Source organism: Ambystoma mexicanum, chromosome 10 (genome assembly GCF_040938575.1).
Source record: "Ambystoma mexicanum isolate Mex_15411 chromosome 10, UKY_AmexF1_1, whole genome shotgun sequence".
In the NCBI taxonomy this organism is placed as follows: domain Eukaryota; kingdom Metazoa; phylum Chordata; class Amphibia; order Caudata; family Ambystomatidae; genus Ambystoma; species Ambystoma mexicanum.
Window position 1 is genome coordinate 104089192 of NC_090932.1, and position 1153433 is coordinate 105242624.

General features: G+C 48.1%; 1 protein-coding gene and 1 pseudogene across 1 annotated transcript; one reads left to right on the forward strand and one right to left on the reverse strand.

Annotated features, from left to right (window-relative positions):
* Window positions 1-56347: 56347 nt before the first annotated feature.
* Window positions 56348-897123, reverse strand: PPP2R2A (protein phosphatase 2 regulatory subunit Balpha). Its single transcript, XM_069617587.1, has 10 exons — window positions 896500-897123; window positions 794516-794587; window positions 647539-647636; window positions 502998-503163; window positions 414003-414115; window positions 307972-308149; window positions 263862-264026; window positions 159663-159832; window positions 97643-97734; window positions 56348-57329 (listed from the first exon to the last, which is right to left on the reverse strand). The coding sequence occupies exons 1-10, from the start codon at window positions 896504-896506 to the stop codon at window positions 57050-57052; spliced, it is 1341 nt and encodes a 446-aa protein (XP_069473688.1). The 5' UTR covers window positions 896507-897123; the 3' UTR covers window positions 56348-57049.
* A 176420-nt stretch (window positions 897124-1073543) lies between these two features.
* LOC138493131 (small ribosomal subunit protein uS10-like) lies at window positions 1073544-1073903 on the forward strand (annotated as a pseudogene).
* The last annotated feature ends 79530 nt before the right edge of the window (window positions 1073904-1153433 follow it).

Genomic DNA, 1153433 nt, shown 5'->3' on the forward strand with positions numbered 1-1153433 from the left:
GCTGGATATCCGCAATATCGGACCCATTCTCTTATCTGATCTATTGTCTTAGGGAAAACATGCATTATAGTACCTTCAGATTTGTTATGGGTCTTCGAAGGGCAACCGCCAATGGAACAGGCAGGCATTATGGAAAGTTCTGAAAAGTAAAGATCAACAATTCTCTATGAATACCAATGTGTTAAAACATTAAATGACACATAAAAGGTTCAATGCAAGGTCCGTTTTGGTTCTTGGAACTATACATGTTATTCACATGCGGATAAGTATTTCAATAACTTTCAAAAAATAGAAAAAGTAATTTGACTAAACTCAGAACATGTGACTAGTTCCTTGCATGTACTGTCGTGAACGAAAAGAAAACATGGATGCAATTTGATGACTACTAGCAAATAGATATAAATTAAAAAATTGGACGCAAAATGATTATGGTACATGGACTTACCTTGACGAACAAACAGTTAGATGCAGGGATCAGAGTAGTTTCTTGTCGTAGAACAGGGAGCAGTTCACAGGTTGCAAACTGACGAGTTTGCTCAAAGTGGTCACGGAAGTTCACAGAGACGAAGAGCAGATAACCAGCACCTTCACGGGTTGACTAGCAAAGCGCAAAGAAGTTCTCATTAGAAATATGAAGTGGGTTATAAAGAATTCGAAACAGGGGTGTGTTTGTGAATGAATGACGTGTATATGTCGTGGCATTATGCGGTCTGCAGGGGGCCGTCCAGCGTGAGGGGGGATGCTTGGCAGGAGACACGGGGTCTGGAGGTAGACATGGGAACAACAACCCATGCTCTATAGACCACTTTGAAGTGTACATGGTCTTTGGCACCTCTTGGCCTTTATCGCTCCCTGACAGCTCCACTTGCCAGCACAAGTACCCCGGTGCGAACTGCCTTTGATAGGGCGGGGGGTGGATCGGGGCGGTGGTCGTGCAGACAAGACACAGGAAGACTCGTGAATGGAGACACACTTATGTGGATTGCAGGGGGCCGTCCAGCGTGAGGGGGGATGCTTGGCAGGAGACACGGGGTCTGGAGGTAGACATGGGAACAACAACCCATGCTCTATAGACCACTTTGAAGTGTACATGGTCTTTGGCACCTCTTGGCCTTTATCGCTCCCTGACAGCTCCACTTGCCAGCACAAGTACCCCGGTGCGAACTGCCTTTGATAGGGCGGGGGGTGGATCGGGGCGGTGGTCGTGCAGACAAGACACAGGAAGACTCGTGAATGGAGACACACTTATGTGGATTGCAGGGGGCCGTCCAGCGTGAGGGGGGATGCTTGGCAGGAGACACGGGGTCTGGAGGTAGACATGGGAACAACAACCCATGCTCTATAGACCACTTTGAAGTGTACATGGTCTTTGGCACCTCTTGGCCTTTATCGCTCCCTGACAGCTCCACTTGCCAGCACAAGTACCCCGGTGCGAACTGCCTTTGATAGGGCGGGGGGTGGATCGGGGCGGTGGTCGTGCAGACAAGACCCGTTTGCCGCAGGGCCTCACCAAGGAGAGGCCATCTAACTGAATGTAAGAGGATGGCTGCAGGATCTACTACATGGAATGCAGGGGGGTGAGTTTATAAATACCTCACCCTCCCAGGAGAATATACACTAGATTCATTTAAAAAATCAAAACAACCATTGTTAAAATATATGTTGGGCTTTATTTTAGATTTTAATTAAACATAAATAATAAACATTACACATTGTAAAGTTGAGGTTGCAGCACATCGAGGGAAAATCCGCGGTATTGTCCACTGTCACTGGGGAAATGTTGTCTAATGGCAAGTACCGCACAGGCAGGTATTACTCTCCGAACGCGGTGTCCGAGCCTCCCGTGAAGCCACCAAGTGAAGCAACGATAGGCCACCAGCCTGTACCACCTGTGAAAAAAAAAGATGCAAACTGTATTAAACTGACCAAACTTTCTTATCAATGTCGATTCAGGTAACACATGTCATTTTTCTTAGAAAAAAATTATATCTAGAAAATGCACTATATGGAACAAATTTACATGCGTTCGAATGATATGTAAATGTAATTTTATATGTGGGAGACGACCATGAAATAGTGGTGGCATCACTGACATCACAAACAGAGTATACTTACTCGTTACTCGGATTACGCGGACGAACAGTGCCGCGAAGTTCGTGCATAAGCACCATCATCATCCTCAACACGGTCCGTGAGAGGCAGGCTTCCCTGAACTCTGGCAGCTCGGTGATGCATTGCGGACTTTGCTCGCCTTCCTGCAGACTTTGCTCGCTTTCCGAAATGTAGGCCAAGCACCCGGAATTTTCACGGCAGCAGCAGTTCTCCTCCTCAGTTGGCATTAGCTCGCACCGATTGCACGTGCACCAGGTGGAGACGCCGTCCATGCGACATGGTCCAGGCTCTTCATCCGTTGACTGGTCCTCCCAACTGCCGTCCGAATCCCCATCGTTTTCGCGTGCTTGACTTTCCAGTAGTTCTTCCTCGGTGTACTCGGGCTCGTACATATACGGCATTATTGTGGCCATTGTGCGGTAAAGATAGTAAAATAATTTACAGAGATGGTACAGGTGTTCACACGGGCTACAAGCGGCGAAGGTAGCTGACCAGAGCACTGAAACGAGTCACAGAATACTCAAAGTAACACAGAGAGAGGAATGGAATCGAAAATCTGCTGCTGTGTGTTGTGAAACGGTCTGTTTATACTTATTGGGGAAAGAGGCGTCCTGCCATTTCCATGGCAACACGTCAATAGCTGAGGCGCAGCGATTGTTGACACGAGACGTGCTTGAAATGGGCAGTACGCGTCTGCTGATGTCAGGCTCAGGGGCGGGGGATTTGATTTAGTGCCGCAAAGGCAGGTGAGCCAGGTCGATGCGGCGGAATGATAGGATTATCACAAAATGGAGGCTGATTTCGAGTGCGATAATGGGCGAAAAGTCGGGTAAGGTCCATAGGAAAGTTTCCTACGATCTACCGATTTATGCTTACAAACACATGGCCGACCCGTAGGGACAATAAAAAAAAAGTCCCGGAACTATCCTTTAAAAACACATTTCCAACGTTTTCAAAGTTTCAAAGTTTTTGTAGGTTTCATGTAAGAGACAAGGAGTTCCCAAGAAAGTCAGTCAGTTCACGGGGCGTCTTCCGCCCTTTTTCTGCAGTCTTTGATCTTTTCCATGGCTATGGTCCATCTCGTTTTTTCCGCAGAGATCAGGGGGGCCCACCAGACCTCTTGAAGGAGTTTCGAGTCCTCTAACAACGATGTTAAATATACTGTTCTCTCCCGCCTGATTTACGGACAGGTCAACAGCAAATGTCTTAGCGTTTCAGGTTGGTTCTGATCCACGCATAGTCTACAAATGTTCAAACTGGAGGTTGCTCTGATAGCCAAGATTTCGTTTGTTGGCAGAATGTTTAAGCAAGCTCTCATAAAAGTGTTTCTCAGAGATTTATCTGGAAATTTGGCGCAATATGCCAGCGGGACTTTCAATTTATAAGATGTCGGTAAGTGTTTTAGCAGTTTGTTAGATGTTGCACCTTTGTTGGTTTTGATCCAATCCAGATTTTCCAGTTTTACTTTCACTCTTTGTGGGTTCCGGATCAAGTCTTCCTCAGTGCAGGCTATGTCATTCAGCTTACTTTTTAGAGCTGCCACCCATGAATTTAGCGCGGCACAATGAGAGCTTTTGATTTCCTCTGCAATCATCTAGTATACTGGAAGGCTGTCGGGCAGCAGAGTTTTCCTAAGAGTTGAATGCTATTTAGTTCGACTGCTGCCGCCAGAGACAGTGGAGACCAATTTCACGTCGGTTTGCTGTAATCGAGGTAGAGTTCGGAAAACCAAGGACCGCTTTCCACAGGTATCCTTCCAATTTTGGCCATAGTGAGACAGATATGTTTAGGGTCGCGTCCATCCCGTACACTAGGGATGGGACCACTTTTGACTTGTAAAATTGGATTGCTGGTAGTAATGAGTACTTTCCGTATTCATCATCAATCGTTCTGGTTTGTGCTGTTAGGTTTCTGGTTTTGTCCTACAGTGCCTGCTGCATTTTAGCTTCCTTTGTGGAGCTATGAAGCACGACTCCCAAGTATTTGAAATCGGTTACTATCTCGATTTTAATGTCATCTAAGGACCAGTAAGGGATCTTGTTTTTCTTCTTTGGGTATCTTTTCAGAATAAGGATTTTTGTCTTCAACTTGTTTATTTCCAGATTGTTATCTGCTATATATTGAGCGAGGTTATTCAGCAGTCGCTGAAGACCAATCTGGGTTTGGTCCAGTAATATCAGGTCGTCGGCATAGATAATGCGGGAGACCGCAAGTTTGCCTATTTTTGGTGGAAATGATCGGATCTTGTTTTCTGTCTCTTTGTAGTCTCTCAAAAAGGCAATAAATAGGGCAGGAGCTAAAGGACAGCCCCGTTTAACTCCACGTTCTGATGGAATTTCTTCAGAAAAGAGGCCTTGCTGGGTCAAACGCACTCGTAATTTGGTGTTCGTGTGTAAAGCCTTTACTGGTTCCAAGATCGAAAGAGGACAGTTCCAGGCTTGCAACTTGGACCAGAGTTTTTGTCGGTCTACTTTATCGAAAGCCTGAGTCAAGTCAACAAATGCTAAAAACACCCTTGGGGCGCCAGTTCTGATGTTACTTTTAATGTTTCATAGCAGGATGTTGACCCATGTCCCCACACTTTTCTGGAAGCCCGTTTGAAATGGGTCATTACTGGGCAAAGCTCTTGCCCATTTCTAGAATTTGGTAAGCAGTAGGGTCGCAAAGGTCTTTCTAATAATGTCTAAAAGCGCAATTGGGCGATAACTCGCTGGATCTTCTCTGTTGCCCTTTTTAAAGATCAGGACCACCACCGCTTGGGACCAAGAGCTCGGAATTTCTTTTGCTTTCACACACTGGCCGAAAATCTTACTAATGAGGATTGACCATTCCTCCGGGTGTTTTAAGTCAATGTTGGTCAGGCCATCGGGACCTGGCGCTCTTGATTATTTCAGTTTCAAAATTGATCTTTTAATTTTGTCCTCATCGGTTAAGTCGATCCACAGGGCCTCAGAATGTCACTCCGAGACCTGGGACCGAATTGAGGGGAGTTCAAACAGGTTTGTAAAGGGACTCACCCAGGTCGCTTCAGGCACAGAGTTTGATAATTGGCTGTTGGTTTGAAAATCTGTTTTTTTGATTAGGGCCCAGAAGTCTTGTGATTTCTTGCTAGTTAAGGTCTTTAGCATTTCTTCAGCGTCGTTCTGGTAAAGTGTTGCCCTATGGTTTTTCAGCCATGATTATTACTTTTTAGCCTCTAGATAATGGGCGGTTCGATTTTCCTCTGTGTTGTTAGTTTTGACCATTCTTTTCATTTTCCTTAGGATCCTCTGTATGTCGACCAAGATCTTATTATATTCATGATTGTTGGTTTTGTTTTCTTTTTTCAACCAGTGCTCCCCACTTTATAAGCCAATAGCAGGGGCACGTAGTTTAGTCTGGGTGTCACTTCTGAGATGGACTTCCCATCCGTACAGGTTTTTGTATTTTTCCATTAGGTCTATTATGTCCGATGCCGTCAAGCTAAGGCGTGTTTGCGGTTCATTCGCTTCTAGGTTCTTATGATACGTTCTTTTATTTTGGGGATAGCTGGAGATCCAGGTCATGGACAACAAGTTGTGGTCACTTTCTTTAGTTCTTATTACTTTGAAGGTTGAGAGGAGGTGGAGCGGGGCGTAGGCAACAAATATATAATCCAAGGTTGCCTTAGGGTTGGCACTTTCCCCAAGTAGGAAGAAGGGACTGGTCGTCTTGCAGCCATGCCACATTATGAAAATTCCGTGGTCATTAAATTCAACCAGACCTCACCCCGCATTTCGGCTGAAGACATGGTCATCTGTTTATTCGCGTTTTCACTCGAGTTGGTACATGATTATATGGGATGTCTCATACTCGACGTAGATTTCATCAATGGTGTCCGCCACAGATGCACAGAAGTTTTCAGATGAAGTTCTTTGCGGATTCCAATAGAGGTTGATGATAGCCAGCTTTGTTGAGGTCCAATAATTTGAGCCTGATTCAAGGTGTTGCCATGATAATAGGACCTCCAATAAGCCATAAAACCAACAGATTTTATGATGGTAATCCCAGAGCCAATCCGGACCGCCATTAGAAGACCAGAAGACGGGCTGCCTAACGCACCTTAGACAGCGGGGGAGATCTTAATGGAGAAACCATCAAGAGTTGGCTTCTCCACCAGCCATGACTCTTGGAGGCACAGAATGTTGAAAGCCCCCAGATCTTGGCTCTCTGGTTTTGTCAGATGCGAGTGGCCTCTTGTGTTCCACAACCCCATACTCAGAGTTGTGGGTGGTGAGATGACATGTTCTTGTTTTCGGTGGTCATGGAGAGATCTTTCTGTAAATTGTCGTTGCCATCTCTTGGCCTTGTTGTTAACCACCGATTGCAGCCACTTGCAAGGATCCCTCTGTGCCCTTTCGTCGTTCAATTTATACACTGGATCACTTGACAATGTGTCCCGAGTACATGATACGTTCTGGCTTTTTTTGTTGTCCACAGCATGAATTGAAGTTGGCCCATTTGCTTGGCTGCTTACAATTTTCAGACGTTCCTTGTCCCTTTCAGATTTCTGTCTTTCCCCTCCTCTCTTTTCATTCTGATAGTGTCCGTAATCACGATTAGTTTCTGACCTGTCAGATTCCAACCTGTGTATTCGATGCTGTGTGTCTTCCGGAGGTCTCAGCTTAGTATCCAATCTTTTCTTTTTGTAAAGTTCTTCTGTTCTTGATGTAGATCAGTGCTTTTTTGGGTCTGTTTCATTCACTCTTACGTGTCCTCGATTCTGCATATTTGACTCTGGTAAATCCGCAAGGCGAAGGCCCATACGTTCAAGTTCGATGTAGGCTTCCTGAGTCAGGTCTTGCACTGAAGAGGCCTTTATGTGTAGGTACGCTTTTGATTTTTGATCTCTGTGGTAGGGCTCGATCAGTGTAAAATCTTCTGTATGCAGTGATCGAAAATTGTGGACTTTGCTAAGCAGTTGAAGTACTGTTTTCCTGTTTAGAACCATGTACCTTTCTTTATTCGATAATTGCTCCAGTTTGAAGATTCGCGTAGCCCCCTTTTGTTTGCGAGCATTCAATTGAAGGCTGTCGACCTGTCAGTCGTGTCCTTATTGTTTTGCCCCGTGGGGCACTTCTGATGACGCGTTCGACCTTGGGCGAACTTCGTGACTTTTACTTGTTTGGGGTGGAGACAACAGGACGCTTTCCTGCTTTATTAAAACCCTTTCTTGCAAATCTCTAAGTTTCTTATCTGAGGAGGGTTGCCCGTCTAGAGAGGTCGACGTTTTGCATTCTGAGTCCGGAGTCGAGGCTGAAATCTCGATGCTTTCTGGTATTTGTTCAGCTGACGGGACCACTTCTGACTGAACCAAAGGCCCCTCTGCAGGGTCCAGATGTTGAGTGATGTCCATCAATGAATTATCCGCCATAAAATCGACTGTTATTGGAGATTTGGGATGGTCCACCACCACACAGGGCGACTGGCGGGTGTCCCAATGAGTAGTAGGGTTACTGGGGGGCCTTAATTCTCAAAACTTTGTCAAACAGCGGGGAAATCGGCTGCCCTACCTTTGGTACAATGGGGAGGCCATTTGCCGCTAGTTGTAGTGTCACTTTACGCTTATTTGCCACCACTTCACTTATTAAATGTGTTTGTGAGGTGTGCACTGTTGGATACAAGCTTGTGGCTTCCGCCACTATGATGTTTGAATTTGTCAGCAAGGGCACCGTCCCTGGATGGTAGTAATCCGAGGATGTTTGTGTATCTCGCTCTGTTTTCTTTGAGCCAATTGAATTGGCACCTTTTTGAGGATTTAGTTTTCAGTGCCGCAAATCTTGATTCCCATAGCATTCGTTGGTCTTTGCTTTTTTGCTCCAAAGCTGTTATGTATCCTTCTACATAGATTAGCTTAGAGTGCATCATAGCATTGAGTGTGGTGTTTTCTTTCATGGAGTCATTTAATGCCTCATATAGCTTTCCAAATGGGGCCAAGGCGATTGTCACTGCTGACAATTGTCAGAAGGTCAGGTTTTTTTTTTAGGTTAAATCCTTTTGGGCTGTCGTAGGTATTTCACTCATCCGGTTTCTCCGCAGTGTGCATCTCAGTGCCATACAGGACTGAGTTGGTAATGGCTGCCGCATTGGGGTTTTCTCCTGATAACTAGCCTCTCTGGCCAGCATTAATGAGAGGGAATTTTGGGGCAAGCATGGAATGGCTGGGGCAGTCACCTGGCTTTCGCCATTGCTACCAATTGGCACCTGCCATGCTTCCGCTCTATGTTCCTGCATGTTGGTGCCAGCAGGATGCAGGTTAAAAATAATGGGATGGGCGTCACTTGGCAGAACCATGCGGGTTGGTTACAGGGCCAGCCTTTCTACATGATTCTTTGTAAGGGAGGGGGAGATGCTTGTACTGCTTCTTAAAAAAAGGCTTTTAGGGCGCTACAAATCAATGGTTTAGGGAGCGGTTTCCCTGCTTTGTTTTTTCTATTAGGCTTAGCCTGTCTTATGCTCGGGGCTTTCAATGTGTTGAAATAGTTTCCTAGAGCTTTTCCCTTTTCTGTGGATGTCACCGGGTGACTTTTCTCTTGCCATCTTTTTGTATAAGCAATTTGTTTTCATAGGAGTACCTTTGTTTTCCTGCTTTTAAAAGTAGAGTCTGAAGATTTCTCAGGAGTAATTAAGTTCGGAATGTCTTTGTTTAAGGCGTTCCTTGGTAAACAAACCATCACTGTATGTGTCCCGATCCAGGACCGATTGATCTGATTCAACAGCTGAATTGCCTAATTTGGGTGACTTACCAAATTCCTTTTGGAAGCGTTGGTCATTTTCTGCCGGTTCCTGCGTTGGCTCGGCATGGACTAGGGCCTCTATGCTCTGCATGGGTCGACAGGGTCCCAACGTGCTCCCTACAGCACTGCCTTGTGTAGGTGTAGATTCCCACGAAGATGGACTCGGGGATAGGCTGGGCTGGGGAGTCTGTTCCGATCTGGGGCCCTCTACCAGATTCCGTTCTTGGTATTCCTGCACGCCAAATGCAAGATTTTTCTGTCCAGTGACAGGAGCTTTCCCCAAGCTGCTCAGAGCCGTGCGACCCACGTCCTCCCCAACCGACGACGGAGGCGCTGGCCGAGACCATCCTTCGATGGTCTCGGTCAAGTCGCCACTCACCAGAGCTGCGGATTGGCTACGTCACAGGGGGGGAAATTGGGTCTGCATCAGGAATCACCAGGGTGAGCGGTTCGGGCAGCATTGCTGCCGCGACCAGAGCCCCATAGAGGGACCGAGGGGTAGCCGTATCCGTGCTATTTTCTGAAGGTCCCAGTTCGAGGTTAAGCCGATCTGCTTAGGTCAGTGATGGAAAACTACCTTTGTTTTCTTCATCGTCAAATTGACTGGGGGTCTCAGAATCTGAGACACATCAAAAGAGCAAACAGCCAAACAGCCAGGTAAAAGAAAGTTCTCCCTTCACTTGCTCTGGCTTAACGCTGCAAGGGTGGATGGGAGTCCCTTTTAACCCTGCACTTCCTGGAAGGGGCAGGGCTTCAGGTCGCAGCAGTGGAAGAGCTCCGTTTGCACCGTTGATCGCCTGAAGATGCCTGAAGATACAGCCAAACAGCGAGGTAAAAAGGAAAGTTTCGCCCTTCACTTGCTCGGGCTTAAGAAGAAATAGAATAGTCAGGAGAGAAGAGAGCGGCTGGCAGAATGGTAGACGGATTTAAGGGGGGCTAGATGTGAGGCAGGGAGGGCAAAGAGGGGAGCTGAGCAGTAGAATAGTTGAGAAGATTAAAGATATTAAGAGCTTAGTGGCGTGAAAGGTAAGGAAGGATCTGATTTTGCGAATGTTAAAGATGGAAGCGACAAGCACGGGTGGTAAGAGATATGGTGAGTAAAGGAAAGGTTAGAGTCGAAGTGGAGGCCAAGGTTGCAGGCGAAGGGGGAGATGGGGAGCTGGGAAGGGGAAAGAATGGAGGGAGGGGGGGTTGGGGGAGGGAGCGTGTTGGCAGGAAAGAATAAAACTTTGGTTTTATCAGTGTTCATGGTGATAAAGTGGGAGGACATCCAGAATTTGATAGTGAGACAGGAAGAGAGTTTAAGGTGGATGTCAGGAGTGAAGGAAGGAAAGGAAGAGTTGGGTGTCATCGGGGTAGAAGTGGTGAGAGACACCAAAGGAAGAGATGATTGGAGCTAGGAGGGTGGTATATAGTGAGAAGAGAAAAGGGCCGAGCACGGAACCTTGAGGGACACCGAAGTTGAGGGAGTAGGTAGGAGAGATGCAGCCGCCCCAGGAGACTGCAAAGGTGCGATTGGATAGGTAGGAGGAGAACCAGTTGAGGACAGAGCCTTTGAGACCAAAGGAGGAAAGAGTGTCAAGAAGTAGGGGGTGATGAACAGTGTCAAAGGTGGCTGAGCGGTCAAGAACAATGAGAACAGAAGAGTGTTTAGAGTAGCGTGCACTGAGGAGGGTGTTAAGAACAGAAGTGAGAGCAGTTTCAGTAGAGTGGTTGGGGCGAAACCCTGACTGAGTAGGAGAGGGGGGGGGAGAGGTTGGAGACGAATGCTGAGTTGTGAGTAGACGAGGCGTTCAAGGAGCTTAGAGAGGAAGGGTAAGAGGTGGGGGGCGAAAGTTGGAAGCCAAGAGGGGGTTAGCAGAGGGATTTTTCAGGATTGGGATGATAGTTGCGTGCTTGAAGGCGGAGGGAAAGGTTGCAGTAGTAAGACATGTTGAAAAAGGCGGTAAGGTATAAGGAGAGGGTAGACTTTGGAAATAAGAGGTGGGAAGAGGGTCAGAGGGAGCAGCAGTTGAGTGAGTTTTAGACAGGAGGAGGGAAACCTCAGAGTGAGAGACTGGTATGAAGTTCGACATGGTGGAGGATGGGGTAGTGGGAGATGGAGAAGAACAAGTTACTTCTTACCTTGTAACGTTCTTTCGACGGGATGTTCCTCCGACGTATTCCTCATCTTTGATAATACGTTTCCAGCTTGCTGGCCTCGGAAATTTTTTCTGTAGAGGGCGCTGCGTGTTGACGTCCGCTGAGTCGATGACCCTCGACGGCCACCGTATCGGCGCCAACGTCACCATGCCCATAAATAGCCACGCGCTGCGTCCGTTGCTCAGTTCCGTTTTGTAGCATAAGAAAAGTCATGCCTGAATTGGTTATTGACCTTGAAGGAGCGTAAGATGCAACCACAAGGGAAGTATTACTGCGGGGATGGATGGGAGGGGCGATAAGGAATATGTCGGAGGAACATCCCATCGAAAGAACGTTACAAGGTAAGAAGTAACTTGTTCTTCAAAGGGATTGTGTCCTCCGACGTATTCCTTATCTTTGATAGACTCCCATAGCAGTGGCATGTAATTGGAGGTGGGAGTAAGAATGTTTTGTATCCCTTTAGGGATGGACCGAATGTAATACGGCCTTGCCAAATCTGGTCTCTTGACTAGTGGAGGAATACAGGTTGTAAAATTTTGTGAATGTATGTGTGGACGACAATGTGGCAGCCGCACACATGTCTCGGACCGGTACCCCTCTTTGGAGAGCCGAAGAGGCTGCGATACCCCTGGTTGAATGAGCCCTAAGATTTTGGGGTGGCTCTTTCCCTGCCAGTTTGTAACATTCCAGAATGGCCAAAATAATCCACCTGGAAATGGTTTGTTTTGTTATGGGTAGTCCCAACTTGTGACCTGAGTATCCTACAGTTTGTCTGCTTGCCTGATCCTAGCCATTCTGCTGATGTAAAAGCTGAGAGCTCGCCTTGGGTCCAGCCTATGTAGCCTTTCTTCCTCTTTCCCCGGATGGGGAGGAGGGTAGAACGAAGGTAAGGTCATTTTCTGAGTAATATGAAATTCAGAAACCACCTTTGGGAGGAAATTAGGCTTCACCTGTAGGACAACTTTGTCCTTGTGGAAAATAGTATGTCAGGGTTTACAGGAGAGAGCTTGTAGCTCGCTCACCCTCCTAGCAGATGTTAGTGCTACCAATAGGACAGTTTTAAGCGTGAGAAATCTCAGCGAACAAGAGTGAAGTGGTTCGAATGGAGTGCCCATTAGGAAGTTTAAGACTAAATTTAAGTCCCATAAGGGAACCTGGAATGGTTTTGGAGGATAAACAGTTAATCCTTTGAGAAATTGTATCACTAGAGGTCGTTTGAAATACGATGGTTCCTCCGCAGTGCGCTTGAAGATAGAAAGCGCTGCGAGATAGCCTTTTACAGTGCCAACTTGAAGGCCTGAGTTTGCCAAGTAGAGTAGAAACGATAACACCGTTGGCGTACCACATGAAAAAGGGTCGATATTCTCTTCCCTACACCAGCTGCAAAATGTGTTCCAACGGCAGCGGTATAAAGACTTTGTTGCTGGCCTTCTGGCCGAAAGCAACACCTCCATGACGTCATCAGGGAGATCCCAATCCTTGTACCTCACCCTTTCAGAAGCAAAGCGTGAAGGTTGAGGGTTCTGGTGTCTGGATGGAGAACCTGACCTCCCTTCTGCGAGAGAAGATTCTCTTTGAGTGGAAGACGGATTGGAGGGCAGATGGACATATCTAGAAGGTCCGGGTACCACGTTCTCCTGGCCCAGTCTGGGGCAATTAGGATCATGGTTTTTCCGGAATCTTCTCAACCTCCTGATCATTTGAGGAATAACGGACTTGTGGGAACGCGTAAAGGAGTGGAAACTCCCAGTCCACTACGAACGCGTCTCCTAGAGCTCCTCTCGGGGGAAATTCCCTTGAACAGAACAGATCGCACTTCCTGTTGGTGCTTGTGGCGAACAGATCCACCTGAGGGGTTCCCCAAAGGGCAAAGATCTCTTGAAGGACTTCCTGAGCTAGCTCCCACTTGTGGGAGACTGTGCTCTGCCTGCTCAGAACGTCCGCTGTCAAGTTCTTCACTCCGGCTAGGTGGACTGCCGATAGAGAGATTCCTTCCTGAATTGCCCAAAACCAGAGCTGCAGTGCCTCTCTGCACAGTGGCAGTGATCCTACGCCTCCTCTTTTGTTGAGGTAGTGCATGGCCACCGTATTGTCCGTCATTATCAGGACATTTCTCCCCTGTACTGATGGCAGGAAAGCTTTCAGCGCTAGTCTGATCGCTCTCAGCTCCAATAGGTTGATGTGTAGTCTGGACTCTGATGGACACCAACGACCGCTGATGGTGAAGTCGTTGGCATGGGCTCCCCACCCCGTGAGTGAGGCGTCTGTGACTACTGTTATCTCCGGCCATGGTTGCCAAAACAGTTCTCCTTTCAAGATGTTCTCTGGATAGGCCCACCATTAAAGGTCGCGGGCTACTTTGTCCGGAATCCGGAGAAGATCTGTCATTCTCACTGAGAATTGTGACCACTGAGTTCTCAGTGCCCACTGAAGAGATCTCATTCTTAGGCGAGCCTCTGGCACAAGGAAGATGCAGGATGCCATGAGGCCTAGCAACCTCAAAAAGTCGAAGGCTGGGAGACGTTGGGCATTTTGAAACTTGTTGACCATCTGCAGAATATCTTGAGCCCTCACCTCTGGTGGCGAGGCTTTTCCCAGGGAAGTGTCCAGGACCGCTCCAATGAACTGGAGTATATGTGATGGTATCATCTGTGACTTCTTTAAATTGAGGGAGAAGCCCAGTTTGTGAAGGAAGTGGCAGACATAATCTAGCTGGACCTGGGCCTGTTTCGAAGATACAGCCCTGATCAGCCAATCGTCCAGGTAGGGGTAGACGTGGATCCCTTCCCTCCTTAGACTCACCGCCACTACAGACATCAGCTAGGTGAAGACCCTCGGGGCGGAGGTCAGCCCAAATGGCAGAACTCGAAATTGATAATGAGAGTCGCCAATTGCGAACCTCAGGTATTTCCTGTGTTTGAGATGGATTGGCACATGGAAATAAGCATCCTGAAGGTCCAGAGTTACCAGCCAGTCCTGGAGCTGGAGGGCCTGAAGGATCTGAGAGAGTTTTACCATCTTGACCTTGTCCTTCCTGAGGAACTTGTTCAATTCTCGTAGGTCCAGGATGGGTCTCAGTCCTCCGTCCTTCTTTGGTATGAGAAAGTAGGTGGAGTACCAGCCCTTGTTCCTGTCCGCTACAGGTACCGGTTCTATGGCACCTTTCTCTAGCAGGTCTATAATTTCCTGCAAGAGGAGCGGATTTGGAACTTTTAGAGAGCTGTTCCCCGGTGGATGACTGAGGGATGTGTAGAAAGGGTAGGCAGTAGCCCTGGGCAACTGTCTCCAATGCCCAAGCATCTGACGTTATAGCCTGCCATTCCGTCAGATGGTGAGTTAACCTGCCCCCTACAGGTGTTGTGGGGAAAGACCTCAGAGTGGTTTGGGGGCGGCTGATGCAGATGCCGAGGGTAAAGAGGCACCTGCTGCTGCTGCGGCCTTAGTACCTTTGACCCGTCCACCTCGAGTGGATCTTCTTTGGCCTCTTTGAGCCGGCTGTCCTCTGCCTTTCCCGAATGTGGAATAATAGCGAAAGGACTTTCCTCTCCCAGAGGTTCCCGAGGGGCAAAAAGGAGTTTGGCGGATAGCAGCTCCTAAAGATTTTGCTGCTGCTTTAGAAGTCTGCAACTTTTCCAGACTGTCATCAGCCTTTTTTCCGAATAATGAAGAGCCGTCAAAGGGCATATTCAAAAGTCTGGCCTGTACATCTGGAGCAAAGCCAGACTTTCGCAACCACGCATGCCTGCGGATTGTTGTACTTGCCACCATGGCCCTGCTGATACTGTTAGCGGAATCAATGCCAGTTTGAAGTGATTCGCACATGGCATCTTTGCCATCTTTAATAATGCTAAGGAAGGCTTCCTTTTCCTCTCCTTCGGGTATGCAGTCAGCCGCTGATTAAGCACACTCCCACAGTGTGTGACTGAACCTGGCGAGTGTACAGGTGGCGTTGATGGACTTCAACGCCATAATGCAAGCAGAGAAGACTTTCTTCGCCATAGAATCGTACCTCTTGTCATCTCTATCCTGTGGGACAGTAGGGTAAGCGGTCCTACTGCTAGATGAAGTTGCCGCTTGGACCACCAGGCTCTCTGGAGTCGGGTGTTTTGATAAGTATTCAGGGTCAGCAGCCGCTACCCTATACTTGGCTGACAATCTTTTATTGACCGCAGGGATAACTTCAGGAGTTTCCCAATTAGATGTAATTTTCCTTTGTAAGGCTGCATGGAAGGGGACCACAGGGTCCTCCTGTGGACCTTTGTCTAATATGTCTGTCAGGTCATCCTGTTGAAAAACAGGCGAAGGCGCAGACCAACCCATACATTCAATAATTCTTGCCATAAAGGTTCCATAGGGCGTTTTGGCATGTTCCCCTGGGTCTGGCTTAACAAATTCCACTTCTGGGGAAGTGTCCAGCCCACTTGCCTCATGTAGTGACTCCTGTAGGTCCTTCAACCTTCTTTCCTCAGAGGTGAAATCCTCTGATATAGGCAGTGTGGTCCTCTGCAACCCAAATGTTTCCTGGTCAGAATCTTCCCCCTCTTCATAAATTGAAGATAGTCCAGGGTACTCCGACCTCTGAAATGGTGTAAAACCCATCTCCAAGGCAGAAGGAGCCAAACTCGTCATTATTGGGCGAGAAAACGTCGATGTCGTCGACGCCGATGTGACAGGCTTCGAAGGTGCCCAGAACGGCGTCGAGAAAACTGGAAGAGGTCTCGAAGAACTCGAGAGGATCAGGATCCTACTCAAGGATGTCGACGACGGTCTCAGCATCGTGCCGGAGGCCCTTGGAATCACCGTTGGCTGTGGAGTAGCCTTGGTCTTCTCTTTCATCGGCGTCGATGTCGATTCGATCGACCGATGCGTCGAAGAACCCTTCAACAACGGCGTTGATGGCACCAATCCATACATCGAAGGACTCTGACGACGGCGAAGATGGTGCCTTCTTACCCGATGGCTCGTGGCGCTCTCAGGTGGAATGTTTCGCCGGGTGCAGCGATTCGCAGCATTTTGATTTTTTGTGTTTTTCACCCGGGGTATCACCCTCAGCTGTCTTCGAGGGGGTCGAGGCCGCTTTCTTGAAGACGCTTAACATTTTCTTTCTGAACTCTTCCCACTCAGCCTGAGAGCTGTGTTTTGTGGGACAGGAGACCCTTTCTGGGGGAACAGAAGACGAGGAAGGGGATCTTCGACGTCTCTTTTTTGAGTGTCTTGATCTCAATGGTGGGAGCTACTTCGAGATCTAGAATGGGAATGTTTTCGCCGGCGAGGAGACAAATGCCTCGACTCAGCCGAAGAAACCTTCGAGGAGGTTTTGACTGACTTACCTCTCTCGAGCTTCCCCTTGCGCTCCTTCAAGGCTTTCGCCGTCATGGACATGCAGTCCTCACACTGCGAACAATGGTGCTCGGCTCCCAAGCACCACAAGCAGATCCTGTGTGGATCCGTTATCGACATTTGTTTACCGCAGTCTCGACATTTCTTGAAGCCGGATCGTGGCGTCGTCGGTTCTGATGAAATTGCCATTGAGAACGAGTTGGTATTTATTCGAGTAGATATAGAGGGTTATCCTGACTGAACTGAGCAACGATGTTCTGAGGCCCCAAGAAGCGCGGAAAAACGGAACTGAGCAACGGACGCAGCGCGTGGCTATTTATGGGCATGGTGACGTCGACGTGCAGCGCCCTCTACAGAAAAAAATTCTGAGGCCACCAAGCTGGAAACGTATTATCAAAGATAAGGAATACATCGGAGGACACAATCCCTTTGAAGGGGGAAGAGTAGGAGGGGGAACGTCGAATGTTTTGGCATAAGGCGAATACCTTAGAGGAGAAGTTTGCGAAGTCAGTGGGTGATGGAGGAGAGGCAATAGAGTGATCAGGGGTAGAAGGGGAGAGAAGGTGAGTCAATGTTTGAACGATTTGGCGAGGGTGGGACGATTGAGAATGGAGGAGGTTAGAGAAGTAGGATTGTTTAGCAGAGTTGATGCAGTTGTCATAGAGGGTGTGGTAGGAGAAGTAGGTGGCTTGATTGGCTGTGGAGCAGTGTTTAAGCAGCGTCTTTCAAGGCGTTGGAGTAGACGGCGCATGGATGAAAGGTGTGAGGAGAGCCTGGGTTGGGCACATTTGCCGGAGGGGCGTAAGGCGATGAGGGTAAAGTTGGTCAAGACTGGAGAAGAGGGAAGAGGATAGAGTGGACAAGGCCTCATTTGCAGAGAGAAGAAAAGAGTAGGTGGAGGGAGGAGGTGCAGAGATCATAGAAATGAGGGCGGTTAAAGTTACAGAGGTTGCGTTGGAAGAAAGATGGAGGGTGAGGGAGGAGGGGATGGAGAGAAAGGAGGAGAGAGGGACACAGAGTAAAGAGTGGTCAGATAGTTAGGGAGGTTAGATACAGAGGAGACGGAGAAGGAAGAGAAAGACAAGGTCAAGAGTGGAGCCAGAAGAGTGAGTGGGTGAAGTAGGGAGAGGGGTAAAAAGGTAAAAGTCAAGTATAGGTAAGAGGGGAGCTGTTTGGTGAGTGGTGGAGCGATGGAGGCTTAAGTCACCAAGTATGATTAGGGGTGTGGGGCTGGGGGGAGATGAGGCCAAGGAGTTGGTCAATGTCGTCGTAGAAGGATTCAAGGGGGCCAGGTGGACGGTAAATGATGAGAAAGGATATGGTGTGCGGGGAGGTGAACATTTTATACATATATTTGAAAGAGGGGAAGACCAGAAGAGGTGTAGGACAGGGAGTCGATAAGCACTTGGTGTGAAAAAGAAGACCAATGCCACCTCCACGACCAGAGGAGCGGGGGACATGAGTGAAGGAAGAGCAGGAGGAAGTGAGATGCAGGAACAGTTTGGGGGGTCCAAGTTTCAGTGATGCAGAGGAAGTGAAGGTTAAGACGTAGAAAGCGGTCCAGAACAGCGGCAGTCTTGTTACAGAGTGATCTTGCTTTCCATAAGGCGATGTCAATGATGTTGGAGGTTTCAACAATATGGGTATGGGTGAGGTTGTGGTGTTGAATTGGGGTAGATGGGCGTTGGGCCAAATGGGGGTGAGGGATAGATAAGTGTGTAGATGGTCATAATGATAAAGGACAGGGTTTTGAGGGAAGGCCAGGTAGTAGAGTGGGGTGTGGGAAGAGAAAGTGGAGGAAAATGGTAGTTGTGGTTGCGCATGCCTGATGATACTATGGGAGCGGGATGGCTGTGGGCCGCTATGTCTTAGTCAGTTGGTTCAATGTTCTCGGTGGGTAGGAGCGTGTTCGCTGTGCAGGAGGTTGTTCACTGGGCCAGCGGGAAAAGGTATAGCAGGCTGAGGGTGCCAATGAGTTGGTAATGGCTGTTGGTTAATTTACTAGCAGGCTTAGAATGTGTGACAAGATGGTTGTGGATCAGTGTACAAAGTTGGTGAAAGCGTAGTGGGTGTCAAGGAGGTTGACACTGAGTTAGCAGGGAAGGTACCATGGGCGGAAGAAGGTAGTGAGGTGGATGCTACTCCGCAGGATAATCCAATGGACTTGCACGTAGGAGGTGTTCGAGGAGGGCGCTGGCAGTGGCTGTCAGGGAGATGGTCAGAGCTTCGCTGGAAAACCCGGTTGCATCAGCCGCAGAAGAAGGGCTCGCTGAGCGAGAGGGTGAGGAAGGGAGCAAGCAGCAGCTGTAAGTGTGATGGTCACAGTACTGCTGGGCAGTCCGAAGGCCTCAGGGCAGGGTAGTCTCTTGTCAGGATGATGACAAGTCCCAGTTAGACCTGACTGGCAGCGGTTGAAGAAGCTGCAGGCAGGGGGTCACTGTGGCTGTTGGTGCAATGGACACAGCAGTACTGTGCAGTCGATTGGTAGCAGGCAGGGGGTCCCTGAGAGGCAGCAGGCAGGGGGTCGCAGCAGCTGTTATTCCTTTTAAAAGTATGAAATTGAGTTATGTAATTAATTCTGTAATGAATGAATTATGATCCCATGTCTGAATTTTAATTGTGTCTAATGGTTGTGTATCTTGTATCTTTTATGGATTGTTAGTTAATCCTAAATAATAAAGAAATTATGAAAAATTACCTTCATGGCAATTCAGGTTCTCTTAGTCCAGTCTCTCCCTCCTTCACAACTGGTAGGGAATGCCTGCATCCACAAGCAGGCTTCAAAAGATAGCCGTCACTTTAACAGTCTGCTGCAGTTAGTGGCGGAGAGTGGTGTGCTCTTCTACATTCCATTCTACATTCCATCGGAGATCCAACTGAGTCTAGTGAGCAAGTGGTCAGAAAGGCATGGAGGTGGAACCTCCTGCTGTTAGCATGCGTCACCAATTAAAGACTCACGGTACAACGTCTGCTCAGGCTCTTATGCCCTATGAGTGTGCAACATGCCCATCTAAACTAGCGCCCTTCACAAGAGAACTGACACCCTATGCAGGAAGGCTTAGAGACCTCCCTGGACGCAGGCAGGGAGAACGAATACACCCTGTGAACACCACTTCTGCTAGTAAGTTAACCTCTCCTATGCCCTCTGTGATACTTCCTAATAAACACTTGTCTCTAATATTAAACGCCCAGACATCGGCCTCCACCATCGGTCTGGATATTATGGACAATAAGATGTAAGCAGGGGGTCGATACCAGCTCTCAAATCTGGAAATAGGGGTTGGGTCAAAACCCTGAGAACGTAAATCAAATGAAACAATGGGCCCTTTCGTTTCATACGATTCCCCACTCTCTCAAGTATGGATCCACTAGAACAACCTCTCCACAGTCAGAAAGACAGTAGCCTGTGAAACACCCATGTTAAACTCACTACTAGCCTGTCTCACGACATTGCCTGTATCCAAGCTACTTTGAACAGTAAAATTAAATGGAACACAAAAACTAAGGCAATACCAGACAGTAGTTTACCTATTGAGGTAGAATCGAGTCTATGGAGATTGGCGCTTTTAAACCCAGCTATGCCAAATTCAGTAAACAATTGAGAGAGAAATTGGGAGCAAACTGAGACCAAAGGAAGGAAAGATTGCTACTGGAGACCGCATGTGTAGTGAATCCCTCCCATGCTAAAGCATCTCAGACAACTAATAGGGACAGGGTGTTTAACCCCGAAAGACATTCCTCTATAGCAGCTACTATTCTATCTACTTTAGCAGTGTCCTCCTCGTCCTCTTCCTAGAGTCTAGATGATTCTGTTTTTTCTCCACATATACCTCTTATTGAACAGACTCCAGGACTGGCTCAAATACAAAGCATGATAATGTCAGCATTATCAATTTTGCTGTTGCCCTTCATAAAACATTATGAATCTCATCAATGTGGATTTCAGGGCTCAGGCGATGGTGCACTCAAAGCGGATGTATTTGGAAGCATTTACCTAAACAGTGCAAAAAAGGCTCAAATAGGAAGCCAAACAATCAAATCCATGGCAAAACTTTGTGATTTGGCTCGGGCATATCTAAGACAAAAGATAATGGGAGCTATATTAGACTCACAAAAATGGAGAGGATTTCACAATAAGGGGCAGAACATTAGAGCAACTGGCAAAACCCTTGGTGATATGAACATTGATAACTGATATGCATAATGTGAAACAAGAGCTCAGCTGAGCAGTCAAATGGCTCATGTAAAGTCGAAGGATGTCAAAGGATCAAGAAACCTGGACCGTAGCCTCAGTTGTAGTTTTTTCCCCCAGATCGTGTGGCACCAATCTTCTCCCAGTATGACTACAGAAAGCCTTGCGGAAATGTAAGCTGCAATCGCATAAGAAATTCTGTAGCAGGACAGGTAGGGAGGGTACGATGTGGAATACGTCGGAGGAACATTCCATCAAAAGAACATTACCAGGTAAGAGAAGTAACTTGTTCTTCGAAGGGATTGTGTCCTAGACGTATTCCACATCTTTGACAGACTCCCAAAGCAGTACCTACGTATGGCGGTGGGAAAAGAATTTACAAATGCATCAATTTAGAATGCCCAATCAAATCGTAGAATAGAGGACTGCCTTACCAGAGGCCAAATCCTGCCCATGGATAGAGTCCAGGGAATAATGTTTCACAAAAGTATGGACAGAGGCCCATGTGGCTACTTCGCAAATATTGCGAATCGGAAAAACCCTCTGTAGGGCAGTGGAGGCAGCCATACCTCCAGTAGAATGAGCCTGTAAGCCTACTGGAGGGTCCTTTCCCACCAAACGATAACAGAGATCGTCAAAATGATCCATCTAGATAAGGTCTGCTTGGAAACAGCCTGACCTAAACGCCTTCCAGCGTAACCAATAAAGAGCTGATCGTCCACTCTGACCCGGGACATCCGTGAGAGATAGAAACTCAAAGCTCTCCTACGGTCCAACCTATGGAGCCTGTCTTCTTCCTTACCAGGATGTGGAGGAGGATAGAACGCCGGGAGAATTACCTTCTGGCTCAGATGGAATTCCGACACAAACTTCGGAAGAAAGGAAGGCCGCACCCTAAGGACAACCCTGTCCTTATGGAACACAGTGAAGGGTGGTTTGGCGGAAAGTGCCTGCAACTCACTCACTCTGCGTGCGGAAGTAACCGCAACTAAAAATACAGTTTTAAAGGACAATAGTCGCAACGGACAAGAATGTAAGGGGCTCAAACAGAGCTCCCATTAGGAACTTTAAAACCAAATTCAAAGCCCATCCCGGCGACTGTGGAAATATTAGTTAGCCCTTTTAGAAACTGTGAAATCAAAGGGATCTTAAAATAAGAATATTCCTCAGACAAGCGCTTAAATATGGACAGCGCCGCCAGGTAACCTTTAATGGTACCCACATGCAGGCCCTTGTGGGCTAAAGAAAGCAAAAAAGACAAAACCAAAGGAATGAACATTGGAAAGGATCCACATTCTGTATCCTGCACCAGTCGCAGAACTTCCTCCAACGGCACAGGGATTTCGTTGAGGGCCTTCTGACCGAAAGCAACACCCCGATCACAACTTGGGGAAGTTTCCAATCCTTATATCTCAGCCTTTCAGATACCAAGCATGAAGACTGAGCGACTTGACCTCTGGATGAACTCGACCCCGCTACCGTGAGAGCAGATCATCTCGGTAGGGAAGACGACGTGCAGGGCAGATGGACATGTCTAGAAGGTCCGGGTAACACGCTCTCCTGGCCCATGCCAGAGCAATGAGGATCATCTGGGAACCGAACCTCCGCAACAACTGCTGAATGACAGGGACTGGAGGGAACGCATATAGCAGTGGGAAGGACCACTCCACTACGAATGCGTCCCCTAAGGCTCCTCTTGGAGGAAATTCCCGCTAGCAGAATCTCTTGCACTTCCGGTTGACACTGGTGGCGAAGAGATCCACTTGTGGGGTTCCCCAAATTGCGAAGACCTCCAAAAGAACTTCCTGAGCCAGCTCCCACTCTTGAGAGACCGCGCTCTTCCTGCTGTCACGCTCACCTGGTCTCCACAGGGGCGTCACACGAAGCTGCACGAATGATGTCTACACTGGCGTTACACGGGACTAAATGATGAGGCTTGCATGCGACTTCTCCCTCACTGTCACTTCCCAGGAAGCGTTTGCCTAAAATGTCGAAATAAGATATTAGCCAGCCGTGAAGGGCGGGTTTGGTTCCCACCTCCCATAACCTCCTAATGCCCACTCTCTGCTTCAGCCTCACCTTTTTTTTTTTTAATGGTGGCCCCTCTGTCCTGCAATCTCGAGCAGGGGCGCAATATGTTCTGTCTTTCCCTGGATCGTATTCCTTCACTGATCCTGCGGGGCTGTAGGGGAGTCTTGAATAGCTCGACTCAGCAGCTAAGTCTCTATGCCAATAGATGCTTGGTATAGTTGCTTAATGTCTTTATTGCCCAAGTTTTAACTTTTGTTTTCTCTTTTCTTTCAGGCGCGGCCTTGAGCGGTTTTCAGATTTCCAACGCTGAGCAGATTTCCTGCGGGTGAGTATAGCGCGTGGCGCTGAATGCCTTTAATAATGGTTTCTTCCTGTGCGCGACTAACCTGCTGTTTTTTCTTTTCTTTTTCTGCAATGCAGGTGCAGCGTGGCTCCGGAGCGGCGATTGGATGAACCGCTTCAAAGAAATCCCAGAAGAAAGCAGTCTCCGGGTAAGTATCGACTAGTCTTGCAGATGCTTTCTTCTGCAGGAGCGACGAGCCAGAAAGAAGCTGAAGGTGCAGCTGTTCGGATGGAATGCTTCAGGTAACGCCTCAACTGCTGTATTAATTCCTGTTTGTTTCTTTCTCTTCTTCTCAGGTTCCGATGGATGGTGATTCCCGCACAGGCGGGGCTGTTGAAGTTCGTGTACTGGAGCCAAGCAGACACGGTGAGTGTTACGCTGCAGAAGTGCAGAATAACGCGAAGCGTGTTCTGTCTGTAGGGTGTGGTTTAAACAGCCTTGTAAGTAGTTCCAGGTAGAATAGTCCCTCCAGTCTCATGCTGCAACCTCAGGTAAAGTAGTCCCTCAGCCACACCCAGGGTAGGCTGATGGCTCAGCCCATTAGGCTGGGCTGTACGTAGTCCCATGCAGTTTACCAACAGATGGAATATTATGAGCCTGGTGCCAACGGCGCCAGGACTAAGTCCAGGAAGTCTTAGGACAACCCTTTGGGGCTTTATAAGCCCTTATGGGTGCCAGTGACTGGGGAAGGCCCGCCAGCTCCAGATGTTTGGGAGCATGCACCATGACACCTGCTCAGAGTGGCGGCAGTGCTGCGTTTTCATCTCCGGCCAGATGAACTGCCGAGATCGAAATTTCCTGCTGGATGGCCCAGAAACAGAGCTGCATCGCTTCCCTGCACAACTGGAGTGACCCTGCCCCCCCCTTTTTGTTGAGGTAGTGCATGGCCACTGTATTGTCTGTCATAGTCAGGACATTCTTCCCTCGCACAGCCGGCAGAAAAGCCTTCAGGGCTAGCCTGACAGCCCGCAGCTCTAACAGATGGATGTGGAGTCTGGACTCTGATGGAGACCAACGGCTGCTGGCCGTCAGCTCATTGGCATGAACTCCCCAACCCTTGAGGGATGCATCCGTGACGATAGTCACCTCCGGCCATGGTTGCCAAAACAGAGCACCCTTCCTCAGATTTCCTTCAACGGCCCACCACAGAAGGTCCTGTGCAACCGAGGGCAGAATCTGAACGGGATCCGACATCCTGCCGGCGAACTGTGACCACTGCATCTTGAGAGCCCACTGCAGAGATTTCATCCGCAGCCTGGCTTCTGGCACCAGAAAAATGCAGGATTCCATGAGGCCGAGCAACCTCAAGAACTGGAACACCAGGAGACTCTGGGCACATTGAAATTTGTTCACCATCTGCAGAATGTGATGAGCCCTCACATGGGGAGGCGAACACAACCACAGGGATGTGTCGAGCACTGCTCCGATGTACTGGAGCCGCTGGGTAGGTGTCACATGGGACGACTTTAAATTGAGGGAGAAGCCCAGCTTGTGAAGAGAGTGGCAGGTGACGGACAGATGATCCAGGACTTGCTCGGGAGAACGGGCCCTGATCAACCAATTGTCCAGGTAGGGGTAGACATGATTGCCCCCTTTCCCGAGTTACGCTGCCACCACCAGCAGTTTGGTGAAGACCCTCAGGGCGGAGGTCAATCCGAACGGCAGGACCTGAAACTGAAAATACGAGTCGCCAATCGCGAACCTCAGGTACCTCTGGTGCTTGGGATGAATCGGTACATGAAAGTAAGCATCCTTGAGGTCGAGACACACCAACCAATCCAGAAGTTGAAGGGCCTGGAGGACTTGAGAAAGAGTAACCATCTTGAATATGTCCTTCCTGAGGAGCTTGTTCACACCACGCAAGTCCATGATGGGTCTCAATCCTCCGTCTTTTTTTGGGATCAAAAAATATGGGGAATACCATCCCTTGTTTCTCTCCACTACAGGCACCAGTTCTATGGTGCCTTTCTCCAGCAGGGATAGGATTTCCTGCGCAAGGAGCGGATCCGGATGCTTCAAAGAGCTTCCCCGATGGATTGTCGTGAGGGCTCTGCCGGAAAGGAAGACAGTAGCCGTGGGCTATGATCTCCAGAACCCACACATCTGAAGTAATGACACGCCATTCTACAAGATGCTGCACCTGCTTTACCCCAACCGGTGAACCATGGGACATGGCCTCATGACTGAGCCGAAGTGACTGCGGCAGTGCCTCAGGGCAAGGAGGCAACTGCCCGAGCGGCTTTGACACCTCGAGTACCTTGTTTTCCACCTCTGGTACTCCTACGTTGTCCCCTTTGACTGGCAGATCCTCTCGATCTACCAAAGGAAGAGTAGAATCGAAAGGAACCTCCCCTCCAATGCTGTCCCCAGGACGAAAAGGCAGAGGTTGACGTACTGCAGTGCCCAAAGACTTGGCCGTAGCTTTGGAGGTCTGCAACCTCTCAAGGCTCTCGTCAGCCTTGCTGCCGAAAAGATGGACACCATCAAAGGGCATGTTGAGGAGCCGGGATTCCACATCCGGAGCAAACCTGCGTATCACGGTGCTCGCAGCCATGGACCGGCTGACACAGTCTGCCAAGTCCAGACCCGATTGAACGGATTCAAACATGGCATCCTTGCCATCTTGCAGGAGGGCTAGAAAACCATCCCGTTCCTTCCCTTCGGGAATATGCTCAGCCGCCAATGACAATTCAACAGAGTGTGAGTGAATCTTGCCAGGGCACAGACAGTTGGCTGCCTTTAAAGCCATACTCCCAGAAGAAAACAACTTTGCCCAACCATCAAAGTGCTTGTCGTCCCTATCTGGAGGAATAGTAGGGTACGCAGCCTGCTTTGCTGGGGCCGTTGCCACCTGCGCCACCAAACTCTCCGGAGTAGGGTGCGTAGCGAAGTAGCAGGGGTCACCACTGGCTGGGCAGTATTTTTTCTGCAATGACATATTCACTGCCCGGAGACTCTCAACCTGCAGAAGATCAGCAGATGGAGCCGACCACCCAAATACTCAGTCACCCTCGACATGAGGCGCCTGGACGAGGAGTCAGCATGTGTACCTGCTCAGGCCTGCCAAGCTCAACCTCCGGAGAGGTATCAAGACCACTGCCGTCATGTAAAGATTGAAGAAAGTCTTCCAGTTGGCTGTGACCAGACAACAGGTCATCAGGAACCTCAGGAGGCACAACCCCCTCCTCATCAGACCCTTCCCCCACCTCTGAAATGTACTCCAAAGGTTGGAACAATTCCACCCTGGGAGGAGGAACAGAGTATGGGTCAAACATAGGCCGCACAGACTTGCTGAGAGCCTTTCTCGGAGCTTCCACAGCGCTACGGGGCACCTCTGGTAAATTCTCCTCAAAAGGCATCGAGAGCGCCGATGGAAGTGGCGTCGACCGAGGCACCGACAAATTCAAAAACTGCTTTGAGGCCGAAACCCCAAGCGTGTCATTCGACGGCCTCGGCGCTGATGGCGTCAACGACTTCCTCGGAGCCGGAGCCTCGAGAGAGTCCCTCGACGGACATGGCGCCGATGGCATCGATGCCTTCTTAGAAGGCCTCACAGGCTCTGACGATCTTGACTGTGTCGAGGACTGGGACCTGGACCGGGCACAGTGGCGATCATCCTTGTCCGATGATGATCGCGCCGACCGGCCGAGCCTGAAGGCATGCGAGCAGTGGCTCTAGCGCGTTCCTTGCCCGCTTCCCTCAAAGGCGTGGACGGAACAATGTCCTGCGATTCGAAAATCACCATCTGCCAGCGGAATTCATCCCATTCGGCCGCCAAGTGTTTCGCGGGACAAGCCACCCGCCGTCTGGCGGAGTCCTCCGGCGAAGACGGGGAAGGCGATCGGTGACAGCGCTTCCATGAATGCCTTGAAGAGTCAGAGGAATGGCGGGAATGGCTAGAACGAGACCCCCTGGACTTATGCCGACGCGGAGAGTCGCCCCTCAAATCGTCGGTCGAAAGACCAGTAGATTTCGACTTACGGGGTTTAGCAACCCTACCTACTGACAACTTTCTTCTGCTCCCGCAAGGCCTTCAAAGAGAGGGACTGGCATTCATCGCAATCGTTGTGGCGTGGATTTTACCGAAGCACCACAAACGTTGTGCAGGTCCGTAATAGACATTTTGGAACCGCAGTCCCGACACTTTTTGAAGCCCGACTTCGGGGTAGAAGAAGACAAAGACATTTTCTCAACTTTAGCAAACGAAGTAGAAGAACCGAGGCGTGCCGAGATTCCGAAGCGAACACGTTCGCGGAAGAAACAGAACTGAGGCTATGAGCGTCGTGCGTCCTAGATATAGCATCCGGTGACGTCGACCACCGACAGATGCCCTCGAGGGACAGCATATCGACGTCATCTACGCAGGACACCTACACCGAAAAAGTATTCCGAAGCAGCTCAGCTGTGGTGAATATTGTCAAAGATGTGGAATACGTGGGAGGACACAATCCGTTCGAAAGTAACATTCTGCTCCATGGTGCTTGTAAATGGACAAACAGGATATATGGAACGTGATCTCCAAATTATGCACCTCGAAAGCTCTCAATCCAGATGGACTGACAAACAGCGTCCTAAAGCAGGGTCCATTAGAATGGGCAGAATGTACTTATTCACTCTTCAATCAGATAATTAAATTATAAGTTACTCACCGCAGTGACTAACGTACTCTTAGTCCTTAGTCTCCTTTCCTACATACTGCATGGGCGTCCCTTCCCAGGGATGGGAGACAGAACCTTTTTCACCAGAAAAAACCTTCTTCCCCTTTAAATTTAGAGGCACGCGGGGGTGCGGCCCTGGGAGCATGCGCTGCCCTGACTACGCCCTCCGGCGCCACACCTCAGTCCCCATAGACATGTCGACAATAGATTCATACCAGTTTTATTAGGGGGGAGGATGGTGGGACGTATGGAGGAAAGGGGACCAAGAACTAAGAGTATGTTAGTCACTACGGCGAGTAACTTCTAATTAATCTAACGTTCCATCCCCATTCCTCCATACTGCATGGGCGATTACAACTGAGTGTAGCCCCAGGTTGGAAAGGAGACCCTCCTTAAGCAAACAGGTTTCTGAGAACTGCCTGTCCGAAAGCTGCGTCTGATCTAGAGCCAGCATCCAAACAGTAATGCTTGCAGAAAGCCGAAGGGGTGGCCCAAGTAGCCACCCTGTTCATGACTTGCCACGGGACCTGCCATTGGAATGCGGTGGCCATGGCATTGGCTCCGACTGCATGGGCGTGCAGGTTAGCCGGAAGTGGCTTACGCTGCCCCTCATATGCTTCCTTGATGGCCGCAACCATCCACCAGGCTATGGAGGCTTTGGATGCCCGATACCCGGGTCTTGACCAGCCGAAGGTGACGAACAGTGCCTCAGACTTGCGGAAGACCTTGGTCCTGTCCAAGTAGAATTTTAAAGCACGCTGGACATTGAGGCAGTGCAGAACCCTCTGAGCCTCGTCCTTCGGTTCGGCAAAGAATGTGGGTAGCACTATTTCCTCATTTAGATGGAATGCAGAAGGTACCTTAGGTAGGAACACCGGGTGTGTCTGCAGGACTACCTTATCCTTGTGAAAAGTAGTATGGGCTCTGAGGAGACTAGAGCCTGGATTTCGGTGGCTCAGAGAGCCGATGTGAGGCCAACTAGCAAAGCTGTCTTAATAGTGACTAGTCTGATGTCCGCGGACGCCATTGGCTTGAACGGTTTGTATGCCATGGCTCCCAAAACTACATTGCTGTCCCGCACAGAGTGTGGCCTCTTGACGGGCGAGTAGAGCCGGGCAAGGCCCGTCAGATGCTTAACTATCGGGTTGGAAGAGAAGACCACCTCCTTAGAGATCCTGTAGGCCCCTAGGGCCGCCAAGTAAGTGCAGGTGTCCACCTGCATGCCAGAGTGGGTGAGGTGCGCCAAGAAGAGCATGTCGTCCAATAGACATGCAAGAGGGTTGATATCCTTAGAGTCTGCCCAGTGACAGAACCTGGTCCACTTGCTCTTGTACTGGGTCCTGGTAGTCTTGCTCCTAGCACCCTGTATGATCTCTAGATTACCTTGCGAAAGGCTGAGGTGTCCTAGCGTGATCTGTTCAGGAACCACGCTGTGACGGCTAATTTCTGTGGATGACCTGCCTCCTTCCTTTGCCAGAAGATGTGTTGGGCCCATCGAGAGGTGAACGGGTGTTCTCTCAGTCTGAGCAGCTCCGAGAACCATGGCCTAGCTGGCCACCATGGAGCTATCATAATGACGCAGAGGTGGCAAGACTCCTTTATCTTGCATACCACCCTGTGGATCAGCGGAGTGGGGGGGGGGGGGGGAAAGATGCGTATGCTCTCATGCCGCTCCACTGGATCTGGAATGCATCGCCCAGGGAAACAGGGCCCTGGCCCTGCCAGGATGCTAACTGTAGACGCTTCTTGTTGTCCCAGGAGGTAAAGAGGTCCACATGGGGGTGTGCCCATCTGCTGAATATCTCCTGCAGCACTTGGCCATTCAATGGCCACTCGTAATTATCTGCTCCAAGTTTGTTGAGCCTGTCCGCCTCCAGGTTGGATTCCCCCGGAAGGTGGACGGCCGTGAGGTTGTTGTTCTCCAGGGCCCATTCCCACATGCTGACTGCCAGTCTGCACAGAGGAGGGGATCTGGTACCTCAGTGCTTGTTGACATAGAACATGCTGGTCGAGTTGTCTGAATGAGGACGACCTTGCCCCCAATAACCGAAAGGAAGGCTCCAAGTGCTAGTCAGATGGCCTTTAGTTCCAGCCAATTGATGGGGTACTCCTGCTCTGCCGGGTCCACATTCCATGGATGCCGCGTTTGTCCAGAGTGGCCCCCCAGCCCTCAAGAGGCGAGTCCGTAGTAATGGTGACCTGCGGGGTAGGAGGCCGGAAGGGCTTGCCCGTCCACAGGTTGCAGTCCCTGGGACCACCATGTGAGGTCCGGGTGAAGAGAAGGAGGAATGTTGATCATCTCCGCCTGAGAGCCCCGCTCCTGGTTCCATGATGCTGCGAAGTGCAGTTGTATCCTTATCCAGAGTCTCGTGTGGGGGCCGGCCAATAGGACCGCTGCCATGTGACCCAGTAGGTGTTGGTACCACCAGGCCGATGTCATTTCTCTGCTGAGGAAGTGAGCAGTGGCCCTCCTGATGGCCGTGATCTTGTCCTCCGAGGGGAAAACTCTCAGAGCCAGTGTCCCAGATGAGCCCCAGGAAAGTCAGACTCTCCGTAGGCTGCAGTTGCGACTTCTTGAGATTGAGCGAAACGGCCAGATCGTGGAGCGTGATCATTAGAGCGTGGGAAGTGTGGTGCACCGCTTCCGGAGATGTCACCCTGACGAGCCAGTCATTGAGGTACAGGTATATGTGGTGGCCCTGAGGAGGGCCGCCACTGTATTCATCAGTCTGGTAAAGATTCTGGGGGCCCAAGTTGAGGACGAAGGGACACACCTTGTATTGGAAATGGTAGCCCATGATTCTGAATCTTAGGAAAGAACGATAAGGCTGCCAAATCGGGACGTGTAGGTACGTGTCCTTCAGATTCAGGGAGCACATCCAGTCTCCCTTGCACAGTGTCTTTGCTATGAGGGCTGGCGTAACCAGCTTGAATTTTTGTAGAGGTTGAGGGTGGATAGGTCCAACAACGCTCTGATCCGCTTTTTCTGAATGGCGAAAATCCTGGAGTGGAAGCCCAAGCCTCGCTGGGAGGCTGGGACTTCCTCCACTGCCTGGCTCTCGACGAGCAACTGGATCTCGGCCAAAATAGTTGCTGAGCCAACCTGTGGGAGTGGAGGAGAGGCAGGGGTAGGTAGGCGGTACCCCGTGGATACTACAGAAAGGATCCAGGGGTCCACGAAATTCTAATGCCAGAAGTGTGCGTGGAGAGCAAGCCTGCCCCCCACTGGAGACATGTGAACCCGGAGGGGCGTGTCATGCTTTCTTCCCCTCTGAAGCTGTTGCAGAGGAGGGTGACTGGAAAACCGCTTACTCTTCCCCTCCCACCCCGTTTGGTTGCTTGTGCCGATGTGTCAGCGAAGTGTCTGGCTGACTGGACCTCTGCTCTTGGGAGCCGCGGAAACCTCCGTATGTACGCCACTTGTCCAAGCGCTGCTATGACTGGGTGTACATTTTGGGCGTGGCCTTTGTGAGGATGGATAAAGACGGCTGTTTGCGAACTGTTTTTCTTTTTATCTAGCTCCTCGTCCGCGGAGGAGTGAATGAGGTCAGCCCCCTCGAATGGCAGGTCCAAAATGCGTTCCTGGACATTGTTTGCTCTCCAAGAGTGCACAGACAATTATTCATCACCAGTACATTTGTAGAGCAAGAAAATAATTTTAACGCAGGTAGGCGAAGCAATAACTCACAACCAGATACGCAGTTAGTGAAATAATGAGCACTTATACGGCTATTTATTCATAGCTTGAAAGCAACAAGTGATAAAACAGAAATAAATCACAGAAAGGACAGAGAATTCAAAAGAAAATACATGACCATGGGCGTAACTGAATCCCTCATCTCGCCAGAAGCGGCTGGAAGACCCCAGTAACAGCCAGGCAGAGAGCACAACAGCCCACAGGAAGGTCGGAACAAGGCGTCCCCCCTCCGACTGAGGTCTTTGTGGTTTCCCCTGACCTTCCCAATAGCTCCGCATATATGCCCTCCTCAAAGGGGTGGCAATTTCTCGAACCTTCTGACATTAGCGTTTGCGCATTGCTGAGTGACTGTTGATTGCCGGCCGGTCAACCGACAGTAACCCCAAGGAGCAACGCTTCCCTCTTCTAAAACTCCACGGAAAACAATTCCATAACTCATAGCAAGACATAACAAAACCAGCTTTCCCAGCAGAATGTCCTCGACTGGCTGCATACCAGGTTTAGAAAGCATGTCTTTCAGCAAAGCAAGTGCAACTTTTCACTGAGGCATAGAATAAATATCCATTATGGCTCTGAGTGCCCCCAGAATGCACTGCGCACCAGCGCCATGTTTTAGCTCAAGCATAACAGATATCCGGGTTGAACTTAGGCAACAGGCCGTTTTTCTCATGTCCATGGCAATGCAGATGGCCCGGCCACAGGTGTCAATATGAGCCCAGTGCACTCCATGAGGTCTTGTGCCACCATTTTGGCCTCCGCCAGTCCTGTCTTGAATCGTGACTGGCATCCGCAATTTCTCGCCAAAGCCTCTGGTTAACGGCTGCCAGCATGGCATCCGCGTTGGCCTGACGAAGATGGAGTGAAGCGTTGGAATAAATCTTCTTCACATATGCCTCCAAGATCATCTCCTTGCCTAGCAGTGCCGCCGACGAGGAGGCCGAGGACAAGGAGTGCCGCCGACGAGGAGGCCGAGGACGACAGGCTTGGAGTAGAGTGATGCTGCTGCAATCACTGAAGAGTGTGGCTGAGGATGGGCCGTTAGCAAGCGTGTATCCCCATCCATTTGCCTGTACTTGGCATCCAGGCGTCGATTGACCGGCTGGACAGAGTGAGGCTTGAGCCACCCCTTTTTGGCCAAGGCGACAACGTCCTTCTGCATTGGGATCCCCTTTCTAGCTGTGGGGTGTAGCTGACCTTGGCGAGCACCCCCTTTGCTGGTTGCTAGACTTCAGGTTGAGGTAGGCCCAAGTACTCTGCCAGCCCTGCAAGACATTCGTGGAAGGCCTTGGCTGACAAGAGTGTATCGGGGTCCTCTTCCTCGTCTGTGTCCACCTGGGAGTCTGGTACCAGTGGAGGGGTGCTGGGAGCTGACTGCTGGGGTGTGGAGACTGGAGCCTGCAGCAGAGGCTGGTACGGAACCTCCTGCACTATTGGCTGGGGGGCCGTAGTGGGGGCTGCACTGGTGCCTGCGGCGCTGGCGCCATTGGAGGGAGCACGTCCCCGATGGCATCCCTGAGGATGAACCCCATCCGAGGAGATCTCATGAGCCTGAGCAACCTTTCAAAGAACCTGCCCTCACAGGCCAAAGGGGTGGTATGCAGAGGCTGTTGCATGCTTCGACTATATGGGTGCAGCAGGAACCTGGCATGCGCAAATGAAGGATAGGCTGCAGGCCACGTACCTGATTGACACCAGTGCCACCTTGACACTCGCTCCTCCACCTGCTCCCTTCCATGGTGCGGTATTGGGCAGGTGCCCGCATGGTCTAGCGCAGTGGCTATCTTGTCGAACTGCCTTCCATGTGCCGACGTCGTGTTGCTTGGCTCACTGAGCCCAGCCTTGTCTCGGACTCTTGAGTGTGGATCATGAGGCCTACCCTGCACCTGGTAGGTGTTTCGCCCTCAGCGGAGTTGCAGGTAGTGCCGCGTATAGACACTCCCTCGGAAATGTTGCCGGTACAAGGGTGTGGCCCCTCAGGTGAAGACCCGGTAAAAGGACCTTCCGGTCCCTCAACACTGTCACCGGGAGGATCTACTAACCCCTCGGCCTGTAGCTGTATTAGCCTCGGTACTTGTGCTTGTATGAGAACCTGAGCGGTTAAACCTGCTCGGGCGAGTCCTTGGGAATGAGTCTCCCTTGCGGGGTGCGCTGGAAAAGCGTTGTCCTACCTTGGGCCTCAATTGATGTTTGATAAAGTCTGGTCCTCTGTAGGCGACCTCTGGAAGAGCTCCCTCCACCTAGCTAGTCTGTTCTTCAGAGCCCTCGAAAGCGCATTGCACAAGCTTGCCAGCCGTGGTGAGGAGCCAAGGCAGCGAAGGCAGAGGGCGTGGGGGTCCGACGTAGGAAAGAGCCCTTCACAGGCTGGACACCTGCTGAACCCTGTTGGAAGTCCACATGCGCCGAGGAGTGCGACACCTGAGGACCGAGTACCTGAATGAAAAAAGAGAAGTATCTGCGTGTGGAATTACATGGCCGAAGCCAAACCCAGGAGCACTGGTGAATTCGGCCCGTTCCCGTCGATGCGGAAAAGGGGACTGACGTGTGGCACTAGAGGGCGGAGTCAGGGCAGCGCATGCTCCCTGGGCCACACCCCTGCGCACCTCTAAATTTAAAGGGGAAGAAGGTTTTTTCTGGTGAAAAAGGTTCCGTCTCCCATCCCTGGGAAGGGACGCCCATGCAGTATGGAGGAAAGGGGACAGGACGCAAGAGTAGGGGAGAGGAAGGAGATTTGTTTACTGTTGCTGAGGAAAGAGGCAATCCATTTGTGTGCCGAGCCACGGATTCCTAGGGAGTTGAGGCGGTCAAGGAGGATTGAATGGTTAACCGTGTCAAAGCCTGCAGAGATCTGAAGGAGAATCAGCGCTGCACAACCCTCAGTGTCTGCCGTGACCTTGAGATCATCCCAGATGGAGATCAGAGTGGTTTCTGTTCCATGTCAGGGTCTGAAGCCTGATTGTGCGGGGTCCAGGAGTTGGATTCTACAAAGCAGTTGAGCTGGGAGTATGCAGTCCAGTCAATGAGTTTCGCGAGAAATCTGGTATTGGAGATTGGCCTGTAATTCTTCGGTTCAAGGGATGCTTTTTTTTTTATTTTTAAGAGTAGCTTGACATGTACTATTTTAAAGGCTTCAGGGAAGATGCCAGAGGTGAGGGAGTCGTTTAGCACGTTTCTTGCATGTTCTCCTGCGCAGATAAAGGTGAATGTTTCTTTCAGAACAGAGGCGGGGCAGGTGTCGAGGGGTGACCCAGAGGGTCTCCTGGCTGATAGTAGGTCAAGGAAGTAGTCTCTGGAGATGGGTTTGGAGTCAAAGGTTGGTAAGGTGGGCGTCAGTGCAATGGGATCATGGGTGTGGGGGGGTTGGTGTAGTGTAGGGGATAAACTAGGACAATTTGGTATTAAGGTTTGCCATCCTGTCAAGTGCAGTGTTGTAAAAATGTAGCAAGAGCGAGTTGCAGAGAGGTTGTGTAGGAGTGGATTGTGCAGTGGTGCAGGTAGGTTTCACGAATAGAGTTGATCTTGTGGAGTTCTTTGCTATTGCTGCCACAGTTCAGAATTCATTTATTGTAATAGGCTTTTTGGCCCTTCGGATCTCAGATTTTGTAATTACAGTGGTGGAGGGCGACCATGGATCTGCTGAGATCAGTTTTAGATGCTCCCCATTTGAGTTCGAGAGTTAATTTGTTTTTTGATGTCCTCAGGTAGGGCGTGAACAATTTGGGGGACGGTCCTTTGCATGAGGTTTCGGGGGGGCACGAGGGAATATGAGGAAATAGTGATTCTTTAAGCGAAGAGTCGAAGGATTCGATGGTTAAGGGTCTACCACAGGACAATGTTGCAGGGGGACAGAGTAGGGCTTCTGGTCGGGGAGTACCTTGACTTTGTTCCAGCATTTGTGATCAAAGGTGGGGGGGTAGCGGGGCTGTAGGAGGAGGGGCTGGTGTGTGGATTGAGAAAGGGATGGTTACTGTTCTTTTTTTTCGGCACGAGGTCCAGGGTTGTGCCCCTGGCCCGTGCCAACTGATAACCACAATGTCCTGGGCCACATTCGTTGCCCTGATTTGCCTTTCTTCTCCTTTTTGTTTTCCGGGTGGGTGGGAGCTGGGAAAAGAAAAAGCCTTCTGCGTGCCCAGAAAAGCCCTGTGTGCCGTCCAGGGCACCAAGTGACACAGAATTCTCCCTCTCTGGTGCCTCCTTTAATTCCTCCAGTTTCGCCCGAGGCCATAGCAAGTGTTTATGAGGGTTGTGTTACTTCCCCGGCCAGCTGGTGCCTTGGTGTCCCCCTTTGTTGTGCAGTTTGCCTTCCTCCTGCCCGTGTTGCCATATGCAAAACTAAGTGGCAGAGGGAAGCAGTTTGCTTTATTACCTCAAGTTGCACATGATGTGTGCAACCTCATGCGTTCTGTCCCACTGTCTCCTTGTCCCTCAGATTACCTTCCTGTGCTTTCTAGCTGCAGGGGTACCCCCCTCTGCAGCACTGGCCATAATCAGAGGAGCCAAGAGGCAGCGACCGTTCCCCACTTATATGATTACCCCATTGATGACTGAAAAGTAGTTTAAGTGTTGGCAATAAAAGGCTGTGGTTTTTATTGCACAGATCATCATTGTAGAAAACATTTTGTACAGTATCACAAAATCCACAATAACTACACTTTTGGGCACGAGGTCCAGGGTTGTGCCCCTGGCGCCACACCTAGATGGGTTATCAGCCATCCAGGTTCCCCCACAAAAGTTACTTATCTACCTCTTCTTGCGTTCAGACTGTTCACCATTTCCTAATGGAAATTGTCCATTCCTTTGTCTGGTCAATGTGTCCCATTGCTAGGTTTTGTGATGACACAGCATTGTGCATGCTGTGGCGACTTCCCCCACTGGTGCAGCAATTTTCCATCCCCCTATTGACATTGTTCCTTGCTAGTCTACAGCTTCGTATGATTTTAAGATATATATATATATATATATATATTACACAGCCACAATAGTGGCTGTGTAGTTATGGTTAAGTTGCTGTTTCCATAGGAAGAGCACTTTTTGGGCGGATTATAACTTAGCTCCCCCTGGATGAATCCTCACCAACCTTTGCAAAAGTAGTATATGGGCCACTCTGAATTTGTTTGCCAAGTTTGGTGATGTTTGTTCCGGGGGGGGGGGGGGGGGGTTTCAAGTTATACGGGGGTCCCAAAATTTCTTTATGGGGGGGAAAAAACTTGCGCATGCCTACAGCCCAAACTGCTGGACGGATTTTCACCAAATTTGCGGCAGGCGATTGGTCCAGAAAGCGTGCTTTTGTAAATTTGGTGCCAATCCATCCAGTACTTTTCTTTAAAACGACTAAAAAGTATGTCTCAAAAAATTAGTGATATCTATGTCCGCTCTGCAGTCATACTTCCCTGTTCGCTCCATGGACAAGATACCGATTGGCTAATCCGTAGCGTCATGTCTGTGGACATGCAACGCATTCACTGATTGGATGTTGAAGAGCGTGAAGAGCACCAGATTGTTTCGATGTGCCTGCCATCTTTCAATCGTGTTTTGGTGTACACAGCCATCGCTGCTAAAACATAAAAGAACACAACATTGCACTTGTTAAACTTATTAAATACTGTCTCGGAAGGTGAGGGTTAATGAGGCTGGTATGGGATGTGGCAGCAGGAAGACAAAAAGTGGTGTTTGTCTGTCACCAAAGTCATACAGGAAATTGGAAGTTGTTGCTCAATGTAGTGTCCGTAAAGTATAGGCGAAGAATTACTGTATCTGTGTTACAATGTATTTAAAATAATATTGCAGTCAGACTGGCGCCCTAGAGTTTGACATCTGAGGCAGCCACCTGCACTGTTTGGTGGAAACAGCGGGTCTGCAAGTGTATAGGAGTACCAGTTTTCATAAATGCGTTGAGACATGTTTTGCAAAGTCAGAATGTATTTTCATTCTGAGTGAAGGTCACTTGCTTTGCTTTTTTGGTTGCAAGCTCAGTAGGCCCACGCATCCAACTGAACCCATAAGGGTCAATTGCTTTTTGAACTTGAGCGAAAGGGAAAATTCAGTAAGAACGCAGGGAGTGCAAGTTTGGAAAAAATACCATTTGATAAGGTTATGCATTCAAAACGTTTGTAAGGCACATGTAATATCAGTTCAAGAAGAATCTTTGGTGCAAGCACATTGCTGTCTGAGTTTCACGAAGGCAATGGAGATGGTGAATATCGTGTAAGTTTGCTTTTGACGACTCTACACTGGAACGAAATTTACTTTATTACCTGAGCATTAATTTATCTTTGTGTACTTGTAATTTTTTTTCGTTATGGAGAGTGCAGATTCTCTGCATTTGTAGGCTATCACTAGATTCACCCATGTTCAACGATAATATCTCTTTAAAATGTCACGTATGACCACATCGATTTGTGTATCAGTTTCCACGATCTTTTTGTCTTTTTTTAAAATTGTTTGCCAAAGGTTGGGTATTGATACGTATTTTCTGTTATGTTTTCCAAATAGCTACATCCTGCCTTAATGTGACTGCCATGGATTTCAGATGCCAAGTGATGGATTTTTCTCATGCCAGATGCACGTACTCATCACCGGCTGCCTAACCGTGACTGTTTTGTGGGACGATCGCGCAGGCCCCATTTGTCCGTTCGCTGCAGTGGCCATTAGGAGTAACATAACATCTTTTATGGTGGTCTAGGCCCAAGTGCATGCCGACGTCTTGGAATTCACTGTGCGACAGAAGCAGTTGCTTTATCGAAAACTGTGTATGGGAAAAGAACGTGTGCCTCACGATTAACATTTTCAATGATGACCGAAGAAACAAAGTTACTATTTGATTGAACATGGGAATAGTCCAATAGTCTCGGACAGTTTATTGTGAATTAAAAGTACTTTACAAATTGTAAAGTGTTAATGTTTTCTTTTAAAAACCACTTTATTACTTCAAAATGTGACATGTCACGTTGTACGTCGCTGTGTGTTCATTTTCAGGTTCTGCGTCACGGCACGTAGGTGCTTATGGGCAATTTTGGCTACGCTGGAGAGGAACGTCATCCAAAAAAGGTGTAGAATACCATTAGGGTTCGTTATGTGACGAGATGTGGGCGTGTTTTCATATTTCACAAGGGAATAGTTTCTTACCTGTAACTCCATTTCTCCAGCATTGGTATCTTTCATGGATTCACATGCTTAGAATATTCCCCGTCGTCAGGTTGGGAATCCCCGGTACATTATATATAGACCCTTTCCCGTAGGAAAACTTTTTCGACGCTTATGCGTCCTATCCACCTTGTTTTGTATCATGCGTGCCCGCACCGTCAGGACGTCATGATATAAATACAGGACCCGCCCCCGCGCTCCCTCAGATTTCAGCCCCCAAAGTAGTGGGGGAACCGGTTTGCATGTTCAGGGGGAGGCAGGTGGGCGCATGTGAATCCATGAAAGATACCAATGCTGGAGAAATGGAGTTACAGGTAAGAAACTATTCCCTTCTCCAGCATTGGATCTTTCATGGATTCACATGCTTAGAATAGATTACATAGCAGTACACCCCCAAGAGAGGAGGCGCGCATGCAAACCCATATACTTTCTTCGCAAAGCCCGTTCCCTATGATCATGTATACATTAGTAATCGTTAACATAGGAAAACGAACCACATAGTCACAAATTCCACAGGATGCAACCCCTCAGACGGGGCTTACCTTATTGGAATAGGTGTCGGAGCACCGCCTGTCCCATCCTGGTATCTTCGGCATGTTGCTGCGACAGGCAGTAATGGCGGGTAAAGGTGTGTGTAGCCGCCCAGGTAGCCGCCATGCAGATGTCCCCCAGAGGGACTCCGGCCCACAGTGCCGTCGACGATGCCGCTGCTCTAGTTGAATGAGCTCTTGGCCGTCGTAGAAGAGGCTTCCCTGCCCTGGAATGGCAGTACGAAATGGTAGATGACACCCATCTTGACAGTCCTTGCTTAGAAATGGCTTTTCCTCTAGAACCCAAACCATAGGCCACGAACAGTTGTCTTGTTTCTCTGAATGGTTGCGTACGATGAAGATAAAACTTGAGAGCCCTTTTTACATCCAATGTGTGTAACGTGCGCTCCGCTACCGAGCATGGCTCCGGAAAGAACGTAGGCAACACGATAGAGGAGTGTTTATGGAACACCGAAGGAGCTTTCGGTATGAACTGTGGGTTAGTGGCAAGGGCTACCTTGTTCTTGAAAAATCGTAAGTATGGTGGGTCTACCATTAGAGCCTGAACTTCTGAAATACGTCGGGCTGAAGTGATGGCCACCAGGAAGGCCAATTTCCACGACAAAAACTTTAGAGACGATGATGACATTGGCTCAAAAGGAGGCTTCATAAGAGACGTTAAGACCAGATTGAGGCTCCACTCCGGTGGCAATTTCTTCTCTGGAGGGAAACTCCGAAAAAGGCCTTTAAGGAAGTGCTTAATCAGGCGGTCGCTGAACAATGGTGTCGAATGCCGTCGACGAGTAAACCTGGAAATGGCGGCCAGGTGTACTTTTATTGACGATACCGATAGGCCCTTTTGAGCTAAGAACAGCAAGTATGGCAGGAGCTGTTCCGGCTTAATCGATTGGGGGGCCAACCCTGGTTGATCCGCACACCACTGACAGAAACTTCTCCATTTGTACGTGTATGAGGCGTTTGTAGAAGGCGCTCTTGCCGCTTGTAGGATACGCCGACAGTCCTCCGGAATCGTTAGCCAACCGAATTCGGCGAAGTCAGGAGCCAGGCCGTCAACTTGAGGCTGTCCGGGTCGTGATGCCAAACTACACCCCCCTGTCGAGACAGAAGGTCGGGGGTCTTCTGGAATCTCATCGGTTCCGCCACAGCTAAGTGTAGCAGGTCTGAAAACCACACTTGTCTGGCCCAGTACGGGGCCACCAGAATTACTCGACATGGGTACCTGTGGATCCATTGCAACGTCCTCCGGACAAGGGGAAATGGAGGGAATGCGTACAGGAATTTGTTCGACCACGGGAAGGAGAACGCATCCCCCAGTGAGCCCTGCTGAGGCCATCTGCTTGCGTACTGATGGCATTTCCTGTTGTTCTTCGTCGCGAACAAATCTATGGAAGGATGTCCCCATTTCTTGAATACTTGCTGTAGTTGTTGGTCGTTCAGCACCCATTCGTGAACTTCGTTCATTTCTCTGCTGAGGGCATCGGCTTCCACATTTCTCACGCCTGGTAGGTGGAACGTCAAGATTTGCATGTTGTGTTGTAGGGCCCAATGCCAGATTTTCTGTGCCTCCATCGATAGGGACCTGGAACGTGTCCCTCCTTGTTTCCTCAAGTAGAACATCGTAGTGGTGTTGTCCGTCATGACACGCACCACCGAGTCCCTCAGTTGAGGAAGAAAAGATTTCAGAGCCCATCTCACTGCTCTCAGTTCTAGCAGGTTGATATGCAGGGAGGACTCCTGCAACGACCACTGGCCTTGTACCTGTAACGTATCCAGATGAGCTCCCCATCCGCTCAGAGATGCATCCGTCACCACCGTCTTCTGGAACTGCGGTTCCACCAGAGGCATTCCTTTCGTTAGATGAGTAGAAACTCTCCACCAACAGAGTGCTTGTACCAGTTGTTCGTCGATGATCAGCCTGTCGGACCAGCGACCTTGGCTCTGCGCCCAACGGTCCGCTAGAAATTCCTGGCAAGGCCTCATAAACAGACGGCAGTTGTTTATCAACGGAATGCAGGATGACATGGTCCCTAGCAGAGACATGTATTTGCGCACCGACACCCTGGTACCACATCTCCATTCCGACGGCTTGCTTTGTAGTTTCTGTATTCTTTCGCTGGATGGTCTTACCAGACTTGTGTGCGTATGAAACTCCGCTCCTAGAAAGACCAAGTTCCTCGAAGGCTCTACGGAGGACTTGCTGAAGTTTATCGCGAAGCCCAGTTCCTGTAAGAGGGACATCGTGGCCCCCAGACTTTTTCGTGTTTGTTCCATGGACGAGCCTCTGACCAGCCAGTCGTCTAGATAGGGATAGACATGGTGACCGTCCTTCCTTAAATGGGCCGCTATGGGGGCCAAGCACTTGGTGAACGTCCTGGGGGAGGACCTTGAACTGAAAATGCTTTCGCCCGACGACGAACCTTAAATATCTCCTGTGTCGTGGGCGTATTGGGATGTGAAAATAGGCGTCTTGAAGGTCTAGTGACGACAGATAATCCATGGGTTGCACCGACCTGATAACCTCCTGGAGCTTTAGCATTTTGAACTTTAGGCTCTTTAGCCATTTGTTGAGTACCCTGAGGTCGAGAATGGGCCTCCATTTTCCATTTGGCTTCTTGACAACGAAGAACCGGGAATAAACTCCGTGTCCTTCCTGTGCCACAGGAACTCTCTCTACCGCTCCATTTCGCAACATAAGCTCCGCCTCTTGTCGTAGGATTCGGAGGTGGGGCTGGGTCAAAAATACAGGCGGAAGACGTGGAGGCTTGTCTTTGAATTGTAGCGCATGACCCATGCGAACCGTGTCTAGAACCCATCGATCTGTGGTGATGCATTTCCATTGGTCGAAGTGGAGAGACTCGTCCCCCCAGGACGTTCCGAAGGCCGTCATTGGTTGCTGGTTTGCTTGTTCTTCGTCGACGAGGGACCCGAGCCTCGCCGCCTGGAAGCTTGATAGTCTCTGCTTCTACGTGCCGATTGGGACGCTCGTCTGAACCCTTGTGAAGAGTACGAGGGCCTGTTAAATCCACGGTCCCTCGAGGCTCCAAAGCGGGAGTTTCCAGAAGCACCCCTAAAGGGGCGAAAAGAGCGAAAGTTTCTACCCGTTTGGAGGGCGCCGAGGGACCTAGCAGTATCCGTGTCTTCCTTCATCCCCTTCAACGCTTCGTCGACCTTTTCGCCAAACAGGTGTTCCCCTTCACATGGCATGTCAAGGTCTTTGTACTGGACTTCAGGACGGAAAGTAGTACATTTGAGCCACGCTTGTCGACGAAGTACTACACCATGGTTGATTTGTTTGAATCCAGACTCTGCTAGGTCAACTGCAATATTAATTGCGTGGTTCGAGGCCTCTTCGCCCTCCGGCAACAGTAACATGGCTGCTTTTCGGTGTTCGTCTGGCAGGAGTTCTAGGATAGGGGCTAGTTTGTGCCACATTTCTCTATCGTATCGTGACACGATCGCTAAGGAATTGGCTGCTCTTACCGTCGTCGCACCGACCGAGAGCACCTTTTTTCCAAAGGCGTCTTGCCTCCTAGCCTCGCTTTCTGGTGGAGTTGAACATTTTGCTGTACCCTGGCCTTCCTAGCCGCTGCCGCCGACACCACCGAGTCAGACAGAGGTTGTGATATTAGACATTTTGGAGTGGACTCCGGAGCTTTAAACTTTTTCTCAATCCGCCCCTTTATAGCTGGCTCCGAGAACGGATGGCGCATCGTCTTGAGACCTTCCTGCCACACGTGGTCCAGAATTGGGATGGCAAATACCGATTTCCTCCTTTGACCCATATGGTCAAAAAGGAAACAGTCTTTCTTCTGCTCCTCAGGAATCAAGCCGAACTCAGAACAAGCTTTTCCCATCATTGCATGGAAGGCTCCTACATCATCCGGAGGAGATGGCTGTGACTGGCTCCTCGTAGACTCTACCTCTACATCCGAATTCCATGTTGGGTCCCTCGAAGGTGACAGGGAGATGTCTGACCCTGAGTCACCCAGTATAGAATCGGACTCCGACAACTCACCCTCCTCCTGAGCTCGAGGACGATCTTTTACTGCCTGAGGAGTCGATGGGTTTTTAGTCGTCGAGCGAGCCGCACAAGTTTGCTCGTCGACAGGAGGTACAGAAAAAGGTGACGACGAAGTCCCAGGTTGAGGGATCTGCGTATCCAGCCGCTGCAGGAGCTTCTGAAGAGTATTAAGCACATCCAGAGACAAAACTGCCTGGGGGTTCAATAACGTTGATGATATAGGTACCATACCCCCACTCGCACTCGTCGTCGCCGACGTGGAAGGCCGTAAGCCTAAATCCGATGGCTGCAGAACCGTGCCACCTTCTCCTTCCACCAAGCAGGCCGTGTCTGGCTGCAGTAAGACCTCAGGGGGGATCGGGTCATAGACCTCTGGCAGCCAAGCCATAGACTGAGTCTCCGTCGACGAAGGAATCCCAACCGCTGCTGCCTGAACGGTAATAGGCATCGTCAATGACACCGAGGTCGACGAGCAAGTTGTCGTCGTCGAGCCCTTAGACTTCGTCGCCGATTTCGATGCCGACTTCCCGGCTGAAACATCTCGACTCACGGAAGACCTGGGACGGTCCCCTGAGGAGGATTTTGACAGCGCTCGCCTCTCCGTCTTAGATGAGGAGGAGGAGGAGGGCTTTTTATGTGATGAGGAGGACCCAGCATGCTTCCCCTTATGCTTGTCCTCATCGCGGTTTTCTGCTGGCTGTACCTTTTTTGATGGAGGTTCCGACTTGGTCCTGGAGGCCGTGGAGCCAACTTCCGAAGCCGGGTAGGCACCCGCCCCGTCATTAAGCCAGTCGACCAGCCTTCTTTTACGGTCCTTAAGGGTTTTTTGGGAGAAACCCTGGCATATCTCACATGTATCCGCCGTGTGGTGCGGGTGGAGACAGTAGATACAATCCATGTGGGCATCTCCTTCATAAACTTTTTTGAGGCCACATGTCGCACAAGGCGAAATAACGCTTTTCCAGACATATTCTCCAGAATTTGAACGTCGCCGAAGCGAAACAGAAAAAACCACCTAGTTTCCACTAGCAGTAATCACGAGGATCCCACTACTTTGAAAGACGGTTGAAATCTGAGGGAGCGCGGGGGCGGGTCCTGTATTTATATCATGACGTCCTGACGGTGCGGGCACGCATGATACAAAACAAGGTGGATCGGACGCATAAGCGTCGAAAAAGTTTTCCTACGGGAAAGGGTCTATATATAATGTACCGGGGATTCCCAACCTGACGACGGGGAATATTCTAAGCATGTGAATCCATGAAAGATCCAATGCTGGAGAAGTGGTGTAATATAGTTGAAAAAACAGCGGTATACCTTTACTGACTGAGGGGTAGGCTGTAGCCATGGGGAGTGGGCAGAATGTTGGGGTCATGGTATATGGTCATGATCCGCACAATGTGGCTACTGGCCATAACCAGAAGGGAGAAAAGATAGGATTAAAGTGGCCATGTCCGCCTGGGACTGGATTTGTGGTAAAGTTATTTGACATTAGGATACATTTCAAAGGGAAGAAAAAAGTGCTTGTGGTAATATGTTAACAGGGTTTCCTTTTTGCTTTTTACAGGCTGTCATGAAAAGTGAAAAAGGGCCCTGTATGGAACACCCGCCTTCCCTTTCTATGGTGGCCATCTTGGAAAAGGATTTTGTTTCTTAACCCAGGACGCCTTTGGCGTCTCTGTTTAGGACGGAAAATCCTTTTTTTTAGTAGCACGGGTTACTGATTTGGAAATCTAGATTGTTAATGGTATTCATCCCTCATTTTAAGAGTGGGAGGGGGGGGGGGGGGTAATGATCCAGAGATCGAGTTATGCACTCTCGCTTCGATTGGGCTGATAACTTGGCCTGCTGGCCCTTTATTCACCGTTCCAGTCCCTGGAACGGAGGACGAACGGTACAATATTCCCATTAGCATAACACAAACTGCAAATAGAAATGTTGGAAAATCTTATTGCGTCTCTGTACTTTACTGAGTAATATAAAGTTGATGGAGTCTATGCAATTTAAAGGAAGATTTTATTTTGTTCACGGATGGCTTTTTTTTTTGAAGGACAGCTAAGAAGGAAAGTTGCGGACGGAAATGAGCAAAGAGGCACCAAACAGAAATATGGAGGGGTAGGTGGATGGGGGAAAATGTTGTGCGTGTGTTATTTGTAAGGTAGGGGGCAGTGTTTGTCATGCTCCATTACAGCAGTGGTGCTTTTTCTTGGGGAGAAGGGATGGCCTTAGCTCATGTCATTTTCAGATATAGTACTTTTGCTAAAAGTATGTACTGTGTACTACATTGTTAATGGCCGAGTACAAATAGGTGTTGGAGCTGTGCAAGGGAAATGTTGAAGTTGCAAGTTCCTACATCAGTAAAAAATGTAGTTCCACACTGTCCACGAGGCATAGATCTTATGGTTAAGTGTGTACAGATTCTTGGACACGTCACCGTGCTGTGCGCCAGCATATGGTCATGTGGCATTCTCCGGAAGGTGTGCAATGAAGTCAAATGTTTTTACATTATGGTTACGTGCCACTACTACAAACCTATGACCTTCAGTAAAACAAAACTTTGTTAACGGGACGTTATGGTTCCAAGTAATACTGAAAAACCCTTGAAATTTACCAGTTATGGTAAGCTAAGCAACTCGCGCCACCACTGTGCACTGCTAGGACTAACACCTAGGACATCAAAGATGACATCACGACAAGCCAGCAATCCTGTCATGAAAGGCTTTTGCAAGGAAGGAGTGTCCTGTTCCTGGTCTGTGTCCTGCTGGTCATCCACCCCAGGATGGGTGACGCCAGCGTCCTTTGGAGATGCTTCGGACTGGGTGTTTGCACCAGGGCTACTGGAGCTTCAGGAATGGGCTGCTGCGGCAGAGCTGAGGCGGGAGCATGGGTTGTGCTGGGGTGTGCTACGCTGGCGAAGCCGGGTAAACATTTCATTGATAATGCCCCTGAGAATGGAGCCCATCTGTAGAGACCGCATGAGAGACATAAATGTATCGAAAAACCTGTCCTTGCAAGCTGGCTGTGCATGATACTGCACCAAAGGCTGTGTCGAATATGCCTGCTGCCTCCCCAGCTCTTGCCCGTACATTGGGTAACTGAACCTGGAACCCAAGATCATTGGTAACCAGTCTGCCCTTGGAGTAAAGCTTCTCCTCTGTTCGTCACCTGACTGGCCGGCCTGCGTGCATGCCTGCCTGGGTGGGTGGGCAATTTCCCGCCTTTGCGGATTGATAGTGTCTGGCCATCTTGTCCGTGCTTTGGGCACGTGGACCTGTATCTGGCAACTGGCTTGGACTGCATGCTGGTCTGCACTGGCTCCACCCTGCTCTGCACTTCAGGTGTACACCCGGTAGGCTGTGTGCCCTAGGCGTCCCGGCTGGTAGTGCTGGCCATGCGTATAGGCGCCTACCTTCTTAGTCTTCCTCTGGACCTAGTCCTTGATTATCTGTGGAGGAGTCTTGTTGAACAGCCCTTGCCAACACGCAAGCCGGTGTATAAGCGAGCTGGGTAGGAGTGTGACACAGGCAGAGCACCCATCCGAATCGTGGCCTTAACCAAGGCACCGGAGGCAAAGTGGGTCTGCTGTGGGGAAGGAACCGTTGAACAGGCACCTGCTGAAGCCTGTCGAGGCCGACATGCGCCGGGGAAAAACTAGGGCACCAGTGGACGGTGTTCCCAAATCTGCAAGAGAAAAAGAAAAGAAAATACTTCGGGGAAAGCATGTGGAACTATGATGCTTGAGGCCTCACCAAGGAACGCTGGTGGTAGCGATCTGTTCCCGATGTGGAAAAGAGATGTCGCGCCGGCGGGCAAAGCTAAGGGAGACCGGAGAAAAGAAAATACTTTGGGGAAAGCATGTGGAATTAATTATAAGTTACACACAGTATTGACTAACGTACTCTTAGTCCATAGTCCCTTTCCTCTATAGTGTATGGGCGTCCCTTCCAAGGGACGGGAGGCGGAACCTTTTGCACCAGAATAAAACATCTTCCCCCTTTACATTTAGAGACGCGCAATGTTGCGGCCCAGGGAGCATGCGCTGCCCCGACTCCGGCCACACCTCAGTCCCCATTGACACGTCAACAATAGATTTTAACATTGCCTAATGACACCAGTATTATTAAGGGGGAGGTTGGTGGGACGTATGGAGGAAAGGGGACTATGGACTAAGAGTACTTACGTCACTATGGTGAGTAACTTATAATTACTCGTACGTCCCGTCCCCTTTCCTCCATACTGTATGGGCGATTACAACTGATTGTAGCCCCAGGGTGGAGAGGAGACCCTCCTTAAGCAAATAGGTTCCTGATAACTGCCTGTCCGAAAGCCGCATTAGATCTAGAGCCGGCATCCAAACAGTAGTGCTTGCCGAAAGCCGAGGGCGAGGCCCATGTGGCGCCCTGCTTATGACTTGCCAAGGGACATGGCGATGGAATGCGATGGCCGTTGCATTGGCCCTGACTGCGTGGGCATGCATGTTGGCCGGGAGCGGCTTGTGCTGGCCCTCACCCGCTTCTTTGATGGCAGAGAGCATCCAGCGGGATATGGAAGCCTTAGTGTCCTGATAGCCTGGTCTTGAGCCTCCGAAAGTGACAAATGGGGCGTCCGATTTGCGGAAGCTCTTGGTCCTGTCCAATTAGAATTTCAGGGCACGCCTAACATCCAGGTAGTGCAGCACGCTCTGTGCTACGTCCTTGGGATCAGGAAAGAACGCAGGAAGTACCATTTCCTCGTTCAAGTGGAAAGCAGACGGAACCTTGGGTAGAAATTTCAGGTGTGTCCGCAGGACTACTTTGTCCTTGTGAAAGGTAGTTTATAGTTCCAAGGTGACCAGTGCCTGGATTTCGCTGACTCTACGAGCCGAGGTGAGGCCGACTGGTAAGGCCATCTTGATGCTGATCAGCCTGATGTCCACGGACGCCATTTGCTCGAACGGTTTGCGCACCAGGGGGCCCAAGACAATGTTAAGGTCCCACACCGGGTGCGGTCTCTTGACGGGCGGGTAGAGCCTTCCGAGTCCCATCAAATGGTTGCCAATAGGATTGGAGAAGATGCCTTCCTCTGAGTTACTGTAAATCCCAATGGCTGCAAGGTATGTGCAGCAGGTATCCACCTGCATACCTGAGTGGCCGAGGTGCACAGAGGCGAGCACGTCGTCCAAGGAGCACGCCAGGGGCTGGATTCCCCTGGAATCTGCCCAGTGGCAGAATCTGGTCCATTTGCTTTTGTACTGGGCCATGGTACCCCTGCTCCTGGCCCCAGTATGATCTCCAGATTGGCCTGCGAGAGGCTGAGGTGCCAAATTACCTGCTCAGGTACCACATTATGAGGGCTAGTTTCCCTGGTGCAGGGTGGATGACACTGCCCCCTACTGTGCCAGAAGATGTGCTGGGCCCGTCGGAAGGTGAATCAGGGGCACTTCAGAGAGACTGAGCAGCTCCAAAAACCATGGCCTGGCTGGCCACCATGGAGCTATTCGAATAATGAGGCGTTGGTGAGACTACTTGATTTTTCAAATCACTCTGAATCATGGGCAGAAAGGCGTAGGCTTTCATGCCGGTCCACTGGAGGTGAAATGCATCGCCCAGAGAGCTGTGGCCTGGACCATGCCAGGATGGGAACTGGGGACACTTCTTGTTGTGCCAGATGGCAAAGAGATCCACCTGGGTGTGACCCCACCTGTTGAAAATCTGAATTACGAGGTTTAGCTGCCACTCTTAATTGTCCGCTCCCTGCCTGCTGAGCCTGTCTGCTTCCAGGCGGGATTCCCCTGGGAGGTGGACTGACGTGAGGTAAATGTCGTTTTCCAAGGCCCACTCCCACACGCTGATTGCCAGTCTGCACAGAGGAGGGGATCTGGTACCTCCCTGCTTGTTGAGGTAGTACATGCTGGTCGAGTTGTCCGTCTGGATGAGTACTACCTTGCCCCTGAGAAGTGGTAGGAATTCACTGAGCGCCAGCCAGAAGGCGTTTGTAACGCTCACCTGATTCGCACGGAGGCGCTGGTCTAGGCAGGAAGGTGTCTGACTCGAAAGGTGATGTGCAGGACTCGGTTGGCTTCTGGGGCTGAGCCTCTTCGCACTGTGTGTCGAACTCTAAGGGTGAGATTTCTGCAGGTGAGAGAATATGGGGGTTAATGATCTGGGCAGTTGAGTGTCTCTCTCTCTCTCTCTATTCCCAGCTTCCCCGTAGAATCCCCCAGGTCAACGTGCTCACCTTAGATAGGTGAATGCTGGGCTCTCCATCTGCGTCTGGTGCAGGGTGCCGTTGCCAGTTCCTTCACTGGGTAAAACATAGGCCTCTTATCAGAGGATCGCTACCGCCGTTAACTGCACGAGCGGTGAGTTTCCGGACACCTTTTGTCCTTAAAGTCTTTAGGTGCGAGGGCACTTTTATGTAGATCAGGGTTTGGTATAATGCTTTCTCCTATTTGTTTTGCAGGGCTCTGGAGACAGAAGATGGTGTGAAGGGAGCCGAAGCTGGAGCCAGAGCCTTGGAATGGGAATGACGCGCTTGGATTTCGTGAGTAAATGCAAGCGCTCTAACTGTTTCTTTTCTCTTGCAGCTGCGGGTTCGTGCTGAAGAGATGCTGGAAAACGCCGGAGTATTTGCAGGCGTCCTATTATGGCGAGCGCGATGGGAGTAAGTAAATACCTGTCTAATGTCTCTCCTTTTGTCTTTCAGGTCCGGATTGCCGCGTTGGAGACCCAGAGTGCCGGTAAGAAATAACTATGCCTTTGTTTTCACAGGCGGAGATGCAGCGTGATGAAATGATCGCTGCCGATGGATCAGGTGAGTAATGCGCTTCGTATGAAGGTTGCCGTGCTAACCTGTAGTTTATTATTTTGCAGGTGCTGCTGAAGACTGGATGCGGGGATGCTAAGTATTGTTCTTGCAGGTTCTGCTGAAGACTGGATGCAGGAATGGTAAGTATTGTTCTTGCAGGTTCGGGCCCGGATAGAAGAAAAGCTGGAACAGACTCGATGAGCGTTCTGCTGCAGATGCAGAATAACGCGAAGCACGTTTCATCAATCGGGTGTGGTTTAAATAGCCTTGGAGTGCTGAGGCGTCTTCCTCCACGGCCCCGCCTAGGTAAGAAAAGAGTTCCTGTTCCAGAAGAGTTCCAGTGTTGTATCCAGGGAGTGGAGCTTGCCCCACCCAGGTAAGAAAGTAGTTCCGGCTTACTGAGGATTCCTATGCAGCTGGTAAGTAAGCAGCATGGTCTGCTGCAGGTAAGTCCACCCAAGCATCTTCATATAGATTATGAGCCCGGCGCTTCCAGTGCCGGGACCGATGGCATTGATGAGCCTGGCGCCACCGGCGCCAGGGCAAGGTCCAAAAGGTCCCAGTGGGGACCGGCTGGTGCCTAGGATTAAGGTTAGGGGCCTGCTTCCAAGGACGTTGGGCTGGTCCTGACTCCTTGGAAGCAGTGATCATGACAGCGTTCAGCTCTCGCCAATGGACGTCGAGTCCAGGTGCTGTGGACAGACATCGTCCAGGGTGGCTCCCCAGCCCTCGAGCGAGGAATCCGTGTTGACGGTGGCCTGCGGAGTGGGCAGACAGAAGGGCTTGCCGATCCGTAGGTTGCAGTCTCTGGACCACCAAGTTGGGTCCGGGTGTAGAGATGGAGGAACGTTGACCATTTCGGATTGAGAGCCCCACTTCTGGTTCCATGAAGCTGCGAAGTGCAACTGAATCCTCCTCATCCTTAGTCTTGTGTGCGGGACGGTTAATAGGACCGCTGCCATTAGACCCAGGAGATGTTGGTACCACCATGCCAAGGTCACTTCTCTGCCGAGGAAGTGGGTGGTGGCCCTCTTGATAGACGAGATTTTGACATCCAAAGGAAATACCTTCCGGGTGCACGTGTCCCAGGTGAGGCCCAAAAAGGTCAGTCTGCATGGGTTGCAGCTGCGACTACTTGAGATTGAGCGAAAAGCCCAGGTCGTGCAGAGTGTTCATAAGTGCATGGGAAGAGTGGTGAACCGCTTCCGGAAATGTAGCCCTGACGAGCCAGTCATCGATGTATGGGTAGATGTGGAGGCCCTGCGCTCTGAGGAGGGCTGCCACCGTACTCATGAAGTCGCTGGGGGCCGAGTGGAGGCCAAACAGAAGGACCTTGTACTGAAAGTGGTAGCCCATGATCCTGAACCGAAGGAAATAACGATGGGGCAGCCGAATTGGGACGTGCAGGTACTCGTCCTTCAGGTCCAGGGAGCATATCCAGTCTCCCTTGTCCAATGTCTCCGCTATAAAAGCTTTCCATCTGCCTGTACTTGGCTTCCAGGCGTCGATTGACCGGCTGGGCTGAGTGGAGTTTGAGCAAGCCCTTCTTGGCCAGGGAGACTACATCGGTCTGCAGAGGAATCCCCGATTTGGCAGAGGGGCGTTGTGTGAGGACTTCTCCCAGAACCCCCCCTCTGCCAGCTGCTGGACCTCGGGTTGGGATAGGGGCTGGTTCTTCTGAATGGTCAAAATCCTGGAGTAAAAGCCAAAGCCTCACTGGGAGGCTGGGACTTCCTCCACAGTCTGGCTCTCTACGAGCGACCGGATCTCTGCCAAAAAAAGAGCTGCTGCATGAATGACAAAAAAAGAAGACAAAGAAAAGAAGTATCTGCGTGTGGAATTACATGGCCGTTGCCAAACCCAGGAGCGCTGTTGAATTCGGCCCGTTCCTGTCGACGCGGAAAAGGGGACTGAGGTGTGGCGTTGGAGGGTGAGTCAGGGCAGCACAGGCTCACTGGGCCGCACCCCCGCGTGCCCCCAAATTTAAAGGGGAAGATTTTTTCTGGAGAAAGTGGTTCCGTCTCCCATCCCTTGGAAGGGACGCCCATACGGTATGGAGGAAAAGGGACAGGACATAAGAGTACGATGCTTGAGGCCTCACCCAGGAGCGCTGGTGGTAGCGGTATGTTCCTGCTGATGTGGAAAAGCGGCCTGTGGTGTGCCACCAGTGGGCGCAGCCAAGGGAGACCGGAGCCAACGGAGACCGTGCTCCTGAGGCTACGCCCCCGCGTGCCAGTACACTTAAAGGGGAAATCTTTCTGGTGCAAAAAAGGTTGTTCCCATCCCTCGCGAGGGATGCCCAAACGGGATCGAGGAAAAGGGACAGGACGGAGGAGTAAGGAAATTACAACTCTCAAGGGGATAAAGCATAAACTATGTACAGTTTATCATCCTCAAGCCAATGGTTTGGTAGAGAAGATGGACTGCTAAAAATGAGATTGGCTAAGTTTATGTAAACGCTTGAAAAAAAAACATGGGTGCACTGCTCGCCTCTTGCTTTGTTTGTGATAAATATGAGTAGGGGAGATCATCAATTGACTCCCCATGAGATTGTTACAGGGCAGAGAATGCATGCGCCAATTCGGCCATTGCGTACAATCTCTGATGCTCACTCTACCTCTGCTATTCTGGGAGGGGTTGGGAGGAATTTGATCTGTATCTTAAAGAAAACTTATCAAGTCCCTAAACTATATTCCCTTGCAGAGGCGGCCTAAAAAACTAATCAGGACAATCAGGTGATCCAAACGAACATTTCCCACCGCCAACACCTCTTTCTCCGGGGTCCACGTCTTTGTGCGCAACTTGAGGAAGTGGAAAGAGGAAAACTTCACAGGCCCGCAAGTCATCTATTCAACACAAACAGCTGTCAAAATCCAAGGACGATGCAGATGGGTCCACATCACGGACGTTAGCAAAGACAAAAGTTCTGTCTCCCAGCACGCAACATAATTAGAGTTTGTTTCATTTTCTAACAGCCCTTAGAATTTATAAAAATCCTGCAAAAGAGGGAGCTGAAGGCAGTTACAATGCAAATGTTCAGGTTTTTGGAGTATAATGATGTGAATGAGTTTGTGTAGTTTTAATTATTTTTTATGGTTAAAGAAAAAACAAACGAATGCAAAATGAAAAATGGGAAAGAAATGTGAGGAATGAGCAAGACTTCCACCATGGCACTGAGGAGGAGCATAATTCATTGACGGGCAATATCTGATATGATGAAATGATGCGTGCGGGAAGAGTAAATGACACAGGCTACGTGTGCTCTCTCATTTCACACGTAGTTAGAATGTCCAAAGTTCTCCAGACGAAGGCTATGTCCTATGAGGAGGCAGGATGTCTAATGCACCGTCTCTGTAGAACTCTACATTTATTGCAGGGGAAAAAGTAGCAGTTCGCTGGGTGGATGAAGGGGAAAATGTATATGAAGAAACCTATAAAATGTATGCGAATGCTTCAAAATCTGGAAATAAGGCATAAGGTAATTGAGTATGCCACTGAAGGCCCTAAAGAGAGGAATTACAAATAGGAGACCATAAAAGATTGCAATGCACAACTAAAGAAGGGCAGAGTGTCCCCCTGGTGTCACACAAAGCCACTGATGAAAATAGAAGCAGTTTGTTATGGGAACAAATGGGAGGGGATGAAAAAATTCAGAATTGTGCTGAGGGATTGGTGGGTTTTGAGCAAAATGTGGTAGCCAAGGTTAATGGCAACTGCCGAGCAACTTGGGGAGTATGTTCATGCCTTAACGTGGTTACATGAGGAGCTTAACACGATTCCCTTTGTGTTTCAGGTCAAGTGGGGCCATTTTCCTGGGGACTAATTTGGGATGCGCCAAGGTGATGCAGGATGCAGCAGTGACGCAAGGAACAACAGAGGTAATAGATTTTTGGTGGGCTTGCGGACCCAAAGCATATGCCCAACTTCAGAGTGGAATCCGTGCATCATCAATTTGCACAGCCCTGCACTTGTGGTGCTGCAAAATAGCACTACGATGAAGATGGCACTGAACAGAAAAATGAGCAGCAATAAATAATGAGAAGGAGAAAGTGGGAAAACAATTATTTATCAAGGAAAAGCACGCCAGACCTATCGACTATCCCAGATGAGTACAGACTATTTTCTATGGCTGATACCTTTTTACTTCTCCGTTTCCAGGAGTACAGGCAGGCTGCAGCTAACCCATTACGAGCTATTCTAACTGGCTAATTCAACAGCAAAAGGGTTGAATGCAATCAAGGAAGAGATGAGGGCTTTCAGCTTGGTGGCCCTTCAAAATAGATTTGTTCTGTACCCCCCCCCCCGCACCCCCCCCTCAACAGCCATAGATGGAGGGGTCTGGGTCAAGTTGGTGCACAGCAACACCAGACGGTGATGCCTATGTGCAGCTATACAAGAGATACGGACACTCCAGGGAAAAATTACAAGCAAGGTTAATGGAGTGCAAGCTAAAGACTGGCTGGACAGAGTATTTGCATGGGTGCCCACCTGGCTTTCTGGATTGTTTCCAGTGACTGTCCCTGTGTTAGTACCGATTCCCATCACCTTCTGCGTTAAGAAAAATGTTAAAGTATATTTTAACAAACAAAAAGGACATTTGATGTTACCCTCGAGTGTTGACAAAAATAGTTTTGAAATGAAGAGCTGGATGAAAATAATGGGGGAAGTGAAGGGGAGGATCCTGATGGATGAGTTTTTACACAGCTTGCTGATCGAGAATTACAAGCAATTGTGGATACAATGTCTGAAGGATGGGACAGCATGTGTATGGGTTGGGGAAGATCTGAATGGCTGGGTGGAAACTGGGGGAGACATGACACGGTTAGAGAAAACATGGGTACATAAAGATGAAGTTGCTAAAAAGGAAGAGAAGCCCAAAAAGATTTGGTTATTAATAAATTAATAAAAGGGGGGAATAATGTAATGTAAATGCAAGTTCAGCGCAGTATGATGGAACGCACTTATCAGCTGAGAGTAATACTATAAAAAGGAAGGGGCTCTTTGATATCTGTGGAATTAAAGGCTTAATAAAACATATCCATAAATCCTGGGGCACATGTAAGTATAATCATGCATAGTGGTAGAATGAACCGCTGTAAATAAGCCCAAAAAGCTTGCTTCTGCTTTAAACATGTGCAAGCATTTTGTTCACGACAAATGCCACTGCAGCTGGTGAATTAGTGCAAAGTTTGCGATCCCAGGCCAGCGCTGCAGGAAGAACACAGTGGTTATTTTTCAAAGTCAAAGGATTAGAGCGCAGAGGTTCTGCCAGCAGATAATCAATACGTGACCATTTTACAATTAAAAATCATTTATGAAATGCGATTTTCTAATGAAGCCGGCAAGAACCACAGCAGTTTCAAGTCACATGTACTGCACTTTTCCCCTCACACTTTTCCCTTTCCCCCCTTCCCATGCACTTACGCAATCTGAATGACACTGGGCCTAGTAAGATCGCTGTTCGTCTTCCCTGGTTCCCCCTCCCTTGCCTCGTCGCGCCTTGAAACACTTGTGTATAGGCGTGTTATAAATGCCATATCATATCACCCCACTGAACCTTCTATGAGACGACCCCTTATACACAAGCATGAAGAACATCTTTCTATTGGAGAAAAATATCTGCTAGATGACATGCATTCTCTTGGGGCATAAGCTTAGGATGTCTGAAATAAATTAAATAATGCAAGCGGCCATCGATCCAGGCCTGTCCGTGCAAAGGAGAGCATCGACTGCTGGGGTGGGGAGTATGCATTCAAGAAAGTTCAGAGCGAGAAGTGACTGCTTGCTTGTATAGAAAGTGCTGCTGAACAACATGGCTCCTATCCGCTCAACTTCCCAGGGACATCGCATAAATCTGGAGAAAAAAAAAGATCGAAACTAGAAGTACACAATTATGATGCAGTAACGACTCACTATACACATCCACAATCACTGAATGTTTTTGGTGTCCAATAACAGTACATGAAAAATATAGCCAATGAGTGGTCACAATGCCCATATACCTTTTCAGTACTATAGCACCTCTCCTAGTACTGGAGACCATAGATGGACATTTGATATACAGATACAACCACCAGAGTCACCCTATTCCCGGGGACTTCACGCTGACTTCCCTCTGAGCAAGCCCCCTAAACTGTCAAGAAGACCAAGAGGCTGCTGCACCTTTTGCTCTGGTAGAACTAAGTCACGTCCGAGACATTCTTACGTGCAGGTGGCTTATGGTATTTAGACAGATGTGCACTCAGAGCATTTCATTTGGTTTTCACCTGTTATAGGCAACTGAAGTAGGTAGAATTACACTGCTTGAAGGCTGCACAAAAGGTACTCATGCGAGTAATGAGCTGTGATAAACAATGCACACAGTGTATAACAAGCATCGTCGAACCAACCAAATGTAGTAAAGTTAATGCGTGAACAATATACATTTTAAAAGACAGTATCTGAACATCAATGTACAATAGGCCTTCACTGGCACTATGTTTCTTTAAACTTTCTTTTCCTCGTCTTTGCCAACATGACACTATGAAAAAGGAGTACTTTTATGCACCCCAGAAATTAATTAAAGGAAAGAAAATAAGATTCTCGATTCTTTCAATTTTATTTCAGTAGTTTTTTCTTTTTCTTTCTATTTTTATTGTTTTTGTGCCAGACATGGCAAGGAGTGATTACAGTCAGTTGTCATTAAAACGTTTGTTCGTAACACAGACCCTCTGTCGACTCCAAACTGATCCATTGTGTGTGCTTTCATTGGATTATTCTATTTACCACCACCAGCACTGGGTGGAGTAGTGGGGTTTGAGAAAAGGAAGGAGTCCAGGAGAGGAATGCGACAAGCCACAGCAAGAATGAGCTGTATTGAATAAAAAAAAAGGGGAGCCACAAATGATACAGTAATGAGGTTACACAATTAAATCCCATAGTATGACTGAAGGCTTTCACTGGATTTGACGTCATCACAATGGAAGGCATTAAAAAAAGTGGAGTAAACCAACGTTGATGCAGTCCAATCTAGTCCATTAGGCAAGATGGTGCAAGTAGTCATTAAATTAAAAAGTGCCCTAACCTTACCAAAATGGCTAGCAGACATGGAGAGCAGCACAGTCGATGGATCATCGGAGCTTCTCCATGTAGCTATAAAAATGTGTTGTCACATGGCACATTTTTAAACACTGGAAAGGGGCGCCGCAATGGACCTCTCTCGCTTTCTTTTACAGGTACAAATTCTAGATGCAACTATCTCAACCCTGCAGGAAATTAACCCTCCTGCGTGGAATGCTGATCCTAATTCACTTTATCTTGAAATATATACAAGTTGTTTGTTGTGGCAACAGCAATTATGTTTTCCTTAGGGTGCCAGGCCGTGTGAAGGATCTTCTTGTTGAAATCCAAGCTGTCAACACTTATTTCATCCTTCTTTCGTTTGCCACTTGCACAAACTTTGCGTGGTTTCAAAACTGTGCGTGGCTTGTTGTTTTCCCTGGATGCTTCTAGGGTGATGTCTCGCTTCGTATTGCGGTCAAACATTCTGAAGAAGTTGTTGTAGGATCCAGTCATGACCACACTAGGAAAAGAAAATTAAATGTTACTAAAAGTAAGGAAGAAACTATAACTGTCCTAACGCATTTCATGTTATTTAATTTTACAAGGTTCATTACAGTAATAAACAAAGGATACACTAGACGTTTTCAAATGAACATTTGAACCATAGCAAAACAACCCAATACTTAAAACGTATGTGGGATCTTATACATGTACAGTAATGCATTACATCACGTTTATACATTGCAAAAAACATAGTTGCAAGTTATAAACGGTGAAGGAATAAGACCAACGGTGTGAAAGACGAGTGTTGGGGCCACAAATAAACATGAGGACTAACAAAACACCCACTAGTGGGCCATTTTGCAGTTATAACGCTGTATTCAACAAGTGTGTGTAATGAATGTAAAATATTTCTTGAATCGTAAGACATTAAAGAACACTTAGTAACAAATATACTGAATAAAAGTTTTTTCATGAGCATTAAATCGGCATTACCTGTCAGTAACTAATGCAGCAGTTATTCATTTGGTAAATTTGGTCTGCAAATCATGCATTATTGGGACAGACTTCTTTATGGGTAGATATCGGCACATGCAGACATGAATTGCTTCCTGAACATCTGACCAGAAATTATTTGTACACACCCTCGAAATATGTATGCAGTATGTCACTTCCCTCTTGTCCACATCCCCAACATTTTTTCCATTATATGATAGAAATGGCGGTTATCTTTCTGGTGTCCAGAATCAATCATGTAGAATCTTGAATTGATTCTGCTTCAAACAAACCTCCTTAATATTATGGTTGTGTACCCAGTCAAAGAAAAATAGTGTCAGACATGCACTACATCAGTCTCTCTTCCCTTTTCACACAATCTTTCTTGCAGTGGTTTAGAAGAGATCTTATCAATTAGTAGGTGTAAATTGAACATTTATATTGGGAATCCGATGAGGGATGTGAGTGAAGAGGACTGAAGATGCGCTTTCAGTGCATTGAATATCAAACAAGAGACAGTTCCCATGTGCCGATTTGATTAAACAATGTTGAGCTTCAAAGCATTTAACAGAATCAATTTGTATTCAATACAAAAAAACGGTAATTTGACACCTTGTTTAAAACCAAATCAATACATTCACCAGGTACATCTCATTCAAAAGAAAAACCTTTCCCTATACACATACCCCCATTAGTCATACTTACACATCCCTCCACATACAAACAAAAAAAGCATCAGTAATCATCAAATCCAATTCTTCACAATTTTGTACAGCAAAGAAACCTCAAAAGACAAACATATTCCTGTCTGGTCCTGGCTTGAAGCCAAAACATGTTTTAAGCACTAGTCAAGTTTATGTACCTGTGGAGTCTAAATATACCTTTAGGTAATTTGATTTGAAAAGTAACAAGATGTATATTCTACAAAAAAGTAAATCCTTTAAACACAGGCCAACTCTAGTTTCGGCTACGAGGTTCTAATATGCTCATGAAACCTCTGCCTTCACCAGGGCCAAGAAACATTTCTTGTAGGGAACCGAGTTATGTTAATAAAAAGGAATACTAGAGCACAAACAATCTTGTCCACCAATACATTTCAAAACAGTGCATGCACTGACATTTCATCGTGCTATGCAGCTCTATGAGCATCCAAGCTCTCATGGTGCAAAAACACCCAGCCATTGCCTGTGTCTGCTCACCACCGCGGGCTGCTGAGTCGCACCCAATGTAGTGCTCATGTCTGCCGGCCATGCTATACTTACAACATAGTAGCATGGTCTAACTTGTAGTGCAACTTGTAATGGCATCCGAGTTTGAACCAGCATTTTTGGGATGCCAAAGTAGTACTGGATTTGTCTGTGTGCAAATATGCATCAATGGTGTAGACTATATACTGGTTAATTTCCCAATACTTCAATTTTAACCACGTCCAGATGTCCTAAATTGTCTGACATTCTACTCTCCCGAAGGCTAATATAGTAGCTACTTCCAATACTACAGCAGATAGTCCATAGTCCCCTTTCCTCCATTCTTGTGGGCTTCCCTCTACATGGGGACGGTACCGGGACCAGCAGCAACTCAAAATTGAGCCTCCCCTTTAAATTTAGTATAGCGTGGGAACGTCCTGCTGAGGTACCGTATACATAAAACTTGAGGACCCTCTTGACGACCAAGGAATGCAGGGCCCTCTGCTTCCGACTGCAGGTTCGGGAAGAACACCGGCAGACAGATCTCTTGAAACAAATGAAATGGGGTGATCACCTTGGGCAAGAAATTTAGGTGTGTGCGCGCAAGATGACCTGGTCGTTGTGAAACGTGGTGAATGGCGCGCACAAGGACAACGCCGGCAGCTCACTAACACTGCAGGCAGAGGTGAGAGCCACCAATAAAACAGTCTTTAGCGTCACCAAGCATATGTCCACAGAAGCAATCAGTTCAAAAGGCTTGCGTTGCAAAGCCGCCAGAACCACATTGAGGTCCCAGACTGGATGTGGGCTTTGCACTGGAGTAAAAATTGTTGACAACCATTTAAGGTGAGCCTTAATCACCAGGTTGGCTGCTGAAAACACATGCTCATGGGAATTCTTGTAAGCCCTGATGGCTGCCAAACACATGCAGCAAGTATCCACCTGGATTCCAGAATGAGCCACGTCCGCCGAATAAGCTAATATGTTGTCCAAAGGACAGGAGGCAGCCCCTTGTCCCGTGCCCAAAGGCAAAAGCTAGTCCATTTGCTCTTATACTGTGAATGAGTCGAGGGTCTCCTGACCTGCTGAATGAAGTTCCAGTTGTCATCTGAAAATTGAGTGTGCTGAAGCCTCAGCTGATCAGGAACCAGGCCGCCAGGGCCAATTTGGCTGGTTCGGGATGCTCTACTGCCCCACCCTGCTGCATCAGGAAGCCCCTTCTGGGGATCAGAAGATGGACGGACTCTGGGAGCACAACTGCAGCAGATCCGAAAATCAGGGCCAGTGGGGGAGGCAGCCAGAATGAGGCTGCAACCCACTGAGGCCTGGCACTTCCAGAGTCTGTTGGAGCAGAGGGGATGTGTGGGAACATACAACTTGCCTGTGCCAACAGATCTGAAAGACATCTCCCACAGACCCCTGACTTGCCCATGATGCAAACTGGGGGCACTTGGCATTCTGAGGGGATGCAAACAAATCCAGTCTGTGAACCCCCAAAACGAACAGGGGCAACAAGGAGTCATTGTGCAACTCCCACTCGTAGGTGTTGAGCCTCAAGCGACTCAGATGGTCTGCTTCTACATTGCGGTCGCCCGGTAGATGGGACTACCGAAATTCAAATACTCCCCGTAAGGGCCCATTCCCAGATTGAAACCCCCTCCATGCATAGGAGGGGGGAGGGGTGGGTGTGATGCTGGATATTCATCAGAGGGACAGGGCCTCTGAATCCTGATCCTTTATTGCATTATCATGCATGTTCTGACTTGTTTTCCGTGCAGTTCACGTGGGACTCCTGGCGTTGCAGCTCTTCCTGCATTTGGTTTGGTGAAAAGATGCTTGGGATACCCTTATGGCATCCATGGTTGGATGTACAACCCTGTACTCCTAGTTTATGTTTCTGGGCACTTGTGTGTGGCCCACAAAGCAGGGTACTGGCTGGTGGAAGCTCAGTGCTAAATCGACAGGTGCCCTGAACGTCCTCCATTTTGGGATGCCCATGCCCCGTCATTGGAATAGGTAGATTCCTGATGGAGACAAGATGGCCCCTCTTGCCTTCCATCGCCTGTGACCTTGGTGTTCCCGAAGTCCTGGGAAGCCCGGACTCTGTCCCTTCCCCCTGACTGGCTGTTGGGTGGAAGTTCCATATATGGTAGTGTGGGGAAGTGAATGAAGTGTGTGATGAATACGCATTCTGTGTTATGGGTGTCTAGTATCTGTCGTTTGACACAATGACTGAGACAGCCCTGCCCGAAACTGGTATGATGCAGTGTGTAGTGCTGAATGGCAGAGTTCTTGTCCGAATCCACATTCTATGTTGTGAGTGTCTGGATGGAGAAGAACGGCCTGAATGCACCATGTGCCTGATTGGCTGACTGTCTGAATGCTCATCTGAATGACTGGTTGCCCGAGTGTGACCCAGCAGAATGAATGGGAGATGAACTAGTATATCTGGGGGCCTCTCACTGCAAAAAATCGTTCAGAAGCTGAAGTTGATACTTGATGCTTACTCTCGAAGCCGAGCCGGAAGAAGGTGGTGAACCGCTGGTCCCTTCCGTGTAATCTGAAAGCTGCTGTGTCTTCAAGAACTGATCCAAGCGAGGACCTAGTAAGGAGACCTCTCCATGAGCTACGAGGGACCATTGTGCACCAGCTGATCTTTGCCAAAACTCACTGGTAGACAGATCTACGAAAGGCTGCCGACCGTAGAAGGGGACCGCCGAGAACGAAAAAAAGCACTGGACATTCCATCCACCGTCGTCAACCAACGTTGCTGACCGGAGCCGCCGTGCTCTCGTTTGCCTAAGTAACATTTGATCCAAGGATTCCCTTGTTCATTATGGTTGACGGCTCTCGTCCTGCTAGAGAAAGTCAAGGCCGCCGACATGAGAATCCGCCGGTGAGTTTGCCACCACCCAAAGACCATAGACACGCCAGACGACTCTACGCCCTTGCTGGGCCAAAGTTCTTCACCAACTCTTTGCGCCAACAAACCATCGTTGTAGAGGTGCCCCGCACGCCTCCCCTGTCGCAGGATGTTTTCTATCACTCGTCAACGAGCACCGCAAGGACCGAAGCTGCTGCCTCAACAACAAACTTTCACCCTTTCTCCATGTCGGAAGTTCAACGACCCCGTGGGTCGTCCCGCTTGAAAGGGAGCACACTCAAGAAGGGCCAGTCGATTCCCTGACGAAGAACTCTACAACACAAGGTACATTTGGGTTGCAGAACTATAGAAGATGACTCAGGTAGACAATACATGGACTGGGCTTGTGGTATATCTTCATTTACAGGTTGCCCAGGTGGGGGGTATCCTCATACAGAACTGTGCCTAGTGGTAGGGGCCAGTATTCTTCCAATTGTCTAACCAACTTGTCTTCCTCCTAAGTCTATGGTTGATATTGTTTGCTGTGTTGATTTGTATGCTATTTGAACTGAGTACAGTTGATGCATTTCAATGGAATCAGAGTAATAGTGGTACCACCTAGAACTGTATATATTTAACATTTTAGAATTGTCGGAGCACAAAGTGTATTATTGTTATAATGTATATAAGTGAAACTTGTTTATATAAAGACTGTTTTAACTAATACAGTGTGTGGACATATCTTTGTGGGTGCTTGGGGACTACACTGTACTTAAGAACCAGCCCGCATCACCTCCGGAGAAGCTAGCCCTGGATTGCTCTACCATAGAGAATCATGGCTGGGGTCCTCTGTACCTCTCCTCTGCCATATAGAGCAGGAATACAGACACCCTCCTCCAGTCGTGGTTGCTTTACAGGGGGGACGGGTGCCACCCTGCTTGTTCAGGTAAAACATTGTGGTAGAGTTGTCTGTCCTGACCAGAACAACGACTTGTCCCTGATAAGGGGCAAAAATGCCTCGAGGGTCAGGCCCACTGGCCAGAGCTCGAGCAGATTGATATGTAGGAGGGCTTCCGTCCTGGACCATGCTGCATGAATCGCATAGCCCTCCAGAGTAGCCCGCAGCCTGAAAGAGGAGTCAGTCGTCACCACCAGGGAAGGCTCTGGACAGGCGAAGGGGGCGCCCACTGAAACACTGCCATCCATCAGTGAAGATTTGGCAAAAGGCGCTTAAGAATTGGGATTCTGTCTGAGAACTCAACTCCTGATCCCAACTGGCCGCCAGGTTGAGCTAGAGGCACCTCATCTTGAGACAGGCGTGCTGTACAGTCAGCACGCAGGAGGCCATCAGGCCCAGAATGTGCTGGAACCGCCATGCCGAGGTGGTCGAGTTGGCCAGAAAGTGCCCCCACCGGTTTTCGGAGGGATGTCAGCCTCTCGCAGGTGAGGAACACCTGTTGAACGGAAGTGCTACAACGCGCCCCTAGGAAGACCAGATCCAGAGAAGGCCATAACTGATTTCCTCAGATTGAGGGAAAAACCAAGCTGATGAAGGGTATCTGCTAATCTGTCAGGAGTGCACCATTGCTTCGGGTGACCCTGCCCTGACCAACCAGTCATCCAGATAAGGGTACAGGTGGTGGCGATCCAAGCAGAGAAGGCCCACCACCGCATTCATCAATTTCATGAAGACACGAGGGGCCGAGTTCAGACCGAGGGGCAGCACCTTGTACTGAAAGTGGTACGACAATCGTGAACTGCAGAAACTTCAGATGCGGTTGATATATAGGTACATGCAGGTACGCATCCTTGAGGTCCAGGGAACACATCCAGTCCACTGCACAGAGAGTCTCTGCTATGTGCGCAGGAGTAATCATCTTGAAGCGCTCAGCGGTAAAGACCGATTTAGAAATGACAGGTCCAGGACTACCCCCTCAGGCCAGCCTGGTTGTTCTTGGGTACTGAACAAATCCTGGAATAGTAACCAGAGCCCCCGTCTACAAGAGGAACTGGTTCTATCGCCTGCATCTCCAATAGAGACAGGATCTCCCATAAAAGAGCCGGGGACCCAATCTGATGGAGAGGATGGTAGAGTAAGACTGAAGTCAGTGGAGACCACAGATCGGAGCAACAGGTTGCTGAAAAAATACTTCCAGGTGACCTGGAACAGAGACAAACGGCCCTCCACAAGCGCGCTGTGTTCCCCGACCACGATGTCGCTGTTTCTTGGCGTCAGGGGCAGAGAAAAACCAGTGAGACATCCTCTGCTGCTTCCTTCTGCTGTTGCTGAGCGAACTGTCAGGCCTACGCGTACCGCGGTCTCTGAACCTCTTGAAACTGGAGAACTTTCAGGGTTTGAACTGGGTCCTACCGTGGGATTGAGGGAAGGATTTCTGACCCAGCTTTGTCAGGATGGCCAATGACTTGGCAGTCTGAGTGGATGTTTTCTTCTCCAATTAGTCGTAGGTGAACAAATGAAAAGGGTCCACGTCCTCGAAGGGCAGATCTAGGATCCAGTGGTGCTCTTCAGATGAACATTTTGTGGCGTGCATCCACGCCGTCCTTCTCATCTCGACCCCAAGACACAGCCCTCGGCTGGCTGTGTCAAAGAGGGAGAACAAAGATTACATGAGGTCTTGCACAATGGCCTGGGCATCTGCCAAACTGGCCTTGAAGGAGGCTTGTTTTCCGAAGGGAGGTCGGGCAGAAATTGTCAGAACTCCGGCCACAGCTTCTGGTTAGCCACAGCCAAGATGGTGTCTGCGTTGGCCTGACGCAGTTGCAGTCCTGAAATGGAATAATAGCGATTTCCCCACGGACTCGAGGACTTTGAAAGCAACTTGAGGTGGTTCCTGTGGAGGAAGACTACCAAGACAGTGGTTTAGAAAATGAAGAGGGCGCGGCCACCACAGAGGAAAGGGGCTGTGGGTGGGAGGCAAGGAGGATTGGCTCCCCATCCATTAGCCTAAACCTGCAGTCCAACTTCTCGTTCATCTGGGTGTGGTTCCTGTGGAGGAAGACGACAAAGACGGTGGTTTAGAAAATAGCGAGGCTGTGGGTGAGAGGCAAGGAGGATTGCCCCCCCATCCATTAGCCTAAACCTGCTGTTCAACTTTGTGTTCATCTGGGCATTGACTCTGTGCTTCTCCCAGAACTTCTGCACCACCTGGTGGGTCGATGTGACCGGTGGGGCCTGCACCAGTGGAGGGGCCTGCACCAGTGGAGGGGCCTGCACCAGTGGAGGGACCGACACCAGAATCACTGGTGAAACGGGAGGAATACCCAGGGGAGGGGGCTGAGGTGGCACCGTCTGGGGGATGACTTTCACAATGATCTTCAGGAGCCACTTCATTTGAGGGGAACGCATGAGGAAGAGGAAGCGTTCGAAAAAGCGGTCCTCACTAGCCGCCGGGGCCCTGCCCTCCAAGTCACTGGGCCTCCGCTCCTGGTCAAAGCACTGAGGTGCCTGGTGCACGTAGCTTTAAGTCTGACAGTTAGATGTACCCCCTAGGGTCCAAAAACCTGCACCATAGGATCTGCTGCCGCTTCCAGAGGGGATGAATCATCCTGCAAATGATTGGCAAAAGCACTGGCAGGTCCTGAGCCAGATTTAAGATGGCCACCAGCCTGGCAGGCTCCAGAACATGCCACTCTGCCATTTTGAAACCTTGCGCCATGCCCTGAGAAGGCGCAAAAGCTCTGAACCAGGAGAGGTCTCAGACACTGGAGGATGCAGCTTGAGTCTTACACCCGAAGCAGAGGCTCTTACACCTCAGGGATCCCTCTAGTAGACGCTGCGCCCTTAGTCGGATGGCTGGTAGTTTCGAAAAAACCCTGGGTGACTGCCTCGGAGCGAACTCCGGTAGGCTGGGAGCCCTCAGCACCTGTGCCGGTAGCCGCACTGGATCTAGGCGAGGAACGACTCTTGGAGGTGGCACACTACAATCCTTTACCCCATTGGGGTAGAAGAGGATGAGCGGATTGTCCTTCCGTGGACAGCCTGGTATGGCCCCTCAGGCTGGGAGCCGGTAGCCTGGAAGGCTGGCCCCTCAGGCTGGGAGTCGTTAGCCTGGAAAGCCTCAGGTCTGTCCACAGATCGCCCAGAAGAGCCCCCGGCCCCCTCTGCTTGGGAGCAGGTAGCCTTACTTGGAGACCTCAGGCCTGCCAGAACTTGAATGCAAGGAACCCTGGGTAAGCAGTCGCCGTGCTGTGGAGCCATGCTGCACAGAGGGCCTACCTTGTCTTGACGAGAAGTCCCGAAGAAGAAGCCCTTAAGGTGGGGCGGAGGAGAAGTGTGCAAGATCTCCCTCCACCGCCACAAACGATTGTTAAATGCCCTGTGATCAAGAGCGCTGCAGGCCGCACATGAGTCCCAGCGGTGGTCTGGCACCAAACACAGGCCGGGAAAGAGCGGTTGCAAGAAGCACATCTCGTGAATCCTCAGACTACACTAGTAGATGCTTCAAGCCAGAATACAGCAGGACGCTTTTATTTATCTACCACCATCTTTTACTGTGAACTCATTGAACACACAAGATTCTCACACTATTATACTTTTACACACTATGCATTCTGTAAAATTCTAGTGCGACTCATTCTCTAGCAGCTTTTTTATATTTTCATAATGTAACATTTTGATTAGAAGCGCATAAAAAACTAGGTTTTACATAAAGACTCGCCTTATCATCCCTTTATCGTCGTCTCATTCCTTACCAACACAAATTGTGTAACTGAATGGTTACATCTACATAATCTTTGCAGCGTGCCCAACTGGATCTATTCATAGCATTACACCTTCACAACATGTTCATCGTACATTTTCCTTTTCTCTGTTCTCCGCATGGAGGAGCGCACCGTTTATCCAAATGCTTATCGCATTTAACGCCAGCTTGTTAATGCTGCATGGTCATGTAACCAACATAATGTAATCAGCGTCTTTCCTTTCATGCAACTACACCACAACCACCCAGCATTGCTTTCTGGGCATTTGTGAGAAAGGCAACATGGCTAACAATAGGATTTGTGACCAAGCATCACAAACAAGTTGGCATTACATGACCATTTGGGTAAAGTGAGTGGCGCTCCTACATGTGGAGAATAGAGAAAATTCAGGACGGGGTTATTAATGACGGACAAATTATTAAAGACTCACTTGCAGACCGACTAATCCAGGAGCTTTTATTCGTGGGATTGTTTCTAACACCATCTCCAATGTCTTCATTGGAAACTGGAGCACCAAGACTGTCTGCATGGCGAGTGTAGGAAGAGGTATTTGTTCAGAAATGATTTTATTCAGGTAATTTAGGATTCAGAGCTTTGAGATGTGAGGACAATTTGTTAAAAGCACTCTACTTATCGATTTGTATTGCATCTATAATCCCAGAGCCACATTACTTGTTAAATGGAATTCCATCTCAATTGCCTTTCCTCTCTTCAGAATGTCAGAGGAGAAATACCAAGAATCCAGCAGACTTGTTTAATATCAATATCAATATCTATTAGTTCGTATTTGGCTTTATTGAGCCTATTTAAGAGGGGGTCTGAAGGCTCTAACATATACCCGTGTTCAACCTTTAATTATCTTTTGCAATTTTAAGTCTCTTTGCTAGTTTGACCCATTAATCCTCTCATATATGCCTTGCCAGCAGTCCATAAAGTAGGATTATGTGTCTGAAAGAACATTCTTTACACAGTTTTGCCTGAGGGGGGTTTCCAAGATATTCCTAATCTTGAACATTCCTCTACAGGAACACTTTAATTTGCCATTGGTTGCTTGGGGGCCTTTAAGTGCATAAATACATGGAATCATGATTGGGGAATTATTGATAAATCTACAGCTGGTATGCTGCATGAAGAAACCCGGGGAAGGAAAGATTGGGTAAATAATGAAGTAGTCTAATCTGACGAGCATAAAAGGAATGCATGATCTAAACCTGTAATCCCCCTCTACAGAGTTTAATACACACAAATCATTCTATTAACGTGGACATCTCGTAGTACTTGTCTTTATTATGTGTGAAGTTCAGCTTGCCCATTCTATCCAATATAGTAACCATAGCTAAGTTAGATCACAATTTAATATTTTTAAGTTACCTTTTATTTCCTAAAGTATTCTTTTCCGATATGTTGTGAAGCCTGTTTTTTCTGTACTGGCTGAATAAGTAATGCAGTGCCTACAGTGACTTTATAATGTACAATGTTGCCATCAAGGAGTTAACCTTTGCCTTCTTTCCATACGCTACAATGCAGTCTTTAAAAAATGTTTTAAAAAAAAATTGAAATGCTACATCACTTGCCATTGTCCAGGAAAATGGGATATACTTTACTCACCCAATTTTCAGAACATAATTTTCGGGCGCAAGGCAGATCTCTTGGAGAAGGGCCAAGTCAGGGCTTTGAGATCTCAAGCAGAGAATTTTCTTCATCTCTTAAGAAAGTGATTGAAACGCTCAAGCAGTAAGCGTGTACTGTAGGGAGAGACCATGAGATGTGAAAGATGTCCCCCCGCCCCCCAAGAACCTTCAACTCCAAGAGGGGACAAAGGGCAGGCGCATGTGAATCTAAGAAGATACAAGCATCAGCAATACAATTGAGTAATGTATCCCTTCTGAGGCTTGCGGATTTGCTTAGAATCCCATGCTTTGCATAGATTATCAAGCAGTACTTGTAGAAGGAGGTGGGTTGTTTGAAGGTAGCGCTGCAAAAAGATGTTTCAACAGTTTATAACATAGCTTGTCCCACCTTTGTATCACCCTTAGAATGTGTGTCTAGACAGTAATGTTGAGTGAAGGTGTGTGCTGAACGCCAAGTGGAAACCTTGCAAATGGCACCTAGGGGCAAATTTGCTATTAAGGCTAGAGTTGCTCCTGTGCCTCGAGTTGTGTGCTCTAGGCTTAAATGGCAACGTTATTTTGGCAAGAGAATAGCAAAGTTGGATGCAGTTGAAAATGCATTTAGAAATTGCTGCCTCAGAGATGGGGTCCCCTTCTTTTCCAGCGGCTATAGATACAACACAAAAATTGGTAGATTTAGTCTTTTGAAGGTACAACATGACAGCTCTGCGTACATCTGGTGTATGAAGGCTTTTTTCTGCTGCATTTGTGAGGTTTTGGAAAATGCAGTTATATAGTTTGGTTCACATGAAATTTTGATATACATTTCAGTGAGAATCGAGGAGGAGTGCATAGCACCACCTTGTCTTTGTGTATAATTATAAAGGGATCTTGTACTGAAGGAGCTTGTAGTTCACTGACCCTTCTAATAGAGGCAATGGCTACAAGAAAAGCTGTTTTACATATGATATGATAGTTTATTTATATAGCACCTATACACAATGTGTTTCAAAATCGCTTCAAGGCAAGGGAAAATACGACATTCTTACAGGCCATGAACAGTAAGAATGTGAAATTCTGCCTGACGACATTTCAGATAGTGCAAGAGCTAAGACAGATAAGGAAGGGGGGGGAGGGGGAGGAGACGCCCTTGATCTAAGAGCTAAAAGCAGGAAGGAAGAGGCATGGCTAAGAAGGTGGGTGGTGCTTAGGCCAGGTGACCTATATCCACTTACACCTGCTCCCCAGCTGCAAAGGAAAAGAGGCTGGAGGACTCCTTAAGTAAGGAAAAGAGTGGCAACCAGGAAGGCACCAGATGGGCAGGGCTTAGGCCAGGTGACCTAGATCAACTTACACCTGCTCCCCAGCTGCATGCGAGATGTTTAAGGCTGGCCTTTTACATAAGCTCAAAGGGCCAGCCCCTCCTCCCCCTCCCCCTTTGAGCCTTGCGAGTACGATATTGAGGTCCCAGTCAGGAGTAGGATTAGGGGTGGCACCAAGCCCGTTTTGAATATGGTTTTTCCCATTTTTTAATGGATTTGCAGGTGAAGAACTATGTTCTGCAGGATTTCCCAGAGCAATGCCAGAGGTTAAGATGCATTCTAAACCTTCCAGCCATCACCATTTTGTTTGGGTTTAGCTTAACATCCTCCATCAAGGCTTAAACTACTAGCACATTCCACCACAAAATGTTGCTTTGAGAAGTGGTTAAGCAGAGAGCGCCGCCAGGTGTACTTTGAGTTAAAGACTAATCCTGAGTCAATTACGTATAAAAGGTAGTTGACTATGTTAGATGGTGAACAGTCAAGTGGATTGAGAGGCCGTGTTTTGCACCATAACACAAATTGCTTGGATTTGTTAAAGTAGCAGTATCATGCGTTAGGTTTGCGTACTTCTTTGAGTATTTCCATACATCTTTGGTCTAGGTGACTAAACTATGACCTCAGGAGCCAAGCTGCTAAATTCAAAGTCTGAGGGCATAGGTGTAGCGTTGTCCCTTGATCCCCGAGTTAACAGATGGTCTGGACAAAGCAGTTTCATGGGTGGACACAGGGACATAATTTGAAGGTGTGAGAATCAGGTCAGCCATGCCGACATGGGAGCTATTGGGATCAGTGTTACTTATTCCCAGTTTAGCTTGTGGACTACTTTGTTGAGAAGAGGTGTTTGGGGGTAGAGCGTATGCACATTTCCATGACCAATTTCATCAGAAGTGCATTCCCCTTGCACCCTTTCAGGGGAAACCTGGACGTGTAATCTTGGCGTTCTCCAGGGCCGCAAAGAGGTCCATTTCTGGGGAAACCCCAGTTTGAGAAGACGTTGTCTAGCACGTCTGCGTTTAGTTTCCACTCGTGCTCTGAGGGTAGCATTGTATTTCTGTTTAGCACGTCTTCCAGAGAATTGAGTTTGCCTGGAACATGTTGTGCCACTATAAACATGTGATGTAGTGCCCACAGCCAGAGATTCTGAGTTAGTTTGGACAGCCCTGGAGAATGTGTTCCCCCCTGTATGTTTATATAAAACATGGCTGTGGAACTGTCTGCGAGGACTAGGACTGCCTTTTATGCCAACTGAGTCTTGAAGGCTTGAAGTGCATTGAGGACTTCTAACAGATCCAGAAGGCTGATGTGTTTTCTGGTTCGCGCCTGTATACACAACCCCTGAGCAGTGTGGTGGAGGAAAGAGCTCACCACCCAGTCATTGACGCGTCTGTTGTAAGAGTGCCCTTGGTCGCTGGTGTGTTGAAAGGCTTTCTCTTTAGCAGATTGCTTCTGGTCCACAACTGTAGCGATTGAACCAGGGGTTGCGAAACTACCACTAAATTGCCCCACAACCAGCTTGCTTGCGACCATTGTTTTGGAAGCCACTCCTGCATTGGAAAGATGCACAATGGTGTCTTATTATACAGAATTCTATGCGCAACAGAGTGGAAAATATCAAAGCGGATATTGCAGCTAACTCACCTTTCCTATTGAATACCTTCCCACAGAAGAGCATAGAAAAGCCCACTGCGTCCACATCTTGCGTTGTATTCACTGAGGTTACAGAGGCAGTGATTTTGGCGACTGTAGAAAGACAGAAGCTAACCCAATTGCAAGGGTGACATCTGCCCAGCATCAATTTTTAAAACTTGTGCCAGCCTCTTAGTTCCCATGATCACCAAATTCGTTTTAGAGAGTGTCATGTGCCCAAAGTTATTAAACAGGTGTGGATTGCCCACCCTCCCCCCTTTAAAAACCTGCTAAAAAAAATAACTGCATGGGATCCCTCAGTGGCTGGCAACTACCGGCCAATAAACACCATTCCTGTGAAAAATCTGGGACAAAATTGCTCACCAACAAATCCAGGCTTTTTTAAATAGCAGTAACATCCTAGGCCCAAAACAGTCAGGTTTCAGAGGTCACCATTGCACTGAATTCACCTTGCTGGACTGGAAGACAACCTTCTTTAAACTTCTCGATGGGGAAAGACCGGCCTGCTGATGCTTCTGGACCAGACAGCAGCGTTTGAACTGGTTGATCACGCCACATTGGTAGACAGACTACAAGTCTCTCCCAGCTTCTCTGTGGATGCTGCAAATTGGGTCATATCATTCCTCTCAGATCGTACAGCTAGAGTGTATAGCGAAGAAGCAGGGGATGCAGGCTTCATTTTGACTTGTGGGGTTCCACAGGGTTTCTGTACGTCTCCTACACACATCAATAGTTTCACCTCGTCTTGGTCCAAAATGTTGGACACTAGGGGAGTGATATACGCCAAGTACGCTGATGATAACCAGTGTCTGATTCCACATACGGGAGATATGAGAGAGACACGAAGACAATCAATCCCAACTACATATACAGTTGGATGTAGTCAAATGGGACCTGCCCTCAACAACACAAACTGATTGTAGGCACGTCCCATAGGATTCGCAAACTGGACCCCTTGTTTAAAACCTTTGAAGTGGCAGACTTCTCACTTAAGACCTTACAAAAAGTAAAAACACTAGGGGTTATTCTAGATCAGGAGTCAAACATGAAAGCTAATGTTCGTCATCTGGTCTCTTGTTCATCCTACCCGTTAAAGCTTCTAGCCCTCATTCACCCATTTCTCCTTCCTAATAACTGGGCCATGGTGGCTCGGGCCATCATTGGGTCAAACCTTGACTACTGCGCAAGTCTCCTTGTCCCCCGCCCTGTAGGAGAACTGACTAGTCTTCAGTGGGTTCAGACGAATGCAGTCCATATTGTTTGTGGGCTATAAAGAAATGAGCATATATTCGCAGCTAGAAAATCTATACATTGGCTCCCGATCAAGAAGCAGGAGGCGTTTCGCACTTCCACAACTGTCTCTTTGGAAAAAGTCTAACTTATCTCTCAATGCTGCTTGAATGGCACCCAATCAGGCACACACTCAGATCTAACAACGCCAGTTTGCTTGTGACCCCCAAAGCAAAACTGTGGCTTTTTCTGAAAGGCTGCTTTGCCATGACTGCTCCCCATCTGTGGAATGCCTTGCCACCTGATCGCCGATCCAGTCACTCACTGACCTCTTACGCACAGACTCAAGACTGTTCTGTTTGAATAAGCCTGAATCATCTTGACCCATGACCTATTGATATTCTTATGTTTTATGTTGCGTTTTGCCTGTCTGCACTTCTATACCCTTGGGCTTTGTCCCAGCGCATTAAAATTAATAAAATTGAATGCATGCACAGTCTGCCGTGTGGCACTAGGCAGATGCAGGAAGCCATTATTCCTAGCAGGCGCATTGCCTTTCGTACGGTCACCCGATGACCGGCTACATACTCAGGTGAATGAAACATGCTTTGAACCCTCTCTTTGGAGGGGGAAGGCTAGCCCGTCTGTTTTGATTAGTTCCCCCAGAAGAAAAAGTTACTTACCCCGGGTAACGTTATTTCGATTGGATGCTCCTCCCACGTAGTCCTCATCTTTTATAGCTCCAATATTCAGCTTCAGCAAATAAATTCGGCAGAGGGCGCTGTGCGTCAACACAGTTGACTCGAGGGTCTCCGTCTCGGGGATATCATCGAAGGTATATGTAGCACGCAAAGCGCCCGTTGGCTTCAGTTCTGTTTTTTCTTGTCATTCTCAAGTAGAACTATCCGCATAAAAGCAGATTTGATCATACTAGACTCTGAAGGAGCGAAAGCTGCAATCACATGGGAAATTCCACTAAGGGGTAGGCTGGGAGGTGCGATGAGGAATACGTGGGAGGAACATCCAGTAGAAAGAACGTTACCAGGGTTAAGTAACTTGGTTCTTCTAATGCATTGTGTTCTCCAACGTATTCGTCATTTTTGATAGACTCCCAAAGCAGTGTTTGTTTTGGAGGAGGGAGTAAGAATGTCAAATGGTTGCCATGAACGGAATGAAGGACCGCCTTCCCAAAGCTTCCACCCAGAGAATCAAGGAAGTCATGCTTAGTAAAAGTGTGAATTGTAGGCCAAGTGGGTGCCTCACAAATGTTTTTAATAGGAACACCTCTTTGCAAAGCTGAAGTAGCCATAAACCTAGTGGAATGGGCTCAAGCCTTCTGGGGGAACCATGCCAGCCAGCCTGTAGCATTCGGAAATAGCTAAAATAATCCATCTGAACAAGGTCTGTTTTGTTACAGACTGTCCCAGCTTATGACCAGAGTATCCTATGAATAGTTGGTCATCTAGACAAAGTTTTGACAATCTTGAAATGTAGAAATGGAGCCCTTAGTGGGTCGAGCCTGTGTAGCCTCTCCTCCTTACCAGGATGAGGTGAAGGGTAGAAAGTAACACCATCTTTTGTCATAAATTAAAGTCTGATATGAATTTAGATAGGAATGAATGTTTGACCCTCAGGACGACCATGTCCTTATGAAATATGTAAGCAGTGGTTTAGAGGATAGTGCCTGCAACTCACTCACTCACTCTACGAGCTGATGCTAGTGCTTCCAACAAGATGGTCTTGAATGTTAGTAGTCTTAAAGGACATAAATGTAGCGGTTCAAATGGTGCACACAAACTAACAAGATTAAGGACCCAAACGGGAACCTGACAAGGAGCTGCAGCAAACACATTAGTGAGGCCCTTCAGAAAACGGATCAGCAAAGGTACTTTAAAGGTTAATTGGAAGCGCTTGCCATCTTCAACCGCTCTCCTGAGAAAACCTCATATTTTAATGGTCCCAACCAGAATGGCCAAGTACAGCAGAAAGGATAACACCCATAGTAAAGGGTCCACATTATTGTCCGTGCACCAGCTGCAGACTGTGTTCCAACGACAGCGGTACAAAGACTTTGTTGCTGGCCTTCTGGCTGAAAGCAAAATCTCCATAACGTTATCTAGGAGGTACCAATCCTTGTACCTCAGCCTCTCAGAAACCATGCGTGAAGGCTGAGTGTCTTGATCTCTGGATGGAGAACCTGATCTCCCCCCCCCACCCCCCTTCTCGCTAGAGATGGTGCTCCTTTTGCTGGAAGACAAATTGGACGGCAGATGGACATGTCCAGAAGATATAAGTTACTGACTGTAGTCACTAACTTGATCCTAGTCCATAGAGGAAAGGGGACTATGGACTAGGAATACGCTAGTCACTACGGTGAGTAAATTAATAGTTACTCACTGTAGTGACTAAAACTCTTAGTTCATAGTCCTCTTTCGTTCACACTGTATGGGCGTTCCTTCCTAGGGACTGGCGACAGCACCTTTTTCACCAGAAGAAACCTTTTTCACCAGAGGAAACCTCCTTCCCCTTTAAAATGGAGAGGCGTACAAGGGTGCGGCCCTGTGAGCATGCGCTACCCTGACTCAGTCCCCCGGCGCCACACTTCGGTCCCCATTGACGCGTCAACAATATTTAACATTGTTGAACGACACCAGAATTATTAGGGGGGGATGGTGGGACGTATGGAGGAAAGGGGACTATGGACCAAGAGTACATTAGTCACTACCATGAGTAACTTAATTATTCTCATGTCCCGTCCCCTTCCCTCCATACTGTATGGGCAATTACAAATGCCCCAGGGTGGAGAGGAGACCCTCCTTATGCAAATAGGTTCCTTAGAACCACCTGTCCGAAGGTTGCGTCTGACCTAGAGCTGGCGACCAACCAGTAATGCTTGCAGAAAGCTGAAGGGGTGGCCCAGGTGGCTGCCCTGCTGATGACCTGCCACGGACCCTGCCATTGGAAGGCAACAGCTGTGGCCTTGGCTCCGACAATGTGGGCGTGCATGTTAGCCGGCAGCGGCCTATGCTGCTCCTCATAGGCCTCCTTGATGGCCGAAACCATCCATCGTTCAATAGAGGCCTTGGATGCTTGATAGCCAAGGCCGAAGCCCCCAAAGGTGACAAATCGTGCATCCGACTCGCGGAAGCCCTTGGTCCTGTCCAGATAGAATTTCAGAGCGCGTTCAACATGCAGAGAGTGCAAGACTGAGCCTCGTCCTTGGGGTCAGCGAAGAACAGACTATTTCCTTGTTTAGATGGAACTTTCTCCAGAAAGAAAATGGCATGATAACCTGTTCTGAGTTGAGAGTTTGCAGCACACGCTTTTCGCTCACTGTACCTTTTACAGATGGGAAATATCCATTTGCATATCAGTCTTTGTCCCGCCCACATGAGCAGTCCAGCACCGAAATGCTGTGGCAATTCCTCGCTGAACAAGTGTACCAACAGCAACCCGAAACACGTGTTTCAGCCATGTTGGGCCTCATCAGTGAGGTGAAGCTGTGCCTCTGAGCAGTGAGCAGGGAGTCCACGTCACGGTGCTGGACTGCCCTTGTGGGTGGGAGGCCCACTAACAAAGCTGTTTAATGGTGACCAGCGTGATGTCCGCAGATGCCATTGGCTCAAAGGGTTTGTGCGTGCACTCAAGGGTGGGTGGGATCAATCTCCTTGGAGTCCGCCCAATGACAGAACCTAGTCCATTTACTCTTGTATTGGCTCCTGGTAGCCCTGCTCCTGGCGCCATGAATGATTTCCAGGTTAGCCTGTGATAGGCTCAGGTGATTGAGCGTGACCTGCTCAGGAACCACGCTGCGAGGGCTAAACTCTGCGGGCGGTGTGGACGACCCTGGCTCCCCCACCCCCACTGGGCCAGGAGATGGGGTGGCCCCATCAGAAGTTGAATGGGTGGTCGGTAAGGCTGAGCAGTTCAGAGAACCATGTCTTGCCGACTACCACGGCGCTATCAGACTGATGCTGAGGTGATAAGATTCCTTTATCTTGCGGATCACCCTGTGGACCAAGGGTGTGGGAGGGAAGGCATACACTGCCATGCCATCCCACTGTAGCTGGAATGCATCGTCCAGGAAGCCGGGGCCCTGCCCCTGCCAGGACGCAAACTGTTGCCACTTCCTATTGTTCCAGGAGGCAAACAGATCCACTTGAGGATGCCCCCATCTGCTGAAGATCTCCAGCAGCAGCTGGGCGTTCAATTGCCATTCGTAATTGTCCGCTCCCAGTCAGCTGAGCCTGTCCGCTTCCAGGTTGGCCTCCCCCAGGAGGTGGACGGCCGTGAGGTAGATGTTCTGTAGGGCCCATTTCCACATGCGACAGCTAGGCTGCACAGGGCAGAGACCTGCTACCCCCCTGCTTGTTGACATAGGACATGCTGGTGGAGTCGTCGGTCTGGATAAGGATGACCTTGCCCCCAATGAGTGGAAGGAAAACAGAGCTAGCCAGATGGTTTTCAGCTACAGCCAGTTAATATGATACTCCTGCCGGGTCCAGACTCCATGGATGCAATCGAGTGGCCCTCCAGCACTCAAGGGAGAAGTCTGTAGTTATGATGACCTGTGGGGCCGGCTGGCGGAAAGGCTTGCCCGTCCACAGGTTGCAGTCCTTGGACCACCTAGTGAGGTCAAGAGTGGAGGGAATGCGGAATGCCGACAAGCTCCGCTCGGGAGCCCCGCTCCAGATTCCATGAGGCTGCGAAGTGCAGCTGTAGCCCTCCTGGTACCACTTGTTGTAGAAGATCCCGAGAGCATGCATCATCCAGAATTGGCGCCGTTAAGACCGCATTGCCATACCTAAGCCCCTCCATATGTGGCCGATTTGCCTTTTCATTGAGGAGTAGATTGCTCCTTCGCCCCCGCAAGCCAAAGGCATCTGTTAAACATTTGCAGTACACAGCGCTGTGTGCTGGGAACCCTTTCTCTTTTCTCTAGCGTTTTTGTGGCTTTTGACTCTGTTTTTCTGTGCTGGCCTGCATCTAGAGTGTGAAGTCCCTGGGTTGTAGTCCTTTGTGTCTGGCCTTTTCCCAGTCCCGCCTTCCCCTCTTGCAATTGGTTGGAATAGTCTGGTGTGTCTCTGGCTTGCTTCTTGCAGCCATTTTCCACTTGCTTTATGGACTGCAATCTGGAAGGATATTGGGAAACCACTTTGAAAGCAGCTTTAGGGACTGGTTGATGCTCAGTGAGTAGTTGTGCACTGATTGTATTCCGTTTTTGGCCCGTTTCATGTACTCTAGTAGAGGGGTTTGAGTGTTTTTTTCAATCGTTTTTGTTGAGCAATGTGTGCTATTCTGGTGGGTTTCTCTAGTGTTTTTGTGGCTTCTGACCCAGTTTCTGTTCTGGCTTGCATCTAGAGTGTGCAGTCCCTGGGGTGTAGTCCTTTGTGTCCGGCCTTTTCCCAGTCCCCCCGCCCCCACCTCCTCAGATTGGTATGTCCACCTGGTCATAACTGACCTTCCCAGGGCAGACTTCAGCCCCTGCGGCGAAGGGCCGATCCAGATTGTGTCTGCAGTCATCAGCAGGGGAAGCCAGTGGCCAGTTGTTGACCAGCAGCAACCACCAGGGTAGGTGTGGCCTGGGTGGGGAGTAGAGCAATCGCTCTACCTGCCCTCAGACCATAGCGGACCAGGATATTAACACTAACGTGCTTAACAACTAGATAAAATTGTGAACACTAGCCTGCGTCGCATCTACATAGAATTGTGAATGTTAGCAAGTGCCACACTTGGATAGAACTGTGAATGTTAGCAAGTGCCAGATTTTAGATAGATTTGTGAACATTAGCCTGCGTCGCATCTAGATGTGCATTACATTTTTCCTAATCCTCCAGTCTGGAAATTTCACCAAGTATTTGTTTAGATAACCATGTTTTTAAATCGGCCTTCAACAATGGATTTGAATTTACCCCCGCCTGCACTTCAAGTGTGTTAATCCAGTCCATCATCACATCATTTTTTTGCTTTCCCTGGGTTCTTTATTAGAGTTTGGATTTCTATATCAGCCTTGACTAACCAATCTTTTACCTGAAGGTGTTAGTATTTTAGATTTGTTATTGACCAGGTGAGCCTTTATATCTAGGTGTAGTGTCCCTTCTTGAGCTAGTGTTATGAGTCTAAAAAGGGAAATTAGCTTCCAACCTGCTTGGGATTTTAGAGATCATAAACCCAATTCAAATCTAATGTTTGATATTGGCAAGCGCATTGGTAACCCAATGACATTTTTCCAGATCTGACCCTCCCATTTTTGCCAATTCCCATTCCATAGGAGGGGCTTTGCTTCAACACCATATAAAACAATTGGAATTACCTTTGCCTAATATTTGATTAGTGGCAAAAGAGAAAATCTACAGCATCTCATCAGAATTTTTTTCATCTGAGCAGTCAATTGTGTTAATTTCATCTAGAGGTCTTGCTCTACTTTACAGACTGCCGGAGATGCATAGTTTTTATACCCCAGGTATAGCAATTCCTCTACCCTTTGGATATTTTGGCCACCCATCACCCACTGGGGATAGACAACTTTGTTGTTCCTGTGTCTAAAGACCATTATCTTAGACTTGTTGGGATTTAGAGATAGACTGCTTTCTTCCGCATAACAATGCAGTTTATTCAGGAGACGCTGCAGTCCGATTGCAGTCTTGTCAAGCAAGACGACATCGTCTGCGTAGGCGAGCTAGTGGATCTTAACCCCATTTAGCAAAGGGCTTGCCAAGGCCGATGAGGCCAGGAACTTCCCCATATCAGCTCGATAAAAGTTGAGAGGGCAGCACACAGACAACCCTGGCAAACCCCCCTTTCAATACCCACCGATTCAGATAGGGGACCCTCCTCATCGAGACAAACTCTCACTGTGGTATTCTTGTGGAGTTTAAATAACATACCCAGGATTCCTTCCGGGATGCCCCTTGCTCTTCGCTTCAGCCAGAGCCCATTTCTGTCCACTCATCAGGTTTAATACTACACCATTTAGAGCTGTTGATAGACCCTTCCTAAATCCTGTTTGGCATTTCGATAGGACCCTACTTTCTTTCCCCAGCATTTGAATTCCCCTATAAGAATCCTCAAAGAGTTTACTCTCTATGTCCACGAGGGCGATATGCCGGTAGTTCGCCGCCACCAACCAATCGCCCCCCTTGAACAGAGGTATTTTGATTGCAGATTTCCACGATAGGGGGAATTCCTGTCTTGCCAAAATGTCCCTAAAAAGCCAGTTCAACAATCTGATTTCCACGAAAGGGGGAATTCCTGTCTTGCCAAAATGTCCCTAAAAAGCCAGTTCAACAATCTGGCCCATAGGTGGGGTTTGTTTTTCAATACTTGGTACGTCAGACCATTAGGGTTTGCTGCTTTTGAAGTTGAACTGTTCGCAATCAGATCAACAAGGGAATGTTCGTCAAAGGTAAGACTCCAACCCACTTTCTTGTTAATTTGAATGGTGTTTTTTTTTGTGAATTCCCAAAGACCTCCATTAAGTGCATAATCCAGCCTTTTTCCAACACCAAGTTACACTGAGTTGTCTGCGACTTTCCTTCCAATTGATGTATCACTGACCAAAACTCTAGAGTCTCTTTTCCCAATTAGTTTCAACCTGGATTCACCATCCTGCTGCCGTCTCCACATCTATCTAGCTACTGACCAGGTTTTGTATGACCGCACCAGGGCTCTAGATTCAACTTTTTTTCCTCAGCATAGTTTCCTTGTCAAAAAGAGTGACGGTGTATCTTCTTTTTCCCTCCTCCCCTCACCGAAGGGGGACAGACGGACCACACAAATTTGACAAAGCTTTCTGGTTGACATCTCTCAAATTGGGTATTCTCTGAGACTTCCATGAGGCAATTATTGAGCTCCTTCCCTCCCCATTTAAATTTCTGGGGGCGCACTCTTCCTTTCCTGCTAATAATGGACTGATTGTATCTTTGAGGATAAAGGAGGCAATCTGGGAAGACCAATTCCAAGTGAAGATGATCACTACTTCCACCCTGAACCACACTCGTAATTAAGTTTAGTGTGGAAATAGCTGCTCCCTGAGATCTAGTTGGCCTTGCTGGGATGTCCCCCGGTAGTTTTCCTGTTAACCATTTCCAGCCCCCAGCGCTATAAGAAACTCCACCCAAAGTCAGCCCTTCTCAGATGTTCTACTTGTGGTATGTTTAGTTATTTCTTTAGAGAGTTGGATACATTGTGAATTCAGACCTCCTCCCAAGATTATTGGAGCACCTCAATTCATGGCCTTGATTTTTCCTAAAAGTGTAGCTAGATCAGCAAAGAAAATCTGCTGGGTGGAACAGGCAGTGTTCCAATAGAGGTGGACAAATATCTCCAAGTGGGAATCCTGCTGTCTTAAAAGAGCTTTGCAGGCTTGAATTCCCATATTTGCAATCAGTGTGGCCTATATAAATGTCAATTTTTTGAAAGCCATCAACATACCACCCCTTGGTCTACCTTTGGCTTTTTGGAGTGCCGGCTGGGTTTGGAGTTCCACACTGATTGGGTTGACTAGCCAGGTTTCATGAAACATCAATACATCCCCGTTTCTAAAAAGATAATCTTTAATCTTCTTGGAGATGAATGTGTTTGGACCCTGCATGTTCCAACAGATCACTTTAAGACCTGAATAGTTAAAGCGGCTTCTGACCCACTCCTAGTCTTTGAAAAACCTCTGTCAGTATTTCTGGTAACAGGGAGAATTGGCTTGCAAATGTTCCCCAGGAACCTCCATCCTTTTTGGTGGAGTTTTGCGGTTCGAACTAGGCGCCTCTTCAACCCTGCTCTAGAGATCCATTTTGGCGCTAATGCGGGTAACTTTACACTTCCCTCTGGTTGAGAGGTAGTGACTAGAAGATCTTGTTTCCCCAATTCATTTGCAGCCCCCAGTATTGCCTCAAAACATTCCCTTGATGATAGACCCACTTCTGCCACCAGAGGATTAGCATGATCTGGAAATCTAACAAATTCAATGTCATGTGATTTTATGAGGTACAGACTAGGCAGTTTTTTCAGGATGGATAATATTACCCCCCTACACAAGGATTTTAAATTGTTTTTATTTGAACTCAGAGTGCGCCAGAGCTTCCTTTGCCCTTTCTTTCCCCTTGCAGATCTTCATACGTCTGATGATTGTGTATTGGACGTCTTTCCATACAGTCCCTCCATTCTTGTTGATTTCCCTTCTCCATTGGGTATCGTTTCCATCATTCTGGACTTCACTTCTCACAATCTAACTTCCTCAGAAACATTTAATGTCTCTAATGTGCTTTGGGCGCCTTTCAGGAAAATGGGGGCTATTTTCTGGTTGTCGAATAGTGATTTTTTTCTCCCTTAACTTGAGGAAACTGTTCTCCCGTCGCTGATTTCTGTTTCTTTATCAGAAAAATAGGGGCTACTGGTATAGACACCACTATCATTTGTCGATTGAGATTTGATTGGGGTCTTGGATCCATCCCACACTAAGTTTCTTTAGATGCCTTGTGCGTTTTCACTTTCTCACCGGTGCTCAGAATTCTTAGGGCTTGCCCATCAGTTTGAAGTCCCACACTCACATTTGTAGTTCTAATTCTTTCTGTGAGAGTAGCCAATGAGGTGAGTTAATTATCTTGTTGCTTATTTTTCCGCCGCTCAATCTTTGACTTCTCTGTTGGTTTCCCTCTGAGATCACTCATTGGACTAGCAGTGGAGTTGAATATTTCCTCTGGTGTAATTTGTATTTGTATTTTCCAGTGTAATTACCAGTGATGCCTTAGATAACTTTCTCAGAAAGGCATTTGTCTGATTTTTTTTTTACTTTCAGGATTTATTTTTTAATGCATCTTGAGTGATTACATTTCTTTGAGTCTTCTTTCTCCGTGCTTCTCTCCCTCTCCCTTCTCCCGAAGGACTGGCGAGAATTGGATTCTTCCACCTCTATAATAGTAGATAATTCCAGTCTTTAGCAGCAATGTCGCACTCCGATGTAGATTAGGCAGTAATATTATTCAATGTGAAAGTTTAGCTGCAGTCTGGACTTGCTTAGAGACTGGCCTAAGTTAGAGCATGTTTAAACAAATGAGTAGTCCTATTATGCGCTTGAACTTGAAAAATTATACAGAAAACACTGTTGTATGCAGAGTTGGTCTGTTTATGTGCTATGAAGAGCCTCTGTTTAAAGATAACAATTTCTTGAAAGATCAAACCTCGACACGCATTTCCTTGCTTGTGGTTTGCAGCGGTTCTTCAGGAGGTAAGATTAAACAATTTAAACTGAACATACATTAATACTATTCACAGAATCCTCTACAACGCTGCAAAACCTAGTGGTCAATCTCACCAATACACAACTCTCGCCACATCTAATTACAGTACTCAACAAGGGACTCAAATTTTGTCCAACCAACCAGTACGACTACTTCTCCAAAATTGTAGACCTTTTCCAATTCTGTAGAAAAATTTAACTTAAAAAATGTTCTGCCAACATCAACACTGAAACCTCCCACCAAACGAGAAACTCCATACAAACTAATGGTTCAACTAGCAGAACTATAGATTTACTAAATATACTGGATCTAAATGAGCAACACACTATGGAAACATTTCTATCAGAACAAGAAATTGACTCTGGTCTCTCTTAAACAACTAACTTTAAGCAAAAATCCAAATTTGTGCAAAATCTATCAGCCAACAATACAATTGATAACTTCTTCAAAGCAACACAGAACAACCTAAGATCCTTTTATCTCTAAGGAAATCACAAAAATTTCTAAAGAAACCTTACTCCAAAACAAAAGCACCGAAAGAACAAGCTACTTCTTACCTTGTAACGTATGTATCCCTTTAGGGATGGACCGAATGTAATACGGCCTTGCCAAATCTGGTCTCTTGAGTAGGGGAGGAATCCAGATTGTAAAATTTTGTGAATGTATTTGCAGACGACCATGTGGCAGCCGCACATATGTCACGGACCGGTACCCCTCTTTGGAGAGCTGAAGAGGCTGCAATAACCCTGGTTGAAGGAGCCCTGAGCATTTGGGGTGGCTCTTTCCCTGCCAGTTTGTAACATTCCAGAATGGAGATGGTTTTTGTTATGGGTAGTCCCAACTTGTGACCCGAGTATCCTACCAACAGTTGGTCTGCTTGCCTGAACCTAGCAATTCTGCTGATATACAAGCTGAGAGCTCGCCTTGGGTCCAGCCTATGTAGCCTTTCCTCCTCTTTCCCCGGATGGGGAGGAGGGTAGAACGAAGGTAAGGTAATTTTCTGAGTAATATGAAATTCAGAAACCACCTTTGGGAGGAAATTAGGCTTCACCTGGAGGACAACTTTGTCCTTGTGGAAAACTGTATGTGGGGGTTTACAGGAGAGAGCTTGTAGCTCGCTCACCCTCCTAGCAGATGTTAGTGCTACCAATAGGACAGTTTTAAGCGTGCGAAATCTCAGCAAACAAGAGTGAAGTGGTTCGAATGGAGTGCCCATTAGGAAATTTAAGACTAAATGTAGGTCCCACAAGGGAACCTGGAATGGTTGTGGCGATAAACATTAGTTAATCCCTTGAGAAATTGTACCACTAGAGTAAGTTTGAAATACGATGGTTCCTCCGCAGTGCGCTTGAAGATAGAAAGCGCTGCGAGATAGCCTTTTACAGTGCCAACTTGAAGGCCTGAGTTTGCCAAGTAGAGTAGAAACGATAACACCGTTGGTGTATCACATGAAAAAGGGTCGATATTCTCTTCCCTACAGCAGCTGCAAAATTTGTTCCAACGGCAGCGGTATAGACTTTGTTGCTGGCCTTCTGGCCGAAAGCAACACCTCTATGACGTCATCAGGGAGATCCCAATCCTTATACCTCACCCTTTCAGAAGCCAAGCGTGAGGGTTCTGGTGTCTGGATGGAGAACCTGACCTCCCTTCTGCGAGAGAAGATTCTTTTTGAGTGGAAGACGGATTGGAGGGCAGATGGACATATCTAGAAGGTCCGGGTACCAAGTTCTCCTGGCCCAATCCGGGGCAATTAGGCTCATGGTTTTCCAGAATCTTCTCAACCTCCTGATCATTTGAGGAATAACAGGGACTGGTGGGAACGCGTAAAAGAGTGGAGACTCCCAGTCCACTACGAATGCGTCTCCTAGAGCTCCTCTCGGGGGAAATTCCCTTGAACAGAACAGATCGCACTTCCTGTTGGTGCTTGTGGCGAACAGATCCACCTGAGGGGTTCCCCAAAGGGCAAAGTTCTCTTGGACGTCCTGAGCTAGCTCCCACTCGTGGGAGACTGCTCTGCCTGCTCAGAGCGTCCGCTGTCAAGTTCTTCTCTCCGGCTAGGTGGACTGCCGATAGAGAGATTCCTTCTTGGATTGCCCAGAACCAGAGCTGCATCGCCTCTCTGCACAGTGGCAGTGATCCTGTGCCTCTTTTGTTGAGGTAGTGCATGGCCACCGTGTTGTCCGTCATTATCAGGACATTTCTCCCCTGTACTGATGGCAGGAAAGCTTTCAGTGCTAGTCTGATCGGTCTCAGCTCCAATAGGTTGATGGGTAGCCTGGACTCCGATGGAGACCAACGACCGCTGATGGTCAAGTCATTGGCATGGGCTCCCCACCCCGTGAGTGAGGCGTCTGTGACTACTGTTATCTCCGGCCATGGTTGCCAAAACAGTTCTCCTTTCAAGATGTTCTCTGGATAGGCCCACCATTGAAGGTCGTGGGCTACCTTGTCTGGAATCCGGAGGAGATCTGTCATTCTCCCTGAGAATTGCGACCACTGACTTCTCAGTGCCCACTGAAGAGATCTCATTCTCAGGCGAGCCTCTGGCACAAGGAAGATGCAGGATGCCATGAGGCCTAGCAACCTCAAAAAGTCGAAGGCTGGGAGACGTTGGGCATTTTGAAACTTGGTGACCATCTGTAGAATATCTTGAGCCCTCACCTCTGGTGGCGAGGCTTTTCCCAGGGAAGTGTCCAGGACCGCTCCAATGAACTGGAGTCTCTGTGATGGTACCATCTGTGACTTCTTTAAATTCTGGGAGAAGCCCAGTTTGTGAAGGAAGTGGCAGACAATCTAGTTGGGCCCGGGCCTGTTCCGAAGATACAGCCCTGATCAGCCAACCGTCCAGGTAGGGGTAGACGTGGATCCCTTCCCTCCTTAGACTCGCTGCCACAACCGACATCAGCTAGGTGAAGACCATTGGGGCGGAGGTCAGCCCAAATGGCAGAACTCGAAATTGATAATGAGAGTCGCCAATTGCGAACCTCAGGTATTTCCTGTGTTTGAGATGGATTGGCACATGGAAATAAGCATCCTGAAGGTCCAGAGATACCAGCCAGTCCTGGAGCTGGAGGGCCTGAAGGATCTGAGAGAGAGTTACCATCTTGAACTTGTCCTTCCTGAGGAACTTGTTCAATTCTCGTAAGTCCAGGATGGGTCTCAGTCCTCCGTCCTTCTTTGGTATGAGAAAGTAGGGGGAGTACCAGCCCTTGTTCCGGTCCGCTACAGGTACCGGTTCTATGGCACCTTTCTCTAGCAGGTCTATAATTTCCTGCACGAGGAGCAAATCTGGAACTTTTAGAGAGCTGTTCACCGGTGGATGACTGAGGGATGTGTAGAAAGGGTATGCAGTAACCCTGGGCAACTGTCTCCAATGCCCAAGCATCTGACGTTATAGCCTGCCATTCCGTCAGATGGTGAGTTGACCTGCCCCCTACAGGTGTATTGTGTGGAAAGGCCTCAGAGTGGTTTGGGGGCGGCTGATGTAGATGCCGAGGGTAAAGAGGCACCTGCTGCGGCCTTATTACTTTTGACCCGTCCACCTCGGGTGGATCTCCTTTGGCCTCTGAGCTGGCTGTCCTCTGCCTTTCCCGAATGCGGAATAATAGTGAAAGGACTTTCCTCTCCCAGAGGTTCCTGAGGGGGCGAAAAGGAGTTTGGCGGATAGCAGCTCCTAAAGATTTTGCTGCTGCTTTAGAAGTCTAACTTTTCTAGACTGTCATCAGCCTTTTTTCCGAATATTGAAGAGCCGTCAAAGGGCATATTCAAAAGTCTGGCCTGTACATCTGGAGCAAAGCCAGACTTTCACAACCACGCATGCCTGCGGATTGTTGTACTTGCCGCCATGGCCCTACTGATACTGTCAGCGGAATCAATGCCAGTTTGAAGTGATTCGCACATGGCATCTTTGCCATCTTTAATAATGTTAAGGAAGGCTTCCTTTTCCTCTCCTTCGGGTATGCAGTCAGCCGCTGATGAAGCACACTCCCATAGTGTGTGACTGAACCTGGCGAGCGTACAGGTGGCGTTGATGGACTTCAACGCCATACTACAAGCAGAGAAGACTTTCTTCGCCATAGAATCGTACCTCTTGTCATCTCTATCCTGTGGGACAGTAGGGTAAGCGGTCCTACTGCTAGATGACGTTGCCGCTTGAACCACCAGGCACTCTGGAGTCGGGTGTTTTGATAAGTATTCAGGGTCACCAGCCGCTACCCTACTTGGCTGACAATCTTTTATTGACTGCAGGGATAACTTCAGGAGTTTCCCAATTTGATGTAATTTTGCTTTGTAAGGCTGCATGGAAGGGGACCACAGGGTCCTCCTGCGGACCTTTGTCTAATATGTCTGTTAGGTCATCCTGTTGAAAAACAGGGGAAGGCGCAGACCAACCCATAAATTCAATAATTCTTGCCATAAGGGTTCTATAGGGTGTTTCGGCATGTTCCCCTGGGTCTGGCTTAACAAATTCCACTTCTGGTGAAGTGTCCAGTCCACTTGCCTCATGTAGTGACTCTTGTAGGTCCTTCAGCCTTCTTTCCTCAGAAGTGAAATCCTCTGAAATAGGCAGTGTGGTCCTCTGTAACCCAAATGTTTCCGGGTCAGAATCTTCCCCCTCTTCATAAATTGAAGATAGTCCACGGTACTCTGACCTCGGAAATGGTGCAAAACCCATCTCTAAGGCAGAAGGAGCCAAACTCGTCATTACTGGGCGAGAAAACGTCGATGTCGTCGACGATGTGACAGGCTTCGAAGACGTCGAAAAAACTAGAAGGGGTCACGAAGAACTGGAGAGGATCGGGATCCTACTCGAGGGCATCGACGACGGTCTCGACGTCGTGCCGGAGGCCCTTGGAATCACTGTTGGCTGTGGAGTAGCCTTGGTCTTCTCTTTCATCAGCGTCGATGTCGGCGTCGACGAGGGCGTCGAGTCAATCGACCAATGCGTCGAGGAACCCTTCGACAACGGCGCCGATCCATGCGTCGAAGGAATCTGCGACGACGAAGATGGTGCCTTCTTATCCGATGGCTCGTGGCGCTCTCGGGTGGAATGTTTCGCCGGGAGCTGCTACTCGCGACGTTTTGATTTTTTGGGTTTTTCACCCGGGGCATCACCCTCTGCTGTCTTCGCGGCCGCATTCTCGAAGACGCTTAAACATTTTCTTTCTGAATTCCTCCCACTCAGCTTGAGAGCGGTGTTTCGTTGGACAGGAGACCCTTTCTGGGGACACAGAAGACGAGGAAGGGGATCTTCGACGTCTTTTTTGAGTGTCTTGATCTCGACAAATGGTGGGAGCTACTTCGACATCTAGAATGGGAATGTTTGACGGCGAGGAGACGAATGCCTCGACTCAGCCGAAGAAACCTTCGAGGAGGTTTTTGACTTACCTCTCTCGAGCTTCCCCTTGCGCTCCTTCACGGCTTTCGCCGTCATGGACATGCAGTCCTCACACTCCGAACAATGGTGCTCGGATCCCAAGCACCACAAGCAGATCCTGTGTGGATCCGTTATCGAAATTTTTTTACTGCAGTCTCGACATTTCTTGAAGCCGGATCGCGTCGTCGTCGGTTCCGATGAAGAAGCCATCGAGAACGAGTAGGTATTATTCAAGTAGATATAGAGTTATCCTGACTGAACTGAGCAACGACGTTCCGAGGCCCCACGAAGCGCGGAAAAACGGAACTGAGCAACGGATGCAGCGCGTGGCTATTTATGGGCATGGTGACGTCGGCGCCGATACGGTGGCCGTCGAGCGACATCGACTCAGCGGACGTCGACGCGCAGCGCCCTCTACAGAGAAAAAATTTCCGAGGCCAGCAAGCTGGAAACGTATTATCAAAGATAAGGAATACGTCGGAGGACACAATCCCTTGTTAACAAAGATATTACAATCAAATCATCTGACAAAGGAGGCAACATCGTTCTACTTCAAACAAAAGATGTCAAAATGGCAATGCAACACCTCCAAGACACTCAATGCTACGAACCATTACACACAAACCCATTACCACAACTACAAGAGGAATGGAGGACCATGAGCCAACATTGGAGAGACCAGTCACTCCTCACAGATGAATACTCATAAATGAACATTCCGTTCCCCATAATCTCCACAATATATTTCTTACCAAAAATTCACAAAACATACACGGATTTACCTGCACGCAGACCAATCATCAATAGTATTGGATTCCTCACAGAACGAATATCAGAATACATTGATCACCAGCTTCAACCACTTGCCACTGCATTATCATCTTACATCAGAGATACAACCCACATTACTCAGCAATTGGAAGGAAACTATATACTGGGAAGACAACTATTGGCTCATCACTATGGATGTTTCCGCACTTTAAACAAGTATTCTCCATAGTAAGGGACTACTACCAGAATACTTCTGGTAAACAAGATCCATATCATACCATGAGCAGAATCAGATTTTGGAAATGCTACACTTCACCTTGAACAATATCGTTTCATTCAGCCAACATCTATACAAACAGATCCAAGGAACCGCTATGGGTGCCAAATATGCCCCATCTTATGCCAACCTCTATATGGGGCATTATGAATTGGAGCAGGCATGGCAGCATTCATCTTTTACCAACCACAATAATGTCTTCTGGGGTCGCTACATAGACAATATCATTATGATCTGGAATGGAACTATGCACAATTCAAAGACTACTTTCAATACCTCAACAGGTACAATCTGAAACTGACACTGAATACAGTCAATCACAAATCAACTTTTTGAACATCAACCTTTACATACAGAACAATATGATCCATACAACTCTATACATAAAACCAACGTCTGCAAACAGTTTACTTCATGCAACAAGTAACCATTCTATTCATGTCACTAACATCCCCTATGGAGAAATGTTAAGAATCAAGAGAAAATGCACCACCAACAAATAATTCATCAAACATGCGTCACAAACTATGCACAATTTCAAAGAAAGGATACAGCCAACAGTTGATTACAAGAAGCTATCAAAAAACCCACAACAGAACCAGGGCACAGCTTCAAGACAAAAGAGTTTCATCGACAACTATTAGTTCCCAACAAAAAATTTGATTTATCACCACATATAGCACTAACAATAAAATCAAAAGGATCTTTCTACAAAATTGGAATATCCCAAAGATAGATCCAGACTTAAAAATATTATTAGACAATCGTCCTTCAATCACCTTCCGTAAAGCAAAAAAATCCTGAAAAACAAATTATGTCCATCTCATTTTCAGAGACCAAAACCTATACACCTGATACAATGTGGTTACAACCACCAATACGTGGGAACTACAAGTGTGGCCAATGTGCAAATTCTCAGAAAACGCCAAAACTGTGATTGCCGAACCTAATGGTACACAAACAAAAATACAACAATTAATTAACTGCAATAGCAGATATGTCATCTATGCAATAGAATGTCCATGCCATCGCTTATACATAGGAAGCACAATTCAACAACTTAAGACAAGAATCAGCGAACACATCAGAGCAATCCAAAATCGTGATCTAAGATGACCAATAGACATGCATTTCTTGCAAGAACACAACCCAGATCAAGTGATCTCGAATTCTTCAGTATTGAAAAGCTATGTCCCCCGCCACGAGGGGGCAATCTAGAACTATTACTTAGAAAAATTCCATTTCCTATAAATAGCAAGAATATACAAACTGTACCATTTACCTGGCCCTCAATTTCTTTCAAGGACTCTCTGCAACACCACCATTATGTGTTATTGTGTTACCTAATCTATTTACATGTCAGTATGTTCGGATGAATTCACCATGATTCATTGTCAAAAAAATAATTTGTATCGATTTGTCACATCGTGACCTTTGTTTCACGTAAGAAGTTCAGCTTTAATAATTCCTAAATGTATTCAACATATCAATAACAGACAGACCAAGGGTAACACCCAGTCAAAAGTAAATTCATGTACTTTTCATCGCAACTCACCAATTTGGTATTATTCAACATGACATCTCTTTGGCCAAAATTCCCCCGTTAGATTAGCTTCAAAACTAATCTACGCTGGCCGTCATACGAGCGTCTATGACATCATCGTGTTAACGTACGCAGTGACACCAACATGTACGATATAGGGCGGCCATTTTCAAACACTTCACGCCAATCGAACCGCGAACAGTGCAATGATCAGCTCCCTCTGCTTTTACTACCAGGTAAGCCTTCTCACAAATTTGGCTAGTTTTTCTTTCAACAATGTAGGCTACCTTAGAAAATCTTCTTTAAACAATTTCTAGAATAAAATCTGCTCATTTGACTTTAGGCAACACCATCCATGGCGAATCAAAGGGACTCCCAAACCCAAAATTGATTCTGGCTCAAGGATTTAGCGTCACTGATCAACATACCAGTGAGCACCTTTTTTTTATTGATCTATGCATGCTACTCATACAGAGTGACACGGAACATACCATTGTTCTGTCTTTGCCTTACAGGACGCAATTTTACATCAGCCACTATTAAAGCTATGCCATACAACAAAATCAATGTATGAATTCTACAAAAATGCAAATCACTGTATGAAATCAATACAGAACATAAGAGATTCATACATTGGTTTACAAATGGATAGAGGTCGCACTCTATCCATTTGTAAACCAATGTATGAATGTAATACATGTTCAAAAGGACCACCGTTACTTTCTACACAAGTGACAATGACTGTATGAAATGAATACAGCAGACCAATAGAAGAGGTATCAATTTCCCTGAAAGTAAATGTATATAAGGAATGCATGTTTCCAGGGACTCTCGCCAATTAGTATTAATGTATGTTCAGTTCAAATTGTTTAATCATACCTCCTGAAGAACCGCTGCAAACCACAAGCGGGGAAACCCGTGTCGAGGTTTGATCTTTCAAGAAATCTTCATCTTTAAAGAGTGGCACTTCATAGCAAATAAACAGACCAACTCTGCATACAACAAAGTGTTTGTATAATTTTTCAAGTTCAAGCGCAGAATAGGACTACTCATTTGTTCAGGCACCTCTATAATAGACAGATCCTTGTTTCTGGATGACCTTCAGAAAGCAATGAATCGGAGGAGCCTTCCACTTGAATTCCCTCTTCAACATTTGCCAGTCTTCTGAATTCTTACAGAACTGATTCAGACAAAGGTGATTATCAAAATGTTGGTTGGGCTCTCCTACTACTTTTTCTTCTCTGTTCTCGCTTGCTTCTTGGAACTTGCTCCCTTAAATGGGCCGATATATTCTGCAAACGGGAGAGACATGCATCATCATTTTTCCCTTTCATAGACAGTTGGATTGCTGAGATCTAATCCTGGTGTAGTTGTGTCAATCCTGGGCGGTGGTATAGAAGAACAAGTTACTTCTTATCTTGTAACGTTCTTTCTATGGGATGTTCCTCCGACGTGTTCCTTATCTTGATAGACTCCCATAGCAGTGGTGTGAAAGGAGGTGGGAGTAAAATTGGAATATTCCCCTTTGAGAATGAACAGAATGTAACAGCTTTGCCAAATCTGGTCTCCTGGCTAGAGGAGGAATCCAGACTATAGAATTTTGTAAAAGTATGTGCGGACGACCATGTGGCAGCCACACATGTCCCGAATCAGTACCCCTCTTTGGAGAGCCGAAGAGGCTGCGATACCCCTGGTTGAATGAGCCCTAAGGTGTTGAGGGGGCTCTTTCCCTGCCAATTTGTAGCATTCTAGAATGGCTAAAATAATCCATCTTGAAATGGTCTGTTTTGCGATTGGCAATCCTAATTTGTGACCTGCATAACCTACAAACAGTTGGTCTGCTTGCCTTATTCTAGCAAGTCTGTCGATATAAAAACTCAAGGCACGCCTTGGATCCAGCCTATGTAGCCTCTCCCTCTTTCCCTGGATGGGGAGCAGGATAGAATGAAGGTAAGGTAATTTTCTGATTGATGTGGAATTCAGAGACCACCTTTGGAAGGAAATTAGGCTTCACTTGTAAAACAACTTTGTCTTTGTAAAAGAAAATTGTGTGAGGAGGTTTGCAAGATAGAGCTTGTCATTCGCTCTCTTCTGGCAGATGTTAGAGCCACGAGGAAGACCGTTTTAAGGGTGAGAAATCTTAATGAACAAGAATGGAGTGGTTCAAAAGGAGTACCCATCAGAAAATTTAAGACTAGATTTAAGTCCCACAAGGGAACTTGGAACGGCTTTGGGGGATAGACATTAGTTTACGCTTTCATAAATTGGATTACTACAGGTAATTTTAAATATGATGGCTCCTCCGCAGTGCGTTTAAACATTGACAGCGCTTCGAGGTAGCCCTTGATCGTACCAAATTGAAGACCTGAATTCGCCAAATAGAGCAAAAAAGATAACACCATTGGTGTACTGCATGAACAGGGTTCGATATTCTTCGCTACACCAGCTGCAAAATCTGTTCCAACGGCAGCGGTATAAAGTCTTTGTTGCTGGCCTTCTAGCTGAAAGCAACAAATCCATGACATCATCCGGGCGGTCCAAATCCTTGTAGCTCAACCTTTCAGAAACTAAGCTGAAAGCTTGAGGGTTGAGGGTTCTGAAGTCTGGATGGAGAACCTGACCTCCCTTCTGCGAGAGAAGATCCTCTTTGCGGAAGACGAGTCAGAGGCCAGATGGACATGTCCAGAAGGTCCGGGTACCACGTTCTCCTGGCCCAATACGGTGCAATTAGGATCAAAGTCTTCCGGAATCTTCTCAACCTCCTGATCATCTGAGGAATGACAGGGACTGGAGGGAACGCGTATAGAAGTGGAAACTCCCAGTCTACTACGAACACGTCCCCTAGAGCTCCTCTCGGGGGAAATTCCCTTGAACAAAACTGATCAAACCTCCTGTTGATACTGGTGGCAAACAGATCCACTTGAAGGGTTCCCCAAAAGGCAAAGATCTCTTGAAGCTCCCACTCTGGGAGACTGCTCTGCCTGCTCAGAGCGTCCGCTGTCAGGTTCTTCTCTCCGGACCAGTGAACTGCCGATAAAGAGATTCCTTCTTGAATTGCCCAAAACCAGAGCTGCGTCGCCTCTGCACAGTGGCAGTAATCCTACACCTCTTTTGTTGAGGTAGTGCATGGCCACTGTGTTGTCTGTCATTAGGACATTCTTCCCCTGTACAGATGGCAGACAAGCCCTCAGCGCTAGTCTGATTGCTCTCAGCTCCAACAGGTTGATGTGTAGTCTGGACTCCGATGGAGACCAACAACCGCTGATTTGTCAAGTCGTTGGCATGGGCTCCCCACCCTGTTAGTGAGGCATCCATGACTACTGTTATTCTCCACTGAATGTCTCGAGCCACTCTGTCCGGGACTTGAAGGAGATCTGACATTCTTCCTGAGAATTGGGACCACTGGGTTCTTCGTGCCCACTGAAGAGATCTCATTCTCAGACGAGCCTCTGGCACAAGGAAGATGCAGGATGCCATGAGGCCTAGCAACCTCAAAAAGTCTAAGGCTGGTAGACGTTGGGCATTTTGAAACTTGGTGACCATCTGTAGAATATCTTGAGCCCTCACCTCAGGTGGCGAGGCTTTCCCCAGGGAAGTGTCCAGGACTGCTCCACTGAACTGGAGTCTCTGTGATGGTATCATCTGAGACTTCTTTAAGTTGAGGGAGAAGCCCAGCTTGTGAAGAAAGTGGCAGACAATCTAGCTGGATCTGAGCTTGTTCCGAAGATACAGCTGTGATCAACCAATCGTCTAGGTAGGGGTAGACGTGAATCCCTTCCCTCCTTAGACTCGCCGCCACTACCAACATCAGCTTGGTGAAGACCCTCGGGCGGAGGTCAGCCCAAATGGCAGAACTCGAAATTGATAATGAGAGTCGCCACTTGCAAACCTCAGGTATTTCCGGTGTTTGAGATGAATTGGCACATGGAAATAAGCATCCTGAAGGTCCAGAGATACCAGCCAATGCTGGAGCTGGAGGGCCTGAAGGATCTGAGAGAGAGTTACCATCTTGAACTTGTCCTTCCTGAGGAACTTGTTCAATTCTCATAAGTCCAGGATGGGTCTCAGTCCTCCGTCCTTCTTTGGTATGAGAAAGTAGGGGGGAGTACCAGCCCTTGTTCCGGTCCGCTACAGGTACCGGTTCTATGGCACCTTTCTCTAGCAGGTCTATAATTTCCTGCACAAGGAGCGAATCTGGAACTTTTAGAGAGCTGTTCCGCTGTGGATGACAGGGATGTGTAGAAAGGGTAGGCAGTAACCCTGGGCAACTGTCTCCAATGCCCAAGCATCTGACGTTATAGCCTGCCATTCCGTCAGATGGTGAGTTAACCTGCCCCCTACAGGTGTATTGTGTGGAAAGGCCTCAGAGTGGTTTGGGGGCGGCTGATGTAGATGCCGAGGGTAAAGAGGCACCTGCTGCGGCCTTATTACTTTTGACCCGTCCACCTCGGGTGGATCTCCTTTGGCCTCTGAGCTGGCTGTCCTCTGCCTTTCCCGAATGCGGAATAATAGCGAAAGGACTTTCCTCTCCCAGGGGTTCCTAAGGGGCGAAAAGGAGTTTGGCGGATAGCAGCTCCTAAAGATTTTGCTGCTGCTTTAGAAGTCTAACTTTTCTAGACTGTCATCAGCCTTTTTTCCGAATATTGAAGAGCCGTCAAAGGGCATATTCAAAAGTCTGGCCTGTACATCTGGAGCAAAGCCAGACTTTCACAACCACGCATGCCTGCGGATTGTTGTACTTGCCGCCATGGCCCTACTGATGCTGTCAGCGGAATCGATGCCAGTTTGAAGTGATTCGCACATGGCATCTTTGCCATCTTTAATAATGTTAAGGAAGGCTTCCTTTTCCTCTCCTTCGGGTATGCAGTCAGCCGCTGATTAAGCACACTCCCATAGTGTGTGACTGAACCTGGCGAGCGTACAGGTGGCGTTGATGGACTTCAACGCCATACTACAAGCAGAGAAGACTTTCTTCGCCATAGAATCGTACCTCTTGTCATCTCTATCCTGTGGGACAGTAGGGTAAGCGGTCCTACTGCTAGATGACGTTGCCGCTTGAACCACCAGGCACTCTGGAGTCGGGTGTTTTAATAAGTATTCAGGGTCACCAGCCGCTACCCTATACTTGGCTGACAATCTTTTATTGACTGCAGGGATAACTACAGGAGTTTCCCAATTTGATGTAATTTTTCTTTGTAAGGCTGCATGGAAGGGGACCACAGGGTCCTCCTGCGGACCTTTGTCTAATATGTCTGTTAGGTCATCCTGTTGAAAAACAGGGGAAGGTGCAGACCAACCCATAAATTCAATAATTCTTGCCATAAGGATTCTATAGGGTGTTTCGGCATGGTCCCCTGGGTCTGGCTTAACAAATTCCACTTCTGGGGAAGTGTCCCATCCACTTGCCTCTTGTAGGTCCTTCAGCCTTCTTTCCTCAGAGGTGAAATCCTCTGAAATAGGCAGTGTGGTCCTCTGTAACCCAAATGTTTCCGGGTCAGAATCTTCCTCCTCTTCATAAATTGAAGATAGTCCACGGTACTCTGACCTCGGAAATGGTGCAAAACCCATCTCTAAGGCAGAAGGAGCCAAACTCGTCATTACTGGGCGAGAAAACGTCGATGTCGTCGACGCCGATGTGACAGGCTTCGAAGGCGTCGAAAAAACTGGAAGGGGTCACGAAGAACTGGAGAGGATCGGGATCCTACTCAAGGGCATCGAAGACGGTCTCAGCGTCGTGCCGGAGGCCCTTGAAATCACCGTTGGCTGGGTGGCCTTGGTCCTCTCTTTCATCGGCGTCGAGTCGATCGACCGATGCGTCGAGGAACCCTTCGACAACGGCGTCGATCCGGGCGTCGACGGAATCTTCGACAACGGCGAAGGAATCCTCGACGACGGCGAAGACGGTGCCTTCTTACCCGATGGCTCATGGAGCTCTCGGGTGGAATGTTTCGTCGGGTGCTGCGACTCGCGGCGTTTTGATTTTTTGGGTTTTTCACCTGGGGTTTCACCCTCAGCTGTCTTCGAGGGGGTCGAGGGCGCGTTCTCGAAGACGCTTAACATTTTCTTTCTGAATTCCTCCCACTCAGCTTGAGAACTGTGTTTAGTGGGACAGGAGACCCTTTCTGGGGACACAGAAGACGACGAGCAATGGGACCTTCGACGTCTCTTTTTTGAGTGTCTTGATCTCGACGAATGGTGGGAGCCGCTTCGAGATCTAGAATGGGAATGTTTGACGGCGAGGAGACGAATGCCTCGACTAAGCCGACGAAACTTTCGAGGAGGTTTTGGCCGACTTACACCTCTCGAGCTTCCCCTTGCGCTCCTTCAAGGCTTTCGCCGTCATGGACATGCAGTCCTCACACTCCGAACAATGGTGCTCGGATCCCAAGCACCATAAGCAGATCCTGTGTGGATCCATTATTGACATTTTTTCTACCGCAGTCTCGACATTTCTTGAAGCCGGATCGCACCCTCGTCGGTTCCGATGAAGAAGCCACCGAGAACGATAAGGTATATTCGAGTAGAAATAGATAGTTATCTTGACTGAACTGAGCAACGACGTTCCGAGGCCCCACGAAGCGCGGAAAAACGGAACTGAGCAACGGACGCAGCGTGTGTCTATTTATGGGCATGGTGACGTCGGCACCGATACGATGGCCGTCAAAGGACATTGACTCGGCGGATGCCGACGCGCAGCGCCCTCTACAGAAAAAATTTCCGAGGCCAGCAAGCTGGAAACGTATTATCAAAGATAAGGAATACGTCGGAGGACACAATCCCTTCGAAATAATGTTATGGTGTTATGAGATGTATGTTTTGCACGCAGAGGAATGGCATTTGCTCCACTACGTTTGGTTCAACTTTGTTTTTGCAATGTTTGGAAAGCCATGTATAGCAGTGTTCAATAAAACTTATACAAAAAAGGTGACCTTGCTTTCACATGTTGTATACACCTATCAAATTAAGTTACAGCTGAAAGCCCCCCTAGATACAAAAGTAATTTAACAAACTTCAGACATACCATTAAAGCTAGAATTAAAATGAAATTACCTGTCTGATCCATTCCAACAGCATTCAAATTTGTCAAAGATGCAGTCATTCTCATAGAGTGAGCAAAGTTTACTTCGGAGGTATTCATGTACCTGAAAGAACAATGTTATTCAATATAAATGTTTTACAAAACTTGCAAATTCATAACAAAACAACAAGGTGACAAAAATCAAGCCAAAGGGACAAAAACAACGATAGACCTCGACAACATTAGTGATGGTAAATTAACCTGTTCATCCCAGGCTGAAGCACAAGTCAGTTGAGAGGCAAACATTGGAAGATATACTTACTTGCAACTCTAGTACAGGAACATAAGCACTGCACTTAAGAACATTTGTACATATCGCTCCATCAGCCATGTCAACACCACATTTCACCACTACGTAGGTCCCACTTAATCTCTGGTATACACCAGACAAACATTCTGACATGCGGTTTATTAATTCACAACTAGGTGGCTTCTTGTTCGTTAAACGTTGTAGTTTAGATTCATCCCATAAAGCAAATATAAATAAGTTTGTAACATCTAAGCAGAAACGATAAAACGTACATAAATATATCTTACTCCGTCCTTTCACTTAAAATCAATGTATTACACTACAGTACCTAAAGACTTATAATTCAGAAAAATGCACAGACTGTGAAAAGACAAAACAAGAAGCAAAGCAACGGCATGACCAGGCTACACATTAACTGAAGGAATGGGATACAGAAGTCTTCAAGCACAGTAAGTGCCTACTGTTCACAAATGCAGGACGAAAGTTGAGGGCCTGCCTGGTGTACACATGATAGCGAACTAGGGATTAAGCTTCGTAAACCCATCAACTGGGCACCAGTTTTTTATCCACTCCAATGTTCCTTGGCCACTCATTTTTCCTTCCATTTCCTGCTATTGGATTTTTATCTTAATCTTATATTATTATTGCACCAACACTTGTAACCTAATTGGAAATTTGCATGGGGCGCCAGTGAATGGGTTCAATGTTTATAATTTATTACTTGCTTTTGTGGTCTTCTGTAGCACCCTTTTGCCATTTTTGTTGGTCTCGCTACATGTGGCTCTGTAAAAGAAATGTGAGCAGGATAGCAAGAGACACGTGTGAAAACTGGTGTTCAGAATTAGCCAGTTCCTGTGTCTCAGTAAGCTTTTATGGGATTTGCATCGCTGTTTTGGGCTAGTGTTATCCGGGGGAAGAGCCGAAAACTGAAAGGGTGGAGGGTGTTTAAGGCGATGTTGCCAGTTAATGTGAGGGGCATGAAAGTAAGAGGTGGGGGATAGCTGAATAGAGCAACATACATCATAACTTGGGTAGACTTCCTATGGTGTAGGCTAGGCATGCAATAGACATCAGTGGGTGATGTGGTAGAAGGGTGACATTTTAGCAAGGTGGTTAGTTGAGGTAGACGAACTTGATTTTACAGTAACAAAATACTTCCCTGGCTGGAATGCACTTGCAGGTGAATGGGGACGTAGGGAGCGTGTTGGACGTTTTTGGTGTTAGCGGTTGGGTCCTCATTGGGTTGCCTAGGGAGGAGGCAAGTAGGTCGGTTGATAGAGAGGTTCTGAATGGAGGCCTTGTGAACGTTTGTTAAGGGCCAGGCTTTTAGCTGCTTTCTGAAGGATGGTTGCTAGGAAGGAAAAAAGTGGAGCTTCCATGATTTTACCCATTGTAGGTTGGCACAGTTACTTGTGTGTTGAAGCTAGATCTTAGCACTCAATGACATGTAGTAAGAATTTAGGATTCTGGGCCTTTTTCATAATGGGAGTGGTGAGTGAACAAGTATCTTTTTTGATTGGGAGCCACTGCCATGCACTTAAATTGAGTGTGACTCACCGGAGTGACTAATAGTCCTAGGTCCCCTTTCCTCCGTCCTGTATGGGCATCCATCACAAGGAACTGAACCTCTTTTTGACCAGAAAAAGACATTTCCCGTTTACATGTATTGGCACGAGGGGGGCAGCCCCAGTAACACTGGCACCCTTAGCCCTGTCCACCAGCGCCACACCTCAGTCCCCTTATGACACATCAGTTGTATTTAAAGTGCAACAACCTCACTGGTCTTTTAGGGGGATTGATGGTGGGACATATGGGGGAAGGGGACTAAGGACTAGGAGTATGTTAGTCACTCCGGTGAGTAACACTTAATTACTCCTATGTCCAGTCACAGCATCCTCCAGAGACGGATAGGGCAGGAGCCCTTCTCTCCCCCAACGACATCAGCCGCATCTACTTGATCAGCCTGTTGACCGGCACTGCCTGATTACCTGCCTCTGCATCGCCCTGTGATCGACCAATATCTGCAAGTATTCTATCTCATATCTGAATTTGAGCAACCTGGTGAGCTTAATACATGTCTCTATATCTTTTGAAAGTTTCCAACATCGAGGTTTGCACTGAACGCCCTTCGTGTGCACCGTGATCAGCTGTTTTCAAAAACATTGCCTGCCCCCAAAATGGCCAGCGCAACGCGGACCCATAAGAAGGCTGTTTACAGTTGCTAAGCAACTGGCCTCTATTTTCACCAACATCTGACAGCAGGCAGAAGCCGGCACTCCGAAGAAGGCAGATGAAAAAGGCCCCGTTTGCCGTGGGGCGACAACACCTGTGCATATCAGCATAAGACCTCCACGATGGGTATCTCTGACTCTTATCCCTTTGTGAAAGAACTATTGCACATCATTGCCCCTTAAGAAAATTATTCTACTAAAAGTACAATCCATCTGGCTGAGCCGGCACGATCCTGTGCTTGCATTCTGTTCCCTCTCCTTAGCCAGCAAGTTGTCTCCCCTGAAACAATCTTTATTCCCAATGTGTATGCTACTACCCAACCTTGTGGCACCTCCGACATAATGGCTACTGCTCCAATCCTCTGACACAGTTTAATGTCTGACTGCCCCCTGCTGTACAATATTGCACAATACCTGCTGGGCCGCTTACTATGCCCGCCTCAGTTTGATAAACCTCTGTACACCTGTTATCCCTCACTACCCTTCACGGAGAGTCAATACTACCCACAGTGCCCGGGCCCATCTCCCTGCACAACAGCCCTTGTTTGACTATGTGCCCTTAATACTGTTTACTTTACGATCTGTATGTAACTGTTTTTGCCTGTGTACTACATTTTCTGGAACTGTGATCACTGTGTTATGACCGAATTATACTACTAGGCACATACTGTTACAATCAGTATATATTCACCCAGTGTACTAGCTCTTGTCAAGAACATTCCTAGGCAATCAATGATTGAACTCTGTACCCGCCCACATTGGTGCACCTAACCATGTGTGCCTCTGCCAGACTCTGGGCCTTACCATTGCTCAGTCTTCTCACTCTTATCATTGCTATTTGTCACACTACCATTCAGCCCAAATCCCATCTCGTTAGCAATTGCACCTACATCCTGCTGTCTAGAAGGCCCATTACCATGGCCAAGTAATCCATTATAGCCCACCCCTTTCTTACCCCCTCTGAAGCCACTGCCCCCACACTGGTCCTACCAGAGCAGCCTTACAACCCTCACTTAATATCTCCAACAACCTCCTTCACCCATTAGAGAACTCATTAGACACCACTACGTCTAATAGCCCCAAGACCAGTCCTAACCTCTTGACCTCAACCCCCTCACCAGCCTCAAACCGCCCACATCAGTGAGAAACACCAGGCTTGGGGCAAGATTAGGCAAGTCCTACAAAACTTTTCTAGGTCTATCGCCCACAAACAGCCTCCCACAATGCCAGTTAAAAACAGATCAAAAGCCACAAAGCTCCCAAAAGCCACAAAGCTCCTAAGAGACCTATAACCATACCAGATTCCCCCAGCCCACAGCATCAGCCCTACTGCCATCAGTAGTGCATTGATCAACGCTAGATCCCTAGTTGCCCATGCAGTAGATATCGCCGACATGATCATAGAAAAAGACTTGGACTTCCTAGCTATCACGGAGACCTGACTACATGCAGCAGCAGGACCTTCCCTCCTTATTGCTACACCAGAAAACTATACAATACTCAAATCAGATAGAGAATCGTCTAGAGGAAGTGGAATCGCCGTCATAGCTAAAACCACACTGGGACTCAGAATTGCCCCAGTCACCCACACCAAATTGTGCGAACTAATGTCGGTAAAACTCCCCCTTACCAACTCACGCACTATTACAATGCATCTTATCCATCGTCCTCCTGGGCCCCTAGGATCCTTTGAAGAATAAATCAGCACCCTTCTCTCCACCAATGCAAAGCCTTCCTCGCAAATCCTTATATTGGGCGACCTTAACCTAGGTTTTAATGACCCTTCGGACCAACCTGCACTAACCATTGCCAACTTACTAAACTAGGCCTCACTCAGCGGGCCCTCCACCCCCACCCACGAAAAAGGAACAATCCTAGATTGGTTAGCGGACCTTAATTGTGTAACCAATATAACATCTATCGAACCACAACCTTGGACCGACCACTCCCTACTGTCATTCAATCTGCAAGATTGCTTACCGCCTACCAGAGAAAACTTTATCGCGCCCTCCCCCCGGCCCCTATTCCAACTAGGAAAAAGATCACCACTATGGACAACCTTATACCTCTACTCCAACCCCTACTCACCTAACCCAACAGAACTAGTTGATCTCTACACTAAAACCATCACCACAGCCTTATACTGTATTGCGCCTCTAAAAATGCATAAAAGCAAATCCAAAGCACACCTGAATACTTGGTTCACACCCAAACTCAGAGCCTTAAGAAATGAAAAAAGGAAATGTGAAACTACCTGGAAAATCACCCCTCCACAACCAACAGACACCTTTCTAAAAATCTTAGCTAACTATAAAGAAGAAATTCTTTTAGCCAAACGTGATACCTAAAATGATAGGATTGACAAAGACAGTTCCAGTACCAAAGAACTCTTTACCACTAAGAGAACAATCTCCCACACCCATTATAGATAACTGTATCAAAGATAAAAACTGGTGCACCAAAATTCAAGATGCCCCATCTAACAAAAGGACTTTGCTCCAAAAGAAAATAACAGCAAAAAAACTCAACCTGCCTCCCCTGGATAACGCTCCTAAACATAACCCTCCCATCGATTCAAAGTCACACCAGTGTCCACCCAAGAGAAGTGCAAAACATCATAGTCTCACTTAAACCATATAACTGCCAAGGCGACATGTCTGGCTTCTATCATAAAAGAATCAGCCAATGAACTCGCCCCATTTATCTCCTCACTTATAAATGCCTCATTTCGCACATGCACTATACCTACCAACCTTAAGAATTCATGGGTACTCCCACTCCGCAAAGAACCTTCTCCAGACCCCAGCATCCCCACCTACTTCAGACCCATTACTACAGTCGGGTTTTTACTAAAAATAGTCAATAAAGCAGCTTACAACCAGATACAAACATATCTGGAGATTAATCAACTACTTGGACTCTGTCAACCTGGCTTCAGGCACCAACATGACACAGCAACAGCCTTGATTGACCTGAAGATCCAGATTGACGACCTAAAAGACAATGGGAAATTGGCTCTCTAGCTCCTGTTGGATTGGTCAGCCGCATTCGATTTGGTAGATCACAAGGTGCTGTGCAAGCATCTCTCTACAGCGGCCCACTTTTCAGCAGAAGCAACAGCGTGGATCCAATCCTTTCTAAGCAATAGATCCATGAGAGTATTCTCAGACTAAGCAGCAGCTGATCCTATTCCATCTCTTTCAGAGTCCCACAAAGATCTTGTGTATCGCCTACCATGTATAATGCGTTTACTAAACCATTATTCAATGACTTGGATTATTTAGGTGTCACCTACACCAACTACGCAGATGACACCCAGATCTTCATACCGTTGACTGGCGACTATGACACAGACCTAGCTCTAATCAACAATATGTACCTCATCATTCAGGCATGGATGGCCACTCAGGGCTATGCCTGAATGAGAAGACCGAGTTGCTTCTTTTGTCCACACCCACCAATAAAAAAAAAAAAAAAAACTGAGCAATCAGTACCACTCCTTTAACATTGATGGAAATGACATCAAGGTGGCCAAAGGAGTAAAAACACTAGGTTTTCACATAGATTCCGCCCTAAATATGTATAAGCAAGTCAGTGCAACTGCATCGACGACCGCATATACTTGCAAGTTATCCATGGGTGCAAACCTTTTCTTTCCAACAAAAGTTGCACCACTCTGGCTAGAGCTATAGTATTATAAAAACATCTATTACTGCAATGCACTGTACCTAGGGGCCAGCAAACAAACTCCAGATCCTGCAGAACAATGCACTCAAAACTGCACAGAGCATTCCCAGAAATCTCTGAAACTAGGCAAGATAACTGGCTTCCCATTAAAGAGAGAATACAACTTAAAACAGCATCCCCGACATACAAATGTCTTAACAATTCAGCCCCTCAATACCTCCTAGAAAAGTTCACCAAAAACATTCCTATCCAACCCACTAGGCCAACTAACGCTGGTTGCCTTAGAGTCCCCAAATACAAGTTAAAAAAAAGCAGCCAGTGGTAGCAGTTTCCCAGTGAAGGCTGCTCAACTCTGGAATTCCCTTCCTGCCATCTTAAGATCTGACCAGTCCTCCATTAAATTTAGCAAAGACACCAAACTGGCTCATTTCCAATGACACCATACTAGCCATCTGCCACTTCATCCCCCCGCCACTTGTCCCTACCCCGATCCTCTGCATACCCAGGCCACCCCGGCTGCCCTCCTGAACATCCATAGTCTTAGACTATCTGCTATTGCATAACAGCCATATGCATGTCTTTATATAGTGTAATTATTTCTGCTGGCAATTCAATTTTCCCTGTTTTGTAAAAAATGTATAGTACTGTATCATATATTCATACACTGCCCATCTCTATTTATCTTGCATTGTGCAACCTTAAAAATGTTAATTGTCTAACGTGTAACTAAGAAAATGTATATCCTTGACTGCGCCCAGGTACCACCGGGCTGGGAGCACATTACAAATAAATACACCAATGTCCCGTCCCCTTTCTTCCATCCTGTATGGGCGATTACAACTGACAACACCCTGGGGAGGAGAGCCAGACCTCTTATGCACATAGGTTGCTCAGCACCGCTTGGCCAAATGCTGCATCAGCATTTGCACTGGTATCAAAGCAGTAGTGCTTGCAAAACGCTGAAGGCGTGGCCCATGTTGTCGCCCTGCTGATAACCTGCCTTTGAACTTGGCGCTGAAAGACGACTGTCGCTTTAGCTCTTACCGCATGCGCATACCTGCCCTGCGGCGGCTCGTTACGTTGCCCCTTGTATGCCTCCTGGATAACTGCTGTCACCCATCAAGCTACGGATGCCTTGGAGGGCTGCTGCCCAGGCCTAGAGCCTCTGAATGTTACAAATCACGCATCCCTCTGACGGATGGCTATCGTTCTGTCTAGATAGAATTTCAACGCCCTCCTGATGTCTACGCAATGGAATTTCTTCTCTGCATCTTCCTTGGGATCGGGAAGAATGTGGGTAGCACAATCTTCTTGATATAGAAAGACAACGCCACCTCGGAAGAAATTTGGGGTGTGTGCAGAGCACAACCTTGTCCTTGTGAAACCTAGTGTATGGTTAGGAGGCGATTAATGCCTGGAACTCACTCAGCGAGCTGAAATAAGCCCGATCAGAAGCGCGGTCTTTAGTGTGACCAACCTAATGTCTGCCGTGGCCATGGGCTCAAATGGTTTATGTGCAATAGCGCTTAGGACTACATTCAGGTCCCAGACTGGATGATTATGCTTGACCGGAGGGTACAGCCTGGTCAGTCCAATGAGGTGCTATTTTACTACAGGACTGGCCGAGGAGAGGATGCGAGTCGGAGTTCCTATACGCACCGATAGCGGCAAGGGACGTTCTACAGGTATCAACCTCGCCACCAGACCTGGCCAGATCGGCTGAAAATGAAAAAACATGGCCAAGAGTGTCAGTGGGTTCACACTGTGTTCCTTAGCCCAAAAGTGGAATCTTGTCCATTTACGTTTGTACTGCTTGCGTGTAGCCTGGCTCCTGGCATTTTGGATGATCTTCAGATTGTCAGAAGATAGCTGAAGGTGCTCGAGGGTCAGCTGCTCAGGAACCAGGCTGCTAGGGCAAGTCTCTCTGGAGAAGTCTCTCCCTGCTGCGCTATTCGAGGGCCCATCTCGAGGGGATTAGAATCTCTGGCTGAATTGACATCTGCCGTAGGTCTGAGAACCAGGGGCACGCTGGCTAGCAATGCGCCACGAGGATGATCCCGAGGTTCTTGGAAGTCCTGATCTTGCTCACTACCTTGTGCATGAGCGGTGTGGGAGGAAATTCATATGCCCACATCCCGTCCCAGGGTATCTGGAGTGCGTCCCCTAGAGAGTTGCATCCCCTTCGTCCCCAGGACGCGTACTGCTGGCATGTCAGATTGTGAACAGTCACAAAATGGTCTGTTGGGTGACCCAATCTGCTGAACACTTCCTGAAGAACTCTCGTCCAGCTGCCATTCGTAAATGTCAATGGCCAGGCGGCCGAGACCGTCCGGTTCCTGATTGAACCCCCGGGATCGTTGTTTGAAAAGACGTCAGTGCCAACTGTATAGCCATAAGCGCCAGCAAGTTGATGCGATTCTGCCGGTCGGTGGCGGTCCACAGACCGTCTACACAGTGCGCTCGCAGGGTGGCTCCCCTGCCTTGGAGCGAGGAATCCGTGGTAATGGTGTTATTTTTGGGGGCGGATGGAAGGGCCTGCATACCAGAATATTCTCCTGTTGCCAGCAGCTGAGGTTGTGGTTCAGGTGCTGTGGAATGGAGATAAGGGGCCCCCTAATGGCCCGATTCTTGATCCCAGGAATGCACGAAATGTAGCTGGAGCTTCATGCGAACCCTGGTGTAGGGGATTGCCAGGAGACATGCTGGCAACACCCCAAGAAGGTGTTGATACCACCAGGCTATGATGCTCAATCGGCTGCGGAAATGGGAGGCTGCGGAAATGGGAGACTGCCGATTGGATGGCTGCCACCTTGTGCCCCGCGGGGAATACACTCTGTTGCTGTGTCCCACAACAAGCCCAGAAACACCAGCCACTGAGTAGGGGTGAGCTGTGATTTTTGGCAGTTTATCGAGAAGCCCAGCTCGAATAGGGTGGAGATGAGCCTGTCCGCTGAGTACTGGACCGGTTCAGGAGAAGAACCCCCGACTAGCCAGACGTCGAGGTACGGGTAGACATGTAACCCTTCTGATCAGAGAAGAGCCACCACTGCATTCATGATCCTCGTGAAGAGACTCAGAGCTGAATTTAGCCCAAAAAAGCAGAACTCTGTATTGGAAGTGCAGTCCCATGACCCAGAACCTGTGGAAGGCCCAGTGAGGCTGCAATATGGTAACGTGGAGATGTGTGTCCTTCAGGTCTAGGGAACATATCCAGTCTCCCCCACACAGTGCCTCGGCAATAAGCGCTGGAGTCACCATCTTGAATTTTTGTCAGGGTAGGTAAAGATTCAGGGAACATCGAAACACCACTCGCAGGCCCGCCTGGTTCTTCTTCTAGATAGCAAAGATGCAGGATTAAAAGGCCTGCCCTTGCTGGGAGGGAGGCTGGGGGGGGGCTGCTCTACTGCTTACCTCTTGACAAGGGAGTGATTCTCTGCTAAGAGTGATGGTGTGCCGGTCTGTGCAAGGGAACTGGGAGGGGGAGAGGAAAGAGGTAGCCGGAAGCCTCAGGAACTTTGCCCGCGAAGCCTGGCTGTGCAATGCCAGCCTGCCCCCAACTGGGGTGCTGTGGACTTGATGCAGAGGCTGCTGCAGAGAAGGGGGACTGAAAGAACCCCTTATGACCCATTTTGTGGCGCTTTCTCCGGTGTTGACTGAGATCTGTTCGGCTGCCTGGCTTTGCGGTCCTGGAAGCTGCAGAAGCCACCAAATGAGCGCCCCTTGTGCAAGCGAGAATGGGACTGAGCGAATGGCTGAGTGGCAGTTTTTGTCTGTATGGCCAGAGACTTTGCTGTCAGGGAGCTAGTCTTTCTGTCCAGCTCCTCATCAGTTGAGGAATGGAAGAGAACCCCCCCCCCACCCCCAAATGGAAAAATTGAGGATTCTGTCCTGGACATCTTGGTTGAACCTAGTGGCCTTCAACCAGGCAGTATGCCTCATGTCTGTTACCAGACAGATTGCTCTATTCACTGTATCGATCTGTCCGACCAATGCCTCCATCATATCTTGGGCTACTAGCTTCGCCTCTGCCAGACCGGCCTTAAAAGAGGCAGGTTTGAACTTCAGGATATCAGGGAGGAAGTCTAATGTGCCTCCACAGGCACTGGTTAGGCGCAGTGAGGATCGAGTCTGCTTTGGCTTGCCTGAGATGTAGGCCTGCGTTCGAATAGACCCTGTCATATGAATCAAGGGTCTTTTCTTCCTTGTTGCGCGGGCTTAGTGGTGGCACTGGAAGAGGAAGCCTGAGATTTGTCGTACATAGACAACGCAGCGATTACTCATGACAGGGGCTGTGGGTGTGTAGAGAGTAGTATGCTGTTCCCCTCCGGTTGTCTGAACCTAGCGTTGCGCTTCTTGTTAACAGGTTGTGCGGAGTGTGGCTTGAGCCAGCCCTGTTTGGCCAACACCTCCACATCTTTTTGTAGGGAGATGCCCAAACGAGCCTCAGCCTTGATGCGGAGGACCTCCGCCAGATCTCCTGCTTCAGGGAGCTCCTGTTGTGGCGGGAGGATAACCAGGTAATCTGAGAGGCCGGCAATTCTGTCATGAAAGGTTTTCGCTGACTAGGGCGTATCCTGCTCCACATTACATTCCTCTGTGGGGGGGGGGGGCGCAGGGGTGATCTACAGCAAGCCTCTGAGGTTTCTCCTGGTGGGGCTATGGGCCTGGAGCTTACTGGAGCCTCTGTGCTGGGCTGCTGCAGCAGTGGAGACTGCAGGGGAGGCAAAACTGCCGTTGCGATGTGCCGTGGCCAGTGGCAACATGTCTTTGATAATGTCCCTGAGGCTTGTGCCCATTGAGGGGAGCGCATGAGTTATAAACTTTTCAAAAAACATGTCCTCACAGGCTGGCTGTGAGCGGTCTTGCGCCTGAGTGTTAAGGATTGCAATCAGGTGATACACTCCGCTCTCGGCCTAGTGTACAGCGCAATGGAAAAACGTATTTGATATATAGATTCAATTATTTGAAAGATGTACCACTCGTATCACACCCCTTACTTAAAAATACCCGGGTCACGCTGGACCAGGAATCAGGCTGGTTTGTAAAAGGTATTTTTTTATGATCAACATCACACTATATATTTTAATAGATACAACAATCACCAATGGGTGACAGAACACCAAATAATAACTTTAAATCACTAGGAATGAGCAATGAGCAAAACAAATGCAGCACAGAAAACAATACTTTTGTGTTGGTTCAAATCAGATAGAACTATGGTTAGGTTTCCCCTACAACACCCCAACCCCAATAGGCAATGCAAAGAGATGGAAGGAGAGAGCAGGCATTCAGGAATATTACAGATCAAACAGTGTCTCACTTTCCCCCTTACACAGAAAGAGAAAAACTAAGTGGGCTTTTCAACTGTCAGAATGACTTTTAAAGTGGCTGAGCAAGAACTCTAAATGTGTGGAAAAATGCTTAATTTATTATAAGTTCCTACGGGAGCCGCTTTGAACAGTTGCACACAATCACCAGCAATGATTTAGTCCAAAGAAAACAATTGAAATCTTAAAGTGCAGGTGGGAAACAAATGGAAGCTATTTCACATGTGTAAAAATGTGTCAAAATGGGAATTCGCTGCAAACTTTTCCGTGTGCGATATTCGCGATAACGGGAGAATTTGGGTTCTATGGATAGCTATGGAAGTTAGGTACAAGTAGGAGTTGAAATGTTGTTTCTATCACAAGAACTGAGGGAGTTAGAGGTTTTAGTGGAGGTTCTTTTTGTGAGATAGGCGCGAGAATGGAAAGAGGCTTCAGTTTTAAAATCTGAAAAATATTGACTATGGTCTAGAGCATCCAAGCTAAGCCACCAGGACGGCACAGGTAAGTCAGGAGTGAATCGCGACTCAGTCCTGGTTTCTCACTGTCCACCCTGGAGCGCTAGGCTGGTCAATCGAATGAAATTAATAGATCAAAGTTAACAAAGATGACTAGGAAAAAGGATGCTTTTACAGATAGACAGAATAAGATTTCACTACGGATTCAGACAATGTTACTTATTATGGAAGTAAGGATAGTTCAGGGTTTCAGAGGGGACAAGATAATGCACGGGAATCAACAGTTTCTAGCTTCCTGTTAATACTCACAAGACAAAAGTGATTTAAGATTTTGGACCATCAGGATTCTGGACCGTCACTGAATCAGATCTATCAGGGACGGACAGCTGGGCACATCAGACTGGACAAGGTCAGCAAGGTTCTCTGGTCACAGCACAGCATGTCACAGCATGGGATCTGCCCTTCTTGGTTCTGAGGATATTTCAATTCAGCAGGCCAGCATTAACAGCTCGCCCGGCTGTATTATGATGCTTCCCCTAGGCTTTTGGGGTTCTGTTCTAGAATTTGAGGCCTAGCTGATAATGGTTCAGGTATGCAATAGGCCTTTGCTTTGCCAAGTTTCTTGAGTCTGGAACAAGGAAGATGTAGATTGCAGCAGGGTGCTCCGCCAGCATCAGGAAAGTGAGTGGATCTGTCTGTCTTTATGTGTTGTCAGCTGTCTGTGCTCTAAAATGACGTCATAAATGGGGGTGTGTGGGCCGGCTAACTTGCCCCTTTGAGCTGGGATAGGGTCAACACTTAATCTCCGCCATGCATTTGGGGTGATTGGATCAAGGCTGGCTGATGTCACATTTTATGATTTGCTTTACAGTCCTCAGAGACCTCCCTTTAGCCACTGGTCTCAAAATCGGATTTTACACTAAACACACATGTATACATTAGTCACCTTTATATAAATCACACACAAAGATGCCATATTTTGTGTAGCATCTTTTCATCAAAATCTCGCAGCTGTAGAATCTGGTTTAAACTTTCTACAGAATTTTGTCCCTTTCGCTATGCACCCAGTTTCCAAATTGTATGCAACTTTCCACAAATGTGTGTGTTTAACATAGGGATAGGCATGTAAATCCTCACAATTCTAACAGTAATACATTTTGCATAAAATCACATCTTTCCATTCCTGTCCAGAACACGTCACACAGTTCTGCCGCCTCTTCACACGTGCAGCCACAAATTAAATTAACTGTCATTTTTATATTTTTCACCATTTTGAATAGCAAGTTATAAAGTTTCATGTTTAGCAACGGATGGTAGCTTGGCTCTGCCTCTTTTTGACTGCCTTCACACCTCCAGCTTCCTGGGCTGCAACTTCGTCATTGTTCCTTTGCCTTCTGTAGATAGACAGGATTCTGCTCTAACCTGCAATTAACAGCTCCCCGTGAGTTTCTACTGAGAGGAAGGCCCCCCCTTCTGGGAGAAAAACCTGCTTTTCTAGTTTTTTGGAGCTTCAGCCAAGCTGATTAACTTTTAAACCTAGCAAAAGCCACATTTGTTGCATCACACACAAATACATTTCTTTCTTGGCCTTAAAATCTGTGGAATCAAAAACACAACTAAAACCTGTATTCCTTTTTGGCAACAATCCTTTTTCTGTTTGCTAATCCAGCAGGCTTTTGAATTCTAGCTCACTTTTAAAGTTTAATCAGTCTCCTCCGACAGCTGTCATTCAGGCAACCCCGGGTACTGCACCAAGATTTTGGCATAGAGGCTGTCAGTTTTCAGACTTTGTATGTTTCACAATGTTTCAATTGACACAAATTTTAGCACCATGCAAGATTGTAAATGTTGAAAGTGTTGTGTTATAGGCACTTTGGAGTTTTTGGCAACAAAGCAAATGTCATTTGTAGGCACATTTTTGGGTTTCATTTGCAGAGTGCTGACTCTCTCTGCACTCTGATTGCTGGTTATGGAACCCACTGTCACATTTCTGCAGGGTGTGCTCCATTCCACTGCACATGCACCACTGGTGGCAGGTTGTGCATCCCTCTTTTTGTGTGCTGGAGCACAGTGGTGGGCGGTTTTTGGCGCACACGAGCGCTTTGCCGCCATTGTTGCTGTTTCTTTCCCCATAACTGGCAGGATGATGCCGCATAGCACAGAGGAGTGGGTCAATTCATCCCACATGAGGAGGGGCGAATATGCCAGTTGTCTGCCTAGCCCCTGTCCAAACATAGGTATGTTGCGTTAAGACGCAGACCAGGTGACAGTGGTGTCCAGTCTGTCCTACGAGCCACACTTCTCCTATGCTGTTTGGTAGGCTGACAGGCCTTAGCACCCGCTTGAGAGGCTTCCAGCCTTTGAGTCGGGAGGGGCATCCATCTAGTCTCTAGCCATTTTGTCCGTACCTTAAGCATGTGGACCTGCAGCTGGCGTGTACCCCAAAACAGAGGGACTGCGGTCAGGTGTTGATGTTAGTTTGGTTATTGATTTGGAACCTTTTCGCATCAACAAATGGTCTAACACTGATACAAAGAATAGTCCAAAGAAATCATACAGACCATTCAGTTGTATTTTTGAAGCATGAATGCTAATTTACTAATAATTCATGTTAGGGAGAATTCTCTGTTTAGGCTGCATTTCTTAACCTAGTGAGTCCCCCAGCAGCTTTGCTGGATTTTTGGGGTTTATTGTCTTCTCCTGCCAAGAGTGAGACTCTTTTACCCTCACTCTTGGGCATGATTTGAGTGTTTCTCTTTGAATCTAGATGTGTTTAATGGGCTATGGGGTCTTTTACTCCATAGGGCTTCATGTGTTTTTGTGATGTGTGTTACACAGCACCCTCAGTGCAGTGACACAGGGGTGTCATAGTGACCCCCCAGTATAGACTCCATAACCCTGGGACGGACTACTGTCTCCCAGGGCATGTAAAGTCACCATTGACTTTTAGTCTCAATTCTGAACAGAACCAGTACAAACCATCATATTGTGGACGTACTGGCTGGGGCAATTCGATTGCCCCAGGGTCTGTTAGTCGAGGGGGCACGTCTCCGTCCCCCCTGATCGACTTTTGGCTGGTGGCAGTGGATACTACTTTTTATATTCAACCGCGAATATTTTCCTATGGGATTTCCCATTGTTTTAGGCTACTATCTTTATTTAATTATTTACGGTAGCCTCGAACATACCGTCGGTTTAATTAATATTAATTCTCCGGTTGGTATTTTTTGCCAAAACTTGATTCTAAAATGGCGTTTGTGTTTTCTTCTGTGACTCCAACCCAAGTCGAGCCCTTTGTTCCACTTTTTGGCGGGCTTCTCCACAGAAGCCCTCCCAAGTGGTGCCACTCTGTCTGGGGTACTTAGGAGGGGTGGAGGGAAATTTAGGCACCCTGGACTGAGTTGCCTAGGCAACTCAAGTCGCACTCCATCCTGATTGGCCCAAGTGGTGAGCCGGCCGGCTCCCCACTTAGCATGTTTGAGTGACAGCTAGGCTGAGTGAATGGGGGTTTGCTGCATAAAAGCAGGGCTTTGGGGACTGGAACTTCAGAAGTCGCCACAGGACCTAAGAAACCGACGAGAGAGAAGCTGAGCCGACCTGCCACGACACCACCACCGGTGGAGCCCTGCTGGACTGCCTCACCACTTTTCCCAACGACAGAGAAGATCTCCCGCCGGAGAGTCTTCTTCCTTTGACTGGTGGGGATAACCAGTTTCACCGTCTTTTCACTTTCCCGACGTATCTCGTGGCCGCCTTGCCATGTTTTACCACGACCGCAAAACAAAGGTACCACCTTTAACCGGAAGACTCCACGGCTGGTTTCTTCCCTGGTAGTGCAACGACCTTCATCTTTCCTCCAAGTCGAGATCTTCTCTTCCCCTGGACGACGACGCGACTTGCACCCACTACCAGGAACAACTGCCACCGCTGGAGGATCCTTCCCACTTAAGGTACCGTGTCCCGCCTGGCTTCCCTTGCTACCGACTGTACGGGATAGCTTTAGCCCCCGGCTTTCGAAACTGGGTTAGTCTGGGACACCCTGGCTAAACTTTCTTAAAGCCTCTCTAAACCCTTTTTGAACCCTCTGCAAGACTTTCTAAGCATAGTGTAACTGTGTGATCTTGGGCGCATTTGTGCTCTGCTCTCTCCAAGAGTGGGCCCAGCCTTTGGACTTTGGCTCACCAGTGACTTTTTGCTCTCTGCCTTGCTAACCGTGTTCCTGAATCTTAGAAGGGTGTACCATTTCATATTCTGCCTTTTTTCCTCCCTTTCTCATAAACTTATTGGAGTGCAATCTAGTTAAGCGCTCACCTCTGTATGAAAATAAGTGGCGTTTACTTTGACTAATCTGATAAGGAAAAAGGGGTGTATATATTACAATAGTAACTGTTTAGAAAATTTTACAATAAGAGTGCTGGAGTGTTTCAACTGTGTGTTTTTAAATAAATAATTATATACTTTGATACCAAAGCTCTGGTCAGTGTTTGCTTGTATTATTGTACCTGAGTGCCTATTGTGTATACTCTGCATACTGCCTAACTCTTCTTGAGGGAAGTCTGACTGCTCAGCCACAGCTACCAGGTAAATCTGGGTGGTGCAGACTGCTACCAAGTGGGTTTACTGCCAACACCTGTAGTTTTAAATCTTTTGCAGCGGTCCCTAAGGGAACTGCACAGGTTTCTGCCTAACAATTCAAAGACAGAACAATAATGCAATCATTAATAAAGACATCCAAAAATTCTAGTACAATCCAAGTAACGTGTGTGAATGGGCAGAAAATTGCAATGTGAAAGTACACACTAGTCCAAAAAGAGACAAACCAGTGAAAAGGGTAGGTTGCAATCGGTGAAAAAGGGACCCAGTGATAGTGGTGTGCAGAACCAGAACATATAACGGAAAATGCGTGTTCTCGGCCTCGGTCTGCTTTACCACACCGGCTCTGCCTGCCCTGCACCTCGGGTGTAGACCCGGTAGGCGGTAAGCTCCCGGTTGGTAGTACTGGCTCTGCGTGAAGGCGCCCCCTCGTGTCCCGGCCGATCATAGAGATCACAAGCCCCTCGGCTGCGGGACTGGGAAGGCCCTTGGACCCCTCGGCCGTGAGTCTGGTAGCTTTGTAAGCCTCAGTGCTCCCTGCTCCGGTTTGAGGACCAGACTGACCCCTCGCGCCAGAGGGCTTCCCCAGCAAGGAGTCGCCTCTGCAGGGTGCCTTGGAAAAAAATGCACCGGTCTTCTGTGTCTTCCTCTGGACATAGTCATGTTCTGCGGCGGATTCCTGTTCAAGAGATCCCTCCAACGTTCGAGTCGGTGCTTGAGCGACCTGGGTCTGAGGGAGTCACGCGGAGCATCCGTCCCAGTCGTGGTCCTCACCAAGGCATCGAAGACGGAGCGTGTGAGGATCTGCTGGAGGGAAGGAACCATCGCACAACAGACATGCTAAAGTCTGTCGGGCGGGCATGCGCCGGGGACAGTTAGGGCACCAGTGGACAGTGTTCCCAAGTCTGCAATAGAAAGAAAAAAGTAAGAAACTAACGGGGAAGCGCATGGAATTACGAGGCTAGGCCTCACCCAGGAGCGCTTGTGGAGTGGCCCGTCCAGTCGATGCAGAAAAGGGGGCTGAGGTGTGGTGCCGGTGGGCGGGGTTAAGGGAGCCTGTGCTCCCAGGGGCACGCACCAGTACATTTAAAGGGGAAATGTCTAACGGAAAAGAGGATCCGTTCCCGTCTCTTGCGAGGGACATCCATACTGGATGGAGGAAAGGGGACGGGACAAAGGAGTATGGTATATAGTAAAAAATTAGGATTCTGGGCCTTTTTCACAATGGCCGTGGTCAGGGCTCCAGATAAGGCGAGTACCAGGCCTTTTTACGCATGAAAATCTTGCAAATACGCAAGCTTTATTATTTTCCTGGGTACATTTACACACAAGTTTAGAGCAGAGGGCAGTGCAAAGGTCAGGTTACTTGACAGAAACCAGAAGGCTTCTTGTGAATTTTAATCTACATGGATGTAATTGCAAGCCACCTCTGAAACAGAATGTATTTCTCTGAAGCCTTTCAAAAAAATAAACTGCACACCGATAAAAGGAATGGTTTCTTTCCATTCAGCTTCAGAAGCACTGTGCATGTTTTCCTAGAATTTTAGGATTGTATAATTAATAAGATGGAAAACTAAGTTGCAATTGAGAAGTTATGCTTTTTTCCAGTGAAAGTAAACCAGTATTGCACAATTGTATTTTTCAGAGTTCCGATGCTGTGTGCATAATCATGCAGAGGTAGATCATTTTTACACTTCTAATCTAATTTACAGTCCAATTATAAAAACAGTGTGTAAAATGATGACTATGCACAGTCTACTTTCCATCTACTTAACATCCATTCAACCTTACAGTCAATCGGGTACATTACTATAAATGGTCAGTGGCAGCAGAGTCTTTGCTCAAGGGTGAATCATTGTCATTACACTGATTACAGGTGTTCTAGCCTCTCAAATCTTCAAGACGACAAATAAAATACCCAAAACCTGACTCTCAAGAAAGTTCAAGCGCTGTTCAAAAACAAACAAATGAAAGTTCATTGGTAATTGAAATAGAAACTCAGCAAAACCTGTCCCTGTGATAATCCAGATATGTATTTAACTTTATGTAGCGCTTCATAAATGGTTAGTCATACATCTAGGTACTGTGATCATTATACCTCAGTCGATACTCAGTTAACCAACCTCTGAAGGATGTTAGCCAATAAGATGGCTCAGCCGGTTGAGCACTCGTTGCTGCAATCTCTGCATGATCTGTTGGTTGTGGGTTCGAATCCCTGCAAGTCCAACTCAGCCTTTCATCCTTTCGAGGTCGATAAAGGAGTACCGACTTTGGTTTGGTGGTAATTGTGATGAATATGTTCTATGTATAGCGCTTTGCCAAAAGTGCTATATAAATAACCATTTGACCACTAGATTAGATACAGAATTTAGCATGGAGTCTTGCCTCTCTGCACTGTTCTATCATAACATTGGCATTCCATTAGGTAGTAATAGCTACAGGAAATTAGGACTTTCATTAAACATCAAAAGACAATTCTGCTATCAAATCTCAAAACACAATACAAATTCATGTATGCTTTCCTATATAATTGGCTAGGTTTTAGTGATTTCAGCATTTAAATGTATACAGGAGAGCTCAAATGGACAGAAATAATTAAAGGTGTATTCTGTCACAATGCAGAAAAGCTGCGCATAGTAATGATTTCCATACAGTTTTTTCACACGTCGGCTGGATGTTGCATAAATTTTACTCTTGCGAAGGAGAAATGTAATATTTACTCTTAAAATCACATTTACTCTCAAAGTTTAAAAATGGACAGTAAAATACTCCCACCTCAAAATCTTATCTGGAGCACTGGGCGTGGCGAGTGAGGAATAGGGTTTGAACAGGTATCTCTTTTGATGAGAGCCAGTGCCGTGCACAGAGTGCTGGGTGATATGTTAAGAGTCTTTTTAGCCTTCGTAGTAATCTGGCCGATGCGTTTTGGACTCTGAAGACTTCAGTAGATAATCGGGTAGTCCCAAGGTAGAGGCGGTTGATAATTCGAGATTACCAAAGAGATAACTGCGATGGTTCAGTGTTTTAAGGTCAGGCATATCACTATGTGCAATAGTGTACAATGTATGAAAACAGCTCCTTACGACGGCTTTGATTCATGGTTCTAGAGTGAGGTCGCTGTATACGGGGACTCTGATTTCTCACAGTAGGAGAAAGGAGCAGGTAAAGTCCCATTACCTCAGGCCAAGGAATTGGTGCAGCTTTCAAAAATGGTAGTGTTGCAGACCATACGTTCTGTAACTGAAGTCTGTTATCCGTCATCGAGGAGTTCACCCACGTAAAATGGGCACTGCAGTCTGTTGGGTGAATAGTCTAGCCAGTCTGTACAAAATCTAAGTGTCTGCATAAATGAAGGATTTGAAAATAATGATGCTGATGGGCTCCAGGAGAGTGGGGTCGTGTATATGTCGAAAAGAAGGTGCAAGAGGCTGGAACCTCGAGGTACTCTGAGTGACTGTGCAGATCATCCAAATAGGGTACATGGTGTTGAGCATAGGGTGCTTCCCTTAGTTCCAATATCCTTTAGCCTCTTTAATAGGATCTTCATGACGGTCAACATGTATAAATTGATGGTCAAACAGTACGTCAGTATGTGTTTTCAACCAAATTATTGTGTGCTAAACTGCTTCATTTTAAGATTAGCATGTGACTACGAAAACTGACCATTTCAAACTTGAGTGTCAAACATATGGGCACTTTCAAGCATATAGGCGTTAAGGTGCCTCTTATTCCAGTCTTCAATTTCCCCTGCAAGTGACCACACTTCTTTTGGGACATGCATGGATCTCGGAAACTTTTTTTTTTAAAAGTTTTTTTCAGACAGATAAACGGCACTCCATTCCTGTGACTGTATATACCAAAACCAGGACACTGAATTTGCCAGTGCATCAGTAATCTGAGGCTGTTAGCAAATTGCTGTCGAACCGGTTTAATGTGTGCCTAGAGATACAGTAGAAGTTAAACTGTTCCAAGGATTGTGCTAGAAGATACAGTGTAAAGCAGTATAATGTATTCCCAGTGTCATTAAAAACTGAATGTTGGGCACAGGTACAAAGTGGAGGGGACAAATTGTGACCTACCCTCTGCCTCATGCACTGCCCTTGTCTGAACTCAATGCCTATAACCTGGAGCACAGCATAAGTTCCTTAAGAACTTCTCCCCACTCGTTAACAGAGTGCTGAGAGCTATATACAATAGCTATGCCGTCCGTCCATTCAGTTCATTCTCCAGGCTGAATTGCAATGGGCTGTGCAGCCAGAAACAATGTGTACATTTTAACTAATGTATATTTTCCACGCACATATGTAGAGCACTCCCCCAGGTCCCACTTGTCCAGAGACATTTCATATCATCAATGCTACAGGCACGAACACATATACCTAAACTCCCTTTAACAGTTCAGTATTGCCCAGCACATTTTCGGTGTCTTCTACAATATGGGTGTACAGTATTTTGTGTTTTCTTGTGACTTCCCATTTGCCAAAGAGTTCAGATGTGAAGACTGATCAGTGCTCACAAAAGCTCAGCGATTACGGCATATACCACCCCTCCACCCTGTGCGAAGGATACTTTTCAACTGACATCAGCCACAGCTTTATCTGCAAATCTGAATAAACAATCTACTATTTAACTGAGACCATCTCCCTGCATCTTATTTTCACACTTCTGGATAAAATGGACTACAACACATTTCTGAGGTGCACCCTCAATTTTCCTTGCACCACCTCTCCCGTTGCCACCATGACTGTCAAGAAACCTTTGCATGGAAAAATGTGTTACACACCCCCCACTCCACAATATAAGTGGGTAATATCCCCATGCCCACATAACAGCTTATAATTAAGAATGACATACATCAACGTTGCAGGCACACAAAAATAAAATACAAAGAACGTGTTAAAATACAGATTTACTGCAGACCTATTCCTTTCCATTGACACTGGTAAGATATTTTGAACAGGATATGGCATTTATAACGTGCCTGTGCACAAGTGTTTCTAGGCACGACAAGACAAGGAAGGGTATTACAAGGGAGGAGAAAACAACGATCTTACTAGGCCTTGTGTCATTCAGATTGCGCAAGTGCGGGCAAGGGGAGAAGGGACGGGGCCGGCCGACGTACAGGTAACTCATTAAGTGCAGCCAGCGAATGGGTCACAAGTGCAAAGAGAAGGGACTGTAGGGTTGCAGGTACAGACCCTTAGGTTCAGGGGGAGCCCGGAGGCAGTGCAAGGGCAGTTGGACATGCAGGAGCCTGGGCGTGAGTTCAGAGGGTATCCAGGTGACCAATGCGCAGGTACATCAGCAGGGGAGAGTAAGAGAAAGCGGAAAGCAAAAAGCAAGGTCTTGAGTTGCTTCCGGAACCAGAGGTGGTTCTACTCAAGTTTGAGGGAGGCAGGGAGGCTGTTCCAGAGGGAACCCTCAGCCGAGGAGAGCGCTCAGTCCCCAACTCTCTGCTTGGAGAAGCTTCTGACCCTCAGAGTTGGAGGTGGATGAGCGGAGAGCTCGAGAAGGAAGATATTTAGGAAGAGAAAGTTGGAGGTAGAGCGTTGCCAGGCCCCAGAAAGCTTTGTTGACGATGCAGAGGGTCTGATCCTTGCAGTCACAGGGAGCCAGTGACGAGATTTCAGGGCTGGAGAGATACTATGTCTGGGCTTGAGGTCAAGGTCAAGTCTCGCAGTCCTATTCTGGATAAGCTGTAAAGGTCGAAGAGTAGAGGCAGGCAGATTTAGAACGAGGCTGTTGCAGTAGTCAAGCTTAGAATGGCCCACAGCTCTGGAGACCATGAGCTTCTGGGGGAAAGTGAGAAAGGAGGTGCAGCTGATAGTTTGACTTTTTAGAAAAGTCAGATGTGAGGAGTGAAGGAGAGGGTGGAGTCGAAGAGGACACCATGGTTCTTAGCCTCACAAGGAGCAGGAAGAGGGCCCACAGTGAGCGGCTAGAGAGAGGAAAGGAAGGAGCTGGTGTCCCAATCAGGAGGATCACAGTCCTACTGGCATTAAGGCAGAGATCGTTGGTGGCACAGCATTCCTGAATTGAGGCAAGAACAGTCTGGTATAAGAGAAGGAGAATAGGTGGCTGAGGGGAGCCTGAAAGAGCTGAGCGTCATCCGCATTACACTGAAAATTGGAACAGAAAGTAGCGATGCGGTGGGCAAGAGGTGCCAAGTAGTAGTTGAAAATCCAGGGAGAGAGGCAAGACTCCTGGGGAACATCACAAGTAGAGAGATAGAAGAGAGGAAAGACCCCATTTGGACCAAATATGGTTGGTCGGTGAGAAAAGAAGTCAACCAGGCCGGGCCTGATCAGTGATACCCATGTTGTCACGGAGGCGATAGAGCAGGATTTCATGGTTGACCGTATCGGAAGCAGAGGATAGATTGAGGAGAATGAGGACAGAAGGGAGATTAGAGTCAGGATTGAAGAGCAGGTCTTAACAGGTGTTCAGGAGAGCAGTTTCCGTGCTTCTGGCAGCTTTGAAGCCAGACTGGCGGTCGTGGAGACAACCAACAGATTCAGTATGCAGATTAAGCTGGGAGATTGCCAGCTTTTCCAGGAGTTTGCCCAGGAAAGGAGTGATGGAGATCGGGTGATAGTTAGCCAGAGAGGAAGGATCGGCCGAGGGTTTCTTAAGAAGGAGTGCACAAGGGAGTGCTTGGTGAGGGAGGGGCAGTTCCAGTGGCAAAGGAGTGATTACAGAAAGCAGCCACGGCTGGAGCAAGGGTGTCTATGTGCTCCTTGATGGTTCTGGATGAGCAGGGGAGAACCTGCTTTGACAAGACTTTCATAGATCAGACTTGTCTAGAAACATCGTCAGGAGTGAACAGGGGACAGAGTCTGTACTGCCTTTGGAGCAGGCGGCAGGCCAGTGTCAGGGGGTGCATCCAATGCCATCCACTTTCTCCCGACCTTACACTTGCGTTTAAGGGGCGCAGGGTTGGAATCGTACCAAGAGTTGCACTTGGATTTGGGCTCCAAGCGGATAGTCATGACAGGGGCAAGGACAGCCAGAGTGTTGGAGATACGAGAGATGAATGTTAGAGAGGGCAGTGTAAGGGTGAGAGTCATCCAGAGTTGCAGGAGGAGGCGGAGTGACAGTTGCAGCCAAAGCCTCAACTGACACATGCTTCATGGGCAGTGCCAGTGCTGGAGTCAGCTTGGCCTCAGGAGTAGACAGGTGTGGTGGTTGGTCACTTCAAGAGAGGAGTGGTGTGAGGGTTAGGAAAGGGGAAGTCTGAGAACAAACCATCCAGGGTGTGCCCTGCAGAGTGAGTTGGGGGGGGGGGCAGGAGAGAGGGAGAGGGTGTGAGAGGGAGAGGGGCACAGAGGGGGGGCACGAGAGGGAGCACGAGGGGGAGAGAGAGGGCTCGCTAGGGAGAAGGAACCTTTTCACCAGAAAAAAACCTTCCCCATTAAAATTAGAGGCGCACGGGGCGCAGCCCTGGGAGCATAGGCTCCCCTGACTCCGCCCAACGGCGCCACTCCTCAGTCCCCATTGACGCGTCAACAATATTAACATTGCCTAATGACACCAGTATTATTAGGGGGGAGGATGGTGGGACGTATGGAGGAAGGGGCACTATGGACTAGGAGTGCGTTAGTCACTACGGTGAGTAACTATTAATTACTCCTACGACCCATCCCCTTTCTTTGATACGACATGGGCGATTACAACTGAATGTAGCCCCCTGGTGGAAGGCGACCATCTTTAAGAAAAGATGTTCCTTAGAACCACCTGTCCAAAAGCTGCGTCTGACTTGGAGCCGGCATCCAACCAGTAGTTCTTGCAGAAAGCCGAAGGGGTGGCCCAGGTGGTCGCCCTGCTGATGAACTGCCATAGGACCTGTGTCTGGAATGCGACGGACGTGGCCTTGGCTCCGACAGCGTGGACATGCATGTTAGCTGAAAGTGGTTTGTGCTGCCCCTCATAGGCCTCCTTGATGGCTGAAACCATCCACCTTGCTATAGAGGCCGTGGATTCCTGGTAGCCGGGCCTTGACCCCCAGAAGGTGACAAATAGAGCGTCCGACTTGTGGAAGCTCTTGGTCCTGTCCAGATAGAATTTCAGAGCGTGCCTGACATCCAGACAGTGCAAGACTCTTTGAGCCTTGTCTTTAGGATGAGCTAAAAACGTAGGTAACACTATCTCCTCATTTAGATGAAAAGAAGAGACTTTAGGTAGGAACTTGGGGTGCATTTTCAGGACTACTTGTGAAAAGTAGTGTACGTTTGAAAAGCCACCATTGCCTGGATCTCGCTGACTATGAGCAGAGGTGAGACCCACTAAAAGAGCTGTTTTAATGGTGACCAGTCTGATGTCTGCGGACGTCATTGGTTCGAAAGGTTTGTGTGCCAGGTAGCCCAACACTACATTGAGATCCCACACAGGGTGTGGCTTCTTGATGGGCGGTTAGAGCCTGGAAAGGCCTGCCAAATGTCGTTACACTACCGGGTTGGTGGAGGAGAAGACTTCCTCTTCCAAATTCCTGTAGGCGCAGATGGCTGCCAAGTAGGTGCGGCATGTTTCAATTTGTCAATGTGTCTAGCATTACTCCTGCTCCTATTTCAACAGCCAAAATTATATTACCCAAATTTACAAATCAAAAACGTTTGGCCAACTATGCGCTGATTTTGTCATGTCGTCTTGCTCCTAGTGCACTAATATGCACTGAACCGTATGTCATTAATGTCCATGTTTTCCGATGTACCACAACTGGAAGACATTAGTTCTGAGGATATCGAATTAGTAGAATTTTGCAATCATTCAACTTCTCATATAGTGAGAATCTGGATGAATTCCAGAGTCATTCAGAACATTATCTGGTCGGCCAAAAAACAACTTTTTGATTTGGGTTTTGATTTAACAGTGGATGTGGACCTGAAGAGTGAGCCGGTAATGCATCACACACAATCTAAATCGACTCACTTATGTACAAAAATATGTCCCAGACTGTGAAAGTTTCCCAATTTACAGACCAACATTATAATCAACAATAACTAGCCTTACCTGCTTCCTCTTTAGTATTATCATTACTTAGCTGGAATTCAAGAGGTCACTCATTTACTAAATAACAATGACAGTGGTCTTGATAAATTTCATCTTGTAATGCTACAAGAGACTTGGCTTACGTCCTGCCCTATTGGGGTCAACCGTGAGGTACATATTATCCCTGCTAAAACAAGCCTTCGTGGGAGACCTTCAAGCTGGTCTACTCATAGCGATACGAGCAGACCCTAACTTTTCTCTTACTCCATGGGCTTCTCCAAATTCATTTATTCAAATGGCCAGCTTACAAATAAGTACCAGCATTTATGCCATCATAAATGTATATTGGAATCCAGTGGGAATTACGGACAAATCCTTCCTTAAAGATCTAAGTGAAGTCCTCAATTTAATTACCATGGACTCGATGTGAAGAAGTTTTTGATTGCAGGTGATTTGAATCTCGACTGTGTATCCAACAGTCCTAAAAACTGTTCAAATAGAGTGAGTAAATGGCTACAATTTGTGAAACATCACAATTTATTCAGACTTAATGGAGCGTTTCAATCGGATATCCCCACCAGTTCGACTTGGCAGCGAGACTCTTCATCCATTATCGATTATGTGTATAACAATGCCAATTTTTTCCCAGATATTGTTGAATTTAAGATTATAAGATCCACTATGATATGATATGGCATTTGTAATGCGCCTATACACAAGTGTTTCAAGGCGCGACGAGGGGGGAACAGGGGGAGGACAGACAACGATCCTACTAGGCCAGGTGTCATTCAGACCGCGCAAGTGCAGGGGTAGGGGGAAGGGAAAAGTGCAGTACAAGGTAAGTAGAATAGAAATAAATAGATAAATAAATAGGGCCAGCTGGTGGCAAGTGCAAGGTAAGTGCAGACAAGTGCTGGGAAGGGGTGGCTGTAGGGATACAGAGACAGTCCCGCAGTGCAGGGGTAGCCAGGGAGGCAGTGCAAGTGGAGAGTGGCTGGGCCCAGGACCGAGGTCGGTGAGAGTGGCCAAGTTTCAGATTCAGTGCAGAATTTAGTGAAGAATTAGCAGGGGAGAGGGAGAGAGAAAGCAGAAGCAAAGAGGAAGGTTTTGAGGTGCTTCCGGAACCGGAGATGGTTCTCCTCAAGTTTCAGGGAGGCAGGAAGGCTGTTCCAGAGGGAGGCTCCTGCCGCGGAGAGAGATCTACCCCCAGCTCGTTGCTTCGGGAAGCGGCTGACCCTGAGGGAGTTGGAGACGGATGAGCGAAGGGCTCGGGAAGGAAGATATTTAGGAAGAGAGAGTTGCAGGTATTTAGGCCCCAGGCCCCAGAAGGCCTTGTGGACAATGCAGAGGGTTTTGAACTTAATCCTCGCAGCCACTGGGAGCCAGTGTAGAGATTTCAGTCCTGGAGAGATACGGTCCCTGGGCTTGAGGCCAAGGACAAGTCTCGCAGTTCTGTTCTGGATGAGTTGCAGAGGGCGGAGAGTGGAGGCAGGCAGATTAAGATAGAGACTGTTACAGTAGTCCAGCTTCGAGAGAACCAGGGCTCGGGAGACAGTGAGCTTCTGGGGGAAGGAGAGGAAGGGAAGAATACCTCTAAGGAGGTGCAGCTGGTAGTGTGACTTCTTAGAGACGTCAGATATATGAGGAGAGAAGGAGAGTGTGGAGTCAAAGATGACCGAGGTTTTTTGCCTTGCAGGTAGGAGCAGGAAGAGGCCCAAGAGAGGCTGGCCAGAGAGCTGCAGGGAAGGAGGGAGTGGGTGTGCCGATGAGTAGAATCTCAGTCTTACTAGCATTAAGGCGGAGGTCGTTGGCAGCACACCATTCCTGGATAGCAGACAGACAGTCAGAGATGAGGGCAGGAGAGGAGGAGGCCGAGGGTAGCCTGAAAATGAGCTGGGTATCGTCCGCATAGCACTGAAAGTTGGGGCAGAGGGTGGCGATGCGGTGGGCAAGAAGTGCCAGATACTGGTTGAAAAGCCAGGGAGAGAGATTAGATCCCTGGGGAACACCACAGGTGGAGAAAAAGCTGTCAGAGAGGAAGGACCCAAGTTGGACCTGGGAGGGTCGATTGGAAAGGAAAGAGGTCAGCCACGCCAGAGCCTGACCAGTGATACCCAGGTTATCGCGGAGAAGGTTGAGCAGGATGGCATGGTTGACAGTGTCAAAGGCAGAAGAGAGATCGAGCAGAATGAGAACACACGGAGTGTTGGAGTCGAGGTTCAAGAGCAGGTCATCACGGATGTTCAGGAGAGCAGTTTCCGTGCTTCTGGCCGCTCTGAAGCCGGATTGGTGGTCATGAAGACTACCAACAGCTTCAGCATGGAGGTTAAGCTGGGAGATGGCCAGTTTCTCCAGGAGCTTGCCCAGGAAGGGAGTGATCGAGATTGGGCGATAGTTAGCCGGGCAGGAGGGGTCGGCAGAGGGTTTCTTAAGAAGAGGGTGCACAAGGGAGTGCTTGAGGGGGGATGGGAAGACTCCAGAGGCGAAGGAGAGGTTGAAAAAGTCAGCCAGGGCAGGAGCCAGGGAGTCGATGTGGTCCTTGATAGTTTTGGAGGAACAGGGGTGAACCTGTTTAGACGAGACTTTCATAGATCGGACTTGTCTGGAAACTTTGTCAGCAGAGAAAAGGGGAAAGGCAGAGAAGGAGGGTGGCTGCAGAAGGGCCGGAGGAAGAGCAGGGAAGCGAGGGAGGGAGGTGATAGGAGGAGAGTGAGGACAGGATGTCCTGAGTTTTAGAGATGAAGTGAGAGGCCAGTGCAGTACAGAGGGCCTGGGAGGGGACAGGAGAGGTAGAGACTGCAGCAGGGGTGGCAAGCTCCTTGCAGATTTTAAAGAGTTTGGCCGAATTGTTAGATGCCGCAGAGATGCGGGCTTGGATAAGGGCTCTCTTCTTGGTGAGAACGGAGAGACGGTATTGCCTTTGGAGCAGGAGGCAGGCCAGTTACTATGAGCGATCACAGACAATTAACGGCAAAATGGTTGCATCATAGTGGTCCACTTATGTCAAGAGATAAATATCCTCAAGGGCCGCTTAAAAATCACTGAATAACTTTTTTTCTTGCATAAATAGTAAATCTGCCAGAATATGCTTAAGTGACTGGTTTAACAACATTGTATATTCTGACATGATGCAGGCCTCTCAAACACCTTTGAGCCTTACTACTCGAAAATATGGTACAGAGTCCCCTAAATTGCATATGTTTGATGTTGAACTAAACTCTTGAAAAAAGGCTGTATAGAAAGCAAAAACGCGAGGCCATGAATCCCCCCCATTGAAACTAGGTACAATGTTTTATCCAATATCAGAACTAAATACAAAAACTGGCTCAAATCAAAACGTGTAATGCTTTATCAGGCTGATGGCCAACTTATGCTAAGCACTGTACTTAACAGAAATGTGGCCAGAATATGGTTGCTGCTTAATCAAGCCACAGCAGGGAGTCAAGTCATCACCCAAGCTAATTCAGTAGCAGAATCTGCTTGGATTGCCAATTTTCCAACCTTTACAAAGTCCCTGATGGGAGCACATCTTTGGAACTCATTAAACCGTCATGCAAGTTTTACTTGCATTTTGATTTAGAAGATATCCGCCTATTCATCAATAAAGCCAGTAAGTCAGGGGCATGTGGCCATGATGGCCTATCTAACAAGATGTTAAAAGCACATCCAGTGATTTGGTCGGAAATCTTGTTTAATATTTTTTCCATCATTAACAAAACTCAAACCCTGCCACCTACATGGATTCATTCCATCGTTGTCCCCATTTATAAAAAAGGTGATAGGAAAGATCCCTCTAGTTATAGACCCACTGCTCCAGCAAAAATCTTTTCTGGCCTAATTTTAAGGGAGATAAATAGGTGGACTGCGCAAAGTAATCTTAATTATCCCTTCCAAGCAGGCTTTGTTGCTGGCACGGGAACTATACCCAACATCATATCCCTGCATATGCTTCAAGTTGATTACGCAGCCAGAAAACCGAACTTGTATCTAGCTTTTGTAGACTTTAGAGTCGCTTTCGATTCAATTGACCGGCTTTTTTTGTACAATAAACTGCTTAAATATAAAGGCCCCTCATCCCTAGTGGCTCTAATAGTTTTGCTACACACTAACACTTCGATGCAGGTCAGACTCTTCACAGCGGGTGCAATGACTGCAAAATTCAACACGTATAGAGGTTTAAAACAGGGGTGCATTCTTGCATCGACAATTTTTAATCTTTTCATTTATGATTTAGGAGTGGCCTTAAGCATCATTCAGAGTGACGCACCTTCTTTGGGTTCCCACAAAATTGCATATTTGTTATATGCTGATGATCTCGTGCTCATCTCGCAAACTCCGATAGGCCTGCAGCATCTATTACATGGCCTACAAACATACGTGAACGAGAATCATCTCAAACATAAATAAAACACAAACATGGATTTCCAAATGGCATTGTAGTGCAAATGTTAAATCATATAAATGGAAATTACATAAAGTTGCGCTTGAACAAGTTGTACAAGGCAAGTATCTAGGTGTCATTTTCTCAGCCTCCTCACTAAATCCCTACGACGACTCAAACTTGCGTGGTAAACTTTGCTCCCTAATTTCCCAAGCCAAAATTCTTATGGGAAAATTTGGTAAATTCACCATAAAACGGGTTCTATCTTTTTACCATCAAAAGGTCATTCCGATTCTGACTTATGGTGCAGAAGCATTGCCTCCGAGAAATGTGTTCTGGTGGGATCGATTGGAAGCTCTATTTTGGAAACAAGTGTTGCATCTTCCGGGCTGCACTCCCCTCTCTATAATACGCTTAGAGCTAGGTTCTCTTTCAATGCATTCACATGTCATCTGGAAACGTTGTGCTTTTTTGCGAAAATGTTTGTTATCTGTATCCCAACAGAACATATTGGGCAAGGTGGCTATCTACCTTTTGTCCCGACAATCTTTGTTCTCAAAAAGTTGGTGTAATTACTCTCTAGATGCCATGGCGGATGCCGCAATAGATCTTGACCTGTTACTAACCAACCAGACACGTGTTAAAATCAAGATCCACCAGCATAATTAATCAATCCAACTGTTTGAGGTATAAAGATTTTGTTCGTAGAACATTTGGTCATAAGCCCTACAGATCCACGGCAGATTATTTGTTTAAATTTCCTTCATCTACTTTTCGCAATAAGCTCCTCCGTTTTAGGTTAAATCGATGGCCAACCTTAGATGTTTTGGCCAGGAGAAAAATAATTCCAAAGGACGAAAATATGTCGTCTTTGTAAAAATTCTAACCAAAAAGAAACTTTGGAGCACCGTCTGGTCTATTGCCCTTATTCAGTTGCACTACGCAATGTCCATTTTGGAAACTTTGATGACCTAAATCCGCTTGTGGAGTCTGATATCTGGCCACAAATTTTTTCTTCACCTAGGTTAGCCATAAAAGTGGCGACTGTTCATTTTCTGGATACGATTTTTCCCCAAACATAGTCTGCCTAGAATTTCTTATCCCTCTACTGATGCAAGAAAGTATTAAATACTTTCTATAAGTCTAACTAAGTGTTATGATCCTAATTTTGATTAGACTATTTTAATTCTCTTGCGTTGTATATTGTTGTTAAGTTATGTACATCTTTGTTAACTATTCTACCTGTTGAATTGGCATGTTTACAAATGTTTCTTTTTTTCAATGCTGAGTCTTGATTTTTTAAAATGTTCTTATATTTCCTTTAACAATTTAATTGAAACAATATTTTACATTTTTAAAAGATTGTTTTAAATTTGTTATAATGTTGTTGCTGATTGAACTTGTTTTCCTTGAAATGATTTCTAATATTTTGTATATTTGAAAGGTTGATTCTGTCAACTAAACAAACAAATCTTTTTCAAAAAGTGTCAATTTGCACCCCGAGTGTGCTAGGTGTGCAGAGAAGGAGAGCACATCGCCCAAGGTGCAAGTAAGGGGGTCGATCTCCTTCGATCTGCCCAGTGGCAGAACCTAGTCCCATTTACTCTTGTACTGGCTCCTAATAGCCTTGCTCCTAGCACCCTAAATGATGTCCAGGTTTGCCTGCGACAGGATCAGATGAGTCAGTATGACCGGCTCAGAAACCATGCTGCGAGGGCTAATTTCTGTGAAGCGGGGTGGTTGAGAATATGAGGTGGGTCCAGCGGCAGGTGAATGGGTGGCCTGTCCGAGAGGCTGAGGAGCTCCAAGAACCATGGTTTGGCCGGCCACCACATAGCCATCAGGATGACGCAGGGGTGACATGATTCTATTATCTTGCAGATCACCCAACCAGAAGTGTGGGAGGGAAAGCATATGCTGTCATGCCATCCCATTGCATCTGGAATGCATCGCCCAGGGAGCCATGGGCCCTGGCCCTGCCAGGACGCAAACTGACGGCACTTCTTGTTGGCACAGGAAGCGAAGAGATCCACCCAAGGATGACCCCATCTGCAGAAGATCCCCAACAGGACCTGATCGTTCAATTGCCATTTCTAATTGTCCGCTCCCAGTCTGCTGAGCTTGTCCGCTTCCAGGTTGGACTTGCCTGGGAGGTGCATGGCAATCTGATAGATGTTCTCCAGGACCCATTCCCACATGGTGATCGCTAGGCAGCAGAGCGGAGGGGACCTGGCGCCACCCTGCTTGTTGACAAATACATGCTGGTGGAGTTGTCCGTTTGGATGAGGACGATCTTGCCCCCAATGAGCGGGAGGAACGCTTTGAGAGCTAGCCAGATAGCTTTCAGCTCCAGACAGTTGATGCAAGACTCCTGTTCCTAAAGGGAACAAACTCCATGGACACTGACTGTCCAGCGTGTCCCCCCCCCCCCCCCCCCAAGCCTTCCAGGGAGGAATCTGTGATGGTGACCCGAGGGGCCAGAAGGGCATGTCCAGCCTCAGGTTGCAGTCCCTGGACCACCATATGAGGTCCAGGTGGAGAGAAGGAGGAATACTGACAAGCTCTGCTTGGGAGCCCCTCTCCTGATTCCAGGAGGGTGTGAAATGCAGCTGTAATCTCCTCTTGAGTCTTGTGTGGGGTACGGCCAGTAGGACTGCTGCCATGATACCCAATATATGCTGGTACCACCATGCGGAGGTCACTTCCCGGGTGATGAAGTGGCTCACAGCCCGCTTGATGGCCACGATCTTGTCCTCCGAGGGGAACTCTCTCTCGGAGCTCGTGTCCCACATGAGGCCCAGAAAGGTCAGGCTCTGTGTAGGCTGCAGCCGAGACCACTTGAGGTTGATCGAAAATCCCAGCTCAGGGAGTGTGATCATAAGAGCAAAGTAAGTGTGAAGAACCGCCTCCGGGGATCTCGCCCTGACGAGCCAGTTGTCCAAGTACAGATCGACTTGATGGCCCCGAGGAGGGCTAACACTGCATTCTTCAGCGTGGTAAATACCCTCGGGGCTGAGTTGAGGCAGAAGGGTAGAACCTTGTTTTGGAAATGGCAACCCATGATCAAGAACCGCAGAAAGGAGCGATGAGGCTACCAAATAGGGACGTGTAGATAAGAGTCCTTCAGATCCAAGGAACACATCCAGTCTTCATTGCACATTGTCTCCGCTATGAGTGCTGGCGTAACCATCTTGAATCTTTAAAGAGAGGGAGAGGTTGAGGGTGGAGAGGTCCAACACAATTCTCAGGCCAGCCTGGTGGTTCTTTTGGATGGCGAAAATCCAGGAGTAGAATCCCAAGCCTCACTGGGAGGTTGGGACTTCTTCCACTCCCTGGCTCTCGATGAGCGACCAAATTTCCGCCAACAGATTTGCTGTCCCAATCTATGGTAGTGGAGGGGAGGAAGGAAGGAGGAGAGTGGAATCGCTAGACGGTACCCTGTGCACACTACGGATAGGATCCAGGGGTCTGCGAACTGACACCAAAACTGTGCATGAAGGGAAACCGTGCCCTCCACCAGAGACACGTGGACCCGAAGGGGTGCATCATTTCCTCTGAGGCTTCTGCAGAGGAGGACGACTGACAGAAGCCCTTGCTCCCTCCTTTTGTTGTTTGTGCCAGTGCCAACTGAGAAAGGTTTGGTTGTCTAGACCTCTGTTCTTGGCAGCACCGCATTCACCCTCCCCTTATCAGAGCGTTGATGCGGGGTGTACGCCTTGGGTGTAGCCTTCGTAAGGATAAAGGCTTTGCAGTTTGGGAATTGTTTTTCTTTTTATCTAGCTCATCGGTGGTGGAATAAAAGAGGTCACCACCCTCGAATGGAAGGTCCAATATGCGTTCCTGGATGTCTGGGTTGAATTTGGTAGCCCATAACCAGACAGTCTTCATGTCCGTGGTGATGCATATGGCACAGCACAGACTCCATGATGTCCTGGGCCCGCAATTTAGTATCCACCAGCTCCGCTGTGAAAAGTGCCTGGCTCTGCACCAAAGGTTTTGGAAGGAAGTCTGCTATTTCCCGCCAAAGCCTCTGTTTAACAGCTGCAGCATTGCATCCGCGTTAAATTGACGAAGGTGCAAGGAGGCGTTGGAATAAAGCTTCTTTCCATAGGCCTCCAAGATCATCTCCTCCATGCCTAGAAGCGCCAAGGACGAGGTGGTAGAGGACAACAGAGGCTTGGAGTAGAGTGACGCTGCAGCGATCACCGAAGAGTGCGGTTGAGGGTGTGCCGAGAGCAAGAGTTGATCCCCCTTCATTTGCCTATACTTGGCGTTGAGGCGCTGGTTGACAGGCTGGGCCAAATGGGGCTCAAGCCATCTCTTTTTGGCCAAGGCGACAACGTCCTTCTGCATCGGGATCCCTGTTCTAGCCACAGGGCATAGTGTGATTACCTCGGCCAGGACACCCGACTCTGGTTGTTCGACCTCGGGTTGAGGAAGCCCCAAATACTCTGCCAAACATGCAAGCTGTTCATGAGCCTTGGCTGAAGACAGTGTCGGGGGTCTCCTCCTCATCAGGTGTCCACCAGTGGGTCCGATTGGTCCCGAGAGGGTGGAGGAGTGCTGAGCGCCGAGGGCTGCGGTGTGGAAACCGGAGCCAGTGACTGCTGTGGTACCGCCTGAACTGTGGGAGGCAGGAGAGCTGGAATCAAAGGAGCCAGCAAGGGCAGCAGGGGCTGCAGCGCTGGAGCCATAGGAGGAATGACTATAGGTGCAGGCGGAGGGGCCGTAGGGAGCATGTCACTGATCACATCCCAAAGGATTGCCCCCATCTGAGGAGATCTCAGGAGTGAGAGGAACTTTTCAAAAAACCTGTCCTCACAGGCCGGTGGGGTGGCAGGCTGCATGGTCTGGTGCAAACGCCCTTTGCGGGGTAAACCTACCCTACGATGCTGATGGATAAGCTGTAGGCAACATACCTGTTTGACACCATCCCCACCTTGTAACTCGTTAGCGCCCCTTGGATTGGAGCAGGTGAGCGATCGGATGAGCGGCCACTTTGTCTGGCGTGGCGGCCATCTTGTCAAGCTGCGTGCCACGTGCTGAAGTTGCGGTGCTTGGCTCACTGGGCCTGGCCTCCTCCAGGACTCTTGGCTTTTGGAGCATGAGACCTACCCTGCAACTCAGGACGGGGCCTGGTAGGCGTGATGCCCTCGGCAGTATCATCAGTAGTGCTGCGTGCAGGTGCCCCCTCTGAGGTAGACTTGCTAAAAAAACCTTGCGGTCCCTCAGCACTGTGTCCGGAAGGACCTGCTGACCCCCTCGACGTGGCGGCCGGTAGCTAGAATAGTAGCTAGAATTCTCTCCAGAAGGGGGATGGGAGATTCTGCCATTAAACTGTGTAATGTTTGTAAAACACCGGAAGAGCAATCTCTCAGCCATCTCCTAATGGACTGTGAGGGAACCTGGAAGGAAAGATGCTTGCTGTTTGACAGATTTGGAATGGGTTCTGAGCACTTCATCCCAGAAATGTTCTGGGAAAGGTTGATTTCTGGGCACTTCCAGGGACTGACAATAGTTGTGCAGGTGCTTGAAAGATGTAAAATAGTATTTTAAATTGCTATATCAGTCTATAGTGTTTTATGGTTAATTTGTTTAGGGCTGAACTTGATAATGATTTTTAATGGAATTTATTTGGTAAGTAATGAGATTTTGGAAAGTATAAGTAATTTTATCATTATAAATTGTGTAAACTATTCTTTTGTAAAAGGTTTTAAACCAAATAAAAAAATAAAAAGTAGCTAGAATAGCCTCAGTACCTGTGAGAGAACCTGAAAGGTTCCTCCCACTCGGGCATTTCCTTGGGAAGGAGTCGCTTTTGCGGGGTGCGATGGAAATGAGCGGCCCTACCTTGGGCCTTGACTTGCTGGAAGCGACCTCTCGAAGAGCTCCCTTCACCGAGATAACTTGTTCATCAGAGCGCACGGTGTAAGCGAGTCTCATGCGGTCCAACCCTCCCAGCCGCGATCGAGGCCAAGGCAGCAGAGGCAAAGAGCATGGGGGTCAGACATAGGGAAGAGCCCTTCGCAGGCTGGACACCTGCAGAAGCACTCTGACGTCGACATGCGCCGGGGAGGATCGTGGCGCCAGATACCCAAGTACCTGATTGATAAAAAAGAAGACAAAAAGGAGAGAAGAAAGTATCCAGGGAAGAGTGTGTGGTATTACAAGGCCAAAGCCAAATCCAAGAGCGCTGGTGAAATCGGCCCGTTCCCGTCGAGGCAGAAAAGGTGGATGAGGAGTGGCGCCATTGGGCGGAGTCAAGGGAGCGCATGCTCCCAGTGCCGCGCCACAGCGCGCCTCTGAATTTAAAGGGGAAGAATGTTTTTTTCTGGTGAAAAAGGTTCCTTCTCCCATCCCTAGCGAGGGGCACCCATGCAGTATGGAGGAAAGTGGACGGGACGTAGGAGTAATACAGTTACCGATAAGTAGCTAAGACTTCTTCAGTATTGGATCTTTCATAGATTCACATGCTTGAATAGAATACCAAGTAGTGGACGCATGTCACCTACTTCCATGAAGCATACAATAGTTCCAAACAGGGCCCAACAAAGGTGTACTACCGAACACACTATGCATGTTAATAAATGAAGGGAATGAGGGGGATAGAACAAGGCTGCTCCTACCTCAAGCAAACGGTTGTCATGGGACCGCTTGGCCAACAGTTGACTCACGTCCGGTGTCCTTGCACTGGCTCCAGGTGGAGGCTCGAATTCGGTTTCGCCTCCTAGTGATCCCGTTTAAATGCACTCTGGGTATTATGCCCAGTTATCTGCAGGATTTTATTGTGGAAAAGGCCTCCAGTAGATCTAATAACCAGAAAGGTCTAATGATCCTGCGATCCAGAACCAGGAAGACAGAAAAGGGGGCTCTCTATTGCTGCCCCAAAGACCTGGAAGGATCTTCCGTCTGGCCTCAAGATTCAGAACAAGGTAGAACCATTTAAGAGACAACATGGCTGTTTGTAGGACTTTCCTGGCCTCCCTCTTTGGGCTTCCCCACAACAGTAGGTTGCCTGAAATGACCTCTTGTTTGTCAGCACCCACAGGCCTATGGGTCCAAGGTCTGCGCTATACAAATTATTAAAGTAAGTAAAGTCCTCCTGCAGGCAATAGTGCTTAGCGAACATATGGCGAGTGCTCTATGTAGCTGCCCTGCATATGTCCTTCATGGCTACTCCTGCATGGAATGCAGCTGTTGCTATCCTCCCTCTGGTTGATTGGGCAGTGGTTCGAAGTGCAAGCAGGTCACCCTTGATTTCAAGACAGTGAGTAATACAACCCACCACCCAGCGGGCAAGGCCTGGTTTGGAGATGGCCTGGCGCTCTAGTGGGCATGCAAAGGAAACAAACCGGGGGATGAGAGGAATGCCCTAGTGCATTGCATAGCATGTAGAACTTAAGAACTTGCAATAAGTCTAGCCGGTGCAGGGCACGTTCAGCGTTAGTGGGGGGTTTGGCAAAAAAGGCTGCTAGCACATTTCCGAAGCCACTTTCGGGAAGAACTTTGGGTGTGGCTTGAGGGTTTTGCCTGGTTCCTGTGGAAAACATTGAATGTAGGATCTGTACATGCTGCTTGCAGTTCGCCAATGCTTCTTGCTGAAGCGATTGCCATCAGGAAGGCCACCTTCCACAAAAGAACTTTAGATTGCATTTGTAGGTGGGTTTGTAAGGAGCAGTCGTTACAACCCTATTGAGGTTCCAGCTCATTGTGGGTCGAAAAGGACTAAGCAAACCATTCAGAAACGTTTTTACTGCCGGATGTGAGGGGGAAAAAAAAAAGACAAGGATACTGGTCCCCTTGAGCACGTTGTAATGGCGGCAAGATGTATCTTGTGAGAAGTTTGCTAAAATCCCCCTTTGGCTAAATGAAGCAGGTAGGGAAGCAACTGGTCAGCGGTGACCAGCAGTGGGTCCAGTCCTTGCCTGCCACATCAGATGGTAAAGAGATTCCACTTCCTAGCATATATTTTGCATGGTGCTCTAGATATTCAGACAATATCCCAGCATTCGTCTGCCAATGTTAGATTAGTTTGTTTTCATTTTTCAGCAACCAAGCCCTGAGAGAGTTGCACTGTCATGTTGATTAATCCACCTGTTCGGTTTAGTCAACGCTTGATGCGTCCTGAGTCCTATGGGTGTGGCGTGTGTCATCCTGAAGAGAATCTGGTACCAGACTTGCTGTGCCGATGCTAGAGATACAAGAATCCTCCTGCAAGGTTGTGCTCTCACTCGCCTCAATACCCTGGACACAAATGGGATCGATGGGAAGGCGTAGAGGGACTTGCCAGTCCACTTCAGTGAAAAGGCATCCCCCAGTGATCCCGGCTCTGGATACCTTGAAGCAAAGAGTGGGGATCTTGTGTTCTTGGTGGCAAAGAGGTCGATATGAGGCTAATCCCATTTCTTGAAGATTCTGTCTCTCATTCCAATTTTGCTCTCATTTGTGGAAAACTTCCTGCTTAGTTGGTCTGCTAGGATGTTGTCCTTCCTTGGATGCTGTGGTTTGCTAGGACATGCTCCCTCCGACAGCCCATTTCCAGAGTTCCTGTGCCTCTGAGGACAGTAGCACTGACCTTGTGCCTCCTTGTTTGTGTAGTGCACCAAGGTGGGTGTCCATGTGCAGTGTCACGAAATGACCCCAATGTCCATCAAATGGCCGGAAGTTCCAGGATATTGATGTGTAGGTCTGATTCTTCTGTGGAAAACGTGTCTTTGCTTGCAGGTCTCCAGATGTATTCCCCAGTCTGATATGGATGCAGTCCAGAGGATGACTGTTGATGTTGGGGTCTGAAACAGCATGCCCTACTGGAGGTTTTGCACCTCTCGCCACTACCGTAGAGCTTGATGGCAGGCTTGAGTCAGGCGGACAAGATTTACCCAGGCACCCAAGGTTTGAGTCCACTGTTGATCCAACTCCACTTAGATGGGAAGCATCATTAATCTGCAGTTTTGTCACTCGAAATATACATGACATCATGCCCAGCAGGGACTTTTATTGACGTACCATGTGTTTGCGGTCATGTAGCAATTTGCTAATTGCAGCAGCGCTGTGACTCGATCGCTGGCGCACCTCACTCGTGGGCTCCATATATCCAGGTCTGCCCCTAGAAAAGAGGCTGTTTTTGCAGGAGAGTCCACGGATTTCTCTGCGTAGGAGAATCCCAGAGCAGCGATGGTGTCCTTTTCATGGGGTCGACACTGGATTGCTAGTTCCTCCGATTCCGCCTTTATAAGCCAATCGTCCAGCTATGGGAACACTTCCACTCCGGATCTTCTTAATGTGCTGCCACTGGAGCAAGGCATTTTGTAAATACTCCCACAGTGGACCGTAGGCCTAAGGGAAACACATAGAACTGGTAGTGATTGCATCCTACCGTAAACCTTAGGTACTGCCTGTGTGCTGGTGGATCAGTTATGTGGAAGTAGGAGTGTTGCAGGTCGATGGTTGCCAGAAATGTGCCCTTTTGGAGCCAAGGTATTGTTAGGGAGAGTCATCATTTTATGCTTCAGCCCCTCTCCTAGTGAGACCCAGAGCACGTTCTGTTGGACTTCTGGACCTTTTTCTTTCTATCCTGAATGAGGGGAATCTATCCCCCCACCCCCCTTCACTGATTCCCATTTGTTCTGACTTTTGGAACTTGGTGCTCTGTGTTTTAGCTTTACTATGGAGACTGCTTTCCTGCATCTCTTTAAAAGCATCTGTGTTTAACTTTGCAGCACCTTAAGTGCAGTGTTGCTGGGAACCATTTGGGTTCTATGAGATTCTTTCGCTATGCTTAACTGCTGTTCTTAAGGATAGAGGGCTGCTCTGTATCCTTCCTAAAACGTTATGAGAGATTAGCACATACCACCTTATGTGGAGTGCTAAGGGGATACCCAGTATCCCAATGCTCTATGCCCCTGTGACTTTTTAGTCACAGTGACAACCCAACAGTTATGGCTGGTGACTGTGGATGTGTTCCACCAACAATTGTGCTATTTTTAACAGCAGACTATTCACAGTCTCAGTTGGGCACAACGGGGTCATCTATGTTCCAACATGGCGGCTCCTTTCTTTTTTCACCATTTCTCGTGTGGTTGTCTTTTGTTAGCCCTTCTTTTACCATTCGGGGAGGGAGAGGTCTGTGTGTTTTGCCTTTGGTCAGAACCTTAGGTGTCCCAACCTAGGCTCCAGTGTGTCTGGGCAGGAAGGAAGTGGGGGAGGAGTTATTCACTCCCCTGCCCTTTGTCAGAGTGCTTGAAGGGAACCAGTTTCCACTGGGGGCGTTTCAGCGCGACTAGACAAGAGTGCGCTGAGACTAGACATATATTGTAATATTCTATCCAGGGAAAATAGAATAAGTCAGCTGCGGTTATAGTGGAACTTGGAGGCTACTCCAGCCAATAACACTGAACGTAAAGAAAATACAGTCACACAAATTACAAGCTGTCCACCAAATATAATCAAGGAAACAATTGAAATCAACCAAACAGGTCACAAATAGTGTGTGCCATTGATGACAAAATAAGGTCAAATATTTGAGGCTGATAAGATGCCAACACGTGTTTCGACCGGCTAGGTCTTCCTCAGGGCAAAAACATTAATGTAATTGAATTCCTCAATAAATCAGATTAAACATTTCTTAAATTTGGGCAAAGAAAGCAAAAAGAGGGGGGAAGGAATGGGAGACAAAAAGAGGGGGGGGACAAAAAAGAAGAGTGTCAACCACTGATGAAGTGCAGACTGTATACCAAATCATCATCAAATCACATTCTACCACAAGCTTGTTTAAGTACTCATTGCAACATTGTCCACAAAGCCTTCTGGGGCCGCAATACCTTCAGCTCTCTTCTTAAATATCTTCCTTCTCTAGCTCTTGGCTCAACCACCTCCAACTCCCTCAGGGTCAGTCGCTTCTCCAAGCAACGAGTTGGTGGTAGATCTCTTTCCTCGGCTGGGGCCTCTCTCTGCAACAGCCTCTGAAACTTGGAGAATCATCTCTGGTTCCAGAAGCACCTCAAAACCTCTTTGCTTCTGCTTTTTCTCCTCCTCTCCCCTGCTGACTTCCTGTCTGAAACGGAAACTGCACTGGTCACCTGGCCACCCTCTAATCTCGGGCCCAGGTCCCCTCCCTCGCCAGTCGCACACCTGCACTGCCTTCTTGGCAACCCCCACACTTAGGGACTGTTTTCTGTATCCCTTAAATCCACGACTAGCACTCGACACCTGATGTCTGCACTTACTCTTGCCACCAGCTGGCCGTACTTTACTTATTGTTTACCATTATTTATCCCATGTACTGCACTTACTCTCCTCCCCTTTCCCATGCACGATGTGAATGACACCTGGCCTAGTAGGATTGTTGTCAGTCTTCCCTCTGTTCCCCCTCTCTTGCCTCGTGGCGCCTTGAAACACTTGTGTATAGGCGCGTTATAAATGCCATATCATAGGTTCAAATAATCCAAATCGTTTAGTAGAGAAAAGATTAGCACTTCGAGAATGCATTACAAAATCATTGGGTTCGAGCTGCTTAGTAGAGAGAAGTTTAGCACTTCAAGACTACATCATAGGTAATAATACTCTTAGCTTTCGCAAGCCCTGACTGTAAACAGAGTATGCCAACTTTAAAGGAGCACGACATTGCATCCACCTCATGGTTTACACTTCCCATCCTGTGAGGTTATACCCCCTGTAACAAAATACAAAAGTATACAAGATGTGTCCACCTCGATTCATATGCTGGTGTAAGAATTTTATCCGATATGGCCAATAGGTCACTCTCATTGATTGTGCCCGAGAGCAACTCATTGTTTGCTTGCAACTCACTACACAGGCCCTTGCTCATTCATGATTACATTTAAATTTGGTCAGCCATAATTATATATTCTGATTTCTAATGACATGATAACAGTGCTGTTTGAAGAAAAGGCTGTATTGCTAAAGCAGGAATCCCACTGGCACTCTGGCCTAACACAAAGTTAGTCTAATTTCATGATCACAGCGTGTAACTTCTGTTAGTCAAAAAAGGTAAAGTAAAATAAAATGAGGCGAGTTAGATGAGAGAAACAGACCTTGATAACCATTATGAGTAAGACCTCACTATGTGATGAGAAATGTGCATACTAGGTCTCCACTTTAACAAAATCTTAGCAAAGTATTTAGCATATACTGCAGGCACATCTGTGCTCCATCTTGAATAAAGTTTCCAACCCTTTTTTACCGCAAAGTGGGCCTGCAGTTTATTCCTGTGCGCACAAAATCCTGAACGATGTGTAATAGCGAATCAGCTCATATATTGGCTGTAATGAGAAGAGCACTAAGGGCGTGCAATAGGTTATTACCCAAGTCAACTGATCTAGGAAACGAAAACAGTACATATAACAAGGTAAAATCCTACCGAAAATTGCGCTTGAAGATGAATATAAACACCCATTCATGTCACAAGGGCTAAGTGCGGCGTGGCCATTATCACTTTTGTTAAGTACTGCTCAAGTAAATAACTGAAATAAAATAATAATGCACCCGAATCAAACTGGTGCCTATGAGGAATCCCCCTGCGGGTGCATGAAGTGAAAGGTAGCAAATTCTATTTTTACCAGAAGTTATACTAGGAAGTGAAATCAAAGCCCATTGTGCCACGGAGATTCGAAAACAGCGACGGCTCGTCTCGACTGCCTCCATTGTTTATATGCCAGAGTTAGGTAGTCGCGCGACAGGTCATGTGACGTGCATTTAACTAAATACTGAAGTTAAATTAGTTGAAACTTCGATTGATCTATGTATTCTGACCTTTGGATTACTAGCTATGTATTGTGATCTCCACAGGCCAATAATATTTTAGATATTACTTAAAGCCACAGCAGCATTAGGTTTTGTATCTCCCTCATATTTTCACGTGAAGGGGCTCGTGACGTGCTTGATAAAGAATAGAGAACTATTTGAGTTAAGACTTGTTGAACTATTGTGATCTGAACAGGCTGGTAATATAAGGAGTGCCCTTAACGGCACACAAGGTGTATTGTTGTTTGTCTTTATATGGCTGAGTTGGTTTGTCACGTGAACTAACACGTACTTTTGAAAGAAAGTGTAATTGTTGATGTTAAGACAATAGAATGTTGTCCAATTCATTTATCTGCAAATTTAACCAGCTAAGCGGTTGCACGTCGTGTAGTTCCATCCAAAGGAACCAGATAATTTTCCATTGCCAAACCCAAGAGTTTTTTTTTATCTAATATTGAATTAAGTGCTTCTGCTCGTTGCCTACTGGGGTATGCTTACCCTATCTAATATTGGTATAAATACAAGTACAACATTTAGTATGTACTCCTGAAAGATAAGATTTGGGCCATCAGAACTTGAATCAACTGTTAATAGTATGGTCATCACCAAAAGTGCCACAGAGAGTAGATGCAAAATCAGGTGCCCCTACCATTTTAAAGTCTCAAAGACATTACAATTTCAAAGACATTTCATAATGTTCCCAATCAAAGCCATAGACCTCTAAATACATTGTGTCTCTAGCAGGGAAAATACAGAGGAGTCAAATACACAAAAAACGCCCACCCAGCCTCGTTCCATACATAGCGTCATCAAGAGCACAAAAATAGCAATGGACTCTAAATTCGATCATTATTGCCAATTCAACTAGGTACATACACACCACTGGACAAGTCAACACTTTTCCTCGACACCAAGCACTGAAAGTAAGCAGCTATTTCTCTCATTGATTCAAGTTGGAAACATGGGTCCTTTCCAATTTTTGCCAAAATCAATCTGGTTCTTTTTGTAATTTACAAGTGTGGAATTAATAACATTTAGAATTATATCACTCATTCAAACTATGGAATGGTCTTAGTTTGCCAATCTTAAATTCCAGAATGTGCTTCTGTTAGTAAAATGACATCTTGCATAGACATCGGATGTGCCAACACCCACATCAAGATCCATAACACAATCCTACACAATTCCCCAAAAGGTATTCGGCAGATCTGACAAGGACTACTCAACTGTGGTGCTCAACCAGTTGACAAAAATAATAAGTATTATGAAAAAACAGGAAATCTATTCCGAGTAAGCAGCTATTTCAGCAGAGATTAAAGAGTTGGAGGACTTTGCGCAAACTATCCCACTTTCTTACAAGATTTATGTAGAACATTTATAAGCTCTGTGGAGGTGACGATTACAGAAGGTATTTCCCCTTGTGAAGAACAAGTTACTTCTTACCTTTGTATTTTATTTGTAATTTATTGATTTATAAAGCGCCAAAGCGCTGTAATTCCTTATCTTGATAGATTTACTTCCAGCTTGCTGGCCTCAGAATTTTTTTTCAGTAGAGGGTGCTGCGCTTCAACGTCCCTCGACAGCCTCTGTATCGGCGCTGTCGTCATGTGTATAAATAGACTTGCGCAGCGTCCGTTGCTCAGTTCCGTTTTGAAGCTTAAGAGTAGCTGTGCATGAATTGGTTATTGACCTTGAAGGAGCGTAAACTGCCACCACAAGGGAAGTTTTACTGAGGGGATGGATTGGGGGGGGGGGATGAATACGTCGGAGGAACATCCCGTCGAAAGAACGTTACAAGGTAAGAAGTAACTTGTTCTTCGAAGGGATTGTGTTCTCGAACGTATTGCTTATCTTGATAGACTCCCATAGCAGTGGTGTGTAACTGGAGGTGGGAGTAAAATTGCCATATTCCCCTGTAAGAATGAACAGAGTAACACAGCTTTGCCAAATCTAGTCTCTTGGCTAGAGGAGGAATCCATTGTAGAATTTTGTAAAGGTATGTGCGGACGACCATGTGGCAGCCGCACATATGTCTCGAATCAGTACCCTTCTTTGGAGGGCTGAAGAGGCTGCGATACCCCTGGTTGAATGAGCCCTAAGATTTTGAGGGGGCTCTTTCCCTGCCAGTTTGTAACATTCTAGGATGGCTAAAATAATCCATCTGGAAATGGTCCGTTTTGTGATTGGCAATCCTAATGTGTGCCCTGAGTAACCTATGAACAGATGGTCTGCTTGCCTAATCCTAGCATGTCTGCTGATCTAAAAACTCAAGGCTCGCCTTGGATCTAGCCTATGTAGCCTCTCTTTCTCTTTCCCTGGATGGGGAGGAGGATAGAAAGAGGGTAAGGTTATCTTCTGAGTGATGTGGAATTCAGAAACCACCCTTGGGAGAAAATTAGGCTTCACTTGTAGGACAACTTTGTCTTTGTGAAAAATTGTATGAGGGGGGTTTACAAGATAGGGCTTGTAATTCGCTCACCCTCCTGGCAGATGTCAAAGCCACTAATAAGACAGTTTTAAGGGTGAGAAATCTTAACGAACAAGAGTGGAGTGTTTCAAAAGGAGTACCCATCACGAAATTTAAGACTAAATTTAAGTCCCATAAGGGAACTTGGAACGGTCTCGGGGGATAGACATTAGTTAACCCCTTCAGAAATTGTATTACTAAGGGTAATTTGAAATATGATGGCTCCTCTGCAGTGCGCTTGAAGATAGATAGCGCTGCGAGGTAGCCCTTGATCGTACCAACTGAATTTGTCAAATAGAGTAGAAAGGACAACACCATAGGTGTACCACATGAAAAGGGTTCAATATTCTTTTCTCTACACCAGCGGCAAAATTTGTTTCAGCGGCATAAAGTCTTTGTTGCTGGTCTTCTGGCTGAAAGCAACACCTCCATGACGTCATCTGGGAGGTCCCAATCCTTGTATCTCAACCTTTCAGAAACCAAGCATGAAGGTTGAGGGTTCTGATGTCTGGATGGCGAACCTGACCTCCCTTCTGCTAGAGAAGATACTCCCCCCTGTGTGGAAGACAAAAATCAGAGGGCAGATGGACATGTCCAGAAGGTCCGGGTACCACTTTCTCCTGGTCCAGTCTGGGGCAATTAGGATCATAGTCTTCCGGAATCTTCTCAACCTCCTGATCTGAGGAGTGACAGGGATTGGAGGAAATGCGTACAGAAGTGGAAACTCCCAGTCTCCCACAAACGTGTCCCCTAGAGCTCCTCTCGGGGGAAATTCCCTTGAACAAAACTGATCGCACTTCCTGTTGATACTGGTGGCGAACAGATCCACTTGAGGGGTTCCCCAAAGGGCGAAGATCTCTTGAAGGACTTCCTGAGCTATCTCCCACTCGTGAGACTGCTCTGCCTGCTCAGAGCGTCCGCTGTCAAGTTCTACTCTCCGGCTAAGTGAACTGCCAATAGATTTCTTCTAGAGTTGCCCAAAACCAGAGCTGCATGGCCTCTCTGCACAGTGGCAGTAATCGTATGCCTCTTTTGTTGAGGTAGTGCATGGCCACTGTATTGTCCGTCATTAGGACATTTTTCCCTTTTACAGATGGCAGAAAAGCCTTCAGCGCTAGTCTGATAGCTCTCAGCTCCAACAGGTTGATATGTAGTCTGGACTCCGATGGAGACCAACGACCGCTGATGGTCAAGTTGTTGGCATGGGCTCCCCACCCCGTGAGTGAGGCATCCGTGACTACTGTTAGCTCCGGCCATGGTTGCCAAAACAGTTCTCCTTTCAAAATGTTCTCCCGACAGGCCCATCACTGAAGGTCTCGAACCACTTTGTCCGGAACCTGAAGGAGATCTGTCATTCTTCCTGAGAATTGTGACCACTGAGTTCTTAGTGCCCACTGGAGATCTCTCATTCTCAGGCGAGCCTCTGGCACAAGGAAGATGCAGGATGCCATGAGGCCTAGCAACCTCAAAACGTCGAAGGCTGGGAGACATTGGGCATTTTGAAACTTGGTGACCATCTGCAGAATATATCTTGAGCCCTCACCTCTGGTGGCAAGGCTTTCCCCAGGGAAGTGTCCAGGACCACTCTGATGAACTGGAGTCTCTGTGATGGTATCATCTGTGACTTCTTTAAATTGGAGGGAGAAGCCCAGTTTGTGAAGGAAGTGGCAGACATAATCTAGCTGAACCTGAGCTTGTTCCGAAGATACAGCTATGATCAGCCAATCGTCTAGGTAGGGGTAGACTTGAATCCCTTCCCTCCTTAGACTTGCAGCCACTACCGACATTAGCTTGGTGAATACCCTCGGGGCAGAGGTCAGCCCAAATGGCAGAACTCGAAATTGATAATGAGAGTCGCCAATTGCGAACCTCAGGTATTTCCTATGTTTGAGATGAATTGGCACATGGAACTAAGCATCCTGAACGTCCAGAGATACCAGCCAGTCCTGAAGCTGGAGGGCCTGAAGGATCTGAGAAAGAGTTACCATCTTGAACTTGTCCTTCCTGAGGAACTTGTTCAAATCTTGTAAGTCCAAGATAGGTCTCAGTCCTCCGTCCTTCTTCGGTATCAAGAAGTAGGGGGGAGTACCAACCCTCGTTCCTCTCCGCTACAGGTACCGGTTCTATGGCACCTTTCTCCAGCAGGTCTAGAATCTCCTACAAAAGCAGCGGATCTGGAAACTTCAAAGAGTTGTTCCCCGGTGGATGACTGAGGGGTGCATAGAAAAGGCAGGCAGTAACCTTGGGCAACTGTCTCCAATGCCCAAGCATCTGACGTAATAGCCTGCCATTCTGTCAGATGTTGAGTTCACCCGCCCCCTACTGTTGTCTCGTGAGGAGAGTCCTCAGAGTGGTTTAGAGGCGGCTGATGCAGATGCCGAGGGTAAAGAGGCACCTGCTGCGGCTTTTGTACTTTTAACCCGTCCTCAGATGAATTTCTTTCGTCCTCTTTGAGCCGGCTGTCCTCTGCCTTTTCCGAATGCGGAATAAAAAAACGAAAGGAACTACCTCTCCAAGAGGTTCCCGAGGGGCGATAGGGAGTTTGACGGATTGCAGCTCCAAGGAATTTTGCTGCTGCCTTGGATGTTTGTAACTTCTCTAGGCTGTCATCAGCCTTCTTACCAAATAAAGAGCTGTCAAAGGGCATATTCAAAAGTCTGGCCTGTACATCTGGAGCAAAACCAGACTTTAACAACCACGCAAATCTGCGGATTGTAGTACTTGCCGCCATGGCCCTGCTGTACTGTCAGCAGAATCAATGGGATTCGCACATTGCGTCTTTACCATCTTTAATGATGTTCAAAAAAGCTTCCCTTTCTTCTCCTTCCGGGAGGCAGTCAGCCGCTGATGAAGCACACTCCCAAAGTGTATGGCTGAATCTTGCGAGCGTAAAAGTAGCAATAATGGATTTAAGCGCCATGCTACACGCAGAAAAGACTTTTGACATAGCGTCAAATCTCTTATCATCCCTTTCTTGTGGAACAGTAGGGTATGCAGATCTACTGTTCGATGAAGTTGCTGCTTAAACAACCAGACTCTCTGGGGTTGGATGTTTGGACAAATATTCAGGGTCAGAAGCAGATACCCTATATTTGGCAGTACGAAATGGAACCACAGGATCTTCCTGTGGGCCTTTAATTAAGATGGCTGTAAGATCATCTTGTTGAAAAGCAGGTGAAGGTGTAGACCAACCCATGAATTCTATTATTCTGGCCATTAAAGTTCTAAAAGGGGTCTCAGCATGTTCCCCTGGGTCTGGTTTGGCAAATTCTACTTTTGAGGAAGTATCGAACCAACTTGCATCATGCAAGGATTCTTGAAGGTCCTTCAACCTATTTTCTTCAGAGATAAATTCCTCTGCTACAGGTGTTGTAGTTCTCTGCAATCCAAAAGGTCTTTCCCGATCAGAATCCTCCCCTTCCTCATAAATGGAGGACAAGGCTCTGAAATAATCTCACCTTGGAAAAGGCTTAAAACCCATTTCTAAAGCAGAAGGTGCCAAGCTTGTATTAACCGGTTGAGAAAACGTCGACGTTGTCGACGCGGAAGTCAAAGGCTTTGAAGAAATCGAAAAAGGTGTCGAAAAGGTATGAAGAGACCTCGAAGAACTGGAGAGGATCGGAATCCTACTCAGTCGTCGAGGTTATCGACGACATTCGAGGTCATGGTGTAAGCCCTCGGTATGACTACTGACTGCGAAGTAGTGACAGCCGTAGGTTTATCCTTTATCGGCGTCGATTCGACCGATCTATGCGTCGAAGGGACCTTCGACGATGGCTTCGATGACACGGTCTTACTGCCTTTGCTCGAGGGTTTGTGACGCTCTTTGGCAGTTTCTTTCGCCGGGTGCAACGACTCGCGGCGTTTCAATTTTTTGGGTCTTTCACCCAGGGTATCACCTTTAGCCGTCTCCGAGGGGGTCGAGGCCGCTTTTTTCGAAGACGCTAAGCATCTTTTTACAGAATTCCTCCCACTTAGCTGGAGAGCTGTGTTTTGTGGGGCAGGTGACCCTTTCCGGGGAAACGGAAGACGAAGAAGAGGTAGATCTTCAACGCCTCTTTTTCAAATGTTTGGATCTCGAAGAGTGATGGGAACTGTTTCGAGACCTCGAATGAGAATGTTCCTGTGACGGCGACGAGACGAATGTCTCAACTCTGCCGAGGAAGCTTTCGAAGGAGTATACGTTTTCACAGTCTTACCTCTTTCGAGCTTCCCCTTGCACTCCTTCAGGGCTTTCGCCGTCATGGACATGCAGTCCTCGCATTCTGAACAATGGTGCTCCGATTCCAGGCACCACAAACATATCCTGTGCGGATCAGTCAATGACATTTTCTTTCCACAATCTCGACACTTTTTGAAGCCGTGGGGTCGACAGTTCAGATGAGGAAGCCATCTTAAAGTATAAGATATACTCGAGGAATAAGAAGAATGTACTCGAAGAACGAACTGAGCAACACGATTCCGAGGCCCATGAATTGCGGAAAAACGGAACTGAGCAACGGATGCTGCGCGAGTCTATTTATACACATGATGACGTCAGCGCCGATACGGAGGCTGTCGAGGGACACCAACTCGAGGGATGTAGACGTGCAGTGCCTTCTACTGAAAACGTTTTCCGAGGCCAGCAAGCTGGAAGTAAATCTATCAAGATAAGGAATACGTTGGAGGACACAATCCCTTCGAAGCATGGTTTTAGGAATTGGATTAAACTTCGTCAATGTGGAGGATTAAAAGGTGACTTGGCCACAACCATATAAATCATATCAGGCATCAATTTGGCATGTCTAGGTCAGTGGACAAAAAAAAAAAACAAAAAAAAAAACAAAAAAAAAAATCAATGCTGCAGGGGAAAAAAAGTTGGCCAAGAACTGATAAATTGGTGAAAGTCAATAAGCAGTCATCTTTGGTGGAGTTGTCACAAATGTCATAATTCCAAACAAATACTGGTATCCCTTCTACACCACACGATCAGCTGCCAAAAAACATGCATGGGACACAGACACTCATGTCTATATGAATCAACCACTGAGTGAGGAACAGGAGAGGAGGAAGACGTGGCTGGAGCTTGGGTCTCCGACTCGTACAGCAATTGAGGATTCTATGCGACAAGGGCCTCACTACAGATTTGAAGGGCCCTTCCAGTACTCTGTTATTGGGGGTTCAGAGATATTCCATAACAGGTCTTAATAGCTTTTCAAAGTTTGCATTTCAGTACCAATGGCATGGGGAGAGGACACGCTTAGTCTTGGACCACAATGAAAATGTGGGGAGGTTAAAGACAAGAAATAGTGCAACAGGAAAGCCAAGCTACATAAAAATAAAATCATGAATTTTTGCATAACCTACTAGTGGTCAGAAATGGGGAGCATTTGGCCTAAAAAGCTAGACTTGACCTGGTGCTGTACTAATGTCAAAATACTGTATCAAAAGAAAGTCTTGCAAAGGTAGCCATTGTCACCCAACTTACTAGCAAATTTAAATGAAAATCTTGTGTGCTCTTCACATTTAGCTTTTCTAATGGTCACAATTAAAGGCCTATTTGATCAACCAATAAGCCAGTGCTTTCCGAGTACACCAACATGATAAAGTTATTTAAGGCTTTGACCGCGTGGGCGTGCATGTTGGCCAGCAGTGGCTTGGGCTGTCCCTCGTAAGCTTCTTTGATGGCCAAGACCATTCAACGGGCTATGGAGGCCCGATATCCCGGTCTTGATCTGCTGCCGAAGGTGACAAAAAAAGGCGTCCGACTTGCAGAAGCCTTTGGTCCTGTCCAGGTAGAATTTCAAAGCACATCGGAGGGGCGTGTCATGCCTTCTTTCCCTCTGAGGCAGCTGCGGCAGAGGGGTACTGAAACCCCCCCCAACCCCACTTTTGTTGTTTGTGCAGGATGCTGGGACGAAGAACGGTCAGGTTGCCTGGACCTCCGCTCTTGGAAGCAGCGGAAACCTCTGCACGTACGCCTCTTCTCAGAGCGTTGCTGTGACTGGGTGTACGGTTTGGGCATGGTCTTTGTAAGAATGGAAATAGACTTGGCCATTTGAGAGCTGTTTTTCTTTTCATCCAGATCCTCGTCCGTTGTGGAGTGGAAGAGGTCACCCCCTTCGAGCGGTAGATCCAGTATGCGTTCCTGGACATGTGGGTTGAATTTTGTAGCACAGAGCCAGGCCGTTCTTCTCATGTCCATGGCAATACAGATGGCACAGTCAGGTGTCAATGTGGGCCACAGAGTACTCTATGTCCTGTGCCACGATTTTGGCCTCTGCCAAAGGCTCTGGGAGGAAATCTGCAATTTCCCGCCAAAGCCTCCGGTTAACAGTATGGCATCCACATTGGCTTCAAGCAGGTGCAAGGACGTGTTGGAATACAGCTGCTTCCCGTACGCCTCCAAGATCATCTCCTTGCCTAGCAGAGCTGCAGAGGAGTCTTTCGAGGACGACTGAGGCTTGGAGTACAGTGATGCCGCAGCCATCACCGAGGAGTGCGGCAGGATATGGGCAGATCGCAAGAGTGTATCCCCCTCCATCTGCCTGTACTTGGCATTCAGGGGTTTATTTACCAGCTGGGCTGAGTGGGGCTTGAGCCAACCCTTCTTGGCCAACCCAGCTACGTCCTTCTGCATCGGGATCCATGTTCTGGCAAAGGGACGTAGCGTGAGGACTTCTGCGAGGACCGCCTCTGCTGGTTGCTTGACCTCGGTCTGAGGAAGGAAGAAGTACTCTGCCAGCCCTGCCAGACGTTCGTGGAAGGCCTTGACCGAGGACCGCGTTTTGGGGTCCTCCTCATCTGTGTCCACCTGTGGATTTGGAGGGTCCGGCACTAGAGGGCGGCGGGGGGGTGCTAGGAGCCGGCGGCTGTGGTACAGGGCCCAGAGCCAGAGGCTGGTGCAGAACCGCCTGCGCAATCGGATGGGGGGGCCGGAGCAGGCTGCTGAGGCTGAACAGGGACCAGAGGAGCCTGAGGCGCCGGCGGGACAATTGGAGGGAGCAAGTCCCTGATGGCGTCCCTGAGGATGACCCCATCTGTGGAGATTTCATGAGCCCGAGGAACTTTTCAAAGAACCTGTCCTCACAGGCTGGATTGGTGGTAGGTGATATTGACGTGGTAGCGGGTGGCTGCTGGAGCAGTTGCAGGATGGACACCGGCTGAACCCTGTAGAAGTTGAAATGAGCCGGGGAATAGCGTGACGCCTGAGGACCGAGTACCTGAATGATAAAAAGACAAAAAAAAATAAAAGAATTATTGGCACGTGGAATTACATGGCCGAAGCCAAGGCAGCGCATGCTTCCAGGGCTGCACCCCTGCACGCCTCTAAATTTAAAGAGGAAGAAAGTTCTCAGGTGAAAAAGGTTCTGTCTCCTGTCCCGCGCGAGGGACGCCCATGCAGTATGGAGGAAAGGGGACGGGACGCCAGAGTATTGTATTTTTCAGAGTTCCTGTGCTGTGTGCATAATCATGCGGATGCAGGTCATGAGGCGGGCGTGCTGAACAGTGAGCACGCAGGAGGCCATCAGGACCAGAATGTGCTGGAACAACCATGCTGCTGTGGTCGTGCTGGCCAGAAAGTGCCCCCACGCCTTGCAGAGGAACAGAAGCCTCAGGTGTCACAACAGCGATTTCCTCCAGTTGAGGGAAAACTCCAGTAGATGAACGATAGCTGACAGTCTGGAAGGAGTGCACCACCCTTTTGGGTTACCCCGCTCTTACCAGCCTGTCGTCCACGTAAGGACATAGAAGATGGAAGCAGAGCAGGCCAAGCCACTGCGTTTATCAATTTCGCCAAGACACGAGGGGCCGAGATCAGGCTGAAGGGCAGCACCTTGTACTGAAAGTGGTATGACAATCGTGAACTGCAGAAACTTCCGATGAGGTTGATATATGGGTACATGCAGGTACGCATCCTTGAGGTCCAGGGAACCCATCCAGTCCCCTGCACACAGACCGCTATGTGAGCAGGAGAAATAATGTTGAAGAGTTCCAGCGGTAAGGACCGATTTAGAAATGACAGGTCCAGGGCTGCCCTCAGGCCAGCCTTGTTCTTTGGTGCCACAAAAATCCTGAAATAGTAACCGAAGCCCCCCGTCTACAAGAGGAACCAGTTCCATAGTCTGCATCTTCAAGAGAGAAAGGACCTCCCGTAAAAGAGCCAGGGACCTGATCTGACGAAGAGGAGAGAATGGAAGAGGCATAGGAAGAGGAAGACTGAAGCCCGTGGAGACTACATAGGATACACGGGTTGCTGAAAAGATTATTCAAGGTGCCCTGGAACAGAGCCAAAAAGCCCTCCCCCCAGGCGAGCTGTGTTCCCCGACCTTGATGGCACTGCTTCATGGCATCAGAGGCAGGGGCAGAGGAAAAACCCACGCAACGTCCTCTGCTGCTTCCTCCCGTTGTCGCTGGGCGACCCGTCAGGCCTCCATGTACCATGGTCTCAGAACCCATTGAAGCTGAAGAACGCACAGGGTTTGAACTCAACCTACCCTGGGATTGAGGGAAGCACTTGTGACCTGGTTGTCAGGATGGCCAAGGACTTGGAGGTTAAATTCTGTGTCGGTTCATCAGTTGAATGAAAAAGGTCCACGCCCTCAAAGGGCAGATCCAGGATCAGCTCCTGTACATCAGACAAAAACCTTGTGGCGTGCATCCAAGCCGTCCTTCTCATATCGACCTCAAGGCGCAGCCCTCTGCTGGCTGTGTCAATGTGGGAAACAGAAGACTCCATGAGGTCCTGCTCAATGGCACAGGCATCTGCAGGACTGGCCTTGAAGGAGGCGTGTTTGTCCGAAGTGAGGTCTGACAGAAATTCCACAAGCTCCCGCCACAGCTTCTGGTTAGCCGCAACCAAGAGGGCATCTGCGTTGGCTTGCCGCAGATGCAGTCCTGAGATGGAGTAACAGCACTTTCCCCAAGGACCTTGGTCCTCCTTGGAGAGAACTGCAGGTCGCTCTCCAGTGGAGAACGGCAACAAAGACGAGAGGCAGCAGCCACCACAGAGTTATGGGGCTGCGGGTGGGAGGCAGCAAGGATTGGCTCCCCCGTCCATCAGCCTAAACCTGCTGTCCAACTTCTTGTTCATCTGGGTGTTGTCCCTGAGCTTCTCCCAGACCCTCTGCGCCACCTGAAGACCATCCTTCTGGAGAATGCCAGACCAGATCGTGGTGCGCTTGCCCAAGACCTCTGCTAGTACCCCTGACTCATGGGGGGGGTTTCCTCGGGAAGAAGGACTCCCCTCCTGCCCCCCCAAGAACTCTGCCATGTTCTGAAGGCGGTCATGAAAGACTTTAACGGATGCCGTGGGTTCGTCTTGAGCAGCATTGTCTGAGTTATCGCCTCCCCATCCCTCTTTTACAGACTGATGGGAATCCAGGCCCTGGGACACAAGTGCCAGCAGAGTCCCCGCCCAGGTCCGGAGCCGCAGACAGGTCCAAAAGTTGTTGAGGGGGAGGCAGTGGTGGTGCAGGAGGAGGTGGCGGGGTCAGGACAACCTTGGGGGCCAGAACCGGTGGAGGGACTGGCGCCGGGAGCACAGGAGGAACAGGAGGAATACCCAGAAGAGGGGGCCAGGGAGGCATCACCTGCTGGATGACCTTCATGATGTCCTTCAGGAGCCCCTTCATCTTGAGGTGAAGGCATGAGGATAAGGAAGCACTCTAAGCGGTACTCACAAGCCACCAGATCCCTAGGAGCCTGCCCCTCTGAGGCACTGGGCCTTCGCTCCTGGCCAAAGTGCTGAGGCACCTGGTGCGTATGGACATACAGCTGTGATGGGCATGTGCATCCCTGAAGGGACCAGAAACCTGCACCGTATGATCCGCTACCGCTTCTGGAGGGAAGGGGGCTGGGATCATCCTGCAAACCCACTTGAGGGGTGAAAGCATGGGAGAGTCCTGAGCTGGATCCAAAATGGCCGCTTGCCTGGCAGGCTCTGCGATTTTGAAGTCTTGTGCCACACCCTGAGCGGGAGGCTGCGGAGACCCCGAGTTAAGAGAGGCCTCACACACGAGAGGATACAGCTTGGTTCTTGCACCCGAAGCAGCAGTGTCGAACTCAGATCCATCTGGTAGGCGCTGACCACTCAGCCAGACGGCTGGTAGTAGCAACACCCTGATTCACAACCTCCGAGCGAGTTCCAGTAGGCTGGGAGGCCTCAGCACCTTTGCCGTTAGCCGTGCTGGATCTAGCCAAGGACAGACACTTGGAGGTGGCACTCGACGATCCCTTAGCCCATGGGTTAGAAGAAGAGGATAAGCCTGATTGTCCTTCGGAGGACAGCCTGTTGGGGCTCCTGTGCCCCTCTGCTTGGGAGACTATCCTGGAAGGCCTCAGGTCCGTACCTGGGATGTCCGGCACAGCACCCAGGCCGCTCAGTTTGAGTGCTTGTAGCCTTAGAGGCCTCAGCCCTGCAAGAACCTGAATCTGAGGAGTAGCCGCTGTGGAGCTATGCTGAACAGAGGGCCTACCTTGTCTTGACGAAGGGTCCTGGAGACAAAGTCCTTGAGGTGGGGTGGAGGAGAAGTGTGGAAGATCTCTCTCCACCGCGACAAATGATTCTTCAATGCCCTGTGACCGAGAGCACTGCAGGCCGAACATGAGTCCCAGCAGGGTTCGGGCCCCAAGCACTCAACAGAATGAACTGTCAAATGAGACACATCCCATGAAGCCTCCTGGGGTCAACATTTGCCTGTGGTTTAAGGCACCTAAGGAAAGTGAAATAAGAACTTAAACTGGGAACAAGCAGAAAGCTAAAAACATCTGTGCTGGCTGCCAGATCTGACACTCTCTCTGTGGAATAATGGACTGAGGTGAGGTGCCTGGGCCACGGCAGGGCATTTCCACGCCACGTGCGAGGCTGCACCCACTACACTAAATTTAAAGGGGAAGCTTTTTTCGCTGCCAAAGGTTCCGGTACTGTCCCCATGTTGGGAGACGCCCACAAGAATGGAGGAAAGGGGATGGGACTTATGAGTAGACCACCCTCTTCCCTTAACCCACCCCCTGGCTACTCTCCCTAGGTCCACCACCTAGGTCCACCACCTCCAACAGAGTAAAACAAATCTTGGATGTATTATGGATGCAGACCGGACTGTTGCATCAACTCTGTGGTAAAACACTTAACTACACATACGCATACTCTGCTGCCTTTTTCCTAAACCTTCCCAGTCTCTGCGATCGTTGCAATCATCCTTTCATGTCTAGTCTATGCTATCGCCTGATACGTAGGGACCTGTGCATCGAACCTTAGGAAACGCAAGTAAAAGACACTAGAGCGAGGCTCCTCCTAGCCTTATACCCCAGATGACATCTCACCCACCATCCGTGTCCTTCACTGGATTCCGATCAGGCAGCAAACCTTCAAGGCGATGTGCATTACCCATCGAGCCATGTACAACAAAGGACCAGAATTCCTGCAGCGTAAATTTACAGGCTGAGAAACCTCAGATCAGGCTCAGCACTTCTACTGGTCATCCGAGTGACAAAATCAACCTGTATGGGAGGGGGCAGGGGGCTCCTCTTTCTCAGTTCAAGCACCCACCATTGGGCGCATAGAGGACCACTCAAAACCTGGTGCTTCCCATCGACACCCTCAGTCCAGATCTGACAAACGCTAACCGCCAACCACCCCTTCCTCGCGGGGATATCATGCGCACAAGAGTAGTCCGGTAGGTAGACCATAGCAATCCTACCCACCCCTCCACGATACACACAGCATGACTAAAACTAATATACTTCAATCTTTGTTCCCCAGATCCTCACTCAGTGCGTCCCAAAGAATGCGGATGTCCCACACAAAATTCGGTCCAGCTGTTTGCATAGACACGCCTTTGGGATAGAAACTCTTTGACCAATACTTTGCCCTTAACATACATCACCCTCGAGCGCTACTACCCTTAGAATACAGCGGCGTCCCCACACAAAATTTGGTCCAGCTGTTCACATAGCTTGACAGACAGGATGCGTCCCCACGCCTTTTCAATATCGACCTTTAAGAGACCTAGCCATTCTGTACCTACCTTCAATTTGGCAATAAATGCACACACATTTGGCCACTCCTTTCATTACTTTTCAACATGGACTACAGTCTTCCAAAGGGCTGTAAATATTAAAGTCTAACATCCTAAACATGTGTGCAAGTACAGGAAAGCTCTTTTAGCAAGATATCAGGACCGTGGCAGTGACGGGATGGTCACAGGCTTTCTGTGTTGTGACATTATATTAAGGGTAGACACAGTTTTGTCACACTTCAAGGAGTTTGCAGGCCGTCTGCTGCATAGTAAAACACGTGTGGAGCAAAGTATTTCTTTTAACCACACATTACTAGATAAGGTTATGTAGTTTGGGTTCATTTTGATTGTGTAGACTGAGTTTTAATAAGCGTAGTTGTGAGTTGTTGTAATGAGCAAAAGGTCTGCCATGTTAGAATAGCCCATTGTTAACGACTGCATATTTTGCCATTCTAGTGCATTAGGCTGCATTTCTGAACTATGGTTATGCTATGGTTAATTGAATTTTATTTCTGTTGGGCAGAAAGCTTCAAGTAGTCAAGGTGAAGATGGAAAGGGATGCTGAATAGTCTTCAATTAATTTGTGCAAGGGAGGAAGTTCTCATGGGCCTGAAACTAGACGAGACAGCAGGTGCCTTCCCAGACGATAGACAAATGAATACACAATGGTTGGGAAGGACAGAGTGAGATACACAAGGAGGTCCAGACCGCAGCACTGCCAGAATGATCAACTAGATTGTGAGCACAGCGCCCCCACTGAAAGCAGGGCACTCGGTTCAATGGTAAAAGTGCCTTGGTAAACCAAAGAAATTAATTTCCAGAAGCATGGCCTCACACATTTTATCCATGCAGCTATTCATTGGAGAAAATAACTAGAGGGTTGCGTACAGTGTTGGCAGCATGTATGGAGATGGGAGTCACAGAGCATGCATGATTGGTCCGTCTCTGTGAGATGCAAGAGCCGTCTCGGGTGTCGCTGTCCAATTAGGATACAGCTTTATTTTTTTAATCAATTGCACCATGAAGAGTGCCATCCAATTAAATATTATGCATTTTGTGCAGACTATGAAATTATGTCATGTTCAAGGGGTAACTTGATGGTCATGAGAAAGGGAACCTCCAATTATATTGTTGAATGTATAGTGTTCTTTAGGGTGTTGAATGATGAACAGCCAATGCCATTTGTAGAAAATGTTAATTTTGCGGTATCTCGCTTTAAATATTGTAGCCCAGAGTAGGCGTAATGAGATGGTTCTTTGGTTCAGTTCTATGGAGCTGTCAATCTCCCGGCCGTGTTTGCAAATGAAAACTGTTTTTTCCATGCAATTTGTGCACCATTTTTGATTACTTTTGCATTTCTTCGGGGTGCTTTACACCTTTACAGGTCGTTCATCCACATAGCACTTTGAGGCCATATCAATGGCAACAAGAGCTATACAAATACCAACCGACAAGGCATACATTAGTTTTCAAAAATTGATTAGCAGAGTTTGCCAATTAAATGTTTCTTGATTAGCAAACAACCCCATTTGCTTAGTGTTGCACTCCTATTTTTAATGTAACCATAATTTATTTGTACCAAAGGCATAACATGAGCAGTTTGTGTACCGGTTAAGTAAGACATTGAGAAGAGAAGGCCTTCCAAATTCTTTAAAATTCTGCCAGACCAGCAGGTTGAGTAACTTAGTTTACCTACTCTACCTAGGAGAAATTACCTTGACGCATGGCAACGGATGACACCAAATTTAAATGTGCCTTCTGTAAAATGGTGCATTGTCCTCACTAAAACTTTGTTTGGCACACTTCCGCCACCCAGAAGCCACTCACAAACAGTGAAACATTTGGTATTTATTGTAAACAAAGTAAAAGTTAAATAAAAGTTTCAAGCATCCCCTGCAAATGGTATTCACCCTTAATAAAAAGTAATCGACTATGCGTGAGTGAAAAGACTTTGCGTGTCCAGGATGAGTGTCTGTAAAACGGGAAAGGTTAGCTGCATAAATGGACACAAATAGGTATGATAAAAAGGGTCTGAAAACATCTTGGCTAGTTCTCTCCTGCAAACATAGATAGATAATCAGAGTAAAGCAAGTTCTGGGGGCAACCTACAGTATACGGTATTGCTGTAGATGTATATACTGGATATAACTATTGGCTTTGTGCATTCATTATGTAAGAGGAAAGAAAGTAAGCGACTAAGGAGAGTGGATGGTGTAGCAAGCAGAGAACTGGGCAAACTTATTTTATGTCTTGCCCAACACAAAACCATGGTTTAGCGCACTAACATAAGCATCTTAACATGTGGGTATTAAAATATATTCCATAAAACCAAATCACAATAGCAAAAGTATGGGTAATTTAAAGACAAATAGCAAAGCTGTAATGTGGCTGACAAGAATACCTCGCTTCTGCCATCTACTCGATACAGTCTTGAATTGCTTCCCCTGAGCAATACAGGCAGTTCTTAATATTTAAGAAGTCTCCTGCAAAGCTGGAGACAAATGCTGATTAAGGCTGGACAATTTCAGTTGTGGATAAATACAGAGTGAGTTGGCCTGGTCTTGTACAAAGACCAAGCACTTACAGTCCGGAGTCTAAGGGTTTCACAGCGAGTGATAGTGGAAAAGCAATGCATTCACTTAGACATTATGAATGCCTTTGCTGGACTTCATGGTGATTCAGAAACACCTCAATCATGGTCCAAAGAATGGTTCACAAAAAGACATCATGGGGGCTGGCCACAAGGCTGTATGTGTGTTTAGTACACTAACTGTCCACAATGCAAAACATGTGTTGGCTGAATTTACTTCTAGTTTGTGTGCAGCATCAGATAAACCTTTAAACACTAGTCCGGGTAGTGAAGATATGATGTACTACAAAGACACAAGGAACTTTACAGGAGACATTTGATAGGCACAGCAACCTTGATAGGGCTCCAAATTACAGCACTTAACCAGGAGGGGTGTTCTGACGTGACACGCCCAAAGTAGTCCACAGACTGCTTTAGACAGTAGGAGGCCACACGCAAATCTCAATCAGTAAAAAAGAACACATGTTCATGAGCTTTCAGTCAGCTTCTTTAATGACTTATCTGAACTATAGAGGAATGTCCCTGCTTAACTTCAGCATGCTATCTTCCCACATGGAACAAAGTTCAAACAATTTCTTGTTCAGGAGTATGCTCTAAAAAATGAGTTTGTAAGCCAAGAACACATGCCAATTGACTGGAATGATTACAACACACCAAATGATTTTCGTGCTAAGAAATACAAACTATGTAACCTTCATACAGTTCAATCATTTCCAAATGACAAGTGTCCTATAACTGACTATGAAGTGGAAGAAGTACGTATGACATTAGTAACACTAACCTCTGTCAAGCTGTTTTTTTTTTTACCACCAATTGGTAACACCTTGCTCCCAACACATTGCTTCAGTTCCAAGAAGTTGACAAGAGGTTAAAAGTTCAAGCAGCCCAGATTTCTGTCCATCACCGATGCACCATGAAAACATTTAGCCAGTGTGGGGAATACAATTTGCATACGTTCGTTTATTAAAAAGTACAGCTTTTCCTTAATTTCTCAAAGCAGGATAAATATGTTAGTATCTTCGTTATATGGGATTTCCTATTTATTGAGGTCACTTAATTACTGAATTAAGTCTAGTCAACCACTACCCCTTTAAAACATGAAAAGCAATGTTGCCTGAACTACATTTCACATTACAAAATATTAAATCAATGAGCTCTCATTTAGATAAACAAAAATAAAACAAACGCTAAACTCTTCAGCATTTAGTTTAAAGTTACACTACTCATTTTAAAATACGAAGGGAAATCTAGCAGGGGCTTCAGTTCTGCCTCACAGACATTCCAATGGTGCTATTCCATCCTAATGATCACCAGACAGTACATTTGTCATGCTTTGGACCAAAGTCTAAACCTTACATGTTCCCAAAATCAACAGGTAATAAAGGCTCCCAAGTGTTGTCATCCTAAATGCAGATAAATGCTAATGAAAACATGCGTAGCAATCCCATGAACTTAAGGAGCAGTTTAGAGAAAGAAAGACGGGTATAGTTAGTATGAAATAAAGCAGAGGGAAAAAAGCACAGATTGGGGTGAAACAAAAAAATATATATATGTGTCCCCAGAAGAGGAATAGGTTCACAATCACTGAGCAAATATTGATGCAAACTAGCCACTGTAATATGGCTATACATTATGAAAATGCTGTACCCGTAAATCCCTTCAATGGATGGAGCAATTGTTTATATTAGGAACTGCAGCCCACATGGGATTTTGCAACTTTATAAAGTATAAAGATGGGGGTGAGGGCGTGAGGAGCTAAGCCTTCCACCCGAGTGCATGAACTACCATACATGTTCTGGACAGCTCACTAGGAAAGCACAATCATAAGAGAAAGGCGGGTAGATTCTAAACAGCAACCAACAAGTCATAACTCACTTTTGTTTTGTGAAAAGCATATGCAATTGTGATTTGTGAAATCAAAAAGAAGTAAAAGCGGTTCCAAGAATGAAGACACTACATGATGAACAAAAATAAGATTTGAAGGCATGGCTCACAAATAAGGTAACAATGACGTTAAAGGTTACGAAAATACATAATTATTTTACAACTATTCATCTAAATATATTACATTAATATTTGCAAGTAATGTACAACTTTGTAATTGAAACTAACGGTAAATGTCATTTAGTTTGATTCAATTTTGCATTGATGAAAATGTTTTATGGAATACTACTGTAATCCAAAGAATGGAGGGAATTAAGGCTAGACAGAGGACGGTAAACAAAAAGGTGTACAGTAAGATTGTGAATTAGAATGCTTCCATACCTGGTAGGTTTCCACAGGTCTGCTCTCCATATTTAAATCCCAAATTTTAACGGAAAGGTAATCTCTTGTCATCATATATCGACCACTGTGACTAAATTTAACATCAGATATGGAGGAGATTATTTCAGAGAAAAATGATCGGTTGCTGGGATCTTCTGGCTCTTCAAACACTAACAAAACATACAAAAACAAATTAAACTACAGATTTAAAGCCAGGATAGACATTTGCTTAAGTCAAACTATGCCTCATCACATGATTAATGTAACTATATGGCTGTGGGGCAGGAGATATCACATTGCCATAAAACCAAAGAAAATATTTTCACTTGCTGCACAATTTAATGTACTGCACATCACACAGATGTTAATGTTAAAGGACATTTGTACTGCGCACTATCACCACCGGAGTGGTCCCCTTGCTGTTCTGAAAGGAAGGGGTGGGGATTAGTGGGAGGAAGCAGGAAAAGTGCAAGAGAGCAGTGATGTGCTGTTGGTGGCCTCAGCCCGGTGGGTCAGTTGGCTGGGCCTGTGGCGTTTGCAGCCGGTAGTCGGCGTGTACTGTTGTGCAAGTCTGTGTGTTTTTGTTTTGTTGTTGCAGTGTAGTGAAGTGAAGTTTGTGCAGTTTGTTGTGCTTTAGTTTTGTGGTTGTGTTTGGTTTGGAGTTTGAGAGGTGTATGCAGAGGGGGAAATTGTTAATGAAATTGGTTAGTTGGCACATCTTTATCCTGAATTGTGGCGCTGGGCTTCTGTAATCTCCCCAGGTGGGGTTCGGGAGCACCCCTACGCCTCTGTCCTCATATGGATCCATCCGGCCTGCAAGGTCGCTTTCTCATCTGGCACCCTCCTCCCCCAGCCTCCCTCGCAGCGATACCAGTCTTCCCTACCCACTCATACGGCTAGCGCAGCTGCCAATATCCACCGCTCAGCTAGAGTGGTGATTGTCAATATCCTGACAATTTCACCACACTGTGATGCCTGGTGGCAACTAAGGGGCGAGTGCGGGTGTTGGGTGGGACTAGGGTGGGTTGTTGACTGTTTCCATGGGTGTCGCCTGTGAGACACTTTGACCGGCGTCCCTCGTCCAGGTGCCGTGGGAGCTTCTCCACATAGTGAGTTGTCACAGTCGGGACTGGGAGTTGTCCGTGTCCACTCCAGTTTAGTCATCCCTTTTCCTTTCTGTTTCGGTTTTCAGTTTGAGGCTGTGGTGTTGAAGAGCCAGGTTTTTAGTAATTTCCTGAATTTTAGGTGACGTTTGGTGTTTTATTTCTTTTGGGATGTTGTTCCAGGTTTTTGCGGCTAAGTAGTAGAAGGAGGTTCCTCCAAGTTTTTTCTTGAGGTATGGTTTTGGTTCCAGGCGGATTTCATTGCTTGACCTGAGGAGTCTTGTTGGCTTGTAGGTTATTTTCTTTTGTAGGAATTTTCAGATCACACAAACTGTAAGGCACTCATGTGGCCAGAGGGTGAAGAACAATTTATTTTCCAAGGAAATGGTGAGTGAATGAAACCAATGCCAGCTCATTCTTGAAGTTGGCGAGTCTATTAATGAAGGGAATTTGGATGCACTGGAATAGCAAAGCCTTCCTGTAGTTCAGGATATGGCTTTGTCACTCTTCGGTGGATAGGGTGCAAGGATGCCGATCTGTGGTACTTGCATTTGGTAGGATGGGGATGTATTGTGTGATATGACAACTTCCTTGAAGTGGACTGGAATTGTGCCATGTTCTTTCAATCTGTATACTGGCAAGCAATTTGCATTGAAAAACTGAACACAAACGTTTGTGAGTTGATCATTAAGCGCGCAGTATGAGTTCACTTTGCTGGAGAGGAGAACTTGTTTGGCATTTTAAATCATGTAAATCCCAACCCCATAATGACTGGTATAGTCCATAGTCTCCTTTGCTACATACATGTGAGAAATCCCCCCCCACCCTCCCCAAGTACTGGACAAAGCATTATGCACAGCAAAGACGGGGTGCATTTACAGCATACAATGCCCCACCACGCTCCGCTCACCAGCCCTTTTCCATTTACCCATGCTAAGACCGAAAGGAAGTTTTAGTGGAGAAGGGTATATGGTGTAAAAGGAACTAGAATGGTCACTATGATTGCAAAAGAAAAGCACAGTAAGAAATGCCTACGTTCAGTACCCTTTCCTCCAAATTGTGGAAAATGCCAAAGCTTATGACCACAGAGGGAGTGCGTCCTAGTATTACTCCGATCAAGTAGGTTGCATAGTACTGCCTCACCAAATTGTGCCTCTCCTCTTGAACCTGCGTCAATTGAGTAATGCTTGCAGAAAGAGGTAGAAAGCCAGGCAGACTCCTTATAGAAAATGTAATGTTCTTTGTAATGCCATATATACGGTCTTTGCACATATTGCATGAAGCCTTAACATCCCATGGAGGCAAGAGCTTCTGAAACCTTTAAGCTTCCAAAATTATTGAAACTATACAGCAGGCTATAGAGTCTCAATGTCTAGTTGGTCACCATCAAAGATAACGAAGAGTCCACCTGAGAACGTAGAGTTTGGTCCTTCCCTGGTCAAATGTTAAGCCTTGAGAACATGTATAGACTCATCCGCTTCCGAAGGAAGATTAAGGAGTTGGGTGGAAAGGACGATTTCCTGCTTTAAAGAGCCATATAGAAGATTGTGCAGAAGTAAAAGTCAGCAGAATTACTCTGAAAGGATCTGAAGCTTAGGAATTGCAGCTCACTGACATTCCTGGGCAGAATATGTGCCACCAAATAGGTGGGCTTCCACTTGGACATAATGGTGGCAGAAGCCGAGGGCTTGAAAGGCTTATGACCTAAATTCAAGTCACAAACCGAGCGAGGGATTTTAAATGGATGCCAAGAGACCAACAGTTAATACCAGTGCATTAAACCACAAAGCAGAAGCCACTGCCTACGTGTTCCCACAAACATCGAAGTTCCAAATAGGTAATGAGACAATTCCTGTCCAGGCTAGAGAAAAGTGTAAAACAATCTAAAAACATGAAAGAAAATTAAGGCATCTAGACACCAGCGGAATTATATCAATTTAATATGGTATTGAAGCATCTTAATAGCCTTACTGGTTGCTTGTATAAGCTTTACGATTTTCTGAGTTCAGCAGCATGACCCAAGGTTAAGAGCACAGAAAGACATAAGTTATCCAAATGTAATTGCCTTTACCTAAAATTGATATCTGCACAGATTCACAAGCTTTGAATACTTACCAATCAGGGTGGGAATCCCCAGTACATTAATAGAACTAAGTTGACCAAACTAAATTGGACTAGTCTAGCCACCTTATCTTAGGTCATTTACACTAGTCGCATATCATGGTGGCCATTTTTAGATTTGCAGAAACAGTCAAGCAGAAGGAGGTCCCATTTACTCAGTCTCCATGGGGAGGAGGCTAGTGTGCATGCATCTTGAGATACCAAGGCTGGAGAACAGTTACAGGACTGTCATTTCTCCAGTCAGATTTTTCATATATTTATATGCTTTAAATAGATTTGAAAGCAACAAAGCACATGAAATAAAGGGAAGGTAGCAGCAGGAAAAACAAATTCACCTAAACACAGGTGATGAACAGCTTGTCCCATTGCTGGATCTGCCCATGTCTGTCCAAAGATTAGTGTTTGGCGACTATATTTGTCTCCATATGGCTGCCTGTCATAAGCTCTGGATATGTATAACTGCATGGATTGTTACCACAGCTGGTTTTCCAATTGGAGTGTGGCATCAAGCACCCCGATAATGGCCTGCAGGCAAAGCCATGACAATATTTGAGGGATGCAACAATCCATCATGCAAGTCCTGACTTGCACTAAGATTATCCCGTCCCATATCAAAGTGTCCTAAAGCAACTGATGGTGAACTCGCCCTTATGAAAAGTTGCAAAACTGCTTAACCAAAGGGCACGAGAATAAACACTGTTGTCCAGCTTGCTTAAGGTAATATGAAATAGCCAGGTGGACCTTTATGGGCCGTAGCTGCAAACAGTAATTGTGGTCCTACAACCTTAGTCTAAAAGCCCTCATATCCTACCACAAACCGCATTCATAATTTGTTTCAGGTGAGAATTTTTCTGTGGAAGGAGCTCCATGACGCACTAGAACTGTCACGGCTCCAAGAGTAGTGACTAGAGATCCAGACAAAGCTCTCTAGTAAGAAGACTTATGGATTCTAGGCTAGATTGGGGCCTGGCAAAATACCTCCAGAAGATACAAATACCAGTGTGTTTGAACCATTCCAATGTTATTAGAATCATCTTAAACTGAGTGCAATGCAGACTGGGTAACGGGCAAATCTTTTGAAAAGATTACCAAAATGTCTGACCAAGGAAGCTATAGTACCCCTCTGCAACCTGGGATTGTGTCACATGCCGGAAAATAGTTCTCATTTTACCTTCTGTGCAACCACAAACAGATCCACCTTGGAAACCACACAGTCTCTGTACGACTGTCCAGTACCCATATCCTAGAGATCCGAGCATTGGCAAGTGTGCTCCTTGTTCCTAAAAGAACTTCCACCAGTATGCTGACCCTTTGTTGAAAGGCACAAGACTATAGCTGCTGTGCCTCCAAAGACATTAGTCTGGATAATGTCCTAGCCTGTTTTCGGTTATAAAATATGGTCATGTTTGTATATCTGTTTGGGTTTTAACAGTAGTGTTCTTTATCAATGGCAGAAAGGATTTTAGGGCAAGCTGCTTTGCTCACAGATTGAGGACATTTATAAACAGTGATTGATCTTCAGGTATAGGGCCATTTGACATGAGTCAGATGCCGTACTCAACCTGGCATGGGTGCGTCCATACGGATGGCAGACAGGCCTCAGATACGGGAACAGGTTTTTGACCACCAATAGAGTGCTGCTCGGAAAGACTCCTACAAGGCCTCAATACATTGGTTGTCTAGGTGATCATGTAGAGGCCCAATGTGGAACACACAAATGGGTATCAAGGCTATGCAAGAAGGCATGACCCTGGAGGGATTTGTACCTTCTCACTGAGCACTTAAACATGGTTCAGAAATCGGGAACTATCCTTTCCAGAGTGGCAAGCATGTCCCTGGCGGAACGGGTTAAAGGAATTGTAGCGCATGCTGCAAAGAATTGCACTCACAATTCACTCCAACGCTAATTGGTCCCAGGTGGCCAAGAATCCCATTAATTGGTGTGTTCTAAAGATGGGTAAATGCGCTGACCACCGTGATTGTGTAGTTGTCAAGCTATCAGGGGCAGATGATTGTAGCAGATACAAGGCCAGAACCTTCAATTGATCGCATTAACGCCAGACTGCAAAAAACAAACTCTGTGTTTGACATGAATTTAGATGTGGAACTATGCGTCCAGGCCTACCATGATCTGGAAAATCGACCTTAAGCATTAAACATTTTGGAGCATAGACATCTTGAATTATTGTATTTTGATAGACTTATTAAATAGAGCGCAGCATCAAGCCTTATTGATCGGTGTCTGTCCTAGTCAAAGTAATTGAAATCTATTCCTTTGTAAAAAATAAAAATAAAATGAACTGTGGGTTTTGAGCGGGTGCTTGGTATATCCTGACCAGGGATGTTGGCATTACTGGCATCTTGCATTTATTCAGGATAATGTATATTAAGCGGATTAACTTCTGGATGTGCTAGAGATCCTGTACATAGATCCTTAAAAGGATGAAAATAATCACTAGTTGCCCGCAATGGGTGTTCTGGGCCTGGCACATGTCTAAGGTCTTTCTTTGTAGTAGTGCACCATTCACGAACTGTCAAAAACATGTGTGTCACATCCAGGGCCATGTAGATAAAGTGGTTGAACACCGTCCCCCCTTACCGAATATTAAGAATTTCCACTTGTTTATTTTCTAGCAAAAAACAGGGCCAGGTAAATTAATAAACCCATCTCAAGATCATATCTGGCCGTGATGGCCATTCTGCTTGCTCTGTGGACCCATTGGCTGCTAAAGAAGATAGTTTTGATGTTGCCTCAATTTTCTGCCTCATGATCAGGCAGAGCAGCGATGGCTGCTTAAGGGTTGCGGGAGAAATTCTTAGCTGGCACTGTGACGAGTCTGGGTGAGTGTTGTCGCACAAACATAATGGTGCCGTATTGGGGGACTCTTGGACTGTTACGAGAGACAGCTTAAGGATTGGGCTCCAGACCCCCACAAATTATTGGGAGGATTTTTCAGAGCCACCACTTGTATGGGGTTCCGGGAAGCCAACCTTAGTGGACCAGACAAGTAGAAACTGAGTCTAACCAAATTCTCACTTGGTAGAGTGGCTGAGCGGTATGAGCAGATAAGACAGACTCTTCGAGCGGTTGGGCGTGGGGTCAGGTGAGTGAGGGGGGGGGGGGGGGGGGATTATGAGGCTTCATGTGCCATACAGTTTACAATACTTAAGGTGCCAAGCAATGGATTGTTCACATAGTTAAGAACTATGAAAATTAACTATTAAACACAAACCTTCATAGAGGTATTTAAACTACACAGGTAAGACATGGCAAATGTTACTTACCTACTTACCCAGTATTAGTATATCTGGACCTTGTACCTGTGTAGAATCACATGCTCTGCATATTCTGCCATCTTGTGGAAGAGTATTAACAGGTGTGTTCCTGTTCAACTATCCCTAGCATGTGTGTACAGGTACCCACAATGCAGCTTTGCCTATGTTCACAAGCCCAAGAAACATATCTGCACACAGATTAACCTCAAATGGGCTCCACCACTTTAAGATTACCAGTTTCAAGGCAACATTTTTATAGTAGTCTAAAGTCAGAAATATGTTTGCAACAATTAAAATAATGTTATTAAGGCAGCACAACTGTTGATACTAAAAGTAAACAAGCCAAAGTCCCATCCTCGTGTAATGTCGACAGTGCTACAGGCGAATAACCCTCATGTAGGGTACTGTTTGGGAAACGCAAAAAAGTGCCTATAGTTCGACTGGCTCATGGACACTAGCTTGAAACCGTAGTGTCAGAGTTAGCTAAATTTCTACTATAGTAACATTATTAAAAGTCAGTTCCTGAAAAGAAAAGTGCTGCATAACAAACCCTATACATGAGAGATGTTGGATGGAGGAAGAACAGATATGGTTCCTTACCCATGCTCAACTACAAGTTAAGGACGGTGTCTGCTTTCTTTTAATGGAGGAAGGGAGGAATGGACAAGAGCATTTGCTCATTAAATTGCAAATATGAACACTAACAAACCAAGGCAACAGAGGTTCACAGGTGGTCTCAGGGCTCACCATCGGATCTGTAGGAGGCGGTTTATTGGTTGTGGGTGCGAGGCTTCTTCAGACAGCCCAATCCGATACCAGCATTTACCTGTAGATATGGGGCGGGAACTCATAAGGGTTATTATTCAGCACAGACCTTGCCATATGGAAGCAATTCAGAGTTTTACAATTTATAAGGAGAACAACAGGGAGGAAAGCAAAGATAATGGGAGTGGTGAGCCAATGATGTGGGGGTGGACAGAAGGAAATTTGCAAGGGGCCTACAAGCATCCAGGCTGGGGGGAGGGTTCGGAGGAAGATCGCCCAGTGTCAGGTTAGGTGGAGAGTGTAGGGTGTGTGGACCTACATGTTTGAGAGGAGACATTCCTTGGAGGGTCTTTAGCTCTTTCCCAAAATGTAGAAGGGGAGTCTTGTGTTGACGGGAAGGAGGTTGCAGATAGAAGGCCCTTCATCTGGGTATTTTCTTCCTGCACCAACAGAGTTCAAAGTCTGCACATGCCTACTTCTGGTGGACAGTTGGCCTCCAGAGATACTGAGCTTCTCGTGAGGGGGCTTGAGGGCATCTGCCTTGTAGATGACTCTTTGGGGGGTTGGAACCCTGTTGTACAATGGCGCTGGATCCGGTGTTCACCTATTTCAATTTCGAGTGCTCAAGGTTCATTCATCAGTGATAGTTGACACCATTGTTGGGTTTTGTGAACACAATGTGTTTATTGTATCAGAAGGTCAATTGCACGTTTTGTCAGATAATATTTGTCACTTGTGTGACCTGCATCTTGAGATACAATTCAACAGGCTGAGTTTTTAAGCTGATTGCTTGTACTTTCAGTGCCACTAGGTTTTTCTCAAGGCGTGTACATAGTTGCTTAGTGTCCCCTGTGGGTCTTTGAAAAGTGTGTATCCAGTGCGGGTAGCTGTGTAGTTTCCATGCTCAACTGGGTGAAGAAATAGCTTCTTGGTCCCTCTGAACGTCTGTTTAGCCTTGTATTTGATGCAGCAGGATTTGAAGGCAATACATGCTTGCAGCGAGAGTCAGTGCAGTTAGAGGTAGGACACCAGTGCTTGGACAACAGATCTGAAATTGTTTGAATGTAGAGCTTGATTTTCTACAGGAAGGTAAATTGGCACAAAGCCAGCTTTACTTGGATTTCCACAACTCTGGAGGACTTCACAGTAGGAGTTCATTCAGCCCCTCACAAGGATAGCAGGCACTCAGCAGCACGGCTGTTTGGGCTCAGCTGCAAAAAGGTCACTCAGTGGGGAAAAGCAGTAGCCACAAGGCAAAGAGAACCCAGCAATGCAGAGACAATGTCTGCAGGGTTTCCAGCCCAAAGACTAAACAATGCCCTTGGCACAGGTGCAGTCCATTTTCAGGTGGATGCAGGCTATGGGATGCGGAAAAAGCACAAGAAGACTACAGACCGGTTGTGCTCACCAGTTAAAAGGCATGGAGGAACCTCTTTCTGGTCCCCGCTGTAAAGTATAAGGCAGTACTTCGCAACCAATCTGTCAACATGAAAAATGGCTCCAGGCCCACTCATTTTATCCTCAACTCGTACTGCGAGAACCGCAGGGCCCAATGGGAGGGACTAGCACTAGTAAACAGCTACCCCACAATATCTGGCCAGCAACAAGATATCACTGACTGGAATATGATTTCAGCCAGACCGCTCCACACCTCCGTTTCAGCCAGTTCAGGCACTTTGCAGGTACCCCGCAAAAGTGCAATACAGTACATGGTCACCCAAAAGGCATTATTGCAGTAAAACCAAGGTGCATGGTGGTTCAAAGTAAACGTGTAAATCAGTTCACTGCTCTAAACAAGTTTGGTATGATGCTACTAGCTTCAACGTCCCAGTGCCGGTGATTGTACGATGCATGCAGGTTCTTTTCTCTAGTGCTTTCCTGATCGCATCTGTGCCCTGGTCCTTGGTACTAACGTTTCCTCACTCTTTCACCCAGATGTAGTTCTGCGGGTGCATTGCTGTTTGTAAGGCATTGGCAGTCCTGTTGGGCAATGCTGGATGTCATGAGAGGCCAGCAAGGCTAAGCCCTGCTTACCATGGGCTAGCATGACCAGAGCATGGTGAGGATTTCAGTCTTTGTAAGTGGGTTCACAGCTGCTGCACATCACTGCTGTGCAAACAGGTGAGATTGGAATGCAGCATTGTTGCTCCTCTTTAATTTGTAAAGCTTTATATATATTTTGAATGAGATGCAGCAAGGATCGAAATAAGGGTTTGATTAGCAGGAGCTAAAAGGAGCTCCTGGTTATTGGGAATCACCCAGTAAGCAGGAGCTACCCATGGGGACTGGGAGCTATTACATAGTGTGAAACAAATTGAACTGTCACATCATAGGCAAACGGAGTTGTCAATCATTTATGACCTGTTATGCTTTAACTGGCAAATGGGTGTGTTCTAGTGCTCCTTTATACATACTTCCCTAAATGCACAGGGTGACTTTCATATGTACATAATTGTATAGCACCTGCCTGTGCGTCCAAATGTAGCTCGCGGTAGCTGTTGGTGCCAAGCCAAGCAGGCTCACCTGGGCTAGAACCAGGAACTAAATGGCTTCCAGCCATTTCAAATCCTGTACAGATAGAGGCACTAACTTTGGACACAGAGTACATTAGCCACTACGGTAAGTCCCCTTTCTTCCCCTTTCTTCCATACTGCATGGGAGTCCCTTCCAAGGGACAGGAGACCGAACCTTTTTCACAGAAAAAACCTTCTCCTTTAAATTTAGAGGCGTGCAGGGGTGCGGCCCTGGGAGCATGCGCTGCCCTGACACCGCCCTCTGGCACCACATCTCAGTACCCATAGACGGGTGGAGAGGAGACCCTCCTTAAGCAAACCGGTTCCTATGAACCAACTGTCCGGAGGCAGCGTCTTGTATAGAGCCGACATCCAAACTGTAGTTCTTGCAGAAAGCGCAAGGCTGCCCTGCTTATGACCTGCCAGGGGACATGCCGCTGGGAAGCGATGGCCATTGCCTTGGCTATGACTGCGTGGGCGTGCATTTTGGCCAGCAGTGGCATATGCTGTCCCTCGTAAGCTTCCTTCATGGCAGAGACCATCCAACGGGCTATGGAGGCCAGATACCCTGGTCTTGATCCACTGAAGGTGACAAAAAGTGCGTCTGACTTGCGGAAGCCCTTGCTCCTGTCCAAGTAGGATTCAAGGGCAGGCCTGACATCCAGGCAGTGCAGAACACTGTGCCTCGTCCTTGGGCTCAGCAAAGTACATAGGCAGCACTATTTCTTTGTTCAGATGGGAGGCACCTTGGGCAAAAATGCCTGGTGGGTCTGCAGGACGACCTCATCCCTGTAAAACGTAGTATATGGCTTAGAGGCGACCAGCGCCTGGATTTCGCGATTCTGCGAGCCGAGGTGAGGCCGACTATAAAGGCAGTTTTAATGGTGACCAGCCTGATGTCCGCAGACGCCATTGGTTCAAATGGTTTGTGCGCCAGGGCACCCAAGACTATGTTGAGGTCCCACACAGGGTGTGGCCTCTTGATGGGTGGGTAGAGTCTGGCGAGTAATGTCAAATGTTTGACAATCGGGTTGGAAGAGGAGAAGATCAGAGTTTCTGTACGCCCCAATGGCTGCCAAGTGCAGAAAGTGTCTACCTCCACACTATAATGGGCGAGGTGCGCCAAGGAGAGCACATCGTCCAAGGTACATGCAAGAGGGTGGATACCCTTATAGTTTGCCCAGTGGCAGAACCTGGTCCACTTGCTCTTGTACTGGGCCCTGGTAGACTTTCTCCTGGCACCCTGTAGGATATCTAGATTGGCCTTGGAAAGGCTGACGTGGCCTAGCGTAACCTGTTCAGGAACCACGCTGTTAGAGCTAGTTTCTGTGGAGCGGGGTGGATGTGGATGACCCTTCTCCCTCTGTTGTGCCAGTAGATGTGCTGGGCACGTCAAAGGGTAAATGGGCGGCTTCTGCGAGAAGCTGCCATGGCCTGCCTGGCCACCACAGAGAATGATGTGAGGTCCAGGTGAAGGGACGAAGGAACGTTGATCATCTCTGACTGAAAGCCTCGCTCCTGGTTCCAAGATGCTGCAAAGTGCAGCTGTATCCTCCTCATCCCGAGTCTCATATGGGGGACGTCCAATAGGACTGCTGCCATGAGCCCCAGTAGGTGCTGGTACCACCAGGCCGAGGTGACTTCTCTGCTGAGGAAGTGCGCCATGGCCGTGATCTGGTCCTCTGAGGGGAAAACCTTCTTGGAGCATGTGTACCAAATGGGCACAAGAAGGTCAGTCTCTGCGTAGGCTGCAGCTGCGACTTCTTGCGGTTCAGTGAAAAACCCAGCTCATGCAGTGTGTTCATAAGAACGTGATAAAGGTCGCCCTGACGTCGAGGTACGCGTAGGTGTGGTGGCCCTGCGACCTGAGGAGGGCCGCCACTGTATTCATCAGCCTGGTAAAGACCCTGGGAGCCGAGTTAAGGCCAAAAGGAAGCACCTTGTATTGGAAATGGTAGCCCATGATCCTGAATCGTAGAAAGGAACGATGAGGCTGCCAGATCGGGATGTGTAAATATGCATCCTTCAGATTCAGGGAGCACATCCAGTCTCCCTTTCACAATGTCTCCCGCTATCAAAGCTGGCGTAACCATCTTGCATTTTGTAGAGGTAGGGAGAGGTTGAGGGTGGAAAGGTCCAGGCCTGCCTGGTTCTTTTTCAGAATGGCGAAAATCCTGGAGTAAAAGCCCATGCCTCGCTGGGAGGCTGGGACTTCATCCACCGCCTGCCTCTCAATGAGCGACCAGATCTCCGCCAAAAGAGTTGCTGTCCCATCCTATGGGAGTGGAGGGGAAGAGGGAGGAGAGGCTGGGATGGGGAAGCGGTACCCCATGGAGACTACCGAGAGGATCCAGGGGTCCGTGAAATTCTGGTGCCAGAAATGTGAATGGAGAGCAAGCCTGCCAACCCCCCCGCAATCCCCCCCGCCACCCACTAGAGACACGTGGACCCGGAGGGGCGTGTCATGCTTTCTTCCTTCTTTCCCTGTGAGGCTGTTGCGGAGGGGACTGGAAAAAGCCCTTACTCACCCCCCCCCGCCACCCCCTTGTTTGTGCCGATGTTGGGTCTGTGAATGGTGAGGCTGCCTGGACCTCTGCTCTTGGAAGTCGTGGCATTCCTCCGTACATACACCCCTTGTCATGGAGCTGCTGTGACTGGGCGTATGTTTTAGGCGTGGTCTTTGGTAGGATGGATAAAGACTTGGCCGTTAGTATGTTTTTTTTGTCCAGCTCCTCGCCCGTGGTGGAGTGGAAGAGGTCTTTGAACGGAAGGTCTAAGAGACGTTCCTGGACATCCGGGTTAATTTCGTAGCACAGAGCCAGGCCGTTCTTCTCATGTCCGTGGCAATGCAGATGGCACGGCCAGAGGTGTCAACGTGGGCCACGGTGGACTCCATGTCTTGTGCCACCATCGTGGCCTCTGCCAATCCCACCGTGAATCGCAATGGACTGTCGGAAGCTCTGGGAGGAAATCGCAATTTCCCACCAGAGTCTCTGGTTAACGGCTGCCAGCATGGCATCCGTGTTGGCTTGACAAAGGTGCAAGGACGTGTTGGAATACAGCTTCTTCCCGTACGCCTCCAAGATCTTCTCCTTGCCTAGCAGCACCGCAGAAGAGGAGGCTGAGGACAACTGAGGCATGAGGTATAGTGATGCTGCAGCGATCACCGAGGGGAGTGGCTGAGGATGGGCCGATAGCAAGAGTGTATACCCCTCCATCTGCCTGCACTTGGCGTCCAGGCGTTTATTCACGGGCTGGACAGAGTGAGGCTCGAGTCAACCCTTCCTGGCCAAGGCAACTAGGTCCTTCTGCATCGGGATCCCCGTTCTTGTAACAGACCTAGTGTGAGGACTTTTGCGAGGACCCCCTCTGCTGGTTGCCCGACCTCGGGTTCAGGAAGGCCCAAGTACTCTGCCAGCCCTGCAAGACGTTCGTGGAAGACCTTGGCTGACGATGGTGTGTGGGGGTCCTCCTCCTTATCTGTGTCCACATGTGGGTCCAGCACCGGAGGAGTGCTGGGAGCCAAGGGCTGTGGTGTGGAGGCCAGAGGCTGTAGCATAGGCTGGTGCGGAACCACCTGCACCATTGGTTGGGGGGCCGGGGCAGGCTGCTGAGGCCGAACAAGGGTGAAGGGCATCTGTACTGTGGCCTATGGCGCTAGAGCCAGGAGCACGTACCTGATGGCATCCCTGAGGATGACCCCCATCCGAGGAGATTTCATGAGCCCGAGGAACCTTTCAAAGAACCTGTTCTCACAGGCCGGAGTGGTGGTAGGCGATATTGTAGCGAGTGGCTGCTGGAGCCGTTGCGTGCCCTGCCCATGCAAACGTAGCAGGAACCTGCCTTGCACGAAGGAAGGGTAAGCTGTAGGCTAGATACCTGCTTGACACCAGTCCCAACTTGACACACGTTCCTCCACCTGCTGCCTTCCTTGGAGTGGCGTCGGCCAGATGCCTGGAAAGTCTGGCACGGCGGCCATTTGAGCTGCCCTCCACGTGCTTGTGTCATGGCTCAGCTCACTGGGCCCCACCCCGTCCAGGACTCAGTGTGGATCATGGGGCCTACCCTGTTACTCAGGCCGAAGCCTGGTAGGCACTTCGCCCTCTGCAGATCTGCTGGTAGAACTGCATATAGGCACCACCTCAGACATGTTGCCGGCACTCGGGCGTAGCCCCTCTGGTGCAGACCCGGTAGAAGGACCTTCTGGTCCTTCAGTACCGTCACCGGGAGGATCCACTGACCCCTCTCAGCCTGCCGGCAGCTGACTTAGCCTCGGTACTTGTGCTGGTACAAAGACCTGAGCGGTCCCTCCCGCGCGAGTCCTTGGGGTGAAGTCTCCCTTGCGGGGTGTGCTGGAAAAGAACAGCCCTACCTTGGGCTTGGATCGATGACAAAGACCTTTAGGTCCTCTGGAGGCGATCTCTGGAAGAGCTCCCTCCAACTGGCTAGTCTGTTCTTCAGAGACCTCGAGGACAGTGCGTCGCACGCGGTACAAACTTGCCAGCCGTGGTCTGGGCCAAGGTAACGTAGGCAGAGGGCGTGAGGTCTTTAGTTGGAAAGAGCCCATCGCAGGATGGACACCTGCTGAGCCCTGTAGAAGTAGACATGCGCCTGGGAGGAGCGTGATGCCCAAGCACTGAGTACTTTAATGATAAGGAACAAGTTACTTACCTGTAACTGTTGTTCTCCAGCATGGGTCTGGCATGGATTCACATGCTCATGAATATTCCCCGTCAGGCCGGGAATCCTCGGTATAGAAAAAAATCAGTATCAGTTTTGTTTCTGATCTGTCTTTCTCAGTAGTAATCAATCACTGGTCTCTGGGTCATACTGCCCCCAGCCAATGACTGCCCTCTCCCTAAGCCCCGCCCCCGGCAGCCATCCTCAGATTTGGAAGCACGTGAAGTGGCAGTATGACCAAGTGAAGAGCCGCAGAGGGGTAGGCGGGAGGGTTCGCATGTGAATCCATGCCAGACCCATGCTGGAGAACAACAGTTACAGGTAAGTAACTTGTTCTTTCTCCAGCATGGGGTCTGGAATGGATTCACTTGCTCATGAATATAAGAATACATAGCAGTATACACATGCACAACCACGGGAGGTGGCAAAAGGCTCAATATCAAGCAATACAACAACTCAACATTAAGCAACTCTTACCTCCTCATCAGGCTCAAATTAGGCGAACAGGTTGCGCAGCACTGCCTGGCCGACTCTGGACTCCTCCATGGAATCCCGGTCGACGCAGTAGAATCTCGTGAAGGTGTGCGTCGACCTCCATGTAGCAGCCCTGCAGATGTCGAGCAGGGGCACACCAGACGGGAACGCCGTAGTAGCAGCGATCGCTCTGGTCGAATGGGCTCTGATGGCCTGGCAACGGTCGGTTTGCCAACCGGTGAAAGTGCATAATGCAGCCGGAGAGCCATCTGGAAATGGAAGTCTTCGAGAGAGTCTTCCCTTGATTCACAGGTCCAAAGTTCACAAACAGCTGTAATGTCTTCCAATAACTCTTCGTGCGGTCCACGTAGAACTTCAGCGCTCTAGCTACATCCAGCAAGCGCAGAGTCCTCTCAGCCGGCGACGAAGGCGACGGGAAGAAAACTGGCAACAACAAGGGCTTGTTGAGGTGGAAGTCCGACGGCACCTTGGGCATGAAGGAGGGGTGCGTTCTTAGCACCACCCTTGTGTCGTGAAAAGTCAAGTATGGAGGCTTGCAAGACAGGGCCTGGATCTCTCCCACTCGTCGTGCAGAGGTGATGGCCACGAGGAATGCTGTCTTCCACGACAGAAACTTCAACGGCACTGAATGCATAGGCTCGAATGGGCCCCCCCCCCCATGAGCCTAGTCAGCACCACGTTGAGCTCCCACGCCGGGGCAGGGGCACCGGCGGGAATGATCAGAACAGTCCTTTCATAAATTCCTTCACCAGTCGATGAGACCACAAGGACGCCCGTCCTGTGGTTCTGGTGTAACGTGAGACGGCAGCCAGATGTACCTTGATGGAAGCATGAGACAGGCCAGCTATGGCCAAGGACAATAGGTATGGCAATACTTGAGGGGCCGTAATCCGCAGAGGGTTAATCTTCTGTGCACGGCACCAGACACAGAACCTCTTCCATTTGTGTCCGTAGCACTTGAGAGTTGAGGATGCCCTGGCCTTTGCAAGAACCTCTCTGCAGTCGCCCGGGATGTTGTATCCTCCAAACTCTAGTGCTGCAGGAGCCAGGCCTGCAAGTTCAGCGACTCTGGTTCGTGATGAAGAATGGGGCCTCCTTCTCTGGAGAGAAGATCCGCGTCCGTCGGCAGCTTGACTGGTGTGGACGCTGACAAGTCCAGAAGGTCCGGGAACCAGATCTGCCTCGGCCACGCCGGTGTGACGAGGATCATCCTGCACCGGGACCTCTTGAGCTGGTTGACGAGCCGGAGTAGCAACGGCGGGAACGCATAAAGGAACAGGCCGTCCCAAAGGAACGAGAAAGCATCGCCCATGCTCCTCGGTTGGGGAAACCTGCTGGCGAACCTCCGGCACTTGGAGTTCGCCGCCGTCGCGAAGAGATCGATCTGGGGTTCGCCCCATCGTCGGAAGAGTCGGTCCACTTGATCCTGGCGCAGTTCCCACTCGTGGCACGAGCGCAGCTCTCTGCTGAGTGAGTCAGCGATGGTGTTTTTTATCCCTGCGAGATGAAAAGGTACCAGAAACATCCCTTGGGCGACGGCCCAATGCCACAGATCCTGGGCTCCCTTGGATAGGGTAGGGGATCTGGTTCTGCCCTGCTTCCGAATGTAAAACATCGTGGTGGTGTTGTCGGTGAAGATCCTCACCACCTTGCCCTTGAGGGACGGAAGGAAGGACCTGAGGGCCCAGAACACTGCACGGAGCTCCAAGATGTTGATGTGGAGAGTCTTCTCCTGCGGGAGACAAAAGGCCTCTCGCGTGGAGACCCCTGGTGTGCGCTCCCCAACCTTCCAGGGAGGCATCCGTCGTCACCTGGTGGGCCGGGGCTAGGAAACCTGTTCACGCCGTCAGATGAGAGCGGACACCCCACCATCGTATCGCCTGACGGAACGCTTCGTCGAGCGGGATCCTGTCCTCGAAGCTGCCGTCGTCTGGATCCAGTGGGCGTTGAGGAATTCTTGCAAGGGCCGCATCCGAAGTCTGCAGTGGCGCACCAGATAAATGCAGGAGGACATCATTCCGAGGAGGGACTTGATAGACCTCACTCTGGCCACGTCCGTGGCCAGCAGACGTTGCACCTTTCCCAGGATGGTCCTTATCCTCTCCTCCGACGGTGAGGCCTGCCGCGCCACTGCGTCGAGCTGTGCTCCAAGAAACAGTGCGACTTGCGATGGGACCAGGTGGGATTTTGGAAAGTTGATGGAGAACCCCAGGTCCGTGAGCAGCTGGACGGTCTTCGCAGTGTGTTCCACAGCGAGCTCCCTTGTCCTTGCCCGTATGAGCCAGTCGTCAAGGTAGGGGTTTACGTGGATCTCCTGCAGGCGCAGCCACCGGTGCTAGGCACTTGGTGAACGCCCTGGACGCCGATTTGAATCCGAACGGGAGGGCCTTGAACTGGTAGTGCCGCCCTTCGACTACGAACCTGAGGAACTTTCGGTGTCTCTTTAGAATAGGGATGTGGAAGTATGCATCCTCCAAGTCCAACGACGACAGGAAATCGCCCTCCTCCAGCTGTCCCAGCACGTGCTGGAGGGTGACCATCCAGAACTTCTGTGACTTGATGTATTTGTTCAGTCGTCGCAGGTCCAGGATGGGACGCCACCCTCCTGTCTTCTTTACGAGGAAGTATCTTGAGTAAAGTCCAGAGCCCCAAAGCCTCTTTGGAACGAGCTCGATGGCACCTTTCCTGGGCATCGCCCTTACATCCAACAGCGTTGAGGGACGTGATTTTCCTCCCTGGCCACGGGAGGAATGCGGGGGCACCTCTTCTGGAACTCGAGGGCGTGCCCCAGGGCCAGGGCGTCCAGCACCCAACGGTCGGTGGAGATGGACTCCCACACGCTGGCGAACTTCGTCAGCCGGCCTCCCAACGGGGTGCTTCGGCGGGGGCCCGACCTGATGGTCGGTTCAATCTTGCTTGGAGGCCGCTTTGCCTGCTTGACCACCTTGGCGACGATGGCGGGATACACCTGACTTGCCGCGTCCCCTGTAGGCCTGCTGCGACGAAGATCTTGCCGCTTGACGGTACGTAGAGGAGCCGCTGCCGGCTCCCTTGGAGGCACCCTGTCTGCCTCCGGAGCTCCGAAAAGACGGCCGTCGCTGTTGGAGCACACCGAGTGCACGGGCCGTCTCCGTGTCCCTCTTGGTCGCCTGAAGGGACTCATCAACCCCCTTGCCAAAAAGGTTGTTCCCATCGAAGGGCATGTCCAAAACCTTGGTCTGCACGTCTTGGTGGAAATCCGTCGCCTTGAGCCATCCTCGTCGTCTCAGGCAAACGCTGTTGCCCAACTGACGGAAACCGGTGTCAGCGATGTCCGTAGCCACCGTAATGGCGTGGTCCGAGGCAATCTCGCCTTCTTGTAAGATTTCCAGGGCCTCAGTCCTCTTGGCGTCCGGATGAAGTCCAACAGAGGGGCGATCTTGAACCATAACTCCCTGTCATAGCGGGCTACGATGGCCAGGGCGTTGGCCGCCTTGATGGTCGTCGCTGCAGATGAGATGACCCGTCGTCCCATCGCATCCAGCTTCCTACCCTCGCCGTCCGGCGGGGAGGTTGATATGATATGATATGATATGATATTTGTAACGCGCCTATACACAAGTGTTTCAAGGCGCGACGAGGCAGGGAGGGAGGGAAACAAGGGGAAGACAGACAAACGATCCTACTAGGCCAGGTGTCATTCAGATCGCGCAAGTGCAGAGGTAAGGGGAAAAGGAGAAAGTGCAGGGGGAGGAGGTGGGGGGGAAGTGCGGTACAAGGTAAGTAGCGTAAAAATAAATAAATAATAAATAATAAATAAAAGGGCCAGCTGGTGGCAAGTGCGAGGTAAGTGCAGAGCAAGTGCTGGGAAGGGGGCTGTAGGGATGCAGTGACAGTCCCACAGTGCAGGGGGAGCCAGGGAGGCAGTGCAAGTGGAGAGTGGCTGGGACCTGGACCGAGGTCGCTGAGAGTGGCTCAGATGCAGGTTTAGTGCAGAATTCAGTGGGGAGTTAAGCAGGTTTAGCAGGGGAGAGGGAGAGAGAAGGCAGAAGCGAAGAGGAAGGTTTTGAGGTGCTTCCGGAACCGGAGATGGTTCTCCTCAAGTTTCAGGGAGGCAGGAAGGCTGTTCCAGAGGGAGGCCCCTGCTGCGGAGAGAGATCTACCCCCAGCTCGTTGCTTCGAGAAGCGGCTGACCATGAGGGAGTTGGAGAAGGATGAGCGAAGGGCTCGTGAAGGAAGATATTTAGGAAGAGAGAGTTGAAGGTATTTAGGCCCCAGGCCCCAGAAGGCCTTGTGGACAATGCAGAGGGTTTTGAACTTAATCCTCGCAGCCACTGGGAGCCAGTGAAGAGATTTCAGTCCTGGAGAGATACGGTCCCTGGGCTTGAGGCCAAGGACAAGTCTCGCAGTTCTGTTCTGGATAAGTTGCAGAGGGCGGAGAGTGGAGGCAGGCAGATTAAGATAGAGGCTGTTACAGTAGTCCAGCCTTGAGAGAACCAGGGCTCGGGAGACAGTGAGCTTCTGGGGGAAGGAGAGGAAGGGAAGAATACCTCTGAGGAGGTGCAGCTGGTAGTGTGACTTCTTAGAGACGTCAGATATATGAGGAGAGAAGGAGAGTGTGGAGTCGAAGATGACCCCAAGGTTTTTAGCCTTGCAGGTAGGGGCAGGAAGGGGGCCAAGGGAGGCCGGCCAGAGAGCTGCAGGGAAGGAGGGAGTGGGTGTGCCGATGAGTAGAATCTCAGTCTTACTGGCGTTAAGGCAGAGGTCATTGGCGGCACACCATTCCTGGATAGCAGACAGACAGTCGGAGATGAGGGAAGGAGAGGAGGAGGCCGAGGGTAGCCTGAAAATGAGCTGGGTATCGTCCGCATAGCACTGGAAGTAGGGGCAGAGAGCGGCGATGCGGTGGGCAAGGAGTGCCAGATACTGGTTGAAAAGCCAGGGAGAGAGGTTGGATCCCTGGGGGACACCACAGGTGGAGAAAAAGATGTCAGAGAGGAAGGAGCCCATTTGGACCTGGGAGGGTCGACCGGAAAGGAAAGAGGTCAGCCATGCCAGAGCCTGACCAGTGATACCCAGGTTATCACGGAGACGGTTGAGCAGGATGGCATGGTTGACAGTGTCAAAGGCAGAGGAGAGATCGAGCAGAATGAGAACACAGGGAGTGTTGGAATCGAGGTTCAGGAGCAGGTCCTCACGGATGTTCAGGAGAGCAGTTTCCGTGCTTCGGGCCGCTCTGAAGCCGGATTGATGGTCATGAAGATTACCAACAGATTCAGCATGGAGGTTAAGCTGGGAGATGGCCAGTTTCTCCAGGAGCTTGCCCAGGAAGGGAGTGATGGAGATTGGGCGATAGTTGGCCGGGCAGGAGGGGTCGGAGGAGGGTTTCTTGAGGAGGGGGTGCACAAGGGAGTGCTTGAGGGGGGATGGGAAGACTCCAGAGGCGAATGAGTGGTTGCAAAAGGCAGCCAAGGCAGGAGCCAGGGAGTCGATGTGGTCCTTGATGGTTTTGGAGGAACAGGGGTGAACCTGTTTAGACGAGGCTTTCATAGATCGGACTTGTCTGGAAACCTCATCAGCAGAAAAAGGTGGAAAAGCAGAGAAGGAGGGCGGAGGGGAGGCTGCAAGAGAGCAAGAGGAAGGGCCGGGAAGAGAGGGAGGGAGGAGAGAGGAGGAGAGCGAGGACAGGATGTCCTGAGTTTTTGAGATGAAGTGCGAGGCCAGTGCGGTGCAGAGGGCCTGGGAGGGGACAGGAGAGGTAGAGACTGCAGCAGGGTTGGCCAGCTCCTTGCAGATTTTAAAGAGTTCGGCCGAGTTGTTAGATGCCTCAGAGATGCGGGCTTGGATAAGGGCTCTCTTCTTGGTGAGAACGGAGAGCCGGTATTGCCTTTGGAGCAGGCGGCAGGCCAGTTTGTCAGAGGATGAGCATGAAGCACGCCATTTCCTCTCTGCCACCCTGCACTTGCGTTTTAGGGTGACGAGATCCGAGTCATACCAGGAGTTACATTTGGCTTTGGGCTTCAGGCGGATTCTCATGACGGGGGCAAGGATATCGAGAGTATCAGATATAGAGGAATAGAGGATGGAGAGGGCTGTGTCAGGGTGGGAGTCAGCCGAGGGGGGAGGAGGGGGCGAGAAGGTAGCAGCGAAAGCCTCAACTGACACGCGCTTCATGGGTCGGATGACCGAGAAGGTGGGTGGCAATGACGAGGGTGGCTTTGCCTGTGGGGTAGGGAGGGAGAGGTGGGAGGATAGGAGAAAGTGATCACTCCAGGAGAGAGGAGTGGAGAGAGGGAGGGAGAGGGGAAGGTCAGAAGAGATCAGAGCATCCAGAGTGTGCCCTGCAGAGTGAGTAGGCCCAGAGGGGAGGATAGAGAGTGAGAGAGAGTTGCAGAGTTCGCGAAAGAGACCAGTGGGGGGACAGGAGGCATCGAGGTGGATGTTGAAGTCACCGAGAAAGAGGAGTTGGGTGGTTGAGGACAGGAGTGAGGAGGAGAGGTCAGCCCACTCAGAGAGGAAGGATGAAATTTGACCAGGTGGCCGATAGATAGTAGCCACGGTAAGGGAATGGCTAGGAGAGAGAGAGAGTCGGCAGACAAGACATTCAAAAGAGGAGTAGGTCTGCGTAGGAGTGACAGTGGCAGGAATCCACTCAGGGAAGATAAGGGCAACACCACCCCCTGAGCGGTTTGGCCTAGGCATGGAGAGGATCTTGTAGCCGTCAGGTAGGAGTGTGTCGAAGCTGGTGGCAGAGCTGGCAGTGAACCATGTCTCAGTGAGACCGAGGACGTCGAGGTCCAGTTCCTCAAGAAGGCGACAGATATCAGAGGAGTGCTTGATGGCAGAGCGAGAATTTAGAGTGGCAATGTGGAGAAGGTTGCCACCCTTGAAAAACTTCCGGGGAGGGGTACAGATCAGAGGTACGCCCTGCGGGGGTGTTAGAGAAGGAGTTGAAGAGGGAGCAAGAGAAGGGGCAGGGAGGGAGGGGAGAGGCAAGGTAGCCGAGGACAGAGGAGGGGGGACAGCGGGAGCGGAGAGGAAGTTGATGAGGCGTGGGAAGCGTCTATCAAAGAGGTGAAGGTTGGCCTGCGGGCCTTGGACCAAGACGGTCCCGTTAGCATAGACATTAATGATGGCCTTAGAGGAGTGGAAAGGGGCCAAGAGGACATCCCAACGGGTGCCACCATTAATGGGAGAGGAGGAGAAAGGAGAGAGCACAGCGACCATGTGAGGGGTCCATAGGTCAGGTGAAGGCACGAAAAAGAGAATGTCAGTAAGAGTTTCCCTGGAGCAGGCGCTCGTGTAGGTGTCAGCGATAGGGAGGCCTGGGTTGGAGACCAGGATGTCCTTTTTAAACTTTTTCCTACCAGATTTAGTGAGGAGAGCAGGATAGTCAATAGAGAAGCAGTTAGAGTAGATAGGCGAGATAGAGAGCACCATGGAGAAGGAGGGGAGGCGGATGACACGAGTATGCAGACAGGAAGTGAGTGGAGGGCACTAGTTTACCACAATGCAGAGCAAACAGTAATGCGTAGTAGGTCAAGGCCACCTAAGTTTGAGAATCCTGCGAGGGGAGAAAAGCACCCTAGTTTAACAATAAAATGGAATAGGGGGGCGAGGCATCATGCGGATGAGGTGAGCAAGGTGAGGAGGGGTGGGCCGGAGAACAGGTGGAACTGGCGCCTGGCGTCCCCTGCGGACACCTGCAGACACACAGTCGCCCTTGGCCTGGGGCCCTTAGCCGCAGGGGCTGCCGGGCAGAGGGCTGCCCAGAAGGGGGGAGGTTATAGGCAGAGGGAGAGGAGGGGGGGGGGGTGTGGGCGGGCAGGGAGGCGGGGAGGGAGAGGAAGACCAGGAAGTGGGAGGGGGGAGCAGGAGGAGGCCAAAAGTCGAGGCCGCCCCCGCTTTCTTCTTGGCCGCTGCCGAAACGACCGAATCTGGGGTAGGTTGCGCCCTAAGGCACAAGGGGGCAGCGTCGGGGGCCCGGTTCTTCTCGTACCGGTCCCTCTTCGCAGGAGCCGTGGCAGGGTTCTTGAGGAGGGCGAGCCCCTCATCCCAGATGTCATCAAGAAGCGGTACGGCGAGGACCGTCTTCCTTTTAGCCTCACGCCGTTGGTAAAGGAACCCTTCCTTTTCTTTGGGGCAGAGCTGGAAGAGCTTGGATGCCCTGGAAATCATAGCATGGAAGGATCCAATCTCGTCGGGCGGGGACGCCCGGGCAGGGGGTGACGGGGGACACGTCCCGTCGTCGCCTCCGTCGTTATCCGTACCCGTCGTAGTCGTGTCCATGCCTGTATCATCCCCGTGGATAGTGGACCGGGGGGAAGTCAGAGAAGGCGGGAGAGGAGGCCTAGGATGTGTCGTCCTCTTAAGTGGTGGGCTCTCCGAAGGTCCTGGCTCCGGTTTCCCCGTCGGATCTGGCTCAGGTACCTCCGTCAGGGGGAGGGGCAACCTAGTCCTCATCTCCGAGCATAAGGACTGGATGGCTGACAAAATGGCCGCCGAGGTGTCCTGCAGCGCTGGAAATGATGGGAGCGAGGGCTCTTGAGGATCCTCGTCTGCGTCCCCGTCGCCCTCGTCGTAGCCCTCATCGGGATTCCTCCCGATGGGCTGGGCCTCCTCCACGACTTGGATGAGCTCCTCTTCAGAGGTCGTGTCTGTATCCACGACGGCCACCAACCCCTCCTCCACCCTTTCCAACGAGGACTTCGCCGGGGTCTTCTCGATGGACCTGAAAGACACTTCCCTCCGCGGTGGCAGGGAGACTCGGGTACCTGAGGGCGCCTCCACTGGTGTAGCCTCCACAGGCTGAGCCAGGGCCGCAGCGACATCCTCAATCGAGGTCTTAGCAGGGTGAATTAAGGCCAATGTCACCTTCTGTACGCCTGGGGCCTTCACCTTGGGGGGAGGGTCCGAGCCTCGCTCTCCCCCTCTGCCGGAATCTTCGAGATCGACCGGGGCCTCTACAGAAGCTTTGCCGGGTTCTCGGACTTCCTCTTACCCGAGCCAGAGCGTTGGCTCGTGGTCGATGGCGCCGGGGAGGATGCGCCCTGCCTGGCAGCCAAGGAGCCCGACCGTTCGGCGCTCCCGGTGCCCGCGGACTCGCGGTGCTAAGCCTTTTGTTGGGCCCCAGTCGCCAGGGCACCCTCACAGGACTTAGAAGACCGCTCGGACCTCTTTCTTCTTCTTGCCTGGCGGGCTCTTACCTTCCAACCAGTTGGCAAGACGGTGGTGGCGATCCTTCATGGTCCGCTCCGACATGTTCCCACAAAACGCGCAGTCCTTTTCCTTGTGCGTCTTGTCCTCATGGAGACAGTAGAGGCATAACGAATGCTCGTCCCCCTTGAGAACGTTCTGAAGCTGGCACCCAGGGCAGGTCCTGAACAGCTTCCCGGGCGTCGAGCTCCCTTTCTCCTGGGCCATGGGGACTTCTGGAATCCTCCAAAAGCGCAACTCTACGAAATCTTCACCCTTGAGGGGCGTAGAAACACCGAAACGGATCCCTGTTGATCGGAAGTAGAAACGGTGGAGCTTGAAGCTCCATTTAACCGAAAAATGAGAATCTCATGAAAAAAGCGCAAAAACGCAACAAAAGCTCGAGAGCTACAGCACGAGGACTCCCAACACTTGAACGTGCGGTAAAAATCTGAGGATGGCTGCTGGGGGCGGGGCTTAGGGAGAGGGCAGTCATTGGCTGGGGGCAGTATGACCCAGAGACCAGTGATTGGATACTACTGAGAAAGACAGTTCAGAAACGAAACGGATACTGATTTTTTCTATACCGAGGATTCCCGGCCTGACGACGGGGAACATTCATGAGCATGTGAATCCATGCCAGACCATGCTGGAGAAAAAGAAAAAAAAAGAAAGACTAAGTATCTGCGCATGGAATTACATGGCCTAAGCCAAACACAGGAGCGCTGGTGAATTCGGCCCGTTACTGTCAACTTGGAAAAGGGGACTGAGTTGTGGCGCCCGAGGGCAGATTCAGGGCAGCACATGCTCCCAGGGCTGCACCCCTGCGCGCCTCTAAATTTAAAGGGGAATGTTTTTTTCTGGTGAAAAAGGTTCCATCTCCCGTCCCTTGGAAGAGACGCCCATGCAGTAGGGAGGAAAGGGGACAGGACGTAAGAGTATGAAGATTACCCCTGCATACTGCGCAGGGAGACTTGATTGCATTAAAAGACAAGGAGGCGAGCATCATGCTTCAACTTCTTTACTTTCCACTTCAAATAAAATTTCATGAAACAACTTTCATTTTCTTTTCAAACTACATTTTCAAATTTTCCCATGGTCTTGGTAGTTCTCTTTATTTCCTGTGTCTCTCTGGCATCTGGACCCAGACTCTATGCCCTTCCTCTTCTTTGGATGCTTTGAACTGACCCTGAACAGAGTCTTAACTAGAACTGGATGGTGAGTAGGGCCAATGTATACTCCAGTTGGGGGAGCTAATGGCTATATCACTGAAATCCACCATCATAACCTCCAGGCTTTTGGGAGCTACAAAATAGGCCATCATGTAAGAGGCAGGAGTGTCCTAGTAGGAGACAGGCCGCTACATGGACAGGGTTTTTTATTAATGCCCGTTCGGCGGTTCAACATCGAGATAATTTACACAAGGTCTTGTCAGTTTTCAAACCCGACATCCTCTGCATCACAGAGACTTGGTTTAACACCTCATCCAGACCTGATTTTGGTCACCTGCTTTCCACTATGTGCTAAAACATCTGGATTGTCCTGACTTATCCACAGGTGGCGGTGTGGCAATAATTCATTCCTCCTTACTTGTATGCAACACTTCCCTTTACTCGTGCACTACCATGCAAACTGTTACTGATTCCAATACAGGCTACTGCAAATTACACTCTTCACTTGCTCCTTGTCTACCGCCCTCCTGCATTTCTTTCGCCACGATTGCCTTTCTTCATTTGCCTGAACCTAAAATGTTGGGCGCATCACAGTTCTGAAACGAGGCTGCGTTCTGCTGGTTGCCAGGCAACAGAGGCCCTCAATCGCCAGTGACAGCTGCCGGCAGGCGGAAAAGCCGACCTACAACAAAGGCCAGAAAAAGGCCCTGTTTGCCACAGGAGCCAAGCCCAGTCCAGGTGTGTGGTGAGCATCCCTCGCCCAGTTTATCCGCACCATTTCATTATACTCGCAGATCCTCAACCCCCTTCTACCAAATCCCTGCTCACGTAGTGCGACACCAGAGGCTATATGCTTTGAACCGACATACGAGAACAACGCGTCTCCACGCCACTCCACCTCACCCACTACTCTTATGCCAGCTCTGTCCCAAGGCTCTACCGAGCATCCACGGCTCCTGGCAAAACCGATTAGTGCCTTTAACTTTAATTACTTATCCCTGGTCCTCCACATGACATTGACCAAACTCCTCCTACAGGTCAGACTTTTCTAAACTCGCGACACTGTTTCAGTTTGGATAGTATAATCACTGTACTCACGCCACTTTATACATGTACTGCTGCTGCCTCAATCCTCGGCTCCATTTCTATAGATATACAGTCACGCTGCATTTCTTGTAATGCTACATGTGCCTACCGTTATACTACTTGACTTGGAATTCTTTACTGTTCTGCATCTCATAACAGAGGGATACTCGTCGGCGCTAACCTGTTCAAAATGTATTGTATTCTATGTCGATTTATGTTTAGCGGACACAACCATGTCTAGCCGTTACAACGTATTGCGTTCCTCCATCTATTGCGATAATTGCCCACTGCCTTGTATCATACCTTCAGTACAGCCAGTCACTTCTGCACCTTATTGAACAGGCGATGCTTTATAAAACCTATTGAAACTGTCAACCATTAACCACTTGAACACTCGCTGTCGTCCACAATTCGCAAGGTGCAAACCCCTTTTCTATCAGACGTGCCCTGGGTACTACCCGTCATTCCTCATACCCATCTTGGCCTACAGCGCTGTGTTTCTAACACCAATGCCCTCTACTACTAGCATTCATGTTCTAAATTGTCTAGTGTTAATGCTACTGTATGCCTCACTGGCTGTTGGTCCACAAGTGAATGCACCAGCCCCCAAATACAGTGACTTCCGCAGGACTGTCTTGACTACCAAGGACAACAAATCCCTTACAACAGCCAAACCTTCCACACCGTGCCTTCAGTTTAAAGGCTACCACCTTCCCCTCTAAACATCCATTGCCCTAGTTCCTCCCCATCCTTAAACACCACTGGCCAGCTAGGACACGCCAATAACATGGGCTTTTCTCATATGTCACCTACCTGCCCAACAACCTACGACACCATCAGCAAATCCAATCTACCATGCCCTGCTACCGACAAAAACTCTATAGACTTTCGGTCCAGACTGACTAAACTCCATGACCCATTCCCTCACTAAAACTAACCCTACGTTTATGGGTAATTACATCAAAACTAGAACCTATGATAGTACTAAAAAAAAAAAAAAAAAAAAACCTTACCCTCCTCTCCAGGTTCACTCCTTAAAACATGCCAGTACAAATCTCATGCTGCATCCAATGACCCCAACCACCAGCATATCAAAACATGCCAGGATAAACTGCATGCGGCTACTAGGGACTTCAACCCATCGCATATCAAGGGTGCCTTAACACCAGATCCCTAGTGGCGCACCCTACTGAAATAGCAGACATGATTACAGCTGACAATGTCGACTTCCTCGCTGCAACAGTCATGGCTTCACGCTGCTGCAGGCCTGCTGTCCTACTAGCAATAACGGATAACTATGAAATCCTACGAGCAGATAGAACCGATTCTAGAGGCAGAGGCACTGCTCCGATTACCAAATCTGACCTAGTCATGAGAATAGCCCCCTCTCCTGTTAGCTCCTGTGAACTACTCACAGTCAGTCAACCTGCCAATATCCACTTCCGGCACCATAACAATACACTTAATATACAGACCACCAGGACCGATTGGGTCATTCGAAGACCTCTCTGCAATCCTCTCTGACAATGCTAAACTGACCTCCCAAATTCTCCTGTTAGGAGAGCTCAACTTAGGTTTTAATGATCCATACGACCATCATGCCTCAGCAATCTCCAATGTACTAACAGAATTGGGATTCACCCAAAGAGTGACCCAGGCCCACCCACAATAAAGGGAGAACCCTTGATTGGGTAGCAGACTTCAATTGGGCAAGATTGATTTCATCGATCATACCACAAACTTGGACAGATAACTTCCTGAACTCATTTACCCAGTCAGCTTCCACCTCTAATTCCAAGGTCAAGCAAATTGCACCTCCATTCCTTATGAGGAATAAAAGGAACAGTACCGCAGTTAAGCTTATTCCACCCATCTTGTCCACTATCAACTTCCTACTGAACTCAACTAGTCCAGATAACTTAGTAGATGCCTATAACGTCACTGTGACGAAAGCGGAAGACGCTATTGCTCCACTTAGGATGCAAAAAAGCAAACCTAAAGCTCATCTGAAGTCTTGGTTTACCCACCACTTAAACATTTTTCGAACGGAAAAAATAAAGCTTGAAACTCTTTGCAAACTCATCCCTACCGAGGTCAACAAAACCAATCTGATCAACCTAGCTACCATCTACAAAAAGGAAATAATACGCACCAAATAAGATTCCTATCATTATAATGAGAGGATCAACAAAGCCACCTCAAGTATTAAGGAGCTGTTTACCATCCTAAGGGAAATGGAAACTCCCATTCCTCAAAAAGACGTGTCTGAAGGACAAACTCTGGTGCACAAATATAGAGAATGCCCTCCAGAATAAGAGCTCCCTCCTCCAAAGTAAGATTGCTAACATAAAAGCCAATTTATCCAAGCATAATACAGCAACATGCTCTTCCAACAAACCACCACAGCAGTTCAGCTTCTCTCAAGTCTCTACCCTCGAGGTCGAAAAAATCATCTCCTCCTTAAAACCATCAAGATGTCAAGGAGACAGCTGCCCGCCAGATAATTAAAGACGCTGAGAGAGACCTGGCGCCATTTATAACTAAACTAATCAATTCCTCATTCACATCTGGCTCTGTTCCCAGCAACCTAAAGGAGTCCTGGGTCCTACCCCTCCTGAAAAAACAATCACTGGATCCCTCAATTCCAGCCAATTACAGGCCAAACACTACTGTACCATTCTTAATCTAGATCCTTGACAAAGTGGCCTATAACCAAATACAGGAGTACTTCTAGTCCAACCACCTCCTTGGAGCCCGACAATTTGGCTTTAGCCCACGTCATGGCACGGACACAGTTCTAATAGATTAAAAAACAGATCGATTTGATGAGCTGAAGGATAAGGGAAAAACAGCCTTGCTGTTGCTTCTCGATCTTTCAGCTGCCTTCGACCTGGTGGATCAACAAGTGTTATGTAAACATCTGGCTTTGGCGGTGCACTTTTCACTCGACGCCATCACTAGGATTAAATCCTTTTTTAATAGGACTACGAGTGTCTTTCCGCTAGCAGCTGCTGACCTGATCCAAATAACCTGTGGTGTGCCACAAGGTTCTTGCGTCTACCCCACAGTGTAGAATATATTCACAAAGACACTGTTCGATGACCTAGTCTATCTGGGTATCACCTACTCTAACTATGCAGCTGACACCCAGATCCTCATACCTCTTTCAAGCGACTATGACAGGGACCTGGCCAAACACTGCCTATGTTGGAATGACGATAAGCCCGAGCTCTTAATACGCTTCACCACAACCAACCTCAACAAATTGAGTTCGAATTATACCTCCTTCAATATCGATTGCAATGATATTAAAGTAGTAAAAGAAGTAAAAACGTTAGGTTTTTACCTAGACTCCGCCTTCACATTCAACAAACAAGTTAAAGCTATGGCATCCTCTACAGCCTACACTTGTAAGCTGATTAGGTCCTGCAAACCATTTAGGTCTAAAGAAAGTTGCACGACTCTAGCTAGAGCACATATTCTCTCCAAGCTGGATTATTGTAATGCCCTATATCTGGGTGCAACAAAGAGCATCGCCAATAAAATACAAATGCTGCAAAACAATGCTCTTAGAGCAGTTCATGGTGTTCCAAGAACAGAAAACATCCCTCACCTGAAGACAAAACAAATGGCTCTCTACCAAAGACACAAATATGCTCAAAACCCCCATCACCAACGCATAAATGCCTTAACCAAGCCGCCCCCAGCTACCTATCCGAAAGAATATCTAAAAGTAATCTACTTCACGTCCCACAAGGACAGCCAACTCAGCTTTTCTGGTCATGCCTAGATTCAGATTAAAGAAAGCAGGCAGAAGCAGTTTCCCTGTTTTGGCAGCGCAAGCATGGATCTCCCTACCTCCTGCACTAAGATCCAACCAACCGTTCTTCATGTTCAGTCGAAATACCATAAAGTGGCTTGTTACGAACGACAAATGGTTAGTTCTAATCCTGCATTTACGAGGATCTCCGACTTCCATGACCTTGCAAAGTTTCTTACTCCTGACTACCTATTTATCTTCTTCTGCACCTGTAATCTGTGCATCTTCCCTACTCAGTCTGCATAATCCACTGTATCGATTGTTACTAAGCTGAAAGTATACCTGTAACCTCTTGTGTGAAAGGTGCTCAGATACCTCCGGGTTAGGTGCGACATACAAATAAAATAAACAAACAGGAGTTTGTAAGCAGCTTTCAGCAAGTGATAGCAGATCTTACCTTATCGCACTCAAATCTGGTTCTTATGGGGGGATTTTAACGTGCATGTAAATGATACAGATGACACTCAGGCTCTCGGGTTCACATCTGGTGTGAGGGACCTTAATCTGTTTGCACATAATCATCTGCCCATGCATAGGAAAGGCAACACCCTGGACCTTATTTTCTTGGCGGGTGAAGTAGTATCTACATTCCAACCGATACCAGTTATCTGGTTGGACCATTTTCTTCCTTTTCTAATCTCGGTTCCGGTTCCTTTTAAATCAAAACAGCAGGTCTGTACCCATCAGCGTATTTGGGCTAAGGTTACTGCAGATCTTGTTGCGGGATGTTTTAGAGGTAATAAGTCAACATTGATGGACAAAGAGGAAGATCCTCTCGACCCCTGCTTATCCTTAATCTTGGCTATGGCGACTAGAGGATGTGTTGGCTCCTATGAAGTGGGGTGTTTGCCGAGCCAGAACATCAGCTCCATTGTTTACTACAGACCTGAGGCTACTGAAGAAAGTCTCGGAGGTCTGAACGTAAATGCTGTGTTAGTTCTGTGCCAGACTCTAAAGCCAACTATAATATCAGCTCGCCTCACTTATAAAAATGCCATAAAAAAGTGCCAAGTCACATCATTATGCAGTTCACCTCACATCTGCTGCCTGATCATGTGAGCTTTTTAAGATGGAAAAGGAGCTGACGATACCTCAGCTGCCGCTGATAGAACCCTCTCGCTCTCAAGTAATCTGCGACCAAATCAGTGCCTTCTTTCAGGAAAAACTTTAGGAACAGGAATGCCATTGGTGTAGCGCAATCGTGCACTTCCAATGTTACTTTGGTATCACCAGCTCACTTGGAAAAAACATCTTCCACGTTTCTTTTTAACCAAGTGACTAATGAGATTGTGGTGGATGCCATAGCCATACTGAAATCAGCGTCCTTTTGGACTCGATCCCTCAACGTCTGATCCAAGCCCATCCGTCTGACTTGGTTTTTTATTGCTGCTCTTAGCTATTCTCTCACTATTGGGGTCATCCTAGCGATCCTAACACACGCTGTTTCAACCTTGTTGAAAAAGCTGCATCTTAACCCTGCCCTTCCTGACAGCTATCATCCTATTTTGCTGCTGGCTGTCCTCCTAAAACTCATGGAGACCATTATTAGCCCTCAAGTCTTCAGTTTCTTAGAAACAGAGGGCCACCTTCATCACTGCCAGGCAGGGTTCCGCCCATGCATGGGTACTTAGTCATGATATCAGTACTCAATTTGGCTCTTATGCAAGATCGCAGAGAGGTTGGGGTTCTTATCCTCCTTGACCTCTCTGCGGCCTTTGACACGATTGATCAGGCAATTTTGCTGCAGCGTCTTAAAGAGACCGGGTTGGCAGGCATACCTTTAGCCTGGTTTGGGTCCTTCCTTGCAGAGAGTCAGTAGACTGTTTTCTTTTTCTTCCACTCCCTTTTTTGAGTCATGTGGGGTCCCCCAGGGCTACGCTTTGTCCTCTCTATTATTTAATATATATCTGTGCCTTCTTGCGGACCTTTTCTCCTCTCACGGCGTACGCTTTTATATGTATGCCGATAACACTCAGCTGATCTTCCGCTTTGGTACCCAGGCCTCGGACTCCCCTTCGAAACTGGAGGGGCTGCCCCACAGAAAACTGTCTGAAGGTAAATGGGGAAAAAACTGAGGTCCTTTTAGTGGGCGCCAGCGACCCCTTGGCCTACTGGAATTCTACATTGGGTCTGCGTCCTGCCCCTATTAGCTGTAAGCCTAGGGATAAAACTTCTTTCTTCAGCGTAACGAGAGATTCAAATCTCCTCAGTTTGTAAGGTCGTTTTTTAGAAGCTGAAAATACTGAGGAAGGTTTTGCCCTTCTTGCCACCTGTCCATCGTTCCCTGGTGGTCACTGCTTTGGTCATGGGCTCTCTGGATTATTGCAATGGAATCTATTTGGGCGAGCCTGACTTTCTGATCCAGAGACTCCAGACCCTTCAAAATGCTGCTGCACATCTGGCATCGGGGGCCCCTAAACTCTCCCATTCCAGTCCACTGTTAGCTAAGCTTCATTGGCTCCCGGTTAGAAGCCAGATTAAATTCAAGAACCTGTGCATTGTGCACCGTTCCGTCCAATGCATAGGTCCGGCCTTTCTTTGCTCTAAGCCCACCAACTATGTACCAGCGCGAAGCCTTCGCTCCACAGGCAAAACCCTTTTGGCGTTTCCACGTTTTTTGTAGAGCTAGGCTCGGAGGACGCTTTTTCTCCGTCTTGGCTCACACTCTGTAGAATTCACTACCACTGTTTTTACATGAGATACCTGATCTAAGTTTTCTTAAAGCTTTAAAAACTTGCCTCTTTTAGGCTCTATTTTGCTTTCCTTTTCTGGTCTTCCTTTGAAGCGCCCAGATGCATTCAGGCCAGGTTCCTCCTTGCGCTTAATACATTCAAATACATACATACAACTGTCCTGTCTATTGAAGAACAAAACTTCGAGCTCCCGGTCTTAAACTTTAGGCTCACTTTCTTGAATCCCCTTGGCTGGTCACTGTAGCTGCTGCGATCAGCTTTTCTCTGCTACTCGCTCAAGGGGTCTTCTGGTCGTCTCCTAAGGGACAAATGACATTAAGGGTGGGGCAGGTATCGCCTATGCTCAGGACAAACTTTAACATGTTATTCCCCTTGTCTGACATACGCTATCCCTGCCCTGGGCGGGATAGTAATGCTTGCCTCCTCGTCTAATAGAATCAAGGCTCCCTGCACAGTATGCAGGGGTAATTCTATGTCAAGACTGGAGGCGAGCATAATGCTTGTTCACAGCTCCTCATTACTCCCTCCGCCATTGACGTTACTGGTTTAAAATAAAACGTCTTAAAGATGCTATCACTAGCCCAGTCTGTAGCGCGCAGTATTTCGCTCAAAGCTACTCCCGTCTTAAATGCTTTGGATGCCATTGCCCCTCTTACCTAGTTTGCTCTAAATTTTGACAAAGTCACTCACCGCAGTAACTACCTTACTCCTAGTCCATAGTCCCCTTTCTTCCTTACTTGTGGGACAATGCGTCCATCGGGACGGGACCGGAGCACTTTTTAAAAGCATCCAAAAATTAACTTTTTTGTCCTTTTATTTTTATACGGCTACAGCACGTGACCAGTCCCGCCTTCCTGAGCTCCGCCCCGCGCATCGCCCTTCAGTCCTTTTCCATTGCCAGGTCTAGGACCATTTAGCAATGATAGAGGATTCTTTTTAGAGGGGACAACGGGCAGGCATATGGAGGAAAAGCGACTAGGAGTAAGGTAGTCACTACGATGAGTAATAATGCCATACTCCTACGTCCCATCCCCTTTCCTCCATACTTGTGGGAGATTCCCAAGCACTCACCATAGGTATTACGGGTGGATGGCAATTTCCCTTATTGGAATACATTCTTGAGAACTACCTGGCCAAATTGGGCATCAGCTCAGGAGCTCAGATCGAGACAATGTCTGCAAAAAGCCGATGGGGAGGCCCACGTAGCTGCCCTGGCGATGGACTCCCACGGGACCTACTTTTGGAAGGCAACAGCGCCCGCTTTGCCTCGGACCAAATGTACATGGATGCCTTTTGGTGGTTGAAGGCCTTGTAAGTTGTAGGCCTCCGAAATACATGAAGCTATCCAATGGGAGATGGATGGCTTCCCTTTAGGGTCACTGAACGTGACAGTTGTGAGGAGCTTCTGAGATCACTTGTTTTATCGAGGCAGAACTTCAGAGCCCGTCTGACGTCAAGGTTGTGCAGAACTCTCGGCCTCAGCGGCCGGGTTGGGGAAGAAGACTGGCAAGGATATCGACTGGTTCAAATGGAATTCAGGCGCCACTTTAAGAAAGAAGGATGAGTACGAAGCACAACCTTATCCTTATGGAAAGTTGGGAACGGGTGTTCCATCAAAAGAGCTTGAAGCTCGCTTATTCGCCTTGCAGATATTAACACAATCAGAAAAGCCACCTTCAAGAAAGGTATTTGAGTTCGGTAGTGACCATAGGCTCAAAAGGTTTATGGCATAAAGCGGTAAGGACCACATTCAGATCCCATTTGGGATAAGGGGGTTCTAGCCTGCGGGAAGAGATGAAGACCCACAAAGTGTCTCTTGATGACCGGAGTAGTCAGTGAAAAAGAGCAACTGTCAGTAGACAGGTAAGCCACAATGGAGGACAAGAAAGTCCCGCAAGATAAGACATGTGGTCAGAGGCTGCCAGGTGTGATATGAAAGGCAAAACAGTGTGGATAGAGGCATGCCTGGGGTCAGGCTCCTTGGCTAGACACCAGTGACAAAAACAGAGCCACTTGCTCCTGTATTGCGCTCTTGTAGAAGACTTTCGTGCCGCCTGCATTATACACATGTTGTCCTCAGAGATTAAACAATGCTAAAGATCGGAACTCAGGCACCAGGCCGCCAAGCTGAGAGATTGTGGGGAGGGGTGCCACAACTGATTGCTCTGGTGAAGGTCAGGAATCTGCGGCAGCCCGATAGGCGAGAACACAGACAGGTGCTGCATGTCAAAAAAACTGAATCTGGCTGGCCACCAAGGAGCTATAAAGAGGAGAGTGCAGTTGGACGCATTCCTGAGTTTCCAAAGTGACCGATGTATCAGTGGTAAAGGAGGGAAAGCGCAAGCTTTCATGTTGTCACACGGTATCTCGAGGGCGTCCCCCAAGGAAGACGCCCCGAGCCCGTCCCTGGAAGCATAAAGAGGAAGTTTCCTGTTTGATGATGTCGCACAGAGGTCCACACCTCTGGAGTGCTCCATTGCTGGAAGATCTCAGTGAGAACATCAGTGTTCATCTCCCATTCGCAACTCGACGAAGACTGGCGGCTGAGGGAGTCTGCAGTCACATTGATGTGGCCTGGAATGTGCACAGCTTGGAGCCAGACATTGTGCTGGATAGCCCAATTCCAAATTTAGATACAAGGTCCACCAGGAGAGGGGGGACTTGGTGCCCCCTTGTTGGTTGATGTAAAACATTGCTACGGAATTGTCCGTGCATATTTAAACCACACTCTTGATGATCGAGGGTTGAAAAGCTTTGTGCGCTAGAAAAACTGCCAGGAGCTTCAAGCAATTAATATGGAAGCGTTTGTCCTGAGGCTTCCACACATCGAACACCTAGAGGTGACGAAGTGTCGCACCCCACCCAGAAGGGAGGAGTCCGTAGTAACTTACTTGTGGGCAGGGCTCCTGGAAGGAGGTCCTCACTGAAAGGTTGCAGGCAGATGACCACCATTGGAGCTCTGCTGTCATGCTTGATGGAACTGGAATTATCTTGGACTCCAGGACCGTAGCCTGGGACCAGAAGAGCAAGCTGAGTGAGTCATTTTCAGGCATGACAGAGGTAGCGCTAACACACGAGAGGCCCTGAGGCCCAGAAGTCTCTGGGACCACCAGGCCAACATATGGGAGGACTGCAGAAAGAGCTGGCACACAGCTGAAAGATCTGCAATCCTGTCCTCTGTCGGGAAGACTCTGGTACTGAGGGTGTCCCAACAGAAACTCAGAAAGATCAGGTCTTGAGAGACTGTCATCGAAGTTTTCCGCCAGTTACGTGACAGCCCGAGCTGGAACAAAAGCGTAAGAAGTGACTGAAGATTGGCCGCGGAGGCTTGTGGGCAAGGATTGCGCAGAAGCCAGTCTTCCAAATATGGATATACATGAATCCCTGTAGTCTGAGGAACGCAGCAATGACATCTTTGCAAAGATACGAGGTGCTGAGCTGAGACCAAACGGAAGCACACGATACTGGAAGTGGTCCGTTCCCACAGAGAACCACAGATATTTTTGATGCAGACTCTAGATCAGAATATGCATGTATGCATCCTGAAGGTCCACCACGCTGAGTCAAACACCCTTCCGGAGAGAGGATATCTGGCAGGGAGTAATCATCTTGAATCTCTTAGGGTAGTAAGAGATTGAACTTTGAGTAGTCTAGGATAGTGCGCAGGCCAGACTGGTTGGGTTTGGGCACTGAACAGATGGGAGTAAAACCCCTCCCCTTGCTCCCCAAGGGGAACAGGTTCCACTGCTCCGACGTCTATAAGCTTCGGTACCACGGCTCTGACGTAGGGTGTCTCCATCTGATGAAGAGGAGGGTGGGAAGGTGGGTTAGGGGGGACTGGGCAAGCGAAAGCCCGCCCGAGCAACTGAAAATCCATTGGTCTTCGGTGATGGTCTGCCATGCCTCCAGATGAAATGACATCCATCCTCCCACCGGGGTCTCGCGCGACCGATTGAAAATATCATTTTAGCAGTATTATCGGCGGGGAGACCACCCATTGCTGAGGAGTAGACTGCTGGCCAAGAGGAAAAACCGACCACCCTGCCGTTGCCGTTTACGGCAGGGGCCGCCATTCGGAGCATCAAAGCGGCGTGTATGGCGGTCCTGAAACCCTCTGAAGCCAGAGAAGTACCTTGTCTAAGAGTCCGACCTATAAGGTGCCTTTGCAAGGACAGACAATGACTGCCGTTTATGTCTAGTGTTGGGTTTTCTTGCCTCCTTGAGGATATCCATCCACTGCTGTGGTAGATTAAGGTGTCTGAACTGACTAGGAGCCATTCTGCCGAGCGGACGAGTGTGTAGAGCGGACGGAGTGCGTTTGATCGTATGACTTTGTAAAGCGGAAGAGCGCGCAAAGCGGAAGAGCGCGCAGAGCGGAAGGGTGCATGGAGCATACGTGTGCATGAGAGCGGAGGGGTCCGTAGAACGGATGACTGCGTAGAGCATGAGAGGACATAAAGCGGACGGGCGTGTTTGGCGGATGAGTGCCGAGAGCGAAAGGGCGGATGGAACGGGTGACGTATGTGGATGGAACGGGAGACGTATGTGGATGGAACGGGAGACGTATGTGGATGGAACGGGAGACGTATGTGGATGGAACGGGAGACGTATGTGGATGGAACGGGAGACGTATGTGGATGGAACGGGAGACGTATGTGGATGGAACGGGAGACGTATGTGGATGGAACGGGAGACGTATGTGGATGGAACGGGAGACGTATGTGGATGGAACGGGTAAGTATGTGGATGGAACGGGTAAGTATGTGGATGGAACGGGTAAGTATGTGGATGGAACGGGTAAGTATGTGGATGGAACGGGTAAGTATGTGGATGGAACGGGTAAGTATGTGGATGGAACGGGTAAGTATGTGGATGGAACGGGCGACATATGTAGAAGGTACGAATAACGTATGTGGATTGAACGGGTAACGTATGTGGATGGAACGGGTAAATGGAACGGGTAACGTATCTGGATGGAACAGGTAACGTATCTGGATGATACGGGTGTAATACGTGGATGGAGTACATGAAACAACTTCGAAATTCATGGAGCGGGCCAGAGTGCCTAGGAGCGGGCCAGAGTGCCTAGGAGCGGGCCAGAGTGCCTAGGAGCGGGCCAGAGTGCGTAGAATTACACAACTTTCATGGAATGGCTTGGAATGCATGGAACGTTTGAAAGAGCACGTAACCCATCACATCACCACGCTTACTCTCCTCCTTACACCAACATTCAACTAGAACAAATACTATGACACCATTTGGTATAGCTGTTCTCATACCAACATCTGCCTCATACTCCCCATCACTATCTAAACACTGCTGGTTACACACCCCAGCCAGGCGTTCTCCTCAGGCCTAACGCAGCCACACTCGCTGTGGATAAATCCTGCCAGAACAAACACATACTCTAGATCTCATCCACCACACCTATCGCTAAGAAGCAGCTATTACACGAATGCTACACCAGCTGCACACATATCCGGTGCTCACACGCACCTTTGACTCTCTCTACTGACTAGATCTTCGGTTCCCAAGGGCGGTCAACCTACCAGCGCCTTCAGACCATACCAATGGTACATAAGGCGCTATATAAATGCAAAGTAACATAACAAGTTAATTGAGTGTGGCTGAGGGTGTACCATTTTTCCTCGCTGTTGTGTTAACAGGTTGGTTAGGTACGGGAGCTTGATGAGATCGCACATTGCCTGTTTGTGCAGATGCGGATACCATGGTTGTCTCACCCACATAGGAGCAACTAGGACGAGCGTCACCTGTTCTCTGTATCTTGTTCACAATCCTGCTCATTAACGGTGTCGAAGGGGGTGGGGGGAGCTTAAGCAAATTTCCCTGACCAGTTCATCCATAGGGCGTTCCCCAGTGAGGCTGCGGAACCTGGACGTGAAGTCTGGGCATTGCTCGTTTTCTTTTGTAGCGAACAAGTCTAGTGTGGTATAACCCCATTGAGAGAAGATGTGGTCTATGCCGTTTGAGTGTAGTTGCAACTAGTGTTCCTCTGCTAGGGGATCTCTGCTCAGAGTCTGCTAGAGTATTGAGTACACCTGGAACGTGCTGGGAGGATGGGGATATCCCCCCATTTGAGTGCCCACCTCCAAATTCTTTGTGCCAATTTGAAGAGTATGTGTGTGGCCCCCCTGTTTGTTGACATAGAACATGGCATTTGTGCTGTCTGTTAGAATTAGAACCGACTGGTTCGTCAGTTGCATCTCGAACGCCTGAAGTGCTTTGAATACTGCCAATAGTTCCAGTAGGTTGATCTGCTTCTGTGCAGTGACCTGTGTCCACAGACCTTGTGCTGTGTGGTGAAGGTAATGAGCCCCCCACCCGTAAAGTGACGCGTCTGTCGTGACAACCGCTTGGGCCTCCGGATCGTGGAAGGGTTTTCCCCCTTAACAGATTTTTTTCGACCACCAGCGTAGGCTTTGTACTAGTGTTGGCGAAACTACCAGTAGGATCGTCCCACTGACCACTTGCATGAGACCATTGTTTTGCCAAACATTCCTGCATTGGTCGCATGCGCAGACGTGTGTGTGGGACTAGATAAATGTACAATGCCATCATGCCTAGTAATCCCATTGACAGGCTTGATACTGGTGTATTTGCCCAAGCATGTTTTGCACTCTTTCCATGGATAGAAAGGCTATGCCTGTTTGGATATCTAATACAGCTCCTATGAACTGTTTCGATGTACTTGGTACAAGACTTGACATTTTCATGTTTATCGAGAAGCCCAATTGATGGAGAAGATTTATGGTTCTTTGTGTGTTTAGTTTGCAAAGATGGGGAGTTTCTCCTGTGATCAGCCAGTCGTCCAGGTAGGGGTACACTGGGATTGCTTCCCTGCGCAGGTGTGCTGCAACCACCGCAAGTACTTTGGTGAATACCCTTGGAGCCGAGGCTATTCTGAAGGGTAGCACCTTGAATTGGTAGTGCTGGTTCGCTATGTTGAACGGCAAGTGTCTTCTGTGCGCAGGGAGCATTGAAATATGAAAATAAGCATCTTTCATATCCAATGTTGCCATGTAATACCCCCGCTTTAGCAGAGGGGTTACTTCTTGTAGCGTAGTCATGCAGAACTTTTGTGGCTTTACATATTTGTTTGCAGGGCGCAAGTCTAATACTGGGCGCATTGTCAGATCTTTCTTTGGTACAAGGAAAGATGTTGAATAGATGCCGTTGTTTACCTTGTTGGACGGCACAAACGTGATGGCGTCTTTGAGGAGTAGCGCGTTGACTTCCTCTATCAAGATGAGTTGTTCCTCTTGATGTTTTCCTCTGGCGCGGGGGGAGGGGGGGGGAGGTTGGATGGTGATTCTAGGAGTGCCACACAACCTCCCGCTACTGTTGATACCACACACTTGTCTGTGGTTATGCCCTCCCATGCGTGGGTGAAGTTTGAAATCCGTCCCCCCAACTTGGGTGGCATGAAGGCACCTGTAGCGGGGCATCATTGTATGGGAGGCGGCGTTCCACATCTGCCAGTGGATGGTCTCCCCCGGCTTTGACCTCTACGCTGGCCTCTTGGATAACCTTGGGACGCTTGTCCTTGGTTTTAATTCCAAGATGTATTCTGGTTTTGGCTGTAACTGGAGCCTCTGATTTTGGGCACGAAAATGGCAAATAAATTGTTTCTTCCCCTTTGTCCGGTTGGTTTATTAGTGAGTTGACCAAGGGACTTGTGTTTCATACTCATACTTGGCTGACTTTAAAGCATCCTCCACTGCTTTGCCAAATAACACGTTAGGCTCTATTGGCATATTGAGCAAGGTTGCTTGAGTCTATTTTAAAACCGGATTGTCGAAGCCAGGCATGGCGCTTAAGGATAGTACCTTCTGCAATAATGCGTCAGCCATTATCCGCAGCGTCTAGGTTGTTCTTGAGCAGGCTGTTTCCAGTGGCCCTGCCTTCAGTTGTGACAAGGGCAAGTTTGGATTTCAGAGGTTCAGGAGCAGAGTCAGCTAGGGCAGTAACCTCGTCCCATTTAATACAGTCGTAGCTTGCCAACAGTGTGGAATTGTTGGCGATTCTTGCTTGGTAAGCTGCGGATGTAGCCTCTTTCCTACCCATGGTGTAGAGTTTTTTTGCTCTCTTTGTCTGGTGGAGCTTCGGAGGCGGCCAAGGGTGTACCAGCTCTCTTTCGGGTAGTTGTGACCACCAGCAAGTCTGGCTTAAGATGTCCTCGCCTATACAAGGGATCAGATATGGCGGGGCGGAATAACTTTTCTATTCTTGGGTTAACTGCCCTTCTTTGGTTGGGTGATTTAAGAGAAGGTTGGATACTTCTTTGAACAGACTTCCAAATCGGTATAAACTGGGTGGCAGCATTCTTGTCCCCCAGGATGTTCAACAAAATCTTTGTCCTGCTGAGTCTCAAGTCTGAATGCCGAAGTGCTCAGCTGCTTTGACCAAAATGTCATTAAACATGGGTTGATTATCCACTGGGGAATCAGGTAACTGTGAATCCTGTGGAACTGGGGAGTCCGTAGCATAAACCTCTGCCTCATCATCATTATTATTATCCGCCTCATCCTCTTCGTCATAGTACTGACTATCTTCTTGATATTCTTCTGTGTCTACATGAATATCAAAGATCTGCAGGGGTGCAAGATTTTTTGGCAGTAGACATAAAAGGATCAGAAGAGATGAGAGATCCTTTCCCTGATGGTTGGGATGATTGACTGGGCTGAAAAGTGGTACCTGATCAGTGGGAGGTGTATTTTGTAAGCTCTCAAAGGCTTGAGGGTTCTCTTCAAAAAAGTTAGCCAAGAAGGTGGTCATTTTGGACATTACTCTATGCCCTCGGCTGACTATTTGGCTGAGCTGGAAATAATGCCTGGGTAAGGAACAGCAGGTGTATGCAGGCCTTTATTATGTACGGCTTCACTTAAAGGGCTTTCACTATCCTCCTGTAATGTATTCTCAATCTCCTGTACAGTATCTGTGTCAGGGGTAGGCCATTTACTCGGAGGTCTGTCCTTAAGGAACTTATCCTTGAAGCTCTTATGGGAGGATTTTTTCGAACTAGGAGTCGTTTTCTACGACACAGCTTGAGTTTCGGTACTGGGAAGGGCCTTTGCCACGTCCTTTGACATTCAACGGTCAGAATGGGGTTCCGTTGCGTCTTTCGATGTCCGGCGCTCGGTAGACGAGGATTTATGGGCAGCGTCTTTAGTCTTTTGGGGCCTGTCATGAGGCGACCGACTCTTGGAGTGCCCAGAGAACAGCGAATCCGCAGATCTGCCCCTAGACTCCAAATCTCACCATGTGCTTGACACATCACCGTGGGGTATGTGTTTAGTGTGGGGAGATGGGGTGCTCTTGACGTCGGGTGTAGTCCCCACAACAGAGCCGCCGGCCTGTCTTTCAGGGTCAGGGGCTAGCACTGGGGAACGTGGAAGTTCCCCATTACCATTGCTGTCCGAAAGGAGACGTCGACGCTGCAGTCGCTTGAGGCGCCCTCCACGTCCATGGTGGCCTCGGCCGGCATGCCATGATGGGCCCAGCGTTTTGTCCTACGATCTTCAAGGGTCTTGCGTTGAAAGAGTTTGCAAGCCCGACAGTGCCCTTCGTCAGGGTCCCGATTAAGACACAGGTTACACACCTTGTGTTTATCGATCCACGGAAATTTTTTATTACAAGATGGCCAAAATTTGAAAGGTGTTCTATCCATGATTGGGGCAGGCAGCAGGGCAACAAAGGGGTGGAGAAAACACTGCAATAGGACTGCCACCCACTCTCCCTACTGTAATGGCCTAGGCCCGTTGGGCCTTCCAAGGCCGAAGGAATCCGAAGTTTCTTCGTCCGATGGTTCGTCTAGTCCTTCGATCGTTGATTTTTCAACGCATCGAGACACGGCAGTCGAAAAAAGGACAGTTGGATTAACTATTTTTAAACTTTGATAAAGTCAATGGTGTTAGCCGAAATTGCACTCTGCGATAAAAGACCACTCACGATGGCGGAAAAAAACAATCTGAGGGACCTCGATGCGTGAAGGACCATGGGTACAGTGGACGTCACTAGGGATAGTATTACTGGCACACCCTGTAAACGTCCCTTTTCGAATTTCAAAAACTACTAATACTCTGCACTTTCCACTAGATGTCGGCCTATGCATAGCATGTGATCTAAGCAGATTCCACAAGCCTCAAATATATATGGGATACATTAATCACCATAATAGTATTTCTGATGCTTGTATCTGCTTAGATTCAAATGCTGTGCATAGGCCGTCATCTAGTGGAAGCTGCAGAGTATTACAGTTGTTTTCGAAAATCGAAAAGTGACGTCAACAGGGTGTGCCAGTAGTACTATCCCTAGTGTGATGTCCACTGTACCCATGACCCCTCAGATTGTTATTTTTCTGACATGAGGTAGCATGAGGTGTAGCTTGAGTACGTTGTATCCAAGCAGATCCGTATTAGACAAGCTCATAAGCATCCATGCGCCTTCTCTCAGAGGGGAGAAAGGGTGGGTCGCTGTTACGCTCACCTGGTATCCACAGGGGCGCCACACTATACTGGATGGAGGTCTAAGCGCTATCCCAAACCCCTCTCTGCTTGGTTATGTGCCAGACGTTGGGTAGCGCCTATAACAGGAGAATTGAGGGTTAAGATACTAGTTCTGTGATGGGTGGACTCCCACCTCCCTCTGGTACAAATCCCCACCCTTGGGCAGGCCTCAAATCTAATACTGGGCGCATAGTTCGATTTTTTTTTGGCACAAGGAAGTAAGTTGAAGAAATACCCCTGTTTACCTGGTTGGCTGGGACCACTTCTATGGCGTCCTTTAATAGAAGTGCCGTTATTTCTTCTAGAAGGATCCGCTGATGTTCCCGAGTGGACCTTTTGTCTCGTGGGGTGGTCGCGAGGATGTTGAAGAAGTTCTATGCAGTAGCCCCCTACTACCGTGGACAGCACCCATCGGTCTGAGGTGATACCCTCCCATGCGTGGGTGAAGTTGGAAATGCGTCCTCCTACTGGAGATGCATGGCATGGTACCTGGAGCGGAATGTCACTTGCTCTGAGGTGGGGTGCCACCTCGAGCTGGGCCCCTGCCCAGATTACCACGACCTCTACATTGTCCTCGTGGATAGCCTTGAAAGGCTGGTCCTTGGTTGTTGCCATAGGAACCTTGGCATTTGTTGTATCCTGATCCCCTCTGAGAATTTTGATCCCCAAAGTGGCGAAAATTGCTGTTACCTCTTTGCCCCATGGGCTTGTTCGTGAGCTGACCTAAGGACTTTAGAGTGTTATACTCATCCTTTGCTGTCTTCAGTGCGTCTTCTACAGCTTTGCCAAAGAGCACATCAGGTTCCACTGGCATATTTATTAGGGTGGCCTGTGTTTCTGGCCTGAAGCCCGATTGGCGAAGCCATGTGTGCCTCTTTATAATAGTGCCCTCTGCGATAACTCCCTGCATTGTCAGCCGCATCAAAATTTGACTTGAGGAGACAATTATACACAGCTCTTCCGTTTGCTGCGCCACCTGAGCTAATTGAGATTTAAGTGGCTCAGGTGCGGATGAATGTTACACGGAAACCTCCTCCCACTTATGGCAGATGTAACTTGCCTAAAGTGTAGCATTATTAGCAATTCCTGTCTGGTAGGCTGCAGAAGAGGCGACTTTTCTGCCCATTGCATATATCTTCTTGCTCTCCTTATCCAGAGGAGCCTCGAAGGAAGCAAGGGGTGTACCTGCTCTCTTTCGTGTGGTGGTAACCACCAAAGAGTCTGGTTTTAACTGGCCTCTTATGTGTAATGGGTCTCAAGCTGCAGGCTTGAACAGTTTTTCCCCACGCGGGTTAACGGCCCCTGTGAGATTAGGTGCCTTCAAAGAAGGTTGGATTCTAAGTTGCACAGATTTTAGCAGTGTGATAAACTGCCCTACTGTCTTATCTCCCAATAATTGTTCAGCAAAGTCTCTGTCTTCCTGTACCTCCTGTGTGTCAATGCAGAAGTGTTCTGCCGCTTTGGCTAAGACTTCATTGAGGGGTTGATTGTCTACAGGGGAATTTACACCTGGAGGGTCCGGATTAATAGGAGAATCTATGGAATACACGTTTGCCTCTTGGTCTGGCATCGTCCCCATAATAAAGTTTGTCTGTGTCCTCATCAATAAGTTGAGGGTCAGATGTTTCCACAAAAGAAAGATCGTCCTGATCTTCTGGATCTATTTCAGGATTATATAGATCTATAATTCTGCCTTGCGTGGGGACATCAGAGCAAGCCCTCTTGGTAGGGGGTTGAGTGGCAGAGGGTTGAGAGCCAGAAGGGGCTGAGGTGGGAGGGGTGAACTGAAAACTTTGAAGGTAATCTGGATTTTTGCCAAAGAATTTCGCCATAAAGGTCATTCTTTGCATAACTGTCGATATCCTGCAAAGACCATTCCTTTGAATTTGGGATTACAGTGTCGGGAATACCCATGTCTTCATTAGTAGGAGGTATAAGCTTTGGCCTGGAGTCTTTAGGTTTCTCTATAGGGTTGGATAAAATTCCCTTTTGTGAAGACCTGTCCCTAGTAGCACTCTTGTGCCCATGAGAGGTCTTAGAGGCTTTTTCATGGTTTTTCCCCACCCTGGGGCCCAGAGGAGTGTGTAACATACTTTTTGAGGCCTGACGTTTTACTAGATGAAGAACGTCTAACTTTAAGTGTGGGGGCGGAGGCTTCGTCTGCGGAGGAACGACCCTCAGAAGGGGTTTTTCGTACAACACCCTTGCTGTCTTTCGACATCTTAGCCCTGTCGTGTGGCGATCTTGAATGAGATTGCCCAGAGGACCGGGACTCAGTGGACCGTTCACGGGGTGTCAAAAGTTGTCAAGTATTCGACTCATCTGTCGAATGTCGACTGGGGCTCATGTGTTTTGTGGTGTAGGCTTTTGGAGCGCCACTGCCGCGTGTAGTCCCCACATGGCCGCTGGCCTGTCCTCCGGGGTCGGGTTCCTGCGCTTGGGTAGCTGAAGCTACTCCGGTGCCCTCGCAGCCCGAAAGTGCTGCGTTGAACCATCGCTGAAGACTCCTACCTCCATGGCCTAGAATTGTCTGGCGTAGTGGGCCCAGCGCTTAGTGGAACGGTCCTTCAATGTCTTAGGCTTGAAGAGCCTGCACGCTCGACAAGACATTTCGACGTGGTATCTCAGTAGACCGAAGTTGCAAGCTAAATGTTTGTCCACCCAGGGGAATTTACGGTTATACTTATGGCAAAACTTAAATTGAGTGTTTGCCATAATTCTGGGTTAAGGAGATGGCAGCTGGGTGAACAAAGTGTAGGAAGGGGAAAATATGCATTATAAAATGGCCTCCTAACAATGCCCCGCCCCCCTCTCCCTACTGTTTGGGCCGAGGGCGGCCTTCCAAGGCCGTATGGTCCGTCGCGATGTCTCCGAAGGCAGTATTCTTTCTCTTTCTTTGGCGTGGTGTTACAGCAATCGATGAAAGGATAGGAAGAAAAACTATCGTAATTATACAAAGCCAATGGCTCATCGCCGAAAGGAACTCCGCTATACGCGTCCATCGAGCATGGCAGAAAAAAGCAATCTGAGGGACCTCAACGCGTGAGGGATCACGAGTACAGTGGACGTCACACTAGGGATAGTATTACTGGCACGCCCTGTCGACATCCTTTTTCGAGTTTCAAAAACAACTAATACTCTGCAGCTTCCATTAGATGTCAGCCTATGCACAGTCAGCCTATGCACAGTATGTGATCTAAGCAGATTCAACATTATATATATGCAAAGAGCCTACACTCTTCCTGATTGTAAGAAATGCATAAAGGCGAGTGCCGTATCAGAATAACGGCCTGATACATATGCTGCATGCATTCCTGACACTCATAACAATTGGATGAATGCCTAACAATAACATACTATTAAGAGGAGTGTCATTTTGGGCTACTGCCCTTCGGAGCATGACAATCGCATAGCCAATTCTTTGATTGAATACTAATACAGCAGCAACATGGCTCCTACAACTATTTGAAACTGCGGTTACTCATGTATTTGGTTTCTCTGTTTTCTATTCCCTACAATCCTCCCACCTCCGCAAACTAGGGGTGTCACGGTATTAGTTTTATGCCGGTACGATAACCTTCTTGCCAAATGACGGTATATCATGGTTATCGCGGTATAGCAGGTGGAGTTAACTAATCTTAAATATTTTCTAAAAGGTTATAAATTGTCAGATTTATCAACACAAACAAAATCAGGCATCCAGGGCCAGAATTGGACTTTTCAACATACTTTCCACTGAAATGCCACCCCTTTCTTCCACCATTCCACCAAACACAAACACAAGTGTGGAGAGGAGGGGGTGGGGAGCCCTGCTGCGACTGGCAAAGTAAACTGAATTGCTTTTCTTAAGTGGTCATTTAGGCTTATAGCTCCCCCACTGGCTACTGGTGAAGATGAACATGTTGCCATCTTGATAACCTGCATGCCACAGATCAATGGAGGCTGATGGTAGTATACGCTTGAGCGCGCACACACACTCTCTCTCTCTCTCTCTCTCTCTCTCTCTACGTTACAGCCTTTAGTTTACTTGCGGGCCAAAAGGTGTTCAGTAATCACGGACATGTTACCCTTTGGTATGGCAGCAGGGAATACCCACAGAGAATAGTGAATTTCGCAGTGTGACTTATATGTAAATTCAATGAAAGAGCCAGGGAAATCCCCCATTGTCATACGTTTAACAAACATTATCCATTATTAATATATAAACCCCAAAGCCGCCAACCCAAAATAAACCTTTTTCCTTCTTGGCACTGTATTTATTCTTCCTATTGCGAACATTGATTTTGTGTCAGGCACGTGTGGTTTATGGAATGGCATTAAAAACTGCTCCATCTGAAACTACTTTGCAGATGGCACATCCAACAGTGCAAGACCAAGACTGCGCAGCACTTGCTTACTGCAGCCTTTACAAATCAGATTGACGAGCACACTTAACGGTATAAACGCTGTACCGGTATAAACAATGGGACGGTTATTATTTTACAATTAAGTGCTTCACGGTATCTTTAACGGCATACCGTTATACTGTTACATCCCTACCGCCAACCCCTTGCAATCCCATAATTCAATTATTTCATGTTTATCTGGGTTTGTTTTTACATCGGTATGCAATGTAATTGGCAACCTCTTACATTACCAATTTCAAAGAAATATTTGCATTTGTTATTTTTGATGTATTTTAATTTTGACCTGATTATTCACAACATGATGGGTCTTTATTTTTTTGATGTATTTAGTTATAATGCCCAGTTATGATAAAGACCTTGATTAGGTCAAAAAACAGGTCAACAAAAGGGCACACCTGATAATAAAGGCACTCTGTGTACATTCCACTTTACTGTTTTGTTTGCTAAAAGAAAACTGGCAAGCAGTCATACATTGCCTGTGAAAGACCAGCGCCACCAGAAAAGTAGCCAGGTCAACTCCTGCTCACTACTTTAAGGTGTAGGTATACCTTACCGGTACCTTGGGCAGCGAAAGTCCTTATTTTTGAACAAATACATTTTAAAAAAAATGTTTTACGATTAGCGCATAGTGAGCAGTATTACCCACAATCTGTACTCTAAACTACTTTACAATGTTACACTGTGGAACCAAGAGCTAAAAAACCAACTAGAGCTTCAAATTGCGCCATACTGGATTCTTGTTTTGTAATAACTAGGTATCCCTTTGCAGATCCACTGAGCTATATTGTGTTTTAAGTACTGTGCTGTGGTCACAGATGTATCTCTAAAATCCACATGATGTTCAGATTTTTGTGTGCCCCGTTGCGTTTCACAACTAGGCAGCATTGTAAGGGTGCATCAACAGATCTTAACGGCATCAATTCATATACCACAGTTTTTACGTACATTAAATTATACGTTACTCACCGTAGTGAAGTCCCCTTTCCTCCATACTGCATGGTCATCCCTTCATAGGGACGGGCGACTACCCTTTTCACCAGAAAAAACCTTACCCTTTAAATTTAGAGGGGCGTTGCCCTGGGAACATGCACTACCGTGACACCGCCCACCAGCGCCACTCCTCAGTCCCCACTGACGGGTGCACAATATTTAATATTGCCTAATGAGGTGTCCGGTCAAAGGATCGAATACAAAGGGTCTAATGGTCAAAGGATCGAATTTCTTTTTTTAATTATATATATTTTTTGGGGGTTTTACCACAAAAATGGGGGTTGGGGGGGACCCCCCATAAAAAAAACCTTTGGTTGTCGATCGTTTGACCTACAACCGCCTAATGACACTAGTATTTTGGGGGGGGGGAATGGAGGGAATTATGGAGGAAAGGAGACTACTCTTATGCCCCGTCCCCTTTTCTCCATACTGCATGGACAATTATAACTAATGGTAGCCCCAGGGTGGAGAGGAGACCCCCCTTAAGCAAACAAGTTCCTCAGAACCTGTCTAAAGGCTGCGTTTGACTTCGAGCCGGCAACCTACAGTAATGCTTACAGAAAACCGAAGGGGTGGCCCAGGTGGCCGCCCTGCCTTTGACTTGCCACGGGACCTGCCGCTTGAAAGCGATGACCATGGCCTTGGCCCAGACGGTGTGAGCATGCATGTTAGCAGTTTCTGCTGCCCTTTATAGGCTTCCTTGATGGCCGCAACCATCCATCGAGCAAAGACATGGATGCTTGATGGCCTGGCACTTCCAAAGGTGACAAATAAGAGCGTCCGACTTGTGGAAGCCGTTGGTCCTGAATTTCAGAGCGCGCCTGACATCCAGACAGTGCAAGACTCCGCCTCGTCCTTGGGGTCCACGAAAAACGTGGGCGAGACTATGTCCTCAGTCAGATGGAACGCGGAGGGTACCTTAGGCAGGAATGCCAGGTTAATCCGCAGGACCACCTTATCCCTGTGGAAAATGGTAGAGCTCTTAAGCCACCAGGGCCTGGATTTTGCTGACTCTGCAAGCGTAGGCAAGTCCCACCAGAAGAACAAGTTACTTTCTTACCTGGTAACGTTCTTTCGATGGGATGGTCTGACAACATATTCCATATCTATGACAGGTAATGTCCACAGCTGTGCTGCTTTGGAAAATCTTCGGCGTCTGCGTCCTGCGTCGATGTGCCGTCCCCGAGGACCTCCTCCGACGGTCGACATCACCCGATGTGATAAGTAGGACGCACGACGCCCGTAGCCTCAGTTGTAGTTTTTTCCCTGCAGAACATGTGACACCAGTTTTCTGCCAGTCAGACACACAAGGCCTTGCGGAACGCAAGCTGCAATCGCAAAAGAAATTCTGCAGTGGGGAAGGTAGGGAGGGAGGGAGCAATATGGAATACATCGTCAGACCATCCCAACGAAAGAATGTTACCAGGTAAGAAAGTAACTTGTTCTTCGAGGGGATTGGGTCCTCCGACGTATTCCATATCTATGACAGACTCCCAAAGCAGTACCAAGCAAGGAGGAGGGAAAAGAATTTAGAACACAAATTTAGCATGCCCAATCAAATTGCGGAATAAAGGACTGTCTTGCCAAAGGCCAGATCCTGCCCTCGGATGGAATCGAGGGAGTAGTGACGTACAAAAGCATGTACTGAAGTCCAGGTGGCTGCATCACAGATGTGACGAATAGGAACACCCCTCTGCAGGGCAGTAGACGCAGCCACTTCCCCTGGTAGAATGGGCCCGCAAGCCAGCCCGAGGGTCCTTACCCGCCAAGCGGTAACACTCGGAGATAGCTAAAATAATCCAACGAGACAAAGTCTGTTCCGTCACAGCTTGTCCCAAACGCTTTCGAGCGTAACCAATGAAAAGTTGATAGTCCACTCTGACCCGGGACATGCGCGAAATCTAAAAGCTCAACGCTCTCCTAGGATCAAGCCTATGGAGACTCTCCTCTTCCTTACCAGGATAGAACGCCGGAAGAACCTCCTTCTGGCTCAAATGAAAATCCGAAAACCACCTTCGGAAGGAAGGAAGGACAAACTCTAAGGACAACCCTGTCCTTATGAAACACAGTGAAGGGTGGCTTAACTGAAAGTGCTTGTAACTCACTCAGCGAGCGGAACTAAACGCAACCAAAAACAGTTTTCAGAGTTAACAGTCTCAAAGGGCAAGAATGCAAAGGCTCAAACGGAGCACCCATAATAAACTTAAGAACAAGGTTCAAATCCCAACCGGGCACCAGAAAAAGTGACAGAGGGAACACATTAGTGAGCCCTTTCAAAAACTGAGAAATTAAAAGGAATCTTAAAATAGGAACATTCTTCAGACGAGCGCTTAAATATGGACAGCGCCGCCAGGTAACCTTTAATGGTCCCCACTTGCAAGCCCCTGTGGGCCAAGGAAAGCAAAAAAGACAGAACCATGGGAATGTGACACTCAAAAGGATCCACATTCTTAACTCTGCACCAGTCGCAGAACTTTCTCCAACGGCACAGAGACTTTGTTGCTGGCCGCCTGGCCGAGAGAAACACCTCCATCACGTCCTCAGGGAGGTCCCAATCCTTCTACCTCAACCTTTCAGAAGCCAGGCATGAAGGTTGAAGGATCGGACCTCTGGATGGAGAACCTGACCCCCACCTTCCGTGAGAGCAGATCGTCTTGGTAGGGAAGACGACGTGGAGGGAAGATGGACAAGTCGAGGAGGTCTGGGAACCACATCCTCCGGGCCCACGCCGGAGCAATGAGGATCATCCGGGAACCGAACCTCCGTAACCTCTGCAGTACTTGCGGGATGACGGGGAATGGAGGAAACGCATACAGCAGTGGGAATGACCACTCCACCACAAACGCATCTCCTAAGGCTCCTTTTGGAGGAAATTCCAGCGAGCACAACCTTTCGCACTTCAGGTTGACACTGGAGGAGAAGAGATCCACTTGAGGGGTCCCCCAAAGGGCGAAGATCTCCAGGAGAATCTCCTGAGCCAGCTCCCACTTGTGGGAGATCGCGCTCTGCCTGCTCAGAGCGTCCGCCGTCTCGTTGTCGTCTCCGGCCAGATGAACAGCCGAGATCGAAACTTCCTGCTGTACGGTCCAGAACTCGAGCTGCATCACCTCCCTGCACAGAGAAAGATACCCTGCCCCCCCCCCCCCTTTTTGTTGAGGTAGTGCATGGCCATCGTGTTGTCCGTTAGAATCAGGACCCTCTTTCCTCGTATAGTCGGCAGAAAAGCCTTCAGGGCTAGCCTGACGGCCCTCATCTCCAACAGATTGATATGGAGTCTGGACTCCGACGGAGACCAACGACCGCTGACTGTCAACTCGTTGGCATGAGCTCCCCATCCCGTGAGGGATGCGTCTCTCACGATCGTCACCTCCAGCCAGGGCAGCCAAAATGGGGCCCCCTTCATCAGATTACCTTCGCCGGCCCACCACAGAAGGTCCTGGCCGACCGAGGGCGGCACCTGAAGAGGGTCCGACAACCTGCCGGAGGGCTGAGACCACTGGAGCTTGAGTGCCCATTGCAAAGATCTTATCCGCAACCTGGCCTCTGGCACCAGAAGAATGCAGGATGCCATGAGGCCGAGCAGTCTCAAGAACTCGGACGCTGGGAGAGTCTGGGCAAGCTGAAACTTGTGCACCATCTGCTGAATGTGAAGAGCCTTCACCTGGGGAGGAAAACACAGCCCCAGGGATGTGTCGAGCACTGCTCCGATGTACTGGAGCCGCTGTGTTGGCATCAAATGGGACTTCTGTAAATTGAAGGAGAAGCCCAGCTTGTGAACGGAGTGGCAGGTGACGGACAGATGATCGAGGACTTGCTCGGGAGAGCTCCCCCTGATCAACCAATCGTCCCGGTAGGGGTAGACGTGAATCCCCCTTTCCTGAGAGGCGCTGCCACCACGAGCTTGGTGAAAACCCTTGGGGCGGAGGTCAATCCGAACGGCAGAACCCGAAACTGAAAGTGCGAGTCGTCAACCGCGAACCTCAGGTACTTCTTGTGCTTGGGCTGGATCGGCACATGGAAGTAAGCGTCCTTGAGGTAGAGAGACATCAACCAATCCTGAAGTTGAAGGGCCTGGAGGACTTGAGAAAGTAGCCATCTTGAACTTGTCCATCCTGAGGAGTTTGTTCAAACCGCGCAAGTCCATGATGGGTCTCAATCCACAGTCTTTCTTCGAAATCAAAAAATAAGGGGAATACCATCCCTTGTTCCTCTCCGCTACAGGCACCAGTTCTATGGCACCTTTCTCCAGCAGGGCTTGAATTTCCTGCGCAAGGAGCAGATCCGGACTCTTCAAAGAGAGGTTCCCAGGTGGATTGTCGTGAGGCCTCTGCCGAAAAGGAAGACAGAAGCCGTGGGTTATGATCTCCAGAACCCACACAACTGAAGTAATGGCACGCCACTCTACAAGATGCTGCGCCAGCCTTCCCCCAACCGGCGAACCATGGGACCTGGCCTCATGACAGTGGTAGCTGCTGCGGCGTTGCCTGAGGGCAAAGAGGCAGCTGCCCGAGCGGCCTTGGCACCTCGAGTACCCTGTTTTCCACCTCTGCCTCTCTTACGGTGGCCTCTTTGACCGACAGCTCCTTTTGCTTTACTGAAGGACGAGTAATAGCGAAAGGAACCTCCCCTCCATTGCTGTCCCCTAGGACGAAAAGGCGGAGGTTGTCGAACTGCAGCGCCCAATGACTTTGCTGCAGCTTTGGAGGTCTGCAACCTCTCAAGGCTTTCGTCAGCCTTGCTGCCAAAAAGATGTTCACCGTCAAAGGGCATGTTGGAGCCGGGACTGCACATCAGGAGCGAAACTGCATATTACGGTGCTCGCCGCCATGGACTGGCTGACACAATCTGCCATGTCCAAACCAGACTCAACAGCCTCACACATGGCATCCTTGCCATCCTGAACCATAGCAAGGAAACCATCCCGTTCGTCCCCTTCGGGAACATGTTCAGCCGCTAATGCAACACAGTTCCACAGAGTGTGTGTGAAACTAGACAAGGCACATATGGAGTTGGCCGCCTGAAGCGCCATACCCCCCCAAAGAAAACACTTTCTTCGCCCAGCCGTCAAAACGTTTGTCGTCCCTATCCGGAGGGATGGTAGGATACGACTCCTGCTTTGCCGGGGCCGTAGCCGCCTGCACCACCAAATTCTCTGGAGTGGGGTACCTGGACAAGTAGCAGGGGTCGCTACTGGCTGGACGGTATTTTCGCGACAAAGACTTGCCCACTGCCGGGAGACTCTCTGGAGCAGTCCAAGCCGCCGCCACCACCCTTCTTTGCAGAGCCATATGAAACGGCAGCATCGGGTCAGTGGGGGGGACCAAGATGAAGGATGTCCGTGAGATCATCCTGAACGAACTCCCCTGCGGGAGCCGACCATCACAAGTACTCGGTGACCCGAGACATAAGGCGCTGGTATGAAGAATTGGCATGAGTGCCAGGCTCCGGCCAACAAAACTCCACCTCCGGAGGGGTGTCCAGTCCACTGGCATCATGCAGTGACTGCCTCAGGTCATCAAACTGGCTATGGCCCGAGAGAGGCTCATCTGGTACCGTAACCGGAACCAAGACATCATCAGAGCCTTCATCACCCTCTGAAATGTACTCCAGGCGGTGAGAGGAAGACACCTGGGGACCAAAGCTATGCCTGACCTTAGCCAGAGCCTTTCTAGGGGCTAACCCCGTGCCACGGGGCCCCTCCGACACCACCGCCTCGAAAGGCGTCGAGGGCGCCGAGCGAATCGGCGTCGACGTCAGCTGCAGCACCGACGGCGTCGACACAGGCCTCGAAGCCGGAGCTCCGAGCGTGTCTCTCAACGACCTAGGCGCCGACAGCGTTGACTATCCCCTCCGAGGCAGAGCCTCGAGAGAAATCGTCGACGACCTCGGCGCCACATGCGTCAACATCTTCCTCGAAGACGGCAAAGGATCACGCAATCTCGAGCGCGTCGAGGTCCGGGACCTGGAACGGGCATTGCGCGAACGGCTACCCTTGTCCGAGCGGGACCTTTCCCATGAGCCGTGCCGACCACTCGAGCCCGACGGCGTACGAGCCTTGTCTCTTGACTGGTGCCGACCGACCCCACTCGGAGGCGCGGACGGACCGATGCCCTGCGATTCAAGAATCGCTAACATCTGCTTCCCGAAGGAAGCCCATTCCTCTGGTGTCGCTTGCATGGTGGGATAAGCGACCCGCCGACGGGCGGAGTCCTCGAAGGAGGACGGGGAAGGCGACCGATGCCGGCGCTTCCGGGAATGCCTCGAAGAGGCGGAGGAGTGGCGAGACCGACTCCTGGAAGGAGACCCACTGGACTTCTGACGATAACGCGGAGCGTCGCCTCTCGAGTCATCCGTCGAAGAGCCCCGTAGACCTCGACTTCCGGGGCTTAGACACCCGACCTACCGACAGCTTCTTCTTGCGCTCCCGCAAGGCCTTGGCCATGAGCGACTGGCAGTCGACACAGTCGTCCATATCGTGGGCCTCCCCGAGGCACCAGAGGCAGGCGTCGTGCGAGTCCGTGACCGACATCTTGGACCCGATGTCCCCGCATTTCTTGAAGCCCGGACGCGGGGTTGAAGACGAAGTAGACATCGTCACGAACTGGTTTTCACAAAAACCGAACAGGTTCAACGAACCGAGAAGAATGCAGCAAACTCCAAAGAGTCGAGGCGTACCGAGATTCACGAAGCGAACACGTGCACGGAAAAAACTGAACTGAGGCTACGGGCGTCGTGCGTCCTACTTATCACATCGGTTGACGTCGGCAGAGGTCCTCGGGGACAGCACATCGACGCAGGCGCCGAAGATTTTCCGAAGCAGCACAGCTGTGGACATTACCTGTCAGATATGGAATACGTCGGAGGACCCAATCCCCTAGAAACGCTGTGTTAATGGTGACCAGCCTGATGTCCGCCAACGCCATTGGCTCGAAAGGTTTGTGTGCGAAGGTGCCCAACACCACATTGAGGTCCCACACTGGGTGTGGCTTCTTGATGGGCTGATAAAGCCTGGACAAGCCTGCCAAATGCTTCTCTATTGGGTTGGAAGAGGAAAAGGTATCCTTCTCAGAATTTCGATAGGCCCCTAGGGCTGCCAGATAGGTGCAACATGTGTCCACCTGCATGCATGAGTGAGGTGAGCCGAGAAGGAGAGCACAGTTGGCCCCGTGACAAAATCTACTCCATTTACTCTTCTATTGGTTCCTGGCAGTCTTGCTCCTGGCACCCTGATTGATCTTGAGGTTGGTCTGAGAGAGTTTGAGGTGCTTGAGGGTGTTCTATTCAGGAACCACGCTGCAAGGGCTAACTTCCGAGGAGCAGGGTGCAGTACCTTGCCCTCCAGCAGGGACATGAGATGTGCGGGGCCCAATGGAAGGTGAATGGGTGGTCTGTCCGTGAGATTGAGCAGCTCTGAGAACCACGGTCTCGCCGGCCACCAGGGGGCTATCAACATGATGCTGAGGTGGCAAGTTCTTATCCTGCGGATTACCCTGGGGATCAGGGTTGTGGGAAGAAAGGCATAGGCTGTCATGCCCTCCATTGGAATCTGCAATGAGTCGCCCAAGGAGCCGGGGCCCGTCCCTTGCCAAGACGCGAACTGATGGCACTTCCTTTACTTCCATGAGGCAAATGGATTAACCTGAAGATGGTCCCATGTGTCGAAGACCACCTGCAGCACCTAGTCATTCAATTGCCATTCTTAATTGTCCGCTCCCAGTCTGCTGAGCCTGGCCGCATCCAAGTAGGCCTCACCAAGGAGGTGGACCGTCGTGAGGTAGATGTTCTCCAGGGCCCATTCCCACATGCGGACTGATATGCTGCACAGTGGAGGGGACCTGGTGACCCCCTGCTTGTTGACATAGTACATGCTTGTGGAGTTGTCAGTCTGGATAAGTACTGTCCTGCCTCCAATGAGTGGAAGGAAGGCTCTGAGGCCTAGCCAGATTGACTGGAGCTCCAGCCAATTGATCTGTGACTCCGGTTCCTGACTGGTCCAGACTCCGTGGACAGTGAGGTTGTCCAGTGGCACCCTAGCCTTCCAGGGAGGAGTCCGTAGTGATGGTGACAGGCAGGGTCAGCTGCCAAAATGGTTTGCCCGTCCACAGGTTGCAGTCCTTGGACCACCATGAGAGGTCCTAGTGGAGAGAAGGAGGTATGCTGACCTTTTCCGCTTGGGAGCCCTTCTCCTGATTCCATGAAGCTGAGAAGTGCAGCTGTAACATCCTGAACCTGGTGTGGGGCCCGGCCAGTAGAACCGCTGCCATGATACCCAGTAAGTGTGGGTACCACCAGGCCGAGTTCACTGCTCAGGTAAGGAAGTGCATAGTGGCCCTCTTGATGGCTGTGATCTTGTCCTCCGAGAGAAAGACCTTCTCAGAGCTCCTATCCCAGAAGAAGCCCAGAAAGGTGAGGATCTGCGTGGGCTGCAGCTGACCCTTCTTGAGGTTGATAGTCAACCCCAGGTTGTGGAGTGTGTTCAAATGTGCGGAGGAGGCGAGGGTAACTCCCTCCGGAGATCTCGCACCGATGAGCTAGTCGTCCAGGTACGGGTAGACATGGTGGCGCCGAGGAGGGCTGCCACCGCATTCATGAATCTGGTGAATACCCTGGGGGCTGAGTTGACAAAGGGTAATACCTTGTACTGGAAATAGCAGCCCATGATCCTGAAACGTAGGAAGGAGCGATGCGGCTGCAGATAGGGACGTGCAGATAAGAGTACTTCAGATACAGGGAGCACATCTAGTCTCCCCTGTCCAGTGTCTCCGCAATGAGCGCAGGCGTTACCATCTTGAATTTTTGAAGAGGTTGAAGGTGGATAAGTCCAACACAACTCTCAGGCCAGCCTGGTTCTTTTGTATGGCGACAAACCTGGAATAAAAGCCCAATCCTCTCTGGGAGGCTGGGAATTCTTCCACTGCCTGGCTCTCGACGAGCAACCAGATCTCTGCCAACAGAGTTGCTGTCCCAGTCTGTGGGAGGGGAGGAAGAAGAAGGGACCGGTAGGAGGTACCCCAAGGACACCACAGAGAGGATCAAGGAGTCCACGAAGTTCAGGTGCCATAATTGCACGTGAAAAGCAGGCCTGCCCCCCACTGGAGACATGTGGACCCAAAGGGACACGTCATGCCTTTTTTCCTTCCGAGGCTGGTGCTGAGGTGGGGGACTGGAAGAAGCCCTTGCTCCCCCCACCCCTTTTTTCTTGCTTGCGCCTGTGCTGATTGGGTGAGCGGTCAGGTTGTCTCGAGCTACTCTCCTCGAAGCCCTAGAACCCGCAAAATGACCGCCCCTTGTCCGAGCGTTGATGTGACTGGGTGTACGCCTTGGGCATGGCCTTTGTCAGAATAAAGACTTCGCTGTCTGCAAGCTGTTTTTCTTTTTATCCAATTCCTCGTCTGTGGTAGAGAGGAAGAGGTTACTACCCTCGAAAGGACGGTCCAATATGCGTTCCTGGACATCAAGTTTAAATGTTGTAGCCCAAAGCCAGGGCATCCTTCTCATGTCCGTGGCAATGCAGATGGCCCAGCCAGAGGTATCAATATGGGCCACGGTGGACTCCATGATGTCCTGCGCAACCAGTACCGCCATGAAACTCGCCTGGCTATGCACCGGAAGTTCTGGAAGGAAGTCTGCTTTTCCCGCCAAAGCCTCTGGTTGGCAGCTGCCAGCATGGCATCTGAGTTGGATTGACACAGGTGCAAGGAGGCGGAGTACAGTTTCTTCCCATACACATCCAAGATCTCCTTGCCTAGCAGCGCCAAGGACAAGGTGGCCCCGGACGACTGAGGTTTAGAGTAGTGACGCCACAGAAATCACTGAAGCATGCAGTTGAGGGTGCACTGACAGCAAGAGTGAATCCCCCTCCGTCTGTCTATACTTGGCATTGAGGTGCTTATTGATAGGTTGGGCCGAGTGTGGTCGAGCCACACCTTTTTGGCCAAGGCCTGTATATCTTTCTGCATCAGGACACCAGTCTTGGCATGGGGGCTTAGGGTGAGGCCTTCTGCCAGGACCCCCTCCTCTGGCTGCTCTACCTTTGGTAGAGGAAAGGCCAAATAATCTGCCAAACCTGCAAGCCTGTCATGGAAGGCCTTCGCTGACGACGGTGTGTCAGGGTCGTCCTTCCCGTTGTCTGTGTCCGCCAGGATGTCCGGCTGGTCCGGAGTGGGTGGAAGAGCGACTGGCGCCGTGGTCTGTAGTGCCGCGACCAGAGCCGGAGGCTGCTGCAGAGGTTGTTGTGGAACTGCTTGAACTGGCAAGGAAGCCGGCATTGCAGGGGCCGGCATGGGCAGCGGGTGCTGCGCCAGTGTCTGTGCAACCTGAGCCATGGGAGGAATGACAGAAGGGAGCAAGTCCCTGACTGCATCCCGAAGGATGGCCCCCATTTGGGGCGGTTCACATCAGAGCCAGGAACCTTTCGAAGAAGCTGTCTTCATAGGCTGAAGAGGTGGCAGGAGATATTGACGGGGTGGCTGGAGGCTGCTGAGGCCGGGGCACACTACCTAGGTAGCAGAGGAAACCTGCCTTGTGCCACTGATTGATAAGCTGTAGGCCACGTACCTGGTTGATGCCAGTCCCACCTTGAAACTCATTCACCAGTCTGCTCTGTACCTAGGAGTGGCATCGGACAAGCGTGGTCTGGCCCGCTGCCATTTTGTCGTGCCACCATACGAAAGTCGTGTTGCATGGCTCACTGCGCCCAGCCTCATCCAGATCACTTGGGGGAGGAGCAAGAGACCTAACCGGCACCTCAGATCTAGACCTGGAAGGCTTACTGCCTTCAGCAGTGTCGCTGGTAGTGCTGCATGAAGGCGCCCCCTCAGACATTGAGCCAGTGCGAGGGCATAGCCCCTCAGGAGCACCCCTGGTAAAAGAACTTTGCGGTCCCTCAGCACTGATTCCGGAAGGATCCATTGACCCCCCTCGGCCATAAGGCCGGTAGCTGGACTAGCCTTGGTGTTTGTGCTGGTACCAGAACCCGATGGGTTCCTCCTGCTGGGGCGCTTCCTCTAGAAGGAGTCGCCCTTGCGGGGTGCGATGGAAATTAGTGGCCCTCCTTTGGCCCTCGATCTCAGTTTGACAAAGTTCATCAGGTCCTCTGGAGGTGATTTTTCAAAGAGCTCCCCCATCTAGTTAGTCTGCTCTTGAGTGCCCGTGGAGTCAATGCGTTGCACGCGGTACAACCTTCCCAGCCGTGGTCGGGGCCAAGGCAGCAGAGGCAAAGAGTGTGGGGGTTGGACGTGGGGGAAGAACCCTCGCTGGCTGGACACCTGCTGAAGCCACCCGAAGTCGACATTCGCCGGGGAGGAGCGTGACGCCAGAGGACCAAGTACCTAGATGACAGATGAGACAAAAAAAAAAATAAATAAAAAGAGTGTCCGGGGAAGAGCGTGTGGTATTACCTGGCAGGGCCAAAGCCAGGAGCGCTGGTGAAATCAGCCCGTTGCCGTCCACACAGAAAGGGGACTGAGGATTGGCACCGGAGTCAGGGTAGCGCATACTCCCAAAGCCGCACCCCGCGCGCCTCTACATTTAAAGGGGATGAAGGTTTTTTTCTCATGAAAAAGGTTTTATTTCCCGTCCCTAGGAAGGGACACCCATGCAGTATGGAGGACTTAAGAGTATGTCCCTGTGAAAGGTTCCAGGGACCTTCAATTAACTTCAAGGCATCACCCAGCAAAAAACCAAGAACTGTTACTCAAATATCTGCACTTCTGGGCTCAGGCTTCATTCAAGTGAATAATTACTGCAAGGATCGACATTAATATTTGATAAGCAGAAGGTAAAGGCAGCTCTGTGCATGTAGCATTAACCGGTGACCAGGAGCCACCATTGGAGAACTAGGAGCTACTAGATAGCATGCCATAATTTAACTTTCATATAAGATTCAAACATTATTTTGTTCATAATTTGCAACTCCTTTTGCTTTAAATGTTTAGATATGCCCTAATGTTGATTTATAGATTTCCCACAAGCTTCTCTGGCATCAGCTGGCCTGGGGAGCCAAAGCAAACTAGGCTCTTCAATGCTACAAGCAGCAGCTAAATATCTCCCCTCAATTTCGAACACTGTTTGTGTATACTGTACAACTTTGGGTTTCACATCTACGTGCCCCTTGAATACGACTGAGTTGTTGCAGGGTGCATCATGTTTTCTCAAATCTGGATGTCCGAATGAAGGTGCATCAACATTACAACCTTCAGGCTGCTCACATGTTGATATTCCCAATCAATACCTTACATTTTTTTCCACATCTAAAAACCCCTGAGTTAGGTTCCTACACCATCCTCAGTTGCATTTTGTTGCACTGAAATGGACATCAAATGGACATCAGTAAAACAAACTGCACAGCCACGAAGATTTACCAGTTCTTCAATATCAAGTCGCTCTGAGAATGTGCATTCAATTGTTCCTTCCACACGCCATTTCATACAGAATGTTCCGTTTACATACTACAATGTATCATATGGAACAAATTACTTACCTGTAACAGTTCTCCAGCATGGGTCTGGGATGGATTCACATGCTCATCAATATTCCCAGTCAGGATGAGAATCCTATGTAAAAGCAAAAACAGTTTCACTTACCAACTGTCTTTCTTCGATAAACCAATCACTGAGCTCTGGATCATACTGCCCCCCAGCCAATGACTGCTCTCTCCTTAAGCCCCTCCTCTGGCAGCCATCTTCAGATTTGGTAGCACGTAAAGTGGCAGTATGACCAAGAAGAGCCACAGAGGGGCAGGAGGGAGGGTTCGCATGCGACTCCATGCCAGACCCATGCTGGAGAACAGTTAAGTAACTTGTTCCTTCTCCAGCATGGGGTCTGGCATTTATTCACATGCTCATGAACAAAGAATACATAGCAGTATACACATACAACCATGAGAGGTGGCAATGCTCAACAGAAGCAATTACTCTGACCTCACCAGGCGCACCTGCAAGCGAACGGGTTGCGTAGCACTGTTCGGCCGACCCTGGACTCCTCTCTGGAATCCCTGTCGACACAGTAGAATCTCATGAAGGTGTGCGTAGACCTCCAAGTAGCAGCCCTGCAGACGTCTAGACATGAACGCTGTCGTCACAGTGATCGCTCTGGTAGAACGGGCTCTCGGACAGCCAGGCAGTGGTCGGTTCGCCAACCGATGACAATGACTGATGCAGCCTGGAGAGCCACCTGGAAATGCAAGCTTTGGACAAGGCCTTCACATTGTTCACAGGACCAAAGTTCACAAAAAACTGCAATGTCTTCCAGAAACGTGCGAGCCACAGAACTTCAGAGCATGCGCCATATTCAGCGAGTGCAGAGTCCTTTCAGACAGCGACAAAGGCATCTGGAAAAAAATACACATGCAAAACCAAAGGTTCATTGGGATGGAATTCCGATGCCACCTTCGGCATGAAGGAGGGGTGCGTCCGCAGCAATCCCCTCATATCGTGCAAAGTTAGATAAGGATGCTTGCAGGATAGTGCCTGGATCTCACCTACTCTGATGGCAGAGGTGATAGCTACAAGGAAAGCAGTCTTCCACGAAAGGTACTTTTACAGGAGCTTGATGCATAGGCTCGATGGGCCCCCCCCCCCACACCCATGAGCCTCGTCAGAAACACGTTGAGTTCTCACGCCGGGGCGGGCGCCCTCACCGGTGGGAACGATCGGCACAGTCCTTTAAGGAACTCCTTGACCAGACGGTGTGACCAAAGCGAAGATCATCCCGGAGACCTGGTGTAGCGGGAGATAGCCGCCAGATGCACCATGATGGAGGCGTAAGCCAGCCACGCCTTGGCAAAAGGCAACAGGTATGGAGGGATCTGTGGGGCCGTGACCCTCAGGGGGGTTGATCTTGTCCGGCAACATATCGAAGTGCTTCCACTTGTGCCCGTAACAGTAGGCGGCAATGCCGATCTGACCCTGGCAATGACCTCCCTGCAGTCCGCTGGAAGCTCGTACCCACAGAACTCTAACGCTGCATGAGCCAAGCCTTCAGGTTCAGTCAACCTGGGTCGTGGTGTAGGATTGCGTCTCCTTCTCTGGTGAGCACATCTATGACTACCAGCAGTATGACTGGTGATGAGATCGACAGGCTGAGAAGGCTCGGGTACCAATCTGCCTCAGCAATGACAGGGCAACAAGGTTCATCTTGCACTGGCACAGTTTGAGTCGACTGATGACTCGCAGCAGGAGGGGTAACAGAGGAAATGCGTACAGGAATAGGCCTTCCCACTGCAAGGAAAGCACGTCCCCCATGCTCTTCGGCTGGTGGAACCTGCTGGCGAACCTCAGGCATTTGGAGTTTGTTGCCATCGCAAACAGGTTGATCTGGGGCCTGCCCCACTCGAGGAAGAGCCTGTCCACTTGATCCAGCCAAAGCTCCCACTCGTGGCAAGAGCGTAGGTCTCTTGAGGGAGTCAGCGATGGAGTTCTTGACTCCGGCCAGATGAAAAGGAACGAGGAACATCAAAGATTGTAGTTCGGGAGGATATCTTGCGCTCACACCATACACTTGATCTAAGTTTTACATTTTTACAAGTCCAACATCATTATTCATAAAGTCAATCCAAGTGTTCCTTCAATATGAATGTATTTAATTCTTCTAGAGAAAAACACAGCCAACACGTGTTTCAACCACCTGTCGTTCTCAAAGCCCAGGAGACTTACAGGGGTCACTCCAAGCCCCCCCCCCCGACCAACGAAAGAACGGATGGTGCTGTTGCAGCAGTCCCAGGACACGGGTCATCTGTCTCCATCTTGATGGCCTGTAGCGATTCAACAGCCTTTCTAAAGAGATTATCCCAGTCGAACGGCATGTCCAGGACTCTCGTCTGAATTTCCTGCCTAAAGTTGGTGGCTTTCAATCTGCCACGACGACTGAGGCAAACCCAGTTACTCACTTGACGGAACCCTGTGTCTGCAATGTCCAGGGCCACTGTGATTGCGTGGTCCGACGCCACCTCGCCTTCCTGAAGGATCTCCAGTACCTCGACTGGTTTGTCCTTGGGGAGGAATTCCAGTAGCAGGGCTATCTTGTACCATAACTCTGTCGCATCTGGCCAGGATCGCTAAAGCGTTAGCCGCCTTGACTGTCGTAGCCGCCGAGTAGAAGACCTTGTTACCCACGGCGTCCAACTTCTTCCCCTAGCTGTTCGGGGGAACGGAGGCTGAGGATGACTTCTTCCGCACTGCGCCAAGTCCGGTGAGACCTGTGACCGCAGACAGTTGAGTGCAGACTCCGGCACCCAGTATTTCTTCTCCAGCCGGTCTCTCTTCGCTGGGGCGGAGGCGGGTTTCTTTAGTAGCGCCAGGCACTCATCCTAAACGTCGTGCAGGAGGGACACCTCCAGAATTGTCTTCCTTTTGGCCTCTCTGCGCTGATACAAGAACCCTTCCTTTCTAATCTCTTCTAGCGTCAGCTGAAAGCTTGGACGTGTGGGCGACCATGGAGTGGAATAAAACCACTTTGTCCGGTGGAGACGCTCTCGGCAGAAGGGACACTTCGCCGCTGTCCGTGTCGGTCGTCGCCGTATCTGTCCCCCTAGGGCGTGTGGGGGGGGGGCGGGGGGAAGGTATGTGAGGCGGTTGATGAGGCAGCGTCGGGGCCATCTGCATCCTCTTCTGCATCTTCGACACCAGTGTGTGGAGAGTGGACAGGGTGTCCAGCGACACATCTCTGGGAGGATGAGGAGGAATGGGCCTGCTGGGCCCAGCACCTACGTCTTCGTCAGCTCCGCCATCATAGTCGTTCTCCATGCCATGTCCTTGTCGTTAGAAGTAATATCCGTAGAGGCCTCCACTGCCCCCCGGGCTGGTATCTTCTTTGGTGTCTTCTCTACCGGATTGGCCGAGCCTGGGAGGAAGGGCCACTCTGGGCGTAATCTGGGTCCCCTGGACCGGGTCAGCGCCCTTCGTCTTCGAGAGGGCGGTTGCAACCAGCTCGATCAACGAGGATTTCTCCTGGGCCTTCAAGGGCAGGTCGGTCGCCTTGCCTTTCTCTGGCTTCTCCCGCAGCTTCCTGGGTAGCCGACTTCCTTTTTGAAGAGGAGTTGGAGCGTTGGCTTGCGATGGAAGCAGACAGTGATGTCGATTGCGCCACGCACGTCGCGGGGTCCGCTTGCACGGCAGCCCAGAAGGAAACGGACTTGCGGTGCTTGGCCTCGTCTTGGACCCTCAAGGATGGGGCAACCTCAAATTACTTATGAGCCCGCTCCTTGGACCGGCCAGTCCTGGGTGATGCATGCCCCTGCTTGCCGCTGGGGCTAGAGGCTTTGGCGTTGAGACAAGCTGCCAATCTGCTGTGCCGATCCTTCATGTGCGTTTGATAAATCCCAGGCAAATCTCGCAATCCGCCTCCTTGTGGTCCTAGTGGAGGCAGTAGAGGCACTGGGAGCGTTTGTCCTCCAAAAACACACTCCTTAGGCCACAGCTGGAGCACAGCTTGAAGAGAGAACCTCCATCCTTCTCCTGCACCTCCAACATGGCCTGGCATGCGGTGGAGGCACGATGGCCTTCTTGAATGTTCGATAAAACTCGATTCTTGGCCTTGAGGGGCAATGAAAAACACAAACTGATGCCCACTTGCCGGTCGAAGAAATTTAAAACGCACACAGGCTTTTACTTGAAGAAAAAAAAAATCTAACTAACCGATAAAGCGCAAAAAAAAAAAATTGTACATAAGCTACGGAGCAAAACACAAGGACTCCCAACACTTGAGCGTGCAGTAAAAATCTGATGATGGCTGCCAAAGGAGGGGTTTAGGGAGAGGGCAGTCATTGGCTGTGGGCAGCAGGACCCTGGGCTCAGTGATTGGTTTATAGAAGACAGTTTGTAAGTGAAACTGTTTTTGCTTTCACCGAGGACTCTTGGCCCGGCGACGGGGAACATTCATGAGCATGTGAATCCATGCCAAACCACATGCTGGAGAACTAGATGTCACCACGATAGCATGCTGCATTGTGTTCACGTCTAGGTATTCTCTAAAAGGCACTTTGAGTTCTATTTTGAATACCAATGTGCCTATTAAATGGGCATCCCTTCAATAGTACATTGCCACATACAGTACTTAGTCTTGTCCGAACCCAAATCACAAAACTGAAAGTCCAGCATGGGTCTACACCAGTGCTCAATTTGTACAAAAATAAGTGCTGGGTCTCAAATATTTTCTAACACGCCCGTGACACCTCAGGATGGGCAGCTCACCGCCCACGATTGTCACTACCCCTTGCTGCTCACCATGTTGGCAACACATATGGGGTTAAAAAGCTGTAACTCCCACCTGCTTAGTGTGGTTGATGGATATACTCAACGGCAGATGTGTGATTTACAAATACCAATTAGCATACACATAAAATAACATACTCTTAGTCGTCTTGACATGAGACAAATGTCAAAGTATGGCTATAAACAAAATCATTTACATTTTGCACCGATTCTATAGGCGTTTATTATGTGAACTGCCCGTCACATAATAAAGTTGCTAAAACACCACATCATAATCAAATTAAATCTGAGACAATATGTGCTGGGGCACAGAAATAAGTACAAGGGCTGAGCCCTGGCAAACACCCCCACAAATAAAGCACTGGTCCACACCCTGTCAGACATCTAACTTTCTCAGGGAAGGCGCGCGCATTATTTTTCTTTAGGTCATGCACATCATCCATGTATAGGCATCGCTTAACAAGCTAGTCTTCCTTAGAGTAAAAACATGCTGCAATTGAATTATCTTGTTCCATGAAACCAGGTATCCTCGGGTAAGAAATTGCCCACAAAAGTAAACTGTCTGCATCTTTAAGATGCAGAGATCCAAACGCACAGCATTTGACAGTGACAAGCGACACCCTAGCTGAGCCAGAAAGGAACTACCGTATAGACGCACCAACATTACAAAGAACTCAAAACCTCCCACTGACTGGCTGGGATATACATGACTGAGCAATAAAGGCACATGTAACCCAGGTGAAAAAAAAACAACAAAAAGATTGAAAACTTGCTTTATTTCACAATAGCTCTCCGCACAATATACACATAACCATCAGAAAGTACACAATGATGCACAACTCAAGCAACTCGATACTTGGGGTAAAGAACCCCAACCTTGGAAATCTCCCCCCCCCCCCACAGCTAGCCTTGCATAAAACCAACTCAAGATTACAATTTTATAACTCAGATATCGGAAGCTTGGAACACTCAATGGCAGCAATACAGGAAGCCACATGAATGTAAGAGAAACTCAATCTATACATACCCTTTATCACCACATACCAGCCAGCAGCCGCTTTCTTGCTAGAATCAGGCAAAATATTCCAACTCTTGGACCCAACATGTTTAACAATGAAACATCAGGCTCTATGCAGCAAACCACATTCACAACCAATCGACCATCCAACAACCCAGCTCATACCCAGAACCTGGAAGCAACTCCGGGAATCCAATGGCATGGACACATGAGCCAGAGGCAGCAGACATGGCCCTGCAGCCTGATCAATGCCTGCTCCATCACAGAATGCAAATGTACTAATTTCACAGCGAACAAGGAACCAACATGTTCTTTATAACAAGCCTGACTGTCAGACGACTACAAGTTAATGCCCACAAATCGCTCCCCACCAAATTCAAGCTCCAAGTCAACTTGAGCAGCAAAAGAGGAAGCATGCAGTATCACATGGAACACTTCAAAATCTCAAAGACACTGCATATGGATTTTCTAGAATGAAGCCTACTGATCAATCTCGCACTAATCAAACCAAGACCTCCTTACAACTTATTTTGACCATTATGATACAATCAAACCTTTGCAGAAAACCTTTGCAGATGCAATTGCTATCTTAGTGATACAACACAAACATCTAGCAGTCGTTCGAGATTACAAGATTTTGTTTATGGAGCAAACAGCCAGCACCCAAACAACTGAGCTCCTACATGGCCAGCTTTTCCCTCAAATGGTCAAAGCAGCGAAACACTGCCGGCCAAATCATAGATGCAATTGTTTGAAGACAGACTCATAACCACACCCATTCAGATACTATGGAGGGATCTATAGATTCCTTTTACTATTAAAATGCATGTGTGTCAACCCTAAATGACAAAGGCCCAACTGCCATGCAAGGAGAAGCAGGACAACCCTAAACCTAGGGCCCTGATCACCGAAAACAAAAGAGACTTTGCAGAAAGCAGCCTATGAAGGCTGCTGTCACAACTTACCCACTGCGTCCCCTGAAGTCTTCTCATGCTATGTACACTGTCGGCCACCAGCACTTCAAGTATTGCATTGGGCCATTTCATTTGTGCTTCAGGGTACGCATCCTACAGACCGCAAACAAAACCTAGAGGAGCTTGACAAACTTGAAGAGATTAAACCCCACCCCTCCACAAACAAGTACTGTCACAACTGGATGGAATGCCAACACTAGAGCACTACATAATCAAAGCTCTGGACACCCTCACCCCACTAAAATGCATTACCCCATCAGTAAAGAAAAAGAAAATGACACCAAGGATTATAGCCGCGAACACAAAAAAAATCTAGTACTTGGAAAAAAGCATGTAGGAAACATTACAACTGACTAGACAAAATTGCCTACCAAAGACAGATTCGCCACTACGAAGCAGAAAGCATTAAAGCAAAGAAACGACTATTCTGAAGAATCAACAATGCATCCCACCCAGAAAAACCTCTACTGAATTTTTAATGAGAAACCCCACTTCATATATCACCCACCATTTCAGAAGCAAAACACTAAACTTGCAGCAGGCCACTAATGTTGAAATAAGGAATGAATTTGAAGCAACTTTCATATCATGACCAATGGTGCACAGCCTACAAACTCTTCAATGAACTGCTTTAAAGCAATCGGCAACAAAGCCGGCTGTCTGAACGATTCCTGCCCCCAAGCACATAAACATCCTTTACAAGGAAACACCGGCTCTCAATTTAATTTCACAAATTAATCAGCTGGTCTCTCAAAGCAGGGAATTGTACCAAAAGAATTCTAAACTACCTATGTCAAACCATCTCTAAAAAATATTGCTGGAGACCAATCGGACCCCCTCCAGCTTCTGTTATCTCAAGCAAACCCAACTCAGTCAAAAATGTAGTCAAGTATACAGCAAAACCTGGAACCAAATTGAGCCTCGTAACTTCACAAATCACAAGTTGCCTTCAGACCTATGTGAGGCATTATATCTGCATTAGTTACCATCTGAGAGGCCATCACCTTAGTCATATTCGACCTCTCAGCGGCCTTTGACACTTAACCACAGTACACCAATTAAGAGGCTCAAAGAAACTGTACTCCAAAAGCTAACACTACAATGGACAAGATATTTCATAACAGACAGAAGTCACCTCGCTGCCCCCTTTCAGTTCCAATCAAAAACCGATTACCTAGGGAGTTAATCAGGGATTCAGTCGATCCCTGCTCCTTTTCAACATTTACATGACACCTTTGATGAGGATCATATAATCATATGGGCTCACAGGTTACAAATCTGCAGATGAGATTAACAAAAGGTCTGACAATGGAAACGTCAGCCCCCATCTCAACAAATGCCTCAAACGAGAAAGCAATTGGATGTCTGCCAACCACCTAAAACTGAACCTTGGCAAAACTGAAATGATTCACGGCATGCTGCACATGAAACACCTCTATAGTGCCTTTGGAAATGTGTAACTGCCCTAAGCAAATCTAAAGTGATCAAGAACTTAGGCATATAGACAAATGACTTCCACTAACACGCCAAGTCAAAACATACTTTTAACATCTCTGCTCTATCCAACAGATTATGCCCTACCTCTCCTTTGCACACAAAGCAATAGCCATCACCCTCAGCAATTATCGGCTACTCAAACATACCTAGGAATGCCAGACTACCTCACAAAAAAATGTATTCAATACACAGCAGTTAGACAACTCACTCAACACGAGGGAACACGAGCGCTCTGAGCACTCCACTGGCTACCGATCCATAAAGGGATCCAGTTCAGCTTCCCCAGATCGCCCACAGAGCACCAAGGAGCAGAAAAACTCAAACAAAATCTCACTTTTACCAACCAGCCAGAGACCTAAGATCATGAAACGGACCTCTAGCAAACAGAATATTGTGAGCAGAAAACCACAAAGGCTCCACACTCTCCACCTTAGTGGAGAAACACTGGTACACTAAGGGAAATCTGCACCCAACAGGACCACCTGAAATTGAGGCAAGTCTAAAAACCTGGCTCTTCAATGCTTAAGTTTAACCTCCACGCATCAAGCAATGGAAACACTACTCAATAGCTTGACCCTCACACACAGACAATCTAAGGAAATGCCATACTGGCTCCTGACATTCAGCATAGAACAGACTAGAAGTTACCACTTTAAGACACAGGCAAAACTAAAACATTTTCTTCCTCCCACAAGATCGAAAAACACAAGACATTCACACATCAACTTCCAAAAGCCAAAACCCTCACCAATTGGAAAACTAAGGGAACCCCAAAAACTCTCCCAACCTTTGATTAATCTTCAATCTCTCTAACCCCGACTCACCACACAAATGAAAAATTAACTTACCATAGTGTATAACATACTCCTAGCCCACAGTCCCCTTCCCTCCATCCTATACGGGCGCCCATCGCTAGGGACGGGAATGGAAACTTTTTTCACCAGTAAAATCACACTAACCCTTTAAATGAATACACGCAGGGGCACAGCCCTGGGAGCATGCACTCCCCCAACCCCGCTCACCGGCGCCAAACCTGTCCCATTTGACGGGTTGGCTGTATTTAACTGTTCAACCGTGCTGCTCTTACTTTAGGGGAGGATGGTGGGACGTGTGGAAGAAAGGGGACTATGGACTAGAAGTACGTTAGTCACTCCGATGAGTAACACTTCTATGTTCCGTCCCCTTTCCTCAAACCTGTATGGGCGACTACAACTGATGAAAACGCCCTGTGAGCTTGATACTCTATGCAAACGGATTACAGAAAACAGCATGGCCAAATGCTGAGTCGCCCCTGGCGCTGGTATCCAGACAGTGCTTGCAAAAGGCCAATGGAGAGGACCATGTCGCAGCTCTGTTAAATACTTGCCACGGAACGCGATGTTGGAAGGCAACCGCTGCAGCCTTGGCTCTTCTAGCATGAGCGTGCATGCCCTTTGGAGACACCTTGCGCTGAGCCTTGTATGCTTCTTGGATGTCAGCCTTGAGCCTCCAAGCGTGACAAAGTGAAAGGCCTTGAACCGTTGTAGAGCTCAGAAGCCACCAGAGCCTGAATCTTGCCAACTCTGCGAGCTGAGACAAGACCCACTTGTAGCGCAGTTTTGAGCGTGACCAATTTGACCTCCACTGTGGACATGGGCTCGAATGGTTTGTATGCAAGTGCTTTAAGAACAATTTTAAGATCCCAGACTGGGTGCAGGCGGCTGACGGGCGGGTAAAGCCTGGTCAACCCTGCTAGGTGCCTCTTCCCCACTGTATTAGTCGAGGAGAAGGTGAACCTGTCCGAGTTCCTGTATGCGCCAATGGCCACTACGTATGTTCTGCAGCTGTCGATCTGGACCCGTGACCTGGCTAAGTACACAGAGAAAGACAACACCTGGTCCAGAGTGCAGGCTAGCGGGTCCACTCAGTTTTCCTTGGACCAGAAGCAGAACCTGGTTTTGCTCTTGTACTGCTTGGAGTACCCTGGCTACCTGGATGATTTTTAGGTTGTCCTGGGACAGCTGGAGACGTTGCAGAATTACCTGCTCAGGTACCAGGCTGCTAGGGCTAGCCTCTCCGGGCAAGGGTGAATCCCCCATTTCACCCCCCGCTGCACCAGGAGCAGGCCTTTCCCAAGCGGGAGAGGGACTTCTGGTTGGGCAGACAGTTGCCACAGGTCTGAGAACCAAAGCCTGGCCGACCACTGCAGCGCTATGAGATGCAGCCGCTGGGATTGTCTGATCTTGCAAACAACCTTGTGGATGAGCGTGGTCGGAGGAAAAGTATATGCCCACATCCCATCCCTGGGGATCTGGTGTGTCCCCCTGAGGGAGCCACGACCAGTTTCTCTTATTACCCCCCCCCCCTCCCGCCACACGCAGGAGTAGAATTGATAAGTGTGGTTGCTCTCCATCGCAAACAGGCAAACAGGTCTCCGATTGGGTGACCCCCCACCTTCTGAAAATCTTGTGAAGGTTCAGCTGCCACTCGTAATTGTCCACGCACATCCGGTTGAGTCTGTCGCCTCGAGGTTCAATTCTCCCGGCAGATGCACCTCTGAGATCCAGATGTCCTGCTTGATCACCCACTCCCAGTTGCAAGAGGGCCAGCCTGTGTATGAGGGGGGGTAAGGTGGGATCCGGTGCCCACCTGCTTGTTTGTGTAATGCATGCAGGTAGAGTTGTCTGTCTTAATGCACACCGTACTGCTGCTGATTAAAGGCAGGAATGCCTTGAGTGCGAGCCAGATGGCCATCATTTCCAGTCAATTGATGTGGTTCTGCTGGTCGGTCCTGGACCAGAGACCATGTACTGAATGAGTCCCCAGGTTAGCACCCCACCCATGGAGAGAAGTCTGTAGTACTATTATGATCTGTCGGAGGAGGTCTGAATGGTTTGCCCACTATGAGATTTGCATCTGGCCCCCACCAACTGAGGTCCTGCTGTAGGAGCGCAGGTATAGTGAGCAGGGCTTCCAAAAGACACAACCCCTGGTCCCAGGATATCGAAAAAGTCAGCTGTAGTCTCCTCATTCACAGCCTGGTCTAAGGGATAGCCAGGAGGCATGCCGCCAGTACTCCTAGCAGGTGCTAGTACCACCAGGCCGTAGTTACTGTTCTGCAGAGCAAGTGAGCAATGGAAGCTTTGATCACAGCCAACTTCTCCCCCGTTGGGGGGGGGGGGGGGGGGGGGGGGGGGGGGTGGGGGAAACAGCCTCTGCTTCCGAGAGTCACACAGCAGCCTCAAAAACACCAGAGTTTGTCTAGGGTAGAGCTGCGACTTCTGGAAGCTGATTGAGAACCCCAGTTCATAGAGTCTAGTCATGAGTCTGGCTGTTGAGTACCTGACCGGCCCCAGGGATTCCCCTCCGACTAACCCATCGTCGAGGTAAGTAAACACATGAAGGCCTACAGACCGGAGCAGGGCCGCCACTGCGTTAATCAGTCTTGTGAATACCCTTGGTGCAGAGTTCAAGGCGAACGGCAGCACCTTGTATTGAAAGTGCAACCCCATGACCCGGAACCTGAGGAAGGATAGATTATGCTGCACTATGGGGACATGCAAATGGGCGTCTTTCACGTCCAGGGAGCACGTCCAGTCCCCCCACACAGCATGACCGCTATAAGCGCTGGCGTCACCATTTTGAACTTTTGCAGAGGTATGTATAGATTGGGAAAGGAAAGATCTAGGACCCCTCGCAGGACCACCTAGTTCTTCTTTTGAATGTCAAAGAAGCAGGCGTAAAAGCCCTGCCCCTGCTGAGGGAAAGGAACCTCCTCCACCTCCTCGCTCTCCACTAGGGAACAAATCTCCACCAAGAGTGAAAGAGTCCTGATCTGTGGGAGGGGCTGGGAGTGGGGAGGGAGAACAAGGGGGGATGGCAGTGGAAATGGGAAGCCAGAGACCACCAAAATCACCAATGAATCTAAACCGTGAGCGCCAAGCTTGACTGTCGGGCCAGTCTTCCTCCGACTGGGGTGCTTCGTCATTGCTTTTTCGGGTCTGAGGCAGATAACAGAGGGGGACTAAAGAGAACCCTTGTGCAAAGCCTTCTGGGGTTTTCACCTATGTGGACTGGGTGACCTGTCCAGTTGCTTGGACCGGTGGTCCTGGAAGCCAAGGAAACTGCTCAAGGAACAGCCTCTGTCTGCGTGTCCCTGTGAGAAGGTTTTGGCTGCTAGCTTGATGAGAATGGCCAGGGACTTGGCTGTTTGAGAGATGCACCTCTTTTATGTGTTTGTCTGGAGTGGAACAAGTCATGCCTTCGAAGGGTAGGTCTAGGATTCTGTCCTGAACATCAGGATTGAATCTTGTTGCCTTGAGCCATGCAGTCCTTCTCATGTGCGTTGCCTCATGTCGTTGCCACACATGTCCGTTGCCACACAGAAAGCCATGCTCGCGGTATCTGTGAGCCACTGTGGACTCCATGTCCTGTGCCACGAGCTTCGCTTGTGCAAGTCCCATCTTGAAAGACGCCAGTTTGTCAGCTAGGATGTCCTGCAAAAAGTCTGCCATATCTCTGCACAGCCGTTGGTTAGCCGCTGCCATGATTGGCTTGCCTGAGGTGAAGTGCTGTGTTCGAGTAGACCACCTTCCCGTAGGCCTCAAGCATTTTCTCTTCCTTGCCCAGCAAAGCTGAAGTTGTGGTGCTCATGGTGAAGGTCTGGGCCTGGCATTCATAGATGCTGCCGTAATGACCGAACAGAGTGGATGGGGGTGCACTGACAGTAGTAGAGTCTCCCGCCACCTGCCTGAAATTTGCATCCAGCCTTTTATTTTCTGGCTGAGGGGGGGTGGGGGGGGGGGGGAGGAGTAGGGGGAGGGGGCTTGAGCCATCCCTTCTTCGCAAGAGCCTCCACATCATTCTATAAAGCAATGCCAGATCTAGATTCTGCCTTGATGGTGAGCACTTCCGCCAGTACCCCCGACTCCGGCAGCTCCTTCTGTGGCTGAGGAATGCCTAGGTAATCTGATAAACCCAGAGCGCCAGGGGACCACCCCGGTGGTGCTAGTGCGCGGTACAAATATCCTTTAACATTAATGTAATGCAATGCAATGCCCGCGCCAAGTTAAGCGCGTCCTCATCAGTTTCTTGTTGGTCCACCTGTGTTAGAAGTGGCCCCTGGTTCTGCAGGTGTCTGTTCTGCACCTAAAGGGCTGGATGCTGGCACCGGGGGTGTAGGTGCCGCTACCGGAATTACCAGAGGCATGGGCAACAGAGGTGGAGGAGGTAAAGGCTGGGCAGGCACCGGCTGGCGGCTGGGGTGGCGGTGTGGGAGTCAGCATCTCCTGGATTATGCCCTTGAGGATGGCACCCCCCCCCCCCCCATCTGTGGGAACTGCATGAGGGTCAAGAATGTATCAAAAAAAGATCCTTGCAAGCAGGCTGGGTGCGATCCTGCACCAGCACCGGCTGTGGTGGAGTAAAGGCCTGCTGTCTGCTCCCTCCTTGCGAGCACACGCCCTCATGGTACCTTGGCTAACCCGAGAAGAACAAGTTACTTACCAACTGTAACATTCTTTCGACTGGATGTTCCTCCCACGTATTCCTCATCTTATGATATTCGTATCCTGCCAGCTTCGCTGCTTCTCGGGAGAGGGCGCTGTGCACGAGGTCGTGGCGTCGATGTCCCTCGATGGACTCCGTATCGTGTCGACGTCACCACCAGTATAAAATAGCTTGTGCCACGCCAGTTGGCTTCAGTTCTGTTTGAGGAAATATTCAAGGAACACCCAGGCGTGCCTCATGACTGAAAGACTCTTTGTGAGAGGAAAGTGTAAATAGTGTAAACTGTACTGCGGGGTAGGATGGGAGGGGGTGATGAGGAAAACGTGGGAGGAACATCCAGTCGAAAGAACTTTACAGTTGGTAAGTAATGTGTTCTTCAAATTGATGGTGTCCTCCCATGTATTCCTCATCTTATGATAGACTCCTTTAGCAGTGGTAATGGAGTGCTAGTCATTCTTCTCATGGACAGAATGGAGGAGTACAGCTTTGGCAAATAAACAGTCATTGCAAGAAGAGGCATCTAAGCAATAATGCTAGATGAAGGTATGCATTGATGCCCATGTTGCAGCTGAACAAATCTGCTGCAGCGACTCCCCTCTTCAGAGCTGCAGAAGTAGCCATCCCCCCTAGTGGAATTGACTCGAAGCCCATTCGGTGGGTCTTTTCCCGCCAATCTGTAGCACTCAAGTATAGCCATAATGATCCAGCAGGATATAGTCTGTTTAGTTACCGCTAATCCCAGTTTATGACCTGTATAACCTACAAAAAGTTGGTCATCTTGACGTAATTTTGGCATTCTTGAAATGTAATAACTGAGCCCTTTTGGGGTCCAGTCTATGCAGTCTCTCCTCTTTGCCCGAATGAGGAGGATAGAATGTTGGTAATATGATTTTTTGTGACACATGGAAGTCAAACTACTTTTGGCAAGAAAGAGGGTTTAACCTTAAGAACCACTTTGTCCTTGTAAAAAGTAGTATATTGAGGTTTACATGAGAGGGCCTGTAGTTCACTAACCCTGCGGGCTGATGTTAAGGCCACAAGGAGGACAGTCTTTAATGTTAGAAGCCTCAAGGGACAGGAGTGCAGAGGCTCAAAAGGTATACAAATTAGAAACTTCAGCACTAGATTTCAATCCCAAGTTGGGACATGAAAGGGGACTGGAGGGTACACATTAGTAAGCCCTTTCAGGAATTGAATTAACGGAATTTTGAAGAAACCTTCTGGAGGAGCGCTCTTGAAAATGGACAGCGCAGCTAGGTACCCTTTAATTGTTCCGATCTGGAGCCCCAGATTGGCTAGATGCAATAGGAAAGAGAGCACCATTGGGGTGCCACATTGAAAAGGGTCCACATCCTTATCTTTGCACCAGTTACTGAACTTGTTCCAACGACACTGGTACAAAGATTTTGTTGCTGGCCTTCTGGCCTAAAGCAAATTCTCCATTATGTCATCCGGAAGATCCCAATCTTTGTATCTCAACCTCTCAGAAACCATGCGTGAAGGTTGAGTGTCTTCACCTCTGGATGGAGAACCCGACCTTCCTCGAGAGAAAAGATCCTCTCTTTGCGGAAGACTTATTGTAGGGCAGATGGGCATGTCCAGAAGGTCCGGGTACCACGTACTCCTGGCCCAATCCAGGGCAATTCAGCTCATGGTTTTCCTGAACTTTCTCAACCTCCTGATTACTTGAGGAATCACGGGGACTGGAGGAAACGCGTACAGAAATGGAAACTCCCAGTCGAACACGAACGTGTCTCCTAGAGCACCCCTCAGAAAATTTGCTTGAGCAGTACTGTTCGCACTTCCGGTTGAACGTGGTCGCAAACAGATCCACTTGAAGGGTTTCCCAAAGGGCCAAGATCTCCATAAGGACTTCCTGAGCTAGCTCCCACTCGTGGGAGGCTGTGCTCTGCCTGCTCAGAGCGTCTGTCGCCGTGTTCTGCTCTCCGGCTAGATGAACTGCTGATAGAGAGATTCCCTCTCGTATTGCCCAGAACCAGAGCTGCATTGCCTCTCTGCACAGTGGTAGTGATCCTACGCCGCCTCTCTTGTTGAGGTAGTACATGGCCACCGTGTTGTCCGTCATTATTAGGACATTCTTTCCCTCTACAGAGGGCAGGAAGGCCTTCAGCGCTAGTCCGATTGCCCTCAGCTCCAATAGGTTGATGTGTAGTTTGGACTCCGATGAAGACTAACAACCGCTGATTGTCAGATCGTTGGTGTGGGCTCCCCACCCCATGAGTGAAGCGTCCGTGACTAATGTTATCTCCGGCCATGTTTGCCAAAAAGATTCTCCTTTGGGGATGTTGTTGTTGCAAGCCCACCATAGTAGATCCTGGCCAACTGTGTTCGGGACTTGCAAAAGATTAGACATAATCCCCAAGAATTGGGACCACTGAGGGCACATTGGAGAGGTCTCATCCTCAGTCGAGCCTGTGGCACCAGAAAAATGGAGGATGCCATGAGGCCGAGCAACCTCAGAAAATCGAAGGCTGCAGATGCTGGGCATTCTGGAACTTTGTTACCATCTGCAGAATGTGGAAAGCTCTCCCCTCGGGAGGCGAGGCTTTGCCCGAGAAAGTATTCAAAACTGCTCCAATAAACTGGAGCTTTTGGGATGGTATCATGTGAGACTTCTTGAAATTGAGGGAGAAGCCCAGTTTATGAAGGATGTGACAGGTGATCGACAGATGTTCCCGAGCTTGTTTGGGAGAACATGCTCTGATCAACCAATCGTCCAAGTAGGGGTTGATGTGAATCCCCCATTTCCTGAGACTCGCTGCCACAACTGCCATCAGTTTGGTGAAAACCCTCGGAGCGGAGGTCAGCCTGAATGGCAGAACTCGAAACTGAAAGTGAGAACCGCCAACCGCGAACCTCAGTTACTTCCTGTGCTTGGGATGGATTGACACATGAAAGTAAGCATCCTGAAGGTCCAATGATACCAACCAGTCTTGGAGTTGGAGAGCCTGAAGGATCTGTCAAAGGGTTACCATCTTGAACTTGTCCTTCCTGAGGAACTTGTCCAAGATGGGTCTCAATCCTCCATCCTTCTTTGGAATGAGAAAGTAGGGGGGGGGGGAGTACCAACCCTTGTTGCTCTCTGCTACAGGTACCTATTCTATTGCACCTTTCTCTAGCAGGGTTAAGATTTCCTGCAACAGGAGTGGATCTGAAATTTTGACAGTTGGTTCCCGGTGGATGGTCCCGAGGTCTTTTTAGGAAGGGATACAGTAACCTTGCACTACTGTCTCCATTGCCCAAGCATCAGAAGTAATTCCCCGCCATTCTTTCAGATGTTGAGATTCTACCTCCCACCAGGGATTTGTGTGATAAGGCCTCAGTGATTTGGAGGTGGCCGCAGAGAGCAAAGATGCTATTCCTGAGGCTGGTTTTGGACTTTTTCCTCGTCCACCAGGAGAAACATTTATCTTGCCTCTTTGAATGGCCTGTCCTCTTCCGCTACCAAAAGAGGAGTAGTACCGAAAAGAATGACCTCTCCAGGAAGTTGAGCCCGAATAAGTTTTGAGGCTGTCGCACGGAGGCACTAAGACTTAGCTGCTGCTTTTGAGGTCTGTAGATTTTTTAAGCTTCCATCAGCTTTACTACCAAACAGCCTCAAGCCATCAAAAGGCATGTTGAGTAGTCTGGCCTGCACATCTGGTGCAAACCCCAACTTCCTCAACCACGCAAATCTGCGTAGCACTGTGCTTGCAGCCATGGATCTGCTGATACTTTCAGCAGTATCCAGTCCAGACTGGAGACATTCCCCCATGGCCTCCTTTCCATCTTTGACAATATTCAAGAAGCCTTCCCTTTCCCCGCCTTCCGGAATATGCTCAGCCGCTGCCGAAATGCAGTCCAACAGGGTATGGGTGAACCTGGCCAAGGTACAGGTGACAGTTGACTTGAGAGCCATACTACCCGAGGTAAAGCCCTTACGGGCCAAAGCATCCACCTTCTTATCTTCTCTATCCGGGGGGATAGATGGATATGCTTTTTGTCTCGAGGAAGTTGCAGCCTAAATAACAAGACTTTCTGGAGTGGGATGCCTAATTAAATAAATCAGTATCAGAACTAGAAGTTCTATATTTCTTTGGAAAATTATTGTTGAGTGCAGCGATTGTATCAGGAACTTCAGTTTTTTTCCTACCGTTCTTTGAAGTGCCCTATGGAAGGAGAGAACTGGATCCTTATGGGGGCCCTGGTCAAGTTTATCAGTCATATTATCCTGATCAAAAGTGAGTGAGGCTCTACCCCAGGCCATGTATTTAACCACTCTATTCATTAGACTCCTGTACCCTGAATCTGCATGCTCTGCAGGGTCAGGTTTTGCAAACTCCAGCTCAGGTGATCTATCAATGCCACTAGCAGAGTGAAGGGTATCACACAGGTCTCAGTTTTGATTCTGGATTGATTAATTCTTCTGGGACATCTCTAGTACCATATTGTACTCCAAAAATAGAAACTTGTTCAGATCCACTTTCTTCAAATATAGATGACAGGCATGAGTTTGGGTCAAAGGAATTAAAGGAGTCTTCGAAGACACCGTTGACGTCTTCGACAAAGGCTTCGAAAATGCTTTTCGCTTCGATGTCGAAGCCGTTAGCGCCGATTGCGTCGACGAACTAGTCGAGGGTTTCACCGACTTATGTTTTTTAAACGGTGTCGGGGAAACTCTCGATTCTCGAGGAATCATTGACGATTTGATGTCGACTCGAGTCTGAGTTTCACCCTTACTAGTGGATTTTTTTCCACAGTAGTTCCTGACTTCCCTGTGTCGTCCGACGGAGCGACTGGGGTCTGGTTCTTTCGGGGCTTCTTTGAGGGGGTCGAGGCCGCATTCTCAAAGACCATCATCTTCCTTCTAAATTCATCCCATTTTCTTGGGGAATCCGACTTAGTCGGGCATCATACCAATTCGGTAGACGTATCCGAGGAAAAAGAGGGAGATCTAGGTCTCCTCTTAACCTTTTTTGAAGAGGAAGATGAAGAGCATCTCGATCTACTGCGTGATCGAGGTCTCAGTGTTTACAACGATCCAATTCTTGCGAATCGCTCCATCTCCCATGTCTTTTTGACGAGGCCTTCGAAGCGGTCTTGCAAGCTTCCCGCCCCACCGCCAGTTTACCTTTCCTCTCACCAAGGGCATTCTCCATCAGACGGACAGGAGCCAGTGTCGCCGGTTTGATGGTCTGAACCTAGACACCAAAGACCAATGCGGTGAGGATCTGTAATTGACATCTTCGATCCATAGTCGATACTTTTTTTAACCCAGTCTTTGGAGTAGAAGGGGTGGAAGACTACACTTTCTGAAGAAAATTTCGATGCATGCCGTTCGAGAGCGAAGCAATCTGAAAAACGGAACTGAAGCCAAGGGGCGCGGCACAAGCTATTTATACTGGTGGTGACGTCGACACAATACAGAGTACATCGAGGGACATCGACACCACAACCTCCAGCACAGCGCCCTCTGCCAAGTTTTTTTTTCCAAAGCAGCGAAGCTGGCAGGATACAAATATAAGTTGAGGAATACGTGGGAGGACACAATCCATTCGAATGTCGGGTATGGCGTGGTCCATGTGACCGCAGTCATAGGACTCCAATCTGCCCTGGCTGCAGGTTCGCGCCTTTGCGGTTCACCCTGTTGGCTGGTGTCTCTACTGGGCGACATCTCGTCTGCGCAGCGCACAATTTTGTCCGTGCCTTCCACACATGCAGCTGTGCATGACGTGGGTCTGGGCTCAGGCTGCATGCCTGGACTCATCAGCGTTGCCCCCACCCTGCACCTGAGGCATGGGCCTGGTAGGCAATTGGCCATGTGGCCGGTAGTGCTGTCTGCGCTGCGTGTAGGCGCCCCATCAGGCATGTGTCCGGTAGCAGAGCTAAGCCCCTCGGGATGTGTCCCGGTACCAGAGCCTTAGGTCCCTCTGGTAGAACTGGTAGGGCCCTTATACCCATCGGACGTTTAGCTGGTAGCTACAAGTGGCTCAGTGTCCTTCCCATCGGTGCAAGGGTGTGACTGACCCCTCCTGTCAGTAGGATTCCCTCGAAAGAATAACCCCTGCTGGGTGCTTTTGAGAAGAGTACGCTTAACTTCTTGGTCTTCCTGCGTACGTATTTCTTAATGCTTTCCGGTGGTGTACTGGAGAACAACTCTGCACTGCGCAAGCCCATTTCTGATGGATATAGATGTAAGGGCATTGCATGCTGAGCAGCCTTCCCATCCGTGGTCTTCCCCGAGGCACCGGAGGCCAAGCGTGAGTGGATCCGATGTGGGGAAGGAACCATTGCACGACGGGCACCTGCTGAAGCCAGCCGTGGTCGACATGTGCCAGGTAAGGGCTAGAGGACCGGTGGACAGTTGTCCCAAAGACCTGAAAATTAGAAAACAAAATATTAGGGGAAAACGCATGGCATTCCGAGGCTTGAGCACTCACCAAGCAGTTCTGGCAAAAGTGGTCTGCTCCCGTCGACAGAGAAAAGAGGACTGAGGTGTAGAGCTATTGGGCGGTGTCAGTGGAGCGCATGCTCCCAGTGCCTCGCCCCAGCAGGCGTATACATTTAAAAGGGAAAGTGATTTTTTTGGTGAAAAAAGGTTCCGTTCCCGTTCCTTGCAAGCGACGCGCCTACAGGATTGAGTAAAGGGGACGGGACATAGTACCAGCCACTTGCACACTTTCTAATGTAAAAAATAAAAACCACTCCCCAAACTTCAAAGATCAAACTTACACCTCCATCTACAATCAACATTCTCAGCCCCTGGCCAATGCATGCCCACTAAGCACAAGGGTGCCCCTCTGGACTCAAAGCCATTACCACTCGAACTTAAAACGGAAACTTCTCTCAGGGCTTTCAGAAAGGCACTGAAAACCAAACTGTTGAAGTAGACTACACCCGCTCCGTTGTTCCCCTGTAACCATGGAACTTGAGTATTGTATGTACCTAACCGTATAACCAGCACCTAAAATACTGTACCTATGTTCTACCTGTATCCAAGTGCATATTCTGCAACAGCGCCCCGGTGCCCTAGGGCAGTTTGTGCACTTTATAAATGGAAATAAAAATAAATAAAGCAACCAATGCCTTCTACACTTCTCATCTAGAAGGTTTCCAAGCACAGTACCAACTTTATTTGGGTGATAACTGTATGTAAATTCTCTGAACAATACTTTGAAGCACTATATAAATAAATCAGCATTAGCAGCTCAGGGTACTTCTGATCTGCAACATGAACACAAAAGCATTGAAACCTTGCGGTTATCTTTCCTCCTAACCAAACCCACTCAATCGCTTACAGATCTGTCAGAGCAACTGGCGATCATGCAAATGCCAGCAGTACATGCTACAAATCCTAACATAGCGGCTCATGTACTACATTTGACTAGGACACCAGATTTGGCTTGGCAACCCCAGAATTATTGTATGTGAACTTACCTGCTGTACATAAAATTGACATGGCTGGCATTTTAAGCCTGCATATGTACCAGGATTACCTATGCACACAAGAACCTCAAGCACCCAGCACTCTTAGATCTCGATCTTATAATACCCCAAACTACCTTGTAATGGACACACAATACAAATACAAGCATTTAGCCCAGGTTAGCCGTCACCCTTTGTCTTCAAACACATCTTGCAGTTTTCCCTCCGTTTACTTCACCCTTGCTCATGGAGTTCTTACCAGCAGACTAAGGTCTGGTGTGCACAGGGAGGGGCACCAGACACTGCAGACATGGATCTAGCGCTCTGAAACAAGTACTGTCGAGATTGGGCCCAGCACAAAAGCAGAGTGACAAATGTATTGAGGTTAGGCAGGACCTCTTCATGTGTTTATCCGTTAAATTTGCTTCTTCCAGGAAACCTCTATAAAAAGGCAGCTGAATCAAAGTGCACAGCTGAGAAAGCTCCTCCTGTGGCCCAAGTACCCCTGAGTCCGTTTCAATAATAGCTTCTTTGATGACATGACGTGCATTACTTACAGGAATAGCATTTCTGATTGTATCTGCTTCGATTCACATGCTGTGCATTAAGCCAGAAATCCAGTGGTAAGAGTATTGCATCTCGTCTTTCGGGGACGTCGCCATAGGCATGTCTGTAACACTATCCCTATTGTGAAGTGTAGTGTACCCAAAATCCCTCACGCGCCGAGGTCCCTCCGATTGTATTTTTTCTGCCATGAGGGAGCCCAAGGTTATTGTGAGTGAGTACATGAAGAGAGAAAGTAGTAAGATGCTTGTTAATCTGCTTAGAATCACATGCTGTGCATAAACTAGCGAGCAGTACCCGGAGTTGGAGGTGGGTTGCGAGAAGAAACAGTAGAGAAAATTTACCAGGTTACTCACCACCTTACTCCTAGTCCATAGTCCCCTTTCCTCCATACTTGTGGGACATCTCTCCGTCCTTTGTAAAAAGCATCCACATTTTTCCAAAAGTGTCCTTCCTCTCTTGCGTGGGGCCCAGCACGCGGCCGTAACCCCGCCCATCTTGGCTCCGCCCTGAGCATCGCCCCTCAGTCCTTTTCTTTGCGAGGTCAGAGACCCATTAAACAATACAGAGGAACCTTATTAGAGGGGACGGCGGGCGGGCGTATGGAGGAAAGGGGACTATGGACTAGGAGTAAGGTGGTCACTACGGTGAGTAACCTGGTAATACTCCTACGTCCCGTCCCCTTTCCTCCATACTTCTGGGAGATTCCCAAGCACTCCTTACAGGAACTACGGGTGGATGGAAATACCCCTCACTGAAACAGGTTCTTCAGCACAGCCTGACCAAACTGAGCGTCAGCCCTTGAGCTCATGTCGAGACAATGCTTACAGAAAGCAGATGGGGAGGCCCAAGTAGCTGCCCTAGCGATGGACTCCCAGGGGACATTTATGAAAAGCAACCGCGGCTGCCTCGCCCCGCACCAGGTGTGCAAGAATACCCTTTGGAGGTTTCAGCCCTTGGACGGTGAAAGACTGATGCAGGCGGCGATCCACCGAGAAATAGTTGCCTTAGACGCCTGCTTGCCCTGAGGGGTACTGAAGGTCACAAAAATGTTGACAACTCCTAAACTCGGAAGTCCTGTCCAGGTAGAACTTAAGAGCTCTTCGGACATCAAGACAGTGTAGAACCCTTTCCGCCTCTGAGGCAGGGTTCAGAAAAAAGACCGGTAGGGAAATCGACTGACTCAGATGGAATTCGGTCACAACCTTCGGCAGAAAGGCCGGGTTTGTCCAAAGGACTACTTTGTCCTTGTGAAAGACCAAGAAAGGATGCTCCACCGACAGTGCTCACTCACTCTCCTTGCTGACGTAACAGCGACCAAAAAGGACACTTTCCAGGACAAGTACTTGAGGTCCACAGTAGCCATTGGTTCAAAGGGTTTATGGCACAGCACCATCAGGACCACATTTAGGTCCCACGGCGGGTGCGGATTAAGAACCGGAGGGTAGAGGTTTGTCAAGCCAGCAAAATGCCTCTTTACCACTGGGTCAGGGAATAAGAACACTGGTCTGTAGAAAGATAAGCGGAAACCGCTGAGAGATAAGTCCTGCATGACAGAACATGAACCCCTGACTCGGCTAGGGAGGCCACGAAGGACATCACCGTGTCAACCGTGGCCACCCTTGGATCCAACTTCTTCTCCAATGAACGAACCTGAACCATTTACTCTTGTACTGAGATCTGGTCGAGGGTTTCCTGGCTGCCTGGATAATACGCATGTTATCCGCAGACAAATTCAGATGCTCTAAAGACTTGAACTCTGGCACCATGCCGCCAAGCTGAGCGATTGAGGAGAGGGGTGCCACAGCTGCTGTTCCCCTTGGTAAATAAGATCAGGAGTTACTGGTAACCTGACCGGCGGATACACCGACAGGTGTTGAAGCTCTGAGAACCAAAACCTGGCCGGCCACCACGGGGCTATGAGTAGAAGGGAACAGTTCACTGAATTCTTCAACTTCCAGATTGCCCGGTGAACTAGAGGCGGGAAGGCGCAAGCTCTCATGTTGTGCCATGGAATCTCGAGAGCATCCCCCAGAGAGGAGGCTCCCAGCCCCCCTCTGGAGGCATACTGAGTAAGTTTCTTGTTTACCGCCGTAGCAAAGAGGTCCACCTCCGGTGTGCCCCAACGTGAGAAAATCCACGAGAGGACCTCCGCCTTCAACTCCCACTCGTAGCTGACCACTGTCCGCCGGCTGAGGGCATCCACTGACATTCAGCTGGCCTGGGATGTGTACTGCAAGCAGCCAGACACCATGAAGCACAGCCAACTGCCATATCTGGATAGACAGGTCCATGAGGAGGGGAGACTTCGTTCCCCCTTGCCTGTTGATGTAATACTTTGACACCACATTATCCGTGCGTATGCGGACCACCTTGTTGGCAATGAGCGGTCTGAACGCCTTGAGCGCCAGAAAGATCGCTAGAAGCTCCAAATGATGTATGTGCAGGAGAGCTTGTCCTGAGGCGACCAGAGGTCCGAGACCTAAAGACCTAATGTCGCACCCCACCCCAGAAGGGAGGAGTCCGTCGTGATCGTCACCGTGGGGGCTGGGTCCTGAAACCCCACACCCACCGACAGGTTGCTGAGCGATGACCACCAGTCCAGGTCGACTCTCATGGAATCCGGAATCATCTGCTTGGAATCCGGGTCCACAGCCTGACGCCAGGAACTCTGAAGAGCCATCAAGGTCAGTCTCATCTTGAGACGAGCAAGAGGAAGAGCCAGCACGCACGAGGCCATGAGGCCCAGAAGCCTCTGGAACCACTAGGCCGACATGCTCTCCGACTGCACAAGCATCTGACATGTGGCTAACAGATCCGCCATTCTGTCCCTGGTCAGGTACACTCTGCAGTCGATCGTGTTCCAGAGAAAACCCAGAAAAATCAGGTCCATCAAGACCGTCATGGAAGATTTCCGCCAGTTCACCGACAGCCCAAGAGGGAACAGGAGCTGAAGGAGACTGGAGGTTGCCCGCTGCTGCTAGCGGACAAGGGCTGCATAAGAGCCAGTCGTCCAAATACAGATACACATGGATACCCTGGAGACGAAGATAAGCCGCAATCACCGACATCTTCGTAAAGACACGCGGCGCCAAGCTGAGGCCAAAAGGAAGCACTCGAGACTGGAAGTGCTCCTCTCCCAAAGAGAAGCGGAGCTATCTCCTGTGTGAGTTCAAAATCAGGATATGCATGTACGCGTCCTGAAGATCCACAACGCTGAGCCAGTCGCCCGTCTGCAAGGAGGAGCGTATCTGGCTGGGCGTGATCTTGAATTTCTCTTGGGGTAGGAAAAGATTGAACTGGGAACGGTCTAGGATGATGCGCATGCCAGCCTGGTTGTGTTTGGGCACTGTAAACAGCCGGGAGTAGAAGCCCTCCCCTCGCTCCCCAAGGGGAACGGGTTCCACAGCTCTGAGGTCCAGAAGTTTCTGAACCTCGGCTTTGAGGGAGAGCCCGACAGCTGAAAAGGAGGGTTGCGGGGTGCGATAGGGGGCAGAGGTAAGCGGAAGCCCGCTCGAGCGACTGACAAGACCCATCTGTCTTCTGTGATGGCCTGCCACGCCTCCCAATGAGACGCAATGCGTCCTCCCACGGGGGTCTCGTGCGAGCGCGGAAAACCCTCATTTAGTAGGTTTATCGGTGGCGGTGCCACCTGAACCTGAGGAGGAGGCTGAAGAGCAGGAGAAAAACCGTGTCTGTTGCATACGGCGGTTATTCCCCGCAGGGGTATCCACTCAGATTTGCAGTCGAGGAAGCCCCTAAAAACAGAGGAGGGTCGACTTTGACAACAGTCTCTGGGTTTTGAAAGGAGCCTTAACCAGGACAGACAATGACTTAGCTGTCTGAGTCCTATCCTTCGTCTTGGTGAGCTCTAACATCTGTTGTAGAATAAAAGAGCTCCTTACTATCGAACAGAAGGTCCAACACCTTGTCCTGCACTTCTTTTGAAAATTTAGTGGCATGCAGCCACGCCTGCCGTGAGGAATCAACCCCAGCATAAGGCCCCGAGCTGAAGTGTCTACGTGATGAGCCGCAGCCTTCAGGAGATCCTGGGCCAAGACCCTGGCATCGGATAGGCCACCCTTGTCTTCCAACTTCTCGACCGTGATGTGCTCCTCAAACTCCAACAGACCTTGCCACATCCGCATATTAGCCCCCGCTAATATCAACTCAGCATTGGCCTGACTGAGCTGCAAGGCAGAGTTGGCAAAGATTTTCCTCCCAAGGGAGTCAAGGAGCTTGGCCTCCTTACACAGGACCAGAGTAGCCGTAGTGGAGGAGGATGCTGCAGGTCTGGATTGCAAAGTGGCCGCAGCCACCACTGTGGAGCAGGGAGGCGGACAAGACGACAGGGCCACCTCTTCCGAAGAATGTAGCCTGTACCTCGCGTCAATCTTCTTATTGACAAAAAGTCCCGAGTGTGGCTTTTCCCATACTCTTTGGACCTCGGCCAGAACTTCCTTCTGCAGGAACAGGCCGGTACGCTCCCAGGGAGACAGGGTGAACGCCCCAGAAAGCACACCCTCCTGCGGAGCGGGTTCCTCAGGCACCGGAACATCTAAGAAACTCATGTCCAGTACCCAGTCATGAAAGGCTCTGATGGAGCGGGGAAGGTCCTCGTTGTCCTGATCGCCTTGAGGGTCATCTGACAGGTCAGGATCCTGCTGAGCCGTGTCAGGCACTGCCTTGTCCACTGGGGACAATGGAGGCAAAGGCGGAAGAGCTGGGGGAGGCACCATGGGCAAGGGAGGCCCCGGCGGAACCACCGGAGGAACGGGCGGAGCCGAAGGCGTAGGTGGACATATCTCTCTGAAAAGCCCTTTGAAATATTCCCTCATGGGGTCTGTGCGCATAAGCGCTTGAAATTTACCGAAAAAGGTGTCCTCCGGAGACTGTTTCGGAACCTGAGGAGGCCTCATGAGATGGACAAATCTAAGGACGTAGCGGGGAAGGGTGCCACAACGGCCCCTCCACCGACGTAACCACATAAATCGAAGGTGCCGCCTCCGAGGGCAACAAAACATTGTGCGGAAGAAGCATCCGGGCGTTCCAATCATAAACTGGCCGGTAAGGATGCGCACAAGGGACCTTAGGTTCACCCAAGGGACAAAGCCCTACACCAGAGGCCGATGGCGTAGTTGTAGGGGTAGCACCCAAAATGGCCGCCGTGATCGTGGCGGGAACGGGCGCCATTTTGTCCTCATCTGAGGGGAACTGCGGCACGTGAGGTAGTGAGGCAGGGGTCCCCGTCGATGGATCAGGGGTCTTAATCTTAGCCTTAACATAAGGAATCTCAGCAGAGCCGGTACTATGAGGCCTGGAATGTTTTTTGTGACATACCAACCGCCAACTGAGCCTTCGAAGGACCTCAGTATTGCCGGTAAAAGAACTTTGCTTCTTTGCACCCTCAACAGGTCTGGTGTCACCACAAGAGCGGGAACGGTGAGCAACAGCTTTCACTGACAAAACCTTGACCGGCCTCTCAGAACTGTTGGTAGCTTTAGCCTCTGAACGAGGGACCTCGGACCCAGGCCCGGTAAAAGCCTCATCTGCGCGGGCCTCGAACATCCGTTCGGTAACAAGCCCAGCCAAGGCCTCGGGGCGAACCCCGGTCTCATCTTTGAGGGAGGCTGACAGAGAGGCCTCAGAGCGAGCTCCGGTACCCCACGACTCAGTAGAACTGAGTCTACAAACAGCCCCCCACAGGAGGGGCCTCGGAGCGTACTCCGGTATTCACAGGCCCCTTACGGAGACCCTCGGAGAAACCTCTGGCAGAATTAGGCCCGATGGGCACCTCAGGGCAAACCCCGGTGGCAGAGCGTTCAACGCCCCTCCCGGCCCGAGAGGAACCCGGAAAGGAATCCCCCGGCCGGGGTGCTCTGAAAAGTAAAGAACTTACCGGGCTTTGTTTCTTCTCGTCGATGAACGCCTGAAAATGTGAAGGAGTTTGTCGGAACACCTCCTCCCACCGCTCCAACGGACGTTGAAGTGCCTGGACCGAAAGGGAGTCACAGTAAAAACAGGAGTCCCAACGGTGATCCGGACCCAAACACTCTAAGCAAAGAGGATGGGGATCCGCCCTCGCGAAGAGACGGTGACACGGGTGACACGATGAACAATCAGGAAAGTCTAGCTTGAACGACAGACCAGTAAACGAACGCTAGCGAGAGCCAGAGAGGAAAAAGGGAGGAAAAACTTCGAGGATGCAAGTGCGTCCGGCCCCGATCGAGCGGAGAAAATGACTGATGGGCGATGCGCGGGGCGGAGCGGAGCCAAGATGGGCGGGGTTACGGCCGCGTGCTGGGCCCCGCGCAAGAAAGAGGAAGGACATTTTTGGAAAAAATTTGGATGCTTTTTACAAAGTGCTCCGGTCCCGTCCCACAGGACGGAGAGGTCCCCATAAGTATGGAGGAAAGGGGACAGGATGTAGGAGTAGACGTCTTAGTACTGCTTGTCCCACCTGAGAATCAGACCTAGAATGTGTGTCTAGGCAATAGTGTTTTATAAAAGGTGTGTACAGAACTCCAGGTTGCCGCTTTGCAAATTGACTCTAGGGGAACATTTGCAATGAATGCTATGGATGTCCCAGTGCCCAGAGTAGAATGTGCTCTAGGCTTGAAGGGCAGTTCTCCCTTTGCAAGAGTGTAACAGTGTGATGCATTTGACAATCCACCTTGAGATAGCTGATTTAGAGACATGATCCCCTTCTCTACCAGCTGCCACTGAAATGCAAAATTGGTTTGTTTTCCTCTGTGGTTTCGTTCTTTCCAGGTAAAGCAACTGCCATGCGCATATCTAGTGTGTGTAGGCTTCTATCGGCCATGCTAGTGGGATTCTGGAAAAAGGTAGATAGTTCAATTGATTGGTTCACATGGAACTCGAGATTAATTTAGGCACGAATCTGGGATGCGTGAGCAGAACTACCTTATCCCGGTGGACTGTAACAAAAGGGTCTAGAACCGAAAGGGCCTGTAGTTCACTACCCCTGTTAGAAGTGATAGCCACTAGAAAGGCTGTTTTATAAGTTAGGTCATTTAGACTTGCTTTATGCATTGGCTCAAAAGGGAGATCCATGATCCTGGTTAAAACCACATTTAGACCCCATCCAGGAGAGCATGAGAAATGGGAGGATACATTCTTTTAACCCCTTCCATAGAGGCCTTAATCACCGGTATCTTCCACCACAACACCTTTTGTTGTGACGTGGTGTAGGCTGAAAGAGCAGCCAGATGAACTTTCAGGGAATTGAAGACCAACCCTGTGTCCAACAAATGGGTTAGGCATAGCACAATGTGTGTGGGTGAGCAATCGATGGGATTGACGCCCTTGGTATTACACCAGATAACAAAACGTTTCCATTTGGTGGCATAGCAATAACGGGTGTTAGGTTTCCTAGCATCCCCTAGTATGTCCATGCACCTCTGAGGGAGCATTAGGTGTCCAAACTGGCCTCAGGAGCCAGGCTGCTAAGTTCAGAGTTTGTGGTCATGGGTGTAGGGTCCCTCACCCCCCCCCCCCTGCCCTCACTGTCCTGAGACAACATGTTGTACGGGCAGGGTTTTACTGGTGGGGAGAGGGACATTTCCATCAGGTGAGCGAACCAGGGTTGGTGGGCCCACATGGGGGCCACCAGTATCATGGTAACTGGTTCCTGGTGCATCACTAAATTTCCCTGACCATGTTATCCAGAGACCGTTCCCCTTGGAGCGGTTCTGGGGGTAGCTGGAGGCGTAGTCTTGGTATTGGGCGTTTTCCTGAGATGCGAAAAGGTCGATCTCTGGGAACCCCCATTCTGCGAAGACGTTGGATACAATGTATTTGTGCAGACGCCATTCATATTCTATGGGCAGAGGGAACTCTCTTCTGAGCAAGTCTGCTAGAAGATTGAGTTCCCCTGGAACATGTTGGGACAACAGCAACATCTTGTGTTTGAGAGCACACTTCCAAATGTTTTGGGACAGCTTGGATAGCCCTGGTGAGTGAGTGCCCCCCTATGTGTTCAGGTAATACATGGCTGTAGTGCTGTCTGTTAGGATCAGCAGTGTCTTCCCTTGCAGTTACATCTGAAAAGCCTTTAATGCCTTGAACACCGCTAATCGCTCCAGTAAGTTTATATGGTTGGACATTACTTGTGGGGACCACACTCCATGCGCTCTCTGCTGAAGCAGGTGAGTGTCCCCCGCTTCCACATCAGGGGTGGTGAAGGTTTTCCCCTTCAGAAGGTTTTCCCTTGACCACCACTGCAGAGAGAACGAGGACTGGCGAGAACTACCAGATCTTCCCATTGTCAACTGGCCTGACACCACTGGCTGTTGAGCCACTCTTGCATGGGATGCATGCACAGCCGCGCGTGGGGAATCAAGTATATGTATGATGCCATCATTCCTAGCAAACGCATGGCTTTGCGCACCATCAACTCCCGACTGGCTACATATTGCAGGATCTGAAAAAAGCATGTTCTGAACCCTTTCGTTGGAGGGGAAGACTAGGCCGTCTTTCGCCCGGATTAGAGCTCCCAGAAACTGTTTTAATTGACTGGGGACTAAACTGGATTTTTTCTCATTGATAGAGAACCCCAGACTGAACAGGTGGTTTATGGTCTTTTGGGTGTTCAAAAAACATGTGTTGTACGAGTCCCGTTATGAGCCAGTCGTCAAAGTAAGGGTAAACCGGGACAGATAGTATGGGCAGGTGTGCTGCTGGTACTGCCAGTACTTTGGTAAACACCCTTGGCGCTGAGGCGATGCCGAAGTGGAGCACTTTGAATTGGTAATGCCTGTCCTCCATCATGAACCTTAGATATTTCCTGTGCACTGGCAACATTGAAATATGAAAGTATGCATCTTTCATGTCCAATGTTGCCATTGTTATGTTTCAATGTCCCGGAGCGCCCCGCACGTGGGGCTGGCTCCGACACAGTAGGCCGCACGGCCCGTGGCGCAGCGCCAGCTGGAGCGCGAACAAATACACACCACACGCTTCGTTGGCTTCGCCCGGAACTGCCTCCCGATGCCGGGGCTTTTATTTGACGGCCCTACGTCACCGCGTAGCGGGACGTAGGGCGGATATAACATTCCTCCTTTATTTTAAATAAGCTTAACAGACATAACCAACTTAACAAGAAAAACTCACTTCTAACACAGCCCCCTTTTCACACTGCACCAGCTCCCCCTTGTACAGGATACCTGGCACCGTATGCCAATTACCATACATAGTCATTTAGCCTCGCAGGCGGCCTCGTGGCAGTTCTCAGACCATACCGCTTCCCTTGGGGACTGTCCCCGCTCGGCTCAGGGATCTGCTCACCTTCACCGTGCATATCCCCAATGTCTGGCGTGCTCGCTGATCGCCAGCTGCGGTTCCCTGCGGCTTCCTCCTCGGGGCCCTGCATAGGCTCCTCGGCGTCCTGTTGGTTGTTGTCGTCTTGGGGGCACTCGCCATCCGTCCATAGATTGTATGGAACAGTCTTGAACCAGGAGGCATTCCTTGTCACTTTCCGGCGTCCCCGTGTCACAGTTATCATGGTCCCCCGCCGGTTGCTGACAGTCCATGGCAGTTCCTTGTACCTGGTGTCCTGCTTGGACTTTGTGGGGTTTCGTAGCATGATGACTTGGTCACCCACTTGATGATCTGACTGCCTTGCCCCTCTTTTGTCGCTCATGTGAGCATTCGCACTTCTCCTTTCCATGCGTGGATCGTCGACCTCGCCAGGGGTCCTGTTTGGATGATGGGGAATCGAAGATCTGATGATTGTTCCAAACATGAGGTCAGCTGGCGGTATGCCTGTTGTGCTGTGTGGGGTGACCCGATAGTTCCGAAGGAACCGATATAAGTCAATTTTCCATGGGCTAGCATTTGCCCTTGATATTCCTAACACCTTGTTGATGGTCCTCATGAAACGCTCGACGTCCCCATTGGCCTGGGGCCACCTTGGCATTATATGGTGATATTTTATGTTCATTTCCTGTAGATATTGTCTGAACTCTTCCCCTGTGAACGGGGGTCCATTGTCACTCTTGATAGCTGTGGGCAGGCCATGGGTTGCAAACATCTTTTCTATCGCCGGGATGACCACTTCCGCCGCTGTGGATTCCAGTATCTCGACTTCTGGATAGCGTGAATGATCGATTGCCACCAGCAGATATAGGCCCTCTCTGATTTTGCAAAAATCAATTCTGATCGCTTCCCACCGCGCTCGGAAGTCAGGATTGGTTCTGGTTCTGGTGGGGCCCCCGTTATTTGGCAGGGCAAGCATCTGCTTACTAGGACTTCGACACAATCATCGATGTGAGGGAACCATACCCTGTGTCTGACCCGGGCCTTTGTTCTTGCAAGTCCTTGGTGTCCTTCATGTGCTAGGGCTACTATACTGTCCTGCAGTTTTGGGGGTATGATGATGCGATCTCCCCTTAGCAACAGTCCTCCTTCGGTGATTGAGAGATCCTGTCGGACTGCGAACATGCCGGACAGGAATGCCTTTGCCTCCTCTGTTCTGTTGCGGGTGTGCGTCAGGAACTCCTTCCAATCTCCTGACATGATCGCATCTTTCACCAAGTCACAGCAGGGATCTTTCTGCGTTTCCATCGCAATGTCCTCAATGTTTACAGCCTTGGGCCTCATGGCCCGAATCACTTGGCATATGTGTTCCTCCGTTTCTTCAGCGACCAGGACTTCCTGCTGAGTGGCCGGCCGGGGGTGCCTCGAGAGGAAGTCCGCTGGGTTGCCACTACCCGGCTGATAAACGAGTTCGAAATCGTATTGCTGGAGGTGGAGCAGCCACTTGGTGATTCTAGCTGGTGGGTGCGCCGATGACCCGATGAAAATGGGTAGCAAGGGTTTATGGTCAGTGATCGCAGTGAATCTACGCCCATACAGGTATATGTGGAAATGTCGACACCCCCATAACACGGCAATGGCCTCCTTCTCTATGTGGGAGTATCTTTGTTCTGTTACCGTGAGTGCCCTGGATGCGTATGCAATGGGTCTTTTTTCGCCCTCCTTTGTGACCTGCATCAGGATTGCTCCGAGTCCTACTGGGCTTGCATCCACGAATAGTTCTGTCGGTAGGTCTGTGTCGTAGTAAGCCATCTTAGTTTCAATCGACAGGGACTCTTTGATGCTCTCAAAAGCTTCCTGGCATTTCTGACCCCAGTCCCACCTGGTGCTGATCTTGGTTAGTTTGCGTAATGGTTCAGATAGGGTGGCCAGGTTTCGAATGAACCTACCACAGTAGGTGGCCATGCCCAAGAAACTGCGTACTTCGGTGGGGTTCACCGGCGGACTGGCAGCTTGGATGTCCGCTACCTTTTGGGGATCAGGTGAGATACCTGTACAGTCAAATTTGTATCCAAAAAAAGTGATTTCTGACTTCAGGAACTCGCACTTCTCTCGATGAATTGTGAGTCCGGCATCTTCCAGCCTGCCCAAAAGGGTCTGGAGTCTCTTGACGTGTTGCTTGGTGTCCGGTGCGTGTATCAGGATGTCATTGCTCACATTCAACACCCCTGGTATGCCTCTGATGACTTCCTGGATGGTCTGTTGAAAAACCTCCGCGGCCGATGAGATGCCAAAACTCAGGTGCTTATACCTCCGCAAACCCAGGTGCGTTGAGAATGTTGTGATATAGCGCGAGTCTCTGTGGAGCTTGAGTTGGTGGTACCCCGCCTTTAGGTCCACCTTCGAGAACACACATGACCCTGTAAGATCGGTGATGATCTTATCAATTGTTGGTGTGATGTGTCGTTCCCTTTTAATGGCCGCATTGGGCAGGCGCATGTCAATGCAGATCCGGACTTTTCCGGTTTGTTTGGGCTTCCTGGTGACCACCATCGGGGAAACCCACGGTGTGGGTCCCGTGACCTCTTCTATGATGCCGGCAGCTTCTAGTGCCTTCAGCTCTTTCTCCACCTGTTCCCTCATGTGGAATGGTGTTCTCCGGTGTCTCACCGCTCGTGGTTGTACAGATTGATCAATGTGCAGTTTGACAGTCTTGCCCTTGAGACAGCCTATCCCCTTCTGTAGCTTGGGGGGTGTTGCATGAGAATGTCTTCAACTTCGGTTGCACTGTCAACCTGGCAGATGAATTTGACCACCCCCGGGTCTTCGGCTGCGTCTTCGCTCAGTAGGCTTTCGATTCCTGCCTTTACGACATATATCTTTGACCACACCTTATTTTTGCCATGTCCTAGGGTTGTGCGGAACCTCCCAATGACTGGCAAAGGTCTCTGGCTGCCGTATGCAAACAGACGGGTGTCTGTATTTTTGAGTTCAGGCGGTGGGCTTAAGGTTTGGAAGACACTGGATGGCATGACGTTCACAGAGGCTCCCGTGTCGATGCTCATCAGGACGTTCTGGTCTTGGATGGTGACCACGCATTTTCGTCGCCCGACAGTTCTTGACGGTGGTTCCGGAGCTTGGTTTAGTGTTGACACTAGGTATACCTTCCGGCCCTTTTCCTCGTTTTCTCTGCCTGCCGTTTGCCGTATGGCTGAGAGATCATCTTCTTCTGTCGAGGAGTTGACTGCTGCGACACTCCTTGCGCTGGCTTGCTTCTTTTTCTTCGATGACCCCTTTTCCTGAGATCCTTGCGGAGGCTGTAACGGCATGTTCGCTGATCTGAACACTTTCGCGTAGTGGTCCTTCCTGCCGCAAGCTCCGCACGTGGTGCCCTGTGCTGGACAGTTTCGTCTACCGTGTCTTTGGCCACCACCCCACCCACATTCCGTGGGCCCAGGGAGTCGAGGTTGCCACCTGTTCTGAGTGTGGCCGCCGCCAGCCTAGACTTTTGTGAATTGTCTGTCGGAGATCTGGGCGACCATTGCTGTGGAGAGAGATGGCTGTAGTTTCTGTAATGTAGCTTCCATGTTGGCGGCCCTGTAGTGGGCAAGCTCTCTCTGTCAACCCAGTTCCAGGATGCATTGTAGAGGTATACCTTTCTCGCCGAGTACTAGCCGCCTCAGCTCCTCCGAATGGATGCCATTTATGATCTGTCTCCTAATCTCCCTCTCAGTGTTCGTGAACTCACAAGACATGGCCAGTTTCCTCAGTCGCGTGTGGTAGGCGTCCAACGTTTCATCGATGGCCTGGACGATCGTGCAAAAGATAAGTCTCATAGTCTGGATTCAGTTGTGGGAGAAAATGGGCCGTTAAGGCGTCCTTTGCGCTCAGGTATGCGTCTTGACCATCATCAATGTTCAGGGAGTTGAAGATGTGCAATACCTCGTCGCCCACGCTGAGAAGTAGATGAGCTTTCATTTTTCTGGATGACGTGATGTCCTTGCACTCCATAGCCATCTCGAATTTTTGTAGCCATAACTGCCATCTGGGTCCACTGGATGAGGGGTCAGTGAACGGGTCGAAGGGTTGTATCAGCGTTGACGAGTTGCCCTGTGTGCGGGGTGGTGGCGACGCCATCGACAGATTTGCCGCGATTCTGGATGGCGTGGAGGGCCAAGGGTTGATATCCCAGCCGCCATGGCGTCACGTGCCTTTGACGCTTTATTTGTGCAGTCTTCGTGACCAGATGTTGTCCTGCCTCATGGGCTTACACGTGTCTTGCTGTGGGAAATGTTCTCTGGTGGTAGATGTGCCCTCAGGCACTTTCACAACGTCCGATGGGCGCCTTGTGGTACGTGCGCCAGGGAGAAAAAATATCGACCCGGATGATAGAGGGCGAGAATTTTTTTTGGGGGGAGGGGGGGACACGTGGTCGCTGTGCCCCCCACCGAGTGTCCAAAAATTTGTTTGGGAAGTCCATGGGGCATCCGCGTGCTAGGCTCTCCTGAGCGCGTGATGACTAACACCTCCTCGTCGCCATTGTTATGTTTCAATGTCCCGGAGCGCCCCGCACGTGGGGCTGGCTCCGACACAGTAGGCCGCACGGCGCGTGGCGCAGCGCCAGCTGGAGCGCGAACAAACCCACACCACACGCTTCATTGCCTTTGCCCGGAACTGCCTCCAGATGCCGGGGGCGGGGCTTTTATTTGACGGCCCTACGTCACCGCGTAGCGGGACGTAGGGCGGATATAACAGCCATGTAGTCCCCCGTTTCAACAGTGGGATCACCTCATGTAGTGTTACCATGCAAAACTTTTGAGGTTTTATCAATTTGTTCACTGGGTGCAGGTCTAGAACAGGGCGCAGGTCAAGAACAGGGCGCAGGTCTAGAACAGGGCGCAGGTCTAGAACAGGGCGCAGGTCTAGAACAGGGCGCATGGTGAGGTCCTTTTTGTGTACAAGGAAGTACACTGAATAAATACCCTTGTTTACCTGAAGAATAGGGACGGCTTCTATGGCGTCCTTTCCCAGTAGCGCTTCCACCCCTTGATTCAGGATCTCCAGATGGTCCGGTGAGAGGCGCCATGAGCGGGGTGGTCTGAATTGTGGAGGTCGGGCGAATTCCACGCAGTAAACGTGGGGACCGTCTTTATGATCCACTGGTTTGAAGTTATCCCCTCCTCCCATGCCGTGAGGAAAGATGTTAAGCGCTCCCTGACCAGGGTGACGTGGGAGGGAACCTAGATCTGATGGTAATTTCTGACCAGAGGCTGCGGCTCCTCTAGGGTTGGCACCTCTTCCTCTGGCTTTGCCACGTCGCTGACCCCTTGGTGGGTAGTATGAGGGGCTTCCTGATGTTTGTCCAGCATTAAAGTTTCCCGAGCTATAGTTATGACTTGCACGGGACTGCCCTCGAAAGGACCGACAAGAATTACCTCCCCTCTCGGGGGAAGGTCTTTGAGTAATTTGTTGCAGAGACTTAAGAGTCTCATGCTCTTTTTTGGCCGTTTCTAGGGCCTCATCGACCGCCTTTCCGAAGAGGTTAGTTTCTTCAATGGGTTTATTGATTTTTTTTATATTTTGTATTTTTATTTATATAGCGCACCAGGCCCAAAGGCATCCAGGTGCATCACTTAGGTTACAATACAGTATGAGCAAACAAAAGCATTTACAAAATTATATACATACGCATATAGTACAAGTCAGTTAATTACATATTTACAAGAGTGAGCTGTAGGCTATCGCATAAGAGGTAGCCAACGAGCGGTCTGAGTCAGGGGCAGGTCTTGGGCGGACAGCAGGCCTGGAAAGATGTCTCGCCCTTAGTGGGTTGGGGAGCGAGTTCCAGAGTTTCGCAGGCATGACTGGGAAACTGATCCCGCCAGATCTCTGGAGGTTGAAGCGGGGTATGGATAGGCAATTGGTCTAGGCGCTTATGAGGGGTCTGGATGGAGAATCTATTGGCCAAGGAGCTTGGTGCTTGGTCGGTGAGGCATTTGTGAGTAAGATCAAGTTACTGAGAGCCAGCGGATGCTTCGTCTGGTGTCAGAGAAGTGTTGGTTCCTGGGGATTTTTAGTGCAGCTCTAATGGCATTGTTTTGGATGATCTGTAACTTAATGATATTGCAAAGGTTGGTGCCAAGATAAAGGGTGTTGCGAATAGTCGATTGGCATCACCAGAGTCCTAGCTAGTGTATTACAGTTGGCTGGAGATAAAGGACGGCAGGCTGTGATGAGCTTACATGTGCAAGCTGAAGCAGAGGAGACTGCGTTAGTTTGTCTGGCCAGAGATAGGGTAGAGTCAATATAGATGCCTAACGTTTTAGTGTCCTTTAAAACCTTAATGGTGTTGCCATCAATAATGAAAGATTTAAACAAAGGGTCTAGTTTGTTGAGTCTTTGGTGAGAGCCTAGGATGATAAGCTCCGTCTTTTCTTCATTTAGACAAAATTCATGTTGCGCCATCCAGGCTTGGATGACTTGGTAGATGGAGTTAACAGCAAGGGAGACAGTTGTATTATCGCCTGTGATGGGGATGAGTATCAGGGTGTCGTCTGCATAATTAGTGTAGGCGACACCCAGATAGTCCAAAATATTGAATAGTGGCTTCGTAAACATGTTGTACAAAGTAGGGGAACCACGATCCTTGTGGTACCCCACAGGTGACTGGTGAAGGTTTTGCGGCCACAGATGGAGAGAAAACCCTCATGGTTCTGTTATCCAGAAATGAACTGATCCAGGCCGTTGCTTTGTCAGATAAGTGGGCAGCTAGTTTGAGGTGTTGACAGAGTATTTGGTGATTTACAAGGTCAAACACCGCAGATAGATCTAGTAAAAGTAGTAGGGCGAGTTTGGCAAAAACAAAGAGGTGATGGCTGGAAGGTTTAGAATTAATCTTAACCACTGGCAATGCTCTGGGCAACCTTCCAGACCACCGTTCTTCGCCTGTCAAGCCATTACAGAAGGGAAAGACCATATGCAAATCAGGCTTGGCCCCACCCCTAAAGGGGCAGTCCAGCCCGAACTGCTAGGCCACATCCCTTCTGCACGAGACCACAAGCATCCCCAAACATGTTTCGCCCTTGTTGGGGCTCATCAGTGAGGAGTAGCTTGGGTCTCTAGGCCCAGCAGGCACGGGACCCACGTCTGGGCATACCCGTCCCACTCGGGGTGGCATAGCAAAAACAAAGAGGTGATGGCTGGAAGGTTTAGAATTAATCTTAACCACTGGCAATGCTCTGGGCAACCTTCCAGACCACCGTTCTTCGCCTGCCAAGCCATTACAGAAGGGAAAGACCATATGCAAATCAGGCTTGGCCCCACCCCTAAAGGGGCAGTCCAGCCCGAACTGCTAGGGCGAGTTTGCCCTTATCTTTAAGGTCTTCAATCTGGGTTTTAAGATCTATGAGGGCATTTTGGGTACCGTGCCGCGGACCGAACTCAGATTGCCTCAGTCCCAGGAGTTTGTTGGATTCCAGGTAATCTTGGATCTGCAAGTAAGAAGCTCGATCAAGAATTTTTAGCAAAATTGGCACTGTAGTGATGGGCATGTAGTTGGTTGGTATGTTAGCATACAATGATGCTTTAAGGAGCGGGATGATCCAGGCGTCCTTCAGGTTGACAGGGACAATCCCGGAACTAAATGAGGAGTTTATGAACGTAGCAATGAAAGGAGCTAGATCATGAGAGGCCTCCTTAATAGGAGCAGGGCATAGGTCACCCTGGCAGTTAGAGGCTGTTAATATTTAACTTCAGTGATGGTTAGGGATGAGAAGCTGAATGTTTCAGCAAGTCGAGATTAGAGTGGTTTTTGAACGTAGGTGTATTAGGTTGCGGGTTAATCTGCAGACTGTTTTTTTTTGTCATTCATTTTGGTTTGGAGAGAGGCCAACCTCCCCCCCTCCCCCCCCCCAAGGCGTGCATTTTGAATATTGGTGCAGGTGGGGTGACAGGGGATTCTAACTTAGTATTTTGAACAGCTCTTTAGTATTGGATTAAGCTTGTTCAATGCGCTTGTTATAGGTGTTATTTCGCCTGAAGTATGGCTTCTTTGTACTTCAGAGTGGCTAGAATAATGCTAGCTTTATTTATTTCAGTGGGATTACTTTTCCAGCGGGCCTTGATGAGAGCGGCCTGTGTCTCAGGCTTAAACCCTGAGGTACGAAGCCAAGCATGCCTCTTACGTAAGGTTGCCAAGGCCAGAGACCTGTTTCAGCCGTGTCCAGAGTGTTCTTTATTACATTCTGGTTTACATGCCTGCCGCCGCCAACATTAGTGAGAAGCTTGGACCCGACAGGCTCTGGGACCTCCTGGAGACCTTCTTGTACTAGGTTCCATTGAGCGTCAGCATAACTCGCCAGCAGCGTAGTGTTATTCGCTATGCGCATGGTATATGCAGCAGCGGAGGTAACCCGCTTACTTAAGGCATACAACCGCTTTGATTCTCTATCAGGAGGCTCCTCCCCCTTAGCGAGGGGTACTCCTGCCCGTTTCCAGGTGGTAGTCACTACCAGGGAATCGGGGGTGGCGTGCCCTTTAATGTATTGAGGGTCCGAAGGAGCTGGCCGAAATAACTTTTCTACTCTTGGGTTCACTGCCGGGTCTGAACTGGCGACACCAGTTCCGCAACTAAAAAAAAAGGGGTAAAACTAAAAAAAAAAAAAAAAATGAAAAAAGGGGGGTGGGGAGAGCCTCCCCCCCATTTGGAACCAAAAATAAACAAAAATAGACATTCAAAAAAAATGTTTTCCACTTTTTTTGACATTATGACTTTCAACATAATGTAATTCGGTAATATCAATATAAACCATTTACCGCCTATCGCGGCGTTAGAGGGCCTAGCGGTAGGTTCTTTGCTTGGAGGCCTAGTTGTAGTTTTTAGGCCTACCGGGCCTTTCGGGACCGTTGGAGCGGCGAAATTCCACGCTTCGACGTGTGAACTTGATTTAGGGGTAAGCGCCCTTCTTTGTTTTGGGCTGCTGAGTCATCAAACGCTGCTGCAGATGCGGAGAAGGCTTTGAATCTGAACGATCCAAGTAACCTGCCGAAATTTGACGGCCCTGCTGGTAACCGTCAAAATAGGTGGAGGGGTTATGCGTTTAGTGTAATGCGTTCTTTATACGCCCCTGTCGCCAGGTGTTGTCCCTGAAGCAAGACTAGTGTCAGGCCTTGAAGGGTCGGGTGTGACGGACCTAGAAGTGGCCTTCTCGAGGTCTATCAAATCCGCAGCGATTGTTTGGTCATTGGAGGTGCCCTAGTCACTTTCGGCGGGTGTGGCGGTGGGGAAAGAGGGCTCTGACCGTGACACACATTACGCGTCCCTCCGCTTTACATGGCACTCCTTAAGGGTCTTAGGCCGAAGAAGTTAACAAGCCGCACACCGCTTGTCGTCGTAATCTAAGGGGAGACAGGAGTTGCACGTCCTGTGCTTGTCCTTCCACAGGTATCTGACCCTACACTTAGGGCAGAACCTAAAAGGAGTCCTTTCCATAGCGAAAGGGAAAGATGACCAGTCCTAGAGGGGAAAGAGGAAAGATAACGGAAATATGGCCACCCCGACCCCACTCTCCCTACTGTGAAGGCCGGCCAGGGGGCCCAGCCACATGGATGCTTCAGCTGCCGGATCTTAGGCACCGAAATCCACCGCCGTAGACAAGTCCCCCGCAGCCTTCGTCGCAGTTGTTCTTGCCGTCGAAATGACTTTAGGGGGAATAACCGACAAGTCGATTTAAGATAAACAATCTCTCTTATGTAAGAGCTCCGCTAAAGGGTGACCAGTTATCTAGGCGGAAAAAAACAATCTGAGGGACCTTGGCGTGTGAGGGATTGTGGGTACACTACACATCACGATAGGGGTAGTGTTACAGACACGCCTATGCCGGCGTCCCCTTTCGGTCCCCAAAAGGCAAGATGCAATACTCTGCGGTTACCACTGGATGTCAGACCATATGCACAGCATGTGATTCTAAGCAGATAAGCATCAGAAACCTAATTTCAGAGCATGACTTTCAGCATGAGGCGCTATTTCTGTGGTACTATAGACTTCTTTTAGGCACTTGTGCTAGGTTTTGGGGGGTTATTTGATGTATTCCTCTCTTTCGCTTAACATGATTGAAGTTTCAAGGTCGATAGCTATAATTTCTTTTTATGCCAATCACCAACTTCGTTCCAGCCCCAGCCAAAATATTGACACCTAATCAGTGGTGGCCCCCACATTCAACATTCACATGCTTCCTCCCGAGCATCGTCAATCAGATGTGGGTTTAGTGGTCAGTCCAAATGCCAAACACAACTATCTGGATTTGGCTCTGTGGCCTTTGAAACAAGGCTGGTTTGATAAATTGCCATCTTCTAATCATCGTTCTCTCCATGTTAAAACTTGCCTGGTTGCAGACTGAAAAACTGTTATACAAGGAGCGGCTGGGGATGCACTGCTTAACCGCAGGACTGCTACCCAAAAAGTAGATCAAACTTCCTCCTAACAGAGGAACCCACAAACAATCATCAATGTAAGGTCACTTGCATAGGGAAAAATCAGGTGCATTGTGCATTCAAACTAACTCGGGAGACATATTTCTAAAGGAGTCCATCACTAAGGAATCAATCACTAAGGAGCCACTTTGGAGAAGCTATTGGGAAGCCATTAATGAACAACTTTAGAAGCAGATCAACACCAACAAAGAGGGTGAGCTCTGAAGCTTTATCTCAGTTAGGTCAAATGTTGGTGCTTTTCCACGTCACACTACCAGTCAGATCTTTTTAAATGTACAACTTCGAAACTGCCCTCTTAGGCACTGGCAAATAACTCAAAACATGGCATTGAAGTTCCAGACGTAAGCAATAACTAACTCCCTTGAGCAGGCCTAAAACATACCGCCAAACAAGGGTAGCTTGGAGTACTGTTGAATACCTTAGCCCTTTGAAATCTCAACCGAGCACCTCTTCCTGGCATGAAGCTCGCTAGCACATAGGGGGAATACATTCTCAGTGAGTGACATAGAAAAAGCAAGAATTACAAGAAAAGGAAGGAAGAAAAAAACATAATAGGTGATTCTGTGCACAATTTCTGCACCACTCCTTCACAACTTGTTTTGAATTACCAGCTGTACCTACCTGTGCCAAGACAGGCAATTCCCAACCAGCTGGGAAACCAAACCTATCAGAAATAGCTACTGCCCCTACTGTATGTTTTTTCTAAAAATATGCAGGTCAACCATTTAAAATGTATTTGCATGTGGAAGTATTGCTGTACCAATGTAGGCAACTCCTTTCACCTTGTCACTTCATTTTCACAGCCTAGTGCTCCAACAGTCAAGTAAAATGTTCCATGCTATTTAAACCCTACAAACCAAGCATAACTTAGAATAATTAATTTAAGTGTGTGCGATTAACCACCAACATATCTATATAGGTTTAGATATCTTCCAAACTCAAGCTTGACAGTAAAGATAACCATACTTTTAGTTTGTTAACCACTTTTGAAGTGGGTACATACAAAATTGAATCTAAAACTGGCAGATGCTCTATACACGGTAAAGCTAATCTGTAAACGGAGCAGCTGTTAGCCCATCTTGCACCGACCTTTAAGGCTCAATGTTGTGAATGCTTAGTGTTTTTTTTAGTTTTTAGGAGCACTAACCTTATATTTAATGGAATGTTAAAGCTTCACATAATTGTAAACTAATGTGAAACTAAATTCGAACACATAGCTGGCACAAAGATGATGCTCTTGCTAGAATAAAAAAAACTAGCAAATATTCAAATATCGCAAAGTAAAGAATGCAATATGCCATTAGGATTACTAAATCAAGACTGAAAACATTGATGTAAAGTAACATAATAGGTGGAAACCAGCTGTGCAACTCTATACAAACCTGTTGGAATTAAAGTAGTTTTCAAAAAACCTGTTAAAAGATTAGCATGACTCACATTTTGAATGCCTGTCACAGAGCGCAGCTGCCCTCATGTCACACAGTCGGATCGTCCCCTTGCTGCTGCTGTAAACAAAAGTATTACAGTGGTGTGGATGAAACTCAGCAGCAGTAATTACCTCCGTCAGTTCTTCCATGTTGGCAGGTTTAATGTCTACAATATCTAGAGGCATTGGAGTAAAGGAATTGAACAGCAAATGGCATGATCACAAAGATTCAAACAATCAAAAAACCATTGGGACAGTGTCACATTACATCAGCTTGGAGAGGTGCACAGAGGGCTGAGAACCAAATCGGGTCCCAGGCCTGGGAAGACCAGTTCCAACCAATTAGGAGACAGAAATCCAGGGGTGGACGGCAGAGGATAAGGGCCAATGGCAAGTCTGCGACCCTGCAACAATGTAACCGATAGTTTCATGGGGAAGGGGTAAACTAGCCACCTGACACGAGAAGGCCAATCAACAGACTAATTGAAAAGATTATGGCATAGATGACTAAGATACCCAAGCGTTTGCACACAAAAATGTTGAGATCAAATGGCAGCAGGTGACTGTATAGCATGGGTATTTTGCCTAATACTCCACAAAGACGACAATATACATATAGATGGATACAATCACATTATTGTGCACAATGTCTATGCATTTCATGTGTAATTGCATGTGTTTTATTCAAATGAAGGTCAGCCTAACGTGTTTCTAGTTGTGCTCTTCTGAGGCTTAGGTGCTCTTCTATTCTATGGATTATCAATTGGCGTTTTGCCAATATGGTATAATTTGTTGATTCAATTGTTCTATATATTCTTCACAATTGCAGCTAATGGTCCATCGCCCAGCCTGTCGGCCCACTTCCGCGTTGTCAGGGGTGACAACGCGGAAGTGGGCCGAAAGGTTGGTAGATGGACCATTAGCCGCAATTGGGAAGAATATATAGATCAATATCAATTTCGGTTCATTTGGACTTGGGATCCCCAACGTCTTGGAGATGCTGCCAATGCATTCCCCCCAAAAGGACTGTAGTACGTCACAGTCCCAGGCCATATGGATAAATGTACCGTCCTCCTTGCATCTAAGACAGATGCCATCTGTCCCACCCCACCTGGCCAGAATTGTGCAGGAGTAGTAAGACTGGTGCAGTATTTTGAGCTGTATCAGCCTTAACTTGGCATCCATGCCTATATCTCGGGAAACATGAATGAGTCTACCCATTCTTCTGCTTCCAGCCTGGCAAGGTCCCCTTCCCATGTTTCCTTCAACCTAGTAAGTTCCTTGGTGCCAAAGGAGTTCAGGGCCTGGTAAAGCATAGCAGTGACACTGGAGGGGATGCAGTCCAGGAGGATATTAGTTTCTAGAAGAGAGCAGGTGGGCACGTCAGCCAGGTTCAGGAATTGGGCGTTCATGGGATGAGCGAGCTCCTGAGGCACAGGGTGTACAAGCATCCCGTCGTGTAAGATTACACGAGCCCAACCGGCTCAATCCAGGATAGAGATGCCAACTAACCAATACCACTAACAACTTCCTTCTCTGCATACACCTCTCAAACTCCAAACCAAACACAACCACAAACCTCCAGCACAGCAAACCGCACGAACTTCACTACACTGCAACAACAAAACAAAAACACACATAGACTCGCACATCAGCACACGACGACTACCGGCCGCATACACCCCAGGCCCAGCCGACGGAACCACCGGGCTGAGGCTGCCAACAGCACATCACTGCAATCTTGCACTTTTCCAGCCTCCACCCACTAACCCACCCCTCCCTCCCTCTTTCAGAGCCGCCAGAGCGCCAGGGGACCACTCCGGTGGTGATAGTGCGCGGTACAAATGACCTTTAACATTAACATTAACATGAGCGAGCTGTGTATGCCTAAAGCGGTCCATGGGTTGTAGGCCAAACTTCTCCTTGAGTGATTCAAAGTCCAGAAGGTGCCCCTCATGGACCATGTAAGCTAACCTGCGTATGCCCTGCTTCGTCCAGTTTCCAAAATATCCCATCCTTTGCATTTCTTGGAGGTGTGCGTTGTGCCATAGGGGTTGGGCTAGTGTCTGTTTTTGCATCCCCATCCAATGGGTCGGGTGCCTTCTTCCAGATGCGGCGGATATGGAGTGACATTCTTGGTATTCCCAACACTCTACTATTGTCAGCATATAGAGCCTGTAGAGCCTGGAGGGGGGAATTGGAGTCCATAGCGCCAAGTTCCATGCGGATGTGTGGGGTCACCATGTAGCCAGTCGTTCACCACCCACCAGTTGGTTTGTGCTGTCAAGTAGTATGTACAAATGCATGCAGTTCTATGCCACCCTCCCATACGGAGCGTTGCAGTGTTGTAAGAGCGATTCAGGGTGGTTTCCCTCCCCAAAGTAGTGTCCGTAGGGTCTTGTCAATCATTACAAAGGTTACGAGAGGGATGGGGAGTGGAGCGTTCTGTAGGACATACAAGAGACTCTGAAGCGTCATCATTTTAAACATCGCTGCCCTACCCATTAATGACTGTGGAAGAGACTGCCAGTGAGAGACGTCCATAGCAAATCTATGTAGGTTGAGCTGGAGGAAATCGTCCAAAGTTGGACTAATACGCATGCCTAGATATGTGAAGCCCAGGATTGAGATGTGGTTGTTCACTCTGAGACCTGCAAAGTCTTGGTATTCCGGGAGAGTTTGTGACAATCTGGAAGGAGACCAGTGGGTTGCTGAGGTATTTGTATTTATTGTTTTTCATATAGCGCATTTGTCCAAAGCGCTTTACATAGGACAGTCAACAATATAAAGAATCAGAATGCAAATCAGCATTCATAAACAGTAACATTCAAACTGTGTTCATAAATAGTAACAATCAATTAGCGTTCATAAGAGTAAGTGAATCAGTGTAAATAAGCAGAATGAATCAATCAATTAGAGGACTGTAGGAGGTGGGTTTTTAGAGGAGCAGAGGATAGGAAGTGATGGAGCGAAGAGACAGGGGAAGCATGTTCCAGTGAAGAATGGCTAGGTGCTGGAACGAGCGGAAATGGGATTGGGCACAAGGGGTGAGTCTAAAAAGATTAGTATAGCGGAGGGAGCGAGATGGAGAGTAAAAAGAAAGGAGACATAAAAAGGTAGTCAGGAGCAAGGTCAGAGACATTTCAACACAAGACAAAGTTGTATTTAAGGGCAACCAGCCAAGAGAGGCTAGGGAAGGAGAAATTGGGTCATGGTAGGGGAGAAGACAGAGTGAGCGAATTGAAGAATGATAGATATATTTAAGAGGCGTGAGTGGTGAAGACCAAAGAACAAAACAATAGAATAGTCGGGGGAAAACTAGTGAGGAGATGAGTTTTGTAGCGTGGAAAGTGAGAAAAGGGTGGACTTTGCGAATATTGTAGGGATGAAAACGACAGGCGCGAGATGTGAGGGAGATGTGGTGGTCAAAGGAGAGATTAGAATCAAAGTAAATGCCAAGATTGCAGGCGGAGGGAGAGATTGAGACACAGAAGGGAGGAAAAGAGATGGAAGAGTGAGGAGAATGCGAGATGAGTGTTAGCAGGAAAAAATAGGACATCCGTTTTTTTCGCCATTGAGAGTGAGGTCATCCAAGACTTGATGGTGGTGAGGCAGGACGAGAGTGATGAATGTCCCAGGAGAAGGACGAGAAGGATAGAAAGAGCTGGGTGTCGTCAGTGTAGGACTGGTGCGACACTCCAAAGGATGAGATAATGGGGTCATGAAAGGAAGTATATAAGGAAAATGGAAAGGGACCAAAGACAACCTTGAGGAACGCAATGGACCAGAAGAACATGAGGACAAGGATTGCCGCCCCAAGAGACAGCAAAGGTACGGTTGGATAGGTAAGATGAAAACCACTTTAGAACAGACCCGCGCAGACCAAGGAAGGAGAGAGTCCAGGAGCAAAGAATGATCGACCGTGTCAAAGGTGGGGACAGATCAAGTAAAAAAAGAATAGATGAGTGTTTGGAGAAGCGAGCAGCGAGAAGAGAAGTACGTAGGTAAGGGCCGTTTCAGTTGAATAGTGGGGGCGGAAACCAGACCGAGTCTGAGGAAGTAGATATCATTCGTGTCGACGCCTGAGATTCGTGAACAAGGCGCTCAAGGAGTTTGAACAGAAAAGATAAGCGTAGAAGCAAGAAGGGGGTTCGCTGTAGGTGTCTTTAGGATAGGTATGATAATTGCATGTTTAAAGCCAGTAGGAAAGGTAGAGGTGGTGAGACAAATGTTAAAGGATTTGAGAAGACTTAGGGGATAAGTGAAGAGGGGATGGGGTCAGTGGGGGCTGCTGTAGGATGAGCTTTGGACAGGAGGAGAGCCATCTCAGAATCCGTTATGGGTTGGAAAGGTAGAGTTAGTGCTGGAGGGGGTAAGGAAGGAAAAGGGGGAGGAGTTATAGAAAGGTGAAGATAGTATGTCCTGGCGTAGGGAGTGCACTTTGGAAGAAAAGAAATTGGCAAGGTCAGATGCTGATGGGGATGAGTTGATAGACGGGTCAGGTGTAGGAGGGGAGAGAAGTCGGGTTAGGGTTTGGAAGAGACATGGAGGATGAGTGGATTCACTGAAGGTCAGAGAAGTAGATATGTTTGGCAGACTTAATGCAGTTGACGTATAGGACGTGATAAGAAAAATAGGTTGCATGGTTAGTAGGAGAATGGTGTTTGCGCCAGCACCTTTCAAGGCGGCAAAGGAGGCGGCGCATACAAGAGATGAGGAGAGAGCCAGGGTTGGGCAGGTTTGCAAGTGGGCCGAAAACGAAGAAAGAGGGTAAAGTTGATCAAGGCTAGCTGTGGGACTTGAGAGTGGAAGCAGCTTCACCTGCAGAGAGAAAGAAGTGTGTGAGAGATGGTAGAGAGAGTGCATGCAGCTATAATGGAAGAGCGAGGAGTTAAAAGTGCGTAGATCACGCCTGTAGAAAGTCTTCGTAGAGAAGGGGGGAGGAGGTAGGAGGTGCTAGAAGGAGTAGGCGGGAGCAAGGAAGCTGAGATAAGGGGGTGATCAGAGAGGTAGACTGGGAGAGTAGCTATGGAGGAAGCAGTAAACGCTGAGGTGAAGATCAAGTTGAGGGTAGAACCAGAGGTATGAGTGGGAGGAGTGGGGAAGAGTCCAGTAATGATAGGAAGGGGATGACAGATCAGTGAAGGAAAGATGAAGATTAAAGTCTGAGCAAGACAAGAGGTGTAGGACGAGGTAGAATGTGACCACAGTGGTGGTCAATGTCTTCGCAGAATTAGCCAGCCAGTCCAGGTGGGCGGTAGATAATGAGAAGGGAAATGGCATGAGGAGCAGTGAAGATTTTATATATAAATTCAAATGAGGAATATTCTGCTAAGGGTACAGGTGATGGAATAGATGTAGATTTAGGACTGGAGAGTAAGTCAACGCGTCTACCTGCATGAGGGACATTTGCAAAAGAGGATAGAGAAGTAGTAAGAGAAGCAGCAACAGTTGTGTTATGTGGGAGAATCCAAGTTTCAGTTATGCAGAGAAAATGAAGATGTAGGCATAGAAAAAGGTCCAGCACTGCCATGGTCTTACTGCAGAGATCTTGCAGGCGGGCAGGGTGTATCATGCTCATAGGGTCTATGGCCGCGGACAGCTGCAGACAGCTATGATCCATTTTGCTGCAGCTTTGCTTAGAGGCAGGGGTTTCAGCCGCTGGCGAGCGAGTCTGGTGGGCGTGGCCTCCGCTTCAGTGGTCTGTTGCTAGGCAACAAACAGTGCCCCTTCTGGTGATGCCAGCAGGTGGTGGAAGGGCAAGCAGCACAGCAGGGTGACCCAGAAAGATGGCAGGCAGCTGGAGGCACTTATCTCGACTCAGCTTTGCCTGGAAGCGGGTGTTTCAGCAGCAGGCGAGCGAGAGTGAGCGAGGCTGGTGGGCGTGGCCTCCTCTTCAATGTTCTGTTGCTAGGTAAATGAGGTGATCATCCGCGTATAGCGATATTCTCTCCTCCTCCAGGCCAAGTGAATCCAGACCAGTTCATGTCCGTTCTAAGTTTGATCGCCATTGGTTCGATAGCCAGGAGGAATAATGGGGGGGGGTGGGAGAAGGGGCAGCCCTGCCTGGTTCCATGACCCAGTGGAACCATCCTAGATGACCTTTCATTCACTCAGTTGTCTCGAGGGGTTTCCCCTGGTCCTTGCTCCGGATGAACATGCAGTGCATGTGTCCAGTTAACGTGCCACCTAGGAGTTTCCAAGTTTCCGCTGGGAAGCCGTTGGGCCCCGGAGTCTTCCCCCATTTGGAGCTGCTCTAAAGCGTCCTGCATCTCGTTATCTGAGATTTCAGAGTCAAGTTGCTTGGCCTGTTGTTCAGAGAGCCTAGGGATTGCAATTGGGTCTAGAAAGTTGGAGTGGCCGGGCATGGGGTCCCCTGCTGGCAGGCAGTAGAGTTGTTCATAATAAGTAGCGAAAGCCTCCACAATGACAGCGTCTGCCGTTAGCAGTTCTCCATTGATCGACCGAATAGCTCGTACTTGTCCCATGCTTTGCATGCATCTCTCTAGCCAGGACAGAGTCTTGCCTGCCTTATCCTCTTTCGTAAATTTGGCTCAGGGGTGACCAGTGGGCAGCCTGTGCGTTGTCTTGAGCTAGAGATTTCTTAAGGCCTCTTGTGCCGTTATAAAGGCCTCCTGTGAGTCCCTGGTTCCGAGCGCAAGGAGTTCAAGACACCTCCCTCTCTGCTTCTATGATTTCCCGCGTGTGGTGCTTGCGATAAGCCGACCTCAGGGAGATTGCTTCCCTGCGAAGGATTGTCTTTTATGCCTCCCACCTTGTAATCGGGCAGTCCACTGATCCTTCGTTTAGCTCGAAATATTCTGCGGTCTTGTTTGAGAATCCCTCCACGATTTCAGGCAACCCCAAGTAATATGTATTCAGGTGCCAAGTGGTGTCCGGTTTATGCTGTGTGCCTTTCAGCTTTATCAGTAGGGGCGAGTGGTCTGAAATTCCGCTCGCTAAGAGTTCTGCAGATGCAAGTCTGTGGGACATATTCCAGTGGATGAACGCGTAGTCGATTCTCGAGAATTACTTGTGTGCATTGGAGTAGAATGAGAACCGAGTATCAGTGGTGTGCAATGTCCTCCAGGTGTCGATAGTATTATGGCTTCCACGAAGGTGTGTAGTATAGTCTGGGCATCCCGGATTCTGTTATCCCTATCCCGGGTGACCTCTATAACCTTGTTGAAGTCCCCTCCAAAGGCCCATGAATCTGCATGCTCTTCTAGTAATATAGTTTTAAGCTCAGTAACTAGCTCTTTTGCGAGTGTGTGGGGGAGGGGGTGGGGGGTGGCGTATGCCACGATAAGGCTTCACTGTTCCCCCCCACATGTCTACGAGCACCACCACAAATCGGCCCCAGGGATCAGCTTGTACTTTTTTGATCTGAAAAGGCACTTGTTTATGCATAACATACATTATGGCTCTAGCACCTCTCGAGAACCCAGCCTGGTATGTGTGCGGGTAGTTGGACCTTTTGAAGAAACCACAGTCTTTACTGACCAAATGGGACTCAGTGAGCAAGGCTACTACACCAGGAGAATATCGGGTAAGGTATTGGAGCACCAGTTTGATACGGGAGCCCAGGCCGTTAATGTTCCAGGTCAACAGAGAGCTGGCCAGTGTGTGTCATATTTGCATATTCAGTGTGTCGTGATATCTAAGAATGATCATTTGTCATACATACCCCCTTGATCCCAAATGCTGCCCCCCTACGTCCCAGTGTGAGTTTATTGATTTTTCCAATATTTTTCTTTTTTTTTTACGCACACCATACAGAAGAACCTGCATTCAGGCACAGATGTTAACTATAAACACAGATTGAAGTGCAAACATTATTGAAAAGAGGGGTACAGCTTTTATGTGAATAGGAACATTTTTAGTCCTTTCCTAAAGATTTCCAATGATGGGGAAGCTCAAATGTCCCAGGGTAACTGGTCCCTAATCTTTGGCCCAAATGCTGCAAACCTGCCGTCTCTTTTATATACCTTGGTAGTCCGAGGTACAAACATCAGGAGTTTATCTTCAGAACGAAGATTTCTTGTTGGGAGGTAAGCACATATTTTAGTTGCAAGATAATGCCCCTGCTTGCCTTGTAACCATATAACAAACCATAACTGTCTGGTCTCTCCAGACCCAAGGTGTGGGTGTTTTGTGTTCCCTGCTCCGGCTGGAGAGGGTGTCCTAACCTCTTTTCCCCCCCAGGTTTGATGGCAAGTTGTTACACCACTTTTCTCATGTGTACGAACTGTGCCCCATAAACTCCCACCACCCTGTACTCCCCCTGCCCCCCAACCAGAAGCACCTGTCGCCCAAACACATAGAACCATAAACTCATGAAACCTGTTCGGGGAACTCCCCAGGGATCAGTCCATTGCCTTTTCCCCCCCGTCTGGGGCTGCCAGTCTTAGGATTCTATTTTGCAAATGTTGAGTATGTCAACTGGGGAGAAAGGGGTGATGGGGTGAGAGGAAAAGAGGGAGGCTCTTTTTTCCGAAGTAAGTCTGGACTCTTGTGGATCTCATTTTAGGATTTTAGTCCTTGGGTATTCCCTGTGTGCCCAGGTGAATTGTCATCCATGTCTTCCCTGTGTGGCATGAGAGTCCGTCCTTGGATCGGACTGTCCCGGCATCTTCCTTTCACGTTGTGTGGACTCTCGGGCGTGGGACAGTATTGAGAATTGTTGTGTCGAGTAGTGTCATGCTTAGTAGGGAGAGGAGGTAGATGTCATTTCTGTGGTTAGAGCACATTCGGTATTGAGGTAAAAAGGTTCTGGTGAATAACCTAGACTACTGACTTAAGGGCACGGAAGATCGAAGTTGTGTTAGTAATGGATTTCCTGTGGGTTGGGAGTTTTAGCTCAGGTCATAGATGGTATCCCCGTAAGGTTTAGCAAAGGGAGTTGGCCTAGATTGTAGAAGGTGATTAGTCTTGGAGACATTTAATGTCCAAGGCGACGCTGTAGGTACATACCCAACACAAAGAATATTGGTATCCCCTGTTAGGAGGCAGGAAGACAGCTGTGCGGTCATGTGGGGTTTTTCTTTATAAAGGATTGTGAAAGACCACAGCATTGTGCACCCTGTAAGAGATCTTTAGAACCACCTTGTTCCGCGAGTTGGTGACGTCACCCATTAGGTTTGTGCAAAGGACCTGGAAAGCACCAGGTGTTGTGGTCACAGCATTCAGAAACCTTAGATTGACAGGAGGTTGCCCAGTGGCAGTGCGCAGAAGGCGCATGATTAGTGGGTGGGCCCGAGGAGGCAGAGATTTGTGGAAGGGCGGTGCAGGGAGCATGCCCAACACTATTTTGGGTCCAGAGAGACTTCAGGAAAGTTGAACAAAAAAGTGCCATTCTATTGTGTTTTTTCCAACGGTGGAGTGTCGAAAACCACAACTTGAGTCAAGTAAGAATAAACGCAATTTATCAAGGGAGGTGCAGGGATGACACGCCCCTACAGCCCGTGTAAAACCCTTTCGCCCGATAAGGACAAGATTTGGAAATATAGTGCGGAATGGACGAAAAGCACAGAGGGTAAATTGACTAAGTCATGGCCACAATGCAGAGCTTTCTCGAAAAGATGTGCAGCAACCACTATGGACTCAATTAAAGGACACTTAAGGGGTAGCAGATAGACAATCGTTTACCAATATTCGAGCTGTGGCATGTTCCAGGAGGGCGAGGGAGAAGCAGCGAGGCGTCAATGGATGGTAACCCAGCAGGAGACACCGGGGCCAGCGTCTCCACCCTCTTCTGCGAGCAAAAAGGCAGGGGACACAAACGATGGGCAAGGGCTTTATCCACTATGGGACCTAAAGGCAGCAGAAGGGTATTCAAATCCAGTATTTCAACCTCCACCAGATACCAAGGAGGAGGTGCAAAAAGGGGTTGGACAGAGGAAAGGGAGCGCACAGCGCAGGCAAACACTAAGCAGGGGCTAGGGGGATAGCATCAAACAAGTGGTGAGGGGACAGATCCTCCTGAAAATGTAAGGAAAGACAACGGGGAAGCAGCAGTGTGACAAAAGCATACACAGACATTAAAGACGCCGACAGGCAGATTAGACTGTAGGAGCGAATGGGGAGGTGGGGCTCACACAGTTGTCCCTATTGGAAAAAATGAGGTGGGGCGACCTCAATATATACCCTGGAAGCACAGACTAAGAAAACCTGGAGGTGTAGGCTACCCTCGTTAACCACCAACTCACCTGGTATCCACCGGGACGCCACTCAGCCTGTTCTGACCTCTTACTACCTCGAACCCTTCCCTGGAGTCTACTCGACTGGAGACTGGGCCTGAAACACAGGATTGGGACAGTTTTACTCCCTATTGTCTTGTGTGCTTGAACCCCTTCTTCCCCGGGGTCCAACCCTTCCCTTTGATCCACAGCTCACCTTGTTTTCTTGGAAAGTTTGCACTCTGCCCTGCTTTCAGCGCAGGGGCGCGTTGATTGATGCGGGCTCGTTGCTGCCTAGTTATTTCACTGGCAAGAGTCCGACAGGCAAGTATAATGAGTCTTTCGAACAGTTCTCTAACTTCGTTCCTTTCCTTCCTTAGATGATGGCAGACGTCCGTGGATGGCGACGTGCTGCTGAGATGAGTAGAGCTGAAGGCGAGTGAGCGCGATGCGACCCTTTCATATTTGTATTGAACTGTTCTTTTTCTGTGTCTTTTAGGTGCCGCGTCCTTTTCAGCGTGGATGCCGGTTATGAAGAAATGCGGTAAGCGCTGTATGCGGCGCCTCTAGATGTTTTCACACTAACCTGGAGTGTCTTTTCCCTCTTGCAGATGGATCAGAGGTTCCGGAGACAGAGTTCCCCCAGAGCGGCTGGGATTCAGGTAAGCGTATGAAGCTCGTACAGTCTTTAAAAATAAGCGAAGATTTGCTGAATGCTTACTAATGCCTTTTTTCTGTTCTTTTCCCTTTTCCTTAGGAAGCGGTGTGCCGGGATGGGAATGACACCACCGAAGATGCCCGCAGAACAGAAGAAGCGATGGATGGGCAGAAGTGCCGCAAGGTAAGGCTGTTCCTAACAGTGTTCTTGTAGGAGCCGAGCGCAGAAGAAAGATGCAGGCCTACTGGAGACCGATCCGAACACAGCGAGTGTCACGCTGCAGGTGCAGAAAACAAAGCATGTTTCTCTGCCTGGGCGTGGCTTAAATAGTCTCTGGGTATCCCAGGTGTCTCTGGGCTGAACCACACCCAAAAGACTAGACTGCATATACAGTTCTGGGAACCGAAATATGTGGGGGCATCCATCTTGTCCCCATCAATGTACTACAAGTCCAATCCCCAAGGTTATCCTATGGGAGTGAGTGAGTCTGAGTCGGACTTGGCGCTTGTGGCACCAAAGTGGGTCTTTCGAGGGATGGAGAGGCCCTTGAGGGCCATGTAGGTGATCGTGGCCTGGCTCCAGCCTGACATCTTGGAGGGCTGGGGACATGAGGGGCATGAATCATGACACCACAGGTGCAGGGAAATTGATATACAAAATTGAAAGAACGACGGTGGGACAGAAATTTGCAGTGGGGGGGCGTAAAGGGGCTACTACTGGCAATCGTCAGGGATGCAGTTGATGTATGGAGAAGGGCATTGTACCCAGGAGTACCTACCCAGGACATGGCGCACAACGGGTCGCCATTTGCAAACTGCCAAGCAGCCATATGTCAAGCTCTAAGCACACAATACCCACACACGTCAGACATTAGTGAGATTATGGCATGCAAAATGGGGGAAAATGAAGACCCCTTACACTATATTCAGACGATTCAGGAGCTTTGGCGCCTCGAAATATGAGAACCGTGGGACAAAACAATAGCATTATTCTACCACATGTTGTGCCAAGTGTTACCAGAACCGGCACAGAAGCAGCTCAAGAAATTAGTAGGCATGGAGGCAAAACATTGGCCGGAAATGCAGCTCATGATAGTACAACATTGTAGGCTACTGCAAAAAAAGGAAAAAGCTGGAGGAGATGAAGCACAAGGAAGCGAAGTTAGTACAGAGGAAGTGGTCTAAATACGCCATGGCAGGAGCAGTACTGACCAGCATGGGAGGATAAGGGATACCGAAGCCACGGTTCGCACATTCGCCGCAGGGAGAGGATTAATGGGACGGTGGAATGTACAGCATGGGTTCCGAGGAAGAGGGGGGGCAATCTAGAGGACACGCCTTAGATACATCACAACCAAGGGGGATTAACAGGAGGGTTTTAAGGATACGGGCAGCAGATGCAGGAGGGCCCAAGGGGAATTTCTGGGGGTTTCCAAGGGAGGGAGCCACCACAGTGCTGGGTGTGCAGACAGATAAGCCACTTTGAGAGTATTTAGAACCAGGGGGATGCAATACCAGCCAGCATACCAAGGTTAACAGGATGAGTTACACAGGACAAAACACAAGAGGGCCAGGCACTGATTACATACCATCCGCCACACCAGCTCATGACAGGCCTCACAGATGCAAGCCCCTATACCACAGTAATTGCAGTCACCACAAATGTCAAAGATGCAAGGAAAAAAGCACGCGTACACAGCACAGCAAGTACCACAGACACAGAATAAAGTACAACCAAACGACGGGACAATGGCACGCACAAACTCCATAGCAACGGCCCCCATTAAGAACCTGGGAGGGGTCACCATGGTGGGGAAGAACCCATTTCTAGGGAACGGGATGTCCTTATACCCTCAATAGGACAGCCCACATATAGACTGATGTGCTCCATCCTGTCAATTATGCCCAACCCTGCAGCGGAGCCACACATAGGGGCGATAGGTGACAAAACATTGTTTGTGGAGACAGGGGCGACTAAATCCTGCATCCAGGAGGATAGGTTGTCGGGCAATGCCATGAATGGTCAAAGATTCTCTGGGCCTACGGAAGTGTTTCCTTTCACAGACAATATTACACTCTATAGGGGAACATGATCTATCCTTGCCCCTACTTTACTCCCAACAGACACCGGTAAACATACTTGGGGGAGACATTATGAGCAGACTTAACATGACCATGTTATGCACGGACAAGGGGATAGTGTGCTCCACACCAGAGATACTCCTTCTCAATGTGTGTGTTCGGGAGAATTCTCTTAAAAGGCTAATTTCCCAAACCTAGTGAGTCCCCCAGCAGCTTTGCTGGATTTTTGGGGTTTGTTTTTTTCTCCTGCTAAGAGTGAGACTCTTTTACTCCCACTCTTAGGCATGATTTTAGGTATGTCTGACTTGTTATGTGCTTATAGGCTATGGGGTTCCTTTTACCCCATAGGGAATCATCTGTTTTTCTGTATGTGTGGTACACAGCACGCTCAGTGCAGTAAGACAGGGGTGTCATAGTGACCCCCAAACATAGACTCCATACCTTGGGACTGACTACTGTCTCCCAGGGCCTGTAAAGTCACCATTGGCTTTACTAGTCCAAAATTGTGAACAGAACCAGTACAAACCATCATAATGTGGAAGTACTGGTAAGGGGTAATTCGATTGCCCCATGGTCAGTTTCTGGCTGGTGGCAGTGGTTACCACGCAAAATATTCCACCGGAATATTCTCTATGGGATTTTTTTGGTGCAATGTTAAAGATACCGCCGGTTAATATTACATCACCGGTTGGGTCTTTTTGCCAGAACTCTATTCTAAAATGGCGTTTGTGTCCGTCTCCGTAACTCGGACCAAGGTCGAGCCCTTTGTTCCACTATTTTGGCAGGCTTCTCCACAGAAGCCCTCCAAGTGGTGCCACTCTGTCTGGGTTCCACAGGAAGGGTGGAGGGGGGAATTGGCACCCTGGACTGTGTTTCCTTAGCAACCCAAGTCGCACTCTACTCTGATTGGCCCAGTGGTGAGCCGCCCGGCTCACCACTTAGCATGTGTGATTCACAGCTAGGCTGATGAATGGGGGTTTTTCTGCATAAAAGCAGGACCTTTGGGACTGGAACTTCAGAAGTCACCACAGGACCTAAGAATCCGAAGAGGGACGAAGCTGAGCCATCTGCAACGACACCACCGGTGAAGCCCTGCTGCAGCTACCTCACCACTTTGCCGACGACAGGAGAAGATCTTCTGCTGGACGAGTCTTCTTCCTCTGAGCTGGTGAGACCAACCAGTTCACCCTTTTCGCCTTCCAAAGACGGCCCTTGTTCGAATCGCCCTTGCCAAGCACCCCGGCGGCCGGATAGCCAAGCTCACCACTTTTTGACCGAGAATAAAAGGACTGCACCTTTTAATCGGGAACTCTGCGGCTGGTTTCATCCCTGTGCAGTGCAACGACTCCAAGTTTCCTCCTCAACGAGATCCTCTCTTCCCCTGGTTGGAACAACGAACTGCAACCACTGCCAGGAACAACTGCCCCCTGCAGGAGCTTCCTTTCTCTTTAAGGTACTGTGTCCTGCCTTGCCTCCCTTTCTACAGATTGCTAAAGGTGACCCTTAAATCCTTGGCTTCTATACTGGGTTGGCCCCAGGCCTTCTAACTATATCTTTTGACTCACCCCCAACCTCTTTTGAACACTCTGCAAAGACTTTCAGTGCACTTTAAACGGTGTGATCCTGGGCACATTTCCCTTTGCTCCATTTAAAGTGGGCCTGGCCTATGAACTTTGGCTCTACAGTATAACCTGCCTTTCTCCCCTTGCTCTGAACTCTTAAGTGTTGGGAACCGGTTTATTTTATACTCTGCCTTTTCTCTCCCTTTTTAACAAACTATTGGAGTGCCATCTAGGTTAAGCGCTCACTTCTGTCTTAACAAGTAGTTGTGCTTTAACCCCGACTTGTCTGATAGTTAAAAAGGGAGGTGTGTGTATACCTACCTGACTGTTTTAGATTACTTTTCATTGAGAGTGCTAGTGTATTACCTAAAGTGTGTTTTAAATAAATTATATACTTTTTATACAAAGCTCTGGTCAATGTTTGTTTGCTCTACTGTGTTTTGACCCTATTGTGTATACTCTGCATACTGCCCTACTCTTCTTGAGAGAAGTCTGACTGCTCAGCCACAGCTACCAGGTAAATCTGGGTGTTGCAGGCTGCTACCAATTGGGTTTACTGCTGCTCCTGTAGTCTTAATCTTTTTGCAGTGTTCCCCAAGGGAAATGCACAGGATTCTGCCTAACAGTGAGGGAAATAATTCAAGCTTATTGTGGGCAAAAGGTACAGAGGGGGTGCCAGTGGATGAGGAGCTGTTCCAATATGGGACTGAGATAGCAATAGCATGGCTCGCAGGGATTCGGGGGGGTTGAGGGGGAGGGTGAGATGTGGAGCATCCGAAATGAGTACTTCAGACCAGAGATACCATTGGATGAAGAGGAAGGAATGATAGTGCCACTAGAATTAGAGGTGGTAAAAGTGGGAGACTAGTAGATAGCAATGCATGGGAGAAACTACACAGAGCCAGCAGTGACCGCTGTAGCTGAAGGATACAAGTTGACCACAGTGACAGACTAAGAATTATTCAGGGACAACAGATCAGACCATGAGATGGAGTTCGAAATGAGCGTCAAATATTGTGCTAGGATACATTACAGAGAGGTACCACTGAGAATGGCACTGAAGGCACCGCTGACCTTTCTCGGAGGATTTGGGCAAGGTACCCAGCATTTTATGGACCACTAGTCCATATGACGTGGGGCTTCTGAAGGGGATGGGAGCACTGATGATCAAGCTGAAACAAGGAGCAATTTTACTGCAAGTAAAACGGTACCCACACTCAAAGGAAGCAGACGAGGGGGATCTATGAAACCTTTGCTGCACTAGTGAAGCAAGGCATTCTAATACAATCAGAATCACAATGCAACACAGCCGTGTACCCAGTCAAAAAGACGACAGTGGGGTCATGGCGTTTTATACAGGACTTGCGCCCTCTTAATTATATAATTATTGTAGAAGCAGCACATTCTTTAGTTCCGAATCCAGTGACAATTTTGTGCAGCATCCCAACAGAGGCTGCCTGTTTTACAGTTATAGATTTGACAAATGCTTTCTTCTCTATACCACTAAACCCAGACTCGCAAGACTTTACTTCCTTTCATTTCTATATAGAAATAAGTGGAAACATACAAGACTTCCCCTAGGGTACTGTGAATCACCATCCATATTCAATAGGGTCCTTCAGATGGACCTAGGCAATGTACAGATGGAGAACACTGTCATACAGTATGTAGATGACATCTTGACCTGTAGCAAGACTTAACAGTGCAGAAATGGCTCAGTACACACACTGACAGTGTTAGTGGACAAGGCCAAAATGCAATATTGCCAGACAGAGGTACTGTACATTGGACAGATCTCACAAAATAGCTGACTAGTGATGCCAGAGAGAACGGAGACAATACGCAAGACAGCAAAACCCACAACAGTCTGAGAGATGCAGCAGTTCTTGGGACATGGGTATTTGACTACAGCACATACACCACACCCTTACTGACTGCACTAAAGGGAGCACAGACACAGGAGAAGATAATACGATGGCCAACGGAAATGATTGATGCATTTAACGAGTTGAAGAAAGAAACCTGCACAGCTCCAATGTCAGTGATCGCTTACTATCAAAAAGAATTCTTCCTGTTCTCCAACTCTGATGGGGTGTGTAATGACAACAGTGCTGACACAGAAGAGTAGCTTAGGGCACAAAACACTAGCCTACTACAGTGGGAGTGGGAAGCTAGAGAGAGGACACATGTGAACAAGCATTGGCTGCCGCCGCATTCGCAGTGGACAAATCAGCAAGTTTTATCCTGGGATGCAGCACCACTTTACATGGAGCATGCACACTTTGCAATACTGGAAAGACCAAAGAGCACACTGACAACACAAAGAGCATCAGGGTATGAGGTGTTACTATCCAGCTCAGCCCTCAAGGTAGTGAGATGCAGACCTGGTGACATTTATTGCCTGGTGACATTTATTGCTGACGTTCTTGAGGAGGTTGAAGACGCACATGACTGCACAGCAAATCTGGAAGAGTTCAGGGACACCCGTTAAAGGATAGTTCCGGGACTTTTTTTTTATTGTCCCTACGGGTCGGCCATGTGTTTGTAAGCATAAATCGGTAGATCGTAGGAAACTTTCCTATGGACCTTACCCGACTTTTCGCCCATTATCGCACTCGAAATCAGCCTCCATTTTGTGATAATCCTATCATTCCGCCGCATCGACCTGGCTCACCTGCCTTTGCGGCACTAAATCAAATCCCCCGCCCCTGAGCCTGACATCAGCAGACGCGTACTGCCCATTTCAAGCACGTCTCGTGTCAACAATCGCTGCGCCTCAGCTATTGACGTGTTGCCATGGAAATGGCAGGACGCCTCTTTCCCCAATAAGTATAAACAGACCGTTTCACAACACACAGCAGCAGATTTTCGATTCCATTCCTCTCTCTGTGTTACTTTGAGTATTCTGTGACTCGTTTCAGTGCTCTGGTCAGCTACCTTCGCCGCTTGTAGCCCGTGTGAACACCTGTACCATCTCTGTAAATTATTTTACTATCTTTACCGCACAATGGCCACAATAATGCCGTATATGTACGAGCCCGAGTACACCGAGGAAGAACTACTGGAAAGTCAAGCACGCGAAAACGATGGGGATTCGGACGGCAGTTGGGAGGACCAGTCAACGGATGAAGAGCCTGGACCATGTCGCATGGACGGCGTCTCCACCTGGTGCACGTGCAATCGGTGCGAGCTAATGCCAACTGAGGAGGAGAACTGCTGCTGCCGTGAAAATTCCGGGTGCTTGGCCTACATTTCGGAAAGCGAGCAAAGTCTGCAGGAAGGCGAGCAAAGTCCGCAATGCATCACCGAGCTGCCAGAGTTCAGGGAAGCCTGCCTCTCACGGACCGTGTTGAGGATGATGATGGTGCTTATGCACGAACTTCGCGGCACTGTTCGTCCGCGTAATCCGAGTAACGAGTAAGTATACTCTGTTTGTGATGTCAGTGATGCCACCACTATTTCATGGTCGTCTCCCACATATAAAATTACATTTACATATCATTCGAACGCATGTAAATTTGTTCCATATAGTGCATTTTCTAGATATAATTTTTTTCTAAGAAAAATGACATGTGTTACCTGAATCGACATTGATAAGAAAGTTTGGTCAGTTTAATACAGTTTGCATCTTTTTTTTTCACAGGTGGTACAGGCTGGTGGCCTATCGTTGCTTCACTTGGTGGCTTCACGGGAGGCTCGGACACCGCGTTCAGAGAGTAATACCTGCCTGTGCGGTACTTGCCATTAGACAACATTTCCCCAGTGACAGTGGACAATACCGCGGATTTTCCCTCGATGTGCTGCAACCTCAACTTTACAATGTGTAATGTTTATTATTTATGTTTAATTAAAATCTAAAATAAAGCCCAACATATATTTTAACAATGGTTGTTTTGATTTTTTAAATGAATCTAGTGTATATTCTCCTGGGAGGGTGAGGTATTTATAAACTCACCCCCCTGCATTCCATGTAGTAGATCCTGCAGCCATCCTCTTACATTCAGTTAGATGGCCTCTCCTTGGTGAGGCCCTGCGGCAAACGGGTCTTGTCTGCACGACCACCGCCCCGATCCACCCCCCGCCCTATCAAAGGCAGTTCGCACCGGGGTACTTGTGCTGGCAAGTGGAGCTGTCAGGGAGCGATAAAGGCCAAGAGGTGCCAAAGACCATGTACACTTCAAAGTGGTCTATAGAGCATGGGTTGTTGTTCCCATGTCTACCTCCAGACCCCGTGTCTCCTGCCAAGCATCCCCCCTCACGCTGGACGGCCCCCTGCAATCCACATAAGTGTGTCTCCATTCACGAGTCTTCCTGTGTCTTGTCTGCACGACCACCGCCCCGATCCACCCCCCGCCCTATCAAAGGCAGTTCGCACCGGGGTACTTGTGCTGGCAAGTGGAGCTGTCAGGGAGCGATAAAGGCCAAGAGGTGCCAAAGACCATGTACACTTCAAAGTGGTCTATAGAGCATGGGTTGTTGTTCCCATGTCTACCTCCAGACCCCGTGTCTCTTGCCAAGCATCCCCCCTCACGCTGGACGGCCCCCTGCAATCCACATAAGTGTGTCTCCATTCACGAGTCTTCCTGTGTCTTGTCTGCACGACCACCGCCCCGATCCACCCCCCGCCCTATCAAAGGCAGTTCGCACCGGGGTACTTGTGCTGGCAAGTGGAGCTGTCAGGGAGCGATAAAGGCCAAGAGGTGCCAAAGACCATGTACACTTCAAAGTGGTCTATAGAGCATGGGTTGTTGTTCCCATGTCTACCTCCAGACCCCGTGTCTCCTGCCAAGCATCCCCCCTCACGCTGGACGGCCCCCTGCAGACCGCATAATGCCACGACATATACACGTCATTCATTCACAAACACACCCCTGTTTCGAATTCTTTATAACCCACTTCATATTTCTAATGAGAACTTCTTTGCGCTTTGCTAGTCAACCCGTGAAGGTGCTGGTTATCTGCTCTTCGTCTCTGTGAACTTCCGTGACCACTTTGAGCAAACTCGTCAGTTTGCAACCTGTGAACTGCTCCCTGTTCTACGACAAGAAACTACTCTGATCCCTGCATCTAACTGTTTGTTCGTCAAGGTAAGTCCATGTACCATAATCATTTTGCGTCCAATTTTTTAATTTATATCTATTTGCTAGTAGTCATCAAATTGCATCCATGTTTTCTTTTCGTTCACGACAGTACATGCAAGGAACTAGTCACATGTTCTGAGTTTAGTCAAATTACTTTTTCTATTTTTTGAAAGTTATTGAAATACTTATCCGCATGTGAATAACATGTATAGTTCCAAGAACCAAAACGGACCTTGCATTGAACCTTTTATGTGTCATTTAATGTTTTAACACATTGGTATTCATAGAGAATTGTTGATCTTTACTTTTCAGAACTTTCCATAATGCCTGCCTGTTCCATTGGCGGTTGCCCTTCGAAGACCCATAACAAATCTGAAGGTACTATAATGCATGTTTTCCCTAAGACAATAGATCAGATAAGAGAATGGGTCCGATATTGCGGATATCCAGCCTCTGAGATAGAAAGTAGAGTCCTAGAAGTCTTTGCGGACAAGAGGGGTGATCGATACCGCATCTGCAGCAGGCACTTTAGCCCAGACATGTACTCCACATCATTGCTAATAAGGACGAAAACACCGCGAGCGAGGCGAAAATTGCTCTCAACCGCTATTCCCACTCTATTCGTCCACATCCCTCCACTGGTGAGTCAAGTTTACGTATTTATCTCTCGGCATTGCGGTAGTGTGTAGCATTAGCTAACAATAATTTCCCCATTTATGTATCCACTCAATATGAAGGCTGAAGATTCTCCATCCGTGTCGTTATTGCAGTCATCAGCCACTTCAAGCGCCTATCGGGTAATCTTACTTAGCTATTCTGACACTGACTTGTTTTAGGCATGTAAATCAATAGTTTTAATTGATCGTGTAATTATTTTACCTAATGGTACACCACAGTACTCGTCCTCTAGTCTTTGTTTTCAGTTATAATTATTGTTATCCAAAATAATGCAAGTACTGTCTTTCAGGGAGATGCTGAGGAGTCCAACGCATTGACGACAACCGTAGATGTCACTCAGATGCTCGAGGTACGTTTCCGGACAGTTCCATCGATGGAGATCATCAGATCTTGCATTCTTGTAGCGTGATTGTTACACACAATGTTTCTTTCGTTTTTAGCCATTGGTATGTCCTTCTGTCGTCGCCCTCCTATGTGTCTTCTTTTTTCAATATTGTGTTCATTACTAATGAAAGTCCTATGTTTCAGGGAGTCGATGGAGCATTAGTCCAAGAGGAAGGGGGAGCATGCAGTTACGGGTCGGCGCAACAGCTTGCAGAAGTGTGCACCGCAGTTACAGCGTCCCTTGATGTTCTTATGCATTTCGAGGTATGGATACTGACAGATCAATCATGCGAGATCAAATGACGTGATTACATCCGCTATACTTCCTTCTTTATTAACGCAAGTACTATGTTTCAGGGAGCTGACGGAGCTTCTTCAACAAGAACATCACCCCTAGTAGTTGATGCAGATCTCTGGGTGGTGACACTTCCAACGATGGAGCAAATCGAATCATATTTAGATATCCATTATTTATTTTAGACAACTGATCATTTGTGCAGGTCTATTTAGATGAGCCGTTGACGCCTGCAGAAAGTATGTTCTTTTAAACAAAATAGAAAACCATACTAATGCAATTACTGTGTTTCAGGGAGTTGCTGAAGCGTCATCTTCAATAATATCATCAATGGAAGTCTATGCGGAGCCCGAGGTATGGATCTTGACAGTTCAATCTAACTAGATCAACAATGCGTGAACTATTGTCGTTTGAATGTTCTACACAATGCGTTCATTCGTGTTTTGCTATTGAGATGTACGTATGGGTATTGGTCCCCAAGTACATTTTGTGTTTTCAATATTATTATACATACTAATGAAAGTTCTATGTTTCAGCGAGTCGATGGAGCCTCAGTGAGTGATGGATGTGCTTATCATGAAAGTATAGTCGTTGCAGCGCGAGAGGAAGTGGAGACATGCACACACGAGTCGGAGCAACAGCGTCCAGATGTTGAAGTTCGAGGAAAGAAAGTTTCAAAGAAAAGAAAGCAAAAGAAGGTTAGTGTCCTGTTCACTATATTATGTTGTCTTTCACTGTCAATAGTTCAATACTGTAAGTTGTGTTTAAACTGAACATCCCTTTTCTAATCTGTCCTCTAGTTGCGAGTGGGTGTAAGAACTAGATCTACACAGACAGTGAAGCGAACGAGAGATGTTGCTTGTCAAACCTTTTGGCAGGGACTTGAGACTGGAGATGCATCGTGCCAATGGGAAGAATATGAAGTGATTGACAACGGAGCTATACCACCACCAGCCATTGATAGTGAATGTCCTCCTGGTAGTTTGGATGCAGTCGTAGATCAATTCACAGAATCCACACCCGCAAAAAATAAGAGCACGCGAAAGTTGAAGACATTGTTTTTTTCTCCCATCTCCGGACAAGGAACAGATGTTGCAATGGAAGAGAATGAAGTGGACGACAATGAAACACCATCAATATCACTCAGCATAGCGGAAGACGATATCAGAGATTGTACCTTTCATGCGAGTGACATGTCCTCAACGTTACAGGCCGAACCAGCTGGGATGCAGAGTGACAGTATAAGGAAAGAGGCCAAATTCATTGTATTCGATAGCTGTTTGATGGATATTATTATGATGATGAAATGTGGGCATTGGGTTGGTGGGGAAGTATGTGGGGAGCCATTGATTAATGTGACTCGTGCAATTCGAGGCACTAACCTTAAAATACATGCCACCTGTACACAATATCATCCGTTCGCATGGTCTGCACAACCCATGCTGGGGCAACTGCCAGCAGGCAATCTACTTTGTGCAGCGGCCGCACTTTTTAGTGGTTCAAGTTTTAAAAAGTTACAGTATTTCTTTCAGTTTGTGGGAATCCATTTCATTGCGAAAAGTCAGTTCTACAAATACCAAACCGATTATCTATTTCCAGCCATCAGCGAAGCTTGGAGAATGGAAAAAATGTCAATGGAAAGTACATTCGCGGGCAAACGCTTCAGGCTAGCCGGTGATGGACAATGCGACAGTCCAGGATTTTCAGCCAAGTACTGCACCTACCACTTTCAGGTAGGGGTGTCACGGTATTAGTTTTATGACGGTACAATAACCTTCTTGCCAAATGACGGTATATCATGGTTATCGCGGTATAGCAGGTGGAGTTAACTAATCTTAAACATTTTCTAAAAAGGTCATAAATTGTCAGATTTATCATCACAAACAAAACCAGGCACCCAGGGCCAGAATTGGGCTTTTCAACATACTTTCCACTGAAATGCCACTCCTTGCATCCACCAAGCACAAACACACGTGTGGAGAGGAGGAGGGGCGGGGGGGAGCCCTGCTGCGCCTGGCAAAGCAAACTGAATAGCTTTTAAGTGGTCATTTCAGCTTCTAGCCCCCCCACTGGCTACTGGTGAAGATGAACATGTTGCCATCTTGATAACCTGCATGCCACAGATCAATGGAGTCTGATGGTAGTATACGCTTGTGCGCATACGCACACACGCACTCTCTCTTTACGTTACAGACTTTAGTTTACTTGAGGGCCAAAAGGTGTTCAGTAATCAAGGACATGTTACACTTTGGTATGGCAGCAGGGAATACCCACAGAGATGAGTCAATTTCGCACTGTGACTTATTATATGTAAATTCAATGATGCAACCAGGGAAATCCCCCATTGTCATATGTTTAGAAAACATTATCCATTATAAATATATAAACCCCAAAACGCCAACCCAAAGTAAACCCTTTTTCTTCTTGGCACTGTATTTATTCTTCCTACTGCTAACATATTGATTTTGTGTCAGGCATGTGTGGTTTATGGAATGGCATTAAAAACTGCTCCAACTGAAACTACTTGGCAGACGGCACATCCAACAGTGCAAGACCAAGACTGCACAGCACTTGCTTACTGCAGCCTTTCCAAATCAGATTGAAAAGCACACTTAACGGTATGAACGGTATACCGGTATAAACAATGTGACGGTTATTATTGTTCAATTAAGTGGTTCACGGTATCTTTAACGGTATACCGTAATACCGTTACATCCCTACTTTCAGGACATGGAAAGTAAGAAAATTGTGAGTTCGGTGGTCGTGCAGGTGTCACAAAGTACATCCTCAGTGGCCATGGAGAAAGTTGGCTTTGTAGCATCATTGCAAGAACTACAATCGCGGGGAATGGTGATCGACCTGATAGCCACGGACAGACACGTTTCAATTGCCAAGACAATGAGAGAACAGTACAAAAATATAAATCACCAATTTGACGTATGGCATCTTGCAAAAACAATCAATAAAAAATTGTCGGCTGCAGGAAAAAAAAAAGATATGCAAGGTATTTCACAGTGGTCCAAGTCAATCAGCAACCATCTTTGGTGGAGCTCAAAAACATGTGAAGGGTCGTTGGAAATTCTACTGGAAAAATGGCGGTCAGTAATGTTGCACTGTAGCAACGTACATCAATGGTCGACAAATGAGCATTTCCACAAATGTGAACATGGCCATTTGTCCACAGAGGAGGCACGGAAGAAGAAGTGGTTGATTCCTTCATCACCCACTCACAAGGCCATTGAAAAGATTGTATTTGATAAAACTATAACAAGAGATTTGAGGGGACTCACGGAATTCTGCCACACAGGAGATTTGGAGGTGTTCCACAATATGTGCCTAAAGTACAGGCCCAAAAGATTGCATTTTGGCATGGAAGGCATGATAAATCGGACTCTTCTAGCGGTCTTGGCACATAACCATAATGTTGGCCGTCAACAAAGTAGGACGACCGGAACTTTAGGGACGCTTCGCTACAATAAGGCCTTCACTAAAAGAAGTAAACAATGGGTGATCAAACCAGTGTTTGAGGATATGCAATATGAGTTTATTGAGAGACTTATCGTAGATGTTCTCGATAGGCACATACATGGAGTGGTGAACGAACCTATGCAGGGGACAACTGCATTGCCACCCAACATTGCCTCTGTTCCATGTCCACCTAAAGCAGAGCTCATTGAGAAATACACATCACGGTTTAAATGATTGTAATTCGATTGTCTGTTCTCTCGAGTCTCCTCATGTTGCAGGCCCATTGCAATTAAACCAAACAGTAATATAAATCATTTTTACAAAAATTATAGAATGTTTCCGTATTACAAACACATGGCCGACCCATAGGGACAATAAAAAAAAAGGCACGCAGACAAGATGCCCTTACACTAACTGGAGCTAACTAGAAATGTGTGCTCGCTCAAAGTGAAGGTCAGCTGCTTTGATGTTTTGCTCGGGTGGCGGAAAGGCCCACGACCCAATATAAGGTTCTATTGTGATTTGACCTTGACAGGCCGGGACCATCCTGAAAGACTAAGAAAAGATAATGAATAAAATTTCAGAAACGAAACGATGAGCCACGTTCATTAGAAGAAGTAACGTCGGCAAAGAAGGAGTGGTGTTTCGGGTCTGCCCTACACAGAGACACAATGGAAAATGCAAATATAATGTAAGTAACTTTTGATGAGTTTATACCGCAATTTCATTACTATACAGTGGCTTTAAAGACGGGTTCAGTTGTACTTGTTCGTTCTATGTGGCATAGTGTTTTCTACCGCGCACTATCTGGAGGAGAACCATCTTCTTTTACTGAAGCACCTCAAAACCTTCCTCTTTGCTTCTGCTTTCTCTCTCCCTCTCCCCTGCTACAACTGGTCCACTGTCTGCGACCTCGGTCCTGGGCCCTTCCACTCTCCACCTGCACTGCCTCCCTGTCAACCCCTGCACTGGGGGACTGTCTCAGTATCCTACAGCCCCCCCTTCCCAGCACTTGTTCTGCACTTACCTTGCACTTGCCACCAGCTGGCCCTATTTATTTATTATTTTATGCTACTTACCTTGTACTCCACTCCCCCCCCTCCATGCCTCGCCACGCCTTTAAACACTTGTGTACACCCAGTAGCGCTGTCCTCGCTATGAAATGAATAATTTTAATAAGGATCTGATGGTGAGACTAATTTCATTTTTTATGTTTTTAGGTACATCATTCACTACTGTCTGTGTCACGAGTACCAGACACCGGCGGACGGCTTCTACAGCCGCCAGTTGCTTCTCCGCGTGAACAACGTTACCACCCTGACCATTTTATGGGACGATCGCCAAGTACAAGTATGCCCTTACGCGGTACTAACGGTTAGATGCAACATACCTACCGTTGTGGTGGCCTAGTGCCTCGTTGTTGGAACAGCCATGCGATTATCAGTGCGACAGAAGAGCTTATTTTTATCGTAAACCAACACCCTGTGTACTGCACACGAACATCGCTTCCCTCAAGACGAACTAATTTGGATCGAGAGCAAAGAAAAATGCAAATCGCTGAATATTCTCTAAACATTTGATGTCCAATAAACGTACTTTGCCAAATGTACAATCTTGCCGTTTGCTTTTAAACCACGGTTTCACATTCCGAATTGTGGTGCTGTATTGTGAGATGCTCTAAGACCCTGTGTACAGCAAAGGACCATCGCGTTCCTCAATACGAACTTTTTGGAACATGAGCAAATAAAAATGCAAATCGCTGAATATTCTCTAAACATTTGATGTCCAATAAACGTACTTTGCCAAATGTACAATCTTGCCGTTTGCTTTTAAACCACGGTTTCACATTCCGAATTGTGGTGCTGTATTGTGAGATGCTCTAAGACCCTGTGTACAGCAAAGGACCATCGCGTTCCTCAATACGAACTTTTTGGAACATGAGCAAATAAAAATGCAAATCGCTGAATATTCTCTAAACATTTGATGTCCAATAAATGTACTTTGCCAAATGTACAATCTTGCCGTTTGCTTTTAAACCACGGTTTCACATTCCGAATTGTGGTGCTGTATTGTGAGATGCTCTAAGACCCTGTGTACAGCAAAGGACCATCGCGTTCCTCAATACGAACTTTTTGGAACATGAGCAAATAAAAATGCAAATCGCTGAACATTCTCTAAACATTTGATGTCAAATAAATGTACTTTACCACATTTACAATCTTGCGGTTTGATTTCAAAGTACAGTTTCATATTCCGAATTGTGGTGCGCTGTATTGTGAGCTGATCTGTGTTGATTTCCGGGGTCTGTGTGGAGTCGCGTAGAAGACGCCTGGGCGCGTTTGCCTACGCAGCACAGTCATGTCACGGATAGAGGCGGGGAATATGAATGTTTTGATAAAGTCTGTTTCAGGGGCGGGGGATTTGATTTAGTGCCGCAAAGGCAGGTGAGCCAGGTCGATGCGGCGGAATGATAGGATTATCACAAAATGGAGGCTGATTTCGAGTGCGATAATGGGCGAAAAGTCGGGTAAGGTCCATAGGAAAGTTTCCTACGATCTACCGATTTATGCTTACAAACACATGGCCGACCCGTAGGGACAATAAAAAAAAAGTCCCGGAACTATCCTTTAAGTACACTAGGTTGGGGGCAGGGAAGAAGACATGCTCTACATTGATGGGTTATCAACAATCAACCAAACCGATGGGGAAAGACATACTGGCAAAGCAGTGGTGACTGGACTAGTGAGGTAGTGACAAGCGCAAGACTGCCATTACATTACTCAGCACAAGCAGCAAAGCTAGAAGCCATAATCTTGGCCTTAGAACGCAGCAGGGGAAAGGAAGTGACGATTTACACCGATTCAGCATACATGACAACCACAGTGCATTCTGGGCTGTCGCGTTGGATGCAGAGGTGCTTCAGACGCGCTGATGCATCCCCGGTGCAGCACGCACTTCTATTGGGCAGATTGGTTGGCGTCCTACATCTCCTCAGAGTAACTAGCAGTAATGAAATGCAAAGCACACACAAGAGGGGGAGTATCCTGTCTCAAGGGGAAATAAAGCAGCAGAAGCAAAATCTGCCACGTGTTTTGGGGACCTTCTAGAAATGGAGGCTTCATCACATGCATGTGATTATGCAAGGTCCATGATACTTAAGGAGAGCCACAATATATTACCAGCAACACAAATTATGGAGCTACAGGGAGTGGCACCCAGGGAGGAGACAGACCTGTGGCTTAGGAGGGGGACGTACAGTATCCTCAACAGATGCCCTATGGCAGCAAAACATAGGGAAAGTGGTTATACCATTCGCATTATTGCACACAGCACTGACACAGCTACACTATCCAACACATACAGGGAAGGAGGTGCTTGCCGCCTACATTGGAGAAACATGGTTCGGTCCTAACTTGACGGAACATGTGGCCAAATTCATGAGTAATTGTTTGACTTGCAAGCAGTTTACTGCAGGACATACGTTAAGAGGAGAGAGGAGCCATACCTCGCCCCGTTGGTCCATTCCAACATCTCCACGTCAACATGGATTCAAGCCTGCCAAGTGTACCGCTACAGGATAGCGGTTGTATGTCAATTTTCCTGGTGGATCGAGGCCTGTCTTTGTTCTCATCCCGAAGCCCTCCGAGCTTCATCATTTCTAGTCCGGGAAATATGTGAGGTACTGCGGTCTGACAATGGCCGTCACTTTGTCAATTAGATGTTCCAACATATTACAACGTTGCTAGGCATCCAACACATTTTCCTGTGCTCATCACATACAAACAGGGTGAGTGAATGCCTCAAAGGCCTGCTCAAGGAATCTATAACCAAGACTAAGAAAGGCCTCAATAAAAATGAGCTACACTGTCTGCCTCTAGCTGTGGTCGCATTGCTCAACAAGCCTGGGTCCGACCACCATTTAACCCCACACGATGTTTAACAGAACGGCACATGCAATTTCGCCAGGCTCCTCCCACTAGGGCAATAAAAGATGCACAGAACACTGCAAATGTATTGGGTCAGGAAATGTATGATTATGTGACTTCCTTGATTGCTAGTGCCTCATCTCTCGCCAGATACGTCACCAGGGGTGGCCTGAAGTCGGCAGAGACCGCAACAGCATCCGTAACCCAGAAGACTTCCTTAAACAGCCACCTGTATTATCCAGGAGACAAAGTTCTCTTCTGAAATTTCTCTAGATGTTGGAACGCACCGAGGTTCACGGGCCCCCACACCGTCGAAGCAGTGACACAAAGAGCTTTCAAACTGATAGGGAAGACTGTTTGGAATCACATCAGTGACATCAAGCCCTACAAAGCTGTGGCCTCACCTGGCAACAATCTAGACAGGGCCAACAATACCCATCAAGAAGATCAAGGAGCAACTTCAGAACAAGCCCTGCCGAGCACAGGACACCCAATGGTTACTCGCTCATGGGCAACAGAGTTAGGGCAAGGACTTCTACACATCCAGAGTGAGGGTACACTTATTCTTCTCTACATACATTCATGAAATTGCGACTGTTTTTATTTCATAATTTTCCATGCTGCCCAATGATTCAAAACCTGATACTTTCCAAAGCCAATTTGTCCACTTTATCAGAAGTTCCAACAGATACTGAGCATGCCCTTCTAGTGTGTATTACCACGTCTTTAAAGCATATTTGGACCAAGCTTACTCACAAGTTGAGCAAGGAAAAACCCATCTGTCCTTCCAGTACTCGGAGATCTCAGAATTAGAACCGTGTAGGAACAGCTTTTCATTTATGCTATGACCGATTATATGATCCACAGGGCTTAAACTAATACAACACTAATAATGCAGTTTTTGTGCATTTCAGGCGGGCAAATGATAGCTGCAGGCTGCACAAGGATCAAGCAGCAGAGGTAAATGGTAAAAAGTAATTAAAAACATGCTGTTCTTGCCTCTTATTTCCAAGTGCAGTTGTTGCATTCCTCTTTTGGTGAATATCTCTTGTGTTTAGTGTAACTGCTGTATCCTGTACTAACATTACTCCAACCCCAGCAGGTGAACGACCATGTAAGGTGGACAGGCAAGCAATTCAAGCACGTTAAGGAGAGGTTAGCGCAGTGGTGACAGGCATGGGGGTGCACCTATATCTCACTGACACTGCTCGAGTGTCTAACATGTGGTATAAACACAAAAAATAGGTAAGGAAACCACTTGGGAGAGTTGCTATGTCTGCTCACTAATCCCCCTATGCCACGAGTGCCTCCTGAATGTTCATAGCAACTGCGGGGGCAAGGAAATAGGAGGAGAACCTGGATGTAAGAAGGCAGATGCTTGTCTATGGCCAAGTATACACAGAGAAGGGATGGAACGACGGAGTAGTAGGAAGCAAAGCACATACCCTAGTACAATCACCAGTGAACACATTGCAAGGAGAAAATGACATGTGCCTGAAAGAATGTGATGGGAGTGCCAAATTGCTCACCTAGGTAGACAATGAAGCTGGACCGAAGCTTATAATACCACTAAAGAAACCAGCATTGTGCTACAAGAATGAAGGTGCAGTAAAGGTTGGAGAGAAAACAGAATGTAGGTACAGAGAAAAGCATCCAGCAATGAAGGTCGGCACAGCAGTATTAATGGACCACTAATGGGCATGTGGCTCCAAAGCGTACGAGAAGCTGCCACCCAACTGGGGAGGAGTTTGCTCATTGGTGCACATCAATATGCCAGCACTGGTAGAGCCACAGAAAGATGCGAGTATAGGCTTACCGAAGATGGATACTAACAAGAAAGAAAAGGTCTATGGGAGTAGAAGGAAAGGGAAGAAAAACAGCCAGTGGAAGTGAGTAGAGTGAAGTGAGAACTATTTCTCAGAGTTAGAAGCATCACTAGACTATGTACCACCTGAGCATCAGTTTTCAGCAGAACAAACATTTTTCATGTCAGTGGTTCCAGCAGTTCAGACGTATACAAACACAAAATGGTTGCAGATAACCATGTGGGAGCTGATGCAGACCAAAAACTACAGTAAATGGCTTCAATGCAATAAAAGAAGAGCTCCGAGCAATAATGTTGATGGCACTCCAAAACAGATATGTTCTAGACCTTCTCACAGCAATGGAAGGAGGAGTTTACGACAAGATCAGGAGTTCCTGTAGCACATTTGTTTCTGCCTATGACATAGAATGGCACACTGACAGAAGCAGTGACAAGATTATCAAACATACATGTCAAGATGGATGAAGAAGCCATAGGGACTGGAAACGTCCAGAGCTGGTTGGTGTACCTATGGTCCTGGATGCTGTCAAGGCTGGCAGACAGATTAACAAGTTACTCTCTTACCTGGTAACGTTCTTTCGATGGGATGGTCCGTCGACGTATTCCATATCTATGACGGTCTGTCCACACAAAGCCTGGCGGAAACGTAAGCTGCAATCGCTTAAGAAATTCTGTAGCGGGGAAGGCAGGGAGGGAGCCATATGGAATACGTCGTCGGACCATCCCATCGAAAGAACGTTACCAGGTAAGAGAGTAACTTGTTCTTCGAGGGGATTGGGTCCTCCGACATATTCCATATCTATGACAGACTCCCAAAGCAGTAGCAATGCAAGGAGGTGGGAAAAGAATTTAGAAAACAAATTTAGAATGCCCAATCAAATTGCGGAGTAAAGGACTGCCTTGCCAAAGGCCAGATCCTGCCCACGGATGGAATCGAGGAAGTAATGACGTACAAAAGTATGGACCGAAGCCCAGGTGGCTGCACAGATATTACGAATAGGAACACCCCTCCGCAGGGCAGTAGAGGCAGCCATACCCCTGGTAGAATGGGCCCGCAAGCCGACCGGTGGGTCCTTACCCGCCAAGCGGTAACACTCAGAAATAGCTAGAATAATCCAGCGAGACAAAGTCTGTTTCGTCACAGCTTGTCCTAAACGCTTACCAGCGTAACCAATGAAGAGTTGATCGTCCACTCTGACCCGGGCCATGCGTGAAATATAAAAGCTTAACGCTCTCCTAGGATCAAGCCTATGGAGCCTCTCCTCTTCCTTACCAGGATGTGGAGGAGGATAAAACGCCGGAAGAACAACCTTCAGGCCTAAATGAAATTCCGACACCACCTTCGGAAGAAAGGAAGGACAAACTCTAAGGACAACCCTGTCCTTATGAAACACAGTGATGGGTTGCTTAACTGAAAGTGCCCGTAACTCACTCACTCTGCGAGCGGAAGTAACCGCAACCAAAAATACAGTTTAAGAGTTAACAGTCTCAAAGGGCATGAATGCAAAGGCTCAAACAGAGCACCCATCAGAAATTTGAGAACAAGGTTCAAATCCCAACCGGGCACCTGGAAAGGTGACGGAGGGAACACAGTGAGCCCTTTCAGAAACTGAGAAATTAAAGGAATTTTAAATTAGGAACACTCTTCAGACGAGCGCTTAAATATGGACAGCGCCGCAGGTAACCTTTAACGGTACCCACTTGCAAGCCCCTGTGGGCCAAAGAAAGCAAAGACAGAACCATGGGAATGTCACATGCAAAAGGATCCACATTCTTAACCCTGCACCAGTCGTAGAACTTACGGCAACGGTACAGGGACTTTGTTGCGGGCCTTCTGACAGAGAGCAACACCTCCATCACGTCTTCAGGGAGGTCCCAATCCTTATACATCAACCTTTCAGAAACCAAGCGTGAAGGTTGAGGGATCTGACCTCGGGATGGAGAACCTGACCCCCCCCCCCCATCCTCCTCCCATGAGAGCGGATCGTCTTGGTAGGGAAGACGATGTGGAGGGCAGATGGACAAGTCGATAAGGTCCAGGTACCACGTCCTGCAGGCCCACGCCGGAGCAATGAGGATCATCCAGGGACAGAACCTCTGCAGTACTTGCGGGATGACTGAGACTGGAGGAAACGCGTACAGCAGTGGGAATGACCACTCCACCATGAACGCATACCCAAAGGCTCCTTTTGGAGGAAATTCCCGCGAGCAGAACCTCTTGCACTTCCGGTTGACACTGGAGGAAAAGAGGGGTCCCCCAAAAGGCGAAGATCTCCAGGAGAATCTCCTGAGCCAACTCCCTCTCGTGAGAGATCGCACTCCGCCTGCTCAGAGCGTCTGCCATCTCGTTTTTGTCTCCGGCGAGATGAACTGCCGAGATCGAAACTTCCTGCTGGATTGCCCAGAACCAGAGCTGCATCGCCTCCCTGCACAGAGGAAGTGACCCTGCCCCCCCTTTTTGTTGAGGTAGCGCATGGCCGTGTTGTCCGTCAGGATCAGGACATTCTTCCCTCGCAGGTGGCAGAAAAGCCTTCAGGGCTAGCCTGACGGCCCTCAGCTCCAACAGATTGATATGGAGTCTGGACTCCGACGGAGACCAACGACCGCTGACTGTCAACTCGTCGGCATGACTTCACCATCCCGTGAGGGATACGTCCGTCACCATAGTCACCTCCGGCCAGGGTAGCCAAAATGGAGCCCCCTTCATCAGATTGTCTTCGACGGCCCACCACAGAAGGTCCAGGGCGACCGAGGATGGCACCTGAACAGGGTCTGACATCCTGCCGGAGGACTGAGACCACTGGAGCTTGAGTGCCCATTGCAAAGATCTCATCCGCAACCTGGCCTCTGGCACCAGAAGAATGCAGGATGCCATGAGGCTGAGCAATCTCAAGAACTCGAACGCTGGGAGACTCTGGGCAACCTGAAACTCGTGCACCATCTGCTGAATCTGATGAGCCCTCACCTGGGGAGGAAAACACTGCCCCAGGGACGTGTCGAGCACTGCACCGATGTACTGGAGCCTCTGAGTTGGTGTCAAATGGGACTTCTTTAAGTTGAGAGAGAAGCCCAGCCTGTGGAGGGAGTGGCAGGTGACGGACAGATGATCCAGGACTTACTCGGGAGAGCGCGCCCTGATCAACCAATCGTCCAGGTAGGGATAGACGTGAATCCCCCCTTTCCTGAGGTAAGCTCCCACCACTACCATGAGCTTGGTGAAGACCCTCGACGCAGAGGTCAATCCGAACAGCAGGACCCGAAACTGAAAGTGCGAGTTGCCAACCGCGAACCTCAGTTACTTCTTGTGCTTTGGATGTATCGGCACATGAAAATAAGCGTCCTTGAGGTCGAGAGACACCAACCAGTCGAAGTCGAAGGGCCTGGAGGACTTGGAGAGTAACCATCTTGAACTTGTCCTTCCTGAGGAGTTTGTTCAAACCGCGCAATTCCATGATGGTTCTAAAGCCCCAGTCTTTCTTGGAAATCAAAAAATAAGGGGAATACCATCCCTTGTTACACTCTGCTACAGGCACCAGTTCTATGGTGCCTTTCTCCAGCAGGGACTGAATTTCCTGCGCAAAGAGCGGATCCGGACCCTTCAACGAGAGATTCCCCGGTGGATTGTCTTGAGGCCTCTGCCGGAAAGGAAGACAGTAGCCGTGGGTTATGATCTCCAGAACCCACACATCCGAAGTGATGGCGCGCCACTCTGCAAGTGGCTGCGCCAGCCTTCCCCCAACCTGCGAACCATGGGACATGGCCTCATGACTGAGCTGAAGCGGCGTTGCCTGAGGGCAAAGAGCCAACAGCCCGAGCGGCCTTGGCACCTCGAGTATCTTGCTTTCCACCTCTGGCACTCCTACGGTGGCCCCTTTGACTGGCAGCTCATCTCGCTTTACCAAAGGATGAGTAATAACGAAAGGAACCTCCCCTCTATTGCTATCCCCTAGGACGAAAAGGCGGAGGTTAGCGAACTGCAGTGCCCAACGACTTTGCTGCAGCTTTGGAGGTCTGCAACCTCTCAAGACTCTTGTCAGCCTTGCTGCCAAAAAGATGTTCCCCGTCAAAGGGCATGTTGAGTAGCCGGGCCTGCACATCAGGAGCAAACCCCGACTTCCGCAACCACGCAAACCTGCGTATTACGGTGCTTGCCGCCATGGACCGGCTGACGCAATCTGCCATGTCCAAACCCGACTGAACGGTGTCACACATGGCATCCTTGCCATCCTGAACCATGGCAAGGAAACCATCCCGTTCATTCCCTTCGGGAATATGTTCAGCCGCTAAGGAAACAGTTCCACTGAGTGTGCGTGAAATGCGAAAAGGCACATACGGAGTTGGCCGCCTGAAGCGTCAAAACGCTTGTTGTCCCTATCAGGTGGGATGGTAGGATACGATGCCTGCTTTGCCGGCGCTGTAGCTGTCTGCACCACCAAACTCTCCGGAGTGGGGTGCTTGTTCAAGTAGCAGGGGTCGCTACTGGCTGGGTGGTATTTGCGCGGCAAAGACTTGCCCACTGCCAGGAGACTCTCCGGAGCAGTCCAAGCCGCACCCGCCCTCCTCTGTAGAGCCATATGGAACGGCAGTACCGGGTCAGTTGGTGGACCTTGGTCGAGGATATACGCAAGGTCATCCTGAAGAAAATCCCCTGGGGGAGCAGACCACCCCAAGAACTCGGTGACCCTAGACATAAGGCGCCGGTACGAGGAGTCGGCATGAGTGCCAGGCTCAGGCCTACAAAACTCGCCTCCGGAGAGATGTCCAGCCCACAGGCATCGTGCAGGGACTGCCGCAGGTCCTCAGTTTGGCTATGGCCCGAGAAAATCTCGTCTGGCACCGTATCAGGAACCATGCCATCATCAGAGCCCTCATCCACCTCTGAAATAAACTCAAGATGGTGGTATGAAGGCACAGAATGTGGAACAAAGCATGCTTGACCTTGGCCAGAGCCTTTCTAGGGGGTTCCACCGAGCCCCGGGGTACCCCCGTCGAAACAGCCTCGAAAGGCGTCGAGTGAAGTGGCGTTGACGCCGAAAGCAGCGCCGACAGCTTTGATGGCGTCGTCACAGGCCTTGAGGCTGGAGCCCCGAGCGTGTCCCTAGAAAGCCTGGGCGCCAATGCAGTCGACGACTTCTTCAGAGGCGGGGCCTCGAAAGAGTCAGTCAACGACATCGGCGCCACCGGCATCAACGTCTTCCTCGAAGACACCACAGGTGCACACAGTCTCGAGCGCGTCGAGGACCTGGACCAGGCATGACGAGAACGATTCCCCTTGTCCGAGCGGGACCTCTCGTGCGAATCGTGCCAACCACCGGAGCCCGAAAGCGTGCGAGCTGTGTCTATTGACTGATCACGACCGACCCCACTCAGAGGCACGGATGGACCAGTGCCCTGCGATTCGAGAATCGCTAACATTTTCTTCCCGAAGGAAGCCCATTCCTCCGGCGTCGCATGCTTGGTGGGATAAGCGACCCGCCAACGGGCAGAGTCCTCGGACGAGGAAGGCGACCGATGACTGCGCTTCGGGGAGTGCCTCAAAGAGGCAGAGGAGTAGCGGGACAAACTCTGGGACCGAGACCCACTGGACTCCGACGACGATGCAGAGAGTTGCCCCTCGAATCGAAAGTCGAAAGCCCCGCAGACCTTGACTTCCGTGGCTTGGACACCTTACCTACCGACAACTTCATCCGCTTCGTGCAAGTCCGTCACCGACATCTTGGACCCACAGTCCCCGCACTTCTTAAAGCCCGGACGCGGGGTGGAAGACGGGGTAGACATCTTCATGAAGAATATACTTCACAATACGAACAGGTTTGAAGAACAGAGAAAGAACAGAAACTCCAAAGAGTCGAGGCGCGCTGAGATCTCCGAAGCGAACACATTCGTGGAAAAAACGGAACTGAGGCTACGGGCGTCTTGCGTCCTACTTGTAACACCCAGTGACGTCGGCCATCAGAGGAGGTCGTTGAGGGTGGCGTTTCGACAACGACGCAGGAGATTTTCCGAAGCAGCACAGCTGTGGTGATTTCTGTCATAGATATGGAATACGTCAGAGGACCCAATCCCCGCAAATAAAGTATTACTAGGGGCACTAATACTAGTAGGACTGTGTGGTGAAGATCATAGTGCAGCAAAACTACGGCGAAATCAAAAAGGGATGACGGTATGGTGGATGTGAACATAGGAGAAGACAGACAAGATAGTGGAAGAAAGAAATAGCCTAAGGACCAGGATAAAAGAATGCCCAATGTTTCTGACTGTGTGCATAAAGTTCGGCAACCCATATGACAATAACAGATACCGGGTGAAGTGGGTGTTGTTCAAACGAGAAAAAATATACTTATATGACCTTGTGTCTATGATCATGCACGTTTCTATGGACACCTTGGAGGAGGACACAACTGGATGCCAAAAGCAAGCATGACGAAGTATGGAGGATTGGTCGACAAGTAGGCTGGGAGGGGTGGGCGGGCACTGAAGAGAGGGTCATAGGAATGCCCCCCCCCCCCCCGCGATGAACATAAAACCTGAAGAGTCAAGGATGCCCAAAGTCACTCATTTTTCAGACAACCCCCAAGTGCACCACTGATTGGCACGTATGCAGAGGTGTGTTCCCTCAGACAGCTATTCCAGCCATACCCTCACGGATACAGGCGACTCAACTGGGATCATGGATCCAAACACCATAATGGACTGCATCGATTAAAATGTTAAGAAGCCACGGTGCGGACGTCATTAGTGACACCACAACATAGCTGTGTTAGCCAAAAAGAACACTTGCAGCCATGCACAGCTTACACAAACACTCGCTTACACGAGGAACATGCTTACACAGTTCTGTAGCTAGAGAACAGATACATATACATACTGTCAAAGCTTGTATTCGGTTTCTCATTAGCTAAGTGCAGTAATGCTAAACCCAATAGTGAGCAAGCCTGCAGATGCTTATGGCAATTAACCCTATAGAAATACAGGAGTATATATGGAACCTGGTAGGACCACGTATGACTATAGGAAACATAGCACAATATAAGCATACAGAAATCATAAATCTAAAGAAAATCACAGAAGGCCTTAACACACCAGACAAGGGAAGCAGACGCGGGCATCACAAAGCGGGAGGTCCGAGCTCACAGCTAAGGTCAGATAAACAAGCACATTCCAAGCTCCAAATGACAAGGAGACAGCTGCAAGAAAACAGAATAAAACCTCATGAATGCAGACCCAAAGAGCACGATTTTGTGGTCCACAACCAAGTGATGCAGCTGAACTAGACAATGTGTATTCAACCGTGGTGAGAAGATGACCCGTTCTCAGCAAACCAGATGAGAAATGAAACAAATGTTGCAATGTGGAGCGCACTCTCATAGGCAAAGGTGGCATACTACCAGACACATTTGGGACACAGCCACTTCACATCACCTTGGAGAGGTGCACAGAGGGCTGGGAACCGAATCGGCTCCCAGGCCTGGGGATACCAGTTCCAACCAATTAGGAGATAGAAATCCAGGGGTGGACGGCAGAGGGGGAAGAGCCAATGGTAAGTCTGCGACCCTGCAACAAGATAACGGTTTCCTGGAAAGGGGTAGACTAGCCACCTGACATGAGAAAGCCAATTAACGAAGACACCTATAGGCGATCCATAGGTTATACTACTCCAAACACCCGTACACCAAGGGGATAGATTTTTGGGGCAGAGGCCAGGTGAGGACGCCATGTGATAACCTAAACTGTGAAGTGCGCCTTGTGAAATTGAGAATTCCTGGAGAATCGGGATTGTCCTGTATGGTCCATGTCGGTTTTGTAATAAACGACAGTTCTAACTTGCTGTTGGCGGAGTCCTCCATTTATTCTGGGGAAAGGGTTGTTGGGCCGATGGGAGTCGGACGGGTAAGCTCCTAGCCATCCAAAGACTTCTGGCATACCAGGGTTTCTCACCAACAAAGTCCTCACATAAGGCCAAGAAATGGGATACATTTTATGTGCTAAAAAAGTCTGCTTCATTATGCCAGAGATAAAGCATCTACATTGTACAGTCAAAAAATCTAAGTTACTCACTGTAGTGACTAGAGTACTCATGGTACCACCATGGGGACGAATCAGAACTTTTGGCAACAAAAAACTGATCTTCCCTTTTAAATTTAGTATAGCAACGCAGGGGCGCGAACGCAGGCGTGGGAAAGCCTCACCCCAGTCCCATTTGAACACATCGGACATTTGGATACCCAGCTACACTTTAAACATATTAGCCTCTGGTATACACGCGGGGAAAGTTAGGTGGGACGTATGGAGGAAAGGGGGCTAAGGACTAAGAGTACTCTAGTCAATACAGTGAGTAACTTTAATTATTCATACGCCTTCAGTCCCGTTTCCTCCATCCTTGTGGGTGATTCCACCGAGCAAGACCATAAGGTGGAGTTGTGACAACCTGCCTCATATCTAGGACAGAGCCAAAAGGTTTTTCAGAAGCATTTGACTAAACTCTGCATCGCGCCTGGAGCTGGTATCCAGGGAGTAGTGCTTACAGAAAGCCGACAGTGGCCCAAGTAGCCACCTTGTTGATGACATCCCAAGACGCATGCCTCTGAAACGCGACAGTCGTGGCCTTCACTCTGAACGCATGGGCATGAAAACCCTCAGGAACTGGTTTGCCCATGGCATGTGCCACCAATATTATGGTCTTCAGTGTCACCAGCCTTCTGTCCGAGGCCATCAGCTGAAAAGGCATGCACTGCAAGGCCGTGAGAACCACATGGAGGTCCCAGACCGGATGTAGCCCAAGCACCGGGGAAAGAGCCTGGACAAGCCATTCAGGTGAGCCTTAACCACCGGGTTGGCTGCAGAATAAACTTGCTCAGGAAATTCTTGTAAGCCCGAATGGCCACCAAACAGGTGCAGCAGGTATCCACCTGAATGGCAGAACGAGCCAGATAAGTGGAAAACGCCAGATCATCATCCAGGGAGCAGATGAGCTGGTCCAGCCCCTTGTCGCAAGCCCAGTGCAAAATATAGTCAACTTGCTCTTATAGTGGGATTGAGTAGACAGCCTCCTGTATTATGTCCTAGTTGACGTCTGAAAACAGAGCATGCTGCAACTTCTGGGTCCGGGTGCTCCACTGCCCTGCTTCCTCAGGAAGCCCTGCTGGGGACCAGAAGATGGACAGGTCCCTGGGTGTACAAGTGCAGAAGGTCAGAGCACCACACCACCAACAGCCAGTACAGGGCAATCAAGGTGAGGCTGCAGCCCACCAAATGCAAGAATTTGAGGAGAGTCTACTGGAGCAATGGTGGAGGAGGAAACTCCAAACACCTGCGGCTGTGCCAACAGAGCTGGATCGTGTCCCATACAGACCCCTGCCCCGGCCCACCCAGGAGGCAAAGCGCGGCACTTGGAATTTTGAGGAGGGGGCGAACAAGTCCAACTCCAGAACCTCTCCCACCCCCATCTCTGGAACAGGGACAACAAGGGGTTGATGTGTAACATCCACTCGTAGGTGCAGAACCCCAAGTGGCTCCGCTGGTCCACTTCCACGGTGCTGTCACCCGGGAGGTTGACTGCTGAGATCTAAATCTCTTCCGTAAGTGCCCATTCCCATATCTCCACCGGCTTCATGCTCTGGATGGGAAAAGTGGGGGGCTCCGGCTGCCACAGTGCAGCTCATCAGCCACCAGAGAAGATCAGGGATGAGGAGCGGGGGAATTGGGATCCTGTGCGACCGAGACCCCATCTCCTGATCCCAATTGGCTGCCAGGTCGGCGGGAGGCGCCTCATCTTTATGCAGGCGTGCTAGATCGTGAGCATGCAAGATGCCATTAGTACCAGAAGGTTCTGGAACCACCATGCTGAGTTGGTTGCGTTGGACAGAAAGGGCCCTACCACCTTGCAAAGGGAGAGGAGCCTCTCTGGCGTGAGGAACAATGGCTGAACGGTCGTGCCCCAGGGCACTCAAAGGAACAACAGCTCTTGGGCAGGAGTCAGCTGGGACTTCCACCGGTTGAGGGAAAAGTCCTTCTGGTGAAGAATGGCTGGCAGAAGTGCACCACCATCTCAGGGGAGCTGGCCCTAACCAGCCAGTCATCTAGATAAGGGTACAAGAAGTGGTGGCCCTCCAGGCGGAGGAGACCACGCACTGCATCCTGGTGTAGAATCCAGTGCCCCTGTCGGACAGAGGAATCTGTTCCACCCTGCCTGCATCTCCAGAAGAGAAAGGATCTCCCATAGAAGGGCCGAGGACCCTATCCGACAGAGGAGGGGAGGATGGTAGAGGAGAGGGTGGTAGAGGAGGAGGAAGACTGAGGTCTGTGGAGACTACAGAAAGGATCCAGGGACTCTTGAAAAAAAACTTCCAGCTGTCCTGGAAAACAGCCAGCCAGCCCCCTACAGGGGTGCTGTGTTCCCAGACCATGGCGTCACTGCTTCTTAGGAGGGGGGAGCAGAAAAACCTGTGCGAGGTCCTCTGCTGCTTACTCCTGTAGTCGATGGCGACCTGTCAGGCCTCCGCGTAATGCGTTCCCGAAACCCCTTGAAGTCAGTGACAGCGCAGGGTTTGAATTCGGTCCTGCTCCGAGACTGAGGGAAGCACTTCTGTCCTTGTCAGGATGGCCAATGACTTAGCGGTTTGAGTGGAGGTTTTGTCAACTAATCATCGGCTGATGAATGAAAAAAGGTCCACGCACTCAAAGGGCAGGTATAGGATCTGCTCTAGCACAGCTGATGAAAATGTAGTGGCATGCATCCACGCTGTCCTCATCTCAACACCCAGGCACAGCCCTCTGCTGGCTGTGTCGATGTGGGAAACCGAAGGCTCCATGAGGTCCTGTGCAACGGCCTGGGCATCTGCCAGACAAGTCATGCAGGAAGCTTGCCACTCCAGAGGGAGGTCAGGCAGAAACTCCCTAGCTCATGCCAAAGCTTCTGGTTAGCCGCAGCTAAAAGGGTGTCCGCATTGTCGTGCCGCAAATGCAGTCTTGATATGGCATACAGCATTTGCCCAAAGACTCAAGGACCTTGTCTTCCATGGACAGACAACTGGAGGTGGCTCTTGAGGAGGAAGACTAGTTTAGAATAGAGGTAGGTCGCAGCCACCACTAAAGAATGCGGCTCAGGATCGGAGACCAAGAGGATTGGCTCCTTTTCCGTCAGTATGTAGAGCCCTGGTTCTCTCTAAGCTGGAATATTGTAAGCCTCTATCTAAATCTGCCTGGTTCTACTCTCCGCCCCCTGCAACTTATCCAGAACAGGACTGCAAGACTTGTCCTTGGCCTCAAGCACAGGCATCGTATCTCTCCAGGACTGAAATCTCTGCACTGGCTCCCAGTGGCTGCGAGGATTAAGTTCAAAACACTTTGCATCGTTCACAAGGAAATCTGGGGCCTGGGGCCTCTACTTTAAACTCTCTCTTCCTAAATATCTTCCTATTCGAGCTCTTCGCTCTTCCGCCTCCAACTCCCTCAGGGTCATTCGCTTCTCCAAGCAATGAGTTGGTGGTAGATCTCTTTCTTCAGATGGTGCCTCCCTCTGGAAAAGCCTCCCTGCATCCCTTAAACTTGAGGAGAACCATCTCCGGAAGCACCGCAAAAACGTTCTCTTTGCTTCTGCTTTTTCTCCCCCCCCACCCTCTGCTGACCTCCTGGCTGCAACCGGAACTGCACTGGCTACCTGGACACCCTCTGATTTCCGGGCCCAGGTCCTTCCCCCGCCAGCGTCACACACCTACACTGCCCACCTGGCAACCCCTGCACTTGGCGACTGTTTCTGTATCCCTACAGTCCCCCTACCAGCCCAAGACTCCTGATGCCCTCACCTACCCATGCACTTGCCACATGCTGACAGTTTACTTATCCCCCCCTATGTACTGCACTGTCCCTGCCTAGTAGGATCGTTGTCCATCCTCCCTGTTCCCATCCCTTGCCTTGTCACCCCTTGAAACACTTGTGTATAGGCACATTATAAATGCCATATCATAGCATGAACCTGCTGTCCAACTTCTTGTTCATCTGGGTGTTTGCCCTAGGCTTCTCCCAGATGTTTCTCACCACCTGCAGGACATCTTTCTGGAGAGGGATGCCAGACCGGATTGCGGTCCATTTGCCCAAAAAACTCTTCTAGCACTCCCGACTCCTTGGGGGCTTTCACAGGAAGAACCCCCAAGAACTCTGCCAGATACAGAGGGCACATCATCCTGGGCGTCGTCATTGTGTCCCCCCTGCCTTCTTCCGGACAGAGGGGAGTCTGGTCCCTCGGACACAGGTGTCGGTGGGGTCCCCCCCAGGTCCACAGCCAAAGACAGGTAAAATGACTGCTGAAGGGGAGGGCCGGGGGGTAGAGGAGGAGGGGGTCTGAACAACCGTCAAGGCCTGGACCGGGGTGGGACAGGCACCGATACTGGTAGCGCTGGAGGAACAGGCAGAGTGTCCAGGAGGAGGTAGGGGGGGTCACCACCTGCGGGATCACCTTCACTATAGCCTTCAGGAGCCCGGTCATCTGTGGGGAACGCATGAGGTAGAGGAAGTGCTCAAAGAAGCAGTCCTCGCTAGCCACCGGGTCCTTGCGGGCCGGCTGCCGATGCGCTGGGTCTACACTCCTGGTTAAATCGCTGAGGCGCGTGAGGCTGATATTGGTAAATGTACCCCTGAGGAGACCAGATGCCTGTACCATACAGTCCGCCGCCGCTACCAGAGGGAAGGGGACTGGAACCTTCGTGCAAGGCCCATTCAATGGGCCAGAGCATGGGCGGGCACCGAGTCTAATAAAAAATGGCTGCCAAACTAGCAGGCTCCGCCACATGCCTATCTGCCATTTTGGGGCCTTGAGCCAAGCCCTGGGCGGGAGAACACAAAGGCCCTGAGCTACGTGCAGGTTCAGACATGGGAGGACATGCCTTGGGTACTGAAACAGAAGCCTTGACTTCAGATCACTCTGGTAGGTGCAGTGCCCCGGGCAGGCTGGCCGGTAGTTGAAACGCCCTGACTCACGACCTCTGAGCAAGCTCCGGTAGGATGTGTGCCCTCGACATCTGCGCAGTTAGTCGTGCCGAAGACTCGTTCTTGGTGATTGAACCAGCCGATCCTTTACCCCTTGGGGCTGAATAAGAGGACAAACTTGATCGCCCTTCTGAGAACAGCCCGGTAGTGCCCTCAAGCCCTCTTGGCTAGTATGCAATAAGTGGGCTGGAACAGAAACAAACAATACTTTAGGCATTGTGTTCACTTATGAAATATCTGTACTTAAGAACTAAGGGCCTCATTTTACTTGTGGATTGGCTGTGGGATCTAGTTAGTCTTGATACCATAGTTGTTAGTGTAGCAGTTCAGACCATTCAGATGGTGCTGCACAACACAGATGCAGAATGGGTAATACCAGCATGCCTCAGATTGTATAGTGGGGGAGTAGCGGTGGGGAAGGACATGAATGTAGTGGGACTGAGGTCATCGGAAATTACATTTGCCTACATGCCAAAATTTGCTTTCATACGCCCATCCATGTAGAATTACTGCTTAGTTTATACAGGAAGACTGAAGCCCAAAAGTGGCAGGATTCTGTAAACGCACGTCTTCAAGTTTTTACTGCATTGGTGCCCAGTTCTCATGCCACACAGCATCACTATCCTGCTAGGCAGATACTTTAAAGCAGAAACATGTACAATCGTGTGTGGCTTTTGACCACATTTGCATCAATGTAATTGAGATTGAAAGTCAGTCCAGGACGACACATTTATTATGCATGTTGCAAACCGTTCCCTAAATCCAGGAGTTTCAACACCATTTGTGCTATAAAAAAAAAAGATGTTATTAAGTCACACACGTACCAGTTATAGAAGACTAGCATTTAATTAGCTAATTAATCATGAAATACTTTTCAAAACTTTTTCAAAGTAATTCCCTGAAAGAAAACCTTACAATACAACATGTATGGTGTAGATACAATGATGCTTCCTTAGTAGACAGATTAGTTATTTCCATTGTTAAATCACAAAAAAGGATACTAAAACTTCTATCTGTAATTTCTAAATGCCAAAGATTAATCCGCAAATCGTCTGCAGATAAATAGGTTTCATAGTCACTATTAACTGATATAGAGTTGATGTGATACGTGTGAGCATTTGCAAATATTCTTCGTGGACTGGCTTCAACCATGAGATCCATGGGTCTCAACACTGGTACCTATAAAACATTTAATAAAATACATGCATTAAAATAGGCATAAATAAGCCATCAATTATAGTAACAAATCCAGAAAATACAACTATCTGCAAGAAGTAGACCATTAACAATGATGTGAACGAACTTACAACACAATAGTTCCATGAATTCTTTTTCTTCAACAGTTAGCAGGATTATAGTACTCAGGGTTTTTTTCACTCAGACTTCATATCTCATTACATATGTTACGATGCTTTTAGGGTTGGTTTATTCTCTTTTCTGCATAGATTGTTCTACCCTAGAGTCAATTTGGCCCGTCCTCAGTTATGAGCATGGTGTTTCCTTTTGGATCAAATCTTGTTTGCATGTTTGATTCTTTGGCATTTCAAACCCCACAGAATACAGTGCGTTGTCCACAACTTCTATGTTTCCTAATGCCCATCTGTGGATTATCCCCAATTCCTTGGCTTTTCTGACAATTGTATACCCTTTACAACTGCAACATTGTCTTCCCTACTCATTTCCTGGATCCTAGGAAGTCTGAACAGCTTGCCAGCTTTGTCTTCGCCTCTTCTGATAGTATCTCACTATTAGTCCATCCAGGTGGTCAATGATAGGGGCTTCTGTACTATTCAACCTGGCTTTCTTACACATTGAATTGATTGTGTATAGGCGTTATACAAATAAACAGTGTTTCAAAGCGCTTCAAGGAGGAAGGGAACATGGGAGAATACAATTACATTCTTACAAGTCCTTGAAACTATTCAGAATGAGATAAAAATAAAATCTATCATAATCAGCCTGACGACATTTTAGGGGGAATTGGGAATTTTAGTGCAAGGAACAAATAAGGAGGGAAGGGAAAAAGGAGACAAACTAGCAGTAACATGACTATGACAATTGATGTAGTGTATGAGTATACAAATGGGGGAGGAGCGTTTGGAATGGAAGGAGAGGAACAAATTAAGCAGCAATGAAGAAAGGTCGGATGACAGTTCAAAATAGTGCAGAAGGGGAGGCGAAGACAAGGTGAAAGGAGGGTGACAGACAAGTTGCAATCAAAGTCAGGGACAATGATACAAATAAGTGCTAAGGGCAGAGAAGAAAGGGGAAGGGGTAACAGACTGGCAATGGAAGGCAATGGGGTGGATGAGAGGAATAAAGACAGCACATCAGAGGGAACATGGGGGTGGGTAAGGGGTGAAAACAGAAACAGGGGGGTAGAAGACAAAAGACAGACATAGGGGAACAGGGTGAGGGAGGAAAGAGGGCAGGTGGCTGCAAGACAGGTGGCTACGAATTACTATGCCAGCCAGCAATTGGGGCAGTGGCAGACTTTACTACAAACTTTAGTAAAGACAAAATCCAATTCTTAGATTTGGAAATCTATGTCGCAGAGGATAAAATCCCCACAAACTTTTATGTAAAACCTACTGCAGGCAACAGTCTTTTGCATGCTCAAAGTAATCACCCGAAGCATATCATATCCAACATCCTGTATGGAGAAATCCTAAGGATTAAAAGGAACTGCAGTACAAAAGCAGCATTTGAATCCAATATAGAAGGAACAATAACAAAGTTCACACAAAGAGGAAACAAAGTAAAAAAAAAGTAAAGGAATCGATCAAAAAAGCTGAAAAAATCTCAAGAGAATATCTGTTGCGAGATAAACCAAGAAAAGGAGAGCAACATACAAAAACTAAATTCACCACCACCTATGGATCAGATGCCCAAGTATTAAGAAAAATCCTCAAAAAACATTGGGACATGTTAAAGTTAGATGATACCTTACCAAAGCACATTGATAAACCAGGTATATTCTACAGAAAAGCACCAACATTACGGAATAAATTAAGTCCAAGTTACTTGAAAACCACTGAGAAGTCGGATATAAGTATGTTTCACCAGCAACCAATTTATGGCTCGTTTAAATGTGGCAACTGTAAATTATGCCCGCAAATGGTTAAAGGAAAGAAAGAAATAATGTTACCAAATGGAAGAGAACAAAAGATGAAACACTATCAATTGTTATAGTAAATTTGGGATCTACGCAATTGAATGCATTTGCTCAAAAATATACATAGGAAGCACAGTAAGCCTCAAAACAAGGGTATTTGAGCATTTACGTGCAATAAGGAACCAAGATATGAAATATCCATTATCATTCCATTGCCTAATGAAACACAAAGGACTAAAAGTGGAAAATTTGAAAATGTATGGTCTTGATGAAATTGAAGATCTGCCCAGAGGTGGTAACAAGGAACAGATCCCAAGACAAAGGGAATCCAGATGGATCTCTTCAATGGGCACACGTGAAACTGGACTAAATTCAGAAAATGAAAATTAGTGATATTAGTTTAATTTCCAAAAGAGAAAAAATATGTTCTTTTGCTCTTTTATCTTCGTTCTCTCAATGACCTTCTTTAATTTATGTCTAATTGTTTTTCTTCCTTCTATTATTTTGATTTATACATCTTTTTTCCTTTGTCTTTTTATCCTTTTTTCATGTTAAAAAGGATTAGGATATCCTCTGTTTCTTTATTCAGCGTAATTATATGACTGTTCTTAAAAAACCAAAAAAGTGTAAACTGTTAAGCAAATGACAAACTAGATTAATTTGTCTGCAAGTATTTCATTGTTAAGTAAAAAAGTGCATAATTGAAAGGATATTTAGAGCCTTTAAAAGCTCTCGTGCGGAGTATAAAATGCTGCCAATCATAGCGATCACGGCACCTAAAACAGACGGCACGCAGTACGCGAATACGCGAGGACTTCATCCCGCACGCAGGAACGCGAGCGTGATGACATCACACGCTGAAAGCGCATTTAATGCACGCGCACTGTAAATTTAAAGAGCGCCGGAAGTAGTAACAAGCAAGGGACAAACTAAACGGTTCCCGAATAGAAGGTAAGCCAAGGAAACCCTCGATTCCCCCCAAGGTGACAAATTATATTTACTGCAAGTTTAAGGAAACCTGACTAGGTTTATCCTTTACTTGTAAATATGTGTCTTTGTCTAAATAGGGCATTTACCCAAAGGAAACTCATAGGTGTGCCCCCAGAGAGTGCAAATGATAAATTTAAAGATTGAATCTTGGCAAAACAAGTGCATAGTAAATGAAATTGGCGAGTGCCATTTCTCTAAATATTTTCAAAATATTTGTTTATTCTTGGGTTTAAAAACAAGAGAGCCTTAAAAGTCTAATAAGGTTGTTTTGAACAGGAATACTGTTAAAACTTTTCTTGCTTAGAAAATATTTTTCTTTTCCTTTAAAAAATAAAGATACATTTTTTGTTAATTTTTCAACAGCAAAAAAAATCTCTCCTAATGATCCCTTGTGAAATGAACAGGGGTGAAACACGTGTAGAGAGAAATAATGTGTATGGAATAGAGAGAAACAACTTGTGTATGGAATAAAAAGACAAACTTTTGAAAAAGAAATTGATTGTTGTGAAGAAAATTTTATTTGGCACTCCAATCACAGAATTAAGACATCATATGAAATGTCGCAGTTGGATATGCATGCATTTTGAAAAACAATTTAACTCTATGGCAATCTAGGTAATGATGCAACACTACATCAGACAACTGCAATAGCTAAAATAGGCTGAAAAACTGGAATTCCCTGGAACTAGGTCCTGTAATAGGTTGCCACTAGTGTGTTTAAACAGTGCCGGACTTTAGCAAGAAGGAGGGGGAGGCGCAATAAGGGGAGGGACAGGCGGCTACGATTACTATGCCCAACGACAATTGGGGTAGTGTCTGAGATAAAAAGGGGGGAAGGGGAGAGCATTAGGAAGGAGTTTCAAGAGGGTTAATAGAAGTCAGGATGGCTTGTGGGTGGGGGACACTGACAGACAAGGGTGCAAGGGGGAGGATGAAGGAGGGGGTGGGGAGGTAGTGGAGAGAGGAGGGGGAAGGGCGGTCAAAAGAAGAAAGGGTTGAGTGACAGCCACAGGGGCACAAGGACAGCCACAGGGGCACAAGGACAGTCACAGGGGCACAAGGGGGTGGAGGTGGGCAGAGGACGGGGCAAGGGGCTGAGCTGGGGGAAACCTGGAAGGTCAAGAGCGGGCATCAGGGTGAGGGGGGACAAGGAAGGACACAATAAGGGGGCCATGCGGTGGGAGGGGGCACAAAACTGGCCACTGGAGGGGGACATAACCCTAAAGCTAGGGTAATCAGAGGGAGTGGGGGAGACATCACAGTACAACACGGGGCATTACAAAATAGAAACTCAAGAGACCATGATAAACAGGCAAACATCTCCGAGTACAAGAAGGAGTCGAGAGAGTAAAAACATCCGGAGGGAACAGACATACTAGTGATTGCTAGATAGATCATGGAAGGACCCATATCTGAATCGAACCACAATACTAACTAGCTTCAAAACAATGAGAATTAAAATTAATCATCAATTGATACAGAAGCCATTTGATCAAAAACACCAGGAAAAATGACTGCCATATTTAGAATTCCCCGGCAATTAATAAAAAAGAATATGGAATGTTAAAGACGAATTGGCCAAACAAGGTTATGATCTCTATATCAAAAAGACATAATACGGTCAAATAAATGTATGAGGAAACAGAGGAGAGAAGACCACTTTGAGGAAAAAGATGAGTACGAAATGGTAATAGACTGTGGAAGCAATCAAGTAATATGGAACCGAGAAGTGTACTGTGGGGAAAAGATTTCGCGGAAGAATTCCTCCAAATGGGCCTGGTTAAAAGAGGCAATAAAAACAAATTATGCCAATAACAGACTGCTCCTAGCCAATTCAAAATGGCTTTCTGTAATACGCAGTGATTCATGCACTTAAAGAGAAGATACAATCCATTAACTCATATTGCTACAAGAAACTTGGATTTGCAACCAACCAATAATACCAAATTATGAAGTATGCTGGATCCAAGCAATAAAGCAAAAGAAGACCAATGCTTGGATTACTCGCTGTCCAGCAAATTGATACGAGAGGGAAACCATCAACTTGGATCACGCCACATCCTTGTATCCAGTTGGTAAAATTGGAATGTTCCTAAGAAAATTTTAAGGAATACTCTTGTATTGCAATACTTAACTTATATTGGAATTCTTCAATCATAACAGATGATGCATTTATGAACCATATCACCAACATGCTGAACATTATTCTGAATGACCCCCAAAATTAAATGGTCTCATAGTAGGGGATTTAAACATAAGATGCAGATCATTGGATACAAAAATGCAATCCACAAAATGCAAAAGATGGATGACATGCATGGAAGTGGGAATTATGTAATTAATGGCACGATTCAAGGAGACACCCCAGACAAACCAACGTGGGAAAGATACTTTTGTTGCAATAATAGATTATGTATTTGTATCATCAGATAAATTCAATCAAATTACCAGGTTCGACATAAATCAATAAATGGAGAGTGACCACAATTTAATAGAAACATGGGAGATGCCTAAGACAACAGTATTATGCCAACAAATTAACACCGGAAGAAACAATTAAATGGACGGAAGCAAAAAAAAAAAAGAGAAATTAACAAACCTAGAATGACAAATCGGTATTAATAGAAAATAAGCAAAACAAAGACTGCCAGCAATATATAGATTTTTGTTGCCATGTTCACAGAAAGCAATTACAAGAATCACTGTCCAGAATTCGAACACAATCAATAACCCCGAAATTTGCTAAATAAAAGCAAAGATGAAGAATGAGATAAAAACCTTAAATGACCTACCAGACAAAGAAAAAAGAACTGAATGTAGGAGAAATCAGAATGAGATACAAGAATCATGTAATAAAAAAAAATAAAAACATTTTTTTTTTTTAAAAAAATCGCTGAAAAAACAGGACGACAATGAAAACATGGTAACAGCAATGGTGTCCAAGTCGAGCGCACACATTTGGAATTGATTACAAAATGTGAATGAACTAGCGAATTAACTAACGCTTCTGAACACCGTCAGTGAAAAGACATGGACGGAACATTTCTCACAACTATATGCAGATCCTGAACACAATCTTAAAGGAAGAACGAATAATGTAAAAGTTATAAAAATCAATCACCAATACATCAAAAAAATAAGTTCTTTACGTGCCCCGGGGCCCAACGGGCTTTCCAATCACGCATTACAACTTCATCCTGAAAAAGGGGCTGAAGCGTTACATCAAATCTACAGAACAAATGAACAGACAGGTTCCATTCCCTTAAATTATAAACAGTCCATAATTATATGTGTATTTAAAGAAGGTGACAGAAATGACCCAAACAATTACAGACCATTAGCATTGTTGGATGCACCTGGTAAAATATATGCGCGGCTATTACTACAACACATGAATAAATGGATAAAAATACCAAAAAAATGGACAAAAATCAAAACTGGTTTCATATCGGGCCTAGGCACTGCTACAAACGTGCTAATTTTGACTATACAAAGAACAAGCGACGGAAACAAAGACCATTATACATGGCCTTTGTCGACTTCAAACAGGCGTTTAATTCTATATCAAGGCCACTACTATGGAGGCCGATTGTCCACCATATATACTTAACCTAATAAGTCAATTCCACACAAATACATCAGTCAGGATCAAGTTGGATCAAAATGGTTTACTATCACAACCTATAAAGACTGAAAGGATTGAAACAAGGTTGTATAATTGCTTCCACAATGTTCAATTTCTTTATCAATGATATTAATAAACACTTGACATCAAAAAATAATTATACACTGAAATTAGATCAAACAAAAATAGCATGGCTTCTCTATGTGGATGATTTAGTTATTATAGATCAGACACCCATAGGCCTCTACAGGCAACATACAGCACTGTACGATTCTGCATCTAAAAATAAACTGGAAATCAATTAACAAAAAAACAAATATTATTACAATCGAAAATCACAGGGGGAAACAAAAAAATGCTCTGCATACAAGTAGTACATGGGACGAGAACTGCTTGTCTGCACGCCAGAATACACATTTGGGAATGAACATAATCAAAATTAAACAACTTACAAAATGAGAAATAATGCATAGAATGCAACTATTGACATCACAAGCTACGCTACGATAAGCGCCAAATATGGCACATTTTTGTATAGACCTATTTTGATATACTATAAACAAAGTAATTCCCACTATCATTTATGGGGCACAGACTAAACTACCACCCCTTCAAACTAATTGGGAGGTTATAGAAGGCATTGTTTTGAAAAACACTACTACCGGTACCAGTAATCTGATATGAACTGGGTCCAACCTCTGTAAGAGGAGGAATAGCATGCAATACGAGGATTTACAGAAAATGCCTATTGCCAGAGGAACAGAAAAAAATCACCAATTCCTTTGATTTCTAAATCATTTTAGAATGAGAACTACAGACATCTTAAAACTTAGAGAGATCATTGTAAAGAAATAATGATTACGACAGTAGAACTCGCTCTTGAGAACGAACCTGAAAGGGCTAAATGAAATATCCTGCAAATGGATTAGATAAAAACGATGGAGCTATTTTAAACCTACAAAATATTTAAAACATTTAAATTTGCAATGAAAAGCAGCGCACAGATCCCAAAATACATGCAAAAATACCCAGATGTGAAGTATCAAGCAAAAATAATGAGAATAAGTTTCGACATATAGCCAATAAGAGCTATAATTTCGAAACGAAACACGGGGAAGGTAAAAGAAAAATGTAGATTCTGCAAAAAGAACTGCAAAAAAGAAACAATGGACCATCTACTAATAAGCTGCACAGGACTGGCTGAGCTACATCAAGAATATTATGAAAAAAGACTTTAGGAACTTGCCAAAAACTTGTATGGAAAATGATAATTGATGCTGAACACATCCTTTTATGTATCCACAATAAGATTCCTGGACAGAATGAATTTATAAGCTAACAGAAATGGCAAAATCCACATCTAAAACAAAAAACAGACAGTTCGATTATTTAGAAACAGAAATTTAATGTTTTTATGAAATGAAAAACTGGATTTTATGTGTAAGATAAAAAACTAATTTTAAAATAACAATGATATAAATACATGGTTATTGTGAAAGGTTACATTATGTAACCAAAACACAAGAATAAAAAAAAGAAAATAAATATGTGATTGCCTGATTCATCTCCTGCTGCAGAGTCCTGAATGATGCTGTGATTGTATCCCTTTTATTCAGTTTGTGACTCAGCACTTGTGCAGTACTTATGTATTCTTCTTAGAATACAATGTATATTACTGATGGCTTCATGACTTCTCTTGCAGTCAGTGCACTGGTAGGGATTTTCTCCAGTAAGGGTCTTCTGATGGATTCTCAGAGCTGAGGAATGACTGAAGCTTTCCTTGCACTTTGTGCACTTGCAGGAATTCACCCCAGTATGGATCCTCTGATGGCGTATCAGATTTGAGTGGTGACTGAAGCTTTCCTTGCACTCTATGCACTTGTAGGGCCCCTCTCCAGTGTGGATCATGAGATTGCATCTCGGGTATGAGGAGTGACTGAACCTTTTCTTGCACTCTGCACTCATGGGGCTTCTCCGCAGTATGGGTCTTTTGATGGATTGTCACAGTTGAGCAATCAATGAAGCTTTTCCTGCACTCTGCACCTGTAGGGCTTCTCTCCAGTGTGGATCCTGAGAAGTCTTTTCAGGGATGAAGTACTGATGCTTTTCTTCACTCAGGGCACTTGTAGGGATTTTCCCCAGTATGGATCATCTGATGCTTGTGCAGATTTGGGATCTGTGAGAAGAAGTTACTTCTTACCTGGTAACGTTCTTTCGATGGGATGTTCCTCCGACGTATTCCTTATCTTGATAGATCATCTCCAGCTTCCTGGCCTTGGCAAATTTTTTTCAGTAGAGGGCGCTGCGCGTCGACGTCCCTCGACAGCCTCCTTATCGGCGCTGACGTCATCATGCGTATAAATAGACTCGCGCAGGGTCCATTGCTCAGTTCCGTTTTGACGTTAACAGTTTTACATGAATTGGTTATTGACCCTGAAAGAGCGCAAGCTGAAACCAAAGGGAAGTTTTACTGAGGGGATGGATGGGAGGGGCGATAAGGAATACGTCAGAGGAACATCCCATCGAAAGAACGTTACCAGGTAAGAAGTAACTTGTTCTTCGAAGGGATTGTGTCCTCCGATGTATTCCTCATCTTGATAGACTCCCATAGCAGTGGTGTGTAACTGGAGGTGGGAGTAAAATTGCCATGTTTCCCTTCAAGAATGAACAGAGTGCAACACAGCTTTGGCAAATCTAGTCTCTTGGCTAGAGGAGGAATCCAGGTTGTAAAAGCATGTGAAGGTATGTGCAGACGACCATGTGGCAGCCGCACATATGTCGAATCGGTACCCCTCTTTGGAGGGCCAAAGAGGCTGCAATACCCCTGGTTGAATGAGCCCTAAGATTTTGAGGAGGCTCTTTCCCTGGCAGTTTGTAAAATTCCAGAATGGCCAAAATAATCCATCTGGAAATGGTCTGTTTTGTTATCGGTAATCCCAATTTGTTCCCCGAGTAACCTACGAACAGTTGGTCTGCTTGCCTAATCCTAGCAAGTCTGCTGATCTAAAAGCTCAAAGCCCGCCTTGGGTCCAGCCTGTGTAGCCTTTCTTCCTGTTTCCCCGGATGGGGAGAGGGGATAGGATGAAGGTAATCTTCTGAGTGATGTGGAATTCAGAAACCACCTTTGGGAGGAAATTAGGCTTCACTTGTAGGACAACTTTGTCTTTATGAAAGATTGTATGAGGGGGTTTACAAGATATAGCTTGTAATTCGCTCACCCTCCTAGCAGATGTCAATGCCACGTATAAGACTGTTTTAAGGGTGAGAAACCTTAGCGAACAAGAGTGGAGTGGTTCAAAAGGAGTACCCATCAGGAAATGTAAGACTAAATTTAAGTTCCAAAGTGGAATGGTCTTGGAGGATAGACATTGGTTAATCCCTTCAGAAATTGTATTACTAAGGGTAACTTGAAATACGATGGTTCCTCTGAAGTGCGCTTGAAGATAGTTAGCGCAGCGAGATAGCTCTTGATAGTGCCAACCTGAAGGCCCGAATTTGCCAAATAGAGTAGAAAAGATAACACCTTTGGTGTACCACATGAAAAGGGTTCAATATTCTTTTCTCTACACCAGCTGCGAAATTTGTTCCAACGGCAGCGGTATAAAGTCTTTGTTGCTGGCCTTCTTGCCGAAAGCAACACCTCCATGACGTCATCTGGGAGGTCCCAATCCTTTTATCTCAGCCTTTCAGATACCAAGCGCGAAGGTTGAGGGGTCTGAGGTCTGGATGGAGAACCTGACCTCCCTTCTGCGAGAGAAGATTCTCCTTGAGTGGAAGACGAATTGGAGGGCAGATGGACATGTCCAGAAGGTCTGGGTACCACGTTCTCCTGGCCCAGTCCAGGGCTATTAGGATCATGGCTTTCTAGAACCTTCTCAACCTCCTGATCATTTGAGGAATGACAGGGACTGGAGGAAACACATACAGAAGTGGAAACTCCCAGTCCACTACAAACGCGTCCCCTAGAGCTCCTCTCGGGGGAAATTTCCTTGAACAAAACTGATCGCACTTCCTGTTGATGCTGGTGGCGAACAGATCCACTTGAGGGGTTCCCCAAAGGGTGAAGATCTGTTGAAGGACTTCCTGAGCAAGTTCCCACTCGTGGGAGACTGTACTCTACCTGCTCAGAGCGTCCGCCGTCAAGTCTTTCTCTCCGGCTAAGTGAACTGCCGATAGAGAGATTCCTTCTTGGATTGCCCAGAACCAGAGCTGCATCGCCTCTCTGCATAGAAGCAATGATCCTACGCCGCCTCTTTTGTTGAGGTAGTGCATGGCCACTGTGTTGTCCATCATTATCAGGACATTTTTCCCCTGTACAGATGTCAGAAAAGCCTTCAGCGCTAGTCTGATTGCTCACAGCTCTAACAGGTTGATATGTAGTCTGGACTCCGATGGAGACCAACGACCGCTGATGGTCAAGTCGTTGGCATGTGCTCCCCACCTCGCAAGTGAGGCATCTGTGACTACTGTTATCTCCAGCCATGGTTGCCAAAACAGTTCTTTCAAAATGTTCTCCTGACAGGCCCACCACTGAAGGTCTCGAGCCACCTTGTCCGGAACCTGAAGGAGATCTGTCATTCTCCCTGAGAATTGTGACCACTGAGTTCTTAGTGCCCACTGGAGAGATCTCATTCTCAGACGAGCCTCTGGCACAAGGAAGATGCAGGATGCCATGAGGCCTAGCAACTTCAAAAAGTCGACGGCTGGGAGACGTTGGGCATTTTGAAACTTGGTGACCATCTGCAGAATATCTTGAGCCCTCACCTCTGGTGGCGAGGCTTTTCCCAGGGAAGCGTCCAGGACCGCTCCAATGAACTGGAGTCTCTGTGATGGTATCATCTGTGACTTCTTTAAATTGAGGGAGAAGCCCAGTTTGTGAAGGAAGTGGCAGACATAATCTAGCTGGATCTGAGCTTGTTCCGGAGATACAGCTCTGATCAGCCAATCGTCCAGGTAGGGATAGACGTGAATCCGTTCCCTCAGACTTGCAGCCACTACCGACATTAGCTTGATGAAGACCCTCGGGGTGGAGGTCAGCCCAAATGGCAGAACTCAAAATTGATAATGAGAGCCGCCAATTGCGAACCTCAGGTATTTCCTGTGTTTGAGATGGATTGGCACATGGAAATAAGCATACTGAAGGTCCAGAGATACCAGCCAGTCCTGGAGCTGGAGGACCTGAAGGATCTGAGAGAGTTACCATCTTGAACTTGTCCTTCCTGAGGAACTTGTTCAATTCTAATAGGTACAAGATAGGTCTCAGTCCTCCGTGCACCTTTCTCCAGCAGGTCTACAATTTCCTGCAAGAGAAGCGTATCTGGAACTTTCCGAGAGCTGTTCCCCGGTGGATGACTGAGGAATGCGTAGAAAAGGCGGGCAGTAACCTTGGGCAACTGTCTCCAATGCCCAAGCATCTGACGTAATAGCCTGCCATTCCATCAGATGTTGAGTTAGCCTGCCCCTTACTCGTGTCTTGTGAGGAGAGTAATTTAGAGGCAGCTGATGCCAAGGGTAAAGAGGCACCTGCTGCTGCGGCAGCTTATGTATTTTCACCCCGTCCACCTCGGACGCTGCGCAAGTCTATTTATACGCATGATGACGTCGGCGCCGATACGGAGGCTGTCGAGGGACGTCGAGGCGCAGCGCCCTCTACTGAAAAAAAAATTCCAAGGCCAGCAAGCTGGAGATGATCTATCAAGATAAGGAATACGTCGGAGGACACAATCCCTTCGAAACCTTTCTTACACTGTACACTTATTTCCTCCATACTTATGGGACATCTCTCAGTCCTGTTGGACGGGACCGGAGCACTTTGTAAAAAGCATCCAAAAATGTTTTTCAAAATTGTGTCCTTCCTCTCTTTCTTACGTGGGGCCCGGCACGCGGACGAAACCCCGGCCACCTTGGCTCTGCCCGCGCATTGCCCATCAGTCCTTTTCTATCGCCAGGTCCAAGCCCTATTAGCAATAAGAGAGGAACCTTATTAGAGGGGACGGTGGGCGGGCGTATGGAGGAAAGGGGACTATGGACTAGGAGTAAGGTGGTCACTACGGTGAGTAACCTGGTAATACTCCTGCGTCCCGTCCCCTTTCCTCCATACTTATGGGAGATTCCAAAGCACTCCTTACAGGAACTATGGGTGGATGGAAAAAACCCCTATAAGGTTCTTCAGCACAGCCTGACCAAACTGAGCATCAGCTCTTGAGCTCATGTCAAGACAATGCTTGCAAAAAGCAGATGGGGAGGCCCAAGTAGCTGCCCTAGCGATGGACTCCCAGGGGACATACTTCTGAAAATCAACCGCAGCTGCCTTGCCCCGCACCAGATGCGCATGAATACCCTTAGGAGGCTTCAAACCCTGGACAGTGAAGGACTCCGTAATGCAGGCGGCAATCCATCGAGAAATAGTCGCCTTAGAGGCCTGCTTACCCCGAGGGTTACTGAAGGTCACAAACAATTGAGAAGAACTCCTAAGCTCAGCTGTTCTGTCCAGATAGAACTTAAGAGCCCTTCTGACATCAAGACAATACAGAACCCTTTCCGCCTCTGAGGTAGGGTTCGGAAAAAAGACCGGCAGGGAGATAGATTGGTTCAGATGGAATTCCGATACCATCTTCGGCAGGAAAGCAGGATTCGTCCGTAGGACTACCTTATCCTTGTGAAAGACCAAAAAGGTGTGCTCCACCGACAAGGCCTGGAGCTCGCTCACTCACCCACCTTGCTGACGTAACGACCAAAAAGGACACTTTCCAAGATAGGTACTTGAGGTACACCGTGGCCATTGGTTCGAAAGGCTTATGGCACAACGCAGTCAGGACTACTTTCAGGTCCCATGGCGGGTGCGGACTATGAACCGGAGGATAGGCGTGACAAGCCTGCGAAATGCCTCTTAACCACTGGGTTACACAGAGAGTAAGAGCATTGATCCGTAGATAGGTAAGGGGAAACCGCTGAAAGGCAAGTCCTGCATGACAGGACATGGACACCCAACTCTGCTAAGAAGGATACAAAGGACAGCACCGTGTCAATTGTAGCCTCTCTTAGGTGCAGCTGCTTGCTCAAACACCAATAACAGAACCTGAGCCATTTGCTTCTGTACTGGGACCTAGTCGAGGGTTTCCTAGCTGCCTGGATAATACGCATGTTATCCACAGACAGGTTAAGATGTTCTAAAGACTTGAACTCAGGCACCATGCCGCCAAGCTCAGCGATTGTGGGGAGGGATGCCACAGCTGCTGCTCCCCCTGATGAAGAAGATCAGGGGTCACTGGTAACCTGATCGGCGGGTACACCGACAGGTGTTGAAGTTCTGAGAACCAAAACCTGGCCAGCCACCACGGGGCTATGAGTAGAAGGGAACAGTTCACAGAGTTCTTCAGCTTCCAAATTGCTCGGTGAACCAGAGGCAGAGGCGGGAAGGCGTAGGCTCTCGTGTTGTGCCATGGAATCTCGAGAGCATTCCCTAGAGGAGGCACCCAGCCCCACTCTGGAGGCATACAGAGGAAGCTTCTTGTTTACTGCTGTAGCGAAGAGGTCCACTTCCGGTGTGCCCCAACGCAGGAAAATCCATGAGAGGACCTCCGCCTTTAACTCCCACTCGTAGCTGACCACTGTACGCCGGCTGAGGGCATCCACTGTGCCATTCAGCGGGCCCGGGATGTGCACTGCAAGCAGCCAAACACCATGAAGTACAGCCCACTCCCAAATCTGGATGGACAGTACCACGAGAGGGGGAGAATTGGTTCCCCCCTTGCTTGTTGATATAATACATTGACACCACATTTGTTCGTATATATGCGGACCATTGTTAGCTATGATCGGTCGGAATGCCCTGAGCGCTAGGAAGATCGCTAGAAGCTCTAAATGATTTATGTGGAGGAGCTTGTCCTGATGCGACCAGAGATCCGAGACCTGAAGATCCAACGTCGCACCCCACCCCAGAAGGGAGGAGTCAGTCGTGATCGTCACCGTAGGGGCTGGGTCCTGGAACCCCACACCCACCGACAGGTTGCTGAGAGAGTACCACCACTCCAGGTCCACTCTCATAGAAGCCGGAATCATCATCAACGTGGAATCCGGGTCCACAGCCTGACACCAAGAACTCCGAAGAGCCATCTGAATCCGCCTCATCTTGAGACGGGCAAGAGGAAGAGCCAACACGCACGAGGCCATGAGGCCCAGAAGTCTCCGGCACCACCAGTCCGACATGCTCTCCGACTGCGCAAACATCTGACACGTGGCCAACAGATCCGCCATTCTGTCCCCGGTCAGGTACACTCTGCAGTCGATCGTGTTCCAGCGAAAACCCAGGAAAATCAAGTCCTGCAAGACCGTCATGGAAGATTTCCGCCAGTTCACCGGCAGCCCAAGATGGAACAGGAGCTGAAGGAGAGACTGAAGATTGCACGTGGCTTTCAACGGGCAAAGACTGCATAATAGCCAGTCGTCTAAATACGGATACACATGGGTACCCTGCAGACGAAGAAATGCTGCAAATCACAGACATCGTTGTGAAGACAAGCGGAGCTGAGGCCAAAAGGAAGCACTCCAAACTGGAAGTGCTCCTCTCCCAAAGAGAAAAACATCTCCTGTGTGGATCCCAAATCAGAATATGCATGTACGCATCCTGAAGATCCACCAAGCTGAGCCAATCGCCCATCTGCAAAGAAGACCATCTGGCCAGGCGTGATCATCTTGAATTTCTCTTGGGGTAGGAAAATATTGAACTGGGAAGGGTCTAGGATGGTGCGCAGGCCAGCCTGGTTGGGTTTGGGCACCGTAAACAGCCGGGAGTAGAAGCCCTCCCCTCGCTACCCGAGGGGAACAGGTTCTACAGCTCTGTGGTCCAGAAGTTTCTGAACCTCGGCTTTGAGGGAGGGCGAGCCAGACAGCTGAAAAGGAGAGTTGGCAGGTGGGGTAGGGGTAAGCAGAAGCCCGCGCGACTGAAAAGACCCATCTGTCTTCGGATGGTCTGCCATGCCTCCCAATGAGACGCAATGCGTCCTCCCACCGGGGTCTCGTGCGAGTGCGGAGAACCCTCATTTCGCAGGTTTTTCAGTGGCGTTGCCACCTGAACCTGAGGAGGAGGCTGAGGAGCAGGAGAAAAACTGAGTCGGTTGTTGCCTCTGGCGGTTATTCCCCGAAGGGGTATCCACCCTGTGAGATTTCCGGTCTAGGAAGCCCCTAAAGCCAGAGGAGGATCGACTTTGCGACAATGGCCTCTGTGCTTCAAAGGAGTCTTAACAAGGACCGACAAGGACTTAGCTGTCTGAGTGCTATCCTTCGTCTTGGTCAGCTCTACATCTGTTGTAGAATGAAAGAGCTCCTTACCGTCAAACGGAAGGTCTAACACCTTGTCCTGTACTTCCTTCGAGAATTTGGTGGCATGCAGCCACGCCTGACGCGAGGCATCAACCCCCAGCATAAGGTTCCGAGCCAAGGTGTCTACGTGATGAGTCGCAGCCTCCAGGAGATCCTGGGCCAAGACCCTGGCGTCGGATAACGCTGCTTTGAAGTCTTCCAGCTTCTCGACCGGGATGAACTCCTCAAACTCCGACAGACCTTTCCACATCCGCATATTAGCCCCCGCTAACACCAGTTCGGCATTGGCCTAACGCAGCTGCAAGGACGAGTGGGCGAAAATCTTCCTCCCAAGGGAATCAAGGAGCTTGTCCTCCTTCCCCAGAACCTGAGTAGCCGTCGTAGAAGAGGATGCAGCAGGCCTGGACTGTAACGTGGTCACAGCCACCACTGTGGAGGAGGGGGGCGGACAAGACAGGGCCACCTCTTCCGAAGAATGCAGCCTGTATCGCGCGTCAATTTTCTTATTGACGAAAAGTCCAGAGTGTGGCTTTTCCCAGACCCTGCGGACCTCCGCCAGAACGTCCTTCTGCAAGAACAGGCCGGTAAGCGCCAGAAGAGACAAGGTGAACGCCCCAGAAAGCACACCCTCCTGCAGAGCAGGTGCCTCGGGTACCGGAACATCCAGGAAGCACATGTCCAGTACCCGGTCATGAAAAGCTCTAATAGAGCGGGGCAGGTCCTTGTTGTCCCGATCGCCCTGCGCGTCATCCGACAGGTCAGGATCCTGCCGAGCCGTGTCAGGCGCTGCATTGTCCACAGGGGACAATGGAGGCAAAGGCGGGAGAGTAGGAGAAGGCACCGTAGCTAAAGGGGGCGCCGGCGGAACCACCAGAGGAACGAGTGGAGACTGAGGCGAAGGTGGACATATTTCTTTGAAAAGCCCTTTGAAATATTCCGTCATGGGGTCGGTACGCAGAAGCATCTGAAATTTGCTGAAAAAGGCTTCCCCCGAGGACTGCTTTGGAACCGGAGGGGGCCTCTCATGAGGAGGATAATTCCAGGGACGTAACAGTGAAGGTTGCCACAAGGGCCCATCACCAGTCGTATCCACGAAAATCAAAGGTGCCGACCCCGCAGGCAAGAAACATTGTGCAGAAGGGGCATCCGAGCATTCCAATCACAGAGTGGCCGATAAGGATGCGCACAAGGAACACCATGATCACCCGCTGGGCTAAGCCCTACACCTGAAGCTGATGGCATAGTTGTAGGGGCAGCACCCAAAATGGCTGCCGCGGTTGTGGCAGGAACGGCCGCCATTTTGTCCTCACCTGAGGGAAACTGCGGCACGTGAGGAAGTGAGGCAGGGGGTCCCCCGTCGGTGGATCAGGGTCTTAAGTTTAGCCTTAACAAAAGGAACCTCGGCAGAGCCGGTACTATGAGGCCTGGAATGTTTCTGCGACATACCAACTGCCAAGTTAGCCTTCCCAGGAAGGACCTCGGCGCTGCCAGTAAAAGAAGAACTTTCCTTCTTTCCCCCCTCAACAGATCTGGTGACGCCGCAAGAGCGGTAACGGTGAGAAACACCCCGGTCTTATTTTTGAGGGAAGCCGAAAGAGGCCTCAGAGCAAGCTCCGGTACCGCACGACTCAGTAGAACTAGGTCTACAAGCAGCCCCCACAGGAGGGGCCTCCGAGCGTACTCCGGTATTCACAGGCCATTTACGGAGACCCTCGAAGAAAACTCTGGTAGAATTATTTGGCCCAACGGGCACCTGGGGCAATCCTCGGTGACAGAGCGATCAACAACCCTCCCGGCTCGGGAAGAACCCGCAAAGGTGTCTCCCGGCCAGGGTGCTCTGAAAAGTAAAGAACTTACCGGGCGCTGCTTCTTTTCGTCGATAAACTCTTGAAAATGCGACGGGGGGAGTTAATCTGTAACACCTCCCACCGCTCCAACCGATGTTGAAGAGCCCGGACTGAAAGGGAGTCACAGTAAAAACAGGAATCCCAGCGGTGATCCGGACCCAAACACTCTAAACAAGGATGGGTATCCGCCCTCGCGAAGCGTCGGTGACACGATGAACAATCAGGAAAGTCTAGTTTGAACGACAGACAAGTACACGATCGCTAGCGGGAGCCAGAAAGGAAAAAAGGGAAGGAAAATATTCAGCGGATGCAAGTGCATCCTGACCCGATCGAGCGGAGAAAAGGACTGTTGGGCGATGCAGAGTGAAGGTGGGCAGGGTAATGGCCGCATGCCGGGCCCCGCGCAAGAAAGAGGAAGGACAACATTTTGAAAAACATTTTTGGATGCTTTTTACAAAGTGCTCCGGTCCCATCCCACAGGACGGAGAGATGTCCCATAAGTATGGATGAAAGGGGACGGGACGTAGGAGAATATGGTTTCTCAGCCATGTGAGATTATTTAATCTTTTATCACAAGCTTAATACCAGCGACCAGTCTCCAAGCACCCTTGGGCCAGGATTCAAACTCCTGTTGCTCAGCGTTTCACTGCTTCCAAGACAAATCCGTTGCCCCTGAGCTATCCTCTTATGCGTTTGATTGGACTGGACCTGCGAGTAAAGAACATCCCACAAACTCTGCAGGAAACAGCCTATGTACGGCTCCTCATAGATGTGCCAGGCATTGGGTTCCCCCGGGAGGATGGCTCTTTCATTAAAGGTTCCGTGGAATGGCAATGCCCATCTTCTGTAGAGCGTCTCTCTCTCCCTCTGCATATCTCTGTCTCATGTTCACTTCCAGACCCTCGATTTCAGCGATGGCTCTACTCCCTGTCCTGGACCCAGCTCTGCTTGCCATGGGGATCCCGTCCCACAGGCACATTTGTATAAAATGCCATTGGTGAACCATAAACTCTTGCATGGTTTCTGCAGCTTAGGTCTTGGTGCAGTGTCATGGATTTTCATCTCCTCTTGCGGAAGAGTCTTGCTCCACACTCACCAGCTGCCTGGCAATCTTCCAGACTGCAATCATCCTCAGCAGCCTTTAAACTATGGTACTGCACCTCACCTCCGATAAATTGCACCAGCTGTCCCTGAAGAGATTGGTTTCGTTTCCCAGCAGCCTCTGTATGCCATACACACGGACATCTGCTTGATCCACAGCACCCCCTCGTCTTGCCTCGCTACTTTTTACGGCTGTGCCATACATGTCTCAGGACTTGAGGCTCAGTTTTCATCTTGTGCTTTTAGCAGCCAAATCCTTCAACACTTCCTGACTCTTAGGGGAGTCTTTTTAATGGGCCCATCCCGGTTTCAAATAACATGAATAAAGAATAGATCTCTGTGGCCTTTCACCTTGAGAAAGTTCTTTTAACAATTTCTAAATGGTAAATCATCATTACTGATCCCATTCCCAGCCGATAAACACTACAAAGAGTGGAAAACCTAGAAGCCGCTCCGCCATTAGAAAAGTAATACTCTACCATCAGGATTCCTCCAGAGAAGATCATGCATAATATCTCTATCATTAGCCAGATGAAACCTCTTAGCTGGACAAACCCATTCTTCCATCACCCCATGTTATGCCCCCCAAAAATGCATAAATTCCTCCAGCCGAGTGACTACATTTTTTTTTTTTTTAACAGTCACTCACCGTAGTGACTAACGCACTCTTAGTCCCCTTTCCTCCATACTGCATGGGTGTCCCTTCCAATGGACGTGAGACGGAACCTTTTTCACCAGAATAAAAACACCTTCCCCTTTAAATTTATAGCCACGCGGGGGTGCAGCCCTGGGAGCATGCGCTGCCCTGACTCCACGCTCTGGCGCCACACCTCAGTCCTCAGACGCGTCCACCTGCACGACCGAGTTGTCGAGGTGAGCGGAGAATGACAACACAACGTCCAATGAACAAGCCAGCAGGTCGATATCCTTGGAGTGAGCCCAGCGGCAGAACCTGGTTCATTTACTCTTATACCGGGCTCTGGTAGCTTTGTTCCTAGCCCCCTGTATGATTTCCAGATTGGCCTGGGACAGGTTGAGGTGGCTGAGCATCACCTGCTCAGAAACCACGCTGTGGGGGCCAGCACCTGAGGGGCGGGGTGGACGACCCTTTCCCCCTCCCCCCACCCCCATTGTGTCAGAAGATGTGCTGGGCCCGTTGGGAGGTGGATTGGAGGGACCTCCGAGATGACTGATCAGCTCCGAGAACCATGGCCTGGCTGGCCACCACAGAGCTATCAGAATGATGTTGAGCTGATGAGACTCCTTGAACTTGCAAAGCACTCTGAATCAGTGAGTGGAGTGTAGGCTGAAATGCGATTCCACTGGATCCGTAAGGCGTCGCCCAGGAAGCCTAGGCCCTGACCCTGCCAGGTGGTGAACTGGGGGCACTTCTTGTGTCTGGTGGCAAAGAGATCCACCTGGGGGGAAGGGGGGGCATCTGTGGAAAACCTCCTATGCAACAAGGTCGTTCAGCTGCCACTCGTAGTTCTCCGCTCCCAACCTGCTGAGCCTGTCTGCTTCCAGGTTGGATTCCGCAGGTTGCAGTCCTCGGACCATGTGAGGCCCGGGTGGAAAGAAGTGGGTATCTTGAAGATTTCGGCTTGCGACCCCCTCTCCTGGTTCCATGACGCTTTGAAGTGGAGCTGAATCCTTCTCATCCTGAGTCTTGTGTGGGGGACAGCCAGCAGTACCGCTGCAAAAAAGGCCCAGTAGATGCGGTACCACCAAGCCGAAGTAGCACAGCGGCTGAGAAAGTGGAACGTGGCCCTCCTGATGGCAGAGATCTTGCCCTTCGAGGGGAAGACCCTCTTTGAACGTGTGCCCCAGATGAGGCCCAGGAAGGTCAACGACTGTGGGTTGCAGCTGCGACTTCTTGAGATTGAGCGAAACGCCCATGTCGTGTAGCGTGTTCATCAGTGCCTGGGAGGAGTGGTGAACTGCTTCCTGAGATGTAGCCCTGACGAGCCAGTCGTGATGCCACTACATTCATGAGTCTGGTAAAGACCCTGAGGGCCGAGTTGAGGCCAAAAGGGAGGACCTCGTACTGAAAATGGCATCCCATGATCCGGAACCAGAGTAAAGACTGATGGGGTTGCCAGATCGGGACGTTAAGATAGCAGTCCTTCAGATCCAGGGAGCACATCCAGTCTCCCTCGCATAGTGTCTTCGCAATAAAAGCTGGCGTCACCATCTTGAACCTCTGGAGAGGTAGGGAGAGGTTGAGGGTGGAAAGGTCCAGTACAACTCGCAGACCAGCCTGGTTCTTTTTCTGAAAGGCAAAGATCCTGGAGTAGAAGCCCGAGCCTCGCTCGGAGGCTGGGACTTCCTCTACGGCCTGGCTCAGGACGAGGGACCGAATATCCGCCAAAAGAGTGCTGTCCCAACGTGCAGAAGAGGGGGAGAGGAGGGAGGAGAGGCAGGAATAGGTAGACTGGGCCCAGAGGATACTACTGACAGGATCCAGGGGATCCGTGAAGTTCTGTCGCCAGAAGTGTGCGTGAAGAGCAAGCCTGACCCCCACTGGCGACACGTGGACCCGAGTGGGTCTGTCATGACATTTTATCCTCTGAGGCAGAGGAGGGGGACTGGAAAAAGCCCTTGCCCCCCCCCCACCCTCTTTTTGAAGCTTGCGCCGACTAGGGGTCGGCGAGCGTTCCGGCTGCCTAGACCTCCATTCCTGGAAGTAGCGGAAGCCTCCAGATGAGAGACCCTTATCCGAGCATTGCTGAGAGTGGGAGTATGCTTTGGCCGTGGCCTTTGTCAGAATGGATAAAGACTTAGCCGTCTGAGAGCTATTCTTCTTATCCAGATCTTCGTCTGTGCTGGAGTGGAAGAGGTCACTGCCCTCGAAGGGCAGATCTAGACTACGTTCCTGGACATCCGGGTTGAACTTGGTTGCCCGGAGCCAGACCATCCTTCTCATGTCTTTGGCAATACAGATGGCACGTCCAGAGGTATCTATGTGTGCCAGCGTGGACTCCATGATATCCTATGCCACAAGCTTGGCCTCGACTAGACCCGCCTTGAAACGTGATTTGCTGTGGGTGGGGAGTTCCGGGAGGAAGTCAGCAACTTCCCGCCATTATCTCTGGTTAACGGCTGCCAGCATGGCGTCTGAGTTGGCCTGTTGCAGGTGCAAGGAAGTGTTGGAATACAGCTTCTTACCGTATGCCCCCCAAGGTTCTCCCCCTTGGCTAACGGCGCCGTCGATTAAGACAAGGACGACTGAGGTTTGGAGTACAGTGATGCCGCAGCAATTACCGAGGAGTGTGGCTGAGGATGGGAGGAGAGCAAGAGTATCCCCCCTCCATCTGCCTGGACTTGCCGTCCAGGCAGCGGTTGACTGGCTGGACGGAGTGTGGTTTGAGCAAACACTTCTTGGTGAGGGAGACTACATCGGTTTGCAGTGGAATTCCCGTTCTGGCAGAAGGGCACCCTGTGAGGACACCCTCTGCCGGCGGTTCGACCTGGGGCTGTGGGAGGCCCAGGTATTTCACCAGGCCCGCGATACGTTCGTGGAAGGCCCTGGCCGATTATGGTGTGTCAGGATTCTCCTCATCAGTATCCTGAGGATCTGGGGGATCCTGTGAAGGAGGAGGAGCATTAGGAGGCTGGGGCACAGGGACCACCAGCAGAGGCAGAGGAAGAGGCTGGTAGAGAACCTCCTGTGGGCTAGGCTGAGGAGCCGGAGGAAGCAGCTGCGCTGGGGCCAGAGGCATCGGCAGAGGCGTCTGTGGTGCCGCTAGCATAGCGGGAAGGACTTGACTGACTGCGTCCTTGATGATAGCCCCCATATCAAGAGACTACATGAGGCAGAGGAACCTCTCAAAGATCAGGTCCTCGCTGGCTGAAGAGGAGGAGGGCACCGAGGGGGTTACTAGAAGCAACTGCGGCCGCTGCCGACCCTGTACATACGGACGCAAAGGAAAAACAGCCTTGCGCATAAGGGTAGGCCATAGGCCATGTATCTGGTTGATGCCAGTCCCAACTTGATACTCGTTCTTCCCCGAAGTCATGCAGAGGCGTCGAACGGGTGTCCTCATCTGGCAGGTCGGCCATTTTGTTGAGCTGCGTACCACGTGGCTGTGACATATTGCTCAGCTCGCTTGGGCCAGCCTCTGCCAAGTCTCGTGTGTGGTGCGCGACTTGCCCCGCTCCTCGGGCACGTGCGCGATAGGTGTATCAACCTCGACCCGGGCGTTCAGGTGCCCCATCTGACGTACTGCCAGTAACAGGGTGTAGCCCCTCAGCCATGCCGTCGGTACAAGGGCTGAGCCTCTCAGGTGCAAGCCCGGTAATAGAGCCTAGCGGCCCCTCAACCCTGACACCGGGAGGATCCGAGGACCCCTCAGCTCGAAGGCTGGTAGCTGTGACAGCCTTGGTGTGCGAGTTGGTAAAAGGACCCAACCGGTCCCTCCTGCGTAGGAGTCTTCTCGAGAAGGAGTCGCCCTTGCGAGGCGCAGATTAAAATATAGGCCCTACCTCTGGCTTGGAACATCTCACGAAACGAGGTTCTCAGCAGACAGCTGAAAGAGCTCCCTCCACCTGGCTAGCCTGTTCTTCAGCGCTTTTGAGGACAGCGAGCCGCACGCCGAACAGGCTTGCCAACCGTGATCTGGGCCAAGGCAACGTAGGCAGAGGACGTGGGGGTCTGAAGTTGGAAAAGGGCAGTTGCAGGATGGGCACCTGCTGTACCCTGTCAAAGTCAACATGCGCCGGGGAGGAGCTGTGGCATCTGAGGACAAAGTACCTATTGAACAAAAAGACAAAAGAAGATGGACGAATACGCGTGTGGAATTACACGGCCGAAGCCGAAGCCAAACCCAGGAGCGCTGGTGAATTCAGCCCGTTCTCGTCAGCGCAGAAAAGGGGATTGGGGTGTGGCACCGGAGGGCGGAGTCAAGGCAGCGCATGCTCCCAGGGCCGCGCCTCTAAATTTAGAGGGAAAAGATTTTTCTGGTGAAAAAGTTTCCACCTCCCCCTCCATGCAGTATGAAAGGGACGGGATGCACTCCTGGACATCCGGGTTGAATTTTGTTGCCCGGAGCCAGGCTCTTCTCATGTCCGTAGCAATACAGATGGCATGGCCTGAGGTATCGATATGAGCCACTGTGGATTCCATGAGGTCATGCACCACCAGCTTGGTTTCAGCTAGCCCCGCCTTAAATGGTGATTGGCACTGGGTGGGAGTTCCGGGAGGTAGTCCGCAAATTCCCGCCATAACCTTTGGTTGGCGGCAGCCAGCATGCGTTGGAGTAGATTTTCTTGCCGTATGCCTCCAAGATCATCTCCTCCTTGCCTAGCAGCGCTGCAGGTGGATGCAGAGGACGACTTAGGCTTGGAGTATAGTGATGCCGCAGCAATCACTGAGGCGTGTGGCCGAGGATGGGTCTAGAGCAAGAGTATCCCCCTCCATCTGCCTGTATTTGGTGTACAGGCGTCGATTGACTGGCTGGGCCGAGTGGGGCTTGAGCCAACCCTTCTTGGCCAGGGAGACTACATCGGTTTGCAGTGGAATCCCTGTGTTGGCAGAGGGCTGTGGCATGAGGACTTCAGCCAGAACCCCCTCTGTCGGCTGTTCGACCTCGGGTTGGGGAGGCCCAGGTACTCCGCCAGGCCAGCAAGACGTTTGTGGAAGGCCCTGGCTGAGGATCCTCCTCCTCGTTTGTATCCTGCAGATCTGGAGGATCCTGTGGAGGAGTAGAAGATGGCGCCAGAGGCTGGGGTACATGGACTGCAGCCAGAGGCCGAGGAGGCGGCGGTTGCGGAGTTGGCTGTGGAGCCAAAGGAGGCGGCTGCACCGGGGCCTGGGGGCCTGATAGAGGTGTCTGTGGTGCTGCTAGCATGGCGAGGATGACTTCCCTGGCGTCATCTTTGATGACCCCCATCGGAGGAGACCTCATGAGGCTGAGGAACTTCTAGAAGAGCACCTCCTCACTGGCCAAAGAGGCGGTAGGAGGCTGCTGGAGCCGCTGCATACCCTGTCCATATGGACGCAAAGGAAAGCTGCCCTGCGCAAATGGGGGGTAGACTATAGGCCACATATCTGGTTGATGCCAGTCCCACTTGGACACTCCGTTGCTGAATTCATGGAATGGCGTTGGACGGGTGCCTCTTTCTGATGCGGCAGCCATTTTGTCAAGCTTCCTGCCCCGTACCTGTGACGTGGTGCTTGGCCCTCTGGGTCCGGCCTCATCCAAGACTCTTACGTGTGATTCACAAGATCTTCCCTGTTCCTCGGGCTGGTAGGTGTGACACCCTCAACTTGGGGGTCGCTACAGCTGCATTTTGGCGTCCCCTCTGACTTATTGCAGGTATAAGGCGCAGCCCCTCAGACGTATTGCCCTGGGAAGGCATATCCCGTTCAGGGTGCGCTGGAAAATATCGGCCCTACCTTGGGCCTGCTTCAATGCTTCACAAAGTTCTTGAGATCCTCTGGAGGCGACCTCTGGAAGAGCTCCCTCCACTTGGCTAGTCTCTTCTTCAGCACCTGCGAGGACCGCGAGTCACACACCGAACATGATTGTCAACCGTGGTCTGAGCCAAGGCAACGTAGGCAGAGGGCGTGGGGGTCTGAAGTTGGGAAGAGCCCATTGCAGGATGGACACCTGCTGAACCCTGTAGAAGTCTACATGCACCGGGGAGGAGCGTGACGCCTGCGGACAGAGTACCTGAATGATAGATGAGACAAAAATGACAAAGAAGCAGTATCCGCACATGGAATGACATGGTCGAAGCCAAACCCAGGAGTGCTGGTAAATCCAGCCCGTTCCCATTGACGCGGAAAAGGGGACTGTGTGGCGGCGTAATCAGGGCAGCACATGCTCCCTGGGCCACGCCACTAAATTTAAAGGGAAAGGTTTTTTCTGGTGAAAAAGGTTCCATCTCCCATCCCTTGGAAGGGATGCCCATACAGTACGGAGGAAAGGGGACGGGACGTAAGTGTAGAGAAAAGTGCCTGATGCCTCTGTGGCTTGGTCCGCACTATACAAGTTGCTAAAGAAATTAGTTATGTTTCACGCAGCCCAGCCTCTTCTAGGGGTGCAGAGTGTATAGATGATTTCAGGGAGAAACTGGCAGTGCTTAGCACAATGTGCAGGTGGTCATTTCAAAGGACTCAAGAGTTACTAGGCTGATGTACTGTTGGGTGGCCTCCCCGAAATCACAACAGAGCATTCAGAGTGCTGATGTGTTTCAACAGTGGAATTAACCATTTGTGTTTTGGATTTTTCTTGCAACGGCAAATTAAAATACACAAGCTCTGCCTTCTGAGGTGAAGAGTCAGTAGAGCAAAGAATTTAGTGAGGCCCATGTGATGGTTTGAGTCCAGAGGCTTAGACCAAGCTGTTGTTGCACATGAACAATAATTAGTAATTTAATGTTCTGCTCATGTGAATTGCAATGTAACAGTATGTACGTCAGCCAGGAAAATCTGTTTCCTTAATGGTTAGAACAGAAGTTACTTACCAACTTGCAACATTCTTTCGACTGGATGCTCCTCCAACGCATTGCTCATCTTTGACATGTAATGTTCACAGCTCAGCTGTTTTTTCAGCAGTGGTCGCCCTGCGTCGTTGGCGTCAGATCGATGTCCCTCGAAGGCCTCCATCGGGGTTGACGTCATTGGATCTTATGAGTAGCATGCACGATGCCCGTAGCCTCAATTCATGTTTTTCTCCCCTCTCGTTGTGTAGCTGATGTGCCCATAATACAGCTCTGACTGTACTCTGCCTTTTTGGAACGAAAGCTGTAATAGCATGGGAAATTCTTCAGAGGGCTAGGCTGGGAGGGCGATGAGAAATACTTTGGAAGAACATCCATTCGAAAGAACGTTACCAGTTGGTAACTAACTTGTTCTTCAAATAGATTGCGTCCTCCAACATATTCCTCATCTTTGATAGACTCCCAAAGCAGTATCCATGATTGGAGGAGGGAGAAAAATTTAGACATACCCAATTAAATGGCAGAGTAAAGTGCAGCTGCACCAAAGGCAACATCCTGAACATGCGAAGTACCCAGGGAAGAAGACCACGTTGCAGCATCACAGATGCTCTTTGCAGGGACACCACTCTGCAGGGATGTCTATGTAGCCATGTGCCTGGTGGAATTAGCACAGAAGCCCTCAGGAGGGTATTTGCCAGCCAATCTATAGCATTCAGATATAGTGAGGACGATCCACCTAGATTACGTCTGTAATCCAGTACACCCCACAAAGAGCTGGCTGTCCACTCTGACTTTGGTCATTCTGGAAAGATAAAAGCTTAACGCTCTCCTTGGGTCCAACCTATGTAGCGCCTTACCTCTTCCCTAGGATGATGCGGAGGAGGATAGAAGGCGGGTAGCACAACCTTCTGACTTAAGTGAAAGTCAGAAACCACCTTAGGCAGGAAGGAATACAACCCTGTTCTTGTGAACATAGAAAAGGATGGCTTAGAAGAAAGTGCCTGCAACTCGCTCACTCTTTGAGCAGATGTTTTCGCAACCAAGAAAATAGTCTTAAAAGGGCAACAATCTCAATGGACAAGAGTGCAAAGGTTCAAACCGAGCACCCATCAGACACTGTAAGACCAGGTTAAGGTCCAAGCCCGGCAGCTGAAAAGGTGACAGAGGGAACACATGCTTGAGCCCTTTAAGAAACAGTGATCAGTGGAATCTTAAAATAAGAGCATTCTTCGGATGAGCGCCTAAATATGGAGAGCGCTGCTAGGTAACTTTTATTGGCTCCCACCTGAAGACCCCCGGTCTGCTAATGAAAACAAGAAGGAGAACACCTCTAGAATTGAACACTGAAAAGAAACGACATTATTTCCTCTGTACTAGTCGCAAAACTTACGACAATGGCAACAGTACAGGGACTTGTTGCTGGACGCCTGGCCCAAAGCAACAACTCCATTACGTTATCCGGGAGGTCCCAATCCTACCTCAACCTTTCAGAAACCATGCGTGAAGGTAGTCTTGACCTCTGGATGGAGAACCTGATTTTCCTCTCACGAGAGAAGATCCTCTTTGGGGAAGACGCATTGGAGGACAGATGGACATGTCTAGAAGGTCCGGGTACCACGCTCTCCTGGTCTAATCCAGAGCAATGAGGATCATGTGTGTCCCGAACCTCCTGGGAACTTGAGGAATGACAGGGATCAGAGGAAACTCTTACAGAAGCGGGAATAACCAATCCACGACGAACTTGTCTCCTAGAGCTCCTCGGAGGAAATTCCCTGGAGCAGTACTTCTTGCACTTCCGGTTGGCACCAGTCGCGAAGAGGTCCACCTGTGGGGTTCCCCAAAGGACAAAGATCTCTTGAAGGATTTTCTGAGCTATTTCCCACTCGAGGGAGACTGCGCCCTGCCTGCTCAGAGCGTCCGCCACCATGTTCTCCTCCCCGGCCAGATCAACTGCCGCTAGGGAGATTCCTTCTTGAATTGTCCAGAACCAGAGCTCCATTGCCTCCCTGCACAGCAGTAGTGACACTAGACCTCTCTTGTTGAGGTAATGCATGGCCACCGTGTTGTCTGTCATTATCAGGACATTCTTCCCCCATACAGACTGCAGGAAAGCCTCCAGTGCTAGCCTGATTGCCCTCAGCTCCAAAATATTGATGTTTAGTTTGGACTGATGGAGACCAATGACCGCTGATGGTCAGATCGTTGGCGTGAGCCCGCCACCCTGTGAGGGAAGCGTCCGTCACTACAGTTACCTCCAGCCACGGCTGCCGAAAAGGTTCACCTGTCTTGAGATTTTTCCTCGCAGGCCCACTACAGAAGATCCTGTGAGACCCTGACTGAAACCTGAAGGAGATCCGACATCTTGCATGAGAAATGGGACCATTGTGTCCTGAGCGCCCACTGAAGGGATCTATCTAATGGTCAAGCGTGCCTCTGGCACCAGAAAAATGCAGGATGCTGAGCAACCTTACAAACTCAAAAGCCAGAAAACTCTAGACATGCTGAAATTTGATTACCATCTGGAGAATGTGTTGAGCCCTCACCTTGGGTGGCGAGCACTTCACCAAGGATGTGTCCAACACAGCCCTGAGGTACTGGAGCTGTTGGGAAGCGGTCATATGTGACTTTTTGAAATTGAGGGAGAAGCCCAGTTTGTGAAGGGAGTGGCAGGTGACGTTGAGATGATCCAAGGCTTGTTCGGGAGACGGCAGCCTGATCAGCCAATCGTACACGTAGGGGTAGACTTGAATCTCCCCCCTCTCCTGAGATGCACTCCCACCACCACAAGCTTGAAGACCCTCAGGTGGAGGTCAACCCGAATGGCAGGACCTGAAACTCATAATGTGATCCGCCAACTGTGAACCGCACGTATTTCCTGTGCTTGAGATGGATCAGCACATGAAAATAAGCATCCTGCAGGTCCAAAAAATGCCAACCAATCCTGAAGTTGGAGGGCCTGGAGGATCTCTGAGAGTGACCATCTTTAACTGGTCTTTCCTGAGGAACTTGTTCAAGTATCCCAAGTCCAAGATGGGTCTCAGTAATCCATCCATCTTGGGAATCAAGAAATACGGGGAATATCAACCCTTGTTCCACTCAACCACAGGCACTGGTTCTCTAGTGCCTTTCTCCAGCAGGGTCAATATCTCCTGCACAAGGACCGGATCTGGAATCCTCAAAGAGTGCTTCCCCAGTGGATTGTCGTGAGGCCGTCGGAGAAAAGGTAGGCAGTAGCCGTGGGCTATTGTTTCCAGAGCCCACGCATTTGAAGTAAGGAACAAGTTACTTACCTGTAACTGTTGTTCTCCAGCATGGGTCTGGCATGGATTCACATGCTCCTGAATATTCCCCGTCGTCAGGCCGGGAATCCTCGGTAAAGAAAAAATCAGTATCAGTTTCGTTTCTGATCTGTCTTTCGTAGTAGTAACCAATCACTGATCTCTGCGTCATACTGACCACAGCCAATGACTGCCCTCTACCTAAGCCCCGCCTTTGGCAGCAATCTTCAGATTTGGTAGCACGTGAAGTGGCAGTATGACCAAGTGAAGAGCCGCAGAGGGGTAGGCGGGAGGTTTCGCATGTGAATCCATGCCAGACCCATGCTGGAGAACAACAGTTACAGGTAAGTAACTTGTTGCTTCTACAGCATGGGGTCTGGCATGGATTCACATGCTCATGAATAAAGAATACATAGCAGTACACACATGCACAACCACGGGAGGTGGCAAAGGCTCAACATTAAGCATTACATCAAACTCAACATTAAGCCATTCTTACCTCCTCACCAGGCTCACCTTAGGCGAACAGGTTGCGCAGCACTGCTTGGCCGACCCTGGACTCCTCCCTGGAATCCCGATCGACGCAGTAGAATTTCGTGAAGGTGTGCGTCGACCTCCATGTAGCAGCCCTGCAGATGTCCAGCAAGGGCACACCAGTTAGGAACGCCGTGGTAGCTGCGATCGCTCTGGTGGAATGGGCTCTTGGACGGCCAGGCAGCGGTCGGTTTGCCAACCGATGACAGTGCATGATACAGCCGGAGAGCCATCTGGAAATGGAAGCCTTCGAGAGAGCCTTCCCCTGATTGACAGGTCCAAAGTTCACAAAGAGTTGTGACGTCTTCCGAAAACACTTTGTGCGGTCCACGTAGAACTTCAGCGCTCTAGCCACATCCAGCGAGTGCAAAGTCCTTTCAGCCGGCGACGAAGGCGACGGGAAGAAAACAGGCAACACCAAGGGTTCGTTGAGGTGGAAGTCCGACGGCACCTTGGGCATGAAGGAGGGGTGCGTCCTGAGCACTACCCTCGTGTCGTGAAAAGTCAAGTACGGGGCCTTGCAGGAAAGGGCCTGGATCTCTCCCACCCGTCGTGCGGAGGTGATGGCCACAAGAAACGCTGTTTTCCACGACAAGAACTTCAACGGAGCCGAGTGCAGAGGCTCGAACGGAGGTCCCATAAGCTTGGTCAGCACCACGTTGAGCTCCCACGCCGGGGCCGGAGCCTTCACCGGCGGGAACGATCTGAACAGTCCCTTCATGAACTCTTTCACCAGACGATGAGACCACAAAGACGCCCGCCCCGTGGTTCTGGTGTATCGGGAGATCGCAGCAAGATGAATCTTGATGGACGCGTGCGCCAGTCCAGCTTTGGCCAGCGTCAGTAGGTACGGCAGTACTTGGGGAGCCGTAATCCGTAGAGGGTTAATCTTCTGTGCGTGGCACCAGACAGAGAACCTCTTCCATTTGTGTCCGTAGCATTTAAGAGTTGAGGACGCCCTGGCCTTTGCAAGAACCTCTCTGCAGTCGGCCGGTATGTCGTATCCTCCAAACTCGAACGCTGCAGGAGCCAGGCCTGCAAGTTCAGCGACTTCGGGTCGTGATGGAGGATGGCGCCTCCTTCCCTGGAGAGAAGATCCTCGTCCACCGGCAGCTTGATTTACGGGGACGCTGACAAGTCCAGAAGGTCCGGGAACCATATCTGCCTCGGCCACGCAGGTGCGACGAGGATCATCCTGCACAGTGACCTCTTGAGCTGGTTGATGAGCCGGATCAGCAATGGCGATGGAGGGAACGCGTATAGAAACAGGCCCTCCCAGGGGAACAAGAAAGCATCGCCCATGCTCCTCGGCTGGGGAAACCTGCTGGCGAACCTCCGGCACTTGGAGTTTGTCGCCGTCGCGAACATATCGATCTGGGGTGTGCCCCACCGTCGGAAGAGGCGGTCCACTAGATCCTGTCGTAGTTCCCACTCGTGGCACGAGCGCAGCTCCCTGCTGAGTGAGTCGGCGATGGTGTTTTTTATCCCTGCCAGATGAAACAGCACCAGAAACATCCCTTGGGCGACGGCCCAATGCCACAGATCCTGCGCCTCCCTGGACAGGGCTGGGGACCTGGTTCCGCCCTGTTTCCTGATGTAGAACATGGTGGTGGTGTTGTCGGTGAAGATCCTCACCACCTTGCCCTTGAGGGACGGAAGGAAGGACCTGAGGGCCCAAAACACTGCACGGAGCTCCAGGACGTTGATATGGAGGGACTTCTCCGTCGGGAGCCAAAGGCCTCTCGCGTGCAGATTTTCGATGTGCGCTCCCCACCCTTCCAGGGAGGCATCCGTGGTCACTGTCTCCAGGTGCCCGGGGGTCTGGAAGTCCATGCCCGCCATCAGATGCACGCGGGTGCCCCACCACCGGATCGCTCGTCAGAAGCTCTCGTCGAGTGTGATCCTCTCCTTGAAGCTGCCCGTCTGGATCCAGCGCGCGTCCAGGAACTCCTGCAACGGGCGCATCTGGAGCCTGCACAGGGGGATGAGGTAAATGCAAGAAGACATCATTCCGAGGAGGGACTTGATAGACCTCACTCTGGCCGCGTCCGCAACCAGCATCCGCTGCACCTTGCCCAAAATGGCCCTCGTCCTTTCCTCCGACGGATAGGCCAGAAGCGACACTGTCGAGCTTCGCTCCCAGAAACAGTGCGTCTTGCGCGGGCACCAGGTGGGACTTGGCGTAGTTTATGGAGAATCACAGGTCCGTGAGAAGTTGGACGGTCCTTGCCGTGTGATCCACGGCGAGCTCCTTCGTCTTCGCTCGGATGAGCCAGTCGTCTAGGTAGTGGTAGACGTGGATCCCCTCTCGGCGCAGCTGCGCCACCGGTGCGAGGCACTTGGTGAACACCCTGGGTGCCGACCTCAGTCTGAAGGGAAGGGCTCTGAACTGATAGTGACGCCCTTGGACCACGAACCTGAGAAACTTTCGGTGTCCCTTTAGGATGGGAATATGGAAGTAGGCATCCTCCAAATCCAACGACGACAGGAAATCGCCCTCCTCCAGGACGTGTTGGAGGGTGACCATCCGGAACTTCTGTGCCTTGATGAATTTGTTCAGTCGTCGTAGGTCCAGGATGGGACGCCATCCTCCCGTCTTCTTCTTCACGAGGAAGTATCTTGAGTAAACTCCGGAGGCCCGAAGCCTCTTTGGGACGAGCTTGATGGCGCCCTTCTTGAGCATCGCCTTTACCTCCAAGAGAAGTTGAGGGACGTGATGTTCTTTCCTGGCCACAGGGAGGACGCGCGGGCACCTCTTTAGAAACTCGAGCGCGTGACCCTGGGCTAGGGCGTCCAGCACCCAACGGTCGGTGGAGATGGACTCCCACACGCTGACTAAGCTCACCAGCCGGCCTCCCACCGGGGTGCTTTGTGGGGGCCCGACCCCACGGCCGGTTCAGTCATGCTTCGACGAGGCTTTGCCGCCTTGACCTCCTTGGCGACGACAGCGGGGTCCGCCTGACTTGCCTCGTCCCCTGTAAGCTTCCTGCGACAAACGGGCCGCTTGACGGTAGGTGGAAAATCCGCCGCTGGAACCTTTGGAGGCACCCTGTTTGCCTCTGCCGCTCCGAAAGGGCGGCCGCCGTTGCTGGAGAACCCCAAGAGCCTGGGCCGTCTCCGTGTCTGCCTTAATGGCTTGAAGGGAATCGTCCACTGTTTTCCCAAACATGGTGTTCCCGTCGAACGGCATGTCCAAGACTCTGGTCTGCATGTCCTGACGGAAGTCAGTAGCCTTAAGCCATCCACGCCGCCTAAGGCACACGCCGTTGCCCAACTGGCAAAATCCAGTGCCAGCGATGTCCGTCGCAATCGTAATGGCGTGGTCCGACGCCACCTCTCCTTCCTGCAAGATCTCTAGGGCATCCGCCCTCTTGTCCGGTAGGAAGTCCAGCAGGGGGGCTAGTTTGTACCACAACTCTGTCGTAGCGGGCTACGATAGCCAAGGCGTTGGCCGCCTTAATCGTCGTCGCTGCAGACGAGATGACCCTGCGTCCCATCGTATCTAATTTCTTTCCCTCGCCGTCCGGCGGTTGGGAGGTCGACGTAGAGGCCGCGCCCTCCCCCCCCCCCCCGCTTTCTTCCTTGCCGCCGCGGAGACGACCGAGTCCGGGGTCGGCTGTGCCCGAAGGCACAAGGGGGCCGCGTCCGGGACCCGGTACTTCTTCTCGTACCGATCTCTTCTAGCCGGCGTCGTGGATGGGTTCTTGAGGAGGGTGAGGCCCTCATCCCAAATATCGTCCAGTAGAGGTACGGAGAGGACCGTCTTCCTCTTGGCCTCGCGCCGTTGATAAAGGAAACCTTCCTTCTCTTCCGGGCAGAGCTGGAAAAGCTTGGATGCCCTGGCGATCATGGAGTGAAACGATCCAATCTCGTCGGGCGGGGAAGCACGGGTGGGAGGGGACGACGGCAGATCCTCGTCGTAAACCTCGTCGTCCGTACCCGTCGCGGCCGTGTCAGTCCCCGTATCATCCCCACGAGTCGTGGACGGGGAGGAGGGCTGAACAGGGCGCGATGGCTGAAAAGGAGGTGGAGGATGAATCCTTCTCTTAGGGGGAGGGCTCCCAGAAGGGCCTGGCTCCGGGTCCCCCATCGGGAGCGGTTCCTCCGCTGGTGGTAACGGCAGTCTCGTCCTTATCTCCGAGCATAAGGACTGTATAGCCAACAAAATGGCCGCCGAGTTGTCTTGCGGCACTGGTTGAGGGGATTCCGACGGGCGGTCAGGGGCCCCGTCGGCACCCTCGACGTTATCGTCTCCCACGTCGGGGTCCCTCCCGACGGGCTGGTCTTCTTCCACGCCAACGCCATGGCTTAAGACTTCGATCAGCTCTTCCTCAGAGGTTGAGGCCGAATCCACGATAACCTCCTGCCCCCCCCTTTTTCTTCTCCGTCGGAGGTTTCACGGGGGTCCTGTCGATGGGCATAAAAGAGGACTCCCTCCGCGGTGGCAGGGAGACTCTGAGCCCCGAGGTCGCCACCACTGGTGTAGCCTCCACAGGCTGAGCCAGGGCCGCCGCGACTCTCAATAGAGGCCTTGGCCGGATGGATTAAGGCTTTCACCACCTTAGGTGCGCTCACTGCCTTCTCCTTGGGGGGAGGGTCACTGCCTCGCTCTCCCTCCGATGGGGCCTTTGAGCTCGACCGGGGCCTCTCCAGGAGCTTCGCCGGGTGCTCGGCCTTCCTCTTACCCGAACCAGAGCGTTGGCTCGTGGTTGATGGTGCCGGGGAGGATGCGCCCTGCCTGGCGCCCGTAGAGCCCGACCGTTCGGCGCTCCCGGTGCCAGCGGACTCGCGGTGCTTGGGCCTTTTGGCCTTGTGTTGGACCCCCGTCGCCGGGGCGTCCTCAAAGGTCTTAGAAGACCGCTCGGATTTCTTCTTCTCGCCTGACGGGCTCTTCCCTTCCAGCCAGTTGGCGAGACGTTGATGGCGGTCCTTCATGGTCCGCTCCGACATATTGCCGCAAAACGCACAGTCCTTCTCCACGTGCGTCTTGTCCTCATGTAGGCAGTACAGACAAAAGGAGTGTTCGTCCTCCTTAAAGATTCTGAAGCTGGCATCCAGGGCAGACCCTGAACAGCTTTCCGGGCGTCTAGCTTCCCTTCTCCTGGGCCATGTCCAAGATGGGCCTGAGAAACTTCTGGAGTCCTCCAAAAGCGTGGCTCGACAAAATCTTCACCCTTGAGGGGCGTAGACGAATCCGACACGGGTCCCCGTTGATCGGATGAAGAAACGGAGCTTGAGGCTCTTTTGACCGAAAAATTGAAGTTTTTGAGAAAAAAAAAACGTGAAAAAATAGCACTAACGCTCGAGAGCAATAGCACGAGGATCCCAACACTTGAACGTGCGGTAAAAATCTGAAGATGGCTGCCAGAGGCGGGGCTTAGGTAGAGGGCAGTCATTGGCTGTGGTCAGTATGACGCAGAGATCAGTGATTGGTTACTACTACGAAAGACAGATCAGAAACTAAACTGATACTGATTTTTTCTTTACCGAGGATTCCCAGCCTGACGACGGGGAATATTCATGAGCATGTGAATCCATGCCAGACCCCATGCTGGAGAATGCTCGCCACTCTTCTAGATGCTGAGACAGCCCGCCACCTACCGGTGAGCAGTGATTTAAGGCCTCAGAGCGGTTTTGAAGCAGCTGCTGCAGCGCCTGATGGCAAACAGGTTGCTGCTTGAGCAGGCTTGGCACCTCTACCTCGTCCACCACGAGCAAACCTATGTTGGCCCCTTTGACTGGCCATTCCTCTCGCCCTTCCAAATGAGGAATCGAAGCGAAAAGATTTACCCCTCCACTGTAGTACGCTAGGACGAAAAGGCTGAGGTTGCCTAACAGTTGCGCCCAAAGACTTGGCGGCTGCCTTAGAGGTCTGCAACTTCTCAAGGCTCTCGTCAGCCTTGCTGCCAAAAAGATAAGACCCGTCAAAGGGCATGTTCAGAAGTCAAGCCTGCACATCTGGGGCAAAACAAGACTTCAACAACAAAAACCTGCGCATGACGGTGCTCGTAGCCATGGACTTGCTGACACTATCCGCAGTATCCAACCCAGACTGAAGGGATTCACACATGGCTGCCTTGCCATCCTGAACAATAGCCAGAAAACCATCTTTCTTCCCCTTCACGAATGTGCCGCCATCGAAATTCAATTCCACAGAGCGTGTGAAAATTTTGCCAATGCACAAGTGGAGCTGGCTGACTTTAAATACTCCTAGCTAAAAATACCTCGTGAGCCCATCCACCATATGTTTATCATCCCCATCAGGAGGGATGATGGGGTACGCTGCCTGTTTCGAGTTAGCCGTGTCTGCCTGGACCACCAAACTCTCCGGAGTGGGGCGAGTGGACAGGTAGGAGGGTCGCTACAAGATGGGCAGAATTTCTTTGTCAAAGACTTGTTCACCGGCAATTATTCTCTGGGGCGTCGCAATTCACAGCACCCTCCTTTGCAGAGCCATATGAAAGAGCAACAAAGGGTCGGTAGGCAGATCCTGATCCAAAATTTTCGGAAAATCAGCCTGATTAAACTGCACAGGAGGTCTGGACCAGCCCAAATACTCTACTACTCTCGACATAAGTCATCTATATGAGGAGTCGGCATGCTCCCCAGGGTCTGGTGTGCCGAACTCCAGCTCAGGAGAAGTGTCAATACCACTTGCATTGTCACAAAGATCCTCCATCTGATTCTCCTCTGAAATGAGGCAGTCGGGTATATTAGGGGTCCCAAACTGGGAGACCAAAAAGGGCATCATCCTCATCAGGTATATTAGGGGTCCCAAACTGGGAGACCAAAAAGGGCATCATCCTCATCAGATCTTTCCTCCTCCTCATAAATGTAAGGGACGGACTTCAAGAAATACTCATACAGAGTAGTACACCTTCTCTCAGCCACAGTCTTCAAAGACTTATGAATTGCCTTCCTGGGAGGGTCCACTGTCACAGGGACCAGAGCCAGCAAAATTGGCACAGACTGCGTTGATGGCTCCAACAGCCTCGAGGACTTCGAAGGCTTTGCCGGTGATGAAGAACTTGAGCTGGTACGTCTTGCATGATCATTCGATGCCTTGTCTGAACAGGGCCTCGAAGGCTCCCGCACGAGTATTCGCCTGGGACCGTTCCTTGCCGGCTTCATCAGAAGGCGTGGGCGGAACTGTGCTCCGTTCATGAAATATTTTCATCATCTCCACCTGGAAAGCATCCCACTCCACCGGGGTCCACGATTTGGACGGGTATACCATCCTTTTCGGGAAGGCGTCCGACAAAGATGAGGAAGGCGACCGATCTTGAATGCCTCAACGATGACTAGTAGCGTGAACCACTCCTAAACCGTGACTGCTTGGACTTCTTCCTGTGAGGAGAGTCCCCTCTTGACTCATCGGTTTAAAGTCCAGCAGACCGGAACTTACGGGGCTTGGACACCTTGCCTACCTTGAGTTTCTCCTTTCGTTCATGCAAGGCCTTTCCAGTCATCGAATGGCACTTGGAACACGTATCCATATCATGGCCCTCGCCAAGGAACCACAGACAAACCCGATGCAGATTCCGTGATTGATATCTTGGAGCCGGAGTCCTGACATTTCTTGAAGCCGGACCGTGGGGTCGTCAGGGTAGAAGACAAAGATATATTCAGTAACTTCATCAGTAATCACAAGGCGCGCCAAGTTTTACGAAGCAAACAAGTTTGCAGAGAAAACGGAACTGAGGCTACAGCCGCTGTGCGTGCTACTTATAACATACAATTACTTCACACTCGACTGAGACGTTCGAGGGACATCGACCCAACGCCATCGACGCAAGGCGCCCTCTACCGAAAAATTTCCAAAGCAGCTGAGCTGTGGACATTGCAGGTCAAAGATGAGGAATACGTTGGGAGGACACAATCCATTCAAAAGCAACATTACAATTTTGTATAGTATATCATAGTAGGACATTTCAAATGTGTCAGCTGTAGTATCAGAGACCTCAACTGAAGTCCCTTAAGCAAATCCACACCTTAATTTGATAGATGGGAAACGGACGCTTAAAAAAAAACCTTTCTATTTGACAGTCTTTGGCCAGTACTTCTTGCTGTAGCACACAGAATGCAGCATTTAATCTGGTTCTGCTAGGGATCATTGGAATAACGTCTGGTTGGAACTCTATGAAACAGTCGGACAGATAATGTGCAACCAATTTCCACACCTTTTATTGCTCTATGGGAAGCCAATTATGGTTACCACATCACAATTCTAGGTTGTTGAAGCTACAGCACAGTACCGATGGTGTGAACAGAACCATTCTGAGAAAACCCTTTAGTAGGACTTTTAGAATGAGGAAAAGCCTGCACTCAATGGCTTGGCTGTGTGTCCATCTTAGGGCAATAATTATCCATCTGAACTGCAACAGTGAGCCACAAAAGGGTATGAGCTTTGATCACAATATAGTTTTCTTGAAAGATGCCAGACTGAATTTAAATTGCATTTTCTTTCCTTGATTTTAATTGATGTGACCAATTGTTCTCATTAACCTGCATAACATTTACTCTTGCACACGGTCACGTTAATTTGGCCCTTCATCTCTGCAGCCATTATGTTAAAGGTACTTATATAGTGCACCGTCACCAATGGATTTGGTCCCCAGGCGCTCTGGCAGATCTGTAAACAGGAAGGAGGGCAGGTAGGGTTAGTCGGGAGGAGGAGAGTGGGAGAGGTGGGGTGCTGTTGGCAGCTTCGGCTCTTTGTACACCGGATGCTGGGCTTTTGTGCAAGTATCGGATCGGGCGAGGCCTCGTGTGCTGTAGGTGCTGTCTATGTGTTGATGCATTGTGGTAAAGTGCGTGCGGATTGCTGGGAGAGAAGTAGTTGTGTGAGTTTTGTGTGGCTTCAGTATGAAGCAAATTGAGGGTTGGATTATTGGGGTCTGTATCCTGGTTCAGGTACTTCTGGTTCCGTTTGAGCTGTATCCCTGTGGGTGGGGCTGTTGCTGGTTCCATATGGAAACTCGCTGCGGGTATCCAGCTGTGACATTTAGTGACTTTTGTATGTGGTGGTAGGGGTGTCTGAACCGTTTTTCGGGTGTGGAACTGGGTTGGTGCCATCTATTCTCTTGTCATCTAGTGTGAAACTGGTCAGTGGAAACTTTGAATGGTTCAAGGTCAGACTGCTGTTGATGAGGCATCCTGTCTGTCTTGGTCATCTTGTGTATTCCGTCATTAGTGTCCTATCAGGACCATCTTTCCGTTAGTTCTTTGGTTTTCGTGGAGTGACTTCCTTAGGGCTATTGTCAAGTTGTATTTTGTGTGTGATGGCGCATTGTGCTTCGCACTATATCTGGGTGAGCATTGGCTCAAGTGGGTGCTTATTCCGTTTCTCACCCTCTGGATTGGGCTAATGGTACGGGGTTTCCTGTTCCCTAGGTGTCTGCTGGGATTAGGTCTAGTGGGAATGGCTATAGTTTAGGGTAAAGGTCCTATTGACGAGTCGTCCTGATGTTTGTCTTCGTCTTGTTATGTATTCCGTCTTTGGTCTTATTACTGCTGTCTCTCGGTTAATCGTTTGGTATGTCTTGGGATTCTTACTTACGGTTTCTCTGTAGATTGCTTAGTGTAGATCAGGGTCTGTCTTTGTTCATCGATGTTTTAGTTGTGAGTGTGCCCCTGAGGCCGGTCTATCTAGTTAAGACATGAAGAGCCAAGTTGAGTAATTTCCTGAATAGTAGGTGCTTTCTTGTGTTATGTATGTGCTTTGGAAGGTCGTTTCAGGTTTTTGACGCTTGGCGAGAGAAGGACGATCTGAGTTCCCTTTTGTTGTAGGTTTTCGGTTCCAGGCGGATGTCAATGCTTGATCTGAGTGTTCTTTATGGTTGATGTAGACGCATTTGATCTCTAAGGAACTCTGCGCCTTGTTTGTGTACTGCTCTATGCGTGATGCACATTGTTTTAAATTTTGTTGTTTTATTGGTAGCCAATGTAGTGATTTCAGTGCTGGCGTGGTGTGTTCTCTTCGGGGTAGTTTCAGAAGCAGTCTGGCTGCCACATTTTGTATGCATTGTAGTTTTTATTTAAAAGTCGTTCAGGCATACCCAAGTATAGGCTATTGGCGTAGTCTACTCTGGACATGACAAGGGAGATGGTGGTTGCTTTATTGGTGAATGATAGGAACGGTAGGATCCTCTTTGCCGCTCGCAGGCGGAAGCAGCATTTCTTGAGAAGCAATTCCTAAAATAAGACTGTTATATTCACTGCAATACATAATGCCCGATGCATTGCAAACTGGTCTGAATTATGTGAATTGAACTTGAGAATTAGCAAAAGACTATTGACTGAGATCAAGTGGTGCAGAACAACTTGCAAGTGGACTTGAGGATACAATAAAGGAAGACTACTAGCACATGTAGTGGGGTAAAATGGCAATTCCAGCCAGCGGGATCTTCCAAGAAGGTACAGGCAAGGTGATTGATGAAAAATCTATTTCGACAACTGACTTTCCGGCTCTACTCAACTGGACACTGTAGGGAACCTCTTCTCCAATTATAATATTGCAGTTTACTTTTCCAGAATGGTCCAAGATACATTTTTATTTAAGGAAGGTGGGGGGTCTAGGTTGCTGCAGTAGAATTAACTGGATGTTGGTAGTTGCCTTGCAAGCAAATGCTGTCTCTGACCTTGTGGCTATCCAAAACAGATTGTATTAGCTGGGTTTCTATGACACTAGAGTGTGCAACACGCCAATTAAAAATAAAGAAAATATCAATAAGCCAATTCATTAGTGGATTTACTGAATAGTTGGATGCTTGTGGGTAGGTCATAAGCAGAAGCTTAGCTTGCTGTGCTATGTTACTGGCAGGATGTGCATGAGTTGCCCAATTACTGTGAAAAGACCAAGTATAAGGTCATGGATTTTGGATTTCAACACCACACAAAGAAAGACTCAATAGTGGCTTCCCACAGAGACATGGGGGAGCAGGGACAGGAACCAAATGCTCTATCTCAGAGGAAAGCTTTGCTTTTCCCATTCTCACTGAATGGCTAAAATAAGACCGTATGAGCTCATACCGTCTCCCTTTAGCTGTACATGATGCACGGAAATGGCATTTTACATCTACACAGAAGAGTAACCTCTCCATGAGGATTTAATACTATTTTGCAACTACTTCATTCACAGCCCTCATACCTTTCTTCAAAACCCGTTCACAGCATGAAAGTCTAAGATTCAGATTGTGAAAGGGAAAAGTAATACATCATTGTGCTCCCTTTGGGGGCGCAAAGAGCCAGCTGACCATTTAACTAGGTCAAAGGTGTTATTAGCTCCTGGGAAAGTCTGCAAGTGTGTCCTATAGCTGTTATCACACTAGCATAACATCTGTAGTGCAAAGGTCTCTTTGCTCTCGAGGGGAATTCATGAGAAGGGAGGATGATCGCAATGGAAATGGGAAAGTGATGTTGCAGAATTTCATTTCCATGGATGCATGGCTGGAAAGGGAGATGGGGAGCCGGGTGGGTAGAGTTTGCTAAGGAAGGAATGGGGCCAAGAGGATCAGGGACTAGGAGATTGAGGGGGAGGCACTAGATTGATTCGGCGGGAACGTAAGGGAAGGGCAGTCGGGGAAAAGAGTGGGCAGCAGGAGACTGCACCGACAACCTGAACAGAATGCTGGGCATACAGGTATGCCTACCTTCCTTGCATTTCGTTTGGCTGGTGCCGCCTCCCAGTGTGCCAATTACCTGTACGAGCATTAATTCTTCTACTATTGTTGCATGTGCTACGATTCCAAGGAATGACATGTGATCATATGCTTATATTTGTAACATCACTGATCTAGATTAATAGTGACAAAAATTCAATTTTTCCTAAACCATATACTCCTAACCCAAACAGATGGCAGGATTAGACAGTATGTGAATGTAACATTTCAAGATACAAAACTACTGTTACATGTATTCTCCAGCATGGAGTCTGGCATAGATACACATGCTCATGAATATTCCACATCGTCAGGCAGGGATCCTCGGTAAAAGAAAACAGTTTCACTTTCAAACTGTATTTCTCCTCTAAACCAATCACTGCACTCTGAGTCATACTGCCCCCCAGCCAATGACTGCCTTTCCCTAAGCCCCTCCTCTGGCAGCCATCTTACGATTTTTACCGCACGTTCAAATGTTGGAGTCCTTGAGTTTTGCTCTATGAGGTATTATGCATGTTTGCACTTTTTCGAGAAAAAGTCCTATTTTTGTGAAACTGAGCCTGCGCTCTTTCTCTCCATCGGCTGACAAGCGGGGATCAGTTTGTCAGTGAATTTCGGCACCCCACAAGGGCAAGGATCATAGAGTTGTCGAAAGTTCCAGAAGGCCATCGGGCCTACTCTACACTCCGGACCATGTCAAAAGAGGGACGCTCCCTTTTCAAGCTCTGCCCCAGCTGTGGACTGGGGAAAGTGTTTATGGAGGACAAACACCTTCAGTGCCACTACTGTCTCCATCCAGACCACTGAAAAAGATTGTGAAATCTGCCTTAGTTTCACCAAGAGAACCATGAAAGATCGTCACAGTAGACTGGCGTCGTGGCTCAGCACCGAGGCCTCTGCTCCGTGCCCCGAGCAGGAGCATGCCTCACCCAGGACCAGCCGGTTCGAGGAGCGGGCTTAAATCCTTTGAGGGCGCCCCACCCGTGGGGGCCCAAGACAAGGCCAAGCACCGCAAGTTAGTTTCCGTCGGGGGAGCCACGATCAACCTCACCATCTGCTTCATCTCCAGCCATCGATCCAGCTCCTCCTCAAAGAGGAAATCGGCCAACCTGGCTAAGTTGCAGGAGAAGCCAGACAGACCTAGGGTGCAAGAAAAATCATTGAAGGTAGAGATGGTGGCGGCCACTCTCACGAAGGCCAATGGGACTGACCCGGTGAAGGGAGAAGTGACTGCACCCAGAGTATGTCTAACTTTCCCCTGCCCCTGAGGCGGGAGGCCGGGGCAGTGGCGAAGACACCAGAAAAGAAGATGCCTTTGCCAAGTACGAATCTGCCCCCTCAGGATGCAAAAAGAGGGGGGCACAAGGAGGCCTCAGGATAGGCTGTACTCCAAGGCACGGATGTTTCTTCGTCGGACAAAGACTATGAGTCCATTCACACGATCCACAAGGACGACGACAGCGGAAATGCGACGGGGAAGACAGTGGAAATGCCAACCGGATGAGGTGGGGTTGTTTCATGCCATGGTTGCCAGAGCATCGGAGCTCTTCCAACTGAAAACCGAGGAGAACAAAAATGCAAAGCTCCCTACACCAGAGGCTTGAGGCCAAAAGGAAGACCATCATGGCGGTGCCCCTCCTGGACGATGTTTGGGAGGAGGGTCTGGCTCAGTTGAAGAATCCGGCCATGGCGAACACCAAGCAGGAAAGGCTGGAGAAAAAATACTGGATACCGGAGTCTGCACTCAAGTGCCTACGGTCACAGCAGTCACGGGACGCTGTGGTGTCGGCGGCTGCGACGAAGAGATCATCTAACTCCTTGTCTTCATCCTCCGTCCCTCCTGACAGCGAGGGGAAGCCAGACGCCATGGGGAGAAGAGTTATCTACTCTGCAGCTTCGACCGTCAAGACGGCCAACGCACTGGTGATCATGGCTAGGTGCGACAGGGAACTGTGGTACAAACTGGCAGATTCTGGAGTTTCTACTCAATGACAAGCAGATGGAGACGATCTTCCTCCTCCAAAGTGGCATCAGACCATGCCATCACAGTGGCCCTGGACATCGCTGACACAGGTTTCTGACAGATGGGGAACGGTGTCTGCCTCAGTCGTCTAGGCTGGCTGAAGGCTACGAATTTCCGCCAGTAGGTCCAAACAAGGGTACTGGAAATGCCCTTCGACGGGGACAACCTCTTCTGGAAATCCGTTGACTAGTCCTTACAGGCCATCAGGACTGATACAGAGACTTGTGCCCTGGGAACTCTAGAACAGCACCGCTCTTCGTTTCACATGTCCTGCAGATCAAGTAAGGCTTTCCGTGGAGGTTCCACGTTGTACCGTCAGCCCTCCTGTTCCGTGACAAAGGAGGCCTACAGAGGCCATTCCAAGACTTTCATGGAGGTGAGCAGCGCCATCACCCCAAAGGCGGAATGCAGGTGCTGAAGCAGGACTGAACCGGCCGGGCCGTCGATGTTGGGGCGAATTCTCACTCCATGGCTAATCTCCCTCACCTAGTGAGTCACCCAGCAGCTTTGCTGGATTTCTGAGTTTATTTCTTCCACCTGGTAAGAGTGGGAGCTTTTCCCCCACTCTTACCTGTGTTTTGGCCTATGTATTTTGACTGTTTTTGTGATTGTGGGCTCTGGAGTACACCACTTCAGTAGCCCCACTCGTGTGTGTTACACAGCACCTTCAGTGCACTAACACAGGGTTGCCTCTCAGGCTTCCCACCGACTCCATTTTCTGAGGCTGACTGTCCCCCAGAAAATGGTAAAGTTGCCATTAACGTTATAGTCACTTTTTAACCATGGATCCAGTACACCCCACCTTACATGGAGTATTGCAAAGGGTTAATTCTTAGCCCTTTTTATCTGTACCTCTTGGAGCATTGTTTCGCTCCCTTAACATTAAGACTTGGCTGGTGGCAGTGGTACCTACCCCAATTTCCCTACCGTGGTTATATTAGATAACATGGTAAAGTTTTAGGCTATTTTAGTAGCCTCAAACTTTAAACCTGCTTACCCAAATAATTTTTATTTTGGCTCCGGTTGGGTTTAACCTCCGTTTCTTTGTTAACATCCTTCTTGGGTCTTTCTTTGCGTGGCAAACCAGGTTTGCCTCCTTTGTTCGCCGACCTTTGGCGGGCTTCTAACCAGAAGCCCTCCTTTGGCATCTGGGTGTCTAGGTGGGCTGAATGTGAGGGAGGGGTGTAGTCACCCCCTGCACAGGGTCTCCTTGGAGACCCAAGTCGCACTTTTTGTTGATTGGCTAAGGTAGTTGTCCGTGCTGGACAACCCCCCTGCTGAGTGATTGACAGCAAGGCTGTGTGAATGGGGGACTTTGGCATAAAAGGCAGGACTTTTGGGCTGGAAGTCAGAGTCGCCATTGGAACTGCAAGGAACCAAAGAGAAGCAGAGAAGAAGACTGCTGCAACCCCGGATCCCGGTGAAGCCCTGCTGCAGTCCTGAGCCATCTACCCTTCCACGACAAGAGAAGATCCAGTCCGGAGTCTTCTTCCCATGAGCCTGGTGGGATCAACCAGCTCACGCTTTCTTCAGTCAGAGCATCCTCTCCTGGGTCGAAATCTGTGCTGTAGTGGTCTGGATAGCCATCAGAAGAGCCCTCTCCTGATTTAAAGGAGCGCACCTTTTATTCATTGTTGTCTTTTTCGCTGCTGCTGGCCTCATCCATGGGTAGTGCAAATTGTTCCAGACGTCATCCTCGTCCCCAGGACTGAAGCCGCAGGAACCGTGAGTGTGCAGGAACTACCACGAACAACTGCCGTGGCACCGGCTTTTCTCCAATGGAATAAGGTACTGTGCACATTTGGTCATTTTTTCCGACTGACCATCCGGAATCGGGGTGAACCCTTTTCCTCCACGAAGATTTATACTTTCTTCCCTCCTCATAACTTTACCTTCCATCTGACAATATCCAAGTACTCTTGGCATCTTGAATCTCGAACTGTTCAACGTGTGATCCTCAGCAACAGAGGATCTGCTCCATTGACACTGGCGCAGGCCTATTGACTTTAATCTGTATCTTTGTACAAGCCCTCCGATTCCCTTGCCTAGACAAAAGTATTGCCTGTGATTTTATCCCTTTTTCCCTTGTTTGAAATTCTAAAAGTACAAAGTGTGTTTTAACTTTGTGAGCATTTCTATTTGCGTGTACGAGTTAGTATCGGAACACCGGTCTGTCAAATCCTAAGGTACTTACCTTGAATTTGCTGGAATAAGTGGAAGTGGTTGCGTGTGGTGTATTTTACATGTGGTTTTGAATTTATAGAAGTGAAGTGTTTTATGAACATATGGTTTTAAATAAATGTACTTCTATATTTTACCTCAAACCTTGAGTCAGTGTTTGCTTGAGTCACAGTAATTGTGGTCCTTTGTGTAATCTCTACTACTGCTCATTTACTCTTGAGATAAGTCTGGCTGCTCCGCTACTGCTACCACTTTAACAATGTAGTACAGGCTTGTACCAAAGGTGAACTTGTATTACCACTTGTGGTCTTAATTGTGTGTAGTGGTCCCTAAGGGCACTGCACAGGATTCTGCCCAACAGTCGAGCCCTGTTATGACAGGTGGTTAGGCTTTGATACTTAAAAGGATACACTGTCAAGTTGATCGTCTTCAGTTGCTTTATGCAGATACATAAGTTCATCAGTTGTAATAGAGTCCATCAGGCGAGTAGGACGTATACACGACAGGAACCCAGTGGCTCCCACCACCCAGGCTCACATGCCTTAACTGCCTGGGGTGGAACATGTTCGAACCCAAACATTCCAAGCTCACAACAAACATTCCACAAGTGACATCACACCATCCTAGATCAGCCAGGCAGGATGAATACACAGGAAGCAAAGCCAATTGCAACACCTCCTTCCCTTACTTAACAAGCACACCACACCATACAACATGCATCTCACCTCACAGACGTGGACAACTCAAAACATCCTTCCTTTACACCACGAAAAACATACACCCTTCACAATCAGACAGGATGCACAACCAGCCTAACAACCCTGACACCAAGATCACTTTGACTAACCAAGAAGGAGAACAGCTGGACACAGGCTTCACTAACTATCCATTAACCGCACCCCACCAGCATACCAACAAACTTCTACCCTCAAACATAACACAACAGCCTTTCACCCGCCACCACCACTAACGGGTCACCAGCCTGCCACGCTGGAGTGCAAACCCTGCCCCTATGGGCTACTAACTAACAAACCATAAACAACCTGGGGAAAACTAGACGCCTCCTGTCTGCCACTGGCGAACCACAGGACTGCCACACCGGAGTACAAACGGCCACCTATACGGGTTGGCATGAGGCCAACAAGGAACATGTCTAACTTACTATACCAGACAATACCATCAAGACAACTAATGAATCAGTTGCAAACATAACCTCCAACACACACCCACCCACCCGACCCATTCCGAACATTCATACCCAACACTCACACTAAAGGCAACCAGCTGGCATACCAGAAAACCAAATCACCAAACCCACCCTGAAAGTGTTGGCCAGACACCAGAGCTAGCATAACTACACTAAACTAAACCAAGAAGTGCAGCCACAAAGATGTTGGGTTGCCATACTCCCAGAACAATCCAAGAATCTAATGCAGGATGATCCCAGAAGCACACTTCAATTACGACAACATACCTAATGAGATGCAAGCGCACCTGCATCACCAGTCTCAGCAGAAACTCTTGACCATAGTTCTAACTGGTCGCAACATAACCATACTAAACGTGGTCACACAGATCATGACTCCGCAGAGCCACATGTTCAGACTCTTTAGTCACCCAAATCACATCAAAACTCTGCAGAGTTTCCTGACCAGACACACTGACAATGCACTAAATCCGCAACACACACCCTACACAGGATATCTCACTCTGCTAACAAGCGCTGCAGTCACTCAACCCACAGTTTTCGGTGTGGGCAGGTCCCTACCCACACCAGAAAGCAAGGAAAATAACCGTGTAGGAATAATCACAACCAACATTTTACAATCTCAGTTTAAACACAGCTCTAAAAATAGTTATGTCAGAGCCTAAAAGTTCATGTTGCACTTTTACAGAGCAACGGTAACACTTGTAAATTCTCAAACTTCGTTAAAACTACATGTTGGAAGCATCACACAACACATGCAACCTTATATGTAAAATCAGTCTCAACAGTCACCATTCATCCTGTGCATAAACATGGCATTTTACAGTGAAAACTTGCATTGGATGAAATTCTTTCTCAAATACTGAAAGTCTCTGTTGTCGTGTTGGAACCAAACTGCCCTGCAGTTCCTCAAACAATTAAACTAATCACTTTAGAACCCCACAGGTCTGTAGAATGCACCATACTACCTTACATAAAACAGTCATACCTGAAACTACTCTCAACCACATCCATCCATGAATTTAATGAACTCTGCTTAACACTTTAAATTGTTCGTTAATATGCTCAAACCTTAAATAATTATAATGCTGCCAACACATGCCAAAATCATTACAAAACTGTACTACTACGAAGACAGCATAGCATCCGTAATATGCTTTCATTACCACTCCAACAATATCTTTCCCAAAAACAGCATAGCGTATGTGATGTATAATACTAACTTAGCTCCTAAACCGTCTTACCATGTGGGTGAAGTAACAAAAGCTTGTCTGTAGCAAACCACACATACTTACAACTCCCTTGAAGTTGCATCCGGCAAAACAGAAAACTGCACTTTCAAACCTGGGCTCCCTGTGTAACGTGGAAACCGTTTTGCTCCTCCAGTCAGTTCCCAAAAAGTCTGGCAAAGACAACAGCTTCCCAACTCATGTTGGACACTTTCAATTGCGGACCCTTCCTTACGCTGTATCGTACCAATACACATTTCCTGGCGGCATATGCACACTCTACTGGGTGCCTTACTCAGAACTCTGATGTCGATGCTTGGGTGATAAACGGACCCCATGAATGTCACCGGCGAATGTCCAGTATTCTCTGCGATGAGCATTCTATTCCATCGCCAGATCCCACAGCAAAGTCACCATTTCAAGGGTGGATGCAGATCCGCACAGAGCTCTGTGGCCCCAACCGTCCTAGGATGGGCAGCAGTTAGTCACACAGCGTAGACCACTACCCAACGCTTCAGGCACTACGGTAAAACGTTTTCTTTAGCACTCCGTTTGCCAATAACTTGATTTAAAATCTTTGCACCCTCTACTCGCTGCAATGTACAAACCACAAATGCTGAACAAATCTTTGGATAATTCATCCACATTTACTTTGTTCTTACGGATTCCCATGCGGCATCCAGAGAAAAACTTTGCAAGCTTCTGCAGCGCTAGAACATCGCACCAGTGCTGTCTTTAAACAATGAACAGGGGACACAGCATGCTTAATGGAATCAATGCACCCAGTAGTAGGCTGGCTCTTCATTTTCACAAGGTTCCAATCGCCATAAGAGTCTAATAAACAGTCTACTCAACCCAGGACGCCCGTCATCCTCATACCAAAATAGGCTCCTTCTCTGGGCCTGCCAGACAGTCTCTCCAGAATGAGATTCTTTTGAGGCTTTTAATCCTCCCTGGGTGCCACTGTTGCTGACCCCTGGTGTTGAGGTGTCCACAACTGTGAGGCAAGATGCATGTTGTGTGGTGTGCTTGTTACAGTAAGGGAAGGAGATGTTGTGAATGGCTTTGCTGCCTGTGTATTCATCCTGCCTCGATCTATGATGGTGTGATGTCACTTGTGGAATGTTTGCTGTGAGCTTGGAATGGGGTATGAATGTGTTCCACCCCTGGCAGTTGAGGTACGTGAGTCTGCGTGGTGGGAGCCAGTGGGTTCCTGTCGTGTGTACTTCCTAATCTCCTGATGGACTTTATTACAACTGATTAACTTATGTATCTGAATAAAGCAGCTGAAGACTATCAACTTCCACAGTGTGACATCATAGATCATCCAGGCAAGATGAATACACAGAAAGCAAAGACAATCATAACAGGCACCCACCCATGCACCCCAGTGGGAGGCCAGCTGGCGGTATTAGTCAGTGAGTGGAAGAAAATCTGACAGATGTGTGCTGGACGCTCTTGCCCACGGACACACACTGGAGTTTCAGCATAAGGGCCAACAGATCCCTCCAGTAAACCGGCAGCAGCAGCACATACCCCTGGAGGTACAGGCATGGTATATGCCCATTCTAGACCTGCAGCATCTCAAGTACCTCAAGTCCCAAAAATTACGGATGGTCATGGTGTGGCACGTGCTCGGCCAACTGGAGGACGGAGACTTCTTGACATCACTGGATCGGGAGGACGCATACTTCCACTTCCCCATTCACAGGAAGCATCAGAAGTTGCTGCGCTTCGTAGTGCATGGAAGACACTAACAATTTAAGGCCCTCCCATACCACGACTACTGGCTCGTCTGGGCCAGGTCAAGGGAAGCAGTCGTCGAACACAGAAAGGACCGTCAGGCTGCTGATGGATCTGGGGTTCTCTGTCAATTATTTAAAGTCCAGCTAGACACCATCGCAGAAGGCACTGTTCCTGGGAGCGAGGCGCAACAGTCGCCTGCCTGGCTTTGCCCTCAGGGAGAGGGTACCGGCAATACTGGGGAATGTGCAACAGCTGTTAATACGCAAGGCCGCCGCGGTGAGGACCATCAAGTCGCTGTTTGGCATGTCGTTGTGCATCTACCTTATCCGGCTCTGCAGGTTTCAGATGCAACCTCTTCAGGCGTTCCTGGACGCTCGCAGGATACAAGTGCCTGGAAGCTTGACAGACAAGATCTCTCTCGACAAGGAGTTCCGTTGGACGATAAGGTGGTGGGGTGTCCACTCTGTCACCCAGGGCACAAGGTTTCAAAAAACCCATGCCAGGAGACGGTCACCACACACTTCGCTGGAGGGCTGGTGAGCCCACACCAGACGTCTGCACGCCAGAGGCCTGTGGCTGCTGGTGGAGAAGGATCTCCACATCAATATTCTGGAGTTGCGGGCAGTGTTCTGGGCCCTCAAGTCATTCCATCCATCCTTGAAGGGCAAAGTGGCGAGGATCTTCACAGACACCACCACCACAATGTTTTACATCAGGAAGGAAGGAGGACCAATCCCCGGTGCTCTACAGAGACTTGTGGCACTGGGTCGTCAACCAAGATATTGTGGGGTGCGTTTACAAGCCCTAACAGACATCCCTGTCACCTGAAAAGCTGCATTAAACATTGCCACAAAAAATGGCTGTCTTTGGCTTTCTCTGGCACATGTGTGGCAAGCATTTGAACACTGCAACCTGGAAAATTGCCCTACGTTTACTTTTATACCATTTGAATGACCAGAAGTTAAACTTCAATCACTTGTGAAGAGGCTCACAATACTGGAAAAAAAAAACTGTTTTTGGGCTCAGGCAGGAAACCTCAAGCGACAGACTCACCTAAAAGTGAATCAGCCTGCATTGACATGTGATGTACTAAGGGCGTTATAATTTCCTGCTCTGCCAGACTTAAGGTAGGGGCTTGGGAGTTCAGAGAGAGCAAAGTGGGGATGGGGCATGACTACGAGGGGTGAGCCCTTCCTGCATCCCCTGCTAAAGAGAAACTGACAAACTTCAAAGAGGGTCATAAAAATCTTTGGTTGCAAGCTAACCCAGGAAGACAGTGGGCTGTGGGGGATGATGCACCCGTCCCACAAAGAAGGACAGATCCTTTCAATTGATATTAAAGATTGATTTAGATTTAGGCATTTTTCATAGCACTCAGAAGAAATAAATTTTAAGTTACCGTAGTGACTAACGTATCCTTAGTACATAGTCCACTTTCCGCCATACTGTATGGGCGGCCTTTCCAAGGGACAGGAGACTCAACCTTTCACCATAAAAAACATTCTTCCCCCTTTAAATTTAGAGGCGTGTGGGGTGCAGTGCAGGGAGCATGCGCTGCCCTGACTTCGCCCTCCGCGCCACACCTCAGTCCCATTGACTCATCAAAAATATATTTTAACATTGCCTGATGACACCAGTATTATTAGGAGGGAGGTTGGTGGGACGTATGGAGGAAAGGGGACTATGGACTAAGTACGTTAGTCACTACGGTGAGTAACTTCCAACTACTCTTACGTCCCGTCCCCTTTCCCCCTTACTGTATGGGCGATTACAACTGATTGTAGCCCCAGGAAGGAGAGGAGACCCTCCTTAAGCAAAGAGGTTCCTGAGAACCGCCTGTCCGAAAGCCGCATCAGATCTAGAGCCGGCATCCAATCGGCAATGCTTGCAGAAAGCCGAGGGAGAGGCCCAATTGGCCGCCCTGCTTAGGACTTGCCAAGGGAAATGGCGCTGGAATGCAATGGCCGTTGCCTTGGCCCCAACTGCATGGGCATGCATGTTGGCCAGGAGCAGCTTGTGCTGGCCCTCGTACACTTCTTTGATGGCAGAGACAATCCAGCAGGATGTGGAAGCCTTAGAGGCTTGATAGCCTGGTCTTGAGCCTCTGAAAGTGACAAACAGGGCGTCCGATTTGCAGAAGCCCTTGGTCCTGTCCAAGTAGAATTTCAGGGCACACCCGATATTCAGGCGGTGCAGCACTCTGTGCTTCGTCCTTGGGTTTGGAAAAGAATGTAGGAAGGACCATTTCCTCGTTCAAGTGGAAAGCAGACGGAACCTTGGACAGAAATGCCAGGTGTCCACAGGACTACTTTGTCTTTGTGAAAGGTAGTATATGGTTCCGAGGCGACCAGCGCCTGTATTTCGCTGACTCTACGAGCCAATGTCGACTAGTAAGGCCGTCTTGATGGTGACCAGACTGATGTCCACGGACACCATTGGCTCGAACGGTTTGTGCGCCAGGGCGCCCAAGACTAACTATGTTAAGTTCCCACACTGGGTGCAGTCTCTTGACGGGTGGGTAGAGCCTTGCGAGTCCCGTCAAATGTTTGACGATAGGATTGGAGGAGGTGAAGATGCCTTCCTCAGAGTTCCTGTAAGCCCCAATGGTTGAGAGGTATGTGCGGCAGGTGTCCACATGCACGCCTGAGTGGGTGAGGTGCGCTGAGAAGGAGAGCACATCGTCCAAGGTGCACACCAGGGGGAGGATGGGGGAGGGTCGATTGCCTTGGAGTCTGTCCAGTGGCAGACTCTGGTCCATTTGCTTTTGTACTGGGCCCTGAAGCCCTGCTCCTGGCGACCTGTATGATCTCCAGATTGGCCTGTGAGAGGCTGCTGTGCCGAAGCTTTACCTGCTAAGGTACTACGCTGTGAGATCTAGTTTCCCTGGCGCGGGGTGGATAACTCTGCCCCCCTGTTGTGCCAGTAGTGGTGCTGGGCCTGTCGGGAGGTGAATCGGGTGCACTTCGGAGTGACTGGGCAGCTCCGAAAACCATGGCCTGGCCGGCCACCATGGAGCTATTAGAATGAGTTGGCAAGACTCCTTGATTTTGCAAATTACTCTGAATCAGGGGCGTGAGCAGAAAGGCGTAGGCTTTCATGACGGTCCACTGGAGGTGAAATGCATCGCCCAGAGAGCCGGGGCCCTGACCTTGCCACAATGTGAACTGGGGACACTTCTTTTTGTGCCAGGTGACAAAGAAATCCACCTGGGGGTGACCCCACATGTTCAAGATCTCCTTAATAACAAGGTTGTTTAGTTGCCACTCGTAATTGTCCGCTCCCAGCCTGCTGAGCCTGTCTGCTTCGAGGTTGGTTTCCCATGGGAGGTGGACTGCCGTGAGGTAAATGTCATTTTCCAGGGCCCCCTACCACATGCTGATCGTCAGTCTGCACAGAGGAGGGGATCGGGTGCCACCCTGCTTGTTGACATAATACATGCTGGTCGAGTTCTTCTGCAGGAGGACGACCTTGCCCCTGAGAAGTGGTAGGAATGCCCTGAGAGCCAGCCAGATGGCGTTCAGCTCTAGCCATTTGATGTGGTATTCCTGCTCCTGTTGAGTCCAGGTGCTGTGGACAGAGATCGTCCAGGGTGGGCCCCCAGCCCTTGAGCGAAGAATCCGTGGCGATGGTGGCCTGCGGAGTCGGCAGACGAATGGCTTACCCCATCTGTAGGTTGGGGTCTCTGGACCACCAAGTAAGTTGGAGGAACGTTGACCATCTCGGATTGAGAGCCCCGCTCCTGGTTCCATGAGGCAGCGAAGTGCAGCTGAATCCTCATCCTTAGTCTTGTTTGCAGGACGGCTAATAGAACTGCTTCCCTTAGGCCCAGGAGATGTTGGTACCACCATGCCAAGGTCACTTCTCTGCTGAGGAAGTGGGTGGTGGCCCTCTTGATAGCTGAGATTTTGTCCTCCGAAGGAAATCCCTTCTGGGAGCACGTGTCCCAGATGAGGCCCAAAAAGGTCAGTCTGCGTGGGTTGCAGCTGCGTCTTCTTGAGATTGAGCGAAAAGCCCAGATCGTGCAGAGTGGTCATAAGGGCATGGGAAGAGTAGTAAACCGCTTCTGGAGATGTAGTCCTGACGAGCCAGTCGAGTTATAGGTAGATGTGGAGGCTCTGCTCTCTGTAGAGGACCTTCACCGCATTCATGATCCTGAAGATCCTGGGGGACGAGTTGAGGCCAAACGGAAGGACTTTGTACTGTAAGTGGTAGCCCATGATTAAGAACCAAAGGAAAGAAAGATGGGGCTGCTAAATCGGACGTACAGGTATGCGTCCTTCAGGTCCAGAGAGCACATCCAGTCTCCCCTGTCCAATGTCTCCACTATAAAAGCTGGAGTAACCATCTTGAATTTTTGCAGGGGTAAGGAGAGGTTGAGGGTGGAAAGGTCCAGCACAACTCTCAGTCCCACCTGGTTCTTCTGAAAAGTCCTGGAGTAAAAGCCAAAGCCTCACTAGGAGGCAGGGACTTCCTCACTGCCTGGCTCTCTATGAGCAACCAGATCTCCGCCAAAAAAGTTGCTGTCCCAACCTGTGGGAGTGGAGGGGAGGAGGGAGGAGCGGCGGTACCCTGTGGATACTACGGAGAGGATCCAGGGGTCCACAAAATTCTGGCACCAGAAATGTGCACAGAGAGCCCCCACCAGAGACATGTGGACCCAAAGGGGCACGTCATGCCTTCTTTCCCCTCAGAGGATGTCGCAGAAGAGGGGGACTGGAAAAGGCCCTTACTGCCCCCCGCCCATTGTGTTGCTTGCGTCTGTTCTGAGAAGTCGAGCGGTCCGGCTGCCTGGATCTATGTTCCTGGAAGCCTCGGAGCCCTCTGTACGTACGACCCCTATCAGAGCGCTGCTGAGATTGGGTGTACGATTTGGGCGTGGTCTTTGTAAGGATGGATAAAGGCTTGGCCGTTTGTGAGCTGTTTTTCTTTTTGTCCAGCTCTTCATCTGTGGAGGAGTGGAAAAGTCTCCCCCCCACCCCCCTGCCTTCAAACAGTAGATCTCATATGTGTTCCTGGACGTCTGGGTTGAATTTTGTTGCCCAGAGCCAGGCTGTCATCCTCATGTCCGTGTCGATACAGATGGCCCAAATTGACACCTCTGGCCGTGCCATGGTGGATTCCATGATATCATGCGCCACCAGTTTGGCCTTAAAGCGCGATTGGCTCTGGGTGGGGAGTTCCTGGATGAAGTCCACAATTTCACACCATAATCTTTGGTTGGCGGAAGCCAGCATGGCATCTGTGTTGGCCTGACGAAGATGTAAGGACGCATTTGAATAGAGCTTCTTGCCATACGCCTCCAAGATCTTCTCTTTGCCTAGCAGCACTGCAGAGTAGGAGGCTGAGGACGACTGAGGCTTGGAGTATAGTGATGACGCAGCGATCACGAGGAGTGTGGCCGAGGATGGCCCAAGAGCAAGAGTGTATCGCCCCCCCCCCCCACCATCTGCCTGTACTTGGCATCCAGGCATCGATTGACCGGCTGGGCTGAGTGGGGTTTGAGCCAGCCCTTCTTGGCCAGGGAGACTACATCGGTCTGCAGAGGAATCCCCAATTTGGCAGAGGGGCATCGTGTGAGGACTTCTGCCAGTACCCCCTCTTTCGGCTGCTAGACCTCAGGTTGGGGTAGGCCCAGATACTCCGCCAGCCCAGCAAGACGTTCGTGGAAGGCCCTGGCTGAGGATGGCATGTTCGGATGATCCTCCTCATCTGCATCCTGTGGATCTGGGGGATCCTGTGGAAGAGGAGGTGTAGTGGGTGCTGGAGGCTGGGGTACACTGACCACGGCTGGAGGCTGAGGAGGCGGCAGAGGCTGGTAGGTCTTTGAGGATAACCCCCATCCGAGGTGACATCATGAGGCTGAGGAACCTCTCGAAGAGACCCTCTTCACTGGCCGAGGAGGTGGCAGGGGGTGCTGACAGGGTGGCGGGCGGCAGCTGGAGCCGCTGCGTACCCTGCCCATATGTATGCAAAGGAAAGCTGCCCTGCGCAAAAGAGGGGTAGGCTGTAGGCCACGTACCTGGTTTAGGCCAGTCCCACCTGGACACACATTCTTCGCCAAATTCCTGGAATGGCGTCGGACGGTGCCTCTGTCTGGCGCGGCGGCCATTTTATCGAGCTGCCTGCCACGTGTTGCTGAGCCCAGCCTCCTCCAGGACTCTTGCTTGTGGATCACGAGGCCTAGCCTGCTCCTCGGGCCTAGGCCGAGTAGGTGTGACACCCTCGGCCCGGGGGTCGGTAGAGCCACGTTTAGGTGCCCCCCCTATGACGTATTGCCGGTATTGGGGCGTAGCCCCTCGGCCATGGTGCCAGTACAAGGGCTGGGCCCCTCAGGTGAAGACCTGGTAGAAGAACCTTCTGTTCCCTCAACACTGTCACCGGGAGGATCCCTCGGCCCAGAGGCCGGTAGCTGCAGCAGCCTCGGTGCACGTGCTGGTAAAAGGACCTGACCGGTCCCTCCCGTGAGGGAGAGTTCATGTGAAGGAGTCTCCCTTGCGAGGTGCAATGGAGAATATCGCCCCTACCTTGGGCTTGGTTCGATGTTTCACGAAGTTCTTGAGGTCCTTGGGAGGCGACTTCTGGAAAAGCTCCCTCCACCTGGCTAGTCTGTTCTTCAGCGCTTTCGAGGACAGCGAGCCACACATTGAACAAGCTTGGCAACCGTGGTCTGGGCCAAGGCAACGTAGGCAGAGGCCGTGGGGTTCTGAAGTCGGGAAAAGTCCAGTGCAGGATGGACACCTGCTGAACCCTATAGACATCGACATGCGCGGGGGAGGAGCGTGACGCCCGAGGACAGAGTACCTGAATGACAAAAAGACAAAGTAGTATCCGCGCGTGGAATTACATGGCCGAAGCCAAACCCAGGAGCGCTGGTGAATTCAGCCCGTTCCCGTAGATGCAGAAAAGGGGACTGAGGTGTGGCACCGGAAGGCGGAGTCAGGGAAGCGCAGCGCATACTCCCTTGGCCGCACCCACGCATGCCTCTAAATTAAAGGGGAAGAAGGTTTTGTCTGGTGAAAAAAAGTTTTCTCCCGTCCCGTAGAAGGGAAGCCCATGCACTATGGAGGAAAGGGGACGGGACATAAGAGTATGTTGTTTTATGCTATTTCTCCATGCAATTTACAGGCTTTTTTATTTTTATTCTTTTTATTTAGGCTAAGTGCATGTTCCGAGGCCTTTGTGAACTGAAATGGCCAGTTAAGACGTTTCTGGCTGTTTGGAAGAAGTGACAAGTATGACAGTTGGAGGAAAAATGGAGATTGAAATTATGAACATGCTTGATCATTTGAAAATTCATAACTATTGTAAACATTTCATGAAAAGGACAAAAAATGTGCCAAAGGGCCATACTCCCTTGTATGGAGTTGGCGATTGGTTTACCTAATTCCCTATGACTAACTGAAACCGTCTATCTGATTCTTATGATGGTGGCTAGTAGACATGAAGTTACGAACCATAACTGGGTTTTTCTCAAAAAAAGTGGCCAAGTGAACAAAGAAGGGTAATAAAAAGCCAATAGACAGATGGACCAATTATGGCAGGGGGTGGAGAGAGGAATGGTAAACTGTCCTATCCACAGGGTAGGAGTAATTATACAGTACTACCCATAGATGGTAGAGTGATGTAATTTGGGCTATATAAGGGGGGGGACTGTACTAGACACCGGAGATAAACACACCCACCCAAGAATCCGGGGAGACAGGAGAAGGATGGCGAGGAGGCAGCTGATCCCCATCCAAGAGTGCAGAGACCAGAGCCCTTGCCTAGCTGAACCATACCAAGGAGAGTGCAATGACCAGACCCCTGTGCCTAACTGAACCATACCAAGGAGAGTGCAGTGACAAGACCCCCCCTTGCCTAGCTGTCCAGAGGGTCCCGAGATCCAGATGAGACTCCAGAATCCCAACCCAAGGCTTACATTGTAAGTAGCAAATAACCCCTGCCCTAAATTGCATAGACCCTTTTGTAGCATTGCATCCATTGAAAATTACATTGAAACCCCATTGAGAATCCCATTGAAACCCCATTGAGAATCCCATTCCTTTGATAAATCTCTCAGTCTATAAATCCTCAGCGTTATTTTGAAGTAAATCAATTAATTCCCCCATTATAATTCATAGCACAAGTTGATTAAAATTCGAAATTAACCCCCTTGTTCCTTGTGTCTTTAATAACTATAGTCATTAAAGTATAGCCTCAAAAGAATTAGCCTCTAACTGCAAACCGAATTTACGAGTATTGTGTGCATTACCCCACAAACTTCTAATTTGCAGCGGTCCCATTGAAAACCATAAACCTTAGTCTCATTGAGAGCAGCCCCGTTTTGCCTAGGATCCTATATGTGATGTACCTCTGTCCATGCACTTAAAAAATTATTTCTGATTTTTAAAGCCAAACCCTTTCCTTAGCTGCCTGTCATTGCAAATCGTGTGAAAAGAATTTCCATTGCCGTTTGTATTTTTCCTTTTGCATTTTTCCTTTCTCCCCAAAATCATTTTTTCCTACCTCATTTCCACCTTGTTCTGTGTGCTGATTAGTAGTCTGTGCTTCCCCATCTCCTCCAGTGTAGAAACACAAATTTCATTTCATTCTGTCCCATAGCAGTTGAGTAGCCGTGTGATCAATAATCAAACTCGATTTTGCTATTTTGCTCCAAAAATGGGTTTTCACTTTATTTTCTGGCTTCCCATCTTGGGGTGGTGGGCTTTATTCCAAAACAGATTTTTCTCTATAGCCTTATTCTTTGCCACTGCCTTCCATTCAAAGAAATTAAGTTAGCTGATGTTTGGGGGTGAGTGTTGCAGGGGGGAGTGCTATACCTTAATGCCATCACTTGATTAAAAAACATTTTTCATGTTGTGCTATTAAAGATCCATGTAAACTGTAATAGGATATATGAACCAATTGTTCTGTAGGAATCATTGCATTTGTATTGCCACATATTGGTGGCTGCTGTATTTTGAGTATTTTTCCTTTTTCATAATAAATCTTATTGATACACGCCGGCCTGTTCCTAGTCCATTGCAACACGGGGTGTTTGTGAAGGTGGGTGCGAGACGGGTTGGAGGTCTACTCAGAAAGAATCTGTGGTTTATTAAAAGTAAGTGTTTTTATTGTGCGCCTCATTCATTGCTGGGGAAAGGAGTCCCATGGCTGGAGTGTGCAGTGTAATAAAACCGTGACAGGATATTACTCATCCCCCCTTCACCTGGCGGGTGTCGAACACCATCACCAACTCCCTCAGCAGGGAACTGCGTTCCTGCCACGAGTGGGAACTTCGGCAGGATCAGGTGGACCGCATTTTCCTCAAGTGGGGCAGACCCCAGATCGATGTGACGGCGGCAAACTCCAAATGCCAGAAATTCGCCAGCAGGTTCCACCAGTTGAGGAGCATGGGGGATGCGTTCTGCTTCCTGTGGGAAGGCCTGTTACTATACGCGTTCCCTCAGTTGCATCTCCAGCTGCAAGTCAATTAACTCAAACAGTGCTGATGCAGTAGAATCCTTGTTGTAGAGGCAGATTTGGTACCTGGACCTTCTCAGCGCCGCCCCCAGTCAAGCTGCCGGTGGTCACGGATCTGCTCAGCAAAGGAGGCGCAATCCTGCATCACAACCCAGGATCACTGAATCTGAGGGCTTGGCTCCTGCAGCCTTAGAGTTCGGAGGATCCGAGTTGCCGGCGGACTGCATGGAGGTCTTTGCCAAGGCCAGAGGTTAATAAAGTGCTGCGGGCACAAAGTGGAAGCGTTTCGCTACATGGTGCCGGTCGCAGAAGAACCACCATCTGAGGGTCACGGCCCCGCAGATTCTTCCATACTTGTTGTCTTTGGCCAAGGTGGGGCTGGTGCACGCCTCCATCAGGGTGCATCTGGCGGCTATCTCCCGCTACACCAGGTCTCCAGGACGATCTAACCCTTTGGTCCTACCGTCTCTTCAAGAAGTTCCTCAAAGGACTATTTTGATCTTTCCCATCGGTGAAGGCTCATACCGCGGCAGCGTGGTGCTGACGAGGCTCATGGGGGCCCCTTCGAGCCTATGCATCAGGTCGCTCTCAAGTTCCTCTCATGGAAAACTGCTTTCTTCGTGGCCATCACTTCTGTCAGGAGGCTGGGTGAGATCCAGGCCCTATCCTGCAAACAGACATCTCTGACTTTTCACAAATCTAGGGTGGTGCTACGGAGAGGCACCCTTCCTTCATGCCAAATGTTCCGTCACAATTCCACCTCAACAAGCCTTTGATGTTTGCCCGTGTTCTTTCTGAAGCCTTCATCACCGGCTGAATGGACGTTGCGCATGCTCAGTTCTACGTGGCACGCATGAAGATTTTTTGGAAGATGTTGCAACTGTTCGTGAACTTTGGTCCTGTGAATCATGGGAGGCCTTGTCGAAGGCTTCCATCTCAAGGTGTTTCTCCGGCTGCATCACACACAATCGGTTGGCGAACCGACCACTGCCCGGCCGTCCGAGAGCCCATTCCACCAGAGCGATCGCTGCGACGACGGCATTCCTGTCTGGTGTGCCCTTGATGGACATCTGCAGGGCTGCTACCTGGAGGTCCATGCACACCTTCACGAGATTCTACTGTGTCGACAGACATTCCAGAGTAGAGTCCAGGGTCGGCCAAGCAGTGCTATGTAACCTGTTCACTTGAAGGGGACCCTGTTCCGGAGTCATTACTTCTGTTGGGCCTTGCCACCTCCTGTGGTTGTGTAATGTTGTACTGCTATGTATTCTTTATTCATGAACATGTGAATCCATGCCAGACCCCATGCTGGAGAAGGAATAAGTTACTTCTAACCATTGTTCTCCAGCATGGGTCTGGTATTGATTCACATGCAAACCCTCCCTCCTGCCCCTCTGCAGCTCTTGGCCATACTGCCACTTTACGCGCTTACCACATCTGAAGATGGCTGCCAGAGGAGGGGCTTAGGGAGAGGGCATTCATTGGCAGGGCGAAGTATGACCCAGAGTGTAGTGATTGGTTTAGAGGAGAAATACTTTTTGTAAGTGAAAGTGAAACTTTTTTCTTTTACAGAGGATTCCCGGCCTCACAGGGAATATTCATGAGCATGTGAATCTATGGCAGACCCAGGATGGAGAATAATAGTTACAGGTACGTAACTTGTTCCATATTTCACAGGCCTTTGGTGCTTATGACAGTACTTTCGACAAACCATTCCACCTGGATTGAAAACAATTTATAGCCACATCTGTACACCTGCAGATTATGTGCAGGGGCTTTGATTGACAAGGTCCAGCTTCCACTATTCCTCATTTAGAATAGCACATGAAGATAGTTGGACTGAAAAATTCCCATGTGTTGCTTATCCACAAACCCAAAAAACACAACCTTAACTTTGAGAGTTAATTTCTCTACAGCATTTAATATTTAAAGGCCAATGTATGAGAGCGATTTTTGGACAGTTTAGTCGGGAATTTAAGTGGGCCAGGCAGAGCCCCAAATACGCAGACCCCTCAGGTAGCCTGTTTAACAAAAGCACTGCATGGGGAAAGGGCTGCCTGCATGTGTCGGCGCTTCTGATTAGAAAAAGAGAGGCATTGGCCAACTTTTTAATCAGTAGGGAGACACCTGCAGGCAACACTAAGCATGCAACAACTTGATGAAAGGGCTGCCTGCTGGTTCCTTACTAGTAATAAAAGGAGGCTAAGCGCCCTAGCGCCCCACCTGTTTTAATGAGGTTCTTACCCCCAGCAGGCACCCCTCCACTCAAGGATCCACATGGTTAAAGGGCTGCCTGTGGGGGGGATTGAGGGGCGTGTCAGTGATCGCTGCAGGCAGGCCTTTAAAACCACACGGCTCCCTGAGTGAAAGGGCTTCCTGAAGGGGGTTAGCTCCTCATTAACAGCTGGAGCGCACTCTTAAACCTTTAGTGCGACACCCGTCCTCTGGTTTCTTAATCACAGGCTCCAAACCCCACAGGCAGCCTGGTGCTCAGAGCCTGTGATTTGGAACACAAAAGGAGAGGCTGGGGGCACCAAAGGTTTGACGCCAGTGCACCCTAGCTCTCCTGCTTGGCTCCCACTGCCTGGAAGTTAATTACCAGACCCACACCACCCACAAACGAAGGCGGGGGCATGGCCCAAATACACCCACCGTACTTGGGCCACACCCACCTAACTAGAGACCCCCCCAATCGATTCTGCCTCCCAGTTTAGCAAGTGGACAGTTAGCCAAGGTGTAATAGCAGTGCGCCATTTGGTAATGTCAAATTCTCATGCCCAAACTCCACGCCATTAGATTATTAACCATATTGATCACAGACACGCTCCCCATAAGCCAGGTGGGGACTGAAGATCTTGTCTGCAACTAAGGAAGACAATCTCCAGCACCACCACCCAGCTGACCTCACTGCTCTAAAACTAAGAAGTCAACAGCAGAAACCTGCTTGCTACCTCCTGAAGCTAAACATACAAAGGGGTCTCAGCCACTCTGCATCTCATGGCCTGACACTATCCACAAGAACGTCCACATTCAGCACAGACCTGCTCCATATACAGCCAGACAGTTGCATGCCACCTACTAAATTCTTAGCCTTAGGCAGCCTATTGTCTTCGCGTCCACATCACACGTCCTTTGAGCTAAGCGCATTTCAGGGGCGCTGGGTGCCAATTGGCTCCTGCTGTCTCATTGTGCTTTCCCATGCTTTCAGCACCTGCCATTTCTCAGAGTGCAGTTTTTGTGAACTACACCAGATGGCAGCAGATCTGCAGACAAGGAAAGCCAGCAGATCAGAGCATAGATGCCTGCGAGTGACAGCTGTTTTGGGGCGGTCACAACCGGCTCTAAACAGATTCCAGACTTGGAGAAATTGCAGTGTAAACAAATTCTTCTTACAACGTGTAGATTAAATAACAGCATTGATGCACAGCGATTTGACCCAAACAAACTGCTACATAATACAATGTGGGCATTGTCCCTCCAAATTCTGAAAAGCTTGCCTCTTAAATCAGAAGAGTGCAAATGGCGAGGCGATGGAGACACGTGGAGTAGTGAATATTGTAGACAGTTCTACATTTCACAGAGATCATTGGGGGTTTCTGTCCAGCATTTTCCCCTTATGTTGTTAATATCAGTTTCCGGCTCTTCCGGCAGTTTCCGGCTCTCTAAAACATGCACTACTATGGAAAGAGTAAGTTGCACTTGCATTTTAATGTTTGGGGACCCTAACTAATGGTGAAAACACAAATTCCACAGGAAGCTACGCCTCGTATACACAATGAGTGTGAGCACTAGGGGGTCAGTTCAGTATAGGTCTACAGTACATTGCTAAGTAGAGCCCGAGAATCATTAACATTGACACATTTTATTTGTAAGAAAGTTAAAACACTAAAGGTAAACTTACACAATTGTGTCCAACCCAAAAAATATACCAACTCAGGCCTCCAGATAAGGTGCATACAGGCCTTTTTACGCATGAAAATCTTGTAAATACAACAGCTTTATTATTTTCCTGGGCACATTTACACACAAAAGTTTAGAGCAGAGGGCAGTGCAAAGGTCTGGTTACTTGACAGAAACCAAAAGGCTTCTTTTCATTTTTATAATTTTGATAAATATCTTCTATGTACAGTGCTTTGCCAAAAGCGCAATATAAATAGCCATTTAACCAGGAAATTAGATGTAGAATTTAGCATGGAGTCCTTGCCTCTCTGCACTGTTGTATCATGACATTGGCATACCATTAGGTAGTAATAGCTTGAGGAAATGAGGACTTTCATTAAATATCAAAAGACAATTCTGCTATCGAACCTCAAAACACACAATACAATTCATGCTTGCTTTACTATGTAATTGGCTAGGTTTTTGTGGTTTCAACATTCAAATATATACAGGAGAGATCAAATGGCAATACCTTAGAGAAATAATAAAAGGTGTATTCTGTCACAATGCAGAATGCTGCTGCATAGTAATGATTTCCATACAGTGTTTGCACGTCAGCTGTCTGTCGCATACATTTTACTCTCTTGCAAAGGAGAGTCATGTTTACTCTTAAAATCACATTTCCTCTCAAAGTTTAAAAATAGGGAGTAAAATACTCCCACCTCAAAATCTTATCTGGAGCACTAACTACTACAAAAAAGTTGTGGTATCAACTGCCTCAACTACTAAAGAACAATTCAGTTTCAGAAAAATAGCACTCTCAATTAGGCGACACCTAATGCTATTTTCTGATGGTCACTGCCAATAGTCCTCTCGTATGTGCTACTAACACCTGAAACAGAACTGTTCTATAGTAGTTGAGGCAGGTGATACCACAATTTGTTTGTGTAGTGGTTCACATATTTTTTGGGTTGGACACCATGTTGAAATTGTGCATTTGTTTATTTTTAGTGTTTTAACTGAGTCTTACGAATAAAATGTGTCAAAATTGTTACTGATTCTCGGGCTCTACTTAGCAATGTACTGTAGACCTATACTGAACTGCCCCCCAGTGCCCACGCTCGATGCGGGGTAGCTTCCTGTGCAATTCTTTTTGTTTTCATGTTTCCATCCTCATCCACAAGCCCCTCAAAAACAAACAAAAAAGGTCCCGGTCCCTTCTGCTCAAATAGCTTTCATACCCCAACAGTGACATTTTATTTTCCAGAATCTTTATTGCATGCATATTTAATATGATTCGATAGTATTTGTACCACTGTGCATTCAGACAGTTCATAACTCTAGGCCACTTTGATTTGATGGGACAATAGTTCCATACGTTTTCAGAATTTGATTTGCACATTTCAATTTGTATTTTATTTGCATTTGGCATAATTGTGGAATGTTCCACTTTCAGCTTGTTATCTTTGCTTACACTTGACAGTGATTATTTTGGGCATTTCTGTTTTGTATAGGAATTAGTTGCTATGTCAAAATATATTTCTTTTCTGTCGACCTACAACAGAATTACTACCCTCGCCAGCGGCTAAGGGCCCCGAGGCCAAGGGCGACTCCAACAGAGGCGACTCCAGGGAGTGTCAGCCGGTGTCTGCAGGGGAAGCAGGGGCTGGCCGTCAACCATCACGTACGGGGACCAGTAAGGTAGGAGTGGCCTGGATCAGGAGTAGAGCAACTACTCTGCTCCAGATCCTGAGCCAGTTACCAAACCCAAAGCAAAGAAGCCGACTGCATTGTATGATACTTAGACTGCATTGATGGGCCTCTCTCCAACTATACAGGTCGCTCATATTTAGCAGGGGTTCTGTCTCCTAATTGCATTGTATGATATTTGTACTGTACTGATAGGCCTCTCTCCAACTATACAGGTCTCTCATATTTAGCAGGGGTTCTGTCTCCTAATTGCATTGTATGATATTTGGACTGCACTGATAGGCCTCTCTCCCACTATAGCAGGGGTTCTGTCTCCGAATTGCATTGTATGATATTTGGACTGCACTGATCGGCCTCTCTCCCACTATACAGGTCTCCCAAATTTAGCAGGGCTCTGTCTCCTAATTGCATTGTATGATATTTGGACTACACTGATAGAACCCCTGCTATAGTGGGAGAGAGGCCTGTCTCCTAATTGCACTGTATGATATCTAGACTGCACTGATCGGCCTCTCTCCCACTATACAGGTCTCCCAAATTTAGCAAGGCTCTGTCTCCTAATTGCACTGTATGATATCTAGACTGCACTGATAGGCCTCTCTCCCACTATACAGGTCTCTCAAATAATCTAACCGCGCTTAGTTCAGTACCCACTAATCCCGAAAACCTGCCACTACCTAACTCAACTAAATTCCATACCCACAGACCACTAACACCCTAACCCTCCACACCCCCCGACAGTTTACCCTTAGGAAACAACCCCCACCCACAGACAGAAAGCAACACTGAGCCAGAGAACACCCCAGCGTACCCAGAGAAGGAAACCGAGGTCACGGCGACCGCACAACACAGCATAGAGGACCAACTACCACACTACGCCTGCATCTAGACTGGAAAATAGCCCGTACCAGAAAAGGATGCCGAGAAAGAGAACAAGACCGAGCAACAAGAGACGCGAACACACAACACCGACAGAACCCACAAGAAACAGCCCCATTGCAAGAAAACACGCCTAAATCAGACACAACCGGAACAAAATCCACAAGAGGAAAATCCCTATACCTCACACCTTACCTCGCAACGACTACGGTACACCGACACCCCAACACGGAAACCTCGAAACATGCAAAGAATTTCCTGACAGACGCCGAAAAAGACGGGGGCAATCAACAAGAGAATGGGAAGGCTCCGACCCCGTTACCCCTTACATTACAAGAACAGAGGGACAACACCAATTCCCACCACGCCCTGCACAACACGGCGAAGTACCAACAACCAGCAATGCCACTCCCCACCCAACAATCAAACCCAAAGAAGAAACCACTGCCGATCTTCATCCGAGTAGCATCACAGCAGAAACGCCAAGATTAATCAGCCCTGTTATCAACTTACTAGACCGCTTCAATGAAGAAGCAGCTGTCGCCGTTCTTCATCCTACCAACATTAATGCAGAAACTCCACGAACATACAATTACAGAATCGAACAATATATAACCTCAAAACAGAACCTCACCCAGAGAATCCACTGTAACCTAATAAACGCAAGGTCAATGGCCAAACACTCAACGGAAAAATACGACCTGCTGTCAGAAGGAGGCATAGACATCCTATTTGTAACAGAAACATGGCTAGACGACAACTACAAGATCACCCTCAACAACTGCCTGCCCGAAGACTTCAAATGCATCCAAACAGACAGGAAATCCAAAAGCGGGGGGGGACTAGCGATCATCCACAAGGAACAACTGACCATCAAAATGGAAGACCCACTAAACATCGACAAATGCGAATCCCTAATACTACGACTTTCAGTAAACCATGAAACCAACCTGAAATTCATACTGATATACAGACCACCAACCTACGATGCGACTTTCATAGATGCCTTCACGGAAGCAATCACTACCCTAGCCATCAAGCACGACCATCTGATCATCCTTGGAGATTTCAACATTTGGTTCGACGAAGAAACCACAACCACACAAAAATCATTAACCGCCCAACTAGCAACCATGAACCTGCAACAACTAGTCAAAGGAGCAACCCACTCAGCAGGGCACACACTTGACGCAATCTTCGCCAACAAGGATCTCATCACCACGGCACCCCCAATTCAAATACTTTGGAGCGACCACCTCATTATTCCGTTCATAATCACAACGGCCGCTCCGACAAAAAAGCAACAAGAAAAACAACCCATTGTGATGGAAAGAAACTGGAGAACCATAAAAAACTCCAACCTAACCGAGCTCCTAGAACTAAGCAAACCACAAGCATCAACAATGGAAGAAGCAGACCTAGACAAAAAAGTTGCCCTACTTCATACCTGGATCACAACAACCCTCGATGACATCGCCAAAGAAAAGCCTTTCACCCCATCACGCAAGAAAGCATCAGCAAAATGGTTCACACCGCTACTCAACGCCATGAAAAGGAAAAACCGAAAACTAGAAGCTGAATGGAGGACCAACACCACTGCAAACAAAATGAAATTCCTACAACAGATCCGCGCATATAAAAAGGAAATACAAAAAGCGAAGAGGAAACATTACGACAACCGAATCACCAGAGCACCATACGCTCAAAAAGAACTATTCAAAATCATAAACGAAATAAAAAACCCGCCGGCCTGCAACAACACGCCAATCCCATTGACGAAACTCTGCGAGGACCTCGGAGACCACTTCAAAAACAAAATAACCTCCATCCAACACACCATACGAAACAATCCGAGCGTCCACAACTCAAACCCCACCGACACCTACGAGGAACACACAAACAAGCTACGAAACTTCCCAGAAATATCAGTTGAGGCTTTCGTCAAACTGGTAAACCGAAGCAACAAATCAGGCTCTCCTGAAGACCCTTGCCCTCCGGACATATACAAAACAATTCTCAAACAAGGAACCCCCATGGAATACCACAGGAATCTCCTCAACCTCTCAATCTCAACAGGCAAAGTACCGCAGGCTTTCAAAACGGCTTACATCAAGCCACTACTTAAAGACACAACAGGAAACGTGGAGGACCCATCTAACTACAGACCCATCTCTAACATACCCTACACAGCCAAACTGCTAGAAACGTACGTCTAGCAAATAACCCAAGAATTCATAGAAGAGCACTGCCTACTAGACCAGGCACAAGTTGGCTTTAGACCCATGAGAGGAACAGAATCGGCTCTCCTCTCAATATGGGACGACCTAAAAACAAACGCAGACTCAAACAGCACCGCCCTGATTCTCCTTGATCTGTCTGCAGCCTTCGACACCGTCAACCACGCCATCCTCGTAAAGAGATTAGAAGGACTAGGGATAACGGAAACTGCCCTACTATGGATCAAATCCTTCCTAACAAACAGAACAGAAACAATATGGATGAAACCTTGTAAATCCAAACCCAGAGTCTCCATGTGCGGAGTACCACAAGGATCATCCTTCTCCCCACTTCTATTCAACATCTACATGTACCTATTAATCAAACTCATCAAAAAACACGGCCTCACATGCTACAACTACGCCGACGACACGCAAATAATCTTCAACATACAAGACACCCGAGAAGAAAGCACCCCACTAGAGAATTGCCTTCGAGACATTCAACTGGATGAACCTCAACCATCTCAAAATCAACCCAGGTAAAACAGAGATAATGATTGTTTCAAAAAAGGGAGGAGACATCAACTACATCCCATGGCCAAGAGAGCTCGGCACCACACCAGAACCTTCATCTACGGTAAAAAACCTGGGGGTCCTGATGGATAACAACCTCACCCTGGAGCCACAAGTAAACTCAGTAATCAAGAAATGTTTCTTCCTCCTGCGAGCAGCAAAAAGGATCCTACCGTTCCTGTCGTTCGCCAACAAAACACTTACCATCATCGCTCTGATCATGTCCAGAGTAGATTATGCCAATAGCTTATACATGGGCATGCCCGAACGACTTCTAAAAAAACTGCAACGCATACAAAATGCAGCAGCCAGACTTCTCCTCAAGCTACCCAGAAGAGAACACATCACACCCGTGCTAAAAATACTACACTGGCTACCGCTGAAACAGCGAATAAAGTTCAAAGCCATGTGCATCACGCACAGAGCAATACACAAACAAGGCGCAGAATTCCTAAGCGCAAAACTGCGCCTACAACAACCGACAAGAACACTAAGATCAAGCACAGACATACGCCTGGAACCAAAACCCTACAACAGGAAAAAATTCTGAGGATCGTCTTTCTCTCACCAGGCACCCAAAACCTGGAACGACCTACCTAAGAATATACGGAAATCAACAAACCACCTAGCATTCAGGAAACTCCTCAAATCATGGCTCTTCAAAGCGTAACCACCACGGAGACGCACCGGAATGCCCATACACTAAAACAATGATGAAAATAACCGGCCACTCTCAAATTGAACAAACGCTCAAGCCAAAGAACCAACCACTCGACAGAGCATAAGACATCATGGAAGACAGCCGCAAAGGAAGGCTACAGAGACTGACCACCTAACTAGACCCAGACGAAACCTAGACCTACACTCTCCCGCTCTTACGCACCGGACGAACACAGCCAGACTGGCAGACGCATCTAGATAGACATTGGCCTGCGTCGCATGTGGATAGGACTGTTCGAAGGATAACACGCCCGCGCCTAGGAAACGTGAATGCTAGCTTATGCCACAATCAAAGCCGTGAACACCAACCTGCGTGGCGTTCGGATGGAGTTGTGAACGCTAGCTTGCCCACTCCTGGACCGATCTCTAAACACTAGCCTGCGCCGCGACCAGATAAAAGTGTGAATGTTGGCATGATCACACCAGTATGGAGCCCCAATCATTGGCCTGCGCCGCGCCTAGATGGGAATGCGAGGGCCAACAAGTGCCACTCTCCCAGAACCGCGAGTACTAGCATTGGTAAAGGTCAGGTAACCCACTAACCAATAAGCTCAAACTCCACATACTTATCTCACTCAAAAAACTCACACAACCATCTCTCGCACAACAAACCGCACGCACTGCACAACACTGCAACAACACAAACAGGAACAGCACACGTGGACTGACTCCAATCCGATACCTGCACCAAAGCTCAGCACCCGGTGTATACTGAGTTGAAGCTGCCAACAGCACACCACTTCTCTCACTATCCTACTCCCTTCTTCAACCTACTAACCCATCCCACCTTTATCGTTTGCAGATCCGCCTGAGCGCCTGTGGACTAATTCCGTTGGTGACGGTGCGCGGTACAAATACCTTTAACATTAACATTTAACAATTGCGGTGCTCATTTTCGCATCTCATCAAATGTATATCTTAAGGGTCATATGTTACACTACACTTTGAAGATTTACGAAGTAGCTCGTGGAGTGTGGCATTGAGCTTCTGGTAAGAACTACATTCCCAGGACAAAAACAATTCCAAATTAAGACCCCTGAATTGGCATCTAACGGCTTATAGATGTCCCAAAACTAGCATCCCTAGACTCCCAACAATCAGATCTGCTAAACTGAAGAGGGATACAGGTGGGTAAAGGAAATTCGGACAGAAGGAGTAATGGTGCAGAGAGGGGTGGACATATCGGAGGAATTTCGCCTGATACTACTGGGAACTGTATACAGAGAAAGGGGAACTGCCATTACTGCGATCTCCGATTACCGGTTCTATGTAATAAAGTGGCTGCGTAAATGGGCGTTCCACAAAAAAAAAAAAAAAGGCTGTGGTGTGGCCCCCGCAATCCATGATTTTGGGGACACCCCCGCAACCCATTATACCGCAGAATGGGATTAGGGACAGCCCCACAACCACAGCTCCCGTTGTGTGGTACAATGGAAACACTTACTGGGTCACACGACTTTTTTGCCGCAATTATTTGTAAAAACTGCCATTTTTCAGCGCCCTTATTACTAGATACACGATTACCTTGAACAAATTTATCTAATCTGGTTTTGAGTCCAGAGTGCCAGTAGGAACTGGAACCCAGTCCACTCCTGGAGGAAATTCAGACAGCAATAAAACAGCTTCAATCTGGGAAAATCAAAAAATAGTCCATAGGCGCCCCTTTGCGATAAGGAACACGGCCCATTGACCTGTTCTTTGGGAAGGTACCCACTCGAGAGTCCGCAGCCACACTTTAGCTCACTGTACCTTTCACAGATGGGAAATAACCATTAGCATATCAGTCTTTGTCCAACACACATGGGCAGTCCAGCACCGAAATGCTATGGCAATTACCTTCTGAACAAGAGTACCAACAGTAACCCTGTTACATGAGTTTCAGCCTTGTTGGGCCTCATTAGGGAGGTGGAGCTGCGTTGGTTCTCACAGAGGCGCCTATGGACTATTTTGTGATTATTTAAGACACTTGGGTTTAGTCACCCTAAGTTTCCTAGGGTCATCCAGACGTGGACACCTTGCTCACTGATCAGAGGGGCACGGCTCTGCCTCACTGATGAGGCCAAACAAGACCAAAACACATTTGTGAGTCTGGTGAATACCCTGGGAGCTTTGAGTTGAGGCCAAAGGGTAGTAACCTTGTACTGGAAGTGGCAGCCCATGATCCCGAAACGTAGGAAGGAGCGATGCAGCTGCCAGATAGGGACATGCAGATAAGCGTCTTCAGATCCAGGGCGCACATCCAGTCTCCCCTGTCCAGGGTCTCCGCAAGGAGCGCAGGCGTTACCATCTTGAATTTTTGACGAGGGAGGTTGAGGTGGAGGGTGGATAGGTCCAACACAACTCTCAGGTCAGCCTGGTCCTTTTGTATGGCAAAAATCCTTGAATAAAAGCCCAATCCTCTCTGGGAGGCTGGGACTTGTTCCACTGCCTGGCTCTCAACAAGCGACCAGATCTCCGCCAACAGAGTTGCTGTCCCAATCTGTGGGAGGGGAGGAAGGAGGAGGAGAAGGGACCGGTAGCCAGTAACCCGATGATACCACAGATTAAGGGTTCCGCAAAGTTCAGGTGCCAAAATTGCATGTGAAAGGCAAGCCTGCCCCCCACTGGAGACATGTGGCCTCCAAAAGGGACACGTCATGTCTTTTTTCCTTCTGAGGCTGCTTGTGCTGAGAGGGGGACTGGAAGAAGCCCTTGATCCCCCCTGCCCCCCGTCTTTGTTGCTTGCGTCGGTGCAGACTGGGTGAGCGGTCAGGTTGTCTCGACCTCTCCTGGAAGCCCTGGAACCCACCGAACGACCGCCCCTTGTCTGAGCGTTGATGCAACTGGGTGTACGCCTTGGCCGTGGCCTTCGTCAGGATAAAGACTTCGCTGTCTGCATGCCGTTTTTCTTTTCTTCCAATTCCTCGTCGGCGGTAGAGTGGAAGAGGTCACTACCCTCGAACGGAAGGTCCAATAGGCAATCCTGGACATCAGGGTTAAATTTAGAAGCCCGAAGCCAGGCGATCCTTCTCATGTCCACAGTGATGCAGATGGCCCGGCCAGAGGTATCGATATGGGCCACGGTGGACTCCATGATGTCCTGAGCATCCAGCTTGGCTTCTTCTAGACCCGTCTTGAAGCGTGCCTGGCTCTGCACCGGAAGTTCTGGAAGGAAGTCTATTTCCCACCAAAGCCTCTGGTTAGCGGCTGCCAGCATGGCATCTGCTTTGGATTGACGCAGGTGCAAGGAGGCGGAGTACAGTTTCTTCCCATACACCTCCAAGATCTTCTTGCCTAGCAGTGCCGAGGACAGGGTGGCCCTGGAAAACTGAGGTTTAGAGTAGTGCGATGGCGCAGTAATCACTGAAGAATGCGGTTGAGGGTGCGCGGATAGAAAGAATGGATACCCCTTACGTCTGTCAATAATTGGCATCAAGGCGCTTATCGATAGGTTGGGCCAAGTGTGGCTTGAGCCACCCCTTTTTGGCCAAGGCAACGACATCTTTCTGCATTGGGACACCAGTCTTGGTAGGGGGTCTTCTGGTGAGGACATCTGCCAGGAACCCCTCAGGCTGCTCTACCCCCGGTTGGGGTAGGCCCAAATATTCTGCCAAACCTGCAAGCCTGTTGCGGAAGGCCTTCGCCGATGACGGCGTGTCAGGGTCCTCTTCCTAGTTTGTGTCCACCAGGATGTCCGGCTGGTCTGGAGCGGGTGGAGGAGTGCTTGGCGCCGTGGGCTGCCGTGAGGACCGGAGCTGGAGGCTGTTGCAGAGGTTGGTGTGGAACCGCCTGAACTGGCGCAGGGGCCAGCAACGGGTGCTGCACCGGTGTCATTGGAACCAAAGCCATGCGAGGAATGACTGGAGGGAGCAAGTCCCCGACTGCATCACGTAGGATGGCCCCGATTTGGGGGTTCGCATCAGTGCCAGAAACCTTTCGAAGAACCTGTCTTCGGAGGCTGAAGAGGTGGCAGGCGATAGTTAAATGTTAAAGGTATTTGTACTGCGCACCGTCACCAACGGAATTGGTCCCCAGGCACTCTGGTGGATCTGTAAACGATAAGGGGGAGGTGGGAGGGGGGAGTGGGTTAGTAAGGTGAAGAGGGAGTAGGATAGTGAGAGGAGTGGTGTTCTGTTGGCAGCTTCAACTCAGTATACACTGGATGCTGAGCTTTGGTGCGGGTATTGGATTATTGGTGTCAGTCCGCGTGTGCTGTTGCTCCGGCTTATGTGTTGTTGCAGTGTTGTGAAGTGCGAGCGGCTTGTGGTGCGAGAGATGGTTGTGTGAGTTTGAGTGAGATAAGTAAGCAGAGTTTGAGGTTATATTGGTTAGTGGGTTACCTGACCTTTAGCATGCTAACATTCACAGTATTGTCTAAGAGTGGCACTTGTTGGCCTTCACAATCCTATCTAGATGCGGCGCAGGCCACTGTTCAGAATTCTATCTAGGTGTGGACATGCTAATGTTCACAGTTCTACCTAAGTGTGGACATGCTAATATTCACGATTCTATCCAAGTGTGGACATGCTAATATTCACGATTCTATCCAAGTGTGGACATGCTAATATTCACGATTCTATCCAAGTGTGGACATGCTAATATTCACGATTCTATCCAAGTGTGGACATGCTAATATTCACGATTCTATCCAAGTGTGGACATGCTAATATTCACGATTCTATCCAAGTGTGGACATGCTAATATTCACGATTCTAAACAAGTGTGGACATGCTAATATTCACGATTCTAAACAAGTGTGGACATGCTAATATTCCCAATTTTATCTAGATGCGACGCAGGCTAGTGTTCACAACTCTATCTAAGTGTGGACATGCTAACAAGGGAGGTGAAATAGAGTGGCTGGTGTTTTCTGGAGTAGAGTGATTGCTCTACTCCCCACCCATGCCACACTCACGGTTTTTGTTGGTGTCTGTTAGCTGATGGCTTCCTTGGTGTCCCCTGCGGACACCTGCAGACACATCTTGGGGCCGTTCTTTGCCGGGCAGAGGGCTGCCCTAGGGTGTCCTTGATGTGGGGTATGTGGACCAATCCTGATGGAGTGGGCGTGTTGGGAGGCGGGCAGAGGGAAACCAGGAAGGGGTGGGAAGGGGGAGAGGGACCAAGCGCCGAGTGCGCTATGGTGCTTTTAAGCACATTTACAAAATAATATTGCTTTTTTGGGGGGAGGTGGGGGTCAGGAGACTCCTTACCTGGCCCTGGCCTCGCTGGAAATATGGTGGATGGGCCCAGGGCGGTCTTACCTCCCAGAGGGGTTTGCCAGCAATGGCGTTGGTGCGGCATGGGCAGCAGGTCTTTGGCCCATTGAAATCAGGGCAAACAGAGGCCTAATCACATCGGGAGGGAGGTCGGGAAGGCGGGGAAAAGGACACCAGGAAGCGGGGAGCCATGGAGGGGGAATTCATGCTAAGCACAAGCATTACGTGCATTTTAAGCAGAGAAAATGCTTTTTGTGGCAGACTATGGTGGATGGGCCCAGGGCGATCTTACCTCCCAGAGGGGTTTGCCAGCAATGGCGTTGGTGCGGCACAGGCAGCAGGTCTTTAGGCCTCTCTTTGCCCTGGTTTCAATGGACCAATCACGTCGAGAGGTAGGTCGGGAATACTCTGAGATACTCTGGTCTGCAGCACCATCGGTCAGCTTCGTACTCTGTCATCCATCGATAGTGACGGAGTAGCTGGAGGCTGCTGAGGCTGGGACACTGCCTAGGTAGCAGGGGAAACCTGCCCTGCGCCATTGATGGCTAAGCTGTAGGCCATGTACCTGGTTGATGAGTCCCACCTTGAAACTCATTCACCCGCCTGCTCTTTACCTAGAAGAGGCATCGGACGAGCGTTGTCTGGCCCGGCAGCATTTTGTCAAGCTGCGTGCCACGTGCGAAAGTCGTGGTGCACGGCTCACTGGGCCCAGCCTCCGCCAAACCCTTGGTGGTGGAGCAAGAGACCTACCCGGCACCTCAGATCTAGACTTGGAAGACGTACTGCCCTTGGCAGCGTCACCAGTAGTGCTGCGTGAAGGCGCCCCCTCGGACATTGAGCCAGTGCTAGGGCATAGCCCCTCTGGACCAGTCCCGGTAAAATTACCTTGCGGTCCCTCAGCACTGATTCTGGAAGGATCTAATGACCCCCTCAGCCGTAAGGCCGGTAGCTGTCTAGCCTCGGTGTGTGTGCTAGTACCAGAACCTGATGGGTTCCCCCCACTAGGGTGCTTCCTTGGGAAGGAGTCGCCCTTGCGAGGTGCAATGGAAAATAGTGGCCTTCTTTTGGGCCTCGATCTCTGCTTGACGAAGTTCTTCAGGTCCTCTGGAGGTGATCTTTCGAAGAGCTCCCTCCACCAAGCTAGTCTGTTCTTGAGTGCGCGTTGCACGCCAATCTTCCCAGCCGTGGTCGGGGGCAAGGCAGCAGAGGCAAAGAGCGTGGCGGTTGGACGTGGAGAAGAGCCCCTCGCATGCTGGACACCTGCTGAAGCCACCCAAAGTCAACATGCGCCGGGGAGGAGCGTGATGCTGGAGGACCAAGTACCAAGATGACAGATAAAAATAGACACAGATAGAAGAGTCAGAGGAAGAGCGTGTGGTATTACATGGCAGAGCCAAACCCAGGAGCGCTGGTGAAAAATCTACCCGTTCCAGTCAACGGGGAAAAGGGGACTGGGGCCGGTGGGTGCAATCAGGGTAGCGCATGCTCCCAGCGCCGCACCCCCGCGCACGCCTCTAAATTTAAAGGGGAAGAATGTTTTTTCTGGTGAAAAAGGTTCAGTCTCCCGTCCCTAGAATGGGAAGCCCATGCAGTATAGAGGAAAGGGGATGGGATGTAAGAGTAAATGGGAAGATAGTACAAGCAAGGGATTAGGAAATTACAATATATCCTTGTTCAAAACCAGCTACCATCGTTCCAACACCTGGAGGAGAACTATAGTTTAGCCGAAAAAGACATCCCCAAACATTCGCCCATAGAAGCTAACCTACTGGTGGGGGAAAGTAATTACTACGCTCTATCAGGTTACAATGAATTTCTCTTCTAAATCTTTACTCAAATTGAAAGTGAAATGGGAAGTAAGTTTAGGGGCACGGGAAGAAAAGGATTGGGTATAGGCCCTAAGCTCACCCAGGGAAGCAAGCATCTCATGCAGAATACGCTCTGGGATCATATGGTTCTGTGGTAGGAGGAGTGCAGTGGGAATGGGTGAGAGTGACAGCATGAATTTGGGATTCAGGTTGTGGGAATGGATTTGTAGTGTCCTGATTATTTTACTGTAATGTAGTTACTTGTTTTGTTGATATCATAAAAAACCAATATCAGATATGCTATATCCGGGTTGCTAGAGACCCTGTACTAGCAAACCATTTTGGTCACCACTGTCAATCCTCGTCCCGTCACTTGCAGCCCCACCACAGGCCCCAAATTGTACTTCTGACCTCACTCTTCTACTTTGCCTTTTTACTATCTATCTACAACCAAACTACTGCCAATACTTGCTGCATACATTTGCGCACTCTTCAGACCCACTTCCCTTGTCCATTTATCATTCACCTGGCTCCACTGTCTTCGACAATTCAAACCCTGACTTTGGCCAGGTAGAAAAAGCCTCCAGGCTCACTAACAGACTACCATCTATCCCCTTCACTTACCCTCCAGTAAACCCTGCGGCCGCCCCCACCACCACTACTAGACGTGCATCTTAACTACCCAATCAACAAAATAAACGTCATGTAGGTCACTGAAAAATGGATCACAACCTCATAATATTGCTACCCCTACTACCTTACACAAACTGCCACCTCTGTGCACACCTTCCATGCATTCAATAAAGGCAGTGGGGCTTGCCTTATTCAACATGGCAAATTCTTCTGTACCTCTCCACCATGGACTTTCTACTTTTCTCCTGTGACAAATCGGTCCCCCTCACTGTCCTCCTGACCTCTGGGTCTGAAGTTCTCCATCGTGACCTTCTCCTTGATCCATTCCGACCAAAAATCTAATAGTGCTCATTGGTGACGTCAACGTCCCTAAAATGTTCCAACAAGCCAAACTCACTCCTCAGGCCAATCCCAAACTTCCACAACTTACCCACTCTCTCAAAGGGGCTCTTGACCTCCTTGCTTTCTCATCTCAATAGTGCTGATTGCCATTCTTTGGTCACCCTGTAAAACTCCTCCAAATTTCAAAATCTTAACATTGGAAACTCTCAATCTTCCTTCCCTCTCTCCTAACATCACCACTTCTAACCTACAATCCCTCCATCTTCTCCCAGTGAACGAGTGCCCATCCTGAAGACAACCAAATCCTCTTGAGCCCTTGTTGACCCTTTTGTCCTGCAGACTGCAATTAACTTGCTCAACTGCTCTAATCTCTTTTTCCTCCAACTTCTCCCTTTCTCCAGGGATATTTTTCTTCCCGCTTCAAAAAAGCTTCTGTCCTACCGATCGTAAAGCCACCTTCAGCTGACCCAAACAATCTAGCTTTCAGCCTTTCTATCTCTCCTTAATTGCAATATCCTAGAAAGACTGGTCTTAAACAGGTGCAATGCAACACCTGATATTAACTCTCTCCAGTCCGGTTTCCACAGCAGTTATTCTACTCCAACAGGCCACACCCATGTCCCCACTTCAAGCCCATGGCAACTTTTGAATCCAGGATACTGTTCACTGGTTTGCATCCTATTTTCCTCATTCCATCTCAGGAAACCCTGCCCCCTCTGCTCCTCCTTTCTTGCCCTTCACTGTCTGGCAATATTCAGTACTTGGATCCTTATTCTTCACCATTTCCTCTCTCTGACAACTCTTCCTTGTGCTCTATTAACTCTGGAGATTTACCAGTAATAAAGCTGATGATTTAATGTTAATCTACAGCTTCCAGAATAAGCTTGTTTAATATCAGGAAACATGCACTCTCCCCACCTACCATTGCATTTAAATTCTTACACTAACTGATTTGTAGTTGCCTCAACTACTGTGCTGGAGGGAGTGAATCTGTCCTCATTGCAACTGTTTTTCCTAAAGTTGTCTGAGACTAGGTATCCGAACCCCATTATACATATCCACACAATTAGACACCCTTAGCTACTCTATCCTACTCACCAGCACTGAGATGCCAAGTTTCAATCATACTGCACTGAGATGATTAGAGCCCTTTCTTGATAAGGACAAAGGGCATATATTCCTCCCTACTCAGAAACCGCTGCACATTTTTGTGAGGTGCTGCAGACACCAGTGCTTTCCCTTTTATTATTTTTATATCCACCCTCACACCTTGTTTTCGGGTTTAATTTTATAATCGTACAGATGACACCCACATCCTCTTGGAAAGGCCACCACGAGGGATAGAGATTACAGACCCATTTATAAACTGTCAAATGGTAGTGGAAGGAAAAACTTTCTAATGCCATCAAAACCTACATTCTGATCACTGACCCCTTAAGGTGAATACTGATTCACTTTGGCCAGCAGTTATGGGTGGTTACACTGCTCCAGTCAAAGTTGTGAAAAAACATTTAAAAATGGAGTAATCATGGATAAATTATTCCTCTTAACCCCTCAGATTACTCAATTTGTAAAGACTTTTTTTCATGTTATGCTCAAGCTTATCATCCCATATTTGGATTACCGATGCAGCGTTCAGACTGTGAATGCAGGTTATCTGCCCACCTGGGTACAGTTAATGGACTGCATTCGTCAGTGGGATAATTAGTTGCTAACGCAGTAAGGTTTTGTGGGCACAGGAGAAACTGTAGAAAGTGAGTTGGGGGCATGGAGCTGCACTTTCAAGAAAATACCTACTGCATTTAATTGGCCCACCCAACCAGATGTCCTAGATCAGACTAGAGCTACGACGCCTGGGCTATGCAAAAAGAAAATAATCTACTCAGGAATTCTGAGTTACCTGAATCTTAGAATAGAGGTGAAAACTGTGCAGCCCATGTAATGGGTTTCATTGAAATCAATTACTTTGTGGTAATTTACTGTTTGGGGATCAAAATAGGTATATGTAGAGGGTTTAAAGCAGGGAGGGGCTTGAAAAGGTTGGGATGGCTGGCTAATTATAAGAAACACTAATATTGTTTATCGATATGCATTTAAAGTGTATTCTGCTTGGTGACCACTTAGACTTCCATGATTCCCTTGCTGCATAATAATGGGACGTAGATGTGTTCTGCACCAGGACCCTATCATACCACAGCTGAGCAACTGATTCAATAAGAAAGCAAACTTGCATATAAGAAAAGTCTCCCACTTAATCAACCTTGTCCCCATTGCCTTTGGAGCCCCAGTCTTGGGTCTACGAGTGATAACTTATTAACTGAAAATCTAGGATGGAGGGAAACAATGAGAAAAGGGAAATCCTGGCAGAGAAGAGTAATCGCTTTGGTGTGAAACTCATCTCATAGTAGTCTTATAACCCACTATTCTTCATGGAACGATTGCCAATCACTGTGTAGAGTGAAGTGGATCTCAAAAAAGGATCAACTGACTTCATGGAAATTCAGTTCTCTTAAGGCTTGCAATCTTCTCCCTTCAGAGTTTGGTCTTGCATGTACAGTAGGCAGGCATGGAAAGAATCTCTAAAGATGGCAGTGGTTCTAGGACTTTTAGAATAGGGTGCTGCATTCCATCAGGTGCAGCTCCTGTCTCTATAAACTGTTCCCAAACACCACAACTTATTCAATAGGTATTTTTTCTCTCATTTACTTTAGCAGTAAGGTTAAAACACAACATGCGACTTTGTGCTCTCACTTTCACAACCTGGTTGGGAAGCATATTAAATAGATGTATGCTCTGTAAACTGATGAACATATAGACTGACCAGTTGCAAGGAAAAAGGCTGCAAAGAACATCTTTGCCAAAAGCTGCATCTAGTCTGGATAAAGCATCCAATTATTAACACTTGCAAACAAAACAAGTGGAGACCCAAGTTACTGCTTACAAATTTCATAAAATGGTATGTGCATCTGAAAGTCACCAATGCTATTGAGGAACATGCATGTCCTCTGTAAGAAAGGGCAGAGTGACCGTTTATATCGAGCCCTGAATAATTTTGCTTGAGGTAGAGTCCCATTGTGCGCTGATCACATCTGAAAAGCATGGAGATTTTTTTCGAAATAGCGCGCTGCTCGTGTTCTGCATTGTGTTATGTTATTGATGGAATACAGGGTGGTTTGAGGCACTTTAGCCATGATTTCAAGGCTTTTCCACAACAACTGGCTGATTGTGGATGTGCTGCAAGAGGGCCGCACTTTCTTACATCCAGTGTCCTGACTTGGCCTTCCCTCACTCCCTCCCTCCCTCCTCCCATTGGTTGCAATGGTCTAGAAAGGCCAATTATTGCAACCGGGAGGCAGGAGCCAGCCAATCCACAAAGGCCCACGACTACGGCACCTATCTGCTCCATGTCCGCTTCCGATACGCGTTCCACCCCCATGATGCTGGTGTGTATATGGTGTATATATATATATGAGATTGACATTTTTATTTACTTTCATCAGATTATTAAGTGTAGGATCAGTCAAGGAAGCATATTGTCTATGCTCAAACAATTGTGGATGCTCTCTTGGTTGAGAGGAAACTAAAGTGAGAAAAGAGTTCTAGCCTAAAAGGTTAAGCACTGCGGAGGCCGTGTAATCACTGTCCTCGTCACATTCAGCGGCAGCTGGCAGAGGAGTCAGACCTAGACATCGCATAGCCTGCCCACCTTTTGACCCTGCGGTCCTTTAAAGTTTTGGGTTTAAGTCATTTACAGCCCGCACAGCCTTCCCCTTTGTGATCAAGGGGCAAGCAACGGTTACACCGTTTGTGCTCGTCCTTCCAGGTAAACTTGCCCTTGCAACGTGGGCAAAACCTAAAGGGCGTCCTCTCCATAGCTGATGGCATGAAATGTGATTATGACCTCGAAAGAGAGGGAGGGGGAAAGAGAAAGGCATTCTCAGAGTGTTAAAGAAATGACAAACAACTCCACTCTCCCTACTGTGTAAGGCCGGCGAGGCCCGGCCACGTGTTTGGCAGGCCGAAGATCTCCTCCGCTCGTCCCTCCGTCGAAGATCTTACTCGGCAGAGAACAGCTTGGCAGCTACGTCAAGGAAGGGATCTATGTGTTATAGTTAATAATAATAAACGACCAAGGGTAGAGGAAATGATTTCGCAATGTCTCTCGAGGAGCTACGCATAAAGGCAACCAATAACTGGGTGGAAAAAATAATCTGAGGGACCTCGACGCGTGAGGGATTGTGGGTACACTGCACGTCACTATAGGGATAGTGTAACAGACACGCCTTGTCGAAGTCCCCTTTTCGACTACGAAAAACAAAATGCAATACTCCGCAGTGACCACTGGATGTCGGACTATGCACAGCATGTGATTCTAAGCAGATTAACAAACATCAGAAATGCTTTTACGGTAAGTAATGCATTCTCATATATATATATATATATATATATATATATATATATATATATATATATATATATATATATATATATATATATATATATATATATATATATATATATATATATATATATATATATATATATATATATATATATATATATATATATATATATATATATATATATATATATATATATATATATATATATATGAGAATGCATTACTTACCGTAAAAGCATTTCTGATGGTTGTATCTGCTTAGATTCACATGCTGTGCATAGGTCCGACATCCAGTGGTCACTGCGGAGTATTGCATCTTGTTTTTCGTAGTCGAAAAGGGGACGTCGACCAGGCGTGTCTGAAACACTATCCCTATAGTGACGTGCGTTGTACCCACAATCCCTCACGCGTCGAGGTCCCTCTGTTTGTATTTTTTCTGCCCTGAGGGAGCCTTCTAGACGTGAGTGAGTACAGAAAGAGAGAGAGATATATAAAGGAAGTCTATGTTCCTTCCATCCGAGCGGGGAGGAAGGGTGGGCGCATGTGAATCTAAGCAGATACAACCATCAGAAATGCTTTTACGGTAAGTAATGCATTCTCTTCTGATGTTTGTTAATCTGCTTAGAATCACATGCTGTGCATAGACTAGCGAGCAGTACCCGGAGTTGGCGGTGGGTTATGAGAAGGAACAGTAGAGAAAAGGTGTCGTAATACTGCCTGTCCCACCTGGGAGTCAGATCTAGAGTGTGTATCTAGACAGTAGTGTTTTGTAAAGGTGTGCACAGAACTCCAGGTAGCCGCTTTGCAGATGGACTCAAGGGGAACATTTGCAATGAATGCTATGGATGCCCCCGTGCCTCGAGTAGAGTGTGCTCTTGGCTTAAAGGGTAGTTCTCTCTTAGCAAGAGTATAGCAGAGAGTGATGCATTGAACAATCCATCTAGAAATAGTGGATTTTGAAACCGCATCTCCTTCTCTTCCTGCTGCCACCGAGACGAAGAACTGATTAGTCTTCCTCAATGGTCTGGTTCTTTCCATGTAGAACATGACCGCCCTGCGTACATCAAGTGTGTGCAGAGTCCTTTCTCCCAAATTGGAAGGATTTTGAAAGAACGTTGGTAGTTCTATAGACTGGTTTACGTGGAATTTAGAAATAAATTTCGGAGCAAACCTAGGGTGAGTGCGTAGAACCACTTTATCTTTGTGAACTGTAACAAAGGGGTCTAGAATAGAAAGAGCCTGAAGTTCACTTACTCTCCTGATGGAGGTGATAGCTATTAAAAAAGCAGTCTTAAGAGTAAGATGTTTAAGGGATGCTTTGTGCATGGGTTCGAATGGAGAGCCCATGAGTCTGGTAAGTACCACATTAAGGTCCCATCCGGGAGCAGGGTCAGCTATCGGGGGGTGTATTCTTTTTACTCCCTCCATGAATGCCTTTATAACTGGGATCCTCCACCACGACACTTTGAGTTGGGAGGTGGTGTATGCAGAAAGTGCCGCTAGGTGGACTTTAATGGAGTTAAACACTAGGCCTGAATCCAAGAGATGGGTCAGGTATAGTACCACATGTGTGGGAGAGCAGTCAATAGGGTTGATGCTTTTACTCCTGCACCAGATGACAAATCTCTTCCACTTGCTAGAATAGCAGTGGCGAGTGTTCGGTTTTCTGGCTTCCCTGAGGATGTCCATGCATCTTTGCGGGAGTTGTAGATGTCCGAACTCTATGACCTCAGGAGCCAAGCTGCTAAATTCATGTTCTGGGGGCATGGGTGCAGAGTCCTGCCCTTGTTCTGAGATAGCATGTTGTACGGGCAGGGGAGTTTTACTGGGGGAGATAGAGACATCTCCATCAAGTGAGCGAACCATGGCTGTCGGGCCCACATTGGGGCCACCAGTATCATGGTCACTTGTTCCTGGTGCATCTTGTGCACCACCTTGTTGAGAAGGGGAGTCGGGGGAAAAGCGTAAACAAATTTCCCTGACCATTGCATCGATAGACCGTTCCCCTTGGATTGGTTCTGGGGGTACCTGGAGGCGTAACTTAGGCATTGAGAGTTCTCCAGGGTTGCGAACAGGTCTATTTCTGGGAATCCCCATTGTGTGAAGACGTCGAAGACGATGTCTTCGTGCAGACGCCATTCGTACTCTTCGGGCAGGGGGAAATCTCTGCTGAGTCTGTCTGCCAGCAGATTGAGTTCCCCGGGTACATGTAGTGATAGTAGGAACATGTCCTGTTTGAGAGCCCACTTCCATATATTCTGGGCCAGTTTGGACAAGCCTGGAGAGTGGGTGCCCCCCTGCTTGTTGATGTAGTACATGGCTGTAGTGCTGTCCGTAAGGACCATTACTGTCTTGCCTTGTAGGTGTTCTTGGAAGGCTTTTAGCGCCTTGAATACCGCTAGTAGCTCCAGTAGATTGATGTGTTTGGATGCTACGTTCGGAGTCCACACTCCGTGAGCAGTCTGATGGTATAGGTGAGCACCCCATCCTGTGAGGGATGCGTCTGTGGTTAGAGTGGCTTCCGCCGCGGGTGTGGCAAAGGGTTTTCCTTTTTCCATGTTCCCCTTTGTCCACCACTGTAGCGAGAGAACCAAGGCCTGCGAGACCACCACTAGATCGTCCCATTGTCCGCTGGCCTGACACCACTGGCTGTTGAGCCACTCTTGCATTGGGCGCATGCGCAGGCGCGCGTGAGGTACCAAATAAATACACGACGCCATCATTCCTAGCAAGCGCATTGCTTTGCGTACCGTCACCTCTCGGCCGGTCACATATTGGGGGATCTGAAACAGCATGTTTTGGACCCTCTCTTTGGAGGGGAAGACGAGGCCGTCCCTTGTTTGAATTAGAGCCCCTAGAAATTGTTTGATTTGACTGGGGTCTAGACTGGACTTCTTTTCGTTGATGGAGAAGCCCAGTTGGAACAAAAGGTCTACCGTCTTTTGGGTATTGGAGAAACATGTTTCGTAGGAGTCCCCTGTTATGAGCCAGTCGTCGAGGTAAGGGTAAACTGGGATGGACAACCTGCGCAGGTGGGCCGCAGCCACTGCCAGTACCTTTGTGAATACCCTTGGTGTTGAAGCTATACCGAAGGGTAGCACCTTGAACTGGTAGTGTTTGCCCTCTATCATGAACCTTAGGTATTTTCTGTGCGCTGGCAACATTGAAATATGAAAGTATGCATCTTTCATGTCCAATGTTGTCATGTAATCTCCCTGTGAAAGCAGCGGGATCACCTCCTGTAAGGTCACCATACGAAACTTTTGGGGTTTGATAAACTTGTTCGCTGGGCGCAGATCTAATACAGGGCGCATGGTTAGATCCTTTTTGGGTACAAGGAAGTACACTGAATAAATACCTTCCGTTACCTGAGATAGAGGCACGACCTCTATGGCTCCTTTTTCCAGCAGTTGTTGTACTTCTTGAAGAAGGATGGCAAGATGTTCCGGCGTCAACCGCCGTCCCCTCGGGGGTCTGTAGGATGGGGAACTGTTGAATTCGATACAGTATCCGTGGGCTACGGTGGAAAGTACCCAACGGTCTGACGTTATCTCCTCCCATGCAGGAAGAAAGGATGTTATCCGGCCCCCGACCGGTGTTGCATGGGAGGGGACGCGAATATTCGCGTCACTTGGAGTTGTTGGGGGCTTGGGAGCCTCTGGGGGTGGATCCCCGACCTCTCCCTTTGCCCCGGCGTTGGCCTCTTTGGCTGTACTGCCCACTATTGGCTTGGTAATTGGTGGCAGGGTATTGCTGATGGTGACCTTGTTGTTGTTGCCGTTGGCCACGAAAAAAGCGCTTGTTGCCATAGCCGCGTCTGGTAGTGGGCTTAGAGATCTGGTCAAGAGTCTTGATAGTGTCGAACTCTTTTTTGGCCATCTCTAGGGCTTCATCTACCGCTTTTCCGAAGAGGTTGGCGTCCTCGACAGGTTTATTTATTAAAGACGCCTGTGTCTCCGGTTTAAAGCCTGAGTTGCGCAGCCATACATGGCGCTTTAGGAGTATTCCTTGTACCAGGGAACGACCTGCTGTTTCTGCCGCGTCCAGAGAGTTTTTTACAATGCTCTGGTTCACTTGTGTTCCTTCGCCAATAGTCGACAGTAGGCGTGTACGTAAAGGCTCCGGTGCTTCCTCTGCGTCTTTGCGCAGTTTGGCCCACTGCGCGTCTGTGTAGCTCGCAAGCAAGGAATTGTTGTTGGCAATTCTTGCTGAGAAGGCAGCCGAGGAAGTAACTCTTTTTGCAAGGGCATATAGCCTCTTGCCCTCCTTGTCAGGGGGTGCCTCACTGGTGGAAAGTGGTACCCCTGCCCTCTTTCTAGTATTAGATACAACTAGGGAGTCCGGTATGGAATGTCCCCTAATGTAGAGCGGGTCTGAGGGTGAAGGAGCGAAACGTTTCTCAATCCGTGGATTGACCCCTCTGATCAATGCGGGAGTGGACAGCGACGGGGTGATCCTCCTTTTAACTGAGGCGAGGAGTGGAATGGTCTGGCTGACCGGGGGTTTTTCTTTAATGACTCTTTCTACAAAGTCTAATTCTGGAGAGAGTTCTCCCGTGTCCAGTTCGAAATGCGCTGCTGCTCTGCGCAACAGTGCATTGAAAGTAGGCTGATCGTCAATTGGAGACGTGTTCCTAACTGGAGAATTATCCGGAGGAGTTAGATTTAGGGCATCAGTGTCGGAACACACTGATGGTGATTGCCAGGGGTGCGAAGGTCCTTCTCCTGGGCTAATCCCGAAGCCTTCTTCTATAATGTCTGTTCTGTCTTCTAGACATTCCTCCTGGTTCTGTCCTTCGTTGTCCATGAAATCATCTTCTTCCTCGAAGTATTGTTCCTCCCCAGTGAGGTCATATACATCTTGGAAGTCTGAGGCTGTGTCCAGCAGGGGATCGACCAGCCTCGGTTTTTTGGCTCTGGGGTCGTCTTGAGGCCCTTCTCTAGTTCTTCTGAGAGTTAGAGGGGCTTGGGTACTCATAAACTTTTCCATCCTCTCCATACAGAGGTGGAGTCTCTCCATAGTTTCATGGGGTACCCCAGAGCGGTCTAGCGGGGGAAAACTCGAGTTGTCTACCTCGAAATGGCTCGACCTCTCCCAAAGCGTCGAGGAAAGTGTCCCGTCGCCCTCCTCAAAACCCTCAGGTGTGTCGGGAGACTCCCTGACTGAAGGGGGTAGTCCCTGCTTTCCTTCGGGTGTTTTCGGCGTATCCTTTGCTCTATGCGTAACGCTCGACGAAATCTTCGGCGTACGCTTTTGGGCGTCGGCTACAACGATCCTGGCTAAGCTATCGGCGACATTCTTGTCGGCGGAAGCTTGAGTTTTCGACGCTATGGGTATCGAGCGCTGTACGGCGGTCTGCGCCTTCTGTTGATGCGCACCGGCCGATGGTTTGGTGGTGGCGCCCTTGTTTGCCGAAAGCCCAGTCGCAGGTCGCGGCTGCGGTTGCGAGAGGGGCTTCGAACCCGAACGGTCCGAGGAGGCCGCCGGTGGAACCTGCGTCTCCTTGGGCGCCGAAGCTCTCTTCGACTTAGACGAAGAAGAGCCATGGGTTGTGTGCTTATCTTTATGTGAATCTTTGTGTGCGTCAGTGTCGCCGGGGTGTTCATCCCCATAAGCAGGGCGTGAGCCGAGCCCGTCGGGGCCGGGGACAGACGACGAAGCGCGTAAGCGCTCCTTAGAGGGGGTTACGACTTCCGTGGCGGAGGTCGTGTCATCGCGTTCCTCGTCACTGTCGGTGGTAGCAGCGGCGGGTGAACCTTCGGCCTTCGACATCGCGTAGGCCGCCCACCTTTTAACCCTACGGTCTTTTAGAGTTTTAGGCTTCAGAAGCCGACAAGCCGCGCACCCTTCCTCTTTGTGATCGAGGGGCAAGCAGCGGTTACACCGTGAGTGCTTGTCCTTCCAAGTGAATTTGCCTTTACAAAGTGGGCAAAACCTAAATGGTGTCCTCTCCATAGCAGAGGCAATAAATCGCGATAAACACCCCCAGGGAAAGGAAGGGGAAAGGGAAAGGCATTCTCAGAAAGACCCAGAGATGTCCCACGACCCCACTCTCCCTACTGTATGTGGCCAGCGAGGCCAGGCCACGTGTTCGGCAGCGCCGAAGATTTCCTCCGCTCGACCCTCCGTCGACGATTTTGCTCGGCGGAGAACAGCTACACTGCGTCGAGGGAGTGCTGTATTAATCTTCGTAGAAGAAACGACCAAAGGTCGAGGGTTGCAATGTCTCTCGAGGAGCTCCGCGTGAAGGCGACCAGAAGCTGGGCGGAAAAAAACAATCTGAGGGACCTCGACGCGTGAGGGATTGTGGGTACAACGCACGTCACTATAGGGATAGTGTTTCAGACACGCCTGGTCGACGTCCCCTTTTCGACTACGAAAAACAAGATGCAATACTCCGCAGTGACCACTGGATGTCGGACCTATGCACAGCATGTGATTCTAAGCAGATTAACAAACATCAGAAATATATATATAAAATAAGAGATCATTGACATTTTTATTTACTTTCATCAGATTATTAAGTGTAGGATCAGTCAAGGAAGCATATTGTCTATGCTCAAACAATTGTGGATGCTCTCTTGGTTGAGAGGAAACTAAAGTGAGAAAAGATCTCTAGCCTAAAAGGTTAAGCACCACTGGCATCTACTGTGAAAGAATGAATGCTCAGAAGAAAGGTGTGTGGGGCATTAAAACATTCTACTAGATGAAAAGCAAAGTGTCTACCAGCAAAGGAAAACTAGGTCACAGGAAGCAAAAGGTTTGCACTATGGAAGTTAGCAAATGTAAATCTTTGTGGAGCATGCTCTTCAACTTTTCAAAAGGATCCACCTTTATCACTTTCTAAAAGACCACTAGCTCCCTGTAAAAGAATAACATTAAAGATACTTAAACCTACAAGTGTCTTTCCAACTCTGCTGCCACATATCTTCAAAATAAAAACCTGCATACATCCCATGAAAAGATCTAGCATCTGCAAACCAACTTCTCCTGCAAGGACTCCCCTCCAATCACTTCAGTTGCTGCCCCCAACCTCTAACAGAATTCTTCTCTACGTTCGCTATACTAACTTGATTCTTCAGTTCAGAAAGATTTAACAAATGGCTTCTCTAGTTATGTTAAACCTCTACCTTGTCCCTCTATCCCCACCATAAAACCTACAAAATAATGTGTCCTTTGTGCACTTCTAGGTTGGTTTTAAAAAATAAAAGCAATTAAAAAAAAAAAAAAACACATGGCTCCCTCTTATCCCGTCCTCCCGATTAATTGCCTAATTGTAAAGATAAAATGGACAACTGCAGGGTTGTTAAATACAGCAACTACAAAAACTACAAAAAGTGAATGCTTTATTGAAGAACAAATTACAGATTCCTCATCTTTGATACTAATTCTGCTTGCAGCATGCTTTGGAAAATGTTTCATTGTATCAGCATTGTGGCCTTCAACAGCCTACGTCCCGTCTTCGGTCGTGACGCTGGTATGAATAGCAGATGTGGTGACAGTTACTTCAGATCTAGTGTTTTCCCCTTGATGCTTATCAGTTTTTAATGGATGAACCGGATGTTGAGAGGAAGGGGTAAAATCACAGACGTTCTTGGCAAAAAGAGGGGGGAATGATGGGAGGGTGATTAGGAATACGTGGGAGGAACATCCAGTCGAAAGAACATTACCAGGGATAAGTAATTTGTTCTTCGAATGGATTGTGTCCTGCCACGTATTCCTCATCTTTGATACACTCCCAAAGCAGTCAGTATAAGGAGGTGAGCGCAGAGAATCATTACTGATTGATGCTGTGATTCTGGCCTCCTGACAGAGTTCAGACAATAGTATTTGCTAAAGGTATGTAAAGAGGACCAAGTTGCTGCGCTACAGATGTCTTGCATGGGCACCCCTCTTTGAAAAGCCAAAGTAGCCACTCCTCTTGTGGAATGTGCTCTTAGCCCATCAGTCAAATCTTTGCCAGCTAGTGAATAGTATTCCAAAATGCATAGGATCACAGCTGCTTCCAAAGAGGTAGTCATCCTGCCTGACTTCCGAGATTCAGGAAATGTAAAAAACAGAGCCCTTCTAGGGTCTAAACGGTGCAATCTTTCCTCCTCATTTTAAGGGTGAGGTGGTGGATAAAAGGCAGATAACACTATTCTTTGTGCCAAGTGGAAGTCAGATACCACCTTAGGTAAGAATGAAGGGTGCACCCTCAGCACCACCTTGTCTTTTGTTATAGGTGGTTTGGCGGAAAGAGCCTGCAGCTCACTAACTCTGCATGCTGATGTTATTGCTGTCAAAATACAAGGGTTCAAAAGGCATCCAATTAGAGGTCTTCACACTCAATTCAGTTCCCAAACCAGTACAATAAAATGGACTGGGGGAAAGATGTTTGTTAACCTTTCAAGAATAATTTTTATTTAACATTTTCCATTATAACTATCCCCAACCCATATTTACCCACCTACCACCACCCACATGCACAGTTGCAACGTAACCATCTTCGAATACATTTAAAGGCATTCATTCTAGTTTACATAATATTCAAAAATCTCAGGTTGTGTGGCCACCATTGTTGAAAGTCCAAAAGCAATGCCCATTCCTGTTAAAACTTTATATGTTGTCCTTGCACGATACACGTCATCCATTCCATTGCCACGGACCCCCACAATTTAAACAGCCAATCTCTAACCGTCAGATATTTGTTATGTTTCCACTCTCTCACTATAACCAGCCATGCTGCTATCAGCATCAACAAAGGTTTTGGTATGCATCTTAGTAAACAAATGCCTCTCCGATTAAACAGTCCACACAACCTTTCCTTGAGCGTCAGGATCACATTTGGGCGAATTACAATCTTTAAGTGGTTAATAACAACTTCCCAGAATTTCCTCAAAGTTTGACAGTCCCACCATATAGGTCTCGAATCTCCCCTCCCTCCTCCCCCCACAACCACACCCTCACTGTTCTGTTACTGTTGGAAACATTGTATGTAGATTTTCCGGGGTATGCCACCATTGAACCATGATCTTCTACCACATTTCACTGATCTGAATCGACCTGGTCAATTTGGGAATCTTTGTCCACAAATGTATCCACTACTCTTGGCAGTTCCACTCAAGGTCTTTTTCAATTTCTGCATATACCCCCAAGTTTGTTCCCTTTCGCCAAAGTCCCATATAGCTTAGACACGCTTTGTCTCCCGTATGTGTGGTTATAAACCTTTCAAACCCTGCAAGTTCTCTCCCTGCAGCCATTTTACCCCTGACCCCACCCTCCAGAGCCTCAGCTGATAGTATTTTAATCTGCCCCCGAAGAACATCCACCCACCACCCCATTTGTCTGTGGTAACGGTTTTCCACTGTTCAACAGCTGCTAGCCGGCCTCCCACTGGGGTGCAAAAGTGGGGGACCGGGTCAATGGCCAGTTCAGGCCTGCTTGGGCATCTGCGTCCTGGCCTGCGGGCGATGACATATGCTGGTCTGATACTGTAGGCTTCCTAGGTTGTAGAGCTAGAGGGCTGATGATAAGGGGTAGTATACCCCTTGGAGGACCTGTTGAACTTCCCTCTCAAGGACCGAAAGGATGACTAGCCTTGCTGCAGAATCCCCAGTGAGCATACCGTCTTCATGCACGTCTTAATTACTGGAGTGTCTTGTCCACTGCCTTGCCAAACAAATTGTCCCCATCAAAGGGCATGTCCACCACCTTGCACTGTACATCTGCCCTGAGGTTAGTAGCCTTAAACCAACCCTGGCATCAGAGGGCCACCCCAAAACCCGTTTGGCAGAACCCGAAGTCTGCAATGTCCAGCACCCCCATCATGGCGTGGTGCAAAGCCACCTCGCCTTCCTGGAACAGGGTCAGGCCTTTGTTGTTCTCGTCTTCCGGTAGAAAGACCAAAATGGGCCAGACCTAATACCTTGTAGCGAGACAGGATGGCCAGGGCATTGGTGGCCTTGATGTTGGAAGCAGCGGTGTAAATGATGCCAAGGTATAAAATAAGCAGTGTTGCGGAGCAATTTGCTATGCAATTCTGTAGGTTTGCCAATTAAATTGGCACTTGTGTAGCAAAATTAGCTATTTAAGTTACCCTGTTTAATGAAAGCACAGCTCACTGTGCATTCCTCGTGCCTTCAGAGCTCTCTTCCACCCTCTCTCTGTTCACTACAAGTTCAAACGGGGCTAATGGAGAGAGAGTGCAGCAGTAATCCCCTTTACTCATGTGGCAAAAGGCCTTTGTGGGAGTGCTGCACACATTAAACCAGAAATAATCTGGATAATACTGTTATTAAGCTAACTGTATCCTGTCTGCCAAAGTGTTATTTTTCTTTTTAAAAGGCTTTCAATTCCTTTTGTAAAAATGTAATAGGTTACATAATGCATAATTACAGTATTGCAACTGTAAAACACTGCATTGTCTCCATGCTTTACAGTGAAGTGTGTATAAATCTCGGTGTCAACTAGATTTCATTTTGATGGGGAAGATGCATCATATTGACGAGTGGACACTTCAAAATGTACATGACCACGAGGCCAAATGCTTTGATGGCAAACCTAGTCCTGGGGCCTGCTTGTTACATACAGCTTGCAACTGGTGCTCAACCCATGAGCTGATCCCTTACTCCTTGACATTCTATCTTACCATGTTGGTTTATACCCGCTACCCTGAAAGTGAGATGGCTGAAAACTACAATATTCTGCCTAGTTTGCCCAGTTCTCTGCCTGCTACACCACCCACTCTGCTTAGTCTTTTACATAATGAATACACAAAGCTAACTTGATATTTAAAGTAGCGATCAATAGTTCATCCAGTAGGTCTACAGACCTACTGCAAAACTGTACACTTTAGTTGGCCTCCAGATCTCACTTTGCACTATGATTATGATTGCATGATATTTGCACCTGCAGTAGAGAGCTGCCAAACACTTTTTTCAGAGCCTTTTTATCATATCTATTTGTGTCCATTCATGCATGTAACGTTTTTACAGACGCTCAGCTAGGGCTCGCAAAATATTTTCACCCACTGACATAGTCCAGTAGATTTTAAGAAGGGCCGGTACCATTTAGAGGGGATGTTGGGAACGTTTATTTAAACTTTACTTTGTATTCAGTAAATGTCAAATAAAGATTTCACTGTGCATGGCTGGCCACTGGGTGGCAGCAGTGTGCCAAACTAAAGTGGGTTTGTGTTGACATGCACCATTTTACAGGAAGAATTTGCAAGGCCCGACTTATATCACTAATGTCTTACTTCAGCAGTATACAAAACTGCTGTATTGTTGCTCATTTTATATCTTGGGTAAAAGTATCTTCTGGTGGCATTAAAAACATTAGTACAAAATTGCTAATGAAATGGGTTTGTTTGCTAATCAAGAAGAAATTAGCAAATTCTGCTAATCAATTTTTTAAAACTAATTTATGCCTTGGATGCATTTGCCGACCACATCAAGCTTCTTTCCCCTCCTGGTCTGGATGCATTACAGAAGCAGACAATGGATTTGATGAGCGCTTGCTGGAAGCGGGAGACACCACGGAGTCTAGAGAAGGCTGCACTCTCAAGCACCTGGAGGATGCGTCCGGGACCCTGTACTACTTTTCCAGACTGTCTCTCTTGGAGGGTGCAGTATTTGGAGTCTACATCAGGGCCAACCCTTTCTCCCAGACATCGTCTAGCAGAGGGATAGACATGACAGCCATCAGTGAGGACTGCCAGTGTTTTAAGAGAAACCCCTTTTTCCTTTTTGTAGCCGGCACCAAACGGAAGAGAGCAGATGCCCTCAAAATCATGGCAGGAAAGGAGCCAACCTCAACCGGTGGCAAAGCCCTGGCGTGCTCGTCGACACCCAGCAGCTCCCCATCAGCCGGGACAGTCATAATAGCTGTAGTGTCCGTATCAGTACCGGTATCTGTGTGGTAGTGCTTCCATCACAGGATTCAAAGGCCTCGGCAGCATTGGCATCGGCTGCCGCTTTGGCCTGGCAGTGCTCGGTATACACCTCGGCCTGGGAGGGCTCAGCCTGGTAGGACTTCTAGCCAGCAGCCTAGGAGGACTGGACTGGGAAAGGTACAGGATTAGCCAGCAGCCTCTGCTGCATCACCAACAGCAAGGTGTGGAGGGTCGTAGGAATGTCCATTGACATGTCCCTGGGCACCAGCTGGGTTGCAAGCCGAGAAGCAATGGATCCGGACTGAAATGCCTCAGAGGCGACAATGGTTTATCCGGCTTACCTGGAGATCCTTCCTGGGTGTTAGGCAGAAACCTGTGCAGTTCCCTTGGGGAACACTGCAAAAGATTTAAGACTACAGGTAGAGCAGTAAACCCCTTTGGTAGCAGTCTGTACCACCCAGATTTACCTGGTAGCTGTGGCTGAGCAGTCAGACTTCTCTCAAGAAGAGTTAGGCAGTATGTAAAGTATACACAATATGTACCAAAACACAATAGCACAAGCAAACACTGACCAGAGCTTGGTTTCAAAAGTATATAGTTATTTATTTAAAATACACATAAGTTAAAAACACTCTAGCAAAAATATAGTAAAAGCACTTCAACACAGTTATAATGAAAGTAGATTCAATCCTTTCTCCTATCTAGACAACTCTAAGTAAACACCACTTAATTAAAACAGAGGTGAGTGCTTAACGTTAGATGACACTCTAGTAGTTTCCAAGAAAGGGAGAGAAAAAGCAGAAATGGGTTAGACACACCACTCTAAGGTCCAGAGCACTTGCAATAGGCTTACAGAAGAATAAAGTCACAGGTGAGCAAAAGTCACTAGGCAGGGCCCACTCTTAGAGTAGCCGGAGCGAAAATGTGCCCAAGATCACACTGTTAGTTAGAGATTCAAAGTCTTGCAAAGAGTCAAAAAGAGGTTAGAGTGGCTCAGAAAGTTTAGCCAAAGTGTCCCAGGCACTCCCAGGTTCGAAAGCCGGGGACTAAATCTACCCCGTACAGTCGGTAGCAAGGGAAGCCAGGCAGAACACAGTACCTTAAGCGGAAAGGATCCTCCAGCGGTGGCAGTTGTTCCAGGCAGTGGCAGCAGGGCTCGACGTCGGTCAGGGGAGAAGAAGTTCTCGCTGAAGAGCAGAAGAAGAGGGTCGTTGCACTGCCCGGGAAGAAACCAGCCGCGGAGTCCTCCGGTTAAAGGGTTGGTGCCGACTTTCGCGGTATGGGGGTAAAGTGTGGTATTCCGGTTGCCGGGGTGCTTGGCACAGGCAAGGCGGCCACGAGATACCTCAAAGAACGGAAAGAAGGCGAAAACTGGTTGTCCCCACCAGTCAAGGGAAGGAGCCACTCCGTTAAGAGTTCTCCTCGGTCGTCGGGAAAAAGTGGTGAGACGGTTCAGCAGGGCTCCACCGGGTGGTGTCGTCGAAGCAGGTCGGCTCAGCTCTTCCCTCGTCGGATTCTTGGTCCTGTGGCGACTTCTGAAGTCCCAGTCCCCAAAGCCCTGCTTTTATGCAGCAAACCCCCATTCACCCAGCCTAGCTGTCACTCAACCATGCTAAGTGGTGAGCCGGGCGGCTCACCACTTGGGCCAATCAGGACGGAGTGCGACTTGAGTTACCAAGGTAACTCAGTCCAGGGTGCCTAAATCCCCCTCCACCCCTCCTAAGTACCCCAGACAGAGTGGCACCACTTTGGAGGGCTTCTGTGGAGAAGCCCGCCAAAAGTGGAACAAAGGGCTCCACTTTGGGTCAGAGTTACAGAGGCGAACACCAACGCCATTTTAGAATCAAGTTTTGGCAAAAAGTCCCAACCGGAGTTATAAAAATAAATATATAAACCGGTGGTATGTTTAAGGCTACCGTAAATAAATAATTAAATGTGTTAGCCTAAAACAATGGGAAATCCCATAGGGAAATATTCGCGGTCGAATATAAAAAGTAGTTTCCACTGCCACCAGCCAAAACTCGATCAGGGGGGGACGGAGACGTGCCCCCTCGACTAACAGACCCTGGGGCAATCGAATTGCCCCAGCCAGTACGTCCACAATATGATGGTTTGTACTGGTTCTGTTCAGGATTCAAGACTAGCAAAGTCTTTGGTGACTTTACATGCCCTGGGAGACAGTAGTCAGTCCCAGGGTATGGAGTCTATGTTGGGGAGTCCCTAGGACACCCCTGGGTCACGGCACAGAGGGTGCTGTGTGACCCACATCACAAAAATACATGAGGCCCTATGGAGTAAGAGACCCCATAGCCCATTCAACACAAGGTTTAACCAAGAAAACACACTTCAACATGTCCAAGAGTGAGGGTAAAAGAGTCTCACTCTTGGCAGGAGAAAAAAATTAAACCCCAGAAATCCAGCAAAGCTGCTGGGGGACTCACTAGGTAGGGAAATTCAGCCTAAACAGAGAATTCTCCCTAACACTCGCCCCCCCCAGACTAAGGGACAGGAGGATTTAATCCACTCCTGGATGAACCTCATACCTCTAGTCGATGATATACATCCTAGAGAGTCCATCAGCATTTTGATGGTGACACCCTGACCTGTGCTCAATGGTGAAATCAAACCCTTGCAGGCAGATTGACCATCTCAATAGTTTTGGATTTTCCCCTTTCATTTGCATTAACCATCTCAAGGGTTGGTGGTCAGTCTGAATAACAAAAGTAGAACCATACAAGTATGGCCTAAACTTCTTCAGTGCCCACACAATAGCAAAGCATTCTCTTTCGATAGTTGCCCACCTTGTCTCAGGATCCTTCAGTTTCCTACTGATGAAGCAAATGGGGTGCTCCCTACCCTTCTCATCCAGTTGGCTTAGAACTGCACCTATACCTACATTGGAAGCATCAGTTTGTACAATGAAAGGTTGGTGGTAGTCAGGAGCTCTCAATACTGGAGCCTGGCAAAGAGCTCTCTTCAGTTTTTCAAAGGCCTGATTGCACTCCTCATTCCATTTCACCTTTTTAGGGAATTTGGGAGAGGAGATTACATTCAGTGGAGAAGCTATGGTCCCATAGTTCTCAATGAAATTCCTGTAATACCCAGTGAGGCCTAGAAAAGCTCTCACTTGGGTTTGAGTAGTTGGTGTTGTCCAATTTTGCACAGCTTCAATCTTGCTGGGCAAAGGCCTTATTTCTCCACCTCCTACCTCATGTCCAAGGTAGACCACTTTACTTTGACCAATCTGGCACTTACTGGCTTTGATTGTCAAATGGGCCTGTTTCAGAGCCTGCAACACATGGCCTAGGTGGTTCACATGTTCTTCCCAGGAGTGGCTGAAGACTGCAATGTCATCCAAGTATGCCATGCAGAAATCTTCCATCCCAGCCAGAACTTGGTTCACCATCCTTTGGAATGTGGCAGGTGCGTTTTTCAGTCCAAAAGGCATGACCTTAAACTGGTACAAGCCAACTGGGGTTGAAAATGCAGTTTTCTCCTTGGCATGGTCTGTCAGGGCTATTTGCCAATAGCCTGACGTCAGGTCAAATGTGCTGAGGTACTTGGCTGCACCAAGTTTATCCACCAACTCATCTGTCCTGGGCAAAGGGTGGGCATCAGTCTTGGTGACTGCATTTAGAGCTCTATAGTCCACACAGAATCTCAAGTCTTTGGATCCTGCCTTTGGTACTAACACAACTGGGCTAGACCATGGACTAGTAGAGGGTTCTATTACCCCGAGATCAAGCATCTTCTTGACCTCTCCTTTGATGTGGGCTCTGATATGTTCTGACATTCTGTATCCTCTGCTTTTGACTGGCAGACAGTCACCAGTGAGTATCTCATGCTGGCCCCAAGGGGTCAAGCCTGGTGACAGTGAGAACAGGGAGGCAAACTGATTTAACATAGATTTGCACTCCTCTTGTTGCTCAGGTGTCAGGTCTGAAGAGAGATTGACTCCTTCAACTTTTTCATCTAAAGGTACACCTCTGAGGAGATCAGGGAGAGATTCACTCTCTTCCTCCTCTGCAGCTGAAGCTAGGAGCAAGGCTCCTACATCAGGTCTGGAGATGTAGGCTTTTAGACGGTTGGTGTGGAAGACTCTAGGAGCTTCCCTGGGTCTGCCCAGATCCACCAGATAGTTGACCTCTCCAAGTTTTCCCACAACCTTGAAGGGTCCCATCCATTTGTCTTGCAAGGCCCTCTGCCTTGTTGGGAGCATAACTAGAACAAGCTGGTCTTGAGTAAACTCAACCATGTTAGCCTTCTGGTCGTGCCAATGTTTGACCAGGGCTTGACCAGCTTTCAAGTTGTCACTTGCTTCTGCCATCATGTGTGACATTCTCCTCCGGAGACCTATCACATAGTCAGTCACTCTGACTGGCTTGAGGGGAGGAGCACCTTCCAACCCCTCCTTAATCAGGGCCAATGGACCTCTGACTGGATGGCCATAGAGAAGCTCAAAGGGAGAATAACCTACTCCCTCCTGAGGGACTTCTCTATAAGCAAAGAGAAGGCATGGCAGTAGAAGGTCCCACTTTTTCTTAAGGGGTTCTTCCAAAGCACCTATCATGCTCTTCATGGTTCTGTTAAACCTTTCAACCAACCCGTTTGTCTGAGGGTGGTAGGCGGTTGAGAACTTGTAGGTAACTCCACAGGTTTTCCACATGGCCTTCATGTAGTGGGACATAAAGTTTGACCCCCTGTCAGAGATTACCTCCTTAGGAAACCCAACCCTGGTAAAAATACCAAGGAGGGCCTTAGCCACAGCCGGAGCTGTAACAGTCCTCATAGGAATGGCCTCCGGGTACCTAGTAGCATGGTCTACTACAACAAGGATAAACCTGTTGCCTGAGGAGGTTGGAGGATCAAGGGGACCAACAATGTCAATCCCTACCCTCTCAAATGGGACTCCCACAACTGGGAGAGGCACTAAAGGTGCCACATTCTTGGAACCAACCTTACCAGAAGTCTGGCAGGTATGGCAGCTCTTACAATATCTATCTACTTCGGCCCCCATCTTTGGCCAATAAAAGTAGAGTGAGAGCCTTTCCTTGGTCTTCTTGAAACTCAAGTGGCCAGCCAAAGGTATCTCATGGGCTAGTTGTAAGAACTGTTGTCTGTTTTCCTGTGGGACTACAAGGCGTTTGTAGTCTCCAGGTTCAGACTCAGTGGGTTCACTGTAGAAGAGGCCATCTTCCCAGTGCAACCTATACTTCCCAGGCTCTTGCCCATCAGCTTGAGAAGCTGCCTGGTGGCGGAGACCCTCCAGAGTTGGACATTCTCTTTGCCCCTTACGAAAAGCTGCCCTGCTAGGCCCACCTTCTGCCAGTAAAGACTGCAGCTCAGGATGGTCCTCAGGGTCCAAATCTCCAATAAGGTTGGGGCCTCCTTCTAGCTCTTCCTCAGAGTCTAGCTCAACCACACAGGGTTGTACCTCCCTCTCAGCCTCAGCTGGAGGTGGAGTTACAGGTGTAACTTTGGACAACCTAGGGGAAGTCCTTGTTGGAAGCACTGGAGTGCTTGCTGCTGGCTTTTTCCTAGGAGTCTTGGGTTGCCCCTTTGCTCCTGATCTGGTAGTTACTGCAGTAAGTTGCTCCAGTGGTAGAGGAGTGATTTCTGTCATCATCTCCTGAGATAACCCTCTCAGGGTTTTCTCCCTTGCAGGTTTTGTGAGTTCCTGAAACCTTTTGCTAGGAGGTCTGGGGGTATGAGATACAACTCCAAGAGCTTTGAGGTCATTACCCAACAGAACCCTACCTGGCACTTCACATTGTACACTGACAGGTATTTTTACAGCCATATCATTACATTGGATGAGAACTGGTAACTGGGGACACATCTGCACAGGCCCACCAGCTAACTTGGTGAGGCATTTGGGTGCCTTAGCAACATCCTCTGCCTTGAAAAATGATTCATCCACCACAGTTATGCTGGCTCCAGTGTCCCTAATGGCAGGAGTCTCCTGACCATTCACCTGGACACTGTCCTTATAATACTCTTTAGTATTATCTGGGATAGAGTTATAGACATCTAAATTCTGTTGCTCCCACAACCCCAGAGAGACTAAAGAAACACTAGCTGAGACTCCAGTGGGTTCATCAGCTAGTAATAGAAAGTTTCCACTTGCCATGGGTACTTCCTCTTCGGGAGCGAAGGCTAAGGAGGCAAGCTGGACCCCTGAAGGTTTACCCTTACATCTGGGATCTCCTTTCACATGGTCAGTAGCCTTACAAACAAAGCATGAGCCAAAGGCTCGCTGGAATGGAGGCTTGTTCTGACCTCCTTCTGGTCTGGGACCAGAAGGTACACTAGCCTGATTTGGTTTCCCTTGTGGCTTACCCTTATAGTTTTGTTTGGGGCCCTCTTTGGAATTTGTAGTATTAGAATTCTCTTTGGAGTCCTTCTTAGACTGTTTTTCCCCATCCTTCTTCTGAGTTACCCCAGAATCCTTGTGAGTGGCCCTGTTGGCAACCCACAAGTCAGCAGCCTTAGCTAGCTTCCGGGAATCTAATTCCCTGGAATCAGCCAAGTGTTGTCTGAGCTCAGGAGAGCAGGCATCATAAATAGTCTCCAACATAAACAAATTCTTCATACCTTCATAAGTGTTCACCTTGTAACCCTTAATCCATCCCTCTAAGTTTTTCAAACATTCATTCACCCAGGTAGCCCAAGGGGTACCATCATGCTTTTTGAGGCTCCTAAACCTCTTAAGATACTGGGAAGGGGTCTTCCCAAACCTAGCTATCAAAGCTAGTTTCACACATTCATAGTCCTTCCTATCCTCCTCCCCCATCTCCATTACCACATCAGTTGCAACAGGGGGAAGCCTAGAGAACAACCAGGTGAGTAAGTCATTTCCTGTGATGTTCTGGAGCCCATGATTATATTCAAACAGAGACAACCAATCCAACACATCCAACTTAGGCTCATACATACCAACCAATTCTTTAGGCATCCGGGGTCTTTTAGGACTGGAACTTCTAGAGGAGCCAGAGAGAGAAACATTCTCAACAGATAATTTCTTCATTTCTAAGTCATACTTGAGCTCCATTTCCCTTAGCCTTAGTTCTTTGTCAGTTTGAGCATTAAGTTTCTTATACTCCAATTCTAGCTTCATTTTCTCCAGTTCAAAGTACTGAGGACTAAATGTGGGACCTGGTAAAGGTCCAGTAGGTACAGCAGGTAGAGCAGGCAGAGGCCTAGGGGGGACAGTTACAACAGCCTCACCCTCCTCTTCTGACTCTTCCTCAGAAACATCAACATTTTGCTCCATGTTAACTTCAACACTGTCATCTACAGTCGCTGGAGTGGTAGGTTCCTCTGAACCATCACCCAGACTTTGGTTAGCTAACAATCTTTCAATCAGCTCCATTTTCTTGCCCTTAGTCAGGAGATCCTTATGTTTACAGAGCACTCTTAAACAATCAGCAGTTTTGGCTGCAAGGGACTCTTGACTATAGCTTTCTATAACTGACATGTTAGAGGTTTTACTTTTTCAGTGCTAAGCTTTGTGGTTAGTTGCACTAAGGTATCTAAAGCACAATAAAATGTATACTCAATACAAATCCCACCGCTGTACACCAGTGTTAGGCAGAAACCTGTGCAGTTCCCTTGGGGAACACTGCAAAAGATTTAAGACTACAGGTAGAGCAGTAAACCCCTTTGGTAGCAGTCTGTACCACCCAGATTTACCTGGTAGCTGTGGCTGAGCAGTCAGACTTCTCTCAAGAAGAGTTAGGCAGTATGTAAAGTATACACAATATGTACCAAAACACAATAGCACAAGCAAACACTGACCAGAGCTTGGTTTCAAAAGTATATAGTTATTTATTTAAAATACACATAAGTTAAAAACACTCTAGCAAAAATATAGTAAAAGCACTTCAACACAGTTATAATGAAAGTAGATTCAATCCTTTCTCCTATCTAGACAACTCTAAGTAAACACCACTTAATTAAAACAGAGGTGAGTGCTTAACGTTAGATGACACTCTAGTAGTTTCCAAGAAAGGGAGAGAAAAAGCAGAAATGGGTTAGACACACCACTCTAAGGTCCAGAGCACTTGCAATAGGCTTACAGAAGAATAAAGTCACAGGTGAGCAAAAGTCACTAGGCAGGGCCCACTCTTAGAGTAGCCGGAGCGAAAATGTGCCCAAGATCACACTGTTAGTTAGAGATTCAAAGTCTTGCAAAGAGTCAAAAAGAGGTTAGAGTGGCTCAGAAAGTTTAGCCAAAGTGTCCCAGGCACTCCCAGGTTCGAAAGCCGGGGACTAAATCTACCCCGTACAGTCGGTAGCAAGGGAAGCCAGGCAGAACACAGTACCTTAAGCGGAAAGGATCCTCCAGCGGTGGCAGTTGTTCCAGGCAGTGGCAGCAGGGCTCGACGTCGGTCAGGGGAGAAGAAGTTCTCGCTGAAGAGCAGAAGAAGAGGGTCGTTGCACTGCCCGGGAAGAAACCAGCCGCGGAGTCCTCCGGTTAAAGGGTTGGTGCCGACTTTCGCGGTATGGGGGTAAAGTGTGGTATTCCGGTTGCCGGGGTGCTTGGCACAGGCAAGGCGGCCACGAGATACCTCAAAGAACGGAAAGAAGGCGAAAACTGGTTGTCCCCACCAGTCAAGGGAAGGAGCCACTCCGTTAAGAGTTCTCCTCGGTCGTCGGGAAAAAGTGGTGAGACGGTTCAGCAGGGCTCCACCGGGTGGTGTCGTCGAAGCAGGTCGGCTCAGCTCTTCCCTCGTCGGATTCTTGGTCCTGTGGCGACTTCTGAAGTCCCAGTCCCCAAAGCCCTGCTTTTATGCAGCAAACCCCCATTCACCCAGCCTAGCTGTCACTCAACCATGCTAAGTGGTGAGCCGGGCGGCTCACCACTTGGGCCAATCAGGACGGAGTGCGACTTGAGTTACCAAGGTAACTCAGTCCAGGGTGCCTAAATCCCCCTCCACCCCTCCTAAGTACCCCAGACAGAGTGGCACCACTTTGGAGGGCTTCTGTGGAGAAGCCCGCCAAAAGTGGAACAAAGGGCTCCACTTTGGGTCAGAGTTACAGAGGCGAACACCAACGCCATTTTAGAATCAAGTTTTGGCAAAAAGTCCCAACCGGAGTTATAAAAATAAATATATAAACCGGTGGTATGTTTAAGGCTACCGTAAATAAATAATTAAATGTGTTAGCCTAAAACAATGGGAAATCCCATAGGGAAATATTCGCGGTCGAATATAAAAAGTAGTTTCCACTGCCACCAGCCAAAACTCGATCAGGGGGGGACGGAGACGTGCCCCCTCGACTAACAGACCCTGGGGCAATCGAATTGCCCCAGCCAGTACGTCCACAATATGATGGTTTGTACTGGTTCTGTTCAGGATTCAAGACTAGCAAAGTCTTTGGTGACTTTACATGCCCTGGGAGACAGTAGTCAGTCCCAGGGTATGGAGTCTATGTTGGGGAGTCCCTAGGACACCCCTGGGTCACGGCACAGAGGGTGCTGTGTGACCCACATCACAAAAATACATGAGGCCCTATGGAGTAAGAGACCCCATAGCCCATTCAACACAAGGTTTAACCAAGAAAACACACTTCAACATGTCCAAGAGTGAGGGTAAAAGAGTCTCACTCTTGGCAGGAGAAAAAAATTAAACCCCAGAAATCCAGCAAAGCTGCTGGGGGACTCACTAGGTAGGGAAATTCAGCCTAAACAGAGAATTCTCCCTAACACTGGGACATGGGTCTGATGCCTCCTTCGTGGTCGAGATGTAGTCCTCGGGCAATTGTTAGTCATCAGAAATCGTATAGATTAGGGGATTTCCTTGTAGACCCCCACCAGCACCACCGAGGGAACATCAGCCCCCTCAACAGGAAGGTGGCGACTATGAGCACCTGTACTCCGTCGCATCAGTGGCAGTCGTGGCCAGGCCAGTCACAGCAGCCGGAGGCCACAGAGGCAGAGCCACTCAGAGTCGCTGTTGTGACCATAGAAACCATGGTCATCGTAGGGTCCCCCTGGTAGACTCGTCGTGGACGGAGATGAGACCAGGAACTGGTCCATCCCGCAGCAACCCTTACGGGATTAGCAGCATGATGCTTAGCCTTTTTGGATCCCCCGGGAAGGGGCATCAAGGACCTCTACCTCTTTTCAAAGGGTGCACGCTTGTGGGACCAGCTGATCATGGAGGCATGACTGTGCCCGGAGGACGAGTCGGAGACCTTCCCCTCTTTGAGCCGCAACCCCAAACTGCAGTAACTGTCTCGCTTTATCTTTCCCAGGAATCTTCGGCAGATTTCACAACCGCCCACACCGTGGTCTGCGGACAGTACAGGCACTTGAGGTGCCGATCTTCGATGAAGAAGTTGTTCAGGCCACACTTGCTGCAGGTCCTGAACAGGCTACTTTTGCCTGCCTCGGACATGGTCAAGGCGCTAAGTAAGCCCAAGCCTGGGCCTTCCGAAACGAAGATCCGACCATGATCTTGGCTGACAACGGGTCCACACGGACGGTAGTCGAATGAGACGGCTGACAATGGACGGGTCGAAAAAAATCTATCAAAAATTATCCCCAAAAGATAGATCACAATTCTTGTGGAGAAACGTGAGATGACTCAAACACTAAAACATGCAGTAAAAATCTGAAGAAGGCCACCAGGGGTGGAGCTTAGGGAGACTACTGTAATTGGATGAGGGCAGTATGACCCAAAGGACAGTGATTGGTTGTAGAAGAGAAACCATTTTGAGGCTAAAGTGAAACGGCTTTTTTTTACTGAGGATTCCCAGCCTGATGACGGTGAATATTCATGAGCATGTGAATCTGTGCCAGACGCCATGTACACCCCTATAATGAGGGGAACTGGCTTCTGCATTCATGAGCTTGGTTAAAAATCTCAGTGCAGCATTGCGCCAGAAGGGGAGATTTCTCCATTGGTAGTTTCTCCCTCCAATGGAAAACCAGACAAATCTGGCGTTTCCAAAACGGGACATGCAGCTATGTATCCATGAGGGCCACTTTGCAGAATCAGTTTTTCTGTAAAGCTACCAAATCTTTAATTTCTTGTTGGAGAAAAATATTGAGAGATGAGACTCAGAAGACCCCTCAAGCAAGACAGATTCCTAGGCACAGAGGAGAGTTTTGAATGGAAGCCTTAAACTCAGGGGAACTGGCTCTATTGCATTCATCAAAAGTTGGTTGATGGATCAGATCCCCAACATGTGAAAATTGCAGAAGAGATGGAATAGAGAGGCAATGGCCATTGCAGACTATACAAAAGATACATGGGTCTTGGGAGATGATTTGATGGAGAAGGAGTCTGCAGCAGACTATTGTTAGGTGGACCCAACTCAGCGATTGCTTCTTTGATTCCGGGGGAAGTTGAGGAAGATGGTCATGCAAATAAAGTCCTTCGATGATGTTCTGACATGCTTTCTTCTGTGGGTGCTGTGAGATCTATCAGGATTTCTGGACTTCCTATCCTGGTAGCCTCGACTTCTAGCAAATGATCTCCGACTTACATCCCTCTAAGAGCACTGATGAATAGGTTTAGGATCCACCGTGGCTGACACGGGAGATTTTGCAGTTTATGTGGAGGCCTCATGTCAAGTTTCTGGTCTGTAGCAAAACTGTTTGGTTGGGGGGAAAGTCTATATACCACAAACAAATGTCTCAGAAGAGTAAAAAAAGGATTCATTTGTACACTAAACAAGCACCAATCACTGATGCCCAAGCTAAATGGAAAATAACTAAGAATGTATAAAAAGGGGAACCATGATATTCAGAGGCCATAATTGATCAGTTGAAAGCAAGCAATAACAATGCAACACTTAACGGGCAACCTCCGGACATAATGCATCTGATTTCGTTATGGAACACTAACCACTGCAGCACATGCAACTGATTTAGTAATGTGAAATCTGACAGCAAATACATTACATGCAATCTACTGAGATGGCTGAGCTGGCAACAACTGAATCATATCCTGGGAAAGTAGCTCCAAAAGCAGAGCTCTAAACAGTGCAAGTTAAATCTAAGAAGTAAATAAAGAAATTGCACTTACCCTTAGTGTTGTGACGGTAGTGGGATCCCTGTACCTTCCATCCTCCTCCTTTAAATTATAACCTTCTGGTCTCTTGTCCCTTTCACTGATTTTCCATAACTTTATTGTTTTATCTGTAAAAGACAGCTACCAAGATTTCAAAAACATCCTACATTATAGTATGAATACAACATTTACAGTGAAGCCAACTGGATGTTTGTAAAGAGCAAAAGTGAAAAAATGCAGTGTTACTCACCGGAGTGACTAACATACTTCTAGTCCATAGTCCCCTTTCCTCCATATCGTATGGGCATCCCATGCTAGGGACGGGAACGGAATAACACTTTGCCTTTAAATGTATACGCGTGCAGGGGTGCAGCCCTGGGAGCATGCGCTCCCCAAACCACCCCCAATGGCACCACACCTCAGTCCCTGTTAACGCGTCGGCTGTATTGAACCGTTAACGGTTCAACCTCGCTGCTCTTATTTTGGGTGGTGGGACGTATAGAGGAAAGGGGACTACGAACTAGGAGTACATTAGTCACTCCAATGAGTAACACTTACTCCTACATCTGTCCCCTTTCCTCCATCTTGTATGGGCGGTGACAATTGATGAAAACGACCTGGGAGGAGAGCTTGATACTCTATGCAAACAAACAGATTCCGAAGGACAGCCTGGCCAAATGCTGCATTAGCTCTGGTGCTGGTATGCAGACAGTAGTGCTTGCAGAAGGCCGATGGAGTGGCCCATGTTGCAGCGCTGCTAATTACTTGCCACGGGACGTGACATTGAAAGGCAACAGCTGCTGCCTTGGCTCAAAGCCCAAGCGTGAACCCCTAGGAGACACCTTGCGCTGAGCCCTGTATGCCTCATGGATGGCAGTAGTCGTCCATCTGGCTATTGAGGCCTTGGACGCTTGTCTGACATCTAGACAGTGGAGAGCATTCTCGCCATCTTACTTGGGATTTGGAAAGAAAGTGGGGAGCACAATCTCTTCGTTAATGTGAAAAGAGGAGATCACTAATGGTAGGAATTTGGGGTGCGTGCAGAGCAAGACCATGTCCCAATGAAAGAGTGTAGGGTTCGGAAAGCCAACAGAGCCTGAATCTCGCCAACTCTGCAAGCTGAAGTAAGCCCCCACTAGTAGCGCTGTTTTGAGCGTGACCAATTTGATGTCCACTGTGGCCATGTGCGCGAATGGTTTGTGTGCAAGGGCACTAAGAAAAACGTGAAGATCCCAGACTGGGTGCGGGAATCTGACATACGGGTTAAGTATGGTCTACCCCACCAGATGCCTCTTCACCACTGGATTAGCCGAGGAAAGTGAACCTGTCCGAGTTCCTGTATGTGCCAATGACCGCTAGGTATGTTCTGCAGGTTTCTATCTGGACCCCTAATCTGGGTTAGTATGCCAAAAAAGACAACACCTGGTCCAGAGTGCAGAACAGCAGGTCCACTATGTTTTCCTTGGAACAGAAGCAGAACCTGGTCCATTTGATCTTGTACTGCTTTCAAGTTGCCCGACTCCTGGCTCCCTGGATGATCTCTAGGCTGTTTTGGGACAGCTAGAGATGTTGCAGTCACCTGCTCAGGTACCAGGTTGCTAGGGCTAGCCTCTCTGGGCAAGGGAAAATCACCACCCACCCCCACCTTGCTACATCAGGAGCAGGCTTTCCCCGAGCGAGAGATGCACTTCTGGTTGGGTTGACAGCTGCCGCAGGTCAAAGAACCACCCACATCCCGCCCCAGGGTATCTGGAGCATGTCCCGGGGGAGCTGCGCCCCGTTCGCCCCCCTGCCCACCACCAACAGGCAAACTGCTGACAAGTGCCGCTGCTCTCCGTTGCAAACAGGGCTATGATGGGGTGACCCCACCTGCTGAAAATCTCCTGAAGGACTTGTGTTCAGCTGCCACTCGAAATTGTCAGAGCCCATCCGACGGAGTTGGTCAGCCTCAGGGTTCGATTCTCCTGGCAGATGGACTGCCGAGATCTAGATGTCCTGATAGAAAGCCCACTCCCAGATGCCGAGGGCCAGTCTGCATAGGAGAGCGGGCGGGGGCGGTGGGGGATTTGCTGCCTCCCTGCTGGTTTAAGTAATACATGCAGGTAGAATTGTCCTTCTGAATTCAAAGTGTACGGGCTCCTGATTAAGGGCAGGAATGCCTTGAGTGCAGACCAAATGGCCATAATTTCCAGCCAATTGATGTGGTTTTGCTGGTCAGTCCTGGACCAGAGACCATGTACCGAGTGAGCCCCCAGGGAAGCACCCCACCCATGGAGTGAGGAGTCCATAGTCTTAGTATGATCCGTCAGAGGTGTTCTGAATGGTCTGCACACCATGAGGTTCACATCCTGCCTCCACCACATGAGGTCCTGTTGTAGGAAAGCAGGTATAGTGACTGGGGCTCCCTGATGACCCGACTCCTGATCCCAGGATGTTTTAAAAGATGCCTTAAAATGGAGCTGCAGCCTCCTCTTCATAGCCTGGTGTAGGGTATAGCCAGGAGGCATGCTGCCAGTACTCCTTGCAGGTGCCGATACCACCAGGCCTTAGTAGTTCTGAGGAAGTGAGCAACCAAAGTTTTGATCGCTGCCACCTTGTCCCCCGTGGGAAACACCATCTGCTTCCAAGTGTTCCACAGCAGCGCATGTAAATCCAAAGTTTGTGTAGGACAGAGCTGTGACTTCTTGAAGTTGATTGAGAACCCAGGTTCATAGAGTGCAGTCATGAGTCTGGTCGTTGACTTTGACCAACCAGTTGTCGAGGTACGGATACACATGTAGCCCTCTGATTTGAGCAGGGCCGCCACCGCATTCATCAGTCTTGTGCAAACCCTTGGCATTGAGTTAAAGCCAAATGGCAGCACCTTGTATTTTTTTTTTTTTTATTTGTATATAGTTCACACAAAAAACCTATACACATGAAAACACCACTTGTCACATTGATAAGTTGTTACCACGGGGAATACATTTACAAAAAGTTAGAATGATCACCTAAATACAAGTATAATAGGAAAATGTAAATTAATTTAACCATGTTAAAATAAATTCATAAAAACATGTTACAATTGACCGGGGAATCACGAACACCACATTGTAAAAGTATAAAATCCATCCACCCATTGAAGTTTATATTTGTCTAAACAGAGCCAATGTGGTTCAAAGATCAACTAGATACAAATATCATAGAATTTTAAATTAAACCATGTTCATGTAAGTTCATAAAACCATATTCTGTTAAAAATACAGCATAATCACAAAGAGCACACATTGCAGGAGTATAAAATCCATCTGCCCATTCAAGTGTATATTAATCCAACCATTAGAGCCCATGGAGTGCATAGATTAAGGCCATCCCTAGAAGCAACATTTTCAACACAAAGTTGCATGTAGATACTGCAACCCTGTATCTACAAAGGGGCCTATTTATCCCCAAGGAGTGCTGATGGAGCTAAAACCTGCAGCTCCATATCCTGATTATGTAGATTCAAAGATTTAATAAATTATGCTATTGCCAGACCCTCTGAAATATTCTGGATGGAGATACATCGGGACCAAATGTAATGCCCCCCCCTCACTCCCCATTTCCCCATTTTACAAACTATCTAGGTAGGTCATTCTTTTTACACGTAGAGCCAGTCACAACAATTGCAAATGCTTCGCGATTTCAATTTCCCCGACCTTCTCACAAAATCGACATAAGGGGATTACCAAATTATCATTTTCCTTCTAGATAGGACCTGCAGAGTTGCCAAGATGTTACGTTATTTAAGGAGGAGTGTGTTAGTATTGATAAGGAAATTGGGTGAGGAGGAGAGAGTGAGAGTCAGTAGTCTTTTATGTTCTAACTGTAAATGGCTCAGAGGTGTATGAATGACATTTTTCCATGGTTGTAATCCAGTCCCTCTCAAAGCAACCATTTTAACCTATCGGGAATCGTTACCAAAGTATCTGAATCAAGATCAGATAAGGATTGGTCACATAGAACTCGAATAGCATGTACTTGCTGGGGTCAATCCCTGATCTGCCTAGAAGGACCAATTTACTCAAGTCCACATACAGTGTATTCCTCAATGGGGCAGACTACGAAATAGGGACAGCAGTCACCATTTTACCCGAGCCTGCATTGAAGCTATACCTAATGTATACCAGACCACCACCATTGGGATATTATTCGGCAACTTTAACAATCTTCTCCACAACCTTCCCTCCAGTATTTGCCCAAATTTCTGAAGTTCACAATAATGCAGCTCCATCCTATATTTTAATTTGGGCACAATTTTACCCTCCCAAAAGGAGATTGCAGGTTTCAAAACTAAACGACTAAATTTATGATCTAGTTTCATCATCTGATTAGATGACGGGAAGGCACAGAACCCACAACTCAATGGTTGTGCCTTTAAAGGGAGACCCAAGACCTTCGGAGTGATCGCCAATAGGCACACCGCCCGAACCCGAGCCCAATTTGTTCCTTCTCCAGCCTCTCGAATTACCAATGTCAGTCCATTCTCAGACGCAAACTCTGCAAATATATTAATCAGGCGTTTTAGGGCCACCTTAGTACAATCGAGAAGCAGGAACTCATCTGCTTAGGCCAACCATGGGAGGCAGAGTTCTCCCAATTTTGGGGATACCAGATCCACCTCTTCCAGAAAATCTCCAATGTCAGAGACACAGGTTGAAAAGGCAGGGAGCTAATGGGCATCCCCCGTCTTAAACCTATATGAGTTTCGATCCGATGGGACAGGATGCCCTCCAGGTAAAGACGAACACAGATTCCTGCATTATCATAAAGGGCCATTATTAAACTCAATAGTTCTCCAGGGATACCCCGTTTCACCAACTTAGCCCATAGACTATTACGGAAAACCGTCAAAAGCTGTCAACAGGTCTATTGAAGCTACATAAATTTCACCTCCAAACTTATCACAGGAAGATTCCTGAAGGGCCCTCATTACCAGCCCATTTACATTTGTGGAATGGCCTACTCTAAATCCATTCTGGAGTTCATTTAAAACATGCGAGCTGGCCATCCACTCATTCATACATAACAGAATACACACACATTTTACAATCTGCATCTATTAATGCAATTGGTCTATCATTTCTGGCCTGACCTCTCACCACGATTAAAAATTGTGACTACACAGGGGATTTGCCAGGTACTTAGGATTACACTGCTTTTTAAGATGCTCCCAAAAAGAAGGGTGAGGGTATGGGCCCAGGTGACATAATTACCCTTAAATGCATTGGTCAGCCCATTTGGACCGGCCACACGTGAAACTTTAGCTTTTAAGTTCCAGCACTTCCACATATTCAATAATTGGCTGCCAGGCTTCCACCTCTTTGGCATTCAAATCACGACTTCACTAACGTACCCCCCGCGGGGTCCCCATACAAATCTGTGAATTAACCCATTGGGCTTCGGAGACCGCATTCAGCTGACCAACAATTACAGGGGAGGTCTTGATTACCAACTCCCAAAATGCCCTTCAATCTCCTTTCACCAAAATATGCAGCATCATTTCAGTTTTGCATCATTGTTGCTTTTCTGGAACTACAGTAATTTGTATACCTTTAACTGCTTTGTTTCTAATAGGTCCCAGCCAGAACAGCTAATCAATCTTAGCATTTGGTGCAGCAAGGTTTTTTCAGTGACAAGTTTCTGATAAAAAATATGATCGTGCTTATGGCGAACAACTCCATGCCTCAAATTAAGAGATGCCTTATTAAACAATTCACCCAGAACCTTTTCTAATTCCGAGGAAGAAAAAACATGAGCTTCCATTCCAAGGAACTAGAACACAACTTACTTTCATATTAATTATGTCAATATTCCTTGGTGTACATCTTATCCCTTTACCCTGACCGATGGTTCTAAGATAGACCAGCTCCCCTTTAGTTGTCTTGTTAATAGAGTAAATTCAACGTTCAGGGTACTATGATTGCTCCAAAAATACGGGGTGATCTTAACCCCAGTATTCAAATTAGAGGTGTGGACGTCCACAAAAATATAACCTATCGTCGAGGAACAAGCTCCTCGATGCCAAGTAGGATTAGGAGGATTTAAAGCATCCAGTTCTTCATTTCAGACATACCAGGCCAATTGAGTCAAGTGAGAGGTTCCACATTCTATTCCAGTGTAGCTTGTATCCTCCCTTGGCCCCGCTTGGTGGTTCCTCACCCAAATCATTGTAGGGATCGTCATGCGGAATACAGCAATCTGAATTGAGGTCTCCTGCCAATACCACCCTTCCATTTGGGACGGCGCATTGCCAATCTCGGACTAGAGTAGTAATTATTTCTAGAAATTCGCCCAAGTTTGCAATTCCATTATGCCAATAGACGTTGCTTAGTAGGATTTCGACCAAACCCTCAAGGGCAGAGAGACTGCGAGAATCCCCAATGGATGATTAGGGACTGTCCTAGCCACTAGGCCCAAAGTACCCTTAATTGCCATCATTAGACCCACCGATAGTCTACCTCTCCTATTATATTTATCAAGTTGGGAGTGGACCTCATAACCATCAATAGAAAGATTAGCTAACTGCCACATCTCATGTAGAAGGATATAATTATTTTCTTTCAGCATAACGGTGTCAGGGTTCGCTATCTGGTAATTCCATCAAATTACTATCCATCGAATGCTTATCCATCAAATTTTATTAATTCTTTAAATTACTTTTCCATCAAAAAGCATATTCATTGACTGATTTCAATGTATAATTTTGATGGATAACCAGGGTTAGATTTAGGGTTACAGTTAGGGTTGGAGTAAGGGTTAGGGGGAACCCCCAATACACAAACGTTAGAAGGAGCTGGCCAGTGCCGAAATTTCAGCACTGGACAGCTCCATGTAGCGTTTTAACATGAAAAATAAATGCATCAAAATGCTATCTTTTACATTTAAAAGTACATATCCATCGAAACTTGTCCATTCCTGTATTCGATCGACAAGTTTTGATGGATATGTTCTTTTGATGTAAAAAACTTTCGATGCATTTGTTGGATTTTATTCAATGGATTGTCTTTTTGATCCATTATTTTCAATGAAAAGACCATAAACCTCAGCGTTCGATAGAGGTAGATTCCACTAGTATTCCACGACAGCAGCTACAGGTATAAATCCTCTTTCAAACCTTTAAAATCAATGTTTATCAAGGGGCAATCATTTCTACAGAGCAGCAGTAATTTGGGCCCAGTCTTGCTTCTCCATTATAGCCTCTAGGCTAATGCCTCCCTTGCTGTGTCTGTCAGGGTGAAAAACAACCTTCAAGCTATTGTCAGAATTGAAATCTGTGTCCCTCATCTTGTTTTTACTCCACCTCGACAATTTTTATTTCAAACCCCACCTGACGCAGGCCATCAGATTCACCAATGACTAGGTTCATGACCACCTGGGAGTTAAAGTAGATGTTACACGTCTCATCGATCTCGATCTGGGAATTGTATCCCATCAAGATCGCACCAAGAATGGAGACCCACATTCTTGATTTCTACTGGGATACTTTGCCCCAGAGGCTCCTTATTTGTATAATTTTCGATTGGGTGTACTCCTTTCCAAAATGTTCATGAGTATCTTTGGATAATTTCCCAAGGTTATTACCCTGCCTAGGTGGAATTTGCTCTTCAATTCCCTTGCCACCCCCCCCCTTAATCCCTTAAGTGCCAAGGATGAGATATCTGTTCCTTGAAATTACCTCGGTAGTGCCAAGGACGAAATAGCTCGGGCTATGCCAGGGGCTGGATTACCTTAAATTTCACGCACACCGGCGTGAAAGTGAAAGTAATTTTCACCGCAGCAGCCATTTCGGGCTGCTGCAGTGAAAATGAAAAGGTGAGTCAGCACCTTTCTCCCCCTCGATCTCTGGCTATATTTCAAGCCGGAGATTGAGGGAAGTGTGGTTGGAAAGGGGAGATTCTCCCCTTTCCAACGACACTTTTTGTGAATGCATTGCTGGGCGCGGATAGGGATCAGAGTGCTCGATCCGCGCCCAGCAACGCCCACTAGAAACCAGGGATCTGTCTGAGAGGCAGGGGGAGGTGGGGGCTGCTTACAGTAAGCAGCCCTCTCACCCGGCCTGCAAAGCATGTGGGCACATATGTGCAGAACCTGGGGCAGATGGCTGATCATCTGCCCCCAGGGAGGACAAATTGTAAAAAACAAAAAGAAAAGAAAATGCAACGGGGATTGGGTGTGGCCCTCCCCCTCCCACACCAAGTGGAAAGGGGGGCCACCACTTGTAGCCCTCCCTGGGGGCAGATTTCTGCCCCCAGACAGGAGTAGATGATGTGCCCCCCCATCCAATTGGAGGGAGGGCGGGAAGGGCCACCAGGAATAGGTGTGCAGGACCCCCAAAGGATGGGGCCTGCAGGTTAGGGCCCCGCTGGGGGCAGATAGCCGATAATCTGCCCCCAGGGAAGTGAGCAAAGGAAAACCAAAAAAAAACAAAAAGGGAGATTTGGGTGCGAGTGGGGGGGGGGGGGGCACTAGCCACAAGGAATTAATTTCCCCTCACCCCAAGGGGAAATGGGGGCACCCCTTGTAGTCCTCCCTGGGGGCAGATAGCTGCTCCTGGGAAGGGACACCTGAGCCCAGGGAGGAGTGCAGAACTGCCCCCCACCTTATCTGCCCCAGGGAGGGCTACATGAGATGTGCCGGCCCTCCAATTGGGGTGGGGGCGGAGAGGTGCACCCACCTTCACATTACAAAATTCCCCGGAGGTGTAGGGTGCCCCTCAGCCCCCCCCCCACCCTAAATTGCAGCCTGCCATTTTCAATTTTTCTCTTTACCAAACTTGCCTTGGCGCAGAGGGGTAACATTGGTGTGCCAATCTGGCCCCAGGGTGCCCAAACCCTACTTCCCAATCCATTGGGAGCCTGTCCGACGTTTTGGGGTGGGCTTCTCCCTCCAGCCCAAATGAAGTGAAAGGGGGAACCTCATGCAGCCCTCCCTGGGGGCAGATATCTGCTCGCTCGTAGGAAGGGGCAAAAAGGGTTTTCACTGGGGGGGGGTGAGGTTGAGTAGGCCACCAGGGATGGCTTGCAAGGGGGGGGGCATTCTTGGAAAGTATTAATTTGTTTTTGCGGGTGTGACCGTAGGTAATACATATTTGTTTTGTTTACAACTTTTTCTACGCAAGCAGCTGCAACGTTATGCGAGTACTATTTTTTATTATTCTATGGTTAGGACCCACTGTCAGTGGGGTGGGTGAGACTGGGGCTGGATTGTTGGTGTTGTGGGTGGGAATGGGTCGACTGGGCAGATATTTTGGTGGGCTGGGACAATTGCAGAGGCAGGCCACAAATTGCCCCCCATGCCAGCAGAACATTGGTGTTTCCCTGGGCGCGGATGCCTCCCATGTGGGTTGTCTGTCTGCAAGCCAATGCTGCAGCTCTGGCTGTGCTACGTTATAGGTGTCACCTATGGGGAGGAATAGGTATCCTGCCGGGGATCCCTGGAGCTGCCGCTGTGCTTAGGGGACGGTACACCCACATGGTGCATGAATGTCCAAGGCCGGGAACATCACCTCCAACCGTCCTGGAGTTGCGACTGGGCTGCATTACAGCTTTTCCCTGCAAGGAAAACAGGGAACCCCATGCATTTCCGAAAAGAGGACACCCATGGGAATCCGCAGAGGACTGCCTTGAACAAATTGCCCCAGTTTTTATTAGCCACGATCCCCGACAAAGTGTGATGTTTGGTGGGGAAAAAAACACAATGTTCACTTTGAAGGGTTCTGGGTAATAAATTCTGGGCTGCTTCGGGCAAGTCAGACCTCTGTGCATTTCCACAGGGGTCCTCTTTTGGGAAATGCATGGGGTTCCCAGTTTTCCTTGCTGGCTTCGACACCCTGGGCCCAAATTTGTAGGTTGCCCACACGAACAAAATGTGCTGTGCCGAAAGGCTTGGGGTTACCAGTGGGTTACCCTTTTCCTTTTGCCCCCCAGTAGGTGCCCATGTGAGGTACAGTTTTCATCGGGACACCTGTGGGAATGCGGGAAGGTATGACATATGTTGTTGGCGACATGTTTCGATGAGTGGACAGAGGGAAATGTCTCTGAAATTGGCTGGAATTGAAGAATTCTCAGATTTTTTGCTCTGGCCACCCACTGAAACACACCGCCAACAACAGGTGTCATACCTTCCCGCATTCCCACAGGTGTCCTGACGAAAACGGTACCTCACATGTATGGGTGCACCTACCGGGGCACAAAAGGCGAAAGGCTACACCACTTGTAACCCCCAAAGGGTTTGGGGAGACAACCTACAGATTTTGGCCTACGGTGATCAAGCCACCAAGGAAAACAGGGAACCCCATGCATTTCCCAAAAGAGGACATCCGTGGGAATCCGCAGAGGTCTGACTTGCGCAAATCGGCCCAGAATTCATTACCCACAAACCCCGGCAAACCCCGAAATGTGGCAAAAACCGCCCAATTTCCACACATTTCACTCGGCTCACCCACTGAAACACCCTGCCAACACATGGCCTACATGTGTCCCGATGAAAACTGTACCTCACATGTGTGGGTGCACCTACCTGGGCGCCAAGGGGAAAGCCTAAAAGACACCAACCCCCCCACCCCCCACCCCCCCTCCCGAGTCTTTCCTGATACCTATACATTTCCCAAAATAGAATAAAGTTACTATAAATTGATTAGGATCTCCGACTAAAAACAATTGCTAAAATCAGCCTTAGTTCCAAAATTCCGAAAATTATCAAAGTTCCTTACAGGTTAAAATTCATACAATGAACCAAGTTAATTCCAATTCCCTAGAAAAAGGGGAAGTCAAAAAAGGCATATCTCAAATTTACCAGTGGTAACAGGTGCACAGATGCAGGGGTGAATAACAAAAGAAAATATATGAAATCCAACAATCAGCTCAGTTTCAGATTGCACTTCCACCCATTTTGAATGGTTTCCTTAGGGAACACATGGGGGTGGGCGAAACCAGCAAAAACCCAAATATGAAGGCGACCACTGGGGAGCTCAAAGGCCTGCAGTTACTCCCCAGTCAGTACCCAAAGTAATAGCCTGTAAAATTAGCCAGCGTGTAGCAAAAGAGAACCCCGTCTCCCACGGGGAGCTCAAAGACCACGGTCCACAGTTGCTCCCAGGGGCCATATGGTCATTTCATGTTCGCACTACGCCCAAGCCTCAATGGAGGAAATTAATCAGTGAAGAGCAGTAAAAGAAGCTGTCACCCTCGGAGAGCTGAAAGGCCACAGCCCACAGTCACTCCCCCAATGGGATGCTGTTTATCGCTGTTATTCACCATTAATCGCTAGTTGTTCTTGTTGCTGGTGAAATGGTAACTAGCGCAACTTCGTCCAATGAAAAGTTCAAGGGGCGGATCCTTGAACTCACTCCTTCCAAATTAAGAATCCCAGTTACCTGGGTATCGAACCGCACGGCTGACTTCCCACGCTCCAATAGAATGGATAAAAAGATGAAGTAAAGGGAGAGTCGACGGTATAATAAATCTGTGTACTTATTCGAAACTGTTGGATTGTACATAAATATGCAGTGCAAGGCACCTACTCTGGGAGGCAGACAGACCATCAGTGTCTTGTGTAGAGCAGGCAACGACACCAGACACACTGCTTTGCACACCGCGCCAGTGCAATATTTTTAAAGGTCAGCCTTCCAAGGATCCGCTTATCAGGTAGCAGCAAAGACAGACATCAAAGGCTGTAGAAATGAGTAAGCTTGTAGAAGCAGGTATCGCCACCAGTACACCAGACACTGCTTCGCACACAGCACCTTGTATTGAAAGTGCAACCCCATGACCCGGAATCGGAGGAAGGATCGATGGTGTTGCACTATGGGTACATGCAAATGTGTCTTTCAGGCCTGGAAGCATGTCCAGCCCCCCCCCTCCCACCACACACACACACACACACACACGTGTTCGCTATAAGCGCTGGCGTGAACATGTTGAACTTCTGCAGAGGTAGGTATAGCTTGAGGAAGGAGAGATGTAGAATGTCTCGCAGGCTCGACTGGTTCTTTTGAATGGCAAAGATGCTGGAGTAAAAGCACTGCACCTGCTGAGAGAGAGGAACTGCCTCCACTGCCTCGCTCTCCCACCAGGGAACGGGAACGAATCTCTGCCATGAGTGAGGGAGTCCCGATCTGTGGGAGGGGACGGAAGGGGAAGTTGGAAGCACAAGGAGACCACCGAAATAGCACACAAGTCCGCGAACAGTGAGCGCCAAGCTTGACTGCAGGGCCAGCCTGCCCCCCAACTGGGCTGCTATGGACCTGAGAAGAGCAGTCATTGCTTTTGTGGGTCTGAGGCAGATGGCTGAGAGGGGGACTGAAAAAACCCTTGTGCCTAGACTTCTAGGTGTTTTCCTATGTGTTGGCTGAGTGACCTGTCCAATTGCCTGGACTGTCGGTCCAGAAAGCCCCGGAAACCACCAAAAGATTGGCCTCGGTCTGACAGTGTGGTCCTGTGAGAAGGTTTTGGCAGCTGGCTTGATGAGAATGGCCAGGGACTCTGCTGTCTGTGAGCAGTTCCTCTTTTTAACAAGTTCCTAGTCCGTGGAGGAGTGGAACAAGCCACCGTCCTCGAAGGGCTAGGATCCGATCCTGAACATCAGGATTGAATCTAGATGCCTTGAGCCATGCCGCCCTTCTCATGTCTGATGCCACACAGATAGACCAGCTCGCAGTATGTGCGCCACCGTGGACTCGATGTCCTGTGCCACTAGTTTCGCTTCTGCGAGTCACCCCTTGAAAGTGGCTCGTCAACTGGGATATCCAGCAAGAAGTCAGCTATCTCTCTCCACAGCCGTTGGTTAGCCGCTGCCAGGATGGAGTAGGCATTGGCTTGCCAGAGGTGAAGTCCCGCGTTGGAGTAAGCTTCCCGTAGGCCTTGAGCATTTTCCCTTCCTTGCCCAGCAAACCAGAAGTTGCAGTGCTCGTGGTGGAGGTCTGGGGCTTGGCATTCAGAGATGCTGCCGCAATGACTGAAGACAGTTGCTGGTTCTAGTGAAAAAAGGTTCCATTCCAGTCCTTAGAGAGGGGTGCCCATACAGGATGGAGGAAAGGGGACGGGGCATTGGAGCATGTAATACCATTCGAATTTTTGCTAAGAATTGTGCAAAGCCAATGCCTAATTCCAAGGTAAAAATAAAGGCAATAACAGTGCACTTACAGCAGACTCGTTCATCTCTTTCTCAATGCCTAGATTTCCCATTAAGAACCATAAGGAAGATGGGGGTCAAAGAGACCAGAAAGCTCTATTCCTCAGGGGGACTGCTCACATATGTTGGAACATTCACCAAGTTACAATCCACCTAAAGCAATAGGATATCCAATTTTTAAAACTGAGCAAAACCCATCAGTAGAAATTGGGGCCACTCCACCAGATCTCCCATTGCCAGTTTTCAGTAATGGTAGCGAAAGAAATCTCATGCAGCAATATTTGGAAAAGGAAAAGATAAAAATGGGGTATTACAGACACTTATTTGGCAGTTATATTTTATGGAGGAACATGTTAGGCTAAGCAGGTTGGAAATGTACCACAGCTTTGGATAACCCTAATAACTCAAGGTTATTAACAAGACTCTTAATGATGCTTCTAAATACTAACTTGCTGCCTGCCGTTTAGCTGTGTGCTACTGCTCGAAATATCACAGGCCAGAGCAACCTGCATCCTTGTGAAATCATCCAGTTAGGGGACAGTTTAAAGAAAGGTAGTCTTCTGTGTCCATATCTTACTTTGTGTTGGTTGATTAAGCGTGGAGGGGCTAGGAACATAGTCTGTCGGTGTGGTATGTACAGTTAGACAGCACAGTGACATCACCCCCTGCATCAGTTTCATTGGTCAGCTGAGGTCAAATCAGTGAGCCATTACTCTGCAGATGGCAGTGCTGCCACCTTATGACATTGGGTGATATTGGACGGTATAAACTGACTGATAAAGTGACCTATTGCAATGGAAGAAAGGGGTTGTTTAGAGAAGGTGTTCATGGTAAGAGGTCCAAAAATGTTCACCGATTAGGTTATTTTTTGTAAACTCCAGCTGTTTTCCCCATTGAAATTGCCCCAGTGGAGGGCCACATAGGGGTAGGGGACATACAACTACAGGGGTAATGTACACTACATTCGCAGTGATCACAGTTATTCTGAGGACTTTAAGAGGTGGAGCAATTCAGTATTAGGCTGAGCAAATTACCAAGTGACCTTCGGGCGCTGGCGATTAATGTGTTAGTATGACTCACAGCAACTTACCCAATGATTGTATTTATTTACGTTAACAATGTTTGGGGGGCTGTGAGGGAGGGTGGAGGCGATTAGAGATCAAGAGACCTAATAATTAAATATGGTTCTAGCAAACTAATATGAAGTATTTAAGTATTTGTGACTGTCTAGTGATGGTATTGCATGTATTTTCAGACTGACTTTTTCAAAGTACTTTCCGATGTCAGAATTACTTAGAAAAAAACTATTCGAAATATATGGGGAGGCAGTTGGGATAGGGGTCAAACAATAGAGAACTGAGGGTTGGGGGGAAGCCCCTGCCCTCCCAAAACAAAAATAAAGTAAATGTTTTCTTTCAAAGTAATTCTGATGTCGGAAAGTTCTTTTGAAAGAAAGCCGGAAAATTAACATAGGACCCTAGTGATTTCCCTGGCAGTATCTCTCAGGAGATAGCAGTGTAAGCAAACGCCAGAGAAGGGAGTAGTTTCTTACCTGTAACTCCATTTCTCCAGCGTTGGGATCTTTCATGGATTCACATGCTGTGAATAGATTGCATAGCAGTACCCATCATGCATGGCGGAGTGTAAATGCAAACCGATATAGGAACAGAATCACATACATGAGACAAAGAAACCCATCCAGTGATCAGGTTCAAGCAAATACCCCTAAGCTGGTGGGCTTACATTATTGAAAAAGGCGTTGCAGGACCGCCCGTCCCACTTGCACATCCTCACCATGCTGCTGCTCCAGACAGTAATGTCGAGTAAAGGTGTGCGGCACCGCCCAGGTGGCTGCCTGGCAAATGTCCACCAGCGGAATACCGGACCATAATGCCGCCGACTAAGCCGTAGACCTAGATTCTTCTCCAAAGGCTTCCCAGCTTTAGAGTGGCAGAAGGAGATAGCAGATGACACCCAGCGAGAAAGTCCATGCTTGGAGATTGCCCGTCCCTTGACGGACGGGCTATAAGCCACAAACAGCAGTTTAGAAAGTCTGAACTGCCGAGTAAGATTCAAATAAAACTTAAACGCCCTCTTGACATCCAGAGAATGTAAAGCCTGCTCTGCATGCGTGGAGGCTGAAGCAAAGAACAAGGGCAACACGATAGAAGAGTTTATGAAATGTGGTTGGAACTTTTGGGATAAAGTGCGGATTAGTAGACACCACCTTGTCCTTGAAAAACCTCAAGTATGGAGGGTCCACTGCCAAAGCTTGCAACTCAGACATCCTTCTGGCTGAAGAAATGGCCTCCAAAAAAGCCACATTCCAAGACAAAAACTGTAAAGGAGTCGTCGACATCGGTTCAATCGGTGGTCTCCTCAGACCCGACAGAACCACATTAAGGCTCCACACCAGCGGAACGTCTTGACTGGAGGAAAAATCCAAAACAACCCCTTCAAGAAATGCTTGATGAGACTATCACTAAACAGAGGCGCTGCATGCCGCTTCCGAGTAAATCTAGAAATAGCTGCCAATTGTACCTTAATGGAGGAGAATGCCAGCCCCTTTTCCGCCAACTGCAACAAGTATGGCAGGACTTGCTCCGGTGAAATGTTCCACCCCCAGCTGGCCCTTAAACACCACACAAAACCGTTTCCATTTACACGCATAGGAGGCATTTGTGGACAGAGCTCTTGCTGCCTTCAAAATGCGCCGACAGTCATCAGAAAGCTCTAGCAGGCCAAACTGAGAACTCAGGAGCCAAGCAGTCAGGCTGAGAGATCCCGGATCGTGGTGCCAGAGAGCACCTTTTTCCTGAGACAGAAGGTCCGGCGTCACTTCCAACCAAATCAGCTCTGCGACAGACAGATGAAGGAGATCCGAGAACCACGGCTGCCTGGCCCAAAACGGAGCCGCCAGAATCACACGGCATGGTATCTCCAAATCCACCGGAGGGCCAATCGAATGAGCGGAAATGGAGGAAATGCATAAGCGAACCAGTCCGTCCACAGGAACGCGAACACGTCCTCTAGAGACTCGGGGTGATCCCACCTGCTGGCAAACTCTGTACACTTTATTCTCCCTCGTTGCGAAGAGATCCAACGGAGGACAGCCCCATTTCTGTAAGATCATGGGCACCTGTTGCTCCTTCAGCTGCCATTCGTGAAGCTGGCCTACCTCCCTGCTGAGCGCATCTGCCTGCACAATCAACACTCCCGGCAGATGAAATGCCACAATGCCAATGTCGTGCAACAGAGCCCAATGCCAAAGTTCTTGTGCTTCTTCCGACAGCACCCTGGAATGCGTGCCCCCCTGTTTACTGAGATCAAACATTGTGGTGGTATTGTCCATCAACACCCTCACCTCCGAACCGTGTATGCGCGGTAGAAACGATTTCAGGGCCTAATGTATCGCTCTCAACTTGAGCACATTGATGTGGGGTCGCAACTCCACCAGAGACCACAGGCCATGGACCTGCGAACCCTCGAGATGTGCCCCCACCCCATCCTGTCCGAGAGACATCTGTCACAATTGTAAAGTGGAACTCCGGTTCCAGTAACAGTATGCCCTGAACCAGATTGTCCGAGCACTGCCACCATCGAAGAGATTCCACCAGACCGGAGTCGATCACCACCTTGTCGGACCACATTCCGCGACTGAGCCCACCGATCGGCGAGGAACTCCTGCACCGGTCTCATGAAGAGACAGTTTTTCAACAGCGGAATGCAGGACGCCATGGACCCCAGCAGTGACATGTAGGACCGGACCGACACCCTTGTACCGATCTTCCACTCTGCCGCTCTTTGCCAGAGCTTTAGAACCCTCTCGCACGAGGGCTTCACAAGACCTAGCTGAGTCTGAAACTCTGCCCCCAGAAACACCAAGTCCTTCGATAGAAAGGACTTCTCGAAATTCACGGCGAAGCCTAGCCATTGCGACAGCTGCATGGTAGCGCCGAGACTGCCCTGTGCCTCCCCCGGCGACGAACCGCGTACCAGCCAGTCCAGGTATGGGTAGACATGATTACCTTTCCGACGGAGCCACGCCGCCAAACATTTTGTAAACGTCCTGGGAGATAACTTTAAACCGAACGGGAGAACTCAGAACTAGTAATGATCTCTTACGACAAACCGCAGAAACTTGCGGTGCTGTCGACGCATGGCAATGTGGAAATATGCGTCCTGTAAATCCAACAAGGCCAGAAACTTTCCCGGCTGTACAGGCTGCATGACTTCCTGAAGCGTGAGCATCTTGAACTTCAGGTGTTGGAGTCTTGCTCAACGCCCGAAGATCCAGAATGGGTCGCCACTTGCTGTTGGGTTTCTTCACTACAAAGTAACAGGAATAAACCCCTTGACCTCTTTCGGCCACTGGCACCAATTCCATAGCTCCTTTCTATAGCATAAGTACAACCGCCTGCCGTAGGATGGGAAGGGGAGGTTGCACGGTGTACACTTGAGGAATGGGAACCGGGGCACACTAACTCCAGCAAGTGGCCCAGCTGCACCGTGCCCAACACACAACGGTCTGACGTAATCTTGCACCACTCGTCCACGTGCAGTGCTACCCTGACCCCAAGCAGAGTTCCCCGAGGACAGTCATTGCAGTGGCTTATCGCGTCTCCCCTTGAAGAAAGAGGCCTGCCCACCTCTTTTCCTGGAGGCCTGAAAGTCCCAAGTCTTCTGTGTTGACGGCGCTGACCTCCTATACCTCTGGGAGGAGTAACCGTACCCCCGGATCTCTGGAGGAAGTAAACCAGGCATTCCCCGACACCCCACGGAAGGGACGAAAGGGGCGAAAAGCACACGCACTCTGCAAAGCTCCCAATGATTTAGCAGTCTGAGTCCTCCTTCATACCCTTGAGGGCCTCATCAATTTTTTCACCAAATAGCTGCTCCCCCTCGCAGGGCATGTCCAGAACCTTATAATGCACATCCGGGCGAAAATCTGTACTTGAGCCAGGCATGTCGACACAGCACAATGCCGTTAATCTGTTTAAAACCAGATTCCGCCAAGTCCATGGCAATGTTAATACTATGATTGGACACCTCCTTCCCTTCGCGCACTAACAGCATGGCAGCTTTACGGTGTTCCTCAGGCAGATGTGGCATCGGCTAGCGCCTCTTTTGGAACATCTCACGATCATAGCGAGCCATGATCGCCAATCAATTGGCTGCTTTCACCGTCGTCGCCCCAACAGTCAAAAAATTTTCCCGAAGGCATCCTGTCTCCTGGTGTCACTGTCGGGAGGGGTAACACATTTGTGCCGACTCCTGGCTTTACAGCTAGCCGCTGCCGACACTAAGCACTTTGGTGTAGAATCCAGGGCCTTAAACTTCTTCTCCAGCCTTCCTTTGACAGCCGGTTCCAAGAAGGGATGTTGCATCGTGCGCGGGCCCTCCTGCCACACGTGGGCCAGGATAGGCACAGCGAACACAGCTTTCCGTCTCTTGCCCATGTGGTCAAACAGGAAGCACTCCTTCCGCTCCTCCTCAGGAGCCAACCCAAATTCCACAAATGCCTTCGCCATCATGGCGTGGAACACCCCAACATCATCGGGAGGAGACTGTTGTGCCAGACTACGAGGCAAGTCCACCTCAATATCTGAATCCCACGGCGGATCCCTCGACCGCAAAGAGCCAGTAGATATGGTCTCCCTAGGCACACTGACTCCGTCCAGCAGCTCACCCTCTTCAGGATGGGAACGTGGCCGATCCACTCACTGGCAGAGGCGCCGGCAACTCAGCCGCAGCAGTCAAATGTGGTGAACACCTGTATCGTCGACGATAGGCCTCACCAGAGCCACATTCAGAGGCGGCAACCTGAAATCCTGCTGGCCCAACAAGGATTGCAGCATGGACAGGACCTGGCGCGACATTACCTGCGGATTGACCAGTGGTTAACTGGACGGACCAGCTCCCACACCCATCGATGTCGATGGACCAACACACTGCAGGCCCAGGGCCGACGGACCCACCACCGGCTCCTGTTCGTCATCCACCTCCGATGACACCGACAAAGCAGCAGTTTGATGTAGAAGAGTGTCAGGCAGAAGCGAGCCAAAAGCATTAGACTGCCACAGCACACCCGTTGGCAGCAATCTGTCCGTATCCATCCTCGGCGATGGGAACATCGGGTCTTCATCACCAGTTGTCCCCGGAGCCATTGACACAACAGTCAACGACGGCATCAGCGTAGACGGGACCTTTGTCGATGAAACGTAGCCGGAACCGCAACCTGCGGTGTAGATTTTCCCGGCGATTGCACCTGCTTGGCCCCATTTGACCCGTGTTTAGACGACTCCCTGCTAGAGGACGACCTGCGATGGTCCCCTGAAGAGGAGTGTTTCGACGAAGAGTCCTTCTTGGCCTTCACCTGCGACGCCGACTTCTCGGGCCTACCTCCAGACACTCGAGACTGGTCCGACAAACCATGCTTGGACGCAGATGCCCCCTTCGACAGGTGTTTACTCAACGAGTAAAGACTACTCTTCCTGACCGCCGCCTAGACTTCTTAGCCGGAGGCTCAGCCGACGCCGCCCGGCGATGATCCGCTGTTTGAACAGGCCTTTCAGACGCCAGGCTACGAAGCAACCCCCACCTCTGAGGCAGGGTAGGTACCCTCATTCAACCAACACACCAACCGCTGATTGCGGTCCTTAAGCGTCTTCTGCGAAAAAACAGATCTCAAGAATCGGCCAAGTGATGGGGGTGAAGGCAGTCCATATGCCCGTCCCCCTCATACACCTTCAGCCTGCAAGTCGCACAGGGCCGGAATAGGGACTTCTTCATTCCTGAAGACAACGCAAAAACCAATAGCACAAGCATGTACAGAAACCACAACCCACGAGGTGATCCCAACACTTAGGAGAAGGTTGAAATCTGGAGGGAAGCTGCGGGGGCGGGGCTATTTATACCCTACATCCCATTGATGGTGGCTAAAGCACCCAAAAAGGATGTTGATAGAACACTGAAGTGTCGAAGTTTTCCATAAGAAAAGGTTCCCAGCCTGACGGGGAATATTCACAGCATGTGAATCCATGAAAGATCCAATGCTGAAGAAGAACAAGTTACTTACCTTTGGTAACTTTCTTTCAACTGGATGTTCCTCCCACTTATTCCTCATCTTACATCTCCTTCCAGCGTCAGCTGCTACAGTACATTTTTTTGCAGTAGAGGGTGCCGTATGTCCTCTTGACGATGTCCCTCGAAGGCCTTGTCCAGTCTCGAGGACATCTACAGTATAAATAGCACACACTGCGCTTGTTACTTCAGTTCCTAGTTTTTTTGCCTTCTTACTGAATAACTGGCATTGGTGAGGTCACAGACAAGGCTCTCAAGAAACAAAAGGTTTAACGCACAGAAAGTCTACTGACGGGTAGGGTGGGAGGGGCGATGAGGAATGTGTGGGAGAAACATCCAGTCGAAAGAACATTACCAGGGGTAAGTAACTTGTTCTTCAAATGGATCGAGTCCTCCCATGTATTCATCTTTTAACCACCTCCCAAAGAAGTGTGGTATTGGAGGAGGGGTACGAATTTGAGGTCTGTCATGAAGGCTGTGAAGCACAGCTTTACCAAATCCTGCCTCCTGGTCTGATGCAGAGTCTAGACAATAGTATGTTGCAAAGGTGTGTACAGATGACCAAGTGGCTGCCACACAGATGTCCTGAATCGCCACCCCCTTTGGAAGGTAGATGAAGTGGCCATGCCCCTTGTGGAACGAGCCCGTAAACCGACAGGGGCATCTTTACCAGCTTGTATATAACACTCAGTAATGCATAAAGTTATCCAACAGGATAAAGTTTGCTTTGCAACTGCAAGACCCAGTTTGTGCCCAGTGTATACAATAAACCATTGATCATCTTGACCCAAACGAGAAATATAAAACCTTAAAGATCTTTTATCTGAAGTCTTTCTTCCTCCTTACCAGGGTGAGGTGGAGTGTAAAAAGTTAGACAATACAATTTCTTTGGGATAGAAAAAATTCCGAAATGACCTTTGATAGAAAAGTATGTCAGACTCTTAACACAACCTTTTCTTTGTAGAAAGTTATAAACTGTGGCTTACATAAGGCCTGCAACTCGCTGACCCTGCATGCAGATGTTATAGCCATTAAAAAGATAGTTTTTAAAGTCAGTAATCTTAATGGGAAAGTGTGAAATGGCTCAAACGGAGCACACGTGAGGTATTTTAAACAGGAACTTCAAAAAGGGCTGGAGGGAACACATTTGTGAGCCATTTTAAAAATATCATTACAAGTGGCATCTTAAAGTAAGATGTTTGTTCAGAAGTGCGCTTAAAACTAGAAAGCAAAAGCCAGGTATCCCTTGACAGTGGCAACCTATCCATGTTAGATATAAAAGGAATGATAACACCACAGGAGTGTCACATAAAAAGGGCCCACATTCTACTCTCTGCATCAGCTGCAAAACTTTACAACAGCAGCGATCAAGATTTTGTTCCTGGCCTTCTGGCCGAAAGCAAAATCTCCATCACGTCTTCTGGGAGGACCCAATCCTTATATCTCAACCTCTGTGTTGGGAAAGATTTCTCTTTACTGCACCTTTCCTTCCATCTTTTTTGGCACCCCCAAACTTATTTCCTTTTATTTCTGATTCTTACCTGTACTTTTTGCAGTGCAGTGAAGCTTTAAGCTTAACTACACTGGCTTTTGCCCAAATGTCAAGGGAAAAAGACATGTCCCTCGGGCTGTCTGTAGTGGGAAGTATCTCCCATAGTCGTGTTACTACTTTTGCATCACTTGTGGTAACTTTCTGATTACTGTACAATGCAGCTTACACTGCAGTACAATGGGTACATTTTTGTTTAGCCCTAGACTAACACTCAGAGGATTTTTGGTTACTCTAGGTTTGCTAAAAAGGATAAGCTCGTGGCAGCAGTGACTTTTTGGGATTTTTTGTTTTAACCTTCCCGCGTTTAGCTACTTTGGGTAGGTGTCCAAACATGGCTGTGCCACATGGTTTTTCGACTGTCCTTTTGCCATCTTGTTCTTTAGCCTTCTTCCTGCCCTGTGAAGCCAGGAAAATCCTTATTAGGACTGCCTGTGCACAGGAAAGCAGAAGCATTTGGTGGGCTACTGGAGGGCTGTGCGTTTGCTGGCAGGATGTGGGATTTATCATTGAGAGCAGTCTATAAGAGCTGCACTCGAGTGGCAATTTCCCTGGTTAAACTATTGCCACTAAAATCGATTCCTGTAGACTTGCAGGCAGTAGCCCCACCTCAAATGCTTCTAGTGTCTGCAGGAGATTCAGCACCAGTTCACTTACATACTCCTTGTAAAATTCTGCCAGGAATCCATTGGCCCCTGGCATTTTACCAGTAGGTAACTAGAGTATAGTCGGTCTTCAATTCCTCCTCAGTAAGCGGGGCATCCACCATCTGTGCCTGCTCCTCTTCTAGACGCGGAAGCGCTACATTGACTAAGGCCTCTTCTATTTCTCCAGCGTTTCCCTGCTCATCTGCACTATATAATTGTCGATAAAAATTGGCCAAAGATCGCATTAATCTTGCTTTGAGCCTGCCACTGCTCACTGCCTTCATCCTGATGGTGCTGAACACCCACCTATTTATATGTACGATACAGCCAGGCCAGCATTCTCCCAGACTTATCCCCACTTTCCTTGAGTCTCTCAAGTACTTGGTGTACTCACGTTTGCCCAACCGTTCCCAATCTGCGATACACTTCTGTCTAAGCTCAGTGAGTTCCCTCTCCCACCATGTGGTCGTTCCGTCTCCTCTACCGAAGCGCCCATCTGCGCTTCAGTACTTGCAATGCTGTGTAGCAGGTCTCTCCTTATGCCCCCGTTTTGCCTAGTGCTTCTCCCATCACTACCATGACATTTTCTGTTAGCAGCGTGCTTATCTTGGAAGCAAGCCGACACAGCACCACAGGTTTGATCCTTGGGTCCGCGATTAGAAACCTCTGCATGTTAAGCGTGTTATAAATAACCCATCATATACTGCAACTTTCCTTCTATCTTTATGGACCCTAAAACATTTTGCTTTTTATTTTTGATCCTGACCTGAACTTTGTACTGTGCATTGAAGCCTTAAGCTTCACTACACTATCGTTTGCTCATACGTTATGGGGAAACTGACATGTCCTTCAGGCTGTCGGTACTGGGAAATCTTGTTTCCCTTAGTCTTGCGACCGTTACTACTTTTAACCTATCACTTGTGGTAACTTTTATCATTGTACAAAGCATCTTACAATGCAGCACAATGCGGTACACTTTACACTCAGAGAATTTTTGGTTACTCTACGTGTGCTAAAAGAATAAGCTGGTGGCAGCAGTGACCTTTCCCCATTTGGCATTTTTCGTTTCAGCCTTACCAAGTTTACCGCGTTTGGCTACGAACTGTGGCTACTGTGCAAACATGGCCGTGCCACATGGTTTTTCGCTTGTCCTTTGGCCATCTTGTTCTTTAGCCTTCTTCCTGCCCTGTGAAGCCAGGAAAATCCTTATGACTTCCAGTGCCCAGGAAAGCAGAAGCTTTTGGTGTGCTACTGGGGGGGGATGTGTGTGTTTGCTGGCAGGATGTGGGCTGGGACTGTCTGGTCTCAATCCACAAACTGGTTTCCGAGTGGTATGCATGGATGTTTCGGCCAGTGGTCCTGATTGGACCACTGCTGAGGTGTATGTGTGGGCTAGTACTGCTATTGGCTAGTGAGGGTAGCAGCTCTTACCTGGCTTTTAGGATAAGAGGACCCCTGCACCCATTCTAGAGAGATCCTGGAGAAACCTGAAGGAGCCAAGTATCCTGCCCAGCTGCGAGACCCGTGAAGAAACCGTAGACATGACTAAAGGAGTTCTGGCGACCAACTTCTGCTGCTGTCCTGGAGGAGCCCCGTCTTGCTCATGATCTTTAGCAGTCCTGAGAAGGAGCTGCGACACTTGAAGTGGAGGGACCATCCATTCCAGACGTCTGCTCTGTGCCCTGCCAAAGGAAGCCTTTGGAGGTGCACTGGAACCATCCTGTGGCTGGCCAGCTTCGATTTTAGGCTATCGTGCTGATGGCGTTCCTGTTCAGAGTTTCGGCCTGAAACTTGGGGGATCCTCAGCTGGCCCTACGAAACTAACCTCCACGAGATATCGGCATCCTAGCATCGAGGGGACCCGAGATGGGAGGGGAAGTCCTTTTGCGGCGCTGTGCTGCGGTGACCCTGTCCGAAATAGCGTACCTGACCCAAGTCCAGTCCTCAGAGGGGTCCTGCATCATGTTTTGCTGCAATCTTCCATCAAGAGTCCTTGCAACAGTGAAAGACACCAACAAGAGAACAGCAAGAACCTGCAACAGGACTCCGACTTTCAAGAGGGAAAAGTAACCTCAGACCCTCTTCCTTTGTCCTGCCAAGTCTAGGGAAGAATCTGAGTACAGGGGTTAACTAGAGCTTCTTACCTACCCCTACACTCCCATTATAAGTCAACGGGCTTATAATAAACCTTTATTCCAACAATTTTGGCTTTGCCATTGCTTGCGAAAGACCTGAAAGTTTGGGCTACTTTTGGTAGCTCGTTTTACTTGTACCCTAACCCCAAGAACCCTTCACTGGACCCCAGAGACCCTACCTGCATTTTTTTCATGCATCAAAGATTCTGTGGAATATTAACATGAACTATTGGGCAAAAGGACCTAGACAACTTAGGGATGGACATTTTTTGTTCGGGATCATCTCTGTGGACCTTGGGTGCATAATACCAATCTAACCTTTCCTTTGCAGGAGTTTGATATCCTTTAACATTAACATAATACATATTTGTAACATCACCACCTGAGTGGTCCCTTGGTGCTCTGAAAGAAAGGAGGGATTGTAGGGGGTGGGGGGGCGGAGAGTTAGTGGAATGAGCTGGAGAAGTGCAAGAGAGCAGTGATGTGCTGTTGGCGGCCTCAGCACGGAATTCCGTTGGCTGGGCTTGGGGTGCTAGAATGTTGGAAGACGTTGTGTGCGGGTCTGTGTGTGCTTTGTTTTGTTGTTGCAGTGTAGTGAAGTTTGTGCGGATTGTTGTGTTGTAATTTTGTGGTTGTGTTTGGTTAGAATTTGAGAGGTGTAGGGAGAGGGTGAAGTGGTTAGTGGGTTGGTTAGTTAGCTTTCCTGTCTTGAAGTGAGGTGCTGAATATCTGTATTTCTAATCTGGTGGTGTGTGTGGGCGTCTGTCTAGCTCCAGCTCAGGGCTGTACAACAGTCATGGTCCCTTTCCAATATGGGATCTGTTCATATGCATAGCCTTGTCCAAGTTGGGCAACCGGCTGCCTACATGGCCCCTGTTTGTATGCGGGGCAGGCAGCCTTGGTGCGTCCCTTGCAGTCTAGCCCAGAAGGCTTTCCTAATCTAGTAGGAGGGCGGCATCAGTGGGCCCGGTTTTACGCCCTCCATGTGTTGAGGCCTGCTCGGCATTCATCATCTTATTCGGTTGCTCATTCATGTTATCACTCCTACCCCCTTTGGTATGTCGCAATGCTAACGCTTGCATGTATGTCCAGGGGTGGCGTCTGCTTTCATTCACAACTCTTTGGTCCATGCCCCTTCCATTATCTACAGCTTAATTGGTATGGCAAGTGCTAATGTTCATCCAACTTTATACAGGTTTGATCTATAGTAGCATTTTTCGAGCGGGTGATGGTTGTTCGCTGGGAGGTGGCTAGGGACGCTGGATTCTGTCCTTATGGGTGTCACTTGTGTCAGCGTTCTCTTGTTGTAGTAAGTTTCTTTATTTGGTTCTAGATGTTGTCATTGTCGTCCTAGATTTGTCATCCCTTTCATTGTATTATGCCCTAAAATAAGTGACAGTACATATGCATCTTTTGTTTATTAGTCTTGTTTGATGACCCTATGTGGTATTAGTCAATTTTCATAGTCCATAAATAAATAACCATTTTTATACATCCTAAGTGTAATTTGTAATTTCCATTGTGTGACCTCATTGTGAACCCTTTACAAGCTCACCGCCTCTGAAGATCTTAGCCTAGACCACCTGTCACTGCTACCTGAACTGGTTTGGCTACAGCTCCCCAGAGTTTTCCCCGTCACAAAATAGGTTGTCCTTCTATACATCTGTCTACCAGACCAGAGTATAGAAAATCAGTCCTAGCACTCAGAAACCACGCGTGAAGGTTGAGAGTCTTGGTCTCTGGATGGAGAACCTGGCCCTCCTCTTGCGAGAGCATTTCCTCTCTTTGCGGAAGACATATTGGAGGGCAGATGGACATGTCCAGACGGTCCGGGTACCACATCCTCATGGACCAATCTGGAGCAATTAGGATCATGGATATTCCCAAACTTTTTCAACCTCCCGATCATCTGAGGAATAGGAAATGCGTACAGTAGTAGAAATTTGCAGTCCACTACGAACACATCCCCTAGAACTCCTCTTTGTGGTAAATGCCTGGAGCAGAACAGCTTGCATCTCCAGTTGACACTGGACGCTAACAGATCTACTTGAGGGTTTTCCCATAGGGTGAAGTTCTCCTGAGGGCCTTCCTGAGCTAGTTCCAAATTCTATGTCAAGACCGGAGGCTCCCATTATGCTTCCCTTTATTTATATATTTAAAGAAAGCGCTCAGCAGCAAGATATTTTTTCATATATAGAAAATATAAACAAATTTAACAGTGAAATGACAAAATGTGGTTTATAAATCCTGTAAAAATAAAACTACATTTCACAGAGTCCTGAGGAAAAGTTCAGCAGGTTGATGTGGTTCTTGGCCACTGAGTGAGACCAGAGACCCTGAGCTGTGTGGTGGAGATGGTGAGCTCCCTACCCCGTCAGTCATGCGCATCTGTAGTGACTACTGCCTGTACTTTGGGATCGTAAAAGGGTTTCCCCTGTGCGAGATTTTCTCTTGTCCACCAGTGAAGGCTTTGTACCAGTGTTGGCGAAACGACCACTAGATCGTCCCACTGACCACTTGCCTGAGACCACTGTTTCGCCAACCATTCCTGCATGGGACACATGCGCAGGCGCGCGTGGGGGACCAGGTAAATGCATGACGCCATCATGCCCAGTAAACGCATTGCTTTGCGTACCGTTATTTGTTGACCGGACTGAATGCGGGATTTGCAGTAGTATATTCCGAATTCTTTCTTCTGAAGGAAAGGTCAACCCCTCCTGGGTATCCAGGATTGCTCCTAGGAATTGTTTTGAGGTGCTTGGCACCAGGCTTGACTTCTTCTCGTTGATTGAGAAGCCTAACTCGTGGAGGAGGTCGATAGTCCTTTGAATGTTTGTCCTGCAAATTCCTGGGGTTTCCCCCGTTACGAGCCAGTCGTCCAGATAAGGGTACACTGGGATTGCCTCCCTTCGTAGGTGTGCAGCCGCCACCGCCAGTACCTTGGTGAATACCCTTGGTGCTGAAGCTATCCCGAAGGGCAGTACCTTGAATTGGTAGTGGCGACTGTCCACCTTGAAGCGCAAGTACTTTCTGTGCGCTGGGAACATGGAAATATGAAAATAAGCATCTTTCATATCCAAGGTTGCCATGTAATCCCCTTTTTTAGGAGGGGGATTACCTCTTGTAGCGTAGTCATACGAAATTTTTGGGGCTTGACATACTTGTTGGCAGGCCGTAAATCCAATACTGGGCGCATTGTCAAGTCTTTCTGTGGCACAAGGAAGTAAGTTGAATAAATACCCTTGTTTACCTGGTGTCCCGGGACGAGTTCTATCGCGTCCTTTTGTAGAAGAATGGCGATCTGCTCGAGGAGAATCTTCTGATGTTCTAAGGAGTGTACTCTTTGTCGTGGAGGATGGTTCCGGGGACGCTGCAGTAGCTCTATACAATATCCCGTGGATACTGTTGACCGCACCCATCTGTCTGATGTGATCCCTTCCCAAGCCTGGGTGAAGTTTGAAATGCGTCCCCCTACTGGGGTTGCGTGAGAAGGGACCCTGAACTGAGCGTCACTGCTTTGGTGGAGGCGTGCCACCTCCCTTGCTGGGGCTGCCTCTGCCTTTACCACGACCTCTCCTATTACCTCTGCCATAACCCTGGGTAGCCTGTTGGTTGTTCCACTGTGTACCCTGCCCCTGGGAATAGTTAGATCCTCTCTGGGAATTTTGGCCGCGTGGGCGACGAAAATTACTATTCCCTCTCTGGTTAGGGGGTTTATTGGTTAACTGGCCAAGGGATTAGAGTGTCTCGTATTCGTCCTTGGCATTTTTTAGTGCGTCCTCGACCGCCTTACCAAACAGATCGGCTTCCACCGGTTTGTCTAACAATGATGCCTGAGTTTCTGCCTTAAAACCAGACTGCCGTAACCACGCATGTCTCTTGATAACAGTACCTTCTGCTATCAATCTGCCTGCGTTGTCCGCGGCGTCGAAGGTTGCTTTCAAAATGCAACCAGACACGGCTCTACCCTCTGTGGAAATCCGAGCTAATTGGCTTGTTAACGGTTCAGGAGCAGAGGCTATGAGAGCCGCGCCTTCTTCCCACTGATGGCAGTTGTAGCTGGCCAACAGGGTGGTGGAGTTAGCAATCCTTGCTTGATAGGCGGACGTTGAGGCTACCTTCCTGCCGAAACCGTATAGTTTTTTGCTCTCCTTGTCGGGAGGAGCTTCTGACGAAGACAAGGGTGTCCCAGCCCTCTTACGAGTGTTGGTGACAACTAGGGAGTCTGGCTTCAGATGTCATCTTATATAGAGAGGGTCAGACTGTGCTGCCCTGAAAAGTTTTTCAACCCTGGGATTGACTGCTCTGGTGAGGTTTGGGTTCACCAGGGACGGATCTATTCTCCGCTGAATGGATTTAAGGATAGGGATGGTCTGGGCAACAGGCCTCCTTTCTCCCACTAACTCTTCTGCAAAGTCCCTTTCCTCCTGAACACCGTGGGTGTCAATGTGGAAATGTTCTGCTGCGCGAGCGAGAACCTCATTTAGGAGGGGTTGGTTATCGACAGGGGAGTCGGTAACCGGGGCTTCGTTCTCTACCGGGGAATCTACTCTGTATGTTTCCGGGTCATCCTCTTCTTCCTCCTGGTCCTCATCCCCATAGTAGCCCGTCCCGGTTTGCTCTTCTATCAACCCAAATTCTTGGTCTTCACAAAAGGAAGCCTCTCCTCGATACCGTGAGTATGGTCTTGCGTAAGGTTGTACCTCGAAGGGTTCGGACCTCATTGGAGTTTCAAACCGGGCCTTCTTACTCGGGGGGGGGTAGGATCAGAGCATTCTTCCCCTAAGGCGATGTTTTCCTCAGAAGATCTAGTGCATCCCAGGTCTTCCCACTGGGAGCCGTCTCCAAGAACATTGGAGTACAGAGACAGGCTGCGTAATCCTTTAGATAAAGAAGTCCGAGCGCGACTTAAAGCAGAGGGTCCACGCCCAGTAATCCCGGACAAAATCGCCCCGACACCGGAGTTAGACTCCAAGATGATCACTTTCCTGGGAAAGAATGCTAAGGATCCAAGAAAGGGCATCGATCGCGCCTGGAAATCCTGCCAGGACAGGGTGTTAGACATCTCAGGTCCATTAGCAAAAATGATGGACCTGGCTGAAGCAGCCATAGACACAGGTGATCCTATTGATCCAGTAATTCTATCGGGATGGGCTCAACAAGCCATCTGTCTGCTTGGCAACGCCAAATGTACCATATCAGCAGAGCGCCGCAAGGGTATCCTTCACAAAATAGACGGCAAGCTATCCGAGTTGGCAGACACCGAGTCCTGAACTGCTGCCCAGGGTCTGCTCTTCGGCAACTCCTTCGTCAAAGAGATGGCTAAATTTGTGGGTACATTTACTGCGCTAGACAAGGCACAATCCTCATTCAAAAGAGTCTTCTCTTCTAAAATGTTTGCCAGGGCCAGTAGAGGCAGAGGTCGCTCGTCTGGCCGTTACTTCTTTGACCAAAGACCTCAGCAATCCAGGGACCATCAAGCCTGGCAGAATCGCTCACACCACCTTCCCATCGAGAGGAAGAGGTTGCAGCTGGAGGAGAGCCGCCCAATACCCTGCACAACAGCAGACTTCAGGTCAGTCTACTTATCACTGCGCCCGCAACATTAACGCCTATAGGAAGGAGGCTAGCTCTTTTTGCGCATGCATGGGATTCCTTATCAGTGGACGCTTGGATCAGAGACAGTTTGCGGCATGCGCCTAGAATTCTTCACACAACCTTGTCAGGTAGGACGTCCCATTCTAATCGCAATGTCCAAGCAGGACAAGGTAGAATTAGGCAAGGAAATTCACAGTTTAGCATTGCAGCAAGCGATTCGCCCCTGCACAAGTTTATGCCTTTTTTTTCAGCCCCACATTTCTGGTGCGCAGGAAACAAAGTACGTCCAGTGATAAACCTGAGGGCCCTCAACGATTTTATCGTTTACCGTCATTTCAAGATGGAGGGTATTCACATGCTCAGGGACCTTCTCAGACTCAACGACTGGCTCATGCGGCTGGACCTGAAAGATGTGTACCTCGCAGTGCCCATACATCAGGACCACGCAAGCTACCTGAGATTTTCCTGGTGACACAGACTGGGAATTCATGAGCCTTCCATTCGGTCATTCGTCAGCTCCGTGGGCTTTCTCTAAGCTCCTGAGGCCAGTAGTGGCACATTTGATTGAACAAGGCGTCGGACTGATAATATATTTAGACAATATTATCTTCATGGCGCAATCTCGAGCTCTGGTAGAGCAGCAGACCAAGTTGGCCATAGATCTGCTACAGTGTCTCGGATTCCTTATAAATTGGGAGAAATCTTTCTTCCACGCATCCAGAAACCTAGAGTTTTTAGGATTCGTCATCGACACCGAAAAGGCTCAACTCTGACTTCCAGCGTCCAAGATTCACTCTACCAAACGGGAGATCCGCAGACTCCTACAGAGGGACGATATCTCTCTTCGGGACCTAGCAAGAGTAATGGGTCTTCTCTCTTACTCTATCCAAGCTATTTTTCCAGGACCCCTGCACTATCGGGAGCTACTGAGGTTGAAGGGACAACATCTAAGAGTCTTTCTTACTCACAACGGCTGACTATCACCAGAGGCGAGAACAGAGCTCAACTGGTGGCTCATACCCATGGAGTCCTGGAACGGCCGGAGTGATTTCCTACCCTGCCTTTAGAGAGCAGCCCAAGCTCTGCTTAGTTAGATGCCTCAAGGCTTACGAGGAGGTCACAGCTCCCCTCAGAACATCCCCTGATGGGCAGCTGTTAATAGCCTTACGTAAACCTCAAAGCAGTTTCCGCTCCGACCCTAGCGCATTGGGTGCGGTGGACTTTAATCCAGGCAGGAATAGATCCCTTGCACTTCGGAGCTCACTCCGTGAGAGGAGCCATGGCTTCTAAAGCCTTTCAAGTCGGGATCCGACTGGAAGATACCATGAGGATGGCCGATTGGGCAAGTGAATCGGTATTTAAGCAATTCTACCTGAAACCGGTAGAACAGCCGACATCTATTGTGGTAAGTAAGCTTTAAACTAGCATAATGGGAGCCTCCGGTCTTGACATAGAATAAAGATTTTCCATAATAACTTATTAGAAAGTCTTAATTCTATTAAAGACACGGAGGCAAGCATTATCCCACCCAGCGAGAAATCGAATTGCTTCACATCTAATGACCTTTTATCTGCGTTGATTGATATGTTTTCAAATGCATGATTGTTTTCTTTGAAATAACGTATTTCTCTCCTCCCCTTTATGGGAACTAGGGTTGTAATATACGTGACCCAACTTCAGATCTCTCTTGACAGCGCCTACGGACAAATCAGCCTAATCCAAGGCTCCTTCTCTACTTACTGCTGCAAGTAGACTACAGTTCCGAATTTTCTGTCGCCCAAGTTCGCAGCTCCGAAAGAGGAATTGCATCATATTCAAACACTGTTTATTTGGGGACTTGATACCTCGTTGCTGGATACTGGTCACATGTTTGCTGATCTTGGACTGAACTTTTCCTCAGGACTCTGGGAAATGTAGTTTTATGTTTACAGGATTTATAAATCACATTGTCATTTCACTGTTAAATTTATGTTTATATTTCCTATATATGAGGAAATATCTTGCTGCTGAGCGCTTTCTTTAAATATATAAATAAAGAAAGGAAAGCATAATTCTCGCCTCCATGTCTTTAATAGAATTAAGACTTTCTATTAAGTTATTATGGAAAATCTTTACTCCTTCCCAAAATAGACTGTCATGAGAACATCACTCACGCCACTCATACTTAGATTTGCAATCATCAGCCTGAGTTTATGCATGACAGGATTGTATATGCCGCCTTGCGGCCCAAACATATTTGTCAATGTTAGAATGCCCCACACTTAGATAGAATTATGAACATTAGCCTCCGTCGCATCTAGATAGGAGTGTGAAGGAACAAGTTACTTACCTGTAACTGTTGTTCTCCAGCATGGGTCTGGCATGGATTCACATGCTCATGAATATTCCCCGTCATCAGGCTGGGAATCCTCAGTAAAGAAAAAATCAGTATCAGTTTCATTTCTGATCTGTCTTTCTTAGTAGTAACCAATCACTGATCTCTGGGTCATACTGCCCCCAGCCAATGACTGCCCTCTCCCTAAGCCCCGCCTCTGGCAGCCATCCTCAGATTTGGTAGCACGCCAAGTGGCAGTATGACCAAGTGAAGAGCCGCAGAGGGGTAGGTGGGAGGGTTCGCATGTGAATCCATGCCAGACCCATGCTGGAGAACAAAAGTTACAGGTAAGTAACTTGTTCCTTCTCCAGCATGGGGTCTGGCATGGATTCACATGCTCATGAATAAAAGAATACATAGCAGTATACACATGCACAACCACGGGAGGTGGCAACAGGCTCAACATTAAGCAATACAACAACTCAACATTAAGCATCTCTTACCTCCTCACCAGGCTCACCTTAAGCGAACAGGTTGCGCAGCACTGCTTGGCCAACCCTTGACTCCTCCCTGGAGTCCCGATCGACGCAGTAGAATCTCGTGAAGGTGTGCGTCGACCTCCACGTAGCAGCCCTGCAGATGTCCAGCAGGGGCACAGCAGACAGGAACGCCGTGGTAGCAGCGATCACTCTGGTCGAATGGGCTCTCGGGCGGCCGGGCAGTGGTCTGTTTGCCAACCGGTGACAATGCATGATGCAGCCGGAGAGCCATCTGGAAATGGAAGTCTTCGAGACAGCCTTCCCTTGATTCACAGACCTAAAGTTCACAAACAGTTGTGATGTCTTCCGAAAACTCTTCGTGCGGCCCACGTAGAACTTCAGCGCTCTAGCCACATCCAGCGAGTGCAAAGTCCTCTCGGCCGGCATCGAAGGCGAGGGGAAGAAAACTGGTAACACCAAGGGCTCGTTGAGGTGGAAGTCCGACGGCACCTTGGGCATGAAGGAGGGGTGCGTCCTCAGCACCACCCTCGTGTCATGAAAAGTCAAGTATGGAGGCTTGCAAGATAGGGCCTGAATCTCTCCCACTCGTCGTGCAGAGGTGATGGCCACGAGGAACGCTGTCTTCCATGACAGGAACTTCAAAGGCACTGAATGCATAGGCTCGAATGGGGTTCCCATGAGCCTGGTCAGCACCACATTAAGATGAGACCACAAGAACGCCCGTCCCGTACTCCTGGTATATCGGGAGATGGCAGCCAGATGTATTTTTATGGAGGCGTGAGCCAGTCCAGCTTTGGCCAGCGACAGTAGGTACAGCAGCACTTGAGGGGCTGTAATCCGCAGAGGGTTAATCTTCTGTGCACGGCACCAGACAGAGAACCTCTTCCACTTATGACCGTAACACTTGAGAGTCGAGGACGCCCTGGCCTTTGCAAGAACCTCTCTGCAATCAGCCGGGATATGGTACCCTCCAAACTCTAGTGCTGCAGGAGCCAGGCCTGCAAGTTCAGCGACTGTGAGTCGTGATGGAGAATGGCACCTCCTTCTCTGGAGAAAAGATCTGCGTCTGCCGGCAGCTTGACGTGTGGGGACGTTGACAAGTCCAGAAGGTCCGGGAATAAGATCTGCCTCAGCCACGCCGGTGCGACGAGGATCATCCTGCACCTGGACTTCTTGAGCTGGTTGATGAGGCGGAGCAGCAACGGCAACGGAGGGAACGCGTATAGAAACAGGCCGTCCCAAGGGAACGAGAAAGCATTGCCCATGCTCCTCGGCTGTGGGAACCTGCTGGCGAACCTCTGGCACTTGGAGTTCGTCGCCGTCGTGAACAGGTCGATTTGGGGTTTGCCCCATCGTTGGAAGAGTCGATCCACTTGGTCCTGGCGCGGTTCCCACTCGTGGCACGGGCGCAGCTCCCTGCTGAATGAGTCCGCGATGGTGTTTTTATTCCTGCCAGGTGGAAGGGAACCAGAAACATCCCCTGGGCGACGGCCCAGTGTCACAGATCCTGGGCCTCCTTGGATAGGGCTGGGGATCTGGTGCCTCCTTGCTTCCGTATATAGAACATCGTGGTGGTGTTGTCAGTGAAGATCCTCACCACTTTGCCCTTGAGGGACGGAAGGAACGACTTGAGAGCCCAGAACACTGCTCGGAGCTCCAGAAAGTTGATGTGGAGAGACCTCTCCTCCGGGAGCCAAAGGCCTCCTGCGTGGAGGTCTCCGGTGTGGGCCCCCCAACCCTCCAGAGAGGCATCCGTAGTCACCGTCTCCTGAAACGCCGGGGCTTGAAAGTCTGTGCCCGTCGTGAGGTGAGCCCGGGTGCCTCACCATAGGATCCCCCGACGGAACTCCTCGTCGAGAGGGATCCTGTCCTCGAAGCAGCCCCTGGCCTAAAACCAGCAGGCGTCGAGGAACTCCTGTAGCGGACGCATCCGAAGTCTGCAAAGGGGCACAAGGTAGATGCATGAGGACATCATCCCGAGAAGGGACTTGATGGACCTCACCATGGCCACGTCCGTGGCTAACAGGTGCCGCACCTTGCCTTTTTAGAATGGGGATGTGGAAGTAAGCATCCTCCAGGTTCAAAGACGATAGGAAGTCGCCCTTCCCCCAGCTGTCCCAGCACGTGCTGGAGGGCGACCATCCTGAATTTTTGCACCTTGATGTAGGCCTCCTGGGAAGAGGAGCGGGCCGCCTAGTGGTTAGTGAAGGAGCCACCGCTAGGTCCTTTGGAGGCACCCTGTCTGCCTTCGGAGCACCGAAAGGGCTGTCTCTGTTTAAGTACCCCCAGGGCCCGGGCCGTCTCAGAGTCGGTCTTGATGGCCTGTAGGGACTCATCCACCGCCTTACCCCCAAGAGGTTGTTGCCGTCGAACGGCATGTCCAACACTCTGGTCTGGACGTCCTGGCGAAAGTCTGTCACCTTGAGCTATCCTCGCCGGAGGCAAACTCTGTTGCCCAGTTGGCAAAATCTGGTATCGGCAATGTCCGTCGCCACCGTTATGGCGTGATCCGACGCCACCTCGCCCTCCTGCAGAATTACTAGGGCCTCCGCCCTTTTGTCATCAGTATTTAGTATTTTAGTATTTTATTTATTTCTATAGCGCACCAGGCCCAGGGGCAACCGGGCGCTTAACTTAGTTACAACAAGATGAAGGCAGGACAAGGCATGTGACAGAGTATTACAGGAGTATTACAAGAAGTTTTACAAAATTTACAAAGTATACATTCAAGCGCATATAGATAAGGCAGTGATATACAGGATAGTTAATAATGGATGCGAAGTAGGTCAAAGTGCAAGTAGGGCAGTAAGCTGGTATTAGCTGTCTTGGGAGGATAGCCAAGCTTTGGTAAGGTGTTTGAATTTCAGGAAGGAAGGTTCAGCTCTAAGGTCATTGGGGAGCGAGTTCCAAAGTTTGGCTGCCAGGATGGGGAAGCTGGTTCCACCTGATCTTTGGAGATTAAAACGCGGGATGACAAGGCAGTTGGCTTGGGCTGCTCTGCGAGGTCTGGTGGAATTGTGAAAAGAGAATCTGTTTGCCAGGTAACGAGGGGCTTGGTTGTGGAGGCATTTGTGTGTGAGAGCCAGGGACTTCAAGGAGATGCGATGTGGGATAGAGAGCCAGTGCAGGTTGCGCCTGGTGTCGGATATATGCTGGCGCCTGGGAATGTTAAGGACCGCTCTGATCGCATTGTTTTGGACAGTTTGTAGCTTGTTTAAGTTGCGGAGATTAGTACCTAGGTAGAGGGCATTACAGTAATCGACCTTGGATAGTACGAGGGTCCTGGCCAAGGTTACGCAGTTGGCAGTGGTTAGGAACGGGCGACAGGCGGTGATGAGCTTGCAAGTATACGCTGCTGCAGATGAGACTGCGTTGGACTGTCTAGTCAAGGATAGGGTTGAGTCGATGTAAATCCCTAAGGTTTTCGTGTCCTTGGCAATAGGGATGGTGTTCCCATCAATGGTGAAAGACTTGAAAGCAGGGTCGAGTTTAGTGAGTTTTTGTGGTGAACCAAGAATGAGGAGCTCTGTCTTTTCATCGTTTAGGCAGAGGCCGTGTTGGGCCATCCACGCTTGGATGACCTGGTAGATGGCGTTGATGGCACGGGAGTCAGTTGTGTAGTCTCCTGTGATGGGGATTAGTATCTGTGTGTCGTCAGCGTAATTGGTATACGTGACGCCCAAGTGGTCCAGAATATGGAAAAGGGGTTTGGTAAACACGTTATATAACGTGGGCGAGACACAAGACCCTTGGGGCACACCACAAGAGACCGGAGCGGGTGGTGCGGCCGCAAGTGGGGAAAACACGCGCATAGATCTATTATCCAGGAAGGATCTGATCCAAGTCGAGGCATTTTCTGAGAAATGTGCGGCTGATTTGAGGTGATGGCAAAGAATTTTGTGATTGACAAGATCGAAAGCAGCAGAGAGGTCCAGGAGAAGTAATAACGCCAGTTTGCCTTTGTCTTTGAGCTCTTCGATCTGCGTTTTTAAATCGATAAGGGCGGTCTCAGTGCCATGGCGAGGCCGGAACCCTGATTGCCTGAGTCCCAGAAGTTTATTAGATTCAAGGTATTCCTGAATTTGTAGGTAGGCCGCGCGGTCAAGGATTTTTAGTAAAAAAGGTACAGTGGTAATTGGTCTGTAGTTAGTGGGTATGCTGGGATCCAGGGTAGGTTTTTTCAGAAGCGGGATGACCCACGCATCCTTAAGATTGTCCGGTACAATCCCAGAGCTGAAGGAGGAGTTGATGAGCGTAGTGATGAATGGTGCTAGGTCGTGAGCTGCTTCCTTAATAATAGGTGCAGGACAAAGGTCGCCCTGACAATTGGAAGGTTTAAGGCTAGTGATGATCTTTTCCACTTCGGGAATGGAGAGAGGAGAGAAGCTAAAAGGAGTCAGAGAGTCTGTGCTAGAGAGGTTAGTGGTAGGTATAGGGATCTGTAGAGGGTAGGATTGAAGGCTAGATTGTTTGTTGTTGATTTTAATTTGGAGAGTGGCAATCTTACCTAGGAGAGCTTCTTGGATTTTGGAGCACCAGGTGCTATCTTTGGTACAAGTGTCAGGTGGAGTAGCAGGAGTTTCAAGTTCTTTTAAGATTTTAAACAATTCTTTGGTGTTAGATTTGGCTTGTTCGATACGTTTGTTGTATGTGTCTTTTTTTGCCTGGAATATAGCTTCCTTGTAGTTGAGGGTGGCCAGGAGTACGCGTGATTTATTAGCTGGCGAGTGATTGCTTCTCCAGTGGGATTCTGCAATTCGTTTTTCTTTGCGCAGGGCTCTGAGATGGGGTGTAAACCAGGAGTTTAGGTGGGCTCGAGGTTTAGGTTTTCTCAGTTTCGAGGGTGCGATGGTGTCTAAGGCTATAAGCATGGCCTGGTTGAATGTGTCGACCAAGGCCGTAGGGTCAGAGCATGAGGGATCCCGGTCATTGAGAGCTGGAAGGAGGAGGGGGAGGAGTCTATCGCAGGTAATGTTGCGTTTGTTGCGAGTGGCCATAGCCGGGGCAATGTTGTGAGGGAGGCTGATAGGTTTGGACTCAATATTGAATGTAATTAAGTTGTGGTCTGTCCAGGCACACTGTTGGTTAGAGGTGATGTTGATGGGACAGTTGAGGGCGGCTAGCCAGTCAAGGGTTCTGCCCTTGTTGTGGGTGGGTTGGTTTAGGAACTGAGTGAATCCAGCATTAGTGAGGATGTTGTCAATAGACGAAGCAGCAGTGTCCTTGGGGTCGTGGAGGCCTAAGTTAAAATCCCCCAGTATCAAGACCTGGGAGATAGCTTTGGTGTTGTGTGAGAAGATGTTAGAGAGGTCCTCCGCGAAGGTGGATAGTGGGCCAGGTGGCCGGTAGAGTAGATGGAAGGTGATAGAATGGTTAGGTGTGACAGCTAGTTTAGCTGTCAGTGCTTCCAGAGTGGAGGCGTGATGTGTGGCTGAGAGGTGGAAGTTCAGAGCGTTTTTGTGGATGATGGCGATGCCACCTCCTTTAGATTGGATGGAATTACGGTCATGTCTGATAATGTTGTAGCCTGGAGGGATAGCGAGGGAGAGAAGAGGACCTGAAGCTGGGTGGAGGCAGGAAATCTAGCAGGGGAGCTATCTTGAACCAGAGCTCCCTGTCGTAGCGGGCCACGATTGCTAAGGCATTGGCCGCCTTAATCATCGTCGTCACCGCCGCCGACGAGATGACTCGTCGTCCCATAGAGTCCAACTTCTTGCCCTCGCTGTCCAGTGGGGAAGTGGAAGCCGCCGCACCCGCTGCCTCCTTCTTAGCCGCTGCCGAGACGACAGAGTCCGGCGTGGGCTGGGCCCTAAGGCACAAGGGTGCGGCATCGGGGACTAGGTACTTCTTGTACCTGTCCCTCTTGGCGGGTGTCATGGCAGGGTTCTTGAGGACAGCAAGCCCCTCGTCCCAGATGTCGTTGAGTAAAGGCACCGCGAGGACCGTCTTTCTCTTAGCCTCTCGTCGTTGGTACAGAAACCCCTCCTTTTTCTGTTCAGGGCAGAACTGGAAGAGCTTGAATGCCTTGGTTATCATGGCGTGGAAAGAGCCAACCTCGTCGGCTGGGGATGCCCGCGCGGGTGTGGGGGGGGGGGGGGGGGGGTAGACGGGGGGTGGGGGGCGCGGTGTGGTTGGTGACGACGGGATGTCCGCTGTGTCATCGCCGCCATCGTCCGTCGCCGTATCCTCTCCCGGCGAGGGGGATGAGGGGTCCACTGGTCTCGCAGGTACGAAGGGCAGAGCGGGGTGGACCCTCCTCTGCTTTTTCGGAGGGTTTCCCGACAGGCCTGGTTCTGGCTCCTCCGTCGGGGTGAATGGTAATCTCGTCCTTATCTCGGTACATAAGGATTGGATTGCCAACAAAATGGCCGCCGAGCTATCCTGGGACTCTGGCGATGGCTGCGACGGACGGGATGGCCGCTCAACTGGGCCCTGTTCGTCGTAGTTATCTTCGATCACGTCAGCAGGGACCGTCCCCTGGGATCGAACCTTCTTGAACCTCTCGTTGAGGTCTATGGACCTTTCGTTGAGGCCCTTCTCGGTCTCCACCAGTTCCTCCTCAGATGCTGATTGAGTCTGTAATGGACACCGCCCCCCCCTCTTTTTCAGCAGGGGGCTTCACGGGGGTCTTGGCGATGGGCTGCAAAGAGGATTCCCTCCGCGGCGGCAGGGATACTCTGGGCCCAGAGGCCATTTCCATTGGCGTAGTCTCAGCCGGCTCCGCCAGGGTCAGAGTGACCACTTCGGTAGAGGCCTTAGCCGGGTGGATCAAAGCCCTCACCACCTTAGGTGCGTCCTGGGCCTTCGCCTTGGGGGGAGGGTCAGCGGCTCGCTCCCCTTTCGAGATCGACCGGGTCCGCTCCAGCGGCCTACCCGGGTTCTCCGACTCCCTCTTCCCCACACCAGAGTGCTGGCCCCCCTCGAACGTGCCGGGGAAGTAGCGCCCTACCTTTCGGCGCTCCCGGAGTACGCGGACTCGCGGTGCTTGGCCTTCTGTTGGGCCCCCGTCGCCGGGGCTCCCTCAAAGGACTTAGAAGCCCGCTCAGACTTCTTCGCCTTCTCACTTGCTGTGCCCTTCTCCAGTCAGGTGGCGAGGCGGGAACGACTATCTTGTTTGGTCCATTCCGAAAGGTTCTTGCAGAACGCACAGTCCTTCTCCACGTGCATCTTGTCCCATGGAGGCAGTAGAGAGACATTGCAAATGCTCGTCCTCCTTGAAAACGTTATATAATCCGCATCCAGGGCAGTTCCTGAACAGCTTGTATCCGGGCGTCGAGCTCCTTGTCCTGGGCCACGTCCCTAGAGGTAGGCCGCAGATCTTCCGGAATCCTCAAAGAAGTGTAAACTCGACGAAAACTTCACCCTTGAGGGGTGTAGAAGAATTCCGAAACGGGTCGGAAGTAGAAACGGTGGAGCCTGAGGCTCAATTAAACCGAAAAAGTTAGAAATTCTCCTGAAAAAATGTGAAAACACAGTAAGAAAATTCGAGGGCTAAACACGAGGACTCCCAACACTTGAGCGTGCGGTAAAAATCTGAGGATGGCTGCCAGGGGTGGGGCTTAGGGAGAGGGCAGTCAATGGCTGGGGGCAGTATGACCCAGATCAGTGATTGGTTACTACTAAGAAAGACAGATCAGAAACAAAACTGATACTGATTTTTTCTTTACTGAGGATTCCCAGCCTGACGACGGGGAATATTTATGAGCATATGAATCCATGCCAGACCCCATGCTGGAGAATGTTAGCATCTGCCACACAGATGGAATTACGAATGTTAGCATATGTCACACCTAGATGGGATTATGACGGTTGGCAGGTGCCACACTTGGATAGAGTTTTGAATGTTGGCCTGGGCCACATCTGGATGGGATGGTGAAGTTTAGCAAGTGCACACTTAAATGGTATTAAGGCTAGCAAGCGCCACACTTGGATAGAACTGTGAACTTCAGGCTGTGTCGCATCTATGCAGGATTGTGAATGTTAGCAGGTGCCACACATATATAATTATGAACATTAGCCTACACCACATCTGGATGGTATTGTGCATTTCTGCATACTAATTCCACAATAAAAATCCTCAACCATCTCCCGCACAATAACCAGCACGCAGTTCACCACACCGCAACACAAACTGCACCCACAGCACACGAGGACTGGCATTGATCAGATACTCGCACCTAAACTCAGCACCCGGTGTATACCGAGTTGAAGCTGCCAACAGAACACCAATCTTCACACTATCTTACTCCCACTTCACCTTACTAACCCATCCCACCTTCTTGTTTACAGATCTGCCAGAGTGCCTGGGGACCAATGCCGTTGTTGAGCGCGCGGTACAAATACCTTTAACAATTAACATTATCAGGACATTGTTTCCCCGTAGAGAGGGCAAAAAGGGCTTCACCGCTAGTCTGATTGCCCTCAACTCCAAAAGGTTGATGTGTAGTTTGGATTCCGGTGGAAACCAATGACCGCTGACAGTCTGATCGTTGGCTCTCCACCCTGTGAGGGAGGTGTACCCAAGTACCGCTGTCCCTGGCCATGGCTGCCAAAAAAGTTCCCCCTTAAGAATGTAGTCCTTGCAGGCCCACCACAGTAGATACTGTGCAACCCTGTTAGGAATCTGAAGACGCCCTGCCCGAAAACAGACCACTGGGACCAGAGGGCCCACTGGAGAGATCTCATTCTCAGACAAGCCTCCGGCACCAGAAAAAAATGCAGGATGCCATGAGGCCAAGCAACCTTAGGAAATCAAAGGTTGGAAGATGCTGAGCATTCTGAAATTCGATGGCCATCTGCTGAATGTGTTGAGCCCTCTCTTCAGGAGGAAAGTATTTTCCCCAGGTCGCATCCAGGACCGCTGCGATAAACTGGAGCTTTTGGTAAGGTATCATATGGGACTTCTTGAAATTGAGGTAAAAGCCCAGTCTGTGGAAGGTTAAGATGAGATGTTCCAGGTCTAGATAGGGCTAACTGTGAATTTCCCCCTCCTGAGACTTGATGCCACCACTGCCATCAACTTGGTGAAAACCCTTGGGCGGAGGTCAGTCCAGACGGCAGAAACAAAGTCCGAGTACCGCCAACGGTAAACCTTGGGTACTTCCATGTGCCTATTACTCACAGACACAGGAAGTAAGCATTCTGAAGGTCCAATTATACCGTCCAATCCTGGAGCTGGAGTGTCTGAAGAATCAGAGAAAGGGTAACCATTTTGAACTAGTCACTCCTGAGGAACTTGTTCAATTATCAGAAGCCCAAAATGGGTCTCAATCCTCCGTTGTCCTTGGGAATCAAAAAAATGAGGGGAGTACCACCCACTGTTCCTCTCGGTCACAGGTACTGTTTCTATAGCAACTTTCTCTAGCAGACTGGAAATCTCTGTCATGATGCCTACCCCCAGGCATCCGGACCAAGCCCATCAGCCCCGGGAGCAGGCATCTAGACATTTAATAAAACCTCAGCAGCCCCGGCTAGGTGCTATCTGGGTTCAGTCCTGGCGCCTTAGGCGCCAGGCTCATAGTAGGAATCAGTCCTGGCGCCTAAGGCGCCAGGCTCATAGTCATTACTTAACTCAGGCAGACCATGCTGCAAATGAATCCAATCCAACATGAAGCCTGAAAGGGACTATTTTTCTACAGGGACTATTTTTTTTACTCGGGTGTGGCTCTAGGGACTTCTTACCTGGGACTACTTTTGAGGCTATTTAAACCACGCCCGACCAGCAACACACGCTTCGCGTTATTCTGCATCCAGCAGTGTAACAGCCTGCATCCAGTCTTCTGCCACGCCCGCCTCGAATCCGGAGCTCCTAAAACAGAAGAAAGAAAGGGACAAGGTTAGAAAACGAACTTATTTCAATTCCACACCCGATTCTGGACCCATCTTGTCTCCGGACCTGTAAAGACGACCATTTCTGCACGCACCGCACCTCCAGCTGCAGCACCATACTCGCCAGTCTTCACAGCATCCTTCGGGTTGGCGCCGCCTCCATCATTTCTTCGCCGAACTTCGGAACCTAGGAGACAAAATAAAACCACAAGGTGAGCCGAGGGAACCAGAAAATATAATTCTTACCACCACAGACTTACCTGATTTACCACCGGAGGCATCTTTTTGTGACTCTCCATATTTTCAAGTGCCGCATCTGTAAAGAGACAAAACCACGTTTTCCCCGTGCAACATTTACCGGACAGCACCGGGTAATATAGACTCTTACCTGAGCGCCACCAGCTGCCACAAGAGCATCTTTTCACGAGCCAGCTGCAAGACAAGAAAGGAAGGGGGGGAACAAGAGTGAACATCGGACATATTGAACTCTATGAACTTAATACTTACTGGTCCTCACCAGGAACCTCAGAGTCAATACTCTCCGGAACTCTCCCGAGCCTTCAAACCAGTGAACTAACTGGAATCCAAGCGCCCCTGCAAATCCACGCAGGATGGAAAGTTCATCTTTCAAGAATATAAGGAGAATATTTCTACGGGTTAAGCAAACAAGATTAGGAGGGCAGATCCAGTCAGTCATCGCTGCATTACGCATCACGTGGATGGAGACCGCAGCTGTCCGGGTCCGACCGGCGCCCCTGTGGGAGCCAGGTGAGCGTAACAATCTCCTGCAAGAGGAACGATCTGGAGATTTGCGGGAATGGCTTACGAGTGGATGATACAGAGGTGGTCTTCAAAGCAGGAGGAAGAAACACAGGGCTACTGTTTGCAATGCCCAAGCATCGCAAGTAATGCCCAGCCATTCTTCCAGATGTTGAATAAGCCTGTACCCCCCTCCCCCCACAGTAGTCCTGTGGATTAAGGCCTCAGAGTGGTTTTGAGGCTTCTGAAGCAGCGGCTCAGGGTAAAGCATCCAATGCTTGGGCAGACTTGGCACCACGTCCACAATAAGGAAATGTTCTCATACCTTTGACTGGCCAGCCCTCTCACTCTTCCAACTGAAGAATAATGGCAAAAGGACCTACCCATCCAAGCCTGTGCAGTGAGATCAGACGGTTGAGGCTGTCTGATAGCAACAGAGTGACTTGGCCACAGCTTTTGACGGCTCTCATCAGCCTTTCTGCCAAACAATTGAGTGCCATCAAATGGGAATGTTGAGTAGCCTGGACTGTACATCTGGTGCAAAGCCAGACTTCCTCAAACACAAACATGTCCATCACCATGCTAACCGCCTATCGGCAGAGTCCACACCGGACTGGAGAGATTTGCACATATGAGTCTTATCCGTCTTTCACAAGGTTCATGGTCCTTCCCACTCTCCTTCAGGGACATGCTCAGCTGCCATATAAATGCAGTCCCAAGGTAGAACTCAAGGGCATAGACTTTAAATCCATACTACTGGCCGAAAAAAAAACCTTTAGCATGTGCGTTGAAATGCTCGTCGTCTCAGTCTAGAAGTATGGTAAGGTAAATTGCCTGTCTTGATTATGATGAACAGGTTACTTACCAACTAACGTTCTTTCGATTGGATGTTCCCCCCACGTATTCCTCATCTTAGATATAGCCTTACCTTCAGCTTCGCTGCTTCGGAATTTTTTCTCTCTCCACCAGAGGGCGCTCCACTCAAGGCTACAGCGTCAATGTCCCTCGGCGGCCTCCGTCGAGCATCGACGTCATCCGCTGTATAAATGCCCCAAGCGTGCCCGTTTGCCTCAGTTCTGTTTGTTCATATGTTTTAGACACTGGATTGTAGTTATTGGCATGCCTCTTTTGACCCAAGCCTTAAAAGAATTTAGAGTGTAAATCACAAACTGTACAGTGGGGTAGGCTGGGAGGGTTGATGAGGAATACGTGGGAGGAACATCCAATTGAAAGAACGTTACAGTTGGTAAGTAACTTGTTCTTCGAATGGATTGTGTCCTCCCACGTATTCCTCATCTTAAGACTCCCAAAGCAGTTTTGTATTGGAGGTGGGAGTACAGAAATTTTAGTCATGTACAGAATGAAGTAGTGAATTGGCGAACAGACGACCTTGTGAAGAAGTCGAATCTAGAGAATAATGTTTTATAAAAGTATGCATGGATGACCATGTGGCTGCTGCGCAAATATCTTGCACAGGGACACCCCTTTGAAGTCCTGTTGAAGTTGCCATGCTCTTGGTTGAATCAACCCTCAGCCCATCTGGAGGATCTTTCCCAGCCAATCTATAACATTCAGTTACAGCCAAAATTATCCATCTAGATAATATTTGCTTAGTCACGGCAAGTCCCAATTTGCGGCCAATGTATCCCACAAAAATTTGCTCACACTGACAGTTTTTCCAATCTTGAAATATAGAAGCGAAGAGCTCTTCTACGATCTAATCTATGTAGCCGTTCCTCTTCCTTACGTGAGGAGGAGGGTAGAATGTAAGCAGTGTTATTTTTTGTGACGGGTGAAAATCAGACGATTTTTGGCAAGAAAGAGGGTTTTACTCCAAGGACCACTTTATCTTTATAAAAGATGGTGTGAGGAGGCCCGCTAGAAAGTGCCTGCAACTCGGTTACCCTTCGGGCTGATGTCATTGCCACAAGTAGTATTGTTTTAAAAGTAAGGCGCCTCAGCAGACAAGAATGCAAAGGCTCAAAAGGAATACATGTGAGGAACTTTAGTACCAAGTTTAAGTCCCACACAGGAACTTAAAGTTATTGGAGGAAACCCATTTAGACCTTTTAAGAATTGAGTTACTAAAAGGTATCTTAAAGATTCTTCTTCTGAGGAGCGGTTACAATTGGATTGCGCTGCTAAGTAACCTTTTATCGTGCCAACCTGGAGCCCCAAATTAGCCAAGTGTAATAGAAAGGATATTGTGGGAATATTACACTGAAACGGGTTCACATTCTTAATTCTGCACCAGTTACTGAACTTGTTCCAACAACATTGATAGAGATTTTGTTGCTGGCCTTCTGGCTGAAAGCAAAATTTCCATGACGGCATCCGGAAGTTCCCAATCCTTATATCTCAACCTCTCAGAAGCCATGCATGAAGGTTGAATGTGTTGACCTCTGGATGGAAAAGGTGACCTTCCTCTTGCGAGAGAAGATCCTCTTCTTGGAAGAGATATTGAAGGGCAGATGGACATGTCCAGAAGGTCCGGGTACCACGTTATACGGGCCCAATCCGGGCAATTAGGATCATGGTTTTCCTGAACTTTCTCAACCTCCTGATTACCAGAGGGATCACCGGGACTGGAGGAAACGCACACAGAAGTGGCCCTAGAGCTCCTCTCAGGGGAAATTCCCTTGAGCAGTACAGTTCGCATTTCCTGTTGACACTGGTCGCGAACAGATCCACTTGCAGGGTTCCCCAAAGGGCGAAGATCTCTTGAAGGACTTCCTGAGCTATTTCCCACTTGTGGGAAACTGCTCTCTCTGCTCAGAGCGTCCGCCGCTTTGTTTTGCTCTCTGGCTAGATGAACTGCTGACAGAGAGATCCCTTCTTGTATTGCCCAGAACCAGAGCTGCATTGCTTCTCTGAACAGTGGTAGTGACCCTACTCCTCTCTTGTTGAGATAGTACATGGCCGCCGTGTTGTCAGTCATTATCAGGACATTCTTTCCCCGTACAGAGGGCAGGAAGGCCTTCAGCGCTAGTCTGATTGCCCTCAGCTCCAATAGGATGATGTGCAGTTTGGACTTCGATGGAGACCAACGACCGCTGATTGTCAACTCGGTGTGAGCTGCCCACCCTGTGAGTGAGGTGTCCGTCACTATCATCATCTCTGGCCATTGTTGCCAAAATGATTCTACCTTGAGGATATGTTCCCTGCAAGCTCACCACTGTAGATCCTGTGCTACTCCGACTGGAACTTACAACAGATCTGACATTTCTCCTGAAAATTGGGAGCATTGAGTCCTGAAGGCCCATTGAGGGGAGCTCAAATCTGGCTTCTGGCACCAGAAAAATGCAGGATGCCATAAGGCCAAGCAACCTGAGAAAATTGAAGGCCAGTAGCTATTGGGCATTCTGGTATTTTATTACCATCTGCAGAATGTAGCGATCTCTCTCTTTGGGAGGCGAGGCTTTGCCCGAACAAGTATCCAGGACTGCTCCAATAAACTGGAGTTTCTGAGATGGTATGTTTGACATTTTTTTAATTCAGAGAAAACCCTAGTTTGTGAAGGAAGTGGTAAGTTTTGGACAGATGTTCCTGGGCTTGTTCTGCAGAATGTGCTCTGATCATCCAATCTTCCAGGTAGGGGTAGACGTGAATCCCCCCCTCTCCTGAGACTCGCTGCCACCACCATCAACTTGGTGAAAACTCTCGGGCGGAGGTCAACCCGAATGGCAGAAGTCAAAACTGATAGTGAGAATTGCCAATCGCGAACCTCAGGTACTTTGTGCTTGAGATGGATTGGCACATGAAAGTAAGCATCCTGAAGGTCCAATGATACCAACTAGTCTTGGAGTTCGAGAGCCTGAAGGATCTGAGAAAGTGTGACCATCTTGAACTTGTCCTTCCTGAGGAACTTGTTCAAGCTTCTCAAGTCCAAGATGGGTCTCAGTCCTCCGTCCTTCTTTGGTATGAGGAAACATGGGGAATACCAACCCTTGTTCCTCTCCGCTACAGGTACATGGTTCTATTGCAAAAACACTTCATGGGGTCCATTATTTAGCATGGAATCTTCACTATTTAGATACCATTCAATATGTGGCCTCAATTATTTCTTCTAGGGTAGCCCTCATGGCGGTTGCGGGCTCCTGTCCTTAGGTGTGGGGTGGTGTGGTCTTCTGCCCATCCGTGGGTAAGACTTGGAGTTAGTGTCGGAGGATCTTGGGGCTGCATTTCAAAGAGGAACTGTTTCCATAGGTCATGAGACCCTTATTTTTTTATTGACCTTCGCAAGAAGTGTGTGGTCCCCAAGTCATGGATCACTGATTAAAAAGTTCATAAAACCCGATAGTAAAAGCCAATCAAGAGGAGACCAGAACCACGGATCGGGTTTTATGAACTTTTTTTGTTATTAATTTATTTTCAAGATTTTCAATAATCAAAATATACATCACCAAAAGTTCAAAGAAAGAGTACAAAATATAAAACTCAATTGTACATCGGTATGGAAGCAAAAGAAGTCCGAAGCATGTATAAATATTGAAACTTTTCAAATACAAGACAAATGTACTTTTCTCAAAATAAAATACCTAATCACAAAACAAGAATTGCAACACAGAACAGTACCAAAACATAAAGACAACACACAGACTACAAAGAACAGAACAAAAACAAAACAAGGGGAATCCTCAACTAATGCACATATACAATATCAGGTAGTCTGGTCGAATAGGAATAACTAATCGTCAGATATACAGTCACCATATAAATCTGTAAATGGTTTCCAAAGAGCTACTTATTTTCATTTCCTGGTCTCACAAACATAACCCGCTCAAAGTTTGACAATACCAACAAATCATTAATCCAATTCTTCACTCTGGGCTTCTTCCTAGTCTTCCACACCATCAGTATTTGTTTCACTGCAACCACAAGTGCTTTATCAACCCATTGTCCATATTGACAAGCAACCGCACAACGCCCCTTACCTGACAACAGCAACACCTGCATAGGCATCCTGGGAAAACGTATGGACAAGATCGCCTCCAACCTATCCAACATTCCCACCCAAAATTCTAACACCCTAGGACAATAACATGTGAATCAACGTTCCCTTCTCCTTCCCACACCCCCAACACAGATCATCAGTTAATCCTAACTTATACATATGTAATGGAGTCCAATACAGATGTCCTAACACTTTCAAATGAATCAATCTCAACCTGAGATCCAACTTATTTCTATAACCTACATTCCACATAGATTCCCACTCTTTTTCCATAATATCACAGCCCAACTCCTGTTTCCACCTCTCCAATGCTCTCCTGTCAGCATCAACATCCCTAGAACATATCAGCATCAAGCTAGTATAAGTGAATACCATTCGCGGCAATGACATAATAATCTGACTACCCGCCAACACCACCTCCAACGGTCCTGACAACATTGCCAATCTTTCACTCAATAGAGCTTTCAACTTCACAAACCTATTCAGTTCCCTCCCTGCCAAATAAAACGTCCTCTGCAACTCCTCGAATGAGAATATACGGCCATCACGCACCACATCTGATACATAAAATTCCTTTCGAGACCCAACTTATCCAACAAAAGGGCTTATTGGCAAATTGTAAACTCTGATTAAACCAAATAGATGCTCCATAGTGCAAGTACAAGTTCCCTTGAAAGAGACTCAACCACCACACCAAAACCTCTTTAGTAACCGTAATAGTCGGAAGTCTACTACCCCTCCCAGGCAGACGTCCCATCGAGGTAATAGCATGCAACGGAAAACGATTCAATTTATATCTCACAATAAGCACCCACAAGGGTTCTTCTGGTCCATTCCCCACTGAAAAATAATACGCAGCCTTTTTCAAAAGAAACCCTCTATAGAAGCGTACCAAATCTGGGTATCCAAAACCTGATTTTAGTACTACGTGTCAAAATAAACATAGGAATTTTAGGTCTCTTTTTATCCCCCACACAGAAAGTTTTGAAGAACTTTTTAATCAAAGAGTGATCCATGACTTGGGGACCATACACTTCTTGCGAAGGTCAATAGAAGAATAAGGGTCTCATGACCTATGGAAATAGTCTTTGAAATGCGGTCCCAAGAGCCTCTGAGACACTAACTCCGAGTCTTACCCACAGATGGGCAGAAGACCACAACATCCCACACCCAAGTACAGAAGCCTGCACACGCCACGAGGGCTACCCTAGAAGAAATGATAACTGAGGCCACACATTGAATGGTATCTAACTAATGAATAGTTTCCATGCTAAATAGTGGACCCCATGAAGTGTTTTTGTGTGTGAAAAATACTTTCTAAATAACACTTCAGGCTGAATTATTAACTACAATCTAACTTCTCCCCGAGTGTGATTCGGTACATGTTCTATTGCACCTTTCTGTATCAGGGTTAAGACTTCCTGCAACAGGAGCTGATCTGGATTTTTGACAGTTGTTTCCCGGTGAGTGATTGAGGTTTCTTATGAAAAGGAAGGCAGTAACCCTGGGATACTGTTTCCAGTGCCCAAGCATCTGAAGTAATGCCCTGCCATTCCTCCGGATGCTGTGAGATCCTGCCTTGCACTGGGGTCTTGTGCGTCAAAACCTCAGAGTGGTTTTACAGCAGCGGCTGAAGGGACAGACGCCGCTGCTGGTGTAGATCCAACACCCGTTCCTCGTCCCCGAGGAAATTTCCTTTGCCCTCTCTGACTGGCCTGTCCCCTTCCTTTCCCCAAGTGAGGAATAAAATAGAAAGGGACGACCGTTCCAGGAAGATGAGCCTGTGTAGTGACGTTGTTGAGGTGGTCATATAGCAGCACTAAGTGATTTTGCCATCGCTTTGGAGGTCTGCAGCTTCTCCAAACTTGAATCTGCCTTGCACCCAAACAACCTCGAGCCGTCAAATGGCATATTAAGAAGCCTGGATTGCACATCCGGTACAAAACCTGACATTTAGCCATTCAAATCTGCGTAGCACTGTGCTAGACGCCATGGACCTACTGATACGGTCAGCTGTGTCCAAGCCTGATTGAAGGCATTCCCCTGAAGCCTCCTTTCCACCCCTTACTATGGATAGGAACCCTTCACGTGTCTCACTTTCCGGGAGGTGTTCAGCTGCCGCCGACATGCAGTCCCACAGGGTATATGTAAATCTTGCAAGGGTGCAAGTTACATTTGTGGATTTTAAAGCCATGCTTCCTGACGCAAAGATCTTTCTGGACCATGCATCAACCTTTTAATCATCCCAACCAGGTGGAATTGTAGGGTATGCAGCATTTCTAGTAGAGGTAGCTTCTTGAACTACCAGACTTTCAGGGGATTGGCGTTTACTTAAGTATTCTGAATCTGAGGGACAGGGTCTATATTTTGACACATACTTATTTACTGCAGGAATGGTTTCTGGGTTTCCCCATGCAGTGCTAACCTTCCTTTGTAAGGCTACATGAAAAGGAAGTATGGGGTCTTGCTGAGGTCCTCCTGAAAGGATGTCAGTCATATCCAGATAGACAGGTGAATTTCTACTCCATCCCATGAATGGTTACCCTGTTCATCAATTTTCTATAACCTGCATCCGCATGTTCAGCTGGGTCAGGCTTTTCAAATTCATATTCTGGAGATGTATCCAGACCACTTGCTGACTGCAAGCACTCATACAAGTCTTGCATCTTCGATTGAGGGTCAATTAACTCCTCAGTGAATTGTTTTGCACCAAATCTAACACCAGAGGTGAAACTTCTTCCGCTGATGAATCTCCTTCATTCATGGAGGACATGGTTCTAAAAAAAGTCATGTCTGTTTTCTGGATGAAACACCTTTTCAGGTGGCATAGATTTTAACACTGGTGCCGATTTAGACATTGGAATGGACGAAGACGTCGACAAAAGCGTTGATGGCGTCGACGTAAGTATTACCTTCGATACTGTCGGAGTCAGCCGAGTCTTGGAGTCTGGATCGAACTCTGCTGCCTCAATCCTGTTCTCTCGCTCTACTGTGCTGCCTGGAGGCAGAGCCCAGGAAATTCCTCAAAGACCCCTGACTCTCGCAGAGCGAACGTGGAGTCAGCCGCGTCTTGAGAGTCCTTGGGAGCCATGGAGGAAGAAGTCTGTTCGCGTTCTACACTACAGTCCATCACGCGCTCGAAGACAAGACGCCTGAAACAACCCTTCTACACGCCCGCGACTTCGGCAGGGGTCTGTTGGATCCATTGGAACTGACATAATTTCTGTTAGCTTAGCCACGGCTAGCAGGGGGGCCTCTGAAGAGCCTCCATCCACCCAAGTAAGTGTTTCCTCTGATGCCTGCGACCTTGTTTCTAAACAAGTTTGTACTCTTACTGCCCCCGTAAAGGATTTCCTCATTTCACGGCCCGACATGCACACGTCCTGTTCCAAGTGACACCAATCTCCTTGTTCAAATGTTTCCAATACTTGCAACGCGTGCACCTCTTTCCCCATCTATAGACAATCAAATAAGTTGCACGAACACATGTGAACTGGGCCTGCCCCCCCTCCATTCTCCTTTGTCCTCGGCCTCACTTACAGCGCTCTGTTCTGCTGGATGTGGAGGACAGGGGTCCGCTATGCTAGTAACGTCTTGTGCTGGCGGTGAGACTACTGGTGACTCTTTACGCGCCCACTCACCTGCTATCATCAATAGTGGGTGCCATGTCTCCCGCAGAGCTTTGTTTATGGAGTTTCCAACGCTACATGCGTTGGCTTGGCATGTTGTGGACAGGTTTTCCTTGGATGCAAATTTGGATGTTCCTTCAAACTCCGTTTTTTTCGGTGTCGGAAACTCCGACCCACTGCAGGACACCAGTTCTTTAAGACTGTGGTAACACCTGCCCTACTTTTGATTTTTCAACAAATCCAGATACTCTTATTCCGCTTGTCCTGAACACTGCCAGTATTACAGATTTAACTCTGTGTACGACAACCTGTGCAGATGGCCACAAAGACTGATTGTTTTCTAGGGGCGCGTGCTGTGGGTGATTTCTCGCGGTCTGATTTGGCCACATTTGTAAGCCCACAATCCACATATGAGTCTGACGAATAATGAATGCAGGCAAATAACAGGCCTTGATGATGTATTTGAACATACAAAAGAGTCCGCCTTTCTGGTGCCACAGCAAATTATGTCTCCCCTGGAACAAACCACTTAGTGGGATTAGAAATGACAAACCGTGGCCACCTGACAAACAGGAATTCTAATCTACACTTGAGCGGGGAAACCCCTTCAAGGAGGAACTCACTGGATGTAGTAAATAAACTACTAAAAGACCTAACAAACTTAAACCAATCCAGAATTGAAACGAGAACTGAATCTTCTTAACAATGTTCAAAATGTAACTTATAACAGGGCAATACCTACTACGAATTGCTTAGGTGTTAAAAGTAAGCAGTGTCAGTTTGAAGATAGTGACTCACCAGGCCCCAACTGTTCGCAGCAAAGTGCCCAGAAGAAACTTTCTCTACAAACCTCTGCATAAACAGACTGCCGGGCAAACCCCATTAAATGTTTTTATTCCATCAACAACGACCCAAAAGTCGCAACCTAGCGACACTTCTTCAGATGCATCTTCAACTGACTCGTCCATTATTGAAAGACTTTCCTAAAATAAGGCATACTCTGAACAAGACTCGACGTCAACGGTTTACTTAGTCTGTTTCATCTGAAGGGATTGGTAAAAAACTGCTCCAGAGATACAACCTACTCTGACTTCAGCCATATCTATGACGATCTGTCCATTTCTTAAAATGTATGAGCATCTGAAAGACAATGTAAACTACTTGAGTACATTAGTGGCCCTTCTGAACTCAAAAATGGTCAATATAGAAAATGATGACAATCTCTTCAAACAACTGATTCATGATTAAAATAATAAAATTGATCACTCACTAAAGGTTCTAACTGAGCAAAAACAAAATAGTAAGGACAAGAAACATTTGGCAGAAGTTGCGAAACAGGCGCTCAGCCTCTCAAGAACACAAAACTCAAGCACATGGCAATCTATCATCCATTCTGTGTCGCATTTGCAAACTATGGGCGACAAATCTAATAAAGGCACTTCTACTGATGTTGACACAACACATGTTGTGGCATATTTAATGCCTGAACAAATGCCAACACAAGCAAAGGAATCTTCTACGAGTCCGACCGATCTAGCAAGGAAAATTCTTCACGGCCTCTATGTGGTGAGGAAATAGGGAGTTTTGAGGCTGTGTTAAGCTCCCAGTCTTTGAAAAAATATGGCCAACCCGGATGTGCAATTTCCAGACTGTTCGACAAATGCTGCAGCTCAAACTCGAGATCAGGAAAATCTCTACGAGCACGACGAGCCTGTTGCCTCAAATCGTGGTGCCTTTCCTATTTTTAACTCGGATTCATCAGAGTGGCCTGAAAGTGCTCCAAAGAAAATCTAAAAACATTCGGACTAAAACCTCTAGAATGACAAATAACTCAAGAAGGTTCCTGCGGAACATCAAAGCCGTTTACATGTACTTGCAAGCTGTGTCCGCCGCCGAACAGTCCCAAAGCCCAAAGAGCGACTAATTGTTGATCTTACTGAAGGCCAACATGTGTTCGGAGCTCCAGAATCACTTGATTTTATGGTGCAGTTTACCTGATATTTCTGCCACTTTGCTTGATCTGTCAATCTACGACGACGAAGTGGAGACTGAAACGCCAACTATGGACCAGGAAATGGCCATTGGCCAATCAAATGTTCCTATTCTTGCAGCGAAGCATCTGCTCCGGCATCTTTTCTGTTCGCTAAGCCCGCCGTTCATGACTTTGTGTCAAAGACGGGACAGGCTAACCGAAGACTGTAAATCCTCACAAATGTTAACAAATCGAGACACAAACTGGTCTGCCTCCAGCTTTGTAAAAGCATCAAATGCTCAAAGGGAATCTAAGGAAAGTGAGCACCGGGAACATAAGCCTGCCCCAGAAAGATCTTCAGGTGGTCTCTTACCCAAACAAAACCACCCTGTCGCCATACTCAAAATACTGTTTGGCGCTTGAACGAATTGAGTAGAATGACAACGTCCTTGTGCTTAATTGTAAAAAACGTCTTGCGTCTCCTTCATTACGTTCCCTCATTACGAATGATTGAGACAAACTATGTAAAAGTCGCGGATCATCTGCAACACACTGATGGAAGCTGCCCCAGTTCTGATTTCAATGGGCTTTGACATCACTGAAATTCATCAAAACAAATATGGTGTTGTGACAAACTCTAAAGTAAAGTGTAAGGATCCTGGCAAGAGGCTGACAATTGATCACACAAGATCTGCCGCAAATAATGTTGACGCCGCAACTAAACTTGTTTGCACGGAGGAGACTGAGTCACATCAAGCCAAAGTTCTGGTCTAAGTCCGTGACTCGGAGATGGACAAAACATCAACGCTTCCGATTGAACAAATTAAAATCGCCATCGCACAAAACATTAGCCATCATCGACTAACGCAAATGAAGCAAAAATAGCCTTGTTTACCGATTCCTCCAAAGACTGGAGCTGGCATTCTAAAGCCCTGAACTCTCATCTTCAAAGCTACTGCCAAACTGGAAATAAAGAGCCCATAACAACGATAGCCAGCTGGAACACTCAAGGCCACGTGCACTTGCAAAAATCTACTTGGCTTGAAAGCATCAAAATTAAGTGTGCTCAGGCAACCTGGCTGACTACATGCCCTGTTATTACCAGGTTACTCACCGTAGTGACCACCTTACTCCTAGTCCATAGTCCCCTTTCCTCCATACTTCTGGGACATCACTCCGTCCTGTGGGACGGGACCGGAGCACTTTATAAAAAGCATCCACATTTTTTTCAAAAATGTGTCCCTCCTCTTTCCTGCGCGGGGCCCGGCACGCGGCTTTAACCCCACCCACCTTGGCTCCGCCCCGCGCATCCCCCATCAGTCCTTTTCTATCGCCAGGTCAAAGACCCATTAGCAATAATAGAAGAACCTTATTAGAGGGGACAGCGAACAGGCGTATGGAGGAAAGGGGACTATGGACTAGGAGTAAGGTGGTCACTACGGTGAGTAACCTGGTAATACTACGTCCCGTCCCCTTTCCTCCACGCTTGTGGGAGATTCCCGCCGCACTCCATACAGGAACTACGGGTGGATGGAAATACCCCTTAATGAAACAGGTTCTTCAGCACAGCCTGACCAGAGAGTCAGCTCTTGAGCTCATGTCGAGACAGTAATGTTTACAGAAAGCAGATGGGGAGGCCCAAGTAGCTGTCCTAGCAATGGACTCCCAGGGGACATTTCTGAAAAGCAACCGTGGCTGCCTTGCCCCGCACTAGCCCTTGGACGGTGAACGACTGATGCAGGCGGCGATCCACCTAGAAATAGCTGCCTTAGACGCCGGCTTGCCCGGAGGGTTACTGAAGGTCACAAAAAGTTGAGAAGAACTCCTAAACTCCGAAGTCCTGTCCAGGTAGAACTTAAGAGCTCTTCGGACATCAAGACAGTGTAGAACCCTTTCCGTCTAGGAGGCAGGGTTCGGAAAAAAAAACTGGTAGGGAAATCGACTTATCAGATGGAATTCGGTCACCACCTTCGGTAGAAAAGCAAGGTTTGTCCGAAGGACTACCTTGTCCTTGTGAAAGACCAAAAAAGGATGCTCCACCGACAATGCGTGGAGCTCACTCACTCTCCTTGCTGACGTAACGGCAACCAGAAAGGACACTTTCCAAGACAATTACTTGAGGTCCACCGTAGCCATTGGTTCAAAGGGTTTATGGCACAGCGCCGTCAGGACTACATTTAGGTCCCATGGCGGGTGCGGATTACAAACCGGAGGGTAGAGGCGTGTGAAGCCAGCAAAATGCCTCTTCACCACTGGGTTAGTTAGAGAATAAGAACACAGGTCTGTAGAAAGGTAAGCGGAAACCGCTGAGAGAAGTCCTGCATGACAGGACAAAACCCCTGACTCAGCTAGGGAGGACACAAAGGACAGCACTGTGTCAATCGTGGCCACCATCGGATCCAACTTCTTCTCCAAACACCAATGACAGAACCTGTGCCATTTACTCTTGTATTGAGATCTGTCGAGGGTTTCCTGGCTGCCTGGAAAATGTGCATGTTATCCGCAGACAAACTCAGATGCTCTAAAGACTAACTTAGGCACCATGCTGCCAGGCATAGCGATTTGGGGGGGTGGTGCTACATCTGTTCCCCTTGGTGAAGAAGATCGGGAGTTACTGGTAACCTGATCGGCGGATACACCGACAGGTGTTGAAGTTCTGAGAACCAAAACCTGGCCGGCCACCACGGGGCTATGAGTAGAAGGGAACAGTTCGCCGAGTTCTTCAAATTCCAAATTGCCCGGTGAACTAGAGGCAGAGGCAGGAAGGCATAACCTCTCATGTTGTGCCATGGAATCTCGAGAGCATCCCCAGACAGGAGGCTCCCAGCCCCCCTCTGGAGGCATACTGAGGAAGCTTCTTGTTTGCCGCCATAGCGAAGAGGTCCACCTCCAGTGTGCACCAGCGCAAGAAAATCCATGATAGGACCTCTGCCTTCAATTCCCACTCGTAGCTGACCACTGTCCGCGGCTGAGGGCATCCGCTGTGACATTCAGCTGGCCCGGGATGTGCACTGCAAGCAGCCAGACACCATGAAGCACGGCCCACTACCAAATCTGGATGCACAGGTCCACGAGGGGGGGGGGCGGGGGGGGACTTCGTTCCCCTTGTTTGTTTACGTAATACATTGACACCACATGGTCCGTTCTTATGCAGACCACCTTATTGACAATGAGCGGTTTGAACTCCCTGAGCGCTAGGAAGATCGCCAGAAGCTCCAAATGATTTATGTGCAGGAGCTTGTCCTGAGGCGACCAGAGGTCCGAAACCTGAAGATCCAACGTCGCACCCCACCCTAGAAGGGAGGAGTCCGTTGTGTTAGTCAGCATGGAGACCAGGTCCTGAAACCCCGCGCCCCCAGACAGATTGCTGAGAGATGGCCACTAATCCAGGTCCACTCATGGAATTCGGAATTATTATCCGCATGGAATCCAGATCCACTGCCTGACGCCATGAACATCCGAAGAGCCATCTGGGTCCGTCTCACAAACATCTGACACGTGGCTAACAGATCCACCATTCTGTCCTCGGTCAGATACACTCTGCAGTCGATCGTGTTCCAACGAAAAACCCAGGAAGATCAGGTCCTGTGAGACCGTCAAGGAGGATTTCCGCCAGTTCACCGACAGCCCAAGATAGAACAGGAGCTGAAGGAGAGACTGGAGGTTGCCCGCTGCTGCCAGCGGACAAGGGCCGCGTAAGAGCCAGTCGTCCAAATACGGATACACATGGATACCCTGGAGACGATAGGCCGCAATCACCGGCATCTGCGTGAAGACACGCGGTACCGAGCTGAGGCCAAAAAGAAGCACCCGAACCTGGAAGTGCTCCTCTCCCAAAGAGAAGCAGAGATATCACCTGTGTGGATTCCAAATCGGGATTTGCATATACGCATCCTGAAGATCCACAATGCTGAGCCAATCGCCCATCTGTAAGGAGGAGCATATCTGGTTGGGCGTGATCATCTTTAATTTCTATTGGGGTAGGAAAAGATTGAACTCTGAAAGGTCTAGGATGGTGTGCAGGCCAGCCTGGTTGGGTTTGGGCACAGTAAACAGCCGGGAGTAGAAGCCCTCCCCTCGCTCCCCAAGGGGAACGGGTTCCACAGCTCTGAGGTCCAGAAGTTTCTGAACTTTGGCCGTGAGGGAGGGTGAGCCCGAAAGCTGAAAAGGAGGGTTGAGGAGTGGGGTGGGGGTAAAGGTAAGCGGAAGCCCGCTCGAGCGACTGACAAGACCCATCTGTCTACTGTGATGGTCTGCCACGCCTCCCAAGAGACGCAATGCGTCCTCCCACCGGGGTCTCATGCGAGCATGGAAAACCCTCATTTGGCAGGCTTATCGGTGGCGGTGCCACCTGAACCTGATGAGGAGGCTGAGGAGCGGGAGAAAAACCGTGTGCGTTGTGGTCTACGGCGGTTATTCCCCGCAGGAGTATCCACACTGCGAGATTTGCAGTCGAGGATGCCCCTAAAACCAGTGGAGGGTCGACTTTGCGACAACGGTCTCTGGGATTTGAAAGGAGCTTTGATCAGAACAGACAATGATTTAGCCGTCTGAGTGCTATCCTTGGTCTTAGTGAGCTCTAAATCAGTAGTAGAATGAAAAAGCTCCTTACGATCAAATTGAAGGTCGAACACCTTGTCTTGCACTTCCTTTTAGCGGCATGCAGCCACGCCTGCCGTGAGGTATCAACCCCAAGCATCAGGCTCCGAGCCGAGGTGACTATGTGGTGAGCCGCAGCCTCCAGGAGATCCTGGGCCAAGACCCTGGCATCGGAAAGGCCTCCTTTGAAGTCTTTCAACTTCTCGACCGGGATGTGCTCCTCTAACTCCGACAGATCTTTCCATATCCGCATGTTCGCTCCAGCCAATATCAACTCAGCGTTGGCCTGCCTGAGCTGCAAGGCTGAGTTGGCAAAGATTTTCCTCCCTAGGGAGTCCAGGAGCTTGTCCTCCTTTCCCAAGACCCGAGTAGCAGTCGTGGAAGAGGATGCTCCAGGTCTGGATTGCAACGTAGCCGCAGCCTCCACTGTGGAGGAGGGGATGCGGACAAGACGACAGGGCCACCTCTTCCGAAGAATGCAGCCTGTACCTCATGTCATTCTTATTGACAAATAGTCCCGCGTGTGGCTTTTCCCAGACTCTTCGGAACTCAGCCAGAACGTCCTTCTGCAGGAACAGGCCGGTACGCTCCAAGGGAGACAGGGTGAACGCCCCAGAAAGCACGCCCTCCTGCGGAGCGGGTGCCTCGGGCACCGGAACATCTAAGAAACTCATGTCCAGCACCCGGTCATGAAAGGCTCTGATAGAGCGGGGAAGGTCCTTGTTGTCCCGATTGCCTTGAGGGTCATCTGACAGGTCAGGATCCTGCTGAGCCGTGTCAGGCATTGCCTTGTCCACTGGGGACAATGGAGGCACAGGCGGAAGAGCCAGGGAGGCATCACAGGCAAGGGAGGTGCCGGCGGAACCACTGGAGGAACGAGTGGAGCCGGAGGCGCAGGTGGACATATCTCCTTGAAAAGCCCTTTGAAATCTTCCCTCATGGGGTGGGTGCGCATAAGCGCTTCAAAAGTACCGAAAAAAGCGTCCTCATGAGATTGCTTCGGAACCTGAGGAGGCATCTCATGAGGTGGACATATCCAGGGACGTAACGGGGAAGGGTGCCACACCGACGTATCCACATAAATCGAAGGAGCCGCCCCCACGGGCAACAAAACATTGTGCGGAAGAGGCATCCGGGCGTTACAATCATAAACCGGCCGGTAAGGATGCGCACAAGGGACCTTAGGTTCACTCAAGGGACTACGCCCTACACCAGAGGCCGATGGCATATTTGTAGGGGTAGCACCTAAAATGGCCGCCGTGATCGTGGCGGGAACGGGCGCCATTTTGTCCTCATCTGAGGGGAACTGCGGCACGTGAGGTAGTGAGGCAGGGGTCCCCGTCGATGGATCAGGGGTCTTAATCTTAGCCTTAACATAAGGAACCTCGGCCGGACCGGTACTATGAGGCCTGGAATGTTTTTGTGACATACCAACCGCCAAATTAGCCTTCGAAGGAAGGACCTCGGCACTGCCGGTAAAAAAGGAACTTTGCTTCTTTGCCCCCTCAACAGATCTGGTATCACCACAAGAGCAGGAAAGGTGAGCAACCGCTTTCACCGACAAAGCCTAGTGCGGCCTCTCAGAACTGTTGGTAGCTTTAGCCTCTTAACGAGGGACTTCGGACCCAGGGCCGGTAAAAGCCTCATCTGCACGGACCTCGAACATCCGCTCGGTAAAAACCAGCCCAGCCAAGGCCTAAGTGCGCACCCCGGTCTTGTTTTTGAGGGAAGCTGACAGAGGCCTCAGAGCGAGCTCCGGTACCCCACGATTCAGAACTGGGTCTACAAACAGCCCCCAGAGGAGGGCCTCGGAGCATACTCCGGTGTTCACAGGCCCCTTACGGAGACCCTCGGAGAAAACTCTGGTAGAATTATTAGGCCCAACGGGCACCTCAGGGCGAACCCCGGTGACAGAGCGATCAACGCCCCTCCCAGACCGAGAGGACCCCGGAAAAGTATCCCCTGGCCATGGTGCTCTGAAAAGCAAAGAACTTACCGTGCGTTTCTTCTTCTCGTCAATGAAAGCCTGAAAATGCGAAGGAGGAGTTCGTCGGAACACCTCCTCCCACCGCTCCAACCGACGTTGAAGAGCCCGGACCGAAAAGGAGTCACAGTAAGGAACAAGTTACTTACCTGTAACTGTTCTCCTCCAGCATGGGTCTGGCACGGATTCACGCTCATGAATATTCCCCGTCGTCAGGCCGGGAATCCTCGGTATAGAAAAAATCAGTATCAGTTTCGTTTCTGATCTGTCTTTCTCAGTAGTAACCAATCACTGGTCTCTGGGTCATACTGCCCCCAGCCAATGACTGCCCTCTCCCCAAGCCTCGCCCCTGGCAGCCATCCTCAGATTTGGTAGCACGTGAAGTGGCAGTATGGCCAAGTGAAGAGCCGCAGAGGGGTAGGCGGGAGGGTTTGCATGTGAATCCATGCCAGACCCATGCTGGAGAAGAACAAGTTACTTCTTACCTTGTAACGTTCTTTCGACGGGATGTTCCTCCGACGTATTCCTCATCTTAGATATCTCCTTCCAGCTCTGCTGGCCTCGGAAAATGTTTTCTCTAGAGGGCGCTGCGCGTCGACGTCCTCCGAGTCGATGTCCCTCGACAGCCGCCGTATCGACGTCATCCTGCCTATAAAGGCCGCGCGCAGCGTCCGTTGCTCAGTTCCGTTTTGTAGCCCACAATAATACTTTCTGGACTAACTAATCACCCTGAAGGAGCGTAAGCTGCAACAAGGGAAGTAGAACTGCGGGGATGGATGGGAGGGTCGATGAGGAATACGTCGGAGGAACATCCCGTCGAAAGAACGTTACAAGGTAAGAAGTAACTTGTTCTTCGAAGGGATTGTGTCCTCCGACGTATTCCTCATCTTAGATAGGCTCCCATAGCAGTATTCTATTATCGGAGGAGGGAGTACTGACTTCACACTGTCTTCTATTGAATAATAGAATGCAGTACAGCCCTTCCAAACCTAGTCTCTTGACTGGAAGAGGAATCCAAATTGTAAAAACGTGTAAAGGTATGGACAGACGACCATGTAGCGGCCGCACATATGTCTTTAACCGGCACGCCTCTTTTGAGGGCCGATGAAGCTGCAATACCTCTGGTCGAATGAGCCCTAAGGTTTTGAGGGGGCTCTTTCCCTGCCAGTTTATAACATTCCAGAATGGCTAGAATGATCCATGTGGAAATGGTCTGCTTAGTTATTGGTAACCCCAGCTTGTGACCTGTGTAACCTACAAACAGCTGGTCTGCCTCTCTTATCCTGGCTAGTCTACTGATGTAAAAACTTAAAGCCCTCCTAGGGTCTAGCCTGTGTAACCTCTCTTCCTCTTTCCCCGGGTGAGGAGGAGGATAGAAAGATGGTAGGGTAATCTTCTGAGTGATATGGAATTCAGAAACCACCTTTGGGAGGAAATTAGGCTTCATTTGCAGGACAACTTTGTCTTTGTGAAATATTGTGTGAGGGGGTTTACAAGAAAGAGCTTGTAATTCGCTCACCCTTCTAGCAGATGTAAGTGCTATTAATAAAACAGTTTTAAGGGTAAGGAATCTTAACGAACAAGAATGGAGAGGTTCGAAAGGTGTACCCATCAGGAAAGTTAGTACTAAGTTTAAATCCCATAGGGGAATTTGGAATGGTCTTGGGGGATAAACATTGGTTAACCCCTTTAGAAACTGTATTACCAAGGGTAATTTGAAATAGGATGGTTCTTCCGCAGTACGCTTAAAGATGGATAGCGCTGCGAGATAGCCCTTAATGGTGCCAACTTGAAGGCCTGAATTTGCCAAATGTAGTAGGAAGGACAAAACCATTGGTGTACCACATGAAAAAGGGTCGATATTCTGTTCTCTACACCAGCTGCAAAATCTGTTCCAACGGCAGCGGTATAAAGACTTTGTTGCTGGCCTCCTTGCCGAAAGCAACACCTCCATAACATCATCAGGGAGGTCCCAATCCTTGTACCTCAGCCTTTCAGAAGCCAAGCGTGAAGGTAGAGGGTTTTGATGTCTGGATGGAGAACCTGACCTCCCTTCTGTGAGAGTAGGTTCTCTCTGAGTGGAAGTCGAATTGGAGGGCAGATGGACAAGTCTAGAAGGTCCGGGTACCACGTTCTACTGGCCCAATCCGGGGCAATTAGGATCATAGTTCTCCGGAATCTTCTCAACCTCCTGATCATTTGAGGAATGACAGGGACCGGTGGGAACGCGTACAGAAGCGGAAACTCCCAGTCCACTATGAACGCGTCTCCCAGAGCTCCTCTCGGGGGAAATTCCCTTGAGCAGAACAGGTCGCATTTCCTGTTTAGGCTGGTGGCGAACAGATCTACCTGAGGGATTCCCCAAAGGGCGAAGATCTCTTGAAGGACTTCCTGAGCTAGCTCCCACTCGTAGGAGACTGTTCTGCCTGCTCAGAGCGTCCGCTGTCAAGTTCTTCTCTCCGGCTAGGTGAACTGCCGATAGAGAGATTCCTTCTTGGATTGCCCAAAAACCAGAGCTGCATCGCCTCTCTGCACAGGGGTAGTGATCCTACGCCTCCTCTTTTGTTGAGGTAATGCATGGCCACCGTGTTGGCCGTCATTATCAGGACGTTCTTCCCTTGTACAGCTGGCAGGAACGCCTTCAGCGCAAGTCTGATGGCTCTCAGCTCTAACAGGTTGATATGTAGTCTGGACTCCGATGGAGACCAACGACCGCTGATGGTCAAGTCGTTGGCGTGGGCTCCCCACCCCGTGAGTGAGGCATCCGTGACTACTGTTATCTCCGGCCAGGGTTGCCAAAACTGTTCTCCTTTCAGAATGTTCTCCTGACAGGCCCACCACTGAAGGTCTCGAGCCACCCTGCCGGGAACCTGAAGAAGATCTATCATTCTCCCTGAGAATTGTGACCACTGAGTCCTCAGTGCCCACTGGAGGGATCTCATTCTCAGGCGAGCCTCTGGCACTAGGAAAATGCAGGATGCCATGAGGCCTATCAACCTCAAAAAGTCGAAGGCTGGGAGACGTTGGGTATGTTGGAACTTGGTAACCATCTGTAGAATATCTTGAGCCCTCACCTCTGGTGGCGAGGCTTTTCCCAGGGAAGTGTCCAGGATCGCTCCTTATGAACTGGAGTCTCTGCGATGGTATCATTTGTGACTTCTTTAAATTGAGGGAGAAGCCCAGTCTGTGAAGGAAGTGGCACACGTGATTTAGCTGGATCTGAGCTTGTTCCGGAGAAACAGCCCTGATCAACCAATCGTCCAGGTAGGGGTAGACTTGAATCCCTTCCCTCCTTAGACTTGCAGCCACTACCGACATTAACTTGGTGAAGACCCTCGGGGCGGAGGTCAGCCCAAATGGCAGCACTCGAAATTGATAGTGAGAGTTGCCAATTGCGAACCTCAGGTACTTCCTGTGTTTGAGATGGATAGGCACATGGAAATAAGCGTCCTGAAGGTCCAGAGATACCAACCAGTCCTGCAACTGAAGGGCCTGGAGGATCTGAGAAAGAGTGACCATCTTGAATTTGTCTTTTCTGAGGAATTTGTTCAATTCTCGCAAGTCCAAGATGGGTCTCAGTCCTCCGTCTTTCTTTGGAATGAGAAAGTAAGGGGAGTACCAGCCCTTGTTCCTCTCCGCTACAGGTACCGGTTCTATGGCACCTTTCTCTAGCAGGTCCCAAATTTCCTGCAAGAGGAGCGGATCTGGAGCTTTCTGAGAGATGATCCCCGGTGGATGACTGAGGTATACGTAGGAAAGGCAGGCAGTAACCTTGGGCAACTGTTTCCAATGCCCAAGCATCTGACGTGATAGCCTGCCATACCGCCAGATGTTGAGTCAACCTGCCTCCTACAGGTGTCCTGTGAGGGAAGTCCTCAGAGTGGTTTTGGGGCGGCTGATGCAGATGCCGATGGTAAAGAGGTACCTGCTGTTGCTGCGGCTTTTGAATATCTACCCCGTCCACCTCGGGTAGTTCTTTGTCCCCTTTGAGCCGGTCGTCCTCTACCTCTTCCGAATGCGGAGTAGAAGCGAAAGGACTTGCCCCTCGCAGAGGTTCCTGTGGGACGAAAAGGAGTGACGGATTGCAGCTCCTAGGGATTTTGCTGCTGCTTTTGAAGTTTGCAGTTTTTCTAAACTGTCATCCGCCTTTTTCCCGAACAAAGAAGAGCCATCGAATGGCATGTTCAAGAGCCTGGCTTGCACATCTGGGGCAAAACCAGACTTTCTCAACCAAGCGAATCTCCTGGTTGATTTATTTGCCGCCATTGCTCTGCTGATACTGTCAGCCGAATCAATGCCCGTCTGGAGGGATTCGCACATAGCGTCTTTACCGTCCTGTGTAATATTCAGGAACGCATCCCTTTCTTCTCCCTCCGGGATGCAGTCAGCCACTGTAGAAGCACACTCCCAAAGTGTATATGGCTGAACCTAGCAAGGGTGCAAGTAGCATTAACAGATTTTAACGCCATGCTACATGCTGAAAAGACTTTCTTTGCCATAGCATCATATTTTTTATCGTCCCTGTCCTGTGGGACGGTAGGATAAGCCGTCTTGACATCGGTAGAGGATGCTGCCTGTACCACCAGACTTTCTGGGGATGGGTGTTTAGACAAAAACTCTGGGTCTGTAGAAGATACCCTGTACTTTGTAGACAGTCTATTTACTGCTGGTACTACATCTGGGGTTTCCCAGTTTGTCATGATCTTTCTCTGAAGAGCTTTATGAAAAGGCACCACAGGATCCTCCTGTGGGCCTTTGTCAAGAATATCCGTGAGGTCATCTTGTTGGAAAGATTGTGAAGGTGCAGACCACCCCATGAACTCTGTGATCCTGGCCATTAAGGCTCTATAGGGGGTTTCAGCATGCTCCCCCGGGTCTGGCTTAGCAAACTCCACCTCAGGGGAAGTGTCTAACCCACTTGCCTCATGTAAGGAATCATGAAGATCCTTTAACCTGCGCTCTTCAGAGGAAAATTCCTCTCTAATTGGGGTTACAGGTCCCTGCAACTCAAATGTGTCTTCCTGTTCAGACAATTCACCCTCTTCCAAAATTGAGGACATAGTTCTCAATTGTTCTGAACTCATAAAGGGAGTAAATCCCATTTCCAAGGCAGAGGGTGCCGAACTTGTCATTATCGGCCTCGAAAACGTCGATGTCGCCGACGCCGAAGGCTTCGAGCGTGGCGTCGAAAACAAAGGCGGAGGCCTCGAAGACCTCGACAGAATTGGAATTCTACTCGACAATCTCGAAGCCATCGATGTCGAGGACCTGGGGATAGTCTCTGGGTGTGTCGTAACCGTGACTTTTCTTGGCGTCGACGCCGGTGTCGAAGCTGGCGTCGAGTCGACAGACCCGTGTGTCGAAGGTCCCTTCGACAACGGCGTCGAAGACATCGACCTCGACGGAACCCTCGTCGACGGAACCTTTGAGGAAGGTTTGGAGGTCATAGACCTACTCGAGGGTTCGAGACGCGCTCGAGAGGTTTCCTTCGCCGGGTACTGCGACTCGCGGCATTTTTGACTTTCAGTTCTGTCGACCAGAGCATCGCTCTCGGCAGTCTTCGAGGGGGTCGAGGCCGCTTTCTTGAAGACGCTCATCATATTTTTTCAGAATTCCTCCCATTCAGCCCGGGAACTATGTTTCGTGGGGCAAGGGATTCTTTTTGGCGAAACAGAGGAAGAGGAAGACGGAGAAGGGGATCTTCGACATCTCCTCTTCGAGTGCTTCGATCTCGAGGAGTGATGAGACCCACTCCGAGACCTGGAGCGCGAATGGTGACGAGGAGACGAATGTCTCGACTTCGTCGACGAAGAAGAAGCTTTAAAAGTCTTACCTTTCTCCAGCTTCCCCCTACGCTCCTTCAGGGCCTTAGCTGTCATGGACATACAGTCCTCGCATTCCGAACAATGGTGTTCAGCTCCCAAACACCACAGACAAACTCTGTGAGGGTCAGTCAACGACATCTTTTTCCCACAATCTCGATATTTCTTGAAGCCGGATCGAGGAGTTGTCGGTTCCGACGAGGAAGCCATCGAGTATGGATCGAATGACTCGAGGTAAATAGGATTAATCTGACTCAGAACTGAGCAACGGTATTCCGAGGCACTGAGTAAGCGCGGAAAAACTGAACTGAGCAACGGACGCTGCGCGCGGCCTTTATAGGCAGGATGACGTCGATACGGTGGCTGTCGAGGGACATCGACTCGGAGGACGTCGACGCGCAGCGCCCTCTAGAGAAAAAATTTTCCGAGGCCAGCAGAGCTGGAAGGAGATATCTAAGATGAGGAATACGTCGGAGGACACAATCCCTTCGAACAACAGTTACAGGTAAGTAACTTGTTCCTTCTCCAGCATGGGGTCTGGCACGGATTCACATGCTCATGAATATAAGAATACATAGCAGTATACACATGCACAACCACGGGAGGTGGCAAAAGGCTCAATATGAAGCAATACAACAACTCAACATTAAGCAACTCTTACCTCCTCACCAGGCTCACCTTAGGCGAACAGGTTGCGCAGCACTGCCTGGCCGACTCTGGACTCCTCCCTGGAATCCCGGTCGACGCAGTAGAATCTCGTGAAGGTGTGCGTCGACCTCCACGTAGCAGCCCTGCAGATGTCGAGCAGGGGCACACCAGACAGGAACGCCGTAGTAGCAGCGATCGCTCTGGTGGAATGGGCCCTCGGACGGCCTGGCAACGGTCGGTTTGCCAACCGGTGACAGTGCATGATGCAGCCGGAGAGCCATCTGGAAATGGAAGTCTTCGAGAGAGCCTTCCCTTGATTCACAGGTCCAAAGTTCACAAACAGCTGTGATGTCTTCCGAAAACTCTTCGTGCGGTCCACGTAGAACTTCAGCGCTCTAGCTACATCCAGCGAGTGCAAAGTCCTCTCAGCCGGCGACGAAGGCGACGGGAAGAAAAATGGCAACACCAAGGGCTCGTTGAGGTGGAAGTCAGACGGCACCTTGGGCATGAAGGAGGGGTGCGTCTTCAGCACCACCCTTGTGTCGTGAAAAGTCAAGTATGGAGGCTTGCAAGACAGGGCCTGGATCTCTCCCACTCGTCGTGCAGAGGTGATGGCCACGAGGAATGCTGTCTTCCACGACAGAAACTTCAACGGCACTCAATGCATAGGCTCGAATGGGGCCCCCATGAGCCTAGTCAGCACCACGTTGAGCTCCCACGCCGGGGCAGGGGCCTTCACCGGCGGGAATGATCGGAATAGTCCTTTCATAAATTCCTTCACCAGACGATGAGACCACAAGGACGCCCGCCCTGTAGTTCTGGTGTAACGTGAGACGGCAGCCAGATGTACCTTGATGGAAGCGTGAGATAGGCCAGCCTTGGCCAAAGACAGTAGGTACGGCAATACTTGGGGGGGCCGTAATTCGTAGAGGGTTAATCTTCTGTGCACAGCACCAGACAGAGAACCTCTTCCATTTATGTCTGTAGCACTTGAGAGTTGAGGATGCCCTGGCCTTTGCAAGAACCTCTCTGCAGTCGGCCGGGATGTCGTATCCTCCAAACCGTAGTGCTGCAGGAGCCATGCCTGCCAGTTCAGCGACTCTGGTTCATGGTGAAGAATGGCGCCTCCTTCTCTGGAGAGAAGATCCGCGTCCGTCGGCAGCTTGACTGGTGTGGACGCTGACAAGTCCAGAAGGACCGGGAACCAGATCTGCCTCGGCCACGCCGGTGCGACGAGGATCATCCTGCACTGGGACCTCTTGAGCTGGTTGACGAGCCGGAGTAGCAACAGCAACAATGCATAAAGGAACAGGCCGTTCCCAGGGCAACGAGAAAGCATCGCCCATGCTCCTCGGTTGGGGAAACCTGCTGGCGAACCTCCGGCACTTTGAGTTCGCTGCCGTCGCAAAGAGATCGATCTGGGGTTTGCCCCATCGTCGGAAGAGTCGGTCCACTTGATCCTGGCGCAGTTCGCACTCGTGGCACGAACGCAGCTCTCTGCTGAGTGAGTCGGCGATGGTGTTTATCCCTGCCAGATGAAAGGGTACCAGAAACATCCCTTGGGCGACGGCCCAATGCCACAGATCCTGGGCTTCCTTGGATAGGGCAGGGGATCTGGTTCCGCCCTGCTTCCGAATGTAAAACATTGTGGTGGTGGTGTCGGTGAAGATCCTCACCACCTTGCTCTTGAGGGACGGAAGGAAGGACCTGAGGGCCCAGAACACTGCGCGGAGCTCCAAGATGTTGATGTGGAGAGTCTTCTCCTCTGGGATAGAAAGGCCTCTCGCGTGGAGACCCCCGGTGTGCGCTCCCCAACCTTCCAGGGAGGCATCCGTCGTCACAGTCACCTGGTGGGCCGGGGGCTAGGAAACCTGTTCCTGCTGTCAGATGAGCGCAGACACCCCACCTTCGTATCACCCGACAGAACGCTTCGTCGAGCGGGATCCTGTCTTCGAAGCTGCCCGTCGTCTGGATCCAGTGGGCGTAGAGGAATTCTTGCAAGGGCCGCATCCGAAGTCTGCAGTGGGGCACCAGATAAATGCAGGAGGACATCATTCCGAGGAGGGACTTGATCGACCTCACTCTGGCCACGTCCGTGGCCAGTAGACGTTGCACCTTTCCTAGGATGGTCCATATCCTTTCCTCCGATGGAGGCCCGCTGCGCCACTGTGTCGAGCTGTGCTCCCAGAAACAGGGCGACTTGCGACGGGACCAGGTGGGATTTTGGAAAGTTGATGGAGAACCCCAGATCCGTGAGCAGCTGGACGGTCTTCGCAGTGTGTTCCACGGCGAGCTCCCTTGTCCTTGCCCGTATGAGCCAGTCGTCCAGGTAGGGGTAGACGTGGATCCCCTGCAGGCGCAGCCGCGCCGCCACTGGTGCTAGGCACTTGAACACCCTGGGCACAGATTTTAATACGAACGGGATGGCCTTGAAGTGGTGGTGCCGCCCTCTGACCACGAACCTGAGGAACTTTCAGTGTCTCTTTAGAATAGGGATGTGGAAGTAAGCATCCTCCAAGTCCAACGACGACAGAAAATCACCCTCCTCCAGCTGTCCCAGCACGTGCTGGAGGGTGACCCTTCCGGAACTTCTGTGCCTTGATTTATTTGTTTAGTCGTCGCAGGTCCAGGATGGGACACCATCCTCCTGTCTTCTTCACGAGGAAGTACCTTGAGTAAACTCGAGCCCCGAAGCCTCTTCGGGACGAGCTCGATGGCACCTTTCCTGAGAATCGCCCTTAAATCCAACAGCAGTTGAGGGACGTGATTTTCCTTCCTGGCCACGGGACGAATGCGGGGGAACCTCTTCTGGAACTCGAGGGCGTGCCCCAGGGCCAGGGCGTCCAGCACCCAACGGTCGGTGGAGATGGACTCCCACACGCCGATGAACTTAGTCAGCCGGCCTCCCACCGGGGTGCTTTCGGCGGGGGCCCGACCCGACGGTCGGTTCAATCTTGCTTGGAGGCCGCTTTGCCTCCTTGACCACCTTGGCGACGACAGCGGTATCCACCCAACTTGCCGCATCCCCTGTAGGCCTCCTGCGACGAAGACCTTGCCGCTTGACGGTACGTAGAGGAGCTGCTGCCAGCTCCCTTGGAGGCACCCCGTCTGCCTCCGGAGCTCCGAAAGGACGGCCGTCGCTGTTGGAGCACACCCAGTGCACGGGCTGTCTCCGTGTCCGTCTTGATCACTTGAAGGGATTCATCAACCGCCTGGCCAAAAAGGTTGTTCCCATCGAAAAGCATGTCCAAAAACTTGGTCTGAACGTTCCTGGCGGAAATCCGTCGCCTTGAGCCATCATCGTCTCAGGCAAACGCCATTGCCCAACTGACGGAAACCGGTGTCGGCGATGTCCGTAGCCACCGTAATGGCGTGGTCCGAGGCAATCTCACCTTCCTGCAAGATTTGCAGGGCCTCAGCCCTTTTGGCATCCGGAAGGAAGTCCACCAGAGGGGCGATCTTGAACCACAACTCCCTGTCATAGCGGGCTACGATGGCCAGGGCGTTGGCTGCCTTAATGGTCGTCGCTGCAGATGAGCTAACCCGTCGTCCCATCGCATCCAGCTTCCTACCCTCGCCGTCCGGAGGCGAGGTTGAAGTCGAGGCCGATGGGCCCCCCCCCCGCTTTCTTCTTGGCCGCCGCCAAAACGACCAAGTCCGGGGTAGGTCTTTGCCGGAGCCGTGGCAGGGTTCTTGAGGAGGGCGAGCCCCTCATCCCAGATGTCAAGAAGCGGTACGGCGAGGACCGTCTTCCTTTTAGCCTCGCGCCGTTGGTAAAGGAACCCCTCCTTTTCCTCGGGGCAGAGCTGGAAGAGCTCGGATGCCCTGGAAATCATTGTATGGAAGGATCCAATCTCGTTGGGCGGGGACGCCCGGGCAGGGGGCGACGGGGGACACGTCCCGTCGTCGCCTCCGTCGTCACCCGTACCCGTCGTAGTCGTGTCCATGCCTGTATCATCCCCGTGGGTAGTGGACCGGGGGGAGGGCAGAGAAGGCCGCAGAGGCGGGAGAGGAGGCCTAGGATGAGTCGTCCTCCTCTTAGGTGGTGGGCTCTCCGAAGGTCCTGGCTTCGGTTCCTCCGCCGGGTCTGGCCCAGGCACCTCCGTCGGGGGAAGGGGCAACCTAGTCCTTATCTCCGAGCGTAAGGACTGGATGGCTGACAAAATGGGCGCCGAGGTGTCCTGTGGCGCCGGAAACGACGGGAGCGAGGGCTCTTGAGGAGCCTCGTCTGCGTCACCGTCGCCCTCGTCGGGATCCCTCCCGATGGGCTGGGCCTCCTCCACGACTTGGATGAGCTCCTCTTCAGAGGTCATGTCCGTATCCATGACGGCCACCAACCCCTTCCCCCACCCTTTCCAACGAGGACTTCGTGGGGGTCTTCTCGGTGGGCCTGAAAGACGATTCCCTCCTCAGTGGCAGGGAGACTGGTAGCTGAGGGCGCCTCCACTGGTGTAGCCTCCACAGGCTGAGCCAGAGCCGCGGCGACATCCTCAATCGAGGTCTTAGCAGGGTCAATTAAGGCCAACGTCACCTGTACGCCTGGGGCTTTCACCTTGGGGGAGGGTCCGAGCCTCGCTCCCCCTCTGCCGGAATCTTCGAGATCGACCGGGGCCTCTCCAGAAGCTTCGCCGGGTTCTCGGACTTACTCTTACCCGAGCCAGAGCGTTGGCTCGTGGTCGATGGCGCCGGGGAGGATGCGCCCTGCCTGGCAGCCAAGGAGGCCCACCGTTCGGCGCTCGCGGTGCTTAGCCTTTTGTTGGGCCCTCGTCGCCGGAGCACCCTCACAGGACTTAGAAGACCGCTCAGACTTTTTTCTTCTTCTCGCCTGGCGGGCTCTTACCTTCCAGCCAGTTGGCGAGACAGAGGTGGCGATCCTTCATGGTCCGCTCCGACATGTTCCCACAAAACGCGCAGTCCTTTTCCTTGTGCGTCTTGTCCTCATGGAGACAGAGGCATAACGAATGCTCGTTCTCCTTGAAAACGTTCTGAAGCTGGAATCCAGGGCAGGTCCTGAACAGCTTCCCGGGCGTCGAGCTCCCTTTCTCCTGGGCCATGTCCGGGGTAGGCCTCGGAACTTCTGGAATCCTCCAAAAGCGTAAAGAGACGAAATCTTCACCCTTGAGGGGCGTAGAAACTCCGAAACGGATCCCCGTTGATCAGAAGTAGAACAGGTGGAGCTTGAGGCTCTATTTAACCGGAAAAATGAGAAAATCTGAAAAAAAGCGCGAAAACGCAGCAAAAGCTCAAGAGCTAAGCACGAGGACTCCCAACACTTGAACGTGCGGTAAAAATCTGAGGATGGCTGCCAGGGGCGGGGCTTAGGGAGAGGTCAGTCATTGGCTGGGGGCAGTCTGACCCAGATACCAGTGATTGGTTACTACTGAGAAAGACAGATCAGAAACGAAACTGATACTGATTTTTTCTATACCGAGGATTCCCGGCCTGACGACGGGGAATATTCATGAGCATGTGAATCCGTGCCAGACCCCATGCTGGAGAAAAATAGGAGTCCCAACAGTGTTCCGGACCCAAACACTCTAAACAAAGAGGATGGGGATCAGCCCTCGCGAAGTGACAGTGACACGATGAACAAATCTGGAAAGTCTAATTTGAAAGACAGACTAGTAAACGAACGCTAGCGAGAGCCAGAGAGGAAAAAAGGGAAGAAAATCTTCCGAGGATGCAAGTGCGTCCGGCCCCGATCGAGCGGAGAAAAGGACTGATGGCCGATGCGCAGGGAGGAGCCAAGGTGGGTGGGGTTACGGCCGCGTGCCAGGCCCCGCGCAGGAAAGAGGGACACTTTTTTAAAAAGTGTGGATGCTTTTTTACAAAGTGCTCCGGTCCCGTCCCACAAGTATGGAGGAAAGGGGACGGGACGTAGCAGTATTGAGGGCTTTGAGATCACTTAATCCTGCCACAAAAAAAAAAAGAATGTTGTTAGGCCGACAGCAGGTCTCCTGACACTGGTTCGTAAAAGCTCAGGCTATACGATCATTCGATCTTACAACTATACTCCCTATATTCAGACAACAGTACTACAGTTTGCAAACTCTGGAAAACCGAAAAAGAATTTTCTCCACATCCTTTATACTGGCAACATAAAGCCACTCCTGCTGTCTTTATTGATCAGATAAACATTATCGATAAAATCTATGAGGTAGACGGGGCAGCAGACATATTGCTAAATGGCGATTTAAACAAATTGTTTAACTGCATCACTAAACAAACCCAAAACCTTGGCTTTGCAAAATGTGGCTCAATTATGGTCAGCAGAAACGGAGAATAGAAATATGCACATGTTGAATGGCCACACTACTGGGGATATACCTCCAAGAGCTACGTGGAAGCGAGAAACAAGAATCCATTCTGGATTACTTTTTTGTTTCCGAGAGCTTGCATACTAATGTGCTGAAATTACAGGTAAATCACATGAAGGAAAGCGATCATAACCTAGTGATGATCACTATTGCGGTTTCACCACAGAATGTTTCAGAGAAATGGTCTTATGACAGTAATAGAATCAAGTAGAGTTAAACTACGTCTTTCTGAAACAGAGGAGGAGAATAAATTCTGTATACCAGGACGACAATGTGCAACTCGAATACATTGACATATTGGAACCATACAAGGAAAAAACTAGGACTGAAAAACCTGCACGCTTTTGACTTAAAAATCTCCAAATGCAAACACAAGATGAGAAGTGACATACAAGCTGGTAGTGGTATTTATTCTAACAAAATTGTCAAAAAGATTAAAAACATAAAACAAGCCTATAAGAATTGGCTTATGCAACACAAGAAAATCATGCTGCAGTCGGATGCTGAAGTTATGCTGTCAAAACTGGGAACCAACAACACATGTGAGTTCCGGAGTCCAATAAATATCCTTTCTGGCTCTCAAATCGCTGTACAGGCAAATATGGTTAGTGAGAGCGCTTGGCTAACCCAATATAAGAACCTGTACGATAAAAAAAGGCTTTACTCCAGATTTACCACTCCCAAAATTAGAGCATTGGCATCTAGTGTTCCCAGAAGACATCTTAGAAATAATCAACAACTTAAGCACCTTACGTGCGCCTGGGCCTGATGGTCTTACCAACTTTACCCTGAAAGAATCCTCAAATTTGGGCGAATTTCTGTAACACCTTGTTCAAGAAAATCGTGACAAGATGCGCGACACCGACATCATGGAAGAGCGCAATCATCGTTTCAGTGTTTATAAAAGGCGACAGATTAAATCCAAAACACTACCACCCGATTGCGTTGCTTGACGTTTTGAGCAAGGTTTATGCTACCATGCTAAAAGACAAATTGTTAAAGTGGTCTCAACAAAATCATCTCATCGACCCAAGACAAAGTGGCTTTGTAAAAGGAGTTGGATGCAGTCTGAATTTGTTCCTTGTTAACACTTTGAAAATGGAGGCTATACAAACTGGGACTAAGATCTATCTGGCAGTAATTGACCTCTCCCAAGCCTTCAGTAGTATTGACAGGGAAATGCTATGGGCGAAACGTGAAAAAAAGAATGTCCTCCGAGCCTTCTCGCCGCAATAAAAGATCTGCATACTGAAACAAACGTCAGAATATGACTTGACCGACAAGGGAAACTGTCCCAATTCCAACGCATTGTGGTGTGAAACAAGAATGCCCACTTGCAGCCATTATTTTCATCCTTTCTTGACATTGACCAAACTATTAATGGCGAGGGATCTTTTTCACCAATAGTTAATGTGTCACATGTGAGTCATCTACTTTATGAATGACTTAATTTTGCTAGACCTAACACCAATTGGTCTACAACGTAAATTAACAGCACTGGAACTTTATGTTGAGAGAAATGAGTCGAGTATAAATGCAGCAAAATCAGAAATCCTGGTGCTGAGAGATCTGTGTGGGCAAAGAACCTATATGCAACCAATCCTTAAATGGCATATAGAGAGAACACAACTTCACTCTTACTGACACAAAGGATCAGCTCCAGTTTGCACTTTAGCAGAAAAATGGAACCGAGCAACGAGCGCAGTGCGTGAGATTTAGACTTGTGTGGTTTCTGCTTTTTGCTCCTTGTGAATGCCCCATGTGTTTTCAGCTGGAGGGTGGGGTATTGCATCTAAAATGGAGGTCCATCAAGTGATCCTGTCTCAGTTATTGTACATTTTTAAAAAGGCATTGACTCTGAACAGGCTTGCTTCATGACACAAACAAGCTAGCCAAGGTGATAGTGCCACATTGGGATCTAAAGCACACTTTTTACACCAGGTCCATTCAAGATGAACGTCTCACTGAATAACTCTGCAAGTGCTAAGGAAGTGTATGCTCATCCTATTAGACTTTCATATAGCTCAGCATTTAAAGGGTTAATATGCAACTTTCTTAGGAGGAGTTAGTTGATTCGCAGAACCAACATAAAGACTCTGGTCAGTCAATTATTAAGTTGATCACCGTAGTGACCAACTTACTCCTAAGTCCATAGTCCCCCTTCCTAAATACTGTATGGGCGTCCCTCGCTAGGGACAGGAGACAACCTTCACCAGAAAAATCACCTTCCCCCTTTAAATTTAGATGCACGCGGGGGCGAGACCCTGGGAGCATGTGCTCTCCTGAATCCACCCACCGGTGCCACTCAGTCCCCTTTGATGCATCGATAATATTAAACATTGCCTAATGACACCAGTTTTATTGGGGGGTAAGGGGGGATTGGTGGAACGTGTGGAGGAAAGGGGACTATGGACTAGGAGTACGTATGTCACTACGGTGAGTAACTTATAATTACTCCTACGTCCCCATCCCCTTTCCTCCATACTGTATGGGCGATTACAATTGAATGTGGCCCCAGCGTGGAGAGTCGACCCTCTAAGAAAACAAGTTCCTTAACACTGCCCTTACAGCCAAGCTAACTACAACCAACTCACAATCTGTAACTATCCACCTTATTTACCGACCCCCAGCCCCCCTGGGACTCTCCGAAGAAGAACTAAAACATCTTATCTAACAACCTGAAAAGCTCTTCACAGAGACTTGTACTAGGAGACTTTAACCTGGGACTTAATGACCCTCTAGACTCTAATGCCATTCTAATTACCAATTCCCTAGAACTACTAGGATTCGCCCAAAAGATTACATGTCCTACCCATACGAAGGGTAGAACCCTTGACTGGATAGCCGAGCATAATTGCCCAATCACGGTCCTATCCATAACGCCCCAGTCGTGGACCGACCATAATCTGATCACGTTCTCAGAGGTTTCACATCCTCTGCATACTGACAGTGTAGCTCCAGCAGTTCCTACTAGAAATAAAAAACATAACCCCTGAAAACCTCATCCCCCTGATTTTACCTACTCTTAATTCTATCCCAGATCATACAGACCCATTTACCATGGTATACTTGTACAACAAAGTGATGCTATCAGCCCTTGATGCTATAGCACCCTTAAAAATGAGAAAGAGCAAACCCCGCAAACATGTGAATGAATACCTGGTTCTCTTCACAACTAAAAGCAATTACACTTGAGAAACGTTGCTGCGAGAAAATATGGAGACTTGATCCAACAGAGACCAAAAAGAACCACCTAAACAAGCAATCGGCCCTCTACAAAAAAGAAATAATATCCGCCAAACAAACCTCATACAACCTCCGAATCACACAAGCTAAGTCTAATACTAAAGAGCTCTTTGCAATCTTGAAAGAGGTAGAATCTCCTATCCAAACTCCAGACTCATGCCTCAAGGATAAAAACTGGTGCACAAGCATTCAGAGTGCTTTGGCTAATAAAATGACTACCTTGCAAACTAAGATTAGCCACAAAAAGAACACTCTTCTCACTACTTCCAAACCTAGCATTAGCAATATGACAGTGACGCATTCCATCCTGACCCCTCTACAGGAATCAACCCTACATTTCAATTTCCGCAGTCTCTATTAAAGAGGTTGACAAAGTTATCCTCACTCTTAAACCATCGAATTGCCATGGCGACTTATGCCCAGCACAACGCAAAAGATGCAGCTCGTGAATTGTCACCTTTTATCACTAAATTAATAAACGCATCTTTCACCTCAGGCACAATACCTAACAATCTGAACAGTCCTAGGTCCTCCCACTTCTCAAGAAACAAAACCTAGACCCTTCCATTCCCACAAACTACCACCCTACTAGCACAGTGCCATTCATGCTCAAAATCCTCAACAAAATGGCCTACTTACAAATCCAACAATATCTAGAACACAATCATCTTTTAGGAATCCGGCAATCAGGTTTCAGACCTCAACATGGAACTGAAACCGCTCTGGTAGACCTGAAGTCACAAATGGACGAGCTGAGAGACGAGGGTAAGAGACACTCGATCTCTCAGCAGCATCTGACCTAGTCGACCATGAGATCCTGTGCAATCACCTTGAGTCGGCCAACCACTTCTCCCAAGAGGCAATAGACTGGATTCAGTCCTTCCTAAATAACAGAACAATGCAAGTCTTCTCACCACTGGCAGCTGCTGACCCTACGCCCATTACCTGCAGTGTGCCTCAGGGCTCTTGCGTCTCACCCACCTTGTACAACATCTTTACAAAGCCCCTTTTCGATTATCTCGATGTTCTGGGTATCACCTACACAAACTACGCTGATGATAGCACGATCCGCATCCCGTTGACGGGGGATTATGACAAGGATTTGGCCTTTGTAAACAGAGTGTACCTCATCATCCAGGCATGGATGGCCTCACATGGACTAAGCCTGAATGATGACAAAACAGAACTCCTCATTCTTGGTACTACAGCTAACAAACTTGGCCAAAACTACTCATCATTTGTAATCGACAATACTATTTTTGTGGCCAAGGAGGTAAAAACACTTGGATTTTACTTCGACTCCACACTATCTTTCAAAAAACAGGTAAAGCAATGGCCTCCGCCACTGCCTATACCTGTAAACTTATCAGAGCAGCCAAACCATTCCTATCCTCTAACAATTGCATTACCTTGGCCAGAGCTCTGATCCTATCTAAGTTGGGTTATTGCAACGCCCTCTATGCAGGTAGCAATAAATACATCATAAACAAGATTCAAATCCTGCAAAATAATGCTCTAAGAGCAACCCTAAGTCTCCCAAAGAAAGCCCACATTTCAGACACCACAAGATCTGTCAACTGGCTCTCCACGAAAGATAAGATATTCCTTAAATCTGTCGGATTCCCAAATGCCTTCACGACCTGGCCCCTAAATACCCTATATCGAGATTCACCAGACAGTCATCCTACCGCCCTTCTAGAAAGAACAATGCCAACCTACTATTAGTACCAAGATTCAAACGTACTCTGACTGGAGGGAGCAGCTTCCCGGGCAGCATTACATTGGAACTCACTACCACCACCCCTAAGAGAAAACCTCCCTTATCCACAATTCAGGACGAAACTCATCCAATGGATTAAGGATCATGATAACTAATACACTGGCATCCCTCTTGCCTTGCTAATCTGACATAATGTTATACTTGTAAATTGTAACTCAATTTTGTATGTCATCATATGTATAGTGAACCACTGCAATGACTATATGTAAACTGTCCTGGATAACCCGTCCTCCATTTTAACCATATGGGACGCTATCCAATATACTCTGTGTAACCAAGCTATACAATCCTCTTGCTACTCCAGCGCCTGGTTACCCCTGGGTTATGTGCCCATTACAAATAATAAAAACAAACTGCCTGACCCAGAACTGCGTCCAACCTGCCATCCAAGCAGTAGTGCTTGCAGAAGGCCGAGGGAGTAACTCACGTAGCTGCTTTGCTGATAACCTGCCACGGAACATGCCTCTGGAAAGCTAAAGTCGTGGTCTTTGCTCTGATGGCATGGGCATGCATATTTGCTGGCAATGGTTTGTGCTGACCCTCAAACGCCTCCTTGAGGGCCATAACCATCCACCATGCTATGGAAGCCTTGGAGGCCTGACAGCCTGGTTTTGACCCCCCCCCCCCCCAAAGGTGAAGAGGGCATCTGATTTGCAGAAGCTCTCGATTCTATCCAGGTAGAATCTTTGAGCTCGTCTGACATCCAGACAGTGCAATACCCTCTGAGGTTCATCCTTAGGGTCCGCAAAGGTAATGTCACTGACATTATCTCCCAATTTAGGTGAAAAGAGGAGATGACCATAGGTAAAAATGTGTTGCGTGTTCCGAGCACCACCTTGTCCTTGTCAAATGTAGTATATGGCTCTGCAGCCACCAGCGGCTTAATTTCACTGATTCGGCAGGCCGACTAGCAGGGTCGTCTTCATGCTAACTAGCCTGATTGTCCACGGACACCAAAGGCTCAAATAGCTTATGCGCCATGGCGCCCAGGACCACATTGAGGTCCCACACTGGGTGTGGTTTCTTGATAGGTGAATACAGTCTAGTGAGGCCCACCAAGTGGCTCTTAACCACTGGATTAGAGGATGAAAATCCCTCTTCTTCCGAGTTCTTGTAGGCTCCTATGGCCGCAAGATATGTGCCGCATGTGTCTACCTGCACCCCTCAGTGTGCGAGGTGTTCAGAGAAGAATAGAACGTCGTCCAACGTGCAAGTCAATGGATCAATTTCTTTTGGATTCTTCCCAGTGACAGAACCTGGTCCACTTGCTTTTATACTCGCTCCTGGTAGTGTCGCTCCTAGCCCCCTGTATAATGGTCAGGTTAGCCTGTGACAGGTACAGAGGCTTCAGGGTGACCGGCTCAAGAACCAAGCTGCAAGGGCTAACTTCTGCAGGGAGGGGTGGATCACTGTGCCTTCCCCCCCACCCCCCCACCAGGTGGTGTACCAGGGCCTTGTCAGACAGGCCGAGAAGTTCAGTGAACCAAGGTATTGCTTGCCACCATGGAGCTATCAGGATGATCCAAAGGTCCTGTGGCTCCCTGATCCTGCAGAGGACCCTGTGTACCAGGGGAGTGATGTGAAAAACGTGTGTTCATGTTCCACTGGATCTGCATTGCGTCGCCTAGTGAACCCCTGCCTTGCCCCAGCCAGTAGACGACCTAGGGGCACCTCCTGTTACTGGTGGCAAAGAGGTCCACCTGCGGATGACCACACCTGGTGAAGATCTTCTGAAGTACCTCCTCGTTCAACTGCCATTCGTAGCCGTCAGCGCCAAGCCTGCTGAGCCTGTTCGCCTCTAGGTTTGACTCCCTGGGAGGTGGACTGCCGACAGGTGCATGTTCACCAGAGCCCACTCCCAAATGTCAATCTCTGCAGAGGGGAGGGGACCGGGTGCCACCCTGCTTGTTGATTTAATGCAAGCAGGTGGAGCTGTCCGTTTGAATGAGAAGCGCCTTGCAGGTGATCATGGGTCGGAAGGTTTTTAGAGCAAGCCAGATAGCCATCATCTCGAGCCAGTTGATTTCCGCCTGCTGACCTGACGGGACCATACTCCATGGACACTGTGGCTGTCCAGGGTAGCCCCCATCCCTCAAGGGACGAGTCTGTGGTAACGGTGACCTAAGGTGTTGGTTGCCAGAAAGGCCTGCCAATCTGCAGGTTGTCTGTACCACACCAAACTAGATCCTGGTGGAAATGCTGTGGGTGCGGACGTGCACCGCCTGAGATCCCTTCTCCTGGTTCCAGGAGGCTGAAAAGTGTAGCTACAGCTTAATTTTGAGCCTTGTATGTGCACTGCAAGGAGACATGTGGCCATGACTCCCAGCAGATGTTGGTACCACCACGCCAAGGCCACTGCCCTGCTGAGAAAATGTCCAGCGGCCCTCTTGATAGCTGCGATCTTGTCCACTGAGAAGATCCTCTCAGAGCTTGTGTCCCAGATAAGGTCCAGGAAGGTCAGACACTGCGTGGTTAACTGCCTTTGAGATTGATCGACAATCCCAGGTCGTAAATTACAAGTTACTCACCATAGTTACTAACTTACTCCTCCTAGTCCATAGTTCCCTTTCCTCCATACTGCATGGGCATCCCTCGCTAGGGACGGGAGACTGATACTTTTTCACCCAAAAAAAAAAAACACATCTTCCCCTTTAAATTTAGAGGCACGCTGGGGCTCCCCTTAATCCGCCATCCCTTAGTCCCCTTTGACCCGTTGATAAGATTTCCTAATGACACCAGTTTTATTAGGGGTGAGGACGGTAGGACCTATGGAGAAAAGGGTACTATGGACTAGGAGTAAGTTAGTCACTATGGTGAGTTACCTATAATTACTCATACGTCTCGTTTCCCTTTCATCCATACTGCATGGGCGATTAAAAATGAATGTAGCCCCAGGGTGGAGAGATGATCCGCCTAAGCGAACAAGTTCCTTAGCACTGCCTGCCCAAATGCCGCGTCAGACCTCGAGCTGGCATCCAAACAGTGTTTGCAAAAAGCCGAAGGCGTAGCCCAGGTAGCTGTCCTGTTGATGACCTGCCACAGAACGTGTCTTTGAAAAGCCACAGCTGTAGGTTTGGCTCTGAAAGCGTGGGCATGCATATTTGCCAGAAGAGGTTTATGCTGTGCCTCATACATCTCCTTGAAGGCCGCCCCCACCCATCTTGCTATGAATGCTTTTGAGGCCCGATAGCCTGGCCTTGACCCAACGAAGGTGACCAAAAAAAAGAGCCTCTGACTTGTGAAAGCTTTTAGTCCTGTCCAGGTAGAATTTTAGAGCGCGCCTGACATCTAGACAGTGCAGAACACCCTGAGCATCGTTCTTAGGGTCCGCGAAGAAAGTTGGTAACACTATCTCCTCATTCAGGTGGAAGGAGGAGACTACCTTTGGTAAGATTGCAGGGTGCACTCCGAGCACCACCTTCTCCTTATGAATAGTAGTGTACGGCTCTGAGGCCACCGCTGCCTGAATGTCATTGACCCTGCGTGGAGATGCAAGGCCTACCAGTAGGCCCACCAGTAGGGCGTCTTAAAAAGTGACTCGATTGATGTCCGCGGACGCCATGGGCCCGAAAGGTTTACGAGCCCGGGCGCCTAAGACAAAGTTAAGGTCCCACAACGGGTGGGGCCTTTTAATGGGCAGGTAGAGCCTGGCGAGGCCGGACAGATGTCTTTTAACCACCGGATTAGAGGAGGAAAATATCCCCTCCGCCAAATTCCGGTAGGCTCGGATTGCAAGCCAAGTAGCTGCAACATTTGTCCACCTGCACTGCCGAGTGTGCAAGGTGTGCAGAGAAGGATCAGACGTCGTCCAGAGTGCAGGTCAACGTATCCACCTCCTGGGACAAAGCACAGTGGCAGAACCTAGTCCACTTGCTTTTGTACTGGCTCCTGGAAGGCTCACTCCTGGTGCCCTGTATGATGTCTAGGTTGGCCTGAGACAGATGTAGATGTCTTAGTGTGACCTGTTCAGGAACCATGCTGCAAGGACTAGTTTCTGGGAGGGGAGTGGGGGGAGCCGTACTATGAATGACTGTGCTCCCCTACTGTGAATGTAGGGGGGCTGGACCCAGCAGAAGATGCTCCGGGGCCTGATCCGACAGGCCGAGAAATTACGAGAACCATAGCCTCGCAGGCCCGGAGATGTTGGGCCTCCCTGATCTTGCAGATTACCCTGTGAACCAGGAGAGTGTGGGGGGTGGGGGGCAAAGAGATCCACCCGGGGATGACCACATCTGCTGAAGATCCCCCCTGAAGGACTTGCTTGTTCAACTGCCACTTGTAGTTGTCCGCACCCAGTCTGCTGAGTCAGCCTCCAGGTTGGACTCCCCCAGGATGTAGATTAACCTCAAGTGCATGTTCTCCAGAACTCATTCCCAGATGTTGACTGCCAAGGTGCATAGGGGCAGAGACCTGGTGCCACCCTGTTTGTTCATGTAGTACATGCTGGTGGAATTGTCCGTCTGGATGAAGATCATCTTGCCACTGATCATGGGAAGCAAGGCTTTGAGAGCAAGCTAGACAGCCTTCAGCTCTAGCCAATTGATATGGGCCTCCTGTTCCTGGAGAGACCAAACTGGACACCGACTGTCCAGTGTGGCTCCCCAACCTTCCAAGGAAGAGCCTGTGGTGATCGCAACCTTCGAGGCCAGATGCCTGAAAGGCCTCTCTATCCTGAGGTTGCCATCCATTTTCCACCAGATAAGGTCCTGGTGGAGAAATTAAGAAATGCTCACGGGTTCCGCTTGTGAACCTCGTATCTGACCCCATGAGGCTGCGAAGTGCAGCTGCACTCGTCACATTTTGAGCCTTTTGTAAGGCACTGCCAGTAGACATGTTGCCATGATACTCATGATACTCAAGAGGTGTTGGTACCACCATGCTGAGGTCACTGCTCTGCTGAGAAAATTACCTGTGGCCCCCTTGATGGCTGTGATCTTGTCCTCCGAGGGAAATACTCCCTCAGAGCTGGTATCCTGAGACGGACAGAAATTCATGAGGAGGTGTGAATGACCTATGGGGAACTCGCCCTGACGAGCCAGTTGTCTAGGTATGGATAGACATGTTGACCCTGGGCCCTGAGTAGGGCTGCCACCACATTCATCAGAATGGTAAAGACCATGGGGGCTGAATTGAGGCCAAAGGGTAGAACCTTTTATTGCAAATGAAAGCCCATGATCCTGAACCTCAGAAAGGACTGATGAGGCTGCCAAATCATGACATGTAGGTTTGCGTCCTTCAGATCCAGGGAACACATCCAGTCATCCCCGCACAGTGTCTCCGCAATAAGCGCTGGGGTAACCTTTTGAAGAGGGAGGGAAAGGTTCAAGGTGGAAGGTCCGACAACTCAGGCTCTTCTTGTGTATGGCAGAAATCCTGGAGTAGAAGCCCATACCCCGCTGTGAGGCTGGGACTTCTTCCCCTGCCTGGCTCTCTACAAGTGACGCAAGTTTCCACCAGCAGAGTTGTCCCAATCTCCGGGAGGGGAGGAGTCGGTAGCCCAATGCCACCACTGATCTTATCGAGGGGGTCTCGCGCACCAAAACTGTGCATGAAGGGCTAGCTTGACGCGCGCACAGCGCGCGCCCCCCACCCCTGGGGAGATACTGAAAGAAGCCCTTGTTCACCGCCTTGCGCGGTTTACGACGGTGCTGGCTAGGAGATCGGTCTAACTGTCCCAACCTCCATTACTGGTAGCCCCAAAACTCAGCCCCTTGTCGGAACACTGATGCGTCAGACTGTACGTCTTGGGCGTGGACTGCGTGAGGATAAGGATTTTGCAGTCTGGGAACTGTTCTTAATGAAAAAAGTCAAAGCAAAAAGAGGTAGGGTGGGCACCACTGAAACTTACAATAAGTAATTCACAAATTCAAAAAAATCAAAATAGTCTGATGGGAGCACATCCTGTAGCCTTGGCACAAGGTTATTGCATATATGTCAAAAGAGAAGAAACAGATCACAACCTGTTCCTGAGTGTGCTCACTCTCCCCCCAGAGTGGTTTATGAATCTTGATTTTTTTTGTACCAATAATTAAATAAAGTTACTCTTCTTGAGTTGTGGTTAATCCATATAAGATTTAGTAGTTCTAATTATTCCTTTATTGCTGTGTGCTGACTCATCAGTGCCCAATTTAGTTTAGCCAATGCATTTCAGACATAAATACATCTTCAGGGCTTTTAGGCACTGTAAAAGTGTATTACCAGACGTGACTCCAATCCCTTTTCCCTATAGCATCACTGTCCAGATTATCAATTCTTCTCAGTACCGACTCTTCTCACTTCTATTGTGCGAACGAAGTCTGCTCGTTCGCACAATAGAAGCCGGAATCGAAAGACCCGGTGTGGGCAGCTGGAGCAGTGCGGGGGCCTGAGGGGCTTGAGGCGCCCATCTGAGGGGACCTCATAAGTGTGAGGAACTTCTCAAAAAACCTGTCCTCGCAGGCTGGTGGGGTGGTAGATGGCACAAATGTACTGGCGGGAGACTGCTGGGGCCTGTGCATACTCTGTCTTGCCGGTTGCAGGGTGCATCTGCCCTGAAACACTGAAGGATAAAGCTGTAGGCCACGTACCTGACTAAGACCAGTCCCACCTGGACATTGGTTCTCATACCTGTGCCCCGAGAACAGGGGTGGTCTCGGGCCAGTGGCATTTTGTCTGGCTGCATGCCACATGCCTGCGTCGTGGTGCTTGTTGCGCCGGGCATCCTCCTGAACTCTTGGCGGTGTAGCTTGAGGCTTACCCTGCACCTCAGGACGAGGCCTGGTAGGCTTTGTGTCCTCAGCCGTCACCGGTAGTTCTGCGTACAGGTGCCCCCCTCAGACATTTGTCCAGTAGTAGGGCGGTCCCTCAGCACTGTCCAGGAGGATGTAGGGACCCCTCGACCTGGCGGCCAATAGCTGAATCAGCTTCGGTACCTGTGCTGGTGTGAGAACCTGAATGGTCCCTCCCGCTTGGATGTTTCCTGGGAAAGGAGTCACCATTGCGGGATGAGAGAAAAAAGTGGCCCTATCTTGGGCCTCGACTTGTGTCTGACGAAGTTCTTAAAGTCCTCTGGAGGTGACATCTCGAAGAGCTCCCTCCACCGAGCTAACCTGTTCTACAGAGTGTGCAGTGCAAGCACGTTACACAGTACAAGCTTCCCATCCGTGTTCGGGGCCAAGGCAGCAGAAGCAAAGAGCGTGGGGGTCGAACGTAGGGAAGATCCCCTCGCAGGCTGGACACCTGCTGAAGCACGAAGTTGACATGCGCTGGGGAGGACAGAGTACATGATTAAGACCAAAGACAAAAGACAGGATCCGGGGAAGAGCGCGTGGAATTACATGGCCGAAGCCAAACCCAGGAGCACTGGATAAAGCAGTCTGTTCCAGTCGATGCAGAAAAGAGGACTGGGGTGTGGCAACCGGGGGCGGGGTCAAGGGAGCGCATGCTCCCAGGGCTGCGCCCCCACACCGCTAAATTTAAAGAGGAATTAGAATTTTTCTGTTGAAAAAGGTTTCGTCTCCCGTCCCTAGCGAGGGATGCCCATGCAGTATGGAGGAAAAGGGACGGGATGTAGGAGTAAGTGAATCCATGAGGGCAGAGGCTGTATGCTGGACCGCCTCTGGAGATCTAGCCCTGACTAGCCAGTCATCTAGATATGGATAAATGTGATGGCCATGTGCCCAAAGTAGAGCTGCCACTGCGTTCATTAGCCTTGAAAAGACCCTGGGGGCAAAATTGAGTACAAAGGGTAGAACCATGTATTGACCGTGAAAACGCATGATCCTGAACATCAGGAAGGACCGATGGGGTTCCCAGATTGGGATGTGCAGGTAGGCATCTTTCAGATCCGGGGAGCACATCCAGACTCCCACACACAATGTCTCAGCTATGAAGGCTGGGTTAACAATTTTGAACTTTTGGAGGGGAGGGAAAGGTTCAAGGTGGAAAGGTCTAACAACTCAGGCCAGCCTGGTTCTTTTTGTGCATGGTGAAAAATCTTGAATAGAAGCCCATGCCCCGCTGCGAGGCTGGAACTTCCTCCACTGCCTGGCTTGCTACAAGCAATAAGATTTCCGCCAACAGAAGTGCTGTAGCAATCTGCGGGAGCGGAGGCGAGCAAGTAGGAGGAGGAGGAATGGGGAGCCAGAAGCTTGTATATACCATCGAGAGGATCCAAGAATCCATGAACTTTGTCCAGCAGCGGTGTATGTGAAGGGCAAGGCTGCCCCCACCGGAGACTCGTGGATCCAGATGTGCTCATCACACCTTCCCCTCCGAGGCTGGGGCTGAGAAGGGGGACTGGAAAAAACCTTGGTAGCCGCCTTGTGCTGTTTGTGCCTGTGCTGGCTAGCAGATCTGTCCAGTTGTCTGGACCGTCTCTCCTGGAAGCCTCCGAAGGACCGACCCCTGTCCGAGTGCTGGTGCATTTGCCTGTAGGACTTCGGTGCAGAGTTCGTGATGATAAAGATTTAGCTGTCTGTGAGATCTTTTTCTTACAGGAGGGAGTATTTCCCTGATCACATCCCTGAGGATGGTACCCATCTATGGCGATCTCATGAGTCCGAGGAATTTATCGAAGAACCTGTCTTCACCGGCCAGAGGGGTGCTTGATGGTAGAGGCATACGAGTCGGGCCCGGAGGATGCCGTGTCCTGGGCGTGCCCCATCTCGCCGCGTAGGGCAGAGTGTATCTGCCCTGTGAAGTGGATGGATAAGATGTGTAACCAGTGACAGGGGTTGACCAATCCCACCTGGAACTCGTTCCCCTACCTGGTCGCCGAAGGGAAAAGGCGTTGGGTGAGCCACCATTTTGTCTGGCCCAGCGGCCATTTTGTTTTGCTCTGTGCCACATGCCTGCATCATGGAACTTGCTGAGCTGGGACCCATTTCCACCAGTATGCTGAGCGGTGGTGGCTGTGGTCTTCCCTGCGCCTCAGGTAGAGGCCTGGGAGGCGGAGTGCCCTCGGCTGTGGTGCCGGTAGTGCTGCGTACAGGCGCCCCCTCAGACATGAGTCTGGTGTTGGGGCCTAGCCCTCAGTTTAGGACTCGTTAATAGAGCCTTGCGGCCCCTCAGCGGTAGCACCGGTAGGATCTTGCGACCCCTCAGCCTAATGGCCGGAAGCTGGACAGCCTCTGTGTTCTGGCTGGGCTTGGACCAGAGCTGTCCCTCCTGCTTGGGTGCTTCCTTGGGAAGGAGTCACCTTTGCGGGGTGCGGAGGAGAACAGAGCACCTACCTTGGGCCTGGTCTTCTGCTTCACGAATGCTTTGAGGTCCGAAGGAGGCGATCTTCCAAAGAGCTCCCCGCCACCTGGCTAATCCATTCTTGAGCACGCGCGGAGTCAGGGCATCGCAAGCGGTAAAGCCGTCCCAGCCATGGTCTGGGCCAAGGCACGGGAGGCAGGGACCCTCACAGGCTGAATACCTGCTGAAGCAGTGTTGCGCCAAAGGACAGAGAAGTACCTAATATTGGAGAAGAAAAAGAAAAGAATACTTCTCCGTGGAAGAGTGCGTGGAATTACAAGGATGAGGCCTAACCCAGGAGCGCTGGTGAAAGCAGTCCTTTCTGGTTGATGCGGAAAAGAGGACTGAGGAGTGGCGCTGGTCGGCGGAGTCAGGGGAGCACATGCTTCCAGTTCCTCACCCCCGCGCGCATCAAAATTTGAAGGGGAAGATGATTTTTCTCTTGAAAAAGGTTCCGTCTCTAGTGAGGGTCGCCCATACAGTATGGAGGATTAGGGAATGGGACGTAGGATTAAGAACAGCAGAATAACACTGCTTGCCGTTTTAAGGTGCCATTTCACTTTATCAAGAAAGTACCTTTTAAGCATTTGTTATTTATCGGTTTCCCCAAAAGGTGAAATGGGGCTGTGCTATCAAAACTTGCCCTTAACAATGTCCAAAAATTGTCCTTTTATTTCTGTGTCTAGACTACATAGCCATGCTGGCAGTGAGAATGTAGGCGAATACATAATTGGGAGCACTACTGTTAAATTTATAATGACTTTTCTGGCATCCAGTGCCATTTTTTAATTTAATAAAACGTTACAATTATGTAAGGAAAGAAGAAGGGTTTTCATGAGAGTCATAACTGGGTCAGATTGGGTGCATTGATTCTAGATGTATGCATTTGAGGCCGCAGAAGCCTTGTAAATGGGGGGCGGAGGCACTTTCATTTATGATATACATTCTACCTGAACACAGATGCAGGCTTCTAGTAAATTCTCAGCTCTAAGACCTTGGTACCATGGTTGCTCGCTCTCCCATTTGGCTGCACTATATGAAGGGGCAGTCCGAAAAGTTATACCAGATGTAGGAAGGTGTTACACCATGCTTTTGCAAAACCTAGAAATAGTGAAGTCGGTCAGGCCTCGCATACACTGGTACGGGCAGTGACTAGCTTCATTTCTGTTCAGCAAAAGGGGATGTATGTGAAAAACTGGACGATTTAAAAGCAACTTTGACAGACCAGAAAATATTTTCCACCCACTGCACCACCTTCAACACAAAAACCCTTACCGTTTGTAGACAACAAAAACTGAGCAGCATTCTTCTGGGGTAACCACCTAATTTTGTTGATTTTTTCTTCAATTTCTAAGCTTTTCAAATAATCAAATTCTGGTTCATGGCTCTGAAAAGTGCTGTAAACGTTATATTCCCCTCTGCTTTGTGGCTGGGTTTTGTTCTGCAAAGACAAGAATGGCAAAAAAGGTTAGACTAAGTTTTTTGTGCTTTACAACACAAAAGTCATAAAATAGCAAATCATTTTAACTACGACAAAACTAAAATTAAGTACAAGAAAGCTATTGTAATGATCTACTAGTCCAATAAAAAACGCAAACAAATTTTCCGCTGACACCCTGAGAATGTAGGTCCCTGGCTGCAGAATAGGATAACGCATAATTTAAAAAAAATGCCCTATACAAAAAGGTGCTCTACTACCACCTCGGTCTTCATGTGCCCACTGGCTTTGAACCTTCATCCTCTCTCAAATACACCTTTATTTGGAGACCTGATTAGTCTATGGAGGGTATAACATACTACCAAATTACAGCTGTCACTATGCCCAGTAACTGGTTTGCTCCAGTGTGTCTAGGGCCCAGTTACAAAAACCAAATCATTTGGACGAACCAATATTGAAGGGTTAATAAAACAAGTGCTCATAAAACACGTTAGTTGAAGCCCCCATCTCATTTAATGGATATCCAGAGGGAAATGCCACTGGAAAGCATCAAAAACTGCATTTGGCCTTCAACCCCTGGTGAATCAGTGAGGAGAAGAACCCCCCACCTTTGGGAGGCCATATTGTGAAATTTCAAGTTGCAAGGCAACACCAGGTGAGAAGCAGAAAACCACTTTTCCGGCAAATGGCCACCATGTCAAAGGGATCTGGAGTTGGGGCCTCAGCACAGACCGCTTTATCAGGATTCTCCAACTCTACTTAAAATTCATGGATTCATTATGCAACCAGACTGACCTCTGCGTGATCTTCACTGTAATACTGGCGTTATGTCAGATGTCAAATGACGATGTAGCTTATTAGACAGTTTAGTGTCTACAGTATGCCTGGAGAAGAAATAGACTACCATAAATTCTTCCACACAACAGCTTACATTTTTGGATGAGGAACAAGTTACTTACCTTGTTCTCCAGCATGGGTCCGGCATGGATTCACATGCTCATGAATATTTCCAGTCGGGCTGGGAATCCTCAGTAAAAGAAAAAACAGTGCATTTCTGAACTGTCTTTATCCTATAAACCAATCACCAAGCTCTGGGTCATCCTGCCCCCAGACAATGACTGCCCTCTACCTAAGACCCTCCCCAGGCAGCCATATTCAGATTTGGTAGCATGTAAATTGCCAGTAAGACCAAGAGAAGAGCCGGAGAGGGGTAGGAGGGAGGGTTCGCATGTGAATCCATGCCAGACCCATGCTGGAGAACAACAATTATAGGTAAAGTTGACCCTTCTCCAGCATGGGGTCTGGCATGGACTCACATGCTCATGAATAAAGAATACACAGCAGTACACATGCACAACCACGGGAGGTGGCAAGGCTCAACAGAAGCAATCTTACGATTGGTGTTCCGCCAATGATCTTTGTCTGAATGCCAGCAAGACGGAGATCCTCCTCATCGGCACACCTTCACCATCCTTTCCCCTCACTCTGTGGCCGGCCTCCCTTGGCCCTCCTCCTACCCCCACCTGCGAGGCTAGAACCTCGGGGTCATCTCTGACTTCACCCTTTCCTTCCCGCCCACATCTTTGAGGTCTCTAAAAAGTCACATTTACGACTGCACCTCCTCAGAGGTACTCTGCCTTTCCTCTCCTTCCCCCAGAAGCTCATGGTATCCCAAGCTCTGGTTCTCTCTAGCTTGGACTATTGTAACAGCCTCTTTCTAAATCTACCTGCCTCTACTCTCCGCCCTCTGCAACTAATTCAGAACAGGACTGCAAGACTTGTCCTTGGCCTCAAGCCCTGGGATTGTATCTCTCCAGCTCTGAAATCTCTCCACTGGCTCCCAGTGGATGCAAGGATTAAATTCAAAACCCTCTGCATTGTCCACAAGGCTTTCTGGGGCCTGTATCCAAAACACCTTCAGCTATCCCTCCGCAAATACCTCCCCTCTCGACCTCTTCGCTCCTCTACCTCCAACTCCCTCAGGGTCAGTCGTTTTTCAAAGAAACGAGCTGGGGGTAGATCTCAGTCTTCGGCTGGGGCCTCCCTCTGGAACAGCCTCCCTGACAATCAAACTTGGAGAACCATCTCCGGTTCCGGAAGCACCTCAAGACCTTCCTCTTGTCTTCCACCTTCGCTCCCCCTCTCCCCTGCTGATCTGTTCTCTTGGCACTGTGCACCTGGCCACCCTCTGTCCTTCGGGCCCAGGTACCTGCTCACCCTGCCACCCTCCCGCACTGCCTCCGGGCCACCCCTTGCACTGGGGTCTGTACCTGTACCCATGCAGCCCCTCCCTTTTTCTTCCTGCAATTATCAGACCTACCCTGTCTGCTGCCTTAAACCTAGCACTTGCAAATTGCTGGCTGCATTACCACTGTTTGTTGCCTTTATTATTTATTTATTGTTATTTATCTGTTTCTCCTCTGCTTCGCACTTTCCACTTCTCCCTCCTTCCATGCACTTTCCCCTCCTCCTCCTCCTCTCCAATGCACTTGCGCGTTCTCAATGTCACTGGGCGTAGTAAGATTGCTGTTTTGTTCTTCCCCTGTTCCCCTCCCTTGCCTTGTCGCGCTCTGAAACACTTGTGTACGAGCGCGATAGAAATAAAATATATCAATAAAAAAAAACTCACTAGACTCACCTGTAAGCGAACATGTTGCGCAGCACTGCCTGGCCAACTCTGGACTCATCCCTGGAATCCTTGTTGACGCAGTAGAATCTCGTGACGGTGTGCGTCGACTTCCACATAGCAGCCCTGCAAATGTCCAGCAAGGGCACACCAGATAAGAACGGCATTGTAGCAGCAATCGTTCTGGTAGAATGGGCTCTGACGGCCAGGCAACAGTCAGTTTGCCAACCGTTGACAATGGGTGATGCAGCCGGAGAGCCACCTGTAACTGGAAGCCTTGGACAGGGCCTTCCCATGGTTCACAGGACCAAAGTTCACAAAAAGCAGAGGTTTTCCGGAAACTCCTCGTGGAGGCCACATAAAACTTCAGCACTCGAGCCACATCCAGCGAGTGCAAAGTCCTTTCAGCCGGCGACTAAGGCGTCGGAAAAAAACACAGGTAACACCAAGGGCTCATTGAGATGAAAATCTGATGGAACCTTGGGCATGAAGGAGGGGTGCAACACTGTCTCGTGGAAAGTCAAGTAAGGTGGCTTGCAGGATAGGGCATGGATCTCACCTACTCCTCTTGCAGAGTTGATGGCCACGAGGAAAGCAGTGTTCTACGATAGAAACTTCAGTGGAGCTGTATGAATAGGTTCAAACCGACATTCATCATTCCCTCCAATACTCAACCCACGAATAAATATCTCTTTTGTACACAAAATGTTGAATCTGAAATGCATAAAAGAGTTTCTAAATTCTCTTGATGGATATTTCTTCAAATATACTTCCGGGTAAGGAAGGCATTTCCAATGGGAAACGCTTTCAAAGTATAGCTTAGAATTTAATAAAACTACATTATTTTCCAACCAATCATAACCATTTACTATCTCTCTGACCTTCACAGGATACCCAAGTAGAGTCTTTACAGACAACCCCAGGTCAAGCAATTTTTTCCTCACAATCCGACTTCAATTTATACATGAAGTTACCATTTGTTGCATCGGTCAGATAGAAAATATATTGAGCTGCTTTCAGCAACCAGACATTTTCTCAATAGAGCCAGTTTTATATTGAACATAATGCTGGTAAGTGAGTGTAGGCCAAGTTGATATCCGAGTAATTCTAATGGAACACATTTTGGGATAAAATATATTTTCTGCCAGATCATAGCCTCCAGTTGGCGTAAAAGAGGCCACATGGTTTCAGGGAAAAATTCACTCCTGAACGCTAGTCTTGGAATCACCTTAGGCCTATAGAACAGAATGCCTGGTGCTAATGTGAATTTTCCATATATCCTTTCTATGGCCCTTATTTGATTCAGAGCCACCTTAGCTTTTTGTATCAAAATGCTACTTAACATTACACAGGAGTTGCTAGCAAAAACATACCCCAAGTAGCAAAGAACCACTTGGCTTTTGATTTTAACACCACTACAAACCCAGTAAGAAAAGAATGGAGTAAGATTTTGCAGCCAGCTTGAAATATTATAGTTTTGCTTGGATTAATTTTCAGTTTCCTTTCATCTATAAAAGAACCAAAGTCATTAATCTTTGGAGGCCTATTTTTGTGCAGTCCATTAATAAAAAATCATCAGCATAGGCAACCCATCTAATGGTTATGCCTCCAATCTTCGGTCCAATGAGCCCGCTAGTATTTAGGGATTTGCCCGCATTTGAAACAAAGATTAAAGAGTGTTGCAGCCAGTCTGCACCCTTGTTTGAGCCCATTGCCAGTAGGTATAGTATTAGACAGGAGACCAATATTGTTAAGCCTAACTCGGATTGCTGTTTCAGTATACAGATGAATAACAACATCAAGCAAAACCTTGTCAAAAAGATCAAAAGCGGATGTTAAATCCATTGATGCAATGTATAGATGCTTCATTGCGGGGGGCGTGGCTTGATGGCTACGTGAGAGGACGTTCCTTGGAGGAGCGCCCGATGATCCGATCCTGATCCTGGGAAGAAGGGATGGTTTTTGGCGGACTTTCGAGCCCACGGTGTAACCAAAGGCGTATGAAAGTGGGGGGCACATGGTGAGTGCCCTCCCCACCAGCGAGACTGCATATCCACAGAACTAGACTTTGAAGAAGGTGGCGGTCGCGCAAAGGAAGGGGAGCAACCAAGATGGCCGTCTGCGGACAACGGGCCATAAATGGTCCGATGAGCTGAGGAAGTTGGTCGGAACGTGGGCAAGCCCAACCAGACAGACGGGTCGCATGTGCCTCTGGCAGAAGGCAAAAACATAAGGGCGAGCCCACACTGAAGAGGCCCTGGATCGTGGTGGGCTAGCAGAGTGAACCCGGGTCCAGCGGAACCTCGCTGTGAAGAGGCCGGCGAGCGAACCCCGCGAGGATACAGCTGAGCGCGTGGGCCCAAAGTGAATTCACTTCTCCTAAATAGATGACTGGGAGCTCCTGGGGAGCAACCTCTGCACCCGATAGTAGTATATTTAGTTAGGTCACTGTTAGATTGGTGACACCCCGCAGGGTCCTTGTTCTCGGTCACGAGACAGGTCCAGACGTGGGTAGGCCTGAGATCCAGGGATGGAGCTGGGCTATTGTTGGGGGTTGGCGGGAAGGGGGAAGGGGGAGCGGGGGGGGAGTTATGTGCAGTGGTGTGAGGTTGGGGAAGGGGGAGGGGGCACTGTTCGTGAATAGAAGGGAAAGAGCCAGGAAACGACCCTACGTGGGGAACATTATGGGAAGGGGCGGGATGGAGATAGACCGACCGGATGGCATCAGGTAATCTCAGAATCGTGACCTGGAATGTACGGGGCCTCAACGTAACAAAGTGATGTTGTATTTAAAGAGGATGCGCGTAGACCTAGCCCTGCTGCAAGAGACCCACCTCACTAGGGAAAGGCTGGAGGTGGTCAGGAGGAAATGGAAGGGCACTCTTGTGGGGGCGGCGTACTCGGCGTATGCCAGAGGGGTTGTCACCTGGGTGGCGCCCCACGTGCCGTTTCGGGTGCTTGATTCTACGGTGGACCCGGAGGGTAGAATGGTGGTGGTAACGGGTCTCTTGGAAAACAGAAGTGCACAGCATATATTGGTATGCCCCAATAACGATACAGCGGCTTACTTTAGGACCCTCTACGGTAAACTTGGCCCCCTGGCAGGGGGTACGGTAGTGTGGGAGGGGGACTTTAAATGTACCGTAGACCCCAGAATGGACAGGGACAGGGCAGGAAAAACGGCACCAGCGGCTAAAGCGCTGAGTACCTTACTGAAAGATTTAGGCCTAGAGGATGCGAGGAGAAGGCTACATCCCACGGATAGACAGTACTCGCACTACACAGCGCCACATGATTTGTACACAAGGTTAGACTACGTGTAACAGCCGAGATAGTGAGAGATATAGAAGGAGCGGAATACAAGGCCCGAGTGCTGTCGGACCACTCGCCCTTGGTGGTAGAATGGAGACACCAGCCCCCACGACCGCGGATCCCTACATGGAGACTTAGGACCGAGGCTCTGCAGGATGAGGGGCTTAGGGAGGGCCCGAGGGATGCCATTGAAGAATACTTTGATACAAATACGGGAAGCGTAGGCTCTGTGGACACACTGTGGGAAGCGTTTAAGGTGGTGGTGCGTGGGGTAGCCATTTCCCAAGCTAAGGGGCTACGGGGGAGGGGGTCGAAAGGGAGCTCCGGGAGGTGGAAAGGGAGCTAGAGGAGCTCACGTGTTGCGAGAGCACCGCTTATGATAACAGAACCAAAGTAGAGGAGCTACAGTTGCCCTGCAGCGCACTCTGGGATAGACTGTGCAGACTCAGCTACAGGAAATATACGGAGAGGATACATGCAGGGGGCGACAAGCCGGGCAGACTGCTGGCTTGGCTGTATAAGAGTGAGACCCCCCCGCTCGGTGATTAGTGAGATTCAGGGCGAGGGAGGTTGCATATGCAACACCCAGAAAGAGGTAAATGAGGAATTCCTTAAGTTTTACAGACACTTGTATGAGGACACGGGGGAGGTTATGGGTCAAGACATACTGGATACATTGGGGGACATTGAGCTGCCCACCTTAGATGATCTAGAACGTTCTGAGTTAGATGCACCCGTCACCTCGGACGAGCTGGAGGTAGTGATTCGGAACTTGCCCACTTGCAAGGCGCCGGGTTCGGATGGGCTGCCCAGCGAGTTCTACAAAACATACCAGCAAGAGTTGCTTCTGTCACTGCTTGCTACTTTCAACGAGGCCTATGAGCAGGGAGAACTCCCGTTGTCCCTCCGTGGGGCTGTAATCATCCCACTCCTGAAACCAGGCAAACCGGCCGTGGAGCGCGGGTCTTACAGACCGTGGTCCATGCTTAACCAGGACAGCAAAATACTCACGGCGGTGCTGGCTAATAGACTGAAGAGGGTGATTAAGAAACTGATACACCCAGATCAGACGGGATATGTTCCAGGTAGGAACATCACCAATAACCACAGGAGGCTACACCATGTCATAGACCAAACTGAGGAAGACACGGGCGAGCTGGCTATAGTGTCGTTAGACGCGGTCAAGGCCTTCGACTCGGTACGATGGCCCTGGCTGAAAGCGGTCCTGAAGGGGTACGGAATGGGACCTAGATAGCTCAGATGGGTCCAGTTTTATAGCACCCCGATGGCGAGGGTCAAGACAGGGTTCATAGTCTCAGATTCTTGGCAACTAGGCAGGGGGACCAGACACGGAAGCCCCTGGTCACCCATGCTATATATACTGGCATTGGAGCGCTGGCAATATGCCTGCAACAACAATATGGGGAGGTGGGCATAAACACTGCCCGTGGAGAGCATCTGATATTATATGCGGATGATATGCTCCTTTATTTGCGCTACCCAGAGGAAAACCTACAGTACCTGCTAGAGGTAATAGAACGGTACGCCATCCTCTCGGGAATATCGGTGAACCCTGGAAAGTCCAGTCTGTTCCACTTGGGCAGATATAGGAATGTCCCGGTGCAGAGGCTGCCTGTCCTGCCAATACCATGGCAGCCCGTGACATTTAGGTATTTGGGAATAAATATTTACCACAAGGTCGAGGCAGAACACAAGCACAACACGGAAACGGCGATTGAGGGGATCAAGAACAGCATGGTATTCTGGTCCAGATTGCCCCTGACCAGGATGGGGAGGGCAGCCTTGCTCAAGATGGTGGTCCTGCCTAGACTTTTGCACTTCTTCGTAAACGTCCCGTTTCTGATACCCAGGAGCCTATTCGTGAAACTTCACAGCGTGTGTAGGGGTTTCGTGTGGGGCAGCTCTAGGAATAGGGTGGCTCTGTGGAAGCTCCAGAACCCGTGTGGCGGGGGGGGGGGATAGGCCTGCCTAATTTCGAACTCTATTACCTGGCGGGGCAGCTGCAGTATGTGGCCAGGTGGCTCTCGGCTGAAGACTCGGTGGAAGCCAGGCTCCTGCGTGGAGATACATCCCCATACTTTCTGATGGAAGTGGTGTGGTTGGGCAGAGACAAACTGGTGGGCAAGGGGCGGCTACTGAGGCTGGGCTGGGAGATCTGGCACAGGACATGGAAGATTGGGGGGGACTCGGAGCCGTACTCCTAGCAGGCCCCTTTGGCCGCGCTGTGCGGGAGCGACCCCCCCCCCCCCCCCCCAACTACTTGAATCGGTCCGCAGATACTGGGAACAGGTAGGCCTAGCAACCCTCGGGGACATATGGCAGGAAGGGGAGGCAGTGGACTTTCAGAGGTTGCAGGAAGGGACGGGAGTACATGGTGGCCAATATATAACGTACACTAGGCTTGTGAAAAAGACTAGAGAAAGATGGCCTGAGACAGTGCTAGCGGAAGACCCAGACGCCTCCCTGGAAACCCTTTATGATGTATCGGAGGGTGGGCACGAAATATCGAGGATATATGAGCTCCTGCGAGTAAGGGCAGAGAAGGAGTTGCCCCAATTGAGACAAGATTGGGAGGAGGTGGGTGGACCCATGACGGATGGGCAGTGGGAACGGGCTCAGAGGTACCACAAAAAGGTGTCCCGGAACGCGAGATTCCAACAGCTTCAACTGTATGTTACCCACAGGGCTTATTTAACCCCCGGGAAGATTGCAAAGTTTGGGGGGATCAGCTATGCAGCAATGCCCCAGGTGTGGGGAGGTGATTGCGGGATTGCTACACATGTTCTGGGCTGGCCCGGAGGTGCATAGATTTTGGGACGAGGTCAAGACGAAACTGGCCGGCGGGGGGGTAGGGGGGGTGCTGGATGTGGAATCGGCCTGGTCATGCATGCTTGGGCTTTTCCCTAGACCACGGCATTTGAAACACATAAGCAAGATAAAGGACCTGGCTTATGTCTTGGCCAAACGTAGGATTGCCATGGGCTGGAAGGCGGACCACAGACCTAGGGTGGAGTTATGGTGGACAGACCTCTTGAGGTGGGCAGAAGCTGAATCCGTAGTCTGGTTTGAAGCGGTCACTGGGGGGGTGAGGAGGAAGTAGGGCCCTTGCTGGCCTGGCGGCAATTGGTGGCCTCGTTGGCAAACCCCGACAACGAAATAGAGGACCCGGATGATGGCTGCCTAAGTATTGTGCCACCCAATGATGCTCCCGTAAACGACATGTTTAAGGGGGAAGTGGGGGGGTTGGGAAGTTTGAAAATGTGTTGGAATATGATGCTTTCTATGTTTTGAAACAGTTGTGTGGTTGATTTTATAAAATAAAAATATTTTTTAAAAAAATAGATGCTTCATTGCTTTTTGTTTAACTGCACTCATTAATTGTGCCACCAAGAGTCCACCATATAGCTTTACGAAAACCTATCTGCCTGAAGTCTAATACACCATTGCCATCAATCCATATGGTAAGTTTTTTGAGTACGATTGCAGCAAAAATTTTCGAGTCAACATTCATTAATGTGATTGGGCAATAGTTTTCGGGACAAAGGCGATTGCCCTTCTTGAACAACAACAATACGTATGATGTTTTCCCATTATTCGGTATCATCTTTTTTCTGCAAATGTCCACAAACAAATGCAGAAGCTTAGACCACAGATCGACGTCACTTTTTAAGTTGGCAAATGCCAAATGGTTGGGACCTGGAGTGGAGGTTGGCTTAGATTTTTTAATTAATCTTTTGATATTTAATAAAGATGTATCCAGATGCCATGCAGCAACTGTGGACTCTTCGTGCGGCCATTGTACATTTGGATACCTATAAAGGGAACCAAAGTATGTGGACCAAACCCCAGAATCAGTAGGGTTAAATTGAAGTTGGTGTTGTGAACACTGACCTTTATTTATTAGAGACCAAAAGCAGATATTGTTACCACGCATAGCTTCAATCGTTGCCTCACCATCATTTTGAGCAAGTCCTCCTCTAATGCTCTTAATCAAATGTTTATAGGTTTGTTTACATTGCCTGATTTTAAGACTCCTCTCCAGGTTTTTATAACCTGGGCAAATGTATGTGATGTGTGTGCACATTATTTCTTGTAAATACTTTACTGCGATCTAACATATTTTCAATGTAGTCTCCAAAGACGTCAACAGAATAACAAACAAGTTTTTTTCTCATAATTGGAGTATGCAAAATACTGTTACAATAAAGTTGTCTTGTTCCAGTTTACCTCGATTCCATTTTACACACTTCCCACCATTGTAAGCTTCAATCTGTATTGGAAAAGAAACATTCCTTATAGGCCTTGCCCCATGGAAGTTCTAGACTCAACATTGCATGATCACTATTACTATTATATAAGACTTCAAAGTTTTTACAAAGAGAATTCTCGTGGGTACTTGCAAATATGTAATCTATTATAGAGCATGATCCACGAGCAGCCAATGTAGGTGCAATATTGTAGATCGGCTTCATACCAAAATCCAACCATTTCGCTGTTTTACCCAATTGGCTTATTTGTTCTTAAGTTTCAGCTTAGCTTTAGTTTGGAGAATGCACTCATCAAATGCATGTAAGTGACATTTTGTATTTTTACCCATGTGCTGCTTTTTAATTTTAAAGTTTTGAAGCGCAAGCTACATATAGCCCATCTGTATAGGTGATGGCTGGATACAGGATATAAGATGGATAAGATATTGCCATTAGGAGGTCATTTAGATTATGCAGTTGACCATCTGAAGAGATTGCCATTAGACGATTACCTTACTCCTTTACACTCTTTCCTACTTTGGTATAAAAAGGTTCCTCTTCTCAACTGGTTCTCCTATCTCTCCAACTGTTGTCTCTTGGGGCGGTCGTACTTCCTCTACTCTCACCCTAGACTTTGGTGTTCCCCAAAGCTCTGTACTTGGTCCTTTCCTCACTCTACACTTCCCTTCTTGCCCCCATCATCTCTTTCTCCGGCATCTCTCACCATTTTTATGCCAATGACACCCAGCTCTCTCTTCCTTCACTCCCAACATCCACCTTAATCTTTCTTCCTGTCTCTCTATTAGAAACTGGATGTCATCTCACTTTCTCTCCCTCAATACTGATACGACTGAAGTCTTATTCTTTCCTTCCAACACTCTTCCCCCCCTCCCCCTCCATTTATTCCCTTTCCCCCTGCTAATCGCCCCATCTCTGCCTCCGGTTGCAATCTTTGCCTTCACTTCGACTCCTCCCTCTCCTTTACCCACCACATTTCTCTTACCTCCTGCGCCTGCCGCTTCCACCTCTTCAAAGTTCATAAAATCAGTTCCTCCCTTACCTTCCAAGCCACTAAACATCTCTTCCCTCATTTTCTCTCGTCTTTTCTATTGCTGCACTCTCCTCTTTGGCCTCCCCTCAAATCCCTCTATCACTCTGCTATCTGTATCCTTTGCCTTCTCTCTCCTCACGATTCCATTTCCTCTTTTTTGCTAGGCTGGCTTCCCTTTCATTCTCAACTTAAATTTAACTTCCTCCATCTTGTCTTTAAATCTCATGATCTCCCCCCCACCTTTCCTCTCTTCTCATTCTACGCTCAGTCTCGCCCCCTCAGATCTGCAGATCTCTTCCTACTCACTCTTCCTCCTTCCCCTTGTGCCCGTTCTCGTTTCCGTTCAGCTCCTTGCCCCTATACACTGAACACTACCTCTCTCTATCCGCTCAATTTCCTCTTACTCTTTTCGTTACTTCTTGAAAGCTCATCTTGTGCACTCCCTTCCAGTTAACCTTGCTTCCCTCTTACTCTTCCTCTTCCTATGTTTAGTTTCTTTTCACTCCTCTGCAAATTGTTCTATATATTGTTTTTGATGGTTTGTCTCATGTTTTACAATTATCCTTCCATTTTATTCTAAGGTATTCTTCTTGTTTAATGTAAAGTGCTTTGGCGTAAAGCGCTATATAAACCTAATAAATACAAATCCGATACGGCAAGTTGGTTGTCATAAAACGTAAAAATCTGCTATCAAAGTCAGGCCAGGACCAGGTCAGTTCTAACATGTGGTCGCTCACATTTTGATCTATAAATCAGAAACTCCTCATTGATGTAAAGAGATTGTCTACATAGATGTAGTCGATCAACGATTTTTAGCTACCTCTATGCCATTTATGCTTTGGCGGTGTATCGTCTTTAGTGCAACCATTGATCATAAGGAGTCCTCTCTCTTCTATCAGATGAACCCACTGTTTTATTGATACCAGATACTTCAACCCTCTACCTGTAAGACCGTTCATATTAAGGTCACCAGCAACAATGACAGTCTATTGTTGAATCTTTTCCAATAAGGTCTAGACATAGCTCAAAATCTTGAAAAAAATCATACATCAATGACAGATAAGTGATTCCAGTACAGATTCAAACAAACAATATTAGAGGCCTTTGCCCTCATCTTTACTAGCTGCATATAGCGGTTAGGGGCAGCCCAAGGAATTATACTCAAGCTTGCAGATTTTTTTGTCGCTACCAATAGCCCTGCAATGGGTCTCCCCCTTGTCAAAGTACAGGCTAGCACTAATGCCATTTCATGATTATCCTAAATTGGTGGGAAGGTAAGCCACACTTCTTGAAGTAGAACTATGTCAAATTCAGCAAGTATATTCCTCGAGGTTGAGGTCAAATGTTTACGGCCTCATGAATTCCAAGAGGCCAGCTTAAAAACATAATTTGGTTCAGCTTTGGATTGTTATGGATTGCCAGCTTGTAAGTGTGCATTTGGTATATTTATAGTCCGTGCATATGTTTGATCAGATGGGGGACATGAGATTGTTAAAGGAGTAGTCAGCCATGGTTTACTTTGATTGGAGTTTTGACCAGAATTCATAGCCGGGTTATTTGTAGTGACCACATCATTAACATTCAGCAATAGAAAGCCCAATTGGTATATTGCGTGTCTAGCCTGCCATATGATGTTTCTCACGATCCCTGACGACATCCATAACTTTACCACAGACGTGTCATAGTGATGCAAAAATTCAACCTGTGCAAAATCTCCAGATGTTATATCTTGTAAGCTTGGGATGTTGTTCATTATGTTTCAAACAGAAGTCCTATTAGATCAAATACACCAAATACGCTACCACTACATTGCAATATCAAACTAAAGTGTGTAGTGGAGTCACATTTATTTTGTTTAGTTCTGGTTTTGATCCTATTTACTGAGTCATTAATAGCTGGTAAGCGAACAGTGTTCGTACCAAAGATAGGTGATTGTTTGAGCCTGACAGGGCCCAGCGATTTGCGTTGACCCTCTTGAGCAGCAGGATATGTGCAATTATTTCTGCACAGGTGCGTGAGAAATCCTTCACAGCCTAATTCAGGCTTTTGTAGTGCAGAAGGGGGAGGAAGGGCCATAAACAATTTGATAGATTTATGTATTTCTTTGTCTCTAACGTGCAAAATGAGGTTCCCGCTCCACCCCCCCCCCACCCCCCCAAGACCTCCATTGGGGAGGTTGGAAGCAACCCCATGGGCTGGGTGAATGTGGGGGGGGGGGGGTTGTATCACAGGATTGCTTTTTAGCAGCAAAGTTGTAGCACTCACTTTCTGAACTTCATTAATCAAGTTATCTAAGGGAGTATAGGATAAATCCAATGGCGATGGAACTGGAATAGATTGTAACGTCTTTTCCATCTGGCCCTGTGGTGTCTTAGTTTTAAATATAGCAGCATACTACTTAATTATCACCAGGCCTACTTCTTTAGTTCTACTATCGGGTAAGGTCAGGGTTCAAAATATTCTGAAAGCCATCCATGGGCTCAAGTCGGCCTCTCCTGCTGACGCCATCCCCTAGACATGCTCAAAGCCATCTCCCCTGATATTACTGAAATTACAACAGCTATTAATGTATCTTTTCAAAAGAGGTTGATACCAAGGTCCCTGAAACACACCCAGGTGCTTCCACTCTCGAAGAAGCCCTCTCTGGACCCTGATGTCCTAGCAAACGTCCGTTACATCTCCCTTCTTCCGTCCCTGATGAACTCTGGAGGTGTGGTCTATCCCATTTTGTCATCTTTCATGGAATCTTCAGGTTATTTTGATACATTCCAATCGGGATTCCGCCTGGGGGAGGCACCAAATCAGTTCTCAACTCTGCATTCGATTACCTCACCTGCCTAGTTTATATTGGCAGTGTGGGAACCTTGTTCGATCTTGACCCCTCAGCTGCGTTCGCCACGGTTGATCATTCTACACTGATATCCCGTTTGTCGGACGCAGGCCTGGGGCGTCAGGTGTTGAGCTGGTTTGCAGATTTCTTGACCGATCGGTCTCAATCTGTTTTCCTGCCTCCCTCCTGTTCGGAATCAGTCACTGTTCTGGGAAGTATCACAAGGGTCTGCTCGGTCTCCTATTCTGTTTAATATCTACATCCGTCCTCTGCTCCTTCTCATTCTATCTCACGGTTTTCATTTCTATTTCTACGCAGATACACAGATACACAGATCCTGGTACGCCTGCATCTCACTCAGCCTGACACTACGGCCGTTCTTAGGAACTGCCTTGAAGACTTGGGTGCCTGGATGGCTACCAACTCTCAAGATTAATGGCAGTAAAACAGAGGTCCTGGTGGTAGGGACAAACACCCCCCTTAACTACTGGACCCCGGACTTCTGGCCCACCTCTTGGCCCGTTTCCCCCCCCCCACCTTCTCTCACAGTGAGAAATTTGGGGGTTAAGTTTTCTTCTTCTCTGACGATGACAGAGCAAGTGGGCGCAATCTGCAAAGCCGGCCATTTCAAACTGCGGACTCTTCATGCCCCGGTGGTAGGAGCACTGGTTCTTAGTACAGTGGATTACTGTAACTCGCTGTACTATGGCCAAACTCACTATCTACTCAATCGTATCCAAATGCTTCAAAACACAGCAGCCCATGCAATACTGCACCCTCCGGCACGCTCTCATATGGCCCCACCTTTTGAGACAACTACACTGGCTCCCTATTGAACAACGGATCCCATTTAAATCCATGTGCCTGGTTCACCGGACCTTCTATAAAGGTAGGAGCGGGGTATCTGCAGGAGAAATTCGTCCACTATGTACCCGCCCGCTCCTTGCGTTCTCAGACTGCGCTACTACTTCTGGTTCCTTGCTTCAAACGTAGCCGAACTGACTACCACGCCTTTTCAGTGGCAGCAGCCAAAGCATGGAATCAACTTCCTCTGGCTCTTCGCGCTACCGCTAATCTGGCCTTCAGACGCACTACAAAGACTCTTTTAGTAGCCTTGTCTCACTTGCTCCCCTCCAGCGCCAAGATGCATTTGGCTCTGCGCTCTGCCCAAAACTGTTAGTTAACTGCTGCATTGTGCCCAAACTCCTGCTACAGGATTCTACCGCTCCCCTGGTCAACCACTTCAATGAGTACCAGCATGGTCCAGACTCTTTCTCCTGGTGGGTTTTCGACAAGGTTCATGACAAGGTCAACACTGCCAAAGCGTTGAACTTTAAAGAAGCATGGTGGATGTTTAAACTCAAATCCACCACTAAAGGCCTCAACAAGGCGCAACCAGTACAATTCAGCACCTACTATTCCACCTGGTCTATATCCTGCCCTGTTGAATCCTTTATCACCCATTCCCCATGGACTGGGCCTACGTACTACATTCAGATTTACCTTTTGCCGTCTACACGCCTACATACTCCGGGCAGCGTTTGGCCTCCCCCTCCCCCCCAAAGTACACATTTTCACCCCTCCTAAATCTAGGAATTCACTTGTCTTTTTATTGTGCTTACGGTTCGGCCATGTGTTTTTAAGCATAAATCGGTAGATCGTAGAAAACTTTCCTATGGACCTTACCCGACTTTTCTTCCATTAACGCACTCGAAATCAGCCGCCATTTTCTGATAATCCTATCATTTCCCCCCCATCGACCTGGCTCACCTGCTTTTGCGGCACTAAATCAAATCCCCCGCCCCTGAGCCTGACATCAGCAGACGCGTACCGCCCATTTCCCAACGCCAAAGCACGTTTCGTGTCAACAATCGCTGCGCCTCAGCTAATGACGTGTCGCCATGGAAATGGCAGGACGCCTCTTTCCTCAATAAGTATAAACACACCGTTTCACAACACACAGCAGCAGATTTTCGATTCCATTACTCTCTGTGTGTTACTTTGAGTATTCTGTGACTCGTTTCTGTGCTCTGGTCAGCTACCTTCGCCGCTTCTAGGCCTTGTGAACACCTGTACCATCTCTGTAAATTATTTTACTTTCTTTACCACACAATGGCTACAATAATGCCGTATATGTACGAGCCCGAGTACACCGAGCAAGAACTACTGGAAAGGCAAGCACGCGAAAACGATGGGGATTCGGACGGCAGTTGGGAGGACCAGTCAACGGATGAAGAGCCTGGACCATGTCGCATGGACGGCGTCTCCGCCTGGTGCACGTGCAATCGGTGCGAGCTAATGCCAACTGAGGAGAACTGCTGCTGCCGTGAAAATTCCGGGTGCTTGGCCTACATTTCGGAAGGCGAGCCAAGTCCGCAATGCATCACCGAGCTGCCAGAGTTCAGGGAAGCCTGCCTCTCACGGACCGTGTTGAGGATGATGATGGTGGTGGTGCTTATGCACGAACTTCGCGGCACTGTTCGTCCGCATAATCCGAGTAACGAGTAAGTATACTCTGGTTGTGATGTCAGTGATGCCACTACTATTTCATGGTCGTCTCCCACATATAAAATTACATCTAGATATCATTCGAACGCATGTAAATTGGTTCCATATTGTGCATTTTCTAGATAGAATTTTTTTCAAAGCAGAATGACATTTTTTACCTGAATCGACATTGATAAGAAAGTTTTGTCATTTTAATACAGTTTGCATCTTTCTTTTTCACAGGTGGTACAGGCTGGTGGCCTATCGTTGCTTCACTTGGTGGCTTCACGGTAGGCTCGGACACCGCGTTCGGAGAGTAATACCTGCCTGTGCGGTACTTGCCATTAGACAACATTTCCCCAGCGACAGTGGACAATACCGCGGATTTTCCCTGGATGTGCTGCAACCGGAACTTTACAATGTGTAATGTTTATTATTTATGTTCAATTGTAATTAAGATCTAAAATAAAACCCAACATATATTTTAACAATGGTTGTTTTGATTTTTTAAATGAATCTAGTGTGTCACCATTGAATAGTCTTCCTGTGCCTTGTCTTGTCACACCACATGTCTCCGGCCAGCATCCTCCCTCACGCTGGCCGCCCACCTTCAATCCACATAACCGTTGAACCCATATGCAGCAGACATACATATGTTATTTTGCGGGTTGGCATCAAGCCTCCCGGCCTTGCCTCCTCCCCCAAAAATACTTACCACACCACTTTGTTCAAGCGTTGGCAATAAAAGGCCGTTGGATTTTATTGATACAAAACATGGTTATAGGTAAATAATCCATATGGTTGATCATAATAAATCATCCTTTTGGGCACCGGGTACAGAGATGACCCCCTCTGGCCCGTGCCGCCTTGCCACCACAGGCCAGCCTGCTGCTGACTAACTGCCTAGGCATCCAGGGTCTCCAGGGTGAACTGCACCCATATATTCTCCTCGGAGGGTGAGGTATTTATAAACTCACCCCCCTGCCTTCCATGTACTAGATCCTGCAGCCTGCCTCTTACATGCAGTTAGATGGCCTCTCCTTGGTGAGGCCCTGCGGCAAACGAGTCTTGTTTGCACGACCACCGCCCCAATCCACCCCCCCGCCCTATCAAAGGCAGTTCGCACCGGGGTACTTGTGCTGGCAAGTGGAGCTGTCAGGGAGCGATAAAGGCCAAGAGGTGCCAAAGACCATGTACACTTCAAAGTGGTGTATAGAGCATGGGTTGTTGTTCCCATGTCTACCTCCAGACCCTGTGTCTCCTGCCAAGCATCCCCCCTCACGCTGGACGGCCCCCTGCAATCCACATAAGTGTGTCTCCATTCACGAGTCTTCCTGTGTCTTGTCTGCACGACCACCGCCCCAATCCACCCCCCCCCCCGCCCTATCAAAGGCAGTTTGCACCGGGGTACTTGTGCTGGCAAGTGGAGCTGTCAGGGAGCGATAAAGGCCAAGGAGGTGCCAAAGACCATGTACACTTCAAAGTGGTCTATAGAGCATGGGTTGTTGTTCCCATGTCTACCTCCAGACCCCGTGTCTCCTGCCAAGCATCCCCCCTCACGCTGGACGGCCCCCTGCAAACCGCATAATGCCACGACATATGCACGTCATTCATTCACAAACACACCCCTGTTTCGAATTCTTTATAACCCACTTCATATTTCTAATGAGAACTTCTTTGCGCTTTGCTAGTCAACCCGTGAAGGTGCTGGTTATCTGCTCTTCGTCTCTGTGAACTTCCGTGACCACTTTGAGGAAACTCGTCAGTTTGCAAACCTGTGAACTGCTCCCTGTTCTACGACAACAAACTACTCTGATCCCTGCATCTAACTGTTTGTTCGTCAAGGTAAGGCCATGTACCATAATCATTTTGCGTCCAATTTCTTTTCGTTCAAGACAGTACATGCAAGGACCTAGTCACATGTTCTGAGTTTAGTCAAATTATCTTTCTATTTTTTTTAAGTTATTCAAATACTTATCCGCATGTGAATAACATGTATAGTTCCAAGAACCAAAACGAACCTTGCATTGAACCTTTTATGTGTCATTTAATTTTTTAACACATTGGTATTCATAGAGAATTGTTGATCTTTACTTTTCAGAACTTTCCACAATGCCTGCCTGTTCCATTGGCGGTTGCCCTTCGAAGACCCATAATAAATCTGAAGGTACTATAATGCATGTTTTCCCTAAGACAATAGATCAGATAAGAGAATGGGTCCGATATTGCGGATATCCACCGTCTGAGCTTGAAAGTAGAGTCCTAGAAGTCTTTGCGGACAAGAGGGGTGATCGATACCGCATCTGCAGCAGGCACTTTAGTTCAGACATGTACTCCACATCATTGCTAATAAAGAAGAACACACCGCGAGCGAGGCGAAAATTGCTCTCAACCGCTATTCCCACTCTATTCGTCCACATCCCTCCACTGGTGAGTCAAGTTTAGGTATTTATCTCTCGGCCTTGCGGTAGTGTGTAGCATTAGCTAACAATAATTTCCCCATTTATGTATCCACTCAATAGGAAGGCGGAAGATTCTCCATCCGTGTCGTTATTGCAGTCATCAGCCACTTCAAGCGCCTATCGGGTAATCTTACTTAGCTATTCTGCCACTGACTTGTTTTGGGCATGTAAATCAATAGTTTTAATTTATCGTGTGATTATTTTACCTAATGGTACACCCTTGTACTCGTCCTCTAGTCTTTGTTTTCAGTTATAATTATTGTTATCCAAAATAATGTAAGTACTGTCTTTCAGGGAGATGCTGAGGAGTCCAACGTATTGACGACAACCTTTCCATCCGGGCGTGTTCAGGTGAGCGTGGGTGAGACCCCGGGCCTTGTCTTCGTGCTTGAGCCCCCCGGGCCCTGCCTGCAGCGTTGTCCGCCCTGTGTCCCTGCTTCCCCTCTCCTCCCTCCTCCCGCCCCCAGCCGTCCCCCGTGATGTGATTGGCTGCTCTAAGGCAGCCGGCGAACCTAGTCGCCGTCCCAGCTCCCGACCGCCTTTCCATCCGGGTGTGTTCAGGTGAGCGTGGGTGAGACCCCGACCCTCTTGGGCCTCGTGATCCGGGCCTTGTCTTCGTGCTTGAGCCCCCCGGGCCCTGCCTGCAGCGTTGTCCGCCCCGTGTCCCTGCTTCCCCTCTCCTCCCTCCTCCCGCCCCCAGCCGTCCCCCGTGATGTGATTGGCTGCTCTAAGGCAGCCGGCGAACCTAGTCGCCGTCCCAGCTCCCGACCGCCTTTCCATCCGGGCGTGTTCAGGTGAGCGTGGGTGAGACCCCGACCCTCTTGGGCCTCGTGATCCGGGCCTTGTCTTCGTGCTTGAGCCCCCCGGGCCCTGCCTGCAGCGTTGTCCGCCCCGTGTCCCTGCTTCCCCTCTCCTCCCTCCTCCCGCCCCCAGCCGTCCCCCGTGATGTGATTGGCTGCTCTAAGGCAGCCGGCGAACCTAGTCGCCGTCCCAGCTCCCGACCGCCTTTCCATCCGGGCGTGTTCAGGTGAGCGTGGGTGAGACCCCGACCCTCTTGGGCCTCGTGATCCGGGCCTTGTCTTCGTGCTTGAGCCCCCCGGGCCCTGCCTGCAGCGTTGTTCGCCCCGTGTCCCTGCTTCCCCTCTCCTCCCTCCTCCCGCCCCCAGCCGTCCCCCGTGATGTGATTGGCTGCTCTAAGGCATCCGGCGAACCTAGTCGCCGTCCCAGCTCCCGACCGCCTTTCCATCCGGGCGTGTTCAGGTGAGCGTGGGTGAGACCCCGACCCTCTTGGGCCTCGTGATCCGGGCCTTGTCTTCGTGCTTTAGCCCCCCGGGCCCTGCCTGCAGCGTTGTCCGCCCCGTGTCCCTGCTTCCCCTCTCCTCCCTCCTCCCGCCCCCAGCCGTCCCCCGTGGACTGATTGGCTTGCTGGCCCCTTTTGTCTGACCCTTCCAGGGCAGCCCCCTGCCCGGCAGCCCTTGCGGCTAAGGGCCCGGGGCAAAGGGCGGCTCCTACATTGGCGGCTCCAGGACGTGTCTGCAGGTGTCCGCAGGGGAAGCTAAGGAAGCCAGACACCAACAAAACTGAGTATGGCATGGGTGGGGTGTAGAGCAATCACTCTACTCCAGAAAGCCCCTGTCACTCTACCTTACCTTCCATAGCATAGACTGCCATAGACTTAAATCAAGACATACCTAGGAAGACTTGCGACCACTGTAAATGGATTGTAAATACTGCCTTACGATGCACATGAACTTACTTGCCAACTTTAGCTAGTGCCACACGTGTAGGGAACTGAGCTTTAGCTTGCACCGCATCTAGATAAAAATTGGTATTCTTAACATGCACCACACCTAGAATTCTGAACCCTAGCCTGCGTCGCATCTAGATAGAAATGTGATTGTTAGCATGTGCCTCACTCAGGATTCTTAACTCTAGCTTGCGTCGCATCTAGATAGAAATAGGATCATTAGCATGTTAGAAGTGTCCTCAATAGCCTCTGTGAAAAGTCGATTTTAGAAGTGTGCCCAATAGCCTCTCTGCTAAAGTTGAACCTAGAAGTGTCCCCAATAGCCTTCTGTGAAAACCGAATTTAGAAGTGTCCTCAATAGCCTCTTTGTTAAAGTTGAATCTAGAAGTGTCCTCTATAGCCTCTTTGTTAAAGTTGAATTTAGAAGTGTCCCCAATAGCCTCTCCAAGAAAGCAGAATTTAGAAGTGTCCCCAATAGCCTTTTGTGAAAACTGAATTTAGAAGTGTCCTCAATAGCCTCTTTGTTAAAGTTTGCATTTAGAAGTGTCCCCAATAGCCTCTGTGAAAGTAGAATTTAGAAGTGTCCCCAATAGCCTCTTTGTTAAAGTTGAAGTTAGAAGTGTGCCCAATAGCCTTTGTGAAAAGTTGAATTTAGAAGTGTGCCCAATAGCGTCTGTGAAAAGTAGAATTTAGAAGTGCGCCCAATAGCCTCTCTGAGAAAGTTGAATTTAGATATGTGCCCAATACCCCCTGTGAAAGTAGAATTTAGAAGTGTCCCCAATAGCCTTTTGTGAAAACTGAATTTAGAAGTGTCCCCAATAGCCTTTTGTGAAAACTGAATTTAGAAGTGCGCCCAATAGCCTCTCTGAGAAAGTTGAATTTAGAAGTGTGCCCAATACCCCCTGTGAAAGTAGAATTTAGAAGTGTGCCCAATAGCCTCTGTGAAAGTTCAATTTGGAAGTGTGCCCAATAGCCTCTGTGAAAGTTCAATTTGGAAGTGTCCTCAATAGCCGCTGTGAAAAGTCGATTTTAGAAGTGTCCCCAATAGCTTCTCTGTGAAAGTAGAATTTAGAAATGTGCCCAATAGCCTCTGTGGAAAGTTGAACCTAGAAGTGTCCCCAATAGCCTTTTGTGAAAACTGACTATAGAAGTGTGCCCAATAGCCTCATAGTGAAAGTTGAATTTAGAAGTGTTCCCAATAGCCTCCTTAGAACATTTTAGAAAACACTTGAATGACCATATAACCCACCATATGCTTACTCTCTCCTTTACACCACCACTCAACTAGAACACAGAGATACTATGACACCATTCGGTATAACTGTTCTCATACCAACATTCCGTCTCATACTCCACATCACTCTATGTAAACACTGCTGGTTACACACCCCCAGCCAGGCGTTCTCCTCAGGCCTAACGCAGCCACATCCGGTCTGGATTAATCCTGCCAGAACGAACACATACCCCTGACCCCTCAACCACCACACCTACCGCTAAGAAGCAGCTATTACACGAATACCGCACAAGCTGCACACATACATGGTGCCCACACGCACCTTTGACTCTCTACTCCCTCTACTGATCTGAACTTCGGTTACCCAAGGGCGTTCAACCTACCAGCGCCTTCAGACCATACCAATGGTATATAAGGCGCTATATAAATGCAAAATAACAATGTCACTCAGATGCTCGAGGTACGTTTCCGGACAGTTCCATCGATGGAGATAATCAGATCTTGCATTCTTGTAGCGTGATTGTTACACACAATGTTTCTTTCGTTTTTAGCCATTGATATGTCCTTCTGTCGTCGCCCTCCTATGTGTCTTCTTTTTTCAATATTGTGTTCATTACTAATGAAAGTCCTATGTTTCAGGGAGTCGATGGAGCATTAGTCCAAGAAGAAGGGGGAGCATGCAGTTACGGGTCGGCGCAACAGCTTGCAGAAGTGTGCACCGCAGTTACATCGTCCCTTGATGTTCTTATGCATTTCGAGGTATGGATACTGACAGTTCGATCAAGCGAAATCGTATGACGTGATTACATCCGCTATACTTCCTTCTTTATTAACGCAAGTACTATGTTTCAGGGAGATGACGGAGCTTCTTCTACAAGAACATCACCCCTAGTAGTTGATGCAGATCTCTGGGTTGCGACACTTCCAACGATCGAGCAAATCGAATCATATTTACATATCCATTATTTATTTTAGACAACTGATCATTTGTGCAGGTCTATTTAGATGAGCCGTTGACGCCTGCACAAAGTTTATGTTCTTTTTAACAAAACAGAAAACCATACTAATGCAATTACTGTGTTTCAGGGAGTTACTGAAGCATCATCTTCAATAATATCATCAATGGAAGTCTATGAGGAGCCCGAGGTATGGATCTTGACAGTTCCATCTTACTAGATCAACAATGCGTGAATAATTGTCGTTTGAATGTTCTACACAAAGCGTTCATTCGTGTTTTGCTATTGAGATGTACGTGGGTATTGGTCCCCAAGTACATTGTGTTTTCAATATTATTATACATACTAATGAAAGTTCTATTTTTCAGGGAGTCGATGGAGCGTCAGTGCGTGATGGATGTGCTTATGAAAATAGTCGTTGCAGCGCAAGAGGAAGTGGAGACATGCACACACGAGTCGGAGCAACAGCGTCCTGATGTTGAAGTTCGAGGCAAGAAAGTTTCAAAGAAAAGAAAGCAAAAGAAGGTTAGTGTCCTGGTCACTATATTATGTTGTTTTTCACTGTTAATAGTTCAATACTGTAAGTTGTGTTTAAACTGAACATCCCTTTTCCAATCTGTCCTCTAGTTGCGAGTGGGTGTACGAACTAGATCTACACAGACAGTGAAGCGAACGAGAGATGTTGCTTGTCAAACCTTTTGGCAGGGACTGGAGACTGGAGATGCATCGTGCCAATGGGAAGAATATGAAGTGATTGACAACGGAGCTATACCACCACCAGCCATTGATAGTGAATGTCCTCCTGGTAGTTCGGATGCAGTCGGAGATCAATTTACAGAATCCACACCCGCAAAAACTAAGACCGCGAGAAAGTTGAAGAAATTGTTTTATTCACCCATCGCCGGAGAAGGAACAGATGTTGCAATGGAAGAGAATGAAGTGGACGACAATGAAACACCATCAATATCACTGAACATAGCGGAAGACGATATCAGAGATTCTACCTTTCATGTGAGTGACATGTCCTCAACGTTACAGGCCGAACCAGCTGGGATGCAGAGTGACAGTATAAGGAAAGAGGCCAAATTCATTGTATTCGATAGTTGTTTGATTGATATTATTATTCGGATGAAATGTGGGCATTCGGTTGGTGGGGAAGTATGTGGGGAGCCATTGATTAATGTGACTCGTGCAATTCGAGGCACTAACCTTAAAATACATGCCACCTGTACAAAATATCATCCTTTCTCATGGTCTGCACAACCCATGCTGGGGCAACTGCCAGCAGGCAATCTACTTTGTGCAGCGGCTGCACTTTTTAGTGGTTCAAGTTTTAAAAAGTTAGAGTCTTTCTTTCAGTTTGTGGGAATCCATTTCATTGCGAAAACTCAGTTCTACAAATACCAAACAGATTATCTATTTCCAGCCATTAGCGAAGCTTGGAGAATGGAAAAAATGTCTATTGATAGTACATTCGCGGGCAAACGGTTCAGGCTAGCCGGTGATGGACAGTGCGACAGCCCAGGATTTTCAGCCAAGTACTGCACCTACCACTTTCAGGACATGGAAAGTAAGAAAATTGTGAGTTCGGTGGTCGTGCAGGTGTCACAAAGTACATCCTCAGTGGCCATGGAGAAAGTTGGCTTTGTAGCATCATTGCAAGAACTACAATCGTGGGGAATGGTGATCGACCTGATAGCCACGGACAGACACATTTCAATTGCCAAGACAAAGAGAAGAGTACAAAAATATAAATCACCAATTTGACGTTTGGCATCTTGCAAAAACAATCAATAAAAAAATGTCGGCTGCAGGTAAAAAAAAAGATATGCAAGGTATTTCACAGTGGTCCAAGTCAATCAGCAACCATCTTTGGTGGAGCTCAAAAACATGTGGAGGGTCGTTGGAAATTCTACTGGAAAAATGGCGGTCAGTAATGCTACACTGTAGCAACGTTCACCGCTGGACCACAAACCAACATTTCCACAATTGTGAACATGGCCATTTGTCCACAGAGGAGGCACGGAAGAAGAAGTGGTTGATTCCTTCATCACCCACTCACAAAGCCATTGAAAAGATTGTATTTGATAAAACTATAACAAGAGATTTGAGGGGACTCACAGAATTCTGCCACACAGGAGATTTGGAGGTGTTCCACAATATGTGCCTAAAGTACAGGCCAAAACGATTGCATTTTGGCATGGAGGGCATGATAAATCGGACTCTTCTAGCGGTCTTGACACATAACCATAATGTTGGCCGTCAACAAAGTAGGACGACCGGAACTTTAGGGACGCTTCGCTACAATAAGGCCTTCACTAAAAGAAGTAAACAATGGGTTATCAAACCAGTGTTTGAGGATATGCAATATGACTTTATTGAGAGACTTATTGTTGATGTCCTAGATAGGCACATACATGGAGTTGTGAACGAACCTGTGCAGGGGACAACTGCATTGCCACCCAACATTGCCTCTGTTCCATGTCCACCTAAAGAAGAGCTCATTGAGAAATACACATCACGGTTTAAATGATTGTAATTTGATTGTCTGTTCTCTCGAGTCTCCTCATGTCGCAGGCCCATTGAATATGTGTAGCTATGTATTGTGTAAATAAAAGTGATTGCTCTGTGAGTCCTGTGAGATGGCCTTACACTGAATGTAGCTAACTAGGAATGTGTGCTCGTTCAAAGTGAAGGTCAGCTGCTTTGATTTTTTCTCGGGTGCCGGAATGGCCCACGACTCAGCATAAGGTTCTATTGTTATTTGACCTTGACAGGCCGGGACCATCCCGAAAAGACTTCTTTTTGGGGGTGTGGGGCAATAACGTAAGAAACGATAATGAATATAATTTCAGAAACGAAAGCCATTTAATGTTCGTTCATTCGAAGAAATAACGTCGGCACAGAAGGAGTGGTATTTCGGGGCTGCCCTACGCACAGACACAATGGAAAATGCAAATATAATGTAAGTAACTCTTTAGATGAGTTTATACCGCAATTTAATTACTATACAGTAGCTTTAAAGACGGGTTAAGTTGTACTTGTTCGTTCTATGTGGCATATTGTTTTGTACTGCGCACTATCTTGAGGAGAACCATCTCCTTTTACAGAAGCACCTCAAAACCTTCCTCTTTGCTTCTGCTTTCTCTCTCCCTCTCCCCTGCTACAACTGGTCCACTGTCTGCGACCTCGGTCCTGGGCCCTTCCACTCTCCACCTGCACTGCCTCCCTGTCAACCCCTGCACTGGGGGACTGTCTCAGTATCCTACAGCCCCCCCTTGACGTATAATACCCAGTTGCACTGTCCTAGCTATGAAATAATTTCCCGACCTAATATATAAAATGAATAATTTTAATAAAGATCTGATGGTGAGACTAATTTCATTTTTTATGTTTTTAAAACGGGTACATCCTTCATTATTGTATGTGTCACGAGTACCAGACACCGGTGGATGGCTTTTTCAACCGCCAGTTGCTTCTCCGCGTGAACAACGTTACCACCCTGACCATTTTATGGGACGATCGCCAAGTACAAGTATGCCCTTACGCGGTACTAACGGCTAGATGCAACATACAGACCGTTGTGGTGGCCTAGTGCCTCGTCGGTGGAACAGCCATGCGATTATCAGTGCGACCGAAGAGCTTATTTTATCGTAAACCAACACCCTGTGTACTGCACACGAACATCGCTTGCCTCAAGACGAACTATTTTGGATCGAGAGCAAAGAAAAATGCAAATCGCTGAATATTCTATAACATTTGATGTCCAATAAATGTACTTTGCCAAATGTACAATCTTGCCGTTTGCTTTTAAACCACAGTTTCATATTCCGAATTGTGGCGCTGTATTGTGAGATGATCTAAGACCCTGTGTACAGCAAAGGAACATCGCGTGCCTCAAAACGAACTTTTTGGAACGTGAGCAAATAAAAATGAAAATCGCTGAATATTCTCTAAACATTTGATGTCAAATAAATGTACTTTACCAAATTTACAATCTTGCGGTTTGATTTAAAAGTACAGTTTCATATTCACAATTATGGCGCGCTGTGTTGTGAGCTGATCTGTGTTGATTTCCGGGTTCTGTGTGGAGTCGCGTAGAAGACGCCTGGGCGCGTTTGCCTACGCAGCACAGTCACGTCACGGATAGAGGCGGGGAATATGAATGTTTTGATAAAGTCTGTTTCAGGGGCGGGGGATTTGATTTAGTGCCGCAAAAGCAGGTGAGCCAGGTCGATGGGGGGAAATGATAGGATTATCAGAAAATGGCGGCTGATTTCGAGTGCGTTAATGGACGAAAAGTCGGGTAAGGTCCATAGGAAAGTTTTCTACGATCTACCGATTTATGCTTAAAAACTCATGGCCGAACCGTAGGGACAATAAAAAAAAAAGTCCCGGAACTATCCTTTAACCCATGTAGCTACACCTCCAAGGTCTCCTTTAGCCCTGCTTTCCTTCTCCAATTGGCTCATCTTGTAGCACTTCTTGCCCCTAGCTGCCTAGATACTCAGTCCCCTTGGATAGATTCAGTGACACCAATGCATCTTCATTTACCTGCGACTTTTGGGACCGTCGGTTCCTCTAGGTATGCCAAGTTTTTGTCAGCTATGTGGGTATCTTGGGAACCATATGTAATACACTTCTCAAACATCTGTTGGGGTTTGCTACTCATAATAACAATGCCTCAATTGACAACGATTTCTGGATTATATGTTTGCATCACTACGATTGATTGAATTTAGCGTTGGCTCTAAACGGCCGTATTAAAATAGATTCAGTGACACTTATGCATCCTCATTTACCCGTGTTTTGTTGGGACCGTAAGTTCCTCTAGGAATGCTAAGTGTTTGTTAGCAACTTATGCAACCTGTTAACTCCAATGCAACTTCATTTATTTGCTACTTTTGGGACCATCTGTCCCTCTAGGCATGCTAACTGTTTGACAGCATCTTATCAGTCCTTGTAACCATATGGAATGCACTTCTCACATACCTGTTTGGGTTTGCTGCCGATAACGATGCCTTATTTGACAAAGATATCCGTATTATATGTTTGCATCACCACAAGTGACCCAATTTAGTGTTGCTTTAGGCAGCCGTAATCAAACACTTCACTCTTTCAATCCCGATCTGTGTTCAGCCGGATTTCACTGCTGTCCCTGGATTTTATCCACATGCATTCAATAATTTCCAGGGACACTAGCTATATTAATTTGGCTGCACGATTGCTCTGCAGCCTATGCCCCTGCACACAGGCTATTTAGGGGGCTCCTTACAGACAGTATTCCCACGCATGCGTCTGTTGTAGGGACACTAGCCCCGGGCAAATGCGCGAGCGCTAGCCAGACACTGGACACCCGCGCATGCGCCTTACGCAGGTACACTATTCCTGCGTTCATGCGCGTACGCCTGGGATCTCTTCTTTTTCTGCATATTCGCAGCTCCTTTTACAGAGCCAGCACAGGCTCCGTAAGCAGACGCCAGTGTCTACTCACAGCGCCTCTACTAAACAGGTAATCTTGCTGCTCCCTCCGCAACCTGCCTCTCTTCACATGAGGCAGGGGTGTTCCAGAAACACCCAGATAGAGACCTTTTAAAAACACTTCCCTTTTAAACACTTACCTTTCCTTCCATTTTGCCCACATGGTGCCCCCGCTCAACTCTCAGCCTCCTTTTAGCCAGATGGACTCCACGGGGGCTGCCTACCTGTGATCTTGACTCCTGTTTCCTGCCTACAATCACTTGGGCTTGAAGGTATTGCCTCCAACTTGCATTATTATGATATACTCATTTTATACTTTCCACTTGGGACGCAGCACTGATTGTGGCTCTCCATTGTTTTAGAGATCCAGCCCTCAGCCACATCTATTTGATGCGAGCAGGGCAGGAGGACTCGCGCCCCCACTAGTGCTCCCCTCAAACAGGCATAGTCTACAACCCAGCCTGTAGTCCGCTTCCGGACATCCACTCCACACCGCCCGCCACGCTGTAACTCTATTCTATCTAGCACTAAGTGATGCTCCCAGCTTTTAGGAGAGTAGTTTTGACTTCTAGAACTGCACTGGATCCGTCACCATGTGTATATATTTACTTCTTAGCCCCTTAAGCACCCAGCTGCTTTTTTAACACTCTTCATTCTTTTATTTATCCCTTACACAGGAGTGACCTGACTCTCATAGCCCCAGAAGAAGCTTCCATCACCTCAGCCGAAACGGCCACAGTACCTATGCCCACATTCCCCTTGGCCCTTATTTGTGTCTGCACCGATATTTCTAACATACCATTTAGACGTAGACCAATCACGAGGTCACATTCTAGCTGGGCAGAGGAGATCCTTAATCAAGGTCTCCCATCTTCTAAACTCATTTATACTCTGTGTTCATCAAATTTGTTTTCATGATGTTCCCACCTACTTATGAGTTGTTTTTCATATGTTTGAGCGCATTCATCATGCCCTGAAATGTTCATGCTTGTGTATCTTACTTTGGGCACAACTGTGTATATCACTAATTGTTCTCTTTAAAAAAAGAAAAAAGCTAAAGTATCAGCTAAATAATAAAAAGCTACGTTACTACATATGAATGTTTGTGTTTTCACAAGTAGCTTGCTTATGGTACACATGGTGAATACCCCATTTAGATGGGTGTTCACAAGGGTTTTAACAAACTAGCATTTAAATTGTTTGCAAAGATTCTAGAGGGTAGGACTAGCCCCCCAAGTTACTGAGAATGTATGTCGCGCCAGGGATGATTTGTTCTTAGTCGTCAACAACTAGGCCGTGGTCGACTGAGTGTGCGTCAACAGGGTGGTAATCGAGGGGATGGCCATCGATGAACCAGTCGTCGATGCAGTCGACTGGCTTCTAGACTTTGATGGCGGTAACGCTGCCATCTATGTTGGCTTCGTCACCGACAACATTGCAGATGGAGAAGTAGATGGTCTGGATGAAGACTTGGATTTGATGTGATGTGATGTTTTGTAGACTCGTGGCCAGACGAGGACCTATGGGACGATGAGTGCTGTTTATCGCCAATAGAAGAAGACTTCTTTGCCGACGAGGAGGTCGGCCTCGACTTAGATTTTTCTGTCGATGCGCAGTTTTTTGCAGGTGTGAGCCCTTCTCCATTGGTCCATCCGAGCGTGACTTGGGAATGTCCTAAGCCAGGGGAACCCGTGACACCTCACCACTCGACAGAGGCCTTTTCAAGGGTAATGAAAGGATGGCCTTACCCGATCAGAAGATGATCTTGTCCCACCTGTCCTGTTTCTTTGGCAGCGGTTCTTCAGATCTTGATCATTGGCGCAAAGGCAACCTCTTGCCTGAGGCAGTGGTAGCCCTGCCACCAAGCGAAGAGCAGACCTTCGACACCAGATAATCTTCATTTAGCCAACAAATTAGGCGTCGATTTCTGTCCTTGAGGGTTTTTTTTGACAACCCTTAACAGATATTGCAATCTTCGGCCGAATGCTTACGGTACAAACAATAAATACCCTTTGAGTGCCTGGCTCCCTCGTAAACATTGAGGCATCTGATCTCACACAGCCTGAACAAAGATTTTTTCGGACATGAGGATTCCATAACGGCCCAGAAACATTTCCTACGTCGAAAGACTGGAAACAGCAAAAGCTGAAGTGAAGAAATATTTTTCTTCAAAAGAATTCTCCCAGGAGAGACCCCAAGGTAATCCCAACGGTTTGGAAGACGGTTGAAATCTGAGGGGAAGGTGTGGAGGCAGAGCTATACACTTGACATCCCATTGGTGCTGCCCAAAGCACCCATAACGACATTGATGGCAAAAACGACGTGTCAAAAGTTTTTTTCCATAGGAAAACTACTATTTTAAAGTTACCAGGGTTTTTCCAGCCTGACTGGGAATATTCACAGCATGTGAATCCATGATCGATCCAATGCTGGAGAAGAGCCCTTTCCGCTTGCTGAGAGGGAAACCCTCTAGAATGCCTTTTTTTTGCAGGACATGTACCTCTGGTCTTAAAATGTGAAGGTGAGATTGAAAGGTTTATCGGAATGGGAAATTGTGGATGTTTGAACTCCAACAAGGGGCCGTACTGGATAGCATCTAGTACCCATCTGTCTGTGGCTATTGAACGCCACTCGTTGAGGTGGAACGCCACCCTCCCTCCACTCCACTCCACTCCACTTGTGCCTTGTTTGGAAGGCCTATTGGTGAGGAGGAAGATCCCAGTTTCCTTTGACCCTGGTCGTCTTTGTTGCGTTGGACGGTCTGGAAGGTACACTTGTAACCTGGGAATAGTATGTGGATCTGTTGTATCCCTTGTTGTCACGAGAACCTGAAAATCTTGAGTTTCCTGAGACGCCATGAAATAAACAATGGGGGCGAAAGGATCTTCTGCTTTGCATAGTCGTAAGATACTATGCTGTGTCCAAATCTGTTTTCATGGCCTTAAAAGCTTTGTCTATCTTTTTACCAAAAAGATTCTCACCCTCGCATGGCATGTCCACTACCTTGGTGCTGTACCTCCTGGTGGAAATCTGTGCAGGCAAGCTTGGCGCCTGAGAACCACCCCATTGTTAATTTGTCTGAAGCCAGCATAGGCTAGGTCTACTGCAATATTTATGCTGTGGTTTGATGCCCCTCCCACCCCCCTCGCGCCAAAAGCATAGCCTCTTTCCTTTGCTGTTCTGGCAGGTGATCCAATAGTGGGGCTAACCAATGTCACATTTCGCAGTCGTACCTTGCAACAATGGTTAAAGAGTTTGCTGCTTTAACGGTCGTCGCTTCTATAGTAAGAACCTTCTTCCCAAAGGTGTCTAACTTGCGGTCATCATTATACGGGGTAGTGGCACACTTGTGTTGGGTGCGTGCTTTCCGGCTAGCTGACACAACAGACTCCGGCGTTGGTTGCGAGTGGATTCTGGAGCTTTACATGTTTTCTCCAAGTGATCTTTCACTGCTGGTTCTGTAAATAGGGGTTTCATTGTACAGAGGCCTTCCTGCCATACATGATCCAGGATTTGGAAGTGAAAAAACAGCCCCCCCATGTGATCAAATAAGAAGCAATCCTTTTCTTATCTGGAATTAGGGCAAATTCCTGGCAGGCCTTAGCCATCATGGAATGCTCCTATGTCGTCTGGGGGGGGGGGGGGGTGTAAGTAAGCCAGACTACCTGGCGCATCATGGTCTGGGTCAGTGTCCCAAGTGTCCACTTTTCTCGGATAAGAGGAGACGGTGGAAAGGGTGTCCTGTGGAGCAATGTCCTGGTTCCGAGTCAACCAGTTCTTTCTGCGTCAAGGTCTAAATGCTCTAGGGGACGAGGGAGGAGGTCTAGCTGGGGATTGCCTTCTAGTGCGAGCGCCCTGGTCTCGAAGAGAATCCGAAGTGTCTTGTCGAGGTGTAATCTGTGGGCTTTCCAACGGTTGGACTGTTGGAGCCTGAGGCAGAGGAAGTCTAGCATCCAGCTACACGAGAAGAGACTGCAGAGTGGAGTGTACCTGAAGAGATAGTAATGAATGGGGAATTATGAGAGGATAGTGTGATGGGACAACACCCATGCCTACGGTAAGGATAAGGAGGGTGTTTGAGTGATCGGCTGCAGGCCTAAAACTAATGGATCTGGAAAATGTGGTTGTGAACCTCCTTCCTCGGGATAGGACTAGAAATTATAAGTTACTCACTGTAGTGACTAACATACTCTTAATTCTTTGTCCTGTTTCCTCCATACTGCATGGGCGTCCCTTCCAAGGAACCTTTTTCACCAGAAAAAAAACCTTCTTCCCCTTTAACTTTAGAGGTGTGCTTGGGTGCGGTCCAGGGAGCATGCGCTGCCCTACTCTGCCCTCCAGCGCCACACGTCAGTCCCCATTGACGCATCGACAATATAGTTAACATTGCCTAATGACCAGTATTATTAGGTGGGAAGGGGCTGGTAGGACGTATGGAGGAAAGGGACTAAAGATTATGTTAGTCACTAGAGTGAGTAACAATTATTCTTACATCCCATCCCTTTTCTCCATAATGCATGGGCGAGTACAACTGCATGTAGCCAAAGGGTGGAGAGGAGACCCTCCTTAAGCAAATAGGTTCCTGAGAGCCACCTGTCCGAAAGCCGCATCCGATCTAGAGCCGGAATTGGACCGTAATGCTTACAGAAAGCAGAGGGAGTGGCCCAAGTGGCCGCCCTGCTTCTGACTTGCCAAGGGACCTGGCGCTGGAATTCGATGGCCGTTGCCTTGGACCTGACTGCGTGGTTGTGCATGTTCGCCAGAAGCGGCTTGTGCTGGCCCTCGTATGCTTCTTTGATGGCCGAGACCATCCAGTGGGATATGGGGGCCTTCGGGGCCTGATAGCCTGGTCTTCCACCTCCGAAAGTGACAAACAGGGCGTCTGATTTGCGGAAGCCTTTGGTCCTTGTCAAGGTAGAATTTCGGGGCACGCCTGACATCAAGGCAGTGCAGGCAGAAATGCTGGGTGTCCCCGCAGGACTAATTTGTCCCTGTGAAAGGTAGTATATGGTTCTGAGGCGACCAGAACCTGGATTTTGCTGACGCTGAGGTGAGGCCAACTAGTAAAGCCGTCTTAATGGTGACCAGCCTGATGTCAGCGGACGCCATTGGCTCAAATGGTTCGTGTGTCAGGGCACCAAAGACTATGTTCAGGTCCCACATGTGGTGTGGCCTCTTGATTGGCGGGTAGGGCCTTGTGAGCCCCGTCAAACGTTTGACAATCGGATTGGAGGAGAAGAACCTCAGAGTTCCTGTAAGCCCCGATTGCTGCAAGGTAAGTGTGGCAGGTGTCCCCCTGCACACTAGATTGGGCGAGGTGCGCCGAGAAGGAGAGCACGTCGTCCAAAGTACATGGCAGGGGGTAGATTTCTCTGGAACCTCACCAGTGGCAGAACCTGGTCCATATACCTTTATACTGGGCCGTGGTAGCCTTGCTCCTTGCGCCCTGAATGATTTCCAGATTTGCCTGTGAGAGGCTGAGGTACATTAGCTTTACATGCTCAGGAACCATGCTGTGAGGGCTAGTTTCTGTGGCGCAGGGTGGATGACCCTGCCCCCCTGCTGCGCCAGAAGTAGTGTTGGGCCCTTCAGAAGGTGAATCAGAGGCATCACCGAGAGGCTGAGCAGCTCCGAGAACCATGGCCTGGCCAGCCACCAGGGAGCTATTAGACTGATGTTGAGCTGGTGAGAGCCCTTGATCTTGCAAATCACTGAATCAGCGGAGTGGGCAGGAAGGCGTACGCTGTCATGCCGTTCCACTGAATCCGAAACATGTCTCCCAGGATGCCGGGGCCCTGTCGCTGACAAAAGGGGAACCAAGGGCCCTTCTTGTGGTGCCAGGTGGCAAAAAGATCCACCAGGGGGAGACCCCATCTGTTGAAGATCTCCTGAATAAACGAGGTTTAGCAATTGTCAGCTCCCAACCTGCTGAGCCTGTCCGCCTCCAGGAGGTGGACTGTCATGAGGTAGATGTTGTCCAAGGCCCACTCCCACATGTGGATTGTCAGTCTGCACAGTGGAGGGGATCTGGTTCCTCCCTGCTTATTGACACAGCACATGCTGGTCGAGTTTTCAGGCTGGATGAGGGCAACCTTGCCCATGAGAAGGGGAAGGAATGCTCTGCGCGCTAGCCTGGTGGCTTTCAGCTCCAACCAATTGATGTGGTATTCCTGCTCCTGTCAGGTCGAGGTGCCGTGGACTGAGAGAGAGATCGTCCAAGGTGATCCCAAGCCCTCGAGCGAGGAGTCCGTTTGGATGGCGACCTGCGGGGTGGGAGGCATGAAGGGCTTGCCCGTTCCTAGGTTGCAGTCCCTGGACCTCCATGTTAGGTTCAGGCAGAGAGCAAGGAGGAACGTTTATCATCTCGGATTAAGAGCCCCACTCCTGGTTCCATGAAGCCACAAAGTGCAGCTGAATCCTCCTCAGTCTCGTGTGTGGGACGGCTAATAGGACTGCCGCCAAGATACCCAGGAGATGCTGGTACCACCAGGCCGAGGTCACCTCTGTTGAGGGAGTGGTGGCCCTCCTGATGGCCGAGATCTTGTCCTCAGACGGAAATACCTTCTCGTGGTATGTCGTGGCCCAAGAATGTCAAAGTCTGCGTGGGCTGCAGCTGCAACTTTTTGATAGAGCGAAAAGCCTAGTTTGTGCAGTGTGTTCATAACGGCATGGGAAGAGGTGAACTGCTTCCGGAGATGTAGCCCTGACGAGCCAGTCGAGGTATGGGTAGATGAGGAGGCCCTGCGCTCGGAGGAGGGCAGCCACAGCATTCATGAGTCTGGTAAAGACCTTGGGGGCCGAGTTGAGGCCAAAGGGAAGGCCCTTCTATTGGAAATGGTAGCCCATGACCCCTGAACCGTAGGAAAGAAAGTTGGGGCTGTTAAATCGGGACGTGTAGGTCTGCTTCCTTCAGATCCAGGGAGCAAATCCAGTCTCCCTTGCACAAGGTCTCGGCTATAAAAGCTGGCGTAACCATCTTGAATTTTTGTAGAGGCAAGGAGAGGTTGAGGGTGGAAAGGTCCAGCACAACTCTCAGGCCCGCCTGGTTCTTTTTCTGAATGGCAAAAATCCTGGAGTACAAGCCCAAGCTTCGCTGGGAGGCTGGGAACTCCTCCACGGCCTGGCTCTCTACGAGCGACCGGATCTCCGCGGGAAGAGTTGCTGTCCCAACTTGAGGGAGTGGAGGGAGGAGAGGATGGGTAGGAGGTACCCTTTGGATACTACGGAGAGGATCCAGCGGTCCGCGATGTTTTGGCGCAAGAAATGTGCATGGAGAGCAAGCTTGCCCCCCCACTGGAGACACGTGGACCAGGAGGGGCGTGTCATGCGTTCCTTCCCTCAGAGGCAGTTGCGGAGGAGGGGGACTGTAAAAAGACCCCACCCCCTTTTTGTTGCTTGCGGCGATTTGGAGTCAGCGAGCGGTCCGGCTGCCTGGACCTCTGTTCCTGCAAGCCGCGGAACCCTCCCTACGTATGCCCCTTGTCAGAGCTCTGCTGTGACTGGGTGCACGATTTGGGCGTGGTCTTTGTCAAGATGGATAAATAACTTGGCTGTTTGTGAGACATTTTTCTTTTTGTCCAGCTCCTCGTCCGTGGTGGAGTGGAAGACCACCCCGCCCCCTCAAACGGCAGGTCTAATATGCATTCCTGGACATCCGGGTTGAATTTCGTTGCACGGAGCCAGGCTAACCTCCTCCTGTCCATGGCGATAGTTCTTCGGGGGAAGTCTGCAATTTCCCGTCATAACCTCTGGTTAGCGGCAGCCAGCATGGCATCAGCGTTTGAAGATGCAAGGATGCGTTAAAATACAGCTTCTTCCCATAAGCCTCCAAAATCTTCTCCTTGCCTAGCAGCGTCGCAGGAGGAGGATGCCGAGGACGACTGAGGCTTGGAGTATAGTGATGCCGCAGCGATCACCGAGTAGTGTGGCTGAGGATGGGCCAATAGCAAGAGAGTATCCCCCGCCCCCCCTCCATCGATTGACCGGCTGGCCAGAGTGAGGCTTGAGTCAACCCCTTTTGGCCAGGGAGACTACATCGGTCTGCAGTGAAATTCCCGTTTTGGCAGAGGGGCGTTGCGTGAGGACCCCCTCTGTGGGTTGCTCGACCTCAGGTTGAGGCAGGCCCAGGTACTATGCCAGCCCTGCCAGATGTTCGTGGAAGGCCCTGGCTGACGAGGGCATGTCAGGGTCCTCATCCGTGTCTGTGGGTCAGGACTCTGCGTCAGTGGAGAGTAGCAGGAGCTGGCAGCTGGGCTAACGGGACCGGAGCCGGAGGCTGTGGAGGAGGTTGGTACGGAACCACCCGAGGAATCGGCTGGAGGCAGGGGCTGTGCCAGGGCCGGGAGCGCCGGCAGAGGAGCCTAAATGTGCTGGAAGCATTGGAGGGAGCACGTCCTGGATGGCATCCCTGAGGATAACCGAGGGGACTTCATGAGCCTGAGGAACCTCTCAAAGGGCCTGTCTTCACAGGCCAGAGGAGTGGCAGGGGATATAGACTGGGTAGCGGGAGGCTGGTGGAGCCGCTGCAAACCCTACCCATACAGATGCAGCAGGAACCTGCCCTGCGCAAATGAAGGAGCGGCCAAGTCCCATCTTGACCCTCGTTCCTCGCCGAACTCCTGGAATGGCGTTGGATAGGTGCTGATGTCTGGCGCGGTGGTTATTTTGTCGAGCTGCCTGCCACAAGCCCACATGCCTGCGTCATGTTGCTCGGCTCGCTGGGCCCCATCCTCCTCCAAGACTCTTGAGTGTATGACACCATTGGCCTGGCCAGTACAAGGGCGGAGCCCCTTGGTTGATGACCCGGTACAAGAACCTTCCGGTCCGTCAACACTGTCAGCGGGAGGATCAGAGGATCCCTCGGCCAGTAGCTGGAGCAGCCTCGGTGCACGTGCTGGTATGAGGACTTGAGCGGTCCCTCCAGCGCAGGCGAGTCTTTGGGAAGAAGTCTCCCTTGCGGGGTACGATGGAAAATAGAGGCCCTACCTTGGGCCTGGATCAATGTTTCACGAAGTCCTTGAGGTCCTCTGGAGACGACATCTGGAACTGTTCCCTCCACCGGACCAGTCTGTTCTTCAGAGACCTTGATGACAGGGCGTTGCATGCTGTACAAGCTTGTAAACCGTGGTCTGGGCCAAGGCAACGTAGGCAGAGGGCATGGTGGTCTGAAGTCGGTAAGAGCCCATCGCAGGATGGACACCTGTTGAACCCTGTGGAAGTTGACATGCGCCAGGGAGGAGCGGGACGCCAGATGACCGAGTACCTGTATGACAAAAGACAAAAAAGAGAAGTATTTGCACGTGGAATTACATGGCCGAAGCCAAACCCAGGAGCGCTGGTGAATTCGGCCCATTCCCGTCGATGCAGAGAAGGGGACTGGGGTATGGCGCTGCAGTCTCACATCCTTGCGCACCTGTAAATTTAAAGGGAAAGAAGGTTTTTTCTGGTGAAAAAGGTTACGTCTCCCGTCCCTTGGAATGGATACCCCATGCAGTATGCAGGAAAGGGGACAGGGCGTAAGAGTAAACCGCCTGATTGTCATAAATCCGGTGTAATTTCATTTTGTAGAATCCCCTCACGTAATATGGTTGGTGACCTTTCTAAAAGAGGTTGTTCCATAGGAGCAGCTGTCTGCTTTAATCTGCCCTTTGGGGACAGAACTGTCTTCAATTCGGGATGCTCCAGCCCAGTAGAGGATGTGCGTGTCGCTGGGGATTTTTTCATCGACAGAATGGTAGTTGAATCAGTCGAGGCAGTCGCTGACTGGAGATGGAGACAATACGGTCATCGACATATTTGTCATAGACTTCGTCAATGGTGAAGGAGACATTTTGGATGACACCTTGCATTTCATGTGATGTTTAGTGGACCGTTGCCAGACCATGACCCGTGGAACCTCGATGACTAGTGGTGTTTATTGCCAGTGGAAGAAGACTTAGTCGGTGAGGAGGGGGAGGATGTTGGCCTCGATATAAATTTCTCTGTCGCTAAGATTTTCGGGGCAATTCAGATTTTTCAGGGTGTGAGCCCTTTGCCCTTGGTCTCTCCAAGCGTGATGCGGAAGCGCCCTGAGACGGGTGCTTAGGGTGAACCTGTGACCCTCCCTCACCACTAGACGGAGACCTTTTTAGCGGTAATGAATGCTTGGCCTTAGACTGACTGGAAGATGACTTGGTCTCACCTGTCCTTGGTTTGTCAGCGGTTCTTCAAATCTTGATCTTTGGCGTGATGGTGTCCTCTTGTCTGAGCGAGTGGTTGCCCTGCCACCGCGTGATGAGCCGACCGACGACAGGTAGGCTTTCATATAGCGAAGAAATTTGGCATCTATTTCTGTCTGTAAGGGTTTATTGCGAGAACCCTTGCCAGATATCCCATTCTTAGGCCGAATGATTTGGGTACAAACAAAGGCACTCCGAGTGCCGGTCTCCTTCATATATGTTCTTGAGGCCGCTTCAGACCCAAAGATTCCATAACCGGGCCGGAAATAAAACTTTTCCAACATCGGAAGACTAGAAACAGCGAATGTTGAAGTGAAGAAATGGTTGCTCAAATAAAGAAGAATTCTCTCAAGACGGTTGAATTCTGAGGGGACGCTGCAGAGGCGGAGCCATCCACTCAACGTCCCATTGGTGCTGCCCAATGGATGGGACACTCAAGGTGTCAACATTTTTCCATAGGAAAACTATTTTAAAGTTACCAGGGTTTTCCCAGCCTGACTGGGAATATTCGCAGCATGTGAATGAAAGATCCAATGCTGGAGAAAGGGTCTGAGTGAATGTCCATCTGAACATGTGACCTTGCAATCTATTTAGTGGGTTCTCTGTTGAGTTTAGTTTTCTCTTGGAGGTTGTCATGTCTTTCCATGAAATAATTGAACATGTTTCTAGAAATTCCTGCATCAACCACTCCTTTTGGGTTTGAGGTTTTGGATCAGATGCCATCTAGCCAGGTCTCTGGGTTGAAACTAACATTTCAGTGTTGACGTCTTGGTTTCCATATTGTCCTCTTCGTCCCACAGTTCCTCAGAGTCCGTGATATCTACCAGTCTTGTTCCATTGCTAAAGTGAGTGTCATTTCGGCATCGAATCGACAGCTGTGTTGGTGCAGTAGGTTTTAAATTCCCCTTGCCCGAATGGGTTTCTTTTGTCGAGTCTTGTGTCTCGCTCTTGCATGTCCCCTTGTCAGCGAGGCTCCGCTCAATGACAGGGGGATGTATATAGTCTTTCGCATTGAGTTCGAACCCTCAACATTTTCCCCCCTCATGTTGGTGCCCGTCGGTGACTTAGCAACTTCAATCACCAGGGGACTTCTCCATAAACCACCATGAGGTTCAGCTGAAGCTAGGGATCCGGCGTGGGGCTTTCTTCGAAAGTGCCTTTTTGCATGGCTGTCGAGAGCTGGTTCTGTCCCCTGCATATGAAACCCAGACCTCTAGTTCAAGCGTGTGCGCCCTATTACACTTACATGGCGCTTGAGGCCCAGCACTTTTGACAGCGCCCCCAAAGTCTTTGTTATTTAACAAACTTGAACCACAGTAATGACCTGCCTCCTTGTGACCAATTCATCAACAAGACTCTCTATAACCCGATAGGTCATCTAGGTTCCACAGTTTTAGCCAAAGCAAAAGGGATTTCAGCATTATATTAAAGTAGACTCCTGCAATACTCAATTCTAGACTGAGTGTGTGGCTTGTCACAAAAGAGGGCATTGACAAATGTACCGGCTTCACCGGCGCTATCCTACGTGTACAGGTACCCATGGTCCCTCGCGCGTCGACAACCTCAGATTTTTTTTATTATTTGTTTTTGGTTAAAAAAAAACCACAACTTTTTTTGAATTGCATTTCTCACATATTAAACACGTATTACATATACAAGTCATAAAACACATTTAGGGAAGAAAAAAAAGTACAATTTTGTCATTTCATTATCCATTTACAAGACATATTCGTACAATTAATTTTTTTTCTCTTTCCCTTCAAAATATATTCTATTTAGTATGTATTACATCAAAGAGTTTAAAAGATTAAGATCATACATCTTTGTTAGTTTATTTTTCTTTGCGTTCAAATCCCATGAGTTCCATTTCTATGATTTTTAAGAAACTGCCCAATGCTAAAATTAATGGAAAATGTACACCGTTCATAAATCTTTCTTCTCCATCAGTTGGCAGCAAAGATTGTTGTGGAGAGATTTGACACATTGTAAGTGTGATTGATAACAGACACTGCGGTGTAGTCTGACAAATTAACTTCTCAACATGATTGCGACTGGACGAGGCGTACAGTACGGAGAGTGGGGGGTAACAGTTTCATGTTTTTATACCTACAGGCCTAGAGAATGTCTTTGTCCCTTTGCATTACTCAAACTGGGCTAGTGTCGATTCCCCTGGACACAAATGGAGAAAACACCATTTAAATTCTGCCCATGGTGTAAAACCATGGTCTCAATGGGAACCACGCTAAGGACTGCTATCGGCCGTGGCAAAAATGTAAATGTTTATTGAATTAGGCCTTGAAACTTTCTGGGAAGATCCCCTTAAACGGAGAACTCTTCAAAAACATCTTTACTTTCTTTAATGATTCGGCCCTAAAAGAACAGCTGGACTTATGCTGTTCTCTGCCTTCTTATTCCAAGCACCCATCAATAAAACACTTGAGAATAAGGCGGATTTCCCCTTACGCGATAAATGAAAAAATCCTCTTCAAAGATTTATGATGGTGTATTTTGCCTTTTGAAAAATTTACAATCCACTGGGGCAGAGGACGTTCACCTAAATGCCCACTCTGCAAAATGTGTCAAGCTATGGCATTTTTTATTTTCCTGCCCATTGTATAATCTCAGAAGCAAATGGATCAAAACAGCATTGAGTATCTTTGGCAGGTCTAGGAGAGCTACTAGTATCTTAAGGCAAATATACTTGATTGTAGAAAGAAACTGCTAAAATATGATGAACTGAATTAGACGTTTTTGAAAATCTCAAATTAAATAGGCTACGCCAAATGAAATGGACAGGTCTTACTTTTTCTTGGATTTGAATGAAATTAGGAATTGTATGTGTACTTATTACCTGGATTTGTATACATCAGGGTACATGTAATCATTTAATAGATTTTGGAAATGTATAATGGGTTAGTGTATGCTTTTATGGCAACATCTGAAAAAAGCATACATATGAATTAGTATTCTCAAAATAGTCACAATAGCTAAATAAATGTTATTTGACTAGCAACCTAACTTCTATGATTAGTAGTGTTTCCAACATTACTTCCACAACAAACATCAATAAAGACCTTTAAACATTTGTGTGCCCTTATTTTATTACCAAGTGTTCAGTGATTGCTATTGTCTGGCAATAAGTGCCACACTAAGTGAAGTAAATTATCAACTTAAAACTGCAGATTTATTTTTTTAAACAAAGAGCAATATGTGACATTTCTCCTTTACCTGTGTACTGCCTCTCCTGTGCCATTTTCGTTTATCAATCCGTTTAACCATTGTTATTGAAATATCCATGCACAATATCCCATTCTGTCTACTCCCGTTTTCTCTCCACCTCACTTTCTGCCTCATCTCTTCTTCCTACCTCTCCTTTAGTACATGCTCTGTACCGGTTTTCTCTTGTTTTTTCTCCTTGTGAACAGTTTATGGTCACTAAACAATTGTCTCCCCACCCATTTCTGATACATTCATAAAGTTAATATCTGAGAAGATAGAAAAGTCACAGTTGGAGTAGGCAATAGAAATAGTTGGAGACGGTAAATCTAAACTAAAGTTAATATTTCTAACACTACCAACCTACCACCAACAACTCATTTCAAAAAGTAAAATTGCATGCAAGGTTGCCTTATGATCTGTAGCGACTAGTAAGCTTTACATGAAAATGTATGAAGCTGCTCACTCTCTCCATACTCCTTACTAAACTCTGTAAAGTGAAGTTCATTAATGTAGAGGACCTTTGATCTTAACATTTAAGGACATTAAAAGGGGAGTTTGCAGCATGGTAAGATGGGGAGACAAACTATGGAAAAAGTCAATTTTTTGGCTAAGTGAATGTGTGGTCAAAGAAGGAAGCATGTCCTAACTAGCCATCTCCTTGTGCTCCCGCATCCCACTTCAACACCACTTCAGCCCATAGGCACCCTTGCAAAAGGCATAAACTGCATTGCATCAGTGAGTGACACTAGCTTCACATTGGCATTGTGAATATCAGACCATGATCGATCATGTTAACATTACCCAACAAAATGGTATTCATGTTATTGTTGATCATTTCAAGTGCAAATGTTATATGCACATTATGAAAAACCTCATATCCATATCAAAAGGGGATTTCAAACAGGTGAGGTGCATGCTAGTAAGAAGTGTGGTCAGATTCGGAAACAAGAAAAGAGGAGGTGCGCAGGAGAAAGGAAGTCCCGCCACGATTAACTCCACGCATACGAGTAAAACTGGTACGAGTACGACGAAAACGAGTAGGTATAAGACCTACTGCATCAGTTTTAACAAAGTTACTCACTGTAGTGACTCCCTTACTCCCTAATCCATATTCCCTTTCCTCCATATTTTGGGACATTCCGTCCTTCGGGACGAGACCAGAGCACTTTTTTTTTTTTAAAAAGCATCAAAAATGTTGTCCTTTTATTTTTACGCGGGGACATTGCACATGGCCATAACCCCGCCCTCCTGAGCTCCGCCCCGCGCATCGCCCTTCAGTCCTTTATCGTCAGGTCGGAGACCATTTTAAGCAATAGAGGATGGCGAGCGGGCGTATGGAGGAAAGGGGACTATGGACCAAGAGTAAGGTAGTCACTACGGTGAGTAACTTTGTTCTACTCCTACGTTCCTGTCCCCTTTCCTCCATACCTGTGGAAGATTCAAAAGCGCAAACCACAGGTAGTACTGGTGGATGGAAAATCCCTTTACTGGAATACGTTTTTGAGTACAGCCTAGCCAATTGGGCATAAACCCTGGACCTCTGGTCTAAACAGTAATGCTTGGAAAAAGGTGGTTGGGAGGCCCACATAGCCCAGTTGATGAACTCCCAAGGGACATACTTATGGAAAGCAACAGCAGCCACTTTGCCACGGACCGGGTGTGCATGGATGCCCTTTGGTGGATGAAGGCCTTGAATCTTATAGGCCTCAAATTCATGAAGCTATCCAGCGGGAGATGGATGCTTTCAAGGTAGGTTTCTCTTTTGGGTCCCTCAACGTAACGTAGAGTTGTGAGGAACTTCTGAGTTCCCTCGTTCTATCGAGGTAAAACTTCAGGGCTTGTCAGACGTCCAGGTTCGTGAAGAAGACTGGTAAAGAGATCGACTGGTTCAAATAAAAATCAGTAACCACCTTACGAAGGAAGGATGAGTGCAAAGCATAACCTTATCCCTGTGGAAAATGAGGAACAGATGTTCGACAGAGTTTGGAGCTCACTTACTCGCCTTGCCGATGTTATTGCGATCAGAAAAGCAAGCTTCGAAGAGAAGATTTGTAGTAGCCATGGGTTCAAACGGCTTATGACATAACACAGTGAGGACCACATTAAGATCCCATTTGGGATGAGGAGTCCGGACCGGCGAGAAGAGATGAAGGACCGCAAAATGCTGTTTGAGGACTGGATTAGACAATGAAAAAGAACACCTGTCCGTGTACAGGTAGGCCGCAATAGCAGATAAATGCCAGAAGTTGCCAGGTGAGAGACGAAGGATAGAACAGTGTGGACTGAAGCATGCCTGGGATCGAGCTGAGTAGCTAAACACCAATGGCAAAAACTGAGACATTTGCTCCTGTACTTGGACGTTGGTGGTTTCCTGGCTGCCTGAATAATGCGCACGTCAGACAGATTCAACTGTGCTAAACATCTGAACTCAGGCACTAGGCCACCAAGCTGAACGATTTTGGGGAGGGGTGCCACAGCTGGTGGTCGCTCTGGTGAAGAATGTCAAGAACCTGCGGAAATCTGATCGGAAGTACCGACAGATGAAAGTTCCAAAAACTAGAATCTGGCTGGCCACCAAGGAGCCATGAACAGGAGAATGCAGTTCGATGTGGTTCTGAGCTTACAGAGTGACCGATGAATCGGAGGCAATGGAGGGAATGCATAAGCCCTCATGTCCCACAGAATCTCAAGGGTGTCCCCAAGAGAAGACGCTCCAAGCCTGTCCCTGGAAGCATAAATTACAAGATACTCACCGTAGTGACTAAACTACTCCTAGTCCTTAGTCCCCTTCCCTCCATACTGCATGGGCGTCCCTTCCTAGGGACGGGAGACGGAACCGTTTTCACCAAGAAAACCTTCCCCTTTAAATTTAGAAGCACGCAGGGGTGCGGCCCTGGGAGCATGCACTACACTGACTCTGCACACCAGCGCCACTCCTCAGTCCGCATCGATAATATTTAACATTACCCAAGGACACCAGTATTACTAGGGGGAGGATGGTGGGACACATGGAGAAAAGGGGACTAAGTAACTTGCAATTACTTTTATGTCCTGTCCCCTTTGCTCCATACTGCATGGGCAATTACAACTGAATGTAGCCCCAGGGTGGAGAGGAGACCCTCCCTAAGCAAACAGGTTCCTAAAAAGCACCTGTCCGAAGGATACGTCTGATTTCAAGCCGGCGTCCAAACATTAATGCTTGCAGAAAGCCGAAGAGTTGGCCCAGGTGGCCGCCCTGCTTATGACTTGCCACAGAACCTGCTGCTGGAATGCGTTGGCCTTGGCTCAGAACGCGTGAGCATGCATGTTGGCTGGTAGCTTATGCTGCCCTTCGTAGGCCTCCCCGATGGCCGCAATCATCCAACGTGCAATAGAAGCCTTGGATGCCTCAAAACCAGGTCTGGAGCCCCCGAAGGTGACAAATAGTGCAGACTTGCGGAAGCCCTTGGTCCTATCCAGATAGAATTTCAGAGCGCGTCTGACCTCCAGACAGTGCAAGACTCTGAGCCTTGTCCTTGGGGTCAGCGAAGAATGCAGGTAAGACTATTTCCTCGTTTAAATGGAAGGCAGAGGGCACCTTAGCTAGGAATGTCGGGTGAGTCCACAGGACCAGTTTATCCCTGTGGAAAGTGGTATAGGGTTCCGATGCCACCAGAGCCTGGATCTGACTATGCGAGCGGAGGAGAGTCCTACTAGCAGAGCAGTCTTAATGGTGACAAGCCTGATGTCTGTGGATGCCATTGGCTCAAATGCTTTGTGTGACAAGTCGCCCAAGAACACAATGAGGTCCCACATAGGGTGTGGCTTCTTGATGGACGGGTAAAGTCTTGACAAGCCCACCAGATGTTGGACTATTGGGTTGGAAGAGGAGTGGATCTCCTCCTCTGAATATCTGTAGGCCCCTATGGCTGCCAGATAAGAGTGACATGTGTCCACCTGCACGCCCGAGTGCACCAAAAAGGAGAGCACATTCTCCAGCATGCAAGTCAGGGTGGGTCGATCTCCTTAAAGTCTGACCAGTGAGAGTACCTGTTCCATTTACTCTTATATTGGCCCCTGGAAGCTTTGCTCCTAGCGCCCTGAATGATCTCCAGGTTAGCCAGTGATCGGCTCGGGTGCTTGAGGGTGATCTGCTCAGGAACCACGCTGCGAGGGCTAACTTCTGGGGAGCGGGGTGGAAAACCCTGCCCCCTTGCTGGGACAGGTGGTGACCTGGACCCAGCGGAAGGTGAATGGGTGATCTGTCCGTGAGGCTGAGTAATTCGGAGAACCACAGTCTCGTCGACCACCAAGGAGCTTTCAAGATGATGCTGAGGTGACTAGGTTCCTTTATCTTGCGGAGTACCCTGGGGATCAAGGGTGTGGGAGGAAAGGCATAGGCGTTCCTGCCTTACCATTGAATCTGCAAAGCGTTGTCCAGGGAGCCGGGGCCCTGTCCCTGCCAAGACATGAACTGAGGGCACTTCCTCTTCCAGGAGGCAAACAGATCCACCTGAGGGTGCCCTATGTGTAGAAGGGTGTCCAGTCAACTGGTCGAAAAAAAACTGGTCGACTGCAATTTGGTCGACGCAATTTGGTCGAAAACCAAATGGTCGAATTTTTTTTTTTATTCATATATTTATTTTTCGGGTTTTCGTTTAGTATAAAAAGGGGTTTTTAGAGAAAAAAAGGGGGTTGGGGGGAGACCCCCAAAAAAAAAAAAAAAGGGTTAAAATAAAAATAAAAAAAAAATTTCGACCATTTGGTTTTTCGAACAAATTGGTTCGACCATTTGTCTGGTCGACCAATTTTTTTCAACCAAATGTCTGGCAACCGTGTAGAAGACCACCTGCAGCACCTGGTTGTTCAATTGCCACTTGTAATTGTCTGCTCCAGTCTGCTGAGCCTGACCGCTTCCAAGGTGGCCTCCCCCGGGAGGTGGACGGCCGCGAGGTAGATGTTCGCCAGTGCCCATTTCCACATGCTGACAGCTAGTTTGCACAGCGAAGGGGACCTGGTACCCCCGTTTGTTGACATAGTACATGCTGGTGGAGTTGTCTGTCTGGATGAGGACAGTCCTGAGCCCAATGAGAGGAAGGAAGGCTCCGAGGGCAAGCCAGATGGCCCTTAGCTCCAGCCAGTTGATATATGACTCCTGCCGGGTCCAGACTCTCTGGATCCTGTGGCCGTCCAGAGTGGCTCCCCAGTCCTCTAGGGAGGAGACTGTCGTGATGGTGACCTGCAACGGGGGTGGGGGGTGTCTGCTGGAAGTGCTTGCCGGTCCGCAGGTTGCAGTCCTTGGACCACCACGTGAGGTTCGCGTGGAGAGGAGGCGGTATGCTGACCAGCTCTGCTTGGGAGCCTTTCTCCTGATTCCACAAGGCTGCGAAGTGCAGCTGTAACATCATCCGGAGTCTAGTGTGAGGCACGGCGAGAAGGACTGCTGCCATGATACCCAGTAAGTTTTGGTACCACCAAGCCAAGGTCACTGCCCTGATAAGGAAGTGCGTCTGGCCCTTTTGATAGCAGTAATCTTGTCCTCCGTGGGAAACACCTACTTGGAGCATGTGTCCCAGATGAGGCCCAGGAAGGTGGTGGTTTTGTATGGCAAAAATCCTGGAATAGCAGCCCAAGCCTCTCTGGGATGCTGGGACTTCTTTCACTGCCTGGCTCTATGAGCAACCGGATCTCCATCAACAGAGTTGCCGTCCCCAATCTGGAGGAGGAGAGGGAGGTATCAGTAGGCGGTACCCCGGCGATATTACGGATATGATCCAGGGGTCCGCAAAGTTTTGGCACCAGAAATGCATGAGAGGGGCAAGCCTGCAAACCACTGCAGACAAGTGAACCCGAAGGGATGTGTCATGCCTTTTTTCCTTCTGAAGCTGCCTCTGAGGAGGGGCACTGGAAGAAGCCCTTGCTCCCCCTCCCCCACCCTTGTTGCTTGCGCCGGTGCTGACTCAGCGAGCGGTCAAGTCATCTAGACCTCTGTGTTCCTGAAATCTCCGGAACCCCTTGTCGGAGCGCTGATGCAAAAGGTTGTAAGCCTTGGTCGTGGCCTTCTTCAGGATAAAGATTTTGCAGTCTGCGAGCTGTTTTAAAAATAAAACTAATTCCTCGTCAGTGGTACTGTGAAAGAGGTCAATCCCCTCAAACGGAAGATCCAATATGCGATCCTGGATGTCGGGATTAAACTTAGTAGCCCGAAGCCAGGCCGTCCTTCTCATGTCCATGACGATGCAGATGGCCCGGCCAGAGTTATCGATGTGGGCCACAGTGGACTCCATGATGTCCTGCGCTACCAGCTTGGCTTCTCCAGGAGCTGCCTTGAAGCGTGCCTGGCCCTGCACCGGAACTTCCAGGGGGAAGTCCGCTATTTCCCACCAAAGCTTCTGGTTAGCGGCAGCTAGCATGGCATCTGCATTGGCCCGACGCAGGTGCAGAGAGGCGTTGTAGTACAGCTTTTTCCCTTACGCCTCCAAGATCTTCTCCTTGCCTAGCAGCGCAGAGGACGAGGTGGCCGAGGACATGCTTAGAGTAGAGCGACACTGCAGCGATCACAGAAGTGTGGTCGTGTGTGCTGACAAGAGCGTATTCCCCTCCAACTGTCTATGATTGCCATTGAGGCGCTGATTGACAGGTTGAGCAGAGTGTGGCTTGAGCCACCCCTTTTTGCCCGTCTGCATCGGGATCCCCATCTTGGTAGGGGGGGTCTTGGGCTGGGGACTTCTGCCAAGAACCCCTCCTGAGGCTGCTCTACCCCAGGTTGAGGAAGGCCCAAATATCCTGCCAAACCTGTAAGCCTGCTGTGGAAGGACTTTGCTGACAGCGGCGTGTCAGGGTCCTCCTGATCCGTGTCAACCAGTGTGTCCGCATGGTCCGGAGCGGGTGGAGTGCCAGGCAACGTGGGCTGAGGTGTGGAGACCGGAGCCTGAGGCTGCTGCGGAGGCTGGTGTGGGACCGCCTGTGCTGTGGGAGGAAGGGGAGCTGAAATCGAAGGAGCCAGCAGGGGCAGTGGGGACTGCGCTGGGGCCTGAGGCCCAGAGCCATGGGAGGAAGGACTATGGGTGCCAGTGGAGTGACTGGAGGGAGCAAGTCCCTAACTGCATCTCGCAGGATGGTCCCCGATCTGAGGTGTTCGTATCAGCGCTAGGAACCTTTAGAAGAACCTGTCTTGAGAGGCTGAAGAGGTGGCAGGAGATATTGACAGAGTGGCTGGGGGCTGCAGGGGCCAAAGAGCACTGCCTCGGTTGGAGGGGGAACCTGCCCTGCGCTACTGATGAACTGTAGGCCACATACCTGGTTGATACCAGTCCCACCTTGAAATTCGTTCTTCCGCCAGCTCCGTTCTTAGGGGTGGTGTTGGACAAGCGGCTGTGATGTCTGGCGCAGCGGCCATCTTGTCGAGCTGCGTGCCACATGCCGAAGTCGTGGTGCATGGCTCCCTGGGCCCAGCCTCCTCCAAGACTCTTGGTGTTGGAGCATGAAGCCTACCCAGCACCTCTGGTTTAGGCCAGGAAGGCGTATTGCCCTCTGCATTGTCACCAGTAATGCTGCGTGCAGGCGCCCCCTCGGACATGGAGCCTGTACTAGGGCGTTGCCCCTTGGGTGTACACCTGGTAAAAGAACCCTGCTGTCCCTCAGCACCGTTTCCGGGAGGATCCGACGACCCCTCGGCCGTAAGGCCGGTAGCTGGGCTAGTCTCGGTTCACATGCTGGTACAAGAACCTGAGAGGTTCCTCCTACTTTGGCATTCTCGGGAAGGAGTAGCCCATATGGGGTCCGATGGTAAATAACAGCCCTCCTTTGGGCCTCGATCTCTGACAAATTTCTGTAAGTCCTCTGGAGGCGACCCATCTAAGAGCTCCCTCCACCTAGCTGGCCTGTTCTTCCGTGTGCGTGGAGTCAGTGCGTCACGCGGTACACCCTTCCCAGCCGAGGTCAGGACCAAGGCAGCAGAGGCAAAGAGCATGGGGGTCAAACGTAGGAAAGAGCCCCTCGTTGGCTGGACACCTGCTGAAGCCCGCTGCAGTCGACATGCGCCAGGGAGGAGCGTGATGCCTGAGGACGAAGTACCTAAATGACAAGGAAAGACAAAGATAGAAGAATACGGGGAAGAGCGCGTTGAATTACATGGCACGGCCAAACACAGGAGCGCTGGTGAAATCGCCCCGTTCCCAAAGTGGAAAAGGAGACTGGCGCCGGTGGGTGAAGTCAGAGTAGAGCATACTGTCAGGGCTGTACCCCCAAGTGCCTCTAACTTTAATGGGGAGGAAGAACAAGTTACTCTTACCTGGTAATCTCCTTCCGATGGGATAGTCCGACGACGTATTACATATCTTTGACAGTAACCACCACAGCTGTGCTGCTTCGGAAAATTTCGGCGTCTGCGTCCTATGTCGATGAGCCGTCCCCGAGGACCTCCTCCGATGGCTGACGTCACCCAATGTGATAAGTAGGACGCCCGTAGCCTCAGTTGTAGTTTTTTGCCCCAGAACGTGTGACACCAGTCTTCTGCCAGTCAGACACAAAAGGCCTTGCGGAAACGTAAGCTGCAATCGCATAAGAAATTCTGCAGCGGGTAAAGTAGGGAGAAAGCGATATGGAATAACGTCGGAACATCCCATCGAAAGAACGTTACCAGGTAACAGAGTAACTTGTTCTTCGAGGGGATTGGGCCCTCCGACGTATTCCATATCTTTGACAGACTCCCAAAGCAAAGAGGTGGGAAAAGAATTTAGAACACAAATTTAGCATGCCCAATCAAATTGCGGAATAAAGAACTGCCTTGCCAAAGGCCAGATCCTGTCCTCGGATGGAATCGAGGGAGTAGTGACGTACAAAAGTGTGTACAGAAGCCCAGGTGGCTGCATCACAGATGTTACAAATAGGAACACCCCTCTGTAGGGCAGTAGATGCAGCCATACCCCTAGTAGAATGGGCCCGCAAGCCAGACGGTGGGTCCTTACCCGCCAAGCGGTAACACTCAGATAGCCAAAATAATCCAAAGAGACAAAGTCTGTTCCGTCACAGCTTGTCCCGAACGCTTTCCAGCGTAACCAATGAAGAGTTGATCGTCCACTCTGACCCGGAACATGCGTGAAATATAAAAGCTCAACGCTCTCCTAGGATTAAGCCTATGGAGCCTCTCCTCTTCCTTACCAGGATGCGGAGGAGGATAGAACGCCGGAAGAACCTTCTGGCCCAAAGGAAAGTCCGAAACCACCTTCGGAAGAAAGGAAGGACGAACTCTAAGGACAACCCTGTCCTGATGAAAAACAGTGAAGGGTGGCTTAACTGAAAGTGTCTGTAACTCACTCACTCTGCGAGCGGAAGTGACCGCAACCAAAAACAGCTTTAAGAGTTAACAGTCTCAAAGGGCAAGAATGCAAAGGCTCAAACGGAGGACCCATAAGAAACTTAAGAACAAGGTTCAAATCCCAACCGGGCATCAGAAAAAGTGACTGAGGGAACACATTAGTGAGCCCTTTCAAAAACTGAGAAATTTAAGGAATCTTAAAATAGGAACATTCTTCAGACGAGCGCTTAAATATGGACAGCGCCGCCAGGTAACCTTTAATGGTACCCACTTGCAAGCCCCTGTGGGCCAAAGAAAGCAAAAAAGACAACCATGGGAATGTCATATTCAAAAGGATCCACATTCTTAACTCTGCACCAGTCGCAGAATTTACGGCAACGGTGCAGAGACTTTGTTGCCGGCCGTCTGGCCAAGAGCAACACCTCCAACACGTCTTCAGGGAGGTCCCAATCCTTATACCTAAACCTTTCAGAAGCCAAGCGTGAAGGTTGAGGGATCTGACCTCTGGATGGAGAACCTGACCCCCCTCCCGTGAGAGCAGATCGTCTCGGTAGGGAAGACGACATGGAGGGCAGATGGACAAGTCGAGAAGGTCCGGGTACCACGTCCTCCGGGCCCACGCCGCAGCAATGAGGATCATTGGGAACCGAACCTCTGTAACCTCTGCAGTTCTTGCGGGATGACGGGGACTGGAGGAAACGCATACAGCAGTGGGAATGACCACTCCACCACAAACGCATCTCCTAAGGCTCCTTTTGGAGGAAATTCCCGCGAGCAGAACCTCTTGCCCTTCCGGTTGACACTGGAGGCGAAGAGATCCACTTGAGGGGTCCCCCAAAGGGCGAAGATCTCCAGGAGAATCTCCTGAGCCAGCTCCCACTCGTGAGAGATCGTGCTCTGCCTGCTCAGAGCATCTGCCGTCTCGTTGTCATCTCCGGCCAGATGAAAAGCCGAGATCAAAACGTCCTGCTGGATGGCCCAGAACTCGAGCTGCATCGCTTCCCTGCACAGAGGAGGTGACCCTGCCCCACCCCCTTTTTGTTGAGGTAGTGCAGGTAGTCCGTCAGGATCAGGACACTTTCCTCGCACAGTCGGCAGAAAAGCCTTCAGGGCTAGCCTGACGGCCCTCAGCTCGAACAGATTGATATGGAGTCTGGACTCCGACGGAGACCAACGACCGCTGACTGTCAACTCGTTGGCATGAGCTCCCCATCCCGTGAGGGATGCGTCCGTCACGATCACCTACGGCCAAGGAAACCAAAACGGAGCCCCCTTCATCAGATTGCCTTCGACGGCCCACCACAGAAGGTCCTGGGCGACCGAGGGCGGCACCTCAACAGGGTCCGACATCCTGCCGTAAGATTGTGACCACTGCATCTTGAGTGCCCACTGCAAAGATCTCATCGCAGACAAGCCTCTAGCACCAGAAGAATGCAGGATGCCAAGAGGCCGAGCAACCTCAAGAACTCGAACGCCGGGAGCGTCTGGGCAAGTTGAAACTTGTGCACCATCTGCTGAATGTGAAGAGCCTTCACCTGGGGAGGAAAACAGCCCCAGGGATGTGACGAGCACTGCTCCGATGTACTGGAGCCACTGTGTTGGCGTCAAATGGGACTTCTGTAAATTGAGGGAGAAGCCCAGCTTGTGAAGGGAGTGGCAGGTGACGGACAGATGATCCAGGACTGGCTCGCGAGAGCTCCCCCTGATCAACCAATCGTCCAGGTAGAGGTAGACGTGAATCCCCCTTTCCTGAGATGCGCTACCGCCACCACCACCATGAGCTTGGTGAAAACCCTCGGGGCGGAGGTCAATCCGAACGGCAGGACCCGAAACTGAAAGTACGAGTCGCCAACCGCGAACCTCAGGTACTTGTGCTTGGGATGGATCGGCACATGGAAGTAAGCATCGTTGAGGTCGAGACACACCAACCAATCCTGAAGTTGAAGGGCCTGGAGGACTTGAGAGAGTAAACATCTTGAACTTGTCCTTCCGGAGGAGTTTTTTCAAACCGCGCAAGTCCATGATGGGTCTCAATCCCCAGTCTTTCTTCGAAATCAAAAAATAAGGGGAATACCATCCCTTGTTCCTCTCCGCTACAGGCACCAGTTCTATGGCGCCTTTCTCCAGCAGGGCTTGAATTTCCTGCGCAAGGAGCGGATCTGGACTCTTCAAAGAGGTTCCCAGGTGGATTGTTGTGAGGCCTCTGCCGAAAATGAAGACAGTAGGCGTGGGTTATGATCTCCAGAACCCACACATCTGAAGTAATGGCACGCCACTCTACAAGATGCTGCGCCAGCCTTTCCCCAACCGGCGAACCATGGGACATGGCCTCATGGCTGAGTGGTGCGGCTGCGGCATTGCCTGAGGGCAAAGAGGCAACTGCCCGAGCGACTTTGGCACCTCGAGTACCCCGTTTTCCACCTCTGGTACTCCTACGATGGCCTCTTTGACAGCTCCTCTCGCTTTACTGAAGGATGAGTAAAAACGAAAGGAACCTCCCCTCCATTGTTGTCCCCTAGGACGAAAAGGCAGAGGTTGTCGAACTGCAGGCCCCAACGACTTCACTGCAGCTTTGGAGGTCTGCAACCTCTCAAGGCTCTTGTCAGCCTTGCTGCCAAAAAGATGTTCACCGTCAAAGGGCATGTTGAGGAGCCGGGACTGCACATCAGGAGCGAACCCCGACTTCTGCAACCACGCAAACCTGCGTATTACGGTGCTCGCCGCCATGGACCGGCTGACACAATCTGCCATGTCCAAACCCGACTGAACGGCCTCACACATGGCATCCTTGCCATCCTGGGCCATAGCAAGGAAACCATCCCGTTCGTCCCCTTCGGGAATATGTTCAGCCGCTAAAGCAACAGTTCCACAGAGTGTGTGTGAAACGAGACAAGGCACATATGGAGTTGGCCGCCTGAAGCGCCATACCCCCTGAAGAAGACACTTTCTTCGCCCAGCCATCAAAACGTTTGTCGTCCCTATCCGGAGGGATGGTAGGATACGACGCCTGCTTTGCTGGGGCCGTAGCCGCCTGCACCACCAACCTCTCCAGAGTTGGGTGCCTGGACAAGTAGCAGGGGTCGCTACTGGCTGGACGGTATTTTCGTGACAAAGGCTTGCCCACTGCCAGTAGACTCTCCGGAGCAGTCCAATCCGCCGCCACCCTTCTCTGTAGAGCCATATGAAACGGCAGTACCGGGTCAGTTGGGGGACCAAGATCGAGGATGTCCTTAAGATCCTGAACAATCTCCCCTGGGGGAGCCGACCATCCCAAGTACTCAGTGACCCGAGACATAAGGCGCCAATACGAAGAATCGGCATGAGTGCCAGGCTGAGGCCTACAAAACTCCACCTCCGGAGAGATGTCCAGTCCGCTGGCATCATGCAGTGACTGCCTCAGGTCTTCAAATTGGCTATGGCCCAAGAGAAGCTCATCTGGCACCATAACCGGAACCAAGCCCTCATCAACCTCTAAAATGTACTACAGGTGGTGAGAGGAAGGCACCTGGGGACCAAAGCTATGCCCGACCTTAGCCAGAGCCTTTCTAGGGGCTTCCCCCGTGCCACAGGGCCCCTCCGACACCACCGCCTCGAAAGGCATCAGGGGCGCCGAATAAACGGCGTCGAGAGAATCGGCGTCAGCCACAGCGCCGCCAGCATCAACGGCGTCGACACAGGCCTCGAAGCCAGAGCTCAGAGTGTGTCCGACGACCTAGGCGCCGACAGCGTCGACCCCCTCGGAGGCGGAGCCTCGAGAGAGGCTGTCGACGACCTTGGCACCACAGGCGTTGACGTCTTCCTCGAAGACTGCACAGGATCACGCGGTCTCGAGCGCGTCGAGGACCGGGACCTGGAACGGGCATGGCGAGAACGGTTACCCTTGTCGGAGCGGGACCTCTCCCGCGAACCGTGCCGACCACCCGAGCCTGAAGGCGTGCGAGCGGGGTCTCTCGACCGATCACGACTGACCCCACTCAGAGGCGCGGTCGGACCGGTGCCCTGCGATTCGAGAATCGCTAACATCTTCCCGAAGGAAGCCCATTCCTCCGGTGTCGCTTGCATGGTGGGATAAGCGACCCGCCGACGGGCGGAGTCCTCGGAAGAGGACGGGGAAGGCGACCGATGCCGGCGCTTCCGGGAATGCCTCGAAGAGGCAGAGGAGTGGCGAGACAGACTCCTGCAATGAGACCCACTGGACCTCCGACGATGACGCAGAGAGTCGCCTCTCGAATCATCCGTCGAAAGCCCCGCAGACCTCGACTTCTGGGACTTAGACACCCTAACTACCAACAACTTCTTGCGCTCCCGCAAGGCCTTGGCCGTGAGCGACTGGCAGTTGACAGTCGTCTGTGTCATGGCCTCCCGAGGCACCAGAGGCAGGCGTTGTGCAAGTCTGTTACCAACATCTTGGACCCACAGTCCCCGCATTTTTTGAAGCCCGGACGCGGGGTTAAAGATGAGGTAGACCGTCACGAACAGGCTTTTTCACAAAATCGAACAGGTTCAAAGAACCGAGAAGATTACAACAGAAACTCCAAAGAGTCGAGGCGTACCGAGATTCACGAAGCGAACACGTTCGCGGAAAAAACAGAACTGAGGCTACGTGCATCCTACTTATCACATCGGGTGACGTCGGCGGAGGTCCTCGGGGACGGCGCATCGACATAGGACTCAGACGCCGAAGATTTTCTGAAGCAGCACAGCTGTGGTGATTACTGTCAAAGATATGGAATTCGGAGGACCCAATCCCCTCGAATGAAGGTTTTTCTGGTGAAAAAGGTTCTGTCTCCCGTCCCTAAGAAGGGATGCCCATGCAGTATGAACGAAAGGAGGCGGGGCGTAAGAGGAAGTTTCTTGTTTGAAGAAGTTGCAAAGAGGTCCACCTTTGGAGTCGCCCATTGATGGAAGATGTTGGAGAGGACATCACTGTTTATTTCCGACTCACAACTGGGTGCCGACTGAAGGCTGAATGAATCTGCAGCCACATTAATGTGACCCGGGATGTGTACAGCCTGGAGCCAAACATTGTGCTGGATAGCCCTGTCCAAATTTGTATAGCCAGATCCATAAGCAGAGGTGACTTGGTGCCACCCTGCTTGTTGATGTAAAACATTGCCACAGAATTGTCCGTGCGAATACATGGTTAGTGATAGTCTGTTCAAAAGCCTAGGACGCCAGGAACACAGCCAGGAGTTCCAGGTAATCGCTATACAACTGCCTATCTTGAGGCGTCCACAAAACACTTCAAGGTGACGCAGCATCTCTCCCCACCCCAGAAGGGAGGAGTCAGTTGTACCAGTTACTTGTGGGCAGGGCTCCTGAAAGGATGTTCCCACTGAAAGGTTGGCGGTAGACCACCATTGAAGATCTGCCATCATGCAGGATGGAACTGGAATCATCTTGGAATGCGGATCAGAAGCCTGGGACCAGCAACTGCGAAGAGCTAGCTGAATTTGCCACATCTTCAGACGTGCAAGAGGTAGAGCTAACATGCGATAGGCAATGAGACCCAGAAGTCTTTGTAACCACCAGGCCATTATGTGCGAGGACTGGAGGAAGAGCTGACCGTGGTCGACAGGTCTGCAATGCTATCTGCCGTTGGGTACACCCTGGTACTGACCGTATTCCAACAGAAACCCAGAAAAATCAGGTCTTGAGCGACTGCCATGGATGATTTCCGCCAATTCACCGATAGTCCAAGGTGGAACAGGTGATGGAATGACTGGAGATAGGTAGAAGCCATCTGTGGGCCAAGTACTGCGCAGGAGCCAATCGTCTACATATGGGTATACATGAATCCCCTTACATGAATCCCCTGCAGTCTTAGGAATGCTGCAATGACCGACATCTTCGTAAATACATGCAGTGTGGAGCTAAGCCCAAAAGGGAGTACACAAAACTGGATGTGTTCTGCTCCCACTGAGAACAGCACATATTTTCGATGCAGGCTCCAAATTAGAATGTGCATCTATGCATCCTGGAGGTCTACTACACTGAGCCAGTCACCCTTCCGGAGAGAGGACTTTATCTGGAAGGGCGTCATCATCTTGAATTTCACTTGGGGAAGAGAAAGCTTGAACTTGGAAAGATTGAGGATAGTGCGCAGGCCAGCCTGTTTGGGTTTGGGCAATGTGAACAGATGGGAGTAGTAGCCCTCTCCTTGCTCCTCGAGGGGAACAGGCTCCACCGCTTTGAGGTCTAGAAGTCCCTCTACCTCAGCTCCGAGGGAGGGCGATCCAGTCTGCTGGAAGCGGGGGTTGAAGGGTGAGGTGGGGGGGAGGGGCAAGCGGAAGCCCACCCAAGCGATTGACAAAACCACTTGGTCTTCTGTGATGGTCTGCCACGCCTCCAGAGGAGACAAAATTTGTCCTCCAACCGGAGTCTCGTGCGAGCCACAAAATATATTTGGATACTTTGTCCACAGGAAGACTACCTATCCCAGGAGAGGAGGATGTTGGCCGAGAGAAAAACGGACAACTTTGCTGCAGTTGCTTACGGCAGGGCCCGCCAGCCATAGCATCAGAACAGCACGCACAACCTGAAAACCCCTGAATCCAGAGAAGGACCGTGTTTGGGACCCTGACCTCTGTGTAAAAGGGGCCTTAGCTGGAGCTTTCGCCAGGACCAATAGACTTGGCTGTTTGCGTGCTGGCCTTGGTCTTCGTTAGTTCGTCTGTGGACGAATGGAGCAATTCCTTCCCATCGAAAGGGAGATCAAGCACCTTGTCTTGAACTTCCTTTGAGAACTTGGTAGCATGAAGCCACACTTAGCGGGAGACGGCGACCCCGACCATGAGGCCTCGAGCAAAAAAGTGTCCACATGATGTGCCAAAGCCTCCAGTAGATACTGTGCCAGTACACTGGAATCCAACAAACTGGCTTTCAAGTCCTCAAGCCAATCCGCAGGAATACACTCCTGGAAGTCGGCTAGTTCCCTCCAAAGCTTGACATTGGCAGCCGCCAGGATCAGCTTGGTGTTAGCCTGACTAAGCTGGAGAGCCGAATTGGAAAATAGTTTCTTCCCAATGGCATCAAGAAGCTTGTCCTCTTGGGAGAGGATTTGAGCCACTGCAGTGGAGGATGTGGAGGCCAGCTTGGACTGGAGGGTGGTTGCTGCCACCACCGTCGACAAAGGGAGTGGAGAAAGATATGTCCTCAGAGGTATGAAGATTGTATAGAGTATCATGCCTCTTGTTGAGATGCTGCCCGGAATGAGGTTTTTTTCCCCAGACCTTGCGGGCCTCAGCCAAAACATCTTTCTGAAGGAACAGGCCAGTGCGCTCCTGAGTCGACAGAGTAAAGACCCCAGAAGGCACCCCCTCTTGTGGAGCTGGGGCCTCGGGTACTGGAATGTCAAGCAGCGCCATCATTTCCAGCACCCGGTCGTGCAAAGCTCTAAGAGCGGGTGGCTCATCACTGTCCTGGCCCGCCTGATCTTCGTCCAGTGAAGCAGGAGCAGAGGGCTGATCTGCTGCACCTACTGCATCAGGTCCTAAAGTGTTAGGCCACACTCCCGGAGTTCTCTCTACCGGGGATAGTGGAGGCAGAGCAGGAAGTGGCAGAGGAGGTCCGACAGGTGGAGGTGGCACCATCGGTATCTGCATAGGATCTGCCGGAGCAGAAGACGTTATAGGAGGCCTAGGATAAATGTCCCTAAACAGATCCTTTTAAGTTCTTAAAGTACGCCTTTATGGGATCAGAATGCACCAGCGTCTGAAATTTCCCAAAAACGCATCCTCAGATGAAGGTCTGGGCAAAGGCCGCTCAGAAACGGGCATACCCCCATGAAGGCAATGACGATGGTTGCCGGGATGGACCAAGATAGATGCACTAAGATAGAGACTGGTTTGACAGTTCAAGCCACCAACAAGTTTGATTGGTAAACTTTCAGTATATATATATCAATTTATTAATTAACTCAAAAATCAAAAAGGAATTATTAAAAAAAATACAATTGTTAAAAATACAAATACAAGGCACTTGAGGTTAGTACCTTGTTTTACAACTATCGGCGATGGTGAATTCAATCTAGGTATACAAACATATGCATTCAGTTCACAGCAAAAATGGGCTACTAGTTTGATGTGATGGGGACTAGAACTTCTATATATTTATAGTCTGTTGTCACTGTGTACATATTATTGCAGGTCAGGGTCTCCAGATGTTTGTTTGGAAATTGTCATAGAACATTCTTCAGGAGTTTCATCGCCCAAAATAAACGTATCGCTGTGGTACTCGTAATAATTCAAATGACCTAATTCGATTACTCTTGGCCTGTCAAAACAAAAAATTACTAGAGTGAGCTATTATTGCAGGAATTCTATTCTGGTTCTCAACAATGAACATGGAACCTCTAAGTAGGTAAGTTAACTGCATAGGTTCTTTGTGGGTGCACACCAATGTTCTCAGTGATTAGGTAGGACCCAAATGTGTCCCGTTGAGTGCCTGTAAATGGGAAAAGCATACCAACATGCTTTTAGTTGCACCTTCGTAGTGTTCAAGGACTGCGATTTCAATTTGGTGATTTAGGATGTAACAAACTGGTTAATTTTTTTCATAAATGCTCCATACATGGATTGTCCCAGGCGGAGTCCGGCACCACACTGGTATTCTTGCTAATTTCTTATTGATTAGCCATACGAGGAGGCACCTCCTGCAAGAGAATGTTGGACTGGTTGTTGTAGGGGTCTGGAAGACCTAGCATGCTTAACCTAGTGCTGCTGAACAAAGGGTATACAATATATCCCATATATCGGAAATGAACAGTGATGTCCTCTCCAACATCTTGGTAACTGGTCACTAACAATGGAGGCGAGTGTTATTTTTGGTGTCGATCGCTGTGTTCCGCCATGTTGGAATGTCTGAAAGTAGAGTCTCCGTAGTCAGAGAATTGGTTGTCTGTAGGAGGTATTCACACCACAAATGTATCACCATGTGCGGTATTATAAGACACAATTGAGCAAGGTAATGAAACCCAAAATGGAAAACACTAACCCCCCCCACCCCCCGACAGTCAGTATGCAAATAAATGGCAATGATGACTGCTGCTTTTCGGCAATTTCCCCATCCTGATGAAGGTCGACCTAATGACAGCTAAGGAAGGATAGCTTCAAGGCCGAAACACAGTTGTGTTGACTTTTTTTGTGCTATAATACTTCACCACCACCACCCTCATACAGTCTAGTCCAGTGACTTCCACACCCTGTATCACAGCTGTACTATTGTTGCTCATGTTATCCCACACAAGGGACCATAGACAATGTGATTGTTAATTCTGACCCAAAGAATTTATTTGGGACAAATCTTTATGTACCATGTTATGTATATTCTATGTATTTTATCGGGTTTCCTATGTTTGCCTAATGTGTATATAACATATGCTTTTTATGTAATAAATTATAATCAAAAACAGCAGTCATCGTTACCATTTGTTTGCATACTTACTGTCAGGGGTCAGTGTTTTCTATTTTGGGTTTCATTACCTTGCTGAATTGGGTCTTATAATTGTTCACCTACCTGGGTAGAGAAAGGCCTTAACCAGGCACCCTTTTGCTTAAATTCACCATGTGAGGTCCATCTGACACGGGTGGATCTTCCTCACGGAGATCCGAACCGGTTTCTCAGAGGCTGGCACGTTAATGAAGCTTCGGTGTCCGTAGCGAGCGGTTGCTAGAGGACGCATCCTCGGATATGTCCATCGTGATTCTGATGTCGGTGATAACGGGGCATTAAATCCACATAGTTTGTGCTTGAATGGATACAAACCCTGCATATTATTTTAATTGTGCAATTGATTTTATTTCTCATCGGTGGATTGCCTCTTCCCAATATGCGTTATGTTCCACTCTCTTAACTCAAATGGTTCTTGCTGTTACCATCTCACAATACAGTTGTGGCCGTCTCAGGATGTGGGTCAAAAGTGGTTCTTTCTGCTGGACTGGAGTTGCCTTGTGTGTCAATTTATTCAAGCCTCTTTATTATTGCCCACAATGGGGCTTCAGATGTAGACTCAAGCTCTGATTTTATGCCACTCTATGGCCTGGTTTAGTCCTCTGGTGTCACCCTTCATGACATCAATCATATCCTGTTCCTTCTTGAATAGTATCTCCTCGTTGTGCGATGTGTTGTCACCTCTTATGACTTGCAATATCGTCCGTCCAAGAGAATTCTTCATGCCCATTATTTTTTTTATCTGAAGTGTTTTACCAATGGTTTTTGTGTTTGTTTTATTTATATTGCACACCTAACCTGCAGGTATCTGGGTGCATTACACGAAAGTACAAGGCTTAGGTTACACAGATTGGCAAGGCACTCATAGAAAATACAGTGGTTAACGAAGAAGCATAAAAACAAACAAGCAAGCTAGTGGTACATGTCATATTCAACATACAGCAATAAATAAGGCATACTTAATCATTTAGTAAAGCAATCAACAGTCAATAGACACTAACCATTTTCTAGTGTTTGTTCTAAAAATTTGGAAGGTCTGATCCATACGCAAGTGTATGGGGATAGAGTCCCAACATTGGGCAGCCAGAACAGGAAAGCTTGAGCCCCTTGCTTTCTTTAGATTTTATCTAGGGACAACGATACAGGTTGAGTTTATCGTCCTTGTGGGACGTGCAGAAGATTTGACGATTGTCTTAGATATTGTGGTGCAGCGTTGTTCAAGCATTTGTGTGTGATGGAAGCTATTTTTAACTCGATTCTGTCCATGATGCATAGCCAGTTATAGTTTATTCTAGTTTTGGAGAGGAGATCTCCTTGGGATGCTTAGTGCAGATCTTAAATCAATATTTTGAAAGATCTGCAGTTTATTCAGAATATGTTTGCCCCTGCATAGAGCGTGTTGCAGTAATCCAGTTTAGACATGATTGGAGCGCTGGCTAGTATGATGCAGCTTTCATTAGATGAGAAGGGTTTGCAAGCACATATCAATTTACAAGTATAAGCTGTTGCCGACGCTGTGGCGTTAACTTGTTTATGTAGGTTTAAGGTAGAATCCAGGCAAAATCCTACGGTTTTGGTCTCCTTAGAGACTTTGATCTTGATGCCGTCAATGTTAAGGCAGTGTATTCACAGCCCAATTTGCACAGGTTGGTTGAGGTGATTAGGATCAAGATCTCCGCCTTATCATTCAGGCAAAGGCTGTGTGCTGCCATCCATGCCTGAACAATTGCATACATTTTGTTAAGCAGAGCTAAGTATGTGGTAATCACCCGAGAGTGGTAGGAGTATCGGTTTCATCTGCATAATTCGTGTAGGTGACACCGAAATGATCCACTTTATCAAAGAACAGCTTTGTAAATATATTACATAATCAGGGATACACATGATCCTTGTGGAGCACCACAGGTAATAGGTGAAGGGTCAGCTGAGGCAGATGGAGAGAAGATGCTCATTGACCTGTTGAGGAAGGATTGTATCCAGTTGGTGGCATTTTGTGAAAAGTTGGCGGCAGTAGACAGATGGTTACAGAGCACTTTGTGGTTTACCAAGTCAAACGCAGCCAATAGGTCCAATAATACCAGTAAAGCACATGGTCTATTATCATCTATTAGTTTATCGATTTGCGTTCAATCAGGTCGGTTTGTGCGCCATGAAGAGGTCTGAAACCTGACTGATGTAATACTAGAAGGTTGTTGGACTCTAGATACGACTATATTTGGATGTAGGCAGCTTTATCAATTATCTTGATTAAGAATGGGACATTAGTTATCGGCCTATAATTGGTAGGGATGGTTGGGTCCAGTGAGGCTTTTTAAAAAAAAATTTTTTAACAGGGGTAGTACCCAGGCATCCTTAAGGTTGTTTGGGACATTAGCAGAACAGAATGACGTGTTTATTAATTTGGTAATAAATGGAGCCAAGTCTCTGGCAGCCTCTTTGATAATTTTTGCTGACATATGTCTCCCTGGAACCTCGAAGGTTTAAGAGGTGATGATCGTTTTCCACCTCGTGAGGTCACTTGAGGGAATTCAAATTGTTTTATAGGATTAAATGAGGTTTTAGTGTGTTGTTGGTGGTTGGATTGGTCAAGTTAAGTTTCTTTGTTTCAATTTTGTTTTGGAGAGTGATAACTTTGGTTGATAAGGCGTTTTGAATGTTAATACAACATCCTTTATTTTTTATGCTGGTGTCTTCTAGTCGAGTGGAGGATTCCAATTCCCTCAGAATCAAAAATAGTTTCTTGGTGCTAGAACTAGCTTTATTAATTCTGTCATTGTACATATCACTTTTAGTTCGTATTATTTCTGATTTGTACTTCGTGGAGATTTCATTTAAATTGTTTGTTTTCTTTGGAAGGCGAGTTTTTCCATAATGCTTCTATTTTTCTTTTCTCAGCTCAAAGGACTTTTAACTGAGGTGTAAACTAAGAATTAAGATGAGCTCTGGGTTTACCTTTTCACAATGTGAATGGGGCTATCTAGTGCCAATAAGAAAGTTATATAGGTCTACTAGGGCAGCAGGATCAGAAGACTCTGGTGCTGCGTTCAGGGTAGGGATCACGAGAGGCATGAGATTGTCCTTATTGATATTACGTTTGTTCCTGGTCGGGAGAGGTGGGGTGATAGATGTGGACCTAGTTAATGGGCGTTTAGCACATGTGGTGAAAGTAACTAGATAATGGTCAGTCCATGACTGAGGTTCAGTGGCTGCAATAGCTGTCTCGCAATTTAAGTCTGCGACCCAGTCCAGTATTCTGCCTCTCTCATGGGTAGGCTGGTTGACTCTGTGCGAGACCAAATTCAGTAAGGGTTTCAGCGAGTGTCTTGGCATGTTGGTCATTTGTGTCACAAAAGCCCAGGTTAAAGTCACCTAGCAGAAGTATTTGTGAAGAGAGTTTAGATTCTGATAATATGGTCCTAATGTTGTCCTCAAAGCAATCGATGGGACCTGGGGGTCTGTAGATGAGGTGAATAGTTAAAGTACTTAACTTAGATGTAGTTCTTTTAGCTGCGAGTAATTCACATGATTTCATAGGAGAGGTGACAGTTCTCAGTCGTAGGTTAGATTTTGCCATCAGGGTGATGCCGCCTCCTTTAGATGTGGATCTATTGGCTCTCACGACAGAGTATGTGTCAGGTATAGCCAGTAGCAGGGACGGTCCAGCCGCAGCGTGCAGCCATGTCTCTGATATGGCAAGGAAGTTTAGGTCTGCAGTCCTAATTATGTCGGCATATCTATGGCGTGGGCAACCATGGATCTAGCATTTATTAGGGCACCTTTGATATACGGGCTAGTCCTATCCGGCGAGTTAGGTCTTGTTTTTTGCAATTAGCATTGGAGTTAATACTGTTAGTCCCCGATGGGCAACTCAGATGATCTGTCATATTAGGTCAGGAACAAGTAAGTGGCTTGTGAAGTCGTGAGTCCAGTGGGGCTGAGGAGGTTTGTTTTAATCAAGTCCAGATTAGTTTCTAGGTTAGAGGAGGCTATTGGATTAGGATTGGTCGTGTTGCATAAACAGCTGCCAGGATGGATCTCCACCAACTGGGTCCATATAGATCAAGGGTGCAGATGCAGGCGGCAGCAAGACTGTATGAGGCAGCGGTGTTCGAGCACGCCAATCCATCGGCGGGCGGAATTGGTTCTTATTATCCATATATCACGTGAAAGGTTGCTCTGCCCCAAGGCGGAGAGGGGAGGGGGCAGCACCAGCCATAGTAAAGATCCCTCAATTCTGTCGGTGACTGACTTAGCCCCAAGAAGGGGAGCCTCTGATTTGACGCTGGTAAGTTCAGCCACCTCGAGAGGGGCCTTGAGCCGAGACTCAGTACGATTAGTTCCCGAAACGGAAACTTCAGGGCAAACTCTGGTACCCAGAGCAACGATAGAACTGGGCTCAACTTTAGCCCCCAAACGGGTAACCTCAGAAGATCAGGTATTGGCAGACCCACTGCAAGGGCCCTCAGAGGAAGCTCTGGTGCGCCCATCAGGCCCCTTGCAGGACACCTCAGGGATATCCCTGGTAGAAGAGCTACACAAGCCCCTCCCAGTCCTGGAAGACCCCAGGAAGGAGTCCCCTGGCTGGGGTGCCCTAAAAATGAAAGAACTCACCAGACTTTTCTTTTTCCCCGTCGAAGATCTGCAAATGCAGTGGAGGAACACGTTGAAACACCTCTTCTGACAAGACGACAGAGTGCACAAACGAAAAGGGAGTCGCAATAAAAACACGAGTCCCACCGGTGTTCCGGGCCTAGACATTCCAAGCAAAGAATGGGGATCCGCCATCATGAAACAACATTTGCAAGAATAACAGGACACGAATCCCAGACGCTCCAGCATAGACTGAGGACACGATGACCATGGAACCGGAGCAGGAAGAAAGGACAAAGGTAATATGAGGAAATATTCCCAGTGATGCAAGTGCGTTTGGCCCCGACCGCGCAGAGAAAAGGACTGAAGGGCAATGCGCGGGGCAGTGCTCAGGAGGGCGGTGTTACAGCCACGCGCAGGTGCTCCGCGTAAGAATAAAAAGGGCAAAAATGAAATGTTTGATGCTTTTTAACAAAAGTGCTCCGGTCCCGTCCCGAAGGACGGAATGTCCCACAAGTATGGAGGAAAGGGGACGGGACATAGGAGTAATATATGTTTCAAATGGCCACATATCAGGTGGGGAAATGATCACAACAATTCTTGGCTTTTACCCTACCCACATTACTTTCTGGTACCGCTGTGCATTTACGTGTTAAAAGGGCATGCTCTAAATGGCTTACAGTTACAGAACATGATTAGAGCGCTCTGTTGAGTAAGTCTGAACAAAATAGTGAGATTAGGTGACCAGCGTTAGTGTACATGCATTAACAGCTTGATCAGCAGTTACTTTACATGTTCATTGGTTATGTGACAGAAGGGAAAGCTTACTTCTGCCAATTATGTGGATTAATTTCCTGAGGACATCTACACACAGGTGCATTGTACACGAAAGCAATGACTCCCATTGTTCATTAACAGGAGGGAATCTCACTTTGCATCCATCAAGCTGTTTTCAGTTTGCATCTGTATATTCTAAATGCACTGGTGATTAAACAATTGACTTAAGTCAATTACAAGAACTGAGCTGTTGGTAATTTAGTAAGATTGACCACTAACAGGGGATCCAAATCCAGTGTTAAGTAATTTGAAAGTTGAGTCATGAGTGCTGAAGGGCAAAATTAGAAAGGTAGCTCAGCAGGTTGAGTGACTTATTGGGATCATATATTCTTAACTGCCTTGAACATCCACAGCTTTTTTCCAATTGCTGCAAAATGCAGTTTGGGCACAATTTAAAACATGGAGGAAAAATTGGCATCCTCGCTTTCCTCAGGTTGCTTACTCCTATGTGGGCTGCGTGGGGGCAGGGGGAGGCAGCGAGAGAGATTGCTTCTGCCCTTTAGTGAAATTCAAAAGTTGGGACACGAGTGAACCCATGGGTACATTTCCATTTTCCAGACATGGTTTTTTAGTCTGCATGCATATGCTGAAAACTGATAGCACTTTATAAGAGCTGAGGATAGAGTAAAGGGCCACTCCTATATGAGCCCTGGTGTCTAGTAGAGCTATTAAGAAAAATGAACCTTGATTACTGCTTTCTAGAGACAGCAGGATGCTCCCTTTACTGTGAAACATGGCACAAGCAGCCCTGGCGGTCAGTACACTACTAGTAGTTTTTGGAATAAATTAATAGATCATTTCACTTCCTTTTGCACTGGTTTCATCAGAACGTCTCAGATTACGGAAATGAGACCTTATGATAAAAGGTGCCTAGCTGTGAAAGCTAGTTTTAAATTGGGTGGGATTGAAAGCAGAGGCGACTCGTTACTGGACTATGTTACAAGCGCTACTGTGCATGTCCAAATAAAAACTAAAGGATGAGCACACAAATTTAATTCATAGAAAGGCAAGGGATGGGATTGTGAGGTAGCAACAAGAGGTTTATAGACATTCCCGGGAGTAATCGAAATCATGTTAAAAAAAATAAAATCAGAAATGTGTTTTTCAGGCACTGAACTGATGGTGGAATAGAGGCTTTTTTTTAAGCAACAGGGCTTAGTTTCTGAAGGTTTTCAGTGGATGAGCAGCATTGACATGGGCATAGCATAGCTGCTAGCGCTGGTGTCACGTCTGCCCCTGCCAAATGTAGTAGTGCTCTTAGGAGCCCACTGAACATAGATACGATACGGACAGAATACCTCGTGCCTGCAGCCGGCCTATTGTTCAAGAGCACCTGGAGAGTGGTCTTCAGATATACATTCACTGAGGCGTGGTACTGGTTTACAGGGCCTTGCCTGGGGCTAGAGACAGTTTAAAAATAAGAATGTTTTAAAACCTGCAGCTGTCCATCCTGAATCTAGGCCTCTACTTTGGTTGCAGTCAGGGATGATCTTGCACAAATAGCACAACATGTTTTCCCTCTGAAATCATATTGCAATGTGTGCTACATGATTAATGAAGTTAACAGCAATTCACTGGTATTGCATAGTGAACTGCAATGCTATAGCGCTTATTTTTTGCCTTGACATATACATATAATTTTTTTCAGGAATAGTGCGGACTGGGCGTTCCCGTCACACCATTCCTATCCTATGCATTGATGTAATCGCATTTGTTTTGATGTTACGAATGTATGTACTGAGTGTTGCTGCATTTGGTACTGATCCCCTTGCTTCTGAGAAGGGTGGCTGAGCGAGTGCATGTGATTCTAAGCATACAAGCCACAGAAAGACCATTACTGGTAAGTAATGTTTGTTCTTTGAGGCTTGTGAATCTGCGTAGATTCACATATGTGCATAGACTAGCAAGCAGTAGCAGAAGGAGGCTGGCGAGCTGAGGGTACATTATCAAATAAATGTTTCTGGAAAGCTTGCCCCACTTCCGAATCAAGCATTTGGCTATCCACACAGTACTTGTGTGAACGGGTGGCTGAGTTGCATATTGTTGCCCTAAACATGTCTTCTACTGGCACATTTGCTATAAACACTATCATTGCACCTGGGCCGCAACTCAAGTGAGCCACTGGTGCATCTAATGAGCCAAAGAGGAACAAAGCTGTATAGACCCAACAATCCAGACTGCTTTAGTGACTGGGTCTCCCCCGCTCCCTACCAGTTGCAAAGGAGAAAAATAGTTTTACACATCTTTCTTTTTGCCAAGGTAGAACATAAGCACCATCATCTAAAGTGTGAAATGCCTTTTCATTCCAACATTGTGGGTTGGGAAAGAATGCCAGTAATGGGATGGATTAACATGGAATTTTGAAATTTATTTTGGTGAAAAACGTACAAATGTCTGATAAAGGGTCTATAATTCACTTATTGTCCTGAGGGATGTAACCACTATCGGGAATGCCACTTTTGTAGGCAAGATTCCTTAGTGATGCTTTAACAGCAGCCCCTTGACTTCATTTTGAGTGTGTACTAAATCAAACTGCATTTTTCTCTCCTGTGCTGAAAGGTTGCATGGTTCTCCACAAGCTCCACAGTAACTTCGAGCCAATGTGGCTAAAACATACTTGTCGGATGTGATCACCTCCCATTTGTGGGTGAATGATGTTCTTCACCAGGGAAGCATGAGGGCACCTAGACCTTCTCGTCACTGGTGAGGTTTTGTTCTCTACCTCTTGCTTTCCCCATGTGTTTACGTAGGGACACTGCAGAATGGGTGAAAGGTTGTGCATGCAGTGCAGAGAATAAACTGCAGCTTATTGCATGGCTAAGGTGGACTGTAGATTATCTATAGGGCATACCCCAAATGTATCTCCAACTAGTGGTAGATCCCCATCTGTTGATGTAGGTCTGCAATTTGTCCTAGAGTTTAAAGGGCGTCATGATCCTTACCGACGTTCTATAGGCTGTTGAAACCGCCTTTAACAGGACGGCTTCTTCAATTACCTTGTCAAGGAGGGTGGCTTGAGTTTCCACCTTAAAAACAGGTGTTTGTTATCCAGGCATGACGTTTTATCACCACTGCCAAGCTACTTGCCAGAATGTTTCAGCTACATTCAGTGCATATTTAATTACTGTATTTTCAGTTTGCTTCTCCACCTGTTGATCTTTTGAAATGCATGTTGCAGTTTTAATGCAATGTCTTTACATAGAATTTCCTGGTCATCGCACAAGTAAATAGTGTACCTGGGCATTAGCGCAATGGCTATATGATGTTGCAGCCTTACAGCCAAAGGAATAAATGTACCTACTATATCTGGAAGGTACTTTAACAGAGGTGGCCTCAAATATACGGTTCTACGTTATTTCGCCGCAGTATTTTTCATCGCCGTTTTATTTTTGGAAAAACTTTTTGGGGGGTTACCTCCTCCCCAAGCCACCCTTTTTTTTTATTCCCTTACACCAACAACCGTATATTTAATTTTGTAACCCCCCCCCCCAAAAAACGAAATAAAAACGGCGATGAAAAAACACGCATTTGTTCTTGATTCAAGGGTTCACCAGTTTGGATGAAGCAACATGGTTTTCACTGAATTTAACAGAATGCAGTGGGATACCAGTTTCTCATATAAAATAGATTCAATTAAATCAAGGTCTTCAGACTCTTGAGATTTTACATCAAAGCGTGCAGCTGCCCTTTTGAATAGGTTTGGCGAGGAAGTAATTGGAGGACGTTCCTCATCAGGCGGCACCAGGACAGTCCTTAGTGTCTATTAATGCATTCCCCCTCCTTGAGTTCATAGTGTGTATCGAATCTATGTGATCACTGTACCGCCCGTAATTCCGCCGACGGAAATGTGAACTGCAATTACGGCGTGGCACAGTGATCACATAGATCACTTTCGCCCGCATGCCCCGCCCCAACAATCCCCCCCAACTTACATACCCCCACTTACATACCCCCACTTACCTTTACTGCGGCGCACCTCTGTGTGCAATGCCAACTGCCCTGTACCCCTGCAGCATCAGTTCCTCCCACTTACGTGGGGCGGTGCCGACACCACTGGGTTTTTTTGGTTTTAGTTTATTTCTTGTCCCCCGCTTACCGTAATGGTAATCCACCTGACCCCCGTTAGACTAAGAGGACCGGGGAACACCCCTGCAATCCCCGCTCACCCTAGTCGGTTTAATGGGAGGTGGGGGTGGGATTTTTGTACATCGCTGAGGTGCACGATTAGTAATGTCGCCACAATTGTGGCGACATTTTGGTAGGATTCCTCGTTTATCATCTCAATGCCTCCAGAGTCTAGATACGTTTTCCAAGTATCCATACTTGTCTTCCAACTTAGTGTTTCCACATGTGATACTTCTAGTTTCCCTTTAGGCCCCTTACATTCAGGTTCTTCCATGAAGGACACTATTCTACTCATTGAAACCATTTAATTGGACTACCACTTTTGCGGTCAAGGAGTTCACTCCAGGAGCTCCAACCTCGATGACTTGGATGCCTTCTCTTTCCACCGTCACCAATCCTTTTTCTCGAAGCCAACTAGGACCTTCTGATGCAGAGTCGAGGAGAGTTGGTCCTGCCTCAGTATGTGTTTTTCTCCCCCATGTGACGTCTGTGGGATGGACATAGACCGACATCTTTGAAACTGCGTTGTCCGAATCCCCAGGTCTGTGTTGGACACGGGGTGCACTTTGGTTTACCGGCAATGGAGACTACGGCACTGGACTGACACCTGGTGTTCTGGGGTTGGCCCCCAACCCTTCAACCATTTGAGTGGCTGCTCTCATGGTGAGGTTTGTCTTTTGTGCTATGGGAGTGAGCTGCCTCTATCACCAGTGGACTTACCTATTGCTTAGTGTGATTACATGCCATCAGAGATGGGGGACGGCAGAGAGGCCTTGCTGGCGTCGCAACACGTAGTTTCAAGGTTGCTACTGAATACGGCACCCAAAACCATGTGATGAAACTGCACCGAGTGCTGGTCTCACCGTGGGCCGATTTGGTCTGCATGGGCACATTTACCCATCGCTTTTGATGCCGCTCTACAGTGTTTTTGGTTTGAATTATTGGCACACCTGTCACCAATCCTCAGCATGATGCCTTGCTAGACAACTGCTGCAGATTATGCAGGTCTTTCCAAGGGAATTTTGAGTTACACAAGGAAAAAGTTTAAACAAGATGCTCTCCATTTAAGGTTTGGTGATTAAGAGCTGCAAAGTGAAAAAAAGGTAAAGGAATAAAAGCATTCTCTAGGCCCTAAACAATTTAAATGTCACCTCCACCCAACACTCTACTGTACGCCTGTGCGGCAATGTTGGTACAGCTTTAAAGATTCTGATCTATTCTTCAGGTGTTTAACTGCTAACTTGCCTCTGACAGAGTGGACTGGCATAGAGTGGCGAGAATGTCTTTCTCCAGCTTTTCGAAGGAGCAGCCAACCCACGACGCCAAAGAAATCTGATGTCAACAAGCAAAGGATCATGGGTCCCTGTACACACATGGGGAATAGTGTGACCGGAACACCCATTCGAACCACAATAACCAGTGGATGGGAGCCTATACAAAGAATGTGAACCTAAGCAGACTCATAAGCCTCAGAGATGGATATAAAGAGTGTTGCTCCAAAATAAACAAGCAGATACCTTAGCTTAAAGTCATTAATAAAGTCCATTAATTTGCAAGCTTTTGCCATCAGAAGTAGAAGCAAACAGATAAGACATGCCAGAGGTGAATCCTTCAGCTGCCCTGCTATTCCAGGCTCATTCTTCCTAGGTTTGATGAAGTAATCTGAAGATCACAAAAGCTTGCAAATAAATGACTTCGTCAGCCTAAGATATCAAGGACCCTTGCTAAAGGATTTAAAGTGTACTCATTCCAATTAAGTCCTGTATTCATTTTCATCACTACCTCCCTGAGTGGGTAATTTGCTCGCCTGCTGCCTTCCTTGGATGTGGTAGCAGCTTCTCAGGTTCCCTCTCCAGAATGGAACCCCGATTCCCTGTTATCTGTAGTGACCCTGGTTTGCACAGAAAGATTGAACGTTGATGGGGCAGGCATCCAAATGTATCGTTTCAGGAATCAATATATGATGGAAGACCAAGTCACATTTGCACTACTTTGAGGGTTAAAGAGTTGCAGGCATTTGCCAACAAAAGTGTTCATTAAGGCACATAGGTCAGTCTTGAGTCTAAACATCCACTGTTCTCACCTTACTAGGATTGCCTGCATATCATCCCCTCGTGCTGGTCTCAACTTTCTCTAGCACAGTCCACAGAAAGTCATTGTGTGGTTTCGGTGGAAACATTTTTGTACCATTGTTAGGCAGAAACTTGTGCAGTTCCCTCTGGGACCACTGCAAAAGATTTAGGACTACAGGTGTTTCACAGTAAACCCACTTGGTAGCAGTCTGTACCACAAAGATTCACTTGGTAGCTGTGGCTGAGCAGTCAGACTTCCCTCAAGAAGAGTTAGGCAGTATACAGAATATTCACAATAGGTCAAGAGGACACAGTAGAACAAGTAAACACTGACCAGGGCTTGGTGTAAAAGAGAATTATTTATTTAAAACCACATCTAGAAAAACACACAGGCACTAATAGTAAGCAATTCTAAAACACGGTCACTAAAAGATATACACTCCTTTAAAAGAATATTAGACAGGTCTTAAGTAAAGCCCCACTTATTTTCAGACAGTGGTGAGCACTTAACGTAGATGGCACTCTAATAGTTGGTTTTAAAAAGGGAGAGAAGAGCAGAGAACAAGTTGAAACAGATCCCAACACTTTTATCGGAACATAACGAGAGGAAGGCAAAGTAAAACCGTGAAGTTAGAGTTCAAGAGGCCGGATCCACTTTCAGAGGATCCAAACGAAATGTGTCCAAGGTGTCACGGTTGCAGTGACCAAAAGTCTTGTTAAGGTTCAAAAAGGAGTTGGACCAAGGAAAGGGACCAGTTAGAGGGTCAAGGCGGCCAGCCCAGTCCAGAAGGTTAAGGGGTTATTACCTTGTAGCAATCTTTAGAAAGGGAGGCCTGGCGGACACGGCACCTTAAAGTGGCGAGTACGCTCCAGCGGGGGCAGTTGTTCCCAGCAGCGGGTGCAAGCTGGTGCTTCGTCCGGGGGAAGAGAGGATCTCGTTGTGGAGGAAGACAGGAGTCCGTTGCACTGCCAGGGAAGAAACCAGCCGGGGAGTTTCTCAGGTACAAGGAGCAGTCCGGTGATTCGCGGTTCAGTGGTGAGTGGCTATCCGGCTGCCGGGGTGCTTGGCACGCGCAGTTCGACCACAAACCAGGCTGGGGTGCGAAGAAAGAAAGGTAAACTGGTTGTGCCCACCAGTCGGGGGAAGAAGCCTCTCCAGCCGGGAGATCTTCTCTGTCGTCGGCAAGTGGCGAGTCGGTTCTGCAGGGCTCCACCGATGGTGTCGTCGTGGTAGGTCGGCTCAGCTTCTCCCTCGTCGGATTCTCAGGTCCTGTGGCGACTTCTGAAGTTCCAGTCCCCAAAGCCCTGCTTTTATGCAGAAAACCCCCATTCACTCAGCCTAGCTGTCACTCAAACATGCTAAGTGGTGAGCCGGCCGGCTCACCACTTGGGCCAATCACACAAGAGTGAGACTTGAGTTACCAAGGTAACTCAGTCCACTGTGCCTAAACCCCCTCCCACACCCCCTGTGGTACCCAGACAGAGTGGCACCACTTTTGGAGGCTTCTGTGGAGAAGCATGCCAAAAAGTGGAACAAAGGGCTCGACTTGGGTTGGAGTCACAGAAGAGAACACAAACGCCATTTTAGAATAGAGTCTTGGCAAAAAATACCAACCGGAGAATTATTAATTAAATAAACCAGCGTTATGTTCGAGGCTATGAGAATTAAATAATTAAAGTTGGTAGCCTCGAACAATGGGAAAATCCCATAGGAAAATATTTGCGGTTAAATATAAAAAGTAGTTTCCACTGCCACCAGCCAAAACCCGATCAGGGGGGACGGAGACATGCCCCCTCGACTAACAGACCCCGGGGCAATCAAATTGCCCCGACCAGTACGTCCACAATATGATGGTTTGTACTGGTTTCTGTTAATAATTTGGGACTAGTAAAGCCAATGGTGACTTTACATGTCCTGGGAGACAGTAGTCAGTCCCAGGGTATGGAGTCTATGGTGGGGTGTCACTATGACACCCCTGTGTTACTGCACGGAGGGTGCTGTGTAACACATAGGAAAAACACACGAGACCCTATGGAGTAAAGGACCCCATAGCCCATAAAACACATTACCAGTCAAAGGAATACCATAAATCATGTCCAAGAGTGGGAGAAAAAGAGTCTCACTCTTGGCAGGAGGAAAAAAACAAACTCCAGAAATCCAGCAAAGCTGCTGGGGGACTCACTAGGTTAGGAAATTCAGCCTAAAGAGAGTATTCTCCCTAACACTCAGTGCCGTCAATTCTTTAGCACAGATTCAATATATATGTTCTATAACCAGATCCTTTAATGGTCTTTCATCCCAATATATCTAAGTTTATATGGGCATGTGATCAAGTAGATCATATCCAATGTATTGAAAATGGTGAAAATGTTTGGGATCTATGGTGTCTGCCAGCCGATATCAACTGCAGACTACGTGTGGTTTGCTCGCAAACTGATCACTGCCCACGAGTATGGCCAGGGGTCACGATGATTCCCCTAGAGCTAATTTATGGTACAAATGTACCAAAAAGTTTGGAAGGTACTTCTGTCTCTTCATTGCAAACTTTGAACAGTTATTTGCATGGACACTACGTTCATTATGGGCCACAACTTCCTGATTTCTCTTTTCAATATATTGGCCAATGGCGAGTAACTCAACACTGCTGTAATTGGATTAACAGCTGCCGGTCACTTTTCTTGCCTTAATGTCAAACCTGTAGGTACATAGCATGCTCTCTTTTTGGCATGATGTAATAGTTTCTTGGGGTAACCTCTAATCTTTAATCGTGCAGCCAATGTAGTGGCTTGCATATCAGTAAAGTGCTTCTGAGCAGTTCATCCAATAGCAAAGAAATTTGGCCAAGGACAGATAGCCTTGCAATAGTTTAGGATGATAAATGTTATAGCGAAACAAGATTGTGTCTGTTGGTTTCTGAAATACAGATATACAAAGGCAACCATCCCTTAATGAGATTTGTAAATCAAGGAAGTGGATCTGATGTTTACTAAAAGTAAGCATGAAATGCATGCATCTGCTATGAGAGTTCAGCCAAATCAAAGTTATTCAATTCCTCAAACAGTTTAATATTTGTATTGAAAGGATGAATTTGGGGGAGTGGTGTCCAGTTTTCAAAGTCTGCAAAGTAAAGATTGGGCAGGATCTGCGCAAATGTCTTCCCCTCCCCCCTCATGGCTGTACCAGACATTAAATTCATCCAATAAAAGGAAGACACTTTTGGTAAGTGACAAACAATACAGGCCTTTTTCGAAGCCCTGTAATTGGAATCCGTACACTTTAAATCCTTTAATGAGGGTCATTGATAAAAAAAAATACTGGTGTATCATGGTTGTGTTCTCCTTGGGTATGTCTCAGTGGTCTAGAGCATAGTAAAAATTAATAGTTACTCACTACAGTGACTAACTTACTCTAAGCCCATAGTCCCCTTTTCTCCATACTGTATGGGCATCCCACACTAGGGACGGGAGACCAGCTTTTTCACCAGAAAAAACCTTCCCCTTTAAATTTAGAGGCGCGGTAGGGCGCGGCCCTGGGAGCATGCACTCCTTTAACTCCGCTCACCGGCGCCACTCAGTCTCCATTGACGCGGACAATATTTAACATTGCCTAATGACACCAGTATTAGGAGGAGGAGGCTGGTGGGACGTATGGAGGAAATGGGACTATGGACTATACACGCAGTCCTTCTCATGAGCGAGAGGAACTTTTCAAAGAACCTGTCCTTGCAGGCCGGTGGGGTGGCAGCTGATATCGACAGGGTAGCAGGCAGCTGCTGGGGCCGGTGCGTACTCTGGCTGGTTGCGGGGTAAACCTGCCCTGCAGAAGGATAAACTGTAGGCCACGTACCTAGTTGACACCAGTCCCACCTTGTAACTCGTTCTCCCACATGCTCTGTCCCTCAGGGTGGTATCGGACGAGCGGCCATCTTGTTGAGCTGCATGCCACGTGCCGGAGTCGTGGTGCTTGGCTCACTGGGTCCAGCCTCCTCCAGGCCTCTTGGCGATTGAGCATGAGACCTACCTTGCACCTCAGGACGCAGCCTGGTGGGCATGTCGCCCTGGGTAGAATCGCTGGTAGTGCTGCGTGCAGCCGCCCCCTCTGACATGTTGGTAAAAGGGCATAGCCCCTCGGGTGTACACCCGGAAAAAAACTTGCGGCCCCTCAGCACGATTTCCGGAAGGATCTAAAGACCTCTCGGCCTGACGGCCAGTAGCTAAATTAGCCTTGGTACCCGTGCTGGTGTGAGAACCCGAGAGGTTCCTCCCATCAGGGGGTTTCCTTGGAAAGTAGTTGCCCTTGCGGGGTGCACTGTATAAAAGCGGCCTTCCCTTGGGCCTTGACTTATGTCTGACAAAGTCCTTCAAGTCCTCTGGAGGTGACTTCTTTAAGCGCTCCCTCCACCTAGCTAGTCTGTTCTTCAGAGCACATGAACAAAGTAAGTTGCACGCGGTACAACCCACCCATCCGTCGTTGGGGCCAAGGCAACGGAGGCAAAGAGCATATTTATCTGACGTAGGGAAGAGCCCCTCACAGGCTGGACACCTACTGATGCCCGCTGAAGTCGACATGCGCCGTGGAGGAGCGTGGCAGCAGAGGACTGAGTACCGGATAGATTAAAGACAAAAAAGACAATCTATCCAGGGAAGAGCGTGTGATATTACATGGCCAAACCCAGGAGCGCTGATGAAATCGGCCCATTACCGTCCACGCGGAAAAGGGGACTGGTGCCGTTGGGCAGAGTCAGTAGAGTACACGCTCCCACGCCTGCGCCCCCGTGCACCTCTAAACTTAAAGGGGAAGAAGGTTCCGTCTACTGTCCCTAGTGAGGGACGCCCATGCAGTATTGAGGAAAAGGGACGGTACGTAAGAGTAAATATGACATGTATTACTTACCGTAAAAGCATTTGAGGATTGTATCTGCTTAGATTCACATGCTGTGCATATAGTCTGACATCCAGTGGTCACCGCAGAGTATTGCATCTTGTCTTTTGAGAATCGAAAGGGGATGTTGACATGGGCGTGCCTGTAACACTATCCCTACGTGATGTGTAGTGTACCCAAAATTCCTCATGCGTCGAGGTCCCTCCGATTGTAGTTTTTCTGCCGCGAGGGAGTCTTATGACGTGAGTACAGAAAAGAGAGAAAGTAGTTTCTATGTTTCTTCCATCCGAACGGGGAGTGCATGTGAATCTAAGCAAACACGATCATCAGAAATGCTTTTACGGTAAGTAATGCAGGTTTCTGATGCTCGTTAATCTGCTTAGGATCACATGCTGTGCATAGACTGGCAAGCAGTACCCAGAGTTGGAAGTGGGTTGTGAGAAGGAACAGTAGTGAAAAGATGTCTTGGTACTGCCTGTCCCACCTGAGAATCAGACCTAGAGTGAGTGTCTAGGCAATAGTGTTTTGTAAAGGTGTGTACAGAACTCCAGGTTGCCACTTTGCAAATGGACTCAAGGGGAACATTTGCAATGAATGCTATGCAAGCCCTGGTGAATCGAGTAGAATGTGCTCTAGGTTTGAAGGGCAGTTCTCTGTTAGCAAGAATGTAGCAGAGTGTGATGCATTTGACAAACCACCTAGAGATAGTGGATTTGGAGACCACATCTCCTGCTCTTCCTGCTGCCACAAACGAAAAAAACGGATTAGTTTTTCTTAGTGGGCAAGTTCTCTCCATGTAAAAAATCTTGACTGCTCTGCGTACATCAAGTGTGTGCAGGCTTCTTTCTCCCATGCTTTAAGGGTTTTAAAAGTTCTATGGATTGGTTCACACGGAATTTTGAAATTAATTTAGGCGCAAACCTAGGGTGAGTGCGTAGAACCACCTTATCTCTGAACTGTTACAATGGGGTCTAGGACAGAGCTTGTAGTTCACTTGCTCTCCTAATGAAGGTAATAGCAATTAAAAAGGCAGTCTTATAGGTGAGATCTTTAAGACTTGCTCTATGCATGGGCTCGAAACGAGCCCCAATAAGCCTAGTCAACACCACGTTTAGGTCCCATCCGGGAGTTGGGTTAGAAATGGGAGGGTGAATTCTTTTCACTCCCTCCATGAAAGCCTTAATAACTGGTATTTTTCACCACAATTCTGTTGTGATGTAGTGTAGGCTGAAAGCGCAGCTAAGTGAACCTTTAGAGATTTAAAGACCAGGCCTGAGTCAAGTAAATAAGTAGGGTACAAAACAATGTGTGTGGGAGAGCAGTCAATAGGGTTGATACTCTTAGAGTTGCACCAGATGACAAACCGTTTCGACTTACTGGAATAGCAATATCGAGTGTTGGGTTTTCTTGCCTCCCTGAATATATCCACACGTTTTTGGAAGCTGCAGGTGCACAAACTATGACTTAAGTAGCCAGGCCATTAAGTTCAATGTCTGCGGGCATGGGTGAAGTCTCCCCTTTGTCTTGCGACATATTGTACGGGCAAGGCAGTTTCATCGGAGGAGATGGAGACATCTCCATCAGATGCGAACCAGGTTTGGTGGGCCCACATGGGGGCCACAAGTTTCATCGTGACTGGTTCCTGGTGCATCTTGTGCACCATCTTGTTGAGTAGGGAACGGTTCTGGGGTACCTGGAGGCGTAATCTTGGCATTGAGCATTCTGCAGAGTTAATAACAGGTCGATTTCTGGGAAGCCCCATTCTGCGAAAGTGTTGGAGACGATGTCTTCGTGTAATCACCATTCGTACTCCATTGGTAGTGGGAAATCTTTGCTGAGTAAGTCTGCCAGAAGATTGAATTTCCCTGGAACATGTTGTGACAATAGGAACATGTCTTTGAGAGCCACTTCCAAATGTTCTGGGACAGTTTGGATAGCCCTGAAGAATGAGTGCCCACTTGATCGTTTAGATATTACATGGCCGTGTTGCTGTCTGAGGATCAGGACAGCCTCTCCTTGCAGTTGTATCTTGAAAGCTTGTATTGCTTTGAACACTTCTAACAGTTCCAACAGGTGTATGTGGTTGGATGCTATGTCTGACAACCAAATCTGTGCGCTGTTTGTTGAAGCAGGTGAGCTCCCCACCCTGTGAGAGTGGAGTCTGCAGTTAGAGTGACCTTCATTGCGGGGGTGGTGAAGGATTTCCTCTTCAAGAGGCACTCCCTCAACCACCACCGCAGTGAGAGAACGAGGGCTGGCGAAACGACCACTAGATCGTCCCATTGTCCGCTGGCCTGACACCACTAGCTGTTGAGCCACTCCTGCACACGACACCATCACTCCCAACAGTTGCATAGCCTTGCGTACCGTCACCTCTCGACTGGCTACATATTGAGGGATTGAAACAGCAAGTTTTAGACCCTCTCATTGGCGGGGAAGACGAGGCCGTCCTTTGTTCGAATTAGAGCCCCTAGGAACTGCTTGACCTGACCGGGGTCTAAGCTGGATTTCTCATTAATCGAGAATCCCAGACTGAATAAAAGATCTATCGTTCTTTGGGTATTTGACAGACCGGTTTCGAAAGAATCCCCCCGTTATGAGCCAGTCGTCGAGGCAAGGATAGACCGGGATGGATTGCCTGCGCAGGTGTGCCGCTGCCATGGCTAGTACCTTTGTAAATACTCTTGGTGCGGATGCTATGCCGAAGGGTAGTCCCTTGAACTGATAGTGCTAGTCTTGTATCAAATCTGAGGTAATTTCTGTGCGCCGGCAACATTGAAATATGAAATTATTCATCTTTCGTGTCCAGTGTTGCCATGTAAACCCCCTGAGAGCATGGGAGGGGACCCAAGTCTTCGGGTCATTTTGAACCTGAGGCCGGGGAGTCTCTGGGGGTAGAGTTCTGGCCCCTTCCCTTCCCACGAAGCTGACACCACTGGGGGTACAGAAAGGTATATCCACTGGTTCCCTGTGGAGAGGACAGACTGTTTCCCCGAGGTGTACTGTTGTTGAGGGAAGCGTTGGCCACGAAAAAGCCGTCTAGACCCAGATCCTCGTCTTGTGGAGGGTCTTTGTGTAATTTGGTCTAGCGTCTTCAGGGTATTATGCTCCTACTTTGCGGTCTCTAGCGCCTTGTCGACGGCTCTTCCAAACAGGTTGGATTCTTCCAAGGGTTTGTAAGTGACGCTTGCGTCTCTGGCTTGAACCCAGAGTTTCTTTGCCACGCGTGTCTTTCGGAATGTGCCCTGAACCAAAGATAGACATGCTGATTCAGCGGAATCCAAAGTGTTAAGTATACTTTGGTTCACTTGTCTGCCCTGGATCACTATGGCCAGTAGACGTGTCCGTAGAGGTTCGGGAACCTCCTGTAGGCCTTCTTGTAACAAGGCCCACTGAGCGTCCGCATAGCTGGCTAACGTGTTGAAAAGGTTGCTGCGGCTGTGACCCTCTTCCCAAGAGCGTAAAGCCTATTACCTTCTTTGTCAGGGGGTGCCTCGCCGGCTGACCCCATGCCCTCTTTCTTGTAGTGGGCACCACCAGGGAGTCTGGGGTGGAGTGACTTCTGATAAAGGGGGCCCGAGGGGGAAGGCTGAAAAAGCTTTTCTATCCTCAGATTGACACCTCTTGTGAGAGCAGGTATTGATAACGAGGGAGCCAGACACTTTAATAGAGTTGAGGAATAGCCTAGCTGGCCAGTGGCTTCACTTTAAGAAGGTCCACCACAAAATCAGCTTCAGGGACAGTTTCCTCAGTGGCGATCTTCAAGTGTTCTGTTGCTTTGCACAACATGGCGTTAAACGTCATTTGATCGTCCACTGGCGAGGGCTGTCTAGTGGGAGTGGTCTAGGGGGAATCCAAACACGGCATCAGCATCTAGTGAAGGATTTGGAGACTGGCAAGGCTGAGGGTCACCCATATCCGGGTTTTGACCCCACCCTTCTATGGGATCATGCATGTCCTCAGGATTGATGAACTGGTCCTCATCCTGAGCATCTGTAGGAATTTCTTCCTGTGAGGTAATAGATATATATATATATATATATATATATATATATATATATATATATATCCTTAGAAGGGTCAAAGAGCCTTGGGAATTTTGCTACAGGGTCCAAAGAGCTCTTATCCCATGGTCTTCTTGGTGGGGGTTGCTCTGAACAGTCAACAAACCTGTCAAGCCTTTCCATACTATTTTCAAACTTTCCCTAATCCAAACAGAGGCCCCACAACGGTCTAGAGGTGGAAAGGGATCTTGTAAACGATCCTCTGCCATCAAACATCGAGATTTTTGTCTCTAAGTCCAAGAAATACCTTCCTCGCCGTACGAAAACTCCTCCCGGGGGAACGGCAGAGGTGGCATGTCCCTGTGCTTCTCCCTCTGCCTGGCGGAGGGTTCTGCTACTCCCCTAAGGCTATCCTTGGGTTTAGATGAATCCTTGGCCTTTTCCGTAGGCCTTGGTGAATCCCTTGACTGCCACCTCCGAGGGTCGGCAGAAATAATTCTCGCTATGCTGTCGGCAACGTCCTCCGCAGAAGGGAGGCATGTAGCTTTGGCTTACGATTGTGACGTTTTTGGTGGAGCCGGGGCCTTGTCTTCGGCGAACACCTTTGGCAGAGCCAGAACCTTGTCGCCGGACACCACCGTGCGATGCTTCTTGATGGAACTTGTAATATTAGAAATAGTGCCCTTGGTTTTTGAGGGCCCGATCGCTAGGCGCATCTGCGGGGAGGGCTGCCGATCTTGATGGTCAGCGGGTACAGCCGGAACCTCCGGTGTACCAGTTGGCGCAGAGGTCTTCTTAGAGTTGGTTGAAGAATGACTGGGAGTTGTGTGCTTAGTGCTTTGTAAATATTTGCCTTTGTCACCGGGGTGTATATTCCCCATATCAGTGCCTGAACTCTGCCTGGCGGGGCTGGATTCAGACGATGTAGAGCGAGAGCACTCCATCGAAAGGTCAACCACCTCTGGTTCGGAGGTATGTTCGTCACTGTTGCCATCGTCACATTCAGCGGCGGAGGGAGAGGACTCGGCTTTCGACATCCCATAGGCCGCCCACCACTTGACTCAGCGCTCCTTCAATGTTTTAGGACGGAGGAGCTTGAAAGCCATGCAATCGACTTTGTTGTGATCGAGGGGCAAGCAATGGTTACACGGTTTATGCTCATCCCTCCAAGGAAACTTTCCTTTGCAAGACCAAAGAGGAAAGAGGGAGGAAAGGGAAAGGCATTCTTAGGTTGTACAGAAATGTCCACCCCGACCCCACTCTCCCTACTGTGAAGGCCGGCTGGAAGGCCCAGCCACGTGGTCGGCAGCGCTGACTGAATCACCGTCCATCGAAGGTCCGTTGGAGGTTTTCGGCAGAGATCTGGAACAGCCGTCGAAATGAGGGACGGATAGGGTGATCTTAAATATTTATATAAACTATTCGAGCAAAAGTCGAAGGGACAATTGGCAATGTCTCAGACGAGCTCTGCTTAAGGCGATCAGTATGCTGGGCAGAAAAAACAATCTGAGGGACCTCGACGCGTGAGGGATTTTGGGTACACAACAGGTCATGTAGGGATAGTGTTACTGGCACACCCATGTCAACGTCCCCTTTCGATTCTCGAAAGACAAGATGCAATACTCTGCGGTGCCCACTGGATGTCTGACTATATGCACAGCATGTGATCCTAAGAAGATTAACAAGCATCAGAAAAATACATACCGGGAAGGTGTGGACTACAGAGGGAAAGTTTGTTTTTTCCCTCCGTCTCCTTTTGAAGTAAAAAGTTGCAGTTCTTTACGGCTGTAGGAGAATGTAGGTCATACGTTTCTTTGACAGAGGACATCTTGAGGCATAGCTGTGTGTTATCTGCATGTAATGTGGAGCCAGAAGGCTTCCGATCGGTTTGTAAATGTTTAGGATCATGGGGAAGTGGCTGGATCCTTGCAGGACTCCACAGGTAATGTGTAAAGTTGGTGATCTGGAGGAATCCATTTGTACGAACCGGTGGCAATTAACAAGGTCTGATTTGAATCAGCTGAGGACGATCTCGCCGATACCCATGCAGCAATGTAGATTGCCAGTGTATAGTGGGCTGTGTAGAATACTGCTGAGAGGTCTAGGAGAACCAGGAGGCAAGGATGGCCATTATGGAGAATTTTAAGGGCTTCACCTTTATGGTAGCCGTTTATGCTGCATCTAGGACTAAAGCCAGATTGGTAGGACTGAAGGAGGCCATTAGCTTCGATGTGTTGAAGTTGCATTGCTACCGTTTGCTCAGGGATACTACGATCAAGCAGTAGTTGCGGCGGGAGACCCAGTCCAGTGCTAGTTTGGGACAAAGGACGATTTGTCTGGGTGGAGGGGGAAGGTACCTTGAGTGAGAAAGCAGTTGGATTGTCTGGCAAGGAAAGAGTTCTTCAGTTTGAAGGGTCTGGAGTATGGAGGCAGGGAGCATGTCTGCATACAATGCTGCCTTGAGGGTTGCAGTGATATCTTCTATAATGAGTGTCTTGAAAGTTGTCCATGTAATTGTGGAATTGCGAGGTGGGCTGTTTAACATGCAGTCAGTTGTGGTGTTGGCAGATCATGCAGATCTAGTCGATGGTGGATGATTTTGCAATGGAATGCAGTACGGTTGGGTAGAGCAGAGGGATGATGCTTCAATGCTATGAAGAGGGCACTGCTTTCACTTTTGGCTATGATGTTTTGGTAGTAGTTGGCCTTGGGAGTTGTCTGCTTGTAGCACAGAGTTCCTTGAGCAGGGCATGGTCGGCTGCACTGCAGGAGTTTTACCAAGTCTTCTTGTTTTCTGATGGTTTTTGTTGAAATTGAGTTCTGGAGCATACTACGGTGCAGACCTTTAAGGCTTGAGGGAGAGTGGTTTCACAGAGGCATGGAGATTGTTGGCTGTGAGGGTGGTGTTGAGTTCTCGGAGAACCGAGTCGCAGTCCCGGTTCATCAGATGTAGATCAGACCATATGAGGAAGTTTTACAAGGCCTTCCGTCAAAGCCTACAGTGGGAAGTTCTTGGGTGATTTGAAGGCTTAGTTTGCTAGGTTTCCAATGGGTGTGTTGGACTTGGGCGCTATGACTAATTATAAAGGGGATTGTCAAATGGCATTGTCAAGTGGGATTCGAGAGCTGTGATGGAGGGTGGGCAGGGCAGCGAAGATGAGATTGACATTACCTTTCTTGCGGGTTGGGTTTTTCGCGTGCTGTGTGAAGTTCAGTGTCCAGTAGGCAGTGGAGATCTCCCTTCATAGGTGTGGTTGCTAGGGATGCTGAGGTTGCATTGATCTGGCCACAAGGAGGTGTGGACGCATCGTCTGTGTCAATAATTGCCAGTTAGCTGGCCAACAGACGTAGTGAGGCCTTGGACGAAGTTGACACGTTTGGGCAGTGCCGGCTAGTCCAGATGAGGGCTCATGCCTCAAGAAAAGTCGATTTGGGACTCAGAGTGCAATGCACAAGTGGCTAGCTGATGCATGTAGGAAATAGGGGAGTACCTTTTCACAACCCACACATATAGACTGAAGACAAGGGCCCCTCCAAAGAAACAAGCAGTGGTGCTCTGAAGTTTGGAACAAAGTGTGTGATGACATAGTGGGGACTTTGCGTCTTGCCACTGGAAAGCGGTATGATATAGTCCTAGTGGACTATTCTAAAAGGCTTGTTTTGTGGATTCTGCGACCTCAGCCAGAATCCTAGCATTCCTAAAGTCTTAAAAAGTAACGGATGTCCTGAATGAACAGTAACCGACAATAGAACTTTTCAGCACTCCATTAACCTAACGTCATGAGGGTGAAAAGGGTTTAGACCAAACTCTGGTTTCAATGGCTTTTCCACCAAGCTGTAGATGTGGGGAGTGGGAGGTCACATGCAAGAGTAAAGCACCAGCAGCACTGATCAAAAAGAAAACAGGATAACAGGATGGCTCATAGACTGAAATGTATTTATTATTCCATCTCATCAAGGATAGTGAAGAAAACCTATTTTTCGTATTGTAAAGTTACTGTTTCGTATTGTAAAGTTACTGTTGAGGAGTCTGAGCATTTCCACATCTGCTCAGGTCAAAATATCTCAAAACTTGTTTAAGAACCAATAATGCATAAAACACAAGGTATGCACTGGTGCCGTTCCAGCCCCATGAATCCCTTTCCATCCACTCATCCTGTCCATTACGAAAATCTACTTTAGCAAGGAATATGGGTGGGTTTATGGAGGAAGGCAGACTATGCACTAGGAGTATAGTAGTCATTACGGTGACTAACGCACTTACCCTTACATGCGATCCCCCTTCCTATGTGCACGTGAGAATACCAAACAGACAAGCATGTAAGGGAGGGCGAACCCAACCTGCTCTAGCCAAACAAATTTTCAAACATTGCCTGACCAAACCAGGCATCGGCCCGAGACCTAGCATCCATGCAATAATGCTTGCAGAATGAGGGCAAAACCCACATAGCTGTCCTGACAATGTCCCTGGGGACAGGTTTCTGGAAGGCCACAGAAGCTGCCTAGACAATCACTGTCTGCAAGTAGCATGGCTTTGCCATTTGTGTTTTCTTGGGCATGGCTTTAACATACCCTAGCTCACCATGCAAGGAGTACATTCCAGATATACCCCTGGAGCAGCTCCAGCTGCTTTCGGCACTATGTCACAGAATACAGTTGAGTCCCACAATAAATTTGGTTCAAGTGTACACGTAGCTCTTCCTCATTTTCCTTCTTGTGCCTTCCTGAGCATCTTATCCATCTCTCACCCTCATCGCATCCATCTATGTTACTTTGCATTTGTATAGCGCCTTATGTATCATTGGTATGATCTCAAGGCGCTGGTAGGTTGAACGCCCACGGGAACCGTAGTTCAAGTCAGTAGAGAGAGGGACTCATAAGGTGCGTGGGTGCACTGGATGTGTGCAGCTGGTGTGGCATTTGCATGATAGCTGCTTCTTAGCGTTAGGTGTGGTGGTAGGGAGGTCAGGAATAGGTGTTCATTCTGGCAGGTTGATATCCAGACCGATTTCTGGCTGCGTTAGGCCTGAGGAGACGCTTAGGCTAGCGGTGTGTGCTCAGCTAGCTGTGTTTAATTAAGATGAAGTGGGGTATGGGGCGGGTGTTAGTATGAGAACAGCTATACCGAAAGTGTCATAGTATCAATGTGTTCTAAAATTTGGTGGTGTGTAGGCGAGAGTAAGCGTGGTGTTTTCAGTACGGCACAATAGATCGAGCGCTCATCTGTACCATCTAATCTATCCGTTTTATTCACTCTGTCCACTCAGTTTGGTCTGTTCATACATTTCGTCTGGTTCATCATTTAGTTAACTAGTCTTTTCATCCATTCAAACATTCAATCCTTCATCTAGGTAAACTACTCCATCCAATCTGTTGATCCATTTTATCCTTCCCATCTGTTTAGTATGTTCCATGTGATCCGTCCTTTTACCCGCCTCATCCACTCCACCCGCCTCATCCGCTCCACCCGCCTCATCCGCTCCACCCGCCTCATCTGCTCCACCCGCCTCATCCGCTCCACCCCTCCTTTGCCCGATAGGCAAAAGCACACAGAGTGCATCGAGTGTTTGGTGATTGCACTGCAACATTGCAACATTGCAACTATGTCTCTGGAGCCTGGCCCATTTTAATAAAGTTACTCACCGTAGTGACTACCTTAGTCCTAGTCCATAGTCCCCTTTCCTCCATAATTATGGGACATTGCTCCATCCTGTGGGACAGGAGCACTTTGTAAAAAGCATCACATTTTTCAAAAATGTGTCCTTCCTCTTTTTCCGCGGGGTACCACACGCGGCTGTACCCTGCCATCCTTGGCTCCGCCCAGCACATCGCCCATCAGTCCTTAACTAAAGCCAGGTCTATGACCTTTAAGCAATAAAACTTTTGAGAGGGGTCGGCGGGCGTATGGAGGAAAGGGGACTATTAACTGGGAGTAAGGTAGTCACTATGGTGACTATTCTACTCCTACGTCCCGTCCCGTTTCCTCCATACTTGTGGGAGATTCCGACGATTTTGCAGAAGTGTAAAGTGAACAGACTCAAGAATTGGTGCACTTTGAGGTTACAGCAATCTGCAACTCTGGAGAAAAATAAGCAGTGAAGCGGTTCCCTTTGACCAGTGGCCTGCTGTGCTTATTAACAGTTTTCATAAATAAGTCACAGCGTCTGTGTGCGATCTGGCGTATCCAATGAGGAGTTATATAACAGCTTCTGCAAAACAAGCGTTACTGTGGGCCAGTGTATCTGAACTTACTAAAGGCAAGCAACAAGTTAAAGAAAACCTTTAATGCTCTTTGCAAGACTGCCATTTTGACTGTCACATTGTTTCAGGCTGTCTGCTATAATCTAGTCTGCTATAATCTAGTGAATAAGAATCTAGAGACGAGAGGTATTGCAGGCCTGTGTGCCTTTGAACTTTCAAAGGGAAATATTTTAGTGCCCTGCGCAAGCCTGTTCTTATCTGACATTTATTGTCATTTCCAGATTAACGTTTAGAGAGTGACTGCAGGCCTATGTGCCTTTGAGCTCTCTAAAGCGAAAACCTCTGCGGTCGACGCAAGACTGTTCTTTAACGATCTGCAGCTTATTGTCACTTAACCCGACTAGTGAGTGCCTGCGTGCTTTTGCGTTCTCTTTTAGGTGCTAGCCTTTGGTCTTGGTAATTTAAAGCACACTTGTCTTGAACGGGTGCCGCTTTTGAGCATGTGAATTGATGTTTGCTCTGAAGAACAGGCGAAATCCAAAGAACTGTGGGCCTGATTGCCTTTGAATTCTTTGTGATCAATAGTATCTGAAACATCTGTAAAGGAATTGTATTACTGGTCTCAATTGAACGAGAAACGTGTCTATCAATGATTTTTTACTTGTTGTATGTAGTCAATCTTGCTCACTGAGATCATTAAATGTGTCACCGACATAACTAGAAACAAACAGCTGGGTATGCAAGCGAGATCCCCAGCTGTATTTGCATACATTAAACAGGTTCAAATGAGTGATGGTAAAAAAATGGAACCACCGTACAAAAGGTGTTATATCAGCAGATGGTAAATCCTTGCTAGATGCTACAACCAACCAGGTACAGGCAGAAGACTATCTGGTACGTACCATTTGCACGGATTGGGGTATGTTGCTTTCAGAGTCTGACAGTCGGGTGTCGACAAGGAGACACTGGCAGCCCTAACAGGGAACATAAAGGCTGACAAAATAGAAAATTCCCTTTTTTGCAAATTGCGACTGTTCGTGGGTCATAAGATCACTGACTTCTACCCCATCGATCTAGTACAGAAAAACGCTTGGAACCTCACACTGCACGCGTAATGAAAGACCTAGGGAATTTAACTGATGTTAGCATTCTGGAGGGTGTGGGTGCTATGGAATGTTACAGCTTTGATGGGGAATCAAATTAGAGTAATCAAAACAAGCTCTTGTATAGGCCAAATAACATACAGGGGTTGGAAGTTAGGGCCTCATTGGCGGAGAGTGACTTCACATCAGGTTTTCCCGTCGCACCTATTAGAGCTATTTTCCACAAGTAATATTGCGCAAGGACCACATTCCAGTGGTCAAACAATACATCACACACTAAGAGAAGCAGGCGATATTAACCCGACGTCTAGTTTGGCGCTAAATTCAATCCTAAACGCATCAATGGAATTATACGATAAAGGATTAAGTCAAGGCCCATAAAGTCATCTTGTCCGAATTAAATGTTAAGATCGACATACTGAGTACCTTGGCTTCCAAACCGACTGTCCCAAAAAAGTATGACAAGCAAGTGGGAACTGACAGAATCGATTTCCCCATAAGAGGTTGTACTAAAAGAGAAAAATGACAGTAGTTAAATGGTCCTAAAAACGCTCTAATAAAGCATTACAAAAATCTAAAATTGATACGAGGAACCAATTAAGAAATAATTCAAGGAAATGTCTCCGCAATTCACATATTTCAGACGAAAAAGTTGAAACTGCTAGTGGAAATATTATGAATGCATATACAACTGCCATCAGTATTCCAACCAAATCTAGAGTTAGCCTACAAGGTCTGGTGAGGTGCCTGGGAAAATACTCTAAACCTTAGTACTGAATTAAGTAAGATAAGATGTGGGTATTCAGTCATCACCCCTAATAAGTGTAATTGACAAAGCAGTTAGGAACTCAGCGGTATCAGAGCTGTAGAAGTTGATAATCCGCTTCTGGAGCTCCCTGAAATGAAAACCTAGGTCATCCCTACATTGCACAGATTCCAGGACTGGAGGAACCGGTAGGGCTCAGTGTGCCACCACCATCATCATTACACAAACTATACGCCTGGAGGAAGTAGTGCTAGAACCAGTTTTCGGTAAGGCTTTGCAGACACAAGCAGCTGGTGACCAACTGAGGATCAAGCAAACTTGATTAGAGGCATAGTGCCTGTGGCAATACCCCAACCTGATAGTACAAAAACGTCCCCACTAACATAAGCAAAAGTGTGTTGGGCCTCTAGCTTGAATATCCATAATCTAGTACGGCAGAAATTGTCTCCCCTGAACAGCCAGCGCCAAATAGTAAATGAGGTAAATCAGCGGCACCTCCCTCAACAGGTTCAGGCCCCCCAAATGCATCAGATTGATCAATCAAATCATATTTTAAGGTACTCTGAAACCTAAGATCTATAGGATTAGGAGGTGTTGGGTGAGGGTTGGGCTCGGGAAAGACTTATGAAATTGGATGGCTTACAAGGAGATAGCAGCAACAAGTTAAATGGCAAAAGTTATAGTTTTAAGCAAAGGGGGAGGAGGATCTCCAAAGTGAGCGACAGAGGAGGCAGGGATTTTTTATGTTGAAATTTGCCCCAATATAGATTTGGACGTCATCTTAAATTGCGCAAATAGATTATTACTGAGGCAAATTCCAGCTCTGGAGAAAATCTATACTCAGCATACTGAGTGTGAGCTTTCCATTTAAAGCTTACACTTATTTGGTCAAAGTTCACTGGAGGTCCTTTGTCACAAGAATATTTGTAGAGGCGATTTTTAAAATTTTGATGTTCATTATACTTTGAGAGGAAGGAAATCAAATCAATACTACAATCGGGTAATAATGGGCAAACGGCAGGACTAAGTAACCAAAGAGGAATGTATGACAGCACTGCTTCCGATTGTCAAATGGTTGGGCCCCAACATAAGCAAGCAGGACCCTCAAGTAAGTTTATCAGGGAATTTTGAGTGAGTTGCTAAAATTCCTGAAAGAGTTGGTGGGAAAAGCAAAGTAGGAGTTGTGGCTCTACAAGAGTTGAAATCAAATTACTGGACTGGAACATGACGGTTCAATAGTTTTATGAAACACAAAGTAGAGCATACATTATTTGATGTATACAATATAATGTTCCAGGAAATATGGCTTACTTTTGAAATATGGGTGGATGGTTGTTCTGTTGTTCAACAACTTGCAAATAAATCGGATGGTGCGAGGCCATCAGGCTGTTTGCCGACACAAGAAATTAAAAAATAAAGGCTGCTGAGGTTCATCCTAGCCGTGACATTCGACATCTCCAAGAAAAATACAATCTGGTATGTTCTGGTAATTAATCAGTACTGGAACCAAACGGCGATGGAATTAGATCTATTCTTGAATCACAAAAAGGTCCGAGAGCCCCTCTACCAAAAACGAACATGGCCAAATGACCTGTTCTATGAGAAGGTGCCCACTCAGGAGGGTCTACAACCACGTTTTAGCTCACTGTACCTTTCAGAGGGGGGAAATCTCCATTTGCATATCAGACTATCCCAAAGAAATGTCAATAAAATATGCCAATTCGTGTTCAATAAGTCCGCTCGATTGCAACAAGGGCTGTATACACACGGCTCAACACTACTGTAGTTTAAAAATGGAAGCGGTGGGAGACCTTGCACGTAAACCTACGTTCAGTAACTAAAACCCTTTCGCGAAGAAATCATTAAATTACAAAAAATGCTACTGACTACCAAGTAAATTGCTTTTTTTTTATTTTTTTCATTCACCAGCAGATGGCACTGACTAAATTTAAAAGTACATCCGTAAGACAAGAACCATATGCAAATAAGTGCATGAGAACGTAAAATACCAGAAAGGAGAACCCAATTGTATAAAGGAAATCAATTTCGTGACACCCTGCTGAATAATTCAAGCACGACATTGCACAAGTTAAATATGAAAAAGGCCAGGACTTTGTGTTTTCTAAGGCGTCACTGCAAGAAACACTGAGCTGTAATGCAGAATATTTCGCGATTAATGCTCTACAATATTTCGCTTCTTTAGCTGGTAAGGCTAAAAGCGTGTGCTGCGCTTGGCAACCTGAACTGGGCTGTGTTCAGCAGGTGGGTGAAATAGTTTAGTGGTTAGACTACATTTGCTTCACCATGCCCTATCTTTTGCTCCAAAAGTTGACTATCCTGCTGTGACAGGGTCCCTCGTCAATTCTAAATCATACTTTACGAATGCAATCCTATCTGGGATCTAAGGAGGTCAATTTGCTGTCTCATCTTCCACTTCACCACATTTTAATCAAATTCTCCATTCTGGCAATCTCTTCACTGGTTACCAGTCAGATAGAATCAATTTTAGGTTGCCCTGCTTGGTCTTTAAGTGCTTGCACAGCCTTAACTGTCGGACAAGTTTCAACTCAATCAAACTGGGAGAAAAATCTTAGTCCATCAACAGATGTCTCTTGCCGATTAAAGACTCTTGCTGCAGTTAATCAAGTGGATAACATGTTTGCAGTCCTTGGCACTCGCCTCTGGCATTGGTAATATCTTTGAGTTGTGAAAGACAATCTGCTGCTTTTGCAGTAAACCCTCCAAAAGGTACCTCTTTGCATTGTATGTGCTTCCACTTTACCAGACTTTTTCCACCCATTTCAAAATCAGTGAGGCATGAGTTCAACTAGCTAGGCAATGTTATGTGCATACCCACAGGAACAGCCTTGGAACAGTAACAGATCCCCATTCCACAAATTGATGTGCTTGAGACCGCTCCCGCGTGGTGTTGTTGAAGGGGCCACTTTAAAAGCTAATGCAGGTATACCCAGTGCTCATAGCACATTGCACTCGGCACCAACAGCAGCAGTCCAAACCAATGTTAACATTTATAGGAAAGAAGTAAAGGCAGAGACGAAGTGACAAGGTGGAGGTTCACGGCTGAGTTTTATTGTATTTCCATGGGATCAGCAAAGTCTAAAAAACCAACTGAAAGACACTGCCTAAACAAAATTTACGAAGTAGAATCCATAAGAGTTCTGGAATGACACAGCAAGCCTGCTGCAGAACAGAAAGGACAATCTCCCCAAGTAATCAAACCCCTCCTACTTAAATTCTGAAACATCCCCCCCTACTGTGGGGCATGATGCCGACGAACAGCAATTGGTTGAACATACAGGGGGTTTGGGGGGTGGGTATAAGATCTGAACAAGTCCAGGTAGAACTAAATCGTGACAAACCTTGTCTTCAATCAAACCTAGCGATACTCTTCCAATCATTTCTACATTCTTGCCAGCATCTTTTGGTGCCACAAATCCCGATACTCTGATCCAGCAACAGGTGAGCAAATACATGTCAGTGAGGAAATGGTGGAGACCGACGCAATGGCTCTTGACAGGATTAAAACCAAAAGAATATATGCTTAAGATGAGTGATTCAGTCAATGCCTGCGATTCACTGAAAGCTTCACCTCAGCAGACCAGGAGTTGGGTTAGGATCAACCCAATCCGCCAATGATTGAGGTTGGTCATCTCTGAAAGGGCCAAAGAAGCCAATTCTCAAGAAAGGCTATATAAGTTGACTGTAGGAACTCCTCCATATCATTTAAACAAATATGGACAAAAGAATTGACAGCAGCCTGGTAACTACCCTGCCAAGAGAGAATCATCTTTGGGAACTCTTTACAATCTGTTAAATTAAAAACTGCAGTGGCGATCTCCACAGTAAGCTTAAAGCCCCACAAACAAAGGTTTGTCAAGTTGATCAAGGAATGGCAAAATGATCATCAAGTAACTGCAACTAACGCTGTTAAAATCACTTCAATGGTGGTCAGTCATAATTTAGAAAAAATAATGTCCAATGACAAAAATTTCGAAAAAATAATGTCGAAAAAATAATGTCGAATGTATTTTTTTTATTTATATGTATTTTTTGGCTTTGGTAAGTATAAAAAATGGGTAAAATTAAAAAAAGGGGGGTTTGGGGGGACCCCCCCCCATTTAAAAAAAACATATTGAAAAAGAAATGACATTTATTTTCTGACATTTTTTTTTCTCTAAAAAATGACTTTCAACATTTTCTAAATTATGACTATAAACCCACTTCAACCACTGATGAAAAACAGTCAAAGCACTGATTTTACTATACACCAGCAGATGGAACACCCCCTCAAACCCAAAATGAAATGAGTCTGCAATTGTCAAGAAATTAGGTTTTGTGAAAGATAATATGGGCGCTTAACAGAAAGACAAGAATCCAGGACCAGACCCTAATTGAGAAATGTTTGATCACTTGAGTCACTGAACTCTGCTGAATTAAAAATGACAGATGCAGTAAACTCATGACTTCCATCATACCTGCATTACAGAGCCAAATCTCCACCCCAAAGGCAGTCTAAATGTTCAATGGGGTTGTGACACGTTTTGGAGCAGAGAAGAACAAGTTACTTACCAACTGGTAACGTTCTTTCGATTGGATGTTCCTCCAACGTATTCCTCATCTTAGATGTATTCCATCCAGCTTTGCTGCTGTTCGGAATTTTTTTCGGCAGAGGGCGCCGTGCGTCGATGTCGAGTCGATGGTCCCTCGAAGGTCTCCGTCCAGGGTGACGTCATCGGGTGTATAAGTAGCCCGCGCAGCGCCCGTTGGCCTCAGTTCTGTTTTTCCCCCCTTTTTTTGCCTGTGATCTTGTACTGTGTAGATTGTGCCGGCAGACGGGTATCAGCCTTGTGAGATTTGAGATGGCAATAACCTGGAAAAATCTACAGAGGGGTAGGTTGGGAGGGCGATGAGGAATACATTGGAGAAACATCCAATCGAAAGAACATTACCAGTTGGTAAGTAACTTGTTCTTAGAGTGGATTGTGTCCTCCAACGTATTCCTCATCTTAGATAGATTCCCAAAGCAGTATTTTGTTACTTTCTCTGGAGGAGGGGTCAGATATTTTTTTTTCTTTTTTCAATGCCTTTAGATGGCGAAATAAAAGCACTGCTTTTCCAAAAGTCAGCTTCCTAGACCGGCAAGCATCCAGGCTATAGAATTTTGAGAAGGTGTGAAGTGAAGACCAAGTTGCTGCTTCGCAAATGGACCTTATTGGGACACCTCTTTGAAGGGCCGTGGAAGGGTCGAAGCCTCTGGTGGAATGAGCCCTCAACCCTTCTGGTGGGTCTTTTTGTGCTAGTCTGTAGCATTCTGAAATGCAAAGTACAATCCAGCGTGAAATTGTCCGTTTTGTTACTGATTGAACCAGTTTCCTTCCTGTGTAGCCTATAAACAACTGGTTATCCACTCTAAGCCTAGAAAGTCTAGAGATGTAAAAGCTTAAAGCTCTTTTTGGATCCAGTCTGCATAATCTTTCTTCCTCCTTAGAAGGATGAGGTGGAAGATAAAATGAGGGTAAAACAATTTTCTGACTTAAATGAAAATCAGATATTACTTTTGGTAAAAATGATGGTTTAACCCTCAATACAACCCTGTCCTTATGGAACACAGTCCAGGGTGGCCCAGAAGACAGTGCCTGCAATTCGCTCACTCTTCTTGCCAATGTTAGAGCAACTAAAAAGGCTGTTTTCCATGTTAGTAATCTTAATGGACACGTGTGCATAGGCTCAAAAGGGGCACACATTAATTTTAGGACTAAATTTAGATCCCAAATCGGTACTTGAAATAGGTGAGGAGGAAACACACTAGTGAGACCTTTTAAGAATTGTGTTAAAGGAATTTTGAAGTAGGAGCATTCTTCCGATGAGCGCTTGAAAATGGAAAGCGCCGCAAGGTAACCTTTTATTGTTCCGATATTCAGACCTCTATGTGCTAGGGCCAGAAGGAAAGATAGTACTTCCGGAATAGAACATAGAAAAGGTTAGACATTCATTTCCCTGCACCAGTTGCAAAACTTTTTCCAACGGCAACGGTATACAGACTTTGTTGCTGGCCTTCTTGCCGAAAGCAACACCTCCATATCATCTGGAAGGTTCCAATCCCTGTATCTCAGCCTTTCAGATAACAAGCATGAAGGTTGAGTGTTCTGACCTCTGGGTGGGGAACCTGACCTTCCATTTGAGAGAGAAGGTTCTCTCTGAGGAAGACGTACTGGAGGACAGATGGACATATCTAGAAGGTCTGGATACAACATTCTCCTGGCCCAGTCCGGGGCAATTAGGATCATGCGGTTCCCAAAGCGTCTCAGCCTCCTGATGACCTGAGGACTGACGGGAATCCGAAGGAACGCGTACAATAGTGGGAAATTCCAATCCACCACAAACGCGTCCCCCATGGCTCCTCTCGGGGGAAATTCCCTTGAGCAATACCTTTCACATTTTTGGTTGGGGCTGGTTGCATATAGGTCTACCTGAGGGGTTCCCCAAAGGGCGAAGATCTCTTGAATGACTTCCTGAGCCAGTTCCCATTCGTGGGACACCGTGCTCTGCCTGCTCAGAGCATCTGCTGTCATATTCTCTTCCCCGGCTAGATGAATTGCCGTTAAAGAGATTCCCTCCTGAATCGCCCAATACCAGAGCTGCATTGCCTCTCTGCACAGGGGTAGTGGCCCCACACCTCTTGTTTAGGTAGTGCATGGCCACTGTGTTGTCCGTCATTATCAGGAAATTCTTTCCCCTGACAGATGGCAAGAAGGCCTTCAGCTCTAGTCTGATTGCCCTCAGCTCCAAAAGGTTGACATGTAGTTTGGACTCAGATGGAGACCAACGACAGTTGATTGTCAAATCGTTGGCATGAGCGCCCCACCCCAGGAGTGAGGCGTCCGTCACTCCTGTGATCTCCGGCCATGGTTGCCAAAAAGGTTCTCCTTTTAGGATGTTCTCTGTACAGGTCCACCATAGAATGTCTTGTCTGACCTTGTTCGGAATCTGAAGATCCGTCATTTAACCCGCGAACTGGGACCACTGAGTCTTTAGGGCCCATTGAAGGGATCTCATCCTCAAGCAGAAAGATGCAGGATGCCGAGCAACCTTAAAAAGTCGTAAGCCTGGAGATTTTGGGCATTTTGGAATTTGGAAATCTGAAGAAGGTCTTGAGCCCTCGTCTTGGGAGGTGAGCTCTTTCCCAAGGATGTGTCTAGTACAGTTCCTATGTGCTGAAGCTGTTGGGAAGGAGTCATTTGAGACTTCTTGAAATTGAGGGCGAAGCCCAGTTTGCGGAGGAAGTGGCAGGTGACTTTCAGATGATCCAGTGCTTGCTCGGCAGAGCGCCCTCTGATCAACCAATCGTCCAGGTAGGGGTAGAAATGAATCCCCCCCTCTCCTGAGGTGCGCTGCCACCACTACCATTAACTTGGTGAAGACCCTCGGGGCGCAGGTCAACCCGAATGGCAGGACTCGAAACTGATAGTGTGAGTCGCCAACTACGAACCTCAGGTATTTTCTGTGTTTGAGATGAATCGGCACACGAAAATAAGCATCCTGGAGGTCCAATGACAACAACCAGTCCTGCAGTTGAAGGGCCTGAATGATCTGAGAAAGGGTAACCATCTTGAATTTGTCTTTCCTGAGGAACTTGTTCAAGTTTCTTAAGTCCAAGATGGGTCTCAGTCCTCCGTCCTTTTTGGGGATTAAAAAATACGGAGTACCATCCCTTGTTCCTCTCCGCTGCAGGTAGTGTTTCTATAGCACCTTTCTCCAGCAGGGTCAGAACTTCCTGATGTAGGAGCGGGTTTGAAAACTTCCACGGGTGTCTGTCTGGTGGATTGCTTTGAGGTTGCTTTAGAAAAGGAAGGCAGTAGCCTTGGGCTATTATTTCTAGAGTCCAAACATCTGAAGTAATGGCTCGCCATTCTTGCAGATGCTGCAACAGCCTGCCTCCTACAGGTGTTTGTGGTGCAAGTCCTCAAAGTGGTTTTGTGGCGGATGTTGCAGCCGCTGATGGCAAAAATGTATAAAATGGGTGTTCCTGTCCTCCCTAATTCAATACTGCAATCACTTTTAAGCAGTTTATGATTTAAACCTCCCCAGGGACCCCATGCATTAGTGATAAATCCTAATCATGACCAGTCTCTCTTGGTCATGGATCAGCCTTTGCTGACCATTCTTTCTACATAGACAGATCCAACTGCCACCGTCTACAGTAGCCCGGTTAGGGCTAAATATCTATGCCCTACATCAAAAGGACTGTTTGAATGTATTGGAAAAACCAGTAATTGAATACAATACTTCACAGCATTGGAACTACAAGGGTGTGACCTTTATGAAGTAATACTGTGTATACCTCGAGTTCAATTATAACAATCACAAGGAGTCATTGCATATTGATTGTACAGACCTGAGAAGAATCGCACCTTTTGTACTGTTCACCTTTGCCTTTGTTTATACACACAGTTGACCAGTTTTTGACTTAGCCATGTCATGTTAAAATCATGGTGTTTCTCTGGTCTCTTAACCAAAGCACTCAATTTCTTTTTAAGAAAAACTTACAAGAATAGCCACAAAAATAATAAAGAGGCTACCACAAAATCAATCAGTTGATGGTTGTTTCTTCACCTCATTAGGATTTATCACTAATGCATGGGGTCCCTGGGAAGGTTTAAATCATAAACTGCTAAAAAGTGATTGCAGTATTGAATTAGGGAGGACAGGAACACCCATTGTACACATTTCGATCCTTCAGCCCATTATATCCTGTCCGACTTTAGGGCTGTCCCTCCAGTTATAAACTGATGGCAGAGGCTGATGGCAGAGGCTGCAGCTGGAGCTGGAGCTGGCTTAGCACGTTTTCCTCGTCCACCACGAGTGGCCTTTCTTTGGCCCCTTTGACTGGCCATTCCTCTCGTCTTTCCATATAAGGTGTAATAACGATAGGATCGTCCCCTCCATGATTGCCCTTGCGCACGAAAAGGCTGAGGTTGCCCAATAGCAGCTCCTAAAGATTTGGCCGCTGCTTTTGAGGCCTGCAACCTCTCAAGGCTCTCATCAGCCTTGTTGCCAAAAAGGTGAGACCCGTCTATGTCCGGTGCAAACCCGAATTCTGTAACCACGCAAACCTGCGCATTACCGTGCTAGTGCCCATGGACCTGCTCACACTCTCCGCAGAGTCCAATCCAGATTGAAGGGATTCCTGCATGGCCTCTTTTCTATCTCCAACGATGGCTAGGAAACCTTCCTTTTCTTCCCCTTCTGGTATGTGGTCAGCCGCTATTGCGATGCACTCCCACAGTGTACGAAAATTTTGCCAAGGCACATGTGGAGTTGGCAGATTTTAATGCCATGCTCCCCGCTGAAAATTCCTTCCGTGCCCAACCATCCACACGCTTATCGTCACTGTCTGGAGGGATAGACGGGTACGCAAGTTTGTTGGAAGCTGTGGCTGCCTGTATGACCAGACTCTCGGGAGTTGGATGTTTTGACAGATAGCCGGGGTCGCTACTGGCTGGGCGGTATTTTGATGCGAGGGACTTATTTACCGGAGGAATAGAACCGGAGTTTCCCAATTCTTGGCCACCCTGTTTTGTAAGGCTACATGAAAAGATAGTACTGGGTCTTCAGTGGGACCATGGTCCAATATGTCTGTTAAATCGTCTTGGACGAATTGGACTGGTGGTCTAGCCCATCCCAATTAATCTACCACCTTGGTCATTAACTGACGGTAAGATGGACTGGCATGCTCTCCTGGATCTGGTCTACCAAAGTCATTCTCAGGAGAAGTGTCAATGCCACTTGCATTATGTAAAGGCTCCACCAAATCCCTCATTCTGCTTTCCTCTGAGATCAAGCATTCTGGGACATTTGGGATGCCATATTCCAATCCAAAAGGTACATTTTCCTCCTCGGATCTCTCCTGTTCCTCAAAAATTGAGGTCAAGGATTTGAAAAACTCCTTCCTAGGGAGAGGCTTGAAAACCTTCTCTGGGAGAGGAGGAGGAAGAGGTAGTACCAGGCTCTGAAGAAATTACATGTTTTGTAACTTTCTCCTCTTTTTCTGGCTGCCCTGGCTTGGTTGGAGCCTTTGGCGCCGAGGGTTTCGGCATCAACGTCGATAAAGGCGTCGACGACATAGTGGTCGACAGGGTCTGCTTGGAGGCAGTCTACGACGATTTTCTCTTCGAGGTGCGACAGATCTCGGACGGCATCGGTGACCTCGAGCAGTCGACTCGCCTGTTTATCGCTCGGCGTCCTGGAAGGTTCCCTATCCTTCCTTTTACGATCACCCGGGCTCGAGGGCGCGCAAGTGTCTGAGCGATGACGCTCCCGGCCAGCTTCCAAAGAAGGCACGGACCGAGGCTTCGCCTTCTCAAACACCTCCATCATTTTGACCCTGAATGCTTCCCACTCTTCGGAAGACAAATGTTTCGTGGGGCATTTCATTTTTTTCGAAGACTCGTCTGACGAGGTGGAGGGAGACCTGTGGCGTCGTTACTTTGATTTTTTTGACGAAGACGAGCGGTGAGAATCGCTTCGGGATCTAGATCGATGCCTTTCGCGTCTGGGAGATTTCTCCTCATGGTGTCTCGACGCTAGAGGCTTTTCGATCCTTCCGACCTACCTGTAGCTTTCTTCTCCTTTCTCGCAAGGCCTTCGCCGTCATCGCCTGACACTTGGAACAGGCCTCCATGTCGTGGCCTTCTCCGAGGCACCACAAACGCTCGCGGTGCGGGTCCGTGATCGACATTTTTGAGCCACACGACTTGCATTTCTTGAAACCAGATCTCGGGGTCGGTATCGATGACGAAGACATATTTCTTCTTGTTTATATCTATATATTCTTCACAGAACTTGAGGCGCGCCGAATGTCCAAAGCAACGTAACTGTGGAAAAACGGAACTGAGGCCAACGGACGCCACACGTGCTACTTATACACCCGATGTCACCCTCGACGGAGGCCTTCGAGGGACCATCGACTCGACATCGATGCACGGCGCCCTCTGCCGAAAAAATTTCCGAAGAGCAGCAAAGCTGGATGGAATACAACTAAGATGAGGAATACTTGGAGGACACAATCCACTCTAAGTGTGCTGTACCCAAGCAAGGCTCAGGAGAAAGTTGGGTATGTGTGCCTTACTATCCCCCCCCCCCAAGCTCACCACCCCCACCAACCCCGAGTGTCTGACCAGCTTACCAGTGGACAACAAGACGGTTATGGGTCTAGCTCTGGAGTATGTAAGCACCATTTCCCTACATTTTCTACACTAAACTAACAAGTATTTGCAGTTGTGATATATTTTTATACTCGTAAATAGAAACATTCAAAATATTAATTCTCTTGTTTAACATGTACATTTCACCTCCTGCAGCAAGAATACATGAGCATTAAATACATTAGCAAAAAAATAGATCAGTAGATACCCAGCATCCTACTTCAATTCTAAAATGTTAAAACTACTATTTACAACCAAATCAACAATGTGTAATTGTGACACAGTAACACTTCAATTCATGTCCACAAGTGTGATGCTGTGAATTAGCAAACCAGTGGACAGGTAGTTTATACAGAACAACCTCTGAATAACCCTTTAGATTAGGGCTAACGCCAGGCCTCTAGGGCCATAAATATGGCAGATTCTCAGGATACCTCTCAATATTCATGGAATACATTTGCATACAATGATTGTAAATGTATGCAAATTATTTGTCATGACCATTAATGGTGGATCTCCTGCAAACCAGTCAGGATTCGCCCCTTGAGGTCTGGAATTGGACCCCTGCTTTAGGTACTTATATAGCGCACCGGCACCAACTGAATTGGTCCCCATGCGCTCTGGGGGGATCTGTAAACAGGAAGGAGGGCGGGTAGGGTTAGTCGGGAGGAGGAGAGTGGGAGAGGTGGTGTGCCGTTGGCAGCTTCTGCTCGGTATACACCGAGTACTGTGCTTTGGTGCAAGTATCGGATCGGGCGAGACTTCGTGTGCTGTAGGTGCTGTTTGTGTTGTTGATGCGGTGTGGTAAAGTGTGTGCGGATTGCTGGGAGAGAAATGGTGTGCGTTTTGTGTAGGTTGAGTATGCAGAAAATTGAGGGTTGGGTTAGTGGGGTCTGTATCCCGATTCAGATACTTCTGGTTCCGTTTGAATTGTATCCTCGTGTGTGTGGGGTTGTTGCTGGTTCCTTATAGGCCGCCTCGCTGTGGTGTGTGATGGTGCTGCGCGGCTCCAGCTGTATCCTAGTGAGTATTGTATGGAGTGACTGGCGTTGCTGAACCTTTCCTTCGGGTGTGGAACTGGATTGGTACTATCTATTCTCTTACCTAAAGGGACACTGGTAAGTTGAAGCTTTGAATGGTTCGGGGTCAGAGTGCCGTTGATGGGGCGTCCTAGTGCATCCGTCTTGGTCAGCCTGTGTATTCAGTCGTTAGTTTCCTCCTATCATGATTATCTTTCAGTTAGTTCATTGGTTTTCTGTGGGGCGACTTCCTTAGGGCTATTCTTTGGTTGTAGTTTGTGTGTGATGGCGCATTGTGCTTCCCGCTTTATCTTGATGAGCATTGTGTAAATGGGGGTGCTTATTTCTGTTTCTCACCCGCTGGATAGGAGCTAATGGTACGCAGTTCCCTATTCCCTTGCTATCTGCCGTGATTAGGTCTGTTGGGAATGGCTATAGTTTAGGATTAGGGTCCTATTGATGAGTCGTCCTGGTGTTTGTCTTCATCTTGCTATGTATTCGGTCTTTGGTCCTATTACAGCTGTCTTTTGGTTAGTAGTTTGGTATGTCGTGGAATATTTCCTTCAGATTTTTTTCAGTCGATTGCTTGGTGTGGATCAGGGTGTGTCTTTGTTCATCGATGTTTTGTATTTGTATTTATTTATTTGTAATGCGCACCTAACCCAAGGGTAGCCAGGTGCAAAGGCAGCAAGAGGGTTGCAAAGCTTCGTTACATACAGTGTGGCGAGGTCCAGCTAGGGTTACATTGCCGGACGTATCACGCCAAATAGGAGGGTAGAACACGTACATTAAGGGCAATACTATAAGCATATTTACATTCAATGAGGCGCCACATGGTAGTGGCGAATCTGGGTCTCTAAGAGTCGTTAAGAGTCGAGAGATTTGAGCCAGTGGACGGTCCTGGCTCTGAACTGGTGGTAGGGTAGGCCCTCCTTGCAAGACGGAGGGAGGGAATTCCAGAATTGTGCTGCTTTTACTGGAAAGCTGTTGCCTCCAGATGTAGTACGTTTGAACCTGGGCACCAGAAGAAGGTTGAGTTGACCGTTCGAGGGGCGGGAGAGGGTAGGTCTAGTAAATCTGGCGGTGAGGTATTGGGAGGCTGCTTGGTGGAGGCATTTATGAATCAGAGACACCGATTTAAGGAATATCTTGTCCTTGGTGGATAGCCAATTAACAGATCTTCTGGAATCTGAAATATGGGCTTTCTTCGGGATACTAAGGGCCGCTCTGAGGGCATTGTTTTGGAGGATTTGGATTTTGTTAGAGATATATTTGTTGCAGCCTACATATAAGGCATTGCAATAATCCAACTTGGACAGGATCAGCGCCCTGGCCAAGGTGGTGCAGTTGGTGGGGGAGAGAAAGGGTTTGGCTGCCCTGATGAGTTTGCAAGTGTAAGAAGTGGCGGAGGCCATTGTGTTCACTTGTTTGTTGAAGGTAAGGGTGGAATCTAGATAGAATCCGAGCGTTTTAACCTCCTTAGCTACCATGATTTTGTTATCGTCAATTATGAATGAGTATTTGTGGCCCAGTTTGTTGAGGTAGTGTGTGTGTGGAGCCTAGAATGAGAAGTTCCGTCTTATCATTCAGGCATAGACCATGTGAGGCCATCCATGCCTGGATGAGGTACACTTCATTAACGAAGGCCAAATCCTTGTCATAATCCCCCCGACAACGGGATGAGGATCTGGGCATCATCGGCGTAATTAGTGTAGGTGATACCCAGATTGTCTAGATCATCAAAAAGGGGCTTCGTGAAAATGTTATAAAGTGTAGGGGAGACGCAAGATCCTTGCGGCACACCGCATGTGATAGGGATAGGGTCGGCTGCTGCTGATAATGAGAAGACTCGAAGGATTGGATCCAGTTGGTTGCTTCTTGAGAGAAGTGGGCAGCTATTTGTAGGTGGTTGCACAAGATCTCATGGTCGACCAGATAGAAGGCCGCAGAGAGATCAAGGAGAAGCAATAATGCCGTCTTCCCCTGGTCTCTCAACTCGCCTATCGGTGCCTTGAGATCTATGAGTGCGGTTTCTGTTCCGTGTTGTGGCCTGAAGCTTGATTGACGCCTAGGAGCTAGAAGTGCTCAAGGTAGTGTTGGATCTGTTGGTATGCTATTTTTTCAATGAGGAAAGGTACTGTGGTAATAGGGCGGTAGTTAGTTGGGGTGGATGGGTCTAAATTTGTTTTTTTAAGCAGAGCAAGGACCCAGGACTGTTTTAAATTATTAGGTACGGTGCCTGATGTGAAAGACACATTTATTAGTTTGGTAATAAATGGTGCGAGATCACGGGCAGCATCCTTAATCAGTTGAGCGGGGCATACGTCTCCGTGACAGTTTGATGGTGAGAATGGTATTCTCTACCTCTTTGGTGGATACTTTGTGGAAGTTAAAGGAGGGGTTGAGCGCTGGGGGGGGGGGGCGGATTGAGTCGGGAGAACCTTTTTGTGGGAGACGGTACTCTGCTTGGTGGAGGAGAGTAGAGATTCTTTTTTAGTGCTCATCTTAGTCCTAAGGGAGGAGATTTTGTTCGCTAGGGCATTTTGAATGCCCGTGCACCAATTTTTATCTTTGATACACGAATCAGGTACTTGGATCGGTGATTCAACCTCTACCTATTGTGAAAAGCTCTGTAGTGTCAGATTTAGCTAGTGAGATTCGCGTGCTGAATGACGATTGTTTAGCCAGTATAATTTCTTTTTTATATTGGGAGGCTAGACTACAAGTTTTTTGTTTGAGGGGGAAGCTCACCAGATTTTTTCACAGCGTCGCTTTTCCTGTCTGAGGGCTTTGAGATGAGGCGAAAACCAGGAGAATGTGTTTCCAGGGCTTGCTCTTTTTTAGCATCAAAGGGGCTATAGCGTCGAGGGATGAGAGCATGATTTTATTGTAGATGTCCACCATCGTGAGTGGATCAGTGTGATCCGGGATGGCATTCAAGGTTGGTGTGATAAGCGGGATCAGGTTTTCCGGGGTGATTTTTTTATTTTGGGATTGGACAGCTGGAGCTATGCTGTTAGCTTGTGCTGGGGTTGCCTTTAGGGTATACGAGATCAAATAGTGGTCTGTCCAGGGCTGCGGGAGTATGGCAGAGACCAGGACTGGGCAGTTGTGCACAGCTAGCCAGTCCAGAGTTCTCCCTTTGATATCGGTAGGCTCGGTAATCTTCTGGGTGAAGCCCAGTTCCTCTAGGGTTTTTTGTTGATTGTGCTAGCATTGGCGTCTGCAGGGTCGCTAAAATCAAGGTTAAAGTCTCCTAGTAGGATGCGTTGTGAGGAGTTTTTAAGATTGTTTGATAAGATGTCGGTGAGGTCTTCTTCGAATGATCCTAGGGGGCCCGGTGGTCGGTAGAAAAGGTGAATGGCGATGGATTGAGTACTAGAAAGTGTTAACTTGGCGGTTAGAGATTCACAGGAGCTAACATTGGTAGGAGATTCAATTGTGCTAGTAAAATTAGTTTTGGCTATGATGGCAAGACCTCCACCTCTAGAAGTGGTGCGATCAAGTCTTAATAGCGTGTAGTCATCTGGAACTGCTAGCATAATTGCAGGGCCTGCCGTGGGGTGAAGCCAAGATTTGGTAACTGCTAAGAAGTCCAGGTCTTCATTATGTAGCAGGTCAGCAATGTCTGATGCATGGGCTACCATGGAGCAGGCATTTATTAGTGCGCCCTTGGTCCCTAGATCTGCTGGGTTTAGGGGTGGTGGCATAGATTTGTGCGTACTTTTCTGGTCACGGATGGGCTCACGGTTTTGATTGTGTGTGTGCGCCCCTGTTCCCTGTCTTTCTAGTTATGACGTGAAGAGCCAGGTTTTGAGTACTTTCCTGAATGGTAGGTGGTTTGTGTTATGTATGAATTTTGGAAGGCCATTCCAGGTTTTCGGCGCTTGGTGAGAGAAGGAAGATCCTTTTGTTGTAGGGTTTCGGTTCCAGGCGGATGTCAATGCTTGATCTGAGGGTTCTCGTTGGTTGATGGAGACGCAGTTTGTCTCTCAGGAGCTCAGCGCCTTGGTTGTGTACTGCGCTATGCGTGATGCACATGGTTTTGAATTTTATTTGTAGTTTTATTGGTAGCCAATGTAGTGTTTTCCGCACTGGTGCGGTGTGTTCTCTTCGGGGTAGCTTCAGAAGCAGTCTGGCTGCTGTATTTTGTATGTGTTGTATTTTTTTTTTTAAGTCGTTCAGGCATACCCAAGTATAGGCTGTTGGCGTAGTCTACTCTAGACTACGCGAGGGCGATGATGGGGGTTTTGTTGGCGAATGATAGGAACGGTAAGATCCTCTTTGCCGCTAGCAGGAGAAAGAAGCATTTCTTGAGTAGAGCATTTACTTGTGGCTCTAGCGGGAGATTGTCCATCAGGACCCCCAGGTTTTTTACAATCGGCGAGGGTGCTGGGGTTGTCCAGAGTTCCCTTGGCCAAGGCATGAAGTGGTTTTCTCCTTTTTTGTGACAATCATTTTTTCTGTTTTGCCTGGGTTGATTTTGAGGCATCGCAGAGGCAGTTTTCTAACATTTATTTCTAGGTTGTCTTGTATTATGAACATTTGTTTATCGTCGGCATAGTTTTAGCAGGTGAGGCCGTGACTTGATTAGTAGTTATAGGTAGATTTTGAATAGTAGCGGGGAGAAGGATGATCCTTGTGGTACTCCACAGGTGGAATCTCTCAGGCTGGATTTGAAGGGTTTCATCCATATGGTTTCTGTTATATTTGTTAGGAAGGATTTGATCCATAGTAGGGCAGTGTCTGTTAGTCCAAGTCCTTCTAATCTCTTTATGATGGTGTTCTGATTAACTGTTGAATGCTGCTGATAGGTCTAGGAGTAAAAAGGCAGTGGTGTTGTCGGATTCTGCGCTAATTTTTAGGTCGTCCCATATTGAGAGGAGCACTGATTCTGTCCCCCTCACTGGTCTGAAGCCAACTTGTGCCTGGTCTAGTAGGCCATGCTCTTCTATGAATTCTTGGGTAATTTTGTATATGTACGTTTCGAGCAGCTTGGCCGTGTATAGGATGTTGGAGATGGGTCTAGTTGGAAAAGTCCTCTACGGTACCCACTGTATCTTTGACTAGTGGCCTGGTGTATGCTGATTCGAGGGCTTGTGGCACTTTCCCAGTTGTGATTGAAAGGTCGAGAACGTTCCTGTGATATTCTATGGGCGTTCCTTGTTTAAGAATCGATTTGTATATGGCTGGCGGGCAGGGGTCTTTGGGAGACCCCGAGTTATTGCTTTCATTCACCAGTTTGATGAATGTCTCCGCTGATATTTCTGGAAAGCTTCGTAGTTTGTTCGGGTGTTCCTCCTGAGTGTAGGTGGGGATCTTAGTCAGATCGGGTGGTCTGCTTTTTATGGTTTGTTTGATGCTGGTGATTTTGTTTTTGAAGTTGTCTGCACGGTCATTGCATAGTTTCGTAGACAAAGTTGGTGTGTTGTTGCATCCCGGAGGATTTTTAATTTCATTTATGATTTTGAAGACTTCTTTTTGGGTGTTTGGTGCTTCAAAGATTCGGTTGTCATGTTTCCTCTTCGCTTTTTGGATTTCCTTTTTCATGCGCGGTTGCATTGTAGGAATTTCAGCTAATTCGCAGCGTCGTTTTTTCTCCAATCAAGTTCTAGTCTTGAGTTTTTCCTTTTTATGGTGCAGAGTAGTGGGGTGAACCATTTTGCCATTGAGAGTTTATGTGACGGAGTGAAAGGTTTTTTTCTTTGGCGATGTCGTCTATGGTTCTAATCCAGGAGTGCAGCAGGGCTACTTTTTTGTCCAGGTCATCTTCCATAAATGTTGGGTGTGGTTTGCTGAGCTCCAGGAGTTCAAATAGTTTGGAGTTTTTGACCGTTCTCCAGTTTCTTTTCATGGTGTTCGGTGTTTTGTTTGGTTGACGGGTTACTGGAGTGGACATTTTGATTACAAGGGGGATGATGAAGTGGTCGCTACAGAGTATTTGAATTGGGGGTGCCAGGGTAAGGAGGAGTTTGTTCCCAAAGATTGCATCATAGCCATAGCCTACTGATCCCTAGATTCAAGCTCCAAACAGCAGGTGGCGCCAGCTTCCCAGTTCTGGCTGCCAAACTGTGGAACTTGGTGCCTCTCCCTATCAGAAATTTGCCCTCCCTGAATTCTTTCAAACACAAAGCCAAACTTTGGCTAGTCTCCTCCGATGACCAATTGACACTGATATGCATGTGTACGGATGTATCAGTTCTCAAATCTGCGTTGTGATCTTATCCCAATGTTTAATCTATATGTTCTATTTATATGTTCTCTGTAATGTCATATTGTTATATAACCATTGTCTCAGGATATGCGCCCGGTAGCCTGCGGCCCTGGTTTTGCGCTATACAAATAAATAAAACAAACAAAGTGTATGCCCTGCCGAGTGGGTTGCTCATTTGACTAGTTGTAGTAGATTCATTGCTGCCAATTGGCTGGTTAGAGATTTTTGTATGGTCGTTTCTTCTTCCAACCAGATGTTGAAATCGCCGAGGACGATCAGGTGATTGTGTTGGATGGATATCAGTATGAATTTCAGGTTTGTTTTGGGGATTACAGATAGACTTATGATAAAGGATTCACATTTATTGATGTTTAGACTGAGAATGGGCTCAGGGCTAAGCCAAACTATGCTCAAGAATACTGAGTAGTGGGAGGGGGTAAATGAGCACAAGACCAAACACCGCCAGACCTGAGAGTCCTGTATAGTGGGAGAGAGGCCAACACCCAACAATGTAATTTGAGTACCAACCTAGACAATGTTACGGCTTAACAATGCAATTGTAGCATCAGCATAAACACAGCTAGATTTAACAGTCCTGTATAGTGGGAAAGTTAGCCTACACCTAGCAATGCAATTTGAGTAGCAACCTAGACACAGTTATGGCCTGACAATTCCGTTTCGATATAGGTCTGGGCGCTTGCTGTGGCGAATTATGTCAAGTACAGTACTAGGCGAGGCGGTGGGTAATAATCACAACTCTGTTTCAAAGTGTATAGAATTGTTGTGTAGCAGGGCTTCCGGAGTGGAGCGATTGCTCTACTCCCCACCCTGGCCTCTTGTACCTTGTTCATTGCTGCTGGTTGACGGCTGGCTACTGGATTCCCCTGCTGACACTTTCTGGAGCCGACTCTGTTGGAGCCGCCCTTTGCCTGAGGCCTTTAGCCGCAGGGGGCTGCCGGGCAGAGGGCTGCCCTGGAGAGTCCTTGAGGGAGCAGTGCACCAATGAAGATGGGGGTGGCCAGAAGAAAGACTAGGAAGCGGGCGGGGAGAGGAAACATGGGCTGGGAGGCGAGATCAGCAGGTCGCTAGGCCTGCAAACACCGGGGATATCCACCAATCAGGGGAGGTGGGAAGGCAGGGAGGTGGCAGGGAACAGGGAACTTGATGCAACAGGGTGCCTGAGGGAAGGAACAACGGCGCTGCAAGCGCACACACCAAAGGGATATTTTTTCAAAGAGAGCCCAGGGGGCTCTTCAGCGAAAAACACGCACTCACCTGCCTCGGATAACACGAGGCGAGCGGGTTCTTAAAGGGTTCTTAAACTGTCCAAAGTGCATGGCTTCTATGCGCAGTTCACCAAGAACCACCAAAAGCAATCTACTTAGACATAATTAAAAGATTACAGGCAAAGCATTTTAAATCCTCCTGCAAGGAATCCACTCGCCCTTCCTGAAATTTGATGGTTCCACTTATACCAGCCAAAGATATACGAAGGACAGCACAGTGTGCCAAAACTCAGAACCACCCTAAACTCAGCAAATCACTGTAGTGCCCCTTAAACAGGAGATGGAGCGGGTACATTTAGATTATTGGACTTAAAATAGCTCTTAATACGTAAAAAATATTGTAGTAAGGAGCTATGCGGCCCTCACTCCTCCTAGCGTTCCACATTTGTCACAATGCCACACACCCTCCTTTCATAAAGAAAAAGGAAATGGTGTCACATGAAGCCTGATGGACATGCCCTATATTTAAAAATAAAATCACCAATGCTCAGTCATTGGAAATATTCCTCGCCCAGTGACATACTCGCGCTCAAAGCTCATGGAGTCTAACAATTATTAAAACAACCTATCTTCTGACAAAATCAGATTGGGAATGGTTTTAATAATGGATACAGACTCCATGAGCGTTGAGCAATTACATCAGTGGGCGAGGTACATTTATGATGGCTAATCCTTGGTGATTTTTTTTCAAATAGAACGCATGTCCATTATGTCTCATGTGAGACCATTTCCTTATGTTGTGTTCCCCAAGTGTCAATGAGTAAAGGGGATCCACCATCCCTTGTGTCCAGACACCCTCCCTTTCTCCACATAGATCATTCTTTCTATTACTTTGCATATTCTCCCAAATATTTCAGTCTTCGGTATCGTCTTCCATTCCTAGACTACTACTCATCGGAGTTACTGTTAGGCAGAAACCTGTGCAGTTTCCTTTGGGAACACTGCAAAAGATTTAGGACTACAGGTGTTAGCAGTAAACACACTTGGTAGCAGTCTGTACCACCCAGATTTACCTGGTAGCTGTGGCTGAGCAGTCAGACTTCCCTCAAGAAGAGTTAAGCAGTATGCAAAGTATACACAATAGGCACTCGGGTACAATAGCACAAGCAAACACTGACCAGAGCATTGGTATCAAGGTATATAATTATTTATTTAAAAACACACTGATTGAAACACTCCAGCACTATTATTGTAAATCACACAGTTACTATTATATATACATTCCTTATCAGACAAGTCTTAGTTAACACCACTTATTTCCAGACAGAGGTGAGCGCTTAACTATAGATGGCACTCCATTAAGTTAACGAAAAAGTGAGGGGAAAAAGGCAGAATGTAGGAAAATACACCACACTAATACTTAGGAACTCTTAAGCAAGGCAGGCAAGTCAAAACTTACTTGTGAGCCAAAGTCCATAGGCCGGGCCCACGCTTGGAGAGCAGAGCACAAATGCACCCAAGATCACACAATGACAACAGGCTTAAAAAGTCTTGCAGGGAGTTCAGAAAGGTTTTAGTTAGGCTCGGAAAAGTTTAGCCAGGGTGTCCCAGGCGAACCCAGGTTCGAAAGCCAGGGCCTAAATCTACCCCGTACAGTCGGTTGCAAGGGGAGCCAGGCGGAACACGGTACCTTATGTGGAAAGGATCCTCCAGCGGGGGCAGTTATTCCTGGCAGCGGGTGCAAGTTGCAGCGTTGTCCAGAAAAAGAGAAGATCTCGACGTGGAGGAAATCTGAAGGTCGTTGCACTGCCAGGGAAGAAACCAGCCGCAGAGTTTTCCGGTTAAAAGTACTACCCTTTGATTCGCAGTAGTGGTAAAACGTGGTATCCCGGTTGCCGGGAAGCTTGGCACAGGCAAGGCGGCTACGAGATGCTCCAGGAAGCGAAAAAGGAAGCGAAAAAGGAAGCAGACTGGTTATCCCCACCAGTCGAAGGAAGAAGACTCTCCGGGCTGGAGATCTCCTCTGTCGTTGGGAAAAGTGGTGAGACGGTTCAGCAGGGCTCCACCGGTGGTGTCGTCGTAGCAGGTCGGCTCAGTTTCTCCCTCGGCGGATTCTTAGGTCCTGCGGCGACTTCTAAAGTTCCAGTCCCCAAAGCCCCGCTTTTATACAGCATACCCCCATTCACTCAGCCTGTCAATCAAACATGCTAAGTGGTGGGCCAATCACACAAAAGTGCGACGAGTTACCAAGGTAACTCAGTCCAGGGTGCCTAAACCCCCTCCCACACCCCCTGTGGTACCCAGAGTGGCACCACTTTCAGAGGCTTCTGTGGAGAAGCCCGCTAAAAAGTGGAACAAAGGGCTCAACTTGGGTTGGAGTCACAGAAGCGAACACAAACGCCATTTTAGAACAGAGTTCTGGCAAAAATTACCAACCGGAGAATATTAAATAAACCGGCGGTATGTTTGAGGCTATAGGAATTAAATAATTAAAGTTGGTAGCCTCGAACAATGGGAAAATCCCATAGGAAAATATTCGCGGTCGAATATAAAAAGTAGTATCCACTGCCACCAGCCAAAACTCGATCAGGGGGGACGGAGACGTGCCCCCTCGACTAACAGACCCCGGGGCAATCGAATTGCCCTGGCCAGTACGTCCACAGTATGATGGTTTGTACTGGTTCTGTTCAGAATTTGAGACTAGTAAAGTCAATGGTGACTTTACATGCCCTGGGAGACAGTAGTCCGTCCCAGGGTATGGAGTCTATACTTGGGGGTCACTATGACACCCCTGTGTTACTGCACTGAGGGTGCTGTGTAACACCATAAAAACACATGAAGCCCTATGGAGTAAAAGACCCCATATCCCATTAAACACATCTAGAGTAAAAAAAAACACTCAAATCATGCTCAAGAGTGAGGGTAAAAGAGTCTCACTCTTGGCAGGAGAAAAAAAAAACCCAAAAATCCAGCAAAGCTGCTGGGGCACTCACTAGGTTAGGAAATTCAGCCTAAACAGAGAATTCTCCCTAACACTTACAAGCAAGGAAATACCTTTGACTCAATATTTTCTATTATCACAATCTACTCTCTACTAAAGTGCTTCCATTTTCACACTCCTCTACCCTGATTACATTTCCTTTCACAATCACTCTCTGCATGGTCCACACGCTGTTGTCCTCCGTCTTCATGGCACTTCAAAATACATCATTTACCTTGATAGGTTTACACCCTTCTTTCCTGAGTGAGACTGGTAACTTAATTATGACCCAACCCTCCGCTTGAGGAAACTCACTATCCTTTACACCAGACATATCCTACTTCCTTATTCTCTCCCACATCATCCACCTTGACCTCAAGTTGCGTCAACCTTCCCAAACCATCCTCTGGGGGGGAAAAACCTGGTGTTGACTTTTCTGCCTCTGTTGAATTCAAAAGGCGAGTTGCTTGTAGTGCTATGTGGCTGAAACCTGTGTGCCAAAACCATCTCTCGAACAGCATTCTTCCAAGCTCTATTTGTCCATGCTTATTGACTCCTTGATTGCTCTGTTGAAAAGTTCTATAACTCCATTTGTTCGGGGATGATTGCACTTGTACGATTTATAGTGGCATGATCCCTAAAATACTTCAACACCCGCGATTTGAATTGTGACCCTTAATCCATCACTATGGCCCAGATTTGAAAAAGGCTTAGCCTAGCCGAAACATGTTATCGTTTATGGGCTCTTTTCGCTTTTGAATGTGTGACAATACAACACAATTAAACAAGCATATATTTGATGGCGCTGAGTCCTGGAATCACTTTTGTTTTACACTGTGGTGACGGTTAGGCTTTACTACCGTCTGGATACAGTGACCTGCGACATCCGTGTTTTCTCTACATGATCCTATATTCATGGCATTCTCTTTAAAATAGATTATCGATTTTTTACTCCTGGGATTGTAAGGCGTCGCCCCCCAGAGCAACGTATATCAAAGCCATTGACAAATGAAAAAGGTCTGCGCCCTCGAAGGGCAGATCCAGGATCCATTCCTGCACATCAGATGAAAACTTCGTGGCATGCATCCACGCTGTCCTCCAAGCACAGCCCTTTGCTAGCTGTGTCAATGTGCGAACCTGAAGACTCCATGAGGTCCTGCGCAAAGGCCCAGGCATCTGCCAGACCGGCCTTGAAGGACAGGCACAAATTCCCTGAGCTCCCACCAAAGCTTCTAGTTACCCACTACCAAGAGAGTGTCTGCGTTGGCTTGCCAGAGATGCAGCCCTGCGGTGGAATAACGGCGCTTTCCCAAAGACTCAAGGACTTTGTCCGGCTTGGAGAGACAACTGGAGGTGGCTCCCATGGAGGAAGACCAAGATGATGGTTTAGAATGCAAGGAGGCCGCAGCCACCACTGACGAATGAGGCTGCAGGTGGGAGGCAAGGAGGATTGGCTCCTCTTCCATCAGCCTAAACCCTCTGTCCAACTGGGTTTTGGCCCTGGACTTCTCCCAGACCTTTCACGCCACCTGCAGAACATCCCTCTGGAGAGGGATGCCAGACCGGATCATGGTGCGCTTGCCCAAAACCTCTGCTAGCACTCCTGACTCAGAGGGCTGCCTAAGGCAGAGCACCCCACTGCCGCCGCTTCCCCCCCCCCCACTACTCCTCCAGGGCCTGAAGGCAGTCATGAAAGGCCTTAACGGATGCAGAGGGTTCATCGTCCTGGGCATCGTAGTCATCTTGGCACCCCCTCTTTCACAGAGGGTAATCTGGACCCTGGGACAGGTGCCAAAAGGGTACCCACCCCAACCCGGCACTGCAGACCGGTCAAACGGCTGTGAGGGGGAGGAGTTGGTGGTCTAGGTGGAGGGGTCAAAACAACCGATAGGGCATGAACCAGGGGAGGGAACGGAACCAGCAGCACTAGAGGAACAGGAGTACCAGAGGAGGGGGCCAGGGCAGCGCCAATGGCATGATGACCTTAATTAGGTCCTTCAGTAGCCCCTTCATCTGAGGACGAGGAAGCGCTCGAAGAAGCTGTCCTAGCAAGACGCTGGATCCCTAGGGGCTCGGCCCTCTGAGGTGCTGGACCTCTGCGCCTGATCAATGCGCTGAGGAGCCTGGTGCGTGTAGCCATAAGGCTGTGATGCCCTTGATGAGACCAGATGCCTGCACTAAGACCCGGTGCCACTTCCAGAGGAAAGGGGACTGGGACCATTGGGCAAAGCCCATTCGATGGGCGAAAGCACTGGCGGGCCCCGAGCTAGAACCAAGTTGGCCGCTGGCTTGGCAAGCTCCACCACGTGCCCCTCATCTATTTATAAGCCTTGTGCAACGCCCTGGCGGGAGGGCGTGGAGGCCCTGAGACAAGAGGATGACGCAGGAGGATACAGCTTGTGTATTGCACCCGAAGCAGAGGCGTCGACCTCCGAACACTCTGGTAGGCGCTGAGCCCTCGGCCGGACGGCAATCCTAACACCCTGACTCACGACCTCGATCCGGTAGCTGTGACTGATCATGTCGAGGACAGACTCTTGCGGGTGGAACTCTGCAATGCCTTACCCCCCCCCTGGGGTCAGGGAAGAGGAACTTGATTACCCTTCTGAGGACAGCATGGTAGGGCCCTCAAGTCCCTTGGCTTGGGAGACGGTAGCCTTGGAGGCCTTGGGCCTGCCAGAAACTGAATCGGAGGTACCCCGATCTGTGGGAACCCTGGGGACAGAGCCACAGTGCTGTGGAGCCATGCTGAACAGAGGGCCTACCCTTATCGTGACGAGAGGTCCTGAAGACAAAGTCCTTAAGGTGGGGTGGAGGAGAAGTGTGGAAGATCTCCCTCCACCGCAACAAACTATTCTTTAATGCGCTATGACCAAGATCGCTGCAGGCCAAACATGAGTCCTAGCAGTGGTCGTGCCCCAAACACTCAAGACATTGCATGGTGGTCTGAAGTCGGGAACGAGCGGTCACATGAGCCACATCTCGTGAAGCCTCCTGTGGCCGACATGCACCAGGGAGGGGAGGCATCAAAGGAAGTGAAATATGAATTGAAAAAACAAACGGGGAGCAAGCGGAAAGCTTTTAAGTCTCTGCTCTGATTGCCAGGTCCGACAATCTTTGCGGAAAAATGGACTAAGGTGAGGCACCAGAGGGCAGGGGCTCGGAAGGGCGTTCCCACACCAGAAGCTGCGCGCCATACTACATTTAAAGGAAAGTTACATTTTGCACTGCCAAAGGTTCCGGTACCATCCCCATGTTGGGGGGACAACCAGAAGGATGGAGGAAAGGGGACGGGAGAGTACAAATGCTTTATTACTTGACATTCAGCCACCCTCGATGGGTGGTTTTTCATTTGCTTTACAAAAGTGGTCCTAAAGAGTACTTTATTTCTATATCTGAATAAGATCTAGAAGTAAGCTGCTCCAGTGTAGACAATGGAATTCAACAAACACGGATAGCTGAACTCAATCCAAGGCCATCAAAGTGCAGGGCATCATGGGTACATACATGGGACAGAAATAGCATTTTACTTCAGAAGCACATAACTAATACTCCACAAAACCACTGTATGGCAGTCTAATCAAACGATGCAAGTCTACACATAACTACAAGCTAAAAAAAGGGTTCAAAATTGTTGGGAGGTATTTAGCTCCTGCTTCTACCCTAGCAGAGCCAGGTTAGCTTGAAACCAGCAACTACCGAGAGCAACTTTTGGCTCCCCAGGTTAGCTGGTGCCTTGCAAACATGGACACGACATTAACTTTGAGCAGGATAATAAAGAAGAATCCGTACCCAGCAAGGGGGGTGTGGGGGACTCCCAGCAAATAAGGAGGCCCAGAACAGGGGCTTTATCACACAGTAAAACCCCCACTCTGAGCCTCAGAGCAGGAGGCTACCATCTTCCCTTACCGGGTCCAAGGTAAGTGGGCCCAGCTCTCCTCCGTGTCTCCTTACCCCGCCCAAATATTTTGATCCAATCCCACTTACCTTGCGCACCCAAGTCCCTCGATGGCACCGGAGACACTAGTGTTCCCAGCCCAATCCCTGGCACAGCAATGGATGCCATTGAAAGGGAGAAGGGATGTGTAGTTCCCTTCTCCCTGAAGCATGACCCCCATCCTTTTTGCAATTTTACTTGAGAAACAGCTAAAATAAAACTTTTTAAAACACTTATTATCCCAGTACAGTGTGCCGGGGTACGAATAGCAAAAAAAACAATGACGGGCATTACCTGGCCCGGTAATGCTCCTGCCATTCGGGTTTATTGCTTAATTATGACACATTTAAATAATGGATCATGCTTAATAGCAAAAAGCTAAAGTATGCATCTCACGTGGAAGCTAGATTTGTAGTGTGTCATTGCTCCTGGTTCCCCAGTGGTAGCTCCTGCCTACTGGGTGATGTCTGATACCCAGGAGCTGGTTTTAGCTCCTGTTCATCAAACCTGAAATTGGAATCCTGTTCAAATTTTGTTCTGTTCGGGAACGTGGTTGCGTTATGTACTTGTCATGGTTGATGCTAGGATTTCACTACTGAGAGTGTGTGGTGTGTGAGAAAATTGCTTACAACATGAAACTTTGCACCTCTACTTCAATATTTCTGAAGTTCCTGCAGTCTCGCCTGGAAGCCCCTTGTTCAACCAAGCAACAGAGTACAAACGTTTAGAGCCCCCCCCCCCTCTGCCCTCAATTTTAATTCATCCAAACACCTCTGCCCTCAATTTTATCGCATCCCAACACCTCTGCCCTTAATTTTAATGATTGTATCCTAACCCTTTGCCCTTCATTTTCTCATTTAACCTTTATCCCTTAATTTAACTCGAAAAGAAAAAAAAAACTCATGCTTCCCGTCGCCATCCCGAGGTTCTCCCCCCTAAGTGCTGCATGGAACACATGACCAAACCGGCACTCTTACTGCACCCTCCTAGGGCAGCCGGAAAAGTGAAGTTGGTAAGGGAGATTCCAGTTTGCCTGGCGCCCTGCGGCCTCCCCCAAGCCCCTATCCAGAGAGCTACACAGAAGGTAAACTACATCAATATAATTTGCACCAATTTGGTCAACCCTGCTTTTCAATTTAGCTACACTAGAACTATCGATTTTGTGTCCACTGCTTTAAAATGAACACTAAAACGGTACCCCTCTGCTATTTAATTTGGCCACACCAGAATTGTACTGCAGGGCTTAAAATTAAAATTGGATAAGTAGGAGCTAAAAAAGCATCTCCTGGTTATCCAGCATTAACCAGTGAACAGGCGCTGACACTAATGAACAAGGAAGTAGTACACAGCGATGTGCAAATCTAGCTTCCACATAAGATGAAAACATCAGTTATCCTATAATGAATGAACCCTTTATGCTTTTAATTTCATATAGATGTGTCCTAATTTTTATTTATAGATTGTCTCAAAGGCAAGTTAAATTTGTGTGTTTGTTTGGCGCCAGTTGGCCTGGGAAGCCAAAAGTAGTTCCTGGTGCTGTCAAGCTAACCAGGTGCTTCTAGGCTACGAACAGGAGCTAAATAGTTCCCAGCTCCACTCAATTTCAAACCCTTTTAGTTCATTAATTGTATATTTATAAGGCGCTTATACAACAAGACAGTGTTTCAAAGCGCCACAAGGGAAGGGAGCAAATTAACAATGAAAATGGCAATGAGCAAATAGGAGGGAATGGCAGTCCTACAAGGCCTTGTGACATTCAAAGCATGTAAGTTCAGTGAAGAAAGAGGGAAAAAAGGGTGGAGGTTGGAGGCAGGCAAGTGCTAATTAGGGTTAACGTCGCTTGAGAATTTAGCCACGCTAGTACTGTCGGTATCCATACAAAATATCCCCACCAAAAATATCACCATACATTTGGCCGTTTGTCTCGCCATATGCAATATTTTTGGGGAGGATATTTTGTGGGAGCGGGGGTGTCCCCCGAACATTTTAAAATAATGCAGGGTGTTGCAGGGTTGTCCCTCGCAGGGTCCATGGGTCAATATCGCTGCAAAAATATGGCGATATTTTTGTATCACAATATTTTTGGGGGGGATATTAAAACACATGGAACCGTACCGTCTAAGTTGCTTCCCGCTGCCTTTTAATTAAGCTGCACTAGAAGAACAAGTTACTATCTTACCTGGTAACGTTCTTTCGATGGGATGGTCCAACGACGTATTCCATATCCATGACAGGTAATGTCCACAGCTGTGCTGCTTCGGAAAATCTTCGGCGTCTGCGTCCTGAGCCGTCCCCGAGGACCTCCTCCGACGGCCGACATCACCTGATGTGATAAGTAGGACGCACGACACCCATAGCCTCAGTTATAGTTTTTTCCCAGAACGTGTGCCAGTCAGACACACAAGGCCTTGCGGAACGCAAGCTGCAATCGCAAAAGAAATTCTGCAGCGGGGAAGGTAGGGAAGAAGCAATATGGAATACGTCGGACCATCCCATCGAAAGAACGTTACCAGGTAAAAAAGTAACTTCTTCGAGGGGATTGGGTCCTCCGACATATTCCATATCTATGACAGACTCCCAAAGCAGTACCAAGCAAGGAGGTGGGAAAAGAATTTAGAACACAAATTTAGTATGCCCAATCAAATTGCGGAATATAGGACTGCCTTGCCAAAGGCCAGACCCTGCCCTCTGATGGAATCGAGGGAGTAGTGACGTACAAAAGTATGTACTGAAGTCCAGGTGGCTGCATCACAGATGTGACGAATAGGAACACCCCTCTGCAGGGCAGTAGACGCGGCCACTCCCCTGGTAGAATGGGCCCGCAAGCCAGCCGGAGGGTCCTTACCCGCCAAGCGGTAACACTCGGAGATGGCTAAAATAATCCAACGAGAAAGTCGGTTTCGTCACAGCTTGTCCCAAACGCTTTCCAGCGTAACCAATGAAGAGTTGATCGTCCACTCTGACCTGGGACATGCGCGAAATATAAAAGCTCAACGCTCTCCTAGGATCAAGCCTATGGAGATTCTCCTCTTCCTTACCAGGATGTGGAGGAGGTTAGTACACCGGGAGAACCACCTTCTGGCTCAAATGAAATTCCGAAACCACCTTCAGAAGAAAAGGACGAACTCCAAGGACAACCCTGCCCTTATGAAACACAGTGAAGGGTGGATTAACTGAGTGCCTGTAACTCACTCACTCTGCAAACGGAAGTAATCGCAGCCAAAAACACAGTTTTAAGAGTTAGTCTCAAAGAGCAAGAATGTAAAGGCTCAAACGGGGCACCCATAAGAAACTTAACAAGGTTCAAATCCCAACCGGGCACCAGAAAAGGTGACGGAGGGAACACATTAGTGAGCCCTTTCAAAAACTGAGAAATTAAAGGAATCTTAAAATAGGAACACTCTTCAGGCGAGCGCTTAAATATGGACAACGCCACCAGGTAACCTTTAATGGTCCCCACTTGCAAGCCTCTGTGGGCCCAAGAAAGCAAAAAAGACAGAACCATGGGAATGTCACATTCAAAAGGATCCAAATTCTTAACTCTGCACCAGTCGCAGAACTTTCTCCAACGGCACAGAGACTTTGTTGCTGGCCGCGAGCAACACCTCCATCACGTCTTCAGGGAGGTCCCAATCCTTATACCTCAACCTTTCAGAAGCCAAGCGTGAAGGTTGAGGGATCCGACCTCTGGATGGCGAACCTGTCCCCCCCGCCCCCTCCTGTGAGAGCAGATCGTCTTGGTAGGGAAAAAGACGTGGAGGGCAGATGGACAAGTCGAGAAGGTCTGGGTACCAAGTACTCCGGGCCCACGCCCGAGCAATGAGGATCATCCAGGAACCTAACCTCCGTAACCTCTGCAGTACTTGCGGGATGACGGGGACTGGAGGAAAGGCGTACAGCAGTGGGAATGACCACTCCACCACGAACGCGTCTCCTAGGGCTCCTTTTGGAGGAAATTCCCACAAGCAAAACCTTTCGCACTTCCGGTTGACACTGGAGGCGAAGAGATCTCCTTGAGGGGTCCTCCAAAGGGTGGAGCTCTCCAGGAGAATCTCCTGAGCCAGCTCCCACTCGAGAGACCGTGCTTTGCCTGCTCAGAGCGTCCGCCGTCTCGTCGTCGTCTCCGGCCAGATGAACAGCTGCATCGCCTCCCTGCACAGAGGAAGTGACCCTGCCCCCCCTTTTTGTTGAGGTAGTGCATGGCCACCGTGTTGTCCATTAGAATCAGGACACTCTTTCCTCGCACATTCGGCAGAAAAGCCTTCAGGGCTAGCCTGACGGCCCTCAGCTCCAACAGATTGATATGGAGTCTGGACTCCGACTGAGACCAACGATCGCTGACTGTCAACTCGTTGGCGTGAGGGATGCGTCCGTCACGATCGTCACTTCCGGCCAGAGCAGCCAAAATGGGGCCCCCTTAATCAGATTGCCTTCGACGGCCCACCACAGAAGGTCCTGGGCGACCGAGGGTGGCACCTGAACAGGGTCCGACAGCCTGCCGGGGGACTGAGACCACTGGAGCTTGAGTGCCCACTGCAAAGATCTCATCCGCAGACGAGCCTCTGGCACCAGAAGAATGAAGGATGCCATGAGGCCGAGCAGTCTCAAGAACTCGGACGCTGGGAGATTCTGGGCAAGTTGAAACTTGTGCACCATCTGCTGAATGTGAAGAGCCCTCATCTGGGGAGGAAAACACTGCCCCAGGGATGTGTCGAGCACTGCTCTGATGACCTGGAGCCGCTGCGTTGGTGTCAAATGGGACTTCTTTAAATTGAGGGAGAAGCCCAGCTTGTGAAGGGAGTGGCAGGTGACGGACAGATGATCCAGGACTTGCTCGGGAGAGCTCCCCCTGATCAACCAATCGTCCAGGTAGGGGTAGACTTGAATCCCCCCCCCTTTCCTGAGATGTGCTGCCACCACCACCACCATGAGCTTGTTGAAACCCCTTGGGGCGGAGGTCAAATGGCAGGACCCGAAACTGAAAGTGTGAGTCGCCAACCGCGAACCTCAGGTACTTCTTGTGCTTGGGATGGATCGGCACATGGAAGTAAGCATCCTTGAAGTCGAGACACCAACCAGTCCTGAGGTTGAAGGGCCTGGAGGAGAGAGTAACCATCTTGAACTTGTCCTTCCTATTGAGGAGTTTGTGCAAACCACGCAAGTCCATGATGGGTCTCAATCACCCGTCTTTCTTCGAAATCAAAAAATAAGGGGAATACCATCCCTTGTTCCTCTCCGCTACAGGCACCAGTTCTATGGCGCCTTTCTCAGGGCTTGAATTTCCTACGCAAGGAGCGGATCCGGACTCTTCAAAGAGCTGTTCCCAGGTGGATTGTCGTGAGGCCTCTGCCGAAAAGGAAGACAGTAGCCGTGGGTTATGATCTCCAGAACCCACACATCTGAAGTAATGGCTTGCCACTCTACAAGATGCTGCGCCAGCCTTCCCCCAACCGGCGAACCATGGGACCTGGCCTCATGACTGAGTGGTAGCGGCTGCGGCGTTGCCTGAGGGCAAAGAGGCAACTGCCCGAGCGGCCTTGGCACCTCGAGTACCCTGGTTTCCACCTCTGGCACTCTTACAGTGGCCTCTTTGACTGCTAGCTCCTCTCGCTTTACTGAAGGACGAGTAATAGGGAAAGGAACCTCCCCTCCATTGCTGTCCCCTAGGACGAAAAGGCGGAGGTTGACGAACTGCAGCGCCCAACGACTTTGCTGCATCTTTGGAGGTCTGCAACCGTCATGGCTCTCGTCAGCCTTGCTGCCAAAAAGATGTTCACCGTCAAAGGGCATGTTGAGGAGCCGGGACTGCACATCAGGAGCGAACCCAGACTTCCGCAACCACGCAAACCTGCGTATTACAGTGCTCGCCGCCATGGACTGGCTGACACAATCTACCATGTCCAAACCCGACTGAACGGCCTCACACATGGCATCCTTGCCATCCTGAACCATAGCAAGGAAACCATCCCGTTCGTCCCCTTCGGGAATAGGTTCAGCCGCTAAAGCAACAGTTCCACGGAGTGTGTGTGAAACGAGACAAGGCACATATGGAGTTGGCTGCCTGAAGCACCATACCCCCTGAAGAAAACACTTTCTTCGCCCAGCCGTCAAAACATTTGTCGTCCCTATCCGGAGGGATGGTAGGATACGACGCCTGCACCACCAAACTCTCCGGAGTGGGGTGCCTGAACAAGTAGCAGGGGTCGCTACTGGCTGGACGGTATTTTCGCGACAAAGACTTGCCCACTGCCGGGAGACTCTCCGGAGCAGTCCAAGCCGCTGCCACCCTTCTCTGCAGAGCCATATTTAACGGCAAAGCCGGGTCAGTGGGGGGGACCAAGATCAAGGATGTCCGTGAGATCATCCAGGGGGAGCTGACCAACCCAAGTACTCTGTGACCAGAGACATAAGGCGCCGATATGAAGAATCGGCATGAGTGCCAGGCTCCGCCCTACAAAACTCCACCTCTGGAGAGGTGTCCAGTCCACTGGCATCATGCAGGGACTGCCCTCAGGTCATCAAACTGGCTATGGCCCGAGATAAGCTCATCTGGAACCGTAACCAGAACCAAGCCGTCATCAGAGCCTTCATCACCCTCTGAAATGTACTCCAGGCGGAGAGAGGCAGACCTCTGGGGACTAAAGCAGTGCCTGACCTTAGCCAGAGCCTTTCTAGGGGCTAACCCCGTGCCATGGGGCCCCTCCGACACCACCGCCTCAAAAGGCGTTGAGGGCACCGAACGAGTCGGCGCCGACAGAAAAGGCGTCAACGTCAGCTGCAGCGCCACCAGCATCGACCGTGTCGACACAGGCCTCGAAGCCGGAGCTCCGAGCGTGTCTCGACGACCTAGGCGCCGACGAACCCCCCGGAGGCAGAGCCTCGAGAGAAATAGTCGACGACCTCGGCGCCACAGGCGTCGACGTCTTCTTCGAAGACGTCACAGGATCACGCGGTCTCAAGCGCGTCGAGGACCGGGACCTGGAACTGGCATGGCAAGAACGGCTACCCTTGTCCGAGCGGGACCTCTCCCGCGAGCCGTGCCGACCACCGGAGCCCGAAGGCGTACGAGCGGTGTCTCTTGACCGGTGCCGACCGACCCCACTCAGAGGCGCGGACGGACCGGTGCCCTGCGTTTCAAGAATCGCTAGCATCTGCTTCCCGAAGGAAGCCCATTCCTCTGGTGTCGCTTGCATGGAGGGATAAGCGACCCGCCGACGGGCGGAGTCCTCGGAAGAGGACAGGGAAGGCGACCGATGCCGGCGCTTCCGGGAATGCCTCGAAGAGGCGGAGGAGTGGCGAGACCGATTCCTGGAAGGAGACCCACTGGACTTCCGACGATGCGGAGAGTCGCCTCTCGAGTCATCCGTCAAAAGCCCCGCAGACCTCGACTTCTGGGGCTTAGACACCCGACCTACCAACAGCTTCTTCTTGCGTACCCGCAAGGCTTTTGCCGTTAGCGACTGGCAGTCGACAGTCGTCCGTATCGTGGGCCTTCCCGAGGCACCAGAGGCAGGCGTCGTGCGAGTCCGTGACCGACATCTTGGACCCACAGTCCCCACATTTCTTGAAGCCCGGACGCGGGGTTGAAGACTAAGTAGACATAGCCACGAACAGGTCTTCACAAAAGACCAAACAGGTTCAAGGAACCGAGAATTGAAAACAGCAAACTCCAAAGAGTCGAGGCGTATCGAGATTCACGAAGCGAACATGTTCGTGGAAAAAACGGAACTGAGGCTATGGGCGTCGTGCGTCCTACTTATCACATCGGGTGACGTCGGCCGTTGGAGGAGGAGGTCTTTGGGGACGGCACATCGACGTCATCGACACAGGACGCAGACGCCGAAGATTTTCCGAAGCAGCACAGCTGTGGACATTACCGGTCATAGGTATGGAATACGTCGGAGGACCCAATCCCCTCGAATGGTAGTTTTCGTTAATGCAGCTTTTGAATCTAGCCACAATAGTCTGTGTTCCAGCTGCCTTGAATCCAGCCACACTAAAATTGTAAGAATTTAGTTAACACTGCTTTTGAATTTAGCCACACTGGAATCGTACCGAGTTAGTGGTTTAGATTTAGCTTAGACACATGCCACCATACACCAAGACCAAAGTAAACAGAATGAAGAAACAACAAAACTACTCAACACCCAGAGATCAACCAAAACCAATTAACCATCCCCCCCTTTGCCACACCCTCATACGTCTCACGTGCTACACAAGCTTAAAGTTGTAGTGAAACATCCCACCAAAAACTTCCAAGCCGCACAACAGTCTCTAATTATACTACAAACCCAACACCTACCTACAAACAACTCGGGATGCATCCCTCACGGACACAACAAACAGTGCACAAAGCGTACCTAGAAAACTCACGCACAGATGCCAGTTTCTCCCGATTCTGCACACAAACAGAGAACAAACTCTCCTTTCCATCTCTCCCTCTTCCACCCTACCCACTTTTCTTACAGCGCCACAGGAGTGCCTAGAGACCAGGCAAATGGCAGCTATATAAATCAATCAACATAACCTACAACAATCACAGGCAAGACTATTACAAATGCAGTGAATGCTTTAAAAACTCCATGACCCAAAGAAAAGTAAGTCTGTTTATTCGTGAGTAAATATCCAAGATTCTTTTATGGAGTTTGAGTTCAGAAAGTTTGTCCATTGGATTCAACAGAAGAAAGACCAATAGTTCACTTGTGAAAAGGTAAGCAGGGTTGGAAATTGATGGAGCTATTCAGCTCCTGCTCCTAGACAAGGAGGGCCTCGTTAGCTTAGCACCAACAGCTACAAGGAGCAACATTTGCTCCAGAGGCAAACTGGTACCCTCCAACTAAAGCTATGTTGAATTAACTTTCTGCATATGGGAATGTAAATAAATGATTAGAGACACCAGAAGACATTTCAAGCAGAGCTCAGGAATCCCTTATCCAGATGGCCAGGCCACGACCATTGCTGTTGGATCTAGTTCCTGGGAGTGAACCAGTGGGGGAGGATCTCCTGGGTGAGGGAGACCAGGGATATGCTTGGGAGGATATCGAAGGTGAGGCGCGGTACTGTACCGAGGGGAAATGAAAGCTGAGAACCCCGAGGCCTTTGTAGGTTACAATACATCTGCCTGCCCCTTCCCATTAAATCTCTCCTACCCAGATCCAATAAACCTTCCGTACAAAGCCCATCCTTGAAGATCTCTAACCCGCTTGCATCTTATCCAAACAACCCTGGGCATTCCTTTCCACATTCCTCTAGTTATTTTGTCCCGAAAACAATCTACTAGGACGGAACTCTACTATTCCCACAATCCACTATGTTCTGTTCCCTATCCTGGTCATTCTCATCCATTCCACAAACCTTCCCTATCCAGTCCCGTAAGATACGGGACAGTCCAACCCCTTCCCTTTCCAATATGTAGACTAATTCCCGAAAACACCATATCCCTTATGCTACCACATAGAACATGTAGAAACTCTACTGCGCCCCTTTTCCGACACCAACACTTTTCCCTGATGTAGAAAACAGACTTGTAATAAGACTGTTTACCCGACATGTCCCATCACAAGGGTTGGGCAAAGTCAGGCAATTAACCTGAATCACATACACCAGACGGCCCGCCTTTTCCCCACAGGGATAAAAGGTGGAGCAAGAGCACAGTACGAGAAAGGCGAGCACGGCAGACAGCACTACAAGATGGCTAGTCAGGCATGGCAGTTCAAGAGAAGGAGAAAGGCAGGAGTCGAGAGGGTGACGAGGAGAGAAGGGACTGTGCTCTTTTTGTCCCAGACCCACAAAACCTTTGTGGAAGAGCCTAAAACTGAACAAAAGCACAAGTGTCTTGCAGCAGATGTCAACGGTACACAGGCAAGCCTACGCCGATAAGCAAGAGCGAAGGAAGCTCCTGCGCCCATGGTACAAGCCTTAACTCAAATGAAGCGGAAAGCCAAGTGGTTCATCACAGCCGGGTAGTCGAGGGGAGAACCAATGAGAACCCTGCTGTGTTGAGTGGACTATGGAAGAACTGTAAAAGTGTTAAGGGGATAACGGCTGTCAAGGGAGACCAGCACCACGTGGGTGCTAACTCAAGAGACTATGATCGATCCCATCTGAGACAAAGTACTCTGAGAAACTACAGATTTACCAGGTTACTCACCTTAGTGACCACCTTACTCCTAGTCCATAGTCCCCTTTCCTCGATACTTATTGACATCTCTCCGTCCTGTGGGATGGGACCGGAGCACTTTGTAAAAAGCACCCAAATTGTTTTAAAAAATGTGTCACTCTTTCCTGTGCGGGGCCCGCCACGTGGCCGTAACCCCGCCCACCTTGGCTCCGCCCCGTGCATCGCCCACAGTCCTTTTCTATCGCAGGGTCAAAGACCCATTAGCAATAACAGAGGAACCTTATTAGAGGGGACGGCGGGCGTATGGAGGAAAGGGGACTATGGACTGGGAGTAAGGTGGTCACTACGGTGAGTAACCTGGTAATACTCCAACGTCCCGTCCCCTTTCCTCCATACCTATGGGAGATTCCCCAAGCACTCCTTACAGGAACTATGGGTGGATGGAAATGCCCCTCACTGAAACAGGTTCTTCAGCACAGCCTGGCCGAACTGAGCGTCAGCTCTAGAGCTCATATCGAGGCAGTAATGCTTACAGAAAGCAGATGGGGAGGCCCAAGTAGCCGCTTTAGCGATGGACTCCCAGGGAACATACTTCTGAAAAGCAACCGCGGATGCCTCGCATCGCACCTGGTGTGCATGGATACCTTTAGGTGGTTTCAGCTTTTGGACGGTGAAAGATTCCGTGATACAGGCGGTAATCCATCCGGAAATAGATGCCTTAGACGGCAGCCTGCCCTGAGGCTTACCGAAGGTCACAAACAGTTGGGAAGAGCTCCGAAGCTCGGAAGTCCTGTCCAGGTAGAACCTAAGAACACTTCGGATATCCAGGCAGTGTAGAACCCTTTCCGCCTCCGAGGCAGGGTTCGGAAAAAAGAACGGAAGGGAAATCAACTGATTCAGATGGAATTCGATCACTACCCTTGGTAGGAAAGCTGGGTTCGTCCGAAGGACTACCTTGTCCTTGTGAAAGATCAAGAAAGGGTGCTCCACCGACAATGCCTGGAGCTCACTCACTCTCCTCACTGACGTAACCGCTACCAGAAAGGACACTTTCCAGGACACGTACTTGAGATCAACCGTAGCCATTGACTCAAAGGGTTTATGGCACAGCGCCGTCAAGACTACATTTAGGTCCCCAAGCAGGTGCCGACTACGCAACGGAGGGTAGAGGCATGTCAAGCCTGCAAAATGCCTCTTAACCACTGGGTTACTCGGCGAAGAGCATTGGTCTATAGCAAGATAAGCGGAAACCGCTGAAAGGTAAGTTCTGCATGACAGAACGTAAACACCCGACTCTGCTAGGGAGGACACGAAGGACAGCACCGTGTAAATCGAAGCCACCCTTGAATCAAATTGCTTTTCCAAAAAACCCACGACAGAACCAGAGCCATTTACTCCTGTATTGGGATCTGGTCGAGGGTTCCCTGGCTGCCTGGATAATACGCATGTTATCCGTAGACAAGTTAAAATGCTCTAAGACTTGAGCGAGCGATTGTGAGGAGGGGTTCCACATCTGCTGTTCCCCTTGATGAACAAGATCTGGGGTTACTGGTAACCTGATCAGCGGAAACACCAACAGTTGTTGAAGTTCTGAGAACCAAAAACTGGCCGGCCACCACGAGTCATGAGCAGAAGGGAACAGTTCACATTTCTTTCGCTTCCCAATTGCTCGATGAACTAGAGGCGGGAAGGCATAAGCTCTCATGTTGTGCCATGGAATCTCGAGAGCGTCCCCCAGAGGAGGCTCTCAGCCCCCCTCTGGAGGCATACTGAGGAAGCTTCTTGTTTACCACCGTAGCAAAGAGGTCCACCTCCGGTGTGCCCCAACGCAAGAAAGTCCATGAGAGGACCTCCGCCTTCAACTCCCACTCGTAGTGGACCACTGTCCGCCGGCTGAGGGCATCCGCTGTGACATTCGGCTGGCCCGGGATGTGCACTGCAAGCAGCCAGACGTCATGAAGCATGGCCCACTCCTATATCTGGATGGACAGATCAACCAAAGGTGCCCACCCCGCAGGCAACAAAACATTGTGCGGAAGGGGTATCCGAGCATTCTGGTCATAAACTGACCGATAAGGACACGCACAAGGCCGAGAAACCAGCCCTTCACCTGAGGCCGATGGCGCAGCTGTAGGGGTAGCGTTCAAAATGGCCGCCGCGGTCGTGGCGGGAACGGGCTCCATTTTGTCATCACCTGAGGGGAACTGCGGCACGTGAGGAAGTGAGGCAGGGGTCCCTGTCGATGGATCAGGTGTCTTAACTTCAGCCTTAACATAAGGAACCTCGGCAGAGCCGGTACTAGGCCTGGAATGTTTCTGCGACATACCAACCGCCAAATTAGCCTTCTACGGAAGGACCTCGGCGCTGCCGGTAAAAGAAGAATTTTCCTTCTTTGCCCCCTCAACAGATCTGGTGTCGCCGCAAGAGCAGGAACGGTGAGAAACAACCTTCACCGATAAGGCCTTGCCAGACCCTCAGAAATGTTGGTAGCTTTAGCCTTTGTACGAGGGACCTCAGACCCAGGTCCGGTAACAGCCTTACTCACGTGGTCCTCGAACATCCGTTCGGTAGCACCAAGCCCCACCAAGGCCTCGGGGCGCACCCCGGCATAAGAGCCAGTCGTCCAAATACGGATACTCAAGGATACCCTGTAGACGAAGTTAGGCCGCAATCACCGACATCTTCGTGAAGACACGCGGCGCCGAGCTGAGGCCAAAAGGAAGCACTCGAAACTGGAAGTGCTCCTGTCCCAAAGAGAAGCGGAGATATCTCCTTTGTGGGTTCCAAATCAGGATATGCATGTACGTGTCCTGAAGATCCACAACGCTGAGCCAATCGCCCATCTGCAAGGAGGAGCGTATCTGGCTGGGCGTGATCATCTTGAATTTCTCTTGGGGTAGGAAAAGATAGAACTGGGAAAGGTCTAGGATGGTGCGCAGGCCAGCCTGGTTGGGTTTGGGCACCGTAAACAGCCAGGAGTAGAAGCCCTCCCCTTGCTCCCCCCAAGGGGAACAGGTTCCACAGCTCTGAAGTGCAGAAGTTTCTGAACCTCGGCCTTGAGGGAGGGTGAGCCCGAAAGCTGAAAAGGAGGGTTGAGGGGTGGGGTAGGGGGTAAAGGTAAGCGGAAGCCCGCTCGAGCGACTGACAAGACCCACCTGTCTTCTGTGATGGTCTGCCACGCCTCCCAATGAGACGCAATGCGTCCTCCCACCGGTGTCTCGTGCGAGCGCGGAAAACCCTCATTTGGCAGGCTCATCAGTGGCGGTGCCACCTGAACCTGAGGAGGCGGCTGAAGAGCGGGAGAAAACCTGCGTACGCTGTTGTCTACGGCGGTTATTCCCCGCAGGAGTATCCACCCTGCGAGATTTGCGGTTGAGGAAGCCCTTAAAACCAGAGGAAGGTCGACCTTGCGACAACGGCCTTTGAGACTCGAAGGGAGCTTTAACCAGAACAGACAATGATTTAGCCGCCCGAGTGCTATCTTTGGTTTTGGTGAGCTCTACATCAGAAGAGTGAAAAAGCTCCTTACCATCAAATGGAAGGTCCAGAACCTTGTCTTGCACCTTCTTCGAGAAATTAGTGCCATGCAGCCACGTTTGCCGCGAGGCATCAACCCCAAGCATCAGACCCCGAGCCGAGGTGTCTACGTGATGAGCCGCAGCATCCAGGAGATCCTGGGCCAAGAGCGTGGCATCGTAAAGGCCTCCTCTGAAATCCTCCATCCTCGACCGGAATGTGCTCCTCGAACTCCGACAGACCTCTCCATATCCGCATGTTAGCTCCCGCCAAAATCAATTCTGCATTGGCCTGCCTGAGCTGTAAGGCCGAATTGGCAAAGATTTTCCTCCGTAGGGATTCCAGGAGCTTGTCCTCTTTAACCCCCCTGCCCCCCCTACCCACCCCCCCCCCCCCCCCCCCTCTAAGACCCGAGTAGCTGTCGCGGAGGAGGATGCTGCAGGCCTGGATTGCAACGTAGCCGCAGCCACCACTGTGGAGGAGGGAGGCGGACCTCGGCCAGAACGTCCTTCTGCAAGAACAGGCTGGTACGCTCCAAAGGAGACAAGGTGAACGCCCCAGAAAGCACGCCCTCCTGCGGAGTAGGTGCCTCGGGCACCGGAACATCTAAGAAACTCATGTCCAGCACCCGGTCATGGAAAGCTCTGATAGAGCAGGGAAGGTCCTTGTTGTCCTGATCGCCTTGAGGGTCATCTGACAGGTCAGGATCCTGCTGAGCCGTGTCAGGCACTGTCTTGTACACTGGGGACAATGGTGGCACAGGCGGAAGCGCAGGGGGGGAGGCACCACGGGCAAGGGAGGCGCCGGCGGAACCACCGTCGGAACGGGTGGAGCCGGAGGCGCGGGTGGACATATCTCCTTGAAAAGCCCTTTGAAATATTCCCTCATGGGGTCGGTGCGCATAAGCGCTTGAAATTTACCGAAAAAAAAGAGTCCTCAGGAGTTTGTTTCGGAACCTGAGGAGGCCTCTCATGAGGTGGACAAATCCAGGGACGTAACGGAGAAAAATGCCACATCGGCCCCTCCACCGACGAATCCACATAAATCAAGGGAGCCGCCCCCGTGGGCAACAAAACATTGTTCGGAAGAGGCATCCTGGCGTACCAATCATAAACCGGCCGGTAAGGATGCGCACAAGGGACCTTAGGTTCACTGGAAGGACCGAACCCTACACCAGGGGCTAATGGCGTAGTTGTAGGGGTAGTACCTAAAATGGCCACCGTGGTCGTGGCGGGAACGGCCGCCATTTTGTCCTCATCTGAGGGGAACTGCGGCACGTGAGGAAGTGAGGCAGTGAGGGAGAGGTCCCCGTCGATGGGTCAGGGATCTTAATATTAGCCTTAACGTAAGGGACCTCGGCAGAGCCAGTACTATGAGGCCTGGAATGTTTCTGCGACATACCAAACGCCAACTGAGCCTTCGAAGAAAGGGCCTCGGCACTGCCGGTAAAAGAAGAAACTTTCTTCTTTGCCCCCTCAACAGATCTGGTGTCACCACTAGAGCGGGAACAGTGCGCTGTCACCGACAGGGCCTTACCCAGCCCATGAGAACTGTTGGTATCCTTAGCCTCTGTACGAGGGACATCGGACCTAGGCCCGATAGAAGCCTTAACAGCACGGGCCTCGAACATCCGTTCGGTAACCTCAAGCCCAGCCAAGACCTCGGGGCGCACCCCGGTTTTGTTTTTGAGGGAAGCTGAAAGAGCGGCCTCAGAGCAAGCTCCGGTACCCCACGACTCAGTAGAACTGGGTCTACAAGCAGCCCCCACAGGAGGGGCCTCGGAGCGTACTCCGGTGTTCACAGGCCCTTACGGAGACCCTCGGAGAAAACACTGGTAGAATTATTAGGCCCGACAGGCACCTCAGGGCGAACCCCGGTAACAGAGCGATCAAGGCCCCTCCCGGCTCGAGAGGAACCCGGAAATGTATCCCCCGGCCGGGGTGCTCTGAAAGGTAAAGAACTTACCGGGCGTTTTTTCTTCTCTTCGAGGAACGCCTGAAAATGCGAAGGAGGAGTCCGTCCGAACACCATCTACCACCGCTCCAACCGACGTTGAAGCACCCGGACCGAAAGGGAGTCACAGTAAAAACAGGAGTCCCAACGGTGTTCCGGACCCAAACACTAAGCAAAGAGGATGGGGATCCGCCATCGCGAAGCGACGGTGACATGATGAACAGTCTGGAAAATCTAGTTTAAAAGACAGACTAGTAAACGAATGCTAGCGAGATCCAGAGAGGGGAAAAAGGGAAGAAAATCTTCCAAGGATGCAAGTGCGTCCGGCCCAGATTGTGTGGAGAAAAGGACTGATGGGCGATGCGTGGGGCGATGCGTGGGGCGGAGCAAAGGTGGGCGGGGTTACGGCCACGTGCCGGGCCCCGCGCAGGAAAGAGGGACAAATTTTTGAAAAAAATGTGGATGTTTTTTACAAAGTGCTCCGGTCCCGTCCCACAGGACGGAGAGATGTCCGTAAGTATGGAGGAAAGGGGACGGAACGTAGGAGTAACCAGAGGGCCATAAAAGGGCCACCGAAATAGGTTAAAGTTGTCATACTGAGGGTCAAGCAAAACCCCCATACAATCGAAAGACTTTGATCTACAAACCGTGTGAAAGAAAGGGAAATGAATCCTGCAGTGAGGAAAAAGGGGAAGCAAATCCCACCAACATTAAAGAGAGTAAAAGACGGAAATAGTGAACCCCACCAAAGGGTGCCAGTGATAGGTGCAAAGTCTAAAGTCCCAATAAACAGTGTTGAGGGATGTAAACCCGGCCGAAGGATGTCCACCATGAACTGTTTGAAAAGATAGAGAAACTAAGAACTGAAATCCTGCTAAAGCGAAGAGAAAGCCATAGTGAACCTAGAGGAGGGAGGCTGAGATTAAGAGGGGTGCGAGCCAAACAGAGGGAGATCCGGGGGTGAAGCTATCACCCAAGAACTGGCTGTCGAGAGGTCCGAGGTCAAACGAGGGAGTTCCAGGGGGGAAGCTATCATCCAAAACTCATTTGGAAAAGAACAGATATGTAAATTGAGGAATATGATAAAGGGGTCAGCGCCCAGAGGAGGGGGACCCAGAGGCGAACCATTATCGCCCTAAAGAACATTCATTTGATTGAATGAACCTTAGTTTTATTAGCTGAACACATCAGACCCCAGAAGGCAAGCGACTTTCAAGTTAAGAGACTTGGCCATCAACGGCCCTGATAACTGCAAGCTGAACTGTCGAGTGTGTTGTGCTCTACGATCCCACCTTACCCTGTGCTGAAAACGTGGGTAAGGGAGACCCAGGCTACTGCAACCTGACATTATTTGAGAATACTTTCTTTTCTTGAAAACTATACCAGACCTTAATTGTATTAGTTGTGAGGTTTGGCAATAGGTTTCTTAGTATAGGCCCTTTTATTTAACACACCACACTGGGACTGCCTTATTTTTCATTTGAGGGTGGACGCTTGCTTCCATCTTAGATTTAAGTTTAGATTATGCGTTCATTGTTCAATAAACACCCTTTAACTGTGATCACTTGCGTCTGTCTTACTCGTTACCACCATAAGTTCCTTATAGGGACAAAATGTTACAGTTTGCATCTCACATAAAAGTTAGATTTGCGGTACGCTATGTACTAGCTCCGATTACTCTAGGAGTAGCTCCTGCCTAAAAGGTGATGGCCGATACCCAGAAGCAAGTTATAGCTCCTGCTCAGGAAATCTTAACTTCAACCCCTGGGTAAGCAATCTTACTTGCAGGCCCTGTATGTGAAAGTGGCAGAAAACCCCAAGCTGAGGGAATCTTGGCGACCCTACTAGAAGTTATATTGTCCCAGGTTCCATAACAGAGGACTTGGATTGAATGGCTGCACAGTGAACCAACCCAATAAGGAATGCAATCACGTTCAGGCGGGCCTTGAAGATGGACAGCACACAGGCTCAAGACCCACCAGAAGAGGATCAGCTGGCCTAATGGAAGAGTGCCCAGACTGAAGATTGGTGCGAGGAAGGCCTAGGGAGCACCACTGCAGAGGTCTCCTAGGATGCATGGATGAATTATGGCTAGTCCATTTTTTAGTACTCCAATGCGGGTTGCAAAAAGTGGGGAAGGATCAGCACGGCAGACCACAACAGCCAGGACAAAGGTCCAGGGCTGGGTGATGTATAGAGTTTGAGCTATATCGATATATTTTCAAAAACTATATAGGAGACTATTGTTAACATTGAGATATATACATTATATACTACCATTTTTTTGTTTACATTTTGATATTTACACAGCTGTGTGTATTCTCAAACAGGAATAGGAACCCTGTATTTGCACTTTGTTTTGATCAATATCTAATGAAGGCGTTTGTGACATCTCACGTGTAGTTGGCGGCTTACAACTGAGCATTTAACCCACAAACAATAGAGAAATATTGTATATTGCCATTCAGCCCAGAAATATCGCAATGACTATCGCCCAGCCCTACGAAGGACCTTTTCCAGGTGGCCTGGGCCCACTTTCAAGTACAAACTGGGCTTGGGTTTCGTATATCACCACTAAACTTCAGGATGTTTACATGGAATACAACAAGAAGATGGGTATACACCAAATGTAAACCATGGAAAACAGAGTAAATATTTTCAAGCCCCGGGTTATTAAAGTGCCTTTAGTGTATTCATGTAATATACTTCTATAGCACTCAGTTAAAACATTGTGGCTACTTTTGCTTAAATGAGACTAAAATGCATGAATTGTCTTTAGCCACATTGACAAGTAAAATCAAAACCAATGCGAGAACAGAGAATCCAGCAACAAACTCTAAAGCTCTTTTACAAAATGTGTCCAGCATTTGCCAGGTATATCATGACCGCATCTTGGAGACAACAATTCACTAATCAGTGGGAGCATATCAGGAGATTTGAAATTCAGCTAGAAAGAAGGCTTTGTTGCTATACAAACCTTTGATAAAAGAATGGCAAATTGAATGTCATTTTAACAAAATGAAAAAAATGGCAGAGCAAGGGGGACCATTGCTGAGAAACTAAAAACTAGCAGACTCGTCAAACCCGCAGTGTCCCAGTACTTCCTACCCCAGCACTCGCAGCTAAGGAAAACAGCAAGAGTATCAAAGCTTCAGCCTAGTAAAGTAGTTAAATCATGTTCCGTACCCTAACAGATCAAAAACGAAAGGAGGTTATGAAGGTGCAATGACAATGCACAAGAATAGTTGGCATACAGATGGACTTGAATGCACAGTATGTTTTCCATGAACTATGTACAGCACAAATGAAGTTAGTCCCACCAATAAGTGACAATTCACACAGTTGAAAAGACGACTAGCAGAAGCAAAGCATCCAATTCTTCACCTTGCATGCTACAGTACCAAAATACACAACGTAAAATATCTATGAGATAATGGAACTGCAATGGCTATCCAAAAGGGCCCAACTAGCTTACTGCATACCTAGTATTACCAGTCTCTTTATAAACAAACAAAATGTAACCTGACAAAACCATTTATTTGCACTACAGAAATACACTGCTTTTATTTTACTGTACTATTTTTCTTAAGGCATTATGTAAGCTCTAATCTTTGATGGCCTTATAATTTACAGAAAGATTTGAACAAAACCACCAATTAGTTGCCATCAGCTAGTAGTAACCATGGCATACTTTCTTTGTAAATGTAAATTCTTCAGCTCATTGTACCCAAATTCCTAGCGCTAAACCTTGCATTTCCGAGCTCCAAACCTGCATCTCATTTGTGATGTGCAAATGTCCCTATGTTGCAGTTTCATGATCATTTCTACCAACTGTGTAGCTAGTTAGCAAGGCAAATTAGTGTTCCAAAATTGATTAGTTTACTAATTAAAATGTTCTTGATTAGCAAACATATTTGATTAGCAATGTTGTGCTAATATTTTTAATGTCAGACATTGTTTGTACCCAATAGATAAAATGAGCACCAATAAACCATTTTTGTGTACCGCTGAAGACATTAGTAAGATGTGTCTAAAATGTAAAGGTTAGATGAAAGAATGGACAAATACGATAAAAAGGCTGACAGTTTTCAATGCAAGGCTCGGTGCAGCTGGGAGCAGTCTGTGTTGCACAGGGCAATGTTCCATATATTGTATGCTTGACCCATCATTTGCTGTGTAAGAAGTTCAGAAGTTGCATTTATCAAAAGGTTCATACTGTTAAAGGACAGTCATAGCCTGAGACTAAAATAAGTAATTGGTGCATCAATAGCTAGGGTAATTGTCAACTTCTGGTGGCCAAGATGGTGCTTGGCTGTTATTGATATTAACTGTTTTCAATATAGATTTAAATACCACTTTCGGGGCTGAGCCGGGTCATAGGGCAGCATTCAAGTCCTGCGCACACATGAAAGTGGTATTGTTCGCCATTAGCACTCTGAGCCGCCATCTGAGGTGCAGATGATTGTTTTTTTTTTAAGGGAATCCGGCTTTGCACAATACAGAATTTGCTTAAAAAGAAGTTGCATGTCCATGATTAAACAAAACGATTTCCAGGACCTGGAGGTGAGTGAGGGTGGCGAAGGGGGGTGAGGATAGGGTTAGGGAGGGGGGCGCGGGCAGACGGACGGTGGGGGGGGCGGGGTGTCATTAGCGACTGTCTGAGACACCACTTCCAAAGGATGATGGCTGGGCAGAGATGCAACGGGTTTGATTGAAATGCAGACAGAACAAGTTACTTACCTGTAACTGTTGTTCTCCAGCATGGGTCTGGCATTCACATGCTCATGAATATTCCCTGTCGTCAGGCTGGGAATCCTCGGTAAAGAAAAATCAGTTTCGTTTCTGAACTGTCTTTCTACTAATAACCAATCACTGGTCTCTGGGTCATACTGCCCCCAGCCAATGACTGCCCTCTACCTAAGCCCCTCCTCTGGCAGCCATCTTCAGATTTGGTAGCAGGTAAAGTGGCAGTAGGGCCAAGAGAAGAGCCGCAGAGGGGTAGGAGGGAGGGTTCGCATGTGAATCCATGCCAGACCCATGCTGGAGAACAACAGTTACAGGTAAGTAGCTTGTTCCTTCTCCTGCATGGGGTCTTGCATGGATTCACATGCTCATGAATACAAGAATACATAGCAGTACACACATGCACAACCACGGCAGGTGACAAGGCTCAACATTAAGCATCTCATCTCCTCACCAGGCCCACCTTCAGGCAAACAGGTTGCGCAGCACTGCCTGGCCGACTCTGGACTCCTCCCTGGAATCCCGGTCGACGCAGTAGAATCTCGTGAAGGTGTGCGTCGACCTCCACGTAGCAGCCCTGCAGATGTCTAGCAGGGGAACACCAGACAACACCACCGTGGTAGCAACGATCGCTCTGGTCGAATTGGCTCTTCTGTGCACGGCACCAGACAGAGAACCTCTTACTTTTTTGTCCATAACACTTGAGAGTCGAGGACGCCCGGGCCTTTGCAAGCACCTCCTTGCAGTCCGCCGGGATATCGTACCCTCCAAACTCTAGTGCTGCAGAAGCCAGGCCTGCAGGTTCAGCGACCCCGGGTCATGGTGGAGGATGGCGCCTCCTCTGGCGAGAAGATCTGCGTCCGACGGCAGTTTGACTGGGGGATGGGGTACGCTGACCTGTCCATAAGGTCCGGGAACCAAATCTGCCTCGGCGACGCCGGCGTGACGAGGATCATCCTGCACCGGCACCGTCTGAGTTGACTGATGAGTTGCAGCAGCAACGGCTGGACCACATACAGGAACAGGCCGTCCCAGGGGAATGAGAAGGCATCGCCCATGCTCCCTGGCTGGGGAAACCTGCTGGTGAACCTCTGACATTTGGCATTCGTCGCAAATCGGTCCATCTGGGGACTGCCCCATCGTCTGAAAAGGAGATCCACTTGATCCTGCCGCAACTCCCACTCGTGGCACAAGCGCATCTCCCTGCTGAGTGAGTCTGCGATGGTGTTCTTGATTCCTGCTAGATGGAAGGGTACCAGAAACATCCCTTGGGCGACGGCCAAGTGCCACAGATTCTGTGCTTCCTTGGATAGGACTGGAGATCTGGTGCGCCCCTGCTTCCGGATGTAGAACATTGTGGTGGTGGTGTCGGTGAAGACCTTTACCACCTTGCCCTTGAGGGGGCGGAAGAAACGACGCGAGGGCCTAGAACACGGCTGGAGCTCCAGGACATTTATGTGTAGTGACCTCTCTTCCGGGAACCAAAGGCCTCTGGCGTGGAGATCTCTGGTGTGCGCTCCCCATCCCTCCAGGCAGGCATCCGTTGTCACCATTTCCTGATGTGCCGGGGTCTGGAAGTCCATGCCCGCCAGATGTGCGTGGGTGCCCCACCACCGGATCGCTTGGCGGAAAGTCTTGAGTGAGATCCTGTCTTTGAAGCTGCCCGCCGCTTGCATCCAACGGGCGTGGAGGAACTCCTACAGTGGTCGCATCGGCAGTATGCATAGGCGCACGAGGACATCATGCCAAGTAGGGACTTGATGGACCTCACCCTTGCCACGTCAGCCGTTGTACCTTGCCCAGGATTGCCTTTGTCCTTTCCTCCGACGGCGGAGCCAATCTCACCACTGTCGAGCCTGGCCCCCAGAAACAGGGTGACGGTACCAAGTGGGATTTCGCGTAATTGATCGAGAATCCCAGATCTGTGAGCAGTTGGACGGTCTTCACTGTGTGATCGACGGCGAGTTCCCTTGACTTTGCTCGGATGAGCTAATCGTTCAGGTAGGGGTAGACGTGGATGCCCTGCAGGCATAGCGAGGCCGCCACTGGTGCTAGGCACATGAACACCCTGGGCGCCGACTTCAAACCGAAGGGAAGGGCCTTGAACTGATAGAGGAGTCCTTGGACCACAAATCGCAGGAATTTTCAATGTCCTTTTAGAATGGGGATGTGGAAGTAGGCATCCTCCAAGTCTAGCAACGATAGGAAGTCGCATTCCTCCAGCTGTCCCACCACGTGCTGGAGGGTGATCATCCGGACCTTCTGGGACTTCATGTACTTGTTTAGACTTAGGTCCAGGATGGGTCGCCAACCGACTGTCTTCTTCCGGACGAGGAAGTATCGCGAGTACACTCCGGAGCCCAAGAGCCTCTTTGGGACGAGCTTGATGGCTCCCTTTCCTAGCATCGCCCGTACCTCCAGCAGCAGTTGAGTGACATGGTTTTCCTTCTTGGCCACGGGTGGAATACGGGGACACCTCTTGAAATTCCAAAGTGTGCCCGCAGGCCAGGGCATCCAGCACCCAACTGTCACTGGAGATGGACTCCCACACGCTGATGAATTTCGCCAACTGGCCTCTCACCGGGGTGCTCAGGTGTGGGCCCGACGCCACGGCCGGTTCAATCCTGTTTCGTCGCAGCCTTGCCGACAACAAGATCCTCCTGTCTTGCTGCGTCCTCTGTAGGCCTCCTGTGACGAGGAGCGGGCCGCTTGGCGGTACGAGGCACCGCTGCCGAAGCCTTTGGAGGCACCTTGCTTGCCTCCAGAGTTCCGAAAGGACGGCCGCCATTGTTGAACACCCAAGGCCCGAGCCGTCTCGGTGTCCGCCTTGATGGCCTGTAGTGACTCGTCCACTGTCTTGCTGAACAGGTTGTTCCCCGTCTAAGGGCATATCCAGAACCCTTGTCTGCACGTCTTGGAAGTCGGTTGCCTTGAGCCAAAAGCGCCAGTGAAGGCAAACGCTGTCGCCCATCTGACGAAAGCCGGGGAGGTGGCGAAGGGAGGTCCATTCCCTCGTCGCCACAGTCGTTGCCGTCTCCGTTCGTCTCATCCCTCGGAGGAGGGGATGGGGGTGAAGGCTGGAGAGGGTTGGGGGGAGGATGGACTCTTCTCCACTTTTTCGGTGGGCTCCCCAATGGACCAGGCCCCGCTGGGTCCTCAGTGGGGGGGGGGGGTTACGATAAGGGCATCCTTGTCCTCATCTCAGTGCACAGGTTTTGCATAGCCATCAAGATAGGACCTGAATTGTCCTGTCGTATGGGCACCGGCGGTTGGGGTGTGGGGTCCTCCACGGCCCCATCTTCCTCGTCGGCCCCCCTGTTGCTCTCCTCATCGGCCTAGTCGGGATCCTTCCTGTGGGCCTTGGATTCCTTGAACTTCTTGTCCAGGATCCTTTGGACACTTGCCAACTCAGCCTCAGAGGTGGTATCCATGTCTGTTACAGCTACTGTGCCACACCCCCCCACCCCTCCCCTCCCCCCCCTTTCTCCTGCTGGGGGTTTTCACAGAGGTCCTCGATAGGCTGAAAAGATGATTCCCTCCGAGGTCGCAGGGAAACTCTAGCCCCTGAAGTCGTCTCCACTGGGGAAGCATCCGTAGGTTTCGTCGGGGCCGTCACAACTCCCTCAATCGAGGCCTTAGCCCGTGAATCAGGGCCTTCACGACCTTGGGCGTGCCTTAGGCCTTCACCTTGGGGGGTGGGTCACTGCCTCGCTCCCCCTCGGCTGTCTCCGTCGGGATCGACCTGGGCTTCTCCCGAAGCTTGCCCGGGTTCTCAGACTTCCTCTTCCCCGAGCCAGAGCGTTGGCTCGTGGTTGATGGCGTCGGTGATAATGCGCCCTGCCTAGCAGCCGAGGAGCCCGACAGATCGGGGCGCCCGGTGCCCGCGGACTTGCAGTGCTTTGCCTTCTGTTGGGCCCCCACCATCGCCGGAGAGCCCTCAAAGGTCTTAGAAGACCGCTCAGATTTCTTCTCACCCGCTGCTGGGCTCTTCCCCTCCAGCGGGTTGGTGAGTTGAATACGACGATCCTTCATTGTCTGTTCGGACATGTTTTTACAAAACGCACAATCCTTCTCCACGTGCGATTTGTCGTCGTGAAGGCAGTAGAGGCACCAAGAGTGCTCATCTTCCTTAAAGACATTCTGAAGCCTGCATCCAGGGCAGCTACTGAACAGCTTGATCCAACAGGCGTCATGCTTCCTTTGTCCTGGGCCATATCCACGCAGGGTAGGCCTCAAAGAACTTCTGGAATCCTCAGAGAAGTGGAAAACAGGATGAAAAGGTGCCCTTGAGGGGTGTAGAAAATTCCGAAAACTGGTCCCCATTAATCGGAAGTAGAGTTGGTTGCGCTTGAGGTTCGATTAACTAAAAATATAAGAGTAAACTCTTTGAAAACACGCAAAACGCAGTAAAAGCTTGAGAGCTACAGCACGAGGACTCCCAACACTTGAACGTGCGGTAAAAATCTTAAGATGGCTGCCAGAGGAGGGGCTTAGGTAGAGGGCAGTCATTGGCTGGGGGCAGTATGACACCAGAGACCAGCGATTGGTTATTAGTAGAAAGACGGTCCAAAAAAAAAAACTGAAACTGATTTTTTCTTTACCGAGGATTCCCAGCCTGACAGGGAACATTCATGAGCATGTGAATCCATGCCAGATTGTAACGCTCACCTGATGCCCGCAGAGGCGCCGGTCTTGACTGGGTGAATGCCGTATCTTCAAAGGTGATGTGTAACACACGGTTGGCTCTTTGGGCTGGACCTCTGTGCACTGTATGTCTGACTCGAAGAGCAAGATGTCTGCAGATAGAAAATATGGGATTAATGAACTGGGGTTATTGGGTGCCTCTCTCCTCTTCCCTTTCTCTTCTCCTGTAGAACCCCAAAGGTTAACGCCCTCACCTTAGGTAAGTGAACGCCGAGCTCTCCATCTGCCTCGGGGCAGGGTGCCGTAACCAGTTTCTTCACTGGATAAGGGTGCAGGACTCTTGAACTCAGAGGACTGCTGTCCGTCGTTAACTGCACGAACGGTAAGTTCTGGGCACTTCAAATGTCTTAAAAGTCTTTTGTAATGATATCTCTTGTTTTGCAGGGTTCCGGCGATGGCGGATGGCGGGCTGATGAGAGTTGAGGATCGAACCCGCGTGAGGAATAGAAGCGCCTGGAAGCACGTAAGTAAGCGCTTGTAGCCTGCTGCACGATGCGCACCAACTGTCCCTTTTATCTTGCAGGTACAAGTTCGGAGCTTTAGAGAAGCTGAAGGGTGCTGGAATACCCACTGGATTCGGCGTGGGAAGGAGTAATGGCACGTGAGTAAATAAGTTGCCCAATGTCTTTAAACGCACCTTCTTTTGTCTTTCAGATGCGGGATGCAGCGCCGAAGGCCTCCGGAGCGTGTGAAGAGCTAGTAAGCTTTTGTCTTTCAGATGCCCGAATGCAGTGCGAAGACCTGCGGAGCATGCGAAGAGTAGGTAAACCTTTGTCTTTCAGATGCCGGAATGCAGCGCGAGGCGTTGGTAACAGCCGATGGACCAGGTAAGAGATGCGCTGCCACTGAAGACCGTAGTGCTAACCTGTTCTTTCTTTGTCTTTACAGGTGCTGCTGAAGACTGGATTCCAGGATGGTAAGCCTTTGTTCCCTTAGGCCCAGGATCAGAAGCAGAAGACACGATGAGCGTTCTGCTGCAGAGAATGCAGAATAACGCAAAGCAAGATTCATCCATCGGGTGTGGTTTAAATAGCCTCCTGTAGTGCTTAGGCGTCTCCTTCCACAGCCTCGCCTAGGTAAGAAAAGAGTTCCTGCTTTCCAGAAGAGTTCCAGTGTTCTGAACCTAGGGAGTGGCTCCTGCCCCACCCAACAGGAAAAGTAGTTCCAAACAGAAGAGGATCAGGGGCTCAACTGGCAGGTAAGTAAGCAGCATGGTCTGCTGCAGGTAAGTCCACCCAAGCATTATGAGCCCGGCGCTTCCAGCGCTGGGACTGGGCATCTTTATGAGCCTTGTGCCACTGGCGCCAGGACAGGGTCCAAAAGGTCCCAATTGGGACTGGCTGGCACTCGGAACCGGGTTATGGGTCTGCTTCCAAGAGAGTCGGGCAAGTCCTGATCTTTTGGAAGCAGAGATCATGACAGATCCCATGCTGGAGAAAGCTCTTTCGGTATGTGTTCTTTGCCTCTGGATTGATCATCTATCTCCCAAAGGTGCCAATATATAATGCAATCATAACCACAGAGCAAAGCAAGTTCTGGAGGCTAACTACAGTGTATGATATTGCAGTAGATGTACAGACTGGATTCAACTGATCACTAATTTGTGGATACATCTAGTTAGATGTGTATTATGTATGAGGAAAGTAATACACTAATCAGAGTGGACAGCAAAGCAGGGTGGGAACTGGACAAACTTGATGGACTATTGTAACTTGCGGCCATCTCACAGAGGGTGGCCAGCATAAAACAGGGTGATAAGAAAATATCATGGAGTTTGGGATCAGCTCATGGATTGAACACTAATTGCACAGATATAGGCAAACAGCATGTCAGAGAGCCAGGTTTGCCATCCTCTCCCCAGTGCTCGTCAATCTATACATGAAGCCCTCCTAATCGCACACATCCACATCCAACAATACGGCCACGAGACGCCGCTATACTTAAAGGTCGCCTCCATCAAGGACATCCATGGGCTCAAAACCTGCCTCTCGCTGATCAAGTCTTGGATGTCCAGTGCATACTTGAAGCTCAACTCCTCCAATATCGAATTCCTACTCTTCACCAACACCCCCAAATATCCAGACATACAGACATGGCTATAAACCATGAACTCTGAAAGCTTCACACCCAAGTTCACCTCCAGCGCCAAGTCCCTCGGGTTAAACATTGACAAACTGCTCCTTCAAGACACAGATCACTAATGAAACAGACAGCTTGCTATCAGCTCTCCCTCCTGCTGAAAGTCGAGCCCTTCCTAACTCTGGACAGCTTTAGATCCACCATTCAAGCACTGGTCCTATCCCACCTGGATGGGGGCAATGCACAGCTCGAAGGACTCCCGTCCTCCCTTGTGCCCCTGAGAAGTGTCCTACAGGCAGCCACACTCCTCTTTAAGGGTCTACGCAGATACAACCACATCACCCTGGCCGTCATCGGCCTTCACTGGCTCCCACTGCAGGCACAAATCACCTCTATAATGCAGCCACCCTCATTTCAACCAGGTACCTTGCAGAGAAACTCTTCATCTCTGGCAGACAGCACACCACCAGAAGCCAGGAGACGTCAAATCCATTGCCAAGGAAAGGTCCAGAAAAAAGCCTGCTCTGCCTACGCTACAAGACTATGGAACCTCCTCCCAGTCAGAATTAGACTCGCCCCCACACACTCCAATAATTCAGAAAAGAACTCGAGACCCACTTCAAGGAATCCCTCTGCCTCAACACCTAGGCCATCATATTGCCCGTCACTCGACCCGACACGCAAGAAGTCACCGCCCCCGTATAGCCGTCATCTCTGAAAGGCGCTCAGTTATCCATCTTTATTGTTGTATGCCTCTATAAAGTGCTCTGTTGCTTCTCAAAGCTATGTCCGCAATAAACATAATATGCATTTGGCGGTGTGATAAGCACATTTCCTAAAGTGTTCACTCGTCAATCTGATCTACCTTTACAAACAAAATTGAAAATAGTGGACAGATTTAGATCAAATACTATAAACATTTCTGAAAAACAGGGACCATGTGTTTTGCAGTAGCAATACTGTAATTAAGCATTAACTATAATTTTAGGAATGGAATTGCACCACTGTCATAAAAAAATAAAGTTAATATATACTGGTCTTTGCCAAAAAAGATAGTTAGCCATCATCCACATTACTTCTGGTTTGCAACCATAATAAAAAGACCTTTTATTGGCTAGCATTCCCCCACACAAGCCTTTGGCACTTTGCAGAGCATATTACAACTGCACTCTTTCTGCATTAGTCACTTTGAACTTGCTGAGAACAGAGAAGAGAGGGTAGAATGAGCCCCAAGAGTAATACAGGAATGTAAGGTGAGCTGCGTTTTCATTGAGCAGGGTAATTTACATAGTGCCAAAACAGGATTAGATGGCAAATTGCTATACGACACTGCTTATTTTATGACTGGTTTAGCCAATGCCAAAAGGTCACACCGTTTCCGCATGTGAACAAACCTAGGTTCTGAAGCTCTCACTAACACATGAAACTTATTCATGCCACTTACCTCTTGCTCTTGCTGAAAGATGACAACTCTACCACCTTTGTCTCCTGTAGCTAATAATTCTCCGGAATGATTAAATTCTACTGTTGAAATAATATCAGCTGTATGGGGTAAAGAAAGACTTTCATGAGTATACACCAAGACAATGAGGACGATACAAGATAAAGTTCCACAAAATAAAAATCTGCTTTCCTACAAGTAGCGAATGTTCAACAGTAAGATTCCAGACATGTCACCTTGTTGGAGTGTTGCCATTTTTAAGAAAGAAAGTAAATGCAACTACATGAAAGATTTTAGAATAGAGGGACTAGCCTTGACGGAGCAAATCCCATTGTGCCATTTTGAGCTGAGAGAAAAGGGTCAAGAGGCCAGTACAGAGGCTTACAGATACGGAAAGGGATGCGGCTGATGCACTCTTACAAATCAATTTAAGTTAACCATTAAATTGAATACAGTCAAATCAAGAAGCATCGCCAAAGCAAAACGTTAAGGCTATTGTGTAGTGCTAGGACTGATTTTCTATACTCTGCCATGGTGGACAGATGTATAGAAGGCCAACCTAGTATTGTGACAGGGACAACTCTGGGAGCTGTAGCCAAACCAGATCAAGGTAACAAGGAGAGTGGACTAGGCCAAGTCTAAAGAGGTGGTTACCTTGCAAGGGGTCCACAATGAGTGCACATAGTTGAACAGTCAAGGAACACACTTAGACAAAGGGATATAACAGTACTTCTTTACTTGTGGCCAAATAACGAAAAATTACTAACTAGTAATAATATCACAACACAAAAAAATAGATCCATATACACAATCACTGGAGCAGGGCAAATTACATATCTAGCCCCTGAAAAGGAAGGTACAGATTGGAATAAGCACTAAGGCCATCCCTAAAATGTATGGGGCCTTGTTTAGCAAAGTTCCATACAGTTTTGTGAAGATGGAAAAAATGAAGGTTGGCTCTCTGGGGTCCAACAAACAGGTCCAAGGGTTGGGGGACAAGTTAATCCAACAAACGTGTACCCAACTTTCGGAGTGCTTGTGTGAACAAGTAATGGCAAAGCCAAAGTAATACAAACATTTATAAAAGTTACCAAAACTTAAGAGGGAGTTAGGGGGTTCAGGCAAGTATCGCAACAAATCACCCACCATACGATTCATTCATTCATTCATGCTTTTCCTGCCGTCAGCCTCAGCCCTTGACCCCCCCAGGGGCTACAGGTTCGAGCCCTCCTCGGGTCGGTGACTAATGCTGGTGCAACGTCTTCCAGTTGAGAAATTGGAAAGAACTCTATGCAGGGCCCCTTCTCGGGGCAGGACTGGATGCAGTTACCCAGTTTTGGACTATGGCCACCAATGCACGGCGACACAGGGATTCACTTGCCGCGTCAGACTTTGCCTCCTATCTCAGCCCCCCTTGATGCTATGACCATGAAAGTTCGCAGAGGCAAGTGTTATGGCACAAGCTCAAGATCCTCCAAGTTCCAGGAATCAACTCGGAATAGCGACATCTGCAGCACGGAAGCCCAAGCTCAGAGCTGGTCAAGCCACTGGGCGATCCAGGGGCACTTCTGAAGGCTCTTTGTAGGACTCCAAGCGGACGTCGAGAATGGATGTACCCTCGACTCCAAGCGTCACAGCTCCTCAGCAGGACTGCTAAAGATCACCTACAAGACAGGGCTCTTACAAGAGAAGTTGGTCGCAAGGCCTTCCATCGAGTGTGTCTCCTTGCAGGGTTTGCAGTTGGACAGGAGTCTTGACTCCTTTGATTTTTTGCAGGATCTCTAGAGTGAGTGCAGCGGTCCTCTTATCCTACAAGCCAGGTAAAAGCTAAAACTCCCACTAGCCAATGACAGATCTGGCCCCCACACACACCAGCAGTGGTCCAATCAGGGCCACTAATGGCAAAACTCATGCATACCACTCTCACCAGTTCATGCATTGGGAGCAGACAGTCCGAGCCAACTTCCTGTCAGCAAACACACATAGCCCTCCAGTGGGCCACCCAAAGTCTCTGCTTTCCCGGGCACGGCAAAGAATTTTCCTAGCCTCACAGGCTAGGAAGAAGGGTAATGAGACGGCCAAAGGACAAGCAAAAATTAAAAAAACCTTAGACATGACCATTTTGACCATTAGCGACAGTTGGTAGACAAACTCAGTAAATGCGTTAAGGCCAACACAAATTACACAAAAAAAAAGGAAAAAGTTAACTGCTGCCACCAGTTTGTCAATTTAGTTCCACATAGTCACCAGAAATCCTCTGAGTGTTAGTCCAGGGCAAAACAAAAAGTGTACCCCGTTGTATTGCATTGTACAATGAAAAAAGGTACCAAAGTGATAGCAAGTTACTAAAATTACTAACAAAGTAACAAGACTAAGGAAAACAATGTTTTCCAGTACTGGCACAATGAAGTACATGTCACTCTCCCCATGACAGACGTGCTAAAGCCAGTTTAGGGAAGTTTAAGGCTTCACTGCATTGTATAAAGACCAGGTCAGATACAAAAATAAAAGCAAAAAGTGTGGCGGGTCCATAGAAATGGAAAGAAAGGCGATGTAAAGAAATCTTTCCTGACATGTAGGAATGGAATAGGCATTGGCCACACAATACCGTAATGTTACTGCTGGATCATAAGATGGCAACAGCAGGAACATTGTGCAATTACCTGGGCACATGATAGCAGTGCTGGGCACATTTGTCATTGCTGGTTTGTAATAGCACGTCCGTGCAACACACAAATCAAATGGCTGAGGGGACTTTTGTTTAAGAAACGTTTATTACAACAGTAGCACACTAACAACTACAGTTAAACCATGACCTCGCAGAAGACTGCTTTGTAATAACTTTAGAATGCCAGTGTTATGTTACTGCTTGTCAGAGCTAACAAAAAAGATTTCAGAAGGATATTTTTTTAGCGGAAATGTAGTGGGCAGGAATGGCTATAGCATGGCCTTGGTGAGTCAATGGATGAATACATAATTTTGCATTTATATAGCGCTACGAACCATCCAGTATCTGAGCGCTGCTTATTACCCACGGCGTGTGGGGCTCATTTATCGACCTTGGAAGGATGAAAGGCTGAGTTTGGCCCTGCCGGGATTCGAACCTGCGTTAGCAAGCTCTGCACTGATGTCAAAGCGAGCGCTCTACTCGCTGCGCCACTTAACCACCCACAAACTGTGTCCCTTCTCACATGGTCTACCTCGGTGTACTCCAATGCAATGTTTTGGGATTTAGGATGGCGCTCAAGCAGCACCTAACAGCCAAAACGAAATAGGCGAAGGAAACCATTGGGAAGGATGTAGGTGGGATGAGGAATTACAATATGAACTACAAAAAGATGTCTCTTTGCAGATTAACACAATGATTTACTGCTTGCTTGTTAAAGAGAATAACCAGGTTACTCACTATAGTGACTACCTTACTCCTTGTCCTTAGCCCCCTTTCCTCCATACTTATGAGACATTCCTCCGTCCTGTGGGACGGGACCGGAGCACTTTGTAAAAGCATGCAAAATTTGGCAAAAATGTTAGTCCTTCCTCTCTTTCCACACGGGGCCCGGCCCGCGGCCGTAGCCCCCACCCATCTCAGCTCTGCATCGCCCATCAGTCCTTTTCTATGGCCAGGTCAGAGACCTTTTAGCAATAACAGAGGAACCTTATTAGAGGGGACGGAGGGCGGGCGTATGGAGGAAAGGGGACTATGGACTAAGAGTAAGGTGGTCACTACGGTGAGTAAACTGGTTATACTCCTACGTCCCGTCCCCTTTCCTCCATACTTATGAGAGATTCCCAAGCACTCCTTACAGGAACTATGGGTGGATGGAAAACCCCTTACTGAAACAGGTTCTTCAGCACAGCCTGACCAAAGTGAGCATCAGACCTTGAGCTCAGGTCTAGACAATAATGCTTACAAAAAGCCGATGGGGAGGCCCCAGTAGCCGCCTTTGCGATGGTCTCCCAAGGGACATTTTTGAAAGTCAACTGCGGCTACCTTGCCCCGCACTAGGTGTGCATGAATACCTTTAGGAGGCTTCAGTCCTTGGACGGTGTAAGACTCCATAATGCAGGCAGCGATCCATCGGGAGATAGTCGCCTTAGAGGCCTGCTTACCTTGTGGATTACCAAAAGTCACCAAAAGTTGAGAAGAGCTCCTAAATTCGGATGTTCTGTCCAGATAGAGCCCTACTAAAATCCAGGCAATGCAGAACCCTTTCCGCCTCTGAAGCGGGGTTCGGAAAAAAAGACCAGCAGGGAGATAGACTGGTTCAGATGGAAATCGGAGACCACTTTCGGCAGGTAAGCAGGGTTTGTCTGTAGGACCATCTTATCCTTGTGAAAAACCAAGAAGGGATGCTCCACCAACAAAGCCTGGAGCTCTCACGCGCCTTGCTGAAGTAACAGCAACCAAAAGGGACACCTTACACAACAGGTGCTCGAGGTCCACCGTGGCCATTGGTTCGAAAGGTTTATGGCACAACACCGTCAGGACCACATTTAGATCCCACGACAGGTGCGGACTACGAATCGGAAGATAAAGGCGCATCAAGCCTGCAAAGTGTCTCTTCACCAATGGATTAGACAGAAAGAGCATTGGTCCGTAGATAGGTAGGCGGAAACCGCCGAAAGATAAGTTCTGCATGACAGAACGTAAATTCCTGAGTCTGCTAGGTGGGATACAAAGGACAGCACCGTATCAATTGTAGCCGCCCTTTGATCCAGCTGCTTGTTTAAACACCAATGACAGAACCTGAGCCATTTGCTTCTGTACTGGGACGTAGTCGAGGGTTTTCTGGCTGCCTGAATAATACGCATGTTATCCGCAGACAGGATAAGATGTTCTAACGACCTGAACTCAGGCACCATGCCGCCAAGCTGAGCGATTGTGGGGAGGGGTGTCACAGCTGTTGCTCCCCCTGGTGAAGAAGATCAGGGCACAGCGGTAACCTGATTAAGGATACACAGACAGGTGATGTTATGAGAACCAAAACCTGGCCGGCCACCACGGGGCTAGGAGTAGAAGGGAACAGTTCACTGTGTTCTTCGGTTTGCAAATCGTCCGATGAACCAGAGGCAGAGGCGGGAAGGCATAAGCCCTCATGTTGTGCCATGGAATCTCAAGAGCATCCCCCAGAGAGTATGCTCCCAGCCCGTTTCTGGAGGCATACAGAGGACGTTTTTTGTTTGCAGCCGTAGCGAAGAGGTTCACTTCCGGAGTGCCCCAGCGCAGGAAAATCCATGCGAAGACCTCCGCCTTCAGTTCCCACTCGTAGCGGACCATCGTCTGCCGACTGAGGGCATCTGCCGTGACATTCAGCTGTCCCGGAATGTATACTGCAGGTAGCCAGACACCATGATGAACCACCCACTCCCAAATCTGGATGGACAGGTCCACGAGAGGGGGAGACTTGGTGCCCCTTTGCTTGTTGATGTAATACATCGACACCACATTGTCCATGCGGATACGGACTACTTTGTTGGCAATGATCGGTCTGAATGCCTTGAGCGCTAGGAAGATCAGTAGAAGCTCCAGATTTATGTGGAGGAGCTTGCCCCGAGGCGACCAAAGATCCGAGACCTGAAGAAGATCAAACGCCGTACCCCACCCTAGAAGGGAGGAGTCCGTTGTGACAGTCACCATAGAGGCTGGGTCCTGAAAACCCGCCCCCACCGACAGATTGCTGAGAGACTACCACCACTCCAGGTCCGCTCTCATGGAAGCCGGAATCGTTATCAACATGGAGCCTGAAGCCAAGAACTCTGAAGAGCCATCCGAGTCCGCCTCATCTTGAGATGAGGAGGAGCCAACACGCACAAGGCCAAGAGGCCCAGAAGCCTCTGGAACCACCAGGCCGACATGTTCTCCGACTGTGGAAACATCTGACACGTGGCCAACAGATCTGCCATTCTGCCCCCGGTCAGGTACACTCTGCAGTCGATCGTGTTCCAGCGAAAACCCAGGAAAATCAAGTCCTGAGAGACTGTCATTGAAGATTTCCGCTAGTTCACAGACAGCCTGAGGTGGAAAAGGAGCTGGAGGAGAGACTGAAGATTGCAGGCGTCCAAATACAGATACACATGGATAGCCTGCAGACGAAGATAGGCCGCGATCACTGACATCTTCGTGAAGACAAGCAGCGCCGAGCTGAGGCCAAAAGGAAGCACTCGAAACTGGAAGTGCTCCTCTCCCACAGAGAAACTGAGGTATCGCCTGTGTGGATTCCAGATCAGAATATGCATGTACGCATCCTGAAGGTCCACCACGCTGAGCCAATCGCCCATCTGCAAGGAGGACCGTATATGGCTGGGCGTGATCATCTTGAATTTCTCTTGGGGTAGGAAAAGATTGAACGGGAAAGGTCTAGGATGGTGCGCAGGCCAGCCTGGTTGGGTTTTGGCAGCATAAACGGCCGGAAGTAGAAGCCCTCCCCTTGTTCCCCAAGGGGAACGGGTTCCACAGCTCCGAGGTCCAGAAGCTTCTGAACCTCTGCTTTTAGGGAGGACAACCCAGACTGCTGGAAAGGAGGGTTGAAGGGTAGGGAGTAAGGGTAAGCGGAAGCCTGCCTGAGCAACTGACCAGACCCACCTGTCCTCTGTGATGGTCTGCAACGCCTCCCAATGAGACGCAATGCGTCCTCCCACTGGGGTCTCGTGCGAGCGCAGAGAACCCTCATTTGGCAGGCTTTTCAGTGGCGTTACCACCTGAACCTGAGGCGGCTGAGGAGCGGGAGAAAAACCGAGTCTGTTGCTGCCGCCGGTGGGAATTACCCAAAGGGGTATCCACTCTGCGGGATTTCTGGTCTAGAAACCCCCTGAAACCAGAGGAGGGCCGGCTTTGCGACAACGGTCTCTGGGTCCTAAAAGGAGTTTTAACCAGGACGGACAAGGACTTAGCAGTCTGGGTGCTGTCCTTCGTTTTGGTGAGCTCCACATCCGTTGTGGAATGGAAAAGCTCCTTACCGTCAAACGGCAGGTCCAACACCTTGTCCTGCAGCTCCTTTGAGAACTTGGGGCATGCAACCACGCCTGTCGAGAGGCATCAACTCCCAGCATAAAGCCCTGAGCCGAAGTGTTGTTGTGATGAGCCGCAGCCTCAAGCAGATCCTGGGCCAAGACCCTGGCATCGGATAAACCCGCCTTAAAGTCTTCCGCTTCTCGACCGCAATGAACTCCTCGAACTCCGACAGACCTTTCCACATCTTCATATTCACCCCGGCTAACACCAGTTCTGCATTAGCCTGCTGGAGCTGCAAGGCCGAGTTAACAAAAATCTTCCTCCCAAGGGAGTCGAGGCGCTTGTCCTCCTTCCCCAGAACCTGATTAGCCGTCGTAGAAGAGGATGCTGAAGGCCTGGACTGTAAAGTGGCCGCAGCCACCACCGTGGAGGAAGGGGGGCGGACAAGATGAAAGGGCCACCTCTTCCGAAGAATGTAGCCTGTATCGCACGTCAATTTTCTTATTGACGAAAAGTCCAGTGTGGCTTTTCCCAGACCCTACGGACCTCGGCCAAAACATCCAATAGGCACATCATGTCCAGTACCCAGTCATGAAAAGCTCTAAGAGCAGGGCTGGTCTTCGCTGTCCCGATCGCCCTGCGCATCATCGGACAGGCCAGGATCCTGCTGAACCACGTCAGGCGCTGCCTTGTCCATGGGGGGACAATGGAGACAAGGGCGGAAGGGTCGGGGGAGGCACCGTAGGCAAGGGTGGCACCGGCGGAGCCAATGGGGGAGCGGGTGGAGCCGGAGGCAGGCATATCTCCCTAAAAAGATCCTTGAAATACTCTCTCATGGGGTTGGTACGCATGAGCATCTGAAATTTGCAGAAAAAGGCGTCCTCCGGAGACGGTTTTGGAGCTGCCGGAGGCGGCCTCTCATGAGGAGGATAATTCTAGGGACGCAGCGGGGCGGGTTGCCACACAGGCCCATCCCCCGAAGTGTCCACAAAAATCAAGGGTGCCGAACCCACAGGCAACGAGACATTGTGCGGAAGGGGCATCCGAGCGTTCCAGTCGTAAACTGGACGAAACGGATGCACACAAGAAATGTTATGTTCACCCGCAGAACCAACTCCTACACCTGAGGCTGATGGCGTAGTTGTAGGGGAAACCCCAAAATGGCTGGCGTGGCGGGTACGGCCACCATTTTGCCATCACCCGAGGGGAACTGTGGCACGTGTGGAAGTGAGGCAGGGGTCCCCGTAGGAGGCAAGGTTTAGCCTTTACATAAGGAACCTCGGCCGAGCCGGTACTATGAGGCCTGGAATGTTTCTGCGACATAATAGCCAAAATAGCGTTCATAGGAAGGACCTCGGCACTGCTGGTAAAGGAGGAACTTTCACTCCTTGCCCCCTCAACAGTTCTGGTGTCGCCACAAGAGCGGGAACGGTGAGAAACAACTTTCACCGATAAGGCCTTGTCGGGCCTCTCAGAAATGTTGGTTACTTTAGCCTCTGTACGAGGGACCTTGGACCCAGGTCCGGTAACAGCGTCACTAGCGCGGTCCTCAAACATCCGTTCGGTAACACCAAGCCCAACCAAGGCCTCGGGGCGCACCCCGGTACTATTGAGGGAAGCCGATCGAGGCAACAGAGCAAGCTCCAGTACCCCACGACTCAGTACAACTGGGTGTACAAGCAGCCCCCACAGGAGGGGTCTGAGAGCGTACTCCGGTATCCACAGGCCCCTTACGGAGACCCTAGGAGAAAACTCCAGTACAATTATTAGGCCCAGAAGGCACCTCGGGGCAATCCCCGGTAATAGAGCGGTTGACGCTCCTCACGGCACAGGAAGAGCCCGGAAAGTGGTCTCCCGGCCGGGGTGCAATTAAAGAACTTACTGGGCGTTTCTTCTTTTTGTCGATAAAAGATTGAAAATGCGAAGGAGGAGTACGTCGAAACACCTCCTCCCACCGCTCCAACCAACGTTGAAGTGCCCAGACTGAAAGGGAATCGCAATAAAAACAGGAGTCCCCAACGGCAGTCCAGACCCAAACACTCAAAGAGGATGCGGATCCGCCCTCGCGAAGTCGGTGACACGATGAACAATCTGGAAAGTCTAGTTTGAACGACAGACTAGTACACGATCGCTAGCGAGAGCCAGAGAGGAGGAAAGAGAGCAAAGAAGATCTTCTACAGATGCAAGTGCGTTCAGTCCCGAACGAGCAGAGAAAAATGACTGATGGGCAATGCGCGTGCCGGAGCCGAGATGGGCGGGCTTCAACCGTGTGCCGGGCCCCGCGTAAAATGAGGAAGGAATAACATTTTTGCTAAATTTTGGATGCTTTTACAAAGTGCTCTGGTCCCGTCCCACAGGACGGAGGAATGTCCCATAAGTATGGAGGAAAGGGATGGGACGTAGGAGTATACCTTTTGTAGCATACATTTTGTAGCATACATTTTTTTTTAAAGCTATGAACTAAATCGACTGAAGGGGGCGTGGCCAGCCGCCATGCTGTGAGGCTGCTTACTCCACGAGCTCTTGCCGGATCCGTTAAATTGATCAGCCTTACTGCCAGACAACACAGCCGAATAGTGAGAAAAGCACAGAAGTGTGCCCAAACTCACATGGAGCGCCCCTGAGTGGAGATCTGCAGGGAGTCTGAAGATTTGCTGAAAGAACGAGAAACTGTGGCAGAGCCGGCGGCAGGAAATGGCGCCTGCTGCTTGAACGGGTGGCTGGAGCGGCGTTTGATAATGCGGGTCAGGTGCGCCTAGGGGGTAACAAGCTGTGAGGTTGCTTTGAGTGAGCCCCGGTGCCCAAGTGACAAAAAGCAGGAACAAAGCTGAAGCCTGATGAGCGCCGGGCGAAGGAGCGGCAGAGGGACCAGTACAGTAGACATACATGAGCGCCCCAGGGAGAGACCTGCGGAGCTGGACGAGCAGAGGCCCGCTAGGAGGCAAGACACACTGGGTGAGGCGGAAAGCATTGTGGCCTGTCTGGAGGGCAGCAGTCTGTGGCAGTGACCACAGTGAAGCGAGAGCAGCCATGAGTCAGCAGTGCCCAGCGGCAGACCGCCCCGGGCAGCAGCATAGCATAGAGCAGCAGCTCTCTTAGCGAGTACCCCACAGTGGTGGTCGCCAGAGAACACTGAAAGAACATCAGAGGAGCGAGGGGGCTGAGGCGAGGGGCTCAGCTGGCTCCACACAAGTGGAGCACCAGAGAGCGTGGGCATCAACAGTCGGAGAAGGACGCGGAGGAGGTGGGCCCAGGAAAGTAACACAGGGACCTTTGTCATTCCAACACAAGGAAATTGCCACAGCTATCTTTAAGGAATATGACATTGTACTGTTCCAGGAGACTTGGCTTACATCTAATCTTTGCCTGGATGGTTACACTATTGTCTCAACTTGCAACCAGTTTGATTCATGGATGTCCCTCAGGTGGTCTCCTGTCAGAAGTAAAAATACATTTGGTCATAATGTGGAACGTATCTAATAGCATGAGGCATTTTAGTATCTAGGTGTGTCACCAACTGGGACAAATCAGTAAGGGGTCTCATAATGTTCATTATCTATTAGAATCCAACACTATGCCATCTGATACTTTTTGTAGAATATTTTCCAAACATTCTCACTGAGATGAAGAGAACACGTCCCAATGACCTCAGTTACTGGGGGTGGAGGGATTTAAATGCATGTTGCTCACCAGTTGCAAGGTTAACATCCAACTCATCGATAAACACAAATTGTGAATTATGGGAACAAATGTTCACACAATGGAACCTGCATATGGTAAATGGGAATGTTAATTCTGACAACCACTGTCTCAACTTGGACAAATGGTAGTAGTTCTTCCATGATAGATTACTTCATAGTTTCTCAAGAGTTATTTCTTCAGTGTAAATGGTTTAGAGTAGTTTCATGGAGGCAAAGTGACCATAACTCTTTACAAACTGCCTTCTTGTGCATTCACTTAATCAATGACACTTATAATTTCAACCTTCAGTTAAACTCAAGGGGAAATTGTATAGTCGAATTTGCAAATAAAAGGTCAGCAGCTTAACAAAGAAACCAGATTTTGACAGATGGCTCCCAAGAAGAATTTGAAATTCTGAGTTCCTCGGGAACCTATGTTGAGTTCCTGTGGAATCTAAACCCTCCACAAATAAAAATAAAAAACTACCATTAAAAAAAAAAACTACACTTTTGATTAACTCATAACAAAAAGAAAAGTTATTTTTTTTAAAAAGTCCCAATCCATTTGAATTGACAAAACTGAAAAACAATTATAAATATTGGTCTCGTTACCATCGCCTGAACTGAAAGATCAATGATGGGCAGAATATTCTACGAACACTTCTGCCATCAAAAACAAAACAATTCTGGGCATTGATAAATAACCAAAACAAATCCCAAGGTTTGCAGCAAGTGTAACAATCTTTCTGCTGTTGACTGGGAGACTTCAGAAAGCAAGCAATTTATAATAATCCTTTGGCACAATCTCATATTGACAATGAGATTGATTGGTCTTTACATATTAATTAATAGGAAATTACAAACCTCATCAAGACTTTCAAAATCACGCACTGCTGGACCAAACGGATTAACTAATCAAATCCATTAATCACATCCCCCATACTTGGTCAGTTATCCTCACAGAACTTTAAGAAAATGGTAAATTCCAAAGTAATTCCCAACTCCTGATACAGGTGATAATTCCGATCCACAAAAGGGGCAACCCAGAAGACCCAACAAAGTTATAGACTGATCGCTCTTATTGATTTTGATAGTAAAATCTTCTCGCATTGTTCTCCAAGAGTTGCACAAATTTGCTACAAATCATCATATCCTATCGAAAAGGTCAGATAGGGTTTAGAAATGTTCTCTCAACCATCTTAAATGGCCTTTCTATCAACACCCTTCAAGTGCAAAGTCAGATAAAACTATCTCTTCCAACTTGCTTTCCTAGATTTCTCAAAAGCTTTTGACCTGGTAAATAAATCAAACCTATTGCAAAAATTGAAAGCGTGGAAGATACCTGATGGGCTATTACAAATCATTGCTTTACGCAACCAGAACACCTATAAAGTTAGATTAAATTTACAGGATGATCTGTCCTCTAGGATTCCAATTGATAATAGCTTAAGACAAGGGTGCCTCCTATCGGCACTATTCAATTTATATCTAGCTGATCTCCAGTTGGCGTCTTTCGCTGGTGCAAGGACTCTCAAATGAAGAATGCAGCAAAACTCTATGCAGAACCCCTCTCAGGACCGGACTCCGGTCAGTTAAGCGGTTTCAGACAGTGGTCACCGCAACACAGCGTCACAAAGTGACTCAACTTCCTCGATCAGACCATCTCGGGTCAAGTTGAAGCTAGGATGCAGAGATTTCGCAGAGGTGAGTCTTGTAGAGCCAGCAGAGGATCCCCAAAGTGCCGGGGGGGGGGGGGGGCGGGAGCGCGCGCGAAAGAGGTACCACAAACCGTACCACAAACCGTACCACAAACCGTACCACAAACCGTACCACCTGAGCTGGTCAGCCACAGGACGGTCCCAGGCCTCTAACGAAGGCTCTTTGCAAGGCACCGAGCAGACATCAGGAATGGATGCTCCCTCCACTGTCAGGGTCACAGCTCCTTCACATGACTGCTAAAGATCTTCAAGACAGGGCTCCTCCAGGAAAGCAGAAGTTGTTAGCCAGGCCTCCTTCCGACAGGTCTCCGGTCCAGCAGTGGTCCAATCAGGACCACTGGCGGGAACACTCATGCATACCACTAGACACACTGAAGCCAGTTTGTGGATTGGGACCAGACAGTCCCAGCCCACATCCTGCCAGCAAAAAAAAAAGAAACAACCCTCCAGTAGCATACGAAAAACATCCGCTTTCCCAGGCACTGGAAGTCCATAAGGATTTTCCTGGCCTCACAGGGCAAGAAGGCTAAATAACAAGATTGCAAAAGGACAAGCGGAAAACCATGTGGCGTGGCCATGTTGGGACACTAGCCAAAAGTAGTAGCCCTATGTGGTAAATCTGAAACAAAAAGTACCAAAAAAAAAATGGGAAAAGGTCACTGCTGCCACCAGCTTAGCCTTTTAGCACACCTAGAGTAACCAAAAGTCCAGAGTTAGTCTAGGGCAAAACAAAAAGTGTACTGCATTGTGAGATGTTTTGTACAATGTTAACACAAGTGATAAGTTACTAAAAGTAGTAACGAAGTCGCAAGACTAAGGGAAACAGTTTCCCAGTACTGCCAGCCTGAAGGACATGTCAGTGTTCCCATAACATAGGAGCAAAAGACAGTTTTTATTGAAGTTTAAGGCTTACTAGCTGTGAGGGACTCCTGCAGGTGTTTGCCAGACTCCCCAATGTTGGGAGAAAGGAGAGGGTGTCCTCTTGTCCCTGGATTCTCAGCATCCCGAGAGCCGAAGACAGACAGGATTCCCCAGTTTTCACAAAACCACTGCCAGTTTGCATCAACAGGTGGTCAGAGAGGATTAATGTGTATCAACATGAATGGTACATCAATAGAAGTCAGATGTACAAAAACTATACAAACATTGGAAACCGGGAAAACATTTGAACGAAAATTGAAGCCAACTTTTAGTGCCCATTTATATATTAACATGTGAATAAGTAGATTACAAGACGCAAATGCTAAAACTATTGTCTCATCTGAGATTATCTACTTATTAGGCCATGTCTCAAGGGCCAGGAAGGATTTAAAAACTAGCTAGATAATGGTATCTATGCATATTAATTACAATGTCAAACCTCTAGTACAGGGGTCTGCAACTTCTGGCTCGACAGATGTTTTGGACTCCATGATCCCTAACCAGCAGTCAATAGCCAGAGATCATGGGCATTGTAGTCAAACATCTGGAGAGCCAAAGGTTGCAGACCCCTGCTATAGTACAAATGAACATATGAAAAAAGTATTTAAAACAATGGCACAAGAACAGTATCTCCCATAAAATGTAGGGCCTTCTAAAATGACATTGAAGACACCTGCCTCAAACTTCTCAGTGGGGAGTCTTGCATCTTACCCAACTTTCTGAATTTATGTCTCCAAGTGGATTCCCGTCATTAATTTACAGCAACTTTCAGATGCAAATATAGCAAGACTTATCCAAGCATGATAGAGTTTGAATCCATTTCTCGACTAAACTAAACAAGGGAAATAAATGCACCTTTGGTAGAAAGCCCAAATCTGCTGATTTATAGGATGGATGCGCTCTATTCAACTTCCCATCTCCCAGTGCAAGTTCTGTAAAGGTACAAATCAGCCAAGAGCATTGCTTTGTGATGAAGCTCCGAGTGTGGAGTTCCTCGCAGAAGGTTGGAAACCTTTGATCAGATGCAGAGATTGCCCCGAGTGAGAATCACAGGTCAACCTTGGCAGTCAAATGGTATTTATCTTCAAGGCCATCCTGCCAGAAGCAGGCAAAGAAATGTCCAGTTTGAAGGCCAAATTGGAACATGCATGCAAGCTTCCTTCAGGTCCACTGAAGGAAACCAATCTCCTGGAAAGGTCTGACCAGATCTCAGATCTAGGCAGGCATGATAACCTTACATTTTCCTAAGTGTACAAAATAAATGAGGGCAGTGTATCGCAGATTGTGTCTAATGCTTCTTCACACACATTCCCAGACACAGAAAGATGATGCCACAGGTATGTTTGTATGACACCAATTTGCATCAGGAGTCAAAAGCAGCTCCTGGAAGCAGTTGGTGTTAAGCTAGCCAGACTCTCCTGAGCTACAATCAGGCGCTAAATAAGCACCCAGCAATTTCTAACTCTGAACATGAAATACCTAAGGGTCTGATGAAAATGCCTCCCACCATGCTGAAATTCTGAAACACTGCACCCTACAGGAGATTCACGGACCCAGACGGCAATGTCACGTTTTCATCAAAAGTGAAAAAGGGAAGCTGGCGGAAAAACCCTTTGGGTGAGATCCTCCGCTTTTTCTTGGTACACTTGGAGGAGAAGGCAGCCTGGCTGCTCACTGATAATGGAACCCAGAGAATGTCCCAAAGCACCTGGAACGGTTAATTCTGGCCTCAGAAGACTGAAAGGGCTATGGTACCATTTAAGTCAGCCAACGACTTAGCAATTTGAGACAGTTTGTAGTTAATTTGCCATCTGTGTTGCTGTGAAAGAGCAAGGCATCCTCAAAAGAAAGATCCAGGATCTTTTACTGCATGAACTGCGTGATCACAGAGCCAGGCCCTTCAATCTCATCAGTGCTCAAACATAACCATACAAGGAGTCAAGGTATGGTGAACGAATGCATCCAACAAACTCTGGACTGTGGGAGGCATGATGGAAGGAACATAGGCTTTCCTGACCCCCTCCCCCAATCACTGCTCAACCCTCCAAGATGAGGATGCAGCTGGCTCGTATGGTGAGGGTATGCCAGTGTCCAGTTTGGTCGAAGTTGTCGCACAGCAAACCATTTTGGCTGGAGCGTGAGATTTAAGCCTTCCTCAGCTATTGGACCATGCAGACCCTCAGACTTAGAGCAGTTAAGTGCAGAAGAGACTAACTGCTGGAGACATTGGATTGGGCTTCAGTGAGAGGCACAAGGCCCTCAGGGTGAGAAGCCTCTGATAAGTCTTCAGATGCCGATGTGTCTTCTCAGTACAAGACTTGGTGCAAGGCTTTGAAAAACCCTCCATTCCTCCATCGATGCAAGATCATCAAGCCGCAGGTCACAGTTGGTAGCACAGTGGCTAACCACAATAGTACAGTTGGGGGGTCACACCCGGAAAGGAGTCGCCAGGGTGCCAACTGCAGGGAATAAAGGGGGCGAGTGGTTGGGTGAAGAGGTCTGCTAAACTTTGTCCCTTTTAAGGGGCAGTGACTATTTCTTGCCCCCTCTGAAGTAGTTTGAGGGCCAATAAGAGGGAGTTGAAGGCCATGCACGCCAAAGCAGTTACGGGGTAGCAGGCTACTGAAGCAGAAAAATTAGGCTCTTGCACTGAGAACTGTCAATTGCAGGATCTACAGGAGAAGCCGCCGGGTTGTCATAACATAATACAGAGGAACACTGGCGTGAACCAGCTAGAAAAGGAAATGGGGAGGGGATAGATAACCCCTGCTGCACAGGGGTAACCAATCCAGTCAGCAAGGGAAAATGGAGTGGTGGAGATTGTGAGGAGGCATAGCCAGCATGTGTGAATGCAACACCCTGTGTGTACACTGTCTGCTAGTCAATGTTCAAATTTCAAGGGCAAAGGACTCTGGCCACATCCACGTAATCCCCAGTTCTCTGCAAGTTAGTGTAAGGGTGCAGATGGAGGAGACCAACACGGGTGGCATGTTTGGGGCTACACACCTATTAGCGAAATGAAAATAAAATAAATATTCGAAAAAAAATGTTGCCGAAATTTTTGGGGGGGAAATTATTGCATTTGAAATGATTCATTCGACATTTTAACTGGACACCATTAGATTTGAAAAAAAAAAAGTCACAAATCAAGGATGTTGTTGTTCCAGCCAAAAACTCAGGGGAATGACTCACTTCCCCTGGTAGGATTTGCCAAGATCACCAAGCAAGCTACCTTGCCAACTTCTGCCCAGTACTGTTGCGAGGAAGGAACAAGTTACTTACCTGTAACTACTGTTCTCCAGCATGGGTCTGGCATGGATTCACATGCTCATGAATATATTCCCCGTCGTCAGGCCGGGAATCCTCGGTATAAAAAAAAAATCAGTATCAGTTTAGTTTCTGATCTGTCTTTCTCAGTAGTAACCAATCACTGGTCTCTGGGTCATACTGCCCCCAGCCAATGACTGCCCTCTCCCTAAGCCCCACCCCTGGCAGCCATCCTCAGATTTGGTAGCACGTGAAGTGGCAGTATGACCAAGTGAAGAGCCGCAGAGGGGTAGGCGGGAGGGTTCGCATGTGAATCCATGCCAGACCCATGCTGGAGAACAACAGTTACAGGTAAGTAACTTGTTCCTTCTCCAGCATGGGGTCTGGCATGGATTCACATGCTCATGAATATAAGAATACATAGCAGTATACACATGCACAACCACGGGAGGTGGCAAAAGGCTCAATATCAAGCAATACAACAACTCAACATTAAGCAACTCTTACCTCTTCACCAGGCTCACCTTAGGCGAACAGGTTGCGCAGCACTGCCTGGCCGACTCTGGACTCCTCCCTGGAATCCCAGTCGACGCAGTAGAATCTCGTGAAGGTGTGGGTCGACCTCAACGTAGCAGCCCTGCAGATGTCGAGCAGGGGCACACCAGACAGGAACGCCGTAGTAGCAGCGATCGCTCTGGTCGAATGTGCCCTCGGACAGCCTGGCAACGGTCGGTTTGCCAACCGGTGACAGTGCATGATGCAGCCGGAGAGCCATCTGGAAATGGAAGTCTTCGAGAGAGCCTTCCCTTGATTCACAGGTCCAAAGTTCACAAACAGCTGTGATGTCTTCCGAAAACTCTTTGTGCGGTCCACGTAGAACTTCAGCGCTCTAGCCACATCCAGCGAGTGCAGAGTCCTCTCAGCCCGTGACGAAGGCGACGGGAAGAAAACTGGCAACACCAAGGGCTCGTTGAGGTGGAAGTCCGACGGCACCTTGGGCATGAAAGAGGGGTGCGTCCTCAGCACCACCCTTGTGTCGTGAAAAGTCAAATATGGAGGCTTGCAAGACAGGGCCTGCATCTCTCCTACTCGTCGTGCAGAGGTGATGGCAACGAGGAATGCTGTCTTCCACGACAGAAACTTCAACGGCACTGAACGCATAGGCTCGAATGGGGCCCCCATGAGCCTAGTTAGCACCACGTTGAGCTCCCACGCCGGGGCAGGGGCCTTCACTGGCGGGAATGATCGGAACAGTCCTTTCATAAATTCCTTCACCAGACGATGAGACCACAAGGACGCCCGTCCTGTAGTTCTGGTGTAACGTGAGCGGCAGCCAGATGTACCTTGATGGAAGCGTGAGATAGGCCAGCCTTGGCCAAAGACAGTAGGTACGGCAATACTTGAGGGGCCGTAATCCGCAGAGGGTTAATCTTCTGTGCACAGCACCAGACAGAGAACCTCTTGGGAGTCGAGGATGCCCTGGCCTTTGCAAGAACTTCGCTGCAGTCGGCCGGAATGTCGTATCCTCCAAACTAGTGCTGCAGGAGCCAGGCCTGCAAGTTCAGCGACTCTGGTTCGTGATGAAGAATGGCGCCTCCTTCTCTGGAGAGAAGATCCGCGTCCGTCGGCAGCTTGACTGGTGTGGACGCTGACAAGTCCAGAAGGTCCGGGAACCAGATCTGCCTCGGCCACGCCGGTGCGACGAGGATCATCCTGCACCGGGACCTCTTGAGCTGGTTGAAGAGCCGGAGTAGCAACGGCGGGAATGCATAAAGGAACAGGCCGTCCCAGGGGAACGAGAAAGCATCGCCCATGCTCCTCGGTTGGGGAAACCTGCTGGCGAACCTCCGGCACTTGGAGTTCGCTGCCGTCGCAAAGAGATCGATCTGGGGTTTGCCCCATCGTCCGAAGAGTCGGTCCACTTGATCCTGGCGCAGTTCCCACTCGTGGCTCGAGCGCAGCTCCCTGCTGAGTGAGTCGGCGATGGTGTTTTTTATCCCTGCCAGATAAAAGGGTACCAGAAACATCCCTTGGGCGACGGCCCAATGCCACAGATCCTGGGCTTCCTTGGACAGGGCAGGGCATCTGGTTCCGCCCCGCTTCCGAATGTAAAACATCGTGGTGGTGTTGTCGGTGAAGATCCTCACCACCTTGCCCTTGAGGGACGGAAGGACCCGAGGGCCCAGAACACTGCGCGGAGCTCCAAGATGTTGATGTGGAGAGTCTTCTCCTCCGAGCACCAAAAGCCTCTCGCGTGGAGACCCCCGGTGTGCGCTCCCCAACCTTCCAGGGAGGCATCCGTCGTCACCGTCACCTGGTGGGCCGGGGCTAGGAAGCCTGTTCCCGCTGTCAGATGAGCGCGGACACCCCACCATTGTACCGCCTGACGGACCGTTTCGTCGAGCGGGATCCTGTCCTCGAAGCTGCCCGTCATCTGGATCCAGTGGGCGTCGAGGAATTCTTGCAAGGGCCGCATCCGAAGTCTGCAATGGGGCACCAGATAAATGCAGGAGGACATTCCGAGGAGGGACTTGATGGACCTCACTCTGGCCACGTCCGTGGCCAGTAGACGTTGCACCTTTCCTAGGATGGTCCTTATCCTTTCCGCCACTGTCGAGCTGTGCTCCCAGAAACAGGGCGACTTGCAACGGGACCATGTGGGATTTTGGAAAGTTGATGGAGAACCCCAGGTCCGTGAGCAGCTGGACGGACTTCGCAGTGTATTCCACGGCGAGCTCCCTTGTCCTTGCCCGTATGAGCCAGTCGTCCAGGTAGGGGTAGACGTGAATCCCCTGCAGGCGCAGCCGACCCGCCACTGGTGCTAGGCACTTGGTGAACAACCTGGGCGCCGATTTTAATCCGAACGGGAGGGCCTTGAACTGGTAGTGCCGCCCTTCGACCACGAACCTGAGGAACTTTCGGTGCCTCTTTAGAATAGGGATGTGGAAGTCCAACGACGACAGGAAATCGCCATCCTCCAGCTGTCCCAGAACGTGCTGGAGGGCGACCATCCGGAACTTCTGTGCCTTGATGCATTTGTTTAGTCGTCGCAGGTCCAGGATGGGATGCCATCCTCCTGTCTTCTTCCTCACGAGGAAGAATCTTGAGTAAACTCCGAAGCCCCGAAGCTTCTTCGGGACGAGCTCGATGGCACCTTTCCTGAGCATCGCCCGTATTTCCAACAGCAGTTGAGGGACGTGATTTTCCTTCCTGGCCACGGGAGGAATGCGGGGCACCTCTTCTGGAACTCGAGGGCGTGCCCCAGGGCCAGGGCATCGAGCACCCAACGGTCGGTGGAGATGGACTCCCACACGCCGACGAACTTAGTCAGCCGGCCTCCCACCGGGGTGATTCGGCGAGGGCCCGACCCGACGGACGGTTCAATCTTGCTTGGAGGCCGCTTTGCCTCCTTGACCAACTTGGCGACGACGGCGGCGGTATCCACCTGACATGCCGCGTCCCCTGTAGGCCTCCTGCGACAAAGACCTTGCCGCTTGACGGTAAGTAGAGGAGCTGCTGCCGGCTCCCTTGGAGGCACCCTGTCTGCCTCCGGAGCTCCGAAAGGACGGCCGTCGCTGTTGGAGCACACCCAGTGCACGGGCCGTCTCAGTCTTGATCGCCTGAAGGGATTCATCAACCGCCTTGCCAAAAAGGTTGTTCCCATCGAAGGGAATGTCCAAAACCTTGGTCTGAACGTCCAGGCGGAAATCCGTCGCCTTGAGCCATCCTCATCGTCTCAGGCAAACGCCGTTGCCCAACTGACGGAAACCAGTGTCGGCGATGTCCGTAGCCACCGTAATGGCGTGGTCCGAGGCAATCTCACCTTCCTGCAAGATTTCCAGGGCCTCAGCCCTCTTGGCATCCAGAAGGAAGTCCAACAGAGGGGCAATCTTGAATCACAACTCCGTCGTAGCGGGCTACGATGGCCAGGGCGTTGGCCGCCTTGATGGTCGTCGCTGCAGATGAGATGACCCGTCATCCCATCGCATCCAGCTCCCTACCCTCGCCGTCCGGAGGGGAGGTTGAAGTTGAGGCCGATGTCCGCCCCACCCCCCCCCCGCTTTCTTCTTGGCCGCCGCCGAAATGACCGAGTCCGGGGTAGGTTGCGCCCTAAGGCACAAGGAGGCAGCGTCGGGGACCCGGTACTTCTCGTACCGGTCCCTCTTCGCAGGAGCCGTGGCAGGGTTCTTGAGGAGGGCGAGCCCCTCATCCCAGATGTCATCAAGAAGTGGTACGGCGAGGACCGTCTTCCTTTTAGCCTCACGCCGCTGGTAAAGGAACCCCTCCTTTTCCTCAGGGCAGAGCTGGAAGAGCTCGGATGCCCTGGAGATCATTGCATGGAAGGATCCAATCTCGTCGGGCGGGGACGCCCGGGCAGGGGGCGACGGGGGACACGTCCCGTCGTCGCCTCCGTCATCCGTACCCCTCGTAGTCGTGTCCACGCCTGTATCATCCCCGTGGGTAGTGGACCGGGGGGAAGGCAGAGAAGGCCGCAGAGGCGGGAGAGGAGGCCTAGGATGCATCGTCCTCCTCTTAAGCGGTGGGCTCCCCGAAGGTCCTGGCTCAGGCTCCTCCGTCGGGGGAAGGGGCAACCTAGTCCTCATCTCCGAGCAGAAGGACTGGATGGCTGACAAAATGGCCGCCGAGGTGTCCTGCGGCGATGGAAATGACGCGAGCGAGGGCTCTTGAGGAGCCTCGTCTGCGTCGCCCTCGTCGTCGCCCTCGTCGGGATCCCTCCCAATGGGCTGAGCCTCCTCCTTGACTTGGATGAGCTCCTCTTCAGAGGTCGTGTCTGTATCCACGACGGCCACCACCCCCTCCCTCCCCCCTTTCCAACGAGGACTTCGTGGGGGTCTTCTCGATGGGCCTGAAAGACTCCCCCCTCTGCGGTGGCAGGGAGACTCTGGTACCTGAGGGCGCCTCCACTGGCGTAGCCTCCACAGGCTGAGCCAGGGCCGCGGCAACATCCTCAATCGAGGTCTTAGCAGGGTGAATTACGGCCAACGTCACCTTCTGTATGCCTGGGGCCTTCACCATGGGGGGAGGGTCCGAGCTTCGCTCCCCCTCTGCCGGAGTCTCCGAGATCGACCGGGGCCTCTCCAGAAGCTTCGCCGGGTTCTCGGACTTCCTCTTACCCGAGCCAGAGCGTTGGCTCGTGGTCGATGGCGCCGGGGAGGGTGCGCCCTGCCTGGCAGCCAAGGAGCCCGACCGTTCGGCGCTCGCCGGTGCCCGCGGACTTGCGGTGCTTAGCCTTTTGTTGGGCCCCGTTGCCGGAGCACCCTCACAGGACTTAGAAGACCGCTCGACTTCTTCTCGCCTGGCGGGCTCTTACTTTCCAGCCAGTTGGCGAGACGGAGGCGGCGATCCTTCATGGTCCGCTCCGACATGTTTCCACAAAACGCGCAGTCCTTTTCCTTGTGCGTCTTGTCCTCATGGAGACAGTAGAGGCATAACAAATGCTCGTCCTCCTTGAAAACATTCTGAAGTTGGCATCCAGGGCAGGTCCTGAATAGCTTCCCGGGCGTCAAGCTCCCTTTTTCCTGGGCCATGTCTGGGGTAGGCCTCAGAACTTCTGGAATCCTCCAAAAGTGTAACTCAACGAAATCTTCACCCTTGAGGGGCGTAGAAACTCCGAAACGGATCCCTGTTGATCGGAAGTAGAAACGGTGGAGCTTGAGGCTCTATTTAACCGAAAAAATGAGAAAATCTCCTGAAAAAGCGCAAAAAAACGCAGCAAAAGCTCGAGAGCTAAGCACGAGGACTCCCACTCTTTAACGTGCGGTAAAAATCTGAGGCTGGCTGCCAGGGGCGGGGCTTAGGGAGAGGGCAGTCATTGGCTGGGGGCAGTATGACCCAGAGACCAGTGATTGGTTACTACTGAGAAAGAGATCAGAAACAAAACTGATACCGATTTTTTTTCTATACCGAGGATTCCCGGCCTGACGACGGGGAATATCTTCATGAGCAGGTGAATCCATGCCAGACCCCATGCTGGAGAAGAGGACTTCTCGCATTGAAGATTTAGTGATGGGTCCATGGCCACTAGGTTATGTTTTACCGAGCCCCCTTGGTTCACTCTTCTGCCAAGGACTGCCATAAGGAAGAGGACTCATAATGCAACTTCTCTGGGTCTTTCCGACCCTTCCCTGGTGGTCAGTGGGATTTACTTGGCCACCCAATGAGGAAGCGTTCCTCTTAATTCTGTTGTCTGTTTCTCAGGGACCCAAACCCTTTTGTCTTTACCTCAGCCCAGCGACCCTTGCAGCATACTGGAGAGCCTTCTGCACTCCCTGTGTCCCTGTCTCCTCGCTCATACCTCGTTACCTTTGCATACGGCAGCACCACTTCCCCGGACTAAACCTATTCTTACACCTGCTTCCTCCAGTCTGTTTAGGGGGCTGTGTGGTTTTTCTCCCTGCGGTATCGGTACTAGGGAGGAGCCGCGCAATCCCCCTTCTCGGTGTTCATACCACTGACCCGCCCGCATATTGCTGGACCGTCAACTTCGGATCCTGGAGAGCCACCTTCCACCCGAGTTCTCTGCTCTCAAGTCTTCGTCGTGCAACTGCTGACGCGTCTGACATTTTCCATGTCTGCCGCTACCCTGGGACTGGCTTGACCAAGGATACAGTATCTTTATACTTTGTTGCAGTTGATAATAGGAGTCTTGTTTCTATGCATATTGAAATCCTTGGAGCTCCATAGGGCCACATCTTAATAGCAACATTTAGTCTTGATTGGTTGTTCTTAGCCTCAGTACTACCCATCGCTTTAAGAGGTTCTATTTTACAGCAACAGATAATTTTAGATTGAGTCAAAGTCAAGATTGAAATTAGAGGGGCTAACAACTCTTGGGGTGTGGTGTGAATTGGTACGTTAAACCGCAGATATGATATATGCTATGATATGGCATTTATAACGTGCCTATACACAAGTGTTTCTAGCCGCAACAAGGCAAGGGAGGGAGACCAGAGGAAGACAGACCGCAATCTTACTAGGCCGGGTGAAATTGAGATCACGAAAGTGCAGGGGGAAGGGGAAAAGAGTGTGTGTGTGGGGGGGGGGGGCAGTGCAGTACATGGGATCGACAGTAAAAAAATAAGAGTAAAAAATAAATAAGTAAAGTGCAGCCAGCTGGTGGCAAGGGTAAGTGCAGACATCGGGTGTCAAGTGCTGGGAGGGGCATTAGGGATACAGACTTCAGTCCCCAAGTGCAGAGTTGCCAGGGAGGCAGTGCAGGGGTGCAACCGGCAGGGGCAAGGACCTTGGCCCAAGATAGGAGGGTGGCCAGGTGACCAGTGCAGTTTCAGGCAGTTCAGCAGGGGAGAGGAGGAGATAAAGCAGGCGCAAAGAGGAAGGTTTTGAGGCGCTTCCGGAACCAGAGACGGTTCTCAAGTTTCAGGGAGGCAGGTAGGCTGTTCCAGAGGGAGGCCCCAGCCGAAGAACGATCTATCACCAACTCGTTGCTTGGAGGAACAACTGACCCCTGGTGCTGGAGGCCGATTAGCAAAAAGCTGGAAAAGGAAGATATTTAGGAAGAGTTGATGGTATTGAGGTCCCTGGCCCCAGAAGGCCTTGTGGACAATGCAGAGGGTTGGGAACTTAATTTTCACAGCCACTGGGTGCGAGTGCAGAGAATTCAGTCCTGGAGAGATCCGATCTCTGGGCTTGAGGCCAAGGACAAGTCTTGCAGTCCTGTTTTGGATGAGTTGCAGAGGGCGGCGAGTAGAAGCAGGCAGAGTTAGAAAGAGGCTGTTGCAGTAGTCCATCCTAGAGAGAACCAGAGCTCTGGAGACTGAGATTCTCGGGGAAGGAGAGGAAAGGAAGAATACCTCCGAGAAGGTGTAGCTGGTAGTGTGACTTCTTAGAAACAGATGTAAGGAGAGAAGGAGAGTGTGGAGTTGAAGAGGACCCTGAGGGTTTTTAGCCTCACAGATGGGAGCAGGAAGAGGGCCAAGAGGCCGGCCAGAGAGTGACACGAAAGGAGGGAGCAGGTGTGCCGATGAGGAGAATCTTAGCCATACTGGCGTTAAGGCAGAGATCATTGGCGACAACCACTCCTGGATGGCAGACAGATGAGAGAAGGAGAAGTGGCGAAAGGGAGCATGAAAATGAGTAGAGTCATCCGCATAGCACTGAAAGTTGGGGCAGAAAGCGGCAATGCGGTGGGAAAGAAGTTCCGTATATTGGTTGAACAGCCAGGGAGAGAGGTTAGACCCCTGGGGAACACCACAGGTAGAGATAAAGGAGAGGCAGGACCCAAGTTGGACATGGGAGGTTGATCGGAGAGGGACGAGGTCCTCCACACCAGGGCCTGTTCGGTGATTTACAGGTCATCATGGAGACGTTCGAGCAGGATGGCATGGTTGACCGTGTTAATGGCAGAAGTGAGATCAAGTAAGATGAGGACACAGGGGGTGTTGAAATCGAGATTGGGAAGCAGGTCTTCACGGATGTTCAGGAGAGCAGTTTTTGTGCTTCTGGCAGCTCGGAAGCCAGACTGATGTCATGGAGACAACCAACAGTTTGTGTGAAGAATAAGCTGGTAGATGGCCAGTTTTTCCAGGAGTTTGCCCAGGAAAAGAGTGATTGAGATTGGGGCATAGTTAGCCAGGCAGGACGGGTCGGCAGTGGGTTTCTTAAGAAGAGGGTGCACAAGGGAGTGCTTCAGGGGGGAGGGGAAGACCTGAGTGGCGAAGGAGTGGTTGCAGAAGTCAGCCAGAGCAGGGGCCACAGTGTCAATATGGTACTGGATGGTTTTAGAAGAACAGGGGTGAACCTGCTTTGACAAGACTTTCATAGAACGGACTTGTCTAGAAACCTCATCTGGGGAGAACAGAGGAAGGCAGAGGAGGGAGGAGCGGTGGCAGAAGAAGGGCCAGAGGAAGAGCAGGGAGTAGAGGGGGAAACTGGGAGAGGAAGAGAGCGAGGGCAGGATGTCCTAAGTTTTAGGGATGAAATGAGAAGCCAGTCCTGTGCTGCAGAGGGTCTGGGAGGGGACAGGAGAGGTAGAGACTGCAGCAGGGTTGGCCAGCTCCTCGCAGATTTTAAAGAGTTTGGCCGAATTGTTGGATGCCGCAGAGATGCAGACTTGGATGTGGGCTCTCTTCTTGGTGTGGACAGAGCCGGTATTGCCTTTGGAGGAGGTGGCAGGCCAGTTTGTCAGGATTTACCAGAAGCACGCCATTTCCCCCTCAGCCACCCTGCACTTACTTTTAAGGGTGGCGAGGTCTGAATTGTACCAGGAGTTGCTTTGGGCTTCAAGCGGATCCTCATGACAGGGGCAAGAACATGAAGAGTATCAGAGATGGAGTGGAGCAAGGAGAGGGCGGTGTCAGGGTGAGTCAGCCAAAGGGGGAGAGGAGGAGGAGAAAGTGGCGTTGAAAGCCTCAACTGAGACACGCTTCATGGGTCAGATAACCGAGAAGGACCCCCACTTCGTCCCATCTGCCAAGGGAAGAGGGCAGGAGCCCTCTCCCCCTCCCAGAAGCTACATTCAAGCCTCGCCGCATAGACCTACAGAGGCCTGCCTGACCCTGTCTCGAGGCCTGCCTGACCATCGCATGCCGGGCACATTGCGGAGCCGAAACGAGGCCGAGCCCGCCTCATTTGATTTCACTGCATCCGCCGGCAGGCGGATACGCCGGCAGCCAAAACAAAGGCCATACTAGCCTGTTGTGTGCCTGTTTGGTGCCTGGAAGCGCGGTGTGGCCAACCCACTATGGCCAACCAAAACGCTACTCTGCTCGAGGCTACCTGGTAAGCGATACACCAGCATTCTTTTGGCACCCTCTTGCACCCATAGTCTAACGCCATCCTATGTGCTAACTCTGCACCAGGAGGTCTGCAACGCTTAGTGCACCTGGCGTAATGAACGTATTAGAAGTGCACCCTGCGCATGCTCAGCTACCCCACACACGGTCAACATTGATGTGCTCCTCCTAAAGGCATGACCACGCAGCAGTTAGCAGATGCTCTCACGCGACTCTCTATGAACTTGAGCCTAACGTCCCACCTGCTCACCCCAGCGCCGCTCGCTACACCGAACTGCATAGCTGTTTGAGTGATGTACTAATGACTCGAAAGGTAATCTAACAAATCTGATTGCTTAAAATATATCTCATTATTGCCACGAAAGGATTTTGCCCTGTCCCTGTACCTTGATCCATCCGGCACGCCCAGTCTGCTTCACCTAACTCCTTACCTACCTGCCAACCTAGAACTGTTCCTCAATGCTAGTGACGTGTATACATTTGTGTCATATGCCTGATTCTGAACCTAGGTAACACTGCTTATCTACATACTGCATTTGTGTTACCCTGCTCCGACTTGAATTGCACGTGATTAAACTGCACTTCACCCTGTTTTGAACTGCATTTCACCCTGTTTTGAGCTGCCACATTATTGATCTGCACTCTGCCCTGAATTGAATTGCACATGTTTGTATTGCATTTTGCCCTGCTCTGAACAGCCATATTATTGAACTGCCATATCACTGAATTGCACTATCCCCTGGTCTGAACTGCCATTTCACTGTACTGCAGTATCCCTGTGCCCTAACTGCCATACCACTGAATTGCATTATCCCCTGCTTTATTACTGTACTACAGTACCCCGTGATCGGATCCGTCATGCTACTGCGCATTGAATTTAGCCATTACTGCACCTCTGAACTCCACTGACTTGCAGTTGGACACTTAGACTGCCACCCTACCCCATCAGTCCTGCCTATACCCTATCTCCTGGATAGCATCCACACTGCTATTCCCGCTCTGTTCACACAACGTCAGCGCTGATTTGCAGAAAATGCTAACTGTATTACTCACCTTCTGTGCGATGGCCACGCTCGCATCCCCTGATATTCCCACTCAGGATACCGACTCAGGAGCCTCCCCCTTTCAGCGAGGCACCAGTCATCCTAATGATTCCTACATAGCAAGTCACTATTCTGACCCTTCTTGCCCAAGGTATCTTCGCAGGTTAGGACCAACAACCCTTGCCTCCTGGCCTTGCGCCACCACCGAAAGAAACAACAAACTTCGCGCTAGACTCTCTAAACTATATGAGCCGCCCCGAAGACTCCTTTCTGACTCCAAATACTAATCCAAAGGCCACCATACTAGAATACCCATGGCCCTAAACCACCAGCCTGCCCCACCTACCACCAAAGGTCCCACCATCCCTATAACTAAGTCCAAACCAATCTCTCATACAAACATCTCGGTAAAAACGGATGAACATTCCTATAAAGGAGCTCTCCTTAATACAAGATCACTGGTCGCACATGCCCTCGATATAGCAGACCTAATCATTAAAGACAAATTAGACTATTGCGCCAACTGAAACTTAGTTACACAATGCAGCAGGCCCGGCTCTAATGTTGGCCATCCCAGATGGCTATACCATATCCAGGCAGGACCGGGTGGGCAACCGTGGCGGCGGCATCGCTATCATATCCAAAGAAAGTCTAGCTCTCAGATTAGCCCCGACTCAAACCCTGCTATCGTGCAAATCCCTCACTGCCAAACTCCCTATAAATAACATCCAATCCCTCACCATCTACCTGGTCTACAGACCACCTGGTCCGCTCAGGGACCTTCGAGGAAGATGTGCATAGCCTACTATCCAACAATGCGAAAACCACCTCACAACTACTGCTACTAGGTGACTTCAACCTAGGGTTTAACGATCCAGCAGACATGCATGCCTCCACCATAGCCAATACTATTTCATCACTCGGACTCTCATAAAAAACAACCTTCCCACTCACCTGAAGGGAAGAACCCTAGACTGGGTTGCCGATGCCAATCGCTCAGCGGTCATCTCCTCTACCACACCATTACCTTCGACCGTTCCCTGGTCTCATTTAACCTACTGACCTCCACACCACCTACCACAACTGTGTCACTGGCACCACCCTGCCTAACAAGAAATAGGAAAAATATAACAGTAGAAAGAATCATCCCAGCCATCCTCCCAACGCTAAACGCATTGCCAGACAATCTAGATCCCAACACTAGTTCACGAATATAATAAAATTATGTTAACTACCGTGGACAAAATTGCCCCACTTAAACTTTGCACCAGCAAGCCCAAAACCCATTTAAATAAATGGTACACACCCGAACTCAAAGCCCTCCGTCTAAAAAAGAGAAAATGTGAATCTGCCTGGAAACTATGCCCTTCCAGTGAAAAGAAAGCCATTCTTGATACGATTTCTCGTCAATACAAAGCTGAAATCTGTTTAGCTAAACGGAACTCCTACAACAATCGCATTGCTAATTCCAACTCAAGTATGAAGGAGCTCTTCTCCATATTGAAGGAACTTGAGTCACCCATTGCCACACCAGACACCTGCACCAAGGACCAGACTTGGTGCACAGACATCCAACATGCTCTAGCAAATAAAATAAACACCCTACAAAACAAAATTCAAATTAAAAAAAAAAAAACAAGACTCCTTAAACCTCACCAACCCTCCCACACCTCCTCCTAATGCTTTACCAAGCACTCACACTAATTCATTTTCCTTCTCTAAAACTACTATCCTGGAGGTCGAGAAAATTAAACTTTCTCTCAAACCCTCAAACTGCAAAGGCGACATCTGCCCTGCACACAATCAAGGACGCAGCCAGAGACCTGTCGCCCTTCATTTCCAAACTTATAAACGCATCTTTTTCCTCAGGTAGTATCCCTTCCAACTTAAAACAATCCTGGGTGCTTCCCCTCCTTAAAAAGCAGACGCTTGATCCTCTCATCCCCACCAACTATCGCCCCATCACCACGGTACCCTTTCTACTGAAAATCTTGGACAAAGTGGCCTACGTCCAGATTCAAAAATACCTAGAACTACACAAATTACTAGGCTCCAGACAATCAGGTTTCCACCCATTACACGGCACGGAAACAGCCCTCATTGACTTGAAGACCCAAATTGATGACCTGAGGGACAATGGAAAGACAGCACCACTCCTCCTACTTGACCTCTCCGCAGCATTCGACCTTGTCGACCACAAGGTCCTCTGCAGACACCTGGATTCAGCTGCTCATTTCTCCCCAGAAGCCATTAGATGGATTGAACCCTTTCTGAGCGAGAGAACAATGAGTCTTCTCCACATCAGCAGCAGCAGACCCCTCTCCTATTACTTGCGGAGTCCCGCAGGGCTCATGCGTCTCCCCCACATTATACAACATCATCACCAAACCTCTGTTCGACGATCTGGATCATCTGGGTGTCACCTACACCAACTACGCAGATGACACTCAGATTCTCCTCCCACTTTCAGGGGATCATAGTAAGGACAGAGAGTTGGTGAATAGGGTGCATCTCATCATTCAGGCATGGATGGCAGCTCATGGCCTATGCCTGAATGATGACAAGACAGAGCTCATCATCCTGGGTACTCCCGCTAATATCAATAAACTAGGCCTTGAATATGCCAAATTCAACATAGACGGCAACATTATCAAAGTATCCAGGGAGGTAAAAACCCTCGGCTTTTACCTGGATGCCACTATGTCATTCACTAAACAGGTCAACTCACTAGCATCCACCACTGCGTATACCTGCAAATTAATAAGAGCAGGCAGACCATTCCTATCCAATGATAGCTGTATGATCTTGGCAAGAGCACTCGTACTCTACAGGCTCGATTATTGTAATGCCCCATATAGCGGTGCTAACAAAGCCATTACCCATAGGCTACAAATCCTACAAAATAATGCCTTGAGAGCTGCCCTCAGCATTAATAAAAGATAACACATCTCCACTACCAGAAGCCAACACAAATGGCTCTCCACCGACAATAAAATCAAACTAAAGTTGGCCTCCCTAACCCACAAAGCCCTCAACAATTCTGCCCCTAGTTACCTGATGGACAAAGTAAAGAGAAAGTCATCCATCAGACAAACAAGAACTATCAATTCCAACTGTCTCATAATTCCCAGATTCAAACTCTCCACCATTGGAGGTAACGGCTTCCCTGTGAAAGCTGCTACATTTTGGAATTCTTTGCCACACAACCTGAGAGCCGATCAACCCTATTTGCATTTTAGAAGGAATCTCAGTCATTTGAATTCCAACAACCCCCGCATTTAATTTGTACATTTTACACTTCTGTATAGATACTGATACGTTCTGTTTAAGGCCTTTGCTCTCGCCACAAACAGCCCCTGTACATACCTGTATATTTCACTCCTTTGTATAGATAGATATTTTTTATATGTGTGAAGATTTGTATTTTTCTCATTCCTGTAACCCTTAATTGCATAGGTCTATAATTTTATCTCAACTGTATATTTCTGTAACATTGTAAGCTTCACATATTCTTTCTGCCTGCGCCCTGTTGTCCCTGGGTATGGTGCGCCATATAAATAAATAAACAGGTAGCTGGCAGTACTGGAGTTGGCTTGGTCTGAGGGGTGGAGAGCTGGGAGGAAAGGAGAAAGTGATCACTCCAGGAGAGGGGAGTGGTGACAGGGATGGAAAGGGGAAGGTCTGTAGAGATCAGAACATCCAGAGTTTGCCCTGCAGAGTGAGCCGGGCCAGAGGGGAGGATATAGAGAGTCGCAGAGGTCGCGACATCCAGAGGATGGACATGAAGCATCGAGGTGGATGTTAAAGTCTCCAAGAAGGAGGAGTTGAGTGGTCAAGACCAGGAGGGAAGAGGAGGTCCGCCCTCTCAGAGCAAGCAGGAGATCTGACCAGGTGGCCGATAGATGGTAGTCACAGTAAGGGAATGGTTAGGCGAGAGGGCCTGCAGGCGATGCATTCGAAAGAAGAGCAGGCCTGTGTAGGAGTGACAGAGGCAGGAATCCACTCTGAGAAGATCAGGGCTACACCCCCTCCAGAACGGTTGGTCCTGGGCACAGAGAGGATCTTGTAAGCGTCAGGGAGGAGAGTGTCAAAGCTCGTGACAGAGCTGGCAGTGAACCATGTCTCGGTGAGACAGAGGACATAAAGGTCAAGTTCAAGGAGGCGGCAGAGGTCAGGAGTGTGACAGCTGAGTGAGAATTTAGAGTGGCAATATGGAGAAGGTTGCCGTCCTTGAAAGACTTCTGGGGAGAGGTACAAATCAGAGATACTACGCCCTGTGGAAGTGTAGAAGATGCCCGATGGGGGAAGAAGAGGAAGGCAGAGAGGGCAAGGTAGCCAAGGAGGCGACAGCAGGGGGATGCAAGGAAGCCTTGGAGGGATGAGAGGCGACAGCAGGAGAAGGAACGAAATAGATGAAGCGTGGGAAGCATTTTTCAGAAGGGGAGAAGATTGGCCTGAGGGCCTTGGACCAAGACGGTACCATTCAGATAAACAATGACCACCTTCGAGGAGTCGAAGGAGGCCAGGAGGGCCTCCCCCAGGGTGCCACCATTAATGGGAGAAGAAAGAGACCATATGAAGAGTCCATAAGTGGCGAGAGAATGACAAAGTATGTCTGAGAGGTTTTGCCAAGCAGAAGCACTGGTATAGGTGTCAGCAATAGGGAGGCCTGGGTTAGAGACCAGGATGTCCTTTTTAATCTTCTTCCTACCAGATTAAGGGAGAAGAGTAGGATAGTCCATACAGAAGCAGTCAGAAAAGATATGAGAGAGAGCACCATAAAGTAGGGAGGAGAGAAGAGAAGGGGGACACAAGGGAAGGTCAGAGGGGTGCAAGCAGACGAGACATCAGTAGACAATTGAACAAAACAGGGGCTTAGGCAGTAGTAGGACAGTTTGCTAGGTGAACGCTTTGCTAAGAAGGCAAGAACTAAGGACAGCACTCTTTCACAATGTAGTTTAACAGAGACAGCACACCTAGGTCTAAGAGTCCTGTATAGTGGGACAAAGGCCTAGGTTTCACAATGCAATTTAAATACTTTGTCACAGTGCTATTCCAGTGAGTTATAGGCTAATTACAGTAATTAATCATAGGTAAGGTTGCTAAGTGGCATGGTATCCAGGGTAGAGAGAAGCTGTCGCTTACCTGGGCCACTCCTACCATACTTGTCACTGCTGGTTGACGCCCGCGCAGACGCCCGCGCAGACGCCCGCCTCTGTGGGAGCTGCTTTTTGCCTAGGGGCCCTTAGCTGCAGGGGCTGCCCTGGGAAGGTCAGTGATGACCAACACAGCCACCACTCGGGGGAGGAGGGCAGGCTGGGAGGCAGGAGGGAACACAAACAAGGAAATGGGTGCCGAGAACCACGTCAACAGCGCAGAAATAATAAAATCAGCAAAATTACACTATGAGGCCCAGGAGGGTCACTTGCTAATGCTCTGCTCACCTGACGCCAGAAATAGCGAAGGGGCGCTCAGCAGGAAGGTAGGCAAAAACCTACGACATAGCTACCAATCTGGGCAGGAGGGCAGGTGAGAACACAAACCAGGAAATGGGTGCCGGGGAAGGGTGGGAGAACAACGGCAACAGCGCTGAGAGTGCAGAGACAATAAAAATTACACTATGAGGGCCCAGGAGGGTCACTTGCCAACACTCTGATCACCTACTGATGGAAGAAATGGTGAAGGGGCACTCAGCAGGAGGGTAGGCAAAAACCTACGACACAGCCACCAATCAGGGGAGGAGGGCAAGCTGGGAGAGAACACAAACAAGGAAATGGGTGATGGGGAGGGGTGGGAGAGCAACAGCGCTGAGAGCATAAAGATAATAAATCAGAAGAATTACACTATGAGGCCCAGGGGGGTCACTTGCTAACGCTCCCCACACCTGTCCTTTGTTGTCCTCGTGCTTCCCAATGAGATCCTCCCGCATTAAACCATCCCGAAGGGGACTATCGGGTAGCAGCCTCACCTTCCTAACCTCAAAGAAAAGAGCCCCCTCCCCTCAGGGGAGAAGAGACAAGAGTAGGTGAATCATCGCACTTGCAATTCACATCAATTTAAAAGGGGGCTTTAAGTCCTTCACAGTTAGTCAGTAATTCAAGAGCTCCAGCGTGGTACATTGATACAACATATGGTGTGTAGGTGGAACCAGCAGCAGACAGGCATCTGCTTTAATTGTATTCTTACTCCCTGTATTTTTGTTAGGAATACTGCCCTGTATTTAGATTGTAAAAGGGGCTGTGGCACTGCTTATCCGTAGGACGAATGACAAATTCACACACATGTCCCACACAAATATCAATTAGTTGGTACTCAATTTAAATGGTGCTTTGTTTTAATCTAAAAGGACATTGCACAATGCATTAACAGTTGTCTCATAAGGCGAAGATGGCACACTGGAGATCGCGTGATCCTGCAAAGTTTTTTTCCTTAGATCTTACTTTCTAATGTCAGCTTTTAATACCTGATCATGTTCATAACAGTTTCCACTTGAAGATGTGAAGGGTACACCCTGGATTCAGCTAGAAATTGATTTATTAAAATTCTCCTACCCAAAAACAACCAGGAAATCAAAAATGAAAATGGTAATGCACCCTAGTGAGTACAATACTTGTAGGCTAGTCCCCTCTCCTCCATACTTTGGGCTGCCCATCCATATGAAGGACAGGAGTAGGTCATAAGCATAGATAATTATTTGTCCAAATAAACACTATTCCATATTAGGAAATGCAGACTTTGTGCTCAAGTATGTTTTGTGCTGGGGAAGAACCGAGATTAACTGAAAAAACAGGGACACAGGCTAAGACCTCCCTTCTTTGCATTTGTTAATGGCCTAAAGCTGAATAGGTCTAAGGTTGAAAAAAATCCAATGCACATTTGTCAGAGAAATGTTTAAACAGTTTAATATTCTATCACTCATAAAATCAGTTCATACTTAGAATACATGTGACTATACAGAAAAGAACAAATGCCATTGCTCTTCCTAAAGGCTTTGACAACCAATCCTCTGGTTTAAAAAAAACACCTAATCATAATGTGGCATTAGTGTATAATTGTGACCCAATTACCACGGCTGAATACCTTTACACTAACTAGGTTCTAATAACCTAGTTCAATGGGTTAAATCTGCATCAGCTTCGAAACTTGCTTCTTTTTAATTAATTGGCCAACTTGTCCTGTCTGCTTCTGAGCTCAGTGGATTGTGGGTAGTCTGAGAAGCAGACAAGAGGTGCCATTTCCATTCCTTTATAGGTATTTATAGGTATTCCATCAACCCTGACTATCTGGACAATGATTTAAAAAGGAATTTTCGAAGCTGGAGATTTAATTGGTCGAAAGAAAATACATTAAGTGCCCTCATCACGTGGCAGAAGAGTTCCTCACATGGAAAAGAACCTTGAGAGTAGAGTATATAACATCTAAAACTAGTCTCTCCACGTCCTGATGAAGGCCCCTCCTGCACTTGGGATTGGCTAGGATAGGCAGGTTCCTAAGTAGGGACTAGAAACAATGGATCGACCCACAGTCTAACCTATTAATCATACATGACAGTTTCTGACCATGTACACTACATGCTATTTTTTCTGTACGCAATAATTTGTAATTATTCACATATTTGTACAAAAGCCCAGAGGACATGTGTCCTTTTTTTCTGAAAAGTCCTGTAACTTGTTCTCCAGCATGGGTCTGGCATGGATTCACAGGCTCATAAATATTCCTAGTCGTGGGGTTGGGAATCCTCAGTAAACTTTTTTTAAAAACACAAACAAAAAAAAAAGGTTTCACTTTCAAACGATTTCTCCTCTAAACCAATTACTGTCCTCTGGGTCATACTGCCCCCATCCAATGACAGTCCTATCACCAAGCTCTGCCTCTGGCAGCCATCTTCAGATTTGGTAAGCATGTAAAGTGGCAGTATGATTGAGAAATGCAACAGAGGGGCCGGAAGGCGGGTTGGCATGTGAATCCATGCCAGACCCATGCTGGAGAATAAAGCTATTCACTGTAGTGACTACCTTACTCCTAATCCATAGTCCCCTTTCCTCCATACCTTTGGGAAATTCCATTCATCGAGACGGACCGGAAAAGATTTGAAGCACCAAAATAATGGTCCTTTTATTTTTTACGCAGGGCCACGCCTTCCTGAGCTGTGCCCGCGCATCGCCCTTCAGTCCTTTTCTATCGCCAAAGTCGAAGAACCATTAGAAAAATAGGTGAACCACATGGAAAGCCATTTCTGGAGAGATCATGAAAGAGCAAGAAAATCCTCAAATTCAGTTATCAAGAGGCATATCCACCATTAACCTGCACAAATCAGACTATCAATCTGTTCCATGCCTGGCTGTGATGGATACCCGACTGCAATTAACCCTGTAATACACTCCAAAAAAGGAAGACCATCTTCCGGTCTCCTGGCACTCATCAAAAATGAAGCAAATATTATTAATACAAATAACTTGAATCCCTGGATACAATTGACGACCTGCGAATATCCATATATCTAGAAACACCCATTTCCCATTCCATACCGCCCACTCAAACTAGCGCTCATCAACCTTTACTGGAATCCCCTTGCAATACAGACTGAAGAATTCATTGATGTTTTCTCTGATGTTTTCTCCGCCATTGATAAACTATCCCATGAACATGAGGATTGAAATGATATCTGGAGACCTTAATATCCATATATGGAAATAATGGAGATCTGCTACCAAAAAATAAGCTGTCACAATGAGCAAGAATATGGATTAAAGATCTGTAGATTAGAAATTTGATCCTTATAAAAACACAACCAAAAGCAAGATAGAGCCAACGTGGCCATCTGGAACATCAACAACCGTCCTTGACTATATCTTCATGTCACAGTCGCTTAGCTCAAAGGTTTTGATGACAGATATTAGCTCTAGGAATAGTGATCACCATATCATCAGTAGCGCATGAAAAGCCTCTAGACCTGTGATAGAAACACTTTCAATGCCCCGGTTTGAAACAAACAGCTCAGTTTCTAGAATACGAATAAACCAAACTAACCATCTAATAAACTCGTATATTGGATCACAACTTGCCGATACGAGTAAAGTCAACTATGAGTGGATGTTAAGACCTTTTTTGCAAATTATGAATCCTCAGGACCTTGTTAAGAAAAGGCATACGCACTCCTTCAATCCTATGATGGTAGAAAGGAAAAAAAACTAAAGAGAAAACTCAGATTAAAACACTCAACCTGAACCATGGAAAACTACTGATTCATAAAGTCAAACAATGCAGAAATCCAACAAGAAACATCAAAGCCGAGCTGTTACAAACCGACGCAGAAACTATTCGAAAACTAATTGAGTCCAACACCACCAGAGGTCTGTGGAATCTCTTAATTCCTCAAGCTGAGACGCAACACAAAGATTCAGACAATCTCAGAAATAACATGGACGCGCCACTTTGAGGCCAAATGAAATGAAATTCCACGACACAGGCAGAAGAACAAGTTACTCCCTTACCTGGTAACGTTGTTTCGATGGGATGGTCCAACAAATTATTCCATATCTATGACAATCACCACAGCTGTGCTGCTTCGGAAAATCGTTCGGCGTCTGCGTCCTGAGTCGATGACGTCGATACGCTGTCCTCGAGGGCCCCCGTCGAGCCGATGTCACCGGATGTTACAAGTAGGACGCCCGACGCCCTTAGCCTCAGTTGTTTTTTTCTCCAGAACGTGTGGCACCAATCTACTGCCAGTATAACCACAGTAAGCCTTGCGGAAACGTAAGCTGCAATCGCATAAGAAATTCTGTAGCGGGGTAGGCAGGGAGGGAGCGATATGGAATACGTCAGGCCATCCCATCGAAAGAACGCTACCAGGTAAGAGAGTAACTTGTTCTTCGAGGGGATTGGGTCCTTTGACGTATTCCATATGTATGACAGAGTCCCAAAGCAGTAACAACGTAAGGAGGTGGGGTGGGAAAATAATGTAGAATATACAAATTTAGAATGTCCAATCAAATCGCAGAGTAAAAGACCGCCTTGCCAAAGGCTAGATCCTGCCCATGGGAAGAATCTAGGGAGTAGTGACGTACAAAAGTATGGACCGAAACCCAAGTGGCTGCTTCACAAATGTTACGAATAGGAACACCCCTCTGCAGAGCAGTAGAGGCAGCCATACCCCTAGTCGAATGGGCCTGTAAACCTACCGGAGGGTCCTTACCCGCCAGGCGGTAAAATTCAGAAATTGCCAAGATAATCCATCTAGACAAAGTCTGCTTAGTCACAGCTTGTCCCAAATGTCTTCCAGCGTAACCAATCAAGAGCTGATCGGCCACTCTGACCCGGGACATGCGTGAAATGTAGAAACTTAAAGCTCTCCTAGGATCCAGCCTATGGAGCCTTTCCTCTTCCTTACCAGGATGTGGAGGAGGATAAAATGCTGGAAGAATAACCTGGCCTAAATGAAATTCCGACACCACCTTCAGAAGGAAAGGACGAACTATAAGGACAACGCGTCCTTAAGAAACACAGTGAAGGGTGGCTTAACTGAAAGTGCCTGTAACTAACTCACTCTGCGAGCGGAAGTGACCGCAACTAAAAATATAGTTTTAAGGGTTAACAGTCTCAAAGGACAAGAATGTAAAGGCTCAAATGGAGCACCCATTAGAAACTTGAGAACAAGGTTCAAATCCCAACCGGGCACCTGGAAAGGTGACAGAGGGAACACATTACTGAGCCCTTTCAGAAACTGAGAAATTAAAGAAATTTTAAAATAAGAACACTCCTCAGGCGAGCCCTTAAATCTGGACAGCGCCACCAGGTAACCTTTAACAGTACCCACTTGCAAGCCCCTGTGGGCTAAAGAAAGCAAAAATGACAGAACCACAGGAATGTCACATGAAAAAGGATCCACATTCTTAACCCTGCACCAGTCGCAGAACTTTCTCCAACGGTACAGGGACTTTGTTGCCGGCCGTCTGGCTGAAAGCAACACCTCCATCACGTCTTCAGGCAGGTCCCAATCCTTATAGCTCAACCTTTCAGAAGCCAAGCGTGAAGGTTAAGCAATCTGACCTCTGGATGGAGAACCTGACCCCACCCCCCCTCCTGTGAGAGCAGATCGTCTCGGTAGGGACGACGACATGGAGGGCAGATGGACAAGTCGATAAGGTCTGGGTACCACGTCCTCCGTGCCCATGCCGGAGCAATGAGGATTATCCGGGAACCGAAGCTCCGTAACCTCCGCAAAACTTGCGGGATGACGCGGACTGGAGGAAACTCATGCAGTAGTGGGAAGGACCACTCCGCTACTAACGCGTCTCCTAATCCTCCGCTTGGATGACATTTCCGCGAGCAGAACCTTTCGCACTTCTGGTTGACACTGAAGGCGAAGATATCCACTTGAGGGGTCCCCCAAAGGGCGAAGATCTCCAGGAGAATCTCCTAAGCCAACTCCCACTCGTGAGAGATCACGCTCTACCTGCTCAGAGCGTCCGCCGTCTCGTCATCTCCGGCCAGATGAACTGCCGAGATCAAATTTCCTGCTGGATGGCCAAGAACCAGAGCTGCATCGCCTCCCTGCACAGAGGAAGTGACCCTGCCCCCCCCTCTTTTGTTGAGGTAGTGCATGGCCACTGTGCTATCCATCAGAATCAGGACATTCTTTCCTCGCACAGTCGGTAGAAAAGCCTCCAGGGCAAGCCTGACGGCCCTCAGCTCCAACAGATTGATATGGAGTCTGGACTCCAGAGACCAACGACCGCTGACTGTCAGCTCGTTGGCATGAGCTCCCCATCCCGTGAGGGACGTGTCCGTCACGATAGTCACCTCCGGCCAGGGTAGCCAAAATGGAACCCTCCCTGCCCCCCTCAGATGGCCTTCAACGGCCCACCACAGAAGGTCCTGGGCGACCGAGGGCAGCACCTGAACGGGGTCCGACATCCTGCCTGAGGATGGACCACTGTACCTTGAGAGCCCATTGCAAAGATCTCATCTGCAACCTGTCCTCTGGCACCAGAAGAATGCAGGATGCCATGAGGCCGAGCAACCAACCTCAAGAACTCGAACGCTGGGAAACTCTGGGCATGCTGAAACTTGTGCACCATCTGCTGAATGTGGTGAGCCCTCACCTGGGGAGGAAAACAGCCCCAGGGACGTGTCAAGCACTGCTCCGATGTACTGGAGCCGCTGTGTTGGCATCAAGTGGACTTCTTTAAGTTGAGGGAGAAGCCCAGCTTGTGAAGGGTGTGGCAGGCGACGGACAGATGATCCAGGACTTGCTCGGGAGAGTGCACCCTGATCAACCAATCGTCCAGGTAGGGGTAGACGTGAATCCCCCCTTTCCTGAGATACGCTACCACCACCACGAGCTTGGTGAAAACCCTTGGGGCAGAGGTCAATCCGAACGGCAGGACCCAAAACTGAAAGTGCGAGTCGCCAACCGCGAACCTCAGGTACTTCTTGGGCTTTGGATGGATCGGCACATGAAATTAAGCGTCCTTGAGGTCGAGATACACCAACCAGTCCAGAAGTTTAAGGGCCGGGCGAACTTGAGAAAGAGTAACCATCTTGAACTTGTACTTCCTGAGGAGCTTGTTCAAACTGCGCAAGTCTATGATGGGTCTCAATCCCCCGTCTTTCTTCGAAATAAAAAAATAAGGGGAATACCATCCCTTGTTCCTCTCCGCTACAGGCAGCAGTTCTATGGCGCCTTTCTCCAGCACGGATTGAATCTCCTGAATAAGGAGCAGATCCAGACTCTTCAGACCACCCCAGTTAATCCGTGACCCTCGACATGAGGTACCGGTATGAGGATTCGGCATGCGTGCCAGGCTCCGGCGTGCCAAGCTCCACCTCCGGAGAGGTGTCTAGACCACTGGCGTCGTGCAGCGACCGACGCAGGTCCTCAAGTTGACTATGACCAGAAACAATGTCATCAGAAACCCCTGCAGGAACCTCACCTTCCTCAGACCCCTCATCCACCTCAAATATAATCCATAGGCTGGAAGGAGGGTACAGAAAAAGGCACAAAGACCCGTTTAGCCTTGGCCAGCGCCTTCCTGGGGGGTGCCACCATGCACCTTCGACAAAGCTACCTCGAAAGGCATCGAGAGCGTCGATGGAATCGGTGTCGGCCACGGCGCCGACAGCTTCGACACAGGCCTTGAGGGCGGAGCCCCGAGTGTCTCTCGACAGCCTGGGCGCTGACGACTTCCTTGGAGGCGGGGCCTCGAGAGAGTCGGTCGTCGACCTCGGCGCCGCCGGCTTCAAGGTCTTCCTCGAAGACTTCACAGGTTCTCGCAGTCTCGAGGGCGTCGAGGACCGGGACCTGGAACGGACATGTCTAGAGCAACCATCCTTGTCTGACCGGGACCTCGAAGGCGCCAGGTGGTCGCGACGACTGCTCGAGCCCAAAGGCGGACGAGCGGAATCTCTAGCACGGCCACGACCAGCGTCCTCAGACGGCGTGGATGGACTGGAGCACGGCAATTGAAAAATCGCCAACATCTCCCTTCGGAAGGAACCACATTCCTCAGGAGTGGAATGCTTGTTGGGACAAGCAACCCGCCGATGGGCGGAGTCCTCGGAAGAGGACAGGGAAAGCAACCTGTGACGGTGCTTCCTGGAGTGCCTTGAAGAGGCAGAGTAATGGCAGGACCGACTCCCAGACCGAGAACCCCCCGGATTCACGACGATGCGTAGAGTCGCCCCTGTAATCAGAAGACAGACCAGTGGAACGTGACTTCAGGGGCTTGGCCACCTTACCGACCGACAGCTTCTTACGCTGCCGCAAGGCCTTCGATGTGAGCGATTGGCAGTCGACACAGTAGTCCTTATCATGGTCCTCCCCGAGGCATCAGAGGCAAGCATCGTACGTATCTGTCAGCGACATCTTGGACCCGCACACCCGACACTTCTTAAACCCGGACTGCGGGGTGGAAGAAGCCGAAGACGACATACAATAGCAATGAAGAAACAGGTTCGAAGAGGGGTGGAAGAAGCCGAAGACGACATACAATAGCAATGAAGAAACAGGTTCGAACAGTATTCAGTAGAATCGAGGCGTGCTGAGATCTCCGAAGCAAACGTTCGCGGAAAAAAAGGAACTGAGGCTAAGGGCGTCATGCGTCCTACTTCTAACATCCGGTGACGTCGGCTCGACAGAGTCCCTCGAGGACAGCGTATCGACGTCAGACGCAGGAGCCGAAAGATTTTCCGAAGCAGCACAGCTGTGGTGATTACTGTCATACATATGGAATACATCGGAGGACCAATCCCCTCGAAACCACTAACTAGATATATCATGGCCCACTGTATGGGACTCCGAGACCATCCTGACAACTATAAAGAAAAAAAAACACATCAAGAGCTCCAGGGACCGATGGCTTATGCAACGCGATCATCAGGAAAAACCCGACTGAATGGATGGATGATCTTATGCACACTCCTATTTAATACCATCAAGGAGTGTAAAATCGGCAACATGGGGGATCAGCCATCTTGATTCGTATATTCAAGAACTGAGATCGGGAAATTCCAACTAATTATCGCCCAATTGCATTGCTTGATCCTATCTGGAAAATATTTGCCACACTACTAAAAGATCTCACCATGTGGATAGCAAAGACTAAGATTCGTTATCAGACAAACTGGGTTTAGCAAAAACACAGGTACCAATGTAAACCTCATGATACAGGGTCTCTTAAAACATGAAGCACTGATTCACAACTTCTCTATCTATGCAGCATTTATAGACCTTCACATGGCGTTTCATCTAGTCAATCGACAGAAACTCTGGCGCAAACTACAAGGTTGGAACTGGCCATCAAGCTTACTGGATTGCAAAGAAGCCTAAAAAACTTAGGAAAATACATGCAATTAAATGAACTTGAAATAAATAAGTCTAAGTCGAAAATCATGGCCCGACATCAATCCAGAAAAAAAAAAAACAAAAAAAAAAAAGAACTTTAGCTTTTATATGAATTACAAGAAACTGGAACAATAAACAAATACCTTGGTGTCTTAGTTAATTAATCCGAACTAGAGACAAATTGGATCCTACATTTAAAACCAAGATGTCATCTCTCTCACCAAGGGGCCTTTATAAATGGAAAATTTGGAAAGTACTCAATGAAACCGATCCTAGCCTTCTATCGACAGAAAGTCATCGCAATCACCACTTATGGAAGTGAAACACTGGTAAATATAGAACAAACAGTATGGGAATCGATTGAAGGTCTCTTTTGGAGGAAAATATTAGGTCTACTTCGATCTTTCTCTATGACGAGAATACGTCATGAAGTTGCAACACAATCCTTGCGATCAATAGTTATATGGAAACAACTTGATTTCTTCAGGAAAATGGTTTCTGATGACATTCCAGCTTTCAAATTTTTTCACAAGGAAAATAGGGTGCAAATATGGCATTTACAGCATGGAAAACTGTAGTCAAAAATCACATGATAAACTATATTACACGGGAGATGTTAATTAATCGTCCACAATGTGCTAAGAAAAGAATCCAGTGGAATGACTGGATACACGACAGCAAAGAAAAACTCTTACCAGCTGAACATTGTGAAACAGATATCCGGGCTCTCAATTAGCCCCCGGCCTACCTCAGTAAATTTCCAGACCGATTTATTAGAGATCAGTTCATGAGGCTAAGACTTAATCAACTACCCACACGTGAAGTGTTAACCATCAATAGACAGATACCAAAAGCTCCATCCTATTGTCGCTTCTGTGAACAGACAACAGACCCCATTCCACATCTTCATGGAATGTCCCGCCTTGATGGAGAAAAGAATGTTATTCAGAGACATGATACTAAATAAGGTCCCGACCTCACTCCAAAAGACAGACGGAACTTAATACTCACTTGGAAAAATAGAAGTTTGACAATCGCAGTCATCCAATTTTGGAATAATATTGTATTGGGTGGGAAAAGTTAATGATTACTTAACGACTAGCAGTAATCGACGTATAAAATTAGGAGTCGAGAATCTGAACACTTACTAGAATACTGCAACATCCCGTCCCCCTTTTCTTTATACTTTTGGGAGATTCACAAGCACTGACAAAAACAGGAGGATTGAAATGTCCCTTACTGGAAGAGGTTCTTAAGAACTGCCTGGTCGAACTGGGCATCGGCCCGGGAGCTCAGGTCAAGACAATAGTGTCTGCAAAAAGCTGAGGGAGAAGCCCTTGTAGCAGCGTTGGCTATTGACTAGCAAGCCGCCAAGCTGAAGGATTGTTGGGAGGGGTGCCACACATGGAGATTGCTCTGGTGAAGGAGGTCGGGAATCTGCGGCAACCCGATCGGGTCGCATAATGATAGGTGCTGATATTGATCCGAAAGCCAGAACCTGGCTGGCCACCAATGAGATATGAAGAGGAGAGTGCAATTGGAGGCACTACTGAACTTCCAGAGCGTCTGATGAATCAACGGCAAAGGAAGGAAGGCAAACCTTCATGTTGTCCCAAGGAATCTAGGGCATCCGCCAGTGAAGATACTCCGAGACAGTTCCTAGAGTGGCAAGTTTCCTGTTGGTTTAAGTTGCAAAAAGGTCCAGCATTGGAGAACCCCACTGCTGGAAAAAATTACAAAAACATCTGTTCATTTCCTACTCTTAATTTGCCTTAGATTGGCGACTCAGGGAATCTGCGCAGCATAACCAGAATGTGCACTGGCTGTAGCCAGACATTGTATTGGACTGCCTAATTTCAAATCTGGATAGCTAGATCCACCAGAGGAGGTGCCCTGGTGCCCCCCAGATTGTTGATGTAGAACATAGCTACAGAATTGTGAGTGTGTATCCGCACCACTGAGTATAAAAGTCTGGAAGGCTTTCAATGCCAGAAAGACTGTCCAGAGTTCTAGGTAGTTGATATGATACATTCTGCCCTGGGGCGTCCACAGATCATACACCTCGAGGTGACCCAACGTCTCTCCCCACCGTAGAAGGGAGGAGTCTGTTGCAACCATAACCTGTGGCAAGGGCTTCTGGAAGGCGGCTCCCATTGAAGGTTTGTTAGAAGTGGATCACCATTGAATACTCGCCGTCATGGAGGAAGGTATCAGAATCATTTTGGAGTCCGGGTTCACAGCTTGGGACCAGCAGCTCCGAAGCGCTAGCTTTTTGCGCCTCATCTTCAGCCTCGGAAGAGGAAAGGCTAGAACACATGAAGCCATCAGGCCCAGGAGTCTCTGGAACCACCAGACTGTGGTAGGAGTTCAGGAAAAGAAGGCACGTGGCCGATAAATCCGCTATTCCATCCTCTGTTAGGAAAACTCTGGCACAGACCATATCCCAATGGAAACCTAGAAAAATCAAGTTTTGAGCAACCGTCAGACGATTTGTCAGTTCTCCGAAAGCCCCAGTTGGAACAGGATCTGTAGAAGTGAGTGAAGATTGGCTGTTGCAGCCCGTGGGCAAGGACTCCGCATAAGCCAATCGTCCAAATATGGATAGACATGAACTCCCTGCAGTCTAAAGAACGCTGCGACAACCGCCATAATCTTTGTGAAGACACGCAGTGCCGAGCCGTGACCAAATGGCAGCACTTGATATTGGAAGTGTTCCGTTCCAGAAGGAATTTCCGATGTGGGCCCCAGATCAGGATGTGCATGCAAGCCTCCTGAAGATCTACCACACTGAGCCAATCGACATTCCCGAGAGAGGATCTTATCCGGTTGGGCATGATCAACTTGGATTTCTCTTGGGGTAGGAAAAGATTGAAGTTGGAGCGGTTGAGGATAGTGCGCAGGCCAGCCTGGTTGGGTTTGGGCACTGTAAACAGGCTTGAGTAATAATTCTCCCCTTGCTCCCGCAAGGGAACAGGTTCCACCACTCTGAGGTTCAGAACTTTCTGTAGCTCGGCTCAGAGGGAGATGGGCCCCAGTCTGCTGAAGAGGAGGGCGAGTTGGTGATGTATGAGGGAGGGGCAAGTGGAAGCCCGCTAGTGCAAGTGACAAAACCCATCGGTCTTCTGTGATGTCTGCCACGCTTCCAGATGAGACGATATACATCCTCCCACCGGAGTCTCGTGTGACCGATAGAAAACAATTTGGATGGTGGAGTGCATCAAGTGCTGTTTGCTGGAGGCTCTCCCTGCTAAAGCTACAACCGATTGCTGTCACCTTGCTACTTATGCTCTGGGTGGATTAAACACACTACCTCTTTAATAGCGGTATGAACATTGACCGATCTTATATCTACTACACAAGTAATATGTTGATTTATCTGCACTTTGTGTGTAGTTTGAGTGTGGCCATGCCCACCCACAACGCAATTCCCTTAAAGTAGAGGTTACACGATTTGTGGAGTGCGTCGAGAGCCGTTTGCTGCTAGCTGTGCAGCAAGCAGCCCTTGATGGTCTCCGCGTGCATGCTACAAGAGTGAAGGATGGCTGCATGCACTTGAAATTGAGGGTGAACTTATTGGATAGAGAGGCCACCCCACCCATATCTCGCTTGACTGGCGATTCAATCAGCGAGGCGGTAATGGCTGTTAGTAAACATAAAACAGAACAGAAACAGATTCCGAACGTTTGCTCCAATTCAACATCTATGGATATTCGAACCCTATGGGCCCTAACTTTATTAGCAAACTCAGTTTGTACCCTGCAAATAAGAAGTCAAAATGAGGGCTATGAAAAGGGTGCTCCTACTGAGCTTTCTGAATGAAAAAAGTGGAAGAACTTTCTAAAAACATTACCAGGGGAAGTTCTCTCTTCGCTAATGGCTACGAAAGAAAACCAAATGAGCAACACGTTTTCAACCAAATCTTCCATGTGTGAAGCATCTGATCTGCCGCACTGTTCTGTGAAACCAGTAACTCCACTCAAAAAGCAATTGCACCCTACCTAAATGCTGACGTATGCTCAAGTAGCAGCCAACATACCAGATGCTAGGGATCCTTTACAATGTATGAAAACGCCACCAGTGCTTGCGGATGGTTGTGTCATCCCAGTTAAGTCTGACATTCGTCCATTACAAATGACTCTTGATAAAGCTCAGTGTATGCATCATGATTATAGGAGGGCTAAATCTAAAAGTCCAATAATTTCTTTATCGCAAACCCAGATATTAAAACCCATGTCACTTGAATCCTCTTCCAAATACCTCTGGTTGTACACAAATGTCATAGTAAACCCACGGCAAGACCTTCCTTTGGCTTTCAACCCCACACACCTGTGTCTTGGGAAATTGCTTTAAACGCCATTATCACAGGTCTACATAGTCTTTTGAAACTGAGGTTTTGGGGGGGAAAAAAAAAAGCAGAGAGTCAGAATGCTATGATCACTCTCCTAGACGCTAAAGTTGATTGGGTTGCGACAGAACTGTACAATATCTCTCGCCCTTCTTTGGCTAATTTAGCAAAATTAAATCCATCGCCTGCCCATGCAAAAAATATTCATATTCAAACCTCCCCAATTATGGTTGGCTCCCAAGGGAAAAATCGCTATGGGGAATATTTGCATATTAGAGGCCTCAAATATGACCCCTCAGAATGATCTAAATGTTGAAAATGAAATACCCAAGGATTCAGAGGAACTAGAACCCTCTTTGTATGAGGTATTTACAGATAATGCTGAAAAAAAAAAAGTACATGCAAAGCTCTAATAGTTTAATTTGTGCAAAGTTAGTTGCAATAAAAAAGAAATTGAAAAATCAAATATTGCAAAAGTGCCAAAAAACAAGTCTAAAAAATGTAGAAGCAATTTGTCAATTCCAACTCATGTCAAGCAACCCTCCGAGAAACTGAAGTGCTGAGAGTAGGATCCGCTAGTATTGGCGGACCTGTGCAGTTATCAGAGCATGAATTATTAAACAATGTATTTAAAAAATGTAACAGTACCTCAAAGCCTTGCGAGAATCCCGGGAAGTCCTGTTGATTTGGATGAACTTATGGATCTCTGACCTACTCTATAACACCCTCCCAAAAAGTCTTCTACTCTTTGCAGCGTGCGCATGATCTCTCATTTATCACCGGTATTCTTAATAGAGCACATGATGCTTCCTTCGAGAGGCATTTTCTTACTTTAGAACAAAAAAGAAAAAAGCAGGCGGTTGATATTAATTATAAATTACCGCTTGCAAAATCAACTTGTATTGATTTACGTTCCCCAAGGAGGCAACAAAAGAAACAATGTTCACAATCATTGGGCCACAAAATGCTTCTCACAGTAAAAAGGCTACGGTTGCGCTAAAGGAGAAGGACCTCTTAAGATTACAGATCGAGATCGTTCTGACACCAATCCAAACAGGACAATATTAGAATTATTCAAATTAATACTTAGTTTACAGCTCAGTCAAGAGATATTTAGTATCTCAAAAATACTAACAAGCACATGAGACAGTTGATATACTGATCCTTTCTTTAATAGTCAAAGAGATCATCTGGGATGCTACAAACACTTTGGGAGATTTAGGACTGAAACTTAGTGTAATCAAGCCTAAAGATTCTCAATTTTAGATACCAAGTAGAAACTCAGAGAGCCGCTAATGAGTAACATCTTTGCATTACAAACCACTGTAATTAACAGTTTGGGGAAATCGAGTCACCTAAATAGAGAAGTAATCATGTCCTCACCAAAATGGGCATGGATTTCCCAAAGTACGCACTGACAAAACATTTAAACAGAATAGAGATTTCTCTCCCCTAAGCAGGCGAAATTGAGAATGGCGATTTGGAATACGCACGGATTGAAACACTTGATGTTAGCTCATTCTCAATTAATTTTGGCTGTGTATGACAGAACTACAGGAAACCAGGACAGTGAATCAACCTGTGTGGCCAGACTATAAAATCTGTTCTATACCAGCGATCAAACATCAAAAAGGTAGACCGGAAGCTGGTATGATAACAGCAATCAAACTGTCCACACGTGCAGACTTAATTTCCTGGGCATCCTCACATTCTGGAATTCAACTTTCGAAACTAGTGATTCCAACTGATAAGACAACCACTACCAATTTAGCTATCCTTATCTTGTACTGGAATCCGTGTGCGATACCAAATGACACATTCTTAAGTTCAGTCATTGACATGTTGGTCCTTATTAAGTGCTTGGCCACTAATGAAGGGATACTAGCTGAACAGGCCAAGCGTTGGATAAATATTATGAACGAGAGACAGTTCATGTTAAATTGTACGGTTAAAGGTGACAACCCTCAAGCACTGACGTGGCATAGAGAGCACATGACCACAATTTTAGACTGTTCCCCAAAGAAATCTAACTCAAATAGTGTTTTAAAATGGCGCCTACGAATAGCAGCGATCATAACATCTTAGAAGTAACTTGGTTAACTACTCTACAGAGAGAATATTACAGGCATCCTATAGCACTTACGGCAATTGGAAACAAAATGATAACCTCTGCTAAATATTTAAACCAAGTAAGTACATATTACAATAAAACTGCCAGCAGTTTGACGAAGGCATCCTACAATTAGGTACTGCAATTTGTTGATCACTAACCTAAAGGGGGAAGAATAGTACCAGTAGCAAAGTTTGCTTACCATGCAACTATTCAAAAGATGGAAACTCAAATGCAGAAGCAAATTAGACACATCGTGTAGATCATAAGAATCTAATCAATGCCTTGAGAAACAAATATAAAAAAATGAATAAAACAATATAGAAAGTAAAAAGAACAAACCGATGCGGAATACATGCTTCATGCAATTAAAGAAAAATCCACTGGTGAAAATTGGAAGTGTCTAAAAGATGTTAAGTCTTACAATGACACGTATGATCAGTACAATCACAGAAGCAACTTGGTGTACCCATTTTACAGTGCTATTTACTAAACCCAAACAGACCTGTATGACTCGTGTCCCCAAGGCAATTGATAGGAATCTAAAATGTGATCACCTGCATATATAACTACTTAACCACCTCACCAGCCCCGGGTCCAGGCGGGCACACCAATATGACCTTGAAGGCCAACCCTGAAATCCGGGCCACGATTCCATTAGCAATATTTCAAGAAATTATAAAAAGAAATCAAGTCATTCCTGCCACATGGAAGAAATCTATTCGCATTCCGATTTGTAAAAAGGGCAATAGAGAAGATCTGGCCAATTACTGACCTATTGCATTGCTAGACGAGTCAGGAAAACTTTTTGCATGCCTTATTTTATGAGACCTTCGAATCTGGTTGAGACAGAATTAACTGACATTTCAATCAGGGTTTGTGGATGGCCTTGGCACGACTATTGACAATTGCCACCCTAAAAAGAAAAGTCAGGCCATCGTGAAAAACCGGTCCATCTCTCGCTTTTATTGATTTCGGGCAGGCATTTGATTCCATTTCAAGGGAATTCATGTGGAAGAAAATAGCTGAAGCACAATGCCCAGAATATCTCCTGAATTTAATGCAACTATTTTTCACTGATAAATCAATATAAATTAAACTGAATCAAGCTGCCTTGCTTTAAAAAAACATAACATTCAGAGCCTCAAACAAGGGTACATTCAGGGAGCCACCCTTTTTAATTATGAGGAGGTATTTATAAGGCCATTAATGGTGTTATAGGGTTTCCCCTTAAAGTTGGAGGCTAGAATATATCATAGCTACTTTACGCCGATGATTTGGTGTTGGTAGATTTGATGTCAATAGGTTTACAGCAGAAACCATCAAGTATATGCAGTGCAAACATTTTTAATAAAATTCAGAAGTCAGATGTGCTAATTATAGCTAGTGGGAGAAAAAAGAAAGCTACTTCTAAATGGACCATAGAAGGTAGATACCTAGAAAATATCCAAGAACATAAATACCAGGGGCAAAATGTTGATAACCATGCAAAAGATTTACCATATAAAAACTAAGTACGCTACAAGATAGAGAACTTAACCTCCCAAGCTAAAATCATCCAAAGAAAGTATTGTACATTTTCACTCAAACCGATTATCATGTTCTATAATTAAAAAGTAGTTCAAATAGTCACCTATGGCGCCCAGGTAAAAACCCTAGCAAATCAACCTAACTGGAATCTTCTAGAGGGTTTATTTTGGAAAGCTGTGCTATTCCTTACTAAAGGATTTCCAATACAGATAATAAGACTTGAACTAGGACCTTTACCTATCGAAGCGGCGGCAACATGGCAAACAATGGCTCTCTACAGGAAATGCTTAATTTATGGCCCTAAGGGGGCATCGGTGACACCAGCCTTAGCCATAGCTATGAAATCCTCCCATGATATTGCTTTAAAAAGCTGAATTGTGGACTGTTAATTTGCTGAAAAAAGAGGTTGATGAAGCACTAAATTTAGAAAGGCCAGTTTTAGCCAAGAAGAAGCAGCTCAGAGATAACGAGTGGATAACGCATTGGGATGAATGTAATGAATAGAAAGCATTTAAAGGAGGCACTTTTAAAATGAAACAAAGATCCCACGTATCTAGTAAGATTTCCAGACAAATATAGAGCCTATATTATGAGAATACAGTTTAATTTGTTCCCTACTAGAGCGGCTCATTCTTCAAGGAATAAACACCTGAATGGGACATTGTGTAGATTTTGCCAGCATGCAACTATGACAGAAATGTTACAACACCATTTAACTAATTGCAAATGTCTTGCTTATCAAATAAAAGAATATTTTTATAAACATTTGGGACAATACCAAACTTTCACTGCATCCGATCTTTTGAGTATTTTGTTTAATGCTAAAGCTATTTCATTGAATATTGCAGTAATAACAGTTACCTAATGAGCAGGTTGTGACATGTTTGACATAAGCCTACTTTATGTAGATGTGAACAGGATTAAAAGGGAAGCAATTTCTACTGTTAACCGTGGGTAAGCCAGAATTATGACAAGAGAAAAGATCTGTATAATAGGTATTGATAAATATGCAAAGCAATTTACCTTGGAGCAATTATGCTATGCTATTAATGAGGAGTTAACACTGCATAGCGATGATCGCAAAATCCATTTATCTGTAAATCTTTGCAAAGGTAGATATTTTGTAAGAAGGAAATGTTTTAATCTGTTTTATTAGGATGGGTTTACCCGATTTTAAATCTGTATATATTTTACTGTATAAAGATTTTAATTTTGTGTAAGGTTGCATGGCAAGCAAATTTCAGAATAAAATGTTTTAAAAAAATGTGGATGATTTGTCAGCAGCACGACCACTTGATGCCGAAGAGGAGGCCAATTTGAGGAAAAAACAGCCACTTTGCCTTTGCTGCTTGCGTCAAGTTGCACCAGAGGAACTTTCTGCCTGGTGTGCTCGACGCTCCTGGAACCCTCTAAAACCTGAGAAGGACCTTGTCTGGGTCCCCGACCTCCGCGTATAGGCTGCTTTAGCAGGGGGGTTTTGCAAGGACCGTTAAAGAGTTAGCCATTTGCATACTTGCAATTCCTCATCGGTGGAGGAGTGGAACAACTCTTTACCTTTGAAGGGAAGGTCGAGTACTTTGTCCTGAACCCCTTTGACAACTTTGTTGCGTGCAGCCACAAGGCCACGAGCAGAAGTATCTACATGATGGGTCGCAGCCTCCAGCAGGTCCTGAGCCAGAACTCTGGCATCAGATAGGCCCCCTTTATAATCTTCCAGCCTGTCATGTGGGATACATTCCTGAAATTCAGAAACCTCCTTCCACAGCTTCAGATTCACTGCTGGAAGGATGACCTCGGTATTCGCTTGCTGCAGCTGAAGACCTGAACTGGAAAAAACTCATGGCGTCAAGAATTTTGTCCTCCTTGGACAGGACCTGAGAGGCAGCCATGCAGAATGTTGAGGACGGCTTAGACTGGAGTGCAGCTGCTGCCACTACCGTTGAAGGGATTGGCCATGCAGTCATGGGTATGTCCTCCGACGAGTGTAGCTTGTAGCGAGCATCAATTTTCCCATTTACATGCTGCCCGGAATAAGGTTTCTCCCAGACCTTGCGGGCTTCAGCAAGCACATCCTTTTGAAGGAAGAGGCCTGTGCACTCGTGTCGTAAGAGTTAATGCTAATGAAAGTACTCCTTGTGGAGCCAGAGGGTCTGGTATTGGAACATCCAGCAACGCCATCATATCCAAGACCCGGTCATGAAAAGCTGACAGAGCGGGCTGGGTCTTCGCTATCCTGGTCAGCTTGGTCATCTTGAGTTGTGGCAGGAGCAGAAAACTGATCCACAGCACATGATACTTCAGAAACTGGCCATATTTATTTGCACAACTGGCGCCTTAAGCGCTGGTGAAAGTGGTGGCAGTGTAGGTGGGGGCCCCACTGGAGGAGGTGGCACAGACCCTACCGAAACCTGCTGAGTAGGAAGAGCAGGCTGAGGATCAAGAGGCTTAGGATACATTTCTTTGAATAGATGCTTAAAGTGAGCCTTCATCGGGTCAGAGTGCATGAGGGCCTGGAATTTGCTAAAACACATCCTCAGAGGAAGGTCTAGGCTGAGGAGTGGGTCAAGGCCGCTCTGGAGGGGCATCCCCAGGATTGTAATGAGGCTGCTTGCCAAGAAGGTTCTCCTCCAACTGGATCCACATAAACTAAGGGAGCAAGACTCTGGCACCAGAAACCGTGCACACCAGTCCATTGGAGGGCAAAAAGGATTTAGATTATCCACGTTCTGTGGAAAATGCTGCTCAGCACCAGATAGGCCCCTCTGTACCAGCCGCTGAGAACAGTTGTGTGGAAGAGCTTGTCAAAATGGCCACCTCAGACCATGTGGGTTCAAATGCCATTTTGTCACTGCCTGAAGTGAGCTGCGTCACAAGTTTCAGTGAGGCCATGGTCACTACAGGGTTTGTAGGGGCATTTTTTTAATCTGTTTTAACCCTGTGGCAGGGCACCTCGGCGGAGTTGGTACTAGCAGATCTGGAGTGCTTTTGAGCCCCCTTTGGATTCTGCAGAAGAATTAGCACTCAGTGAGGGAACCTCGGCAGGGCCAGTACTTGAAGAGTTAGGGCCTTTGCCCTCCTCATTTCCCCCCCCTCAGCAGAATTGGTATGACCACAAGATTGTAAGAAGGCCTAGGTTCACACCAAGTAGCAAGAGCCCCTAAATGAGGCCCCTCGATCTTGCTGGTTTTAATTATAGCCCCCGTTTGGGGATCCTCCGGGTTAACCCTGGTAATTTTAGTCACTGAATGTACAGGAAACCTCGAGACAAGGCTTGGTCAAAACAGCCCCAGAAACGTTTGGCTTAGTCTTAGCCCCCAAATGGGGAACCTCTGAAGAAAAGCCAGTCTTGACAGCCCCTTAACAAGGGGCCTCAGAAAAAACTCCGGAATCCAGGTTAGTTCCCTTTTGGGACACCTCAGAAAGAACCCTTTTAACAGTCCCTTGGACCCCTCCCAGAACCAGAAGACCCCAGGACGGAGTCCCCTGGCTGGGGTGCCCTAAAAAGGAAGGAACTTACCAGACGCTTTTTAAAAAATTAACTGCTGTAAACGAGGAGCAGTAGAAACAAGCCTCCCACCGATGTTCCAGGGCCAAGCACTCCAGACATATCAGGGTTCCGCCCTCACGAAACTATGTTCACACGAACAGGACACAAATCCCAGATGCTCCGGCTTAGATGAGGAACGAGGACCGTGGAACCGGAGCAGGAAGATGAATGACATGAGGGGGGGGTGGAAGAAAATTCCCTAAGATGCAAGTGCGTTCGACCCAGACCATGTGGAGAAAAGGACTGAAGTGCGATGCAGAGCTCAGGAAGGTGGGGCCACAGGGGATAGCCCCGAGAAAAAAAAAAGGACAAAAAGTTATTATTGATGCTTCAAAGTGCTCCAGTCCCATCCCAATGGATAGAATGTCCCAAACGTATGAGGGGACGGGACACAGGAGTACAATAGTTACAGGTAAGTAACTTAAACCTTCTCCAGCATGAGGTCTGGCATGGATTCACATGCTCATGAATAATGAATACACAGCAGTAAAAAGTTACACAAGCACAGGAGGTGGCAAGGCTCAAAAGAAGCAACACTTACAACTGGAACAGACTCACCTCAAGCAAACAAGTTGCATAGCACTGCCTGGCCGACTCTGGACTCCTTCCTGGAATCCCTGTTGATGCAGTAGAACTTTGTGAAGGTATGCGTGGACCTCCACGTTGCAGCCCTGCAGATATCAAGCAGGGGCTCACCAGAATGGAACGCTGTCGTCGCAGCGATCTCTCTGGTGGAATGGACCCTCAAACGGTCCAGGAGAGGCCAGTTCGCCATCCGATGACAATGCATAATGCAGGCGAAGAGTCACATTGAAATGGAAGCCTTGGACAAGGCCGTCCCATGCTTCGAGGACCAAAGTTGACAAACAATTGAGAAGTCTTCCGAAAACATAGTGCGCATTACTTTTAACTTCAAGGCACGAGCAACTTCCTGCAGATGCAAGGCCCCCTCTGCCGGTGACAAAGGTTTTTGGAAGCAAACAGGCAAAACCAAGGGGTTGTTGAGGTGGAATTTTGACAAAACCTTCGGCATGAAAGGGGTGTATATGCAGTACCACCCTTCGATTTGTGGGAAGTCAGATACGGTTGCTTGCAGGATAGGGCCTGGATCTCACCCCCACGTCTGGCAGAGGTGATGGCTACAAGGAAAACCATTTTCCACAAGAGAAACTTGAGTGGGTATTTATGCATAGGTTTGAAAGGTGCCCCCATGAGTCAGGACCAAGTTGAGTTCGCATGCTGGGGCAGGAGCCTTCACCGGCAGGAAAGATCAGAAAAGCCTCTTGAGGCACTCCTTGACGAGTCTGTGGGACCACAGCGAGGATCTACCTGGGGATGTGGTGTAGCATGAGATGGCCGCCAGGGTTACCTTGATAGATGCGCAAACCAGTCCAGCTTTTGCTAAGGACAACAAGTATGAAAGAATCTGTGGAGCCGTGACCCTCCGACGGGTAATCTGCGACCAGCACCACGTAGCAAAACGCTTCCACTTATGGCCGTAGCACTTTCAAATCGACATTGCCCTGGCTTTGGCAAAGACTTCTCTGCAGTCAGCGGGTAACTCAAAATCCAAACTCTAAGGCTGCAGGAGCCATGCCCTCAGGCTCTGTAATCCTGGGTCATGAAGGATTGCTCCTCCCGCTCTGGTGAGCATATCCATAAGTATGGGCAACTAGACTGGGGGGATGCCAACAGGCTGAATAGGTCCGGATACCAAACCTGCTTCGACCACACCGGGGCTATGGGCATCATCTTGCAACCACACTGTTGATGACACGTAGCAGGAGAGGAAACGGGAAAATTGTTTCCCACAGAAAGGAGAATGCGTCCAAGCTCCTCAGTTGGTGGAATCTGCTGGCAAGCTTCTGGCATTTTGAGTTTGCCGCTGTGTCAAAAAGGAGGATAGGGGGTCTGTCCCATTTCACAAACATGCATTCCACTTGATTCTAACAAAGTTCTCACTCGTGGCAGGAGTGCAATTCCCTGCTGAGGGAGTCTGCAATGGTCTTGACGCCTGCCAGGTGGAGTGGAATGAGAAACATTCCCTGTTCGATGGCCCAGTGCTACCAGTCCTGAGCTTCCTTTGAGAGCGCTGGGGATAGAGTACCCCTCCCCCTTGCTTCCTGATGTAGAACATGGTGGTGATATGCGTGGAGCATCGGGGAGGTTGCCTGTATGGTGGAGATTCCCTTTGAGGATCTGCTTGATTTTCCCCTGGAGAAGCAAAAAGACGAGCAATGCTGCTGAAGAGTGCCATGGGAACGTGCCGTTTCCGTACCTGTCTTTATGACTAAGGGATTCGTCGACCGCCTTCCCCAACAGATTTTCTCTGTCAAGGGCACGTCCAGCACCTTTGCAGTAATATCCTGACTAAAGTTTGTGACCGTTTCCCATCTGCCGGAAACCCGGGTTTGCGATGTCCACTGCCACTATAACATGATCCGACGCGACTGCCCGTTCCTGAAAGAGGGCGAGCACTTCCATTTTCTTGTCATCTGGGAGGCATTCCAGGATCGGGCCCAGCTTGTACCAAAACGCCCAGTCGAATCGGCCGTAGATAGCCAGAGCATTGCCGCCTTCATCTTGGATGCTGCTGTGTAAATGATTCCTCCCCTCGTTGTCCGGGGGGGAACGGATGCCGGGTTAGCCGAACGTTTCCTTGCAGCACCCAACACTACAGAGTCCGGCGATGGTTGTGACCTCAAGCACTTGGGCGCGGAGTCCTGAGCCCTATATTTCTTCTCCAACCAGTCTCGCTTGATTGGAGATGTGCATGCGTTCTTCATGAGGACAAGCCTTCCTCACAAATGTTGTCCAGAAAGGGTACCGTCGTGCTAGTCTTCCTCTTGCACTCTTGTTGCTGATACAAGAAGCCCTCTTGGTTTCCTCGGGCAACAGTTGGAACAGCTCAGAGGCCCTGGAGATTAAGTGAAATGATCCCACTCGTCTGGTTGATAGACTACGAGGGGTGTCCAAGTGTAGCGATGCATTGTCTGCCGGGACAAAATCCTCATCGACTGTTTCTGTGGCCATCTCCGTACCACTGTGTCCATGTGCTTATCCAGGTCCGCTGGTGAGTCTGGCCCAGACGTGGTGGAGGCTGATGTGGAGGTGTCGGATGCTGCTTTCTCTTACGCAGAGGCATTGGTGTCGGTGTTAGTGCCAACTTCTGCTGGATCTCCGTCACTAGGGTGTGGAGAGTAGACGATATGTCCCTCGGCTGCGGAGGGAAAGATGGAGCGCTAGGCCCAGCACCACCACAGTCATCATGAACCATATGGACGGACCCTTGGTCGTTGTCTGTGGATGAGATATCCATCTGTAGAATGCAAACCTTGGGGGGCTGTTTTGGGACCTCCTCACCCCCTTTTCCCCTCCCTTTGCGTTTTGAACCATGATCTGGACCAGTGTCTCTCTCCCCTCTCCCCCCCCCCCCATCCCGACCCAGGGGTGCTTGCAGCCTTCACTGCTGCCTCGGCGGCCGTGTCGCACCTTGGAGGCAGGGATACCCTTTGCGCCGTAGGAACCACCGTCAGACCGGCACCCAATTCCACTGTGGTCATCACAGAAGGGGTCAGCGAGGACTTTGGCTGCGCCGGGTTTGAGCCTGCTTTGGCTGCGATGCCTTCTGTTCCCCGGCATAGGCTTTTCTGATTTCTCCCGTAACTTTGCTGGGGTGGACGATTTCATCTTTGAGGAGCAGCTTTATGGCAGGCTGGCTATGGAGGCGGACAGCGTTCGTGATCGCGGCCTAGCCAACCTGGTACCCCCGCATCAGCTGCGAACCCAGTTGACTCAGACTTGCCAGCCTGCTATGCCTGTCTTGGTCTTCTTCGAGAAGCCCAGGCATATCTCGCACCCATCCTCATTGTAGTCCGGGTGCAGGCAGTAAAGACATTGTAGATGGTTGTCCTCGACAAAGACGTTCTGTAGCCCGCAATTGGTGCAGGGCTTGAAGAGGGTCCTTCCCTTCCTTTTCTCCTGCGTCATGGTTGGATGGCGTGAAGTAGGCCCCTTCCAGAAACGTTGCCCTTGAGGTGCACAAAACTTTGCCCACAACGGATCCCCCATTGCCAGTCGATGAGGCAAGAGCACACAGGCTCTGGTGGGAACTAAAATCAAACTTTTCCTTGAAAAAATGTACAATAGCTCGGAGAGCAACTCGAAGACTCCCAAGAAGTGTGCAGTAAAAATCTGAAGATGGCTGCCGGAGGAGGAGCTTGGGTAGAGGACTGTCATTGCATGGGGCAGTATGACCCAGAGGACAGTGATTAGTTTAGAGGAGAAATACAGTTTTAAAGAGAAAATGAAACTTCTTGCACCGAGGATTCCCAGTCTGAAGACGGGGGGGATATTCATGAGCATGTGAATCCGTGACAGACCCCATGCTGGAGAAGCAAGTCCCCCCCTCCCCACTAAGTGCTGCTCCCTAATTCCCCTGAATGTTTTTATTTGTGCTGACTATAGACTGCCGAAGTGCGGGCCAAATGTGCAGCCATTCATGTACTGGAGACTACTATTGTTGTACGGGTGCATTGTAAATCATGTACATTTATCTACATCAAGAGAAGCCAAAATAGTAACGCTTCTAAGGTGTAACATGCATCCTTGTGGTTGTTTCAACATGCTCAAGTGACACGTTGGCAATAATAAAGCTGCAGCGACACCCAGCCCCTCATTGATCTTCATGTAGAAACTTGCAAGAGGATTCTGGAGCTTCCAATCAGAAGGAGTAGGCCTGTGAAGGGGTGTTGCATTCAATGAAACTAGGCAGAGACGGATAGGTACTAGTCCCTCGATAAATAAGCTACTCACCGTAGTGACTAACAAACTCCTAGTTCATAGTCCCCGTTCCTACCTACTTTATGGGCGTCCCTCGCTAGGGACAGGAGACAGAACCTTTTTCACCAGAAAAAAACATCTCTTTAAATTTAGATGGGGCCCGGCTCTGGGAGCATACAATCCCCCGATGGGGTGAGTTCTAAGCACCACCTTATCTTTATGAAATATTGTATAAGGCTCTGAAGCCACCATGCCTGCATTTCGCTGATCCAGTGTGCCGAGGTAAGGCCCACTAGAAGAGCAGTCTTAATGGTGACCAGCCCAATGACCGCGGACACCATAGGCTCGAATGGTTAATGTGCCAGGGCGCCCAAGACCACATTGAGGTCCCACACTAGGTGTGGCTTGATAGGCGGGTAAAGCCTGGTAAGGCCTGCCAAGTGTCTTAACCACAGGATTGGAGGATGACAATATATCCTCCGAGTCCCTGTAGGCTCCAATGACCGCCAGATAGGTGCGGCATGTGTCTACCCACACACCGGAATGTGCAAGGTGTGCAGAGAATGATCGCACGTCATCCAAGGTGCAGGTCAATGGATCGACCTTCAATTCCGCTCTGACAAAACCATGTCCACTTGTTATTGTATTGGCTACCGTTAGCATCACTCCTAGTCCCTTGTATAATTGTCTAGGTTGGCCAGTGACAGATGCCTCCGTGACCTGTTCAGGAACCACGCTGTGAGGGCTAACTTCTGGGGGACGGGGTGGATGACTGCCTCCCTGCTGGGAGTGGGTGTGCTAGGCCCAGCGGAAGGTGGACCAGGGCCTGACCCGACAGGCTGAGTAGTTCCGAGAATCATGGCCTTGCTGGCCACCACAGAGCTATCAGGATGATAGAGGCGAGTGGTTTCCCTGAACTTGCAGATTACCCTATGGACCAGGGGAGTGGGAGCGAAGGCATACACGTTAATGTTGTTCCACTCCATATGCATTGCGTCACCTAAAGAGCCCCTGTCCCTGGCAGAATGCGAACTGGGGCACCTCCTGACTAGTTGGTGAAGAGGTCCACCTGCAGATGACCCCTACCTCCCTGAAGGACCTGTTCGTTCAACTGCCATTCATAGTTGTCCGCACCCAGCCTGCTGAGCCTGTCCACCTCAAGGTTTGACTCCCTCGGGAGGTGAACTGCTGCCAGGTGCATAGCGTTCCCCAGAGCCCACACCCAAATGTTGACTGCCAGCAGGCATAGGGGGAGGAGACCTGGTGCCACCCTGCTTGCTGATGTAATAGATGCAGGTGGAGTGGTCCGGCTGAATGAGGATTCTGCCAGTACCCCCGCCTCTGGTTATTCCACTTCAGGGTGAGAGCCCCAAATACTCAGCCAGGCCCGCAAGCCGTTCATGAAAGGGCTTGGCCAATTAGGGCGTGTCTGGATCATCCTCCTCATCCATGTCCACCAGTGTGTCCTGTTGGTCCGATACAGCTGGAGGGGTGCTGGAAGGTGTGGCGTACTGACAGGCACCGGAGGCTGCTGCGGCATCGGATACCGGGCCGCTGTGACAGGCAGAGGCATGGGAGCCGGTGCCAACGGAACTGGTGCAGGCAGCAGGGGCTCGATTGGAACTGGAAGCGCTGGGACCAACGACGGGATGCCCGTGGGTGCTAGCAGCAGTACCGGAGGGAGCATGTCCCTGATCGCATTCTTGAGGACGATACCCATCTGCGGAGACCTCATGAGTCAGGAATTTTTCAAAAAACCTGTCTTCAAAGGCCTGTGGAGCGCTTGGAGGAGTGGGCATGGGCACTGGGCTCGGCCTCCTCCTGGACTCTTGGCGGTGGAGGCCTACCCTGCACGTCAGGAAGGGGACTGGTAGGCGTGGTGCACTTGGCTGTGGCAGTGCTGCATAAAGACGCCCCCTTAGACATGTGGTCGGTATTAGGGCGTAGCCCCTCAGGATGATACCCGGTAGTAGAGCCTTGCAGTCCCTGATCAAAGTCACCGGCAGGATCTTGCGACCCTTGGCCTGGTGGCCAGTAGCTGAAGTAGACTCAGTGCTTGTACTGGTACAAGGACCCGATAGGCCCCTCCCGCTCGTGCGCTTCCTGGGGATGGAGTCACCCGTGCGTGGTGCCGATGAAACAGTGCCCTTACCTTGGGCCTGGTCTTGTGCTCGACTCAAGTCCTCTGGAGGCGACCTTTCCGATAAGCTCTCTCCACCTGGCTAGTCTCTTCTTCAGGGGGCGTGGTGTCAGCGCGTTGCACATAGTGCAACCTTCCCAGCCATGGTCATGGACCAGGCAGTGGAGGCAGAGAGCGCAAGGGTCAGATGCAGGGAAGAGACCCTCGCAGGCTCGAAACCTGCTGAAGCCCACTAATAGACATGCGCTGTCGGAAGGAGCATAGTGCCGGAGGACAGAGTTACCCGATTAAAGACAATAAAAAAAAAAAGACAAAAGTTCTTCTTTGGGGAAGAGCGCGTGGAATTACTAGGCCAGAGGCCTAACCCAGGAGCACTGGTGAAAGCGATCCTTTCCAGTCGACGTAGAAAAGAGGACTGTCTGAATGGCGGCGAGTAGCAGTCTTTGCAGAGAACCTTGTTACCTAGTTTGTCAACAGTGCTGTTCGTTCCTGGAGGGAGGAGCACCTTTCAAAAACTCGCTTCGTCCCCGGAGTGGCAGTCTTTGCAGTCTATGGTGGCTTGGTCTGCCCCCCCCAGCTCAGCTCATGAAGAGGAAGGCGCTGGTTGCAGAGTTCTCACCAACGTCCAGATGCGGAGAAGTCCCAGTACTCGCCAGAGCTTCCACAGGCTACGGATAAACCGTCCTTTAAAGTAAAAAAGTGGAAACCTGACCTCGCCAAACCAAGTGGAAGAGGTGCAGAGGCGCAGCACATCTTCAGCAACGCCCTTCGTCACCTGGTACGAGGTTAGTTAACCTTTCCATCAGTGACGTTACCTCTAGACTGAATTAGTCTGTCTGAACCACCTGTCCCAGCGTCCATGCATTCCCCCCCCCCCCCCCCCCAAACCCTTCAACACAGCCTTCAGCCTCCCCTTTTCTCCTCCCTGGCACTCCCATCCCTGTTCTCTTACCTCCTGCTTCCATCCAGCCCGTCGGTGGAGGGGCGGTTTCGGTTGCTCTGGGTGGGGCGGTCATGTTTGGTGGCTCAGTGTTGGTGGACTCTCAGGAGGCTGTCGGCTGGGCCTTGGAAAACCTGCAGGGTCCGCGCCAACCTCTGATGCAGCAGAGCTGGGCACAAAAGGAACTACTGCCTTCTCGGAAGAGATCGAAAGGACTTCCTGGTACATGTGATGGTGGCCCGAGTCTTGCGCAGGAGCTGCTTGCTGCTCTTCGGCTAGGGCGCGCGGTGGGGAACTGGTGGGGCTGGTGCAGAACTTTTTGGAAGTTAGGGCGATCATTCACATCGGTCCTGGTGGGTCGTCCACACTCTTGCCGGACCAACAGTATGCAGCATCTAAGCCTTTGGGAGCCCAACCCACTGCTTGGGAAACAAGCACTCCCAGTGGAGACAAAAGTGAGACTTGTCTGCGTATTAACACTGAAGAGGCCAGTATGTATCACGCAGACTTGGACCCTAATACGGGTGCAGACATTGTCAGTGAAAGCCCGAACACAAAAAAACAGCAGCGCAATCTACTGGAAGCATCCATTCCTGGAAAAAAGAAATATGCCAAAAATAAAAAAAGCAAATAGCAATTGACAGCGAAGTGGTCTCCTAAAAAAACAAACACCCTTGCAAAGAGGCCCACGTGCACCAAACTGAACATTAAGGAACCAAGGAAATGGCAAATCTGTGTTGCTAAGTATCCTTAAAGACTTCAATATCCATTCAAACAAACTTCAGGGAAACAATGGCGACGTTTCCGCCGCTGAAATGTTAGAAGCAGTCAAAGAGAACCAACCGCTCTCCAAACAAAGGAGGCTGTACGGAATGTAGTCTAAAAAAATCTAATGGCTACTACACCAACTAACAAAGCAGACTTACTTAGCACGCAGACTACATGGCACTTTGGGAAGGACCTTTCTTCAGAAGTCCTTAGTAACTGCGCCTTCCCAGCGGGTGTCCCAAACGGAGCCGGCGCTTGATTCTCTGCCTCTATTGGGCCAATCCTTACTTTCAACCCACCTCCTAGTTGGACCCCTTCCACCAGTGGAACCAACCTCTTCATCACCTCAACAGCCATTGGCGAGTGCACCCCATCTCCTCCGTCCACCTCAAGTCCAGAAACACCAGAGGAAAAACAGGCTTCCTAAGTAGAGCCATTATGGGAGCCCTCAGAACTATTAAATGAAAGTTGAGGAAAACGCCTCACCACTGGACAAAATCAAACGACCCATCCATAAAGAAACGCTTTCAGCTGAAATCAAGATTCCAACACCTCGAGACAACCACCGTGCTCCTTACCAACAAGAAATGAGCTCCCGTCATACGGGGGCAGGCGCCAACCGCAGAATCTCCTTTAAATCTTCGACAAGTTTGACTTCCTGGAGACTCCCATCATAGTCCTCCTTTTTCATCTTCTACAAACAGACAAAACACTCAGTCCATATATTCACTGAAAGAAGCCCAGTCAAAAAAGCCAGATATCTTTTTGATCATGTCGGCCGTTACAATAGCCCTAGTCCCTTTCAGTAAGCTACATGAATCTGTAAACGATGCGCTGAAAGACCACACGATGATCCAGGCAATGATGCATACAAAACTCATCTACTTAGAAGGCTACATAATGGCCCTCGTAGAAATAACCAAAAACGCAAATTCAAAACATACATTCTCTAGATCTGTGGCCACTTCTGTAACGAAAGAGAACGTTTTACCTTCGGACGAACCCAAAACTTTAACAATGGAATCAGGAACGCAAACAGACGTTTATAGATTTAACTGTCAAGCAGACATTGTCTTCTGTAGCATCAACCAGCGACAAAGGCATCTCCGACACAACCAGTGGCTTTCGCACAAGACGACCCAATGAAAGACAGTGACATTCTGTTTGTCTTGGACAAATTGGCCTCTGATTCGGCAGAAGGTATCGCCGCCACCGGTAGCTCCAGTCAAGCTTTTTCTATCTTCGACAAAACAAATCAAAAAGTCAAGAAAAACTCAGGGAAATGCAGCGCGTCACTGCTGGACCCCAGCCTCACACGATTTATCTTGTAAAAGCACATCTAAAAAATGAAACCGGTGTGTTCTGTTCCTGCACCATCAGCAGTCTGCCCCCCCAGAACAACTAATAAATACCAAGCAATCCAAACTGTCTTCACCAAGTCATACCGGGGAACAGCACCCATCTGCATCACCAAAAGCCATTGATTTCCTATCAAACAAGGCTCTAATGAACATAAGCCAGCACTTAAACGAAGACCCTCCCATCGCTACTGTCAACACTATGCCCAACATACCAAATGGCAGAAAAACAGAAACATGTTTACCGACGGCCGGCCCAAACATTGGGGTAAGCGATGAGGAGGAAAACTAATTTCTTTTCTTGTGCTAGAAGGTAGATGTAAAAAGTTATCACATGAAGCAAAGTGGAGCTTGCTACGATCAACATCTTCTTTAAACAGTACCAAAAATACCAAAGAAAGATTCAACAAAGAATCCCACTTCAAACTCAGGTGACCAGTACGCCTCCTCAAGAAAAAAGCACCAAGACCCCGTTGAGCACTAAAAAGACAAAACCCTCCGATTCCCAAAGCGCTCGCCATGAAACTGAGGTCTCGAGGACGAACTTTATATCCAGAACAGAAATCTACTCCAGACCTACATCCAGGAGAGAAAAATGAAAATGGATCTTCAAACTGGAACAGATAACAGACAATCATATGAGTTAACACTAAACAGAAGATTAGTGCCAACCCTGTTGCACCATATTCCTAAGCTCCAATCGATTAAATCAGACAATTTAAAAATAGTAGACCCAAACCACAGCCACCGCAAAGCCATATCTTATCTTCACATCTCCTTGTCAATGGTGAAAAACCTGCTAAGAGACACGGCGGATGAACTGCTAAGGTTGGGCTACGACAACGGAACCCTTTGACAAAGGAGTTCCGTCATCAGCAAAAAAATCCCAAAACAAGTAGCAAGGTGCCTCCTAACCTCCTTCAATACCCAAAGACAGCAAAACAAGAAGCTGTGAGAGGTTGATGTTAAAGAAGACGTCTCACAGACGGGTTGCCACAAAAACCTCTGAAACAACTTTAGTTACTATACCAGAAGAAAGTTTCCAAACTCGACCACCCCACATAAGGCAAGGAACCCCCCCCAGTAAAATCCATGACCATAAAGTTCACAGAGGATACCTGCCAAGAACAAGGCAAAGCAGCCGGTAACAAAGCTTTCACAAAAAGAATCATCCAAGACCCCTCTACGAGCAGAAAATGGTTCACGACACAAGACAAAGCGGCCTCCCTACAGGCGCTGTGGTCCTGGAGCCTGAAGGCTCTCACCTCAAATCTTAAGAAAGCAATCCATGCCACCTAAGTACCAACCAGACGAAGAGACTAAACCACGAGCAAAGACGATCCAAGGTTATCTTCATGGAATACAAGAGGTTATTATCGCCTGATGGCTCCTGGAGACATGGACCTTGGTGCTTTCGAAATTTTATGCCTATAGGAAAAATGGCTGACCGACAAACCCAACTTAGACGGATATCACATTGCGCTGGCTCCAGCAAATCAAGGTCCTTGGGCTGTCCCACGTCTGGCCTACTGTCGGCCTTCCGTAGTGGGAATGGGCTCCACTTAAAAGAAATCCTTGTATCAAACTCATGCCTGCTAGCGGTTATGGTGAACTGGGTTAATCTTTGGGGCCCTTCATTCCAACAGTCCTCAATGCCAGTAATAATTAACACTTACTGGAACCCAGCAGTCAGACAATCAGCACTACTTATAAATCATTAAAAGATCGGTGGACAAGGCACTCGCTATCTCACCTAGTTATCTGCAGGGACCTGAATGCAACCTGCAAAATCCGCAGTAAAACCACAAAAACAAAATCCTCTGTAGTAGAAGAACGGGGAGCCTTATGGCTGAACCTTATGGACTCAAGGATCTGCTCAACCTCGATGCGGTGCTCGAACGATCGGACCGCTTACCGACCTGGGAAAGAAACGAGTCCTCCGCCACCATAAATCACATCTTCATCTCAAGACCAGTACTGCACGTGACCACGTCGTTTGAGGTTAAAAGAACAAAGGCAAGCGACCACAACCTGCTGTTCACCTCATAGACCTCGACCCACGTTCACAACCAAACAATGAACCCACAAATTGAAGTCAACAATCAAGGCACCAGACTAAAATTGACTGCAAGCTGCATCAAAGAACTAACAAATATATCGCCCTTGAAGATGCCCATATATCGAACCAGACCGATAAACAGCCTTCGCTTACGGCCTATAAGAAAACTGGCCCCAAGCACAAGCAATTCGCAAACTAAAGAAAACATACTTGCAACAAATTACTAGTCGACTAAAGACATGAGCTGCGTAAAATCAAGAGGATGTCAATTAGACTCGACCCACAGCAGGCCAAAGCCACAGTTACAGAAGCTACAAGAAAGTATCGATCTTGGGTTAGAGGCCACCGTTTAACACTCTACCAGCAAGACTCTGAAACCATGTTAAAAGCAACCAGCGGACGAAACCTAGGGAGTTCTGGTCCCTCCTGAGAAACGCTACGCCTGGCACTGCAGATTCCATCTTCAACAGTATTGGAGCACTTACTGGGCAAACTACTTTAAGGCCCTATTCCAGCTCCTTTTAAGGGGTACCAGTGAAAGTTATACAGCGACAAACAGTCTGGGTTAGACTCAACGATAAGTAAGAAATCGTTGCACTTATTCAAAAATTAAAGAAATCCAGAGCTCCCGGACGGCATAACTAACCTTGATCTTAATAGTCATTAAGAGGAATAAGCTGCCTTCATCAGTAATCTCCTCAAAAGATGTGCAGAAACTAAGTCCATCCAGCCATCATGGACATCTGCAATAGTGGTTCCAATCTTCAAAGAGGGAAGTAGCAGTGATCCAGCAAATTATCGTCCCATCGCCCTGCTTGTCCCTATTGGGAAATTCTTTGGGACCCTCCTTAGGAAATTCAAGTGTGGGCAAGTGAAGCCTCTTGTAACGACCAGTTCCAATAAGGCTTCAAGAAAAACACAGGAGCCACTGCGTACATCCTACTGTTGAGTGTCCTGAAAAATAAGATCATAGAAGGGGCCCGAGGCCCTTCGTCGCATTCATCGACCTAATACAGGGCTTAGAACGAGTACACAGAGACTGACTGGAGTAAACTGTCTGGAAATGTTCAGACGAAATTCTCGAAACCATAAAATCTCTCCATACCAACACGAGAATAAGAGTCTGTCTAAGTCAACAGGGCCTACTATCGGCAGAGATACCAACAATGAGGTGTTAAGCAAGGTTGTCCTCTAGCTCCCGCTCTTTCTGGCCTACTTGGGAGACTTCAAGGACATGGAAGCTACTTTAAGATCCTTCCCTCCAAAACTAGGGCAGACCAAAATCAGTCTGTTGTAGGCAGACCACAATCAGTCTGTTGTACGCTGACGACTTAATATTACTGGACCATACACCGATCGGCCTTCAGCGACAAACAATTTACATCAGTAAATCATGGGAAACAACCTTGAAAACAACTAAGGTAAAACCAAAGTCATGGCACTTGAAAAAACTAAAACAGAAAAACTCCAGTGGTAGCCAGAGGACTGTAATAGAAAGTTAATGACTAAGTACCTAGGAGTCACTCAACAGCTCAAAGCTTGAAACATCTATGCAGCGTGTTTTCCTAGAGAAAACTAGAAAACTTACATCGCAAGCTAAAGCCACTGACAGGATATGTGGTTGCTTTCCACTGATCCCAGCGATCAGCTTCTACAAAATGAAGGCAGTACCATCATTGACCTATGGTGCCGAAGCCATGCCGCACATACCGAAACCATTATGTCCCAGATTGGAAGCCTACTTCTGGAGGACAGTCCTCGGCTTACCAAAATCCAGCCCCGTGGCATCAGACAAGAGCTCAGTCTACCGTATTTACAAGGCTCAATCAGCTGCAACTACTTGATGCTCTATAGAAAATGCCTGCTTCCAAACAACCTCCTAATATACAGCTTGATTGATAAAGAAATCTAGGGCAAATCTATAAAATGCTTGAACCTTGGAGAAAAGAGACTAAAGATCTACTGGACTCCATTCAGAGCTGCGAAGATTAACCGATCAAAAACCCGACAAAAGTCCTTAAGAAACTGAAGGAACTTGACTGGATCTCGACTCTAGAAACAGCAATCCCACCTGCCAGGTAACAACAAAAACTGAACTGCAAGGATTCATTATGAAATTCCGAACAGATCCTCACGCTACCTCCTTTGGCGAGCCCACCGCAACCTTCTAGAAACTAACGAAATATTGGCAGTAAGAGGTCTTTTCCTTACTAACAAATGCTGTTTTTCAAACAGGACAAAAAAAGACTATACATCACTTGTTACTGTCATGTGTGGGAACCCGCCAATTAAGAATGCAGTACCTAAACCGCTTCTTTTCCAACTGTTTACTCATGGACAAAGATTTGGTAGTCAAGGTTGATCAGTGGGGACAAGTGCTCTTGGCAAATTTCGAAAATTCTGCAACATATGACTAATGCGGCATCCTTGACTACAGTGTGAACACTTGGAAATTGCGGTCGAATTGGAAAGAATAGCACAAGTTAACTTAACGATTTTGCTGCATCACATGTTTCTTTGTAAAAATCTTTGATTAAAACAAAAAACAAACAAAAAAAGGACTGGAGTGGTGCCGGTGGGTGGAGTCAGCGAAGCACACGCTCCCAGGGCTAGGTGCATCTAAATTTAAAGTGAGAGGATTTTTCTGGTGAAAAGGTTTGTGTCCTGTCCCTAACAAGTGACGCCCAATACAGTAGGAAGGAAAGGGGGCGGGACGTAAGAGTACGAGTGATGTGTATGCATGTTTCTACACAATGCAGTGGGGTCATATTAGAACTGGATAACAGCCCAGTGTACATCCGTACTGTTGCCATTGTTTGAAAGAAACGTTCAATTGGAAGTAGTACAACTGATACTAGTCCTACTACTGGGAACTATTGGTGACAGCAATAGTACTACTATGAAGTACTGTTTACAGTCCCTTCTTTGTTAATGGACTGTACTGCTGAGTTCTGGTCCACCTTAGAAACCACAACACGAAGGCCACGGGATTCCTTAAGTTTAGAAGTGTGTCACAAGGCTAATCATGGGGATGAATCTCGGGGCCAGTAAACCAACCCCATTGTCTTTCATTGTGTTTTTTTGTTGTTCGAGCAGGTAACACCTGCGAGACTTAGGTGGTAGGCTTTAGGCCTGTTTTAAATGCATGCTTCAGTTGACTGGTTATTGTTTTTTATTGAGTAGAATGTATGAAAGAGATTGTGAGGTAGTGCTATCCCATCCATAGTAAAATAATACCAATACATAGAGGCACTTTGGTGTGGTTCAGAAATGGCAGCAGAACGCACTAAGAGCTATGACGACAACTATGTATTAGAGCTATTAGCTCAATCAAGACTCTTCAGATGAGGGCGAGGGCGAAGGCTCTTTGGTGGTTAATCTCAATATTTGGGATGAGTTGTTCCAACTTTAAAAAAGACCTGATCTGTACTGAGCTACATGGCTCAATTATGATCGAATATTTAAGATCAGGGACTTTTCCACAAGATTTAGTAGTGCGGAACGAGCCGCAATTGTTCCTAGACAATAAGGACTTCATTATTCAATGGAGTTATAAAGCGATCAAATGCGGCAGGGACTGGACGATATTAATCAGACCCCGCCCAAGATATGGCCTTTAAAATCTCCGGCGACCTTGAGAAGATGGTTGATGAACTTAAACGGTCAGAAGAGATGGTTACGGAGATTACTGAGTTTAACTAATTCTGTACCCAGGATAGGCAGGATGAAAAAGGATCTAATACAATTCTCACGTGAGAATGCCTTTCGCAACACCAAGGAAGGGTATGATCCCTTCAAATGGAACCAGCAAGGCGCACAGAACCTGTCACGACAAGTGAGGTTTGGCAATACTTCTTAGAGCTCAGATGGTTCCAACGACAGCAATTCCTTGAATCAGAGGTCAGAGAGGAATTCAGAGCCCAGGCAGAAACCAGAGAAGAAGTGGTCGGAACTCCAGAAATAGAAGGAATTTCTTCTTGGGTAATCAAGGTAATGTAGGTGGTATGCAATCAACACCAACAAGGTTTTTTAGAACAGCGCCAGATACCAGACAACTGGGATTACACCACGAGGTTGTCCCGCAGCAATCAACCCCATTAGTAAACCTATCCTCCTATGTTCCTAGCATGGAGGAAGTGGCAGTAATAAACCATGGGTTTGGTTTCGTCCACACTGTCAAATACAACAAATTTAAGACGCGTGTGGAGATTGAACAATTGCTACTCATGATAAATCTCAAGCAATTTTTCCACCACAAAGAATATGACAAGATAATGACAGCGGACTACGTACAAAATACACTTGTAATCCCCAACCAATAGCCATACTTGAGAAGTTAGTGTTCACAAAAAGGATTTGGCAGGATCTCAAGCAGCTAGAACAACAAATTCCAAAAAGTACTTTCCAAAATGTAAATAACATTGAGAAAGCTGCGATTAAGAGCTTAGCCACAAAACCTAATGTGATTCTATGGAAAGCGGATAAGGCGGCGAAATTGCAATGTTAAAACGTGATTCTTAAATGATGGAATGCGACCACCAGCTAAAAGATACTGTTTTTCAAACCTCTAAGGATCCAATGAGTAAACTCTCAATCTTGATCTCCAACAAAGTTGAAAAAGCATTGTCATGGGGATGGATATGTCAACAAGAACATGACTATTTGGTTGTACAAAATTCACCATTACCCACATATTATATGCTCCCCAAAATACACAAATTCCTGGCCAATCCACCCAGCTGCCTGATTGTTTCAGGTATGGGTTCACTGTTCGAGCCTCTGTCAAAATTCACTGATCGGTATTTGAAACAATACGTTTCTACTATGTATTCTTTTGTACAGAATACAACAGAGATAATCAATATGGTAGAAGGACAAGTTACGTTCTTTCGACGGGATGTTCCTCCGATGTATTCCTCATCTTTGATAATACGTTTCCAGCTTGCTGGCCTCGGAAATTTTTTTCTGTAAAGGGCGCTGCGCGTCGACGTCCGCCGAGTCGATGTCCCTCAACGGCCACCGTATCGGCGCCGACGTCATCATGCCCATAAATAGCCATGCACTTCGCCCGTTTCTCAGTTCTGTTTTGTAGCATAAGAAAAGTCATGCCTGAATTGGTTATTGACCTTGGAGCGTAAGCTGCAACCACAAGGGAGGTATCACTGCAGGGATGGTTGGGAGGGGCGATAAGGAATACGTCGGAGGAACATCCCGTCGAAAGAACATTACCAGGTAAGAAGTAACTTGTTCTTCGAAGGGATTGTGTCCTCCGACGTATTCCTTATCTTTGATAGACTCCCATAGCAGTGGCATGTAATCGGAGGTGGGAGTGAGAATGTTATGTATCCCATTAGGTATGGACCGAATGTAATACCGCCTTGCCAAATCTGGTCTCTTGCGTAGTGGAGGAATACAGATTGTAAAATTTAGTGAATGTATGTGCGGACAACCATGTGGCAGCCGCACATATGTCTCGGACCGGTACCCCTCTTTGGAGAGCCGAAGAGGCTGCAATACCCCTGTTTGAATGAGCCCTGAGATTTTGGGGTGGCTCTTTCCCTGCCAGTTTGTAACATTCCAGAATGGCCAAAATAATCCACCTGGAGATGGTTTGTTTTGTTATGGGTAGTCCCAACTTGTGACCCGAGTATCCTACAAACAGTTGGTCTGCTTGCCTGATCCTAGCCATTCTGCTGATGTAAAAGCTGAGAGCTCGCCTTGGGTCCAGCCTATGTAGCCTTTCCCCTTTCTCCGGATGGGGAGGAGGGAAGAACGAAGATAAGGTCATTTTCTGAGTAATATGAAATTCAGAAACCACCTTTGGGAGGAAATTAGGCTTCACCTGTAGGACAACTGTCCTTGTGGAAGATTGTATGTGGGGGTTTACAGGAGAGAGCTTGTAGCTCGCTCACCCTCCTAGCAGATGTTAGTGCTACCAATAGGACAGTTTTAAGGCGTGAGAAATCTCAGCGCACAAGAGTGAAGTGGTTCGAATGGAGTGCCCATTAAGAAGTTTAAGACTAAATTTAAGTCCCATAAGGGAACCTGGAATGGTTTTGGAGGATAAACATTAGTTAATCCCTTGAGAAATTGTACCACTAGAGGAAGTTTGAAATACGATGGTTCCTCCGCAGGGCGCTTGAAGATAGAAAGCGCTGCGAGATAGCCTTTTACAGTGCCAACTTGAAGGCCTGAGTTTGCCAAGTAGAGTAGAAACGATAACACCGTTGGTGTACCACATGAAAAAGGGTCGATATTCTCTTCCCTACACCAGCTGCAAAATTTGTTCCAACGGCAGCGGTATAAAGACTTTGTTGCTGGCCTTCTGGCCGAAAGCAACACCTCCATGACGTCATCAGGGAGATCCCAATCCTTGTACCTCACCCTTTCAGAAGCCAAGCGTGAAGGTTGAGGGTTCTGGATGGAGAACCTGACCTCCCTTCTGCGAGAGAAGATTCTCTTTGAGTGGAAGACGGATTGGAGGGCAGATGGACATATCTAGAAGGTACCACGTTCTCCTGGCCGAATCCGGGGCAATTAGGATCATGGTTTTCCGGAATCTTCTCAACCTCCTGATCATTTGAGGAATAACAGGGACTGGAGGGAACGCGTAAAGGAGTGGAAACTCCTAGTCCACTACGAACGCATCTCCTAGAGCTCCTCTCGGGGGAAATTCCCTTGAACAGAACAGATCATACTTCCGGTTGGTGCTTGTGGCGAACAGATCCACCGGAGGGGTTCCCCAAAGGGCGAAGATCTCTTGAAGGACTTCCTGAGCTATCTCCCACTCGTGGGAGACTGTTCTGTCTGCTCAGAGCGTCCGCTGTCAAGTTCTTCTCTCCGGCTAGGTGAATTGCCGATAGAGAGATTACTTCCTGAACTGCCCAAAACCAGAGCTGCATCGCCTCTGCACAGTGGCAGTGACCATACGCCTCCTTTTGTTGAGGTAGTGCATGGCCACTGTATTGTCCGTCATTATCAGGACGTTTCTCCCCCATACAGACGGCAGAAAAGCCTTCAGTGCCAGTCTGATGGCTCTCAGCTCCAACAGGTTGATGTGTAGTCTGGACTCCGATGGAGACCGACCGCTGATGGTCAAGTCGTTGGCATGGGCTCCCCACCCCGTGAATGAGGCGTCTGACTACTGTTATCTCCGGCCATGGTTGCCAAAACAGTTCTCCTTTCAAGATGTTCTCTGGATAGGCCCACCATTGAAGGTCGAGGGCTACCTTGTCCGGAATCCGGAGGAGATCTGTCATTCTCCCTGAGAATTGCGACCACTGACTTCTCAGTGCCCACTGAAGAGATCTCATTCTCAGGCGAGCCTCTGGAACAAGGAAGATGCAGGATGCATTGAGGCCTAGCAACCTCAAAAAGTCGAAGCCTGGGAGACGTTGGGCATTTTGAAACTTGGTGACCATCTGTAGAATATCTTGAGCCCTCACCTCTGGTGGCGAGGCTTTTCCCAGGAAGTGTCCAGGACCGCTCCAATGAACTAGAGTCTCTGTGATGGTATCATCTGTGACTTATTTAAATTGAGGGAGAAGCCTAGTCTGTGAAGGAAGAGGCAGACAATCTAGCTGGGCCTGTTATGAAGATCCAGCCCTGATCAGCCAATCGTCCAGGTAGGGGTAGACGTGGATCCCTTCCCTCCTTAGACTCGCTGCCACTACTGACATCAGCTGGGTGAAGACCCTCGGGGCGGAGGTCAGCCCAAATGGCAGAACTCGAAATTGATGAGTCGCCAATTGCGAACCTCAGGTATTTCCTGTGTTTGAGATGGATTGGCACATGGAAATAAGCATCCTGAAGGTCCAGAGATACCAACCAGTCCTGGAGCTGGAGGGCCTGAAGGATCCGAGAGAGAGTTACCATCTTGAACTTGTCCTTCCTGAGGAACTTGTTCAATTCTCATAAGTCCAGGATGGGTCTCAGTCCTCGTCCTTTGGTATGAGAAAGTAGGGGGGAGTACCAGCCCTTGTTCCTGTCCGCTACAGGTACCGGTTCTATGGCACCTTTCTCTAGCATGCCTATAATTTCCTGAAAGAGGAGCGGATCTGGAACTTTTAGAGAGCTGTTCCCCGGTGGATGACTGAGGAATGTGTAGAAAGGGTAGGCAGTAACCCTGGGAAACTGTCTCCAATGCCCAAGCATCTGACGTTATAGCCTGCCATTCCGTCAGATGGTGAGTTAACCTGCCCCCTACAGGTGTATTGTGTGGGAAGGCCTCAGTGGTTTGGGGGCAGCTGATGCAGATGCCGAGGGTAAAGAGGCACCTGCTGCGGCCTTAGTACTTTTGACCCGTCCACCTCGGGTGGATCTCCTTTGGCCTCTTTGAGCCGGCTGTCCTCTGCCTTTCCCGAATGCGGAATAATTGCGAAAGGACTTTCCTCTCCCAGAGGTTCCTAAGGGGCAAAAAGGAGTTTGGCAGATAGCAGCTCCTAAAGATTTTGCTGCTGCTTTAGAAGCCTGCAACTTTTCCAGACTGTCAACAGCCTTTTTTCTGAATAATGAAGAGCCGTCAAAGGGCATATTCAAACGTCTGGCCTGTACATCTGGAGCAAAGGCAGACTTTCGCAACCACGCAGGCCTGCGGATTGTTGTATTTGCCGCCATGGCCCTGTTGATACTGTCAGCGGAATCAATGCCAGTTTGAAGTGATTCGCACATGGCATCTTTGCCATCTTTAATAATGTTAAGGAAGGCTTCCTTTTCCTCTCCTTCGGGTATGCAGTCGGCCGCTGATGAAGCACACTCCCATAGTGTGTGACTGAACCTGGCGAGCGTACAGGTGGCGTTGATGGACTTCAACGCCATACTACAAGCAGAGAAGACTTTCTTCGCCATAGAATCGTACCTCTTGTCATCTCTAGCCTGTGGGACAGTAGGGTATGGGGTCCTACTGCTAGATGAAGTTGCCGCTTGAACCACCAGGCTCTCTGGAGTCGGGTGTTTTGATAAGTATTCAGGGTCAGCAGCCGCTACCCTATACTTGGCTGACAATCTTTTATTGACTGCAGGGATAAGTTCGGGAGTTTCCCAATTAGATGTAATTTTCCTCTGTAAGGCTGCATGGAAGGGGACCACAGGGTCCTCCTGTGGACCTTTGTCTAATATGTCTGTTAGGTCATCCTGTTGAAAAACAGGCGAAGGCGCAGACCAACCCATAAATTCAATAATTCTTGCCATAAGGGTTCTATAGGGTGTTTCGGCATGTTCCCCTGGGTCTGGTTTAACAAATTCCACTTCTGGGGAAGTGTCCAGCCCACTTGCCTCATGTAGTGACTCCTGTAGGTCCTTCAGCCTTCTTTCCTCAGAGGTGAAATCCTGTGAAATAGGTAGTGTGGTCCTCTGTAACCCAAATGTTTCATGGTCAGAATCTACCCCCTCTTCATAAATTGAAGATAGTCCAGGGTACTCTGACCTCTGAAATGGTGTAAAATCCATCTCTAAGGCAGAAGGAGCCAAACTCGTCATTATTGGGCGAGAAAACGTCAATGTCGTCGACGCTGATGTGACAGGCTTCAAAGGCGCCGAGAACGGTGTTGAAAAAACTGGAAGGGGTCTCAAAGAACTCGAGAGGATCGGGATCCTACTCGAGGGCATCGACGACGGTCTCTGCGTCGTGCCGGAGGCCTTTGGAATCACCGTTGGCTGTGGAGTGGCCTTGGTCTTCTCTTTCATCGGCGTCGAGTCGATCGACGCGTCGAGGAACCCTTCGACAACGGCGTCGATGGCGCCGATCCGTGAGTCAAAGGAATCTTCGACGACGATGATGGTGCCTTCTTACCCGATGGCTTGTGGCGCTCTCGGGTGGAATGTTTCGCCGGGTGCTGCGACTCGCTGCGTTTTGATTTTTTTGGGTTTTTCACCCGGGGTATCACCCTCAGCTGTCTTCGAGGGCGTTGAGGCCGCGTTCTCGAAGACGCTCAACATTTTCTTTCTGAATTCCTCCCACTCCGCTTGAGAGCTGTGTTTAGTGGGACAGGAGACCCTTTCTGGGGACACAGAAGACGAGGAGGAAGGGGATCTTCGACGTCTCTTTTTTGAGTGTCTTGATCTCGACGAATGGTGGGAGCTACTTCGAGATCTAGAATGGGAATGTTTGACCGCGAGGAGACGAATACCTCGACTCAGCCGAAGAAACCTTCGAGGAGGTTTTGACTGACTTACCTCTCTCGAGCTTTCCCCTTGCGCTCCTTCAAGGCTTTCGCCGTCATGGACATGCAGTCCTCACACTCCGAACAATGGTGCTCGGAACCCAAGCACCACAAGCAGATCCTGTGTGGATCCGTTAGACATTTTTTACTGCAGTCTCGACATTTCTTGAAGCCGGATTGCGGCGTCGTCGGTTCCGATGAAGATACCTTCTCGTTCTCAATGGCATTATTAGAGTAGATATAGTAGTTAACCTGACTGAACTGAGCAACGACGTTCCGAGGCCCCACGAAGCGCGCAAAAAACGGAACTGAGCAACGGGCGCAGCACGTGGCTATTTATGGGCATGATGACGTCGGCGCCGATACAGTGGCCGTCGAGGGACATCGACTCAGCGGACGTCGACGCGCAGGGCCCTCTACAGAAAAAAATTTCCGAGGCCAGCAAGCTGGAAACGTATTATCAAAGATAAGGAATACGTCGGAGGACACAATCCCTTCAAAGACATGCAATTTGACTCAACCAAGCAGCTATTAGTTTAGATATCGTCTCTTTACACTTGTGTACCACAGCTGGAAACGTTGAAAGTTAAAGAGGAAACGTTGCTTTACAAGAGGACAGAGGGCACAACACTTAACAGTTTCATCTCTTGGTGCGCAGAGCTGGCGCTTACTGAAAATTATTTCAGTTTCAATGGTCAACTGTATCAACAAGTCCATGGTACAGCTATGGGGTCGTCTGTGGCTTCCTCAGCAGCCAACCTTTTCGTGGAGGCATTTGAGCTCCAGACAATTTATAGCACCTCGAAATCTTACCTTTTCAAAGTTGGGGTTCTGGCAACGATATAGTGATGACATCAGCGTCTGGGGACCAATTCCGTTGTTGACGGTGCATTATATAAATACCTTTAACATAACATCCTAATCATTTGGGATGGATCACTGGCACTGTTAGAAGAGTTTATGGACTGGACAAATTGTCAAAACCAGTTCCTTAAATTCACTCATACACAAACTTGGAGATTAACTTTTTTGATGTCACTATTTGGGTCGACACTGATCGTAACATCCGCCAAGTGAAACCATTTCACAAGCCAACAGACCGGAATTCTCTCCTGGTTTTTGACAGTTGTCATCCACGTCATACCAGGGAGAATCTCCCAGTCGGACAATTTTTAAGGCTGAAGAGGAATAGTTTGACTAATGCTATCTTTTGGACAGAAGTGAAAGCATAGAGCTCTAAATTGAAGTCACGACAATACCCGAGAAGAATAGTAAAGAGGGTGCTAAAAAAAAAAAAAAATCTACCAATAACAATCGCAAGGCACTCCTCGAATACTGTGAGAAGCCAAAAGACAGCAAAGTTAGTTTTTGTGAGCACATCTACCCCCCTTATCAAATCCGAGAACTAAGATCATTCTGGCACATTCTGATGGGTGGCAATTGGCCCCTCAAACCACGATTATGTGCTATTAAAAGAGGGGCTAATCTTAGACATCCTAACCAAGAATGATATCACGAAAGCAATCCAACCACAAAAGAGCGTGGGTGAACTGTGGGGCCTTCGAAATTGTCAGACACCATGCGGCCTCTGTGTTAACTGTAGTTTGACAAGTAGAACTACCCAAGTTGATTTGGGGATAGAGACCCTGTTTGCAACAAAGTTTCACTAATTTCAATGCCAGTAACATGGTTTATGCAATCTGGTGTCCGTGTAATAGATCTACATTGGTATGACCGTGCAAAAGGTACAAATTAGAATCTCAAGAGCACAGACGTTGCATTAAAAATAAAGTACTAACCACCCCACTTGTGAACCACTTCACCATGTTGAATCACACAAGTGATGAGTTAAAGTGGACAGTGCTCATGCACATTTCACCATTAAAGTATGGTGAATCTTCAACCAGAAAATGTGCAAAAGAGCAATGGTTCATTTTCTTATGTGATTTAGCCATCTCAGGACTCAAGAGCAAGAAGAATGGCAAAATTTACCATGAAGACAAACATTTGCTCAGTTTAGTCGTGTGCCCACTCCATTCATTAGGGCGTTATTTGAATGGACGGTTGATCAGGTTTACGCTGGATGAAAATGACTAGTCATCTCGGACGTGTGTATCCGAAAAAATGTGATTGGAATTTGTATGAGAAAATATTATCCATTATGTTATCTGATACCCCCAATCCATACATTTGGTAAATACTAAATCTTACATGTCTGTCTCTATTAAATCGGGTGGAGTAAATGACCTGGCACGCATGATCAGTTGTGATTGGTCAATTTCTATCAGACGGCACATACGCTTTAAGCCCATGAAGGAGTGAGCAGTTTAAAATCATTGCATAACGGCCCTGATGTTGCTAGTCAGCTGACCAATCTACGAGAGCGCGACGCACGCTGGATGAGGAAGGAGAATCATACAAAGTAAGTTATTTCCTCCGCTTGATTTTACCACGGCAACACGTTGGGGTTTTTAAGATTTTCGCCCTTGTTAGTTATGAGTTTTCCTAGCTTAAGAGGAACATGATTATTCATGTGCTGTCCTAATCCCCAGGATGTACGACAACACCATGCTCAATGTATTTTTATTCCGTAATGGCGACTAAAGATGTAACGCATCATTATCGATTTTTAGTGTGCGTGACGACTTTAAGAAGTCATGAGAACACTGACCTAATTAAGCATTTTATTTTTAGCCAGTTAACGTATTAAATACCATCACTAATGGTGTCTTTAAGTGAAAGGCACTTACTGGCCTTTCACTGAAACTCACAGAAAAGCTGTGAACCGGCGGCTCGGACCTCTTCCGGAGCTAAGATTATAAATCAACCCGCCTAACCAAGTAAGTTATTTGTGAATTTGTCTAGAACTATGGACACACCAATATCAGGATTAAGTACGGCCGTATCATACAGGAACACAACTGTATTTTGCTCCGGCTTTTGTCCACTCAATATCAGATGCAAGATGTCGATATGACCGCGTATTATACTCTCAATAGTAAGGGATGAGTAGCATTTTTTGCCCCCTTTTTTCAAATAACCATATGTTCAAGAAGGTTAAGATATTTAATGTGGAGATTTTAATATGTAGATTACCCGTTTATAACAACGTTTTCTACCTTAACCATTGGGCCCCAATTGACCAGTCGACTTTTTAGTTGTGCTGTTTTAACAGATTGAAGTCTACAGTGAAGACGCTTCTACCTTCCTGTTGAATGGTTGAACAATGAACCTTCTTACAGGCAGCCAACAATAGGAGACGAATGCTCCTTTTGTTTAGGTTTTTCTAAAATAATAGTACAGCTTGATTGATGGCTGTATTTGTGTTTTTTCTAGTAGTCGAGAAGATAGTCTGAGTCTTAATTGCTTGGGAAGAAAGGAATGTGTCCAAGCTCTGGGACCCGTTTGTCGAGTTCCCCGGATGAAGTTCTCATAAAAGTTATATTTATGAAGACAGAATGAAACATGTTGGGTTTTTGGAGCACACTATTGTAAAACAGTTGCCTATTGCGAATAGGATATGCCCAACAAGCTCAATATAAGAATTAAGAGAACAACCTATAGTATTAGGAGTTCTCTTGTGTATACCCGACAGCAGTATAGAATGTTGTACAAGGTTACATTTTGCTAGAAAGATTGTGTGAGATTTATTTTAATTGGTTTGAAAAAAGTCTGATATGCACTTTATAAGGTATTTTTGCACTTCTTACAATTTATGAAATGATGTTTTGTCTTTCGAAATGGGTTTTTTAAATTTTTGATTAATAAAATTGTAACATTTTCAACTTGTGTATTTGGAGTGATAACAGTCCCTTATTTGTGTGGACTGTACTGCGGAGTTCTTGTCCACCTTAGAAAACACAACACGAAGGCCACGAGATTCCTTAAGTTTAGAAGTGCGTCACAAGGCTAATCATGGCGATGCATCTCGGGGCCAGTAAACCAACCCATTGTCTTTCATTGTGTTTTGCTGTACTGTTCATACAGACATTAAGGGCGCTAATGGCACTATTAGTAGCATTGGTGCAACTCCAACAAATAGTATCAAGATAAACAATACTCTTGGTAATACTACAGGCATGTGGGGGGTCTTCATTATTCCCGTTGCCTCCCTTAAAAGACTGCACAGGAAACCTTGCACACTTAGAAGTCTGCACAAGGAAGTGTGCGCGGGTTGCAGACTGGTATGAAGAGCAAGGAAGTAGAATGTGTAGTACAAGGCGAAGCACGCAGACCGAGACGAGCAGCTGTACGAAACATGGGCAAGGTGGTGGGCAAAGGGGGAAGTCTAGGGAACTGCAGGAGGGAGTGGGATGGATTGGTCCTTGTGTCAGAGGTGGGTATGTTTGGATGGCAAACTGCTACCTGTGAGTAGGGGGTGGGGGGGGGGTATGCCTTTTACTTTACTATGAATTTATGCACCTATACATTACAATTGATGGAGATGGCAGCCCGTTCTCCGAACCTACTGCCTGCTGCAGGCATTGATGGTAGTCAAAAAATGGAGGACACCCGAAGTAAGAAAACTGCTTCCAATTATGGTTTAGAAAATAGGATAAAATGAGTTCTGGCTGGTAAATCGGAGGACAGTCAAAAGAACACCAGGTTTTGAGAGTGACCCAAAGCCCTTTTTAGATTAAAAAAAAAGTGGAACTTATATAAGACTGCTGTTCACTGAACATTTTCGCTGCATAAACTTAAGATTGGTTGTCCGTGTAGCAGAATGGTCTGTGTCATTACCCAAAACAAAAAAACAAAAAACAACCAGCCTTGCCATTTATGTAGTACAGAGAATAAGCAAAAATGTATTTAACTGCAATCAAGTGAACGTACACCAAAGCGATTAATTTAACCACTGGGGGTGTGCCCGTTTTACAAAATGTAACTCACCCTCGATATCAATTCATGAGAGCTTAGATGTTTCACCGATGTCCAACTTCGCGTCCCTTTGCACAACTGTCGGTGTTCCGGCCAACTGTGCTGTCGCAGTTTGTTATCATAATCTACCGCATTAATTCCGTGAGAGGTTACAACCTTCCCTTTCAATGCCCGCCCGTCCTACAGCACAATTACCCTGTCTCTATGGCTACTAAACACAGACACCAACACGGAAGGCTGGAACAGCTGGAGTTTTTAAACCTTCTCAATGCCAACAAGGGACTACGACAAAAACGAGTCGCCATCAGTGCAATCAAACATTTTAAATCATTTGTGTATTCCGGTTTCAACATAACAGCTCATCTCTGCACACATTTTAAAGCAAAACGGCAACCTTATGTGAGCAACACAATATGTACGTTTTGATAGCCACATAAATGGCAAATTAACTTCAATAAGCATTAAAATAACCAACATTAAAAATCCGAGAACTCACCGTTAAGAAAATTGCATTTCCCATACCTTGGTCAAAGAACGAAGCAGACATCAATGCATTGGCGTTGGACTGGGCGGATTTAATGGTGTGTGAGAACTGGCACGGGAAGCATTTCATCTTCCGCAGTGCACAGTTTCGCTTTTGGATTTTCATCTGGGTGAACAGTGAGGTTGCCAGACAACGGAAGGCAGACCTCTTTGAAAGGGGACTAAAAATCCCGGTGATGATCCGGGGGAAGTGCAGGCTATTTCTATGTTTGGCTGCGCCTGTTCCATCTCCTGAACGTGCAGCTTCGTCAGGCTTCGCCTGTGTCCGTTATCCTTTAACGTACGCGCGATTCTTGTTACATGCTCTAGGTGGATGGGATTGCCAACAAAAGCCCACTAATCTTTGTCCAGCATTCACTAAGGTCATTCGGGCACTCGTATTGTCCACCGGGGACTAGGAAAGGCGCAAGCCCCTCCATGTTGGAACAAGCCGACAACATGTCCTCGGAGCACAGCGCTAAAGCGGTCTCCGCAAAAGCTCCCAATTCCCCTCCCCATCCGTATTGGCATGGCAATTAAAGACACTAGGTCAGGCACTTGAATAGTTTACATTAATTGTACAACACAGTCTAGCTAAACATACCAAAGACGCAATCTATAAAGTGTATAAAGAAAATGGTGAATGCCAAGAGTTTTGACTTTGGTGTACATATGGGAAAGGTAGTTTACGGCAATGCCTGGAATTGAACTAAGTATCCATCAATCTTCGCAGCTTGAAAACGGTACACTTACGTGGGCATATAATAAGAGTGCCCGGCAAATGTCCAATACCTAGGCACCAGCCAAAACAGTTTGCTTTGCTATGCTTTTTAACAGGACTTCAGTGAAGGATACAGCAAACTGCTTATAAATCAAGTGGCTAAAGGCAGAAGCAATAGAGACATTCGTATTACACCAATAGTGCGTGTACAGCTCAAATTAAACCATCGGTTCTCAGAAGACTGCTTTGGCACTTTGAATGCAAAGTTTGATTTCAAGGCTCGAAAAAGGTAGCTTAACGAGATCCCAGGAGAATGTGTTTTGGGCAGAGAGGGGCAGGAAGTCTGAGGGATTGGCCATAAGGATTAGCCTGGACAGTCAACTAGTGGGTAAATAGCTGAGCACCATATACAAGCACTGTCTCATGTTATGTTAAAGGTACTTATATAGCGCACCGTCGCCAACGGAATTGGTACCCAGGCACTCTGGCGGATCTGTAAACGAGAAGGTGGGAAGGGTTAGTAAGGTGAAGAGGGCGTGGGATAGGGAGAGGGGTGGTATAGTGTTGGCAGCTTCAACTCGGACACCGGGTGCTGAGCTTTGGTGCAAGTATTGGATCGGTGTCAGTCTGCGTGTGCTTTTGGTGCAGCTTGTGTGTTGTGGTGAAGTGTGTGCAGCTTGTTGTGCGAGTAATATTTGTGTACGTTTTTCTGTGATATAAGCTCAAACTCTCTGCATACTTATATTGGTTAGTGGGTTATATGAAATTTATTACATTTGTAGAGTGCACTGCAGCCTAGGGGCGTCACGGTATTCGTTTTATGACGGTACGATAACCTTTTTTCCAAATGACGGTATATCATGGTTATCGCGGTATAGCAGGTGGAGTTAACTGATCTTAACAAATATTTTCTGAAAGGTCATAAATTGACAGATTTATCATCACTAACAAAACCAGGCACCCAGGGCCAGAATTGGGCTTTTCAACATACTTTCCACTGAAATGCCTTGCTTCCACCAAACACAAACACGTGTGGAGAGGGGGGGGGGTGGGGTGGAGGCCTGCTACAACTGGCAAAGCAAGCTGAAAAGCTTTTCTTAAGTGGTAATTTAGGCTTTTTGCTTCCCCACTGGCTACTGGTGAAGATGAACATGTTGCCATCTTGATAACCTGCATGCCACAGATCAATGGAGGCTGATGGTAGTATACGCGTGTGCGCGCACACACACACACACACACACACACTTTCTTTTTACGTTACAGCCTTTAGTTTACTTGCGGGCCAAAAGGTGTTCAGTAATCACTGACATGTTACCCTTTGGTATGGCAGCAGGGAATACCCACAGAGATGAGTGAATTTCGCAGTGTGACTTTTATGTAAATTCAATGATAGAATCAGGGAAATCCCCCATTGCCATATGTTTAGAGAATATTATCCATTATAAATATATAAACCCCAAAGCCGCCACCCCAAAGTAAACCCTTTTCCTTCTTGGCACTGTATCTATTCTTCCTATTGCTAACATATTGATTTTGTGTAAGGCACGTGTGGTTTATGAAATGGCATTAAAAACTGCTCCAACTGAAACTACTTGGCAGACGGCACATCCAACAGTGCAAAACCAAGACTGTGCAGCAATTGCTTACTGCAGCCTTTCCAAATCAGATTGAAAAGCACACTCAACGGTATGAACGGTATAACGGTATAAACAATGTGACGGTTATTATTGTTCAATTAAGTGGTTCACGGTATCTTTAACGTTATACCGTTACATCCCTACTGCAGCCCATAGTTATCAAAGCGCTATTAAATGGAAGTGTACGCAGGCAAGATTATGAATACAGAGAAGACATAAGGTACTTAGTTACAGGAAAGGAAACGGAGCATGGTTACATGTGACGTTTGTCTGCCTACAAAAATTATGGCAGGTAGGTCAGACAAACAGCCTGGTTATTATGGCTTGGTGGAATGCTTGGTGAGAGTCAATCCCCTGAGGTGCGTGGGAAGGGGTTCCAATGTGAAGCTGCTAAAGCTGGGAAGCTCGAACCGCCCGCATGTACTCTGCAGGTCTTAGGGGTAGAAATCAAGTTGTGTAGGCAGATCTAGAGGGCCTAGCAGAAGTGGGTCGTGATATTCTCTGGGCAAGGTCATGGAGGCATTTATGGGAGAGGATTTTAAAGATGATCCTCTGCCTAGTGGGTAGCCAATGGACCTGCCTTCTAAGGTAAGAAATGTGGTCCTTCTCGGAGAAACCTGTGGCGGCCCTGCTGACCTACATAGTTCCGTCTAAGTGTGGCACATGCTAACATTGGTAACTGCTGGCTTCTCAGGCTTCCCCTGCTGACACCTGCAGACACATCTTGGAGCAGCCAATGCAGGAGCCGCTCTTTGCCTCGAGGCCCTTAGCCGCAGGGGCTGCCGGGCAGAGGGCTGCCCTGGGACGGTGAGTATTGAGTCTCCATCAGCCAAACACGGGTTGGGGCGGCCAGGAGGGAGGAAAGAAGGTCATTGAGGTTGGGGGCTGTGAGGGGAGCGGGCCTCATCTCCACCGAGTTTCACAGGGCAAAAATGGGGCATAGCCAGGTCCAGAAGGGTCACTGGCCCTGCACACTCACCTGCAGCTGCTCATGATGTTACATGAGAAAGTAAGAAGGGGCTACTAAGTAACCCATCCAGCACTCCACATAAGATGGTGTACAGAAGGAAAAAAGGTAAGCAAGATCAATTTCACCCAAAAAAAAAAAAAGTATTTAAACCTTAAGAGAAATCCAAAGGATGTCTTAGTGAAACTGCACTGAGGGTGCTGCACTGTGCGTCACTATACAAAAAGCAGATGCCTATGAAGTTTTTCAGACTCCAAAAACAGTGAAAACCTGAAATCTAATCAGGGAAAAACAAGAGAGTAAGAAAACGGTCCCACTCACTCAGGAGTTAAAATAAAAAAGTCCACTAAGTCCAGCAAAACAGCTGGGGGTCTTTAAAGAAGTGGGAGGAAATTAGCATAGAAATGAAAATTCTCCCGAACACTACTAATGCAGTAAATCGACGTACTCCTCTGGTGATTCCAAAACTTAATTGTAGCTGCCACTAGACTACTCCCTAAAACCAATTTAGGGTGATATCATCAACATAGGGCCAAATACGGGAACTTTATATAAAAAAAAATAATCACTCCTGTCCTTTATGGCCTACCATAAGACCAAATACTAAAAATGGAATGTAGCGACAGAGGGACTCATTACATTTCTTTTTGTGTGGTTAATCAGAAAACCTAAAAATCAAAGGGAGAAAAAGCAGAAAGAGTACTGGAATTCTGCCCCAACATCTCCCCTCAGTCATTTTGTTTCTGGGCCATTCTTCTCTTTAGGGAAACCATACAGCAGTCCTACAAAGCGCTTGTGCAAACATGGGCTCCCACTAAGCCCACCAGTGCACATTTGGGAACAGTTTGGGCTGGTTTAGACTTATCGCTAGTCCTAGATAGGCGAATATACTTACTGTGTGGGTGGGCATGGATGCTTGGAGGTTGTTAGGGCCAACTTGATTGTCAAGTTTAAGGGTGTCAAAGAAGGAAGCAGACAAGGGTGGCATGCTTTTGGTTATGGACTGTCCCCATCTCTAAGGGGGCTCCCTGGCTGGAAACTGATACTAAAGTGTCTGTCAGAATGTCAGTCTAATTAAAGTTCCACAGTCCTGTGTCCAAATCCTACTCTAACCCTCAGACTACAACTAAAGAATAAACTAAAAAACATTTCTTCTTCGGAAGAATGGCTCCCTTCTCCCGCTTCTTGAACCCAAAGGAATGTTCTCCACAAGAAAAGGTGAGGGGGAATGACTTCCTTCCCCTGGCTTATGGGTGTCACACAGTCTTTATTCAATTTCACACCAAGGAGAATGGCTCCCTTCTCCTGGTGTAGATCAATCCAGTTTCCAATAAAACCAGGGGGAATTCCTCCCTTCCCTTGGTGTCTCCAGTACAACTCCTAGCCAAAGAGAATACTTCCCTTCTCCTGGTATTGCTTGGCAGTTTTCTCACTGGTGAGGTGCCACACCCTTCTCTGGCTGCCAGTGGTTTAGTTGTTACCAGTGCACCATGGAAGATTTCCTCTGATGCTCTTCCTCACAGTTGGGGTTCCAGGCCCTTATCTGGTGGCCAGTGGTCTCATTACCACCGCGCAGAGGAATGTTTCCTCCGATGCTTGCTTCCTCTTTGTGGGGGTCCCAGACCCTTCTGTGGATGCCAGTGGGGTTTGTCCGTCTACTGTGATGGAGGAAGATATGCCCTTATTTCCAGGTTATTCTATTCACGGTCAGAGACCCGTTCTTTGGGTATTAGTGGGTTGTGTTTCTCCACTGTGACGAGGAAGATTTCCTTCGAGTCCCAGGTTATTCTTTTCAGGGTCTCAGACCCCTTCTTTCATTATGTTATGTTATTTGGCATTTGTACAGCGGTCTATATATCATTGGTATGACCCCGAAGGGCTTGTAGGTTGAACGCCCTCTGGGACCCTAGTCCAGGTCAGTTGAGAGTGTGAGGTGTCAAACGGTGCTTGGGTGCACCAGTTGTGTGCAGCTGATGCAATTGCCTGATGGTATCTGCATCCTAGCATTAGGTGTGGTGGTATTGATATCAGTTGAACGTGTGCAGTCTAGAGGGTGGACACCAAGACACGGTTCTGGCTGCATTAGGCCTGTGTAGGGTGCTTATGTGTGCAGCTAGGCCGGTTTGTCATGAGCTGTAGCTGCGTTTCATAAGAATGATGGTGTTCATGGGGAAATGTTCGTATGCCTGCGCTAGGCCAAAATTGATCAAGGGGTGTAGCTGCACTCTAATTGTGTGATGGTGCAGAGTAGAGAGTAAGCATAGTGCTATGGGAGGCGAGTGTTGGGGTGGAGTAAAGATCTGAGGAGTTTGCCATTACGGATTCCGAGCGTGCGTTCTCTTAATGAGCATATCCAGTTGCGTCATTGCTCAGGACCTCATTGAGCATTAGTCATCTGGTTACAAGGTTCAATCGCTTCAGATGGTCGTGGTCAGCATTACGTAAAGATCCACGTTTTTATAGCTTTGCGGACCGTCATATAGTCCTGGGTGTGTAGAGTATGGGGCCGGGGGGGTTCCACAGAGTTGGGGCCAAGGTTGAGAAGGCAGATCATCCGATCCTGACAGAGGGTTGAATCACTAGAAGGAGGGCAGTGCTTGATCTTAGGGGTTGCGCTAGGGAAACTAGCGTCTTCCCGGCGCTTCGCCATCCGAGAATGCGGCATTGCTGCAGTCACTGTAGGTTTCCTCCACGTCCATGGCAGCCTCGGCGTGCATGGTGTGGTGGGCACAGGGCTTGGTTTTACGATCCTTTAACGTCTTACGTTTAAAGAGCCTGAAGGCTCTACACTTCTCAATGTGGTCTCATGGGAGGGAAAGATTGCACACCAGGTGCTTGTCGACCCATAGAAACTTTCTTACAACTAGGGCAGAACTTGAAAGGGGTTCTATCCATAATTAAATGAAACGGCAGCTAAGCAAAGGTACTGTATGAAAAGGGGCAAATACATTCTCAAATGTCTTCCCCCTCGTCCCCTTCACCCTGTGTGGGCCAAAACAGCCCTCCAAGGCCGAAAGGATCCGATGATGGTAGTTTTCTTCACTGCTGTCGGAGATGTTATCGATAGTCGCTGAATGAAAGATAAAGGATAGGAAGAGTAACTCTAATTTGATAAAACGGCGTTATGCCAAAATCAAAACTCTGCGATATAGCGTCCGTCTACAAAGACACAGAGACCGACAGAGAGACCGACAAGTTACTTCTTACTTTGGAACGTTCTTTCGATGGGATGTTCCTCCGACGTATTCCATATCTATGATATTTGTATCTCCAGCTTGCTGGCCGCGGAAAAATTTTTCCCAGTAGAAGGCGCTCGCTGTGCGTCGACGTCCGTCGAGTAGGTGTTCCTCGACGGCCACCGTATCGACGCTGACGTCATCATGCCTATAAATGTCCACGCGCAGCGACCGTTGCTCAGTTCCGTTTTGTAAAGTAGTTATTGTATGAATGGTTACGACCCTTGAAGGAGCGTAAGCTGCAACCACAAGGGAAATGTTACTGCGGGGATGGATGGGAGGGGCGATAATGAATACGTCGGAGGAACATACCATCAAAAGAACGTCACAAGGTAAGAAGTAACTTGTTCTTCGAAGGGATTGTGTCATTCGACGTATTCCTCATCTATGATAAACTCCCATAGCAGTGGTATGTGACTGGAGGCGGGTGTTAAAGATGCCATATTACCCTTTAAGAATGAACAGAGTGTAATACAGCTTTGCCAAATCTAGTCTCTTGACGAGGAGGAATCCAGACTATAAAATTTGTTAAAGGTATGTGCGGACGACCATGTGGCAGCTGCACATATGTCTCTAATTGGTACCCCTCTTTGAAGAGCTGAGGATGCTGCGATACCCCTGGTCGAATGAGCCCTTAGATTTTGAGGGGGCTCTTTCCCTGCCAGTTTGTAGCATTCCAGAATGGCTAAAATCCTCCATCTGGAGATGGTTTGTTTGGTTATTGGTAATCCTAACTTATGTCCCGCGTAACCTACAAAGAGTTGGTCAGCTTGTCTAATTTTAGCAAGTCTACTGATATAAAAACTCAAGGCTCGCTTAGGGTCCAGCCTGTGTAGTCTCTCTTCCTCTTTCCCCGGATGTGGAGGATAGAATGAAGGTAGAGTAATCTTCTGAGTAATGTGAAATTCCGAAACTACCTTTGGGAGGAAGTTAGGCTTCACCTGTAGCACTACTTTGTCCTTGTGAAAAGTTGTATGAGGAGGTTTACAAGACAGGGCTTGTATCTCGCTAACCCTTCTAGCAGATGTTAAAGCTACCAATAAAACAGTTTTGAGGGTGAGAAACTTCAATGAGCAACAGTGGAGTGGTTCAAAAGGAGCAACCTTTAGGAAGTTTAAAACTAGTTTTAAGTCCCATAAGGGAACCTGGAATGGTCTTGGAGGGTAAACATTAGTTAGACCTTTCAGGTATTGTATTACCAACGGAATTTTGAAATACGACAGCTCCTCTGCAGTGCGCTTAAAGATCGATAGCGCTGCGAGATTGCCCTTAATAGTGCCAATTTGGAGGCCCGAATTTGCCAAATAAAGTAAGAAGGATAACACCGCAGGTGTACCACATGAAAAGGGTTCGATATTCTTCTCTGCACCAGCTGCAAAATTTATTCCAACAGCAGCGGTATAGGGTCTTAGTTGCCGGTCTTCTGGCCAAAAACCACACCTCCATAACGTCATCTGGAAGGTCCCAATCCTTGTACCTCAACCTTTCAGATACCAAGCGTGAAGGTTGAGGGTCTTGATGGCTGGATGGAGAACCTGACCTCCTTCTGCGAGAGAAGATCCTCTTTACGGTAGACAAATTGGAGGACAGATGGACATGTCCAGAAGGTCCGGGTACCACGTTCTCCTGGCCCAATCCGGGGCAATTAGGATCATGGTCTTCCGAAACCTTCTCAACCTCCTGATCATTTGAGGAATGACAGGGACCGGAGGAAACTCGTACAGAATTGGGAAATCCCAGTCCACTACGAACGTGTCTCCTAGAGCTCCTCTCGGGGGAAATTCCCTTGAGCAAAATCTGTCGCACTTCCTGTTGATACTGGTGGCGAACAGATCCACTTGAGGGGTTCCCCAAAGGGCGAAGATCTCTTGAAGGACTTCCTGAGCTATCTCCCATTCGTCGGAGACTGTTCTGCCTGCTCAGAGCGTCCGCTGTCAAGTTCTTCTCTCCGGCTAGGTGAATTGCCGAAAGATTCCTTCCTGAATTGCCCAAAACCAGAGCTGCATCGCCTCTGCACAGTGGCAGTGACCCTACGCCTCCTCTTGTTGAGGTAGTGCATGGCCACTGTATTGTCCGTCATTATCAGGACGTTTCTCCCCCGTACAGATGGCAGAAAAGCCTTCAGTGCCAGTCTGATGGCTCTCAGCTCCAACAGGTTGATGTGTAGTCTGGACTCCGATGGAGACCAATGACCGCTGATGGTCAAGTCGTTGGCATGGGCTCCCCACCCCGTGAGTGAGGCGTCTGACTACTGTCATCTCCGGCCATGGTTGCCAAAACAGTTCTCCTTTCAAGATGTTCTCTGGAGAGGCCCACCATTGAAGGTCGTGGGCTACCTTGTCCGGAATCCGGAGGAGATCGGTCATCCTCCCTGAGAATTGTGACCACGGAGTCCTCAGTGCCCACTGAAGGCATCTCATTCTCAGGCGAGCCTCTGGCACAAGGAATATGCAGGATGCCATGAGGCCTAGCAACCTCAAAAAGTCGTAGGCTGGGAGACATTGGGCATTTTGAAATCTGTTGACCATCTGCAGAATATCTTGAGCCCTCACCTCTGGTGGCGAGGCTTTTCCCAGGGACGTGTCCAGGACTGCTCCAATGAACTGGAGTCTCTGTGATGGTATCATCTGTGACTTCTTTAAATTGAGGGAGAAGCCCAGCCTGTGAAGGGAGTAGCAGACAATCTAGTTGGATCCGAGCTTGTTCCGAAGAAACTGCTCTGATCAACCAATCGTCCAGGTAGGGGTAGACGTGAATCCCTTCCCTCCTTAGACTTGCAGCCACAACCGACATTAGCTTGGTGAAGACCCTCGGGGCGGAGGTCAGCCCAAATGGCAGAACTCGAAATTGATTATGAGAGTTGCCAATTGCGAACTTCAGGTACTTCCTGTGCTTGGGATGGATTGGCACATGGAAATAAGCATCCTGAAGGTCCAGAGATACCAACCAGTCTTGAAGCTGGAGGGCCTGAAGGATCTGAGAGAGAGTTACCATCTTGAACTTGTCCTTCCTGAGGAACTTGTTCAATTCTCATAAGTCCAGGATGGGTCTCAGCCCTCAGTCTTTCTTTGGTATGAGAAAAGTAGGGGGGAGTACCAGCCCTTGTTCCTGTCCGCTACAGGTACCGGTTCTATGGCACCTTTCTCTAGCAGGTCTACAATTTCGTGCAAGAGGAGCGGATGCGGCACTTTCAGAGAGCTGTTTCCCGGTGGATGGCTCTGAGGGATGCGTAGAAAAGGCAGGCAGTAACCTTGGGCAACTGTCTCCAATGCCCAAGCATCGGACGTAATAGCCTGCCATTCCGTCAGATGGTGAGTTAACCTGCCCCCTACAGGTGTCTTGTGATGGGAGACACCAGAGTGGTTTGGGAGCGGCTGATGCAGTTGCCGAAGGTAAAAGCGGCTCCTGCGGCTTTCTTTTACCCCGTCCACCACAGGTAAATTTTCCTTGGCCTCTTTGAGCCGGCCGTCCTCTGCCTCTTCCATAGGAGGAATAACAGCGAAAGGACCTTCCTCTCCAAGAGGATCCTGAGGGACGAAAATTAGTTTGGAGGATTGCAGCTCCTAGTGACTTGGCTGCTGCTTTAGATGTTTGCAGTTTTTCCAAACTGTAATCCGCCTTTTTACCAAACAGGGAAGAGCCGTCAAAGGGCATATTTAAAAGTCTGGCCTGTACGTCAGAAGCAAAGCCGGACTTTCTCAACCAACCATGCCTGCGGATTGTGGTACATGCCGCCATGGCCCTGCTGATACTGTCAGCAGAATCAATGCCAGTTTGAAGGGACTCTCACATTGCATCTTTACCATCTCTGATGAGATTTAAAAATGCGTCCCTTTCTTCTCCTTCCTGGAGGCAGTCAGCTGCTGATGAAGCACACTCCCAAAGAGTGTGGCTGAACCTAGCGAGCGTACAAGTCCCATTAATAGATTTTAAAGCCATGCTACAGGCCGAAAAGACTCTTAGCCATGGCATCATATTTTTTATCATCCCTATCCTGTAGAGCAGTGGGGTATGCAGATGTACTGCCTGATGAAGTTGCAGACTGGACCAACAGACTCTCTGGAGTAGGGTTCTTAGAAAGGTATTCAGGGTCAGCAGCAGATACCCGATATTTCGCTGACAACTTCTTGTTACCCGCAGGGACAACTTCAGGAGTTTCCCAGTTAAAATCTTTCTTTGTAAAGCAGAATGAAAGGGAATCACAGGATCCTCCTGTGGAACTTTATCCAGAATATCTGTGAGGTCATCCTGTTGAAAAACAGGTGAAGGCGCAGACCAACCCACGAACTCCATAATTCTTGACATTAGGGTTCTATAAGGGGGTTTCAGCATGTTCCCCTGGGTCTGGTTTGACAAATTCCACTTCTGGGGAAGTGTCTAGGCCACTTGCTTCCTGTAATACATACTGAAGGTCTTTCAACCACCTTTCCTCAGAGGCAAAAGTCTCTGGTTCAGGTGATGTGGTCCTCTGCAGCCCAAAAGGCCTTTCTTGATCAGAATCCTCCCTTTCTTCATAAATTGAAGTTAAGGGGGATGCTCTGGCCTGTGAAATGGTATAAAACCCATCTCTAAAGCAGAGGGAGCCATCATCAGTGGCCTTGAAAAGGTCGATGTCGTTGACGCCGATGTGAAAATCCTCGAAGGCGCCGACAAAGGCGTCGAGAAAACTGGAAGAGGCCTTGAAGAACTCGAGAGGATCGGAATCCTGCTCAAGGATGTCGACGTTCGACGTCGTGTCGGAGGCTCTTGGTGTAACCGTTGGCTGTGGAGTAGCCGTGGGTTTTTCTTTTATCGGCGTCGATGTTGAGACGATTGACGGATGCGTCGAAAAACCCTTCAATAACAGCGTCGATTGCGCCGATCTATGCTTCGAAGGGGCTTTCGACGATGGCGTCGAAGATGCTTTACTTCCCGATGGCTCGTGGCGCTTTCGGGTCGACTCTTTCGCCGGGTGCTTCGACTCGCGGCGTTTAGATTTTTTGGGCTTTTCACCCAGGGTATCACCCTCAGCTGACTTCGAGGGGGTCGAGGCCGCTTAGCATCTTTTTTCTGAATTCCTCCCACTCAGCCTGAGAGCTTTGTTTTGTGGGGCAATGTACTCTTTCAGGGTAACTAGAAAACGACCAAGGAGATCTTCTACGTCTCTTTTTCGAGTGTCTAGACCTCGACGAGTGGTGGGAGCCACTTCGAGACCTAGACCGAGAATGCTTTCGACGGTGAGGAGACGAATGTCTCGACTCTACCGCAGAAACCTTCGAGGAAGTTAAAACTGACTTACCTCTCTCGAGCTTCCCCTTACGCTCCTTCAAGGCTTTCAACGTCATGGATAGGCATTCCTCACACTCCGAACACTGGTGCTCGATTCCCAGACACCACAAACAGATCCTGTGAGGATCCGTCAACGACATTTTCTTCCCACAGTCTCGGCATTTTTTGAAACCAGACCGAGGAGTCGTCGGGTCGGGGGAGGAAGCCATCTAGTACGAGTCGGTTTTCTCGAGGAAATATGAAAATATTTCGACTGACGAACTGAGCAACGGTATTCCGAGGCACACGAAGCGCGGAAAAACAGAACTGAGCAACGGACGCTGCACGTGGCCATTTATAGGCATGATGACGTTGGCGTCGATACGGTGGCTGTCGAACACCTACTCGACGGACGTCGACGCACAGCGCCCTCTACTGGGGAAAACAAAAATCCGAGGCCAGCAAGCTGGAGATACAAATATAGATAAGGAATACGTCGGAGGACACAATCCCTTCGAAAAATATTCCGTGAGATGCAAGTGTGTCAGACGAGAACTGCACAGGCAGGGATACGGTCATGTGTGGTGGCCCACGTAAAAATAAAAAAGGAGAAAAATACATTTGATGTTTTTAAAAAGTGCTCCTGTCCCGTTGGGCGGAATGTCCCACAAGTATGGAGGAGGGATAGGATGTAGGAGTAAACTTGTTATGCTTACAAGATCGACTTGGGCCTTTCTTCTCTACCGGGTTATATTCTCTGGTTTGAGAATTCAGTGGCTTGCTTTCAATCCCAATAAAGTTTTGATGGTTGGATAGACTTCTTAAAATGCAAGAACACAATCTGGGGTTGGGAACACCTTTTCTCAATATTTATAGTAACACCCAACTGCACCAAGGAATGGGGGTGAAAATATGCAAATTTTCCACAAGCAGGAGAGAGAACTACCGGTCTGTTGCCAATTTCTCAGATTCAAGTAAGCTTGTTGGCAAACTGGCATATGTAGTGGGTTGATTGCACCATTAGTTATCCCATTGGGTTTAAGACAAGAGTCTTCATACTCATAGCATTCACAACCTTCCACTCTTGGAGGGAAGACAGGTTCATGGAGTACCCCCACACCCTCTTTTTTTTAACTTTACTCATTCGCTAAGCTGTGCTCCATTTGAACAATCAACAGCACTTCAATTAAATTCATGACACACATTGAAAAGCATATAAACATCTAAGCTATTTAGATTCAGGGTTCAGCTGTGGTTCACTCCTTTTCCTTCCCCCAACCAGACATGCTCATCAAGGGTGCTCTTTAATGTACATTAACTATCAATACAGGATATTACTAATGTTAAGTAGAATAAATACTTGAAACAGTGCGTACCAGTATTACTGTATGTGGATGATGCTATAGTAGTTGTCCACACTCCGAGGCCAACAGAAACTATTGTTAAGGACAAGTATAAAGAGTTGAAGGTTACAGGCTTCAAATTCATTAATGTAGTCGGGGACCAAGACCAAATCTCACATTCCAAGAGATAGAGCTTGGCTCTGGACTCGAGTAGAATTCCCTTGGGAGTACATTTTGTTCATACTATCAGCTGGATGCCCCATATCAGAAAGTATGCCAACAGTTCTCAGGGAAATGCAGGTCTGCAAAACATTTTGGGTGCTTTGCAATATAATATTTCTGCTACATAAGGCAGCGGCTTGCTCACTGCTGCATAGGTTATATTCATATAGGGTTACACATCTGCAAATCTTAAAAAAATTGAAAACCGCTTCTTGAAGAGCAATCATAGCCTAGACTGTATTCGGTCTTCATGTTCCACCTAGTATTGGGTCTTGGTTACTTTAATAGATGTAATCTATAGTCAACCACCAACTTCAAGACTTTCTATTTGGATAAAATCAATGTTCTCTATTCCCTTGTTAATTTTTTTGCAATGATGAATAATTCTTTATTGCTACCTCTACCTTCGCCTCCATATAGAATGGTGCTGGCTGGTTGGCATTAACTGTATGGTTTCTCCTGCTCTTCAGCAGCCTAGCCAATGTTGGGTCTGAAAGATCACATGGAGGCTGTGGGGGAAGCATGTTGGGACAGACTACATTTCTCCAGAGGGCATTCAGTGTACAACGCTGCCAATATCCTTCTAGTCTACAAAGCAATCAATGGTCTTGCTCCTCAAAACTGGTCTGCATCAGTCTACTCACAATCTCATTCTCTCTGATCATCTGCACTTAACCTGGTCCTATGCCCGCCCAGTGCCTCCTCTTGCTTCTGCTCCTTCTCATCCAGTTAAACTGGAATCTGCTGCCCTTAATCAAAGCCAGGTCAACTGGGGGGCTCTTCAAAGTTCAGCCTAAAGTTCACTTGCTTGCTAAAGAGGGAGCTCCCACCTCCCTCTCCCCTCTAGCTGACCCACCACTCCCTCCAATGAGGCATAATGTAATTTTGTATGTGTATACAGCACTCAACTGTAGTTTGGAGCACTTGCCCTCTTAGGTCACCGTTACCCAAGTAAGCATGTAATATGTATGCGTAAAACTGGCTTACCATTTCATCTAGTTTTGTGCTATTTATAGGGACCCCTTATGAGAAAGCATCCGCAATATGTAAATGTGTTATTGAAGGTAGATTCTGACCAAAATGAACACCCCTGTTCTTTAATACAAACAGTAAGAGCAGGGGTGGACGCAAGAGAGCTAATTTGGCCAGTTACACCACCTTTCACAGGTTATACCACTGGATGGCCAATCATTACAGTCCTGGGGAAGGCCCTTTATGCTTGAAATAGAATTCAAGTGGAGGCACTATGTAAAGATGCAGGATAGGCTCCTGACCCTATTATCTTCAAGTACAATTGCTCCCTACCCATGTGCTGAGGTTTCTTAGGACTATTTGCAGATATGAAGAGGAAAGCACCTCAGAAGATGGAAGCTTAATATGGGCTAGAGGTCATGCGATCACCAGGTTCAGAAGGAAGTGTGGTTAATGGAGTGGTTTTGGAAAAATCTGAAAGGAAATGGCAGATAATGCAACAATAAAACTACACATTCTGTTCAACTGCCTTTTGGCTAACATACAGGTTTAGCTTCAGCTGACTTGGTCACAATGTTTACATGCATTAAACAGCATTACCCTTTCAAAATTCACAATTAAAACAAAAGCATTGCCATGGTAAAAGTATAAACTCTCCCACAACACGATACTTTTTTTTTTTACTAAAGTGTTGTCTTTTACCAATTAATCGCTCCTTTTTAAGTATTCTTACACCAAACATACGTTTAGATATAGGCACACAATTCACTAGGCTGTTACACTGCAAGAATCAAAGATTTACTGACCTGGAACTAAAAAAATAAAAATAAATAACTCCTGCTCAGACATCAATAGCCGAGTGAGCACGAGCTACCGCTGGAGAAAGGAAAGCAAGTATATATACAGTAAATCTAGCTTACACATGAAGTGAAAACTGTGTCCGCCATGTCCTCTGCACTGCCTCCGTAGCCTACCCGCCCGGCCCAGCGTCCTCTGTCTCACCCCCATGTTGAGTCGATGGGGGCATGAAGGAACACTTCTTGCAGATCTAGTGACACGTGCCAATCTTGTAGCTAGCTACAAAGTGTCAAGGATTTGCACCAGAGCAGTCACCTTGAACCGATCCTTTCAGAGAATTTTGTGACTGAGTCAAGTCGAAGGCATCAGTTTTTCTTTGGAACTAATGGAAATTGTAGCAATGCTCCATTGATTAGCAGTTAAAAGTTATTCAAGAAGCAGTTGTGAAGGAGGAATAAGCAGGGCATGGGTAGAAGAAATAGTAAGCAACTCTTGGCCCACATTCTCTATGGCCCATAGGTCTGATCGAATATCCAGCCATGCCTTTGAAAATAGCAGGAGCCTGCCACCCCACAGAAAACTCATGCAAGGGTGCTAAGAAAAAAAAAAGAATCAATTCAGCTTCAGTACTGAAGGTCCAGCGGCAGAGGTTTTTGATGTCCCAGCTCCCATTCCAACCAATGGGACAAGATGTCCTTTTGCCTTTGGTTGGTCTAACTGCCCTGTCTGGTCCACTCAATTTCTGTGGAAATAAATAAGGCAGGGTCACCCAGTTCAAGATCAGTGGGGGAAGATATATTTTCGGCTCCCCTAGCTCCAAATGTAACTAGGTCGGAATTCTGGACGGTTTCCCCAATAACCTGCCCACTCCAAGAAGTTCGGCAAACAGCCTAGGTGGGACGCTGCTGCCTTCTGGGTTTTTAGAGGCGCTCAGATTTCTGCAGCATGCCTTGCCGGGTTTGTTAAATTGTGAACCATCAGGAAGCTTCACCCTTTTCTACCCCAAACTGCATGAGACAAGTAGTCACAGCCTCCATTATGTGGTCGCTTGACTACTGCAAAGGTCAATGGACAACCCACATTTCAAATCCAGCGTCTTCAAGTTCAGCAGAACTCGGCAGCATGGTTGGCGCTTGATGCTCTGCATCTCTCGCCAACTCAGGCCATGCTAGATCCTCTTTGCTGGCTTCCGGTGAATTCATTTAAGGTTCTGTGCATATCAGGGAATGCATGAGGTTGGAGCAGAATGCTTGCAGGACAAAGTGTCCCGATACCAGCCTACTAGTACCCATTATTCTGCCTGTTAAAAAATACCCCATTATCAGAGCATGCTTTTTCTTATTTTTGGCTCCATCCCTGTGGAACACACTCCTTGGGTGGTTAAAGGAGATTAATGTCTAGGCTCAGTTTCGTGGGGCTCATCTTAAGCAAAGAATGCAATGGCGAGTGTGAATGAAACACTTATGATCCACAAATGCCACCACAATACCAGACTGCCTACATTTAGCCCGCAACACATTCTGTGGTGTCCAGCCCAGCGGACAAAAAAGTTATTTTGCAATTTCTTTTTTCATTATAGACCTTTTGTTGAAGGATCCTTGTAAATGTGGTAGCAAACGTCATTTAGCAATTTCTGCTGACTGCAGTAGTGAGTGTGCAACATGCCAAAGCGCACATATCAATCAAGGTACTTGGGATTAAACTGCAAAAGTAAATGCTTTCTGCTACCACAAAGCAATCCTCCAAGGTTCCCCATTTCCCTAAAACCTGCTGTGGCCACCTGAAGGACCACGTTCTCTAGCGGGGGCATACAGCTATAAACAGGAGGGATGTAGGGCCTGCATAATGCTTTTGTGTAAGGTCCTTATGGACTAAGGATTTCAATGATAGACCGGTGCAAGCCGCTTGCATCCTTTAAATCAGCCAGCTGGAGTAAAGAGGTTTGTGTGGTCCTCCGAAGCATATTCCTCCAAAAGAGACCTGTCCTTTAAAGATTCACTTAATTGGATTCCATTAAGACAAATCAATCTTCCTCCTCTTCATCAAAAGGATCTCTACACCTTCACCAGGGGCTAGGGTGCACCACTTCACTGGTGCCAGCTGGCACCAGCTTAGAGGAAGCACACAAGTAAAAAATCTAGAAGCAGTGTTGTGGCCGAAAACAAACTCCCAGCATCCCACACCAATTCCATTGAGTACCTGTGTGCAAGTTCTGGGAAGCCCAGAAGGGTCCTTAGCTAGACCAGCAGGGACCACAATTGGATCACCAAGAGCCTGTTAAAGGCTTCCCATTCATTCTGCTAGTGCTGAGACCGAAGAACCGATTGGTGTCCAGCTAAGCAGAGTATTCTGCAACTGAAAAACATTATAAAAGATCAGCATCCTCTGAACACAGGAAACGCCAAACGACAGCTTCAAAATTTGCACTCGTCATTTGCTAATGATATACGACTCTTGGCGAGTGAGAAATGGTGGACCGTCTGCATGTGGCAAAACAACGGGGGCGAGTAACCTTTTATGTCGGTCTAGTAGCATTGAACTTAAAATTTGTCAACCTTCTATAGAACAGCAGCAGTACACGCTAAATATGCCAGTTACATGTTTGCAAACCATTTAAAAGTGCAGGTCATGGTTAATCTAGATTGCCTGTTAAAGTGTTAGGATTTAATTTGTGTTATGCCCCAACTTGCACAAGTACTTCTAACAGCAAAACAAGAGGCAACTCTACCTATATAAAATTATTTGGCTAGAATAAACATCCAAAGGTCAGTTTTGGACACTTGTGTACAGGCGCGTTATAAATGCCACATCACAATTAAATGAACAAATTATTCAATGCTCTCCTGAACAGAATGGTGGAGGATGCATAGGAATGGCGATTTGGGGAGAGAAAACAGAGGGTAAGGGAATAAAATGTGTACCTGTGCTGGCAGATGGCCAGCAGGGTTTGGGATAAGACCTTAGGTGCTTGGTTACGGATACACTACAAAATCCTTAAGACTGCAGCCTTTCCTTCAGGAAACAGTCAAGGCCCAAATTGCATGGGCTCAGTATCTCTACCCTTCGAAAAATCAAACGCTTCATCCCACTGCAGGACTTCTGGACCTTAGTGCAGGCCCTTGTGGTTTTGCAGATCACCAGGGGAAAATGCTCCAACAGGGCTCCCAGATGCTCACTTGGCTCCCCTAAAAGCAGACCACCACCCTGCAGCCCAAGTGAACTACATTGGCTTCCACTCAAATCCAGAATACTGTTTAAAACTGCATGTATCATCTACAAAGCAGTCACGAGTAGCACACCAGCGTAACTGGGGGCTAATCTCCAAATATCTGCTGGCATACGCTCCTGGCACAGCAAATAGATGAACTGCTAGAATCACAACTCGTCTGCAAAGACGACCCACAAACCATCCTTCTCTTGTCATGCACCTACCGTGTGGAGCTCTATTCCAGTGTCAGCTCGGAAGGCCCCAACCAAATCTCGAATTTCACAAATCTCAAAAACTGTCTTTAAAACACCCAACCAAGGACTAATGTCAATGGCCACACATATCGAAACAGACTTAACAGTACTGCACTGTTGAAAGATTGCAGCCCAAATGCTGGCTACCCACACTCTGTGCAGCAAGCTGCGGATCTCGATATAGGCCCACGCTTTAAACAATAAACAATAAAAAATAAAGAAATGCAAATATAATACACAGGAACACTCGAGAGGAAGACGGTCAATCATTTAAGAGGTTATATAGGCCAAGCACGTAACGTGAAAAGCAATATGGTGCTTTACTGGCACCCACAGTAGTGAATTCATAGCTGAGGAGATGGGTCAGAGTGCTTCAGGCATAAGATGAGGCGAATGTCAATGTATTGCAAGGTTGGTGCCGAAACTGGAACCTTCGCGATAAACACAACCTAATAAAACTATCTCTAGCAAGAGACGGGAGAATGTTCAGAGGAACCTGTCAAAAATGTAAGATGCAGACAGTAGGAGCCACAAGATCTACTAAGCAAATGTGATTATGCAGCACGTTTGCTAAACCATTGTGTCAAGCATATGATCCGACAGATCCAATTACTAAATCTACTACTGCAGTCTCTATCTTCAACCTGCTAAAAAAATGGACCACTTCACAATATTCTTTTAACAGATAGCATTGATCAAACAGCAACCATTAAGGCAGCTGCTAGACACCCTACCTCAAAACAGCATGCCTGCCTGACCTTTCCAGCAATAATCGAAAACGTCTATGCTGTTTCCAACATCCGTGCCCCTTCTGGTTTGACTTGCGACCTCTGCCATGCAAAATATTAATTTCCATCATCTGGAAGGCAACCTTTTGATTCAGTTAGTACTTGCAGGCTGGCGAAATCAAGAACCTGCTTCCACTGGATAGCGAAACAAATCCAAAGCTTCCCATTGCCTGCAAACCAACATACTTCCCAAGTAAATCTAAAATGCAGATGGCCAGGTTTCAATTTCAGACAAACTGCATAGGACGCAGAGCTTTAGTAGTCTCCAGTCGGTCACAAGGAGAACCCAAATAAAGTCAGCACAATTTACCAAGCTCTCAAACCATGCCCAAATATCTGAAGTTTCAAAATCTACCCTTCTACAAGGTACCCACACACCACCTAGGAGAATCAGTTTTCCACAGAAACAAACCCAAAAAGGTCCCACCTGTGGCTCCAGACAGCTGCGCTCTTCGGGACCTGGCTATTCCATAGCTATACCTATTAATTCTTAGTCTCATTCTCACCCCTACAACTTCAATCTACTTGGGGAATTCAGAGTAAAGAGACCAAAAATAAGTATATATGGAGCGGTTGATTCACTCCAAAACAGTTTCCATAGAACAAAAGCGTGTTGCAACATGCGGAACACTCAACAGAATTATGAAAGCACAATATTGCTAGATTACTGCAAAGGAAACTTTCTCCAAGTAGTTGCCCAATTCATATTAACAAATGCAGCAACAGGAATACAGTATGAAGGCACATGCTGGTACATGACATAATTGACCGACACCACACTGAAACACCAAGTCAGATATGAGCAAGGATAGATATTCCGACAAGTCAAGGGACTATGAAAGGTGAACAGGGTTTTCAGTAAATTTTACCCTGGGAGAAACTGCAAACAGTCAATGTAACAGTCAGCAGTTTAGCAACATTATTGCCGATGTTACATATGTATATTTCAAATGTAAAATTACAGACAGCATGCCTTAACACCGATTAAGAACCATTGAAATGTTATCAGATTCACTGTGCCCGTTTCCATCACTAAGCCAAACATAAAATGGAATTTAGCCAGAGACAAGTTATGACCAATCCTAACCTCAAACACTGGATGCTCGAAACCAAAAATGGTGATGCATCATGTGGTGTTTTCAGCATTATGTTTTAGTAAACAGCAAATAATCTAAAGGATACTAAGGGGGCACAGATATTTCATAGGGTGGAAGAAAGCGGGAGGTGGTGGGGTTGTACCATCCATTAAGCATTTTTTCATTTTAATTTGAAAAACTCAAATGTTAAATCGTGTCACTTCATTTTCAAGATGGATTAGAAGAGCTTAAGGAAAACCGATAGAGGGTTTATGCACTTTGCTTACTTTAGAAGACAACGTTGCTTATGCAAACATGTAAATGAAAGGCTACGGGTGTTTAAACTAGGGGCTCCAGGCCCTACTAGAGTCTAGGGTTGTTTGTTAATTTTATAACTCCTTTAGAAATCTAATAAAGGATTACACATCTCATTGGCTGTTAGATGGAGGTGAGAGGGGAGAGCAGATCAACATGTGAATCTTGGCATTGGAGTTGCCCATGTGAAAGGAGTTCATTATGCACAATGGTCTTCAGAAACATCTCACCAACAGTCAAAAAGAAATGAAAGACGCTATGTGGAAAATTAATAAAGGCATAGTTCCCTCTTGTGCGGAGATAACGTAACATGCTTTCTGAGTGACCTTAAGCTTCTTATAGGAGTTCTGGCAAGACTTGCGCATGCTCCAATGTCAAATAAAGAGTCTCAGCCTAGCTCTAGCTAAGAGGCACATATTAGAAACTAGCCTCCCAAGGAAGATATGGGCAGCTTATCCGAGCCCACACACATTAGCGGGTTACTGACACTATTCAAGACACAGCAAAAGTCTTAGTTACTTACCTGTAACTGTATTTCTCCAGCATTGGTATCTTTCATAGATTCAGATGCTTGAATATTCCCAGTCAGACTGGGAATCTTCGGTGATAAAATTATTTAAAAACATTTTTAATATACACACATTGCTACATAGAAATGCATGTACATAGTCCATTATGGCCTATGAGCCATTCTATTGTGTAGTCCTCCACCTCACTCTGGTCCTTTATGACCCCAACCAATGAAGTCTTGGGGCTTAAGCTCTGCCCCCGGCAGCCATCTTCAGATTTTGAACCGTAGTAATTACAGTATGATGGGTGCGGAGCGTAGGAGCAGCCTCTCAGGGGAGGCGGGTGGGCGCATGTGAATCTATGAAAGATAACAATGCTGGAGAAATACAGTTACAGGTAAGTAAATAAGACTTCTCCAGCATTGGATGTTTCATAGATTCAGATGCTCGAATAGAATACCAAGCAGTTAAAAACATGCCATCATATGCATATATGCATATTACAGAAAACATCTGATTAAACCTTTATCATGCGGCAACACAATGGTTACATACTCAGGGAAAGGTGCGAAAAGCCGGCTGGTCCTACTTTATGCAAAGAGGTGGCGGAGCACTGCCTGTCCAACTGCAGTTTGTTGGCATATTCAGCCAGGCAGTAGTGTTTAGTGAACGCGTGCAGAGTGCTCCACGTGGCGGCTCTTCATATGTCCTTCAAGGCCACCCCTGCGTGGTACGCTGTTGACACCGCTCTCCCTCTGGTGGAGTACACTGAGGGTGGTTTGGGAAGGGGGTCGCCTTTCACTTGATGGCTGTGGGTGATGCAGGAAGAAACCCAGCGCCACACCTTGTTTGGAAATATGCTGGCCCTTTCTGTGGCCAGAGAAGGCGATGAACAGTCTAGAATTCCCTAGTTCTTTGCAAATAAAACGAATACTCTTGCTATGTCCAGAGAATGCAATTTTCTTTCTGCTTTCGAAGAGTAATTCTGGAAGAAAGTTGGCAGGACAATGCGTTCTGCGAGCGTCATTTCCTATACTACGATCGGAAGGAACTTAGGGTGTGGTTTTAAAATGACAGTCCTTATGGAACAACGTGAAAGGGGGTTCAGAAGATAAGGCTTGTAACTCACTGATCCTCCTGGCCGAAGTAATGGCCATCAAGAAAGCCGTTTTCCATGACAAGACTTTCATGTCGCACCAGTGAATGGGCTCGTAAGGAGGCTCCATGAGGGCTGTTAGCACAGTGTTCAAACTCCAGGTTGGAACCGGCGTAGGCGGGTATGTATGCAAAAGCCCTTTAAGGAAGACCTTGACGACCGGAAGGGAGAGCAAGGACTGCGTCTCCGGGGCCGTCGTGTATGCCATAATGGCCGATAGGTGGACCTTGATCGAAGACAGTGAAAGACCTGCTTTGGTGAAGTGTAATAAATAAGGAAGTACTTGCTCCACCAAAGCGGTGAGAGGATCAATAGCATAAGTCTCACACCACTTGGAAAAGCGAGTCCATTTCCTAGTGTAGGTGATGCGTGTAGAAGGAGCCCTTGAGGCCCCAATTATATCCCAGCATTCCGCAGGCAGATTGTGATTCGTCAACTTACGCTGCTCAGGAACCAGGCCTTGAGAGGCCGGCTCGTGATGAGGACCTTGCGGTTCTGTTGCGTCAATAGATACTGATGCGCTTTGAGGCAATCAGGGGCCATCGGGACAGGTGCTGTAGGGTCGAGTACCAGACCTGCCGCGCCCAGGTCAGTGCAATTAGGATCATAGAACCGTTCTGCTCTTTGTCTGCGTAGTATCCTGGAAATGAGAGGAAGGGGGGAAAGGCATATAGGAATTTCCCCGTCCAATACACAGAGAAAGCGACTCCTACTGACTCTGTGGGTACCTGGAGGCAAACATTCTGCATTTCTTGTTGGCCCTGCTAGCAAAAAGATTGAGATGTGGATGGCCCCATAAGGCGAAGATCCGTTGGGATTACTTCTCGTCCAGCTCCCACTCGTGAGAAGACGTGTAGTCCCTGCTCATTTTGTCCACTAGGACATTGTCCACTCCCGGAAGGTGTTCCGCCTTGATTTGGACACTCCAACGCAAGGCCCATGCCCATAGTAGTTGAGCTTTTTGAGATAAGATCTCTAACCTCGTGCCTCCTTGCTTGTTTGTGTAGTGCATGGAGGTCGTGTTGTCCGTCTGTACAGTGAGTACCTGCCCTGCTACTACCGGAAGGAAAGCTTTCAGTGCCCACCGTATGACCCCGAGTTCCAATACGTTGATGTGGAGTTTGGACTCCTGGGGTTACCGGGAGCCCTTGGTTTATAGGTCCGCAAAGTGAGCGCCCCAGCCCGAAAGACGCGTCCGTCCTCAAGAGAAGGGTCGACGTTGGTGCCTGAAACGGCATTCCTTGTAAGAGGTTCTGCGGAGCGTTCCACCATCGAACAGTCTTGTGCAGTGTCGTTGGAATCTGGATGATGTCCTCCCACGAACAGACCTCATGTGAAGCCTGCAATTCAGTATGAGGAATATACATGAGGACATCATGCCCACGAGGGATTTGTAAGAGCGCACCAATGTCGTTTCTCTACCCAAGAATCATGAGGTCAAGCAGAGAATTGCTGATGCTCTTTCTGCCGACGGCCTCTCTGGGAATGTGGGTGTTGAGCTCAGCTCCCAGGAAAGAAACTGTCTTGCTGGCAACTGGGCAGGACTTTGCGGTGTTTATGGCGAAACCTAAGCCTCTTAGAAGATTTGTCTTTGAAACTGCCACTTTGCGTGTGCTTGAGGCAGAACTTGCTCTTATCAACTTATCAGTTATGGAAAGACTTTTGTTCCTGTCCTCCTGAGTTTCGCAGCCACTGGTGCTAGGCATTTTGTAAACACTCAGTGCTGATCTCAGACCGAACGGGAGCACTCGAAATTGAAAATGAAGATCGCCCACACTGAACCAGAGGAATTTTCTGTGTGCTGGGTGGATTGGTACGTGGAAGTATGCATTCTCCAAGTCTAGAGTGGCCAAGAAATCGTGCACGTTTAGCGAAGGGAGCACTCCTAGCAAAGTTATCATCTTGTATTTGATGCGCTCGATATATTTGTTTAGCGCTCTCAGGTCCAAGATGGGTCACCATTGACCATTCTTTTTGATGAGGAAGAAACGGGAGTAGAAACCCCCCCCTCCCTTAGAGAGTAAGGTACTGTTCTATTGCTGCTTTGTGCAGCAGTTTATGGATTTCGGACATGACTTGCTTTAACATATACACCTTGCACGGAGTTGGGGCAAGGAAGTTGGCTGGTTTAGAAATTCTAATGTATGTCCCTCACGGACCACCTGTAACACCCATTTGTCTGATATTGACTGCCAGCGTTTAAAGAACTGGCTCACCCTTCTCCCCACCGGGGTGTGACATTGAGGGGGAGGAGCTGGACTGTCGTGTTTGCTCTGCGACTTCCCTTGAGCAGAGCCCCGCCTCCCTCTCTGGGCATACTTGTTGGAAGATTGGTACTTGGTGTCCTGGTATGAACTACCTTGCGACTTCTGGCCGCAGGAAGGGCGGTTGAAGCCTCTGTACTTCGAGGATGAACCTCGAAAAGGACGAAACGACCAGCGTTCCTGGTCTCGGTCTTTCAAGGAGCTGATGGCACGTGCCGTGTCCGTGTCAGTTTTGATTCCTTTGAGGTGGTCATCGATCTTTTTCCCCGAAGAGTTCTTGACCATCAAAGGGCATGTCCAATATCTGCGCTTTGACCTCAGGCCTGAAATTGGTAGCCTTCATCCAGGCCTGTCTTCTCAGCACCGTGCTGTGGGCCATCTGATGGAAACCTGACTCTGCCACATCGACTGCAGATCCGAAGCTGCTTCCCCATCAGCAATAATCGACAAGGCTTCGTCCTGAGTTCTATAGGTAGCTGTTTGGCCAGCTTGGACATGCGGAGCCAAAGCTTGGATTCGAATCGCGCCGTCATGGCCAGCGCGCTGCCTGCTCTGATGGTAAGCGATGCTGATACGGACACTTTCCTGCCCAAAGCCTCTAGCTTGCGACCGTCCTTGTCCGGTGCGGCTGATGGAGGCGATGCTGGATTGGTCAACTTTTTCCTAGCTGCTAATGTGATGACCGAGTCCGGTTGTGTATGACCTCGTAGACAAAGGTGCAGAATCTTGAGCATTGTATTTTTTTCTGACCTGGAAACGAGAGCCGGAGTGGATAAAGGTGTGGCCAATATCTTGGATCCAGACTTCCAAATGGTGTCGAGGAGAGGAATGGTAATAACAGTTCTACCTTTGTCCCTGTGCTCATAGAGCACCGACTTCTCCTCCGATGTGACCTATAACTGACCCAATTCTGCGGCTTTGCCGATGATGGTACGAAAGGAGACTAGATCATCCGGCGGTGAAGAGCCATCCGGAGAACCTTTCTTTCTGGGCTTTTCGACAATGTAATTGTCCCATTCACTAGTATCCGGCTCTTGCGTGATCTCGTCTTCTTCTGGTTCAGAAAAATTCTCTGAAAGGATCTTCTTGCCAGTCTGAGACAAACAGAGGATGGTACAATCGTTGGATCTCTAGTTGGAGACATTGTCCTGTGTGACGGTGCTGGAGAAGGGACCCTTGTCGGTGAAACACTGAGTGGCTCAGGTGAACGCACCCTTTTCTGTGCCCTACTCCTGGAAGGCGGATGTCTTGGCGTGCTTTGCTTTGTCGAGGTGAAAAATCCCTCTGCAGGAGGTTAGATTGACTTGCTTTTTTTCATTTTGACGTCTGTTGAACTCCTCAATGATCCTTTGCATTGATAACATGAGCACATGATCATAAGGATCAGCAAGCACCTCTGTAGTAGATTGCCAAGCAGGGCTGTGTTCCTTAGGTGTAAGAGAATGCTGTTCCTCAAACTCAGTTTCTGAAAACTCCTCCTGCAGGATGACGTCAGGTAGCTCTGGCATTTCTCCTAAGGGAGATAATTGTGTTCCCTGTGGTTCAAGAGCGTCCAAACACTGAGGCAGTGCTTCTATAGATTCAGGAAGACTGTCTTCATTGGATGGCTTAACAGTGGCATCAGCGAGGAGCGTTTTGGGCCCCAATTCTTTTGCCGGTAAAGAAGCTTGAGGTGCCGTCGACGGAGCTGTGGTCGGCGAAATCTTTGACGACGGACTCGTTGATGTTGGGCCCATGGACGAAGAATTCATGGACGGTGGCTTGCCTTTATCCGTCGACGAGTGCGTGGAGGAAGATTTCGTGGACAGTAACTTATCCGTCGACAAGTGCTTCATGGACGAATGATGAGCTTCCTTCGTCGATGATCGCTTCGTGGATGATAAACTCGCTGACGACTTAGTCGTGGACGATGCAGTTTGTCGTGTGGTGGTCGTCGATGAGGAGTCCTCTACGGCTTGGCAGACGACGGGCCTCTACTTTACTGCCGCTCGTAGACGGCCTCTCCGTGGACGACTGCCTCCTGGTTTTTTTGCAAACTCCTCCTTACCTTTGGAGGTAGTTTTTTCCGTAGAATGCTTCATTTTATGGCTTGTAGACTCCAGGGGAGGTAGGAAAGGTATAATCTCCAGCTTCCTCTTGCGAGTGGGAGAGGAGCTGCTTTCCACTGAAGAAGTCTTTCTTTTAGAAGTTTGCTTCTCAGATGATTTGCTGGAGTTAACAGGGGCTGTCTTTGCAGATTCCTCATCAGAAGAAAGCCCCTTGGGCTTCCAAATGCAGCAGAAGTCTTCTATGCCTGTCTTGTAGGATCTTAGTTGAAAGATTTACACATGTGACATTTCTGGATGTCATGAGGATAAAGACAGTATATACAGTGATCATGAGGGATCTTTCATGTAAACCACCTTTCTCCTGCATCTCGTGCAGTCCCTGAATAGGGAAGGATTCTTGGTAGTCTAAAGGTCAGCCATCTGAAGAGAAAGTTCACTCGACGAATTCAGGGTCAAAACAGTTTTTAGTAACTCCAAAAACCTGTCGAGATAGCCACTAGCCAGGCAAATGTGGTAGAGTATATTAAAATATAAACTACTGTGAAAATTGAAGAAAATGTGAAAAAGCTCAGAGAGCTTGAGGATTCCCTGTGTCAATTAGACTGCGGTGAAGAATCTGAAGATGGCTGCCGGAGCTGGAGCTTATGCTCTGCCACCTCATTGGTTGGGGTCATAAGGGACCAAAGTGAGGTGGAGGGACTACACAATAGAATGGCTCATAGGACATAATGGACTATGCACATGCATTTCTATGTAGCAATGTGTGTATATTAAAAAAATATATATATTTAATCACCAAGGATTCCCAGCCTGACGGGGAATATTCAAGCATCTGAATCTATGAAAGATCCAATGCTGGAGAACAACAAGTTACTTACCAACTGTAACGTTCTTTCGACTGGATGTTCCTCCCATGTATTCCTCATCTTGTGATAATTCGTTTCGCCAGCTTTGCTGCATCGGAAAAAATATTTCGGCAGAGGGCGCTGTGCTGGAGGTCGTGTCGTCGAATGTCCCTCGACGGGCTCCGTACCGTGTCGTTGTCACCGATGGTATGCATGGCTCGAGCCGCGGCCGTTGGCTTCAGTTCGGTTTTTTCGAGGAAATACTTGTGGAACATCTAGGCGTATGCTGTGGCTGATAGGCCCATCGTGAGAGGAAATTGTAAGAAAATGTAAACTATACTGCGGGGTAGGCTGGGAGGGTCGATGAGGAATATGTGGGAGGAACATCCAGTCAAAAGAACATTACAGTTGGTAAGTAACTTGTTCTTCGAATGGATTGTGTCCTCCCACATATTCCTCATCTTGTGATAGATTCCCATAGCAGTGATCAATTTGGAGGTGGGAGTGCTAGTTTTTGTTTTCATGTACAGAGTGAAGTACTGCTCTGGCAAAAAGTCCCTCATTTGAGGATGAGGCATCTAAGCAGTAATGTTTGATGAAGGTATGGATTGATGCCCATGTTGCAGCTGAGCAAATACCTTTTGCAGGGACTCCCCTCTTCAAGGCCGCAGAAGTAACCATTCCCCTTGTGGAGTGAGCACGTAACCCATCCGGTGGGTCTTTTCCTGCTAATCTGTAGCATTCCAATATAGCTAGAATAATCCAGCAGGATATGTTTTGTCACCGCTATCCCCAATTTACGACCTGTGTATCCCACAAAAAGTTGGTCGACTTGATGTAATTTTGACATTCTTGCAGTGTAAAAACTGAGAGCCCTCTTGGGGTCCAGCCTATGTAACCTCTCCTCTTTTCCCAAATGAGGAGGATAGAAGGTTGGTAAAACAATTTTCTGCGACAAATGGAAGTCGGAAACTACTTTCGGTAAGAAAGATGGTTTTACTTTCAGAATCACTTTGTCTTTATAAAAAGTGGTGTATCGAGGTTTACATGAGAGCCTGTAGTTCACCAACCCTGCGGGCTGATGTTAATGCCACAAGGACAGTTTTTCGTGTTAAAAGCCTCAATGGACATGAGTGCAGAGGCTCAAAATGGTATACATGTTAGGAATTTAAGAACTAAATTCAAATCCCAGGTTGGAACATGAAATGGTATTGGTGGATATACATTTGTAAGTCGTTTTAAGAACTGTATTATTAATGGTATTCCAAAGTAAGAGACTTCTTCCGAGGAGCGCTTAAAAATGGACAGCGCAGCAAGGTATCCTTTGATTGTTCCGATCTGGAGCCCCAGATTGGCTAGATGTAACAGGAAAGAAAGCACCATTGGTGTGCCACATAGAAAAGGGTCCACAACTCTATCCTTGCACCAGTTACTGAATTTATTCCAATGACACCGGTACAAAGATTTTGTTGCTGGCCTCCTGGCCGAAAGCAAAATCTCCATTACGTCATCCAGAAGATCCCAATCCTTGTATCTCAACCTCTCAGAAACCATGCATGAAGGTGGAGTGTGTTGGCCTCTGGATGGAGAACACAACCTTCCTCTTGCAAGAGAAGATCCTCTCTTTGTGGAAGACGTATTGGAGGGCAGATGGACATGTCTAGGTGGTCTGGGTACCACGTCCTCCTGGCCCAATCCGGGGCAATTAGGGTCTTGGTTTTCCTGAACTTTCTCAACCCCCTGATTACTTGAGGAATCACGGGGACTGGAGGAAACGCATACAGCAGGGGATAATCCCAATCCACTACGAATGAGTCTCCTAGAGCTCCTTGGAGGAAATTCCCTTGAGCAATACTGATCGCACTTCCGGTTTACCGAGGTTGCGAACAGACCCACTTGAGGGGTTCCCCAAAGGGCGAACATCTCTAGAAGGACTTCCTGAGCTAACCCCCACTCGTGGGAGACTGCTCTGCCTGCTCAGAGCATCTGCCGCCGTGTTCTGCTCTCCGGCTAGGTGAACTGCTGATAAGAGATTCCTTCTTGTATTGCCCAGAACAAGAGCTGCATCGCCTCTCTGCACAGAGGTAGTGATCCTACGCCTCTTTTGTTGAGGTAGTACATGGCCACTGTGTTGTCCGTCATTATCAGGACATTCTTTCTCTGTACGGGGGGCAGGAAGGCCTTGAGAGATAGTCTGATTGCCCTCAGCTCCAAAAGGTTGGTGTGTAGTCTGGACTCCGATGGAGACCAACGACCGCCGATTGTCAGATCGTTGGTGTGTGCTCCCCACCCCATGAGTGAGGCGTCCGTCACTACTGTTATCTCCGGCCATGGTTACCAAAAAGATTCTCCCTTGAGGATGTTGTCGTTGCAAGCCCACCATGATAGATCCTGAGCAACTGCGCTCGGGACTTGCAGAAGATCTGACATATTCCCTGAGAATTGGGAGCACTGAGGTCTGAGGGCCGATTGGAGGAATCTCATTCTCAATCTGGCCTCTGGCACCAGAAAAATGCAGGATGTCATGAGGCCGAGCAACCTCAGGAAATCGAAGGCCGGTAGATGCTGGGCTTTTTGGAATTTTGTTACCATCTGCTGGATGTGGAGAGCTCTCACCTCGGGTGGCGAGGCTTTCCCCGAGGAAGTGTCCAAGACTGCACTGATAAATTGGAGTTGTTGGGATGGTACCATGTGGGACTTGAAAGTGAGGAGAAGCCCAGGTTGTGGAGGAAGTGGCAGGTGATCGACGGGTGTTCTGGAGAACGTGCTCCGATTAGCCAGTCGTCCAGGTAGGGGTATATGTGAATCCCCCTCTCCTGAGACTCGCTGCCACTACCGCCATCAGTTTGGTGAAAACCCTTGGGGCGTAGGTCAGCCCGAATGGCGAACTCGAAACTAATAGTGAGAACCGCCAACTGCAAACCTCAGGTATTTTCTGTGCTTGGGATGGATTGGCACATGAAAATAAGCATCCTGAAGATCCAATGATACCAACCGGAGTTGGAGAGCCTGAAGGATCTGAGAAAGAAAGTGTTACCATCTTGGACTTGTCCTTCCTGAGGAATTTGTTTAATTTTCTCAAGTCCAAGATGGGTCTCAATCCTCTGTCCTTTTTGGGGATGAGAAAAAAAGGAGGGGGTAAGGGGAGTACGAGCCTTTGTTCCTCTCCACTAAGGTACCTGTTTTATTGCACCTTTCTCTAGCAGGGTTATAATTTCCTGCCAAAGGAGCGGATCTTGAATTTTGGTAGAGCTGGCTCCTGGTGGATGATCGTGAGGTCTTTATGAAGGGTAGGCAGTAACCTTGAGCTACTGTCTCCAGTGCCCATGCATCTGACGTAATGCCCATCCATTCTTCCAGATGTTGAGAGATTCTGCCTCCCACAGGTGTTTTGTATAAGACCTCAGATTTGGAGGCAGCTGCAGGAGCGGCTGAGGGCATAGATGCCGTTCCTGGAGATGGCTTTGTAGTCTTTCCTCGTCCATCACGAGTGACATTTCTTCTGCCCCTTTGAACAGCTTGTCCTCTTCCTCTACCAACAGAGGAGTAGTATCGAAAAGGACGACCCCTCCAGGAAGATGAGCCCGAATAGGATTTCTGAGGCTGTCACATGGAGGCACTAAGGGACTTTGCTGCCGCTTTCGAGGTTCTCATCAGCCTTACTACCAAACAGCCTCGAGCCATCAAAGGGCATGTTGAGAAGCCTGGTCTGTACTTCTGGTGCAAACCCCAACTTTCTCAACCACGCAAATCTGCGAAGCACTGTGCTTGATGCCATGGACCTGGTAATACTATCAGCAGTATCCAGTCCAGACTGGAGGCATTCCCCCATTGCCTCCTTACCGTCATTGACTATACTCGGGAAGCCTTCCCTTTCCTCGGCTTCTGGAATATGCTCAGCCGCCAAAATGCATTCCCACAGGGTATGTGTGAACCTGGCCAGGGTACAGGTGACATTGGTAGATTTCAAAGCCATGCTACCCGATGTAAAAACTTTACGAGCCCAGGCATCAACCTTTTTATCCTCCCTGTCCGGAGGTATGGGTTGGGTATGCCGCCTGACTGGATGTAGTAGCTGCCTGAATAACCAAGCTTTCTGGAGTAGGGTGTCTACTCAGGTGTTCTGGGTCAGAAGTGGCAGTTCTGTACTTTTTTAGGAGATTGCCGCAATGCTATCAGGTTCTTCCTAGTTTCTCAACTTTCCTTTGCAATGCCCTATGAAAGAGGAGAACTGGATCTTTCTGGGGTCCTCAGACTATAATATCCGTCATATCATCTTGTTCAAATGCAGGGGAGGCTCTTCCCCAACCCATATACTCAATCAACCTATTCATCAAATTCCTATACCCTCTCCCCTCCCACTAGGCTTTGTCATCGGAGCAGTCGGTGCCGATGAAGTTACACCTGACTTCGACAATTTTTGTTTATGAGGGATCGGAGAGGCACTCTATCCTCGAGGATCTCTCGACGACTTGTCGACTCAAGATCATTGGGTACGAGGCTTAACCGTCGTCCAACTTTTCTGAGGTTTCTTCGAGGGGGCCAAGGCTGCGTTCTCAAAGACCTGCAACATTCTTTTCCTAAAGCTCTCCCACTTTGAAGGGGAATCCAATCGGACATCGAACCAATTCGGTCGACGAATCGGACGATGACAGAAATCCAAGTCTCCTTTTGAGCTTTTTAGAGGAAGACGAAGATCGTCTCGACCTGCTACGAGATCGGGATGTCTTCAAGTGCTTTTTATGGCGTTACGATTCCTTAGAGTCAGGCGATTTTTTATATTTTTTCGATAAGGCTTTTGAAGAGCCCTTCGACGCCTCCCGCCCCTCCGCTAACTTACTTTATCTCTAAATGGGCCTTCTCCATCATAGACTGACAGGAGCCAGAGTCGCTGGTTCGATGGTCTGAGCCCAGACACCACAGACAGATACGGTGATGGAAATCTTCTATTCACAGTCATTACACTTCTTAAACCCAGTCTTGGGAGTCGAAGACATTTTCTTGACAGAAAATCTCAAAGCAGGCCCTTCGAGAGCGAAGCAATCGGAAAAACGGAACTGAAGCCAATGGGCGCGGCTCGAGCCATTTATACCATTGGTGACGTCGACATAGTACGGAGCCCGTCGAGTGACATTCGACGCCACGACCTTGAGCACAGAGCCCTCTGCCGAAAAATGTTTTCCGATGCAGCGAAGCTGGCGAAATGAATTATCACAAGATGAGGAATACGTGGGAGGACACAATCCATTAGAAATCATGCTATATCCTGCATCAGTTTCCATGTATTAAGAGGGAAGACTATGTATTGGTATTTTTGTATTTGTTCATATTTATCACTTTCAAAGAGCGGCACCAAAGGTAAAAAACTGTAAATACATAAAAGTAAACGTTGAAGAGTGAGACATAAGAAAACACGAGAGAGCTGAAAATGGGAACGAGAGGCATGGGTGTCAAGTGGGAAAATGTTCCAATGTTTAGGGGCCAGGACAGAAGGAGCGGAAACGAATAGGAGTGCATAGAGATTTAGACAGTAAGAACAAATGGCATTTGAGATGTGAAGGACAAGGAAGCATGAAGAAACCAAAGTGCCAAGAAACTGAGGGCCAAGTCCATGAACACATTTGAAAACAATATAGAAAGTGAAAAAAGTTGAAGGTAAAGTCAGGAGATCGGAGAGCTGAAGAGAAGTGTGAATACGAAAGACTGAAAAGGATCTTGAGGGCAGAGTTGTAAATTGCACATTGGAGAGAAAGTTGATAAGTGGTAAGAGCAATCAGGAAGACCAAATAAAGAGAATAGAAGTTTAGCGTAATGCAAGGACACAACAAGGATGAGCTCTGCCACCATTATAAAGCAACAAATATGTGCTATCAGGGATATGGATGGATAAAAAGGACAGGGGGGAATCGAACCAGAGACCAAGATTCCTGAATAAAATGGTGTGGGGGTGTCAGAGAGGGAAGGGGTAAGGCAAATAGTGGAAAGAAGTTGGATAAGAAAGATCAGAAAGAGAAGCAGGTAAGTCAAGTGCTTCAGTCTTATAGGGTTTCATTTGAAGGAAAATAAAAAGTTCCTCACCTTAGTGACTAACACACTCAAACCAGAGTCCCCTTTCCTCCATACTTTTGGGACCTTGCCCTTCGAGATGGGACAGAGCACTTTCGCAGTAGCAAAAGAAGTCTTATTTTTACACAGGGGCCGGCGCACAAAGCCCTGCTTCGAGCCTTCAGTCCTTTTGCAATCGCCAAGTTCAGTGATTGACCAACAACTAAGGATATTTTAAAAGGGGAAGGTGGGCAGACGTATGAAAGAAACGGGACAAAGGCACCAAAATGGCATTGGACTACCTGATTTGTTAAGGAAAAGGAAGTGTTTTCAGAGTTTAGGTGTGCTAAGAGGGTCAATACCTTCTTGCAGAAGAACACATTACCCCTGGTAATGTTCTTTCGATTGGATGTTCCTCCCATGTATTCCTCATCTTTGATATCTCCTTCCAGTGTCAGCTCAGCTACTTTGGAAAACTCAGTAAAGGGCACAAAACGACATCAACTCGATGCTCCTCAACAGCCTCCATCCGCTCTAGAGGATGACATAGCCGACTGTATGTATAGCACGCACTGTGCCATTTACTTCAGTTCTAGTTTTTCCCCATCTCCTCAAAAGCACAGACATTCGAGATGTCAAAAAGACCAGACCAAAAAAATAACAAAATAAATAAAAAGGTAGATTTAATGCATGCAAATTCTTTTGAGGGGGGCAGGATGGGAGTGGCAATGAGGAATACGTTGGAGGAACATCCAAGTGAAAGAACATTAGCAGAGGCTTGTAATTTGTTCTTCGAATGGATTGTGTCCTCCCACGTATTCAACTATGATACACTCCCAAAGCAGTATGATGTAGGAGGTAGGACTAAGACTATCATTAACACTGTAAAATACCTTTTCCAAATGTTGCCTCCTGTCCTGATGCAGAGTCCAGGCAATAATGTTTTGTACATGCACCCAGAGAGGACCAACTGGCAGCAGCACATATTTCTTCTACTGGTACTCCCCTCTGTAAAGCCGATGAAGTGGCCACACCCCTAGTTGATTGCGCTCGTAAGCCAATAGGAACGTCTTTAAATCGCTAAACTGTAGCACTCCGATATGCAAAGTATAATCCAGCGGGACAAGGTTTGCTTGGTCACAGCCAGTCCTAGTTTAGGACCTGTGTAACTCGCAAAAAGTTTGTTGTCTTGACCAAGTTTCGCCAGCCTATAGATGTAAAAGCTCAAGGCCTATGTTGGATCCAGACAATTCAGTCTCTTCCTCTTGAGGGATGCAGTGGCAGGTAAAGATGAAAATCTGAAACAACCTTGGGTAGAAAGGAAGAATGGGCCCTCAAAAAATCCTGCTCCTTGGAAAAGGTGATAAAGGATGCTTACAAGAAAAATCCTGCAATTCACAGACTGTGGCGGCAATGGCCATTAAGAAAATAGTTTTGATGGTCATCATCCTTAGAGGACATGAATGTAATGGCTCAAAAGGAGCACCCGTGAGGTATTTCAGCACAAGCGTCTGGTCCCAAACTGGTATAATGAATGGGACGGGTGAGAACACATTATTAAGCCCCTTCAAAAATTGGACTACAATAGGGATCTTAAAATAGGATACCTGCACTGGTGAGCGCTTATAAATAGATTGCACTGCCAGATAACCTTTTAAAGTGGCAACCTCAAGTCCCTGATGGGCCAAATGAAGCAACAAGGACACCACCAATAGGTTGCAAGCTCTGCACCAGCAGCAAAACGTATTCCAACGGCAGAGGTACAGAGACTGTTGCTGATCTTCTAGCTGAAAGTAACATTGCCATTACATCGTCCGGGAGGTTCCAATCTTTTTATGTCAACCTTTCAGAAATCAGGCATGAAGGTAGAGAGTTTTGATCTCTGGGTAAAGGAACCAACCTCCCTCTTGCGAGAGCATGTCTTCTTTGGGAAGACTAACTGGAGGACAGATGGACATGACCAGAAGCTCCGGGTAACACCTGACCCAATGTAGAGCAATCACAACCATGGTTTTCCCAAACGTCCTCAACCTCCTAATGACGCGAGGAAGGATTGAGACTGGAGGAAACGCATACAGGGGTGAAAACTCCCACTCCAATACAAACGGTTCTCCCAGAGCTCCTCTCAGGGGAAATTCCTGTTGACACTGGACGTGAACAAATCCACTTTTGGGGAAGATCACTTTGACTTCCTGAGCTAGTGCCCACTTGTGAGATTGCTCTGCCTGCTCAGAGTGTCCACCACTGTGTTCTTTCCGGCTAAGTGAACAGCCAAGAGATTCTTTATTGCAGTGCCCAAAACCAGAGCTGCATTGCCTCTATGCACAGTGACAGTGACCCTACACCCCCCTCTGTTGAGGTAATGCATGGCCACTGTGTTGTCAGTCATTATCAGGACATTCTTTCCCCAGAGGGCAGAAAGGCCATCAGTGTTAGACCAATTGCCCTCTGCTCCAAAAGGTTGATATGTAGCGACCGCTGATTGTCAGATCGCTGGTGAAGGCACCCCAACCTGTGAGGGAGGGGTCCGTAACTACTGTAATCTCCAGCCATAGTTGCCAAAAAAGGTCCCCCCCTCCCTTTCAGTACAGTCTCCTCGCAGGCCCACCACAGGAGATCCTGTGTGACCTTGCTCGGGACCCGAAGTACAGACCACTGGGACACCAAGGCCCCTTTGAGAGACCTCATTCTCAAACAGATTTCTGGCACCAGAAAAATACAGTATGCCATGAGACAAAGTAACCTCAAAGTTGAAGGCCAGTATATGTTGGGTGTTGTGAAACTTGATGACCATCTGCAGAATGTGTTGAGTCCTCACCTCTGGTGGCGAGGCTTTCCCCAAGGAAACATCCAGGACACCACCAACGAACTGCAGTGTCAGAGAAGGTATCTTGTCGGACTTCTTGAAATTGAGGGAGAAGCCCAGTCTGTGCAAAGAGTGGCAGAAGATGCTCAAGGACCTGTTCGGGAGAACGGGCCCTGATCAGCCAATCGTCCAGGTAGGAGTAGGTGCGAATCCCTCCCCACCTGAGACTTTGTCACTACCACCATTAAAGGGGAAGTGTGCTCAAAATTTGTATTCTCCAGCTTGTTCGAGCACGTCGTGTTAAGCATACTGGATCGATCATAAAAAATGTACCCATTGTTAAGGATTTCAATCAGGCGACACACACCTTAGTCTCAGCCCAGTATGCAGAGTGCGACTGAAATGCTTATGTTATGTTAGATTCAATATTGAGATGGTACACTATATCACACCCCTTTTTCAAATACCCCGGGTCACAATGGACCACGAACCAGGCTGGTTGGTAAAATATATTTATTTATTTGAAAATTAAAAGAAATCATACACTTTAATATGGGGCAACAATCACCAATTGGGTGATAAAAACAATACAAATGTAAGCAATGCACTTAGTTAACCTTTTATTGACACATCTACAAAACACCGGGGAATAGGAGCACTTTTTAATTTTAGGTAAGAGCACTTGAGTTAGAATTTTCCCCCTGCAATGTTCGCTCAACCCACAAATAATCAATTCTGAGTGGATAAACAGAAGCAGCAGGTAATCAGGAATGACAAATGGAAAACAATTGAAATCCGAGCTTCCCACCCCAAAAAAAAGAAAAATGGATTTTAAACCTGGGCAATGCTACAAATGACACTTGGAAAGGGATGAATAAATTAATGAATGTGTGCAAAAAACTTAGATACCCTTCTTCACTAAAGCAACAATATAAAGGTGCAAACAGTCACAAGCAATGGCTTAGCAAGAGCATAAAGTTTGAAAATGAGTGGCAGGGTTTTAACACATGTTGCAGCAAATGACACGTTGGAAACTTTGCAATTCCCGCCTGAAATTACTGAAACGGTTTTGAATAAAAAATGGGTGAAATATTGTAAATTGCAGGTACAAAATGGAAGTGAAATTAGGTCTCCAGCTGGTAAATTGAGTGAGTTATGCAGGATCCAGAAAGGTGCGTTTTGAGTAAAATGAAGCGGTGAAAAAGGAAAGGAAATCAGTTTTGACAAGAACAGTTTTACTCTACACTGCATTCAGGCTAGGCTACCAAAGGGACACAGTTTGTTTATTCACTTTTTATGCACACCAGACCCGTGGTTAACAGGGCGCAGCGATAAGAAAAATGCAAAGCTTACAAGTTAGAGTAAAACAGTTATACAATACCTAAAATACATATATAAATCTCACAGATACACAATGTGCAAAATACAAAAATACAATTTATCAGATAATACGCTAGTTATATACAGTAAGCTCCAGGGTTGATTCATAAATTCAACCCGAGCTCCCCAGCGGCCGCCCTGGCGGAACCAGCCCGATCACTCAAAATAGGATTAATAGTTTAGGATTTACACAAGGCAGAATTACTACAGAGATGGCGCTAGTACTAGAAATCAATGGCAGGGTTGCAAGAATGATTGTGACAGTTTTACAAGTTAGCAGGATATGGATAGGATGACGTAGAGATTGGGATGAAGTCAAAGACGAGATAGGCTATGGGTTTAGGTGGAGTGGCAAATGATACACTCAGTCCACTTTTTAGCTTTTGGATTCTGGACAGTCAGCCTTCTGGTCACCACACGGATCTGGCCTAAAAGGACAGCCGGACAAAATCAGCGGGACAGGATCAGCTGGGCAGGGACTGGATACCAAAGGATAAATCTTCTGGACTGGCAATTCTGGTCAATGGATAATATAGGTCATCAGGGTAGCAGGACGGCAGCAGCATCCAGTGAGTGGCGGCAAGCCAAGCTGGATCAGGATGCCAAAAGGTACCACAGTTTTCCCCTTGTTAAATGGGAAATTGGAGTTTTCAGAATTTAAGGCCTTGCTGGTAATGTGATCAGCACTGATTGGGTTTTGCAATGGACCCTGGAGTAGGATCAGCAATGCTTGGCCTTGTAGTTGGGATCTGGAGTCTGGATAGATGGAACAGGACGCTGGGGCAGGAAAATCAGGAAGAGTGTGTAGTCTTGTCAGGGACCCTTATTATAGTGCAAAATTACATCAAAGTATAGGCTGGGCAGGTTTAACTACGCACGACCCTAAACTACTTTGATTGGGCAGGGGTGCTAGTCTCCGCCTTGCTCTCAACTGGTTGGATTTCCAAGGGAATGAGGTCAGGTTTATGAGGGGAGTTTTACAATGTCCAAAAACTCCCACATTTCGTTTACTTAAAATCCAATTTTGCCAAATTATACACAGAGGGTACATATTATATGCAGCACATATCAGTCCAATACTGAGTATGTGTGACCTTGTTTCGCCTTTGATACATTTTGGTAATTTTAAACATGAAAAATTTGGCCTAAAATTCTACAATTTTATACACTGATGCTAATTATCCCCATGGATGTATGTACACAATGTTCTGTTTGTAACATTAATACTTTCCTTGCAATCTGTCATTTTGTAACTTCTGTAGCCCATGCGGCAATGAGTTCCACCAAGTTTTAAAAGAAAGCCCACAAAAATATATTTGAAACTGCAAACTTTACATTTGTACCAATTCTTGCTGCAGATACAAAAAGTATTTAAACTTTCTTTATAAAATAGTCTTTGTGAACAAATGGCAGTTCCTTTGTTGGGTCATTTTATTTTCTCTTTAGATTCCACTGCTGCCAACTGTCATTTCCTTCAAGGCAAGGTGGGAGTTTCTCATCTTAATTGAAGGTTTTGTTGCCCCTTACACTTGACAGGTTAGTGTCGCAGGACTTCTATTGTCCCAGCCTGGAGCACAGACAAATGTTTGACGAGCGCGTGAACTTTCTTTTTCCTGGCACATTCAAAGTTTTTCACGCTGGCAATTATCACTTGCGTGTCCTGGATTTATGGTGTTATCTCCCTTCCTTGGGGAGGTTTCATGGCTGGCAACTGGAATGACCGGTTTTTCTGAGAGCTTGCAAATCCAGCCCATGTGTTTTAAACTCCAATTTCTTATTTTGGGTCCGGACTTAAAACAAACCTGTGAAAGAACATAGCCTATGTGTGTATTATCACCGCTAACAATCCCTTTAAATTGAAAGCTTGCTTACTTAGCATTCACAATTTATTTTTAAACGGGCCAATTTTCTCTTCAGTCAGCAAAGCCTATTTTTCTACATGTGTTAAAACTGCTAGCATTTCTTTCTTTAAATTCAGTTTGGCAGCTCCCTCAGATGCCCACACTATCTTTGCAGCTGTAGTCATTTCCTTGAATGCAGGAGTTTTATCTCAAGTATAGATACATTTACATTTGACGTGGCTCAGAGTTAAAGTCTCTTTCAACTGCTGTGCCTGGATACTTTTGGCAAGAAATAAACAAGTTCCCGTGCGAGTAAAAGTGAAGTTGCTTACTGATTTCTCTCAGAGCTGGTATGACTAGGCCTGTCACTCAGGAATTAGGCCTGGTTTTTGGTAAAGCACAGTGAAATATCCTGGGCATGACGGGGCCTTTTTACTCTGAGTGGTTTCAGAATGAACAGATGGAATGAACGTCAAAGCAGCATTTTGAAACAGTGAAAATGTTTCATTTTGAAGGGGAATTTTGGGTTTTCAGCCAAGCAGTGCTGCCTGTTCACTTGATTCCATATATGTTTCAGAACACACTGGCATATTTTTTCAGTGTGTCCCCTTGCTAGGCAGGATGGTGCAGCCATTTTTTGTTGCTGCCAAAACAGTTTTGAGGTCTTGGTGCGCACAGGAGCCAGCACATACAAGTTGTCGTTTCTTGCGCAAATACAGCTTAATGAAGTGGGGCAATATATCCCACACCATGCATCTTCCCTTGGTTTTCCTCACTTCTACACATGCGAAAACAACGTGTTGGGCGTCAACATGTACGCCTTGGCAGCAAGATGACACAAAGCAACACAGGTTCGATCCCCAAGTCCATGCCTAGAAACCTCTTGGTATTTAAGCGCGTTATAAATACGCAACTAAGAAACCAATTACGCAACTAAAAAACAAACAATTCCTGTAACAGGGCCTCAATGCCCGCGGGCTGTGTGAGCGCTTTAAAAATGCAAAATAAATGAAAATCTTGTGCTAATCTTATCCGTGGATACATCACGCTAAATTCAGGTGCCCTCGCGGTAATCATTCATATCACCCGCCCCTGGCATCACTAAACGAGCTCGCCCCTTTCCACAATGCCAATGAATGCCTTGTTTCAATGTTCTGTGCGTAAACTATTGGCGAGTCTTCATGGAAATGGCGGGACACCCCCTTCCTCAAGAATTATAAACAGACCCTTTCTGATCAGACAACATTGTAGTTTCTTTGTCAATAGTTTCACTGTATTTACTTTAGATCGCCCGTGGCTCGTTTCTGCTCAGTTCAGCTATCTTCCTAGTACGAAGCCCTTGAGAACCATTACTTACAGTAGCAGAACTGATTTCATTTACTTGCGTTTTGGAATATGATAGTTTGCAAGATTAATCACTCGAGCATGAGCCGCAGACAAGTCGCACGGAAGGCGTTTCAACCTGGTATACCTGCAATCGTTGCAAGGTCATGTCAACCCAGGTGGAGAACTACTGCTGCCAAGAAAATTTGATGCTCTGCCTACATAGCCTAAGAAGACACCACCTCTTTGCGTTACCGAGATGCAGCACTTAAGGGCAGCCTGCTTCACAAGGTCCGTGTTGAGGGGATTATGATGGTGCTTATGCACGAACTTCGCGCAACAGTTCACCCTCGCAATCCAAGTAATGAGTAAATATACTCTAGATGTGATGTAATTTTGACCACAGACCACTAGAATTATGTTTTTCTCCTACTTTGATCGATCATTGACGAAAGAATTTAGACTGTAAATTGAATACATTTCTCTTGCTTTTTGGAAATCTGAGTGTTCATCACTTATGTGTCTTACTTCCAACTGAAATATTTCTCTCTATGGCCCAAACTGTTCTTGCTCGAATGGGTGTTCAGTTTTGGAATGTGTGCAGACCGCGAACTTACTTTTCTAAGGGCAACTATGCCATTGATTTTAAAATGCATTTTGAAGTAGGGTGGTACACTTATCAGGTTAAAATATGTATGTTTCTCTTTCACAGGTGGTACAGGCTGGTGGACTATCGTTCGTTCCCATGGTGGCTTCATGGGAGGCTTGGATACTGCGTTCGACAAGTAATACCTGCATGTGTTAGAGCCATTCGCAACAAATTCCCAGTGACAGTGGACAGTACAGGGGATTTTCTCAAACTGTACTCCAACCTCAAGTATACAACTTGTATTTTGATGGTGCCATCATCACCCAACTCAAAACTGAGTAAATATGGATAGTTTAGTTTTTCATTGAGTCAAGAACACGCTCAATCGTTTACGAGTGTCATGAAAGAATGGTTGGTGCCAGGGGTGGACTGGGAACAAATGGAGCACTGGAAATAATGTGCGAAGTGGTCCCATTTTACACATTTTGAGCTACCTCAACTCCTTTCCTATGATAGAATCTGAAAATAAAATAGGCACAGAGTGCAGAGGCACACCAGGGATTCTCCAGTACCCTTTAGGCCAGTCGAGCCCTGGCTGGTGCCCTTTTGCGCTCGCCTCATCCCCATCCATCCCTCTTCCACTATCAATGGCATTTCGCACCTATGGCCGTGCACTCACATGAGGGCTGGCTGGATGGGTGGGACCACTCAAGTTGTCAAACATGTGCACTTCAAAGGTATATTCTGCACAGGGACCATTGTTCACATGGCCTCCCCAGATCCGGTGTCTCCCGACTCCTCCTCAAATAAATCCATCCATACCCCTCCATCCCTCCACAGTATCGATGGTAGTCATGCACAAACAGGTGTGTACCGTTATCCTAGATCTGTACTTGTTGGACACTTCTACCGAGAAAGTGGAAGTAGCCCCATTTAGCTCACCAATTGCCCCCTTTGAGGGCCATCATGTTTGTGTGTTGTGGACCTACATCTAGTCTGTCGAGTTCTTGCAATCACTGGTAGCTTCCTTCCAGGGCCCATGAATTTATTTTGTCCACATGGCCATGCCATACATTTTCTCCAGAATCCCCTCTACAAGACCCCGTCCCTGCAATCAATCTATGTTTGTCTAATGAGCAGTGTTTAGTGCCTTTTACGCTCACCTCGTCCCCATCCATCATCCTTTCTCTGGCAGCGTTTGATTACCCAGGTGAGTATTTTGATAAGCTGATGCAAATTGAGCTCGTTAAAATATATTCAGCAACAGTGTTCACTACTACCCACATATTTAACTAACTCAAACTCGCCTTCATGGCCTAAAAAAGTATGCCACTTTCAAAAAAAGCAAAGACCCACACAAGCATGTTTGTTACAAGCCTGGCCCTATTGCCCTATATGCTGTACGAGTAGGCCTATGCCTGTGTGATCAAAAGGCAGCAGGATGGGTGCAGGTGAGAACCATTGGGAAGGATGCAGAGTGGGCATCTACAAACACATCATACATTCACATACACATACACTTTTGTAAGCCTTTATAAACACCTTCAGATTTACCTTGTGAACATCTGGGAGATCTACAAGGTATTTCATCGGGCTACCTGTTCACCAGATAATTGTTCCTCTGCTTGCTGAACTGGCTCATCTGTTCGCCAAAGTAAGGCTAAGTCACCTATTTCCTTCTCTATCATCGATCGTTAATCTCAACATTTATGTATAATAATATACCCAGGATTTAAATGATTTATCTCAAAGACTTCGGCATTAGCAAATATTTCAGGTATTTTCTTCTCCGACTACCACAATTCATCACTGTGCATTATAGTAGAATGTGCAGTATACCAAACAAGAGTATAATAAAGTTCTTACAGAGTTCACTCAACTAGGTTGCACAGCTTTTCTTTCTATATTTTAATTAAACTTTTAAGACCAAGCTCTGGTCGAATTTCCTTTATTCACTTTCATACAGTATTATTTGTGCTAATCGTTCATATATCTTTATACAGATCTCAAGCACTTTAAAAATGCCATCATGTGTGGTTGTCGGTTGAACTTCTGAAAGCCACACCAAAACTCCTGGTACTAGCCTGCATGTATTCCCGAGGGATATTGATTTAATAAGGCGGCTTAAAAATTGCGGTTTTGCATTGGACCAGATTGAAATGAAAGTAGGGCCCGTGAAATCTTGTCTGACGTGAGGGCCAATCGATTACTTTGAGGATATGTACGACCAAAGTAAATTAAAAAACCTGCGAATTCTTCCTAAATTGCTTCCAAATGCCATCCCAACTAAATTTCCGCACATGGCTTTTGAGGTGCGTAGTGAAAGTTGACTTTGTTATGTTTGTTGGTATGTAGGACGATGGTCTGCATTAATACGTATAATCTTCCATCTCGTTTTATTTAAAGTAGTATATTGGTGGTTATCTACATCAATGCTCTATTACTCAATTTTCCATAGTAACCCGATTCAACAGAAGTCTCAAATATTCCATCTTGGTATACTTCCACAGTGCCGCTTAGGTGGTTTGTGAAATGTTTTGGTTGACCTACCCTTCTTTACTTCGAGCACATTGATGGAAGCACAGACCCTCACAGGTGACGAAACCACCGACACGCCTACTATCCCAATGGTGAGCACTACCGACCCGCACGAAGAGAAAAGTTATATAGTCGCATAAGGCCACATTTCAAGTACTATTTTACCTTTTACAATGTACTATTTTCTGACACTGGGCTGAAATTGAAGGAATAAGATTCTGCATCAGTTTCTTTTCTGGAGTCAACATCAACCTCACTCACATCCCAAGTTATTCTACTATACTACCATTTGTATGCGATTGAACTACTTGCATGTGATTTCCTTTGAATTTAAACATCCACATGTATTATTTGTAGTACTGGTTATTTGTACAAAGAAGCATGTATGGGTGTGTGTACCATCGCCTGCATCTCGCTCGTTTTTTCAGTTGAGTATGTACCTTTAAAGGTCTGCATTGTATTTTTTTCATTTCGCTTTTTGACCCGTATTAAAAGAAGTGCTGTATTATAGGTGGATGCTGAAACTTCGACTATCACTTCCTCCTTTGCAACAGGTGCCGAGTTTGAGGTATTTGTATTCACAGATCACTTGCAAGAATCTGAGTACATCCAACAATGAATATACTTTGAGACTAAAATGTATGTAACTGTGCACTGTTTAAAACTTTTCAGATTTTGGTTGCAACGTTGCACCTCACATCCTCTCTCCCCTCCTCCCCCCACTAATGCAGAACAGTTACCAAGGACACATTACAAAGCAAAATATCTTTCAGGGAAACATTGTAATCACTATGTTTTAGAGGGTGACCTCAAATCCAGTCAATGTGTCATCTCTGATGGATATCAGGTAATGTTATGACCAAGTTACGTACACTCGTTTCAAGGTTTTAGCCATACTAATGTTCTATTTGTGTTGCAACAGCAACCTTAACAGTATATGGTTCGCAATCTATGTAAAATACTTAGCTTGGAGGTGCTCTGTCCAATCCAAACCTTTAATGTGCACTTTGGTTGACATGAAGTAAAATTGGGTATCACATTCCATAATGAATACATTTTAATGAGGTCGCCATCAGTCCATCTAGTTTTTGATTTATAGATGTGTACTTCTGTTGGTCTGCTTCGAAATAAAATGTGCTGTATTTAGACCATATAAAAACTTTTTATGCAGCTTGATGTCGCCATTGCTAAGAGAAGGCCACTGTTTCGAAACAAATCAAGAATCCAAGGGTATAGAATGTACCAGTTTGTTTTGCACAAGATTTTGAGCAGATGTTTTAGTCATTTTAGGTTTTTAGTGTGCAATACATTGAGTATCACCTATTAATTCTGTTAGAAACCCAGAAGTAAGGATTATAAAGACGCAGACATCGAAAGAAACCAAAGATGTCGCTTGCCAAACAGATTTCACAATGGAGCAACTGAGGCGCTGCGTGGCACAGTCAACGTGCAGTCCAGCTCAAACACATGAAAATGAAGAAAATGAAGCATTGCAACTGCTCGCCAACCCCTTCACACAATCTTCACCTGCTAAAAATGTTCTACCCAATAAACATTCAATGTTACCTGTTCCTCCAATTCACAGTGAGTTATCACAGCCTGAACTGACAGGTTGAAGCTTCAATGCAATTGACTGATGAACATGTTCAAGATCTCGACTTCACTTTGCCAAATCTTGGGGATTAGTCCACCACAATCGAATCACAAAACACAGCACTGCCGGATGATTGGCTATTTAAAGGAGCAAAAGTACATTGGGTACGATAACTGCCTGACAGATTGTACAAATGCTGAAATGTTAACATACAATCGGGGACAACATATGCAGGGAGACATTGGTGAATGTGCATTGCAAGGCACCAACCTGAAAATCCTTGCAACATGTGTCCACCTCCATAATACATTTTCATGGTCTGCTCAACCGATGCTCGGCAAAGTGCCAGCTGGGAATCTACTTTGTTCAGCAGCTTTACTGTTCAGTGTATAGACTTTCAGCAAGATTTCCAGTTTGTCAGTTTGTGGGTCATGAGTTACTTGCTAAAACCCAATACTACAAATACCAAAAGGGAATTTGTATTCACCGACATTAGTCATGCTTGGAATGTCGAACAGATGTCAATGGACAGTACCTTCTCTGGCAAACGTTTCTGGCGACTAATAGCGCGACAGTCCAGGATTTTCCACAAAGATATGGAAAGTTAAAAAAAATGGCGAGTTCAGTGGTGCAGGTGTCTGAATGTTCATCTGTGGCCATGGAGAAACATGGTTTCATTAAATCCATTCAACTTCTGCAATCCAAGGGAATGACTTAGACCCGATAGCCACTGACAGGCATGTTTCAATAGAGAAGGCCATGCAATAGTTCCCACACCACATAGTTTCCACACCTTCGGCATCAATTTGATGTAAGGCATGTTGCAAAATCAACCAATAAAAACACAGCTTCTGGGAAAAAGAAGGGTGCGGAAAACCTTATAAAATGTGTCTGTCCATCAGCAACCATCTTTGGTGGAGCTCCAAAACTTGTGATCTTGAGAAATTCTACTTGAGAAATGGCATTCATTGATACACCATTGCACCAACATACACTCATGGACAGAAAATCAACATTTCCACGAATGTTCACACGGACCTTTGTTGAGGGAGGAGGAACTGAAGTTTTTGGTGCCATGTTCACCTCCACACAAAGCACTTGAAAAGATTGTGTATGATAAAAAACTTTCAAGAGACCTACAGGGACTCAGAATTCTGTCACACTGAAGATGTTCCATAATATGTGCCTAAAGTACAGGCCCAAAAGGTTGCACTTCGACAGACTATGGTGGCCAGAACAAGACTAGCTGTACTTGCCCATAAAGACTTCGTAGGGAGGGAACAAGCGAAAACCTCTAACATTCGGGATGCTTTGTTTATGTTATGTTTATTGAGTTTATATAGCGCTTTACACCAAAGCGAGTGTAACAACAAGAAACAGTATTGAAAGAAGCATATTTAAACATGAAACAAACCAGAAGTATAGTATATATATATGGAACAATTTGCTCAAAGGGAGGTGAGGGAGGGAAGGGGTCTAAATGTCAGGTTTGAGGTGAGCGGGAGGAAGGGGAGTTCCGCAGGTGGCCTCCTACGCCTCCTGGTAGCAGTGTCCAGTAGGAGGTCAGTGGGAAGAGGGGGGGAAGGAGGGAGGCGAGGGGACAGGGGTTGAGGGTGGGAAGAGGTAGGTGAGGAGAGCCCGGGGGGAGTGGAGAAGGGCTTTCAAGGCAGAGCGGAAGGATGGGTAGGTGGGGGAGGAGTGGATAGAGGTAGGAAGTTCCAGTGGAGGGGGGCCAAGAGTTGGAAGGAGCAAGAGCGTGAGGCGGCACAAGGGGCAGGGGGTACAGTGAGAAGGTAGAGATCGGCGGATCGGAGAGGGCGGGAGGGAGAGTAAAATGTGAGGAGGGAAGGGGGGGGGGGCGAGGTCATTGAGAGATTTGTAGACAAGACAGGAATTGAAATTTCAATTGAGAGGAAGGGAAGCCAGCAGAGTTTACAAAGCGAGGTAGAAATAGAGTCACGAGGGCCGAGAAGAGTACGGACAGGAGTGATAGATGGATTTTATGGGTGTCAGGTGAGAGACAAGGAGTCCAAATAGAAGAGGGGAGCAGTAGAAAAGGCAGGAGAAAATAATGGAGGAAATTAGGAATTTAGAAGCGTGGAAGGTGAGGGGGAAGCGGATCTTGCGGATGTTGAACAGGTGGTGCCGACAGGCATGAGAGGTTAGGGAGATGTGGTTGAGAAGGAGAGAGAGGAGTCAAGATGGAGGCCATACGTCAAGGCCTTTACAAAATTAGGCGAACAATGGGTGGCCAGCCAATATACAAGGCAACTGATTTTGAATTTGTCAAAGATCTGACATTGACTGTTGGCCATGCATACTCATGGACTGTATGCTGATTTTGTTCCCAGGGCACATAATGCCACAACATTGCAAACAAGCTTTGTCCTCCAAAATCCGAACTGGTCGAAATAAGTTGACTTCTAGATTCAAATGATTTGTAACTCTTTAAAATGCGCTCACAGTAATATTTGGAGGTGTTCCCGCCTTGAAACACTTGTGTTGAGGTGTGTTATAAATGCCCTATCATAACATTTGAACTCAAAAGAAACTGCAATTGAATATTACACTTCAAGTTCCAACTCCCTATAATAAATGTGCTATCCATCAGAGTTATTGGTTTATACTGTGCCTAGTATCCGAGTTTTACTAGATCACACAAATATATTGTCCAGTTCATTCTAGTATGCGATTTTACAGAATGTATACAAATATCACAAAAAGTTCTCTGAATACAGAGTGAATGTTGGTGCCTTTGGAAAGGCCTAGAGAGAACTAGTGCTCTAGACACGGTGAGCGTCTGTTAACGTGACATCATTAAAGGCACAAAGCTCCTGGATAGCAGAAAGACTTCCAGCCAACATCGAATGTCTGGGTTATCCTGCACTCCCCAGGAATTCTCACCCTTCTGAAAACATATCCGACGCCAAGGGCACACCCTGCTCGAATAGTGGGAACCAATTCTTCATCACCTCATGCCTCTTCCCGCCTTGACACAGTATTCCCAAGAAGAACCACTTTGATTCAGCGGCACAACCGTGCAATTTCACCAGCTACTGCACTGCTGAGAACAAGCTGACACACTGCTCAGGGCTGGACTATGTCACCTGTCTCGCATGATGGTTACAGAGAGGGGCGACTCGGGTGCGCAAGGTGAGTATGGACCGACGAATGAATTACAGTAAGCGCTGAGCAATTGTAAGCGGTCCTATTTTGCGCTCACCCCACAATGAACAACCCTCTAGTGAAAGAGGGCAAGAGATAGCTAGCAAGGATAACACGGTTTAAATGTACAGAATGCAAAAATATCACAAAGGTTCTCTGAATAAGGAGTGAATGTTGGTGCCTTTCGAAAGGCCACAGCGCCAGTAATGACATCACACACAGTGTCTGAACATGCACCATTGATTGGTAAAACAGTGTACATAACAGTAGTACATAAGGGATGGAAGGCTACAATTGTTTTTTTGCTGAGCAGTCTGTAGATTACAGCGTGTGTAAACTGGCCTCATCTCTCCATGTAGCGACTAAGGTCCAACTCACTCAAAAGTTACATTGTGAAAAGTATGATAATATGCTAGAGCCGACTACTACATCAACACGGAATGCACTTGGTTGCATGAAACAGTTCTGGACGAGGAGGAGGTTGGGTTTATATAGCATTTGCTTTGAGGGCTCATATATACACATGTGCGTTGCAGCAACACATCATTCGGGAAAGTTTGCACGTTAATGTGGTGTAACATTGTTACATGGATTTTTGAAACTGTCCTTCCTGTTCTGAAACACTGGCACACATCATTGCCTTGTACTTTTTTCTGCATAATTTTTCAAAATCGAAACCTAAACGTCTGTCTTTGAACAGAAGTGCCTTTTTGTTATTTGGTCTTGAACGCTAGTCCGCAACTGCTCGAAGGACACAAGTTGTGAGATGCCCAAAAAAAATGACTACATTGAGAGTGGACATTCCAAAAGTTAGTTTACACTTGTGCGATACGTCGTACAGAGTAGTTGCTCATCGACAGAACGGGACCTTGGAATTTCCAGAAATTATGCAAATTCAAGTTTACATAAAATTATTATTGGATTCAAAACGACTAGGGAGCTGTATGCATAATAACGAACTAAAACAAAAAAAACACCCATATGCAGGGTAGTGATATCTAAAACACTGTCCCACGGAACATACCGTTGTATCCTAGTGCTTCATAAAGTCAGTGCAGGGTGTTAGGGGGTAGTCCGGGGGGAGTGGAGGATCTCTTTTCGATCAGTAATCTTGCCAGCTTTGTTATAATGACATCTGTCTGTGGTTTAACCTAAAAAGTTGCTATCTTTGGTCTTAGTTTTCTCCATGTGGTTCTCCATCCCATTGGGAGGTATACCTACTTCACAGTGCTCAACTTTTACACAACTTGCGGTCTCAAGTACTACACCATGTTTTCATGCATGTGTTCAATATGTGTGGTTTGTGATTTTGATTAGGTTTCAAACAATTAAGAGTTATACTGTAACTTGTTATATTAGAGTATAACCGGGTTACTCACTGAAGTGACCACCTTACTCCTAGTCCATAGCCCCCTTTCCTCCATACGCACGCCCACCCACCGTCCCCTCTAATAAGGTTCCTCTGTTATTGCTAATAGGTCTCTGACCTGGCGATAGAAAAGGACTGATGGGAGATGCGGAGCCAAGGTGGGCGGGGTAACGGGTTCCACAGCTCTGAGGTCCAGAAGTTTCTGAACCTCGGCTTTGAGGGAGAGCCCGACAGCTGAAAAGGAGGGTTGAGGGGTGGGGTAGGTGGTAGAGGTAAGCGGAAGCCTGCTCGAGCGACTGACAAGACCCATCTGTCTTCTGTGATGGTCTGCCACGCCTCCCAATGAGATGCAACGCGTCCTCCCCACTGGGGTCTCGTTGCGAGCGCGGAAAACCCTCATTTAGCATGTTTATCGGTGGCGGTGCCACCTGAACCTGAGGAGGCTGAGGAACGGGAGAAAAACCGCATCCGCTGTTGCCTACGGCGGTTATTCCCCGCAGGGGTATCCACTCTGCAAGACTTGCGGTCGATGAAGCCCCTAAAGACAGAGGAAGGTCGACTTTGTGACAACAGTCTCTGGGATTTGAAAGGAGCCTTAACCAGGACAGACAAGGACTTAGCTGTTTGAGTGCCATCCTTCGTCTTGGTGAGCTCTACGTCAGTTGTAGCATGAAAGAGCTCCTTCCCATCGAACAGCAGGTCCAGCACCTTATCCTGCACTTCTTTCGAAAATGCATCAACCCCCAGCATAAGGCCCCAAGCCGAGGTCTCTACGTGAGGAGACGCAGCCTCCAGGAGATCCTGGGCCAAGACCCTGGCGTCGGAAAGGCCTCCTCTAAAGTCTTCCAGCTTATCGACCAGAAAAAAAACTCCACAAACTCCGACAGACCTTTCCACATCTGCATGTTCGCTCCCGCTAAAATCAATTCAGCGTTGGCCTGCCTGAGCTGCAAGGCCGAGTTGGCGAAGATTTTGCGCCCAAGGGAGTCGAGGAGCTTATCCTCCTTCCCCAGCACCCGAGTAGCCGCCGTGGAAGAGGATGCTGCAGGTCTGGAATGCAAAGTGGCTGCAGCCACCACTGTGGGTGGGCGGCGGACTGGACGACAGGGCCACCTCTTCTGAAGAATGCAACCTGTATCTAGCGTCAATTCTCAATGACAAAAAGTCCAGAGTGTGGCTTTTCTCAGACTCTGCGGACCTCGACCAGAACGTCCTTCTGCAAGAACAGGCCGGTACGCTCCAAAGGAGACAGGGTGAACACCCCAGAAAGCACGCCCTCCTGCAGAGGGGGCGCCTAAGGCACCAGAACATCTAAGAAGTTCACCATGTCCAGTACCCGGTCATGAAAAGCTCTGATAGAGCGGGGGAGGTCCTTGCTGTCCTGATCGCCTTACACGTCATCCGACAGATCAGGGTCTTGCTGAACCGTGTCGGGCGCTGCCTTGTCCACAGGGGACAATGGGGGCAAAGGTGGAAGAGTCGGAGGAGGCACCGTAGGCAAGGGAGGTGCCGGCGGAACCACCGGAGGGACAGGTGGAGCCGGAGGCGCAGGAGGGCACATCTCCCTAAAAAGCCCTTTGAAATACTCCCTCATGGGGGTCGGTACGCATAAGCGTTTGGAATTTACCGAAAAAGGCTTCCTCTGGGGACCGTTTCGGAACCTGAGGAGGCCTCTCATGAGGTGGACAAATCCAGGGACGTAACGGGGACGGGTGCCACACAGGCCCCTCCACCGACGTATCGACGTAAATCAATAGTGCCAATCCTGCGGGCAGCGAAACATTGTGCGGAAGAGGCTTCCGAGCGTTCCAGTCAAACTGGCCGATAAGGATGCGCACAAGGACCTCTATGTTCACCCAAGGGGCCAAGCCCTACACCTGAGGCCAATGGCGTAGTTGTAGTATCACCCAAAATGGCTGCCGCGGTCGTGGCAGGAACGGGTGCCATTTTGTCCTCATCTGAGGGGAACTGTGGCACGTGAGGAAGTGAGGCAGGGGTCCCAGTCTATGGATCAGGGGTCTTCACTTTAGCCTTAACATAAGGGACCTCGGCAGAGCAGGTACTGTGTGGCCTGGAATGTTTGACATACCAACCGCCAAATTAGCCTTCGAAGGAAGGACCTCGGCACTGCCGGTAAAAGAAGAACTGTCCCCTCAACAGGTCTGGTGTCACCGCACGAGCGGGAACGGTGAGGAACAGCTTTCACCGACAAGGCCTTGTCAGGCCTCTCAGAACTGTTGGTAGCTTTAGCCTCTGAACGAGGGACCTCGGACCCAGGTCTGGTAACAGCCTTATCTGCACGGGCCTCGAACATTCGCTCGGTAACAGCAAGCACACTCAAGGCCTCGGGGCGCACCCCGGTCTTATTTTTGAGGGAAGCCGACAGAATGGCCTCAGAGCAAGCTCTGGTACCCCATGACTCAGTAGAACTCCGGTAGAATTATTAGGCCCAACGGGCACCTGAGGGCGAACCCTGGTGGCAGAGCGATCAACGCCCCTCCCGGCCCGAGAGGAACCCGGAAAGGTATCCCCCGGACGGGGTGCTCTGAAAGGTAAAGAACTTACCAGGCGTTTTTTCTTCTCGTCGATGAATGCCTGAAAATGCGAATGAGGATTTCATTCGGAACACCTCCTCCCACCGCTCCAACCGACGTTTAAGTGCCCGGACAGAAAGGGAGTTGCAGTAAAAACGGAGTCCCAACGGTGATCCGGACCCAAGCACTCTCAACAAAGAGGATGGGGGTCCGCCCTCGCGAAACGACGGTGACAAGATGAACAATCTGGAAAATCTAGCTTGAACGACATAGAAAAACCAGCACACGATCGCTAGCGAGAGCCAGAGCGGAAAAAAGGGAAGAAACTCTTCCGAGGATGCAAGTGCGTCCAGTCCCAAACAAGCGGAGAAAAGGACTCAGGGGCAATGCGCGGGGGCGGAGCCAAGGTGGGCGGTGTTACAGCCGTGTGCCAGGCCCCGCGCAAGAAAGAGGAAGGACACATTTTTGGATGCTTTTTTACAAAAGTGCTCCGTCCCGTCCCACAGGACGGAGAGATGTCCCATAAGTATGGAGGAAAGGGGACGGGACGTAGGAGTACAGAACGTCTACTGAAATGTATTTTTATTGTGTTTTGTTTGCAGATATTTTGTACCATACTGCCCGTGCCACAGTTTCCAGGTACTAGCTGATGGATTCTTCAATCAACATTGGAGGATTACCATAACATTTTTGATCACCGTTATATGGGACGACCGACATGGACCAATCTGTCCTTTGGTGGTTCCGGCAACAAGGAGCAACCGGTCAGGATTCCCGATATAGCAACGTGCATAAGTGAAGGCATTGGGCTTGAAAGCGCAAAGAATCATTTTCATCTCCCACACGGAGCACCAAGTGGGTCTTTTAAATGTTTTGCTGCCGTGCCATATAGAAACACAAGAATTATCGTTGATCGTAATGCACATATCTTGAGTCATGCAATGTTAGTTAGCTCGAACTTCCATGGAAAACAAATATCGTTCATTTTGTGGACTTTCTCTTGTGAATGTTCTTTGAATAATAAAAGCACTTGTTACATTGCAGACTATTGATGAATTCTTAATTAAAAAAAAAAATCTATATTCAAAATCTATTTAGGGCAAAACAGAAGGTATGCTCTGTGTGAGGATATCTGTTTATCTTCCTGTTTCTGAGGGCGTGGGTGATGGCGCGGCACATTGGGCTATGCTGGCCACGAACGCAATGAAAATAGGTGGAGCAGATCGTTCAGACAAGTGAGGTCAGCTTTAGGGGCGGGTGATCTGATTTATTGCTGCATGGGCACTTGAATTTAGGGTGATGCATCCACGGATAAGATTAGCACAAGATGACCGCGGCCAACACGTTGTTTTCGCATATGTTAAAGTGAGGAAAACCAAGGTAAAAAGGGACATTTTTTTATGATCGATCCCAGTATGCTTAACACAACATTCCCGAACGATTGGGAGAATACAATTGAGCTCATTTCCCCTTTAACTTGGTGAAAATCCTCGAGCAGAGGTGAGCCAGAATGGCTGAACCCAAAAACTGAAAATTAGTCAAGTCAATGGCAAACACCAGGTACTTCCTGTGCTTGTGATGGATAGGCATCCATGACCCAATTCTCGAGAGGAATATGGACATGTTATATCGGAGACCTGGTTTACAGAGACTAGAGGCCCTATGATTGCCCTCGCTGTCCCTGGGTGTGGAGTGGCATCATTGCAAAAAGTAAAATCAAACTCTTCCCAGCTCCTTGTGCCCGACGAGACTGAAATTTTACACTTAAAATGACCCTGGCGGATCACTGTTGTACCAATTGTGTCCTAATCCATCACCCCCCTATGGAACTGCCAAGTTGCAACAGAGAAATCTCCCAGATCTTGAGAAATTCCATCAGACCAAACTGTTCCATGCACTTTCCTGGTGACTTAATCGCTGGCAGGGCAATAAGGTGTATAGAGACGCTGTAGACATGGAAGCCCCCCTCAAGAATATTGAATACCAAGTATGTAATAGTGACCCCACCACATTAGGCATTGATCTTTGTCTGCCCTCCGCTAAGGTAGACACGGATGAGAAAAGACCCGCCGGCACAGCATCACGTGGAGCAGCCATTTTGATTTCTGCTGCACTGAAATGAGTCACTGACCAAACTTTGCCTGATTTAGCCAGCTGGTCTAAGGCCTAGGGCTGTAGCTTCTTAGTTATGATACGATAGGTTATTTATAACGCGCTTAATACCCAGAGGTTTCTAAGCGCGGACCCAGGGATCGAACCTGTGTTGCTCCATGTCATCTTGTTTCCAAGTCGAGCACGCTGCGCTGAGCAATCCTAGTTGGATTCATAGCTTTAGTTAAATCCTTTGATGAGGATTTAAATGTAGCCCTCATGGAGGAATCCCTGGCAGATGGGGTTCTTGGGGCGATACCCAGCTTTGTTTAGACCCTTCATGGGGGATCCTTGGGGATACTGAATTCTCCATCTGGGACCCCTTGGTGGGTCCCTCAGGACAGTCCCCAGTAGTACTAGGCTCAACTTGACATCCCTGAACCGGATGCCACAGGGAAAAGGTCACCTGGCCGGGTGCCCTGAAAAAAGAAAAAAAAATCATTACCGGCAGGTGACACTTTCCTTCAATGAACTCCAAAAGGTGGCTTGGAGGAATGCCCCGAAACACCTCTTCCCACCAATGGAGTCTTTTACAGTGTGCTTGGGTAGAGTCACAGAAGCACAATCTCCAGCAACGATCTGTACCGAAGCACTTTAGGCAAAGATTGCGGGGACTCTCAGCTGCATAGTGACGACTGGTGGTGGCACACAACGCATTTGTATTAGTGTTGGCGAAACAACCACTAGATCGTCCCACTGATAGCTTGCCTGAGACCAATGTTTTGCCAACCACTCCTGCATGGGGCGCAAGGGAGCGTGTCATACCAGGTAAATGCAAGATGCCATCATGCCTAGCAAATGCATAGCTTTGCAAACGCTTATCTGGCAGCCTGCTTGATAATGAGGTATTTGCAGTAACATGTTTTGGACTCTTTCCTCGAATGGAAAGACCAACCCCTCTTCTGAGTCTATTACAGCTCCTAGGAGCTGTTTGTGTTCGGCAATAGGCTTGATTTTTTTCTCATTTATGGAGAAGCCCAATTGAAAGAGAAGGTTGACAGTTCTTTGAATGTTTTGCCTGCAAATTGGTGGCGTCTCTCCTGTAACCAACCAGTCATCCAGGTAAGGGTACACTGAGATTGCCTTCCTGTGCAGGTGTGCTCCCACCACCGCCAGTACCTTTTTGAATACCCTTGGAGCAGATGCTATTCTGAAGGACAGCACTTTAAGTTGGTAGTGCCGTTTTGCTATCTTGAAGCACAAGAATCTTCGGTGCGCTGGGAACATTGAAATATGAAAATGGGAATCTTATATCCAGTGTTGCCATGTAGTGCCCCACGCGTTAGCAGAGGTATTCCTTCTTGTAGCGTAGTCATGCAGAACTTGGGGCTTGACATTTGTTTGCAGGGCGTAAATCTAATACTGGGCGCATGGTTAGATCTTTCTTTGGCACAAGGAAGTAGGTTAAATAAAAACCCTTGTTTACCTGGTTGGCAGGGACGATTTCTATGGCGTGCTTTGGAGCAGCATCGCGATTTCCTTGAGGATGGATGGTCTTCTTTGGAGCGAGTATTTAGGCGCAGGGATGGTTTCAGGGGTTGCTCGAGGAGCTCTACACAAGAACTGCCCGCCACGGTGGACAGTGCCCATTTGTCAGAGGCCATTCCCTCCCAGGCTTGGGTGAAGTTTGAAATACGCCCTCCTACTGGAGAGCCATGGGAGGGCACCTGAAGCGTGTGGTCACTGTTTTGGAGGTGTGGTACCACCTCTAGACTAGGAGCCCCCCATCCCGCAGCTGCGGGAGCTGCGCGGGCCCCTATGGTAACCTTGTGTGGCTTGGCCTCGATTGTTACCCCCAGGATATTCCCTGATTTTGATTGTAGCCTGAACCCCTCTGGGAATTGTGTCTGTGTGAGCGACGAAAAATACTATTACCCCTCTGGCCAGTGGGTTTATTGGTTAGCTGGCTCAGCGACTTCAGTGCATCATATTCCTCTTTAGCAGTTTATGGTGTCTTCAATGGCCTTTCCAAAGAGTATGTTGGGCTCAATGGGCATATTGAGAAGTGTGGCTTGTGTCTCTTGCTTGAAGCCAGATTGGCGTAACCAAGCGCGACGCTTAATTGTTCCTTCTGCAATAATTGCGCCTGCATTGTCTGCGGCGTCCAGATTACTCTTCAACATGCAGCTTGAAAATCCCCTGCCTTCTGCCGCCACAAGGGACAATTGTGTCTTAAGGGGTTCACGGGCTGATGACAAAGCTGATAACTCATCCCATTTATGGCAGTTATAACTTACCAAAAGAGTGGAGCGATTAGCTATCCTCGCCTGAAAGACAGCCGAAAAGGCCACTTTCCCCCTAATCGTATACAGCTCCAGAGGTGCCTCGGAGGCGACGACGGGTGTGCCTGCTCTCTTCCTTGTTGTTTTAACTACAAGAGGGTAGGCTTGAGCTGTCCCCAGATATATAGAGGGTCTGATGGAGCAGGTCTGAAGAGCTTTTCGATGCAGGGGTTAACCGCCCGTGTCTGGTTAGGTGTTTCCAGCGAGGGTTGTTTCTTTCACTGAACAGACCGCAGGAGGGGAATGAACTGAGCGACAGCCTTCTTATCCCCCACAAATGCTCAGCCACCTTGACGAGCACATAATTTAGTAGTGGCTGTTATCTATAGGTGAATCCATCACAGGAGAATTTTCCATACTGAGGCAGGTTACTGTTGCAGCCCTTTGGTTGCAAATGCTCCCATTTTGTTTATTTTTCAAAATATTGGTGCCCCCCCGCCCCGCATCCCGCTCCTCGAGACGCTTCCTGGCTCCCTCGACCCCCACCTCCCATCCCACCCACCTACCCATGATAGGCTGGAGTCAGCCTTGCTAGCTGCGATTGGCTCCCCACCAAGGTTCTGAGTGACCCTCCCGGGCAGCACCTGCGACTAAGGGCCCCGAGAGAAAGAGCGACTCCTACATTGGCAGCTCCAAGACGTGTCTGCAGGTGTCCGCAGGGGAAGGCAATGATGTCAGCAGGGAACAAACACCAACAAAAACTAAGTGTGGCATGGGTGGGGTGTAGAGCCATTACTCTACTCCAGAAAGCCTCTGCCACTCTACCTTAACTTTCCATAACTTTAACTGCCATAGATTTACACTATGCTTACTTTAAGAGATTTGCGACGACCAGCCTAAATCTATTCATGGCTGGACTGCAAATGTTGCCTTGCATTACATACCAACATATTTGCCAACGTTAACTAGTGCCACACCTAGAGAGACGGTGAAGATTAGCTTGGTGCACATTTAGATAGGTGTAACAATGTTAGCTTGTGCCACACTCATATGGAATTCTTAACTTTAGCCTGTGTCACCCCTAGAAAGAAATGTGAATGTTACCAGAAGTGGCAGGATCAGGATACAGACCCCACCCACCCCAAACTTCAAATCTCTGCACACTCAACCACAAATCTCACACCCATTTCTCTCCCAGCGATCCGCACGCACTTTACCACACCGCATGAACACCACAAACAGCACCTACAGCACATGAGGTCTCGCCCGATACTTGCACTAAAGCACAGCACTCTATACCGAGCTGAAGCCGCCAACAGCACTCCTACTTCCGCTGAACACGACTAACCCTATCCGCCACCCTCCTTGTTTACATATCTGCCAGAGAGCTTGGGGACCAATTCCGTTGGTGACGGTGCACTATATAAGTACCTTTAACATAGCATAACATGTTATACATTTCTGGATATGGGTCATCCCCATAGTAAGGGTCCACGGCCTCTTGAGATACATAGGAGGTCCTCAGTGTCCTGGTCATACAGGTCAAAGACTTGTGGGGAGGAGGGGTCTTGCTGCGATGGAGTAGTTATGGCATCGGGGCAAGACCTTTTTGAAGGGGATTGAGAAGCAGTGGCCAATACAGGCATCCAAGAGTTAGAGGCCGCTGTTGTGGATGGGGTGGACTGTTGGCTTTGGAAATAATTAGGGTCCTTTTCAAGAAGGTCTGCCAATGTGGTCATTCTTCTCATGACCCTGTCAAAATCCTCACATGTCCATAGGGCAGAGCTAGGAATGGGCATAGGGTCCAATGGAGCCCCCCTGATCCTGAGGAGTGAATGGGACTTGAGGTGAAGGTTGGTCCTTTTTCTTTAGGGCCGAAGACAGGGAATCCTGTTCCTGTGGGTCCTTACTCTTGTATGGGGACCTATCCTTCCGGGACCTTTCCCTGTATGGGGTCTTAGACTTCTTCTTGGTCTCCCTAACCTTTACTAGGCCTTGTGGGACGTGCTTTTTAACCAAATGGGCTAGTCCCACCTGTATAGGTGTTTTACCTTCGACGAAGAACGTCGAACTTTGCTATGGAATGATCCAAAGTCTCGTCTACTGACGTGCGACGTTCGGGAATGGATTTTGTCACGACATCTGTCCTGTCTTTCGACAGTCTGGGCCTGTTATGTGGCAATCGGGTGCTCGAGTGCCCAGAGGACAGTGATTCTACGGACCTCTCCCTAAATGCTGTGTGTGGGCCTTTGTTCGACGCACGTGTAGAGTCTCGCACGTAGGTTGTGTGCTTAGTGGAAGGTATTGGCAGAGCGCCACTGCCGACGGGTGTCGTCCCCGTAACAAGGCTGCTGGCCTACCTGATTGGGTCAGGGGCCTGCGCTTGGTAAATCGAAGTATCTCCGTCGACTTAGGATAACGCGGCATTGCTGCCGTCGCCGACAGTCCCCTCCACGTCCATGGTGGCCTCGACCTGCATGGCATGGTGGGGCAAGCGTCTGGTTAAACGGTCCTTTAACGTCTTGGGTTTAAAGAGTTTACAGGCTCAACAGGTCCCTTTGACATGATCCCAAGGGAGGAAAAGGTTGCACACCAGGTGCTTGTCGACCCACAGGAACATTTTTTTGCACTTAGGGCACAATTTGAAAGGGGTACTGTCCATAATGGAATGACAAGGCAGCCAGGCGAGAATGAACAAAAAGGGGCAAATACATTATCGAATGTCCCCCCCTCTGTGTGTGGGCCAAAGCGGCCTTGCAAGGTCAGAGATCGATGCGATTCCGACAGTCGTTTCTTCACCGCTGTCGGATGATCCATAGTCGGTGATATAGAATATAAAGGATAGTAAGAAAAATTCTAATTTGCATAAATCAATGGCTGTAAGCCGAAAGGAGAGCTCTGCGAAATAGCGTCCATCTACGATGGCAGAAAAAAAACTATGAGGGAGCTCGATGCGTGAAGTATCATGGTATAGTGGACGTCACACTCGGGATAGTATTACTGGCACTCCTTGTCGACGTCTGAGTTTTCACAACTACTACTCCGCAGCTTCCACTAGATGTTGGCCTATGAACAGCATGTGATCTAAGCAGATACTACAAGCCACAAAATATATATGCATAGTACCCTTTTTTTACTCCCCTAGAGTCAATTATCACCAATGGCTGTGGAGAGTGCACATTTTGCATCTTCCCTTAATTCTCAAGTCACATCGAAAAGTTATGATGATTTATACTGTGCACAGCTGCTATTTGCATAGTCTCCCGGCACTCATGCCGCTCAGTAAGAAAAGTGGATGTGGTTGGTAAGGCAAGAGGGATATGATCGAGGTTGTGCTCTCCTGTTGATGCTTGCAGAACCAGGGGGGACTGGAGTGTGCGTGAGGTTTCTGGGTGTGCTCTGTTGTGTGCACTGGGCTAGTAGTGTGCAGGGGGTAGCGTACAGTGTCCAAGATGTTTGTACCCATTTGGTTTTGTGGCATAGTTCGCAGTGAGAGGGGCGGAGGAGGTTTGCATGTAATCAATGTGCAGCTTTGTTTGCAATTTGGGCATGTGTAGTACGTGAGAGGTATGCAGGTGTGGAAAAAGGGGTGGGTGGTTAGTTGGTTTCTGTTTGGGTCTGGTGGGTGACGGTTTCATCTTTTTCTTTCAGTCCATCCAAACCTTGTCTCCAGTTTGCTTTATTCCCATAGCATTGTTACTGGAGGGAGGTGGGGCACATTTTTATGCTCTTCTCTGTGGGTTGAATAGCCAGGTTTTCAGTAGTTTTCTGAACATTAGATGGTCTTCGAGTTTCAGGCGAACACAGTTACTGGTTGGTAACTGCTTATTGTAGCTTGGGAGAAATTCGGCTCCTTGTCAAGTGTAGCGATTTGTGGGCGAAGCCGAGGGCTTTACAATTAATGAGTTCTTTTTTACTGTTAGCCAGCGCTGACCTATCGGGCTGGTGTGATGTGGTCTCTTCTGCTTAGTCTCAAGAGTAGCCTTGCTCCTGTGTTGTGGAAACGTAGTTTTTTTGGGAAGGGTTCTGGCATTCCAAGGTAAAGGCTGTTTGTGTAGTCTAGAAAGTACCAAGGAGATGATTTGTGAGGGTTGTGTGGGAAGATAGAAGAGGGAGTATCCCTCTTATTCAGAGAATGTAAATTCTGGAGAGCCCGTTGTCCATCAGTATTCCCAGTGTGTCGCACAGATCATGCTCGGGTTGGGGTCCCATGCACGGTGGCCAGCTCAGATGTGTGTCTGTTGCATTGTCTTCTGGTTGGGATATCATTTCTGTTTTGGTCAGATTTAGCTACAGATTGTCGTTAGTTGAGGGAGTTCAGGTCTTTGGCACAGGTTATCTTAAAGAGGAGTTGGGTGTTTTCTGAATAGTTATAGGTTGTTAGTCCATGGGTTCAAATGAGTTTGATTAGGGGGTCAGGTGGGCATGTAGATGTTGAGGAGCGGGTAGAGGCTTGATCCCTGTGGTATGCTGCAGGTGATGCTCTTAGTGTTAAATGTAAATGGCGGTAGGTGAGGCAAGTTTTCAGCCATTATAGCAGAGTTTTTTGATTGGTCTAGTATTCCGTTGCTTTCTACATAAAGGAGTAGTTCTTATAGATGTGGTTCAAGAATTTTTGCTGGGTAAGGTAGATTCCATAAAGGGCTGTAGTTGGTAGTCTTCAGCATTTCCGGTTTCGTTTTTTAGGATTGGGTTGATGTATGCTGATTTTAACGTTTTTGGTACTAATTGCGTGTTTAGGTAGAGGTTCATTAGTAGTCAAAATATGAGGCTAGCGTTCTGTGGTGGAGTTTTTTGAAGATATCTGGTAGACATGAGTCACTGGGGGATGCAGCTAGGCTGGTGTCTTAGTTTGTTGAAAGTTTCTTCACTTACAGGTTCAAGTATGGAGGAGAAAGGAGAGAATGTTGGGAGTATGAGAATACACTGAAGCCTGGAAAGCCAGAAGATGCATCAGAAAAGGAAGAAAAAGGCAAAACTTTGTAAGGAGTCAGCATAGAAATGACAGGACAGATTTAAAGGAGGATTATCAGTGAGGAAAGGAGAATACAATAGAGAAAAAGGGATACAGCCAAGAACAGAACCATGAGGGACACCATATTGTAAAGGAAACAGACTTCCCGGCCCAGGACATAGTAGGTCTGATCCCTCACCTAGGTGCAGAACCACAGAAACCCAAGAGGAGAGCAGATAGAAGAGTTGGGTGATTGACAGTACCAAAGGCTGCAGAAAGGTCAAGGATAGACACATGTTTGTCATGACTGTCAGAAAGAAGAAATGTAGACAGAAGGGCCGATTTTGTGAAATGCATTGGAAGTGAGTTCCTGCCAGTGAACGTTATTAAAATGGGATAGAATGTTAATCCTGGAATAGACAAACATTTCAAAGTTCTTTAAAATGAATATTAAGGTGCTAGGTTTCTTGAAAACTAAACTGGTAAAGTGGGATCATCAATCAGCACTTGTAAAAATAAGGCACAAACCTGACCCCTCTGCTCAGGTCCCACAGACCCCCAAATGGGAGACTAACCAGGTTGCCATAGCCAAGGCGCTAGAGTAATCATTTAATACCCTAAACCAGGGGTCTTCAACCCTTGACTCTACAGTGTTTTGGAGCAACTACCATCAGCTCTAGCCAGCATAGCCATTAATAAGGTGTCATGGAAGCCTTAGTCCAAAATATGTGAATTACTACAGATTGCAGACTACTGTCAAAGAAAGGCACCAGAACCCTGGATGATTTCTGGAACACTGGTCTACAGCAGGCCCCTGAGCACAGGTTTGGGGCCTCCTCTCTTAATCCTTAAAAAAGGGAAAAGTTAAGAGGCGCTGCACTTCATGTTGTACTAAACAAAGTATCAACCCCATTTTAGTTGCTGCAATGTAGGTTATAAGCTTTAACCTGCATCTGTGCAGCCAGCAAATCTTAGCCTACCAGTGACCGCTTCGCAGAGAACTATGGTTTGACTGATCCACCGATGGCTCCTGAACAGTATGTGTAGCTTCTTAAGAAGCATGTGCATCTTAAGACTTCCTTTAAATTTCTAATACTCACTGTGGGACATTGACACCAAATTACTCTGGCCACACAACTCCTGTGCATCAGACACTGCTGTCCTTGATCTTCCACAGACGGACAGCATACATTGCTCAGTATGTTTCCACGAGAGGGTTCCAGCCTCAAGGAGATTGAGGTGAATAAAGTTTGGCAGGACAGGAAGAAGCAAACTCCTGTCACTGCATGGTCCACTGTTTGTGTCAATACGAGTGCAGGACAGTCCCTTTGCGCTCCCACAGATGCATTTCAACTGCTTAGAGTAAAAGATAATATTTCCTAATGGATGCATCACGGCGCACACACTATAGTAATTAAGTTTCACTAGTGATTCAATAAAATGCCTGGTGCATTCAAAGCTCCACGTGGCTAAATGATCATAACTGAATCAAGGAAGAGAACAGTCCCTTTGATGTTTGCAGATAACTACCTTTATTCATGGTTATGTGCTGTTTAAGGTTCTTGCACACACAAATTAAAGGAATTTACATGTAAATTTACATGTAAACATTTAAGGGACTGTTCCCTTCCTTAATTCAGTTGTGACCATTTAGTCACGTGGAGATTAGAATGCACAAGGAATTGTATTAATTGAATCGGTGAAACCTAATGACTACTGACTGCCCAGTGCAATGCATCCATTAGGAAATCTTGTCTTACTCTGTTTTCGATACGAGTACATGGTAAAGATACCCATTCTCAAAGTCTATGCAGCAGGACCCCAATTTCCCAGAATACTTTAAGATTCAATATATTAAGTGGAATGAGCACAGCAGGCTTTACCATCCTTTCCTCTTTGTGCATTGCAATTGCTGATGTTCTCCCGACATTCCTTCAGGCTGCTTTCAGCCCCCATACTCACAAGGGGACTGCTACATGTCCTGACAAAGCAGCCACCAACACCTCCCTTTTAGGGGCACAATTGCCTAAGGGTGGTGTGGTCTTTTATGCATTCTATGAGGGGCAGCTTGACAGACCTGAGGAGTGGACTGGGCAGACTATTTCAATCACCTACACCACTGGATGAAAGGAAGTGGATCAATCTTTTAGCTGCAAAGATTTAAACCTGCATAATCTAGCCTCTGGGTCATGCTGTAAACAGGTACTTTCTCCCCCTGTGGGTATGGCAGCTAGGATTATTACACCCACTACAGCCTCACCCTTGTACCAATCTTCTGTTACCCCAACCTAGTGGAAGCAAAATTTGGCAATTCACTCCAGTTGGGAGTCTTTGCATCATAGATGGACAACTGGCATCACGCCCAGGTTCCACTAGTTCAGTGCTTTCTCATCAAAAAGGACCATGGCCTGGTGCAGTGGACTGGTATAGAGGATGCATTGTGAGGGTTACCTTCACATTTAAATAAATGCAGCTGAGTTGTAAGATTAAACCAAGAGCCGTATTTAAAAGTGACAGTCCAGTAAAACAACTATGATGCAGTAGGTTTCTACTGAATTTATTCTGCAAACCATTCAAAACAAAAGTTTGTGGATAAATGTTACCAAATGCAAAAAGGCAATGCTAGGCACGAGAACTATTCAGACTCCTCCAATTGTCCAAAATGTATTGCAATTTAAAGTGACTTAAGGCATATTAAAGAACATTGTAAAACAAGAGCTTAAAGTGGAGTATCTGAAATCGGTTTGGGTCCTGGGCCATCCAGGAATGCAGGTGAAACTATTGTGATGTGCATGTACAACACATTTGCCTTTTAGTATGCAAGCTATCTGTCGGTCAGTATAGCTTACAAGTGTACAGGCCCGGGTACACAGGCCACAGTGCAGGTTTTCATTGACAGTGGGACCACTATATATCTTAGGCCAACAGCTCCCTCTAGAGGTGACAACACACAAAGCTGCAACTGCATCAGACAAACATACATCTAGCCTTTTATAATATTGTTAGATTACTCCACCCCATTCTTCTCAACTTAATGTCTCCTGTCCAATTATATGCTTAGTCTACTCTTGATGCTGCCACAATTGGAAGATGGCCCTACAAGTCTTTTATTCTGGGGTTTGTTTGGCCTCCGCACTTCAAGGTTTTGCATGGCCTCATTTTGCGACCAAAGTGGGTAACACCACGTACTGGGTACCATGAAAATGTCCAAGGTAAACAAATACTCTTGCAGACATCACAATTAAACCTGTGATATTAGTGGGACTAACATGCATCCAAACTACCACAGACAATATCCCTTTTTACCCAGTTCTCAATTTTTCTTAAACTCTCGGTTAGTCAAAATCCATACACCACACGCCAACTTGATGCCATTTCTGGTTTCAAATACAGATCATTGCATGGACAGCGCAGGAAGTGGCACAATGCACACACTTCCTGACAAGCTCCAGCACATTGAGACTACTCTGGTGGCGCAGTACAAAAACAAAACAACCAAATGTATAAAATGTGCTGACTTACCTTCTGCAACATCATCATCTACTGCACCTTTAACCTGAGAAAAACACCACTGAATATCGTTCCCTCCAGCTCCTGTAGATAAAAATAAAAGTATTTCACCAATTAGCATTTGGTAAATCTCATCAGCAATTTCTTGCACAAGACAGTCATAAACAACCAAAATGACAAATTGCATCAGCATGTGAAGACTAATATTCTAAACTGTCAAATCGGTTACCCAAACATTCTTCAAATGTGGCACCTGGAGAAAAATGATCTATGAAAAATAAATAAGAAATTCGTACATTGTTGAAATCAGGAGTAGAAATTAACTTATTCAACTTCACATGTAAGCCAACATTCCAAAACAGCCAAAATTTGAACTTGGCAGACTAAACAAATGTTCAGCATACACAGATGTATTGCTAACAATCACATTTCAACTACAGCCAAAATTCAATCAAAGGGGCAGATGTCAGGGTCATCACAGCAAGGCACTAAAATAAAAATAAGTGGTGTTTTTGATATGCAATTCTTAGGTTTGCTAATTAAATTGCTAGTTATGTGTCACAGCTAGCCATTTAAATTACCATGATCAATGGAACTGCATTCCTTTCCTACCCTTGGAGCTCTCCACCCGCTTTTCTCTGCAAGTTCAAAGGCACTAATGGAGAGTGCAGCAGCCTGTGTGGGAGTGCCAGGCAAGAAATGTTCTCTTTCAAATAATTGCAAACCAGAGGTAATCTGGGTGATACTTATGACAATTCTGTCCTGTTTGGCAAAGAGCAGTATGTGTGTTTTCTTTTTAAAGACCGTCCTGCAATTGAAATCATAAAAATGTAAGTCATTACACAATGCATAATTACAGTGTTGCTACTGAAACACACTGCATTGTTCGCTTTTCATCAAGTATCAAGTATTTTTCATTTTGTTCAGGAAGGTGCATCATATTGACAAGTGAACACTTGAAAATGTACACAACAACATGGCCAAATGATGTTTATGGCCATCCTAGTTCTATGACCTGCTGGTTGCATGCATCTGTGCCACAGGTGCTCAAACCCCAAACTGATTCCAAGCTCCTTGACATTCGATCTCATCCCCTTGTGTTATACCAGCTACCCTGCAAGTGAGATGGCCGCAAACTACAATATTCCACATAGCTTGCCCAGTGCACTGCCTGCCATCCACTCTTAATCTCTAACTTTTCTGCTTACATAAATACACAAACCTAACTAGTTGTTTATGCAAAGTAGTGATCAATAGTTCCATCCAGTGTGTACATCTGCAGATCTACTACAATACCAAACACTGCAGTTAACCTCCAGAGCTTAATTTGCTCTACGATTATGTTTGCATTATATATTAGCACCTGCAGTAGAGAGCTGCCCAATCCAGAGGCAGGGAATACAAGTGGAATCTACAATAGCTAGCCCCATTTCACGCAGTCCCCTCTGCCTAGCCTTCACCCATGTCTCTGGAGGCGGTGCCTCAAGAGGGCGCCACTGGAGTGCCACACCTCGACCCCCTTCTTCCCCCCCCATTCCACTGTGCACATCCAGATCTTGGCAAGAGATATTTCAAGCGCAGACATGTGTAATTTTCTTTTAAGGGAAGCATGAATTGGGCAAAGCCGGATTTTCTAAAAATCTAAAAAAAAAAAATATGAGCACCGCAAATGCCAGCTCTGTGCCAAGAGCAATGAATACCACTTGCATGGTTGCGCAGGGCGGGAATGCCGTGCTAGGTCCTACCTGGCTCTGGCTGAAGGACCTTCAGCGAGCCTGCCATCCCCTGAAAGTGGTATTTAATGCTTTATTGAAAACAGTTGATATCAATGACAGGCAAGGGCCATCTTGTCCACCTGAAATGACCCTGCCTGCCGAAACACCATACCATGTACCTGGTCTCAGGCTAGGACTTTCATTTAACATTTTGACATTTTTGATTTATGAAACATCTTGACCCCCTCATTTGCTGTGCAAGGAGAAGTTAAGCATAAAATAGATGGAACAACAATGACTGCACTCAGCTTCACAGAGCCTTGCACTGAAAACTGTTTTCAGAGCATTTTTCTTCAGAAATATTTGTCTCCATTCATGCAGCTAATCTCAGGGTCTTACTTCAGCGGTACACAAAAATGTTGTATTGTAGCTCATTTTGTGCCTTGGATTTATGGTGATATTAAAATATTAGTTATATACTTTAAAATCAAATAAGTATTTTTGCTAACCAAGAACATTTTAATTAGCAAACCTCTAATCAATTTTTTAAAACAAATTTTAGTCCTTGCATGCCCTTGTAAATATTGGTGAATCATTTAACCCCTTAAGTGCCAAGGACGAGCTATCTCGTCCTTGACATTACCTCCATAGTGCCAAGGACGAGATAGCTCGTCCTTTTTGGCACGTTTAAGCGATCCCTCGCTCAAAACTAATCCAATCCACGGGCTTTGTGAGGGGGAGGTTCCCCCCCCTCACTGCCCGAGGGCTAGATTACCTTCAACTCCACGTCGGCGTGTGTAATGCATGCCAACGCGAAAATGAAAGGTGAGTCTGCACCTTTCTCCCCCTCGATCTCCGGCTGCATTTCAAGACGGAGATCGAGGGAGGTGTCGTTGGAAAGGGGAGATTCTCTCCTTTCCAACTACACCGTTTGTGAAAGCATTGCTCGGTGCGGATCGGGCACAGAACACTATCATCGCCCAGCAATGCCCACTAGACACCAGAGATCTGTGAGAGGCGGGGGGAGGTGGGGTGTAAGCAGCCCTCTTCCCCCAGCCCCCAAAGCATGGGGGCACATATGTGCAGAACCCTGGGGGCAGATGGCTGATCATCTGCCCCAAGGGAGGGGGCAAATTGATCAAAGAAAAAATGCAACTGGGATGGGGGGGCACTAGGCACCAGGGATTGTTTTACCCATGAAAGGGTGGTGGTCCTCCCCCTCCCACACCAAGTAGAAAGGGGGGCCACACTTTCTGCCCCCAGGCAGGAGTAGATGAGGTGGCCCTGCATCCAACATCCAATTGGAGGGGGGGGGCATCAGGAATAAGTGTGCAGGCCCCCCTGGGGCCTGCAGGTTAGGGCCCCCCCTGAGGGCAGATGGCTGATCTGCCCCCAGGGAAGGGGGCAACATGAAAAGAAAAACAATGGGGAGATTTGGGTGGACCACTAGCCACCAAGGATTTATTTTACAGAAAAGGGGGGTGGCTTCTCCCCCTAGCCCCAAGGGGTAATGGGGCACCCCTTGTAGCCCTCCCTGGGGGCAGATATCTGCTCCTAGGAAGGGGCATCTGACCCCAGGGAGGGCTGCATGAGATGCCCCACCTGTATTTGGTGTGGGGGGAGGGCCACCACACATTACATTATAAAATTACCTGGCGGTTTAGGGTGCCCCTCAGCCCCCTCCCCTAACGTGCAGCCTGCCATTTTCAATTATTGTCTTTGTTTACCAAACTTGCCTTGGCGCAGAGGGGCACATTGGTGTGCCAATCTGCCCAAACCCTACTTCCCCATCCATTGGGGGCCCTGTCTGACTTTTTGGGATGGGCTTCTCCCACCACCCCGAATAGAGTGTGGGGGGCACCTCATGCAACCCTCCCTGGGGGCAGATATCTGCCCGTAGGAAGGGGCAAAAGGGTTCTCACTCGGGGGTGAGATTCAGTAGACCACCAGGGATGGCTTGCAAGGGGGGGGGGGGGGGGCATGCTTACAAAGTATTGATTTGTTTTTCTGCTGGTGTGACCGTAGGTAACTTTTGTTTACAACTTTTTATACGAGAGGAGCTGCAAGGTTATGAGAGTACTGTTTCTTATTATTCTATGGTTAGGGCCCGCTGGATTGTTGGTGTGGGTGGTAATGGGCTGTCTGGGCAGATATTTTGGAGGGCTGGGACACAATTGCAGGAGCAGGCCACAAATTGCCCCCATGCCAGCAGAACATTGGTGTTTCCCTGGGAGCAGATGCCTCCCATGTGGGTTGTCCATCTGCAAAGCCAGGCTGAAGTTCTGGCTGTGCTACGTTACAGGTATCACCTCCGGGGAGGAATGGGGATCCTGTCGCTGTGCTTAGGGGACGGTACACCCACATGGTGATGTCCAAGGCTGGGGACATCACCTCCAACCGCCCTGGAGTTGCAGCTGGGCTGCATTATGGCTTTTCCCTTCGGGGAGGTATTGGCACACTGCCGGGACTCCCCAGTGGGGAGAAGCTGTAACGCAGGCCAGCCAGAGCTGCAGCAAAGTCGGCGATAATATCCCTGGCCTTGGGCACCCTTCTCCCATGTGGGTCTTTGGCAGGATTTGTGGGTAATGCATTCTGTGGAGGTATGCGCAAGTCAGACATCTTTGGATTCCCACGGGTGTCTTTTCAGAAATGCATGGGGTTCCCCATTTTCCTTGCTGGCTTCGACACCCTAGGCCCAAATCTATAGGTTGCCCACATGAACAAAATGTGCTGTGCGGAAAGGCTTGGGGTTATCAGTGGGTTACCCTTTTCCTTTTGTGCCCCGGTAGGTGCACCCACACATGTGAGGTACAGTTTTCGTCTAGACACTTGTGGGAACACGGGAAGGTATGACATCTGTTGGCGACGTGTTTCGGTGAGTGGACAGAGGGAAATGTGTCTCAAATTGCCTGGAAATAAAGACAATTCTCAGACATTTTGCTCTGGCCACCCACCAAAACATGGCCTACATTGGCGCGTCCCCACACGTGTCCCGATGAAAAAAGGTACTGCACTGTGGGTGCACCTACCTGGGGTGCAAAAGGAAAAGGGTAACCCACCGATAACCCCAAGCTTTTCGGCACAGCACATTTTGTTCATGTGGGCAACCTACAGATTTGGGCCTAGGGTGTCGAAGCCACCAAGGAAAACTGGGAACCCCATGCATTTTTCGTTTCCACTCAGCCTGTACTTGAAAGCCAGGACATTGGAGAATTCAGCACAGCAAACCATTTGTTCCTAGCTCAGTGTTTGGCTTGTGGTATTGCTTGTTTTGTGAAACACTACAAAAAGTGTTATTTCCTAACTGCAAGAGTCAGGGGAATGTAGCAGAGCATTGTTTCTCAAAATTCATAAAAGCCATTGCCGTACCAAGCCAACCATGTCCACCACATACTTTTTTTGGTCATTTTCCCCACTTTTCCCCCAAACTATGGCATTTTCCCCTACCTAGTTGTTGCCTAACCTGCGCAAATCACCCCTTCCTAAACTTATAATTTTGTCTACTTTTCAGAAATGTATGCCTTTCTGTCCTCCAATTCGGCTTTCCTACCCTTTTCTTCCATTCCGTCCACTCATGTCCAATTGGCAAAAATGGACCGCCTACCTCTCACAAAACGGTTGATAACCACAGCAAAATGATTTTTTTTCGTTTCCACTCAACCTGTTCTTGAAAGCCAGGAAATTCAGCACAGCAAACCATTTGTTCCTAGCTCTTACAAGGAATAACCACATGCTTCCTTGTACATCGTTTTATTGGCATTTTTTTAAAACACATTTTCGCCCTTTCGGTTATTTTCTTTCACCCTCCCCACCCTTAAGGCAACCTAGGATTCATGGGTGGCGTTACGACAGCCTACATATGAGAAAAAAAAGGGGCCAAATTTGGCCAATCTCTCATTAACAAAAAAGTTACAAGGCATTGAATGGCGACATACCAAAATCACCAAAAAGGCCTTGGCACTGGGGGGGGGGGACCCATGGCACTTAAAAGGTTAAACAACGCCCAAAAAGAATTAGATCTGAAACAAGCAGGTCGTCAGTCCACTAAAAACGGAAATTGGAGTTTGCAGCTAACTCAAAATCATAGTTGCAGCTGGTCAACTGATCCTCTATTAACAGTACAGAAAGGGCTGCAAACCATTGGATCCATTTAACAAAATCTAACAGGGGTTTACCAGGTTCAAAAGTTAAATGCTCCAAGCTCTGTTCAGATTTGACCATTCCGTTACTTGTTGAAACACCTGCATCTGACTAAAGTTAAATCTAATAAACCAGTTTCTTAATGGGGGAGAGCAAAGTAATGACAATATCAACGTTGGTTATCCACCATTGATATCCAAAATAAGCTCTGGTTTATAGCTTCTTCACACTGAGTCATGATTACAATCAGTATAATTTAGATTATGATGGCAGGTAAAGCCATCTCTATGCCGTTAACGTAGTTACCAAAGAAACTCAGAAATGCATCCAGTGCCACTGAAACATGCAATAGCAAAACTTAACACTTTCAAATATTCAAATTAGTTTTGTTCAACATCAGCTGTTATTCCCAAAATTCTTTTAATCCATAAATGTTGCTTTTTGCCATCCCTTACCTGTAAGCAGGAACTCCTGGGTATTCACGAGTCAGACGACCAAATACTTTGCAGCAACAGGATTAAAATAATCCCTTTTCTTACGGAAAGGTTTTAGATGTACGTCCCTGGTGTGCAGCCAGGATCATTATTTAAGGGTCGCACTTCCGAGAATGGTCACCAAAGTAACCCAGCGAATGACAATGCTAACGGGGGTCATTTAGTTCCAAATGCCCAGTTAATTGCGCTGGAAGCAACAAAAAAAAAGAATCGCAACCCGATCGGTAATATAGATAGACCAATTGCTCCAATTTTTTCGTATGAACAAGTTTCAGCTTCAGCAAGAAAAGGCCAAGGTTGCAGTCATTGGGAAAACCACTGTGGAAGCAAATTTGAAAATCGCTCCAATATTTCTCAACTGTATTCCACCAAAGCTTAAAATAACTGCCTCCAGAAGAGGTGAGGCTGGGGTTGGGACAGTTTTGCACGTTGGATATTAACTGTAATGGAAGAGGAACATCAAGGGCAGTGGGAGACCATCCTCAACCACAAGGGGGTAAGCAGATGTGTCTGAACAATTGAATGCAAAAGAGAAATCTGAAAAATAAAACAAATCTGAAAAAGAAGAGATCTCCCTTCACGATACAAGTCGTTTGGTTCTCCCCATCCTCAAATAAATGTAAGATTAAATCCCTGTCAGGGGAGAAATTGTGTCAGTACTAAAAAAAAATCCCAAATCTGTATTTTAATGAAATCTAATGACCGAGTACGTGCGGTTCCCAGACTTTAATAATCCACTTGCGGCAGAAGTGGGTTTCACTTCAAGGGAAGGCCAGGACGCAATTCTGGAAGCAGCTAAAGAATTGGAGGATGAGGGCTTTTTAGTTACCCCCATCACCACCTTCGGTAAATCTAAAATTAGGTTTACCAACTGTAAATGGACAACTGAGAACAAGTGATGAAATGGGAAAAGGCAGAGCACTCAACTCATCGCCAAGAAGGTCTATGAAAGAGGGAGTGATCACCCAGGAAAACAACTTGCAACTACGACCAGTCTTTCTAAAATTGGGGATGGGCTCGAAGCCTTGTTAACCAAATGGGCTTCAATGTAATGCATTGGAACGCGAGGTCCAAACACCTTTTCTTTTCTAGTGTTGACTATATCAATTATACTAATTTCGTCCTACCTTATGGGAATTGGTATTACTCTAGTGGGCACAGGAAACTATATAAGTGGTTGAAGGGTTGGACAGGAATGTTATCTTGCTAATATATTTCCTGGAGTGTATGTGGCCTCCACAGATATACCAGCGTGTAAAATTAGAGGGAAAAGAGAAGTGGACCAGACTGATAACAATGAACAGGTAGCAGCAGATTTTGGGAAATTAATATTACCATTGTTAGGGGTGGCTCTCAACTCCAGAAGCATTTGTAGACTTAGTAGCATGGCAAAAATGTATGTTAAACAAGACTGCAAATATATTTGTGCATTTAACAGAACGCCATTAGATTGGCTGCAAAATAGGATGGTATTGGACATTCTCACGGCTGTGAAAGGAAGGGTTTGTAAATTAGTGGGCTATTCTTGCTGGACTTGCATACATGATGGCGCTAGAGCTCTTTGATCGATTACATGTATTGGGAGAAGTTATGAGGTGGCACAGGAGAACAGCTGGACCCAATGGTTTTGTTTACTAAAGGATTGGGGATGGAAATTAATGTCCATATTATCAGTGTTCTTTGGATTATGTTAGGTTGCTGCTGTCTTCTGTGTAGTCCTGTATGTTGTGCCTTTATATCTCAGTTGTGTTAGGGTAGTAAAACAATTAAGCCCCTCTCCAAAATTAGTTCTAGAATTAATACGGATGAAAGAAATGCAAAATTCAGAATTTAATGAACAGATATTGAAAAGTCTAACCAATTTGGTCGAAAATGAGGGTTTGTTAGACTATAATATGCATCTTTCTTAACCCTAAACTAATACCCTTTTGCAAGCACAATCCTGCCCTTAAGTGATATTTAAAATGGGGTTGCATTAGAGTAAAAACAAAATAGAAATGTGTTCATGGCTTGTTAGTCATTACAAAAAAAAGGCTGGGTCCATGTATCAGTCGCCTTAACCTCACAGATAAACCTAGGTTAAACAACATTTAGGGCAGGTCCTCCTATTCCACGAAGTAGGAAAGATTGTTCCAATATGGCGCTATTCTCTTAACTAAATGTTATGTAAAGACTGGCTGCACTAAGCATAGGTTAGTTACACAATGAGTCAGTGTTCAGCCCTTCCACTTTGTTAAACACACAAAAGGTATCTTTTAAAGGTTGTGCAAATGGGGTAACCTTTGTTGGAACGGAGGGCAAGTGGATTCCGTGTTTAAGGCCTCGAACATAAGTCACAGTCCGTGAACTAGGGGAAGAGCTTGAAATTAAAGCCATAAGCAAAGTGGAGACTCTTGACATAATAACATATGCAATTTGTTCTGCCTTCTGGGGAATAGGGAGACATTGTGTATGTAGTCTGAACATATTTGTGTCATCTTTTGCAAATGATTAGCAAATTACTGATGTTGATGCAGGCTTAATTTTTGTACTATTTAGACACTTCACTTCCCCACTAGCCATGAAATACTGATTGTGGATGGACCTGAAGTCCGCTTAAGGGTACGATATGCGCAAAATAAATCTTACCTTGCAATTTTGAAACGGTCTCAGATACTCTAACTTTGTTTGAATTATAGCGCTTAGAAGTCTCACCCCACTGACATAATATATCCCAAATGCTCAATGTCAATCTTCCTACAAACAGGGATATTTGGTCTATACAATGCCACTACGCTGCTCACCTAGTCCATGAACCATACAACACAACTCTGCAAGGACTGTAAATCTTACTTTTTTTTTTAAAACCCTGTAACTAATTATCACAATGCTTTATGTCACTTATCTTCTGTGCCACTACACTATACACAAAGTCATGTATTTACTCACCTGTTCACACTATCTGGTCTTCAACCATATTAAAACCACACAGTTTCAACGTTTCACATTGCATTCTCTGAATGTTTGCCACAACCTTGAAAGAGACCCTTAGTGGGTCGAAACACGGGTCGGCTAATCTGCGCAATTAAAACTCATCAATATACACTACAACATTGAGCGTTTTTACTTATCACGGTTGCCTACATCACAAACTGAGCTTTTGACTCTTTCTACATCATAGAACCCTGTAATGAAAGGGAAACTACCATCCAACCTAAAGGCATTGTGACACAGGTTCAATACCCACACTGTGCGAGATATATATATATATAGATATATAAAACTTTGCTAAGCACGTTTCATGTGCAAATGCTTTGCTATCTTTGTGCCTATTATGTTTTTTTTAACATGACTATGCACTTTCTCAATTAACTTTGTTCTCTTCTTGCTTTTTATAGATATTTTATAAAAGAACCATACATGTACGTATGGACCTAAAAACAATTAAAACAATCCTCAAACATTATGCCTGGTATTCAGAGGTTCATGTGCGAACCGGAACAGACAGATGAGGAAATGCTCGAGAGGGATATCTAGCAACAAACTGTTCAAACAACTGAAAGTGGCGACGATCATTCACAAGATCCTGATCCTTGTCAAATGGAAGACGTTTCCACTTGGTGTACATACCTTGGATGTCAATTGACGCCAACCTTCATTAAAAACTCAACATGCTGAGCCAACATATCCAAAGACGGTCCTCCACCACTATGCGTGACCGAGCAACAAGACTTCAGGGCAGCCTGCCTTACACATTCTGTTTTCAGAATTATGATTGGTGCTGATGCATGAACTTTGAGGAAAGTTCATCCTTTTGTTCCAACTAATAAGTATTGCGTCAATGGGCTCTTAACTCAGCCAACCTTGCACTATTGCCTTCTATGTTACTATACAATGCTATTGTGATCTCATTTCACTATATCCATCTTCACAAATGTATTATACGTGTGTTATGCAAAACCAATTTTAATTTTGTTGAGTCCTCAAATGTATTTTTCACAAGTAGAACCGACCACAAAAAACCTACAACTGATTTCCCTGCAAATATAAATGTGCACATCATATTTTCCAAATGTTTGACGTTTAACTCCTTACCTCATGTGTGTTTTGACTTTCCCATTATGTATGCCAACTGTTTTCAAAGTTATGTGGAAAAGTAAAACAAATTAGTTCAACAAAACAATTTCTCTAATACTTATACAGAACAATAAAATCACTTGCATTTACAACTCCATTGAGGCCTGGATGAAGACAAACTGGACGTGCCTCAGCGGAAGCAAGACAGAACTGATGGTCTTCGGATCTCCTCAAGCTAGGGCTAAATTAGATACTACCTACTCAACCTTTAAGATCAAAGACTCAAACGTCGGGGTCTCCGACAATGTTAAGACACTAGGGGTCCATCTACAAGCATCCTTTGGAGCCGATGCTCATGTAGCACACCTGAAGCACACTTGCCAGTGCCAGAGACGTCTCAGGAGGATCAGGCCCTTGCTGAGTAGACAGAACAGCTCCACTATTGCAAGAGCCACAATCCTATCCCGATTAGATTATGGGAACTCACTAATAATGGGGGCCAGCAGCAAATGCATCAAACAGTGTCAAGTTATCCAGAATTATGCAGTGGGGACAATCACCGGAAAATCAAGAAGGGGCCACATCACAGAGGACCTAAATTCCCTTCACTGGTTAGCTCTGGAAGACCGCATTACCTTTAAAATCACGTCCATCTGCCATTTGGATCTGCCCCTGACTATCTAAAAAAACAAGGCACCCATACGAACCAAGCCGTACTCTAAGGTCTAAGGCTCAAGGGCTTGTGAAAGTCATGCATTCGAAAAAAGCAAATGCACTTGGTCGGGCTTTTCCCACCAAAGCAGCCAGCAAATGGAATGACCTCCCCAAGCACCTAAGATTAGAGCCCAATTACCTACAGTTTAGGAACTAAAAAAATCTACTGTTCCAATAAATGACGGAGTAAATTAGACCACCTTGAAACAGGCTGTGCTATACTATGTTGTCCCGGTTATCGTACCACGCTTGTGGATTATGGATTGTACATCTAGTGGATTTGCGCAAGATTGGGTCACACCTGCCTGTTTCGTAAGAGCCACCCACCCAGGAGGAATTTGGGCGTTAATCTATTTGTACAGACACTCTCGAATCCTAATCAATGTAACCTCTAGTCATTCTATTTCTTTAAACAGAGTGTTTGTGCAAAGTTTGAATTTTTAACAACATTTTTTATTTCTAATAACTCAAATGTGTACTCTCAATCTTCGTAGTTATTTTTATTCCCAAAATTATTTGGATATGAACCTCAATCAGTCATTTTTATGTTTTACGTCATACAACACTGCATAACCCATTTGTGGCAATACAAAATGCCTTCATGCATTCAAAAGGAGTTCACATGTGTCTTATTCTTATTAAAAAAATTCTCTTCACCTAAGCATTTTAGGGCGTTACAAATGCACATGGGTTTGCTAGAATAAGTAAATGAACAATCATGACATGACATTTATAGGGTTTCAAATAATTAGATGAAGCGCGAAAAAGTCCTCGTCAAAGTCACCAACACCATGCCCATCAATACACAAGAGTAGAAATAAAAATGGTATGCTCCAATAGCCCAATCAATAAGTTATTGGTACTTCTTTGTTACCCATGTTACATATACTACTTTATCGTAATATACCCCACCACCACTTCCTTATCAAAAGGAATGTTTCAATTTAAACATATGCTCTTAACGGATTTGGTGTTTCGAATGGAAGTCCCTGCAGCAGGACTATGTACAACACCAAGTGATTCTGCATCTGGTGACCCTTGTCCACATACCTCCCCCCACAACCCCAAAACCTTGTGTCTTAATACTCGATTGTCTCTGTAATCCAGATAGGTCACATTCACCGAGGACCAGTACCTATTGCGCTCACTTCGCGTTGATCCACCTCCTTCCCTTAAAGGCAGTTCTCACTTCGGCCATGTTCTCGCAATGGGGGTGAACCCACTATCATGGAAGTCACAGGTGCCAAAGACTATGTACACCTCAAAGGGGTTGCATGTCTACATGGCCACCCCAGACCCAGTGTCTCCATACTACCCCCTTCAAGACAATGTCCCACTTTGAATACCATGTTGCTTGAATGAATCTATGCAGACCTGGAGCTGTTTCTGCTACTTCCTCCTGATCCACCACCTTCCCTTATCAAAGCCAGTTCTCAATTTGACCATGCTATCTCAATGGGGTGGCTTTTTCTGCTGCACTTACCCAGAGCCGAACTGAATGTACAGCGCAAAATGGTCATTCATCTGGTGAACCTGGCCTACATGCCTCCCCGACCTATTGTTTCCATACTGCCCTTTGAAGACCTTGTCCCTGCAATCAAGATAGGTCATCGTTGACTAGGGCCTGGACCTTTTCTGAGTTTCACCCCCCAACCATTCGAAATTGAGGGGAGCTGGGAGCCATTTAGCTCCTGCTTCCAGCATAACAGACCCTGGTTAGCTTGAAACCAACAGCTACAGCTTTCCAAACATGTAATCGACAATAACTATATTAATAATGAAGAATTACAACGCAACACATTAAACACAATGGTTCATACAGAATGGACAAAAAGTTAAAAGGAGCATCTCCGGTAGCTCCTGCTTCCCCTGGGGTAGCTCCAGCCTATAGGTTGATGCCCAACCCACAGGGGCTGGTTGTAGCTCCTGCACATCGAATCTCAATTTCGAACCCTTCAATGGTAGTACCAAATATGCAATCCAGTACCTACCTCAAAGTTCACACATCCCTATTAGGGTATGTCCAGATTGTGTATCATGACCCTACAAAAAACACCAACAGAATTAAAGGGCAGACCTTCCACTCAAATTCACATGCACACCCACTTTTCAAAGCGTTTATAATCGACTACAAATCCTTAGCAAGAAAACATCTCTGCATTTTATCATGGCACGGCTGTTTGTGTTTGTTGCTCAAACGAAACCTCAGATTTTTTAAACCACAGGTAATTGAACTCTATTCTAGTTAATCAACAAAGCTCATTTGCAGTGCATTTGAACCCATTTCACCCCATATTTTCTCGTACAGTCATAATTTAGCCATGTTCAAAATGTAAGTATTTTGTTATATCTTTAAAAAATAGATTACATGTTCTTTTGTAACTATCCAAGGTGTTGTCATTGTTCTCATAAGTTTGTGGCACAAAGGAGGTTGTTTTTTGCGGGTTAAAGACCATTGACATTTGGGCTGTTAGTGAGCTTGGCGGGTCTGAATTACTTACCATGGCTGTGAGACCCGATTAAGTCTATGAGAGTCGAGAAGTATTTTTTATAAATGTGTTGCCGGCTTTAATTATTTTAATGTAATTTTAGAACTTCTTGAGCATCAAACAATGCCTTCCTGTAGAGTTTTGAGCGGTCTGAATTTCAGCCATGCTAAGACTCTGGGTACAGTGCTTCACTTTTTCCTGAAGGACAGGCCTTTGATTAGATTATGGTTGCTCAAATGTGGCTTCCCAGATTGAGCTCGACAGCTGAGCCAATGACATCTTCAGGTACGCGAGGGGTAACCATTTCCGGATCTGCAGCATCCATTTCTCAGAAGACATGAAAGATCTAAGTTCACTAAAAAGTCTAACCCCAGATTCACTCACGTTACTTCTCAATGCTGTAACAACTGTGTTTCATCACAATCAGAAGTTATAACATTCAATCATTAAATATATTACTTGAACTATTTGTCCAACATCTGTTCCAATTCCTACTGCAATGATTTCCCACACTATTTTTTTTTAAATGTATACCATAAAGCTAGTCATATTGCGAGTTGTCGAATTTACCATTTCATTTTATTTCATGTATGTTTATATTCCCTAAATGTGTACAACAAACAATTCAGCAATTTCACCATTCCTGTTAGCGAGTAACTAATATCAGTTGTCTTCATTTGTGTTTAGTTTTTAGATGTCAACGTCTTTATGTTAGAGACAGCTTATTAAAGTGCAGCCGGTTAATTTGGAAGAAACGATAGCCTAATACCCAACCAGTGAGCCCTTAGGAGATTTTTAAAGATCGCAATACATTTAATAAACCAGGTTTTAAATATGATTTCTATGAAGTAGTTTAATCAATGTATCCATTTTCAACAGGATCTAGCATCAACGTTGATCAATTTTGCCTTTCAAGTTTTTTTTATTTTGGTAATTGTCTACATGTACATTGTAGATGTATTCGGTCATGTGCAACATTTTCATCATTTACCTTCATTTGTGAGATTTATATTATTAACAAAAAACTAGTAGTTGCGTCTTCACTTATTTTGACATTTAGTTAGAGCTATCTGCAATTACATTATTATAAATAACTTGAATATACAGGAGGATGCTAGTACATCAGCAAGATGCTCTTCATTTGGAACTGGCAAACTAACATTCGACAGGTTTCAATGCATGTGTGTCAAATGTGACCCATTTTAAAAGTCATTACTTTTAGGTTTAAGATCTGAAACTTCAATTGGGTTTTTAATTTGCTTGTGCGATATTGTATTTTCTAAAAATGTGGCAATGGCAAAACCTGAAAACATGCAATCTTCAATGCTGTGTCATGCACATTGCGCTGCATACCATCAGCAGTATTGTGTACATCAAAATGTGAGTTAAGCAATTTAAGATTCTCTTCTATAAGTTACCCGTAGAGGTATGTCTTTGTATACTGAACTAAACTGCAAGCAAAATGTATAATCGTTCTGCTAATATACATTGTGTTCATATTAATTTTGAACTTTGAATTAAAGGAGGTAATTTTCGTGCTAACCTGGACATCTATTCCCTGTGACAGCAGTGTTGTTCAACAGGTATATATATTTGATAATTCCGGTTTCTAGTGAAAACAAAATGGGATCAATGATAACACTGGTTTCAGATCATTACTTTAGGGGGGACTTTTCAGCATAGTTACCACTACAAGTGATGAGAAGGCTATGGTGCTTACTGTATGATACCATACATGGTTATCGTTCGGATTGATATTTTGGATCCAAATCCTTCATCACTATATGTAGAAGACTGACACACATTTAGTGACTTATTTGTAATCCCAAATGAAACAAAATATACACTCAATGTTAATAGTAACCATCATTTTTGACTGCTTATTTCATGTGTTGCTATGTACAAGGAGTCTACTACTGAAGTGGTGGAGATGGAAGAAATACAATGACAAAGAAAAAGGTGTCTGTCAAAATTAAGCATTGTAGTTTAATTTACCTTTCATATGTGGTAGAATTAACACTTAATTTTTTCTTAGTAATTACTATTCTACTTTCTCCAATATGCAATACACAAAGCATGTGCAGACAAGGTTTTTATTTTGCATTATATATTGTGTTCTCATCTTATTTTTTTATTTTGGATTTGTAGAGCGCACTACAGCCCACAGGCATCGAGGCGCTATTACAGGAGCAACTGAGTAGGCTCGATTCAGGGTTTACAAGAGAACATGGCCCAGCAGTAAAGTTACTTGGTCATAGTTACTAGAATTGTTTTCATCTAGGATTCTCGGGAGAATACATAAGTTCAAACTGTTCACGCCATTCCCTGTGGCATCCGTGGTGAACAGATCTCTTAGAATTTTTTTGTTTGAAATAAACAGTACAGAAAGAATTTTAAGGCAAGTAGCTTTTCTACTGAAATCACATGTGCTCCATTTTTATAGTAATTTTTATAACCTTATGTCTTCATGATTATTTTGCTTTCAATCCGTTCTCACTTCTTGTGAGGCGCAGTGTTGCGACTAAAGTAAAATCATGTTTTCATCGCCTGCCCCCAAGAAACTAAGGGCTTAGGCCTATACTCTGTACACAAAGCCCCCCTCACATCCCTACCTCAACCCTCATTCCATTATAATTACAATTGTTCTTTTATAACCCACGTAAAGGTTTCTAAACGCAAGACTGGGATTTGAACCTGTGTTGCTATGAGTTGTCTTGCTTCCAAGTCAAACGCGTTGCCCACGAGCTATCCTGCCGGCCCATTAAACAAAGTGAAGTCCTAACCCACTCCTCTCCCCAGGCCCAGACTGGTGCTGCTGGGGGGTCACGTAACCCCAAACAGCACTCTTCTTTGACCCTCCCCTCCCACCAGGCCAGGCTTGCCCGGGCAGTCAGCGAAGCACAGTGGATAAAGGCAACTTCTGGATTGCAAACCTCTACCACTTTGAAGTTAACGATTGTCAGACGTCGTCACTTTTGCTTGCATCTACCAATAACATTGGGAGAAGTTGCCACTCTTGCAATCTGCCACTTTCAATTATGCTACTGTGAGCCTTTTTCTCTTTCAATTTGACCATGGTAAAACTTGTTTCCCTGAATCGTGTCTGAGACTTCGCCAACTTTGCTTGCATCGGCCACTTTGAACTTGAATACTGAGATTTCACAACCCTAGCATTCTGCCACCATTGAATTATACCATGGTGAGCCCATTCTTTCTGACCATGTTACTGATCGCGAAACTCCCTCTTTGAACTTAACCATTGTGAAACGTTGTTCCCCGATTTTTGGTATTGTGAAACGTTGCCACTTTAATTTTGCTACTGTGAGAAGGTTGATCTCCGAAAGTTGCCACCGAGACGGCCACCTTGAGTTTTGCCACTATGGGACCATTTCACTTTGTATCTCTCCACAGTGAGACGTCAATATGAAATTTCCCATTGAGCCACTTTTGCTACCTACCCGAACCATAACAGATATTTTACTGCCCTTACACACTGCCATTTTTAATTTTACCACTGAAAACCTGGTCCCTTTGAATTTTGCCACCAAGATACTTTGCCACATCTGCTTACATTTGTAACTTTGGACACCAACACTGAGATTGTGACACCATTGCATCCTGCCATTTTTGAATTATGCCACTGAGACGTGATAGTTTTATAGTGGCATAATTTGGCTATCACTTTCAAAACCAACACAGCCCTTGAATGAGAATGGCAGAGACCACTCATCACCAACTATACTCATTGGATGGGGTGTGTGTATATATAAAAAATGTCATCTAGTTTTTATATAATTTAATGATTTAATCATAATTGTTTTCTGTTCTAAGATTTACTGGGTTCTGTTAATCTTTTATGAGCGATGTACACCTAGACACTTAAAGTAAAATATTTTTGCTGATTTTTTTTGTACATTGATGGTGGTAGAATTGGGTATATTGTGGGAATTCTACATTTAAAAAAAGTATTTTCCATTTTAATCGTCATCTAAATAGAATGATAGAATTGCTCAAAACCTGAGCAGATAGTTTTTCTATTTTGACCATCAGGCTACGTATGTTAATGTTAAGAGGTATTTATATCGCGCATCGTCACCAACGGAATTGGCGCTCAGGTGGATCTGTAATAAGAGGGCAGCGGGGGTTTAGGTTAGTCGGGTGAAGAGGGAGTAGGAGAGAGCAGTGGTGTGCTGTTGGCAGCTTCAGTTCAGTTTCCACTGTGCGCTGAGCTTTGATGTAAGTACCGGATAAGAGCGAGACCTTGCGTGCTGTTGATGCAGTTTGTTGCGGTGTGGTGAAGTGTGTGCGGTTGGCTGGGCGAGAAATGGGTGTCGTTTTTCGGGTGAATTAGCTATGCAGAGATTTGAAGTTGGGTTAGTGGGTTCTATGTCCTGGTTCTAGCCGATCTTGTTAAGTAGCATTTGTGTGGTTATGCTTAGTAGCTGGTTACTTTTCTTGGCTATCTAGCCGTTAGGTTAGAGGTCACTCTGCGTTCCTGGTTGTGTTGTATGGATCTTAGGTCAGAGGGGCCGGTTATGTCTATCCCCCCCCACCCCTGGTGTTCGTACTGTACAAGGTGAGAGAACGAGGATCTTCTGAGTTTTCTCTTGTTGTAGGGTGCTAGTTCCAGACAAATGTCATTGCTTGGTCTGAGAGTTCTTGTTGAGTGATGTAGGTGTAATTTGTTTCCCAGGAATTATGCGCCTGGGTTCTGGATTGCTCTGTGCGTGATGCACATGGATTTGAATTTGATTTGCTGCTTTATTAGTAGCCAATGTAGTGTTTTCAGTGCAGGAGTGATGTGTTCTCTTCGAGAAAGTTCGAGCAGCAGTCTGGCTTCTGCATTTTGTATGCGTTGTAGTTTTTTTAGGATTCGTTCAGACATACCCAGGTATCGGCTTATAGGCGTGATCTACTCTGGACATGACGAGAGCGGTAACGGTTAAGTGTTTTGTTGGCAAGTTATAGGAATGTTAGGATCCTTTTTGCTGCTCGCAGTAGAAAGAAGCACTCCTTGAGTATAGCGTTTACTTGTGGCTCTAGGTTAAGTTTGCTGTCCATTAGGACTCCCAGGTTTATTTATTATTTTATTTATTTATTTATTTTTTTAGTCGTTGATGGGGCTGGGGTTGTACTTTGTTCCCTTGGCCAGGGGATGTAGTGTTTGCCTTCTCAGTTTGTTGCGATGATCATTAATTCTGTTTTGCCCGTTTTGAGTTTGAGGTAGAGTTCATCCAATTGAATACATCACGGAGGCAGTTCAAGTGTTGGGTTTCCTTCTTGAGGGTCTTGTATTTTGAATACTATTGGTGTATCGTCGACAGTTGTAGCAGGTGAGGCTGTGTCTTTTGATTAGCAGAGAAAGGTAGATGTTGAGTAATAGTGGAGTGATGGATGATCCTTGTGGTACGCCGCATGTGGATTTTCTTGTGTTGGATTTGAAAGGTTTCATCCATATAGTTTGTTCTGTTTTGTTAGGAAGGATTTGATCCACAGTAGGGCGGAGTGTTATCCCCAATCCTTTTAGTCTTGTGATGAGGTTGTGGTTAACTGTCGAATGCTGCCGAGAGCTCTAGAAGTATCAAGACCGTACTGTTGTCCGAGTCTGCGTTTGCTTTTAGGTTATCCCATATTGAGAGGAGTGCCTATTCAGTTCCTCTCATTGGTCTGAAACTAACTTGTGCCTTGTCTAGTAGGCAGGGCTCTTCTATGAATTCCTTGGTTGTTTTGTATGAGCAGTTTAGCGGTATACGGGATGTTGGAGATGGGTCTGTAGTTGGAAAGGTCCTCTATATTTCCAGCTGTGTCTGAGTAGCGGTCTGATGTATGCTGGTTTGAAGGATTGCGACACTATCCCTGTTGAGATTTAAAGGTTGAGGACATTCCCGTGGCATTTCATTGGGGTTCCTTGCGTGAGGATTCATGTGTATATGTCCGGTAGGCAATGATCCTCAGGAAAACCGGTTTTGTTGCTTTGATTTAGCAGTTTGACGAAAGTCTCCACTGATATTTCGGTGAAGTTTCATAGTTTGTTCAGGCGTTCCTTGTAAGGCTCGGCGGGATCCGTAGTCCGATCACATGGTCTGTTTATTAAGGCTTTTGGATGGTGGTGATTTTGAAGTGGTCTGCTAGGTCATTGCAGAGTTTCATCGAAGGTTTTGGTGTGTTGTTGCAGCCTGGTGGATGTTTTATTTCATTTACGATTTTGAAGAGTTCTTTTTGGGTGTTTGGTGCTGTGTGGATTTGGTTGTTGTACTATTTCCTTTTTGTATTTCCTTTTGGTAGGCGCGGATATGTTGTTGAAATTTTAATTTGTTTCCTGTGTCATTTGTGGTCCTACATTCTAGTTCTAGGTTCTTTTTTTCGTGGCGCTCACTAGTAGGGTGAACCATTTTCCTGTTGCTCTTTTACGTGAAGGGGTGAAAGGTCTTTCTTTGGCGATTTTGTCGATAGTTGATGTGATCCAGTTGGAGTAGTGCTACTTTTTTGTCTAGGTTGGCTTCTTCCATAATTGTTGCTTGTGGGTTGCTGAATTCCAGAAGTTCAATTAGGTTTTGAGTTTATGGTTCTCCAGTCCCTTTTCATGGTGATCGATAGTTTGTCTTGTCGCTTGTTTGTTGGCATAGTTAGTGTGATTACGAAGGGAATGATGAGGTGGTCGCTCCAGAGTATTTGGATTGGGGGTGCTGTGGTAATGAGTTTTTTTATTGGCAAAAATTGCATCAAGTGTGTGCCCAGCCAAGTGGATTGCTCCTTTGACTAGTTGCTGTAGAGTCATTGCTGCTAGTTGACTGGTTAGATATTTGTGTGGTTGTGGTTTCTTCATCGAACCAGATATTGAAATCTCCAAGGACGATAAGATGATTATGCTCGAGGGCTAGTGTTGCGATTGCTTCCGTGAAGGCTTCCACGAAGGTTGCTTCGTATGTTGGCGGTCTGTATATCATGAATTTCAGGTTTGTTTTGAGGTTTACTGATAAGCATAGGATTAAGGATTTGCATTTATCAATGTTTAACAGGTCTTCCAGTTTGATAGCCAGGTGTTCCTGTGTGGAGGATTGCCAGTCCCTACGCACCCCCCTTTTGGTTTTTCTTTTTGCTTGGACGCATTTGAAGTTATCAGGCAGGCAGTTGAGGGCGATCTTGCACTCGTTGTCTAGCCATGTTTCCGTTATAAATAGGATGTCGATGCCCCAGTCACATAGTAGGTCGTAGATTTTGGTGGCATGTTTGGACATCAACCTTGCATGGATTAAATTGCAGTGGATCTTTTGGGTGTGGTTTTGTTCATTAGTTGTTCCTTGTTTTGGTTTATAATTGTTCAGTTGGGGTGTTTCTGTATTGACGTTGATTGGATGAAGATCAGCAAAGGCTGCTTCTTCATTGAAACAGCCTGCTAAATTGGTAGCTTGGCTGGTCAATCGTGGTGCTTCTCTAGTGATGCCGATGTACAGGTGTGGTTAAGTTTGCTAAATGTCCGGTAATTGCTCTACTCCCCACCTGGATCAATCCTACCGTACTAGTCACAGCTGGTTGACGGCTGGCCACTGGCCTTCCCCTGCTGATACCTGCAGAGACTATGTGGAGCCGCCTCTGTTGAAGCCGCCCTTTGCCTTGGGGCCTTTAGCCGCAGTGGCTGCACAGGGAGGGTGATTGAAGAGAGAGGTCAGGCCAATAAGGGACATGGGGGCGAATAGGGAGGCGGGCGGTGGAGGGGAAGGATGCGGCAGTGGGCCGAGGACAAACTAGGGGCCGGGGCTCAAGAAATTAAACAACAATGGGGAAAATAGGCACAGGAGAGTATCAACCATGTAAACTCATCTGCACAGCCCGGATGGAAGTGGCGTGCAGGTCGAGCTGCGGGGTCGGGATACAGATACACTGAACTTGGGTAACCAATCAGGGCCATGGGGGCGGGAGGGAGGCGGCTGGTGGAGGGGAAGGACACGGCAGTGTGCCAATGAACAAACTAGGGGCCGGGGCTCAAGAAATTAAACAAAAATGGTTGAGATAGGCCCAGGTGGATCTATAAACCTTGCAAACTCACCTGCACAGCCCTGATGGAAGTGGCATATCCTTGAAGCATGATGAAATCTACTTAACCATTAAAACTACATGATTAATATTCTGATTTATGACCAATAAGGTAAATGACTCAAAGCCCCTTTTACTCAATTACAAATTTAGTGTACGTTTGTGTTTTGAACAAGTTACAAAACATTTCCTCTGCGGTCTAACTACCATACTTCTATGGAAACACGTCTTTGCTATGCCTAACATGGACATTTAAGAAGTCGACACTATTTTGGCAAAACAATGAAACCACTGGACACTATTGTTACTCCCAAAACCTGCTTAAAAAAAAGTTATTCCCCAAACTCTCATATTACATTTCGTCAGAGTTCATGTCCACACATAATTTCAGTTAGCTGCCCTACTCATCATTTTCAAAGATTAACACTTTTGCGACAAACCAGGATGTAGGAGCATCCTGTAATGGAGGGAAACACCACGAGTAATGTCTGAAAATCCTTTCAGCATGTACTTTGTGCAAAAATCCCTTTGCTAAATTGATGAAAAAAATCATTACTTACAAAAATATTGTTAACTCTTTCCCGCTAATTTCAACCTAGCCGCCACCCCCCAGACCCATATCTCAAAGCCATCGCCCCAGGAAGCAGAGGACCATGACCATTATCCCAAGTAGTAATGAGACATGCTGTTGTCTCAAAGGCTACTTATCAATAGTGGTAACAGCAATTATAGGTTTTGAAGGTCATTTAAAAATGGGGAGTAAATGGCCAAAATATTATATTTAATTTTTTTGTTTGTAGCACAAAGTTGCCCGAGAAGCATTTTAATTGCAAGCTTTGTTGAACTAGAACAGTTTCACCATGAGTGTGTTGGGTGCAGGCTGTTAAAATGTGCACTCACCACTAGCAATTGGATAGCGATAATGGACTCATAGCAAGTGTGCTTTTTGAGGGGGTGAAGATTCAATAGGAGCTTGCTACTTAAAGGGATGGTCTAGTAAAAAAATTTAAAAAATAGATAGGCCACAAAAAAAAAATACTAGCATCCTCCGTTTTAAAACTTCCTATGTAAAATTTTGAGCTATTCAAGCTCAAAATTCGAAAAAGCAAGCACAGGGGCGCAGCCATTTTGTGAAACGGAGGCCCTCCTGTGCTGGCTTTTGCGGCACTAATGAAGGAAAAGCCAGCCAGCTGTAGTAAACAAAGGCTACCACTGGGTGGCTTTCCCTTCATTAGTGCCGGGACTCGGAGGACGCGGACCGGAGACCAGAGCAGGAAAGCTGCAGCTGAATCTCGGTAAGTGCTATTTATTTTTTTTACAAAAAATAAGCACTAGCTGCGGTTTTTTTTCTAAGTTTTCCGGGCTGGAGGAGCCCGGAAAACTTAGAAATAAAACCGCAGCTTTAAAAACGTATTTATGTTTGCGGTCGCTTTTGAAGCGACCGCAAACATAAATATGTTTGTGTTGGAAAACGCTGCGGTTTTTCTTTCCAAGTTTTTCAGGCTCCTCTGGCTCGGAGGAGCCTGAGAAACTTGGAAAGAAAAACAGCAGCGTTTTCCAACACAACCGCGTGTGTTTCTGCCTGCTGTGGCAATCACTTTGGGTCTCCGGTGCTCCCAGGGGAGCACCGGAGACCCAAAGTGAAAGCCACAGCAGGCAGAAACACACGCGGTTATGTTTACATGCCGCGTAGTGTTTCTACCTGCAGCTGATTTCCCATTTGGGGCTCTCGGGCTCCCCTGGGAGCACCGGAGACCCAAAGTGATAGCTCCTCCAGCCCGGAAAACCTAGAAAAAAAAACCGCAGCTAGGGCTTATTTTTTGTAAAAAAAAAATAAATAGCACTTACCGAGATTCAGCTGCAGCTTTCCTGCTCTGGTCTCTGGTCCGCGTCCTCCGAGTCCCGGCACTAATGAAGGGAAAGCCACCCAGCGGGAGACTGTTTACTACAGCTGGCTGGCTTTTCCTTCATTAGTGCCGCAAAAGCAAAAGCCAGCACAGGAGGGCCTCCATTTCACAAAATGGCTGCTCCCCTGTGCTTGCTTTTTCGAATTTTGAGCTTGAATAGCTCAAAATTTTACATAGGAAGTTTTAAAACGGAGGATGCTAGTATTTTTTTTTATGTGGCCTATCTATTTTTTAAATAAAAATTTTTACTAGACCATCCCTTTAAAAGGTTTACAATTGGTTGGGAGTAATGTAAAAGCAAACTACTCTTCCTTCCATACAGGAATGAAAGCATTTTCTCCCCATTTTATTTTGGATTTTGCAGGCCAATGGTGCCTGATTAATACACTTCTGGCAGAAAGAAAATAGTAAGCAACATTTTTGAACCACAATAACAAATAATGTACTCTCACACAACATTGTTTTACTAACTTAAGAAATTAAGGGCTGCAGGTTATACAGGAGCCGAAATTAGAAGTATATAATAATTCCAGTATACGAATGGTTAAATAAAAATGGGAAAAGGGCATTCAGGATGATAAAATGCCATAGTTGATATTTAATAGTGATATAATTTAATTGGAATCGAAACAAGATCAAGATCTGATGGATGCTAAGGAGTAATGATTCGATGAAGAAAAACCTAGCATGAATGAAACAAATAAATCGTGATATTTGTTAAGCCACATCGACTGTTGGTTCTGCAGTGATTTAAGAAAGTTATTTTCTTTTAAAACCAGAAAAAGAAAAATGAAAGATATGAAATGTAATTGATTGTTAATTTGTTTTCTATTGTCTCGTTTTAAAAATTGTTTTAATTTTGCCCTGAGATTGTATTTGATTTGTAATGAAATGGAAATGTATGTGAAATGTTTTAGGAATTGAGAATGTTAGCATGTCCCACACTCAGATGGAGTTGTGCACATTGGCCTACGCCGCATCTGGATAGGATTGTGAGTATTAGCATCTGCCACACTTGGATGGAACTTGAATGTTAGCATGTGCCACACTTAACATTAGCCCGTGCCGTATCTGGATGTTGCTGTGTAGGTCAGCGAGCGCTACACTTGGACAGAACGGTGAATGTTAGCATGTTAAATGTCAACCCACTAACCAATATAAGCTCAAACCCTCTGCATACCCATCGCACCTCAAAAAACTCACAACCATCTCTCGCACAACAAGCTACATGCACCTCATCACAGCGCAACACATAAGCCGCACCAACAGCACACGCGGACTGACACCGATCCAATACTCGCACCAAAGCTCAGCACCCGGTGTCTACCGAGTTGAAGCTGCCAACAGTACACCACTCCTCTCACTATTCTACTCCCTCTTCACCTTACTAGCCCGTCCCACCTTGTTTACAGATCCGCCAGAGCGCCTGGGGACCAATTCCGTGGGCGACAGTGCGCGGTATAAATACCTTTAACATAACATATTGAAAAGTTGATTTATTCAGCTATACCCAAAAAAAAAAAATAATTTACTCTCAATGGGAGAACATGAAGTCAGAATTGTGCAAGGGGAATAATCTAGTTTGGGGACCTGAATGAGTATCTGTTAGTCTTTCACGCCGAGTTGATCGGGGGAATATCTGAAGTCTAAGTTAGCACATGAAATCAACCGAAGATGTTCAACGCTTGACCAACAGCGGATTGGACAGAGCTTAAACACACTGGTGCAATATGCTCCAAGAAAATAAAAAATAAAAATTGGTGTACTTGCGATTGGCTGATTAGATCTTCTTTCAATGCATCTTACCTCATATTTTCCTACAATCTCTAAACCGCACAGATCCCAAACCACCACTTTGTGATAATCTAATCACTAGCACCATCATCTTAAAGTGCTCTGGTGGCAATAAAAGCATCCCATACCTAGCAGCTACACAATGGAATGCCCTACCACCTACTCTTCGTGGTGAAAGCTCACACCTAGCTTTCAAAAAAGCTGTAAAAACACTACTTTTCACCTAACCACGGTACACGCCAGAGCCACTGGAACCCACAGCTGCTTTTAATGCATTAGGAAATGTTTTGTCTCACCAATGTTTTCAAGATGTAATGCAATGTACTTCAAACTTCTGTAACTAAGTAACTACAAGTAATAGCGCTGCAATGCCTAGGGGCTGTTTTATGCGCTATACAAATGTAAAATAAATACATTTTAAAAAAAGCACACCCCTCTAAGTGGCATCAGTATACCAGAGCACTATGAAACACCCCCGGTCAGATAGAACAGGGACTATGCGCAATGTATTGACGTCACTCCATAGAAATTCGCAAGACGTCTCAGTGTTTAATAAAGGTCAACAAAGGCCTTCGTCCCAACACGGTTTCTTCTAGCTTGCTTTTCAACTCATCCATTACTGGCCTTCAAGACTCCTTTCTTTTTGATACATCTCAGGGTAAGAAATCGAGGGGAGCTGGGAGCCATTTAGATCCTGCTTCTAGACTAGGAGACCCTGCTTAACTTGAAAACAAAAGCTACCAGGAGCTACTTTTGGCTCCCCAGGACTAATGACTCCTTACAAACATGCATGTGACATTACCATTGAGTATTTGAGAATGCTAATAAAGAATTGGGACAGTACAAATGTATACATAATAAAATCGTACATCATGGACAAAAGGTTTAAGTGTGCATCTCGCACTGGAACCTCTGGCAGGATACAGGGATTAGAGTTTGTGATATAACACAATATATCACTATACGCAGATGATGCTTTAGTATATGTGAGTAACCCCAGAGTGAATGTCCCGGTAAAATTACAGGTACTAGCCAATTGTTCCTGCTAGGATCAATGCACACACTACCAGTTGACTCACTTCTGCAATGGGGAATACGAAAGAGGAACTGGAGGCCTTCCGCTATTTGGGGAATCAATGTTCCACGAATTAGTGGACACTTTCTTGTTTAATACAGGGAGGGAAATGTCCGGCATAGGGGACAGTTAACATTTTGGAAAACCCTACCGCTCTCCTTGATGGGATAAATAGCCCTGTATAAAATGGTGATATTACCTAGGCCGCTTTATTATCTCAGCAATATTCCATATAAGATTAAGAAAATATTTTTTTTAATGCTTAATACCAACATGGCGGAACTGCTCTGAGGTTCAAACAGGAGAAGAGTAGCATTAACCACTCTGAGGAGGCCATATTTGGAAGGGGGACTTGCCTTGCCAGATTTTGAGGTCTATTACGCAGCAGCCCAGCTGCAAACAGTCTCCAACTGGGTAAACACCAGAGGGGGACTTGAAGGGTCTACTAGGGAATTTTCCAACACATAGGGAAGGGATTGAGCTACGGTGGGGCTCTAAAGCAAGTATGGGAATGAGCGAAATATGCACAGTACCAAGGGAAATCTGGAGAAAGACAGACATTGGGGAAATTACAGAACCCCCACCCATATAACTCGGAACTACCGCTGAGTTTTGATCCTGTGCTACAGGGAATGTTGACCAACCTAGATTGGTCTACATTACGACAAAGGGTGCACAAAATTGGAGGATCTCTATGAAGAAAGGAAACTACTACTACTATTCCAAGAATGGCGCAGATGGTAGGATATGCCCGAAGGGGGCTTCTTGAGTTATGTTCCAACCGTGAAAAGAATAGCAGCCCTGTGGGAGGAGACTCTGGAGGAACCAGAACATAGCTCCCTAATGCACCAGACACTACATGCTTAACACAGAGGACTGATTTCACGTCTGTATCAGCAGACTCACGGAATTAGCAATTAAGGCAAAATGGGAAAGATGCCGGTAAAGAGATACCTGATGAACAGTGGGCCAGGATATGGGAACAAATTAGTTAGGTGTCTACGAATGCTAGGTTCAGGCTCATACAGTACAGCTTCATCCACGTGGTATATATGAAACTGTCCAGACCCCACAAAATACACACCTGGGCCAGATGGGGGAGGCCTCAGCGGGTTTCTGGCATATGATTTAGGATTGCTCTAAAATCAGAATATTCTGGGAGGAAGTAATGAACAAAACCAACTCCTGGGCCCATAGCGAGTATACGTGTGCATCTGCAACGTGCTTATGGGGGATACTGGCCGATGGTAAGAAAACTAAGACTAAAAAGGAAAATAGTGGCTTTCCTGCTCATATTCGCTAAACTCAGGATTGCGATCTCGTGGAAAACCCCGGGGGACCCATCGATTCAGCTACGGTTGAATGATGTACATCGTTGGGTGATGGCAGAGATGGAAATACAAGAGAGCCGACCCCGTCAGATGCAGAGGAAAACAGGAATGGACTGGGGACAAATGTTGAATGAACTGATGAATACGCCTGACCTACGCCCGCCATGAGGGGAGACGGGAACGGATCCATCAAGAACCAAATAAGAGTCCCCAGCAGAAATTAGACTAGACAAAGATGATGATCTATATTACTGCTACCGATCAGGTCACCTGCGCCAGTGGGGTAAACATGCACAACGGTTTATAATTTCATGCCTTGAACTGGAATAAATGGGGCACACATGTTGATTAGTCCAAGTTTACAGTCTACTGTTTGAAAGGTTTATTATTCAAAAAATGTTAGATACGCTGTGATATTGTATGTACTTACTGATCCGGCAACATGGGGACAGGCTATAACTTTTCACCATTTTCATGAAGGGTCGACTCTGGCAGCCCTCTTTCCTATCGTCCGATTTCTCTTTTGGACACCTCATTCAAAATTTTTGGTAGGGCAGTCTTGGCACGGCTTGAACAATGGGTCTCCGACTCGGAGGTACTTACAGAGACCCAATATGGTTTCCGCCCAGGTTTGGTAACTAGGGACCAGGCCCTGAATCTATACTTGGTGGGTGCTTCATCAATATATGTTAGGGGTGAGCCACTATATTTGTCTTTCATGGACCTGAGCAACGCATTTGATAAAGTGGATAGGGCGATGCCATAGGCTGTGCTCAGGTCCATGGGTTGCCCGGAGAATCTGGTCAAGGTGCTCCAAATCCATGAAAATACATCAGCCTGTGTGAGATTTGGTGATCAGGGACAGTGCACCGCTTTTGAGACCTTTTTGGGTGTTCGCCAGGGTTGTGTTGTGGCACCGGTACTTTTTGATTTGTATATAAACTGTATACCAGGCCATTGTTAATTCCAATGCGGACAATATTAGGATCGGAGGTGTACTCCTACCTGTCCTAGGCCATGCCGACGATATGGTTATAGTGCGTACCCCCATAGCCTTACAACGCCTGGTGGATGTTTACACTGAATTTATGGCCAAACACAAACTCTCAGTGAACTCCAAAAAAAATCAGCTGTTATGGCTTGCAGGAGCACAGGTGTCAGACACCTCAAGATGCAGAGGATATTGAGTGGTGGAGAACTCATTCCCAGGGTCACATGTTTTATATACTTGGGAATTTGCTTTACTGAGAACTGGCGAGGGTTTGGCCATGTGGATAAACAATGTACGAGGATGAGACAGGCATTGGGTGGTTTGTCCCGTTTTCAAAATGACTTTCTAGGGCATCCACTCAAGCTAATTCTTGAAGTCTACAGGGCACAAACCAAAACAGCCATCAACTATGGGGCCGCACTGTGGGGCTTTGAAAAGATTCCAAGTATTGAAAGAGTTGAGAACACCTTTCTAAAAAAAACTACTCGGGCTACCGCAGTCAGTGCCAAATTATGGCACCCACTTGGAACTTGGGTCCCCTCACATTGGTGACGAATAGCTATTGGCACCCCCTCTCGCATTGGCTGGCGTTCTGGTCAAACCAGAAAGCCATTCTCACATAAAATCTTAATAGCACTGGTGAGAAGCACAGCTGTAAAAAAAAAAAAAAAAAAAAAAAAAAAAAATACTGTGGCTAATTTATATCCAGAAATGTGAGAGCCAGTTAAATTGTGCAAGCCTCATTTGTCCTCCAGCATTGTTGTAAGGGCACACAAGCAATTGTTTAAATCCATCCTTGAGTCAAATAGAGAGTCCTCTGCATTAGGCATTAGTGCAAATAGAAGGCAAGTTGTTCTAACCATTGCAGACACCATTCAGCCGTATTTGCTACATAGTAGTAAGCCTTATGACTGCTGGGCACTTACAAGAGCGCAATTTGATGGTCTATGGCTGGGGGCCAAACTAGACATTTTTCTCACAATGTTCAATCTGAGGCTTGTCCTTGTTGTCAGTGCCCTGTGGAGGACCTTTTGCATTTTATGCTGTTTTGCCCAACATATATGGACCTACAGAGGAAAACACTCTTGCCATTATTGAGGTCCGCCGGAATGTCTCAAGCCAGGCCGGCACTCTGCCATCTTTCAGCTGCCACATTGCCTGTGGCTCAGCTGACTATTTGCCGGTCAAGTGGCACAGCGAGTAGAGTGCTCGCTTTGACATCTGTGCAGAGCCTGCTAACGCAGGTTCAAATCCCGGCGGGGCCAAACTCAGCCTTTCATCCTTCCGAGGTTGATAAATGAGCACCACACACCGTGGGTAATAATAAGCAGCGCTCAGATACCTGAGGGTTCGTAGCGCTATATAAATGCCAAATTATTTATTATTATAAAGAAAGGCCTGGCATCGGAGAACCAAAACCATCTCTAAAGAACTGATTGAACATTGATAATTTAATGATTACCAATGGCACCCCCTCAGAGGATATTAATCAGCACACTTTTTTTTTTTTAAATTTTATAAAATGTTTATTTTTACGTCATGTATTTTGTATTGCATTTTTATCTTGTAATGTTTATGGAAAATGTGTTTCCGAATAAACATTGATCGACTTACTGAAAGTGTAATGGTAACCGAAGCTGTCTACTTTATCAATAAACAAATTTAAAAAAAGTGTGCATCTCATGTGGAAGTTAGACTTGCTGTTTCCTGGGTACACTCAACTGTTTACCCAGCAGACACCCGGGAGCTGGTTTTAGCTCCTGCTCATCTAATCTTAAATTCAAACCCTGCATCTACAAAAAACCACCATCGTCAACACAATAAGGTAATTGAACTACTCAAAATGTTCTCTATATGTGCTTCGCACTACTCAAAAGGCCTTTACTTTAACATTACTTTTATATTTGGAAACCCACATTTACAAATCCGGTTTGTGTTAAGGTGTATTACGCCATTATTTTTTATATTTATGTCTTATAAGCACCATGGTTTACGATGTCAAGACCTAAAATAAGCAGTGTCACATAGCAATTTGCTATGCAATTCTGTAGGTTTGCTAATCAAATTGACACTTGTGTAGCTAAGCTAGCTATTTAAGTTACAGTGTTCAATGAAAGCACAGCTCACCCTGCAATCCTATCTTGCCTCCAGGGCTCGCTTCATCCTTTCTCCGGTCAAGGCAAGTTCAAAGCGGCTAATGGAGTGCAGCAGTAATCATCTCATCCACTCTTAAGTACAATAGGCCTATGTGGGAATGCGAGGCAAGAATTTATTTTTCAAATAAATTGCAAGCCAGAAGTAATTGGGATGATACATTAAGCCAACTATATACTGTATATCCGGGGGGCTCTGTTGTGCGGGCCGTAAAATGGCCACTGCCCGAGTGCGCTCCAGCAGAGGCTCCTACATATGGCCATAATCCGGTGGTTCTGTGGCATACTGTGATGAGATTCCCCCTACTGAAGCTGTGGAGGCCATGGGGAGTCGAGATCTGCCGCTCCCTGCATCTGTGGACCCGTGGAGTGCGAGTTGTGGGGACTCTCCTTGGGGCCACAGCGGTGCAGCTGGCATCAGCGGGCTGCCCCTTCTCCGGCCCCTGTGGCACTGTGAGGCAGCGTGGCCTGGCGGCATCGCCGGCGTGGATCTTCCTCGAGCTCCTTGGAGTTGTTGACTGCCTGTGACGGAGGGGCCGGTGCGGCGAGCCCTGCTGGCAGCTCCTGTGGCGTACGGGCCTTTGCTGTCCGGTGGAGGCGGTCCCGTGCCGGCTGATTGCGGCTGCCTGGAGGAGCGGTCCCCCCCTCTCCCAATGCAGGGCGCAGGCTGGGTTTGCCTTTGCCGGGGAACCTACGGTGCTGGAGTGACCGGGCCTGGACGGGCGCGGCCTGTGCGAAATCTGCTGGCATTGGTGGAGTGACCTTGCCCCCATTGCTTGCGGGACTTGTGTCCTCCCTCTCCCGCTGGCTAGACAGTTTATAAGCGGTGAGTCGGGTGGTTGGGGGAGGAGGGTGCGGCGGCTGCTAAGTGGGGACTAAGGACTTGGTTTGGTCCTTACCTGCATAGTCTGTTGGAGCATTATCTTGGTCCTGCCCCCCTTTCTTTGCTATGGACTTTTTCCATCCTGATGGTACAGCAGTGCTGGACTTGAGTGGAGGACCCCTACTGGAGCCGCCTGTCCTGGTACGGCAGGGTCTTATGCTCCCTGCCTAGTGGTCTATCGGCCCGCTGCATCTGTCTGGGGGACGCAGGGGGACTCGAGCCCCACTCTGACCTGGAGGCACCACAACCAGGAACTGCTGGCGATCACTTGAGGTGTGGTCACTCATTTCATCATTAATTGACTCTTCTATGACCATCAGCATCCTGGGCTACTATTCTGGGACCCTGGGGACAGTACCTGGCCGACGGGGTCTACTATCCTGCCTCTTGGTTCTCACTACTAGGTGGTCCTCGACCGGAGTCATCCGGACCCCTGCCTTGGCTGTCCCCTCCCCCTGTCTGCCTCCTGGCCACTTTGTGTTATGTCCTATAACCCGGGGCTCCAGTTACGCGCAATCTGAGTTCACAAACCACTCCTTGGCATGGGTAATCAGAAGAAAAAGGAAAAGATGGACCAATATGCCAGGTCGGAAGCTTCGCAGCCGGAACCTGAACCTAGCTCATCCCAATTCGATTTCATGGCTCTCAACCAGACCCTGTTCGTGCTGAAAGGCAGTACGGACAATTTGGGTGCCAAAATTGACACGCTTACGTGCAAAGTGGATGTGTCAGCTGTACAAATCGAAAAACTATGTGGCAGAATGTCCGAAGCTGAGCACCAGATTGGAGAAGGAGAGGACAAGCTCGCAGTACTTCAGCGAGAGGTGGCATCCCTACAGCAGATGGTAACAAGAGTGGTCGCCAAGAACGACGACTTGGAGGGTCGATCCAGAGGAAACAATATAAGGATCACAGGCGTGGCGAAATCCACCTCCATTGACAATATGGAAGTATTTGTGGAGAAACTTCTTAGGGAGATCCTGGACGACCCTCCCATCGCAAACATGTTTATGGTGGAGCGGGCCCACTGCTCCCTAGCGGCAAGCCCCTCTGCCTCCCCACCGGGAGCACCAGAGCCATCATTGCCAGTATATTCAACTATCGGGGCAGAGATATTTTGCTTCGCACTGCTAGGGGAAAAAAAGCTCTTCGATGGGGCGCCGCTACAATTAGACTTTTCCCAGATTTCAGTCAACAAGTACAGGACATGAGGAAGCCCGTCCAGGTGGTAAAAAACATTTTGCGTAAGAAAGACATCCGCTACTCTATAATGTACCCCACCAAACTTAGGGTCGTTTACCAAGGGAAAACACTATTCTTTACAACTCTGGAGTCGGCGGAACGATTTGCCTCTGAACTTCCAACTGCGGGGGCCTCCCCGGTCAGTCATTTTAGTTCGCCTTTCTGCTTGGGTGCGCCTTGGCGTGCTCTGGGGTCCCGCATTGGAGCTATAAGAACCAGTTACTGAGCTTGCCACTGGACCAGTTTAATATGGTAAATGAGCCTCTTGCTACTGGGAGGCACTACGGCCGTCGGCACCCCCCATGCCCAGAGGCGTCCGAGTGTCTTAAAGTTGTATGGTTGTTAGCCGGTAGGTTGGGGTTTCTGGCGTGGGGGGGCTTTGCGGGGGGTATCCATAGATTATTATTGGTTGGTGCTATGGGTTCTGCAGTTCCTGGTTTCAGGGAGTTGGGGGGGTGGGCTTCTCCTGAGTCTCGTACGCTCTTTGTGTATCATGTTTCAGTACATTGCTCCAGCAACCAGTCACCAGAGGCTCTGTATAGGTATCTGGTTTTTCCAATCCCTCCCAACATACTCTTAAACAGACTACCCTGCAGGAGCCTCATGCTCCTATCGATACGGAGATTGTCCTTCTCACTTGGAACATTCAGGGCTTTACTAATGCAAATAAAACACACCTTATCTCCAACTATGTCCGAAATCACCACGTCAACGTTTTATGTATGTATTTTATGTGTTGAATTACATTGTTTTTGTATTGTAAAAGTTAATAAAAAACAGTTTTAAAAAACCTATATCCTGTATATCCAGTATGTTTTATTATTTTAAAGGCAAAGGCAGTCATGCAATTCCATTCCTATAGATTTCAGTTGTTACATAATGCATAGTTACAGGATTGATGGGGTATACTTTTAAAAATGTACATTATCACATGTGCTTTTTTATTTATTTTTTATTGGTTTTTCAACAAAGAAATACATTTCCCCAACTCCCACAACTACCCACCCCCCGAAAGCAGCTGCATATGGCCTTGGTCCATTACTTCCATGAATCGCTTGCCAGTACATCTAAAACAATTACACTTCCCAACTTCCAACCCTCCCCTGGGAACAGCCTGACGTAATCCCTGGTCCATTACCTCCATGGACAGGTCGCCAATGTTCATTGCAGGTCCAATAAACAAACGCTGCAGGCGCCATCAATTCGGAAATCGTCCCCCAGGAAGTCCAGGGTCTCCTCCCAGTCCCTTGCTAAAGATTGGATATTGTTATTCATAGCATAGGTTGCCCACTCAAGTGCCACAATTTCCCAAAGTTTCTGCAGCAGGTCCTGCAACAAGGGAACCTCCTTACTCTTCCATCTATGTGCTATAACAGTCATATCCGCAATTATGAGAATCGCTCTTGCACCCTCTCCTCCCCACCCCCCCCCCCCCCCGGGACCTAGATTGCCCTACCAAGGTGCCCCGTCTAATTCCCAGAATAACCTCCTCAGGGGATCTGCTGTTTCCCATTCCATATGCCTGTTCCTGTGCCTTCTAGACTTCCTGTCAGAAGGGTCTGACTTTTGGACATGTCCATCAGATGTGCTGTGCCGTACCCTCCATCCCACATTCCCGCCAACTACCACCAGAGGTGGTAGGATATATCTCCCGAAGGCGGATAGGTGTATAATGCCACTCGAACAAGATCTTATACCACATTTCCTGTAGTGAAGGTGCTTTGACCAGTCTAGGGATTCTCCTACACAACCTCTCCCACTCTTCCCGCTCAATTGCCCTTCCCAAGACCTGTTCCCTACCTCCGCATATACGGCCAATGTCCTCTTGTACATGCCTCATCCTAGATTTTATATAGGATATTAGACCCTTAGATCTGTCGTTAGTTGACAGGAATCTCTCGAACCGCATAATTTCCCTTATTGCTGCCCGCTTATTTACAGCGCTCAGGACACAATAGCAGAGCTGCGCATATCGGAGCCTTTCCTCCTCTTATCCCGTACTCCCTATTACACTCTTCAAATAAGAGAATTCTCCCCCTCTAAATGTCGCCCAAGCGTTTACAGCCCAACTCTTGCCACTGTTTGAATGCCCCCACCGCCAACCCAGGGGTAAAGTCTCCATTGCGAAACAGGGGTGTAAAGGGGGAGAGGAAGTCGTGATTCCCTTTGTTCTCGCCAACTTACCCCAATTCTCCCAATTCTCCGCCATCAATTTTGTAATAGTGCTCTCGTACACATGTTTAGGCCTAAGTTGTCTTGGAAGCCACAGAACCTCCGCTAGACTGCGATCGATACAGCCCTATCCATTGCTACCCATCTTTTGTCTTGTGTAGCCTCGCCCTCCCGGAGCCATTCCCCGATTATTCGTAACTGCGTGGCCTCATAGTACTGTTGGAAATTCGGCAATGCTAGTCACCCCCTCCCCTCTGGGAGAGATCAACAGCTGGCTATTGACATGCGTTTTTTTCCCCTTCCCACAGAAATTCTCTAGTTAAAGATCCCAGTTCCTTGAAAAAACCTGCAGGGACCGCCTGAGGTATTGCCTGGAAGAATTACAAGCGCGGGAGTGTTACCATTTTGATTGCGGCCATCCTACCAAACCAGGAAATCTGAATGCCCCTCTATCTACGGTAGTCCTGTTTAATGTCCTTTAACAACGGTTGATAATTAGCTTGATAACACCCTTCGAGGATTGGAGTAATATTCACCCCTAGATATCCGATTCCCCCCCGGGCCCCACATAAATGGAGTAGCCGTCCTCACTGACTCTCGGTCCCCTGCCCATAGGGTCAGATTCAGGAGTTCCGATATGCCAATAGGCTTTCCCAAATTCCTCCAGGATGTTTCGGCTTGCCAGGATGGACTCCGTCGGAGCCGTCAATGTCAGTAACATGTCATCCGCAAACGCCGCTATTTTATGTTCTGTCCCTCCAAATGGTATGCCCTTTATCTCCATCTCCCTAATAGCCTGCAGAAGAGGCTCCAAATAGATTGCATAAAGCATAGGTGACAGGGGACAACCCTGCTTACTGCCCCTACTCGGACATAAACCCATTTACTGCTATCTTCATGGTAGGTGTCTGGTAGTTGGCCTGAACCAGATGCAGAACCCACCCCCCCCCCCCCGCGTCTATTCTAATCTTCTGCATAAGCCTAAACAGAAAGGACCATTCCACACGGTCAAACGTCTTTTCTGCGTCTAGAGAAGACGACCACGGGAGTGTCCGTTCTATGGGCCTTTTCCACCAAGTGGGCCACTCTCCTGATGTTATCTGCCGGCCTCTTATAAAACCCGCCTGGTCCGGGTGGATCAGGTCCGGAAGGTGACCCTCTAGTCTGTTCGCCAACATGTTTGTGATGTTAATTAACGCTATGGGCCTATAAGACATTTTCTCTTCAGGGTCCTTGTTTGGTTTCAGAATAAGGGTTAGCCTGGCCTCCTCCATAGATGGGAGTTATTTTCCCCGTTGACCTAAAGGTGTTGAAGAGGCAAGTCAGGTGTGGGATTAATTGAGATGCAAAGGTTTTGTAAAAAGCCGCTGTATACCCATCCGGGCCCGGGGCCTTATTCAGGGGTAAGCCTATCACCCCTCCAAACCTGCTCCTCTAATCTCCCCATTGAGCAATTCCGATGCCTCCTTCCCAATTTTCCCCAACTCCACCCCATCTAAAAACTCTACTTGCAACCATTCCTGGGGGTGCTGTGAAGCGTAGAGCAACTCAGAATTCAACTAGTGCCTCCCGTATCGCCCTTGCTCTTGTCACCCGTTCTCCCGATCTTGATTTTAGGGCCGTGATCGCATTCCTAGCTATCACTCCCCTTAGCAGGCATGCAATGAGAGAATCTGCTTTATTCGCTTTAGCATAAAACTTTTGGCGAACGCCAAGCAGAGCCCCTTTGGCTTTTTTGGTTCGGAGGACCTCCAATTGACCTAATGCCCTACGATGCTCCCTCATGGAAGCCCTAGTCTGGGTAGCCTCCCGCTTTTCGCATCGATGTCTCAACCTCCTCTTCGAATTGCTTCTCCAGTGCCCTCAGTTGCTTCTCCCTGTAGTTCGCTGCTGCTATTAGTTCCCCCTCAACGTAGCCTTAAAAGCGTCCCACCTTGTCTCCTCCCTCGTATCCCCTTTTGTTGAGACCAAAGAAATTCCTAATCTTTTCTTCCGTCTCTTGCCTAATTAACGGGTCTCTGAGAAGATATCCCAGATACTTCCACGTTCACATCCCTCTTTCCCGATGCCTCAGGTCCATCTTCATGGAGACCACTTTGTGGTCAGCTATCCCACTGGGGCCCGTCACTACCTCTCGGATCCAACCCACCAAACTGGATGCTACCCAAATATAGTCGATTCTAGATTGGGAACCGTGGACCACGGATAGAAAAGTATAACCTTCTTCACCCCCTTTCAATTCCCGCTACACATCTCTCAGCCCCGGGCCGCATACTCTGAGGTCTGCCGACATCACCGCTCCAACTCCTCCCACGGGGCACCCTGACCTAGCCTATTCCCTATCCCAGGCTATATTGAAGTCCCCCAGCAAGATTATCGGCCCCCAAGCCTCGTCTTCCAACATTCCCAGGACCCGCTTCAAAAACTGCTCCTGGCCTGAGTTTGGGGCCTACGCTACCGCCAAGGTATATGGGCCATCATGGTACCTCCTTTTGACTAGGATAAACCTACCCTCCTTATCCCGTATAGTTTCCATGACCCTGAAGTCCACTGAGTTTAATAGCCAGGGCCACCCCCTCCACCAACCTACCTCCCCCCGATGCATGCAGGATCTGGTCAAACCCCTGCAGCATCAGACGCCCCTGGTCTTTTTGTCTAAGGTGCGTTTCCTGCAGACCCAGGATGTCCGGATTCTCTTTCCTGGTGAATTGCTCCAATTTCTTTCTCTTAAGTGGGGTATTACGTCCCCTCACATTATGTGTTAGCCACTTGAAAGTGGGTTGACCCGTCCATGCCCCTGCAATACCTACATCTCCCCATTCCGCCTCCTGAGGGGGGCGTCCAAATGGCAGAGCTCCGTGGACCCTCCTCCTGCTCCCTTATGTATTTCCTATCGTTAAGGAGACCATCTAACTCCCTTGTCCTGGCCCTCGTGTGACGCCGCTGCTGCCCCCCCCCCTCTTCCTACCCCATCCCCACCCACCCCCTTTCAGAAGGGCTTGCCCTTCCCACTCCCCTCTCTACGGGTATACCCACCCTTTGATTCGCAGATGGGTGCTCCCCCCTGGCAGATACTCCCTATAGTGGCACACCACCCTTATAGCACGTTGTGATTTAGATCTCCTGTGCATCCTGACCCCTCCCCCCGGGGCTGGTCTTATTCCTTTCCTTGGATGGCATGCCGCTCAGCTTCGCTTCCCTTCTCTTTTCCCCCACAGTTGTACAAGACCATGGCTTTGGCCTTGACCTTATCATCGAGGTTTGTTTTCCAGAACCACTGGGAACGTCGTCCATGTCCAGTTACAGAATACTCCCCCCTTCCTGCAGTGTGGTCACCCGTCTCGATCCCCCCCCCCTCCCACTCGAACAGCAAACCAAATAGGAAGGTCTACCTATATTTAATCCCCCTGTCATTGAGTGCTTTGAGCACCGGTCCCATTTGACGCCTCTTTGTCAGAGTGCTGCTTGCCAAATCCTGAAATAGTGCGATGTGATGATCATTGAACATTATTGGTTCTTGCTTTCTTGCTTCCCAGAGGACCGCCGCCTTTTGAGCATACTTGGTGAACGCTGCCAGAACATCTCTAAGTCTCGACCCCAACCCCTTGCCTCCTCTGCCCACTCTATGCATGCGATCGAGCTCTCTCTTGTCAGGAGGCGAGACCCCCAAAACCTCGGCGGAGATAGTTTGAGCCACTCCTTTTAAGTCTTTGTCTTGGACTTTTCCGACAGCATTTTAACCCTTATATTAATCCTCCGAGACCTGTTCTCCATTTGGATCTCCAGGTTTTGCGTGGATGTATCTAGCCGATCAATCGCTTCAATATTGGTGGTCACTTCTTTATCCAAGTCCTGCATGCCCCTTTCCAAGAGGTCTGTCCGCTCACCCTGCTGTCGCAACTCCTGCTTCATTTCCCCCAGGGCAGAGTTGAGGTCTGCCCGTAGTAGTTGAAATTGTTCCTGGAACGTCTTAGTTAAGCTAGTTTGCAGGGTGAGCATCTCCCCCCCCCTGAAGTCTTGCCTTAACATCATGATCGGGCTCTCCCCTTCGAGTTATGATTCTCCTCCTTCTGAGCCCTCCTTTGTAGTTTTAGCCAACTCCCTCATCTCCTGTATTGGCCAGATAGTGGAAAGGGTGCCCGGGCCGTCCCCAGAGGTCTGCGGTGCTCTACTGCCCTTCCCCTTATTTTTGGATGACACAGCAGAGCAACTTTTGTCCGTGCCGTCCACCCACTCAGTCGTTGGCGATTCACCGCCCTACCAGGTACACTGCTACCCGGGGGTCTTTCAGGAGTCCTGCCCCTGCCGTGACCTTTCCAGTGTCCTCTCCACCGGTTCAATACCTCCCTCGCCGCCTGTTCCGCCGTGCACTCCCTTGGATATTCCCGCCAGTGGGAGGATATGCTCTGCCCCCACACCTTTTTGACAGGGACTCCCCTATGGGAAACGAGCCCCCCCCCCCCGTGCTATACTTTGCCTCCTTGTGTGTGCCTTAGGCACCGAGAGGTGCTGGGAGCCGCCAATTATAAATTCTGTATTAGTGTGGCTTGAGCAACTCCTCCCCTGGTTCTCCCGGTCTCCTCCTCTCACCAGCCAACCAGGTCTCTCTCCAGCTGCCCGGTCCGGTGCTCCGTCCGTCTCCCCGCTGCTGCCACTGCCTGCTCAATTCTATCAGGCAGTAATGAACATCCCCCACTGGGGACTTGATTCGGCCAATGTCGCCATCAATGTCACTGAATGCGCAGTGGTCCCAGTGGTGTTCAGCTTCACTGCCTGGTGCCGCTGTTCAAACAGCGGCCCTAATACAGGGCCTCCTCAATCACTGGAGCAGCCGATGGTGGTGGTCCTCCTCCAGGATCGGGCCTCTTCAATACCAGCCCCATCAGTGCCCGTTCCTCGACCGCCGTTGCGGCCGCTCACCCCTCCTCTGTGGCGGCTCCCTCCGGCACTCGCTCCCGTGGATGCCCACTGCCGCTCCCCTATACCTTGTTTCTGGAGAGGCGGTCCCCCTTCCTCGTATGGAAATGGGCTTGACACCGCCTCCTCTTCGCGGGTCGGGCCTCTGCAACACCAGCACCATGAGTGGTCGCTGCACGTACCGATCCTTGCCCGCCGGGAGGTCCCGCAGCCAGCGAGCTGCCACCGCTCGCTCTTCGCCTGTCCGCCGGGTGCCTCAATACTGCTCCTCCTCCTCAGTGGGTCCTGCAGCACCGCAGGCGACCGCCCGGCCGCCACCACCCTCCTCTTCTCCGACCTTCTCCTTTAGCCCAGGAGGGGCACAGGTCCCAGCTCGCAACGGCCCTCCTCGTCCTCGGCCACTAGCGCTGTCACTCCGTCACCATAGCCGCCATGGAAGGAAGTCCGCCAAGCCGCCTCTTGTGTGCTTCAGGGTCTCGGATGCACATCTACTTCCTCAAAGTGCCTGCTCCACAGATTTCGTCCCATTTGCCGGGTGGTGGGCCTCTCCCAGCCCCAGGATACAGGAGCGCACGCCGACACGTCTACCCCCTGCAGGCGGCCATCTTGCAATCCACCACATGTGCTTTTGATGGCAAACCTAGTGTTAAGGAGAATTCACAAGAATGTGCCAATTTCCCTTACCTTTTGAGACCCCGATTTGATTTTACCTGGGAAGAGTGTGAGCTTTCCCCCCCCCCACTCTTACGTGTGTTTTGATGTGCGTTTTAGTTTTGTGTTCTTTGGCTATGGAGTTTTAAACAACTCCATAGGCATCATCTTTTTCTGTGCGTCACACAGCACCCTCAGTGCACTGGCACAAGGGTGTCTTTCAGACTCCCCAAGGTTTAAATACCTTCTCTGGGACTGACTACTCTCTCTCAGAGCATGTAAAGTTAAACTGACACTAGTCTTTTAAATTTACAGACCCAGCACACACTATCTTCCTATAAAGTGCTGGAGGGGTTGCCTAGCTTCCCGAGTCCAAACACTCATGTAACAGTCAAATGTTACCCTTTCCCACTTGAAATGGCTGGTGGCAGTGGTTTTAAAATATCTACCATGTTTTTTCCCCGACCGCGAACACCGGTAGCTAAAAATCGGGACAGCCATGTTTTCCAATATGGCGCCCAAGACCTATCTGTAAAATACAGACTCCGGTCAACTTGTTTTGCCATTTCTTTTTGGAAAGGTCCTTCTTGTGTTTGTCTCTGTGCACCGAACCAGGTTTGGTCCCTTTGTTCGTTGGTGGGTTTCAGTGCTGAAGCCCTTCTCTGGCGCCCTAGTGTCTTGGGTGGACAGGATGTGAAGGAGGTGCCTGAAACCCGTCTCCTAGGAGACCTGAATGCACTCTGGCATGATTAGCCGGCTGGCTGTCCGGCAAGGACAGCCAGGCTGGAATGAATGGGGGAAAACTGTTTAAAAGCAGGTATCTGGGACTTGGAAAGCAGAGTTGACCACTGGAACGAAAGAACCAAAGACTACCTGAAGGAAGACGGCTGCAACTCCTGGTCCACCGGTGAAGCCCTGCTGCAGGTTCGAATTGCCTGAACCTACATCAACAGAGAAGCCCTTCAAGGTTAACTTCTTCCCTTGAGTTTGGTGGGAACAACCAACTTGTAAGCCACCTGGGCACCGTCTCCATCCTGGATGAATTGTCTTCAGAGTGCTGTTAAAAACCAAATAGCCAGGGGGAAGGAAACCAGTTTGTGGACGTTAAGGCACTCGCACCTTAAACCAATGTTTTGCCAAGCTTGTGGCCTCTTCCCTGGGCAGTGCAGGAACCTCCCATCATCGTCCTTGTCCCCACGACTGAAGCTCAGGAACAGCGAGATCTGCAGGAACTGCCAGAACAACTGTCTCAGCTACAGCTTTTCTTCACTTACAAGTTACTGTGCAAGTGCGAAGGTTTGTCCTTCCCTAAACCAACATCTAACTTGTTGGTCTGACCAAATTCTTCTAAAATCTGTGGCAAAGACTTAACCGTTTACTACCAGAACTGTGCTATCCTATACAAGACTCTGAACCATTAACGTTGGCCCAGGCCAATTGAATTGCTGGTTGTAGTGAACTGAAACCCTTTGCCCTGCCTATGAAAGTAGTTGGGCTGTTGATTCTTATAACCTTGTCTTTTTACCCCTTTAAGTAACTGAAGTGCCATTTTGCTCCCACTTCAGGGGAGCTAAACTTGTTCAGAAACTGATGGTTGTGTATTGTATATTAGATTGTGATATTGAGCTGCTCTTACTTGTGGAATGTTTTCCAAATGACTGAAGAAATGTATATTCTTTTACCAAGAAACCGTGAGTGTTTGTTTGAATCACTGTATTTGCTGGTCCTTTGTGTAACCTGTTCTACTGCTCTATTTACTCTTGAGATACGTCTGGCTGCTCAGCCACTGCTGTGTAGTACGGGCTTGTACCGAAGGTGAATTGTACTGACATTGCAGCCTTCACTGTGTGTAGTGTTCCCAAAGGGTACTGCATATAATTCTGCCTAACACCTAGTTCTGTAACTTGCTGGTTACTCCTTGGCATTCGATCTCATCACCTTGTTGCTTTATACCAGCTACCTTAAAAGTGAGATGGCCAAAAACTAAAATATTCCCCCTACTTTGCTCAATTCTCCTCGGCCTGCTACACCACCTACTCTTAGTGTCTTACTTTCCTCTTACATAATGAATACACAAAGCTAACTAAAGGTTTATTCAAACTAGTGATCAATAGTTCCATCCAGTCTGTATATCGACAGATCTACAACACTACCATACACTGTAGTTAGCCTCCCGTGCTCTTTCCTCTATAATTATGATTACATCATATATTTGGCACCTGCAGGAGAGAGCTGGCCCAACTGTTTTCTGAGCCTTTTTTATCTTATCTATTTATTTGTGTCCATTCATGCAGCTAACCTTTTACATTTTACAGAAACTCATTCAGGGCTCGCAAGGTCTTTTTAACCACTCGAATAGTCGAGTAGATTTTATGATGGGCGAGTACCATTTGCAGGGGATGTTTGGAAGTTTTAACATTTACTTTGTTTGCAGTAAATGTCAAATAAAGATTTCATTGTGCAAGGTTGGCCTCTGGGTGGAAGCAGTGTGCCAAACAAAGTGGGTTTTTGGTGACATGCACCATTTTATAAAAAGCGCCTTTACATTTGTTGTCATGAGTTGCTATGGGCACAGTGCAATTTTAAGAATTTGCAAGGCCTAACTCCTCTTACTAATGTTTTATTTCAGCAGTACAGAAGACTTGTGTATTGTTGCCTATTTTATGTCTTGGGTACAAATAACTTCTGGTGACACTAAAAATATTACTACAACATTGATAATCAACTGGGTTTGTCAGTCAAGAATATTTTAATTTGCAATTTTTGAAAACTAATTTATGCCTTGTACGTTCTTTTTCTAATGAAGTTCGATTTTGAAAATGAAATGTACTGTACATTTTTTGATTTACTTCAGTTTTATGTACAGCACCTATGAAATTATACACAGGGTGCAAAATGTACGCTATCCACTGGCCATTTGCTAGCAATTGTCTTGGTGGGTAAGAAATGGTGTGCTATGAGGATGTGTAGAATTGAGTTGGCAAGTGAATTTTTAAGGCGGCTGAGTCACTTTCAATTTGACATTTTTAGCATATCTGGATATGAATAGACGGACGGGGAAATACTTGCAAGGGAAGGCCAACAAGAAACTGTAAAGATGATTGCGAGCGGTGCGGAAGATACACAAGGTCCCGAATGTAGGAGAATGGAAGACTTTTCCACTTAGTGTACATGCCTCCGATGCCAGGTGATGCCAACAGAAAACACATGTTCCTGGGAAAACTCCACCTGCATGGCCAATTTATCAGAAGATGAACCTCCACCACTATGTGTGACCCAACAAAGACTTCAGGATAGAATGCCTAAATCGTTTGGTTGCGAGAAGACGGCTTATGCAAGATCTTCATAGCGTTGTTCGGCGTCATGTGCCCAGCAATGAGTAAGCATTGGGTCTCTCTTAATAGACTAATATATGTACATTAATCCTAAGTATTCTTAAACAATGATCCAAGTAATCTCAATTGTTCCCTATATTTTATTTGGCAAAATTATTCCAATTAAGTTTTTCAAAAACTCTATAACTTTGTCAGACACAAGTATAATGTACCATAACGTGCTCAAATATAAAAGGTTAGTTATCTTCTTTTCCAAGTATTGGTCATGCAACTACCTCAAATATGGGCTTTTATTTTGGACTTTGAATCAGTGCTACCCTAAAAAAAAAAATGTTTTATAAAATGTGCATTTCACATTATTAAAGTATCACTTTTTACAGAGATGGTACAGGCTTGTGGCCTAGATAACCTACATGTGGTGGATTCGTGGTTGTTGCTCAGCACACGCAGTTGTGCCTGCATGTGTCGCAAGAGCCAATACACTGGATTTCTTCAGTTAACAGCTGATCCTCGTCAATACAGCATTTACTTTTTCATAGCCATCCTTTATTTTTCCAAAGCGAATGTTTTTTAAATGAAATATTTAAGATATTACATAAAAAGTTTGGATTGTTCATTGGGGAGGAAGGCTAGCTAACTCAGGGGCAACGCATTTGTCCTGGAAGCAAGACAAGGCAGCGCAATACAGGTTTGAATCCCGATCCCGCACTTAGAAACCACTTGTTGGTATTAAGCGTGTTATAAAAGAATATGTATTTTCATTATATATGTATTTGATAAATTAAAAATGTGTTAATATGTACTCACTTATTTTGTATGCAGTCACTCAAATTATCTTTTCCACCGTACACCCAAGTAATAAAAGAAATATGCCATGAGAAACAAACAAAAACATTTCATAGGAAAGATCATTGGTTATGATATCCTTAATTATGTGATTTGATCTGTTTAATTACCGTACACCAGCCCTACAGATAATAGGTGTAGAACCTTGTGCCCCTGCTTTCACCCACACAGCTACATGAATATGTAATGCATGTAGCACTACAGAAACAAACTATTATTAGTGCCTTATTCTAAGAAGTAAACCTGCATCTTTTAATGTGCATAAACTACGTGCAAAGAAATAATTACTACAAAAATCAGTTTTGCAGTTCAACATAATTTTACCCACTTTAAAAAAAAAAACTCCCATTGGAAATTTGACTTTCATTTTTACTCCCAACTTTAAAAAATAGAGAGTAAAATACTCCCACTTCCAAATCTTACGTACACAGACTTGTCAAAATGAGTAAAGGTTGTCCACCATTTATACGTTGTAAAGTTGTTTTTAAAACATAACAATTCTAACAAAAAAGAAGAACATCACAATCTCAATGGTCTTGTCAAAGAGAAACCACAACACAGTAAATATAAATCATGTATGGATTTAACTACATATCTGTTTTATGTTTTACTAATGGGGATAACTATGCGAACACAGTGGATGCATCTTATTTATTTTCAATTTTATCCATCCGCAGTAGTGTATTATCATATATACTATATGATTTTGTCTAGTTGCAATACAAATTCACATTAGAATTGCCATGCTTTGAAATTATGTGGGCACATGCATGTGGTCAACTGCATTTAGGGGACCAGTAGAGGTTTTGCATTATATGCATGCAGCGTGCAACAGTGCTCAGTTTATAACCTAGTAGGGCAATCATTTGAAAATACATATCACACCGCCCCATTTAACATAAACTGCATTTAAACTGCCCATGCAAATTTACATATGTGATTGGTTCAGCAGGAGGGAGAAGAACTTTTCCACTCAATTTGTGGTCATCCCCACTCGCTTACCAAAGGCAAGTGTTAGTCTGGCAATCTGACAATGGCGGGGAGGTCATGGACTGACTAGTGCAGAACAATGTACAACACAAAAGGGGTGACCATGGCTAAATGGCCACCCCAGGCAAGCAGTCTACAGATACTGTTTTGAAGGCTATGTCCTGGGAATCGGCATGTTACCGGAGAGGAGATCTTTTCAGCTCACTTAATTCTTATCTCCACTATCCGCCCACCCATCTCTGACAATGGGGGCAGGTGGTACCACTGTCATGGACAGACCTGGTGACAAGGTGCACCACAAAGGGGGTTGCATATTTGATCACAGTTGGCCAAACGGCTGGCCAAAGCATGGTGTCTACTGATACTGTCCTGTAAATCAACGTGTCACCTATGCCTCCAGAGGGCCTTGACATTTTTAGCTCACTTCACCCAAAAGAATTCAAGGGCAGTCCTTGCTGTATCCAACCACATTTCACATACAGTATTAACCCAATATATAAGGGCGACTGACTCCTTCTGCAGAACCCAAACTCTTTTCTACTACAGGAATTACTGGGTTTGAGATTAGGATTGGACTAACAGGAGCTGAAAGCAGCCCCTGGGTATTCGGCATCGCACACCAGGTAGGAGCTACCTCTGGGGAACCAGGAGCTCTCATGTAGCGTTCCGCAAATATACAAGGCATAAATTACTTTTCAAAATTGACAGTTTGCTCATTAAAATGAGCGTGATTAGCAAATAAACTTGTTTGATTAGCAATGTTGTACTCATGTTTTATGTCACCTGGTGTTATTTGTACCCAAGACATTAAATTAGCAACAATGACAGCATTTCTGAGTACCGCTGAAGTAAAATAATTAGTGAGTAAAATGTAAACGTTAGTTGCTTGGATGGACACAAATAGATATGATAAAAAAGGCTCTAAAAACCACTTTCCGTGCAAGGCTCTGTGCTAGGGGAGTCTGTTGCACAGGGCAGTGTCCCGTACATTGTAGGCATGACCCATTAATCGCTCTGCAAGAAGTTCAGATGTTTCATAAATCAAAAAGTTCGATGTTAAAGGAAAGTCACAGCCTGAGACCAAGCACGTAGTGTGGTGTTGAAGCAGGCAAGGCAATTGTCAACGTCAGGTGTGCAAGATGGCACTTGCCCATCACAGATACTGTTTTCAATACATCATTAAATATCCGTTTCTGGGGAGAGCAGGTCCGCCAACGGCTGTCAAGCCTGAGCCAATTTGTTCAGCCTGAGCCAGGTTGTCCCAAGCACAGCACTCCAGCCCTAAGCCCCTTGAAACCATAATGTATCACTATTGGTACTCAAGCCGCCAACTGAGGCATCGATACTCTGTTCTTTTTTGTGTAATCCATGCTTCCCTTAAAAATAAACTATGCATATGTCCACGATTGCAAATAAATATTTGATGGACGTGGAGGAGAACTGGGGCACCACCTCAAAGCACAGGCGGAAGGCTGGGCAGAGGTGAAGTGAGCCAGCATGAAAAATCGCTACTTGTAGATTCCGCTTGCATTTCCGGCCTCCGGATTGGCTAGCTCCCTCCAGCAGATACTAATATATAATGCAGTCATAATCGGAGCAAAGCGAGCTCTGGATGGCAACTACAGCATATGGTATTGAAGTAGATATGTACGTGTACAGACTGGATTTAAAAAGACATCACTATTTCACATAATCAGTTAGCTTTGTGTATTCAGTATGTAAGAGCAAAGAAAGTAATAAGCAGAGTGGATGGCATAGCAGGCACAGAACTGAACTGTGCAATCTAGGTGGAATATAGTAGTTTGCTGTCATCTCACTTTCAGGCTAGATCAGAGGTCTCCAAACTGTGGGGTAGCTGCACCCCGGGAGGGGGTGGGGCGAGAGCCCAGCATGAAATGATTGGAAGAAACGGGCAGAGGCGGATCACATGGTCGGACTGGACCATGTCTCGGGCACCAATGAAAATGCGGCCCGCAGTTGCAAATGGATAAGAATTAATTTAGACAGACTGGTTGAATAGTACCCAAGGTTTTTTTGGTAATAAGCAAATTGTGATATTTAAAGAATATTTATTCAGCGACAATGGTCAAAACTACTAGCTACATAGTGAAATAACTCAAACTGGCCCACACTGGCCAAAAACGTGGCCCATTTTGACTGGCCTACACTAGCAATTTTGGTGTGGGCATTGCCCTATTGGCCAGTCTGAGCCTGGCGGCTCATCTGTAACAGGTGATGGGGCATCCACCCAGTGGCCTCCCTACCCCATTATGGAGGAGCCAGCCCAGTGAAACACTGAGCACTCCCCTCAGCTGCTTTTTTCCAGCTGAGGGAGTACTCCTGGGATGGCTGAATTGTCAGAGGGAAACACTGTTTCCCTTTGTTTGACAGTTCAGTTCCCCAGACGCACATGCTCACTGAGCCATGCAAGGCTGGGGGCGTTGTGCTTCGCCAGCCCTGCATAGCTCATTGAAATGCTGGCTGGGGTACTGCATGTCTGTATGTGCGAGGGGGAGCTCCTACATCTCCTCGTACATACAAACAGAGCAAGCTGGAGCGGGTCATTGCTGCACTCACTCGCAGGCCCCTGCAGAAGGTACATTTATGTTCATTTATTTTGTATTTAAATGTGTATGGATGCATGCATGCTTGTGTTATGAGGGCGTGTATGGTGATGGGTGCATCTATGAATGAGGGGTGTGCGTGAATGTGTGTGTTCTGTTGAGCTAATTTTGGCGAGTGGGGGGGTAGAGGAGGGAAGGAGGGTTGTACAACAAAGGCATTTTAAAAATGCCTTTGTTGCACAGTCCCCCTTCCCACCTGCCAAAATCAGCTCTCTATGGCATACAAGTGATGTTCTCCGAAAGATATTTATCTTCTATTTATATGGAAACTTGTGAATAATTTTTGTGCTCAAATAATGGAACTGTTGCGGTTTTAAAAACAAAAAAGTTGAGTTAGATGGGGAAACCCTCTGCTGATTTTCTCCATACAAAATTTGAAAATCTTTCTAACAATTATCAAATGTGTTTATTGATCAATATGATATGGTTTACTTTTTCTCATTGATTTTATGAACAAATGACCTTGACAATTTTCTTTGTTATATATGTATTTTTATATTTGAAAGGCTGTTCTGTTCAGCCATATCAAATAAAAAATAAATAAAATTAGCTCTCCTGCTGAGGCCCTGGGGAGCCCAGGATTTTTTTTTTTACTGGATATCTATCAGATGTTCTGTCAAAAATGCCATGCTTTCCCCTTGACCCCCCCAGCGCCAGTTGCAAACTGTTTGGCTTTTTACCCATTTTTCTTTTTACGTATGCTCTAAAATGCAACATTTAAACCCATTATTAAAATAAAATTGGGGGGAACCCATCCACCCCCGAACACCTATGATTGGTTCAGGCTGCCTCGCTCTGCTCAGTCGCTATGGAATTTTTGAGAGAAATATTTATGCCCCTCCACTTAAACAATTCACCAGCTCCCACTGGCCCTCGGACTGTGTTGGGAACGCAGTGGGGGAGCCCAGGGACTATGCTGGGAGAAGGATGGGTGGGAGCACTGGGATAGTGGTGGGAGCAAGGTGGGGAGAGCCCAGGGTCTGTGATGGGGTGGCGAGAGCCCAGAGACACTGATGGGAGCAGGTGGGGTGGGTTTGGGGGGACTAGGGTGTGGTGACGGCACGCAATAGTTCATAGCCATTTGTACAAACTGTCCATTTGGCATTGGGTGGGGCCCCGGCCTGCCAAGATTTTGCTCAAGGGGGCCCAGGCCAAAAAAGCTTGAAGACCACTGAGCTAGATGGTACAAAGCAACATGGTGATAAGGTCAAGGATTTGGTTACACATTGCAGCGCAGTGGATTGAGGAGACCTGTAGCTCATTTCGCACGAGCTCGCTGCAGGTAGCGTAACAGTATCGGCTGTGCTTATAAACCCGCCCACACCACCCTTGCGGCATAAGCCCTGAGGCGAAAGGGCAAGGGGCTTCGGTTTGGCTTTTTGCAGGTCGGGGGAAGGGGCAGTGAATGAGTGGACGAATTAACACACGTAGCCAAAGCACAGCCGGAAGAAAGATCCAGTACCGGAGGTCGTAAAACCGATTCCCATTATTGAATCAAGGTAAGCTCACTGGCAAATTACCTTGTAGATAAAACACTATTGCCCTCTTCCAGCAACGTTCATAACCTATCATTTTAAAGGTGCAGCGACAACTAGCACCAGCGGACCTGCACTTAACTTGTGTAACCCCTTACGTTACCTTCCCCGTTTACTGCCTTTAGTTGCAGTGCAATTCTGAGAAGGATCGGGGTCAGGTTGCCTCTGTAAAAGTGTTATTTTAAAGCAGAGGTATGAAACTGCACAGCACATTGACGTTGGACAGGGTGAAGGCTGTGGAAGCGGACGGCGCCCCCTTAGTGGATCCAATAGCAGTGGTCTCTCCCACTGCCCTACTCAACATACTCCCCCCACCATGTAACGGCCCATCAACAACTCATGCACCAAAGCCTTGCTTGTTCAACCGAGGGAAGGAGAAGCAGAGCAGAATATACAAGCAGTCTTTGTACAACATTGGCAACGTGGGTTGGAATACAAAGTAACAACCACAAAGATACAAAAAAAATACAAGATCATTTAGGAAGAAAGAGGAATAAAAGCTTCAATGATATGGAGGGCGAGTTAGAACCTTCATGGGTCGTACCACAAACTTTACAAACCCCCATTATCAAGCACAGAACAGACACCTCGAATATCGGAGTAGAGAACCTGTATTTTCCCCAGACAGACATAGCATCCAAGAAAGATGTGTCAAAAGGATTTAAGGGGAGCAAAGTCCCTCCTCAATCAGGGACAATCGCAGATAAAGACGATCTCAATGAAGGTGCCCTGAAGGCTTTGAACTTCGTGCTGAATTCTATAGTCTCAGTTTTCAAACTCCTTAAGTCAGAAGTACAATCCCCAAGCAGGAATACTTCTGGAGATAATAAATGAGGTGGCAACGTGTGAATCCACGCTGGTGGGTTTGGGATGAGTTCAGTGAGACTCGAACTGACCATACGAGGCCAAGATATCTCCTCGTATCATAACATGTTAAATCTTAGGAAAAAACTGAAGATGATAAACAGTCTTAAGTGAGGCAATTCAGTTTTTGAAATTCAAATCATCTCCGCAGAAAGATGGAAGAGCATGATATTGCTCAGAACTCATATTTTGATGAGACAACCCTCTATCGGAATCCACAGTGGACGAACTTCAGAGATTGGCAAATATAGCAGAAAGATTGAAATAACTGCGGAAAATCCCAAATCACAATCTGCGGGGTTACTAGCAAAGCAGACGAACCTGAATTAACTTGGAAAATGGCCAATTGTCAGCTACAGAGGTCTTAGGAAAATGAGAAAGTGACAAGCCGGGAAAAAAGATCCAGAACCTCTCAATCAAGATCGATACCATAAAAAATCAAAACCCCTAAAAGAAGCGACTGTCTCAAGTGTAGGGCCAGATATTCAGTCAAAAGAGAACCCAATACATGCCAATGTAGGTGACCAAGGAAATGAAAGGAATGACATTTTGATTACAACCAGCCCACCAAAACCCTCTTTGCTGCCCACTGAAACTAACAACTTAGGCAAAACCGGGAAACGCTAAAAAATAAATAAAAATAAATCTACAATACACAGTGTTACAAAAGATGATAACATTGAAACCATAAGTGCGAGTATAAGCCTTCAAACAGACATGAAGATGGGCCCGGCAAGTATTTCAGAGGTTCCATCAGGGCAAAAGAAGCCTTCAATAGGGGAAACTATGGGCAACGGTCAGAGCTTTAATCCATCAATCCCAAAACGCACAGAAGAGATCTTCCAGGTGGATTGAGATGGGCTCCAATATTTCTGCAGAAGAAGCCTCTACCGTTGAAGCAGAATGTTGTGTGCAACAAGACTCAAGCCTTGCATTGTGAGGCCAAGACAAAGCTGGCCCCAATCTTTCTTCAAGTTGGAAAAAGGGTTGCAAACAAATCCTTGTCTGGCCAAGAATGTCCAATGCCTATCTCAATATCAGAACTGGATCAAGGAAGTCAGTCTAAAAAAAAAAATTGGTATGTGGAACGGGAAATCTTCAATGATCATTACCCAGTTAACCCAAGAGGGCTCTAACATTTCATCCCATGTGGCCAATCTGTTACCAGCATCGATCGTAACGGAAGCTATAAAGGACTTTGCCAATCCCACGGGTCTGGTTAAGACTTCTAACAAACTAATAATCATATTTAACAGATCCGTGATCCTAGGTGGGGGTCTTTAATTCTGTATTTAATTTTCCACAGATATGGAGACTAACATTCCCCCTGGCCCAAGATCCCTACTTTGTGGAAGTTGCACTTACCTTGACGAGAGCAAAGACAGCTATCCTGCATGTATCTAGAGAGCTAGAGTCCCAGGGTCTGCAGGTATTCATCAATGATTCAAGGGGTTGTGCTCAAGGCAATCCTATTAGCAAAAGGGTTACTAAGATCAAACATCAAAGGTGGTTGGGGGTGATTCCCAGGAAGCAGCAAAAAATGAGGATGAAGGGGAAGTGAACGTCTTAAGATACAGGGAAATGTATTATCCCTCCTGCCAGAAATTCTCTCCCAGGTTCTCCAGAAGCTGGGAGAAGGTAGCCAGCAGCTTTGAAAGGGACTGAACCTAGTGAGTTGGAACACGCAGTGTTCCAGTACCTTTAAAGCCAGGGGCATGCAGGATTGTTTGAATTTAGTGACATAGTTCTATTGCAGGAAATGTGGCTGATAAACCCTATTGATATTGAAGGATTTACAATGACCCGTTTACCAGCCACACAAAAAGTAAAAGGGAGACCAGACCCTCTGATGGCATTTAACAACCAAGCATTAAGTGTTATTCCAATCTTTATGAATGCTAATGGAATTCAGGCCTGCAGAGTACATTTAAACTGTGACTCCTTTGATCCTATCTGGGTGATTATTAACATCTATTGGAACCCTCCCTGCTCTGAACTTCCAACCTTTCCTAGTGTCTCTGGCTTCATTGCTGGAAATAATTAAGATGGACTCTGGGGGGGGACGAATACTGTTCTAGCTGGGGACCTAAATACAGAGTGTGTACAGCCATGGAGAGGCACAGCAAAGTTGTCCTCAAAATATTTCAAAAAATGGGAGGACCTGGATGAATTTCCTGGAGTCCTGGGATCTGAAGATGTTAAATGGTAGCGCAGAGGGTGACTCTAGGCCATCCACGACCTGGCACAGAGAAAAATCCTCATCAGTTCTGGACTACATTTTTGTATCCCAGCACCTTTACCTGCGTCCCTCAACCCTGGAAATAAAAAATAAAACCGGACGGGGGGGGGGATGGGGAGGGAGAGTGATCAGTGTAGATTTGAGCCATCTTTTTACGATCTCTCCACCCTGTCTTCGAATGTAAACCAACATGCCTTAATAGGAAAGAAAGGGAAAATCAGGCTCGTGAAATATAGGCAAGAGGGCTCAAAACTAAATACTCAATTTAAGAAGGACCCATATTTATTTGGGAGACTCAATGCCACCTGAATAATTTTACTAAATTCATCTGGGCCACCTCAGCCCCAGCGATTCAGCAGCAAGAAACATACAAAAATATGTGCATAGTTTTGACGTGAAGACAAAAAAGGAAGAGCTCAGAAAAATTCTGCGAAAGTTAATATTTGCTGGGTTGGACCAAGAAACTTACAAAGCAGAAGTCAAGAGAGAAAAAGTCCATTCTAAATTCTGGTCAGGAAACCATAGAGCCTCTCGACTGCAAAGGGATGGGGAACAGATGTTGAATCTCCCGAGAGAAGGGAATACTAGAAACTTTTGGTCAGTGGTTAGTCAGTTAGAAGCTGGAGCCAACAGTTCCTTGTGGAATCTAGTTCCGGAATCAGGGTGGGTGGAGCATCTTTCAGAATCCTTCAGGGATCCTAGGGGTAACGTTCATCCAGCCCGACAGTCCTTTAAATGAAGCACAGAGATCCTCATATAATGCCTACAATGCTGTGCCCAGTAAAAAAGTGTGTAATGACAGACCACATGAACGCTGGCTGGGGTCTCAACATGATTAAACGCCCGGAGTGCAGTAATAGCCGCAACACACATCTTGGAGAGTTAACCCAGCTCTCACAGCCATGTGTCCCCGCAACTGCGCGTACTTGCCTGGCGTGCTAAACAAGCATGTGCGAGAAGTGAACGCAACCATTCTGTGAAAACTCTGGGAATTGCATGCACACAAATAACCCTCATTTTTCCTACGAGTCAAAAGATAGAGCACCCGTTACTACCCCTTTCTAGGAGGACACATGTTACAGCTGTAAAACATCAGATGCATCTATGCGACAGAAAACTGATGCTGCAGACTTGAATATCTGGGCCAATCAGCAAACTCCTCCTCAAGATCCTTATGGGGATTTTATTGTCACTGAATCATCACCAAATCCAAGAGATTTGGGCGAGAGATGGAACTAACTAGAAATAGTGAATAAACTATTACTTGACTTAGTCCAGATAAACAAGGTGCGCAAAAACAAAGCCAAATGATGATACATTTGCTCTTAGTACACTGGCTGAGCACTGGAAACCCTCAGGCTAAGACCACACCTAATATTAGGTGCCAAAGTGGTCCTTCTAAAAGAAGGACAGACCTCAGCACATCGTCTGGACTGAGTTGCTCTCAATATAACAAACAACTGATGCAATTTGATGAAATCACTAGTAAAAGACAAGACCAAGTACCAGAACAAAGAAAGAGTTCTCGTCTTCTGAGCTTTCATCAACGGATTCTTCACTAATGGAGCATGAATATCCAAAAATAAGACGCTCTATGCCCCGAAGTCGTGCTAAGTACACGGAGACTGTAAAAGATCAAACCATGAAAATTCTGCAAGATTTGCATCCAAACTTGATGTCTGCCACAACAATAGCCATTGCCGCCTTCATTAAGTTCTATGAGAAAATTAATGACAACACCAAGGACCTAAACAAAAAAGAAGAGGCTGGATGGACCATCCAGCCAAGACTGGTGCTCACGTTTGTGTTCCAAGAACTGCGTGGTGTGATTATTTTCTAAATAAAGTTAATTCGAGTTCCATTTGTACCGTATTTCTTCACAATTTAATGAATATTCAAAATATGTTTGATCATTGTGTTGATCAATATGCATAGTAAGCTCAGCATCATCCAAGTTGATTGCCAAAATCATATGGTTAACAGTGCCTATGCATTTCGGAGTCTAGCTCCTTCCTCAGGGCAAAAACCATAACGTAATATGCTTGATCTGAAGTTCAACTTGGATATACCATGTATTTCTCATCCCAATCGAGTGTGTGGAGTAAAAACTGTCTCCCTCGAATGCTGCGTAGAAACGTAAATAAAAATGGGATGTGTGTAACTAAATATAAGTAATCCATAATTAAAGTGAATCTTTTCGAATAACGTTACATATAACCACACGTACTGTAGTAGTTACCTGATTACTCGAATGTGTGTCGGAGCACAAGAAGTACGTGTGTCCAAGGAGGTGAATGGCGTTCACTTCCTTGTTTTATTAGTTGCCATGGTTTCCTCGGCAGGGCGCTGCACAACGTCAATCAGCGTGTTGACGTGGCAGTGCCTCGCGTCCCGTATCTCCAAGGGAATCGGAGTACGGGAATGAGGAATAACTATTCAAATGAGCATTTAGTAATAGCAGTGTTGAAAACACCCGCTCGTATAGATCAAATGCGCATAGTTATGCAAGCTGGAACCACCATTATGATGATTAAGTATGTTAGATCGTATCTCTACATACAAGGCAGGGATATCAATGACTGGTATGGCAATTTTCTTGATATAAAGTATTCGTGCCTGTTCACTAAATAATGGGCAGTAGACCTTTCTCTGGTATTTGCAAATGTAGCTCTAATCGGCTAACTTAAGCAGGTTTTAAATCCCTTCGCTGAGTCCCAAACTAAGAATAGAAGGGATTAGTGTTTCCAAAGTTGAACAAAACATTCGGTTTGATCGTGGTTAAATCAATACATCATGCTTAAATAAATGGAACGTCATTTTTCAAAACTAATATACACTAAGAGATAAACTGGGACCAAAAGGACAAAATTAAACAAAAACTCCAATACATTAAAGTAAATAACATGTCCACAATGTGCATCTGTATGTAGGTGATCATGTATTATCTGTACCCTACAGATAACAGGACCAATTGATCTCTTCATTAAGCCCTCTGGGGGCAAGTGTCCCAAGTTTTTCTATCCAGAAGCATTCTCTCCTATAAAGTCTTAGTTGGAGGTTCTCATGAGGTTCGTATCGATGTATGACCTCCCGTATTTGGAACCGTATCTGTGCCAAGTTGTGCCCTTTCTCTGTCCAATGTTTGGCCACTGAAGAAGTCATATTCCGGTTGCGGATACATGACCGGTGTTCATTCCACCGCAATTTCGCCTTTCTCTTCGATTGTCCTACATAGTACAACCCGCATGGACATTTAATGGCGTAAATTATATTAGCTGTTTCGCATATGGTGGTTTACCAAGGACCTAACAACTTTAGTGGCCTTAATTAACTCTAAAGTTTTACACTTGGAAAGCGATAACACCTTGTTCAAAAATACCTATCATGAATAAAACAAAAGAAAAGTTGCAATACGGACAAAAAATTATTTGCAGAAGCAGCAAAATAGGCACAAGCCAGCCGACATCTAGTTCAACAACAAAAAAACATGGTAGTAAGTCCAATTGCACAAACCAAAGAGAACGTGACATCACAAAATGAATGAATGCATTTGTGTAAATAAAGGTTGCAATTGTGAAAAGCTGATGACAGGTGTAGCCTCTAATGAAGGGGCTCAAAGAACTGAACTTTTGGTGGCGTCGACGTTGGAAGCACAAACAGCAGTGTTAAACATTGAGAAAAATTGTGACAACTTGGAAAAAAACTGTTCAGTGATTACGTTAAAGAAAATTGAAGAAAACTTACTTCACAAGGAATTGGAAGGAAGGTTTAGTAGCCCAATGACAACCACCACAACTGAAACTGTAGCGCCAACATCTGCAGCCCAAGCTCCAACAATGAGCTCCTCATTTTTAAAAGCTCTGGGGAGCAGTTTGGGAAAAGAAAATCCTGCCACAGCCAACACTCAGCTTCCCACCACCTCAGAAATTACGGCAGGCTACAGCAACACACCTCAGGAAACTATCACTGAATATCAGAAAAAAGGTTAAATGAACTCCAAACTCTTTCCTATATTTAGTCAAAGGAATAAAAACCCGAAACAAAAAGGTTGACAAAGTTCCAAAGTAAAAAAAAAAATAAAAAAAACAAAAAGCAAGGAAATCCAATTCATCAAGAACATTTCTGCGCAATATCAAGACAGTAAAGGTCACAGTAAATGCCAAAAAAAACAGAAAAACAAGAAAACACCTGAGGTAGTTAAACAAGGAGTCAAAGTATCAATGGAGGCTGAGCCTTGCGAAGACGTCTCAATTGACTTGATGGACAGGACTACACGAGGACGTATTCAGTGATACATCAACACCCGATCCTTCTTGTGAAACAATTGACCTGACAAGCCCCGGTGAAAGTTCAAGGCAATGCTGCGGAAGAGAGGATTCTGGATGTTATGCCTGTAGTTTTGATCCCCATGACAAAGACATTGGAAGTTCCAGGTCATCTAAGAAAGATGTTAGTTACAGCTGAAATTAGGCAAAAACCAGTTCCAGCAAAAAGAGTATGCACTCTGATCGTACCATTGACGCCTGATATGAGCTCCTAGACAACACTAAGTCCAACATTCGTCGCATTAAATGAAAAGTGGAAAATACTTGGTGTGGAAGGACGAGGGTTGTCTACAGGTGCAACACTGCTACATGCTTAGCTTGCCCAAACATTGCACTAAGTGGGATAACAGGGTGACCGACTCCAAATTCGTGAAAGGACCTCTATTGTCTGCATGGAAACACAACGGTAGATCTTATCCCACTGAAAGGGAAGCGCAAGGTTGCAAAATTGTGCACAACAAAAAAAGTTTCCGGAAAAGACCGACAAGAAAATTACAGGGGTCATTCAGACTCGGTCTTGAACGCATTGAGAGCAACGACAACTTATTCTTGAATCGCAACAATGTCTTACATCTACTCCACCATGTACCAAGCTTGAGAACTATTCATTCAAATGATTTAAAAATTGTGGAGTTTGCAGAGGAGGCTCAAACCAACAAAGTAATATTACATTTGGACTCCAAAATCATATTTAATATGCTAGATTCAGCACCCGCTCACATGTCCCTGGGTTTTGACATTTTTGAAGTATCAAGTAAAGGACAAGGACCTTCATAAAACCACAAAAGGAAAACACACAGACGCCTATGTTGGCCTTAACCGAGTGTCACAGGGAAGCTATTACTCATGAAAAACAAACAAAATCACGCAAGAACCGGTGAGGTTGGTACAACAATGAATCTCAAAAAATAACTTTTGCTTGTGTAAATAGAAAACAGACGACAAAGACCATGTCGATCATCAAAATGTGGAGAACAAGAACGATGATTGGCATTGGCTGGCTGAAGCCTCATCTGAAAACACACAAAGGAGTAATATCTAACGCCAGGAATGGGTCAGGGCAACGATTACATCAATTGGTTCCTGGACACCAGAGGCTTCCAACACTTGTTCCAAAACAATTGGTTGACGGGATTCGACATAATGTGTCTCCAAGGAATGCCCCTTGCCAAACGTACTTGAAGTCGCAATAAACCCGCCCATTACTGACCGTTGGAATTTAAAATTCGAAAAAGACGCTATTCTTGACATCATTAAAAGGGCAAGTTCATCTAGAGCTCCAGGGCCCGATGGCCTGATAAATCACACGCTAAAAAAGAACCCAGAAGGTTGGGCAGAGATTTGCCATGTCCTTTTTAACAGAATTAATAACACCTGCATAACTCCTAAATCATGGAAAAGTGCGGTCATCGTACAAGTCTTTAAGAAAGGCAATCGAGAAAATCCCAAAGACTATAGACCGATAGCACTGTTGGATGTCTTGGGCAAAGTCTATACTACAACCTTACAACAAATGCTGCTCAACTGGACAAAAACATCCCAACATATAGATCTGAGACAATTGTCGGATGCGGATTAAACTTTCTAATTCTAAAACTTATAAAAATTGAAGCAATAAGAACCAGGGGCAAATTTTATTTGGCCCTCAGACATCTCTCAGGCTTTCGACAGCATAGACAGAGAAATCCTGTGGGACAAGATGAACAAGTGGAAATGCCCCTCAAGTCTTTTGGCTGCAATTAAAGATCTACATACTGGGACCAATGTCAAGATTCGAGTTGACCACGTAGGAACACTCTCGGCCGCAATTGACCCCTATTGCGGCGTCGAAGCAAGGCTGTCCCTCGGCATCCATTATCTTTAACATGTTCCTTTCTGATATTGGCTCAGCATTTGAAGTAGTACACTCATTTCCACCTAAAATACATGGGACACATGTAAGCTAGCTTTTATACGCCGATGACCTAACCCTCTTAGATGCGACTCCGATGGGTTTGCATCAAAAGTTGGACTTTGTAGAAACATACGTTAACAAAAATGGTCTACAATTCAACCCAAAAAAATGTTTTAAAAAAAATAAAAACACCTCAAGAATTCCGAAAAGTAACAGAAAAAAATTTGAATGGCGTCTGGGAGTGGAAAAACTAGAAATTGTAACACCCGGTACTTGGAATGAACATCAGCTCATACATTGATGACCATTCTTGGGCTGAATTGGCCAAAACAAAATGCCGACATCTAGCCTGCCACGCAATCCTTCTCAACAAAAAAAAATACGGAAATTCTCAATAAAACCAGTGATAAATTTATATAACCAAAAAGTGGTCCCGGCCTTGATATTTGGTGCAGAAAGTTCTCATGGATGCTTATATGAACTATGGGCAACATTGGAGAATAATTTCTGGTCAAAAATGTTACATCTACCAAAAGGAACTCCAACAGCCTCTATACGATATGAGCTCGGACTCATATCTTATCAATACTCATATGTTGGAATTTGGTAGCTCTATACTACAAAACAACGAGCAGAGAAGCCGCTCCCAATTTCAAATACTGCACAATCTTGGCAACGGTAATGAGGAAAGCATACCAGTATTATGGCCGTGGCGTTGTGAAGCCTTGCTTGAAAACTGACATCTTAACCTTCCAGTGCAACCCAAACTGGTCAGGCAAGGATGTATGGGGGCCCCCTCTTCAACCTTTTCCTAGCAGATATGGTCGTTTTTCTGCCGTCGTCGCTATTGGCCAGTCCAGAGCTAAATGGAAAAAAGATCCATTGGCTGGCCTATGCAGACAACATCGTTTTACTGAACAGAACAGCTATAGGTCTCCAGCTACTACTGACCAAATTGGGTGAATTTGCATGATTGATGCATGATTGAATGAACTATCAATAAATCCCCTCAAATCGAGAATTGTGGTCTTCAGACATCCACAGAAGATCCATTATTCCAACTGGTTCTTAGATGGCCAAATGTTATGTTATGTTACTTTGCATTTATATAGCGCCTTATGTACCATTGGTATAGTCTCAAGGCGCTGATAGGTTGAACGCCCTCGGGAACCAAAGTTCAAGTCAGTAGAGAGAGTCAAAAGGTGCATGTGAGCACCATATACGTGTGCAGCTGATGTGGCATTCGTGTGATAGCTGCTTCCTAGCGGTAGGTGTTGTGGTTAGGAAATCAATAGTATGTGTTCGTTCTGGCAGGTTTTATCCAGACCGATTCTGGCTGTGTTAGGCCCGAGGAGAACACCTAGGCTGGAGGGTGTGTAGCCAGCAGTGTTTAGTTAGGGTGATGAGGAGTACGAGTTAAATGATGGTATGGGAACAGGAACAGCTATACCGAATGGGGTCTTAGTATCGCTGTGTTCTAGTTGAGTGGTGGTGTAAGGAAGAGAGTAAGCGTGCAGATGAGATATGGTGGTTTACTTAGGTGTTTGAGTGAGATCGGCCCACTCCAATAGTTCCATGTACTCCTCCTGTTCCATGCATTACAACCGATTCAGGCACTCAAAGCTGTTCCTTTCCCTGCTCAAGCGTTCCATGCACACCAAACCATCCCATGCAAGTCACGCAGTTCCATGCACTCCAATCCGTTCCATCCACATACTTCACCCGTACCATCTACGCATTTCACACGTTCCTTCACATATTCGCCTGTTCCGTTCCACATACTTCACCCGTTGCGTTCCACCCAGATCATGCATTTCCCACACATACTTCACCCATTCCAACCCCATACTTCCTCCTTTCCACCACGTTTCACTCGAACGATCCACTTCCCCGTTCCATACACATACTTCAATATTTCTATACTATATTTGACCCATTTTGTCCACATACTTCGCCCGTTCTGTCTCATACTTTACCTGTCTCATCTATATACATCACCCGTTCTTCCAGATCCATCCTCCGTTCCAACCACCTCACCCGTTCCATCAATTTACAACACCCGCTTGCTCCGCACTATGCTCGTTCCGCACTCTACGCCCGCTCGGCAATCGCACCATATTCTACATCCGCTCAACACTATCACGCTCTACAATTTGCTCACCACCACAACTGCTCCGCTCCATTATCCACTCACACAGCCTACAACCGCACTACAACCTATATCCGCACTCATCTGTTCCGCGCTCTCATGCGCTACATGCCCTCATTCAAATTTGCGCTCTCATCCGCTCTACATCCTCAACCGCTCGGCGCACTTCATCTACTCCGCCGTCTTCATTCACTCCACTCTCTTCGTTCATTCATCGGATTCAGCTCATGGCACTTGTCATACGCACTATTTGTTCTGTGCTCTCTGTCTGCCCGATGCACTACATCCGTCTCATGTACTCAAACGTATATTATGTACTTTCCATTTATACCATGTACTCATTTGTTCCGTGCCATCTGTCTGTGTACTGATCTGTCTCCTGTATTCATCTTTCCATCCTCTTCCCTTTATTCATTTCGTCCATTTAGTTTGTTTCATTCATTGCAATCATTACATCCATTTCATTAATTTCAACTGTTATAAAAAATTGGACGAAAGATGTATTTTATTTTATTTCCACTTCACAGCCTGGATCCACTTTACTTATTCTCTTCTGGTTGACCTTTTAGTTTACATTAGAGGGTATTAGTTGTCAATTTCTTGCCTGGATCTTGCTGATGTATTGCTACTTTTGTTTTATTGTTGTTTAAGGTCTAGTAGCTTGGGTTAGTTGAATTGTTGTTATCCATTTTATTCCCGACATCAACATTGATCCTCTTGTCCATTACATTTATTTTGTCCATTTCCTTAATTTCAGCGACTTTACTGCACCCGCACAACGTATTCTTTTTATCTACTTCGCAAGTTTGATCCTTTTTACTCAATCTATTTTGTCTCATTTTTTTAGATAACCAATAGAGTATTAGTTTTCGATTTCTTGCTTGGATCATGACGCCGCATTTCTATTTTATGATCTAGCCATTGGTAAAGTCATTGAGATGCTGTTATCCAGTTGAGTTAGATTGAGTTTGGGGTCGGTTTTAGGAGAAGAGCCAAGTTTTCAGCCGTTTGCAGAAAGACCCGATGTCTTCAGTGAGTCGGATGTGGGGTGGGAGTGCGTTCCACAGCGTGGGGGCCAAGGCTGAGCATGATGATCACCTAACCTGACCGAGTTTGTTTTAGGTATGACTAGGAGGCTGGCTGAGCTTGATCTTAGAGTACATGGAGGGTGATAGGGTTTTATTTTTTCTTTAAGATATTGAGGTCCGCTTTTATGCAGTGCTCCGAGAGAAATGCATAAGGTTTTGAAGGTCACCCTTCAGGCAACCGGAAGCCAGTGGAGAGTTTTGAGGGCTGGGGAGAGGGTCTCGGGCCGAGCGCAATAGAAGTTTGGCTGCAGCATTTTGTGCTCTTTGTAGTTTAGACAGTTGGTAAGCGTGGACTCCGAGGTAGAGGAGGTTAGCGTAGTCCAGTCTTGATATAACAATTGATTGGACCGCGGAGAGTCTGTTGGGAAAGGGGCGGTATGGAAAAATGCACCCAAGAATTTTATGGTGGTGATGGCAGGACTTTGAGATGTTGACTTGGCGCAAGAGAGTTAGGTCGGAGTCTAGGGTGCATCCAAGGTTTTTTTACTGAATTCGAGGGAGTCGGTGAGTAGCCCATGGCAGATGGCCATGGTAGTGGGTGTGGAAAAGGTTTGGAGTTGCCACGATTTCGGTTTTGGAGGGGTTTAGCAAGAGGTAGTTTGTGGTCATCCAGAGTTCTATGGCAAGGAGGCAGGAAGCGAGGTCAGGTCGGCAGCCGGGTTTCGAGTTCGGGAGTTTTAGAATTAGTTTAGTGTCATCAGTGTAGTTGTAACACAGGATGTTGTGTGAACAAATTATTTGTGGGAGGGCGGACATGTAGAGATTGAACAGGAGGGCCGATAGGCATGCACCTTGTGGAACTCCCGTGTCGACTGGTCGGGCTTGGGAGGAATAGGTGGAGTAGGGCAATTTGGTGCCTATTTTTGAGGAAGGATACTATCCATTTGAGAGCAGTCCACAAATTCCTAGGGAGTGGATGCGGTCAAGGAGGTGAGTGATTGTGTCGAAGGCGGCAGATAGGTCAAGAAGGATTCGTGCGGCGCCGTGTTTTTTTTAAGGTCATCCCAGATTGAGGTTGGGGTGGTTTCAGTTCCGTGTCGGGCTCTGAAACCAGATTGAGCCGGGTCTAGGAGATCGTTAGCTTCAACAAAGGCATTTAGTTTGGAATAGGCGGTTCGGTCGATGAGTTTTGCAAGGAACCTGGTGTTTGAGATGGGGCGGCGGTTTTTGGGCTCGAGGGAAGGTTTTTTATTAGAGGTTTGACATGAACCGTTTTGAATGAGTCGGGAAAAATTCCCGAAGAAAGGGAGTCATTTATGAAGGATCTTGCGTGTTCTCCTGCGCATGTAGAAGCAAACATTTCTTTAAGGGTTGTGGCCGGCCAAGGGTTTAGCGGAGAGCCGGATGGTTTGCAGGCAGAGAGAAGTTTGAGAAATTGGTCGGGTGATATTGGACTAAAGGAGTCGAACGTTCATTGGGAAGTGGTTGCAGGCGGTGGATTGGCCGGTGTGTGGGGTGGGTTGCCTGGTGGGTGTAAGAGAGCTAGTTTGTTGGTTAGAGCATTTGTTCTTTCGAGAGCTGTGGTGTAAAAGTGGAGAGAGAGTCGCACAGCGATTGTGAGGGGGTCGGGACGGTTGTGGTGCATGATGGTTTGGTGAATTCGGTGATGATTTTGTGAAGTTCTTTGCTGGGTTTTTACAGTTTAGGATTCGGGAGTTTTAATGGGCTTTTTTTGCTTTCCAGATTTCAGCCTTGTACGGATGTAGGTGCCGGGCCAAGGTGGATCTGCTAAGGGGAGTTTTGTCTTTCTGCCATTTGCGTTCTAGGAATTTATATAGTTGTTTACTGGTCTTCAATTCAGGTGTGAACCATCTAGGGAAAAGGCCACGACGGGCTGATGGTTTGTAAGAGGGTGTTAGCCGCATTAGTGAGGTGTTGAGCCATGTGTCAAAGGCGTCAGGGGTTCGTTGATTATTGAGTAGGCAGGTAGGCGGAGGAGATTGGAGGAGTGCGTTGGCTAGGTCAGGAAGGATTATTAGTTTCTTCCAGCATTTGCAAAGATTTGGAGTTTCAAGTTGGGGCACGGGAAGCGGGTCGGGTGAGCGAATTGTGAAAAACAATGAAGTGATCGGACCAGACAGGGGTGGAGGAGGGGGTTAGCTGTATCTGGTTGTGGGAGCTGAAGATAGCATTGTGTGTCCTTTATAGTGAGACGGGCCGTTTGTGGGGTTTGAGGTTAATCGCGTCTAGGCCGTCAACCAGAGTCATAGGGTCAGTGGGAATGTCAAGCAATATGTTGAAATCTCCTACAAGGGTGAGGTTGGGATGGTTTATTTGGAGTGTTCGTGGAAGTGGAGTTTGTGGCGGGACCCACTTTCTCCTGCGCACCCTTTATTTGATTGTTGGTTGAATAAAACCTGCAGCCAGAGTCGTAGTTTGTCAAGGAACCAACTCCGTGGTTCCTCTGTCTAGAAGAATTGTGGGGAGTGACAAACTTATGGACTGGAAAGGCGTTGTTTGTATTTGATAGTCCAGTACCTGTTTGTAGGCAGTTTACACACAAAATATAGACGATCCAGGTTGTTGATTGGTCAAAAACGAGTTATTTTAAGGTTTTTATTCCTTGTTGTAATCAGCAGCAATGAAAGACATCCTTGTATGTAAATATACTAATCATAGCATGATGATATGTTACACAGCCGACGCGCGTTTCAACCTTAGTCTTTTTCAAGGCTGTGAAATTGTGAGTTGGTGTGGTGGTGATTTGGTATACCCAGTGTGGTGACATTCAAAGACAAATTATATTAGAGGATATTCATTTGCATCCATTTTGCATACATTGATAGGAAGTTAAAAATAGAAACGATATAGAATAAGGAAATTTAAGGAAAAACCGATTGCGAAATAAACAAGGCATATTGTGACACCCAGGACAGGTGATTTACCATGTTTGGTGAAGTGCAATGATAGTGACAAGGTGTAATAATTGAAAAAAACAAACAACAGTATGGCAATTAGTTATAGATAGAGAAGCCAATTTGCAGTATGATTAAATAGCAGAAGAGGAGACAGTGTACCAAGGGAGAAGAAAAGAAAAACAAGAATTTCAGTTAGTTAGGGAATCGGCTTGCAGGAAAATTCCAATTTTAGCCCGATATGAGAGGATTCTGAAATCTTACCCAATTGAGTTATTTGGTGAGCTTCAAGGTTTAATGGGCTGGTCCTACCCATGTATGGGTGCCAGATGGCTGCATAGCCGTTCTGAAAAGAAGATGGATACGGTTGATGGAAGGGATGCACTTGAGGGCAGTGTGGAAAAGGGGGCAGGAAGGATGGATAGGATTGAAGGAAGGGATGCACATGGGACAGTGTGGGGAATGGGCACAGGAAAAATTTGCTAGCGTGTGTGCGCTGAGGTTAAGTTTGGCTATCCGACATGTTCCTTGCCTTGGTTAGGTCGGTGTTGCCACTCCCTGTCTCAGTTACATTATGGAGAGCTAAGGTAGTGTGGAGCGTCGCCCTTATGGAGGTGCCTGAAGTTAGTATCGGCAGAATGCGAGAAGTTGAGGCATTTCGTGTCACTTGAGCCGGGTGATTGAGCGGCTGTAAGTAACAACGGCACATGTCGGCGTAATGGCGATCAGTCAAATTTCTGGTGCCTCAGAAATTGTTCTGAGCATATAGTAGGTATAACTATAGAGTTGCCTGGCAGTCAGTTTGGCATGAACAATTTCTTACAAAAAGAATTCCGTTGCCTGGTGATTAACGTGGACACGCGTTGATAAACCGTGTTCTGAAAGCTGGTGTTTAGTTGCGTAGACACGTGTTGATATTGCGTGTTCTGAAAAACTGGTGCTAGGTAATGTAGTGGTATTGAGCGGCGCCCGTTTGGAAGGTACATGGTGTGGTTGTGGGCGGAGTAAGTGAAATTAACCCTATGCGCGGTGGCCTGTCGCTGTAAGGGGATTTGTGCCAAATACGTAGGTGCCTGTAAGTATCAGTCGCAGTGGCCTTCGTAATACGGTGGATAGTGTAAGTAGTATCTGCAGTGGGGCGTGAGGAGCCACCTATGGAGCTTACCTGTGGCCGGGTCGGCAAGTACGTTGCTCACGGTTGTGGAGTCGATGATCATCTGGTGTAAGGACACATTACTTCCTATAGATAAGGAAGACGCACTGTGATTGGTTCACGTAATGAGCGATCTGATTCGCTCATTGCGGGCAGCCCGTGGATAGGCTGCTGAGTTTGGATCAAGTTGAGTCGGCAATTTCGGAGCTTGGACTTGCAGAGTCGCCGCTTATCTGGTGTAATTGCGCATTACTTCCTATGGGTTAGGAAGTTGCATTTATGAATAGTTCACTAAGTGAGCGATATGATTCGTTCATTATTGGCAGCCTGCTGAGAGGCTGCTGTGTTTGGATTAGTTCATGGGGCTCGGTTAAGCACGAACAATGTTAAGGATACATGAACAGTGGCATGCAATAGGTGGTACTCCCGGGGGTGGTCATGGGGACTGCATTTTTTCCACTTTTCACTTTGGAGGTCACATGGATTGTGAGTCTGAGGTATGGATATCTCAGGACGGATAATGGTAGGGGACTCAGAGGTTAGAGTCAAGTTGAGCGGTGGAAGTGGAACGGAGGTTGCGATGCCACTGGATAGGTTGGCATGAAGGTCTCAAGAAGGCCGGTTGGTAATAAAAATGGAGGTGACGAGGAGGCTAATTGCCCAATATTAAGATAGCTAGAATATGCGTTGTGGTGAATAGGCAATTCCCTAGGTAAAGGAAGGGGCGAGTAACCACACATCGTTGGGGGTGTGGGGGGATATCGTTATCTAAAAGTAGAGTTTTTTACTTTTGTAAGGTATTTTAGAAATTAATCATGCAGTTTCCAATACTAGTAGACATTTTTGTAGACATTTTCATAAGAATACATGGAAATCATGGTCACTGTTCAATCCGAAGGTAACAGATCGATATTTGCATATCAGCTTAGCTTCTTTCTGACGCAGTTGCAGTTCTCTGTCACCACCTCTTACGTTGATCGGAATTTTCTCCAAGCCTACGAAGGTGATGTCATCCTTGTTGTCCCACTGGTGTTTTTCTTGCCAGTGTTGCGCCAGTGGATATCTGGTGTCCTGAGCGTGTAGGGAATTCAAATGTTCCCTAATCCTTGTTCTGAGCTCTCTTATCGTGCTTCCAATGTATTTCTGATTACAGACACAGGTGATAGCATATACCACAAACTTGGATTTACAGTTTATATATTGTCCAATGGTATATATGTCAGTGGTGCGGAAAGTAACTGTTTTAGTTGTAGTAGCGAATTTACACATGGAACAGGATCCACATTTGTAGAATCCTATTGGTTTGTTGCTGGTGAGCCAGTTAGTATCAGTTCTGGCAATGGGTGACATAAATGATGGACTGAGAATGCTTTTAAGTGTTCTGGCTTTAGTGTAGGTTAAAGTTGGTTTGTCTGGGATCCATGCCCTGATGTCTTCATCAATTGTTAAGATATGCCAATGCTTCTTAAGAATTCTCTGTATTCGATGGCTGTCACTGCAGAATTGCGTGATGTACCGTATTTGGCTGTCTTTTGTTTCCTCTTTGTTGGTTGGTCTTCTTGGAGTCAGGAGTGTGCAGCGCTCCCTATTGTTTGCCATAGTTATAGCTGATTGGATTGATTGCTCGGGATAGCCTCTCTCGAGGAAGCGTTTGCTGAGTGTTAAACATTCCTTCCCAAATGCTGGTAGGCCAATACAATTTCTTTTAGCTCGAAGGAATTCTCCCTTCGGGATATTGTTGATGACAGATTTCCTGTGGCAACTTGAGGCATGTAGAACAGAGTTCACCTCGGTGGGTTTTCTGTACGTTGTGGTTGTGAGGCTTGTACCTGATGGTGTGATGGTAATGTCCAAGAAGTCAATGCTTTCCTTGCTCGAGGAGCCTGTTAGTTGGATGCCAAAGTTGTTTTGGTTCAAGAAAAGTTCAAATGAGACGAGTTCTTCTTTTGTTCCACATCAAATCATCAGGATGTCGTCAATAAATCTACGGAAAAACCGATTGCGAAATAAACAAGGCATATTGTGACACCCAGGACAGGTGATTTACCATGTTTGGTGAAGTGCAATGATAGTGACAAGGTGTAATAATTGAAAAAAACAAACAGTATGGCAATTAGTTATAGATAGAGAAGCCAATTTGCAGTATGATTAAATAGCAGAAGAGGAGACAGTGTACCAAGGGAGAAGAAAAGAAAAACAAGAATTTCAGTTAGTTAGGGAATCGGCTTGCAGGAAAATTCCAATTTTAGCCCGATATGAGAGGATTCTGAAATCTTACCCAATTGAGTTATTTGGTGAGCTTCAAGGTTTAATGGGCTGGTCCTACCCATGTATGGGTGCCAGATGGCTGCATAGCCGTTCTGAAAAGAAGATGGATACGGTTGATGGAAGGGATGCACTTGAGGGCAGTGTGGAAAAGGGGGCAGGAAGGATGGATAGGATTGAAGGAAGGGATGCACATGGGACAGTGTGGGGAATGGGCACAGGAAAAATTTGCTAGCGTGTGTGCGCTGAGGTTAAGTTTGGCTATCCGACATGTTCCTTGCCTTGGTTAGGTCGGTGTTGCCACTCCCTGTCTCAGTTACATTATGGAGAGCTAAGGTAGTGTGGAGCGTCGCCCTTATGGAGGTGCCTGAAGTTAGTATCGGCAGAATGCGAGAAGTTGAGGCATTTCGTGTCACTTGAGCCGGGTGATTGAGCGGCTGTAAGTAACAACGGCACGTGAAAGCCCTGTACACATCCATTGACCATGGACTAGCTTTAAAAGCCATTGATTATGCCTTCACAAAAGCATCAGCCTCGTTTTGGTCACACCTGGAACTGACTAAGGAGCTTCTGGAGTTTTCACTAACGAATACCATTTTCCTATTCGACCAGCAGTACTATAAACAAACGAGAGGCATAGCAATGGGGGCCACATATGCACCCTCCATGGCTAACCTCTTTATGCATCACTACGAGCAAACACATGCCTTCACCAACCACGACTTTAACAAACGGATCCACACTTGGATACGATTTATTGACGACATCCTGATGATTTGGTGTGGAACAAAAGAAGAACTCGTCTCATTTGAACTTTTCTTGAACCAAAACAACTTGGGCATCCAACTAACAGGCTCCTCGAGCAAGGAAAGCATTGACTTCTTGGACATTACCATCACACCATCAGGTACAAGCCTCACAACCACAACGTACAGAAAACCCACCGAGGTGAACTCTGTTCTACATGCCTCAAGTTGCCACAGGAAATCTGTCAACAATATCCCGAAGGGAGAATTCCTTCGAGCTAAAAGAAATTGTAGTGGCCTACCAGCATTTGGGAAGGAATGTTTAACACTCAGCAAACGCTTCCTCGAGAGAGGCTATCCCGAGCAATCAATCCAATCAGCTATAACTATGGCAAACAATAGGGAGCGCTGCACACTCCTGACTCCAAGAAGACCAACCAACAAAGAGGAAACAAAAGACAGCCAAATACGGTACATCACGCAATTCTGCAGTGACAGCCATCGAATACAGAGAATTCTTAAGAAGCATTGGCATATCTTAACAATTGATGAAGACATCAGGGCATGGATCCCAGACAAACCAACTTTAACCTACACTAAAGCCAGAACACTTAAAAGCATTCTCAGTCCATCATTTATGTCACCCATTGCCAGAACTGATACTAACTGGCTCACCAGCAACAAACCAATAGGATTCTACAAATGTGGATCCTGTTCCATGTGTAAATTCGCTACTACAACTAAAACAGTTACTTTCCGCACCACTGACATACATACCATTGGACAATATATAAACTGTAAATCCAAGTTTGTGGTATATGCTATCACCTGTGTCTGTAATCAGAAATACATTGGAAGCACGATAAGAGCTCAGAACAAGGATTAGGGAACATTTGAATTCCCTACACGCTCAGGACACCAGATATCCACTGGCGCAACAGTGGCAAGAAAAACACCAGTGGGACAACAAGGATGACATCACCTTCGTAGGCTTGGAGAAAATTCCGATCAACGTAAGAGGTGGTGACAGAGAACTGCAACTGCGTCAGAAAGAAGCTAAGCTGATATGCAAATATCGATCTGTTACCTTCGGATTGAACAGTGACCATGATTTCCATGTATTCTTATGAAAATGTCTACAAAAATGTCTACTAGTATTGGAAACTGCATGATTAATTTCTAAAATACCTTACAAAAGTAAAAAACTCTACTTTTAGATAACGATATCCCCCCACACCCCCAACGATGTGTGGTTACTCGCCCCTTCCTTTACCTAGGGAATTGCCTATTCACCACAACGCATATTCTAGCTATCTTAATATTGGGCAATTAGCCTCCTCGTCACCTCCATTTTTATTACCAACCGGCCTTCTTGAGACCTTCATGCCAACCTATCCAGTGGCATCGCAACCTCCGTTCCACTTCCACCGCTCAACTTGACTCTAACCTCTGAGTCCCCTACCATTATCCGTCCTGAGATATCCATACCTCAGACTCACAATCCATGTGACCTCCAAAGTGAAAAGTGGTAAAATGCACTCCCCATGACCTCCCCCGGGAGTACCACCTATTACATGCCACTGTTCATGTATCCTTAACATTGTTCGTGCTTAACCGAGCCCCATGAACTAATCCAAACACAGCAGCCTCTCAGCAGGCTGCCAATAATGAACGAATCATATCGCTCACTTAGTGAACTATTCATAAATGCAACTTCCTAACCCATAGGAAGTAATGCGCAATTACACCAGATAAGCGGCGACTCTGCAAGTCCAAGCTCCGAAATTGCCGACTCAACTTGATCCAAACTCAGCAGCCTATCCACGGGCTGCCCACAATGAGCGATTCAGATCGCTCATTACGTGAACCAATCACAGTGCGTCTTCCTTATCTATAGGAAGTAATGTGTCCTTACACCAGATGATCATCGACTCCACAACCGTGAGCAACGTACTTGCCGACCCGGCCACAGGTAAGCTCCATAGGCGGCTCCTCACGCCCCACTGCAGATACTACTTACACTATCCACCGTATTACGAAGGCCACTGCGACTGATACTTACAGGCACCTACGTATTTGGCACAAATCCCCTTACAGCGACAGGCCACCGCGCATAGGGTTAATTTCACTTACTCCGCCCACAACCACACCATGTACCTTCCAAACGGGCGCCGCTCAATACCACTACATTACCTAGCACCAGTTTTTCAGAACACGCAATATCAACACGTGTCTACGCAACTAAACACCAGCTTTCAGAACACGGTTTATCAACGCGTGTCCACGTTAATCACCAGGCAACGGAATTCTTTTTGTAAGAAATTGTTCATGCCAAACTGACTGCCAGGCAACTCTATAGTTATACCTACTATCTGCTCAGAACAATTTCTGAGGCACCAGAAATTTGACTGATCGCCATTACGCCGACATGTGCCGTTGTTACTTACAGCCGCTCAATCACCCGGCTCAAGTGACACGAAATGCCTCAACTTCTCGCATTCTGCCGATACTAACTTCAGGCACCTCCATAAGGGCGACGCTCCACACTACCTTAGCTCTCCATAATGTAACTGAGACAGGGAGTGGCAACACCGACCTAACCAAGGCAAGGAACATGTCGGATAGCCAAACTTAACCTCAGCGCACACACGCTAGCAAATTTTTCCTGTGCCCATTCCCCACACTGTCCCATGTGCATCCCTTCCTTCAATCCTATCCATCCTTCCTGCCCCCTTTTCCACACTGCCCTCAAGTGCATCCCTTCCATCAACCGTATCCATCTTCTTTTCAGAACGGCTATGCAGCCATCTGGCACCCATACATGGGTAGGACCAGCCCATTAAACCTTGAAGCTCACCAAATAACTCAATTGGGTAAGATTTCAGAATCCTCTCATATCGGGCTAAAATTGGAATTTTCCTGCAAGCCGATTCCCTAACTAACTGAAATTCTTGTTTTTCTTTTCTTCTCCCTTGGTACACTGTCTCCTCTTCTGCTATTTAATCATACTGCAAATTGGCTTCTCTATCTATAACTAATTGCCATACTGTTGTTTGTTTTTTTCAATTATTACACCTTGTCACTATCATTGCACTTCACCAAACATGGTAAATCACCTGTCCTGGGTGTCACAATATGCCTTGTTTATTTCGCAATCGGTTTTTCCTTAAATTTCCTTATTCTATATCGTTTCTATTTTTAACTTCCTATCAATGTATGCAAAATGGATGCAAATGAATATCCTCTAATATAATTTGTCTTTGAATGTCACCACACTGGGTATACCAAATCACCACCACACCAACTCACAATTTCACAGCCTTGAAAAAGACTAAGGTTGAAACGCGCGTCGGCTGTGTAACATATCATCATGCTATGATTAGTATATTTACATACAAGGATGTCTTTCATTGCTGCTGATTACAACAAGGAATAAAAACCTTAAAATAACTCGTTTTTGACCAATCAACAACCTGGATCGTCTATATTTTGTGTGTAAACTGCCTACAAACAGGTACTGGACTATCAAATCCAACCAGCGCCTTTCCAGTCCATAAGTTTGTCACTCCCCACAATTGGTTTATTTGGAGGGTGGCAATAGAGTCGCAGAAGTTGTTTGAGAATTGTCCATCATAGCCAGGGGGTCTGTAGATTATTAGGAAGCTGTGTGAGAATGAAGGGGAAAGGGATAGTTTAACTAGGAGTGATTCGCAGGAAGGAATGGAAGGTTGGTTGTCGGATAGAGGCGTGGAAGTGAGACTTGAAGGTGAATGCTATTCCTCCTCCCCTAGAGGGACGGTTCAATGGGATGAGGGAGTAGTCTGAGGGGAAGGCTTCATTGGCGATAGTGGCGAAGTCGTCAGAGAACCAGGTTTCGGTGATGTAGACCAGGTCAGGTTTGTCAGAGGGGAGGAGGTCAAAGATGCTGTGTCCGTTTTTTGCTACGGATCGAGCATTGAATAGGATGCAATTCACTTCGGTAGATGAGGTTGATGTCGGAGCTGCAGAGATGGGATCTGGGGGAGAGGGTGGAAACTGGAGAGGCGTGGCTGATGGTCGATGGGAATAGCGGGAGAGCAGAAAAAATTGGTGGGTTTCAGTTGTGAGTGGATGGGCACGTGTGTTGGGAAGATTGGGTTTGGCACGGGAGATGAGGGTGGCGTGTGGGGGGAGTTAGCTTCAGATCCAAAGGGTTGAAGTGAAATATCTGGGATATAACGTCTACGCCTCCGCTGCCCTCCATAAAGTTGAAGCCGAGGTAGCCTCGAAGATATTTATTTTTATTTTTTTGCATTTGTAAAGCGCACCTACAGCCCAGAGACATCATGGCGCTTGTTACAAGAATTTTTACAAGCAATTTCAATAGGCCAGGTTACAAGTGAAGGCAAGGTCTCTTGGTTACAGTTAGTCTTCATAGATTACTCATTACAGAATTGACATTACTCATCACAGTTTATGTATCACAGGAGAAACAGTTGATTGGTTAGATGAATAGTTGTGTTTTGAGCGCTTTGCGGAAGGCTTATGGGATTGAATCATTCTTAGGTTAGGTGGGAGGGCATTCCATTTTGTAGCAGCAATTGTGGGGAAGCTGGATCCCCCTGCACAAGCCTTTTTGGTTTTGGGCACAAGGATAAGGTTGGAGTAGCCTTCCCTAAGAGGTCTTGTGGCAGTGTGTTTGACAATCCTCTGTACAAGGTACGGAGGGGCACCATCATGGAAACATTTGTGTGCCAAGGAAAGAGTTTTAAAAATGATTCTCTGTTTAACCGGGAGCCAGTGGACCTGTCTCCCGATAACAGAGATGTGCCCTTTCCTAGAGGTCCCCGTGGCTGCCCTCAGGGCATTATTTTGCACAAGTTGTAGTTGAGAGGTTTTTGCATGACGTCCCGCATAGTAGGGTGTTGCAATAGTCTAGTCTGGAGCCTATAATGGCTCTGGCTATGGTGAGACAATTCTGTTGGGAGAGGAATGGTCTTGATGCATTAATGATTTTTGCGTAGTAGGCTGAAAAGGTGGAGATAGCATTCACTTGTCTGTCCATGGTGAGGTTACAGTCTAGGTATACGCCAAGTGTTTTGACATAGTGCGATACCTTGATGGGTGTGTTGTCGATAGTGAAAGAGGAGTATTCCCGACTAAGGTTACCCAGAGTAGTGGGTGAGCCGATAAGTAGGAGTTCTGTTTTTTCACTGTTTAAGCAAAGCCAGTTGTCAGCCATCCAGGATTGGATGGTTGAGTAAATGGCAGTGAGATTAGACATGTCAGTTTTGTAGTCACTTGTAAGTGGAATTAACACCTGCGTATCATCCGCATAATTGGTGTATGAAATGCCCAAGGAGTCCAGGATGCTAAACAGTGGCCTAGTGAAAAGGATATAAAGTGTTGGTGCAATGCAGGATCCTTGTGGGACTCCACATTTGAGGATGCTGGGGGTGGCGGAGGCTAATTCAGAAAAGACTTTCATAGCCCTGTCTTAGAGAAAGGAGGTAATCCAGTCGCATGCTTTAGGGGAGAAGTTAGCTGCAGAGGCAAGGTGACGGCACAGGGTGTTGTGGTCGACCAGGTCGAAAGCAGCTGATGGGTCAAGGAGCAGGAGGAGTGCAGGTTTGCCTATATCTCTCAGGTCATCCATATGGTTCTTTAAATCGAGGAGGGCTGATTCCGTGCCATGTCGTGGGCAGAAGCCCGATTGCCGTAGGCCTAAGAGTTGGTTCTCTTCCAGGTACTTTTGTACTTGCACATATGCAGCTTTGTCGAGAATATTTAACAGGAATGGGACCGTGGTGATGGGCCTGTAGTTCCCGGGGATTGTGGTATTGAGAGAAGGCTTTTTTTATTAATGGGCGGACCCAGGCTTCTTTGAGATCTTTGGGAACAAGACCTGTCCTGATGCAGGCGTTAATAAAGGCTGTGAGAAAAGGAGCCAATGTGGGTGCAGCGTCTTTGATGAGTTAGGCTGGACAGGCATCACCTTTGCAGTTGGAGGGTTTAATGGATTTGAGCAGGGTGGTGACCTCTGATTCCGTGATGTCTTTGAATTCGAAGGGGGGAGGTGGGGGTTCTGTGCAGGTGGGGTGGGCGATTTGCTGTGTTGGCTAGCTATTAGCTTTTCAAGCACTTTTTGGTGGCCAAGGATTTTGGATTGAAGGGTGTTGATCTTGTCTAGCATTGCTGTCTGAATGCTGTTGCACCATTCTGCATCCTTAATGAGCGTGGGAGGGGTGGGGGTGGAAGGTTTTTCCAATTCTCTGAAGATACAGAATATTTCTTTGGAGTTGGATTTGGCGTCATTAATCCTCGAGTTAAATGAGAGTTCCTTGGCTTTGATGACATTGTTTTTGTATGACACAGATGGTTTTAAAGGCCTCCCTGTTAGAATCTGAGGGGTTAGCTTTCCAGGTAGAGAGGGCGGAGCATTTTTCGGAGCGTTGTTTGAGCAGCTCATTGGAGAACCAAGTGTTGGAGTGCTTGATTTTCTTGGCTTTGAGGGCCATGGGAGCAATGGTGTCTATAGCATTGGTGATAATGTTTTTGAAGGTACTAGCGAGGATGTCTGGATTGCTGGATGAGGGCGCCTGAAGCTCGGGAGACATTAGAAATGGCGCCAGGTTTTCCACTGAGTTTACGTGAGCTCCTGGCGAGTGCCGCTGGGCAAGGAGTGTTGGGGACGGTGTGCTTTTGCTTAGCGGTGAGGTTGAGCTGGATATAGTGGTGGTCGGACCATGGGATGGGGGAATCGTCAGTAACCAGGATGGAGCAATTGTGCTGGTTGATCCAATCCAGGGTTCGTCCTTTGATGCGAGTAGGTTCAGAGATGGTGGGTGCAAAGCCAAGGGTGGTAAGGGCTTTAAGGGCTTTGGCATGAGGATCTTTAGGGTCATTTAGGCCCAAGTTGAGATCGCCCAGGAGGATGATTTGGGAGTTTGTTTTTTTATATTGTCCGATAGGGCATGGACGAAAGAGTCTTGGAAGTCAATGCAGGGGCCGGGAGGTTGGTAAATGTGCATACTGATGGTGCAGGTGTGAAACAGGTTAATTTTAAGTGGGAGGTAGTCACAATTGAGTCCTAGTTGTCCCTGTTGTCTGGGTGATTCCCTGATGCTAAGTGAATTCTTGGCTATGAGGGCAACACCACCACCTCTTTGGTTGGTGCTGTCTTTCCTGTAGATGGCGTAATCTGTGGGGATAGCTAAAGAGAGTGCAGGTCCCGAGCTATCATTCAGTCAAGTTTCATATCACAGATCGCATCTCAAATGCTTAAGTTAAACTCCAAATACTGCAAGTTTTCAATTTTTGCCAATGATGAACATTTTATTTGGTAAAAGCGGTTCCCGTGATCGCATACGGCCTGAAGGCCAAACCTTTGCTCTGGCGCATAAACTGGAGTGCGTTAGAGGGTCAGTTATGGAAGACTACTTTAGGCCTTCCCACATGTACCCCGAGATCGAGCCTTAGGTTAGAACTTGGGCTTAAATCACTAGGATGTATGGCAAATTGGAAGTTGGTGTCAGTCTACCAGGAGATTATCACCGGGCAGAGCACCACTCTATACGGGGACATCAGACACCTCATGCAACATACCAGATCGACTATTTTGACTGCTCTCGAAAGCAGAGTGGAGTCTCCGGTTAAGGTCAATCTAGGCGTAGAGACCCTTCGAGCCAACCCTTTAAAAGGTTAAGGGAGAGGTGAGGGCTGGGGGTGCTGGCTTCCCGTAGCCGCTTGAAGCGGTCACGACCACTTCACCTCCGGGCTGTGCATTGGCTGGGTCTTCCCTCACGTCTCCCAGGGGCGCCCCGGCACACCGACCCTTGACTGGCGCACAGCCTGAGGCCCCGCACCAGTGATGCTCCCCCCCCCTCGATCCAGCAAGAAGCTCCGGGCTCCCGGCCTGACCCCGCCATCCCGAGGCGCTGAACTGGCAACTCCAGCGCCACTGGGATCCTAACATCGGAGGCTCCTGAGATCACTATCCGTGCAGCGCCCTGCCGCCTGGTGGCTTCCTGGGGCGCCCCTGCCCATTAGTCCACGCTACCCCTCGAGTGTCCTGGGCCTCCGCCCCTAAAACCGTGGGATCTCTCCTGCCAGTGATCGGTGCTTCGGGTTCGCCCTTGGGACCCCAGTCTACTGCCGACTGACTGCCTCGGAGCCTCTACCACTTGGGGTGTACCCCTGTGGAATAGCTGACCAGACCCACCTCCAAGTCCGCCGCACCGGGAGGTACAGATCCATAACCCGCGCGAGATGTCGAAACCATTTAAAACAACCAAATCCTCAGATATCTCCGCCATGTTGCTGGCCGCAGACAAGACGAAGAGGTCAGCCCCTTCCCCGAAGCTAACCCCACAGAATGCCCCTGAAGAACAGGGAAAGCTAGCCACTATAGATGACATCCTGGCCTTCATGCAGGACATTAAAACAGAGTTCCGGTCTTGCACGACTGAACTGTCTACGCGGTGGACCAAACAGACCACCGACTCACAGAAGCGGGGCAGCGACCTGTAGAGGTAGAGGACGTAACCCAGAGCCACGATGCCGCATTAATAGAACTGAGACGTGACCTCCAGGTGCTACAGAACAGGAACGAGGTACTCGAATTTAAACAGGAGGACCTGGAGAATAGGGCTTGTAGAAATAACCTGCGTATCCGAGGGGTCCCGTCATCGGTCCCCGACAAAGAGTTACCAGAATACATAAGCAATTTTTTCCAAGTCCTCCTCCCACACGTGGGCAAAACCCAGCTCATCCTAGACCGCACTGATAGACTGCGCCCAAGACGAGGGGTGGACTGACGGTCCTCCGGACGTAATCACCCGGGTCCATTTCTATGCCACCAAAGAGGCCATCTCGGCAATAAGCAGTACCAAAGATGAGCTCTCTTTTATGAGCACTCAACTTCAGATCTCCCAGGTCTCGCTGATGACCCTACAGAAAATAAGAGCCTTGAAGCCCTTAACTGCGTTCCTGCAGTCCCAGCAAATATGCTATCGATGGCTGTTTCCGTCCACTCTCCAATTCACGTTCCAAGGCGTTCAGCGCAAGATAAATTGGCTGGAGGACGCGGAGTCCATTTTGCAGTCTAACTCTCCGGAGTCCTCAACAGCCCATAGTCCCCTACATCCCTCAGGGGAGACGGAGCAATCACCCCAGAAACAACTACAGCAACCCTGGTCCAAAACTCAGACACCAGAAAGTAAAGTAACCCTTCTACCCACAGCAATCATGAAATTTCCGATTCGATAAGTTTAAGAAAACGTCAGAGCCGCCGCGGGCCCCGAGCGGCCCATGCCCTACGCCAAGGAGTATGTCACCGATCTACTCTTGGAGACGAACTCAATTATGGGGTTTGATCCTAGCCCGGTTGGCTGGAAGTACAGTTACAGGAATCCCAGCCCCGTTGGCTGGCAGGACAGTTCTGGCCCTGTTGGCCAGGGGAAGGCCTGCATGGGAAATGCTGGCCCCCCACCCACTTAAAAGTTTACCCTCCCATTGGAGGTTACAGAAAACCCAGCCATAGGAAAACCACGCTGAACTTGAGCCACGAGATGAAGACTGAACACCCCCAATCCCCCCCGCGACAAGCAGAGCCCCATTCCAGAGGACGCTCGGGGAACGCCCCCCTCCACACCAAAAACGAAAGTTCTTGACACTGAATGTCAGGGGCCTCAACGCCCCGCAGAAGCGGAAAACGATCCTGAGACACATCCAGAATGACGAGGCCTCCATTGTCTTCCTCCAGGAGACTCATCTGATTCCAGCCGACTTCACGAGGCTCTGGGACCAGCAATTCCCGCTGCAATTTCTGGCATCCAACGGAACGAAGAGGGGCGGGACTGCAATCTTGATCGTCAAAGGCCTTAAGCCGCAAATCCTGGACTCCATGCTATGCCCGGAGGGCCACTTTGTGGCGGTGAAATGCAGAATGCTCGGCCAACTGTACACATTGGTTTCGGTATAGGTATACGCTCCTAATGAAGAGCAGGAGGTATTCTACTCTGCCCTAGAAAGCGCCCTCCTTCCATTTGCTGAAGGCCAAACCATCATTGGAGGAGATTTCAACGGAGTCCCTGACCCCTTAGCAGACAGATTGCACCCTCCAGCCTGCAGAGATTTTGGCCTGGCAACAGCGCCACTCACTGGATGTGGTAGACGCCTGGAGAATCCTTCAACCAGAGGAGCGAGATCATTTGTGCTATTCTTATGTGCATAGAACATACTCTCGCATTGACCTCCTGTTGGCATCCCCGCAGATCCTGGCATTCACAGATGAGGTCCTCATTGGACCCAGAATCCTCTCGGACCACGTGCCCATAACGCTAACGCTCAGAGCCCACAACCCTGACCCGTCCCCACGGCACAGCTGGTCTCTTTATGACCCGATCCTAGAAGACATGGCCACGAGAGACGTGCTGGCTAAAACAATAAAGCAGTACTTTGAAGAGAACAAAAACGAAGATACCTCCCCGGCGACCACGTGGGACGCAATGAAGGCCGTGGTGAGATGGGTCCTGCTATCCCGAGGAGCGGCCTATCACAAACAAAAACAGACCCGCCGCATTCTAGAGGACAAAATTCTGGAGGCGGAGACGTCGTGTAAGGACAGAAACTAGTCCCCGAGAACATACCGAGCACTACAGGCGGCTCGAAAGAAATTGGAGGCCCACTACGCGGAGGACACGGCCCAGCTTCTAGCCAAAACAAAGCAGAGCTACTATGCCAGAGGTAACAAGGCGAACAAATTCCTAGTGGAAAAATTTGGCAAGAGTCAAGAGGAGGAACACTATTATTGGCCTCCGGGACCCCCCAGGAGCAGTCCAATTCGCTGATCGGGATAAATTAAGAATTGCAGAGGCTCACCTGACTGATACAATGTCGGCTACCACACGATCTAGCGAAAAACAGCATTCCTACCTGCACGGGGCCGTCTTACCCCAGATCGCAACTCCAAGAGGAGAAGAGCTAGAGGCCCCGATCACCAGCGAAGAGATCGACGAGGCCATCAAAAGCTTAAAACCAAGAGCCCCGGGACCAGATGGGTTCTCGCTGCGATTCCTCAAACTCTTCCGACCCCAGCTGCTGGCTCCCATGACGACTCTTCAACTCCTTCGCCACCTCAGGATCGATAACCCAGTCGATGAAAGAGTCGATCACAGTCCTAGCGCTGAAACCAGGAAAGGATCCCAGAGACATTGCGGCATATCGACCCATCTCCTTGTTAAACCTAGACACGAACATTATTCAACGGTCCTGGCAAACCGTCTAGCGAAGATACTCCCGGACGTTATAGATCCAGACCAAACAGGATTCATCCTACACAGAGCCACCACGGACAACACACGCAGGGTCCTCAACCTGGTCGAGATTGCTAAGCGAGACTCTCGGAAACTCGCCCTGCTGGCTCTGGACGCGACAAAGGCCTTCGACAAGGTAGATTGGTCGTTCCTTCGTCTTACCTTGGAAGCGTTCCGCGTCGGGCCATCCTTCTCGAAGCTTGTCTTAGCAAATTATCAAACCCCGACGACTCTCCTCCGAGTGAACGTCCTACTGACCGGCCCAATCTCCCTAACATGCGGCACCAGACAGGGGTGTCCCCTCTCCCCCCTCCTCTTTGCCATGGTTATGGAACCCTTAGCCCAGCGGATTCGCCTCAGTGCCAGAATCAAAGGCCTCCAAGTGGGCCCTACCACCCAGCATAAGATCGCGCTCTACGCCGATGACGTGATGCTGACCATAACAGACACTTCCCGGTCCCTGAGGGCCTCCCTAACGGAAATCCATAGATTCTGAAAGGTCTCTGGATTTGCCATCAATTTCGCGAAATCTTCAGCCCTGGGGATAGGCTTAGACCAGAGAGAGGCTTAGACCAGAGAGATAAGGAGTCCTTCAGATCCCAGTGTGCGATCCCACTAAGCGAAAAGTCTATCCCCTAACTCGGGTTGCAGATCCCCGCTTCTCCTGCAGACACCTACCGGACAAACTTCCCGATTCTACTTAAAGCCTTAGAAAAAGACCTGGACAGTTGGCTCAAGCAGGAAATCTCACTAATAGGTCGCATTACGGCCTGTAAGATGAATTTACTACCACGATTTCTTTACGCCTGCTCGGCCCTCCCCATTATAGTCCCTCGTCCCCCACTACAGCGACTTCAAAGGAAGATATTCCTATTTATATGGAAGGGGGAAGAAAGCCTGCATCCCGAGGAATACCATGTTACGTGCCCCGATCCAGGTAGGCCTCAGGGTCCCCGACCTCCAACGGTATCAGATGGCAGCACGGATAGCTCACACTCGGGCCTGGACTATTGCCTCAGTGCGCCCCAAATGGATGGACATAAATCCCAATTACCTCTCCCCCTGCGCTTTCTCCTACACCTTCCGTCCTCACTGCGGCGAACGTGGCCGTCCATCCTATCATCGACTAAGCAGACATTAAAGGCATGGGATTGGGCACGCAAATCCAGAGGCATGCCGAGGGACCTGAGCTCGTCAGCCCCAGTGTTCCACAACCCGGCCTTTTCGCCCAGATTCTCCCCCTCGAACTTTAGAAACTGGATCACTGGAGGCCTTAGCTCCCCGAGTCAGCTATTCGAAGGCACCCAGCCGCTGACGTTCATCCAAAGCAAGAGAGTCTTTAATCTCTCGGAGTCAGACAGGTTTTCGTATATCCAACTCAGGCACTGGTGCTCACATCCCCAGACTCGGTAGGCGGCCACACGGGAGCTTGATGCTCTGGAACCAACTGCGGCTGACCCCCCCCCCCCCCAGCCCGAGGACGTATTTCAACGTTGTACCGTCTGTTCCAGGCAAACCCATTGGCACCTAAAGCAACATATATGTCGCAGTGGGAGAGAGACCTGGGACACCCGATCCAGGATCAAGACTGGACTGACATTTGGTCACGCACGCATTTGTCGTCTTTCTGCACTACCAATCGGGAATGCGCGCATAAACTTCTCTTGAGATGGTACTACCCGCCGATCCGACTGCACCACTTCAATCCATCCCTGGACTCGCAATGCTGGCGCCGCTGTGGCTCACCAGGCTCTTACCTACACATGTGGTGGACTTGCCCAGTGGCGGCAGACTTTTGGACCCAGTGCATGGCCACCATTACAGACATTACCCAGATCACGCTGCCATTGGAGCCAGAGCCACTCCTACTGGGGACCCCGATCCTGGGCATCTTTCCAAGATCAGGCCCGCTAGCGGCCCTCGTCACACAACTCCCCCTGGCCGCGAAAATCACAATAGCCAGGACATGGAAATCCCCAGAGGGCCCCCTAATGGTACTGTGGTGGTTGAAGCTCTGGGACATCTTCACCTCCGAGAAAATCATGGCGGCAAGCAGAGGCCGCCTCCACCGCTTCACAAACATGTGGTCTCCGCTGATAGACTATGACCAACGCTTTCCAGCCCTGACAAACCACGTCTGGTGTCGAATGCATTGCGGGCAGCAGACCGGAACCGGACTTCGTTGGTGGATGAGCAGGTCCCGGAAGGTAGCCAGAACTAAGGGGTGGGGGGCGGAAGCTCAGAGACACATGAAAAGGACCTAATGAGGTACATGACTCGGAGGGCTGGAGAGCCGGTGTTCGGACTCAGTTGGTGAGGGAGCAGGCCTCTGGGGACAGCCAGAAGTACGGGGGCAGGTACAGGGGGATGCATGTTTATGAGTCAAAGTTGTAAAGAAGTGCTGAATTGATGTGATACTTTGTTTTCCGGTGTGCTAACTAAAATAAATGTTAAAAAAATAAAAAAGGTTAAGGGAGTTGGAAATCAGGGATTGGATAGAAACAATCGAGAAAGTAAGAGTCTTCTCCTAACAATCCCTTCCTTTCAGGAGAAAAAAAAAACTTGGCTGTCTCCCATTACCTAATGAAATTTCCTGACGCGTTATTAAGAAACAACTATTTAAGGATCAGGCTAAACTTAGTACACTGTGGTGAGGTGCTGTCAAGGCGACAGCGCTATAAAACTGTGGAATTTGTGAGATTCCACCATACCAAACATTAAGGCACCTTCTGTGAGGGAACATGGAATGTACGTTTAGCACTCTTTAGGAGATTTGTGATATGCTCCTCGCAGAATATTTCCAGGCATAATATCGCCTTTACGTCAACAGTGGTACGAGTCCTAAAGCTTGTGAAATAATTGCAAGAATCTCAATAAGTTCGGGAAACGCAGGATCAGAGAATCAGTTTAGTCAAAGATTGTGTTATGATTGTAAATAGTGTGCTTTTTACTTGTTACTACTTCGTTCCCCCCCCCCTTTTCTTTCATATACGGAATATAAAACACAGCATCATGTAATTGTTTTTTACCCCTACAAATGCTTTTTGTATTTGTAATGGTTTGATGCAGAACCAAACAAATAAAAGAAGATAAAAAGAAAAGAATGTCAACAAGTTTGCAAGCAGCTCACGGGTCGAGCACCAGTTGCACACATGTATGCATGTACAAAAAAGGGGGGCCACTATCCAGTGGCAATGGTCTGCCCCTAGGGTGACGCACCAGTTGGGGGCGAGAATATCTAATGTTAACAAAAGAGAGTACTAGTGCATCAAGGATTGGCCCTATTAGGAATAGATAATTTAAAACAATTTCCTATCTAACCACATACGTTGTAACTCCTACATACAGTTGTATATAGCAAAAAGATACACCAACAGAATCAAAAAGTACAAAACAAACAAAGAATATACATACAGTGAAGCCCAACATGTGGGGGCGTGAATAATTAAACAATTACACATTCTAAAAGGTGAATATAAAGTACCTCAAAAATGAATAAAAAAGTAGGAGAGAAACAGAAAAGAAATAAAGAGCAGAGCTGAACGTAATCAAGATCATTTGTCTTGTATGTGTGTGTTCAGTATTTCCTTTAGGTCAAAAAACTTTTCTGAAGATCAATTTAATATTTCTAACTGAGTTGCTGCCTCACAACAAAGTAAAAAGAAAAAAATTGAGTAAAGCATTGTGTGTGGACGGAAAGCCCATCCTCATGTTGAGTTGAGATGGAATCCCAGAATGGAGATTGTTTTTAACTGGTATTGGGTCTGCCACACATGTATGCAACCTGCAGGTCACAGAAATTAGGTTTGTCATCAAATGAATTTGGCCTTTTTGTCATGTACATTTTAAAAAGTGTTCACTCATCAGTATGATGCATCTTCCCCAAAATTAAAAGTTGCCCTATGAGCTTTAGATACACTGACCTACACTGAAAAAACAATGAGACTCTTTTATAGTGGCAATGCTGCAAGTATTCATTATGTAACTTTTAGGGTTGGAATTGCAGGACGGTATTAACAAAAAAAAGTGAGTTAATACATGCCAAACATAATAATTGGCTTTATAAAAAGTATTATCCCTCAATTACTTCTAGTTTGCCATTATTTAAAAAACCTTTTCTTGCCTAGCCCTCCCACACAGCCAGAGTATTGCTGCTGTACTATTAGCTCCTTTGCAATTGCAGAGAAATTGGGGTATAACCCTGAAGACAAGAGGAATTCAGGGTGAGCCGTGCCTTCATTCAACAAGGCAATTTAAATAGCTAGCTGTGATACACAACAGGCAATTTAATTAGCCAGCCTATAGAAGTGCGAAGCAAATTGCTACGCAACGCTGCTTATTTTATGCCTTGATAATAAGATGTAAACTAGAACCATACCAATAATAATGACAAATGCTGTAAATGCCTTTTAGATGCCCTAATGCACATTTAAAAAATGTATAGATTTAAGGTCATGGATAGGTTTGCCTTTTGCAGTGTTCATTTTATTACTACATGTATTTTGTGTCTTCATTCATCTTGCTGTAACCTTATTAATGAAATTAATTTTCAATTATTTATCAAGATGCCCCCTTTCTAAATGTATTAAAGGTGTAGCATGTACTTTGATTGGGATCTGTATGATCACCCAAAATGGTCGCCCAGAACGACCCGCAAACTACTTGCACAATCTTTCAACATACACTCACAGGTTTGAAAGTACAAAATAGTGTTCAATGTATAGTCCTCCATCTCCTTATTAACATGCCACGAGTGTGTCGAATCCAGTAATGAGTCAAATATGCAACGAAGATTATTTTTTAATGTTACATTTTTGTAAATTATACTTTAGTTTCTTTGACATTTTTGTAATGCCCACACCCGAGGTTATCACATCATTTTGTACAAGAGCAGATGGAATACATGACGTAACAGGCAGGGTATGGCAGTACAATACTCATTTATCGAAGAGCCAGGTCTTTACTAGTTTCTTGAAAGTAGTGAGTGAAGGTTTGTTACAGATGTAGGCTGGTAAGGAGTTCCAAAGTGTAGGAACTGTGACACAGAAGCAGACACCACCAGCTCTTTTGCACTTAAAGCATGGAGTAGTCAAGAGTGTGCTGGCACTCAACCCAAGTGCTCATGCTGGGACACTTTTGGTGATGCAGCTGTTTAGGTAAAAAGGGGCTTCTAGGGGGCGTGGCCAGCCGAGGACGCCGTAGGATGCCTCCTCGTTGAGCTCCCGGTCCCAATCCCTTCTCGAACCCCTAATACCCTTAAAATTAAACATGCGTGCCACCAGAATCCATTGACCGATGTCGGAAACCGAGGAGAGCAGATATGTCAGAGCGGAACGCATTTGAACCGCTGCTAAAGAAGTTTTGAACTTTCCGAAGCAGACACCTCACGCAACAAAGATGTCGGACGGAAAGGAGCTTCAGCTCCGACGAACCTGTAACTACCTGGCGTTCGGGATATAATCATCAGACCACGACCTGATGGCTTTGCAGAGGTACCAAAAGCAGCAACATGCCCAGTGAAAAAGGCAAAAATAATCGAAATACGGGGGTTGATAAAGCCGCGCATTGACAGCTGGTCCCCTCCCCACACCCGCCGCCTCGAGACTGGCAGGAATACAACGGTGGCATGGCGGAGAGGGATCATAGAACTTTACACACTTGGCAGCTCTGAAATACATGTCCTGCACTGAAGGTGAGGAGGAGCGGGAGGATCTGCTGGACGAGTATAGCCCTGCACGCGGGGGTTTGTTAATACGCGTCCAGTCCAGTGACTTTAGAACGGACCGCGAAGGGGGAGGAGGAGCTGCGTTAACTCCGGATGCAGAGGCCCATGAAAGGAGGCTCGCTCCAATACCCCCACGCTGGAGGAATAAATACCCCAGCTGGAGAGGATCCCGGACACCTAAGAACACCAGAGGCCCAGGCATAAAAGCCGGTTCGCATCACCGGGGACCCCACTGGGAGCCCATTCCGGTCCTGACAGCAAGCAAAGAAATCAAGGAAGATTCTGGTAGGCGCAGGCAGAGAACCCTGGAGTCGATTGCAACGGCTCCTCTAATGAAATAGCGCCTCAAGACACCCCTGATCGGGAAGCAACGGAGGTAAGGAGACAAGAGTCCCAGAGTTTTGACTCAGCACCGAGGCGAATCACCTCCGGGATACAGATTACGATGTCCAGACAAACTGCGAAATCCAAAAGGACAGGGGTCCGGCGACATCAAGACGATGCTTCAAACATCAGACTCACAAAAACGCAATCAGGTACAAGCATTAGCTCAGGTACATCACCCTCCTGCAGAGGGACCTGAAACTTTAGAAGACCCACCTATCAGGAAATCGGATCTCTTAGAAATGCTACAGGAACTTAAGGATATCAGGGAGAGCGCAAGCAACCTGGCTAAATCCATTTCGGACCTCAACAAGGGAGTCCTGGCAGCAGAAAAGAGGATGGATGAGGTCGAAACAGTGCTAACGGAGCAGGGCCATGAACATGACATCCTGGTGCATAGGGTACAGAAACTGGAACAAGTACAAAATAGGCAGGACGACGCGGAAAACAGGTCCAGACGCAATATCCGTATTTGTGGAATTCCGAAGACAGTGGCGGACTCAGACTTGAACCAATATGTGGTCGACCTGTTCCGTGACATTTTGAATGTGGAGATGAAGAAATTATGCTGGACCGGACGCACAGAACCTACTTCACATATCAAATTAATAAGAACCTGACCCCAGACGTTTTGACCCGGGTCCACTTCTGAAAGTAGACATAATGCAAGCCGCCCGCCAAAAAGAGCCTATTGACTTCCGCTCCACGTCACTCCAACTGTTCCAAGATCTATCCCAAGCTACGCAGGCCCGAAGGAAAAAACAGGGTGGTCACTGACTGGCTGAGAACTAGAAAGGTGTGTTACAGATGGGGCCACCCAACATGCCTCCATTTCAAGTGGAAAGGCCAGAGATTCTCGGTCGCCAGAAATGGCGGATATCATGCAAGGCAACGATGGAGACGATCCCACAGATGGGGGAAGGTTCCCCATCTCAAGATGGCGAACGGGCAGGGAGTCACCCGAGAGGCCAATGGAAACCAGGGCGACCCCAACCACGGAGACGCAACAAAGAGGCACAACCAACAGAACATACCCGAGTGGTCACGCAGCTTCTAATTTCGAGAGACTAGCTGAGGGCACCACCAGATGGGACAGGAAATGAAGAAACGGGCACTTATACTTGTAGAGAAATCACAGGTCAACATGGACGTGCCATCAGGTGGCGAAATGGGGTAAGGAAAAGGGGGAGGGGAAGAGAAAGGGAAATGGGTCAACCGAACCCCACATGTCCCGGGAGGATAGTTCACCCAGTGATATACCACGTTGGTAACATGTTCATAATCCAAATTGGAAGTTCTAATCCAATAGTTAAGGGGGAGGGGGAAAGTTTTGTGTTAACTGTTTCAGGTAGAAGGGCACAATACATATACAAGATTTTCTACAACAGACATGAGCTGGATCACAATGAAGGGGATAAATGGCTGAAAATGAGGTAATGGCAAACTTATCACGTTGAATGTACAGGGGGTGAACTCTCCAGTCAAGCGGAAATATATACTGAACAGATTGAGGGACATGCAAGCCTCAGTGGTTTGGTTACAAGAGATATTTGCTCCCCGATGATGAATGTAGGCTGAAACACAGCCTTCCCGATGCAATACCTGCCCTCCAGTGGGTCTAAGAGAAGGGTAGTAGGGATCTTATTGGCAAAGGGTGTCAACTTCGAAAAGCGTTTTGTCAAAAAGGATCCAGAAGGCCGATACCTGATGCTGGGAGGGAAACTATGTGGACAATTGGTCACACTCATCTCAGTTTATGCTCCCAATGTTAAACAAGACGATTTCTTGCTGAAGGTACTCCCTAAAATAACAGTGGGGTATCGGGAGGATCCTTGTAGGTGGTGATTTTAATGGAGTCATGGACGCAGCCATGGATAAAACGCTCCCAGCTACTCCCCATGACCACTCATTTAGGCAGGCATTCGCAAACATTTTTAAGGGAATTACACCTGCTAGAAACATGGCATTTTTTAAAAATCACATGACAAAACATACTCACTATTCCGCTGTGCATTAGGTTTACTCCCGTATTGATATGATACTCATCTCGGAAACATTGGTCCCACAAGTCACAGACAGACATCGGAATACGATGCCTCTCAGACCACGCCCCAGTTATCCTAAAAATAGAACTAGATCACCCACAACATCAACCCCGCAAACCCTGGCGTTTGAATGAAATATTAAAAGACCTTGTTGTCCGGGTGGGTATAGAACAAACTTTAAGAAACTACTTTCAAGAAAACATAACCCCCGGGATGAACTGGGCAACCATCTGGGATGCAAGCAAGGCAGTGATACGGGGCGAGTTTATAGCACAAGCTTCAAACTATAACAAAACACAGGCGAGAGCGCGAAGTAACATGGAGGCTAACATACGAGCGGCGGAGGAAGAATATCAAAAAAAGGGCTCACAGAGGGCATGACGGGAACTTAAAAAAGCTAGAGCAATTTTAGAAACCCACTTAACAGATGACACAGCACGTCTGCTGGTACAGACAAAACAGTTTTACTATATTCATGGGGGTAAAGCCAATAGGTTCCTTGCCGCCAAACTGAGACACCAGAAACTCCGGAATCGGATAACCCAGCTTCGTAAAGGGGACGGAGACAATCGGGGGAGAGAAAGAAATAGAAGAGGAAATGTTTTTGTTCCATTCTACTAACATGGGGAAAGATAACCTTGATGAGGCAGCACAAGTAGCTTTTCTAAATCAGATAGATTTACCACGAATTAATGAAGCAGATAGACAACAGTTGGAAGCCCCAATGGCGGAGGTGGGCGAAGCAATAAGGGCATTAAAAAGTCAAAAAGCTCCAGGGCCGGATGGATTAAGCAACACCTATTACAAAACATTTCGGCACATACTGGTAGGCCCCCTAACACTTATTTAATTCCATTAGGGACAAAGGACAAATCTCCCGGGACATGAGCCTAGGAACTACGATATTATTGCTGAAACCAGACAGGGGCCCGGCTGAATGAGCAAGCTACCGCCCGATCTCTTTATTAAACTGGGACGCAAAGATTTACTCCATGATAATAGCAAGAAGATTGGCACTGATTCTCCCAGAGATAATACATCCGGACCAGGCTGGGTTTATGAAAGGGCGCCACACATACGACAATATACGGAGGGCTATTGACACGATTGACCTGGGGCGGAGGACAGGCCAAAAATTCTCAGTAGCGGCTCTGGGTGCATCTAGGGCCTTCGATAGTTTATATTGGGGATTTCTCCGATTAACCCTAGAATAATTCGGTTTGCGGGCCAATCTTCATCCGCATGGTCATGACAAACTTGTACATCCTTCCACCAAGCTCATGATCAATGGCAAATTCACGAAAGACATCCTCATTCAGAAAGGCACAAGACATGGCTGTCCACTGTCCCCCCTGATATTTGCCATGGCCATGGAGCCATTTGCACCTAGAGTCCGGGAACACCCAGGGATTCAAGGAGTGGAGGTGGGCAATGTAGGACAACAGAAGATAATTCTCATTTTCCTAAAAGACACAGGAAATTCCCTGCCAGCAGCCATACGACTACTGGAGGAATTCGCACAGGTCTGAGGCTTCCATATTAATTATCCTAAATCTAAAGCCCTTAATATCACGGCGAGATGACCTGAATTCCGGAATGGGAAAAATCATACCCGCTAAAATGGGAATGTAAGTCGGTGAAATACTTGGGGATACAACTAACCTCCCGTTATGATAGATTATATGGTGCTAACATCCCGAATCTTCTCAAATCCCTAACTAGCGATCTAAAACGGTGGGAAATGCAGGAATTGTCCTGGATGGCACGTATTACGGCAGTAAAATGACCCTGCTCCCAAAATTTTTTATATATTCAATAGGAGCCCTACCGATAAAAATCCCTGGTCCAGCTATCCAAACACTGCAAAGAGATGTGATGTCCTTTATCTGGGAGGTGGGGAGGAAGAGGCCAAGAATACCAAGGCAGGTGCTTTTCAGACCACAAATATCCAGGGGACTGGGGGTTCCGGAGCCATGCCGTTACTTGTGGGCAGCACAAATAGCCCTGATGTTACAATGGGCAGCTGGAGAGAACCACAATCAATGGCTTACAATAGAAAGAACGGCGACCAAGACTCCCCTAGGGAATCTTGGCTTTCTTGCCACAGGGAAAAAAAGGGTCCACTACTGGAATCGACAAAGACCACTTTATGGTACTGGGACAGAGTCCTGCGACATAAGAAAATCAAAATAGGAGAGGGCCCGTTGGCCCTGATCGCTTATAATCCAGACTTTACCCCAGGAATGCAAGCCAACTTCTAGACACAATGGGTAGGCAGAGAGGGCAACATAACCCTACAAGACCTATACGCAGAGGGGACACCCCTAACTTTCGAAGATTACAAGTCTAAATTCCTCTTACCGGAACAGGAACGTTATAACTATTGTCAGCTCAGGCACTGGGTTTCCAACGCTAAAGTAAAAGAAAGGGCAACCAGAAACCCGACAGGCATAGAATTAACAATACAGGAAGGTCAACCAGAAAAGGGCATAACTAGACTATATCGCCTCACAGGAGAGGCTAACCCCGAAAATAAACTTACTTACATGCAAAAATGGGAGGCAGAGCAGCATACAAACTCTGCCTTAGATGGAATTGCGGACAGTCCGGGGACCTCATACACATGTGGTGGTCCTGCCCATTGGCAGCGACCTATTGGAAAGAGATTCTAAGCCATATCAAAGATGTCACTGGGGTGGAACTGCCTCAAGACCCATTGGTGGTTTTGCTGGGGGAGGAAGTGGAGGGGAGCTACGCGAACTCAGGGCCTACAGCCACCCTTATAACAGACATGTTGAGCGCGGCCAAAATAACACTTGAACAGGCATTGAAGACAAAGTAAGGCCCAATAACAGCCATGTGGTGGGTTACACTATGGGGGGTGATGGCCATGGAGAAAGTGACGGCACTGGCCCAAGGCTCCTATACCAAATACGTAAATATCTGGCTGCTGTTTCACGAGTTCATGGATGACAGGGAGCAGATGTTCTTTAAACCAAGGCTGCTTCGGGCAATATCCATCATCTGAAAACCCTGTTTCTAAATCACGGAAGCCGAACTCTGGACTATAAATGATTCACTCTGTTGCACTTATGAACTGGAATGTTGAACCTTCTACCTTTAGGTTGGGACAGGTTGGGAAGGGAAAAGGAGGGGGGGGGGGGGTTAAGGGATTGTTACTCTATTTACATGGGCAACACAGCCATATGTATTTACACTAAATCCCCGGATAGGGGCTGTACTGAGTTTTTACTGATTGATTCATGTCTGTGTTGCCTTGAAAATTAAATAAAGTTGATAAAAAAAAGAAGGGGCTTCTAGATGGATGCACTTGTGAGTGGGGGCCAATGTTTTTGACTGGGAGCCAGTGCAATTCTCGCCTGATAGTTGAGATGTGGTCAGAGCGTTTAGACCAAGGGCGGCACAAAGTGCTTTATTCTGAAGCAGCTGGAGTTTATAAAGATTAGTTGATGTTGTGCCCATGAACAGAGGATTCCAATAGTCCAATTTGGAGAGAATCAGAGCACGGGCCATGGTGAGGCCATTGTTTGGAGAAAGGAATTGCCTGCTAAGAGAAATTAGTCTAGCAGTGTAGGCAGTCGAGGAAGCTAGAGCATTAATCTCGCCATTGCAAGGTCTGCTTCAAGGTAGACTTCCAGTGTTTTTAAGGATAGGGATGTTGGATCCATCGATGCAGATGGAGAAGAAGGAATCAAGAGTCGAGAAGTTAACAATTATGAGAAGCTCGGTTTTTCATCATTTATGCAGACGTTAGGAGTGGCCATCCACTTTTGGATAGTGCTGTACACAGCATTGATGGTGGCATTGTCTCCCGTGAGGTCACCAGTGACGGGAATGAGAATTTTGATATTAGCAATGTTCGTTTAGATGATCTTCCTGGTGTAGTAGGTCAAAGAGGGGTTTTGTATAGGTGCTATAGAGTGTAGGGGAGAGGCATGATCCTTGAAGAACTCCCAAGGGGGCAGGAATGGGGTGAGTTGAAGAATCCCCAATGAAAACTTGTGTGGTGCAAAGGATTTGATACAAGCACAGGCTTAGGGGAAGAAGTGAAAATGCTGGATAAGGTGGAGACAAAATGTCAAGATCGACATGGTTGAATGCAGCAGAGTGGTCTAGTAGCATTAGGATTGCAAGGTTGCCAGAGTTTATACTGTAAATGATCCAACTGGTTATTAATGATCATACTATCATTAATGTATATGTAACCAGCAGTTGTACCCGTGCTTCACACAGTAATTAATACAAAAAGGTATATTTATATTTTATATTTTTGACATTGTCTACGCCTAGCCTGTTGGCAAGTATGCCGAGCATGGATTGATCTTGATTTTCATTACATAGACAGCCCATGGAAGTGAACTCCGACCATGCCCTACGGTGAACCAAAATGAGTCTTTGATAGAGACTCAACAATATTGTTTTGATATGTTACTGTGTTACATATGCTATTTTCCCCCGCCATTGACAATCTTTTGACCCGGTTAAAAATGTACTTGTCAATCTACTTGCACACATTTACTGGAACCTACAGAACTCGCTTGGCTTTAACTATGCTTCATTAATTCTTACATTATTCCATATGCCGAGTGTCAATGGACCCTCCCATTACTGTTTTTTCCTCCCCACCACCCCTCCAGCACTATCTGAAATGTTGTCAGGCCTAGTATGATAGTCGCTTGTTTTGTTCCTCCCCTCCCTTTCTGCACCCCTCTCTCACCTTTTGTTTTTCTCCGGCTCTACCAGAAATGTCATCAGGCCTAGTACGGTAGTCGCCTGTCTGTTTCCATTTCCTTCCCACTCTCCCCCTCCCTTCCTTATCTATGTCTTAGCACTTACACTATATGAAATGTTGTCAGGCCGAGTACGATAGTTAATTTCACATCCTTACTGTTCATGGCCTGTAAGAATGGGGTTGTATTTTCCCTTGTTCCCTCCCTTGCCTTGAAGCGCTTTGAAACACATTGTGTATAGGCGCTATATAAATAAACGATCATAATAGTGCGTCAAGTTCTTTATTAAAATCATCTGTTTTTCCCCTGTTGTATACGTGTTTCAAACAAATATTTTTGGTCTACGGTCTAACAAAAATAACGAATGTGTTCATTTTAACAGATCTCGATTTGATAAATAAGAGCATGTGACCGTTTTTGGTTGACTAACAAATCTGTGGCAGCTTCAATATACATTGAAGGTTAAGCAAATTTTTCTAAATTACTACATTTATATTTTGTCAATTTTCATATTCAGAGGACGATCGCAATTTGTCTTACGCGTCATTGCAACTTGATCTAGGGGACGTGTCAATGATTGACGATCTCTCTTTTGGGAAGGCGACTTGGATACTCTGTGTGCCAGTATGATAGCCAAGAGTCGAACTGCTCCGTTAACACTGATGAATGGGTGGATGAACTTTTGACCATTTCACCTTATGAGAAGGCAATTTACAAGAATGCCGATATTGAGAGAAATTCTGGAACATTTGGAACCGGTTCCTGAAGGTCTACGGTTCATTTTCATTTTATATACACGATGTGATGTCTCAGTAGCTAAGAAATGTACTTTATGTTCAATATTTAATTGATGGTTCCTTTGGCCAACCATTTTCTTCATGGTTCTCTGTCCTTTCTTGGTTTGTCTTTTACCCTTTTGTTTCCTTTCTTGCCTATTTCTTTCATTTGCAGAATTGGTTTTTATATGCGCTGTTGATTGTTTGCTTAGATAGTGGAATTTTTTGCTCATGTGTTGGCTGTATATTGTAATTCTGGAATAAAAATTTAAATCTGAGATGTCACTTTTTAATGTCTGTGGGATAATAATGTGACCTGTTCATAAATTATCTTCATCAGTTTTTGGCCTCATACGCATCTATTAGACCACAATTTGTATTAAGTGTGCAATTTTGTACTTTCTATATACCTATATAAAAAAAGGTATTAAATAATATATTCAATTGGTAGCATGCTACAGAAATAATTGAAGGAGGAGTGGTGTGGGTTCAGTTATGCTTTTTTTACAAGAAAAAAAATTTAGCGTTTGTTCCTTAAAAGAATACTCTTTGAAATAACTTGGTTAGTGAAACCATACCCACGAATGGGGGTGGGAGTAATCAGCATATTTCAACTAGTGCATATTTGTTCTCTTACCAGTTTTTAACTTTAATTTACAAGAGACGCTTGTGCTCACTTTGGAGCTCTGTAAGACACTAGCGATATACAACAGGAATTTTCTATTAATTTAGTTATTCTCATCATTACAAAAGTTATACAATGTATGCATCATTTAATAAAAAATGGTTATTGAAAACCGTAATAAAGTATTTACGACTAAATGCATCATTTTTTAAAATGCTTCCATCACTTGCACTGAAGGACTATATTTAAAAGGTCATTCTTCTTTACCTATTGTATGGAAAAATACAAAGTGAACAGTGATTATTTTATTTACGCTAGTCCTTCTTTAGGGTTTTATCAACTTTGAAAAGCCATATATTGAAAGTAGTTAAATACTGCTATGTTTTAAATCACTAGTTACATGGTCATAAACGTCAATTTTCAAACCATCTCTTTGTGTACAAGGAGCCTACTGAATCAGTGGTCGAGTAAAGGTACACAAACTTGATTAAAAGTGGTCATGTGTGTCATTTGAATTTAAATTATAAAATATCGCCTGTTTCTCGATTCAGGATTGTGGGGCTGGGGGTCTATGCCAGGGGATGTTTCAGGGATAGCCCTTTAGAGAAAACATATTAAACAATCACTACAAAACCTAAGCAATATTCATGGGAATCTCAAGATCACTCTTTACATTGGGGCAGAAGAAGCAACACTGGAAAGTAGTGAAAGGTCTCAAAACTCTGACAGGTTGATATTGCCTAAAAAGTTGGACGTCAAGCCTTTAAAATTACTGCAATAACAGTTGGCAGGACTGTTAAGTTGTAGATTCTTACCCATCATACTCCCCCAAACATCAAAGAGACCAACTGGAGTCCCTCGATTCAGGGACAAAGACAACTGTTGCTACATGATCATCTTCAGTTTCTCTAGCGTCAAGGTCAATGTTAATGCAGACCTTTTTTTACATCCACTTGAGTGGCCTACATCCCACCTTACTTACAAGCGTATTGAAATCGAAAAAACAACTTATGAAAGGTTTAAGCATGGTTTAAAAAAAAAAAAAAGATAACACGGTCTTTAACTGCTCACGCTAAATTAAAACGCTCACATAAAGCCACCCTGACCATCCATCTTATCTACCAACCATCAGGGCCCATCACCATCTTCGAGGATGACCTCATGCAGCTCATCTCATCGAACCTTAAGCCCACTACACAACTCCTAGTATTAGGAGACGTCAACCTTGGATACAGCAACCCCTCAGACACAGAAGCCACCACCTTATCCACGTCCTTGAAAGCTTTAGGCTGCACCCAACATAACAAGAGGCTACCCATTCCCATGGCATCAACTGGATAGTGGACCACAAAAGCAAAATCTCCATCCTTTCCAACTGGCCTCGCCCATGGTCCAACTACGACACCATCTCCTTCACCGTCCCTATGGACTCCATTCGCACCAAGCATGCGCTGGGCCACCCTTCCACCATGGCCTGCAGCACACGCAACCTGACCCACAACATAATCACCCATTCAGCTCAACCAACCTCGCCCTTCCGCCCAAGACACCACGTCTTTGGTCAAACACTACAATGCCTTGACATGCAAGACAATAAACCTCAGCGGCCCCCTCAAAGCCTGGAAAAATAAGAATCCTATGCACCTCAAATCCGGGTTGGCCCTCGATCTCTGCGCCACACAAGCATCTAAAAGAACAGCGGAAGCCACCTGGCACAAAGATCCTTCTACAAGCATCAAAACTCACCTGTCCAAGATCTCTACCCAATACAAACAATCGACCCTTAGCTCCAAATTAGCCACCCACAACGGTAGAATCACCAAGGCTACTACCAGCTCACGCTAAATCTTCCCCATCCTCCAGGAACTAGAACCCCCCCTCCCGAACTCGCCACCTTCCACCATCTCAAAAGACAACACTTGGTGCAATAGTATCCAAGACACCTTCACAGGCAAAAATCACAACTTCAAGCAAAAATAAAAGCCAAACGTCCACACCAGCGCCTCACTTACAGATCAAAGAGACACCCCCCCTTTTCAGTTCCAACCCATCAGCACCTCCACCCTTGCTAAAACCATTACGGAATCAAACGATCCTGCTGGAAAGGAGACTTCTGTCCAGCCGCCATAGTTTAGGAATGGGCAGACCCCTTACTTCCACGCATCAACACCATCAACTCCTCCTTTGCCACCTGCACGTCCCCTCTATTCTGAAAGAATCAAGGATCTCTCAGCTGCTCAAAAGACTGGTCTCGACCCTACCATTCCCAATAACTATCGACCCATGACAATGGGTCCCTTCCTCCAGGCAATCATGGACACAGCCGACTGTCGACAAAATCAGTCATTCCTTCAATGCCACCAGATCCTGGGAACTCTACAATCAGGCTTCCGCCATAAGCGTGGGACAAAAACAGCCTTCCCAGATCTGAAAAAAACAACTTGATGACGCTAACGACAGGGGTGCCCTCTCGCTACTAATACCACTACTTTACCTCTCATCGGCACTCGCCCTCGTAGATCATGAGACACTCAGTCAAGCCCTGACCTCTTCGGCTCACTTCTCCTTGCAAGCCACCAACTGGGTTGCGTTGTTCCAAGCTGACAGATCTTCGCGAGTCTTCGCCAAGGAAGCCACGGCCAACCCCACACCTACATTATGTGGCATACCCCAAGGATTGCGAGTCTCCCCCATACTCTACAGCATGTACACAAAACCTTTGTTCAACCCCCTTTACTCTCTTGGCATCACATACAGCAACTACGCCAACAATATTATCCCCTTCACCAGCGACCACTCCAAAGTCATTCAGAATTAACTATCTACAAATCCATCAAAGCCTGGATGGCCGCACACAGCCTGTGCCTCAATGATGAAACAGAGCTTACTCTTCATTGGGCCTCCTGGCAAAACTACCACAGTCCTACAAAACCTGCATCATTGATGGCCATAACATCCCGGTTGCTACCTCTGTCAAGAACTTGGGTGTGTACCTTGACACCACTCTGACTATGACCCGCCAGCCCAACCATATTACCTTGTCATCCAGCTACGCTACCAAGAAAGAGGGACTACATTTGAGAGGCTAGAAAAGCTCCCTCTACAAACACTGCCTCGTCACACCTAGGTTCAACTGCACAAGATCGAAGCTTCCCAGTAAGGGCACCTGCACTCTGGAACGAACCCCCACCCACCTGCGAGACGAGCCTCCCTACATCTTCAGAAAGCGCATCAGGACACACCTCTTCACTGTGTTACTAGCGCCTAGATGCCCATGGGCTTTGCGGGCTGAGAATAAAGGTACAAATAAATAAACCACGCTGGAAGATTACAATGGATTAATGAGTTTACAATTTAGGCAATTTGATACTTTGACATGTTTCCATATGCAGATTTACCTGGGTTTTAAAACAATTAGAGTACCACACCACTTGCTTTTTATGAATTAACAGTTCCGCAAATTGTGACACGGCAAAGGTGCAATAACAAAAGTAACTGTTGGGAGAAAAATCAGACATCCAGGGGTATCCTAGGACCCATAAATTGTAAGTTTGGAAGCCAGAAAAGCGACTGATCAATTTGGATGTGCCACAGTCGGACTTTAGGAATGATGGGTCTATTAAAGCAATACAAATGGTAGTGCTAGAAGTTGGGTCTTAGTGCACATGGTCTAGCTGGTTATGATGTTCATAAAAAGGAACCATATTACAAGAAAGCGACTATTCAACCATGTTGGAAATGCCATGATAAGAATTATTCTATATCTTACATTCCAGCAATGTTCTCAGATGGAGTATTAGCTATGCAATGTATGCAGTTATGCTGGGCACTAGATGACCAACATATGTGGTAACTAAGTGATCCAAAACAAGGGATCAACTGTTTTATTGGTTACCATGCCGTATTAGCACTTTAAGAGTTACTGGTCCAATTAAGGCAAATTAAAAATGTAGAGTGTGCAATTGGAAGAAACGTGAATAATCTATTAGTATACATGGAAACATGTGGAATGTTCAATTTGATACAAAAAATATGATCAAGTTGGTGGGGATATGTTGAAAGGAGTATCTCTGAATGTTATTGGAAATAAAGATAGGGAAGTATTTGGAGGATGTTCGATCAAAGCAACTCAGAAAGCCGATGGCTGGAAGGTTTTCAGCCTGCATGACAAAGAAAAGGGAATGACCATATACAAATAAGGCTTTGCCCCCACGTCAAAATGGACCAGCCCGAACTGCTAAGCCAAATCTCTTCAGCACTAATCCACAAGCAACCCCAGAAATGTTTCAGCTTAATTTGGCATAGTACGGTGTAGTTTATTTATGGTCTCGTGCAGAATAGTGACCTAGCAGCTCAGGCTAGATTGCCCTTTTGGGGTGGGATCAAGCCTTGTGTATTGCATGCCCCTTCTAAAAGAGGGTTGGTCGGTTGCCCAGAGCCATTTCAGAGGTTGATCATTCTAAACCTACCGTCTATCATTTTTCAGTTTTGTGCATAGCTTTAGATAATAGCCACGACTCAATATGCCTTCTTCAGTAAACCAAAATCTGCTCTTGATAAATTGGCCTCGTTTCCTCAACCTTACGTAAATGTTGAAGATGTTTTTACCATGGTGACTGATGGAGATAGATCAGTTATGTCCAAAAGAACACTCCTGAATGGCTATTACTAATTTGAATCCGAGATTATAAACTGGCTAACGTTTACTTCCAACACATCAGGAATTCATCATATACCTTCATCGGTGGTAGGCATTAAAGCGCTGAGAGTATATTATTTCCTGATCTCTAGAAACTGCACGCCATTTTAAGCACTTTAACTGAGACCCATCATAGCGCAAGAGCAAATAGAAAATGGCGTGGCTTTTATCCAATCTTCCTAGAAGAGCATAATATAAGGCAGCTAGATATAAACATGATTTGGCGATGTAGTAGGCATCTATATGGCTCTTCCTTTCTCCTGATGTACATTGATACCACTTCCAGTGGTCAGCTGAAATGACGGATGGCCAACATTCTTTCCAGTAGAGGGTAGCATTGTACCCCTTGACATAATGAAAAATAGCAGATAGTGACTAATTTATGGGCAACGTGTTGACAGTTGGTTCTGTGGGTAAGGACAAATGTGTTTATGGTAAGGAGGTGCAACAGTAATGTCTCTAGGCCAAGTTTGTAGTCTTAAACTCTTTGGGATTCCCTATGTCAGTTAAGCAGGGAGAGTCCAACCAATACAATTAGAGGAGGACTTAGTCTGGCTCTATGGTCCCCAGTGCAGGGCTTCAAGAGGAATTAACAAAGTTCTAGATTGGATATAGCCCCAGGCAAGCTTTAGACACAGTTGGGCAGGGAGTATTTGCCAATGGCAAATACCCACAGCTGGGAAGAAGAAAGGAGGAGTGGCAACTACAGTGAATTTAAAAAAAGCATTGGCAAAAACAACAGTTTGGCCTTTTATGAAGACAGATAGGCATTTGCTCGGCACCAATAAATATTACCCGGAGATAAGATCCCAAACGCTGATCAATTAAGTGATTACTTGGACATATGAAGGCACTGCTTGGCAAACACCCATCTAATACCTCAAGCAAAAACTGTTGGTTTTGTTGATGCTTGTATTTAGAAGGACTTCAATGCATGAAAGAGAAATCATGTGGCCGAATGCACTCTTCGCTTAAGCATTATTATACCAGTACCTCTTTGGAACTGCAATTAACCCATTAACTGCCAGCAGACTGCTTACAAAGGACACTGGCAGTGACAGAGAATAATATCAAGGAGATCTCGGGAGGATGTGGAGGAGGGCGCAGGTAGTGGGTGTTAATGGCCATGGGGGGTCAAGGGGTAGGTAACAAACAACACCCACAAGCTGTGTGTTATTCCTCATCTCTCTCCTACATGTATTCCAATGCATTCGTGTGGGGTTATGGGTGGCGCCACCTACAAAGATCTGGTGTTTACCCTAGCGCCTAGATACTTGCAGCTACGCTGTATCTGCACGATCGAACGTGGCTCACTGGTGTTCATGGGAGAAGAGTGAGCGGCAGGCTCTCATATTTTAAGCACTCGCACATCAACAGAGTACCAAAGCGTCGCGCAAGAATGTTTACAGCAGCTGGTATAGTGCAGGTGCTTAAGAGATTTCCCAAGCCACGACTAAATTAAATAAGTATCAGGATGGGTATTTCTTTAAATGAGCAAAACAAAGCGACCCGTACTTGCATTTCGCTGGATTCCAAGCAAGGTTTGCTTAATAATACAGTCGTGCTTGGTATGATGGTTCAACACCAGTGGAGTTACACTATAAAAATGCGTTGGTTCAGTAAAGCGAATGTGTCACGTTAAGCATTAGTAATTTCAACGTACTCCTCTGCATGTACAAATCAAGCGTGTGAGCGCTGCTCTCTGTACATTCCATGAGTACAGAGCAGAAGCATTAAGCACAAGTCAACCACACCTATACAAAAGGACATACTCCGAGATCAAAAGTAAACCCATTTCCACAGTCCGCTGCATTCATAGTCACTGTTCCGGCCACCTTTCTTTGGGGGCACCGCTGGCATCCATGCACTCTGCCACTATGATGTTCACTTCACCCCTACGTTTGCACATAGCATTCAACACCTTTCCCTAAAGGTGCAGCAAAGATCAGAGCATGGAGCGTGTGGTCACCCACCACCCATCCAAGTAGGAAGGCATCCTTCCTTGCACACAGCTGGCGCGGCACTTCATACCTGCCATGCTGCTGCCGCCCGGGGACCCCGCTCCAGAGGCGGGGCTGCGGGTGTTTGAGCCCGGCCTCCTCCTCTTCCTGCTGATGATCCTCGGGCCGGACGGGTGCACGGGGCGGGGGGCACAGGGGAGCGAAGCTGCTGAAGGCACTCCCGTCACTGCTTCCTGGGGCTGGTCCCTGCCCGCCTCCTGGGGTGTCTCTTCCGGGGTGTGTGTCTATGAGGGCGTCTCCTGTTGAGGGTGCCTGCCCCCAAACTCAGCCGACCTCTCCTCCCTTAGAGACCTTTGCGCTCCTCCAGTACTCCCCTACTAGCTTGGTTTCCTTCCTTCTCCGGCCGCCCTGCAGCAGCACCACCTCTTCCACCACAACTTTCAAAATGGCGCCCACACTCGTTCCGTCAGCGACGTCACCGGGGAACAGGGTGGAAGTCACATGCACGAGCTTGTTCCCACCAGAGGGGCTCTCGCCGTGCACATCAAGGGTTCAACGGACAGCGGGCGGAAAAGATGGGAGACTGCCGAGAGCCGGGAAACTCGCCTGAATGAGGAGGCGTGGTCGGAAATGGCAACGTCGCGGGAACAGCTTGTGATTGGTGGATTGGGTTTCGCTTTACGACATGTACAATACACTACGTACGTGCCTTTTCCAATGACAGGGCGTCGTAAGGAAGGCCTCCATGATGGGATCAGGCAAAAACATCGCAAGTGCCAAAACACCATCCAGAGGGCAAGGCGTGATGTTTTGGTGTTCAAGTATTTGTATTAAGTTTTAAGAAACACTTGTCCAATTCAGCAATAACTCATACATATGTGTGATGATGCAGTGACTGTGGTGGCGGCTGCCCTTTAAGGGCGTATGTTATGTTAATGTTAAAGGATATTTGTACCTGCCATTATCACCACCAGAGTGGTCGAGCGTATAAGTGCAAGAGAGCAGTGATGTACTGTTGGCCGCTTCAGTTTTGGTTAACACTGTTCACTGAGTTTGGGGATGCTTTCTCGTTGGCAGCCATGGTGTTTCCTAGTGTGTGAAGCTATGTGTGGTTTGTTTTGTTGTTGCAATGTAGTGAAGTTTGTGCAGTTTGTTGTGCTTTAGGGTTGTGGTTGTGTTTGGTTGGAGTTTGTGAGGTGTGTAGGAGATTTTGTCTTATTGGGGTAAATTTGGGATTTGGCGGTATTTTCTTACCGTAAAAATATTGGCGGTAAATTAGTGTTACATTTAGAGTGGGTCTGGTATCACACTATTTTATTGACCATATCTTGTTAGCTTGTATTGGCAGTAATTTTAGTGGTATCTTACCTTGAGGCATTTTCAGAATTATCTTATTCCTGTGGTATAGTGGTGAGCATTTTTTTTATACTATAACTCCATCATAAAACAAACCTTTCCTTTCTATTAGAATGCCTTATAGTCGCCTGTAGAGAGCCCCAGACTTAGAACACTTTAGAGAATCCAATGAGCTTATTCAAGGCGCCACCTATAGTTTGTGGCTGATATTACTGGTTTATATACATCCAGTAATCTATGTGCCGGATTAGGCACCCCTTCCCATCAGCATGCAAGGAAGGAATCACTCATCACACTGCACACAACTTTCTACTTTGTAGATGTCTATTACTGACATTCTCTTATTTGCTATTTTAGCTACAGTGATAAATTGGTAAATACGCTGCTACACTGGTATAAACCTCCCCTCTGTACTTCACATACATAAATGATTCACAGATGCATAAATGACACTAAAGTCTCAGTTGTTTTTTTATATACATTTTGTATTACATGCCATTTACAAGCCATCAAATCTTACCACTTATTGTTTACAGCATCACCTGCAAATTATAGAGAACAACAAAACAAGCATGTATTTTTTAGACACAATTTTATGTTCCCACGCTTTGAACATAGAGAGAGAAATAAACATGCAATTTTTTCTAACCTCTCTGAACTGCAATAAATCCTAGCAACACACGTACAGCATATTTTTTATTTTCTTTCCTCACTTGGCACAAGTCTCTTACCAAGGCCAGTAATCTGAGATTCCCGCACAAACTCGCTGTCTTTTGCAGTCCCAGTGTCAGCGCAAAACTCTTCCGTACATGTTTGGGGAGCGCCAACTGATTAGATTTAAACTCAGCGCTCGACCCTCTGCAATGGCACCGTCTGTCTGTCTTCTGAACCCAACACAAACTGACAACTCCCTCTTTTTTCTTCATTAGTTAAACTCTCATTCAGCCCCCTTGTTGACGGGGATTGTCTGCCTATAATCCCTACCAAACAGGGTAAAAAGAATGTGCCCTGTGCTATCCTTTGTTTTCAAAACAATGAAGACTTCATGTCCATAGTAACTGTTTCGTTTTGGCTTCCTGCATCTTACATATTTTCTGTTCTCCACAAGCTGAATAAAACGCTAGTGTGCGTTTCCTCATGGAAAAAATGAATTTTAAACAGTACACACAAAACATGGATTGTACCTCATTGTGCATAGAAGATTGCATTATCATGTTAGAAATGAGCACTTTAGTAATGTTAGTAATTTTAATCAGTTATGTATTCCAATGTAGTCTTCACACATGAAGCATCCAATATAAATTGTGCACCTCATTATTTTAACCTGGCAGTACACTGAGTTTTTTTTGTGTGCTCTGAATGCCTACAGTTTCAAACTGGGCTTGGCTGTGTTTCTCTACTATACATTGTGTGCTGGCAATAAAATCCTTTATTTTGTATGCTGGCAATAAAAACCCCATACATGTTCTTACATTTCCCCCCTTTTTCCGACAATTTTGGCCACCAAACCCATAATTGGAGGAAACATGAATTCTTCTTCATTTTTCTGAAATGTACATCTTTCTTTTTCCATCCTATGAACCATAATCGAAATAATAGCAACTCAACAAAATGAACATTTAAATGTTTGATAACCAGCCACTGCTTAATCATAACAAAAGTAACACAGATCCCAAATTAGCTAAGTCCTCATAGAAATATTGTACACGTTTCTTTTCAACCGAAGTGTCCATGTCTGTTTGAATGGCTTTTCAACCCTAGTCCTTATATTTGTGTGAAATCAACATTTCAGATATGATAACAAAATAATAAAATTAAATAAATAAATAAAACAAATAACTAACATAACTAACCAAAACAATAAAATAAATTAACAAAGTTGTGACTCTCCATCACCCTCACTTCCAGTCAAATTGGATGATACCATGCTCCACCCACAACGCTGCACAATTAAGTTCAACTCACTACTGTTCCATTGATGGCATTCATCATCTTCATGACCACATCTTTGAGATGTCCTGATCATCAACTTTTCATCATCTAGTTCATTCAGGAAAATTCTTTCATTCTGGATCTCTCGGGTGCTTTTCCATAAAAATCATCTCTTTAGGCATCCCAGTCTCTTTGTCTTCACCTCCATACTTTGGTCCGGAGGCTTTATTTGGGCTTCATCCCGTGGACTCCAGGACTCCATTATCTCTCGCGTCCTCCGGTCCGACCCCAGCCAAATGTCAGTTAGTTTTCTAAATTAAATAGAAAAGGGAAACATTAAGTACATAGCATAATACCAATTTCGCCCTTTCTACCACTTTGCCAAAAACAAAATGGGGTCCAAAACATTCCGATTGACTCTTCCGATATCTGCAACTAAATACATGTTAGAGAGAAAACAATAATATACATATGACATTATCATACATCAAGATAATTGTTATGTAGAACATTTCAGCCTTGTACCATAGCAAGTTAACCTGATTCAGCACCCTCTATCAATATTTATTACCGCAACCTTCTCAAATGTGGTATTTTCATCTGCATTTATCTCCACAATAAACATATCTATTTTTTTTATGGCGTGAGACACTATGAAAATAGTCACTGTATCTTTCTTTTCCATGTACTCAGGGCGCTTACCCTGTCTCTACCTGCTCAAGCCTTTTGATTTCATGTTTAGGGTGACATGACTTAATTTGGTTAACATAAACAAATTGTTCTGTCACCATTTCACCCTTTGTCTTTAATATCTTGTAAACTACCGGGGACACCTTATCCACTATCTGAAATGGCCCTTGCCATGCCACAAGAAATTTTCAGGCCGATTCATGGAATAAATGTGCGCCGAAAATCCCGGCGCAGAGGGGCCAATACGTGCGCTGCGCCGAAAATCAGCGCAAAGCGCAGGGAAACCAGCGCACGTCGATTCATGGAAGTCCCTGCGCAAGAAAAGCAGAGGCCGTGCGCGGAAAAAACGCGCGGCGCAGGCCGGCGCACAGGTCAACCAACGTCGTGCGCCACGGCCACTGCGCCATCACTCCGAGCGCAGCGCACAGCTCTAAAGTAGGCGGGACACAGGGCGGGACACTCGGAATGGGGAATAAAATGGGGCACAACACTCGGAATGGGGAAGAATGTGGGCGGCACGGGGAAATTCAAGGAGGCAAGTGCGCGGAACGCCCACACGCTCGCATACAACACGTATTCATGGAATAGAATAGGGCAAAAAAGCGCACGCTCAAAGCAGCGCACAGGCACAAACAGGCACAAACACGACCGCCACAAGAAAGCAGGCGGTAGCGTCTCTGAGCCTGCAAGAAATGTGCGCTAAAAGGTGCGCCAACAAATAGCACATATATACAGACATGATCAATGTCCAATACTGTGGCCCTCCAGGACAAATGACGTACAAAGGGGTACCCACAAACACAGACACGCGCAGAGAGAAAAAATAAACGTGTGCGTGCATACCGGGGTGCGCGGTAAGTTGCACACGCGATATGGCCGGGTACGTGGATTTCAGGGGTGCGCGGGAAGTTCCACACGCGATATGGCAGGGTACGTGGATTACAGGGGTGCGCGGGAAGTTCCACACGCGACATGGCAGGGAACGTGGATTTCAGGGGTGCGCGGGAAGTTCCACACGCGATATGGCCAGCTACGTGGATTGCAGGGGTGCGCGGGAAGTTCCACACGCGATATGGCAGGGTACGTGGATTGCAGGGGTGCGCGGGAAGTTCCACACGCGAAATGGCAGGGAACGTGGATTTCAGGGGTGCGCGGGAAGTTCCACACGCGATATGGCCGGCTACGTGGATTGCAGGGGTGCGCGGGAAGTTCCACACGCGATATGGCAGGGTACGTGGATTGCAGGGGTGCGCGGGAAGTTCCACACGCGAAATGGCAGGGAACGTGGATTTCAGGGGTGCGCGGGAAGTTGCACACGCGATATGGCCGGCTACGTGGATTGCAGGGGTGCGCGGGAAGTTACACACGCGATATGGCAGGGTACGTGGATTTCAGGGGTGCGCGGGAAGTTGCACACGCGAAATGGCCGGCTACGTGGATTTCAGGGGTGCGCGGGAAGTTCCACACGCGATATGGCCGGCTACGTGGATTCCAGGGGTGCGCGGGAAGTTCCACACGCGATATGGCCGGCTACGTGGATTCCAGGGGTGCGCGGGAAGTTCCACACGCGATATGGCAGGGTACGTGGATTCCAGGGGTGCGCGGGAAGTTCCACACGCGAAATGGCAGGGAACGTGGATTTCAGGGGTGCGCGGGAAGTTCCACACGCGATATGGCCGGCTACGTGGATTGCAGGGGTGCGCGGGAAGTTACACACGCGATATGGCAGGGTACGTGGATTGCAGGGGTGCGCGGGAAGTTACACACGCGATATGGCAGGGTACGTGGATTTCAGGGGTGCGCGGGAAGTTCCACACGCGAAATGGCAGGGAACGTGGATTTCAGGGGTGCGCGGGAAGTTCCACACGCGAAATGGCCGGGTACGTGGATTTCAGGGGTGCGCGGGAAGTTCAACACGCGATATGGCAGGGTACGTGGATTCCAGGGGTGCGCGGGAAGTTGCACACGCGAAATGGCCGGCTACGTGGATTTCAGGGGTGCGCGGGAAGTTCCACACGCGAAATGGCCGGCTACGTGGATTTCAGGGGTGCGCGGGAAGTTCCACACGCGATATGGCCGGCTACGTGGATTTCAGGGGTGCGCGGGAAGTTGCACACGCGAAATGGCCGGCTACGTGGATTTCAGGGGTGCGCGGGAAGTTCCACACGCGATATGGCCGGCTACGTGGATTCCAGGGGTGCGCGGGAAGTTCCGCACGCGATATGGCAGGGTACGTGGATTCCAGGGGTGCGCGGGAAGTTCCACACGCGAAATGGCCGGCTACGTGGATTTCAGGGGTGCGCGGGAAGTTCAACACGCGATATGGCAGGGTACGTGGATTCCAGGGGTGCGCGGGAAGTTGCACACGCGAAATGGCCGGCTACGCGGATTTCAGGGGTGCGCGGGAAGTTCAACACGCGATATGGCAGGGTACGTGGATTCCAGGGGTGCGCGGGAAGTTCCACACGCGAATTGGCTGTGTGCTCCCAGGCATTACCTGTACACCCTCCACGGCCCCTGCAGGCAGCACACACAACAGGGAACTACCCTGCACACCTGCTCATGTCTCCCACCACCCCCACCCCCCATCCACCAGGGACACCCTCCACCAGGCCCCCACCCATGTCTCCCACCACCCCCACCCCCAGCACTGTGGGGAACCTGCCAGCAGGCCCCCACCCATGTCCAACCCATGTCTCCCACCACCCCCACCCCCCATCCACCAGGGACACCCTCCACCAGGCCCCCACCCATGTCTCCCACCACCCCCAACCCCCCATCCACCAGGGGCACCCTCCACCAGGCCCCCACCCATGTCTCCCACCACCCCCACCCCCAGCACTGTGGGGAACCTGCCAGCAGGCCCCCACCCATGTCCAACCCATGTCTCCCACCACCCCCAACCCCCCATCCACCAGGGACACCCTCCACCAGGCCCCCACCCATGTCTCCCACCACCCCCAACCCCCCATCCACCAGGGGCACCCTCCACCAGGCCCCCACCCATGTCTCCCACCACCCCCACCCCCAGCACTGTGGGGAACCTGCCAGCAGGCCCCCACCCATGTCCAACCCATGTCTCCCACCACCCCCACCCACCAGGGACACCCTCCACCAGGCCCCCACCCATGTCTCCCACCACCCCCACCCCCAGCACTGTGGGGAACCTGCCAGCAGGCCCCCACCCATGTCCAACCCATGTCTCCCACCACCCCCACCCCCCACCCACCAGGGACACCCTCCACCAGGCCCCCACCCATGTCTCCCACCACCCCCACCCCCAGCACTGTGGGGAACCTGCCAGCAGGCCCCCACCCATGTCCAACCCATGTCTCCCACCACCCCCACCCCCCACCCACCAGGGACACCCTCCACCAGGCCCCCACCCATGTCCCCCTGGCCCCTGGTCCTGACGATACACAATAATGGCAGTAATGGCCAGCATACCCAGCACAAACACCCAGGCAAGGATTGCATGCACCCACATAGTGAATGCAATCACATGACACAACCCCAAAGGCAAGTATGCAAAAGAACACATGTCCGCCACACACACATACACAATGGGTGCAAGTGAATGTCAAAACCCATATCATGACATGTAAGAAACCAAAGAAAAAATGACACAAGTGTAAGATAATATAAAAATGTATTAAATAAAAAACAAAATAAACTAATACAACTATCTGGCAAAGCAAATAAAAGGTCCATGTCCGGGAACAAAAATGAGAAACCAAAAAACAAAGGATAGAAAAATCAATAGATTATGTCCAAAGCAAACACATGTAGCATGAAATCAAAGATAAACCATTACGACATGGTGTAAACAATATGAAATTAAAAAAATGTATCTCCCAAAAAATAACAATATATACAGGAATGTTCAAGGGTCCATGAGCCCAACACCACTAATGAAACCTAATACTAACTAAGTTAAAAAATATGTACAAAAAAGTGGCCATTGTCCAAGCGGTCCAAAATAATAAAAAGAAATAAAGGAAACCTAGCACTAACTAACTAAAAAACTATATACAAAGGCAGCGGGCTAGTCCTGCGGCTCACTTGGTGATGCTGGCCAGGGCATCCTCGAACTCCATGTCAATGTCCTGGAGGCGGGACTCAGTCCTGGCCCCGAGGTCTCGCAGGGACAACCCCATGTGCTCACCAAATTCCCTGCGAGCCTCCTCGAGGCACTCAGCCCGCCTCAATGCCTGATGCATGGAGATCTCCGCCCTGGCCATGGCGAGCCGCTCCTCTTCCGCCCGCTGCCGCTCCGCACCTATCCGCTGGCCAAACTCCTCCCACACGGAACACACCGCCATGCCAGGGTTGCCCTGCCCTCCGGCCGATGCCTGCCCCTCTGATCTTGATGGCCCTGAGCCATGATGCCTCCCACGTCGAGCCCGCTGCTGCCTCCGACGCCACTGCCTCTGCCAGCACGACGGCATCCAGGCTGATGGTAACCACCGACGCCGTCGTGCACGTGCCCTGCCCGATGATGCCGGCACATCTTCCATCTGCTGGGGTCCACTTGCTGTGTCGTCCACCCCTGCTGGACCTCCGACTCCCAACTGCGGCAGGGATGGGATCCCCACCGAGCTGGCTGCATTGGTCGGGGCAGGTCCACAGGGGGCCATGGTGGCATCTGGGCCGGAAGACGGCAAGGAGAACGACCGGTGGATAGCCTGCACAGAGGAGGAGAGGGCCGTCAGATTGGCCAACACATGCAGGAACCCCCCGAACATGGCCGATCCCAATTGGGCCACGTCGGCACGGTGCACTTCGTGATGACGTGCGTGCTCCTCCCGGGAAGCACGCACGGCATCACGAATCACAGCCGTGCGCATCGCGACCCCAATCAGGACCTGCTCCACGCGGCCAGGGGTTCCCACGGCCGCAGGTGGAGGGGAGTCAGTTGACATGGACATCCCCTCTACCTGCGGACGGGCCTGGGACGGGGCATCCCTGCTGGTGCATGGTGGTGCACTCACAGGGTCAGGGACAGCGACATGCACAGGCACCTCCACGGTGACCTGTGCTGCCTCCTGCCCCTGGCCCTGGACTGTACCACTTGCACCAGCAGGGATGCTCCCACCAGGCCCCATGTGTGCACCAGTGTCGGCCTCCTCCTCCTCTGTGCAAACCACCAACCTGGATGGCTCCTCACCGTCTCCCGCCGTAGCAGGCCCCTGTGGGGGCTCACCCACCCCTTCCGCTGCAGCCGTGGGGGCATCCCCGCCGCCTTGCTCCACAGCGCCGTCTCCGCCCTCTTCTTCACTAGCCGCTGCGTAGAGGGAGACAAAGGACACAAGCATCAGGCTACTGTACAATGGTCCCCTAGACAGGAAGCAATAGCAGATGAGCACCCCTGTCAAAGTACACTTCCATCATGTCCCTCCACAACACATGGGTCAGTCCAGGCAAAACACACACAGTAACAGGCATGGTGCATGCCATGCACATTTCCATGCATGTCCAATTGACTCTTGAAACATTCAATGATATGTAACTCACATGCATCATGGCTCATGCATATCACATGCACACACTTCACCTCAGTCACATCCATCTGGCCCCAATCACACCGAACACAGGCAAAACAAGGGGAAGTTGGGTGCGTCACTGAATCTGTGCATTGTCACACACATGTGTCATGCATCCATGGCATGCACAAGTCACAGACATGCAGGTCAGGCACACAGACATGACTACCATATATGTACCTGGCATCAGCACCCATCCTTCACCCCCATCCATGTCCAGGTACAGAGACTGGCATGCTCTCATGTCCCAAATCTGCATAGTGCTCCCCATGCCGCATTTCAACACATGCAACAACCATGTGGGTCACACATCACTGGTCGCACATGCATTACCATGATGTCCCAGCACACATACATGCATACATGGCCCATGGCACACATACAGGCAAGTATCATAGAACCAGCACACCGCAACATGCACTGTCTCACACAGTGATGCTTGGACACTTACCGCTCAACTCCAGACGGGTCTCCCTCTCAAGGATCTGGGCGTGGAGCGCTGGGCGTACGCGTTCCAGGACCCTCTTCTGGATGGAACTCATGTGGCCCCGGCCCCCCTCCACGAGGCGCCGGGCCTTCACAAGGGTCCTGGACCTCAAGTCCTCCCAGCGCTTCTTGATCTTCAAGACGTTGCGGGTTGCCACCCCCTCCGCGTTGATGGCAACCACACAGTCGGCCCAGATCCTCTCCCGTCCTTCCTTGCTGGCGCGGGACGATCCAAAGAGGGCATCATACTGCCCCAGGACATGCTCCACCAGGACACCAACTTCGGTGGCAGTGAAGCTGGTGCCCCTCTGCCCCTCTGGCCTGGGGTTGCCACTGGTGCCAGATGTAGAAGTGCCCGACATGGCAACCCCAGAGGCAGGTGTGGGTGGGCAACTGGGTCCTGGGGCTGGGCTGTGGAGCGATGTAATCCCAGTTGGGAGTCTTCAGTTCCAGCAGGGGTGGACACAGCAACTGGACCCCTGCAGATGGCTGATGTGCAGGCACCAAATGGCAGGGCACGGTGGCAGCAGGCAGGCAGGCAGGCAGGCAGCAGCAGATAGCACGTGGGAGGCTGCTCAGGGCACTGGGGGGGCAGTAACTCGGCCTTCGGGGCAGGAGCGTGGTGTTCCGTGTGTTTTCGGGTGGCCAGCTTGATACGGAGTGATTTGGCACGTGAAATTCCTGCACGTCAGCGTGAAATCCGAGGAAAGGCCCTTAGCGCGTAAGTGCGTCAGCACGCATACGCGATTCTATTGGACCAGAGTCCCTCATCGCGTAAGCGCGTCTGACGTGATCCGCACGGGCGTTCCCCACTCAGCACGTGAAGACGGAGCACACGCGGAAATACTGCACGTCAGAGTGTCATCGCGTGTAATTGGCCAAAAGTGCGCGTACACGCCATTGGCCTATGTACGTGTATTTCATCGCGTGTAATTGGCCAAAAGTGCGCGTACACGCCATTGGCCTATGTACGTGTATTTCATCGCGTGTAATTGGCCAAAAGTGCGCGTACACGCCATTGGCCTATGTACGTGTATTTCAGGGGTGCGCGGCCACTTACACAAGCAAGTACGTCAGCGCACCTGTATGCCTGCTGCGTGGGAATTTCCACACGCGATTGGAGTGGGAACTCGATTCCAGGGGTGCGAGGCTCACACGCTCGCCTACAACACGCGCAAGGCATTAATTTGCGCACTTTTCAAAAAACAAGCCAGATGCCAGGATGAACATACCGTTCCTAGCAGCAGTGGCAGTGGGCTACCAAAGGAGGAGGAGGAGGAGAGTCAGGGCCAGAATATTCACACCCAGAACCAGCCTATTCGGGATGCCTGATGACCAGGTGTATGGGAGGTACAGGTTTCCAGTACACATCATACTGGACCTGGTCAGTGAGTGGGAGGATGACCTCACATCACCCACCCTGTGCTCCCAAGCACTCAGCCCCCTGCAGAAGGTCCTGAATGTACTGCACTTCTTGGCCACTGGATCCTTTCAGCGGACAAGTGCCATAGTGGGTGGGGTGTCACAGGCCACGCAGTCACGCTGCCTACACCAGGTCTTGAACATCATCACTGCACGGCCATCAGTCCGCAGGCACATATATCTCCCCAGGACTCATGCAGAAAGGCGGACGTGCATCCAGGAATTCTATGGTGTGGCTCAATTCCCCAAAGTGCTTGGTGCAATTGACTGCACACATGTGGCTCTACGTCCACCCAGGGCAACAGAGCACATCTATAGAAACCGCAAGCACTGGCATTCCATCAACGTGCAAGTTGTATGCAATGCCAAGGGAATAATCACATCAGTATATGCCAACTATCCAGGGTCCACCCACGACAGCTTCATCTACAGAATGTCTACCCTATGCCGGGACCTAGAGGCTGGACAGCATGGAGATACATGGCTGCTTGGTGAGCATGAATGCCACTGCACATGCATGCATGTCAGATACTGGGTCATGACACAACACCACTAATGATACCCATCACCACCTCCACAGGGGACAGTGCCTACCCTATCAGCCCCCACATGATGACCCCAATCCGGAACCCCACCACGCCACCCCAGGTAAGGTACAACACAGCCCACATTGCAACACGGGGCATAGTGGAGCGCACATTCGGAGTGCTCAAGTCACGCTTTCGCTCCCTTGACCGTTCTGGCGGGCAGCTGTTATATGCTCCCCGAATAGTGTGCAGGATCATAGTGGCAGCATGTGTCCTGCACAACGTTGCAACACGCCGGGGCCTGCCCGTGGACATGGTGGTGCCCCCACATCCACAACCACATGCACGCCCGCTGCGCATGGGAGGGGAAAGGGCACGGGGGGAGGCAGCCCGTACGCAACTGGTGGCCAACTTCTTCACCTAGGAATCACAGTGCTGGCTAGTGCACACTGCTCTGGCACATACCATCTGACAATCAATGATGACACTACCTGACAATGTCTGAAATTTACTTGACAATAAACTGTCAGATACACATCAGCCTGAGATTGTTAACATGGAAGTGTCAATATGTGTGCACCCCTAGCTACACATACACCAGCAATGCATCACAACGCAAAGACACAACTCCATCAATCTAATATGCATTGCCACAGGCGATTCACTACATGACAACATTGCCATGTCACCCATTCCCTTCACAGTCCCGCCACTGAGGACACCATGTCATGGTATGTGACAGCAAACAAACTGGCCATCACAACATGACACCAGTGTCACAAATAGCAGTGCCCCAAATGGAACATAGCCGCACTTGAGCAGCTAACGGACCTGGAGCCACTACTACACACCTGTGTAAGAGTAATTTCAATCAAATTACACACCAACCCACCCTGAAGCCCACCCAAACAAGACACAATGCATGTAATCAATGGTAGTCTCATTACCTGATTCTGCTGGTATGTCCTCACCGTCCAGATGTACAGTGATGGCGCCATGCAAAAGTGTCAGTGCACATCTACCGACATGTAGTCTGACTCCAGAGAGTATGCCCTTGTGAAGATCTGTGTGAAATACCTGCAAAACATGAGCAACATATGTAAGTAGAGGCACATATCAAACCATCATGCATAGTTAGGTGCAACAACAATGAACACTATGAATGTCTACACAGTATTGACTATGGACTGGCCAACAGCTCATGGGAGTCCAATGTCACCGTGTAATTTGATGTCACTTGGGCACACCCTTTGCAAGCCCATGGAAAGGGAAGCAGGAGGGGTGTGGATGTCTGCTACCCAAGCATCGAAACCAAACTCAGGACAAGCCTGCATGTGCCCAGCCACAATACAGTGTATGCCCAGGTACCCACACAAGGCAACACTCTTGCAAAATAAAAATAAAATAGAGAAAAAATGGCCATGAAAGGGCCGGCGGGGGGGGGGGGGGCCACCTATGAGGTCCGAGGACAGGATGCACGCCACAATCCACCTGTGTGGATCATGGGAAACGAAAACACCCCATAGGCTCGTGGCCCACACGGCTACTCTGTTGTGGGAGATGAGTCGCTATGGCTCTGGCCAGACCCTGCAGCTGACTCTGGAGGTGGGGGAGCTGCCTCAGAAGATGGTGTGACAATGGGAGGCAGCCCACGCAAAGCACGAGTTTGCTCCTCCATGGCTGCAAGCAGGCGGGTCTGGTAGTTCTGGTTCTGGGTTATAATCATGCGGAGGTCCCCATGCAGTAACTCCCGGGATGACCTGACCTCCGCACGAGTTGCCTGCATCTCGGCCGAGAGCGTCCGTGTCAGACGCTCCAGCTGCTCTGTCCTTCTATGGGATGAAGCCTCAAGCTCTAACAGGGTCGACCTGAGGTGACGGAGTTCTTCCCTCAGGCCTTCCCTGTGGCGCTGGGACTCCATGGAAAGTGATTCCCGCAGAGTCGCCAGTGCCGCCCGCCTGTCCATGTTGGACGCCAACATATCCTCCCTGTGTGCCTGGCAGATGGACTCTGTAGCCTGCTCCAGTCGCTCCATCAGCCTTTCTGGGGGGACAATGGAAGTGGCCACCCTATCCATGGCCTGTGCAATCATCTCGGATGATGCTGCCTGTTGGGTGGCCATACCGTAGATGGATTGCTCCCAAACGGTATTGCCAGGTGGCATACGGCCACCACGTTGACGGGCACCACACCTGCCTGGGGCAAGGCGGACTGCGCCTTGCTGTGCCGGCAAGGCCTCAGGCTGCAGGACTGCATTCCCTCTCTGATCTGCAGCCCCAGGAACAGGATCAGAGATTGGGTGGTGTGGCCCTGCATCCGTAACCACCGGAGGCTGATCTGCCGACACTGACATCCCCATTGAGGGCAATGGCCCGGCTGCAGGTGGGTCGGACAGAGGAGATTCTCTCCCAAGAACACTCACCTGCGACTGCACAAAGGTGTCATCCTCCGAGTCTACACCTGAATACTGCTCGGGGGAGGAACCCCCAGAGACACCCCTCGACAGCACGGCCTGCAGCACTTGTGGGTTTTCACCCACAAACACACCACGTCCCTCACTTGTGGTAGGTCGGCCCGGGTTGCCCTCCTGGGACGGCTCAACCACCACATCCCCAGCATCAACAAGTGCTTCGTCCCCTGCAAAGACATGAAAGAGAAAAATGGAAACAGGCATTAGCACCATGGCATGCAACAAGGGCTGATGAACAACAGAGGCAGTAGTTCTACGACACATGTCCCACATGACTGGGAGACCTCCTATGCATTCACCATCACTGGGTCTGTAGGGGAGGCTCAGGGCATACAATGTACAGATTGGAGAGCAACGCCTGCTCACCATGCTGCCTAGCACTGCCATCACACATTGGCCGGTGATTGCCATGTCAAAGGCACATGCCATCACACACATGGCATGTGACATAGCCACCAAGTGAAGAGGGAGAGGAGGGCGAGTTTTTTGGATTTCAACCACTCTGGTCCTGACATTGCATCGTCACTTCAATAAGTATACATGTTGTACATGGATCTGCTAGTCCAAATAGGCCACGATGCACAGTGCCTTGTCTACATCAACAAAATGCAGTAAACAATGTGATTCCACCTCCCCATCACCTGTAAAGGATTCATATTGCATCCGTGAAGCACCGGTCCAGAAATGTATGAAGGTACAGCGGAGCACTGAGGGGTGGTGGGGCAGAAGGGGATGCCAGTCAACAATCCTACTGGTGCTGGTGTCATTCATGTCACGCAAGTGCAGGGGTGGGTGGCACAATGAAGTGCAAGGGGAAGTGGCGGCTGGAAGTGCTGTACAAGGTAAGTAGGACTTGACGTCAAGGGCAGATGGTGTTAGGCGCAGACAAGTGCTGGGGGGGTGGCCTATAGGGGTACAGAGTCAATCATGCAGTGCTGTGGGCTCGGAGGGGACAGGGGAGGTACACACTGCATCTGGCTCGGCAAGGTCCTTGCAGATTTCTATGTGTCCTGCAGAGTTGTCACATGCCGCAGATATGTGCCCTTGGATTGGGGATCTCATCTTGGTGAAAAGGGTGAGGCGCTATTGCCTTTGGAGCATGTGGCAGGCCAGTTTGCCAGAGGATGGCCATGATGCAGGACATTCCCTCTCTGCCACCCGGCACCTGTGGTTTGGGTTCACAAGATCCGAGTCATGCCAGGACTCTGCATTGGCATGGGGCTTCAGACAGGTGGTCATGACCGTGGCAAAGACATCCAGTGTACCTGACATGGAGTGGAGCATGGAGTGTGCCCTGTCAGGATGGGAGTGAGCCTAAGGGGGAGCTGGATGGGGGGGAGATTTTGGCAGCATGAGCCTCGACTGACACACACTTCATGGGTCGGAATACCAAGAAGGTGTGTGACAGTGGTGAGGGTGGCTTTGCCTGTGGGGTGGTGAGGGTGAGCTGGGAGGAGAGGAGAATGTGATCACTCCAGGAGAGAGGAGTGCAGAGATGGACGGAGAGGGGAAAGTCAGATGAGATCAGAGCATCAAGAGTGTGCCCTGCAGAATGAGTAGGGACAGACGGGAGTCTAGAGGGTGAGAGGGAGTTGCTGAGGTCACAGAAAGGTCACGTGGGGGCGTCAACAAGCATGCAGGTGGATGCGTACAGCACCAAGGATGAGGATTTCTGTGTCTGGGGACATGAGTGAGGAGGAGAGGTGAGGACACTCAGAAAGGAAGTAGTACATTTGACCAGTTTTCCCAGACACAGTACGCACTGTTTGAGAATGTCAAGGTGTGGTGGAGAGAGACGTCACACAAGCCATTCCAGAGTGGAGTAGGTCTAAGTAGGAGTGACAGTGGCAGGAATACCCTCAGGGAAGCCAAGGGCACACCCCCCCTGCACAGTAGTGGCGGGCCAAGGAGAGGGTCTCCTGAACATCAGGTAGGAGTGTGTGAAGGATGCAGACAGAGCTGGCCGTCAGACATGTTTCCATGAGACCAAGGATGTCAAGGTGCATAACCTCATGTAAGTGACAGATATCGGAGGAATGCCTGATGCAGCCGCAGTGAAAGGAGTGTAATTGTGGAGGAGGTTGACAGCCTTGTAGGACTTACGGGGAGTGCTAGAGATCAGGGGTGCAGCATGTGTAGGAGTTGGAGTGGGAGGCGGAGAAGGTTCATGGGAGGGTGCAGGGAGGCAGTGCAGGATTGATGAGGAGAGAGGAGGGGGGACAGCAGGAGAGGTAAGGAAGTTGATGAGATGTGGGTAGCATTTCTCAAGGAGATTGAGGTTGGCCTAAGGGCCTTGGACTGGGACGCTCCCATTACCATGCACATCAATAGTGGCCTCTGAGGATTGGAAGGAGGCCAGGAGTACACCCCAACGGGTCCCACCATTGATGGTGGAAGAGGAGCAAGGAGAGAGGACAGGGACCATGTGAAGGGTCTATGGGACAGGCAAAGGCATGTATGAGCAGATGTCAGTGAGAGTTAGCTTTGAGTAGGCTCAGATGCACTGGTCAGCAATAGGGTGGGTCGCATTGGAGGGCAGGGTGCCCTCATTTGACTTTTGGCAAGCAGGTGTCGTGAGTAGGGCACGATGGTCTGAACTGTAGAAGTCATGGAAGATAGACCATGAAGAGCAGCATGGAGTGTGAGGGAATGGGGCTCGAAACCAGACGGTACCAAAGCCCACAGGTAGGAGGTGGATGTCAAGGCAACATCCACAGTATGACAGCATGTTGGTTGGCATTTATATACAGAGGACGCATTAGCATGTGGTATCATTGCATGTCAGGCATGTGAAGATGAAACTTGAATGGCTGGGGGAAAGTATAGGAATGGTATGTAAGACATCAGATGAATAGACAGGGGAGTATGAGCAACAATGTAGTGACAAAATGACAATTCAAGGGCAACTTCCATGGTGTCGGGCCATATGTGCACTGTTGCCAGTAGGGATAGTGCTGTGGGCAGATGGTGTTGCACTGAACATACTGGATGGGGCACATGGGTGCCACTATCAACCCTGCCACACACCCCCTTGACAGGCACCCAACATGAATGCTTCACACACACACCATGCACATGGATAATACACACATGCATGTGCACTCACCGGATGATGCCTCGTAATCAGGGAGGTCTCCCACACCTTGGAGTTGTCCCTCGGTGACGTAGGATCCAGCTACGGACTCGTGTGGTGTGAGTTCTATTTCCTGTGCTGGGGACCCACCTCCAGTCACCAAGGTTGCGGCATGACTTGAGGCCAGCTTATCCTTTGCCCTGCGCTTAAGGTCATTCCAGCGCTTCTGGCAATCACTAGCTGTGCGCCTCACTACTCCAAGGGCACTTATTCTGTCAGCAATGGTCTGCCAGTGTGCCTGGCATCTGGCATGTGTGGTCTTGGACCCTGCAACGATGACCATTTCCCTATCATGATCTGACACATACTGAACAAGTGCATTCAGTTCGGCGTCTGTGAAGCTTGGCTTCCTTGATGGGCCGGACTGTGCAGCCGTGCCTGGTGCATCAGCCTGTGCCGGACGTGCACTCTTCCTCTTGCGTTTGGAAGGGGGTGGGGATCCAGAGTGTCCTACGCCGCTGTGGACACTAAGGGCAGGAGCCGTGGTGGACTCAGTACTGGGTGTGTGGGATTGCCCACTCAGCATGGGAGTAGGTGCAGGCATTGGGGGTAGTGGGATGGGGTCAGGCCTGATCTGAGGTGCATGAACTAGGACCGACACAGTCTTGGCAGGGTGTATGAGAGGTGGGGTGGATGGAGCCACACCCTGGCTACGGGGGCCAGCAGATGACCTATCTGGCATAGATGCGCGTGCCCTGATGACACCAATGTGCACCGGTGCACGTGCAGTGGACCTGCTGACCTGGGTGTCAGCGATGGGATCACCCTCGGACAGGTCTGGTGCCACAATGGCCTGGTCCGACAAGGGCTGATCAGGGTTGGTATCAGCCACATGACTCTCAACTGGGGGGGGGGGGGCATGGGTGTCCCTGACTGGTCCTCCAGACTGGGGGGGACAGGGGCACCCTGCAAGTCACAACCACGTCCCCTAGTGGATCCTCCACGGCCACCACGTGTGGCTCGGCCACCTTTGCCACCCTTACGGCTTGCACGCCTCCCATGGAGTAGCATGGAGTGTGAGGGAATGGGGCTCGAAACCAGACGGTACCAAAGCCCACAGGTAGGAGGTGGATGTCAAGGCAACATCCACAGTATGACAGCATGTTGGTTGGCATTTATATACAGAGGACGCATTAGCATGTGGTATCATTGCATGTCAGGCATGTGAAGATGAAACTTGAATGGCTGGGGGAAAGTATAGGAATGGTATGTAAGACATCAGATGAATAGACAGGGGAGTATGAGCAACAATGTAGTGACAAAATGACAATTCAAGGGCAACTTCCATGGTGTCGGGCCATATGTGCACTGTTGCCAGTAGGGATAGTGCTGTGGGCAGATGGTGTTGCACTGAACATACTGGATGGGGCACATGGGTGCCACTATCAACCCTGCCACACACCCCCTTGACAGGCACCCAACATGAATGCTTCACACACACACCATGCACATGGATAATACACACATGCATGTGCACTCACCGGATGATGCCTCGTAATCAGGGAGGTCTCCCACACCTTGGAGTTGTCCCTCGGTGACGTAGGATCCAGCTACGGACTCGTGTGGTGTGAGTTCTATTTCCTGTGCTGGGGACCCACCTCCAGTCACCAAGGTTGCGGCATGACTTGAGGCCAGCTTATCCTTTGCCCTGCGCTTAAGGTCATTCCAGCGCTTCTGGCAATCACTAGCTGTGCGCCTCACTACTCCAAGGGCACTTATTCTGTCAGCAATGGTCTGCCAGTGTGCCTGGCATCTGGCATGTGTGGTCTTGGACCCTGCAACGATGACCATTTCCCTATCATGATCTGACACATACTGAACAAGTGCATTCAGTTCGGCGTCTGTGAAGCTTGGCTTCCTTGATGGGCCGGACTGTGCAGCCGTGCCTGGTGCATCAGCCTGTGCCGGACGTGCACTCTTCCTCTTGCGTTTGGAAGGGGGTGGGGATCCAGAGTGTCCTACGCCGCTGTGGACACTAAGGGCAGGAGCCGTGGTGGACTCAGTACTGGGTGTGTGGGATTGCCCACTCAGCATGGGAGTAGGTGCAGGCATTGGGGGTAGTGGGATGGGGTCAGGCCTGATCTGAGGTTCATGAACTAGGACCGACACAGTCTTGGCAGGGTGTATGAGAGGTGGGGTGGATGGAGCCACACCCTGGCTACGGGGGCCAGCAGATGACCTATCTGGCATAGATGCGCGTGCCCTGATGACACCAATGTGCACCGGTGCACGTGCAGTGGACCTGCTGACCTGGGTGTCAGCGATGGGATCACCCTCGGACAGGTCTGGTGCCACAATGGCCTGGTCCGACAAGGGCTGATCAGGGTTGGTATCAGCCACATGACTCTCAACTGGGGGGGGGGGGGGCATGGGTGTCCCTGACTGGTCCTCCAGACTGGGGGGGACAGGGGCACCCTGCAAGTCACAACCACGTCCCCTAGTGGATCCTCCACGGCCACCACGTGTGGCTCGGCCACCTTTGCCACCCTTACGGCTTGCACGCCTCCCAACCATGGCACTGATGGTATTGTGCGTATGGGAGTCGGTGTGCACAATTGTCCTGGGCAATTGGGTGTCAAAGGGGTTGGGTACCAGATGGTATTCGTACCCTAGTGCAGTGGCAAGGCTATATGACACCCCTGGGGAAAGATGACGGGTCACGCAACGCACAGGCACCCCAAAAAAGTTAAGGAACGTGCACAATACCCCTCCTAGACCACGTGTGCTGATGGAAAACCCTGCACTACGCTGTGGCATCCAGTAACACAATGAACGTATGCGTGTCACACGCAGCCTAGAATGACCTCTGATGGGGTAGGCTACACACGGGGCAAGCACAGAAGTTAGATACGTGCGTGACTCACCGTCTGCCAGGTAAAAGAGCGTGAAAAATAAGCGCGTTTGGTTGGCAACACCCCCGCCAAAAGAAGATGTGTACGCTGTCTGAGGAGACAGGACAACAGTAGAAGGGGACACTGTTTGAGGGAACAGGCCCAGGTAAACCAGTACTAGAGGAAAAAGAGAAAAAGCTGTCAGAGGTAACAGGGAGTATGAACTGGAAACGCCGTGAAGTCAATCGCGTGTGAAACGACAAGAAGTACAGAATTCACCCACTCGCTCTCCACGAAAAGCACGTACAAGGAAATGGTGTTCAACACTACCTTTTATACAGGCCCACACGTACAGCGTCACTTACGGCGTGTACGTGCTTGGCCCATGTTCACCAATCACACGCTTTGTCACTTCTGCGTGTGGATCCTTTTTCACCAATCACACGCTTTGACACTCCTGCGTGTAGCTCACTTTTCACCAATCACACGCTTTGTCACTCCTGCGTGTGGATCCGTTTTCACCAATCACACGCTTTGACACTCCTGCGTGTAGCTCACTTTTCACTAATCACACGCTTTGTCACTCCTGCGTGTAGATCCTTTTTCACCAATCACACGCTTTGACACTGCACGTGCAGGTAACTATTGACGCACATATGCTGGGGACGGCTTTTAACGCGATTCGCTGAGTGTGGGGTTTTCACGTGCAAAATCACTCCCTATCAGGCTGTCCACGCGTTCAAACACGAAAGTCCACGCTCCTGGCCAGGAGGCCAAATTAAAGTCCCCCAGAGCCCTGAGCACGCTCCCACCTGCCATCTGCTGCTGCCTGACTGCCTGCTGGCCACGTGCCCCACAGTGCTGGTGGGTGGGGGTGGTGGGAGACATGGGTGGGGGCCTGGTGGAGGGTGCCCCTGGTGGATGGGGGGTGGGGGTGGTGGGAGACATGGGTGGGGGCCTGATGGCAGGTGCCCCTGCACTGCTGGGGGGTGGGGGTGGTGGGAGACATGGGTGGGGGCCTGGTGGAGGGTGCCCCTGGTGGATGGGGGTGCAGGGGGACATGATCAGGTGTGCAGGGTAGTCCACTGTTTTGTGGGCTGCCTGCAGGGGCCGTGGAGGGTGTACAGGGTACACCTGTGAGGGCCCACCCAGCCTATTCGCGTGTGATGATTCCCGCGTACCCCTGTGATACACGTTCCCTGGCCTATCGCGTGTTCTACTTCACGCGTCCCCCTGTAATACACGTTCCCTGGCCAATCGCGTGTTGAACTTCCCGCTACCCCTGTAATACACGCACCCTGGCTGTTCGCGTGTGATAATTCCCGCGTACCCCTGTCATACACGTTCCCTGGCCTATCGCGTGTTCTACTTCACGCGTACCCCTGTCATACACGTACCCTGGCCAATCGCGTGTTGGACTTCCCGCTACCCCTGTGATACACGCACCCTGGCTGTTCGCGTGTGATAATTCCCGCGTACCCCTGTAATACACGTTCCCTGGCCTATCGCGTGTTCTACTTCACGCGTACCCCTGTAATACACGTACCCTGGCCAATCGCGTGTTGGACTTCCCGCTACCCCTGTAATACACGCACCCTGGCTGTTCGCGTGTGATGATTCCCGCGTACCCCTGTAATACACGTTCCCTGGCCTATCGCGTGTTCTACTTCACGCGTACCCCTGTAATACACGTACCCTGGCTGTTCGCATGTGGTGATTCCCGCGTACCCCTGTAATACACGTTCCCTGGCCTATCGCGTGTTCTACTTCACGCGTACCCCTGTAATACACGCACCCTGGCTGTTCGCGTGTGGTGATTCCCGCGTACCCCTGTAATACACGTTCCCTGGCCTATCGCGTGTTCTACTTCACGCGTACCCCTGTAATACACGCACCCTGGCTGTTCGCGTGTGGTGATTCCCGCGTACCCCTGTAATTCACGTTCCCTGCCTAGTCGCGTGTAGTACTTCCCGCGTACTCATGATTTGAAGATTGCCCGCTTTGCTTTCCTTGTTTGCCTGCCCTGTGAAGTGGTCCAGGGTTAGCGCAGCCCTTAGCGATGATTTAGCGATTTTGATGGCTTTTCCTTGCGCGAGGGCGTTCTTGGGGGCGTTACTGGCGCTGCTGCAGGCTCGCTGCGATTCTCTGCGCCACGGCTGGTTTGGGAGCTTGAAATCCATGAATACGCTGTGCGCGGAAATCTGTTTTAGCGCACGTGCCTGGCGCAGACTATCGCAGGCGCACGCTGTGCGCCAGCCGCGTGCGCTACTTGTGCGCTGGATTCTATGAATTAGCCTGTTAGAGTTTTTATGTTTACTTTTTCTAAAATGAAATTTATATACCCGATCACCTACATTATACTCTTTCACAGATGTCTTTTTATCATAATATGACTTTGCACTATCAGCAGCTCTTTCCAAATTTCACTGCACAAATACAAATGCATGTTGTAAATGCTTCCTCAGTTCTTCCACATATTCTTGACCTGTAGATGCACCCACAAGTGTCTGCACATGTGTCATTTATAATAAATGTTGTGGCAGTACCATTTTCCTTCCTGTTAACTCCTCATGAGGACTGATACCTGTCGCTTTAGCAGGAGTCGATCTAATTGCTATCAATAGCAGAGGTAATGGTAAATCCCAACTGGAACCTGCCTCCGCTACAAACTTCTTTAATATCTCCACAACAGACCTGTTGCAACGTTCAATATTTCCAGAAGAGGCGGGCCGGTATGCAATATGCAGTTTATTTTTCACCCCCAATATCTGCCACACCTTACTCATTAAGGTGCTTGTGAAATGACTTCCTCTGTCTGACTTTATTCTTTGTGGTAACCCAAATCTTGAAAATATATGATTTACCAGCAACGTAGCTGCTGTTTGCGCATTACAATCTGGCGCAGGAATACACCCTACCCATTTCAACATCAAACAAACCACAGTCAAAAGATAACGGTTTCCCCTACTCAACCTCTTTATAGGCCCTACATAGTCAATTTGTAAATCTGACCATGGAAGAGTTAAACCTCTTTTCATCAGTGGAGCTCTATGCATTGGTGAAGCAGGTTTAAATTGTGCACATACCCGGCACCCCCTGCTATATAATTCCACGTCCTCGGATATATGTGGCCAGTAGGCATAATCTTTCAGTATCTCTAAAATCTTTTGTGAACCTCTGTGCCCTGCGGTTATTGCATCATGTGTATGGTGTAACATTAGCCCTCTGAATGAAAGAGGTACCACCCACTGTATCTGTCCTGTTATGGATTCCCTGATTATAAGTCCATCCTGTAGTCTGATCTGTTTTTTATTCTTTAGTAACACTCTCAACTCTTATTTTCCTGTACAATCATTTTCAGTTAAAGGATTTTGTTCGGGGTCCATCAAATAATTATAATAGATCCCCAATATTGGATCATCTTTTTGCGCCTTAATCAGATCTTGATCTGGTGTATCACACCTCCACTGCACTACTGGTTGTTCAACCTCTTTTGGAGCTTTACAGCGTGTAACTGCATCTATTTGTGCTTCACCAATTAAGTGTTCAATTGGTAACAACTCTCCCAAAACAGCCCAATTTGGCTAATTGGTCTGCTTTATCATATCCCTCCTTATCTTCTCCTGGAGCTTTCAAATGTCCACAAATTTTCCTCCAGTATACTGATAAATCATTCTCTGACACAAATTTGTCTATAGCTTGTATCATTTTCCCATGCTTGAGGGGCTTTTTATTATATGTGAGCATGCCTCTTGCTTTCCAGCCAGGCAAATATTCTACAAAGCTATTTTGTGTATAATCAGAATCAGTCACCAGGACAATTTCATTGAATTTGTTCTCAACTGCAGTAGTGATTGCTTTTTAAATGTCTGCCAACTCTGCTACCTGACTACTTCTAGCCCCAATTCTCATTCCTATACTAGGTATGTCCTCACATTTCAACCAGACATTTCCTATCCCTGACACCAACTGTTTATTGCTGTCATTTTCAATGTAAAAGGCACATCCATCAACACATACAGTTGGTCAATTCTTGCATGTATTTTCATCAAAAGCTTTGTGTGGTGATTGTTCAAACTCCCACAAACAATCAGCTGCACAGTCATGTAAATCTGCTAACCCTTGAGCAATTGGGCTCTTTTTATTCTGGCCATATCTCACTTCTACAGGGAAACCTTGCAATGCGTATTGGATACGCCAAGTATGGTGCCTTTATGAGACATTTCTTCAATTTAGCAACAGCTCAGATTGCTCCTTTTCCCATTTCCAGGGCATATTCAGCTTCAATAGTTTAGTCAATGGTTGAGTAATTTCAGCATCATTTTCAATAAATTTCCTGTTATATCCCGTCATTCCTAATAAGCTTTTTAAACCTTTCACATTTCTAGGATCTTTCAATTTCTGTATGGCCTCCACCTTTTCGTTTTGTGGATTTAACCCATGTTCATTTATTTCATGGCCTAGGAAGTTCACCTTTTTCTTGCACCGTTGGTCTTTCTGTAAAGATACTTTGGCACCCGCCTTTTGCAATTGGTCAAGTGCATGTCTAATTTTATCAAAATGACTTTTTACGTTTTCATTTTTTATCAGGATATCATCTACATAAACTATGGTTCCTCTTTCCGCTGCATCCGGCATAGCTTTTCTCAAAAATATGCCAAATTCGCTTCCACTATTGACATACCCGAATGGTGTTCTAGATCAAGCGTATTGCATTTTATCAAATGAAAATGCAAATCAATTCTGAATGTCCTCCGCCAATGGCACACACCAGTACCCAGATGTAAGATCTAATGTGGTAAATACCTTTGACCCATGCACTTGAGCAAGGCCTTGATCAATGAATGGCAGCGGCCATCTAGACACTGGCACTCTTTTATTTAATTCCCTCAGGTCTGCAGAGAGACACCATTGACCATTTGGTTTTAGTACACCCAAAATAGGAGTTTTGGAGGTCCTATGAATGGGTCTGATAATTCCCCTAGACTCCAAATTCTTGATTATCTCTGCCAATGACTCTAAGCATGCCAGTGGCAATCGAAATTGGTGCACAAATACTGGATTTCTACCACACCCCTCTGGTAATGTGGCAACATGTAAATTCGTTAGGACGCAATCATATGCATCTTTGGCAAAAACGTCTTTAAATTCCATAAATATTTTTCTCAATCCATTCTTATCCTCTTCGCTATCACATGCATCTGCTAACAGAATCTGCTCCTCTACCATTTTTGAAAATTCTGGGAAATCCTCCAGTGGAGGAACCTCTGTGCCTTCTTCCAACTGTGTGACTGCATCTCTCTGTAACGCTGCCACTTTTAAATATTTTGGCATATCAGCTTCCATTTCAATGTGCTGATTTTCTGTTTCATTTTCATTTAAGTCAAATACTATACAATTCTCCTGGTGACAGCACACTGTCTCATTAGAATCATAAGGTTATACAGATTGAATTTTGAAGATCCCTTTGGGCGGAGAATCCAGATACTCTGGTAACACACCCTGTGCATCTACATATCTCTCAGGGATATTTCCAATCACCATGTTATTGAAATCTGCAGTATAATGTGATTTTTGTATGGCCATTCCTAATAAGGAATTCTCTTCTAAATGAATACCCTGACATCCTTTATTATCTACCATAATTTGGACGGACCCCTCCCCAATATCTATCAATGGGGTATATCCATAATCCAGGACTTGCTGTTTCATGGACTCATTCAAACACATAAATGCATCAGAATCCTTCATTTGCTCTCCAATCTTGCACTCTAGTGTTATAGCAACCTACTTGGTGAATGCAGGGATAGTAATATCCTTCTTCACTTGTAATTCAGTTGCATATGGGACCAATTGTGCACAATAATAAACCTTTCTCTTGTCTTCAAATTATGGCGCAGGCCCACGTAGCCAGGACCATATTTTTTGGTTAAGAAAATCTAACACCATGCACATTCTGTGCATGATATCATTGCCCAAATAAAAATAATTTTGTGTTCCACTCACTATCCACACATTGTGGTAGACGGTTTTGTGTCCAATATTAATCTTTAGCATACACCTTCCTGCCTTTCGATTTTCAAAATCTGGATTGTCCAAACCAGAGATATATTGGTTTTTAATTCTAAATTTTGGGATCTCCTCCTTTTCCATTATTCTCTGCAGTAGTTTCTCATTAATAAAACTCCTTTCCTGTTCAAGCGCCAAAGTGGCTTTTTATCATTTTAGAATGGCCATTTATACCAATGTGAATCCATGGCTTCTCATCTTTCATGTGTATTTTATAATGGTGTTCTGTTTGTACTTCTTCTCTTTCAAATAGAAGTGCAATGTATGTTCATCTATTTCAGTTTGCCATTTCTTCCTAGGGTCCACATAAATCTGCATAGATTGTTTTTCCCTTTCATGTTGCGTTTTGTCCTGACACATCAAAATAACAATGACACTAGGCACACAGCTATTCTGTAGGTACACCTCCACTGCATCATTCGATTTGGCAACAGTATGGCATTCATTTATACTGTTTTGTGATTTTATTTTCTTAGGCCTTAATGGTGTTTTTGTTAAAGACCACAGGACCCCATTTACCCCATCAATGAGAGGAGACAATCTTTTCAGACAATCTGTCCCCTTCAGGAATGGAATTTCACAAATAGATGTGATCAATACTTCCTGTTTCATGCTGTGTTTTCCTATCTTTATGTCAACTTCCGTGACACCCTCAATAGGCACCTCCTCACCGTTAAAGTTATGTACTGGGCCTTCACTCTGCCTCACTTTGACCTGATTCTGTGGAGATCTCCCTTCATTGAAACTTTTACCAATTCTTTGGACATAATTGTGGCCTGTGCACCTGTGTCAATCATTGCAAATGTATTGCACTTCTCTTCCATAGTAATGGGAGCATAATATCTGTCTTCAACTTCCTGTAATACAAACAAAAAGTGTGAATTCTTACTGATTTCAGGATTCACCTTTCTCAGACCCTTCTCACTCTTGGCTAAGCACATTGGTAAATGAAAGGACATCTTTCCCTCCTTTCTATCCATTTCCATTTGAGAAACCTTACTCATCTCCCCATATTCAGAGGTCATTTGGAGTGTGGCCACTGTTCACCCTTCCCTCCGGGGATCACCAGAGTTCACACTACAATTCCCCAACTGAATATGCGTATAAACATCACCTGATAATTTGTCATTTTCTAATTTTGGATATTTGTGGGTATTTGGCATGGTACCAATCTTTTTAACTTCCTCAAAAATCTGTCGCTCAAATAACTCTTCAGGTGATTGATCTGTACCCTCCTTTTTAGTACTTATTCTTCCTGTCTGTATTTTATTACCATCTTGATTGTCTAGAGAGGGTGTTTTAACATCCACACTTACTCCCTGATCAGTTATTTTATCCATGCATGAGTTGTTTTTCTTAAATCTGTCTCTTTGTTCTTTTGGAATTTCATGTTTTTCTCGTTTTCCTTTTTCATTTGTGCAAATTTCCAACGTTTGATTTAACTCCAGATTAAACCAAACCTCTTTTTAGATGTATTTGCAATTTCTGCCTCATATTCATTTGCCGGTATTTTCATTTTTAAATTATTAAGCATCTCAGAGTCATTATACAAAACCAGATCAGAGAAATCTGTCTTTTTATCATTGCAGGTGTCATGAATATTTAGTCACTTATTATCAGAAGGCACCCAGTCACTACTATGGCCTTCTGCCCCCTCCTTTGATGACTGTTTTTGAGCTGTATAGAGTTTTGCTATTTGTTCAGCCAACATTTTCACTTGGGCCTCGAGACACAGGAATCTTTCCATCTCTAGAATCTTCTCTCTGCGGCCTATGCCGATATTGGTTGTTTTCCCCCTGGTTAGATGTATTCTGATATCTCTCAGGAGAGTGATTCCTATTTGAGTTGTTTCTGAACTCTTGATTCATGTGGGATGGAGATCGGGGTGTACCAATTCTTTGGTTATCATCCCCTGGTGGCGGTGATTGATTGTATTGATGTGGAGCATAGTTCATATTCTGTCTTGTGTCCTGTCTCTCATTTTGTGAGTATTGTCCCCTATGCTGATTCCCATTTTCAGTAAATCGATCCACAGAACGGGGTCTGTCCTAATTACCATATATCATGGTGTTGGGGTCAAATCTGCTCTGTGTCCCCAATGTCTGGTAGGGACCATTATTTCTTTGATCCTGATTTTGTCACTGATTATTGTTCATACCTGACATATCAGGCCGATATCCTGCCCGTGGCCTGTCTCCTAAGTATCTAGGGCTAATGTAGCTCTCCCTATTACTAGGATCATGTGACTGAAACATCGGCGCAGCGGGTGGCAACCTCTGTGGAATACCCCTCTGTTCGGGTGTCACATTATTTTTGCCTGGACTTTGGTTGGACTGAAGTGACATTTTAGCTGACCTGATATCCATTACTGTTGCCGAGGATTCTTTAGATTTTGATCTGGTATCTTTAATTTTGTCACCCTCTCTACCCTGACAGTATAGCACTTCATATAGTTTTGTACTTTGGTGCACAATCCATTCAAGGGACTTCTCACGATCAAATTCCCGGACTAACTGTGATATAATGTCTTTCTGCAACCCATAGAAATAGGCAGTTTTAAACTCATTGGAATTGGGATCAAAAGATGCATCAAAACGAGAAAAAGCTCTTTTTAAGTCTTGAAAAAATTGGCGACGGGACGTATTTGGGCCAGCTGTAATCGTGCATGCAACTTTGTTTGCCTCCTGTAACGACTGGAATGGAGAAATTATCTCTAATCTCTTTTTCAAATTCTGCCCATGTCATGGTCTGCTGTTTATTTAATCCTCTGATGATGCTCGCCGTGGGAGCGTCCAGAGTTAAGTGAAAGTATTATCTATATTGTTCCTTAGGTATATGGAGGGCTTTAAATATATCGTGCACCGCTTCTAAGTGGTCCTCTATACAGCACTCCCCTCCTTTTTTGAATGGTTTGATCAGAGCATTGATTGATTTCATTATCTTGATAGGACTACTTGGCGCTATGTTTGGGATTGCACTACTTTGTGGTTCAACCCTTGTCTCAGGTGTATGGGATTGGTGGTGACCCCAATGGGTGTGTCAAAGGCGCTGCAACCAAACTCAGACACCATCTTAGCCCCTGGGGCACTATCTCCCGGTGTAGAAATGGAATTCACCTCAATTCCATTGAATTTGGTGCCCCGTCGTTTATCCTGGGACCTGAAAGTGCATATTTCCTGTTCCAAATCCTTGCACATTTTAAGGAGCTGATCTGCCTCCTTACGCAAGTAATTGCTTTCATCACCCATCTTATTAATCACATTTTGCATATCGCTCAGTTGCATTAGGCATTCATTAATCTCTTTGTCTCTCTTGTCTCTTTCTTGAAACATTTCAGCTATCTCTTGTTCAGCATTCTGAAGCTCACCTTCTTTCTCGAAATGTTATTTTTGTAAAATTTGCATTTCCAAAATAACCTGGTCTTTATCTTGTCTAATATGATCTACCAATCCTTTCAAGTGTTTTAATTCTTGCTCACTGTCCTCAAACTGTTTCTTCCTTTGGGACAATTGAGTGTCAACTTCTTTACACTTTGATTGCATGTCCTTTTGACATACTTCCAGTTCTGCTCTTAGCTTTTCCTCCTGTTCACTAGCACCATCTAATTCAACTTTTAATCAGCTTGTCATCATTTTCTTGCATTTGCAGGGACCTATTTAATATGAACCATGTTTTGACACATAGCCGTATCAGACAACCTTTCTCTGCATGTTTATCAGCAGCATTTAATAATCTCAGAATATAGACCTGAATTATGCTACCTTCTTCAAAAATGTTGTCCAATGGTTCTTTCTAAACTTCCCCATATATACGGTCATGCCACTCTGTGGCGTTATTTGATGACCATGTTCCATGTGCATATAATTTTGCCTCCAGATATTGCACCAACTCTGGGAATGTGGCCTCCATTTGAGACATTCTGAGATTCACTTCCGGTGTCACACTGCTCTTACAAAATGAGTTCCCTTTAATGCATGTATGGTAGTGTGGAACACACTTGCCACGCCCAGTAGATGCTCTATAGTCACTTCCCTGGCCAACGCACCATATTTTGTAGGAGATTTTGTCTTATTGGGGTAAATTTGGGATTTGGCGGTATTTTCTTACCGTAAAAATATTGGCGGTAGTTTGGCAGTAAATTAGTCTTACATTAAGAGTGGGTCTGGTATCACACTATTTTATTGACCATGGCCCTCATTAGAAGGTTGACGGAATGGGTTTACCGGCACCGGTAAAGGCGCCGGTGCCAGTAAACCCATTCCGCCCTACCACGAGGTCTCCTCGCGGGACCCGCAATGGGCGCCTGGAAAAACCATGCGTCCATACCTCGTCCCGCGAGGACACCAGGGAGCTAACAAGGGGCCCGTCATTAACGGGCCCGTTGTTAGCTCCATCCCCATTCCCATTGAGCCCTATGGGGGCTCGAATGGGAATGGGGATGGACCGGGTCCGGGTTCCTCAGACGGGGAATTACCGGGTCTGCCAAGGTTGCGATGGCCCGGTAATTCCTCATTCGAGGAACCCGGGCCCGGATTGCGGTAAGGAGGCAACCATGGTTACCTCCAACCTTCTAATGCGGGCATATATCTTGTTAGCTTGTATTGGCAGTAATTTTAGTGGTATCTTACCTTGCGGTATTTTCAGAATTATCTTATTCCTGTGGTATAGTGGTGAGCATGTTTTTTTTAAATACTATAACTCCATCATAAAACACACCTTTCCTTTCTATTAGAATGCCTTCTAGTCGCCTGTAGAGAGCCTCATACTTAGAACACTTTATGAGTTTATTCAAGGCGCCACCTATAGTTTATGGCTGATATTTATGGTTTATGTACATCCAGTAATCTATGTGCCAGATTAGGCACCCCTTCCCATCAGCATGCAAGGATGGAATCACTCATCACACTGCACACAACTTTCTACTTTGTAGATGTCTATGACTGACATTCTCTTATTTGCTATTTTAGCTACAGTGATAAATTGGTAAATACACTGCTGCACTGGTATAAACCTCCCCTCTGCACTTCACATACATAAATGATTCACAGATGCATGAATGACACTAAAGTCTCAGTTGTTTTTTTAAATACATTTTGTATTACATGCCATTTACAAGCCACCAAATCTTACTACTTATTGTTTACAGCATCACCTGCAAAATATAGAGAACAACAAAACAAGCATGTATTTTGCAGACACAATTTTATGTTTCCACACTTTGAACATAGAGAGAGAAATAAACATGCCATTTTTTTCTAACCTCTCTGAACTGCAATAAATCCTAGCAACACACGTACAGCATACTTTTGTTTTTTTCCTCACTTGGCACAAGTCTCTTGCCAAGGCCAGTAATCTGAAATTCCCGCACGACTTCACTACTGGCCCTCATTACGACCCCGGCGGTAAGTATTATTATTATTATTATTATTATTATTAAGTAATGGACATTAACGGCATGGCGCAACTAACGTGTCCGTGCTGGTCTGAACCGTTAAAAGCGGTACATTACGACCTCTCGGACACGAGCATTGCGCCATGCCGTTAATGTAATCTGCGCCATGCCGGTAACATCCCAAAAACGTCAGCTACCGGCATCGTATGCCATGCAAACTGCACCACCGCCACCCTACCCACCGATATTAGCGAGCACCGCAAATAGCGGTGACCGCTATTAGCGGTGACCGTAAAGAAGCGGATCCGGAACTTACGCCATCGCACCGGAACGGGAAAGAGCACGGCGGCCATCTTTAAAAAAACAATCCATTGCAATCCTCCACAACCAGTGCACATCTGACCCCGAGACCTGGCACAAAACTTCCCCCACATCCACGCATACCCACAATGCCGAAAGTTGTAAAAAAATCTTGCGATCAGCAGCGGCAGGAGCGCTTCAGTAGGGAAGAGCTCATAATGTTGGCGGAAACGCTTCAGGAAAATGAGGACATCGTATTCTCCACCGAAATGACCAGACCGGCAATAGGACGGAAAAAGGCCATATGGGAACTAGTCGCACAACGGGTCAGTGCCGTAGGAACAACACCCCGCACCACCAAACAATGCCGTAAAAGGTGGGACGACTTCCGGCTCCGTGTAAGGAGCATACTGTTGGGCAACCGAAACATGGGCATGGCAACTGGTGAGGAGCACACTCTCCAATTAAAATGGAGCCATGGGAGGAGATATGTGCCACAACGATTGGCATCGAGAGCATTGAGGGGGTCGGTGGAATGGAGAGAGGAGCCCCGACATCAGGTGACACAGGTAGGTGCCTCAAATTAAGCCATGCTAAACTCCCTGAAGTCTACTTACATGGGAATCACAATGTTGCCCAATAGGGTTAACGCAACACATCAGCAGAAGACTGCCAACAGGCATCATTGACCTACACCCTGTACACATGCAGTATGCACACTCCACAGTAGGCACCCATATTCCTGCGTGCTCAACCCACCCAAAAGGGAGACAACCTGTATGTCACTACCTCCAAAGTGCACCATCAATTCATCAAATTCATGGCAGTCATCACAATGCCTGCTCAATGTCCGCAGACCCATCAATAACACTTTCCCTCCTTTGCTCCACCACAGACTCCCATTCGGACCCCGGCGAGGACGAGACTGGCACCACACCTGCCAAGAAGGCCAGGCCAAAGGCAACACCACATCAACCCTCCACCTCTGCTGGACCCAAAACAAACCCACAGCAGCCAAAATTGACTGCCACGACACAGCCCAGGGCAGCGATGATCGCCAAGGCAAGCAGCATGGTACCACCAGCAACATACATGCAACAACTGATGGCCACTGAAGGGAAAGTGTCTGCAGGAAGCAGTACAATTGGGGAGACTGCTGCCATTGCAGCCTGCTCTGATGGTAATGTGGGGAATGCTGAGGATGACACAGAATGTCTCCCCACTGCCCACCCTCATTCCCCCCACCTGTCCCCATGTAGCCTGCACACTGATAACACACAGGGGCTTTCCTCTGATAACTCCTGGCCAGCCACTCCATGCCCAGTGGGAGGTGTGGAGGAGGGGAGTAGCCCAATAAGCCCATCAATTGCATCAATCAATGCCCCAAAATACCAACAGTCGCTGGACCAAATATTGACAAGGCAACACCAACTGTCCTCACTCCTCACGCAGCATGTGGCCGATTGTGGAGGTGCCAGTGCTGAAATGCAAAGATGCGCCGAGACTGTGAAGGCAGCCATCCAATCCTCCAGCAAGGAAATCTGTGCTGAACTTGCCGCGGTGCGGCACGTGCTCTCTTAGCTCGTACAGACAATGAGGGACATGCGTCCTAGCGAGCAGCCGAGTACCTCCTCCGCTGCCAGTTCTGCCCCAAGCAGCCCCGTCCGCAGGTCGGCCAGGAACCAGTGGAGTACAGGCAGGGGTGCCCCGGGGGCCGGCAGAGGGGGCTGCCAGTAGAGGCCACCCAGTGGATCAATTCCATATTAGGCACTTCGACACTGGGATCCACGCACTTTTGCGGGGAGTTGAGGGGGGAGCGGGGAGTGGGTGTGTTGGGGTGTTGAGGGGGGAGTGGGTGTGTTGGGGAGTTGAGGGGAGTGGGTGTGTTGGGGAGTTGAGGGGGAGGGGGAGTGGGTGCGTTGGGGAGTTGAGGGGGGAGGGTGGAGTGGGTGTGTTAATTGAATTCACATTTACAATACAATTTTTTCTTGATCACAAGTCACATGTGTGGACATTGCTCATTGCGTATGTGTGATTTATTGGTGAACAGTCCACAGTGTCCATATCCCAGACACACACAGTGCCCCAATTACCATATCCATGTGACACCCCCATCCGTGTGTGCTAGAAACATTGGTTGATCAGAGTCCGACGCAATTTCACGCCCCTCCTGTGCATTGCTGCCTCCCTGAGGTGCTGCCCCATCCCCACCCTCCTCATCCTCATCGTCAGGTGGTTGCAGTTCTGCGTCAGGGGGCAGGGGCACATTTCGTCTGATGCACATATTGTCTAGCATGACACATGCCATGACGATCTTTGCCACCTTCTCATGGCGGTACAGGAGTGCCCCACCAGACCTGCTGAGGCAGCGAAACCGTGCCTTCAGTAGGCCGAATGCCTGCTCAATCACCACACGGGTACGTGTATGTGCATGGTTGAAGTCCTCCTCGTGCTGGTTCTGTGGGTTCCGGACTGGTGTAAGGAGCCACCTCTTCAGGGGATAGCCTGCATCACCTTTATGTGGGCAACAATGTATGTGTCAGTCATGACATCAAATTCCAAACATGACGTGCCACCATGGCATGCATCCAACTGTTACTTTGTACCACTTTTACATGCACAAATGGATTCACACTATGTGACCGGTATATGTGTATTCCTCTCATGGACTGTTTTGCATGCCATCAACCAATGTATGCAGGAGGGTCAAGTGCCTTGTGAGTGCCCATCCACTGTGTTCATTCATGGCGTTTGTTTTGGTGACCTGGCAGGTGTCCTGTGATATCAACCCTCTCATCATGGCCACATTGCTGTCAGCCTCATGATGACCCCACTGAGCACTACTAATGTTGATAGGGAAATCTTTGGGGCCTCGGTGTCTGTGTAGTGGTGTATTGATGTTTTTGTCTGTCATGTGCCTCCTTTGTGTGCAGTTATGGGGGACTGGCCTTTCAGTTGATGGTGTTTGGTGCCGTGTATTGGCTAAAGTCATTGTATGTAGGTGCATTTCGTTGAAGTCAATGTGGTCCGAATTGGTACAATGCACTTGCAGATGGTTGTGTCATGGTTGGGACACACCTTCATTCACATGGTAGGGCTGCTTACATTGGGCATTATGTGTACAGGTGTCAGTTGACGTTTGTGCTGCTTTAGGGTATGAGCCGGCTCCATTGCCTCTGCTACTCGCAGCCAGGTAAAGTATGCATCATCCCCCCCCCCTTTCAGCCAGGTAAAGTATGCATCATTCCCCCCCCCTTTCAGCCAGGTAAAGTATGCATTGGTACGTCAATCACCTACCCACTTCACATTTCCATGGCCATGACATGAGACTCACCGAGTAGCCAGGATCTTGGCCCTGCATGTCGCTCCATGTAGCGTGGTATTGTGGAGTTCCTCAGGACCATTGAATCATGGGTTGATCCGGGGAATCGGGCACAACAATGTGTGATGATCCTGTTGGAGTCACAGACCATTTGCACGTTGATTGAGTGAAATAGTTTAAGGTTGCGGTACGGTACCTCCATGGCATGTGGGACCACCAATTCCACATGGGTGCAGTCGATGGCACCAATGCAACCAGGTATGACGGCTAGTGCATGGAAACCCACTTTGGTGTTTGCAATCTCCTGGGCAGACTGTGGTAAGGAAATGTGGTCGTCTGTGTGCTTGAGGAGGGCATCGAGCACTAGGATCAGTGTACGTGAGAATAATGGTTGTGAAATGCCATGCAAGTGCCCCACTGTGTGCTGGTAGGTGCCTGTGGCCAGGAAGTGGAGCACGGGCACTACCTTCAGTAGGGGGGGATGGCGGTGGGTGTTTCTATCATGCTGACGATGTTGTTGTGTATCATGTGAACGATGGTGGTGATGGTGTCCCGGTCGAAACGGTACAAGGTATGGATCTGCTCAGCGGTGAGGTTGAATGGACTGGCTCGGATGCGTGGTATTGGGGGCTGCCAGCGTGGTGGCACTGGCTGTGCTGGTGGGGCTTGCTGGCCCTGCCTTGCCCTCCTTCTCCTCCTGCGTCTCCTCTGGTCTGCCTGTTGTTGTTGTTGTTGTAGTTGTAGCACTTGCATTTCAATCAGGTCCTCCAGCCCCAACATTGCTAGTCATATTAGAATCATTGTGGAGTATGACTGGGTGTGGGAAGGGGTGGGGTGTGCTCTTTTTGTACTTGGTGAGTCTGTATTACCTCCACCTGTGCTGATTCTGTGCACCTGTGGCAGCTGGGAACACTGAACATGGCCATTTACGGTTGGTTCGCGATGGCGGATTTAGCACCATGGCGGTAAGGTACTTAAAGGCCTTTGCGATGGCGTTAAGAGCATGTCCGCTTGGTTCGTGATTTGCCTACCTTTGCACGATGGCGGTACTTATGGCGTGGAAGGTCGCGTGCTCGCGAACTTGGTGCTGTTAGCAGCACCGTTAACTACAATGCCGCTAATAGCACTTTCACGGGTCATGATCGGACCTAGCGGAAAACGATGCCGGTAATCATTTACTGGCATCGTTTTTCGCTTACCACCGGGGTCGTAAGGAGGGCCACTGACTTTTGCAGTCTCAGTGTCAGCCCAAAACTCTTCTGTACATGTGTCGGGAGCGCCAACTGATTAGATTCAACTCCCTCTTTTTTCTTCATTAGCAAAACTCTCATTCAGCCCCCTCATTTATGTGGCTTGTCTGCCTATAATCCCTACCAATCAGGGTAAAAAGAATGTGCCCTGTGCCAGCCTTCGTTTTCAAAACAATGAAGACTTTATGCCCATAGTAACTGTTTCGTTTTGGCTTCCTGCATCTTACATATTTTCTGTTCTCCACAAGCTGAATAAAATGATAGTGTGCGTTTCCTTATGGAAAAAAATAATTTTAAACAGTGCACCCAAAACATGGATTGTACCTCATTGTGCATAGAAGACTGCATTATCATGTTAGAAATGAGCACTTTAGTAATGTTAGTAATGTTAATCAGTTATGTATTCCAATGTAGTCTTCACACATGAAGCGTCCAATATAAATTGTGCACCTCATTATTTTAACCTGGCAGTACACTGAGTTTTTTTATGTGTGCTCTGAATGCCTGCAGTTTTAAACTGGGCCTGGCCTCTACTATACATTGTGTGCTGGCAATAAAATCCTGTATTTTGCATGCTGGCAATAAAAAACCCATACATGTTCTTACAGGTGTATGCAGAGGAATGAAATTGTTAGTGGGTTGCTTTATTGGCCTCGCTATCTAGAAGTGATATGTGCTAAATTTCCACGTTCTTTCTAGATGTGGCGCGTGAATATCTCTGCATTTCTCTCTAGATCCGGCATTGGCTAATTTTCACAATCCTGTCTATATATGACACACGCCAATATTCACAATTATATCCATAAATAAAGGGGGCGTTCCCGTCTGCATCAGAGCGACCGGGGAGCCCGAACCGTACACACGTGTCAAGGTATGTGTCTGTGTGCGGTGGAGGGTTCACAGGGGCGCTGGAGAAAACCAGAGCCTTGTAACAGTGGCAACGAGGTGGGGCAGTGAACTTTTTTCTTTTTTCTCCACATTTCGAATGCCGCAGAGACAGCAGTATCCACGCGGCTTGGCCGTGATTTTACCAACATGCTGAGAAGGGTTGCAGCTCTGTTCCAGAGTGCTCATGTGCCCATCAGCACGTAATGTTTGGATTCCCTGATGAAGGCACAGCTGATGCTGCATATTTATTACTTTTTAAGTGTTTTGCACACTTCTATCACGTCGAATGTGAGGTGAGGAGCTGGGAGAGGCCTACCATCTTTGTTCTGATCCAGTGGGCCCACACAACTCAATTTTTAGAGCCACTAGTGTGGCATGGAAATTCAGTCTCTGTTATTCCTGGCTGTTTCGGACATTGGTGAAGGAGGACTACTGTGTTGAAGGCCAGGTAGCCATGTGCCTCAATTTCCTGACAGTTGAAGGTGCCTGAGAGGGCATTTTGGCTGGCTGTGTGTTGGTGGGGGAAGTCATCAGAAGTATATGGAAGGGGTATCTGACCAACATTATCATACGCAACATCTGTGTGCAGCTGAGCCTGAAGAAGCATATCAGTGAGTTGCGGCCCCAGTTTTTTTCTTTTTCGTGTGGGGTGCCTGTGCGCTCGCTGGCATGGATGCCGCCGTCCAGGGTTCTGCAGCACCCGCTGCTCCCCAAGCACCATAGGTGCTGAGATAGCAAGGGGCACTTACACCAATGCCTTAGTTCTACATCTAGGAACCCCTTCCAGCCTGGGACCGAGATGGAGGATGTGGATTGACAGGCTTGATACGTACTTCAGGGACACTGGGGAGACGGACGAGGACAGCAAGGTAGCGATGCTTCTGTACTCGGCAGGACCAGCAGGTGTTGGAAAGTGGCGGGTGCACTGTGTAGGCTGAAGGGGATGACTTCAAACTGGAATAGTCCTAAGGGCGTTGAGCACGTGGCTTTTTCCTTATCTGGCCCATATACAGGAAGTTCCATGTACCCTTTGGTTAAATCTAGGGTGGATAAATAGGTAGCTGTTCCGAGTTTATCAATTGATGCGTGGCATGGGATAGGCATTGAATTCCGAGATGGTATTAACTTGACAGAAGTCTATGCAGAATCTCCAGGAACTGTCATGTTTAATGACCAACACGATAGGAGAGGACCATGGACTGGAGGAAGGCTCAATAACATTGGCTTTCAACATCTTGTTGACTTCCTCGTTCACTATCTGTTTACGGACTACTGGTAATCGATATGACTTTAGATTAACCACTTTACCTTTAGGTGTTCTTATATAGTGGTATGTACCTTTTACATTCCCTGGTTTCTCTAAGAATACAGCAAGAAAGGAGATCCCTACATCTTTTAGATCTTCCTGTTGTTGGATAGATAATTCAAAGGAATTAGGTCAAAGTTATCTATGTCTTCAGGAGCCAGACAAGCTAGTACTTTGGCATGGCTGGCTGACAGGTACTCCTTCCACTCTTTCAAGAGGTTTAAATGGTATAAGTGGACTTTCTGTTTTCTATCTGGTTGTGATATTTTATATGTACAGGTTCCCGTCCTTTCTATTATCTCGTATTGTCCGTACCACTTGGAGGCAAGTTTGTTTTCTGAGGTGGGTAAGAGGACCAGTCCTTTCTTTCCTGTGGAGAATGATCTTAAATCTACTTTTCTTTTAATCATAAGCAGTGTTTTGTTGGCTCTGGGTCTTCCCCATATGAGTACAAACTAGGTCTCTGACCATGTTCGTGTGTTCTCGCATTTGGTTGGTGGTTTGTGAGATTGAAATGGGGCCTCTTCTCGTTCTTCCCAAGTTTCCCGTAGCATGTCCAATACCTCTCTGGGTTCTCTTCCGTAGAGCAATTCAAAGGGAGAGAAACCTTTAGAAGCTTGGGGGCAGGGGGGGTTCCTTACGGCAAATAATGCCCATGCCATCATCCGGTCCAAGTCCTTCCCGTCCTTGTCTACTAATTTCCATAAAATTAGTTTTAAAGTCTTATTGAATCTTTCTACTAGGCCATCGGTTTGTGGATGGAACACAAAAGTTTGCAAGGTGTTGATGTGGAGAAGCTCTTTGACTTCGGCCATAAGCTTACTCATAAAATTTGAACCTTGGTCTGTTAATATTTATAAAGACTGGAGGGGGTATCTGTACTCCTGCTCCCTAAATGGTGGAGTCGAGGCACAGAGCACCCCAGCCAAGATTCTCTATTGTTGGTAGCAATGGTCGAGCAATCGAGGCTTAGCTCTCAGGAGGTGATGTGGGCTGGTTCTTAAGTACTGTGTAGTACCCAAGCGCCCACATAGGAATGTCCACACACTATGTTAGTGAAAACACAGTCTTTATATAAATAAGGTTAACGTATTATACACAATCGCAATAACACACTTTGTACTGTGGTAATACTATAATGGCAAATATATACAGGTCTACGTGGTACCACTCTTAACTATCGATTCCTTTGAAATGTGCCCACAGCTAACAGCCCCAAATAGCATACAAATCAGATAGTAAGATGAATCAACGATAGACCACAGAAAGAAAGCAATTAAATCAAGCAGTGGCAGAACAGTCTGTCCCACTACCATGAGACGGTTCTGTGCGAGGATCCCCCCACCTGGGCATCCTGTAAATAAAACGTATTTGACAAGCCCAGACCAATTATGCTCAATATAGCCTTGATTCCTTTTAAAGGTTCTATGACCCCAAAGTACCTTGTTTCTTAGAGTTCTTTGGTGAGTCGTCGACAGGCTCTTCTTGAGTGCACTCCCTTTAAGGCAGGAGCCACGGGTCGTCGAAAGCTGGTGCACAAAAGGGTGAACACTGTCATTGCAGCAGAAGCTTTGGGTCTTGCAGTGCTATTTGACGATCGGTCGAAAACGACCTGCAAGATGAGGCGTGCAGTGCACCTCAACAATGATAGTTTGTTGCCGCAAGGAGTCAATGAAGATCTTTGGCCCAGTAAGGGCGTCGGGTCATCGGCATCTGGCATCAGCGAACGGGATTCAACCACGGCTGGCTTCGGTAGCTTCATCAGCATCTATGAGGTCTTCGGGTGGCGGAAAACCCACTGGCGGATTCTCCTCGGTCGCCGACGACCTTGACTTTCTCCGGCAGCACGAAATCGGTCGACTGAGATGAGCAAGGGAGTCCCTGAATCAAATGTCTTAGGCAAAGGAGCACTACGTTTCCAGTCAGCGATGGCTGTCGGCGACTGTGATGGACTTCAATGTCCGGGTGCTTCGCTACGTGATTCCGTAGCGGTCTCCTTCTCCGGTTGGCAGCCTTTCGAGGGTCTGACGTCAAGGGAGCTGTCGCAAAGATCAGCTGGTGCACGATGGTCCCTCGTAGCTCGGGGAGAGGTCTCCTAGCTAGGTCCTCTCTTGGATCAGTTCCTTGAAGGCACAGCAGCTTTCAGATTGGTGAAGGGCAGCAGCAGCAAATCTTCTTCTTCCCCACAATACCATATATGGAACTTCCACCCAATAGCCAGTCAGGGGGAAGGGACAGAGGTAGGGTTTCCCAGGACTTTGGGAAAAACAAGGTAACAGGCAATAGAAAGCAAGAAGCCACAGGGGCAATCTTGTCTCCTATCAGGAATCAACTGATTCCAATGGCAGGGCCTGGGTATCCCAAAATGGAGGATACTCAGAGCACCTGTCAAATTCAGCATGGAGCTGCCACCAGCCCATACGCTGCTCTGTGGGCCACACACAGGTGCCCAAAAACATACACTAGGGGTACAAGGTTGTACCCCCACCCAAGAAGGGATCAAATTCGCCAAAGCATTATTGTCACTTATGCCAGCAAGAGGCTGTCCAACGCTGAGCCAGAAAAGGAAAGCTTGTCTGTAGTGTGGGCCTGTGAGCAATACCATCTTTTCTAATATGGCAAACCATTCACAATTACTATCGATTATCAGGCCCTCACCACCAATGCCAAGATGCCCCCCCCCTCGCATTGCTCGGTGGAGCCTACGACCTGAAGAGTACTCCTTCAACATTTTTTCACAAGCCTGGGAAGGAGAACAATCCAGCCAACTTCCTCTCCCGGGATCCCACTACCGGCTGGAGTGGCAGCACAGACATCCAAGCCAGACAAATACATAAATTACCTCGTGAAAACATCCCTCCCCATGGTGTTGGCCATTCAAGAAATAGTATGTGAAATGGAAAGGGATGAGCTGCTGTCCTTAGTCAAAGAGAGGATTCTTGAGGGAAGATGGTGCACCAAAGCGAAGTGAGAGGACGGGCTAGATGAAGAACAACAGAAAACATTACTAACATTTACACTCATGAAGGACGTGCCGTCCACGTCTACACAAGAACTGGTATTAAAAGAAAATAGGATGGTCATCCCACTCTCCCTACAGGACTGCATCATAGAACTAGCACACAGGGTCATAGAGGAATTGTATCCACCAAGTATGGTTTCCCAAAATGTACTCTAAAATACAGGCAGCACTGGAAGATTGCATGGTGTGCCCGGCTGTAGTGCCCTGCACATTTCCCCAACCGTTGCAAATGACCTCCATGCCGCTAAATGTGTGGGATGAGGTGGCAATCAACCTGTTCTGGCCCCTGGCTCCTGTATTGGTGGTCCTAAATGAAATGTCTCGATAGTCGAAAGTTCATCTAGTATCATCCACTAGTGCACATGCCATCATTCCCACACTTGATAAGACATTTGCAGTCTACTTTGTCCCCTCAATAGTAAAGCAGACAATGTTCCCCCCTTTAGCGGACAGGAATTTGCCAGATTTGCTGAACACCTGGGATTTCAGCATCGAAAGATCACACCATTATGGCCCCAGGCAAATGGAACCGTGGAACGATTCATGGCCAACATCAAGCGATCGCTGAAGGCATGCACCATCAAAAATGGGTCTTTCATGCAAGCCATCTGTGCACTACTACAGGATTACAAGGACACCTTGCACATCACTACAAGGGTATGTCCCTTGGAGGTCATGTTCAACCGGAAATATCTGCACATGTCTGCCCCTCGTGTCAGACGTGGATCCTGCAGACAACCGGACACAACGTGCCCACGAAAAGGACATGGACAATAAGCAGAAGATGAAAGAATATGCAGATACAAGACGGAGAGCAAGGGAGCACGATATTCACATAGGGGATGCAGTGTTGGTGTGCCAGAAACAGGCGCAAGCAGACATTCCAGCCTTCCTTCCCAAGTCCCCGCGAGTGACATACATTAACGGAACCATGGTCACAGAGGAGAATGATGATCACTCGATTACCCAGAATTCATCATTCAATCGGAAGGTGCACGTGTCACTTTTTCTGGGTTACTTAACACTTGCTGAGTAGAGTAAAGCACGTTTTTAGGTTTTTACATGCCTTTCTGACAATAATAACATTTGAATTTATAATTTGTACACGTGCCACTTTTTCTGGGTTGCACTTACTTGCTGAGTAGAGTAAAGCAAGTTTTTAGGTTTTTTATATGCATTTCTGACAATAATACAATTTGAATGTATAATTTGTACACATAGGGCCTCATTATAAAATGTGCGGAATGGGTTTAACGGCGCCGGTAATGGTGCCGGCGCCGTTAAACCCACTCCGCACTATTACGAGGTCCTCTCGCGGGACCCGCTCTGGACGTCTGGTTTTTCCAGACATCCATAGCAGGTCCCGCGAGGGGACCAGGGAGCTAACAACGGGCCTGTTCGTAATGGGCCCATTGTTAGCTCCCACCCCATTTCCATTGAGACCTATGAGGGCTCGAATGGGAATGGTGAAGGACCGGGCCCAGGTTCCCTAAAGGAGGAAATACTGGGCCCTCCGTACTCGGAATGGCCCGGTATTTCCCCATTCAGGGAACCCGGACCCGGACACGATTTTGGAGGCAGCCATGCCCTTGTTAAGGGTAATTGAATTATTTACCCCACGTGAGTATTGCTATACCCTGCATCACGACTAACCCCACAAACACATATGCACACGGAGTGTTGATTTTGTTTTGTATATTGATAGAGCAGGATTGACCTTTTTGCATTCTATCCTGGTGTCCCTTCTTGTTATAGAGGTATACCAGTCAACTCACCCATGTTTTGCGGGTAGCACCCGCAATAATGTCAGTTCCTTCACCAGTTAATCCCCTTCTGGCCAATAGGTGCCACTGGAGATCACACCCGCTAAACCCTTGTTTCATCCCCATTTTTATTTCTAAAGTTTGACATTTGACACTAGTATGTGCAGAGGTTCACAGAGGCACATATCAGATCACGACATACCCCTCCTTCTTTGAAAAATGTATTATGTCCCTGCATACAATCAAATCATTATCCTTTTACCGTACAGGTAATTTCTTTGGGTTGACCAGAGGGCTCATCTCAGATGTACAGAATTGGCAAAAGCAAACCTCAATTCACACACATTTGGTGGATGCACCTGTGACAAAGTGGCTCCTGCTCTACAGGACTACAAGGATAAGGCCACGAAGCCCTCACACTTCTACAAACCAACAGTGATCCCAATCATAAGGGTAAAACAGGCAAAGCCAAGAGATATAGTGTCGCCTTTTGTAGTAACGGCAGAAGGAAGGCTATACTCTTCTTAGAATGGATGTGAATGTGAGACGTTAGCAACCCAAAAAGCAATAGTAAAATAGTTCCAAAATAAAAGAACATCCAATCAAGGTTCTATAACAAAATGTATAATTGAATTAAACAAATCAATTATGCAATTATAACACTGAAAAAGAAGACGGAAAATGCAGAACAAGTGTGTGTAAGTACACTGGATACTTTAGCATGGAGGAAAAAGGGAAGAACTACAGTAATGTCACCCAAAGGGATATGTTCTTTAGGAAAAAGATGCAATGGGGCCTTAACCAGTCTCTAGGGCCCCAAAAAGCAACCAGGGGAACAGGGGCTCTCACTAGTACCTGATTCTAGTTCTTAGGAAATTAGACGGGGTTGAACCTGGCTTTGAGATATGATGCAGGTTGAACCAGGCTCATAGATGTCTAGACACGTTGATCCCAGTCAGCAAGTCAGCATTGAATCAGGTTTTAGTGGTGCTTGGTGTGGTTCGAAGGCTGAGTCGAGCAAGGCAGGTCGAGGGATCACCAGGACCGGTTTGATGATCGATCGTGATTCAATACGATGCGTGCCGCTGGTTTTGGTCGATGAGTGACGCAATGATCCACAGTTCGAGTTGAGCTGCAATGCAAAGTCCTGGTGGTTCAAGGCTGCACTGCAGTGGCTTTGCTGTCATGGTACCTGTCAAAAAGGGCACCTATGACACATGAAGCTGCTCTGTGCCAGTGGAGAGCAGGAGCTGCAGGACAGGATAGTGATGCTACGGGGCACATTTGTGCACAGTGCTTCTGGCATGGAGGTTTATGTAAGGGGGTCTGTTTAGCATCCTTATATATTTAATAAAAATAAAAAAAGCAAGAACTTTTACACCCTTACCAGATGGCAATTCCTCACAGCTGCCCACCAAGCCCTTTACCTGTCCATAGACTGTAATGGGCTCTCACTTTCCAAAAACAAACTCCCCTGTTTTCACCCACCCTGGGGACTCAAAATGCTGAGAGGGATGGCCAGGTATTGTCTATGGTTGGCTCTTTGGGAACTTCCGCTGTAGATAACCAACTTCTTACATTCCAGCAGACTGTGGTATGTTATGTTATGGGAACTTGATAAGCACACGTACGCCAAAAGGCATTGTGGCGCTTGTGGCATAAAGGAGCTTTCAATCTAAATATGCAATTAGAATAATATAGTTTTCAGTTTCCGCTGAAAAACAGAGTGATTAGCGGTACTCTACAGAACAAGGGGAAGGTCGTGACGTGCCTTTGCAGCCCCAACAGAGAAGGAACGTCCCCCTGAACGGGCCAGCCTAAACCGAGGAACGGCTATCAGGAGGGCTGAATTTCAACTTAGTATTTACAGATGTTTTATTTTACCTGAAATAAATTGAAGAAGAATCATGCAGGAACCAACATAATAGTACCATTTTGTTCTAACATACATATATTTCACTTTGAGCCTTTGCATTTCGAAATTCTAAGGGGCCTTTGAAATCATGTAACTGTGCCAAATTATATCTTAACATGTTCCAAGTTTTTTAATGTGTGCACCAATTTGCAGAATCTGTTTATATTAATTGTTTATCAATTTTGCATATTTTAAACAGAAATTAGAGTCCAAAAACAAAATCTGCTTTTTTTTCAATAGGAGCGGGGAAACCACACCTCTGTAACAAGGCATAGGTGGAGTCAGAAAGATATATTTTTTCCCGCACAAAGGACAGATGAGGAAGAATATGGGGAGATGAACATGGAGGAATGACACCAGGCAGATGGGGGAACAGTCCATTGGGAGGATGACCAGTCTATGTTTGGAATTTGGGTTTCAGATAAGACACCCAAAGAGAGGGTTTTCTGAAGGAATGATTTCAGGCTGACTGCGTCCCTGGCTGACTCTCCAAAATCAGACGCCACATCAAAAAGGGCAATTAAACCCAGATCAGCCCCAAACTGTGCAGATAGATTGATCAGTGTAAAGTCTGGGATAATAAAGGAAAAGGAGAAGGGAACTACAGGGTATGCCATTTGAAAACAGGAACACAGGTGCTGATATCGAAATGCCCTGTATTTTCCAGCTATACTGAACATAGGGTAAATTACTCCTTTGGAGACAAATCTACTTTGTATTGAGAAACCGAGTTTGGAGCGAAATGCATTTTGATGCCACTTTCATGTGGAATTGCCATTGTGAAGTTGGGTAATGTGAGAAACCTGAAAGTATTCTCACTGCTGTAAGCCAGGGTTTCCGCACTCAGGTGGGCAGGGTCGTTCCATCGCTTTTGGATTCCAACCATGGGGGCAGACAAGCGAGGGAGGATCACCTGAGAGAAGGATCTCTGGGGTCCTTGCGGAGAATACCTAAAGGTGAGACATGGTATTCTCCCTTCACTGCTTCAATTTCCTTACCCGACATTCCCTCAGCCTTTGTAGGTTACTGTTATACCAACTGCCACAATCTTATCCCTTATGGGAAAACAAACCTGGGACACCCAACAGGACGGAACAAATTCTACCTCATATAACACCGGTGAGGAATACCCCTTCTTATCAAACATTTTTCTAAAACAGCTTCTTCTTACTACAGAAAAAAATGCCAACCCCAGTTTTGTTACCCCACTTTTTTTTTATATAACCGTACCTCTATCCCAACCTACTATGTAGGACACTACAACTTCCATGATCCTCACCCTTCCTACTCTATCAGTACTACTGGGTCAAGGAAGATCAGAAACAGAGTCATGGAGATTACCTCTGACTCTTTTCAATGGCTCTGTCCCAGTAATGAGGTCAGGCAAGGCCAGGCCTCCCTTTCCAATCATCCACACCTGAAACCTGTTAACTTCCCCACCTGGGATAAAAGGCAGAACACACAGGTACACTCTGAGCAAGGCTAGGAGCGAGAAAGGACCAGACTTCAGGAGCTATTGCAAATGCGAGATTGGAGGGCAAAAAGCCAGAGGACTTTACAAGCTGTGGAGAAGTCTCAAAAAAGCCAGGAAAAAGAACCACGCTTGCAACAAGCAGCTAATAAATCAATCTGGACGTCATCTTTCTGAGGAATCTTGATGAGAAGCCTGCTTCCCTCCTGGTGAATACTTGAATTGGGGCGGTTTGATAAAGCTATGAGTAAAGGAACCTCGAACTCGGACACACAAACAATATTAAAACACAGCCAGTGAGTTATCTCGAGAAGAACAAAGGCCCGGTTGTTTTTGTTGGAAAGTAACTGTATCAAGCTAAGGTTGTGTGTAATATGGCAACCACGAGTAAAGAAAATATCAACGCTTTAAAGAGACAGTGCATACAATGTACACAAAGTGGTCCTGCTGTTGGATACAGCACAGCCAAAAGTCTCTGTAGTAACATGCTTGACTAGAAGAAACTGTCGAACTATATAAAGATGAAAGGGATTGTTGGAAACAGAAAATAACGTGGATTGGAGCTTTCACCCAATCAAGGGGAGCTTGTGTGAGCTGGAGAAACGCATTACAAGCCTGAGCCCGACTGAGGGAGGCTTGTGTGAACTGTGGAAAAAGTATTGAAGGCCTGAGCCTGACTGAGGGATTTGAGCCCGACTGAGGGAAACCAGTAATATTGTGAGTGGCTTGAGCCCGATGGAGGGAAGCCCGTAATCTTCCAACTACAAGTACCAGAAAGTATTGGGAGAAAGTGAAGGTAACATTTGTTGAAGTGGTTAGTGTGATGCTGGAAATGCATCGGAGGGACAGGGCCTCCGTATCCTTGTCCTTTACTGCTTTTTATCGTGTGTTCTGTCGTGTTTTCTGCGCAGGAGTTCATGTGGGACTGCTGGCGGTGCAGCTCTCTCTCTTGGTTTGGTGAACGGACCCATGAGATACCCTTATGGCACCCATGGGTATGGGTGCAACCCTGTGCCCCTAGTGTATGTTATTGGGCACCTGTGTGTGACCCACAGAGCAGGGTACAGGCTGGTGGCAGCTACGTGCTGAATTGACTGGTGCCCTGAGCGTCCTCCATTTTGGGATGCCCAGGCCCTGTCATTGGAATCTGTAGATTCCTGATGGAGACAAAATGGCCCCCATGGCCTCTTGCCTTCCATCGCCTGTTACCTTGATCTTCCCGAAGTCCCGGGAAGCCCTGACTCTGTCCCTTCCCCCTGACTGGCTGTTGGGTGGAAGTTCCATATATGGTAGTGTGGGGAAGTGCTGACCAGACTGGCTGGAGCCTTCCCAACGATCGTATGTTGTGGGTACGCCTGTGGGTGGAACCTGGGTGAATGGAGTGTGTGACGAATACGCATTCTATATTGTGGGTGTCTAGTATCTGGTGGTTGACACAATGACTGAGACAGCCCTGCCCGAAACCGGTATGAATGCAGTGTGGAGTGTTGAATGGCTTGGTGCTTGTCCCAATATACATAACTTGTTGTGAGTGTCTGGAGAGGAGTGAATGGCCTGAATGCACTATGCACCTGATTGGTTGCCTGCCTGCATGAATGCCCTTCGTAGTGATTGGATGCTTAAGTGTGACCCAGCGGAATGAATGGGAGATCAACAGTATATCTGGGGACCTCTCACTGCTAGGAATCGTTTTCAGAAGTGTTCAGAGCTGAAGTCCAAACTACGAAGAGTAACTGGAGTGAAACTGACGCTTGACCTTGAAGCCCTGCTGGAAGAGAAGAATTGCTGTTGCTCTCCTTCACAACCTGAAAGCTGCTGTGTCTCCAAGGACTGACCCAAAGAGGACCTGGTAAGGCGCCCTCTTCCCGAGCTACGAGGGACCATCGTGCACCAGCTGAACTTTGCCAAAGCTCCCTGGTAGACAGACCTTCGACAGGCTGCTGACCCGAGACGGGGACCGCCGCGGAATCACAAGGAGAAGCGTCGGACAGTTGTCCGCCACTTTCAACGACTGCCGTCGCCGACTGGAGCCGCCGTGTTCCCGTTTGCCTAAGAACTTCATTGATCCAAGGACGCTCTCGTCCGCATCGTTGCCGCTGTATCCTGCTGGAGAAGGCCTGACCGTCGACGCGCCGTGGAGCATCCAACCGGTGGGTTTCCTGCCACCCAAAGACCACAGAGACGCCGACGACTCGACGCCCTTGCTGGGCCACAGTTCTTCAAACTCTTTGCAGTCCAGAACTATCGACACCGAGGTGCCCCACACTCCTCTTCCTTGTAAGACGTTTACACTTCCCTGTCAACGAGCACCCATAGGAACGACGCGGCCACTTCAACGTCGTAGCTCAACCTGTTCTCCATCGGACGTTCGACGACCCGTGACTCCTGCCTTAAAGGGAGGGCACTCAAGAAGGGCCGTTGATTCCCCGACGAGGAACTCTACACTGCCAGGTACTTTGGGTTGCAGAACTATTGGGAAGTCTAGTGTGAACAATATATGGACTGGGCTTGTATTTTTATTCTACAGGTTGCCCAGATGGGGGGATCTCCACACAGAGCTCTGTTTAACAGTAGTGACCCGTATTCTGCCAATTGTTCAACCATCTTGCTTTCCTTCCTCTCTCTACTGCTGGTTTCCTCTTTATTGATCTGTGTGACATTTTGACCGTATAGTTGATGCACTTTAATGAGATCTAATAATCGTTGTGGTACCACTTTAGAACTGTATATTTTTACCATTGTTGATTTTCTGAGCACACAGTGCGTTATTGTGATATTGTATATACCTTTGAATATTAATTATATAAAGACTGTGTTTTAACCGATCCAGTGTGCGGACATTCCTTTGTGGGTGCTTGGGGACTACACTGTACTTAAGAACCGGCCTGCATCACCTCCCGAGAAGCTAGGCCTTGATTGCTCGACCATAGTCACCAAATAGAGAATCTTGGCTGGGGTCCTCTGTGCCTCTCCTCTACCATATAGAGAGCGGAAGTACAAACACCCCACTCCAGTCTTTACACTGGTGGCAGTGGTGGGATGATTATGGTTTTAAGAATCAGTGTATAACCGTGCCACTTATGAAGGATCTCTGCACTTTGTTCAATTAAGGTTTAGTTGTGTACAAGATAACTACATTACAAGCAATGGAATCTATTGCGAATGGTAAATTGACTCGGATGAGCTTAGAGACTCTCCAGAGTGCTTGTGAAGCCAGGGAATTAGACTGATAGCTGCCCTGGTGGACTACCAGACTGATTGTGAAGCTCTTGAAGGGGGGGATGCAACCAATGAGGACTGTACCCCGAGGGTTGTCGCCAAATCTGATTCTGGGAAGGCCACCATTCCTGCTGCCTCTGTTCCGAACCCCAGCACTTCCTTGGAGCTTGAGTTATTTGAATATCGCAAGTTGGAAATAGATGCTGAGCTTAAGAAAGAGGAGTTGGCATAGCAAGTGGAGCTCAAGAATCGGGATCTTAAACTAAAAGATAGAGATATTGAACTCAAAAATACGGATCTTGGATATTAATAAACATTTATTTCATCCGAACTTTGCACCCTGAAGGCAGTATTCCTTTTACTCCTCGGTGCATGATACCGAATCCCGTATAGATCACTGGTTGGTCTCTGCGTCTTTAGCAAACCATATTGATAACAGCGACATACTTCCCCGGACCTTGTCAGACTACTCCCCCGTCCTGTTAGATATGACTCTAGGCAACCTGAAGCCCCCGACCAGGAGGTGGAGAATGCCCCCTGGCATACTTGAAGACCCTGCAGTGGCAGAGGAATTACACACAGATGTAGAAGACTTCTCTGAAATCAATAGGAACTCTGTTGACAGCCCTGCAACATTGTGGGAGACATTTAAGGCATGGATAAGGGGGATACTGATTTCCAAATCCATGGGGCTGCTGAAGGCGGTTAGAGGGGAATTGGCCGAAATAGAGAAGCGATTGGGGGTGCTGGAACAGCGATACACAGCCAAGCACGAAGATAGTACCCTTGCAGACATAAATAGTGCCCTACAAGAATTTAATAAACTGGCTAACAGGGAGCTTCTGTACATGGCTACTCCAATCAGAGCGCGCCGGTATGGTGAGGGAAACAGGGCGGGTCGCACCTTAGCCAAACTATTGAAAACCGAAAGACATCACACTATGATTTCCAGTATAGTAGCAGGGGATGGCACGGTAACCACGAGCGAGGAGGGCATAAACAGAGAATTTACAAGATTTTACACAGAACTATATGTCAACCACGAACTGAAAACTCCTGATGACATCCAGGAGTACCTGGATAGCATCACGCTCCCGACACTGTCAACAGAGAATAGACTGCTATTAGATCAGCCCATAACGGTAGATGAAATAAAGGAAGCAATTAAATCATTGTCTAATGGGAAGGCTCCTGGCTCAGACTGACTGGGGGCTGAGCTGTATAAGGTGCTCCTTGAAGAGCTAGCCCCGATGCTATTGTCAGTGTAGGAGGAGGCCATGGAGACAGGGACACTCCCAGCGTCCATGAGAGAGGCCATAATAACAGTACTCCCCAAACCCAGGCGCCCACCGAGCGAGATGTCCTCATACCGACCCCTCTCCCTTATAAATAGCAAAGCCAAGGTATTTGCTAAAATCCCGGATCAGTGCGGATTTATCCCCACCAGATCAACAGCACTAAATCTGCGTAGATTGTTTGGTGTCATGGCTCAAATTAGACCAGAAGTCCAGGCGGTTGCAGTGTCCCTGCACGCTGAAAAAGCGTTCGACTCAGTGTCATGGACATACCTGTTCATGGTGCTTGGGAAATTTGGAATAGGCCCATACTTCCTAAACTGTGTCAAGATACTATACCATAACCTGGGAGCCAGGGTACTGACCAACCGCACCATGTTAGAGTGGTTTGGGCTGGGCAGGGGTACAAGGCAGGGCTGCCCGTTTTCTCCCATTCTATTCGCCCTTACTATGGAGCCGGTTGCAGCAGCAATCAGGGAGCACCAAAAACAGAGAGGTATATGGATGGCAGCCCTTACCCAGTCAATATCACTATATGCAGATGACACCCTGCTCTATATCCGGGAACCGGACAGACACCTGGGGCCTGCAATGGAGACCGTACATATATTTTCAGAATATTCAGGATACAAAACCAACCGTTCCAAATCCAAAACTTTTCCCCTGACTCCTGCCACAACCTGTCCAGGCAATACACATGGCTTACAATGGTCCCCTGATAGGATAAGGTATCTGGGTGTAATTGTGTTGGGAGACAAGGCGTCCCTGCTCTCCAATAACCATGAGGCCTTGTTGACCACGATAGTTGCTAAACTCCGTTTCTGGGCCAAACTTCCCATTTCACTTATGGGCCGGATAGCTATATTGAAAATGGTCATTCTCCCCAAACTACTATACATTTTCACTAATATTCCGATATGGCCTGGTAGGAGATTCTTTGACACTCTTAGGTCCCTGGTGGTTGAGTTTGTCTGGAGTGGGGGGACGCCCAGAATGAGGTGGGAGAAGATGGTGGAACCCTACAATAAGGGAGGGATAGCAGCCCCCGATTTTGAATTATACTATTTGACAGCACAGGCTCAGTTCGTCAAACACTAGTATGATGAGCAGGATACTTCACCCCACATCTGCTTAGAAACGCATGCCGCACGCCCAACCGACTTGAGGTCAGTCATTTTTAAGGCAAAACACAGAGATGAATGTCCGTTTGACCCATTTAGCACAACTGTGGATGCATGGTCCAGAATCTACCGTAGGCTCGAACTGGAAACACCCTACTATGCTGAGGCCCCGTTTTGGAACTTCCCCGGTATACCGCCCACATATGATCCGGATGTGCGGAAGACATGGGATCCAGAGGGAGAGTTTAAAATTAAAGACATATTTCCGAATGGTAGATTTATAACGCTGGAGGAGTTCAAAACGGGGATGGGAAGGGGCCAATTAATGATCCTGCAATACCATAGAATGAAGATGGCTTTTAAGGCTAGGTGGCCAATGTTCCCGGACGAACCCCCACCACACCCATCTCTGATAGCTTTGTCAATCCGGGCCGGAATGAGCGTCTCGGGGCTGTACATGGCCATACAGGCCAACACTCCATCGGCAAATATGTTGAAAACTTCATGGGAAACGGACCTGGGTGCTGTCATACCCGAAAAAAACCTGGGAAAGGTACTGTGAACTGACCAAGAAGGCATCCATGAACGCGGGTCTCCGGCTGATTCAATTTAAAGTATTAAACAAGTTACACCATACACCCCTAAAGATTGCGAAATTCACAAATAATGGTACAAGTAGTTGTCAGAAGTGTGGTGCAGACCGGGCGGACTCAATGCACATGTACTGGAGCAGTCCTCGCATTGGTGTATTCTGGGGGGGTGGCGAAAATCCTAGAGGAAGTGACTCAGGTACCGGCGGACCTCACGCCGCAAAAATACTTATTTGGGGATATAGGTAAACAGTCAGAAAAAACGAGAAGACTTTTTAATATTGCATGTGCGGTGGCTAAAAAATGCATCTTGAAAAATTGGAAGAGCATGCAGGCTCCACGGGTAAGCCACTTTGTTAAGTAACTGACGTACGTAAATTAATGTGAGGAACGCTATGTGATGTCACTCCAGAATTCATGTAAACCTAAAGACATCTGGGCCTCCGCTCAGGATGTATCTGTGTGAGGCGTATTCAGATAACAGTAGCCCGACAGGGCCTAGTAATATGTTTGCTCCGTAGTACTATATCTCATGCTGTATACCTATATTGAATGATTCTGATTAAGAATGTATATGGAATGTCATGTTGTTGCAATGTCGTATACCACAATCAATAAATAAAGTTTTTTTAAAAAAATAGGGATCTTGAACTCAAAGACAAGGACACTGAATGGCAGAGAATCCAGTTAGAGAAAGCTCGAGTGGAGACTTCAGCAAAACAAGTTGAGAGTGTCAGGTCCCCAGCAACCAAGTTTATGAAAGATTTGGTTGGTGTGTATGCGGAGGGTTCTGATATCCTCCAATGGATTGAAGTGTTTGAAATGGCTTGTGCAATTCATGATGTTGATAAAAGAGATTGGGCTAAGTGTTTGTTAAGCCGAGTGCCTCAGACTGGATATGACTGTATTCTGAAACTAAGTGTGGAAGAAAGGGGTCAGTATGAGTGCATGAAGTCTGCTTTAATTACCAAGTTTGGCAAGACGCCTACCCAATACCTTAAACGGTTCAGGGATTTTAAGAAACGAGAGAATGTGTCTTGGATTGACTGGGTGAGTGCTGCGCACATGACCATGATGGGGTGGATTGATGGTTACAAAGTGAAAATGTTTGTTGAATTGTCCCACCTCTTGTTTTTTGAGTATTTTTCGGAGGCCTGTTCACCAGAGCTGCGTCAGTATGTTGCTGACCAGAAAATCTTGGACCCCTTTAAGCTGGCTAGGTTGGCTGACAAGTGGGTCTCCCACTGGGTGTCCCCTAAGGACTCCAGTGGGAAGGACAAGTGCTATGCTTGAGCTAAAACATGGCGCTGATGCGCAGTGCATTCTGGGGCATTCAGAGCTATAATGGATATTTATTCCATGCCTCAGTGAAAACTGCACTTGCTTTGCTAAAAGACATGCTTTCAATGTTATTCTTTGCTGAGCCTGGTATGCAGGCCTCAGTCAAGGACATTGTGCTGGGAAAGCTGGTTTTGTTATGTCTTGCTCAGGATGAGTTATGGAATTGTTTTCCGTGGTGCTTTAGAAGAGGGAAGCTTTGCTCCTTTGGGTTTACTGTTGGTTGATCCAGCGGAAACCAATGGTCACTCAGCAATGCGCAAGCGCTAATGCCAGAAGGTAAGGTTTGAGAAATTGCCACCCCTTTTCGAGGAGGGCATATATGTGAAGCTCTGGAAAGGTCAGGTGGAAAAAACACAAAGACCTCAGTCGGAGGTGGGACGCCTTGTTCCGACCTTCCTGTGGGCTGTTGTGCTCTCTGCCTGGCTGTTACCGGGGTCTTCCAGCCGCTTCTGGCGAGATGAGGGAATCAGTTACGCCCATGGTGATGTATTTTCGCTTGAATTCTCTATCTTTTCTGGGATTTATTTCTGTTTTATCACTTGTTGCTTCTTAGTTATGAATAAATAGCCGTATAAGTGCTCATTATTTTGCTAACTGCGTATCTGGTTGTGAGTTATTGCTCCGTCTACCTGCGTTCAAAGTATTTGCTTTGCTCTGCAAATGTACTGGTGATAAATAACTGTCCGTGCACTCCTGGCGAGCAATACATTTTGGCGCTCTGAGCAGGGTATTTGTGATGAATTGTTTCCAAATATTAAAGAATCTGTTTGAATGCAGATAGGCTTTGCTTTCATTGCAAGCAAAAGTTTGCTTTCATTTGGCAGTGAGTTTTGGACTGTGTTAATATTTTTTGTTTGTGTCTGTGGCTGCGCGAGTGATTGCAGTGTGGAAAGAAAAAAAATTAAAGAGGTTTTGCAAATTACTGTAATGATGAATAGTTTGTTCAAGAAAAAGGGTGTTCCCGCAGGCGGCGAATGCCCCGAGGTTATGATTCCAGGTTGGACTAAAAGCCCATATGATAAATTAGCCCAGGTGTGGACGTGCGGAGTGGGTCTGAGCGAAACATGGGACTGTAGTTTGGGAGAAGCTGCTACATCAGAAGTAATGCTTTGTTTACAGCAGATTTCAGTAGAAAGGGAACGGGAATGCATTGCATTGGGCAGGCGGGGGTGGGTCCTCCTGCATGCTTATAGGAAAATGCATCAAAAAACTGTAGAAATGAAAGAGCATATTTTACAATTGGAAAAAGAGTTAGCTGGCAAGCAGCAAATAGCTTTGATGCAGGAAATTCAGATTAAACTTTTTAAAGGCAAAGCTTATGCATATGAAACTGTGGCAGAATGGGCCGCGGTTAGAGTAGCTCGCTATAATTATAAAAAGAGGTGAGGGGGTCAACCAAAGGAAAGTGGCAACTGTAACCGCTACTGCAGGTGTGGATTGGGACCCTGATAAGTGGGATGGAGACATTTCTGACTCAACAAGCCCAGAGAGTAGCTCGGCAAATCAGTCTGATTCTAAGGCAGAACTGAAGCAAGACAGTGGCAGTGAAGCTGTTTAGGAGACGGCATGCGGGACCCCACCCGCAGAATCCTGCGGGTGGGGTTGTGGATTTAACCACGCTGGAAGATTACACCCAGCAGGAGGTTGGGGAAATCATTACCCATTTGAGGCAAAAGTCAGGGGAACCTTTACTGACATGGATGGTGAGATTGCTAGATGGGGGCGCCGCAGGGTTGTTGGTAGATTGCACAGACTCACAGCGCTTTTTGCCTTTGTCAACTGACACCAACGTACAGAAGGTCCGAAGGGAGGGGCCACCCCCTGATGACAATGGGCAAGATTCACAGGTGTCTTTGTTGCACCTAGCAGCCCAGGAATGTAACCGGAAGTACCCCATTACCACAGATTGGCCTAGCGAGGAAAAGAAGTGGTACACTTTGAAAGAGGCGATTCAAAAAGTCAGAGAGCATGCAATGAAGGAGGCAATTCATGTAGATGCTCCAGGACACATGGGGGCCGTGCCGCTCTCAGTTTCAACCAGGAATATGGTGATCAGAACTGCACCGCCCACATACAAAAGTGTCATTATGACTTTGCTCGTAGGTATGACGGGCAAACCCACTGATGAAGTAGTGGATGCCATCGGGCAATTGGCAGACTTAGGGGAGTGGGACAAGAGTGATGACGAGCCCCGAGAGAGAGAAGCGCATAGTAAGAGAAGAACTGAAGGCAGAAGGCAAGTTAGTAGAGACTCCTGAGTGTCCAGAAAGGACATGTTTTTGGCTTTGTTAAAAGATGGTGTGCCACGAGAAGAAATTGATGGCGTTGAAACCAGGGTAATGTATGAACTATACAAAAAGAGAGGGCTTGCAGCCAAACAGCGCTATAAACAGGTGGTGACTAAGCCACAGAGGGACACCTCACCTTCCGCCCCTCCTGAGGAAGAACAGGAAGAAGGGCCTATGGGGACACCTTCCCAGTATCAGCCAACATATGCTGATTTGAGGAAGGTGGTGATTGCAATGTTAGAGGCATAGTCAGGTTACACTCATTCAAAATTTGTCTAGGGTTATGGCCAAGCCCCGGCAGCATTCGTTTGCATAAAAGTTGATAGGCGGCCCCATGTTAATGTTAAGATTTATTGGGGGCCGGGAAATACATAAGGGGTGCGAGCATTGATAGACACCGGGGCGGAAGCCTCTCTGATTCATGGAAATCCAACACGATTCAAAGGCAGACACTTTACCATTACCGGGCAAGGGGGGAAGGAGACCCCCGCAGTACAAACAGAAGTGGATATGAAAATAGGCAATTTGACTAGAAAGAAATACCAAGTGTTGATTGTCCCGATACTCAAGTACATAATTGGTTTTGACATTCTAGAAGGATTGACTTTTAGACTAGGAGGTAAAACGTATCAGTTTGGGGTGAGTGCATTGACCTGCACACCCCAAATTGGCAAATTGAAGATGCCCCCAGTGCAGGTGCCTCTGGCGACCAAGCGCGTAGTGATGAAGCAATACCGCATTCCCGGGGGCACAAGGAAATTTCAGACACCATCAAAGAGTACGTAGAAGCGGGTGTGTTACGCCCTATTACTACCACGTGGAACAACCCACTCTGGCCTGTCAAAAAAGGGGATGGGTCTTGGAGGATGACGTTGGATTACCACGAATTAAACAAACACACTCCTCCCTTGGTGCCCGCAGTCCCAGATGCCATTACCTTGATTGAGAATGTCCAAAGGTTTGAGGAGACCTGGTATGCAGTGATAGATTTAGCCAATGCATTTTTCTCTGTGCCAATTGCTGAAGAGTGGCAAGAACAGTTTGCATTTTCTTCGAGCGGGTGTCAGTACACCTTCACAAGGTTACCTATGGGGTACATGCATAGCCCGACTATCTGTCACCGGCTGGTGGCAGAGTACTTAGACAAGACACCGTGTAAACCTGACATACAAATCTCTCATTATATTGATGATATTTTGATTCAGGGTAAGGATGAGCGCAGTGTGCAAAACCAGTTAGAAGTCATTATGGAAGGATTGAAGAAGGAAGGGTGGGAGATTAACCCGAACAAAATCCAAGGGCTGAGACAGCGATATTCCTAGGGATTCGGTGGCATAATGGGAATCGCGAGATGGTGCAGAAGGCCCGACAGAAAATTCTTGAGTTCACCACTCCATTGAGCAAAAAGCAAGCTCAGCAGTTCATAGGGCTGTTTGGGTTTTGGAGACAGCACATTCCCCATTTAGGGCAGATACTGGCTCCCCTCTACAAAGTGACCCGAAAGAAATATGAGTGTCAGTGGGGGGGGGGAGCAGCAAAAAGCATTTGATTTGGCGAAAGACACTGTGCAGCAGGTGCTTGATCTATGACCATTGAAGGAAGGCGAAGTGGAATTGAATGTGTCTGTGCAAGACAATTACGCCAACTGGAGTGTGTGGCAGAAACAGGACAGGAAACGTGTGCTATTGGGGTTTTGGAGTCGTAAGTTGCCCGATGCTGGTAACTCATACACTCAGTTTGAGAAGCAGTTGCTGGCATGTTATTGGGCCCTGGTCGATACTGAGCAAATGACAGTGGGGCATGATGTGTTGATGAGGTCTGAAATCCCGATTATGCAATGGGTGCTGAGCTCTCCTAAAACACAGAGAATAGGACATGCTCAAGAAGCCAGCATAATCAAATGGAAATGGTACATTCAAGACAGAGCTAAATCAGGGAAGGGTGGGGTTGCCAAATTACATGAGCAAGTGGCCAACATACCACCCTCAGATTACATACCACCGGAAGTGTCTGAAAAACGCAAATATCCCGTGAAATGGGGAGTATCTTATGGCGATCTGACCGTAGAGCAGACAGAACATGCCTGGTTTACAGATGGCTCGGTCCGATATGTGGGAACCGAGTGATACTGGAAAGAGGTGTCTTACAATCCCAAGACAAAAAAGATTTTGACAACGTCAGGGAAAGGGAAGAGCAGTCAGTTTGCAGAACTTTACGCAGTTTACCAAGCATTGAAACAAGAGACCTCTGGTCGATGTCATTTGTACACAGATTCATGGTCAGTGGCAAATGGATTGGCGGTGTGGCTGCAACCTGGCAAAAGAATGGGTGGATGATTCATTCAGAAGAGTTGTGGGGAAAAGAACTGTGGCAAGATATTGCTGAGATGTTATCACAAAGTGAAGTCACTGTGTATCATGTGGATGCGCATTGTGCTGCAGATTCATTAGAACGTTGGTTTAATTCTGTTGCAGATGAACACACCAAGATTTCATCTGTGGATGCGGAGGCTCAGGAAGACGATTTGGAGGGTTTGGCCAAGTGGGCTCATCAGAAATGTGGGCACCTTGGAGAAAAGGCTACCACCAGGTGGGCACAACCTCGAGGAATCAGTATTCCTTTAGAGGTAGTGAAAACAATCATTTTGCAATGTCCAGTGTGTGTAACGCTCACCTGGTATCCACAGGGATGTCACTCAGCCTGTTATGACCTCGAACCCTTCCCTGGAGTCTACTCGACTGGAGACTGGGCCTGAAACACAGGATTGGTAGAGTTTAACTCCCTATTGTCTCTGTGTGCTTGAACTTCTTCTTCCCCGGGGTCCAACCCTTCCCTTTGATCCACAGCTCACCTTGTTTTCTTGGAAAGTGTGCTCTCCGTCCTGCTTTCAGCACAGGGGCGCGTTGATTGATGCAGGCTCGTTGCTGCCTAGTTACTTCACTGGCAAGAGTCCGACAGGTAAGTATAATGAGTCTTTTGAACAGTTCTCTAACTTCGTTTCTTTACTTCCTTAGATGATGGCCAGCATCCGCGGATGGCGATGTGCTGCTGAGATGAGTAGCGCTGAAGGTGAGTGAGAGCGCGATGCGCAATGCGACCCTTTTGTATTTATATTGAACCGAGTTCTTTTTCTGTGACTTTTAGGTGCCGCGACGTTTTCAGCATGGATGCCGGTTATGAAGAAGAAATGCGGTGAGTAAGCGCGGTATGCAGCGCCTCTAGATGTTTCCATGCTAACATGGAGTATTTTTTCCCTCTTGCAGATGGATGAGAAGTTCCTGAGACAGAGTTCCCCCAGAGCGGCTGGGAGGCAGGTAAGCGTTTGAAGCTCGTATAGTCTTTAAAAAATAAGCGAAGATTTGCTGAATGCTTACTAATGCCTTTTTTCTGTTCTTTTCCCTTTTCCTTAGGAAGCGGTGTGCCGGGATGGGAATGACACCGCCGAAGATGCCCGCAGAACAGAAGGAGCGATGAATGATGGGCAGAAGCGCCGCAAGTAAGGCTGTTCCTAACAGTGTTCTTGTTCTTGCAGGAGCTGAGTGCAGAAGAAAGCTGCAGGCCTACTGGAGACCGATCCAAACATGGTGAGTGTCACGCTGCAGGTGCAGAAAACACAAAGCATGTTTCTCAGCCTGGGCGTGGCTTAAATAGTCTCTGGGTATCCCAGGTGTCTCTGGGCTGAACCACACCCAAAAGACTAGACTGCACATGCAGTTCTGGGAACTGAAATATGTGGGGGCATCTATCTTGTCCCCATCAATGCCCTACAAGTCCAATCCCCAATGTTATCCTATGGGAGTGAGTGAGTCACAAGCGCCAAGTCTGACTCCAAGTGGGTCTTTGGAGGGATGGAGAGGCCCTTGAGGGCCATGTAGGTGATTGTGGCCTGGCTCCAGCCTGACATCTTGGAGGGCTGGGGACATGAGGGGCGGGAATCATGACAGTGTGCCAACAGCACAGGCCTATCCCTCAGATTGTCCAGGCTACGTTGCGAAAAGGAAAATTACCAGGTCAAATTCGGCAGATTGATTACATCAGTCCCCTGCCAATCAGTAAAGGCTGTCAGTATGCATGCACTAATATAGCATGCCTCCTCCTAAACCCCAGTCCACCCGGCTTGCCTGGATGAGTCCGATGAAAACGTCGCAATATGCTGGGTGCATTCATGTTGGAGACTGGTTCCCATGTCCGTTCACTTGGTGGATAGCCCTTCCATTCCACCAAATATTGGAGACAACCTCTTCTGTTTCTGGAATCGCAGATCCTAGAAACCTCGAATTTGATTTGGTTATCGACAATAAGTGGGGGAGGTCGAGGTATAGACTTGGTTGAGTGGTGGAAGGGTTTCAACAGTGACGTATGAAAAACAGGGTGGATCTTGTTCCAGGTGGCTGGTAATTGGAGTCGGAAGGCAACCGGATTGATGATTTCAATCATCGTGAAGGGTCAATAGAGGTGCCAGCTTGTTTGGTGTCAGATGCCTGGGTAGATATCGAGATGAGAACCAAACTTTATCTCCAACAGCATAGGATGGCCCGGGTCAACTTTGGTATCCGCAAACCTTTTATTGTCCACCCTGGCCTTTTTTAGGTGTTCCTTCACTTGCTTGTGAATGGAGACTAGCTGTGCAATCCAAGCGTCCACTGAAGGAATTAACGTGGTTTGTGTTAAGAGTGTGGGTAACACTGATGGATGGAACCCTTGGTTACACAAAAAGGGCTTGGTCTTGTCGTCGAATGGTCTGAATTGTTGTAGGCAAATTCAGCCACAGGAATCAGGAGTGACCAATCATCCTGTACCCTTGAGGAGAAACAGCATAGATACTGCTCAAGGGTTTGGTTTACCCTCTCAGTGATGCCATTTGTTTGTGGATGATAACCCGATGACAAGGCACATTGAATACCTAACTGTTGGCAGAGGTGCTTCCAGAACCTGGAAATGTATTGTGGCCCGCGGTCAGAGATGATTTTAGAGGGCAGCCCATGCAACCGAAATATGTGGGTAACAAAGATCCCAGCCATTTCAGGTGCTGAAGGTAGTTTAGTTAGAGGACTAAAGTGGGCTATGTGAGAAAAGAGGTCTATAGTGACCATTATGGTGGTAAATCCTTTGGAGGGAGGAGGGTCCACAATGAAATCAGTGGCAATGATTTCCCAGGGTCGAGATGGTAATTCGGGTTGATGATGCAGACCCACTGGCTTTCTGTTGTCGGTCTTGTTCTGGTTGCAAACTGAGCAGGCTTGTATATAGGCGCATATGTCAGAGCGCATTCTAGGCCACCAGAAGTTCCTTCTAATCGTCTGGTAGGTGGCCTTGATTCCACGGTGCCTGGAATGAAATGTGTCATGGCAGAGACTCATGACCTTAGTCTGAATTTTCTGGGTAGGGATCACCAAACTCTTGTCCTTAAAAAGATATCCATTCTTGATAGAAAGAGCCCAAAGATTGTACTTAGTGTACTCCCTCCAAATGTCTGAAGTTGCAGTCTCTTCTCGTATCGTTTCTAAGAGTGAGTTGGCCTGGGCTATGAACACCTTGTCAGGAAACATTTTGGTAAAAGGTTAGTGTTTCCTCTTTCATGTAATCCGGTCTTCTGGAGAGAGCATCTGCTATTACATTATGGACCTGGAACGGGTTGAATGCTGAACTGATATTGGGCAAAAAAATAGGCCCATCATGCTTGGCGACTGTTTCGGCACTCCATAGACTGTAGAACCTGGAGGTTCCGGTGATCGGTCCTTACTACAACTGGATAACTTGAGCCCAAAAGGAGATGACGCCAATCTGTGAAGGCTTGTCTGATGGTGAGTAGTTCCTTCTCCAGGACCGAGTAATGAGTTTCGCTAGGATGTAGTGTTCGTGACAGATAAGCAATGGGGTGCTCCTGTCCGTCTTCAGCTTCTTATTTGAGGACTGCCCCGATTGCATATTCTGAAGCATCAGTTTCTAACAGGAAGGGTTTAGTAGTGTCTGGTTGAGCCAGGATGGGTTCACTGATAAACTGATGTTTGAGTTTCTGAAAAAGCAGCTTCCTGGATTGCTGGTCATTGAAAGGGGGTATCTTTCTTTAGCAAACGGACAATGGTTTGTACAGTAGCTGAGAACATAGAGATTAATTTCCTGTAAAAATTAGCAAGTCCTAGGAATGACTGCCCTTGTTTCACTGAGGTTGGAGCCGGCCAAGAGAGGATTGCTTCGACTTTGATTGGATCCATGGCCACCCCTTGAGGGCTCAGAACGAATCCTAAGTATTTGACTGTGGATACGTGAAAGATACACTTCTCAGGTTTGGCCAGCAGATGGTGTTCGCTTACCCGTTGTAAGACCAAAGAGACGTGTTTCTGATGCAGGGTCAGGTCTTGTGAGTAAATCAATATGTCATCTAGGTAGACGATAACAAATAGAAACAGCATGTCAGAAAAAACTTGGGGTCCATAAAACGTTGGAATACAGCAGGAGCGTTTGCTAATCCAAATGGCATCACCAGATATTCATAGTGGCCAAAGGGGGTCCGAAAAGCTGTCTTCCATTCATAGCCCTGCTTGATGCGAATCAGGTGGTAAGCTCCTCTCAAATCCAGCTTGGTGAAGATCACTGCTCCACGTAACGCCTCCAGGATGTCTGAAATGAGTGGCAAGGGATATCTATCTTTTAAGGTGCATTTGTTCAGACCCCGGTAGTCCAGGCATGGACGGAGTTCCTTTGAATCCTTTTTTGGTATGAAAATGAGAGAAGTTCCAGCAGTGGACTTGGATGAACGAATTGTCCTATTGGATAGGTTGGTATCTAGATACTCACGTAGGGCAGCTTTCTCGGGCTCAGACAGAATGAACATCCTTCCGAAGGGAATGACTGCATTCTCTTCTGTGTCAATAGCACAATCTTCTGGACGATGAGGAGGAAGTGACTGAACAATGGTAGAAGAGAATACATCTGAAAATTGACGGTACACCTCGGGTACCTGTATGATGGCAGAGACAGTGATGTGTTGTGGATGTGGAAGCTTGTCTCCGGAGGACGGTTTAGGTTTCCCGGATAGACAATGAGTGAGACAACACTCTGAACCTAAGAACAAAGAGCCTGCTGCCCAGTTGATATATGGATTGTGTTTTCACAACCATGGTATGCCAAGCACTATGGGGTAGTGAGCTGCCTTGATTATGTCAAAGGCAACAACTCTTGATAGTTGTGAATAGAGAGCGCGAGCTCAGGGGTTTGTTGAGTTATGGGTCCGGAAGATAAGGGTCTTCCGTCGATTCCTTACACTTCCTGGAAGACCTCCTTGGCTTCTCGAGGAATATGATGTCTCTGTGCCCATTCGTCATCGAGGAAAAGACCCATGGCCCCGCAATCCACCAAGGCCAGGATGGAAGATATTTCCTTGTTGGGTGTTGAAAGGTTCACTTGGAGTAGCACTAAGGTATCTTTTGGAGAACAGTCCAGTGTAAGTGGAACGTCGGAGCGTGATTCTTTTTCCCAAAACTGGGCTCCATTCAGAATCGGGAGCTGGCATTTCCCGAGCATCGTGGAAGGGCTATCGGGCAATTATGCACTAAATGTTTGTCTGAAGCACAATACATACAGAGATCGCTATTGATCCATCGAGTCCTTTCCTGGGAAGTGATGGGGCCTCTCAAGGAACCAAGCTGCATGGGTCCTGGCTCAGACGGACCTTGGGTTGGTGTTTCTTTTTCCCTGGGACTGATATATTCAGGTGGAGATTTGGGTGGCGAGTTCCGTGTCTTCTTCTTCTCTGCCTTTCTCTCTTGTATCCTGAAATCGATCTGTAGGGGCAGGTCTAAGAGGGCCTGGAAGGATGCGGGACGGGCTACCCAGGCCAATTCATACTTGACTTCTTCCCTTAATCCGCATCTAAACAAGGTAAAACAGGCTTCTGGGGTCCAGTTAGCGTCTTTAGCTAATTGTTTGCAATGGGCAACTGTTTTGCTCTCCAAGAGTGCACAGACAATTATTCATCACCAGTACATTTGTAGAGCAAGAAAATAATTTGAACGCAGGTAGGCGAAGCAATAACTCACAACCAGATACGCAGTTAGCGAAATAATGAGCACTTATACGGCTATTTATTCATAGATTGGAAGCAACAAGTGATAAAACAGAAATAAATCACAGAAAGGACAGAGAATTCAAAAGAAAATACATCACTGAATCCCTCATCTAGCCAGAAGCGGCTGGAAGACCCCGGTAACAGCCAGGCAGAGACTACAACAGCCCATAGGAAGGTCGGAATAAGGCGTCCCCTCTCCGACTGAGGTCTTTGTGGTTTCCACTGACCTTTCCGATAGCTCCGCAGATATGCCCGCCTCAAAAAGGGATGGCAATTTCCCGAACCTTCTGGCATTAGCGCTTGCGCTTTGTTGAGTGACTGTTGATTGCCGGCCGGTCAACCGACAGTAACCCCTAGGAGCAACGCTTCCCTCTTCTTCTAAAACACCACGGAAAACAATTCCATAACTCATAGCCAGACATAACAAAACCAGCTTTTTCCAGCAGAATGTCCTTTACTGGCTGCATACCAGGTTTAGAAAGCATGTCTTTCAGCAAAGCAAGTACAGCTTTTCACTGAGGCATGGAATAAATATCCATTATGGCTCTGAGTGCCCCCAGAATGCACTGCGCACCAGCGCCATGTTTTAGCTCAAGCATAACAGTAACATATGTTAGCATGTCCTGGTTTCCCTGCTGGAATTCCAGAAGCTTTTCCTGTGCGGAATACACCTGTTCAGGACGGTCGAACATGGCCTTGAGGGCACAAACAAATTAATTGTAATTGTCGAGTACCGGATCCCCAGCAGACACTAAAGGGGTAGCCCAGGCCAGCGCATTGCCGGATAGATGAGAGATCATAAACCCCACCTTATCTCTGGGTGTGGAGAAGTAGTAAGGTTTGAAGGTGAAATGAAGCAGGCATGAGTCCAGGAAGGGGCTTAAGGTCTTTGGGTTACCATCGTATTTATCCACAATGCCTCCTACCGATGCACTTTTGATATGCCGAATCCCTGGACAAAACAAGCTGTTTTAAGGCCGCATTTTCAGCCTTGAGGTTCTGTACTTCTGTAGTAAGTTCCTGCATACCTCTCATTAGGTCTTGTATGGCTGTCTCCATAGTGGAAATGATAGTAATTGGGTGGTGTCTCAAACTGTCAGAATCCGAGTCTTCGGATTCTTGACTCACCTGTTTGTTTCTTGTGGATCTCTTCTTGGAGTTCACGGGTTTCTTTTTCCTGGACGAGCGAGCCTTGTAGAGGAAAGGTCTAGAATCCTCTGAATCCAGTCTGCTGGGCTACAGCGAGCGCTCTGGTTTCTGACTCCCGGCCACGGCAGGTCCGGGACCTGGAAGGTGTTTACTGTTCCTGGGAGGATCCGGGACGGAACCAGGACTGGAAGGAAAAGGTAACGGGTCCCCGAATACAGAGATCGCGAAGGGAAGAGGAAGGGAGACTGGGAAGGAATAAGAGGACTGGCACCAGGGGTCACGAAGGTAAAGGACTGGGAACTTAGCAAAAAACTTGCCGGAACGAAGGCACAGGCAAGCGGAGCGTAGAGACGCGCGGAAGCACGGGCCGTGTCTGTGTTCAAGGAAACATGTGCATGAAAACAGAAAGACTAGACCGCGCCGTTTCTTGGTGTCGGCCATGTTGAAAGGGAGCGGATTAAATTGTTATTGACTGAGGGACCAGGCAGACCAGAAGGGTTGATATCGCCGATTCATGACATAGCGGGCGCACGTCCCTAGCCTCAACGGGGTTGGCTCCCTTCTGGAGAAAAGGGTGAAGGGATGAATTGTCTACATTTGTAACACTGTCCATATTGAAGGCTTACTTGATGACATTGTGAATATAAAGAAATCCATTGAGGCAGAGTCACAATGATCATGCCAAATTTAAAATGAAGCAGGTTGACTCACAGATTGAATTTGATCAGCTATACAATGATATAAAAATCATCAAGAAGCTAAGTGCTCAAGCTTCTGGTTTCTTTGTCTCCTGCGATTCATGAAAAAGTGTGTACACGTAAACACTGTATTGTGATTTCTATGCATATAAAAAAAGCTGAATAAACAGATGTTTAAAAAAAAGAAGCAACATGCTCATTTTACTCTTGAGAAAGATGCTATGTGACGAATCCAGGGACTTTGTCCCTTCACCCTAACGGGCAGCCACCCCGTTTGGGACTAGTGAGGTGAGCCTTTTAAGCTTACTATAACACAAAATGGGTCTAACAAAGCAGTTCATGAGCAATTCATGTATATGCGCTATTCTTAGTTGGCATTGAATGCTAACTTTAAGCTTAACACCCCCTAGCAGACTGGACAAGTGGGATCACACTGGGGGTGACTTTTCCCTTGGTGAATACGATTTTATTCATTCTTCCTCGTGCGAAACCAAAGAACCCTTGGTAGGGTGAAAGGCAAACAAACCCCAAGATGGGGTAACACATTCACAAACCCAAGTCTGAGTGAAAGAATTCGTACTATAGAGTCAGAGACCCGCTATCCCAGTGTTGAACGCAAAGACTTTTGTCCTCGAAAACAAGAAAGTCGTGACAGATATTATTGTCTTAAATTTGAACTATCCTGCCAGGTGGAAGGCAGGAAGGCTATAGTTAGACAATTGGGTGCGGTCAGAAGCCAGCCACCACTTGAGCCATTGTGAAAACCCACTATAAAAGACCTGCTCTGGTCAACTTTATGTTATTCTTCTTGTGTTAGTGGTAGGGCCAGTACTTAGATTAGGTTAGGCTTTTGGGACAGAGGATGGTGTTCATTTTGTAGGACATACAGACAAGCAAGCAACAGTTATTCTTTTTTCTTTTTAGATAGAGCCAAGATCTACCTTAGCACTAGGGTTAGACTAGGCCTTCTTTTTAAGTTCAATAATGCCTTGCTGTTTTGCCATTGCTTTCTTGTCTACCTCCTGAGCTTGACTTACCACAAGTGGTGTTAGAAGTGGGATGTGAGCAATCAGATACACTGTGGGGACCAATTTAGTGAGACCTCTTAAACACTCAGCTACACTACCAGAACAAGCCACACTCCAATCTATTGGTTTCAACTTCTTTAGTATTGAGGAAGGTGAAGCACCCAGTCAAACAAGAAGGCTGATTCCCATGGGTATCAGCATATCACCTCCTCCAGGTAGCTATCTCAGGCTTGCAGCAAAGTCTGGACTAGCCTGGATATTGCAACATGCCGACTGCTGAGGATAGATTCAAGTGGTGTTACAAAATGCCAGCGCAGAGGAAATACCAAAATCTGACAGAGGCAATTTAAAGGGCTATCCCTGAAAGTCAGGGCTGGGAACATAGAGGGCCCTTCTTTTTATTGCAAAGAGCCTTCTTTATAGAGGGAAAGAGTTGGCCGGTACAAGGAAAAAACAATTGGTCACCCCGAGAAGCCACAGGAGAGTGGCCATGGAATTATCTCATTCACATCTCACTGCTGGCCACCAAAGTATAACGCAAACCCAAGACCAAGTACTCAGAAAACTTTATTGGCCTTGTGTTTGGGTCAAGCCACCGCCTGCAGGCCTTCCTCGGTTGTTCAGTTCGGACTTGTGCTTCCTGAATGCTTCTCTCTTCTCTTGGTCTGGGCCACCCGCCCCACAACAGGCTTTGCCTTCGACGACTGTTTTCTCAGCTCAGATTTGAATCTTCCGGGCTATGGGAACGAGATCTCTTTCTTTCCATTGGTCCTCCCTTGGTTTTTAGGAGGAAGTGTTGGACACTCCCCAGTGTAGGCCCACAGTCCTTTGTCTCGTTCCATGGTGCATTCATCATGCTTCATTCTATCTTCTTTGTCTTAGTGTGGTTGTCTGCCAACCACTGATTATTCTTTCTTCTTCTTCTTCTTCTTCTTCTTCTTCTTCTTCTTCTTCTTCTTCTTCTTCTTCTTCTTCTTCTTCTTCTTCTTCTTCTTCTTCTTCTTCTTCTTCTTCTTCTTCTTCTTCTTCTTCTTCTTCTTCTTCTTCTTCTTCTTCTTCTTCTTCTTCTTCTTCTTCTTCTTCTTCTTCTTCTTCTTCCTGGTTTGGAGGGCATGTTTTGATTCTTGATGTTACAGTTACCTCCTCGGGAGAGGTTATAGGTAGGTCCTGGACGGGACGAGAGTCCTTGTCCCCAAGAGGAGAGTCTCTCCCTGTGAGGTTCCGCTGGCCACCACCCCTAGGGGAATTTATTTGCATAGCATGCTCACCTCCCTAGCCTCACAGGGAAGGGCTCCCCTATGGGGAGAAGTGACAACATCCTGTGAATCGTCACAGTATATACTTGCAATTGTGGACTATGCTAACCGCTATCCAGAGGTTTTTCCTATGAGAAATAATGCCACCCAGCACATGTTCAAGCATCTCATTCCTTTCCTTTTGCAAGTGGGGCCCCCCAAGGAAATCATAATTGATCGAGGCACGACCTTTCATTCCCCTCAACAAATTCCGTACGGTGGTCCAAGCCCTCGTTATTTCACACATCAATGGGGGAAACGCCCTCCTTACTGAGCTTCCAGCCGCACACCTGGCCCCCCTGAAGCAGCATGTCATGCTGCAGCCCACATCATTACAGGTGCCCGCAAATTCAACTGTATCTTTACAACACTGCACGTGCTTCACTGGCTCCCCCTTCCCACAAGGATCACATTCAGAACTGCATATATCACCTACAAAACAGTCCCAAATGGAACAACATGCTTGCCGGCTAAACTCCATATAGCTAAACTATTGAAAGGTTGGAATCAAAGCTGGACCACAAAGAGAAGACCTGCAAGCACTCCTTCTCCTGCAACACCCTGATCATCTGGAACTCAATCCTGGTAGAGCCTCTAAATCCTGCTACCGTCCTCCAATTCTGCAAAACACTAAAACGTGGCTCTTTCAAAAATACCCACCGGATGAATACAAATCAATTTCTCCCTCCACCAACAGTACTGTATAAAATGCCAAGCCCAATACTGGCACAATCCTTTTGTAAAGCACTCTGCTGCACATGAGCTAGGTATGCGCTATAAGAAACACAAAAATGCAGGCAGTGAAGGGAATACTTAATATCAAAACCCAGCAGACCTCTGTTACCACCCGCAGACAGATGGTAGATCGCTTCAAACAAATTTGAAAGCACCTAATATGCATATAGGTGGAGAGTGATGGGAGGAAGTGGGATTAGATAATGCCACAGGCCCTATTTGCAGCCAGGAAAACAGCCCAAACCTCCTTGGGGTATTCCCAATTTGAGCTTTTGCATGGTCGAGAGCCCTTAGATCTGCTGGACCTGTTGAAGGAGACCTGAGATGAAAGGGAGGAGGTTCCCTTGGCCGTATGCTATGTGACCAACAAGCGAAAATCACACATCAAGGCACTAATGGAAATAGTTAATAATCACCTCGATAGGGCCCAAGAACATCAAAAAGATATATATGACTGATATGCAGTAGCGACATATTCTGCATTTGGAGACCAAATATTGGTTCTATTTCCCACCTCTGAAAAAAAGATGGTCTTCAAATGGTATGGTGCATATAAGATCTTGGAAAAAAAAGGACCATCGGCCTCCCAAACTGATAGACAGCAAAATGCCCACATCTACCACATCATTCTATTGAAGATTTGGAAGGCAGGCCCTGGTGAGAGGCACAGTCACCATGGTGACTCTCTTTGTAGAAACCAAGATCAAACCAGAGCTGATCCCGGGAAAACTTTGCAAAAACCCAAAGGAGGGACCTCCAAGATTTGTTGAATCAATTTCCTGAAGTCTTCTCTGAAGAACCAGAGAGAATCAAACATTTCTTCCACTCTATCTGTTATCCTGCTGGGGAGCCTGTAAAGCTCAAGCCCTACTGAATCCCTTAGGTTTGTACGAGGATTATAGAGGAAGAGATAACTTAGATGTTGCAGCAGTTAGGGGTTATAGAACCTTCTGGGAGCCTGTGGTCCTCCCCAACTGTCCTAGTTGGGAAACTGGATGGGTCTTGACTATTCTGCATTAATTTTAGAGGGCTGAATTCTGTGTTGGTCTTTGATAACTATCCGATGCCCAGAATTGACAAACTAATTAAAAGACTTAGTAATGCTAAATTCATTACCACCTTATATCTAATAAGGGGCTATTGATGGGTACCATTGAACTCTAGTGACAAAGAGAAGCTAGCCTTTTCCACCCCTCAGGCCCTGTTCCAATTTGCTGTGCTCCCTTTTGACCTTCACAGTGCCCCGGCCACCTTCCAATATATCATGGATAAAAACCTTAGACTTATTCTGCATTTGCTGGAGTCTACTTGGATGACATAGTGACCCATAATAGTAGTTGGGAGGAACATCTGCACCACCTCCATGAGATCACCAGGAGTTCACGAAAGGAGGGGCTTCAAGCAAATCCAAAGAAATGTCATCTCACCAGGAATGCAGTAAAATATCTGGGAAGACCTCATATGGAATGGTCTTATACAACCTCAGACAGAGAAAATTAAGGCAGTGGCATTAACACCTCCACCAAAACAAAGAAAGAACTCAGCACTTTCCTACAGCAAGTGGGTCACTACAGCAGGTTTATACCCAACTTTTCAACCATTGCAGCCAAACCTACCAACAAGTTTAAGAATGCCCAGCCGAACAGAGTTGTCTGGACTCGTCAGGATCCAAAAAGCTTTGATCGGTTGAAAAAAATTCTGTATGATGAACCTATTCTAAAATGCTGATTTTAAGTGAGAATCTATTCTACAGAACGATGCACCCAAGGTAAGTATATGACCAATGCTCTCACAGTTACATGATGACCAAGAACTCCCAGTCCTCTACACCAGCAGAACACTGTTTGCACAACAACAAGCTTATGCAACAGTCGAATTAGAGGATCTGGCCATCAAATGGGCCGTTAACAGCTTAAGGCATTATTGTACCAGGCACAAATTCCACCTTATCGTTTGTTTGTTTGTTTATTTATTTGTATGGCAAACCCAACCCAGGGGTTTCTGGGCGCCTTTAGCACACAGAGGTTTACAAGTATACTTTAAGCTTAGTTACAATGAATACAGTAGAAGCAATAGTTACAGTGGAACAATGGAGACTTAACTTAAGGGTAGAGAGCAAACTTTAGATAAGTATATACAAACAGATACAAATACAAAGCAATGGTTACAGTTGAATCATTGGGAAAAGAGGCTATACATAGAAAACGGGCTAAAAGGGAGATATGTCCAATTGGGCTTAAGAGGAAAGAGCTTGCATAGTGGGCAGGAAAAATTATGGCCGAGGTCAGGTCAAGGCAATGTGTGAAGCCGGGCAGCATGATATGTGCAATATTAGGGCTGTCTGTTGGTGTCATTCATAACAAGCCATTTTATGGTGTTACGCCTAAACAGGCAAAAGTGTTGGTTAGCTCTAAGTGAAGGGGGTTGGGTGTTCCAAGCTTGAGCTGCCATAACAGGGAAGCTGGTTCCCCCTGCCTTTTTAAACTGAAATCTGGGCACAACACGGCAGGCTGAGTTGAGAGTTTGCGTGGGTCGTGTCGTAGATTTTTTAGATATTCTTTCAGAGAGGTAAATGGGGACTGCATGACTAAGGCATTTATGCATTAGTGATAACGTTTTGAGCATACTTTTGTCCTTGATAGATAGCCATTTCTTCTGTCTCCTAAGGTGTGAGGTGTGTTGTCTCCTGGGCATGCCATGAGCAGCTCGGAGAGCATTGTTTTGGAGGGTTTGGATTTTATTAATGATCTGTTTATTTGTCCCTAGATACAAAGCATCGCAGTAATCCAATTTGGAGAGGATAAGTGCTCTCGCAAGAATCGTGCAACTATCTTTTGACAGGAATGGTTTGCAGGCTCTTATCAGCTTGTATGTATAAGCAGTAGCCACATTAATGGAGTTGCCATCAATATTGAAGGTGGATCCGAGTATTAGGAGCTTGTTCTTATCATCATTTAGGCATAGGCCGTGTGTGGCCATCCAAGCCTGGATGATAAGCTATATCTTATTCACCAAAGCCAGGTCCTTGTCATAATCACCTGAAAGGGGTATGAGGATCTGGGTGTCATCTGCATAATTAGTGTAGGTGACACCCAGATGATCTAAGTCATTGATCAGTGGCTTTGTGAATATATTGTAAAGTGTAGGGTATACACATGAACCTTGTGGCACACCACATGTTATTGGTACTGGGTCTGCTGCAGCAAGTGGTGAGAAAACTCGCATAGTCCTGTTGTTAAGGAAGGATTCAATCCAGCTAATGGTGCCTTGTGAGACGTGTGCCACCGAGGCCAAGTGTTTACAAAGGACTTGGTGGTCCACCAGGTCAAAGGCAGCCAAAAGATCGAGAAGTAGCCACAGGGCTATTTTTCTTTTATCTTTCAATTCGTCTATCTGTGTTTTGAGGTCTATTAAAGCTGTGTGGGTGCCGTGACAAGGTCTAAAGCCTGATTGTCGAGCTCCTAGCAGGAGATTTGACTCAAGATGCTCCTGAATTTTGAGGTAGGCCACTTTGTCAAGGATCTTGAGTAGAAATGGTACAGTGGTAATTGGCCTGTAGTTGGTGGGGATTGAGGGGTCCAGGGATTGTTTTTTAAGTAGAGGTAGGACCCAGGACTCCTTTAAGTTACCTGGGACAATACCAGTGGTGAAGGAGGAGTTGATTAATTTACTTCTAAATGGGGCCAGGTGTCTTGCAGCATCTTTAATTATTTAATTATGTCTCCAGGACAGTTAGAGGGTTTGAGTGAGAGGATTCCTTTTTCCACCTCAATAGTCAAGACTTTGGAGAAGTTGAACTCGTTAGATGGACCGTTAGTTGCCGTAGTGTCTACACTGTGATTACCTAGGCTAGGAAGGTTAGCTTTTTTGTTGGCAATCTTACTTTGGAGTGATGAGATTTTATTTTGTAATGCGTTCTGGATACTTGTGCGCCAGGGTTTGTCCTTAAGGCATCCATCTAACTGTGGGATGCGAGCTTCCATTTCCCTTAGACTGGTAAACAGTTCCTTAGTACTCAAACTAGCATTACTAATTCTCTCATTGTAGGATTCTTGTTTCGTCCTTATTATTTCCTTTTTGTAGAAGGCAGCTAAGTTAGTTAGGTTTGTTTTATTATCCTCAGAGGGATTAAGTTTCCATATTATTTCAAGCTTTCTTTTTTCTATTTTCAAGGTTTTTAGATGGGGTGAACCATGAGTTTAGATGAGCTTTGGGTTCGCTCTTCTGCATCTTAAGTGGATTAATAGCATCTAGCGCTTTTGTCATGGTACATCTACTAAATTATCAGCATTCTCTGAGTTTGGCAGTAAGTTAAGAGTGGGCAAGATGAGGGGAATACGTTTATTTGCAGAGATATTCTTTTTGTTCCTCATGGGGATGGCTGGTGCGACTGGGCTGATGGTTGTTTTATCAGAGTAAGCTGGCGGGGTGAGTGATATCAGGTAGTGATCCGTCCAGGATTGTGGAGATATAGAGGTAATAGATGCATTACAGTTATAGTCTGCTACCCAGTCAAGGATGCTCCCTTTGTCATGGGTAGCTTGGTTCACTCTTTGAGTAAACCCCAGTTCAGTGAGTACATTGGAAATAGCTGGAGCAAGATGATCGTTGGGATCATTGAATCACAAGTTAAAGTCTCCTAGGAGGAGAATTTGTGAAGACAACTTAGTATTATCAGAGAGAACTGCTGAAAGGTCTTCTTCAAATGACCCTATAGGTCCTGGAGGTCTATATATTAAGTGTATGGTTAGGGTGTCAGTGTTGGAGATAATTTAGCTGTAAGTATTTCGCACAGGGTGATGGCAGGAGAGGGTGCGACTCTCATGGCAAGGTCAGATTTTGTGATAAGAGCAATGCCTCCGCCTCTGGAATCAGCTCTGTCGGCTCTTAGGATTACATAGTTATCGGGTATGGCTAGTAACGGGGCAGGGCCAGCGGCTGCATGAAGCCATGATTCCGTAATGGCGAGGAAATCATAGTTCTCAAGAGTGATCAAGTCTGCTATTTCAGTTGGATGCGCTACTAGGGATCTAACGTTGATAAGAGCACCTTTGATATATGGAGGGTGCTTTATAGCTGACTGAGGTTTTTTCAGGGATGTTTTAGTATGGGGGCAGAAGGTGTCATTGATAATGTCACGCAATTTCTTCTTGCTAGTTTTGAGAGTGGGGCCTGGGCAGGATGGGGGGTCATATTTTTTATTTCTAGCGTCAATATTAGATATAGAGTTGTTGTCATTTTGAGGGGTAGTTTTGGTGGATCTGGTAGGTAGTTCATGGAGTTTAGTTAGTCTAGCTTTAAGTCCGGCATTTCTATTAGTTGATAAACAGGGTAGGTTGGTTCGATTGTTAGGGTATATGAAGGGGTTAGAGGTAGGCATGTGATTAGGGCTCATGCTTATAGTGAGTTCTAACTGGAGAAATATGTGATAAAAAAGAGCCTAGGATATTAGCGATTGGCTGGTCACCGATGAGCTGGGGGTGTGAGCTGGCTTGTATAGCAACAGTGGATGGTTGGGAGGTCTTGCTCAACCAAGCAGTCCTGAGGGCATCACAATTGTTAGGGGCAGGTAAGTGCAATTCTAGTTTAAGGGCCAGAGAGACAAATAGTAATTGTAACAGCAATGACCAGTGGGCGAGCATAGTGTTGATGGTGGGCGGTACAAAGCTATAGTTTCAGGGACGAAAGCTGTGGACGCGAGTGTTAGGGGATGGCTAGCTGTGGGAGAACAGGGACACAGGTTTCGAGGTCATAGGTGGCAGCATGCACATGAAAGGGCACAAATTGGTGTGGCAGTAAGCTCTGTAAGCAATATAAAACACAACATAGCATCAGTGGGAGCCAAGCGGCTATCTATGTCATTACCTTACCATTTGCGGCACGCAGGCCAAATCATAAAAGGTGCAAATTTATGCAGAGGTGTAGTCCGCAAGATTATGCAATTCACAGTAATACATCATGCACAGTAATACATTGTTCACAGTAATACATCGTTCAGCGTTTCAGCGTGGGGGTGCTAGCTATGTCGGACATATATGGACGCAAGAGGGATTGCGGCATCCTATAAACTAGGGCATGGGTCAGATGAGGCATACTATTGGGTTAAATGGATAGATACAACGCGGCGGCGCAAAAACAGGCATTGTGGCAGAGCCGTATGGTTAAATGGCAAGTATGAGACACAAATGTGCTAATGTATCCGTATGTAGGTAAAGATGACTGTTCACACACAATTCATTTAGACAAGGTGAGTGATCGTTATGCATAAGTCTGTGCAAGCATTTGGGGTCTCCTAGTTTGTAGAAGCAACGTTACGTAGCGAGCGTTGTAGGAGCTCTTACCGAATGTGCATAATGTCAAGGGTCACGCTTGCAGGGTTTCTGGCTCCGTACGGCGAGGACAGGCAGGGACAGGCACTGGGCCTTAACTACCGGGCCTTCGATAATCGAGGCCGGCTCACGCCTTCCTATTCCTTCAGTCCGGAAATGTAGGTGGCGCTAGCCAATCGTGGCTATTATAGGTTGCATAGCAACCAGGATACGCAATGCTGGGCCGCCTTTTTACAGGCGTCGCAGTCTCAGTGAGGCAAGGTGCAAAAATCTAGGATGTATGCACATAGAGCGCAGGTTGCTCTTACCGTGGGCCAGATGGTGTGTCTGAGGACATGGAATGGTGATGCCGCGCTCCTCCTGGAGCCGGTTACGGCGAGTGCCACAATCTGCACTGCGATGATCCCGAACTCCTCCTGGAGCCGATATTGGTGGGGAGAGGAGGGCTCCTGCCCTTTCTCAGCTGCTGCGGCGGTGGCGGTATCACTGATCATTCTTCACTTAACTAGATGTATGTAAGGAAAGACACCAACGCCAGGGTCATGAGGTGGTTCCTAGATTTGCAACCCTTTTGCACCCCAAAAGAACACAGAAAAGGGAAGGAACAAGATAATGTAGATTTCCTCTGTCGCTTCCCATTGAATCGACTAGAGGAGTGCTTATAGCCAACAGATGTGGTATGTTACAAATTCAGGGAATTCTCCCCTTCTCCCCACAGGGGAGACACCCCCTTTGGGACTAGGGAGGTGAACCGTCTCAGCTTAACACCCCTAGGGAACGGGGTAAGCTGGATCCCACTGGGGTTGACTCAACGTTAGTGGATAATGAGTCCCCAGAAAGGGATTTTATTCATCCTTCCTCCTGTAAAATGTCCCATGTGTTTGCTAGCTATATGGCGATTGAGCAACATGATTAAGCTTGTGACCTTTAAGAAGTGGCTGACATGTTATGTTATATTACTTTGCATTTATATAGCACCTTATGCCTCATTGGTATGATCTCAAGGCGCTGGTAGGTTGAACGCCCTCAGGGATCGTAGTTCAACTCAGCATAGAGAGAGAGGGAGAGAGTCATAAGGTGCGTGGGAGCACCGGCTATGTGTGCAGCTGGTGTGGCACTCGTATGATAGCTGCTTCTTAGCGGTAGGTATGGTGGTTGGGAGATCAGGAATATGTGTTCATTCTGGTGGGGTGATAGCCAGACTGATTTCTGGCTGCGTTAGGCCTGAGGAGATGCATAGGCTAGCAGGTGTGCTGAGCCAGCTTTGTTTAAATAGGATGATGGGGCGTATGAGGCGGGTGTTAGTATTAGAACAGCTATACCGAATGTGTCATAGTATCGCTGTGTTCTGGTTGAGTGGTGGTGTCTAGAAGAGAGTAAGCATGGTGATGTGATATGGTGGTTTTCGGTGAGGTGTTTGAGATCGAGCGCACATCTGAGCGATTTATTCTATCCGTTTTATTCACTCAGTGCGTTCAATCGGCTCTGTGTGTTCATACATTTAGTCTGGTTCTTCATTTGGTTTACAAGTCATTCCATTCAATCTATCATTCGATCGCTCATCTACATGAACTGTTCCGCCATCTACATCCAATTCTGCCCACTCCATCCGTTCTGCCCACTCCATCCGTTCTATTCACTCCATCCGTTCTTCCAACTCGATTCGTTCCATACACTCCGTCCCTTCTATCCTCTCCATCCGTTCCATCCTCTCCCTCCGTTCCATTCACTCCATCTGTTCCATCAACTCCATCCGTTCTATCCACTCCATCCATTCATTTACTCCATCCGTTCCATCTACTCCATCCGTTCCATCTACTACATACGTCCCATGCGCTCCATCCGTCCCATGCGCTCCATCTGACCCATGCACTCCATCTGTCCCATGCACTCCATCCATCCCATGCACTCTATCCGTCTGTCACAATGGTCTGTTATATCCTCTTCTTCAAAAGAATATTCTGTCTCTCCTCCCTCCCCTTCCTCCTCAACTTTACTTCTCCACGTGGTTTCTGGCTTCTTCTTCCCTTTATGTCCAGGCTTCTCCTTTTTTTTTATGTTGATAAGGGCGCCCAGGGAAGGACGCCACAGTGTCCCCGTATAGGTGAGCTGTGGGCAGTCCTTTGTGGTGGCCAAAAGGGGAAAAAGCCTGAGGCACAAAAAACCCCAATGAAGATCACACGGATGGGAGAAAGAAGTCCTTGATTCACGAGCAGGCACCGAAGCACACTACCAGTGAGGATTCTGAAGACCGAAGGCAGGTAAGGGTTTAGTACACAGGTAGGCAGAGAATGACCGGAAGGTATGAAGAAGCAATCCGAGAGCAGGCGAAGGTTTCCGGTACACAGGTAAGCAGAACAATGTTAGTGGGCGAAGCAGAAGCAATCCAAAGGCAGGCCAGGAATCCAGTACACAGGTAAACAAACAGGAATGAAAAGACAGAAGGGGCAGCAAGAACAAGAATGTAGAAGGTAAGAGAAGACTGGGTAGAAAAGAGGAGCGGGAGAAAAGTCGAGCGGGAGGGAAAAGAATAACAAGCAGCGGAAAGCAAGACAGGAGGGAGACCAAAAGGCAGGCGGGTGAAACCGCAAGGTGAACACGGGAGCGCAGGCAAACCGGTGGAAAAACCTAGGTATGTTGCAACGCATCCGAAAACCGGAAGTGGCTGTATTTACAACCGGCGCCAGACGTGAAGCAAAAAAGAACTAGACCTACACACGACGTTGCAGAGAACGTGATGGAACAATCAATGGCGGACCTCTCTTCCAGCGGTTCCATACACGCCATCTCCCCCAGGTCGTGACACTGTTGCATGCACTCCATCCATCGCATGCACTCCATCCGTCCCATGCACTCCATCCTTCCCATGCACTCTGTCTTTCACATGCATTCCATCGGTTCTATGCACTCATCAGTTCCATGTACTTTATCCGTTCCGTGCATTCCATCCGTTCCATGTACTCCCTCCAATATTTTGCAATCTATCCGCTCTATCCATAACATCTACTCCATTTGCTTCATCTGCTCCATCCATTCCATCTGTTCATATCATTCCATGCGCTCTATCCATTTCGTGCACTCTATCCATTCCACCGATTTCGTCCATTCCACCCACTTCATCCGTTCCACCCACTTCATTCGTTCCACTCACATTCCATGCGCTCTATCAATTCCGTGCACTCTATCCATTCTGCCAACTTTATCCATTCCACCCACTTCATCAGTCCCACCTACTTCATATGTTCCACCCACATCATCCGTCCCACGCACTCCATCCGTCCGACGTACTCCATCCGTCCCACGTACCACATCCGTCCCACGCTCTCCATCCGTCCCACGCACTCCATCCATTCCATGCACTCCATCCCTTCCACGCACTCCATCCGTCTCATGCGCTCCATCAGTTTCGTGTACTCCTTCCGTTCTAAGCACTCCATCCGTTCTATTTGTTCTGTGCATTCCCTCTGCTCCATGTACTTCATCTGTTTCGTCCACTCCAACCGTTCCGTTGACTCTATCCATTCCATCCACTCTATCCGTTCCATCTACTCTATCCGTTCCATTTACTCTATCCGTTCCATCTACTCTATCCGTTCAATTTACTCTATCCGTTCTGCCCGCTCCATGCGTTCTATCTGCTCCATGCGTTTTATCCGCTCCATGTGTTCCATTTGATCCATTCCCTCCGTCCAATCCAACCACTCTTTCGATCCGTTCACTTCACCTGATCCATCTACTTCATCCGTTTTGACGGCTTCATCCGTTCCACCTGTTTCATCCGTTCCACCCACTTCATCCATCCAACCCACTTCATCCGTCCCATGTACTACATCCGTCCCACGCATTTCATCCGTCCTAGGCACTTCATCCATCCCATGCATTTCATCTGCCCTACGCATTTCATCCATACTACTCATTTCATCCGTCCCACGCACCATATCAGACCCGTGTGCTCCATCCGTCCTAAGCATTTCTTCCGTCCTACGCACTCCATCCGTCTCACGCACCATATTCTTCCTGAGCACTCCATCCGTTTCATCCACTCCATTCGTTCCATCCATTCCGTACACTCTGTCATTCCATGCACTCTATCCGTTCCATGCACTCTATCCCTTCCCCGCACCCTATCCGTTCCATGCGCTCCATTCATTTCATGTACGCCATTCTTTCCGTCCACTTTATCTGATCCAAGCACTCCATAAGATCCATGTACTTCATCCGTTCCGTCAACACCCTCCCTTCCATCCACTCTCTGTTTGTTCTATCCACTCTCTGTTTGTTCCATCCACTCTATCCGTTTCATCCACTCTATCCGTTTCATCCACTCTATCTGTTTCATCCATTCTATCTGTTTCATCCACTCTATCCGTTTCATCCACTCTATCCGTTCCATCCACTCTATCCATTCCGTTCACTCATCCGTTCCATCCACTCCATGTGTTCTATCCACTTTATGCTTTCCATTTGATTGATCCACTCCATTCGATCTAGCCATTTCATCCGATCCATCCGCTCCATTTCATCCATCCACATCATCCGATCCATCAAGTTCATCCGTTCCATCGACTTCATCCGTTCCATCCACTTCATTCGTTCCGTCCACATTATCCGTTCCCTCCATTTTATCCTTTCCCTCCACCTCATCTGTTCCGTCCACTATATCTGTTCCGTCCATTTTATCCATTCCGTCCACTTTATTCATTCCATCAGCTTCATCTCTTCCAACCACTTCTGCATCTGATTCTTCCGCTACATCTGTTTCATCCGCTGTGTCCATTTCACCAGAAGCATCAATTTCACCCACCGCATCTTCTTCATTCTTCTCATCCGCTTCATTACTTTCAACTATTTCATTCCTTTCATCCATTTCATTCCTTTCATCCATTTCTTTATTTTCATCCATTTCATTATTTTCACCCACTTCACTCGTTCTATTCAGTTTATCCGTTTTAATTTACATTAGCAGTTTAAGTTTTTGATTTTTTCGATCGGGTCACAATACGGGTTGTTATTTTTGATAAAGCAACCTTGAGCTAAAGTCTTTAACGCTGTTGTCCTGTCTGAGTTAATGTTAGGACACCTACCTGTTTGTAGCTCCCCAGGGGTCCCCCTGGTCAGACCCGATCCTGGAGGTTCTACCCCCGTTACCACTGGTGGGGTCCGTGGGTGTCTGGAACGCCGCCTCGCGCAGGCGCATTTCGCCATGTCCCGGACTTCCTTATTATGCGGTCGGCTTAGGAACTAGTCGCATCTCAATGCGGCTTGGTTTTGACCCTCCGCATCTCTCCTGTGTATTCTGATCCGCTCTGTTTTTGGCTTCCTGTTTGTTCCCCTGCCCAGTAGGGGTAGGGTTCCTGTTCCATGACCCTTCTCTGCCTGGCGTGGGGGTTAGTTCTCTGTTCCTGTCCTGTTCCTTGCCTTAGGGGGTTGAGTCCCCCCTGGCCCCTTTTTCCTTCCTTGCCTGTTCCCAGTCCAGTTTCCTTGACCCCTTTTCCTTGTCTTGGGGTCCCTGCCCCCTGTCTGCCCCAGTTGCCTTGGTTGTTACTTAGCCTTGGGGGTCCCTTACCCAGTTGTCCTTCCTCTGCCTGATCCTGTCTGCCTATCGCCTCCGGTTTGGGCATTTGCTCAAGTGTGGATACCAGCATTCTTCATCACCTTGCCACAACATCCGGACCAGGCATCTACCAGCCCAGTACTATGCTGGAACGGCCTTCCCTGTCAGTGCTTGCACTGTTCTGGCGCCACATTAAGATCCAAGGAAGCGGCCAAATTGTGGCGTCAGGAGTTGGTTTCCCTTTCAGCCCTGTGCCATTTGGGCGAAAGTGGGGCTGACTTCTTGCGTTATGTTTCTTCGTGCTACCAATCGACCGATAGACTGGCATCACCACAACATACATCTCCAGGGGCGTACACCTTGACAGTTAAGAGTTGATTTTAGGGGAAGAGCGACGTTTTCAGTGATTTCCGGAAAGACATGAGGTCCTCAGTGAGTCGGATATAGGGTGGAAGTGCGTTCCACAGAGTGGGGGCCAGGGCTGGGAATGATGATCCACCTAACCTGACTGAGTTGGTTTTTGGTATAACTAGGAGGCCGGCAGAGCTTGATCTTAGAGTGTGTGGAGGATGGTAGGGTTTTAATTTGTCTTGGAGATATTGGGGTCTGGTTTTATGCATTGCTCAGTTAGAGACGCATAAGGTTTTGAAGGTCACTCTTTGGGCAACCAGAAGCCAGTGCAGAGTTTTGAGGGCTGGGGAGATGTGATCTCTTGGGCCCAGTTGCTAGTAGCAGTTTTGCTGCAGCGTTTTGTGCTCTTTGTAGTTTAGTCAGGTGGTACACATGGACTCCGAGGTAGAGGGGGTTAGAATAGTCCAGTCTTGACATAACAATTGATTGGACCGCGGAGAGTCTGTTGGGAAAGGAGAGGTCTGGAAAAATGCGCCTAAGCGTTTTGAGGTGGTAGTGGCAGGACTTAGAGACGTTGTTGACTTGGAGCGAGAGGGTTAGGTCTGAGTCGAGGGTGTATCCAAGATTTTTTACCGTGTTTGAGGGATTCGGGGAATTGCCCATGGCAGATGACCAGGGTAGCGGGTGCGGAAGAAGTTTGGAGTTGCCACATACCATGATTTCGGTTTTGCAGGGGTTTAGCAAGAGGTGGTTTGTGGTCATCCAATGATCTATGTCGAGGAGGCAGGCAACGAGGTCGGGTTGGCAGATGGGTTTTGAATTAAGGAGTTTTAGGATTAGTTGTGTGTCATCGGCGTAGTTGTAGCACAGGATATTGTGCGAGCGGATTATTCGTGGGAGAGTGGACATATAGAGGTTGAACAGGAGGGCTGATAGGCATGCTCCTTGTGGAACTCCGGTATTGAATGGTCAGGCTTGGGAAGCATAGGCGGGGAGTAGGGTTATTTGGTTCCTATTGTTGAGGAAGGATGCTATCCATTTGAGAGCATTTCCACGGATTCCCAGGGAGTGGAGGCGGTCGAGTAGGATTGAGTGGTTGATTGTGTCAAAGGCGGCCTATAGGTCAAGAAGGATTAATGCGGCGCATCCCGCAAAATCTGCAGTGTTTTTAAGGTCATCCCAGATTGAGGTTAGGGTAGTTTCGGTTCTGTGACGGATTCTGAAACCTGATTGAGCGTGGTCTAGGAGATTGTTGTCTTCGACAAAGGCATTTAGTTGTAAGTGGGGGGTTCAGTCAATGAGTTTAGCAAGGAACCTGGTGTTTGAGATGGGGCGGTAGTTTTTGGGTTCGAGAGGGTCGAGGGAAGTTTTTTTTTAGAAGAGGCTTGACATGAGCAGCTTTGAATGCATCAGGAAAAATTCCAGAGGAGAGGGAGTCGTTTATGATGGTTGTTGCGTGTTCTCCTGCGCAGGTAGATGGGAACATTTCTTTGAGGGTCATGGCTGGGCAGGGGTTCAGCGGGGAGCCGGAAGGTTTGCGGGCAGAGAGAAGTTTGAGAAATTAGTCCGTTGATATTGGAGTGAAGTGGTCAAAAGTCGGTTGGGTGTTGGTTGTGGGCGGTCGGATGGCAGGTAGGGTGGGTGGATTGCGTGGTGGGTTTAAGAGGGCCAGTTTGTTGGTTAGAGAGTTTGTTCTTTCGAGAGCAGTGGTGTAGAAGTGGAGAGAGAGTGAGTCGCAGAGTGATTGTGAGGGGGTCAGATGGGTGGTGATACATGATGGTTTGATGAATTCGTAGATGATTTTGTGGAGTTCTTTGCTGGGGTTTTTACAGTTAAGGATTCGGGAGTTGTAATGGGCTTTTTTAGTTTTCCGGATTTTGGCTTTGTAGTGGCGATGGTGCCGGGCCAAGGTGGATCTGCTCAGGGCGGTTTTGTCTTTCCGCCAATTGCGTTCAAGGGATTTATATAGTTGTTTTTCGGTCTTCAGTTCTGGTTGTAAACCATCTAGGAAAAGGGCCAGGGCAAGCTGATGGTTTGCAAGTGGGGGTGAGCGGGATTAAAGAAGTATAGAGCCATGAGTCAAAGGCGTCGGAGGTTAGGTGTTCATTAGGTGGGTGGGTAGGGGGAGGTGACTGAAGGAGCGCGTCAGCTAGGTTGGGAAGGATTTTTAGTTTCTTCCAGGATTTGCGTAGATTTGGAGATTCTGGTTGGGGTATGCGGAGGGGGTGGGTGAGTAAATGGTGAAGGAGACAATGAAGTGATCGGACCAGATGATAGGAGTGGGGGGTTTAGATGTATCTGGTCATGGGAGCTGAAGATGGCATCCAGGGTGTGTCCTTTATAGTGAGTTGGCCCATTTATGTGGGTATGGGGGTTAATCGCGTCTAGGCAGTCAACCATAGAGTGGGTCATAGGGTTGGTGGGGATGTCAAGCCAGACATTGAAATCTCCTAGAAGGGTGAGGGTGGGATGGTTTAATTGGAGGGTGGCTATCGAGTTGCAGATGTTTTTAGAGAATTGTCTGTCGTAGCCAGGAGGTCGCTAGATGATTAGGAAGCTGTGGGAGAACGAGGGGGGGAGAGATAGTTTTACGAGAAGCGATTCACAGGAAGGGATAGTTGGTTGGTTGTCGATGATTGAGGCTGAGAAGTGTGACTTGAAGGCGATCGGGGCAAAGTCATCAGAGAACCAGGTTTCCGTGATTAAGACCAGGTCCGGATTGTCAGAGGCGAGGAGATCAAAGATGCTGTGTCTGTTTTTTGCTACAGATCGGGCATTAAAAAGAATGCATCTTACTTCGGTACAGGAGGATGCTGTGGGAGTAGCAGAGGCGGAGGATGGGAGGGGAGGGGCAGTGGGTCGGGGGGTGGGTGGGGCCGGCGGGCGGCAGTCGGGGGAGAGAGTGGAAGCTGGAGTGAGAGACAGGGGGGTGGTCATTGGATGATGGGAAGAGAAGGCGGGTGGTCGAGGTGATGCGGGAGGGGTTGAACAGGTGTGTCGGGTTGGTTGGAGTTGGGTCGGAGGATTTGAAGGTTTGGTGTGGGGGATTGGGAGTTTCAGTTGCGGTTGGTGAGAATTCTAGGGAGATGGGTTTCAGGCAGGGTGAGGAGGGGGGGAGGGTGGTGATGATCGAGATTGGGAGATTGAGGTGGTGGGTCGAAACAGGAGTGGCGAGGAGTCGTGAAAGATTGAGGAAGAACAGGTACGTTTTCTTTTCAGGGTTTTTGTTGTGGTTGGTGTGTGAGAGAGGGTAGGTGGGTCGGAGGGTGAGAGGGATGGGGCTACTGTTCTTGCCAGGGCGTTGCGAGCAGTTTTTAGGGAGGGGAAGGAGTGGGGTCGGAGGAGGATGTTGGTGGGAGTTGATGAGGGGACGGGTGGGGGGGTGGTTACGGGGCTGGGTGTGTTTGGGATGCTAGGCGGGCCGTTAGTTGTGGGGGCTGGGGGCTGCAGGTATGCAGATGGGAGGAACAGGGGTTTTAGGATGGGTGGCTCGCCATCGGGCTCCTCTGGCTTGGTGTTTGGATAGGGGATGGGGTGCGGGTGGGGTGGATTGGGGTGGGGTGGTTCTACTGGCTTGGGAGTTGGATAGGGGTTGGGCAGAGGTTGGGTGTGGGATGGTTTGGGGAAGGGGGATAGGAGGTAGGGCGAGAAGGAGGGGAGGCGGGCGCGAGCTGGTCTCTTTCGGCGGACTTTGGTGGGTTGGTGGGCTCATGGCGTGGTTAAGTTTGAACTGTGTTATAGTTGGCATAGGAAGATTTCGTTCACACCTTCCGAGTTTAACTATACCACCGGATGTTAATTGTTCACACTTTCTATGTTTACATGTACTACACTACAGCGACACAACCACAGCGGAATAGCTTCTAGGTTGAACATAAGCCATCGTAAGATATTATTCACTCTTTCTAAGTTAGCCTATACCACAGTTGTGGATAGTTTCTAAGTTCAACTGAGCCACCGGAAGGTATTATCTACACTCTCTAGGATTGTCTATACCACAGTTAGGGACGGTTTCATAGTTCAACTGAACCACAGAAGGATATTATTCACACTTTCAGAGTCTAACTATACGGAAGGTATTATCTACACTCTCTAGGATTGTCTATACCACAGTTAGGGACGGTTTCATAGTTCAACTGAACCACAGGAGGATATTATTCACACTTTCAGAGTCTAACTATACGGCAGTTGGGCACTTTCTAGTTTGGTAGTAGCACAGGTTGATATTATTTAGAGTTTCAAAGATCAGTTGTACCACAGGAAAATATTATTCACATTCTAAAGGCCAACTATGTCATGGGATGATATTATTCACACTCTCTAAGTTCAACTATGTCATGAGGTGAGATTATTCACGCTCTCTAAGTTCAACTATGTCATGGGGTGAGATTATTCACGCTCTCTAAGTTCAACTATGTCATGGGGTGAGATTATTCACACTTTCAAAGGGAATTGGACCGCAGTTACGTTCTTAGGCACACTTTCATTTTTTTTTTTCAAGTTTATTTTTTATTGAAATCTCGGGCCACATAAAGTACAATTCAATAACAAACCAATCATATAGCATTATAGCTGCTTAACATTCATGCGTCAGGATTTCATTTTGTCTGGTTTAACAATACAACTGTTGCTCTTACACTCGTTAGCAACTTCTTATGAAACAGTTTAGGGAAAATCAATTAGCGCTAAGTCTACGCACAGTTCAAGAACAACAAAGGGGAAAGGGAAAAGAAGAGGAGAGAAGAGGAAAAAAAAAACAATTAATTTAATTATGTCTTTGGTGCTTTTATCTAAGACATACATTTCATGCAATCCCGGGTCACTGTCATGGGTTCAGCAGGAGTTTTACCAGTCTTGGTTGAAAGAACATATGCTCTTTTTCTGCCACATAGTCTAGGAATGGCCCCCACGTACTCATAAATGTAGGGAGCTTCTTATCAATCGTGGCTGTCAGTTTTTCCATTGCAAGTAGTTCCCAGATTTTCACCCACCAGTATGCTGTATGTGGGCCCTCCACCTCTTTCCAAAATTGGGCTCGTGTAAGCCTAGCAGCCATAAGTAGGTGGGAGACTAGTTCGGCTCTGGGGCCCGACATTGGATACAAGCCATCCTCGGGAACGTCGCCCAGCAGTAGAATTTGCGGGTCCATTGGAAGTAGTATATCGCAAATATCTTTGATTTTGGATCGTCTCTCCAGCCAAAATGATTGTATTGTTGGGCAATGCCACCACATGTGGCCTAGGTCGCCCCTCTCCCCACATCCATGCCAGCACGTGTCTGGAATCTCTGGGTTCATTGCATGGAGTTTATGTGGAGATAGGTACCAGCGGTAGCATAGTTTGAGAGCACCCTCTCTGACTGCCGTGCATCATGAAGTTTTATGGGCCCGGCTCCATATCTTCTGCCACGAGTCTTGGGGAACTGTAATCCCTAATTCCCTTTCCCATGCTAACATGTATGGTAGTTTGTCTTCCATCGGGGTGTTTTCAAGGAGGCGGTAGCAAGTAGCTATTCTATGGGTCTCCTGGCCCTCTAACACTGTCAGTTCTATCCCTGTAGGGGGTCTATTAGCTGCTCGTTTTACGCTTGGGTGTGTGACCCAATGGTGCAGTTGCAAGTATCTGAACCTCTCTGTTTCCGGGAGCCCAAATTTCGACTTGCATTGATCAAAGGTCAAGGGCGTATTGTTTTCATAGAGATCTCGTAACCTTAGGGGTTTCCCCTCTGACCAAAGGTGATAGGCACTAGGTTGAAGGCCTGGGGGGAAGGCCGGATTCTGAGTGATTGGCGATAGGGGGCCCAGGCCGGCTGAGAAACCTCGTTGAGCGCAGGCTTTATCTCAGCAACGAAGAGTGTTTTTCGTGGCTGGGAGCAGGGAGATTTGGTAGGTACGTGCTTCTTTTGGTAGAAATGGCAAGAAGTGCAGGGGGATGGCGGATTCAGCTTGTTCAATTTCATACCATTTAGGCCAAACCTCAGGCTGACCCGACCATCCTAGCATCCCTGCCACCTGAGCAGCTCTGAAGTATCTCGAAATGGAAGGGAGTCCTAGGCCTCCTGACGCTTTCCCCCTCGTAAGAAGTTTGCGCCAGAGACTCGGTTGTTTCCCTTGCCATATGAACCTGCCAATTTCTTTTTGGAGTTCGAGGAGATCTCGTTCCGGGATTGTTATTGGGAGGGCATGGAAAGTGTATAGAAGCTTCGGGAGAAGAGACATTTTGACTGCGCGGATACTCCCGAGCCATGATATCTCTTGCGCTGTCCATCTGTGCAAAGAGTCCCTGGCTTTTTTGAATAGGTTAGGAATGTTGGCCTTTAACAGGCCCTCGTACGATGGAGTTAAGTGCACCCCAAGATAAGTAATATATGTGGAATTCCACTGAAATGGGTGTGTATTCTGGAGTGCTGTTAGAGTGGCCTGTGATTCCGTCAATCCCATTCCCATTGATTTCCCGGAATTTATTGTAAATCCAGAGACCACAGCAAACCTAGCCAATGAATTCACAAGGGTGGGTAGTCTCTAAGGAAGGAGAGCACATTGTCTGCATACAACGTGACTTTATGGCATTTCCCTTTGAGCTGAAATCCCTGGATCCCCGTGTGAATGCGTATGTGCTGGGTTTTGCCAATGCAAACACTAACGGCGACAGAGGGCATCCCTGTCTGGTGCCCCTGCGTAAGGGTTTCTGAGCAGACCGAGTCGATGGGGTTTGGAACTTTGACAGTATTAGTCTCGAGAATTTAGGGCCAATGCCAAAACCTTTTAGAACTAGTTGTAAATATTCCCAGGACATACTGTCAAATGCCCTGTAGGCGTCTAAAGAGAGGAGAGAGGGGGTCCCCGGAATTGATAGAGCTAAGGATATCAGCTTTACCGCTCGACGGATGTTATCGAATGCCGAGCGGCCCTGAATAAATCCTGTCTGATCTTGGTCTATAACAAGAGGCCGGACTTTCCCCACCGACGGGCAATGATTTTGCTATATATCTTTGCATCTGAGTTAAGAAGAGCTATAGGGCAATGAGATGTGCATTCTGCTGGATCCCTTCCCGGTTTTAAAATTAAGGTGGTGGCGGACTCCGCCATCGTCTGTGTGACAGTTCCTTCTTCCCACAGGGAGTTAAATAGTTTTGTGAGCTGGAGTGTAAGTTCAGCTTGGAAGATTTTGTAAAACTTATTGTAAACCCATCAGGGCCCGGGCTTTGCCAATGGGAAGGGCCTTAATTGTATCTTCGACTTCTTGGGTCGTAATGGGATCCTCTAATGTAGCGCTTAAGGCCTGTGGGATTTGGGTGACTCGTGCATCCTTTATAAATTTCCTGGCGGATTGTGGATCCCTGGCGTGGGAGGCCGATTGTTCTCTAAAGAAGGTCTCCACAATGCAAAGTTTACCCTCCTCAGAGGAAATAGGTCTGCCCAGATGGGAGTCTATCCTGTTCCGTTTTGCTTGTTTTTTAAGTTTTGCTTTCAAAAGCCTGTTAGCCTTGTTCCCTTTTGTGTAGAAGTATTGTTTTACCCGCAGCATGTTATGTGCCGCTCTTGATGTATGGTGCGCTTCTAAAGCCTTTTGTGCTATGCGAAGGTCTCTCCTTAGGCACACTTTCTAAGATGAACTAGGCCATAGTTACGCTATTAAGTCTATTTTCTAAATTGAACTAGACCACAGCTACAACATCGGCACACTTTCTGAATTCAACTGTGGTACAGTGTGGTTTCTAGGTTTCTTTTAAGCTATTAGGTACACTTGTTAAATTGAACTAAACCACAGTTATGCTATTAGGCACACTTTCTAAATGCGACTAAACCACAGTTATGCTATTTAGGCACATTATCTATATGTAACTAAACCGCAGTTATGTTATTGGTAGACTTTCTAAATGCAATTAAACCACAGTTATGCTATTGGGACACTTTCTGAATGCAACTGAACCACAGTTATACTATTTAGGCACACTTTCTATATGTAACTAAACCACAGTTATGTTAGTGGTAGACTTTCTAGATGCAGTTAAACTACAGTTATGCCATTGGGACACTTTCTGAATGCAACTGAATCACAATTATGTTATTTAGGCTTTCTAAATGCAACTATCCACAGTTATGCTATTAGGCACCCTTTCTGAATGCAACTAAACCACAGTTATGCTAATATGCACACTTTCTAAATGCAATTAAACCACAGTTATGCAATTAGGCACACTTTCTAAATGCAGCTAAACCACAATTATGCTATTTGGGACACTTTCTGAATGCAATTAAACCCCAATTATGCCACTAAGCACACTTTCTAAAAGCAGCTAGACCACAATTATGCTATTAGGCACACTTTCTAAATGCAACTAAACCACGGTTATGCTATTAGGCACACTTTCTGATTGCAACTAAACCACAATTATGCTGTTAGGCACACTTTCTGATTGCAACTAAACCACAATTATGCTATTTAGGCACACTTTCTGATTCCAACTAAACCACAATTATGCTATTTAGGCACACTTTCTAAATGCAACTAAACCACAGTTATGCTATTGGGCACACCTTCTACATGCAACTAAACCACAGTTTGTGCTATTGGGTGCACTTTCTGAATGCAGTAAAACCACAGTTATGCTATTAGGCACACTTTCTGAATGCAACTAACCACAGTTATGCTACTGGGCACACTTTCTGAATGCAGTTAAACCACAATTATGCTATTAGGCACACTTTCAGAATGCTACTAAACCACAGTTTGTGCTATTGGGTGCACTTTCTGAATGCAACTGAACCACAAATATGCTATTATGCACACTTTCTGAATGTAACTGAACCGCAGTTATGCTATTGGGCACACTTTCTGAATGCAACTAAACCACAGTTTGTGCTAATGGGTGCACTTTCTGAATGTAACTGAACCACAGTTATGTTATTAGGCACACTTTCTAAATTTGTGAGGTTTGTTCTGACTATATAGAGGTGGGATTCAATGGGAGAAATCGGGTGCATTCAACGATGTTGTGAGTATACTTTAGATTCAAGAGATTACAGCAGTTGGGCTTGTAGGGTTGAGTGGTAGGGTAGTATGGCGTGAAGTCATTGCTTCAGTCCCCCTCCTGCGGATACCTGCAGATACGATCTGGAGCCGCCTCGTTGGAGCCGTCCTTTGCCTTGAGGTCCTTAGCTGCTGGGGCTGCACGGCCAGAGAGCTGCCCTGGGATGGTCAGTGATGGCTTAGGTAAGATGGTCACTGACCAATCAGGGAAGGGTGGGCGGGTCGGGAGGTGGGAGGGAGGGCACCAGGAAGTGGGGAGCGGCGAGGGTTGCGGGAGGGGAATCAGGCGGATCCGTGGATGAGGGATGGGTTTCAACAAAAAAAATACACAAAATAGGTCGCAATGGAGGGCTAACTCACCCGGAGGGGCGCACGACTAAAAAGGGGCCTCAGTTGTTTCAGCCGTTCACTAGACCCTGGGCACACGTTCACTGGCCCAATCAGGGTAGGGTGGGCGGTTCGGGAGGCGGGAGGGAGGGCACCAGGAAGTGGGGAGCGGCGTGGGTTGCGGGAGGGGAATCAGGGGGATCCGTGGATGAGGGATGGGTTTAAGGCAAACAAAATACACAAAATAGGTCGCAATGGAGGGCTAACTCACCCGGAGGGGCGCACGACTAAAAGGGGCCTCAGTTGTTTCAGCCGTTCACTAGACCCTGGGCACACGGTCACTGGCCCAATCAGGGTAGGGTGGGCGGTTCGGGAGGCGGGACGGAGGGCACCAGGAAGTGGGGAGCGGCAAGGGTTGCGGGAGAGGAATCAGGGGGATCCGTGGATGAGGGATGGGTTTCAGACAAACAAAATACACAAAATAGGTCGCAATGGAAGGCTAACTCACCCGGAGGAGTGCACGACTCAAACGGGCCTCAGTTATTTCAGCGGGTCACTAGACCCTGGGCACACAGTCACTGGACCAATCAGGGCAGGGTGGGCGGGTTGTGAGGCGGGAGGGAGGGCACCAGGAAGTGGGGAGCGGCGAGGGTTGCGGGAGGGGAATCGGGGGGGATCCGTGGATGAAGGATGGGTTTCAGGCAAACAAAATACACAAAATAGGTCGCAATGGAGGGCTAACTAACCCAGAGGGGCGCACGACTCAAAAGGGCCTCAGATGTTTCAGCAGGTCGCTACACCCTGGGCACACAGTCACTCGACCAATCAGGGCAGGGTGGGCAGGTCGAGAGGCGGGAGGGCACCAGGAAGTGGGGAGCGGCGAGGGTTGCGGGAGGGGAATCAGGGGGATCTGTGGATGAGGGATGGGTTTCAGGCAAACAAAATACACAAAATAGGTTGCAATGGAGGGCTAAATCACCCGGAGAGGCGCACAACTCAAAGGGGCCTCAGTTGTTTCAGCGTGTCGCTAGACCCTGTGCACACAGTCACTGGACCAATCAGGGCAGGGTGGGCAGGTCGAGAGGCGGGAGGGAGTGCACCAGGAAGTGGGGAGCGACAAGGGTTGCGGGAGGGGAATCAGGGGGATCCGTGGATGAGGGATGGGTTTCAGGCAAAGAAAATACACAAAGTAGGTCGCATTGGAGGGCTAACTCACCCAGAGGGGCGCATGACTCAAGGGGCCTCAGTTGTTTCAGCGGTTCGCTAGATCCTGTGCACACTGTCACTGGACCAATCAGGGCAGGGTGGGCGGGTCGGGAGGTGGGAGGGAGGACACCAGGAAGTGGGGAGCGGGGAGGGTTTCGGGAGGGGAATCGGGGGGATGCGTGGATGGGTTTCAGGCAAACAAAATACACAAAATAGGTCGCAATGGAGGGCTAACTCAACTGGAGGGGCGCACGACTCAAAAGGGCCTCAGATGTTTCAGCGGATCGCTAGACCCTGGGCACACGGTCACTGGACCAATCAGGGCAGGGTGGGCGGGTCGGGAGGCAGGAGGGAGGGCACCAGGAAGTGGGGAGCAGCGAGGGTTGCGGGAGGGGAATCAGGGGGAACCGTGGATGAGGAATGGATTTCAGGCAAACAAAATAGGTCGCAATGGAGGGCTAAATCACCCGGAGGGCGCACGACTCAAAGGGGCCTCAGTTGTTTCAGCGCGTCGCTAGACCCTGGGCACACAGTCACTGGACCAATCAGGGCAGGGTAGGCGAGTCGGGTGTCATGATGCCTACCTCCAAGGAGCCAGACCAGGCCCAGCTACCCCAGAGGCAGACATCATGTCCCCGAGGGAAGTCTCAGCAGCCCCAAGTAGGGGCCCTTTGGACTCAGTCCTGGCGCCTTTGGCACCAGGCTCATATTGGACAACAGTCCTGGCGCCATAGGCGCCAGGCTCATAAAAGATGACTTTGTGTTTAAAAGTGCTTGGTGTAAACTTACCTGATGCAGAGCATGCTGCAACACCCGGGCCATCTAGAGGCCTGAATGGGACTACTTTCTCTTTGGGGACTACTTAACCACACGGGTGTGGCCGGAGGAAGAATACATACCTGAAAGGAAGGATACATACCTGGAACTACTTTGAAGGCTATTTAAGCCACGCCCAAGCAGCAACTCACGCTTCGCGTTGTTCTGCATCTAGCAGCTGGACGCTCACCGTGTCTGCTCCTGCATCCTGACTTCTGCCACGCCCGCCAGCATCCTGGAACACCTGCAAAGGGAGAAGAGAAGAGAATAGGAGAAAGAAGAGTTCTTACCTGCTAAATCCGCATTCCGGAGACATTTCGCCGACGATCCTGAAAAGGAAGACATTCATTTTAAAAGCACATTGCATCGATCGCCGCAGCGCCACATTACACTCACCTTTACTAGGCGCCTCCATGTTCATCAGCGACCATCTGGATCCGCAACCACATTTCAGCGCCTAGGGAGAAAAAGACAAGAACAAAGGTGAGCTAGGGAAGAGAATAAGAAAACCTTAATTTGCCATCATAAGACTTACCTGTTAGGTCATTCCCACTTCATTTTGGGTCAGTGCCGCATCCTGGCATTTCCGGACCCCGGCCCCTAAGGGGAAAAAGAGACATCAGCGTTAGTGAGCGAATGCTAAGACATTACCTGAACGCTCATTAAAGACTTACCTGATATCTACTGGAACTGCACCTTTCACTTCGGGTCGGTGCCATATCTCCGGCATTTCCGAACCCCGGCCCCTATGGGGAAAAAAGACATAAGCATTAGTGCATTAACGCAAGGACACAAAAGGAACCTCTCATCAAACAACTCACCTGAGTTTCCTTCGTCGGTTCCATTGCTCATCTCGGAATCTTTGTTCTGCACCTGAAATAGAGACAACGGACAATTATTATTTCGGGCTCATACTTATAAACAGAATTCTCACAGTACTTTACCGGGAAGGTCAAGCAAACTTGAACTCTCTACAATCCATGATCCAGTGAAGTAACTGGATTACAACGCGCCCCTGCATCAGAAGCAGGAAGGAAAGTTCGTCCTTTCAGACCCTAAGGTGAGACTTCACGGGGAATCGCAGAAGGGTTTCGTGGAGGGTGAGAAGGGAGTGGGAGCCCTACACATTATCCCGCAGATTGTTAATACTCCCTTTTCACACACAGAAGGATATTTCTGCGAGTCAGACAAGCCAGATTTGAGGGTCCGGTCCTGTCCATCTTCCGAGTCCTGCGCTTCACCATAGAAGAGGCAACAGCACTCCAAACCAGGCCTGCGCCTCCGTGGGAGTCAGGTGAGCGTAACATCGGGAGGCGAGAGGGAGTGCACCAGGAAGTGGGGAGCAAGGAGGGTTGCGGGAGGGGAATCAGGGGGATCCGTGGATGAGGGATGCGTTTCAGGAAAACAAAATACACAAAATAGGTCGCGATGGAGGGCTAACTCACCCGGCGGAGCACACGGCTCAAAGGGGCCTCAGTTGTTTCAGCGTGTCGCTAGACCCTGTGCACACAGTCACTGGACCAATCAGGGCAGGGTGGGCAGGTCGAGAGGCGGGAGGGAGTGCACCAGGAAGTGGGGAGCGACAAGGGTTGCGGGATGGGAATCAGGGGGATCCGTGGATGAGGGATGGGTTTCAGGCAAAGAAAATACACAAAGTAGGTCGCATTGGAGGGCTAACTCACCCAGAGGGGCGCATGACTCAAGGGGCCTCAGTTGTTTCAGCGGTTCGCTAGATCCTGTGCACACTGTCACTGGACCAATCAGGGCAGGGTGGGCGGGTCGGGAGGTGGGAGGGAGGACACCAGGAAGTGTGGAGCGGGGAGGGTTGCTGGAGGGGAATCGGGGGGATGCGTGGATGGGTTTCAGGCAAACAAAATACACAAAATAGGTTGCAATGGAGGGCTAACTCAACCGGAGGGGCGCACGACTCAAAAGGGCCTCAGATGTTTCAGCGGATCGCTAGACCCTGGGCACACGGTCACTGGACCAATCAGGGCAGGGTGGGCGGGTCGGGAGGCAGGAGGGAGGGCACCAGGAAGTGGGGAGCAGCGAGGGTTGCGGGAGGGGAATCGGGGGGAACCGTGGATGAGGGATGGGTTTCAGGAAAACAAAATACACAAAATAGGTCGCAATGGAGGGCTAACTCACCCGGAGGAGCACACAACTCAAAGGGGCCTCAGTTGTTTCAGCGGGTCGCTAGACCCCGGGCACATGGTCCCTGGACCAATCAGGGCAGGGTGGGCGGGTCAGGAGGCGGGAGGGAGGGCACCAGGAAGTGGGGAGCGGTGAGGGTTTCGGGAGGGGAATCAGGGGGATCCGTGGATGAGGGATGGGTTTCAGGAAAACAAAATACACAAAATAGGTCGCGATGGAGGGCTAACTCACCCGGCGGAGCACACGACTCAAAGGGGCCTCAGTTGTTTCAGCGGGTGGCTAGACCCTGGGCACATGGTCACTGGACCAATCAGGGCAGGGTGGGTGGGTGGGGAGGTGGGAGGGAGGGCACCAGGAAGTGGGGAGCAGCAAGGGTTGCGGGAGGGGAATCAGGGGGATCCGTGGATGAGGGATGGGTTTCAGGAAAACAAAATACACAAAATAGGTCGCAATGGAGGGCTAACTCACCCGGAGGAGCACACAACTCAAAGGGGCCTCAGTTGTTTCAGCGGGTCGCTAGACTCCGGGCACATGGTCACTGGAGCAATCAGGGCAGGGTGGGCGCGTCGGGAGGCGGGAGGGAGGGCTCCAGGAAGTGGGGATCAGCGAGGGTTGCTGGAGGGGAATCAGGGGGATCCGTGGATGAGGGATGGGTTTCAGGCAAGCAAAATACACAAAATAGGTTGCGATGGAGGGCTAACTCACCCAGAGGCGCACACGACTCAAAGGGGCCTCAGTTGTTTCAGCGGGTCACTAGACCCTTGGCACATGGTCACTGGACCAATCAGGGCAGGGTGGCCGGGTCAGGAGGCGGGAGGGAGGGCACCAGGAAGTGGGGAGCGGCGAGGGTTGCGGGAGGGGAATCGGGGGGGATCCGTGGATGAGGGATGGTTTTCAGGCAAACAAAATACACAAAATAGGTCACAATGGAGGGCTAACTCACCCGGAGGAGCACACAACTCAAAGGGTCCTCAGTTGTTTCAGCGGGTCGCTAGACTCTGGGCACACGGTCACTGGACCAATCAGGGCAGGGTGGGCGGGTCAGGAGGCGGGAGGGAGGGCACCAGGAAGTGGGGAGCGGCGAGGGTTTTGGGAGGGGAATCAGGGGGATCTGTGGATGAGGGATGGGTTTCAGGCAACCAAAATAGACAAAATAGGTCGCAATGGAGGGCTAACTCACCTGGAGGGGTGCACGACTCAAAGGGGCCTCAGTTGTTTCAGCGTGTCGCTAGACCCTGTGCACACAGTCACTGGACCAATCAGGGCAGGGTGGGCAGGTCGAGAGGCGGGAGGGAGTGCACCAGGAAGTGGGGAGCGACAAGGGTTGCGGGAGGGGAATCAGGGGGATCCGTGGATGAGGGATGGGTTTCAGGCAAAGAAAATACACAAAGTAGGTCGCATTGGAGGGCTAACTCACCCAGAGGGGCGCATGACTTAAGGGGCCTCAGTTGTATCAGCGGTTCGCTAGATCCTGTGCACACTGTCACTGGACCAATCAGGGCAGGGTGGGCGGGTCGGGAGGTGGGAGGGAGGACACCAGGAAGTGGGGAGCGGGGAGGGTTGCGGGAGGGGAATCGGGGGGATGCGTGGATGGGTTTCAGGCAAACAAAATACACAAAATAGGTCGCAATGGAGGGCTAACTCAACCGGAGGGGCGCACGACTCAAAAGGGCCTCAGATGTTTCAGCGGATCGCTAGACCCTGGGCACACGGTCACTGGACCAATCAGGGCAGGGTGGGCGGGTCGGGAGGCAGGAGGGAGGGCACCAGGAAGTGGGGAGCAGCGAGGGTTGCGGGAGGGGAATCAGGGGGAACCGTGGATGAGAAATGGATTTCAGGCAAACAAAATACACAAAATAGGTCGCAATGGAGGGCTAAATCACCCGGAGGGCGCACGACTCAAAGGGGCCTCAGTTGTTTCAGCGGGTCGCTAGACCCTGGGCACACAGTCACTGGACCAATCAGGGCAGGGTGGGCGAGTCGGGTGTCATGATGCCTACCTCCAAGGAGCCAGACCAGGCCCAGCTACCCCAGAGGCAGACATCATGTCCCCGAGGGAAGTCTCAGCAGCCCCAAGTAGGGGCCCTTTGGACTCAGTCCTGGCGCCTTTGGCACCAGGCTCATATTGGACAACAGTCCTGGCGCCATAGGCGCCAGGCTCATAAAAGATGACTTTGTGTTTAAAAGTGCTTGGTGTAAACTTACCTGATGCAGAGCATGCTGCAACACCCGGGCCATCTAGAGGCCTGAATGGGACTACTTTCTCTTTGGGGACTACTTAACCACACGGGTGTGGCCGGAGGAAGAATACATACCTGAAAGGAAGGATACATACCTGGAACTACTTTGAAGGCTATTTAAGCCACGCCCAAGCAGCAACTCACGCTTCGCGTTGTTCTGCATCTAGCAGCTGGACGCTCACCGTGTCTGCTCCTGCATCCTGACTTCTGCCACGCCCGCCAGCATCCTGGAACACCTGCAAAGGGAGAAGAGAAGAGAATAGGAGAAAGAAGAGTTCTTACCTGCTAAATCCGCATTCCGGAGACATTTCGCCGACGATCCTGAAAAGGAAGACATTCATTTTAAAAGCACATTGCATCGATCGCCGCAGCGCCACATTACACTCACCTTTACTAGGCGCCTCCATGTTCATCAGCGACCATCTGGATCCGCAACCACATTTCAGCGCCTAGGGAGAAAAAGACAAGAACAAAGGTGAGCTAGGGAAGAGAATAAGAAAACCTTAATTTGCCATCATAAGACTTACCTGTTAGGTCATTCCCACTTCATTTTGGGTCAGTGCCGCATCCTGGCATTTCCGGACCCCGGCCCCTAAGGGGAAAAAGAGACATCAGCGTTAGTGAGCGAATGCTAAGACATTACCTGAACGCTCATTAAAGACTTACCTGATATCTACTGGAACTGCACCTTTCACTTCGGGTCGGTGCCATATCTCCGGCATTTCCGAACCCCGGCCCCTATGGGGAAAAAAGACATAAGCATTAGTGCATTAACGCAAGGAAACTCACCTGAGTTTCCTTCGTCGGTTTCATTGCTCATCTCGGAATCTTTGTTCTGCACCTGAAATAGAGACAACGGACAATTATTATTTCGGGCTCATACTTATAAACAGAATTCTCACAGTACTTTACCGGGAAGGTCAAGCAAACTTGAACTCTCTACAATCCATGATCCAGTGAAGTAACTGGATTACAACGCGCCCCTGCATCAGAAGCAGGATGGAAAGCTCGTCCTTTCAGACCCTAAGGTGAGACTTCACGGGGAATCGCAGAAGGGTTTCGTGGAGGGTGAGAAGGGAGTGGGAGCCTTACACATTATCCCGCAGATTGTTAATACTCCCTTTTCACACACAGAAGGATATTTCTGCGAGTCAGACAAGCCAGATTTGAGGGTCCGGTCCTGTCCATCTTCCGAGTCCTGCGCTTCACCATAGAAGAGGCAACAGCACTCCAAACCAGGCCTGCGCCTCCGTGGGAGTCAGGTGAGCTTAACAGAATGCAAAGCCTACCTACAATTTCCCACCCGGGCGCTATGGAAACTTCCGAGACAGACCAGCTGGCCCAGCTTTTGGGGGAATTGCGGGCAGAAGTACACTCCGCCCGCCAGGAGACTAACGCTCTCAAAAGAGAACTGATCCTATCTAAGGAAAGAACTGATGACCTGGCCAAACGGTTGTTGCAGGACAAACTCCTTTACCTAGTTCCGGGGGTAATCCCTCTTCTATGATTTCAAATAACCCGGTACAAATCAATCTACCTGGAAACATGCCTTTGGCCCCGCCTGAACGTTTTGCTGGGGACCCCAAGAAATATGCCGTTTTTATGAACCAATGTCGCTTACACTTCCTATGCAGACCTGGGGCCTTCCCTAATGAGCAGACCAAGGTAGCTTTTGTATTATCTTATCTCAGCGGCAGTGCTGCCGATTGGTCAGTTCCTTTGGTAAATCAAGATGACCCAATTCTCCAGGATTTTCAAGGCTTCCAGGCAAGCATGGAAAGATTATTTGCTCGACATTCTCAGGGACAGGCCCTAGACAACGAACTGCTATCCTTACGACAAGGTAACCAGGATCTCTTATCTTACATCGCCACCTTTAAAAGGTTGGTTGTGGAAACTGGGTGGCCAGAGAATAAAAGGATCACATTATTTCATCAAGGTCTGCGCAGAGAATTTAAAGACGTGCTAGCCCAAATAGTAAATCCACCCCAAGTCTGCACGGAGTACATAGACCTTGTGGTCCAACTTGATCACAGACTTCAGAATAGAAAAGCAGAGCGATCCAAGTTTGAAACCAGAGTGCTGATCAAAACTCACGCTAACCCCAAGAGTACCGACGTTTCAGAACCTATGCAAATCGGTGGAGTTAAAGGACCGTTAACGCAGAAGGAACGGGAGAGAAGGCGGCAAAAGCAATTATATCTCTATTGCGGGGCTTCTGGTCACTTTCTACGAGATTGTCCGGTAAAACCACCTAAGAAGGTGGTTGGAGCCACTGAAAACAATTTAACAGAACCTGATTCGGGAAACGACCAAGCCCGACAAGCGTAGAGGTCCGCTTGCCGAGCTTGAAAACAAACTCTTTGACCTCGCATTTCATCATGCCAATGGTCCTCGTGGATCCGAAACGGCTTCGGCGGTTGCATGCTATAAAGGTCAAAAGAAAAGACCAGCCGGTCTTCTACAACCTTTGGATATTCCACCGGCACCTTGGCACACCTTGTCGATGGACTTTATTAACGACCTGCCTCCTTGCTATGGATACAACACTATCTTGGTGATTGTGGATCTCTTCTCCAAAATGGCCCATTTTATCCCTTTAAAAGGGTTACCCTCAGCCTCCATCTTGGCCAAGGAATTTCTGGAGAACATAGTTTGTATGCATGGTTTTCCATCCATATTAGTCTCAGATCGAGGAAGCCAGTTTATTTCCCATTTTTGGAGGAAATGTTGTCAACTGGCGCAAATTGATGTACGACTATCCACCAGTCACCATCCCCAAACCGATGGCCAAACCGAGAGAACTAACCAAACCCTTGAACAATATCTTCGGTGTATGTTGCACCAATCTGAATGCAATTGGAAAGACATTCTTTGGATCGCAGAATATGCATATAACAATTCTGTACATTCTGGAACAGGACAAACCCCTTTTTACACCTTGTATGGTCATCATTCTCGAACCTCAGACCTGGACCCTCCTCAAAACCTGGAAATGCCTGCGGTAGATCATTTGCATTCCACAATACCCCGAGCTTTCAAAGAAGCTACGCCTCATCTTCAGCAAGCCAAGAGAAAGTATAAAGAAAATGCTGATTTACATCGAAGTGAAGCACCTCCGTACCAAATAGGGGACCAGGTGTGGCTAGCAACTAGACATTTACCTCTCAAAGGACCGCGGACTTTCAACCTCAGATACATAGGACCCTATCCCATCAAAGCTATAATCAACCCGGTGGCCTTTAAACTCGATCTACCAGCGAACATGCAAATTCATCCCGTTTTTCACACCTCACTGTTGAAACCAGTGCAACCAGGAACCAGACTGATCAAACCACCAGAACCAATTCAGATTGATGGGGAATTATAATTTGAAGTTAAGGACATATTGGATTTCAAGGTGTTAAAGTCAAAACTCTTCTATCTAGTTGATTGGAAGGGGTAGGGACCTCAGGAGAGATCTTGGGAACCAAGCGACCATGTACACACGCCGCGATTAATACAAAAATTCCAACGAAAATTCACAAACAAGCCAAAACCCCCGGAGAGAACAACCTTGGGAGGGGCCTTAGGAGGGGGTATTGTCATGATGCCTACCTCCAAGGAGCCAGACCAGGCCCAGCTACCCCAGAGGCAGACATCATGTCCCCGAGGGAAGTCTCAGCAGCCCCAAGTAGGGGCCATTTGGACTCAGTCCTGGCGCCTTTGGCGCCAGGCTCATATTGGACAACAGTCCTGGCGCCATAGGCACCAGGCTCATAAAAGATGACTTTGTGTTTAAAAGTGCTTGGTGTAAACTTACCTGATGCAGATCATGCTGCAACATCCGGGCCATCTAGAGGCCTGAATGGGACTACTTTCTCTTTGGGGACTACTTAACCACACGGGTGTGGCCGGAGGAAGAATACATACCTGAGAGGAAGGATACATACCTTGAACTACTTTGAAGGCTATTTAAGCCACGCCCAAGCAGCAACTCACGCTTCGCGTTGTTCTGCATCTAGCAGCTGGACGCTCACCGTGTCTGCTCCTGCATCCTGACTTCTGCCACGCCCGCCAGCATCCTGGAACACCTGCAAAGGGAGAAGAGAAGAGAATAGGAGAAAGAAGAGTTCTTACCTGCTAAATCCACATTCCAGAGACATTTCGCCGACGATCCTGAAAAGGAAGACATTCATTTTAAAAGCACATTGCATCGATCGCTGCAGCGCCGCATTCCACTCACCTTTACTAGGCGCCTCCATGTTCATCAGCGACCATCTGGATCCGCAACCACATTTCAGCGCCTAGGGAGAAAAAGACAAGAACAAAGGTGAGCTAGGGAAGAGAATAAGAAAACCTTAATTTGCCATCATAAGTCTTACCTGTTGGGTCATTCCCACTTCATTTCGGGTCGGTGCCGCATTCTGGCATTCCCAGACCCCGGCCCCTAAGGGGAAAAAGAGACATCAGCGTTAGTGAGCGAATGCTAAGACATTACCTGAACGCTCATTAAAGACTTACCTGATATCTACTGGAACTGCACCTTTCACTTCGGGTCGGTGCCATATCTCCGGCATTTCCGAACCCCGGCCCCTAAGGGGAAAAAGAGACATCAGCGTTAGTGAGCGAATGCTAAGACATTACCTGAACGCTCATTAAAGACTTACCTGATATCTACTGGAGCTGCACCTTTCACTTGGAGTCGGTGCCATATCTCCGGCATTTCCGAACCCCGGCCCCTATGGGGAAAAAAGACATAAGCATTAGTGCATTAATGCAAGGACCCTAAAGGAACCTCTCATCAAACAACTCACCTGAGTTTCCTTTGTCGGTTCCATTGCTCATCTCGGAATCTTTGTTCTGCACCTGAAATAGAGACAACGGACAATTATTATTTCGGGCTCATACTTATAAACAGAATTCTCACAGTACTTTACCGGGAAGTTCAAGCAAACTTGAACTCTCTACAATCCATGATCCAGTGAAGTAACTGGATTACAACGCGCCCCTGCATCAGAAGCAGGAAGGAAAGTTCGTCCTTTCAGACCCTAAGGTGAGACTTCACGGGGAATCGCAGAAGGGTTTCGTGGAGGGTGAGAAGGGAGTGGGAGCCTTACACATTATCCCGCAGATTGTTAATACTCCCTTTTCACACACAGAAGGATATTTCTGCGAGTCAGACAAGCCAGATTTGAGGGTCCGGTCCTGTCCATCTTCCGAGTCCTGCGCTTCACCATAGAAGAGGCAACAGCACTCCAAACCAGGCCTGCGCCTCCGTGGGAGTCAGGTGAGCGTAACATCGGGAGGCGGGAGGGAGTGCACCAGGAAGTGGGGAGCAACGAGGGTTGCGGGAGGGGAATCAGGGGGATCCGTGGATGAGGGATGCGTTTCAGGAAAACAAAATACACAAAATAGGTCGCGATGGAGGGCTAACTCACCCGGCGGAGCACACGGCTCAAAGGGGCCTCAGTTGTTTCAGCGGGTGGCTAGACCCTGGGCACATGGTCACTGGACCAATCAGGGCAGGGTGGGCGGGTTGGGAGGCGGGAGGGAGGGCACCAGGAAGTGGGGAGCAGCAAGGGTTGCTGGAGGGGAATCGGGGGGGATCCGTGGATGAGGGATGGGTTTCAGGAAAACAAAATATACAAAATAGGTCGCAATGGAGGGCTAACTCACTCAGAGGAGCACACAACTCAAAGGGGCCTCAGTTGTTTCAGCGGGTCGCTAGACCCCGGGCACATGGTCACTGGACCAATCAGGGCAGGGTGGGCGGGTCGGGAGGTGGGAGGGAGGGCACCAGGAAGTGGGGAGCGGTGAGGGTTTCGGGAGGGGAATCAGGGGGATCCGTGGATGAGGGATGGGTTTCAGGAAAACAAAATACACAAAATAGGTCGCGATGGTGGGCTAACTCACCCGGCGGAGCACGCGACTCAATGGGGCCTCAGTTGTTTCAGCGGGTGGCTAGACCCTGGGCACATGGTCACTGGACCAATCAGGGCAGGGTGGGTGGGTGGTGAGGTGGGAGGGAGGGCACCAGGAAGTGGGGAGCAGCAAGGGTTGCGGGAGGGGAATCAGGGGGATCCGTGGATGAGGGATGGGTTTCAGGCAAGCAAAATACACAAAATAGGTTGCGATGGAGGGCTAACTCACCCAGAGGCGCACACGACTCAAAGGGGCCTCAGTTGTTTCAGCGGGTCACTAGACCCTTGGCACATGGTCACTGGACCAATCAGTGCAGGGTGGCCGGGTCAGGAGGCGGGAGGGAGGGCACCAGGAAGTGGGGAGCGGCGAGGGTTGCGGGAGGGGAATCGGGGGGGGGATCCGTGGATGAGGGATGGGTTTCAGGCAAACAAAATACACAAAATAGGTCGCAATGGAGGGCTAACTCACCCGGAGGAGCACACGACTCAAAGGGTCCTCAGTTGTTTCAGCGGGTCGCTAGACTCTGGGCACACGGTCACTGGACCAATCAGGGCAGGGTGGGCGGGTCAGGAGGCGGGAGGGAGGGCACCAGGAAGTGGGGAGCGGCGAGGGTTTCGGGAGGGGAATCAGGGGGATCTGTGGATGAGGGATGGGTTTCAGGCAACCAAAATAGACAAAATAGGTCGCAATGGAGGGCTAACTCACCTGGAGGGGTGCACGACTCAAAGGGGCCTCAGTTGTTCAGCGGGTCGCTAGACCCTGGGCACACGGTCACTGGACCAATCAGGGCTGGGTAGGCGGGGCGGGAGGGAGGGCATCAGGAAGTGGAGAGCGGCGAGGGTTGCGGGAGAGGAATCAGGGGGATCCGTGGATGAGGGATGGGTTTCAGGCAAACAAAATACACAAAATAGGTTGCAATGGAGGACTAACTCACCTTGAGGAGCGCACAACTCAAAGGGGCCACAGTTATTTCAGCGGTTCGCTAGACCCTGGGCACACGGTCACTGGACCAATCAGGGCAGGGTGGGTGGGTCGGGAGGCGCGAGGGTGGGCACCAGGAAGTGGGGAGCAGCGAGGGTTGTGGGAGGGGAATCAGGGGGATCCGTGGATGAGGGATGGGTTTCAGGCAAACAAAATACACAAAATAGGTCGCAATGGAGGGCTAACTTACTTGGAGGGGTGCACGACTCAAAGGGGCCTCAGTTGTTTCAGCGGGTCGCTAGACCCTAGGCACACGGTCACTGGACCAATCAGGGCAGGGTGGGTGGGTCGGGAGGCGGGAGGGAGGGCACCAGGAAGTGGGGAGCGGCGAGGGTTACGAGGAGGGGAATAAGGGGATCTGTGGATGAGGGATCGGTTTCAGTCAAACAAAATACACAAAATAGGTCGCAATGGAGGGCCAACTCACCCGGAGGAGCGCACGACTCAAAGGATATAGGACATTGTTTCTGACTCTTATGTTTGACACCTACATTACGAGAAACATAACATCAATGGAACATTCCACCTCGTTGCAGTTCGAGTTATGAAAGCGCTGATGGAGTAAAATCATAGAGAGATGAACTTGCAGCGGACATCCTACAGAACGAGTCGTGAGGAGGAACATCTGCCGGGAGGGCAGAGCTGAGCACACGCTGATGCAGGTCAGTCCAGAGAGTGTCGGGCTTAACTGAATGGATGTTAAAGAACTGCCCAATTGAGGAGAGGGCAACCGGTACCTGTAGAGCACAAGCCAAACGACCTCAAGACAGGATAAGAAAGACACAAACCTAGGTCTGAGTGAAAGAATCCCTACTACAGTGTCAAGGACTCACAATCCCAGTGTTAAAGACTGCTGTCCTCAAAAAATAGAAAGTTGTAACAGATATTATTGTCTGAACTTTGAACTATCCCACCAGGCGCAAGGTCGTGAAGACTATAGTTTCAATATTAGGTGGGGGTCATTCACCACTTCAGCTATTGAGGAAACCACGGCTTTTATTCAGCAAATACACCAGCTTACTCCACAACTTACACACGTGCAGACGCAGCATGATCAGAGCAAGGTATCTGCACAACAATTAATGTGGATGATATAAGACAATGTATGATGAACGAAAGCATTCACACACTCGAAAAATCCTGACACAAAGTCAGAGATTGAATACCTGAAGAAATAATTAACTAGCTGTCAATATCTCAGTCAGGAGTAAGTAGATGAAACACAGATTTACCAGCAACAAAGAGACTCATTTACAGAAGGAATTAAATGGGAAATGTATGAAAATATGAAAGAAATCCTAGCTTTCAAATCTAGAGCATTTGATACTAGTCAGGCTAGTTTGAATGAGTCTAGGAAACAGCTAGAGCGAAGTAAACTGCAGATTGTAATTGCGAGTTTTGTTTCTCTCCCCTCTTGTGTCATGTACATTCGATTAGTTGTTGTTTTTAATTATGTAACATTTTAGCTAATTTATTGTTGTCGTATATGTCCTTTGGAATGACATTTTATTATCCAACTAATGGAAAAGCTGTGTAGACAGGCTAATGTGCGTAAAGGAAGATATTTTCAGAGTGTAAATATATTATGTGGTGTATTTTAACATAATTTATGTCCATAGGAAAACATTTTATGTATAGGATCTTGCACCTTTTAGATGGAGGAGTAGCAACCTCAAACAAAATCTCACAGAATCTGTTGAAAGTTCAACATAGTAGATACAGCCATTTGTTGTATCTGCTCCTCATTGTGTTGGATTCCACGTGCAGGTTTTGGACTCAATTATATAATGTTGAGGGATGTCAGGGTAATTCAATTGATGTGCAGCATGATTCGAAGTAGACATGAAATCATAAAATAAAGTAAATTGAAGTGAAATAAAGTTTAAAAAGTACATGAAGAATATTATTGATTTAATAATGCATACCAAGAAATATTGCAATGAAGAATTACATAATAAATAAGTACATTAAAAAAAGTAATTTATTTAGTAAGAGAAATAGTGCTTAATCAAATGAATTCATGTTTAAATGTTTTTTCTAATATGTATATGTTTTCTTAGTGTATGCAACTTGAAGTATGCTGTTTCAGTGATATCCCTGCCTTGTGCCTTTTCTGCAGCAAATGTTATGTTATCATTGTTGAAATATACATTTTGTTCGCGTGGAAGATGAACTTGAATTCTTCTTGTTCTGTACGTAAGGCAACAGCTCCCTCTAGCAGTGATAACAGGCAAAGCGGGCAGGACAGCTTCGGACAAACATACCTCTGGCCTTTTATTATATAGTATGATGTGCTATTGATGAAATTATCTTTTATGTATCTAATATGGACTTTTATGGCTTTGTGCCAAATAAAAGTGATTTTGACTGACTGACTGAAATAGAACATAACGCTAGAGTGAGACAAGAATATAAAGATGTCCAAGCATCTTTGGACTGAAAATTCTAAGATCAGTTTAATAAAGGAGGGGAGATTGTCCCCAGACCTTAAGGTTACCTATCCATTGACAAAAACATTCCAGAGTCATGCTAGTGGATTTGGTGCACCTAGTCATATGCAAGATATGGGGGGTGCCAAACACACTGTCCTTTCTACCCAAACCTCATTTCCACGTCAGATACAGAGGAATATAAAGAAATCCAGGTGAGTGGAGAGTGGCACACTTAGCACATGTCAGGGGTGGACAGTAGACGGAGCGAGAGTTTGAAGTTTGAAGTTTAGTTTATTTGTAAAGCGCAGCCAAGCCCCTGGGCAGCCGGGCGCATATTCTTAGAGACAGGTTACGATATACATACAATATAAACAAATTACATACATACAATAAAGCAGATTACAATTTACAGGTTATAATACAAGTACATTAAAGCGTATATACACAGGTGATAATTATTACCAGTCGGTAGCAAATCTAAGTGAAAGGAGCTTCATAGGTTCTGCGTGAATAGCCAAGATTTGATATTATTCTTGAAAGTTAGGAACAAAGGCTCAGTTCTGATGGAGGTGGGCAGTGAATTCCAGAGTTTTGAAGCTAGGACAGGGAAGCTCACACCACCCGGTTTTTGGAGTTTAAATCTAGGCAGGATTAGGCTGTAAGTTTGAGCTGATCTAGTGGGTCGAGAGAAGGTGTGGAGTGTAAGGCGAGAGGAGAGGTAAGGAGGGGCATTGTTGTCCAAGCATTTATGAGTCAAGGCTAGTGTTTTCAGGGCAATTCTTTGTTTTACCGGGAGCCATCGTAAATCAGATCTGACGCTAGAAATATGAGACCGTCTGGGGATATTGAGAGCTGCCCTTATGGCATTATTTTGGATATTTTGCAGTTTATTGAGGTTAGACTGGCTAGTCCCCAAGTAGAGGGCACTGCAGTAGTCGTTTTTGGACATAACAAGTGTTCTTGCAAGGGTAATGCAGTTATGAGTGTTCAGAAAAGGTCTGCAGGCGGTGATAAGTTTGCAAGTATAGGCGGATGCCGACCTTACTGCATTTGTTTGTCTGTTCAGGAAGAGGGTAGAGTCCAGATAGACGCCTAGAGTTTTAGTGTCTTTAGAGACCATGATGCCATTACCGTCAATGATGAAAGACTTGTAGGCTTGGTCTAATTTGTTGAGACGTTGAGTTGATCCTAGTAGTAGGAGCTCTGCCTTGTCGTTGAGGCATAGTTATGTTGCGCCATCCAGGCCTGAATGACCAGATAGACATTGTTCAAGGAATTGGTGTCACTGTGTAATCACCAGTAATGGGAATGAATATCTGGCTGTCATCCGCGTAGTTGGTATAGGAGACACCCAGATAATCGAGCACATCAAAAAGGGGTTTGGTGAACACGTTGTAAAGCGTGGGGGATACACATGAGCCTTGAGGGACGCCGCAGTGAATAGGGGAGGGGTCTGCCGAAGCAGTGGGTGAAAAGACCCGCATGGACCTGTTGCTGAGGAAGGAGTGGATCCAGGCAATGGCATAGTCTGAGAAGTGGGCTGCTGATTTAAGATGTTGGCAAAGTATTTGGTGGTTAACCAAGTCGAATGCCGCGGAGAGGTCCAGGAGAAGGAGTAACGCTAATTTCCCATTGTCCTTTAGTGTCTCCATCTGAATTTTTAGATCATTCAGAGCTGTTTCAGTGGCATGTTTAGGGCGGAAGCCAGATTGTCCTAGCCCCAGGAGATTGTTGGATTCAAGGTAGTCTTGGATCTGCAGGTATTCTGCCCGATAAAGGATCTTGAGCAGGAATGGAACTGTAGTGATCGGTCTGAGGTTGGTCGGTATGTTGGGGTCAAGGGATGTTTTTTTAAGTAGTGGGATCACCCAGGCGTCCTGGAGGTTGTCAGGGACTATACCTGTTTTGAAGGAGGCGTTTATGAAGGCTGTGATGAAAGGGGCTAGGTCGTGAGAGGCTTCCTTGATGATGGGTGCCGGGGAAGGGTCACCTTGGCAGTTGGAAGGCTTGAGTTTGTTTATATTTCCTTCTACTTCAAGGGTAGTGAGATGGAAGAAGGCGAACGGTTTGTAGGTCGGGTTGGCTTGGCGGGTATTGGATGTGTGGGCAGTCAGATGTTGGTCTGGTTGTAGGGACTTTTGTTTGTCTCCGATTTTGGTTTGGAGGGTGGCAATTTTGCACCAATAACTGTCTTTAATGCAGGAGTCAGGGGGGGCTGCAGGTGTCTCAAGTTCCTCAGAAGTAGCTCCGAAGTAGCTGTTCGCTGTTCGCTGCTTGCAGCGGAACAGCGGCGACAGCCCCTTGGGAGATAGTTCCTTTTCTTTCTGGCAGTTTGTAATATCTTTTTAAAATACTGTTCCATACTGCTGTATATACTGTTGATCCCCACTTACATCCTAAATTACTATGTGAGCTTAATAGTTCTGCAATCCGCTGGTTTATTAATAACGTGCTATAGTTGTTGTTGGCAAAAGTAGTAAAAACAGAAAGCATTTTGCTTTCGTTTACCATCAGAGCTTGGATTTTAACAGCCGCTCCTGACCGTGTTTACTGGTGTGCTATCGATCTGTTCTTTAAAGTACGACGAACTGTGAGTACCGTCTTTATCTCAAGAAAACAATAACAAAAATGAGTTTGACGAAAATGTACTAGCAACGTTAGCTGTTTTGCAACAGACGTGCGTTGACACGTGTTTAAACTGCTGGAGTTTTCAGTAGCAATAATTAACATCACTGCGATCTACTGGTGTCACGTTAAGATTAAAATCAGCGAATTGTTATTGTTATCGTTATATTGTGATTTGCTGTTTGCATTACGACATAATAGCTGCTATTAACGAGTGATTTGCGATCCAGCTACTAATTGGTGCGTTATAGCAATTTAGGGATTTCATCTTGTCGTGATGGCTGATCATACCCGCGAACTTGAAATGCACAAAACATTGAGAAACAGACAAATCTGTATACCCAAGGTTATCTCGCGTGCACCAGTTCAAGAGAACTTTATAACAGATTATTTTGACAAAAATGTCTCGTCACAGTTACAGGATAAAATGTAAATTCCGCCTATGACTATGTTGAGTGAAGCACAGTGTGCGTCTACTGACGCACTGGTATTGTAACTATCTAGTGAGTTGGGCCGCGTGAGCTCCAAGTTATTGAATTATATTTTGGGAGGCTCTAACTCAATTAACCAAGCTCCCAACCCGATTGTAAAACCCTGTATTAAAGAACATAATGAGATGTGTTCTACCACAATAATGCACAATGTCACTAATAAAGTAACTGCCTCATCTAATTTTGACCTACAGGATGAGGCTGTTCCTCTCATAATAAGTGTCATTGACTTACCCATTTCCAAACTTGAAGAAATGGAAATAGAATACCTAGGACAGGATCTCGAAATGTCCATTAATGAGCCTATTGTTACTCCACTTTATTTTACACCTCCATCTAAGCCCCAGGTTCTGGTGGCCAACAAGGAAGATGTCCTCCTTCAAACAAATATGCCTAAAGGTACTCATAATTTGATTACTGATCCTGTGCTGAACACACAATCATTATTCACATTTCAATCAATAGGCAAGTCTTTTAATAAGGGCACAGAACCACTAACAAAAAATGTGATTACTAATCATGGGCCCATGTTGGCTGATGTTGATTGTGATGTAAGTACGTCCTCCGATGAGAAATTTGATGCACTAGAAAATCTTCTTACCAGTCTACTGACCAAATGTAATCAGCTAGAATCTAAAATTGATGTTCAATCCTTGCTCATTCATGCAAGCCTAAGAAGAAATTGTAGCTCTTGTAATATGCCACGAACTGTACCCCAATCAAATAACTTGCCTGTTGTGAAATGTGTTGCAAACACAGATATACCAGCGTCACAAGGCAAATATAAGAGAAAAAAATGCATATTTCAGGCATTTATGTACCAGAAGAAAGCCGCAAATAGTCGAGGCAAAAATAAAGCTTGTTGGTGGTCTCCCTCTGCTCATTGTGTTGACCCCATTGTAACTATTGATAACTCCCATCAGAAAAAAAAATTAGTAACCAACAGTAAAAAGGGTCCCTTTAAGGCCTCAAAAAAACAAAAGACAAAAAGTCTAAAAAAAAATAAACTAGTTGATGCTGTAGCAGCCATTCCATTAGAAGACCGACAAACGAAATTGCCAAAAGAATGGCTGAAAAATCAAAAAACCAATAATAATCTTCAGAAAACTGGTTTGCCTATTGTTATCGAACATGTGCCAGAAACCAATATAAGATGCCCTCTCATGGCAGCTCTTCTTTTTTTTTTTTAAAGTTTATTGTTGAAAGTTTATTGTTGTTTTTCGATACAAGATTATCTTTACAACAATTATAATATTACTTTATAACGTTGCTATCTTTTTAAAAACAACACGATACCATAGAAACCAATTCATCGATACAAAATGAGCTCTCACAGCAGTTCTTTACGCAAAACCATATTCACAGTTTAAATACTATGATAGACATAACTTGTACATAACCACGCATTATCTCCTCCTCCAATAGAGTACGCGATGTGTAGATAAATTAAAATCAATAATTTCCCATCGGGATAGATATACTTATTACATTTTCAAACTTATGCTGAATGCACTACCACCTCGTCAGCCGATATATCTGAAAGCTCATCCGCCGATCTATCTAAGCGGAATTCCATACACTTTAAGTTCTTTTCAATAACATATAACAATTGTGCTAAATCTATGATCAAAGGCATTCTATAGCCCCACATACATTGTATCCAAAGCATTTCACAGTGATAAGCTGATATTTGATTGTAATATTTCAACAAGTTAATTTGCTGTGCTTTTGTAAAGAAAACACAATATATAACAAGATGTTTCAGAGTTTCTTTTTGGCGATTTTTGCAAAATCTGCAGCCTTCATCTTCTAAAGATACACAGTTAGACCATTTCTTAGTACGCTCTAATGTTGGAAAAAGATTGAATTTAAACCTCATATAGAGAGAACGGATCTTATGACCAGGGCACTATCCCAAGTATGGCAATAGGGGTGACTGTTTGTGTTGAAATTTTGCGTACTCTTTAAATAGGGTATATGACCCAATTTTGTCTGAGTTCGCTGCCCAATCATATTGTATTAACTTAACCTTTACAACTTGAGGACGTTTTATTAGATCTTCCCTTTCCATGGCTAATAATACAAGCTTTTCGTCACACCCTTTTCCTGCCTCAGCTACAGACGCTGGGACACCCTTTTTTAACATGTTTCCAAGATCTTCATAGAGGGAATTTGACAATGGGTCTAACATTTTTGCATGGGACGCAAGCTTACGCCATAGGTATTTAGTAGCCAAGGATGTCAGTCCCAGTTCGTGTATAATGAGCGAATTTGGGAGTGACATAGGCAAGTGTAATACTTTCTTCCATATTTTCCCTTGAATTTTATTTAGCATGGGACCAATTTCCAAATAACACAAATCTAAACCATATATAATAATTGCTTCTACTTTGAGCTTGTAAAAGTCGATCAAGGGAATCATAGAAAAGTTGCAGATTTTTGAGTAAATCAGTTTCATTTGGGCAATCAGAGGCATAGCTTTGATTGAAATGTCTACTTGCCATTTAGTGATCGAATCAAAGTTATTCAAATTATACCCCAGATAAATCATACCCAACGCCCGAGGGATCGGCAGTCCCTTTATTTTCCCTTGATATCTTACGATCTTTCTCTTGTTTGTAAACACCAAGATATGTGATTTTTTTGAGTTTAGCTGGAGATTGCGATTTTCACAGAATTCTACAAGACATTCTAATTTGTTTTGCAGCCCAAAAGGCGTTAGGTCAAACATTATCAAGTCATCCGCAAATGCCAACCAATCCAAATTGAGGTCCCTGAATTTGATCGAAAAGGCGTTACACGTGGACCAAATTTTAGCTATCTCGGATAAATACAGATTAAACAGTGTGGCTGCAAGGTTACAGCCTTGCTTTACACCTACATAGGTTGGAATAGGAGGTGTTAGAGAGCCTTCCTTGTCGATCTTAATCCTGTAATTTGTGTCAGAATGTAACATTATGATCATTGCTATCAGGTAAGGTGGAATTAGAAGATCTTGCATCCTTTGCCATAATAATTGTCTGATTACAGAATCAAATGCCCGGGATATATCAACTAGAGCCATATAGATAGGACCATGTCCTTTCTTCCTAGTGGATTTCAGTAAATGAGCCAACAGTGTTGCATTCAACTGTGTGCCCATGCCTTTACGAAACCCGGTTTGAAACCGTGAAAGAATTTTGTGTTTTGTAATGAAAGTGTTTAGGTCTTTTAATATTAACGCAGCAAAGATCTTTGCAGAAATATCAATTAGCGCTATGGGTCTAAAATTAATGGGATCATTCAGTGGACCCTTTTTATGTAGTGGAATTATGATCGCGGTTAACCACTTCTCGGGCACTTTCTTTGATTTGAATACACATTCCAACCTCCTTAATATGATTTTTGCCCATAAGTTCGGGTCATCCTTTATGACACACGGTGGAATGCATTCAGGCCCAGCAGCTTTAGAGGGTTTTAGCTTCACTATTATAGAAATAATATCATTCAAATCCCAAGGACATTTAGAGGGAAGGAGCGTAGCCAAGTCTAGAGTCAGTAACTCACTACATTTCTGTGGCAAGGCAAACTTGGTCTTATAGATTATGCTCCAGACTTCCCCACTTACTGCCAAGCATAAATCCGGCTTACCTTTTAAAAGAGGATCTTTCATTGTTGCCCAAATTTCCCTGGAGTTTTTCCCGATTAAGTTCAGAATCATTTTTTGATTGGTTTCTATAAAGGTGTTTGGGCAAGGTTGGGCGCAGTGGAGGTGGACAAAGGGATCAGCGAGGAGGGATGACAGGTAGAGAAACTGTTGGAGGAGTCTGTTGGAGTGCTTTGCGAGAATAAAGCACCCTAAAGTCTGGACAACCCTGGCGGGGGCATGCCACTCCTCAGGCAGGCCTACGCGCTCTGGGACTACTACTGCAGTGGTGATTTGGCGCAGGCCACGCCCCCAGGCACATAAACTCTTTTCCACGGCCCCGCAGCGGTGAAGCCCGCGGCGGGGCAAGGGCGCGGTGTTTGGCGCCGCAGGTGTTCGGCGTTCGTGGTGGGAGGCCCTTTCCGGGTGCGGCTGGGAAGCAAGTAAGTGCAGGGGAGTGCTTACTTTTTGTGACTGCCCGAAGGAGTAAGGGAGTAAAGGAGTAAAAGCCAGGAACTGTTTTGTGCTTGAGGTTTTGGCTCGAGGGGATCTGCTATGCGTCTGTTAAAGTCATTAAGGTCCTACAAGGGCCACGCTGTACTTAAGAAACCCTCTCCCACCTTGCCTCTCTCCTCACTCCCGTGTTGCTCTGAGCCTGCCCCCATCAGCATTGAGCAGTCACCATCACGTAAAATTGTGGTTATTAAGAGACTGAGCCACCAAGGAGGAACAACTGGAGTTAAGGCTCTTACTGCGGTCTCTTCACTCATTGACACTGCCCTCGTTGTTGGGGAAGTGACTTCTTCTAGCCACCTCACTTCTCTCTCGTCTGAAAAAGAAGTCCTGAACAATCTCCAAGTCATAAGGGACAGTAAAACTGATCTGGAAGGTCTTTGTGTTGGCGGTGATAGAGAGGACGGTGGTCAGGCGGGTCTGTCTCACCTTCTCTGGGGAGGAGGAGGGGGTATAGCAACAAAGGTGGTAACCATGGAGTCATCTTCAACCATAGAAGTTACTACGGATGGTCGGCTGAGTTTGGGAGACTCCGCAGACATAGCCCCAAACAAGGGCGGTATGTCAGTTTGTCCAACCCCCGCTGCAGGGGAGTTCCGGGCCCCCACTATGACATCTCGCCCATTATTTCCGCCTCCTGCCTTTGATGAACCATGCCCGGGGACGGAGGGGGAACTGGTTCGGCATACAGAGTTTAGCAGGGGCTGTCAACCATCTAGCCTCTCCCTTGGCACCTCCCCCGGTACCTCATCGGGTGCGTTATGTTCTGAACTTGCACTTGCTTTGGATGTTGCAGAGGTTTGCGATCGTAACTTTGGCTCTGGAATGGTTGTGGGTTTGTCCAGTTCCTCTCCTGCCCCCGTTCCCACAGAGGAGGGTCAATCCAGCGACGGCCCCATGCATAACCAACCCCTCCGCTCTCGCAGCCCGTGTAATGAGCAAGGGTCTTCATCCTGTTCAGTAGCCAGCTCTTATCTCCATCTCTCCGCACTTAGGACCACTGATCGACTGGGTTGTAGTACTAGCATTGACACTGGAATAGGTACTGACACCCCAGTTGGGGGTGTCTTTATACCTAGGGGGGCCGGCTGTAAATGCAATCAAGTGCTGGTGGAGCTAGCAGCCATCAGATCTTTGCTCTCATCCCTCTTAGAAACTAAGGGGTGGGCTATGAGGGATGGGGTGCCACTGATCACTTCAAACATGGGCAAGGGTCCCCCTGATCCTCCATGGGTATCTCAGGGGGAACAGGCCACCATGAGCCCTGTAACTGTAGCTCCTACAATTACCTCCCTTAGCTTGGGGCTGGGTAACGCGGGACCAGCAATTGCCACCAACCTCAGTGCAAGTAGAGTGAAATTTAAAGAACCTGGTAGGACGTCCGAATCTAAGGCAAAGCCTACCCCCTTGCGGGTCTATGTTCCTCAACGAGAGGGCCCACAATGTACCTTCCCAGGGAAAAAGAGTGCATATGGCCTACGGGGTAGTGGGGCTTCCTCCCAGCCCCTACCTCATTGTCAATCCAAACACGCTAGGGTGTTCCTTCATGGGGTCCCCAAACTGGCGAGGGATGTGTATGAATCAAAGGATGCCCTGTTAAATAAAACCTTACACTGGCTACGGTCCACTAAAGGTTGTGCTTCAGTGCATAGGGAATCCTTGGTGGGTTGTGTCAGAGTACTTAGTGGGGGGAATCAGCTCTGCGATACTGTGGAATTGGCCTTTAGGGACCGGAGTGTGGCAAACGAAGTCCTAGGACAACGTGAGGGAGCTGGCAGGATGTCCAGGAGTGTGATTTCAATTAGTCCATATCCGGAAACAGGGTCCGGATGCACCTGGTGGCCAATTGTGAGGTCATCCCCATTGTCTGGCGCTAACCTTACCCCGTTAGGCCGTGATCGGTCAAGTACCTTGGTGGAGAGGCCACCATAAAGGGTCATTCTGGGACAGAATCAGGGATTTAATGAACTGTGGAGGTATTGTTTCCATTTGGGAGCAGTGATTGTAATTGTTTATCTGTGATGTTTCTGCATTTTTATTTTTTTTGTGTTTGATGGATTTCTTTGAAAATCCGAATAAACTTGTTTGACTTGACTTGACTTGACTTGATAAATATGCCAATCTTCAACTGTTTGACATCATTTCTATAGCTTGTGATGATTTTTTTTTCTGATTTGCATAACCCTCTGTTTCATTAGATAATTTCATCAATTTATGGATTTCATTGTTTTTTTGTTTCTTCCTCAATGCAATTTCTGCGTTATAACTGCTCTTGCAAGCAAACTGTTTGACCATTGAGCGTTCCTTTACCAAGGTATCAAGATGACCATGTATCATGCCCTCGTCCTTTCTTTCCCATGCGATGAGATCGCACCTGGACATCGTTTCGATATTTATTTTTACAGTGTCTCTGTTAACCAGATAATTTAGCTGCCTGTATAGGCGAGCATTCCACCTGAGGGAGAGGGCTTTTCGATCTATCTCCAACAAGGACAATGCAGACTTAGCTTCATACATCGGTAAGTTGGAATCTAAAAGACACTCCAATATGCAGTGATCACCTAGATGTGATTGTATGATGTTACAATTTGTTGTAAATCCTATTAAAGGGTCCGAAATTACCAAATAGTCTATTGTTGATCTTTTCGTTCCACGAGACCATGTATATGCATGCTCACTTTGTACAAAGGGTACTACATACAATTCCCATACATACAATTCCCATTCATTCAAGAAATTCCTCCATATTTGCCCCCTTTCAAAAGCCAATATTTCATACGTATTTGTCACTGTATCTGCTTTTACCGTTTTTGAATTAAGATTTGAATTAAAATCACCACCTATGATGATTTGTGCATTTGGAGCGTCGATTGCAACTTGAGCGTCAAGTTCACTTTTTCAATAAACGCGTCTAGAATTGTGATCGCTGGGTTCCAATACAGTGCAAAAATGATCAACTGAAAGAGCACTTGAGCATTCGATGACACTTCCACAACCAATATGTCTGAGGATGAATAGATTTGCAACAACTTTGTATAATATAAATGTCTCACAAGGATAGCGAGACCACCAGATGGACGGCCTTGTATACCTCTTACCGCACGCGAACAAAAGGCTACATATCCTTCTAAATAAATGTCTTGAGTTGCCATGGTTTCCTGCAATATAATTATTGCTGGTAGCTGTGCATGTGAAGTATTCTGAAACCATTGCTCAAGATTGTTTAAACCACAGCAATTCCAAGAATTTATAACCACTACGTTGTTTTATTGTTTTTCTTTGGCTGGCATATCACCTATTAGGGTTTTCATAAGAGGTTCAAGCCATGCCAGGCTTGTAGCAATTTGTGCGACAGATTCAGATTGTATTCTGATTTTCTCATGCAGGGTTGCAAACTGGTTACCATGATCTTCAATGAGATTATTGTTATGTGGTGCTGAGGGCTGATACTCTACAAAGAGTGTAGCATTTTCCAATGAATTGTACATGGATAACTCATAACCGAGCAATTGAAAATCTTTTGAATGTTTCCATATTAGGGCAGCAATGATAGTGTTTTGATATTTGCATAACATTCGACCATTCGATACATACGGTAAGCAAATCCAATCAATGTCGTTAGACACTAAGTTGCGCAATGCAGGTATTTGATGGACTACTTTCATCAAAGATGCTCGATTTAAGTTAGGTTTATCTACTTTCGTTGGATCCTACTTCCAACCCATTACCAGTTTCATTTCGGGCCCCAAAGTATTATAGTAAGACCATTTATCCGCACACTCTCCATCAACGGATGAAGTGGGAGGCATAGATACAATAGACTGCAATTTCTGCTGTGCATCTGGGCCTCCCTGCATATCTTGTGAGTTAATAGGATCTTGTTCCTGAGAACCTGCAACTTCGTTCTCATCTTGACTTATTTGGTTATGGACGCTACTATTTACTAAAGTGTTCGCAACAGAGCAATTGGCACTGGTGTCTGCTACATTTTGTGGTTTTTGGACTAAGGAAGTTTTTTTGTCCATTTTTTCAGAAAAACACTGTAGCTGCGTTTGTATGAGAATAGGTGATGATAGCACATTTTCGTCAATTATATTTACAGCATAGCCGTTTGATGGCTCATCTGAGCTCTTTTTTTTCTATTCGCGCCTGCGCTTAAGGGAACAATGTTTGGAGGCACAGTGTCATTTATACCAAATACAGCTTGACTTTCGCTGTTAAGTTGCGTTATATCGATGTTGTTGTAATCCTGAGAAGCGCTCTTATTATTAATTTTTTTTTGTTGTTGATTTTTTACTTGCTGTTTTTCCATTGTCATGGACTTTTTGTTTTTTACTTTATTATTGCAAGCCGTGTCGGACCCTGCTAAAGTCAAAGGATTTTGCAAAGCAGCATTTTCTTGTCTTTTCAATGCTTTCGCATGCAATTTTTTAGCTTTGCGAGACATAAAAAATGTGCTCTGATTTTCGTTTTCTGCCGCAGCCAAGTCATCAATGCATTCCTGTTGCCTCTTGTTAGGATAAGAATTTAGATCGATCAGGTCTATAAGCACAGAGGGACAATCAGGGGCGTACCTTGAAGGAGTTAACTTTGGGTCTTCGTTTGTGTTGAGTATGTCGGCCATCCTCTCCACTGAGATTAGATTTGCAGCAAGGACTATCTTTTCTAGGGTCAATATTCTTTCATGTTGTAATTTGGCTATCTCCACATACGGTAGAGTCTGATTCAATGACTCAGTCTTAGCCCCACTTGTTAAATTTGTTTCAATAGGGTCAATTTGTTCTACATTCTCAGTTTGAGAAGCTACAGATTTTACATTATGCAGCTTTTCCACTTTTATTTCAGTTACTATTGCTTCTAGCTTTTCACTATGGTGACGTTTCTCACACAAGTGTTGCTCAGCTCAGAAAGTGTGACATTTTTCCTGAGCCATCAAAAAGCCTTCAATTTTACATATTCTCGAATTGATCTTTGACGTTGCTAGACTCAGAGCACCGATCGCCCCATGAGTACATTCGTGCCCCTTATCCAGCAAGTTCATGATCCTAGTCAAGACTGGAAGATTCTGTAATTCCTGGGGGTTTAAGTCCACTAAAGTGTCTTCAAGTGGATATAACGGTAATGATGAGGTAGGATGACAAAGTTTTTCAGAGCTTTGCTTCGATGGTATAGGGTTAAAGCCCAGTACTGGTGAGTGAGGATCGATTGTATCAGATGGATTAAATTGGATTTCATGTGTAAGTGAGCTAGCAGAGTGTTTTAAATCCCTAGCCCCCCACCCTTTTGCATTTTTTCTCGTTTCTTTTAGTTGGTTCAGATTTTCCGCTATAGCTGCATGAAAATGAACTTGCTCCCTGAAGCCCCTTGACTCTGCAGCAGGCGTTGAAGGCCCATTTGATGAACGTGTTCTGCTGTGGAGTTCAGCTAGGACTACTGGGGCAACTAATGAGATATCTATAGTTGGCATATTACAATGGTCACATACCGCTCCCAATATTGAGCTATCGGTAATGGGTACATTATGTATCAGGTTTGAAGGATAGATTATACTTTCTTTCCCTTCCCTATGGATTTTGGCGACAATGTCAACCTCATTTACAGTTTCTGGTGTTTTGACTTTTGCTAACCCAGATGGTATTAGAGTAATCCCATTTGTGCCCGCTAAAGGCTTCAATTGCGAGCTAATACTCAAGTTCTCAGTTATACCTTTTCCTTTTTTCCTAATTTGGTTAACCGTTTCATGAGTGGACTCTTCATCTGACATATTCCCCTCAGACAGCATTGAGGGCGATCCATTTAGGCATCTCTTCCCATTTCGCAGTTTTTTTACCATGATGCACGTAAGGGCACAACCAAACCCACCCAATCAACTCAATGCTTACCACCTGGAATACTTCTCAGTATACAATGCTAGACCCCCTAAAGATACTCTAGCGCACCCCGCGCCACGCACCGCGAACAGCAAACAGTACTTGTCTGGTACTTGGAGCGCGGCGCGGGTGCGCCAGACTGATACAATTTGAAGGCAGAGGCAGCGTGACTCGTCACAGGGGGCGTGGCCACCACAGTCGGAAGTGCCTTCAACTCAAAAGAAAAGGCGGAGTTAGATGCCTGTGATTGCGGACTAACGACGGCGTGTGCACAACTATAAGCACACGAGCCGTAAAGCGTGCAGTTTAAACGGATGCCAGTTGTAAAGCACACAAGTTGCGAGGCACACAAGTTCTATTGGGGCAACACAATAACTAGCACAAGGCAGCGCTAGGTAAAAAAGTCACCTTTCAGGTCAGGCACGCTGGTGTAACCAGCCAAGACTTCCTCCTGGCAAAGCCTGCTCACTGCAGCAAGGTCCGCTGCAACACGGCAGCAAGAAAGTGAGACGGCAACAATAATCCAGAAGATGTAAAGCAGAGGGGGCAGCGACAGCAAACAGTACTTGTACGGTACTTGGTGCGCGGTGCGGGTGCGCCAGACTGATACAATTTGAAGGCAGAGGCAGAGGCAGCGTGACTCGTCACAGGGGGCATGGCCACCACAGTAGGAAGTGCCTTTCAGGTCAGGCACGCTGGTGTAACCAGCCAATACTTCCTCCTGGCAAAGCCTGCTCACTGCAGCAAGGTCCGCTGCAACACAGCAGCAAGAAAGTGAGACGGCAACAATAATCCAGAAGATGTAAAGCGGAGGGGGCAGCGGCAGCAAACAGTACTTGTCATGGCAGCTCTTCAATTAACCCAAATTGCATCTGTCATATTGCGTGTTCTGCTGAACAGAACTGTAATTTTGAAATTATTCCATGAGATTGTCCCACTTCGGGTTGTTACAACAAATGATATCAAGTTAGTCGATCAAATTGAGTTAAATAATCATTACTCATCGAATGTATGTTTCAAAAATGATGCAACCCTGAACTATGGGCTTGGTTTTGAGGAGAATTTGCTAAAACTGGGATATATTGCCCAGCCTGTCGAGATTCCGACTATCAAACGTTTAATAGCTATGTCAGGCAGCTATGATACTCAAGCTGCCAGGAAACGGGATCTAACCTTTGACAGTGCAGCATTAATCCCAGACAAGGATAACACAAGAGCTCGTGACAATATGGTGCCAGCTCTGCCAATAACCAAGGAATCTTTGTCTATTGAGTCCATCCCGGAAGGATACTGGCAATGGTTGCCTCTATCCTTTAAGGACCATTTCTCCGGGACACGCAAATGACAAAGGTCACAGGCATTGCCCTACTCGTGGAATACCAGGGGGTTTAACCACATGTTGGATGTGGATGGTATTTTGGCCAACATTGACATTTTTCATGTAGTTGCCCTTCAGGAAACGTGGATAACAGCCGAAATTCAAATAGATAATCGTATGACTGTCCATGAAGTAGCCACGAAAGGCCTATTTGGCCGTCCAAAGGGGGGTCTCCTTATATCGGTAAAGAGCCCATGGACAATTGAAAAACTTCCTCAATCTTCTCCGAATATACTAACAGCTAAAATCATAAAGGGGGAAACAACTATTATTATTGTTAATATCTACGACCCCCCAAAGCTGTCATTAACTTCAGAAAACACCAGAGTGATGCTATTCTAAAAAAGTATTCCAATAAACTCCCGATATTACTTGTTGGTGATTTTAATGCCAAGATTGATGAGCTCCTCCAAGTTGAGCAATTGGTAGATGCCATAATAAAATCTAATCCCATTAAAAAAGGCTCAAACCATCAAGGAAAAAAGTGGTAAAGTCTGCTACAAGCACATAATATGACACGTCTAAATGGCATTACTAAGAGTGATCATAATATGGCCCCTAGGTGGGTAGAAGGTGTGCGAGCAACAACCATTGATTACATATTTACCAACGCTCTTGGTATGCCATTTGTAAATGATATGGGAGTTGTAGGCGGTGAGGAAAGTGACCATCTGCCCCTATGTCTTCTCATTGACACTCCGAAGACGAATCTCATACCTTCATTACATGCAAATAATGGCCAGATATTGTTAAACGAAGGCCAGAATCGTATTTTAATAAAACCCCATAATTTTGAACAAGCTAAAACAATGGCCCGAAAATTGTTACCGGCCTTTATTCAAACATGTACATCAGGACTATGCTCTGACGACCAATTAATTGGCCAATTCTCTATTGTTATGACGAACATACAAAGCTCTATAATAAAGCCTCGAGATTACAAATCTGTCATTGAGAGAGTTAACATATCGAGACCTATCCGTAAGGATAATGATAAAATTATTCAAAATGAGAAAAAGAAATTACGCTGTAATATAAAAACACTGGTTCAATCAAAGAAGGTGGAGACAACGTCAATTTCTATATCATCTCAGATTAGTGTCTTAAAGAAAACCTATCAACATTGGCTAAAAACTCATAAGTTAAATCTAGAGTTAAATCTCTGGAAAAAGATTGCTAGGTTATCATTGTTGGGTGATGGAAATGCGATATGGCATCTCATAGCCAAAAACAAAAAAAGAGACTTAACTATAAATTGCATTAGCGAAGAACAATGGGCTAATCATTTTGCCTCGACAATAGGAAGGAGTGATATTGTTGCCGAAGCTATACCGATCCCAAAATCACCTTGGGACTGTTCGGCCTCAGTCCTAGACATTATTGCTATAATAGAAAATTTAAAATCATATCGTGCGGCGGGCCCTGATGGTATATCTAACCTGGTGATTAAAAGTGATCCCCCATTATGGGGAGCGGCCTTGCATATATTATTTAAACATATTGGCATTCATGGTAAACTACCACCGTCCTGGAAATCTAGCAATATCTTGACGGTACATAAGAAGGGTGTTTGGGATAATCCTTATAATTTTAGAATGCTTGCAATGTTATACTCTACATCTAAAGTTTTCACCAAGGTTCTGCTGTATGAACTAAATTCTTGGATTAACTTGAACAAGATCCTTCCACTCAACCAGATTGGTTTTCGCCCAAAATCAAGCACATTACATAACCTCACTATCTTAAGTTCTGCTATTGAACGTTCTTGGGAGCAGCAGAACCTTGATGTTTATTGTGCTTTATCAATTTCTCTGCTGCGTTTGACACGATATGCAGGAATCAGTTATGGCGCAAATTGACGGAATGAGGGATTCCGAGTGGCTTGTTGCGTATGTTGATGTTATCACATGCCGATACTTCGGTTAGTGTTCGCCTTAATGCCTTAGGCAAACTATCAAAATCTATGCCCTCCAAACGTGGCGTTAAACAGGGATGTATGGTTACGGCAACACTTTTTAACCTATATTTGGCTGACATGATCGTCTCCTTTAACATTCATGCTGCTAACCCCATTAAAATAAGGAATGTGACTGTGGGATGGCTAGCATACGCAGATGATCTCCTACTTCTTGACTACACTCCAGTGGGGTAACAACTTATGTTAAATGCTCTTGTCAAATATGCGGATAACAATGGCCTCATAATCAATAATCAAAAAAGCAAAATCATGGTTTTCACCAAGAAGTTGAGACCAAAGCACTTTAATTGGTTTTTACAAGATGTGACAATTAAACAAGTGTCCTCTTATAAATATCTAGGGATTGCAATCGATGAGAAACTGAAGTGGGACTTACAATTGGCAGAGATAAAATTGAAATGTGAGGCCTCCACCAACACATTAAGTGCATTTATTGGCAGGAATAACGGATATAGCGCAGCGGCTGTTATATCTATATACAAATCAAAAATAACGGCAATATTGTCTTGCGCAATAGCGATTTGGGGTCATAAATTCAAAACTGCACTCATTCGGCTTGAAGCCAAACTACTAAGGCGTTTGTTCGTTTACCCAAAAAGATAAGTATTCAATATCTGTATCTTGAATTTGACTTAAAAGGTATATGGAATGTGTATCTATCACAATGTGTGATGCTATTCCAATGTTTGACTACGGCTTCTATTGACACAATAATTGTTCCTTATATACAGGCTTTTCTATCTTTGGATGCCATTAAACCAGTTGGTACAATTGGTATTTTAAAGTGTACTCATAGTCAGTGGTTTAATGATGATAGCTATCCATATATTGAAGGTAACATAAAATTGTGGCTTAAAAAGAAATTGACAATAACAGCTTTCCATCAAAATATGACACATCTTGAATCATTGAAATCTGCGACAGAATATTGCCAATATAGACGAGCGAGAGTAGTCTCTCCGAGATATATGTTGGCTTACCCGAACCCAAGGTTATTTCGGGTTTATCTCTATTTGAAATGTAATACTTCTGTAGCTCTATCACCCAAAAGATGGTTGAACAAAATCGAATATAATCACAAATACTGTAGATTATGTGGCAATTTGTCAGAAGAAACTTTGTTGCATCTTTTAACTGTATGCGAAAGCTTAAATTGTCTTTTGTCTGCAATATCTTAAATCGTACAACAATGCTGTTATTATGTCTGATACTCGTCGATTATGGTATGAATTTTTACAAAGTGATGATATTAACTTGATCTATTATTTTGTCAAATTTTATATGCACATTGTTGAGATTTTTATATGTCTATATTGAGATAAGTTGTAAAGAGCTGGATAAATGTATTTTATGGTGTTTGTTATGATATGCTATATGTGTTTTACTATGATGATCGATTTTAACCCTTTTAAATGATGATATACAAAGCCTTGTGCTATATGTATATTCAATAAATAATTACAATTGATTGTGCAGACACAATGCAGTTATTGTAGGATTCTTTTTTAGCTTGGAGTACAGCTTCTTTATAATTGAGAGTGGCTAAGAAGAGGCTGTCCTTCTGGGCATCAGAAGGGTGACTTTTCCAGCGTGACTCAGCGCTGCGTTTCTCTTTGTGTAGTACTCTGAGCTGTGGTGCGAACCACGAGTTGAGTTGCGCATGTTGTTTGGGTCTTCTGAGTTTGAGCGGGCGATGGAGTTAATGGCTGAAAGAACTGTCTGGTTATAGGTGTCGGCTAAGATAGTGGGGTCCGAGCAAGAGTCAGTGGCGTTATTGAGGGTAGGAAGGATGAGGGGGAGTAACTTTTCAGGGGTTATGTTCTTTTTATTTCTAGTAGGGATGGCTGGAGCGACGGGAGGTGTCGGAAGAAGAGCAGCTTTAATGTTGAAGGTTATGATATGGTGATCAGACCAGATGCAAGGGGTGTTCGAGAGCAGGCTGATGTTGCAGTTAGTGTCGCTTAGCCAATCTAAAGACCACCCTTTGATGTGGGTGGGTTCTTGTATATGATGTGAGAAACCTAGATCAGTTAGGGTGTTGGCAAGGTCGAGAGCCGCAGGGTCATTAGGGTCATGGTGGCTTAGATTAAGGTCTCCAAGGATAATGGTTTGAGAGTTGGTTTCCGCTTTGTCAAGTAATAAGGAGGTGATGTCATCCACAAAGGATGTGGGAGGACCCGGGGGTCTGTATATTAAGTGGATGGTGGTCGTTTGGTTGGCCGAAAGTGGAAGTTTGACAGAGAGTAGTTCAGCTCATTCTAGATTGGTGCATGATAGGGTTCTAAGTCCTAGTGAGTTTTTGTGGATGAAAGCAATTGCGCCGCCTCTAGAGGTGCGGTCGCACCTGGTAATGGAGTAATCCGGGGGGATGGCCAAGGAGAGTGCCGGGCCCGAGGCACAGTGCAGCCAGGTCTCAGAGATGGCGATGATGTCAAGCTCCTGTGTCTTGATGAGATCAGCAATGTCCAGTGCGTGGGCTGCTAGGGACCTTGCGTTGACCAGAGCGGCCTTGATCGCTCCGACGTTACTTGGTGAGGCAAGGTTAGTTTGGGGGCCCTGAGTAGTTGGTGAGAAGGGGATCTGGGGGGACAGACGGCGTCAGGGGTTTCTGGTATGCGCTAGTGTACATAGGGTGTCCCTTCATACCCACAAATCTGGAGCCTAATCTTTTGTTTCTTAGGAAGGTAGAACAGGGTTGGTTAGGTGTAGGTTTTTTAGTGAAATGGTCAAGCCATAAGGCAGGTGCATTAAGGTAGATGTTGGGATGTTGAGGCTCAGTGCTCAGGTAGGTGTCCGAAGGTTTGTAGGTTGGGGCCATCGTTCCAGTGCACAGGGTGATAGGTGTAACTAAGCTGGCTGATGATAAGTGGAGCGCACAGGTAGATGCCCACAGTAAGAAGGGTACTCTCAATAAAGAGAGCAAAGGCCTTTGGGAAGGGGGGCGTGGTAACATGATTCCAGTGTTGCGATAATGGTGAGGCACCAAGCAGGTGTAATGGTCGCTAACTAGTGTTGCAATCAGTCATAGGATTCAGAGAGGAGGTTAGGCGAAGGCAAGTTGCCGAGCAGACACAATGCAAAGTATGGATAGGCTAACGTCAATTGGGCACATCTAGAATGGATAAAGCTAACACGATGTAGAGCATACAGGGGTTAAATTCAATTGTGAGGCCAGGGCATATCTAGGCTAGACAATTCGGAACACACAAAGCAAATTCAATTGTAGCTGCAAGGTCCAAAGGGCTAAATGATGTAGCGCACAAGAATGCTAAGTTCAATTGTAGGGCCGGGGCACAAATAGGCTAGTCCATGCAAGGCACACAAAGGCAAAATACGGTTATAGGTGCAGGGCACATCAAGGCTAAGCAATGCAAGGCACACAGGCTCAATTCAAATGTGGGTGCACGGCATATCTAGGCGAAACAATGCAAGGCGCACAGGCTAAATTCAAATGTAGGTGCAGGGCATATATAGGCTAAACAATGCAAGGCACACAGACTAAATTCAAATGTGGGTGAAGGGCAAATCTACGCGAAATGATGCAAGGCACACAGGCTAAATTCAGAGGTAGGTGCAGGGCATATCTAGGCGAAATAATGCAAGGCACACAGGCTAAATTCAGAGGTAGATGCAGGGCATATCTAGGCTAAACAATGCAAGGCACACAGGCTAAATTCAAATGTGGGTGCAGGGCATATCTAGGCTAAACAGTGCAAGGCACACAGGCTAAATTCAAATGTAGGTGAAGGGCATATCTAGGCGAAATAATGCAAGGCACACAGGCTAAATTCAAAGGTAGGTGCAGGGCGCACCTAGCTAAACATTGCAGAGGCACACAGGAGGTAAATGCAATTCCAGGTGCCGGGCACATTGAGGCTATTGTGCGGTATGCGGATAGTGCGGTGGGGGTAATGCTGTGCAGTGCTAGACTGGTGAAGTAAGTCCTTGAGTCTTTGAGGGAGGCGGATGGTGGGCTGGTATACAGTAGAAACAGCAGCGGTGATGATCCAAGGTACCAAAATATAAGTGACAACCAAGAGCAGGGATCACAATGGTAGTAATGTTAGTTGAGGCTGGGAGCAGGATAGTGAAGGTTACCTTGCGCAGGGAAGCTTACGGAGGAAGGTACGCTTTGAGAGTCTTACCAGAGGTGTGGCGTGGGAGGAGCCATCATCATCAACTCATAGGCTGGGCCCTTTCAATGGTAAGGTGAAAAGAGAAGGGTGTCCTGCCCCGTAGCGCCGGAGCGAACAGAGGCAAACAGGGCCTTAGGTGGCCTTTGGTGAAGCTGGCGCTTCCGCCTGCCGGAGGATCCTCGACAATTAAATAAGCGGTTGCTTAGCAACCTGCACGACGCTGAGCCTCGCTCCGGCTCCGCAACGCGCCCGACATTTTGTTTTTCAAAAATGAATGTCAGCGCGCTTGCAACATGAGACTGGGCTGCCACGGTGAAACGAGGGGTCGTGGAAAACCAATCTTAGAAGCTTGAGGGTGTTTCAAGCCCTGTGCAGCAGCTAGCCTCACTGTAAGGAAGTGGGGTGCATACTGGCCATCAGCTGCGATAAGGAATTGCTGTGAGTTCGAGTTCACCCAAACAGAGAATTAGTGAGTCAAGAGATGAACAAGCGTTAAGGGCACAAACATTACAGCGTATGATTCAATAGAGAGACCATTTAGCCTGCTTGGCTGACATTTATAGACTGAAAATGCAACCCAAAAAGAGCATTTTAAAAGCACCTATATATGCCAGGGAAAGTGGTGATGCTCGAGAGACCCTGTGTAGATGGAGAAACACTGTGTTTGAGTGACAATATGATGACATGCCATACTATCCAGCCCCTCAGAAAAGATTTGCAGACCCAATCTCCAGACGAACAATGGGAAAGAGAAATGAGAGAAATGTGTCCCCAATACCGTACACATAGGCAACCTTCTTACAGTCATAGTGAGAAGGGGGAAAAATATGCAAGTAGGGAAGGGGATTCAAGTAGCACCTCTGATTCTGATGAGGGATACTGGATCCAAGTAAAGAAACATAGAAAAAGAAAGCCACAATCACAGTTAGTGAAAGGCCCAGTCAAACAGATTAAGGCCATAAAAGGCTTTAGGGCTCCTTACCATAAAAATGCTAAATATTCTGTTTGGGAACATCTAGAAATATATGAACAGATGGTGGCATCCATTAGATTGAGGAATTATCAAAATAACATAGATTTGTAAAATGGACATACTCTCCAGATTTATTTTTTTGCTTCTGTGCTGGGCTGGAAGATCTAAATCTATAAGGCTGTACATGATTGACTAACCTTAGGTTCCGTCCAGGGGTCCAATGGCTTTTGGTCCTTTGAGACGTAGTAAAGCCAAGCCCAAAAGGCATCCACCTAGCCTGATGGTACAGCGCAAAGTGTGCACCTTATGGGCAAAGCCCAAGGGAAAAAAAACCTGTAGGGGAAAACCCCAGTAGAGAGAAGCGAATGCTGGCAAGCCTGGTATGATGCTGCGATGAAGAGAACTCTCCAAGAAGATTTCCAGATGACGGAAAGGATCCCAGGATGTGAACAGCCAGAGAGAGGAACTGGGAGCCGACTGACTCAGGGGAAAGGGCTGAGAAGCAAGCAGCGTGAGAAGGTAAGCACAGCGGTAAGAAGGTAAGGAGCGAGCAAGGAAGGAACTCTAACAGCATCAATGCTAGGAGAAAGTTCAAAGCGATTCAGAGCGCTCACCTTGCTTCTACTCTTTAAGCTGGATGGAGGTATCCGGCGCAGGGTTCCGGCGCATATGGAATCCCATCGGCCATCTTGGAAAAGGCCGAAATGTTGATGCGACTTCCATATTGCAAACCTATCCGGCGGCATCTTGCAAGTGTAAAGACTCCATGAGGGTGCTGTCTTCTCCACTTTAGCCACAGAGACCAAATAGACCTGGAATTCCTAACAAAATCCTTATAAATAGACCTTTTACAAGACAGCCATTTTGAAATGTTTTATTAACTTACATAAATCCCCAAGTATCCTGCAAGGCAGCTTACAATTTAATGTTGGCTGAGGACCAACTCCTAGTGTCCGAGTTTGCTCAAGAACTCAAGCACGCATTTGCTCAGATTTCTCGACGTGTTGATACCGAAAGTTGAGAATTCAAAACCACAATCTTCCAAACCCTTCCAAAATTAGTAGTGACTCAGTGCATGATTTTGATGACTCAAGAACTCTTGGGTGGATAATCATGCTGGCTACAAGGGTTTATGAGCTACAGAACACAATAACTCCTCAAAACAAAGAAAATAACTCCAACCAAGCACTTGCACCAGCCACCATTAAGGTAGCTGAGGTGAAGAGTACTGCTTAGTTGGACTTAGCGACAGCGGTGCAGCAAAGACATATTCCTCTGATGCCAAGTAGCCTAACAGACAGAGAAGACCGTATGTTCAAAGCTAGCCACCTAGTCCTCCGCAGGGCATGCAAAATACTGACCCTACAAAACCAGAAACTTACATAAGTCCTCGGGTTATAGGCTCAAAACACATTTTAGGCTACAAATATGTTCCAGAGCAAAATAATCCAAACCCAGGAGTAGGTTCCCAGGGTAGTTCGAGTCTGAATTTTCTTGGGTTGGAAAACAATCACTGGGCCACATTAGATTGTTGCCGGTCCGGGACAAGGGAGCCAGTAAGCTCACCGCACCCTTGTTTCCTGACCGGCAAACTACGTGTTTGCCTGCCGGAGCCGCTGTGCCCGACATATCTGAACTTGCCGGGCGCAGTGTTCATTGTAGGCAAACCCTCCACACAAGCACTGGCACCGTTTGCAACAGTGCAGGTATCTTCCATGTCCCCAGTCCCATAGACTCCTATGGGACTCTATGGGGATTAACAAATATACTAGCGCCTGACTTCCTGGCCGCTGGACTCGTAATGAGCCAGTGGCACCGGGAAGTCAGGCGCCGGTAAATGATTACGGGTCCGGCGGCAACCCGCCGGCAGCACCGGCAGGGTTACCACTGGACCCCTAATGAGGCCCACTGTCTCTTAGGAATATTTACCCATACATTTACCTTCTATCTCTTCCTAGGTTCCAAGGTAATAGACCTTAGTACCAGGGTGAGTGGAAGTCCAACAATACAAACAACAATAGTTCCTACCTAGAACTACCCAAAGTATTCCCCTAGAAAAGAAAGTTACCCTTCCAGAGAAAAACAGATATATGACTAAAGAAGATCATGCAGTGCGGAAAGTGGGGCAAGAGTCTCAAAACTCGAGCGACAGGTCAAGCAACTGACAGACAGCATTGGTCAATTCATGAGATCTGAGACACGTAATAGACTTTCATTTTTCAGTTACACTATCCGAAAATATGAAACCCTCTTCTTTCTAGACATTGCAGAAGGTAAACCAAGGATACCATACATGGTCATATTTAATCTGGAACATATGGGCATAAGCTAATAGCTGCTTTGTGTGTGTGTTTTTTATCTTAGAATTTTGGCACTGTGGGTCTTTCTTAACTTTGATTATTGCCACTGTGAGGCTCTGACACTTTGAATGTTGCCACAGTGGAATTTTGTCACTTTGAAGGCTGAAGCTCTGAGCTTTATAACTTTGAATTTTACCATTATGGGACTTTATTAACTTTCAATTTTGCCACTGTGGGATTTTGTCACATTGAGCTTTGCTGCTGTGCATTTTTAACTTTGAATTCTGCCACTGTGGGACATTCTTAACTTTAATGTTTGCCATTGTGAGACTCTGACACTTTGAATTTTGCCACTGCGAGCAAGATTGTATCACTTTGAATGTTGCCCCTGTGAGATTCCGTCACTTTGAACTTTGCTGCTGTAAGTTTTTTAACTTTGAATTTTGCCAGTGTTAGATTCTGTCACTTTCAACTTTCCTGTTGCAAGTTTTTAACTTTGAAGTTTAACACTGCAGATCTTCCTAACTTTGGATATTGTGTGAGACAATCAGGGTATCAAGAGACGACACAGACAAGTGAAACACAGTTTGTAAATCTTTAGTCTCAATGGTCAGGGTGGTGTAACGCCTAACTTGCCCTAACTCTAAGATGGGAATGTTCCCTAACGGAAAGAAAACTAAGGGAAGTCTCGGTCTGTCACTCCAAAACAAAATACTGCCTGTGTCAAAACCTATGCTTGTCCTCACTTCTACAGAATAGTAGGGTGAATGGAACTTGGTCAACTTAATTGTGTTCAAAGTAAAGTTAATGTGACCATGTAGCCTTTCAGTAGCTCCCTTCCCCAAATTTAAGGCACTTAGGATTATAAAGTTCCACAAGTTGCTCGGGTTTCACTTGGCAAAGAAAAGTTCACTTGGCACAAAGTTCACTTGGCAAAAAGTTCACTGTACCTTTTCCTGGTAAATTCTTTAGGCTTCTTCAGGTCTCCTTTCTGTGAACCCAGAAGCCCTCTAGTTCATGCAGTTCCTTGCTTTTAATTGGGCTCCCCTCCTCATGGCACAGTTGTCAGAATGCACTGTCCACCCATTACAGGTCGAGCAACTAGGTACCTTATATTTAACAGAGTTCTCTTTTCCTTACAATGGGGGTTCTGTGGCCAACCTGGATCAATCACCCGCTTTGTGGCCACCTTGATGGTTTCCCAACACTCTTTGCTTATTCTGGAGTCTCTGCTGCAAGCCTGGATCATTCCCTTACCTGGTGGCCACACCAATGCTTTTCCAACACACTTTGTTTGTTGTCAACACTTTTCTATCAGTTTTGCAGGTTTTGCTCCCACTTAATTTCTCGCACAGCTCCCCCTTTTTAGGATCTCTATTTCACTCACTTTTTCGTGTCCACACACAGCTCCCGTCTTTGCATACACTTCCTTTCTTTACACAGAATAATTTGACAACATGAAATCATATACGTGACCACTCTGCCACTATGCATCCTTGTAATTCCATTTGTCATGTTCACCTGACACGTCTCCAGTTTTACGCATTCAGGCTGCAACGTTGTATCTTGTTTGCTTACTTCAATACACACTGGGCTCTCACTGAGAGACCATCGCAGAGAGACTTGAGTGGGAGTTATGCCAGTCCGAATATCGGTTTTAGCAGAAAGCGAGCATATCAAGGCAAAGAGCTCCTTGGGCTGGTTCAGGGCACTCTCCACTTTTTGAGTGTAGAAAGTAGCTTTAGCAAGGTGAATCGCCTGATGGCAAGTTTTGGAGCTTTATGCAAAGCTGGCCCAGTCTGTCACTAGATAAGACTTCCGCCATTTACGCTCAACCTGGCGTTTGTTTACACGCAATACTTTCATTTTATCATCATACCAGGGTTCGGAGGGTTGGCCAGCTGCCCTTCGTAATTTTAGCGGGACCAAGGAGTCAGCCACTGAAGTAAATGCCTGGGATAAAAAAGAAACGTCCACTTGGTTGATAGTATTACATTTTTCCTGGATATTTCTAATGATGTCTTCCTTAACTACCCAATTCCAGCTGTGTTTCAGAAGTCTTCTTAGATAGTAGAACGGGGTGGGGGGGTCAGAAGGAATAAGGAATGGGGCCGCCAGGTGGTCAGACCAGAGGATCGGGAATGGGGGAAACACAGTGGTCGATGATTTGGTGAAAAAACTAAATCCAGCGTGGTATCAAGTGCATTGGTAGAGTCATTAACCAATTGCTCAAAGCCCATGTGATAGTATCGAAAAATCGGGTAGCTGCCAGTGTGCTGGGGAGGTTGAAGTCCCCAATAATCAAAAGATCAGGGAACTGTAGGTACAAGTTTGCTATCAATTCAGGAAACTGAGTACAAACAGAAGAATCAGCTCCAGGAGAATGATACACGGTTAAAATGTGCAGAGTCTGGGTTGCAGAAATGGGAGTCTGGACTAAAAGGGCTTCCATTTTGATTTTGGGGAGTAAAGGCAACGATGTGGCTGTCAATACAGATTTATAAATTGAGCGCCTTGAGGCCCATGATTGTTTGGCGCGATATAACAGGTGGGCGGACACCCGGTCCAAACGAATAATATCATAGGCTTCAGGGAGCATCTGAACCATCGCAGAACCTGAGAGTTAATTTTGCCAGATCTCTGCTACCCCTAAAAAATCTGGGCTTAGCGCCGTAAACAGTGGCGCCCCGAGACATTTTTCATAGCGGTGGCCTCATGGAAATCTTGGGGTGGCACACCAAAACAAACACATAACCGGCAAGCAGGCCGGTGGGGGAGGCAGTGTTTTTATACGGGTGACCATGGCCCCCCTTTGCCTCCCGTTGGTGCCGCCACTGTCCGTAATCAAATCATGGCAGAAAGCTGCATAAGAAACCTAGGGGCGTGCGTAAACCAAGAGCCCTTTTAATAAATCCACTGTCTTTGGTTTACTTGAAAGGGGTGAGAGTACTAATGCAGGGGAGAACAGTGCCCGGCAAGCTAAAAGGGACTATTGCCTAATGGATTAGCCGGTAATGCATTTTGGGGTACCGTCATATACTGCAAGTTTGTTACAGGCATATTTTCTCCAGCTCCTTCCCTCTCAGGGTATATTGATTGAGGCTGTGAATGAGCATAAAATAGAAGGTAGACACCACAGCTCAATATGCTTTGGACACAGCTCTAAACACAGGTACACAGTACTGTGTTGTCAAGAATAGTGCATGGCAAATATGAGCCCTCTAACATGTTGCTCCTCTCATCTTAAGCTTCTGGCTCAACAAGCATGGAACGGTAAGGACAGTAGCATAATTAATTGCAGCTTTATTCACGGGTCCTTGCGACCCACTTGCAATCTGACTATATCACCAAATATTCCCTCTCTCATCTCTCCTTCTAGGTGTCAACTCCCACAGCCCCTTTCCTCTTTGACTATGAGCAACAGCAAACCTTGTGTGTTGCAATCCTCCCTGTCACTTTGCTTTCACTTCCGCGCCTCATGCTATGCTCCTACATTGGTATTGGTGGTGACAGCCTCTTTTCGATGATGCTCAACTCCCCCCTGAGTTGAGTAACACTGACATGAGTAGACCACCACCTGCAGGAGACGCTAACTCGAACACTGCTGATGTTCTCGTGTGTGGGTTCAGTGGATTCAACAGAATGAGCACGGTGTGGTGGCCCAATGAACACAGGACACCAAGATGAAGATAAGGTGTTTTATTTGGCCCCTTGCAACAAGCAGAGAAATGGCTGTACTCACATTTAAGTCCGTGATAGGTCAGTGCATTTGGCTTCATTCTTATAGTTTAGCTGCGATTCTTGCCAGTCGTGGCAAAGTTGTTTTTGTCCCTCTGGAACTCATCATTTGCATCAGGGGCTTGTGATTGGTAACCAGGTGAAACGTGCCCCACACATATGACCTGAAGTACTCCATGGCCCAGGCGCCTGAAAGCATCTCTTTTTGTCGATGGTGGAGTAGTTTTTTGGACTCGGACAGGGCTTATGATGCAACGGCAACTATGTTTTCAGTGTCTGCCCTTTTTTGGGTGAGTGTGGCACCCAGTCCGTAGGTGCTGGCACCGGTCGTCACATACGTTTCCCATTCAGGCTTGGAAGTTTTCAAACATGGGCCACTTGCTGTGAGACCCATGAGTACTATGCTTCTTTCCTTAGAAGCTCCCTCAAAAGGGAAGTTGTTTTGGAGAATCTGGCTCAAATTTGGCATACTACTCAGCGAGTCCCAAAAATGACCCAAGCTCATCCTTCGAGGTTGGGGCAGGGGCATCAACAATGGCTTTTAGAATGTCCTTTTTCAGGCTCACCCCTTCATTCGAGATCCGGTAGCCCAGGTACTCCACTTCATGCGTCCCAAATATGCCTTTTTCATAGTGCCGAAGGACTGCTGCATCTTGGAGCTTGTTGAGGGGCTGTTTTAGCACCACATCATGGGTCTCCATGTCCTTGGCATATGCCAGGATATCATCCTGGAAATAAGACACATTGGGCCTCATTATAAGTTTGCCGGTCTGGTAACAACAGTACCGGTAAGCTTGCCGGTACCATTGTTACCGGACCGGAAAACTACGAGCTCTGCTCGTGCGTGCCTTTTTGCCCGCCAGGTCTGACTTGGCAGGCAGAACGACACCTGCGAGCAGACCATGTCGGATGCACCCCGATGCATCCAACCTCCCCATTCCCATTGAGCCCTATGGGCCTCAAACGGAATGGGGAGTAATGCATTCCGGCGCCTGGCAATGGAGAAATACAGGGTCTGCCAGGGTTGTAATGGACCTGTTTTTCCCCATTGCCAGGCACTGGAAAAATTTGCAGGCTCGGTGGCAGCATGCCGGTTTTACCGGTAAGGCTAAAGCCAAACTTGTAATGAGGCCCATTGTCAATGCCGTGGAGCAGGGAGTTCATCATTCTCTGGAATGCTGATGCAGCTGAGGAAAAACCAAAAGGCATATGGGTATATTGGTATGTGCTGAACGGCATGAAGAATTCTGTGAGGGGACGTGAAGCTTTATGCCGGGCTATCTGATGGTAGGTGTCTCGTATATCGAGCTTGGAAAAGATGCTCGCCTCTTTCATCATCAGAATCATTTCATTGATACTTGGTAATGGAAAACTGTCTGTGACTGCTTCTAAGTTGAGACTGCGCAGGTGTATGCACACTCTTAAATCATTTGACAATCTCTTTTTGATGAGGACGACAGGACTTGGCCATTCTGAGGATTCAACCATCTCAATAGTGGCAACTTCAACAATCTTGCAAAGTTCAGACTCTAATGCCGACCTCGTCGTCGCTGGGACAGGTCTGACTTTGTGCTTCACTGTGACGGCATGCGGCTTCAACCGAATCTTGTGAACATAGTCTTTTATGTTCCCTGGCTCTTCAGAGAACAACATGGGAAAATCATTTTGTAAGTTTGACGCATCTCTGGAGGAGACTGACAACACTTGGTCGTCGGTGCTAGGGTCCAACCAGATACTGAATTTATGCTAATCGTCCCATCCCAGTACTGTGGGACCTTCAGTCGAAAAAAAATGAACTTTCGCTGTGTTGTGTCTGTCCTTGAACTCAAGTTTTGCATTGATATACCCCAAGAGGTCCACATTGCCCCCCCCAAAAACTGTGGGCTTGCGTCTGGTGCTTCCGATCTCTACCAAGTCACGCCCCACCATATTTTTGTAAGTCAGTATGGGGAGAATAGTCAGATCTGACCCTGAGTCGGCCATTACCCGGGTTTCATTGCCGTACACTTTTACAATGCAATGCGTTTTCTCTCTCCAAGCACGAGACAAGTTTACCATGATCACTGTGGGTCTGTCTTCTGCTTCCTTCTCATTACTCGTACCCATGTCACCCTCAATATACGCAACCTTCTTTTCCCTCCAGGTTCCGGCGACAGCGATGTGACCGAATCTCCTACACTTGGGACACTCCTTGTTCCTGGCTGGGAAGTCCTTATCTTTGGCTAAGTGCCGGGCATTTCTGGTGCTCTCTCCACGTGGGTCCTCTCTCCTTAGTGGAGTCTTGAGACTATTTGTCCCTGCGTCCCTTCCATTGGACAGCTGCCATTTCAGGTGCTGGTGTAGGTCCACCCATTTCCTTGCGTCTGCTTGATGTCTCTTCCTAGGCTATTGCTAATTGAATTGCCTTGTCCAGGTCCAGCTCCTTCTCCTGGATGAATTTGTCCTGGACTTTGAGGGAATTGGTATGTACTGCCAACATATCACTTGCTCCACATTTTTCCTGAATCCACACAATGCCGCATGCATCTCAAGCGGGTGATATAGTCATCAACTGGCTCACTGCTTTCTTGCTTCCTAGTGTAGAATTTGAGCCCGTGTAGGACCACATTTCCTTGTTGGAGAAGCGCTTTATAATGCGTTGCACTGCCTCTTTGTACATGTTGTCTGCATCGGCCGCAGCGCAATCAGTCTTTAGGCATGCGAAAATGCGTTGACCCTCAACACCCATGGTGTTGAGTAGCATGGTTTTCTTCATGGCAGCTGAATAGCCAGTACCTCCCAATGCCTTCAAGTAAGTGGTAAATAACAGCTCCCACTGTTGCCAGGGAATAGCAGGCCTGTCGGGGGACTGGAGGAAAGCAGGAGGCAGCGTGGCGCCTTTCTTGGTTGCTGCGTGGATCCGTCACTGGTCCTTGTTGCCAATTATGTGGTGGCCCAATGAACACAGGACAAGATGAAGATAAGGTGTTTTTTTTTTGGCACCTTGCAACAAGCGGAGAAATGGCTGTACTAACAGTTAAGTCCTTGATAGGTCAGTGCAGTTGACTTCACTGTACTGATGTGACAGGCTCTGGCTGATGTGCTAGCTTATTTACATGAGCTCATACGAGGCTTCATCTGGCAAATATGGAATTACGCTCTTTATTGTGATCAGAAGCACCACGGTGTGTGTGTTCTTGGTGGAGGCTTCAGGCCTCACCTCAGGAGGAGCGCTGGGTACGACCATAGCCCTTGCTTTCCGCTCTGCATCTGTCGCCTTTCAGTTCTGTTGCGCGCTTCGCACGAGTGTTCTCATGAAATCTCAGTGGTCTGAGATCTTGTGGGATTAGTCCTCACATTTGGCATTTGAGAGGAAGGGGAGGGACTCACTAGCCACACTATCAAGTCGGAGTAGCAATTCAATAAGCCTGCATCTCTCAGAAGAAGGTGAAGGAGGCAGGCATCATATCTCCCTAGCACTAAGCAGTGTAGGTTTTATTGTTTCATGGGTAAAAGAACCAGAAACTGCCTTGTTTAATTGGTACAACTCAAATTCAGGAATAGCCATACCTTCCCAATGTTTAGAACACTTTAATTCACTCAAAACAATTCTTGGCTTTTATTGTACACCAAATAAACCATGAGGTCAAAATTAAGGATTTACAAAGTAGAAGAGCTGAAAGGTCAACATTTCTATTGCTCTTACAACTGTAGCTGCCCCTATTCATCCCCACCAATTAAAACATGGCAGAGACCATCTGTCTACAAGCTCTTTCACTTTGGTAACGATGGATGCACAGTTACCTTCAATCATATCCTTAATATCCTTAACGGAACTAGAGAAAAGTACACCAAGATGTTTAGATTGATTAATTTTCCATAAAATATCCAGCCCATCTCGCATAACTGAAAACAGGGGCCCAAAACCATTTAGCCCTCTAACTGATATTTTCAATAAAGAGACAACACAGAGTGAATTGTGGTATGCCAAATACGGGGTAACCCAGCTTTATTTGCAATGTAAAGCTGGGGGAAAAACAAGATTAACAGCCAAGTTCTCACTCAAGATTTTCTCCAACATTTCAACAGGAAACAGCAGTTTATATAGTCATTCTGATGCCATGAAAACCTATTGCTCCTGGTAATTGGTTCCCTCTACTAAGCTACATATATAATTCTATATGTCCAACAATAATGATTGTAAAACTCTTTGGGCCTCATTACGACCCTGGCGCTATGCGAAAAACGATGGCGGTAAATGATTACCGCCATCGTTTTCCACTAGGTCCGATTATGACCCTTGACCGTTAACTACAATGCCATTAGCGGCATCGTAGTCAACGCTGCCGCTATCTGCGCCAAGGACGCGCGCACGCGACCTCCCACACCGTACTTAGCGCCATGGCGGAAAGGTACGCGAATGCCGACCCAAGCGGACATGCACCTAACGCCATCACCCAGCCCGTTAAGTACCTTACCGCCATGGCGCTAAGTACGCCATCACGAACCAACCGTAAATGGCCATGTAAAGTGAATCCAGCTGCCACAGGTGCACAGAAACAGCACAGGTGGAGGCAATACAGACTCAGGAAGTACAAAAAGAGCACACCCCACCCCTTCCCACACTCAGTCACACTCCACAATGATACCAATACGACTTGCAATGTTGGGCCTGGAGGACCTGATAGCAATGCAAGTGCTACTACAACAACAACAACAACAACAACAGGCAGCACAGAGGAGACGCAGGAGGAGAAGGAGGGAAAGGCAGGGCCAGCAAGCCACACCAGCACAGCCAGTGCCACCACGCAGGCAGCCCCCAATCCCACGCATCAGAGCCAGTCCATCAACCTCGCTGCTGAGCAGATCCACACCCTGTACCGTTTGGACCGGGACACCATCAACGCCATCGTAGACATGACACACAACGACATCGTCAGCATGATAGAAAGTCCAACCGCCATCCCACCCCTGCTGAAGGTAGTGTCTGTACTCCACTTCCTGGCCACAGGAACCTACCAGCACACAGTGGGGCACTTGCATGGCATTTCACAACCATTATTCTCACGTACACTTATCCAAGTGCTCGATGCCCTCCTCAAGCACACAGACGACCACATCTCATTACCACGGACTGCCCAGGAGATTGCAAACACCAAAGTGGGTTTCCTTCACTAGCCGACATACCTGGTTGCATTGGTGCCATCAACTGCACCCATGTGGAATTGGTGGTTCCACATGCCATGGAGGTACTGTACCGCAACCGGAAACAATTCCACTCAATCAACGTGCAAATGGTCTGTGACTCCAACAAGATCATCACACATTGTTGTGTCCGATTCCCCGGATCAACCCATGATTCAATGGTCCTGAGGAACTCCACAATACCACGGGTAGGTGAACGACGTACCAATGCATACTCCACCTGGCTGAAAGGGGGGGGGAATGATGCATACTCCACCTGGCTGAAAGGGGGGGGGGAATGATGCATACTCCACCTGGCTGAAATGGGGGGGGGGGTGATGCCTACTCCACCTGGCTGAAAGGTGGGGGGATGATGCATACTCCATCTGGCTGAAAGGGGGGGGGAATGATGCATACTCCACCTGGCTGAAAGGGGGGGGAATGATGCATACTCCACCTGGCTGAAAGGGGGGGGGGAATGATGCATACTCCATCTGGCTGAAAGGGGGGGGGAATGATGCATACTCCACCTGGCTGAAAGGGGGGGGAATGATGCATACTCCACCTGGTTGAAAGAGGGGGGATGATGCATACTCCACCTGGCTGTGAGTAGCAGAGAGAACGGAGACAGATCATACCCTAAAGCAACCCAAACTCCACCCAACACCAGTAAAGCCAATACCCAATGTATGCAGCCCTACCATGTGAATGAGGTTGTGTCCCAACCATGACACAACCATCTGCAAGTGCATTCTACCAATTCAGACCACATTGTCAACAATGAGATGCACCTACATGCACGTCACCAAACACCATCAACCGAAAGGCCTGTCCCCCATAACTGCCCACGAAGGAGGCACATGACAGACAGAAACATCAACACACCATTACACAGACAGCAGGGCCCCCAAAATGTCCCTATCAACATCAGCATTGCTCACTGGGGTCATGATGAGGCCCACAGCAATGTTGCAATGATGTGCGCATTGACATCACAGGACACGTGCCAGACCAACAAAACAAACGGCATGAACGGACACAGTGGATGGGCACTCACAATGCACTCCACCCCTCTGCATACATTGGGTGATGGCATGCATAACAGGCCATGAGAGCCATGAGCATATACTGGTCGCATTGTGTGAATCAATTAGTGCATTTAGAAGTGGTCCAAAGTAACAGTTGGATGCAAGCCATGGTGGCACATCATGTTCTTGATCAGACGTCATGACTGACACATACATTCTCGCCTACATACAGGTGATGCAGGCTATCCCCTGAAGAGGTGGCTCCTTACACCAGTCCGGAACCCGCAGAACCAGCACAAGGAGGACTTTAACCGTGCACATACACGTACCCGTGTGGTCATTGAGCAGACATTCGGCCTATTGAAGGTACGGTTCCGATGCCTCAGCAGGTCTGGTGGGGCACTCCTGTACCGCCATGAGAAGGTGGCAAAGATGGTCATGGCATGTGTCATGCTACACAATATGTGCGTCAGACGAAATGTGCCCCTGCCCCCTGACGCAGAATTGCAACCACCTGACGATGAGGATGAGGAGGGTGCAGATGGGGCCGCACCTCATGGAGGAGGCGATGCACAGGAGGGGCGTGAAATGCGTCAACATATCATCGACCAATGCTTCTAGCACACACGGCTGGTGTGTATCACATGGAGACGGCACTTGGGGCACTGTGTGTCTCTGGGACATGCACACTGTGGACTGTACACCAATAAAGCACACATATGCAATGAAAATGTCCACACATTTGATTTCGGAAAAAGGAAAAAGTGTATTTTAATCATAAATTGTTGTGACACACACCCTCCCTCTCCCCCCTCCCCCCTGCACACCCCAACACACCCCCTCCCCCCTGCACACCCCAACACACCCCCTCCCCCTCCCCCTGCACACCCCAACACACCCCCTCCCCCCTCCCCCCTGCACACCCCAACACACCCCCTGTGAGTGTCTACAGATGCCTGTAACAGTGGGCACAGGCTATTACAAGCCCCCTCTCCCGGCCCCCAGGGCACCCCTGCCTGTGGAGCGCAGGTTCCGTCCTGAACGTCGGACGGTGCTGCTCTGGGCAGAACTGGCAGCGGAGGATGTCCCTGCCTGCTCCCATGCATACATGTCCTGTAGGGTGTGGGAGAGCTCTGAGAGCACACGGCGCACCCCGGCAAGTTCGCCACAAATGTCCCTTGACGTGGACTGCATTGCATCCCTCAGGGTGTCAGTGCTCCGCGCAATTTCGGCCCTTAGGGTCTCCGTAGCCTGTTCGATGGCTGCCCTCGCCCCCACACATTCCGCAGCATGCTCGGTGAGTAGCGTGGACAGCTGTTGCTGCCGTTGAATGATGTCCTCAAGGGACTGTTGCCCCTGCTGGGCCATGCCCATTGCCGGTGGTGTGATGGAGGGGCTGCTCCCCTCCTGTGGACTTAGAGCTGGGCATGGGGTAGATGGCCACTCCTCTTCCTCTGTGTGCCCCTGTGTGGGATCCTCATGGGGGCTGGCATGGGACAAACGGGGAATGTGGAAGGTCAGTGGGGCGTCTGACGTCGTGCTCCTCAATGTCGGAGTCAGAGCATGCTGCAATGGCAGCTGATTCTCCAATGGTGCTGCTGGCCGCAGAACCGGTGCCTTCTGTGGCAGGCAATGTTGGAACAGGTGGTGCTGCTGCTGCTGGCCTGCTGCCTACTGGGGTGCTTGCCGGTGGGCCGTCCTGTTTTCTGGCAGTGGATTGTGCTTGCTGTGGGGTCTGGCTCACTGTAGCTGAGGTTGAGGGTGCGTGAATGGTCGTCTTGGCCTTCTTGGCTTTTTTTGTCGCAGGGGTGTCCTCGTCCTCGGGTTGTGATTCTGAGCCTGTGGTGGAGCAAAGGAGGGAGAGCGTTATTGATGGGTCTGCGGACATTGGAATGATAATGATTGACATAATTTTGGTCAGTAGTTGAGGCACATTTGAGGCAGTTGCATGCAGGTTGTCTCCTTTTTGTGTGGAATGAGGATGGAGGTATGTGGCTGCCGGCAGTTAGGGTGTGCATGCTACATGTATACAGGGTGGAGCTTGCATGTGGCTGTGGGCAGTGTCCAGCTGATGTGTTGCATTTACACTCTAGGGCAACATTGTGCTACACATGAATGGACTTCAGTGACTATGGCATGTCTTGATTTGAGGCACCTACCTTCATCGCCTGATGTCGGTACTCCTCTTTCCATCCCTCCGACGCCTTCGATGCCTTCCATGCCTATCGTGCTGGCACATATTTCCTCCCACGGTTGGAGTTTCAGTGGGGATTCAGAACCTCCACCGGTAGCCAGGCCAAGGTTGCGGTTGGCGGAGATGATGCTTCTTACGCGTAGCCTAAGGTCATCCCACCGCTTCCTGCACTGCTGTGGGGTGCGGGGTAGGGTCCCCACCGCGCTGACACGCTCTGCCACCAGGGCCCATATGGCCTTCTTTTTGGCTATAGCCGCCTGGTCATTTGCGTAGAAAAAACTACGGCTGCATTGTCTTGAAGAGTCTCAGCAAGCATGCTCAGTTCCTCCCGGGAGAATCTGTCATGGCGCTGGCGATCGCATGCCTTCTTGACAACTTTGGGCATTTTTGGGTGGTTAAGTGGGTGGGTGATGAGTTGGGACAGGTGTCAGGGTTGGATCTGGTGTTGTTGGGAAGGATGGCAATGGATTGTGTTTTTAAAGATGGCCGCCGTGCTGTTTCCCGTTCCGCCGCGATGACGCTATTTCCGGTTCCGCTTTTTACAGTGTCCGCTAATTATGGCCACCGCGGATTACGGTGGCCGCTAATTACGATGGCCGCTGAGATGGGTGGCGGTAGTGCACCTTGCACGGCCTACGATGCCGGTAGGGGCCCTTTCCACCATGGCGTTATTTACATTACCGCCATGGCGTAATGCTCGTCCACAACTGAGCGCTGACTGGGGCGGCATTGAGGGCTCATTGTGCTGCTGCTCTCCTTCTTGTTTTGAATATCTGGGTTGAGGTTGGGCACACTGAAGTTCGCATATGAAAATGTTATAAAATTGCACAGGGGGAGCACAGGGCGCTATGGTCTGAACATGATGGGGTGTTGAACGGTGGGGAACGATTAGATGCATCTAAGGTGTGATGGCAGGGAACAAATGATATGATGTAAAACCTTTGAGCTGGAATGTTCGGGGCTTGGGTGTTCCCATGAAGATGCGTAAGGTAATGTCATATGTTAACAGGATGGGGGCCAAGCTTTTATTTCTGCAAGAGACACGTCTGTTAGAGCACCAGGCACGTAAGGTGGCTCCTGGGTGGGGAGCTCTGCGATACTATACGTCTTATTCCACCAGGGTGCGGGGGGTTATGATACTGGTACACCGATCACTGCCATTTATCCACTTTGCTACTGAGCAGGATGATTGCGGCAGGTTCATGTTTGTCCACAGGAAATTGGGGAGCTCAGAGGTTCTCCTGTTAAATGTGTATGGACCGAATGTGGATGACTCAGAATTTTATGACGCTTTATTTAAAAAATGTGCAAGGTACTCCACAGGGACCAATATTTGTGGAGGTGACTTCAACACTATACTGGACACACAGCTTGATCGCACATCAACTGCACCAAGGTCATTGACAAATGTGGCACGCACTATACACACACACACATGGAGGATTTGGGGTTGAAAGATGTGTGGTGCACACTGAATAGTACACAGCGCGCTTTTACTTAATAGTCATCAGTGCATGACATGCACTTGCGCATCGACATAGGGTTGGCATCGCAAAAGTTGGTGAACTGAGTGACTGAGTGCCGAATATTGCCTAGGACTTTGTCAGACAATTTCCCGGTAGTGGTCTCATTAAGTATTCCTGCTTATACGGCGCCGAGACCACAGTGGCGCTTCAAAGCTGCAACATTTGGTGACCCGGCCTTCCGGGTGAATATGGCGCAACACATAGACAGTTACTTCGAGCATAATGACGGGTCAGGGCGCACACATGCTACACTATGGCAGCCTTTTAAAGTACTCATTAGGGTCATTGCTATGTCAACTGAATTTGGAGTATTGCGCAACATTAGGAGAGAATTGAAGAGATGCGAGGAGGCACTGGTGCGATTACAAGAAGGAAGCACTGTTTATCCGTCACCACGGATCGATAGAGAGATCAAGGCATACTTAGATCAAATCAGGGACGCTGCAGATAGGGAGCTGTGTTATTTTGATAGACCAGCGACTGCACGCCCGTACGGGGAACAGGACAGACCTGGGAAACTGCTAGCACAGACTGTTGACAATGAAAGGGGGCAACGCTAATATCCCTAGTATAATTAAGTTCGACGGCACAGTAGCCAACAAAGTGGACAAGGTGAGCGAGGTATTCTATGACTTCTATAGAAACTTATATTCTCCCCAACGGGTGGCTACAGGCACCAAAATAGACGAATATCTATCGAAAATCCCTCAAAGCTTCTCTCTGCAGAGGCGCGTAGAGCGTTAGTGGACCGATAAAGTCCACCGAAATTAAGGATGCTATCAAAGACCTCCTGAGAAGCAAGGCGCCAGGGGACGTTTGGATTGGGGGCAGAATGTTATAAAGAATTCACGGATGTACTATCCCCTCAACTACTATCGCTTTGGTCTGAGGCACTTGAACTCAGTACTCTTCTGGAGTCATTGCACGAAGCGGTTATTATTTTATTGCTAAAAGCCGCCAAGCCCCCAGATGACTGCGGGCCGTACAGCCAGCTGTCTTTAATAAACACTGATGCAAAAATCTTTGCAAAAATCCTAGCATCTAGGCTAACCCCACTAATGCCTTATATGGTACATGAGGACCAGGCGGGGTTCATACTGGGGAGGTCACCGGCTTCTAATATGCGCAGGATGTACAATGTAATAGCGTGGATACTGCAGGATGTCAAGGGGGTTGCTGTCTCCTTAGATATGCAGAAAGCATTCGACACGGTGTACTGCCCATTTTTGTTCAGAGTTTTACATAACTATGGGTGTGGGACGAAGTTTGTGCAGTGGGTGAAGATCTTATACACACAACCACATGCTAGGGTGTGTGTGTGAACGGGGTACTCATGCTGAAACTGGCACTGGCAGGAGGCACAAGGCAGGGTTGCCCTTTGTCACCCCTGCTGTTCGCACTATTGATAGAATCCTTGGCTGACCTCATGCATGCTCGGCATGCGAGTGCCGGTATTACCATTGCTGGGCAGGTCGAATTTATAATACGAGCTGCGGTTCGAGTGTTTGGGAAATACTCTGGCCTGCGTCTGAATAGTAGCAAGTCTGCGGTCTTCCCGCTAACGGATATTACTCTAGAACCAAGCAACATGTTTGAGTTGGTCGCATTTGTATATACGATACCTGGATGTTGAGATTGCCTGCTCGCCTGCTCTTGTCAAATATCTAAACTATGTTTCCCATGTTACTAAAATATGTACTAAACTGGAGAGGTGGTACCAGCTCCCCATTTCATTGATGGGACGGGTTGCATTGATTACAATGATCATCCTGCCTAAGCTCTTCTATCTATTCAGTAATGTTCCACTATGGCCAGGCAGATCTCTTTTTGCTAAAGTGGCTGGGGCGTGCTCTTCATTTTTCTGGAGGGGAGAGATAAGGGATTGGCTGGCAACACCTCACACTACCGCATGAGCTGGGAGGATTATCAGCGCCCAACTTTGAGTTGTATTACTTAGCTGCTGAGGCATATTATGCGGTGTACTGGGTCGAGGGAGGGTGCACTCATCACACGTTAGACTAGAAAGGCAGGGGTTTGTGCCGACAACATTGCTCCATATGCTCGCAAGGGGAACACGCTGCCGTACCCATCAATTAGATCTGGTAAAGACTAGACAGTAAGCATGGACCAGGTTAGTCAAGTGTCCGAAGGATACTGTGTTATATAACCGAGCCATACTGATCTGGGGTGCACCTTTCCTGGCCCGGAATGTGATAAACTGCTAGCAATTTACTGGCATCAGGCGGGCATACTACATTTGGGTGACTTGTTCCATGAAGGCCATTCGTTTCATGGGATCTGGTCAAAGTGCATGTTGGGGATACGCCGCTCCAGCGACTCCAATGCAGTTGGGTCCGCTTGGTGGTAGCTTCTGTGTGGTCTGAATTCCCACAAGAACCTGCATCACATCCATGTTTTAGTTATATATTATCCCTGGAGGCAGGGAAAAAGTCAGTCTCAGCACTGTACAAACTCACACAGACGTCCTGGGGGGTGCAAACAATGGACATTAGGGGTAACTGGGAAAGGGACTTGGATGTCACTTTCACAGACACTCATTGGCTAGAGACTAACGAGGCAGATATCCTTAAACGCTAGGCACAGATTGATACACTTTAAGATTCTAAACAGAACATACCTCACCCCCGCCCGCCTTAAGAAAATATATCCCTTTTCGGAGGGGAGGTGTCCCAGATGCGATACACTAGAAGCGGCCATAGTACACATGCTGTGGTCATGTCGGGCCTTTTCAGAATACTGGGATACAGTATGCCATGCATTGGAAGAGATTTTGGGACAACCAATGTCTTGGGAGCATTCGACATGTATATTGGGATATGTGACAATGCTGAAACCATGGAAGCCTAAATTGGTTAATCTTGGTCTTCTGATGGCAAAAAGAGCTATCTTAATGCAATGGAAGTGCAAGGAAGCCCCCACATATGACAACTGGTTACGTGACATGATATGGGCGAATGACAAGGAGGTAGTGTACGCAGGCCTAGTGCCACTGGGGAGTAGCCCAAGAGACATTTGGGGTGGCTTCCGACAATACCCAGCAAAGGGTGGCGCAGAGGAGGTGGCAGATGTTGATGTAATTGAATGCTTGTGTTAATAAATGTCTCTTATGATTCTCTTCCCTCACTGTTCTGACCCATTGGGACATGTATAATTTGGAACGCTGTACCCTTGTGCAAGTTAAATAAAGTTTAAAAAATGAAAAATAAAGCTGCAGTCACACTCTTCGTGAACTGGCGGCATGATGACACGTTTTATGTAGATGAGAGGAGAGGACCAGCGTATTGCCTTTGTTCTTAATTAAATAAAACAGCCCATGTTATCTCCGCCATGATGTCTCTGAGTTTCAAGGACCAATTTCCAGTAATTCCTACCCACCCTATTCTTGCAACAGTACCCTGTGCGATTCTTTTTTTAGGACATTTTTGAATACTGTTATTATGAATCATGCTGCTTTCACCATGTGCATGATAATTATTTGTCTTTTTAGCCACATCCGTGATTCTCTGTCACGCCTAGCCGATCGCTGTGACATTAATCTTCCAACTACTTATGACATTTCCTGGGATGTTCAGTTCGTCCCATGGACTTCAAATAGTTTGCTGTGTTGTTGTACTTGATTTACCTTAACAGTTGAACGCTCACAATGGCATCTTGTTCCATTGTGTAACCCTCCCCTATGGAGCCCTGGGCTTTGACATTCCTTTGAGGCAGCTACCATCTAGCCACCACAGAATTTTCCTGAATTAAATGTATTTATTCAGATAGTGTGCTTAGCTGGGGCCTCTCTTAAAGTTGCAGAGCTTAATTCTCAGCTGTGTTGGTGCAATTTAAAATGGAAACTGCTTGTCACATTTTTCCTCTGCAGGACACATGTGCGATGCTATCTACCAATTTCCTGGTACATGCCTGTCACATGATCTCCCTTCCTATGGGTAGCAGCAACCTTTTCTGCCTTGAATTGTTCTGCCCTACTTGTGTGGTGAGTCCCTATCTTGTGTACATGCCTTCCTTTCACCTAATCTATTTAATTGAAAAACATACTAATTGTGCAAGCTTATACCTTCTCTGTTCCCTACTTGTGTGGTGGAAAAATAACTATTCTATATGTCAACTGCATTTCCAGGAGAATTTAAAGTGCAGTTTTAAATCTGTCCTTTCTTATCTTATAATTTTTTTTCTTCTGAGGAAGGCAGGGGGGGTGAGCCTGAACATGCTCTCTAGTCAATAATTGCCCCACTACATTCCCCCCTCTGTTCGAGTCATCAATCACTCCTTCATTTTCTCTCATATTATAGCCATCCTTGGGGAGCCACACTCTGGTGTTCCAGGTTGTCTAGCTGGCTGACCCAACGGGCCATGGGCCAGTAAACCTCGTCATCAGTTTGAGTGTACTGATGTACGGTGTCAGCCACATTAACCCCTACTGTCATTTGGAGTGCCTTCTTGCCAGTCTTTTTACATTGGTTTATTGCTGGTACAAGATGCAAAAAGACATTAGGACCAGTGCCAAAATTGCCAACATCTGTCAGCCAGGTAGGCATCCAGGAGAATAGATAACTGAACCAGCTATCGTCCTCAATGGCATCCACTTCCTCCTCTATTTTACTGTGCAGCTCTTTCAGGGAGTAAATGGCCTCTGTCAAGGCCCCATTCTCCTCCTCATGTGCGGGTGCATATGTAGAGCAATCTTGGCCCAGTCTTTGCGAACACTCTTCCCTCCATAGCTGTGAGGAGGTCCAGAACATACCTGTTTTATAGAGTCATCAATCTGACCGTTCTTAACTCCTCCTTGATGACATTGAAGCCCTTTATTGTGGCATTAATCGTTTGTAACAGTTCCCACCTAGTTATCTGGATCCGGTGTACATGTGTTGCTGCTTGCAGGCCAGGCATTAGAACGGATGTGAAAAACGTTGTTGTTTTACCAAACAACTTATGACACTCTGGGATTTAATCGAATGCAGCATTTGCCTCCTTGGAAAAATAGTTTGTTCTTTTATTGCGTTTTAGGCCTAGGGATCTTTTCTTCCAGTTTTGTGCCATTGAAGGAAAAGTCCCAATGTCAACCTCACTTTGTGGTATTACCAATTCTGGTGCATTTAGTAGCACTATTGTACATATGCACCCACAGTTGGGTGGAAGCTGCATATAGGCTCCTGTACCGCAGGCCCAGTAGTGGTCCATTAGTACAACTGTGCCAGCTTTCATACCTGGTAGATCCATAATGCGTTTGCACCCTTCATTGTTACCAAGCTTTACTGTACCATTATTTCTAAAGCATAATGTTGGTGCTTGTAGTTTGGTTATGGGTAGTGGCCCTGCTTCATCTTCCGTGTTAAACATTTTGCAGTTTGTTTCCATTCCTCACGGCACACTCTGTCCGTGTTTTTTATCACTTCTATTGGCGCAGTCCATGCTGCCTCTGCATTGCATCCCATTATTCCATCAATCCATCCTATTGAGGAATATACTTTCCCTTTTATTTGCAATTGTGGTCTGTCAGCACAATGAGGCATCAAATTAAACTGGGCATCTGTACACCATAATATTTGGTGATCCACTACTTTGACATCTCCTCTTTTTGGATGTGATATTATGTACTTGAGCACCTTACTTTTCATTCTTATACCCTCCATCATTTGTGCCTCTTTTACATAGTTGTCTACGTATGGGAATTCTGATCCTGTGAGATACTTCATCATGGCCGATTGTCCCTGAAATTGTCCTCTGGTCTGGCATAAGCCGAGATGTACCAAGCAGTGTGCCCTGTACTAAGGTACTTCTTCAGGTACTTGAGAGGCTGTCATGGCATAAGGGATAAGTGAGCAAACAAAGCAGCTTTCCCTTGATCTCTCTCTCCTCACCTTCTCCATTGATCTATACCATGAGTTTCGTTCAATATTTATGGAATAGTCACAATACCTTTTCATGTAATATTAATCTTCTGTAATACTTCTCCTAGCCCTTACTGTCTCCACAACTAGGTGGAATAGCATTTCCTGCTGTAACTGGAAATCTTGTTTTTTAACTTCTTCACTACCATTATGCCACAGGGACACATTTATCTTATCATAATGAGTCAAATGCAGTGTGAGATAAAATAAGAAATAAAAACAACAAAATAGAAAGGAAAACAGAAGGACCGCAATAGCCATAATGTCAGTCGTTTGTAGATGTGTCCTGCTGCACATTGATCGGGGTATTATGAAGATATCAGGAACATAAGGATATGAAAACATTTGTACAGTTTACTTAGTACCAGGCAATAGTACGTTATTATTTTTCAATGGTGAGTGAGGCTAGCTGTATATACCTTTTTCAAAATATTTTTCAACCGCTTATAAGACAGTAATAAAAGATGTTGATTGTTAAAACCAGTTCCACTGTTATGTGCTTCATTGAAAAATATAAAAATATGAAAATAGTGTGGGTAAAAGACATACAAATATAAAAATGTGGAAGATAAATAATAGTCCCAATAAAAATGTAAAGATAAAAAAGTAGAAAAAATAGTCTGTTATAGATGTATGCTCTTGTGAAAAATAGTCCTTAATACTTGCTGGTGATATATTGAAAAGTCCTCAGCATCAACCTCTTTCTTACTGTTCCAGTGATAGATCAGTGTCAGTGTTCCTCAAGTGGTGCAATGTGATTTATATTGCCTTTATTCTTAAGTTCCTTATTCCATTTATCTTCTTTCTCAGCATGCACCTGAGCTCTTGTCCTGGGACTGTTTTCGCTCTCTTCTCGTTTGGATCCTGGTAGTTGGGCAGGGAAGCGGTGCTCTTGTATCGTCTTATGTTGGCTATGTTGACCCACAGAAAAAAGTTGACAACTGCAGTAGTGTTCAATTCTATTTTGTCTTTTTCAGTGCCTTTAGCGATACCTCCCTGCCTGTCCCTGAAATAAAAGAGAGAGGTATTTAGTCATGGACATCAAATAGTCATGTAACTCATTTAAACACAGTTGCAGTGCTTTGGGCATCTGTCTGCGCGTGCCTGGGTGGGGTAATGGGCACCTGCATCCTGCCACCTGTCACCAACTCATAAGGAGTCAGGTGATCGCCTGAGCCTTGCTGATTGCTCAGGGCAAAAAGAGCCAGCGGAAGGCAATACATCCAGTCCTTATTCAGTGTCTCACGCAATCTTGCTAATCTTGCTAACCCGTGATGCCCGAGAGTTTTGTGCACTTTATAGATGTAAAATAAATAAATACATCTCCAGGACCCTCCCTGACACTTCTTTCACTATGTATACAGCATTGTTGCAAGGACATTCTGATGGCACTATCACTCATTTTTTCATATATACCCTTATCTGCTTCTTTGGACATTGGATACTGTTTCACTCGAGGTAAAATTGACCCATTCTTTAATTTTATTTGTACTTCTCCAATTCCTTTTATCAACCCCACATTATATGGACTGGTCATCTATAGAATGTTGGGTACCCTTGTCAAATCTTATTCCATAAATGATGGTATGTTTTTAGCTAGCATTATTTGTTGTGGCACGTATGTATACTCTATTCTCAATGGACATGGTATATGTATCTCAAACAATACCTCATCATCAGAGTCACTGTAGTCAAGCAACTCATCATCTGTCAACTGGGTCAGTCTGTGTGATGCGTCAAGTTCTATTACTGTTTGCCAACTCATCCCTTCCTCATCAGTGCCGTGTAAAATCACTCTATCCTTCACTACAGCCATCTCTAGCTCAATTGTAACCAGTTGCCCTTCAGTTACATCTGTATGTATCTGTGTTCTAAATAAAGAGTCTGGGGTTAGTCTCAATAACTGCCCCTCAATGCGAGGAAGCCATGCTAACATCACTTGTACGCCATAGAAAAATACTTCAGGATCCACTGGTAGTCCTCTCTGTACTTTCTGCCTATGAAAGGCTTGTACGTATTCTTTTGCTGTCTGGAAATATATGCCTGGTGTAGAGCATATTATGTCGTCCTATGTGTCCTCTTTGAATGATACTGACATATTGAGTTGGTCATAAGATCTCATCCCAAAATGTTAGCAGGTGTTTTCATAGAATACAGGAATGGGATAACTACTGTCTGCTCTCCTACTCTCACAGTATTTTGTTGCCCCAGTGTCAACTAAGAAGGAAAGAGTCTGGTCGCCTATAGATACCTCCACCCTCTGTTCCTGTTCGGGGTCTGTGGTTACTGATAGGATAGGGAACATCAAGCTATTCTGTGGGCTGTCCTATTGGGGATATATTTTCAGTCCTGTCCCTGTAAAATGGTTCCCCCCAACCCGCTGTCACTCCTCCTAACCGGGGTGTCTGTGGCAAAATGTTTGTATCACACTCTGTCACTGCTTGTTGTGATTACACTGCATTCTGCGGTTGCTGTGTTAATGTCTGCCGTGGTTGTTGAGATATCTGTGACTGTGTCTGTGGCCCTTGGGGCTGGTGCACCTGCTGTGCTTGTGTCTGATCTGGTGAATATTGTGTGTAGCCATAATACCTGTAGTCTTGCTGTGGTACACCAAATGGTGCTGGATATGCCATCCCCCCATTGGGCCCATACTACATTGCACCTTGCTTAACTTTAATTTATTTATAGGTGGTGCAGCCAAATGGCCCGGAGGCATACGGGCGCCAAGACCAAGGTCTCAAATCCCAGATGGAAAGACAGACAACCACTACTCTCCTCTTCCTACAGTGTCATACCCGGAGGCAGAGTCTCTTATACAAATAAGTGAGTTTTGAGTTTTTTCTTGAAAAGTTCCAGAGATTCACAGCTTCTCAGATCCAGTGACAATACATTCCAACTAATGGCTGCCGCTGCACAGAAAGCACAGCTCTTGACTAAGACTGATTTGGCGATGGGGATTTCCAATAACTTCAGGTTATTCGACCTCAGGTTCCTGGTGATTCTTTTTTCATCAGCTTATCAGCCACATAAGAAGGGAATGGTCCGGCTAAGCATTTAAACGTGATTGACAGGAGGTGAAATTCAATTCTTTCCTTAACGGGCAGCCAGTGAAGACTTCTCCTGGCCTCAGAGACATGATCGAACTTTTTAAGACCCAGTATGGCCCTAACAGTGCCATTCGGTATCATCTGAAGTCTTGAAAGCTCTTTCTTCCTGATGCCCACCAGGAGGCTTCCACAATAATCGATTTTAGCACCAATAATAGCCCATGTTTCACAACTCTTTTGAGAGCGGAATGGGTGAATATGGTGCAGTAGCTTAATATAGGAGCCTGAAGATGATACCAGGCTACTGACCTTGGTTTCAATAGAAAGGGATTGGTCAAACGTAACCACCAAGGTCTTTTTTGAATCTTTATTCTTAATTAGACAGTCTCCAATAAGGAATTGCTGTTGTAGTCCTTATTGATATTTTTAAACCTGCGGATCGAACCTAAAACCATGAGTTCTGTTTTTTCGCGATTCAAGGCCAATCCATTCCGGCACATCCAGGCATGAATCAAGTTGTAGATGATCTTATTTATCACTTTCCCATCCTCCACATAATCCCCTGTAAGGGGGATGAGACACTGAGTGTCATCGGTGTAGTTGGAGAAACAGATCTGATTTTCTCACAACAAGGGAAAGCGTGGGGTGGAAAAGATGTTATAGAGAATGGGTGATAGACATGCCCCCTGTGGGAACTCGTACTTCATGCTTCATGGTCTTTTATGTAAGGTTGCTTTGCTTAATTAAAACACCTTCGCCGTTTTTCCTTTTTTCTTTGCAAACTCAGACCTCTCTGTGAATTGCCCTTTCAGCCTGTGAACGCTTTTCAGGCTTTGAAGTTTTACTCACCCAAGATGGCGTCCTATTTCTGACACTCAGACCTTTTTGTAACGATCGGACTTACATCTATTAATGCAAGTAGGAGCCGCGCACGCCTGGCTCCTGTCCTCATAGACAGCGGAGACGCTGGTAAGAATAGTACTTGTGCGTAGACCCCTAGCTCTTCAGAGGGTCTACATGCCTTGTCAATGAGCGGCTAGACGCGCACCTTTGACCACTCTCTAATTGCCTTTTATCCCCCTTTTTTCGTTCTTCCTCATGCTGGGCTCGCACTCTTGTGCTTGTTTTCAATTTTGGTGGGTGTATCCAGTCTCAGTGTGAACTCGCTTTCAATTTGTTAATGCAACAGCATCTTAAGGTATGTAGAATTTTGCTACCGTCCGTATTATTGTTAATTACTTAAATGTCATCAACTTAATTTACTGCTCATTCTAAAAGTTATCATTGATTCACTGTATGTTATTTTTACAGTGGAGCTCGCAATTCTACATATTTTTGCTTCTATACATACCCCTGGTAAGTTCAGTTTAAGGCTATTACACGCGACAATATGTCCCGCTCTGGGGAAATACCCCCCTTTTTTCACAATCATTTATTTTTCTTTTCTCCTGCCTAGCTTCCAATTCAAAGGGTACCCCATTAACAGGTACCTAACTTAGTTTTGTTCATTGACTAACTAACTGTGTGACCATCCTTGATCAACATTGCTAACGCACTTCTCCAGCATGGGGTCTGGCATGGATTCACATGCTCATGAATATTCCCCGTCGTCAGGCCGGGAATCCTTGGTATAGAAAAAATCAGTATCAGTTTCGTTTCTGATCTGTCTTTCTCAGTAGTAATCAATCACTGGTCTCTGGGTCATACTGCCCCCAGCCAATGACTGCCCTCTCCCTAAGCCCCGTCCCTGGCAGCCATCCTCAGATTCTTACCGCACGTTCAAGTGTTGGGAGTCCTCTTGCTTAGCTCTCGAGCTTTTGCTGCATTTCCGCGCTTTTTCAGGAGATTTTCTCATTTTTTCGGTTAAATAGAGCCTCAAGCTCCACCGTTTCTACTTCCGATCAACGGGGATCCGTTTCGGAGTTTCTACGCCCCTCAAGGGTGAAGATTTCGTCAAGTTACGCTTTTGGAGGATTCCAGAAGTTCCGAGGCCTACCCCGGACATGGCCCAGGAGAAAGGGAGCTCGACGCCCGGGAAGCTATTCAGGACCTGCCCTGGATGCCAGCTTCAGAACGTTTTCAAGGAGGATGAGCATTCGTTATGCCTCTACTGTCTCCATGAGGACAAGATGCACAAGGAAAAGGACTGCGTGTTTTGTGGAAACATGTCGGAGCGGACCATGAAGGATCGCCACCTCCGTCTCGCCAACTGGCTGGAAGGTAAGAGCCCGCCAGGCGAGAAGAAGAAGAAGTCCGAGCGGTCTTCTAAGTCCTGTGAGGGTGCTCTGGCGACGGGGGCCCAACAAAAGGCTAAGCACCGCGAGTCCGCGGGCACCGGGAGCGCCGAATGGTTGGGCTCCTTGGCTGCCAGGCAGGGCGCACCCTCCCCGGCGCCATCGACCACGAGCCAACGCTCTGGCTCGGGTAAGAGGAAGTCCGAGAACCCGGCGAAGCTTCTGGAGAGGCCCCGGTCGATCTCGAAGACTCCGGCAGAGGGGGAGCGAGGCTCGTACCCTCCTCCCAAGGTGAAGGCCCCAGGCGTACAGAAGGTGACGTTGGCCGTAATTCACCCTGCTAAGACCTCGATTGAGGATGTCGCCGTGGCCCTGGCTCAGCCTGTGGAGGCGCCCTCAGGTAGCAGAGTCTCCCTGCCACCGCGGAGGGAGTCGTCTTTCAGGCCCATCGAGAAGACCCCCACGAAGTCCTCGTTGGAAAGGGGGGGGAGGTGGTGGTGGCCGTCGTGGATACGGACACGACCTCTGAAGAGGAGCTCATCCAAGTCGTGGAGGAGACCCAGCCTATCGGGAGGGATCCCGACGAGGGCGACGACGAGGGCGACAGTGACGCAGACGAGGCTCCTCAAGAGCCCTCGCTCCCGTCGTTTCCGGCACCGCAGGACACCTCGGTGGCCATTTTGTCAGCCATCCAGTCCTTATGCTCGGAGATAAGGACTAGGTTGCCCCTTCCCCCGACGGAGGAGCCTGAGCCAGACCCGACGGAGGATCCAGAGCCAGGACCTTCGGGGAGCCCACCGCTTAAGAGGAGGAGGAGGACGCATCCTAGGCCTCCTCTCCCGCCTCTGCGGCCTTCTCTGCCTTCCCCCCGGTCCACTACCCATGGGGATGATACAGGCATGGACACGACTACGACGGGTATGGATGACGACGGAGGCGACGACGGGACGTGTCCCCCGTCGCCCCCTGCCCGGGCATCCCCGCCCAACGAGATTGGATCCTTCCATGCAATGATCTCCAGGGCATCCGAGCTCTTCCAGCTCTGCCCCGAGGAAAAGAAGGAGGGGTTCCTTTACCAGCGGCGCGAGGCTAAAAGGAAGACGGTCCTCGCCGTACCGCTTCTTGATGACATCTGGGATGAGGGGCTCGCCCTCCTCAAGAACCCTGCCACGGCTCCTGCGAAGAGGGACCGGTACGAGAAGAAGCACCGGGTCCCCGACGCTGCCGCCTTGTGCCTTAGGGCGCAACCTACCCCGGACTCGGTTGTTTCGGCGGTGGCCAAGAAGAAAGCGGGGGGGGGGCATCGGCCTCGACTTCAACCTCCCCTCCGGACGGCGAGGGTAGGAAGCTGGATGCGATGGGACGACGGGTCATCTCATCTGCAGCGACGACCATCAAGGCGGCCAACGCCCTGGCCATCGTAGCCCGCTACAACAGGGAGTTGTGGTTCAAGATCGCCCCTCTGTTGGACTTCCTTCCGGATGCCAAGAGGGCTGAGGCCCTGGAAATCTTGCAGGAAGGTGAGATTGCCTCGGACCACGCCATTACGGTGCCTACGGACATCGCCGACACCGGTTTCCGTCAGTTGGGCAACAGCATTTGCCTGAGACGACGAGGATGGCTCAAGGCGACGGATTTCCGCCAGAACGTTCAGACCAAGGTTTTGGACATGCCCTTCGATGGGAACAACCTTTTTGGCAAGGTGGTTGATGAATCCCTTCAGGCGATCAAGACGGACACGGAGACGGCCCGTGCACTGGGTGTGCTCCAACAGCGACGGCCGTCCTTTCGGAGCTCCGGAGGCAGACAGGGTGCCTCCAAGGGAGCCGGCAGCAGCTCCTCTACTTACCGTCAAGCGGCAAGGTCTTCGTCGCAGGAGGCCTACAGGGGACGCGGCAAGTCAGGTGGATCCCGCCGTCGTCGCCAAGGTGGTCAAGGAGGCAAAGCGGCCTCCAAGCAAGATTGAACCGTCCGTCGGGTCGGGCCCCTGCCGAAGCACCCCGGTGGGAGGCCGGCTGACGAAGTTCGTCGGCGTGTGGGAGTCCATCTCCACCGAGCGTTGGGTGCTGGACGCCCTGGCCGTGGGGCACGCCCTCGAGTTCCAGAAGAGGTGCCCCCGCATTCCTCCCGTGGTCAGGAAGGAAAATCACGTCCCTCAACTGCTGTTGGAAGTACGGGCGATGCTCAGGAAAGGTGCCATCGAGCTCGTCCCGAAGAGGCTTCGGGGCTCCGGAGTTTACTCAAGATACTTCCTCGTGAGGAAGAAGACAGGAGGATGGCGTCCCATCCTGGACCTGCGACGACTAAACAAATACATCAAGGCACAGAAGTTCCGGATGGTCACCCTCAAGCACGTGCTGGGACAGCTGGAGGAGGGCAATTCCCTGTCATCGTTGGACTTGGAGGATGCTTACTTCCACATCCCTATTCTAAAGAGGCACCGAAAGTTCCTCAGGTTCGTGGTCAAAGGGCGGCACTACCATTTCAAGGCCTTTCCATTCGGCTTAAAATCTGCGCCCATGGTGTTGACCAAGTGCCTATCACCGGTGGCGGCGCGGCTGCGCCTGCAGGGGATCCACGTCTACCCCTACCTGGACGACTGGCTCATACGGGCAAGGACAAGGGAGCTCGCAGTGGAACACACTGCGAAGTCCGTCCAACTGCTCACGGACCTGGGGTTCTCCATCAACTTTCCAAAATCCCACCTGGTACCGTCGCAAGTCGCCCTGTTTCTGGGAGCACAGCTCGACACAGTGGCACGGCGGGCCTCACCGTCGGAGGAAAGGATAAGGACCATCCTAGGAAAGGTGCAACGTCTACTGGCCACGGACGTGGCCAGAGTGAGGTCTATCAAGTCCCTCCTCGGAATGATGTCCTCCTGCATTTATCTGGTGCCCCATTGCAGACTTCGGATGCGGCCCTTGCAAGAATTCCTCAACGCCCACTGGATCCAGACGACGGGCAGCTTCGAGGACAGGATCCCGCTCGACGAAACGTTCCGTCAAGCGATAGGATGGTGGGGTGTCTGCGCTCATCTGACAGCGGGAACAGGCTTCCGAGCCCCGGCCCACCAGGTGACGGTGACGATGGATGCCTCCCTGGAAGGTTGGGGAGCGCACACCGGGGGTCTCCATGCGAGAGGCCTTTGGTGCTCGAAGGAGAAGACTCTCCACATCAACATCTTGGAGCTCCGCGCAGTGTTCTGGGCCCTCAGGTCCTTCCTTCCGTCCCTCAAGGGCAAGGTGGTGAGGATCTTCACCGACAACCCCACCCGGATGTTTTACATTCGGAAGCAGGGCGGAACCATATCCCCTGCCCTGTCCAAGGAAGCCCAGGATCTGTGGCATTGGGCCGTCGCCCAAGGGATGTTTCTGGTACCCTTTCATCTTGCAGGGATAAAAAACACCATCGCAGACTCACTCAGCAGGGAGCTGCGCTCGTGCCACGAGTGGGAACTGCGCCAGGATCAAGTGGACCGACTCTTCCGACGATGGGGCGAACCCCAGATCGATCTCTTCATGACGGCGGCGAACTCCAAGTGCCGGAGGTTCGCCAGCAGGTTTCCCCAACCGAGGAGCATGGGCGATGCTTTCTCATTCCCCTGGGACGGCCTGTTCCTTTATGCATTCCCGCCGTTGCCGTTGCTTCTCCGGCTCGTCAACCAGCTCAAGAGGTCTGGTGCAGGATGATCCTCGTCGCACCGGCGTGGCCGAGGCAGATCTGGTTCCCGGACCTTCTGGACTTGTCAGCGTCCACACCAATCAAGCTGCCGACGGATACAGATCTTCTCTCCAGAGAAGGAGGCGCCATTCTTCATCACGAACCAGAGTCGCTGAACTTGCAGGCCTGGCTCCTGCAGCACTAGAGTTTGGAGGATACGACATCCTGGCCGACTGCAGAGAGGTTCTTGCAAAGGCCAGGGCATCCTCAACTCTCAAGTGCTACGGACACAAATGGAAGAGGTTCTCTGTCTGGTGCCGTGCACAGAAGATTAACCCTCTGCGAATTACGGCCCCTCAAGTATTGCCGTACCTACTCTCTTTGGCCAAGGCTGGCCTATCTCACGCTTCCATCAAGGTACATCTGGCTGCCGTCTCACGTTACACCAGAACTACAGGACGGGCGTCCTTGTGGTCTCATCGTCTGGTGAAGGAATTTATGAAAGGACTGTTCCGATCATTCCCGCCAGTGAAGGCCCCTGCCCTGGCGTGGGAGCTCAGCGTGGTGCTAACTAGGCTCATGGGGGCCCCATTCGAGCCTATGCATTCAGTGCCGTTGAAGTTTCTGTCGTGGAAGACAGCATTCCTCGTGGCCATCACCTCTGCACGACGAGTGGGAGAGATCCAGGCCCTGTCTTGCAAGCCTCCATATTTGACTTTTCACGACACAAGGGTGGTGCTGAGGACGCACCCTTCTTTCATGCCCAAGGTGCAGTTGGACTTCCACCTCAACGAGCCCTTGGTGTTGCCAGTTTTCTTCCCGTCACCTTCGTCGCCGGCTGAGAGGACTCTGCACTCGCTGGATGTGGCTAGAGCGCTGAAGTTCTACGTGGACCGCACGAAGAGTTTTCGGAAGACATCACAGCTGTTTGTGAACTTTGGACCTGTGAATCAAGGGAAGGCTCTCTCGAAGACTTCCATTTCCAGATGGCTCTCCGGCTGCATCATGCACTGTCACCGGTTGGCAAACCGACCGTTGCCAGGCTGTCCGAGGGCCCATTCGACCAGAGCAATCGCTGCTACTAGGGCGTTCCTGTCTGGTGTGCCCCTGCTCGACATCTGCAGGGCTGCTACGTGGAGGTCGACGCACACATTCACGAGATTCTACTGCGTCGACCGGGATTCCAGGGAGGAGTCCAGAGTCGGCCAGGCAGTGCTGCGCAACCTGTTCGCCTAAGGTGAGCCTGGTGAGGAGGTAAGAGTTGCTTAATGTTGAGTTGTTGTATTGCTTGATATTGAGCCTTGTGCCACCGCCCGTGGTTGTGCATGTGTATACTGCTATGTATTCTTATATTCATGAGCATGTGAATCCATGCCAGACCCCGTGCTGGAGAAGGAACAAGTTACTTACCTGTAACTGTTGTTCTCCAGCATGTTTCTGGCATGGATTCACATGCGAACCCTCCCGCCTACCCCTCTGCAGCTCTTCACTTGGTCATACTGCCCCTTCACGTGCTACCTCTCCCTAAGCCCCGCCCCTGGCTGCCAGGGGCGGGGCTTAGGGAGAGGGCAGTCATTGGCTGGGGGCAGTATGACCCAGAGACCAGTGATTGTTTACTACTGAGAAAGACAGATCAGAAACGAAACTGATACTGATTTTTTCTATACCGAGGATTCCCAGCCTGACGACGGGGAATATTCATGGGCATGTGAATCCATGCCAGACCCATGCTGGAGAACAACAGTTACAGGTAAGTAATTTGTTCCTTCTCTGTTCCTTCTCACCCTTCTTCACCCCTACCCTTCTCTTTCCTCCTTTTATTTTTACGCTCCATCATGACATTGGTTGTTTGTATGAAATTGTTCCTCTCCCTACAAATTGTGATATTTTGTTTTGCAAATGTATTACTTGACACCATGTATGTTTGTTGTATAATGTGGCTGATAATCCCTGCCTTCAATGTTTATATTGTTTTGGTGTGTTAACCATCCTCTTGGTTTTTTGCTTCCTTGTTTGGGTCATTTACATCTATATTAAATTTCTTGTACTGGTTTATCTCCTATGTACACAAACCTGTAACCTCAGTGGAAGAGCATGTTGCTCGAAACACGTGTCAGGCTACCGTTTTTGCGGATTAAATATACACCAACTTTAATCTAATCTGTGTGTGTGCGCAGTGTGTTTGTAAAAGCAATCTTTCTCTGTTCCATTTGTGGTAGGACGTGGCAAGTCCCCACCCCTACATTCACCTGCAGCGCTTCTCACACCACCCCACACTACGTAGGTCATTGCGCTGAATCTCGCTGTCCTTCTTTTGCCAACCTTGCTTCTGTCTATATATGACGCATGCCCAATATTCACTATAGAATCCAGATGTGGTATAGACCTGCCTTCGAGCCTTTCTAGATGCGAATCAAGCTGGCATATAGGGTTCTATCTTGATATGGCGCTGTTAAATTCCCAGTGCCTTCTAGATGTGGCAATAGCTAGTATTTGCCATACTATCTAGATGTGGCATTGTCCCACATCCACAATCCTCTCCTGATGTGATGCGATGCAGGCCAATGTCCACAATTCTATCCAAGTGCGGTGCCTACTTACATTCACGTCTCTGCCTATGTGTGGGATTGCTAACCCTCAAACTCCTACCCATATACGACATAAGTTAATGTTTACCATTCTAACTCAATGTGGTATTGCTACCATTCACAATTCTGTCTGGGTAAGGCGCAGACTAATGTTCATGTACATTAAAACTAAAACACACTCTAATTCATGCTGCATTGCTGCATTACTCCTCTACTTCTACTCACTCGTGAAATGGGTCCTACTTTCCCACATGTCTAGCATACTGCTCCAGTGCCCCCAGGTCCTTCGAAGCGGGACTGTCCCCCACCAAACCCAAATCCTCTCCCTCTGTGGACAAATCCTCTTCTTCTGGGGTAAAAACTACTCTCCCCTCTTCCTGCCAAATAACCACCCATGCCCTGCTGTGGCATGACAGCTCCCTGTCCATTATTCCCATCTCCTGTATTTATCAATACTGCTCCTTCTACTGCCATTTTGGATAATTTTTTCTGCACCAATTTTGCCTCTTCGTTTTGCTTTTCCTCTATTTTCTTTTGATCCTTCTCCTTCTTTAACCTACAGTGATGGACAATAGGCCATGGTCTCATTTCAATCCCCACAATCTTTTTTAACTGTCTATGTAGTTCTTCAGGTAGGCCCTGACATAAAATATGATAACACACTTATATATTTGAATCCCAATGGTCTTTAGTTTCCAAATGCCAACATTATTTAATGTCTTGAATGTAGGCTGCAGGGTCCTTAGTTGGCCCCCATCTTCATAGTCATTATGGCACTCATGTCAGATTGGTCTGGAAATAGCACCCTCAGTGCCTTCCATATATTAGCTCTACAATTTTTAAAAGGTGACCCGTCATATTTAGTGGTGTTATGCTCTGTGACTGCAAAATAACCTGCTCTCTTCCACACGTCTTCTGCCTGGTCACCCAATATGGATCCAAATAGGCTTTTCATGTCGCCTATATCTTATGCTATCCCAGCTGTCTCTCACTCTAGCTTGTAGATCCACCTGATCACCCCTGCTGTTAGCGATGGCAGCTTATCCATCAAGTTATTTTTGTCTGTTTGATTCCAGGATGTATAGTGGGGCTGCCCTAATCCCTTGTAGAGCAGTGGGAATTGTGTTACCCCTATCTTGCGCAAAGGTGATACTGCACGTGTTCTCCTTTTCAATGTCTCAGCTACATAGTCTCACTGGTGTTCTGGCACATTTCTTATGAAATATGGTGATTTATGGTCTTCATTTATGGGGAGTACTGATGGAAGGGGTGGATATAGGCTTAAGTTACTGTGGTATGCATTTGTTGGGCTTGCGCCCCCTTCTCCCCCCTCTTCATCATCTATGTCTACCCAATCTGTCTCTCTGTCATGTTCTCCGCACTCATCATCTTCAAGTATGCAATCAAAACTCACTCCCTTAGTAGGCTCCCTTGCATATGTTCTACTCATTATCTCAGGCAACACATCTCTGCCCTTGGTCCCTGGGGTTATTGTCCGACTCGCTTCTCCCCATATCTCTGGCATCATATTTCTGCTCATCTTTTGGCTCATCTCCTTTCTCATTTTTCAATTTCTTCCTTTTTTCTTGCCATTCTCCTGTTCTTCTCATTTAGCCTCTTTACATACTCATCCCTTTCTCTTACCTCCTATTTCCTTCTTTGTCTTTCCTGTTCCTCTCTCTGCATCTTCTCTGCTGCTTCTCTCTGTTCCCTCTCTTTCTCCCTTTGTGCATTTTGCTCTATCTCTTCCTGTGTCTCCCTCCCGACTTCCTCCCGGGCTGCTTCCTTCATTTCTTCATACTCCACTACCTTCACATAATTATGTTCTGTGCCTTTCCCATTGAGTTTGAACAATATTTGTCCTCCTACCCATTTCTCTGGTTCCATCATAGTCTCTCCACTATCTCGATTACCTATGGGTATGCTTCTCGCTCTGTGGCCACCTATCTGCATGCCTCTCACTCTCCGGAGCTCTCCCTTAGCTGCTCTTAGCTGCTTTTCTAAGCTATATAGTCCTCTTTACTCTTCCTCGTCCTTTAACTGTGTCTCTGAGCTGCGCCATGCTTCATTCTCCATTGGCACTAATGGTGCCTTTCCTTTTACCAATTTCGCCCTCCTACTATCATCACTTTCATCAGGGCATTCATATCTGTGACTACTATACGCTACAGCTGCTGCTTATACCGGTATATTCCCGGGATGTTCGGGGCTGGTGTGCTCTCCTCATACGGAGGCGGTACTGTGAAGTGTGTGTGGGCGCCTGTCTCAGTTGGGGATGGCAAGGCTGTTGGCTGTGTGCGAGTGCTCTCCTCTGAGAGAGGAGACGGAGGAGCTGTGGGTTGCTCACTCTCTCCCTGACACATATTAAGTATCCACTCTTTCTTAGGCCCCTCTGTATCTTTCTCAAAGGCCTTCCAAAGCTCTAATATAACTAGCCTGTTCTTAAGCTTCCTGCCCTTGCATATGGCATGTACGTATGTGCACATATGTTGGAGTACATCTTTAGAGTGAGTGCCGTCTTGTGGCCACAACATGTAATCTTTCCAGCAGTCCCTTTCACCCACTCAGCAAAATACTTAATGATTTTGGTCCTATATCTAGGCAACGCTTTGCATAGGTGAATTATTGGGGTATGTGACATTGTGACAGCTTTTAAGCAGCACACTTGCGACTTACACAGAATAAACAATGCAAATAGTGGTCAGTTTACCAATAATCAGAACAGAAATAGTCTTCACAATCCTCTCACACTTTTACCTTACTGACACCGCCTCCCCACTTCAAATATACACCACCTATTAAATCAGTTTTCATTGTCCAGGGCCACGCCCCAATATCCAAATCCTTCCTCCAGGTCACAACAACAAAATCCGCTCACAATCTAAAGGATCGCACTTACCCAATCAACCTCTACTAAACAATACTATTTGCTACTCTCACAACACACAAAGAAAACCCACCTCTACAGGACCTCCCTCACAACACAAAACAATGCTGGCAATCAACAATTTAATCAATTAAAACACAATACAACACAATAAAATACATCTGTCTTCCAGTTTTTCTTTTGCCTGGGTATCCTTATCTCTTTATCTCTTTAACTCTACCATCAAAAGAAGGTTGGGCCCTCAGGGGCCCTACTGTAGAGCCTTCCAAGACCTTGTCTAGGGATATCCTTTATCACTTTCACTGTTTCTTAAATGCCATACAATAAATTTCCCAACCCCCAAACGTTACCATGCACATAGCATACTCACTTTCCGTGGACCTTTGAGAATTGTGGGCACTGGGGTCCCCTCAATTTGCCAGCTCCTCCTGTTGCTTCCAGCGGGCAGTGGAAGACCAGGCAGGATTACACTCCAAAGCTGGCTCCTGCTGTCCTCCTGTTAAGTTGTGCACAACAACAACAAATCTGCTCTCCTGACCGATCCGCTGTCCAAAAGTCCACAAAACTCCAACTGTTCTCTGCTACCAGATGAAAACAGGGGCCCAAAACCATCTAGCCCTCTAACTGGTGTTTGCCAATAAAGAGACACCACAGAGTGGATTGTGGTATACCAAATGCAAGGTAACCCAGCTTTATTTGCAATGTAAAGCTGGGGGAAAAACAAGATTAACAGCCAAGCTCTCACTCAACATTTTCTCCAACATTTCAACAGGAAACAGCAACAGCAGTTTATATAGTAATTCCGGTGTCATTATGAGCACTGAGTTATGAAAACATATTGCTCCTGGTCATTGGTTCCCTCTACTAAGCTACATATATAATTCTATGTGTCCATCAATAATGATTGGATAACTCTTTATCTAAGACGAATATCCAGTAATTCTGGCCCTCCCTATTCTTGCAACAGTACCCTGTGCCATTCTGTTCTTGACACATTCATGAATACTGTTATTATAAATCATGCTGCTTTCACCATGTGCACAGTAATTATTTGTCTTTTTAGTCGCATCCGTGATTCTCTGTCATGCCTAGCCGATCGCTGAGAAATTAATCTGCCAACTACTTGTGAAATTTCCTGGGATATTCAGTTGATCGCATGGACTTCAAATAGTCTGCTGTGTTGTCATACTTGATTTACCTTAACAGTTGAACGCTCACAATGGTATCTTGTTCTACCTGCCCTGGGCTTTGACATTCCTTTTGAGGCAGCTACCACAACATTTTTCTGAATTAAATGTATTTGTTCAAATAGTGTGCTTAGCTGGGTCCTCTATTAAAGTTGCAGAGCTTAATTCTCTGCTGTGTTGGTGCAGTTTAAAATGGCAACTGCTTGTCACATTATTCCTCTGCAGGACACATGTGCTTTGCTATCTACTGATTTCCTGGTGCATGCCTGTTGCACGATCTCCCTTCCTATGGGTAGCAGCAACCTTATCTGCATACAATTGTTCTGCCCTACTTGTGTAGTGAGTCCCTATCTTGTGTAGATGCCTTCCTGTCACCCAATCTATTTTTTTAAACACTAATTGTGCAAGCTAATGCCTTCTCTGTTCCCTGCTTGTGTGGCAGAAAAATAACTATTCTTTGTGTCAGCTGCCTTTCCAAGAGAATTTAAAGTGCAGTTTCGAATGTGTCCTTTCTTATCTTATCATTTTGTTTCTTCTGAGGAGGGCAGGGGGGCAGAGTCTGCACATGCTCTCTAGTCAATAATTGGCCCACTACATCACTTTACTGCAAAATATGTTCAATAGAGCAAATTCTCCTTTGCTTACATTTTGAGTGTATCCTGAACAAACAGAGGCATTTTTCATAAAAATGAATTGCACAAGGTATCAAATTGATTGAAGATGTAAAGCAGTAGATCATCTGTGTAGCTTGACAAGGATCCCTATCAGACCTTAAGGGTGGATTGGGGGGTGGGGAGGGAGTGTGGAGCAGGGTGCCCAGGCGACTGGGTGTCACCACAAGTTATAAGTTGCTGGGCCAGGGGGCAGCATGGGAAGGATTCCCTAGCTATGCCCACCATGCCACTAGAGGGAGGCAGGGGATTGCCACATGGTGCTTAATAAGGACAGTGCCCCTTTAAGGAGTCACAGAGTTGTAGGGTAGATAACAATCATAAAGAACTTGGCCATCCAAGACTCAATTAGTAACTGTCTACAATGCGGCTGAATCCCATATCTATATTACAGGGTCTACGATAGTGAACCTGCAGTTATGGTTAAGGTGTCTTTGCCACTGGAAGAGCCGTTTTTGGGCAGTTTATAAATTTGGCCCCGTTTGAGGAATCCGCAAGAAACTTTTCAAAAAAATTGTAGACATTCATATTTTATTGGAAAGGTTGGTGCAGGTTTGTCAAGGGGGGAAGATATAGTGGGACCCCCAAACTTCCAGATAGAAATGAATGGAAAAAAATGTGCTAGTAGCTACAGTCTAAACCGCTGGATGGATTTGCACCAAATATGCACAACGAGCGGTGGCCTTAATCCCAAAAGCGTGCTTGTGCAAATTTATTGTTACTCCGTCCAGTAGATTTTTTTAAAAACGTGCAAAAAGTAGGTAAAGAAAATCAGTGATATCTCAGTTTGGCCCATGGACCCGATTCGTGTTTCTGTGTGTGCTCGGATGCCTGGACCAAACAGGGAGCAGCGTAACGTTTGTGGACATCATACGTGGCCCATGATTGTTTATTTGAGAAATGTGAGGTGCATCAAAAATTTTGAAACAAACGCCATGTTGAATTTGCGAACTGCGCACCTAGACCATGCACATTGTGGTAAAAACGTATTAAAAACACATTACACTTGTCAAACAAATGAAACAACGTCTAGGGAGGTGAGGGGTGATGAAGATATCATGGGATATGTCCAGAAAAAGACATAAATCGGGTGTTTCTTCTTCTCCTATATTCGAGAAGATATAAGATGTTCGGGGACTTGACAAATGTTCGAGGACATCCATGCATATTTGTGCATTACAGGGTTGATGCAGATCATTTTTTGGATGGCTTATAACTTTATTGCTGTTCAATGAGACTGCACGAAATTCTGCAATAACAATATAGACCCATCCCTCAATGTTTTGTCAACGTTTGGTGGCGTTTTGCCAAGAGAGGGCAAAATTGGATGGGGGTCCAAAAATCTTTAAAATACTTATATCTTTAGCACCATTTGATGATTCGGCACCAATGTTTGCGATGAGGGGGCACAATTGTAGGGGCGTCGCAAAATGTAAAAAATCAGTATAGGCTTGAAAGGGGAAGAAAAGTCTGCTTGCAGCTACAGTCGAAGTGCTGAAAGGATTGCAGTAAACTTGTGCGAGGAGCATTGGCAAGGACCTGAAAGCATGCTTTTGCAAATCTGGCCTGACTTTTATTTTTTCAAAGTGTCAAAATGTAGGTACAAAAAAGTAGGGATATAACCTTTGGTGCCATTTGATGTCCTGGGTGTTAGCCTTAGCAGTGCATGGTGGTGGCGTGAGTTATGGTTGCATAGTTTACTGCAAATTTCTTTAGTTTTTAGATTTTGCCCTGCAACTGTAATGCTCCACATTTTTTTCACAGAATTTCATAAGGTTTTATTAGGGCAACTTAACCATAACGTCCCTTTAACAAAGCTTTTCACTTAATATATATAAATATATATATATATATATCTCCAATATTTCAGTGCGGTTGCACTGTTTTTCGAGCAGAACTCCCGCAAAGCATCCGGTGATAAGGAGCCAATGGGCCTCATTACGACCCAGGCGGTAAGTTACCGCCTGGGCCGTGACTTTACCACCATGGCGTAAACTACGTTTACGCCATGGTGGTTGGCGGACTTACCGCCCCATTCCGACCTTGGCGGGCGGTAAGTCCCCAATCCCCATTTACCCTTCCCCATTCCCATTTTTGCCCCATAGGGCATAATGGGAGTGGGGAAGGCGTTAATTACGCCACCGTAAATTACGGTGGCGTAATTAACTCCATGGTCCCTTAGCGCCATGGATTTTAACACCTGCTAAAAGCAGGTGTTAAATCCGCCATGGCGCTAAGGGACCTCGTACTCAGGCGGTAAGGGTCGGCGCTGTTTACGGCGCCGTTAACCCCTTACCGCCTGATTTGTAATGAGGCCCAATGTCCTGAAAAGTTTAAAAATATTATAAACTTTTATTTGATAAAACACATAATTTTGCTTTAAAATCATCATTCCATTTTGTGTGTGCCAGCAGATGATGGCATTTGACTTATTCTGCCACGATCCTGTGGCTTGATCAAAATGCCCACCCCCATGTGATTTACATACATATAGTGGAATGATAGAAAGTTAGAAAGGGTTCGCACATTGGACAAATTGTCAGCCATTTTGCCTTGGGTTGTTAAAACAAGAGAATGAAAATGCCATTAAGCCAGCAGTCTAGACAATTGTTACAGTTTCTGCTGCACATTGTAGCACAGACGCTATATACATACATTCGGTAAAATTACAAGTGCATTTTCAGATTAATTGTTTAATGTTTGTCACGTTGTCCAGAAAGTGTATGACTCCTCAATCCGCAATGTAAACTTTTATGCAATTGTGAAATTGAATGTTGACAATTGCATCCATTCTAATGGAGTTAAACAATAAGTACCGGCCACAGTTATGCCTGTTCAATAGAAATGTGTGCACCTTCATGATACTACAGTCTATGTTAGTCTGGATATGGATACTAGTGAAACACATGGCAGATCAATCGGCAAACCATCAAATGTAGGGTGTGAAATGACGTTTACAATTATTGTGACGTGAAATCTAACTAGTGCATGGCATGGTCGATGTGTCAGAAATGCAAACAATGGAGATAAATTGCCTAGTGCAGTATATTTAGAATGGATGGTGCCTGGCATGGTCTTGAGATGCAACATTTTTTTTAAAAACAATTTTTTATTAATTTTAACAAACAAACACAACAATCAAAACAGAACCAAACGGTGAATATCAGTCGTAGCATTCAAATGTCATATACCGTATCATGTTATATCCACTTCTGTCCCGTTACCCTCCCCCATCCCGAGCTTACTCTCCATCACCGCCTTCAGCCGTCTCATCTTGGGGTGCCTTACTCCCCTCACCCCCCGAAGAATCCTTGTCATTGAGGTTAGTCAGGGTCGCCTCAGTCAAAGTAGCTACCAAGTGCATCCAGGCCCTCAATGTCTTAGCTTCTTCCTCTCCCCCTCTATTGGCTGCTTCACTCTACACCACTGTTTCAGTATTCACCCATTTCTGAAGGTCGTGCCACCACACTTCCACCCTCGGTCTATTGGTTGCCTTCCAGCCATGGCAATTTTACGCTTGGCCATTATATATGCCAAGTCCTTCAGTTTGCTGACATGTGCCAGTTTACGTAGCCTAGAAACCCCCCCCCCCCCCCCCACCATACATGCCCACAGAGGTTCTGCCTCCAGTTTAATCCCTTTCTCAGATAAGAGATGGGCCGCCTCCCCCCAGAATTTCCTTATTTCAGGGCACGCCCAGAACATATGTATCATTCCTGCATCCACCTCCCCACATTTGGGACATGTTTGTGTCCCAGCATTCATGAACTAACTTTACAATCCTCTGGGGGGTCAAATACGCCCTATGGGTAATATCCAACTGGATTTGCTGCAACCTCGCATTCCTGGACACTTATTTATGGTGTCTCTGAACCTTCCTCCACAACCCGTCACTCATAGATTCCCCGACTTCCTCTTCCCAGTCCTGTCTCAACTGGAGCACCTCCTTCCCCACCCTTGACATCAGTAGTTCATACATTCGGGAAACTTCATGGCCAACGTCAGATATATCATAGAATGTTTCTATGGCCGTGTCGGGCCGACCCTCAAGCACTATTTCTGACCACGTATCTTTTAGCTTCCGCTCCAGCTTAGTGTAAGTGATATACTGTCCTCGGTGTAGACCAATATCTGCCATCAGTGTGTCAAACCCCACTGCCTTCCCTTCCTGCCACATGTCTCCCAACGTAGCTATACCTATCAGTTCCCAATGCTTCGGATTGTCTTCCTCAATTGCCCGTCTACTCCTTTTAATGCCACTAGCGGCATTTGTGGGGAATGTGGGGTCGGGTTCCCCATGACCCGACAAGCTCTTTGTCAAATTTTCCATCCCAAATCTAACATTCTTGTCCTCCTATCTTGCTGCAGCTTCGGCATCCATATTCACTCTTTTTTTTAAAAAACGGGATACACTCAGCCCTCAACAATCTGGACTCTGATGTTGAGTCTTCCGATAACCATCTAACTACATATTGCAGCTGGCTGGCCAGATAGTAAATCTCGAAGTTGGGCAATTTAATGCCCCCACTCGTCATATGTGTTTTTCAGCTTCCACAATGCTATCCTGTTTCTTGTATTGTGCCATATAAACCCCCTACATATACTTTCAAGTTTGATAAAGAATCGCTTCGGTATCATGTATGGGATGTTCACAAAGAAGTGCAGCAACCTAGGCAGCACCACCATCTTCAGTAATGCCACTCTGCCCATCATGGTCATGGCGAGCTTGGCCCAGAACCACATACTGTTTTCATTATTAGTCACTGCCTTCTCAGTGTTTTGTTTGTATTCAGCCTCGACCATATCTTTGATCCCCAGGTACCTAAAGGTCTTGGTCTCCCATTGTATCTGTAGTACCGGCAATGACTCCCGTGGTATCCCTTTATATCTACCTAAGAGGAATATACATGATTTATTGGGATTTACCTATGCCTGACAGCACTGCATATCTCTCCATCACTTCCAGGATATACTGTAGGCTCTTTTCAGGCTATCTTAGATACATCAGCATATCATCAGCATACATAGATGTAAAGTGTTTCCCTCCCTTCGTGCTGATCCCCACCTCTCCATATTGTTGTCTAAGGTATATCGCCAGGGGTTCTAATGCTAAAATGAACAGCATTGGGGACCACGGGCATCCTTGTCTGGTGCCCATACTAAGCTGCCATTGATCTGAGATTATCGCTCCCGTCCTAACACGGGCCAGGGGCATACTGTATAGCAAGTGTGCCCATCTCAAGTACGTGGGCCCAACCCCATACTCCTTTAAGGCTGCCATCAACCAAGGCCACTTGACTGAGTCGAAGGCCTTTACTGCATCCAATGAGATTATAGCAACCTCCTGTGGGTCCTCTTCCGTTTGTTCTATGACGTGGTGTAGCCTTCTAAGATTATCAGATATGCTTCTATGCTGTACGTACCCAGTCTGGTCGGGATATATAAGTTTGTTGATAACCGTCTCAATCTATTCGCCAACACTGCCGTCAGTATCTTGCTATCTTGATTAAGCATGGATAGCGGCCAATATGACCCGCAGTCCATGCTTAGTTTGTTAGGCTTAAGAAGCAGGATAATAATCGCTTGCCTCAAGGACTCCAGCAGTATCCCCCTATCCAGAGCTTCATTTAGCATTGCTAATAATGGGGGGACCACCTCCGCCCTGTATGTTTTGTAGAACTCGCAAGGGAGTCCATCTACCCCTGGGGCCTTACTACTAGGTAAAAGCGTAATCACTGCTTCTAGATCCTCTACTGTAATTGGAACCTCCAGGGCCTCTCTCTCTGCAGTCGCTAACTTGGGAAGACCTATATCCGCCAACATTTCAGTCACCTCCTGCCCTTCACCCTCCTGGACATCCCTATACAGTTGCTGGTAAAAATCTAAAAAGCCTCTGTTGACCCCTTCTTGGGTATCCAGTAATTGTCCATTCATTCCCAGTACTGCTCTGATAGTTTGCTTGGGTGTCTCACTCTTGTATAGCCAGCTAGTAGCCTGCTCGGCTTGTCTCCGCCGCGTGTTGCCTTTCCACGTATTTATTATAGCTCAAGTTACATAATCTCCCCCAATGCTCCCCACACTTGAGATGCAACATTATGTCTGTTGCAAACATTCGATAAAAATGTAAAGTGTCTGATGCTTAATGCTCAAAGTGACTAGTGCATGGCATGATAGAGCAGTACAATATGTCAAAGATGTATACCCTAGAGATAAAGTCCCTAGTGTAATATATTGAGAATGTCTAGTGCCTGGTGTGATCTTTCAATGCAATGCTATGTCTATTTGTTATTACGACACTCAAGTTGGTAATAATGACCAATGACCACTGTACAGTAAGGGTAGGGTAGCAGCCTTTTGTTCTCTGAGCCAAAACCCAGTCTGTTAATAAGTTCAATATAGATAACTAAAGTGTCTAGTGCTGGTCTGAAGCTGTCTAATGCGTATGTATCTGTTTTGTCATAAACATCTATTTTATAGAGGTACAAAGACCTAGCTCTGATATCCACAACCCCGTTCTGTATTATAGCAGTTCAATGTTTGTGATCCAATATGGGCTGTCTATTTATACTTAGCATTGAGCATGCATTTGACCCTCCACTACTGCTGACATTTAAGACATGTGACATCTAGTAGGCTGGCAAATGACACAGACGGTGATACATATAACGTAAACTTAACTGTCCAAGTTAAGTGGGGTGTAGGAACAAGGGAACTGGCTATGATAAAAACTATCCCAAGTGGGTAAACATCTAACTCATAATAAGATTGTTCCAGTGTACACAATGTGTGCATATAAATAGTGGAAGAGATCAAAAAAATAGAACAAATATCAAAAGCAACCCGTTACGGGTATCTGAAAGGTAAACATTTGAAAAAAAAGCAACCTGTTACCGGTATTGGAAAGGGAAGCATTTTGTTACTCAATAATGTATTAGTGTATAGAAATGTCCAAATGTGATGTTATCTGTTGATGATATAAAATATATATTGGAATCCTTCCACACCCAGGAAGGTGTACAGTTCTCATCGAGATTATGCCCTCCAGGATTTTTACTCTCAAAGTCTATGATGAAACGTGTTTCTTCCTGTCGGAGTAAGCATTCTTTATCACCTCCTCCTCTTAGTTCTGTATCAATCATGTGTGTCCCAAAAAAGCAAAGTTCTGCAGGATTGCTTCCATGTAGTTCAGAAAAATGTTTGGCCATGGGATAAGCAGCATCATTGTTCCAGATCGCTCTTACATGTTGAAGGATGTGAATCTTGAGTTTACATTTTGTGCTTCCCACGTACCATTTGTTGCAAGGGCATTGAAGAACATAAACAACAAATTCAGATTCACATGTGATCTTTCCCTTTATGGTAATAGGGTGTCCCAATACTGGATGGTTGCAGGTGTCACAATTCAGAGCATATTTGCAAATTTTGCAGCGTGTACACTTGACGAAACCTTCCCCACAAGTGGCTAACCAATTTTTGGCTCTATTGGTGTCTTCTGCTTTCATAAAGCTGCTGACCAAAGTGTCTTCTATGGAGCTACTTTTGTGGAAAGTGATGTCCGGGTATTCTTTTTATGTCCTACATAGTTCTTTATCGGCTCTCAATATTTTCCAGTATTTTTTAAGAATATAACAGATAGGTTGTGCATGAGTGCCAAATGTCAGAATGAGTTGTGTCACATCTTTGTTGGTCTTATTGATGATATTGGATAATTGCCCTGTTAGCAAGGCATGCCTTTTTAATGACTGTGCTTTTATATAGGCTCTTTCAATGATCTTCTTGGGATACTCTTGTTTTTGAAAGCCCCATGCGGTTGTTTTACTGGCTATGTCAAACTCTTGAATATTAGTACAGTTCCTTCGTAGTCTGATAAACTCCCGGTAGGGTATGCTTCATATAAGATTTCTGTGATGACCCCTGGTGGCGTGGAGTGGAGCATTACAGCCTGTTGGTTTCCTATACAGTTAACAGATAGCTTGTGATCCACTATTTTTACTGTGACATCAAGAAACACTATGGAGTTGGAACTATGAGTTTTTGTGAATTTGAAGTTGCAGTCATTTTTGTTCCATTCTTTTACAAAGTTGACACATCCTTTCTCACTCCCTTACCAGATGATAAAGAGATCATCAATGTAGCGCAACCATAACATAATATTCTCTGTATAAGCCTTGGTTTTTTCTGACCATACTTTGAATTTTTCCCAGTACCCCATAGTTAGGCTTGCATAAGCAGGGGTAAATATTGTGCCCTTGGCTGTCCCTTGTGTTTGTATGAAAAATGTGTTATTGAAGAGAAATGTGTTGTTATTAAGACAGAGATCAATCATGCCAAGAATCATGTTGGTATGTTTTAGATAATTGATTGACCTGGTGTTAGAAAATATTCACATGCTTTCATTCCAAACTTGTGTTGTATAGAGATGTAGAGGGATATCACGTCCATGGTCGACCTTTTTTGCGCAGGCACTGGAGGTTTTGAGTATACGTTGGTGGCAAAGAATTATTTGAGAACTAGCTTGCACATGAATCTGTCTAAGTCGAGTCTGGTTTGTACATAGTGATTTTTTTTTTATACAAAAAGAAAGTCCAGTATTTCAAACGGTGTCACTAAACACTCTTACCCCATCAAAAGTGGTGTCAATTATCACAAACACTTTATTTAAATCTAATACATTTCATAAAAACAATCATAAAAATGATCATAATACATAAAACATATATAATATGTTAAAACCACACAAGTAAGAACACCATAAGTGAATAATGTTGTAGTCATTTCTTTAGGATCATACACTCTGATTCCTATGCCACACTACTAATGGCCTATTTCCTATTGGTGTAATGTAAACAACCCGACTTGTACAAGTTTCTGTCCTTCAGATACAATAATGTGGGACATTCTTCAGGGGAAATTGTCTTGTGCCGGAATTAATAATTCTTCTTTAGGGGAGAATCCTGTTAATCAAAAACAATGGACACCCTATTAGTATCTAGTAATCCAGTATTAGTCTTACTTTACATAAATAAAACCCTCATCCCTAAGAGGGTGAACAGCAGGTATTAATCTGACTACATACCTCTCATAGTCATACCTGGCTGTAAGGAAAAAGTTGAGCCCCAAATTTAACACTTTAATTTGGTCATCCGTTAGGATGTGATCTGATAAGTTAATGACTTTCCGTTTGCTTGTTTCTTCCATGATGGTACTATCTACTTGCCAGAGCCTAGAGATCTCCCTGTGAGGTTGTTGCTTAAATTTCCTACCCCTATGCCCCCTTCTTGTTTTTTTCCCCCCTCTCACTTGTCCACTTGAGTTGTAGTTTCCTCCTCATGTCTTTTTGTTTGTTCTGCCATCCTTGCAGAGTAGCCTTATTTCTTCTAAAGAATTTAAACGTACACACGGTTCATCGTTTTCACTCTCTGTGATGTCCGATTCTGATGTGGATGGAATTGTGTCAAGAGTACTTTCGTTGTAACTTAAAGGTGCAGCAGTCACAGTTTTGGCTTTTTGTCTCAAATAACCGAACCTGCGTGCAAAGGTATAAACACGTCCGTTTTCGTAATCTTCTTTGTCACGTAGAAACTTGCGTTGTTTTCTTAGCTTTTTTTCATCTTCATATATTTTTAGACTGTTATTCATATTGGTTTTCATTTTCTTGCCCTCTTCACTCTCATTTAACAATAAAATGTTTTGTTTTATTTCAGTCATTTAAAAAAAATATTTTCTCGATCACTTTTGGCATATTTTATAAGCAGTTTAAGGAAAATGTTTGAGCAATAGTTGGTAGCATCACCCCACTCGCCTAGCATGTCGGGATCCTGTTCTTCAAAAGATGGTGTGGTGAGGATTCTAAGACCTCTAGGGATTCTCCCAACATCTATATAATTCTTTATTGAGTGTTGTTCCGAACCATTTGCTCACTTCCTTTTTCTGTACTTTTTCTAGTTCTTTAATTTAAGAAATCTCACTATTTTCCTTTACTTTTGTTGCTATCTCATAGTTTTTATTTTTTCCAAACCAAAGGTTAGTGTTTCATTAAAGAGTGTACTTTTCGATCCACACAGTGAGTTTTAAAGCCAGCTTCTGGCTAACCGCTGTTTGTGTCTTTGTAGGGACAAATAAGTCGTCTGGGAAACAAACCTAGCTATGGCATTTAAATACGCCGGCAAAGCACCTGTCGAACAGGAAGTAGCATTCCACCGTATCAGAATCACACTGACCAGTCACAATGTAAAGTGACTCGAGAAAGTGCGTGCTGACCTGATTAGAGGTGCCAAGGAGAAGAACCTGAAAGTTAAGGGACCAGTTTGTATGCCCACTAAGACTCTGCGAACAACAACCAGAAAAACACCATGTGGTGAAGGTTCCAAGACATAGGATTGTTTCCAAATGCAAATTCACAAGTGGCTGATTGACCTTCATAGTCCTTCTGAAATTGTGAATCAGATCACATCAATCAGTATTGATCCTGGTGTAGAAGTGGAAGTTACAATTGCTGATGCATAAATTACCTAAATTTCAATAAAATCTATTCACTTAGCAAAAAAATAAAAAAATAAAGAATCTAAGAGTGTATTCGCCTGTTCCTTTTTTCTGCCTCTCTGCTGCCCTGGGAAGACATACTAATAAGCAGTAACGTCACATAGCTTTGGCTTATATAGACACTGGATCCAATATATCAAAATGCAGTCTATAGGAGTTTTACGGTTGGTTTGTTATATGATTAATATAGTATGTCCAATGTGTATTTGAATTACAGGTTCGATCCAACTTGGGGAATAGAATAGCCAGGCAAGAAACATAATAACATATATATTACTCTCCCATGTTACCCAACTGACCGGCCTCCTGGCACTGACAAGGGATTATCAGTAAGAGAGAGCAAAGGTCTGCATTTGTAAGCCATGGTTCATTCAGAGTTACTATCTTACATTGGGAGTGAGCAAGAGAGAGAACAGTGCAGCGTTTGCCATTCACAAGGCAGTCATCCCTTGTGCACAGACAGTGGGAAGATTCAAGATGGCGCATGGCCTGTAAGAAGGTCACATCCACCGCAGCAAGGCAGCAGATCGAAAGTATTACAAACTGCAAGAATGTGGCCTAGGATCCAAGGGTAGCCAATCTGAAAGGCCCAAGCAGAACTATGCACATCTGAATCCAACAACATGGGTGTCCTCCTCAAGGGTGGTGCAAGGGTCTAACAAGCAGGAGGAGAACCACCCAGGCACAGAGAACCACCAATCCCCTATCCTGACCCCAGATTGCTTACATCTGAAACCAGTAAAGTCAGTCTCTTCCCTTGGGGCGGGCCAAGATACTTACAAAAGGCTACAAAAAAGGAGGCATTTGGGAATTTGAAGAATTAGCTCATTTGGAGACAGCTGGAGAAGGGAGCAGAAGGAGCTAGAAGCGGGAGGCTTGAAAGAGGAGACGGGAGGCTGGAAGGGAGTCCCGGGAGGCTGGGGATGGGAAGGAGACAGGAAGCTGAAGGTAAGACCCACGAGGCTGGAGGAGATACACAGACGTCTTGGGATATACGGAGTAGATTAAGAAGCTGGTCTAATACATGGGTGCATGAGGAGATGGCGGTACCTGATACTGGGGTTCCAGGGGACGAGGTGGTGATTAAGGAGGAGGGTTACCAGAGAGAAGTGGGGAGCATAATTACCAGGTGTTTCAAAGTGGTTGAAGATGGTGAGGAAACGGGAGTGTTGGAGGTAAGGAATATGATGGAGAGAAAGAAGGAGGTGGAGACAAGAGATAACAGGGAGAGGATTAAAGTGGGGATCGGAGGAGGAAAATGTGGTGAATAGAAGAATAGAAGTAGGGGGAGAATGAGGAGAGGAGGAGGCAGTGGTGGAGAGGGAGAGGGTTTGTTGGACCCTGACATGGTTAAATCGATGGTATTGAGAGAGGATAACCCTAAGCTTGAAAAGGGGATTCTGTAGAAGGTGGAAAAACAAGCATGTGGCAAAGCGTTGAAGAGGTGCAGGTGAGGCTTAGGTGCAGAGCGTGGGACAAGAAAGTGATGGGGCTAGATCCCCTGGTTATGACCTTGTGGCAAGATGTTGAGGAGGAGAGAGAGATTGTTGTGATGGTGTCACGTAATAATATCCCCTTAAAAAATATTGTCCTACAAAATATCGCCGTAAATAAAGCGTCACACATTCCTTTCACCATTTCAAATGCGCCTCACAAATATTGCGTTCTAAATAAACACGTTTATTTAAAGTGTCACACTTTCAGGGTAATTCATAGAAATTCACACAAAAGTGGCGCACACGACTGGCGCACAGCGTGCCCGTGCGAATGTCTGCGCCAGCCGCGTGCGCTAAAATCGATTTCCACGCACAGCCTATTCATGGATTTTCGCATCCAAAACCAGCAGTGGCGCAGCGTGGCACAGCGACCCTGCAGCAGCGCCAGTTACGCCCCCAAGAACGCCCTCACGCAAGGAAAAGCCTTCAAAATCCCTAAATAATCGCAAAGGGCTGCGCTAACCCTGGACCAGTTCACAGGGCTGGCAAACAGCAAACGCCAAGCGGGGAACTTGTATTTCAGTGGTTCCCGGGAAGTTCCACACGTGATTGTCCTGTGTACGTGTGTATCGGGGTGCGCGGGAAGTATCACATGCAAAATCAGCAGGGTACGTGTATTTCAGGGGTGCGCGGGAAGTATCACACGCGATTCCAGCAGGGTACGTGTATTACAGGGGTGCACGGGAAGTATCACACGCAAAAGCAGCAGGGTACGTGTATTTCAGGGGTGCACGGGAAGTATCACACGCGATTCCATCAGGGTACGTGTATTACAGGGGTGCGCGGGAGGTATCACACGCAAAAGAAGCAGGGTACGTGTATTTCAGGGGTGCGCGGGAAGTATCACACGCAAAATCAGCAGGGTACGTGTATTTCAGGGGTGCGTGGGAAGTATCGCACGCAATTCCATCAGGGTACGTGTATTACAGGGGTGCGCGGGTAGCACCACACGTTAATTGCATGTGTGGGTCCTCCCAGGTGTTCCCTCTACACCCTCCACGGCCCCTGCAGGTGGCCCACACCACAGGGGCCTACCCTGCACATGTCCTGCAGGCACCCCATCCACCATGGCCATGCCCCCCAGCCAACCCACATGTCACCTTGCACTACTGCCCACTAACGCATGTCCCCCTGCACCCCCAGGGGCAGCCTCCACCAGGCCCCCACTCATGTCTCCCTGCACCCCCACCCCCCAGTCACAAGGGGCAGCCTCCACCAGGCCCCCACCCATGTCTACCACCACCCCCACCCCCCAGCAGTGCAGGGGCAGCCTCCACCAGGCCCCCACTCATGTCCCCTATCACCCCCACCCCCCAGCCACCAGGGGCAGCCTCCACCAGGCCCACACCCATGTCTACCACCACCCCCACCCCCCAGCAGTGCAGGGGCAGCCTCCACCAGGCCCCCACTCATGTCTCCCTGCACCCCCACCCCCCAGCCACCAGGGGCAGCCTCCACCAGGCCCCCACCCATGTCTACCACCACCCCCACCCCCCAGCAGTGCAGGGGCAGCCTCCATCAGGCCCCCACTCATGTCCCCTATCACCCCCACCCCCCAGCCACCAGGGGCAGCCTCCACCAGGCCCCCACTCATGCCTCCCACCACCCCCACCCCCTAGCCACCAGGGGCAGCCTCCACCAGGCCCCCACCCATGTCTACCACCATCCCCGCCCCCCAGCAGTGCAGGGGCAGCCTCCACCAGGCCCCCACTCATGTCTCCCACCACCCCCACTCCCCAGCCACCAGGGGCAGCCTCCACCAGGCCCCCACCCATGTCTACCACCACCCCCACCCCCCAGCAGTGCAGGGGCAGCCTCCACCAGGCCCCCACTCATGTCTCCCACCACCCCCACCCCCCAGCCACCAGGGGCAGCCTCCACCAGGCCCCCACCCATGTCTACCACTACCCCCACCCCCTGGCAGTGCAGGGGCAGCCTCCACCAGGCCCCCACTCATGTCTTCCTGCACCCCCACCCCCCAGCCACCAGGGGTAGCCTCCACCAGGCCCCCACCCATGTCTACCACCACCCCCACCCCCCAGCAGTGCAGGGGCAGCCTCCACCAGGCCCCCACTCATGTCCCCTATCACCCCCACCCCCAGCCACCAGGGGCAGCCTCCACCAGGCCCCCACTCATGCCTCCAACCACCCCACCCCCCAGCCACCAGGGGCAGCCTCCACCAGGCCCCCACCCATGTCTCCCACCACCCCCACCCCCCAGCCACCAGGGGCAGCCTCCACCAGGCCCCCACCCATGTCTACCACCACCCGCACCCCCCAGCAGTGCAGGGGCAGCCTCCACCAGGCCCCCACCCATGTCTACCACCACCCCCACCCCCCAGCAGTGCAGGGGCAGCCTCCACCAGGCCCCCACTCATGTCTCCCACCACCCCCACCCTCCAGCCACCAGGGGCAGCCTCCACCAGGCCCCCACCCATGTCTCTCACCACCCCCACCCCCCAGCCACCAGGGGCAGCCTCCACCCGGCCCCCACTCATTTCTCCCTGCACCCCCACCCCCCAGCAGTGCAGGGGCAGCCTCCACCAGGCCCCCACCCATGTCTACCACCACCCCTACCCCCCAGCAGTGCAGGGGCAGCCTCCAGCAGGCCCCCACTCATGTCTCCCACCACCCCCACCCCCCAGCCACCAGGGGCAGCCTCCACCAGGCCCCCACCCATGTCTACCACCACCCCCACCCCCCAGCAGTGCAGGGGCAGCCTCCACCAGGCCCCCACTCATGTCTCCCTGCACCCCCACCCCCCAGCCACCAGGGGCAGCCTCCACCAGGCCCCCACCCATGTCTACCACCACCCCCACCCCCCAGCAGTGCAGGGGCAGCCTCCACCAGGCCCCCACCCATGTCTACCACCACCCCCACCCCCTGGCAGTGCAGGGGCAGCCTCCACCAGGCCCCCACTCATGTCTCCCTGCACCCCCACCCCCTGGCAGTGCAGGGGCAGCCTCCACCAGGCCCCCACTCATGCCTCCCACCACCCCCACCCCCTAGCCACCAGGGTCAGCCTCCACCAGGCCCCCACCCATGTCTACCACCATCCCCGCCCCCCAGCAGTGCAGGGGCAGCCTCCACCAGGCCCCCACTCATGTCTCCCACCACCCCCACTCCCCAGCCACCAGGGGCAGCCTCCACCAGGCCCCCACCCATGTCTACCACCACCCCCACCCCCCAGCAGTGCAGGGGCAGCCTCCACCAGGCCCCCACTCATGTCTCCCACCACCCCCACCCCCCCCAGCCACCAGGGGCAGCCTCCACCAGGCCCCCACCCATGTCTACCACCACCCCCTACCCCTGGCAGTGCAGGGGCAGCCTCCACCAGGCCCCCACTCATGTCTCCCTGCACCCCCACCCCCCAGCCACCAGGGGTAGCCTCCACCAGGCCCCCACCCATGTCTACCACCACCCCCACCCCCCAGCAGTGCAGGGGCAGCCTCCACCAGGCCCCCACTCATGTCCCCTATCACCCCCACCCCCAGCCACCAGGGGCAGCCTCCACCAGGCCCCCACTCATGCCTCCAACCACCCCACCCCCCAGCCACCAGGGGCAGCCTCCACCAGGCCCCCACCTATGTCTACCACCACCCCCGCCCCCCAGCAGTTCAGGGGCAACCTCCACCAGGCCCCCACTCATGTCTCCCACCACCCCCACCCCCCAGCCACCAGGGGCAGCCTCCACCAGGCCCCCACCCATGTCTACCACCACCCGCACCCCCCAGCAGTGCAGGGGCAGCCTCCACCAGGGCCCCACCCATGTCTACCACCACCCACACCCCCCAGCAGTGCAGGGGCAGCCTCCACCAGGCCCCACTCATGTCCCCTATCACCCCCACCCCCCAGCAGTGCAGGGGCAGCCTCCACCAGGCCCCCACTCATGTCTCCCACCACCCCCACCCTCCAGCCACCAGGGGCAGCCTCCACCAGGCCCCCACCCATGTCTCTCGCCACCCCCACCCCCCAGCCACCAGGGGCAGCCTCCACCCGGCCCCCACTCATTTCTCCCTGCACCCCCACCCCCCAGCAGTGCAGGGGCAGCCTCCACCAGGCCCCCACCCATGTCTACCACCACCCCTACCCCCCAGCAGTGCAGGGGCAGCCTCCAGCAGGCCCCCACTCATGTCTCCCACCACCCCCACCTCCCAGCCACCAGGGGCAGCCTCCACCAGGCCCCCACCCATGTCTACCACCACCTCCAACCCCCAGCAGTGCAGGGGGAGCCTCCACCAGGCCCCCACTCATGTCTACCACCACCCCCACCCTCCAGCCACCAGGGGCAGCCTCCACCAGGCCCCCATCCATGTCTCCCACCACCCCCACCCCCGAGCCACCAGGGGCAGCCTCCACCAGGCCCCCACCCATGTCTCCCACCACCCCCACCCCCAGCCACCAGGGGCAGCCTCCACCAGGCCCCCACTCATGTCTCCCTGCACCCCCACCCCCCAGCAGTGCAGGGGCAGCCTCCACCAGGCCCCCACCCATGTCTCCCACCACCCCCACCCCCAGCCACCAGGGGCAGCCTCCACCAGGCCCCCAACCATGTCTCCCACCGCCCCCACGCCCCAGCCACCAGGGGCAGCCTCCACCAGGCCCCCACCCATGTCTACCACCACCCCCACCCCCCAGCAGTGCAGGGGCAGCCTCCACCAGGCCCCCACTCATGTCCCCTATCACCCCCACCCCCCAGCCACCAGGGGCAGCCTCCACCAGGCCCCCACCCATGTCTACCACCACCCCCACCCCCCAGCAGTGCAGGGGCAGCCTCCACCAGGCCCCCACTCATGTCCCCTATCACCCCAGGCCCCCAGCCACAAGGGGCAGCCTCCACCAGGCCCCCACTCATGCCTCCCACCACCCCCACCCCCCAGCCACCAGGGGCAGCCTCCATCAGGCCCCCACCCATGTCTACCACCACCCCTGCCCCCCAGCAGTGCAGGGGCAGCCTCCACCAGGCCCCCACTCATGTCTCCCACCACCCCCACCCCCCAGCCACCAGGGGCAGCCTCCACCAGGCCCCCAACCATGTCTCCCTGCACCCCCACCCCCCAGCCACCAGGGGCAGCCTCCACCAGGCCCCCACCCATGTCTACCACCACCCCCACCCCCCAGCAGTGCAGGGGCAGCCTCCACCAGGCCCCCACTCATGTCCCCTATCACCCCCACCCCCCAGCCACCAGGGGCAGCCTCCACCAGGCCCCCACCCATGTCTACCACCACCCCCACCCCCCAGCAGTGCAGGGGCAGCCTCCACCAGGCCCCCACTCATGTCCCCTATCACCCACACCCCCCAGCCATCAGGGGCAGCCTCCACCAGGCCCCCACCCATGTCTCCCTGCACCCCCACCCCCCAGCCACCAGGGGCAGCCTCCACCAGGCCCCCACCCATGTCTACCACCACCCCCACCCCCCAGCAGTGCAGGGGCAGCCTCCACCAGGCCCCCACTCATGTCCCCTATCACCCCCACCCCCCAGCCACCAGGGGCCGCCTCCACCAGGCCCCCACCTATGTCTACCACCACCCCCACCCCCCAGCAGTGCAGGGGCAGCCTCCACCAGGCCCCCACTCATGCCTCCCACCACCCCCCAGCCACCACGGGCAGCCTCCACCAGGCCCCCACCCATGTCTACCACCACCCCCGCCCCCCAGCAGTGCAGGGGCAGCCTCCACCAGGCCCCCACTCATGTCCCCTATCACCCCCACCCCCCAGTCACAAGGGGCAGCCTCCACCAGGCCCCCACCCATGTCTACCACCACCCCCACCCCCCAGCAGTGCAGGGGCAGCCTCCACCAGGCCCCCACTCATGTCCCCTATCACCCCCACCCCCCAGCCACCAGGGGCAGCCTCCACCAGGCCCACACCCATGTCTACCACCACCCCCACCCCCCAGCAGTGCAGGGGCAGCCTCCACCAGGCCCCCACTCATGTCTCCCTGCACCCCCACCCCCCAGCCACCAGGGGCAGCCTCCACCAGGCCCCCACCCATGTCTACCACCACCCCCACCCCCCAGCAGTGCAGGGGCAGCCTCCATCAGGCCCCCACTCATGTCTCCCACCACCCCCACTCCCCAGCCACCAGGGGCAGCCTCCACCAGGCCCCCACCCATGTCTACCACCACCCCCACCCCCCAGCAGTGCAGGGGCAGCCTCCACCAGGCCCCCACTCATGTCTCCCACCACCCCCACCCCCCAGCCACCAGGGGCAGCCTCCACCAGGCCCCCACCCATGTCTCCCACCACCCCCACCCCCCAGAAGTGCAGGGGCAGCCTCCACCAGGCCCCCACTCATGTCTCCCACCACCCCCACGCCCAGCTACCAGGGGCAGCCTCCACCAGGCTCCCACCCATGTCTACCACCACCCCCACCCCCCAGCAGTGCAGGGGCAGCCTCCACCAGGCCCCCACTCATGTCTCCCTGCACCCCCACCCCCCAGCCACCAGGGGCAGCCTCCACCAGGCCCCCACCCATGTCTACCACCACCCCACCCCCCAGCAATGCAGGGGCAGCCTCCACCAGGCCCCCACTCATGTTCCCTATCACCCACACCCCCAGCCACCAGGGGCAGCCTCCACCAGGCCCCCACTCATGCCTCCCACCACCCCCACCCCCAGCAGTGCAGGGGCAGCCTCCACCAGGCCCCCACTCATGTCTCCCTGCACCCCCACCCCCCAGAAGTGCAGGGGCAGCCTCCACCAGGCCCCCACTCATGTCTCCCTGCACCCCCACCCCCCAGCCACCAGGGGCAGCCTCCACCAGGCCCCCACCCATGTCTACCACCACCCCCAGCAATGCAGGGGCAGCATCCACCAGGCCCCCACTCAGGCCCCTATCACCCACACCCCCCAGCCACCAGGGGCAGCCTCCAACAGGCCCCCACTCATGCCTCCCACCACCCCCACCGCCCAGCCACCAGGGGCAGCCTCCAACAGCCCCCCACCCATGTCTACCACCACCCCCGCACTCCAGCAGTGCAGGGGCAGCCTACACCAGGCCCCCACTCATGTCTCCCACCACCCCCAGCCCCCAGCCACCAGGGGCAGCCTCCACCAGGCCCCCACCCATGCCTACCACCACCCACCCCCCCCCAGCAGTGCAGGGACAGCCTCCACCATGCCCCCACCCATGTCTACCACCACCGCCACCCCCCAGCAGTGCAGGGGCAGCCTCCACCAGGCCCCCACTCATGTCCCCTATCACCCACACCCCCCAGCCATCAGGGGCAGCCTCCACCAGGCCCCCACCCATGTCTCCCTGCACCCCCACCCCCCAGCCACCAGGGGCAGCCTCCACCAGGCCCCCACCCATGTCTACCACCACCCCCACCCCCCAGCAGTGCAGGGGCAGCCTCCACCAGGCCCCCACTCATGTCCCCTATCACCCACACCCCCCAGCCATCAGGGGCAGCCTCCACCAGGCCCCCACCCATGTCTCCCTGCACCCCCACCCCCCAGCCACCAGGGGCAGCCTCCACCAGGCCCCCACCCATGTCTACCACCACCCCCACCCCCCAGCAGTGCAGGGGCAGCCTCCACCAGGCCCCCACTCATGTCCCCTATCACCCCCACCCCCCAGCCACCAGGGGCCGCCTCCACCAGGCCCCCACCCATGTCTACCACCACCCCCACCCCCCAGCAGTGCAGGGGCAGCCTCCACCAGGCCCTCACTCATGTCCCCTATTACCCCCGCCCCCCAGCACCAGGGGCAGCCTCCACCAGGCCCCCACCCATGTCTACCACCACCCCCGCCCCCCAGCAGTGCAGGGGCAGCCTCTGCCAGGCCCCCACTCATGTCTCCCACCACCCCCACCCCCCAGCCACCAGGGGCAGCCTCCACCAGGCCCCCACCCATGTCTACCACCACCCCCACCCCCCAGCAGTGCGGGGGCAGCCTCCACCAGGCCCCCACTCATGTCTCCCACCACCCCCATGCCCAGCTACCAGGGGCAGCCTCCACCAGGCCCCCACCCATGTCTACCACCACCCCACCCCCCAGCAGTGCAGGGGCAGCCTCCACCAGGCCCCCACTCATGTCTCCCTGCACCCCCACCCCCCAGCCACCAGGGGCAGCCTCCACCAGGCCCCCACCCATGTCTACCACCACCCCCAGCAATGCAGGGGCAGCATCCACCAGGCCCCCACTAAGGCCCCTATCACCCACACCCCCCAGCCACCAGGGGCAGCCTCCACCAGGCCCCCACTCATGCCTCCCACCACCCCCACCGCCCAGCCACCAGGGGCAGCCTCTAACAGGCCCCTACCCATGTCTACCACCACCCCCGCACTCCAGCAGTGCAGGGGCAGCCTACACCAGGCCCCCACTCATGTCTCCCACCACCCCCAGCCCCCAGCCACCAGGGGCAGCCTCCACCAGGCCCCCACCCATGCCTACCACCACCCCCACCCCCCAGCAGTGCAGGGACAGCCTCCACCATGCCCCCACCCATGTCTACCACCACCGCCACCCCCCAGCAGTGCAGGGGCAGCCTCCACCAGGCCCCCACTCATGTCCCCTATCTCCCCCACCCCCCAGCAGTGCAGGGGCAGCCTACACCAGGCCCCCACTCATGTCCCCTATCACCCCCACCCCCCAGCAGTGCAGGGGAAGCCTCCACCAGGCCCCCACTCATGTCTCCCACCACCCCCACCCCCCAGCCACCAGGGGCAGCCTCCACCAGGCCCCCACCCATGTCTACCACCGCCCCCATCCTCCCAGCAGTGCAGTGGCAGCCTCCACCAGGCCCCCACTCATGTCTACCACCACCCCCACCCCCAGCCACCAGGGGCAGCCTCCACCAGGCCCCCACTCATGTCTACCACCACCCCCACCCCCCAGCCACCAGGGGCAGCCTCCACCAGGCCCCCACCCATGTCTCCCACCACCCCCAACCCCCAGCCACCAGGGGCAGCCTCCACCAGGCCCCCACTCATGTCTCCCTGCACCCCCACCCCCCAGCAGTGCAGGGGCAGCCTCCACCAGGCCCCCACCCATGTCTACCACTGCCCCCACCCCCCAGCAGTGCAGGGGCAGCCTCCACCAGGCCCCCACTCATGTCCCCTATCACCCCCACCCCCCAGCAGTGCAGGGGCAGCCTCCACCAGGCCCCCACTCATGTCTCCCACCACCCCCACCCCCCAGCCACCAGGGGCAGCCTCCACCAGGCCCCCACCCATGTCTCCCACCACCCCACCCCCCAGCCACCTGGGGCAGCCTCCACCAGGCCCCCACTCATGTCTCCCTGCACCCCCAACCCCCAGCAGTGCAGGGGCAGCCTCCACCAGGCCCCAACCCATGTCTACCACCACCCCACCCCCCAGCAGTGCAGGGGCAGCCTCCACCAGGCCCCCACTCATGTCCCCTATCACCCCCACACCTCAGCAGTGCAGGGGCAGCCTCCACCAGGCCCCCACTCATGTCTCCCACCACCCCTACCCCCTGCCACCAGGGGCAGCCTCCCCAGGCCCCCACCCATGTCTACCACCACCCCCAACCTCCCAGCAGTGCAGGGGCAGCCTCCACCAGGCCCCCACCCATGTCTACCACCACCCCCACCCCCCAGCCACCAGGGGCAGCCTCCACCAGGCCCCCACCCATGTCTCCCACCACCCCACCCCCCAGCCACCAGGGGCAGCCTCCACCAGGCCCCCACTCATGTCTCCCTGCACCCCCAACCCCCAGCAGTGCAGGGGCAGCCTCCATCAGGCCCCCATCCATGTCTACCACCACCCTCACCCCCCAGCAGTGCAGGGGCAGCCTATACCAGGCCCCCACTCATGTCCCCTATCACCCCCACCCCCCAGCAGTGCAGGGGCAGCCTCCACCAGGCCCCCACTCATGTCTCCCACCACCCCCACCCCCCAGCCACCAGGGGCAGCCTCCACCAGGCCCCCACCCATGTCTACCACCGCCCCCATCCTCCCAGCAGTGCAGTGGCAGCCTCCACCAGGCCCCCACTCATGTCTACCACCACCCCCACCCCGCAGCCACCAGGGGCAGCCTCCACCAGGCCCCCACTCATGTCTACCACCACCCCCACCCCCCAGCCACCAGGGGCAGCCTCCACCAGGCCCCCACCCATGTCTCCCACCACCCCCAACCCCCAGCCACCAGGGGCAGCCTCCACCAGGCCCCCACTCATGTCTCCCTGCACCCCCACCCCCCAGCAGTGCAGGGGCAGCCTCCACCAGGCCCCCACCCATGTCTACCACCGCCCCCACCCCCCAGCAGTGCAGGGGCAGCCTCCACCAGGCCCCCACCCATGTCTACCACCACCCCCACCCCCCAGCAGTGCAGGGGCAGCCTCCACCAGGCCCCCACTCATGTCCCCTATCACCCCCACCCCCCAGCAGTGCAGGGGCAGCCTCCACCAGGCCCCCACTCATGTCTCCCACCACCCCCACCCCCCAGCCACCAGGGGCAGCCTCCACCAGGCCCCCACCCATGTCTCCCACCACCCCACCCCCCAGCCACCTGGGGCAGCCTCCACCAGGCCCCCACTCATGTCTCCCTGCACCCCCAACCCCCAGCAGTGCAGGGGCAGCCTCCACCAGGCCCCAACCCATGTCTACCACCACCCCACCCCCCAGCAGTGCAGGGGCAGCCTCCACCAGGCCCCCACTCATGTCCCCTATCACCCCCACACCTCAGCAGTGCAGGGGCAGCCTCCACCAGGCCCCCACTCATGTCTCCCACCACCCCTACCCCCTGCCACCAGGGGCAGCCTCCCCAGGCCCCCACCCATGTCTACCACCACCCCCAACCTCCCAGCAGTGCAGGGGCAGCCTCCACCAGGCCCCCACCCATGTCTACCACCACCCCCACCCCGCAGCCACCAGGGGCAGCCTCCACCAGGCCCCCACTCATGTCTCCCACCACCCCCACCCCCCAGCCACCAGGGGCAGCCTCCACCAGGCCCCCACCCTTGTCTCCCACCACCCCCAACCCCCAGCGGCAGCCTCCACCAGGCCCCCACCCATGTCTCCCACCATCCCCACCCCCCAGCCACCAGGGGCAGCCTCCACTAACGACCTTTGGTCCAATGAAATCGCATATGCGTGCTGACGTGCATATGCGCTAAGGGCCTTTCCTCGATTTACACGCAGACGTGCAGGATTTTCACGTGAAAAATAACTCTGTATCAAGCTGGCCATGCGTAAGCACACGGAAGACCACGCTCCTGCCCACAAGGCCGAATTACTGCCCCCCAGAGCCCCGAGCACGCTCCCACCTGCCATCTGCTGCTGCCTCACTGCCTGCTGCCCACGTGCCCTGCCATTTGCTGCCTGCACATCAGCCAGGGGTGCTGTTGCTGTGACCGGTTCCAGCAGGGGTGAAGACTCCCGACTGGGATTCCATCGCTCCACAGCCCAGCCCCAGGACCTAGTTGCCCACCCACTCCTGCCTCTGGGGTTGTCATGTCAGGCACTGCAACATCTGGCACCACTGACAACCCCCGGCCAGAGAGGCAGAGGGGCACCAGCTTCAGTGCCAGGGAAGTTGGTGTCCTGGTGGAGCAAGTCCTGGGGCAGTATGATGCCCTCTACGGAAGGGTGCGCGCCGACAAGGAAGGACGGACTCGGATCTGGACCGACATCGTGACTGCCATCAACGCGGAGGGGGTGGCAGTCCGCGACTTCCAACATGTCAAGAAGCGCTGGGAGGACTTCAGGTCCAGGACCCTGAACAAGGCCCGGCGCCTCTTGAAGGCAGCGGATGCTAAGGGGCGCCGGGGCCACTTGTCGGAAGATCAGATGAGGGTCCTGGAACGCATATCCCCAGCGCTCCACGTCCAGGTCCTTGAGAGGCAGACCCGTCTGGAGTCGAGCGGTAAGTGTACATGCATCATGATTGTAAGCTGTGCGTGTGGTGATGTGCCAGTAGTGTGCCGGTTGCCCATCTGTTTGTGTGGGGCCGAGTATGGGTGGGGTGTATAGGGACGTGCGGCTAACACATGCGAAGGCTGTCATGTGTGAGACATGGATGGTGCTTGTGTGTGTAGGCTTGCATGCCAAATGCAGTTGCCTGGGCACACATGTTTGGATGAATGTCTATGTAAGTGGGCATGGTTGTGATGCCACGCATGTATGTTGTTTTCAGCTGCATGTATCAGCACTGTGTACATGTGCATGTGTGTGTATTTGACAAGGGTGCAACAGTGAGGCAACATGGAAGCATGTGACAGCGGGATGTGGAAGCCTGATTGGCAGATGTGACATGGATGTCCATCGGAACACTGCGACAGTTGGCTGAGGTGTACACATGCATGCAAGTGTGGTGGTGTGCGTGCATGTGTAGTGCACTTCCTGTGTTGCATGTGATGTCTGGCTCACCTTTGCCTGCTCATGCTGTTGTATGTGTATGGATGGTGCTGGCAGTTGCGATGTGGCTGTGGTATGGCTCATGTGTGCATGTAGAAATGACATGTGTGTTGCCGATTGTGATGCCATGTCTGAGGTTTGCAAATGCCACTCATGTGCAACTGTCATGTGTGTATGTGTCCATTGTACAGTGCCCTGATGCCTGTGTTTCATTTCTCCCCGTCTGCAGCGTCAACTGATGAAGAGGGCGGAGAAGGTGCTGTGGAGCACAGCGGCGGGGATCGCACCGCCAGCCGGAGACGCAAGGCCCGGCTCCCCTCCCAGGTTGTGATCTCATCGGGGAGTGAGGAGTCCGGTGCCGCGTCCCATGCCGCAGCTGCCGGGGGGAGGTCCAAGAGGCGGAGGCCGGAGTTGGACTCCTCGGCAGCAGAAGGGCCAGCTGGGACCCCACAGGGCCCAACGGGGGAAGATGGCACGGAGTCATCCAGGTTGGTGGGGGGTTTGGTGGAGGAGGAGGCCGTGCAAGCAACAGAGACGTGGTCTGGAGGTGGGGATTCCACTGGTGCTAGTGGTGCAGTGCAGGACCAGGGACAGGATACAGCACAGGTCACCGCGGAGGTGCCTGTGTGCAATCCTGTCCCTGATCCTGTCACTGCATCATCTTGCACCAGCAGGGATGCCTACGTCCAGACCCGTTTTCAGGCAGGGGATGAGCTCACGACAACTGGCCTTCCTCTGCCTGCGGACGTGGCTATCCGGGTCCGGGTTGAGGCTGTCCTGACTGGTGTGGCGTTGCGTCAATGGGCCATGCGAGTTGACCTGCAGTCTTTTCATGAGGAGACTGCACGTCGTCTCGAATGGCTCGTTGACCGCGTCGGCCTACTGGGACAGGTCACCCAGGCCAGATTCCTCCGTTTGATGGGGCTTGCTACGACCCCCTCCTCAACTGAACCCCCTATGCGCCAGTCGTCCTCCGTGCCATCCTCCCACCCATCAGTCACCTGGGTGCCCTGTGGAGCTGCCTCTGACGGTGCAGCCAGGCTGGTGGAGGAGGCATCCCTGCCACAGTCGGGAGTCGGACGTCCAGCAGGGGTGGCCATATCAACGACTGCACCCCAGCCAGCGGAGGATGTGCAGGCAGCAGGAGGCAGTGCACGGGCAGAGCCGCAGCAGCAGCAGCAACGTGGTGGGAGCCATGATGGCTCGGGGCCTTCCACATCGGAGGGGCAGGCATCGGCCAGAGGGCAGGAGAACCCAGGACGGGAAGTGTCTTCCGTGTGGCAACGGTTGGGCCACGCCATAGATGCGGAGCGGCAGCGGGTGGAAGAGGCACGGCTCACGATGGTCAGGGCGAAGAACTCCATGCGGAGAGCCCTGAGGCGTGCCGAGTGCCTCGAGGAAATCCGCAGGGAGTTTGCGGGGGAACATGTGGACGGCCCTGCGGACCCTCAGGGCCATGGAGGAGGAGCGCCTCCGGGACATTGAGCAGGAGTTCGATGATGCCCTGGCCCGGAACATCCCGAAGTGAGCCGTCGGACTAGCCCGCTGCCCTTGTATATAGTTATATAGTTAGTGTTAGGTTTCCTTTGGTTTAGCATTTTTTTTGGACCTTTTGGACAATGGGCCACATTTTTGTATATAGTTATTTTTTTAGGTAGTGTTATTAGATAGGTTTCATTTCTTCGGTTGGGATCATGGACCCTGGATTGTTTATCTGTACATAGTTGATTTTTGGATTTTCAATTTTTATTATGATTTCCCCATGGAGCAATGGTTTTCGATTTTATTTTTCCATTGGATTTACTTTTGTGGACTGTGACTTTGGACACCTTTCCTTTGCATTATGATTTGTGGTTTTGCATTTTTTCACGGACCTGCTGTTTTTATTTTTTTTTTAATTTCTATTATTGTTTGTTTATTTTTGATTCAATTTATGTTGCTTTTAATACATATTTTTTCTTCAAAGTTCAATGTGTAGTATCATCTCATTGGTTTCATGCATATCATGATATGGGTTTTGACATTCACTGACACCCATTGGGTGTATGTGAGGGACATGTGTTCATTTGCAAGCTTGCAATTGTGGTTTGATCATGTTTTTGCCATTTCTAAGTGGGTGGATGCAATACTCCGGTGGGTGTTTGGCATTTGGAGGCTGACCATAAGGGCCAGGGATCTAGATTGTGGGGGCCTGGTGGAGGCTGCCCATGGTGGCTGGGGGGTGGGGGTGCAGGGGGACATGAGTGGGGGCCTGGTGGAGGCTGCCCCTGGTGGCTGGGGGGCGGGGGTGGTGGTAGACATGGGTGGGGGCCTGGTGGAGGCTGCTCCTTGTGGCTGGGGGGTGGGGGTGATAGGGGACATGAGTGGGGGCCTGGTGGAGGCTGCCCCTGGTGGCTGGGGGGTGGGGGTGGTGGGAGACATGAGTGGGGGCCTGGTGGAGGCTGCCCCTGCACTGCTGGGGGGTGGGGGTGGTGGGAGACATGGGTGGGGGCCTGGTGGAGGCTGCCCCTGCACTGGTGGGGGGTGGGGGTGGTGGGAGACATGAGTGGGGGCCTGGTGGAGGCTGCCCCTGGTGGCTGGGGGGTGGGGGTGCAGGGGGACATGAGTGGGGGCCTGGTGGAGGCTGCCCCTGGTGGCTGGGGGGTGGGGGTGGTGGTAGACATGGGTGGGGGCCTGGTGGAGGCTGCCCCTGGTGGCTGGGGGGTGGGGGTGGTGGTAGACATGAGTGGGGGCCTGGTGGAGGGTGCCCCTGCACTGCTTGGGGTGGGGGTGATGGGAGACATGATTGGGGGCCTGGTGGAGGCTGCCCCTGCACTGCTGGGGGGTGGGGGTGGTGGTAGACATGGGTGGGGGCCTGGTGGAGGCTGCCCCTGCACTGCTGGGGGTTGGGGTGCAGGGGGTCATGAGTGGGGGCGTGGTGGAGGCTGCCCCTGGTGGCTGGGGGTGGGGGTGCAGGGGCCTGGTGGAGGCTGCCCCTGCACTGATGGGGGGTGGGGTGGTGGTAGACATGAGTGGGGGCCTGTTGGAGGCTGCCCCTGCACTGCTGGGGGGCGGGGGTGGTGGTAGACATGGGTGGGGGCCTGTTGGAGGCTGCCCCTGGTGGTTGGGGGGTGGGGGGTGGTGGGAGGCATGAGTGGGGGCCTGGTGGAGGCTGCCCCTGTACTGCTGGGGGTGGGGGTGATAGGGGACATGAGTGGGGGCCTGGTGGAGGCTGCCCCTGGTGGCTGGGGGGTGGGGGTGGTGGGAGACATGAGTGGGGGCCTGGTGGAGGCTGCCCCTGCACTGCTGGGGGGTGGGGGTGGTGGGAGACATGGGTGGGGGCCTGGTGGAGGCTGCCCCTGCACTGCTGGGGGGTGGGGTGCAGGGAGACATGAGTGGGGGCCTGGTGGAGGCTGCCCCTGCACTGCTGGGGGGTGGGGGTGGTGGGAGACATGGGTGGGGGCCTGGTGGAGACTGCCCCTGGTGGCTGGGGGGTGGGGTGGTGGGAGACAAAAGTGGAAGCCTGGTGAAGGCTGCCCCTGCACTGCTGGGGGGTGGGGGTGATAGGGGACATGGGTGGGGGCCTGGTGGAGGCTGCCCCTGGTGGCTGGGGGGTGGGGGTGGTGGTAGACATGGGTGGGGGCCTGGTGGAGGCTGCCCCTGCACTGCTGTGGGGTGGGGGTGCAGGGAGACATGAGTGGGGGCCTGGTGGAGGCTGCCCCTGCACTGCTGGGGGGTGGGGGTGGTGGGAGACATGGGTGGGGGCCTGGTGGAGGCTGCCCCTGGTGGCTGGGGGGTGGGGGTGGTGGGAGACATGGGTGGGGGCCTGGTGGAGGCTGCCCCTGCACTGCTGGGTGGTGGGGGTGATAGGGGACATGAGTGGGGGCCTGGTGGAGGCTGCCCCTGCACTGCTGGGGGGTGGGGGTGGTGATAGACATGGGTGGGGGCCTGGTGGAGGCTGCCTCTGGTGGCTGGGGGGTGGGGGTGCAGGGAGACATGAGTGGGGGCCTGGTGGAGGCTGCCCCTGGTGGCTGGTGGGTGGGGGTGGTGGTAGACATGGGTGGGGGCCTGGTGGCTGGGGGGTGGGGGTGCAGGGAGACATGTGTTGGTGATCAGTAGTGCAAGGTGACATGTGGGTTGGCTGGGGGGCATGGCCATGGTGGATGGCTTGCCTGTGGGACATGAGCAGGGGTGCAGGGTAGTCCCCTGTGGTGTGGGCTGCCTGCAGGGGCCGTGGAGGGTGTAGAGGGAACACCTGGGAGGACCCACACGGCCAAATCACGTGTAGCATTCCCCGGCACCACCTAAATACACGTACCCTGCTGAAATCGCGTGTGGAACTTCCCGCGCATCCCGAAGTACACGTACCCAGGCCAATCGCGTGTGGAACTTCCCGCGCACCCAGTAGTACACGTACCTAGGCTAATTGCGTGTAGGACTTCCCGCGCACCCCGAAGTACACGTACCCAGGCCAATCGCGTGTGGAACTTCCCGTGCATCCCGAAGTACATGTACCCAGGCCAATCGCGTGTGGAACTTCCCGCGCACCCCGAAGTACACGTACCCAGGCCAATCGCGTGTGGAACTTCCCGCGCATCCCGAAACACACGTACCCAGGCCAATCGCGTGTGGAACTTCCCGCGCACCCCGTAGTACACGTACCCAGGCTAATCGCGTGTGGGACTTCCCGTGCACCCCGAAGTACACGTACCAAGGCCAATCGCGTGTGGAACTTCCCGCGCATCCCGAAGTACACGTACCCAGGCCAATCGCGTGTGGAACTTCCCGCGCACCCCGAAGTACACGTACCCAGGCCAATCGCATGTGGAACTTCCCGCGCACCCTGAAACACACGTACCCAGGCCAATCGCATGTGGAACTTCCCCCGCACCCCGAAACACACGTATCCAGGCTAATCGCGTGTGGAACTTCCCGGCCATCCCGTAGTACACGTACCCAGGCTAATAGCTTGTGGGACTTCCCGCGCACCCCGAAGTACACGTACCCAGGCCAATCGCGTGTGGAACTTCCCACACACCCCGAATTACACGTACCCAGGCCAATCACGTGTGGAACTTCCCGCGCACCCCGTAGTACATGTACCCAGGCTAATCGCGTGTGGGACTTCCCGCGCACACCGAAGTACACGTACCCAGGCCAATCGCGTGTGGAACTTCCCGCACATCCCGAAGTACACGTACCCAGGCCAATCGCGTGTGGAACTTCCTGTGCACCCCGAAGTACACGTACCCAGGCCAATCGCGTGTGGAACTTCCCGCGCACCCCGAAACACACGTACCCAGGCCAATCGCGTGTGGGACTTCCCGCGCACCCAGGTACACACGCACACGCTATTTTTCACACAGCGGGTGTCCGTTTTTGTCGGTACCCCTTTGCACCTCATTTGTCCTAGAGGGCCACTGTATGGACCATTCATCATGGCTGTATATGGGTGCTTTTTGTTATCGCACCTTTTGGCGCACATTTCTTTCAGGCGCAGGGACGCTACCGCCTGCTTTCTTGTGGCGTACTGTTTGGCCCTGTGCGCGTCTTTGACCGTGCGCTGGTTTGCCCTATTCGATTCCATGAATACGGGTTGTAGGCAAGCGTGTGGGCGTTCCGCGCACTTGCCCCCTGTACTTCCCCCGTGATGCCCATATTTTCACGTGTTGTTCCCCATTCCGAGTGTTACGCCCCGTGTTACGCCTACTTTTGTGATGTGCGCCGCGCTATGTGCCATTTCGCAGTGGCCGTGGCGCACGCTGTTGGATGACCTGTGCGCCGGCGTGCGCGGCGCACATTTTCAGCGCACATCCAATGTTTTTCTCGCGCACGGACTTACATGAATCGATGTGCGCTGGTTTCCCTGCGATTTTCGCACTTTTACTGTGAATCGCACGTTTTGGCACCTCTGCGCGGGAATTTTCGGCACACATTAATTCCATGAATCGACCCCATAGTCCATTCGCCATTACAAAAGCGCCCCACAAACTTTTCTTTTCATGTGAACATGTATATATTAACGCGTCGCTCAAAAACACAAGTTTATTTGATTTATACCACCGCGAAAAGCCTCACAGTCTTTATTTCCATGTTTCATTATACTGTTTGTGCATTTCTGGCCACTAAATAAGTGCGACATGGAGAGAAACGTTATTGAAATCTACAGCATTTCGTTTGCTGTACTACAGAAATATTTGTTAAAGACCCATGCGTGGACAAAGAAACTTACTTTTATAAGTCGCTCGCTGCTGACAGAACCGCTGGGTTTTGTGAGACCATATGGAGAAACTTCACTTCACCGGTCCTTGTTTTTGCTTCTTTTAAAAAAAAATCCTGGGACGGACGTTGTTTACACAGCAATGTTCTTTGGACTTTCCCCGACAAACAACCATATTTTACAATGATCTCGTACCTTTTTGGAAAGGGAAGGATCTCTGACAGGTTTCTTTCTACTCGAGACCTGCATAGTGTTTACATTTAACATGTAATTGATAAGCTGCTCTCTCACTTGATTCCTATTGCACATTATCTGCCTTCAAACAGTTTATTCTTACACAGACAGATTTACAACTGTTAGTTAAAAGCTTCTTATTTTATTCACACAGAACGTCATTAGCACGGCCAAATCACGGCGATATTTTGTAACAGAGACATTATTCCGCGGATATTTTTACATGGAACCATTTTGATGGACTGTAGAACCCGGATTCAGAGAGAGGAAAGTATTTATCAGCCTGACAAGAGCACCTTAGACACCCTAGGGTAATCTCTTGTTTTTCTATTGCTTAGGGCCTCAGTGCAATACTCGTTCCAACGAAACGCTCAATGCAGAACCCACCAACAGACATCATTTCGGACTGGGAGCCGAGAGGAGGTCTCTCCACCACACTCTAGCTACACCAGAACACAACAAGAAAACTATGAGTGCCTTGGGCTGAGATTTTTCCCAAAGACTGAGACAACCTCGATGGTGTAGATGGGGGCTAAATCTAACTCTCCTGACCACCACATGATCCTCAGCGCGAAGGCAGAGACACGACAGATGTGCCTCACTTCCAGGCCCATCACCACGAACTTCGATGTATCGCAGGTGTGAGTAGCGCTATTCACTCAGACAACCGTTCAGACCATACCCAATCAATGACTTGGACGATATAGAAATTACATCGATCGAGCAAGTCGACTGACTGCAAAACCAGAAATCAATGATGTCATCACTGACATCACGACGTAGCTGTATTATACATGAAGCACATATTCCTCCATTCAATAAGTTACACGAACATGCACTAGTTTAGTGCATATAAGCATGAAGCACATGCTTATGACCCATGTAGGTAAGAGGACAGATACACGTACATATTGTTGTGTTCATATCTTTCGTCAAAGTTGAAACTGCAAGATGCAAAGAGTTCATTTATTTAGCTTGCGCATGCTTGACTGCTATTAACATGGACAAGCCATAGGGAATGATATAGAAGCTATAGGTCTCTGAAATGGATGGCAAAGGATAGACAGGCTTCGAGCACATGGAAGAGCTGACACAATCGCTGCAGCCAGAGGCGAGCAGAAACAAGGCGCTCAGCCAAGGACAAGTGGAGACGGAAAAATTAAAGTTACCAGGACAATAAGCCACCTGCAGAAAGTCAGGCTAAAATCCTCCTAATTACAGGTGAGAGGGCTTCATTTCATGGTCTCAGCATACGTGACAATGCTGAGCAGGACAATGCCCATTCAAACAAGGCAGACAAGGAGAGCCATTCCCATCAAACCAAGGGAGAAGAAGCTACAAGTGTTGCATTTGAGTGCCCAACTGAATGCACTCTCACAGGCTTAGGTGATCAGAGCATGGAAACATTAGGGAACGCTTTGCACCTCCATGTTCATTCCCATTGCCTTGAAAATGTTCACTCAGCCTAGTAACTGTCCAGGGTTCCAGGGATGGTAGGACACACTCAGACCAATACAGATTCACCTTTCACATGGGGATAATTTGTTGCAAGGGCACCCTGCAACATTGTACACTGATACTAGTAAGAGTGGTCTTAGGTGGGGCTTCTAGACATGGCTATCCAACCATAGGACTAATCTATATATTCACTATAAGTAACCTGCTCAATGAGACCAATTGTCATGATGCCTACCTCCAAGGAGCCAGGTTCGACCCAGCAACCCCATAGGCAGGCATCATTTCCCCCAGGGGAGTGCCAGCGGGCCCAAGCTGGGGCCCTTTGGACACAGTCCTGGCGCCTTAGGCACCAGGCTCATGTTGGACCTCTGTCCTGGCGCCTTAGGCGCCAGGCTCATAAAGCTAGACATATGTTCAAGTGTTTTAATGTGCACTTACCTGATGCAGATCATGCTGCCACATCCAGGCCCTCTTGAGACCTGAATGGAACTACTTTACCTGTGGGACTACTTTCCACCCGGGTGTGGTTGGGAAAGGATACAGACCTGATCGGAGGAAGGATACACACTTGGAACTTCTTCCAAAGCTATTTAAACCACACCCGATCAGCAACTCACGCTTCGCGTTGTTCTGCTCCTCGCAGCTGGACGCTCACCGTGTCAGCTCCTGCATCTGGACTTCAGCCACGCCTGTCAGCATCCTGGGTCACCTGCAAAGGGAGACAAGAGACCTACCAGCTAAATCTGCACCACAGAGACATCACCGATGATCCTGAAAGGGAAGACATCATTTTTAAAAGCATTTCGTTACGATCGCTGCAGCGCTGCATTTCACTCACCTTTCCTGGGTTCCTCCATCTTCAGCAGCGATCATCCGGATACACAGCCACTTCCCAGAGCCTAGAGAAAAAGATAAGAATAAGAGGTGAGAGAAGGAAGGGAATAAGACTTACCTGTTGGGTCATTACCATTTCATTTCGGGTCTTGCCGCTGCCAGGCATTTTCCGGACCCCGGCCCCTATGGGGAAAAAAGACAAAGACATTGAATGAGCGTATGCAAAGACAGTTCCCGAGCGCTCATCCAGAACTAACCTGCCATTTACTGGAACTGGAACTGCACGTTTCACTTCGGGTCGGCGCCATATCTCCGGCATTCCGAACCCCGGCCCCTAAGGGGAAAAAAGACATAAGCATTAGCGCTTGCTGCAAAAAGACAATGAACATTATTATTAAGCTTGGACTTTTGAACTTGCAACAGAACTTTTACAGAGCCTTACCTGAATAGTCAAGCTTACCTGAACTCCCAACAATCCTCAATCCAGTGAAGTAACTGGGTTTCAACGCGCCCCTGCATCAGAAGCAGGATGGAGAGCTCATCCTTCCTGACCCTAAGGTGAGACTTCACGGGGAATCGTGGAAGGGTATCGTGGAGGGTTGGAAGAGAGTGGGAGGCTTGAGCATAACTCAGTCAGTAGGTAATACTCCCTTTTCGCGCACAGGGGAATATTCCTGTGAGCCGGAGAAGCCAGAGTAGAGGGCCCTTCCTGTCCATCTTCAGAGTCCTGCGCTTCACCATTGAAGAAGCATCAGCACTCGAAGCCAGACCTGCGCCTCCATGGGAATCAGGTGAGCGTTACACCAATGTAATTGGCTGATAGGTTTTTTTGGGTTGGAACCTGAATTTGTGATGTCACACTCTGATAAAACGGTGAGACACATGCTTATAAAATGAAAGCTCTGGAGAATATCTGTTTTTCTGATCCCTGTCATTTATGTTTGGCTAATATAAGACATTAAACTTTGCCCCATGGATCAGTCTCCCGTTCTTGTGGCTGTGAGTTGTTGATGGGTCCAAGAGTTCTTTGCTACTAATTGGGGTGACTGCTAGAAAGTCCAGGCCATGCTATACAAAGTGGTAGCAGAGGACATTCGCTAGGTTTTTTTGGCAAAAAACCATCTCGTCCTGCCGCATGCCTGAAGGCCGTGTGGCGACCCGTGCTAATTGATTCATACAATCACATGTGTGTAAAGAAGAGGTTGGCAGGAGCTGCCTTTGACAGGAAATTTCTGCCCGCTTCCGTGTCAGTGTCCAAGAGACCTCAGCTGATCACGGAGTGGAAGTATAGACTCAGCTGTATGGCAAATGACAGTGAAGAAATGTCAGTTTGGTGTCTTTTGTTGAAATATTTGTTTGATGTAGAGATGTCTCATTGTTATGCGGTCAGTTTGGGCGATCAGCGTAGACAGCTAGCTCAACTGTGAAGAAAAAAAAAACAATGGTTTCCCTGTGAGTTAGGCAAGTTAGCTTGGTTCCGGGATGTTTATGTAATCGGTATATTGGTTAGCGGAAGAAGCTACCTTATATCGCGGAAGGTGGTTTCCTGTTTTACCTCATGGATATTGAAAAAGGGACCACAAGATTTATCGGATTTCCCTGTTCGGAGACAGGAAGGCGGCCGAATATATGTGATGTTCTGTTTTGTTTGGGGCATGGCATAAGCAGATACATTTGTTCAATCCTCTTTTTTTTTAAAATGTCCACCTTTATGGTAGTGGTGACATCACTGGTGAGGTTGTTCAATAGGACTTGAAATGTACAAAACGCAGAGAAACTTGGTGGGTAGTTTGCTGATCGAGACTTGAAAAATTGTGTTGTGCCATTTGGGTGGAGTTTGGTAAGCTTGCAAGTGGAGTTGTGTCTTGAACCTTTTGGGGCAGAGGAAACCACAAGAGGGCCGTGCACAGAGCACACCTACGTTTTCTTTTTGATGGTGAGTTGGAGAGGCTAGTGAAAATGTTTGTTATATTGTACTAATTGCAATTCGATGTGTTGAAATCCCGATTTGAGGTCAGGTAAGTATTGCTAAAGTGTTATGTAAGGGTGACACGAGTGAGGGATACACCCCTTCATCATATGTGAAAGTCCTTCCCGCGGTATCAGGACAAAATATGCAAGTATATCGCGGCATGGACTCCCGACACAGAAGGCAGACTGGCAAAGCCATGGCCCAAAGACAGAGGTTTTTCCAAATGTGAACAGCAACAAATGGTCACTTATTTGCAGACAGCTTTTAAGGGGAATACATTGAGCAAGCGATCAGCCATATTAGAGCAACGGAAAATGTTTCAGGACGAGGAAGGGGACTAGGTTTGTTGGCATTAAATGCAGAGCCAACGGGACCCGGGGGATGTACAGCACTCGGTTTCTCAACCCCTTCTCAAAAAGTAGACACAAAAAGCAAGGGATTTTACCCCATAAAGGAATTCAAAGCAGTGTCACGATACACTAATCCCATTTTCGCACCTCCAGCGTATAGTGGGGAAAGCACACCGGGTGGCGTAAAGCAAGCAAACAAAACAGCGCAAGATAGTAGCAGCAAAGCTAAAGGAGAATGATTTAGAGAAAACACGGCTTAGAGGAGGCCAGGAAATGAAGACATTAGTGGATAGATGGACAGATATTACTTCAACTGGATGGAAAACCAGCCAACGAGACAGGGCACAAAATAACAAAGACACAGGTCTAAAGCTAAAGAGTGGGCAGAGATAATGGAGGAAGTAGAAAGAAGGGAAAGGGAAGAGAAGGAGGAAAGTGAAAGATTGTGACAAGAGGATTGGAAAGAAAAAAGCAGAACAACCTAGAAGACATACCAAGGAGAAAAGCAGAAGTAGAGCGAGAAAGAAAACTGCAAGTAAAGAAAGAAAAAATAAGGTTGGAAGTCGAGTGGCACATTAAAGAATGCTGATGCAGAGAAAGGGAGGAGCACAGAAGCGAGCAAGATAGAGATGAGAGCAGAGAACAACGCTTTCCGAAAGCGGTAGAATTTAAGATGGACTTGGCACATTTAGATGACAAGGAAGGGGAAAGTATATGAAGAAGGATAGGAGAACTCTATAGGAGCAGGAGAACCAGCATGGTTGCCCCACGGGTAGACAGAAGTGCTGAACCCTCGGTGAGGGGGGAACGCAAAGTCAGGGAGCAAACAAGGGGAAAACAGCAGGAAGGCAGAATGTTAAGGAGATTTATCTTTGATGAAGACAGAGAAGGGGACAGCGACAGTAGCATTGGGACTATGGGGTCGGACGAGGATTCACTGGGGAGCGAAGGCGAGGAGGAGAGAAGACATTCTCGACACTCCAGGGAAGTCAGCCCAGAAAGGGACACAATATGGGTAGGCAGAGAGAATATGGGCAGAGGAGAAGAGGACATTGCAGGGCAACTAAAACATTTCGAGAATGGGTCACAGAGCGCAGACAATATCACTCCGTATGCACAGAGATTCAGGGTCTGGCGGGACAGACAAGAACGGAGATGACAAGGGCGTTCACCACTAAAGGCATGGGAGGACAGGACTTAGGGGCGACACTGACGCAATTCCCATTACTGGAAAAGGGTGGGGGACGGCCTTCGTTAACTGCGGGCTGGCAAGTGGATTTATGAGACCGAACGACTGACAGCAAGAAAGACACTAGCGGTATGGGGACATGAAGAGTTTACTCTCAGCCATTCTTGGGGAGATAGCTGATGATGTTTGGAAAAGAGAGGATATCCTGGACTGACAGCACAAAACACGGCACATGATGGCGTGCTGTTCAATAACTGCCAAGCGGCTGTATGGCAGGCTCTAAGGGTGCAATACTCAGACACGTCGAACATAAGCAGGATCATGGCATGCAAAATATGTGAGGACAAAGGCCCACTTCAATACAAAAAAAATTCAAGAGCGATGTTGTCTCGAGAAAAGAGGACCGTGGGACAAAACAGTGGGGTTATTTTATCATATATTATGTCAGGGATTACCTGAACAAGTGCAGAAGCAGCTTAAGAAACTAGTGGGAATGGAGGCTAAACCATGGTCAGAAATCCAGCTAACTATAGTGCACTATTGCATGCTAATGCAAGAGAATGCGAAAAAGAAGGATACAATGGAAGGGGTGATGTGGATGAGGGGAGAAGGAGTAGTTACTCAGTCAGTACAGAACCAACCACAAATGACAGGGGGAGGTTTTACAGAATGAGGGAATATAAATCAGTGGCTGAGAAGATGAGGAGAGATACCTCAGGGAAGAGGGTTCAGATATCCAATGCAGCAGAATGCAGGGGCTTTCAGGGGGGACAGCAAAGACCGATGGGGGGGTCCCGCGCAATGCTGGGTATGCGGACAGATGGGCCGTATTTCACGAGTGTGTAGATAAAGGAACAGGATGTCTCAGAATGGAGGAATGCAGCAACAGCCCACATACCAGACAGAGCAGACTGAGTATTATCCCCAAGATCTCACGCAAGCACAGATATACACACCACAACATGCGCATACGCAGGACATGCAAATGCAGCAACATCAGCCCATGACTCATGCATTACAGACGCAGGGACATATGCAGCAACTGCAACCAGCGCAGCAAGGTGCCAGTTCAGTAGATCATGATAACAGCGACACATGCAGGCTCCATGATGTCGGCTCCTGTGCAAAAGGGGTGACTGTTGTAGGGGACAGTCCATTTACAGGGACGGGAATGTCATTATATCCACAAAAGGACAGCCTGCAGATGGACCTGATGTGTTCAATCCTATCTGTTACACCTAATCTGGCTGAAGAACAACGTACAGGGGTGACTATAGGAGACAAGACTTTTTCCTTTCTCGTGGATACAGGGGTGACTAGGTCTTATGTCAGTGAGGGGAGATATCTAATATCAGGCATTGCCACAAATGCACAGGGATTCTCTGGGGCCACGGATTTGGTTCCTTTTACTGACAAATTGCCACTTTCTGTGGAAGAACACAACCTGACCATGCCACTCTTATATTCCCAACAGACATCAGTAAATACAATGGGGAGAGACACAATGAGCCAACTTAATATGACCATTTCATTCACAGGCTAAGGGATAGTGTGTTCAACGCCAGGGATTCATTATCTGAATGTGAGGGAACTCATCCAAGCTTATTGCGGCCTAACGGTACATAGGGGGGGTGCCATTAGACATTGAACTGTTTTCATATGGGGTAGAAGTATTAATAGCATGGCTTCCAGGGATACAGGGTAGACTTTTACACATAACAAATGAATTCCTTTTGAGACCAGAGGTTCCTTCATATGAGAAAAAAGAAAAGTAATCCCACTAGAACTTGAGGCAGTTATAAGAGATGAGTGAATAGTACTGCATGGGACTGACGATACAGGACGATCATGGAGGACTGTAATTGCAGTGGGGGAAGGATACAGGTTGACTGACATGACAGATGAGGAGTTATTCGAAGACAACCGATCAGATAGCGAGGTGGTGTTTGACATAAGCATTACACACTGGGAGGAGTTACATTACAGGGAAGTACTGCAGAGAATAGCTGTGTTGCGAAAACCACTACCACTATTTCTTGAGGAAGACTTAGGGTGGGTACCAAGTGTCTTATGGAGCAATAGTCCTTATGATGTGGGTCGGCTAAAAGGGATAAGTACAGCCAAGATAAAGCATAAACCAGGAGCTATTCTACCAAGGGCAAGAGAGTATCCCCTTTCGAGGGAAGCAGACAAGGGAATTTATGAAAAGATTTCTGCATTATTGAAGCAAGGCATTCTGGTGCCTTCAGAGTCACAGTGTAATACCGCAGTATATATTGTGAAAAAGGCGATAGGGGGATCATGGCGTCTTATTCAACATTTGCGTCCTTTGAATCAATTGCAAATCCAGCAACAATTCTGTGCAGCATCCCAATGGAAGCTGCACACTTCAAGCTAATAGATTTGAAGAACGCCTTTTTTTCTATACCACTTCATGAAGAATCACAGGACTTGACCTTATTTCTGTATAGAAACCAAAAGTGGAAACATACAAGGTTACCACAAGGGTACAGTGAGTCACTTTCCATCTTTAATAGGGTCCTTCAGATGGACCTAAGCAACATACAAAAAGCAAGCACATTCATACAATACGTGGATGACATTTTAATCTGTAGTAACTCAGAAGAATAGTGTTGAAATGACTCAGTATATTTGACAGTATTGGCAGAGAAAAGTTACAACGTGGACAAGGTGAAATTACAATATTACCAAAAGGAAGTGCTATAGATTGGACAGTTGATGTCAGAAGAAGGGCAAAAAGTAACTCAAGAATGAGCTGAAGCGATCAGTAGTATGCCATTGCCAAAGACAGTGAGAGAAATGCAACAGTTCCTGGGCTTTTGCAGTTATTGCAGAGCTTGGGTGTTTGAGTATAGCACATACCTAAGACCCTTGCTGAGTCGATTTAGGGAGGCACAGAAAGGAAATGGTAAGTTGGTATGAACACAAGAAATGACTGAAGTTTTCGAAGAGCTGAAGAAACCAATATGCACAGCTCCAGCACTAGGGATCCCAGACTATCACAACAAATTGTATTTGTTTTTACATTCCAATGGAGTAGTATTGACCGCATATCTCAAAGAGAAGACTACCTTAGGGCACAAGCCATTAGCTTATTGTGACAGACGTTCAGACCTAGTGATGAGCGGACATTACCCTTGTAAGCAAGTTCTGTCTGCTGTCGCATTCGCAGTAGAGAAGTCAGCGAGTATTACCATGGGGTGCAGCATTGCACTTTATGTGGAGCGCGCCCTCTTTGCAATTCTCGAAAGACCCAAGAGTACGCTAACCACGGAGAGAGCTTCCAGATATGAGGTAATTAGCTCAACCCCATCAGTCAAGGTAGTGAAGTGCAGGATTGTTAAACCGGCAACATTTTTTAGCTGAGCCAGTAGAAGATGGAGACCATGTACACAACTGCACTACTTACTTGGAACAGCTTGACAACCATCTCAACGTGGGGGAGAAGCCACTTGAGAGGGGAGAAGTGCTTTATATTGACGGGTCATCGACAATAGACCAGTCATTAGGGGAAAGACACACAGGGACGGCAATGGTGAGACTAAAAGCAGATGGTACAGCAGAAGTAATAGCGCAAAATTGCCTTCTCATTTTTTCAGCGCAGGCAGCAGAATTAGTGGCTCTTATAATGGCATTAGAAGTACACAGATATCAGGAAATTAGAGTGTATTCAGATTCAGTCTATGCCACATCTACAGTACACTCTGGGCTGTCACAGTGGCAGAGGAGGGGCTTTAGAGATGCTGATGGCACACCAGTGCAGCATGCACCCCTATTGGGTAGGCTCATAGACACGCTTGAACTCCTAGCAGCAATAGCGGTTGTAAACTGCCAAGCCCACACAAGGGGGAGGACCCAGTCTCCTGAGGCAACAAAGCCGCAGATGTGGAAGCAAAGTGTATAGCGTACTTTCCAGGAATAACAGACTTTGATACCCCATCAAGCACACCTATCCGTATGCGCAATATGATCATAAGGGAAGGCTATAACGCATTACCAGCCACACAGATAATGGAGTTTCAGGGAAGGGCTCCTACAGAGGAAAACGATTTATGGGTAAGAAGGGGGTGTTTCAATATCCCCTGTGGATGCTCTGTTTTGACAAGAAAGCACAGGCAAACTAGTACACCCAATAGTGTTATTGCAAATTGCTCTTACGCAACTGCACCATCCAACCCAGATGGGTAAGGAAGTACTTGCTGCTCCCGTTGGGGAAGATTGGTTCTGTCCGAACACGACTGAGCATATAACTGCGTTTATGGAGAACTGTTTCACCTGCAAGAAATTCACTGCAGGACATACATTACGTGTAGTGAGGGAAGACATACCCAGGCCAATTGGGTCTTTCCAACATCTCCAAATCAACTATGTCCATATGATCCAGGTGTGCCAAGGCTACCACTATATGATAGGGGTGGTATGCCTGTTCTCCTGATGGATCGAAGCTGGTCCTCGAGGCTGCACAATTTCTCTTTAGAGAGGTGTTGACATGATGGGGGTGTGTGAGCTCCTGCGGTCAGACAATGGGCCTCATTTCGTGAATAAGACTTTTGATCACATCACAACCCTACTGCGGATACAGCACAAATTTTCCTGTGCTTATCACCCGCAAGCAAGTGTGTGAGTGCCTCAGTGGCCTGCTCAAAGACAAGATAGCAAAAATAAAAGCCACTTTAAAACATGGATGGCTTCACTGTTTGCCCTTAGCTATGTTCATACTACGCAATCAGCCCGGGTCCGACCATCCCTTAATGCCCCATGAGGTGGTGACAGGATGGCACATGCGACTACCGCGGTTCCTCCCATTAAAGCATTGACAGATGCAAATATAGCCTATCATGTTCTGGGTAGCGAAATGTATGAACATGTGGCTTCTTTGATGGCTATTGCATCTTTTATTTCTTGTCAACTGCATGCACAGGGGGAGTGGTCGAAGAACAGTGAGGAAGATATCAGCCCAGTCACAAGTGAAAAACTCCTCAAGCAACCACTACTTTATATAGGGGACACGGTACTACCCCGGAACTTCTTGAGGCCCTAGTTCAAGCACAGGTTTGAGGGCTCCTATTCTGTAGAACAAGCAACAGAGCATGCAGTAAAACTGCACAGGAAAAAAGCACAGAACTAAATGGGAGACGTTAAGCCCTGCCGAGGCGAGACCTTTTTCCCATCTAAGAGATGACGATATGATGCAAGAAGAAGCCAAAGACAAAGAAGATCAACAACAACCGACGCATGACGTGATCTAAGCAAGAGAGCAAGGGAGAGACGTTACGTACACTTAGAATAGGCACACGATTCCTCTTTTGATTATAATAGGTATTCGTCGAGAAAGTAAGGACAATTTAAGCTATATGGTGCTCAATAGACGTAATCCATTCCAGAAGTGTTTCATACGGTTTGTAATACAGACGGAACATGAGAAAATGATACCACCACGATTATTTTTTAAGGCCTTTGTGTTATATGTTGCCCACATTTATCCCCAACTAACTCGTGGAAACCCATCTGTCATCACTCTTCTTGTGGGATTCAAGAATCCGTAAAGTGTGGGAGCAATTGCTCTTCACAGCACTCACTTAAAACTATAGACGTAGAGCTTAATTTAACATAAATTGACATGATAATAAAGCATTTCTCAAGTTTTTCAGGGGAGTTGCACAAGCCCTCAGATCGACACAAAGAAGCACCGAAGAATAACAGCATGGGAGTTGTAATTAGTAACATTGTGATAATGGTTTGTGTCTTCTGCTGTCTCTACCTCTTTATACTCCTTATTCTACGAAGATTGCTGATTGCTGTTGACAAATGCACAAGCTTTGACCCTTACTAGCATAACCCCAATCCATGCTGCTACAGAAGCCTTGTCTGGCCAGACAATAAGCACTGCTAAAAAAGTTAAAAAATAAAAAGAGCTAGGCGCAGTGCAGGAATAGACTTCAGTCAGGTAAATTCCTACATAACTGATTTGGCCCATATATCAAATAACATGTGGTATAGCCACATGGCCAAAGTGGGGAAGCAAATGACAAAGGAGAGCTGTTATCTCTGCTCTCTCATGCCCTATGCCATGAGTGCATTCAGAACATTCGTGGCAACTGAAATTCAAACTGCAAGAGCACAATGGGCCTCATTATAAGTTTGCCGGTCCGGGAACTACGGTACCAGTAAGCATGCCGGTACTGTAATTCCCGTACTGGCAAACTACGAGCTGTGCTCGCGGGTGCCTTTCTGCCCACCAGGTCGGACCTGGCGGGCAGAAAAATACCCGCGAGCACAGCATGTTGGATGCACCGGCACACATCCGACCTCCCCATTCCCTTTCGGCCCTATGGGGCCGAATGGGAATGGGGAGCATCTTTTTTCTGGCACCCGCAAATGGGCAATTACCGGGTCCAGCAGGGCTGTAATGACCCGGTAATTGCCCATTTGCAGGTGCCGGAAACAATTGCAAGTTTGGTTGCAGTCTGCCGGTTTTACCGACAAGGCTACCGCCAAACTTGTAATGAGGCCCTATGCCTCATGCGTTTATCGCTATGCACCACAAGAGGATGGTTTCAAGGGAAGTGGGCCACACTAAGGTGGATGTCCAAGAAAACGTTCCTGTATGAAGGTAATTACAGAAATACCCAGGAAATGTTAGACGATTACTGTAACACAGATGAAAGCATAGAGTGTATAGCAAAGGGACCGCACAAAGGGGAGATATAGACAGTAACACAGAAGGAGTTACAGTGTCCCAACACAGGACCTACGGAAATAGGAGGAATGCCAGGATGTTGGGAAAGAACACATATGCTAGTGTATTTACAAGTATACACGAAAGATGGATGGAAAGAAGGAGCAAAGTACATGCTCTCCCAACGGTTCCAGTGGAAGTAGTGCAGCAAGAAAATGACAAGTGTCTTAAAGAATGGGAAGCAAGTGCAAAACTGTTGACAAGGGTAGAAAACGAAACGGGGCCCATGCCCATGATGCCGCTCAAGAGAGCAGCTTTATGTTTCAAGAATGATGGCGAAGTAGAGGTTGGAGAACTTGAATGATGCAAGCATATTTCGATAATACCAGGCATGAAGGTCAGAACAGCAGATACCAGCAGCTGCCACCTAACTAGGGAGGAATATATTCACTCGTAAATCTGAACACTCCAGCATTGGTATTGCCCCAGAAGGACATGCAAGTTGAAGGGTTCTCTAAAATGTATACCAATAAAAGGACGAAGAGATCTGTGGAATTGACCAGAGTGACCAGGGGAAACTATGCCTCATCAGATATGGAAAAGGCATTAGATGCAATACCACCAGAGGACAGGCTGTTCAGCAGAACTGAGATGTTCTTTGCATCCATTGTTCCAGCAGTACAAACAAATGTGAATGCCAAGTGACTCCAGATTACGAGGTGGGAACTGATTCAGACAATAAACTCAACCATGAAGGGGTTCAACGCCACCAAGAAGGAGCTGAGAGCAGGTAGACTGATGGCCCTTGAGAACAGATACATTCTGGATCTACTCACAGCCATGGAGGGAGGCGTTTGGGGCAAGTTTGGGTCTTCCTTCTTGTCATTTGTTCCTGCTAATGACGAGGGCAATGGGATGTTGACAGAGGCCAGCACCAGGCTCTCTGAACTTCACATGAAGATGAAGGCATAAACAAAAAGCATTGGAAAGGATGAAGGTTGACTGCCTTACATGTTCTCATGGATACAAACATGGATGACCAATGTGCTGAAGGTACTGGCAGCAGCCTTGATACCAGTTTGCTGACAGCATGTGTCATCAAGATAATAATTAGGCAGTGTAGTAAGACAACTGTAAAGACTTTAGGGATGAAGTGCTAATAGGGGTAAAGACTGAAGAAAATGAAGAAACAAAGACATGGAATGTACTAAAAACACATATGATGCAGTGTCCCCTGTTCCCAACAGGAACGATGTTCCAGTATCCTTAAAATACCTGTGACTATTGGGGAAATGGGTTTGGTGCAACCTTGATGGGGTCTGCAGCTACGTGACATGAAGCTTAGATGACCAGGCAAAATACTATGGACATCTTGGAGGGATAACAACGGTCTGGCTCCCAAAGCTACAGATGAACCAAGAGAATGGTATAGATAGTGTGGTCGAAAGGTTGACCAGAGGGGGGATTGTAGATGGGGGACCAAATCTAACTCTTCTGCCCCCCACACGATCCTCAGTAGGAAGGCAGAGAAACGACAGATGTGGCTCACTTCTAGGCCTATCACCATGAACTTCGATGTATCACACGTGTGAGAAGCGCTATTCACTTAGACAACCGTTCAGACCATATCCAATCGATGACTTGGACGATATGGAAATTACATCAATCGAGTAAGTCAACTGACGGCAAAGCCAGAAATTGATGATGTCCTCACTGACATCATGACATAGCCGCATTATACATGAAGTACATATTCATCCATTCATGAAGTTACACAAACGTGCACTAGTTTATTGCATATAGGCACGAAGCACATGCTTATGACCCATGTAGGTGCCTATCACAGTAGTTTTAAAAGCATCCCAGCAGTTACCAAAATTTGCATCTTCTGCATTATTGCTTAGAAAGTGTAAGGGATCAAGAGTAAGGGGGTCATTCCGAGGTTGGTGCTAAGGGAACAACGATACCGGTAAAGGAATACCGGCATCGATTACTGCTACGGGCCATTCTGACCAGCCCGACTGCTATTAGCGGCATCGTAAAGTACGGTGCCGTTAATAGCGGTCTGGGCGCGGGCACGCAACCCACCATGCCGGCAATAGTGGCATGCCGTAAACTGGAGCAGATCACAAGTGAAGCGGACATGCAAATAACGGCCTCATGAAGGTGGAAAAAGTGGTTACCGGCATGCCATAAATACCGGCATCGCCGACCTACCGTAAAATGCCCTGAGCAGTGTTCCCAACTGCCACAGGTGCACACAATCAGCACAGGTGGAGGCAATGGAGTCAGGCCCAGTACAAAAGGAGCACACCCACACACCACACCCCCTCCCACACCAAGATGATTCCAATAGTAGTAGCATTACTGGAGCTGGAGGACATGGTTGCATTGCCACAACATCAACAACAACAACAGCTGCCATCACAGAGGAGACGCAGGAGGAGAAGAAGGGTGAGACAGGCCCAGCATGCCCCACCAGTGCAGCCACCGTTACCACGCTGGCAGCCCCCAATCCCTCGCATCAGACCCAATCCTTTCAACCTAACCCCTGAGCAGATCCACACCCTGTACCGTCTGGACCGTGACACCATCACCACCATAGTAGACCTGATACACAACGACATAGTGAGCCTCATTGAAATACGCACCACCATCCCCCCTCTACTGAAGGTAGTGTCTGTGCTCCACTTCCTTGCCACAGGCACCTACCAGCACACAGTGGGGCACATGCATGGCATATCACAACCCTTTTTTTCCCAGATTCTGAACCAAGTGCTGGATGCCCTCCTCAAGCACACAAAGGACTACATATCCCTACCAGGGACTCCCCAGGAGATATTTGATACAAAAGTTGCCTTCCATGCACTGGCAGGCATGCCAAATTGTGTAGGTGCCCTCGACTGCACCCACGTGGAGTTGGTGGTCCTGCATGCCATGGAGGTGGTGTAGCGCAACCACAAGCAATACCACTCCATCGTGCAGATGGTATGCAAGGCCAGCAAGATCATCACACATTGTTGTGCCCGATATCCCGGATCAACTCATGACTCTATGGTCCTGCGGAACTCCACGCTACCACACTTCATGGAGCTACATGCTGGACGACGTGCCTGGCTGCTTGGTAAGTTGCAGGACTGGCACATGGAATTGAAATGGGGGAGAGATGCACACACCACCATGCTGCCAATGTTGATGTGACTGCACGATGTGCACATCACCGAACACTGTGCCCCAATCCATCACAAACGGTATATGACACCCAAATCCCATATGAATGAAGTAAGGTCGACACCTATCACTACATGACTGACAGATAACCACCCCACATCCCACAACATGTGCACCACTCATCAGCGGCCCTCACACTCCGTTACGCCAGCCTGCACCATGCAGTGCATATGCAATATGTTGCTGTCTCCAGCATATCACCACACAGGACAAGCATCCCTGTGAGTGTATTAAACTGAACCTACTAGGGAAGCCACTGTCTGGCACAGGGCCGGCACACTCACAGGAGTGCTGCATGTCACCATGGGAATGATCAGCGCTGAATGCCCAATATTGCACAGACTTCTGCCAACGCTCCCTCTAAGTAAATCTCACAGACCACAACACCTCACTAATTTGACACTAACACAGCTGTATGCATACACGATGCATGTGCAACAAGACGTCAGTGCACACCATGTATCATCTGGAAGATGCAACCCACACCATTAGTCCATGGCACAGGACACATTGAGGGACTGAAAATGGTGTCAATACATCCAGGGACATGTGCATGTGGGCAACGATAACCTGCAGGCATGTGTGACAGCTGTCCATCATGAATCGCCTAACATTTACCTTTAATTGCCTCTCATGCAGGTGATAGTGGCTATCCCTTGAAGCCGTTGCTCCTCACCACTGTCTGAAACCCACAGAAGAGGCACGAGGAGGACTACAATCGTTCCCATACCCGTACCCGTGTGGTCATCGAGCAGACCTTTGGCCTGTTGAAAGCACGATTTCGCTGCCTCAGCCGGTCGGGTGGGGCACTCCTCTACAGGCATGAGAACTGTCCCTCTGTCTGCTCATGACCAGACTGCTCCGGGGTGGTGGCGTGCTCTGTATCGAGCGACGATACTTGGGGGGATGCCGGTGGAGTTGGGGTATGGACCACCTCCGAAACATCGTCCTCCATGGGGACCCAGATGTCCTCCTGTGTGTCCTCCACAGTCAGGGGTGCTGTGGCTGCCACCTCCCCAGCCAAACTGGACTCCTCCGATTGTGGTGCCTCATATGTATCATCAGGCTGACCAATGGGTGGAGGTGGTGGTGGTGCTTCGCCCTCCACGGGCATTGGTGGCACTGGTGCAATGGGTACCTTGGGTGGCTTGCATGTTGGTACACGGCACCCCCTGGGTTGTCCCCTCGAGGTTGAAGGCCGGTTGCTGTCATCCCAGGACCTCTTCTGGGGTGTGGCCTGTACAGGGGGTGCGTCCTGCCCATCTCTGTCATGGTCACTGCCTGTGGGGGTCGAAGAGAGGGACGGCATGAGTGATGTTTTGATAGGCATCATACGTACATTAGGACAATTGCTCATCCACACAATTGGGGGTAATAGGCATTTGTGTTTGGATGAGCACGTTCTTTGATACATGGGTGGTTAATGCAGGCATACGTCGGCGTCCCTCATGTTGCCCAGGAGTAGTGCTATCTGACATGCATAGTATTTTGGCCATGCATGCTGTGTGACTCGTGGCACTTCCAACTTTGTGTGGTATGTGTCATGTACCATATTGCTTTGCATCAGGCATCTGCATGTGTCTGTAATGCATCAGCCTACTTTGGAAGTGTGTGTGTTTGGGTGACCATGGCTTGACTCTTTGAACTGACATATTGGTTGACTTTCATCAGAATTGGCATAGCAATGTTTACTTTGGACACTCACCTCCATCACCCGATGTTGTGGCGCCACACTCCATCTCGCCAACACCTTCAATGCCTTCCATCCCTATCATGCTGGTGCAGATGTCCTCCCATGGTGTGAGTTTTATCGGGGAACTGGGACCTCCTTCTGTTTCCATGGCCTGGCTGCGGTTCACAGATAGGATGTTTCGTACCCTTAGTCGCAGGTCGTCCCAGTACTTGCGGCAGTCTTTTATTGTGCGTGGTGTGTTGCCCACAGCACTGACCTTCTGGGCAACAAGTGCCCAGATCTCTTACTTCTTTAGCACTGCCTCTCTCTTCATGTTGTTAGAGAATACAATGGCAGTATGCTCCTGCAGTGTCTCCACCAGCATCGGCAGCTCATCCTCGTTGAAACGTTCTTTCGCAGGCAGGCAGCTCCCTTCTTCAGGGCCTTAGGCATGGTGGGGTTGGAGATGGATGTTTTTCAAATATCAACAGAGTCCCAGGGGTCCTGTGTGATGAGGATGGCAATGGATTGTGTTTTTAAAGATGACCGCCGTGCTCCTTCCCGTTCCTGTGCGATGGCGCTACTTCCGGTTCCGCTTATTAGCGGTGACCGTAAATAGCGGTGACCGTTATTAGCCGTCACCGCTGTTTACGGTCACCACTAATGCCGCTTTGAACTAAGTCGGTAGTGTTAGCTGCTCTTTGCTTGATGCCGCTAAGGGCATTTTGGGTGCCTTTAACGGCATGGCGCAAAATACATTAGCCCGGACACGCTGTTTACGCCATGCCGGTAAGGAACGTTACTTACCTCCAAACTCGGAATGAGGGCCTAAGACTCGGAAAGAGTAACATGTTCTAGTATGAAATAGGACCTATTTTCTGCTGATTGGAAGGAGCGTTTCATTTCTCCTACGAACGCTCGTGCTTGCAAGGTCCATCCCTCACAGCTGCACTGCGAGCAGAGCTCTTGCAGCCCATTCTGCTTCCTGGAGGGGGCGGACCCCTTCCTGAACACGTGACACAGCACGTGACTGCCAGCCTGCACAAGTTGCCGGCACAGCCGCCCTTGCGGCGTATTTTCTGCTGATTGGAAGGAGCGTTTCATTTCTCCTACGAACGCTCGTGCTTGCAAGGTCCATCCCTCACAGCTGCACTGCGAGCAGAGCTCTTGCAGCCCATTCTGCTTCCTGGAGGGGGCGGACCCCTTCCTGAACACGTGACACAGCACGTGACTGCCAGCCTGCACAAGTTGCCGGCACAGCCGCCCTTGCGGCGTATTTTCTGCTGATTGGAAGGAGCGTTTCATTTCTCCTACGAACGCTCGTGCTTGCAAGGTCCATCCCTCACAGCTGCACTGCGAGCAGAGCTCTTGCAGCCCATTCTGCTTCCTGGAGGGGGCGGACCCCTTCCTGAACACGTGACACAGCACGTGACTGCCAGCCTGCACAAGTTGCCGGCACAGCCGCCCTTGCGGCGTATTTTCTGCTGATTGGAAGGAGCGTTTCATTTCTCCTACGAACGCTCGTGCTTGCAAGGTCCATCCCTCACAGCTGCACTGCGAGCAGAGCTCTTGCAGCCCATTCTGCTTCCTGGAGGGGGCGGACCCCTTCCTGAACACGTGACACAGCACGTGACTGCCAGCCTGCACAAGTTGCCGGCACAGCCGCCCTTGCGGCGTATTTTCTGCTGATTGGAAGGAGCGTTTCATTTCTCCTACGAACGCTCGTGCTTGCAAGGTCCATCCCTCACAGCTGCACTGCGAGCAGAGCTCTTGCAGCCCATTCTGCTTCCTGGAGGGGGCGGACCCCTTCCTGAACACGTGACACAGCACGTGACTGCCAGCCTGCACAAGTTGCCGGCACAGCCGCCCTTGCGGCGTATTTTCTGCTGATTGGAAGGAGCGTTTCATTTCTCCTACGAACGCTCGTGCTTGCAAGGTCCATCCCTCACAGCTGCACTGCGAGCAGAGCTCTTGCAGCCCATTCTGCTTCCTGGAGGGGGCGGACCCCTTCCTGAACACGTGACACAGCACGTGACTGCCAGCCTGCACAAGTTGCCGGCACAGCCGCCCTTAAGCCCTGGAGACTGTAAGGGCTGGAGATACTGTTTTGCTGTTTGGCTGTGATCTGTGAGTACACTGTTCTGGGCCTTCCCAAGCCAACCCAATTGAAGTTGTATTCTTACTACGAGGGTTTGGGGTGGAGAGTCGGACTCTGGCAGCTCCACAAGCCGTCGGGCGTTCCCTTCCCAGAAAATGACTATTACGCTGACACAACTCATTTACTAAAACTTTTATTTAATTGAGTGTGTAACATTGCTTTTTATTTTAATTCGCTCTTAATGCTAGGTTACATATATACTTCATAGGGTTTTTAGACAATGTACTGGTCTTTCAGAGTTTGATTTTCGCTATTTGTGCCATACTCTAACACTTGCATTTTTAAAATTTAAAAATTGCCTAGTATTTTTTTGCTGTGTGTCTCTATGTCTAACTTCCCCTGACATCTAGGCTTATTTCCAGTGTATTTCTGGGTACCTTCTCTGACATAACTTTTATTTTCTTTCTCATTCTGCCTACTGTCAGGTTGAGGTTTTATCTGAATGACACGTAAGGGACTTAGAAGTCAGACTGCTATGGAGGTCTCACCTCCTTTGTCCCCTTCGCCCATTGTCAGTATACCCTCCATGCCATCTACAGTTATTGTGCCAGAAACCCCCATTCCTATTGCTATGGGGAGTTCTGATGATGCTCCACTTCAGGCCCATTATAACCCTCTCCTTTTAAGGGACATAGCCCAGGCCCAAATTCATGTGAGAGAGAGGCCTGAGGTTTGCAATGCTATGGGTATCACTTTACGTAACACAGCTCATAATAACTGTATTTTCAATGGAATACATGACATTTCTATAGATACTCAGGAAGAACGTCTAGCTGCTACTCTTGCCTCCAATCTTTTGGTCGGGGTCAGTTTCTCAAAGACAAAAAGCAATATGGCATATGACAACAACCCTTTGCCTAATATCCCTCTTCCAATGACTGCCTCACTGAATTCTAGTATGCCCATACCCCCAGTCATGGTGGATGAATCAGAAGTTACTGTATCACAACTATTAGAGAAGAAGGACAGTGGGAGCGTTGTTATCTCTCACACTCAACCCTCTTTAGGATCCAAAGTATTACTTAGTGATACTAAGCACACATCCTCTTCTCACGTTAACCTTTCTACTAGTGTGGTGGGAATTCCCTTCTCCCCTAATGGGATCCCTTTGCCGTTCAAAACCCCTCTCAACAAGCCCCGTAACTCAATATCAAAAATAAAAATTAATCTAGGTACCCAGGGGAATCCAATCCAGGGGAAAAACATCACACATTTTTTTGGTAAGAAATCTGTTTCTAGCACTCTGGCTAAATCTCCTTACCCTCTTCCTCCAGTACATACCCCGGCCCACACTAACTTAATTAACGTAGCTAAGAAACTGGATATTGAAGATCTCTCAGTCCAGGATATTGACGATATCAGTATCATAGAATGTGCAGATAAGGCAATTGCTGATAGCCACTTGGACTCCCATCTTAACAAAACAAATAATGTAACACAACAAATTTGTGATGAATCATGGGCAGGTTCCCCTTCAGATCTCACTAACTTTATTGACGAGTATACTGAAAAACAAAACTGGTTAAAAGAAAGAGGTCTTCTTCCGGACTTCAAAACTGATCCGCCCAGTGAGTCTATTCTACATCATACCCTTAAAGATGTTGATGATAGAATTAAACTCTCTCATCCCACTATCTCTGCGTTGAATATGGTTCTGAGTTCCTTTGTGAGTCTCTATGATAACATCTGGTCAGAGGTTACATCCCATTCACGTATACTTTCTGAAATATATTCTAGGCTGGAGGGCCTAGATAGATTTGAAGATTTAGTAAAAATTATAAAAGAAGAAAATCAATTTTTGAACACTCAAGGTCTTGACCCTACCTCCTTCAATCCACCTTTGGCCCCTATACACGATTTACATCAGGGGCCTACGGGGACTACGGCAACTACTTTAGGGGTGGACCCCAATGCGGCCCCGGGTCTTCTGGTTCTCCAACCACTAGATCCTGATTCCCGGGGCTCTTCCTCTATGACTCCCCGAGCTGCCTCTGATGGTTTGCGAGAGGATGACGACCCTGCAGATATACTTCCCAGTGTCCCGACTGTATTCTCTACGGAAAGAGGAGAGGACAAAGTACAGGAGGATCTGCCAAGGGTATCCCTTAAACCCTCTATACAAGATCGTTCATGTGCAGGTGGGACTGCAGAGTCGGCCGTCCGTTCTAAAGGTGACCATATCGCATCCTTAGGAGAAAACATGATTAGCCTAACTCCAGAAATCGCAGCAATTTCCTCTGAGCCCCCAGAGGAAAATTCCTGTCCAAAAGTCCCCCCCTGTCTAGGAAAGAAAAGGAAAATGAGCCAACAAATGAAGAAAACAAAAAATCAGAAGAATGTCAAAAAGATTACTTCGTATACTAATCAATTTTTCAAAAACCTCTTTATGGCAAACTCTTTAGTCCCTTCAACCACTGTTGCAGTTCCACAGGGGACTGATAACTCTGTTGAACCAATCCCCTCTTCCATTCATGTGACCACTCCAGATACCACCAATGCTCCACCTATTTTACCACCTGCATCTGTTTTAACGGATGCGGTGGGTATGTTGATTAATACCTCTGCTTCTATAGATGCGGGGCCAAGGACTGTTGGTACTGGTGAAATTGCAGTTTCTAGCATTCGGATAACACCTCTTACCGTACCAGCATCCACTAGTACCAACCCTGTAGCACTGCCTACTGATATTGTTGCAGCGGAGGCTGTGGACTCTGCCCCAGAAGCAATTATCCCCTCTACTTCTCTGGAGTCTACTTCTGGAAAAAGCCTGAATCATCCGGACACTTCTCTAACTACGCCGACTGTTAATATGGTTAACATTGATATGGTTAAACATTTATTTCAGTCACTACTTGTTCCCAAGATCAGCAAGGTGACAGTGTCTAATTCCAACGTAAGCTTGTCACAGGACGAGGTTCCTACTACTCGGCTCTCTCCTTCTGACCCGGCATTCTTGTCTGCTCCTGAGGAGCCCCATGTTAATATGGACTGCATTAAGAGGGATGGAGATATGACAGATCGATCAGACAATGTCTTATCGACTCTCCCCCCTTTTAACCTTGCTTCTCTTAGCATCTCAAATATGCGTATGTCTGCGGCTCGAGAAGCGGTCCCCTCTGGGTTTGACTTTGCCCATAATAAGAACGTGTCCAAATCTTGGGAAAGATTTCCACTGGGGCCAAATGTCAACCACAATAGGACTATACTAAGAGGGGCAAGGGGTTGTGATCTGGCGGCTGACCCCCTTGGTCACTTTACCAAAAAAATTACTGAGTCCTTACCTGTCTCTGCTACAACAAAAGGTTCTGGTGATGTTATACAGCTTTCCAGTCTTTGGGGCGAAGATATGCCAATCTGTTTAAATCGTGGTAACATACTTAAAATCTTTCACCAACTTCCTTCGCTTTCGCTTATCTCTAGCTATGACATAGATTGCATTTTATTCCCTTTCCATGATCGGGTAGATGTTAGTAATATTATTCTTAGATCGAAGGTAGTTTTAAACTTGATCATGGGGCATATGGAAGGGTTGAAGCAACTAGGATTTGAAGCAAAAATAGTGGACTCTTCTCAATTTGCCAAAAATAAAGGAGAGGGGGCTGAATATAGAGGTAATCTTACAATGGTCTACCATCCAGAAAGAACTCCCCCACCCCAACGGAGGCATTTTTTGCCCAAATCTAATGAAGACTCCGCGAGCTGGGCACATGTCACCGCAGGCCTATGGAAATGATTTAATTCCCGCTAAATCAGAATCCTCTTCGAAGGCCCGCCATCTAAATAGCTTCAGTTTCTTTTCTTGGAACTCTAGAGGTAATTCCCATCTGTTCACGAACCTAGAAACGGTTGCCGTGATTAAGGCTTCGCATTGTTTTTTTCTCCAAGAAACTTGGCTACTTTCAACTCCAGTTCTTGATGGATTCGATATTTTCTCTCAATGTGCCAAACCTAGCCTGGGAGGCCGCGCATCGGGGGGACTCATTATAGGGGTAAGAACCTCCTTCGGCTCTGTTGCTAAGGAGCTTTCGGATACACCTTTTGGCTTTATGGCCTTAGAGGTGTTTTTTCCGGATTCTAATTGTTACTTTCTCTTGGTCAATGTTTACTGGCATATGGGAATCTCTCCTCTCGAATTGTTTCTGGAGAAGTTAACTGATACAATCCTTGCCTGGAGATATCTGCACCCCATGGGCAAACTCATTTTGGCGGGCGATCTAAATTCAGACTGCACTCTTTGTCTGGAATCCAATTATGATGACCTGGGTTTGGTTATGGAAGACGACCCACGTATAGGACTAAAACTTACATGGGGCCGATCTTGGAATCTGGCTTTGGATTCAATTGGCCTAACTTGTCTTAACAGCCATTATGATGCTACTAATCCTTCCTGCCCAACCTGGCGTAGATCGTCCTCATTTTCCACCTTAGACTACGTCTTTGTCGACCATTCCCTGATTCCATTTTCTTCTAATGTCGAGGTGTCCTTCAATTCATGGAGCGACCATGGTATTCTCCGGGTTCAATTTCTATGCCCCTTTTTCACCAAGCTTCTGCCGGAGGGTGGACCCACTCAGCTTTATACTGTTAGGCAAGGGACAGGGATAAGGTGGTCTCCTTTTAACATCAGTGTTCTTAATAATAAACTGATCTCTTCCCTTAACCACACCTCGCTCTGCTGGAAAATAGCAGTCTTTAACACCTCTTCTTTTGATAGTTTTCTCAATGTCTTACAGAGTAGTATTTATGGCCAGCTAAGGAAAGGAGTCTTCAAAAAATTTCACAACCATAGTTTCGACCAACAATTGGCCAATGTTAAGGCCCTTACTAAGAAACTTATTAGGGATGTTCAAGCCCTAGATATGGATTGGGCAGATAAAACAACAAAAATTAAAACCATTCGTCAAAAATACAAAAACTACTGTAAGCATAGAAAAATTACTATGATTCAAAATGACGCACAGTATATGCTTGCAGTACTAATAAAACGAGATGTGAGGGCTTTTTGGGCTTCGGTTTCCAGCCTTGATAATACATTGATGGCTGATCAGCTTAATGCAATCCCAGAGGCCAAATGGTTTGACTATTACTCTAAACTTTTTGATATTGGGGAGGAAGACTTGGCTTCGGATGCATTGATGATTTACCCATCGAATGACGCATGGAAACCAGTTTTTGATCTGGAGACAGTGTTCTGTCTTATTTCTAAGGCTAAGAAATCTAGGGCGCCAGGCCCAAATGGCCTTACGAACAATACATTCAAAGCCGAGCCCGAGATTTGGGCCAATCTACTCTTCCTGCTTTTTCAGGACGTAGTAAATTCCGGGAAGGTCCCTATGAGTTGGCATACGGCCCATATTGTCCCAATCTTTAAGAGAGGCTTACGCTCTGAGGTAAAGAATTATAGACCGATCTCTCTTATAGACGCGGACTGTAAGCTTTTTGCTTCTCTGCTCCTCTCCCATCTTAACATATGGATTAGGGACAATCATATTCTCCCCAAATACCAAACTGGCTTCAGGGCCGGCCACTCTACCAATCTCAATGGTCTTATTGTAACTGCCCTTCAGACCTCTTCCTGGGGAAAATCTGATGGTCCTTTGTATGTCGCCTCAATTGATTTATCCAATGCATTTGATCTGGTCATTAGATCCAGATTATGGGAAAAATTAAGTAAATGGGGCATCCCGGCGGGCCTCCTTTCTCTCATTATGGCCCTCTATGAAAACTCGGGGGTACACATCAGGCTCGATTTGGCTGGTACTCTCTCTAGGAGGATTAGGACGCGTATCGGGGTGAGACAGGGTTGCTCGTTAGCTCCCTGTCTATTTATCCTCTATTTGGCGGATGTGGATAACTTCCTGAAAAATGCAGGCATGGTGAGTGCTAAACTTGGGGACCTGAGATTCTCATGGTTGGCATATGCCAATGACTTTCTCTTGTTCGACCAGACCAAAGTGGGCCTGCAGAGGCTCCTGTGTAAATTTGAACAGTACGCACTGCTAAATGGGCTGAAGATCAATCCTGGTAAAACACGTATCATGGAATTCTCAAAGGGGAGAACCCGAAACAACAAAGTATGGAAAATGGGGGGAACAAATATTTCTCGAGTTAACAAAATCGTCTATTTGGGCTTTTTGATCTTGGCCCAACCATCGGTGATAGAACTGAGACGATTTCTTAGACAGAAACTGCTCCCTCTCATCTCCCAATCACGTACTTTGGAGAATAAATATTGTACGTTTTCCCTCAAACCTGTGGTAGACTTTTTCAAGGGTAAGGTGACTCCAAAGTTATTGTATGGTATGGAACTCCATTACCTTACACTTCTGCCCTTCTGGGACTCTCTTGAAGGTATTTACTGGAGGAAAGTTTTAAAACTGCCCAATTCAATTCCTACTGTTGCCATTAGATATGAGTTGGGTCTGGTTTCTCTACGAGCTAGGATTCTTTGGAAGGTTCTCTCATTGTTCTCAGCCTTGCTTTCCCCTAGACCCGATACTTTATATGCTGATGTGGGCCACATGATTTTTTCCCAGACACACTCGGGCCACAACATATATCTCCATCTTTTCTCCACTCTCTGCGATAAGACCCTGATGGACATATCCTCCGACAGGGATACATTACTTACAAACCCTAACAAGGTAAAGGAGTCTCTGTTCAGCCATGATTGGAGTAACACTATCGAAAAACTTCATGGTTATTCCTCACTGAGTGATCTTCAATTTGATCATAAGAAGAGAGGTGTGATGTCCTTTATTTTGTTCCAATTTCCTAATAGACACTACCGCTCTCTTCTTATAAAACTCAGATGGAACCTTCTTCCCACTCGGGAAGTCCTACGTAAAAGGAAGAAGTTTTCTGATTTGGATCCCACCTGTCGTTTCTGCAAACTTTTGGGGGTCACTGAAACTTCTCGGCATCTCATTCTTGACTGCAAGGCTTTGACCTCTTTAAGGGACAAATATCTAGGCATTTTTAATGTTATGGGGCGACTGGGGGTAGACAATTGGATTTGGTCACAATGTCTCTCAATCTCGAACATCAAGGTTGGTCTGGCTGTGGCGGGCTTTATCAGAGCCCTTGACCTATATGCCCCTTTGGTCTGATTTTTGCTCCTATTCTTGGAACTATGAATTTTTTACTATAGGAGCACAGTGTTTTTAATATGAGCAATGTATTTCATATTTTATACCTTGTATTTATTCTATCTGTTATTCTCTGTAACTAGTACTTTATATTGACTTGACTAATCTTAGACAATCAAATTTCAAATCTGAAACCGGTTGATTATCTATTGTCTGTCCCTTTTCTGTAAAATTTGCTAACTCTTGCAACTTATGTAAATCTGTAATTTCGTATTTCTTTAGCGGGCATTTTCTTTTTCTTCTTTTTTCAAATGCAAATGCAAAGCAATGAATGTTTATCTTTTTCTTTTTTTTTTTACTATTTTGTTTTTAATTATAAAGTTTGTTCTATTTGTAAAGGTTTTTTGTAAACCATATACAATAATAAAAAAAAAAAAAAAAAAAAAAAATAGGACCTTTATTGTCAAAATAATAAGAGGGGTTGTGGAAATCCTACCTGTACCTATGTCTATGAGAGGTTTCCCTGCCTTAACAAAACAAATGAATGTCTGTGACAAGATGTTAAACCGAAGACTGTCCTCCGTCCTGTGTCCGAAAACCCTAAACTGACCCTTATAAGCTAAACTTAAAACAATATGTACAAGGGGATTTCTGTAAGCTATGCACTCGTAGCTTTCTTTTCAGAGTTCCAAACATAAAGTTCTCAGGTGCCAAAAAAAAGAAAGGGTTCCTCCCTTTCGATATGTTTGTTCTGGTCTTTCACTGTCTGTCCACTACTCCTAGAAAAAAGGTCAAATAATGTTCCACTGTTTCAAAGGGATCTCGCCTTGTTTCTCTTTCTTTGTACAATATTTGATTTCACAGTTACAAGGAGGATGATTTATCCATTGAGTTTCTCCACTTATTATGCTTCCACAGTTTTAAGGAAAATAACTCTTTCCCTTTGTTCCTTCTGTTTTGCACCATTCAATATATTAATACAGTACAAGGCTATTCCAGGGGACATAAGCCACCCCTCGAGTCTCTTTTAAACATGCAGTTCTCTTGAATCTTCGGTTTATCTTACTCTGTATCTCAATTAACCTTAAAGGCGTATGGTTCATCCCTTTTCCTTTACCTGTTCATTTTTTACTCCTAGTGTCCTCTTCTGCCAGGGTATTGCAACTTTATTACTGATCATTAAAAGGGGTATGGGTTGTCTTGTTTTGTATTCATTCTCACTGTCAACCAAAAAAGTGATGGGTGGAAGGCTTCAGATAAATCTGAACTACTGGCAATGCTCTGGGAAACCTTCCACACCACCTTCTTTCACCCGTCTGCGCCATTGCAAAAGAGGTCCAGCCATATTCAAATCAGTCAGGTGCTGCCACCAATGGTACCAGCCCAGCCTGAACTGCTAAGCCAGGTCCCCCCTGCACAGATACACAAGCAACCTCAGACACGTTTCAGCCTTGTTGGACTTCCTCAGTGATGTTCAGGTGGTTCCCTATGGCGCTGCGACTAAGGGACCCAAGTACGGACATACCCTCTCACACATAGAGAGACAAACGACAACCAAAAAAGTGATGGGTGGAAGGTTTTAAATAAACCGGAACCACTGGCAATGCTCTGGGCAACCTTCCACACCACTGTTTTTTTTAGCCTGTCTGCGGCATTGCAAAAGGAGTCCAGCCATATGCAAATCAGTCAGGTACTGCCACCAATAGTTGCAGCCTAGCTTGACCTACTACGTCAGGTCCCCTCTGCACAGAAACCCAGACGTGTTTCACGGTTTCAGGTTTACTTCTCTTCTTATTCCTGCTTTAATCTCCTAACAGGATATCACAATTTTGTTTCTTGGGTTTCTTGGGTGGCAGTGCTAGCCTCAGTGTTTGCCTGGTTCACTATCCTGCCTCAATCTTTCTCGCATCCAAGAAATAATGATTTTCCATTTTTGGGTCACCAACCCTTTCTCAGCAAAGTTCCTTTTGGTATCAACTCCTCTTTTCAGATATTGGGTCACTGACCCTCTCTTAACACTGATCGTATTCGTGCTAATGTCCTTTTTCAAGCATTGGGTCATTGACCCTTCTTGACAGTGTTCTTATTTGTATCAAATCGACCTCTCTCTCCAAGTATTGGGTCACTGACCCTTTCTTACCACTGTTTGTAGTTGTATCAATCTCTCTTTCCAAGTATTGCGTCACCGACCCTTTCTTAACACTGCTCGTATTTGTATAAATCTCTCTTTCCAAGATTTGGATCACCAACCCTTTCTTAAAAATGTTTGTATTCGTATCAGTTCCTCCAATTACTTTAATTGGGCTTTCTCGCTTTGTTAATGAAATGCAACACTCGTGCTCAAGCATTCCGGTAACCCACTTACTCTCTCGGGGTTTACCGGGTAGATCTGGTGTTCCTTGTGTCCTTTGGTTCATTGACTGTTAGCTGTTTGGCTCCCGCTTTATCTTCCTTTACGTCTGGTGACTCCAGCTTCCTGTAACAATAAAGCGGTGAGCTTCTCTTGGCCTGGTTTCCCTGCACACCATTCTCGTCAGCCTCGGGCCTTCCAACCACCGTCAGCACAAGCTGCTTTCCGGTGCAGTTTTTGCCTCTCACTCGTATTCTAGTCATCTGTGTGTGTTTTAAAGTTCCCGGCATTAGTTAACACTTTCCAAAGACGAGAATGCAGCGTTTGCTTACCGCTTCTGATCATCCTCATTGTTCCATCCCTCTTCCTCATCTCAGTACTAAAAAAAGGAGGGAAGGGTAAATAAGGTTGGTGGTCAAGAAAACATGCAAATTCTTTATCTACGTCACAATAAGCCATACAGGCATGGTGCAAAGGCACATGGGTGTCATTAAGAATTACATCTGAAGGTTTATTTCGATTCAGTGTTTTACTGACTATCTGTGGTTTGACCTCCCCTATGTGGACCTCCTGCAGATAGCCACCGCCAGGGTCAGAGTCAGGTAGCTTCTGCCTTTCCCTGGCCACGTAAGAGAAGCTTCCTTTTGTCACGGAAACTAATCAGTTACAGTCTTTAACTGTTGTATCCATATAGCCATTCCAAGATGGTGCTCTGCTTACCAAAGTGATACACCTGGTATGGGAGGAAAGAGGACATAAAAAGAAACACAGGACTAAGGACAAGTTACCATACAGCGTTTATATTGCTGTCGGCTTTCTTGGATCCTCAATATTACCTGACACTGGCATGCTTCCCATGCACACCCCATTTGTTGTTTTTTCCTAATTCATGGGTCGCAATTTCTACATATGCTATTTGCTGGAATGGATGGTCCATGTCTCCTGGAGGAACCCGCTCAGACTTACCTTCAACCATTGCGTTCTGCTGATGCCTGAAGCCCGCTATGCTCATCTTGCTGCTTGACGGGCCCGGCCTTCTCCTGATGTTGCCCCGACACGGTCTCGAGGTAAGGATGAGAAGTCATGCTCTATTCCAGCTTAGAGGTGTGGGGTTCAGGGCATTCCCAGCTAATCCCATGTTTTGGTTTGTTTCTAAGAGGTGCCGCAGAGAGTATCCCCACACCGAGAACCTTCTCTACACTCCATGCTTCATCCTTGGTTTCCTTGCTCACTGAGTTCCTGCCCCAATGCACTTTCGCACTGCGGTACAGACTCTAGGAACCTGGGTATTCTGCATCTGATCGATGATACGCAATTGGTATGTACAAGAGGCACAACATCAACATCTTGATTTTGCTGGCACTTAGAAGATTAGTGTCCATATTTAAGGACCATTATGGTTTAGTAGGATTAAAACAAGTTATAACCATCCACACATCAACTAAAGCACGATCAGATATTAAAATGGGCTCTATTTGAGTGTCTGAAATTGAGCCACATAACTATCTAGATACCATGAAATAGTCCAACGTAGAGAAAGATGGATGGGACATAGAAAATAAGGGACATCTTGTTGGATGCTGTAACCATCGTGAATGAACCAACAATGTATTCTTGAAATGAACACAAGAGACCCTTCATGCTTTATGGGGCCTAGATGTAATAACAGGTGGCCTGACCATTAGATGTTAACAATCATGTATAAAATCCCCACAAAATGGTGGAATGACCAACTAGCGTCTTCAATTGAACAATATTTTAACAAAACATTGTTTCCTCTGACGTAGTGCCATGAAACTTCACTAGGTTTAGTGCTGTGTTTTTCATTTGCAATTCTACAAATACATACCTGCCATCGCTATTTATTTATTTATTGGACATTCATATGGCACCTACACACAAATGTTTCCAGGCGCCAACTATTAATATGTCGATTTAGTATGCAATCGTTAATTTCTTTTATAGTGTTGAAAATTGCCACACCATTTTTCTTATCTTTGGCTAGGGAAACACGTATTTTACTTTTCCAATTTCTACATCGCCAGCATCGGTTTATTTCAGGGAACAAACATCAGTCTTCAACATGTGCAAACTATCGTCAATTTTCTTCCGTTGTATTGTATTGTATTGTATTTTGTTATTTATATAGCGCTCTTTCCCCACTTGTGTGGCCTCACTGCGCTTTTTCCTTGGTTGAGTGTCCTTGGTGAGCAAAGTCAATGTCATTTGAGAGTTCTAGGGGGGTTAATTTAGGAGATGCATGTGTGCATGTTGCCGTTCTAGGATTTAGGTGGCTGGCAATCCTCTCGAGTTTATGTGGGTCAGCTATACCAAATTCCTTGCAGGTGGCGGTCGCTGCGTGCTAGTGGTAGAGCTGTTGAGGTACATCAGCTGTTTCAGTCTGGACGGCTATGTGTGCACTAGGCCGGATGTGCTTAGCCATAGGCGTATTCCTGCATGGATGCTTGGCTGTGCCCGCAGCCTGTGTCCACGCTAATGGTGCGAACTATACCTACTGTAGATTCGAGAGTCCTGTATATTGGGAGAGAGGCCTACACCTAACAGTGAATTTTAAGAACAAGGCTAAGCACATCTAGATTCGAGAGTCCTGTATAGTGAGTGAGAGGCCTACACCTGACAATGCAATTGAGTACAAGGCTAAACAAGCTAGAGCCTACAATAACAGTGCAATTTGAGTAGAGGGCTAAGAAGAGAATCCTTGAGTAGCGAGTCCTGGGTGTCCCCCTGCAGTATGTTTCGTCATATAGTAAGCCAAGAGAGGCTGTGCCTAAGTTGAGAAACCTCTATGATCGGCAGGCGGCCCCGGCTTCGCTGTGCTGGGGATCTCTATATAAAACAAGAAAAACGGAGGGGGCTACCCCTCGATTCGTATAGGTGGAGGGGGTTCTAGGCATGAAAGGCCGTGGGTTACAGCTGATTGTATAGTAAGTATCCGTGATGTAACAGTCATCAAGGGCTTGTTGGACCTAGCTTGGGGGCTAGGGTTGTGGAGGGGCTTGCTAGTGGTGGGATCTTCCCAGGGTGAGTGCTGTGGGTTAACAGAGGCAGTGAATAGTTAATGATGTGCATCTGCTAGCCAGGGCCCTTATCTTGAAATTATCTCTCATGTGGACTGGTGGGCAGGGTTTCGCGGTGAGTGTGAGGCGAGTGTAGCCACAGCGAAGGCTGCTGGCTTAGCTTGGGTGCTTGTAGGGTTGGAATGTTGTTGTGGGTGGGATGTTGGTGGATCAGGAGAGCCACAAGGAAAGCTGCAGACTTACCTGGAGTTCTAGATGGCGGGCAGTCTTGGGCTATGATCGAAAGTGGAGGAGATTATTAGTGGAGTACTCACAGGGTGCAGTGGCCTCAGCCACCTCCTCTCCTTCCCTCATCTCTGACTGTCTAATTGCCATTCAAAATTGGTGTGCCGCCAATGATCTTTGCTTGAATACCAACAAAACTGAGATCCTCCTCATTGGCACACCCTCTCCATCCTTTCTCCTCACTCTCTGGCCGGCCTCCCTTGGCCCTCCTCCTGTCCCTATCTGCGAAGCTAAGAACCTTGGGGTCATCTTTGACTCCACACTTTCCTTCTCCGCACACATCTCTGACGTCTCTCAAAAGTCTAATTTCTTACTGCATCTCCTTAGAGGTACTCTTCCTTTCCTCTTCTTCCCTCAGAAGCTCACTGTCTCCCAAGCTCCTATTCTTTCTAGGTTTGACTACTGTAACAGCCTCTTTCTAAATGTACCTGCCTCCACTCGCCGCACTTTACAACTAATCCAGAACAGGACCGTGAGATTTGTCCTTGGTCTCAAGCCCTCGGATCGTATCTCTCCAGCTCTGAAACCCCTTCTTTGGCTCCCAGTGGATGCAAGGATTACATTTAAAACCCTCTGCATTGTCCACAAGGCTTTCTGGGGCCTGGGTCCAAAATACCTTCAACTATCCCTCCATAAATACCTCCCCTCTTGAGCCCTTTGCTCCTCTCCTCTAACTCCCTCAGGGTCAGTCGTTTTTCAAAGAAACGAGCTGGGGGCAGATCTCTGTCTTCGGCTGGGGCCTCCCTCTGGAACTGCCTCCCTGCCACCTTGAAACTTGAGGAGAGCCATCCACGGTTCCGGAAGCTCCTCAAGACCTTCCTCTTCACCTCTGCCTTTGCCCCTCTTCTCCCCTGTTTATCTGTTTTCTCTCTCGGCAATGTCGCCCCTGGCTACCCCCTGTCCTTCGGGCCCAGGTACCTGCCCACCCTGCCACCCTCCTGCACTCCTTGCCACCCCTTGCACTGGGGCCTGTATCTGTACCCATGCAGTCCCCTCCATTCCTCTTCTGCACTTATCAGATACACCCTATCTGACTAGTCTTGCACTTTACCACTCACAGGCTGCACTACCACTGTTCTTGATCACCTTATTTATTTATTCATTAACTTATTATTTATCCTTTTCTCGCCTGTGCTCTGCACTTTAATTTCTCCCCCCTCCCATGCACTATCCCCACTTTTTCCCTCCTCCATGCACTTGTGAGTTCTCAATGTCACTGGGCCTAGTAAGATCGTTGTTTTTGTTTTCTCCCCTGTTCCCCTTCCCTTTGCCTGGTCACGCTCTGAAACACCTGTGTACGAGTGCGATACAAATAAAATATCATATATCATAGGAGAGTATTGGGAAGAGCCAGGTTTTAAGGGCCTTTCTGAATGTTAGGTGTTTTTTGTTGTTGGGATGTGTAGGGGGATGGAATTCCAGATGATTGGCACTTGGACGGAGAAAGAGGAGCCGCCAAGTCTTATGGAGCTATGCAGTGGGATCACTAGGCGAAATGCATTGCGAGATCTGAGATTCCTGGAAGGTTGGTAAGGGACAATTTTGTCTCACAGGATTCAGGGCCAGTGTTGTGGATTGCCCGATGGTTGATACACATGGCTTTGAGGGTGGTGCGTCAAGCAATAGGGAGCCAGTGGAGTACTCTCAGTGTAGGGCTGATGTGTTCTCTGGCGGGAAGGTTAATGAGCAGGCATGCTGCCGCATTTTGGATTCTTTGGAGTTTCTGTAGTTGGGATGCGAGGACTCTTGGGTAAAGGCAGTTTGCATAGTCCAGGCGGGAGAGGATGATGGAGTTGATAGACGAGAAGCGGTGGGGATAGGTGAGGTAGGGGAAAATCCACCTGAGAATCCGTAGGTGAAAGAAACAGGTTTTGGATACGCTGGTGGTGTGTTGGGTGAGGGATAGATCTGAGTCGAATTCACAATCAGGGTTTTTAACCACGTTTGAGGGTGCTGATGCTTGCCCTAGGGATTCGTACCAAGGGATTGGTTGGGGGATGAGATATTGTTTTCCCGCAGAGTAGGATTTTGGTTTTCCAGGGTTGAGGAGGAGATGTTTGTCATCATCCAGTGATCAATATCTGAGAGGCACGATGACAGGTCAGGGCATGCGGATCCTTCGGTATGTGGGATTTTGAGGATGATCTGGGTATCATCCGCGTAGTTGTAGCAGGTAAGGTTGTACGAACGGATGATTGCGGGAATGGGTTGTATGTAGAAGTTGAAGATTAGCGGTGACGTGGATGCTCCTTGCGGAACACCTTTGCATATTGGACGTGATATGGATGTAAATTGGTCGAGGTGCATGAGTTGCGACCGGTTAGAGATGAAGGAAGAGATCCCTGACAGGCCTGTGTTTTTGATTCCTAGTGTTTGTAGTTTGTCTAATAGAATCATGTGATTGATGGTATGGAAATCAGCAGAAAGGTCTAGAAGGATGAGAACCGCGCAGCCGTCTGCGTCAGCTGTTCTTTTTAGGTCATCCCAGATGGAGACCAGGGAGGCCTCTGTTCCCCTTAGTGGTCTGAAACCTGATTGTGCTGGGTCTAGGAGGTTATTGGATTCACCCAATTGGCCAAGCTGTTTGTAAGCCGTGCAGTCAATTAGTTTAGCGATGTAACACATATTGAAGATAGGTTGGTAGTTTTGGGGAAGAAGCAGGTCAAGCATCGTTTTTTTGAGAATGGGTTTGGTGTAGGATGTTTTTAGGGCTTTCGGGAAGGATCCTGAGGTGAGTGAGTGGTTAAGGATTGCGCGAGCAACATTACCTGCACAGGTGGCGGTTAGTATTTTCTTGAGCAAGGTGGGTGGGCATGGGTCTTCCGGAATGCCTGACAGGCAGCTGGTCACTACCAGCGACAGGAATTCCTGGTGTGTGATGGGAGAGAAAGAGTCAAATGAAGATTGTAATTGGGGTTGGGTTTGTGTGGCGTGCTGCGGGCGGGTGGCGGTGTTGGTAGGATTTTTAGTTTGGCGATTATGGCGTTGTGTCATTCATTGGCAGCGTTGTAGAAGTGGAGCAAGAGGGTGTCGCATAAGGCTTGGGAGCTTGGGATGATCAGGCGAAAACATGAGGGTGATTTGAATTCTGCTATGATTTTATATAATTCCTTGTTAGGGTTGCCGGTCTTTTGGATTTGGTTCCCATAGAATGATTTCTTGCTTTTTCTGATTTGTGATCTGCAGGTTCTGGTTGTCTTTGCTAGGGCAGTTTTGTTTTGGGCTGAGGGGTCGGCTTTCCAGGCCCGTTCCAGACGGTGCTTGAGAGTTTTGAGGGGTTTGAGATTGGGGGAGAACCATTTCAGTGATGCTCCACATCTCTGCGAGTAGCGTTTTGACGGGGTGAGGGGTTTGAGTGCATTGGTAAGTCAGAGGTTGAAGGAGTGAATTGCCGGTGGTCTTTCTGCTAGGGAGAGTGAATTGAGGGAGTTGCGGAGTGAGAGTTCAAGATCTGGGGGGATTAGCACTTTGTTCCATAATGGAAAAGTGGAAGGGGAAGTTTACGGATGACGTGTTGTTGTTGAGCGGTATAGTGAAACAAAATGCTTAGTGATCAGACCATGACAGCGGACGCGGGGGTTGGGTGGATATGTTTGTGGTGCTGAATATTGCATGAAGTGTGTGGCCTCTTGTGTGGGTGGGAGTGGATGTGTGAGGTTTCAGATTGTGTGGATCTAGACTGTCTGTAAGTGACCTGGTCATGGGGTTTGATGGTGAGTTGAACCATATGTTGAAGTCTCCTAGCATGGTGAGAGTTGGGTGTTGGATAAGGTTGGCGGCCAGAGCTTCACCAAATGTATCTGCAAAGTTTTAGTTATACCCGGGGGATCTATAGATGAGTAGGAAGCTGTGTGAGGTGGATGGAGCAAGTTGGAGTTTTACCTGGAGGGATTCGTAAACAATGGTGCTGGTGGAGGTGTCCTTGGTTAATAGCTTGAATTGGTCTTTGTGTAATATTGCAAGCCTGCCTCCCCTACGAGATCTGTTCGGAATGGTGAGAATGTAACCAGGTGGGAAGGTCTCCTGTGCGAGAGGTTCATAGTCATCAGAGAACCAGGTCTCAGTAATGCAGAGGATGTCTGGGTTTTCTTCTGTGATGAGGTCGAAGATGTGGAGTTCGTTTTTGGAAACAGACCTGGCGTTGATGAGGGTGCAGGATATTTGGAGGGATGCCTTTGTGGGTGGAGGGTGGGTGGTGTTTGGGGGGAGAGCAGGTTCTGCTGTGGGGAGAGGCAGTGAGGGGGGAAGGGAAGGTGGGAGGTGGAGTGTGGGGATGAGAGAGTAGTTGGAGTGGGTGGACAGGGGAGGGAGGCAAAATATCTAAGACTGAGTTGGGTGCGGGCAGTGAGGTTTCGCTCCTGTATTGTGGTGGCGGTGGTTGCGAACTGTGTCGGAGAGTGGGAGATGCTAGGGGGGAATCAGGTGTCTGCGGTCTCGCCCTTTCCATGCATTATGTGCTGTCATGGGAGTGTGGGAGAGAGTGGGTGGTTCTCTGGTGAGTGGAGTGTTGGCTAGAGCTTCTCTTGCTGCGCTAAGTGAGGGGAGGTGGGAGTGGTCTGCAGATGGTTGGAGGGAATGTGAATGTGGTGTATCGGGCATTGTGTGTTCCGTGGGTGGGAGCTTTCTGGTCTGTCTCTCCAACTTGCTGCTCTTAATTGTGCAGATCGCGATCTACGGGTAGGGGAGAGCGTGAGAATATGAGGCAGGAGGGTATGGTTAAGGCAGGTGAAGGATGCGAGATGGATGCGTGCTGAGGAAGCGGGGTGGGTTGTGTGGCAGTGGGGGTAGAGAGCGACTGTGGTGGGTCTCAGTGGGACGAGAGGTGCGCCCGGGAGCTGCACGGTTATGGCCAGTGAGTGACATGGTGCCTCGATGACTGTGTTACGAATTGAGGACTAAGTTTCACGATGCAGGTTGAGTGCCGGGTAGAAAAGGGCTACCTTTGTGTGTGAAACAAGACACAGCTAAATTTGAGAGTCCTGCATAGTGGGGAAATAGCCTACCCCAGACAAGGCAATTTATGCACAAGACTTACCACAGCTACCTAACGGTGCAGTATGTGAACAGGACAATGCAATGTGTGTTCGAAACTAAACAAAGCTAGTTTTGAGATTCCTGTATAGTGGGCGAGAGGCCTACACCTAACAATGCAATTTGTGTACAAGACTAAACACAGCTTCCTAACAATGCAGTTTGTGTACGAGATTTAAACACAGTTAGATTTGAGAGTCCTGTATAGTGGGAGAGAGGCCTACCCCTAACAATGCAATTTGTGAACAAGATTAAACACAGCTACCTAACAATGCAATTTGTGTACAAGAGTAGCCACAGCTAGATTTGAAAGTCCTGTATAGTGGGAGTGGGTGAGAGGCCTACACCTAACAATGCAATTTGTGTACAAGACTAAACACAGCTCCCTAACAATGCAGTTTGTGTACGAGATTTAAACACAGTTATATTTGAGAGTCCTGTATAGTGGGAGAGAGGCCTACCCCTAACAATGCAATTTGTGAACAAGATTAAACACAGCTATCTAACAATGCAATTTGTGTACAAGAGTAGCCACAGCTAGATTTGAAAGTCCTGTATAGTGGGAGTGGGTGAGAGGCCTACACCTAACAATGCAATTTGTGTACAAGACTAAACACAGCTCCCTAACAATGCAGTTTGTGTACGAGATTTAAACACAGTTATATTTGAGAGTCCTGTATAGTGGGAGAGAGGCCTACCCCTAACAATGCAATTTGTGAACAAGACTAAACACAGCTACCTAAAAATGCAAATCTGAGGGTATAATATCAAAGGAGGTAACTTTTTGTTGTTTGTCACTAGACACAAGCAGCAAGGAAACTTGATATATTAGTATTATTTTTAAATAACGTTTTTTTGAGAAACCCCCAACATCAACCATTGTTCCATTTTTATCCTAAACATATGTCAATAAAAAGTTACAGACACAAAATAAAAACGTTTTCCAAACAGGCACGCATGAACATAAATTAAAGCTCTGTTGAGTTTACATAAGAGACATGGCTTAAGGGGTAAGTCCCCAAGCCTGCCACAATCTATGTGGAGAGGCTAAGCTTTTGCGGCTGTAATGTGAGTTAATTTAAAATGTCGAGGTTATAGGTCAGGGAATGCCCCATTTGAGCAGGTTTTGTTTCTCTAATGGAATGCAATCAGGTTTAGGATTTTGAAAGGACTTTGTGCAGCTATCTTTAAAAATATTGACGGTTAAGGGGTCGAAAAAGGTACTTATATCAAAGGTGCTTTACTTTGGGCCTTAAATCTAGGAACTCTTTCCCTGCTTTTGCAGTGACCTTGACCACATATTCATGTTGATGAAGTCTGTGTTTCTTCTCATTATAATGGACAACATTTCTCCAACAGCTCTTCTGTAAATGATGATGCGGTAGGAATGTACACATGGCATGCCTGGACTGGATTGCTTGGGAAACCATTTAGACTGGATTTTGTGGCCTTTGCCACTTTCAAATAAACTGCTGTGGAAGGTTAATTTGTTTAACTTCAGGAATTCGTTTTTCAAGATAATATCTGCAGTCATCAGTGCCTTCTGGGAGATATAAAATACAAATGTTATGGTGCCTAGTTCTGTTTTCAAGTTCAATCAAGGCTCTCTTCGTTTGTTCACTGGAAGCAACACTAGTTCCAAAAAAAAATGAATGTTTTGTTATCTCATATTTCAATTTCGGCATCTGATCATTTCATACTCATAGAAGACATTTCCCTTAATACATAAATTTGAATGTGGCCTCTGTTACAGCTAGTCATTCACATCACAAATACGGCTTTAAGCAAACATTTCTCTGAGTCAGCAAGCTGGGGCTTGGCTGGGGAAGGATAATCTGCCTGCTTCGGGGTCTCTGTTGCATTATTTAGGAAATCTTCTGCTGCTATAGACTTAGTGATATCAAAAGGATTTGCTGCAATAGTAGAAGACAGCTGCCAGAATAAGTTCTGTGAGAACCCCACCCCTCCACAGCTAAGTAGAGATGTTTGCTGTGGTTCTTTGGGTTTTTTGGCAGTATTAAATGAAAGCTCTACAAGGTAGATTGTTCCAGCTAAACGGCATTTGTGTCTCTGCCCTTGCGGCAGAAAAGCCCCAGAGGAAAGCTCAATACCACACCCATGTCACAACAAGTGGCATGTACCTCCAAATGCAGGTGAGGAATGGGACGTTTGCAATGTATCACTTGTAATTACAATCACTTAGAAAACCCAATAAGACATACGCGTAGCTGACTCAAAATCCAAGGAAAAACAGCAGGCAGGGTGCGAACAAGAAGTCACAGAACAATATGGGCGGAAACCCCATAATCTGAACTCAGGAATTGATTTTAAAATTCAAATCGTGAGTGGGACAGATCAGAGAGCATGAAAATGCCCCAAAGGCTCAGTTCCTGATGCTCAGTAGAAAAGTGTGTTGAATGGGCCTTCACAGGAACAGACATTCTCAGGCGATCCCTGATCCTTAGTGAAAACGACATCATAAGATCAGGCAGCTGGCCCGAACTCCACCCTGCATGATACATGTCTGAATAATGCCACACACTCGTCTATGCAAGGACAGGATACGCAGTCGGCGGAGTCGGTCCAGAGCCGCCAACTCTTGCAGTAGAGGACCTCCACAAATGTCAAGCTTTGGTGCTGGGTGTGCTAGATTTGAAGGGGACCAAATAACAGCATAGCAATGTGATGGAAGTGTTGAGTATTTTTGATGTCCTGAGTCACAGGAGCTTGTGGATACGTGACCATATAGTATAGGGCCTCATCACAAGTTGGGTGGTAGCGCTTAAATGCGGCGCTAACGCTATTACCGCTGCATGAAAGGGTCTGCCCAATTTTGAGTTGGGCGGAAAGTTTAAGTTTTACCCAGCTTTCTGCCCTTTTCATCCGTTTTTAGTGATATTTTTCTTATGGACTTAAAAAAGATGGGGAATTACAGCCTTACCACTACTGGTGATCTGACAATATTTGTGTTGGCGGTATCCCGGCGGTCTCACCACCAAGATCATGATTCTTGAATAGCATTTTAGTGAATTGAACTGCGTCATAGGACTCTTCAGCCATGTTTTGCTGCTAGTTTCTGACAAGGTGTTGGGGCGCTAGCAGGGGAATGCAGTGGTGTGCTACATGTGGGATAATCCTCTCCTTCGACGTTGTCAGGACTACAGGCAGACAGAAACATGGACAGGCTGGGCACAGGAGGGTTGTGGGCGCTGTTGTGGGCACTGTTGTGGAGAAAACAGCTTTTCAGGAAAGCTTGCAACCATACAGAAGGCTGCTTTGCGCCATGTGCAGGAAACAGAAGCTAAAGACTGCATTCCCCAGCAGCCGGCGCCAAAGGACTACAATCCCCAGCATGCCAAGGGCCAATTCGGGCCAATCAGGGACCAGGAGGGGCGCGGCGGCCCCATCGCGCATGCGCAGAGCCCCAAGCACGGGGCTTGCGCTTGAGACTCCATGCCGAAAGGACGTGCGGACCGGAGCTCCAGGAGAATCATACGCGAGGGGCCCAGCCCCACCCGAGCAGCAGCCCGGCCCCTCGCCTACACGATATAAGTACCTCTCCATGCTAAGCGCCCAAGGGGATCGAGTGGGAAGTGCAGGGGGCGACCACAAGCCCATCCAGAGCCCCTGCACCGATGCAAAAGGCTACGTGGGCATAACTTTGGTGCCCTACGCGCCGGCGGTACATTCTTTGGGGAATATTAACCCGTACGGGGGCGCATTGTCATAGGGGTGTTTCCGCCTCCTGGACACCATTGGAGGCCCGCGAGGCGAAAACACCATACCGAAGAAATCTTGCTGCGTTTAAAAATACGATCAATCACGAGGGTCTGCGGGAAGACCGCTCGTGAAAAGTTGGCTACGGCAAAAACCACGTTCGCAGGGGTCTGCAGGAAGACCGCTTGTGCAGCATCTTGCATAGAACAATCCAGGCCCTAAGAGGGGCACTTTAATGTGTGTGTGTGTGTGCGGATGTCGCATGAGGTGAATGCTGACAAATTCAGAGGGCACATTTTAATGCTTGTCATTTTCTTTTAGCCTGAATCTTGAAGACAACACTTCAGACGTGCTCAAGGACGCGACCGCCCTTCACGGACAGGACTCAGAAGACCAGAGCTAAGTTTGCATGCTAATTCTTTGTACTGGTCTGTTGACTTAGGGTTAGTAAGGGCGTTCTTATGTGTAAATTGGTGCTTTTGTAAGACTAGCAAGTAAGGGCTGAGGACACCTGAACAAAAGTGCGCAGCAATCAATCCACCCTAGTATTCCCCCATTCCTACCCATAACCTCTACCTTAGCCTCAATCCGGTTTACCTAACTTCCCCCCACCTATCCAACCATCGAGACCCTAACCCTCCTTCGCTGCTCTGGTCCAGGAAACCCATGTAAGCTCTGACTTGCGGGCTCCGCGACCAAAGTGGGGGTGGTTGGTACTGCGTCGCTCCTGCGCCTTGGAGTTTGTCCTTCGTGACAGACGTCATAGGCTGCTGCATCCGGGGCTGAAGCTGGAGTACCGATACATTGCAATACAACCTGCAAGGAGCCCCAACTTTTGGCACGGACTGATCACCACATGATTCCTCTTGAGATCAACACTAAGCAGATACTGCCCAATAAATACCCTCTGGCACCAGCCTGTCTCACTAGGAATAAACACAACATCACTGCTGAAGCCCTACTACCACTGATCCTACCCACCCTCAATGCTCTCCCAGCCAACGCTGACTTAAACCTTCTGGTCGACACCTTCAATAACTCCATGGCTAGAGCAGTGGATACCGTTGCCCCCCTGAAGCTACGAAAAGACAAACCCAAAGCTCATCTTAACTCGTGGTACACCCCTGAGCTCAAATCACTCAGAAAAAAGAAAGCCAAGGCACAACACACCTGGAAAACTAACCCCACAGCGGAAAACAAATCCAACCTCACGAATCTATCCTCACTTTACAAAAACGAGATAATTCACACCAAAAAAGATGTATACAACAACAGGATTGCCCAGGCAGGATCCTCCACCAAAGAATTATTTCAAATTCTGAAGGAACTAGAAAACCCTATTTCACCTCCAGACACCTGCTTGAAAGACAAATCCTGGAGCACCAGCATCCAAAACGCCTTCAACAATAAAATCACAGGACTCCAAACCAAAATTGAGGACAAGCGCCAACAAATCTCCAATAACAAGATCACCAACCCCAGCCCACCCACGCCCAACCACACCAGTTTGCCCTTCATGTTTAAGAAAGTCACCACTATGGAAGTTCAAAAAATCATCGCCTCCTTAAAACCTTCAAACTGCAAAGGAGACAGCTGCCCCGCCCAGATCACAAAAGATGTAGCTAGAGAGCTTTCCCCCTTCATCACCAAACTTATTAACCTATCCTTCACCAATAATTGCATACCCAGCAACCTAAAACAATCACAGGTTCTCCCACTCTTGAAAAAACAATCCCTTGATCCAGCCATACCCACCAACTACAGGCCCATCACCACAGTCCCATTCCTCCTAAAAATCCTGGACAGAGTCGCCTACATCCAAATTAGGAATACCTGGAATACAACCAATTACTAGGAATACGTCAATCTGGCTTCAGACCTCAACACGGATAAGAAACTGCCCTTGTTGATCTCAAAAGCCAGATTGATGAAATTAAAGATAAAGTCAATGCCGCAATTCTACTTCTCCTAGACCTCTCAGCGGCCTTTGACCTGGTCAGCCACAAAATCCTTTGCAGTCACCTAGCCACCGCAGCCCACTTCTCCTCTTCTGCCATCACATGGATACAATCCTTCCTGGCAAACAGAACCATGCTCAACAACATCTGCAGCAGATCCCATCCCCATCACATGCGGAGTCCCACAGGGATCCTGTGTATCCCCCACGTTGTACAATATATTTACAAAGCCTCTATTTGACCAACTGGACCATCTGGGTGTCACATACACAAACTACGCAGATGACACCCAGATACTCCTCACCATCACAGGTGATTACCAAGCAAACGTCTCCCAGATCAACAAAATATTCTCCATCATTCAGGCATGGATGGCCTCGCATGGACTCTGTCTGAACGATGTGAAGACAGAGCTCCTTATCGTTGGCTCCCCTAACACCGTAACCAAACTCAATCCCAGCTACAATAATATCACGATCGATGGTCACACCATCCCTATTGCCAAAAGCATGAAAACCCTCGGCTTCTATCTGGATGCCAACACCAACCTTTCCAAACTAACCAATATGATCGCCTCAGCCTCTGCCTACACCGGCAGGCTCAATAGGGCCAGTAGACCCTTCCTATCACCCAACAGCTGCCTCACCCTCTCCAGAGCCCTCATACAATCCAGACTCGACTACTGCAACAGCCTGTACCTAGGTGCCAACCAATCCGTACTCAACAAACTACAAGTACTACAGAATAACGCTCTGCACGCAGCCCTCAACATTCCCAGACGAGAGCATATTTCGACTACCAGTAAAGCCTGCAAATGGCTCTCCATACGCCAGAAAATCGATTTAAAAACCATATGCCTCACGTACAAGTCCCTCAATCACCTAGCACCACCATATCTAGCTAACAAATTTACCATGAAACCTGCTACCAGAACCACCAGATCCTCCAACACTCTATGCTTGACAGTGCTCAGATTCCACCTAAAAAGAGCTGGCGGGGGCAGCTTCACAGTACTTGCCTCACAACTCTGGAACACCCTACCTCTCAACATGAAAACTATCGAGTCCTTCCAGATCTTCAGGAAGCAGGTCATCAGTTGGCTCCTAAACAAAGAGTAGCTCCACTAACATCCGAACTCACACCCCTGCTCGGAAATTGGCTCATGTATTGTATATCACTGTACATGGAAACTGTATATTGATAATTGTATTCTATTCAAACTGTAAACTGTACTCCATTTTATTATATATGTATTATAAGTATGTATGTACGAAGTATGCAACTCCAAGATACTTCGCAATGTTGTAACCATCTTCTTAAGCGCCCTTCTACCCCTGGTTCTGGAGCGCTATACAAATAAAATAAACAAACAAACAAACAAACATTATTTGAATCCATGCATTGAGCAGCAATTCAGTGTCAAATTAAGGGGCACAATTTGCAACCTGCTTCAGTGGTGAATAATCAGTTGTTAGCCCTCTATGCGCTTGCGAACTGTCAGTGGGACAAAGGTTGATGCAAAAACCAAAGACCGTCTAGGGCAGGTATCTGCAACCTATGGCTCTCTGGATATTTTGGACTCAATCTCCCATGAACACTTACCATTGATTTTGCTGACTAGTGTTGGTGAGAGCTGTAGTCCAAAACATCAGGAGAGCCAAAGGTTGCAAACACCTGGTCTAGGGGAAGGCTGTGGGTAGAGAAGATAAGAGCATGAGAGGACTATAAACATGGCCAGCCATATTAAAGTCTTACCAGATCATGAGTTTATATTGGGCTGCAAATCAGCGAAGCAGGGACTTAATAAATGCACATCTCACTTGGCATTCTTCTTGCTGCTTTGGGCTTCGCCTGCCACTTATGTGCCAATGACACGCAAATCTTTCTCTCCTTTCCCACTAAAATATTGTCTGGCATATCAGACTGTCTGTCGGGTGACTCGTGCACTTTTGGAGCAGTTGCAGCTGGTGAATTTTTTGTTAGTGGGGGGGGGGGCGTACATATTTTCCAGAAATGTGCAAGAGCGACCGAGCATAGCGTTGGAGACCAACGTAGCAAGCAGGTTTCAGGGGGGTTCTCCCTCGAGAAAATGTTTTGCAGTTAAAATGGTGCACTATACAGCATACTTTCTGTGATAAATTGGGTAAAAAAGCCAGACAGTTTGTAATCAGGTTTGAAGGGTAATTCGTGAAAAAATCTCTATAGATGCAAGTCACCAACAGTGCATAGGAGTATTTCACAATGCATTTTAATGATGCCTTACGCCACAATATATGCCAGTATAAAACCATGTTCATTCTGGCTGTGCCCATACCGTTCCATGCTGGCTGCACCTATATAGGCCAGTATTCACATATGAGAACATACTCATGTTTGTTTTATGCATAATGCCAGTTATGATACTACGAGAAAACCTCCTGCACTTCCCCATAGGTTCGCTGCCATGGCTGTACTTACTTAGAGCAATACTGCCCTCATTGCACTTCCCCCACTCTGCCCCCAGGCCCGGGGCACTTCTCCTCTCCCATCCCTCCTGCACTTGCTCGATCTGAATGACACAAGGCCTAGTAAGATCGCAGTTTTGTCCTCCCTCTGTCTTCCCTACTTGTCTTGTCACTCCTAGAAACATTTGTGTACAGGTGCGTTATAAAAGACTCATCTTTATTTTATTTATGTATTTTTTAATTTTTTAATTTATTTATTAATTGTGCATTTGTTAGGCGCTTATACAGTAAGTCAATTCTGTTTCAAAGCACCCAAAGGGCAGCAGGGAGGGAACATGGGATTGGAAAATGACGAGTACAGTGGAGATAAAGACAAGCCTACTATGCCGTGTGAGTATTCAGAACGTACAAGGGCAGTGAGAAGAGGCGAAGTGGGGGGTGTGGGTAAGTGCTGGAATGTCTGTGCTCGTGGGTGAGCAGCAGATGAAGTGCATAGTAAGGTAAGTGCTATGCAGCCTGTGGCCGCATTGGGTAGAAAGTGCAAGCCTACAGGATTGAGGCCGGTGGGTGCAGAGACAAGTGCTGAGAGGTAGACAGAGGCTGGGGTGATTGGGTATAGGAGGCCAGGCCCCCAAAGGATACATAAGGGCCCTAGCCACCAATCACAGTGACTGTGAGATTATCAGACGAGGGATGAAGGGAAGGAGGAGATAAAGAGGAAAGTCTTGAGAAGCTTCCGGAATTTGAGGAAGTCCTGCTCAAGACGGAGAGGGAGGGGGATGCTGTTCCATAAGAAGGAGCCAGCTGAAGAGTGTTATAGGCCTCTGGCCCTCTGTTTTGCAAAACGCATTAGACACAGAGAATTGGTGCCAGAGGACCGCAGAGGTCTAGGATAGTATTTAGTAAGAGAAAGTTGCAGATAGCATGGTCCCAGGCCCCACACAGCCTTGTGGATGATTCAGAGGGATTTGAATTTAATCTGCGCCGCAACCGGGAGCCAGTGAAGAGTTTTAGGGCAGGAGAGATGCAGTACCAGGGTTTAAGGCCAAGGATAAGTCTTGTTACCCTACACTTGATTAGCTGGAGGGGTCGTAAAGTGAAAGAAGGTAGATTCAGGAGATGGCTATTGCAGTAGTGGTGCCTAGAGAGAACCAGTGCTCGGGTAAGTTTGAGCTTCTGGGGGAAAGTGGGAAAAGTGAGAATTCCTTTGAGAAGGAAGAGTTGAAAGTGGGAATTCTTGGAAATGTCCTGAGTGTGAGGGATGAAGGCAAGAGAGGAGTCGAAGACAACTCCAAGGGTTCTGGCTTCAGAAGAAGGAGCTGGGGGAGAGCCTGTAGAGGATGGCCACAGTGAGGGGCAAAAAGAGGGAGCAGGGGTCCCAATGGGAATTATCTCAGTGTTGCTGACTTTGAGGCAGAGATCGTTGGAAGTACACAAGGACTGGATGGCATGTAGGCAGTCGGGGATGATGGAAGATGCAAGAGGGTCAGCAGGGAGTTTGAAAAAGAGTTGTGTATCATCTGAGTAGCACTGGAAGTTGGCAGAGAAGGAGCAAATGAGGAGTGCTAGCTGAGCAAGGTAAGTGTTGAAGAGCCAGGGGGAGAGGTTTGAGTCCTGGGGGACATCACACAGGAGGTGGAGAAGGAAGTAGGTGAGGAGGGGGTGCCTAAAACGACTTGGGATGAAGGGTCAGTTAGGAAGGAGGTAAACCAGTCCAGTGCCCGCTCCGATATACAAAGATATGCGGATGGAATGGTTAACTGTATCGAAGGCAGAGGAGAGATTGAGTAGGATGAGGACAGCTGGAGAGTTAGAGTCCAGACATGTGAGCAGTTCTTCATGGGTGTTCAGAAGAGCAGTTTCCGTGCTCCCACAAGTTCAGTGTGTGAGATAAGTTGTGGAAAGGCCAGCTTCTGCAGCAGTTTGCCAACGAAGGGGGTGATAGAAATATGGTGGTGGTTGGCTGGACAGGTAGGGTCTGCTGAGGGTCTTTTCAGGAGGGTGCACCCAAGGGAGTGCTTGAGGGAGGATGGATGGGAAAGATCCAGTGGCAAAAGAGTGGTTGTGGAGATCAGCAAGTGCAGCGGCAACAGAGCCAATGGTGTCCTTGTTGGCTCTGGAGGAGCACAGGGAAACTTGTTTGGAAGAGCCCTTCATGGAGCGGGCTCCTCTGGTGACTTCTTCTGGTGTGACAGGGCACAAGGAGGAGAGAGCGAAAGAAGGACAGTGAGACGCCGTAGGAGGCAAGGGAGCGAGGGAGGGGTTGGATGCGAGGGTAGCAATGGTGCTCAAGATGTCTAGAGGGCCTGGGACGGAAGGGAGAGGAGGAGACTGCTGGCTAGTTCCCTGCAGATTTTAAAGAGTTCAGCCATGTTGTTGGATGCACCTGATACCCGTGCTTGGATGTTGGCCCTTTTCTTGGTACTGATGGAGAGTCTGTATTGTCTTTGGAGCAGGTGGCAGGCCAGTTTGTCCGAGGGTGATCCTGAGGTTTGCCACTTCCGTTCCATAGCTCTGCACTTGCGTTTCAGGGCTGCAAGTCTAGAGTCGTACCAGGTGTTACGTTTGGAGGTGGATTTCTGGCAGATCCTCGTGACTGGCGCAAGAAAGTCAAGGGTGTTGGTAATGGCTAAATGGAGGTTGTTGAGAGCTGAGTCGGTGGTAGAGTCTGGGGGTGGGGGACATGAGGGTATAAAGGTGGATGCAAAGGCAGCAGCTGACACTCATTTCATCGGATGGACGTTCATGAACGAGGTTGGCAGGGCTTTTCGAGGGGCGGTCAAAGGGCCGAGGGGTCCCAGGTGCGTGGAGAGGAGAGAATGGTCTGACCAAGGGAGTGGAGTGACCAAAGGGGAGAGAGAGAGAGGACAGAATGGATGAGGGCACCCAGAGTGTGTCCAGCCGAGTGGGTTGGGCCAGACGGGAGAATGGATGGGGATAGTGATGCGCAGAGGTCAAGGAAGCGAGTGGATGCTGTAACAGGGAGTCCAATTGGATGTTGAAATCACCCATGAGGATGTGATTAGAGGTGTTTGAGAACAGGGAGGAACAGAAATCAGCCCATTCAGAGAGGAACAGGGTGGTAGTGCCAGGAGGCCTGTAGATTGTAGCATTGATCATAGAGGAGGAAGGAGAGATTATCAGCTTGCAGACCAGCTCTCAAAGGAAGAGTAGAGCTGGGTGGGTATGACAGAAGAAGGAACCCACTCAGGGAAGGGTAAGGCAACCCCACCACCAGCACGATGAGGTTGTGGCTTGGAGATGATCTTGAAGCCATAAAGGAGAAGGGAGTCAAAAGCAGTGACTGAGCTGGCATTGACCCATGTCTCTGTAAGAGCAAGAATGTCGGGGTCAGTGTCTTCAAGAAGGAGGAAGATGTGGACAAAATGTTTGTTGGCTGAGCGGGCTTAAGAGTAGCCAGGTGATGGAGGTCTCTACCTTTGAAGGTTTTCTAAGGTGGTGTACAGGGATGTGGTACACCAGTCAGGGCAGGAGGGACAGAGAGAGTGGTAGGGGGAGAGGCAGGTGAAGGAAGGAAGTTAATGTGGGACGGCAAGAGGAGGAGGCTGGGTTGAGGATCCTGAACCAAGATAGTGCCTGTATGGTAGACATTAATGATGCAGCATGATTATCATGGGTACCAGGCATGTAGTCGGGGCAAGGTGGGTGGAGGTTTGGCAGGCCTGGCATAGGCACACAAAAAAACCCATAGCAGATACCTTCTTTTAATTCCTTCGTGGTGTTTGTAGTAACTTCCTGGTTACCACTTCCTGTTGCCAAACAGGAAGTGCATGAAAGTCCATGAGCTCTCTAGTGTTTGGGTGTGTTGGGTGTGGCTGGCTATATAAGCCACACCCAAGATTCTTCCAGTGCTTCGTGTTGCTTTCTGTAAGATGCATCAGCAACACACTCACCGTGCTCCTGCTTACCTGCTCTGGATCATCCTGCTTCTGCTTACCTGCTCCGGATCATCCTGATGCTGCTTACCTGCTCCAGATCATCCTGCTTCTGCTTACCTGCTCCGGATCAACCTGCTTCTGCTTACCTGCTCCGGATCATCCTGCTTCTGCTTACCTGCTCTGGATCAACCTCTGTGCTCTCTCCACGCCGCAGCTTTTCCCGGATATGAGGTGAAACCTACACCGGCACCTGTAAGCACAAAGAAGAACTTTCATTAGTGCGCTCGCTCCAGTAACGCTGTGCATACTCACCTAATCTTCCCGCTACGCTTGAATCCAGGTTCGTTGTCCGAGCACCCAAATTCCTGCAAAAGAAAGGAGAGACATTACTTACTGCGCTCGCTCCAGTAACGCTGTGCATACTTACCGAAGCCTCTGTGCATACTTACCAGACCTCCGAGGCTCTCCAGTAGTGCTGAACCCCGACTCGTGGCGCAAGCACTCCATAATCCACTCCTGCAAGGGAGAGGAGAGACATTACTAGGTGCGCTCGAACCTATAACGCCACACATACCTCCAGGCGGTTCTAAGTTCTACACGCAGCGCTACTCGCCAAAGATACCTTTGTCAAAATAAAGACAATTTGCACAATACCGGACTCTGGAAACCCACCGCGCAACGTTCGCCTTATGGAAAGGACTTTCTTGCTAGTGAAGAAACTAGCACATTGAACACTCTGCCTCGCTGTGAAGGAATATAACAGCGTGTGGCATCGGAACTCGGCAAACAGACATTGGCATCATCCCTACGAGTATAGGGCTGTGAATCTCCCATAGAATCGCGCCCCTGCGAATGCAGGATGGAGTGCACACCCCACTAAAAACCAAGGTAAGCCCTTAGGGGACATCACAGCACATAGTAGAGAGGAGGGGCCCAGGGGAATCAGGTGAATCCAGGTCTGAGTGTGCATCTTCTATTTGACAGGTGTTCCTCCGGGGGAAGTGAGAACTCGGGGTCAAAGGAGGCGCATCCATCGCTCCTGCAGAGACACAGGTGAGTGTGACAGTAATGATGAGAAGCCATCCAAGAGGCTTCCCACTTGATGCCACCATTAATGTTAGAGGATGTGAAAGGGAGGAGAGCGGAGATGAGATGAGGAGTTCAAGATCTGGAGAAGGTACAGAGGTTTCTATCAGTAAAGACCTGTCTGGAAGTTGCACTGACATAGGTGTCCGCGATGGGTAAGCCAGGGTTCGATGACAGGATATATTTTTTGTGCTTTTTCCTTCTAGACTTTGTGAGAGAGTGAGGATAGGTGATAGTGTAGCAGTTAGAGAAGATGGGAGAGATGGTGAGAGACATAAGGACGGCAGAGTATAGTAGAGGAATGAAAGAAGAGTGACTGCACAGCACAGTTCTAGCTAAACTCACCAGGTGGCCTAGTAGTCACAAAAGGTACAAATGCAATCCAAAACGGAAGTTCAATTTTCAGAAGCAGTAGCACAAATGCAATGCAAAGTGGGGGCAGAGATGTAAGAGTACACACACCTAAATTCGATTTTCAAAAGCAATAGCACAAATGCAGCGAGCGAAGAAGTAGGTTAGGTGAGGCAAGGAATGCAGAGTAATTGTATCAAAAACTTAGTGGTGAGGCAATGGGAGAGTTCAGCCATCACTCACTGGTAGATCTTCAGGTAGCGTAGAGGTACACGGGTGCAAGTTCATGGGCGAGCAGTATGTACGTCTGGAGGCCGATTCATAGTTTGAGGAGGGGGGACACAAGGTGGTGGACCTCCGGGCCCTTCTCAGCCCGGACAGGCACAGGCAGGCCTTTGTTCATGGCCCTTGAGTCTGGGGCCAGCTTTCTGCCTACCGGCTCCCGTTAGGTCCACAAGTATGGAGTAGGCCAATCAGCAGTGGCATGCACACGGCAGCATGGCACTCCATGTTCGTGGAGTTGTGTGGCCATCTTTAGAGGTGCAGGTCAGAAGCACCTGCTTGTAATTTGTTCAAAACACAGTTGTACTCAGGCCTCAGCCCTTCTGCATGTGCTGGAGCGCTAGACAATGAAAAACGGATGCCCTGCAGGGCGGGCAAAGGCACATGTGCGCTTCGTCGCGCACTGGTGGAGATCAGTACGATAAATAATGCCCAAGCCCTATGGGGCTTACTTGATGCCGCAGATGTTGCTTTCAGGCTCCTGTAGCCTTGTTTAGGCTAACAAGGTTCTCCCTCGACAGATGCAATCTAAGTGAAATTATATCAAGCTGGCTCTGCTAATATATGCCAGTGGCCCCACGTAAAAACATACTTCTGTTGCCTTTACCATTAAAATACCATGCCACAGTAACAAAACATGCTCACACTGGATGCTCCAATGCAGGCCAATCCAGACACATAATAACACTTATCATATTTGCCGAATCATAGATGCCCAGTAAAAAATACCATGCCACAGTAAGACATTATAGAAGACTGGCCGCTTATAATGCTTGCTTTATCGTAAATGGGCAGTAGAAAATATGATGCAACAGTAATAAATAGTTATACTGGTTGCACCAAAATACCATATGAGCCACATAATAACACGTATCATGCTTGCTTTATCTTACATGGCCATTAAAACATGTCATTCCACAGTACAAAATGGCTAGACTGGTTGCACAAAAATGGCAGTCTAGCCATGTAATAACATTGATCATGCTTGCTGTATCATTGATAAGGAGGGAAGGTGACAATGAACCAAAAGGGGGTTGGGGCAGTCCAGTGTGGGCCATCTCCAATAAGCCATCAGTGAGCGGGCCTTTGGCATACTCAAAAATCGCTTGCAGTGTCTGCACCAATTGGGTGGTGCCTTTATGTACCAGCCTGAAAAGGTCTGCCTCATTATGGGCGTGTGTTGTATGTTGCACAATATATAAATTGACAAGGGGGGTCCTGGGAGTCTCTCTGCCAGACATTAGTCCTGGTTACGAGAGACTTGCCCAGAGCCTTTAGCTCACTATCTTTCACAGAGAAGAAATATCCCAAACATATCAGACCCCCCTTGTTAATGTTGCACAATATAGCCATCAGATGCAGCAGCCCCATGCCCATTGATGACACTGAAGATGCAGACTCCTTTGATGATGGTGAATGGGCATGACAGTCAGCCACCAGGACATGGCCAGCAGCAGGACAATGTTGACTGTATTGCATGAAGAACTCATCAGCAACTTCTTCAGATAGAGATGAGAGCACCCCTGCAAATGTTGACGGATACCACCCGAGCAATCCACTGCCCTTTCGACACGTAACACAATTCATCTATGCCAGTATTTAACAGGAATTGCAAGGTCTTGTGCTGCTGCGCCATGTTGGGTGTGGAAAAATATCTGTAGAAATAAGTATGTCCAAAACAATGTCCTAAATAAATAACCCAGAGTCCATGAAAATACAAAGTACATGGAACTGTCCAGGGGTGAGGAGTCTATTGTGATGTCCAACAAGTCCGGCGGCCAAAGGGTGCATAAAAACAGCCCTGCAGCAGAAAAGATAACACACATAAGATTCCAACTTAGAGTGGCGAAGATGAACAAGGAAAGGGTCATTGTAGGGTGCGTCACCTATCCCGGGCTGCCCGCTTTTCCTGCTGGCCCCATTTCTTTGGTGTCTGTGGGTGGAGATGCCCCTGAGGTGCAAGCAGCACACTGGGGTAATTCTCACTGGTGACTGCTGTCCTGAGGGGGAACAGAGGTGGGGATGGATGAGGTAGGGGTGGAGAGGCAGCAGGGGCTTCTCTTGCACCAAGCAAGTATCCTTGGCCTGAGCAGAGCCCCCCCCTCAGAGGCCCCAGCCACTATAGAGGCCTGCTCTTGGACAAGTTGTGTATCCTCTCTGGCCCCATCACAGGACTGTGCCGTAGTCATGGAAGCAGCAGAGGCCTGAACTCAGGGAAATCATGAGTCCTTCGTGGCCTTAGCGTAGGCCTCCACAGTTGATGCAGCTGCTGCAGAGGTCTGCTCTCAGGCCCGTCGGCCTTGCTCATTTGCCAAGCAAAGGCCCCTGATACCAATGGAGCAACCTGCTCCCTGGAAAGTTGATGATCCTCACTTGCCTGAGCACTGCTGCTGCAGATACTGCTGCAGCAGCAGCAACAGGAGAGGGCTACTCTCCGGCACACTGAACATCTCCCCTGTCTCGGTACACAAACCTCCTCGGGCAGATCTGTCCTCAGTCAGTTGACTGCCTCCATTTTGTGGTGAACATCCTCCAGGGACTGTTGGACATCCTCCAATATTGGCCCGAATGCCAAGCAAGCTTGCAGCATGTCCCTGCCACTGGCCTCTATGCAGTGCCTCCATACCTGAGCATCTCTCCATGGTGTCTGCCTGGACACCACCAGCCACAGGGGCAGGTAAAATGGGCAAGGGAGGTGGGTGAGATGCCTGCTCCCCAGTGGATTAAAGTCCAGGGGCCCCTTAGGGAAGTGCAGCACACTCCATACCTGACCTGGGAGTGATCTCTTCAACCACCACCAGAGAGCCCCAGCACTCAACTACGGGATATCACATGGGACCATGGTAAGGGTGTCTGTGGTGGTGACATTTGTGGCAGTGTCCTTGTCACAGTGTTTATGCAGCTGTTGAGCACTGCTGCGGGAGGGCTACGGCTCAACTGGTGTTTGGACAGTGTCTCCCAGAGTTCTTCTCTCCTCACTTCTCCATAGCCAGGTTGGCTTGCTCAGTCCATGGTGCCATCACAGTTGCTGTTGTCTTCCTGCACATCCTCTTCCCCAGCTGTGTCATCTGGGTTCTCTTTGGACAAGGACACAATGTTAGTGTAGAAGGTACATTGGACGATGTGAGCATGATACAAGCGCAATACACATCCATGCAGGGGTGCGCACTGTGCAATGTCCACTTGATGGTTCATTGCTGGAGTAATGTTGAATGACAGAAATGGGTACTCTGGGATGAGAGACTACACTGTGCGAGGTAGCGGCAATAACATGATGTCGCTGTGCAATGTGTCGTGGCACGCAGAGCTTGGATGTATGCCATTCCTAAGCTCACAGAAGGGCATGAAATGCAGCCCCTCTGGATGGACATTGCCCTATACATTTAGGCAATATAACTGGAGGAGGGGAGCATTACCATACCGGTAATAGCGGGCCCCCCTCTGAGGGATGTATTGCCATTACTAATAGCAGTTTTTTTCAAGTTGAGAAGCAGTTCTGCAACTGTTTCTCGGCTTGAGAAAGAAAAGCAAAAAAAAATGGCCGTCAGGGATCGGGGCGGGGTAAGGGTGGGGGGGAAAGACTACAAGCAGTCCCTTCTCCCTTTTCACGGCAGCCATTGAAACGAATGTTAAAAAGTGAACAAAAGAAATTGCTGCCACGGAAGGGGCCAAGGGATTGCACATAGTCCTTTCTCCCTTTCCCTGGCTGCCACTCACAGAAAGAACTCTGGTACCCGGCAGGGTTCGGAGCCTTCTCGGGCTGGTAAGGCCAGGGCGAGGGCCATTGAACCTCGAGGGATACTAATTGTGAATCATTCCTGTAGTTAACATTATTCCAGCACATGCATTCACAGAGTAGCCTTGGCATGGTGTGTCTTGGCAACCCCTATTGGCGGTACAATATTCCGAATTGGATGTCTACATTCCACTGTGGAGTAGCTAGCATCCTGCCCGTTAAGTTACCATGTAGGATGCTGTTGTGGGATTTCGAGTACATAGCGAGAAGGTGTACATTTACATCCGCACTTAAACACAAACAGCCCTCTCCCCCATGATTTTGTCATTAATTCTCTACATGCCACCTGCCATATGCACATACCAGGGATTTCAGTGGTGTCCCTCTGATTTTGACTGGTGGCAATGACATGACGATTCCATGGCAATCTATAAGTTTAGGCCTCTATGGATATAGCCCTCTGGCAGAATGCGTATGCTTCAGAAATGGCAAAGGAGGAACTGCCATTCTTGTTACAGGCCCTCAAAGCCCATCTACATGATTGCCTGCAATAGCTTGCTCTGTGTATATTCTGGTGGAGACCAGCGTGCTCTGTGTATATTCTGGTGGAGACCAGCTTGCTCTGTGTATATAGTGGCGGAGACCAGCTTGCTCTGTATATATACTGGTGGAGACCAGCGTGCTCTGTATATATACTGGTGAAGACCAGCTTGCTCTGCATATATACTGGTGGAGACCAGAGTGCTCTCTGTATATACTGGTGGAGACCAGCTTGCTCTCTGTATATACTGGTGGAGACCAGCTTGCTCTGTGTGTATACTGGTGGAGACCAGCTTGCTCTGTGTGTATACTGGTGGAGACCAGCTTGCTCTCTGTATATACTGGTGGAGACCAGCTTGCTCTGTGTGTATACTGGTGGAGACCAGCTTGCTCTGTGTGTATACTGGTGGAGACCAGCTTGCTCTCTGTATATACTGGTGGAGACCAGCTTGCTCTGTGTGTATACTGGTGGAGACCAGCTTGCTCTGTGTGTATACTGGTGGAGACCAGCCTGCTCTGTGTGTATACTGTTGGAGACCAGCTTTAGGCCCTTGCAGGTGTCATTGGCACCTTTTGTTGCAGTTTCCCAGATGTCACATTCCTAGAAGAATCCAGTGATTGGTAATCTCATGACTATTTCCGTTCCCTTCTCTTCCATATGTGTATGTACGCAGGCATGGGTGCTGCCTTTGATGGGACACTTCCCCACAGCTCTGTGCCATCAATCAGCCTGTTCAATTGGTTGAGGTCATTGTGTTATGTGAGGGTGAAGCATATATCAGACACATCTATCACATCGATACATAGGGGAAGGGCGAGCTTCATGCAGGTAAGTGGTGGCATGTATTAGATGCATGGCCATCCAGAAATTTCCAGCAATTTTACATTTTCATGAATGCCACAGTGGGTTAGTTGTGGGTTGTGGGGCAAGTACACTGTGCATGTCACCACCACTTTAAAAGTCACACTGGCCCCCATTTCCACTAACTGCTGAAGCAGGCGTACTCACTCACATTGGCTTTGTATAGGCAAAGGTTTCAGTAGGTACTATGCATCTCCAGGGAATGTATGTTTTGAAATGGGTTCATTGTATGTGGGTCGTGTGACAGAATGCCCATTGTCTTCTACCCCATCTCCTACCCGAGGCCCATGTCTTGAATGCACACATGCATGGGACTTCCAGGGATCCTCTGATGCTTCTGTTCTCTATGTGCCATGATGTTGTATCCAGCCTTTGTCGGATTGGGTAATCTCTGCGATTCCATTTGAAGTGACTCACGCCTTGAACTTCTAAAGTGTGACTAATGCAGTTGGAGATGCAGCAGCCACACGTGTCACAGATGACATTGGTGACGCAACACATGCTATGCGCATATTGGTCCCCCTGACAGCCCCTTCATTGGTACATGTGTCTGCACACCTTCCTCGCACTTGGGAGCCACTGGGAGGACATGGGAGGACAGGGACTTGTTGGTATGCACACATTCATGTGGCCACATAGGGCGCAGTTTACTGGTGACTCTGCATTGTCCCCGGGGAGGTTTTCAAAGGAGGGTGGGGCGCTGTTGCGCATGCTCTGCTGCTCAGCAGGTTTCTGGCGTTTATGTGACAATGACTATGGTTCAATGGGGTTGCCAGACATGACTTGGGGTAATGAGTGTGGTCAGGTGTGCACATGCACCTGTTTAATCTCATGTGGCCATCACCTTCCCTTCTTCACATGGGAAGCTGCAGTATGTGGACAGAGGCCCGTGAACGATGACAGAGGGGACATGTCTTGGGGGGTTCAGACGTTGGCAATGTTGAATGTCCATATTGACAGTCACGGGGGGTGTCTTGGGAGCCTGTGCCGATATTTAGGAAGATGTGGAGGTATTGGCCACTTACACACTGTACCCAAGAGGTTGTTGATGACTATCTGCCATGTTTGTAGTGCACCCACCTCAGCGCAGCCTCAACTCCTCCATGTCCCTCAGGTGCACTGACATTAATGACGGTCAGAGCCTGCTCATTCCCTGCCCACAGGTCCAGGGCTAGCAGTGGTGAGCCACCTCCTGTGGCAGCTTCCAGGCACGCCTCTTCAGGTCCTGCCAGTCCTTCTGGATCGGGGCCACCTTATGAGGTGTTCTTTCTAGATCGTTTACATTTTTCAGGATGACCTGGTGTTGCCAGATCTATTTTCTCAGAACCTACGCGGCATGCAGCCTCCTTCACGACTCTCTCCACCAGGACCTTTAACTTCTCACCGGAAATTTGGTGCAGTGTTGCTGTGGCATGCTCCTAGTTGGTGCCCAGTGTTGTATGGCAGGGAAGGAGGCACACTGGTCCAGAAAGGAGTTGCCCAGTGGCGGTTGCCACAGGAGCAGACACTTGGCCAATGGGCTGGGGATTTGGGAGAGCCAGAGGATGTGAGTGAGGTGCATTTGGTGCAAGGAAACAGGCGTGCGGCTGTGTGCAGGGATGAGAGGGCACCGCAGTCAGGGTATCATAAGCTTTACAAATTAGGGGGTGCCAGCTGTCCACGGCCTGTCAGGGGAAATATAGGGCGTGTCGTCTGTGCATAGGGGTGTCAGGGGCAATACAGTGTGTGTGACCTGTCCAGGAGTAGTGTGAGGGTCAACAAAGTGGTTGTCATCTGTCCAGATGCAGCACATGGGGTGTTACCTCTCCATGGGGGTATCGGGGGCGAAACAGATGGGGTGTATCAGGGACAATACAAGGTTTGTTACTTGTACTGGACAATACAGTGGGTATTACCTGTCCTTGGGACAGGGGATGGGTGTTGAGGCAATACAGTGGTTGTCAACTATTCAAGGGGTGTCGGGGGCAATACAGAGAGTGTAACCTGTCCAGGAGGGATGCAAGGGGTAATACATGGGGTGTCACCTGTCTAGGGGTCTCAGGGGCAATTTAGAGGGTGCCACCCGTCATGGGCAGTGTGCTAGGGGCTATACGGGGGTTGTCACCTGTCTTGGGGGCAGAGGCGTAGACAGGGTAGGACCTGAGCGGGCAAGGCCCATTCAAAATCTGTAAATACCCACTCCGCCCGCAGCGCTGAGTGGGCATTTGACAGATGTTAATGTCACTGTGGTGGGCCCAACTACATTAACTTCAGGCCCCAATAGGTAAACAATCCTAGCTACTCCTCTGCTTGGGGGGCCAATCGAAGTTAAAGGGGGCCTTGGGGCAGCAGCAGCCAGGGGGCCAGGGGACAGCAGGAGACTGGGGGTGAGTGAGTGGCCAGCAGCAGTCAGAGGGGTCAAAGGTAGCAGGAGTTGGGGGCAGGGTGTTGTTTTTTGTTGGGGGGTAATTCTATTTTGCAATGTGGCTCCACGTTGCTTCGCCCTCGCCTGGCCTTGATGCTGTGGGACCTCAGGGTGTACTCGAGGGCTCTGCTTTTGCCAGCATTCAAATGCAAGGGTTTGGAGCTGGAAATGACACCCCGTGGTGCTAACGACGCTGTGTAAATGCTACGAATATATGCCTTCGCTTTGACGATTTACCCGGCCTTCCAAGGCAGTGTTCCGGCTTGGAAACCCGCGTAAACCGAAGATGTACCCGTGCGTGGGCGAGTGAATGTGGTGCTTGTCTTCCCCACGCTCCTGGCTGGCGTCACGTGGTGCAGGGAAACGGAGCGCTGTGCCCTTCAGCGTGTGGCGTGGGGATGGCTTTCCGACGTTGTTCCCCTTGCTCCTGACACCCACCGGGTGTGCTGCATGCACGTGCGTCCCCTCCGTCGTCAAGGAGGCGGACGCGCGGTGCCCGTGTGCTTCTCCCAGGCTTGGTCACGCGGGAGACAGGTTGGGTGTGCTGCATGCACGTGCGTCCCCTCCGTCGTCAAGGAGGCGGACGCGCGGTGCCCATGTGCTT

Excerpts from the sequence above, each read along its gene's own strand:
- PPP2R2A (XM_069617587.1), bottom strand. Across the intron at positions 503,164-647,538 it reads TCTTTCAGCAAGAGCAAGAG|AACAAAACCCAGCCACAAAG; the intron begins GTAAGTGGCATG and ends TTGTCTTTGCAG. Across the intron at positions 414,116-502,997 it reads GTTTTTGTTGTCTACAAACG|ATAAAACAATAAAGTTATGG; the intron begins GTAAGGGTTTTT and ends TGTCTTTTACAG.